This window comes from Heterodontus francisci, chromosome 6, assembly GCF_036365525.1.
Source record: "Heterodontus francisci isolate sHetFra1 chromosome 6, sHetFra1.hap1, whole genome shotgun sequence".
Taxonomy (NCBI): Eukaryota; Metazoa; Chordata; class Chondrichthyes; order Heterodontiformes; family Heterodontidae; genus Heterodontus; species Heterodontus francisci.
In genome coordinates this window covers 20,805,566-21,958,998 of record NC_090376.1, presented here as the reverse complement: position 1 = coordinate 21,958,998, position 1,153,433 = coordinate 20,805,566, and the positions used below count along the sequence as shown (strand labels likewise).

At 43.6% G+C, this 1,153,433-nt stretch overlaps 3 protein-coding genes and 1 pseudogene across 13 annotated transcripts in view; 2 read left to right on the top strand and 2 right to left on the bottom strand.

The window, feature by feature from the left end:
• Positions 1–137,731, top strand: part of LOC137371179 (gamma-aminobutyric acid receptor subunit gamma-3) — a 636,105-nt gene extending 498,374 nt beyond the window's left edge. The window contains exons 7-10 of one of the 2 annotated variants that reach the window (XM_068033270.1): positions 53,559–53,711; positions 105,064–105,254; positions 135,809–135,943; positions 137,453–137,731. In XM_068033270.1, the coding sequence (XP_067889371.1) occupies positions 53,559–53,711; positions 105,064–105,254; positions 135,809–135,943; positions 137,453–137,731 (758 nt within the window). The remainder of the gene's footprint in view (positions 1–53,558; positions 53,712–105,063; positions 105,255–135,808; positions 135,944–137,452) is intronic. The other variant, XM_068033271.1, reaches the window with a different exon arrangement.
• On the top strand, positions 23,153–24,158 carry LOC137371053 (N-myc proto-oncogene protein-like; annotated as a pseudogene).
• A 179,178-nt stretch (positions 137,732–316,909) lies between the features above and the next one.
• Positions 316,910–863,722, bottom strand: oca2 (oculocutaneous albinism II). 3 transcript variants are annotated; one of them, XM_068032789.1, is made up of 24 exons: positions 863,542–863,722; positions 822,858–823,128; positions 754,148–754,249; positions 729,720–729,902; positions 716,062–716,119; positions 704,930–705,002; positions 656,225–656,382; positions 654,305–654,384; positions 650,864–651,017; positions 605,155–605,226; positions 600,021–600,086; positions 588,919–588,975; positions 574,953–575,077; positions 543,947–544,085; positions 503,763–503,895; positions 495,979–496,126; positions 485,238–485,295; positions 483,368–483,476; positions 432,884–433,011; positions 430,191–430,250; positions 424,836–424,940; positions 423,143–423,236; positions 402,381–402,474; positions 316,910–317,542 (listed from the first exon to the last, which is right to left on the bottom strand). In XM_068032789.1, exons 2-24 carry the CDS (start codon positions 823,109–823,111, stop codon positions 317,455–317,457), a joined length of 2,538 nt encoding a protein of 845 aa, XP_067888890.1. In that variant the 5' UTR covers positions 823,112–823,128; positions 863,542–863,722; the 3' UTR covers positions 316,910–317,454. The 3 variants fall into 3 exon arrangements, with proteins under 3 accessions (XP_067888890.1, XP_067888891.1, XP_067888892.1); XM_068032790.1 differs by lacking the exon at positions 430,191–430,250; XM_068032791.1 differs by lacking the exons at positions 316,910–317,542; positions 402,381–402,474; positions 430,191–430,250; positions 432,884–433,011 and having other exon boundaries at positions 423,149–423,236.
• A 40,568-nt stretch (positions 863,723–904,290) lies between these two features.
• Positions 904,291–1,141,047, bottom strand: herc2 (HECT and RLD domain containing E3 ubiquitin protein ligase 2). Of its 8 annotated transcripts, none has more exons than XM_068033261.1 (93): positions 1,140,662–1,141,047; positions 1,116,677–1,116,794; positions 1,093,929–1,094,066; positions 1,085,825–1,086,044; positions 1,083,116–1,083,216; positions 1,082,850–1,083,006; positions 1,082,635–1,082,745; positions 1,078,783–1,078,954; positions 1,074,622–1,074,795; positions 1,072,986–1,073,174; positions 1,070,436–1,070,587; positions 1,064,510–1,064,667; positions 1,058,537–1,058,650; positions 1,056,780–1,057,031; positions 1,052,492–1,052,685; positions 1,050,285–1,050,485; positions 1,049,692–1,049,920; positions 1,049,160–1,049,284; positions 1,046,952–1,047,130; positions 1,044,144–1,044,328; positions 1,043,581–1,043,736; positions 1,040,900–1,041,085; positions 1,040,079–1,040,249; positions 1,038,064–1,038,167; positions 1,037,665–1,037,815; positions 1,036,767–1,036,975; positions 1,030,034–1,030,166; positions 1,027,158–1,027,285; positions 1,026,837–1,027,032; positions 1,024,428–1,024,561; positions 1,023,721–1,023,894; positions 1,023,465–1,023,601; positions 1,018,690–1,018,841; positions 1,016,063–1,016,254; positions 1,014,286–1,014,354; positions 1,008,850–1,009,037; positions 1,007,237–1,007,429; positions 1,006,497–1,006,679; positions 1,004,581–1,004,765; positions 1,003,301–1,003,448; positions 1,002,992–1,003,188; positions 1,000,933–1,001,163; positions 1,000,669–1,000,804; positions 998,825–998,968; positions 996,080–996,222; positions 993,092–993,359; positions 991,983–992,152; positions 991,782–991,880; positions 991,480–991,648; positions 990,343–990,468; positions 989,273–989,381; positions 986,366–986,505; positions 984,838–985,028; positions 981,725–981,830; positions 981,542–981,633; positions 979,947–980,125; positions 977,795–977,906; positions 975,365–975,446; positions 972,464–972,607; positions 972,296–972,386; positions 971,278–971,455; positions 970,749–970,830; positions 970,479–970,650; positions 970,100–970,244; positions 969,419–969,644; positions 968,670–968,841; positions 966,660–966,846; positions 965,898–966,041; positions 965,095–965,286; positions 960,779–960,932; positions 960,502–960,609; positions 957,252–957,383; positions 954,924–955,082; positions 954,709–954,827; positions 954,473–954,598; positions 947,210–947,365; positions 946,181–946,296; positions 945,316–945,514; positions 944,820–945,034; positions 941,758–941,935; positions 931,401–931,562; positions 929,445–929,536; positions 928,476–928,615; positions 926,689–926,876; positions 924,323–924,520; positions 918,627–918,710; positions 915,084–915,225; positions 913,237–913,431; positions 912,326–912,438; positions 909,073–909,263; positions 908,785–908,890; positions 907,005–907,217; positions 904,291–905,419 (listed from the first exon to the last, which is right to left on the bottom strand). In XM_068033261.1, the coding sequence occupies exons 1-93, from the start codon at positions 1,140,731–1,140,733 to the stop codon at positions 905,147–905,149; spliced, it is 14,616 nt and encodes a 4,871-aa protein (XP_067889362.1). In that variant the 5' UTR covers positions 1,140,734–1,141,047; the 3' UTR covers positions 904,291–905,146. The 8 variants fall into 8 exon arrangements, with proteins under 8 accessions (XP_067889362.1, XP_067889365.1, XP_067889364.1 ...); XM_068033264.1 differs by having other exon boundaries at positions 926,689–926,873; XM_068033263.1 differs by having other exon boundaries at positions 979,947–980,122.
• Positions 1,141,048–1,153,433: the final 12,386 nt, after the last annotated feature.

Below are 1,153,433 nucleotides of genomic sequence, written 5' to 3'. Positions count from 1 at the left end.
GATGCTAGGTATATAGGCCATGTGTCCCAAAGACTGGCGGATCATATCAAACAACATGTCCCTTCTGCTGTTCACAATGGGCAAGGTACAGGCTGTGCTTGCAAAACTCAAAACACAGTGTCCAACATTAGATGTGATTCTGCTATTGGACAACATTTGCTAAATAATCCTCAGTGTGCTAAGAATTACGCTGACAACAAATTTAAGATTGCCAGTAGGACCTGCCATGTGGCACATTTGTGCTTACTGAAAGCTACATATATTAACACACAGGGCCGTGTTCTTTGCAGACAGAAAGAACATGTACACACATTGCACCTGTTTCAGCTAAACAAAATAAGTGACATCCATTCACGGGTTCATTCCTCAGGGCAATGCCTTGACCAATCAGAGTCAAGCTGCCTGATTTAAATTTCAAACAAAGCTTGGCTATTAACTGTCAGTCACCATAAACTGGTGCATTCCCCATGGTAATGCCTCGACTGTTCAGAGTTCACTTGCCAACTAATCAATGCTCTCTTTTCATACAGTATAAAATTGTTGTTTTCCCTTACATTGATATTCTTGCAGATTGTCCTGATGAGTGCAAGATGACAACATGTCTCTATTTCCAACAATACTCAATTATGATGCAGTGACATCCTATAATATGAATTGCTGGATACCTTGACACTTTTCCTTAGCTGCCACCTGTACCAGTAGGTGAAGTAGTTTGATACCAGTGCAGGTTACCTCATTTTAGAGGATGTGGCTTTTAAATTCTGGGAAAAAGGAGAGGGCAGGGTTCTCCCAGTTTCCTGACACCAGGCAGGAGGAAATTAGTGGATCCTCCATGGAATTTGGGTCCAATCAGTTCAGAGTTTCACTTAAAAGAAATTTTCATTGTTTTTCACTGTTTTGCAGTTACCAACTAATTTGTCACCTACTGTTGGACATTGGCTGTGGAATGCTATTCCACAATGTTTCCACATACGCTCCAATGTGCTTGTGAAATTAGGACATGAGAGATCTGTATTCACAAGCTTTTCAGTCCCCCCACCCCCGGCCTCCTACTCCACCACCCGCCATTTACTCCATTTCTCGGGTTTCCAGCAGCTGGAGATCAAAAGTGCAAATTCCTAGCAAAAGTGTTCAGACAAGAGTGGTGGAAATTTCTACTTGTTCTAATGGCAGAAGTGCAACAAAATGTAATTTCTTAGAGGACAACGAGAAATCAAAATTTTTTAAAAAACTACACAGGAGATTTCAAATGAAAGGTATAGAAAATAAACAAGCAATGAATGGGACTTTCACACTCTTGAGCGAATGTGACAAATCAGAAGTATGTTCCCTTAACAAGTTTCCCTGGCACGCAGCTTGCTCCTTGTTCCAGAGGTGCTGATGAGGAGGAATTGAAGGCCCAGCCTTCTGTTGACCTCAGATGCAAAATAAAATTCTAACTCAGACTGTTCTCCGGAGGCATGTGTTTATCTCATTAATGTTGAGAACGGCTGAAAAACATCATTGATTATTTCAGCTACCTCAGGTGGAACAATAAATAGAAATAGCGAGTATTCCACTGAGCACTACCTAATGCATTTTATGATTCAAAAAGGCTTAATATGCATCAGTCAAACCATGCAAAATCTGGAATCCCACTGTAAACTGCACACTATATTCTCTCTGGACCCATATTTACATGACTAGCAGTGAAACGTTGCTAAGCCAGATTTGCGACGATGTGAATCCAGGGCCTTCTAAGTGGCTAGATAGTTCACATTCTCTGCGAAAGGGTGTCTTGAAACTGCGAATGAAATATTCATTAAGTACTAAACTATCGCAGCTAACTGTGGAGGAATGGTTCAATGATTAAAAGATAAAACTTAACAGCTCAACTTATTTTAACCTAAGACCAATTGGGGAATAAATTATGGAATTCTGCTGAGGCCTCTTCAGATAATCAGGTTGGCAGTGAAAGGCGCACAAGCAAATTTCCCGACTGCCTCTGAAATGCCATCAACCCACTGACATCAGCTGTTAGCTATAATGATGCTGCTTGCATGCAGCATGGAGTCCCCACAGATCAAAGAGAAACAGCTGCTGGCGCTCTGCCTCAGTAATTTTACCGCAATTGAAATTACGCATGTAAATAGGATTTCCCGTTACATTTCCAATGAAGTTTTGACAGCAGTTTCAGTGGCTCCAAGGAAATTCCCATCCTAAAGCTAAAAGTGCACAGCAGATCAATCGTTATTTGAACTAGAAGGAGAAGTTAACCGTGGCCATCAACAGATTTGGCTCAGTTGGAGACCCCCTGCTCACAGGACTATGAAGGACAAGTTAGGATAAACCTAGGCAGCTCATAGATGTGGCCAGTTGATTTTGCTCCAGACAGTGGGAAGTAGGAATGCGGGTTGACATTCTACTCCCATACACTGGGGGCACAGTCCAGACTCGGGGAGAGTGGAAAACTGGGATCAGAGTGAGACTTGTACTTGGCCTAGGTTTTCCATTGGAGGAGACTCGTGCTGCTCTAAGATGCCAGCCTCGTTATATCATTAATACGTGGTGTTTTGGGAGCCGTCCAGAAATTTCTGATGCATTGCACCCTCGGCACCAGGCCAGTGCTGTTCCCCTTTAAAACTTGTAGCAAAGCAGAATCCTGCAGGCGTACAGGAACTGGAACTAGTGTTAAAGCTGTGTGGATTGACCTTACATAGAACATACAGCACAGAACAGGCCCTTCGGCCCACAATGTTGTGCCGATCCTTTGTCCTCTGTCAAGGACAATTTAATCTATACCCCATCATTCTCCTTTATCCATATACCTATCCAAAAGCCTTTTGAAAGTCCCTAAAGTTTCTGACTCAACAACTTCCCCGGGCAAGGCATTCCATGCCTCGACCACTCTCTGGGTAAAGAACCTTCCCCTGACATCCCCCTTATATCTCCCACCCTTCACCTTAAATTTATGACCCCTTGTAACGCTTTGCTCCACCCGGGGAAAAAGTTTCTGACTGTCTACCCTATCTATTCCCCTGATCATCTTATAAACCTCTATCATGTCACCCCTCATCCTTCTCCTTTCTAATGAGAAGAGGCCTAGAATGTTCAGCCTTTCCTCGTAAGACTTATTCTCCATTCCAGGCAACATCCTGGTAAATCTCCTCTGCACCCTCTCCAAGGCTTCCACATCCTTCCTAAAATGAGGCGACCAGAACTGCACACAGTACTCCAAATGAGGCCTTACCAAGGTCCTGTACAGCTGCATCATCACCTCACGGCTCTTAAATTCAATCCCTCTGCTAATGAACGCTAACACCCCATATGCCTTCTTCACAGCCCTATCCACTTGAGTTGCAACTTTCAATGATCTATGCACATAGACCCCAAGGTCTCTCTGCTCCTCCACATGCCCAAGAACCCTACCGTTAACCCAGTATTTTGCATTCATGTTTGTCCTTCCAAAATGGACGACCTCACACTTTTCAGGGTTAAACTCCATCTGCCACTTTTCAGCCCAGCACTGCAACCTATCCAAGTCCCTTTGCAGACGACAATAGCCCTCCTCGGTATCCACAACTCCACCAACCTTTGTATCATCTGCAAATTTACTGACCCACCCTTCGACTTCCTCATCCAAGTCGTTAATAAAAATCACAAACAGGAGAGGACCCAGAACTGATCCCTGCGGCACGCCACTGGTAACTGGGCTCCAGGCTGAGTATTTACCATCTAAGACCACTCTCTGCCTTCTATCAGTTAGCCAATTCTTAATCCAACTGGCCACATTCCCCACTATCCCATGCCTCCTGACTTTCTCCATAAGTCTACCATGGGGGACCTTATCAAATGCCTTACTAAAATCCATGTACACCACATCCACTGGTTTACCCTCATCCACTTGCTTGGTCACCTGCTCAAAGAATTCAATCAGGCTTGTGAGGCAAGACCTACCCCTCACAAAACCGTGCTGACTGTCCCGAATCAAGCAGTGTCTTTCCAGATGCTCAGAAATCCTATCCCTCAGCACCTTTTCCATCAACTTGCCTACCACCGAAGTAAGACTAACTGGCCTGTAATTCCCAGGGTTGTTCCTATTCCCTTTCTTGAACAGGGGCACAACATTTGCCACCCTCCAATCACCTGGTACCACCCCCGTCAGCAGAGAAGATGAAAAGATCATTGCCAGCGGCTCTGCAATTTCATCCCTTGCTTCCCATAACATCCTTGGATATACCCCGTCAGGCCCGGGAGACTTGTCTATCTTCAAGTTATTCAAAAGCCCCAACACATCTTCCCTCCTAACGAGCACTTCCTCGAGCTTACCAGTCTGCTTCCCACCGTCCTCTTCAGTAATACACCCCTTCTCATTCGTAAATACCGAAGAGAAGTACTCATTCAAAACCTCACTTATCTCTTCCGGCTCAACACACAGTCTCCCGCTATTGTCCTTGACCGGACCTATGGTCCCCCTAGTCATCCTCATATTTCTGACATACGCGTAAAAGGCCTTGGGGTTTTCTTTTATCCTACCCGCCAAGCATTTTTCATGCCCTCTCTTAGCTCTCCTAATCCCTTTCTTCAGATCCTTCCTGGCCATCTTGTATCCCTCCAGAGCTATGCCTGTGCCCTTTTTCCTCAACTTTATATACGCATCCTTCTTCTTCCTAACAAGACTCTCAACCTCTCTTGTCAACCACGGTTCCCTCACATGACCATCCCTTCCCTGTCTGACAGGGACATGCTTATCAATGGCCCCTACTATCTGCTCCTTGAAAAAGTTCCACATTTCGACCGTGCCCTTCCCTGCCAGCATATGCTCCCAACTTATGCTCCTCAGTTCCTGCCTGACAGCATCATATCTACCCTTCCCCCAATTGTAAACCTTGCCCTGTTGCACATACCTATCCCTCTCCATTACCACAGTGAATGCTACAGAATTGTGATCACTATCTCCAAAGTGCTCGCCCACCAACAGCTCTATCACTTGCCCTGGTTCATTACCTAGTACCAAATCCAATATTGCCTCCCCTCTGGTCGGGCAGTCTACATACTGAGTCAGAAAAGCTTCCTGGACATACTGCACAAACACTACCCCATCCAAACTATTCGATCTAAAGAGTTGCCAATCAATATTTGGGAAGTTGAAATCCCCCATAATTACTACCCTGTGACTTCTGCTCCTTTCCAAAATCTGTTTCCCAATCTGCTCTTCCACCTCCCTGCTGCTATTGGGGGGCCTATAGAAAACTCCCATCAAGGTGACTGCTCCTTTCCTGTTCCTGACCTCAACCCACAGTGCCTCAGTCGGCAGATCCTCCTCGAAAATTCTTTCAGCAGTTGTTACACTATTTCTAACTAACAATGCCACCCCCCCACCTCTTTTACCACCATTCCTAATCTTATGAAAACATCTATAACCAGGTACCTCCAAAAACCATTCCTCCCCCTCACCTATCCACGTTTCAGTGATGGCCACAACATCGTAGTCCCAAGTGCCCATCCACGCCTTCAATTCACTCACCTTATTCCTGATGCTTCTTGCGTTGAAGTATACGCACTTTAACCCTTCTCCGTGCCCATCTGTCCTCTGTGACAGTGCTACCTTCCCCAATACCTCACTACACTCTTTGTCTTTCTGAGTGGACCCACTGGTCCCTGGATTACAAGTCCGGTTCCCATCCCCCTCCCAAACTAGTTTAAACCCTCCCGAACAGTACTAGCAAACCTCCCTCCCAGGATATTGGTGCCCCTCTGGTTCAGATGCAGCCCGTCCTGTTTGAACAGGTCCCATCTTCCCCAGAATGCAGTCCAATTATCCAAGAACTGGAAGCCCTCCCTCCTACACCATTCCTGCAGCCACGTGTTCAGCTGTGCTCTCTCCCTATTCCTAGCCTCACTATCACGTGGCGCCGGCAACAAACCAGAGATAACAACTCTGTCCGTCCGAGCTTTCAGCTTCCAGCCTAACTCCCTAAACTCACTTCTAACATCTGTGCCACCCTTTCTTCCTACGTCGTTGGTGCCAATGTGCACCACGACCTCTGGCTGCTCCCCCTCCCCTTTAAGGATCCTGAAGACGCGATCACAAACATCACGGACCCTGGCACCAGGGAGGCAACAAACCATCCGTGCGTCTCGCCTGCGCCCACAGAACCGCCTGTCCGTACTCCTCACCATCGAGTCCCCGATGACTAGTGCTCTCCCATTCTCCCTCCTTCCCTTCTGAGCCACAGTGCAGGACCCCGTGCCAGAGGCCCGGTCACTGCAGCCTGCCCCCGATAGGCCGTCCCCCCCAACAGTATCTAAAACTGTATACTTGTTGTTGAGGGGAACGACCACAGGAGATCCCTGCACTGACCTCTTCCCACCTCTAACTGTTACCCAGCTGCCTTTGATTTGTGGAGTAACGACCTCCGTGTAGCTTCTATCTATCAACCCCTCAGCTTCCCGAATGATCCTCAGTTCATCCAGCTCCAGCTCCAATTCCCTAACACGGTCTGATAGGAGCTGGAGACGGATGCACTTCCAGCAGGTGAAGTCGGCAGGGCCACCGGAGGTTTCCCTCACCTCGAACATTCTGCAGGAGGAGCAATACACTACACTGGCTGCCATTTCTTTTATTCAATTACCCCTTAGTTAAGTACAACTATAGATATTAACAAAAACAGTAAATAGCTTACCTGCTCAGTCCTTTTTGGTTAGAGGAGGAGGGTAAAAAGGGTCTTATTATTAGGTTAGAGGAGGAGGATGGGTGGGAGACACTACATGTGTAGTGGCTCGGGTTTACTCAGCTCCGCACCTTTAAGGAAAATACCTACCCAGGAGTCCTCGCTGCCGACCAGCTTCCGGTTCCTCCGGCGCCAAAAGAAACTCAAAGACAAGGAAAACAGTAAGTAAAACAGTAAGTACTTACTTACTTTTACCTTCTGATGTGATTAGTCCTTACTTTTTATTTTTCCAAATTTGGCTTCTTGGCAGGGCACCATTATCTTTGAATTAAATGTTTATTGGTTTCCTTTTGTCATGGACCCCAACTTTCAATACACTTTGCCTGTCATAGGCCTTCCTCATTTCAGCGCACACACAGCAGAAATGCTGAAATTTCAATCTTTGACATTAGCACAAAGTGCAGGTGCCCACAGGACATCCTGACCCCTCTGATCCTAGTGCATGCTGCAATCCACATTGGAAGCACACCAGCTACATTTTAAAAAGGGGCAGCAGAAAACCCAGGAGAATTCCCTCTGGGTAAAATGTGCTAGTGCCAGCAATGCACCAGGAGTGGAATTTCACCCTTCAATTGCTAAAGTTATTTTTTAACACTTGTGGGGCTGAACTTTCAACTCTGTGGGACAGGTAAAACAGGCAAAATTGGATTGGCTGCCAATTATTCACCTCGCCTGATTTCACAACAGTGACCACTTGAGAATTCATTCATTGGATGTGAATCATTTGAGGATGTGCCAATAAGGCGCTATATAAATGCAAATTCTTCTTTTTTCCTGCAATAACAGGCCTATTTTAAAGAGAAAGAGTGTCCCGTGCCAGCCAATGAGTTGGAGGTAGGTGGGACTTATGACAGGACTGACAGCAAACAGTCTATTTACAGAGTCTGTTTAAAAAGGATATCTACGAACGGCAGCAAATAAAACTTGTGACCGAAACTGCAGCAACTTCTCCCGATAAAAGCCAAGTGATTTCTCTAGCAAAATGCAGTAAGTGGAGGATGGTTACATAAAACAAATTACATCTGTAAAATCAATCTTATCACTTATGGCAATGTGGTCTCCAGGCCTGATAGATGGAGGAATTTCTCATCCATCTCCATTCTGGCTGGGAATAGTGGTGCCACTATATGCAGTCATAAAGCAATTTCTAATCACCTTCAGTAGAAATCTGAACATAGACCCTACACTGTTTTCTACACAAACTCAATGGCCATTTTGCAAGTTATTTCTCTACATGTCTACCTTCATTATTTGACTTTCTACAATGTGTAATTTGCCCCTTCATTTTATTTGGGTAAATTTTGAGTGAAAGAGTGCCTTTACTCCCTAACTATTGGGTACTTCTTACCCAATCTAAGTAAAGTGGAAAAATAGCTAGAGTATATAAGATTTAATTAGAACGGAGAGTTCAAACATTCTATCAGGATCACATCAACTGATCTAAGGTATACTTCAATCAAGGTTACAGAAGTACCTTTTAGTTGGTGAACTTACAGCTCTTCAGTCGGGTGTGACAGGATTTTACATTGCATTGATATCATGAGAGACAGGAATCCTTTTGCACTTCATTAATCTCTATTTTCAGGTTGCTGTCTTCCACATTACTAATCCTCACTATTAACAAACAGGTACCAATTATTGTTCTTGATTGTGACAATTGTTTGAATGATATTGCACAAAATAGACCTCTAATTTATGACATATGCAACCAAAGGGTAAACGGAGAAAAGAGGTTTGCACCCCATTAGTCTGCGTGGCTTTTGAGCCAGGCTGGCAATGGTGGAATGCTGCAGTGCTAACCCGCTGTGTATGCAACCCTCCACCAAAGAACTGGGACAAGGTCAGAAAGCAAAGGATCGTCAAGAAGATTGTCCTGTTCTAGTTCAGACACATTTTATTTTTCCTCAGTAAGACCTGTTCAGCCAACTTTCCAGCATAGTAAAAATTTTAATTATACATGGACGTTGTAAAGCTGGTGGGGTTTTATAGCTGCGTAAACACTGATTGATAAATTATTACGCTTTGTATTTATTCCTAGGCCACTTCTGTTCCTTCTATGGTCATTTTGCTGGAAGCTGTGATAAGCCCTTAGTTTTAGCATTGAAAGTAAAGCACATTTATCCAAGTGACATGATAAACAATTGCTCTTCACTGTTATCATTTTAAAGTATTGTTGAGAGCAAGGAACAGGAATCACATACCTGACTGAGAAGGCTTTTTATATTCAGAGGTCTTTTCTTATTACACTTTGTTTACTCAGATTCTATTGCACTCCATTATCATTTCTTCAGTCAGGGGACATGCCACCTACCATTGGTGGCATAATTTATTGCTCCTGCTGGAAATTGGTTTCTCTTCTCGAAAAATTGTATTTTCTAGATAATCATTTGTTGTCCTGGATATTCAGACCCTGGATAATCAATTCCCTGAAAGGAACTAAATGGCTCGTTGGTTTTGTGCAGTGGCTGGAAAAGTATTGCACCGTGTTTCAAATCCAGCACAAAACCGATGAAAGTTTCCTCCTGCTGGATGTAAGAGTTCACAGTGAGATGAGTTGGACAGGCTCAGTCCAGTTCCTTGAAGGAATGAACCCTCAAGTCCAAATTAGCCATCTTTCTCAAAGAGGCTACAAGGTGACCTGATTGGAAGTTACATGGAAATGACAAAACACAAACAGTTTAGCCCAACCAGTCTTTATTGGTGTTTATCCTCTCACAAGCATTAGTCCTAATCCCATATTATTTTCCTTCAACCATCTATCTAACTTATTAATATAGAAGCAAAGTACTGCAGATGCTGGAACTCTGAAAAACAGAAAGTGCTGGAGTCAGCAGGTCTGGCAGCATCTGTGGAGAGAGAAACAGAGTAAACATTTCAGGTCTGTGACCTCAGTTCTGATGAAAGGTCACTGACCTGAAACATTATCTCTGTTTCTCTCTCCACAGATGCTGCCAGACCTGCTGAGTATTTCCAGCACTTTCCGTTTTTATATCTAACTTATTCTTTGACTTTGATATTTTCTTATTATTTATTTCAGTTAAGTCTTCTATCGCTATTCAAATAGCTCTTAATATTTCCTTCCTTCTCAAACCTGAACATTCCCTATCTCCCTGCCATATAAGTTTAAATTCTCCCTCCCACTGCTCTATTTATCCTCTCTGAAAAGACATTGGTGATGTTTAACTCAAATGAAGGCTTTTTGGTACGGCCTCCCTTTTTTCAAAGTTAATACCCTTTTTTTGTATTGTCGCACATCTTCCACGGCAGTTACAGCAGACAATTGGGAGAACCCCTGCAGACTCTAGATGGGGCAGGCTCAATAAATCCAATGTTCATTCTTGTATCTTTATGGTAGGACCTTGTGAGGTGTTAAAGGTTTATCAGAGATGGTTTGTGATTGGCTTTTTTTTGTCAGTCGCATTAACAAACTCAGCTTCAATGCGCTCATACATTACAAACCATTCCCACCTTTCCATTGGTAGATCAAAATTTATTTCAGAAATTCTCTGCAGACTTCACCTAATGACAGGAAGTGCCATGTTACTGTTCCTTGCTGGAGACCTCAATGGAGTCACCAGAAGAAAGTCATGGCGATTTTGCTGGGGGCCCCCTTGGTCTAGAGGAGAAATGGGAGGAGGAGATGAGGTAGGCAGAGTCATACCAGCTGCTGGAGGAGAGAGGGACAGGATGGACAGGAGGGTGAGGATGGCTCCAGATTGGTGGTGACTTGCTGCATGCTCCACAATCTGGTCATCATGAGATCCAGCCTGAGATTGAAGCTCACAAGAGGAAGAAGAGAAACTTGAGGGGGAGGAAGACTAGGGGAACCCCAGGAGCACCAGAGAGCTCCAGGTAGATGGCTTGCACCTGGGAGAGCTGCTCACGCCATCTAATTGAAGACCATGTTTGAGAGATGTCATCCACCACATACCTTACCTTCTGCAACTGAGGCTCCATCAAGAAGTCCATGGTCTGCACTGAATCCATGGAGCCATATCCCCAAGAAAAACAAAATTAAAATGAACACTAATTCCAGCACTACACAATTCCCATAATCATTCATTATTTAGAAATGCAAAACAAACAATGAAAACAGGACACAACCAACAGCACTTACCACTATTAACCTAGTCACCCTGGTGCTTACCCTTAGCAGCTATGCTTTTAGTGTTCTAGCCTACTCTGATGCTTCTATGAAGTGCAACCCGAGTGGCAGCAGCACATGAGGAGGATGGCTACTGAGAATCTGGAGAGGGCAGTTCAGATATCCTCCTGGGACGCCCTTGAGAGGCTGTGGCCCATGATGGCCCTGCCTCAAACTGCACCATCTCAGCATGAGCGTCAACAGTCTGGGCGACCTGGCTGACAGGCAACTGCAAGGGCAATGAAGAAATGGCAGGGGAGGGAGCAGAAATGCTGTCATCGGAGATAGGCCAGTAGGTTCCGGCTCCATGATTCCCATGCCATGACCTCAGGTCGCCTGTTCAGCCAGCCCAATGCTCTGTTGCAGGACAAATCTCTGGGCAGTTAAGACACCCTGCAAGGCCTTTTCGACTGAGGAGTCCAGAGCCAACATGGCAGCTGCCTGAGCTTCCATTGCAGCACTTTGTTGTTCCATGGAAGCTGTTATTACATCAGTGGAAGCTCCAACCTCAGTTGCTGCATGATGTTGGACTCCACAGCTCATTGGATTGAATCGACCAGCTGAGATCCTGCAAAGATAAAGCTAGAAGTGTTAGGATGCAGCATTTGCAGCCACGAGAGAAGCATCTGTGTGCTGAGACCATATGGAGCTTGTGAAGGAGGATTGGACTAGTTGTGGATCTGTGAGGAAGCTGGAGTGGCCACATACCTCTGGGCAATAGGCCCCTTACTCTACCTCTGATCATGGTGCCTCCCGCTCCCCACCGATCATGGCTAGCACTGCCTCCTGAAGGGGATTGTTCTCAACCAGTCATGCCTCCTTTCCCTTGGTGAGGTCCTGCTGGCGCCTGTTATGTGCTATCTTGCCATGGAAGAGAATGACTGGTGATTGTGAATGAGTATTTCCACGTGTGTTTATTTGTGTGTGATGCCTCACATGGTTGAAGAGCTGCAAGATGTGTTTGAGGTGTGAGTAATGCCTGGAAGGATGCAATAATGTGGGTTCAATTTTGCTAGGGTTCCTTGACACCACACTTGGTCAAATGCTGCCTTGATGTCAAGGGCAGTCATTCTCACCTAATTTCTGTAATTCAGCTCTTTTGTCCATGTTTAGACGAAGGCTGTAATGAGGTCTGGAGCCGAGTGGCCCTTATACCCAAACTGAGCATTGATGAGCAGGTTATTGCTAAGTAAGTGCCACTTGATAGCACTGTCAACAACATCTTCCATCACTTTGCTGATGATTGAGAGTAGACCTAAGGGACGGTAATTGGCCCGATTGGACAGGACATACCTGGGCAATTTTCCACGTTGTCAGGTAGATGTCAGTGTTATAGTTGTACTGGAGCAATTTGGCCAGTGGCACGTCTAGTTCTGGAACACAGTTCTTCAGTACTACAACCGGGATGTTGTCAGGGCCCAAAGCGTTTGCCGTATCCAGTGTGTTCAGCCGTTTCTTGATAGCACTTAGGATGAAAGATTCCTCTTCCTGCCATATTGGCACCAAGTGTCAGGAAGAATTAAGTCCAAACAGAGCACTGCAAACACAAAGCAGCTAGGACAAACAAAAAACAATGATGTTGCAATAATGCAGCTGAAATTATGCTGGTGTTGTGGAATAGTCTGTGCAATGTCTGATCTCGATGGTTTGAAAGCAAGACACAAAGTGGAAAAAAATTCCATTCCTTGCCTCAGACAGCATTGACCGTGACAAAAATAAAAGTTCAACCCTCCAAAATAAATAATCAAAATGAATTTAAAGAAGGATGCAGTTTATAAGGAAGTATTTAATACGGGCACTTTGCTTTGAGGGAGCCCTTAAAATGTGTAATCGCATGATCAAGTGTGAGATGGTGTTACAGGGAATGGAGCAAACTGAGGGCTCTTTCATTTCGAGTAACCTCAATGTAAATAACATAGCTTATTTCACAAAATAGAAAATACCTTTGGAGCTAAAATTTAGAACGGTTTGAAACCTACCTTTTAGATATTTTATTAATAGTATTATCATTTTATTACACTTTTGAAAAGCTGGAACCTGTCATAGCCACTAAGCGCATTGCACTGTTGAACTACAAGAAAGCCCCCAGCGAGTTAACATCCGTAGCTCTTAAAGCAGCCAGAAGCACTGCACAAAGAACAGCCAGGCGCTGCGCAACCGACTACTGGCAACACCTATGCAGTCATATTCAGCTGGCCTCAGACACCGGAAACATCAGAGGAATGTATGATGGTATGAAGAGAGTGCTTGGGCCAACCATCAAGAAGATCGCCCCCCTCAAATCTAAATCAGGGAACATAATTACTGACCAACGCAAACAAATGGACCACTGGGTTGAGCATTACCTAGAACTGTACTCCAGGGAGAATGTTGTCACTGAGACTGCCCTCAACGCAGCCCAGCCTCGACCAGTCATGGATGAGCTGGACGTACAGCTAACAAAATTGGAACTCAGTGATGCCATTGATTCTCTAGCCAGCAGAAAAGCCCCTGGGAAGGACAGCATTACCCCTGAAATAATCAAGAGTGCCAAGCCTGCTATACTCTGAGCACTACATGAACTGCTATGCCTGTGCTGGGACGAGGGAGCAGTACCTCAGGACATGCACGATGCCAATATCATCACCCTCTATAAAAACAAAGGTGACCGCGGTGACTGCAACAACTACCGTGGAATTTCCCTGCTCAGCATAGTGGGGAAAGTCTTTGTTCGAGTCGCTCTAAACAGGCTCCAGAAGCTGGCCGAGCGTGTCTACCCTGAGGCACAGTGTGGCTTTTGTGCAGAGAGATCGACCGTCGACATGCTGTTCTCCCTTCGTCAGATACAGGAGAAATGCCGCGAACAACAGATGCCCCTCTACATTGCTTTCATTGATCTCACCAAAGCCTTTGACCTCATCAGCAGACGTGGTCTCTTCAGACTACTAGAAAAGATTGGATGTCCACCGAAGCTACTAAGTATCATCACCTCATTCCATGACAATATGAAAGGCACAATTCAACATGGTGGCTCCTCATCAGACCCCTTTCCTATCCTGAGTGGCGTGAAACAGGGTTGTGTTCTCACACCCACACTTTTTGGGATTTTCTTCTCCTTGCTGCTTTCACAGGCGTTCAAGTCCTCTGAAGAAGGAATTTTCCTCCACACAAGATCAGGGGGCAGGTTGTTCAACCTTGCCCGTCTAAGAGCGAACTCCAAAGTACGGAAAGTCCTCATCAGGGAACTCCTCTTTGCTGACGATGCTGCTTTAACATCTCACACTGAAGAGTGCCTGCAGAGTCTCATCGACAGGTTTGCGGCTGCCTGCAATGAATTTGGCCTAACCATCAGCCTCAAGAAAACGAACATCATGGGGCAGGACATCAGAAATGCTCCATCCATCAATATTGGCGACCACGCTCTGGAAGTGGTTTAAGAGTTCACCTACCTAGGCTCAACTATCACCAGTAACCTGTCTCTAGATGCAGAAATCAACAAGCGCATGGGAAAGGCTTCCACTGCTATGTCCAGACTGGCCAAGAGAGTGTGGGAAAATGGCGCACTGACACGGAACACAAAAGTCCAAGTGTATCAAGCCTGTGTCCTCAGTACCTTGCTCTATGGCAGCGAGGCCTGGACAACGTATGTCAGCCAAGAGCGACGTCTCAATTCATTCCATCTTAGCTGCCTCCGGAGAATACTTGGCATCAGGTGGCAGGACCATATCTCCAACACAGAAGTCCTCGAGGCGGCCAACATCCCCAGCTTATACACACTACTGAGTCAGCGGCGCTTGAGATGGCTTGGTCATGTGAGCCGCATGGAAGATGGCAGGATCCCCAAAGACACATTGTACAGTGAGCTCGCCACTGGTATCAGACCCACCGGCCGTCCATGTCTCCGCTTTAAAGACGTCTGCAAACGCGACATGAAGTCCTGTGACATTGATCACAAGTCGTGGGAGTCAGTTGCCAGCGTTCGCCAGAGCTGGCGGGCAGCCATAAAGGCGGGGCTAAAATGTGGCGAGTCGAAGAGACTTAGCAGTTGGCAGAAAAAAAGACAGAGGTGCAAGGAGAGAGCCAACTGTGTAACAGCCCCGACAAACAAATTTTTCTGCAGCACCTGTGGAAGGGCCTGTCACTCTAGAATTGGCCTTTATAACCACTCCAGGCGCTGCTCCACACACCAGTGACCACCTCCAGGCGCTTACCCATTGTCTCTCGAGACAAGGAGGCCAAAGAAACACTTTTGAAACAAGTGCAAAATCATTAATCATTAGTACGTGTTATGGAACTTCTCACTAAGATGTGCCTAACCCTAAGCTTTAGCTATATTATCATTGCTCTTCAGAATTGGTACTTTCTTTTGACGCTTCTTAGCTCTGACTTCCACACTGGGGCACAGGCCTGGTAGAAAGCAGCGAATATATCTTTGTACTTAATTGAACAAACGCTGTCAACCTCAGTGGAATAAGGACCAGCAGAATGGTAGGAGAAAGATGTGTAACCCTGAGAGTTTAATGAGATATCTTGTGCACATTAACTGGATTTATACTGTGTGGGGATGGATGGTATGAGGACGGGTCCTGCTTCCAGTATTATCACAGGACCTACATGGGTATTTCATGCCTTCACTTACATTGACCAACCTGGAGAGATCATTAAAACATTTCCGGTGCCGTGTTACCATTTGTGGGCTGATTGAGATGGCAATGACTCTCGGATAATCAACTCCATAATACCTGTATCACAATTTTCCGAAGCTTCCTGTCTTGGATGCCAAACAGCGTGTCTTTGTTTAGCCCTTATTTGTGCCAACACGGAAGCTTTTGAGAACCTTGGACCTTTGGTCACAACAGAAGACCTTCTTCTTATTCTTCCATTTGAATCTTTGTCTCATGCTTTCACCCTGCTTCCTTCTCTGGACCTGTAAACTACAGAAGTCGTTTAACTGCTACAGTTAAAACAGCTTTATCTCCCTCCCAGCAGTAGAGCATCAGTCAGGTGCGGTATTCCTGCTTTCAACACATGGTGCATATTGTTACCTCTCCCCGCACACCCGTTGGCCTCATGTGAACATGCTGATGATTGCCAAAAATCTTCTAAAGGTATGTAAATAGTAAGTGGGTCGTAGGAGGTGGAGTGGGGCCTATTCGGGACAAAGAGGGTAATATATGCTTACAGGTGCAGGACAAGCCTAGAATGCTTAATCAGTACTTTGTAACGGTGTTTACTAAGAAAGATGTTGCTGACAAAATATCAGTAGAAGCAGAGATTATAGAAGTAATAGATGGGGTGAAAATTGAAAGGAATGATGTACTGCAAAAGCTGGCTATGCTTAGAGTGGATAAGTCGCCTGGTCCGGATGGCTTGCATTCCGGGTAGCTCAAGGAAGTGGGAGGGGAAATAGTAGAAGGGCTTGCCATAATCTCCCAATCTTCCCTAGATATGAGAGAGGTGCCAGAGGATTGTAAAGTGGCAAATGTGACACCCTTAGTCAAGAAAGGGTATGAGGACATTCCGAGTAACTACAAAATGGTCAGTTTATTATCCGTGGTGGGTAAGGTTTTAGAAACAATAATCAGGGGAAAAAATCAACAGGTACTTGGGGAGGTTTGCGTTAAGTCCGGATAGCCTGTACAGATTTGTAAAAGGCAGATCATGCTTGACTAATCTAATTGAATTTTTTGATGAAGTACCAAAGAAGATTGCTGGAGGGAATGCAGTGGATGTTGTCTGTATGGATTTTAAGAAAGCGTTCGATATAAAGTGCCACATAATAGGCTGGTTAACAAAATTGAGGCTCATGGGATAAGTGTGTCAGTGTCCAATTGGATAAAAAATTGGCTTAAGGCCAGAAGACAGCAAGTTGTGTTAAATGATTGTTTTTCAGACTGGAGAATGGTAGAGTGGTGTTCTCCAAGTCTCAGTGCTGGGACCGCTGCTTTTTTGATATATATAAATGACTTGGCTATTTGAATACAATGTAAAATTTCAAAATTTGTCATTTATACCAAACTTGGAGGTGTGGCAAACAGTGAAGATGATACCAATTGATTGCAACAGGACATAGATAGGCTAGCAGAATGGACAGACAGGTGGCAGATGGAGCTTAATGCAGAGAAGTATGGGTGATGCATTTTGGCAGAAGGGATAGGAGAGGCAATATAGACTAAATGGCATAGTGCTAAAGAGTGCACAGGGACAGATGGACCCGGGGGTTCATGTCATAGATCTTTGAAGGTGGCAGGACGTATTGAGAGAGTAGTTAGCAAAGCATGTGGGACGTTGGACTTCAAAAATAGAAGTATTGAGTACAAAAGGAAGGAAGATATGCTGAACCTTTATATAGCTCTGGTTAGGCCACAACTAGAGTATTGTATCCAGTCTGGTCACCACACTTAAGGAAGGATGTGAGGGTCCTTGAGACTGTGCAGAGGAGATTTACCAGAATGGTTGAGGGGATGAAGGATTTTAGCTACAAAGTTAGGTTGGATCCTCCTTGGAGCAAAGGAGATTGATAGAGGTGTACAATATAATGACAGGTTTAGCTAAGGTAGTCAAAGAAATACTGTTTCCATTAGCTGATGGTACAGGGACTAGGGGACACAGATTGAAGGTTTTGGACAAAAGATGCAGAGGGAGATGAGGAATTTTTATGCGGCAAGTGGTAAAGACCTGGAATTCCCTGCCTTCTAGGGTGGTAGAAGCAGAGACGATGAATGATTTAAAAAGGAAATCGGTTGGGAACTTGAAGGAAATAAACTTGCAGGGCTATGGGGATAGAGCGGGGGAAAGGGACTGACTGGATTGCTCTACAGAGAGCTGACATGGACTTGATGAGCCGAATGGCCATAATGAGTCTATGACTCTGTGATATGGGCAAATGGAAATCCTGCTGCATCATGTTTCTGATGGGCCCAGGATGTCTGGAATGAGCAAGTATTTCATTTTGTTGTATAACTATCGTTCACGTGTACATAAACATCTATTAACATAAACAAGATAGAGCTTTAAAAAATGCCAGATAATGCTTGCTGATGGCAAACTCCCAAAACAAAGAAAAAGGGGTAGATCTTGACTTTGTGTCGGCAGCCAATTTTATATCTCAATTTTTATTTCCATTGACTTCAGGAGAGATGTAAACTCATTGCTGACTCACCATCACCTGTTTAACACTATCGCACAAAGACAAGTTATACCCCAGTGATTTTTTTCTCCTACCCTACTGATAAGAGAGGAAATAGCGGTAAGGGAGAAGAAAGTAGCACTCACTCCCTCCACCCCCGCAACCCTGAAAAAAATTGACATGTTAATATAATAGGATTAAGGACAGCCTTTATGAGCAATCTACTTTAACAAAGCTTGTTCTGCTCCTACATTCAGCCTTTGCTTCCTAAGTTACATTTATATTGCTTTAAAATCTAAAAGCCTCCATTAGCCTCTTATTAATCCTGGCTAGTTATTAAATTGCATTCAAATCCCACCATGGCAGTTTGAGAATTCACATTTTTTTCTTAATCTGGAAATAAAAAGCTGGTATCAGAGAAAGTGACTACAAAGCCACTTGGATTGCCATAAAATCCCAACCTCTTCACAAATGTGCTTTAGGGAAGGAAACCTGCTGTCATTACCCTGGCTGGTCTATTTATGACTCCAGTTTCAAACCAATGCAGCTGACTGCCCGCTCGAAGTGGCCTAGCAAGCCATTCAGTTGTATGAAACCACTATAAATAGTGATTCAAGATGGTCTACCACAGTCTCAGGGCAGTGAGAGATGGGTAATAAATGCCAGCTTTGCAGCGATGCCCACATCGTGAGACTGGACAAAAACAAAAATCAGTACCATGATTGGAATAGCTATATGATACAAATTTGCCATCAAACTGGACCTGCTGGGCGACCTCATAGTCAAAAAATAAACGTACAAGGGGCTTTAAAATGACACAGTCCTCTATATCAATGTTTTAATCTAAAGTTGTCTTGTAATACAGAATGGAGAAAGGCTGTAAATAACACACAGCTCAGGCAGCAGTGGGAGACAGAGAAACTAAGCACGACAGACATTTATGTGAAGAATGAACTGCAGGGGAAACTGCTTATTACCATCCCATTGCATGTCATAACCTATTTATTATCTTAGAATGCTGAGGCTCTTGGCTCCATTCTATTCGGTTAAGTCACACTTTTCTTGTTTGCATATGAAGGATTGCGGATGGGGAAATACTTTCAATTCAAGCTAGCTTTTCTTCTTTTGTCTGAGCCATATAATTTGTGCAACAAAAAACAAAGAGGTACATGATATTCCCAGCAGTGTAATCCATCTCCAGAGAGGCTTAATGTTTCAGGTTAGGTGGAAGCCAAAAACCAAGCTTGCACTCCCTTAAATATGGCTTTATACAAACAACAACCATTTGCATTTATATAGTGCCTTTAATGTAGTAAAACATCTCAAGGCACTTCATAGGAGCGTTATCAAACAAAATTTGACACTAAGCCGCATTATGAGATATTAGGACGGATGACCAAAAGCTTAGTCAAAGAGGTAGGCTTTAAGGAGTGTCTTAAAGGGGTTGAGAGAGGCATAGAGGTTTAGGAAGAAAATTCCAGAGCTTAGGGTCTTGGCAGCTGAAGGCACGGCCGCCAATGGTGGAGCGATGAAAATCGGGGTTGCTCAAGAGGCCAGAATTGAAGGAGTGCAGAGATCTTGGAGGGTTGTCGGGATGGAGGAAGTTACAGAGTTAGGAGTGGAGAGGCCATGGAGGGATTTGCAAACAAGGAATGAGAATTTTAAAATCAAGGCATTGCCAGACAAGGAGCTAGTGTAGGCCAGCAAGCACAGCAGTGATGGATGAACAGAACTTGGTTCAAAATAGGATTCAGGCAGCAGAGCTTTGGATGACCTCAGGTTTACAGCGAGTGCAAAGTTGGAGGCTGCCCAGGAGAAGCAAGGGAATAGTCGAGTCTAGAGGTAACGAAGGCATGGATGAGCAGCAGAGGAGCTGAGGCAAGGGTAAAGACAGGCAACATTATGGAGGTGGTGATGGCGAGAATATGGGGGTAGAAGCTTAGCTCAGTGTCAGATAGCACCCCATGGTTACAACAGTCTTGTACAGCCTGGCTCACCAACGTCTGCGACTGTCACGAATCCAGCTTTCTGGATATGATGTGAGCCGCCTCGTGACATCCTGCCTTTGGAAAGTAGCAGAATAAACACTCTGTTAGATTGTGGTAGAGGCTGTAAACTACAAAATACATTTAATGAAAGTGACAGTCCATAGATTATTGGCCCATCAAGTTTATGCTGGTGTTTTTTCTGCATGTGAGCCTCCTATTCTAATTCCAGTTTCTTACTCAATCCCCACATCCTTTCTAAAGGAACCAGGTGTGTATGATCGCTTCAAGTGTGATGTCCCTTTAAGAACTCAGTATGCTAATGAGCTAAGTACTAGGACGTAGTCATGGGACTAGAAGCCTTAGTCACTCTACAACTGTAACACCCTAGACATAGCTTGCTCTGTGTTGTATATACTAGTTTGGCTATTAATAAACCTGTTAGAGATCTTCAAGGCACTGGAATCCACGTACCTCATTGTGTTGCTTAAAATAACACAAAGAATGACAGATGATAGGGTGGCAGCTGTGGTGAAAAGACCAGCTATAACCTTGAAGACCACAGACAAAGCAGCAAACCAGTGAAGAAACTTTAAAACAAGTACCTGAAAAGAGTAAAAGAAATGCTGGCCCAAACAGTGGATTGAAGAAAAAAACTTACCAGCTGTGGGAGACATTGAACGGCAGGCTGCAAATAAATTCCTGTGATCTGGTGAGTCATTGTGCTGACAGTCGAGGAATCCCAGTTTAGAGAAAAGGCTCTAAAGTGCCTGAAAAATTGATTTTTTTAAGCCTCTGTGGGAGACAGAAAAAAAACAGGGAAACCCAACTCTTCTCTCAGGCTGATCGCGGTCAGTGGCATTACAGGAGGCCTTCAAAAAGAAAAAGCACGGAAAACCCTCGAATGCTGCTCTGTCTCCATTGAAGCAGTCAAGCTGAAAAATCATTAAACTACTCAACTGTGAAGAAGATAAATAAACTCTAACAAAGGAAAAGCAAAGGGCAAAACCCTTGAACTGCCTATCGAACAGCTTTGTAAACTACAAGCAAAAGTACTGAAAGAGAAAAAACAAAGAACACTGTCAAGCACCTGTTAGACTCCATCAAAGTAGCTAGCCTAAAAAAAGAATTTCTTAAAGGGGGAACAGCACAGAACAAGATTAAAACAAGTTTTAAGCCAAAAATAGAAAAGTCATAATTGGTACAGTGCTGAAGGTGCACACAGAGCTGAACAAAGTTAAATAAAGAGCAGAAAGCAAAAGAACAAACAGATGGATATCAAATTTCCCAGCATGAACTGGAAGGCCATTGATATCCTATCCAAGTTCAAACTTTTTAAACAAAGAATGCGGTTATGCTTCATAGACCAAGCAGTTGCAGAACCAGAGAAACAGGCTGTGAAAATACAGATAGCAGTTGGAAATGAGGGGTTATACAGAATCAATTCCTCTGGCTAATCTGAAGAGGACCAGAGAGATCCCACAAAGATATAGAAAGTGCTCGAAGGTCAGCTTCGGGTAAGAATGAGTTTTCAAAGTTATCACCTGGAATTGATATCCTGCAGTCAACAGACACAGGAATCAATAGATCAATTCATCGGTAGATGCCGGAGTAAGGGCAACAAATGCCATTTTTCAGAAACTGAGCTGTCAGAGCAAATAATGGAGCTGGTGATTGTCTCAACACCTATTAAAATGTTTCAAAAAGACCTCTTGGGGGGAAAAAGAGCATTGATGCACTGCTAGAAGATGGCAGGAAATACAAAGCCATTGTGAACTGAACAACAGCATCTGCAAGTACTAGTTGCAGCCAACAGTATCGGCACAGTAAACAGGTCACAAAAAGCAAGCAAGCTGTGTGTTAAGTGTGGTTTGTCCCACTCACTGCGAAGTTGTCCTGCATTTAAAGACCTGTGCAAGGCCTGCAGTACAAAAAGACACTGGGCCCACTTATGCAAGAAATGTGGCTCCAAAGGTGCAGCCAGAAGTCACAATAGGACTCAGACAAACAGAAGACAGGCGCAGCAACATGGAAACAGCAGCAAGGAAAGAACCAGAGATCTGCATAAATGCAAGCCTATACATAAAGTCCACAGTGAAATAGACCTAAGACAAGACTCAGAGTGGAGTGATTCTTAGCCAGAAGACGAGCAGGTGCTTCACATTGTGAACCTGACACATTGGGCTGGATTTAGTTCTCCCCCAGGCGTCAGGTTCCGTGGCGGCAGAGGTGCTTGAAGATGCCTCTGGGAGAGGGCTGCCACACACCCCAATGCCGGGAGGGCCTGGCCCAATGTTATTGGCGGCCTCGTGGCAGCACCCCCCCTCCCCCCCGCACTTGCTGACGTGACCCCCATTTGAATATGTAAATATATTAAAACAAATGAATTATTGATACTTACACCTCTGCCTCATGTCCCGCTGCCATCTTCAGCCCAGCGGCCGGTACTCCCGCGCCTTCGAATCCCTATCTGGGGAAACGAGGTGCAACGCTGGTGGGGAGGGGGGAGGTCGTAAGTTTCTCAGTGCAGGGGTTGGGTGAACGGTGTCAAAGTAATGTCATGGGTGGAGGGGATGGTGGGAAGGGTTGGAGTTGAAAGTTTGTGCAGTTAGAGAGGGAGAAGGTCAGATTGTAAAGGTGTTTTTGGGGGAAAAGGGCAAATAATTAATTTAATTGTATTGGGAGGGTGGGAGAGGGGCAAAAGAAATGTATTTATTTATTTACATTCACTTTATCTTTAAATATTAAAATTTCCCAGTAGGTCTGACAGCCCTTTAAAAATGGTGTCAGCACCTATGCAGAGGCAGCTGATGTCATTGCCAGGGATGTACAGCCCTTCCCCCTCCACATGATTGGGGAGGGCGGCCGGCCCCGGCTATTTAAATGAGCCACTGCACGGGCGGGCCGGCGTTGTTCTCATCGCACAGAAGATTCAGCCCATTGTGTTGATGAAGTCATACAACTGATAGTTTTTGCTACTAACAATATCATGTGCCCAAAGAAAGTTGGCAAATACACACTCAGGACTAAGACTGGCACGGGAACTAGTGCAAATATCCTACCAACCTGAATCCTGTAGGATATGTACCGGGGTCGTTGGAAATTAATAATACAACCAACAGCTACAAAGTTAACTGCATACAATGGGTCACCCATTCCCTGCAGTGGCACACATAATGCAATGCAGCTATCACAAGCCAACATGGAAACCACAAATATTTTACCTGGTAGACATGAGCAGACCAGCAGTGGCAGACTGCCAGCATGTAAGGACCTCAGCATTGTGACAATTCACGAGGTCACCAAGGTCCCCATTACATCGGAAGAGGCCAAGGGTACCCGTGTTGAGTCAGTCCGCAACCTACAACAAATGTGTCTGGACAGGTTTGACACCACAGGACTTCATACTGCACCTAAGAGAGGATGCACTCCATGCGTCCAGCCCCCAAATGTCTGAAATTGAGTCACTGTCCTTCCAGGATCTCAGTGGTTCTGATTTGGAGAGTATGAGCCCCTTCTCAGAGACGACACACCAAGAGAATGAAGATCCAAATTCAGATGATGAAAGTTCTTTGTCAACAGGCAGTGTTTATTCATGCTCCAGCAACTCAGAAGAAGAGATTGACGTTGTAACCATTGAGAAGCAAAGGCTGCCAGTGGGGTGCATTGCCAAGGGGAAATTTCCAAGGACCGGAACCCGCTCGTAGACTCCAGCTAGCAGTCTGGAAGTCGAGCAATGGCACAACTATGCCACGCCCTCACCTCTGCTCTCTAGAGAACCGCCAGCACCAAAACCAGCCAGAACGGACAGGTACCTCCATGAGGCCAAGTACTCCTCCCCCAACAAGTCCTCGACCTTGAGCCCGAAGTCCTCACATGCAGAGGATGAGGAGTCATGAAGGACATGCAATGTCCTGAAGAGGCAGAGGAGGAATGAGTTAAAGCATTGTCTGTTGGCTCTTCAAGATGAGGTGCCGGAACTTTCCAAGGCCTCAAAAGTGGTCATCCTGAGAAAAGCAACAGAGTATCTTAGCAGGCTGAAGGCAGAGCAACCGAAACTGAATGCAGGCAGGGAGAAACTTCAGAAAAAACAGCAATAGCTGAAACACAAATTTTCTGAGCAAGAGTTGTCAAACCACCAAAATGATATATGGACTCTTAAGCTTCTGTACTTGTACTTTTCACAATCCCTTTCCTCATACTTGTAAATTGTATAATCTCTATCACTGTGGAACTAATTTTGATATACAATTTTATGTGTATGAAACTTATCTTTGGAAAAAATGTATGATCGCTTCAAGAGTGATGTCCCTTTAAGAACTCAGTATGCTAATGAGTTAAATACCAGGATGGAGTCATGGAACTAGAAGCTCTAGTCACTCTACAACTGTCAGCACCCTAGACAAAGGTTCTGTACATTGTTTTCTCTATTGTATACACTAGTTTAACTGCTGATAAATCTGTTAGAGTTATTCAAGGCATTGGAATCCACGTACTTCATTGTGTTGCTTAAGATAACACAAAGAACATGTGACAGCAGGGACCCTGTTTCCATTATAGTTTATGACAGTGAATTACTGCATTCTATTTAAACATCTTTCACCTATCCACCCCTTGAACTCCTTTTGTAATTACCTTAAATTTCTTTTACCTGAAGCCCACTGGCATTTGTTTCGGGTGGTGCTCCAGGAAGCTGGATATTGAGCCTTTCACTGAATCTCTCTCCTCCCTCAGAAAGAGTCTGAGGGAGCTGGGAAGCAAATCTATCTTGGTTTATCCATGGAGCTACAGCCTTCAATACAAAAGCCTTTTGTCTCTGAAGAAACAACAACAGACAATGGGCTGGATTTTATCAGCTCCCCCGACGTCAGGGGTCATGGTGGGGGGGGGGGAAGGACTGAAAAATACCTCCGGAAGAGGCTCGCCACAGGCCCAGAGGCCAGGAAGGCCCCGCCACATATTAGTGGCGGCAGCAAGGCCTCGTGGTGCCCCTCCCCTCCCCCACCCCCGGTAATGGGAGCCTAATTAAAATATTTTAATTTATTTAAATTAAGGAATAAATACTTACCTTGTCACGATGGCCGTCCTGCTGCGATATTCTGGTCGGTTGCCGGAACCCTCTTGTCTTTAATCTCTGTTCGGAGATCTGAAGCAGAACGCTGGTTGGAAGTGGGGAGCAGCTAATTTTTCAGGGCGGTCGAGGGGAATGGAGAAAACTAAACATAGAACATAGAACAGTACAGCACAGTACAGGCCCTTCGGCCCACAATGTTGTGCCGAACCTTTAACCTACTCTAAGATCAAACTAACTACCTACCCTTCATTCTACTATCATCCATGTACCTATCCAAGAGTCGCTTAAATGCCCCTAATGTATCTGCTTCTACTACCACCGCTGGCAGCGCATTCCACACACCCACCACTCTCTGTGTAAAGAACCCACCTCTGACATCTCCCCGAAACCTTCCTCCAATCACCTTAAAATTATGCCCCCTGGTGATAGCCCTTTCCACCCTGGGAAAAAGTCTCTGACTATCCACTCTATCTATGCCTCTCATCATCTTGTACCCCTCTATCAAGTCACCTCTCATCCTTCTTTGCTCCAATGAGAAAAGCCCTAGCTCCCTCAACCTTTCTTCGTAGGACATGCCCTCCAGTCCAGACAGCATCCTGGTAAATCTCCTCTGCACCCTCCCTAAAGCTTCCACATCCTTCCTATAATGAGGCGACCAGAACTGAACACAATATTCCAAGTGTGGTCGAACCAGGGCCTTATAGAGCTGCAGCATAACCTCGCGGCTCTTAAACTCAATCCCCCTGTTAATGAAAGCCAACACACCATATGCCTTCTTAACAACCCTATCAACTTGGGTGGCAACTTTGAGCGATCTATGGACATGGACCCCAAGATCCCTCTGTTCCTCCACACTACCAAGAATCCTGTCTTTAAGCCTGTATTCCGCATTCAAATTTGACCTTCCAAAATGAATCACTTCACACTTTTCCAGGTTGAACTCGATCTGCCACTTCTCAGCTGAGCTCTGCATCCTGTCAATGTTCCGTTGCAACCTACAACAGCCTTCCACACTATCCACAACTCCAGCAACCTTCGTGTCATCGGCAAACTTGCTAACCCAGCCTTCCACTTCTTCATCCAAGTCATTTATAAAAATCACAAAGAGCAGAGGTCCCAGAACAGATCCTTGTGGAACACCACTGGTCACCGAGCTCCATGCTGAATACTTTCCATTGGTGGAGGGGATGGTGGGAAAGGGTTGAAGGTTAAAGGTTTTAAACTTTGTGGGGGGAAAGGTTGGGATCGCGAGATGAGCTTTCTTGGGGGGAGAGGGCAATTTATAAATTGCTTAGTCATGGAGGGGTGGTGGTGGGAGAGGGGATTGAAACTTTGAATACATTTTTAACTTTCATTTTCTCTCCCCATAACTTAAAAAATTTAAATGATTTGGTAGGGCCTGAAGCCCTTCAAAAATTAGGCCTGCGCGGCACGGTGGCGCCAGACACCGTTGCTGGGTATTGAGCGTCCACCCACTCTATGTCATCGGGGGCGGGCCGACTGCCCCGGCCATGTAAATGAGCCACCGCGCAAAACATCATGGTGGCTCCATGGAGCATTTCTCATGCGTGCGCCGCATTGCTTTTGCAGCTTGCTGCCCTTTGGAAGAATTCAGCACAATATGAAAAAAAGAAAGACTTGCATTTATGTCGTACCTTTCACAATCGCGGGATGTCCAAAAGCCAATGAAGTACTTTGAAGTGTGGTCACCGTTGTAATGTAGGATTCAGAACAGCCAAATTATGCACAGCAAGATCCCACAAATAGCAATGAGATAATGATCAGACATTCTGTTTTAGTGATTTTTTTTCAAGGGATAAATATTGGCAAGACACCAGGGAGAACTCACCTGCACTTCTTCAGATAGTGCCATGTGATCCAAAAGACAGCGCCTCTGATAATGCAGCACTCCCTCAGTACTGCCCTGAATTGTCAGCTGAGATTTTGTGCTCAAGTCTCTGGAGTGGGTCTTGAACCCACAACTTACTATTTCAGAGGTAAGAGTGCCACTAGTGAGCCACAATGAAGAGGATGGAATCAATCGCAATGGTACTGAGCTTTTGTGGCTTCAATTTCCCTGATGTTTAACTGAAAGTACTGAGTTCATGAATGAGTTCAGAGAAGTGGTGGACAGGGAGAACTGAACATCAGATGAGTGTTGATTCCATATCTGTGGATAATGTCACCAAGAGGCATATTTGAAACGAGGAAGAGAGGGGCCGAAAGATAGATTCTTGTGGTACTCGGAGGGTACCGGTGCAAGAGCAGAAAGAGAAATCATTGCTGAAGATATTCTGGCTACAGTTGGATAGATAAGAAAGGAATCAAGCAAGGATAAAACCCATTTGTACATTATGTAGTGCTTCAGCAAGTATCAAACAGTTTTGAGGTGCTTGCCACCTGTGTGGATGAAAGCGAGGTCTGCAGGATGAGCAGACTGGCCATGGCACTATGGTACAGGAAACCATTCAAGTGGGGGGAGCAAAAAGAAAAGTAGTGGTAGTTGGGGAGAGTATAATGAGCGGGATTGACACTGTTCTGTGCAGCAAAGAGCGAGAGTCCAGAAGGCTATGTTGCATGCCTGGTGCCAGGGTTCAGGATATTTGCTCAGGGCTGAGAGGGGGAGGAACCAGTCTTCATGGTCTGTGTAGCTACCAACAACATAGGCAGGACAAGGAAAGAGGTTCTGCATAGTCAGTATGAGGAGTTGGGCACCAAATTAAGAAGCAGAACCTCAAAGGTAATAATCTCTGGATTACTACCTGAGCCACGTGCAAATTGCATAGGGCAAATAAGACTAGAGAAATGAATACGTGGCTCAAAGACTGGTGTGGTAGAAGTTGGTTCCGGTTCGTGGGGCACTGGCACCAGTACTGTGGAAAGTGGGGGCTGTACCATTGGGACAGTCTTCACCTGAATCATGCTGGGACCAGTGTTCTAGCAAGTTGCATAACTATGGAAGTAGAGAGAGTTTTAAACTAAATAGTGGGAGTAAGGGATCAAATTTGGGAAGATGTGGTATATCAAAGAGTAGAGACAAGGCAAGAGAGAAAGGTATTAATATCGGAAGTGATTAACAGACCATGACAGGAAGGGACAGAGATTACAAATCTAAGAGTAAATCAGCAGATAAGGCTAGAGGTTACAAAATTAGTAAAGGACAAAACTAAAGGCTCTGTATTTGAATGCATGTAGAATTCAAGACAAAACAGATAAACTGATAGTGCAAATAGAAATAAGTAAGTACTATCTGATAGCCAATACAGAGACATGGTTGCAGGATGACATAGATTGGGACTTGAATATTGAAGGGTACATGACATTTAGGAAGGACAAGAAGCTAGGAAAAGATGGAGGGGTGGCTCAGTTAATTAATGATGGTATTAGTGCAATACAGAGGGATGATCTAAATTCAGGAAGCCAGGATGCAGAAGCAGTTTGGGTAGATATGAGAAATCATAAAGGCAAGAAGTCACTCAGAGTGGTGTACAGGCATCCAAGCAGTAGCCACATGGTAGGACGGGGTATAAAGGAAGAAATAATGACAGATTGTCAGAAAGGTACAGCGATCATTACGGGGAATTTTAATCTACATATACACTGGAAAAATCAAATGGGTAAAGGTAGCCAAGATGAGGAGTTCATAGAATAGATTCTTAGAACAGCTCATTCTGGAGCCAACAAGAGAGCAGGCTATACTAGACCCGGTATTGTGCAACGAGATACGATTAATTAATGACCTCATTGTGAAGGTGCCCCTGGGCAGCAGTGATCATAATATAATTGAATTTTATAGTCAGTTTGAGGGAGAGAAGAGTGGATCTAAGACTAGTATTTTAAACTTAAATAAGGACAATTATGAGGGTGTGAAAGCAGAACCAGCTAAAGTGAACTGGCAAAGTAGGTTAAGGGATAGGTCAATAGAGTGGCAGACGTTTAAGGAGATATTTTAGAATATACAGAATAGATACATTCCAACGAGAAAGAAAAATTCAAAGGGGAGGACCCAGTATTCATGGTTAATTAAAAAATTAAATGTAGTATCAAACTTAAAGAAAAAGCATATAATTGTGCAAAGATGGGTGGCAGGTCAGAAGATTGGACAGAATATAAAAGAATAGCAAAGAATAACTAAAAGATTAATAAGGAGGGAAAAATTAGAGTGCGAGAAAAAGTCAGCTAGAAATATAAGAACAGATAGTAGAGTTTCTATAGATATTTATAAAAGAAAAGAATTAACAAAGTGAGCATTGGTCCGATAGAAAGTCAGTCTGGGGAATAAATAATGGAAAATAAGGAGATAGATGAATTGAACAGGTATTTTACATCGGTCTTCACTATACAGGATACAAGTAACATCCCAGAAATAGCTGTATATCAGGAACTGTAAGGGAGAGAGGAACTCAAGAAAATGTAAATCACCAGGGAAGTGGTACTGAGCAAATTGTTAGAGCTGCAGGCTGACAAATCCCAGGGTCCTGATGGATTTCATCCGAGGGTCTGAAAAGAAGTAACTAATGAGATAGTTGATGCAGATAAAAACAAAGTGCTGGAAATACTCAGCAGGTCAGGCATCATCTGTGGAGAGAGAAGCAGAGTTAACGTTTCAGGTCTGTGACCTATCATCAAAACTGGCAAACGTAAGAAATGTAATAAGTGAATGGGGGTGCAGGAGGAAGGAAAAGAACAAAAGGGAAGGTGTGTGATAGTGCAGAGGGCAGGAGAGATTAACCAACAAAGATGTCATGGGACAAAGGCAAAAAGTATGTTAATGGTTGTGGTGAACGACAAAGCATTAGCCCAGAGAGAGTGTTAATGGCAGAATAATGAGCAGCTCTGTCCAAAAGCACATGAAAAACAGGTACATGGTTAAAAAATAAGATTAAATAAAATAGTTTCTAAAAAAGAAATTTTAAAAAATTAAAATAAGGCCAGTCATGCTCTGAAATTGTTGAACTCAATGTTGAGTCCGCAAGGCTGTAGAGTGCTCCATTGAAAGATCATGTGCTGCTCCTCAAGCTTACGTTAATGTTCAATGTAACACTGCAGCAGGCCAAGGATGGAAATGTGGGCATGAGAGCAGAGTGGTGTGTTGAAATGGCAAGCAAATGGAAGCTTGGGGTCAGGCTTTTGGACTGAGCAGAGGTGTTCTGCAAATCAGTCAGCCAATCTATGATTGGCCTCCCAAATGTAGAGGCGACTGCATTGTGAGCAGCAAATCCAGTTGTTACGACCAGGTAAGGAAGGGGTTTCAGGCTCCCCTCTGGCCCCTTTCCTGGTTTGGTTGTAACAGGGTTTAACTTTTAAAAACACAGTGTTTTAGCATCACCTCAGTGAGTCCTTACTCACTGCTCTCTAATTGTAATTATAAATGAACCAATCAAACAGGCTTTCTTAGGTTTAAACAAGAAACGTGTAAGTTTATTCACCTTATCACTAACTCAGTTAAAATTACTAAAAATACGTGACACAACCACGCTATCATGCATACAAGATAAATACATACACAAATAGATACAGAGAAGGAAAAAGGATTAAAGGGGATGGTTTGGAGCAGTTGATGGAATTCAGTTACTGTCTTTTGTTTTACTGTAAAGTCTTTGGTTGGAATTGTAGTCTTGTAGTTCTCACTGGGGCCCAATGCACACTTTCAAACTTGCTTCTCTGGTACCAGAAGGCTGAAGAGGTCCTCTGTCTTGATGCTTAAGTTGCTTCCGTGGGTCCCTGGGACTTGCTTGAGGGAGAGAGAGAGATAGCTTCCTTCTCTTTTGTCTTCAAATTGCAGTCTACCCCAAATCTTTCTGTGAGGCACAATTCAACAGTTTTCAGTCTGGCCAGCAGGTTAGTCATGTGACCAGCTCTTTGTTTGAAACAGCATCTTCTGCGAAGGTTGTTGATTCTTCAAAGTTTACTAGACACACTCAGTGGGGTGGGGGGTTGGAAAGTGGAGTCCTGGCTCTTACACAGACAATGAAACTCAATGTCCTTTCATCATCACTATTGACAAAACCCATCTCGCTAATTGAATCAGGGAGCACTCCCATTGTCTTTCTATGCAAGTGTCTCTCGGGATGCAAATGTGCAGCCATGTTTTAGCTGTTCAGTTCTGTGGTCCTTTTAAACGAATTATGTTAAATGTCCAGTAAAAAGTTCAAGTAGTGTTCCATATGACGAAATTAATATGTTTCCATTTGGCAGGTGTGGTTTCCATCACACCGTTGTACTAAATTGAAGGAAGTACAAGGAAATTGCTGCTTCACCTGGAAGGAATTTTGGGGCCTTGGCTGGTGAGGCGAGCGGAGGAAAAAGGGCAGTTATTACACCTCCTGCAATTGCATGGGAAGGTGCCATGGGAAGGGGAAGAGGTGTCAGAGGTGATAGAGGAGTAGACCAGGGTGTCGTGGAGGAAATGATCCCTTCGGAATGCTGATGGGGAAGGGGAAGGGAAGATGTGTTTGGTGGTGGCATCACATGGGAGGTGGCGGAAATGGAAGAGGATGATCCTTTGTATGTGGAGGCTGGTAGGGTAGAAAGTGAGGACAAGGGGAACCTTGTCGCCATTCTGGAAGGGAGGGAAAGGGATGAGGGCAGAGGTGCGGGAAATGGGTTGGACACGGTTAAGGGTCCTGTGAACCACTTGGAGGGGGGGCGGAATCCTTGGTTGAGGAAAAACGAAGACATGTCAGAAGCGCTGTTGTAGAATCATCAGAACAGATGCATGGAGACGGAGAAACTGGGAGAATGGGATGGAGTCATTACAGGAAACAGGGTTTGAGGAAGTGTAGTCAAGGTAGCCGTGGGAGTTGGTGGGCTTTTAGTGAATATTAGTGGCACTCTTTTATTGAGATAGTTGTTGCATTGGTTTTAATTTTCTAAAACTCCCTAGATTTGGGGAAAGTTCCATTAGATTGGAAAGTAGTGAATGTAACTCCTTTATTCAAAAAGGGAGTCAGAAAGCAAGAAAATACAGGCAAGTTAGCTTATCATCTGTCTTTAGGGAAAATGTTAGAAGTTATCATTAAAGATGTTATAGCAGAGCACTTAGAAAAATTCAAGGTAATCAATTGAATTTGGTTTTGTGAAAGGGAAATCATGTTAACCAATTTATTGGAGTTCTTTGAAGAAGTAATGTGCTGTGGATAAAGGGTAACTCGTGGATGTACTGTACTTAGATTTCCAGAAGGCATTTGATAAGGTGCCACATCAAAGGTTATTACAGAAAATAAAAGCTCATGATGTAGGGGGTAACATATTGGCATGGATAGAAGATTGGCTAGCTAACAGGAAACAGAGAGTAGGCATAAATGGGTCATTTTCTGGTTGGAAAGATGTAACGAGTCGTGTGCTCCAGGGATCACTACTCAGGCCTCAATTTTTTACAATTTATATAAATGACTTGGATGATGAGACCGAAGGGATGGTTGCTAAATTTGCTGATGATGCAAAGATAGGTAGGAAAGTAAGTTGTGAAGAGGATGTAAGGAAGCTACAAAGTGATATAAATAGGTTAAGTGAGTGGGCAAGGATCTGGCAAATGGAGTATAATGTGGGAAAATGCGAAATTGTCCATTTTGCCAGGAAGAATAAAAAGGAAGCATATTATCTAAATAGTGAGAGATTGCAGAGCTCTGAGATGTAGAGGGATCTGGGTATTCTAGTGCATGAATCGCGAAGGGTTAATATGCAGGTACAGCATGTAATTAGGAAAGCTATTAGAATGCCATCGTTTAATGCGAGGGGAATTGAATGCAATAGTAGGGAGGTTATGCTTCAGTTATACATGGCATTGGTGAGACTACATCTGGAGTACTGTGTACAGTGTTGGTCTTATTGTAAATGTGTTGGAACTAGTTCAGAGATGGTTTACTAGACTAATACCTGGAACGTGCGTGTTGTCTTATGAGGAAAGATTGGACAGGCTAGGCTTGTAACAACTGGAGCTTAGAAGAGTAAGAGGCGACTTGATTGAAACATATAAGATCCTGAGGGTGTTATGTTTAAGCCAGGTTGCTGGATATTTATATATATATATTATATATATATATAATATATACGTATGTATATATCTGATTTATCTCAAAGCAATGCAGATATCTCACTTGTATTAAATCACCAACTAGTTTATTTACAGCACTTTAAAGTGTCTTAGCTCTTACTAGATCTCAGTACAATGCTTCTCAGAACAGTCACTGTCTTTTTCTGTAGAACATTCTAGTCTTGCTCTCTTGGTTTCAGTTTCAAATTCTTCAGCTCCACTGAAGTCTTTTCAATTAATTGGTCACAAATTAGTTCGCTGGTTAGTGTGCCAAATTTACATGTAGATGCCAATTGCTGCAATGCTGTCACATATTGCTTAATGGGCTCACCATGTTGTTGGGATCTCTGGCGGAAAGCGTATCGCTCTATCATCACACTTTTCTTTGCCCAAGGTATTTTTCAAGAGCACTTACCGTCGTATCAAACGTAAAGGCACCTTCTGTGAGCTGCTCGAATATACGCTGACCTTCTGCTCCTTGACAATGTACTAGTATCACTTTCTTGCGATTCGCTGCTATATCTGAGCTGTCCATCCCCTTAGCAAGCAAGTAGGTCTTGAAACCCAAAATCCATCACTTCCAGCACAAGGCAGGATTTCCCACCATTGAAAGAAATGGTTCTGGAGCAGATAACCTTCAATTTTGTTGAATCATCCTCATAGCCACATTTTTGTTATGTTTACGCCGAGTTGCTGGATGTTTATATATAAAATGATTTATCTCAAAGCAATGCAGATATCACACTTGTATTAAATTACCAACTAGTTTATTGACAGCACTTTAAATTATATCAGCTCTTACTAAATGTCAGTACAATGCTTCGCAGAATAGTCACTGTCTTTTTCTGTAGAACATTCTAGCCTTGTCTTTTTGTTTCAGTTTCAAACTCTTCACCCATAGGCTTAAACAATCAAACATAGTGAATACAGATCAGTGGACAGACTAATACAATCAAACCCAGATCAATCAAACACCACAGAGGGGTCTTGAATGGGTGAATGTGGAAAGGATGTTTCCTCTTTTGGGAGAATCTAGAATTAGGGGTCACTGTTTAAAAATAAGGGGTTGCCCATTTAAGACCGAGATGAGGAGAATTTTTTTTTCTCAAAGGGTTTGAGAGTCTGGAACACTTCCTCCAATTGTGGTGGAAGCAGAGTCTTTGAATATTTTTAAGGCAGAAGTAGACAGATTCTTGATAAACAAGGGGTGAATGGTTATCAAGGATAGGCAGGAATGTGGAGTTGAGGTTACAATCAGATCAGCCATGATCTTGCTGAATGGCGGAGCAGGCTCGAGGGGCCAAGTGGCCTACTCCTGCTCCTAATTCGTATGTTCAAATGTTCGTATGATGTATTTCAGGATAAGCCAGCCATTTGTGCTAAATAGTTTCTACTTGCTTTACATCAATGTATGAATGGATATAATGCCCTGAACTTGCACAACTCCAGGGACCTGTATACACTGGATTCCCTGCCTTTTCTGGGAATATAGAAGGACCTTTGCCTGTGGGGAACCTCTGGCTACCCCCAAACATGCTCCCTGTGTCAGAGGTGGGTGGACATTCCCTTTGCTGGATGTTCCCACTTCCCCAACTTCAATTGGACCCAGCATGAGCTCGGAGGCTGGTACACCAGTGGGATAATGCAGGAATACAGCCCAAACACTCAAGGTAGTGGTACTTTATTTATGTTTGTGTGGTTTACAAACTGCAGACACAGGAGCAGGAATGCTTCCTTCACAAACCTGCTTATGAATCGAATTATGACACAGAATTACATAAAATCTACAGTACAGAAAAAGTCATGCAATCAAACTAGTCTGTGTCTGTATTTATGCTACGCATGAGCTACCTCCTACCCTACCTCATCTAACCCTATCAGCACATACTACTTTTCCTTTTTCCTTCATGTACATACCTAGCTTCCCCTTAAATGCATCTGTGCTATTTGCCTCAACTACTCCAAGTGGTAGCAAGTTCCACATTCTCACCACTCTCTGAGTGAAGACGTTCCTCCTGAATTCTCTATTTGTGACGATTTTTGGAATTGTGCTCTGAATTCCTATTCAAATTAAAGTGCACAGTAGTTCTTGCAAAGTGCTATGTTATATATCATTTAATATCTGCCATCTTTGGATTGATATCTAGGTAATGTAGTCAGTGTAGTGCAAGTGAGGTTCAGCAACAACAAATTGTCCTCATGGGAATTGTGCTTTTCCGAAACTACAAGCTCAATTTTAATCTGGAGTGGGAGTCGGGTGGGCAGGCGGTGGGGTCGGCAAGTATTGAACCATCTTGCATTCCCTCTCAGCCCCATCCACCACTACCCCCAGACCTTAGCATGATGCCCTGGCAATTTTAACTCCTGGGACTCATCCTCATGCATGTTTCGGGCGGCTGGCACCAAAGGGAGATTCGCCAATACTGAAGTAAATCGCAGGGAGGGGGTTTTGGGGCAGGATCTCACAGAAGGGAAGGGGGGAGAGTCCAGGACAGGGAGGCCTAAACTTTGTGGGGTCCTGAAGAGCACTCCTGATCCCACAAGGAAAGTAAAAAAAAAAAGCTTTACATGTTTGGGCCTCTTTTAGTCCTGGATCCTCTTCCTGCCGTCTTCACCTGGCTTCCACACTCAGGCCACAGTTAAAATTGTGGTCGGGGCCCACATAATAATCCAACCCAACCTGCGTACTTAAAGGGCCCTGCCAGTTTACAGTGGGTGTCCTTGTCGCTTGGAAGAGCTGCTTAAAATTGAAGACAGTGGGGTTCGTGTGGAATGTTGGAAGGCAAGTCATCCCAATTTATTTTAATGATCAGTCATCCAGTTTCCAACTGGCAGGTAGGGTTAAAATCACCTCTTAAATGTCAAAAAATGTTTCAGGAATGTCTCAGAGTTCTTCATAAACAGTGAGTTCGTTCCAAATGCAATAACAGCTGCTATGTAGGGAAATATGGATAGCGATTTTGCCAACGGCAAGGTCTGACAAACAACAATATAATGAATGATCATCTAATCCATCTTTCAGGTGTAGATTGAAGGATGCATGTTGGCCAGGAAAGTAAAAGCATGCCTTATTCCTCTTTAAATAGTGTCATTGGTTCTTTAATATCCATCAGATTAGGGAAACAGGACCTTGCTTTGACATCTCATTCAGGCACAGGCACTTCTAATAATATATTACTGCCACAATATTGCAGTGGAGTGTCAGCTGTCACGTATTTGAAATGTTCACTGCTAAAAGAGCTCATCTAGTTAAAAATAATGTGGATTTAATATGCATCAAGATGGCTCCTGGGCTGGAAGCTCCCTTGCTGTTCAACTCTATCCATGGCCATCTGCTCCCATCCCTAACGTTTTCTCCCCCAATCTGCCCTCTTAAACTGTTTAAATTCCCCTGGCTCTTTAAATCAGTTCATTTTAGCCCTATCTAAAAGTTAACAGTTAGTTTAGTGTATGTTACCTGGGCCCACTGCCCTCCCCCAGCCACACCTGCTCTTTGTTTTCTCAATGAAATTGATCCGGATGAAACTGACGAGCACAGCTGCCGATACTTTAATCTCCGATCCTGCTGTCTTCACAGTCCAGAGTGTCTGCAGCCACGGCATGCGGTAAGTCCATTGAGGTGAAGAAGGAGCTGCGGGACCCGAGAGAAGTCCTGTGAAAAGGTGCCCCGAACACCCAAAACATCCACGAACGGCCCCCCCGGCCGCAACTTCAAAGCGCCCGCGGGAGATGGCTCGGAGAGCATCTGCAGCGCACTGTCGGCAATGCTGCATGCCTTTATTTAAACCACTGCAAAAAAAAAACCCTTAGCAAATGTAATCACCTCTAAGTCTGCCAAATGATGCTTCACCTCCCGAAGGACGTGGATGAGCTTTCCGGACGTCGATGGTGGGCACTGAGGAAATGGCTTATTACCTGCACCAGATTCCACCCCCCCTCCCCCCCCCCACTTTACCCCCCTTCCACCCCCCCCCCCACCCCCCGTCCCCTTCCCTGCTCCACCCTCTCAGCTCACCCCCTCACAACCCCGTCCCAGCCCGCCCCCCCTCGCACCATCTTCACCCCGCACCCCCTTCCCCTGCACCCCCCCCCCCACCCTCTACCCCTCCCCCTTGCATCCCCTCCTCCCACCGGCACCATCCTACACCTGTGTAGGGGCCCCAACAACCCCACTGCCTTGTGGGCGTCTCGGGAGAGACCAAGGCTAAGGGAGTAAACCCTAACAGAAAATCCGGAGCGGAACCCCGTAGGCGGTCATGTGTCACCTTTGGCATGTTTCCGGCAGTTCCTGCAGCCATACTGGTGCCAAACGTCGTGTCCTGCACTCCTTTGGACCCCACCAGAAAGGCCGAGAGGAGGGTTTTGACGACTGGGCAACTCTCAACCTCCATAAATTTGCCCAGGCATGCGCCATGGAGAGGTCACTCCATAGTTGCCTCACAGCGACTGAAACAACACGGAAGGCAGCAGTTACGGGTTATAAGTCCAGATAAATTGGCGTAGAAACTGGGCGCCACGGGTTGCCTTTGTCGGTGGGAGAGGTCATTGCACCTCATTGGACAGCTACCGCCCGCCTCAAACCGGGCAGCCCCCGGTCAATAAGGTTCTGTCCCGCCACAGTCTGCCTGCTTCAATGGGTGCTTGGAGCTCAGGGTCATTGCCCGAAAGATGGACTGATACACCGCACCAAACAACATGAAAAAAGGAAAGAAGGTACCAGCCCTTCGCTTTGCAAGCTGGAACGTCAGAACTATGTGTCCTGGCCTGTCGGAAGACCTTACACAAATCAACGATTCTCGGAAGACCGCCATCATTAACAACGAGCTCAGTAGACTCAATGTGGACATTGCAGCACTTCAGGAGACTCGCCTCCCCGCGAGTGGCTCTCTAGCAGAGCAAGACTACACCTTCTTCTGGCAGGGCAGGGATCCTGAAGAACCAAGACAGCATGGAGTGGGCTTCGCCATCAGAAACTCCTTGCTCAGCATGATAGAGCCTCCCTCAAATGGCTCGGAACGCATACTGTCCATCCGACTGCTCACCACCTCTGGTCCAGTACACCTACTCAGCATCTATGCTCCAACACTCTGTTCCGCACCTGAAGCTAAAGACCAGTTCTATGAACAACTCCATAACATCATTAGCAGCATCCCCAACACCGAACACCTATTCCTGCTGGGGGACTTTAATGCCAGGGTTGGGGCCGACCATGACTCATGGCCCTCCTGCCTTGGGCGCTATGGCGTTGGAAGGATGAATGAGAACGGGCAGAGACTGCTTGAGTTGTGTACCTATCATAACCTCTGCATCACCAACTCGTTCTTTCACACTAAACCCTGTCACCAGGTTTCATGGAGGCACCCAAGATCACGTCGTTGGCACCAGCTAGACCTCATTGTCACAAGGCGAGCTGCCTTAAACAGTGTTCAAATCACACGCAGCTTCCACAGTGCGGACTGCGACACCGACCACTCCCTGGTGTGCAGCAAGGTTAGACTCAGACCAAAGAAGTTGCATCATTCCAAGCAGAAGGGCCACCCGCGCATCAACACGAGCAGAATTTCTCACCCACAGCTGTTACAAAAATTTCTAAATTCACTTGTAACAGCCCTTCAAAACACTCCCACAGGGGATGCTGAGACCAAGTGGGCCCACATCAGAGACGCCATCTATGAGTCAGCTTTGACCACCTACGGCAAAAGTGCGAAGAGAAATGCAGACTGGTTTCAATCTCATAATGAAGAGCTGGAACCTGTCATAGCCGCTAAGCGCATTGCACTTTTGAACTACAAGAAAGCCCCCAGCGATTTAACATCCGCAGCACTTAAAGCAGCCAGAAGTACTGCACAAAGAACGGCTAGGCGTTGCGCAAACGACTACTGGCAACACCTATGCAGTCATATTCAGCTGGCCTCAGACACCGGAAACATCAGAGGAATGTATGATGGCATGAAGAGAGCTCTTGGGCCAACCATCAAGAAGATCACCCCCCTCAAATCTAAATCGGGGGACATAATCACTGACCAACGCAAACAGATGGACCGCTGGGTTGAGCACTACCTAGAACTGTACTCCAGGGAGAATGCTGTCACTGAGACTGCCCTCAATGCAGCCCAGCCTCTACCAGTCATGGATGAGCTGGACATACAGCCAACCAAATCGGAACTCAGTGATGCCATTGATTCCCTAGCCAGCGGAAAAGCCCCTGGGAAGGACAGCATTACCCCTGAAATAATCAAGAGTGCCAAGCCTGCTATACTCTCAGCACTACATGAACTGCTATGCCTGTGCTGGGACGAGGGAGCAGTACCCCAGGACATGCGCGATGCCAACATCATCACCCTCTATAAAAACAAAGGTGACCGCGGTGACTGCAACAACTACCGTGGAATCTCCCTGCTCAGCATAGTGGGGAAAGTCTTTGCTCGACTCGCTCTGAACAGGCTCCAGAAGCTGGCCGAGCGCGTCTACCCTGAGGCACAGTGTGGCTTTCGTGCAGAGAGATCGACTATTGACATGCTGTTCTCCCTTCGTCAGATACAGGAGAAATGCCGTGAACAACAGATGCCCCTCTACATTGCTTTCATTGATCTCACCAAAGCCTTTGACCTCGTCAGCAGACGTGGTCTCTTCAGACTACTAGAAAAGATCGGATGTCCACCAAAGCTACTAAGTATCATCACCTCATTCCATGACAATATGAAAGGCACAATTCAACATGGTGGCTCCTCATCAGAGCCCTTTCCTATCCTGAGTGGTGTGAAACAGGGCTGTGTTCTCGCACCCACACTTTTTGGGATTTTCTTCTCCCTGCTGCTTTCACATGCGTTCAAATCCTCTGAAGAAGGAATTTTCCTCCACACAAGATCAGGGGGCAGGTTGTTCAACCTTGCCCGTCTAAGAGCGAAGTCCAAAGTACGGAAAGTCCTCATCAGAGAACTCCTCTTTGCTGACGATGCTGCATTAACATCTCACACTGAAGAATGCCTGCAGAGTCTCATCGACAGGTTTGCGTCTGCCTGCAATGAATTTTGCCTAACCATCAGCCTCAAGAAAACGAACATCATGGGGCAGGATGTCAGAAATGCTCCATCCATCAATATTGGCGACCACGCTCTGGAAGTGGTTCAAGAGTTCACCTACCTAGGCTCAACTATCACCAGTAACCTGTCTCTAGATGCAGAAATCAACAAGCGCATGGGTAAGGCTTCCACTGCTATGTCCAGACTGGCCAAGAGAGTGTGGGAAAATGGCGCACTGACACGGAACACAAAAGTCCGAGTGTATCAGGCCTGTGTCCTCAGTACCTTGCTCTACGGCAGCGAGGCCTGGACAACGTATGCCAGCCAAGAGCGACGTCTCAATTCATTCCATCTTCGCTGCCTTCGGAGAATACTTGGCATCAGGTGGCAGGACTATATCTCCAACACAGAAGTCCTTGAAGCGGCCAACACCCCCAGCTTATACACACTACTGAGTCAGCGGCGCTTGAGATGGCTTGGCCATGTGAGCCGCATGGAAGATGGCAGGATCCCCAAAGACACATTGTACAGCGAGCTCGCCACTGGTATCAGACCCACCGGCCGTCCATGTCTCCGTTATAAAGACGTCTGCAAACGCGACATGAAATCGTGTGACATTGATCACAAGTCGTGGGAGTCAGTTGCCAGCATTCGCCAGAGCTGGCAGGCAGCCATAAAGACAGGGCTAAATTGTGGCGAGTCGAAGAGACTTAGTAGTTGGCAGGAAAAAAGACAGAGGCGCAAGGGGAGAGCCAACTGTGCAACAGCCCCAACAAACAAATTTCTCTGCAGCACCTGTGGAAGAGCCTGTCACTCCAGAATTGGCCTTTATAGCCACTCCAGGCGCTGCTTCACAAACCACTGACCACCTCCAGGCGCGTATCCATTGTCTCTCGAGATAAGGAGGCCCAAAAGAAAGAAGGGTTATTAGTGTTACTAGCAGCAAGGTTTCTGAGCAGCAGGATTTAGTTGTAGTACCAAGGTTTATTATCTAATAGATAGATGAATGGGAGGCCTGCTCCAACCTCAGGAGTGCACTTCCTGTGTTTGTGGGAACTCCAGGACACTTCACACGTCTTGGATAACCATATCTGCAAGCTGTGTCATCAGTTACCGCAGCTTGAGCTCCAGATTGCGGAACTTGAGCAGTAGCTGGTGTCACTGCGGCACATCCGTGAGGATGAGAGCTTTGTGGAAGGCAATTTTGTAGATGTGGTCACCCCACAGCTTAAGAGTATGCAGGCAGAGAGGGAATGGGTGACCACCAGATATTCAAGAAGAAATAGGCAGGTAGTGCAGGAGACCCCTGAATGCGTCTCACTCTCCAACAGGTATTCAGTTTTGAATACTGAGGAAAGTGATCTGGGGAATGCAGCCACAGCCAAGGCCATGGCACCACTGAGGTGGCTCAGCTGCACAGGGGCGCACAAGGAAGACCAGAAGAGCGATAGTGATAGGAGATTTGATAGTCAGGGGAGCAGACAGGCATTTCTGTGGCCGCAGATGTGAATCCAGGATGGTATGTTGCCTCCCTGGTGCCAGGGTCAAGGATGTTACCGAACGGCTGCAGAGCACTTTGAGAGGGGAGGATGAACAGCCAGCAGTCGTGGTCCACATTGGTACCAACGACATAAGTAGGAAGAGGGATGTGGTCCTGCAGAAAGAGTTTGCTGAGCTAGATAAGAAATTAACAAGAAGGACCTCAAAAGTAGTAATCTCTGGATTACTCCCAGTACCATGTGCAAGTGAGTATCGAAACAGGAGGATAGTGCAGATGAATGCATGGCTGGAAAGATGGTGCAGGAGGGATGGCTTTAGATACCTGAGATGCTGGGACCAGTTCTGGAGAAGGTGAGACCTGTATCGGCCAGATGCATCGCGTCTGAACAGAGCTGGGACATATTTCCTTGTGGGATGATTTGCTAGTGCTATTGTGGAGGGTTTAAACTAACTTGGCAGGGTGTGGGAATCAGGAGGAAGTATCAGAGAGGAATACCAAGGTGTACAGAATACTGGGCGAGATAGATAGTTATTAGGTGGGGTCAGAGTAAGGGAGAAAGTAGTAAAGTCTAAATCAGGGTTAATGTGCATGTATGTGAATACAAGGAGTGTTAATGAGATTGGTGAGTTACAGGCACAGATTGATGTGTGGAAATATGATATTGTGGCTCTAACAGAGACCTGGTTCAAATAAGGGAAAGACCGGATACTGAATATTTCTGGATACAGGTGTTCAGGAAAGATAGGAAAGGGAAAAAGGGGGGAGGGGTGGCAATATTGATTAAGGAGAGCATTGCAGTGCTGGAGAAAAAGGATGTCCCAGAGGGGTCGAGGACAGAATCGATTTGGCTAGAACTAAAGAACAAAAAAGGTACAGTTACATTGCTTGGTGTTGTCTATAGATCATCAGCTAGTGGGGAGGACATGGAGCAACAACCTAGCAAGGAAATTCAGAGAAGTGCAAAAATTATAAGGTAGTTATAACGGGGGACTTCAATTATCCAACATAGACTGGGATAGTAGTAGTGTAAGGGGCATGAGTTCCTAGAGTGTTCAAAAACTTTTTCTACAGAGGTATGTTTCTAGTCCAATGAGAAAGGAGGCATGGCTAGACCTAGTTCTTGGGAATGAGGTGAGCCAAGTGAATCAAGTATCAGTAGGAAATCATTTAGGGGATAGTGATCATTGTATCATAAAGTTTAGGCTGACTATGGAAAAGGACAAAGAACAATCCAGAGTAAGAATAATTAACTAGGGGAAAGCCAATATCAATGGGTTAGGAACAGAGGCAAATAAATTTGAGTCAAAGGTTGGCAGGAAAAACGGTAGCTGAACAATGAGCTACCTTGATAGAAGAGATAGTTTGGGCACAGTCAAAGTGTTTTCCCTCGAAGGGGAAAGGTAGGTAAACAAATCCAGAGCTCCTTGTATGACAAAAGAGGTAGAGATTAAGATAAAGAAGAAAAAGTGTGCTTTTGACAGATGCCAGGTAGAAAATACTATTGAGAACCAGGCTGAATATTGAAGGTCCACAGGGGAAGTGAAAAAGTAAATAAGAGAAGCAAAGAGAGAACATGAAAAGAGACTGGCAGCTAACATTAAAGGGAATCCCAAAGTTTTCGATAGACATATGAATAGTAAAAGGCAGGTAAAAAAGGAGTTGGGCCAATTAAGGACCATAAAGGGGATGTGCGCAGAGAGGTAGAGGGCATAGCTGAGGTATTAAATGAATACTTTGCATTTATCTTTACCAAGAAAGAAGATGCAACCCAGGCAATGGTGAAAGATGAGGTAATTCAGACACTTCTTTTGGGCCTCCTTATCTCGAGAGACAATGGATACGCGCCTGGAGGTGGTCAGTGGTTTGTGAAGCAGCGCCTGGAGTGGCTATAAAGGCCAATTTTAGAGTGACATGCTCTTCCACAGGTGCTGCAGAGAAATTTGTTTGTCGGGGCTGTTGCACAGTTGGCTCTCCCCTTGCGCCTCTGTCTTTTTTCCTGCCAACTACTAAGTCTCTTCGACTCGCCACATTTTAGCCCCGTCTTTATGGCTGCCCGCCAGCTCTGGCGAACGCTGGCAACTGACTCCCACGACTTGTGATCAATGTCACAGGATTTCATGTCGCGTTTGCAGACGTCTTTATAGCGGAGACATGGACGGGCGGTGGGTCTGATACCAGTGGCGAGCTCGCTGTACAATGTGTCTTTGGGGATCCTGCCATCTTCCATGCGGCTCACATGGCCAAGCCATCTCAAGCGCCGCTGACTCAGTAGTATGTACAAGCTGGGGATGTTAATTCAGACACTAGAAGGGTTTAAAATTGAAAAGAAGGGCGTATTTGATAGGCTGTCTGTACGTAAAGTGGGTAAAGCACCAGGACCGGACGAAATGCATCCAAGATACTGAAGGAAGTGAAGGTGAAAATCGCAGCGGTACTGGCGATAATTTTTTAATCTTCCTTAGACTCTGGAGCGGTGCCAGAGGACTGGAGAATTGCAAACGTTACACCCTTGTTTAAAAAAGGGTGTAAAGATATGCCCAGCAATTGCAGGCCAGTCAGTTTAACTTTGGTGGTGGGTAAACTTCTAGAAAGAGTAATTCGGGACAAAATTAATAGTCACATGGATAAATGTGGATTAATTGACAAACTTGCTGGAGTTTTTTAAGCAGGTAACAGAGAGGGTTCATAGAAATATAGTGTCCTCGGCCCAACCATCTTCAGCTGCTTCATCAATGACCTTCCTTCAATCATAAGGTCAGAAGTGGGGATGTTCGCTGATTGCACAATGTTCAGCACCATTCGCGACACTTCAAATACTGAAGCAGTCTGTGTAGAAATGCAGCAAGACCTGGACGATATCCAGGCTTGGGCTGATAAGTGGCAAGTAACATATGCGCCACACAAGTGCCAGGCAATGACCATCTCCAACAAGAGAGAATCTAACCATCTCCTCTTGACATTCAATGGCATTACCATCACTGAATCCCCCACTATCAACATCCTAGGGGCTACCATTGACCAGAAACTGAACTGGAGTAGCCATATAAATACCACGGCTACAAGAGCTGATCAGAAGCTAGGAATCCTGCAGCGAGTAACTCACCTCCTGACTCCCCAAAGCCTGTCCACCATCTACAAGGCACAAGTCAGGAGTGTGATGGAATACTCTCCACTTGCCTGGATGGGTGCAGCTCCAACAACACTCAAGAAGCTCGACACCATCCAGAACAAAGCAGCCCGCTTGATTGGCACACCATCTACAAACATTCACTCCCTCCACCACCGACGCACAGTGGCAGCAGTGTGTACCATCCACAAGATGCACTGCAGCAACTCACCAAGGCTCCTTGGACAGCACCTTCCAAACCCGTGACCTCTACCACCTCAAAGGACAAGGGCAGCAGATGCATGGGAACACCACCACCTGCAAGTTCCCCTCCAAGTCACACATCATCCTGACTTGGAACTATATCGCCGTTCCTTCACTGCCGCTGGGTCAAAATCCTGGAACTCCCTTCCTAACAGTACTGTGGGTGTACCTACCTCACATGGACTGCAGCGATTCAAGAAGGAAGCTCACCACCACCTTCTCAAGGGCAATTAGGGATGGGTAAAAAATGCTGGCCTAGCCAGAGAAGCCCACATCCCATGAATGAATAAAAAAAAACATAGACAACAGGAGCAGCAGTATGCCATTCGGCTCTTCAGGCCTGCTCCACCATTCAAAAAAGATCATGGCGGATCATCTAATTCAGTACCCTGTTCCCGCTTTCTCCCCATATCCCTTGATCCCTTTGGCATTAAGAAATGTATCTATCTCCTTCTTGAATATATTTAATGATATGGCCTCCACCGCCTTCTGCAGTAGAGAATTTCATAGGTTCACTACCCTCTGAGGGAAGAAATTTCTCCTTGTCTCGGTTCTAAATGATATACCCCATATCCTGAGACTGTGACCCCTGGTTCTGGACTCCCCAGCCATTGGGAACATCCTCCCTGCATCTAGCCTGTCTAGTCCTGTTAGAATTTTATAGGTTTCTATGAGATCCCCTCTCATTCTTCTAACCTCTAGTGTATATAGGCCTGGTAGGCCCAAACTCTCCTCATACGTCAATCCTGCCATCCCAGGAATCAGCCTAGTAAATCTCCTTTCCACTCCCTCCAGGGCAAAAACATCCTTCCTCAGATAAGGAGACCAAAACTGCACACAATACTCCAGATGTGGTCTCACCAAGGCCCTGTATAACTGCTGTAAGACATCCTTGCTTCTGCATTCAAATCCTCTTGCAATGAAGGCCAACATACCATTGGTCTTCCTAATTGCTTGCTGCACCTGAATGCTTGCTTTCAGCTACTGGTATACAAGGACACCCAGGTCTCGTTGCACCTCCCCCTTTCCCAATCTATCACCATTCAGATAATCTGCCTTTCTGTTTTTACAACCAAGGTGGATAACTTCACATTTATCCACATTCTACTGCATCTGCCTTGCATTTGCCCTCACCCAACTTGTCCAAATCATCCTGAAGCCTCTTTGTAAATTCTCACAGCTCACTTCCCCCCCAGCTTTGTGTCGTCTGCAAACTTGGAAATGTTACATTTAGTTTCCTCACCCAAGTCATATAATATGATATATATATTGTGAATGTATGGGGCCCAAGCACTGATTCCTGTGGTATCCCACTAGTCACTGCCTGCCACCCGAAAAAAGATCTGTTTATTGCTACTCTCTGTTTCCTGTCTATCAACCAATTCTCAATCCATGCCAGTATATTACCCCCAATCCCATGTACTTTAATTTTGCACACTAACCTCTTATGTGGGACCTTATCAAAAGCTTTCTGAAAATCCAAATGCACCACATCCACTGGTTCTCCCTTATCTATTCTACCAGTTACATTCTTGAAAAACTCCAGTAGATTTGTTAAACATGATTTCCCTTTCGTAAACCCATGCTGACTTTGCCCATTTCCGTTTATGCTTTCCAGGTGTTCTGCTATCACATCCTTTATAATAGACTCTAGCATTTTCCCCACTACTGATGAGAGGCTCACTGGTCTTTAGTTCCCTGTTTTTTCTCTCCCTCCTTTTTTAAATAGTGGGGTTCCATTTGCCACCCTCCAATCTGTAGGAACTGCATTGATGAAAGCAATGCAGTTGATGTGGTGCACATGGACTTTCAAAAGTCATTTGATACAGTGCCATACAACAGACTTGTGAGCAAAGTTATAGCTCATGAAATAAAAAGGGAGAGTAGCAACATGAATACGGAATTGGCTGAGTGACAGGAAACAAAGAGTAGTGGTTAACAGATCTTTTTTGGGCTGGTGGAAGATTTGTAGTGGAGTTCCCCAGGGTCAGTGTTGGGATCCTTGCTTTTCCTGATACATATTAATGACCTAGACCTTGGTGTGCAGGGCACAATTTCAAAGTTTGCAAATGATTTGAAACTTGGAAGCATTGTGAACTGTGAGGAAGATCGTGTAGAACTGCAGAAGGACACAGACAAGTTGGTGGAATGGGCAGACAGATGGCAGATGAAGTTCAATGCAGAGAAATGTGAAGTTATTTATTTTGGTAGGAAGAATATGGAGAGACAATATAAAATAAAGGGTACAATTTTAAAGGGGGTTCAGGAGCAGAGGGACCTGGGTGTATATGGTTTTTTAAAATTCATTCATGGGATGTGGGCGTCACTGGCCAGGCCAGCATTTATTGCCCATCCCTAATTGCCCTTGAGAAGGTGATGGTGAGCTGCCTTCTTGAACCGCTGCAGTCCATTTGGGGTAGTGTACCCATAGTGCTGTTAGGAAGGGAGTTCCAGGATTTTGACCCAGTGACAGTGAAGGAACGGCAATATAGTTCCAAGTCAGGATGGTGTGTGACTTGGAGGTGAACTTGCAGGTGGTGGTGTTCCCATGCATTTGCTGCCCTTCTCCTTCGAGTTGGTAGAGGTCGCGGGTTTGGAAGGTGCTGTCTAAGGAGCATTGGTGCATTGCTGCAGTGCATCTTGTAGATGGTATACACTGCTGCCACTGTGCGTCGGTGGTGGAGGGAGTGAATGTTTGTGGATGGGGTGCCAATCAAGCAGGCTGCTTTGTCCTGGATGGTGTCGAGCTTCTTGAGTGTGATTGGAGCTGCACCCATCCAGGCAAGTGGAGAGTATTTCATCACACTCCTGACTTGTGCCTTGTAGATGATGGACAGGCTTTGGGGAGTCAGGAGATGAGTTACTCGCCTCAGGATTCCTAGCCTCTGACCAGCTCTTGTAGCCATGATATTTATATTGCTTCTGCAGTTCAGTTTCTGGTCAATGGTAGCCCCTAGGATGTTGATAGTGGGGGATTCAGCGATGGTAATGCCGTTGAATGTCAAGGAGAGATGGTTAGATTCTCTCTTGTTGGAGATGGTCATTGCCTGGCACTTGTGTGGCGCGAATGTTACTTGCCACTTATCAGCCCAAGCCTGGATATCGTCCAGGTCTTGCTGCATTTCTACATGGACTGCTTCAGTATCTGAGGAGTCACGAATGGTGCTGAACATTGTGCAATCATCAGCGAACATCCCCGCTTCTGATCTTATGATTGAAAGAAGGTCATTGATGAAGCAGCTGAAGATGGTTGCGCCTAAGACACTACCCTGAGGAACTCCTGCAGCGATGTCCTGGAGCTCAGATGATTGACCTCCAACAATCACAACCATCTTCCTTTGTGCTAGGTATGACTCCAGCCAGCGGAGGGTTTTCCCCCTAATTCCTATTGACCTCAGTTTTGCTAGGCCTCCTTGATGCCATACTCGGTCAAATGCTGCCTTGCTGTCAAGGGCAGTCACTCTCACCTCACTTCTTGAGTTCAGCTCTTTTGTCCATGTTTGAACCAAGGCTGTAATGAGGTCAGGAGCTGAGTGGCCCTGGCGGAACCCAAGCTGAGCGTCACTGAGCAGGTTATAGCTAAGCAAGTGTCGCTTGATGGCACTGTTGATGACACCTTCCATCACTTTACTGATTATTGAGAGTGGACTGATGGGGTGGTAATTGGTCGGGTTGGACTTGTCCTGCTTTTTGTGTACAGGACATACCTGGGCAATTTTCCACATTGCAGGGTCGATGCCAGTGTTTTAGCTGTATTGGAACTGCTTGGCTAGGGGTGCAGCAAGTTCTGGAGCACAGGTCTTCAGTACTGTTGCTGGAATACTGTCAGGGCCCATAGCTTTTGCAGTATTCAGTGCCTTCAGTCGTTTCTTGATATCACGCGGAGCGAATCGAATTGGCTGAAGTCTGGCATCTGTGATGCTGGGGACTTCAGGAGGTGGCCGAGATGCATCATTAACTCGGCACTTCTGGCTGAAGATTGTTGCAAATGCTTCAGCCTTATCTTTTGCACTGATGTGCTGGGCTCCCCCATCATTGTGGACCTGTGCATAAGTCATTGAAAGTGGCAGGACAGGTTGATAGAGCGGTTAATAAAGCATACAGTATCCTGGGCTTTAACAATAGAGGAATAGAGTTCAAGTGCAAGGAAGTTATTTTGAACTTATATAAAACACTAGTTCGGCCTCAGCTGGAATATTGTGTCCAGGTTTGGGCGCCGCAAGTTAGGGAAGATGTGAGGGCATTCGAGAGTGCAGAAAAGATTAATGAGAATGGTTCCAGGGATGAGGAACTTCAGTTATGAAGATAGATTGGAGAAGTTGGGACTATTTTCCTTGGAGAAGAGAAGGCTGAGAGGTGATTTGATTGAGGGGTCTGGACAGAGTCGATAGGGAGAAACTATTCCCACTGGTGAAAGGATCGAGAATGAGAGGGCACAGATTTAAACTACGTGAAGCAAAAGCGATATGAGGGAGAACTTTTTCACGTAGCGAATGGTTAAGGTCTGGAATGCGCTGCCTGAGAGAGTGCGGTGGAGGCAGGTTCAATTGAAGCATTCAAAAGGGAATTAGACATTTCTATGAGAAGGCTGAATGTGCAGGGTTACGGGAGAAAGCGGAGGAATGGAACTAAGTGAATTTCTTATTTGGAGAGCTGGTGCAGACACGATGGGCTGAATGGCCTCCTTCCGCGCTGTAACAATTCTGTGATTCTGTAAGGGGACTTGTGTGCATGCGGGAAGTTAAAGCCCCTGAAATTGACATTGGATTGAGATCCTGACATCATCCTCTCCTCTTCCGGATTTCTCTCAGACAATTCCTTCACTGCTTGACAGGCGATTGCGAACTTTTTGGAAGATCTTCACCTGTCTAGCACTTCACTCGCTTTAGCTGCACTTCCCTGCTGACAGCCTTCAGTATTGTATGGGAGCAGCTTATATAATTCTACCTTGCATCACTAATGAGGTTCAAGAGCAAAAGCAGCACCACTGCCATCAGCACCAGCACTGCCATCTCATCTATATATTCCTCCACATTGCAGAGGGCCTGGACACCGAGATCCACCTGGAAGGAGGCGAGATCCCCACCAAAGGGTCTGTAGGCAGTAGATCAGCTCTCTCAACATTTCTAAGTGCCAATGCTTCAGGAGGCTCAGGCTCTCACTGCAGTTCCTGGAACAAGACCACCTCCTCAGTGGAGCAGGTGGGAATGCATCGCCAGTGGCTGATAAGCTGCCTGTCACTGGAAGGCCACTCCCACCCCCACACCCCTACCCACGCTCTGCCCCTCTCGCCAGGTTGTGTTCTGTCTTCTCCTGCAAGGAGAGAAAACAGAGAGATATGAGTGTACAAGCCATCATGAACAGAGAGAAGGAAAGGAGAAAATCTTTGGACGCGTCTGTGAGGCATGGGTATGAGAGGGCAATAGATTGAGAGGGAGTGTGAGCATTCATTGCTCAGATGGGGATGTGAGGTGCCTGGAAAGAGAGGAATGAGTGCAGCTGCAAGGTGTGTTGTCCTGAGGATTGCTGTACAGGAGAATGCTGGGCAAGTCACTGTGTGGGGCTTAGCACCTGAAAGTGTTATGCAACTCACCCACCCTGCCCTCCTGTGATCTTGGATCCTCTCAGTGCACTATCACAGGCAGGAGGGGCCAAACTTCTGCTCACTTCCTTGGCCACTTCCATCCACGCCTGCTTGGTTGGAGAGACTGTCCTCTTCCTCCTGTTCTTGGAAGGGCTCATCTCACTGCAGAACCTCAGATCCCGCAGCAGGACCTCCAGAGAATAGTGAGAGGAGACCCAGCCTTCCCAGGTCTCCTGTCTGTTCCGATGGTTGCTACAGCCTCAAAAATCCAAGTGCAGTTAAGTCATCCTAACCCATGTCATGTCATTCTAACCCATGCCATCTGCCTTTGACAGATCCAGCATGTCATCCCACCTGCCCTCCGTGATTGGTCAGGGAACCCAGAGGCGGGATGCTAATGCCATGGTTCGGGAAACATAGAAAATAGGAGCAGGAGTAGGCCATTCGGCCGTTTGAGCCTGCTCCGCCATTCATCATGATCATGGCTGATCATCCAACTCAGTAACCTGTTCCCACTTTCACCCCATACCCTTTGGTCCCTTTAGACCCAATATCTAACTCCTTCTTGAAAACATACAATGTTTTGGCCTCAGCTGCTTTCTGTGGTAGTGAATTCCACAGGCTCGCCACTCTCTGGGTGAAGAAATTTCTTCTCAGTCCTGAAAGGTTTATCCCGTATCCTTAGACTATGACCCCTGGTTCTGGACTCCCCCACCATCGGGAACATCCTTCCTGCGTCTACCCTGTCAAGTCCTGTTAGAATTTTATAGGTTTCTATGAGATCCCCCCTCACTCTTCTGAACTCCAGCAATATAATCCTAACCGACTCAATCACTCCTCATACGTCAGTCCTGCCATCCCAGGATCAATTTGGTAAACCTACGCTGCACTCCATCTATAGCAAGAACACCCCTCCTCAGATAAGGAGACCAAAACTGAACCTCACCAAGGCCCTGTATAATTGTAGCAAGACATCCCTGCTCCTGTACTCAAATCCTCTCGCTATGAAGGCCAACATACCATTTGCCTTTTTTACCGCGTGTTGCACCTGCATGCTTACCTTCAGCGACTGGTGTACGAGAACACCCAGGTCTCACTGCATATTCCCCTCTTTCAGTTTATGGCCGTTCAGACAATAATCTGCCTTCCTGTTTTTGCTACCAAAGTGGAGAACCTTACATTTATCCACATTATACTGCATCTGCCATGCATTAGTCCACTCACTCAACTTGTCCAAATCACCCTGAAGTCTCTCTACATCCTCCTCACAACTCACCCTCCCACCCAGTTTTGTGTCATCTGCAAATTTGGAGATATTACATTTAGTTCCCTCATCTAAGTCATTAAGAGCCATGGCAAAGCCCGCCAATTAGTGAATTGGGCTCCCAACCTGCTAATGGGCCTACTGTTCCGGCAGGGACTAAGTGCAGAAAATTCCACCCAATGGGCTGGATTTTACGTTGGGCGGACGGAAGCTGGCCACCGACATAAAAGTGGGTGGCGAACCCGCTTCCACCTAGCCTAGGGATCCGTCCCGCATTTTACGGGTCCCCAGGTTTTAATTGTTCCGAGGCGGGACTTCCACCCACTTGAGGCAGAATGTCCCGCCTCATTGAGCTGTGAGCCAATCAGTGAGCCAGCACCTCTTAGTCCCAGCAGCGCCACCGGGAGCAGTGGCCACTGCTGGGACTGCAGCCCAGCCAAGGACATGGAGCCAGGAGTACAGGTAAGTTTGAGTTGCCTCGCCGGGAGTAATCAGTCAGGCCCCGGCGAGGCAAGGGTGGTTGTTTGGGGGGAAGGGGGAGCTTGTTGGGTCCTGGGGGTGGTTGGGGAAGTGGGTGCGGCTCTCAATCAGGCACCCTGTGCCCAATTGTCAAGGCCCAACCCCTGGGGCGCTGAGAGGCTGCCAGCTTTCCCCGGCCAGCTTTTCCTGGCTCCAGGACACCCGCTTGCCCGTCATAAAATCCGCGTGGAGGCAGGCGAAGGCCCTTAAGTGGCCGTTGATTGGCCACTTAAGGGCCTTGATTGGCCTGGAGCGGCGGCCTGTTTTTAGCCCCCTGCTCCCCTACGTAAAGTGGAGCGGAGGCAGGAGCGGGTCAGGAAGGGGTCCTGGAGTCTCCTGCTCCATTTTACGCCACCCCCTCATCACCCCCGGCTCGTTGGGGTGGCATAAAATTCCAGCCAATATTTCTGAGTTCTTATTAATTTTTTACATAGTATTTCCAGTACAGAAACAGGCCATTTGACCAACTAATCCACTCTGGTGTTTATGCTCCGCATGTGCCTTCTCCCACACCTCTTCATCTAATACTATAAGCCTAGCCATCTATTCCTTTCTCCCTCATGTTTATCTTCACCTTCAATACATCTATGCTATTTGCCTCAACTACTCTTTGTGATGATGAGTTCCACTTTCTCACCACTCTCTGGTAAAGAAGTTTCCCTTTAAATCATGGATTTGTAATTAACTATTTTATAATTATGGCCCCTAGTTTTAGTCTTCCCGACAACTGGAAACATGCCCACTACATCTATCCTATCAAATCATTTCATAATCTTAAAGACCTCTATTAGGTATCCCCTCGGCCTGTTTCCAAGTAAAAATAGTCTAAGTCTGTTCAATTTCTCCTCATATGAATAAGCTCTCAGTTCTTTTTTTTTTTGCTTTTATTTTGGCAGCAAGTCCACAATATCTACAGTCCTGCTGTTTGGTTTAAAATGACAGTGACAAATGTTTGCAGATACCTGTGCACCAAAAAAGCATATTCATTCCTTGGACAGCCTTTGGAATTGTACTCATGTTGCATCTAGATCACATTGAATTATGTAGAAGGCAATGGGGGTAGTTATGCTGATCCTGCAATGTAAGCGGGTGGGAGTCACACGTGAAAGAAGTGTGGGTCAGAGAAAGCGGACCAGAATGCCAAGAGCCTGTGTGGTTCCCTTGCTGGGACCACAGGATCATTGATTTTAGCTTAACGGCAATTGAAAATGGCATTAACAGTCTTTTTCTCTTAATCAGGGGAATATGTCGTCATGACTCTGTACTTCGATTTAAGTAGAAGAATGGGATATTTCACGATTCAGACCTACATACCGTGCATATTGACCGTCGTCCTATCTTGGGTATCATTCTGGATTAAGAAAGATGCAACTCCAGCCAGGACAGCACTGGGTAAGTTCTATCACATTTTTCGTTTGGTTTTTCAGTAGATTTATTGGGAATCTAGAATAGTGGGAATGGAGGTAAAGGCAGTTGTATGTTCCTCCTGCAGAATGTGGGAGGTAGGGGTCGCCAAGAGTGTCCCTGCTGACTGCATCTGCGGGAAGTGCACCCAACTCCAGCTCCTCGCAGACCGCGTTAGGGAACTGGAGCTGGAGCTGGATGAACTTCGGATCATTCGGGAGGCGGAGGGGATTATTGACAGGAGTTATAGGGAGGCAGTCACACCTCAGGTAAAAGAAGTAGGTAGATGGGTTACCGTCAGGGGAAGGAAAGGGAACCAGCAGGCAGTGCAGGGATCCCCTGTGGCCGTTTCCCTCAACAACAGGTATACCGTTTTGGATACTGTTGGGGGGGACGACTTACCAGGGGTAAGCAATGGGGTGCAGGTCTCTGGCACAGAGTCTGTCCCTGTTGCTCAGAAGGGAAAAGGGAAGAGGAGCAGAGCATTAGTCATTGGGGACTCCATAGTTAGGGGAACAGATAGGAGGTTCTGTGGGAACGAGAGAGACTCACGGTTGGTGTGTTGCCTCCCAGGTGCCAGGGTACGTGATGTCTCCGATCGTGTTTTTGGGATCCTTAAGGGGGAGGGGGAGCACCCCCAAGTCGTGGTCCACATAGGCACCAACGACATAGGTAGGAAGAGAGATGGGGATTTAAGGCAGAAATTCAGGGAGCTAGGGTGGAAGCTTAGAGCGAGAACAACCAGAGTTGTTATCTCTGGGTTGTTGCCTGTGCCACGTGCTAGCGAAGAGAGGAATAGGGAGAGAGAGGAGTTGAACACGTGGCTGCAGGGATGGTGTAGGAGGGAGGGTTTTGGTTTCCTGGATAATTGGGGCTCTTTCTGGGGTAGGTGGGACCTCTACAAACAGGATGGTCTTCACTTGAACCAGAGGGGTACCAATATCCTGGGGGGGAGATTTGTTAGTGCTCTTCGGGGGGGTTTAAACTAAATCAGCAGGGGAATGGGAACCTAAATTGTAGTTCCAGTGTACAGGCTGTTGAGAGTAGTGAGGTAGGGGATAAGGTTACAGGGACGCAAGAGCTTGGTTTAAAGTGTGTCTACTTCAACGCCAGGAGCATCCGGAATAAGGTGGGTGAGCTTGCAGCATGGGTTGGTACCTGGGATCCTGATGTTGTGGCCATTTCAGAGACATGGGTAGAGCAGGGGCAGGAATGGATGTTGCAGGTTCCGGGATTTAGATGTTTCAGAAAGAACAGAGAAGAGGGTAAAAGAGGGGGGGGTGTGGCATTGTTAATCAAGGAAAGTATTACAGCGGCAGAAAGGACGTTTGAGGACTCGTCTACTGAGGTAGTATGGGCCGAGGTTAGAAACAGGAGAGGAGAGGTCACCCTGTTGGGAGTTTTCTATAGACCTCCAAATAGTTCCAGAGATGTAGAGGAAAGGATAGCGAAGATGATTCTCGACAGGAGCGAGAGTAACAGGGTAGTGGTTATGGGGGACTTTAACTTTCCAAATATTGACTGGAAATACTATAGTTCGAGTACTTTAGATGGGTCTGTTTTTGTCCAGTGTGTGCAGGAGGGTTTTCTGACACAGTATGTGGACAGGCCAACCAGGGGCGATGCCACATTGGATTTGGTACTGGGTAATGAACCCGGCCAGGTGTTCGATTTAGATGTAGGTGAGCACTTTGGCGATAGTGATCACAATTCGGTTAGGTTTACCTTAGCGATGGGCAGGGACAGGTATATACCGCAGGGCAAGAATTATAGCTGGGGGAAAGGAAATTATGACGCGATTAGGCAAGATTTAGGATGTGTAGGATGGGGAAGGAAACTGCAGGGGATGGGCACAAACGAAATGTGGAGCTTATTCAAGGAGCAGCTAATGCGTGTCCTTGATAAGTATGTACCTGTCAGGCAGGGAGGAAGTTGTCGAGCGAGGGAGCCGTGGTTTACTCAAGAAGTTGAAGCGCTTCTCAAGAGGAAGAGGGTGGCTTATGTTAGGATGAGACGTGAAGGCTCAGTTAGGGCGCTTGAGAGTTACAAGCTAGCCAGGAAGGATCTAAAGGGAGGGCTAAGAAGAGCAAGGAGAGGACACGAGAAGTCATTGGCGGATAGGATCAAAGAAAACCCTAAGGCTTTCTATAGGTATATCAGGAATAAACGAATGATAAGAGTTAGAACAGGGCCAATCAAGGATAGTAGTGGGAAGTTGCGTGCGGAATCAGAGGAGATAGGGGAAGCGTTAAATGAATATTTTTCGTCAGTATTTACAGTAGAAAAAGAAAATGTTGCCGAGGAGATTACTGAGATACAGCCTACTAGGCTAGATGGGATTGAGATTCACAAGGAGGAGGTGTTAGCAATTTTGGAAAGAGTGAAAATAGATAAGTCCCCTGGGCCAGATGGGATTTATCCTAGGATTCTCTGGGAAGCCAGGGAGGAGATTGCAGAGCCGTTGTTGTTGATCTTTAAGTCGTCATTGTCGACAGGAGTAGTGCCGGAGGACTGGAGGATAGCAAATGTTGTCCCCTTGTTCAAGAAGGGGAGTAGAGACAGCCCTGGTAATTATAGACCTGTGAGCCTTACTTCGGTTGTGGGTAAAATGTTGGAAAAGGTTATAAGAGACAGGATTTATAATCATCTTGAAAAGAATAAGTTCATTTGCGATAGTCAGCACGGTTTTGTGAAAGGTAGGTCGTGCCTCACAAACCTTATTGAGTTTTTCGAGAAGGTGACCAAACAGGTGGATGAGGGTAAAGCCGTGGATGTGGTGTATATGGATTTCAGTAAGGCGTTTGATAAGGTTCCCCACGGTCGGCTATTGCAGAAAATACGGAAGTATGGGGTTGAAGGTGATTTAGAGCTTTGGATCAGAAATTGGCTAGCTGAAAGAAGACAGAGGGTGGTGGTTGATGGCAAATGTTCATCCTGGAGTTTAGTTACTAGTGGTGTACCGCAAGGTTCTGTTTTGGGGCCACTGCTGTTTGTCATTTTTATAAACGACCTGGATGAGGGTGTAGAAGGGTGGGTTAGTAAATTTGCGGATGACACGAAGGTCGGTGGAGTTGTGGATAGTGTCGAAGGGTGTTGTGGGGTACAGAGGGACATAGATAGGCTGCAGAGCTGGGCTGAGAGATGGCAAATGGAGTTTAATGCGGAGAAGTGTGAGGTGATTCACTTTAGAAGGAGTAACAGCAATGCAGAGTACTGGGCTAATGGGAAGATTCTTGGTAGTGTAGATGAGCAGAGAGATCTTGGTATCCAGGTACATAAATCCCTGAAAGTTGCTACCCAGGTTAATAGGGCTGTTAAGAAGGCATATGGTGTGTTAGCCTTTATTAGTAGGGGGATCGAGTTTCGGAGCCATGGGGTCATGATGCAGCTGTACAAAACTCTGGTGAGGCCGCACCTGGAGTATTGCGTGCAATTCTGGTCACCGCATTATAGGAAGGATGTCGAAGCTTTGGAAAGGGTGCAGAGGAGGTTTACTAGGATGTTGCCTGGTATGGAAGGAAGGTCTTACGAGGAAAGGCTGAGGGACTTGGGGTTGTTTTCGTTAGAAAGAAGGAGGAGGAGAGGTGACTTAATAGAGACATACAAGATAATCAGAGGGTTAGATAGGGTGGATAGTGAGAGTCTTTTTCCTCGGATGAGGATGGCAAACACGAGGGGACATAGCTTTAAGTTGAGGGGTGAAAGATATAGGACAGATGTCAGAGGTAGTTTCTTTACGCAGAGAGTAGTAGGGGCGTGGAACGCCCTGCCTGCAACAGTAGTAGACTCGCCAACTTTAAGGGCATTTAAGTGGTCATTGGATAGACATATGGATGTAAATGGAATAGTGTAGGTCAGATGATCGGCGCAACATCGAGGGCCGAAGGGCCTGTACTGCGCTGTAATATTCTAATTCTAATTCTAATTCCCAAGTACTTTCTAAATTGATTCTTCATTAATTGGCAAAAGAACCAGAAGCAACATAAGGAAAAAAAAATGTAGCAAGTTACTATGATCTGGAATGCCCTGCCTGAAAATGTAATGGCGGAGGATTCAATAAAACGTTCAAAAGGGACTTGGATAAATATTTGAAAAGGAAAAATTTGTTGCGCTATGGGCAAAAAGCATGTAGGACTAATTGGATAGCTCTTTCAAACAACCAGCACCGGCATGATGGGCTAAATGGCCTCTTCTCTGCTGTACCTATGCTTCTTAGTGATAAATCAAAGGGTAGTTGAAAAAACCTTAAGGTAAACTTGCTAGCTCAATATTTAGAAACATCTGTTAATACAATAATTGCCCACACACAGTCAGTAATTTAAGAGCGTGTGTAAAAATGTTCATTACAAGTAATCACATTATAAATTTTCCTTTGTTTCAAGATTGCCAAGAATATTAATGGCATTGTACATTTTACTGAGGAAAAACTAGGCCATCCCTTCAGGCATGCTACACAGCAAAATATCTGTAGGCCGAAGCAGGCTCACTTAATTCTTCTATCCTGCCCATGATGAATGTTCAAAAGAGCTGGGTCATCAGTATTCCCAGTAGGTTGGGAAGATGTTGCATCTGGCCTGTGGTGCTAATCTTAATAATAACATGAGAATCTTTTGTTTCTCTATCAGTTTAACTTTTCCCGTTTTTACATTGCTGTGGCTCCATTAAGGGCTCATATTCTGGTTTCACATTTTTGCTAGGGACACTTGTCCACTGGGAGCCCATATTTGGAGATGCAGAAGTGCATTGTGCACATATTTCCGAACATTCTTTTTGTAAAATTGTTCCCAGAAGTTTCCAATATGTGGTTCCAGCAGACAAGGCTCTCTACAGAGGGTGCAAAGTGTTGGCATATGAGGGGTGATGTTGGCATGACCTCAAGCCTCATTAGACGGGGGGGGGCATTGATTACAAAATTGATTCATAGGAACAAGAGTAGGTAATTCAATCCTTTGCACCTATACTGCATTCAATTCAATTGTGGCTGATCTGAATTATAACTCTGATACCTGCTCCCATATACCAGCATTTCACATCAGGAACAGAGTCTGGCACACAATTGCCGCTTTTGTGCCTCCCAGCTCCATATTCAGGCAAGTATATTTTCAAAATTTATCTCCTTGGTTGTGGACTAATAAGTGGTTCCTATAAGCACCATCTCTGCTAGGCTGCATGTAGGCCTACTTTTTCTGAATATAGCTGGTGTTGATGCCAGCACCTCAGGGCAAACCAGTCTTGCAGTGCAGTTCTCAAACAGGCGTTGGACCTCTTACATTCATAAGAAAGGGGCCTAATGCCTGTTTCAGGCATTGGCACTGCACAGGGAATTTTTTAGCCTTTACCAATATGATAGGCAGCATCCCTCTGGCTCCTAATAAGTATGCACCCCCTGCTTGCCATATTGGAGGCTGAGGAAGCCAACTGGTGCCCAAAAAACTAGGTCCATATGTTTACATTTTGTATGGTTGTACGTTGTATGGTTGGTGCTTGGTCTGTCAGGCAGGATGTATATTCTGGCTCATGAGGTCAAAGAAGTTGTGTGCCACTGGCCAACAGACTTTTGAATTGATAGACCTCTTCATTATAGTCAACAAGCTTGACAGAATTGTACTTTGATTCTGGACCTCAGCCTGGTTGTTTAAATGTGTAGCTTGTAAGATTATTAGGGCAGACCTAGGGACGAATATTTGGCCCCATATGGGGGCAAGTACAGAGGTGAGTGGGTGTGAAGATTTTTGCTACCTGCCGGCGAGCCAGTTTGCCAGCACCAACACTCCACCCCCTCCCCCACCCATGGAGTATTTTCCTGGAGGCTGGATTGGGAGGGTGGAAGGACTACCCACCCACAAGTGGCGACTAACTAATTCAGGTAAGTTAATGGTCAATAAGGCTAATTATCAGAGGCCTAATGGAATTTTCCAGTCCCCCTGAAGGCCCCCCCATGGCATTGGGAAGCCGCCAGCTGCCTGGAGGTGGCCTCCTGCCAGCTGACCAGGGGCCAGCACTCCAGGCAGGCTTTGAGGCCCTCCTCGCCTACTTGGTTACAGCTGTGGCTTCAGGGGTTTCCCCTTCACAATGGTGGCCTGGTATCCATGGCCATTTTTTGATTTAAAAGTTTTAAAGGTTGCTGAGAAGGCACCTTAAGATGAAGGTGCCCTCTCTCTCTGTCTTTCTTGAAATGCAAGGTTGCAGCTCCTTCCAAGCTGGAGGGTCTCCTGTTGGCCCTCCAACTCCGAGAGCCCATCCGTCATCCTTAATTGGACAGCTAGCATGTCATCTAGCCACTAATTGGCCAGGTGTGTGGTTAGGGCCCACATTTGACCCCAAGGTCGGGGTCATGACCCAAGACCCAAAACACAAAATCCTTCTCCTAATTTCACACCTTAGAGGAGGAAGTTGCTACAGTTGAGTGGGTTGCACTGGAGTAAAATTGCTAACACAATGGCCAGGATTACATCCAGGCAACAGGCATCCTGACCATCGGCAAAAATGTCGGCAAGAGACCTGCGTTACCTCCTCTGGGAAAGGCCTTTTGGATCAAGTGCCAAGTAGGTAATTAGGCACTTAAGTGGACAGCAGCAGGCCTTCCCCAGGATCAAAGATCCCAGCAGCATATTGCCCGCCTGCTGAGAGCTGCCAGCCAATCACCCGAGACCCTGGACCCAATGTACAGGTAAGTCTCAGCGGGAGGGGTTTCGCGGGGTGGGAGTTCACAGGGGAGCGGGGTGTAGGGGTGTCAGCAGGAAGGGTAGGGGGGATGGCTTTCAGTAGACCCCCCCCCCCACTTCCCAATGCTGGGTCCCTTGTTCAGGCACTGTGTGGCTTGCTTGCCGTGCTCCCTGTGCGGCGAAAGGCCTGCCCGCCGCTCGGCTAATTCCGGCAGTGGCAGGATGAGGCCCTTAATTGGGCATTAATTGCCGACTTAAGGACCTCAATTTGGCAGCGGGACTGGAAGGCTGTTCACAGGCCCTGCCGTCCCAGACTTAATTTGGGTGGAGACAGGAATATGCTCTCCCTACCTCCAAATCCAACCTGGGGGAGAGCATAAAATTCCCCCCCTGTGAATCTGCTGCTACTGATATCCAAACCAATGGAATACTGAGAGTGAAATTGGTCGCTGGCCATAACACAAAACAGGCGAAATGGATAAGGATATTGGGCAGGGTGTAAGTGGGCCTGCCGATTCACTTTTGGCCATTTTGAGGTAATGCTGAGCACCAATTTCACCTCCCAAAGTGTTTTGAAAAGTTGCCATGTAACTAAGAAAAAATGACTAATAGAAACAATGCATTAAACTTGAATCCTATAACTGAGGAGAGTCTTGTTCCCATGCTTGAACAGGGGAAAAGAAAAGCTTGTCCTCCGATAGGTTTCTGTCTTTCACCTTCAACCTTCAACATCATGCTATCTCCATCAGAGCCTTTCTTGTTTCCCTTTGTTTTACCAACTTTTAACTCATCTATTTTATTCACACTAAACTCCAAATGCCGCATTCAACGTGTTTTCTCTCCTGCTTGTTTCTGTTCTAAGCTACTCTTTCCTAATACTTACCCTTTCTGCTATAATATTGGTTCCACCTAGCCACCACTTCTTCATTTATTTCATCTTCAAAATGCAGAGGGGGAATTCAATATAATTAAGGGTAGGGTTGCTAACTTTGGTTGCATCATATGGAGGTTTCATTATATGAACTCCTGCTTTTAACTGCCCTACCCCACATTCCAACCATTGGTCACCCAACTTGTCCATCCTTATATCACTTCCCCATGCCAACTGAAAAGCTGATTGGATGTCAGTCAAAACAACTTTTATTCCCATATTAACATTTTTTTAAATAATTAATATGATTTTTCTCCTGGGTCTGAATTCCTGGAACATATTTAAGGTACAAGATTGATGGACTGTATAGGCCCAAATGATGTCCTGTTGTCCATCACTGTTCTTACATTGTTATTTTCATCCTCTCAGGATATGTTTGAGATGTTCAAGCTTGACATCTAGAAAGGAAGCATTTTAGAAGGCCCTGATTGAAGTATATGATAGTAAATGAGATGGATAAGGTAACATGGAATATTACTTGAAACTAAACTGGGAAAGTAAGAACAGAAGCCATAAGAGCATCAAGACTTTCCAGCACTTTGAACCACATCCTTCAGCTGGGTTTCAATAAAATGGTGTTGGTTTACATCTGCAGTTATAGATAAAACTGGTTGGTTGGTATCCTTCCATCTACGAAAGATGATGGACATGCAGCAAAGAATCCATTTAAGTTGTCTTCTCTTGCTGCACCTTTGTTGATAAAATTAGACATCATTATAAGGTAGCTACTAATAAATCTAACAAGGAATTCATGAGAAACTTCTTTATGCAGAGAATAGTTAGAATATGGAACTTGCTCTGCAGGAGTAGTTGAGAATAATAGCTTAGATGCATTTAAGTGGAAGCTAGATAATGCACAGTGAGTACAGAATAGAGGCTTATACTAAAAGGATGAGATGAAGTAGGTTGGGAGGAGGTTAATGTGAAGGATAAAAAATGGGACAGACCAGTTGGACCAAATGTTTGTTTCTGTGCTGACATTCTCTGTAATTATATATAAGTTAGTTTTTCAAACAGTTATTTCCCAAGTATTGTCATTCCAATAATAGGGAGACACTGAGATTCAGGGAGGGCAGGCAAACTATATAACAAGGTATTATTGCCCAGTCCAAGCCATTAGCTGAGGAGTGAACTTGACAGAAGTTCAGGTCACCTGTCCACAATTTTGATCATGGTAAATGCTCAGGAAGGGAAATTTAATAAAAGGGAAAAAGGAGATTACTTTTTTTTAAAAAAACTATTCTCATAGCAAGCATAACTTGGGAATTTCCCAGCTGTATTCTCATATTCCCATCAATCTGCATTCTGATATCATTTCCTCGAGAGCTTGTAGTACTAAGAGACAGAGCCAATAAATTTGCTGCAGTCTGCGTTTTTGAACCTGACTCAAGATCCAAATGCTACACCTGACTGCTACACTCATTGAAGCATTTCAATTGTGCAAACCTTATTTAAAAACCATTAAAGAGCTTACTTTTAGCCTGCCAAACATTGTGATCTGCTGTGTATTAGAAATGGATTTTCAGGTTTTTGGCAGGCTAAAAGTTAAGTATCCCAAAATGCTAGGAAATGAGTTCATGTCATAGTGAGCTCCCTGCCTCATTTGAGCCATTAAGGTCAAGACTGAGCAAGTGCAGGAAACCTCTCTGTACGGCAGCTGTAAAGTCTAAATATTTGCTTAAAACTATGTGGCTTGCAGTGATGCTTATAAAACCAGAGTCACACACTAAACTCACAAGCATGCTGAACATTTGGTCTGAAGTGGCCCCGGAGAGGGTTATAGAAACAAATTAAAGTGAATTAAAATAAATCAACCTGTTGTGAAGGGGGCATTGAAGATGCTAAATGTGTCATGTCACGATGTCAGGTTTCTAATTTTTGTGTTCATTTAGTCGAAGTTAATGTTATTTTTAAACTAAACCTAAAATGTTGCATATAAGTTGAAAAAATAGGAATTATAAGTTTTTATGGTGCTTCTATATTTTTGTTAAGTATTTTTTGAGTACTCCTGTATTTTAGAATTATGGACATTGTTTTATTTGGGAAAACTGAAAAGGAGTCCATGAATGTTTTTTCACTGGGGTCATTGAAAGGACATTGAGAGGTCTTGTTTGAAAACAGCATTTACTGGAAGTCGCTTGTCTTCAGATAAATACCCAGCAGGGGCTTTTTGACTTGGGGGAGATGTTTATAGCGAAGTGACAGGTCAAGATTTATAGGGGTCAGGAGGTTTGACTCTTAAGATATTGTTTTTGGTTTCGCTTTGGACAGTGTGTTGGAGTGTGAACTGTTTTGAAGGCAGTTGGAGAAAACCAGCCACGGGAACAGTCACCATCAGCTCACCCTCTTCTATGTCTTCGAGAACTTCCTGAGAATCAAGTGTAAGAAATAGAGAAACTGAAAAGCCTGACAGAAACCCTGATGCCGCATTTTTCCTGGAAAGCCTGCCAAAATGATCTTCAAAGTCGCCTGAAAAGAACTATTCTAGAAAGATCCCAGTCACAGCTGTCTTTGTGTATTTGGAACACCAAACCAAAAAGGGACAACTGACATCTTTCCATAGCTTCTATTTTTTTCTTCAAAAATTAGCAAGTATTTGGCCAAAGTATTCATTTTTGTCTTTTTTTGTAACAGAGCTCTAAAGAGAAAGGGCTGAATTTTACTGACCACCAGATGTCAGGTGTCATGGCGAGGAGGTGCCGGAAAATGCCTCCAGGTGAGGCCCGCCCACGGATCTTGACACTGGAAATGCCTGGCCCTGTATTTCAGGCAGCAGCGAGACCTCTTGGCAGCCCTCCCCCGCCCCTCCCCCACCCCAATTGCTCGGCGACAGGAGCCCAATTTCAATATGTAAATTAATGTAATATTTGAATTAATGACCTTCGCGCTCCCGCCATCCATCCCGGAGCGATATTGGTGCCGGTGGCCGGCCTTCAGATCCTCGTCCAGGGATCCGAGGCAGAACACTGGTGGGAGGGGGGAGCAGGTAAATTTTCCAGTGCCGGAGGTGGGAGCGGCGGGGAGCGGGGTCAAACTCATTTGATTGGTGTCGGGGATGGTGTGAAGGGTTACATTACATAGTTAATGAACTTTGGTGGGGGGGGGGCGGGGGGAAGGTCAGGTGGGCGGGGAGGTGTTTTGAGGGGGAGAGGGCAAGTAAAGCATTGCATCGTTATTGGGGGGGGTTAAATGTTAAATGTTAAATTAAATGTTAGGGCTCAAAGCCCTTTAAAAATGGCATCAGCGCCTGTGCAAAGGCTGCTGACACCATTGCCAAGGACAGACAGCCCGTCCCTTCAACGTCATCAGGGTGGGTGGTCGGCCCTAGCCATTTAAATGAGCCACTGCACTTAACATCGGGCAGCTTCGTGACTTGCGGACCGCCAATTTTTACGTCCGCTGCCAATTACAGCGGCACCATAAGTTTCAACCCAAAATCTTATTTTTCAGTTAACCTGTGTGTGTGTGTGTGAGAGAGAGGGGGTAAGGTAAAAGGGATCTTTCAATCTGTGTGTTAGTGCTTTGCTTTGTTACTGGTTACGTCTTGTTTTAGAATAAACTGATAATTTTGTTGTTTATTAAAGAAACCTGGTTGATGTATTTTATTCTGGGATAAAAATAGAGTCTATGCTTGACTGTATCAATATCTGGGTAAACATTTAAATATATGTTGTGACCTACGGAGAAGTGGAACTAGAAAAAACAGTGCACTCCTTCCACCTCGGTCGTAACAAAGTGCATGATGAATGGGGTTGAATTTGCGGAAGAATATGTAGAAAAAGATCTGAGAGTGATGGTGGACTCCTCACTTTCAATACCTGGACCAAGTGAGAAGCAATGAGTAAAGCAAATAAAATGCTGGATTAGAAACCAAGAATAAGAAGACATAATTCTTCAAAGGATTTGTTGGGTCTTGCAATGCTTTGTTTAGATCACACTTAAACTACTGCATTTTATTTTTGGTCACCACATAATAAAAAAAAGTATGTGACTTAGACAATTGATTATATATAAGGTAAACCAAATATTACTTGCAGTTAAGCCAAGAAAATAGGACCAGAAGCAATAAAATTAAATGAAATTTCAGCCATATATTAAGATGAGCTTCTTAACTCAATTAACTTTTCCATTAATGCGATGAACGAGGAAGTCTTATACATGGGTATAAAGTGTTTGTAAACCATAGTCGCAAAAGGGATTACTCCAAAGTTGTCATTTGGAATAATCTACCGGTTATGGGAGTGAGTAGGAGAAGAAAAGATATTCGGGATGATCATAATCCAGTTGGACAATAAAATGGGAGAATTGCTACAAAGAGGAGTTTCAATGGGCTGAATGATCCTTTCTGGTCATCTTTCCCTATGTTTTTAGTGAATATGACTCTAGGCAGACTAAATTAAATGAAGCTAACACGTCTTTTGCAATCTTCTCAAACTTGGTGGTGGCTTGTATTATGGCTCTTGGTCCTTCACTGGTGCTTTACATAAAGAATATAAGTAACTAAGTAAAAGTGAAATAATATTTTCAACGTGTTTGCCTTAAGGAGGACCGAACTTTATTTTTATTATTTATTTAGTTTTATTTAGAGATACAGCACTGAAACAGGCCCTTCGGCCCACCGAGTCTGTGCTGACCATCAACCACCCATTTATACTAATCCAACATTCCTACCACATCCCCACCTTCCCTATATTCCCCTATCACCGAAAAGGACAAGAACAAAGAACAGTACAGCACAGGAACAGGCCATTCGGCCCTCCAAGCCTGCGCTGATCTTGATGCCTGCCGAAACTAACACCTTCTGCACTTCCGGGGCCCATATCCCTCTATCCCCTTCCTATTCATATGTTTGTCAAGATGTCTCTTAAACGTCGCTATCGTATCTGCTTCCACCACCTCCCCTGGCAGCAAGTTCCAGGCACTCACCACCCTCTGTGTAAAAAACTTGCCTCGCACATCCCCTCTAAACTTTGCCCCTCGCACCTTAAACCTATGTCCCCTAGTAACTGACTCTTCCACCCTGGGAAAAAGCTTCTGACTATCCACTCTGTTCATGCCGCTCATTACTTTGTAAACCTCTATCATGTCGCCCCTCCATCTCTGTCGTTCCAGTGAAAACAATCCGAGTTTTTCCAACCTCTCCTCAGAGCTAATGCCCTTCAGACCAGGCAACATCCTGGTATACCTCCTCTGTACCCTCTCCAAAGCCTCCACGTCCTTCTGGTAGTGTGGCGACCAGAATTGCACGCAATATTCTAAGTGTGGCCTAACTAAGGTTCTGTACAGCTGCAACATGACTTGCCAATTTTTATACTCTGTACCCCGACAGATGAAGGCAAGCATGCCGAATGCCTTCTTGACTACCTTATCCACCTGCGTTGCCACTTTCAGTGACCTGTGGACCTGTACGCCCAGATCTCTCTGCCTGTCAATACTCCTAAGGGTTCTGCCATTTACTGTATACCTCCCACCTGCATTAGACCTTCCAAAATGCATTACCTCACATTTGTCCGGATTAAACTCCATCTGCCATTTCTCCGCCCAAGTCTCCAACCGATCTATATCCTGCTGTATCCTCTGACAATCCTCATCATTATCCACAACTCCACCAACCTTTGTGTCGTCCGCAAACTTACTAATCAGACCAGCTACATTTTCCTCCAAATCATTTATACATACTACAAACAGCAAAGGTCCCAGCACTGATCCCTGCGGAGCACCACTAGTCACATCCCTCCATTCAGAAAAACACCCATCCACTGTTACCCTCTGTCTTCTGTGACCGAGCCAGTTCTGTATCCATCTTGCCAGCTCACCTCTGATCCCGTGTGACTTCACCTTTTGCACCAGTCTGCCATGTGGGACCTTGTCAAAGGCTTTACTAAAGTCCATATAGACAACATCCACCGCCCTTCCCTCATCAATCATCTTCATCACTTCCTCAAAAAACTCAATCAAATTAGTAAGACACGACCTCCCCTTCACAAAACCATGCTGTCTCTTGCTAATAAGTTCGTTTGTTTCCAAACAGGAGTAAATCCTGTCCCGAAGAATCCTCTCTAATAGTTCCCCTACCACTGACGTAAGGCTCACCGACCTATAATTTCCTGGATTATCCTTGCCATCCTTCTTAAACAAAGGAACAACATTGGCTATTCTCCAGTCCTCTGGGACCTCACCTGTAGCCAATGAGGATGCAAAGATTTCTGTCAAGGCCCCAGCAATTTCTTCCCTTGCCTTCCTCAGTATTCCAGGGTAGATCCCATCAGGCCCTGGGGACTTATCTACCTTAATGCTTTGCAAGACACCCAACACCTCCTCCTTTTTGATAATGAGATGACTGAGACTATCTGCGCTCCCTTCCCTAGGCTCATCATCCACCAAGTCCTTCTCCTTGGTGAATACTGATGCAAAGTACTCATTTAGCACCTCACCCATTTCCTCTGGCTCCACGCATAGATTCCCATCTCTGTCCTTGAGTGGGCCAACCCTTTCCCTGGTTACCCTCTTGCTCTTTCTATATGTATAAAAAGCCTTGGGATTTTCCTTAATCCTGTTTGCCAATGACTTTCCATGACCCCTTTTAGCCCTCCTAACTCCTTGCTTAAGTTCCTTCCTATTGTCTTTATATTCCTCAAGTGCTTCATCTGTTCCTAGCCTTCCAGCCCTTACAAATGCTTCCTTTTTCTTTTTGACTAGGCTCACAATATCCCGCATTATCCAAGCTTCCCGAAACTTGCCAAATTTGTCTTTCTTCCTCACAGGAACATGCTGGTCCTGGATTCTAATCAGCTGACGTTTGAAAGACTCCCACATGTCAGATGTTGATTTACCCTCAACCAGCCGCCCCCAATCTAAATTCTTCAGTTCCTGCCTAATATTATTATAATTAGCCTTCCCCCAATTTAGCACCTTCACCCGAGGACTACTCTTATCCTGATCCACAAGTACCTTAAAACCTATGGAATTACGGTCACTGCTCCCGAAATGCTCCCCCACTGAAACTTCGACCACCTGGCCGGGCTCATTCCCCAATACCAGGTCCAGAATGGCCCCATCCCTAGTTGGACTATCTACATATTGTTTCAAGAAGCCCTCTTGGATGCTTCTCACAAATTCTGCCCCATCCAAGCCCCTAGCACTAAGTGAGTCCCAGTCAATATAGGGGAAGTTAAAATCACCCACCACTACAACCCTGTTACCTTTACATCTTTCCAAAATCTGTCTACATATCTGCTCCTCTACCTCCCACTGGCTGTTGGGAGGCCTGTAGTAAACCCCCAACATCGTGACTGCACCCTTCCTATTCCTGAGATCCACCCATATTGCCTCGCTGCATGACCCCTCTGAGGTGTCCTCCCGCAGTACAGCTGTGATATTCTCCTTAACCAGTAATGCAACTCCCCCACCCCTTTTACATCCCCCTCTTGCCCGTCTGAAGCTTCTAAAGCCTGGAACATTTAGCTGCCAATCCTGCCCTTCCCTCAACCAAGTCTCTGTAATAGCAACAACATCATATTTCCAAGTACTAATCCAAGCTCTAAGTTCATCTGCCTTACCTGTTATACTTCGCGCATTGAAACAAATGCACTTCAGACCACCAGTCCCGCTGTGCTCAGCAACCTATACTAGGGGCAATTTACAATGGCCAATTTACCTATCAACCTGCAAGTCTTTGGCTGTGGGAGGAAACCGGAGCACCCGGTGGATACCCACGCTGACACAGGGAGAACTTGCAAACTCCACACAGGCAGTACCCAGAATTGAACCCGGGTCGCTGGAGCTGTGAGGCTGCGGTGCTAACCACTGTGCCACTGTGCCACCCCTAACTTGTTAACATTTTGACTTGATCTATTGTTTCCCTTTGTGTGGCCTTTTTAAAGAATGAAGAACAAATGATTTGACCTCAATGTCCTGACTTTTGTTCACAAAATTCTCATTAGTATTTGCTTATACAATCTGTAAATGGTGAAAAAGGCACAGAACATGAAATGAATTGTTATTTGTCAAATTCCTGTCGTGTGGACCATTGGCTACTGATGACCAGAAGTAATAGGCTTCCTCTTTTCACTCAAAGCTGCATTGATAGGCAATTTCTGCGCTCGCCTCATATAATTCCATTAAAATATCTTAGGTAGATCTTTCCCCAAAGAGTGTTAAGAATGTGGAAATTGCTACCACAAGAAGTAGTGGGGGTGAATAGCATCGATGCATTTATGGTGAAGCTAAGTAAGCACATGAGGGTGAAGGGAATAGCAGGAAAAGCTGATAAGGTTTGAAGAAGCAAGGTGGAAGTAGGCTCATGGGGAGCATAAACACAGAAATAGACCAGTTAGGCCAAATGGCTTCTTGCTCTGCTGTGGACTCAATGGGCGGGATTTTATATTGCCACTGCTGAGTACGGCAGCGGCCGTAAGAAATGGCGGCCCGCACACGTGGATTTTACCCCATGGAGCCGCCGTGATCTTATACACTGCGACTCATTAACATGGCCAAGGTGGACTGCACCCCCACCCCTCCCCCCCCGATAACGTGGAGGGGGTGGGCGAGCCGGTCCTGGCAGTGGCATCTGGCGCCACTGTGCCGGCACCGGCGGCATTTTCAAAGGGCTTCAAGCCCTTAGAAGAAATTTTAATTTTTAAAGGGATAGAAGTGTTAAAATGTAATTTACACACACACACCTCCAAGGAATAATCAAGTCATTAATAGGCCATTCCCACCCCCCCCCCCCCAAAAAAAGCTTTGAGTCGGACCGCGAACTTTCCCTTTAATAACTTCAACACTCAACCCCTTCCCACCATCCCGCCCCCCACCAAACCAAAGAGTTTACCCCACTCCCCTCCTCCCGCACTGAGAAAATTACCTCCTCCCCCCTCCGCACAGGTGCTGTGCCTCATTTCCCCCGATGGGGATTCGAAGGCATGGCAGTGCCGGCCAACAGAATGAAGATCGCGGCGGCACTTCAGGAGGTGACGGGAACGTCATTAATGCAGGTGAGTTAATTCATTTGAATATTCAAATCCGGGCGGGGGTGGGGGTGGGCCACCACGGGGCCTCGCCGCCGCCACCAAGTTTGGGACGGAACCTGCTCGTGTCGAGGTCGGTGGCGGGCCTCATCAAGGGCAATCTTCATGCTCCCCACCCCTGCCACGGATCCCGATGTCGAGGCCCCTATGAAATCCAGTGCAATGTAATTCTAAGTCAGGCAAAATAGCTTGAAATTTGTCGCCATCCAATGAAGGGGAGGCAGTAGCGTAGTGATATTGTCACTGGACTAGTAACCCAGAGACCCAGGGTATTGCTCTGGAGACATGTGTTCAAATCCCACCACAGCAGAAGGTGGAATTTGAATTCAATTAATAAATCTGGAATTAAAGCTAGTCTAATGATGGCCATGAAACCATTGTCGATTGTTGTAAAAACCCATCTGGTTCACTAATGTCCTTTAGGGAAGGAAATCTGCTGTCCTTACCTGGTCTGGCCTATATCTGACTCTAGAGCCACATGCCCTCTGAAATGGCCTAACAAGCCACTCAGTTAGGGCAATTAGGGATGGGCAATAAATGCTGGCCTGGCCAGCGACGCCCACATCCCATGAATGAATTTTTAAAAAAAGGTTAGCAATAGCTTGTGCATGAAATCAGTTACTGTGAACAAGACCATTCATGATATGAACACAAAAACATACCAAGTCTATAATCTGATTAATGTAAGAAGTCTTGAAAATTAATGAAGACATCATTGAAAGTACCAGAATCCACAAGTGGGGGTAAGCATCTTTAAAAGGCAGGTTTTCCTCCTAATTTGAAGGTTTTCTAAAATTAATCAATAATTTGTAACTAAATAGTATTTGATACGTGACATTTGCTCGTCGTTAATTTAAATACTGATATATTTGAGATTTTGCTCCTTCAGATTGTTTCCTTTTTCTTGAGAATGTTTGTTGAACAGATTTTCCTCTTTTGGGCATAAACGTAAATGGATGAAAAATTGTCTGGGTTTCCATTTTGACCCAATTTTCCTCTAAGCACTTCAGCCAGCCAATTATATAATACCCAAGTGCAAATGAGCACCCAAAAGTGTTTATCAAAACATACTGACAACAGTTGGTTTTAACAGATGCTTTATAAATTCTCCTGCATCATAAGGTTTTACAAGAAGAATGATATATTCTAATGCATGTTGGACAGTTTGCAATGGTGTAAATGAAGGAAGTAAAGTAATTCTCTCCTGGCATTGGTCCCATGTGCACCAAATAATCAGCATCATCAAATTGTTGACTCTAAAGCATGTTGACATTCTTCCATCTGCGAAAGATGATGGACACGCAGCAAACAATCCTTTTAGGTGGGGGTGTCTTCTCTTGGTGCACCTTTGTTGATGGCTGTGTAGGCCAATCCTTGAGGGGCAGGTTTGGCTACAAGTGCAGCACATGAAGCTGCCAAGTGATGCTGTGCGTTGTTGTTTTTGATATTGACGCCTGTTGCCAAGCTGCTGTAGCAACTGATCATCGTGGTAGTGCACACCAGTCCACAGGATGTGTCGCCATTTTTCTCTTTTGCCAGCTAGTGACTCCCAGGTGCGACAGTTGATGTCTAGGGCCTTCATGTCACACTTGCAAGCATGCTTGAAGAGGATCTTTGGGCGCCCCACTGGTTGTCTGGCCCCGGCTACCTCACTATACAGAAGGTTGTTACGAACAGGTGAGCAAGGTGTCTACGGGTCTTTTACTGCCTTCACCTGGTCTTATTGTAACAGGGTTTTGTTTTAAACACACTGTGTTTTGAGCTCCCACTTGGTGAATCCTTGTTCACTTTCCAATTTTAAGGCAAAGAAATGAGTATAAACAGGCTTTGTTAGGTTTCAAGAAGAAAAGTGAAATTTATTAAAACTTAAACTCTAATTCGGTTAATGCCTACGGATACATGCCGCATCCCGCATGCATACACAATACACACATACAAATAGACACAGAAAAGAGTCGGAGAAAAAATAAAATGGAGAGGTTTGAGGCAATATCAGAAGAGTTTCTTGTTACTGTACTTCGAGCTCACTGTCATCCTTTTGTAGGTAATTCTTGCTTTTCATTGGTGCCCAGTATTCTCCTTAAGCCTTGTTCACTGTAGGAGACTTTTCTCTCATGGGGTTCATATATCTTCAATGGTTTCTGTAGCTGGTGAGAGCGAGATGAGAGCAGACAGGAGAGAGGTGTTCTCCGTCCAGGAGCAAACAGCTTTCTGAATTTTAAAATTCTTTGGCAAGTTCAAATTCAAAACCTCCAATTGCCAGTTAGTCATGTGACTGAACTGGTCTGGCCAGGTCTTCTGTGTATTGGGGAAGCAGTGTCCAGTTCCTTTGTTCCAACACTGTCTGCTAGTATGCAAATAAGGTCTTTCCGCGAGGGGCCTGGCAATTCTTTATGATAGGCCCTCTTTTCTTCCCAGCAGCAATTTTAAGTTTTAATGTTCATGTGGCGAAATAATGTGTACCTCATTCTTGGCAGGTGGGGGCCTGCATGATGAGGTCCTTGGGTATGCGACCATCTTCCATCCTGTAGGCATGTCCAATCCCCCGAAGCTGCCTCTATTTAACTAGTGCCAACACATTTGGGAGCTCTGCCTTTGAGCAGACTGCCCCATTTATGATTTTGTCCTCCAGGATATACCCATAATGTGCCGCAGGCAGTGAAAATGGAAATTATTGAGCTGCTTTTCCTGGTAGCTGTAAGTCACCCATGTTTGACAGCCATACAGTAAGGTACTGAGAACACAGGTCTAAACCATCAGCATGGTCCTAAGGGCCAGTTTGGTGTTATCCCATGTGTGTTTCACAAGTCAGCCAAAGGTGGTAGAGGCTTTCCCTCTGCCTGTATCGAGCTCTGCATCAAGGGACAGATTGTTTGTAACCATGGATCCAAGGTAGCAGAATTTGCTAACTACTTCCAGTGGGTGTTATTTAGTGTGATCAGGAGTAGAGATGCAACACCTTGTCCCATGACCATTGATGCTTATAGTCAAGGAGAACAAGTTACAGGCATGGGAGAGATAGTCAATGGTTCTTTGTAGCTGACTTTCCGTGTAAGCAACTAGCGTAGCATTATCAGCGTAGAGGAGCTCTCTGATTAGGACGCGATGTGTTCTTGTCTTCGCTTTCAGCCTTGATAGATTATAGAGCTTGCCGTCTGACCTAGTATAAAGCATATAGTCAACTAATGTAAATTATGCAGTCATCTATCCTCTTTACATTGTTTAGTTTAGTCACCCTTCCCATTTGTAGGAAAATATCATTACTACAATTCAGTACATGCTTCACAAAGTTGGTGTGAGGAAAATTGCTGGCAACTACCAGTTTAATTGACAGCTATTAATGTATTGAAATAAGAAAACTTCTATCTAAAAGATGAATGTATACCTGCTAGATTTTACATGCTGTCATCTAGTGTCATCTATTTTTCATAGACTATCAGCTACAAAGAAAAATATTTTTGCCCGTGGAATTGCATTGAATCATTTTGTAATTAAGTGCTATTTCAGGCAAACGAGCAGCTTGAGGTGTTAGTTTGATCCCTGCCCCTTTGTAAACATTGGGCTGTTGATGAGTTTAAAGCAATTTCAAGACTGAGCTTCACTATGAACGCTACCAACTTCCCCATTCATTTGGTGCACAGGCAAGAAATTGTGAGGCTTTGTCCACATTCCTAGCCTCTGACCTGCTCTTGTAGCCATGGTATTTATATGGCTACTCCAGTTCAGTTTCTGGTCAATGGTATCCCCTAGGATGTTGATAGTGGGGGATTCATCAATGGTATTGCCATTGAATGTCAAGGGAGATGGTTAGATTCTCTCTTGTTGGAGATGGTCATTGCCTGGCACTTGTGTGAAGTGAATGTTACTTGCCACTTTCCAGCCCAAGCCTGGATATTGTCCAGGTCTTGCTGCATTTCTGCACGGACTGCTTCAGGAGGAGTGGCAAATGGTGCTGAACATTGTGCAATCATCAGCACTTCTGAATTTAGGATTGAAGATCATTGATGAAGCAGCTGAAGATGGTTGGGCCTAGGACACTACCCTGAGGTACTCCTGCAGTGATGTCCTAGAGCTCAGAAGATTGACCTCCAACAACCACAACCATCTTCCTTTGTGCTAGGTATGACTCCAACCAGTGGAGAGTTTTCTCCCTGATTCCCATTGATTTCAATTTGATGCCATACTCGGTCAAATGCTGCCTTGATATCAAGGGCAGTCACTCTCACCTCACCTCTTGAGTTCAGCTCTATTGTCCATGTTTAAACCAAGGCTGTAATGAGGTCAGGAGCTGAGTGGTCCTGGCAGAACCCAAACTGAGCATCACTGAGCAGGTTATTGCTAAGCAACTGCTGCTTGCTGGCACTGTTGATGACACCTTCCATCACTTTACTGATGATTGAGAGTAGACTGATGGGGCGGTAATTGGCCGGGTTGGACTTGTCCTGCTTTTTGTATACAGGGCATACCTGGGCAATTTTCCACTTTGCCGGGTAGATGCCCGTGTTGTACTGGAACAGATTGGCTAGGGGCGTGGCAAGTTTTGTAGCGCAGGTCTTCAGTACTGTTGCCGGAATATTGTCAGGGCCCATAGCCTTTGCAGTATCCAGTGCTTTCAGTTGTTTCTTGATATCACGCGGAGTGAATCAAATTGGCTGAAGTCTGGCATCTGTGATGCTGGGGACTTCAGGAGGAGGCCAAGATGGATCATCCACTTGGCACTTCTGGCTGAAGACTGTTGCAAATGCTTCTGCCTTATCTTTCGTGCTGATATGCTGGGCTCCCCCAACATTGAGGAAGGGTTAGTTGTTTCATTGTCCACCACCATTCATGGCTGGATGTGGCAGGACTGCAAAGCTTAGATCTGATCCGGTGGTTGTGGGATCGCTTAGCTCTGTCTATCGCATGCTGCTTACACAGTTTGGCATGCAAGTAGTCCTCTGTTGTAGCTTCACCAGGTTGACACCTCATTTGAGGTATGCCTGGTGCTGCTCCTGGCATGCCCTCCTGCACTCTTCATTGAACCAGGGTTGGTCTCCTGGCTTGATGGTAATGGTAGAGTGGGGGACATGCCGGGCCATGAGGTCACAAATTGTGGTTGAGTACAATTCTGCTGCTGCTGATGGCCCACAGCACCCCATGGATGCCCAGTTTTGCATTGCTGGATCTGTTCAAAATCTATCCCATCTAGCACGGTAATAGTGCCACACAGCACGATGGACGATATCCTCAATGTGAAGGCGGGACTTTGTCTCCACAAGGACTGTGCGGTGGTCACTCCTACCAATACTGTCATGGACAGATGCATCTGCAGCAGGCAGATTGGTGAGGATGAGGTCAAGTATGTTTTTCCCTCTTGTTGGTTCCCTCACCACCTGCTGCAGACCCAGTCTAGCAGCTATGTCCTTTAGGACTCGGCCTGCTCGGTCAGTAGTGGTGCTATCGAGCCACTCTTGGTGATGGGCAGTGAAGTCCCCCACCCAGAATACATTCTGCACCCTTGCCACCCTCTGCTGAGCATTTTCCAGCTTTTTCTGTTATTATTTATGTTGTGTTGATTCCCTAAATCCTCAAGTTCATAAGGGCAGGTGCACTGTTGAGAAGTAGTCCAGCAATAGTTTTAGATTATGATCACGGGCTACTATCTCGATACTCCATTCCTTCCCCTTGCAACCTATTTTTGTAAATGCACATACAATCCTCAACTTTATAGAGAAGTTGCTTTATTTAATAAATATTAATGAACATATGTCAAATTCCATGAAGAAAATGGGCAATTTGTAATCTACTTGGTATTAGATTAAGCAAAACTCTTTGTGTAACGAGATCTGCAGACTCTGCAGTATGTAGACTTGTGTCACACACCATACAAAGAATTGTTATGTACAAAACAATAGAGGGGATTATAATGGGCTGGATTCTATAGACCCCTTGATGTTGGGATCCGTGGCGGGGGGGTGGCATGAAAATGGTCCTGGATGAGGCCTGCCACGGACCTCGACGTTGGCAGGACCCGGCCCAATATTGTCGGCAGTGAGGCCTCATGGCAGCTCCCCCCACCCCCCGCCACAGGGCGACAGGACCACAATAAGCTTATTCAAATTAATAAAATTAGCACATTTACATATACTCACCCGTGATCTTGAGGGCCCACCGCGATCTTCACCCCGGCGGCCAGCACTGCCGTACCTTCAGATCGCCATCCGGGGAAACAAGGCGCAACACTGATGGGGAGGGAGGAGGAGGTAAGTTTCTCAGTGTGGGGGTGGGGGGAGACAGGGTTAAGTTAGTGTCATGGGTGTAGGGAATGGTGGGAAGGGTTGTTTGTTCAGTTGTGGGAGGGAAGGTCAGACAGTAAAGGTAATAATTAAATTGTTATTGGGGGGCGGGCGGGAGAGGGGCAAAATAGATGTAATTATTTTATTTTATTTAAGCTATCTTTAAATATTTAATTTCCTGGTCGGGCTGGCTGCCCTTTAAAAATGGCGTCAGCGCCTGTGCACAGTCAGCTGATGCCATTGCCGGGGATGGACAGTCTGCCCCCTCCATGTGATCGGGGGGGGCCCCGCCCTGGATATTTAAATGAGCTGCCACGCTTGGAATCGCGGCAGCGTTTTGGCATGCAGCCCGTGCGTGCTGGCCACCATTTTTTCACCCACTGCCAATTTCAGTGGCAGGCTTATAGAATCCAGCCTAATGTTTGCTGCACCTTTGTGTAAAACATGATCTTGAGATCTTAATGTATAGTTTGATTTGTGACGCTTTCTTTAGTATTGTTTCAGTGAGAGATAACCAAGAGTAAAAGATCACAGTGCTGCAATACTACCCCGCCCAACCTCTGCCATAATTGTGTCAGTATTTTTGATAGCGGAGTAAATGGAGCTTTCAGTTAATTTTCACCTCGAGTGCTGCAGGGCTCTTTTGCTTGGTTGTTTTAACTCATTGCCTCAAGTTTCACTGAACTTGAATCTGTTAAAATGATCAGTGAAAAACCTTCAAGCAATGAATTGAAAGCATTTTGGAATATGTTGCTTGTCGCACTGACGATCAGAATAAGGTTAACCCATGAAGAGTTGTTAGAGACATGTACGTTTGGTATAAGGTTATAGATGCACATCCCTAGATAGTTCTTAAAGAATGTGTGACTGCAGTTTTTTGTGTCTGGTACCTACAAGATGAATGTACAGCTGACCTGTCCTTTGTGGCTTCATAACTATGGGAATCTTGACAAATGTGGCGAAAACAATGCATTCTGGTGGCACAGTAGATTAGTGCTCCACTTGATGTATAGTGCCAAAGAATGTTACAGGAAGGCTTTAATCTATAAGATGAATGTTTGAACAGATTATCTTTATGAAAGAAAATGTATTTACATTTCAGTTATGTCTATTGCACAGAGGAGATTTTCCACCATGGTGTCATCACAATTCGTCAGCATTTTCCAAGGGCCAGCTCCCAGAATCAGTTCCAATCACAGCAGCTTATCTTTTTAAAAACAACAGCTTGCTTCAGCACTGCAGTCTATACTCTTGTCAACCGAAACCTGAGCTGCAGTCACATGTCTCTGGTGACGCCTCTGATCATATGGCTGTTTGTTTTAACTGCTCCTAACCAGTTCTGTCTTCCCTAGAACTCTGAAGCTTTCAGTTTCCCTTTCCAGTAAAGACTGTCTCAGAAAAATTACAAGCTTTGAATCCAAAGTCAGTGCACCTAGCAGTACATTCACCAGGTCAACTGTTGAGATAGCAGTCTGCACAGGTGGGGCTGGATTTTGTTGCGCCGGCAGGGCTCCCAGCATGGGCTAAAAAGGCGAAGGCCTTTTGGAGGCCCTCCGACAAGATTTAATGGTGCTCAGGCACTTAAATGCCTGACACCGGGATCCCCAACCCTTTAAATATGGGAATCCTACCTCTAAGAGCTGCTGGCCAATCAGAGGGCCTGCAGTTCAGTCGTATTGGCAGCGCCACCATGAGCAGTGGCCACTTCTGGTACTACAAGAGGCCTTGGACCCAGGCCCAATGCTGGAACCCAGACCCAAGGTAAGTGAGACTGGCAGGCTCCGGCACATGGGGGGGAGGATGGGCCTTTAGTACAGGGGGAGGGGGGTTCACTTAGGTGAAATGTTGCCCAGCGTGGCCCTCTGGGGGTTGCAGATTGCCCGCAGAGGAGGGCCCCCCTTCAAACCCACAGGGAGGTCGCCTCGTTTTACTGGCAGACGGCCCCCTGCGCACCCCACTCACCCCGCCCCTCCTCCACCGCTCTTTAATCCCAGCAGCACGAAGAGACCCTTAAGTGGCCGTTAATAGGTCACTTAAGGGCCTCAGCTGGCCTCCAGGCAGGAAGGCCATCATCGGCCTAACCTGCCCCCAAGTAAATTCCTGTGCGATGAGAAGCAAATGGGCCCTCTGGTTCCCGCCTCCTGCTGCAATTCTATGGGGCATCCCCTCCGCCTCCGCCTCCCAACCTGTCTCTGGCAGGCCCATAAAATTCAACACATCAGAAACAGGTAATTCATCTCAACTGGTCTGTGCTGATCTTCCTACACCACACGACGTTCCTTCCCAACCTACTCCACCCAACCCTATCGACATATCATTATTCCATTTTCATTCAACCAAACTGAAGAATACATTCCAGGTTCAATCAATCCATATTTTATCTCATTGCAAATCTGTAGTGATATTGGAATCTTACTTTAGCGGCAGTGGCTCATGTCCACACAGAGACACATCAGCAAACCTTTACAGTTCAATTCATCGCATATGATACTGTATTACTCTATTAACGTAGCAAAATATAGACTTGAAGTGAGGTAATGCAAAGTGGATTTGAGTCTCACCTTCACTAACGTTTTCATTGAGTTTGCCTCGGGGAGTTTATCAGATGTGATCATCTCACAAGGAGGGAGGGGATATTGCTTCCAGTTTCTCACAGGCTGGGAAGGAGAATTGAAGGAAGTGCCACCTGAGGTCACTCTGATGCTCTTCCTACTTACAGAGCAATATTATCAAAAGCCTGGGAGCACACTTTCTGAGTATGGACATTGTCAGAAAGGTAGGGAAAGACTTAAAAGAAAAAGGAGAAATTTTTAAAAATAACTTCGCTTCCTTAAAAATTTGTATCTCAAGATTATTTGATATAAGTGTATGATTCATATCACAGTACTTTCGTTATGCAGTTGAACGCTGAGCCTTTCAACCATCTACAAGGCACAAGTCAGGTGTGTGATGGAATACTCTCCATTTGCTTGGATGAGTGCAGCTTCAACAACTCTCAAGAAGCTCAATACCATCAAGTACAAAATACTCTGCGGAATATGCATCCCATCTACCTCTTTAAACATTCACTCCCTCCACCACTGCTACAATGTGGCTGCAGTGTATATCATCTATAAGATGCACTGCAGCAACTAGTCAAGGCTCCTCCAACAACACCTTCCAAACCCGTGATCTCTACTACCTAAAAGGACAGGGATAGCAAGTGCATGGAAACAACATCACCTCCGAATTTCCCTTCAAGTCACATCAAGGCTTGGGAATATATCACTGTTCTTTCATTGTCACTGGGTCATAATCCTGGAACTCCCTCCCTAACAACACTGTGCGTGTACCTACACCACATGGGCTGCAGCGGTTCAAGAAGATGGTTCATTACCACCTTCTTAACAGCAAGATGTGTGGGCAATAAAAGCTGCCTTTGTCAGCGACACCCACACCCTGGGTTGGATTTAGTGAGGCCATTTGGGGTGGGAATTGAGGCGTGGAGAACCAGATAATAGCATCTGACATCGTGACGTCGGTTGCGGATTTAGTCAGCGGCAGGAAAGCTCCAAGGTAGCGTGCCATCCCGATGCAGCAGAAGTGGAATTTAACTTGCTGAACAGATAGTTATAATACAATTGAAAATGATTTAATAGGAGGCTCGGAATTAAGTAGATGACAGGCGGCCCTCATGTGCCTTCAGATTCCTGGCCATTGAAAGGTGACGGCATCGAGGTGAGGCCTCAGTGCCGCAATGGGAAGGCAGGCATAACCAGCACTGGTTAGGGGAAGAGTGGGGTGCGGAAGCCATTGCTGGCCTATAGTGCTGTACACTCTGCACAGGTGGATGTGTTGCTAGGTGGCATTACTGGGTGGCCATACTATCAGGTGAGAGGATTGACTCTTAGCAAGGTTGGACACTGGGGACCATTAGAGAAGAAGCTGAGAGGACTAACAAAGGCAAAGCTGTCAAGGCAACTTCATCTCTGCAAGGACAGCAGTTGGGAGGCCTACTGATCACATACACCTTGTCTTTGCGGACCCCTGTGGTGTGATGCAATGCCTTTGATGTAGGGAGGGACGGGAGGCAGCGGCGCCTACCCGTGAAACAGCGCAACGAAAGAAGCAGCAGCCGGCCATGCCAAGAAGGACCCACCAGAGAGCGTACCAGACTTGACGCAGCTACCACCAACTGTCAGAGCGGCATTGACAGTGAAGACAGTGGCTCTCCAGGGAGACATTGCTAAACTGTGGCGCCCCCTCCCTACCCCCTCCCCGACCCCAATGTCTTGCTTCTGCCATACTAAAGAATCCTTCTCTGGGGGCGGGGTTTCAGGAGTCACTCCAGCACCAGTTTCAGCAGTAAACAACAAACAGCAAATGTCTCTAAGGCAGCAATGAAAGCAGGGCTGGTGGGGCTTTAAATATGGTGCCAGTACCTGTGCTGGAGTCATTTGATGTTGCATTTGGCGCCTCGAAGCCTGCTCCATCACGTGATTAGACAGGCCCCGCACCTACATTATTATAATTGGCCGTCTGTTGTGTGATTGCGGTGGGCCCACAACACACGTGACGAGCAGCGATGGCATCCACTTCCGGATCCGCCGCCGGAAGCCGGGACCCTAAATCCAACCCCCTGTGACTGAATAAATTTTAAAAACTCAGTGTGCTATGTATATTAAATAGTGGAACTGCATATTTTTTGATTCACTAGCTGAGCTTACCTGCGGAATTCTTAAATAATGCAAAAATAGAGGGAACTTCCTCCTAGCTATTTTCCCTTCTCAGATCACAGTGGCTGCTTCTGACAACTCACTGGCTCGAAAAGTCAATGTAAACATCAGCCAGGATCAGGATTTTAATCCGGGTCTGCGAATTGACAATGAAATATCTAGCATCTAGGTGTAACATTCATGTCAATCCTCTGTAACTCACACAGTGTTTTGCTTCAGTGTCTGCTTATCAGCAATTGCAGACGGAAATTACTGTCTTCTCACACTCAGCTCCTGGCTGCTACCCGATGCTGCTGTCACTCCAGTGGATGGAACTGTGGGCAGGTATTCTCAAAATTGTTTTGCAAGGTCAGAAATTCCTGCTCACGACGGAGGTCCATTCCTTCAGAGCAATGGCATCAGGATGGAGTGGGTGCATGCAGAGGGGAAGACCCGTGAGCCACAGTGTGAAGTGGGGGGTGTTGGGCTGAGGGTGGGGGAGAAGGTGAGAACCAGCAAGAACTGGGCAAGAATGATTCTGTGAGTTGGGGAAGAGTGGATGAGATGCTTCGATGTCACTGTGGAAACCATAAAAATGTGCTTTAAACCAATTTAACAATCAAACTTAGGATCAGGGTATCAATATCAAGCAATTTCTCTACATTTCTTTCAGTTCTGATAATGAATATTTTTTAAGGCAGAGGTAGATAAATTCTTGACTAACAAGGGAGTCGAAGGTTATCGGGGGTAGGCGGGAAAGTGGAGTTGAGGGCATAATCAGATCAGCCATGCTCTTATCAAATGGTGGAGCAGGCATGACGGGGCCGAATTGCCTACTCTTGCTCCTAATTCGTATGTTCAATGACAAAGTGAAGCCGATGTGTCCCATGAATCAATCAAACAATTCACCTATTACCATTGAACAATGCTGTGGAAAGAGTGTAGGCTCCATCTCCTTGTGATCACTTTGAATTGGCACACCAACAGACCATGTCGGTCAGCTAAAAATTCTGAATCAGGTTTAAGACACACAATCAAAATTGGAACAGCAGATTAGATCGGAATACATTCTCTAACTTTTACAGCTTCTTTCATCTTCCCTCCAAGTCCAGTATAATGAATCATTTCAAGTTTTTTACAATTCATTTATCTGAACATTTTAGCTGAAGTTATGAGCTATGCATGGTCTCTTAGCACCATGGAGTTTGGGCTCACCATTATAACATGGAGTAAACCATTAAGTCACCTGAACGGTTGAACTGACCAAGTATTGGTGTGTGCACATTTGTTAAGAGACCCCTGCACATGCAGCTGGCAATCAGTAAGGATTCAAAGCCTCCATGTACTATCAGAGATAACAAGTCCCCATTCTAGCAGGAAACCCCTGATGGGATAGCAACTGTAAACAATTCACTCATGTCTACCAGCTTCCATTATTTGATTTGTGTCTGATAGGAATTCTCAAAATATTGATGCATGGGGGAGAATTTCCACAGGGGTTTTCCTGACCTCCCATTGTACCTTTGGCGGAAACAGTGTAAGCACCTGCTCTCCGATGCCTTTGCCAATCTGGCATTGAAGCTTTGGTGGAAGATCAAATCAAAACTGCAGAAGTTAAATCCCCAACTCTCCACACCCCGCCCCCATTGTTTTGTACAGAATGCATGAACTTAATTGAAAGAACTGAGAGGGCTCACTTGGGAAATCAAACTGGGGATGCAACTTTGCATTCCAAGAAACAGAAAGCAATAGCTTGCCCTCAGGATTTACTGGAAAGTTCATTTCATTTTGGGATACTGAACTAGTTAAAAGTTAATTTTATGGCCAGAAATGGGACAGACCCTCCAGATCATCGCGCGGGGCTTGTCTGCCTGGTCCTGGCACAGAAATACAGGTTTCCATTTGCCTGCAAAGGTGCTACAATATGGAGGCACCCTCTCTTCCTCCTTACAGTCTCCACAGCAACCACCTCTATCAGGCCCTCTGATTGGGTCGGCAGCTCGGAGAGACAGGCATCCATAGTTAATTGGACAATGGTCTCGAAGGCAGCCTCTTAAAGGGCCGGTGCCAGTCAAACAGCCTCCCTGGTCTCTTGCCAGTAAAATTCAGACCACTAACACTGTTTCTGTCTCCACAGATGCTGTCAGACCTGCTGAGTATTTCCAGCGCTTTCTGTTTTTATTTGATCTGTTTTTAGGTGTTGGTTGAGCGATTATTGGCCAGGAATGTACTTTGAAATAGTGCCATAGAAACAGGAGTAGGCCATTCAGCCACTCGAGCCTGTTCCGTTATTTAATGAAATCCTGCTGACCTTGGCTCCACATCTCTTAATACCACAGACTAGCAAAAATCTATTGATTTTGGATTTAAAATGATTAATTGAGCTAGCATCTACTGCTTTTGGTGGGAGAGAGTTCCACCCTTTGCATGAAGAAATGTTTCCTCACCTCTCTCATGAATCACCTGGCTCTGATGTTAAGGTTCTGTCCCCTTGTCCTAGACTTCCCCCACCAGTGGGAATCGTTTCTCTATCTTCCCTAAGAATTCCTTTCAAAATCCTAAAGTCCCCAATCAAATCACCCCTTAACATTCTATGTTCCAAGGAATATTCCTAGTTTATGTAATCTCTCCACATAATCTAACCCTTGGAGCTCTGGTAACAGTCTGGTGAATCTGTGCTGCAGTTCTTCCAAGGTCAGGATCTCCTTCCTAAGTTGCGGTGCCCAGAACTGTACACAGTACATCAGATGTGGTAACCAGGGATTTGTATAGCTGCAGCAAAACTTCCTCCCAGTTATATCCTTGCCCTCCAATTGTAAACGTTAACATTCCATTAGTCTTTCAGAACATTTTTTGTACCTAACTTTTACATTTTAGTGATCCGTATACACGAACCCCTAAATGAATCCCATGTCAGCCGTCACTCGATGGGTTGCAGTCTCACCTCTGAGTCAGAAGGTTGTGGGTTTAACTCCTACTCCTGAGACTTGAGCCCAGAAAAAATCTAGACTAACGCTCCAGTGCAATACTGGAGGAGTGTTGCCTTTCGGATGGGACATTAAACCAAGGTCTAGGCTTTTCTCTGAAGTGGATGTAAAAGGTCCCATGGCACTATTTTGACGAAGAGCAGTAGAGTTAATCCTGGTGCCCTGGCCAATATTTATCCCTCAATCAACGTCATACACTGGATACTGCAAAGGCTAAGGGTCCTGACAATATTCCGGCAATAGTATTGAAGACCTGTGCTCCAGAACTTGCCGCACCGCTAGCCAAGCTGTTCCAGTATTGCTACAACAATGGCATCTACCCGGCAATGTGGAAAATTGCCCAGGTATGTCCTGTACACAAAAGCAGGACAAGTTCAACCCAGCCAATTACTGCCCCACCAGTCTACTCTCAATCATCAGCAAAGTGATGGAAGGTGTCATCAACAGTGCCATCAAGCGGCACTTGCTTAGCAATAACCTGTTCAGTGATGCTCAGTTGGAGTTCTGCCAGGGCCACTCAGCTCCTGACCTCATTACAGCCTTGGTTCAAACATGGACAAAAGAGGTGAGGTGAGAGTGACTGCTCTTGACATCAAGGCAGCATTTGACCAAGTATGGCAAAAAGGAGCCCTAGCAAAACTGGAGTCAATGGGAATCAGGGGGAAAACTCTCTGCTGGTTGGAGTCATACCTAGCACAAAGGAAGATGACTGTGGTTGTTGGAGGTCAATCATCTGAGCTCCAGGACATCACTGCAGGAGTTCCTCAGGGTAGTGTCCCAGGCCCAACAATCTTCAGCTGCTTCATCAATGACCTCCTTCAATCATAAGGTCAGAAGTGGGGATGTTCGCTGATGATTGCACAATGTTCAGCACCATTCATAACTTATCAAATACTGAAGCAGTCCATGTAGAAATGCAGCAAGACCTGGACAATATCCAGGCTTGGGCTGATAAGTGGCAAGTAACATTTGCGCCACACAAGTGCCAGGCAATGACCATCTCCAACAAGAGAGAATCTAACCATCTCCCCTTGACATTCAACAGCATTACCATCGCTGAATCCCCGACTTTCAAAATCCTAGGGGCTACCATTGACCATAAACTGAACTGGAGTAGTCATATAAATACCATGGTGACAAGAGCAGGTCAGAGGCTAGGAATCCTGAGGTGATTAACTCACCTCCTGATTGCCTAAAGCCTGTCCACCATCTACAAGGCACATGTCAGGAGTGTGATGGAATACTCTCCACTTGCCTGGATGGGTGCAGCTCCAACAACACTCAAGAAACTCGACACCATCCAGAACAAAGCAGTCCGCTTGATTGGCACACCATCCACAAACATTCACTCCCTCCACCACCGACGCACAGTGACAGTGTGTACCATCTACAAAATGCACTGCAGCAACACACTAAGGCTGCTTAGAGAGCACCTTCCAAACCCCGCAACCTCTACCACCTAGAAGGACAAGAGCAGCAGATTCATGGGAACATCACCACCTGCAAGTTCCGGCCAAGTCACACACCATCCTGACTTGGAACTATATCGCTGTTCTTTCACTGTCGCTGGCTCAAAATCCTGGAACTCCCTTCCTAACAGCACTGTGGGTGAACCTACCTCACATGGACTGCAGCAGTTCAAGAAGGCAGCTCACCACCACCTTCTCAAAGGCAATTAGGGATGGGCAAAAAATGCTGGCAAAGCCAGTGACTCCCATATCCCATGAATGAATAAAAAAAATACAAACGGATTATCAAATCATTATCATATTGCTGTTTGTGGGGGCTTGTTGGGCTGAATTTTATGGGCCCTTGGGAGACAGGCTGGGAGGCAGGGGGGCCCATAAAATTGCGAGGGAAAGCGGGGGTGGGGGGGTGGAGTGCCCATCGCCTTCCCAACGCCATGTGATTTTGTCGGGAGCGGGGAAGGCCGAAGACAGTCTTCCCACCCCAAGGCCAATTAAGGCCCTTAAGAAGCTAATTAATAGCCACTTAAGGGCCTCTTCCCGCCGCCATTGGTATTTTAACAGCACATGGGGCAGTCACCCAGTAAAACAAGGCAGCTTCCCTGTGGGTTGGGGTTGAGGGAGAGGCCTCCTCCGTGGGCAGTTGTGGCCCACAGAGGGCCCTCAGCAGCAAAGGCTGTCACTCCACAAACAACCATCCCCACCCTCAACAACCACCCTCCTCCCAGCCCCCTACCCCGGTCAGGGCCTGCCAGAGTGGCCCCGATGAGCCCACCACACTTACCTGAGGTCTGGAGCTCCAGCGCTGGTTCCTGGACCGGGCGACTTGTAGTTCCGGCATTGGCCACTGCTCCCAGTGGCGCTGTCAGTACTTCTGAGCTGCCAGCCCACTGATTGGCTGGCAGTTCTTGCGGGCGGGATCCCCATCCTTAAGGGAGTTCAAAACAGGGCTGAGTGGGGTCTTCCCCAGCCTTCTGGCCCATCACCGAGACCCTGCCATCAGATAAAATTCAGCCTGCTGTGTGCAAATTGGTTGCCACGTTTCCTACATTACAAACGTGCCTAGACTTCAAAAGTACTTCATTGGATGTAAAGCACTTTGGAATTTCCTGAGGTTGTAAAAAGTGCTATATATGATGCAAGGCTTTCTTTTAAATCTCTTTGGACCTCCACTGTTACTAGCTTTTAACTATTGAAAGAATATTTGGATCTATCATTTCTTGCTCCAAAATCGATGACCTCAACCTTACCTGTGTTGAAATCCATCTGCCACAGTTTTGCCCATTCACTTTATCAGTGTTTCTTGGCAATTTTATGCTCTGGGCTACATTACATACTATGCCACCAATCTTTTGTCATCGGTAAATGTAGATAGTCGGCTCTCTATTGCATTATCTGAATCATTAATAAGTATAGTGAACTAGCAGAGACCCACAAAACATTAGCGGTGAAATTGGGTTTTTCTTCCACCAAAGACTTGAACAGATTCAAAACTTCTTACTCTGGAAAAAGCTACATAAAGCTGCACATGTGTAAAAACAGGCTTAGGAATAAAAATACAAATTTTGTCAAAAGTCTGGCCTTGTAACTTGTTTATACTCATAAAATATGGAAGTGTAATTGGGAACTGTCTTCTCCTGAGTTGAAAAGGCAGGTTTGCATCTGATGGGCTCAATATAATTTGAGGAATTAAAAACTCTTTCCTTCAGATTTGCCTGTTATAATTTCAGCATTTATCATCGAAGAAAACAGTGGTTAGCACCGCAGCCTCACAGCTCCAGTGACCCGGGTTCAATTCTGGGTACTGCCTGTGTGGAGTTTGCAAGTTCTCCCTGTGTCTGCGTGGGTTTTCTCCGGGTACTCCGGTTTCCTCCCACAGCCAAAAGTCTTGCAGGTTGGTAGGTAAATTGGCCATTATAAATTACCCCTAGTATAGGTAGGTGGTAGGGAAATATAGGGACAGGTGGGGACGTGGTAGGAATATGGGATTAGTGTAGGATTAGTATAAAATGGGTGGTTGATGGTCGGCACAGACTCGGTGGGCTGAAGGGCCTGTTTCAGTGCTGTATCTCTAAACTAAACGAAACTAAACTACAATCTTGTTCCATTTCAAAGTCCTAGTTTAGGATTCAAGTTCCATAGCAACATTATAAGTGCTCCTTCCTTGAGTCTAAGCTTGTGCAGTGACATGCCCATTGGCGTTTGACTGCATAAACTCTGAAGGGTAGACTGCTATCATCGTCTTCATCTATGGAGTCAATGCTGATGTATTTTAATTCACCTGACAGCTTTTCTAAAACACTTACATTCAAATCTAGTGTATTGTCTTTCGTTGCACAAAGAATAGCTTTGGAATAAGTTGTATCAAAAGCCTCAATGCTTTCACCAAATAGGAAATCAGCACAATGTGACTCCTTGCAAAAACATTTCTCTAGTATTTCAATGGAATCTCCCAAATTTCTATCTCCTAGTTAAAGAAGCCAATCTGAAAACACTTTTTCATTTGGGTGTCACTCATCTTTTCTTCAAGTTTGAATTTCCTCAAATGTGGCCAAATAGTGCTTGAGTAAAAACAACTTCCAACAATATATCCTCTTAATGCTCTAGGAATAACTGGTAGGAGCTATCAGAATCTATATTATTATATAATACAGTTGAGTTCCCACACAGATCCTTGTGGGACACCATTGGTCACTTCTCAATTCAAGTACAAACCCAATATCCCTATTCTCTGTCTTCTACCGCCTAAGCAATCTCCCAACCAGTTCAATAATTTGCCTTCAATTCCATGCTCTTTACTTTCAGCTGGCAGTCTCTTATGTGGAGCCTTATTGAATAAAATCTGGAAGTCCATGTAAGCCATATTCATAGACGTTCCCCTGTCTGTTACTTTAGTTACTTCCTCAAAAATTAGGTTCATTAGACATGACCTACACTTTACAAATCCATGTTCACTCTCTCTAATCAGCTCAAATTTGTCTAAGTGCTCAGTCACTCTGTTGTCAATTATAGATTCTATTAACTTCCCCACAACAGATGTTAGACTCACAGGTCTATAATTTAAACAAAACAAAAGTAAAATACTGTGGATGCTGGAAATCTGAAACAAAAACAGTAAGTGCTGGAAATACTCAGCAGGTCAGGCAGCATCTGTGGAGAGAGAAACAGAGTTAGCGGGCTGGATTTTACTGCCCTCCCACCCCCGACGTCGGGGTCGTGGCTGGGGGGTAGGTAGTGGGGCCCAGAAAATACCTCGGAGAGGCCTGCCATGGGCCTCAACGCCAGGAAGGCCCCGCCCTATTTTACTGACGACAGCGAGGCCTCATGGCGGACCCCCCCACCTCTCGGTGACAGGAACTTCATTAGAATATTTAAATCTATTTCAATTAATGAATAAATACTCACCTCGCCGTGATGGCCGTCCCACTGTGATATTCCGGCCGGTTGCCGGAACTCCCGCACCTTCGAATCTCTGTTCAGTGATCTGGGCGGAATACTGTTTGAGAGGGGGGAGCAGATAAGTTTTTAGGGTGGGGGGGGTAGCGGGGAAAACTATTGCAATTGGTGGAGGGGATGGTGGGAATGGGTTGAAGGTTAAATGTTCTGAACTTTGGGGGGTGATGGTCAGGATCGGGAGATTGTTTTTTTGGGGGGAGAAAGGGCAATTAATAAATTGACTAGTCATTGCGGGTGGTAGAGGGGATTGAAACTGAATAAATTTTTCCTTTTAACCTTTCACGTCCTGTTACTTTTAAATTTCAAATTTAAATGAAGGGCTGGAAGCCCTTTAAAAATGAGCCTGCACAGTGGCGCCAGACGCCATTGCCAGGGACAGAGCGCCTGCCCATTTGCTGTCATCGGGGACAGTCGGACTGCGCCGGCTACATCAATGAGCCCCTGTCAACGCGGCGCATATCTCGGGCGTGCGCCATGCCGAGATCTCTTTCGAACTCTTCCTGGTTTCTCTCATCTTTCTGAAGTAATAGAGTTATATTTGTAATTTTCCAATCTAAATGGACAATTGTTGAATTAGTGCTTTGGAAAATTATGACGAAAGTATCTACAATTTCCTCACCTACTTCCTTTAAAACCCTGGGATGGAAGTCTATAGTGCCATTATTTTTTCTAATAGTATATTCTTATGTTAACTTTAGCGAGTTCCAATACTTGATTCATTATTAGCTTCCCTGGAATGTAAGGTATTTTATTTCCTTCATCTACTGTGAAGGCTGACACAAATTGCAGAGGCATCTCGGTGCCCTAGTGCATGAATTGCAAAAGATTGGTATGCAGGTACAGCAAGTAATTAGGAAAGCTAATAGAATGTTAACGTTTAATGTGAGGAGAATTGAATATAAAAGTAGGGAGGTTATGCTTCAGTTATATAGGGCATTGGTGACACCACATCTGGAGTACAGTACTGTGTACAGTATCGGTCTCTTTATCTAAGGAAGGATGTAAATGCATTTGAAGCAGTTTGGAGAAGGCTTACTAGACTAATAGCTGGACTGGGCAGGTTGTCTTATGCGGAAAGATTGGACAGGCTAGGCTTGTATCTGCTGGAATTCAGAAAAGTAAGAGGTGACTTGATTGAAACATGAAAGATTCTGAGGGGTTTTGACCGGGTGCATGTGGAAAGGATGTTTCCTCTTGTGGGAGAATCTAGAACTAGGGGTCACTGTTTAAAAATAAGGGTTGCCCATTTAAGACAGATGACGAGAATTTTTTTTTTCTCAGATGGTTGTGAGTCTTTGGAACTCTCTTCCTCAAAAGGCAGTGGAAGCAGAGTCTTTGAATATTTTTAAGGCAGAGGTAGATAGATTCTTGATAAGCAAGGGGGTGAGAGGTTATTGGGGGATAGGCAGGAATATGGAGTTGAGGTTACAATCAGATCAGCCATGATCTTGCTGAATGGCAGAGCAAGCTCGAGGGGCCGAGTGGCCTAATCCTGCTAATTCGTATGTTCGTATGTTTGTATGTTAGTATGTTAGTAACAAGTCTGCCATTTCCTTATTTTCATTTTCAATATTACCCTTGTCTATTTTTAAAGAGGCCACATTACCCTTGATTACCCTCCTAATATAATTGTAAAAACGTTTTTGTGTTGATCTTGATAATTCTTTGCAAGTTTCTTTTTGTTTTCCTTTTTGTAGCTCTTATCTTTTTATGCCTTCCTTTGCTGTTATTTATATTTATCCCAGTCCCCTAGGTTTACACTATTCTTTGCACTTTTGTATGCTTTTTCCTTTAGTCTTGCGTTACTCTTTTGTTTTATTTGGTAAGTCGAGCTCTTGCTCCTTTGGGATATATATTGGTCCTGTATTCTTTTCTGAACACCTCCCACTATGACAAATTTAGCCAGTTTGCCATCATCATTATCTGTCTCATCTCAATAAAGTTAACCCAACCAATATCTAAAATCTTAGCAAGTGTGTTAAATTTCACCTTTTCAAATCTACCATCGAATTCAATCATGTTATGATCATTGTTGAATAAATGTTCACTTATTGTTAGATTATTAGCTAGACTGACTCATTACTACATCTAGTATGGACTGGCCATGAGATATTTACATCTACCTGAGAGAGCAGATGAGGCCTTGGTTTAACATCTTATTTGCAATTGAAAAGCACAATATCAATGGAAGTAAAATGGGAAAAGTGCGAATTATTCGACATCTGAAATAAAAACAGAAAACATTGGAAATACATAGCATGTCCATTATTAAATTTGCTGTCAAACATATTTGCAGCATTTTCTATTTTTGCATCATTCTATTAATACAAGCCAACGAGGCAATTTTTTTTGTACAGAATTCACCAAACTCCTCCCTGCAGGTACAATGTTTGCTGCTTGTACAGATCATTTGGTATTATATCAACACATCATTTTAGATTTAATTACAAATCCTCAGGCCTGTTATAATTGTGCTCAATTAGTATCCCAGATGCCATGATAGAGGAATACATGCAGTGAAAGATAAAATATGAGTGACAGAAAGGAGAAGAAAGTGAATGAGAATACTAGACAACCCACAACTTATGCTTTTCCTTGTTAGACGACAGCGTCAGGATTTTCAATCCCCTATGGGGGCAAGAATGGGAGCAGGCACGCTTTGCAAATAGCTCTCCCAGATGGCATGTCAGAGTCCAGTGCCTCTGGGATGCACTAGCATTTTCAAAGTGAGGATGGGGATAGGGAAGGAGCTGGAAACCTGCTTGCCTCCAATTAACAGCCGATAAGCTCCTTGAGCAGCTTGCTAATAGACTGAGGCGGGCCAGAAGACTATTTTCAATTTGCAAATCGCCAAACCTGAACAATCTAGCTTGCCGTCTGCGCTTGATGATCATGTTCAGCAGGTATCTCCTGTGGCAGGGGGGTGGGAACCAGAGCAGTAGGACAGCTAGTGAAGTAAATGAGGAGGACATAGTAAATAAGGCCAGTAGGACTAAGAGGAAGAGCAGGCAGGGAGATGTTGCTGAGCACAGCGATTCTGGTGGTCTGAAGTGCATTTGTTTCAATGTGCGAAGTATAACAGATAAGGCAGATGAACTTAGAGCTTGGATTAGTACTTGGAAATATGATGTTGTTGCTATTACAGAGACTTGGTTGAGGGAAGGACAGGATTGGCAGCTAAATGTTCCAGGCTTTAGAAGCTTCAGGTGGGATAGAGGGGGATGTAAAAGGGGTGGGGGAGTTGCATTACTGGTTAAGGAGAATATCACAGCTGTACTGTGGGAGGACACCTCAGAGAGGTTATGCAGCGAGGCAATATGGGTGGAGCTCAGGAATAGGAAGGGTGCAGTCACGATGTTGGGGGTTTACTACAGGCCTCCCAACAGCCAGCGAGAGGTAGAGGAGCAGATATGTAGACAGATTTTGGAAAGATGTAAAGGTAACAGGGTTGTAGTGGTGAGTGATTTTAACTTCCCCAATATTGACTGGGACTCACTTCGTGCTAGGGGCTTGGATGGGGCAGAATTTGTGAGGAGCATCCAGGAGGGCTTCTTGAAACAGTATGTAGATAGTTCAACTAGGGATGGGGCCATTCTGGACCTGGTATTGGGGAATGAGCCTGGCCAGATGGTCGAAGTTTCAGTGGGGGAGCATTTCGGGAGCAGTGACCATAATTCCATAAGTTTTAAGGTACTTGTGGATAAGGATAAGAGTAGTCCTCGGGTGAAGGTGCTAAATTGGGGGAAGGCTAATTATAACAATATTAGGCAGGAACTGAAGAATTTAGATTGGGGGCGGCTGTTTGAGGGTAAATCAACATCTGACATGTGGGAGTCTTTCAAACATCAGCTGATTAGAATCCAGGACCAGCATGTTCCTGTGAGGAAGAAGGACAAGTTTGGCAAGTTTCGGGAAGCTTGGATAACACGGGATATTGTGAGCCTCGTCAAAAAGAAAAAGGAAGCATTTGTAAGGGCTGGAAGGCGAGGAACAGATGAAGCACTTGAGGAATATAAAGACAGTAGGAAGGAACTTAAGCAAGGAGTTAGGAGGGCTAAAAGGGGTCATGAAAAGTCATTGGCAAACAGGATTAAGGAAAATCCCAAGGCTTTTGATACATATATAAAGAGCAAGAGGGTAACCAGGGAAAGGGTTGGCCCACTCAAGGACAGAGATGGGAATCTATGCGTGGAGCCAGAGGAAATGGGTGAGGTGCTAAATGAGTACTTTGCATCAGTATTCACCAAGGAGAAGGACTTGGTGGATGATGAGCCTAGGGAAGGGAGTGTAGATAGTCATCTCATTATCAAAAAGGAGGAGGTGTTGGGTGTCTTGCAAAGCATTAAGGTAGATAAGTCCCCAGGGCCTGATGAGATCTACCCTAGAATACTGAGGGAGGCAAGGGAAGAAATTGCTGGGGCCTTGACAGAAATCTTTGCATCCTCATTGGCTACAGGTGAGGTCCCGGAGGACTGGAGAATAGCCAATGTTGTTCCTTTGTTTAAGAAGGGTGGCAAGGATAATCCAGGAAATTATAGGCCGGTGAGCCTTATGTCAGTGGGAGGGAAATTATTAGAGAGGATTCTTCGGGACAGGATTTACTCCCATTTGGAAACAAACGAACTTATTAGCGAGAGACAGCATGGTTTTGTGAAGGGGAGGTCGTGTCTTACTAATTTGATTGAGTTTTTTGAGGAAGTGATGAAGATGATTGATGAGGGAAGGGCGGTGGATGTTGTCTATATGGACCTTAGTAAAGCCTTTGACAACGTCCCGCATGGCAGACTGGTGCAAAAGGTGAAGTCACACGGGATCAGAGGTGAGCTGGCAAGATGGATACAGAACTGGCTCAGTCACAGAAGACAGAGGGTAACAGTGGATGCGTGTTTTTCTGAATTAGATTAGATTAGAGATACAGCACTGAAACAGGCCCTTCGGCCCACCGAGTCTGTGCCGAACATCAACCACCCATTTATATTAATCCTACACTAATCCCATATTCCTACCAAACATCCCCACCTGTCCCTATATTTCCCTACCACCTACCTATACTAGTGACAATTTATAATGGCCAATTTACCTATCAACCTGCAAGTCTTTTGGCTTGTGGGAGGAAACCGGAGCACCCGGAGAAAACCCACGCAGACACAGGGAGAACTTGCAAACTCCACACAGGCAGTACCCGGAATCGAACCCGGGTCCCTGGAGCTGTGAGGCTGCAGTGCTAACCACTGCGCCACTGTGCCGCCCCATGGAGGGATGTGACTAGTAGTGTTCCGCAGGGATCATTGCTGGGACCTTTGCTGTTTGTAGTATATATAAATGATTAGGAGGAAAATGTAGCTGGTCTGATTAGTAAGTTTGCGGACGACGCAAAGGTTGGTGGAGTTGCGGATAATGATGAGGATTGTCAGAGGATACAGCAGGATATAGATCGGTTGGAGACTTGGGCGGAGAAATGGCAGATGGAGTTTAATCCGGACAAATGTGAGGTAATGCATTTTAGAAGGTCTAATGCAGGTGGGAGGTATACAGTAAATGGCAGAACCCTTAGGAGTATTGACAGGCAGAGAGATCTGGGCGTACAGGTCACTGAAAGTGGCAACGCAGGTGGATAAGGTAGTCAAGAAGGCATACGGCATGCTTGCCTTCATCAGTCGGGGCATAGAGTGTAAAAATTGGCAAGTCATGTTGCAGCTGTACAGAACTGTAGTTAGGCCACACTTAGAATATTGCGTGCAATTCTGGTCGCCACACTACCAGAAGGACGTGGAGGCTTTGGAGAGGGTACAGAGGAGGTTTACCAGGATGTTGCCTGGTCAGGAGGGCATTAGCTATGAGGAGAGGTTGGAAAAACTCAGATTGTTTTCACTGGAACGACGGAGGTGGAGGGGCGACATGATAGAGGTTTACAAAGTTATGAGCGGCATGGACAGAGTGGATAGTCAGAAGCTTTTTCCCAGGGTGGAAGAGTCAGTTACTAGGGTATATAGGTTTAAGTTGCGAGGGACAAAGTTTAGAGGGATGTGCGAGGCAAGTTTTTTTACACAGAGGGTGGTGAGTGCCTGGAACTTGCTGCCAGGGGAGGTGGTGGAAGCAGATACGATAGCAACATTTAAGAAACATCTTGACAAATATATGAATAGGAAGGGGATAGTGGGATATGGGCCCCGGAAGTGCAGAAGGTGTTAGTTTCGGCAGGCATCAAGATTGGCGCAGGCTTGGAGGGCCGAATGGCCTGTTCCTGTGCTGTACTGTTCTTTGTTCTGGCAGAGCTCAGCATCACTAATTAGGCGTGAAGCTCAGTGCCGACCCAATTAAGGGGTCTACATTTGAAGATTGCATTGCAGTAGCGATGCAGATGTGGCATGGGGTCAGGACCTGGAAATTATCCAGGTGTTGGGTACCTGACCCCGGATTGAATGTCAAGCCCCAGAGGTCAGGCAGGAATTTTTGCCTAGGTGAAGAGAATTGTCTTGGAGTACCCCAACCAATAATAGAGATATCTTCATGCTCTTGTCCACCAGGTGTGACTTACTCAATTGCCAAGCCAGCACTGATTTGACCCTCGATATACTATGGACAAACTTACTTGTTTGGCTGTGATTCCAAGAGTGTGCTGCACACAGATATGTCAATTTTTAACAGCCTTTTACTCTATATTATATAAAAATGCAGAGACTAAAATGACCTGTTCAATTTGGCTTCTTGGTTGATTAAAAACATACCTTTGGGCTTGTGATTAGCTCATCAAAATTCATTTTATTGGAAATTATTCCTACGTTACAGAAAGAACCTGGAGAAAGCAGGAAGACTATAAGATGCATTTTAAAATTAGCTTTTTTTTAGATTAAGTAAGCAAAAATTAGAAGTTTACAAAAAACAGCCAAACTAGGGAAGAAGGGAGAGTAAAGGGCATCGAGACAATTGTAGAGCAGTACTGTTTAAAAATATTTACTCAAAATTACTTTTTTTTGTTTCATAAAGAATAATAGCCCAGATTTTCCTGTTAAAATAACAATGAGGCTAATGGCTCTCTGAGTTTTTTATGCACAAATAGTACAGCAATTTCAGGGAAGGGGCAGATGCAGAGTTAAACTCAAATATCCAAAAGTTTCTATCCAGGCTGAATCTCGCTATTAATGCCGGGAAGTTGCTGTATTTGCGCATTATCTGTGATTTAAACTTGCCACAGCAAGCTAAATCTTGTCCATTCCAGTCTAAGCACCTTTTTGCCTGCATGATAAGTGTTAATTACTGCCAACAACCTCACTGGCACTGAAAAATAACTATTACAAGTGTCTCTTCAGGTTTTAATTGCTGTTGGAGATATAATAAATGTAACATTTAAAATTTTAATAACTTCGCTGTACTATTCAAAGATTCGATGAAGAACATTTGTATTTTTAGAGCTTCTTTAAAGTAGAAAAATGTCCCAAAGTGCTTAACAGAGCTATGTTGAAAAGAAATGTATGGCAGACCAAAGAAGGAACCATCTGGAGGGGTGGCCTAAAAGCTTGGTCAAAGAGGTGGGATTTAAGGAGGAGATTGAGATGCAGAAGGGCTTAGTGAGGGAAATTCCAGATCCGGAGCAGCTGAAGGAACTGCTAGGATATTAAACTTTACAACTTTTTTAACATTTTAGCCATTGAATAAGATGGCTGTTGTTTGGATGAGTTTTTTTGAACTGCTGAAAGTTTGTGCCCCCGTAATGAAGGGAATTTTTTACGAGCTGGTTTTGTACTGATTTTGGGCATTGTTGAATGGCCAGCCGGCTTCAGACCATGGTGACTGAATACTGTTCACCACAGTCAAATAAAACAACTCTGGGCACCACTACATAGTTGCAGAAAGTACAAATCTATCATGGGAACTGAGGGAGAGTAGGTAGTCCTGAAATTCCATTAGGGATCACTAGGTCTCCTGCCATAACTCTGACAAGGAAGATAGCCATTTGTGCCACATGCCAATTTCCCATTAACGTTAGGGTGGCAGAACCCCTGCGGAATCTCCGAACCAATATCTTTTATAATCACATAAATAAACCAGAGAAAGAAGGGAGGGAAGAGGGAAAAATAAACAACAGCAACAACAACTTGCATTTATGTATCACCTTTATGACAGTAAAATGTCCCAAGGCACTTCGCAGGAGTGTTATCAAGCAAATTTTGACACCGTAGCACATTAAGAGATATTAGGACTGAAAACTTAGTCAAGGAGGTAGTTTTTAATTCACCACTTAAAGGAAGAGAGAGAGATAGAGAGAAGAGGAGGTTTCGGGAAGGAATTTCAGAGCTTAGGACTTAGGCAACTGAAGGCATGGCCACTAATAGTGGAGCAGTGAAAATCAGGGAAGCACAACAGATCAGAATTGGAGGAACACCGAGATCTGGGAGGGTTGCAGGGCTGGAGGAGGTTACAGAGATAGGGAGGGGGCAAGGGCATGGAGGAATTGGAAAACAAGGATAAGAATTTTAAATCCAAGCCATTGCTAAACCAGAAGCCAATCTAGGTCAACAAGTACAGGGGCAATGAGTGAACAGGACCTGGTGTGAATTAGGATATTGGCAAGAGTTTTGGATGAGTTCAAATTAAATATTTACCTCTTGAGGAAACATAACTATACTGCGAGACATGGAGGAAATAAAATATATTAACTAAGAAGAGTTTTTGGGAAGGGAAACACACTATTGTGCATCTTAGATCGTATTGTGATTTGGTAAGCACATAGTATAACAATTATATCTGTATCTTTCAACATCTAAGTGTGTATTATTAATACCTTAAGTTCATCATGCATTATATTGCTTCGGTAAATTTGCTGGAATAGAGAGATGGTTGAACCCCTGTTGTATTTAGATTGCAGTGAGACTGTGGTTAACATCAGAAACTACACTCCAGTCTGCAGGCAACCAACCCATGAGCAAAACCACAGGAGATTTGGTAGTCAGAATTAAAAATAAACAATGTTTTATAAATCATTTGTGCAGGAAATAATGATATTTAATCTTTGCTACTTATCCATGGTTAATTGTCAAAACGTTTAACATTCTGACAATTACTCAATGCAAAGAAACACTGTGAGATGCAACTGATTATCAAACGTTGCTAAATTGTAATAAAAATAATTTTTTTTATCCATTTGCTTCTTTTCAGAAGAACAGGTTCCCAGCAAAAGCAACTGAGTTTGAGGAGCTTAAATCCTTAAAAAAAAAATAATATCTGGTACAGGTTACAGGGACAGATACAGATCACATCATGGGACATGAGGGTTCTTACATATCTTGGACCAACAGATTGGGTCAACGTTGTCAGGATGCCTGCTTTGAATACTGGAGATGTGAGGAAGAATGAATATTCTGGAATTTTGTTTGATTGCCTATAACAACAACACGTGCATTTATATGGTGTGGGAAAAAACATATCAAGGCCAATGCTCCCTCTAAGCTGCGTGGGCACGTGACGAAAAACTTGGTCGAAGGGGTAGGTTTTAAGGAGCATCTTAAAAGAGGAGAGAGAGGTAGAAAGATAGAGAGGGTTAACGAGGGAATTCCAGGGCTTAGGACCTAAGCAGCTGAAGGCATGACCACCAATGATGGAGCAAAGAAAAACAAGGTCAGATAATGATGCAAGCACCTAATGGTACCCAAGGCACTGGCACCAGCTGTTCCCACAACCACCATGGTCAACCTAACCTCAGATTTTTTTAAATTTTCTCGTGTACATTGATGCTATGAAAAGTGGGCATGGGCATACAGTCCAAATATAGTCAAAGTGAATTCTCATCAAACAGTTTAGAATGCAATTGTTGCTCAAACATATATTTTCTATTAGATTCTGACATAAAATTAACAAGAAAATGATTGGAAAATGGGATATCAAAGTTTTGATTCAATACCTATGGGAGCAATTGGTTACTATACAATACTTTCCTGAATGAAAAGGCCACTTTGCCCTTCAAGCCTTCTATCTCCCTTACGGTCCAAGACTATTTGTGGACTCAATGGAATTGCTTACAGTTCCTTATCAAATTGGGAACTTATGGGGAGAATCTAAAGTAGGAAAGAAGTTGCTTTCAAGAAGATCAGATTATTGCAAACAGTGACTCTAAACCTCTCTTCACACCAGCTGCTCCCAGATGATATAGCTACACTCCCATCCAGAAGCAGCAATGGATTTGTTTGTGTTGCAACTTGGTGACCGAATGCTTCCGGTGCAAATAAACTAACATTATTCATCTTGTCATTTAATACAACATGGTAAGATGGCGTGCAGGAAATAAATTACTTTTGGAACAGATTTATTAATACAAGGCTGCCAAAAGAAAGCGGGAAAAAAATCGCCTGGCACAAGATGGGAGATCTGGACATTTGACTTGGAATTTCCTTGCTATCCCACATGATGGTTATACCGTTGGGATCAGGGAATATTTATATGCAGAACTTTTCAGTGGAAGATGCAATAGGTGGGATACAGGTTAAGACAGAGTGAACTCTAAGGGATTTGTGAAAGGAGCAGACTTGGGGGATGATCGTGCCTTTGTGTGATAGTGTAAACAGGTCGGTGGCTGGTTTTACATCTCAAATGATAAATTTAAATCCAACTATCGGACAAAGTCAAAATTTATGTCTGTATGACCTTTGTTCTTTGCGTGCTTTTCCTATTTATTAAAATTATTATAAGATGAATCATGACTATTGTTAGCTGTTTTGGTACTATGATCAGGAAGGTCCGAGGCTCTGCATTTTTCAGTCTCTCCCTGAGCAGCATTAGAAATGTTATAATTGGATTGGGCCTTGGGCTAGAGAGTAGAAGTTCATCAAGAGTTCCTGTCCTTGCTTGCATTCACAACAAAGAGCGGTTGTTAGGTGAGGTGAGGATAGGGCTCAGCAGTGAGGTAGCCTGTAGGCACTCATTATCTAAGGTCACAGATAAGAAATTATCATTTGGTTGAGATTTTAGAAGTGCATTACCCCAGCATATAATTATACTGCCCATTGTACCTGTGAAAGAGCTGTCTAATTAGTCCCACTCCCCTTCTCTTTCCCCAAAGTCCTGCATTTTTTTTTCTTTTCAAGTATCTATCAAACTCCCATATGAAAATTACAATTGCATCTGCTTCCACCGCCCTTTCAGGTGGTGTATTCCAGATCATAACAAATTGTTGTTAAAGATAATGATCCTTATCTCCCCTCTATTTCTTTTGGTAATTACCTTAAATACAAACTGGGTGCTTTTATTTTAATAAAAAAAAAGTCAACAGCTGAAACTCTCCGCCGAACAAAGGTGTGGAGGGGTGTCGCCACCGCCTGGTAAACGTGACCTGGAACAAGCAGAGATCAGTGTCCTCTAATTACTGACCCTCCTGCCAGTGGAAACAGTTTCTCCTCAATTTTGAAAACCTCTACTTTATCTCTCCCTAACCTTCTCTGCTCAACATAAATCAGGAAAATGGGAAATGAGACTGGAATAGGCAGCTTTAGTTGAAACAGTCAGCACTGGCACAGGCCCGATGAGTCTGTACTCATGTTAGCTCTTCAGCTCAGCTACCTGCTCTTATGGGCTGTCATTTCTGTGATTCTAAATCAGTACTTCAGCACAGCAGAAAAGAATATTTTTGCTTTGAAAGAGTACTGGAAGAATCATTTCTTTTTAAACTACAAAATAGCTTTTCCCCTGGTAAAGTGATGGAGCGGATTGACCAACCAGTACAGAGTCCACCCAATTTTCATTTGAAAACAGGGGGGTTCTGTATGGTTGGGCAATCCATTCTGTAAGTTTACTGCCTATGCGGTGAGTCCAAAAGTTACCACCAGTGCGTAGAGATATTTCACTGAAGAGACATTAGCCAGAATCGCGAGGCCTTTCGAACAGCCATGTTTTCTGCTGAACTGTTGGTCTATAGTTGTTGCCATGCTACAATGGGTTGCCAGGCTACTTCTGTTGCCAGGCAACTGGTGCATGCTCTGCTGGCTCTGAATGTAGCATCTGCGTAACAATTCCAACTTCAACTCTGAAAGGCGAAGTAAAAATGAAACATATTTTGATGGAAATGAGCTCCTGATTACTATCTAGTGATCCCTGGCATTGGGTAAGGGCAGGACAAGCTTGGCTCATGATCAAATAGGCTTCATCATTCAGGTTCATGTATGTCCACTTGGAATAGGTACTAGAGGGCTGCCGGTGCCCATGGTACTTTGTTGCATCAAAATTCACAGCATTCAGGAATGGAGGGGAAAAATTGAGAGGACATAATGTGAGATTTCTTTTGACACACATTTAAGATTTTGGTATGGAGCAAATTTTCCCTTCATGAATATTAGAGCTGAATTCAATTCTTCATATTGGCATAGCCCACATTCCTTGCTGCAAAAAGTCTGCACCTCCATTTCACCCATTATGCCAAGTTTCACTGACATCCTGTACCCTAACATTATGGCCCTCATGTTCAAATCCTTCCAAGACTGTGTCTCACCCTTTCCCTCTGACCTCCTCCAGCCATGCATCCCTGCAAGTTCCCTTCATTCCTTGTTTCTTGTGTCTCTGTCCCCTCCATTCCACAAAAGACAATCCTTCTTTCAGCTACCATGTCACCATCCCCTGGAGCTCCCTCCCAAAATCCTGCCACTTGACTTCTTGACTTTCAACTGCTTCCCGAAACTCTGCTCTTAAACTTTGTTTTTGTTTTTCATTACCAACTGTGTTTCCCTCTTTTTTTTTCATTTCTGCTCAGCGTCCACCTTTTATGTAATGTGCTCTGAGGCATTGATCTCCATGTGAGGGATAACTAGATGAATACAAGTTGTCTGATAGAAATATTAATTGTAATGGAAGGCGATAAAGATTACTGTAACACGAAACCTGTTGTTGGTATCTGTTCTAATCATACTCAGATTAAATTGCAGTACAAACCAGCTAAGGCTTCACCCATGGCTGCTCAGAGCTACAATTTGTGCTTTGTGAATCAACAGTAAATAGTCTGTTGTATTGCTTGCGAACAGCCCTCACTATTAAATCCAATTGATGTTTCGATCCAGGGCTGGAGCATTCAAAAGCACAGCCTGCTGCTTGTGCCACTCAGATTTGTACTGAGGTGAGGGAGCAATGTGGCTGTAATGCCCAGAAAGGCATGGCTGGGGGCACCAGTGCTGGCTATTTTTTGACTGCTGAAAATTCATTAGTTGATCTAGCACCTGTGTAGCAATGTTGGTTTAGTTCAGTTGATAACACTCTTCTCTATGAGTTAGAACATTGTGTGTTAGAGTTTGCTATCAGGAAGAGATCTCATGGTCTTGACTGATACTCCAATGCCGTACTGAGTTAGTTACTACCTAGTTCATGGTGTTAAACCAAGGTCCAATGTTCAGGTAGATGTAAAAGATCCAATGGCATTTTTGGAAGGAAGCATCCTTTTTAATGTTCCACACCCAACCAATGCACTTGAAAATGATCACTTTATTGTTTGCATAACTGTTGGTGAGAGTTGCCATTCGTAAAGTGACTGCTGTGTTTTCTTACATAACGAACAGCATTCAGTGCAGGTCATTGAGAGATGGGGCAAGGTGCTGTATAACTGCCAGCTGTTTTATACCTGCATGGGGATTCACAGTTGGAACCCAAACAAAATTGATGACTTTAAGACTAAATTTTTACTTACACACTCCCAGTGCAAAGCCTCGCCCATTAGGACAGTATCTGGGATAAACTGGGAAGTTGCATGCAGGCTGCTCATGATTTTCCAGTCGGCATACGTGGGGCTCAATTTAATGCCTGCGGCGGAAGCCCCGACAGTGGGCCGGAAAGCTGGGGCAACCCCGCTGTGGCCATTTTCGGGAGCCCGCGCACAATTACATGGCCAGTAAGCAGTTAACTCCCTGCCGTCCCTTTTAAGGCAATCAGAGGGCTGGCAGCTCTTCAGTCCCAGCATCGCCACCAGGAGCAGTGGCCACTGCTGGTACTGCAGATGACCAGGACCAGCCAGCATGCAGGAGCTCCCAGAATGAAGCTAGTTGGAGTCGGGCTTGCCAGGGTCAGTCAGGCAGGCCCCAGTGAGGTGGAGTGTCAAAGGGCAGGGGGGTGTATTGGCGAGGGGGCGGCTCTTGCCGAATGAAGCTAGGTGGAGTTGGGCTTGCCTGGGCCAGTCAGGCAGGCCCCAGTGAGGCGGGTGTGTCATTGTTAAGGGCGGGGGGGCGAGGGGGCGGCTCTTGCTGTCGGAGGTGCCCTCTGTGAGCCATAAGATGCTTGAACAGGCGGGCTCTCCACACCTCCCTTCCTCCCTAATTACCACTTAAGGGCCTCAATTGGTCTCTGAGCAGGAAAGCCATCCTCAAACTTTCCCACCCCTGGTAAAATTCCAAGATGGCAGGAAGGCAAAGGGCATTCCATCCCCACCTTCCCTCACATATTGCCCCATCTCCTAGCCCGTTCCTAGAGCTTCTCGATCAGCGAGCTTGGCGGATAAGGCTGCAAAGCAGGACTGAAGGGGCAGAAAGTGAAACATTTAACTTTTGTTACAACCAGGTGAGGAGGAGGTCTCAGGCTCCTTTTTCACCCCTTCTCTGGTTTGACCGCAACAGGGTTTATTCTTTTAACACAGTGATTTAACTTTACCACCTTGGTGAGCACTTGCTCCTGTTGCTCTAATATATTTTCAAATGAACCAATCAGACAGGTTTTCTTGTGTTTAAACAAGAAAGGTGTAAGTTTATTAACCTTATCACTCTAAACCAATTAAAATTACTAAAATACGCACCACATCCATACTCACATTCACACGAGAGGCACACACACACACAAATAGAGAAACAGACTTGAGAGGTTGATGTAAAGTCTGTAATAAATGGAATTTAAAAACTGAGTCTCAGTATCTTTAGTTGATATTAAAGTCTTGAAGCCCTCGCTGGGCCACGTGCACAATTCAGGCTTTCTTCTCTGGTTCCCGAAGTCAGAAGAGGAGCTTTATCCATGTCCTCTTTGTTGCTAACTGTGAGGATCTGCAGAGCTGAGGTTTAGCTGCAGCCAAGGCTTCCCTGGGACATTGTTGGAGAGAGAGAGAGATGTTCCTTTCCTGGAGTTCAGTAACTGTCTGCTTTCTGAGGCACAATTCATAAACTCCCAGAGTTCCACAGGCAGTCAAGTGATGTGACCACCTCTTTGTGTTTGAAACAGAAGTTTCCGGAAGGGCTTTTTGAAATTCAAAGTTCTCCTCTCAAGCTGTGCAAACATGCTTGGTAGGGGGAGTTTGGTTCTTTCAAAGTCAATGGATGTTGATGGCTTTTGACAAAACCATTCTCGATAATTGAATCAGAGAGCAACCCCATTATTCTGACCAGATGGGGTAATCACCTGTGTCTCCAGTTGGCCTTTGGCTTTTCATGTGAAAATTCGTTCGTGGCTATCTTTTTCTGCTCTGTTCTGTTTTTAAAAGTTATTTGTAATATTTTCCATTTGGCAGGTGGGATTTAATGTGTGTTTCTATGTTTAGCCTGTTTTTTTAAATGATTCATTTCCTATTTATGACAATATGAAAGTCTCAGTTGAGCAGGAGTAAAGTCCCTTGAGTCCCCGTTGATTTCTCAGCTTCCAACACTTGAACTTAATATTGTGAAATTGATTATATATGAATATATGTTCAAAACTGCCAGTTTACTGTTGTATTTTGTTCTGCCCTACTGTTCTCTATCCTGGCTTCTGCCTTGACTGTACAACTTCACGTTAGAATACACCTGGAGCTAATTGAGTGATCAATAAATTAATAAAATTACAACAGGCATTTTTATCATGGATTGAGATTGTTTTCACATATTAATTTGCACTGGCCTTTCCTCCTTTACAAAACAGGGATCACAACAGTCCTAACCATGACAACACTCAGCAGCATAGCGAGAAAATCACTACCGAAGGTATCCTACGTCACTGCTATGGATTTATTCGTTACTGTGTGCTTTTTATTTGTCTTTGCGGCATTGATGGAGTACGCAGCCCTCAATTACTACACATGCTGCAAGAAACCCACAAGAAAGAGAAAGCCGGTAAGTTCTCCAGATATTATTCAACAAATCGCAGAGAAATGTGCTTCCTTTGAACAATTTAAGAAGAGTGGAGGAGGTTTCCTCTGGCCCAGAGTGTTAACCAGATCGTAAACACAATGAGAGGATTTCCTCTGACCCCAGTGGGTTAACAAGATTGCAAATACAGTGAGCGGATTTCCTCTGACCCAGTGGGTTAACAAAATTGTAAATACAGTGAGAGAATTTCCTCTGGCCCCAGTGGGTTAACAAGATTGCAAATACAGTGAGCGGATTTCCTCTGGCCCAGTGGGTTAACAAGATCGTAAATACAGCGACAGTATTTCCTCTGGCTGCAGTGTGTTAACAAGATTGTAAAAACAACGAGAGGATTTCTTTCATCCCTCATGTTTTAGTTACATTTAATACATAGCAGGAAACCTTCCTCTGACATGCTATTTCTTGTGAAATTTGAAGCCAGTTCTTTTCGAAAGCTGTTATAATTTTATGAGAAATAGTGAATATTGAAAATCTTGGTGCATTTTTTTATGAAATTATGAAATCCCCCTAGAAACAGGGAATACTGCCTGGTCTTTTCAATGAGTGTTATTATTAATAAACTGTGTCACTGTGAGTTTAGCTGGCTTTACTGGTAGGAGTATAGCCATGACTGGACGTGTTAACTATGTGCTGCTGATAAATAGACTGTATTACCACCAGCATAAGCAAATCTAAGCCGGAACAGATACAATGACCATCTTTTGTGCTGTATTATTCTATGATATGCACTGTGCACTAATGTGTAGAAGTGTTTTTCTCACTTCAGAAAATCAGCTGGTTTGCTTACCGAGGAAACTTAATGGCAGGGGAGTGGGGAGTGCAAAGTATTTGCTTGTTTATTTATGCTTTCAGAATTAAAGGAGTAGTGATGTGATGGTCTAATTGTCCCATTGCAGTTGTCTGGTGGCTCATCACTGCTCTCTCGGTTCTCCCACAGTTGCCTATTAATCTTCCCACTCTTACACATCTATTTGCCTTTCTCTCAACTAGCCTATGGCTGTTTACTGCACTTACGGATCTCCTGTGACTTCACGCCTCTTCCCTGCAGCTTCTCATGTGACTCTCTCAGAAGCTCCCTGCTCTCCTGCAGCCTCATGTACCTTCTCTCATGGCTGTTCATTCCTCTCCTGGCTCTCTCCTGGCTGGTCTTCCAGCTTTCCTTTGTTTTCTTACCTCTCTCCTCACTCTTTCGAACAGAGGAAAGTAATTTAATTGAGAGCAAAAAATTAATTCCTTAATGGTAGACTAGGGTTCAAATCCCTCTTTGACAGCTGGAGGGCTTTTTTAAATGCAGTGAGGCAAAATTTTGAACCGATTTTGTTCCAGTCTCCTGCTGTAACTTTGGTGGAAGATTGTACAATCCTCAGCAAAACAACAGAAAGGGTTAAACTAAGATTACACTCTGGTGTATGTAGGTTGGGGTGCTGACGCCATCAAATGAACATGCAACCGGTGGGTATCTGCAGCACTGAAGGCAAATCTTGATTGGCAGCACATCCCGGACAGAAAATTCTGTACCTGCTACCGTCAGTGGGGATAACGCATAGCTTACAACCTATGCCACCCCATCCCAACCCTGGAAGGGTGGAATTGTATCCCTTTTTTAGGTTGCTGTACTCTATTTCATCCCTTTCAAAGTTCCTTCCCCATCAATTCTACTGGGGGTTCTACTGGTGGCCAGTAAGAGTTACAGTCATTTTTAACCACTCATGCCATTTTCCTGAGCAAGAAATAACTTATAGCACCTTTCATGGGGCTGAATATTACCAGACCTCTGGAGACAGACTGGGAGGCAAGCGGATCGGTAAAATGGTGGCAGAAGACGTCAGAAAGAAAGCCCAACGTGTTCCCACCGCCACGGGATATTATCATAGACAGGAACGGCAGTGGCTCAGCTTCTCACGAAGCAGAGGTAGGAGGCCAATTAAGGTAATTAATTGGCCTATTGATGGCCATTTTATAACCTGTCAGGATTTCGTGAGCCTTGGGACAGCACTCTGCTGCGTGGTTAGTCTGCCAGCTACATCAAGGCAGCCTACCAGTGGTTTACCGGGTTGTTGGGGGTGGGGAGGGGGCTCCTTTCCAGAGACTCCATGGCCTAGGGAAGGGCCCTGGTAGCAATGGCTGCCCCCACTGCCCAACGCCACCCCTGGACCGCGAAAGCATCTCAACAGGGATGCACACTCTCCTTCACTTTGCAGCTTCAGCAGCTTCAGTAAAATTGTCTCCACAATCCTGCCATTCGCCCGTGTGAGCACGGGACCTGCGTTTGGTCCCAGCAATGGGACCCATGGGGTGCTAGTAAAATTCTGGTCATGATCTCAGGAGGTCCTTCTTGGATTGTTTTCTTCTATTTCATCTCATTACTTTAAACACCAGAGTACACACACGGGGGTAATTTTATGCTCTCCCCCGCAGTGGGTTTGGAGACGGAAAGAGCATAAAATCGGGTCGGACGGATGGTGATGGGATGGGTTCCTACCACCATCTCGCTGCAGCCAAAATTTAGTCCAAGGCAGGAAGGCCTGTGAACGGCCTTCTCGGCCCACCACCACTTGAGCCCCTAAACTGGGCAATTAACCCACAATTAAGGGCCTCATCCCACCGCCAGCGGAATTAGCCATGCAGCGGGCAGCCCTGTCACCTCACGGGAAGCATGGCACAAGAAACCATGCTGGCTGCTTCCCAGCTCCGGGGGGTGGGGGTCCCTCATTAAAAGGCAGTTAGTGCCTGAACGAGGAAATTGGCAACGGGAAGGGGGGCCCACAGAGAGTCATCCCCTGCCCTTGCTGCCAAACCCCCTCTAGGCATCCCTCCCTGGTACCCCCACCCCGCGGGACCCCACCCGCTCTGACCTACCTGTGGCCTGCATCCAGCAACATTCCTGAGCCTCCATGAGGTGCTCCACCAACAGCAGCCACCGCCTCCGCAGTGACATCGCTCAGTGGAAAAGCTTCCGGCCTCTGATCGGCTGGCAGCACTCCAAGGGCAGGAATTCTGGTGACGGGGTCCTTGATCCTGTGGAAGGACCGCCGCTCTCCACTTAAGTACCTGATTTGGCGGGCCTTCCGGAGAAGAGGCGAGGCGGGGTTTTCGTGTCGCTTTTTCTAGATATTGAGACCACTGTCATATGAGTAAAATCCCAGCCATGCCATTGTAACAATGCAGGATGAGGTGGTTATTGAGACAGCATACTTCATGATTCCAGTGTGTGAGCTGCTATATAGTGGTTCATTCACATCCCTTATGCCATTTTTACCTTTCATCTTTACATTCCATATTAACACCAAGAAATCATAGGACATCAAAGATACACAAAAATGACAACAGAATAACAACATGGTCCCACTAAAATGCACTTAGCCCTTCTCAATCTTCTCTAATCATTTTGTTACCATGGTTATATTACCCTCAAAAAATCTTCCGATCATTTACCATAAACCGAGTTAACGTATTCCAGACCAATTCAGACACGGCTAAGTGACTTCCACATATTCCATCACCCTCCTTGTCTGTGGCAATAATCTTGGCTGTAGCGACATCCTTGCCTTAGGCCTGTTTACATAATGCATCCCATGCTCAGCAGAAAGCTGCTTTAACTCATCGTGTGCTGGTCCCACAGACATCCCAGGACATTGAGGGACTCAGGTAGTGTGGACTCTTAATCCCACTGTCCTTCGATTCTTCTCTCTGTCCTTTCTGCCAGGTATTATCTGGGTAACATTTGTACAGTCAGGTTTAGCTCCCTCAACAGCATTGTCCCGTTGTAGTCCGTGTTTTCGAACGCACCATTCATAGTAAATCAAAATTACCAGCGCAATTAACTGAAACAACACCAATATGAGAACTGGATGTATCATTGTGTTTACCACTCAGGCATCTGTTGGGCGCCATCTGAAAAATAACTCCCACCAGCTTGTATATCCAATCTGAGCCAAAGATGTGTGGATGTTCTCAATTTCAGCTGCGTATCGGTTAATGTCCACAACAATTGGTTGTTTCAAACGCTGAGCCATTGAAACCTTGTCCTCCATTTTCACATCTCTTTCTTCAAGTAGCAACATGATTGGAGTCAAACTAAGGTCGCTGCCGACTCAGATTCTCAGGACGCCATTTTAAAGTCCGTTCGGCTGTGATCACATTGTGTCGATAGAATTGAAAATTACCACACTCAACGATTAGTAGAGATCAATTAGAAGAATAAAATCCAACCTCCATACACATATATATATCTGTATCTGGCCATTGTCACAATTACAAGAAGTGCAACAATGAAAACTTACAGACTAACTTGAAGAGTTATAAAAATTGACTTTGCCTTTTTAAAAAAATGGACAATGTTGTAAAAGATAGCCGCATGCATATTTGAATATTGCCACACTATCTATTTAGAAGAAAGAATACCTTCAAAGCTCAGAGGTGTCAATTACGCCAGGAGCATCCGGAATAAGGTGGGTGAGCTTGCAGCATGGGTTGGTACCTGGGATCTCGATGTAGTGGCCATTTCGGAGACATGGGTAGAGCAGGGGCAGGAATGGATGTTGCAGGTTCTGGGATTTAGATGTTTCAGTAAGAACAGAGAAGATGGTAAAAGAGGGGGGGGGGTGTGGCATTGTTAATCAAGGAGAGTATTACAGCGACAGAAAGGACGTTTGAGGACTCGTCTACGGAGGTAGTATGGGCCGAGGTTAGAAACAGGAGAGGTGAGGTCACCCTGTTGGGAGTCTTTTATAGACCTCCAAATAGTTCCAGAGATGTAGAGGAAAGGATAGCGAAGATGATTCTCGACAGGGGCGAGAGTAACAGGGTAGTTGTTATGGGGGACTTTAACTTTCCAAATATCGACTGGAAATACTATAGTTCGAGTACTTTAGATGGGTCTGTTTTTGTCCAGTGTGTGCAGGAGGGTTTTCTGACACAGTATGTAGACAGGCCAACCAGGGGCGATGCCACATTGGATTTGGTACTGGGTAATGAACCCGGCCAGGTATTAGATTTAGATGAAGGTGAGCACTTTGGTGATAGTGATCACAATTCGGTTAGGTTTACCTTAGCAATGGGCAGGGACAGGTATATACCGCAGGGCAAAAATTATAGCTGGGGGAAAGGAAATTATGATGCGATTAGGCAAGATTTAGGATGCGTAGGATGGGGAAGGAAACTGCAGGGGATGGGAACAATAGAAATGTGGAGCTTATTCAAGGAGCAGCTACTGCGTGTCCTTGATAAGTATGTACCTGTGAGGCAGGGAGGAAGTTGTCGAGCGAGGGAGCCGTGGTTTACTAAAGAAGTTGAAGCGCTTGTCAAGAGGAAGAAGAAGGCTTATGTTAGGATGAGACGTGAAGGCTCAGTTAGGGCGCTTGAGAGTTACAAGCTAGCCAGGAAGGATCTAAAGGGAGAGCTAAGAAGAGCAAGGAGAGGACACGAGAAGTCATTGGCGGATAGGATCAGGGAAAACCCTAAGGCTTTCTATAGGTATATCAGGAATAAAAGAATGACTGGAGTTAGATTAGGGCCAATCAAGGATAGTAGTGGGAAGTTGTGTGTGGAATCAGAGGAGGTAGGGGAAGCGTTAAATGAATATATTGCATCAGTATTTACAGTAGAGAAAGAAAATGTTGTCGAGGAGAATACTGAGATTCAGGCTACTAGGCTAGATGGGATTGAGGTTCACAAGGAGGAGGTGTTATCAATTTTGGAAAGTGTGAAAATAGATAAGTCCCCTGGGCCAGATGGGATTTATCCGAGGATTCTCTGGGAAGCTAGGGAGGAGATTGCAGAGCCTTTGTCCTTGATCTTTATGTCGTCATTGTCGACAGGAATAGTGCCGGAAGACTGGAGGATAGCAAATGTTGTCCCCTTGTTCAAGAAGGGGAGTAGAGACAGCCCTGGTAATTATAGACCTGTGAGCCTTACTTCGGTTGTGGGTAAAATGTTGGAAAACGTTATAAGAGACAGGATTTATAATCATCTTGAAAAGAATAAGTTCATTAGCGATAGTCAGCACGGTTTTGTGACGGGTAGGTCGTGCCTCACAAACCTTATTGAGTTTTTCGAGAAGGTGACCAAACAGGTGGATGAGGGTAAAGCAGTGGATGTGGTGTATATGGATTTCAGTAAGGCGTTTGATAAGGTTCCCCATGGTAGTCTATTGCAGAAAATACGGAAGTATGGGGTTGAAGGTGATTTAGAGCTTTGTATCAGAAATTGGCTAGCTGAAAGAAGACAGAGGGTGGTGGTTGATGGCAAATGTTCATCCTGGAGTTTAGTTACTAGTGGTGTACCGCAAGGATCTGTTTTGGGGCCACTGCTGTTTGTCATTTTTATAAATGACCTGGAAGAGGGTGTAGAAGGGTGGTTAGTAAATTTGCGGATGACACTAAGGTCAGTGGAGCTGTGGATAGTGCCGAAGGATGTTGTAGGGTACAGAGGGACATAGATAGGCTGCAGAGCTGGGCTGAGAGATGGCAAATGGAGTTTAATGCGGAAAGGTGCGAGGTGATTCACTTTGGAAGGAGTAACAGGAATGCAGAGTACTGGGCTAATGGGAAGATTCTTGGTAGTGTAGATGAACAGAGAGATCTTGGTGTCCAGGTGCATAAATCCCTGAAGGTTGCTACCCAGGTTAATAGGGCTGTTAAGAAGGCATATGGTGTGTTAGCTTTTATTAGTAGGGGGATCGAGTTTCGGAGCCACGAGGTAATGCTGCAGCTGTACAAAACTCTGGTGAGACCGCACCTGGAGTATTGCGTGCAGTTCTGGTCACCGCATTATAGGAAGGATGTAGAAGCTTTGGAAAGGGTGCAGAGGAGATTTACTAGGATGTTGCCTATGGAGGGAAGGTCCTACGAGGAAAGGCTGAGGGACTTGAGGTTGTTTTCGTTGGAGAGAAGGAGGAGGAGAGGTGACTTAATAGAGACATATAAGATAATCAGAGGGTTAGATAGGGTGGATAGTGAGAGTCTTTTTCCTTGGATGGTGATGGCAAACACGAGGGGACATAGCTTTAAGTTGAGGGGTGATAGATATAGGACAGATGTCAGAGGTAGTTTCTTTACTCAGAGAGTAGTAGGGGTGTGGAACGCCCTGCCTGCAACAGTAGTAGACTCGCCAACTTTAAGGGCATTTAAGTGGTCATTGGATAGACATATGGATGAAAATGGAATAGTGTAGGTCAGATGGTTTCACAGGTCGGCGCAACATCGAGGGCCGAAGGGCCTGTACTGCGCTGTAATGTTCTAATTCTAATTCTAATTGCACCCATCCTGAACCCATCCTGAAACATTCCTGAATTGAATGGGTTCTACTGAAACAAAGAAGGAATAAAATGAAAATATCATAACCGGATTATTCTCATCCTGGGCCATTGTGTGATCACCATGGGGGAGAGACCAAAGTGTCTCCTACTGGAAGGTGATGTGATAAACGTTTTTCCTTAAAAAGGCAGCCCTTGAACACAGAGAGACACTCAGACAGAAACATCACCAAACAGCTAGTCCAGCTTAGGGCTGGGAGAAGATCCAGCAAGCCATAAGGGTGGCATCCTGCTGTAAAATCCTACATTTTTAACTTATGCAGCAGTGATCCTATGTCTTCAAACTGAACTTTCAACCAAGAGAGAAATCTACAAACACAAGTGAATGCATGAGTGAATGTGGTAGTGACAATTTCGGGATAAGGCGTATTGCTCAATAAAACATTGATCTCTGTTTTAAACCCACAAGCAAACCTGTCGCTGTCTGTTTATTTGACAAATAAAACACCAAGGGGTTAAACCATAATAACAAAAAACGTTTGCTGCGGTCAGGTGGGGGTTGAACAGTGAGAGCCATCCACGCCCTTCACCACGTTGCCGTAACAATATTAATCACAAGAAAACCATTGCAAGGATGCAAATTATGTACATATAATCGCCCAAACCTCATATTTACAATTATAGATTCATTTAACCTCTGCACTTCAACATTGCATGAGCAATATCGTTCCATACAGGATGTCCCCAAAATAGTATTGAACATGCCCCTTAAACTTCACATAATTTTTCCCTTCTTGAGTGCTTGAAACAGCAACTCACATCAATTCATCTTATCACTTCCAATTTCAGAAACAGACGATGCTCTTTATATAAATTTACATTCAGCAATACAAAAGTTGTTGCTTGCTGAATTAAAAACAGAATTAATCTCATGCTAAAAAAACACAGCTTCTTGTGGAGAGTTAACTTCTTTGCATTTCAAAAAATAGACAAACGCAGGCTTATCAATCAGTGTCAGCCTGTGTCACAGAGCTACTCACGGCTTACAAATAAATGCAAAAAAAATTTCAGAAAAGAGCTAGACTCTAATTTTTGCAAAGTCTTTGTATCTTTAAAGCCTGCACAAAGATTCTGATCGAATTAAGTTCAGAAATACATCTGGCTTCTCTTTTACTTCCAATTTTCACAATGAACCATGGAAGTGCAAAAATGTTACCAACTTTATATCCATCCCTACAAATTAAAAATCAGTTAAAAACAGCAGGAATCATTAGCAATACCACTATAAACTTTTAAATTCTATGAAATAACTCTAGAGTACAATCCAACCACAACAACAACTTGTATTTGTATAGCATCTTTAACGTAATAAAACTTGCCAAGGTGCTTCCCAGGAGCATTATAAAACAAAATATGGCACTGAGAAGATATTAGGTCAGATGACGAAAAGCTTGGTCAAAGAGGTAGATTATGAGGAATGAATTAAAGGAGGACATCGAAGTAGAGTGGTGGAGAGGTGTCGGGAGAGTATTCTAGAGCTTAAGGCCTAGGCAACTGAAAGCACAGTCACCAATGGTGGAGCAGTTAAAATCAAGCATGCTCAAGAGTCCAGAATTAGATTAGCACAGATATCTCAGAGGGTTATGGGGCTGGAGGAAGTTACAGAAAAAGGGAGGGACGAGACCATGGACGGATTTGAAAATAAGCATGAGAATTATGCTTGACCGGAAGCCAATGTAAGCTAGAGAACACGGGAGATACGTGAACGGGACTTGGTGTGAGTTGAGACATGAATATATCTTCAGATCATTATCAGACTGCTCGATAGCAGCAGCATTCCCCCTTTTTTCCCTACTGGTCACATTTTGCAGAACCAGCAAGACAATTAAACAATCAGAATCATCTCAAGTCACTGACTTCTGAAATGGGTCAGAAATTCAAAAGTGTTGATTAATTATGTGATAATCCAATTTCCGGACTAGAAATTTTCACACAATTTATATCAGCCAGAATTTGATTGGCCGTAGCAAAAGTCTGGTTTTCACAATTTAATAGGTTAGACAACATTAATAAATCCAGTTTAATTCAGACCAATATTTTTTGAACCAAACACAGTACAGAGCAGAATGTAGCACATGCTTACAAAAAAAGCCGTACATCATTTCTTTTTCTTCAGGTGGCTTTCCAATAACTGTAAAAACACTGAAGAAAATTTTAGCTTTCACAATGAAATATAATCATCAACATTCTTACAGAAAAGGGTTCAGGTTTGTTTTAAAGAGACATTTTCCCCAGTCCCCCAACATCGGGGGTTGTGGCGGGGAGGGGGCCCTGAAAAATACCTCTGGGAGAGGCCCACCTCGGGCCTTGACGCCCGGAAAACACCGCCCCAATTTACCGCCGGCGGCCCCCACCGCACAGCGACAGAATCTTAATTTCAATATTAAAATCTACGTTAATCACTAAATAATTACCTACCTTACCACGATGGCCATCCCACGCTGATATTCCAGCCGGTTGCCGGAAGTCCCGCGCCTTCAGATCGCCATCCGGAGATCCGAGGTGGAACGCTGCTGGGGAGGGGGGAGGGGTGAAGTTCTCAGGGCTGGGTGGAGTGGGGAAAACTCTTCCTTTTGGTTGCAGGGATGGTGGGAAGGGGTTGAGGGTCAAAGGTAATGAAGTTCGGAGGGGAAAGTTCGGGACCTGAAAAAATGTTCTTTTTGGATGGAGAAGGAAATTTACATATTTATTACTCATTGGTGGTGTGGGAGAGGGAATTGAGAATGTTAATAAATGTCTATCTTTATTTTTCAGCATTCCGTCACTTTAAAAGTTTTAACAAGTCCAAAGGGCCTGAAGCCTGTTAGAAATGGCGCTGGCGTCTGCACGATGGCGCCAGACGCCATTGTCGGGGACGGAGTGCCTGCCCCCTCTATGTCATCAGGGAGCTGGCAGTCCACCCCCTCCATGAAAATGAGCCGCTGCGCAACTCGCACGTGTGCCGCGCCCTTTTTTGAAGCTCGCCGCCGGATTTCAAAATTCAGGCCATTGATTATAAACAAAAGAACTCCTGCAACTTGTGACAGTAGAAAGGGACAGAAGCTTTCCCTTTTTTATTTCATCAACGATTAATTTAGTGTTTTTTTTCTTCAAACTGATTTACAATTTCTGTTATTTTCCACCCAATTCCATCCTGTACTAATTCAGAAATCTTAAACTCTCAGTCCGTGCCCTCACCCAAAGCTATTAACTTCTGCATAATTCTTATCACTTTCCTCTGGTTTATGGGGGAAGTGTAATACCATAGCATAAAAGGTGAAGGAAACACTGAAGACCCATTCGAGAGTCCCAGTTCACCCTCAGAAACCACTCTAATCACCTCTTCAAGAGTTACAACATTGCAATTCCCATTCCTCATCCCATTAGACCATGCTTACAGCTCCCACATTTTAGTTTTTCATTGAACATCTTATCGGTTCTGAGACAGCCCATTCCGACAGAAACTTTAAGTTCTTCTGAGCAAGTTTCTCCCATTGCTTTTCACACTTGCAAAATTAAGCTGTAGTCTAAATAAATACACAAGAGCATCTTCAACTTACAATGTATTCCAAAGTTTTCTCCAATTCTGGGTGCAGAATCTTAAATTGAAATGAACACACTTACCATCACATTCATCTTGATGCAACTTAGAAATATTGATCCCTCTGATGGAATATGAGCTCAAAGCACCAAATCTTATGTGAGACCTTGAGCCCAAGAAACATTAACATAGTTTCAATCAGTTTAAAACTAAAAACATGATTCAAGTTCAACATTATTCAAAATAATACACATGTGTACCTTTACATGGAGAAAACAATTAACAAACTTAAAACACATCATGCTTGTGTGAAATACACTAATTAAAATGTTTAATACTTTCAAAGACAGAGCTACAAATGGTTAATTGGCAGTCTTTCATTCACATGTCAGGAAACCTCCCCACATTCTCACACACACTCAAAAACAAATCCATCTGCCTTTTCCTTTTTAAAATAAAAACAGAACATGCTGCCTACTTGTTTCTCTCAGCAGTTTTATCTTTTGCTGTCGGCTTTTTAACTTTTTTCTAACCCTTTTCTTACACTTCAAGTGTCCAATGTAGGGTTTTTATTATGAAACTCATTTGCAACATTTGTATGCTGTCAAAGACTTGGTGCTAACTCTTAATAACGCCACATCCTCCTGCATAATCAATTTTCTTCCTGTCATGTCCGGTAACTTTATTCGTCTTCCCTCATGACAGGAATCCCTAAAATCAATAAAAGTAACATTACCTTCACAGACTCAATAGGAATGGTTGATTCATCATCAGGCATTTGCCTTGTCCACCCGAATATGCTCCTCCTCCTCTTCACATTACCAGAAGGCCTGATGAATTTTGTGGGGTAACAAGTGTCTGACTTTTTAATCATGCAGTATCCATTAACAACAGCTGTCTGAGTGTCTCTCTCTCTATGCTCCTGTCATTGTTTCCTGCTCTAACCCATTAGGCACCCTTTTAGATTCAATCCATTTATTAAGAAATGACCAGATCTCATTTGTTATATTCTCTAATCCTCCCAATAGTAACTAGAGACCGCCACACACCCCACCTCCCCAAAGAGAAAACTCACCCTTCGAACTGCTGTGTGGGAAACACTACCTCGAGCCAACTCTGACGAATGAAGTTTGAAAACATCCCATTGGGCTCACCAAGGTGTTGGACTACTTTCTTGTTCTAATTGGTCTCGTTACTTTAAACACCAGAGTACCAGAGTACACTCACATACAGTTATAACAATGCAGAATCAGGACTGTATTGAGACGTTGGCTGGATTTTATCCTGGCGACAAGGTCACAACATCTGGAAAAAGCGACACCGAAACCCCATGTCGCCTCTTCTGTGGGAGGCCCGCCGAATCTAGTGCCAATCAGGCACTTAAGTGAACAGCAGCCGGCCAGCCATGGGATCAAGGACTCTGGCGACGGAAGTCCCACCCGCTGAGAGCCGCTAGCCAATCAAAGGCCAGCAGCTGTTTAACTGAGCAGCGCCACCATGGTGGCGGTGACTGTGCTGCTGCCATTGGAGTACCTACCCGAGGCCCAGGCATGGCGATGGACCAGGGCCACAGGTAGGTCAGGGTAGGAGGGGTCTCATGGGGTGGGGGCTGCAGGGGAGGAGTTGTGGGGGGGGGTCAGTAGCAAGGGGAGGGGGATGGCTCTCAGCAACAGGACTGCCTGCCACACGGCTAATTTGATGGCGGAATGAGACTCTTAACTGAACCTCAATTGGCAGCAAGGCAGGATCTAATGTTGGCAGAGGTGGGAAGGAGGTGGGGTCCCCCCCCACCACCTTCCCGCCTGGTTTTATGGTCTCCCCCCACCCCCCAAACCTGATATGGGGGAGAGCATAAACTCCCCCCCCCACGCCCCCCACCCACCATCATACTTCACAATTCCAGTATAAGAGCTGCTATACAATAGTTTACTCACGTCCCTTATACCATTTTTATTTTTTATCTCCATGCTCCATGCACACCACCAATAAAGACACATACAAGAGACAACAGAATAACAACATGGACCCAGCAAAATGCACTTAGTCCTATTCAATCTCCTCTAATCATTTTATTACCATGATTATATTACCCTCACAGTCTTTTCCGATCATTTACCCTAAACACAAATGTCCAAGCTGACATATTCCAGGCCACCACAGACATGGCTAAGTGACTTTCAAATATTCCATCACTCTCCTTGTCTGTGGTAAACTCCATACAATCTGCTTACACAAGCATATTACACAGCAGAAAGCTGATCCCACAAATAGCCCTGGGCATTGAGGTATTCGGGTCCTGTGAACTCTCATTTCCTCAGTCCTAAGGTGCTTCATAGCCAGTTAAAATATAGGGAAGCATGACAGCTAACAGCCAAGGTTGCACATTTAGGAATTTAAGCCCAATTTTTACTGCGCAGCTAATAAATCTATTTACTCAAATTATGACAGGTGGGTCACTATAGTATCTTAAACCAAACATGGGGGTAGATGACATTTTAGTTATTTTACCAAAAGCTGCAGGTCCCCACTGACTAAAATGAGTATATGACCAGACAATCAATTCTAATGATGTTGATGGATTGATAAAAGTTGGCCAGGAGACCAGGAAAGCTAATCTTTTTTTTTTATTCGTTCATGGGATGTAGGCGTTGCTGGCAAGGCCAGCATTTATTGCACATTCATGACTGCCTTTGAGTAGATGGTGTAGGTACACCCACAGTGCTGTTTAGGAAGGGAGTTCCAGGATTTTGACCCAGTAACATTGAAGGAACTGGTGTTGGGAAATGAGCCGGGCCAGGTGGTTGACGTTTCAGTAGGGGACTACTTTGGGAATAGTGATCACAATTCCGTAAGTTTTAGAATACTCATGGACAAAGACGAGAGTGGTCCTAAAGGAAGAGTGCTAAATTGGGGGAAGGCCAACTATACCAAAATTCGGCAGGAGCTGGGGAATGTAGATTGGGAGCAGCTGTTTGAAGGTAAATCCACTTTTGATATGTGGGAGGCTTTTAAAGAGAGGTTGATTAGCGTGCAGGAGAGACATGTTCCTGTGAAAATGAAGGGTAGAAATGGCAAGATTAGGGAACCATGGATGACAGGTGAAATTGTGAGACTAGCTAAGAGGAAAAAGGAAGCACACATAAGGTCTAGGCGGCTGAAGAAAGACGAAGCTTTGAAAGAATATCGGGATTGTAGGCGCAATCTGAAACGAGGAATTAAGAGGGCTAAAAGGGGTCATGAAATATCTTTAGCAAACAGGGTTCAGGAAAATCCCAAAGCCTTTTATTCATATATAAGGAGCAAGAGGGTAACTAGAGAACGGATTGGCCCACTCAAGGACAAAGGAGGAAAGTTATGCGTGGAGTCAGAGAAAATGGGTGAGATTCTAAACGAGTACTTTGCATCGGTATTCACCGAGGAGAGGGACATGACGGATGTTGAGGTTAGGGACAGATGTTTGATTACTCTAGGTCAAGTCGGCATAAGGAGGGAGGAAGTGTTGGGTATTCTAAAAGGCATTAAGGTGGACAAGTCCCCAGGTCCGGATGGGATCTATTCCAGGTTACTGTGGGAAGCGAGAGAGGAAATAGCTGGGGCCTTAACAGATATATTTGCAACATCCTTAAGCACGGGTGAGGTCCCGGAGGACTGGAGAATTGCTAATGTTGTCCCCTTGTTTAAGAAGGGTAGCAGGGAAAATCCAGGTAATTATAGACCGGTGAGCTTGACGTCAGTGGTAGGGAAGCTGCTGGAGAAGATGCTGAGGGATAGGATCTATTCCCATCTGGAAGAAAATGGGCTTATCAGTGATAGGCAACATGGTTTTGTGCAGGGAAGGTCATGTCTTACCAACTTAATAGAATTCTTTGAGGAAGTGACAAAGTTGATTGATGAGGGAAGGGCTGTAGATGTCATATACATGGACTTCAGTAAGGCGTTTGATAACGTTCCCCATGGTAGGCTGATGGAGAAAGTGAAGGCGCATGGGGTCCAAAGTGTACTAGCTAGATGGATGAAGAACTGGCTGGGCAACAGGAGACAGAGAGTAGCAGTGGAAGGGAGTTTCTCAAAATGGAGACGTGTGACCAGTGGTGTTCCACAGGGATCCGTGCTGGGACCACTGTTGTTTGTGATATACATAAATGATTTGGAGGAAAGTATAGGTGGTCTGATTAGCAAGTTTGCAGACGACACTAAGATTGGTGGAGTAGCAGATACTGAAGGGGACTGTCAGAGAATACAGCAGAATATAGATAGACTGGAGAGTTGGGCAGAGAAATGGCAGATGGAGTTCAATCAGGGCAAATGCGAGGTGATGCATTTTGGAAGATCCAATTCAAGAGTGAACTATACAGTAAATGGAAAAGTCCTGGGGAAAATTGATGTACAGAGAGATTTGGGTGTTCAGGTCCATTGTTCCCTGAAGGTGGCAACGCAGGTCAATAGAGTGGTCAAGAAGGTATACGGCATGCTTTCCTTCATCGGACGGGGTATTGAGTACAAGAGTTGGCAGGTCATGTTACAGTTGTATAGGACTTTGGTTCGGCCACATTTGGAATACTGCGTGCAGTTCTGGTCGTCACATTACCAAAAGGAAGTGGATGCTTTGGAGAGGGTGCAGAGGAGCTTCACCAGGATGTTGCCTGGTATGGAGGGCGCTAGCTATGAAGAGAGGTTGAGTAGATTAGGATTATTTTCATTAGAAAGATGGAGGTTGAGGGGGGACCTGATTGAGGTGTACAAAATCATGAGAGGTATAGACAGGGTGGATAGCAAGAAGCTTTTTCCCAGAGTGGGGGATTCAATTACAAGGGGACACGAGTTCAAAGTGAAAGGGGAAAAGTTTAGGGGGGATATGCGTGGAAAGTTCTTTACGCATAGGGTGGTGGGTGCCTGGAACGCATTACCAGCGGAGGTGGTAGACGCGGGCACGATAGCGTCTTTTAAGATGTATCTGGACAGATACATGAATGGGCTGGAAGTAAAGAGATACAGACCCTTAGAAAATAGGCGACAGGTTTAGATAGAGGATTTGGATCGGCGTAGGCTTGGAGGGCCGAAGGGCCTGTTCCTGTGCTGTAATTTTCTTTGTTCTTTGAACAGTGATATATTTGCAAGTCAGCATGGTATGTGGCTTGGAGAGGAACTCGCAGGTGGTTGTGTTCCCATGCGCCTGCTGCCCATGTTCTTTGAGTTGGTAGAGGTCTGCTCTTTGAATAGCACCATGACATTTTTCACATCTACCTGAGAGGGAAGATGGAGCCTCGGTTTAATGTCTCATCTGAATGGTGACACCTGTTAGCACTTCACAGAACAGTACTAAATGCCAGCTTAGATTGAAAACTGAAGCTCTCAGAAGTGGGCTTTAAACCCCAGACTTTCTAGCTCGGAGACGGGCATGCTGCCACTGAGCTAAGGCTGTGGGTTCCATCAATCTCCTTCAGGAGTGACACCTCAAAAGAATTTCAGGTCCAGTAAAGCTTGTAATTTATTTTAATTTATCGGTGCTGCTTTAATCCTGTAATGGTAAATTAAGGATTTAATCTCTAAAGGCAGTCAAAAGGAATAGGGTTTGAATCCCCTACCTACCAGTGAAAGTTAGCAGTCTTCCTCATTTGCTAGCTCGTTGCATCTGGTTCCATAAGAACTTTCATACTGACTGCATGCCATCAGTGGTAGGAGAATGATACTCCTGTTGTAAATGCAATTTGTCTGCTGAGAATAAAACAACTGTTGAAGTTGATTTTTATTTCAAAGGCCCTCGTAATTTTCATTGAGCCTGTGACGTTTTTGAGATTCTATTTTGTTAAGCATATTTTGGCTAAATGCAATCACTGACTTTTGCATGACAGGAGCAATTTTTTTTTTGGATAATGAGGGAATCAAGATTTGTTGGGATAGGGTGGGAAAATGGAACTGAGCTGGAAGATCAGCCATGGTCTTATTGAATGGCAGGGCAGGGTCAAGGGCCCATGTGGCCTACTTCTATTCCTATTTCTTATGTATCAGGAATTCGAGTATGGAGATCAGCTTTTCCATTTGCAGCCACATGATTTTCTACCTGTTCAAATTAATATTACAAAACGCTACATATGGAGCAAAATCATAACATCTATTTCTGTTTCTGTAGTGTGCAATATTCCTGAACAATTTTGGCATATTGACCAAAATGTCATCTGCCTCCATGTCTGGTTTACAATACTGTAGTGATGGGGAGACAGTGGCATAATGGCAGTATCGCTGAGCAAATAATGCAGTGGCCCAGGTTAATCCCCTGGGGACATGGGTTCAGATCCCACCATGGCAGCTGGTGGAATTTAAATTCAATTCATGAAAAAAATCTGGAATCGTTGTAAAAACCCATCTGGTTCACTAATGTCCTATAGGGAAGGAAATCTGCCATCCTCACCTGATCTGCCCCACATGTGACTCCAGACCCACAGCAATGTGGTTGATTCTTAACTGTCCTCTGAAATGGCCTAGAAAGCCACTCAGTTGTCAAGGACAATTAAGGATGGGCAACAAATGCTGACCTTGCCAGCAACGCCCATATCCCATGAAAGAATAAAAAAACCTCTCGTAACTTGAGTGAAAAGCTTTACTAGCTGTGAAGTAAAGATTCAGCTGAAATTCCTTAGGGTGCAATCCTGGCAGTTACTGGGATCATTCTAGATGAGAAAAAACTCCAGTTGGCAGGATCAAAACCATCATCTTTGGCCCCTACCACTAACTCCTTACGCTTGCCACTGATTGCATTTCACGCTTGTCTCAGGTACAACCAGACATTGGTGTTCTAGCCGACCCTAAGCTGAGTTTCCAACCCCATATTCTTTCTATCATAAAAACCATCAACTTCCACTCCATAGAATCACTCCTGCCTCAGCCAATCTGCTGCTGAAACCCTCATCCATTTCTTTGTTATTTCCAGACTATTTCAATGCTCTCATGGCTGGCATCACATCATCTACCCCACATAAATTTCAGTTCATCCCAAACTCTGCTATTTGTATCCTGTACTGCACCAAGTCCCGTTCACCCATCACCCGTGTTCCCTGACCTACGTTGACTCCTGGTTCCCCCTAATGCCTCAAATTTAAAATTCAACATCCTTCATAGCCTTATCACCATCCCTACCTCTCCAACCCACCCTAATCTCTGCAACCTTCTCTACCCCTTCAAGAACTGAGTGTGTTCCTCCAAATCTGATCTCTTGTGCATGCCCCACTCTCTTTGACCTGTGATTGGTAAGACATGCCATCAGCTCTCCAGACTCTATGCTTAGGAATTTCCTTCCATATGCTCTATGCCTTTCCACATCCCGCTTCACCATTAAGACCATCCTTGAAATGCACCTCTTTGACCAAACCTTCCCATCCTTCCTCATAATTCCTACTTTTGTTTCATGCTGATTGTTCCCTGATTACACTTCTGTGAAGTGCTTTGAGATGTTTTTCTATGTTAAAGGCACTATATAAATGCAAGTTGTTATTTTGGCTCATATATATGAAATATTGTGTACCATCTACAAGATGCACTACAGCTACTCACCAAGGCTTCTTAGACAGCACCTTCCAAACCCACGACCTCTACCACCTAGAAGGACAAGACCAGTAAAATACCACCACCTGCAAGTTTCCCTCCAAGCCACACACCATCCTGACTTGGAAATATATCACCATTCCTTCACTATCACTGGGTCAAAATCCTGGAACTCCCTTCCTAACAGCACTGTGGGTGTACCTACACCACATGGACTGCAACAGTTCAAGAAGGTGGGTCACCACTATCTTCTCGAGGGTAATTAGGGTTGGGCAATGAATGCTGACCTTGCAGAGATGCCCATATCTCAAGAACAAATAATAAAAAAATAAAGCCAGCCTGATTTTAAGTCTTAAAGAAGCATTGGGGTAGTTTTTCATCTGATTGCCTCCATCAGGTGGGACATGGGCAAGAAGGGCAGGTTTAATTGCACCTCAGGCATTAGGTATGCACCTGTCCTTACCCTACCATCTATATTTATAGATCCAGACCTACTTGGACAAGTGAGAAAGACCTGTCTTCCTGTTTCAGCGTCAGAAGACAGACAATCACAATGCTGTGCCATCTCTCAAAGTCAATCTGTAGACTGCTTCAATCACAGGGCTGTCTCTTTCCTTGGCTGTGAAGATCACTACTACATTAAAGTTTGATCAGCCAAGGTGGCTCAATGGGTAGCTCTCTTTCCTCGGAACCAGAACATGATGGGCTGAATTTAGTGGGGCTATTTGGAGCGGGAATGGAGGCGTGGGGGGCTGGAGAATAGCGTCAGACGAGTCCGCCCGGAAAATGTAATGTTGAGGTCAGTTCCGGATTTAGTCAGTGGCAGGAAAGTGCCAAGGCGGCGTCACTGCACCAATGAGAAAGAAGTGTAATTTAAATTGTCGAACAGTTAGTTTTAATTCATTTGCATGTAATTCATTCAAGGCCTTGGAATTGAGTGGACAACGGCCGACACTGATGTGCCTTCCAACCCCAGCCGTTTGAAGCTGGTGGCATTGAGGCGAGGCCTTAGTGTCACGATGGGTAGGCAGCCATGACCAGGACTGCATAGGGGAAGAGGGGGGAGCAGAGGCCATTGTCAGAATGCAGTGCTGTGTGCTCTGGGCTTGGTCTCGGGGGCAGTGCTTGATGAGCAGGGTCTTGGGTGCCAGTACCGGGTGAGCAGGGTCTCGGGTGGCAGTACCAGCTGAGCTGGGTCTCGGGTGCCAGTATTGGTTGAGCTCGGTCTCGAGTGGAGTACCAGGTGATCAGGGTCTCAGGTGGCAGTACTGGGTGCGTGTGGTCTCAGGTGGAGTAGCAGGTGATCAGGGTCTCGGGTGGCAGTATCGGGTGAGCTGGGTCTCATAGAGTCATAGAGTTTTACAGCACAGAAATAGTCCCTTCAGCCCATTGTGTCTGTGCCAGCCATCAAGCACCTATCTATTCTAATCCCATTTTCTAGCACTTGGCTCGTAGTCTTGTATGCTATGGCGTTTCAAATGCACATCTAAATACTTATTAAATGTTGTGAGAGTTCCTGCCTGTACCACCCCTTCAGGTAGTGTGTTCCAGATTCCAACCACCCTCTGGGTGAAAAACCCTTTCCTCAAATCACCTCTAAACCTCCTGCCCCTTACCTTAAATCTATGCCCCCTGATTATTGATCCCTCCGCTAAGGGAAAAAGTCTCTTCCTATCTATCCTATCAATGCCCCTCATAATTTTGTATACCTCAGTCAAGTCCTCCCTCAGCCATCCTTTCTCTAAGGAAAACAACCCTAGCCTGTCCAGTCTCTCTTCATAGCTGAAATGCTCCAGCCCAGGCAACTTCCTAATGAATCTCCTCTGCTCCCTCTCCAGTGCAATCACATCCATCCTATAGTGTTGGGTGTCCCAGGAAGCAGCCCACTGCTGCATCAAGGACGTGACCAATACCCTGTTCAAGAGGGCTGCTGACTATCCATGATACCGCACTGACCCTGACAGTCAGGCCAAGAGGGTTATATGATTCGGAGCCATCGCTGGATTCCCCCAGGTGCAAGGTATAGAACCATTGAAAAGTTATGTCACAGAAAGAGGCCATTCAGCCCATCATGTCTGTGGCCACTGTAAAAACTAGCCGCCCAATCTAATCCCACCTTCCAACACCTGGTCCATAGCCTTGCAAGTTAGACCACTTCACGTGCATGTCCAGGTACCATTTAAATGAGTTGAGGGTTTCTGCTTCCACCACCGATCCAGGCAGTGAATTCCAGACACCCACCTTGTCAAATGCCTTACTAAAATCCATGTAGACAACATCCACTGCACTAGTCTCATCAATCCTCCTTGTTGCTTCCTCAAAAAATTCAATTACATTAGTAAGACACAACCTTCCTTAACAAATCTATGCTGACTATCCCTGATTAGTCTGTGCCTTTCTAAGTGACAGTTTATCCTATGCCTCAGAATTGATTCAAATAATTTGCCCACCACCGAGGTCAGACTGACCAGCCTAAAATTATTTGTTTTATCCCTCGCACTCTTTTTAAACAATAGCATAACGTTTGCAGACCTCCAATGCTCTGGTATCTCGCCTGCATCTAGTGAGGATTTGTAGATGATCCTCCACACATCTGCTATTTCTTCCCTGGTTTCCTTTAACAGCCTGGGATACAATCCATCCGGACCTTGTGATTTATTCACTTTCAAGGATGTCAGACTCTCTAGTGCTTCCTCTGTCTTTATGCTTATCGTATCTAATATTTCACACTCCTCCTCTCTAACTACAGTGTCTGCATCATCCCTCTCCTTTGTGAAGACAAAGTATTCATTAAGAACCTTGCCCACATCTTCTGCATCCATGCAGAAGTTCCCTTGTACATCTCTGATAGGCCCAACCCTTTCCTTAGTTATCCTCTTGCTCTTAATGTACTGATAAAACATCTTTTCCTTGATTTTACCTGCCAATATTTTTTCATGTCTTCTCTTTCCTTTTTTACTTCACCCCTGCATTTTCATCACTCCTCTAGGCTTTCTAAAGTATTAAGTTTTTTGTGACTGTCATAAGCTTTCTTTTTCTGCTTTGTCTTATCCTGTATGCTTCTAGATATCCAGGGGTCTCTAGATTTGGCAGTACCACCCCTTTTTCTTTGTGGGGACATGTCTATACTGTGCTCATAGAATCTCACTTTTGAATGCCTCCCACTGATTTACCATTGATTTTCCTTTGAGTCTCCTGCAGACGCCGACCTGCATAAGAGAAAACAAATGTGTGGGTTAGGATGAGCAGATCTCATCATGCCAACTATACGTGATGTGGGTCTCCACAAGTGATCTGTATGTCGATGGAAGACAATCCTCACTGTCTTGTGCAGAGACTCCAGTCTCACCCTCCACTATTGAGCGGCTGCCCTGGATCCCCACTAGTGCTAGTGCCTCCTCCTCAGCCGTGGAGAGAGGCCTGAGTCTGGGATGCCTCCGCCAGTCCAGATGTCTCCCTGATATTCTAGGCCCTCTTCTCCTGCAAGTGAAAAGAGGGAGCTAGCCATACTTCAGAGAGAGATCAACATGATAGCTCTGCTCGTGGCTGCCCCTCATCTCCTACTGGGGTATCCTATATAGCTCATTCTCCCGTCAGCTCTCAGGGGCATTAATGGGGGTGGGCTGTGAAAGAGGGTGGCCTGTGGCCGAGATGCAGTTATGCATTTGTCAGGATGAAGTGATACTTAACCTCTTTTGTCGGTGCCTTTGTGGTGCCTCCATCCCCATGTCCCCCTTCCTCCTGTGTAGCCACATGAAAACTCTAAAAAGGAAACAAGTATGGAGCAATCACTTTGGCAGAATGAAGGAGGTTGTTGACCTTCTTGTGGCACTGCACCCATGTTTGGGTGGTGACCCCACAGCTGCTGACCTCATCTGCAATCTCCGTCCAGGCTTGCTTGGTCAGTCAGGAGGACCTCTTCATGTCATCGCTGGGGAAGAGGACCTCCTGACTTTCCCTTGCAAAGAGAATCTCCAGGGAGGCATCACTAAACCTTGGTGCCACCCAGTGTCTTCGTTCAGCCATGGTCGCAACAGACTTGCATTCAGCTCCTTGCCTATCAGACAACACAGACAGCAGAAGGGTTCCTCAGGCACAGTGGGGTCTTGGGACAGCAGAGGGGGCAGCAGAGGGCACTCAGGAAGGCACTCTTCTAAACCAGGCAGGAGAGAATGCAGGCTGTAAACCTTTAAATATGGCACCATCACCTGCTCCAGAGTCATCTGACGCTGTATTCAGTGTCTTGCATCCTGACCCTGCTGCATGATTGGACAGGCCCTGCTCCCCCATTACGATAATTGTCCACCTGCTGCGTGATTGCGGTGGGCCAGCCACACACGTGACGAGTGGGGACAGCGCCCAGTTCCAGGTCTGCTGCCGGGCCCTGCGACAGGCTCACTAAATCCAGTCCAATGGGTGCAAGGCCTACTTCAGGAGTTGAGCTCACAATCTAGACTGATGTTTCAGTGCAGTACTGAGGGAGTGGCACACTGACAGACGTGCTGTCTTTCAGGTGGAATGTTTAACTGAAGACCTGTCTGTCCTCTCAGATGGATGTAACAGATCCTATGACAATATTCAAGAGAAGCAGGGTAGTCTTCCCAGTCACCTGGCCAATATTTATCCTTCTGTCATCATCACTAAAACAGATTATCTGGTCGTTTATCTCACTGCTGATTGTTATGTGCAAACTGGCTGCTGTGTTTGCCTACATTACAACAGCGACTACACTTCCAAAGTACATCAATGGCTTTGAAGCACTTTGAACCGTCTGAGTTTATGAAAGGTATTATAAAAGTGCAAGTTCTTTCTTATGCCACTATATCTTTCCAAGCCACCAATGCTGACATATGCCAAAACAGTCAGCTGGCTAGACATAGATGCATACAGGATGAGTTGCCTTGTTTGCTAACGGTAGCACATTCCTCTCTGTCCCTCTGTAAAGCAGTAGCTTGTAACTTTTCCTATGTGTCAGACCCTCAGTACTGCAGGGCAACATAGATGGTATCTATTTGCATAGATATTAGATTATGAATATCATTACTTTGGATAATCTCAGTCTCTAACTTTCAGGGGGTGATTCACTTCACCATAATTATTTAGCAAAATGTAATAAATGCTCATTTCTCTTATTAAATCCTTTTTTTAGAATAACCATATACAGCTCCCTGTGTAGACTCCAAATTAAAAGTACTAAATGCTTTAGAAAGCTTTGGTATCCTTTGTTAGACGTAACCTGAGAGCAAAGTTGAAGTGATTATCAAAATAGCATGTCAATGTCAAAAATGCATTGCTCCAACAGTGCCTGTTTATTAAATGATTAAATTTGTACTATATTCATATTGACAACTGTAAAATGTCAGATACTGACAGTTTAGCCTTCAAGGAAATTCTATGGCTGTGGTGTTCAACCATAAATCTCACTGAACCATAACATTACTTATCAATGTCTGTTAGTTCTCCAGTCCAGTCGGCAGCCTCAAGTACAAAGAGCTGGGAGATCATTGAATATGTTGTACACAAGCAAGCTAGTTATATAGGCTGTTATTATGTTGGTGCATTGTGGGGCAACCTCAGTCTCGCACAAGGATTTTGAATCCTGCAAATTTCCAGGTGCAAACACCGTGCATCTCAAATACAAAATGTTGACACAAAGCACAGATTTTTGGCATCAATGCACATAGTTATGTGTCCTGCAGGTTCTGTTACTCTGCCACCACCACTCCTCATCTGTGTACTCTTCCTTAACTGATGCTACAAGATCATCAATTACATCACTGAACTGTGTGTAGCTGTTGTTTGGGATAGAAATGCAATACTGTACAAATGTTTCCCCTGGCTTGCTGTAGTCATGTGACCTCTACCATGACTGCATCAGTCATCACAGTCAACAAAGACTCTGTACACACCAGACTGGTGTCCTGTGAGCCCGAAACCTGTCAAAGTGGAGCTGAAATTGAGTGTTGAAGAGCTGTTGAGAAGCACAGCCCCTCAAAGAGGAACAGAGGAATGGTCAGAACTGCTAAAAGCTGCTAAAAGCCAAAAGAAGGCACAGAAAAGGAACAAAGAAACAGCTGAAAGCACAGGGTAAGACAATGGATGCAAATTTTCCTCTGCCTGCGCTGGTCGAAATGAAAGGTGATATGAAGCAGTACTGGCAGTTTTTCCACTTGCAATGGCAAAATTACGACATTGCGACAGATTTAATTAACAAACCAGAACGACTGCAAGTAGCTACACTTTTATCACTGTTAGTGAGAGACTGTTACAATGTGTATTCCACCTTAAATCTCTCTGAAGAACAAAAAAAAGGACCGCAGAAATTTTGAAATCCTTGAAGGCACGCTTTGAACTCCAACGTAACCTATGAACGATAGGTGTTCAATATTAAGGCCCAAGGTGAAAAAGAGCCCATTGATCTATATGTGACTGCATTAACACAGCTCGTAGAAACCTGTGAATTTGCGCAACTAAAAGATGATCTAATTAAAGACAGGATTGTATGAGGCATAAGAGATCCTGCAGTGAGCGCACATCTACTAAGAGAGGAGAAACTGACTCTCAGGAAAACGATCGACGTGTGCAGAAGTGCTGATGTTGTAAATCAGCAGCTAGAGCATATTCATGGCAGAACAGACCAGGCCTTGCATTATGCTGATAGAGATTCCAGGCCGAAAGGGCACAAAGATCACGGACAAAGGGCAGGATGCAAATACTGCGGAGGACATCACGCATAGGAAAAGAAGGCATGTCCAGCGTGGGGAAAGCAATGTTCTCACTGCAAGATGCCAAATCATTTTGCATGCAAGTGTTTGGCTAGAAGGAAGCACAACAAGCAGGTACAGATGGCCACTGGAGAGATATCAACCGAAGATTTTGACAAATCACGATACAACATGCAATCGGTTGGTTCAGACAGGTTAATAAGTGCCAAATGTGATTGTTGGAATGATGACTGCAGAAGGTGAATATCAAGTCAACATAAAGTGTCTGATGGACACTGGTGCGGCATGCAACATCATGACCTTCACAGACCTCTGCAAAGTGGCTCAACATGGCGATCAAAAAATGAAGCCCTCGAAAGTAAGGTTGAGGTATATGATGCTACTAGTGCCAAGAGGACAACTTACTCTGAGAGCCCATTGCAATGATAAAAACGATGATCTGGAGTTCCAAATCATAGAGGGAAAGCAAAAGCTACTCATCTCAGCTGAAGCAAGTCTAAAGCTTGGACTGTTAACCCTCAACATGCAAAAAGAGAAAACCCAGGAGATGGCCTACAGGAGCAGGCGCTAGCACTGGAATAGAAACACCTTTGCCAGTCGCAAGGTGACGCGAGTTATACAGGCAGCGAGGATGGGGAAGATTTGGCAGTTGTTTGCTCAGGCGCCCGAGGTGGAGACTGTGGGGAAGGAGCGTTTGGATTCCACAGAGCGGGCAGACAAAATCAAGGTGAAATGGCAGAAAGCCAGATTTCATTTTGACAAAACTGCTGAAATATTGCCAGAATTGAGCATTGGAGAGCCAGTCAGGGTATAAACCTTCAACGCACTCAACAAGAGTCAGCCCTAGATTGTATGCAGTGAAAGTGTAGGACCAGATATACCAGCACAAATATTGTAAATTGAAAGAGCATATTTACAGTGACAGGTATGTGCCCAATCTGCAAGTCGACTGTTATATCAGTCAGTGACCTCTTGCATCTTGACTTCATGCCCTGCTGGAACATGAACACGCATGAATTACAATGAAAGAGCTGTAAAGCTGAATGAGGGCTAGCCGTGGAGGAACAGCTCATGTGTACTAAGTTGACGGACAACTTCTTACAATGCAATTTTGAGCCTTTGACGTTGTAAATGATGCTGTACGTGAGTCTTACTTTGCCATATTTGTTAAAATGTGTATGCACTTGCACACTTCAGTTCCATTTCTTGTAGGTACTGTACTGTCATTCATTCTAGTTGGCATCTCCTGGTGTCTTCTGGCTATACCCTGGCATCCTGAACCATACAACCTTCCTTGCACCCTCCTCATGTAGCAGCACTTCTACTTTGCCAGGCATGAAATAGGTGGTGCATCATTCCATCACTTGCCCACTGACCCCACCTGGGGCCTACTCACTTCTTCTTTTGATTGATATGTTTCTACCTCCTGCAGTCTTAGCAAAAGCTGAGGAGATATTTGAAATGCATCTCAGTTTCAGCTGCAGCCTTTTGAGAGCTGAATTTAGCCAGATTTCCCATCTATGCTTTTAGACGAAGTCATAGCACAAGACCATAGCTTCACGGGGATTTCAAGATTAATTGTGCAAATGAGTTAACTCTGTGTCACAGTCTCATCGGATGTCATTTCTGACTTTGATAAGAGACACTTTGTGACAGGAGTGATTCAAACGTGGAGTCCCGGGAAAGATGGGGACGGATTTGAGAGGCAAATCACATCAAGGACTTTGGGGAGGAAAGGGAGGTTGGAGATGGGGTAGTAGTTTGCAAGGATAGCCGAGTCAAGGATTTTGTTTTTGAGGAGAGGAGTGATGACAGCAGATTGGAAGGAGAGACAGAACCATGAGCAATGGCAGGGACCAGGAGGGGAAGTTGGGTGGTCAGCATTTCAGTTGGAATAGGATTGAGGGAGTAGATGGTGGCAATCTAGAACACGGGGCAACAGAATAAGGCATTGGCCATTTAGGATTGAGATGAGGAGAAATTTCTTCACTCAAAGGGATGCGAACCTTTGGAATTCTCTACCCCAGAGAGCTGTGGATGCTCAGTTGTTGAGTATATTTAAGACAGAGACCGATAGTTTTTGGGCCTGGAGGGAATCAAGCGATATGGCGATAGTGAGAGAAGGTGTCGCCGAAGTAGAAGATCAGCCATTATCTTAGTAAATGGCAGAATGGGGTTGAAGGGCTGAATGGCCTAATCCTTATGCTGTTTTCCTATGTTAAGTTCCTGATATTTAGTTGAAGGAAATTGCTGCTCAACTTGTACTGGATGTCAGACAGGTAGTCTGCCAATTTAGAGACAGTGGAGGAGTCGAGAGAAGTGGTGGTGAGGTAGAGCTGGCTGTTGACAGCGTATGTGTGGAACCTGGCCGGAATTTTATGAGGCCTCCGGTATCGGGGGTCATGGTGGGGGGGATGGGGCCGGAAAATTCTTCTGGAAGAGGCCCGCCACAGCCCCGAAGGCCCCGCCGCGTTTTACCGGTTGGTGGCGTCGAGGCGGCAGGGCCTTAATTTCAATATGGTAATGAAGGTTGATGCATGCAATTTAACCTACCTTGTCACAACAGCCATCCCACACTGATATTCTGGCTGCCGACCACAACTCCTGCGCCTTCGGAACTCCGTTCCGATCCAAGGCGTGACACTGATGGGGGGGGAGGTGGGGGGGGTGGGGGATGAGTAAAATTATCAGGGCAGCGGGGGTAGCAGCGTAAAACTTTTTATTGGCTGTGGGGATTTCAGTCTAAAGGCATGGTAAATGCCAGTCAACTTCTCTGGCACTGAAAATTAACTATTTCAAGTATGGAGTTCCATTCTTTCAGGTTTTAATTGTCGTTTGAGATATCTAAAAACTAATTTAAATGTTTTACATTTTCTTTGTCTCTTTTTTTCTCCCTCTCTTAATCCAATCTTTCTTTCCCTCTCTTTATTTCTCTTTCTTTATCTAATTTAACATTGAATTCACGCACTCTCACTGACACTTCCTTATCCAGACCTTGCACTTTTCATTTCACAATCCTTCAATCTGATTGGTTAAGGACTCACACTCCACTGACTCAGATCCCAGATGCCCTGTAGAGGGCTCTGCGCTGTTTCCACCTCGCACTGCCAGCAACATTTGGGGCAAAATATCATGAAGAGTAAATGGGTAAGAACATCTAACTAACAGCAGGCACTGTTCATTAGCCTACCACAGCAATTTTTGGGCCATTTGTTTGCTCAAAAGAGCTGCACTTATAACGAGTAAATTTTAAGGGTTAACACCGGTGGCCCAGAGCTTTGTGATGACGTTGGGCGCAGATCAGCAATGTCAAATTTGCCTCCTCATTCACACAGGGTTGAATTTTCCCAGCCCTTTGAAGTCGGGCTGGGAGGCAGGAGGGCTGGCAATATGGCGGAGGACGGCGTCGGGAAGGGAGCCGGATATCTTCCCACTGTCCTGGCATATTGCCAGTGGTGGACATCTCAGCACTGTGGTGCCAATTGAGACACTTAAGAGCCCAGTTCAAGGCCACTTCCTGCCCCCGCGGGCATTTTGCCTCATTCAGGAGGGCCCACTGCCACCTGGGGCAATCACCAGATAAATCCTGGCAGCCTCCCAGCAGGTTCCTGGGGTGGGGGAAGGGGGGCAGAGGCCCTCCTTGATGGGCACTCCATAGCCCAGGGAGGGGCTTATGCAGCAGGAATGGCTACCCACACGCCTAACTTGCTGGCGGAGCACCACAAACCCACACCCCCCCCACACCCCCCCCCCCGCCACAATCACCAGGTCCTGCCTGCTTGGCGCAGTTTACCCAAACAGACTCACCAGTCTTCGAGGGGCCTTGGCATCGAGCCGCCCTCATTCATGTGCTGTTGAGCTGCTGACCCTCTGTTTAGGCCAGCAGCTCTGGGGAGGTGAGGGATGGGAGCAGTCCGCCATCCTCAATTGGATGGTGGCCCTGGCAGCGCCCTGTTAGTTGGCCGGTGCCAGCAAAATGCTGCCCCAGGGTCTCACCGCCCACCAGAGTGGGGTCGGCTCCCATGTTTAGCCCCAGCAGTGGGACTTGACCACCAATGGCAAAATTCAGCTGGTAATTTCTGAATAGTACTTTCCATCGCACAAATATGGATTTATTTTCTCCATCTCATCAGCCAAATGACCGCTGAGAAAGATTGTTATTTTACTGTGAATTGTTGCAAATTGTGCATTTAGGTCCCTCCATGGCCTCGTCCCTCCCTATCTCTGCAACTTCCTCCAGCCCTACAACCCTCCGAGAACTCTGTGTTCCTTCAATTTTGGCCTCGAGTGCATCCCAATTTCTTCACTCTACCATTGCCGGCTGTACCTACAGCTGCCTAAACCCTAAACTCTAGAATTATCTCCCTAAACTTCTCCAGCTCTCTACCTCACTTTCTTCCTTTTAGATGCCCTCTGACACAGAACACAAAAGTCCAAGTGTATCAAGCCTGTGTCCTCAGTACCTTGCTCTATGGCAGCGGGGCTAGACAACGTACGTCAGCCAAGAGCGACGTCTCAATTCATTCCGTCTTCATTGCCTTCGGAGAATCCTTGGCATCAGGTGGCAGGACCGTATCGCCAACACAGAAGTCCTGGAGGCAGCCAACATCCCCAGCATATACACCTTACTAAGCCAGCGGCGCCTGAGATGGCTTGGCCATGTGAGCCTCATGGAAATGGCAGGATCCCCAAGGACACATTGTACAGCGAGCTCGTCACTGGTATCAGACCCACCAGCCGTCCTTGTCTCCGCTTTAAAGACATCTGCAAATGCGACATGCAGTCCTGTGACATTGATCACAAGTCGTGGGAGTCAGTTGCCAGCGATCGCCAGAGCTGGCGGACAACCATAAAGGCGGAGCTAAAGCGTGTCGAGTCGAAGAGACTTAGTAGTTGGCAGGAAAAAAGACAGAGGCGCAAGGAGAGAGCCAACTGTGTAACAGCCCCAACAACCAATTTTATCTGCAGCACCTGTGGAAGAGTCTGTCACTCTAGAATTGGCCTTTATAGCCACTCCAGGCGCTGCTTCACAAACCACTGACCACCTCCAGGTGCTTACCCATTGTCTCTCGAGTCAAGGAGGCCAAAGAAAAAGAGAGAGGCTTAATCTCAAATTGTCTGATAACACTCCTGTAAAGGGGCTTGGGTCATTTCACTATGCTAAAGACGCTATATAAATGTAAGTTCTTTTCTTGTGCTGTGAAACCATGGTTAGTATAAACTGGGTTGAAATGACTCAGACTCATTTCATGTAGGGCTCCTGCAGTCAGTGGACAGCAGAGAGTTTCACTACATTACTCCAAGCCGTATTTTTGCTTAAATGTTGCAATTCCATTATTAGGTCTAATAATTGTATTGATGATTGCTCAAATTTATTGGGATATTTTACCTGCACATGGAAATTTTTTTGCATTCCCAGCTCCCAGGTACATCCCTCAGCTGTAGAGTCAAGCCTAATTTTCACTGTCATGGGTTCCCAAGTCAATATGAGCAGGACTGGAAAGGGGAGCGGAGACATGAATGGTTCTTCACCCAGCAAAAAGGATCCCAAGAGGTACTTATCCATAACAATTGCCACTGTGATTTGAAATACAGGGTCTGTAGTCACCTAATGAGCCATGGTCTTAATACAAAATGGTAAACTGACACCAGCAAATGAAGGCACCTGTTGAGATCGATACATGAAGTAGGAGTCTGGTAAATAATATAATGCTTCTCATTTGGACAGAGTGCAAGAAGATAATGGGACTGATAGGTGGTGACTGAGGAAGAAATGTCCCTGGTGTGATAGGCCAATTGATGACAGGCAACCAACATGTGGCCAGACTTAAAAATGTTAGTTTCTTTCCTCAATAAATCTGACAGACTTGTGGCAATTCCCTCTACAGCTGCCCACAGTCACCACTTGTAAACCATATCGTCTTGTCATGTGCCTGATTCTTCAATGAGGAAAGTTTGCATTCCTATATTGAGATTGTGATGGGGATATAACATAGAAGCAGGATGAGATATATCTTCCTGATCAGACTTGCATATTTCTTTGGGAGGGGGTGTGTCATTTTGACTTTGGGTGATAGCATAAGTCAAGCAATATAGATTCAGGCACTGTTATGCATCTGTCCCAATTCTCATTTCATTTCCTGCCAATTGATTAAACAATAATCATGGAGAAATCTATGACTATCATTCTTCCAGCAACCCGACTGACAGAATTTGAAATCAAAATAGGCAAGGAAAAAGGAGCGAAAAGAAAATCAAAACACAAAAGGTAACAAGTCATGAAAGAGATGCCCCACGCAGAGACATTGTTTTCCAAATATCAAGTCAAGCAATTGCTCTGCTTTTCTGATTTTCTGCAAATGAAGAAAATCTGATTAATTATCATTCTACGATCCCAGTGAAGGAAGCCATACTTGTGCTGGGGGGGCAGGGGGTGGCGGGGTGTGGGACACATGAGTTGTTGATAGGGCTACAAAATTGTAGCTGCCATTCTCCAGCCTGCACTCCTCATCAACGCAGCTCCCGGCTGCGACAATGGCATTGAAGAATCACCCCTTATGCTTCTAATTTAATCAATGGTAAAGGAAAGGGAAAAAGAACAATTTGCTTTCAATGCGGACTAAAGTATGAAAAAGAATGTGCGAGAAGGGCGATATCTTCTGCCTCCAGGAAATGTTTGACTTACTTATAAATTCTCAAAATGCCTTATAACACATAATGTTATCCTACTTATGTTGTTTGCTATCTGGGAACTTGGTTAGTGCGTTGCAATCACCATTAATTTTGTGCGTCTATTGGTACATTACTTGTGGTATATCACAATAAAAAAACATTTTGCAGCATTGTAATTGAAGGCACTCAAGAAAATGATTGGGACTGAAATAGATGTTTTTCACAGGATATATCAATCTGCAAGTTGCTAAGATTTTCCAGATGAATTATCTATTATATAAGATTAGAACAACTTATAATTACATTTTGTTAGAAGTCAGAGATATCTTGGAAAGGGTAGTTCCCTATCCTAGTGCCAGTTCTTTAAATGTCATTTCTCTCTTCATTCTAGAACTATTCTGTATTGAACCTGGGGCCGACCTCTTCAGTTATCACCATAAACAATTCTATGTACTGGCAGGACTTTGAGGAAGCCTGCGTATATGAATGCCTGGATGGTAAAGACTGCCAGAGCTTCTTCTGCTGCTACAAGGAATGTAAATCAGGTTCGTGGCGCAAAGGACGGATCCACGTAGACATTTTGAAATTAGACACATATTCACGTGTGTTTTTTCCTACAACATTTTTGCTATTTAATCTCGTCTACTGGGTTGGATACCTCTACCTTTAAGCTTCTGCCTGTAGCAGTGAAGACCTCTTTTGTTGACACTTGTCCTGTAACTTTGATATGTATCTCTGGATATTGTCAGAAAAGTGAAGCTACCTGGGATGAAGTTGGTTCTTTCTTTTCCATTTCTTTAATATATACAAACTGCAAATTCAAAACAAAACAGGGGAAGAAAGGAGTGGAAAGTGTACATAGATGACAAGGCATCTCTCCAAGGTCATCAGTTGAAATACTTTTGAACATCTTGAAGAGAATAGACTGCTCCACAAACTGTACTCTCGGTTTTGCAACAATTTTAGAGTAACTATTCACAGGTTTGTCGGATAGTCAGAAAAGCCTCGATTTTTAAATAGTTGCATGAAGAAAAGTAAAGAGTTAGTCAAAAGCAAACTAGACTGAAGCATATTTCTCTTACAGAGCTAATTAGAATAAATTAAGGCATTTCTGGCCAAAGCAGCCCAAGAAAATAATTTTTCTTCCTAAATTAAAATGATTCATGCAAACCCATTTGCATTCGACAAAGTGGACTTAATCCAGAGGTGTAGACAGGTGTTTTGAAGGAAAGCAAAGTTTTCTTGAAAAAAAACTGAGTATTTGTGTACGCTATGTCTTTTCATTAATTGAAATTTCAAAACAATGTTGGGTGAACAAAGTGTTAGACTGTTTGGAAAATTATTCAGCACTTCATATTTTTATGTGGAGTTTCATTGGTAGTATGATGTTACAGGTGACTGAGATAAACTAGCTGAAAATATTGATGAAACATTAAGTAGATACAAGGTGGTGCATTCTCCATTGATTCACCCTTAAAAATGATCACGATTCTGTTTAGCCCTTTGAGGACTGAGTTAGTATTTGTGTACCCAAATTAAAAATAAACGCCAAGTCTAAGTCTTATGTTTTGGCTAATTCCCATTCACAAGCTTTATCAGTGGCACATTTACCTGCCTCACCCAGGAGAGCAAAGTGGCGCTTCCCACATCATTAAAGAGTATTTTCTGGTAGGTCAAAAGCATGGCATCAATGGCATTTATGGAAGTATCTGCAAATGTAACCATTCCATCCACTTCAAGGAAGTAGAAAACAGGGAAAATAATTAAATATATATGCCGTATCATAAAGGTTCACTGCTATGCTATGATAACATGACTGTCATAAATGTTGTGATTATATTGGCCATCGGCTTTGAACCAGGTACCACCACTTGGAAGAAATATACACTGTAAGATCTCACATTGATTCTACCATAAACAAAATCATAAAAAAAACAAAAACTCAGAGTAACAGCAAATAAAAGTGGAATTTGGTGGAAAACATTGGATGAAAATACAGCGTCAATGACAAAAATGATAAGAACATAAGAAAACATGAATGAAAAAAGCTATGTTCTCCAATAACTTAACTGTTTCTTATATGTGATGCACTGTTAAGCCATATAAACTAAGTGAATGGCCTGGATTTTGTGGCTAGCCTGCTGCTGGCATCAAAGAAAGCTGCCCACAAAGACCTAATAATCTCTGTGGCATGGTTTTCTCCTTTCCTGACGGTGGTTTAAATCCGGCACCAAGTCAAGGGGCTGCAGTGATGTCAGCAAGCAGATAAGCAGCCAATCAAATTGAGGTGTTCACAGACCGCAAACCAGGGAGTTAAAGCATTTAATATCTTTCACTTCTAATTTAAGTTTTCAGATAGTGAAATGAATGATTATGTTTGAATTAAGATAGAAGCTAAAATAAAGATAAACACATTTTAAAAAAGGAAAACATTTATTATTTTCAAAATATGTGGGATATTTTTATCATTATGGAGAAGTATAAAATTAGATTTTCTAGGCCGTTGAGGATGTTTAGCAGTAATTATGAAGTTAGTATGCCATTTAAAAACCCAGTTATACCTTATTCAATAAGGTGTCACTTTTTCAAGGGTTTTTACAATGAGATTAACAGCATAACAGTGGAAGTTCTTGTCAGCTCATTCAATTTCCATGATTCTGGTCTGGAGGTTGCCTGGAGAACAGAAGAAATAGGAGCAGGAGTAGACCATATGGCCCATCAAGCCTGCTCTGACATTCAAAACGATCATGGCTGATCCTGAGCTTCAATTCCGCTGCACTGCCTCCAGTGCAAGTACATCCTTTCTTAAATGTGGAGACCAAAACTGCACACAGTATTCCAGGTGCGGTCTCACCAAAGCCCTGAAAATTTTAGTAAGACTTCTTTATTCCTGTACTCCAATCCCCTTGCAATAAAGGTCAACATGCCATTTGCCTCCCTAATAGCCTGCTGTACCTGTATGTTAACTTTGTGTGTTCCTTGTACGAGTACCAAGTCTCTCTGAACATCAACACTTAGCAGTTTCACACCTTTTAAAAAAATATTCTGCTTTTCTATTTTTACAACCAAAGTGAACAACTTCACACTTCCCTACATTATACCCCATTATGCCATCTTGTTGCCCACTCACTTACCCTGTCTATATCACTTTGCAGCCTCTCTGTGTCCTCCCCGCAGTTATGTTTCCACTGAGCTTTGTATCATCAGCAAACTTAGATACATTACTCTCTGTGTCTTCATCCAAGTCATTAATATGGAGTGTAAATAGCTGAGGACCCAGCACTGATCCTTGTGGCACCCTACTATTCACTGCCTGCTAACTTGAAAATGCCCCATTATGCCCACTCTCTGCTTCTTGTCTGTTAACCAATCCTCTATCCATGCTAATATATTACCCCCCAACACTATGAGCCTATAAATCTTTTATGTAGTACCTTATCGAATGCCTTTTGGAAATCCAGGTATACTAAACCTACTGGTTCCCCATTATCTACCCTATTAGTTACATCTTCAAAAAACTCAAATAAATTTGTCAAACAGGATTTCCCTTTAGTAAAACCAGGCTGACCTGTTCTAATTATGCTATGCTTTTCCAAGTGCAATGTTAAGACTTCACTAATAATAGTTTCCAGCATTTTCCCAATGAATGATGTTAGGCTAACTGACCTGTAGTTCCCTGTTTTCTCTCTACCTCCTTTCTTGAAAAGTGGTATAACATTTGCCAACTTCCAATCTGATGGGACCATTCCTGAATCTAAGGAATTTTGGAAAATCATAGCTAGCGCATCCACTATCTTTGCAGCTATCTCTTTTAGAACCCTAGGGTGTAGGCCATCTGGTCCTGGGGAATTGTCAGATTTTAGTCCCTCAAGTTTCTCCAATACTTTTTCTCTGCTGATATCAATTTCCTTAATGTCTTCACTCTTTTTAGCCCCTAGGTTACTGCCTATTTCTGGTATGGAACTTGTGTCTTCTACTGTGAAAACAGGCACAAAATACTTATTCAATGCCTCTGCCATTTCCTCATTACCCATGATGATTTCTCTTGTCTCTGCCTCTAAGGGACCAACGTCTACATTAGCTACTCTCTTCCTTTTTACGTACTTATAAAAGCTCTTAAGCAAAATACTGCAGATGCTCGAAATCTGAAATAAAAGCAAGAAATGCTGGAAATACTCAGCAGGTCTGGCGGCATCTGTGGAGAGAGAAGCAGAGTTAAAGTTTCAGGTCAGTGACCCTTCATCAGAGCATGAAACGTTAACACTGCTCTCTCCACAGATGCTGTCAGACCCGCTGAGTATTTATTGTTTTTATTTCTTCCAATCTGTTTTTATATTGTTGGCTGGTTTACTCTCATCCTATGTTTTGCCTTTTTTTTAATCAACTTTTGGTGGCCCTTTGCTGGTTTCTAAAACACTCCCAATCCTCAGACGTGCTACTATTTTGTGCAACATTGTAAGCCACTTCTTTTAGTCTAATGCTCTCCTTAACTTCCTGACTGAGCCAAGGATGGGTCTTTCTTGACAAATTTTGGTTTTTGAACCCTTTGAGTTGTTTCTTTAAATATTTCCCATTTATCACCATACCTTCCAGTCTATTTACCCAATTAACCTCAACCAGTTCTCCCCTCATACCTTCATAATTGGCTTTGTTTAAGTTTAAGATTCTTGTTTGTGATTGAAATGTGTCACTTTCAAACTTAACAGGAAAGTCAACAGTATTATGATCACTATTTCCCAGTGCATTGTTTACTACAACATTGCTAATTAACCCTGTTTCATTACACAGTATGAAATCTAAGATAGCTTTATCCCTAGTTGGTTCTACAACCTATTGCTCCAAGAAGCTATCATGAAAAACATTCTACAAATTTATCTTCTGGACAACTGTTGCTAATTTGATTGTCCCAGTCTATATGCAGATTAAAGTCCCACACAATTAATCCATTACCTTTGTTACAAGCTCCAATAATTTCCCATTTAATGTTCTGTCCAATAATATAACTACTGTTAGGGGACTGTAAAATGCTCCCACCAGTGTTTTCTGATGCCTGCTATTCCTAATTTCCACCCAAACTGATTCTACTTCATGATCTTCTGAGGCCAGATCCCTTCTTGGTAATGGCAATTAGACCTAGATCATTTACCTCTATTTGTGCCACTAGTTCATTTATCTTATTACAGATGCTTTGTGCTTTCAGATAAAGGAACTTTCATTTCATTTTTTTAACCTCTATTCCCTTCAAAGATCTTATTTGCCAATGTACAATTTTTGTTAAACTCGCTTTCCCTTCCTGTCCCATTCTGTTGGCATTTACCCACATCACTATCCTTCTCCAATGCCCTGGCCCTTCTCTTTGGATTTCTAAATTTCTCTTTATTTAAACCCTCCTGCCACTGGCACAACTTCTGCATTTCTGCATTATTGTGGACTACATAATGTGAACTACAGATGTTGCTGTCAGTTTCAGCTGACAATTTCGCCATCATGACCGCTGCAAAATCCGAGCCATTGGATTGTTTAATCTCTGGCTTGTGCTGAATTAGCTGATTTAAACCTGGGTAGGAATGAACTTGCTACAATTCTGTGTGGCTTATATGCAATCAATGGCCATTTGGACAGTGTACCATATGTCTGACCTGTGTACGATATCCCAGAAAATAAGGGGCAAAGGGCATATAAATGCAGAGTGGTGCAAAAGACGAAAAAATTCTCTTTGAAATAATTGTGTAAATCTGTTCCATCATGTATTCTGTCTGCTCCCTATTGGAAACACTGGGTTGAACTTCTGGGGCTCCCCGAAGATGGAAAAGGAGGGGAAGGGGGGCACTGAAAATACCCCCATGAGGTGGGCAGGCAATTAGGCTCAATAAGAACCTTGTTAAACGTAAGTTTAGGAGGCCGATTGGGGTTTTCCAGTTGGTCTCCAGTTTCCTGATGCGACGGGGGAGGGTGCAGATCAGTTGCCTGGAGGCGGGCACCCAGCATCAGGTGGGTGTGCCAGTGTTCCTGGCAGGCCTACAGGCCCTGCCTGCCTGCCTGGGTGGGGGTACAGCCAAAGAACACCCTGTAGAATGGCTCCCCCCCACCCCCACCCCCAGACCACAGTGATGGCCTGGCTGCTTTTTTGTGTTTTTTATTAAAGTTTTTAAAAAGTGGATGAGAGGGCACCTTCTTGTTGAAACACCCTCCCAGTTGCTTACGTGATACTACAGCCTAGTGCTCCTCTGAAGCTGGAATGCCTCTGATTGGCCCTCCAGCTCCAAGAGCCCACCCACCACCCTTAATTAGACAGGAAACCCGTCTCCATGCCAATTAAGGCCTTACCCACTTGAAAGTCTTAACATTAATTAGTTTTCCTCCAGGGGTAGGTTTCTGACCCGAAAACAAACCAGCTCCCATTTCCCACCTCCGTGGCAAAAATTTAGTGGGGTGGGGATGTGCAGGTGGCGGTGTCTTTATCTAATTTACATTCTACAGTATTCAGTTCTTTTTGTTTTTCATAGCATTACATTTCCGTGGATTCAACAGCATATGTCTCCAATATATCGTCCAAGTGCTCATTCTGCATGGTTAGCAGGTTATTTAATGTAGAGACATCATAACTGATCACACAGACACACACACACAGACACAATCATACACACACATGCAAACACACACACCGACACACACACACACACCATTAAACACACATACACAATCATACACAAACACACCAGATAGCAAACAATGGCAGGGAGCTTGGCTTACTTTCCTATCCTTAGCTAATTTGGCTCAAGCACCTCAATTGCTGCCCCAACTGATATATGAACATACAAAAATATCAGACAGGAAAAGATCAGCTGGTCCATCCAACCTACTCTATTGTCATGATGCCTTATGCCATATCTAGAAAATTGTTCTCCAGCTCTTTAGGCAATCAAAACAAGTGCAGCAGACTCATATGGCATGATCTCCACTCTAGCCAGAAACAGTTCCAGCTCACTCTTGAAGATATGGCAGTGTTCACCACACAAGCTAGCAATCTGTTCAACAGATCCAATATTTTCTGGGAACTATGTGGAGACAGGTGGTGTCTGGAGTTTATGGCATGAGCTGACGACGATGACTCTTGTCTTCCCACTATTTAGCTGGGCATGGAGATTATTCCATTTATCATCACCAGCTCCTTTCTAGTATCAAGCCAATTCCAATTCAAGCAGCTAATTCACTATTATTTCCACGGGTCTCACTTTTATGAAGTCTCACCGATAGAACCGATATTCTTTTTGAAAATGTAAATAACATTACATCACCTAGACAACTCTCAAATACTCATTTTTAATTTCTTCAAGAATTCACAAGATAGTTTCAGATGAAAACTCTTTGCACTATTGTAATCAGATCCGAGAATTATAGAATGATACAATACAACATTCAGGAGACCATTCAGCCCATCGTGCCTGTACTGCTCTTTCCCCATAGCCCTGTAATTTTTATCCTTTCAAGTACTTATTCAGTTCCCTTTTGCAAGTTACCATTGAATCTGCTTCCACTGCTCTTTCAGGCAGTACATTCCAGAACGCGCTCTTTAAAAAAAATCCTCATGTTGGCTCTGCCAATCACTTTAAATCTGTCTCTTCTGGTTACTGACCCTTCAGCCATTAGAAACAGTACTCCTTATTTACTCTTATCAAACCTTTTCATGACTTTGAACATCTCTACCAAATCCCTTAATCTTCTCTGCTCTAAGGAGAACAACCCCAGCTTTTCCAGCCTAACTGAAGGCCTTCATTCCTGGTACCATTCAAGTATATCTCCTCTGCATGCTCACCAAGGCCTTGAAGTCCTTCCTAAAGTGTAGTGATCAGAATTGAACACAATCCTCTAGCTGAGGCCTAACCAGTGTATTATAAAGGTTTAACATAACTTCCATGTTTTTGTACTCATGCTTCAATTAATAAAGCCAAGGATTCCATATGCTTTTTAACAACCTTCTCAACTTGTCCTTCCACCTTCAAAAATTTGTGTACATACATCCCCAGGTTTCCCTGTTCCTGCACCCATTTTAAAACTGTTCATTTAGTTCATATTGTGTCTCCTCATTCTTCATTATCAAAATGTATCACTTCACAATTCTCTGTGTTAAGTTTCATTTGCCATATGTCTGCCAATTTCACCAGACTGCTTATGTCCTCTTGAAGTCTGTTGATATCCTTCTCATTGTTTATTGCTCATTGTCCAATTCTGGGCAGCACACTTTAGGAGGATGTGAAAGCATTGGAGAGGGTGCAGAAAAGGTTTACGAGAATGGTTCTACAAATGAGAGATTGCAGTTACATGGATTGATTGCTGAAGCTTGGGCTGTTCTCTTTAGAGAAGAGAAGGTTGAGAAGAGATTTGATAGAGGTGTTCAAAATTATCAGGGGTTTGGACATAGTAGATAGGGAGAAACTGTTCCCATTGGCGAAAGGGTCAAGAACCAGAGGACACCGATATTAGGTGATTGGCAAAAGAATCAGAGGCGACATGAGGAAAAACATTTTTGTGCAGCAAGTGGTTAGGCTCTGGAATGCACTGCCTGAGAGTCTGGTGGAGGCAGATTCAACCGAGCCCTTCAAAAGGGAATTAGATAATTATCTGAAGAGAAAAAATTTGCAGGACTATGGGGAAAAGGAAGGGGAGTGGGACTGGCTGAGTAGCTCTTAGAGAGAGCTGGCAGGGACACGACAGGCCTAATGGGCTCCTTCTGTGCTGTAACCATTCTATGATTCCATGATTACATTCCCGCTTTTTATGTAATCTACAAACTTCGAAATTATGCCTTGTCAACCCAAATCCATTAATATACATCAAAAAAGCAAGATAACAGCAACCTCTGGAGAACATCACTACATATTCTTCCAGTCTGAAATGCAACTGTTTACCACTACTCTGTTTTCTGTCCCTTAGCCAATTCTATTTCCATAACGCCATTGTCCCTTTAATCTAATTGGCTTTAATTTTGCTCATAAGTCTATTAAGTAATATTTTGTTAACACCTTTTGAAAGTCCATATACACAAAATTAACCAATCTACCCTCATCAAACATCTCCATTACTTCATCAAAGAACTCATTCAAGTTAGTCAGATATGATTTGCCTTTAACAAATCTGTGCTGGCTTTCATTTAATAATGCATATTTTTCCAAATGCCAATTAAGATTGTCCAGGATTATTTTTTCCTAAAAGTTTCCCATCACCGAACTCTTTGGAATTCTCTTCCTCAAAAGGCAGTAGAAGCAGAGTCTTTGAATATGTTTAAGGCAGAGGTAGATAGACTCTCGATAAGCAAGAGGGTGAAAGATGATTGGGGGTAGGTGGTAATGTGGAGAAATCAGTTCAGCCATGAACTTACTGAATGGCAGAGCAGACGCGAGGGGCCGAGTGCTCTACTCCTGCTCCTAATTCGTATGTACCGTCGAACTAACTGGCCTGTTATTGTTGGGTTTATCCCTCTCCCCTTTTTTGAACAGAGGTGTAACATTTGCAATCGTCAAGTTCTCCCTCACCACACCCATACTTAAGGAGGATTGGAAGTTTGTGGCCAGAATCTCTGCCATCTCCACCTTTGATTCTCTTAGTTAGCTAGAGGATGCATCCCAGCCAGACCAGATGGTTTCTCTACTTTGAGTGTTGCTAACCTTTTAAGTGCCTCTTCTTTGCTTTTATCTTATCCAATATTGCTACTACTTCCTTTTTTACTGCAGTTTTGGCTCGGCTTCAGGTCAATGTCTTAGGACATGCATTCTGATCATGCCACCTAATTTGCACTGGAAATTGCTGTAAGTTGAATTCTCTCCCTACAGCTCCGAGTCTGAATTTTCTTGACTCGCTGCCTGACAAAGCTGAACATGTTTACTTTTCCAATCCCGTTAAGTATCCTGCCCACCTCTACAAGTTCACGGCTGAAATGTTTCATCTCAAGGTTGATCAAGCTTATCATGTTATTCCTCAGCACATGCTCCTCACACAGGGGATCACCCTCTGACTTGATAGTAATCACCATAGCTTTCAAATCCCACCTCTTCAACCATCTCCCCAGTTCTCCTGCTACTACTGGGCCTGCAGTGTTTTGGCATGTTTCTGATTTCAAAGTTGCTTTATGGCCTTGTAATTTTCACTCTTCCCCACAGGGAGAAACCAGGAATTTACAAACAACTGCCAACTTACTCAGAAACTTTCCTGAGCGATGGCACTTAGCTTCGGAATTGGCCTTAGGATTTGCTTTCTTATTGCACATAGATTTTGTAGCATTGACCAGAAAATCAGTTTAAGCATAACAACAGAGAGCATTCTTTGAGGAAATTGTCTCAATGCTAGGAGGAAAAGACTATTGTTACCCTTGTTGTTATGCAGTGATAGACATTGTATTATATATTATAATGTTCTTATCATTAAAAAAATGCATCTCTGCCTTATTGTGAGCAGCACTATGGAAGCTTTAAGTATTTTCTAATATTTCTGCTTGGCCTTTGGTTAAAGCTAACATGTTTATTCATCTACTGTTACCTAGGGCATGTTACATTTAACTTCCTACTCATATATTCTCTACTAAATCTTTTAAAATGGTATTTAAAATCAAGTTTTACTATTGAGATTTCACAATTAATCCACCGTTGGTTTCTTCCAATGTTTGTTCATTGAATGATTTGCCCATCCTTCTTGAGTAGGTTTCAACTTCAATGTCAATTACGGCGTCAATTTCAATTAGTATTCACTCATTTCCAGGTTGCTACCCATTGTGGTGGACAGCTGAACTTAAAATCTAACATAATATCTGCCCTGGATGTTGTGTTAAGAAGCAGTCACTGCTTACCTCTAGAATTCTATTAGTTAGATTCATTTGCTCATCCCTGAACTGTTCAATTTATCTGTAGAATATTGAAACCCCATCATTATCACAGTGTGATTTGCTCTAACTGTTATTTCTTCTGTAGACAGCTCTCATTAGGGCAAAGTACTGTTAGTAATATTATCACAGGAATGCCTAATGTGCTCCTGCTAAATGCCTGTTATTTTAACTAACATTAAACTGGAATAGGTTAATGTGTCTGTTAATGTATTAGAGGGATTTCATATGACCATGTTAAGCACACATATGATAACAACACCAGCAGTAATTTTTTCTCCTCCTGTCTACTCATCTTGTACTGGCAGCTGTCAACTATTACTTTGTTTTCCTGATTGCCAATTTCATCCCATATTGTTTATGCTAGTTATACTTTTGCTGCTTTATCCTCCCTTTTGATAGTTGTGATATCACTCTCTGCTGCCCTGGAAAACAATCTCTTTTTTTATTTCATGGGATGTGGGCATGACTGGCAAGACCAGCATTTGTTGCCCATCCCTAATTGCTCATGATAATTGAGTGCCATTTCCGAGGGCAGTTAGGAGCCCTAAAGGACATGAACCAGATGGGGTTTTATGACAATTGATAGTTTTGTGGCACCATTACTGAGTCTAGCTTTCAATTCCCAATCTTTTTATTAATTAATTCAATTTAAATTCCATCAGCTGCCATGGTGGTTGAACTCGTGTCCCCAGGACATTAGCCTGGGCCTCTGGATTACTAGCTCAGTGACATTACCACTACGCCACCATCTCCCTTACAACAACATGAACGTTCTTGTTCTATATGACGCAGCAGCCCACTGTTCCTTATTACTATGATTTGCCTGTCTATATCCTGCAATTCCATCAGATGCCATCAGTTCCTTTCTTCATTCTCCTTCTCCTCCATGTTTTAGGCCAAACAAAAGACTTGATATTCCACTATAACAACAACTTGCATTTATATGGTGCTTTTAATGTAGTAAAAAGTCCCAAGGCACTTATCAGTCATGTAACTGGATGTTTGTTGACTAAAAAGAAAAATTGGGGGTAATTTTAACCCAACTTGCTGGGCTGAATTTGATAGACCCCCCTCAATTTCAGGGTTCGTGGCAGGGGGGGGGGTCAGAAAATGCCTCCAGGAGAGGGCCGCTACGCACACAGATGTTGGGAGGGCCCAGCTCGATGTTGCTGCTGGCGGCGAGGCCTTGTGGCGGCCCCGCCACCGCTCAGCAACAGGACTGCCATTTACATATTCAAATAAATTAAAACGAACGCACTAATTGTACTTACGACACCGCCTTCCATCCCGGTACAATCTTCTTGCTGCTGGCCGGCACTCCCGCGCCTTCGGAGCTCCGTCCGGGGAAATAAGGTGGAACACTGGTGGGGAGGTGGGAGGAGGTAAGTTTCTCAATGCAGGAGGGGGGGATCGGGGTCAAAGTGACATCATTGGTGTAGGGAAGGATGGGAAGGGTTTTAGGTTATGCACTTTGGTGGGGAGGGGGGGGGGAGGGGAAGGTCAGGTGGACAAGGTAAGTGTTTTGTGGGAAGAGGGCGAATAATTAATTTAAGTGTCATTGGGGGATTGGAGAGCGGCAAAATAAATATATTTTTACATTTTTTAATTCACTTCAGCTTTAAATATTTAAATTTAATGGGAGGGCTCAAAGCCCTTTAAAAATGGCATCGGCACCTGCGCACAGGCAGCTGATGCCATTGCCGGGGATGGATAGCCCGCCCCCTCCACATGATCAGGGGGGAAGCCCGCCCCAGCTATTCAAATGAGCCGCTGTGCTTAGGAGCGCGACGGCTCCGCAACTTGCGGCCAGGCAGCCATTGTTTTCTCCCGCCGCCGATTTTGGCAGCAGGAATGTAAAATTCAGGCCGCTGTATGGGAACCTCACAGAATTGGATTTTATATCCCACCTGGATTACTCTTCATTGAGTTCAATGCTGAGTAAATCGGGCAGGATGTAAAATAAACATTCCACCTGATTCTGTCAGTTTCCCAATGGTGGTTAGATTAAAACTACCCCCATTGTTCTTTAGTTTAAGCTAATACCTAATTAAATTAGGTATTTAGGGCGGCACAGTGGCGCAGTGGTTAGCACCGCAGCCTCACAGCTCCAGCGACCCGGGTTCAATTCTGGGTCCTGCCTGTGTGGAGTTTGCAAGTTCTCCCTGTGTCTGCGTGGGTTTTCTCTGGGTGCTCCGGTTTCCTCCCACATGCCAAAGACTTGCAGGTTGATAGGTAAATTGGCTATTATAAATTGCCCCTAGTATAAGTAGGTGGTAGGGAAATATAGGGACAGGTGGGGATGTGGCAGGAATATGGAATTTGTGTAGGATTCGTATAAATGGGTGGTTGATGGTCGGCACAGACTTGGTGGGCCGAAGGGCCTGTTTCAGTGCTGTATCTCTAAACTAAACTAAACTAAATTAAATCAGGGCACAAATACATCCACTTTAAAACCATTGTTAGGTTTTTATTGCTATTTAATACTACCATTGAAAAGTGCAGGGAGAGGAGGGAAATTATTACTCTGGTTACAATTTTACTACAAGTGCTGTGCAGGGGAAATCAGCATGTACAAATTTAGAATATTGTTACACATAGTGGCCACAGTACATTTTCCCTCAACAAGTCACCATTTTGCTCATTTACTGATTAATTGTATCCTTGGCAGCATGCAGTAGAGTGATGGCTAATATGATGACCTTAGTCACATCATTGATCATTTATAGCATCATCAAAAATCCACCTGTAACAAATTTTTCCAGTTTTGTAGGACAACACAGTAGCTTTAACCACAAAATGGTGCCACTACACTTTGAAAGATCCCAATTTTAAGTGCTTGTCTCAGCTACCATTTGAAGTCGGCCACTTTCTCTGATTAAATTGTGTCCATTGTTGAGTAGGCTGGTTGATATATCGCCTGTGGAGAGTGCAGAGGGAGAGGAAAGATCGATATAGACTCCTCTTCATTCAAAGTGCGCCTCAGGTCAGCCAATGTAGATTAGCATTAATAACGGCCAGGGAGGTATCTAGAGTCACTCACCCTTGAAGTTCATGGTACAGGGGAGCGACAGGGAATGTTTCTTCATGGAGAATTGAATAATGTTGCCCTGTACATGTCTCTAACTTTCATCTTAAAAATATTTAGCATAACAATTCCACACAATATTAATCCTCGGATAGGGAGGTAGCATTCATGAAGCCACAAAAGGAATTCAGTCCTCAAAGGGTTAATTAAGCATTTTGTATCGAATGGTGAACCAACTGTACAGGTCATTAAGCCACTGAAGAAAATCAACCTTTGTTTTCATCATTTCTGTTTGAGAATTATTAACTTTATCCATGCACTTTATAAGTGTTTTAGTGAAATGTATTTACAACAAATAAAACTATTTTATGAGTACAGATTGTACTCAGTATGTCTTTGTTTCATTGTCACACATGTGTCTGATTCAATAGTATTTCTAATCAAACAGTAGCTTCCCTCAAAATTCTTTTCAGAGCAACTGTACAGTTCTGGTTCCTAAATAATTGAAGATATTTTACTGTCCTTGAGCTTGTACAGAGCTACAAAATTATGAGGGAAGGGTAAGAAAGTTGGGTTGGCTTTCTATGGAGAGAGACTTCTAATTGAATTCTTCAACATGATCAGGAGGATTGACGATATTAATACAAACTATTCACTACTGAGGATTTCTCAGTTCAGAGCAAGGACAGCAGAAAGTGGGATTTTTTTTACAATAAAAGAAAAATAAAGTGTTCATGGTTAGATTAAACAAGTCATATATAAAATAGTTTAGATCAGGTAAAAGAAAAAGTGAAAACAAGTGACTATTAGTCAGGAATTTGCCTGGAGTTGTTCCTGCTTTACTGCTGTAACTTCAGTGCAAGTGCTTTAGGAACCCTGTCAATAGATAGTGGAGTGGGAGCAGCAACAGTGAGGTTCCCGAACAAAGTTTTGTGCTCCTTCTAATTATTTCACTGTCTATCTCCAACTCCATCTGTGGTTTAGTGACTCTGATACTCAATGATGAACAGACACTGGCAGTGCATCAGCTCAGAAACCATGGCCTCGATAGTAACCTCCTTATTATTGGGCAGGTGAGGGTATTTTTGGGGGGACTATAATGTGAAATCTGTGTAGCCTACCATATATGGCAGTGGATATTGGGGCAAGTGGAGAGGCGAGATGTTTAATGAACTAACTTAATTTAAATTGGGCTCCTACAGGGCAATTGACTGGTGCTGCACAGGTTTCCTGGGGATCAGGAAACTCAACAGTGAAACAGAGGAAGGAGCTGCTGGCTCCCCAAAGTAAATGGCTCTTTAAGCATTCCTCGTAGAATGGCCATTCAGCCCATCAAGAGCAATTCAACGTCCCATGCCCCAGCCCTTTCTCCACATACCTTGTGGGAGCCAGCAAACTGTTAATGGCACAGTAGTGTTTAAAAAAGTAAAAGATTCTTTTAGTAGTGCGCTATTTCATTTAAGACACATACATAGCAAGATGATATCTCACATCAAAATTAAACCCATGAACCCAAGTGCTGCTACATGGTTCTCCCCCTGCACTGTTAGCTGAGGTCATGCAGGCCGCTGACCTTTCTGCTCCCTTGCTCTCAATGACTCTGGCGGTCATCCTCTAGTTACCAGAAGCCTAGAGGGCCCTGGCAATTTGGGGTCCTTGTCCACAGGTGCAGGAACCCCCTCTGTCTCTGCAGGTTCATTTCGCACTGGTATCATTGACCAGAAACTGAACTGCACCAGCCATATAAATATTGTGACTACAAGAGCAGGTTAGTGACTGCAAATTCTGCAGTGAGTAACTCACCTCCTGACTCCCCAAAGCCGGTCCACCATCTACAAGACACAAATCAGGGTTGTGATGGAATACTCTCCACTTGCCTGGATGAGTGCAGCTCCAACGACATTTAGGAAGTTCGACACCATCCCAGACAAAGCAGCCCACTTGATTGGCACTCCATCCACTACCTTAAACATTCACGCCCTCCACCACCGACGCACAGTGGCAGCAGTGTGTACCATCTACAAGATGCACTGCAGCAACTCTTCAAGACTTCTGCAACAACACCTTCCAAATGTGAGATCTCTTACCACCTAGAAGGGCAAGGGCAGCAAATGCATGGGAACAGCACAACCAGCAAGTTCATCTTCAAGTCACACACCATCCTGACTTGTGACTATATTGTCGTTCCTTCACTGTCGCTGGGTCAAAAACCTGGACCTCCCTTCCTAACAGCACTGTGAGTGTGCCTACACCACATGGACTGCAGTGGTTCAAGAAGGCAGCTCACCACCACCTTCTCGAGGGCAATTAAGGATGGGCAATAAATGCTGGTCTAGCCAGTGACACTCACATTCCGTGAATGAATAAAGTAAAGTGCTTCTAGTCAGCATCCAAAACCAATCCTGTGAGGTTTTACTCAGTGGGTTAGGGTCCTGATGGAACTTTTGATTTTAGCCGTTAAAAAGAAATTGTGGACCTGATGACATCGTAAGATCCTGATTTTCATATATTCATGACTGCACTTGTATCCATTAAGGCACCAGAGGACAAGCCAGCAGCTTTTGCCAACAGGAAGGGTCTTCACTCCATTACTGTCCTGCTGATCTGGGATCACCACAAAAGGATTTTGCCAGTCTGTGCCAGTTTCAGAGGCAGTCATCACAAAATCTTCATCCTGTGACAGTCAACCATCCTCCCGCTACTCCACCTTTCCATGAATCTAAGAGCAGAAGTGAACCAGTTGGTTTTTATGACAACCCATCATGTTAGTTAGTTGTGGCTCAGTTGATTGGACACTTGCCTTTGACTTAGAAGATTGTATGCTTAAAACTCATTCCAGACACTGGGGCTTGAAATCTAGGCTGACTCACCAGTGCAAGTACTGAAGTACTGCACAGTCGAGGTGCCAACTTTTGGATGAGATGTTAAACCTGTCTGCTTTCTCAGGTAGATATATAAGGTCCCATGGCAGCATTTTGAAGAAGAGTGAGTGAGTTCTCCCTGGTGTCTTTGCCAATATTTATCCTTCATCCAGCATCATTAAAGAAAAAGATCATTAACTCATTGTTGTTTGTGGGACTTTGCTGTGTGCAAATTGGCCCCTGTGTTTCCTAGATTGCAACAAAAGTACTTCATGGTCTTCAAAGAACTTTGGGACACCCTGAAGCCCTGGCAAGCACCATATAATTGTATGAGTTTTCATATACTTTTTAGATACCAACTTTGCAGTTCCAGGGATTGTTTAGATGGAATTCAAATTCTCAAACAGATATTTGAAATCGCAAGTCAAGAGTGTGATGGAATACTGTCCACTTGCCTGGATGGGTGCAGTTCCAACAACACACAAGAAGCTTGACACCATCCAGGACAAAGCAGCCCGCTTGATTGCAATCCATCCACAAACATTCACTGCTTCCACCACTGACGCACAGTGGCAGCAGTGTGTGCTATCTACTGCAGCATCGCACCAAGGCTCCTTAGACAGCACCTTCCAAGCGCGTGACCTCTACCACCTAGCAGATGCATGGGAACGCCACCACCTGCAAGTTCCCCTCCAAGACACACACCATCCTGACTTGGAATTATATCGCCGTTCCTTCACTGTCGCTGGGTCAAAATCCTGGAACTCCCTTCTTATGTGGGTGTACCTAGCCCACATGGACTGCAGTGGATCAAGAAGGCTGCTCACCACTACCTTCTCAAGGGTAATTAGGGATGGGCAATAAATGCTGTCCTGGCCAACGATGCCCACATCTCATAATAAAAAACAGTTTAAATAATTCTATGGATTTTTGATCAAGGCCTCTGGATTACTAATCCAATAAAATGACCACTACAATATCATATCTACTCCTTTTTGGCCCATCCTTTCTGTTGAGTTGGGGTTCAAGTTAATTGCAAAATTTTCTTCAGACAGGAAGTTGCTGGGGGTGTAGCAAGCTTTGTGACTGGGACTACTTGAGTCAGAGGAAAAAAAGTGGGCAAGCGTTTGGAGCAGGTAAGGGCTGTTATGGGGAGAAAGCAGGAGAGACAGCATAATTTTGGACTGCAGTAGCAATGGTGGGTAATTTGTTAGCAAAATCCACAACTGCATGCTCTGTTCACCAGTGTCAATGGAATATAAGATCAGTAGTTATTAAGTTCTGTGGGAAGGTGCTATGCCACTGCTGCATGGCATTCTCTCAATGAGAAAGGCAATCCTATTCCATCCTGTGACAAATATTTACTGTCCAAGTTATTAAGTCAATCGGGTGAGGTTCCTTCTTACACTTAAATTAGTTTGTAATCCCAAGGAAGCTCATTTATGTGCTTCATGCAAAACTGAATGCAGTTACAATCCTTCAACCCGTGGAAATACAATATGTGCAATCCTCATGGCAGGTCATTTCCATTGTAGCATGTTTTATCGATACATGTACACATTTTTGTCTGATAATGTAAAACCTCAGAAAAAAATCAGTAATGATACTTAAAATTAAACTTATTTCTCTTTTGCACCACGGTCGATGAATCTAAAATGAGCACCAGGCTGTGAAAGGTACAAAAAACTATCTGTCTCTCACTCACTTTATGATTTGCTCATCATGAACTAGAGGAGTTTGAGATATGCTTCAATGAAGCTGCATTTGTCCAAAGACTTTGTTTAGCAGAAATAGCGCTCACAACATATGTTACCTAATCGCCATTAACTGAGAAGCACAGGATGCTGTGACAACAAAGGAGGCATCAGTGAACATATAGTCGCTTACCAGCAATTGTGCTATTCTCTGGATAAAATTGTAATAATTGAAGTCTCTTTCAAAGCCTTTCTCATCTGGATACTTGCTGATCTTTTGTTGTGTTGCTTTTGGGTAGGCTGGAGTCTGGAGCACTGTTTGTAATGTTTAATGCAGTCCCATTCTAAGTCAGGGAAACAGAGCCCAGTATGGGGTTTAGGAGCAGAGCACAGTGGACTGCATACTGGAGCACCAAGATCTGTGTGAGAGTAGCACAGAAATCTCTGGAAAGAGCAGAGCAAAACTTGGAAACAGTGTGGATATCGGAGTGGCCGTGGGAAAGTTGGGGCAGCGCAAGGAATGGAGCACTATGGTGCCAGTAATGGCAGCTTGGTCAGTTGGGAGTGTGTGGCGGTCTGGCCAGAGATAGCACCTAAGAGGGTGTGGGAGTTGACGTAGTAAGGATGGAGCAGAGGACACTTTTTTTTATGATCATTCATTCTTGGGATGTGAGTGTCACTGGAAAGAGCAGCATTTATTTCACATTCCTAATTGCCTTTGAGAGGGTGGTGGTGAGGCACATACTTAAATCGCTGCAGTCCACCTGGTGTAGGTGCACCCATAGTGCTGTTAGGAAGGGAGTTCCAGGTTTTTTGACCCAGCAACAGTGAAGGAACAGCGATATAGTTCCAAGTCAGGATGAAGGCTTGGCGATGAACTTGTAGGTGGTGGTGTTCCGATGTGTCTGCTGCCCTTGTCCTTCGAGGTAGTAAGAGATCACAGATATGAAAGATGCTATCAACGGAGCTTTGGCAAGTTGCAGCAGTGCATCTTGTAGATGGTACACGCTGCTGCCACTGTGCGCCGGTAGTGGAGGAATTGAATGTTTAAGGTGATGGATGGGTGCCAATTAAGCGGGCTGCTTTGTCCTGGATGGTGTCGAGCTTCTTGAGTGTTGTTGGAGCTGCACACACCCAGGCAAGTGGAGAGTATTCCATCACACTCCTGACTTGTGCCTTGTAGATGGTGGACAGGCACTGGGGAGTCAGGAGGTGAGTTACTCACCGCAGGATTCTCAGCCTCTGTCCTGCTGTTGTAGCCACAGCATTTATGTGGCTGTTCCATTTAAGTTTCTGGTCAAGGCGGGCTTCTCCCCGCAACATTTTACTGGCCCCCTACACCACAACTGGTGGTGTCGGGGGGCTGGTAAAATTCAGCCCATAGAATCTTACAATATATTAATACGAATATGATAAAATCAGTGTAAACATTGTTACAAAAGTGTCTCGGGGTTTTGTTAAATATATTTTTTGAGGATTCATTCTTGAAAGATTGAAGCTTTGGGGTTTTCAAAGGGGTTCATGTAAAGGCCACTTGACTTTGAAAAACAGAACCTGGAAATGTTTTTTAAAAGGGGCACTAAGAGGTCTTATCAGGAAAACAAACCTTTCCAGGAAATCACCTGACTTCCAGCTCAATAAACAACAGAGAACTTTGGATACTTAGAGAAGTTGTTTACAATGAAGTGACAGGTCAAGATTGATGGAGGTCAATATGTTGACCTCTTACTGTCAGTTTTGCTTTTGAATTGTTTTGGGTTGGAGTTGAACTGTATAAAAAGGAGAGAACTTTCAAGGAGAGAAGAGAACTTCCAAGGAGAGAAAAGAATTCTCAACCCAGCTCAGCTTTCCAGCACCTCTCTAAAAGACCTTGAGAAGTCCACTGTCAGCTTATCTCTTAGAGTTGCGGATAATGATGAGGATTGTCAGAGGATACAGCAGGATATAGATCGGTTGGAGACTTGGGCGGAGAAATGGCAGATGGAGTTTAATCCGGACAAATGTGAGGAAATGCATTATTGGAAGGTTTAATGCAGGTGGGAGGTATACAGTAAATGGCAGAACCCTTAGGAGTATTGGCAGGCAGAGAGATCTGGGCGTTCAGGTCCACAGGTCACTGAAAGTGGCAACGCAGGTGGATAAGGTGGTCAAGAAGGCATACGGCATGCTTGCCTTCATCGGTCGGGGCATAGAGTATAAAAATTGGCAAGTCATGTTGCAGCTGTACAGAACCTTAGTTAGGCCACACTTAGAATATTGCGTGCAATTCTGGTCGCCACACTACCAGAAGGATGTGGAGGCTTTGGAGAGGGTACAGAGGAGGTTTACCAGGATGTTGCCTGGTCTGGAGGGCATTAGCTATGTGGAGAGGTTGGAAAAACTCAGATTGTTTTCACTGGAACAACGGAGGTGGAGGGGCGACATGATAGAGGTTTACAAAGTTATGAGCGGCATGGACAGAGTGGATAGTCAGAAGCTTTTTCCCAGGGTGGAAGAGTCAGTTACTAGAGGACATAGGTTTAAGGTGCGAGGGGCAAAGTTTAGAGGGGATGTGCGAGGCAAGTTTTTTACACAGAGGGTGGTGAGTGCCTGGAACTTGCTGCCAGGGGAGGTGGTGGAAGCAGATACGATTGCGACATTTAAGAGACATCTTGACAAATATATGAATCGGAAGGGAATAGAGGGATATGGGCCCCGGAAGTGCAGAAGGTGTTAGTTTCGGCAGGCATCAAGATCGGCGCAGGCTTGGAGGGCCGAATGGCCTGTTCCTGTGCTGTACTGTTCTTTGTTATCTCGTCTCCTGACTTTGAAGAAAAGCCTACTCAATTAATTCTCAATGCTGCCTCAAAAGAACTGTTCTAAAAGATCCCAGTGACCTGACTACGTGTACTCGGAGGGCAGACTGTATGGCAGTTTTGGGAACACAACATATATCATCTGCTGTTTCTTCAAGAATGAGCAAGTATTCAGCCCAAGTGTTTTTTTTTTGTCTGTGATAGAGCTCTAAAAACAAAAATCCCTTAATTTTTCCAGTTAACTGATGTATGTGTGAGTGTGAGGCACTAAGGTAAAAGGGGAACTTTAATATTTCAATCTGTGTGTTTATGCCTGTAGGCAGTAATGAATTACTGTTAAGACTTGTTTTACAATAAACTAATAATTTTGTTGTTTATTAAAGAAACATGGTTGGCGTTTTTTATTCTGGGATAAAAATAGAGTCTATGATTGACCATATCGGTAAGTGGGAAAAAATTTTAATATATGTTGTGACCCATTGAGAAGTGGGACTAGAATAAACAGTGCACTCCTCCTGCCTCGGTCGTAACAACAAATCTAATTGTATAAATATTATATACGCCAGTATAAATCTGAATCAAAGATTAGATAAATATATAAAATTAGACATAGTGTATCATATCAATAAATGTAATTGTATCTGATACAAGCGGTATTGCTGTGACAATGCTCATCATGAGCTGGACATTTTATAAGCTCAGGATATTGTGCCATGCACAAGCTGGCAAACTTTCATCTTCACCACTGGTGGAAACAATTGCCCAATGGAAACGTAGCGACTTATACAATGGGAAACCATACACTGTGCCGGCCTATCACTCAAATTTGTCCTTATACACAGAGGTAGGTGGAGCTGATCAAACAAGTACGAAGCTCTTTTTCAATCAATCAACCTTGAGCTTTGGATAAAATGAGATGTAGGTTAGTCGTAAGCCAATTAAATTGTGAATCCAACCATTTCAACAACATTAATGGCAAAATATGCCATCCTAATATTCTCATCTGTAGAAAGACTTTTTGTTAGAGCCATGCCTAAGATCTGGCAGTTTACATGACTAACACCTCAGAAAGCGATCAACACACTGAATTGGTCCTTGATTACTCAGATTGCCATAAACAGGATTTTGCTAAGATAAGGCACTCTTAACCTAAATCAGGAAGGATTTTTAGGTCTTGAAAGGAAAACGACAGACCAAAAAGTCAAGGAAGACTTTATCAAAGAATTTGTAGAATCATGTAATCCTATGTCACTGTGTCACTGTGTTAGTAACTCCATGTAATCCGGTATCATTCTGTCAGTAGCTCCATGTAATTCTACATCTTGACTCTTGCTGCTCCATTTAAACCTAGAGCACGTTATTTAATATAACTGTGCTGAGTATAAAGTGCCTGGCAATAGGTCGAGCCACATTATAAGCTTCTAATCGCAGAGATAAAGAACAGTACAATAACCAACAGAGAAAGTATAACACATGCAAGATTAGTTAAAGCTCGCAAGAGGAGACAACTGAAGAAAGACTATGACAAACAGTGAGGACAACTTATGTCAAACATAACCCAAATTTTCTGGTTAGAAAATTGTTAAGATTGGCAGCAAACTGATGGTCTCATAAGAACAACATCATTATAACCACTGCAGTAAACTTAATGTGTTATAATATGTTACAATAGCTGCATCCCGCATACTAACAAGAGAACAGATACATTTGATGTCAGCAAATAAAAAACAAAGGCAATAAGTTAAATTTATAGTGTAAATTGCAATGTGGCACTGGCATTCTACTTTCAGCCTATTCTATAGATGACGTAACCATAAAGTTACGTCATGTTTTTCTTGGGTAGAAAGCTATCTGTGGCAGTGGTCAGTTCTGCTACCTCTTGTATTATATGTTTACATGTAGTTACTAACACAGTGATATAGGATTACATGGAGTTTCTAACACAGTTGTATCGGATTATATGGAGTTACTAATACAATGATACAGGATTACGTGGAATATCTAACACAGTGATATAGGATTACATGGAGTTACCAACACAGTGATATAGGATTACATGGAGTATCTAACACAGTGATATAGGATGATATGAAGTTACTAATACAGTGATATAGGATTACATGGAGTATCTAACACACTGATATAGGATTACATGGAGTTACTAACTCAGAGATATATGTTTACATGGAGTTACTAACACAGTGATATAGGATTACATGGAGTATCTAACACAGTGATATAGGATTATATGGAGTTACTAACACAGTGATATAGGATTACATGGAGTATCTAACACAGTGATATAGGATTACATGGAGTATCTAACATAGTGATATAGGATTATATGGAGTTACTAATACAGTGATATAGGATTACATGGAGTATCTAACACACTGATATAAGATTACATGGAGTTACTAACACAGTTATTTAGGATTATATGGAGTTACTAACACAGTTATTTAGGATTATATGGAGTTACTATCACAGTTATAAAGGATAAAAGGGTTTATATGCAGCAAAAAAAATCAAAAATTCAAATGAGTGGCCACAGTAAAACAAAATTCTGTAGACAAAGCTGTTGCAAGAAAGTAACTTTTTGACACCAGTTCTCTCCAGTGACATAAAGTCAGTAATAGATTCGTTTTTTTTCCATTGTAATTTATTCAGGAAGAGCTATTACACAACCAATTTTGATCATAACCATGCTGGCAGTGTAAGGCCTGATTCAAGACTTCTGATTTAATATGTAATTGCATGGATTTTTGATTCCGGTCTCTTGCCATTATTGATTAATACCAGCATGTAAAAAGAATTCTTTAATGCCATTTTTCAGAACAGTTGATAGCTGAGATAAAGCCCACAGCTGGGGAACAAGATTGTATAACATTGGCAGAAAAGGCATATTAGACTCAGACTAGCGATGCCTGATCTAGATTTTTTGTTTGAGAATCCTAAATTCGTTTTCAGCCCATGTCCATGAATGTCCTCAAAGATTATGGGTGGCACAGTGGAGCAGTGGTTAGCACCGCAGCCTCACAGCTCCAGGGGCCCAGGTTCGATTCTGGGTACTGCCTGTGTGGAGCTTGCAAGTTCTCCCTGTGACCGCATGGGTTTTTGCCGGGTGCTCCAGTTTCCTCCCACAGCCAAAGACTTGCAGGTGATAGGTAAATTGGCCATTGTAAATGGCCCCTAGTGTAGGTAGGTGGTAGGGAATATGGGATTACTATAGGGTTAGTATAAATGGGTGGTTGTTGGTCGGCACAGACTCGGTGGGCCAAAGGGCCTGTTTCAGTGCTGTATCTCTAAATATAAATATAAAATATCATGGTTCATGGGTGTAAATCTTAACCTGAAGCCATCCCACCCACTTTGTTTTGTGGGTCCTTAACAAGCTGAATATTCATAGAATACATCAACCCACAACAATTATGATTAAAATTTCACGTGTTTTGGTAACTGAAATATATTCCTCCAAGCAGCACAAAGTGTCTCCTTTCCAATTCATGTGGCCTGTGGTGCTGTGCAATGGTGCATGTAGGGCCACCTGGGTTCAATCCATGAAGCCTGGATGTTTGGGAGTCCTGTTACTCAGAGTCGGCAGAGGAAATTGCTTTGCTTGAGCAAATAGGATTTGGGCACTTGCTTTTTTTATCTATGGACAGTAGTTGATTGGCTAATGTTGCTGATGTCTCCAGTGCCAAACTAAATGTTCTTTATTGGCTCTGGGAGTCATGTACAATGGGTAAGTACCACAATCAAAGAATGCTCGAGAAAATTACTGTACACAACCAAGCTTTTCTAAAGGATTACCTTCCAGAGCTTCTGTTTTGTGAGAGCTACATAGTGGATGCTTATCGAGATTTCACTATTACTTGTAGTATCAACCAACAACACCTGCAATGTCAAGGGTCACTGTCACACATTCAAGAAGTGCGACGATGAAAGATTATGGACAAAAACTGAAGCGTTATAAAAATTGGCTTTGTCTTTTAAAAAATGGACCTTTCTTTTAAAATGCTCCAAAATGGCCACTAAAGGGAAAAGGCCTTGGCCTTTATATATTCAAACTGTCTGACAGGGACAAAGGAAAATCTTCAAATCCATGAGGTGTCAATTGCACCCATCCTACACCACTTCTAAAATATTCCTGAATTGAATAGATTCTGCTGAAGCAAAGATGTGAAGTGGAAACATCATAACCAGATTACTCTCATCCTGGACCCATCAAGAGACCCTTTTGCATTGAATGGGTTCTTCTGAAACAAAGAAGGTGTGAAGTAGCCATATCCTAGGTCATTGTCAATCACTACAGGGAAGAAAATATTTGTCTTTCTAGAAGAGGCAAGATGTAACACATTTTACCTTAAAAAGCAGCCTAGAGAGAGAGAGCGAGGGAGAGACACCCAGAAAGCACCATCCATGAAGCTTGTTTCCAAAAAACCAGAAGGGACATGCCCTGCTGTAGAATTCTACATCTACATTTTATACAGCAGTGCACTAGAAGTGAACTTTCAATTGAACTTTCAACCAAGAGAGAAATCTACAAACACCTTATGCCTGCAACCAATGAGAACATGACTTCTGAGAGACTTCAACAGGTTTACCGTGACCACCCTCACATAATAAACCCACTTACCCCTTTTCCTCTCTATCTGTCTCTTCTTCTGTGTGTGTATGTGCGCAGATGAATGAGTGAGTGGATGTGGTTGCGATAATTTTGGGATAAGGCGTTTGATCAATAAATCATAAATTTTTTGCTTTCAACCTACAAGAAAACATGTTGCTGTCTGTTTATTTGACAAAGAAAGCACAAAGGGATTAAATCCTGATAGCAAAACACACTTGCTTCGGTCAGGTGGGAGTTGAACAGTGGGAGCCTCACCATGTAGCCGTAACAGTTATAATTCCACATATTTTGGTAATTGTAATATACTGTTCCAAATAACAATAATTGTCGTGTGCAGTCAAGGCTAAAAGTGCTTGTAAAATGACAGTGATGTAATAGGATGAGTTTACAGAACCAAATGGATTTGTAATCAGGTCTGCCAATTTTCCTGCATTCAGGCGAACTCTTACGGAGGAGATCAACATCTCCTGCCATCCCACCTCAGAGTTGTATTCTCCCATCTGTCAACTTTACTCGTCCTTGCTAGCATATTTCTTCTTTAATCTCTTTGGAAATGTGACAAAGCCAGGGATCACGATAAATATTTGTTTGAATGTAGGAGGGAAAATTAGCAGGGTTATCTGTTTTCATACTTGGTTCACCAGCTGTACGAATTGGGAAAGCCTAGGCCAGATTATTCATCAGTGCTTCTGCCCACAGTTAATCTATTGGTCAAGGAAATCTCAAAAAAGGCAGCAAGAAAATAGCCTGAACAATAGACGTACTCCTATGAAATGAATATACCTCAGCAGATTTCATTAAAAAAAACGTTATCAGATTTGACAAAAGCTCTTTTCCATCAGACTCCAGCTGCAGAATTCTCCAGTTGCAGAATTCTTCCCTTCTGTTCCCTCCAGGTGAAGCATTATCATCCCAGAACTCTGCTAACATTGCTCCTCAGCTAGTTTCTAGAGGTGTCCAAATGCAACTAAGAGCTACCTCCTTTCAACTTTCTTTCTCCCCTCTGAAGAAGACCGAGTCTCCATTCATTGTTTTCTCAAAATGTTGTTACTGAGATCAAAAACTGATACCTTTATTGGGATACCTTTATCCATTTTGGTTGGAAGAATAGAAAGGCAAATTATTATCTAAATGGAGAGAAAGTTCAGAATGCTTCGGTACAGAGGGATCTGGGCGTCCTCGTGCATGAATCACAGAAAAGTGGTATGCAGGTGCAGCAGGTAATAAGGAAGGAAAATGGAATTTTGGCATTTATTGCTAAAGGAATAGAGTATACAAGTAGGGAAATGTTATTGAAACTGTCCAAGGCATTAGTGAGACTACACCTGGAGTATCGCGTACAGTTTTGGTCCCCTTACTTGAGGAGGGATGTAGTTGCATTGGAGGCAGTTCAGAGGAGGTTCACTAGATTGATCCGAGAGATGAGGGGTTAGTCTTATGAAGAGAAATTGAGCATTTAGGCCTTTGCTCTCTAGAGTTTAGAAGAATAAGAGGAAATCTAATTGAGGTATACAAGATGATTAAGGGGATTGACAAAGTTGGCGTAGAGAGGATGTTTCCTCTGGTGGGGCTGTCTAGAACGAGAGGTCATAGTTTTAGGATAAGAGGTAGATTTAAAACCGAGATGAGGTGAAATTACTTCTCTCAAAGGGTCATGAGTCTGTGGAATTCACTACCCCAAAATGTGGTGGAAGCCGGGGCATTGAGTAAATTTAAGTAGGAGGTAGACAGATTTTTAGTTAGTAATGGGTTGAAGGGTTATGGAGAACGGGCAGGAAAGTGGAGTTGAGGCCGAGATGAGATTAGCCATGATCATATTGAATGGCGGAACAGGCTCGAGGGGCTGAATTGCCTACTCCTGCTCCTAGCTCTTATGTTCTTATGAAGCTAGATAGGTACACGAGGGAGAAAGAAATAGAAGGATATGTTGATAAGGTTCGATGAAGTAGTGTGGGAGAAAGTGGGAATGAATCATAAACACAACAGAGACCAGTTGGACCAATGGCCTGCACCTGTGCTGTAAATTCAATGTAATTCTATGTAAAGCAGAGTGGGATCAAATCTTAACAATATTCCTCCATTGTGGCATCTGCTGGTGCTTCAACCTATTCCTCTAACATAGTATCCAAAAAGAATGAACTGCTTGCATGAAACTATCTCACAGTGCTTCAGACAATGTGTACCTTTGTGGATTCTTGCTTCAATTGTATAGAACCTTGGCTAGACTGCACTTGGAGTATTGTGTGCCGTTTTGGTCCCCTTACCTTAGGAAGGATATTATTGCCATGGAGGGAGTGCAACGAAGGTTCACCAGACTCATTTCCGGGATGGCGGGACTGTCCTATGAAAAAAGATTGGGGAAACTGGGCCTGTATTCTCTAGAGTTTCGAAGAATGAGAGGTGATCTCATTGAAACCGACAAAATACTTAAAGGGATAGACAGGGTAGATGCAGCTAAGATGTTTTCCCTGGTTGGGGAGTCTAGAACCAGGGGACACAATTTCAAAATAAGGGGGAAACCACTTTGGACAGAGAGGAGGTGAAATTTCTTTACTCAGAGGGTTGTAAATCTTTGGAATTCTTTACCCCAGAGGGCTGAATTTAAAGCAAAGCTTAAATTCAAATAGTTAACTATTAACAACTGTAATCGGCACTTCTGACACACACTAGGAACCCATATTAGCAAAGTGCACATCCCCAACCCACAGTTGCCAACACTTACATACTCAATCATTGAGTATGTTTAAAATAGATATTGACTAATTTCTAAATACCAATGACATAAAGGGATATGGGGAAAGTGTGGGAAAAAGGCAGTGAGGTGGATGATCAGCCATGATTGTATTGAATGGTGGAGCAGGCTCGATGGGCTGAATGTCCTACTCCTGCTCTTGTGTTCCTATGTTCCTGTGTGCGGTGGTTGTTATGTAGGCTGTATCCACCAGAATATATTCCTTTTGCTTATTTCAGTCTTCATTTTACACAACTGTGACCAGGTCATTTTAATCTAAACCTGTCATCTGCTATGGAAACAGAAGTAACAGGGTACGCATCGTTGGAGGAAATTAACTTATTAGAGGATGCAAGAGAGATTATTTCATGGTCATGGCCTTGGCACTGCCAGATGAAGAAGTGGGAGGGGAGACAGAGTGAAGGTAAAAAGGCATATGCAAAAGGATAGATATATGAAGAGGTATAAGGTGCTATTCTATCAATTTACAGGAAGCTTTGCAGGTTGATATTATGACATTTATGGATTAGATTCTTAAAAAGCATTTCTATTGTTACCATGGCAGCCACAAAAGAAAGTAAAAGGCAGACTACACAAAGGACTTGGAATTTGTATATATTTGTGATGTAAATACAGCAGTTTAACTCCCTAATTCAACATATGTAACAATTTAGCAATTATCATTAGATATTACATTTTCAAAGCCCTTCTGCCCATCCAATTCCCCTCTGCCACCGGATACAATGAAACGAAGCTCAGTTTTGTAATCAACCAAGTGTCAAAAGCAATAAGAAAAAAGCCAAGAGGATTACAAATTCTGTTTTATTTGTCCAGAATGCAGGCTAATCTATTCAAGAAACCGAGGAGAAATGAGTCAAGGATTCGTATTAAGCGGGAATCTCTATCAGCTTAGCATCCTCCAACCTCCTTCTCTGGAATCGTGTTATAGGGCTCCCAGATCACCTCCTGACCATCTCTGCTGTCCACCATCAGATGGAATGCTGGACAAGTTTGAGTATGGCAAATGCTTAAGTGACAGTAGAACATTAGGAAAGAAACACATCAGACCATAAAGCAAAGCTTAAATTCAAATATTTAACTATTAACAACTGTAATCGGCACTTCTGACACACACTAGGAACCCATATTAGCAAAGTGCACATCCCCAACCCACAGTTGCCAACACTTACATCGCTGATATTCTTATATAGATCTTGAATATCAGCTCTAGAATTTCCTCCTTAATCCTCCCTGCCTCTCAACAACAACAGCTTACATTTACATAGTGCCTTTAATGCAACAAAATGTCCCAAAAGGCTTCATAGGAGCGTCATAAAACAAAGAATGACACTGGGTCACAAAAGGAGATATTAGGCTAGGTGACCAGCAGCTTGGTCAAAGAGGTAGGTTTTAAGGAGCGTTTTAAAGGAGGAAAGCGAGGTGGAGAGGTGTAGGGAGGGAATTTCAGCGCTTGGGGCCTAGGCAACTGAAAGTGCGGTCACCAATGGTGGAGTGATTAAAATCAGTGATACACGAGGCCAGTACTAGAGGAGCGCAGATATCTTGGAGGATTGTGGGGCTGGAGGAGTTAACAGAGATAGAGGGGGGGCAAGGCCATGTCGGGATTTGAAAACAAGGATGAGAATTTTAATATTAAGACATTGCTTGACCGGGAGCCTACATAGGTCAGCAAGCATAGATGTGATAGGGGAATGGGACTTGGTTCGAGTTAAGACATGGGCAGCAGAATTTTGGGTGACCTCAAGTTTATGGAGAGCAAAATGTGGAAGACCAGCCTGGAATAGTCAAGTCTAGAAGTAACAAAAGCATGAATGAGGGCTTCAGCAGCAGACGAGCTGAGACAGGGCAAAGTCGAGCGATGTTCTGGAGGTGGAAATAGGCCATGTTAGTGATGGTACGAATATGTGGTTGGAAGTTCATCTCAGATCTCTCTACCTCTGCCTCCTCCTTTAAGATACTCCTTAAAACCTATCTTTCCCTGTCTTATACCTCCTGCAGTGGATCAGTGTCAAACTGTGTTTGATAATGTTCCTGTGAAACATCTTGCGATGTTAAAGATGCTAAATAAATGCAACATGTTATTGTTGTTAATTGGAGAAATCAACATCCATCTCCAAAGTTTAATGTTGAAAACTCTCAGTCATTTTGATAGCATTTTCTTTCTGAAACTTAATAGTTACTGCACAAAGGAATAATCTATTTCATAGATTCACCACCCCTACAGAAAATTGTTACTTATAATTCTTAAGTTTTTAACCTATTTGCAAGAGCTCTATCATAGATCACTGCAAACGTTATTTTCTCAACATATCCAACGCTGGGTATTATATTAAGCTATGAGCAGGAAAGAAATCACCAATTTCATAGTATTCATTTTCTGTAGCTTATTAAAAGCGAAAAAAAAATCATGGCTTTTCAAAAGTTTTTTTCTGTTTCTGAAAAGGTTTAAATGAATGAGGAGACTCCAGAAGAATTAAGATAGATTACATCGAGTTATGTAGAGTGTACAGCACAGAAATAAGCCATTCAATCCAATTAGTCTATGCTTCACATGAGCCTCTAAGCCTATCAGCATGTCCTTCTATTCTTTTCTCCCTCATGTGATTATCCAGCTTCCTTTCAAATGCATTTATGCTATTTGCCTCAACTACTCCATGGCAGTGAGTTCCCACATTCTAACAACTCTCTCTGGGTAAAAGAAATTCTCATGAATTCCCTATTGGATTTATTAGTGACTATCTTATATTTATGAATCCCAGTTTTGGACTCCTTCAGAAGTGGAAACCTGGGGCTGGATTTTGCTCTCCCCCAGGCATCGGGTTCCATGGCGGGGATGGGGGCCTGAAGATGGCTCCGGGTTAGGCCCACCACGGACCTTGACGCTGAGAGGGCCCAGCCTGATCCTCCCACCGACAGCGAGGCTCCGTGGTGGACCCCACCCCCTAACCCCACTGCTGGGCGACGGGACCTCAAATTTAAATTTCAAAGGAATAAAATTAATAAATTTAAATAGACTTACCTGCGGCCTTGAGGGCCCACCACGATCTTCAACGTGGCGGCCAGCCCTCCTGCGCCTTCAGATCCCCGTCTGGGGAAACGAGGCACCACACGAGGGGGGAGGAGATAAGTTTATTAGTGCGAGGTGGGGGGGGGGAGGACAGGGTCCAATACATATAATGGGTGTAGAGGATGGTGGGAAGGGTTGAACCTTAAACTTTGTGCAGTTTGTGGGGGGAAGGTCAGATGTAAAAGGTAAGTATTTTGGGGGGGCAAAGGGCAAACAGTTATTGTAATTGTTATTTGGGGGGTGGAAAGGGGTGTTAGAATTTATTTATTTTATTTTGGGGGCATAGGACTTTAAAAATTTAAATCGGGCAGCAGGGCTGACTGCTCTTTAAAAATGGCGCCAGCACCTGCTCATAGGCAGCTGACGCCATTGCCGGGACAGACAGCCCCTCCAGGTGATTGGGGTTGCAGGTCGCCCTGCCAATTCAAATGAGCTGCTGCACGTAAGATCGTTGGCATGCGGCCCAAGCAGGTGGGCTGCCAATTTTTCAGCTCGCCGTCAACTCTTAAAATCCAGCCCATCTTCTTTATGTCTACCCTACTAAAACCCTTCATTATCTTAAGATCTCTACGCCACCCCTCAAACTGAGAAGAAGCTGGAGTAGGTATACTGTTGCCAGTCTTATGACTGGGAGTCCAAGGAGCCCATCCTGATCCCAGTACCTCAAAGTTATCATTCAAAACACTGAGCCTGCACTACAGGGTCACTCATACAGTTGCACTAGCCTGAGGCAGTGTAACATTGTAAAGCTGTACAAGTATTCAGCGCAGACATGAATCACCATATTGTGTGTTCTGGCCTCCAGGGCTCAGGTCCAGCCCAACCCTGGACTAGTGCTCCTAAGTCCACACAAGGTCATTGCAAAACAGCAATGGTGCATTTTTAAAATGACTGGTTACTTCAGAACTCAGTATCCAGGGTAAATGCTCTACTTTCTACTCCAAGCATGAAACCCTGCCAACCAGGAATGCTGCTTCTATCTAAATCCATTGAATGATAGTGGTATATTGGAGTACCAGTTAGCACTTTTACTGTCAGATTTGTGCTGTGACATTAGGAATAAATGTTTCTTTGTTTGACCTTTTTATATGTAGATATGGCCAGGCATTTATGAAATTCTTACTCTATCATCATTAACAACGAGCTCAGTAGACTCAATGTGGACATTGCAGCACTTCAGGAGACACGCCTCCCTGCGAGCAGATCTCTAAGAGAGCAAGACTACACCTTCTACTGGCAGGGTAGGGAACCTGAAGAACCAAGGGCGGCGCAGTGGTTAGCACCGCAGCCTCACAGCTCCAGGGACCCGGGTTCAATTCTGGGTACTGCCTGTGCGGAGTTTGCAAGTTCTCCCTGTGACCGCGTGGGTTTTCGCCGGGTGCTCCGGTTTCCTCCCACAGCCAAAGACTTGCAGGTGATAGGTGAATTAGCCATTGTAAATTGCCCCTAGTGTATGTAGGTGGTAGGGAATATGGGATTATTGTCGGGTTAGTATAAAATGTGTGGTTGTTGGTCGGCACAGACTCGGAGGGCTGAAGGGCCTGTTTCAGTGCTGTATCACTAAATAAAAAAATAAAAAATAAAGACAGCATGGAGTGGGTTTTGCCATCAGAAACTCTTTGCTCAGCATGACAGTACCACCTTCATTTGGCTCGGAACGCATACTCACCGCCTCTGGTCCAGTACACCTACTGAGCATTTTTGCTCCTGAAATTAAAGACTAGTTCTACAAGAAACTCCATAATATCATTAGCAGCATTCCTAATACCGAACATTTGTTCCTGCTGGGGGACTTTAACACCAGGGTTGGGGCCAACCATGACTCATGGCCCTCCTGCCTTGGGTGCTATGGCATTGGAAGGATGGAAGAGAATGGACAGAAACTGTTGGAGTTGTGTACCTATCACAACCTCTGCATCACCAACTCGTTCTTTCATACTAAACCCTGTCACCAGGTTTCATGGAGACACCCAAGATTACGTCTTTGGCACCAGCTGGACCTCATCGTCACAAGGCGAGCCTCTATAAACAGTTTTCAAATCACACGCAGCTTCCACAGTGCGGACTGTGACACCGACCACTCCCTGTTGTGCAGCAAGTTTAGACTCAAACCAAAGAAGCTACATCACTCCAAGCAGAAGGGCCGCCCGCGCATCAACACTAACAGAATTTCTTATCCACAGCTGTTACAAAAGCTTCTAAATTCACTTAAAAAGCCCTTCAAAACATTCCTACAAGGGGATGCAGCGATGAAGTGGGCCCACATCAGAGACACTATCTATGACACAGCAATGACCACCTTTGGCAAACGTGAGAAGCAGAATGCAGACTGGTTTCAATCTCAATTTGAAGAGCTGGAACCTGTCCTAGCCACTAAGCGCTCGCACTGCTGAACTACAAGAAAGCCCCCAGAAAGTTAACATCCGTAGCACTTAAAGTAGCCAGAAGCACTGCACGAAGAACGGCCAGGCACCGTGCATATGACTACTGGCAACACGTATGCAGTCATATTCAGCTGGCCTCCAACACCGTAAACAATAGAGGAATGTATGATAGCATTAAGAGAGCTTTTGGGCCAACCATCAAGAAGATCGCCCCCCTCAAGCCTAAATCAGTGGACACGATCACTGACCAACACAAGCAAATGGACCGCTGGGTGGAGCACTACCTAGAACCCTTCCAAGGAAAATTTTGTCACTGATACCGCCCTCAATGCGGCCCAGTCTCTGCCAGTCATGGATGAGCTGGTCGTACAGCCAACAAAATCGGAACTCAGTGGTGCCATTGATTCTCTAGCCAGTGGAAAAGCCCCTGGGAAGGACGGCATTACCCCTGAAATAATCAAGAGTGCCAAGCCTGCTATACTCTCAGCACTCCATGAACTTAGTTGCCTATGCTGGGATGAGGGAGCAGTACCACAGGGCATGAGCGATGCCAATATCATCACCCTCTATAAGAACAAAGGTGACCGCGGTGACTGCAACAACTACCGTGGAATCTCCCTGCTCAGCGTAGTGGGGAAAGTCTTCACTCGAGTCATTTTAAACAAGCTGGCTGACCGTGTCTACCCTGAGGCACAGTGCGGCTTTCGAGCAGAGAGATCCATGCTGTTCTCCCTTCGCCCAGGAGAAATGCTGCAAACAACAGATGGCCCTCGACGTTGCTTTCATAGATCTCACCAAAGCCTTTGACTTTGTCAGCAGACGTGGTCTCTTCAGACTACTAGCAAAGATCGGATGTCCACCAAAGCTACTAAGTATCATCGCCTCATTCCATGACAATATAAAAGGCACAATTCAGCATAGTGGTGCCTCATCAGACCCCTTTCCTATCCTGACTGGCGTGAAACAGGGCTGTGTTCTCGCTGTTTGGGATCTTCTTCTCACTGCTGTTCTCACATGCATTTAAGTCTTCAGAAGAAGGAATTTTCCTCCACACAAGATCAGGTGGCAGGTTGTTCAACCTTCCCTGTCTAAGAGCGAAGACCAAAGTCTGGAAAGTCCTCATCAGGGAACTCCTCTTTGCTGACGATGCTGCATTAACATCCCACACGGAAGAGTGTCTGCAGAGACTCATCGGTATGATTGCGGCTGCCTACAATGAATTTGGCCTAGCCATCAGCCTCAAGAAAACGAACATCATGGAACAGGATGTCGGAAATGGTCCATCCCTCAAAATCGGTGACCACGCTCTGGAAGTGGTTCAAGAGTTCACCTACCTAGGCTCGACTATCACCAGTAACCTGTCTCTCGATGCAGAAATCAACAAGCGCATGGGAAAGGCATCAGCTGCTATGTCCAGACTGGCCAAGAGGGTGTGAGAAAATGGCACACTGACACGGAACATAAAAGTCTGAGTGTTTCAAGCCTGTGTCCTCAGTACCAGGCAGCGAGGCCTGGATAACGTATGTCAGCCAAGAGCAACGTCTCAACTCATTCCATCTTCGCTGCCTCCAGAGAATCCTTGGCATCAGGTGGCAGGACCGTATCTTCAACACAGAAGTCCTCGAGGTGGCCAACATCCCCAGCACATACACCCTACTGAGCCAGCGGCCCTTGAGATGGCTATGTCATGTGAGCTGCATGGAAGATGGCAGGATCCCCAAGGATGCATTGTACAGCGAGTTCGTCACTGGTATCAGACTCCACTTTAAAAATGTTTGCAAACGTGACATGAAGTCCTGTGACATTGATCACAAGTCGTGGGAGTCAGTTGCCAGTGATCGCCAGAGCTGGCAGACAGCCATAAAGGCGGGGCTAAAGAGCGGTGAGTCAAAGAGACTTAGCAGTTGGCAGGAAAAAAGACAGAAGCGCAAGGGGAGAGCCAACTGTCTAACAGCCCTGACAACCAATTTTATCTGCAGCGCCTGTGAAAGAGTCTGTCACTCTAGAATTGGCTTTTATGGCCACTCCAGGCACTGCTCCACAAACCACTGACCACTTCTAGGCGCTTTCCCATTGTCTCTTGAGATGAGGAGGCCAAAGAAGAAGAACTCTATCAGATTGTTACACCTTTAAGGCCACTGAGTCAGACGGTCGTGAGTTCAAACTCACTCCAGGTTCTTCAGCGCATAACATAGGTTGACACTTCACTGCAACATTGAGGGTGTGCAGTGCTGTTTTTCAGAAGACATGTTAAACTGAGACCCTGTCTGCCCTTCCAGGTAAAACATCCCATGACACTGTTTGAAAAATAGAAGGAAAGTTCTCTTGATTTCCTGGCCAACGTTTATCACTCAGCCAAGATCCCTTAAATAAAACAAAAAGAAAATAGATTATCTGTACATTTCTCATTGCTGTTGGCAAGGCCTTGCTGTGCACAAATTGGCTGCTTTGTTTCCCTGCATTAGAATAATGATTGATACTGACTGGGAACCACTTTGGATGTCCTGAGGTTCTAAGGCACTGTAGAAACATAAGTTCTTTCTTAACAACGGCCAAAATCAGACAGATTAGGATGACTATATGGTTATAGCAAGGGTAAGAAATTACTCAGGGCTGTCAGTAAGTAGCCCTTCTTAACTAATTCTGCCTTAACCATTGATCCAAGTATTGTGTGTTCAGACCCCAGTCCAGCACTGAAAGATGGGGTACCTTTAACTTCAGTGGGGGCAGAAAACTGGCAGTATCAGATCCCCTGCCCAATTGAAAGCAAAACTGGTTGTGTGTATAATGAGTGCCAGTTTTCTCCCCTTGCTTTATTTGAAAGCTACCACCATGATCTAGGCTGGCCTTTCAATGCAGTAATGTGCGAGTATCAAAACTGCCCTCCTTCAAGTGAAAACATTAAACCAAGGTGCTGTCCACCTGTTCCAGTGGTCTAGGTGAATGTTAAAGACCCTATGGTCATATTTGAAAGAGCAGCAGGGAAGTCTCCCACTCTCCTCAAAATTCAACTAGCACTATCAAAAACATGTTGACTAATCATTCTTCTCATTGCTACTTTAAAGATTTATTGCGTGCAAGTTGCTGGTGTATTAGCCCACATAACAAGTCACTGCACTTTTTATATGATGTGTTTTGACATGTTTTGGACAGATATAAGGTGTTCTGTAAATGCAATTCATTTTATTCTGAACTCTTCTCTCGTTTAGTCTCCTGGACTTGTATTATCTTCAATCACATTCCAATCTGTTTCAGAAACAACCAAGAAGTATTGATTCATTATTTTACTGATCATTTCTGGCATGACTGTAGAACTGAGCCTCAATGGGAGTTAAAGGAAGATAACTCATAATAAATTCATGTTTATTTGGGGTCATACCAGTAAATACAGAGGCAGAAGAGTGGGTAACAGTTTATGTAAAAAGTATAACATGCAAGTCGCAGGGAAATTGCAAAGACTGACAAACTGCAAAGACTCACAAAGCACTGAGAATGTCAATGGGCAGGGAGCTAACCGCATGCATGCGCACGATAAGTGGCTTGGATCCATCCGCAGGATTTTTTAGCACAGCATGCATTGCCCGGCACAAATGGCCATATGTTTTGTTGAAGGCTGCAATCTTGATTTTGCTGACATTTCTAAAAAGAAAGTAAACTGACAAGAATATCCAACTGTGTAAATTAATAGTCGGAGCTGAATATCAGAGGAAAATAATGGAAAAGCCTTTAGGCACGGATACACTGATTTCCCTTTCTGTAGAAATGCGTCTTTGCCCAGGGCGTTTCAAGTACCATAACACCTCATTGCAAAAATAGTAACTTGGTGAGAATACAATCAAATTTTATTGTGTTCAACGTACATTTCATACATCCAGAATCTAAGGTCGACAGGCTAAGGGTTAAACAAACAATACAAGGACAGATAACAGGGGCCGAATTTTCAAATTGGGGTCCGGAACCCATGCCCAGATAATTTCACGGTCCCGACCCCGTGCCTCAGCTGTGGTGCTCTCGACATTATTTTTAAATGTAAGTGGTCCAATGACCTAAACGACCAGCAGTGTCAATGGGACTGAAAGGAGCCATGCTGGAAAATTGAAGTTCCAGCACTAGCACTGGTGCAAGAAGATACATCAAAAATGGTTAAGACAAAGACAAATAAACTTTATTTAGCCCCGTGGCGAACCCGACAGCTGTGCACTAACATGCAACAGACTGTTCGCGTTTGCTGAAATAATGGTTAAAAATTCCATTCTGCACCGGACAGGCCCCTTGACAAGCTCCTTAAGGAGCTTGTTAAGTGGCCTTTAATTGGCAGCGAGGGGGTTTCCCGTTCCCTCCCAGCCGCCTTTTGAAAATTCCAAACTGTCCTGGAGGTGTTGAAAACCCGAGATGATTATGAAATCACGCCCAAGTTGGTCGGAACCTGCAGCCCTTTGAAAATCCGGCCCCAGATCGCTAACTTAGAAACTGTTACCACAGTAAGTACAATGCAACACTCGACACAATGGCAGGAATTTTACAGGGCCTTTGAAGATGAGTTGTAAGGTGGGAACGCTGGCAAAATGGTATGGGAAGGCACAGGTGGTGTGCCCGATGCCTTCACGCTGCCATGCAATTTTGCCAGAAGCAGGAAGGGTGGCAAACATCCCCCCTGCCGGAGCCCAATTGAGCCACTTAAGTAGCCAAACACAGGTCTCTTCCCACCTCTCATTTTACCAGCAATGGGAGGCTCTCAGCCACATGTGGAGCCAGCCAGGAGACCCTGGCAGCCTCTCCGAGGGCTCGGGGGTGGGGGAGCCTCCTTTTTGGGCACTCTTTTGCCCATACAAAGGGGCCATCCAGTGGCAATGGCCACCCCATGGTAACGGCACCACCGGCCTTCACCGAACTCCCCCCATGCCCCTTCACCAGGGCCTGCCTGATGGCCCCAGCACCTTCAGACCCCACTTAACTGATTGGGAGGGCACATGTTCCCGATGCAGCTGCTGAGGCTATTGAGCTGCTGACCCTCTGATTGGGCCAGGAGCTCTTGGGGGCGGGCTTAATAGGATGGCAGGCCCAGCAGCAGCCGCTTTGTTTTTTTTTATTTCCAAAATATACTTTATTCATAAAAATCTGTAAAAATTACATTACCAGTTTCAAAAAGCACCAAGTCAAAAATTACCAACAGTACAAAGTTTCCTTCAATACAATCTTGAGTTGCCTCACAACCCTTCCATTTCATTTGTCATGCCATATACATTTTTACATTTTACAGCACACAAAATTTTCCCGATACAGTTCGAGGGGTTTCCCATGGATCCAGCCCCTCTGTTCAGCTTGGTGGGGGGACCTTACACAGTGGTCTTTCCCCATTGAGACTTTACTGCGGCTGCCGCAAGCTTTAGTGCGTCCCTCAGCACGTAGTCCTGGACCTTGGAATGTGCCAGTCTGCAACATTCGGTCGTGGACAACTCTTTGCGCTGGAAGACCAACAAGTTTCGGGCAGACCAAAGGGCGTCTTTCACCTAATTGATAGTCCTCCAGCAGCAGTTGATGTTTATCTCGGTGTGCGTCCCTGGGAACAGCCCGTAGAGCACAGACTCCTGTGTTACAGAGCTGCTTGGGATGAACCTCGACAAAAACCACTGCATCTCGTTCCACACCTGCTTTGCAAAGACACATTCCGGAAGGAGGTGGGCAACCGTCTCTTCCCCACCACAGCCACTGCGAGGGCATTGTGTGGAGGGGGTGAGACTTCGGGCGTGCAGGAAGGATCTGACGGGGAGGGCTCTTCTCACCACCAGCCAAGCTACATCTTGGTGCTTGTTTGAAAGTTCTGGTGACGAGGCATTCCGTCAAATGACTTTGACGGTCTGCTCGGGGAACCATCCGGGGATCCACCATCTCCTTTTCCCGTAGGGCCTTGAGGACATTCCGTGCAGACCACTGCCTGATGGATCGGTGGTCAAAGGTGTTACCCCGCAGAAACTTTTCCACGAAGGATAGGTGGTACGGCACGGTCCAACTGCATGGAACGTTCCGCGGCAATGTGACCAGGCCCATCCTTTGCAACACCGGGGACAGATAGAACCTCAGCACGTAGTGACACTTGGAGTTTGCCTACTGGAGGTCTACACACAGCTTGATGCAGCCATACACAAAGGTGGTCATCAGGATGAGGGCGACGTTGGGTACATTTTTCCCGCCCTTATCCAGAGCCGCTTAGTTGGCTGCCACCTGTAAAATGCAACCCCAGATCCTGCCACCTGCCGAAGTGGGATCGCTGCAGCCCCACCCACCTCCCTCCCTCCCAACTTTTGATGCCAGTGGCCAGTTCTGAAAAATCCCAGCCAATATCTAGATACCTCTAGACAAGTAATGATGGTCAGCAAAGCTTTTCTCTCGTTGTCTTTGATTCCTCTTCATTTAATTTAGTACATTTTGTTGGTACATGTCCAAAAATATTTTGCACCCACCGTTATTCATACAATGAAGCAAACAAAGTATATTTGCATTGTAGGCTGCCAACAGCCCTGATTTAAACTGGACAGTCTGTGTTTTGAGTGTGCGGCCTATAAGATGTGAAGGTCTCTTTTGCTCTTATAAATAGAACCCTTTTTCCACTTACCTCTGTATTCTAATGAATTTGAGGAATAATCAATAAAGGTTTTCAATGAATTTTGATGAGCATCTAAGCTTACCTCAGATCTTAAGGCATGTCTACCCCTTCCCTGCCCTGATAGTTTTCCCATACTGATCCTCCCCTGAGGTCTGGTTTAGATCATGGCAATAGATGTTCAACCTTAGATTCCAAGAAAACTCTCAGCCCAAGTGTGAGATTATAATCTATGTTCCAGTTCATTTATCCATGCACATGTATCAACCAAGTGTATTTTGAAATCTTGTTGCCATATATTATACACCATATTTTTATACATGTGAATGTTATACACTCCAGTTACATATCCTAGTTGTCACATGGACTAGTTTCACTTTTGTATTAGTCTAGAGATTATGTACTGTCATGCTGGACCCCCACCTGCCAAGAATGAGGCATATTAATTAAATTTCAAATTGTTGCTGGGAAGAAGAGAAGGCCTGTTACAAGGGCTGCCAGACTTGGATGGAGGATATTTGCATACCAATAGGGAAAAGAGAGGTTACTTCGCTTATCCAATTTAACCCACAATGGACTTTGAGCACCAGACATTGAAGGTGAGGGAGCTCAGCTTTCAGGATGACTGCTGGGATAGCGAATCCACAAACAGATGTATTCAGACCAGCTGATCATGTGACTAACCTGGTTTGTCTGAATTGTGCAAACAGTTTGAACAGAGAAAGACTGTTTGCTCCTGGACTGAGAAGATCTCTCTTGTCTGCTCCCATTTCTTTCTCACAAGCTTCTGAATCCACTGAAGACACATGAACTCCAATAGAGAAAAGTCTCGTACAGTGAACAAGGTTTAAGAAAAATACTGGGCCCCAACGAAAGATGTACCTATAATCAAGGATTCTACAGTGAACTCGAAGAACTGTAACAAAAACTCTGCAGATATTGCCTCAAACTATTCCACTTTATTTTTCTTCTGCTCTTTTCTGCCTCTATTTTCATGTGTGTATCGCATATGCATGCGAGCGTGGGTACATCGTGTATCCATAGGCGTCAACCAAATTAGAGTTTAAGTTCAAGTTTAATAAATTTCAACTTTTCTTCTTTAACCCTAAGAAAGCCTGCTTGTGCTGGTACCTTTGCCTTACATTTAAGCTAAGAGAGTTGGATAGGCTTGGGTTGTTTTCACTGGAGCAGAGAAGACTGAGGGGTGACCTGATCGAGGTGTACAAGATTATTTTAATTTTTTTTTATTCTAGAGATACAGCACTGAAACAGGCCCTTCGGCCCACCGAGTCTGTGCCGACCAACAACCACCCATTTATACTAACCTTACAGTAATCCCATATTCCCTACCACCTACCTACACTAAGGGCAATTTACAATGGCCAATTTACCTATCAACCTGCAAGTCTTTTGGCTGTGGGAGGAAACCAGAGCACCCGGCGAAAACCCATGCAGTCACAGGGAGAACTTGCAAACTCCGCACAGGCAGTACCCAGAATCGAACCCGGGTCGCTAGAGCTGTGAGGCTGCAGTGCTAACAACTGCGCCACTGTGAGGGGCATGGACAGGGTGGATAGGGAGCAGCTGTTCCCCTTAGTTGAAGGGTCAGTTACGAGGGGTGACAAGTTTAAGGTGAGGGGCGGGATGTTTAAGGGGGATTTGAAGAAGAACTTTTTTACCCAGAGGGTGGTGACGGTCTGGAATGCCCTGCCTGGGAGGGTGGTAGAGGCGGGTTGCCTCACATCCTTTAAAAAGTACCTGAATGAGCACTTGGCACGTCATAACATTCAAGGCTATGGGACAAGTGCTGGCAAATGGGATTAGGTAGACAGATCAGGTGTTTTAATGTATCGGTGCAGACTCGATGGGCCGAAGGGCCTCTTCTGCACTGTATTATTCTGTGATTCTGTGATTATAATTGGAAAGCAGTGAACAAGGATTCACCAAGGGGGAGCTAAAAACACGGTATTTTAAAAATTAAACCATGTTATGGTAAGACCAGGTGAAGGCTGAGAGGGAACCCTAGACACCTTTCTCACCTGGTCATAACAGTACCCTCTTACTTTTTGTCATGGTTGAAAACATTATGTGTCCTAATAATTTCATTTATAAGACAATATAAGAAGTGCAGACCCTTTCCTGGAAACCATGTGACTCCCCCATGGTTCGGATTCTTGGAAATCATGTGGTCTCCTTGAGTTTCAGTTGTTATGACCGACTGCTCAAGTCAAAGCCCCCAATCAAAATATACAATTCTGATTGTGGTGGGAGAAACGCACTGTTGATTCAGTCCTGCCCCTCCACAGATCATCTAACATATAATTTTAAACTTTCCAAATTAAAGAAAACCACAGCCAAATTGACCATGTATTAACCCCCAACTGAGATGAACCAAACCAGGTGTCTTTAAATCAACAAGTTAACTGTTTAATTAGCAAAACTAAATTCTTAAACATTATTAAGGTATAAACAACATCTAAAATAGAAAAATTCGTGTTCTTGCAGATTTCCGCTCCTGCCGAAGTGGACTCTTCCAATGTGGAACAGTCTAAAGTTGCTTTAAGTCCTCACAGCCATCCAATGGGGGGGAAAGAAGTTCTTCAGCAGTAGGACAGTCAGTAATCTAGTTCAGCAGTTGCATTGATGCTTTTCTTATCCAGTAATGAATTTCAGCAATTACAGTTAAAGGAATTTGTTGTTTTCTCTTAAGAAATTAAGCTGGCTTGACTTTTCAGAATTCTGAGAGTATAATAAACAGGGTTGAAATAAACTGAGAGAGAACTCGCATTTCCTTCAGTATATGCTGGTCCAGCTTTCTGTGTGTGTCTCAAAAGCCAGTTTTCGAGCTAGTTTCAAACGTCAATCGGCAACATTGTATCTTTGTCCTTGTTCTCCGAATGAGTGTATTATACTGCAACGAGAATGCATATTTGAAGCTGGCTGTATCCTATGGCAATGAGAATGCATCCTTTGACTCAGTCCCTGGAGCTTGCTGCCTTAAAGCCGTACTGATCCTGTTACAGCCTTAAAGGCACACTGCATACTTCCCGGAAAAGAAGAAACTACAGGATCATAACACAGCTGTAAGGCAGGATTCCTAGAAACCACATGACCCTAATTCCTGTAAAACACGGCGACCTTTATTTCTAGAGAGCAAAGGGACTGTGTAGTGGATGGTACCGCTCTAGGTGTCTGTCACTTTAAGAATTCAATAACAAAGTGACTACTGCACCTGAGACCAATGAAAAGAACTGGGGAGAATCGTTTGGTTAGAGGTGTAAACCTCCAAGAAAGGGTTAAAATCTGTGTGTAGCAGCCTTTGGCACACAGATTTACTGGAGAAGAAAAGAGGAAAGACAAAGAAGTAAAAAGAGACCATAAATCGCGTCGCTCTGTGTCCAAGCACTGCGGGAAGTAAAGACCATGTGCGATTTGTAAACTATCGCCTGGTTGTTAAGTATAATTTTGTTACTTAATAAATCCTCCAATTTGTTACATCGAAACTATTGTTTGTAACTGTTTTACCTTGCTCCAAGAACCCAAATAAGGTTCAGAAGTGCCCAGAACCTTTACACAAGTATATAGAAATTATTATCATTGACCTTCATATAAACAGTAAAGTAAGCAGCTGTTAATTAAGATATCACATGAAAGGGAGTATTGGATCTTCATTATTTGAGTGGTAAGCTGGTGGAGCAGGGTGCTCGCTGTGCTGGAACCCGCCTAATAGTCATTTCCATTGGATTGGTTTGGGGGGGGTGGGTGTAGGGGCATTATCTATGCACAATGGGACTTCCACACCAGCACCAGTAGAGAGGCTTTTTAAGGAGCAGAAGAGTTTGAAGATGATAACAGCTGCAACCTTTGCAGAAACTAAGACCTCCAAGTGTAAGCGCCTGAGTGCTGGGTTAAAGGGAGAGGAGGCCCTCTCCTTCCATTTGTGGAGATATGTGGCTGTGGTTATCAATTAAACCCCTGGCCTACTGTCATCTTCTACTGTACAGTCATAGAGAGCACAGTGACAAGGGAGGTACAAAAGCAAAATATTGCATGGAAAACTTAAATGAATACAGAAAATGCTGGTAATACTTAGCAGGTCAGGCGGCATCTGTGGAGAGAGAAAAACAGAGTTGTTTCAGGTCAATGAACCTTCATTAGAACTAAAGGTAAATGGGGTGGAAGGCCAGCTGTTGTTACGCACATTTGAATTCAGTGAGCCCTGCATTATAACAGTGACTACACTTCTAATGTATTTCATCAGCTGTAAAGCTCTTTGAGGTGTCCTGAGGTCATGTAAGGTGCTATATAAATGCAAGTCTTTCTTCCTTTTTCTTTGAAGAGGAGGATAGGGTGGTGATGGTACGGGTGAGAGGAGGAAAATTTAGCTCTGGATAGGAATGCAGTGGTAGGGCTTACTGTCGGATTCTATCTGGGTCACTGACCTGAAACGTTAACTCTGCTTCTCTCTCCACGGATGCTGCCAGACCTGCTGAGTATTTCCAGCATTTCTTGTTTTTATGCCGGATTCTATTCCCTTTTCTGCCACTATCCTGCCTGAAATTCAGCCCTTATTTCGAAAAGTGTGCACTGGCTTTCAGTGGAACTGGCACTGGAAAACAAGAACAGATGCAACAGTAGGTGGGCATCCAGCATTAGGCAACTCTGCCAACTTTCTGCCCCAGTACTGCCACTAAACCAGCAGAAAGGCAGCAAAAAAATATTGCCTGCATTCTCCAAGGCCTTTATATACAAGACCACATGTCGCAAAATTCTGTGGCATTAAATCGGACAGATTTCAGAATTGTCACAATCACGTCACATCTGCATAAAGGCAGGAAAATGCCAAACCCTACCAATATACAGATGTTTGGTCGCATCTGTCGTTGGGGATGGTCACTGGCAATGGGAAGGGGAACAGTTGCCATTCGGGACTTTGGGAGGTATTGTGGACGGGGAGAGACCGTGAACAGCGGATGGGAGGCTGAAGTCTTTCTTGAGGGGGTGGGGGAGAGCACACCTTCTTCTCCTGACCCACAAGGAGTGCTGGAAAAAGAAATTTCCTGTAAAGTAAGTCCTTACTTTCCCGCCTCCCTTTCTCTACTGAGTTCCCGATTCCAGGGAAACCCGCTTGGCAGCTGCAAAATTTAAATGTGTTAATGCTGGGTCCCACCTCTCGCTGGTGGAACATGCGGATGCCAGGAAACTCACTGCCAGCTCAAATCTTTCATCTTTAACACACCCCCTCATCCAATCCTTTATTGGCCATTATGTGGGCAGGGGATTAATATCAAAGCCAAAGTCATTTTTCTGTTCCTTTATTGCAATTTTCTGAGCATTTTTGAAAGTTTTCCTCACAGATCTGCTCTGTATTTCCTGTTTCTTGGAATGCATTTTTATGGCAAAAGTATAAGACACATTAAAAACTGAAAAGCTTCCTGTGATTGCAGGTTCTTAAACATGGTGTGCTTGTTATGCATGAATGATGGTTGACTAGGTTGAAACATTAATTTTCATACCTAAAGAAGGATGTGGGACTAAGCATGATTGCTCTTTCTAAGAGACTGAACAGACACGATGGGCTGAAGGACATTCTTCTATGCTATAATTTTCTATGATTCAATAATATATTGTGTGAGTTCAGCACTATCCTTGGGCCACAATTTTTCTTGTTGATTTATGCCCATTTTATGTTTCGATGTATTCGAATGAGATTCACAGGAAATTTGAGCGTATCTTGACATCGTCAGAATGGGCACGATTTCAGGTCTAACTTATCGGTTGCACCCGCAAAGGGAATTCCAGGCTAGGAAGGATTTAAATTTGAGCTTCTGCTGCAAGGTCATCGACCTGAAAGGTTAACTTTGTTTCTCTCTCCACAGATGCTGTGTGTTACCAGCATTTTCTGTTTTTATTTTAAATTTGAGGCGTTGAAGGATCACTGCAGGTCAGTGAAGACAAAAGTGATGAACAAGTATCGGATACAGGCAGCAGAGATTCAGATAAGCAGAAGTTTACAGAGAATCTGAGTTTGCCCAAGAGAGCACTGGAATAGTTGAATCTAGAGGTGCCAAAGGCATAGATGAGGGTTTCAGTAGCAGAGGAACTGAGATAGTGGTAGAAGTGGATGATGATATGGAGGTGGGCGGAGATGCAATGCAGAGGACAAGAGACCAGAAACTCACCTTGGGGTTGAATAGGATGACCAATAGCCTGGTTCAGTCCAAGACAGTGGCAAACATTTAAAGAGTGCATGGATGAACTGCAACAATTGTTTATCCCTGTTTGGTGCAAAAGTAAAATGGGAAATGTAGCCAAACCATGGCTTGTAAGGGAAATTAGAGATAGCGTTAGATCCAAGAAAGAGACATATAAATTCGCCAGAAAAAACAACAGACCTGAGGATTGGGAACAGTTTAGAATTCAGCAAAGGAGGACCAAGGGATTGATTAAGAAGGGGAAAATAGAGTACGAGAGCAAGCTTGCGGGGAACATAAAAACTGACGGTAAAAGTTTCTATAGGTATGTGAAGAGAAAAAGATTGGCGAAGACAAATGTAGTTCCCTTACAGTCAGAAACAGGGGAATTTATTATGGGGAACAAAGAAATGGCTGACCAACTAAATGTATACTTTGGTTCTGTCTTCACAAAGGAGGACACAAATATCATACCAGAAATGTTGGGGAACACAGGGCTTAGTGACAGAGAGGAACTGAAAGAAATCAGTATTAGTAGAGAAATGGTGTTGGGAAAAATGATGGGTGATTTGGACAAGTTAAGTGAGTGGGCTAATGCATGGCAGATGCAGTGGATAAATGTGAGGTTCTCCACTTTGATAGCAAAAACAGGAAGGCAGATTATTATCTGAACAGCTATAAACTGAGAGAGGGGAATATGCAACGAGACCTGGGTGTTCTCGTACACCAGTCGCTGAAGGTAAGCGTGCTGGTCCAGCAGGCGGTAAAAAAGGCAAATTGTATGTTGGCCTTCATAGCGAGAGGAATCGAGTACAGGAGCAGGAATGTCTTGCTGCAATTATGCAGGGCCTTGGTGAGGCCACACCTGGAATATTGTGTGCAGTTTTGGTCTCCTTACCTGAGGAAGGAGGTTCTTGCTATAGAGGGAGTGCAGTGAAGGTTTACCAGACTGATTCCTGGGATGGCAGGACTGACGTATGAGGAAAGATTGAGTCGGTTAGGATTATATTCGCTGGAGTTCAGAAGAGTGAGGGGCTCTCATAGAAACCTATAAAATTCTAACAGGACGTGACAGGGTAGATGCAGGAAGGATGTTCTCGATGGTGGGGGAGTCCAGAACCAGGGGTCATAGTCTAAGGTTACGGGGTAATCCTTTCAGGACTGAGATGAGGAGAAATTTCTTCACCCAGAGAGTGGTGAGCCTGTGGAATTCACTACCACACAAAGCAGTTGAGGCCAAAACATTGTATGTTTTCAAGAAGTAGTTAGATCTAGCTCTTGGGTCTAAAGGGATCAAAGGGTATGGGGTGAAAGCAGGAACAGGTTACTGAGTTGGATGATCAGCCATGATCATAATGAATAGCGGAGCAGGCTCGAAGGGCCAAATGGCCTACTCCTGCTCCTATTTTCTATGTTTCTATGAGAAGGAGGAGAGAGTTGGTGAGAAGGTTACAGAAATTGTGGTAGCAGCGAAATATGATAGCTTTAGTATTCCCTATGTTTATTGGAAGGAGATTATAGCTCATCCAAGATGCTAACCAAGAGGTCCGACAGATTTGAGGCAGTGGAGTAGTTGAACGAAGCTGTGGAGAGGATGTGTACCATTGGTGTACATGTGGAAGCTGACCACAGCTGACACCAGCTGTGGATGATGGCACCAAAGACAGCATATAGATGGATCCTTGGGGATTGTTGGGCATGATGGTGCAGGTGTCTGTAAAGCAGCTATTTGGAAGACTTGCTTTGGCTACAATCAGATTGGTTGTTACATCAGTGCAGTTACAGGTTTTACCTGTTTTGTGCTCCTTGCTTACAGACAGGTAGAGTTTACACCAGTAATATCAGCACAATCCGGGCAGAATCAGCCAAACCAGATTGGGGAATTGTAATCACAAGTGAATTGCACCCAAAACCCATCATGTTTGTGTTTGCCACAATCTTTTACCCTACGCCAATTTTGCTGGTTCCGTAAGGATGTTCAAATTATAGTCATTTTATTAGGCACACAGGCATTAGTTGGCATGTTTTAAAACGTCTTTTCATATCAAAAAAGGTCTAATTTGATAAGAAACTAACTAGTGTACACCAATGAAACAAAGGTTCAATATAGTTTTTTAAAAGGAATTTCCAGTGATTTTTCAAATCAGGTTACTCACAGATAGAGGACTGGACTTCTGATTAAAAATGCTTATTTTTGGTGGTAAAGCCATTTTCTGCTGTATTGGTAGAACTGCACCAGGTTACCACTCTTAAACACATCAAGGAATACTTTGTCATGCAAAGAAAAAAAAGAAACAATTATGTTCTATTAAGCTTCCCAATTGTGCTGGTACATGGAGAATTTTACACTTGTGATTATCCATATGAATTTCAGCGGAAACCCGTACTGTAACCTAACCAGCTCAATTTTAGCTACACTTTGGGCATAATTTCCCATTGTGTCCAAAGCCGAAACTCTACCCCAGAGTGTTTTACAGGACATTTAATAATGAGTAGACATTGAGCAGGAAGAAAGATCAAAGAAATTAGAATGGAGGGAAAGAAAGCATTGAATTATGAGGAGTGCTTATGTAAACTGGGCATGTTCTCACTGAGAATTGAGAAGGTTGAGAGGCGATATGTTTACTGTTTTTAAGATTCCAAAGGAATTAGATAATGTGGACCACAACGGTCCACATTACGGGCGGCACAGTGGCGCAGTGGTTAGCACCGCAGCCTCACAGCTCCAGGGACCCGGGTTCGATTCTGGGTACTGCCTGTGTGGAGTTTGCAAGTTCTCCCTGTGTCTGCGTGGGTTTTCGCCGGGTGCTCCGGTTTCCTCCCACATCCAAAGACTTGCAGGTGATAGGTAAATTGGCCGTTGTAAATTTCCCCTAGTGTAGGGAGGTGATAGGGAATATAGGATTACTGTAGGGTTAGTATAAATGGGTGGTTGTTGGTCGGCACAGACTCGGTGGGCCGAAGGGCCTGTTTCAGTGCTGTATCTCTAAAGAAAAAAAAACGAGCTGTTTCACTTATCCAGACGAGTAGAACCAGCGGACATGGCCCATGCTTAAAGCACAGGTAAATTCAAAACTAAACTACAAAAACAATGGCCTGGGAAATTAACAGGGGCGGGTTACATAGGCGGTGGGGTAGTGTTTCAGATGGGAAAGCAGTCCACGGTTTCCATGCAAGACGTTAAGTTTTAATTGTACACTTCCTATTTGTTCACTTCAGCACAACAGAGCCGTCTGCAGGAGCAGATAACTCCAATCCACAAGACATGAGGTGGGGGAAGTGATCCCTGGAGATCTGATCATGGGGATCTTTGTATGGGGAAAGGGGCTGATGGCAGAAGCTTGGGGGGAGGTTCAAGGGGGAAGAAGTCCTGTTCCTCCTAGCCCACAAGAAGTGCTGTAAAGACACATAACTTCTCGCTTCCCTACAGCTGCCTGGTTTTCAAGGTCCTGTAAAACAGGTCTCATTAAAACATTTAAATTGACAACTCACCTACAGGGAGCAGGTTGGCTGCCCACTCCTTATCCTACCTTCGTAAAACCTGGAAGTGGGCAGGTTGGGATCACGTTTCTGATTTTAAAAATGTTAACATCCGGCCTGAGCTCAACCCACCCATTTTTGGGCGATAAAGTTCACCCTAATATTTCAGTGAGAAACCAGTCAATCTATGGAACAAATTCCCCAGGAAAACAACGCAAGAAGTTAGATTTGATACATTAAAATGCAAATTTGATAACTTTCCTTCATAAAGCACCATTTTAAGATGCAGTATAAAGATAATTTGCAAAATAATATGTGGTAAGTATTGCACATTTGGGAGCAAAAAGCTGACATTGGACCTATGGGGCCGGACATTCAAAGTGTTGGGGGAAAACAGGAGCCTGGTCTGGTTTTGGGTCTGAAACCTGACACCTTTGGGAAGCTGATTCAGATTGTAATTTTCAAGTGGGAAAGCCTTAATTGGTATGGAGACAGGTTTCCTGTCCTCTTCGAGCCAGTGGAATTGAAAATGGCAGTGGGTCAGATCAAGTACTTGTTGGGCTCATGTAGTCTTCAACGGTAGCCATCACTGAGGTTGCTGGTTTTCCTGAGGGAGAGATCTGCCTTCCATAGCACCAGAGGGAAGCAAGATTTCACAGGGCGCTGGAGGCCTAGCCCTAGGGGCAAGACAGTCCCTCACTTCATCGATTCTGACCTTGATCTAATACTGGAGGCTGTGAGGAAGAGAAGGAAGGTCCTCCTCACAGAGGGTGGCAGGACGAGGCCACTTCACTGTGCAGCAGGGGCACCTCTCTGTTCAGTGTTATCCCCCTCTGCCCCCTCTTCCTCCTCCTCTCTTAATACCTGCTCCTCCCCTGATGAGCTGTCTCTTTCCTCTCTGGAGGACCAGGTTATGAGAGTGCAACAGACCACCACAATGCCCAAGATCCTTAAAGGAGGGTACTGGAGGGTGCCACCCAACCGTTCCATGTACCATCATTGCATCTTCAGAAACCCGATGGCCTGCTCAATGGCTGGCCTGCTGAGCAGATGGTATTGGTTGTTTTGTCTCTGTGCCTCTGTCTGGGGCTCTCATAGAGAGGTCAGTAGCCATCTCTTCAAGGGATTTCCCTTGTCCCCTTGGATCCATCGACGCATTCTGCGGGATGGAGTGAAGATCTGAGGCAGCCTGGACTGGTGGAAGCTGAAGGAGTCATGGCAGATGCCAGGAAAGCGACGCAAACATGGAGGAGTCTCTTGTTGTGGTTGTGGACCAGCTGAACATTGAGGAAGTGGAAGCCCTTCCTGTTGATGGATCTCACTGCTCGGTCACTGGGTACCTTGTTGGCCACATGAGTACAATCGATGATACCCTGCACCTGAAAGAATCCATTGATAGTGTCAAAACCCAATGCTCTCTGTGCCGGTCCAGGCCCATCTGTGTTAATGTGGGTGTAATCTCTGCCCTCCTAGAAAGGGCATCCATGACCTGCCTGATGGCCTATTGAGAATCCGACTGCGAGATGTCACTTAGGTCCACAGCTGATCCCCCAGATCGACCCAGTTGCATAGAAGTTCAGAGCACCTGTGACCTTGACGGCTGCAGGTAGGGGACTGCCATGGGGAGGTCATTGTGGATCAGAGCACACAGGACCGAGACCATCTGCTAGGATAGGGCACAGCCTCCTACGGCACTGCAGCTCTGTCATTTGGAGGTAGCTGACTCTTGGGCTGTGCCTTCCTCCCCTTGTGGCCCCCCCACTGTGCTCCTCTGGCCTCCTGCTGCCCAGGAGGGTACACATGCCGCAGCTCATCCTGGCTGCTCTGTCCAATGTCAGAGTCGCCTGTTCCCAGCTGAACTCCGTCAGCTGAGCTTTTCATGCTCACCAGGCATTTCCATGCCAAGCCTAGCTGCCACAGTGATGCCAGTGGGCTAACTTCCCTATCTGGTCTCATGTCAATCTCCAATATAACATATAACTCCTGCATCTGCCACAATATCCTCAGGGAGACACATCTGAGGCAGCTAAGCTTCATTTGCTGCCTCTGCTTTAAATTAAACAGCCATTTCCATTGTCCTCATGTCCTCTCTACCCAGCCATGCTCCCCCCATGGTGTTTTCCCCGTTCCCAACAGTTAAAAATTGTTCCCTGAAACTGACAAGCCTGTTAATGAGCTCAACAGGCAATTAATTGGGCATGGGTGCCCAACCAGTTCCCTTCCTGTCGGCTGAAGTTTAAAAATAGGATCACGTTCCGGAGGCAGCGGAACCCAGTGCTGACCTCCGAGAACGCTATCTTAAAATCGTGCTCACTGCCATTCCCGATCTCAGCGGGGATTGACAATCTGGCTCATGGTTCCCAAAGCTGTCCACCACAGGGGTTTTCCTCGCATCATGTCTACCTCAGTTGTGCACTAATTGATAAAGCTTTTATGATTAGTCAACAATTCTATTATTGTTGTATTATGTGACTACCAGCATGGTAGAAGCTGAATTAAATCGACCTTGATCTTCCTTTGTCTCACAATTCTTATGTTCCTATGAAAGCGTCGTCATAAAGGAGGATCATTAGAAGACTTTTAAAGGCAGGGAGGGACAAAGGGAAGGGAGGAAACTAACACAAATAGATTGTTCTTACCTACCGCAGGTGTGGTAGGAGTCACTCCTCAAAACTCATGTCGCATCATCATTGTGGTTTTGATTTTTATAAAGGCAGTAGCAGACAATGTTTGTGAAATTGTTCTCTTCCAAAATGTCTTCTTTTCAGCATCTGTGTCATAAGAGGCTTATCTGTGGTCTTTTTAACTTTCCGACCAATTCCAAACAGTCACTTAAGACTATACTTAAATATACATTTTGGTAGGAAGAACATGGAGAGACAATATAAAATAAAGGGTACAATTCTAAAGCGGGTGCAGGAGCAGAGGGACCTGAGTGTTTTTGTACATAGGTCATTGAAGGTGACAGTACAGGTTGAGAGAGCGGTTAATAAAGCATACAGTATATACTGGGCTTTATTAATAGAGGCATAGAATACAAGAGCAACGAAGTTATGTTAAACTTGTATAAGATACTTGTTCAGCCTCAGTATTGTGTCCAGTTCTGGGCACACCCTTTAGGAAAGACATGAGGGCATTAGTGAGAGTACAGAAAAGACTCATGAGAATGATTCCAGGGATGAGGAACTTCAGTTATGAAGATAGATTGGAGAAGTTAGAACTGCTTTCCTTGGAGAAGAGAAGGCTGAGAGGAGATTTGATAGAGGTATTTAAAATCATGAGGGGTCTGGACAGAGTCGATAGAGAGAAACTGTTCCCACTTGTGAAAGGATCATAAACGAGAGGGCACAGATTTAAAGTAATTTGTAAAAGAAGCAAAAGTGACATGAGGAAAAACTTTTTCATGCAGCGAGTGGTTAAGGTTTGGAATGCACTACTGAGAGTGTGGTGGAGTTAGATTCAATTGAAGCATTCAAAAGGGAATTCGACTGTTATATGAAAAGAAAGAATGTGCAGGGTTACGGAGAGAAGGCAGTGGAGTGGCACTAGGTGAAATGCTCATTCGGAGCGCTGGTGCAGACACAATGGGCCGAATGGCCTCCTTCTGTGCTGCAATGATTCTGCAATATACCTTTGAAGCCAGACTTGCTCATTGACACGTTTTTATGGTGACAGAAATGTTAGCTAATTTGGTTTTAACATTCAGAATAAAAGATGCCACAAACACATGAAATTCCCCAGTGCTTTTCTACGATTATCTCTTCTAAAGGCCTGAGTGGTGGGATGATAATAAAGATAGCAGGTACATTTCATTCTGCTCTTTTGATTAGCGAAAAGCAAAGGAATAGAGGCACAGTCGAAGCAAAGGAGCACACTGTCATGAAAATGACGTCAGAACAATGCAAAGAGCACAAGATTGGAAAGCAGAAACAGAGACCATAGAACAGCTCAGCTGACATAAGAGAGGATTACAAATAAAATGAAGCCCCTACATAGACATTTACCACCAGCATATAAAATGCAAAGCAGCTGTCATAAAAGAGGGATATGGATATACATGCTCGAGAGCTCAACAGGGTGGAGATGTAGACAAGAGAGAAACTGTCGGAATTCAAGTCCTCCCCACTGCTCTGCAAAATGCTGCTTGAAAGCTGAAGCATTGTGACTACTTATGCATTTCAACAGATTGCTTCACAGCCAACTCTTTCTGCCCTAAAATAGAAGCACTGTGCTATTCAAATACTGGTGAGGCGCTGACAGCTTCTTTCTGAAGTTAATGCCAGCATTGCCTGAGTTTATTCACTGGGCTCTATGAATTCTGCGTGGGAGACACTGACTTCACTTTGAAGTCATGTACACTGTCTAGTATTAACCAAGACTTGCTTGAGGTCGTAATTAGGGCAATAATTTGTTATTACTCATCTCCACTCAGAAATCAGGATTTTCCATCAGCAACAACTTGCATTTATATAGTGCCTTGAACATGGTGAAAAAATATCCCAAGGCACTACAAATGACCATGATCTGACAACATTTGACTTTGAGTCAAAGGATGTCGCTGAACGGACAGGGGGCATTCTGAAGGGGGAGGGCGAACAGCCAGAGGTTATGGTACACATCGGTACCAACGACATAGGCAGGAAGAGTGACGAGGTCCTGCAGGGGGAGTTTAGGGAGTTCGGTAGAAAGTTAAAAGACAGGAACTCTAGGGTTGTAATCTCGGGATTACTCCCCGTGCCACGTGCCAGTGAGGCTAGAAATAGGAAGATAGTGCAGGTAAACACGTGGCTGAACAGCTAGTGTAGAAGGGAGGGTTTCAGATATCTGGATCATTGGGATCTCTTCAGGGACAGGTGGGACCTGTACAAGAAGGACGGGTTGCATCTAAACTGGAGGGACACAAATATCCTGGCTGCGAGGTTTGCTAGCGGCACTCGGGAGGGTTTAAACTAGTGTGGCAGGGGGGTGGGAACCAGAGCAGTAGGACAGCAGGTGAAATAAATGAGGGGGAACTAGTAAATAAGGCCAGTAAGGCTACGAGGAAGAGCAGGCAGGGAGATGTTGCGGAGCACAGAGGGACTGGTGGTCTGAAGTGCATTTGTTTCAATGCGAGAAATATAACAGGTAAGGTAGATGAACTTAGAGCTTGGATTAGTGCTTGGAACTATGATGTTGTTGCTATTACAGAGACTTGGTTGAGGGAAGGACAGGATTGGCAGCTAAATGTTCCAGGATTTAGAAGCTTCAGGCGGGATAGAGGGGGATGTAAAAGGGGTGGGGGAGTTGCATTACTGGTTAAGGAGAATATCACAGCTGTACTGCCGGAGGACACCTCGGAGGGATCATGCAGCGAGGCAATTTGGATGGAGCTCAGGAATAGGAAGGGTGCAGTCACGATGTTGGGGGTTTACTACAGGCCTCCAACAGCTAGCGGGAGGTAGAGGAGCAGATATGTAGACAGATTTTGGAAAGATGTAAAGGTAACAGGGTTGTAGTGGTGGGTGATTTTAACTTCCCCTATATTGACTGGGACTCACTCAGTGCTAGGGGCTTGAATGGGGCAAAATTTGTAAGGAGCATCCAGGAGGCTTCTTGAAACAATATGTAGATAGTCAACTAGGGATGGGGCCGTACTGGACCTGGTATTGGGGAATGAGCCTGGCCAGGTGGTCGAAGTTTCAGTAGGGGAGCATTTCGGGAACAGTGACCATAATTCCATAAGTTTTAAGGTACTTGTGGATAAGGATAAGAGTAGTCCTCGGGTGAAGGTGCTAAATTGGGGGAAGGCTAATTATAACAATATTAGACAGGAACTGAAGAATTTAGATTGGGGGCGGCTGTTTGAGGGTAAATCAACATCTGACATGTGGGAGTCTTTCAAACGTCAGCTGATTAGAATCCAGGACCAGCATGTTCCTGTGAGGAAGAAGGATAAGTTTGGCAAGTTTTGGGAACATTGGATAACACGGGATATTGTGAGCCGAGTCAAAAAGAAAAAGGAAGCATTCGTAAGGGCTGGAAGGCTAGGAACAGATGAAGCCCTTGAGGAATATAAAGACAGTAGGAAGGAACTTAAGCAAGGGGTCAGGAGGACTAAAAGGGGTCATGAAAAGTCATTGGCAAACAGGATTATGGAAAATCCCCAGGCTTTTTATACGTATATAAAGAGCAAGAGGGTAACCAGGGAAAGGGTTGGCCCACTTAAGGACAAAGGAGGGAATCTAAGTGTGGAGCCAGAGGAAATGGGCGAGGTACTAAATGAGTACTTTGCATCGGTATTCACCAAAAAGAAGGACTTGGTGGATGATGAGCCTAGGGAAGGGAGTGTAGATAGTCTCGGTCATGTCGTTATCAAAAAGGAGGAGGTGTTGGGCGTCTTACAAAGCATTAAGGTAGATAAGTCCCCAGGGCCTGATGAGATCTACCCCAGAATACTGAGGGAGGCAAGGAAAGAAATTGCTGGAGCCTTGACAGAAATCTTTGCATCCTCATTGGCTACAGGTGAGGTCCCAGAGGGCTGGAGAATAGCCAATGTTGTTCCTTTGTTTAAGAAGGGTAGCAAGGATAATCCAGGAAATTATAGGCCGGTGAGCCTTACGTCAGTGGTAGGGAAATTATTAGAGAGGATTCTTCGGGACAGGATTTACTCCCATTTGGAAACAAACAAACTTATTAGCGAGAGGCAGCATGGTTTTGTGAAGGGGAGGTCGTGTCTCACTAACTTGATTGAGTTTTTTGAGGACGTGACGAAGATGATTGATGAAGGAAGGGCAGTGGATGTTGTCTATATGGACTTCAGTAAAGCCTTTGACAAGGTCCGTCATGGCAGACTGGTACAAAAGGTGAAGTCACACGGGATCGGAGGTGAGCTGGCAAGATGGATACTGAACTGGCACAGTCATAGAAGACAGAGGGTAGCAGTGGAAGGGTGCTTTTCTGAATAGAGGGCTGTGACTAGTGGTGTTCCGCAGGGATCAGTGCTGGGACCTTAGCTGTTTGTATTATATATAAATGATTAGGAGGAAAATGTAGCTGGTCTGATTAGTAAGTTTGCGGACGACACAAAGGTTGGTGGAGTTGCGGATAGTGATGAGGATTGTCAGAGGATACAGCAGGATATAGATCGGTTGGAGACTTGGCTGGAGAAAAGGCAGATGGAGTTTAATCTGGACAAATGTGAAGTAATGCATTCTGGAAGGTCTAATGCAGGTGGGAAGTATACAGTAAATGGCAGAACCCTTAGGAGTATCGAGAGGCAGAGAGATCTGGGCGTACAGGTCCACAGGTCACTGAAAGTGGCAACGCAGGTGGATAAGGTAGGCAAGAGGCATACGGCATGCTTGCCTTCATTGGTCGGGGCATAGAGTATAAAAATTGGCAAGTCATGCTGCAGCTGTACAGAACCTTAGTTAGGCCACACTTAGGATATTGTGTGCAATTCTGGTCGCCTCATTCCTAGAAGGACGTGAAGGCTTTGGAGAGGGTGCAGAAGAGGTTTACCAGGATGTTGCCTGGTCTGGAGGGCATTAGCTATGAGGAGATGTTGGATAAACTCGGATTGTTTTCACTGGAACGACGGAGGTGGAGGGGTGACATGATAGAGGTTTACAAAGTTATGAGCGGCATGGACAGAGTGGATAGTCAGAAGCTTTTTCCCAGGGTGGAAGAGTCAGTTACTAGGGGACATAGGTTTAAGGTGAGCGGGGCAAAGTTTAGAGGGGATGTGCGAGGCATGTTCTTTACACAGAGGGTGGTGAGTGCCTGGAACTTGCTGCCGGGGGAGGTGGTGGAAGCACGTACGACAGCGACGCTTAAGAGGCATCTTGACAAATATATGAATAGGATGGGAATAGAGGGATACGGTCCCCAGAAATGCAGAAGGTTTTAGTTTCGGCAAGCATCAAGATCGGCGCAGACTTGCAGGGCCGAATGGCCTGTTCCTGTGCTGTACTGTTCTTTGTTCTTTGAGTCACACACACAGATATTAGGACAGGTGACCAAAAGCTTGGTCAAAGAGTTAGGTTTTAAGGAGCGTCTTAAAAAAGGGGAGACAGGTGGATTGGTATAGATCAGGAATTCCAAAGCTTAGGGCCTTGGCAGCTGAAGGTACGGCTACCAATGGCAATGGGATGAAAATCGAGAATGCGCCAGGAGCACAGAGATTTCCAAACGTTGTAGGACTGGAGGAGGTTACAGAGGTCGAGAGGGGCAAGGTCCTCATGGGATTTGAACACAAAGATGAGCATTTTAACACTGATGCATTGTTTAACCGTGAGCCAATGTAGGTCAGTGAACACAGGGGTGATGGGTGAAGAGGATTTGGTGCAAATTAGGATGAATTCAAAATTTACAGAAGGTGGAAGGCCCTTCAGGAGACCATGAGGATAGTCCAGCCTAGAAGTAGCAAAGGTAACAAATGAGGGCTTCAGAAGCAGATGAGCTGAGTTAGGGCAGGAACAGGCGATAATATGGAGCTGGAAGTCGGCGGTCGTGGTGATAGAGAGAATATGAAACCTGAAGCTCAACTCAAGGTCAAATAGCAGACTGAGGTGGCAAACAGTCCAGATCAGCCACAGACAGTGGCTGGGGAGGGGGATAGAGTCGGTAACTAGGGAACAGAGTTTGTGGTGGGTATTGAAGACAATGGTTTTGATCTTCACAATATTCCAGGACATTTAATGTTAAATTTTGATGCCAGGGAGGAATATGGTGACTTAAGGAAAGGAATTAACATTATGAGATTGTTCGAACCACTATTGCATTGATAGGATGAGTAAGTCAGGCACAAATCGTACAACATGCAGTACATGTAAAAATCACAGTATTCATCGTGGGGTGTTGCTGACACCAAATCACTTTCAATAGTTATTGCTAAATCAATTTACAGATCGTGATCTCCAAATTCTTTAAATGTTCATCTACATTATATAGTGTCTGTGTCCAACAAATGTTTTATGTACCAGCATGGACCCTTTGGGCTGAATGGCATCCAATTTTTTTTCCTCTCCTGCAGTTGCAATTTTGACAAAAATGAAGCAGTTCTGTCCTTAGCTTTAGCCTTGCGGAGGCTGCTTTAATTCTGTCCCTGGTCATAAAGAGTAATGAAAAACTAACTGCAGGCGAATCTTGTCCCAAGCTTCACTGAATATAAATGCTGCAGGTTCTTGTTAGTTTTCTGCTTGAGAGAGGATCCAAACTACTTTTGAATCAACACAGACAGTGTAATTTGTTCAGTTATGTCTATGATTCCATCAGCAGCCCATTTTATACTCTCCTCACCACCCATGATTTTCTTTTCCCTTCTTTAACAACTGAGCCATTAGCAGAGTATCCTCAACCGTTAACATGCACTACAACCAGTTTTCTATTGCTTGTTATCCAAGCCAACAAAAACCTCTGTGGATATTTAAATGTTTTTAATGATAGATCCCAAAAGTTACAGGGAGATTTTACAAAACAATAATTGAATCTTTGGCCTCACATTACATCATAAAGCATGGACCTGGGCTAAAATATCATGCAGAGGAATTGTTAGACAAACATTTCACCCATTTACCTGATGGTTTCCCATGCATCCATTTCAGGTATTAATTCCTTTGTTGCTGCTATACTAGTTAACTACACCACCAGATTGTGCCTGCTCACGGACGATGCTGAGGTTATGTGTCTTTTATGAGTAAGCAATAAACAAGCCACGTGGCAGAAAAGTGGCCGTTGAATATATTGCAACTAGAGGTGCGTTCACAAAACAATGGTAGCATTGGTTGACAGTCAATGTACACTTCAAAGTGGGAATTTGAAATAGCTTCACACCAATGCTAGGTCTGTAAAGAAATGTTTGCATTATGTAACAACTTTTCATGAACTCAGGACATCCTAATGTACTTTACAGCAAATGAAGTACTTTCAGATTATAGTTACTGTTGTAATGTAGTCAATTTGAACAGAGCATACCACATTGTGATATTGATGGATAACCTACTTCAGTAATGTTAATTGAGGGATGAATGTTGGCCAGAACACTGGGTAAAACTCCCCTGCTTTTCTTCAAATAGCTACAGGATCTTCTCCATCAACCTGAGACAGCAGACGGGGCCTCATATGAACAACATACAAACATACGAATTAGGAGCAGGAGTAGGCCACTCAGCCCCTCGAGCTAGGGTCGACACTGAGAGATTGTTTCCGCTGGTCGGGAATCTAAAACAGGTGGGGCACAGTCTCAGGATAAGGGGAGGATCATTTAGGACTGAGAGGAGGAAAAAATACTTCACTCAAACGATTGTTTGTGGGTTGTGGATGTTCCAGTGTTGAATACATTTAAGGCTGGAATAGACAGATTTTTGGTCTCTCAGGGAATCAAGGGATATGATGAACCAGCAGGAAATGGAGTTGAATCCTAAGATCAGACATGATTGTATTGAATGGCAGAGCAAGCTCAGTGGACCATGTGGTCTACTCCTGCTTCTACTTTTTGTGTTCTTGTGTCTGCAGCTCATGCAGAGTTGTTAAGCTGGAGTCTGAGCTGCAGACTTTATGAGTCATCCGAGAGGGAGAGAGTTACATGGACACCTTGTCTTAGAGGCAGTCACACTCCTTAGGTTAAATAGAACATTACAGTTCATCAGTGGTCAGGGACAGGAGGGTGTGACTGTGAATTAGGCAGATATGGAGATCCAGGATGTAGTGATGGAGGAGCCTTGGCCCTTGAATTTGACCAAGAGGTACGAGGTAATTGCAAGGACAGCAGGGTGGAAGGGAAATCTGGCTATAGCACCATGGTGCAGGAATCCATTCAAGTGAAATTAAAAGGAATGTTGTAGTGATAGGGTACAGCATAGTCAGGAGAATAGATACTGTTATAAAATCAAGAAATGCTGGAAATATTCAGCAGGTTTGGCAGCATCTGTGGAGAGAGAAGCAGAGTTAACGTTTCAGGTCAGTGACCCTTCTTCAGAACTGACAAATATTAGAAATGTGAAAGGTTATAAGCAAGTAAAGCGGGGGGTGGGGCAAGAGATAACAAAAGAGAAGGTGTTGATAGGACAAGGTCACAGAGAATAACTGAACAGAAGGTCATGGAACAAAGGCAAATGGTATGTTAATGGTGTGAACAAAAAACAAAGAACAAAGATAATTACAGCACAGGAACAGGCCCTTCGGCCCTCCAAGCCTGCGCCGATCCAGATCCTGCTGAAAGACAAAGCGTTAGTACAGAGAGGGTGTGAATTGACTGTAAAGCGCAAAGCACAAACATTAAAAAAATTTTAAAAACAGAGAAACAGTGGGTAGGCACAGTAGAAACAAATTAACCAAACTAAAAATAAACTAACCAAACTAAAAAAAACTAAAATAAAATAAACAGATAAAAAAGAAAAAATAACTAAACATGAAAAGGGGACGCTGTCATGCTCTGAAATTATTAAATTCAAATGTGAAGTCCAGCAGGCTGTAGCTTGCCTAATCGGTAAATGAGATGCTGTTCCTCGAGCTTGCATTGATGTTCGCTGGAAGACTGCAGCAATCCCAGGACTGAGATGTGAGCATGAGAGCAGGGGGTGAGGTGGGAGGGGGGTGGGGGGGGTTGAAATGGCCAGCAACCGGAAGCTCGGGGTCATGCTTTCAGACTGAGCGGAGGTGTTCCGTAAAGCAGACACCAAATCTGCATTTGGTCTCCCCAATGTAGAGGAGACCATATTGTGAGCAGTGAATACAGTATACTAAATTGAAAGAAGTACAAGTAAATTGCTTCTTTACCTGAAAGGAGTTTTTGGAGCCTTGGATATGAGGAGAGAGGAGGTAAATGGGCAGGTATTACACCTCCTGCGATTGCAGGAGAAGGTGCCATGGGAAGGGGATGAGATGGTGGGGATAATGGAGGAGTGGACGAGGGTGTCACGGAGGGAACAATCCTTTTGGAATGCTGACAGGGGAAGGGAGGAGAAGATGCGTTTGGTAGTGGCATCACGCTGGAACCGGCAGAAGTGGCGGAGGATGATCCTTTGGATCTGGAGGCTGGTAGGGTGGAAAGTGAGGACAAGTGGAACCCTGTCACAGTTCTGGGAGGGAGGGGAAGGGGTGAGGATAGAGGTATGGAAAATGGGCCGGACACGGTTGAGGGCCCTGTCAACCACAGTAGGGGGAATCCTCAGTTGAGGAAAAAGGAAGACATATCAGAAGCGCTGTCATGGAAGGTAGCATCATCAGAGCAGATGCATCGGAGACGGAGAAACTGGGAGAATGGAATGGATTTCTTACAGGAGGCAGGGTGTGAAGAAGTGTAGTCGAGGTAGCTGTGGGAGTCGGTGGGCTTATAATGAATATTAGTCGACAGCCTTTCCCCAGAGATGGAGATAGCGAGGTCGAGGAAGGGAAGGGAAGTGTCGGAGATGGGCCATGTGAAGGTGAAATAGGGTGGAAATTAGAAGCAAAGTTGATTAAAGTTTTCTAGTTCCGGGCGGGAGCAGGAAACGGCACCGACATAGTCATCAATGTACCAGAAAAAAAGTTGGGGGAGGGGGCCTGAGTAGGACTGGAACAAGGAATGTTTGGCGTATCCTACGAAAAGACAGGCATAACTAGGACCCATGCGGGTACCCATAGCAACACCTTTTACTTGAAGAAAGTGAGTGGAGTTGAAGGAGAAATTGTTCAATGTGAGAACAAGTTCAGCCAGGTGGAGGAGGGTGGTGGTGGATGCAGACTGGTTGGGCCTCTGTTCAAGGAAGAAGCAGAAAGCCCTCAAACCGTTCTGGTGGGGATGGAGGTGTAGCGAGATTGGACGTCCATAGTGAAGAGGAGATGGTTAGGGCCAGGAAACTGGAAATTGTCAAAATGACGTAGGGCATCAGAAGAGTCACGGATGTAGGTGGGAAGAGACTGGACCAGGGGAGAAAAGATAGATTCAAGATAGGAAGAAATAAGTTCAGTGGGGCAGGAACAGGCCGACACAATGGGTCTGCCAGGACAGTCCTGTTTGTGGATTTTGGGAAGGAGGTAGAAGCAGACTGTCTGGGGTTGCGGGACTATGAGGTTGGAAGCTGTAGAGGGAAGATCTCCAGAGGAGATGAGATCAGTGACAGTGCTGTGGACAGTAGCTTGATGTTTGGTGGTGGGGTCATGGTCCAGAGGGAGGTAGGAAGAAGTGTCTGAAAGTTGGCGCTGAGCCTCTGCAAGGTAGAGGTCGGTACGCCATACAACAACAGCACCACCCTTATCTGCAGGTTTGATGACAATGTTGGGGTTAGACCTGAGAGAACGGAGTGCGGCAAGTTCAGAGGGAGACAGGTTAGAGTGAGTGAGGGGGGCAGAGAAATTAAGACAGCCGATGTCTCGCCGACACTTTTCAATGAAAAGGTCAAGAGCGGGTAAGAGGCCAGAGGGAGGGGTCCAAGTAGAGGGAGAATGGGTCTGCTGGTCAGGGGGAGGACACCTGGTCAAAGAAGTGAGAACGGAGGCGGAGGCGATGGAAGAAGAGCTCAACGTCATGCCGAACATGAAATTCATTGAGGTGGGGGCATAAAAGAATAAAATTGAGACCTTTATTGAGTACAGAACGTTCAGCGTCAGAGAGGGGAAGGTCAGAAGGTATAGTGAATACACGGCAAGGGGTCAGATCCGAAGGGGTGGGGTCAGAGGGAAGTGAAGGGGAAGAAGGATCTGGAGGGGCATTAGTCCCCATCAGCTGCTGGAGCTTGCGTTCCTTGACAGTTGAAAGGAAGAAAAAACATTTTTTGTTAATGCGTCAGATAAGACGAAAGATGAAATGAAACTGTGGAGTAGAACAGCTTTGAGATAAGGTGCTTCTGGAGAAAGAGGTCCAGTGTGTACATGTGGTGGCGCATGGCACTGTTTTCTGATACTGTTCTCTGCAGCCACAACTGAGAGTTCCGAAGGTTGGGTTTCCTATCTGATACCAGGGTTAAAGGCAGCTCCTCACTGCTGGAGTAGAACTTAGAGGGAGAGGAGGAGGATTGAGATGTTAGGGTCCAAATTAAAAAGCAGAACATCAAAAATAATAAAAACAAAAGCAAAATACTGTGGATGCTGGAAATCTGAAATAAAAACAGAAAGTGCTGGAAATACACAGCAGGTCTGGCAGCATCTGTGGAGAGAGAAGCAGAGTTAAATTTTTAGGTCTGTGACCTTTCATCTGAACTTGAAAGTAATAATCTCTGGTTGTTGCCTGAGCCACACATCAATTGGTATAGGAATAAACAGATGAGAAGGTTAAAGGAGTGGTATGGGAGGCAGGGGTTTGCTTCATGAGCCACTGGCACCAGTACAGGGGAAAGAGGGAGCTGTTCCATTGGGACAGGCTCCATTTTAACCGGGCTAGGACCAGTGTCCTAGCAAATCGTATAACTAATGCAGTAGACAGGGCTGTAAACTAATCAAGTGGGATTGGGAGGATTAAGGAAAGGGAAAATTCACAAGCCGCAAGGGAAATGTCAAGGCTCTAGAGCAGAGCAGCATTTCCGGTGAAAATAAGCAGAGTGGGTCAGAAAGGGACAATGCAGGTAAGGTGACGAAGGTGATATCAAGGAAAATTAGAAAAAAAGTCATAGCCTAAGGCCCAATATCTGAATATGCAATACAATCACAACAGATTGGAAGAATTAACAACACAGATAGAAATTAATAGCTTTGATCTAATAGTCATTATGGAGACATGAGCTGGGATTTTACGGCCGCCCCCCCAACGAGCGGGGAGGTGACGGGAGGGGGGCCGAAAAATTGTCAGTTTGGGGCGGGGGGGGGGGGGGGTGCGTTCACAATGCCTTCCGCTCCAATTTAACGCAGAGCGGCTGCGGTGAGAAATGGCCCAACTGCCGCAGGCATTCAAGGCCCTTAAGTGGCCAATTAACTGCCACTTAAGGGCCTCCTCCCACTGCCGCTGGTGTTTTACCCAAGGTGCCCGGACGGCAAACACCCCAAGAACACCACCAGGTTATGCCTGGCAGCTTTCTTGCGGGCTGGGGGGTTTGCCCTCCTGATCAGCCACCCTATGCCCCATGAAGGGGGGCCCCAAAGCCCCAACTGCCCCCAACGCACAACACTCCGTCTCCCCAAACCGATCCGCCCTGCCTCTCCGGGGGGTTGCCAATTGTCCCCGGTGAGGCCCTAAAAACTTACCTCCTTTCCCGGGCCGTCCTTCCTCTTGCTGCTGAAGCAGGGTGCAGTCCCAGCAGTGGCCACCGCTTCCGGTGATGCTGCTGGGACGAAGAGCTGCTGGCCCACTGATTGTCCAGCAGCTTCAATAGACGAAACTGCCTGCCTCAAGAGGTGGAAGTCCTGGCCAGGGCCAATTAAGGGCTCAGGGAGTGAAAAATCCCGGCATGGCTCCCCATGTCAAGTGCAGGCAGGCTCACCACCGACTTTTTGGCTGGTGGGCAGGGCTGCCCGCCCAACATTAAATTCCGGCCATGGTTGCAAAGCGACCCAGGTCGGGAACTAAATATTCCAGGATGCGTAATTTTTAAAAGAAATAGGCAAAATGGAAAAGGAGGAGGGGTAGCCCTGATACTAAATGACAGGATAAAGACAGTCGAGAGAAAGGATCTTAGCTCAGAAGTAGCTTGAGTGGAGCTCGGAAACAGTAAGGGCCAGAAAACATTGTTTATAGGCCCCCAGACAGTAGTTGGAGTATTGGGCAGAGTATAAATCAAGAAATTAGAGGTGCATTTAATAAGGGTAATCCAGTAACTTTGGGGAACTTTAATCTTTATATAGACTGGGCAAACCAAATTTGCAGTAATGGTGTGGAGGACGAGTTCATGGAATATATACAAGGTAGCTTTCCAGATCAGTATGTTGAGGAACCAACTGAGGAACAGGCTATTTTGAATCTAGTATTCTGCAATGAAAAAGGTATAATTAATAATTAATAATAATTAATTGTAGTCAAGGGGCCTCCAGAGAAGAGTAACCATAATATGATAGAATTTTCTATTCAGTTCGAAAGTAATTTAGTTAAGTCTAAACAAAGCAAACTATGTAGGTACAAGGGGCAAGTTGGCTAAGGTAGATTACAAAACTATATTAATAACTACATTAAAACTACATGTTAGATGGTAGACAGGCAATGGCTAGTATTTAATGAATTAAAATAATTTGCATCAAATATACATTCCTTTAAAGCACAAAAAACACTCAGAAAAAAATTATCTTATCGTAGGAAACAAGAGTTAAAGATAGCTTTATTTCAAAGGGAGAGGCTTATAATGTTGCCAAAGTGAGTGGTAAGACTGAGGATAGGGAGGATTTTAGAATTCAGCAAAGGGAGACCAAGAAATTGATAAAGAAAGAGAATAGAAAATATGAGGGTAGACTATCAAGAGACATAAAAAAGATTGTAAATGTTTCTATAGGTATGTAAATAAGAAATTAGTGAAAGTAAACGTGAGCCCATTAGAGGCAGAGACAGGTGAAATTATAAGATGGCAGATTGTTCAACCTTGCCCGTCTAAGAGCGAAGACCGAAGTATGGAAAATCCTCATCAGGGAACTCCTCTTTGCTGACGATGCTACATTAATATCCTACACAGAAGAGTGTCTGCAGAGACTCATCGACAGGATTGCGGCTGCCTGCAACGAATTTGGCCGAACCATCAGCCTCAAGAAAACGAACATCATGGGACAGGACGTCAGAAATGCTCCATCCATCAATATTGGTGACCACGCTCTGGAAGTGGTTCAAGAGTTCACCTACCTAAGCTCAACTATCACCAGTAACCTGTCTCTCGATGCAGAAATTAACAAGCGCATGGGAAAGGCGTCCGCTGCTATATCGAGACTGGCCAAGAGGTTGTGGGAAAATGGCGCACTGACACGGAACGCAAAAGTCAGAGTGTTTCAAGCCTGTGTCCTCAGTACCTTGCTCTACAGCAGCGAGACCTGGATGACATATATCAGCCAAAAGCGACATCTCAATTCATTCCATCTTCGCTGCCTCCGGAGAATCCTTGGCATCAGGTGGCAGGACCGTATCTCCAACGCAGAAGTCCTCGAGGTGGCCAACATCCCCAGCATGTACACCCTACTGAGCCAGCGGCGCTTGAGATGGCTTGGCCATGTGAGCCGCATGGAAAATGGCAGGATCCCCAAGGACACATTATACAGCAAGCTCGTCACTGGTATCAGACCCACCGGCCATCCATGTCTCCGCTTTAAAGACGTCTGCAAACGCGACATGCAGTCCTGTGACATTGACCACAAGTCGTGGGAGTCAGTTGCCACTGATCGCCACAGTTGGTGGACAGCTATAAAGGCGGGGCTAAATAGTGGCGAGTTGAGCTGTTGGCAAGAAAAAAGACAGAAGTGTAAGGAGGGAGCCAACTGTGTAACAGCCCCGACACCCAATTTTATCTGCAACGCCTGTGGAAGGTCTGTCACTCTAGAATTGGCCTTTCTAGCCACTCCAGGCACTGCTTCACAAACCACTGACCAACCACCTCCAGGCACTTACCCATTGTCTCTCGAGACAAGGAGGCCAAAGAAAGAAGAAAGATTAGTGAAAGTAAATGTGAGCCCATTGGAGGCAGAGACAGGTGCAATTATAAAGGGGAATAAGGAAATGGCAAAGGCATTAAACAAATGCTTTTGGCAGAATCTTAACAGCTCTAAAGATTTCCTGGTCCCGATCCGGAAGGGCCAGAGATAGAATCATAGAATCATAGAAAGTTTAAGGCACAAAGTGTCTGTGCCGGCTGAAAAATGATCCACCTATTCTAATCCCACCTTCCAGCATTTGGTCCATTGCCCTGCAGATTATGGCATTTGAGGTGCATGTCCAAACTCCTTTTGAATGAGTTGAGAGTCTCTGCCTCAACTACCCTTTCAGGCAGTGAGTTCCAGACCCCCACCACCCTCTGGGTGAAAAAGTTTTTCTTCATCTCCCCTCTAAATTTTCTACCAATCACTTTAAATCTCTGTCCCCTCGTCACTCACCTCTCTGCTAAGGTAAACAGACCCTTCACCTCCACTCTATCCAGGCCCCTTAAAATTCTTTACATTTCAATCACATCTCCGCTCAGCCTTCTCTGTTCCAAGGAGAACAGCCCCAGCCTATCCAATCTTTCTTCATAGCTGCATTTTTTCGATCCTGGCAACATCTTCATAAATCTCCTCTATACCCTCTCTAGTGCAATTACATCATTTCTGTAATGAGGTGAGCAGAAATGCACACAGTACTCAAGTTGTGGCCTAACCAATGAGTTATACAGTTCCAGCATAACCTCCCTGCTCTTGTATTCTATAACTTGGCTCATAATGAAAAGGATTCCATATGCCTTCTTAACTACCTTATTGATCTGTCCTGCTACCTTCAGGGATCTGTGGGTATTCACTCCAAGGTCCCTCACTTCCTCTAAACTTCTCAATATTTTCCCATTGATCGTGTATTCCTTTGCCTTGTTTGACCTTCCCAAATGCATCACCTCACACTTCTCCAAGTTGAATTCCAATTGTCACTTTTCTGCCCATCTGACCAGACCATCAATATCTTCCTGCAGCCTACAGCTATCCCCCTCGCTACCTACCATATAGCCAATATTTGTGTGGTCCGCAAACTTCTTGTTCGTGCCCCCTACATTTATGTCCAAATCATTAATATACACCACAAAAAGCAAGAGACCCAGTACTGAGCCCTGCGGAACGCAATTGGAAACAGCACTCCAGTTGCTAAAACACCCGTCAACAATTACCCTTTGTTTCCTGCCACTGAGCCAATTTTGTATCCACCTTGCTGCATTTCCCTGGATCCCATGGCATTTCATTTTTTTGACCAGTCTGCCATGTGGGACCTTGTCAAAAGCCTTGCTAAAATCCATGTAGACCACATCAACTGCATTACATTCATCTATCTTCCTTGTTACTTCTTCAAATAATTTGATCAATTTGATCAAACAAGATCTTCCCTTAACAAATCCATGTTGACTATCCTTGATTAACCTCTGCCTTTCTAAGAGACAGTTTATCCTGTCTTTCAGAATAGATTCCAATAATTTGCCCACTACTGAGGTTAGACTGACTGGCCTGTAATGATTCGGTCTATCCTTCACTTCCTTTTTAAACAGAAGTACAGCATTAGAAATTCTCCTATCCTCCGGCACCACACCTGTATCCAGTAGGGAGTGGAAAATGATGGTCAGACCTTTGGCTATTTCCTCTCTTGCTTCTTTTAACAGCCTAGGATACATTTCAACTAGCCCTGGTGATTTATCAACTTTCAAGGATGCTAATCCCATTAATAATTCCTGTCTCCCCATATTTATCACATCTAATACTTCACATTCTTCCTCCTTAACTACAATATCTGCATCATCCCCCTCTTTTGTGAAGTCAGGCGCAAAGTATTTATTAAGAACCATACCAATATCTTCTGTTCCTACACATAGGATGTACCAACAGGGGGAATCTTATCGGAGTTGGCCAATTAAGAGGTCACCTCCACCTTCGGCGTCCAATGGCGGACATCACTGCCTACTCCAATGGAGGCCGGCAGCCCCCACTGTGAGACTGCTGCGATATGGGCAGACAGTAGCCTTGCATTTGCTGCCACTGAGGTCCTCCACACCCTGAAACGTTACGAGACTCCAACCTCCCACTGTGAGGCCACCTCATCTCACCTGCACGAGGACCGGCACAGCAGGAGCATGTGTGCTGTTCACAAGATCTCATGGCACTCAGTTCAACCAGGATTCTACAGGCACAGTGTAGACATGTCCTCACGAAGAAAAAGGGTGGTACTGCCAAATCTAGAGTCCCATGGTTATCTAGAAGCATACAGGGTAAGATAAAGCAGAAAAAGAAAGCTTTGACAGGGTTCAGAATGAATACTTTGTCTCTGTCTTTGCAAGGGAGAGGGATTATGCAGATATTGCAGTTAAAGAGGAGGAATGTGAAATATTAGATACAATATAAGCATAATGAGAGAGGAAATGCGAAAGGGTCTGACATCCTCTGGTCTGGATAAGTCACCAGGGCCGGATAGATTGTATCCCAGGCTGTTAAAAGAAGCCAGGGAGGAAATAGCAGATGCTCTGAGGAGCATTTTCAAATCCTCACTAGATTCAGGTGAGGTACCAGAGGATTGAAGGTCTGAAAACGTTGTACCGTTGTTTAAAAAGGGTGCGAGGGATTGGACAAATAATTATAAACTGGTCAGTCTGAGGTTGGTAGTGGGCAAATCTTTAGAATCAATTCTGAGAGATAGGATAAACTGTCACTTAGAATGGCACGGATTAATCAGGGATAGTCGGCATGGATTTGTCTTACTAACTTAATTACATTTTTTGAGGAAGTAACAAGGAGGATTGATGAGGGTAGTGCAGTTGATGTTGTCTGCATGGATTTTAGTAAGGCATTTGACAAGTTCCCATGTGGCAAACTGGTCAGAAAAGTAAAAATCCATGGGATTCAGGGGGAATGTGGTGAGTTGGATCCAAAATTAGCTCAGTGACAGGAAACAAAGAACAATGGTGGACAAATTGTTTTGCGAATGGAATGCGGTTTCCAGTGGCGTTCCGCAGGGCTCATTGTTGGGTCCCTTGCTGTTTGTGGTATATATTAATGATTTAGACTTAAATGTGGGAGGCATGATTGAGAAATTTGCAGATGACACAAAAATTAACCATGTAGTTGATAGTGAAGAGGATAGCTGTAGACTCCAGAATGATATCAATGGTTTGGTTGAGTGGGTGGAAAAGTGGCAAATGGAATGTAATTTAGAGAAGTGTGAGGTAATGCATTTGGGGAGGGCAAACAATGCAAGGGAATATACAAAAACAAGAGGATATTGAGAGGGGTAGAGGAAGTAAGAGACCTTGGAGTGCATGTCCACAGATCACTGACGGTGGCAGGACAGGTAGATAAAGTGCAGAAGAATGCGGAATGCTTTCCTTTATTGGCCGAGGTATAGAATACAAATGCAGGGATGTAACACTGCAACTATATAAAACGCTGGTTAGGCAACAGCTAGAGTACTGCGTACAGGTCTGGTCACCACATTACAGAAAGGACATAATTGCTCTGGAGAGAGTACAGAGGAGATTTATAAGAATATTGCCAGAGCTTGAAAGTTGCAGCTATGAAGAAAGATTGGATAGGCTAGGGTTGTTTTCTTTAGAACAGAGGAGACTGAGGGGTGACTTAATTGAAGTGTACAAAATTATGAGAGGCCTAGATAGCATAGGCAGGAAGGACCTGTTTCCCCTAGTGGAGAGGTCAGTTACAAGGGGGCACAGATTTAAGGTGGTTGGTAGAAGGATTAGAGGGGACATGAGGAAAAATTTTTTCACCCACAGGGTGGTGGGTGTCTGGAATTCACTGCCCGGATTGGTGGTGGAGGCAGATACCCTCAACTCTTTGAAAACGTACCTGGACATGCACCCGAAGTGCTGCAACTTGCAAGGCTACGGACCAGGTACTGGAAGGTGGGATTAGATTGGGTGGCTAGTTTTTTCAGCTGGCACAGACATGATGGGCTGAATGGCCTCTTTCTATGCCGTAACTTTTCTATGGTTCTTTTTAATTGACATTTAAATTACTGTAATTGTATGCCTGCCACTGCCAGATGGGCAACCACTGCCACTTTTAGCCCACCTCTGGGAAAAGCGCACAGAGGCAGGAAGGTGCCGGGGAGGCAACCCGACCTGAACTTTTTCAAATTTACTCTGGCTCCTGCCTCCAAAGCCACCTCCGCAGGGCTGATAAGATTCCACCCTCTGTATCTGTCTTCATGATAGAAGACACAAATAACATTCCAGAAACAATGGGGAACCAAAGGTTTAGTGAGAATGAGGAGCTTAAAGAAATCAGTATAAGTAAAGGAGTAGTACTGGAGAAATTAGTGGGACTAAATGGTGACAGATCTCCTGGGCCAGTTGATCTACATCCTAGGGTTTTAAAAGAGGGAGCTGCAGAGATTGTGGATGCAATGGTTTTGATCTTCTAGAATTCCTTAGATTCTAGAACGGTTCCCAAGGATTGGAAGGTAGCAAACATAACATTGCTCTTTAAGAAAGGGGGAAGAGAAAAAGGGGAACTCTAGAGCAGTTAGCCTAACTTCAGTAATGTACAAAATGCTCAAATCTATTATTATTAACAGGACACTTCGAAAATCATATGATTGGGCAGAGTCAACATAGATTTATGAAAAGGAAATCATATTTGACAAACCTGTTAGAATTTTTTGAGGATGTAACTAATAAGATGGATAAGGGGAAGCCAGTGAAAGTAGGGTATTTGGATTTTCAAAAAGCTTCAATGAGATGCCATACAAGAGATTATTACACAAAATTACAACACATCGGATTGGGGGAATAAATATGTTAGCATAATTAAGGATTGGTTAATGACCAGAAGACAGTGAGTAGAATAAACAGGACATTTACGAGTTGGCAAGGCTGTAACTAGCAGGGTACCACAAGGATCAATGATTTGGGCTCAGCTATTCACAATCTATATTAACGACTTAGATGTGTATAATGTATCCAAGTTTGCTGACTTTACAAAGCTAGAAAGTAAACAGCAAAGAGGATGCAAATAGCCTGCAGAGAGGCGTAGACAGATGAGTCAGCAAAAACATGGTCGATGGAATATCTTTAGCTTCCTTGTCTCGAGAGACAGCGGGTAAGTGCCTAGAGGTGGTCAGCGGTTTGTGGAACAGCACCTGGAGTGGCTATAAAGACCAATTCTAGAGTGACATACTCTTCCACAGGTGCTGCAGATAAAATTGGTTGCTGGGGCTGTTGCACAGTTGGCTTTCTCCTTACACTTCTGTCTCTTTTCCTGCCAACTGCTACGTCTCTTCGACTCGCCTCTCTTTAGCCCCGCCTTTATAGCTGTCCACCAGCTCTGGCGATCGCTGGCAACTGACTCCCACGACTTGTGGTCAATGTCACAGGACTTCATGTCGCGTTTGCAGATGTCTTTAAAGCGGAGATATGGATGGCCGGTGGGTCTGATACCAGTGACGAGCTTGCTGTATAATGTGTCCTTGGGGATCCTGCCATTTTCCATGCGGCTCACATGGCCAAGCCATCTCAAGCGTCGCTGGCTCAGTAGGGTGTACATGCTGGGGATGTTGGCCGCCTCGAGGACTTCTGCGTTGGAGATACGGTCCTGCCACCTGATGCCAAGGATTCTCCGGAGGCAGCGAAGATGGAATGAATTGAGATGTCGCTTTTGGCTGATATATGTCGTCCAGGCCTCGCTGCTGTAGAGCAAGGTACTGAGGACACAGGCTTGAAACACTCGGACTTTTGTGTTACGTGTCAGTGCGCCATTTTCCCGCACTCTCTTGGCCAGTCCGGACATAGCAGCAGACGCCTTTCCCATGTCCTTTTTGATTTCTGCATCGAGAGACAGGTTACTGGTGATAGTTGAGCCTAGGTAGGTGAACTTTTGAACCACTTTCAGAGAGAGTGTGGTCGCCGATATTGATGGATGGAGCATTTCTGACGTCCTGTCCCATGATGTTTGTTTTCTTGAGGCTGATGGTTAGGCCTAATTCGGTGCAGGCAGCCGCAATCCTGTCGCTGAGTCTCTGCAGACACTCTTCTGTGTGGGATTTTAATGCAGCATCGTCAGCAAAGAGGAGTTCCCTAATGAGGACTTATCGTACTTTGGTCTTTGCTCTAAGATGGGCAAGGTTGAACAACCTGCCATCTGATCTTGTGTGGAGGGAAATTCCTTCTTCTGAAGACTTAAACACATGTGAGAGCAGTAGTGAGAAGAAGATCCCAAACAGTGTGGGTGCGAGAACACAGCCCTGTTTCATGCCACTCAGGATAGGAAAGGGGTCTGATGAGGCACCACTATGCTGAATTGTGGCTTTCATATTGTCATGGAATGAATTGCTGATACTTAGTAGCTTTGGTGGACATCCAATCTTTGCTAGTAGTCTGAAGAGACCACATCTGCTGACGAGGTCAAAGGCTTTGGTGAGATCTATGAAGGCAACGTAGAGGGGCATCCGTTGTTCACGGCATTTCTCCTGTAGCTGGCGAAGGGAGAACAGCATGTCAATGATGGATCTCTCTGCTCGAAAGCTGCACTGTGCCTCAGGGTAGACAAGGTCAGCCAGCTTCTGGAGTCTGTTTAAAATGACTCGAGCGAAGGCTTTTCCCACTGTGCTGAGCATGGAGATTCCACGGTAGTTGTTGCAGTCACCGCGGTCACCCTTGTTCTTATAGAGGGTGATGATATTGGCATCGTGCATGTCCTGTAGTACTGCTCCCTCATCCAATACAATGCGGCAAAGTATGAAGTTATCCACTTAGGTAGGACAAATAAAAACAGAATATTTTTGAATGGAGAGAGACCGGGGAATGTTTGTTTTCAGAGGGACCTGGGTGTCCTTGTATATTAATCACAGAAAGTTAACATGTAGGTAAGCAAATGGTATGTGAGCTTTTGTTACAATAGGATTGGAGTATAAGGGTAGAGAAGTCTTGCTACAATTTTACAGGGCATTGATGAGGCCACACCTGGAATACTTGTGCAGTTTTGTTCTCCTTACCGAAGGAAGGAGACACTTGTCTCAGAGGGAGTACAAGGAAGGTTCACTAGATTGGTTTTTGGGACAAGTTGACTGTCCTCTGAGGAGACATTGAGTAGGCAAGGCCTATATTCCTTGGAGTTTAAAAGAATTAAGTGATCCAATTGAAAGATATAAAATTCTTAGGCGGCTTGACAGGGTAGATGCTGAGATAATGGACTGAATTTTATTAGTGGGCTGCAAATCGCAGTGACGTGCTTTGGAGTCAGTGGCCTTCAGGCGCGGATGCGCCGTCGCTGAGCCCCCGCGATATTTCATGGAGGGGTCGGAGCAGCCGTCCCTGATGACGTAGAAGGGGCAGCCGCTCTGCCCCAGCAACGGCGTCCGGCGCCACTGCACAGGTGCCAGCGCCATTTTTAAAGGGCTGCAGGCCCTGCAGTTTAATTAAAACTTTTAAAGGTCCCGCTGGACGAAAATTGTCCATAAAATGTTATTTAAACTTTGAATCCCCTTTCACACTACCCCTTCCCCACTGAGTTCACCATAAATAGAATTACCTATCCCACCTGATAATCACTTTTGAATGTGTCAACCTTTCACCCCCCCGTCACCTTCAGCACCTTTGACCCTCAACCCCTTCCCACCATCCCTACAATCAATAACAATAGTTCTCCCCTATTCCACCTCCCCCCACCTCGCACCCTGAAATTTTCACTCCTTCCCCCTCCCCACCAATGTCATGTCGCAGAAATCCAAACGGAGTTCCGAAGGCATAGGAGTTACGGCTAGCTGGCCGGAATACCGGCGTGGGACAGCCATCGCTACCAGATAGGTAATTATTCTTTCCTTTTAATCTCATTTGCATATTAAGATGAAGGTCCCGCCACTGAGCGGGGTTGGGGGGCGGGGGCGGGGGGTGGTGGAGCGCACTGAGGCCTCGCTGCCACTGGTAAAGTACGGCGGAGTCTTCTTGATGTCAGAGGTCATGGCGAGCCTCTCCCAGAAGAATTTTCCTGGCCCCCCCCGCCATGACTCCCAATGCCGGAGGGCTCATAAAATTCAGCCCAATGTTTCCCCTGGCTGGGGAAATCTGGAAAATGGGATCACAGTCTCAGGATGACCGGTCGGCCATTTATGACTGAAATGAAGAGAAATTTCTTCGCTCAAAGCGTTGTGAATCTTTGGAATTCTCTACCCCAAAGAGGTGTGGATACTCAGATGGTGATTATATTCAGAACAGAGGTAGATTGACTTTTGGATATTAGGGAATATGGGCAACGTGTGGGAAGGCGGAGTTAAGGGAGAAGATCATCCATGATCTGGTTGAATGGCGGAGCAGGCTCGAAGGGCCAAATGGCCTACTCCTCCACCTATTATGTTCGTATGAGTACAATCCCTTAAATCGCAGAAAATACTCTTATCTCATGATAAAAATAGAACTTTGTTTATTCAGTAACAATAAAGCAGATGCTCTGATCAGTATGATAGGCATCCAGTCAGGGTGCTTGAACAATCATGAGTGGACTAAGTCTGCCCTATTTGCAGTAAGCTCTAAGATGTTCTCCAAAGGATTAAAGGCTGCCTGCATTAATAGTGACTGAGAGCTAGTGCTTCAGTGAACCAAAGGCAAAGATTCAAAAATTTATTTTTAACCTTGGACTCCTGCCTTGGAATAACAGGTTCCCACAACAACCCTTTTTTTAAATTTCTTCTTTCCTTAAGTTTCAATGTGTTTGTCATGCATCTCTCCATGCCTTAATCAGCATGCAAGGAATTATATTGCTTTAGCAATGAAATGCCCATTTACTTCAGAATGGCTGTTAATTTTACTGTATGCCATGCTTCAGCAGCTGCCTCTTTCATTTGTGCAACAACTTTTTGTGTCCCTCAAACAGTTTGGACATGTGTATTGAAATATGGGGCCATTAATTTCCTCGACGCGACTCGCACAGCTGTTGTACCATTAAACAAAAAGTATTGGAGCTACAATGGTCTCCAGAGAGAGATAAACACAGTTTCCTGGGAAGCTTATTCACAGTTTTTCTGTATGTAAGCTTTAATCTAAAACTGGTATAAAATCATTGCAGCTGCTGAATTTTAAGGAAACTTCTGTGCAGAAAATGAACTGTGCAGAACACTAGGGGACAAGAACAAAATCAGGAATACTGTTGGCCTTTTATTTCTTGCTCAAATTACTGCATGTATTACCCAATATCTGTATTACACTTGCACAGAATTATGAATATCCAAGTATCATTTTTGTCCAAAGAGGTGAAGAATGCACCATTTCCACACCTTCAGACCTTCAAGCCCTCCTGGGGGTGGGTGAGGTTGAATTAAAGGCGGGAAGAACAAACCCGGGGTTTGGTTGCCACCGAATCACCCAGCATTATCACTCATGCTACCCTGGAGAGAATGACACTAGTACTGACTGCCAACTCCCTCATGCCCAGAATTACAGAACATTTCTACAACTTCACCCCTCTTCCTTTTCTTCATTGTCCACCCTGTGAACCAACATATTCTTCACCCTATTAAAGCAAAACATTCACAACTAATCATTCAGGCAACACTCTGGTTTAGCATGTCTGCAATTCCCTATCTTGTGCTTTGGCTACACACACTAACTGCCTTGCTGTACCTCAGAATACCTTCCTCCAGTTTAAAACCCTCATTCCACACTTCTATTGCTTCACACCTAAAATGCCAGATGCCACATAGTCCTTAACTACCAGCCTTACCCTCATTTACTTATTTCTTTGCAGGAAAGGTTGGAGTACAATGCCTAGCAAAGGCAGGTCACCGAAAGGGAACATCCATATTGTCAAACCTCTTGAGAAAATAGCCAGACTGCTCATGGGCATGAACACAGCTCTTGCTGAGGGAGGTTTTGAGGTCGGCAGCATCTTGCTGGCACCAGGTTAATAGTTGAGATCCTGCACTGTCATCCTGACATCCTGTGAAGCACCACACAACCACATCCCTCTACCCCCTTTCTGTCTCCTAAAACTCAAGGGTGTGATGCTCATTTTTGCCTTCTACAGTTCCTTCCCGCCATTCCACTAGTAAGCAAGTAGGACAGGAGGAGGAAGATGAAGGTGAACAGGCTGATGAGGACCAATCAACCCAGGAGCCATAACTGCACAGAAGCTGCCATCCCTCAAGACAGCAGTGCTTGCCAGGCTCCCAGCCATCCTTCTCAAAGCATCGTAGCAGTAGACTGTAGAAGGTGGGATGAGGTTGTCCAGGAATAGCCTCTAGAGATGCAGCCAGCAGCAGTGCAACAACACAAGGCAGACGTTATGGGAGGAGGGCCTCCTCAGTCCAATAACCCTTCCATGCAGCATGAGCAGCCAAACCACTCCTCCTGACCTTTCTCAACTTTAGGACTCTCAAAGAGCTCAGCAACCAATTTGTGCACAGCAAGATCCCACAGACACCAATGCGATAATGACCAGATAATCTGCTTCAGTAATATAGGTTGAGAGGTAAATTTTGGTCAGGAGACTGGGGAGAACACCCCTGCTCTTCTTCAAAATAGTGCCACGGGATCCTTTACAAGGGCAGTGGGGACCTTGATGTAATGACTCATTGAAATACAACACCTCCAGTAGGCCAAAACAAAAACAAAAGCACAGTCACTAAAGAACCTCAGAAATCTTCTATTACAAATCTTCAGCCCTTTCAACAGAAGGAACTCCTCAATTTGCCTGCACAGCTTGATCCTAAGAGCAGCTGTGTCTCATCTCAACAGGAGTAACTTACCCTGAGTGGATTAATGGACCAAATCCAGGAAATTTCATGTACAGCACCACTGACTGTCGGTCAGCTGAATGTAAATTAGGTCAGTGATGGCTTATTTATTTATTTAGAGATACAGCACTGAAACAGGCCCCCGGCCCACCGAGTCTGTGCCAACCATCAACCACCCATTTATATTGATCCTACACTAATCCCATATTCCTACCAAATCCCCACCTGTCCCTATATTCGCCTACCACCTACCTATACTAGGGGCAATTTATCATGGCCAATTTACCTATCAACCTGCAAGTCTTATGGTGGTGGGAGGAAACCGGAGTACCCGGCGAAAACCCACGCAGACACGCTTGAGGGAGAAGATTGTAAGGAAACTCCACAGGAGATTCTTAAAATGCAAAAGTGTCAGAATGAGGGGTTCCTCGAGAGTCTGTTCACTAGAAAAACTTTCAATGCTGTTCACTGCTCAGGCATTGCCAACGACATGGAAATTCAGAGTCATAGAAATTAGAAAACAGACAGGAGCCATTCTGCCTAATCAGTCTGTGTCGGTGTTTACCTGCCACACAGCAAATAGACCAAATCAAGTTTACCCACTCTGTCCCACATCCCTTTGTCCCTTTTTTCTCCACACACCAATCCAATCCAATTTTGAATGTTGATATTGGCTATAACTTTCCAAAGAGTGTAAATGGACTTTCTCCCAGACTTGCAGGACATTTAGGATATCAGAGTGGGAAGAACTCCAAGGAAGTTCCCAGCCATAGTTCCTGCCTCAACCATTAAACCTGGAAGTGAATTCCACTGCCTCACAACTCTCTGTAGAAAGTTTTTTCTTGCTGTCTAATCTAAATGTCCTACATTTAATATTGTACCTATGGACCTCAATCTCTTGAATGCCTTCACCACATTCACCATTGTTATGCTATCATTGGGCTGAAAATTCAAAGGAATTTAGCACATTTGGGTACATTTATGCGATTATTGCAGTAAATGCGAGCTTCCTTGATCTTTTTAACAGTGCAAATGCCCTGCCTTGAATCTTCTCTGTATTTATGGACAGAAACACATGAGATCGGGGTACAAATTAATTTGTTTTTGATACCAGGCAGCAGCCTGTGTTATACCTTCTCTAAAGTCCAATACTGCACATGGCGTTCCAAGTGAGGGATTGGTTCACACTGGGTTAAGATGATAATTTTATTTTAATCAAAAACATGGGTTAATAGTAACATGACCAGAGCTCCAGAAAATCAGGCATGGAGGCATGTGAGCTACATGGTACCAAGCTCACACCACTGCAGATGGCAAACACAAGGAGGGCATCTGGTATACTGTGTAAAGATTCCCCACTAGAGTTATTAGGCCCTGACTTTAATGCTAATTAGGTGATTGCCCCTTAATGTGACTGGGTATCTGAGCAGTATTCCAGCCACCATTAAAGTTTTGCAAAGATTTGTGACTTGTGTCTCTTGGCACCCCCACCATTTCTGTTCCCCCTCCCCCAGCTCACAAGACAATTACTTCCCCGACAATGGGCAGACAGCGCAGCCTTTCACTGGTTGCTGTTGCCCAATAACTTGCCCTGGTGGTCCTGCCAGGTCTTATGGTGTCAGCCCATTCGTATGCAGGTGTACGTAGAACTGGCACTGCTGGCAGTGGGTACAGATGTATCATCAACCCCACCATGTTTTTGATTGTAGCACTGATGACATCGGTGCCAGAAAAGAGGGAATTTCTGCCAAATTCTTTCTAATTACATATTGGTGAATGGGTGGTTCCAGGGTGTCAAATGTGCATTTGTTTCAGCTTCGAAACTTTGCCAGTGCATTGCTGTAATAATGGGGGCCACGTTGATAATTACATTTTAATGGGTTGGCAAATCATCTTTTTATGTCAAAATGGGTGGAATCAACATCAACCAAATGATTCACGACCTACAGCACAGTATTACAAAGAAGTCATTCCCCCTCCCCTTCACCCACCACTCCCCCTCTGTTCCGCACCAAAGCAATGACTCCAGTATTACTGGGCCACAAACAGGCCGCTCCATATCTCTATGTCCCCTGGTAAAATCAATATGCAACCTTTTTTGCTTCACTTGCATAGGTTTAATAAGCTACATGCTGAGTTTTCCTTCTGCCTTGGAGTTTAACATCAATCTTCATTCACCTTCATAATGATTCTCACCAACACTTTCAGTATCTCAGGCCTTCATTAGGAGGGATGGCACGTCTAAACCCAACTCTGAAGGTTGAATGAAAAAGGAATTCCTGATGTGTCTTCGCAGCTTTTTTGTTTTCCACTATCCTAATAGTTTTATCTGCATCCTTTAGACTAACTAGGTTAAGTAATCCAGCATAATTAGCACCTCATTAACTGCAATTACTCGCATCACTACGCTGGGACTTCCCAGAGGTGCAGTATCCTGCTGTAGTTATGCCATTCCCCTCTAAACAGAAGCACTCAATTAGGATTTAAAAAATCTTCAAAGAAAACTGTTAGCTAAATTAATTATAAATATAAATGTGACAGGTTTCTTTTTTAACAAGGCTGCATTCTCTCTTCAGTCATGTTACAATTATATTATTGGTTTCTCTGGGAATTTTTAGCCTTGTGTTATGAGATGTGCTTTGAATCTTATTCTCCTATGGAATGAAATCAAAGACGTAATTGTGCTGTTTATCAGCAGGATGCATAGAAACAAAACAGACTTCCACTATCATCAATACTCAACCATTTGCTTTTAGTATTACTGCCAAGACATAAATCCAGGTTCTGGAAGTGGAACTGTTGTTAATATGGCACAGAAAAGGTCAGTAAAAGGTCAGAAATGAAAAAACTCTGGCTTTGAATTTGAAAAGGAATATCTAGTTCCAGAACGTTAATTAGACGCCATCACCTAATCAGTGTGTCTCAGCTTACAGAGTAAAATACAGCATATGTCAATATTAGTGTCACAACAGTGGTACTGAGTATTGATAATGCTTGTCTCTTCCTGTCGAGAGTCACAGTACCTTGTGACAATTAACCTGCCATGGATGTCACAGTTAAATTCTTACCTGGTGCTTAGTGCCAGAATGGACAAAGGAAAATCATGTCTATCAGTAACCTTCAAGAAGCTTATATAGATAATTTAAAAATTGGCATCCACTGGGCAAACAGAGTGACAAGTTAAAGGCGAGTTGCTAAAGTGCATCCTGTGCAGCAGTGAACAAGGAAAGGGATGGAATTCCTGATGAGGGAACAGTGTTTGTGGCAGGGCCCAAAGACAGTGACTTTAGTCTTTCCAATACCTCATTGGAGAAAATGTCAGCTCATCCAGGATACTGTCTGACAACAAGAAGCACGTGAGTATGCAAGGCAGGATTTTACGGGAATGGGGGTCCCGAGCCCACACTTGCCAGCAATGGGACAGGCTCAGCGATTTTCCATGAGGCGGCCTCCTCATTGGTCGCCTCTGGGCTCGCCATCCAATTTAGACAGCAGCCAGGCTCCCAATGCTACTGACCCAGTCAGAAGGCTGGCAGCTTCAGAGCCTCAGCAGCCCCACCGAGAGCAATGGGCACTGCTGAGGCAGGTATGAGATTGAGAGGATGCCTCAACATGGAGGTGCCCCTGGAGAGGTAAGTTTTACATTAAACTTCAGAGCCGCCAAGCAGGGAGGACCCTTCAGATGGCGGATTGGGGCCATGGGGGGCTGGCATCCCTGCCTGCTGCCTCCCACCCCCCCCACCCCCCCTCCACCATGGTGGGCCATGTCACCTCTGGCTCCAATGGCTCCCTGGGCTGCCACAGGGAGGCTGCCTCCATGATGTTGGCAGCCTCCCCACATGGCGGGGAGCTGCTCTGCCACTGGAAAATTGCAGGCAGGCCCCAAGAACTGACACTAATGAGGTCATTAAATATTTAAATTAACTGCTCTTCTCCATTCGGCGGGCAGTCGTTCTGCATCCATTCCCGCCACTGAGAAACTTAGCTGGCGATGGGACTCCATCAGGGAGCTGTCCCAATGCAGCTCGCCACTATTTTCCCGACCCCTCGCCTCTCGGCCCACCTGCTAGGTGCCAGGAAAATCCTGCCCAATCCAATTATGTCACCAAGGGGCAGCATATAGATGAGGAATAAGAGGGGGTCAAGGATAGATCCTGGAGGGACTCCAGAGATAACGCTGTAAAGGTGGGAAGAGAAGCCACTGCAGGAGACTCTCTGGCTACCACTAGATAGGTAAAAGGTAGGAACCAGGCAGTGGAAATCCCACTAACTTGGATAACTGATGAGAGGCGATGGAGGAGGATAGTGTGGTCAACCAGGTCAAAGCTGTAGACAGGTGGAGAAGGATGACGAGGGATGGTGATAGAGGATGTCATTTGTTGCCTTGATTAATTCTATCATTCAACAGTTGGCAACCATTGTACGTATGACATAAGATAAGAAGTGGCATGCTAATTTCACAGGGCAACCTAACTAGCCCCAGACAGTTGCTGACTTAATGCCAATTGGCATTTGAATTTAGGTCGCATTAACAAGAAGCAAACAAAATGTATTTGATAACTGGAACCACATAGTGACAGGTAGCAAAACGATATCAAATTGCATTAATCATGAATAGCCTTTACTCTCATCAGCCCCAATTTACTTAGTCATGAAGAATGAATAAAAAGTGAGTGGATGATTTGATAATGACCATTTTATTGATCCCTGGAGCCCAAGTGGTTTAACAGAAACTGTGCATTATAAGTTAATTGTTTTTGGCGCAACACTTAACATGCTAATGAAACATGGACAGATTGCACCTCAACTCATACTTCTGTTACTGTTTCTGAAAACACAACTAAGACAAACCAAAGCCAAAGGCAGTCAGAGTCACACTACACTATTCCAAAGTCTCCTGTGGCAGAGCAGATAATGGACCAATTTGTGATTTTCACCACATTTTAACTGTGTAACTTGGCCTCTGCAGTATGAACTGTTCAATAATGGTATGTTTTATAGGGCAACTTAAGTGTCACTGGAAAACAGTTTCTTGCTTAGCAATGATGCTGAAGTGGCTGTATAAATGTGAGGTCAGGTCCCAAACTGAATTCAGAGAGTAGAGCTGTGAGACCCCTGAAGTAGAAAGTCTTGCGTTATTTGTGCCTCGCAGTTTATGGAGTATAACTAAGTAGTCACGTGCAGAATTCTCTCCTGGGCTGAAAAATTCAAACCAGATCCAAGCATTATGAATGGTGTATTCACCTGGCATAAACTAACTTATTCTTAGACAAGTAGTGAGAGTATAAATTAGTTTTAACTCTCAATATATGGAACAGTGACTCCTGGCTCACTTTTCAATTTGTCTCTACAACTTTGAAGAACTGCATGAGTTCATTATCAATGACTTTCATAAGGCTTTTATAATCAAAAATTGAAACATTTTCCTCCCTCTCCAGTTGCCTTTTGCTTTTTTTTTGGTAGAGTACGAATGTTCAAATCAGTGCTAAACACAGATAAATCATTCATAGGCATATCTCTACTCCATCCCTCATATTACATCCTTTTGTCAAAGCAACCAGTCTCAACCATGCCTCAGTACAACCCCAGAAACTATTCTATTCTATTCTGCTATTCTACTAATTCAAGAGTAGAAACCTGTTATGGTCTGTAGCCTCAGGCTATTATCATTAACTCCAGTCAAGATTATTTCAGACATTTTGGTTTTCACATTCAGTGCTAACTCTAGTTCCTGGGATTGGATTTTCCTTTGACTACTGGAAACTCAATGACACGAAACGTCCAATCATCCATCAGAAGTCCTGTCTCAATGTCCTTTGGCCTCGTTTCCTGTGCAGGATGGGTTTTGAGTGGTTTACAACTGCTGGGTTGTAGGGAAATGCACTTCAATATATGGAAATCTGCTTTAAAGGAGGATCACAATTAAATAATCAGATGGGCAGAGACAGAGCAGATGGTGAAGAGGCCTCGTGTGGGCTAGAATTGAGCATTTAATCACAAAGTACTGATCCTCTGCCCTGGTCTTACAGCTACAGTATTGGTATGGCTGTTCCAGTTAAGCTTCTGGTCATTATTGACTTTCAAAGGCATTGATAGTTGTAAGGCTCCTAGGTGGACCATAGGCTCACACCAAAAATTACATCAGCGATCCCACGGGATGGTTAATATAAGAAATAGAACAATGCCACACTAGCAAACTAGCGTGTACTGTTATGGGGTTGTACTGAGGCATGGTTGAGACTGGTGCTTATTGCTTTGACAAAAGGATGTAATATTAGAGATAGAGTGGAGATATGCCTATGGATGATTTATCTGTGTTTAGCACTGATTTGAACATTCGTACTCTACCAAAAAAAAAGCAAAAGGCAACTGGAGAGGGAGGAAAATGTTTCAATTTTTGATAATAAAGGCCTTATGAAGGTGATTGATGGTGAATTCATGCAGTTCTTCAAAGTTGTACAGACAAATTGAAAAGTGAGCCCTTTAGTCCAGGTCAGACTTCGAGTTCAAATTGGCGAGCTTAATGAAGGAAATGATTTTCAGACATCACCACACATGTCAAGAGTACACAGAGGGATTTCTGTCATAGTTCCTCTGCTCTTTTCCCCTACCACTGCAATTTTTCCCCTTTTTTAGTATAGATCTAATTCCCCTTTGACAATCACTCTTGAATTTGCTTCTGTGGGAGGCCCATCGAATCAAATGCTAATTAGGCACTTAAGTAGACCTCCATGGGATCAAGGACCCTGTCAACGAAAGTCCCGCCCTCCGAGAGCTGGCAGCAATCAGAGGCCGACAGCTCTTTAACTGAGCAGCACCACTATAGAGGTAGAGGCTGCTGCTAGTGGAGCACACACCTGAGACCCAGGAGCGGGCTGGTTCCAGGCCACAGGTAGGTCAGGGCAGGAGGTGTCTTGTGGGGTGGAGGGTCATGAGGGATGGGGTTGTAGGGGGATCATCAGCAAGGGCAGGGGGGTGGCTCTCAGCAGCCCCCCATGCCCTTCCCGTTGCTGGGACCCTCATTCAGGCATGAGGGACATCACCTTCGCCCCCAACTCACTCCCCTCCCACCCCCACAGGAGCCGGCAAGCAACCCACACGACTTTTCTTGCCGTGCTTCCCGTGCAGCGACAGGCCGGCCCATCGCTTGGCTAATTGCAGTGGCGGTAGGATAAGGCTCTTAATTGCGCACTGAAGAGCCTCAATTGATGGCAGGGCGGGAAGGCCATTCACAGGCCTTCTTGCCACCGACAAGTTCGGCGGAGGTGGGATGGTGGCGGGATCCCCCCTCCACCGCTATCCCACCCGATGATATGCTTTCCCCGTTTCCAACCCACCTCAGGGGAGAGCATAAAAATTTCCCCCATTGTCACTCAAAACTGATACTACAAATTGATGTAACCTTTTATTTTTCACACTGTACCACACTGATGGTGGGGCAAAGTGAATTTTATGCTTCCCACCAAAATCTCCTCTTCAGTTTCTCAACAACCAAACTTTTACACACTGTTACATCCAGGGTGAGAGAGGATTGCTGCAATCCCTGTTCCTTTCCCAGTAATCAGTAAGCTTTTCAGAGAAAGATGTGTGTGTTTTTTTTAAATACCTGAGTTTGTGGACAATTTTAGTATTTCTTTGTGGGTTCAAATAATGACAGAGGAATGATCACTCACCCTGACATCTAATGCTACAGCACTTACTCACACAGTCACACACACAAACATACTCAAGGAAGGTACAATTGAAGAGAATAGTGCACTTTTACAGATTAAAAGCAAAAAATAACAGTTCGTATTTCACTTGATTGTCTTGTTCTGGACAACACACTGTTATGAGAGTTTCCATTTTTTGTTAAATCTTGAGAATCTGTATATTAAAAATGAAAAGGATTTCATAGACATTGAATGATTTGGAGATTGCTGAACTTTGTGGGTGTTTTTTGAAAAAGGAAGGTCAACAAAGAGGTTGACCAGTAAACAAGTACTGGAAAACATGTGATTTCAAGCAAACACAGCAGGTGTTCTAACCTGAAAAGACAAATGTTTACAAGGAAATAACAGACCACGATATATAGCTGTCATAGGATTGTTGCTGAACTGTTTTTAGTTTCACTTTCAACTGTTCAAAGCCAGCCGTTTTTGAACTAAAAAAGGCAGTTGGAGATCTGCATATTGACCTGCCAGGAGATCAGAAGAAAATCCAGACCACTGTTACCTCTCTTTGAAGAATCCTTGCTCTTGAAAAGCAAAAGCCTGTATGAAGTTGCACTGTTTGCTCCTGTATTTTGAAGACATCCTGAATGTTTTCAGAAACCTTGCATCTCTAAAAGGACTTTGCTTTGAATGTGTGAGAGCTGAAACCTTTGTTGCTGCACACCTGCTGTAAGACCTATGTGATGCCTTCTGTAGTTGAATTTATTTAAACGCCTACCCAAGCAGACTGTTCATCAACATTGCCGGGAAAGATTCCTAGTGGCAGCCATCTATTTGACTTTGGGACACCTCGACAAAATAAAAGACTTCCATATCTGCTTCTCAGTCTAAGTTTTTTTTTATTCCTTCTGTTTCTTTGTAACAGCTGTAAACAAAAGTCCCTTTTTTTTCGCAGTTAACCGGTTGTGTATGTGACTGTGTGTGAGAGGGCTAGGATAAGAAATAGGGGCTTTAATATTTCAATTCTTGTATATATTTAACTTTATTATTGGTTAAGACTTGGTTTATAATGAATGGATAATTTTGTTGGTTATTAAAGAAACCTGCTTGGTGTGCTTTATTCTGGGAATAAATAGAGTATCTAATTGACTGTTTAGGTAAGTGGGAAAAGTTATTGATATGTTGTGACCTGTGGAGAAGTGGGACTGAATTAACAGTGAACTCCTCCCGCCTCAGTCGTAACAACGTGTTGCATTCCTGATGAAAATGTCTTCACTCCAGAAGTGTAGTTTTGGTAAGTTTAAAAGCTAAAGTCAGATTCCGACATGGTTATTAGGATTCTCTTGAAGTGGTGGTCTTTCTGCAGGTCATGAAGTTGGTTGCTTGAACCCGCGTTACCAGGAGGTCAGTTTGCTGCATTGGCAGACCAGAAATGGGACAGGCTTGGAGACCTTGCAATGTTACAGCCTCTGGTTTGTTTACGGCATAGATGGTATTGCCTTGTCTGCTGCTGTTTCTTTTTGCAGTCAGCATTTAAAGATTAAAAGGAAGTCAAACATGGCTGGCCTACCATGTGATTTTACACAGTTCCTTTTCCAAATATGGTGGTGGTTTTATGTTGATTAGCCACATCCTGGTTTATTGTTGTAAGACATTCATCCTGAGGAGGGGGTTAAGACAATCACCTTCTTTGTCTCATTTCAGAAATGTCTCTTGATGGTTTCAGGATGGATGTGGTTGACACCTCTTAGTCTGCATTGTATCCTTTTGTCCTTTTGAGTCAGTGAGGCAGTTCTTGAATGCACAAACCGCATCATCTGACCTCCAGCAGCCAGCTTTGCATCACATTGTCCACTTTTTAAAGGAAAAATCAATTTCAAAGAGTCCACTTTGAATAAAGTTCATATCTTAAAAGTTAGGAATGTGATATGTCTTTACTGGGCATAAGAGCACATATTAGGGCTGTAGGTGCTCTGGAACCATTTAAGAATCATTTGCACATGCAGTTGGACAAAAAGAAGCTCTTCAAAAATAAATTATGATGAGGCAGGTCTTCATTGTTCAGCTTTAATAACTGCTTTGAACAGCTTTCATTCTCCAATGTAGCTTGAACGCCTGCTATTTATTGGAAAGTCAATCAAAACAGTGTTGGCAATGCAAGAGATCTTTTGTATGCTAGATTGTAATGTAACATGTGGAAGAACAGTGATTTGTTCTCTGATTGGTTTAACAATTAGCTTGCTGCAGCTGCGAACTCCAATTTGGAAATCATTTGACAACTTGTCAAAGCAATCTTACTTTTCCATATGGCATCAGTGCATCCAGAAGAGAACAAACTGTTAGCTGTAGTCATTGAAGCTTTTGCCACCAAATATCACTCCCATTTTACAGCCCTTGCAGCAGCATAGCTTGAGTGTGTGAAATTAATCTAGAGGGAGCTGCTGTGAAAATTACTACTTCATGACATTGGTGTCATTACAAATAACTCTTTAAAGGTGTCTTCTACATGGTAGCTGATTTCCAGGATAGTGTAAGGTCTGAAAGAAATTTTGCTTTGATACAGCAAAGGGAAGGACTTGGTGGATGATGAGCCTAGGGAAGGGAGTGTAGATAGTCTCAGTCATCTCATTATCATAAATGAGGAGGTGTTGGGCGTCTTGCAAAGCATTAAGGTAGATAAGTCCCCAGGGCCTGATGGGATCTACCCCAGAATACTGAGGGAGACAAGGGAAGAAATTGCTGGGGCTTGACAGAAATCTTTGCATCCTCATTGGCTACAGGTGAGGTTCCAGAGGACTGGAGAATAGCCAATGTTGTTCCTTTGTTTAAGAAGGGTGGTAAGGATAATCCTGGAAATTATAGGCTGGTGAGCCTTACGTCAGTGGTCGGGAAATTATTAGAGAGGATTCTTCGGGACAGGATTTACTCCCATTTGGAAACAAACAAACTTATTAGCGAGAGGCAGCATGGTTTTGTGAAGGGGAGGTCGTGTCTCACTAATTTGATTGAGTTTTTTGAGGAAGTGACGAAGATGATTGATGAAGGAAGGGCAGTGGATGTTATCTATATGGACTTTAGTAAAGCCTTTGACAAGGTCCATCATGGCAGACTGGTACAAAAGGTGAAGTCACATGGGATCGGAGGTGAGCTGGCAACATGGATACAGAACTGGCTCTGTCATAGAAGACAGAGGGTAGCAGTGGAAGGGTGCTTTTCTGAATGGAGGGCTGTGACTAGTGGTGTTCCGCAGGGATCAGTGCTGGGACCTTTGCTGTTTGTAGTATATATAAATGATTTGGAGGAAAATGTAGCTGGTCTGATTAGTAAGTTTGCAGATGACACAAAGGTTGGAGGAGTTGCGGATAGTGATGAGGATTGTCAGAGGATACAGCAGGATATAGATCGGTTGGAGACTTGGGCGGAGAAATGGCAGATGGAGTTTAATCCAGACAAATGTGAGGTAATGCATTTTGGAAGATCTAATGCAGGTGGGAAGTATACAGTAAATGGCAGAACCCTTAGGAGTACTGACAGGCAGAGAGATCTGGGCGTACGGGTCCACAGGTCACTGAAAGTGGCAACGCAGGTGGATAAGGTAGTCAAGTAGGCATACGGCATGCTTGCCTTCATCGGTCAGGGCATAGAATATAAAAATTGACAAGTCATGTTGCAGCTGTACAGAACTTTACTTAGGCCACACTTAGAATATTGCGTGCAATTCTGGTCGCCACACTACCAGAAGGACGTGGAGGCTTAGGAGAGGGTACAGAAGAGGTTTACTAGGATGTTGCCTGGTTTGGAGGGCATTAGCTATGAGGAGAGGTTGGATAAACTCGGATTATTTTCACTGGAATGATGGAGGTGGAGGGGTGACATGATAGAGGTTTACAAAGTTATGAGCGGCATGGACAGAGTGGATAGTCAGAAGCTTTTTCCCAGGGTGGAAGAGTCAGTTACTAGGGGACATAGGTTTAAGGTGAAAGGGGCAAAGTTTAGAAGGGATGTGCGAGGCAAGTTCTTTACACAGAGGGTGGTGAGTGCTTGGAACTTGCTGCCAGGGGAGATGGTGGAAGCAGGTACGATAGCGACGTTTAAGAGGCATCTTGACAAATACATGAATAGGATGGGAATAGAGGGATACGGTCCCCGGAAATGCAGAAGGTTTTAGTTTAGGCAGGCATCAAGATCGGCGCAGGCTTGGAGGGCCGAATGGCCTGTTCCTGTGCTGTACTGTTCTTTGTTCTTTATTCTAGTGTCGTTCATGACCTCAGGCCATCCCAAAAATCATTACAGCCAAAGAAGTGCTTTTTGAAGTTTGGTAATGTAGGAAATCCAGTAGCCAATTTGCGCACAGCAAGGTCCACAAGCAGCAAATAAAAGAGCTGTTTCAGTGATTTTGGTTAAGTGATAAATATTGGCCAAGGCAATGGGGAGAACTCCCCTGCTCTTATTCAAAAAGAGCAATGGGACCTTTTACATCCACCTGAAAAGTTTAAAGTCTCATCTGAAAGATGGCATCTCCAACAGTGCAGCACCCCCTCGGTACTGCACTGAAATGTCAGCATAAGTTTTGTGCTCAACGTTCTGGAGTGGGTCTTGAACTCATGACTTTCAGACTCAGAGGTCAGTTTGCTCTCCTCAATGATACCAACCACCCACTCCCTCAACCTGCTTTTGGACCTATGTCTAGCCACACAACAATATCTGCTCAGCCCCAATTGTGTGCTGAAGTGGGGCCAAAGGGTCAACATTAGTAGATTTAGTATTAGAATGCATTAGTAATCTTAGAAGAAACACTGTAGTTATGAGGGACCCTTTGGCCAGATGGGATACTTGACCATTATTCTGGGATTGTACAACTCAGTACTTAATTGCCTCAAACAGCCTGTATAAACATGCTGTCCTTGCTTCACTAAGAAAAGAGACAAGGGTAATTTAGAGATTAGACAAGCAACAATAAACCATGGGAACTAGCAGTGTCAAGATTGGGGGCTGAGATAACAGGAAATATTTGTTGGGGGCCATACAATCCAGTTCATTTATCAAGTCATAAACTTGATATGCATTGAGGATAGTGTGATCAATGAGTAATGACTATTGTATCCTATAAATGTGTGCTGTAAACTCTGTATCATTAAGAAGTTCTTTGGGTTACGAGAAGCTTCTCCCTTGCATATGCTTGAAATAAAGTCTTTATTTGTTGATTCCCGTGGACTTGACAGTAGATAAATTCTTTCCACAACAGTGCTAACCTGTCAAACCATTCATGTAACAAAAGACCTCAAGAGATGCTTTATGGGGAAAACAAATACAATTTCTGTATATTGAAACTGTACCTTAAGATTGTGTGCTTTACATTTTTTTGCAGTACTTCATTGTATTGTTAAAAAAAGTACCTGCAGATCGGTACAGAATGCAGCACCTGTATAGTGCAGTTGCTGTACGTCCATTTGAGAACAGAGGGACAGATGTCAGCCATTCAGTCCATCAAGCCTGCTCTACCATTTTGTTAGTCATGGCAGCTCTATCTGTGTGCCATAGGGAGTAAGGCCATGATTAAAAGATTTTGAGAATCGGCATTCCCTGTAGGGAACTAAGGAGCGGCCTTTTAAAAGTATTCAACCCCCTGGTATCAATTACCTTTATTTATACACTTACTTGAGGACCAGCGTAGAATTCATGCCTGCTCTCATTAGGATATGGAAGGTGGTGGGAGGGGTTGGATCAGCAGAAGTTGTCCACCCCCGGCCCTAATTGCAAACTAGGACCTCACTCACCCCAACTATGCTGGAATTCTGCCTCCCTGGGGGTGGATTCTCTAATAGGGGAAATGTCATTCCCTACCATGTCAATTTCCCACCATTATCCCAAACACCTCAATCAGCTCACCCTATAACATACCTTACATTTGTTTGCATCTCTTACTGTTATTTTTAATCCTGGAGTGAGTTCTTCGATTTAGTGTAATAAACACACAGGATTATTTCAGTGTGTCTGCAATGCCAACAGTTGGAATTTTTGAAAGAAGCCCTGATGTAATGTTCATGTGAGTCTCTGACTACAGTTGAGATGAGGGAACCAGGATGGTTGATGCCTGTAGATACTCTTGGAGGAGTCTTAAAAACCACAGCAGCTCATGTGAAATCGCACAGTACAAAAAAACTCCCAAACCTTTACAGTATCATTATGCATCACATGCTAAATTATACACCATAGCATTGGAATTAATGTGCAGTCAGTTACCTGAAATATTCATCAATCCAAACAAGGAATATTTCCCATCCTGTTTAGGTAGCTACCATTCCTTTTATATGTGCAATTTATCTCTGTTACCAACTGATGCATCATTACATCCATCTTCACGGTAATTAAATCCATGGAAGCAGGTATTTAAATCCCAAAGGGGTGAAACAAAGCCTCACATCCAAGTTTGAGTTCAAAGCTGGCTGAAAATACTGAGCTCCATGCTGACTGAAACTGAACTGTTGGTTAGAAAGGTGATCACTGGTTTCTTTTTAGGACAGCTCAGCATTTGGAAGAAAAGGAAAGCCCGAGAGGAGACCAAATAGAAATCTTTAAAATTGTGAAAGGGTTTGATAGAGTAGACATAGAGAAGAGGCTGAATTTTTCTGGCAGGCCCCGTGGTGGTGGGCATGGAAGAATGAGTGTTTCCCCTCCAACCCCCTAAACTTACTGGTCTAGGTGCTGTTTTTTTAAAATAGCTGATGTACATCCCATCGAAGGCGCATCCAAGTTGAGGCGCCCTCTCAGTCCCCGACCTGCCTCAGCAGCGCCCGCCTCTCCCTTGGGGCTGCCGAGGCTCCAGAGCTGCCGACCGGCAGCATCTGGGGTCTGCCTGCCATCCTAAATAGGACGGTGAGCTCGGAGGCGATCAATTAGGAGGCCACCTCTGGGAAGATTGCTCCGCCGGTGCCACTTGAGTGCAGGCCTGGGTCCCCTATTTGGTTCCGACTTTGGAGTCCCGAAGCCTGCAGCAAGATCTAGCCTGATATTTCTACTGTGCGGAGTACAAAACTAGTACAAATCGTAGAATCCTACAGCACAGAAGGAGGCCATTAACCCACATATTCTACACAAAAAAAGTAGTAAATACAAAGGGTACAGACTAAATTAGTTTAGTTTTTTAGTTTAGAGATACAGCACTGAAACAGGCCCTTCGGCCCACCGAGTCTGCGCCGACCATCAACCACCCATTTATACTAATCCTACACTAATCCCATATTCCTACCACATCCCCACCTGTCCCTATATTTCCCTACCACCTACCTATACCAGGGGCAATTTACAATGGCCAATTTACCTACCAACCTGCAAGTCTTTTGGCTTGTGGGAGGAAACCGGAGCACCCGGAGGAAACCCACGCAGACACAGGGAGAACTTGCAAACTCCACACAGGCAGTACCCAGAATTGAACCCAGGTCGCTGGAGCTGTGAGGCTGCGGTGCTAACCACTGCGTCACTGTGCCGCCCATAAACTTAATAGGTTAAATACTTAACTATTGTCTAGAAATGGTCAGAATATCTAGCCCGATCTGATTTTACAGTAATCAGCCTCTGCCTTACTTCACTGGCAGCAATTCTGTCACAACTAATAATCCTCTTGTGTGAGCTGTAATGCCTGCTGTGGGATCAGAAAGAACTGTTTGTGCTTTTAAGTGGGAATCAATAGTCAGTACTAACCATATGCCTTACTTGGACTGTTCCTGAAGGCCTTCAAGTAAACAACACAAGTGACTCGCTAGAAGGTCGCTGTGGAAATCAATTCGACAAGAGGTGAGCAGTGCTAGTCTACACACAGTCAGCAGCCAGAGGAAACGTACACAGAGAAGAGTTTCATAGGAACAGGAGTAGGCCATTCAGCTCCTCAAGTCTGTTCTGCTGTTCAATTAGCTCATGGTTGATCTGTATTTTGTCTCCATCTACCTGCTTTGGTTCTGTAACTCTTAATAACCTGCCCGAACAAAAACCTCTCAATCCCAGTTTTGAAATTTTCAATTGACTCCCAGCCTCAACAACATTTTGCAGGGGAGAGTTCCAGAGTTCCACTATCCTTTGTGTGAAGTTTCTTTTTCTGACATCATCCCTGAATGGCCTAGCTCTAATTTTAAGGTTAATGTGGATTCTTACATCAGAGGAAATAGTTTCTCTCTGTCTACCCAATCAAATCCTTCAATCAGCTTAAACAGCTCAGTTAGATCACCCCGTAATGTTCTATACTCAAGGGAATACAAGCAATACAATCTTCACAATTTAACACTTTAAATTTAGAAAATATTTTATAATTATAGTTTTGCTTTAAAAAATTATGAGGGCACATTTACATTAAGCTTATTATCTTTTTAGTAAAGAAGTTATTCAATGGAATATGTGTTGAAATGATTATAAATCCAAAGATATTGTATGAATGCCACACAAAAAAGGGAGCTGGTTGAGTTCCAGTATGTGTCCAACATCTCTACATATAGTTATTTGGAAGTGCAGAACTTGAGTATTGGTGAAAATAGAGATATGTTGTTTAAGCTTTTTGTCTTGCACTCATCAGGACAATCCACATGAATACCAATGTAAGGGTAAACAACAACTTTATACAGTATGAGAAGAGAGTGTTGATAGGTTGGCACATGTGGCGTTTGCTACTAACAGGATGCTGCCGTCAAGCCAAAAAGATGTCCTGCCTATCACACAAAGGAGTAATGTGAAATATGAATTTCAATGCCAGTGTGATGCTCGGTATTTCGGCCGTATGTCCCAAAGACTGGCAGATCGTATCAAAAAGCATGTTCCTTCTGCTGTTTGTAAAGGGCAAGGTAAGGGCCGTACCCAACCAGCCCGTGCTGGCAAAACTCAAAACACAGTGTCATCGCATTAGATGTGGTTCCGCGATTGGACAACATTTGCTAAATAATCCTCAATGTGCTAAGAATTACGCTGACAACCAACTTAAGATTGTCAGTAGGGCTCACAGTGTGGCGCATTTGCACATACTGGAAGCTCCATGAGTTTCTCTATTCTCAGCAATACTCAATCTCTACATATAGAAGCTAGGAGGATCATTGGGGTTAGTGGCACCAATCCCTATGGTACCCCCTGGAGCTTGCTTGATTGCCTCTGGGAAATTTCTCAGTTTTTTCCAAATTTGGCCTGTGTGTTTTTTTTCCGGGATATTGCATTGGTGGGGGGTGGGGGGGGTGGGTGGTAGTTGGTAGGATGGGAGGGGAGGAAGAATGGAGATGATGGCGTGTGGAAGTTACGCCATGCCAGAACAGGAAGGCTTAATAGGTCAACTCGTCTTTTCTTGAACTGTTTCATTTGTTCGTGAGGATGGAGAGTGTATTGCTGGACTGCAGCAAAGCAACAGCTGCTACCAGCACAGAAACTGTCAAGAAACAAAGTGAAGCCCTCATGTAAAATGGAAACTGTATTAATCACAATCAAAGTAAGGAGGCCCAAAGGTATCAATTCTAATCATGGAAGGGCCATGACCACAGTTTTAACCATTTGGACTCTGCTCTTTGTGTTTATGATCCTGCCTTTTGATTATTATAAGATACACAAGGTATTTTTACTGCTCTAAATTTAATAGACCATCGAGTGCCAATTCACAAATTCAAGGAGGCTAATTCTGACTTTGTGCGAATGTAAAGTGGGTGACAGTGAGTTGCCAGCCCATTTTACATCTCTCAAGTTTTATTGCCATTGAAATCAGTGCAAAAGAGGCTGCCGAGTTACTCAGTACTATTACACAAAGTCCAAATGACCTCCAATACACCTTTGGGTCGCACTTCATGTGCGCAGTCCTGGTTATCCTATCTTAGCATGATTTTTTTTAAAATATTCATTCACGGGATGTGGGCATCGCTGGCCAGGCCAGCATTTATTGCCCATCCCTAATTGCCCTTGAGAAGGTGGTGGTGAGCTGCCTTCTTGAACCGCTGCAGTCCATGTGGGGTAGGTACACCCACAGTGTTGTTAGGAAGGGAGTTCCAGGATTTTGACCCAGAGACAGTGAAGGAACGGCGATATAGTTCCAAGTCAGGATGGTGTGTGACTTGGAGGGGAACTTGCAGGTGGTGGTGTTCCCATGTATTTGCTGCCCTTGTCCTTCTAGTTGGTAGAGGTCGCGGGTTTGGAAGGTGCTGTCTAAGGAGCCTTGGTGCATTTTGTAGATGGTACACACTACTGCCACTGTGCGTCGGTGGTGCATGGAGTGAATGTTTGTAGATGGGGTGCCAATCAAGCAGGCTGCTTTGTCCTGGATGGTGTCGAGCTTCTTGAGTGTTGTTGGAGCTGCACCCATCCAGGCAAGTGGAGAGTATTCCATCACACTCCTGACTTGTGCCTTGTATATGGTGGACAGGCTTTGGGGAGTCAGGAGGTGAGTTACTCGCCTCAAGATTCCTAGCCTCTGACCTGCTCTTGTAGCCACGGTATTTATATGGCTACACCAGTTCAGTTTTCGGTTAGTGGTAGCCCCAGAATGTTGATAGTGGGGGATTCAGCGATGGTAATGCCGTTGAATGTCAAGGGGAGATGGTTAGATTCTCTTTTGTTGGAGATGGTCATTGCCCGGCACTTGTGTGGCACGAATGTTACTTGCCACTTATCAGCCCAAGCCTGGATATTGTCCAGGTCTTGCTGCATTTCTACACGGACTGCTTCAGTATCTGAGGAGTTGCGAATGGTGCTGAACATTGTGCAATCATCAGTGAACATCCCCACTTCTGACCTTATGATTGAAGGAAGGTCATTGATGAAGCAGCTGAAGATGGTTGGGCCTAGGACACTGCCCTGAGGTACTCCTGCAGTGATGTCCTGGAGCTCAGATGATTGACCTCCAACAACCACAACCATCTTCCTTTGCGCTAGGTATGACTCCAGCCAGCGGAGGGTTTTCCCCGATTCCCATTGACTTCAGTTTTGCTCGGGCTCCTTGATGCCATACTCGGTCAAATGCTGCCTTGATGTCAAGGGCAGTCACTCTCACCTCACGATAAGTATTTTATTTATTTTATTTTTTATTTAGAGATACAGCACTGAAACAGGCCCTTCGGCCCACCGAGTCTGTGCCGACCAACAACCACCCATTTATTCTAACCCTACAGTAATCCCATATTCCCTATCACCTCCCTACACTAGGGGCAATTTACAACAGCCAATTTACCTATCACCTGCAAGTCTTTGGCTGTGGGAGGAAACCAGAGCACCCAGCGAAAACCCATGCAGACACAGGGAGAACTTGCAAACTCTGCACAGGCAGTACCCAGAATCGAACCCGGGTCCCTGGAGCTGTGAGGCTGCAGTGCTAACCACTGTGCCACTGTGCCACCCATAGTACTTTGATCTTCAACTGGCAACTGCAACAGAAGCACAATTGTTCATTTTTTTTTTAAAAGGACCATACAAATTTAAGGACACAGATTTTAGTAATTGGCAAAAGAACCATAGGGGAGATGAGGAGAATTTTTATTTTACACAGTGACAGCTATTTGTTGTGATCTGAAATGCACTGCCTGAAAGGGTGGTGGAAGCATATTCAGTTGAAACTTTCAAATGGGAATTGGATAAATATTTGAAGGGAAGAAATTTACAGCGTTATGGGGAAAGGGCAATGGAGCTTATGGATAGTTCTTTCAAAGAGCTGGCACAAACATGATAGGCTGAATGGCCTCCTTCTGCGCTGTATCATTCTATCATTCTATGATACCACCTCTGCACGTCTCGATTATATTAAACGACAGCAGTTGTCTCTCAGTGAATCTAAAGCAGTCATCAAATACTGACTTAACTTGACTGATTATTTATGGACTATATCGGAACTGTGTTCATGAACTAAATTCAGTAAGTGTATTGGAATTCTTATAGGTCCAGTGATTGTTCTGCAATTGGCCTTCTTTCATGCCAACATAATCAATGGCTTGTTAAAAATCCCTGGTGTATCCACAACTTCTTGTTCTTTATTACTTAACTGTTTTTGTACACATTTAATGTCCAGAGGATGGAAACATATCTGGAATTTCAAAATGTAAACAAGACTCTAAACTAAGGTACAGTATTCCTGCTAAAAACACATCTGTGTTTAAAAGTATCTGTCAGTAAAAAGAAAACTCCTCCTATTGATCTTTGCTGTCATTTTACTCTATTTCTGAAATGTTAGTTTTTGTACTCAGCCTTGGCTTGACAGCACCCTTTGCTGTTTCACTAAACTTAGTCAAGTCTCTCCATCTTTGAGAGATGTTCATAGAATCCTGTCTTGCATCATCTTTCAGATGAGATGTTAAACTGAAGCCCCATCAGCCATCTCACGTGGATCTTAAAAATCCCATGGCACTGTTTCCAAGAAGAGCAGGGGAATTATGCCCAGTGTTCTGATAAATATTTATCCCTCAATCACCATGACAAAAACAGATGATCTGGTCATTATCACATTGCTGTTTGTGGGAGCTTGCTGTGCACAAATTGGCTGCTGTGTTTCCGACATTGCAATAGTGATGACGCTACAAAAGTACCTCATTGGCTGTGAAGCACTTTGGGACATCCTGAGGTTCTGACAGGCACCATCTCAATGTACATCTTTTTTTTCCTTCTCGTTTACAGCTGTTTATATGTATTGGAGTGCTGTCAGAAGTGGATTCCCGAGTAACCTCCTCAAGGTGGAATGTTCATTCATAATCACATAGCTGACATTCTAGTATAATAGACACTTGACACATATAGTGGATCTATTCATAAAGAAATGATAGAAATACATCTGGCTGCAGGTGTAGAAAGAATGTACAAAGATACAGCTGTTGTGGAGTCTTATCCTTGAATATTCCATCAAGAATATATGTTACAGAGAATTGCATTGAATTTACAGCACAGAAACTGGCTATTTGGTTCAATGGCTTATGCTGGCGTTTATCCTCCCTAGCTTCTGCTTAATTGCAACTATGTTATTCACCTCAACTACTGCTTTTGGAAGTAAGTTCCACATACTAACCGTTCTATGGGTAAAGAAGTTTCTCTGGAACCCCTAAATGGATTTATTAGTAACTATCTTATATTTCTCACCACTAATTTTGAATTCCCCCCAGGTGAACAGAATATTCCCGTTCAACTTGTGAGCCTGACGATAAAGAAGCTGCCTCCAGAAGCGCTGTCCAATTAGGGATGGCAAGCGACCTGAGGGCATGGGAGGGCTAATCAGAGCGGCCGAATTGAAGTAACAGCAAAATACTGCAGATGCTGGAAATCTGAAATAAAAACAAAGTGCTGGAAATACTCAGCAGGTCTGGCAGCATCTGTGGAGAGAGAAGCAAAGTTAACGTTTCATCAGAACTGGCAAAGGTTAGAAATGTAATCGATTTTAAGCAAGTAAGGCAGGGGTGAGGGGGAAAGAGAACAAAAGGAAGGTATGTGATAGGACAGAGGGCCAGAGAGATTAACTGACAAGGAAGTCATGGGGCAAAGTCAAAGAGTGTTTTAATGGTGTGGTGAAAGACAAAGCTTTAGAGCAGAGAATGTTAGTGATAGAATAATGAACAGTCCTCACCAAAAGTACAAACATGAAAAACCCAGGCACATGGTAACAAAGTGATTTTTTTTTTAAGAGATACAACACTGAAACAGGCCCTTCGGCCCACCGAGTCTGTGCCGACCAACAACCACCCATTTATACAAACCCAATAGTAATCCCATATTCCCTACCACCTACCTACACTAGGGGCAATTTACAACAGCCAATTTACCTGTCACCTGTAAGTCTTTGGCTGTGGGAGGAAACCGGAGCACCCGGCGAAAACCCACACGGTCACAGGGAGAACTTGCAAACTCTGCACAGGCAGTACCCAGAATCGAACCCGGGTCCCTGGAGCTGTGAGGCTGCGGTGCTAACCACTGCGCCACTGTGCCGCCCCAATGAAACATAATAAAATAATAACAAAAAAGGGCCAGTCATGCTCTGGAATTATTGCACTCAATGCTCAGTCTAGAATGCTGCAGAGTGCCTAATCAGATAATGAGGTGCTGTTCCTCGAGCTTGTGTTGATGTTCACTGGAACACTGCAGCAGGCCAAAGACAGAAATGTGGGCATGAAAGCAGGGGGGTGAATTGAAATGGCAAGCAACCAGAAGCTCAGGATCATGCTTTCGGACTGAGTGGAGGTGTTCGGCAAAGCAGTCACCCAATCTGCGTTTGGTCTCCCCAAAGTAGAAGAGACCGCATTGTGGGCAACGAGTACAGTATACTAAATTGAAAGAGGTACCAGCAAATCACTGTTTCATCTGAAAGGGACTGGTGGTCTGAGGTGTATTTGTTTTAATGCAAGAAGTGTAGTAGGTAAGGCAGATGAACTTAGGGCTTGGATTAGTACCTGGGAGTATGATGTTATTGCTATTACTGAGACTTGGTTGAGGGAAGGGCATGATTGGCAACTAAATATCCCAGGATACCGATGCTTCAGGCAGGATAGAGAGGGAGGTAAAAGGGGTGGAGGAGTTGCATTACTGGTCAAAGAGGATATCACAGCTGTGCTGAAGGAAGGCACTATGGAGGACTCGAGCAGTGAGGCAATATGGGCAGAACTCAGAAATAGGAAGGGTGCGGTAACAATGTTGGGTCTGTACTACAGGCCTCCCAACTGCGAGCGTGAGATAGAGGTACAAATATGTAAACAGATTATGGAAAGATGTAGGAGCAACAGGGTGGTGGTGATAGGAGATTTTAATTTTCCCAACATTGACTGGGATTCACTTAGTGTTGGAGGTCTAGATGGAGCAGAATTTGTAAGGAGCATCCAGGAGGGTTTTCTAGAGCAGTATGTAAATAGTCCAACTCGGGAAGGGGCCATACTGGACCTGGTGTTGGGGGAATGAGCCCAGCCAGGTGGTTGAAGTTTCAGTAGGGGACTACTTTGGGAATAGTGATCACAATTCCGTAAGTTTTAGAATACTCATGGACAAAGACGAGAGTGGTCCTAAAGGAAGAGTGCTAAATTGGGGGAAGGCCAACTATACCAAAATTCGGCAGGAGCTGGGGAATGTAGATTGGGAGCAGCTGTTTGAAGGTAAATCCACATGTGATATGTGGGAGGCTTTTAAAGAGAGGTTGATTAGCGTGCAGGAGAGACATGTTCCTGTGAAAATGAAGGATAGAAATGGCAAGATTAGGGAACCATGGATGACAGGTGAAATTGTGAGACTAGCTAAGAGGAAAAAGGAAGCATGCATAAGGTTTAGGCGGCTGAAGAAAGACGAAGCTTTGAAAGAATATCGGGATTGTAGGCGCAATCTGAAATGAGGAATTAAGAGGGCTAAAAGGGGTCATGAGATATCTTTAGCAAACAGGGTTAAGGAAAATCCCAAAGCCTTTTATTCATATATAAGGAGCAAGAGGGTAACTGGAGAAAGGATTGGCCCACTCAAGGACAAAGGAGGAAAGTAATGCATGGAGTCAGAGAAAATGGGTGAGATTCTAAACGAGTACTTTGCATCGGTATTCACCGAGGAGAGGGACATGACGGGTGTTGAGGTTAGGGACAGATGTTTGATTACTCTAGGTCAAGTCGGCATAAGGAGGGAGGAAGTGTTGGGTATTCTAAAAGGCATTAAGGTGGACAAGTCCCCAGGTCCGGATGGGATCTATCCCAGGTTACTGTGGGAAGCGAGAGAGGAAATAGCTGGGGCCTTAACAGATATCTTTGCAGCATCCTTAAACACGGGTGAGGTCCCGGAGGACTGGAGAATTGCTAATGTTATCCCCTTGTTTAAGAAGGGTAGCAGGGATAATCCAGGTAATTATAGACCGGTGAGCCTGACGTCAGTGGTAGGGAAGCTGCTGGAGAAGATACTGAGGGATAGGATCTATTCCCATTTGGAAGAAAATGGGCTTATCCGTGATGGGCAACATGGTTTTGTGCAGGGAAGGTCATGTCTTACCAACTTAATAGAATTCTTTGAGGAAGTGGCAAAGTTGATTGATGAGGGAAGGGCTGTAGATGTCATATACATGGACTTCAGTAAGGCGTTTGATAAGGTTCCCCATGGTAGGCTGATGGAGAAAGTGAAGGCGCATGGGGTCCAAGGTGTACTAGCTAGATGGATAAAGAACCGGCTGGGCAACAGGAGACAGAGAGTAGCAGTGGAAGGGAGTTTCTCAAAATGGAGATGTGTAACCAGTGGTGTTCCACAGGGATCCGTGCTGGAACCACTGTTGTTTATGATATACATAATGATTTGGAGGAAAGTATAGGTGGTCTGATTAGCAAGTTTGCAGATGACACTAAGACTGGTGGAGTAGCAGATAGTGAAGGGGACTGTCAGAGAATACAGCAGAATATAGATAGATTGGAGAGTTGGGCAGAGAAATGGCAGATGGAGTTCAATCAGGGCAAATGCGAGGTGATGCATTTTGGAAGATCCAATTCAAGAGTGAACTATACAGTAAATGGAAAAGTCCTGGGGAAAATTGATGTACAGAGAGATTTGGGTGTTCAGGTCCATTGTTCCCTGAAGGTGGCAACGCAGGTCAATAGAGTGGTCAAGAAGGCATACGGCATGCTTTCCTTCATCGGACGGAGTATTGAGTACAAGAGTTGGCAGGTCATGTTACAGTTGTATAGAACTTTGGTTCGGCCACATTTGGAATACTGCGTGCAGTTCTGGTCGCCACATTACCAAAAGGATGTGGATGCTTTGGAGAGGGTGCAGAGAAGGTTCACCAGGATGTTGCCTGGTATGGAGGGCGCTAGCTCTGAAGAGAGGTTGAGTAGATTAGGATTATTTACATTAGAAAGATGGAGGTTGAGGGGGGACCTGATTGAGGTGTACAAAATCATGAGAGGTATAGACAGGGTGGATAGCAAGAAGCTTTTTCCCAGAGTGGGGGATTCAATTACAAGGGGTCACGAGTTCAAAGTGAAAGGGGAAAAGTTTAGGGGGGATATGCGTGGAAAGTTCTTTACGCAGAGGGTGGTGGGTGCTTGGAACGCGTTGCCAGCGGAGGTGGTAGACGCGGGCACGATAGCGTCTTTTAAGGTGTATCTGGACAGATACATGAATGGGCAGGAAATAAAGAGATGCAGACCCTTAGAAAATAGGCAACAGGTTTAGATAGAGGATCTGGATCGGCGTAGGCTTGGAGGGCCGAAGGGCCTGTTCCTGTGCTGTAATTTTCTTTGTTCTTTGTTCTTTGAGTGTTTGGGGCCTTGGATGGTGAGGAGAGAGGAGGTAAAAGGGCAGGTATTAAACCTTCTGCGATTGCCTGGGAAGGTGCCGTGGGAATGGGGACTAAGTGTCGAGGGCAATGGAGGAGTGGACCAAGGTGTTGTGGAGGGAACAATGCCTTTGGAATACCATACCATATGACCATACGAATTAGTAGCAGAAGTAGGTCAATCGGCCCGTCGAGCCTGCTCTGTCATTTAATAAGATCATGGCTGATCTGTTTGTCTCGAATTCCACACTCTCATCTACCCCCAATAATCTTTGATTCCTTTGCCTGACAAGAAGAATGCTGACAGAGGAGGGAAGGGGAAGATGCATTTGGTGGTGGCATCATGCTGGAGGTGGCGGAAATGGTGGAGGATGATCCTTTGGATGCAGAGGCTGGTGAGGTGTAAAGTGAGGGCAAGGGGAACACTGTCGCAGTTCTGGGAGGGAGGGGAAGGGGTGAGGGTAGAGGTGCGGTAAATGGGCTGGACACGGTTGAGGGCCCTGTCAACCACAGTGGGGGGGAAGGTTCAGTTGGGGAAAAAGGAAGACATATCAGAAACAGTCTTGTGGCAGGTTGCATCATCAGAGCAGATGCATCTGAGATGGAGAATGGAATGGAGTCCTTACAGGAAACAGGGTCTGAGGAAGTGTGTTCGAGGTAGCTGTGGGCGTCAGTGGGCTTGTAATGAATATTAGTGGACAGTCCATCCCCAGAGATGGAGACAGAGAAGTCGGCAAAGGGAAGGGAAGTGTTGGAGATGGACCATGTAAAGGTGAGAGAAGGGTGGAAGCAAAGTTGATGAAGTTTTCCAGTTCGGGGCAAAAGCAGGAAGCGACACCGATACAGGATTCGCCTGAATTGAAAGGTGGCCAGTAGACCTACTGTGAATGCTGCTGAGGTGAATGGAAAAGGAGAGTGCAGCACAAGATGAAGGCACCATCCTGTTGACTAGACTAACAGCTAATTCCTCACGCCCAGCACTATCCGGTGGATCCATCTGCAGGTGACAAGCAAGTAATTGCAAGCATTTGGCTGCGGATATCCAGAGGATTGCCAATTTTGTCCTTTAAACTGACCTCATGGCACCCCAACCTCCCACTCTGCCCTCGCCTCCTGTGAATAGGCAAATTGCTGACACAGCGGGAGACATGTGCACCATGAGTAAAATTCCATAGCCTTCCAAAAATGCCCACTAATTGTCTCCATCATTACCTTCATTGGCTTCCTGCCACTGTCGGGTGGGTTACTGTCACTGCTCTGAAGCTGCCTCTGGTAAAAGTGTGAGGAAGCGGGAACATGTCGGGGAGCCCGCCTGACACAATTATTTGCCATTTTCCTGCCTCCTACCCACTTCCAAACCCACCTCCAAGATGTTGGGAAAATTCCTCCATCTTCTCTACTTCTACCCTATCAAACCCTGTCATAATCTTAAAAACCTCTATTAGGTACACCAGTCAACCTCTTCACTAGAAGAAAAAACCCAGCCAGTTCAGTTTTTTCTTGATAGTTAACATCAGGTTCAATAAAATCTGCAGCATTTTGTTTACTTTCTGAACCTGCAGACATTAACAGCTGATGGAGATTAAACGAATGAACAGAATAATTCACGTCAGTTTCAGGTATCAACATCAGATGGAGATTAAATGAATGCATGGAATAATTAAGATCAGTTGTGGACATTAGTAGAGAAGAGCACTTGTGCCAGACATTAAACTTAATTCTTCCGTTAGCTGCAATAAATTATCAGCCAGATGGCAAGCAAAGACATTGTGCTAGTTTGATTCCAGCAATCCATCTGCTTACTCAATGTTTTAATAAAGCCAGCATCAACGTATAACAATTAAAATCAAATTGAAATGTACTTGATGGAAATACTAGATTCTTTAGATAATGATACCATAGTTTGAGGTTTCTTAAACTACAGCTCAACAGCTGTTGATCTATAGCTTAGCACAGCCAATTTTCACTGAACCAGTAGCTGAAGAACATAAAGCTAGATTTAAAGATAGGTCTATAGAATTGACTATATCCAAACCAATATATTTCTCATACTGGCATAATCGATTCCCTCCCTAACTTAGTGGATCTCTATTTAGTGAATACTCAAGAGAAATAAAACCAAATAAAACAAATCTCATAATGAGTTTGTAAACAAACCACAACAGATAAGTGGAGGATAAATATCAGGAACATAGAGCTGATTTATTAAGAAAAATCTCCAGCCGTGATTTTGCTAGACTGTACAAAGTCTTAATGTTCAGTCACCATTTGCCTTGGCCATTCTCTTGCAGAAGAGTCCTGTGTAATAGAGACAAATATCTTACCAACATTAAGAATCAACTATAAGAACGGTCTGTAGATATTATCACTCGATTAGTTCAGTCTCTCCAGTATGGCTAATTATAATGGGGAGATGGTGGCATAGTGGTAATATCTTCTTCTTTGGCCTACTTGTCTCGAGACACAATGGGTTAGCGCCTAGAGGTGGTCAGTGGTTTGTGGAGCAGCGCCTGGAGTGGCTATAAAGGCCAATTCTAGAGTGACACACTCTTCCACAGGTGCTGCAGATAAAATTGGTTGTCGGGGCTGTTACACAGTTGGCTCTCCCCTTGCACTTCTGTCTTTTTTCCTGCCAACTGCTAAGTCTCTTTGGCTCGCCACTCTTTAGCCCCGCCTTTATGGCTGTCCACCAGCTCTGGCAATCACTGGCAACTGACTCCCACGACTTGTGGTCAATGTCACAAGACTTCATGTCACGTTTGCAGATGTCTTTAAAGCGGAGACATGGACGGCCAGTGGGTCTGATACCAGTGACAAGCTCGCTGTACAATGCGTCCTTGGGGATCCTGCCATCTTCCAAGCGGCTCACATTGGCCAAGCCACCTCAAGCACCGCTGGCTTTGTAGGGTGTATATGCTGGGGATGTTGGCCGCCTCGAGTACTTCTGCATTGGAGATATGGTCCTGCCACCTGATGCCAAGGATTCTCCATGGGTAGTGAAGATGGAATGAAATGAGACGTCACTCTTGGCTGACATACGTTGCCCAGGCCTCGCTGCTGTAGAGCAAGGTACTGAGGACACAGGCTTGAAACACTGGTAATATCACTGGATTAATAACCCAGAAGCCCAGGCTCTGGGGACATGGGTTCAAATCCCACTTTGGCAGATGGTGAAATTTGAATTTGATAAATAAATCTGGAATTGAAAGCTAGTCTAATGGTGAGCATGAAATTGACAATTGTTGCAAAAACCCATCTGGTTCACTAATGTCCATTAGGGAAGGAAATCTGCTGCTGTTACCTGATCTGGCCTATGTGTGACTCCAGACCCATAGCAATGTAGTTCACTCTTAACTGCCCTCTGAAATGGCCTAGCATGCCACTTAGTTCAAGCCAATTAGGGATGGGCAATAAATGCTGGCCTTGCCAGTGACACCCACATCTCATGAATGAATAAAAAAAAAGAAACACAGGCCCTGGAGGAGATGATTTTAATATAGTTCAAGGAGAAGTCCATTTCCATAGCTGAGAAGCTGATATGACAAAATCAAGAAATAAGCCCTTGATGGTGACTTTGCTGCTCTAAACCTCTCTTCTTGTAAGACTTTCCTTAAAATCTACGTCTTTAACCAAGCTTTTAGTCACAAATCTTAATATCACCTACTTTGGCTCAGTCTTCAGTTTTTCTGATTATAGGTTTCTCTGAAAGGTTTTGGGATGTTTTTTCCACATTAATGGTGCTTCATAGATGCAGGTTGTTGAATGAGTGAGTAAGGGAGTAGGCAGGAAGAGAAAACATAACAAAAGCTTTTAGCCTTTCTTAAAAAAAAAATGAACGAAATAAGCAACCTTCAAGCCTTCTGCTACCACCCATGCATTTAATGAGCTGTGAAATATTTCAGCACTGCTTCCTCTACCTTCATTTCCTTATGTATTCTTGGATACAATTCATCTGGACCTCTACTTATGAATACTTAATCATTCTAGTTTTTAATTACAATTTCAATAGTAACTTCAATTTCCTCCAGTAATTCAGATGCATCCTTTCTGCAGCCAACTAATGAAAAGAGTGTACCACCATTTCCTGTATTACAAATTGTAATAGAAAGAAACTTTTCCACTATATTCTCTGATCACACCACCAAATGCAGCAGATATGGTGAAAACACCATTAATCTTCTGCATTACTTTTTGCCCAGTCCACTTATGAGACGTGTAAATCTCCAACGTATACAGGCGAATTGGATATTATACAAGTGACATTTGGGGGAGACAGGTCAGAAGAATGAGTGCCCAACCTCCTCTAAGTATCTCAATTACAAAAAGAAATATTTTGGCATGTGGCCAGTCTTGATTGGTCATATGACACCTCCAGGACACTCAGAGCTTGTCCTCTGAAGACCTGGAAATGTCAAACTGGAAAGCCAAGAGGCAGCCGGCTCTCCTCCATCATGCCTGACCTCAGGTCCCAGAATATAGAGATCTCCGTCATGAGGAGAACCGAGGATGATAGTTGAAGACATATGCTCCACTAAGCAATGCTCTGGAGGAGCATGATACAATATCTGACTTTCCTCTTCCTTTGTGCCACCTCTCCAATCTCCTATTGGCCTCACTGATTTATTATCAATTCTTATTTATTAGGAATCCCCATTGGCACACTATCTGACCTCTCTCATCTTTAAGGGGGTCCTGTATTAGTGATGGTTCTTTACCCGTTATTCCATTTTAATTTATGTAATTAGAATCTCCATAATTACTTCTCTCTTTTTTCTGTGATGTACATACTATGCCATAATTAGACATCACCTTCAATTTGCCACAGTAGTCTACAGCAAAATCCAGTTATTTCCCTTTTTTGTCATAGATATTTACTCATCCAGCTCCAATTGCTGATCATCCAAAATTCTTTCTTATTACCAGTATTAACCCTCACTGTTTATTTGTTTTATTTCTTCAATTTATTCACTGATGTATTATAAAGGCTACATTAGAAAGCTCATATCTATTCTTTCCCAAACAGCGGGTTTACAATTCTAACTAGGAGATTAGACTCAGAAGTCAACCTGGTCTATGTACTGTGATGAAACCACACTTGCCAAATGGAAACATATCAATTTCATCATATGGAACACTATTTGAACTTTTACTGGACATTGAAAAAACGTGTTTAAAAAGACCACCAAGCATAATGGCTGAAAAAATTGGTTGCATATTTGCATTCTGAGAGAAAATTGAATAGAGAGACATTGGAAGTGCTCCCTGATTCAATTAGCAAGATTGGGCTGAGCAACTGTTATTATCCATATCTTGTCTATGTAAGAGCCAGCACTCTACCCCACCCCCACCACAGAGTGTGTCGAGTAAGCTTTGAAGAATCAACAACCCTCACAGGTGATGCTGTTTCAAACAAAGAGCTGGTCACATGATTAACCTGCTGGCCAACCTGGGAATTGATTGAATTATGCCTCACAGAAAGGTTTAGGGCAGACTGCAATTGAACTTCAAGAAGAAAACACCCCTTTCTCTCTGTCTCTCTCTCTCCAGCAAAGTTCCAGGGACCCATGGAAGCAGCTTAAGAGGACTTCTTCAGCCTTCTAGTACCAGAGAAACAAGTTTGAAATTGTGCACTTGGCCCCAACGAGAACTGCAAGTCTTAACTCCAATCAAGGTCTTTACATCCAAACCAAAAACAGTAACTGAATTCCATTTACTACTCCAAACCCTCCACCTTTAATTCTTTCTCTTCCTCTGTATCTATTTGCGTGTGTGTGTGATTATCGCATATGCATGTTAGCATGGTTGTGTTGCGTATTTTTAGTAACTTTAACTGAGTTAGAGTGTTAACATTAATAAACTTACATCTTTCTTGTTTAAACCTAAGAAAGCCAGTCTGATTGGTTCCTTTACAATTATGATTAGAGAGCAGTGAGTAAGGACTCACTGAGGTGTTAAGCTAAAATACTGTGATTTAAAAGTTAAACCCTGTTACAGACAAACCAGGAAAGGGGCGAGCGGGGAGCCTGAGACCCCTTCCTCACCCGGTCATATCAATACATACTTCTCATGGGTAGCTAGAAGCAAATCAGCTGTCTCTCAGCCAAGCAGCTGAATTGACTGCAAATGTGTGTGGATAAAATGAAGGAATAAAATGAAGGAGACAGAGGAAATATAATTAATAAGAAACAAAAATAATTATCTAACATTGAGTTTGAAGCAATATATACTTTCTCATCAGTTTTGTGTACTTTTCATTGTGATTACATTAATATTTTTATTTTCGATGCAAGATCTGTTTAAATGTGTCTCTCTTTTCCATCATTGTAGACCTGAAAGAAGAGCCCACTAGGACTGCCAGTGGTGTGAAACAAGACAACGCCTCACAAGATCTTCAACATCTTCAGTATTGCAGGCAACAGCTAGTTGCAGTTAATTGGTGTGATTGGATAGTCACGTTGGTGATGCTGCCCTTCTGATTTACAGATCTGCTCTGGGTAGACGGTACAATTGTGCAATAGCCTCTGGCAGAGGCAGTTGCTCTTGTCCATTGCCAGAGAGCTATGCTATGACCTGTAGGTATTTTGGTGGCATAATGGTGACACAGCTCCAATGGCAAAACAACCTAAGAGGAAAAAGGGGTTTGAGGAGCTGCACTAAAGGTGTAGGCAAGCAATGTTGCATAGGTGGAAATAAGCACTCTTGATAATGAATAGGATGTGGGATTTGAGTTAAATGCAAGGTTAACCAAGATTCCAAGATTTCACATGGTCTGGTTCAGTCTGAGTAAGTGTTCAGGGAGGGACTTGATTCGGTAGCAAAGGAGTGGAGCTTGCAGCAGGAGCCTAAAACAATAGCTTCAATCGTCCTGATGTGCAATTAGAAAAAGTTTGACTTACCTGGGAGTCGGAGAGGCATTGGACCTGCGTGGAAACAGCCTGGAAAGAGAGACTATAAATCGGGACCGAGGCTCGAGGCCCACACTCACCTAGGCGTCGGAGAGGCATCGGACCGGAGAGGAAACAGCCTGGAGTGGGAGACTATAAATCGGGACCGACGCTCAAGTCAGACACTTACCTGGGAGTCAGAGAGGCATCAGACCTGGGAGGAAACAGCGCGGAGTGGGAGACTATAAATCGGGACTCAGGCTCGAGGCCCACACTAACCTCACAGGCGGAGAGGCACACAGCAGGAGCTCCTTGGAATCAGCGCATGCTGAGTTTGAAAAAAATCCGTGGCGTCACAGCAAAGTCGGAAGCAGATTGGTTGGTGAGTATCTATTGTAAGTGTCTGTTTGTAAAGAGCTTGACTCATTCAATCCTTTTAGGCAAGGTGGGTTAATAATTGGATTTTGGAAAAAAGGTAGAAGGAAGGTAAAAGTTTTTTTTTCTTGAACTCTTAAGTACCTACTTTATACACACAGAAGGAGCTGATTGGTGAGTAATTTTACTTTCTACTTTCTAGTCTCCAGTTTAAAGTAAATAATCTGAAATCAAGCTTAAGGCATGAAAGGACAATTCAGCTGCGTGTAATTCCCATCCTGTGACATGTGGGGAGCCGTGGATGCTTCACGTGCCTAGATGATCACATGTGCAGCAAATGTTTCCAGCTGCAAAAACTTTGAGCTCCACGTTTTGAAACTCGAGTTGAGGTTGCAGTCACTGTGATGCATCTGCAAAGCTGAAAACAATGTGGATAGCGCGTTTAACAAAGTGATCACACCGCAGATTAAGAGCGTGCAGGCAGAGAGGGAATGGGTGACCACTAGGCAGTCTAGAAAGACCAAGCAGATACTGCAGGTGTCCTCTGAGTCTATCTCTCACTCACTAACCAGTTTTCTGTTTTGGATACTGGTGAGGGCAATGGTTTGTCAGAGGAATGTAGCAAGAGCCAAGTTTGTGGCACCACAAGTGGCTCAGCTGCACAGGTGGGGAGGAAGAAGTGTGGAAAGGCAATAGGTGATTCGAGAGTGAGAGGAACAGACAGGCATTTCTGTGGCTGTTATCGTGACTCCAGAATGGTATGTTGCCTCCTTGGTGCCAGGGTCAAGGATCTCACGGAATGACTGCAGGACATTCTTTCGGGGAAGGGTGAACAGCCAGAAGTCATGGTCCACATTGCACCAACAACATAGGTAGAAACAGGGATGAGGTGCTGAAAGCAGAATTTAGGGAGTTAGGAAGGAGATTGAAAAGCAGGACATTTAAGGCAGTAATCTCAGGATTACTCCCAGTACCACATGCTAGTGAGTGTAGAATTAGGAAGAATGAGTGAATGAACACGTGGCTGGAAAAATGGTGTAGGAGGGTGGGCTTTAGATTCCTGAGACATTGGGAGCAGTTCTGGGGCAAGTGGGACGTGTACAATTTGGACAGATTACACCTTAACAGGACTGGGCCTAATATCCTCACAGGGAGATTTGCTAGTGCTGCTGGGGAGGGTTTAAACTAGCTTGTCAGGAGGTAGGGAAGTCAGATAGGAGAAAAACAAAGCTGGTTAGGGTAAGTAGAAAATCTGTGAATGAAAGTGGGAAGCAATAGAAACAACTGCTAGAATCAACCAGGGTCAAAATACGGAATTGTGTTAAAAAGGCAAAATTAAAGGCACTCTATCTGAATGCATGCAGCATTCGCAACAAGGTAAGTGTGTTGATGGTGCAAGTAAAAGTAAACAGGTATGATTTAATTGCCGTTATGGAGATGTGGCTGCAGGGTGACCAAGACTGGGAACTGAATATTAAAGGATATTCAACATTTAGGAAGGACAGACAAAAAGGAAAAATAGGTGGGGTAGTGTTAATAATAAGGGATGGGATCAGTGCATTCGTAAGAGAGGATTTCTGAACAGAAGAACAGGATGTAGAATCTGTTTGGATGGAGCTAAGAAACAGCAAGGGGCAACAATTATTGGTAGGAGTGATTTACAGGCCACCAAACAGTAGTGGTAATGTAGGGCATGTTATAAATCAGGAAATTAGATGTGCATGTAGCAAGGACAATGCAGTAATCATGGGTGACTGAAATCTACGTCTAGACTGGGTAAATCTAATGAGCACCAATGCTGTGGAAGAATTCCTGGAATGTGTCTGAGATGGATTTCTGGAGCAATATGTTCAGGAACCAACTAGACAACAGGCTATTTTGGATCTAGTATTATGCAATGAGAAGAGCTAATTAATAAGCTGGTGGTAAAAGAACATTTAGGGAAACGTGACCATAGTATGATAGAATTTTCCATTACATTTGAAAAAGATGTAGTTCAATCTGAAACTAGAGTCTTAAATAAAAAAAAAGAGCAATTATGAAGGTATGAGGATCAAGTTGGTCACGCTGGATCGGAAAAATACATTAAAGGTTTGATGGTAGACAGGCAATGGCTAGTATTTAAAGAATTAATGCATTGTTTTCAAAAAACATGCATTCCTTTAAAGCAAAAGAACCCAATAGGGAAAATTAGTCATCCGTGGCTGACAAAGTAAGTTAAAGATAATATTAGGTCAAAGGGGGAGGCTTATAAAAAGTTGCCAAAAAAGTCATAGACCGGAGGATTGGGAGAATTTTAGAATCCAGCAAAGGAGGACCAAGAAATTGCTAAAGAAAGAGAGAAATGAATATGAATGTAAACTAGCAAGAAATATAAATACGGATTGTAAAAACTTCTATAGGTATGTAAAAAGGAAAAAATTAGCAAAGACAAACGTGGGTCCATTACAGACAGAGACAGAAGAATTTTATAATGGGAAATAGAGAAATGGCAGAGAAGCTAAATAATTACTTTGTGTCTGTCTTCAGATACAAGAAGTCTCCCTGAAATAATTGAGATGCGAGGGTCTAGTGAGAATGAGGAACTGAAAGAAATTAGGATTAGTAAAAAAGTAGTATTGGCGAAATTAATGGGACTGAAAGTTGACAAATCCATGGGACCCGATAATCTTCATCCTAGAGCGTTGAACGAGATGGCTGCAGAGATGGTGGATGCATTGGTGATCATCTTTCCAACTTATATAAATTCTGCAATGGTGCCTGCAGATTTAAGGTTGCATATGTAACCCCAATCTTTACAAAATGCGAGAGAGAGAAAACGGGGAACTACAGACTTGTTAGCCTGACATCGGTAGTAGGGAAAATATTATAAAAGATGTGAATACTGGACACTTAGAAAATAATGGCCTGATTGGACAGAGTCAACATGGATTTAGGAAGGGGAAATCATGTTTGACAAACTTGTTAGAGTTTCTTGAGGATGTTACTAGCAGAGTGGATAAGGGGGAACCAGTGGATGTGGTGTATTTGAACTTTCAGAAGGCTTTTGATAAAGTCCCACATAGGAGCTTAGTAAGTAAAATTAAAGCACATGGGATTGGGGGTAATATACTAGCATGGATTAAGGATTGGGTAACAGGCAGAAAACAGAGGGTAGGAATAAATGGGTCATTCTCAGGTTGGCAGACATGTGACCAGTGGGGTACCACAAGGATCAGTGCTTGGATCTCAGTTGTTCACAATCTATATCAATGATTTGGATGTGGGGACCAATTATAATATTTCCAAGTTTGTGGCTGACACAAAACTTGGTGGGAATGTGAGTTGTGAGGAGGATGCAAAGAGGTTTCAAGGGGATGTGAACAGGCTGAGTGAGTGGGAAAGAACATGGCAGATGGAATATAATGTGGAAAAATGTGAGGTTATCTATTTTGGTAGGAGAAACAGAGGTGCAGAGTATTTCTTAAATGGTGAGAGATTGGAAAGTGTTGATGTCCAAAGGAACCTAGATGTCCTTGTTTATAAGCCACTGAAAGCTAGCATGCAGGTGCAGCAAGCAATTAGGAAGGCAAACGGTATGTTAGTCTTTATCGCAAGAGGATTTGAGTACAGGAGAAAAGAAGTCTTGCTGCAATTGTATAGAGCATTGGTGAGGCCGCACCTGGAATATTGTGTGCAGTTCTGGTCCGCTTGCCTGAGCAAGGATATACTTGCCATTGAGGGAGTGCAGCAGAGGTTCACCAGACTGATTCCTGGGATGGTGGGATTGTCCTTTGAGAAGAGATTGAGGAGACTGGGCCTGTATTCTCTGGAGTTTAGAGAGATGATCTCATAGAAACTTACAAAATTCTTAAGGGGATAGACAGGGTGGATGCAGAAATGATTTTTTCATTGGCTGTAGGGTCTAGAAACAGGTGACACGATCTCAGAATAAAGGGCAAGCCATTAAGACTGAGATGAGGAGGAATGTCTTCACTCAGAGGGTTGTGAATCTTTGGAATTCTCTGCCCCAGAGGGTGATGGAAGCTCAGTCACTGAGTAACTTCAAGACAGCAATCGATATATTTCTAGTTGCTAATGACATCAAGGGATATGGGGATAGTGTGGGAACATGGCGTTGAGGTAGACAATCAGTCATGATCTAGAAGAGCAGGCTTGAAGGGCTGAATGGCCTAATCCTGCTCCTATGTTCCTAAGCTCTGATGCATCTGATGGAAATAATTTTGTTGACAGAATAGAGCTAACTACACAATGTCACAGGATGGTAGATGGACTTTATCGGATGACCTCTGTGGATTCACACTATGTCAGGAGTACAAAGTCATCCAATAAATCATGAAAATCCAGGAGAGAATTGTTATTGTTGTTATGACCAGATGAGAAAGGGGTCTATGGGGGGGGGGGGGGTTCCCTCTCAGCCTTTGCCTTATTTGGCCGTAACAGGTTTTAACTTTTAAAACACCATGTTTTAAGCTTCCTCTCTAATGGTAATGGCAAAAAAATCAACCAGACAGGTTTTCTTAGATTTAAACGAGAAAGGTGTAAGTTTATTAACCTTAAAACTCTAATTCGGTTAAAGCTACTAGAATACACAACGTGACCATGCTAGCATGCATACAGGAGAAACACACACGCAGATAGAGGCAGAAAGGGAGAAAGAATCAAGGGGAAAGGTTTGAAGCAATAGCTGGAATTTATTTACTGTCTTTTGAGTTCGATGTAAAGTCTTTGATTGCAGTTAAATCTTGCCATCTCATTGGGGCCCAGTGCACGCTTTCAAACTTGTTTCGATGGTTTTCTGTCTTGAGGCTTAGTTTCTTCCGTGGGTCCCTGTCTTTGCGTGAGAGGGAGTGAGAGAGACAGGGAAATGCTGTCTTCTTGAAATCCAGTTGCAGTCACTGCTTTTTGTGAGAGAGAAAGAGAGAGAGAGACAGGGACAGGTACTTCCTCTTCAGGTTCAGTTATAGTCTGTTTTTTTTTATGTGTCACAATTCAAACCAAACCTGGGCCAGCAGGCCAATCATATGACTAGCTCCTTTTATGGAACAACATGCCCAGCGAGGTTCTGTGGATTCTTTCAATTTTAGGAGACATCCTCAGTAGGGGGCTGGAAAACTGACCTTAACACATTCAATGTCTTCTGATCAAAATCCATTTGGTTAATGAACCAGGGAGGAGTTCCATTGTCCTGTCCAGGCAACTGTCTCCCAGAATGCAAATGAGCAGTATGTTTTCAGCCACTGCTGTGGTCTTTAAACAATTCATTTTTTCAGTCCAGCAATAGTTTAAAATTAATGTTCCATATGACGGTGTGGTTTTCATCACATTGTGGTTATTGAGGTGAGGCAGTAGAAAAATCAGCAATAGGAATATGGACCATTTCTCACACTGCTCCTGTCACAAGATAATTTAACCTGTGATGGTCATGTTTGTGCAACTTCTCCACTTGTTTCTAATATGTGTCTGAAGGCAGAGCAGCCAACAAAAGGGCAGTGATCTCCAAATCAAGAGAATCTTATAGGGTGGAGCAGATAGTACTTCAGAAGAGTCATGTAAAACAGAACAGCAGAGTGGGACTGGAAGGGACAGAGAGATTAACGATAGATAGCCAAGACTAGTTTATTAATCTTGACAGGTTGTTAAATTAGGTCCTGGATCCTAAAATACAGAAACAACAGCATCTCTCATGGACAAAATGTCCATTTACTCATCAAAGCTAGTGACAAAATTAGATAAACACAATTACAAATAAAGAGCACCCTTCAGTTCCTCCAGTAAAGCAATTCTCTTAGATTCACTTATGTCTATATCTCAGTCTATCACTGTTGATTCTGATTCAGTTCTGACAAGATAATTATTAACAAAGGCTTTTCTACAAAAAGTTGAGTGGCTATTACTGCATGTATTATTCAGTTACAAAATATTTAGTAACTATCTGTGAGATTGTACTCCAGACTAACCAATTTATTTCCAAGCCAAATCTCTTACCTGTTAACAAAGTTGCACTTTTAACATAATGTAATTATATGATACAGACGACTTTCAAATGACATTGGCTACTCAGGTTATCTGTCCTCAAACTGGACAGTAAATGATGCACATTGCAGTTACTGATCTTTGACACACTTGTAAAACTTGCCCTTCAATCCAATGCGCAGCAAAATAGAACAGTTAATATCTGTTTTCTAACATGGTTATTGAAACATAATAAATTTTGACTATGTCTTCCCCAACAATTTTTAAAACTGCAAATGCAGCTTGGATTTTGTTAAGGAATCATAAACTGATCATCATAGATTAAGGTTTATCAAAGCTATCCATTACATTGTATTTATTAACTAGTGTATATGGCTCAGATGCATCCTGTTTTTGCCAATATCACTCAGACCATTACACCATACTCTTATATTCATGAGCAATTTACAATACTGACTTCTGGAGATTCCTTGGATTTTCTTGCCTGTTTTCCACTCAAAACAAGTTCTGGAATAATGTGATTCCAAATGGATAACAGCGGAATTCTGACATTTATTTGGAGTATAAGTCCAGCAACTTTCAACAGGTCACTGAGCTAACACAAGCCTTTAAACTGTTTTTAAAAATAACCTAGCTACTAGGGATGTCCAACCTTTTCGCATGGGGGCCATATTACAATTTTTGTCTTTCATACGGGGCTGGTGAGACAATTTCAGAAAGATAAAGGTATTCAAAATGTATCTTACTATTAGTCAAAGCAACAACAAATAGGCATTTCAATGAGAAGACTAATTTGTTAGCCTACTTTCTCATCACTATGTTGGACACTGATTTAGTGAGATATCTGGCATTTTTCTTTGCTTGCACAAGTAGTCAATGTCTGCCTGCACCCTTGTAGCGATGCAGAGTATTCCGGATAGATGTCCACCTGTCAGGAATGAACTTGATTGCTCTCTCTCCCTCCTCTCTCTCTGCCTGGCTGTATCTCTCTCTCTCCCTCTCTGTGTCTCCCCTCTCAGTGCTCCCCTCTCTCTGTGTTCCCCCTCTCTGTATTGTTCCCTCCCTCTGTGTTGCTCCCCCCATCCCCGTGTCGTCCCCCACACTCTGTATTGTTCCCCATCTCTGTGTCATCCCACCCTTTCTGTATTGGTCCCTCCCCTCTCTGTGTCATTCCCCCTCCCCTATGTGTAATGCCCCCTCTCTATGTCATCCCCCTCTGCCCCGTGTCGACACCTCCAGGTTGTCCTCCCTCTCTATGTTGTCCCACTCTCTCTCTGTCCTCCTCTCTCTCAGTGCCCTCCTCTCTCTCGCTTTCTCTCGCTCTCTCTGTCCCCTTCTCTCTCTCTCTGACCTTTGCTGAGAGCGGGAACAATGGTTTGCAAACTTCAGACAGTTTCATAGTTTTCCAGCGGGCTTTCAAAAAAAATTGGAACCTGCTGAAAAACCACAAAGTTTTCCAAAGTTCGGAAACTGTTGTTCCTGGTGTTCAGCTGTTCAGTGGGTTCAAAATTTTTTTTAAACCAGTCTGGTCGGAAAGAAGAAGCCAATGGGAAATTTCTCATCCCAGAAATTATCAGTCACTGACCTCAAAATTTTTTAACACGGACACGTTGCTGAGTCCTGCCAGGGAGATGCACCTTCACGCATTATTCCCCCTCTTAGATGTCAGGTGGTGGTCATATTCTGTTCCACTGTGGAGGATGGTGACCTAACCACTATGTCAGTGAAAACAAACGAGATGGTTCTACAGGTTTATTTTTATGAAACCCCCTTCTTAACTCCCTTGATAACGTTCCTGTGAAACACTTTGAGTCATTTTACTACACTAAAGGCACTAATAAATGCAAGTTGTTGTTAATTTGATTGCAATTTTAGACCTACATTTTCATAGGTATATGAGAATGGGGATATTTGCATGCAGCTAATTGAAGGAACCCTGCTCATTTCCTGTTGGCTGCATTCATACTATATAAAAGTGCTTTTTAACTGCAAATGATTTGAAACATTTTTTTCTGGTCAATGTATGGGCAGGCAGAGCCTCATATCTATATATCCATTTCATTGAGGATAATGTAATTAACAGCTTTTGTTTCTGCTTCTGGGTTACATTATGGGGAAATTTTGCATAAAATAGAATTTGTAGACGTCTTGCAATAAATGAATAAGGCAGACCTTGTAGTGGCCCAAAAATGGCTTTCTCAAGGCACACATCAGCTGTGAGAGAGTTAATCTCAAAATAATTACTTTACAATGCTATTAACCAACACCAATGTCTGCCAGACATCAAGCTGATGACCCAGGACAGCTCGTTCTATTGGTGTGCCACTGAGATTTTAGCACTCCCACCAATATAGAACAAGTTGTACGACAAAACAAACTAAAACAGAGTTAAATTTTCTGTAATAGAGCCTCAGCATTTGGGAATCTTGCAAGACTCTGAACACAGTTCAAAATGAAAGAAAAGCACTTCCTGGTGTTAAACCTTCTTAAACTTATGTATCCTTCGATCAAAACAAAGACATTAACCTGAAAAAGCAAGCCTGCCAATTTCTGTACAATTAGGAAAATCACTCACTCTGAAGTTACACTATGAGATACTAACATACGAATGCTAGCACATTCATTTGAAATGCTCGCCTTTCCTATTTTAAAGGAGTCTTAATCCAAAATAGCAGAGAGAAGGATTTCAGATGAACCTACATTTCACACCAGCATTCAATCTTCGGGCCATAGTATTTAAATCAATTCTTTGATCAACACTTGTTCACCAATGAGTTTGAAATACCTCACCTTGCCTTGTATTCATGGGAACTTAACTGTTGGAAATGCTTACAGGAAGAATTTCATCTTTGTCTCTCTGGCCACAAACCTTCCCTGATATTATGACTGGCATTTAAAGCCAAGACCTCCAAAACACCCAATTCTATTTGTGTTGCTGTCACTGCTTCTGGAGGCAATCCTGATGCTCTTGACTTCCAGAAACAGCAGCACCACTTCCTTTCCTTTGTAACTTGGCTGCCATCTGCACTACAGTTGCTTCATCAATGACCTTCCCTCCAACATGATGTCCGAAGTGGGGCTGCTCACTGATGGCTGCATAGCGTTCAGTATCATTTGCAACTCCTCAGATAGTGAAGCAGTCTACATCCGCATGCAGCGAGACCTGGACAACACTCAGGTTTGGACTGATAAGAGGCAAATAAAATTTGTGCCACACAAGTGCCAGGCAAAGACCATCTCCAACAAGAGAGAATCTAACCATCGCCCCTTGGCATTCAACGATCGCTGAATCCCCACCATCAACATCCTGGGGGTTGCCATTGACCAGAAGCTTAACTGGACCAGCCATATAAATATCGTGGCTACAAGAGTAGTTCAGAGGCTGGGAACTCTGCGGTGAGTAACTCACCTCCTGACTCCCCAATGCCTGTCCACAAGGCACAAGTCAGGAGTGTGATGGAATGTTCTTCACTTGCCTGGATGAGTGCAGCTCCAACAACACTCAAGAAGGTCGACACCATCCAGGACAGAGCAACCTGCTTGATCGTCACCCCATCTACCACCTGAAATATTCACTCTGCCCACCACTGACACATTGAGAGAGCAGTGTGGACATCTATAAGATGCACTGCAGCAACTCGCCAAGCTTCCTTCAACAGCACCTTCCAAAGCTGCAACCTTTACCACCTAGAAGGACAAGGGCAGCAGACGCATAGGAACACCACCAACTACAAGTTCCCCTCTAAGTCACACACCATTCTGACTTGGAAATATATCGCCACTCCTTCACTGACGTTGTGTCAAAATCCTGGAATTCACTCACAAACAGAACCATGGTGTACCTACATCACATGCACTGCAGCTGTTCAAGAAGGCAGCTCACCATTACCTTTTCAAATGCAATTAGGGATGGGCAATAAATGCTGATCTTGCCAGCGACTTTAACATCCCATGAACAAATAAAAATAAAGGTTCCATACCCTCTGTCCCTGCACAATTTTAGCATCTCTGTTTCAGTCACCTCTCCCTCCTCCTCTGCCATATGCATACACTTATTTGTACCCCATTTAGCTTCCATGTATGGAAATAATATTGGAAATGGAAACATTGTTTTAAGGGAACCCTGATCCAGAGCAGCTTCCTTTTCCCCAATAAATACAGGCACGTATGAAATTGCACTGTGAGTATGGAAGACACAGGTTGAAGTACCTCATATTGGATCTACATGTATTTATACCTTAACTGTATTGTCATGTGTAGACAGGTGTAAAGAGAAAGAAATAAAACCTGATTAGTGTCGAAAATGGAGATACTGAATGATGATAAATGTTCATGAGACAGTGTGCAGATGGGCCAAACTGAATTATGCAAAAACAGGCTTTCATTAGTCAAAATTATGGGCTGGCAACAAGGTTTGTTTTGACTGATTGGTTGTATTGAAGATTGAAAATGCTACTAAGTATATACTACCATAATCAACTCATGTTTCTTCATTCAAAACAATGAATATAAATTCCTCAACGCAGCTTTTAGCATTATGTCCCTGTCCATTAAAACATCTTCAAAACACTTAAATACTTTAACAGCTCTTCACTTCCAGTTCTTAGTGTTCCTTTAGCAAATAAGGATTGTCATATTGCATTTGAAGCTGGAACTCTTTATTTTAGAGGAAGGAAGGAAAAAAAAGAAAGGAAGGAAAAAGAAAGGACTTCTACTTACATAGTTGACTAACTTATGGGAAGGGCCAAAACTCATAGTACAGGGCAAGATTGAAAAGAGTAGGAGTGAGGCCAGAAGTGAATTCATCTATAGCAAATAGGTTTCCAATTACTTTACACACAATGCACAGAGGAAATCTTCCTCCACAGCTGAGTCAAGTAGAAGTGACTTCGATGATCTTATACCTGAGTTTTAAATGTATGTAGATTATAGGGATGGTAGATGATGGGAAGTAAGGAACTCCACAGTTTCAATTTCCATTTCTTAGTGGGTGGTGATCGACAGATCCTGGAGGTTTCCAGAATGCTTTGCTGTTTTCCTTCAAAAGTTTTTCTTTTGATGAAAGAGGCTAATCATTATAACAATTAGATGAGTAATGATAACTCATTATTTGAAATCATAACGGAGAAGTTCTGGAAATACTCAGCGGGACTGTCAGTATCTGAAAAGTGAAAAACATAGACATCTTGGGTTGAATTCTGTCAGCATTGAAGAAGTCCCGCTGCCGGGACCAAAAGCAGGAATCAACCCCACGCCAATGGGTAGCGGAACCCTCGAGCGGCATTTTGCTGGCAGCTGCCAGCCACCAGGACCGCCGTCCAAATGAGGATGGCAGCCCACCTCCCAAAGTTGCTGGCCCAATCAAAGGATGGCAGCTCAGCAGCCTTGGCAGCTGCCATGTGTAGCGGCCATTGCTGAGGCTATAGTACGAAGGAGAGGGCACCTCAAAGATGAGGTAAGTTCTGATGAGCAAGCTGGGGCCTGGCAGGCAGGTTACTGCAATTTGTGGGGGGTGGGGGGAAGTGGCACATTCCAGCAGTGGCATCTGAGCCACGGAGGAGGCAATTGCCACCTGAGACCTCCGCTGTGGGCCATGGAGCAGACATAAAGGAGGGACCCCTGCCACTCCTGGAACCAGGTTTACATAGAGGTCTCCCCACACAGTAGCGGGTCTTCCCGATGCAGGCAAAATGCCGGCGGGGCAGGAAGTGGCCCTTAATTGGGCACTTAAGTGGCTCAATTGGCCGCCCGATGGGTGATGGTGTGGCTGAAGTCCCCGCCATTGATAATATGCCATGCCGGCGGGAAGATGTTAGGCTCCCCTCCCGATGCCTTCTCCCGCCATATTACCAGCCCTCCCACCTCCCAGCCAGTCGTCATGGATTGGGAAAATTCAACACATTGGGTAGGACCCTTCACCAGGACTCTGACAATGAGCCCCACCCAAAACATTAACCTATCTTTAGTTTTTTTCAGATGCTGTCCAAGCTTATTATGTATTTGCAGCATTTTCTGGTTTCCTTTTTTTGCATTGTATGTAATAATTGACAGTTCCTGAATTTCCAGAATTTGCATCTTTTTTCCAAATCGGTATGGTTCATTATTTGAATTAGTTCAACATATATGTTTTATATTATAGATTATTATTGAAATGATAGGCAGATTTATATCAGCCCTTGAGGGTTGGGCAGGATGGTGTGGAGGCCCATAAAATTGCAAGGGAAGGCAGGGGGTGGAGTGCCCATCACCTTCATGATCCCATTCAATTTTGTCAGGGGGTGGGGAAGGTGAAAGATGGCCTTCCCCTTCAGAGGCCAATTGAAGCCCTTAAGTGTCCAATTAATGGCCACCTAAGGGTCTCTTCCTGCCGCTGCTGGTATTTATCCAGCGGCGGGGGAGCCGTCCACCAAGTGGGGAGGCCGCCCAGCAAAACCAGGCGGCATCCCTCAGGACTGGGTGGGTGGGGTCCCTCCTGCTTGGGCAATCTGTGGCCCACGGAGGGCCCCAGGCAGCAAAGGCTGCCCCTGTGCCAACATAACCCCTGCCCTCAACAACCATGCCCCCACCCTCTCCTCGCCAGGGCCTGCCCCATCAAGCTGCCCCCACCTACCTGCAGTCAGGGCTCTTTGACTGCTCCTAGTATCTGGCCTGCTGCAGTACCAGCAGTGGCACTGCTCCCATCTTTGATGACAATGCCACCATAAGTGGGGCAGGGAGGGATTGCTGGCTGCCCAACAGATGGGGCTGCTGACCTCGACAAGTTTTCCCGGGATTAGCCAAATGTAATTATTTTTGCTGGGATTTTCCCCTGTTCTGGGGTATCTGCTGGGGAAGTGGCATAATTCTGCCGCTTGTGCAAATATAAAGAGGCCACCCTCCTCCAGGATAGGGAAAAGGATCAGGCCTCAGCGAGCTCTGGCATGACGTGTCATTAGGAGAGTACAAATGGTTCACCTACCTGGGCGGCTTAATGTTTCATCCGAAAGAAAGCACCTTTGTTAAGGTGGCACTAACTCACTAGTGTGTTTTTTTTTTAGAACATTGCAGCGCAGTACAGGCCCTTCGGCCCTCGATGTTGCACCGACCTGTGAAACCATCTGACCTACACTATTCCATTTTCATCCATATGTCTATCCAATGACCACTTAAATGCCCTTAAAGTTGGCGAGTCTACCACTGTTGCAGGCAGGGCGTTCCACGCCTCTACTACTCTCTGAGTAAAGAAACTACCTCTGACATCTGTCCTATATCTATCACCCCTCAACTTAAAGCTATGTCCCCTCGTGTTTGCCATCACCATCCGAGGAAAAAGACTCTCACTATCCACCCTATCTAACCCTCTGATTATCTTATATGTCTCTATTAAGTCACCTCTCCTCCTCCTTCTCTCCAACGAAAACAACCTCAAGTCCCTCAGCCTTTCCTCGTAAGACCTTCCCTTCATACCAGGCAACATCCTAGTAAATCTCCTCTGCACCCTTTCCAAAGCTTCCACATCCTTCCTATAATGCGGTGACCAGAACTGCACGCAATACTCCAGGTGCGGCCTCACCAGAGTTTTGTACAGCTGCAGCATGACCTCGTGGCTCCGAAACTCGATCCCCCTACTAATAAAAGCTAACACACCATATGCCTTCTTAACAGCCCTATTAACCTGGGTAGCAACTTTCAGGGATTTATGTACCTGGACACCAAGATCTCTCTGCTCATCTACACTACCAAGAATCTTCTCATTAGCCCAGTACTCTGCATTCCTGTTACTCCTTCCAAAGTGAATCACCTCACACTTTTCCGCATTAAACTCCATTTGCCATCTCTCAGCCCAGCTCTGCAGCCTATCTATGTCCCTCTGTACCCTACAACATCCTTCGGCACTATCCACAACTCCACCGACCTTCGTGTCATCCGCAAATTTACTAACCCACCCTTCTACACCCTAATCCAGGTCATTTATAAAAATGACAAACAGCAGTGGCCCCAAAACAGATCCTTGCGGTACACCACTAGTAACTAAACTCCAGGATGAACATTTGCCATCAACCACCACCCTCTGTCTTCTTTCAGCTGGCCAATTTCTGATCCAAAACTCTAAATCACCTTCAACCCCATACTTCCGTATTTTCTGCAATAGCCTACCATGGGGAACCTTATCAAATGCCTTACTGAAATCCATATACACCACATCCACTGCTTTACCCTCATCCACCTGTTTGGTCACCTTCTCGAAAAACTCAATAAGGCTTGTGAGGCACGACCTACCCTTCACAAAACCATGCTGACTATCGTTAATGAACTTATTCTTTTCAAGATGATTATAAATCCTATCTCTTATAACCTTTTCCAACATTTTACCCACAACCGAAGTAAGGCTCACAGGTCTATAATTACCAGGGCTGTCTCTACTCCCCTTCTTGAACAAGGGGACAACATTTGCTATCCTCCAGTCTTCCGGCACTATTCCTGTCGACAATGACAAGATAAAGATCAAGGACAAAGGCTCTGCAATCTCCTCCCTGGCTTCCCAGAGAATCCGAGGATAAATCCCATCTGGCCCAGGGGATTTATCTATTTTCACACTTTCCAAAATTGATAACACCTCCTCCTTGTGAACCTCAATCCCATCTAGCCTAGTAGTCTGAATCTCAGTATTCTCCTCGACGACATTTTCTTTCTCTACTGTAAATACTGACGAAAAATATTCATTTAACGCTTCCCCTATCTCCTCTGATTCCACACACAACTTCCCACTACTATCCTTGATTGGCCCTAATCTAACTCTAGTCATTCTTTTATTCCTGATATACCTATAGAAAGCCTTAGGGTTTTCCTTGATCCTATCCGCCAATGACTTCTCGTGTCCTCTCCTCGCTCTTCTTAGCTCTCCCTTTAGATCCTTCCTGGCTAGCTTGTAACTCTCAAGCGCCCTAACTGAGCCTTCACGTCTCATCCTAACATAAGCCTTCTTCTTCCTCTTGACAAGCGCTTCAACTTCTTTAGTAAACCACGGCTCCCTCGCTCGACAACCTCCTCCCTGCCTGACAGGTACATACTTATCAAGGACACGCAGTAGCTGCTCCTTGAATAAGCTCCACATTTCGATTGTGCCCATCCCCTGCAGTTTCCTTCTCCATCCTACGCATCCTAAATCTTGCCTAATCGCATCATAATTTCCTTTCCCCCAGCTATAATTCTTGCCCTGCGGTATATACCTGTCCCTGCCCATCGTTAAGGTAAACATAACCGAATTGTGATCACTATCACCAAAGTTATCACCTACAACTAAATCTAACACCTGGCAGGTTCATTACCCAGTACCAAATCCAATGTGGCATCGCCCCTGGTTGGCCTGTCTACATACTGTGTCAGAAAACCCTCCTGCACACACTGGACAAAAACTGACCCATCTAAAGTACTCGAACTATAGTATTTCCAGTCAATATTTGGAAAGTTAAAGTCCCCCATAACAACTACCCTGTTACTCTCGCTCCTGTCGAGAATCATCTTCGCTATCCTTTCCTCTACATCTCTGGAACTATTCAGAGGTCTATAGAAAACTCCCAACAGGGTGACCTCTCCTCTCCTGTTTCTAACCTCGGCCCATACTACCTCAGTAGACGAGTCCTCAAATGTCCTTTCTGCCGCCGTAATACTCTCCTTGATTAACAATGCCACATCCCCCCCTCTTTTACCATCCTCTCTGTTCTTACTGAAACATCTAAATCCCGGAACCTGCAACATCCATTCCTGCCCCTGCTCTACCCATGTCTCCGAAATGGCCACAACATCGAGATCCCAGGTACCAACCCATGCTGCAAGCTCACCCACCTTATTCCGGATGCTCCTGGCGTTGAAGTAAACACACTTTAAACCAAGTTCTTGCTTGCCAGTGCCCTCTTGCATCCTTGTAATCTTATCCCTGACCTCACTACTCTCAACATCCTGTACACTGGAACTACAATTTAGGTTCCCATTCCCCTGCTGAATTAGTTTAAACCCCCCCGAAGTGCCATTCCAAACTATGTGCCTACCCGCAGTTTGAACACATAATCTTCTGAGTTAAAAGCAAGTGTGCTAGCATCAAGTTGGAGCTAACTCATCAAGCACTTGCTAATGCACCAGCCATACTTACAGCCTCACTAACTGAGATTGCCCAACCTAACATCAAATAGGATTCTGACAGCCATCCGAGGAAGAAGACCTTCATCGTAATATCCATTGCAAACATCTATTGTCAGAGATGAAAGGGCAGCAGAATAACTTACTGCATTGCCACTAATTATTCCTTAAAATTGTTTAATTACTAGTGAAAGTGCCTCTGTAAAATGGAGCAACAATTGTATTGAATCCTGCCTCCAGAAAGCTATAGCATCTGTTAAATGAGTACTTTTGGTATCAGCTTCAGAACATTAGCCAGTTGTAATACAATCTTTAAATCATATAAAAGCAAAATACTGCAGCTGCTGGAAATCTGAAATAAAAACAAGAAATGCTGGAAATACACAGCACGACTGGCAGCTACTTTAAATAGTAGCTTGATATCAATTTCTTTTGTTGGTGAGCCACATCGACCAGGATGTTTCTGAGTTTAATCACAGCCTATGCTAAATAAGCTGATTTTAGCTGAAAGAGAAATGTGGGGCGTTCTAACCACACTCAATACCTAGATTAGAGAGGGAAAAATCAACTAGGGCTCCTGATCCATACCTACTGGAAATTGTGGAATGTTCGGGCACAGAAAAGGTCTATTTCGTCCAAGTCTGTACACAGAATTCCTAATTCTCAACGCCTACTGTGTAAAGAATATTTTCCTAACCTCCTTCTTTCATTGTGACTATTTTAACTTTATGCCTTCTCGTTTCCATTGCATCGACCAATGAAAACAGTTTATGGCGATATGGCGACAATTTAACGAGGAGGCGGTGGCGCTGGAAAGTTGGGGGCCGAGCCCGCCTCCGCCGGCCCTGGTGGTCATTTTGCATGGCGGAGGCCTTCAAGAGCTGCTGGCCAATCAGAGCTGCTCTTCAGCCCCAGCAGCACCACTGGGAGCTGAAATTTGGCCAAAATCGGCGTAACCGGTGCAAAAGACTGTAAAATTTTAAGCGCAAATTATGTTCAGCCAGACTGTGATGTTGGCCACAAATGGGCTCTCAGGAATCAACACCATAATACTGGCAATCAGTAGACATCAATGGAGTGTCCCAAAATAGCTCACATGTCCAGGCTATCAGAAATTGGCTGGTTCAGATCCCAAGCCACCCCACAGGTAAGTCCTGGACGAGCATGGGTCACCAGTTATCCATAGTATTACTGTGCAGCCACAAGCAGCTGCAGTCCTGCTGCTCCTGGTTCCACACGAAGACAAGTTAGAAACAAAAAATTACCTGTTTCCAGCACCCTCTAGGGATCCCTTTCAGACCCACTGGTTAGGCCACTGTAAACCTGCTCAGCAATGCATATTCTGTCCAGTTTTTACGCAATTTGTCATCAGACAAATAAAACAGGCATTCGCTCCTAATTAGCATGTTCAAAGGCCCAACAATTGTTATAGGTAAGCGATTGGAGCACACAGAATATGGTACACTTCTTGGAGTAGGCATGGGTATGGGAGATAGTTGGTCCCCGAAATCATCTCACCCAATAAACAGGCGGAGCAGGGATCAATTTCTCCCCCATTGTCTTTTGGACAGAGAAGAAGGGAATTGGAAAAAACATGGAAAAGTTTCCAGTCAGGTTTTAATATACTAATTTCTTAAGTGAGCTGACAACCTTGTTGCCCAACATGTTGACTGTACAGTTTTGTTACTGGCACCAGCAACCTTGCCCGTTGTCAGTATGCCAAGGGTTACTGTGAAACTAGTCAGATGGATTGAAAGACTTCCTTGTCAATATAAAATGAAAGGAGATGTTGGGCTGAACCTTGTCCTGCCGCCAGGTGAAAAAATGGCAACCGGCATGCACGGCCTGCGCACCGCCACCCCGCCGTAATCTTGCATCCCGTGGCTCATTCACATACTCATGGCGACGGGGACAGTATTGGCAATGGCGTTCACGGCATCACTGATGCAGAAGCAGGTGCTGGCGCCATTTTTAAAAGGCTGTCAGTTCTGCAGACAGTTCAATAACGTGCAGAGTTAACCCCTTCTCCCCTACCCATCAGAGTGCAAAGTTCACCTCTTCCCCATCTCAGTGGCACCAGCTTTCCCTGGACGGGAAAGTGAAGGCACGTGACTACCTGAGGATCGGGAACTGAAGGTAAGAGCGCTTTGGTTTATATTTTAATTCATGCAAATATGTTATTTAAATATACTAAGTTGGGTCCCATCGCACAGCGCCAGAGGGGCCCCCACAGAACTTCCCGGCCACCAGGAAGATTGGGCCCAACAATTGGTTGCCGCTCCAATTTCTGGTCTCCCTGCCATGGAGCCCAACGTCGGGCTGGGAACAAAATTCAGCCCATTAAATGGTAAAGTGCAGCCCAGCTTAAATGACTCACAGAAATGCACACGGTTCTGCTCTAGTTTCTTGCTGTCTCAAAAACAATATGGAGAAGTGCGCTGCTTGGAATATGATAAATCTTGCTGATAACACCAAGCTGTGTGGCTAGTTGACCAGCTCCAAGGATTGAAAAGGATATGGACGCATTAAGTAGAAGATCTAAGGAACAGTGGATGAATTCCCTAAAGGACATAAGTGAACCAGATGGGTTTTGACAACAACTGATAATGGTGTCATGGCCATCATTAAACTAGCTTTTTAGTTCCAGGTTTTTATTAATTGAATTCAAATTCCACCTTCTGCCATGGTGGGATTCAAACCCATGTTGCCAGAACAATACCCTGGGTTTCCAGTGACAATACCACTACACCAACGCCCCCACTCAGCTGATGAATCAGTACTCCTCCATGTTGAACACCACTTGGAGAAAGCACTGAGGGTGGCAAGGGCACAGAATGTACACTGGTTGGGGGACTTCAATGTCCATCACCAAGAGTGGTTCGGTAGCACTACTACTGACCGAGCTGGCCGAGTCCTAAAGGGCATAGCTGCTAGACTGGGTCTGCAGCAGGTGGTGAGGGAACCAACAAGAGGGAAAAATATACTTGACCTTGTCTTCACCAATCTGCTTGCCGCAGATGCCTCTGTCCATGACAGTATTGGGAGGAGTAACTGCCACACAGTCCTTCTGGAGACAAAGTCCCATCTTCACACTGAGGATACCCTCCATCGTGTTGTGTGGCACTACCAGCGCGCTAAATCGGATAGATTTCGAAGAGATCTAGCAATGGGCCATCAGCAGCAGCAGAATTGTACTCAACCACAATCTGTAACCTCGTGGGCCGGCAGATCCCCCACTCTACCATTCCCATCAAACTGGGGAACCAACCCTGGTTCAATGAAGAGTGCAGAAGGGCATGCCAGGAGCAGCAACAGGCATACCTCAAAATAAGGTGTCAACTTGGTGAAACTACAACACAGGACTATCTGCATGCCAAACTGCATAAGCAGCATGCGATAGACAGAGCTAAGCAATCCCATAACCAACGGATCAGATCTAAGCTCTGCAGACCTGCCACATCCAGTCATGAATGGCGGTGGGCAATTAAACAACTAATAGGAGGAGGTGACTCCACAAATATCCCCATCTTAAATGATGGGGGAGCCCAGCACATCAGTGCAAAAGAAAAGGCTAATGTATTTGCAACAATCTTCAGCCAGAAGCGCCAATTGGATGATCCATCTCGGCCTCCTCCTGAAGTCCCCAGCTCCACAGATGCCAGTCTTCAGCCAATTTGATTCACTCTGCATGATATCAAGAAGCAACTGAAGGCATTGGATACTGCAAAGGCTATGGGCCCTGACAACATTCGGGCAATAATATTAAAGACCTGTGTTCCAGAACTTGCCGTGCCCCTAGCCAAGCTACAACACTGGCATCTACCTGGCAATGTGAAACATTCCCCAGGTAGTTCCTGTACACAAAAAGCAGGACAAATCCAACCTGGTCAATTACTGCCCCAATCATCTACAGTCTACTCTCAATCATTAGTAAAGTGATGGAAGATGTCATCAACAGTGCTATCAAAGGGCACTTGCTTAGCAATAACCTGCTCAGTGACGCTCAGTTTGGGTTCCATTAGGGCTACTCAGCTCCAGTCCTCAGCCTTGGTTCAAACATGGACAAAAGAGCTGAACTCAAGAGTGACCAAGTATGGCATCAAGGAGTCCTAGCAAAACTGGAGTCAATGGGAATCAGGGGGAAGCTCTCCGCAAAGGAAGATGCAAAGGAAGATTGTTGTGGTTGTTGGAGGTCAATCATCTCAGCTCCAGGACATCACTGCAGGAGTTCCTCAGGGCCAACCATCTTCAGTTGCTTCAACGATGACCTTCCTTCAATCATATGGTCAGAAGTGTGGATGTTCGCTGATGATTGCACAATGTTCAGCACCATTCGTGACTCCTCAGAGACTGATACAGTCCATGTTGAAATGCAGCAAGATCTGGACAATATCCAGGCTTGGGCTGATAAGTGACAAGCAACATTCGTGCCACACTAGTGCCAGGCAATGACCATCTCCAACAAAAGAGAATCTAACTATTTCCCCTTGACATTCAATGACATTATGATCGCTGAATCCCCCATTATCAACTTCCTGGGGTTTACCATTGACCAGAAACTGAACTGGAGTAGCCATGCAAATACCATGGCTACAAGAGCAGGTCAGAGGCTAGGAATCCTGTGGTGAGTAACTCACCTCCTGACTCCCCAAAACCTGTCCATCATCTACGAGGCACAAGTCAAGCGTGTGATGGAATACTCTCCACTTGCCTGGATGGTTGCAGCTCCAACAACACTCAAGAAGGTCGACACCATCCAGGACAAAGCAACCCACTTGACTGGCACCCCATCCACAAATATTCATTCCCTCCACCACCAACGCACAGTGACAGTAATGTGTACCATCTACAGAAAATAAAAGCAAAATACTGCGGATGCTGGAAATCTGAAATAAAAACAAGAAATGCTGGAACCACTCAGCAGGTCTGGCAGCGTCTGTGGAAAGAGAAGCAGAGTTAACGTTTCGGGTCAGTGACCCTTCTTCGGAACTGACTAATATTAAAAATGTCACATGCTATAAGCAAGTGAGGTGGGGGTGGGGCAAGAAATAACAAAGGAGAAGGTGCAGATTAGACAAGGCCACATAGCTGACCAAAAGGTCATGGAGCAAAGGCAAACTATATGTTAATGGTGTGTTGAAAGACAAAGCATTAGTGCAGAATAGGTGTTCAGTCCGTTAACACCTATTCTGTACTAATGCTTTGTCTTTCAACACACCATTAACATATTGTTTGCCTTTGCTCCATGACCTTTTGGTCAGCTATGTGGCCTTGTCCAATCTGCACCTTCTCCTTTGTTATCTCTTGCCCCACCCCCACCTCACTTGCTCATAACCTGTGACATTTTTAATATTTGTCAGTTCCAAAGAAGGGTCACTGACCCGAAACGTTAACTCTGCTTCTCTTTCCACAGATGCTGCCAGACCTCCTGAGTGGTTCCAGCATTTCTTGTTTTTATGTACCATCTACATGATGTACTGCAGGGACGCAGCAAAGCTCCTTAGACAGCACCTTTCAAACCCGCGACCTCTACCACCTGGAAGGACAAGGGCAGCAGATGCATGGGAGCACCACCACCTGCAGGTTCCCCTCCAAGTCACACACCATCCTGACTTGGAACTATATCGCCGTTCCTTCAGTGTTGCTGGGTCAAAATCCTGGAACTCCCTTCCTAACAGCACTGTGGGTGTACCTGTACCACATGGGCTGCAGCTGTTCAAGAAGGTATCTCACCATCACCTTCTCAAGGGCAATTGGGGATGGGCAATAAATGCTGGCCTAGCCAGCGACGCCCACATCCCAGGAACGAATAAAAAAAAATTAATGTGGATAATCATGAGGTGATGCACATTGGAACCAAAAAACATGACATTTGGATGTACAATAACTGTACAAGGAATAATTATCTGTTAACAAATCTGGTAAAGGACTTAAGCATGGCAATGAGCCATTTGCTGAAACTGTCCAGTCAATCGGAAACTGTTAATTAATCTGAGCTAGTACTTGGACATACGGCGAGAAAATAGTGCTGAATATCTTTCACTGGAGCAAATAAAACTGAAGAGTAAAATGATCCAATTCTTTAAAATTGTGATATCCTTATCTTGAGCGTTTTATCTCTGTTTGGTTTCTCCACTCAGATCTTGAGCACAATGTTAAATGTTTTTTGTCTCATTCTGTATGTTCCTATTATTATCTTATCACAACGGCGGATTAGACCCTTACATACATCAGACAGTAGAGAGAAATGAGGTTGTATTAATTAGGTTCAGTTTTTAAAAAATGCTTTATTAATGCCAAACATTTAGTAACCTTAAGGATTAATGGTTGTGCATGAACTAAAGTGACACAAGTATGTCAAAGCACAAAAGAAAGAAGTTCCCTTTTCTAGCAGCCTTCAAAACCTCAGGACATCCCAAAGTACTTTATGCCCAATGAAGTACTTTTTGAAGAGTGGTTGCTGTGCAATGTAGGAAATATAAGGCGGGTTTGGTTGAGTGGACATGCATCTAAGCCTATCCCAGACACTGTAGACCATGTTTATGAATTATAGGGATGGATTTTTGTTTGGGGTCGGATCCCGACGTCGGGATCACATCCGGATCCTAACCCCGCACCACGTCAAAATTAGATACCTGACATGATTTTCAAAGGAATGGCCAATTAATAGCCAGAGGGCATATTCGCCATCCAATTAAGGATGGTGGGCGGACTCTGCAAGGTGGAGGGCCAATAGGAGGCCCTCCAGCACTGAAGGAGCTGCAGTTTTCTGATGCAGGTAAGAGAGAGGGCGCCTCAAGCTGAAAGCACCCTCCCAGAACGTTATACAACCTTTTAAAAAAGAATTGGCCACAGCTGCCAGACCACCGTTGTGGAGGGGGAGCCCCTCCACAGGGCCACCTGTCTGGAGCTGTGACCATTTAGGTGTGGTGGCTGTTGTGGGGAGGCCTCAAATTGATCCAGGAGTGCTGGCATGCCGGTCCGCCACCGGCATTTGCCAGGCTCTGAACGCTGCGGGGGGCCCGCAGACTGACTAAAAATTTCCAATCAGCCTCTTATCTTTAGCCTTAATAGGTTTTTTACTTATGTTAACAAACCACCTGCTGCTTGCAGGCAGGTAGCAATCATCCTGCCTGACCTGCCTCCTTAAAAATGGTCCAGAGGTGGGAAGATGCCAACAAACTAGCACGCCATAAAATTCTGGACCCACCCGCTTCCTTTCCCACCTCCGGTGGGCTTCCAAAATCCAGCACATAGTTTTAGAACCAATTGTAATTGCTCAGTTCACAACCTCTAGCTTAAAAGAAAAAAATGTCAAAATGAACATGGGAAGAATGTGTCCAGGTGGACGATAATGTCGTTTTTTAAATTGTACTATACTAAACACTATTCTGCCCACATGTACAAATAATTAATATAAAACCAGAAAGTGCTGCAAATACTCAGCAGGTCAGGCAGTATCTGTGGAGAGAGAAGCAGAGTTAACATTTCAGGTCTGTGACCTTTCATCAGAACCTTTTATGTTAACTGCCATTCATTAACATTAACTGCATTCTGATGAAAGGTCACAGATCTGAAACGTTAACTCTGCTTCTCTCGCCACAGATGCTGCCTGACCTGCTGAGTATTTCCAGCACTTTCTGTTTTTATTTCAGATTTCCAGCATCTGCAGTATTTTGCTTTTATTTTAGTGTGTAAATATTTAAGCTGTCTTCTGCTTCTTGGAAGCGGAATGGTCTTCTTCTGCCAAGGAATATCAGAGCATTGTCGCAGTCCCTGCTCCCTAAAGCCCTTGTTGGCATGTAGACTATTAGGATTATGATACTGACTTCCCTAAAACGTCTGATTACACAGACATGCAGGTTTGGTTACAGTCGTATGTTCTACACAAAAGGCTAACACACTATAGAATAAAAACTTTAAATATTTTATGGGAATTTCTTCCTGTTCATAAGAACAACCAGGTCTTTGTCCCCTGAAAACATTCAGTGATGTGTTATTTTCAATATCTGTTCAATCCCCACATTTGTCTGGTAGCTATCGTTCTGCAACCTTGATGGAGCAGCGTCTTCGAAATGAGCTTGCAAGCTTAATGCCCTATTTCTGCATAGTTTCCCCTCAGAACCATGTTGAGTTTGTATATTGTCAGCTATTGTTGCCCCCAGGGCAAGACCTAAGGACAACCCGAGTGGTCATGCAAATTAAAATGCTCTGCATTGTCTCCCTGGCTTAGCATTGGGCTCAGTAGTACTCTGTTACTTTCCAGTATACTTGCATATGGGCCTGTGCTGATCCTCCTGTAAATGATGAGCTTGCTGTCAATTTCAGGGGCATGGCCAGTTTGTCTGTCAGCTCTTAGTAGTGGCCACTATGGAGGAGAATTTCTATTGTGTGTCAACACTGTTAATACATTAATCAAGATTTCTCCAGTCAGTATTCCTAGTGAAATCATAAGCACATTTAATAATAGGCCTGTTTATGATTTGACAGTAATAATAGTAATCCTGTCTAGAATAAATCTTCAAGGACATATTTACAATGTCATTGCATACCCTGAAATCAGCAAGTCTTCTAATTTCTAATCAGATAGTCTCATTCTGCACTGTGGGCCTGTTACCTTTTATGCATAGCTAAAATAAAAAGTAAAATGTCCTCCTTGTTCAATAATGTAGTATCATTGGTGAGATTATCAACTGTTATAATGGTGCTATCAATTTGCTTGTGTCTGTGCTAGAGAAGTGACCGATTACCTGTTCTACAGATGGACAATAAATAAAGCTTTGCCAACACTGCCCAAATCCCATGAACAAGTAAAAAAAAGTATACAGAATCATCAAATGTTAGGATTGTCATTTATGACCTGCAAAAGTGACAAGAGAAGCATTTAAAACTATGTTGGAGTTGCATTTATTTTTAAGATTGACACCTGTGAAAGTAGGCTACTTCTTTAACCAAAATAAATAATTGTCACTCCAAATACATGACACTTGCCAGGTCTGTCTTTATGGTTGATTGAGTCTGCAGGTGGTGAAGGATAAAACTGTGAGGTGATTGGGGTAGTACAACTGAAAAATGACAAAAGATGACAAGAGGTCACAAAGGTGAGAGAGAAAAAAAACAAAATGTAAGACAACAAAAAAAGTCAAAGAATTTACGTCTGCAGGGCTGAATTCTCATGAAGCAATATCATAAAAGTGTTTACCACACTTGGAATTTCTATTGAAATCATTAATGCTTTCCATTGGATTAAGATTCATTGAATTCTTTAGTTTCAGAACTTCAATGATCAATAAGAAAGTAGATCAGGTTCTATCAATGTGTTTGTAAGCTAGTCCAGAAGCAAAATGAGTGTTGCAATAAGACAGCCCTGTAATCCTCAAGATTTTATCATTGCAGTGATTTAGTGAAGAAACTGAATTTGTCTTTAAACAGGTTAAAATGCGTAGATTTTTGGTTTTCAAGGCTACTTAAATAATTTGATACATTTATTATGCTCAGCGCAAACCAATCTTGGACAATGGACCTCAAACAGACCCTAGACCCTTATTTGCAAATGCAAAAGGTTGCATGCCTCTTCAGTCGAGGGCAAAGGATGTCTTTTGTTTGTCCTTACCCAACATAGTGGACGATACACTTTCGGCCAGAAATGTGCACGCACTTCCGGCCCACCATTTTGGGACCTAGGTATCCACACAACGCATGGAAATTGGACAATTTCTCAGCCCATGCATTTCCTCAGCAGGTACACAGCCAGAATCTCAATAAAGTTTTCATGTGATTGTTGCTAACAACGAAAGTGTAATGGATATATCAAACAGAAGTGCAAAGGTCAGACCTTAGGTCTTAACAATGTGATAAGATTATATTTTCACCTACTTCTCTTTCCAGGGTTTCAGTTATGTATTATACAATGAACCACTTAATACACAGTGATATTAAATTCTGCTTATGGTTTAAATAGCTGACAGCATGAAAAATATTTCTATGCCATGTAATTTAAAATATCCTGATTAAGATCAATCCTAGATTTAGATATCAAATTATTGTGTCATCATTCATGCCATTAAAGAGCAATTCCTGCTCATATAAATTCCTGCTCATACCCATTTCATTGATTCATTGTGTGAATAGAAGCTTCACAGCTGCCAGACAAATCTTGAACATTTCTGGTGAATTAACATTAATATATTGACAATGTTGTTTACGAGGCTGCTAAACCTTCCAGTGTGAGAATGCTGAAAACTTGAGGCTTGATTTTTATGACTGTAGTATGAGCTGGTTCAATATTGCTGCAAAATTTGTGTTTCTTCACTGCCAGACAAAAATGATGACTCGTGTTTCTGCCCCTTGACAGGAATTTAGTGTGGAATGTAACTTCCAAGGGCCAAATTTTTCCGCTAACATGCCGATCCTGATGTCGGGCTGAATTACGGGTCAGAAACCTGGAAGAGTGAGTGGCAGGACATTGGACGCAATATTCCTGAGGCGGCCAATTAAGAAACTGCCTTGGAGAGCCCCGTCCAGTTAGGGACAGTGGCCAGATTCCTGTGTTGGGTGGTCCAATCAGCGCAGCCCCTGGATAGGGCTGCCCTCGCAGTGTGGGCAATGCCTGGTCATCAGCAGGAGCGGTAACGATGCCATGGAGGCACCTTCAGCAGTAGGGAAGCAGCTGCCATTGAAGCAGGCCAAGCATTAGCGGAGATATCAGTCTCCATGAAGTGGCTACAAGGGCATGCCTGCTGCTTGGGGATAGATCCCCTTTGTGAATTACCGACGGCAAATAAATTTAACCCATCAAATGAGTCGCGGCTCAAACCTCCCACTGTGAAGCTGCCTTCAATTCATTGACAGGCTCCTGAAACTGCAGGGGGCCATGTGTGTCTCAGGAAAAATCACTCGCAGCTTGGAAAATTGCAGATAAATGGTTCATTACCGGTCTTAATTAGCTTTTCCCCGCTGGTGGTTGGGTTGCCATCGAACCCACTAGTCCAACTCCGGGAAAAATGCAAGGAGGCGGGAGCGCGTTTGGGAGTCGGCCCAATGCGCAACTTTCCAAATTTCCTTACACCTCCAAAGCCACCTTCACAGGCCCAGGAAAATTTCAGCCCAAGTATCATTAAAGTTTCCATCCATTTTCTGCCAATCAAAAAATTAGGAAGTTAAGTAGAAATTCAGAGTGGTCTTAACCAACAACAACTTGTATTTGTATGGCACTTATACTCGGGTAAAACCTCCCAAGGTACTGCACGGGAACATTATCAAACAAAATTTGACACCCAGTCACATAAACAGATATTAGAGCAAATGGCCAAAAGCTTTATCAAAGAGATAGGTTTTAAGGAAGAGGAAGAATGAGATGTAGCGAGTCAGGGAAGGAATTCTAGAGATTAGGGTTCTTAGCAGCTGAAGGCATAACTGCCAATTGAAATCGAAGAGGCTCAAGAGGTCAGAATTGGAGGAATGCAAATATCTCGGAGGATTGGAGGGCTGAAGGAGAAATGGCAGAGACAGCTGATTGGATGGTTTCAATCTTAGTGTCAAAAAGTCCCTGAGCTCCTCGCACTTGGTGCTGGAGGTGAGGGTGGAGAAGACGGGGGAGAGGGGTTTAAGAAGGCAGCTTGTAGAAGAAAAAGAAATTGAGGGTTATCTTTGCATTCCAGAACGATCCTAAACCACTTGTTCACCATATTCATACAAATCTGCATCCCTTAGGCTGAAGAGAGCGGACTTGAGAGCCATACGGGGAACAGCTAGTTTGAGAGAAAGTAATGGGGACTAGGGCAACAACTTCGAGGTCTGGTTGAGCAGATCATTGGCTGCAGAAATGTTGTGAAGGGAAGGCCAAAGACTAGACAGTTGGATTTTGAAAGTGCAGTTGTAAGTAAATTGGGAGAGTATTTTTTTCCAAGGGGTTGACACAGAAGGAAGTAAAGTTGGCATGAGGAAGGGGGCTCTGGATGGAGAGTGATACAAGGAAACAATCAGAGATGGCCTTATCTGCGATCAGCATAATGGGAGCAACCAGGCACATGAGGTGGCAGGGTCAAGGGGATGGGCGTGAATATGGGCTGGGGGATTTATGTAGAGGGAGAGATTAAGGGAGGATAGGGGAGCACTGAACTCAGAGGAGGGACAGCATGATGAATTGAGATGGAAGTTGAAATCATCGAGGATGAGAAGTCATTCAGTGCAGAGGCTAAAGGAGGAAAGCAGTGAAGATATCTCAGTGAGAGATTTTTTGTGGTACTTGGGTCTCACCCTACACCATGGCTTATGATACAACCTTGGCAAGAGGTCTTCTGCATCTTCTACATCTGTACCAAACTCTCATTTAACTGTGGGACAACCTTGACAGTCCTCCTTCAATGGAGTAATGGGGATTACTAAGCTGGCATACAAATGCCCTTAACTGCAACATCCAATTGTTGGACAGGAGGCTGCCAGATCTCATAAATCCTAGGGGGAAAATCTCACCTTGCATTTTGTGATATTTTGTTACTTCCAATTGTGAGAGTTTCTAAGGCAGCCTCAGTGTTGGCAAAAGCCAATCATCAAAGGATGATGAGAGACAGGTTTTTCTCAACCACCTGAAGAAAAAGATTTGTATCTCTGTCTTATTCCACGATCAGGAAGACACCCACCAGCTTACAGGTGGACGGGAGATGGGGAAGTTAGACTTGCACATTGTTATTTCCATCTATTCAACTCCTATTGCAACAACAGTTTGTGCTTTTCTTTATTAAATCCATCTTTAAAAACAGATGGAGGGGTGGCTTCTTCACTGGAGCTACACTGCTTCCCTCATGCAATTACAACTGCCATGGATGAGAGATTCTTCAGGAGCCACTTCTCCAGCTCAACAGAAGGGATTTTACAATGGACATGATGCAGAAAACATTCCCCCCAAATATAGATGGGTGTTTTCAATTTTTCTATTCATTCATGAAATGTAGGTGTTGTTGTCTAGGCCAGCATTTGTTACCCATCCCTAACTGCCCTTAAGAAGGTGGTGGTGAGCCGCCTTCTTGAAATGCTGCAGTCCACTTGGTGTAGGTACCCCTAAAATAAAGGGAGTTCCAGGATTTTGACCCAGTGACAGTGAAGGAACAATGATGTATTTCGAAGTCAGGTTGGTGTGTGACTTGGAGGGGAACTTACAGGTGGTGGTGTTCCCATGCATCTGCTGCCCTTGTCCTTCCAGGTGGAGGAGGTCACCAGTTTGGGAACTGCATAACATGCATAACAGTGTGCACTATTCTTGTAAATCAGCCTTCATATCTGCGATTATATCTGCTTCTCTTTGAATACGAGCCTCTACAAGCACTAATAACCTGCTAAAATGAAATATATGCACCTCTGTCTGCAGATGCAGATGCAACCAGATCATCTCTCAGGCAGCCTGACCTGCCTTGGATCCATTCCTGCTTTCTTCCTGCAAACACAGATAGGGGGATTGTCCTTGGAAATCATTGGTGGAGATAAGAGTGTTGAAGGCAAAAAAATTGAAAGAATTGGGACAATGGCTCAGGAGAACCTCAAAATATTGGTCAAGAAATGGGTGAATCTAGTTACCTTAACATTGCTATGTCTTCAAAATGAACTTACCACTGCCTCACAACTCTGGACACCCAATTTATATTAATGCATTTAAAAGTCAACACCCCTCATACCAGAACCTCAATAAATTGTACACAGAATTCCCCAACTTCAAATCATTATGAAGGTCTTCCACTTCCCCTGTAGCTGAAAATAGTGGCGCAAATTGGTACCAGTTATTAAAGTGTGCAAGGCTCCCACAGCACAAAATCGAAGCACATCTGATTTACAGGTGGCCTCAAATGAAAAATCCAAGCTTCTGTTTCAAATTCACTCACTTTCAAATATATGTTGAAGGGGTTGTAGATAAGTGGAGAAGTTTTTGACCTGCAACAAGTTTAAGTCCACCAGGTCTCCATTGTCAGGCAGGTCAATTATCTCATAGAGTCAAAGAGTCATTTATGGCATAGAAGGACGCCATTCGGCCCACTGAGTCCATGTCGGCTCTCCGTGGAGCAATCCAGATAGTCCCAAGCCCCATAGCCCTGCAATCTCAGGATCTTTTTTGACCTAGACTCCCTACACTGGTAGGAAAAGAGAGAAGTCACTCAGATGTGTTATGTTTATATTTATGGCCAAACGTCCAATATCTGTTCACTGCTGTGAATCTTTGAAGAAAGTTGCAGTATTCCTGCTTGGTGCTCATCACGGCCATAATTGTTTGTTTTCTCTTTCCCAACGGTCTCTCGCCCATTCAGAACCATTTGTTCCAAATATGCTAACTTTGAAATAAAGGAGAAGGAAGATCTTCTGGATCCAGACTGACTCTATTTCAAGGCAGGTCTTCCTTTTTTTCTACTATCAAGTTCAGATAGAGTACAAGACACAGCTGGATGCAGGCAAACCTGTTTACCAAAACACAGGAAAGCAAGTTATTTAAACAGTTAGAGCCCTAACTGCATGCCATGCTGGCAACTGCTCAGATCTGCCTTGCTGGATACCATTTCAGCAATACATATAATCAGACCTCTTTTCACAAGTGTTTGTGCAGTTTAACAAATCAATTCAGAAATAGTACCTCACAAAGTTTTTGGCAACAGGTGCTACTTTGTTACAGAAGCTGCACTCACTTTATAGCACTTGAAAGAGGGAAGAAAACTCAGATATCAGTTAAAAAAAAAAGATGAATCAAACAGTTTGCAGCTCGGAAAGTAAGAGGGATTTTAAAGTCCAACAAGTTTCGGCAACACAATTTGGCTCTATCGCACTGGTAGTTTTGGCGCTACGGCTGCTGGTTTAATAGCGAAATGACATATGCGCCACTTCCACCTACTCCTGTTGCAGCCTGTGCTCTGTAGTGTTAGCATGTGTGTTACGAGCATGTGCTGAGGTATGCAGAGTAGGCATGCTTTGATGCCAGCTCTGGCTTTTTGGACCTCGTCACTCTAGTTAATGCCCTCTCTTAAAAAGGCAAAGCTGAACACATGTTCAGGTGCCTTTGCCTGGCTTAGTGCTTATACACAGTGCTACCCCAATGGCCACAGCAGGGTTGTTAGTAGGCTGCTGACTTGCATTGTGGCACTCTGCCTTACAGGGCGACCTCGAGCAGTTTGGGCCTAGAAGGCCCAGCTTCAGACGATAGCACAATGGTATGGGTGGCAGCAGTCTGGACTGGCTGGCTGAAGGGCAACAGCAAGGGCATGGATGGAGTGGCAGTGGTGGGAGGTCAAGTGCTAAATGGTGCCAGCCTTGCAGAAACTTGGACCCTTGTTGTGGTGTGCAGTCACTCAACAGCACATTCAGCACTGGGGTGCACACCACAATCATCATAATTAGCAGGCAGCACAAAGTTTGCGTGTTGCTTGCATCACTGAACCGGAGCAGGTTAATCACTCATCACAATCCTCACGCCTGATCGCGGGGAGGCTATCCAATTTAAGCCCCTTTCACAGTTAAATAAAATTTGCTTTTTTCAACAACAACTTGCATTTATATGGTACCTTTAACATAGTAAAATGTCCCAAGGCTCTTCACAGGAACGTTATCGGACTGAATTTGATACCAAGCCATGTAAGGAAATATTAAAACAGATGACCAAATGCTTAGTCAAAGAGGTAAGCTTTAAGCAGCCTCTTAAAGGAGGAGAGAGAGGTGGAGAGCCCCAGAGATTTAGGGAGCAAATTCTAGAGCTTGGGGCCAGGGCAACTGAAGGGATGGCTACCAATTGATAGGTGAAGGAAATTGGGGATGCACATGAGGCTAGAATTGAAGAAACACAAAGTCCTCAAATGGTTGTAGGGCTGGAGGGGATTACACAAAGGTTTCAGAGAGAAACCCAGCTCATTTACTGTTAGAATTTATAACACATGGCATAAAATTTGGATAGTTTTTTTTAATTTCCACTCTCCACCCCCAACCCCATTTCATATCCCTGTGAAATCTTTCAACCTTAATTTCAAATGGTTCTGCAGTCTACCAGAAGTTGGCCTCAACTGCACAATTACTCCAAATCATCATCATAATATTGAGTGGGATGGACAATGGAGTAGCTTGAGAAAAAATGGTGTCAAAACATTAAAAGAATTTAATATGCCATTCATAATCAATTATATCATTAGGGGTATTTGCATTAACGGCACAACTGAGGAGAAAGGAAGTTCGCCTACTCTACTTAGAGCAGGGAAGGTGTTCTAAATCATGAATGTTTTTGATAGAGTAAATAAGGAGAAACTGTTTCCAGTGGCAGTAGGATCAATAACCAGGGGACACAGATTTAAAGTAAATGCAAAAGAACTAAAGGCAGCACTAGGAAACTTTTTTTTTTACACAGTGAGTTGTGATCTGGACTGTACCGTCTGAAGGAGTGATAGAGCAGATTCAATAGTAATCTTCAAAAGAGAATTGGATAAGTACTTAAGGGAAAAAATTTACAGGGCTATGAGGAAAGAACAGGAGAGTGGGATTAATTGGATGGCTCTACCAAATAGCCAGCACAGGCACGATGGGCTGAATGGCCTCTTTCTGTGCTCTATCATTCTATGATTCTATCGAGCCATTTTACAGCACTGCCAGATCAAAGATAAAGGAAAAGATTTTTTTTTAATAGGCCACTAGGTGATAGTAGTAGACATATGTGACTGATCCAGGAGCCTGGATTTTCTAATGGCCAATATTCTACATCAATGTTAACCCATTTAATATGAATAGGTTACTGCAGGTGGGAAAATATGGGTTAGGTGAGGTCATAAGTGCCCACACTCTGCAGCTTTCTTCAAACTCTGAAATCCTTTCTCTAGTCTTGCAATGGCCCATCATGGAATAGCCTTAAATCCATGCCCAGCGCATGTTGCAAGATCATAGGCCCATTCCCCATAGTTTTCAAAGTTACTCACTGTTTTGTATGTGCCAGTTTGCTGGATACTTGACATATCTGATTTATTACAGAGCAATGCAGAGATGACACTAATTCTAAGTCAACAACAGGTTTATTTTCAGTACTTTAAAATATATGAGCACCTACAAGATTTCTGCACGTTGCCTCAACCAGAACTCAGCATGTTTTTACCGGAACTTTCTTGTATGTAGTTTCATTTTTGAAACTCTTAAACTCCACCCACAGGCTTAAGCAATTAAGCACAATGAACACAGATCAATTAAATCATTGAACACTGCACTCACCATTATTCAGGGTAGTATGAAGTCTGGGGACAAAGAAATCAAACTGCTTCCCTATCCATAATTTGGAGGTGTATATAATGCATATCATAGATGGCAGGAGCACTGTTGTGTACTGGTAGACCTCTAATTACTAACAAGTTACTGATGTTGGCTTTGTTCCAACCTGCTTCCCCACTCTGTACCAGTGCCATGCTGGCAGGAGTAGATGCCATCTAAATGATAGTAAACATTAACATTGCTTCATCATTATGTGTGAAAGACTGCTACCATCTTCCATCTTCTCAGATGTGCCATTTGTCTCCTCCAGAATATAATTCACTTTGAACCATCATTAATGTAGGGACAATTTTGCTCACCCCCCCCCCTACACTCACAAAAGACCTTAAGACTTTATCTTGCCTTAAAACCTTCTTGTCTCTTGAAACTTTACCTTATAATTTCAGGAGGAAGATTTTCTGGATTCTGTAAATACACATCGTTGGACAAAAGAAAAGGAAATTTATAGGATGATAGCCTGCTTTCTGGAAGACTTATGCTGGCTGTTTATTAAGTTGGCTATGCTTTTTCATACAGGAAATAGAATTCTAAATAGGGATTGCTTCTTATTGGACAGTGGCATTTTCATTGCTACAATTCAATTTGACTCATTTACAAGTCCAACTTTAAGACGTGTCGCGCATAATAATATGTTTAATTACTTTTCCGGGAAAACTATGAGGGAAGAACATTTAATATGCATCAAACAATCAATGAATGAAATCAGGCCATTTTTCATTTTCCTGATGATGACAATTCAATCTATGGAAAAATACTCTTCAGACCTCTTGGTGAAACCTATTTGTCTTGATTACAGTTGAAAAGATTGGTCTTTATCACACAATTTATTAATTCAATGTCTGAACTTGCAGCATCCGGGATTCTGCTTTCCATTATTAAATGGGCTGCTTAAAGTAAAAGCAAACTTTACTGAAATCTTTCACCTTTTTCTGTCTTCTGAGTTGTTTTGTAAATTACCAGCAGATTCCCATGGTGGTGAGTCAAAGGATTTGGGGTGTAAGCCAATGCATTATTTACCTTAATTGTATTAATCACTCTTAATCATGTAAACTGTGCTTTTATTTCTTTCATATTAATGAATGTAAGCTGGCTGCGGTGGAGTCCTGTGGGCAGAGTTTGTCTCATGATGGTAAGAAGATGGAGCTACGAAGGGAGAATTCTGACCGAAGACATTATTGCTGGCACAGTTTTAACTAAAACAGACACACACACACAGACATTCAGGGCATGTCCCTGAGGTGGTGGATTGCCACAGACACTTCATCTACAGAAACTGAACTAGACAGTGGGCACTCGGGAATGTGTGAATGGCTTTCTTCCTGCCCCAAGGTACAGTAATCACACCCATTATTGGCATGCAACCTGAGACACCCCCTCCCCCCGCCACCCCCCCCACCAGGCTGAGGGCAAGATATGACCACGTGGGGGCGGTGCTGGATATCCAGGGTGGGATTAATAACCCAATCAGATGATCCGATTTAAGGTATTGCCTTAACTGCCAAGGGCCAGGGTCATGAAGGTGTATAAAGCCACAGCCCTCAAGGACATTGTTACTGCAGTCGGTAAAGTAGCCTGATCAGCCATTCCGAAGTTGCGCCTGGTGATTTGTCGAAGGACTGACCACCGGAAATGGACCCGAGCTCACAGGATTCCTAAGCAATCACTGTCATTGTCAGTATGTACTATTGCTTAGAAATTTAATAAAGGTGTATCACATTCAGTGAAACAGTATCCAAGTTGTTGTGTGCCATTGATATCAAGAGTAAAGCCAAGAACCTTTAGACCAGAGAGAGGGTCTTACAGGGGATAGAAATTTCTCTTAGAAAGTTATGCAAAATGGGCAGTATTGAATTGGTCACACAGCTAGATATTCAGTTCTATTGACTTCCATTGACCATCCCATGACAGTTTTATCACGACAAAAAAGAAAGAAAGATTTTCATTTATATAGCGCCTTTCATGACCTTAGAATGTTCCACAGGGCTTTACAGCCAATGAAGTACTTTTGAAGTGTAGTCATTGTTAAAATGTGGGAAACACGGTCACCAATTTGCACTCATCAAGTTGCCACAAACAGCAATGAAATAATGACCAAATAATCTATTTTAGTGGTGTTTGTTAATATTGGAGGAAAGAGTTTTATTGGAACATGTAACGCACAATGTATTTCAGATAGATATAAAAATGTTATAGTCTGTGGTCCCACCACAATAGTAGCATTAACATATTAGCCTGACCTCACCCAGGCTTGTGAGGCTGGCAAGGAAACCTTCTTCTGATTACCACCTACCACCTTCCCTTCATCTGTACCGATGAATCAGTACTCTTCCATGTTGAACGCTACCTGGAAAAAGCACTGAGGGTGGAAAGGGTACAGAATGCATTCTGGGTAGGGGACTTCAATGTCCATTGCCAGACGTGGCTCCGTAGTTCCACAATTAGCCAAACTGGCCAGATCCTAACTGACATGGCTGTGGTTGTTTTCTTTGGAACAGAGGCGGCTGAGGGAAGATTTAATTGAGGTGCATAAACTTGGATATGCATTTGAAGTACCATAACCTACAGGGCTACGAACCTACAGCTGAAAAGTGGGATTAGGTTGGATAGCTCTTTTTCATCCTGCACAGACACGATGGACTGAATAGCCTCCTTCTGTGCTGCTAATTTTTAATGATTTTTTCTATGATTAAAAGTGGATTGAGTTCTCTAAATTTTAGCAAGTTTTCTTTTTAATTCTAGCTAAGGTGAAGTCTTTTCTCAGATGGAAACAGTCTAAGGAGGTAGACAGAATCTGTCACTGACTTTTCTATTGTATATATCGACTAAAGGAACATCTTAGCTGTGGCAATTTGTTGTGCAATAGTATCAAATTCCTCCCTACAAATATTCAAACGGCAATATCCCATTATCACCTCTGAGGATTGGGAACAGTTTAGAATTCAGCAAAGGAGGACCAAAGGATTGATTAAGAAGGGGAAAATAGTGTACGAGAGCAAGCTTGCGGGGAACATAAACACTGACTATAAAAGATTCTACAGGTATGTAAAGAGAAAAAGATTGGTGAAGACAAATGTAGATCCCTTACAGTCAGAAACAGGGGAATTTATTATGGAGAACAAAGAAATGGCTGACCAACTAAATGCATACTTTCATTCTGTCTTCACAAAGGAGGACACAAATATCATACCAGAAATGTTGGCAAACACAGGGCTTAGTGAGAGAGAGGAGCTGAAGGAAATCAGTATTAGTAGAGAAATGGTGTTGGGAAAATTGATGGGATTGAAAGCCGATAAATCCCCAGGGCCTGATGGTATGCATCCCAGAGTACTGAAGGAAGTGGCCCTAGAAATAGTGGATGCATTGGTGGTCATCTTCCAAGATTCTATAGACTCTGGAACAGTTCCTACAGATTGGAGTAATGTAACCCCACTATTTAAAAAGGGAGGTAGAGAGAAAGCAGGGAATTATAGACCAGTCAGCCTGACGTCGGTAGTGGGGAAAATTCTAGAGTCCATTATCAAAGATTTTATAGCAGAGCACTTAGAGAACAGTGGTAGAATCGGGCACAGTCAACATGGATTTACAAAAGGGAAATCATGCTTGACAAATCTACTAGAATTCTTCGAGGATGTAACTAGTAGAGTTGATGAGGGGGAGCCAGTAGATGTGGTTTATTTGGACTTTCAGAAGGCTTTCGACAAAGTCCCACATAAGAGATTAGCGTGTAAAATTAAAGTGCATGGGATCAGAGGTAGTGTATTGCGATGGATAGAAAATTGGTTGGCAGACAGGAAACAAAGAGTAGGGATAAATGGATCTTTTTCCGAATGGCAGGCAGTGACTAGTGGGGTACCGCAGGGATTGGTGCTAGGACCCCAGCTATTCACAATATATATTTATGATTTAGATGAGGGAATTAAATGTAATATCTCCAAATTTGCAGATAACACAAAACTGGGTGGGAGGGTGAGTTGTGAGGAGGATGCAGAGAGGCTTCAGGGTGATTTGGACAAGTTGAGTGAGTGGGCTAATGCATGGCAGATGCAGTATAATGTGGATAAATGTGAGGTTATCCACTTTGGTAGCAAAAACAGGAAGGCAGATTATTATCTGAACGGCTACAAACTGAGAGAGGGGAATATGCAGCGAGACCTGGGTGTTCTTGTACACCAGTCGCTGAAGGTAAGCATGCAGGTCCAACAGGCGGTAGAAAAGGCAAATGGTATGTTGGCTTTCATAGCGATAGGATTTGAGTACAGGAGCAGGGATGTCTTGCTGCAATTCAACAGGGCCTTTGTGAGGTCACATCTGGAATATTGTGTGCAGTTTTGGTCTCCTTATCTGAGGAAGGATGTTCTTGCTATAGAGGGAGTGCAGCGAAGGTTTACCAGACTGATTCCTGGGATGGTGGGTCTGACGTATAAAGAGAGATTGAGTCGGTTAGGATTATATTTGCTGGGGATCAGAAGAGTGAGGGGGGATCTCATAGAAACCTATAAAATTCTAACAGGACTTGACAGGGTAGATGCAGGAAGGATGTTCCCGATGGTGGGGGAGCCCAGAAGCAGGGGTCATAGTCCGAGGACTCGGGGTAAACCGTTCAGGACTGAGATGAGGAAAAATTTCTTCACCCAGAGAGTGGTGAGCCTGTGGAATTCATTACCACAGAAAGCAGTTGAGACCAAAACTTTGTATGTTTTCAAGGAGGAGTTAGATATAGCTCTTGGGACTAATGGGATCAAAGGGTATGGGGCGAAAGCGGGAACAGATTACTGAATTGGATGATCAGCCATGATCATAATGAATGGCTGAGAAGACTCGAAGGGCCGAATGGCCTACTCCTGCTCCTATTTTCTAAGTTTCTATGTATCGTCGCCCCCAAATTTCAAGTTACTGCTTCCAGAGAAGTGTTTCACTGTACAGGAGAGCAAATTGTAAAATCAGGTGCAGAGGTCAGCACACCTGATTTGTAGTGCACCTGATTTTCCTTCCTCTGCGTTTAACGGTTGAAAATATTTGGGAGTGTAGCAAACTCGGATTTGTTGACTTTTGTGCCTTATTCTCCAATTGACATCTCCCTACTGCGCTTAGCGTTTAACAGTTTCAGGGCTCATATTGCGTAACGCCTGCAGACTATTGAAACAAAGTATTGTAGTTGCTGGAAATCTGAGTTAAAAGCAGAAAAATCTCTGGAAACACTCAGGAGGTCATCCAGCATCTGTGGAGAGAGGTAGGTAGGGTTACTGCTTCCAGGTCGATGATTGGCAAAAGAACCAGAGACAAGATGAGTAGAATTCTTTTATGCAGAGAGTTGTTACGATCTGGAATGCACTGCCTGAAAGGGTGGTGGAAGCACAGTTGATAATAACTTCCAAAGGAGAAATTGGACAAATAATTGAAGAAGAAAATTTTGCAGGGCAGGGGAATGGGACTAATTGGATAACTCTTTCAAAGAACCGGCACAGGCATGATGGGCCGAATGGCTTCCTTCTGAGCTGTATTATACTATGAGTCTATCTTTTATCAGAGCCCTTGCAGACCACTGATTTCTGATGAATGACAACAAACAAAGCAAAATCCTAGTAATGAGCATTAGAATGAGAATTAGAATGAGCAGAGTGTCAGGGATTATAATTTAATCCACATGCAATAAACATGGGTTAAGATCCATTACCACTGCTGAAGGCACTTTATCAGCTTCAAGTCCTGTTACACAGATACAATGGTTCAGACTTATAGTAAGACGAGGAAGGGAAAGGTGCTCTTGCTAGCACTCGTCTGAATTCTCACCATGCCTTTCATGCACCACTGCTCAAGACAAAGCTCTTATCAAGCCAAGAAATAAGTAAGTGCAGTATTCATTGATTTCACAGATGAATTCTGTGTGCTGCAAATGACAACATACAAGCCACTACTTGCTATAATTGAACTAAGCTTCATCTCGAGATGTATTCTTCTGCACTCAGAATTCTTTTCATTCAGGTAAATAAGGAAATTGAAGTCCATTATCCAAAGCAAATACTAACTTCAGGGCCCTCCAATGTCAATGCAAGAAGCTGTTATCACAGCTGAACATCATGAACATCTTGACAAAATAGAATTGGTGGTGAAAGAAGTCAACAGAGTAGATTAGCAATGTAGTGTAGCAGCATGTTCAGTGTTTGCAGTGAAATGGAGCTGAGAACTCAGAAGAGACATGGGAGCAAATTTAGGCCTTGCTTCACCTGTTTTTTTTGAGCACAAAACAGCTTCACCACATGCCAGTGTGGATTGCACACAACTGAAATGCTTCAGAAGGGCACCGGGGCCTCCCCATCAGTTTGGATGTTCCTTAGTCATCCCAGAAGCCTGGCTGAGTAAAGAGCCACTTACGTTATAATGAGGGCCCTAAACCATCTTTTAAGATCCATTTCTCGCTCATCATTTCATGCTTCTAGATGCTTTTTGGGCTGTTGTTGCCTGCAGTTGCTGTGATTTCAAAGTCTATAGTCTTGTCAGGAAAACCTTATATGCCAAATGGGAAATATTAATTTAATCGGTTAGAAACTTACATTCAACCTTTAATGGAAAAATCCTACAAATTAACTTTTTAAAAACTAGCAGCCAAGATGCCCACTGTAATTTATATTTGAAACACTGGCAGATTGAACTGGAGACGAAAAGTCTAACAAAGCTCAGCCAGAACAATGGTTTGCTCTAAGTAATTAAATTACCTAGAATGGCTTTATCAGCACGGTTATCAAGGCCATTACCACCTATTGACTTTGAAAGATGCAACCCCATCCAAGTGTGGATGGACACCATGGGGCATGTAGCACCTTGAATTTCATTAGAAGATTCCAGAAAAAACCTCATTAAAAACAAAGGGGTTTGATAGAACCATGTGACTGCTTGTGCAGCTCTGAAGAAACTGTAGGTTTTGTCACACAGACAGCAGACAGGCAGTAACTGAAAAGACAGCAACAAAACAGGCGGCTCTCTCTCTCCTTCTCTCTCTCTCCCCAGAAGATATCAAGAGAAGGCCCGGCTGCAACTGGGAACCAACCCCCACCCCCACCCACCCCTCCCCCCCCACAAGCCTACAGACCACTACAGTCAACAACCAGGGAAGAGAATCAACAACCCACTCTGCCTTCAGGAGCCCTGAGCAAAGCAAGCCAACCATCATGCACGTGGCCCAGCGAGGACTTCAAGACTATGGCTTCAGCCGAGGACTATTGGACTTACATACTGTATTTAAATTCCATTTATTCTAGACTTCAAACCAACCACCAAATCTGCTCCCCTCTGAAATCTATTTGTGTATGTGTGACTCTTGTGTGAATGTGTGCTTGAATGTGTCGAATATTTTTAGTATTTTAAATTGGGTTAGAGTGTGAAGTGTAATTAACTTGCCTCTTTCTTGTTTAAACTCAAGAAAACCTGTCTGATTGGTTCTTTTGTAATTATGTTAGAGGAACAAGGTCAAACAATTACAGAGGTGGTGAACACAGCCATTGTTTTAAAAAAAGGAATAAACTCTGTTGCGGTCAAACAACAGGAAGGGCGAAAGTGGAGCCTGAGACCACCTCGTCACCTGGCCATAACAATCTGCTTTTTTGGAAGTGCAGCAGCCTTTCTGTCTTTACAATTCTGCACAGTTGCTGCTGTCATGGATGTTCTATTGAATCTGCCATTGGAGCTGTCACATGTGGAACAGCAAGGGAGAGTCCACAGACCTGCAGTTGCTGTAAGAAGAGAGAGAAGGAGGGAAGGCCGCAGGAATCCCCTGCACCACATGGGTCTTCAGGAACTGACTGCCGTACCTCAACCTCACTAAGCAGAACCGCATCGAGCATCTCCGCAAGACAAGCAGTCACAGAGCTCCATCACCTGTTGCCACATGAACACGAGCTCCAAACCAGGGTGAGGCCAACACTGCCTGCGGCAGTCAAGGTCACTGCAGCTTTGAATCTCTACACCAATGGGTCGGTCCTGTAGTGTTTGATTGATCTGGGTTTGATTGTATTATTGTGTCCTCTTATCTGTGTTCACTGTGTTTGATTGTTTAAGCCTATGGGTGGAGCTTAAGAGATAAAAGTTAAACTAAAAGACACAACTAGGATCTTCTACAGAAAACACACTGACTGCGATGAGGAGACATGTACCGAGATCGTGTAAGAACTAATATAGTTTAAAGTGCTGTAAATAAACTAGTTGGTGATTTAATACAAGTGTGATATCTGCATCGCTCTGAGATTAAATCAGATATACAAAATCTTTCCAGCAACCCGGCATAAACATAACAGTTCCAAGCTGCAACAGGTGACAACAGTGCTATAACTCAGCAATTCTGTATCAGATATCTCACTGAGACTAACGAAAATCTGTACCAATGCTTTGTCTTTCAACACAACATTAAACATATTGTTTGCCTTTGCTCCACGACCTTCTGGTCAGCTATTCTGTGACCTTGTCCTATTTACACCTTCTCCTTTGTTATCTCTTACCCTACCCCCGTTTTACTTGCTTATAACCTTTTACATTTCTAATATTTGCTAGTTCTGAAGAAGGGTCGCTGACCTGAAACGTTAACTCTGCTTCTCTCTCCACAGATGCTGCCAGACCTGCTGAGTATTTCCAACATTTCTTGTTTTTATCGTACTGAGACTCGCTACTCCAGGAGGAACAAATTTATCTCCTTCCCCATGGCCCCAGCCAAGCAGAATGAGTGAGAGCTAAGGGGCTTCACCAGGATTGCAGGCTTCTCAATACGGGAAGGAATGACTGAATAAACACACATCACCTTATGTGCGCTATGCCAAGACCTGTGCAGAGGAGTTCTCTCCAGTATCACAGAATCACAGAATTGTTACAGTGCAGAAGCAGGCCATTTGGCCCATCGTGTCTGCACCAGCTCTCTGAAAGAGCAATTCACTCAGTTCCAGTGTGGTCTCAAGTGGCAATAATGGGTGGCAAACTGCTGGGTAATCTGCATGGGTGGCCATAATATAAGGTCAGAGGGTTGGATCTCAGCAAGGTTCAGCACTGAGAGCTATTAGCATGTAACCCAAAAGGGGTAGCAAAGGCAAAGGTGCCAGGGCAACTTCGTCTCTAGGACAGCGCTCTGGTGGCCTACTGATCACCTGGCATGGCTCGCATACATCCTGTCTTTGAGGACCTCCATGGTGTGATTCAGCGCCTCCTATGGAGGGAGGGCCCAGAGGGAGCTGCGGCTGCCGGTGAATCTCCATGGCGAGACCAACAGCAGCCGGCCATGCCAAGAATGGCCCACCTGTTCTCCAGGCAGGCCATCACTGACTTATACACCATGCTGCAGGAGGTGTTACAGCCTCTGGGATTTGGGGGGGTGTCATCCTATGCCAGTGGCCCTGAAGATCACCATGGCACATAACTATTACGCATCAGGATCTTCCCAGGTATCCACCAGGAACATGGGTGGCGTTTCCCAGGCAGCAGCCCACCTCTGCATCAAGGATGTGACCAATACCCTGTTCAAGAGGGCTGGGAACTATGTGTGCTACTGGATGGATCCTTATAATGAGGCAGAGAGGGCCATCAAATTCGGGGCCATGGCTGGATTCCCCCAGATGCGTGGTGTGATACGTTGCACGCATGAGGCCATCAAGGCTCCAATAGACCAGCCAGCCGCCTTCATCAATAGGAAGGGCTTTCATTCCATCAACATTCAACTGGTCTGCGACCCCCGAAAGCATTCCCTGCAGGTATGTGCCCGCTTCCCAGGAAGCAGCCATGATGCCTACATACTTCGACAGTCCCAGGTGCCACAGCTTTTCAGGACCCCATTTGCCTTCAGGGATGGATTCTCGTGGACAAGGGCTACCCATTGAAGATAAAAACAGGAAGTGCTGGAAATTCTCAGCAGGTCAGGCAGCATCTGTGGACAGAGTTAACGTTTCAGTCTGTGACCTTTTATCAGAACTCCCATTGACGACATGGCTACTGACACCTGTGAGGAACCCTCACACTGCAGCAGAGGAGAGATACAACACCTGCCATGGCTCCACCTAAGTGACTATCAAACAGGCCATTGGGGAGCTGAAGATGAGATTCTGGTGCCTGTATCAGTGCAGTGGAGCCCTGCATTATGCCCCAGCAAGGGTCTCGGGTATCATGATGGTCTGCTGTGCTCTGCATAATCTAGCACTACAGAGGGAGAAGGACTTGAATGAAGAGGACACGATTGATCGCCAGTCCACATCCAACGAGGAGGATACAGAGGTGGATCCTAAGCAGACACCATTGCATAATGATTCCCTTGCAGCACTTCAGGCTGTCCTGAGGTCAAAAAAGATGCTATATAAATGCAAGTTCTTTCTTTAGGACTTCCACCATCAATTCACAATCCCTGTGCGCTATTTCACTTCACATTGAAGGAGAGTTCATGCTCATGAGAGGAATTATTTGATTCCATGCTACTATAATCCTCCGGACTTTGAGAGACATTAACAGCATGACTTGGATATCCTTCACCTGAGCAGTAAAGACAGCACATGGCAAACATATAAGGATTATTATATGGTCTGGGCTATGTTACTCTATTGCCTGGATGTTGTGATACTTATCACAGGCTGATGTAGGTATTAAGTACAAATGCACTTTTTGAATCAGTGACATCAAGTCCAACAGGCATTTATGCTCCACATGAGCCTCCTTCATCTAACCCTTTCATCTTATCCTCCAATTCCTTTCTCCCTCTTGTACTTCTCTAGCTGCTCATAAATGCAACTATCTATGCTACTTGCCTCAACTTCATCCTGTAGTAACATGTCCACACTCTTATTTTGATTTTTTTAAATTCACTCTTGGGATGTGAGCGTTGCTGGCATTTATTGCCCATCCCTAACTGCCCTTGAGAAGATGGTGGTGAGCTGTCTTCTTGAACCACTGCAGTCCATGAGGTGTAGGTGTAGGCCAGTGCTTTTCTTCCCCCTGTAGTAGTTTGGTGCAACTAGGCCATTTCAGAGGGTAGTTAAGAGTCAATCACATGGCTGTGGGTCTGGAGTAATGTGCAGGCCAGACAAGGATGGCAGATTTCATCTCCTGTAGGATGTTAGTGAACCAGATGGATTTTGAATGATGCTGCAGTAGTTTGATAATCATTATTAATGAGACTAGTATTTTAATTCCAGATCAATTAATTAATTTAATTTAAATTCCCCCAGCTGCTATGGTGGGATTGGAACTGATGCTTCTGGAGCACTAACTCAGGCTTCTGGATTACTACTCCAGTAGCATTTCCGCTATGCCAACATTCCCTTTCAAATTTATTACTGACTATCTTATATTTATGACGTCTAGTTCTGGATGCTCCCACAAGTTTTCTTTTATTCATTCATGGGATGTGGCCGTCGCTGGTCAGGCCAGCATTTATTGCCCATCCCTAATTGCCTTTGAGAAGGTGGTGGTGAGCTGCCTTCCTGAACTGCTGCAGTCCATGTGGGGTAGGTACACCCACAGAGCTGTTAGGAAGGGTGTTCCAGGATTTTGACCCAGTGACAGTGAAGGAACGGCGATATAGTTCCAAGTCAGGATGGTGTGTGACTTGGAGGGGAACTTGCAGGTGGTGGTGTTCCCGTGCATCTGCTGCCCTTGTCCTTCTAGCATGGCAGAGGTCGTGGGTTTGGAAGGTGCTGTCAAAGGAACCTTGGTGCATTGCTGCAGTGCATCTTGTAGATGGTACACAGTGCTGCCACTGTGCGTCGGTGGTGGAGGGAGTGAATGTTTGTAGATGGGATGCTAATCAAGCGGGTTGCTTTGTCCTGGATGGTGTTGAGCTTCTTGAGTGTTGTTAGAGCTGCACCCATCCAGGCAAGTGGAGAATATTCCATCACACTCCTGACTTGTGCCTTGTGGACAGGCTTTGGGGAGTCAGGAGGTGAGTCACTTGCCACAAGTTTCCTAGCCTCTGAACTGCTCTTGTAGCCACAGTAATTACATGGCTACTCCAGTTCAGTTTCTGGTCAACGGTAACCCCCAGGATGTTGATAGTGCGGGATTCAGTGATCGTAAGGTCATTGAATGTCAAGGGGAGATGGTTAGATTCTGTATTGTTGGAGATGGTCATTGCCTGGCACTTGTGTGTCATAAATGTTACTCGCCACTTATCAGCCTTGATATTGTCCAGGTCTTGCTGCATTTCTACACGGACTGCTTCAGTATCTGAGGAGATGCGAATGGTGCTGAACATTGTGCAATCATCTGTGAACATTCCCACTTCTGACCTTATAATTGAAGGAAAGTCGTTGATGAAGATGGTTGGGCCTAGGACACTACCTTCAGGAACTCCTGCAGTGATGCCCTGGAGCTCAGATGATTGACCTCCAACAACCACAACCATCTTCCTTTGTGCTAGGTATGACTCCAATCAGCAGAGAGTTTTCCCCCAGATTCCCATTGACTCCAGTTTTGCTAGGGCTTACTCGATGCCATACTCGGACAAATGCTGTCTTGATGTCAAGGGCAGTCACTTTCACCTCACCTCTTGAGTTCAGCTCTTTTGTTCATGTTCGAACCAAGGCTGTAATGAGGTCAGGAGCTGAGTGGCCCTGGTGCAACCCAAACTGAGCATCAGTGAGCAGGTTATTGCTAAGGAACTGCCGCTTGATAGCACTGTTGACGATACCTTCCATCACTTTACTGATGATCAGGAGTAGACTGATGGAGTGGTAATTGGCCATGTTGGATTTGTCCTGCTTTTTGTGTACAGGACAAATCTGGTCAATCATCCAAATTTCTGGCTAGATACCAGTGTTGTAGCTGTACTGGAACAGCTTGGCTAGGGATGTGGCAAGTTCTGGAGCACAGGTCTTCAGTACTATTGCCGGAATGTTGTCAGGACCCATAGCCTTTGCAGTATCCAGTGCCTTCAGTCATTTCAGTCTAAACATTTTCACTATGTTTACCTTATCAAATACTTTCATTATCCTAAAATATCCCCTATCAATTCAACCCACAGTGTTCTCTTTTCTAGAGAAAAGAGCCCCAGCTTGTTTAGCCTTTCCTGATAAATATATCCTCTCAGTACTGATATCATTCTTGTGAATGTTTTTTGCACCTTCTCTGCTTCCTCTACATTCTATGGAGACCAGATCTGTGCACAGTATTCCAAGTGTGATATCTAAGCGATAATTTTACAATGCCATACTGCCAGATAATCATGTGCTGTACTTTCCTGAATTTCTGATTTGTACCCTGAATTAACAAGACAACTGGCCAAAGCATGACCTTGTAAAATTTTCTCCATACTGTCAAGAAAACCCTATATGCTAAATGGGAAATATTAATTTCATCAATTGAAAACATACATTAAACATTTTATGGAAAAATATCCTACAGTAACTTTAAAAAAAGCAGCAAAAATGGCCACTACAATTTACATCTGAAATACCAGGGGATTGAACTGGAGTCAAAAAGTCTAACAAGAAGCCTAGCCAGGACAATGGCTTGCTTCAAGTGATTGAATTACCTGAAATGACATCATCAGCATGACAGTCAAGGCCATCCTCACACATTGACTTTGAAAGAACCATGCCCCCACCCAAGTGTGAATGGGCATCCTGGGGCATGTAGAACCTTGCATTCCATTAGAAAGTTCCAGAACGCCTCCTTAGAAACAAAGGGTATTGAGAGAACCATGTGACCATCTGTTCATCTCTGATGAAACTGGGAGTTGTTACACGGACAAGAGACAAGCAGTAACAGAATGTGCAGCAGCAGAAAGCTGTGTGCTTCCCTTTCTCTCTTTCCTTCTCTCTCCCCAGAAAACATCAAGTTTGAAAACCGTCTGTGACTGGGGGATCCTCCCAGCCTACAGACTGCTACAGCCAGCGACCAGGGGAAGAGAACCAACTACAGATTTTGCCTTCAGGAAAACCCTGAGCAAAGCAAACCAGCCAAAATACACTTTCACCAACCAAAAACTTCAAGCATACAGCTTCAGCCAAGGACTACTGGATCACCCACCTTACAGACTGTATTTAAGTTCCATTTATTCTGGACTTCATTCCAACCACCAAATCTATTTTCCCTCCTGTAATCTATTTGTGTGTGTGTGTGATTCTCGTGTGAATGTGTGTGTGAACGTGTAGCGTATTTTTAGTATTCTTAAATCGGGTTAGAGTGTTAAGTATTATAAACTTACCTCTTTTTTGTTTAAACTCAAGAAAGCCTGTTGGATTGGTTCTTTCACAATGACAGAAAAGGAAAAAGGTAAAACACTCACTGTGGTGGTAAGCCCCACCACTGTTTAAAAGGAATAAACCCTGCTGCGGTCAAATAAGAGGAGGAGACTGTGACCCCCCCGCCCCTCCCCCCCCCCCTCACTTGGCCGTAACAATACCACAATAGAAACAAAGAACTTGCATTTATACAGGACCTTTGAGAGCCAGTGAAGTACTTTTGAAATATAGTTACTGTTGACCCTTTTTCTGTGTAGGGTACCAACTGACGTGATGGACAAAGATACACTAAAACTAAAGTCTCGTGTAACTTCATTTCATTAGTACTAAAATCACTTAAAGCATGCAAATGCTTACAACAGTTTTATTTAGACACCAAATAAGTACAAGTCTCACTTCTTGTACAAGATACTACCCGTCAACACAGAGGTGATCAGTCTTTGGTCACGGTTGATCACTGAGCCTCCAGACTCAGGGTCCTGCCTTTGAGAGTTGTTCTTGTGTTCTCGCTGAGAATACCCTCCAGTGTTAACCCTTATATATTTTTTGAAAGCTCCTTGCTCAACCCATGACTCACATGATCTTGTTTTGCACAAATCTTCGAGCATTATCTCATCTTTGGCAAGCATTAGCCATCTGGACAGAAGTCCAGACTTGTTTACAATAACCACCAGTCGTTCCCCTATATCTGTTCCTCTTTTATCTATTCTTGTTCAACACTCTAGTCTAATGGTCACATATCCCAACCACAAGCTTCGACATGTCTGTTAGCTTACGTCAGCAAGTTCTGCGCTTATCTTTAGCTGCCTTAGAGCATGCTGGGTATAAAGCGGTACTTGACCAACTTTTCAGGGCCTACATTGCCGTTGTCATGAAGGAAACACAGCAGCTAGTTTGTACAGCAGGGTCCCACAAATAGCAAGGCGATATATTGTCAGAAAGTCTGATTTAGTAATATTGGTTGAGAGACAAACGTCTCTTTTCAAAGGATCTTTCTTATCCACCTGTGAGGGCAGAAATGGCCATGGTTTAATCTGAATGACAGCACCCCTAACAATGTAGCATTCCCTCAGAAATGTACAGAAGTATTAGACTAATTTATCATGTTTAAGTCCCAGTAGTGGGGCTTGAACCCACAACTGCCTGACTCAGTGGTGAGAGTGATACCACTGAACCAAGGCTCATACCAATAGGGATAACAATGAGAGGCCACACAACTTCAGTTCAATACAAACACCAGGAGGGAGGTGTAATACCTGCCCTTTTATCTCCTCTCTCCTCACTATCCAAGGCCCCGAACACTCCTTTCAGGTGAAGCAGCGATTTACTTGTATTTCCTTCAATTGAGTATGCTGTAGACACTGCTCACAATGCAGTCGCCTCTACACTGGGGAGACCAAACGCAGATTGGGTGACCGCTTTGCGGAACACATCCGCTCAGTTCGAAAGCATGACCCAGAGCTTCCAGTCACTTGCCATTTCAACAATCCCCCCTGCTCTCATGCCAACATTTCTGTCTTTGGCCTGCTCCAGTGTTCCAGTGAACATCAACGCAAGCTCGAGGAGCAGCACCTGATCTTTCAATTAGGCACTCTGCAGCCTTGCAGACTGAACATTGAGTTCAATAACTTCAGAGCATGACTGGCCTTTTTTAATATTTTATTTTTTAACTATGTGCCTGCTTTGCATGTAGTCACAGCTGCTCATAATTCCACTATTAATAGTCTCTCTGGACTAATGCTTTGGTCTTTCACCACAAACATTAACACACGCTTTGCCTTTGTCCCAGGACAGCTTTGTTATTTAATCTTTCCTGCCCTATCAAACACCTTCCCCTTCGTTCTCTTCCCCACCCCCATCCCCTTCACTTGCTTAAAACCTAATTCTTTTCTAACCTTTGCCAGTTCTGATGAAAAGTCACAGACCTGAAATGTTACCTTTGCTTCTCTCTCCACAGATGCTGCCAGACCTGCTGAGTATTTCCAGCACTATTTGTTTTTGTTTCAGTTAAATACATCTGCTTACACTTGCTTGTCATCTTCTTTCAGTAAAGCTCCACATATCAGATAGTTGAAGCTATTCTGCTTAGCTGCGTGAGTATTGTATAACAACAATGAATCAACAGCCTATGTTATAATGGATGTTTTGGTTTCCTTTAGTTATTTATCCCTGTCACATTCAATGCTTTAAAAATGAAAGTATCTCAGAGATACCAAATTCTATGTTGTTACAGTCCCAATTGTCACGGAACTGTATTTGTTTTCTCCTCTGTTTGAAGTTTTAGATTTCTGAGAACAGTGTGCCACAGCTGCAATTGTTACCGAGACAACCGTAGGAGAGTGAGGAGGTCACGTGGTATAATGTTTCAATTTGACTGTGTAAAAACCAGCTAAAACCAGTTTAGAGAGACACCAGTGGCACATGCTTACTGGAGAAAGGAGCAGTCTATTTCTCTCATCAGAACTTCAACAATGAGCTACAGGCCAAGTTAATTGCCTATAGAGGAAAAAACCCTTTGAAGAGGCAATTTGTATTGTTGGAGTAAAGTTTCAACTGAGAGACTGTCGGTTTTAAAATCCGAGTGGACCCATTGCTATACTCCTTCTTTAAAGAATTGTTTGACGCCTCTGCAGCCAAAGTGCTTTGAATGCCTATCTATTGAAGGACTGTTTCATCAAATCCGTGTGGAGACTTCGAGTGGCATCCAATTATTATTTTTACACTAGGATACCTCACCCATCTGGAGCATAACGCACAATGATGTATAACCCAGTTATTTATTTATTCTTAAGAAACAGCTAATTTTTAAAACCTAATTTATAAAAAACACAGTTAACCATTGATTTTTGAGTGTATATGGCTGAATAGGGGAGTTAGGTTAAAATAAGAAGTTATAAGGTCTTTAGACATAGGATTATCTTAAAATTGTTTAAGATTTAGTTTTTAATAAGTAGTTAATTTGTTGCTGTTCAAAGATACCTGGTTTGGTCTGTCTTATTCTGGGAGTTATTGGAGTGGTTAGTTTGGCTGTGTTCCGGTTGGGTGGGAAAACTTTAATAATATGCTGCGACCTGTGGAGTGGTGGGACTGAATTGATAGTGCATTGCTCCCACCTCGATCGTAACACAATAACTGTCATGAGCTGATTGCATTTAATTAGCACGCCTGAGCAAATCAAAATTAAAGAAAGCTTGCATATGTGCGTCTAAACCAATGTCGGCAATTTCTCAAAATGTCAGGGATTTCATTTAATTCGCCTTAGAAATATCAAATCAGACAGTTTGATATGTTCTTTCACAAACACAAAGGATAGGTAGAATTGAAGTGGGGTGGGGGATGTGGGGAGGTTGGATGGGGCAAAGTTATTGTTATTCTGATTCCTGGTGGGCGACACAGGCGAAAATTCCTAAATTTTCAAATCAATCACTGTTCTATGAAAGCCAAATAAGCATTTCTGGTTCATGCCAGTATGTGTTAGGCCTTTTACCAATAACAGTAGGCATTGGCTGAGTTGACAGGATGTCTAAATAAAACTAGACGTAAGCATATCAGAAAACAGTTTGCTGACACAGCCAATTAAGGATTTTACTATGCATTTGGCATTGCTTTTTAGTCCGTTCTTTACAGTCATTATTTTTTCCCTGCAGGAAGTCATAGCTATAAATCATAAAATCTCATTTGTCTTGCAAAAGGTCAGGTCTTAAACTATAAGGCAGCTGAGAATATAAATCAGATTTGAGAGACAGGAATTAACTAACAATCTCAAATCCAATGTGATGTACAGCATCGACTTAAATGGACAAAAATGACCAGTAACCAAGTTTGTTGATGTAGAAAATCGCAATGGCGTGGATTTTCCTCTTTGGGGTGGAGTGTCCGCAGGGCAGTAGGCCCACCCGCCCTCTGTGTCTGCCTCAGATATGACCCGTTTCCCTAGATCAGGGCTCATTACTGATGCAAGGGAGGCTTCCAGCAGAATTCCCACCATCAAGAGGGAGACCATCGATGTCAGTGTCAAAGTGGACGCTACTGGGGTACCAGGAGATCCCACGTGGGGTAGATAAACATTGAAGATCAGAATGAGGTCACCCACTGAAGGCCTGGGTTAGACTGAGACCTGTAGCTGGTAAGTCTCTGGGAACATCTGGAGACAGAAGAGGTCGCAAGATGGCTCTCTCCAATGCTTGCGGTTCCCAGCAGGGGTGAAGAGGAGGGAAATCTTGGTCAGCCAATGAAATTAAACTTCAGGCCTCAATGCAATAATTTAGGTGAACTGCTGGTACCTTTCGCACTTCCACAGGCAGCCATTTTAAAAAGTGAATTTTGAGGCCAGATCTCTCCTGGAAAACCTAAGCAGAGCAGGCCTGAAGCCTTCCCACTTAAGTCTACCCGATTTTACAAAAGAGTCCCAAAACAGGCATTAGGCCTCTTAATAGCATATGCAAGAGACCTAACTTCTGTTTTAGGCAGCTGCCCCAAACAGCTGAAAATGCATGACCTAATTTCAGGTTGGACATTTTCAGACATCTGTGGGGTGCAAGACCTTTGCTCCCAAAATTGGGCCTTGTTGTTCACATTTTATGCCCATTAAACAGGCGCAATGAGACCCAATTTCTATCCTTCTGTTTCTACCTTATGGGAACAGACTCGCAAAGATAAACGTGTTTTATTGAAGAAAGGAAGATGTGGGGAGCTATGGCATAGGCCTTTAAAATAGTAAAAGAAATGCACTGTGTGGGCTGTTTGACTTGCATGTGAGCACAGCACTAGAGGGTACAGATTTAAAAATAACAAACCTGAAGTGAGATTAGAATAACAAAAATGTGGAACAGGCTCCCTTTGATGCAACTGAGACTGAGTCAGTTAACTCCTTCATCGAGAGCCTGAATATGTAATCGGGAATAGGCAGACTGCAAGTTATAAGGCACAATAATGCAGATGACCGAATAATGAGGTAAAGGAGAGAGAATGTTACCTATGGAGGGCAGCAAGCAATGATTACACAGTTGAGGTGTGAGGATGGATGAATGTTCTGCTATTTTGAAGACAGGACAGTTTTTGTACAGAGCTTTCTCTCGGGAGATCAATAGATTAGGTTCAACCTCAAGAAGGTTCTTTGTTTAAGATGGAAACAGAATTCATGGGTTGAATTCCGTTTACACTATCCATGCTTTCTTATATTCTCATTTCGATCAGGCAAAGTTTTTACAATTTTGCTTATTGATTTTGGTTATAAATGTACAACGGTGCAAATGCCAACTCCCTTTTTCCAATTATTTTCTTCCCTTTCCCTACTTTGCCCATACAGCAAACCAAAGTCAAAAAGTGTAGACATACAACAAGCAACTGGCACCTCTCTCCCTCAGGTGTTTGCACCTGTTGAAGGGGTCACTTAGTCTACCACTGTACTACCTTCATTAGACTTAGACACTGGGAGGAAAGAATTGCCCAGGCTATACCACCTGCACATAATGAGCTCCCAGTTTCCTCCTAAACCACCCTCACTTTAGCCCCATGTTAGCAGTCTTTAGAAATCTCTCTCTCTCTTTCTAGCTGTCCATATTGTATTCAATGTTTGTGCTCATTAAGATGAGGATTATCAGGGCTGAGGAGAGGAATTTGTTACAACAGTTTGAACCTATTAAAACATTAAAGTAAGCAAACCACAACCGGAAGCAGACTGGCACTCTGCCTCAACACCAACTTCAAAAGAATACCACCTACTGAAGCAAAGTAGGTTGTTCCATTTCTCACACCAGACACCCTCGGAGCCTCTCTGTGTGAGGTTACCAATTAGTGCTGAATTATAGGTAGTTTTGTGCTTCAGATGTGCTTGTGCTCAGAATTAGGTTGAGACTGTCAAACTCAGGTCACACAGGATCTACAAAGCTATTATATAAAACAAAATTGCAACCAGCTATATGTTTCTGTCTAGGCATCAGCCCAGAAATGTCTTTATTCAATTTGAAAGCACTTGACAAAGCATTGAATCTCCAGCTCCAATTACTGAGATTTACAACAACTATGCATTTATCAGACTCAATTAGAAGAGCCTTTCTTGCAAAAAGGAAATTTAGGAAATTTGAGTAACCTTGAATTGACAGCAGCAAATAAAGCCCCTGATCAAGTCAGTGTCACCTCGATTTCTGAAGTGGAATCTTGTTTTAATGCAGGCTGGCCACACTTTTCCTCATTGATCTCTTGAGAAAATCCTTTCTTTTCCTAGATAATATATGTGAACTAATTTGATTTTTTTTTTAGAATCATTTTGGCAGCATGAAGGAAAAGTGGTGAAATGGAACTTACAGGTAAAATATTCAGGCCATTGGGATTTAAGCAGGGAGGTAATTGGAATTGATCAATCAGGTCTGTGCTCAGATGCACAGAAAGAGCATGGCAAGGAAGTGTTACATCTATTTACACATTCATTATGTCCATTGGCCATGAAAATCCACAGGCAACAACCTTGGTGATTGTATCAGATGATGCCTCCTGGTGTGGATTAACATTGACCAATGCCGGAGTTTGTGGGGTCAGTGAAAGGGCACCTCACTTACATGGAGCAGTCAGGCACAAGAACCACGTGGGACACATCTCTGATTTCCACCTGCCCCATGCCAGTGAAAAGTCGGCTGGCTTTCTGCCTGTAGGAGGGCGGGTTGTTGCTGCCTGTAGGAGGGCAGGTTGTTGCTGCCTGCAGGAGGGCGGGTTGTTGCTGCCTATAGGAGGGCAGGTTGTTGCTGCCTGTAGGAGGGTGGGTTGCCTAGGTGCCAACGCGACCATCACAAAGCTGCAACACAACTGTCAAATTTTACCACTGACAAAAAGCCAAGTTAGACTTGTTGCACTCATTGAACATATGTGCGGTGTTATGACGGTCCTTCTTTTTTTTTCATTAAGGTTTTTTTTGAGGACTCGTGTATTTTAGAATTATGGACATTGTTTTATTTGGGAAAACTGAAAAGGATTCCATGGATTTTTTTTTTACTGGGGTAATTGAAAGGACACTGAGAGGTTTTGTTTGAAAATAACATTTACTGGAAGTCACCTGTCTTTAGATAAATACTCAGCAGGCGCTTTTTGACTTGGGGGAGATGTTTACAGAGAAGTGACAGGTCAAGATTTATAGGGATCAGGAAGCTTGACTCTTGAGATATTGTTTTTGGTTTCACTTTGGACAGTGTGTTGGGGTGTGAACTGTTTTGAAGAAAGTTGGGGAAAACCAGCCAAGAGAGCAGCCACCATCAGCTCACCCTCTTCCATCTCTTCGAGACCTTCCTGAGAATTAAGTGTAAGAAATAGAGAAACTGATGCTGCATTTCTCCTGAAAAGCCTGAAAGAAATGCCTGTTGTCACATTCCTCCTGGAAAGCCTGCCAAACTGATCTTCAATGTCGCCTGAAAAGAACTGTTCTAGAAAGATCCCAGTGACAGCCATCTACGTGTATTTGGGGCGCCAAACCGAAAAGGGACAACTGACATCTTTCCATATTTTCTCTTCTTTTCTTCAAGGATTAGCAAGTATTTGGCCAAAGTATTCTTTTTTGTCTTTTTTTTTGTAACAGAACATCTCTTTTTTTCAGTTAACTAGTGTGTGTGTATGTGTGTATGAGAGAGAGGCTAAGGTAAAAAGGGAACTTTCATATTTCATTCTGTGTATTAATACTTTGGTTTGTTACTGGCTATGTCTTGTTTTATGATAAACTGATAATTTTGTTGTTTATTAAAGAAACCTAGTTGGTATATTTTATTCTGGGATAAAGAGTAGAGTCTATGATTGACTATATCAGTAACTGGGTAAACATTTAAATATATGTTGTGACCTGTGGAGAAGTGGAACTGGAAAAGATAGTGCAATCCTCCCACCTCGGTCATAGCAGTAGTATAATTGTACAAATCCATTTGATAAGGTAACACTCTGCTTGGACCTAGATGCTGCTTGCTTTCTTTGATCCCTTGAAGAGGGCACATACTCCTTTTCTTCCAATTCTACTGCTCCTCAGTATTTTGCAGAATGTCAAAGACTTAAAGTGCAAAGATCAGAGAAAGTCCTATGGGAGGACAGGCCTGATTATGCTGGACAACGCTTGCTTACAAAACCCAGAATTGGAGATGTATTTGCTTAATCCACTGAATTCCAGAATTAACTCTTAATATTGCTCAATGCTGGAAGACTTCAACAATAAAAATTTCCTCAAATTCCATCTAAACCTGCCACCTCTTACCTTAAATCTATTCCCCCCTACTAGACCCCTCATAATTTTATACACTTCAATTAAATCTCCCCTCGGCCTCCTCTGTTTCAACCCCAGCCTATCCAATCTTTCCGCAGAACAGGGTGGAGGAAATCTGGAACTCTGCCTGAAAGGGTGGTCGAGGAAGCAACACTCCTAACATTTAGAAAGTACCTGGATATGCACTTGGAGTACTGTAACCTACAAGGCTATGGACCAAGACCTGGAGAGTGGGATTAGGCTGGACGGCTACATGTTGGCTGGCATGGACATGCTGTAAGAATGGGGAGCCAATGGTGGTCAGTAAGGCAAGGTATGATAGGCGGGGCTGTTAACATCCATGGTCCTTTTGGCCCTTTGGGTTACAGATATTCTTTCCAAGAGAGTACAACATCGCAAGGAGCTTCACAGCAGCATAATCAAACAAAATTAGACACTGAGACACGTAAGGAGATATCACAGAAGGTGATAAACAGCTTGGTCAAAGAGGCAGATTTTGAGGAGCATCTTAGAGAGAGAGATAGAGCACTGAAACAGGCCCTTCGGCCCACTGAGTCTGTGCTGACCATCAACCACTCATTCATACTAATCCTACATTAATCCCATATTCCCTACCACATCCCCTCCTACATTAATCCCATTTTCCCGACCATTCTCTTACCTACACTAAGGGCAATTTACAACGGCCAATTTACCTATCAACCTGCAAGACTTTGACGGTGGGAGGAAACTGGAGCACCCGGTGGAAACCCATGCGGTCACAGGGAGAACTTGCAAACTCTACACAGGCAGTATCCAGAACTGAACCTGGGTCACTGGAGCTGTGAGACTTCGGTGCTAACCACGGCTCCATCGCGCCGCCCCTGATTGTAAAGGAGGAAAGAGAAGTAGAGAGACAGAGAGGTTTAGTGTGGGAATTCGAGAGCTTAGGACCTAAGCAGCTGAAGGCACAACCACAAAAATGCTGCAAATAATCAACAGGTCAACCAGCAACTGAAGGAAAAAGACATACAGTCAAAAGGTAACAAAACTAGCTTGCCAATTCCAATTCAGTAAAAAATTACATCCAAAAATGTCAACCTAACTTTTTTTTCCAGAAGCCACTTTGTTCATTGATTATGATTTTGATACAAATATAACAGAAAAAAAGCCAGGTTACATGACACCCTAAAGAGCACCAAAAATACACAATGGCTGAATTAACTGCAATTAAATTTGCTTCAAAGAATACAGAGGTTGATTTTAAAAATATATATATAAATTATGCAGGTATAGTTCTAGATTTAGCTTTTTTCAAATAATTATTTACATAGAGCTGGTACTATCTAAAGGAGCATCACTTCCTTCATTGTATATTGTTACTTTATGATAGGATTCTAGAATAATAAATCTGCTGAAAACAAATTAACACCGTTTTAAATCTTGACCATAATATAAACTTAGTATGTGACCTGAACTGGATAACCTATAATGAGGCCAGGCAGAGAAAGAAAAAGTTTATACTTCTGAACTAATATCGGTAAAAATAAAGTACACCAGTGCTTCTCTCATAATGCATTTTGGTGCCAATGCCTATAATGTTAGTGCACTAGCCTTTTTCTTTATTCATTTGTGGGATGTGAGGGTCACTGACGAGGCCAGCATTTGTTGCCCATTCCTAATTGCCCTTGAGAAGGTTCTGGTCAGGCAACTTCTTGAACTGCTACAGTCCATGTGGTGTAGGTACACCAACAGTGCTGTTAGGAAGGGAGTTTCAGGATTTTGACCCAGTGACAGTGAAGGAATGGTGATATCGTTCCAAGTCAGGATGATGTGTGACTTGGAGGGAACCTTGCAGGTGGTGGTGTTCTCACGTGTCTGCTACCCTTGTCCTTCTAGATTGTAGAGGTCACAGTTTTGAAGGTGTTGTCGAAGGAGCCTTGGTGCATTGCTGCAGTGCATCTTGTAGATGGTACTCACTGCTGCCATTGCACAGGGTGGAGGGAGTTAATGTTGAAGGTGGTGCATGGGCTGCCGATCAAGCGGGCTGCTTTGTCTTGATGGTGTTGAGCTTCTTGAATGTTGTTGGCGCTGCACCCATTCAGACAAGTGGAGAGTATTCCATCACATTCCTGACTTGTGCCTTGTAGATGGTGGACAGGCTTTGGGGAGTCAGGAGGTGAGTTACTCGTCACAGAATTCCCAGCCTCTGACCTGCTTTTGTAGCCACAGTATTTATATGGGTGGTCTATTAAGTTTCTGGTCAATGGTAACCCCCCAGGATGTCGATGGTGGGGGATTCAGTGATGGTAATGTCAAGGGAAAGTAGTTAGATTTTCTCCTGTTTCAGATTGTCTTACCTGGATTTGTGTGGCGTGAATTTTAGTTGTCACTTATCAGCCCAAGCCCGAATGTGGTCAAGGTCTTAGTGCATGCGGACACAGACTGCTTCAGTATCTGAGGAGTTGCAAATGGGTGCAATCATCAGCGGACATCCCTATTTCTGATCTTATGATAGAGGGAAGGTGCGGCTATTTTTGGAGCATAAATCTTTAGTACTACAGTCAGGATGTTGTTGGGGCCTATATCCTTTATTCAGTGTGTTTAGCCACATCTTCATATCATGTAGAGTGAATCGAATCGGCTGAAGACTGGTTTCTGTGGTGCTGGGGACCTCAGGAGGTGGACGAGATGGATCATCCACTCAGCACTTCTGTTTCCAAGGTGAACCAGAACACCCCTGAAAGTTGCTCTGATTTTCCAGCATTTTCCATTGCCAGCAATACCACATTTGCAAATGCAAGTCTCCCTTATAAACTCACCAGGGTAGATATCCTGTTTATCGTTGGGACATAAGAGCATATTGGGGTGGAAAATCATTCATTTGCTTTAATGGCTGGAAAATTGTGAGCAGCTTGTTACCAATTCAAAGTATAGTGTCATGGAATGGTAACTGCACAGAAGGAGGCCATTTGGCCTGTCGAGTCCATGCTGGCTCTCTGCAAGAGCAATCCACCTAGCCCCACCTAGTATGATTGGTTAATGTGCAAGCAAAACAGTGAAGAAGGAAAATAAAATTAATGATTTAAAAATGTTATCAGGCAACACATTATTATTTAAATGGAGCCTTTTGTGCTGCAGAATGTGGTGGTCTGTGAGGCCTGGTATTTGCTTCATGAATGAAAGCAGGCTCCACATTTGATGGGAAGATACATCACTCAGTGTGCCTACAGCGTCGTATAGACTAATAAGGTTCTAGGATTGATTACCAATATGAAGACAGTTCATTGATGTAAGTCAGGGTAACAGGAATGCAATTAGCCACAATTACCACACAACTAGGAAGGGGACAATTCAGCCAATCTTTCCAGCGGTCATTGTCAACTGGCCCCTGCTGGTCAGTGCATGTGCATGTACCTTGGTTAGGGCCAGGAAATGGCTCAGTTGCAACAGTCCCAATAGTGAAAACCACAGCAGGTACCCAAGAGGGGCCAATTTTTAATTCTCGACACATTGGTTTTGTCACTGGAATGCTCAATTGAATTTGGTGAAATTTGAGTGGTGAGCTGCTGGTGCTATTTGCACTTCTTATAAGCAACTCGTTGCTTGCAAGAGAGGGAAATCCATGGGCTGCTCATTTCTTAAAGCCAGCCTGTCCCTCTTAAAGGGGAATTGTAGTTTTCATTTGCAGTGTGTGGTAAGTGTAATGTGGAGCAGCAGGCACAATATCGACAGTCAGGGCATCCAACACTCTGATACTGCGCTATTGAAGACATCACGGCCAGGAAGGGCTGGCATCCTGTACCCCAAAGCAACTAAGAAATACAAGCCAGGTGTCTGCCAACCATTTACAATTATTTAAATTAGAGCAGCTGGCTGCCTTTTTAAATGCCAATGGAATTGGTCATGTACTACCAATAGACTTTGGGCAGATTTATGAAGTACCGGTGGCAGTATTGACTCACGTAAAAATGGCAACTGGATCCAAATCACAAGAACACAAGACACAAGGACACAAGAAATAGGAGCAGAAGTAGACCAAATGGCTTATTGAGCCTGCTGTGCCAATCGAAACGATCATGGCTGATCTTAGGCTTCAACTTCACTTTCTCGCCCACTTGCCGTATCCCTTGATTCCCTGAGAGACCAAAAAACTGTATATTGCAGCCTGAAATATTTTTAACGATGGAGCATCCACAACCCCCTGGGGTAGAGAATTCCAAAGATTCACAACCCTTTGAATGAAGTAATTTCTCCTCATCTCAGTCCTAGATGATTGGCCCCTTATCCTGAGACTGTGCCCCTGTGTTTTAGATTCCCCGACCAGCAGAAAAAAATCCCTCAGTGTCCACCCAATCCAGCCCCTTCAGAATCTTATATATTTCAATGAGATTGCCTCATTCTTTTAAACTCCAGAGAATACAGGCCCAATTTACTCAGTATCTCATCATAGGACAACCCCCTCATCCCAGGGACCAATTTAGTGAATCTTCGCTGTGCCACCTCTAATGCAAGTATATCCTTTCTTAAATGTGGAGACCTGTACAACTGTAGCAAGACTTCTTTATTCCTGTACTCCAAACCGCTTGCAATAAAGGCCAACATGCCATTTACTTTCCTAATTGCTTGCTGTACCTGCATGTTAACTTTCTGCATTCCTTGTACAAGCACACCCAAGTCTCTTTGAACATCAACACTTACAAGTTTCACACCTTTTAAAAGATATTCTGCTTTTCTATTCTTACGACCAAAGTGAATAACTTCACACTTTCTTACATTATACTCCATTTGCCATCTTGTTGCCCACTCACTTAAACAATCCATATCTCTTTGCAGCCTCTCTGTGTCCTCCCCACAGCTTACCTTTCCACCTACCTTTGTATCATCAGCAAACTTAGATACATTACTCTCTGTCTCTTCATCCAAGTCATTAACATAGATTGTAAATAGCTGAGGCCCCAGCACCGATCCTTGCTGCACTCCACTATTCACTGCCTGCCAACTTGAAAATGACCCGTTTATGCCCACTCATTGCTTCTTGTCTGTTAACCAATCCTCAATCCATGCTAATATATTACCTCCAATTCCATGAGCCCTTATCTTGCCTATTAACCTATTGTGTGGCACCTTATTGAATGCCTTTTGGAAATCCAGGTATATCTACTGGTTCCTGTTTATCGACACTACTAGTTACATTCTCAAAAAATTCTAATAAATTTGTCAAACAGGAGTTTGTAAAACCAAATTGACTTATTCCAACCATACTGTGCTTTCTAAGTGCATTGTTAAGACTTTCTTAATAATAGATTCCAGCATTTTCTCACCTATTGATGTTAGGCTAACTGGCCTGCAGTTCCCCATTTTCTCTTTAACTCTTTTCTTGAAAAATACTGTAACATTTGCCAACTTCCAGTCTGATGGGACCATTCCCGAATCTAAGGAATTTTGGAAAATTATAGCAAGCGCATCCACTATCTCTGCAGCTATCTTGTTTAGAACTCTAGGTGTAGGCCATCAAGTCCCAGGGATTTGTCAGATTTTAGTCGCTTAAATTTCTCCAATACTTTTTCCCTGCTGATATTAATTTCCTTAATTTCTTCATTCTTTTTAGCCCCTAGGTTACCATCTATTTCTGGTATGAAACTTGTGTTTCTATTGTGAAGACAGACACAAAATATTTGTTCAATGCCTCGGCCATTGCATCATTCCCATGATAATTTCTCCTGTCTCTGCCTCTAAGGGACCAACATTTACTTTAGCTACTCTCTTCCTTTTTATATCCCGGTAAAAAGCTCTTACAATCTGTTTTTATATTACTGGCTAGTTTACTCTCATTCTATTTTTTTCCTTTTTTAATCAACTTTTTCGTGGCCCTTTGCTGGTTTCTAAAACACTCCCAATCCTCAGACTTGCTACTCTTTTTTGCAACATTGTAAGCCTCTTCTTTTAATCGAAGACTATCCTTAACTTGCTGATTGTGCCACGGATGGATTTTTCTTGCTGAGTTTTTGTTTTTCAATGGAATGTGTTTTTTGTTGAACATTTTGAATTGTTTCTTTAAAGGTTTCCCACGGTTCATTTACTGCCATATCTCTTACCTACGTATGTTTAAGATTCTTGTTTGTGATTGGAGTATGCCATTTTCAAACTTAATATGGAATTCAATGGTATTATGGTCACTATTTCCCAGTGGATCTTTTACTATGACATTACTAATTAACCCTGCTTCATTACACAATACTAGATCTAAGATAGCTTTATCCCTAGTCGGTTCCACAATGTACTGCTCCAAGAAACTATCACAAAAACATTCTACAAACTCATTTTCTAGACCAATGTTGCCAATTTGATTGTCCCAGTCTATACGCAGATTAATGTCCCCCATAATTATTACATTGCCTTTCCTACAGTCTCCAACAGTATAACTACTGTTAGGGAGCCTATAAACTACTCCCACCAGTGTTTTCTGATTCTTGCTATTTGTAATTTCCACCCATACCGATTCTACTTCATGATCTTCTGAGGCCAGTTTCTTTCTCACTAAGGTCCTTATGTCATCCTTTACTATCAGGGCTACCCCTCCTCTTTTGCCATTCTGTCTGTCTTTCTGCAATATTGTGTACTCTGGAATATTTATTTCCTGACCTTGATCACCTTGCAACAATGGGCTGAATTTTATAAGCCCACTGCCGATTTCATGCCGCACGTCAAAGAGCCACAGTGATTCCAAGCGCAACGGCACATTTAAATATCAAGGCCAGTCCCACCCCCACCCCCACCCCCAATCGCGTGGAGAGGGCAGGCTGTCTGTCCCCAGCAATGGCATCAGTTGCCTGTGTGCAGGCACTGACACCATTTTTAAAGGGCAGTCTGCCCTGCCAGCATATTTGAATATTTAAAGAAAGATGCAGTGAAATTAACAAATGCATCTCTTTTGCCAACTCCCACCCCCCCAGTAACAATTATTTGGTCTCCCCCTCCCCCACTCCAAAGACACTTACATTTACCATCTGATCTTCCACCCCACCACTGCACAAACTATAAACTATAATCCTTCCCACAAACCCCTACATCCATGACGTTAATTTGACCTCGCTGCCCCCCACCCCCACAATGAGAAACTTACCTCCTCCCCTCTCCCCACCAGTGATGTGCCTCGTTTCGCTGGACGGGAATTAGAAGGCACAGGAGTGCCAGCTGCCAGGCCAAAGATCGCAGCAGGACATCAGGAGGTGATGTAAGTTTATTTAATTGATTTAAATATTCAAATTATGGTCCCGTTGCCCAGCGACCGGGAGACCGCCATGGTGCCTTGCTGCTGCTGGAAGAATCGGGCTGGGCCCTGCCAATGTCAAGATCCGTGGCGGGCCTCATCCGGGCCATCTTTTTTAAAAATTCATTCATGGGATGTGGGCGTCGCTGGCCAGGCCAGCATTTATTGCCCATCCCTAATTGCCTTTGAGAAGGTGGTGGTGAGCTGCCTTCTTGAACCGCTGCAGTTCATTTGGGGTAGGTACACCCACAGTGCTGTTAGGAAGGAAGTTCCAGAATTTTGACCCAGCGACAGTGAAGGAACGGCGATATAGTTCCAAGTCAGGATGGTGTGTGACTTGGAGGGGAACTTGCAGTTGGTGGTGTTCCCATGCATTTGCTGCCCATGTCCTTCTAGTTGGTAGAGGTCGCGGGTTTGGAAGGTTCTGTCTAAGGAGCCTTGGTGAACTGCTGCAGTGCATCTTGTAGATGGTACACACTGCTGTCACTGTGCGTTGGTGGTGGAGGGAGTGAATGTTTGTAGATGGGGTGCCAAGCAAGTGGGCTGCTTTGTCCTGGATGGTGTCGACCTTCTTGAGTGTTGTTGGAGATACACCCATCCAGGAAAGTGGAAAGTATTCCATCACACTCCTGACTTGTGCCTGGTAGATAGTGGACAGGCTTTGGGGAGTCAGGAGATGAGTTACTCGCCACAGGATTCCCAGCCTCTGACCTGCTCTTGTAGCCACGGTATTTATATGGCTACTCCAGTTCAATTTCTGGTCAATGGTAGCCCCTAGGATTTTGATAGTGGGGGATTCAGCGATAGTAATGCCGTTGAATGTCAAGGGGAGATGGTTAGCTTCTCTCTTGTTGGAGATCACCATTGCCTGGCATTGTGTGGCACGAATGTTACTTGCCACTTATCAGCCCAAGTCTGGATATTGTCCAGGTCTTGCTGCATTTCTACACGGACAGCTTCAGTATCTGAGGAGATGCGAATGGTGCTGAACATTGTACAATCATCAGCGAACATCCCCGCTTCTGATCTTATGATTGAAGGAAGGTCATTGATGAAGCAGCTGAAGATGGTTGGTCCTAGGACACTACCCTGAGGAACTCCTGCAGTGATGTCCTGGAGCTGAGATGATTGACCTCCAACAACCACAACCATCTTCCTTTGCGCTAGGTATGACTCCAGCCAGCGGAGGGTTTTCCCCCAATTCCCATTGACCTCAGTTTTGCTGGGGCTCCTTGATGCCATACTCGGTCAAATGCTGCCTTGATGTCAAGGGCAGTTACTCTCACCTCACCTCTTGAGTTCAGCCCTTTTGTCCATGTTTGAACCAAGGCTGTAATGAGGTCAGGAGCTGAGTGACCCTGGCGGAACCCAAACTGAGCGTCACTGAGCAGGTTATTGCTAAGCAAGTGCCGCTTGATGGCACTGTTGATGACACCTTCCATCACTTTACTGATGATTGAGAGTAGGCTGATGGGGCGTTAATTGGCCAGGTTGGACTTGTCCTACTTTTTGTGTACAGGACATACCTGGGCAATTTTCCACATTGCAGGGTAGATGCCAGTGTTGTAGCTGTACTGGAACAGCTTGGCTAGGGGCACAGCAAGTTCTGGAGCACAGGTTTTCAGTACTATTGCCGGAATATTGTCAGAGCCCATAGCTTTTGCAGTATCCAGTGCCTTCATTCGTTTCTTGATATCACGTGGAGTGAATCGAATTGGCTGAAGTTTGGCATCTGTGATGCTGGGGACTTCAGGAGGAGGCCAAGATGGATCATCAACTCGGCACTTCTGACTGCTATCTTTCGCACTGATGTGCTGGGTTCCCCCATTATTGAGGATGGGGATATTTGTGGAGCCACCTCCTCCAGTTGTTTAATTGTCCACCACCATTCACGGCTGGATGTGGCAGGACTACAGAGCTTAAATCTGATCTGTTGGTTATGGGATCGCTTAGCTCTATCGCATGCTGCTTACGCAGTTTGGCACGCAGATAGTCCTGTGTTGTAGCTTCACCAGGTTGACACCTCATTTTGAGGTTTGCCTGTTGCTGCTCCTGGCATGCCCTCCTGCACTCTTCATTGAACCAGGGTTGGTCTCCTGGTTTGATGGCAATGGTAGAGTGGCAGATATGCCGGGCCATGAGGTCACAGATTGTGGTTGAGTACAATTCTGCTGCTGCTGATGGCCCACAGCACTTCATGGATGCCCAGTTTTGCAATGCTAGATCTGTTCAAAATCTATCCCATTTAGCACGGTGGTAGTGCCACACAACACGATGGAGGGTATCCTCAATGTGAAGGCGGGACTTCGTCTCCACAAGGACTGTGCGGTGGTCACTCCTACCAATACTGTCATGGACAGATGCATCTGCGGCAGGCAGATTGGTGAGAACGAGGTCAAGTATGTTTTCCCCTCTTGTTGATTCCCTCACCACCTGCCGCATACCCTGTCTAGCAGATATTTCCTTTAAGACTCGGCCAGCTCGGTCAGTAGTGGTGTTACCGAGCCACTCTTTGTGATGGACTTTGACGTTCCCCACCCAGAGTACATTTTGTGCCCTTGCCACCCTCAGTGCTTCCTTCAAGTGCTGTTCAACATGGAGGAGTACTGACTCATCAGCTGAGGGAGGACGGTTGGTTGTAATCAGCAGGAGGTTTCCTTGCCCATGTTTGATCTGATGCCATGAGACTTCATGGGATCCAGAGTCGATGTTGAGGACTCCCAGGGCAACTCCCTCCCTACTGTAGACTACTGTCCTGCCACCTCTGCTGGGTCTGTCCTGCCAGTGGGACAGGACATACCCGGGGATGGTGATGGCAGTGTCTGAGACGTTGTTTGTCAGGTATGATTCCACGAGTATGACTATGTCAGGCTGTTCCTTGACTAGTCTGTGGGACAGCTCTCCCAACTTTGGCACAAGCCCCTAGATGTTAGTAAGGAGGACTTTGCAGGGTCGACAGGGCTGGGTTTGCCGTTGTCGTTTCCGGTGCCTAGGTCGATGCCGGGGGGTCCGTCCGGTTTCATTCCTTTTTATTGACTTCGGAGCGGTTAGATACAACTGAGTGACTTGCTAGGCCATTTCAGAGGGCATGTAAGAGTTAAACACATTGCTGTGGGTCTGGAGTCACATGTAGGCCAGACCAGGTAAGGACAGCAGATTTCCTTCCCTAAAGGACATTAGTGAACCAGATGGGTTTTTACAACAATCGACAATGGTTTCATGACCATCATTAGACTAGCTTTTTAATTCCAGATATATTAATTGAATTCAAATTCCACCTTCTGCTGTGGTGGGATTTGAACCCATGTCCCCAGAGAAATACCCTGGGTCTCTGGGTTACTAGTCCAGTGACAATTCCACAATGCCACCGCCTCCCTGGCCTCTTCAGGCCCCCCTGGCCACAGATCCTAATGGCGAGAGCTCTGTAAAATCCAGTGCTATGTCTCCGTAATGGCAATTAGATCTAAATCATTTACTTGTTCATCTATCTTATTGCAGATGCTTCGTGCATTCAGATAAAGAACCTTTAATCTAATTTTTTTTACTTCTATTCCCTGCAAATACCTTATTTGCTGATGTACAATTTTTGTTGAACTCTCTGTCCCTTCAGCTTGTCTTTACCCACAATGCTATACTGTGCCGACACCTCGACCTTTCTCTTTGGATTTCAAAATCTCCCCTTACCCGAACCCTCCACCCACCCACCCACCCCCACCACACACCTACCCCCACCAAACACCTGCACTTAGTTCACAGCCTCTAGCCTTATCTGCTGGTGCACTCTTTCTCTTAAGTCTGTCTACTCTGTCCCTTCTTTCCACACTCTGATTATCATTACTCTTATTGCTATCTTGCTCTCTTACTTTCTCCTCTCTCTTTAAATTATGACATCTTCCCTCACTCGATCCCTCACCCCCACTATTTAGCCCTCTCTACCACCCTAGATATATGACTGGCCAGAACACTGATCCCAACATGGTTCGGGTGAAGACCATCCCAACAGTACAGCTCCCAGTTTCCACAGTACTGGTGCCAGAGCCCCATGAATTGAAACACATTTCTCCCATACCAATCTTTGAGCCACACATTTAACTCTCTAATCTTATTTACCCTCCACTAATTTGCTCATGGCTCAGGGAATAACCCAGAACCCTTTGAGGTTCTGCTTTTTAAGTTAGCACCTAGCTTCTCATACACCCTATGCAGAACTTCTTTCCTAGTCCGATCAATGTTGTTGGTATCCACGTGGACCATGACAACTGGATCCTCCCCTTCCCACTGCAAGTTCCTCTCCAGCCCTGAGCAGATCATAGAATCATAGAAAGTTTAAGGCACAGAAAGAGGCCATTTGGCCCATCATGGCTGTGCCGACCGAAAAACAATCCACCTATTCTAACCCCACCTTCCAGCATTTGGTCCGTAGCCCTGCAGATTATGGCATTTGAGGTGCATATCCAGACTCTTTTTGAATGACTTGAGGGTCTCTGCCTCAACTACCCTTTCAGGCAGTGAGTTCCAGACCCCACCACCCTCTGGGTGAAAATGTTTTTCCTCATCTCCCCTCTAATTTTTCTACTAATCACTATAGAATCATAGCAAGTTTAAGGCACAGAAAGAGGTCCCAATCCCTGCCACCGGGCAGGCAACACAGCCTTCTGGGCTCTTGCTCTTGGCCTTGTCATAGGATCTTCATTTAAATGTATTTATTAGGCTTCTGCCTGTTTCTAAGTCGATGCAAACTGCTTTAGCTTTGAATAGTTCACTGCAATATCGTGTGTGTTTTTGGACACCCTACCTGCAAAAGAAAGACTTGCACTTATATAGACCTTTTCACAGCCTCAGGATTTCCCATATGCTTTACAGGCAATTGAGTACTTTTTCTTTGAAGTTTAGTCACAGTTGAAATGTAGAAAACGTGGCAGCCAATTAACACACAAGTTCCCTCAAACAGCAGTGTAATAATGAACAAAAGGGCATTAATGCATTGACAAAATGCAAGAGAAAATCAACATGAGTATTTCTAGGGTCCGGGGCTGTAAATTTTAAGGAGAAGCTGGCAGAGTGGAATTTGTTTATAATGGAGAAAAGGTAATTGAGGTGAGATGTGAAACAATCTTTAGAAGTACTATGAGGTGATGGAGATGTATGCATGATTTAGACTGTGAACACTGAACTAAGGGACAGACATTTTAAATGAACATGCCTCAAATGGGACCAGAAATCAATAGATTGTTGTTCGCATGCTGACTCCCAAAGAAGCACCAGAAATAAAGAATTGGATCAATAGCTGACTGGAAGCAAAGTTCTAGTGATATAAGTAGGCAGAAGAGATCAAATACTCCATTGGATGCAACAATTCCTTGCTGTGTAGCTGGAAGGGTGGGAAAGAGGATTGTGACCTGCCAAGGGCAAAAGGACAGGATTGAATCACGGTGAAATGTATATATTCTCAGCATTGCTCACGGTGAGTCAGAAGATGTATTGTATCATACCAGGAGGCTTTATTTTCAATCAACAACATGTTTTAAAGTGCTGTTGTTCTGCTCTGTCAACCTGTAACAGTCAGTATGTGCTCCTAGTACCAGCAGCTTAATTCAAACTCTTATTTAAAGGGAGTTGACTAACACTTGGGCTGCTGTTATAGTAACTAGCTGGAAGTGTTAGATGTGTATTGAGAAAGGTAGAGCAAGGGCATTTCCATGCTCCTGATTAAAATTAGGCTCGTCTTCAACTTTCTCTTCCTTTGAAGAAGTCTCTCTTTGATCCAGTCTCTTTTCTAAGTCTTATGTGGATTTGATCATTGTATGTATGGCTTCCTTCTCTCTTTTGTTATGTAATTTGTCTCTCTTCCCCATACCGTCCCTTTCTCTCTATGGGGAAGCGGGTGGCAGGGTTTCATGTGTCTCCAATTAATCGGGCAGGATTTTGACAGAGCGAGGCTACTGTCCACCCGATGAAGCTCAGCAGAGTCCCAAAACATTTTCACACTTGGCCCTCATTTAAATAGAATGAGTGAGACGCTGACCTTAAATGAACATAGGCTTGTACGAAAGCAGATGGATGACAATTTTGTTTTGGGTTACTAACATTATTTGCAGGAACAGATTTTATTTAATATTTGAGAATACATTTATTCTTTTTAATAATCTGCACTTATTTATCATCTTGATATAAACTTCATTTGCTGCCTAATAGGGGGTCACCAAACATTGACGATACTCTGGGTGGATGTTCACTAGAAGGAAAAGTGTCTAAAAGTAAATGAATATTTTGAACCAATTACCATTTGTCATTTTTGATGGCATTTGTGTTTGCCCTTGTGTAAACACTTTATACAAATGCTTGAACGATATGTGCTTTTGGTATGTAGAATATTCCCTTGTGATTTTTTGGCACATTTCACACTCTTGTTCACTACAGTCTGTAGACGTGTACAGGGCAGGGTTGGAAAATTGTCACAAAAATACCCGTCAGTTGTCAGTGGCTTAAATTTGTTAAACAGTAGTTTCTCTTTGCAGTTGTTGCTCAGTGTTGCTTAATTCATATGTTGTTGAAAATAAGCATCATCCTCCAAGGACAGTGCTCCCTTTGTTCTTTGGAAGTCAGTTCACGAGTTCCATTCCAGCACAACATGAACAACAAGGAGGTAGCACATCCCGATAGTTGTGGAAACAAGCATCATAGGAAAACCCAATCTGAAAGGAAATTAAAGGGGGAAAAGTAATTAATGGCAGGAAATGTGGGAATTTAGTACAATAAGAGATAGCTCAAGGTGCCTCTCAATATGGATTGATTCTGCAAGCAAGCAAGACTTGCATAAACACACATGCCTGAATGCCAACAGTATTTTGAGAACCTGGGCCATTAAATCTGGATAAATTCCAGGAGATAAAAGACCTGCATTAAGACAGAATTATGTAGGCCCACTTTAGAAATGAAATAATCCCTGTTTTCTTTTTCTCCAAGTGGGCATGCCAGAGTAAATTTTTAATGGAAATAAAAATTAGAATGTTTCTATAATGGGTGGCTTACCCACAACAGCAGTTTTATGCCCAGGTGCTAAGTTGAAAATCTACATTTTCTGTTTCTACTCAAGTTTTATTACAATTTTTAAACATCAGTTATAGACATGCTTATGGCTACTGGCAGCTAGAAATATTGGTTGGAACACTACAGACGCATGGCACTGTTCCATGCTGGCCAGCATACGACTGGCATTATTCTTTATTTGGAAAGCTAAGCAAAGCCCCAAGGGCTACAGTGCAGGACAAATAGTTTGAAAAGAGCAGAACCAAGTAGAAAAATCAAGATGTGGTATCAGGTGACAGCAGGCTCGGTTTTTAAAAGCCTTTAGATTTTAAGAGAAAGGAAACACTGAGCTGTACCAGTTTTGGGCTTCAGGCAAAGAATGAGTCAAGTTAAGAGGCAGTCTTAATTTCAACACAAAGAGGAGGAAGACAGGAAGCAGGGTGTGAGGATCATCATAGTTGGAGCTGAGGCACAAACAGAGATAAAGGGGATAATTTTAACCCCAAAAAACAGGTGGGTTTGGGTCAATTAGGATCTTAACATTTTAAAAACCTGGGACCTAGGAATTACAGAGGGTCAGAGGGACCTTGGTATCCTTGTCCATAGATCACTGAAGGCAGCAGCACAGGTAGATAAGGTGGTTAGGAAGGCATATGGGATACTTGCCTTTATTACGCGAGGCATAGAATATAAGAGCAGGGAGGTTTTGATGGAGCTGTATTAAACGCTAGTTAGGCCACAGCTGGAGTACTGTCTACTGTTCTGGGCACCACACTATAGGAAGAATGTGATTGCACTGGAGAGGGTGCAGAGGAGATTCACCAGGATGTTTCCTGGGCTGGAGCATTTCAGCCAAGAAGAGAGACTGAAAAGGGTTGTTTTCCTTAGAGCCGAGAAGGCTGAGCGGGGACATGATTAAGGTATACAAAATTATGAGGGGCATTGATAGGTTAGATAGGAAGAAACTTTTTCCAGAGGGTGGTTGGAATCTGGAACACACTGCCTGAAGAGGTGGTAGCGACAGGAACCCTCACAACATTTAAGAAGTATTTAGATGAGCACTCGAAACGCCATCGCATACAAGGCTAGGGGCCAAGTGCTGGAAAATGGGATTAGAATAGTTAGGTGCTTGATGGCCAGCACAGACACGATGGGCCAAAGGGCCTGTTTCTGTGCTGTATAACTATGACTCTATGACCTCTACTATCTACAAGAACAAGGGCAGCAGACGCATGAGAGCACCACTACCTGCAAATTGCCCTCTAAATCACACACCATCCTGACTTGGATCTGTATGCTGTTCCTTCAATGTCACTGGGTCAAAAACCTGGAATTCCCTCCCCAACAGCACTGTGGACGTACCTACACTACATGGATTTCAGCGGTTCAAGAAGGCAGCTCACCACCACTTTTTCAAGGATTATTAGGAATGGGCAACAAATGCTGGCCTTGCCAGTGGCACTCACATCCCATGAATGAATAAAAAAAACTCCAATCCGTCCACTTCCACTTTTAATGAAGGGATGATGGCGGGGGGCGCGGGCGGAGGGGAGGAAGGTGTGCGGTGGGCAATCGATCTGCTCCCATTAGGCAGGTTGTCCATTTAAATATTATAATGAGGCTGCAGTGCCGCCTATTTAACTCCCCTGCATGCGAGACAACCTGGATTTCTGATATCCTGGCCAAAATTCCTTCTCCTCACTTAAAGGCTTGTCCTAGATAATATTGGGTTCAAAGATTCAGAGGAGCAATTTGCATCTGTGCAAAGTGAAATTGTAATGGGGCTGAGTTGGAGGTTAGCGATGATGCAATGATCAGGTAACAAGTCTTCTTTCATCCTGCCTATAAAACCCTCTGTTGCTTTCCACCCTAATTCTAACAACCTCTTTCAAACCAGCTTTACCACTCCCACTCTTCTAACTATTGTATATCCCTCCTCCTCCTTTTGCTCTACCATCAGTAGCACAGCCTTCTGCCATCTGCCCCCACAAGCTGGATTCTCCGCTGAAACCTACAAGCCTTGCTGGATCTCTCCCCACCTTCAAACGCCTCCTTACAATATACCTCTTTGATCATGCTTTTGCCCACCAACCCTAACTCCATCCTTACTGCTGCGTGAGTCCAACCCTCACCTTTTAAAAACCTTGTGATTACTATTTTGAAAAATGCCATATAAATATAAGAGAACTGTTCGAAGAGCAATTCTGAAATGTGGTGTACAATAATGTAGATCAGCTCACCATGTCATACCCTGGTTTATAACTCAGGATTTTTTCACACCAAGGTGGTTTAAACTCTTTAAACAATGTTCCATGAATTCAGTTGAAGCCATGTTCTTCTTTGGCCTCCTTGTCTCAAGAGAAAATGGGTAAGCGCCTGGAGGTGGTCAGTTGTTTGTGGAGCAGCGCCTGGAGTGGCTATAAAGGCCAATTCTAGAGTGACAGACTCTTCCACAGGCGCTGCAGATATAATTGGTTGTCAGGGCTGTTACACAGTTGGCTCTCCCCTTGCGCTTCTGTCTTTTTTCCTGCCAACTGCTAAGTCTCTTCGACTCGCAACGCTTTAGCCCCGCCTTTCTGGTTGCCCGCCAGCTCTGGCGATCGCTGGCAACTGACTCCCACGACTTGTGATCAATGTCACAGGATTTCATGTCGCATTTGCAGACGTCTTTAAAGCGGAGACATGGACGGCCGGTGGGTCTGGTACCAGTGACGAGCTCGCTGTACAATGTGTCCTTGGGGATCCTGCCATCTTCCATGCGGCTCACATGGCCAAGACATCTCAGGCGCCGCTGGCTTAGTAGGGTGTATATGCTGGGGAAGTTGGCAGCCTCAAGGACTTCTGTATTGGAGATACGGTCCTGCCACCCGATGCCAAGGATTCTCCGGAGGCAGTGAAGATGGAATGAATTGAGACTTCGCTCTTGGCTGACGTACGTTGTCCAGGCCTCGCTGCCGTAGAGCAAGGTACTGAGGACACAGGCCTGATACACTTGGACTTTTGTGTTCTGTGTCAGTGCGCCATTTTCCCACACTCTCTTGGCCAGTCTGGACATAGCAAAGGAAGCCTTTCCCATGCGCTTGATTAATTCTGCATTGAGAGACAGGTTACTGGTGATAGTTGAGCCTAGGTAGGTGAACTCTTGAACCACTTCCAGAGTGTGATCGCCGATATTGATAGATGGGGCATTTCTGACGTCCTGTCCCATGATGTTTGTTTTCTTGAGGCTGATGGTTAGGCCACATTCATTGCAGGCAGCCGCACACCTGTCGATGAGTCTCTGCAGACACTCTTTGGTGTGAGATGTTAATGCAGCATCGTCAGCAAAGAGGAGTTCCCTGATGAGGACTTTTCGTACTTTGGTCTTCGCTTTTAGACAGGCAAGGTTGAACAACCTGCCACCTGATCTTGAGTGGAGTAAAATTCCTTCTTCTGAGGACTTGAGTGCATGAGAGAGCAGCAGGGAGAAGAAGATCCCAAACAGTGTAGGTGCGAGAACACAGCCCTGTTTCACGCCACTCCGGATAGGAAAGGGGTCTGATGAGGCACCGCTATGCTGAATTGTGCCTTTCATATTGTCATGGAATGAGATGATGATACTTAGTAGCTTTGGTGGGCATCCAATCTTTTCTAGTAGTCTGAAGAGACCACTTCTGCTGACGAGGTCAAAGGCTTTGGTGAGATCAATGAAAGCAACGTAAAGGGGCATCTGTTGTTCACGGCATTTCTCCTGTAGCTGGCCAAGGGAGAACAGCATGTCAATGGTGGATCTCTCTGCTCGAAAGCCACACTGTGCCTCAGGATAGACACGCTCAGCCAGCTTCTGGAGCCTGTTTAAAGTGACACGAGCGAAGACTATATTGAGCAGGGAGATTCCACGGTAGTTGTTGCAGTCACCGCGGTCACCCTTGTTCTTATAGAGGGTGATGATATTGGCATCGCGCATGTCCTGTGGTACTGTTCTCTCATCCCAGCACAGGCAAAGCAGTTCGTGCAGAGCTGAAAGTATAGCAGGCTTGGCACTCTTGATGATTTCAGGGGTAATGCCGTCCTTCCCGGGGGGCTTTTCCGCTGGCTAGAGAATCAATGGTATCACTGAGTTCCGATTTTGTTGGCTGTACGTCCAGCTCATCCATGACTGGCAGAGACAGGGTTGCATTGAGGGCGGTCTCAGTGACAACATCTTCCCTGGAGTACAGTTCTGGGTAGTGTTCCACCCAGCGGTCCATTTGTTTGCATTGGTCTGTGATTGTGTCCCCTGATTTAGATTTGAGGGGGGCAATCTTCTTGACGGTTGGCCCAAAAGCTCTCTTAATGCCATCATACATCCCTCTGATATTTCCTGTGTCAGAGGCCAGCTGGATATGACTGCATAGGTGTTGTCAGTAGTCATTTGCGCAGCGCCTGGCTGTTCTTTGTGCAGTGCTTCTGGCAGCTTTAAGTGCTACGGATGTTAACTCACTGGGGGCTTTCTTGTAGTTCAGCAGTGCAATGCGTTTAGCGGCTATGACAGGTTCCAGCTCTTCAATGTGAGATTCAAACCAGTCTGCATTCCGCTTCACACAATTGCCATAGGTGGTCATTGCTGAGTCATAGATGGCGTTTCTGATGTGGGCCCACTTGGTCCCTGCATCCCCTGTGGGAGTGTTTTGGAGAGCTTTTTCAAGTGAATTTAGAAACTTGCGTAACAGCTGTGGATGAGAAATTCTGCTGGCGTTGATGCGCGGGCGGCCCTTCTTGTGTTACTTGCCATACTTGCGTTAAAAGTGAGCTAAATATATCCTTAATATTATTCATACTGTTTTCTTTGTGCTTAGATTGTCAATGGTAAAGAATAGAGTATTTTTCTTCACTCTTTGAGACTGTTCTTAATATTTCTAATTCCACTATAGGGTTCTATCAGCATAGCCAGCATCACCTAGGCAACATGGACCTTAGCTTCAGCTTTATTGTTTATAAAAATGTTCACAGCCATCACTTCTTTTTGCTTTTTAAGTAATCAATTCTAGTAAAAAGAGAAAAAAAAATGAAAGATAAATGGAGGGGGGCTTTTCAATGCACTAGAAAAGCACTCTCAAGTAATTTGCCTTTTACTGTAGAGAAACCAAGTTCATCACTATTAAAAGGACAGTCCCTTTGCAAGCTCTAAAAGTCTACATTTATTCCAGACTGAAGAAAACTTGTATCGTAGAAAGAAACGCGAGACAGTGCAATCAATGCCCAAACAGTGACAAAGATAAAAGGGAAGTGTCGTCAGCAGTTTGGTCAATTAGTCGCCCACTCACAAGACCACAATAAACATCCCAACACTATATGAATTATTTCCTCACTCAATTTTGTATATGCCATTAAAGGCATCAACAGTATTCGTACATCAGATAACGAACAGAAGAAAACAGAAAGGTCACACAAATTAAACAGGATTGGGTTGTGACTTGGTACGATTTTGTAAGTGAAATAACGCCACCACCAATACTACTTATGAACTCCTCTATACCCAGCTCCTATACACACCAAGTCGGCATGTACCATCCAAGTGCCCTACCCCCAAAACAACATAACTACGCACAAGAGGTAACGATAGCTATATTACAGTCCACTGATTATGGACATGGTGAGATGCTGACCTTTTGAATGCTGAACCTCCTTTGTTGGTTTCTACTGTTATGATTCTAACGCTGAATGTCTGCAATTTAAAAAAAATTGCTGCTAGGGTAGTTTTTTGGTCTTCTTCGCCTCGGTGGTAATGAACTGGTACACTGGTACAGTTGTAAATGCAATTTTTTTTAATTCGTTCATGGGATGCGGGCATCGCTAGCTAGGACAGCATTTATTGCCCATCGCTAATTGCCCTTGAGAAGGTGGTAGTGAGCCGCCTTCTTGAATCGCTGCAGTCCATGTGGGGTAGGTACACCCACAGTGCTGTTAGGAAGGGAGTGTCAGGATTTTGACCCAGCGACAGTGACGGAATGGCAATATAGTTTCAAGTCAGGATGGTGTGTGACTTGGAGGGGAACTTGCAGGTGGTGGAACTCCCATGCATTTGCTGCCCTTGTCCTCCTAGGTGGTAGAAGTCGCGGGTTTGGAAGGTGCTGTCTAAGGAGCCTTGATGTGTTGCTGCAGTGCATCTTGTAGATGGTATACACTGCTGTCACTGTGCGTCGGTGGTGGAGGGAGTGAATGTTGAAGGTGGTGGATGGGTGCCAATCAAGTGGGCTGCTTTGTCCTGGATGGTATAAAGCTTCTTAAGTGTTGTTGGAGCTGCACCATCCAGGCAAGTGGAGAGTATTCAATCACACTCCTGACTTGTGCCTTGTAGATGGTGGACAGACTTTGGGGAGTCAGGAGGTGAGTTACTCACCGCAGGATTCCTAGCTTGTGACCTGCTGTTGTGTCCATGGTATATATATGGCTACTCCAGTTCAGTTTCTGGTCAATGGTAACCCCCAGGATGTTGATTGGACTTCATTGCCAACCAAATTTGCAGACCATTACCTAGCCATGCTCATTTTCAGATGCAGACAGGGCATAGTACATGTTAACATAGAACATAGAACATTACAGCGCAGTACAGGCCCTTCGGCCCTCGATGTTTCGCCGACCTGTGAAACCATCTGACCTACACTATTCCATTTTCATCCATATGTCTATCCAATGACCACTTAAATGCCCTTAAAGTTGGCGAGTCTACTACTGTTGCAGGTAGGGCGTTCTTAAAATCTGCCTCCGAGTTTCCACAGACTATTCTGTCAGAATGCAAGGCCATCAGAGGCAATACATTTACCCAACATCAAACCTCAGCATTTTCCGATAGCAATAGCCATTAGGAGTGGGATCATTGATTTTTTTTCCCCCTTTCTAGCCCAGGAGCGCTGCAGCAAATAACAATTACCTTTCTGACCATAAATTGTGTTTTGGATGTTCCTGCCTTGTATTATTCAGCAAACACTGAACTCACCAAAAATAACAAGAGTGTAGAAAATTCACAATAGGCCCATCAGCAGCTAAGACAAGAGAAAAAACAGGCTAATAGTTCAGGCACAGTCTCTTCATTGGAATAAACCTCAGGCATAAGCTTTACACCTGAAATTACAATACTAAAAATAGATGGTAGCTAACCTTGATGTATAGTGAAAGGAGTGGAGATAATTGAGAAGCTAATCAGTATTGGTGGAACAGGGGGTTTAGATGTACCAAAGGCTTCCCTATCTGTAGATCTACAAGAGGCAGATTGCTTGAAGATCTTTTTTCTTTACAGATATTCATCTATCCTTTGCAACATTTTCAAATGGTTGGATTCTCACCCACCATTAATCAATGATTCATACTAGGTACTTTTTTTCAGTGAACACAGACTCTTTCCTTTGGAGCAGTTATTTCAGAAAACTTGGGGTAGTTGGTCAAGAGAAGGGTTATTGACAGAAACTAGTGCGGAAATTCCAGGAGGGCTTTCCCGGTCTCCCATTGCAACTCTGGAGAAGCCTATAGACCAATGGTGCAAATAGAAGTCTGGCACTTTTATTAGGGCTTTACTGGTCTCCCATCAGAGTTGCAATGCCTTTGGAATTTTATTTATTCCTCAACGGTTTGTTCTGATGAAGGGTCACTGACCTGAAACGTTAACTCTGTTTCTCGCTCCACAGATGTTGCCAGACCTGCTGAGTATTTCCAGCATTTCTTGTTTTTATGTCAGATTTCCAGCATCTGCAGTATTTTGCTTTTATTTTAGTATCACTAGAATGTTTGCTCATGTACCCTGTTTAATGTGTAACAGATGACTTACTTCTGGCTATTTATTTAGATATGGCAGACCACATACATTTCACTGAATAAAGAAGATGTAATGGCCAACAGCTTTGAAATGAAATGTTTCAGTAATAGGAGAACTTTGTAGTTCTTCTGCTTTTTCAGGGATGACCACAGTCTTCCATTCTTACCAGTAGCAGTATCAATAACTGGTGGGGCACAAGAAATGAGGAGAATCTTTTTGGTGGGGATGAGCCTGTAAGTGTTTGAAAACCATTGGCCCACTTAATCCAGTATATAAACAACTGTAAACTGCGAGTAATATCTGGTCACTACGGTTAATATCGAAGAGCAGAAGGAACCGCACGGACAATTACTTGGTCTCATGTTTCAGAAGGCGCAGCAACTATTTAAATGCCTGAATTACTGATTACTCACACTTCAAATGCCCGACTAACAAAGCTTCATATCAAACCCCAACCTGGCAATGTTAGTGATACAGCAGGCCAGATTCTTCTCTTATTGTCTTTGGTTAAATTATGAGGAGAGGTTGCTTAAACTCGGCTTCCACTGAGTATATAAGTTTGAGGGGTGCTCTTTTTGAAGTGATTAAAATGTTAAAAGGATTCAAAAGGGTAGATGCAGAAAGACAATTTCCAGCGATGAGGGAGTCAAGAATGAGGGTCTTAAGAATGAGAATTAGATCTTAAAATCTGCTGTCGGCTGGGCTGCAGTCCCAGCAGTGGCCACCGCTCCTGGTGGCGCTGTTGGGACTAAGAGCTGCCGGCCCGCTGATTGGCCCACAGCTCAATGAGGTGGGACTTCCTCCCTCAAGTAGGTGGAATTCCCGCCTTGGAACCATTAAACCAGGGAACCGTAAAATGCGGGACAGATCCCCAGGCTAGGTGGAAGCGGGTTCGCCACCAACTTTTATATCTGTAGCCAGCTCCCGTCTGCCCAATGTAAAATCCAGCCCAGTCTCTGAAAATATTCAATTTTTTTAACAATAAGCCTTTTAAATGATATCAGGATAACATTATTTTGGCTTTGATTCTGTGCAATTGATAAACCTGAACAGGGCATGTCTTCTGAGGCTTTATCAGAAGGGCCTCGCACATGGCCAGTTGTTTGAAGGCAATGAAGGATGATTGAAACAGATAGAAAACCAGGAAAGAACCAGGTCTTCTGTTTCTACTCAACTTCCATTTTTCCATCCCACCCACCATCCCCCCCAAAAAAGATACTGAAGTTGTTAAGCATAACTTTTAAAATTATGTTGCTATTTGTTACGGCTTTTTTATTGAGTTTTCAGAGAATGAGCCAGTAGAGTTTTGCTGGGGGAAGCAAAATCAATCAGGTTGGAATTAGCTTGTCTGCTGAGCTGAAGTTAAGACAAGGATGAAAGAACAAAGTTCTTTGTCGAAGTATCTATTCAACATGGATATTTCTGGAATCGTTATATTGGCTGCTTCAGTGTTGCCCGCTGGTGAGAAAAGTCTGCTGGGCAACAAACATAAACATTGTTGCCTTCCACATCAAGGTAGCATTCAACCAAGTAAGGCGCTAAGTAGGCATAGCAAAAGTGAAGTCAGTATGGGTCAAAGGGGAAAAACCAACTAGTCATACGAGAGACAAAGGAAGATAGCTGTGGTTATCAGAGACCAGTCATCACTGTCTTGGGACTTCACTGCAGGATTTCTTCCAGGAACTGTCCTTGGGCCACCCACCTTCATTAATGATCATTCTTCTGTCATAAGGTCAGCAGTGTAGCTGTTCACTGATGATTCCACAGTGTTCAGCGCCATTCACAACTCATCTGGAGCAGTTCATGCCAGCCCACAGCAGAACCTGGATAACGTCCAAGCTTGGGGTGATAAATGGAAAGTGATATTTGGGCCATGTAAGTGCCAGATAGTGACAATCTTGGACAGGAAAAAGTCCAATCATCTCTCTTGGAATTTCAATGGCATTGCCTTTGCTGAGTCTCCCTCCATCAATATTCTAGGGGCCATTGAACAGAGGCTGAATTGGATTAGCCATATCAATACAGTTCCTACAAGAGCAGGGGAGAGGTTAGGCAATCCATGACAATTGGCTTACTTCCTGACTTCGAAAAACCTATCCACCATCTGGGAGACTCAAATCAGGAGTGTGATGGAATACTTAGCATTTTCCTGGATGGGTTCAGCTACAACGAGTCAAGGAGCTCAACATCATCCAGGTCAGAGCAGTTTGCTTGATCAGTGGCCCTGCCACTGGAGCCAGTATCCACTCTCTCCTCTACTGGCACACCGTGAATGCAGTATTTGTGATATACGGGATGCATTTCAGCAACTTTCCAAGGTTATTTCAACAGCACCTCCCTCCTCTGTGAACTCTACCACCAGAAAGGACAAGAATAGCAATGACATGGGAACATCACCACCCCAAGTTCACTTAGACATATATTGCCATTCCTTCATCATCAGTGGGTCAGAATCATGGAAATCCCTACCTAATAACATTGTGGGAGCCTCATCACCATAAGGACTTCTCAGAGAATAAAATTGAGTGAAAGATTAGGTCTTGCGAGTGTTGTCCACATCCCAAGAACAAATATGAGTAACGGCTCCACCAACAACTAAGTATTGACTGTATCAAATATCATCAGACTTTTAAGAAATCTACTACTCAACGGCTTAGCATACTCAGTTCAGAGGCATTTTAAGTAATTGTCTGTCAGCTACTGACAACATGCTGCCCAGCTTCATATTTCATTCTCTCTTAAATGAAATCAAATTGCAAGTATAAAGAAAGCCAAAGCTGACAAAGAAGATAATTGAAATATAATTTTAAACACTGAGGTCATGAAAGGTGCTATATAAATTCAAGTTCTTTCTTTAAAGATGGCTTTACTTTATCCTAACTAAAAGACAGTAAGGGGAATAAAAAAAGTAATAGGCAGAGAAATCAAGGGCCAGAATCAAACAGGCCACAGTGAAAAATAGTGGGAAGGGGCCAAGTAATGTTAAAAAGACAAGCCTTAAGGATTTGTGACTTAACGCACGGAGCATTCGCAATAAAGTGGATGAATTAATCGCGCAAATAGCTGTAAATGGGTATGATATAGTCGGGATTACGGAGACATGGCGGCAAGGTGACCAGGGATGGGAAATGAACATCCAGGGGTATTCAGTATTTAGGAAGGACAGAAAAAAAGGAAAAGACGGAGGAGTTGCATTGCTGGTTAAAGAGGAAATTAATGCAATAGTGAGGAAAGATATTAGCTCTGACGATGTGGAATCTGTATGGGTAGTGCTGAGAAACACTAAGGGGCAAAAAACATTAGTGGGGATTGTATATAGACCCCCAAACTGTAGTGGTGATGTTGGGAATGACATTAAACAGGAAATTAGAGACGCATGGGATAAAGGAACATCTGTAATTATGGGTGACTTTAATCTGCATATAGATTGGGCAAATCAAATTAGTCACAATACCATAGAAGAGGAATTCTTGGAGTGTATACGGGATGGTTTTCTGGACCAATACACTGAGGAACCAACTAAAGAACTGGCCATCATAGACTGGGTATTGTGTAATGAGAGAGGAATAATTGACAATCTAGTTGTGCGAGACCCCTTGGGGATGAGCGATCATAATATGATAGAATTCTTCATCAAGATGAAGAGTGACGTAGTTGATTCTGAGACTAGGGTCCTGAATCTTAGTAAAGGAAACTACGAAGGTATAAGGCGCGAGTTGGCTATGATGGATTGGGAAACGTTACTTAAAGGGATGACGGTGGAAAGGCAATGCAAACATTCAAAGAGCACATGGATGAATTGCAACAATTGTTTATTCCTGTCTGGCGCAAAAGTAAAATGGGAAAGGTAGCCAAACTATGGCTTACAAGGGAAATTAGAGATAGCATTAGCTCCAAGGATGAGGCATATAAATTTGCCAGAAAAAAGCAACAGACCTGAGGATTGGGAGCAGTTTAGAATTCAGCAAAGGAGGACCAAGGGATTGATTAAGGAGGGGAAAATAGAGTACGAGAGTAGGCTTGTGGGAACATAAAAACTGACTGTTAAAAGTTTCTACAGGTATGTGAAGAGAAAAAGATTAGTGAAGACAAATGCAGGTTCCTTACAGTCAGAAACAGGGGAATTTATTATGGAGAACAAAGAAATGGCTGACCAACTAAATGCATACTTTGGTTCTGTCTTCACGAAGGAGGACACAAATATCATACCAGAAATGTTGGGGAACACAGGGCTTAGTGAGAGAGAGGAACTGAAGGAAATCAGTATGAGTAGAGAAATGGTGTCGGGGCAATTGATGGGATTGAAGGTCGATAAATCCCCAGGGCCTGATGGTTTGCATCCCAGAGTACTTAAGGAAGTAGCCCTACAGATAGTGGATGTATTGGTGGTCATCTTCCAAGATTCTATAGACTCTAGAACACTTCCCACAGAATGGAGGGTAGCTAATGTAACTCCACTATTTAAAAAGGGAGGTAGAGAGAAAGCAGGGAATTATAGACCATTCAGCCTGACGTCGGTAGTGGGGAAAATTCTAGAGTCCATTATCAAAGATTTTATAACAGAGCACTTGGAGAACAGTGGTAGAATCGGACAGAGTCAGCATGTATTTACGAAAGGGAACTCATGCTTGACAAATCTACTAGAATTCATCAAGGATGTAATTAGTAGAGTTGATGAGGGGGAGCCAGTGGATGTGGTTTATTTGGACTTTCAGAAGGCTTTCAGCAAAGTCCCACATAAGAGATTAGCATGTAAAATTAAAGCGCATGGGATTAGGGGTAGTGTATTGCGATGGATAGAAAATTGGTTGGCAGACAGGAAACAAAGAGAAGGGATAAATGGGTCTTTTTCCAAATGGCAGGCAGTGACTAGTGGGGGTACTGGAGGGATCAGTGCTAGGCCCCCAGCTATTCACAATATATATTAATGATTTAGATGAGGGAACTAAATGTAATATCTCTAAATTTGCAGGTGACACAAAACTGGGTGGGAGGGTGAGTTGTGAGGAGGATGCAGAGAGGCTTCAGGGTGATTTGGACAAGTTGAGTGAGTGGGCTAATGCATGGCAGATGCAGTATAATGTGGATAAATGTGAGGTTACCCACTTTGGTAGCAAAAACAGGAAGGCAGATTATTATCTGAACGGCTATAAACTGAGAGAGGGGAATATGCAGCGAGACCTGGGTGTTCTTGTACACCAGTCGCTGAAGGTAAGCATACAGGTGCAACAGGAGGTAAAAAAGACAAATGGTATGTTGGCCTTCATAGCGAGAGGATTCGAGTACAGGAGCAGGGATGTCTTGCTGCAATTATATAGGGCCTTGGTGAGGCCACACCTGGAATATTGTGTGCAGTTTTGGTCTCCTTATCTGAGGAAGGATGTTCTTGCTATAGAGGGAGTGCAGCGAAGGTTTACCAGACTGATTCCTGGGATGGAGGGACTGACGTATGAGGAGAGATTGAGTCGGTTAGGATTATATTCGCTGGAGTTCAGAAGAGTGAGAGGGGATCTCATAGAAACCTATGAAATTCTAACAGGACTTGACAGGGTAGATGCAGGAAGGATGTTCCCGATGGTGGGGGAGTTCAGAACCAGGGGTCATAGTCTAAGGATACGGGGTAAACCTTTCAAGACTGAGATGAGGAGAAATTTCTTCACCCAGAGAGTGGTGAACCTGTGGAATTCACTACCACAGAAAGCTGTTGAGGCTGAAACATTGTATGTTTTCAAGAAGGAGTTAGATATAGCTCTTGGGTTTAAAGGGATCAAAGGACATGGGGCGAAAGCAGGGTTACTGAGTTGGATGATCAGCCATGATCATAATGAATGGTGGAGCAAGCTCGAAGGGCTGAATGGCCTACTTCTGCTCCTATTTTCTATGTTTCTATGTTAAGGCAGCTCCAGTCCATACATTTTAATCAAGTTTAAGAACAGCTGCAAAAGTGAATCGCAGCAGGATTCAGGGAGAGTTCCTTTCATTCAAAATGATGTTCTGGGATAAGAATGTCTCTGTTCATGGACATCATGGGGTGGCGCAATGGTGGGTGGCACAGTGGGGAGTGGCACAGTGGCGCAGTGGTTAGCACCGCAACCTCACAGCTCTAGGGGTCCAGGTTCAATTCTGGGTACTGCCTGTGCGGAGTTTGCAAGTTCCCCCTGTGACCACGTGGGTTTTCACCGGGTGTTCCGGTTTCCTCCCACCACCAAAGACTTGCAGGTGATAGGTAAATTGGCCATTATAAATTGCCCCTAGTGTAGGTAGGTGGTAGGGAACATGGGATTACTGTCAGGTTAGTATAAATGGGTGGTTCTTGGTCAGCACAGACTCAGTGGGCCAAAGGGCCTGTTTCAGTGCTGTATTTCTAAATTAAATAAAATTGCAGGTTTCTTCAGTGTGCTTTTTGGACCAAATTAAAAACAGCAGAAATATTGTATGAATATGCATACAAATACATGTCATATGAATTAAATGGGGTAAGCTGTGGTTCAGCGTTAGCAAACTCACTGATGAGTCTAAAGGTTGAGGGTTCAAGTCCCACTTGAGCACAAAAATATAGGCTGACACTTTATTGTTGTACTGAGAGAGTGCTGCACTGTCTTTCATATGAGATATTAAAGCGAGGCCTCTGTCTTCCCTCTCATGGACATTAAAGATCCCATGGCATTATTTTGAAGCATGGAAATTACCCCTAGTGTCCTAGCCCACATTTATCCCAACATACACTAAAAACAGATTAACTGGCTATTGTCACATTGCTGTTTGTGCATTGCAGCTTGCTGTTTACAAATTGGTTGCCAGCTTTTCTACATTACAACAGTAATTACACTTCAAAAGCGCTTCATTGGATTTGGGACAACATGAGGCAGTGAAAGGTGCTACATAAATACAAGTATTTTCTTTCTTTTATACGGAAAGGAAGAACTTGCAATTATACAGTGCCTTTTATATCCTCAGGGCATCTCAAAACACTTCACGCTGAAAACAATTAGCACACAGGAAGAACCCACAAATAGAAATGTGATAAATGACTAGATAATCAATGCCACTAAAAAGTGATGAAGAGATCAGCATTGGCCGGGACACTGGAAGAATTTCCTTGAAATGAGAACAGAAAATGCCAGAAATTCTCAGCAGGTCTGGCAGCATCTGTGTAAACAGAAACAGAGTTAATGTTTCAGGTCTGTGACCCTTCATCAGAACTTCCTTGTTTTTCTTCAAATAGTGCTACGGGACCTTTTGCATCCACCTGAGAGGGCAGACAGGGCCTTGAATTGATGGCTCATTTGAAAGATGGTAACCCTGACAGTACAACAGTTCCTCAGTTATACAAAGCCCTGATTAGACAACATCTGGAATACTGAGTACAGTTCTTGGCACTGCACCTTAGAAAGGATAAATCAAACATGGAATGCATACAGTGCAATTCACCAAAGTGTTACCAGAATTCCAAGGGATAGATTTGAGGTCAAATTACATAAACTGGGCTTGTATTCCCTGGAATATAGAAGGTTAACATGTAATTTGATTGAGGATTTTAGGATTTTGAAACAAATTGATAGTATAGATAGAGATAAACTTCTTCTGCTGGTAGGCAAGTCTCGGACAAGGGGATATAACCTTAAAAACAGAGCCAGGCCTTTCAGAAGAGAAGTTGGAAACACTTCTTTTGGCAAAGGGTGGTAGAAGTGTGTAACTCTCTCCCACAAAAATCAGGAGATGCTAGAGCTCAATTAATCCTTTTAAATTTGAGCTCAATAGATTTTTGCTAGATAAGGATATGGAGGTGAAGCAAGAGAATGGAGTTAAGATACATACCAGTCCTGATCACATTGAATGGCAGAACAGGCTTGAGGGGCTGAATGGCCTACTCCTGTTCCTAAGTTCCACTGAAGCACTAGCATAAATAATGTACTCAAATCTCTAAAATGAAGCTTGAACTCTCAAATTTCTCAGTCAGAGGTAAGAGGACTTCCCTGAGCGACATAGAACTCCACCAGGCACTATCTCCTGGGAGAGGCAAGTACACAGAGAGAAAAAAAAACTATTAATTGAGGAAAAAGCTCAGGGGAAATTCCTCTTCGGCTCTCTAAAGCAATAAAGTAAATTCAAGAAACCTAATTTTCGACTTGCGGGGTGGGGGGGGGGGGGGTGGGGGTGGGGTTGGAAACACGAGCTGGGACAGTTTCTGGGTCACGAACCAGCCCCTGGGAGAAAAATTCTGAACTGGAATTGTGAACGGGCTGTCCCCTTAATTGGCATGGAGACAGGTTCCCTGCTCAATTAAGGGTGGCAGGCGGACTCTTGAAGCTGGAGGGTTAATCAGTGGCCAGAGGAGCACTTACAGTACAAGGTAAGTAACTGGGAGGGCGCTGCAGCAAGAATCCCAATCGACCTCCTTAATCCCTGGTTAACAAGGCTCACAACAAACCTAATTGCCTGCCCACTTTGTGAGTGAGGGTGACCTTGCCTCGCCCCGAAACTGCGTCAGCCAAAATGGCCAACATTGGGAATGGAGATGGGAAGCCGGCACGCCAACCGGCCTTGTAATTTTTGGGCTCCCTCTGCCTCCGTTCCTGACATCGGTGAGGCCCAAAAATTCAGTCCCAGGGCACTGCTGTAACCAATAAAATGTTTACTGATTTGAACCTTTGCACTCTTGTCCTCCTCTCACAGCTTATTTTGAAATGATTTGCTGAATCTACTCTCTGCACGTTGTTTACTATTGTAGCTACTTTGGTAAGATCACCTTTCAATCGATCAGCTGTAAATAGGAGCAAGAGTTCCACTAGTTGCAACATAAGCAGCATCATAAAATCATTTGTAAAGACGTGTCTACAGATATTGAGCACAGAAAAACTGAAAGGAAGCACCTCCAACAGTACAGCTGCGTCCCGCCCATCCCCCCGCCCACCCCCGCACAGCACTGGAGTGACAATCTACATCATCGGGCTGTATTTTAAAGCTCCTCTGCCATCGGGAACGGTGGCGAAAGGGCAATGAAGATTGGCACGGCAGAGGCCCACCACCGACCCCAACGGCAACAGGCCCCGTGCTCATCTCGGCGGCGAGGCCTTGTGGCAGCTGCCTCGCCGCTCAGAGACAGGACCCTCATTTCAATATGAAAACTAATTTACATTCCTGATTTAATGAGGGTCCCGTTGCCTCCTAAATCACCGCACCCATCTTCATTTGGGCGGCCGACATCACCGTGCCTTCGAATCCCCATTCGCGGAAACGTGGTACGACACCAGTTGGGAGGGGAGGAGGAGGGTTCTTTCTCGGTGCAGGAGTGTGGGGTGGGGGGGGAGCGAGGTTAAAATGATGCGGATTTGGGGGAGGGGTGATGGGTAGGGGTAAAGGGCAAAGTTGCCAAACGTTGGAGGGGGGCACGGGCAAATTCTCAAAATTCGCATTCTGGGGGTGGGGGGGGTGGGCAGGGAAGGGCACAAATGGCCAGAAATGCCATTGAGGGTGGCGGGATGGGAAAATGCATTCAAAGATCATGTAATTCTGTTTTAGAAGAAGAAGAAGAAGAACATTACAGCACAGTACAGGCCCTTCGGCCCTCGATGTTGCGCCGACCTGTGAAACCATCTGACCTACACTATTCCATTTTCATCCATATGTCTATCCAATGACCACTTAAATGCCCTTAAAGTTGGCGAGTCTACTACTGTTGCAGGCAGGGCGTTCCACGCCCCTACTACTCTCTGAGTAAAGAAACTAACTCTGACATCTGTCCTATATCTATCACCCCTCAACTTAAAGCTATGGCCCCTCGTGTTTGCCATCACCATCCGAGGAAAAAGACTCTCACTATCCACCCTATCTAACCCTCTGATTATCTTATATTCTCTATTAAGTCACCTCTCCTCCTCCTCCTCTCCAACGAAAACAACCTCAAGTCCCTCAGCCTTTCCTCGTAAGACCTTCCCTCCATACCAGGCAACATCCTAGTAAATCTCCTCTGCACCCTTTCCAAAGCTTCCACATCCTTCCTATAATGCGGTGACCAGAACTGCACGCAATACTCCAGGTGCGGCCGCACCAGAGTTTTGTACAGCTGCAGCATGACCTCGTGGCTCCGAAACTCGATCCCCCTACTAATAAAAGCTAACACACCATATGCCTTCTTAACAGCCCTATTAACCTGGGTGGCAACTTTCAGGGATTTATGTACCTGGACACCAAGATCTCTCTGTTCATCTACACTACCAAGAATCTTCCCATTAGCCCAGTACTCTGCATTCCTGTTGCTCCTTCCAAAGTGAATCACCTCACACTTTTCCGCATTAAACTCCATTTGCCATCTCTCAGCCCAGCTCTGCAGCCTATCTATGTCCCTCTGTAACCTACAACATCCTTCGGCACTATCCACAACTCCACCGACCTTCGTGTCATCCGCAAATTTACTAACCCACCCTTCTACACCCTCATGCAGGTCATTTATAAAAATGACAAACAGCAGTGGCCCCAAAACAGATCCTTGCGGTACACCACAAGTAACTAAACTCCAGGATGAACATTTGCCATCAACCACCACCCTCTGTCTTCTTTCAGCTAGCCAATTTCTGATCCAAAGCACTAAATCACCTTCAATCCCATACTTCCGTATTTTCTGCAATAGCCTACCTTGGGGAACCTTATCAAACGCCTTACTGAAATCCATATACACCACATCCACGGCTTTACCCTCATCCACCTGTTTGGTCACCTTCTCAAAAAACTCAATAAGGTTTGTGAGGCACGACCTACCCTTCACAAAACCGTGCTGACTATCGCTAATGAACTTATTCTTTTCAAGATGATTATAAATCCTATCTCTTATAACCTTTTCCAACATTTTACCCACAACCGAAGTAAGGCTCACAGGTCTATAATTACCAGGGCTGTCTCTACTCCCCTTCTTGAACAAGGGGACAACATTTGCTATCCTCCAGTCTTCCGGCACTATTCCTGTCGACAATGACGACATAAAGATCAAGGACAAAGGCTCTGCAATCTCCTCCCTGGCTTCCCAGAGAAGCCGAGGATAAATCCCATCTGGCCCAGGGGACTTATCTATTTTCACACTTTCCAAAATTGCTAACACCTCCTCCTTGTGAACCTCAATCCCATCTAGCCTAGTAGTCTGTATCTCAGTATTCTCCTCGACAACATTTTCTTTCTCTACTGTAAATACTGACGAAAAATATTCATTTAACGCTTCCCCTATCTCCTCTGATTCCACACACAACTTCCCACTACTATCCTTGATTGGCCCTAATCTAACTAGTCATTCTTTTATTCCTGATATACCGATAGAAAGCCTTAGGGTTTTCCTTGATCCTATCCGCCAATGACTTCTCGTGTCCTCTCCTCGCTCTTCTTAGCTCTCCCTTTAGATCCTTCCTGGCTAGCTTGTAACTCTCAAGCGCCCTAACTGAGCCTTCACGTCTCATCCTAACATAAGCCTTCTTCTTCCTCTTGACAAGCGCTTCAACTTCTTTAGTAAACCACGGCTCCCTCGCTCGACAACTTCCTCCCTGCCTCACAGGTACATACTTATCAAGGACACGCAGTAGCTGCTCCTTGAATAAGCTCCACATTTCGATTGTGCCCATCCCCTGCAGTTTCCTTCCCCATCCTACGCATCCTAAATCTTGCCTAATCGCATCATAATTTCCTTTCCCCCAGCTATAATTCTTGCCCTGCTGTATATACCTGTCCCTGCCCATCGCTAAGGTAAACCTAACCGAATTGTGATCACTATCACCAAAGTGCTCACCAACTTCTAAATCTAACACCTGGCCGGGTTCATTACCCAGTACCAAATCCAATGTGGCATCGCCCCTGGTTGGCCTGTCTACATACTGTGTCAGAAAACCCTCCTGCACACACTGGACAAAAACTGACCCATCTAAAGTACTCGAGCTATAGTATTTCCAGTCAATATTTGGAAAGCTAAAGTCCCCCATAACAACTACCCTGTTACTCTCGCTCCTGTCGAGAATCATCTTCGCTATCCTTTCCTCTACATCTCTGGAACTATTCGGAGGTCTATAGAAAACTCCCAACAGGGTGACCTCTCCTCTCCTGTTTCTAACCTCGGCCCATACTACCTCAGTAGACGAGTCCTCAAACGTCCTTTCTGCCGCTGTAATACTCTCCTTGATTAACAATGCCACACCCCCCCCCTCTTTTACCATCTTCTCTGTTCTTACTGAAACATCTAAATCCCGGAACCTGCAACATCCATTCCTGCCCCTGCTCTACCCATGTCTCCGAAATGGCCACAACATCGAGATCCCAGGTACCAACCCATGCTGCAAGCTCACCCACCTTATTCCGGATGCTCCTGGCGTTGAAGTAGACACACTTTAAACCAAGTTCTTGCTTGCCAGTGCCCTCTTGCCTCCTTGTAACCTTATCCCTGACCTCACTACTCTCAACATCCTGTACACTGGAACTACAATTTAGGTTCCCATTCCCCTGCTGAATTAGTTTAAACCCCCCCCCGAAGAGCACTAGCAAATCTCCCCCCCAGGATATTGGTACCCCTCTGGTTCAGGTGAAGACCATCCTGTTTGTAGAGGTCCCACCTACCCCAGAAAGAGCCCCAATTATCCAGGAAACCAAAACCCTCCCTGCTACACCATCCCTGCAGCCACGTGTTCAACTCCTCTCTCTCCCTATTCCTCGCTTCGCTATCACGTGGCACGGGCAACAACCCAGAGATAACAACTCTGTTTGTTCTCGCACTAAGCTTCCACCCTAGCTCCCTGAATTTCTGCCTTAAATCCCCATCTCTCTTCCTACCTATGTCGTTGGTGCCTATGTGGACCACGACTTGGGGCTGCTCCCCCTCCCCCTTAAGGATCCCAAAAACACGATCCGAGACATCACGAACCCTGGCACCTGGGAGGCAACACACCAACCGTGAGTCTCTCTCGTTCCCACAGAACCTCCTATCTGTTCCCCTAACTATGGAGTCCCCAATGATTAATGCTCTGCTCCTCTTCCCCCTTCCCTTCTGAGCAACAGGGACAGACTCTGTGCCAGAGACCTGTACCCCGTTGCTTACCCCTGGTAAGTCGTCCCCCGCAACAGTATCCAAAACGGTATACCTGTTGTTGAGGGAAACGGCCACAGCGGATCCCTGCACTGCCTGCTGGTTTTGTTGCAATGTAACTTACCAGGCCCTTTAATTTTTAAACGTCCATTAAGGGCTGTACGCCCTTTAAAAATGGCGCCAGCACCTGTGCATTGGCACCGGACGCCATTGCCTGCGACGGCTCACCCACTCCCCTCCACATCATTGCGGGGGGCGGGCGCCGCAGCCATGCAAATGAGCCTCCGCATCTAAAATCGCCACAGCTCTGTGGCACAGTGCCCATGTGGGCGAGGCGCATTTTTTTTATGTCCGCCGCTTAATTTGGCAGCGGACTCTTAAAATGCAGCCCATATACTCAAGCCTCCAGACAGGAACTTGAATCCACAAACTATTGACTCAGGGCTGATTGTGATGTTGCTTCTTTGGTAACATTAAATGGCTGAAAGTGAAATTTTATAAATATCTCATGGACTGCTGGCAGATCAATAACATTTCACTTTGCACCAGATTTGTACTAGAGGGATGTGAAATTGGTTCTTGGAGGTGACTTCACACTATTTGCCTGAGTTCAGTTCTGGAAACTTTACCTTACTATTTATGAAAGGTGGAAATGAACCATTGATAACACAATGATATTGTTTAATGTTAATGCAAATTTATAGTTATAATTGCTTCCCCAACCTCATTCTGTCCCTTAAAATTTTCAATTAGTCCCACAGTTGCAGGTTTTTCCACAGCCAATGGGAACTAGTTAACATGAAGTAATACCCTATTGGAGTAAGTGCATGTAGGATATAGCAGGGGTAGGCGGTGGCGTAGTGGTATTATCACTGGACTAGTGACCCAGGGTATTTCTCTGGGGACATAGGTTTGAATTCCAACACAGCAGAAGATGGAATTTGAATTTAATTAATAAATCTAAATAAATTAAAAGCTAGTCTAATGATAGCCATGAAATTATTCTGTTTTGTAAAAACCCATCTGGTTCACTAATGTCCTTTAGGGAAGGAAATCTGCTGTCCTTACCTAGTCTGGCCTACAGGTGACTCCAGACCCACAGCAATGTGGTTGACTATTACATGCCCTCTGAAATGGCCTAGCAAGCCACTCAGTTGTATCTAACCGCTACAAAGTCAATAAAAAGGAATGAGACCGGACGGACCACCCAGCATTGACCGAGACACCGGAAACGACAACAGAAAACCCTGCAAAGTCCTCCTTACTAACATCTAGAGGCTTGTGCCAAAGTTGGGAAAGTTGTCCCACAGACTAGTCAAGCAACAGCCTGACATAGTCATACTCAAGGAATCATACCTTACAGACAATGTCCCAGACACTGCCATCACCATCCCCGGGTACGTCCTGTCCCACCGGCAGGACAGACCCACCAGAGCTGGTGGCACAGTGGTATACAGTAAGGAGGGAGTTGCCCTGGGAGTCCTCAACATCGACTCCAGACCCCATGAAGTCTCATGGCATCAGGTCAAACATGGGCAAGGTAACATCCTACTGATTACCATCTACCGCCCTCCCTCAGCTGATGACTCAGTACTCCTCCATGTTGAACACCACTTGGAGGAAGCACTGAGGGTGGCAAGGGCACAGAATGTACTCTGGGTGGGGGACTTCAATGTCCATCACCTAAGAGTGGCTCGGTAGCACTACTACTGACCGAGCTGGCCGAGTCCTAAAGGACATAGCTGCTAGACTGGGTCTGCAGCAGGTGGTGGGGGAACCAACACGAGGGAAAAACATACTTGACCTCGTCCTCACCAATCTGCCTGCCGCAAATGCTTCTGTCCATGACTGTATTGGTAGGAGTGACCACCGCACAGTCCTCGTGGAGACAAAGTCCCGCCTTCACATTGAGGATACCGTCCATCGTGTTGTGTGGCACTACCACCGTGCTAAATGGGATAGATTTTGAACAGATCTAGCATTGCAAAACTGGGCATCCATGAGGCACTGTGGGCCATCAGCAGCAGCAGAATTGTACTCAACCACAATCTGTAACCTCATGGCCCGGCATATCCGCCACTCTACCATTACCATCAAGCCAGGTGACCAACTCTGGTTCAATGAAGAGTGCAGGAGGGCATGCCAGGAGCAGCACCAGGCATACCTCAAAATGAGGTGTCAACCTGGTGAAGCTACAACCCAGGACTACTTGCATGCCAAACTGCGTAAGCAGCATGCGATAGACAGAGCTAAGCTCCACAAATATCCCCATCCTTAATAATGGGGGAGCCCAGCACATCAGTGCGAAAGATAAGGCTGAAGCATTTGCAAAAATCTTCATCCAGAAGTGCCAAGTTGATGATCCATCTCGGCCTCCTCCTGAAGTCCCCAGAATCACAGATGCCAGACTTCAGCCAATTCGATTCACTCCGCATGATATCAAGAAACGACTGAAGGCACTGGACACTGCAAAAGCTATGGGCCCTGACAATATTCCGGCAATAGTACTGAAGACCTGTGCTCCAGAACTTGCCGCACCCCTAGCCAAGCTGTTCCAGTACAGCTACAACACTGGCATCTACCCTGTAATTTGGAAAATTGCCCAGGTATGTCCTGTACACAAAAAGCAGGACAAATCCAATCCGGCCAATTACCGCCCCATCAGCCTACTCTCTATCATCAGTAAAGTGATGGAAGGTGTCAGCAACAGTGCCATCAAACAGCACTTGCTTAGCAATAACCTGCTCAGTGACGCTCAGTTTGGGTTCCGCCAGGGTCACTCAGCTCCTGACCTCATTACAGCCTTGGTTCAAACATGGACAAAAGGGCTGAACTCAAGAGGTGAGGTGAGAGTGACTGCCCTTGACATCAAGGCAGCATTTGACTGAGTATGGCATCAAGGAGCCCTAGCAAAACTGAGGTCAATGGGAATCAGGGGGAAACCCTCCAATGGCTGGAGTCATACCTAGTGCAAAGGAAGGTGGTTGTGGTTGCTGGAGGTCAATCATCTGAGCTCCAGGACATAACTACAGGAGCTCCTCAGGGTAGTGTCCTAAGCCCAACCATCTTCAGCTGGTTCATCAATGACTTTCCTTCAATCATAAGGTCAGAAGTGGGGATGTTCGCGAATGATTGCTCAATGTTTAGCAGCATTCGTGACTCCTCAGATACTGAAGCAGTCTGTGTAGAAATGCAGCAAGACCTGGACAATATCCAGGCTTGGGCTGGTAAATGGCAAGTAACATTCGCGCCACACAAGTGCCAGGCAATGACCATCTCCAACAAGAGAGAATCTAACCATCTCCCCTTGACATTCAACGGCATTACCATCTCTGAATCCCCCACTATCAACGTCCTGGGGGTTACCATTGACCAGAAACTGAACTGGAGTAGCCATATAAATACCATGGCTACAAGAGCAGGTCAGAGGCTAGGGATCCTGAGGCGAGTAACTCACCTCCTGACTCCCCAAAGCCTGTCCACCATCTACAAGGCACAAGTCAGGAGTGTGATGGAATACTCTCCACTTGCCTGGATGGGTGCAGCTCCAACAACACTCAAGAAGCTCGACACCATCCAGGACAAAGCAGCCCGCTTGATTGGCACCCCATCTACAACATTCACTCCCTTCACCACTGACGCACAGTTGCAGCAGTGTGTACCATCTACAAGGTGCACTGCAGCAATGCACCAAGGCTCCTTAGACAGCACCTTCCAAACCCATGACCTCTACCAACTAGAAGGACAAGGGCAGCAAATACATGGGAACACCACCACCTGCAAGTTCCCCTCCAAGTCACACACCATCCTGACTTGGAACTATATCGCCATTCCCTCACTGTCGCTGGGTCAAAATCCTGGAACTCCCTTCCTAACAGCACAGTGGGTGTACCTACCCCAAATGGACTGCAGCGGTTCAAGAAGGCAGCTCACCACCACCTTCTCAAGGGTAATTAGTGATGGGCAATAAATGCTGGCCTGGCCAGCATCGCCCACATTCCATGAATGAATAATAAACCACTTCCAAATGGCTTTATTACACTATTTCTCTGGGGTTTTGCCTGTCTCAAGTCAAACTTACAGTTCCTAAAGTGCTGCTGCACTCTTAAAGAGAGGCAACACGTTAAGTGAAGCTAACTCACTGGACAGCATGGTAAGAGAGGGTTCTCTCCAATGAAGAAAGGCTTTACATTTATAAGATGAGATGACTTTGAGACAAGTGGACACCTTTTGAGGCTGAGGGAAATCCTCCAAACAGATCCCGCTGAAAGCAAGCATGGCAGAAGGCAGCCAAGCCAAACATGCAATGCACCCTCAGTGCATCACACATAAGTTACATGCTTTTCAATTAGCATGCTAAAAAGGATGATCAACTCATTAAAAAACCATAACAGCAATTGCTTCAGTACTTTGCTTTCCTCATTGCACAGCTGTATCTTTAGCTATTTTGTAAGGAATGATGGTTAAGCAGCTCACTAATTGATTGCAAACCTGGTACAGTATGGTTGTGGTTATCCAAATGGACTAGAAGTCCAGATAACATAATATCAAATCCCACCATGGCAGTTCGAGAATTTGAATTCAGTTTTTCAAAAAGTTGGAAATTTTAAAGTTGGCATCAGTAGAAGTGGCCATAAAACTGCCAGTTGTCATGTAAACTCATCCTATATGACTATACATGACTCCAGCCCCACACCAATGTAGTTGACTCTTAACTGCCCGCTGAGGCCAGATAGCAAGCTGCTCAGTTGTATCAAACTACCACAAAAATGGGCAATAAGCACCAGCCTTGTCAGTGATGCCCACATCCCAAGAATTAATCAAAAGGGAGTGTGAAAGTGAGTTTCAGTGCTGCTGCAGACACAAAAGGAGTGTAGCAGTCAACTTCCTCTCCGCCCTCCTGAGTTCCGCCCCCTGACCCAGGTGGGAATCCCACTGGGTGCTTGCCAAAATTGTGCAAATGAGGCTGTGCCCAGGAAATTCAGGTAATAGAACATAGAACAGTACAGCACAGTACAGGCCCTTCGGCCCACGATGTTGTGCCAACCCTTTAACCTACTCTAAGATCAAAATACCTACATACCCTTCATTCTACTATCGTCCATGTACCTATCCAAGAGTCGCTTAAATGTCCCTAATGTATCTGCTTCTACTACCACCGCTGGCAGTGCATTCCACGCACCCACCACTCTCTGTGTAAAGAACCTACCTCTGACATCTCCCCTAAACCTTCCTCCAATCACCTTAAAATTATGCCCTGGTGATAGCCCTTTCCGCCCTGGGAAAAAGTCTCTGGCTATCCACTCTATCTATGCCTCTCATCATCTTGTACACCTCTATCAAGTCACCTCTCATCCTTCTTCGCTCCAATGAGAAAAGCCCAAGCTCCCTCAACCTTTCTTCATAAGACATGCCCTCCAGTCCAGGCAGCATCCTGGTAAATCTCCTCTGCACCCTCTCTAAAGCTTCCACATCCTTCCTATAATGAGGAGACCAGAACTGAACACAATATTCCAAGTGTGGTCTAACCAGGGCTTTATAGAGCTGCAGCATAACCTCACTGCTCTTAAACTCAATCCCCCTGTTAATGAAAGCCAACACAATACGCCTTCTTAACAACCCTATCAACTTGGGTGGCAACTTTGAGGGATCTATGGACGTGGACCCCAAGATCCCTCTGTTCCTCCACACTGCCAAGAATCCTGTCTTTAAGACTGTATTCTGCATTCAAATTCGACCTTCCAAAATGAATCACTTCACACTTTTCCAGGTTGAACTCCATCTGCCACTTCTCAGCCCAGCTCTGCATCCTGTCAATGTCCCATTGCAACCTACAACAGCCCTCCACACTATCCACAACTCCAGCAACCTTTGTGTCATCGGAAAACTTACTAACCCAGCCTTCCACTTCCTCATCCAAGTCATTTATAAAAATCACAAAGAGCAGAGGTCCCAGAACATATCCCTGCGGAACACCACTGGTCACCGAGCTCAGGCTGAATACTTTCCATCTACTACCACCCTCTGTCTTCTATGGGCCAGCCAATTCTGTATCCAGACAGCCAGATTTCCCTGTATCCCATGCCTCCTTACTTTCTGAATGAGCCTACCATGGGGAACCTTATCAAACGCCTTGCTAAAATCCATATACACCACATCCACTGCTCTTCCTTCATCAATGTGTTTTGTCACGTCCTCAAAGAATTCAATAAGGCTTGTGAGGTATGACCTGCCCCTCACAAAGCCATGCTGACTATCTCTTATCAAACTATGCTTTTCCAAATAATCATAAATCCTGTCTCTCAGAATCCTCTCCAATAATTTGCCCACCACCGACATAAGACTGACTGGTCTGTCATTCCCAGGGTTATCTTTATTCCCTTTCTTGAACTAGGGAATAACATTTGCCACCCTCCAATCATCTGGTACTACTCCAGTGGACAGTGGAGTTGGGTGTAAAGCTGATCACGCTGACTTTATTCCAAAATGTAAAATCTTACCTCTCATTTCTACAAAAATGCTTTCAATTTAAAGTCAGCCACGTATTGCTTTTGTTTAAATTTAATTCACTCTTTGTATCTGTGCTAAATAATTGTAAACTGGGAGCTACAGCGCAAAGCTTAATGTTGCAGGCTGCAGTGCAAAGAATGAAAAGACAGCTCCTAATCAGTCTGCAAACAGACAAATATGAGTCGGCAATTAACAGTGAGTAACAGACTGCGCACTGTAAGGATCTCCTTACCAGATGCCAGCAGAGCCTCGGCTTTGATGAAACATCTGTCTCCTGAGCTCTACAGAGGAACCCTTTCAATGAAGAGTAATTTAGTAAAGTTAGGAGGCAAGTGAAATGGTGTAAGACACAGAAGGGAGAGGGTCAATTCATCTGTCCTACAGGTGCCTTTCCCTTAAACACAGCACTGTTGTATGATTGCCTTAAGAGTGATGTCCCTTTAAGATCTCAGTATGCTAATGAGCTACGTACCAGGATGTAGTCATGTGACTCAAAAGCCAGCGTCACTCTGCAACTGTAACACCTCGACAAAGGTTTGATTAATAGTTTGCTCTGTACTTTACATACTAGTTTAGCTGTTAATAAACAGGTGAGGTACTAGACAATTGGAGGTCTGCAAACGTTGTACCATTGTTTAAAAAGGGTGCGAGGGATAGGCCAAATAATTATAGGCCGGTCAGTCTGACCTCGGTGGTGGATAAATTGTTAGAATCAATTCTGAGGGACAGGATAAACTACCACTTCGAAAGGCAAGGATTAATCAGGGATAGTCAGCATGGATTTGTTAAGGGAAGGTCATGTCTTACTAACTTAATTGAGATTTTAAAGAAGTAACTATGAGGGTAATGCATTGGATGTGGTCTACATGGATTTTAGTAAGGCATTTGACAAGGTCCCACATGGCAGACTAGTCAGTAAAATGAAAGCCCATGGGATACAGGGGAATGTGGCAAGTTGGATCCAGAATTGGCGCAGGGACAGGAAACAAAGGTTAGTAGTCGACGGATGTTTTTGTGAATAGTGTTCCACAGGGCTCAATGTTGGGTCCCTTGCTGTTTGTGGTATATATTAGTGATTTGGACTGAAATGTGGGAGGCATGATTGGGAAATTTGCTGATGACACAAAAATTGGCAACGTAGTTGATAGTGAAGAGGATAGCAGTAGACTGCAGAAAGATATCAAGAGTTTGGTTGACTGGGCAGAAAAGTGGCAAATGGAATTCAATCCAGATAAGTGTGAGGTGATGCATTTGGGAAGGGCAAATAAGCAAGGGAATACACTATAAACGGGAGGATACTGAGAGGGGTAGAAGAAGTGAGAGACCTTGGAATGCATGTCCTCAGTTCCCAGAAGGTGGCAGGACAGGTAGATAAAGTGGTGAAGAAGGCATACGGAATGTTTTCCTTTATTGGCCATGTTACAGAATTCAAAAGCAGGGATGTAATGCTGGAACTGTATAAAACTCTGGTTAGGCCACAGCTGGAGTATTGCGCACAGTTCTGGTCACCACATTATTGAAAGGACATAATTGCTCTGGAGCGAGTACAGAGGAGATTTACAAGAATGTTGGAAGGGCTTGAAAGTTGCAGCAATAACGAAAGATTGCATAGGCTAGGGTTGTTTTCCTTAGAACAGAGGAGGCTGAGGGGTGTCTTAATTGATGTGTACAAAATTATGAGGGGCCTAGATAGAGTAGACAGGAAGGACCTGCCTCCCCTAGCGGAGAGGTCAATTACCGGGAGCACGGATTTAAGGTGATTGGTAGAAGGATTAGAGGGGACATGAAGAAAAGCTTTTTCACCCAGAGGGTGGTGGGTGTCTGGAATTCACTGCCAGTAACGGTGGTGGAGGCAGAAACCCTAAATGCTTTTAAAAGGTACCTGGGCATGCACTGGAAGGTAACCTGCAAGGCTATGGACCAGGTGCTGAAAGGTGGGATTACTTTGGGTGGCTAGTTTTTTTGGCTGGCACAGACAAGACGGGCTGAATGACCTCCTTCTGTGCCATAATTTGTCTCTGGTTCTTTGGTTCTAAACCTATTAGTGACATTCCACGAACTGGACTCCACGCATCTCATTTATGTTGCATAAGACAACATAAAGAACCTATTACATGGTGGAAGCTGTGGTGAAAACACAAGATCTAAGCTTGAAGACCACAGGTAAAACAGCTTTGAAAACGACCCTTCCTACAGCCAAAAGAGAGAAAGTTTGAAAGAATACTGGCCCAAAAGGTGGAAAGCAGAAAGAACCTTCCTCCAGCTGTAGAAGGCAGAGCACAGAACAGAAGGCTACAAATAAATTCCTGTGATCGAGTAAGTCATTGTGCCAATGGTCGAAGAATCGCAGTTAAAAAACACAAGCTTCGAAGTGCTTAAGAAATTGATTTTTTTTCAATGACTCCATCGAAACAAAATGGGGAAAACTCGATTCCTCTCCAAGACTGATTGAGGTTGGCACCATTACAGGAGGCGTCCGATAACAAAAAGCATGGGGAAACCCCGATTACTACAGAGTCTCCATTCACGCCACCAAAGTTTAAAAAAATCATTAAACTACTTGAGCGTGAAGAACAAAAAGAAACTCTTAAAAAAAGCAATTGAACTGCCTATTGAACAGCTTGTAAACAGACACGCATAAGTGCTACTCTCCAACTAAACAGCTGATCTAAATAACAGAGAATTTCTTAAATGAGAAACAGCACAGAGTGAATAGAACAAAGTTAAATAAAGAGCAGAAAGCAAAAGAACAGCAAAAAGATGGAAAGCGAATTTCCCAGCATGAACTGGAAGGCTATTGATATCCTATCTGAGTTCAAACTGTTTAAACAAAGAATGCAGTTATTCTTTGAAGACCAAGAGCTGTAGAACCAGAGAAACAGGCTGTGAAAAATTAATAGAAGTTGGAAATGAGGGGTTATACAGAATCAATACCTTTGGATTATCTGAAGAGGAGCAGAAGGATCCCACAAAGATCTGGAATGTGCTAGAAGATCAACTCCGATTAAGAGTGAATTTTAGAATTCACCACCTGGAATTGATGTTCTATAGGCAACAGCCACAGGGATCATTAGATCAGTTTGTCAGCAGATGCCGTAGTAAGGGCAGCAAATGCGATTTTTCAGACACTGAGCTGTCAGAGCGACTAATGGAGCTGGTTATTGTCTCAACACCAATTGAAGCATTTCAGAAAGACCACTTGGGAAAAAAGAAAGGTCACAGTATTGATGCGCTGCTCGAAGATGGCAGGAAATACGAAGCCATTGTAGCCGGACAACAGCATCAGCAAGCACTAGATATAGCCAACAGTATTGGCACGATACTTTATCCCCCCACTGTGGTTGACAGGGCCCTCAACCGTGTCCGACCCATTCCCCGCACCTCTGCCCTCACCCCTTCCCCTCCCTCCCAGAACCGTTACAGGGTTCCCCTTGTCCTCACTTTTCATCCCACCAGCCTCCATATCCAAAGGATCATCCTCTGCCATTTTCGCCACCTCCAGCGTGATGCCACTACCAGTCGCATCTTCCCCTTCCCCTGTCAGCATTCCGAAGGGATCGCTCCCTCCGCGACACCCTGGTCCACTCCTCCGTTACCCCCACCACCTCGTCCCCGTCCCAGGGCACCTTCCCTTGCAATCGCAGGAGGTGTAATACCTGCCCATTTACCTCCTCTCTCCTCACTATCCCAGGCCCCAAACACTCCTTTCAGGTGAAGCAGCGATTTACTTGTACTTCTTTCAATGTAGTATACTGTATTCGCTGCTCACAGTGTGGTCTCCTCTACATTGGGGAGACCAAGCGCAGACTGGGTGACCGCTTTGCGGAACATCTCCGCTCAGTCCGCAAGCAGGACCCTGAGCTTCCGGTTGCTTGCCATTTCAACACTCCCCCCTGCTCTCATGCTCACATCTCTGTCCTGGGATTGCTGCAGTGTTCCAGTGAACATCAACGCAAGCTCGAGGAACAGCATCTCATCTACCGATTAGGCACACTACAGCCTGCCGGACTGAACATTGAGTTCAATCATTTCAGAGCATGACAGCCCCCCACTTTACTTTCATTTTTAGTCATTTTTAGTTACTTTTTCTTCCTTTTTTTTACATTCCTTTTTACATTTTTTACAATCTTTTTTTGCATTTATTTCATTTCATCTTAGTTTGCTCAGTTTGCTTACCCACTGTTTTTTTCAGGTTGTTTTTCTTCAGGTTTGCACTTGCTGCTGTTCAATATTCAGTATATTCACACCTAATCTGTACTAATGCTTTGTCCTTCAACACACCATTAACATATTGTTTGCCTTTGCTCCGTGACCTTTTGGTCAGCTATGTGGCCTGGTCCAATCTGCACCTTCTCCTTTGTTATCTCTTGCCCAACCCCCACCTCACTTGTTTATAATCTGTGACTTTTCTAATATTTGTCAGTTCCGAAGAAGGGTCGCTGACCCGAAACGTTAACTCTGCTTCTCTTTCCACAGATGCTGCCAGACCTGCTGAGTGATTCCAGCATTTCTTGTTATTGTTTCAGATTTCCAGCATCCGCAGTATTTTGCTTTTATATTATTATAGTATTGGCACGATAACCAGGTTGAAAAGAGCAAGCAAGCTGTACGGTTAGTGTGATTGATCACTGCAAAGTTGTCCTGCATTTCAAGACCTGTGAAAGGCATGCAGTGCAAAAGAACACTGGGCCCACCTATGCAAGAAATCTGGCTCCAAAGACACAGCCAGAAGTCACAGAAGGACACAAACAAATAGAAGACAGATGCAGCAACAGGGCATCAGCAGCAAGGAGAGCACCAGAGACCTGCGAAAATGCAAGCCGATACACAAAATCCACAGCAAAACAGACCTGAGACAAGACTCAGAGAGGAGCGATTCTCAGTCAGAAGACGAGAAGATGTTTCACATTGTGAACTTGACACATTGTGTTGATGAAGTCAAACAACTGGAAGCTGTTGCTACCATTGATATCATGTGCTCAAAGAAAGTTGGCGACCACACACTCAGGGTTAAGACTGACACCGGAGCTAATGCAAATATCTTACCAGTCTGAATCCTGAAGTATATGTACCAGAGTCATTAGAAATGAATGATGCAACCAACAACTGCAAAGTTATCGGCATACAGTGTGTCACCTATCTCTTCCAGTGCACACTGACAATATAATGCAGCAATGGCAAGTCAGCATGGAAACTACAAATATTTTACCTGGTAGACATGAGTGGACCAGCATGGCAGGACTACCAGCGTGTAGGGACTTCAACATTGTGACAATCCTCAAAGTCACCAAGGTGCCCATTACAGCAGAAAAGACCAAGGATACACACATTGAGTCAGACCATGACCTGCAACAAATTACCCAGACCAGTTCAACACCATAGGAGATTTCAAAGGTGATGCCATACTGCACCAGAGATGATGCAATTCCGTCAATCGACCCTCCCAGCAAGTGCAGCGTGCACATACAAGAAAAGCTTAAGCACAAGTTGGATGACATGGAACTGTCATGCAGACCCCCACCTGCCAAAAATTAGGCATATTAATGTTGTCATATGAAGACCACCAGACACTGGGCTGGAAGGACGTTTGCATACTAAGAGATGCTGCTTGTGGAGACAAAGGACTATTCCCTGATCCAATTAACCCAAATGGAATTTGATCACCAGACATTGAAGGTGTTAGGAAGCACATTCCAGGGACTGCTAAGGTAATACAATCCACAAACCTCACAGGAGAGACTGTTTCAAATAAGGAACTAGTCACATGACTAACCTGCTGTGCAACCTGGGGTTTTTTGAATTGTGTCACAGAGAAAGGATCAGCCGGCAGTTCGCAACTAAAGCTGGAACAAGGAAGCCGCTCTCTCTCTCTCGCCTTCTCCCAAGCCACTGGACCCACGGAAGACATGCACACCTCAAGAAAGAAAAGACTCCGACATCGAAACAAGTTGAAGCGTGAACTAGGCCACAACGAATAGCAAGACTTATCGGCAACCAAAGACTCCACATTGAACTCAAAGGACAGTAACTAACTAACAGATATTGCCTCAAATGTTTCCCCTTTATTCTTTCTACCTATCAGCGTGTGTGTTTATCACATATGCATGCTAGCATGGTCGCGTCACATATTTGTAGTCGTTGACCGGATTGGAGTTTAAGATTAATAAACTTCTACCTTTCTTGTTTAAATCTAAGGAGACTTGTCCGATTTCTTTGCCTTACAATTGGACCAGTGAATAAGGATTCACTGAAGGATGAGCTAAAACACAGTGTTTCTAAAATTAAACCCAGTTACGGTTAAACCAGGCAAAGGCTGAGAGGGAACCCCTAGCCCCCTCCTCACCTGGTCATAACAGAATGCAATGGCACCATCCATCATCTGTATCATCACACAGACTGGTGCAGCACAATTATGTGCATATTGAAGAAGGATGGAGCAATCAGCGTCTGTCTAAATCCGATGTATCTAAACCTCTTCCTAAAGAGATGCCCCCACAAGATTCCAACACTAGAGGAATTGAATGCCAAGTTCACAGGAGCCAAATTCTTCTCCAAGTTGGATGCTAAACATGGATATTGGTCATTACACTAGCTAAGGAATCTCAGGAAGTCACCACCTTCAGAACACCATTTGGAAGATACTGCTTCCAGAGACTGCCCTTCAGCTTATTTGTCAGTCAAGATCTGTTTCAGCAGCATATGACAGAATTATAGAAAACGTGCCTGGCTGTACATACATTACCAATGATACTGCAGTAATGGGCAAAACCAAAGAAGAACATGATCGAAATCTTCATTCACTGATAGCAGTAGCTCTTCACAAAGGACTCATTTTTAATAGCAAGAAGAGCCAGGTGAATGTAAGTCAGATCAATTTCTTTGGATCCATCTACTCAGGTTGCAGTTTATGTAAGTAACATTCACGCCACACAAGTGACAGGGAATGACTATCTCAAACAAGAGAACCTAAACATCTCCCCTTGACATTCAATGGCATTACGATTGCTGAATCCCCCACTATCAACATCCTGGGGGTTACCATTGACCAGAAACTGAACTGGAGTAGCCATATAAATACCATGGCTACAAGAGCAGGTCAGAGAATGGGAATCCTGGGCTGAGTAACTCACCTCCTGATTCCCCAAAGCCTGTCCACCATCTACAAGGCACAAGACAGGAGTGTGATGGAATACTCTCCACTTGCCTGGATGAGTGCAGCTCCAACAACACTCAAGAAGCTTTACACCATCCACAAACATTCACTCCCTCCATCACCGACGCACAGTGGCAGCAGTGTGTACCATCTATAAGATGCACTGCAGCAACACACCAAGGCTCCTTCGACAGCACCTTCCAAGCCCGCAACCTCTACCACCTAGAAGGACAAGGGCAGCAGATGCATGAGAACACCACCACCTGCAAGTTCCCCTCCAAGCCACACACATCCTGACTTGGAACTATATCACTGTTCCTTCACTGTCGCTGGGTCAAAATCCTGGAACTCCCTTCCTAAGAGCACTGTGGGTGTACCTACCCCACATGAATTGCAGCAGTTCAAGAAGGCAGCTCACCACCATCTTCTCAAGGGCAATTAGGGATGGGCAATAAATGCTGGTCTGGCCAGCGACGCCCACAGCCCAGGAATGAATATATTTTAAAAATCCATTCTGACTCACGCAAAGTCGAAGATGTAAGGTATATGCCTACCCCACAAGACAAAGAAGATCTCCAGAGATGTCTTGGATTTTTCAGCTTCTTGGCACCATACACTCCAAATTTCTCTAACAAAGCATCATCACTTTGAGAGCTCTGAGAGAAAGACATATCATTTGCATGGCAGGAGGACAATCAGCATATGTTTGAGACTCTCAAACAAGCATTGTCAGCAGAAACCTGCACCCTGCAGTACTACAATCCAAGGAAGAAGACAATCCTGGAAGTTGACGCCTCACAAAAAGGGCTAGGAGCGTGCATCCTGCAGGATGGCAAACCAATTGCAATTAGGTCCAAATGTTTATCCTCAGCACAATCCAATTACTCAAACATAGAGTGTGAAACACTTGCTCTGGTGTTTGGGATCACAAGGTTCTACACCTACTTCTTTGCTGTATAACTCGATGACGATGACTCTATGACCTACCTGTTCGGTAAGCAGTTCACTGTGGAAACCGACCACAAACCACTGGAGATGATCTGGCGCAAACCATTGGCAAGCGCACCATCTCAACTACAGCGGCTCTTAGTAAAGGTACTCGGGTGCGACATCTGCTACAAACCGGATACTAAAATGGTCACCTCGGATACGCTGAGCAGATTGCGAAACCTGAGCAAGAATGAAGAAGTTCCACTGAATCTACAAGTAGACAGCATGGACATTGAGGTGGAATATGTGCTCAAAATTGATTTATTGCATTTTGGTCAGCACAAATGTAACCAACTACAATCAGAAACAGCCAGTGACCCACATCTGAAGGTAATGTGGAGAGTCTTCATAGAAAGTTGGCCTGACAGGATGAAAGAGATTCCAGAAACCCTCAGGTGCTTTTGGCCGTATAGAGATGAACTCGGTATCTCGAAAGGCATCCCTTTCAGGGGAAAACAGGTGATTGTGCCCAAAGCTTTCCGACAAGACATCGCTTTGCAACTTCACCAGGGCCATATGGGTATGGAGTGAACAAGACGACTGGCACGAGACACTGTTTATTGGCCAGGGATCAATAATAACATTGAAAGGTTGGTGAGGATGTGTGAAGCATGCCAGAGCCACCAGCCACAACAATGCAAAGATTGTCTACACCCTCATGAGATTCCATCAGTCCCTTGGTCCAAAATCGCTGCTGATCTATTTACTGTGAATGGAGATGCCTTGATCTTAGTCACCGATTATTCCTCCAAATTTCCAGATAAAAGACACTTCAAGCACGGTTGTCGCAGACACATTGAGTGCCATATTCAGTCTATTTGGTGCACCTGAAGAAATCATTTTTGACAATGGGCCACAGTATACAGGCAAACCTTTCAGGGATATGTACGCTAAATGGGGCGTAAACCATGTGACGTCCTCACCACATTACCCTAGATCTAATGGTCATGCCAAGTGAATGGTTCACACAGTCAAATCGCTTATCCTGAAGTGTAGGGCAAGGAAACAAGATTTTCGTGTTGTCATGCTTCACCTCAGAGCTACACCTATGGATATGGGCTTACCGTCACTAGCAGAGATCATGTTTGGCAGACAAGTGCGGATGACTCTGCCAAGCCATCATCAGTCCAAAGTCTCTGAGATGCGGGAGACACTGCTCAGAAAACAGGGGGGAATGAAGATGGTGCATGACTGACACGCAGGGGTGGAACTACCTCAACTACACGTAGGACAGAAGGTAAGGGTCATGCACCCCACAATGAGAACATGGTTACCCACAGAGGTATCCAAAGTAAGCAGTGAGCCTAGGTCCTACGAGATTACAACATCTAATGGAGCAGTGTTGAGGAGGAGCCGAAGCCAAATAAGAAAAGTGTGCAATACTCCAATTGCGCACACCGGACTCAAAAGAACACAATCTGATGATGAGGATGTGACAGAACAACAGGACAAAAACCAACACATTGACAATGTGCCTGCAAACCCAAAACAGCCAAGGGTAAAATCCATAACCCCAGAAGGTTATACCATAACCAGATCTGGAAGAGTTGTCAAACCACCAAAACGATATATGGGCTCTTAAGCTTCTATAGCTGTAAATTTTATAATCTATATCCCGCATAACTAATTTTGATATTATCTAATTTTATGTGTTTTTACTTGTAGCATATGAGACATCTTTGTAAAGAAAGGCAATGTTGTCTGATTGCCTTAAGAGTGATGTCCCTTTAAGATCTCAGTATGCTAATGAGCTAAGTACCAGGATGTAGTCATGTGACTCGAAGCCAGAGTAAACACCTAGAGGAAGGTTCTGTAAATAGTTTGCTCTGTACAGTACATACTAGTTTAGCTGTTAATAAACCTGTTGTAGATCTTCAACGAACTGGACTCCACGCATCTCATTTATGTTGCACAAGACAACATAAAGAACTCATTACAGACACATGTGCAATAGTTGACTCTACGCATTCCTTTTTATCTCATTTTCCTGGCAAAACAAACTTTTTCCTCACAGTGAATCCATCAATAATAATGATAGCTACAGAGAGATAAATGGCATATATTCATTTTAACAGCAGCTAGAGAAAGATGATGGATGACTTTTAATAGGAAGTGATGATGTACCCAATAATCGCCAGCATCAGACTGAAAACAAACTTTTTGAACAGGATTTATCATATTTAACAGACTGACAATTCTGCCTGCATAGGTACTTGATGCCTAAGGGCATAAAAGTGAGGAGCTCTGTTTCTCTGGGGAGTAGGACTGGGCTTCCTCTGTGTGGCAGGAGTCTTATACAGACTTCACCATGCACAAGGAATGAACCCCGTCCAGAAAGTGAGAAAGTAAATCTAGAAAATTACTTCTTTAAATTGTGGGAGTAAAACTAGGTTCGAATTAATAAAAAGCAAATTTTGGACCAATATCACAAGTTTTTCTTCAAATAAGGAGTGGTCAACATGTGTAATAGTCTCCTGGGTAGAGTAGTGAAGATAATAACCCTGGAATCACTTAATAAGCATTTAGCAACTGTAATGGGGATACTGTAAGTTCTATTTACATAGATGGACTATGAGGAACCAAATGGCCCTTCCTTGTCTGATTATCTTATGGTTAAGAAATTAATTGTAAGTAACGCATCATAGTGCACATCATAGCATCACTACTTGCAACAATTTAATCTCTGATTCACCATGCTTTGAGATATCTATTCCATACAAGCGTTCTGTCTTTGTGCATTCATTAAAACTTGCAATCACAATTGTGGAAATGTGAGTTCACACAACCCCTGTATCTCAATGTACCTCATTGTTTGTGGGATCAACACATGATGAGTTAAAATAGCTTTCTGCTCTGCTGAACAGGGATGCTTTGTGAAGCAGGCCTAATCGGAGGAATACCATTCATCCATATCTTAAGGGCCTGGGGCACGTTGGTTTGGTCACTGTTTATAGTAATGAAGTGATTGAAGAGTTTAAGTGGACCATATAACCATGGCAACTGAATCATTGAGAGAGATTGAGAAGAACATAGATGTAGCTTCTTGGCTCCATGTTATCTGAAGTCTGAATTATGTGTTTTTGATGTATTCTAGTTTAGTGCGAGTATGCATGGAATGTAGATATCAAAAGGTAGAATTGGTGTAACTGTTTTGAGCAAACCTCTGTTTGTTGGAGTCATGCTGGAATTGTGAAGCATGATACCTGAGTTCTTATAGTGAATCATGAACTCAATAATAAAGAAATAATCATATAATCATACTGAAATCGTATGATCTGACTGAGTACTCATGTTGGATTGTGTAACATGAGCTCGTTAAAGACAAAGATTTGATTCTGTGGTTGTTACAACTGATGTCTGTATTTAAAGTAATGAAACAAAATAGAACAAGAAAGCAGTTCAACAGTAATCACACAAAAATCTTCATTGCTTCAAATTTCCACGAATTAGTTGAAACAAACAATTACTTCACAGGCTTCAAGAAAAACTCTGACAAACCACTTTCCAAAATCTGAGTTGCCATGTGCACCATTCCCCAATTTCCACAACTCAGCAACTGCCCTTGCCACATCATAACCTCTGATTCAGTGCGAGCAACGCCACAAGAGGTCCTTAAAAAAATAGTATATGAGGCAGGTTAAAAACAGCCAAAAAAGAACCTCACACCTCAGGTGAAACTTGATTTTGTCTGACTTTAGTGCAAAATCCACTTGTTGATGTTTTTGCTGCTATAGGTTAAAGTACAAATCCCCTTTCTGAAGAATGTATGGGGGTGATTTTCCCCAGATACTTTAGGCATTAAGATGGGGTTCTGAACTGTAATGTTGGTTTAGTCAGCCTTTAGAGCAAGATGCCATCTTGGTAAAGGAGTTGCAGCGCGCGCTAGGAACAGCTGCCCCAAAGATCGTTAAGGCTCTAATTAATAACTAAATTACCTGCTAGCACTCGTTAGGAGGCAAAACAGCATTTTGGTGGCTCGCACTTCAATTAAAGACATCTCCTAACAGCAAATAGCAGTAAATAAATCATTGCTGAGGATTTACGGCATTTTTCTATTTAAAGCCATGCTCAGCATTAACTGTGCACTTTTATTTTATTTTTTATTTAGAGATACAGCACTGAAACAGGCGCGTCGACCCACCGAGTCTGTGCCGACCAACAACCACCCATTTATACTAACCCTGCACTAATCCCATATTCCCTACCACCTACCTATACTAGGACCACCTACCTACACTAGGGGCAATTTACAATGGCCAATTTATCTATCAACCCGCAAGTCTTTGGCTGTGGGAGGAAACCGGAGCACCCGGCAAAAACCCACACGGCCACAGGGAGAACTTGCAAACTCCTCACAGGCAGTACCCAGAATTGAACCCGGGTCCCTGGAGCTGTGAGGCTGCGGTGCTAACCACTGCGCCACTGTGCCGCACTTGCTGCTGGAGGTTTGGAGACAAATTTTGAGACACAGCGGGAGACTTTCTGGGACATTTTTACAAAACTTCGCCAGCGCTCGATCAACATTTTTCTCAGAAATTCTCTAACGAGAAACGAGTAATTGCTGTGCTGCACTACCTTATAGGAGTTGCCAGGAGAAACGGAGTGCTTGGTCATGAGTTTTGCTTGGGGTCCCCCTTGGTTTAGCAGAGGAATGGCAGGAGGAAATAAGGCCAAGCACAGCAGCACCAGCTGCTCCTGCAGGAGAGAGGGACATGTGGGAGAGATGGGCACCTTCTCCCCCCTGTGGGTACAGGACGTCCTTCCTCGTCTGTCATGTCTGAGAATCTATGCTCCCTGTCCCTCGGTCTCTGAGTTGCCCTGAAACATTCCGTAATATGTCAGTCTGCTCACTCCTCACCTTCAGTAGAAGTGGGGGCATGGAGGCTACATATACTGCTACACGAGAATTGCTCTTGATTAGTGCTTGAGTCCGAAACTTGCAGTTGTCTCTTTTAGCACTTCCAGCAATGTAGAAATCATTGTAATCATCAGTTGGCCCCAAAATTGGGAGCCAAAGCCAGATTTTCAAACCAGCTGGTGTCTTATTAGCAAAGCAATCATTTACCGCTTGTTATCAACCTTTCACCAAAGTAACCCCCTATATTTGTTGAAGCTAAGTGAAACCAAATTTGCAGTCACATGTCAAAGGAAACATAAACAACGACAACTGGAAAAAACTGCACACTATACATAGAAGCAAATTCCATACACTGAGTTATCTGTTCGCAATTCCATCTCTATATACATATATGAAGATTTAATTACTTGAAGACATATCTTTACCTCTTCTGCCTTGCTTTTGAATCCATGGCTTTGCACCACCCTACGTTAGCAATATCTTCAGCCAAACACCTATGCATGCACTGACACTCACTCCGATAGTGGGTTACTTCTTTTCTACTTTCTTGATTCCACTGTCACCAACCACTCTTTTAGACACCTTTTCCATTCTTCTGGTCCTCACTATCTCAATTCACACATTTCGTCATCTCCCTCCCTACTTTCAAAAGTGTGCCACCAATCCCAAACTTTGCATTGTCTCCTATTTTCCTTCCCATTCAGCATTCACTGTTTTGTAAAGCAGAATTCAATGTAATTATAACAAAACATTCTAAGGCTCTTTACAGAGGTGATGGCTGACTATGAACAGAAAGTAGGAGCGAAGGCCAAAGGAATGATCAAAGAGAATGTCAGTGTATATTTAAAATTAAATATGGAGGCCTTTTAAGATCAAGCAAGCTAAATTCAGCTCATAATAATATCGGCAAACTATGGCAGTGTATGGTCCAGACCTTTGGGAGTTCTAAAATATTAGTTGAGGTGATAAACTATACTGGCACATTTGAACAAGGCACGAAGTTTCTACTAGACAGAGTATCAGACTGAAATTCTAATGTAAGCTGATCTGAATAAAGGAGCTCTTTGAGAGTTAAATTTGGTATAATTCTAACCATAATGATATGCATCATTCTCTGGGCATGTGCGACTATTCTACAGAACCTGTCATCATGACAAACAGATGCTGAAGCCACAGCTAAGGAACTTTTCCCCTCTTATGTTTAGACTTGCCAGCCTATGTTGACAAGTTTAAACATAAGACAACTGCAATATGTGCTTAACCCATGGCAGATGTTTGGCTGTCGTGGGTGGCTAATCCTGGTAGATTGGTGGACCCATCAGACCCTGGGAGGATATGCTCCAGTTTCTAGAAGTTTAATGGACCTAAGTTGTTCCCTGCTAGTTAAATGGTGAATATATAACTATAGGACTGAATGTACGAGACGAGTATAAGCAGTGAGCTGCTATCCAACCACAGGAACTGGAGTAGACCATTTAGTTCCTCAAGCATGTTCTGCCATTCAATGAGGTTATGGCTAATCTGCAACCTAACCCCATGTACCCACCTTGCCTCATATCCCTTAATCCTTTGGCTAACAAAAATCTATCAAGCTCACTCTTAAACTTAACAATTGATCGAGCATCAATTGCCGTTTGCGAAAGAGAGTTCCAAACGTCATCACCCATTACATGAAGAAGTGTTTTCTAATTTCACTCCTGAAAAGTCTGGCTCTAATTTTTATGACTGTCCCCTTGTCCTAGACTCGCTAATCAGCAAAGATAGTTTCTCCCAATCTACCATTGATATGTGGAAGGTTATTCTTCCCTTTAGTACGATTGCCACGTTAATCCTCAAACATGGATTAATGTGATTTTTTAAGCATTTGAGATACTTCAGAGTTCATTTTACATTGCCATTATAAATAAGATATAGCTGAGCTTCCTTTGAAAAACCAATTAGTATTCACCGATGCTTGAAGTGAGTGAAACGAATGTTGTTTTACTAATTGGAATGAAGGTAGAATGCCACCACACAATTAATTTAAACGAAAGCTGATCATGGGAAGGACTTAAGGGCAGAGCATGGTCACTTCCAAAACTTCACCTGGATCCTACTATTCCCCCGAGTGTGATATTTATCAGTAGATCTCTCGAACATTTATTGCAGAGTTCAGAACTTCTGGGATTCTGATAAACCTATAGAATTGTTAAGCTTTCTAAATTAACATATGAATCACTTATATCTTTAGTTCCACAGGATTTGTTAACTAAAATAAAAAATCCATTATATGTGAACATGCATAAAGATAGTCAGCATTCTCAAGAAAAATTGAGAATAATTAACAGAATGCTAAATTATTTCCTGAGGTGACAATCTCATTTCCGCAACACCGGGTCATTTTAAATAACAATGTTTCCCCGCTGCTCATGAAATTCAGACCCACTGCCAACCTCTTCAGCTTCTCATGCATCCCCGATTTCCTTATCCCCACTATTGGCAGGCATGCCCTGAGTCTTGCTGGTTAGGCCCCAGACTTTGAAATTCTTTTCCTAAGCATCTGAACCTCCTTACGTCCCTCTCCTCCTTTATAATGCACCTTAAAATCTACCTTTTCGATCAAGATTTTGGTCACCTGTTCTAATATCTCCTTATGTGGCTTGGTGTCAAATTTTGTCTGATAATGTTCCTGTGAAGTGGCTTGGGACACTTTTCTATGTTAAGGATACTATTAAAGAGTGCTATTGTATAGGTAACAGGAAAGACATGTTTGCAATGTTCTTTCAGTCTATCCAATGACACTTTATTACCTGCTGTTTGCAAAACAGTTAAAATTCCTTTCCTTTTAATTATACATGTTGGCCCAATGAAACAGAAAACATGTTTATCTGGTACAGTTCGTAATATTGCATTTGTTCACTCAAAGTCCTCTACTCATCCCTTAATCTTTGTACCTGATGGGCATACAGGCACGTTTGATAATATGTCTTACTTACAAGTGTCGCAGGAAAAGGTATTCTTTCAACACAAAAAAGGTTCAGCCGGGTCAAAGGAAATTTTGAGATGAGCATTTGATTATTTCTTTCAAACAAAATGTTTGTATTCATTTTATTTTGCTCTTAAAAAGCACTGAAAAGCAAAGTGCCCCAGGCTGTAGTCAGCATAAGTTAGATGTCTCATTGAATTCCAACAGAGCTTAATTTTCTTGGTGTCAACAGTTGTCCATCATGCCAGTTATTGGATACTGAGTATTGTAGCTCCAGCTCCAAAATATTTATCCATGAACCCCAGCACTTGATGAACTAGGAGAAGGCAATCAGATTAGGTGCCTTGACAGGGATCATGTAACTTTTTACATTATAATACAAACAAAATACAATTAAGACTTAAAGTGCCACTTTTGAATTCTTTCTGGCGTGTGAGAGGATTAGGACGCCTATACCCAAGAATTGGCAGTAGTTTGTCTATTTTATACCTTCTTCACTATGCCAGGCAGCCACAATACACCACCCCTAGTAGTTTTGGCACCCACCATTGCTATGCAAATGAAGGGATTTCCTCAGACCCTGCCAACTCTGGAAGACCCTGGTGATGTAATTGTTGGGATCACTGACACATGCATGTTCAGGGGGTAACATTTTCAGGCACACAGTGCATAAAGAACAACAATGACACTGAAGATCAATAAAGGATTCCATAATAGGTCAGCTGAAACAAGCTTTCAATGCTAAAATATGCTTAAAACCATAATATTACAGTGACAGATTGAAAGCCGGTTATAGCAGCAGCAGCCAGTTTCCACATTTGCTTCAGACAGAGTAAATTTGGCACTGCACAACCTATAAGTACTTAAATATACATCTGATACTCAGACATCCTTTTTGTGTCCTGATCACAAATGCTTGTACTCTTCCACAAATTTGCCACATTGGTACCAGGTTTAGTGGATTTCAGGATAGCTGAAATTAACATGCTGGCCATATATATGGATCCATTCACAATGCAACATTAACAGATATATAGTACTGCTTTTCTATTTTGCCTTCTCTTCCTTACTGACTTAACTTTAATTGTAACACATGCCCTAAACACTTACATGGTGGGTGAATTTCCACAGGGGTTCGACAGCTTTTCCACCATAACTTGATGGGAAGATCTGTGAAAATTCTGGAAGAACGAGGTTTATGCTGTTCACACCATCTTTCCAGGGGCTCCACTGCTCTTCTGCCAAAGCACCGGTGGAGAATCCCTTCGGCATTAGATGCTGAGCACTTTCTGTTCAAGACATTCTGTTTTTTAAATTCTAATCTCTGCGATGTTCTAAGCATGTGTTCTCCACCATCCCCATGTGCTCAGTTTGTCTATTTCAGTTCACCTTGCACTCCTTCCCTTTCAATTTCAGCTCTCTAAAGCCGTTATCAAGTAAAATAAAGGGCTCTGACAAGGGTGCAGAATTTTATGTGAGCTTTCTTTCATTGACCTTTGACAGGACCTTAACAAGTTAAATTTCACATCAGAGTGACTGTTACACCAGTGTAAGCAAACTTTGAAAATGCTCTGGAGGCCAATGAACATTCATTAGCATAATACAATGCAAACACCTCCATGAGAGCATTCAATGTGTGCATGCAAAGAAATGTAAGGACTAGAAATATTATTGGGACTTAAGAGTGAAATAGTCACACCTTAAGTTTCATGTCGCTTAAGGTTTCCATGGATGATATTCACATCCTTTGAGCTGCTTTTACAATACAACTGGAATTGCTTTGCATCAACACTGAGAGATTTTGGTGTAAATCAATAATCAGGGGACTGGCCTGACTCCAAAAAGAAGTGGAGTGAGACTTCCTCCTCCAGGGAATCTCACTCCTCTTGTCTTATATAAGGCTCTGTTACCATTTTACGCTAGCATCATTGTAAAGCAAAACCGTTTTACATTGGCACTGGCATTACAGTTATAATGTAGGCGACATCGTATAAAAATTAGAGTCAGGCCTTTCGGGAGTGAAATTAGGAAACACTTCTACACACAAAGGGTGGTAGAAATTTAGAACTCTCTTTCACAAACAGCAATTGATGCTAGATCAATTGTTAGTTTTAAATCTGAGATTGATCAATTTTTGTTAGCCAAAGGTATCAAAGGATATGGGGCAAAGGCAGGTATATGGAGTGTTATGACCAGGTGAGAAAAGGGTCTCGGGTTCCCTCTCAGTCTTCACCTGGTCTTACCATAACAGGGCTTAATTTTAAACACACCGTTTTTTAGATCCCCCTTGGTGAATCCTTGTTCGCCGCTTTCCAATTATAAGGCAAAGAAACTAGCCAAACAGGTTTTCTTAGGTGTAAAGAAAAAATGTTGAACTGTATTAAACTTAAACTCTAATTCGGTTAACGCCTATGGATACGCGACGTGCCCACGCGAGCATGCATACGTGATACACACATGCAGATAGAGATAGAAAAGAGCAGAAGAAATAATGTGGAAAAGTTTGAGGCAATATCTGAAGATGGTGTTGGTTACTGGTTTTCGAGCTCATTGTAGAGTCCTTGATTGTAGGTAGGTCTTTCTTTTCATTTGGGGCCCTGTATTCTTCTTGAACCTTGTTTGATGTAGGAGACTTTTCTCTCTTGAAGTTTGTGTCCTCAGTGGGTCCAGAGACTTGTGAGAAAGAGATGCGAGCAGACAGGAGAGGTCTTTCACTCCAGGAGCAAACAGTATTTGAGTTCAAACTGTTTGTACAAGTCAGAAAAAACAGGTTGCCAAGCAGGCTAGTCGCGTGACCAGATGGTCTGAACACGTCTGTTTGGGGATTCGGCCATGCCAGCAGTTATCCTGAAATTTGAGCTCCCTCACCTTCAATGTCTGGTGCTCAAAGTACATTGTGGGTTAAATTGGATAAGAGAAGTAACCCCTTTGTCTCCACAAGCACTGTCTGTTAATATGCAAATGTATTTCCAGCCTGGTGATTTGTTTAAACAAGTCCTTTCTTCACTTCAACAGTTTTCAAATCAATGTTCATATGACAAAATTAATATGCCTCATTCTTGGTTGCGGGGGAGGGCGCGGGAGGCCTGCATGACAGGAGTTAGGTTACAGATCAGGCATGGCGGCACAGGCTTGTGGGATTAATTGACTTACTCCTGTTCCTATGTTCCTATATAAATGCCGTCTTAGAAGTCATATTTGGCAAGCAAAGATCTGAACTGAAAACAAAAATATGTGCATAAAAATTTATGGTTGAGTTCGAAGATTTGATATGATTGTAAATACGGTTTGTTATGCTAAGCCATTGCTAGGTGGTCTGGTTACTTACATTGCTAATCTGCTGCTGGAAGTATACGTTCTCTTATATCTCTATGTAAATCTCAAAAAAGCATCCTGATTAGGTGCGGTATCCTATGATAAATGAGCAATTATTCAGCCATCTGTTGTATGATAGTCTGTTTCCAAAAGACTGGAGAACTCCAAGCAAGGATGCCTTTACAATTTATGCTGCCCACGCACCAGTGTAGCTTAGCAATGGAAACTGCCGGGGGGAAGAAAACTGAACTGCATGAACAAATCTGAAACCAGGAATAGTGCCAAAACAAGTCAAAAAGTAAAGCCATTCAAACAGTCTGTTGCTAAGAAAATCCACCACTGTCACAAGCTGAAATCGGGCTGAATTTTATTCGTGCAACACACTTCGCAGCGGCGCACTTTGAACTCAGTGGCGTGCCTGCACTGAGCAGCTGCCGCCGAGCCCCCGCGATATTACGGGGCCCTACTTAAAGTGGCCCAGCACCTGCTTCCTGACAGCTGCCAAAGAAATACCTGACTGCTGAAGAGTGGGGCTGCTGTCAATCTGGCAGCAAAGCAGAAAGTGCTGGAGAAACTCAGCAGGTCAGGCAGCATCTGTGGAGAGAGAAGCAGAATTAACTTGTCCAAGTTCACAGACCTGAAAGTTAACTCTGCTTCTCTCGCCACAGATGCTGCCTGACCTGCTAAGTTTCCCCAGCACTTTCCGCTTTGCTGCCACATACTTACCCTGCTGTGTCCCAGTGTCCTGTGAAGTTGCGATCCTCTTTTTCCACTCAAGTGTTACATTCCTTCTTGTAGGCGTGCCGTGAATAATCTTAATTTTGCACATTCCAGGACGTGAGACTTAAATGTACCATAAAAGGCAAATACACAACAGAAATAAAACCATAATTGAAGAATAATTACATACTATTGGTTTCTAATCATCTGACTGTGAAAAGCTGCAGACTAATATGCATTTGGAATCCGTTTTCATTTCTCTGCTAACTGTTATGTGAAAAGTCATGTAACTGTGATTAAACGATCTTTGTACAGCAAAATAGGTTCATATTCTAGCTGCATTGCCAACTAGAAATATTACACCAATAACTATGATCAGCTGCTGCAGAAGCAAAGTGTTCGTGAACATGTGTCGATGTGTAATAGTTGAAAAACCATAACAACAGCACAGATTTCCTCACTAGTCCTGCATTGGTTATCAAACATGTGCAAGACAAACCTTGCAGCCAAACGTTACAGCAGTTACACGGTGGAGTTACTTTTACATTTAAAGGGCCACACCAAAAGCCGAGGATGGCAGAGGGGTACACTAGGGTGGCCACAGAGTTCAGCAAAGCCTCCCCAGTCACTCTCCTCCAGGCTGTCCAGGCAAGGCACGAGGTCCTTTTCACCAGCAATGATAAGAAGAGGCTCTCCCGCACGAACAAGGCAGCCTGGCTAGAGATGGCAGAGGTGGTGAGTAGCAGTGGGGCTACCTGGCGTCAAAAGGTCCAATGTCGGTAGAGGATGAAGGATCACTTCCCCTAGCCAGCCGGGACCCTCTAGGCCTCGTGCGCACAGGGTACGACCGCCAAAGTCATCCAAAGCCAAAAGGCAATCATATCAGCAGCCTTGCTCCAGTCAGGCTCCTAGCGCAGAAGTGGCATCACATAGGAGCATCCGCAAGCATTTTCAAAAAGCATTGTGACACAAATGGGTCTGCCTGGGTGACACAACAATGTAGAAAGGCAGAAAACAAAATCGTCTTCACTAACATGTGCGTTGCTTATACTGTGTGAATGAAGTGTGCCAGCATGTACCGATCGTGGCTCCTCCCAATACATCTTTGGCCTTCCAGAACTGCCAATGTATGGAATAACGTCATTGCCATGCCAGCATCAATCATGTGCATCTCCACAGATGCAGAAATATGGACAATGTCTCAGTATTTCGCTGCCAGTAATGGTGGACGCAAAGATGTTGCAGATATAGACTGCTGCAGAACAGGTGAATGAGGGTGCTGTGTGGCTTGCAGAGCCCACGATAGTTCTGATGGCGTGGAGAGCCTTTGATCAATGAGGCACTATCGTGCATCCCTAGCTCAATACTCACTCTGCATGCAGCACCTGGATGCTCTCTGTCCTCCCAAGCGCCTTTCCTGCTGTAAGTCCTCAGCATGCTCATCATCCGAGGATGAGTCCTGTCATGTTTCTCCTCATCTGCAAGGCCTGCCCTCTATTGAGTGTGTAGTTGTGCAGAGCACAGCAGACAGCAACAAAATGAGCTGCCCTTTCCGGCTCGTACTGCAGGGCACCACCCGATCTATCCAGGCAGCGGAATCGCATTTTCAGCATGCCGATCACCTGCTCAATGGTGGCTCTTGTAGCTCCGTGGCTGGCATTGTATCACTCTTCTGCTGGGGTGTCTTACTAGTGTCAGGAGCCATGTGTGCAAGGGGTCGCCCTTGTCTCCAAGAAGCCACCCTCCATCTGAGCCATTTATGTGAACAGCAACGGCAGCTGGGACTGGCGCAGGATGAAGGCATCCTGGCAGCTGCCTGGAAAGCGGGCACAGATTTGCATGAATTGTTTCTGGTGATCACATATGAGCTACACATTGATTGAGTGGAAACGCTTACGGTTTACGTATTCAGCTGGTCACCCGGCGGGAGCCTTGACGGCCACATGGGTGCAATCTATGACCCCTTGCACCTGTGGGAATCCCATGATGGAGCCGAAACCGGTGGCCCTCTGGGCTAGGCTTTCAGGGCCTGTCGTGAAGCGGACATAGTTACCAGCCCTCCGGAACAGGGCATCGGTGACCTCCCTGATGCAGCAGTGCACTGCTAACTGTGTGACCCACAAAGGTCTCCGGTGGGCCCCTAAAATGATGCAGAGGCATAAAACTTGAGAGCCGCTGTCGCTTTGAGGGCCACAGGTATAGGTTGTCCCCCGAAGCCCCTGGGCTGCAGGTCATCATTCAGCAGGGCACAGAGACGTGTCACCGCCTCTCTCGACATCCGTAGTCGCCTCTGACACTGGCGCTCTGACATTTGCAGGTATGTCATGTGGGACCTGTAGATGCGCAGCGATCTGTAGTGGCGAGCTCTCCTTGGGTGCTGCTACTCATGACGGGTGTCTCCATGTGGGCTGCAACTGCCTGTTGGTTTTGCCTGCAGTGCACATCAATGAATATAGGGTGAACCATTACCATCTTCAAGTTGCAATTCACCTCGGTTCCTTCAATTCTTCGAAGGTTCCTGACAGGGCAGAGATTGATGTTGAGTGATACATCTGGTGCTTTCATGCAGCAGCTATGTGGTATGGCATGGCACTGCCCATCTTAGCTCCCACTAAGAGTGGCCACATAAAGATTGTACAAGCTGCATCGATTCGCCCACCAGACATTTAAGCTTCACATACCAACCGGCTCTGGCACTCTCCCCACATACAGGGTGACTCTAGTGCCATTGCTCCTTCACCGACAGAGGCAATCAGTGGCACAGAGCTGCCAACCTTTACGGAGGGCAGAATCGCAGTGGCTCCCTACACGTCTGCAGACGAGACCCCTGTAATCCCCACCTCCTCCCTTCCAGGATGCAGAGCTGAGACCCCTGTATATCTGCACTTACCTTCACTGTCCTGATGTCCCATCTGGTTTTCAGTTCGTGAACGGGACAACACGTGACGGCTGCCCGTTCTACATAATATGCGGAAGTGTGGAGCGAGAAGCATGATCTGCAGAGGAAAGTAGTGTTTTACATATTCTGATTGGGGTGCCACCGCCAAGCGGTGGGGGAGGGCTGCACCGAGGTCCCCCACCGTCGGTAATATGCGGTGGGCCCTTCTCGCGTCGCGGGTCGAGGCGGACCTCTCCCCACAGAATCTTACCGGCCCCAGCGCCGCAACTCGCAGTGTCGAGAGGCCGGTAAAATTCAGCCCTCATTTAGAGGGTAACTTTGACTTTGAGAAATGGTGTAAATCTCAATTTTGAAAATCAATGGAAATAAAAGTTGTAAACCAGGCTGCCAGCTCACATCACCCATTTTGCACCATCACACAGATGACTCCCTTATTGTTTATATAAGCAAATTAACAGCAGTTTAAAAGCTGTAGAATTCATCCGCCATCCAATAAGAGCAGCTACTTATATCCTAGGTGTAAAAGTTTGCTGCCTCAAGGAAACATAGCCGCCATCAGAGGCATAATACACTATTAACGAAATGAAAAGTCAGAGCATTTACTTTGAGTGACAGTAAATGTTGTTTCTGTAGATACAAAGTTATCTGGAAGAGAAGAGTACAAAGTTATCAGTTGGAAGATCTGAAGGGATAACAAAAACAGAGAACTGGAGATACAGAAAGTTTACAGGAGTTTGATGGCAAATAAGATGCTCTGTAAATATCGCTGCATGTCAGCTGATTTTAATTAATTCTCTGAAGAATCTTAGGATATATCTAATTGGAATCATGATTTTGACTGGTAAAATTATTTCTAGAAAAGAAAGCAACCTTTTATCTTGAGGGTGAAAGGAATGTCCTCTTGTCGTTCATCAAACCTTTACTGTTCGGTAATTGATTTATGAAGAACAATAAATTACCCGACACAGATTACTGTACATAGCCGCCGCACATTTAAAATGTGTCAGAATGGCCACCCCATATTATTGTTGCATTTAAGGGGAAGCTAGATAAGTATTCAAGGGAAAAAAGAATAGAAGGATATACTGATAGGGTTAAATGAAGAGGAGTGGGAGGAGGCTCGGGTGCAGCATAAACGCCAGTATAAATGAGTTGGGATAAATTCTATGCTGTTCTATGTAAAATCTGGGTCCTATGACATACATAGGACCCCCAATTGCCATTTTAGGACTCAGCTGCAGGAATCGTGCATCCTGACTCTACTCTCAGATGTGTGTCTTAAATTACAATATCCTATTCATTTGTTTCATTTATCCCATTCGAACATTTGAACCATATAAACTATCCCCATCATAAGCTGGAACTCACTATAAACTCATCCTTCAACAGCACCTTCCAAACCTGCAACGTCTACCACCTAGGCCAGCAGATGCATGGGAACACCACCACCTTCAAGTTCCCCAACAGGTCACACGCCATCCTGACCTGGAACTGCATCACCATTCCTTCACTGTTGCTGGATCAAAATCCTGGAACTCCCTCCCTAACAGCACTGTGGGTGTTACATCACAAGGAGCAGTTCAAGAAGGTGGCTCACCACCAACTTCTTAAGGGCAATTTGGAATGGACAAAAAATGCATTTTCTATGGTCCTCAAATATTGCCTTGTAAAGGTGGTTTGGCATATCTTTTTGAAAGGCCTCTAGTGGGGTAGACACGGTTACTAGCTCTATAACCCATTTCAACAATTCAATATCTGCAAGGTCACATTTTTAAGCTTTGTCTCAGCACTTTGCAACAAACTGGTCAATGGACTCATCTTGCCTTTGCTGGTAGGTCATAAACTCAAGCCTATGTATTTGGAAATAGACCTTTATCTTCAGTTGATCTTCCAGGAATGTCCATATCTTGCTAGGGTCCTTCTGATCCTCAGCTGACAATCCTGATGTGTTGATCCATTGCAGACACTTGATGCCCAGTGCAATCTTGATTTTCACAGCTTGTTTGTCTGTTTCTCTCACTTCTTGATCCAGAAAACATGGTTCCACCCATTGTTGAAACAGTTTAAACTCAGACATTATGTCTGACACCTTCCAATCCATAATTGGATACCTGATCCTGCTTTTTTATAGACTTCTGACTTTTCACGGGTTTTCCTTTACCAGGCACACTTCTTTTTCTTATTTAGACAGATTTGTTTTCAGCAGGCCTGCCCCTTTAAGAGTGGGAGATCACAGCTGCTTCTTGTTTACACACTTCATCTTTTTTTACTGTGAGATGACAGCTTTCTTCATTTACACAGGCTTTTTTTTAAATGAGAGCAATTTGTTTTCTCTCTGCAGAGATGCAGCTTGCAGTACCAACAGCTGCCACAGCTAGCCTTGTGCTGGACCTCCAGTGGCACTGTAAGGTCTTCCCGTTCTTTTCTGCTTAGGCCGCCGTCCACAAAGCAAAAAACCCAGGAAAACTAATGAAATAATGGCTACAGCTATAGTATAATGTATTATAGGGCTGTTATTTGGCAGAATCTGTAAATAGTAATGAATGTCATGTTATGACAGAGGAGAGGGAATTGCACTGTCTTTCTCTAGTTCCACTTCTCCATGTGTCACAGCATATATTTAAATGTTTACCCAGTTACCAATCCGGCCAATTATATACTCGATTTTTATTTCAGAATAAAATCCACCAACCAGGTTTGTTTAAAAAACAACAAAATTATTAGTTTATTATAAACAGGACTTAGTCAATGAAGATGCAAAGCTTTAACACACAAGTTGAAATATGACTGCAAATATATATATTCCCTGCTAAATATTCAAAACACACATCGGTTAAAGGAAAAATAAAGATGCTTTGGCCAAAGTACTTAAGTATTAATTCTTGAAGAAAAAGGATAAGGTATGTTATGTTCCAGATGGTATACAGTCTGGTGCCCATGTATGCATAGATGGATCACTGGGATCTTTTCTGGATTAGCTCTTTTCAGGCGGCGGCAAGAATTAATCTGGCAGGCTTTCCAGGAGCTTCTCAGAAAAAATGCAGCATCAGGGATTTTAGCTCTCACACACCGGATTTTGCAGGGTTTCTCAGAGAGGTGGAGAAAAGATGAGTTGGGTGCTTCTCTCTTCGTAGGCTTACCCCCCAACAGACTCAAAACAGTATTCAAAAATGAAACCCACTCTTGAACATCATAAATCTTGACATGTCACTTCTCTTGTAGACAACTCCCACAGTCAGAAGGCACCTGTTGTTTACATAGCTGAAGTCATGTGACATCCAGTAAATGTTTTTAAACAGAGTCCTTCCAGTGACCCTTTAAAAAAACAAAGTCCAGCATCTATGGAATCACTACAGTCCTCCAATTAATCCATCTCCACAATTCTAAAACATGAGTCCTCAAAAAATATTTTAAAAATAGAAACACTTTCATAACAGTCATCACAGCAAGTGATGTAACAGAACTTGTATAGAACCTCATGTAGAGTGCAACTGGAAGCCATAGATAGCAGATGCATGTAAATAACTCCTGTTCCTGTAACTGTCAATCTCTCAGATATTCTGTTAGAAGGCTAAGCAGCATGAGAATATTACATGGTGGCAATGGTAAACTGAAGAAGAAATGGAAAAATTATTGCCCTTACCGGAGAACTGGGAAACAGAACCAAGCAGAAGCATGGTCGAAATCGGTCCGAAGATTTATTCAGTACCGTACTGCATCGGGTCTCGTGCAGAAGCCAGACAAAGAGCAGGCCAGTATGTTATTATATGCCATGGGGGAGTGCGCAGACGACATCCTCATAACAAAGGGTATTGATGAAGAAAAAGCAACATATGAGGAGGTAATTAAGGCTGAATAGTCTTACTTTTACGTAAGAAAAAATGTGCTCGTCGAGCGCACCAAGTTCAATAAACAGTCTAAGCAGTGAGGAGAAAGCATTGATTATTTTATCAATGACTTATACAAGCTCGTTGAAGATTGTGAATATGGCAGTTTGCGGGAAGAGTTAATTAGAGATTGGATCGTGGTCGCAGTGGCAGACGACACTCTCTCGGATCATCTGCAGTCGAGAGATAATCGTACACTAACCAAGGCGATTCAAATAAGCAGGCAAGCAGAGGTTAGAAAAATGTAATCGTGTTGTCATTCGAGGGGACAGGGAGAGTCTAATTTCGAAAGTAGCAGACTCCATTGAATGCTTAAAGAAAGCGCAGGCGAAAAATGGCGGTCAAAGACTGGAAAGGCAGGAGGAGCTTCGAGAGGCAGCGGCATCTCATTGCAATAGGTGTGGTCAAGAGAGGCACCAGCAGGAAAATTGCCCAGCCAGAGAAGGGGAGCATTTATGTAAAAAGGGGGCACTTCCAATTGGTATGCCGCAGCAAGAAACCAGAGCTGCAAAATATAAAAAACAAACCCAAAGTAAATAAGAAAATTAATGAAGTACAAGATGTACAATGTGTTGAATTACCAACTCTAGGAGAAATCCACGGAACAAGTAAAGATTCTTGTAGGTGACTATCAGACAAGATTCAAACTGGACACTGGAGCCAGTTTCAGTACTGGCAGACACAGAAGCGTAGCTGAAGAAAGTAAGCATCAGACCTACAGGTAAAATACTGTATTGACCTGGAGGCGTTAAGCTGAAGGTAATAGGAGAGCTGAAAACGATTCTGAGTCACTGGGGAAAAGAAATTCCTGAGATATTATAAATTATTAAGAATCAGAATTGCTCGCTATTAAGAAGAAAAGCTTGCATAGATTTACAGCAATATGAAGAGTTAAAGAGCTGAAAGGCAGAAAGGAACAGCCAAGGAATTTTAGGTGTTTTATAAGTATATTAGGGCAAGAGGATAACCAGAGAAAGAGTAGGGCCCGTTAGGGACCAAAGTGGCAATCTGTGTGTGAAGCCGGAGGACATAGGTGAGGTTTCAAATGATTACTTTTCATATATGTTCACTATGGAGAAGGATGATGTAGGTGTAGAGATCAGGGAGGGGGATTGTGATATATTTGAACAAATTAGCATTGAAAGGAAGGAAGTATGAGCTGTTTCAGTGGGCTTAAAAGTGGATAAATCCCCAGGCCCAAATGAGATGTATCCCAGGCTGTTATGTGATGCAAGGGAGGAGATAGCAGGGGCTCTGACACAAATTTTCAAATCCTCTTTGGCCACAGGAGAGGTACCAGAGGACGGGAGGACAGCGAATGTAGTACCATTATTCAAGAAGGGTTGCAGGGATAAATCAACTAATTACAGGCCAGTGAGTCTAACATCAGTAGTAGCGAGACTATTGGAAAAAATTCTGAGGGACAGGATTCAACTCCACTTGGAGAGGCAGGAATTAATCAGGGATAGTCAGCATTGCTTTGTCAGGGGGAGATCGTGTCTAACAACCTTGATTGAATTTTTCAAGGAGGTGACTAGATGTGTAGATGAGGGTAAAGCAGTTGATGTAGTCTACATGGACTTCAGGAAGGCTTTTGATAAGGTGCCGCATGGGAGATTGGTTAAGCAGGTAAGAGCCCATGGGATCCAGGGCAATTTGGCAAATTGGATCTAAAATTGGCTTAGTGGCAGGAGGCAGAGGGTGATGGTCAAGAGTTGTTTTTGCGAATGGAAGTCTGTGAACAGTGATGTACTGCAGGGATCGGTGCTTGGACCCTTGCTGTTTGTAGTGTACATTAATGATTTAGATGTGAATATAGGAGGTATGATCAGTAAGTTCGCAGATGACACAAAAATTGGTGGTGTCGCAAATAGTGAGCAGGAAAGCCTAAGATTACAAGATGATATAGATGGGCTGGTAAGATGGGCAGAGCTGTGGCAAATGGAATTTAATCCTGAGAAGTGTGAGGTGATGCATTTTGGGAGGACTAACAAGGCAAGGGAATATACAATGGATAGTAGGAACCCAGGAAGTACAGGGGGTCAGAGGGACCTTGGTGTACTTGTTCACAGATGACTGAAGGCAGCAGCACAGGTAGCTAAAGTGGTTAGGAAGGCATATGGGATACTTGCCTTTATTAGCCGAGGCATAGAATATAAGAGCAGGGAGCTGTATAAAAGGCTAGTTAGGCCACAGCTGGAGTACTGTGTACAGTTCTGGGCACCACACTAAAGGAAGGATGTGATTGCACTGGAGAGGGTGCAGAGGAAATTCACCGGGATGTTGCCTGGGGTGGAGCATTTCAGCTACGAAGAGAGACTGGATAGGCTAGGGTTGATTTCCTTAACGCAGAGAAGGCTGAGGGGGGACCTGATTGAGGTATACAAAATTATGAGGAGCATTGATAGGATAGATAGGAAGAAACTTTTCCTTTAGCGGAGGAGTCAATAACCAGGGGGCATAGATTTAAGGTAAGGGCAGGAGGTTTAGAGGGGATTTGAGGAAAAATGTTTTCACCCAGAGGGTGGTTGGAATCTGGAACACATTCCCTGAAGGGGTGGTAGAGGCAGGAACCCTCACAACATTTAAGAAGTATTTAGATCAGCACTTGAAATGCCATAGCATACAAGGCTACTGGCCAAGTGCTGGAAAATGGGATTAGAATAAATAGGTACTTGACGGCCAGCACAGACACGATGGGCCGAAGGGCCTGTTTCTGCGCTGTATAACTCTATGACTCTATGAGGGCTGAATTCCCTAAATTATTCAAAGGATTGGGAAAATTAAAAACAACCTACCACATCCCATTAAGAAAAGATGCAGAAAGATTGTCTTTATACACACCAAGAAAAGTGCCACACACACTCTTACAGAAAATTAAGAAAGAAATAGAGCTAATGACCAAACAAGGAGCCATCGCACCAGTTATTAAGACTACTGGATGGTATTCAGGTATGGTTCTAGTGAAAAACCAAAACGGTTCATCCGAATTTGTGCAGACGTTACGCAATTAAATAAGGCTGTAGTGCAGGAAATTCATCCAATGGCATCAGTGGATGAGAGTCTGGCAAAGCTAGGGAGAAGCATGATTTTCACTCAATTGGATGTCAACAGTGGATTCTGGCAAGTACCTTTGGATGAAGAATCCAAACTATTGACGGCTTTTAAAGCAGATTACCTTTTGCAATTACATCAGAACCGGAAATGTTCCAAAGAACGATGTCCAGAATCCCGGAGGGACTAGAAGGGATCATCTGTCACATGGACGACGTGTTGATCCACCTTGCAAGTCGGCAAGAACATAATGCAGGAGTGCGAGCAGTGTTGCAGAGACTGCAGGAAGCTGGTCTAACGCTGAATGAGAAGTGTGTCTTTTCACAACAAATGGTGAGATTTCTAGGTCATATTTTTGATGGGTCAGGCATCAGAGCCGACCCTCAAAAGACGAAAGTCATCAAAGACTTTCCTGAGCCTAAGAACATCACAGAATTGCGAAGGTTCATGGGCATGGTCAATCAGGTGGGAAAGCTTTTGCCAAATCTAGCTATGATAAACGAACCATTGTGACATTTATTAAAGAATGGCAAGGCCTGGTGTTGGAACAAGGTCCAACAGGAGACTTTTGAAAAAATCAAGCAGAAACTTCTTTCTTCAGAGGTACTGGCACATTATGACCCAAATTTACCAACCGTTATAGTGGACGCGTCAGCAACAGGGCTAGGTGCAGTCTTGTTTCAGGTACAAAGCGATGAGAGTCGCAGGCCTGTGTATTTTGCATCTCATTCTTTAACAGAAACAGGGCAAAGACACACGGTCATCGAGAAGGCAGCACTGGTAGCAACTTGGGCATGCGAGAAATTCTCTGACTGTGCTAGGTCTTCAATTTAAGATTGAAACGGATCACAAACCTTTAGTTACTCTACTAAATACAAAAGAACTAGCAAAGTTGCCGTTTGAGATTAATGAGATTCAATGCTGCAACCAAATATGTTCCTGGGAAACTGCAAATCACGGCTGATGTGTTATCACGCATTACATCAGCAGGACCTGAAGAAGGTGACATTCTATTTGTTGAGAAAGTAGAAGCTTTTGCGCAAACAACTACAGAGTATTTACCTGCTAAAAATCAGAAGTTGAACAAAATCAGGAAGGCTCAAAAAGAAAATGATGTATATGCAGTAATTCAAGAATATTATTTGCATGGGTGGCCAGCATACATGATACACAACCCAGTGTTAAGGCAATATTAAGAGAAACGAGGTCATTTGACTATCGTCGATGATTTGTTGATATTTGATGAGAGATTAGTTATCCCCAGGATACTAAGACTAGAGATCTTGGGAAGATTACACCAAGGACATTAAGGAATAACAAACAGAGGCTAGACAGTCAGTTTGGTGGCCTGGTATATCTCAAAAGAGAGAGATTGAAGAGATGATATCAAGGTATATCGTGTGCGCTGTCAATCACCATGAAACGAAAGAGCCACTAATGTCATCATCTTTTCCATCTAGGCCATGGGAATGCATAGATATGGATCTTTTCGAGCATAAGAATAAGATATTATTAATCATTGTTGATTACTATTCGAGGTGGGTCAAAGTGAAGTAGGTACAACGTCAGAGCTCAGAAGCTGTATCACATCCTTGAGAGGAATTTTTGTTATGCACGTGATTCCAGAGATGGTGATATCTGATGATGGACCACAATTTTTGAATGAATGTTTTAAAGAGGTCACAGAGGCATACGGCTTTGTTCACATCACTAGTTCACTGAGGCAAACAGCAAAGCTGGGAGAGGTGTAGTGACTGTGAAATCCTTATTAAAGAAAAATGAAGATTTTCAATTAGCACTTTTAAGCTATAGAGCAACACCACTTCAGAATGTTTTTGCCCCATGTGAATTGCTGATGGGATGAAGGTTAAGAACACAACCTCTTATACTTCCAAGAATGCTTAAACTATATGTGAGTGCAAAAGACTCGGAAAAAGTGAGGGAGAGAGAGGATAGAGGGAGAGAGAGGATAGAGGGAGAGAGAGGATAGAGGAAGATCTATTCAATCTGAGAATTATGACAGACGTCACAGAACCAAAAACTTGACAGACATACAACCTGGAGAATCAGTTTAAGTTAGAGATCAGAGAAGGTATGGAGATGTGATAGAACAATCACCATCTCCATGATCATATATTGTCCAAACTGATACCAAAGAAGCAGCAAATACAAGAGGAACAATCATCTCAAGAAGTTGATGAACCCACAGAGCTGCAATCAGCCATCAACCCAGAGGATAACCTAAGTGAAGAACTTGAGTCATCAAATATTTCTACTGAAGTGCAAAAGTATGAGGAAGAACTAAAAGGCTCGAAACCCCAGACATCTTCTAAAGAGAGAAGAACGTGTTATGGCAGACTTGTAAAAATGCCACAGTGGCTGACATTCTGAGAAGTGAAGTCGGAGTCTTGGGGGGAGATATAGTATAATGTAATATAGGGTTGTTACTGGTCAGAATATGTTAATAGTCTGTGAGTGTCATCACTGGAAGTGATGTAACATAACATGTATAGAATCTTGTGTAGAGTGAAACTGAAAGCCATAGATGGTAGATGCATGTAAATAAACTCCTGGTCCTGTAGCTGTCAATCTCTCAGATTTCCTGTTACAAGTTTTTTTTTAGAGATACAACACTGAAACAGGCCCTTCGGCCCACCGAGTCTGTGCCGACCATCAACCACCCATTTTTATACTAATCCTACACTAATTCCATATTCCTACCACATCCCCACCTGTCCCTACATTTCCCTACTGCCTACCTATACTAGGGGCAATTTCTAATGGCCAATTTACCTATCAACCTGCAAGTCTTTGGCATGTGGGAGGAAACCGGAGCACCCGGAGGAAACCCACGCAGACACAGGGAGAACTTGCAAACTCCACACAGGCAGTACCCAGAATTGAACCCGGGTCGCTGGAGCTGTGAGGCTGCGGTGCTAACCACTGCGCCACTGTGCTGCCCTGATTATAAGACTAATCAGCATCAGAATATTACAACAGCTACTTCTTTTCAAATTTTTCGACCCTCTGCCAGATTAGTTGAAAGCTCTGATCTCCTAGCAATTTGCCTGCTGTACTCACAGAGTTTCAACACCTCCCCGGGTCCTGTCTATAGTCCTAGCTTGCTGCATTGCTGTGGGGTCTTCTGCCAGCTGCACTCCTGGTAAGCAGCCTGCTGTTTCTTGTTCTCTCTTGCTGTGTTCTTCAAAAAATCAAATGTTGCCACAATGTAATATTTGGTGCTCTTCATAAAAATATATCCCACCATTGCCACAATATAATATTACTTGTTCCTTTGGTATCTGTACTATTGTAAGAATCACAGGACTACAAGTAATCTCCAAAGAATACGTGGGTTTTTATTATAACTTAACTGGAATATACAGGTTCGACACAAATCTTATTCTGTTGGGCTACACCCACAACTCTCTGATCATGAGTGACATGACTTCACTTCCTCCAGTGATCTTCACTTGCAGCCTCTTAAGGTGGTCCCACAACAACTACCACATTGCTGTTTGTGGGAGTATGCTGTGCACAAATTGGCTGCTTCATCTCCTACAAGCACTTTGAGATCTTCGGTGATTGTCAAAGGAATATATAAATGTAAGTCTTTCTTTTTATCAGTCACGATCAAATGAATGACAGAACAGGCTCAAGGGAATGACTAGCCTACTGCTGTTCTGATGTTTCAAAAGCACATAACATTTTTTTTTGCTAAATGTTTAATTAGTTTGCCTTTAAAATAATGACTACATTGTCTGGGAAGCCAATTGGAATGCCTTGAAGTGGTGAAAGGTGCTATATAAATGGAAATTCATTTTTAGTTTACCCACTGGGTTTTGTTATATTGCATCCATTCCCTCCAAGATTTGTTACATGTTCTTTTGTTGATTATCTTGTGAATTGAAACCATTCTTTCTCCTGCATTTTCTCTGGAGATTCATGAAACATTTTGAAGTCCATGACATTGTCAACAGCTGAGGAGCTGAAAAACCTACTACAGGTCTATTCTAATTGTACTCACTAAACACAAGCTTGTACAAGAGAAGCAGCTGACGGCACCTCTGCTGATGGGTCAGCCAGTTAAGGCAGCAAGTAAGCTAAGCCACAAACAACAGAAATGTCTCAGGTTTGCTTCCTGGTCTGTAATGAGTTACCGAAACTCAGACAGGGTGGCAATAGCAATGCTACAATTGGTTTTAGCACCATAGGGCTAGAAAAGGCATAGGTCAACCAAGGTTTCCAGTACTGATTGAAGTCCAGTTGCTCTTGCAAAAAGGTGCACGTGTGGACATCAGGTGAGAATAGCATTGGTTTGGCTGTGATGCCTACTCCTCCCAACTGCAGTGGAGTGCAAGCCTAAATTGTGTGTTCAAGTCTCTGGCGAGGGATTTAAACCCATAACCTTCTGATTCAGAGGCACAGGTTCTACCACTGAGCCACAGCTAACATTATCAAACAGTTGTTGAATCGTTCATTGACAATTATTCACTGGACTTCATTCATTCACATGAAGAATGACCATTTGGGTGTGGTACATAGGTTTAGAACCTGATTTTGGGGGTTGTCATAGCATTAACATGTATATCATCATTGGCAATCGGGTCGAGGATAGGTCTTCCTTGCGGATGGCTGCTGGTGGAAGTGAGATGTCAAGTGTTGGCTGTGGATTCACAGATGACTTATGAACCCTTTCTTAGCCTTGCAAGATCTCCCACTGTGAGGACATCGGTTGTCAGCTGGCAGATTGTTGACTACCATTTTGGTCATGACTGGACATCTGCTTCCCAAGAAGCTCGACACCATCCAAGACAAAACAACCTGTTTGATTGGCACTCCACCCACCACCTTAAACATTCATTCCCTCCACCATTGGCACACAGTGGCAGCAGTGTGTACCATCTATAAGATGCACTGCAGCAACTGCCAAGGCTCTTTCAACAGCACCTTCCAAATCCATGACCTCTACCACCTAGATAGAAAAGAGTAGCAGATGCATGGAAACACCACCACCTGCAAGCTCTCCTCCAAGTTACACATCATCTTCACTCCCTCCCTAACAGCAGTATGAGTGTACCTACACACATCGACTGCAGTGGTTCAAAAAGGCAGCTCACCACCACCTTCTCAAGGGCAATTAGGGATGGGCAATAAATGCTGGCCTCGTCAGCAATGCTCACATCCCAAGATAGAATTTTTTTTTGAAGTGTTGATGTTAATAGAGCAGACCTTCATGCAGGCTTTGATATTGTCTTTGAAACGTTTCCTTTGGCTCCCATGTGAACAGGCTCCCTGGGGTGTAGCTCTGAGTAGAGCACCTGTTTGAGCAGTCTTGAGTTAGGTCTCCTGACAACATGTCCTGTCCATCTACAGTGGAACACAAAAGTTGCTTGAAAAAAATAACTTGAAGCCACAAGGGTGTAAACAGAGAAAATATTTCTCAAGCACAGGAGAGTAGGAATAGGACTGATTTGGACAGCAAGAATATATGAAGGGGGTCACCTGGAAATTATTTTGTATATAAAGGGTAAAAGAAGGAAGATTGCAGGTTCAATTGAAAATATCTTTATAGGAACAGGCATTCTTTGAGATTTTCCTTGTTAATCTGCCTCAGTTGGCATTGGAATATCGAGGAAAACGAATCGACAAGTACAAATGACATTTGTAAACAATGCTGAAGCAATCAGAAAAAAAAAATCCCCAGAGGAAATGTCAATAAATTGTTGTTTTGGCTTTTTAGAAATGATTGGAAGTATTGATCTATTTGTCGAAATTGTAAAATAGGTTCCATTTTAAGCTGATCTCAAACAGATTTTTGACGCATATGTTTGAAGAAAATGTCTCCAGGGTAGTATCACCCTATATTTAAGTGCATACTGCTGCTTTTCCTTTTCCTGTAATCAATACAACTTCCTTCTCATGACACATTCTATGAATAAAGAATGCATTAAAAAGAAGCAATTTAATGAAAACTCAAAAAGACTTCTTTCTTTAAGGCTAGTCTCAGTTTTTTAGTATTGAATTGTGAACACAGAAGGGAGTGAGTTTGACTGACATTCTTGGCTGATGCTTCAGTTCTGAGTTGACCCAGACTGCCCAGTACAGGATTGACTGCACAGCAGGATACTCTACCAGATGGGAGGTGAAGACGGGCAGAATTACCTCAGCACTCTCCTTTCACTTCTTTATGTTCTGTTTGTGGGGGTTTGCTGTGAGTAAATTGGCTGCCGTGTTTCCGACATTACAACAGTGACTACGCTTCAACAGCAATTCATTGGCTGCATGTCACATTGGGATGTCCTAAGATCGTGCAGGGAGCTATATAAATCCAAGTTTCTTCCTTCTTTCACAACAGCGCTGAGAAAGGCTAAGGTCCATATTGTCCAATTCTAATAGTTTAAATAAGGAATTGTCATAGTGAAGGGGAAGGGGTGAAACCTGAAACTGGGAATTGAAGCAGGATCTGAAAAAAAAAAGTTCAGCTAAGCAATAATCAGAAAAATGTCAACTTTCTAATAACTATCCCTGGTTGTGAAAGGTACAGTTTTAGCTCATATCCATTCAGGGTAAACATAGTGGGGCAAACAGTTCATAGCCATTCCAATGGGCACCATCACAACTCTGGCAGGAGTCCAGCAGAGCAGCTGCAAAGTTAGCCAGAACCTGAACAGACCACGTCCTAGCCTGGGGGCTTTTAATATGGTCTTGTGTGGGCAGACCATACAGCTGCCAATAAAAGTCCCATTCACATAATGGAGTGGGTCAGGATCAATGCAAAGGATTTTTTAACTTGGGTATTTCCATACCCTGACCCTTAGTCAGGACTCAGTGTACAGTCAGTTCAGATATACCTGCTCTCACTACATGTACCTCACCTACTGGGCCCAGCTGGAAGTCCAAGCTAGGTTTTGGGGCTGGACCTCCAAAGCTGGAGGTGATTTTTTTTTTAATGTAGCCCCCGAACCACAAACATCTATGAGGTCAGTGCTGAGGACTGCAGGTGAACTTCACCTGGTGCTTAATGATCAATGACACTTTTTAGATGATTATTAAATGCTCAACGAATTCATTAACATCCTTCAGTCAATGAACCTACCTCAGCTATCTGGTTTGGCCCACACTGCACAATTGCATTTTAGAGGATGACTTTCTATGGGTGTTCTTCCAAATTTTTTACGATCAAATACCACTATAAGGTCCCTCTTGGTCACCTCCTTTCAAAGCTAAAATGTGTAAACTTCTCAGTTTTTCCTCATACCTCAGTTTTCTGATGCCAGAAACTACCTTGTGGCTCTTCTCTGCACTATACCAGAACACCAATGCCTCTCTCATGTCTTGGTGGCCAGAAATGGACACAATTTAGTACGACCAGAACAGTTTAAGCATGACTTCCTCTGATTCATACTCTATTATTTTGACTGTACAATATCACTTGCACTGCTGATTGGTGTTGAATAGTCCAAGTCCTTGAGAACTTTCAATTAATCCTTAGCTATTTTGACACCATTCATAAAGTACTTACATTGTCAATTTGTTCTTATGTGCAGTGCTTTGCACTTGTCCATATTAAATTTAATCTGCTACTGTTCCTTCCATTCATTTTACCCAACTTAGTTCCTTGGCTCTTGACCAATTTACATTGAGTTTCTGAATCTAAATCATTGATGCCAATTAGATTCCTAGGACATCCCTACTCAGCACTTGCCCCTGCACCTGCATAGCTCTCCTCTTAAGTGCCCTCTGCTTTCTACTCTTCAGCCATTTTTTTAATCACTTCCCAAAGTTCATACTGTACCCCATCACTTTGAGCTTTATTAGTAGCTTTTTGAATGGAACTTGGTCAAGTTCATTTTGAAAGATTAGGTGGACTATATCATAGTCCTTTCCATGATCCACTTGGGATGTAATTTTCTCAAGGAAATCAAGAAAATTTGTGAGGCAGGATCTTCCCATCTAAGTTGGCAGCTGTTATTTACAAGCGATTTTCCTGTTTTCTCCTCATAATCGATTCCAATATTTTGCATGACATTGATGTAAAACACATGGGTTGGCTCTTCCTTGCGTCTGCCTTTCACTCAATTTTTGAAAAGTTGCACTATGTTAGCGTGTTCCTAATAGATTTAGAAGCATAGAAACAAACATAGAAAATTTACAGCACAGAAAGAGGCCATTTGCCCCATCGTGCCTGTGCTAGCTGATAAAAAGCTACCCAGCCTAATCCCACTTTCCAGTTCTTGGTCCATAACCCTGTAGGTTACGGCATTTCGTGCATATCCATGGATTTTTTTTTTAAATGCCATGAGGGTTTCGACCTCTACCACCCTTTCAGATAGTGAGTTCCAGACCCCAGTGACTATCTGGGTGAAAATATATCTCCTCACCTCCACTCTAATCCTTCAGCCAATTACTTTAAATCATTGCCCTCTGGTTACTGACCTCACTGCTAAGGGAAATAGGTACTTCCTATCCACTCTATCTAGATCCCTCATAATTTTATATACCTCAAGTCAATCTCCTCTCGGCCTCCTCTGTTCCAAAGAAAACAACCCCAGTCTATCCAACCATTTCTTATAGCTAAATTGAATATTTAGTTAGCAAAGCATCATAATATTTCAACATTTTAGTTTCCAATTCTTCTTAATTACCTTAGTTTTCATAAACATATTAGAAATTAAAATCTTCAAATAATTCTTGTTTGGAATAGGCAACGATGTATATTGAAATACATGAATTAAAGTAATGAGAATTATAATGTATGTATCAAGTACTTCATACCACAAAATGTTGCTTGTCAACCTGTTCCATCAATTACTACTCAATAATGACCAGCCTTCACACAATCTTACAGCTCTTTCGTCGCACCTTACATAAAAACAACACCAACTTGAATTTATATAGTGCCTTTAATGTAGGAAAACATCTCAAGGTCCTTCACAGGAGCAGAGTCAGACAAAAATTGACACCATTCTGAGGAAAGAGATATTAGAATGCATGACTAAAAGCTTGGTCAAAGAGGCAGGTTTTAAGGACCGTCTTCAAAGAAAAGAGAAGTGGAAAGGCTTAAGGCCTTTTTGGCTCAAGTCTGCCAATGCAGGGCTGAAGAGAGTGGGGGATACATGAGAGTTGGAGAAACTCAAGCTTCTTGAATGGTTGTACAGCTGGAGGGAGAGTAAGAGATATAGAGGGGCAAGACGATAGAGACACTTGAACACAAGGATAAGAATTGCAAAATCAAGATTTAGGTGTACTTTGAGCCAAAGTAGATTAACGTGAACATGCTTCCAGAGGTCACACATTCAAGTTGTACCTACAATTGAAAGCACTGAAGCATTGTCACACAAGTGCCAGGCGATGACCATCTCTCCTTGACATTCAATGGCATTACAGTCGCTGAATCCCCCACTATCAACATCCTGGGGGGTCCCCATTGACCAGAAACTGAACTGGAGTAGCCATATAAATACCGTGGCTACAAGAGCAGGTCAGAGGCTAGGAATCCTGCAGCGAGTAACTCACCTCCTGACTCCCCAAAGCCTGTCCAACATCTACAAGGCACAAGTTAGGAGTGTGATGGAATACTCTCCACTTGCCTGGATGGCTGCAGCTCCAACAACACTCAAGAAGCTCAACACCATCCAGAACAAAACAGCCCACTTGATTGGCACCCCATCCACAAACATTCACTCCCTCCACCACTGACACACAGTGGCAGCAATGTTTACCATCTACAAGATGCACTGCAGCAACGCACCAAGGCTCCTTAGACAGCACCTTCCAAACCCGCAACCCCTACCGTCTAGAAGGACAAGGGTAGCAGATGCATGGGAGTACCACCACCTGCAAGTTCCCCTCCAAGCCACACACCATCCTGATTTGGAACTATATCGGCGTTCCTTCACTGTTGCTGGGTCAAAATCCTGGAACTCCCTTCCTAACAGCACTGTAGGTGTACCTATCCCACATGGACTGCAGCGGTTCAAGAAGGAAGCTCACCACCTCCGTTTCAAAGGCAATTAGGGATGGGCAATAAATGTTAGCATAGCCAGCGACGCCCACATCCCAGGAACGAATAAAAAAAAGATTACACATTCCGAGGTCTTTCACGCATCAAAGCATTATAACACAACACACTGTATGGCACATGGTCACCTACTAATGCCCAGGATGGGCTGATGGTTGGATAGGGTAGTATAACGGTTACGGTATTAGATAACAATTCAGAGAAGTTCATATCCACAATGGCAAGTTGTGAAATTTAATTTAATAAATCTGGTAAATAGTGAGTTGGCCCTAGAAAAAATGATGAAAGTTGCTGGATTGTTGTAAAAAAAAAATTTAGTTCACGAATGCCCTTCAGGGAAGGAAACTTGCCACCTTTGCCTGATTTTACTTCCATTTAATTTAATGTTCCTTTATAGGCTCTGAATCTCTGATATTGATTGTGCCCAGGCTATCTGCGGACCCAGAAAAATCTCTCTCTTTATATCTTTAAAATAATCAAAAGGTTTTGGCAAATAAGCTACTGAAGGGATGGGAAAATAACATTTTAAAAATACACAAAAGCATCCACTCCTTTAAGAGCCCCCTCATGCATACAACTTACTGTTTCACCCAATTCGGAGTGCCCAGTATGATGCTATCCTAAACTGATGGTAAATTGTGTGAGTCAATATTCCGATTTAATCCATTAAAATGAACATGTAAGAACACATCGGACCAGCCTAATAGGCCTGCAGAATATTGCACCCAGCCTTAAATAGGCGGTTATTGGATGGAAGGGATTCCCATTTGGTTTTCAGGCACCACAGATTATTCGACGCTGACATTTCAGATTGACTAAAAAAAGCTACCCTAAAAATTCAACACTGATAAATTCTGCATTTTTCAGTGACGATCTTCTTTCCCGAGTGGGTACAATTTGCTCAATGTGAATACATTTAACTTTCTCATTAAAGATAGAGAAGACCCTGCAGTGTATATAAAAAGTTAATTAAAGGATATAATTAAACTTATGAGGCAAGTTTTTAATTTGTGATAGTGATCCAATTAAATCTCTTAGTAAGTATTTATTAAGATTGCTGAAGCATTACCTCAAACAGTGGTTAGAGACCAACAATGAAATTGTCATGAAGCTTGGCTACCAAATTAATAATTAAAACAAGATCAATGCTAATAATACAGGATCAGACCAATACACGGTGCTTGCAGATCAGCACATAGATAGTGCAAAACAATACAATTCAATTACCAGGAGCAGCCGTATAGTGGTCATGGTACTAGACTGTTAATCCAGGAGGCCTGAACTAATGATCTATCGAGCTGAGTTCAAATCCCACCAAAACATCTGGGGAATTTAAAAATACAGTCAATTAAATAAATCTGGAATAAGCTAGTATCAGTAAGGGTGATAATGTAACTACCAGATTGTCATAAAAACCCACCTGATTTGATTTGTTAATACCTTTTAGGGGAGGAAATCTGCCATTCTTACCTGGTCTGGCCTATATGTGACTCCAGATCTATAGCACTGTGGTTGACCCTGAAATGGTCGAGTAAACCATTTACTTGTCAAGAAGGTGGTTCAATTACGGGATGAGTTTCCAACAATGCCCACATCCTATGGGGGAAAAAACTCTACCCCAAAAGGCAGTGGACTCTGTGTCTTTGAGTACACTCAATGATGAGATCAATAGATTTTGGGGAATCAAGAGATGGAGTAAGGTGGAAGTTGATGTAAGAGTTGAGCCATGATCTGATTGAATGGCAGAGTAGGCTCGAGGGACCATGCGACCTACTCCCACCTCTTATTTCTTACGTAAGAAGGCTGCACGAAACCTAAATTTATCTTCTACCAGTTCACCACACCCCTTATTTTTTCTCCTTCCAAAATAGTTAGTCTTAATTAAATATGAACGACAGCAGTTGATCCTAATTTCATTCTTATACAGAGCCATCACATCCAACCCTGATTCTGTCCTTTCCCAAAATCTTCATGCATGCTGTCATGAAGACGCCCACCTGCCAAGAATGAGGCATATTAATTTTGTCACATGAACATTAATTTTAAGCTGTTGCTGGAGTGGAGAGATGACTTGTTTAAAGAAATCAGCAGTGGCTGGGGGGAAAAAATTACATTCTAAGTAACAGTCGCCTAGGAAAAGACAATGGGAACTGCTCACTGATTCAATTAACAGAAATTGGTCTGGGCAATGGTGATCCACATCTTGTCGGTGTAAGAGACAGCACAACAACCACCAACTCCCTCCCCTCCCCCTCGCCCCCCCACACCAAGAGCTTTGAAATCCACAAACACAGGAGTTTGTTAAAAAAAAGTGAGTCACATAACTAACCTGCTGGCCTAGGTCTGGTTTTGAACTACTCAAAAGACAGCTTGGGTCAGACTGCAGATTGCAACTGAACTTGGAAGAAGAGATCCTCTATTTCCCTCTCTCTTTCACTAATCTCCAGATCCACTGAAGTCACTTAAACCTCAAGAGAGGAAAGACTCCTACATCAAAACAAGTTTTAAAGCATGAAACGGCAAGAATTACCAACAACCAAAGACTACATCGAACTCAAAGGACTGTAAATAGAAACTCAGCTATTGCCTCAAACGTTTCCCCTTTATTCTTTCTACATTTTCTGTCTCGATCTGTGTGTGTGTTTATCGCATATGCATGCTAGCGTGGTCGTGCCATGTATTCGTAGTCGTTAACCAAATTAAAGTTTAAGGTTAATAAACTTCCACCTTTCTTGTTTAAATCTAAGAAAACCTGTCTGATTGATTTCTTTGCCCTACAATTGGAAAGCAGTGAACAAGGATTCGATGAGGGGGAGCTAAAAACAGTGTTTTTAAAATTAAACCCTGTTACAGTTAATCCAAGCAAAGGCTGAGAGGGAACCCCTAGACCCCTTTCTCACCTGGTCGTAACAATGCACCTTGCAACAAGGATCACTGAATAGCCATGGTGGATTGTCACCTCATTAGCCAAAAAAAATAAAGTCAAGGCCATGCCCCATTAGAAGGGTTAACTATTTTGCTATCTTAAAGCATAAACGGGGATGTCATATTGACAGATTAATAATAATTTTGCACACAATGGGCTGGATTTAATTGTTTCCACCCCCCTCCCATCCCGGAGACGGACTAGGAGGCAGGGGTTCCCATAGAATTGCAATGAGAGGCAGGGGCAGAGGGTCCGTTGCCTTCCCGTCGCACTGTGATTAAGTCAGGGGCAGGAAAGGCCGAAGACGGCCTTTTCACCCAGAGGCCATTTGAGGCCCTTAAGTGGTCTATTATTAGGAATTAAGCCAGTGGCGGGGGGAGCCCCCCCCCCCCCCCCCTTACAGGGTTTGCCCACTGAAATGAGGCAACCTCCCTGCAGGCTTGGGGGGAGTCTCCTCCGTGGAAACTCTGTGACCCACGGAGGGATCCTACCATCAAACAACCCATTTCCCGTAATACACCGCCTTTTGCACTCATCGCCTACCCTCCACCACCCCCACAATCGCCAGGGTCTGCCAGATTGGCCCTGGCAACCCCGCCTCAATTACCTTCTCTCCAGGCCTCCAGTGCTGAGCCTGGTCCCAGACTTCCTGTAGTACCAGCAGTGGCCACTGCTCCTAGCGGTGCTGCCGACACTACTGAGCAGCCGGCCCTCTGATTGACGGGCAGCCCTTGGAGGCGGGATCCCTGTCCTTAAAGGGATGGGGACTCCAGCGCCAGGCCCTTGAGTGCCTGAGCACTGTAGAATTGTGCCGGGATGGCTCTGAAAGACTGAGGTGGGGTTCCCCTTGCCTTTTCGGCCTGTGCTGGGAGCCCCGCCAGCGCGATTAAATCCCAATAACTTCAACACATTTGGGTATGATCATTTCACAATTTTGCCCCCTACTTCAATCATGATTGCTTCAAGGCCCTTGTAATTGTATGAGTCAACTTGTAGATTTCAAAATGAAGGGGCTGCAACATTGACAACTGATCTACTTCATACGCTAAACTTTCTAATATAGCATATTCCATATTACCTTTCAATCATACCCTAGTCTTTTTAATCTGTCAGTTTGACTCACTGGTTGCACTCTTGCCACTTAGTCAAAAGATCATAAATTCCAGCCCCATTTCAGAACTTGAGCACATAATCTAGGCTGTCGCTTCAATGAAGAGGTGCTACTTTATTGAAGGTGCTGCCTTTAGAATGAGTGGTTAAATAGAAGCCCTGTCTGTCCATTCAGGGGGATGGAAAAGAGTCTATGTACTATTTGAAAAAGAGCAGCATAATTGTTCTGACCAACATTCATCCTCAACCAAAGCTGATTAACCAGTCATTTGCCTATTTGTAGAAGCTTGCTGCGTGCAATGCTGCGTAATGTTTGCCATGTAGCTTCACTCCAAATGTAATTAATTGGTTGTGAAGTGCTTTGGGGCATCCTAAGGACATTAAAAAGTGTCTGTATAGATGCAAGTTCTTTTTTTTGTATCTGCCGACAGTAAAAGGTGAAGTTGAGTACTTTGCACACACTGAGAGTTAATTAGCTATGGCCTTAGTGAAACGTTAATGCTGCTGATAATAGAACCGCTCCTGCTTGATATCACTGTTCACTGGAGCATATTAATGGCTTTCTTTCAGGAAGTGTTTCATTTGGTTCATTATACATTGATACGGAAACTTTTATAAATCCAATATACTAATTGAAAGATTAAAAGATACAAAATATACATGGTGATACATTTGATGCTCAGTACATGGAAACACAGAGAAAGAGCTGTGAAAATGGAATCAGGGTGCTCGTTTCACTCCAAGTACAGGCTTAATGAGCCAGATGACTGCTTTCTGTGCTGCCAGTTATATATTCTATAGACCAATTTTCCTGGTCCCTTCTGCCCCAACACTGAACAAAGGCAAAATATATGGCCTGGATAGCCTCATTAAAGACTCCTTTCCCCACGCCTCGCCACCAATAGGTTTTAGCACTTGTCAATTCTAATGTCAGCCTCAGAAACTTCTGGCTGTTGTTCTCCAGCAGCAGCCAAGAAGGTCTGAAGATCTGGTGGGCCATTATGACATACCCTGAGGGATCCTCTTCATTTTGCTGTCAGGGCCCACTTAGATCAGTGTCTTGAGGCACCCTGTGTCTAAGTGCAGATTGACAGGAAAAAGAAGTAAGGACACTAGGAATACCCCCTGTCACCTAATGATAATGCAGGACCATCTCAGATCCCTGGGGAAACCTTAGCAGTCTCTTAATACTGGCTGTTGTTAACTAAAATATTCAATTCCATTTCCATCTCAGTACACATGTTTTGGAGAAAAGGGATTAATATTGTATTGAATATTTGTCTGAGGAATAAAACATGTGTGCACCAAGTAGTGGTATCGAGAATTCCCAAGGCCTGATATGCAATGATATTAGAGCTGAAGCTAAAGCTGCTTGCTGCACAGCTCCAGAAATGGATGAAAAATTGCCCTGTTCATTGTCGAGTATATCCACCAATCCTATACTTGCATTGGGAAGCCATGATTGAAGAGAGCACAGATCAATTGGTGAACTTGCTCTTATGTCATAAATTATAAGCAGGTTTTTTTTTAGAATGCAAGCATTCATGCTATACATGGTGGGAAAAACAATTCTTCTCCCAATAAGTTGACTTCCTGTACTGCAAAGGGAACAGTGCCAGAGCAGGAAGAGAAGACACTGCAAGGGATTTTCTGGTAGAATAGCACAATACCTTTATTTTTACATCTGAGTCTATAGCACAGAAGCAGGCCACTCAGCTCAACTGGTCCATTTATGCTTGACACAAGCCTCCTTCCACCCCTCGTCATAAAGGGATGGTAGCATAGTGCTCTTACTGGGCTACTAATCAAGAGGCCTGAGCTAATCCTCCAGGGACATGAGTTCAAATCCCACCACAGCAGCTGGGGGAATTTAAATTCAATGAATTAATAAAGCTGGAATAAAATGCTAGTCTCAGTAATGACAGTTCGCAGATGACACGAAAATTGGTGGTGTTGTAAATAGTGAGGAGGAAAGCCTTAGATTACAGGACGATATAGATGGTAAGACGGGTGGAGCTGTGGCAAATGGAATCTAATCCTGAGAAGTGTGAGGTGATGCATTTTGGGAGGACTAACAAGGCAAGGGAATATACAATGGATGGTAGGACCCTAGGAAGTACAGAAGGTCAGAGGGACCTTGGTGTACTTGTCCATAGATCACTGAAGGCAGCAGCACAGATAGCTAAGGTGGTTGGGAAGGCATATGGGATACTTGCCTTTATTAGCTGAGGCATAGAATATAAGAGCAGGGAGGTTATGACGGAGCTGTATAAAACACGAGTTAGGCCACAGCTGGAGTACTGTGTACAGTTCTGGTCGCCACACTACAGGAAGGGTGTGATTGCACTGGAGAGGGTGAAGAGGAGATTCACCAGGATGTTGCCTGGGTTGGAGCATTTCAGCTATGAAGAGAGACTGGATAGGTTAGGGTTGTTTTCCTTAGAGCAGAGAAGGCTGAGGGGGGATCTGATTGAGGTATACAAAATTATGAGGGGCATAGATAGGGTAATTAGGAAGAATCTTTTTCCCTTAGCGGAGGAGTTAATAACCAGGAGGCATAGATTTAAGGTAAGGGGCAGGAGGTTTAGAGGGGATTTGAGGAAAAATGTTTTAACCCAGAGGGTGGTTGGAATCTGGAACACACTGCCTGAAGGGGTGGTCGAAGTAGGAACCCTCACAACATTTAAGAAGTATTTAGATGAGCACTTGAAATGCCATAGCATACAAGACTATGGGGCAAGTGCTTGAAAATGGGATTAGAATAGATAGGTGCTTGATGGCCGGCATGGACACGATGGGCCGAAGGGCCTGTGTCTGTGCTGTATAACTAAAGACTCTATGATCATGAAACTACCAAATTCTTGTTAAAAACCCATCTGGTTCACTAATGTCCCTCTGGGGAGGAAATCTGCCGTCCTTACCTGGTCTGGCCTACATGTGACTCCCGACCCATAGCAATGTGGTTGAATCTTAACTGCCCTCAGAAATGGCTTGGAAAGCCACTCAGTTGTATCAAATCACCACAGGGAAGTCAAATAAGAATAAAACCTGACGTTACATCTAGCATCGAACTAGGCACCAGAAACAACAAAGGTACACCCTGCCCAGTCAACCCCACAAAGTCTTCCTCACTAACATCTGGGGACTTGTACCAAAATTGGGAGAGCTATCCCATAGACCAGTGAAGCAACAGCCTTACATAGTCATACTTACCAAATCATACCGTACAGCCAATGCCCCCAGTCTCTTCAATCACCATTCCTGGGTATGTCAGGGTATAAATTGCAGGGACTTTCAGTGCTGCTTGTCTGCACTGAGTGTGAAGAAGGGAGTTTGGTAAGTGAGGGAGTTTGGTAAGGAAAGGAACATAAATTAAGAAGAAAATAAATTTGAGTGCACAGAGTGTAAAGTGGGAGTTTGTTGTTTGAGCGAGGGGCTCCTTTCTTTCTTCTACGTTTTTTCAGCCTCCAGTAGCTCCCTCTCTCTTCAGAACAGGGGAAGAAGCTGATTGGTGAGTAACTGGTAAGTTATTTTACTTTTCATTGTAATAAAAAGTTTTTAAAGTTATGTCATGGCAGGTCAGCTTGACCAAGTGGGATGTACATCCTGTGATATGTGGGAAGTCATGAATGCACCACATGTCCTAGATGAACACATCTGCAGCAAGTGTCACTGGCTGCAGAAGTTTGAGCTCCGGGATTCAGAACTCGAGCGGCGGCTGGAGTCACTGTTGTTCAGCTACGAGGCAGAGGACTACGTGGATAGCTCATTTAGGGACGTGGTCACACCGCAGGTTAGGAGCATGCATGCAGAAAGGGAATGGATGACCACCAGGCAGTCTAAGAGAACCAGGTAGGCAATGCAGGAGTCCCCTGAGTCTATCTTGCTTGCTAATCAGTTTTCCATTTTGGAATACTGGTGAGAGTGACGGTTCCTCAGGGGAGTGCAGCCAGAGCAAAGTCTGTGGCACCACAGGTGGCTCAGCTGCAGAGGAAGGGAGGAAGAAGAGTGGAAGAGCAATAGTGATAGGGGATTCGATTGTCAGGGAATCAGACAGGCATTTCTGTGACAGTAAACATGACTGCAGGATGGTGTGTTGCCTCCTTGGTACCAGGGTCATGGATGTCACGGAGCGGCTGCAGGATATCTTTCTGGGGAGGGTGAACAGCCAGAGGTAGTGGTCCACATTGGTACCAATGACATAGGTAGGAAGAGGGATGAGGTCCTGAAACCAGATTTTAGGGAGTTAGGAAGGAAATTAAAAAGCAGGACCACCAAATCAGTAATCTCAGGATTACTCCCAGTGCCACGTGCTAGTGAACAAAGGAATAGGAGGATTGATCGATTGAACACGTGGCTGGAGAATTGACGTAGGAGGGAGGACATCAGATTTCTGAGGCATTGAGGCAATTTCTGAGGTAGTTGGGACCTGTACAAAATGGGCGGGCTGCACCTTAACAGGACCAGAACTGATATCCTCGCAGGGGTATTTGGTAGTGCTGTTGGGGAGGGTTTAAACTAGCTGGTCAGGGGGATGGGAACATGAGGGGTAACTCAAATTGTAAGGAAATAAAGCTGGTAACAGAAGGTAGAAAATAGCAAGTGACATTAGAAGGCAGGTGGAACAAAGGCGAGCATCAACTAGGCTTAGAATGCAGAATAATGTCAAGAAGACAAGGTTAAGGGAAATCTACCTGAATGTATGCAGCATTCGCAACAAGGTAGATGATTTAAAGGCCCAAATAGAGGTAAATGGGTATGATCTAATTGCCATAATGGAAATGTGGCTACAGGGTGACCAAGACTGGGAACTGAATATTCAACATTATTCAACATTTAGGAAGGACAGGCAAAAAGGAAAAGGAGGTGGTGTTGCGCTGATAATAAGGGATGGGATCCGTACATTAGTCAGGGAGGATCTCAGATCAGAAGAACAAAATGTGGAATCTATTTGGGTGGAGCTAAGAAACAGCAAGGGGCATCAAACTTTGGTAGGAGTTGTTTATAGGCCACCAAACAGGAGTGGTAGTGTGGGGCATGGTATTAATGAGAGATTAGAGCAGCATGTGGCATTGTTATTACAGTAATCATGGGTGACCTCAATCTGCATATAGACTGGGTAAACCTAATAAGCATTAATGCTGTGGAGGACGAGTTTCTGGAGTGTGTCAGGGATGGTTTTCTCGAGCAGTATGTTGAGAAACCGACTAGAGAACATGCTATTTTAGGGTTCCGATGAAGGGTCACTGACCCGAAACGTTAACTCTGCTTCTCTTTCCACAGATGCTGCCAGACCTGCTGAGTGATTCCAGCATTTCTTGTTTTTATATTATATTATATATGCTATTTTAGATCTAGTTTTATGTAATGAGAAAGAGCTAATTAATAATCTTGTTGTAAAAGAACCTTTAGGGATGAGTGACCATAATATGATAGAATTTTACATTATGTTTGAAAGTGAGGTAGTTCAATCTGAAGCCAGGGTGTTAAATTTGAGCAAAGGAAATTATGAGGGGCAAACTGGCTGAGGTAGATTGGGAAAATACATTAAAAGATATGACAGTACATAGGCAATGGATAGTCTTTAAAGAAATATTACATAGTTTACAGCAACTATACATTCCTTCAAGGCACAAAAACCCCAAAAATAAAGGCAGTCAACTGTGGATAACAAAAGAAGTTAAGGATTGTATCAGATTAAAAGAAAAGGCATATAAAGTTGCCAGAAATAGTAGTAAACCTGAGGATTGGGTGGATTTTAGAATACAGCAAAGGAGGACGAAGAAACAGATAAAGAAAGGGAGAATAGAATATGAATGTAAGCTAGCAAAAAATATAAAAACGGACTGTAAAAGCCTCTATAGGTATGTAAAATGGGAACAATTGGCTAAGATAAATGTGGGTCCATTACAGGCAGAGTCAGGAGAATTTATAATGGGGAATAGAGAAATGCTAGAGAAGCTAAGTGATTATTTGTGTTTGTCTTCACTAGGGAAGATACAAGAAATCTCCCAGAATTAGAGGGCCAAGGGATTAGGGAGAATAAAGAATTGAAGGAAATTAGTATTAGTGAGAAAGTTGTATTGGAGAAATGAATGGGGCTGAAGGTTGATAAGTCCCGAGGACCTGATAATCTACATCCCAGTGTGTTGAAAGAGGTAGCAATGGAGATAATGGATGTATTGGTGATCATCTTCCAAAATCCTATAGATTCTGGAGCGGTTCCCACAGATTGGAAGATCGCAATGTCACCCCACTATTTAAGAAGGGAGGGAGGGAGAGAGAAAACTGGGAATTACTGACCTGTTAGCTTTGCATCAGTCTTTGGGAAAATGTTAGAATCTATTACAAATGATGTGATAAATGGACACTTGCATAATAATGATCTGATTGGGCATGGTCAACACGGATTTATGAATGGGAAATCATGTTTGATGAACCTGTTGGAATTTTTTGAGGATATTACTAACAGAATTGATAATGGGGAGTTGGTGGACATGGTATACTTGGATTTTCAGAAGGCTTTTGATAAAATCCCCCACAGGAGGTCGGTTAGCAAAATTAAAGCACATGGATTAAGGATTGGTTAACAGGCAGAAAACAGAGAGTAGGAATAAACAGGTCATTCTCGCGTTGGCAGGCTGTGACTAGTGGCGTACCACAGGGATCAGTGCTTGGGCCCCAGCTGTTCACAATATATATCAATGATTTGGATGTGGGGACTAAATGTATTATTTCCAAGTTCTCAGATGGCACAAAACTAGGTGGGAATGTGTGTTGTGAGGAAGATGCAAAGCGGCTTCAAGGGGATTTGGACCGACTTAGTGAGTAAGCAAGAACATGGCAGATGGAATATAATGTGGAAAATGTGAGGTTATCCACTTTGGTAGGAGGAATAGATGTGCAGAGTATTTCTTAGATGGTAAGAGATTAGAATGTGTAGATGTACAAAGGGACCTGGGTGTCCTCATCAATAAGTCACTGAAAGCTAACATGCAGGGGCAGCAAGCAATTAGGAAGGCTAATGATATGTTAGCCTTTATCGCAAGAGGATTTGAGTACAGGAGTAGTGAAGTTTTGCTTCAATTGTATACAACCTTGGTTAGACTGCACTTGGTGTACTGTGTGCAGTTTTGGTCCCCTTACCTTAGGAAGGATATTATTGCTATAGAAGGAGTGCAACGAAGATTCACCAGACTTGTTCCCAGGATGGCGGGACTGTCCTATGAAGAGAGTTTGGGGAAACTGGGCCTGTATTCTCTAGAGCCTCAAGGAATGAGCTGTAATCTCATTGAAACCTACAAAATACTTAAAGGGATAGACAGGGTAGATGCAGCTAAGATGTTTCCCCTGGTTGGGGAGTCTAGAACCAGGGGACACAATTTCAAAATAAGGGGGAAGCCACTTAGGACAGAGATGAGGAGAAATTTTTTTTCTCAGAGGGTTGTGAATCCTTGGAATTCTCTACCCCAGAGGGTTATGGAAGCTTCATCATTGAGTATGTTTAAAGCAGAGATTGACAGCTTTCTAAATACAAATTACATAAAGGGATATGAGGATAGTGTGGGAAAAAAGCATTGAAGTGGATGATCAGCCATGATCATATTGAATGGCAGGGCAGGCTCGTTGGGCTGAATGGCCTACTCCTGCTCCTACGTTCCTATGTCCTGTCCCACCAGCAGGACAAACCACCAGAGGTAGTTGCACAGTGGTATACAGTTGGGACAGAGTGGCCCTGGGAACCCTCAACATTGACTCGGGACTCCAAGATCTCATGGCATCAGGTCAAACATGGGCAGGAAACCTCCTGCTGATTACCACCTACCGCCCTCCCTCAGCGAATGAATCAGTACTCCACCACATTGAACACCACTTGGAAGAAGCACTGAGGGTAGCAAGAGCACAGAATGTACTCTGGGTGGGAGACTTCAATGTCCATCATCAAGAGTGGCTCGGTAGCACCACTACTGGTCGAGTCTTGAAGGACATATCTGCCAGACTGGGCCTGTGGCAGGTGGTGAGGGAACCAACAAGAGGGAAAAGCCTACTTGGCCTTGTCCTCACAAATCTCCGTCACAGATGCATCTATCCATGGCAGCATTGGTAGGAGTGACCACCGCACAGTCCTTGTGGAGATGAAGTAAAGGCCTGCTCGGGTATAAAATTGAAACCCGACCCGGGTCCAACCCGATCACGACCCGGGCCCGAGTCCTTTAATTTGTTTTTGTGCCCAGCCCAACCGGTATATCGCAATAAATTTAATGATATGAAACATGTTATTGTGCTCTACCTTGTACAAATTGCAATACCTGTGATCCTGTTCATCCGTTCTGGCAGCAGGCTATTCCTGCAGATGGAGTTGTGGGGAATCATGGTTGAGCCTGATCCCGTGAGTTCCCAGAGGCAGCACTGTCCAGCCTGACCCGACCCGAGCCCGAATTCTGGACTCGGAATAAAGACCCGACCTGACCCGCACTCGACACATGTAGTCAGGTCTAGTCGGGTTCGGATCAGGTAGCCAGGCTTTAAGATGAAGTCCTGTCTTCACATTTTAGGATACTGTCCATCGTGTTGTGTGGCTCTACCACCGTGCTAAATGGGATAGATTCAGAACTGATCAAGCATCTCAAATCTGGCCATCCATGAGGTGCTGTGGGGCATCAGGAGCAGCTGAATTGTCTTCCACTACAATCTGTAACCTCACAGCCCAGCATATAACGCATTCTACCATTATCACCAAGCCGGGGGACCAACCCTGGCTCAATAAGGAGTATAGGACAGCATGCAGGAGCAGCACCAGGCATACCTAAAGATGAGGTGTCAGCCTGCTGAAGCTACAACACAGGACTACATGCATGCTAAACAGCGGAAGCAGCATGGAATAGACAGAGCTAAGCGATCCCACAACCAGCAGATCAGATCAAAGCTCTGCAGTCCTGCCACATCCATTCATGAATGGTGGTAGGCAATTAACTGGAGGAGGTGGCTCCAAAAACATTCCCATTCTCAATGGTGTGCGACATCAGTGCAAAAGACACAGCGGAAACATTTGCAACCAACTTCAGCCAGAGGTTTTTATTTATTTCCAAAATATACTTTATTCATAAAAATCTGTAAAAAATACATTGCCAAACAGTTTCAGACAGCACCAAGTCAAAAAATACAAACAGTGCAAGGGTGATCAGTTTCCTTCAATACAATCATGAGTTGCCTCACAACACTTATGGGGAGGTGGTGGCGTACTGGTATTGTCACTGGACTAGTAACCCAGAGACCCAAGTATTGTTCTGGGGACATGGGTTTGAATCCCACCACAGCAGAAGGTGGAATTTGAATTCAATTAATAAATCTGGAATTTAAAGCTTGTCTAATGATGGCCATGAAACCATTGTCGATTGTTGTAAAAACCCATCTGGTTCGCTAATGTCCTTTAGGGAAGGAAAATCTGCTGTCCTTACCTGGTCTGGCCCACATGTGACTCCAGATCCACAGCAATGTGGTTGACTCTTACATGCCCTCGAAATGGCTTAGCAAGCCACTCAGTTCAAGGGCAATTAGGGATGGGCAATAAATGCTGGCCTGCGATGCCCACATCCCATGAAAGAATTAAAAAAAACTTCCATTTCATTTCTCATGCCATATACAATTTTACATTTTACAGCACACAAAACTTTCCCGATACAGTTCGAGGGGTTTCCCATGGATGCAGCCCCTCCATTCAGCTTGGTGGGGGGTGGGGGGACCTTACACAGTGGTCTTTTCCCGTTGAGCCTTTGCTGCGGCTGCCCCAAGCTTTAGTGCGTCCCTCAGCATGTAGTCCTGGACCTTGGAATGTGCCAGTCTGCAACATTCGGTCGTGGACAACTCTTTGCGCTGGAAGACCAGCAAGTTTCGGGCAGACCAAAGGGCGTCTTTCACCGAATTGATAGTCCTCCAGCAGCAGTTGATATTTATCTCGGTGTTTGTCCCTGGGTACAGCCCGTAGAGCACAGACTCTTGTGTTACAGAACTGCTTGGGATGAACCTCAACAAAAACCACTGCATCTCGTTCCACACCTGCTTTGCAAAGACACATTCCGGAAGGAGGTGGGCAACCTTCTCTTCCCCACCACAGCCACCACGAGGGCATTGTGCGGAGGGGGTGAGACTTCGGGCATGCAGAAAGGATCTGACAGGGAGGGCTCTTCTCACCACCAGCCAAGCTACATCTTGGTGCTTGTTTGAAAGTTCTGGTGATGAGGCATTCCGCCAAATGACTTTGGCGGTCTGCCCGGGGAACCATCCGACAGGATACACCATTTCCTTTTCCAGTAGGGCCTTGAGGACATTCCGTGCAGACCACTGCCTGATGGACCGGTGGTCAAAGGTGTTTTTTCGCAGAAACTGCTCCACGAAGGATAGGTGGTACGGCACAGTCCAACTGGATGGAGCATTCCGTGGCAATGTGACCAGGCCCATCCTTCGCAACACCGGGGACAGATAGAACCTCAGCACGTAGTGACACTTGGGGTTTGCGTACTGGAGGTCTACACACAGCTTGATGCAGCCGCATACGAAGGTAGTCATCAGGATGAGGGCCACGTTGGGTACATTTTTCCCACCCTTATCCAGAGGGTTGAACATCGTGTCCCTCCAGACCCGGTCCATTTTGGATCCCCAGATGAAGCAGAAAATGGCTTGGGTGACCGCCACAGCACAGGAGTGGGGTATGGGTGCTGAGTGGATGATGCATCTTGACCTCCTCCTGAGGTCCCCAGTATCACAGAGGACAGTCTTCAGACAATTTTATTCACTTCACATGATGTCAAGAAACGGCTGAATGCAATGGATACTGCAAAAACTACGGACCCTGACAAAATACCGGCTGTAGTTCTTGCCCCCTAGCCAAGCTGTTCCAGTGCAGCTTCAACACTGGCATCTATCTAGCAATGTGGAAAATTGCTCAGGTGTGACCTGTCCACAAAATGCAGGACAAATCCAATCCAGTCAATTAATGCCCCATCAGTCTACACTCAATCGTTAGCAAAGTGATGGAAGGCGTCATCGACAGTGCTATCAAGCGGCACTTACTCAGCAACTGGCTCCCAGTGCCCAGTTTGGGTTAAGCAGGGCCACTTACCTCCAGATCTCCTTACAGTCTCGGTCCAAACATCGACAAAAGTGCTAAATTCCAGAAGTGAGGTGAGAGTGATTGGCCTTGACATCACGGCAGGAGTTTTGGAGCCCTAGCAAAATTGAAGTCAATAGGAATCAGATTGAAAGCTCCCCACTGGTTGGAATCAAACCTAGCACAAAGGAAGATGGTTGTGGTTGTTGGAGGCCAATCATCTCAGCCCCCGGACATTGCTGCAGGAGTTCCTCAGGGTGTGTCCTAGGACCAACCATCTTCAGCTGCTTCATCACTGCCCTTCCTTCCAACATAAGGTCAAACCTAGGGATTTTCGTTGATGATTGCACAGTGTTCAGTACCATTTGCTACTCCTCAGATACTGAAGCAGTCTTTGCCAGCATGTAGGAAGACCTGGACAATATTCAGACTTGGGCTGTTAAGTGGCAAGTGATGTTCACGCCAGGCATTTGTCAGGCAAGGAGCATCTCTAACAAGAGAGAATCTAACCACCTGCCCTTGGCATTCAACAGTATCACCATTATGGAATTCGCCACCATCAACATCCTGGATGATTACCATTGACCAGAAACTGAACTGGACCAGCCATATAAATACTGTGGCTACAACAGCAGGTCAGAGATTGGGAATTCTGCAGTGAGTAACTCTCGTTCTGATTCCCCAAAGCCTGTCCACCATCTACAACACACAAGTCTGGATTGTGATGGAATACTCTCCACTTGTCTGGATGAATACAGCTCCAACAATGCTCAGAAGTTTGGAGCCATCCAAGAAAAAGCAGCCTGTTGATCTGCACCCCAAAACATTCACTCCCTCCACCAGCATTGTTGCACAGTGGCAACAGAAGGTACCATCTACAAGATGTGCTGCAGTAACTCACCAAGTCTCCTTTGACAGCACCTTCAAACATGCAACCTCTACCACCTAGAAAGTCGAGGGCAACATACACATGGGAACACCACCATCTGCAAGTTCCCCTCCAATCATTCACCATCCTGACTTGGAACTATATCGCCATTCCTTTACCCTCACTGGGTCAAAATCCTGGAACTACCTCCCTAACAGCACTGTGGGGTAGCTACACCACATAGACCACAGCAGTTTAAGAAGGCGGCTCACCAGCACCTTCTCAAGGGCAATTAGCGATGGGCACTAAATGTTTGCCTTGCCAGCAATGCTTATGGAGTTAGATATAGCTCTTGGGGCGAAAGGGATCAAAGGATATAGGGGGAAAGCGGGAACAGGTTACTGAGTTGGATGATCAGCCATGATCATAATGAATGGCGGAGCAGGCTCGAAGGGCCGAATGGCCTACTCCTGCTCCTATTTTCTATGTTTCTATGTTACATCCGAAGAATGAATAATTTTTTTAAAAATCACCGTATCCTTCTATTCCTTTTCCCTAATGTGCTTATCTAACTTTCCCTTAAATGCATCTATGCTATTTGCCTGATCTACTTCTTGTGATAGTGAGTTCCTCAATCTAACCACATTTGGATGAGGAAGTTTCTCCTGAATTCTCTTTTGGATTTATTAGTGACAGTCTTATACTTATGACCTTTTTTTGCCCCATAAGTGGAAACATCACCTCTACATCTACCCTATCAAACTCCTTCATCTTCAATACCTGTCTGGTTATCCCACAGCTTTCTCCTTTCTAGAGAAAAGAGCCCCATCCTGTTCAGGCTTTCCTGATAAGGGTATCCTCTCAGTTCTGGTATTTTTTTTTTCACCTTTGCCAATGCTTCCATATCCTTTTCTAATATGGTGACCTGAAATGTGCACAGTACTGCAAGTGTGGTCTAACCAAGGTTCGATACAAGTTTCATGTAACTTCTCTACTTTTCAATTCTAACCCTCCAGAAATGAACCCCAGTGCTTGGCTTGCCTTTTTTTATGGCCTTATTAACATGCGTCGTTACATTTAGTCACTTGTGAATGTGTATCCCTTAGATCCTTTGCTCCACTACCTTGTTTAGATTCTTATTCTCCAAGCAGGATGTGACCTCTTTATTCTTCGTACCAAAATGCACCTCCTCACACTTAACTTTATTGAAATTCGATTTCCCAATACATCCTCACTCTGCAAGCTTATTTAATGTCTTCTTATACTTAGACAAACTTTTCAAGCGAGTTTTACCTGAAAAATGCCATGAAGGAGAAGCCATAACCATGTTGTTCTGCTATCCCAGCACACACCACATTGGTAGAAGCTCCAATCAATGTTCCATTGCCTGGAAGAACAAAGGGAAATAATCGGAAGTTTAGAATAAAAAGATAATGAAATATCAATGATCGTGTCATTTGTTTCCAATCTGCATAGAAAGGCCAAAAACAATCAGCAAACCTAAGAATGACATTGGAACCTGAAATGGTTAGTTAGACAATTGAACGTAGATTAAAAAAAAATACAATTTGTAGTTATAAGAGATGCAAAATATGTAAATAATGCTTTGTATGTTTATGGCAAAACTTAATTTATTCAAACACACAACCAAAAAGTGATGAGGAAAAATGCTTCTACTGGCTCAGTTGGTAGAACTTTTCCCCCAACCACCCTCTCCCCACCCACTGAGAAGGTTGTGGTTTTGTGGCAGTGAAAGATAGCGAAGGAGGTGCACCGATTGACCGTGCCTTCTTCATTAAGAAAATCCTGATTGAATGCTGTGGATTCCAAGCTGCAGACATCTTCTGCCTACAGGACCTCCCCAGCAGTGATGTGGCGGGATGCATCAAGTTCCCGAAGGTGTTCAAGAAGAAGAGAAACCAGGCGCCGCTGTCCTTCCTCACAGTGGAGCCGCTCTTCACAATCCACCTTTACAACCCATGTTCCTGTTGTTGACCAGGTACATCGAGGTGGCCAGCAGCAGCACTGTGGTCAAGGACGCATTTTGGGATTTGGTCCAGCAAGTGCAGGTCAAGGTCACGCTGAAGGTTGACACCAATGGAGCCATCATCCCTCCAGCTTTGCTATCGGGGAAGTTGAGGCTTCTTGGTCTACACAGGGTAGCCCAAAGTTTAGAGAGAGAGATACAGCACTGAAACAGGCCCTTCGGCCCACCGAGTCTGTGCCGACCAACAATCACCCATTTATACTAATCCTACATTAATCCCATATTCCCTACCGCATCCCCACCTTCCCTCAAATCTCCTACCACCTACATACACTAGGGGCAATTTACAATGGCCAATTTACCTATCAACCTGCAAGTTATGGGCGGAAACCGGAGCACCCGGCGGAAACCCACACGGTCACAGGCAGAACCTGCAAACTCCGCACAGTCAATACCCAGAACGGAACCCGGGTCGCTGGAGCTATGAGGCTGCAGTGCTAACCACTGCGCCACTGTGCCACCCCTGTTTGTCAGACCTGTGGCAAATCTGGTCATGTGGCGGCCAACTGCAACATAGTCGTCTGCAAGAACTGCAAGCAGGAAGGTCATCACACAAAGGACTGTAAGCAGAGTAAGTGCTGCAACCTGTGTGGTGGGTCAGGCCACCTCTACAAGAACCTACCACAAGCGCTGCCTCAGTTATGGACAGACGGCAAAGTCACAGGAAAGGCTGGGGGAAGGAACGGTGAACACGTCTCGTGCTGCAAAGGAGACCAGCAACCCTCCCCACAGCGAGGAAAATCCATCTGAGAAGGAGAGAAAAGGGGAGGCAGCTGCAACCAGAGACCCAACACCTACCCCGTGCCCGGAAACTCCTCCTCAACACATAGAATCTATGGAGGAGGAGGCAGCAGTGCGACAATTGGATGTGTGGCAAGTGGTCAAAAGGAAAACCACAAAGAAGAAGCCCCAAAAAAAGGAACAGGTCACCACCCAACCAGTGGCAAGAGGAAGCTACCGTCTGAGACAGACTCCAGCAGCTGCTCCTCATCAGACAAGGAAGGGCCGGAAAGACAGCACATGCAAAAGAACAAAGAAAAATTACAGCACAGGAACAGGCCCTTCGGGCCTCCAAGCCTGCGCCGATCCAGATCCTCAAAGCGGCAGAATGCAAAGGAGCTGGAAGAGAAAGCCCCCCAGCTCCATGGCACTGGAAGCAGCGATGAGACCAGTGTGCCCCAACCCCAAAGTGCTGAACCCAGCGAGATGCCCAGTGCACTCCAGCTCCAGGAAGCCGGGAGCAGAAATGTCCTCGAGGGGGAACAGAAGGGAAAGCCACCACCAGCAGAGAAGAGTCCAACCCTTGCTGCCTACAAGACCCACCCGATATCAACCCAATGGAACAAACCCCCCGTGAGTGACCAGAAGGGTTTTCTGAGCCCAACACATGCAGCAGCTTGTGTACCCTATGGATATGCAGGAAAATACCCAAGGACTGGGACTAGTAAGGATACCTGGTAGGGTAAGCAACATTCAGTTTTAAACAGGTATAAAGATTGCTTCTATTAAAGTGCGCAGCGTTAAATCCACGACACAATGTGTTTCGACTTTGGGTTACCTCGTCAAGCTCAAAGCCAACCTACTGTTTCTGCGGGAGTGTGGGATACTGCACCTCAGTACTTACAGGCAATGGTCGCGACAGTGGTCCCACGGACCATCATTCTGGTTAGGGGGAAATGATTTCCGTTCCTCTGGCCTGGGTATTCTGCTGCAGGAAGGCAACTTCATCATCTCCGAAATTAAGGAGGTGGTGGGGGGGAGGGGGGGTTGCCTCCTCGTAACAGATGTAATGTACAACAATGCTCTGCTCCGGTTAATCAACATGTACTCCCCGGTCCAATACAGTGACTGCTGCTGACGACATTCAGGCCAGTCATTCTAGGTGGTGACTTCAACTGCATCATTGATGCAGCTGGGCGATCCAGCAGTGTCGACAGCAAACTGGACGCTACGTCCATATTCCTAATGGAAACAGTAAAAGATGCCAAGCTGCACGACATCTTCAGCAAACCTGCAGACGGAATACAGCGTAGATACACCTGGTCAAGACCTGACGGGTCTGCCCGTTCCATAATTGACTTCCTATTTGTGTCCTGTGCATTCACGGTCAGATCCACCAACGTCAAGCCAGTGTTCTTCTCTGACCACTGCCTCCTACTGGCCAACTGCCACCTACAGGACGACCAGCGGGTTGGCAGGGGACATGGAAGCTGAATGTAACACTGCTGACCCCAGAGAACGTTGAGAAACTCAAAAGGGAATACAAAGGTTGGAGAACCATGAAACCCCTCTTTGAGTCTCTGGTGCACTGGTGGGAAGCGATCAAGGCAAACATCAAGAGGTTCTTTATCTTCAAAGGTGTTCAGAAGGTGAGAGAGAGACAGAGGAAAATGTCCAGACTCCAGAAAAGAATGCAGAATCTGCTCCGGCTGCAGTCGATGGGGTTCGAGGTCAAGGAGGATCTCCAAGAGGTGAAGAGCCAGCAGGCCTCGCTCTTTGCCATGGAGGCCTCCAAGATCATCTTCCGGTCCAGAGTCCGCTCCATTGAGCAGGATGAGACGTGCTCGCGTTACTTCTTCCAAAAGGTACACACAGAGAGCTCTGTGATCAGCAGCCTGAAGGAAGAGGATGGCTCGGTGATGTCATCACAGTCTGACATATTAAGGATCAGCAAATCCTTTTATGCCAGGCTGTAAGTTGTGAAGCCCACGATCAGCATGGCTTCCCAGTCCTTCCTGTCATCTATCACGGAGGTGTTAGATGACAGCCCGCGGGAGAATCTGGACAAACCGCTAACTCTGGATGAGCTGACAAAGGCCATCAGGTCCTTCTCCCGGAAGCGACGGCTTGCCAGTTGAGTTGTATTTGACTCTGTGGGACTGGATCGGCCCAGACCTTCTGGAAGTGTACGAGGGTATACTTCTGGCCGGAAGCATTTTAGAATCCGTGAGGAAAGGCATCATCACCCTCATCTACAAGCGGAAGGGGAAGAGGGCGGAAATCAGAAATTGGCAGCCCATCTCACTGCTTAATGAGTGAGTAGCCATGGTACACCATAAGCTGAGCATGTGGGAGCAGTATTCTCTCTCCATTGCGGGTAAGAACCTGGTCATCAGGTGCGAGCGCTCACGTTTTTGCTGTGCATGGCACAGGTCTGGCCCATACCCCACTCCTGCACCGTGGCGGTCACCCGAGCCATTTTCCGCTTTATCTGGAGATCCAAAATGGGCCATGTCCAAGGTCATCACCAATCTGGTCAAGTCTGCTCTGGAGTTGGTGATTCACCCTGATCAGACCTGTATTTTACCCAGCAGGAGCATCTCTGATAGCCTCACGCTGCTCAGGGATACGATCGCCTATGTACGGGACAGGAGGGTGGACACCTTCCTCATCAGCTTGGACAAGGAGAAGGTTTTTGACAGGATATCGCACACATACATGATGGATGTGCTCTCCAAAATGGGATTTGGGGAGGGCATCTGCAATTGGACCCAACTGCTCTACATAAACATCAATAGCGCAGTCTCAATCAATGGGTGGGAATCAGAACGTTTCCTGATCAAATCTGGAGTCAGACAGGGCTGTTTTCTCTCCCCTGTCTTGTTTATTTGCTGTATTGAACCTTTTGCTGAATCCATTAGGAAGGATGCGGGCATAGGAGGGGTGACAATCCCAGGCAGCGGAGGCACTTGGGTCAAAGCCTCCCTGTACATGGACGACGTCGCCGCCTTCTGCTCAGATCCGCCGTCCGTTCGCAGACTGATGAGCATCTGTGACCAGTTCGAACCAGCCTTGGGAGCCAAGGTAAGTCACGGCAAGAGCGAGGCCATGTTCTTTGGGAACTGGGCTGACCGATCGTTTGTCCCCGTCACCATCAGGTCAGACTACCCGAAGGTGCCAAAACCTGGAAGGAGTGAGTAGCCATGGTACACCATAAACTGAGCATGTGGGAGCAGTATTCTCTCTCCATTGCAGGTAAGGACCTGGTCATCAGGTGCGAGGGCTCACGTTTTTACTGTACGTGGCACAGGTCTGGCCCATACCCCACTCCTGCACCGTGGTGGTCACCCGAGCCATTTTCCACTTTATCTGGAGATCCAAAATGGACCATGTCCGTAGGGACACAATGTTCAAACCTCTGGATAAAGGGGGAAAAAACTTACCCAATGTCGCCCTCATCCTGATGGCCACCTTTGTGTGCGGCTGCATCAAGCTGTGTGTAGAACCCCAGTAGGCAAACACCCAGTGTCACTAAATGCTGAGGTTCTATCTGTCCCTGGTGTTGTGAAGGATGGGTCTGGCCACATTGCCGTGGAATGCTCCATCCAGTTGGACCATGCCGTACCACCTATCCTTCGTGGAAAGGTTTGTGCAGAACAACACCTTTGACCACCAATCCATCAGGCAGTGATCTGCACGGAATGTCCTCAAGGCCCTACGGGAAAAGGAGATGGTGGATCCTGTCGGATGGTTCCCCGAACAGACTGCCAAAATCATTTGGCAGAATGCCTCATCACCAGAACTTTCAAACAAGCACCAAGACATAGCTTGGCTGGTGGTGGGAGGGCGCTTCCCGTCAGAACCTTCCTGCATGCCCGGAATCTCACCACCTCAGCACGCTGCCCACAAGGTGGCTGTGGTGGGGAAGAGACTGTTGCCCACCGCCTTCTGCAATGTGCCTTTGCAAAGCAGATGTGGAAAGAGATGCAGTCGTTTCTGTTCAGATTGATCCCGAGCAGCTCCGTAACACAGGAGTCTGTGCTGAACAGTCTGTTCCCAGGGACTTATACCGAGATAAATATCAGCTGTTGCTGGAGGACCATCAACTAGGTGAAAGATGCTCTTTGGTCTGCCCGAAACTTGCGGGTCTTCCAGTGCAAAGGGTTGTCCACGACCGAGTGTTGCAGACTGGCACATTCCAAGGTCCAGGACTACGTGCTGAGGGACGCACTAAAGCTTGGGGCAGCCACCGCAAAGGCTCAATGGGGAAAGACCACTGTGTAAGGTCCTCCCACCATAGTGAACCGAGAGGTTACAACCTGTGTAAAACCCCTCAGGCTGTATACACCAAAGTATGAAACAAAAACACGAAATGCTGGAAATACTCAGCAGGTCTGGCAGCATATGTGGAGAGAGAAACAGAGTTAACATTTCAGGTCAGTGACCCTTCATCATATTAGACCTTGCTGTGTATCAACTAGCTTCTGAATTTTATACATCAATCTGAGATGGCAGATAGGGCCTCGGTTAATATGTCATATCCAAAAGACAGCACCTCCAACAGTGCAGCACTCTCTCAGTACTGCATTGAAGTGACAACCTAGATCATGTACAAGATACCGACAGCTTGGTGAAGACAATGGATTGCTAAACCAGTCCTTGCAAACTGCTGATCAAGTGTTAATATGTTGTGAAAACTGTCAAGTAACATCACGCTTACTATAGGTTGGAGACCAAATTTACTAAAGTTATGGTATCAGTGTTTATTACATTCACACCAAATTCCTCTCCCTGCTATTTTAATCAAAGCAGTTATCCTGCTTATATCAAATAGCTTAAACCTCCATTAAAATAGAGAGGAAGAGGAAGTTGATACAAGCAGCCATTTCATATTTGCACAATAATATCACTTACAGTAATTTCCAGATGTAGATACTTATTGTGCAATTTTAGTTTTAAAATGGGCTCTCACACATTCAACACATTTCAATTTCATCTTGAGCCCCAAGTTTGTACATTTTTCACAACACTCATAAAATGCAGAGTACATCTTCAGATGCGATTTCCTGTCATTCTATCAAATTAACAATAGATTTTCCATTTCTTAGTGAATTTAAACTGGGCACTCATTTTCCGATTCTGATTAACTTTTGTTACAAGAGAGGCTTATGCTCTCTCCTGTTGGTGCAGTACTGCTTACATTCCCTGCAAGACTTTGCACCTGCCTCATCAAGTAGACTCAATCAACGCTCGTCTGCTTAAACAGGTGTCAGTCTGGTGCATGACATCTCGGTGCAGCTGGGAAAAAAGCAATCAGCAGTGATAACATTAGGTCTCCAATCAATAGAAGCTGACAGAGTCAGTGATTAGGCCACAGTGTTGTAATTGGTTTCTTCTTTCCTCCTGTCTGCCACATATGGTGCCAATTTTCAGCCAGCCCACACATCGCATCCTTATTTTAGGGTAGCAAATGACTATTTAAAAATAAGTGATAATGCTCCAAGAATATGGAAGTGGGAAAAGGGTTTGCATTGCTTCCAACAAAACATCAGTATTGCCAAAAATTTAAAGAATAATTTTTGGATGGATCAATGTTATCTGCTAAGAGATTGTTGTGCACCAATCTGAAGGGACTGTTAAAATAGAAGATTTTTTTCTCAATAATTTTCACCCCTCCTCTCCTGAAGGTATTCACGTCTTGCAGACATGACTGTTCCATGGGCAACTTTCAGTTGCCAAAAAGACACTATTTATGTGTGAACCTTAATGTTGTGCATCGGCAGATGGTTTTACCACAGGATAAATCAAGGCCAAACTCATTCCTATCTTTAGCCAACACCCATGCGTTTTCACTTCCTGGAGTCATTGAGGGCCAACAGCAGCACCTCTACTATCCTCCCAGCTGAGATCAGCTGATTCAGCACGATTACTGATCCAACCTGGGACCTTCCTGGTCTGTGTAACTCAGCTACTCAAAAATCACTTCTTTAGCCACCCTAAAGGGATAATGTAACATAAGCCCCAGTAGTTAAGGAAACTGGTCCTTTAATGGACTACAATCATTGCTTCCATCTACGTATTGTGTCTTTTGCAAAGATCTGCAGACAATTTGAACAACAGCTCTCAGGAGACTGCAGCATACCTGAGCTTTATTCAAATGCCTGCTTCTGGGTTGAGAGGACATGTGATTTTATATTGATTCCATCTCCAACCATTAGATATTCTATATAATTGTATCATTGCATCACCCTTTCTTTCAGGAAACTGAATGTTTGTTTCATTTTACCAAATCAGCATTCAAATAAATGCAAAACTGAGCATGGAGATCATTATTGTATGATTTTGTCATACAGGTTCAGTTGGTAGCACTCTCACCTCAGAGTCAGAAGGTTGTGGGTGCAAGTCCCACTCTCAGGACATGAGCACAAAAATCAAGGCTGACACTCCAGTGCAGTACTGAGGGAGTGCTGCATTTTTGGAGGTATCATCTTTCAGATGAGACTTTAAACTGAGGCCCTGTCTGCCCTCTCAGGTGTAAGGGGAATGTTTTTTATGCAATGCATTTATTTATTCAGCTATTTTCTTGTATCAATTTATCAGATTGTGAAATGTGCTTGTTACAGATGTAAACTGGGACTTGGTGATTTTGCTTGCAGAGTTTGACAAAGGGTAGTAGGAATATGGAGTGCAGAGGACATCGGGTCGAAGAGAGAAGAATTCTGACTGAAGACATCATCGTTGGGGCTCAAAGTGGAATTTTTTTTAAAATAAAGTTTTAACTGAACGCACGCACGAGTCAGGAAATGTCATGAAGATGGTGACCCCAGATTATTACAACATCAGACACTCTGTCTACAACAGCTCTCATAGACAATGGTCTTTCGGAATATGTGAGAATGGCTTTCTTCCTGTGTATTCAAGAAGCAGATATCATATCCATTGCTGGTGTGCACCTAAGACCACACCCCCCACCCACTGTTGAGAGCAGGAAATGACCACATGCAGGTGGTCTCACACAGCCATGGTGGGATTGATAAGGTACTGAAACCCAATTAGATGACCCAATTCGAGACATTACCTTATATGTCAATGGACCAGGGTCAGAAAGGGGTATAAAGCCGCAGCCCACAAGAATATTGTTGCTGCAGTCAGGAAGAGTGACATGGTCAGTCACTGAATATCAAGAGTAAGGCGAGATTCCACAATAATTGGAGGAAAGTACTCGGGAAAACTGTTGACCGGCTTACACAGGTGAACATAAAAGATCTTCTGGTACTATATTGAAGTCTAATAGGGGAGTTATCCCCAGTGTCCTGGCCAACATTTATCCTTCAATTAACAAAAACATTATGTGGTCATTATCCCATTGTTATTTGCAGGAGCTTGCTGTGCATAAATTGGCTGTTCCGTTTCCCACATTACATCAGTGCCCACACTTCAAAAAGTACTTCATTGGCTGTAAAGCACTTTGGGACATCCTAATATTGTGAAAGGTGCAATACACATGCATATCCTTTTATCTATCTATTTACCTTTGCAGCAGTTTTGGATTCTGGTTGGCTGTCTCTGTTCTGGTTCACTCTTCCTAATCTCCATTCCGGTTCACTCTTCCTAATCCCAGGTTTAGTTTGTTGTTCTGGTATTTTAATTCCTTCTATTGATTCTTCTTGCACTGGCTCCAAACTTTCAGATATTTTGAGGCGATCCCTTCTGTTGCTGCTGCTCATGAACTCTCACTGCATCTCCTGGTAGCAGTGGGTTTACAGATCCTCAGAAGTTGCTTCCTTTTGCTACACTTGAGCTATTATGAACTCTTTTGATGATTATTTTTGGCAATCATTCTGTGATAAAAGGCGTTGTTACACGCTATGACCAATCAACAATTGGAGGGCTGAAGCAATACCATTTTCAGGCATGTTATGATAACTAAATAGGGCTAAATGTTCATCTTGAACTCATGCTTTCTTGAACAAGTTTATTTTTGCAAATTGAACATTTTTCTTGGTATTCTCCTTGGACGGTGGGTACTTTGATTAGGACTTTGTGTGCTTGAATCATAGACTTTACTAACTTTTCTGCATGCTACGTTTGTAAACTGAGTTCAAATGATCTAAACCTACTTCATTTGGGATACAGTATCCAGAAAACCTACCTTAGTAACAGTTGATTGAAGCAGCTAAGAAATTGAAAAATCCAAAAGGTTGTCAAGAGAAATCTTCTGACGTGCTACATTGGTAGATTGATCAGATGCACAATTACATTTGAACTCTTGTTATTGAATAACTTATTAGATTTTTCTTAAAGTGAAAAGGGTTCCACCATGATTAATTATTGATTTGAATGAAATTCAAATACCTCAGTCCCAATTTTCTGCAGTGGTCTGCTTAGAGTGCTATGTGTTTCCATTAGCTCATTGCACACTTTGGCAAGTTTGTCCCAACCCCATTTACCTTCTTCTCTGACCTCCATCGCTGACTGGGTCCAGGGACTACTGCAGTCCCAGCAGTGACCACTGCTCCCAACGGTGCTGCTGGATAGAAGAACTGCCGGCTCTCTGATTGCCCATCAGCTCTTGGAGGTGGGGCCTCCTGCCTCAGAGGGGTGGAAGCCAAGACTGCAGTTGGTTAATTGCCTGAGGACCGTAAAATATGGTCATGGCTTCCAGGACCGGCGGAGACGGGCATGCCCCCAGGTTTCCAGCCGGTGGTCGGGGCCACTACCTGCTCGTAAAATCCCGCCCTTTATTTCTGTATATTTTGCATGTCACATATCAACTAACCCTACCTTCAATTTATACCGATTTACCAGGCTGGTACAGATTTCTCCCAACAACTTTTTGAATTTTTGAAATTCTTGGTTGCTTTGCTATATTTTACTAGCAGAGGTTCTATTAATCAGACAAGTTTTTGCACTGATTGGTCTTTCTCAGTTGCTGTTATTATCTCACCTTGTCTTGCTTGCAACGTCAGGAGACGGAATATCATGCACACAGATACTTAATCATCTTTGTCATCTTGTGCTGTCAGTTCTGGGTAGGTAGTTTCGAAACAACGAGTTCTCTGTGAAGCTCTGAATTATTCTTATATTGTTCTGTCAATCTATAATTTAAGTACATGCGCTACTCTCTTGGCATTTCATACATTGGTTGCTTCATAATTGTCTCCGCCACATAATTTTGTTCGTACATATACTGGTAAAATTTGTTGCAATTCTGCAACTGTCACTTCTTTTTCTAATTGGGCACATCTATATTCTGTTGTTATAAATTTGGGTGTTGCCTACACAATGGGTTTCATCCTCATATAATAATGCCAAGTGGCAAGCTGGCGGCATCACTCCTAATCCTCACTGGCTTGTTCAGCTCCCAGTATTTCAGTTCTAACTCATGCTCATGAGGCCAGTGCGATGCTGTGTCTGCTTCAGGTTGCTTTTGTAGTTATTTCTGTGCCATTTGACAACTTGACTAACAAAATCGCCATCAAAGATACCATTGCATGCCTGTTTTGTTTGCTTGTTGTTTTCAACTGTTTGATTCTTTCCATCTTTTTTTATTCACTCAATTTAAATTATTGGGCTACGTGCCCTCTTTGATGCCATGCAATTTAGTACAGTAGCTTCAATCCATAATCTGTTATTGACCAGCTAGCTCTGATATTTTTGGTGTAATTGAATGAAGTGAAATCTCTGCTTCACTCACAACACTGTTTTCCTGCCTTCTGTTGCTCTATAAGTATCGTCTGTTTTCTGTAGAACTAGACTGTCTTGGAATAGGTTATTTATTATTCTGACTACACTTGTGTCATTAATGAGGCTGTCTACAAGGATTCACAAGACTTAGCTTTTTTTTTCCACATATCTATTATATATTAATCAATGCTTTCTGCCGAAGCTTGAAACCTTGAGTTAAAAACATGTCTTTCATAAGTAATGTTCTTTCAAGGTGTGGCATGTTTATTAAACTTGTCCATTTATCTTTTCCTTTACTATACATAAATGTATTATGCATCTCTACCACTTCTGGGCTCAGTACATGGTATTTTAATATCAATCCTATCTCTGACCACTAAATACTTTACACATCTTTAACATATCATTGCACTGCTCAAACAGACAACTATTTCAGAGCACTGAACATGCTTCAGCTCGGCACAAGGCAGCAATTGAAGGATTTTGTGAGTAATTGAAGGGGTACATTTTCGGAGGGATTTAAAGGCAGTGAAAGATTTAGGAAGATAATTCCAAAGTGTTGGGCTATAGAATTTGTGCTCAGATTTCTAGAGTAGAGCTTGAACTCACAACCATCTGCTAGGCAACAGTATCGCCACTGAGCCAAGGCTGACACCTACGTTCCACTACCAGCTACTTTTAGGCAGACATTCATGTATTTATTTTAATGTAGAACAGACACGCTAGGCATTTGTACATGAACTTTGCCAAATGGAAAATTTAAAGTTAATTCAACTTGGAAGCAATATATGCCATCAGCGAATATGTTGTACCAAACAGAAAATATCATCAATCATTGTTAATTGAGATTTTTTAACGGTTGGACATTAAAATAATGCCAGAAAATTAATGCTACTAAATTTATTTCTCACAAGATATAACATTCAGAATAGCAAAAAAAGGCAGATGGGTGTTGCTAGCACTTTTTCTCAATTTCCTATCTCTTTTAATGCTGATGAATGCTAGTGGCAGAAAACAGACCTCACTGTGCTGGTATCATCTCTGTTTGAGTTCTTAACTTGCACAACTGTATTAGAAAAAACAAGAGTCATGAATATTGACTGAAATCTTAGAATTACAAGAACACAAGAAATATGAGCAGAAGTAGACCATATGGCCCATCGAGCCTGCTCCGCCATTCAATACAATCATAGCTGATCTTGGGCTTCAATTCCACTTTCCTGCCCACTCCCCATATCCCTTAATTCCCTGCAAGACCAAAAATATATCTGTCCCAGCCTTAAATGTATTCAATGATGGAGCATCCATAACCCTCTGGGGTAGAGAATTTCAAAGATTCACAACCCTTTGAGTGAAGTAATTTCTCCTCATCTCAGTCCTGACTGAATGACCCCTTATCCTGAAACTGTGTCCCTGTGTTCTAGATTCCCTGACCAGTGGGAACAATCTCTCAGCTTCCACCCTATCAAGCTCTTTCAGAATCTTGGATGCCTCAATTAGATCACTTCTCATTCTTTTAAACTCCAGAGAATACAGGCCCAATTTATTCAGCCTCTCATCATAAGACAACCCCCTCATCCCAGGGACCAATTTAGTAAATCTTCGCTGCACTGCCTCCAGTGCAAGTATATCCTTTCTTAAATGTGGAGACCAAAACTGCACACAATATTCCAGGTGCGGTCTCACCAAAGTCCTGCACAATCTTAGTAAGACGTCTTTATTCCTGTACTCCAATCCCCTTGCAATAAAGGCCAACATGCCATTTGCCTTCCTGCTGCACCTGCATATTAACTTTGTGCATTCCTTGTACGAGTACACCCAAGTCTCTTTGAACATCAACACTTATCAGTTTCACACCTTTTAAAAAATATTCTGCTTTTCTATTTTTACGACCAAAGTGAGCAACTTCACACTTCCCTACATTATACTCCATTTGCCACCTCGTTGCCTACTCACTTAACCTGTCTATATCTCTTTGCAGCCTCTCTACATCCTCCCCACAGCTTACCTTTCCAGCGAGCTTTGTATCATCAGCATTTCTAGATACATTACTCTCTGTCTCTTCATCCAAGTCATTAATATAGAGTGTCAATAGCTGAGGCCCCAGCACTGATCCTTGTGGCACTCCACGATTCACTGCCTGCCAACTTGAAAATTCCCCATTTATGCTCACTCTGTCTGTTAACCAATCCTCTATCCATGCTAATATATTGCCCCCAACATCATGAGCAATCATTGAATGAACAGCACAGGAGGAGGCCATTCAGCCTATCAGGCCCATGCATGCTATAGTTATTTTCCATTATCTCAAAAAGATGGAACTCCAACAACCCGGAGAGTTTTCAAACGCAGACTCAATGTCATTTAATCGCTATACTCTTGATTTATCTCAACATGTCACTTCTTTTCAACCCTTGATAGCACCCTGCACTTTGACCATTGGCTTTTCAACTAAGTTTGTTAAAAAATAATATTTTTTAAAACTGGCATTGACCATTTTCACATTTTGCCATTCACAAGAATGGTTCCAGGGATGAGGAATTTCAGTTATGACGATAGATTGGAGAAGTTAGGACTGTTTTCCTCGGAGAAAAAAAGGCTGAGAGGTGACTTGATAGAGGTATTCAAAATCATGAGGGGTCTGGACAGAGTAGATAGAAAGAAACTGTTCCCACTCGTGAAAGGATCGAGAACAAGAGGGCACAGATTTAAAGTATTTGGTAAGAGAAGCAAAAGCGACATGAGAAAAAACGTTTTCACGCAGCAAGAGGTTAAGATCTGGAATGCGCTGCCGGAGAACGTGGGTGGAGGCAGGTTCAATTGAAGCATCCAAAAGGGAATTAGACAGTTAAATGCACAGGAATAATGTGCAGGGTTATGGGGAGAAGGCAGGGGAATGGAACTGAGGGAATTGCTCTTTCAGAAAGCCAGTGCAGACACGATGGGCCGAATGGCCTCCTTCTGCACTGTAACAATTCTGTGATTCTGTGTTTCTGTGTAACAGGAGGTGGAGAAAGGAGCGTCAAGTGACAACTTTTCTCATTTAAAAAATCAAAATTATACATAAGTGTGTGAAACTCAGAGTTACACTATTAAGGAATAACATTAATGAATTGTACTTTTTATAATTTATCTGTAATGCAGACATTACCTATTAAGTGAAAATTTTAAACCTTATCTGTATGAAAGAGAAGTATAAATAATGAATGATGCTATTAGACTTGATTAACAAGGGCAAATGCATATAATTATATAACTTACTATAAAACTCATGTCCAGTATGTAGGAATCATGTCGAAGACCACATTTGATTCAACATTAGGAGAGCAGTGCACTCTAGCACATCACAGTCTAAAACAACTCTGAACTTTGGTGAGGGAGTAGAAGTGTGGCTGGATGGGAATTCTGTTTACAACTTCTTCTGTTGTCCCATTGGTAGTGGGGGGATGGGGCTGGGGGACAGAGAGGCATTAAAATGCAACTTCAGTGGTGTTGAACAACGAACAAAAGCAGATTGGTCGCCCATTGTACAGCTCACCCGATTTTCCTATCTGTTGATGTCAAGTCCAGCTGGGGCATATAAGGGGTGGCTGAAATGCCACTGACCATTCTGCATCCCTACCAAAATTGAATTTCACCTCTGCCTGCCTTTAAATATTTAGACCGTACGCCTGTACTTGCAAAGATACAGCAGAGGCACCTGCCAGACATTGCCATTCTGACAGTCAGAGTCCAAAGCCTGAATAAAGTTTAAAAAAAACTAACGTTTATTTTCACACATCAACCCTCTCTGGCCCCTCATCAATCCTTCAGGGATTGATTACCATTTGCCTTTTCTATTCTAGGCTCCAATTAAGGTCCAGAGCACAAATCTACACTGTCCCAAGCAGCTGGACTGGGGCAGACCAGAAGTTGCAGCCACCTCTCCTGGATTTTGAGGATAATTTCAGAAGGATGGAAACCAAATGGATCCGAGAATCCAGCTGCCCCAGCCCAAATTGTGACTTCACTGGTCATAACGTGGCTCAAATCTTCTCCCCTTTCAAGGTGGAATTTCTATCTCAATGACTTTGATGTTAAACGCTGGAACCTGGACATTCAATATTGTACAACTACTTAACAAGTTTGTATCAAATTCTCTTTTTGACTGCCTTAACAGTTTTCTTTTTAGCAGCTAATTACAAATCTGAATTCTGGGTTTATAGGAGGAACCCACCAGAAAATATTGGTGCAGTCAATGAGGCCCAGAACTTGGGGAGAGGCCAGCAATCTGTGCAAACCCCAGGGCCCCATTCTGCCATTTCCAGTTGTCCATGGGGAGCTCGGTGAAAGTGCTTGATTAGCAAACGCAGCCTCAGTCACCTGCTTACTGCAAGCATGAACTGCAGGCTGACTGATGTTGCTGACATTCCCTGTTGGAACCTGGAAGCAGCCGGAGGGAAAGAAGTTCAGGGATCCAGTGCTTTTTCACTGCAGCAGGCAATGCAGAGACAGCTGGTCCCCCTGCAGCTACAGCGACAGCTTCTGCTTCTAGTGCCTCCTTCCACCTTCTGTTGCTGCTCCTCTTCCTCCAGCCAGATTGGAAATGCTAGAAATATGCCCTTTTTTTTTGCCAGTAGTCCCATAAGATTTCAGAAGGTTGTTCAGGCACAGCAATCACTTTAAAATGAAGACCTTGTCAAAAAAGCACAACAAACTACCAGAAAAATGTCTCTCAAACTTTTGGAGCATTTGAAATGAGAGCAGGTAAGGATCCTTTTAAAAAATGCTGAAAATAGTTGCCTCCCGACTTGCACAACCAGTGATTTGTGGGCATGAAGAAGAAATTGCGATGACAGCACTTGTTTACACACAAATTGTGTTTGAACCTTAACCGTGTCCATTGACCCTTATTTGAATATGTTCATTATTCCCCTGCCTGTTTCCAGTGGCAACGCTGGATGTTTAAAGCGATTCTATTGGGGATCGAGCTGGGGAGTGGGACTGACTGCATAGCTCTGTGGAGAGCATAGACTGATGGGTCGAATAGCCACCTTCTGTGCCATAAATGACTCTATGCCTGAAAATTGAAACTGGTGAATCTCCTCCAGTAAGTTGACAAGTTTTATTTGTGTCCTCATCCTCGTCTTGCTACCTACCTGTTTACAGGCATATTATATATTGGGAGGATCTTGTAAAGAAAGAAAGACACCAAGATGGCCAGACGTCATCACGCACTGGGCATGCTCATAACAGGAATACATTACAAGGTTTAAATCAGGAAACAGGGAGAGGAAATTTAGCCCTGCAGCATCTCTGTGAACTGTCGGCCGGATCTCGTTCCCCTCCGACATTGGGTTTCGTGACCGGGGGGAGGAGGAGGGGGGTGGGGGTGGCGTTGGAGAATCGGGGTTGAATTGCCCTCCACGGAACCCGGGTTTTCCAGTTCCAATTCTCCCGGGAGCCAGGGAATTCTCCCGCCCAGAGGCCAATTGAGGCCCTTAAAGTGGCCTATTGATGGAAAACAAAGTGCCCTCCCTGTGGGCTTGGGGTGAGTTGGCAATTGGCAATTTGTAGCCCGCAGAGAACCCGCCCCGGGAACCACTGTATCTCCCAGGACCCACTCCCCCTGGACCAAAAGCCCACCACCCCCTCACTGGGGCATTCCGGCTTGGACCCGACAACCCGCCTCACCTACCTTTGTTCCAGCGCTAGGCCTGGGTTCAAGGCCTCTGCAGTACTGGCAGTGGCCACCACTCCCAGTGGTGTGCCGTTACTTCTGAGCTGCCAGCCCTGTGATTGGTTGGCAGCTCTTGGGGGCGGGATCCCTGTCCCTATAAAGTGTTTAAAGGGACGGGGATCCCGCCTCCTTAAACGTTTCCCTAAAAAAGCTGGAGGATCGTTCCGGGGGGGCTTAAATAAATGCAGGAGCAGAGCTCCCCTCAACTTTCTGGCCTGGCACCTGGAGCCCCCGCTCCTGCACAAGATCCAGCCCTGTGTGTGGAAAGGGTTGGGTGTAGGAGACTGTCAAAAATAACGTTTAGATATTTGATGGTCTGCTTGGATCTGGTGACAATCCAAATGTTACTTTGTTGTTCCTTTCTTCACATTAAAAACCTATTAATTGTGAAGAATAAAAGAACTTTCCATTGTGATTCCAAAGAGATGAAAATCAGATAGGTTCTGTACTGTTCTGTGCTGTACTGGACTGAAAATCTGCCCAGCCAGTTTACCACAGTGAAGGTGAAAGTTGCCCCTGTCGTGAATGACATATTAAGGTACAAAGCCTCTGTAAGTATGAAGGGTTTTTATAGAATAAATAAGAAGAAACTGTTTCCACTGGCAGGCAGGTCATTAACCATAGGATACAGATTTAAGATAATTGGTAAAAAAGAGAGAGGGGGAGAGGAGGTGAATTTGTTTTTTATTGCACAGTGAGTTGTTATGATCTCGAATGCACTGCCTGAAAGGCTATTCACATCACAGCCAGCCACATGGATTAGCTGTCCAAAGATTAACTGTAGCACAGAGCAAATGGAATTTCCAGCAGACTTCCTAGAGATATATATATAAAACAGAATCATAGAATCAGAAAGCATGTCAAATTGGATATATACTTGAAAAAAATTGTAGGGTTGTGGGGGAAGAGCAGGGGAATGGGACTATTTTAAATTTGTTTCATGGGATGTGGGTGTCGCTCGCAAAGCCAGTATTTGTTGCCCATCCCTAACTGCCTTTGAGAAGGTGGTGGTGAGCTCCCTTCTTGAACCACTGCAGTCCATGTGGGGTAGGTACACCTACAGTGCTGTTAGGAAGGGAGTTCCAGGATTTTGACCCAACGACAGTGAAGAAACGGCGATATAGTTCCAAGTCAGGATGGTGTGTGGCTTGGATGGAAACTTGCAGGTGGTGGTGTTCCCACGCATCTGCTACCCTTGTCCTTTTAGGTGGAAGAGGTCGTGGGTTTAGAAGGTGCTGTCGAAGGAGGCTTGGTAAGTTGCTGCAGTGCATCTTGTAGATGGTACACACTGCTACCACTGTGCGTCAGTGGTGGAGGGAATGAATGTTTAAAATGGTGAATGGGGTGTCAATCAAGCAGGCTGCTTTGTCCTGGATGGTGTTGAGCTTCCTGACTGTTGTTGGAGCCACACTCATCCAGGTAAGTGGAGAGTATTTCATCACACTCCTGACTTGTGCCTTGTAGATGGTGGACAGGCACTGGGGAGTCAGAAAGTGGGTTACTTGCTGCAGAATTCCCAGCCTCTGACCTGTTCTTGTAGCCACAATATTTATGTGGCTGCTCCAGTTCAGTTTCTGGACAATGTTAACCCCCAGGATGTTGATAGTGGGGGATAGTAATGCCGTTGAATGTCAAGGGGAGATGGTTAGATTCTCTTTTGTTTGAGATGGTCATTGCCTGGCACTTGTGTGGCACGAATGTTACTTGCCACTTATCCGTCCAAGCTGAATGTTGTCCAGGTCTTGTTGCATATGGACACGGACTGCTTCAGTATCTGAGGAGTTGCGAGTTGATCGGCAGATGCACAATGGACCAAATGGCCTTCTGTTGTTTCATAACAATCTGTGATTCTATAAATACTTGCTTTCATTATGTTAATGATAACTTTCCCCCAATTCCTTCATGGGAAGATGCAATGTCCAGTGTGGCACTGAGCTATACAGACCAAGAAGGTCCCAAATTCTATCCACAGTCTTTGTTGAGATAGTTAATCTCAATTGTGACTGTACAGGCACTACAGCTAGTATCAGCCTCCAAATTAGAAAGAGGAAAATTCAGTCAGGGTTCACTCCACTGATTGGAGACTGCTGCATTGTATGTGTGCTGCTGTGTGAAAATCTTCTGTTTTTTAGACACTCACAGCATGTGGATGTCACTGGTCCTAATTGCCCTGGAGAAGGTAGAGGTGAACCATCTTCTTGAATACAACTGAGTGGCTTGCTAGGTCATTTCAGAAGGCAGTAAAGATCAACCACATCGGAGTCACATATAAGCCAGACCAGGTAACCAGGACCAGGATGGCAGATTTCCTTCCCTAAAGGACACTAGTGAAGCAGCTGGGTTTTTACAGCTATCCAGTTGTTTCATGGTCACCAATACTGATACTCGCTTTTTAATTCATATTCATTTCATTAACTGAATTTAAATTCCCCTGCTCCGTGGTGGGATTTGAACTCCTGTCTCCAGATCATTAATCCAAGCCTTTATATTAATAGTTCAATAACATTACCATTATGCTACCCAATAATGAGAGGGATAATCTGATGATGGTAAGTTTCTTATCTGCTCATAAATGAAAAGGTAGTGGAGAAGTAACATTTTCAAAGGGGGAAGAATATTGATTGGGCACCCATGGTGGGGGGCAGGGTCAAGGGGGAAGGAAATTGGTGGGACAAAAAAGAGCACAACAAATACTGAAATCAACATTGTCTTTCCTCCTCTTCACTTTTTTTTCCCTAAAGGATTTGTTGTTTCAGCAGAGCTGGAAGAAACCAAAAAACACCCTCATAATTTAACTTCTCAAAGATTTGTCACCAATAATGAGGTTCCTTTGTACAAATTGTCTTCTTCATCTGTCAGATATGCTGACTATGATGAAGAATTGTGGGCGGGGGAAAGTCTCCATGCACTGGACTGTATTTTCAGGATTCCATCTGCAGCACTCTTTGATGGAACGGTGTCATGCTAGGCCCCAACCTGCCAAGAATGAGGCACATCAATTTTGTCATGAACATTAATTTTTAACTGTTGTTGGACTGAGGAAATGACTTGTTAAACAGATCAGCCGTGCTGGAAAAAAACATTTACATACTAACAGACATCAAAGGTGAGGAAGTGCATTCCAGGGCCTGCTAAGGAGGATACAATCCACAAGGAGCAGGACTGGTTAGACCAGCTGGTCACGTGACTACCTGGCTGTTCCTGGGTTTTCTTTGGATCTGGCCACAGAGAGTTTGAAGGTAGAAAGTATTTTTGCTCCTGGACTGAGACGATCTCTCTCCTGTCTGCTCCCATCTCTTTCTCACAAGCCTCTGAATCCACTGAAGACTGATGAACCCCCAGAGAGAAAAGTCTCCCACAGCGAATAAGGTTTAAGAGGAATACTGGGCCCCAACGAAAAGCAAGATTCTACCTACAATCAAGGACTCTACAGTGAGCTTGATGAACCGTAACAAAAACTCTTCAGATGCTGCCTCAAACTTTTCCACTTTATTTTTCTTCTGCTCTTTTCTGTCTCTATTTGCATGTGTGTATCACGTATGCGTGCTAGCGTGGGCACGTCCTGCATCCGTAGACGTCAACCGAATTAGAGTTTAAGTTCAAGTTTAATAAATTTCAACTTTTCTTCTTTAAACCTAAGAAAGCCTGTTTGTGCTGGTTTCTTTGCCTTATAATTGGAAAGTAGTGAACTCGGATTCACCAAGGTTGGGGGGGGCTAAAAACACGGTGTGTTTAAAATTAAACTCTGTTACGGTAAGACCAGGTGAAGGCTGAAAGGGAACCCTAGACCTCTTTCTCACCTGGTCATAACAAACGGCTTCATTGTCTTGTTACTGAAATTGATCATCTTTCAGAGCGCTGTAATACAACACTTTCACTCACCTCCCAGACAGGCTCCCATTGCCAGTGCAAAAATCAAAGGTTTCACCGGTAGGTTTACGTCAGTGTCTTGACTCAGATTTAGCAGCACTGGAATCTATTAGAAAAGAGGACAACGCCGATGAAACCAATTTTAGATCCAGTGGCGTTCAAACTATTAAAAAAAAAGTGTTGTGCAGCAATTAAAATCTTCTGGCTCTTTGGAATCTATTCTGTGCTTCACATGTGTTAGAGATTTCAAAACATGAAGTTAGCAGATACCATTCCTCTGTACAAGGCCTATAAATAAGGTCATTTTTCTGAGTGACAACAGCCCAGCAGCATTTATTGAAAATAAATGCTTTTTATATCAATAGCTTTTTTGAAAAAAACCATTGCAGCTTGCTTTCCTTTAGTGGTCCAGTGAGATTGCCTGCTTTATAAATGCAGCAGCTTCTCTGAAATTACATTTTCTATATATGTATATATACAAAAATGATTCTCAGTTAAAGCCGGTTTGAACAGCTGCACACTATAATGGGCGAAAGACACTGCTGTTGTGCACCCAATACAACAGGGTTCAAACTATTCACCAACACAATCTTATTTTTGGATCAGATGCAAAATGCCTGCAGGGCAGCCACAACCTATATATAGATTGTGTAATCAACTACCACACTGGTCTGCACTGGATGGGTTGCAAAACAAAATACACAAATAAAAATTGGGAATTTATTTAATCTCAATTGCATCTTTACTAATTCAATTGAAAAGAACCTCTTAAAAATGCACAAAGCTGAACCTTAGTGAAGATTGTTCACACGCGGGTGGGTCACTGTAAAACCCAGAGGAGGTAATTGGCGAGTAAAAGGAGGTAATTGTATAAGTGACAGGACGTATTTTACTAATGAAAGGAGGTAATTGTACAAACAATAGGAGGTAGTTTACTAGTGAAAAGAAGTAATTGTACATGTGATGGGAGGTAATTTAATGGTGAAAGGAGGTATTGTACAAGTTACAGAGGTAACGGATGAAAGGAGGGAATTGTACAAGCAATGGAAGGTAGTTTACACGTGAAAGGAGATAATTGTACAAGTGACGGGAGGTAATTTACAAGTGAAAGGAGGTCATTGTACTGGTGAATGCAGATAATGTAGTAGTGTAAGGAGGTACGTTATAGAAGAGATAACATGTACACTTCACGTAACAAAGTCATAACAAATTAAAAGCAAAATACTGCAGATGCTGGAAATCTGAAATAAAAACAAGAAATGCTGGAACCACTCAGCAGGTCTGGCAGCATCTGTGGAAAGAGAAGCAGAGTTAACGTTTCGGGTCAGTGACCCTTCTTCGGAACCCATAACAAATGTGTTTATAATTTCAGCATACATAGGAAATGTTCTGCTACTGATCTTGGTGAGCAGTCCAGCTGATAAAACAATCTTCTTCCAATTTATTTTTAAATTATTTCAATCTTGATAAGTATTCTATTTGACTTGAAGTGAACAAAAGCAGATTAAAACTTCCTTGTTCCGGCAGAAACTTTGGAAAGCTAAGATGAATGCTGAGCTTAATGGGTTTTCTCAAAGTTGGCTGCATAACCAAAAGCAAAAGACCGAGATACAATGCTGGGAGGTCAAATTTGGAACTTGAACATTTGTATTCCTTGAAGCTTCCCTGTTCGAGAGCCAGGTCTGGCATCTTAAAATTGACTTACCATAGTGGCTGTAAAAGGAATATTATCTATCAGAGAAGACGCAAGGGCAGAGACCCAAATGACTAGGATCAAAGCGATTGAGAGTCGTTGGTCTTCTGGAACAGACTGGTGTGGAGAGGAAGTAAAAGAAGAGAGTGTTAGTATAGAAAAACACATCATAATCAGGTAGATTGGAAAGACTGAAAATGCTGGAAACCCTCAGCAGGTCTGGCAGCATTGGTGGAGAGAGAAACAGAGTTAATGGCTGGAATTGTATGTCGGGCCAGAGGTCCCACTCACCGGCAGAAAAATTCAGCGGCAAGCCCACCTCCGCTGGGCTTGGAAGCCACTCCATGATTTTACGTGGCCCAGGCACTTATTTGACCTCGGGCAAGACTTTCGCCCTCTGAGGCACCAAGTCCCGCCTGCAAGAGCTGCCAGCTCTTCAGTCCCAGCAGCGCCACCAGGAGTGGTGGCCACTGCTGGGACTGCTGCCAGCCAGGACTGGCAACATGGACAAGGCCCCAGAATGCAGTTATGTGTGTGGGTCCTCACCGGGGACAATCGACTGGGCCCCGGTAAGGCGGGGGGGTGGGGGGTGCGGGGTGGTGCTCCAATGGAGATGGCTTGTGCCGCAGGGGTGGCCCTCTGTCAGGTACAGGGTGCCCAATTATGTGATTCCCCCCCACCCGCCCAGCCCACAAGCCTTCTTAGCTACTGAACTGCCAGCCTGCCACTGGTAATATACCAGCGGCTGTGGGAGGAGGCGTTAAGTGACAATTAATTGGCCATTTAATGGCCTTAATTGGCCTGGGGCAGGTGGGCCATTAGTCACCTCCACCGCAGCTCATAAAATTGCAGCAGGGGCAGGAAAGTGACAGGAACGGCATCCCCACCCAACCCCCCACCCCACCCCACCCCATCGCTTACCACTCAATTTTACGCCCCCACCCCTCTCCTGCTGGGGGCATAAAATTACGGCCAATGTTACAGGCCGATGACCTTTCATCAGAACTTTGATGGCTTCAGGTCTTTGACCTGAAATTTAGCTCTGTTTCTCTCTCCTCAGATGCTGCCTGACCTGCTGAGAGTTTCCAGAATCTTCTGTTTTATTTCAGGTTTCCAGCATCCACAATATTTTGCTTCAGCTTGGAAAGATGATGATATTTTTGCATTAATGAGAAAGTATTGACGTCCAAAGTTAGATCTAGGCTAATAGAATATGAACTGTATATTTTGCTGATATGAAGATTTAAATTAAATAATCCTGTACTATATATGTATAAAAGAATAAAACATGCAAATATACAAAATTAACTGGCAATAATAAACTAAACTGGAAACATAAGTGATGAGCTATACCATGTGCTAAATTCTTTCATTCTTAATGTACTGAGCGACTCTAAAATAAAACTAATATACCCATAATTGGAGCATTTCAGTGTTTATTGAATGTGAGATGAGTTAAAAATGTGGGGAATAAAGGCTATTTGACTGATAGTCAAGAATCATGCAATCGGGTAATGAAGAGTTTTTTCCTTTTCCAATTCGCCAGTCGGGGAGGCAGGGAACCGCTAAGGTATACATGTTGGGCAGCCAATGATGAGAGTATAGGGGCAGAGCAGCTGGCATTGAGGGGTCATGTGATGAAACGAGGTAGCAGGACAAGTAGATAAGATGATTAAGAAGACATACACATTCTTTCCTTTATTAGACGAGGCAAAGGATATAAGACCAGGGATCTTATACTGGAACTGTCTAAAAATCCCTAGTTAGGCCTCAGCGAGAGTACTGTGTACAGTTCCGGTCACTGCATTACAGAAGGATGTGATCACATTAGATATACAGAAGAGGATGATGCCAGGAATGGAGAATTTTAACTATGGGGAAAGATTGGATAGGTTGTGGTTGTTTTCTTTGGAACAGAGGAGGCTGAGGGGGATTTAATTGAGGTGTATACAATTATGAGGGGCCTAGATAGAGTGGATAGGAAGGACCTAGCAGAGAGGTCAATAACCAAGGAGCATAGTGTTAAAGTAATTGGCAGAAGAGTTAGAGGGGAATTGAGAATTCTTTTCATCCAGAGGATGGTACGTGTCTGGAACTCACTGTCTGAAAGGGTGGGAGAGGCAGAAACCCACCTCACATTTAAAAAACATTTGCATATGCAATTGAAGTTCCATAACCTAAAAGGCTATGGGCCAAGAGCTGGAAAGTGGGATTAGGCTGGATAGCTCTTTTTCAGCCAGCATAGATATGATGGACTGAAAGGCCTCAATCCGGGCTGTAAATTTCTATGATTCTATGAATACATCACCAAAGGCAAAGGCTGATCTGCATATTTAAAGATGCCTGACGGGTATCCTATGCACTTGTTAAGATCAGCAGGTTAAAATTTCATCCTACGGGAAGGCAGGGTGTGAGGGGGTGGGGTGGATGGCAGGCGTAAGTCAGTGCTCCAATTTTAACTGCCAGATGCAGGAATAAAATCAGGCCTTACATTTCTCTAGCAGCACACTGTTTCCCACTGCCAAACAGATGCTCTCAATCAAAGGTGCTGACAATGCCAAGAGCTCTCCTTAAATATTTTAATTAGCCTGATCCCAGCTGACCACAATTATCTTTGACCAGCCACGCAGAAGGCTGGCAAGAAAGTTCTCTGTCTTTTAATTTGCAAAGACAAAAACTTTTGAAAAGTGGCAGGAAGTTTAAAGATGAAATGTTGTAGCCTCCTCACCCTAGATCACACTGCCTGTGACTCAGCCACCTTCACTGTAGTACCCAGGCATTAATTATTGCCCTGAACCTATTTACTGATGTTCAGTGTTCCTACAAGGTACACAGAGATCACCAAACCTGTTGAAACGGACCTGAAATTAACAGTAGGTTCAAAAGGAAATTGCACATTTGAATTGTGTTAATTTATGACAGACCTGTGGCGTTACTGTTGTAGTATGCCATCTGGCTAGCTGCTTTACCCAAGTGTTGATGTGTCAAAGATTTGTACACATGCCAGAAGCCACTACAGGAGCAGACGGAGCAGATTTGTCCACACGACAAAGCATGCAGTTATTAAACCTGATAGAACTGATACATAGAGAGGACGTCCATAGTGCTTTACAGCCAAAGAAGTTACTTCAGAAGTGCAATTACTGTTGCAGTAGAGATCATGCAGTAGCTAACTTGCTCACAGTAAGGTTCCACAAACAGCAATGTGATAATGACCAGATAGTATGTTTTAGTCATGTTGATTGAGGGATAAATGTTGGCCAGGACACCAGGAAGAACTGCTCTTCTTTGAAATAATGCCACGGAATCTATTATGTCCATCTAAAATGGCAGATGGGACCTCGGTTTAATATCACATCCAGAGGATGGCATCTCCCACAGAGCAGCATTCCCTCAGCACTGCACTGGACTAGATTTTCCACATAAGAAGAGTGGGGTTTGAACTCACAACCAGCTGACTGATAGAATCATAGGATGATGCAACTTAGGAAATGGCCATTCAGTCCATAGTGCCTGTGCTGACTCCTTGAATGATCTATCCTATTTGTCTCACTCCCCAGTTCTTTCACCACAACCCTGCAAATCTTACCTTTTCAACTTGTTATGCAATTCTCTTTTGAAAGTTATGAATGAATCTGCTTCCACCACCCTTTCAGGCAGTACGTTCCACACCATAACAACTGCTAGGTGACATATTCTTTCCTCATTTTGCCCTGGTTCTTTTCCCAGTTATCCTAAAACTGAAAACCTTCTTCCATGGAAACAGTTGTTCCTTATTTACTCTATTCAAATCCTTCATGATTTTGAACTCTACTATTGAATATTCTCTTAACCTCTGCTCTTGGGAAAACAGACTTCTCAACTTATCCAGCCACCTTCAAAGACTTGTGTGTGTACACACTCAGGTTTCATTCTCCCTTCACTCCATTTAAAATTATACCATTTAATTTATATTGCTTCTCCTTATTCCTCCAACAAGAATGTACCACTTTAAACTTCTCTACATTAAATTTCATCTGCCGTGTGTTTGCCCATTTCACCAGTATATGCCCTCCTGAAGTCTGCTATTTTCCTCACCATTTACAGTATTTCCGAGTTTTGTGTCATCTGCAAACGTTGAAATGATGCCCCGTATACCCAAGACCAGACCATTAACAAATGTCAACAAGAACAGTGGTCCTAATGCCAACCTCTGGACGACACTATTGCATGCATTATTCCAGCCTAAAAAACAACCTTTCATCACTGCTGTCTGCTTTCTGTCCCTTAACCAATTTAATGTCCTTGCAGCCGCTGCTCCTTTGTGATCATCCAATCCTCTGGCATCACCCACATATTCAAGAATGATTGGAAAACTGTTGGCTACAGCCTCTGCTATTTCCATTCTTACTTTTCTCAACAGCCAAGGACTGAGTAACTATTTTACTTTGAGCACTGCCAACCTTTTAGGTACCTCCCCTTAATCTGTTTTTATCCTATCCAATATCTTTACATTTTTTTTTATTTGTTTCATGGCATGTGAGAATTGCTGGCAAGGCCAGTATTTGTTGCCCATCTCTAATTGTCCTTGAGAAGGTGATGGTGAGTGAACCACTGTGGTCCAGCTGGTGTGGGTACACCCACACTGATGGTCGGCAGGGAGTGCCAGGATTTTGATCCAGCGACAGTGAAGGAACGGTGATATATTTCCAAGTCAGGATGGTGCGTGACTTGGAGGGGAACTTGCAGGTGGTGGTGTTCCCAGGCGTCTGCTGCCCTTGTCCTTCTAGGTGGAAGAGGTTGCGGGTTTGGAAGGTGTTGTCGAAGGAGGTGTGGTGAGTTGCTATGGTGCATCTTGTTTATGATACACACTATTTCATCCAGTACTGACATTGGCAGCATCCTCTTCTTTGGAAGACAAATGTAAAGTCCTCATTTAGTACCTCAGCCATGCTCTGTACCTCCATAAGAAGATCTATTCTAGTTTCTTTGCTCCTCATTTCCTTTTACAGATCTCCTCTGTAATTTTTGCATTCAGCCTGGTTTGCAACTGAATCATGAACCTGGCATTCATCATAAGCCTACTTTTTCTGTTTCATTTTTATCTCCACATCGTCAGTCACCTGGGGAACTCTAGCTTTCTACCCTTCCTTTCCCTCTCATGGGCGCCAGATGTGAGAGTGCAACCAATTGAGCCACAGCTGGCACAGCTAGCAGGAGTCCTCTCATAACTTGGGATTACTGCTTGTTTCTTATCATTGTTATAAATTCATTCATAATAAAAAGTGATCTAAACGCTATAGAAATGCTGAAATAAACCAGTCTTTGGATAGTCAGGAGAAGCAGCAAATGTTCCTTAGTGCTTATAGTCAAGCATTTACAGGTTACCTTTATCAATGTGGCTGTCTGTTCTCCAATATAGTCAATCAATTGTAAGCTAGCCAGTGCCTAGAATAGAAATGTTAAAATAAGAGAAAAATCAAGTCAGATGTGGAGTCGATTTAAGATGAAGAGGGAGCGTGATAGCTCTCTGCATAGAACAGTTCAGCAAGAAAGTACTCATGCATCTGGAAAATGTGTTCTATTTCAGTCATTGCACAGTTCTGCTGGGACACAAACACAATTGGTTGCACGGTTATCCCATTTAGAAGAACCCATCATGGTTTCATCATTTTTGGTTTAAGAAGCCTACTTTGAGATTATACCTTTTTTCAGTTATTAATTCTGATTTGGTTTTATAAGCATCTGGCAGCTTGTGAGGAATTACAGGCTTCTTGGAACAGCATTATTTCACACTTTCCACTCAAATGCACTGATGCTGAAATAACTCCTAATAAATAGAGTTAAAGCAGCTCAGATTTCAGCGGTGGCTTTCGTGCTTTGTTATGAGCTGTAAAAGTAGAGACTTAAAACGGTTTAAACAAAATTGAAGCATCTTATCTTGCCTTACCATCATTTTTGCCCCATTCTCTCAACCACCTATTTTTATTATATGACCATTTCATGTATTTTGATTTTAATGTGCCATATTTGGATTTTCCCCATAACTTTCTTCCATAATTTGTGAATTTTTTGCAATACCTTTCTTCCCCTGTCCTCATGGTCCCACCATCAGTTCTGGAAATTAACCCCCTTCACAAAACAAAATGTCCCTGACTGCCAAAACTCGTAGAGTCCACTTTATCAGCAATGAGATGGCAAGCAGTGCAAAAACTATTGTGGTCACATTACATATCCAATCTGGTCAAACATTGACATGATATGTAGTTGTCCAACACTGGAGCACTAAGTGCTGGATGAATTATTTCATTGCAATGCTAGATGCCTGATCACACTCAAATGAAGTCTTCTAGCAGTTAACTATTCTAGAAATGTTTCTTTTCTTTATATAAATGTTCAGTGAAGAACAAGGTGTGACTCAATCTTATAAAAATCTCTGCAGGTATATGTTTGCACTCAGCCAGAAATGAATTGGTGATAATTGTACACAAAAGGTGAGTACATTCAGATGATATACTTCTGCATTCTCCATTATAACAGGAATGGAAGCTTAAACATGTGTCCAATATGATCAACAACGGTAATTTCCAACCTGCTACGTTATGTGGCTTTTGGATTACTTTGTTCCAAATGTTTGTTTTATTTTGGATAGCATTTCAGTTATGACTTGTGTCATTTCCCTTTGATAATGAATTGGACAGGAGATTAGGGGAAAGCAGTGCAGTCCACATCAGGTGCTACCTCCTGTACAGCTGGAAGAGGTGCACAGAACCAAATCTCAGGACAATAGTATGAACATATAGAAAAACAACCATTACAAAAGTAAAATACTGCAGATGCTGGAAATTTGAAAAGCAGAAAATGGTGGAAATACTCAGCAGGTCAGACAACATCTGTGGAGAGAGAAACAGAGTTAAAGTTTCAGGTTGAGCCTTTGATGAAGGGCCATCAACCTGAAATGTTAACTCTGTTTCTTTCCACAGATGCTACCTGATCTGCTGAGTATTTCCAGCATTTTCTGTTCTTTATATCACACAATTAACCTGGTTAACCACTACCAGACTTGCCTTGGTTATCTCAAGAGCTCTGTCATTAAATCCTCTTACTTCTCAAGATTCATCCTAAAGGGTAAGAGGAACTCCAAACTTCTCTGCCACAAACCATCTCCTCCCCTTTAATTTCTCTCTCGTTCATCTGTATTTCCGATGCTGGGTGTGAGGAGCTTGTGGGTTTTTTTTATCTCTGATATTGAAATGGTTCAGTTGCCTCAACCTCCTGTTGCCCCAATGTCTACCCTGCCATCAAGTCCCCTAAGATCTGCATTAGCCCTGATCATAGGCACTCTGTAGTTTCTCTTTTATCTTCCCCCAGCTCTTATCACACACATTTCCTCCATTAGTCTCATTACTCATTACCTCAATCCCTTTTCTAAGTTAGCTCTTGCCTACTTAACTTCCTCTCCTCAATCCAATGCTTGCTGGCATTGTCAGTTCCTCCTCAGGCAGTGTTACATTGACTTTCAAAAATGCCATTATTATTCTTCCTTAAAAATTTCATCCTTGTCCCGCCATGCTAGAGATAAGGTCCCTTTATGCATCATCATCTAACTCACTTCTTCCAGCTCTTTGCATTGCCCTCAGACTTCCCTACTGAACTCCATCTGCCATAGTTTTGCCCATTCACTCTGTCTGTCTCTGTCCCTTTGTAACTTCATGCAAGCACACCACTGTGCCTCTTAATTTAGTACAAAAACACAAAAAAGTAACAGTAGCCATCGGCGGAATCAAGCAATCCCATAACACTATCCTAATGTAAAGTTCCCCTAAATCACCCTGACATAGTGCTAAAACGTCTAGTCCATATTGCACAGTATGATTATCTGTTTCCCAATCTGTTTAGCCGTAGGTGCTTCTGAGTACCGCACAAGATTACACCAATGGTGCCAAATCAAATGGTAGCTTTTGCTGAAAGTTGATGCCCATTGGGAGGCCTGATTGGGGCATTAGTGTTTTATCTTAGTACTTACAACTGAGCTCTTAACCTTAACAATTAAAATGAGACTGATAGCAAGTGTAAAATACCTCCATCAGGACGAAGAGCGCGGCAAAGAAGAGAAGTGTAGCCCATTCTACTCTGTGTAGTATAATCTCAAAGTCGTGGATGTCAGCCAGCACCAGTAGCCATATTGCACCCAACATTGCAATCCAACCTATTAACATTGCACATCTATAGTTAGTACAAGAACAATCTTTCACACATAATATGTAACAGCAGTTAAACAGAATAACAAAATTTGGTCAAAAGTATTTCTAGGAGCTTTATTTGATTTGATTTTTCTCGCAGTTTTGGCTATCAAACCGTGTGTGATAAATATGGAACAGCAGCTCACTTTGTGCATCTGAAAGCGTTGCCAAAAGCTAATGACTGATGCAAATTAAAACAATTAACGATTTAAGATTTCCAGGTGGTGGCTTCATTTTATGTAGCCAGGACCAATTGTGGGTTCGTTTTATATTCCCGTACAAATTCCATATCATAATTATGCTAAAATGTTATGTAGAGAGGATTTGAGACACAAAAATGAGGAGAAAGAAAGAACATGCATTTACACAACACATTATCAGGCCCTCAGAATGACCCAAAGTGCTTCACAACCAAGAGATTACTTTTGTTCTACCATCATTGTTACAGTGCCAACATTGCAGCCAGTTTGAACACAGTAAAGCCAAACAGACAAACATCAAGTTGACTGAGCAGGAAATCTGTTTTTTGTGATGTTGGATGAAGAAGGAAAGGGTAGCATTTATGTGCAATACAACTGGATTGGACCAGATTTCTGATTGGCCCCCTGCAGGACACAACACACCCAACAGATTGTCTGGAATGTGTAATGTGATCCTTTTTTTTATTCATGGGATGTGGGCTTCGCTGGCTAGGCCAGTATTTATTCCCCTTTGAGAAGGTGGTGATGGTGAGCTGCCTTCTTGAACCACTTCAGTCCATGTGGGGTAGGTACACCCACAGTGCTGTTAGGAAGTGTTATGATCCTGTAGTTTTTTTCTGGGAAGAATGGGGTGCGCCATTAAGGCTGGAAAAGGAGCAGTACTACTTTAAGGCAACAAGCTCCAGAGACTGTGATTCAAAGAATGCATTCTGGTTGCCCGGGATACAGCCACTTAGAGTCTGAGGATCGAGAGAAACATTGTTGCTGATTGAGGTTTGAAACTAATAGAAAAACTGGCTTTGGAGAGACAGTTAACAGAGAAACAGACAGACAGCTGGACCAGCATGTACTGAAGGAAATGAGAGCTCTCTCTTGGTTTATTTAAAACCTATTTATTATTTTCTCAGTATTCTGATGTCAAGCCAGATTAATTTCTTAAAAGAAAATCACCCATTCCTTTAACTACTGAACTGTAATTATTGAATTCATCGCTGGAACAAGAGAATCATTTCAACTTCTGAACTAGACCACTGACTATCCTATTGTTGAAGAACCTTATATTTTTCCCCATTGGACGGCTGTGAGGACTTCAAGCAGCTTTGGACTATTCCACATTGGAAGATTTCACTTCGGCAGGAGCGTTAATATGCAAGGACTCTAATTTTTCTATTTTAAATGTTGGTTCTATCTTAGTAGTGTTTAAGAATTTAATTTTTGTAGTTAAACAGTTAATTTTTTGCTCTAAAGACACCTGGTTTGTTTAGCTTCATTCAGAGGTTAATAGATGGAACAATTTGGTTGGTCTTTCTTTAATTTTGAAAGTTTAAAATGATATGTTAGGCGATCTGAGGAGGGACGGGATTGAATTAAAAGTGTGTTTCTCCCACCACAATCAGAATTGTATATTTTGATTGGGGGCTTTGACTTGAGCGGTCAGTCGTAAGAGAAGGGAGTTCCAGGATTTTGATCCAGTGACAATGAAGGAACGGCGATTATAGTTTCAAGTCAGGATGGTGTGTGGTTTGGAGGGGAACTTGCAGGTGGTGGTGTTCCCAACCATTTGCTGCTCTTGTCCTTCTAGGTGGTCAAGGTCATGGGTTTGGAAGGTGCTGTCTAAGGAGCCTTGGTGCATCGCTGCAGTGCATCTTGTAGGTGGCACACACTGCTGCCACTGTGCGTCGGTGGTGGAGGGAGTGAATGTTTGTGCAAGGGGTGCCAATCAAGTGGGCTGCTTTGTCCTGGATGATGTCGAGCTTCTTGAGTATTGTTGGAACCGTACCCATCCAGGCAAATGGAGAGTATTCCATCACACTCCTGACTTGTGCCTTGTAGATGGTGGACAGGCTTTGGGGAATCAGAAGGTGAATTACTCACTGCAGGATTCCTAGCCTCTGACCTGCTCTTGTAGCCACGGTATTTATATGGCTACTCCAGTTCAGTTTCTGGTCAATGTAGCCCCTAGGATGTTGATAGTGAGGGATTCAGCGATGGTAATGTCATTGAATTCAAGGGGAGATGGTTAGATTCTCTTTTGTTGGAGATGGTCATTGCCTGGCACTTGTGTGGCGCGAATGTTACTTACCACTTATCAGCCCAAGCCTGGATATTGTCCAGGTCTTGCTGCATTTCTACATGGACTGCTTCAGTATCTGAGGAGTCGCGAATGGTGCTGAACATTGTGCAATCATCAGCGAACATCCCCACTTCTGACCTTATGATTGAAGGAAGGTCATTGATGAAGCAGCTGAAGATGGTTAGGCCTAGGACACTACCCTGAGGAACTGCTGCAGTGATGTCCTGGAGCTGTGATGATTGACCTCCAACAATCAGAACCATCTTCCTTTGTGCTAGGTATAGATCCCGACTGCTGTAGAGTAATTTGCAGTGTAATTTGATCCAGTCATTGTCAAGCAGGCTCCAAGGCTCACAGCGCTAACACTACTGCTTTCAGAGAACGGACAGAGCTCACAACTCCTGGGTTAGGAGTGCTCACAGCAGCAAGTTCAGAGAGCAGGTAGCGTTCACACTTCGAGTTCAGATAGGAAGGGATGAGAGATTTCAAAATGAGGAGGAGAACTTTAAAATGGAGGCACTGCTGGACTGGGATCCAATGTAGATAAGCGAGCACGGGGTGATGGTGAATGGGACTTGCTGTGAATTAGGATACATGTAGTAGAGTTTCAGATGAGCTCTGGTTCACTGAGGATGGAAGATGGGAGGTTGTCTAGGAGAACACCTGAATAGTCAAGTCTGACAAATAACACATAAACGTAATGCATGTTGGTAGGAACACAGAATATGTTCTCATTGTTAAAGGCAAACCACCCTAGTTTCTCTTGTCTCTCCATGTAACTGAAGTTCCATTCCATTAAATTTCCTCTGCACCCTCTCTAAGGCCTTGGCATCCACCCTAAAGTGCGATGCCTAGAAGTACCCACAGTACCCCACCTGAAGCCTAATCGGTATGTATAAAGGTTTAGCATAACTTTCTTACTTTTGTACTCCATACATCTTTTAATAAAGCTAAGGGGCTTCTAAACCTTTTCACAGCCTTCTCTGTTTATCCTGCCACATTGAGAGACTAGTTTACATAGACCCATAGGTTTCTCTGGTCCTGCACCCTTTTTAAAATTGTATCATTTAGTTTTTATTGTCACTCCTCCTAATTCTTCCAACTTCTCCCCCGCCCCCCCAAGTTCCTGAACATCTTTGCCCCTCCCTCACAAACACAAGTTCCAGACTTTCCCCTCCTCTCCACCCTGACCTGCCCCCACCAACGAGTTCCAGGGCCTTCTCCAGGCAAAAACAACTGGGAGCAAACATGGTTCAGGCCACAGGTCGCTATGCATATGCACAGCCACAAATGAGATGTGCATACGAGGCTCCATTTAGGGGTGAGTGAGGGGGAATGTAGGGGGACAAACTTCAGATTCAGTGACACACAAAGGGGCGCGTGTGCAGAAGGACAGCTGATACACCCTGCAAGTAATCAGTCTGGAAGGAATATTTACCAGCAGAATTTTCTACTGTTCATTGAATCATGCCATTGTATCATTACCTCCTCTTGAGCAGGCAGAAGGAGACTCAGTTTAACACCTCACCTGAAAAGCAGCACTTCGGACAATGCAGCATTCCCTCATCAATACACAAAAGTGTCAGCTTAAATTATGGGTGTGGTTGACTAACTGCCGTGTGAAGCGGTCTAATTATCCACTCAGTTGTATCAAACCTCAGGAAGAAAGCCCACTCGCACCTTCTCAGGGCAACTAGAGGTGGGCAATAAATGCTCGCCCTTCTAGCAATGCCCAATTCTTGTGAATGATTCGTCATTTTAAACTTTATTTAAAACCAAGTTTTAATAAGTTTGAATCTTCTAACAGATTGTCTGAACTCCATAAAGAAAGTTGTGCATTCATACAACACTTCATCACAGCTCTCAGCAATGTCTCAAAGTACTTCACTTTAATTTGAAATACAGCGACTGTTGTTATCTAGGTAAATGCAGTGGCCATTTTACACAAAACGAGATACCACAACAGAAATGAGATGAATCGATTTATCTTTTGAGGTATTAGTTTAGGGAGGAATGTTGGCCAGGATATTGCAAGCATAACTATTCAAATAGTGGCCGGAAATTTATGAAGGGCCCCGCCCACCGGCCGAAAGGTCAGTGGTGAGCCCGCCTCCGCCGGGCCTGGGGTACCATGCTGGGATTTTTCACTCCCCAGGCCCTTAATTGGTTTTGGGCAGGACTTCCACCTCCTTGAGACAGGAAGTCCTGCCCAATGGAGCTGCCGGCCAATCAGCGGGCTAGCAGCTCTTTGTACCAGCAGCACCACCAGGAGCAATGGCCACTGCTGGGACTACACCCAGCCATTGGAGGCAACAGGAAGGACGGCCCCAAAACTCAAGTAAGTTTTTAGGGTCTCACCGGAGCCAATCAGCTGGGCCCTGGAAAGGCAAGGAGGGTCGGTTGGTGGGGAGGTGTACAGTTGTGCATTGGGGATGGTTGGGGCTTTGGGGGCGTCCCACCATGGGGCACAGGGTGCCCAATCAGGAGGACCCCTCCACAGCCCGCAACAAGACTCACTGGTTTTACCAGACAGGGCTCTTGAGGCCTTTGCCGTCCGGCCAACATGGGTAAAATACCTGCGGTGGCGGGAGGAGACCCTTAAGTGCCAGTTAATTGGCCACTTAAGAGCCTTGATTGGCCTGGGGCGGACAGGCCATTTCCTGCCACTGCCACCCCATGTAAAATTGCAGTGGGGTAGGAGGGGGTCAGGAACAGCCCGCCCACCTCCCTGCCTCCCACTCAATTTTATGCCACCCCCCCTGCCACCAGCCCACCCATTTGGGGGCTGTAAAATTCTGGCCTGTGTTGTGAAAGCTTGGACATCCAACTGAACCACCAGGGTAGAGCCAGACCGGGCCTCAATTTAATCATTTAGGCCTAGAAATTCTATACAGGTCTCATGATCTCCTTCCACTTCAGGAGGGAGGGGGCATTCCACCAATCTCTCACCCAAAGGAATGACAGGGAATTGGGAGACGTCCAATTTCCAGCCTTTAGCCTCTTAAAATAATGTGCTCAATCCTAGGAGTGGGGCTTGAACTCACAATGTTTTGTTTCAACCTAGTAGGAGCTGAGCACGACGACAGTTTACATTGCTAGAAGTTCATATTACCATGCTGTTATAAGAGTACGTGTGCTCTTAATCACCAACCTTAACTTAGAGGGGTAAATGTAATGGGCAATAAATGTGCAAATCCAGTAAGTTGTTAAAAATAATGGGGAGGCTAAGGGCAAAATGTCCTTTATGTGAAGCCAAAGATGGGACAGCATAAATCGACCAGCATCCCATGGCATTTCTCTTAATCCCCTGAACTTGCTGGCCAATTTGTCCATTAAGAACTGTGTGCATAGTTAACCTGCCATTGTTATTCCAGCAGAATTTGGCCCAAAGTCATATTACACTAGGCCGCTCTCCTCCTTCCTACTCCTACTGTCATTCAGCATAATAATACCATTGACTGCATCGTTAACCCTTCTCTTATAATCTGGCTTTTTACTGAATCTGGGTTCTCAAAGATGTTATTTTATCCTTTATTTATATTTATTTTCTCTCCAATTAGTTTCTGCCAAAACACTCTGCTAATGAGGTGAGCAGACAATCTGCTCCAAGGCCCCTGCAATATTAATCCATCTGTCAAAGATAGAATAAGCAGATCCAAAAAGAATAAAGCCAGAGAACGTGTTAAAAAACTAGAATTGGACAAAGAGAGATGGTTAAAACGAAAGGATATTTTTAAAGAAGGACTTAAAAAGATGTTTCCTTTTTGTCATTTTAAAATTGCACTGGTGCTTCCAGGTATAATGAAAATCAGACATCATGACAGTGAATGACAATAGACACAGTCTTGAATAAGAAATCATGGGTAGATAGGTGTTAGGCAGTAATTTTATGGTGATAGATAAATGATATAAAGCTGAACATTTGAAGCCAGTGCAGTTACTAGATGGAAAACATCACTGGCTTCAAAATTTGAGAGCCTGCAAAGCGCAGGAAGGCTGACTTCTTCCCAAAGTGACAGGGGTAGTAGGAAGAGTGGGGGAGTGAGACAGAAATGTGGATTGGAACCAGGATATACCAGGATTCCACCCTTTATATAGGTTGGTGGGGGGGGGGGGTGGCAGGGGTGGTGCGGTGCCGTAAGTTATTCCACTACCTGACCCCCAGAGGGGCATGGCTGGAGGAATGCCACTCCTTAAACTCTTAAAAGCCCTCAGCAAAACTCATGCCAAATGAGACCTGGCATGAGTCCCACTAAGAACCTTAACAGTCCCCAGTCCTTTGCGAGGGAAACATATGTAATTCCAGAGGGAATCAATTGCCCTCTCTAAGAGGCCTAGTTGCTCTGTTGCCATCTGGACAAGGCACACGTCAGGAGTGTGATGGAATACTCTCCACTTGTCTGGAGAGGTGCAGTTTTAACAACACTCAAGAAGCTCAACACCATCCAGGACAAAGCAGTCTGCCTGACTCACACCCCATTCACCAGCTTCAACATTCACTCCCTCTACCACCGAGGCACAGTAGCAGCAGCATGTACCATCTAAAAAGATGCACTGCAGCAACTCAGACAGGTCCTTAGACAGCACCTTGCAAACATGCGACCTCTACCAACTAGAAGGACAAAGACAGCAGACACATGGGAACACCACCACCTGCAAGTTCCCCTCCAAACCACACACCATCCTGATTTGGAACTATATCGCTGTTACTTCACTGTCTCTGGGCCAAAATCCTGGAACTCTCTTTCTAACAGCACTGTGGGTGTACCCACACCACATCAACTGCAGCAGTTCAAGAAGGCTGCTCACCACCACCTTCTCAAGGGCAATTAAGGATGGACAATAAATGCTGGCCTAGCCAACAATGTCCACTTCCCATGAAAGAATAAATAAATTGGAGCAGCATGGCACTGCACCGACATTCTGAGCGAGTGGCATTGAAGTGCCCTTGCAGTTAGGATGAACTTACCTCAGCCCTGCAAAGGCCCCTGTCCCAAGGACTTAGACAGCACAATGGGTATTGTAAGAAACTGCAATATTCGCGAATAACTTCGGAACTTGCGGTTGAGGCATGAGGAAGCTATCCAACCCGAGGGTATCAACAGTTTCAATAAGATGCGAAGTGCTGTTTACCATAGCCAGTTGAACAGAAACTTGACCAAATTTTACCAGCATGCTTTGCAAGGCCAAAAGACTTTTCAAAATAAAATGACACATGCTAAATTCTGCAAGCTGCCTTTTCACAATTAAAGGAAAACATAATTCTTTCGGCCATGGAATATTTGACTATGAGGCCCACTGCCATAAAAGACAGTGTCATGGTCCTGTAGTTTTTTTTTCCGGGATTATGTGCTGTACCTTTAAGGCTTGCAAAGGATCAGTACTGCTTTAACAACCAGCAGGCCTCCAGAGTTACAGAGAAGTTGCATTTTAATTGCCTTGGATATAGCCATTCGGAGACCGCAATTCAAAGGGTGCATTCTCGTTACCATGGATACAGCCACTGGGATTGAGCCCCCCCCCATGGCACAAGCTGCCCCGACTTCTCTACATTCCCCTCCCAACTGACTCCCCTTGCCTTGCTGGGGCCCGGCCAATTGTCCCCAGTGAGGCCCCACACTCTTACCTTCATCCCGGGGCCAGTGCCCTTCTTGCTCCTCTCCCTGGCTGCAGTCCCAGCAGTGGTCACCACTCCCAGTGGCGCTGCTGGGACTGAGAGCTGCCAGCCCGCCGATTGGCTGGTAGCCTTTGGAGGTGGGACTTCCTGCCTCAGAGGGGCAGAAGTCCCACCCGAGACCAATTAAAGGCCTGGACAACATAAAATCATAGGGTGGCTACATGGCCCATTGGAGGCAGGCTCGCCACCGACTTTTGTGGCCAGTGGGTGGGGCCTCCAGCCCAAAGTAAAATCCCAGCCAAGGAGTCAGTGACTCTGAGAATGTAGATACAAATGGCAGCTGCTAATGCCTGGAAACAAGGGAAAGCCCAGGTGGCTCTGCTGTAGCCAGACTTGTGGACTTTGCATCTTGGGAAAGGACAATTGAATATTGACTTTTGATTCGAAATAAATTCAACAGATTTTCAGAAGGGAGACAGGCTGTAAGGAAAACGACCAGCAATTGCACTCTAGGGAGAGAGAGAGGGAACACCCACTCTCAGAAGACTGATACCTGTTTAAAAAGTTGAGGTTTGCGAAGAAGTGAAAGACCAACTGAATCACCAGGGATCACCTTATTCAGGGGCATCCAGGTTGACAGCACTCAGAGAAGTGAGCTAAGAGGACATTGACTTTGAGAAAGGTCTGGAAGATCCATCCCATTGCAAATGGATGGAGTTTGGGACTTTTAACCACAAAGATTTTGCCATTAAGGAGGGCTGTGTAACATGTAAGTGTGGTGTGACTTTCTTTGTAATTTGGGGTATCAGCTACTTACAAAGTACTATTTAGTTAATGGGATCACTTTTAGTTAATCATTATAATAATAGTCTTTAAACATGAAATCTTGTTGTGTAAGTCTTTAAATTGGTCTGGGAAGTTCATATCTCGTGTTTTAACGTTAACGGACTCACTGATGTCTTAACAATAATGTTCTGTCCACTATCGAATAAAGGTATGGAAATAGTTGTTAAAGGAACCTCATTGCTGCAGTTGGAGGAAAGAGTCACTAGAGAGACTACAATCAATGCAAGGTGACTGCTTACGGGTGATCGTATACATAACTTCTTGTGCTGTATTTTGAATATTTTATTGTAAGTAGTCCATAGTAGAGCATCGTATCGCATGATTTTGATGTCTGGGTAACCTCATATATCTCAATATCTAACTCAGATGCTCAAGCGTGTTCCATTATTCTCTTGATTCTCAGGTTCAAGCAAAAGCGAACAGACTCAAGCAGGTACAGTTTCTGCATCCCTGCGCTTACACTGGTGGAGAAGATCCCCACGACAGGGAGTTTGTTTCCGAAGGACTGTGGTCAATTTACCCTATCATCAGACTCTCCTAAACTTCTGAAGAGGCAACCATAGATAGAAATCTATTAACATTTAGTTGGCTCTCCTACTGTTTTCCCTTCTTGCCTGAAGGTGATGATTTATGTTGGGAGTACAGTTCCACAGAAGTGTCTGTTACAGGTCAGGCTCTCTCCCATAACTATTGTATCATGCTCCATAAACAGACTGAGTCTCATGAATCAAAGCTGGCACTCTTACACATGCCACCAGTAGAATATTGTATCACAGCAGTGTGCATCATACAATCAACTGTAAGTAGGTCACTGAATAGATGTCAACTGTCGTGTGGCTAGGGGTTGCTGACCAGTGGAAACTTCTGTGTCTAAAAGGTATTTGAGAGAGTATATAGAATCATAGAATAATGCAGCACAGAAGGGGGCCAGAAAGTGCTAGAAATACACATCAGTCTGGCAGCATCCGTGTAGAAAGAAACAGAGTTAATGTTTCAGGTCTGTGACCCTTCATCAGAACTGGCAAAAGTTAGAAATGTAACAGCAAGTGCTAAATAGTTGTAGCAAAAGACAAAGCATGAGTCAAGAGAGAGTGCTAATGGCAGAATAATGAACAATTCTGCACAAAAGCAAAAACATGAAAAATATGTTTAAGACTAGCACATGGTGAAAAATAATTTTTAAAAATATATAAAATAAAAATAAATAAATAAAAACAGGGCTCATGGTCTGAAAGTATTGAACTCAATATTGAGTCCAGAAGGCTGTAGAGTCCCTAATCGGAAGGTGAGGTGCTGTTCCTCAAGCTTGCATTGATGTTCACTGGAACACTGCAGCAGGCCGAGGACAGAAACGTGGGCATAAGAGCAGGGTGGTGAATTAAAATGGCAAGCAACCGGAAGTTCGGGATCATACTTGCGGACCAAGCAGAGGTGTCCTACAGAGCGGTCACCCAATCTGTGCTTGGTCTCCCCAATGTAGAGGAGACTGCACTGTGAGCAGCAAATACAGTATACTAAATTGAAAGAAGTACAAGTAAATCACTGCTTCATCTGGAAGGAGTGTTTGGGGCCTTAGATGGTGACGAGAGAGGAGATAAAAGGTCAGGTATTACACCTCCTGCAATTGTATGGGAAGGTGCCGTGGGAAAAGGATGAGGTGTCAGGGGTGATGGAGAAGTGGACCAGGGTGGCACGGAGGCAACGGTCCCTTCAGAATGCTGACAGGGGAGGGGAGCGGAAGATGTGTTTAGTGATGGCACCACGCTGGAGATGGCAGAAATGGCGGAGGACGATCCTTTGGATGTGAAGGCTGGTGGGATGGAAAGTGAGGACAAGGGGAATCCTGTCGCAGTTCTGGGAGGGAGGGGAAGGGGTGAAGGCAGAAGTGCAGGAAATGGGTTGGACACGGTCGAGGGCCCTGTCAACCATAGTGTGAAGGAATCCTTGGTTGAGGACAAAGGAAGACATATCAGAGATGCTGTTCTAGAAGGTTGCATCACCAGAACAGATGCATTGGAGACGAAGATACTGGGAGCATGGAATGGAGTTCTTACAAGGGGCAGGGTGTGAGGAAGTGTAGAAGGAGGCCATTTGGCCCATCCTGCCTGTGCCAGCTTTTTGAAAGCGTTATCAATTAGACCCACTCTCCTGCTCTTTCCCACACCCCTGTGATTTTGCCCCTCCAATTATTTATCCACTCCTCTCTTGAAAGCTATTATTCAACCTGCTTCCACCACCCAATTCTCCAGTATTACTGGTAGGTTAATGGGCCAAAACAATAACACACACAAAGTTACTGAAACTACAACACTTAATATAATAAAAATACAGTCAGTCTACAATAGGCTAAAACACCAATTTTAGAATGCATATTTTGCTACAGTCTGATAATTGATATGACCTTTGGATGAAAGTATTATATGACGTGCAGTGCTACATAAGTCGCAATCCATGAAGTTCAGAGCTCCGGAGAGAAACCAAAGATTAACATATTAAAGATAATTTTCCTACTCCACCATCTATAAATTGCAACTAATACAAGCATGATGGACTGAATAGTCTCTTTGTTGCTGTCTTCAAATAGCGATTCTTAGCCACTTTTGACTTAGCTAAAATTCTGAACGGTTGTGCTAATACAAAAGAAAATGCCTCCAGATAGAAAATCACTATTGCTACTACTTGGTTGTGTAGCCAGTTACACCTATTGGTCACCACTGGTTATCTGCCGAGCAAACAATGGGCTTTGCCTCGGGACCCAGCTACCTGAAGTCGAATGTTAAATCACATTCTCCTGTCCATCTAAAATCTTCCTCACTGGTCACCCTCCAGTAGCTCCCCCGAGCATAAAAGTGGCATGGGATCTTTTACATTCTCCTGAGAGGGCAGACAGGGCTTCAGTTTTACATCTCATCTGATAGATGCCACCTCGGAAAGTTCAGGACTCTGACTCGGAGGCAAGAGTGCTACGATAAAACCGAATCTGGCACTTAACCATGTTTCTCAGCAACATTTCAAACCGCTTTGACTGCAACAATGAGATGAGTAACTGTTTAATGTTTTTGTGAGGTTGTTTGAAGGAGGAGCTTGAACCAGGAGAAGTTCTTGCTTTCCTTGAAATGGTGCCATGGGATCTTTAACCCACAACTGAGTCAGTGGAACAGGCAGACAAGGCCTCGGTTTAACATCTTGTGCAAAAGATAACACCTCCATCTATCCAACTTAACAAAAAATCAACCTGGGTTATGTAAAAGAAAGACTTGCACTTATATAATGCCTTTCACATCCTCACGACATACCAATTTGCTTTACAGCCAATAAAGTACTTTTGAAGTGTAGATGCTGTTATAATGTACTCAAATCCTGAAGTATAGCTTAAATCCAGAACGTTCTGATTCAGAGTCAAATGTGTAAGAAGCTCAGCTGATCTGAACTTTGTATTTATTTATTAAAAAACATTTCTCAGGGAATATACAGGATCAAATAACAACTTAAACAGCATAGAACCAAGAAGTCATTGGGGCCATCAAACGTAATCCTTCACAGACAGTATGCAATCCAACCTAACATCAGCTACTTCCAATTTGCTAAGGGAAATGTGGGGGAAACTACACCCTCATCAAACAGGAATTTGAATGAAATTTGAAACACAATCAGGAAAAGCTTCAGCAAGTCTCAAAATCCCCAAATCCCAACTGTTCAATTTAGGTCACTCGTCCTCCACAGGTGACACTAACACTTCCATCCAACAGCAACGGGGAAATCATTGTGTTCAATTCGGTACTTGATCATCTTTATTCCATTACATTCAGATGCTTATTCCGCTTTTTATTGAAACCAAAGTTTCGGTGATTTAAATTATCCCAAATTGTCTAATTTCAAATCCTCTTGAGTTGTAGAATTGTAGAGCTTGGGTCAGTTCCAGTTTTGAAGACAATAATACTGATTTCATTATTTCCTACAATTCAAACTCCTAACAATGAAGCAGAATTCCTAATATATCTATGTAATCAGTGCTACAGTAATTGGCTTTCATAGAGCTCACCTCTGAAATACTCATTCAGTGCTTGCGGTTTAGAATTTTAATTCAGCCCTTCCTGCTCCTTTTGCATAAAGATTTTGCTGTCCCAACTGACTATTATTTTGAATTTAAGTTTTGGTTGAAAACCATCCAATCCTGCAGCCAAACTTTAGGCACTTTTTTAAAAATGAGCTTGTTGCTAAAATGCAGAATACTTTTTTTTTAATTGCATATTAATACTTAAAATACTAATCCAATGGCTACAATCTATAAAAAATTTAAATCAGACTCGTCAAGTGTCAATTTTTTAAAGAGTATTTAACATTTCCTTGAACTTGAGAATATAGGTGAAAGGGCAAGGCACACAGGCAGATTAGATTAGATTAGATTAGAGATACAGCACTGAAACAGCAGAGCAGAATCAAGTTTGAAAAGATCTAAGACGAGGCAAATCAATCACTAGTGTAACGGAAATCACACATGCCAAATGGAAAATATTAATTTCATCATATGAAACTTTGCTTGAGAACTTTTTACGGACATTACAAATAACTTTTGAAAAGCAGAACAGAAGAGTTAAAGATGGCTACATTCCATTTGCATATGAGAAGACAAAGGCTGGCTGAGAGACAGATAAATTACCCAGTCGAGCTGGAACAATGGGGGTGCTCCCTGATTCAATTAGCGAGATTGGTTTTGTCAATAGTGGTGATCAGAAGCCATTGACACCCTTTGACTTTGAAAGAGCCAACCACCACCCACCGCCCCCCCCGACTACCACATATGTCTGATGAACTCTGAAGTTCAAACAACCCTCCAGGAACTTCTGTTTTCAAACAAAGAGGTGGTCACATGACATACCTGCTGATGTAGCACTGAATTTGTGAATGGTGCCTGAGAGTGACAAAGAGACTGGAACTGAACTCAAGAAGAAAGCATCTCTCTCTCTCTCTGTCTTTCTCTCCAGCAAAGTCCCAGGAAAACCACGGTGGCAGCTACTGAGCCTCAAGACTACAGAACCTTACAGGCGACCAACAAGAAGACGGATTAAACCTCTCTTTGGCCTTCTGGAACTAGAGAAGCATGCCTGAGTTGGTAGCATAGCTCCAGCGAGGATTCCAAGACTTTAACTTCAATTAAGGACTTTGCAACTCAGTATTTGAATTCCATTTATCACAGACTTTACTTCAACCGCCCAACCCTTTCTTCCCCTCTGTATCTATTTGTGTTGGAGTGCCTCTTGTATGTATGTGAGCATGGATGCGTCGCATATTTTAGTAATTTTAACCAGTTTAGGGTGATAAGGTTAATAAACTTACATCTTTCTTGCTTAAACCCAAGAAAATCTGTCTAATTGGTTCATTTGTAATTATATTCGAGGAACAGTGAGGTGAGGAAGGGGTCTCACGCCCCCCCTTTTGCCCCTTCTCTGGTTTGGCCGTAACAGTAGTGATTACTCAATGTAAAATTTGGGCTTCAAAAGCCTGTCAATTTTAGGATAGGGTTGCCAACTCCGGTTCGACTTATTCCTGGATTGATACCGGTGCCACATGCTAGTGAGGCTAGAAAACAGAGAACGAGTGCAGCTGAACACGTGGCTACAGAGCTGGTGTAGGAGGGAGGGCTTCAGATATGTGGATCATTGGGATACCTTCTGGGGAAGGTGGGACCTGTACAAGAAGGACGGGTTGCATCTGAACTGGAGGGGCACCAATATCCTGGGCGGGAGGTTTGCTAGAGCTCTTCGGGAGGGTTTAAACTAGTTTGGCAGGGGGATGGGAACCGGAGCTACGGATCAGTGGATGGGGTAGCTGTTGAACAGGCAGATACAGAGTGCAGAGAGTCTGTGAAAATCCCAAGGCGTTCTACACTTATATGAGGAACAAGAGGATGGCCAGAGTGAGGGTAGGGCCGATCAGGGATAGTGGAGGGAACTTGTGCCTGGAGTCGGAGGAGGTAGGGGAGGTCCTAAATGAATACTTTGCTTCAGTATTCACTAGTGAGAGGGACCTTGCCCTTTGTGAGGACAGCGTGGAACAGGCTGATATGCTCGAACAGGTTGATGTTAAGAAGGAGGATGTGCTGGAAATTTTGAAAGACATGAGGATAGATAAGTCCCCGGGGCCAGACGGGATATACCCAAGGATATTACGGGAAGCGAGGGAAGAGATTGCCACGCCTTTGGCGATGATCTTTGCGTCCTCACTGTCCACTGGAGTAGTACCAGATGATTGGAGGATGGCAAATGTTATTCCCTTGTTCAAGAAGGGGAATAGGGATAACCCTGGGAAATACAGACCAGTCAGTCTTACGTCGGTGGTGGGCAAATTATTGGAGAGGATTCTGAGAGACAGGATTTATGATTATTTGGAAAAGCATAGTTTGATTAGAGATAGTGAGCATGGGTTTGTGAGGGGCAGGTCATGCCTCACAAGCCTTATTGAATTCTTTGAGGATGTGACAAAACACATTGATGAAGGAAGAGCAGTGGATGTGGTGTATATGGATTTTAGCAAGGCGTTTGATAAGGTTCCCCATGGTAGACTCATTCAGAAAGTAAGGAGGCATGGGATTCAGGGAAATTTGGCTGTCTGGATACAGAATTAGCTGGCCCATAGAAGACAGAGGGTGGTAGTAGATGGAAAGTATTCAACCTGGAGCTCGGTGACCAGTGGTGTTCCGCAGGGATCTGTTCTGGGACCTCTGCTCTTTGTGATTTTTATAAATGACTTGGATGAGGAAGTGTAAGGCTGGGTTAGTAAGTTTGCCGATGACACGAAGGCTGCTGGAGTTGTGGATAGTGTGGAGGGCTGTTGTAGGTTGCAACGGGACATTGACAGGATGCAGAGCTGGGCTGAGAAGTGGCAGATGGAGTTCAACCTGGAAAAGTGTGAAGTGATTCATTTTGGAAGGTCAAATTTGAATGCAGAATACAGTCTTAAAGACAGGATTCTTGGTAGTGTGGAGGAACAGAGGGATCTTAGAGTCCACGTCCATAGATCGCTCAAAGTTGCCACCCAAGTTAATAGGGTTGTTAAGAAGGCGTATGGTGTGTTGGCTTTCATTAACAGGGGGATTGAGTTTAAGAGCCGCGAGGTTATGCTGCAGCTCTATAAAGCCCTGGTTAGACCACACTTGGAATATTGTGTTCAGTTCTGGTCGCCTCATTATAGGAAGGATGTGGAAGTTTTAGAGAGGGTGCAGAGGAGATTTACCAGGATGCTGCCTGGACTGGAGGGCATGTCTTATGAAGAAAGGTTGAGGGAGCTAGGGCTTTTCTCATTGGAGCGAAGAAGGATGACAGGTGACTTGATAGAAGTGTACAAGATGATGAGAGGCATAGATAGAGTGGATCGCCAGAGACTTTTTCCCAGGGCGGCAAGGGCTATCACCAGGGGGCATAATTTTAAGGTGATTGGAGGAAGGTTTAGGGGAGATGTCAGAGGTAGGTTCTTTACACAGTGAGTGGTGGGTGCGTGGAATGCACTGCCAGCGGTGGTAGTAGAAGCAGATACATTTGGGACATTTAAGCGACTCTTGGATAGGTACATGGATGATAGTAGAATGAAGGGTATGTAGGTAGTTTGATCTTAGAGTAGGTTAAAGGGTCGGCACAACATCGTGGGTCAAAGGGCCTGTACTGTGCTGTACTGTTCTATGTTCTATGTTCTATGTATCATTACATGATTTTCTGCCTCCAACTAGCCCGCCCCCAGATTCCCACCATTGATCATCCAACATACATTTGCAGTGTACCGCCTTCCCAAACCAATTGGAAAGCAAATAACGACTTGTCGTTACCCAATTGGATGATTCTTGGCTGTTAGTCAAACAGCCTTTTTTCCCCATCTCCAATATTTTGTAACTAAAACACAATGTTTTAAAACCCCAATTATTTTTCTCCAGGTTCACCTGCAGCAGTGTCCTGGAAATTGATCTTCACTTCGTGAAGTCTCCAGGGCAATCCTGTGGGTTGGCAGCCCTATTTAAGGTTGAAAAGAGGACTGAAGGGAGGAGTTCCTTCATTTTGAGGGAATGAGGTTGTGGGATTAGTTTTGATTTTGACCCACTGAGGCTGCAGAAAGGAGGAAAGACGTGTCGGACAATGAGTGGAGGAAACAAGATTTAAAATTTATATCCATATTATAATGTTCTCACTCTGAAAAAGAATCACCAGTCATACAATTGAATGAATTTGTAATCTTTTGTCACCCTTTTTGATGATAAATCTCACTCCTAACACTTCTCTGATATTGATAGTTCTGGTTACCATGGCAGTGATCACTTGCATTTTGAATGGCTGGAAGGCCCAAATCACTGACGTAATGACACCTGCTCATTCTTTGCTACACCAACAGTCAGAAAGACAACAGCAGCAGAATCCTCTGGTATCAGCTTATAATGGTAACTTGATTTTGTTCCAATTGTCAGCTGAAGAAGGGAATTATATGAGGCCGAGTTTCCTTGCCATTTTTGGCTGGGCTGGAACAGCACTGGAGCTTTTTCCAGCAAGGAAACTCACATGGAAGATAGTTCTGGCACTTTTGAGCCTTTAAAAGGCTTTCCTCGAGTTTCCTCGCACTTCTGAGGCTCTTCTGCGACTCATTTACTTATGGCCGCCGGTCAGCCAGTGGTGCTGTAAATGCAAGTTTCCTGATTTTACCCTGCGTTAGATTCAAAATCATTTTAAAAATACATTCTTTCCCCTCAGAATTAAACTCACCATCCAATGTGCATATCCTTGATTTTTTTTATTGTACAAGATGGAGAACACTATATAGTAAGAAATCCAGCATTAATTTACTCTTTCTTACCAAATACACAAGGCCAAATAATTGTTTTTTGATTTGTGATTACCATATAATATTATTTCACAGAGGATAAAATGGAAATAAGTGGCTCTCCCACAATACTGCAAAACTATCCCACAGATTGTTTTATGATGTAAGTGTTGCCAACATAATGCAGCGAGGAGAACTGCAGAGAACTGACAAAATGATAATTTACTGGAGGAAAGTGCCTTACAGTACAGTGCCCAGAATGTGGACTAACTTGGGCTTCACATAGCTGCGGCAAAGATTCCTCCCCTTTATATACTATCCCTCTAGTTATAAAGGCTAACATTCCATGGGTCGAATTTCTATTCTCTCTACTGGCTGTAATGATTCTATGTGAAATAACTTTGAGCTTATGGGCGTGGGCCCATAACAAAAACCTATTATTAACTTCAGCAGTGAACTGGTTAACTGGCTATCGACACAAGGATGTCTGCATAGGGGATGTAAAAAGTCACACCAATAGCATTAAGTTTAAAACACACTGGGGAGAATGTCAATGAGGTTCTCCAATCTCCTGCCATAACTTTGGTACAAGATCCAGAGGATAGGTGTAAACAGTTGTTTTTAGCTTGTTTGGCTAAGGGGGGAGGGTTCCTTTGATTTCTGTCGAAGTTACAACGGAAGATTCAAAGAACACCTTGAAGAAATGCCGGGGGGCTGTTGGAACAGATAAAGCTTTACTCGGAACCTAAACCATGTTTTAGCTGATCTGGGAGTTCCTGATGCTTACACTGCAGGTCAATCTCCAGCAGTTGCATCCTTCACTTTGATAAAATGGCATTAACAAGGTCACATATAAATTCTGTTTGTGCTTTGAAATGGGATCTGTCGGATCTGGAACACTCCACCTATAAAGGTTGGCGGTAGTTGATTCCACAAATTGTTTTAAAAGGGAGCTGGTCAGGTGCTTGGAGAGATGGGGCTTGGTGTTAAAAGCGGAGGTGTGAGACTAAAAATGACTATCAAAGAGCCAAATGGCATTCATTGGTGCTTTAAGTTTCTATGAATGCTCCTTCTATGAAGAACACTCAGGTGGTTTACCCCTGGGCTCTTTGTTGAAGTTAAAAGGGTAATGTTGTTATTGTAAATGGTTGCACAGAGAGGAGACAGTAGGAAATGCCACTATATTGCTAATCGTTATTGCCATAAATTATACTTAAGTTTAACAAACTGCAAGATAGGAAAATGAAAGGTCCTACCTCAATGGATCAGTAAGATTGTCTAGCAAGTAGCTAAGTCACAAAGACTGGGAGGGTCCAAGGTTTAAACCTCAATCTGTACTCAGTTTGCTGACCTGATCTCTTACACTGCAACATGGGACCAGGTTAGTGGTAAGGATGCTATAATTGGTCCCAGCTCTCCTGAGTTTGGAATTGGAGCAGGGTAGGGTGAGGTGGTGGGGCGGGGGGGATCCTTCTATCCAGCTGGTAGTGTACCTGTAAAGACTTTGCATGAGGGTCCTATCAGATAGAGCAGTGATCATCCCTTCACTTCACCCCCTCAAATAGCTGCTGACATACCTTAACAACAGGCACTTGAATGCAGACGATGCGTGGCAGATATGGAACATACAACCATAACATAGGAAGGTGTCAATCTTGGCAGAGCAGTGCAGAAAGATAGTTGAGAGCACTGGCAAGAAAAGCATTTTTGCTGTGACTGAATTGGATCTTCCCCATATAACCACCACCAACCACTATCCCCCCCACCACCTCATCCCTCCACCATGGGAGCCTTGCCCCTTTAAATAGTTTCTATTTTCAGTTTGGAATTTCTGATTGCAAATCAAATGTGGCAGATTTACCATTTCACAAATGTCACAACAGTAATCTGAGCCATTTACTCCACATTGCAGGTGAATTATTGTTAAACAAATACAATTGATTACAAGTCACTCAGTGTCAAAAGGATATTACATTATTTTCAAAAAGGTATTTCTAAATCAATAGCAATCAGAGTGACTGATCAAGGATGGCGGTTATTGCAAAGTAAAATTACTTTATCAAATGTCAACGCTACAATACTTTGTGATATCTCGCATGCTGCAATATGAGAACCATCTGATCATTGGAGCACAATATCATTGCTTTATTGTAAACCTCATCAATCTAAGAAAAAGACTGATTTTGGGGGCTGACGTTATGCCTTCCTCATTTTGAAAAGAATTGAGTTGCTAAGTATTGTAAGTAAAACAGCAAAACCTGTCATCTGTTTTTACAATGAATGCATTTGGGAGGTTGCCCAATTGCTCAGTTGGCAAAGCCATTGATCAGTAGAGAACTGAACCACAAAGACCAGCACAATCTCTGGTCTGCCCTGGGTTAGCTGATCGCTTGTCTTGAGCTATGGGGAGGAAAGATCAGCAGGAGTTCTCATTCTGATTGTTAACCAATAACTCCTGCTGCAAAGGCACATGCATTGGATATGTCTTCCCACTCACCCCTCTCACACTCACATTGTACATATTGTTCTGGTGTGCTCTATGTCACCCTTCCCAGATCATGGAGGTATCCCTGATGTTCCTCTGCGCCATGCCTTTATACTTGGTCACCTCTATGCCTTATTGGGAAGTGTATGTCAGTGTAGGCATCAGGTTAAATCAGGGTCATACTCAGCTGTGATACCAGAACAAGGTCAAATATGTTGCTGACATAGATATTAACTATTGAAAATCTAGCTAATTTAAATGCACCCAATATTTTGTTGACAAATTTCAGAATAGTTAATTGTGGTTTACTTCAATATCTAGTACATACTTAGGGAACATAGACACAAGTAAGATTTGGTGGTCAGTTGAATAAAGTTTTCAGGATACACCTATATAATCATAGAATATAGAATCTCACAGGACAGAAGAAGCTATCCGATTAGCCCCACTGCCTTGCTTGACAAAATTGATAGCATTCTCTCTTCTGGATCAGAAGATGGTGGGTGTAAGTCCCACTCCAGGACTTCAGCACATGATCTAGCCTGACACTTCAGTACAGTACTAAAGGAGTGCAGCAATGTTGGAAGTGCTATCTTTCTGTCAACATGTAAAACTGAGGGCCTGTCTGCCTGTTCCAGTGAACGGAAAAGATCTCATGATGGTTTTTCAAAGAAGTGCAGGGAAATTCTCCAAGTGGCCAAGCCAACATTCATTCCTCAATCAAAACATATTATCAGAGTTTCATCTCATTGCTGTTTGTGGGACCTTGCAGTGCACAAATTGGCTCCATTTTGCCTACAAAATGCTATGCCCTCGTGCCTTACTCTGCAGCATTAGGAACATCAGAAATGATGTTGCATTTCATCTGGCTGGTTCAAAAACTCAGCCACTCTCTCTATATCTGTCCAAATTTCCCTTAAATGTTCCCCCAGACTGGGGATAGCACGGAGATTGAGCTGGGTGTGGTGTTGAGGGATGGAATGGAAGACATTCAAGTCGAAGACAGAGTCTAGGTTGAGGAGTTCTTTGAAATGTTCCCTCCAGCGAGCTCTGACTGCCTGCCTGTCCTTGATAAGTTCTCCTCCATGCTTGGCTCTTAGCAGGATAGGCCATAGATTGCCTTGACAGTGCTGAAGAAACTGTGCATGTCGGTGTCAGCAAGTTGCTGGATCTCTTGAGCTCTTTCTACTCACCGTTTCTTTTTGCTGAAAATTAAATATTTCCCTAAGCTTTCTCTTCTCCAGAGTAAACAATCCCAGCCTCTCATCATAGCTTAGAAAAACTAGGGCACAGAAAGAGGCCATTCAGCCCATCGTGTCTGCGCCAGCTGAAAAAACCAGCCATCAATTCTAATCCCACCTTCCAGCACCTGGTCCGTAGCCTTGCAGGTTACGCAACTCAGCTGCCTTAAATTACATATCAGTTTGATTAGTCTGTCTGCACTCCCTCCAACACCTGCATATTCTTGCTGTTGTACAATGGCCAGAATTATACCCAGTACAACAGGTCTGGCCATACAGACATATAATCCTAGCATAAGCAGAAACATGGCAACAAAAAGCCCTTAATGTATTTCTCCTGTAAGCTTCAAAATCATGTAAGCGTATAATCAAAATGTACAATAGCTTTATATGACATACATGTGAATGTACATTCAACAAGAAAAGAGTAAAATATGGTCCATGTAAACAGTAGCTTGTCTGTTGTCAAATTAGTGTAAAAAATGCTCCACAGCATGAAATATCAAATTAGGTTAATACCATAATTACCCCTTTAAATCAAGTGTACCATATAATGAAATTGAATTGCAATTTTAAAGCGATCAACCGTTAATTAAAGTAAATATAATTCATCAGGTACTGCATCATAGTGAGGGATATAATGAAGCCCTATAGATGCATGACTCATATCAAGTTTGTTTTTTGGCAAAACCATTGTGATATCCATGAGCAGCATTCAGTGTGAGGCAAATCCAATTCAACTTAGCTAACAAAGTTTTAGGACTAAGGAAACAGAAGGAAGTATCTATAAGGCTCAATCAAATGATATCTGCTCCTTACAAAGCAAAGCTATTTGTGTGCTAGTCAACTTATTCTATCGTAACTCCCCAGAAGTCTGGAGTACCAGCAGTCACACATAAGAGAGTATCATTACCCCACAAAGGACAATCTGAGTAATGGCTTCTATTGAAGAGAAGCACTTGCATTTATACGACGACTTGTCAAGTTGTCAAAATGCCTCAAACATTTCATATTGTAAATTTGTTTCTCTATTATTATCTGGGTAAAAAAGGACACCACTTTGCACAAACAACATCCCACAACCATCAATGAATACAGCATTTGTTGAGGAAGGAATCTTGTCTTGGAGACCAGGAAAATTCCCTGCTTTTTTGCAAGTAGCGTCATGGGATTTTTAATGTCCACCCTCACAGACAGGTTGAGCCTCACGTTTAATTCTCACCCAAAGGCCAGCAATTCTAACAGCACAACATTCTGTGCCTTCAGCAGACTAGGCGCTAAGCTCTGGAATTCCCTTCATAAACCGCTACGCCTCTATCTTTCTTTCCTCCTTAAAACCCACCTCTTTCACCAAACGTTTAGTCACATGACCAAATATCTCCTTTAAGTAGCTCAGTGTCAAATCTTTGTTTCTGCGAAGCACCTTGGGACGTTTTACTATGTGAAAGGTTTTATACAAATACAAGTTGTTGTTGAATGGAGTGTCAGCCGAATTTATGCACTAAATTCCTGGCAAGAGACCTGAACTCATAACCTCCTGATTCAAAGGCAAGAGTGCTCCCAAATAATCCAAGCTGTGTGACTCATTATGAAATTACACATATATATGTCGCTGCTTGGACCATATAAATTGATATCAATATTTCTCAATAGAATCTATGATAATAATGGATAAATATGTGGGCACAGTGATTTATTAACAAAAACACCCTGTAGTTGCCTGAGATACACAGCACATGAGCATCTCAGGCACTTACAAGATACAGGTGACTTACTGTTTCTCAGGGGAGGCGGTGGCATAGTGGTAATGTCACTGGACTAGTAATTCAGATGCAACAGCTAATGGCAGATGGTGAAATTTGAATTCAATTTAAAAAACTGGATTTAAATAAAGCTAGTCTAATGGTGACCATGAAACCATGTGGATTGTTGTAAAAACCCATCTGGTTCACTAATGTCCTTTAGGGGGGAAATCTGCCATCCGTACCTGGTCTGGCCTAGATGTGACTCCAGACACACAGCAATGTGGTTGACTCTTAACTGCCTTCTGAAGTGGCCACTTGGCTGCCAGCGACGCCCACATCTCGTGAAAGAATAAAAAAGTCACATGCTTTCTCATATGAATTCTTCAACACACCTAGCTGATTGTTGCATGTTTGGCTAGTCTAGCTAGGAGACATTACTGAGTCTTCGGTAAGGTTTAACAATAGCTAGTTTACTACATAATCGAGAACTATATACAGCTTTATACAAGTATGTCCAACTCCGCTGATGCCATCTGCTTCTCCTTCAAGTCTCCCTTGTGTGATTTCTTACAACATCATAGTGGGAGGTATTACTCTCACTGTCCCAAACATTAACCTTTTCAAACCTTTACACTAAACTGATCACACCTCATATTGCTCAAAGAGCTTCAGAAAATACAGAGTATACTTTTCTCTGCATTACTTTGGGTCTTGGTTGGGTTCCCATGCCGCCCACTAGTAAAACAGGTTGATATTCAGAATGATAAGTCACTGGTGGCTTTCCAGGTGGTATGTAACCTGGTTGATTTTAACCACCCACCCACCTGGGTTTCCCTCACTTCTTCTGAGGACACTGTGCATGAGTGACATGTGCCCCACTCCCTCTCATAACCTCACCAGTTTATTTATTTAGAGATACAGCACTGAAACAGGCCCTTCGGCCCACCATCAACCACCCATTTATACTAATCCTACATTAATGCCATATTCCTACCACATCCCCACCTTCCCTCAATTCTCCTACCACCTACCTACACTAGGGGCAATTTATAATGGCCAATTTACCTATCAACCTGCAAGTCTTTGGCTGTGGAAGGAAATCGGAGCACCTGGCCAAAACCCACACGGTCACAGAGAGAACTTGCAAACTCCGCACAGGCAGTACCCAGAATCAAATCCAGGTCACTGGAGCTATGAGGCTGCGGTGCTAGCCACTGCACCACTGTGCCACCCAGTTCTTGATGTGTTAGCGAAACAGTGGGTGTTAGTACTCTATTTGTGCAAATTTACTGGGGAAATTATTCTTGGGCCATAGTGCTAAATGGCTGCTCATTACACTCCCTGTCTGATATTCAGTTCCACAGATCTCAAGACAGCTGAATTTCAAGCAAAGTGTTTAACAGGCAATTCATGCAATACTGTCTGTTAAGTGCCACCATCCAAGATGAATTTCTACCTCACTATGTTTCAATAATATTTTCGTCAGTCATCAAAGAAAAGGAATTTTTTAAAAAATGGAGCACCATAAAAAATCATGAAATTGTCTCCTTTGATCTCTCAGTGAATAAACATAACACATTGTGCACCATAGCGTGGTATTCAGCCACTCTGGCCAGAAAGGCCCTAGATTTAATCAAAACTATGCACTGACTGAGCTACTGTTTGCCCAGGGCAGCAATAGTTCAGGTGCAGTCATGGAGGGAAAAGATCATAAGAAATAGGAGCAGGAGTAAGCCATTTGGCCCCTCGAGCCTGCTCCACCATTCAATATGATCATGACTGATCTGATTGTGGTCTTAACTCCACTTTGCTGCTGGCCCCCAAAACTCTTGACTCCCTTATAGATCAAAAATCTGTCTAACTCAGTTTTGAATATATTCAATGACTCAGCCTCCACTGTTCACTGGGGAAGCGAATTCCACAGACTAATGACCCTCTGAAAGAAGAAATTCCTTCTCATCTCCATATTAAATGGGAGACCCCTTATTTTGAAACTGAATCCCCCAGTTCTAGATTCCCCCATAGGCGGAAACATCCTCTCAGCATCCACCATGTCAAACCCCCTCAGAATCTTATAATTTCCACAAGATCACCTCTCATTCTTCTGAACTCCAATGAGTATAGGCACAATCTGCTCAACCTTTCCTCATAAGACAATCCCAGGATTCAGCCCAGTGAACCTTCTCTGAACTGCCTCCAATGCAGGTATATTCCTTGTTAGGACTGAGGTGGGAGGAGTGCACTGTTTTTCTAGTTCCATTTCTCCACAGGTCACAACATATATTTTATTTCCCCAGTTACCGATACCATCAATCATAGACTCTATTTTTATCCCAGGATCAAATACACCAATTGGAACATAGAACATAGAACAGTACAGCACAGTACAGGCCCTTCGGCCCACGATGTTGTACCGAACCTTTAACCTACTCTAAGATCAAACTAACTACCTACCCTTCATTCTACTATCATCCATGTACCTATCCAAGAGTCGCTTAAATGCCCCTAATGTATCTGCTTCTACTACCACCGCTGGCAGCGCATTCCACACACCCACCACTCTCTGTGTAAAGAACCTACCTCTGACATCTCCCCTAAACCTTCCTCCAATCACCTTAAAATTATGCCCCCTGGTGATAGCCCTTTCCACCCTGGGAAAAAGTCTCTGACTATCCACTCTATCTATGCCTCTCATCATCTTGTACCCCTCTATCAAGTCACCTCTCATCCTTCTTCGCTCCAATGAGAAAAGCCCTAGCTCCCTCAATCTTTCTTCGTAGGACATGCCCTCCAGTCCAGGCAGCATCCTGGTAAATCTCCTCTGCACCCTCTCTAAAGCTTCCACATCCTTCCTATAATGAGGCGACCAGAACTGAACACAATATTCCAAGTGTGGTCGAACCAGGGCCTTATAGAGCTGCAGCATAACCTCGCTGCTCTTAAACTCAATCCCCCTGTTAATGAAAGCCAACACACCATACGCTTTCTTAACAACCCTATCAACTTCGGTGGCAACTTTGAGCGATCTATGGACATGGACCCCAAGATCCCTCTGTTCCTCCACACTACCAAGAATCCTGTCTTTAAGCCTGTATTCCGCATTCAAATTCGACCTTCCAAAATGAATCACTTCACACCTTTCCAGGTTGAACTCCATCTGCCACTTCTCAGCCCAGCTCTGCATCCTGTCAATGTCCCGTTGCAACCTACAACAGCCTTCCACACTATCCACAACTCCAGCAGCCTTCGTGTCATCGGCAAACTTGCTAACCCAGCCTTACACTTCCTCATCCAAGTCATTTATAAAAATCACAAACAGCAGAGGTCCCAGAACAGATCCTTGTGGAACACCACTGGTCACCGAGCTCCATGCTGAATACTTTCCATCTACTACCACCCTCTGACTTCTATGGGCCAGCCAATTTTGTATCCAGACAGCCAACGTTCCCTGAATCCCATGCCTCCTTACTTTCTGAATGAGCCTACCATGGGGAACCTTATCAAACGCCTTGCTAAAATCCATATACACCACATCCACTGCTCTTCCTTCATCAATGTGTTTTGTCACATCCTCAAAGAATTCAATAAGGCTTGTGAGGCATGACCTACCCCTCACAAAGCCATGCTGACTGTCTCTAATCAAACCATGCTTTTCCAAATAATCATAAATCCTGTCTCTCAGAATACTCTCCAATAATTTGCCCAGTACCGACGTAAGACTGACTGGTCTATAATTCCCAGGGTTATCCCTATTCCCTTTCTTGAACAAGGGAATAACATTTGCCACCCTCCAATCATCCGGCACTACTCCAGTGGACAGTGAAGACGCAAAGATCTTCGCCAAAGGCGCAGCACTCTCTTCCCTCGCTTCCCGTAATATCCTTGGGTATATCCCGTCTGGCCCCGGGGACTTATCTGTCCTCATATCATTCAAAATTTCCAGCACATCCTCCCTCTTAACCTCAACCTGTTCGAGCATATCAGCCTGTCCTCACAAACGACCAGGTCCCTCTCACTAGTGAATACTGAAGCAAAGTATTCATTTAGGACCTCCCCTACCTCCTCCGACTCCAGGCACAAGTTCCCTCCACTATCCCTGATCGGCCCTACCCTCACTCTGGCCATCCTCTTGTTCCTCACATAAGTGTAGAACGCCTTGGGATTTTCCTTAATCATACCCGCCAAGACTTTTTCATGTCCCCTTCTAGCTCTCCTAAGTCCATTCTTCAGTTCCTTCCTGGCTACCTTGTAACCCTCTAGAGCCCTGCCTGATCCTTGCTTCCTCAACCTTAAGTAAGCTTCCTTCTTCCTCTTGACTAGCTTTTCCACATCTCTTGTCATCCAAGGTTCCTTCACCCTACCATCCCTTCCCTGCCTCATCGGGACAAACCTATCCAGCAGTCGCAGCAAGTGCTCCCTAAACAACCTCCACATTTCTGTCGTGCATTTCCCTGAGAACAACTGTTCCCAATTTAAGCTCCCCAGTTCCTGCCTAATAGCATTGTAATTCCCCCTCCCCCAATTAAATATTTTCCCATCCCGTCTGCTCCTATCCCTCTCCATGACTATAGTAAAGGTCAGGGAGTTGTGATCACTATCACCGAAATGCTCTCCCACTGAGAGATCTGCCACCTGGCCTGGTTCGTTGCCAAGCACCAAGTCCAACATAGTCTCCCCTCTAGTCGGCCTATCTACATATTAAGTCAGGAAACCTTCCTGGACACACCTGACAAAAACTGCTCCATCCAAACTATTTGCACTAAGGAGGTTCCAATCAATATTAGGGAAGTTGAAGTCACCCATGACAACAACCCTGTTACTTCTGCACCTTTCCAAAATCTGCCTCCCAATCTGTTCCTCCATGTCTCTGTTGCTATTGGGGGGTCTATAGAAAACTCCCAACAAAGTGACTGCTCCTTTCCTGTTTCTGACTTCCACCCATAATGACTCAGTAGACAAACCCTCCTCGACGACCTCCCTTTCTGCAGCTGTGATACTATCCCTGATTAACAATGCCACTCCCCCACCTCTTTTACCTCCCTCCCTATTCCTTTTGAAACATCTAAACCCCGGAACATCCAACATCCATTCCTGCCCCTGTGATATCCACGTCTCCGTAATGGCCACAACATCGTAGCTCCAAGTACTGATCCATGCTCTAAGTTCATCACCCTTATTCCTGACACTTCTTGCGTTAAAATAGACACACTAGGTTTCTTTAATAAACAACAAAATTATCCGTTTATTTTAAAACAAGACATGACCAGTAACAAAGCAACGCATTAACACACAGAGTTAAATATGAAAGTTCCCTTTTTACCTTAGCCCCTCACAAACCGAAAAAATAGAGATTTACTCTTTCAAGCCCTATTACAAAAATAAAATGACAAAAAAGACTACTTTGGCCAAATACTTGCTAATTCTTGAAGGAAAAAAGAGAAGATATGGAAATTGTCAGATATCCTTTTTTTCTGGTTTGGCGTCCCAAAGACGTATAGACAGCTGTCACTGGGATCTTCCTTGAAGTTATTTTCAGGTGATGTTGATGAGGAGTTTGGGCAGGCTTTCCAGGAGAAATGCAGTAACAGGGGTTTCAGGCAGGCCTTGCAGAAGGAATTCAGCATTAATTTCTCCATTTCTTACACTTGCTTCTAAGAGCTTCTCAAAGAGATGACAAACTGGTAGGCTTTTCTAAGAGCTGGAACAGGCTGAGTTGGAGCTTGTCCTTGGCAGGTTGATTCTTTTACTCCTTTTCAGAACACTGTCCATACTCCAAATGCCTGTCCAAAGTGAAACCAAAAACATCACCGGAGTCAAGCCTCCTGACCTGTATAAATCTTGACCTGTCACTTCTCTGTAAACATCTTCCCCAAGTCAAAAAGCCCCATGGTGAGTATTTATCTGAAAACAGGTGCCTTACATTAACATTTATTTACAATCCAAGTCCAAAAGACCTTCTGATGACATCTTTAAAAAAAACACAAAGTTCCAGCATCTATGGAATCTTTTTTCAGTTTTAAAACATAAATCCTCATAATTTAACAAAAAAAAGGAAGCACTTGTACCACCCTTCTTAAGTAAGGAGACCAAAACTGTACACAGTCTCACCAATGCCCTGTACAGTTGTAGCAAGACTTCTTACTTTTGTACTCCATCCTCCTTAAAATTAATGCCAACATTCCATTTGTCTTCCTACTTACTTGCTCTACCTGCATGCAAACGTTTTGTGATTCATGTACGAGGACACCCAGATCCCTCTGTACTGCAGCATTCTACAGTCTCTCTCCAATTCTATTCCTCCCGCCAAAGTGGACAACCTCACATTTTCCCACATTATTCTCCACATCTGCCAAATTTCTGCCCACTCACTTAACTTATCTATATCCATTTTGCAGATTCCTTGTGTCCTCTTCACAGCTTCCTTTTCTACCTATCTTTGTATCGTCCGCAAATTTGGCTACAATACGCTCGGTCCCTTCATCCGAGTCATTAATATAGATTGTAAGTAGTTGAAGGCACAACACTCCACTACTTACAGTTTGCAAACCTGAAAATGCCCCTTTTATCCAGACTTTCTGGCTCCTGTTAGTTAGAAAAAACAAATCAGCTACTTTGGATCACTACCCAGTGATCTGTGTTGCCAGTTCAGCATTTGTGGATATTGGGCTTAGCTGTGATGCCACCTTTTGTTGGCAGTGCTGGCATGCACTGGTTCACACATTCAAAAAACATGACAGGTGGGTGAAGTACTGCTTGGAACTATACCCCAGTCAGAGTAGAAAGGAAACAATATGCAGCTTATTGAAGCTTGCCGTTCTCAAAGAATAGAAATGACAATTACATAGAATTCAATATTTTGAATGAAGCATAACTGTCTTAGGTGAACAATGTAAATCTCTGTTTTGAAAGACACAAAATGTAATGTTGCTAGAAGTCTATTCTATCTGTCTTATTGCAATAAGCTGCAGGGTGAAAAGAAATCTTACCTATTGGAACAAAATCTAATCAACAGAATATGTGCACACTAAATCTACCCTGAAAAATATTATTTATTCATCTCAAATAGAGCAAAAAAACTGTCATCCACAGTTAAATAAATCTTAATGTACATTATCTGCTGTAAATAATAGCACAATATTCCATGTAATCACTCTCATTCAAGAGCAACATTGTTATATTCACCTAAAATATCCAATCTTATTTTCTTTCAGCACACATCACCTTCCACAGTACAGACTTGGGGGGGCCTCATTTAAGTGGTAATTCTTTATGGGGTTCACATTGACTTTGAGCTGTAGTTTAAAACAGGCAATATTAATTTAGCTGTCCAAAATACATCTCTCCCGATTTTCCTATAAAGGGCAGCTGAACCGATAGTGCCTGTTTACACTATTAACATTACACCCAATGTATGAGCTGAAACAGTGATGATTGTTTCTTCGTGAAACATCACATTCAAGTCCAATCTTGTTTTCACCTGATGTCCACAATTGCCCATGCATCTCTGGTACCTGCCTGCTCCGTGCTAACCAGGTATCACCCCACTGACTCTATTATGCTCTGGTGGGGTCAGTGCTGCAGGGCATTTTGGGCTAATTCCAGGGACAATGGGCTGAATTTTCCCTCGGGGGGCAGTAAACTTGAAAAATGTACTAAATGTATCCTATATTCACAGGCCAAGAGGTTGAGACTGTTTCCGGGTCCCGAACGTGCCCCGCAGGGGGAAAAAGTCACTCTTTGTGATTTTTACAGAGGCGCCCCCTGAATTGGCATGGAGACAATCTCCCTGTCTAATTATGGGTGACGGGTGGGCTCTTGAAGATAGAAGGCCAATCAGAGGTCTTCCAGCTTGAGAGGAGCAGCAGGCTGTGATGACACGTAAGTAACAAAAAGGGTGCTTCAACATGGACGTGCCCTCTCACCAATGTTTTTGAAACTTTAAATAAAAAATGGTCTTGCAACTAGGCCACCAATTTTGGTTGGGGAGGGTAGGGGTGGGGAAATCCATCTTACAGGGCGGCCTGTGGCTGCTCTCGCAGGCAGGGAGGGCCTCTAGGCTTGCGTGGAGCACTAGCCCCCCCGGCATGCCACTGGGTGCCTGCTTTACAGGTACCTAAACTGTCACCCACCCACCCAGTCCCCCCCTCCCCCGCCCCCACCAACAGTTAGGGAAACTGGAAGCTGACTTGAAAATCCTAGTTGGCCTCCTTTAATTGGCTTTAATTGTTGAACCTTTTTCATATCTACAATAGTTGTGGTTTATAGTGACCTCAGAGGTTTTAGGTAGGAATTATAGAATCATAGAGTGCAGAACGAAGCCATTCAGCCCATCCTGCCTGTGTCAGCTCTTTGAATGAACTATCCAATTAATCCCATTCCCCTGCTCTTTCCCCATAGCCTTGTAAAATTTTTGCTTTCAAGCAGTTAGTTATCCATTTTTCTTTTGAAATTTACTATCGAATCTGCTTCCACCACCCTTTTAGACAGTGCATTCCAGATTATAACAACTCACAGCATCACTTTATTTTTCCTCATGTTGCTTCTGGTTCCTTCGCCAATTACGTTGAATTTGTGGCCTCTGGTTACTTACCTTTGTGCCACTGGAAACAGTTTCTCCTTATTTACTCTATCAAAATACTTCAGGATTTTGAACACTACTATCAAATCTCCCTTTAATCTTCTGTGCCATATGGAGAACAACTCCAGTTTCTCTAGTCGCTCCAAAAAACTGAAGTCTTTCATCACAAGTACCATTCTAGTAAATCTCCTCTGCAGCCTCTCTAAGGCCTTGACATCCTTCCTAAAGTGTGGTGCCTAAAATTGGACACAATACTCCAGCTAAGGCATAACCACTATTTATAAAGGTTTAGCACAATTTCCTTACTTTTGTACACTATAAACTGGATTTTACTTTAGGCGGACAGGAATTCGCCACTGACGTAAATGTCTTCCGTCTAGCCCGGGGATTCGTCCCGCATTTCATGGGTCCCTGAAAAGGCTATCTATAATAGCCTTTTCAGCTTATCCTCCCATCTTCAAAGACTTGTGCACACCCCAGGGCTCCTTATTTTTGCACCTGTTTTAAAATTATACCATTTAGTTTATATTGCCTCTCCTCATTCTTCCTACCAATATTAATCACTTCACACTTCTCTGCGTTAAATTTCATCTGCTATGTTTCTGCCCATTTCATCAGTCTATGCCCTCCTGAAGTCTATTACTATCCCTCTAACTGGCTACTACAATTCTGAATTTCAAATCATGTGCAAAGTTAGAAAGTATGCCCTGTATACGCAAGTCCAGGTCAGTAACATATATTAAAAAAGAGCAGTGGTCCCAACACGACCCTGGACAACTCCACGGCACACTTCCCTCCAGTCTCAGAGACAATCTTCCACCACTGCCCTCTGCATTCTGCCCCTTAACAAATTCCGTATCCAAACAGCCATTGTCCCTTTAATCCCAAAGGCTTTAATTTTGCGAATGAGTCTATTAAGTGGTACTTTATCAAATACCTTTTGAAAGTCCATATACACAACATCAACTACACTACCCTCATCAACCCTCTCTGTTACTGCATCAAAGCACTCAATCAACTTAGTCAAACATGATTTGCCTTTAACATATCCGTGCTGGCTTTCATTTATTAACTCATACTTTACCAAATGCAAATTAATTTTGTCCCAAATTATTGTCCATAAAAGTTTTCCCACCACGGACATTAGGCTGCCCGGCCTGTAGTTGCTGGGTTTATACCTTTCCCTTTTATTGTACAAGGATGTAATGTTTGCAATCCTCCAGTCCTTTGGCATCACTCCAATATCTAATGAGGATAGAAAGATTATGGCCAAAGCCTCCAAAATTTCCACTCTTATTTCCCTCAGCAAGCTAGGATGCATCCCATCGGACTGGTGACTTTTTACTTTGAGTACTGTGACCTTTCTTAGTCCTTCCTTTTTCAGAGAAGACAGATGAAAAGTATGTATTACGTACATCAGTCATGCCCTCTGATTCCACAAGAAAATTTCCTTTTTAGTCCCTGTTCAGCCCCACCCTTCCTTTGACTACACTTTTAATATTGCTTATATGTTTACAAAAGACTTTCTCATGCACACAATTTGGTTCTCTAGTGAATTATGAACTCAACATTTAAATTAAGACTCCTTTCACTATTTCATTTTAATCTCACATTTCATTATAATCCAGTGGTCGAAGGAGCTCTAGATTTAGACTCCCTTCCTCTGCCCCTTATGGAAAGGTTTCGAGTCTGTACCTGAACTATCTTCAAAAAAGTGCAGCACAGAGGGATGTGGGTGTTCTTGTGCATGAAAAACAAAAAGTTAGCATGCAGGTACAGCAAGTAATTAAGAAGGCAAATGGAATTTTGGCCTTTATTGCTAGGGGTTTGGAGTTTAAAAATAGGGAGGTCTTGTTACAAATGTATAGGATGTTGGTGAGGCTGCACCTGGAGTACTGTGTACAGTTTTGGTCCCTGTATTTAAGAAAGGATATACTGGCATTGGAGGCAGTTCAAAAGCGATTCACTCGGCTGATTCCTGGGATGAAGGGGTTGACTTATCAAGAACGGCTAAACAGGTTAGGCCTTTATTCATTAGAGTTTAGAAGAATGAGGGGTGATCTTATTGAAACGTACAAGATTCTGAGGGGGCATGACAGGGTAGACATTGAGAAGATTTTCCCACTAATGGGGGAATCTTGAACGAGGGGATATAGTTACAGAATAAGGGGGCATTCATTTAAAACTGAGATGCGAAGGAATTTCTTCTCTCAGAGGGTAGTGAATGTCTGGAATTCTCTACCCCAGAAACTTGTGGAGGTTAAATCACTGTCAGTATTTAAAGAGGAGGTAGATAGATTTTTGAAATATCGGGGAGTTGAGGGCTATGAGGAGCTGGCACGAAAGAGGAGTTGAGGTCTGGGGCAAATCAGCCATGATCTTATTGAATGGCGGGACAGGCTTGAGGAGCTGACTGGCCTATTCCTACTCCTATTTCTTATATGTTCTTATATCTTCTTTGATGGCCTCCCATTGCTGTTTTACTGTTTTACTTTGATATCAGTCCACCTGGGCCAAGACCCTTTTCAATTCACTGAAATTAGCCCTCCTCCAATTAGTATCTTCACATTTGATTTTTCCTTGTCTTCTTCTAAACCTAATGATATTGTGATCACTGAATCACAATTACTCTTCCACCGAAAAATGCTTCACTTGCCCCACTTCAGTCACCAGAACTCAATCCAGCAGTTCTTCAATCATAATAAAAGCAAAATACTGCAGATGCTGGAACTCTGAAATAAAAAGAAATGCTGGCAAGCAACCAGTTCGCTGCAAACAATGTGGTCTCCTCTACATTGAGGAGACCAAACGCAGATTGGATGACCGCTTTGTGGAACACCTTTTTTTTAATTCATTCATGGGAAGTGGGCGTCACTGGCCAGGCCAGCATTTATTGCCCATCCCTAATTGCCCTTGAGAAGGTGGTGGTGAGCTGCCTTCTTGAACCGCTGCAGTCCATGTGAGGTAGGTACACCCACAGTGCTGTTAGGAAGGGAGTTCCAGAATTTTGACCCAGCGACAGTGAAGGAACGGCAATATAGTTCCAAGTCAGAATGGCGTGTGACTTGGACCGGAACTTGCAGGTGGTGATGCTGCTCGTCCTTATAGTTGGTAGAGATCGCGGGTTTGGAGGGTGCTGTCTAAGGAGCCTTGGTGCTTTGCTACAGTGCATCTTGTAGATGGTACACACTGCTGCCACTGTGCTTCGGTGGTGGTGGGAGTGAATGTTTGTGGATGGGGTGCCAAGCAAGCGGGCTGCTTTGTCCTGAATGGTGTCGAGCTTCTTGAGTGTTGTTGGAGCTGCACCCATCCAGGCAAGTGGAGAGTATTCCATCACACTCCTGACTTGTGCCTTGTAGATGGTGGACAGGCTTTGGGGAGTCAGGAGGTGAGTTACTCGCCACAGGATTCCTAGCCTCTGACCTGCTCTTGTAGCCACGGTATTTATATGGCTACTGAAGTTCAGTTTCTGGTCAATGGTAGCCCCTAGAATGTTGATAGTGGGGGATTCAGCAACGGTAATGCCATTGAATGTCAAGGGAAGATAGTTAGAATCTCTCTTGTTGGAGATGGTTATTTCCTGGCACTTGTGTGGCGCAAATGTTACTTGCCACTTATCAGCCCAAGCCTGGATATTGTCCAGGTCTTGCTGCATTTCTACACGGACTGCTTCTGTATTTGAGGAGTTGCGAATGGTGCTGAACATTGTGCAATCATCAGCGAACATCCCCACTGCTGACCTTATGATTGAAGGAAGGTCATTGATGAAGATGGTTGGGCCGAGGACACAACAGTGCCATCAAGCAGCACTTGCTTAGCAATACCTGCTCAGTGATACCCAGTTTGGGTTCCGACAGGACCACTCAGCACCTGACCTCATTACAGCCTTGGTTCAAACATGGACAAAAGAGCTGAAGTCAGGAGGTGATGTGAGAGTGACTGCCCTTGACATCAAGGCAGCGTTTGACCGAGTATGGCATCATGGAGCCCTCGCAAAACTGGAGTCAATGGGAATCAGGGGGAAAACTCTCTTCTGGTTAGAGTCATACCTAGCACAAAGGACGATGGCTGTGGTTGTTGGAGGTCAATCATCTGAGCTCCAGGACATCAGTGCAGGAGTTCCTCCGCTCAGTCCGAAAGCATGACCCCGAGCTTCCAGTTGCTGGCCATTTCAACACACCCCCCTGCTCTCATGCCCACATTTCTGTCCTGGGATTGCTGCAGTGTTCCAGTGAACATAAATGCAAGCTCGAGGAACAGCATCTCATTTACCGATTAGGCATGCTACAACCTGCTGGATTGAACATTGAGTTCAATAATTTCAGAGCATGACGGGCCCCCTTTTTTATTTATAGTTATTTTTTATTTTTATTTTATTTTAGTTTCTTTCATCAATCTTTTTTTTTACCATGTGCCTGCCCACAGTTTTTGTCATGTTTGTGCGTTAGGCCACGGCTGTTCATTTTTCTGTCCATTGACACCCTTTCTGCACTAATGCTTTGCCTTTCAGCACCCCATTAACATACCATTTGCCTTTGCTCCATGAGCTTCTGGTCAGTTATTTTCTGTGGCCCTGTCCTATCAACACCCCTTTTGTTATCTCTTGCCTCACCCCCACTTTATTTACTTAAAACTTATTACATTTCTAACCTTTGCCAGTTCCGATGAAAGGTCACTGACCTGAAATGTTAACTCTGCTTCTCTCTCCACAGATGCTGCCAGACTTGCTGAGTAATTCCAGCATTTCTTGTTTTTATTACTGTCTCCATCATCTTTGGTCTGGAAAGATATTGATCAAGAAAGTTCTCTTGTGCACATTTCAGGAATTCCTCCCCCATCTTTGCTCTTTACACTGTTATTTTCCTTTTCTATGTTAGGATAATTGAAGCTCCATTATCACTACTCTAAAGTTCTTGCATCTTTCTGTAATTTGCCTGCAAATTTTCTCCTTTATCTCCTTCCCGCTATTTGGTGGCCTATAATACACACCTAGCAGCATAATAGCACTTCTATTGTTCCTTAATTCTAGCCATATAGATTCTGTCCTTGAACTCTCAAATACATCATCGCTTTCTTATGCTGTAACAGCATCTTTGATCAATACTGCAATCACCCCTCCTTTTTTCCCTTGCCTATCTTTCTGAATACATTGTTGCCAGGAATTTTAAGTGCCCATTCCTCCCCGTAAGTGAGAAAACTCAGCCAGTGATCTCCCTCCTGCCTAATGTCAAATGACCATTTCTGTAAGTGGACATTGGGTGAGAGCCCCATACTTTGGAAATTCACCCTGTTCCACTTTTTGAGGGGGAGGTGTTTGTCCAGGCCTCCGCACCCTGACCTCAGGAATTATCAAATTAGCTCTATGAGCAGAGGGGTCATTTGCTAGGGCTAGATTCCACCAATCGAGTCCACATGCCAGTACACCTCACCTTAGTAGATGTACAAGCCAACACTGCAATAATGGGTTAGGGCTGAGAAGTCCTGGTTGAGAGTCACTGCCCCGTTCTCATCCCTGGGCCCATCACTTATCTTGTAAGGGGGCACACCAAAGTTCGGTCCCTTACAAGACATGGAGGAAACCCCCTGAAACAGTGAGACCCAATTTAACTTGGCCTCTGACATTTCCTGGGGTTCTTGTTGGACTTACTTCACAGTTACAATGGGAAAACGGCAGAAGCTGAGGAATTTCTTGGCCATTCACTCTGCATTGTTCACCCATCACCCCTGTGCTCACTCACCTACATTGGCTCCCGGTCTGGCAACATTTTAAAACCCTCATCCATTTTTTGAAATCCTTCCAAGGTCTTGCCCCTCCCTATCTCTGTAACCTCCTCCAGCCCTACAACTTTCCAAGAGCTCTGTGCTCTTTCAATTCTGGCCTCTTGCGCATTTCTGATTTTCATCACTCCACCATTGATGGCCTTGCTTTGAGCTACCTAGGTCCTGATTTCTGGAATTCCCTCCCTAAGCCTCTTCACCTCTCAACCACTCTCTCCTCCTTTAAGACCCTCCTTAAAACCTAACTCTTTCACAAACCTTTGGTCACCTGCCCTAATATCTTCTTATGTGGCTTGGTGTCAAATTTTGTTTGATACCGCTCCTGTCAAAGCGCCTTGGGGAATTTTACTACATTAAAGGTGATACGTAAATGCAAGTAATTGTTTCTGGTTGCAGCATGAAAGGAAAAAAGCTTTGAGTGATCAATCTTTATAGGGCTGTAGCCCCAATTGAATCATCCCAGCACGAAGTGGCATTTGTGATGTGCATCAATCATGAAATGAAGGGCTGACAATTTCCTGATCAGTACTCCCTGCAAAGGCCCTTTCACACTGGGAAAGTGTGTAATCAGATAAATTTGGAACTGTTATTTCAAGTGTAACCACAGTACTCTTCTGAGCTCCAAAATTTCCTTCAAAATACCCTTTCCAACCACTCATTGCAGATCAGTATAATTATACTCAGACTACATCATCGAAACTGTCCAGCCTTTTATTAAAAGATTCTCCAGCTCCAGCTCTGTAAAATTACCTGCACTTGGTTTAATAGCTCTGAAATAGTTCAATCTATATCTGATTCAACAAGTCTTCATCCTTCAAATATTTAGCAGCTAGATTTATTTTCAATCCTGACTTGCATATAAATCACTACTATAGATTTACTTGGGTGGGTTTCCTCTTGTGGCCAGACTTAAGCTACAGGTTTTGTTCTAATGATAACAGGAATAAACTAGATAGCAATAATTTGGGGATATTTAAAATTTTATTTTTTGAGTCTTTCAAGTATTCCCCTATTCATCCCCTCCTCACCTGAAGGTTCTGACCTTTTTTAATTGAAAAATCTCAGTGAAGGAACAAGGTCTGTAGTGCAGGACATCACCAAGGATGGAACTAGATAAGGTAAGTTAGGAAATGATGATTAAACGATGACAAGTATAGAGATTGTAGGAATTAAGAACGATTGAGGAAGGTAATGAGCTCTTTGAGGTTCTGCGAAACAAAGACTGGGAATGAATAAACATTTCCGGACTCTTTCTCCATCTCACCCCCACCAGGGCACATAGGTCCCCAGTCAGAAAGGTCAGGAACATGGGTCAGACACTCAGATTGCCAAATCTATGCACCTTCAATGCTGTTCCAAGATTTCTGTGTCTTTCCTGAGTGGGCGGAGTCTGGTCTGCCCCTACAGAATGCAGAGGCCCAACAAAGCAATTTTAATGAGTTGGGAGGAGTGGCTTAGCTGGCTTGCCTCGTGATGTGCTTGCGAGTGTCCCAGCCCAGGGACGCCCAAAGAAGATAGCCCTGCCAACCAGATTTTAAGGTAGGCTTCTGGAGTTCATATTAACTGCTCCCCCTCCCTGAAGTCCATTATTCAATCTCCTGTATTCAATCTCCACAGGCCACTACGTCCAAATCACAAACCAAACTCTCAGCTACAGGCAATTTAGATATACTGCAGGAAAAATCAACCCTATAGTTATCCATTAGGCATTAAAGGTGTTCTCTTAAGTCGTTAACTTAACGATTCAAGGACAATATCTACTCAGGGTTACGGTTTCTGCCATGGGTCTTCACGTGACTGAGCAGGCCAATTTCTGACCCACAGATCTTTGGGCACATGGGGCAGGACGTCCCATGAGCTGGTGGGATCCAGAGTGCAATATTTGCTTCCATTTCTTTCCTTCTCTGCCGCCGCTCTGCTTCATTGTTAGGGCTTTGGGACTCATGATGCAGCTTGCTGGACAAGTTGTTGCCATTCCGAATGGTGAGTAGTAATCTCCTCCCAGTTGTTAAGGTCAATGCAGCCGCACTTCGAGGAGAGCTTCAGAGCGTCCTCTCCTGGAACATTGGCCATTTGAGAATTGTGAGAAGAGGGCCAGGCGGGGGAGACAATTTTCACCCATATGGACACAGTGGCCAATCTATCGGAGTTTATTTTGCAGGAATTTTGCCTGAATGCCTGTGGATCTGGCTTCAAGAAGGACACTAGCCTTTGTTCAATGGATCTCCCATTGAATACGGAGGATGCAGTAGAGACATTGCTGATGGAATTTAGCATACTTATGAGAGTCCAGTAGTAGTACAGGAGCGCGCCGACGACAATTCCTTTGTAGTCTAGACTTTTGTTGACTTATGGAGGTTTTTGTTGTCAAACATTCGCCTGCTGTAATTTGTAGAAGGCTGAACTGGTGCAGCTGATCAGTTCAGCACCAGTTCACTTTAAGTAAAAACTAGCTAGATGCATCTTTCTTGTATTAGGGCAGATAGCGACTTGGTAATTTAACTAAGGGATATCAAAAGACAAATATCCTCAGTCAATATCCACTTATGCATACTTTCCAGCATTGGACCATTGGATAATAACCAAGAGTAGGAAGTCTGGTTGATTCTTATTGTCCCCTTTGTGGTCTTTAAAGTCCCCAAGTGTCCTTGACAGTTTCGTGGTTAAATGCATTGTCTGGTGTGGTACTGAGTCTCAACAACAATTTGTATTTATATTGTGCCTTTAATATAATCAAACATCCCAAGTCACTTCACAGGAGACTTTGGTAATAGTGACTTTGGTCATTTAACTAAGGGATATCAAAAAGTCAGACATCTTCACCCAACATCCACTTATGCATACTTTCTAGCATTGGATCATTGGATAATAACCAAGAGTAGGAACTCTGATTGATTCTTATTATTCCAGTATAAAGCAAAATGTGACACCGAGCCATGTATGGAGATATTATGCCAGATGACCAAAAGCTTGGTGAAAGAGGTAGGTTGTAAGGGAAGTCTTCAAAGAGGAATGAGAGGTGGAGACGCGGAGAGGTTTAGGGAAGGAATTCCAGAGCTTAGGGCCTAGGCAGCTGAAGGCGCAACCACCAGCAGTGGAGCGATTAAAATCAGGGATGCTGAAGAGACCCGAATTAAAGGAGCACAGATATCGCGGAGGCTTGTTGAGTTGAAGGAGATTGCAGAGATAGAGAGAGGCGAAGCCATGGAGGGATTGAAAACAAGGCTTCAAACCTGCCTCTTTGATCAAATATTTGGTCACCTGTCCTAATATCTCCTTCTTGGCTCAGTGTCAGTAATACACTCCTGTGAAAACCTTGGGACGTTTTACTACGTTCAAGGCACTATGTAGATTAGATTAGAGATACAGCACTGAAACAGGCCCTTCGGCCCACCGAGTCTGTGCCGAACATCAACCACCCATTTATACTAATCCTACACTAATCCCATATGTAAATGCACGTTGTTCTTGTTCTGCTCCATGAGGATCTCTACCACACCAGACAATGCATTTACCCATTAAGTCGTCAAAGACATTTGGAAATTTTAGCATTTTATAAAATACCAAATTGCATTTGAAAGTTAAGTTAATTAGACTGTAATGTCATTAAGTAGCTTGGATGAATATTGTAGCAATGTAAATCCGATTCCAAGTTAAAAACTATGGCAGCAAATCCCAATTCCTTTAAAGCACACAATGAGAAAAGGCAGTTTGATTATATTTTTGTATTTAGCATAAATATGCAAGAGCAGTTTGCACATTTTCTATTCCACAAAATTTAATCTTGCCTCGCTAGAAACTCAGAAGAATGACAGTTTATTGGGAATGGGATTCTTCCTCAGAAAGCCACAGTGCTGAGAGTGGTCTTGTTTGCGTGACCCATGGTCTATTTAATTTAGCAAGAAGCTAGTTATTGAGTCGGCTAGCTTACAGAATTTGAATTTTTGACAAATGCTGTCAGTTCGCAAACAACTTCACAGCACTGCAGCAGTCCAGTACTGGTGGCAATTAACCATAGTGACCCTGTGAAATTCAAGGCAGCAGAGAAAGTGAGAAACCGAGACACAAAGAGAAAGATAGGAAGAACTCCTGCAATATTTGGAAACCTTTGTTAAACGTCCTGATGGGTTTTTTTCCTTTCACTTTGCTTTGTGGTGTTCTTTGAACAGATAGGAAACTGTGTAAGAGACGACTGGTCGGGAGTTTACTCCAGTAATGGGCCAGAAGGCATGGTGAAATCCTGCCTCGGCCCTGTTTCAGACCCCCATTGCAATTTCATGGTGGGCAACCAATTAACTGCCAACTATCAGAGACACCTTCCCTTTAAGGGATGAGCTCCTGTCTCCAGAGCTGCCGACCAATCGGAAGGCCAGCAGCTCTGGAGTACTGGAAGCGCCACTGAGAGCGATGGACTCTGCAGTACCGAAGACATCGGAGACCCCAGGAAAGGTGAGTGGGGTCGGGTTTGCTGGGGCCAGTTGGCAGGCCCTGGTGAGGGGGTGGGGGGCATGGGTTGGTGAGGGTTGGGGGTTCTTGCTGTAGGGGCAGCCACACTGCCATGGGGGCCCTCCAGAAGCTACGGATTGCCCCCAGAGGAGGGCACCCCCCCCCCCCCCCCAACAGCCAGGAGGCCGCCATGTGCTTCAGTGCAGAGGGATTTGGGTGTCCTCGTGCATGAATCACAGAAAACTAGTATGCAGGTGCAGCAGGTAATAGGGAAGGAAAATGAAATTTTGGCATTTATTGCTAAAGGAATAGAGTATAAAAGTAGGGAAGTGTTGCTGCAACTGTACAAGGCATTAGTGAGACCGCACCTGGAGTATTGCGTACAGTTTTGGTCCCCTTACTTGAGGAGGGATGTAGTTGCATTGGAGGCAGTTCAGAGGAGGTTCACTGGATTGATTCCAGAGATGAGGGGTTTGTCTTATGAAGAGAGATTGAGCAGTTTAGGCCTTTACTCTCAAGAGTTTAGAAGAATGAGAGGAGATCTAATTGAGGTATATAAGATGATTAAGGGGATTGACAAAGTAGACGTAGAGAGGATGTTTCCTCTGGTGGGGCAATCTATAATGAGAGGTCATAGTTTTAGGAAAAGGGGTAGCAGATTTAGAACAGAGATGAGGAGAAATTACTTCTCTCAAAGGGTCATGAGTCTGTGGAATTCACTACCCCAGAGTGCGGTGGATGCCGGGACATTGAGAAAATTTAAGGAGGAGATAGATAGATTTTTAATTAGTAATGGGTTGAAGGGTTAGGGAGAATGGGCAGGAAAGTGGAGTTGAGGCCGGGATGAGATCAGCCATGATCATATTTCATGGCGGAGCAGGCTCGAGGGGCTGATTTGCCTACTCCTGCTCCTAGTTCTTATGGCTCACCTGGCAGTGCATCCACAAGGCTGCAGTACTCTCCGACTTCAATAAAATTGGAGCAGAGGCTGAAGGCTGCCCTTAAGTAACCATTAATTGGCCACTTAAGGGTCTCAATTGGCCTGGGGCGGGAAGGCCGTCCGTCCTTGGCCTTCTGCACCCCAGACAAAATTCCAGGGGGCCAGGACAATGCCGGGCATGGCACCTCTTGCCATTTTGTGTACTCCTCTCGCCTCCGTTCCTGTCCCCAAGTTGATGATGAAATCCTTACCACCATGTGAAATCTGTTTATTGATACTGAATTTGAGGAAATGAAAGATTCGCAGTGTGTAGGAAGAAGGGAGACGGTAATCATTGGTCCAAGTGCACTTGCATACAGAAGGTCACAATAGAAGGACAATAGAAACCTGGAAAAAGGTACAACATAACAAATGCCAAACAAAAACTGCCAAAGCAATTCTTCCGATATCATAATAGCAACGCCATAGTCAAGGACGAGATTAATAACCAAGAGGACCTATATGAATTTAAATAGGGGAAGGAACAGCAGATAAGAAATATCCTTACAACTACTTCTTGGAGCCTTTTACAAGAGGGTATCCAAACAATACAATATCTAACCATCAAACATGTGTTGGGATGGATTTTTAATTTGCTGCCCGGGCATCAAACTGGCATGAAGGATTGACCACTCTTTATAGAAACTTGCACTTTTTATTATTTCTGTTGATTTAAAGGGAAATTAAAATTGTTCAGCTTTTTTTATGGGTGGTCATTCAACAATGCCAGTTTTATGCCAGGGCAGCCAGTTGAAAATCTATCCCAGTTTTTCATGTTTTGGAACTTTGTCAACATGAGGTAAAGTCTCTAGATAAACTTATTGGACTGGAAACCAATAAATCCCCATGGAAAATGAAATATATCTTAGAGTACTTCAAAACAAGGGGTGAGATTTGTGAAGCATTAATGTTCCTTTTGAAGATGTCAATGAACACTGTGGAGGTTGACTGCAACAAGGCAAACATAGTTTCCATCTGAGTTTCAAGTGTGAGATCGAGCAACTACAGACCTATGGACCTATCTCAATATTCAGAAAATTTGAAAATAACCTAACGAATTCTAGTTAACACATTTTCCAAAACTTGTGCCCTGTAGGTGGTGACTGGTCCGCAAACAGATCAAATCCACCTGCAATCATTTTTACCTATGGGCCTTCAGCCAGTTTTCAATCCATTCCAATTAAAAGTTAGCTGTTGTGTTTGCCTACCTAGGAATAGGAATTGCAGGCTAAATCTTAACCCCTTCCCTCAAAAAAAATCAGGTGGATTGGGGTTGGGTGAGATGTTAAAAATTTAAAAATCTCAAACTCAACCCCAACCTGTCCCCAAGCCACTTCTACCTCCCAGAGATGGGTTGGGGATTTAAGTATTATAAAGAGCCTGGTAGCTTTAAATTTAATCCTGGCCAGCCTGGTTTCCCAGGCCTCAGGTAATCCGGCAGCTGAAGGGAAGCAAGGATAGCTTTGAAGAGAAGGTGAGTGTCTTTTCAGCACTCCTTGTGGGCCCGGAGAAGCAGAAGTGTTTTCCCCTCAAAGTCCCCCTAAGTTTCCCCCTTCCCCATACAAAGACTCCCATGGTCAGATCAAACCCCTGCACCCTGACTGGGGACTGAATGCTGCCCAAGGATGGGACACCTCCCACCTACCCCTCCAACCAGAGTTGAGAATCGGACCCCCCACACTCCGAGTAGCAGCTGCAGGCTCCCTATCTGCAGTGGCCTATTGCTCCAGAGTGCTCCCTCGCCTAATTGGTCATCAAGTCTGTCAATCAGGCTGACTTCCCGGCTGGGAGGGTGAACACGCAGAGAGAAAACTCGGAGGTCCATGTTTCATGACTGAGACTCCACACCCCACCCACTGACACAACCCGTCCTTGCATTTCCAAAGTAACCCATTGGTTGGAAAATACCTTGCGATGTTCTAAGGATATGATAAAGTACTGAACAAATGCAAGTTTGCTAGTTCTTTCTTTTATTTTCTTTTGTCACCTCAGCCTCAGTTCAGAGGCCATGCCAGAGGTAAGCTACCTGCTCCAGGTTGACTTGCAGACTGCTTCAAGAACTGGGACAGCTCTCCCTGTAGGTGTGTTAACATTCTATGCAGCAGATTATTCCAGACCATGCACAGGATATATTCCGAATCAACCAATCTGCCACACAAAGCTAGTGCAGAGGCCTTCTTTGTGAAGGATAATATAGAATAGTCATATAATGATGCAGCACAGAAAAGGCCATGTGGCCCATTATACCTATGCTTGCTCTCTGAAAGAGCTACCAAATTGTTCCTCTTCCCTGCACTTTTCCTACAGCCCTGTAATTATTTCCTTTATAATTGGAGATCCAATTCCCTTTTGAAAGTCACTACTCAATCTGTTTCTACCACCCTTTTGAGGCAGTGCATTCCACACCATAGTCCCTCATTCAGTAAAAACAAATTTTATTCATCGCCCCCTGACTTCTTTGCCAATTTTTTCATATTTGTGTCTTCTGTTTATTGCCCCACTCACCAGAGAAAACAGATTCTGATGGAAGGTCATCGACCTGAAACATTAACTCTGTTTCTCTCTCCACAGATGCTGCCAGACCTGCTGAATATTCCCAGCATCTTCTGTTTTATTTCAGATTTCGAGCATCTGCAGTATTTTGCTTTTGGAAACAGTTTCTCTCTGTCTACTCTTAAAAACTCCTCATCATCTTAAGAACCTCTATTAAACTCAAGAGTCTCCAAATTACTGAAAGCTTTATTCCTGGTACTATTCCAGTAAATCTCCTCTGTGTCCTCTGCAAGGCCTTGACATCCTTTCTAAAGTGTGGTGCCCAGAATGGGACACAATACTCCAGCTCAGGTCTAACCAGTAACTTATAAACGTTTAACATAACTTCCCAGCTTGTGTACTGTACTGCTTCTCTTTATAAAGCCAAGGATTCCATATGTTTTCTTTTTAAACAGCCTCATCAACTTGTCCTACCACCTTCAAACATTTCTGTACATTGATATGTTCATCATTTTTGCTGAGCAAAGCTCTGCAGGGCACAGAAAATTGCTCAGGTGCCAAGGTTACCATAAATATAGTGATTGGTGGATAGCACCAGGTACTGCATGCCCATCCTGACTAATTGCCACTTCCTGAAGGGCATCAGCTGGCCTATAGAGAGGGCACCCTTGGCAATCCGCTTCGCACCCACTTCACGTTTTGCCGTATCCATCAAACAAGAGGTCAGTTCTGTACCACACTAGCAGACCAATCATCTGCCTTCAGATTGGGCTTTCTTCACTTCCTTCTTCCCATCCCACATAGCTCCAGTCATAAACTTTGGCAAAGCTCGACAAATATTTAAAATTCAGCTTGATAAAGACTGAAGCAATATTTGTCTCCAGATGCAACCATCTTTAAGTATGTCCTTCCCTTTATATTGGAGTTCCTGGTCAGATTTTGCATAACCCACTCTCACTTCGCTGCCAGGCATAGACCTGCTAGTTAATTAGTAAAATGAGTGGATCCTGTAAAATTGGGCCAATTCAGCTCTGGAAAATGTGGTTTAGCTTGAGCTAGCTTTTGCTGGGATCATAAATTGGCATTATATCTGGAAATAGATTCATAGGTTTTATTAATATGTAAATAACTTTCATCGTGAATTGACTTATTATTTTAGAGTTCCTCTTGTCCATGTTTGTTGAAAGTTCATTTCATCAGCAATGTTATAATATTCATAGACTGATGATGGTCTGAGGCAGCGAAGCAAAACATTTCAAAGGAATCAATCTTCAAAGCAGGGACAAAATCATTTTTATATACAAGAATATATATCTGTCTGTGAATAGAACATCAAGCCAGTGTAGAAGTCTTATCTGTGTACAAATCAGTGCTTTGCATTTATATATAAAATTTGCAGAAAGATGCAACAGCAGAATATATTTCATTTCCTTATTTAAACTCAGCCAAGATACATTTCATACTGGAACCAAGAATTAAATGTTGATGTTGTTTCCTTACTGGATGGAGAACTGAGCATTGATCCAGTTTGCAACCAATTAGGCTAAATTTAAGAGAGATTATCAGCTCAGACAATCCTCTCCCCTCAGAGACTAAGCAAGGTGAAATGCCCTCGTCTTTTCAGATTCAGCTCATTAGCACTACATTGGCTTGTCCTCAGTGCAGGTCCAATCTTCACCCACCTCATCCCCTGCTAATGGCCTGCACCCAGAATGGGGGAGCAGTAATCCAGCTACTGCTACAGGAAGAATGGCTGCAGGCTACAGGGCCCTCTGATTGCTGTCCAAAAACAATTGAGCAAAATAGCAGGGGTGGGGGGAGGAAGTGGGGAAGAGCAACAGGCAAAGGTTAAGAGGCAGGTATGCTAATTCCTGTCACTGAGAGGCCCTGAATGGGTTTAATAGCCTGAAAACAGGCTAATACACACTAATTAAAAACCTGGAAACAAGTGATAACCAATGATAATACACAAAGGTCACCTTAGTGAATAGAGAAAGACAGATATAAAGGGCCGTATTCACAATGGAATCGAAGTCAATAAAAAGGAATGAAACCAGACGAGCCACCGGCATCGACCTAGGCACCAGAAACGACAACAGCAAACCCAGCCCTGTCGACCCTGCAAAGTCGTCCTTACTAACATCTGGGGGCTTGTGCCAAAGTTGGGAGAGCTGTCCCACAGACTAGTCAAGCAACAGCCTGACATAGTCATACTCACGGAATCATACCTTACAGACAATGTCCCAGACACCACCATCACTATCACCAGGTATGTCCTGTCCCACCAGCAGGACAGACCCAGCAGAGGTGGCGGGACAGTGGTATACAGTAGGGAGGGAGTTGGCCTGGGAGTCCTTAACATCGACTCTGGACCCCATGAATCTCATGGCATCAGGTCAAACATGGGCAAGGAAACCTCCTGCTCATTACCGCCTACCGCCCTCCCTCAGCTGATGAGTCAGTATTCCTCCATGTTGAACACCATTTGGAGGAAGCACTGAGGGTGGCAAGGGTGCAGAATGTACTCTGGGTGGGGGACTTCAATGTTCATCACCAAGAGTGGCTCGGTAGCACCATTACTGACCGAGCTGGCCGAGTCCAAATGGACATAGCCGCTAGACTGGGAGGTGGTGAGGGAATCAACAATAGAGAAAAACATACTTGACCTCGTCCTCACCAATCTGCCTGCCGCAGATGCATCTGTCCATGACAGTATTGGTAGGAGTGACCACTGCACAGTCCTTGTGGAGACGAAGCCCCGCCTTCACATTGAGGATACCGTCCATTGTGTTGTGTGGCACTATCACCGTGATAAATGGGATAGATTTCGTACAGATCTAGCAATGCAAAACTGAGCATCCATGAGGCGCTGTGGGCCATCAGCAGCAGCAGAATTGTACTCAACCACAATCTGTAACCTCATGGCCCGGCAGAGCCGCCACTCTACCATTGCCATCAAGCCAGGAGACCAACCCTGGTTCAATGAAGAGTGCAAAGGGCATGCCAGGAGCAGCACCAGGCATACCCAAAAATGAGGTATCAACCTGGTGAAGCTACAACAGAGGACTACTTGCATGCCAAACTGCGTAAGCAGCATGCGATAGACAGAGCTAAGCGATCCCATAACCAATGGATCAGATCTAAACTCTTCAATCCTGCCACATCCAGCCGTGAATGGTGGTGAACAATTAAACAACTAACTGGAGGAGGTGGCTCCACAAATATCCCCATCCTCAATGATGGGGGAGCCCAGCACATTAGTGCGAAAGATAAGGCTGAAGCATGTGCAACAATCTTCAGCCAGAAGTGCGGAGTTGATGATCCATCTCAGCCTCCTCCTGAAGTCCCCAGCATCACAGATGCCAGACTTCAGCCAATTCAATTCATCCCGCGTGATATCAAGAAACGACTGAAGGCACTGAAAACTGCAAAAGCTATGGGCCCTGACAATATTCCGGCAATAGTACTGAAGACCTGCGCTCCAGAACTTGCGGCACCCCTAGCCAAGCTGTTCCAGTACAGCTACAACACTGGCACCTACCCAGCAATGTGGAAAATTTCCCAGGTATGTCCTGTACACAAAAAGCAGGACAAGTCCAACCCGGTCAATTACTGCCCCATCAGTCTACTCTCAATCATCAGTAAAGTGATGGAAAGTGTCATCAACAGAGCTATCAAGCAGTACTTTCTTAGCAATAACCTGCTCCGTGATGCTCAGTTTGGGTTCCGACAGGGCCACTCAGCTCCTGACCTCATCACAGCCTTGGTTCAAACATGGACAAAAGAGCTGAAATCAAGAGGTGAGGTGAGGTGACTGCCCTTGACATCAAGGCAGCATTTGACCGAGTGTGGCATGAAGGAGTCCTAGCAAAACTGAGGTCACTGGGAATCAGGGGGAAAACTCTCCGCTAGTTGGAGTCATACCTAACGCAAAGGAGGATGTTTGTGGTTGTTGGAGGTCAATCATCTGAGCTCCAGGACATCATTGCAGGAGTTCCCCAGAGTAGAGTCCTAGACCCAACCATCTTCAGCTGCTTCAACAATGACCTTCCTTCAATCATAAGATCAGAAATGGGGATGTTCGCTGATAATTGCACAACGTTCAGCACCATTTGCAACCCCTCAGATACTGAAGCAGTCCATGTAGAAATTCAGGATGACCTGGACAATATCCAGGCTTGGGCTGATAAGTGGCAAGTAACATTCATGCCACACAAGTGCCAGGCAATGACCATCTCCAACAAGACAGAATCTAACCATCTCCCCTTGACATTCAACAGCATTACCATCGCTGAATCCTCCACTATCAACATCCTAGGGACAACCATTGACCAGAAACTGAACTAGAGTAGCCATATAAATACCATGGCTACACGAGCAGGTCAGAGGCTAGGAATTCTGCGGCGAGTAACTCACCTCCTGACTCCCCAAAGCCTGTCCACCATCTACAAGGCACAAGTCAGGAGTGTGATGGAATACTCTCCACTTGCCTGGATGGGTGCAGCTCCAACAACACTCAAGAAGCTCAACACCATCCAGGACAATGCAGCCCACTTGATTGGCACTCCATCCTCAAACATTCACTCCCTCCACCGCCGACGCACAGTGGCAGCAGTGTGTACCATCTACAAGATGCACTGCACCAATGCACCAAGGCTCCTTAGACAGCACCTTCCAAACCTGCGACCTCTACCAACTGGAAGGACCAGGGCAGCAAATGCATGGGAACACCATGGGAACACCACCACCTGCAAGTTCCCCTCCAAGTCACACACCATCGTGACTTGGAACTATATCGCCGTTCCTTCAATGTCGCTGGGTCAAAATCCTCAAACTCCCTTCCTAACAGAACTGTGGGTATACCTACCCCACATGGACTGCAGCAGTTCAAGAAAGCAGCTCACCACCACCTTCTCAAGGGTAATTAGGGATGGGCAATAAATGCTGGCCTAGCCAGCGACGTCCACATCCCATGAATGAATAAAAAAAAAATCCAATGTGGATCTGACCACCCGCACTCTTACTAATAAGGCTTACTTACCAAGATCAAGATGAATGCTGGGAACAAACGAGTTGAGAAAGAACATGAAGATAACGAATCCCAAAACAGTTGAGCATTTCAACAGTAGGGCTTTGTCCATTATCCTGTGCTGCAAAGATATAATCAATAAAAAAAATCTTTGTGTAAAAATTGCAGCTTACTTCATAAAATCAATGGGACAGAAAAGTAAAATCAAATCACATTATCAAATCTTGGTCTCTGTGCGCAGAAGGAAAGACGGTGGACTAATACAGGCACAGGTCTACACGGCAATCAATAATTCTTCTCAGAGTTTTGACATGCTGCAAATCAATTTTTGATCATTTTTAATAATTTTTTTAATGGTAACCTACGACCCAGAGCAGGCTTTTGTTCTCATCTTATCCAAGTTAGAAAATCTTGCACAGTTCCTTACATTAATATAAGGCATATATCTGGCCTCTAAATGCTTTAAGGGGAAGTCTTGGAGGGTATGCAGTGCAAATTCACCACAATGACACCAGGGCTTAAAGAGTTAAATTATAAGAATAGGTTGTGTTCCCTTTAGTTTAGAATATTAAAGTTGGGGGGGGGCGGGGTTGGTGTGCGGGGTGGTGGTGACCTGATGGTTTTCAAAAGAATAAAGGGATTTGATAGGTTTGATACACAGAAACTATTTGAGAGTGATAGATTTGTATTAGACAAGTAGTCAGCGATTACTGCTTAAAATAAACTAGGAAGAGTTGATCATACCTAATAAAACTCTGGTGTCTCCTGCCACATCCACCGTTGATTATTTGATTTTAAGAAATTTAAGGACATGGAATCACAGGGCAGAGCACCATCAAGGATGAAAATGAGTAGGAAAGAAGGTGGAAAAGTTTAGGTGTTAGACCCTTCAGATTGTAAGCAGAATGGAAGACTTGGGGAGGTTAGTGGTGCTGGCGCCTGTGCAGTGGCACTGGAAGCTGTTGCCGGGGACAACCCCCTCCATTTAAATGAGCCCCCATGCGAAATATTGCGGGGGCTCAGCGGCAGTGGATCCATCCGAGCAGACAGCCGAGATCAGAGCATGCCGCCTCAATTTGAGGCGCACTCATAAAATTCAGCCCCATAAATGGGTTTTCTTTCAGATCAGTTTAAGTCCCATTATATGACAGAACACAAAAGTCCGAGTGTATCAGGCCTGTGTCCTCAGTACCTTGCTCTACGGCAGCGAGGCCTGGACAACGTATGCCAGCCAAGAGCGACGTCTCAATTCATTCCATCTTCGCTGCCTTCGGAGAATACTTGGCATCAGGTGGCAGGACTATATCTCCAACACAGAAGTCCTTGAAGCGGCCAACATCCCCAGCTTATACACACTACTGAGTCAGCGGCGCTTGAGATGGCTTGGCCATGTGAGCCGCATGGAAGATGGCAGGATCCCCAAAGACACATTGTACAGCGAGCTCGCCACTGGTATCAGACCCACCGGCCGTCCATGTCTCCGTTATAAAGACGTCTGCAAACGCGACATGAAATCGTGTGACATTGATCACAAGTCGTGGGAGTCAGTTGCCAGCATTCGCCAGAGCTGGCGGGCAGCCATAAAGACAGGGCTAAATTGTGGCGAGTCGAAGAGACTTAGTAGTTGGCAGGAAAAAAGACAGAGGCGCAAGGGGAGAGCCAACTGTGCAACAGCCCCAACAAACAAATTTCTCTGCAGCACCTGTGGAAGAGCCTGTCACTCCAGAATTGGCCTTTATAGCCACTCCAGGTGCTGCTTCACAAACCACTGACCACCTCCAGGCGCGTATCCATTGTCTCTCGAGATAAGGAGGCCCAAAAGAATATGACAGATACAGTGTTATATTCTAATTTTAAAGGGTAAAGGTTAAACCTTTCTTACCGTTTTCTGCAGTTCCTGAATGTTGGTTTCCCAGTTTTTGTCCTCTTGGGAAATTTGTCTGAAATATGTAAAGTTGTAAAGTTATAAATTTACAAAAGGAAATCAATGTATCCAAATGTTGCAGTGATTAATTCAAAATAAAATGAAACCATAAAAAGGCTCGGAAAATTTGCTAAACTTTGCACCCTGATGTAATCCACAAGTGAGACATTAGCAAACTCTATTTAAGAATTCCACACCTAAAATTCAAAGGATGTTGATTTCAGAATTAAATTTGTGCATTTTTTTTTGGAGTAAATTGATCGAGAGGATTTCAGTAATGTTTCCCAGTTTAATTTCTCTGCTTTACCCTCCTTCATTTCACCAAATGCAGAAAACATCACTCCTAGGACATAGGATTGGTAATTCAGAGTTGCAATGATGCTCAGCTCAGTTCTGCAGAGATGTGACTCACAACCGCTGTGGAAGATATCACCTTAAAGAATACCCCTCAAGGATAAACCTCACTGCTGCTTCTGCATGTCTAAACCCAGACTAAATGACGGGCATAAAGCATATCGGAGGTTTAGGAATTTAACCCATGGCAGAATCCCACCCTAAAAAACTATAACGAGACTAACCTAAGAAACACACCAGGTTCACCCATGGCCAAACAAGACATAAAGTCCACCATACTGAGCTTCCAGTGGGATTCATCCAAAGAGGAAAACCCCACCTTATGTCTGGTCTATTTCATTAATCAACAACTAACATCTTTTCCCATTATGATTACACTGAATGGCAAACCTAGCGTTGGTTAACCTTGTCAAAGTGCTTTATTATCTTTTACGTCATGATGGAAAATACAAACAAAATAACTCAACATATCGCTCTCCCTGCAATTTGAACCATCAAGAAGTCAACAGCAGCAATGTTATGGAAACAACATCACCTCCAAGTTCCCTTCCAAGTCACACACCATTCTGAGTTGGACATATATCATTTCTCATTCATTGTCACTGGGTCAATATCCCGGACTTCCCTACCTCGTGCCACAAGATCACCACCAGAACTGTGGGGAAGCATGTTGAGGAAACAGTAGCATGGTGATTTTGTTACTGAACTAGTAATTGAGAGGCCTTGACTAATGATCCAGTGACATGAGTTCAAATCCCACAATTTAAATTAAATTAATTAAATAATCTTGAATACAAAACTAGGTGACAATACTGTTGTAAAAATCCATCAGGTTCACTGATTTCCGTCGGGGAAGGAAGCCTGTTTTTCTTACCCAGTTAGGCCCAACTGTGATTCCAGACCCACAGCAATGTTTTTTGACTCTTAACTGCCCTCTGAAATGGCCTAGCAAGCCACTCAGTTGTATTCAAGAAGGTGGTTTACCATTACCTTCTCAAGGGCAATTAAGGATGGGCAATAAATACTGCATTGTCAGCAACACTCATGTCCAGTGAATATTTTTTTTTTAAACTGCTGCAGTTCAAGGAGAAGGCCCAATGTTACCTTTTTAGGACAACTAGGGATGGAGAATAAATGTGGCCTTGCCAACTTTGCTGATATACAGAGAACAAATAAAGAAAACTCAATGGAAACACGTTGGTTTTCAACTTCCTCGAATGCACAGAGAGCTGGATTTTGTTCCCAGCCCAATGTCGGGTTCCATGGCCGGGGGCTGCTAGAGAATCGGAGCAGCAGTGGTCACAATGGAACCCGACACCAGGATTGCTGGGCCCGATCTTCCTGGGGGTGGGATAGGCCAACGTCGGCCTTCCTGCCCAGAGGCCAATTGAGGCCCTTAAGAGGCCTATTGATGGACAATTAAGGGCCTCTTCCTGCTACCACTGGGATCTTACCAATGGCGGGGGGGGGCCTCCGCCATGCAGGAAGCATACCTTGGAAAATGAGGCACCCTCCCTACAGGCTTGGGGGGGGGGGTTCACTCCTTCGTGGGCAATTCATGGCCCACAGAGGACCTCCCCCCCCACCCCACAGGAACCACTGTACCCCTGGGAACCCCTCTGGACCGAACGCCCACCTCCCCACCACCTCCTTGCCGGGGACTTCTGGATCGGCCCCGATGACCCCGCCTCACCTACCTCGGGTCCAGGGTTCCAACGCCAAAGGCCTCTGCAGTACCAGCAGTAGCCACCACTCCCAGAGGCGCTGCCGATACTGTTGAGCTGCCAGCCCTGTGATTGGCCAGCAGTTCTTGAGGGCAGGATCCCCATCCCTATTACATGTTTAAAGGCCTTCAAATTTAATGGCCAAAGACCGGAGGATCGCTCCGGGGACCTGAAAAAGTGCAGAGGCGGGGTTCTCCCCGACTCTTCAGCCCAATGCTGGAACCCCCGCCTCCTGCACAAAATCCAGCCCTTATGTTCTGAACTCCTCAGATGAACCATTTGCTTTGAAAGTACTTGAGAAACAACAGAAATGTTTGTACCATTAATCAGAATATATAATGCTTGAAAATTAATGGTTTAAAGGGGGTAGGGAAGGGAAGAAAAGTCTTTTGAGATCATTACATTTCTATTAGTCCACACAGCAGCCATGCTATCTTTTGAGCAGTAAAAATCCTTTACGAGTCCTTCTTGAATTTTTCTTGCGCTCCAAGTACAAAGACCACAGGCCAGGCGGTGCGCACATGCTTAGCATTGTTAAATCTATGATAAAGAATCATAAAATCTTCCAGCACAGGTGGAGGCCATTTGTCCTATCATGTCTATGGTGGCTCTTTGAAAGACTTATCCAGTTAGTCTCACTCCTCTGCTCTTTCCCATAGCCTGGCAAACGTTTCCTTTTCAAAGAAGCATCTAAGTACTTTTTGACAGATACCATTGAATCTGCTTCCACCATTCTTTCAGACAGTGCACTCCAGATCTTAACAACTCACTGCGTGAAAAAAATAATTCTTCTCATCTTTGCCAATTATCTTAAATCTGTATCCTTTGATTATTGACACAACTGCCACTGGAAACAGTTTGTTCCAAACTATTCTATCAAAACCTCTCATCATATTGAACCATAACTAAAGGACATACTGGCCAGGATTTAATGAGGAGGTGGTGGCCTCGCCCACCAGCTGCAAAGTCAGGGGCAAGCCCGTCTCCACCAGCCCTGAAGCCTCGACCATATTTTACAGCCCTCAGGCAGTTAATTGCTTGTGGTCGTGGTTTCAAACCCTCTTGGGCAGGGTGTCCCACCTCCTAGAGCTGCCAGCCAATCAGAGGGCCAGCAGCTCTTCAGTCCCAGCATCGCCACCAGGAGCCGTGGCCACTGCTGGGACTGCAGCAATCCCCAAAGCAGCAGCCATCGAGGAGGTCCGGAGCAGGTCAGTGATGTCAGGGATCGTCGGAGCAAATCAGACAGGCCCCGGTGAGGGATTGGGGGATCGATTGCAAGGGCGGGGCAGGGCAGCTTCCTGTGAAGGTTGCCCTTGCTGCTTTGACCCTCCGTGGGGCACATGGCACCCGACCATAGGCACCCCCACACCCACCATGGCCACAGGGAGGCCATCAGGTTTTACTGAGAGGCCTCCCCAGGTGGCAAAGAGACCATCTGCCATTGGTAAAATACCAGCAGCGGTGGGAAAGGGCCCTTAAATGGCTATTAATTAGCCACGTAAGGGCCTCCATTGTCCCAAGGACGGGTGGACCTCCCGCCACCTTTCCTGTCGCTGATAAAATACCATCAGAAGCAGGCCCAGCGCCCCTGCCATCCCAACCTATTTTAAGCGCCTCCCAGCCCTCTCCTGTTGGGGGGCATAAAATTCCAGCCACTGTTACTGACCCCTCACCAGCTGTGAAATCCAGTTTCCAAAATAATATGAGGATGCTTCCTCTGAGCCCAGTTAGCGACTCTTGAATTAATGATTTAAGTGTCTTAACTCTTCTTTGCAGATATGATTAAAACAGTGTTGAAAGTTCCCCTGATGGCTTACTGCCTAAATGCAACACATAGTGTGGCATTAAGCAACACAGCCCAGAAGGTTGCAGGTTCAAATCCCAGTCTGTGACAAGTTTGTTGATTTCAACCAGGGCAACAGTTTGAAGAGTTCTGCTTGGCATCAGTGTCTCGGCTTAACGAGGAGGAAAGGAAAAAAAATCAGTCTGCTTTCCTGGTCCTGATTGCTATCCAGAAATTTACTGCTGCTCTGATCCGCAGGGATGATGGACAGAACAAGGTTTCCCAGGTTCCATCTGTTATACAATGTCCCACATTTGGTCCATATGATCTTCTAGATTGGGTTTGATTGTCCAAGGAGGTTGGGGATGAATCTTTCAGGGCATTTTTTCCCTTATGAGCCCTGGCTTTATCCTCTATGTCTCACCCAGAATGTGAGAGGTGTGGATGGAAAGTGTCTCCAGCCATCATGGTGTGTGAGGCAGGCCTGGTAGACTAATTGGCCTTTCCTGCTTGTCAATCTCATATATTGCTATGTTCTAGTTTCCCAATCAAAAGAAGAGTGCGTCCGGGATGTGTTATGTTCAACCTGTACACTGAAGCTATCTTCAGAGACATAGAACATCTATCAGGTTGCAATATTGGTGGGTTGAACATTAACAACTTGAGATATGCAGATGATACTACACTGTTTGCAGAGTCAGAGGAGGCCCTACAGGAAATTGTGAACATAGTGAATGCAAGGAGTGTGGAATAGGGATTAAAAATGAATGTGAAGAAAACCAAGACAATGGTGATAAGCAGAGACTTAACCTTGGAAGTGAAAATTGAAGTAAATGGACAAGTCCTGGAAAAAGTGAAAAGGTTTACATACATTGAGCATCTTATCACAGATGATGGGAGATCTGACTGTGAGATTCGAAGGAGAATTGAGATAGCCAAGACCAGCTTTGTCAAAGAACAAAGAACAAAGAACAAAGATAATTACAGCACAGGAACAGGCCCTTCGGCCCTCCAAGCCTGCGCCGATCCAGATCCTCTCTCTAAACATGTCGCCTATTTTCTAAGGTTCTGTATCTCTTTTCTTCCTGCCCATTCATGTATCTGTCTAGATACATCTTAAAAGACTCCATCGTGCCCGCATCTACCACCTCCGCTGGCAATGCGTTCCAGGTGCCCACCACCCTCTGCGTAAAGAACTTTCCACGCATATCCCCCCTAAACTTTTCCCCTTTCACTTTGAACTCGTGTCCTCTAGTAATTGAAACCCCCACTCTGGGAAAAAGCCTCTTGCTATCCACCCTGTCTATACCTCTCATGATTTTGTACACCTCAATCAGGTCCCCCCTCAACCTCCGTCTTTCTAATGAAAATAATCCTAATCTGCTCAACCTCTCTTCATAGCTAGCGCCCTCCATACCAGGCAACATCCTGGTGAACCTCCTCTGCACCCTCTCCAAAGCATCCACATCCTTTTGATAATGTGGCGACCAGAACTGTACGCAGTATTCCAAATGTGGCCGAACCAAAGTCCTATACAACTGTAACATGACCTGCCAACTCTTGTACTCAATGCCCCGTCCGATGAAGGAAAGCATGCCGTATGCCTTCTTGACCACTCTATTTACCTGCGTTGCCACCTTCAGGGAACAGTGGACCTGAACACCCAAATCTCTCTGGACATCAATTTTCCCCAGGACTTTTCCATTTACTGTATAGTTCACTCTTGAATTGGATCTTCCAAAATGCATCACCTCGCATTTGCCCTGATTGAACTCCATCTGCCATTTCTCTGCCCAACTCTCCAATCTATCTATATTCTGCTGTATTCTCTGACAGTCCCCTTCACTATCTGCTACTCCACCAATCTTAGTGTCGTCTGCAAATTTGCTAATCAGTCCACCTATACTTTCCTCCAAATCATTAATGTATATCACAAACAACAGTGGTCCCAGCACGGATCCCTGTGGAACACCACTGGTCACACGTCTCCATTTTGAGAAACTCCCTTCTACTGCTACTCTCTGTCTCCTGTTGCCCAGCCAGTTCTTTATCCATCTAGCTAGTACACCTTGGACCCCAAGCGCCTTCACTTTCTCCATCAGCCTGCCATGGGGAACCTTATCAAACGCCTTACTGAAGTCCATGTATATGACATCGACAGCCCTTCCCTCATCAATCAACTTTGTCACTTCCTCAAAGAATTCTATTAAGTTGGTAAGACATGACCTTCCCTGCACAAAACCATGTTGCCTATCACTGATAAGCCCATCTTCTTCCAAATGGGAATAGATCCTATCCCTCAGTATCTTCTCCAGCAGCTTCCCTACCACTGACGTCAGGCTCACCGGTCTATAATTACCTGGATTATCCCTGCTACCCTTCTTAAACAAGGGGACAACATTAGCAATTCTCCAGTCCTCCGGGACCTCACCCGTGTTTAAGGATGCTGCAAAGATATCTGTTAAGGCCCCAGCTATTTCCTCTCTCGCTTCCCTCAGTAACCTGGGATAGATCCCATCCGGACCTGGGGACTTGTCCACCTTAATGCCCTTTAGAATACCCAACACTTCCTCCCTCCTTATGCCGACTTGACCTAGAGTAATCAAACATCTGTTCCTAACCTCAACATCCGTCATGTCCCTCTCCTCGGTGAATACCGATGCAAAGTACTCGTTTAGAATCTCACATATTTTCTCTGAGTCCAAGCATAACATTCCTCCTTTGTCCTTTAGTGGGCCAATCCTTTCTCTAGTTACCCTCTTTCTCCTTATATATGAATAAAAGGCTTTGGGATTTTCCTTAACCCTGTTTGCTAAAGATATTTCATGACCCCTTTTAGCCCTCTTAATTCCTCATTTCAGATTGGTCCTACATTCCCGATATTCTTTCAAAGCTTCGTCTTTCATCAGCCGCCTAGACCTTATGTATGCTTCCTTTTTCCTCTTAGCTAGTCTCACAATTTCACCTGTCATCCATGGTTCCCTAATCTTGCCATTTCTATCCCTCATTTTCACAGGAACATGTCTCTCCTGCACGCTAATCAACCTCTCTTTAAAAGCCTCCCACATATCACATGTGGATTTACCTTCAAACAGCTGCTCCCAATCTACATTTCCCAGCTCCTGCCGAATTTTGGTGTAGTTGGCCTTCCCCCAATTTAGCACTCTCCCTTTTGGACCACTCTCGTCTTTGTCCATGAGTCAGAATGAAGGACTTGCTAATATCAAAGAAAGTGACCCTGAATCTTAGGAAAAAAATGCTAAGGTGTTACATTTTGTCATCTATGTTATATGCCTTGGAGACATGAACAACAAACAAAGAGACTATTGATAAGCTGTATTCGAGATGTGGACAAATTGGAGGATATTCTGCATATCCTACACAGACAGAAAGACTAATGAGGAAGTGCTGGAAATGCCTGGGAGAAAAGAAGAAATTAGTGCATAATATCAAAGAGAGAAAGATACAATACTTCGGTCACATCATTAGAGCAGAAGGTAGACAGAGACAATTATTGGAAGGAAAGATCGATGGAAAATGTAGGAGAGGGAAGCAGAGAAGAAAATAGATGACAGATATAATGGACTGGATGCAGCTGATCCATGCAGAATGTGTAAGGACAGCACAGGACAGACAGAGGTGGAGATCCATAACAGTCAACCTTCTGTAAAGAAAATTACACCAACGAGCAAACAAATGTTCTACGACCCCTGCGCCTACTGAAACCCTTATCTACACTCTCACCACATCAAGAACCAATTCCTCTTATGCTTTCTCAAGTGGCCTTGTTCCACCAGCATTAACAAACTTCAGCTAATCCAGAACTCTGCCTTATTTGAGCTTTTTCCCACACTAAGGCCTATATAAAGGGTCCCACATAGATGCTAGTTGAATTAATAATCTTAAATCTGAGATCGATAGAATTTTTTATAGCCAAGGCTATTAAGGGATATAGCTAGAAATTTAAAATCAGATAGTAAGAGTTTCTATAGATACTTAAAAAAGAGTTAACAAACTGAATGTTGGTCCTATAGAAAGTGAGTCTGGGGAATTAATAAGGGAAAATAAGGAGATGGCAGATGAATTGAACAGCTATTTTGCATCAGACTTCACTGTTAAGGATACAAGTAACATCCTAGAAATAGCTGTAATTCAGGAAATGGAAGGGAGGGAGGAACTCAAGAAAATTACAATTACCAGGGAAGTGGTACTGAGCAAATTATTGGAGCCTTGGGCTGACAAGTCCCCAGGCCCTGATGGACTTCATCCTAGGGTCTTAAAAGAAGTGGCTATTCAGATAGTTGATGCATTGGTTTTAATTTTCCAAAATTCCCTAGATTCGGGGAAGGTTCCATTAGATTGGAAAATAGCGAATGTAACTCCTTTATTCAAAAAGGGAAGGAGACAGAAAGCAGGAAACTACAGACCAGTTAGCTTAACATCTGTCTTAGGAAAAATGTTGAAAGCTATTATTAAAGACATTATAGCAGGGCACTTAGAAAAATTCAAAGTAATCAGGCAGAGTCAACATGGTTTTGTAAAAGGGAAATCATTAACCAATTTATTGGCATACTTTGAAGAAGTAACATGTGCTGTGGATAAAGAAGAACCGATGGATGTACTGTACTTGGATTCCCAGAAGGCATTTGATAAGGTGCTACATCAAAGGGTATTGCGGAAAATAAAGCCTCATAGTGTAGGGGGTAACATTTTGGCATGGATAGTAGATTGGCTAGCTAACAGGAAACAGAGAGTAGGCATAAATGGGTCATTTTCTGGTTGGCAAGATGTAACAAGTGGTGTGTCACAGGGATCAGTGCTGGGGCCTCAACTTTTTACAACTTATATAAATGTCTTGGATGACGGGACCAAAGATATGGTTGCTAAATTTGCCGATGACACAAAGATAGGTAGGAAAGTAAGTTGTGAGGAGGACATAATGAGGCTACAAAGGAATATAGATAGGTTAAATGAGTGGGCAAAGTATAATGTGGGAAAATGTGAAATTGTCCATTTTGACAGGAAGAATAAAAAAGCATATTATCTAAATGGTGAGTGATCGCAGTGTTCTGAGACACAAAGGGATCTGGGTGTCCTACTGCATGGTTAGTATGCAGGTTCAACAAGTAATTAGGAAAGCTAATAGAATGTTATCATTTATTACGTGGGGAATTGAATACAAAAGTAGGGAGGTTATGCTTCAGTTATGCAGGGCATCAGTGAGACCATATCTCGAGTACTGTGTATAGTATTGGTCTCCTTATTTAAGATAGAATGTAAATGCATTGGAAGCAGTTCAGAGAAGGTTTACTAACCTAATACCTGGAATGGGCAGATTGTCTTATGAGGAAAGGTTGGACAAGCTAGGCTTGTATCCATTGGAATTTAGAAGAGTAAGAGACAACTTGATTGAAACATGTAAGATCCTGAGGAATCTTGACAGGGTGGATGTGGAAAGGAGGTTTCCCCTTGTAGAAGAATCTAGAACTAGGGGTCACTGTTTAAAAATAAAGGGTTACCCATTTAAGACAGAGATGAGGAGAAACGTTTTCTCTCAGAGGGTCGTGAGTCTTTGGAACTCTGTTCCTCAAAAGGCAGAAGCAGAGTCTTTAAATATTTTTAAGGCAGAGGTGGATAGATTCTTGATAAGCAATGGGGTGAAAGGTTATCAGGGATAGGCAGGAATGTGGAGTTGAGGTTACAAGCAGATCAGCCATGATCTTATTGAATGGCGGAGTAGGCTCGAGGGGCCGAGCGGCCTACTCCCTAGTTCATATGTTTGTATGGAGTTTGTGGATTAGGATAGAAACCAGCTGTGATCTCACTGAATGATGGAACAGACCTGAGGGACTGAATGGCCTACTCATGTTTCTATATTCCCATAAATCATCGCATGCACCCTCTCTAAGCTTCGCTATCTCTCTTTGAACCAGCAACATTTCAAGACTCTTGGCCTCATTTCAAATTCCTCCTGACATCTCTCTGTCTTTTTCTGAGAAACCTTTCAAAGGCTTCCTTATCCCATCAACTGTACCTTTTGGCTGGCTCACACAATCCCCAACCACCCCCACACCCCAACAATTACTTCTCCTCTTGCTCAGTGCCCGTCTCTCCTCCTTGCTAAAAGCTTAGATAGTCTTTCTATAAAAGGCTACACAAGTGTAAGTTGTTTTTGCAGGAAAGTCCACACATGAGCATCGAGTAACAACTAAACCAGGCTTTTCTGGGATATCTCCCAAGACCAAATAGGCTGCTTGTACTGGCATATTATTAGTATTCAAGCAGTGAAGCTGCTACCTCCCTTTGAACCACATACTGGGATGATTGGGTGCATTCAGGATGTGCAGGCCCAGGAGAAATAGCATAGCTGAAACAGTCTGGCGTTTGGGTTATCTGAAAAAATTAATCATTTCTAGGAGATTTCCAAACATTGATCAATAAACAGACCCTCAATGCTGCTCAGCTATAAGAGCAATGCCAGCTGGCCTGTACCAACTCTTCTTTTTCTTTGCTACCATATCCGTGAGATGGTGAGAATTAAATCAGTGTGAAACCTGGCACAATTAACAGACATTGGGCGGATTGCAGTGGGAACTGAAGTGATGAGGTTGGATATGGAGCATAAATCAGTTGTATTTAAATGCAAATTAGTAAGTCATCCAAAAAGTCAGTTAAAGTTGATAGGCCTGCTAAAGTTAAAAAAATTCCCACTGGGAATTTTCGATGAAGGTAACTGTTCAAGGGCTACACAGGCTATAATTAATTGCAATTCTACAACCTAGCCAATTCTACAACCCAGCCAACAAAGCTTAAACAGCAATGGGCAAACCAAACAAACCTTTGAAATGTCCTTAGCTTTGTCCTGAGCACATTCTCCAGGGTCAGAACCTTTTGCATTAGCAGGCACTTCACCGCGGTTTCTTCTCGACTGGCAGGGTTAATGCGCTGAGCAGTGAGCCTCCAAACATGAATCTCGTGTTTAAGCTCTGGGGGAAATGAAAAACAAAATCAGAAGGATAAATAGGCAGACACAGTACAAAAATGCAGTAGAGCAAGTTAACAGTCACGAGACACAGTAATTGAGTTTTTACACCAACATTTGTCTTGTAGTATTATACCAGCAAAAAGAAGTTATAGATACAGGGGATTTCCCAGGACCTCAAATCTGTGGAATTCTTTGCCTCCCTCAGTTGCCCCCTTCTACTTCCAATCTGCAATCCTTCTAAAATGCAAGTTTAACATCAACTCGTCACTACTGTCATGCAGACCCCCACCTGCCAAGAATGAGGCATATTAATTTTGTCAAATGAACATTGATTTTAAACTGTTGCTGGAGTGAAGAAATTACTTGTTTGATGATCACCAGACACAGGGCTGGAAGGACATTTGCATACTAGGAGACACTGCTTGTGGACACAAAGGACTGCTCCAATTAACCCAAATGGATTTTGATCGTCAAACATTGAAGGTGTAAGGAAGCACATTCCAGAGATTGCTAAGGTAATACATTCCACAAACCTTGCAGAAGAGACTGTTCCAAATAAGGAGCTAGTCACATGACTAACCTGCTGGGCAACCTGGGTTTTTTTGAATTCTACTACACAGAAAGGAACAGAAGGCAGTTCACAACTGAAGCTGGAACAAGGAAGCCTCTCTCTCGCTCTCTCCCAAGCCACCGGACCCACGGAAGACACATAAACCTCAAGATAGAAGACTCTGACTCGAAACAAGTTGAAGCGTGAACTGGGCCCCAATGAACTGCAAGACTTACTGGCAACCAAAGACTCCACATTGAACTTAAAGGACTGTAACTACCAGATATTGCCTCAAATTTTTCCCCTTTATTCCTTCTACTTTTTCAGTCTCGATCCACGTGTATGTTTATCACATATGCATGCTAGTGTTGTCGTGTCACATATTCGTAGTCATTAACCAGATTAGAGTTTAAGATTAATAAACTTCCACCTTTCCTGTTTAAGTCTAAGGAAACCTTCTGATTTCTCTGCCGTACAATTGGAGCAGTGAACAAGGATTCACTGACGGGGGAGCTAAAAACACAGTGTTTCTAAAATTAAATCCTGTTACGGTTAAACCAGGCAAAGGCTGAGAGGGAAGCCCTAGACCCCTTCTCACCTGGTCGTAACACTACTGCTTGATTTATCTAGACTTCCCTCCCAGTCTTTACGAATTTGGTGGTGTCTTGTGTTAGGGACCTTTGCTCTTCATGTAAGTTTTGAAATTGAAAGTAAAAGTCTAACAGCTGAGAAGGCCAAATTCCCACATTATTTTCTAATTTAGCAGAACCTGAATATTAGCTAGTATCACTAATTACCAATAATTTCAAAATTATGAGTGGTTTTGATAGAATAGATAGGGAGAAACCATGTCCACTAGCAGAAGGGTCAGTAACTGGAGAACACATAATTGAGATAATCGGAAAAAGAAGCAGGGAGGGGGTGGGTAGCGGGAGGGGGGGGGGGTGGTGGGTGGTAGGAGGGGGTGGGTAGCGGGAGGGGGGAGGGTGATGGGAGGGGGATGGGGGGAGAATTTTCTTGATGCAGGGAGTTGCTATGGTCCAGAATGCACTGGACTGCCTGAAAAGATGGTGAAAGCAGATTCAATAGTTCAATTGTAACTTTCAAAAGGGAATTGGATAAATGCTTGAAAGGTAGAAAAAAATCAGGGCAACAGGGAGAGAGTGTGGCAGGGGGTGGTGCTGGGTGGGCATTGGTGGGACTAATTGGAAAATTCTTTCAAAGAGCCAGCACAAGCATGATGAACCAAATGGCCTCTTCAGTGCTGCGTGATTCTATGATTGGATTTCAGGATCAAAGAAGATTCTAATTGAAGGGATAGATATGTTGTAAGGAAGCTGCCATCCTCGATGATTCTATGTTTAACAATGTTACTTTGTCAATGTACCAGCACCAAAGAAAATATTTTTCATTTTCGATAACCTTTTAAAACATAATTCTTTCAAAGGAAACCACAAAATTCTTTGTTGTTGTGCCTGGTTCCACGCCATATTGTGTCTCTTACCAAGTTATGAATAGATAAGGAACTATATATGCTGGAAATATGAAACAGGGTAGACAGAATCTGAAATTTAAAAAGAGAAACTACAGGTTCAAATTTCATTATAACTGAGCCAGTTCTACCCAAAATGTCAACCTAACCTTGTACTTTTCAAATGGAGTCTGCTTCTAGCATTTTGTCATTTCTACCAAAAATACCTTTTCCTGAATCCACTCAGATCAATCTGCATCACAATAGCAAGTGGTCCAGACCAACAGGCTGAATTAACCAAATTGGCTGAGGAAATTGGCTAGACGAGCCAAGGAGGTCACCCACTTTAAAAATAAGGAAAGAGTAATAAATTTGTGGCAATAAATCACCAGTTAAAACAATTGATACAAATGGTAGAAATGTGATCAAGGGACAAATAGATGTGTTTCTCGAACAATGGCAAGGTGGACTTAATTAATTAAAAAAAAGCTTATCTAGCCCAGTAGCCTATACCCGTTCTTAAAAATTCTTAGGGCTATTTCTAACATCCAGCGCTCCCAGGGAACACGGGTCAGAGGAGAATACCAATTATACGACTCATACTGGTAGAAAGTGCAGCTTTCCAGCTTGGAGTGTCAGGTTATGGAATTACCCTTCCAATGCTCTCATGTAATTTTTGATTCTTTTCCCACCATTGGGGCAGCATTAACATTGTTCCTTAATGCACTGGTAAGGGACCATGCGGAAGATAAATAACTAGAAATTGATTCTCACTGGGCAAAGTCTAAAGAGGAGAAACTTTTGTTGAATTACCTAATGAATACCTTGCAACTAAAAGAGGAACTGTTAACTTTGACTTTAAACAGTTGTAAATGGGATACTTAAGTATTAAAAATGGTATCGGCCAACTGTGTCTCTAGGATGTCTGCAGTAAATTCTGTGCTACAGTTAACCTTTGGATGGCTAATCCATGTAGGTGGCTGTGATGTGAATAGCCTTTCAGACAGCGCATTCGAGCTCATAGTAACTTGCTACGTAAAAAAATCCTTCTCATCTAACCCATGCTTGTTTTGTCAATTATCTTAATGTCCTCTGGTTACCGACCCTCCTGCCAGTGAAAACAGTTTTTCTTTATCTACTCTATCAAAACCGGTCATAATTATTCCTACCTCAATTCAATCTACCCTTAACCTTTGCTGCTCTAAGAAGAGCAATTTCAGTTTCTCTACACATAACTGAAGTCCCTCATTCCTGGTACCATTCTAGTAAATCGCCTCTGTACCCAGTCCAAGGCCTTGAAAGTGCTAAGGGAACTATTGGATGGAGCACATTAATGTTTTTTGGGTTGATGAGCTATGAGTGACCAATAGCATGACTCGCCCTATCTATCTGCAGTCTTATCAAATAAGAATCAGTTTAATTTAATTATGTAAAATATAACATATAGACCTCACAATTTCCATTGTCTATTTCAATCATTTTAATATCAAGATGTTAAATTGTTAAAAATGTATTGCATTCAGATTTTTCCAACAGTACTGGACCACATTCACCCTTTCAGGTTAAGTTGCTGCATGGTGATTAATGGATCTAAAGAGAAGGATTACAGTGTTTTAAAAGGATTAGAATTGATCATTGAAAAAGAATTCTGCAGAGTGATGTCCCTTAATGACATGCACTGTATTTCCTCAAGCATTCTTTAGTAGGCTATGTGTACAATCTCAAACCAGTTCAAGGATTTATGGCACTTCACAAAAGTCTGCAATGCAAATATGAGTATAACTTTACATCAAATCATACGAAGATAAAGTTATATTTTCACGACAGCTGTTCTGTTGACATTGGTCAATTGAAAAGTAATCGCATTGATGTAAACGGGTAGGAGATTCCAGATGGAGGTGCACATAAAATAGTATTGCCAAAATATATTTTATACAGTCAGTCTCTATATGATTATTTTTAGTCTTTGTGAGGTAGGTCATATCAGCAGCTATTGAAATGCAATTGAAGGCCCAATAACCATGCCAAACAATTTAAACCTGGAAAAAAAAACTTTTCGGAGTTAAAATATACCCTAACTATGTTTGGCTTTAGATTTGATCATGGTTGAAGGGGCTGAGCAATATCAGCTTGGCACAATGGTAGCATGTTTCCCTCTGAGTGAGGTGGTTATGGCTTTGAGCAGCCCCCCCCCACCCCCAGGACTTGAGTGTATAATCCAAGCTGATAGTCGACTGCAATCATGAGGGATGTGCCACGTTGGTGGAGGTGCTCTAACCAACATTCATCCAGCAACCAATATCATCAAAACCGATAACTGCTGATCCATCTCCGTGCTCTGTGTAAAATGGCTGTTGTGTTTCCCTGTATAATTGCAATGATCTCACTGAAAGCAATTCACGAAGCATTAGGTTAGGTATTCTGTCCATGCACAGTTGAAGAACTCTAGTCTTGCCCTTTAGATAATTACAAAGTTTATAGTCTACGTTAGGCTGTATTCTACTCATCAAGATATTTGTAGATACAGGACCAATGAGCATTTTTCACCTAGGATGCAATTTAGCATTTGTCTAGACAATTTAAGATAATTTTCTCATTAATTTGCTAATGTAGTGTGTTACTGGTCCTACACAAAAAGCACAAATTAAGAGTTGCAGAAAGTGCTAGAAATGATGGAACTGGTGCCTTTCATAGTGAATTAAATCAGTGTAACAGGAATGTTGCTATAGAAACACAGATGGTTTAAAAAAATGAGTTTCCATTAAGTGAATAACTAGGCTTTCATTTGGAGACATGGAATGCAACATAGAAATGTCTTTTTATTTTTTTTAAGTACAACTATAGCCTCTAAAGCAACCTTTAACTTTTTAAATAATCTGAATGCATTAGCTGACTGGTGCTGACTGCGAGTCTGGTATATTTTCTCATTTCTGGCTGTATTTAGAATGTGGCACTGTGTTCCCAATTAAATCCCTTGACAGCTGAGATTTACGTTATTACAATCTGTGATAGATGGCTGAAGTGAGAATAGACTTCAGTGGGTCTCATTAGTCTGGAGTTCAGGAGTCTTCAGTAAAATGAAATGCAATTTGCAGGAGTCAAAATCCATTGTCCTGCATTTCACCATGAGGATATAAATAGGGAGCATAACTATTATATAATTGATTTTTAGTTTCACTTTCACCCCTGCTGTGTGTGAGGATCTAAATCCCTTTAATCTTTTTAATTGTACTTTCCAATTACAAAGCAAAATGGGAAAATCTGCTTGTTTTTTTCCTATCTTCAACATATCAACCAGTTCAATGAACTAAAGTGACTAAAGATGACTGCTCCTCTTCATTTAGGTCCAGGACCTATTCTCCTTTCCATTCTCTTTACACGCCCATATGTTTTAAGTTCTACCTGCCATAGGAATTGATTCAAATTGCCTGTTTCCTTCTGTTTTTCTCAAATGGCTCAAATTGTTCTCACTAGCAGCAGTTTACACCAACCAGGTATCATTGCCATTACTTTCAATTTGTGAAAGGAATCCTGGGTCCAAGCTTGAATCTAGAAAAGAAAGGTCTTTGCTTAATGTTTCTTTCCACAACTTCACAATGAGGAAGAAAACATGCAACAACCACCACTACGTGGGGAACCCCATTGGTTACCTTGGAAAATGCCCCAGTCCAAACCTTTCTCAAGACTTATGACCATATCTGCAGCTGTATCTGAGCATGCAATTGACCAAAACTTTTGAGATTGAGTCAATGGGATGAGGAAAATGAGGCCCAATTACAAAGTAAATCCACGCAGTCCCTAATCATAGTAATAACGTGCACACAAATGCCCCTCAGGGTGCTGTTGGCTGCTAGTTATAGGAGCATCAATAGGGCTCCCAGTAACATTGGTTCCAATTTTTAACTTCCCAGCCTGGCAGAAACTGGGTAGGGACACAGTTAAAATAAAGGCAATGACTTACCTCCTCCAATCCTGCTGCCTTCCATCATCCTGATGTTAACCTGTGCTTTTGAGTAGGCAAGAGCACCTGCCACAAGCTGGTGAGGTCTTGTTTAAATATGTAGATTGGGTTCCAGTGATGCCATCGCTACCCAGTTTGCAATTTTAGTTTGAGGCCTGAGCAGGGAAGCAGTGACAGCTTCCCTGTCAGGCCAGACTTGCTGGTGGTGGGGATTGTGGTCTGGAAGAGGCCCAGGAAGGTACGTTTTTAAATTGTATTTTGTTTCCTGGTGGGCCAGGAGGAAAAAGAGTGCCTTCGTCCTCCCTTGCCCTGGGAAACCCTCCCTCCCCTGATTGTGTCCAGAGCACCCCTTGTCTTCCCATTTACCATACCATGGATCTTTCCTGTGGGTTCCTGCTCTAGCCGCGTTTGAGCGGGAGTCCGGGAAAATTAATGGAATTGAGGTCCAGCTGGCCGATCCTCCACATCCCCATACCCCCCAGGTACGTTTCAGGGTTCACACACATGTTTCCAAACAGTACCACCGCACCCCGCCCCCACCACCCCTCCACCCCACTCCCCTGTTAATATCTGGGCCAGTATATCAAAGTAATATGGTCAAGAAGCTCTGGAATAAAGAGCTTCTGATAAACACCGCTGGCTGGTGTTGACATCATGTGAAAAGAGGATCTGGCTGAACTGTGTCAAACCCTATGAATAAATAACTTGCTGACTCTCACCATTGGGGCTTATATGTGGCAAGGCCCTGGATGTGGTCGGCAGCTGTGGCATTGCATTTGAACCCAAACATGAGTCATTGGGCTGGATTTTATTTGCGCGCCGCACTCCATGGCGGCATGCTTTGAACTTGGCAGCCTTCTGACACGGAAGTGCGGCCACACAGCCCCTGCAATATTGCATAGAGGGGGCGGCTGCCGCATCCCCGGCAACAGCATCCGGCATCACCGCACAGGCAGCGGTGCCATTTTTAAAGGACTTCAAGCCCTTCAGTTACAATTTAAAATTAAAAGGTCCCGATCTCCGGGAAATGAAAATAAATTTTAATTTCAACTCTAAATCCCATCTCCCACCCCGCAATGTGTAATTTATATATTCATTGCCCTCTCCTCCCATAATGAATTTTTATTAATATCCCAAACCACCTCCCCCCACCGAAATTTGTTCCGTATGACCCTCAATCACTTCCCACCATTTCCACAGTTAATAAAAATTGTTTTCCCCACTCCCCCACCTCTCCGACCTGAAAATTTTATTCCTCCCCCCTCCCACCAGGTTCTTGCCTCGGAACTCCGTACAGAGGCGCACGAGGCGCGTTCGGCGGCCGTATAATCGCGTGAGATGGCCACTGCCTGCAGGTAAATTAATTTAAATCTCATTATTGTTCATTTAAATATTTAGATGAAACCCCACCGCCAAGGGCCGGGGGGGTGTTGGGGGCTGCACTGAGGTCCCCCTGCCACCAGTAATATGCAGCGGGCCCTTCTCGCATCGAGGGTCGAGGTGAGTCTCTCCTCGCTGAATTTTACAGGCACCCCCGCTGCGACCCATGCGTCAAGGGGCTAGTAAAATTCAGCCCATCGTCTCAGTAAAGAAGTCAGCAAATCAGAGAGAGAGAAAGAAAAGAAATTCCATAAGAATGTCATAAAATGACTCACCCACAATCTCACTCGGTTCCTTGTTGTACAGCTTTTTGTTCCAGTAAAGCAGTCTCAAGAAGGGAAAGGACACGAGGAGAACCAAGGCGATTCCAACAAACATGTGCCCAGTGAATGCTGCAAAATCCAGACCCTGTGGTGAGAAATGGGCAAAAGGAAAAGGAACAAAGAACAGCAAGGGTCAAGTGATGCCGGAAACCTTCTATACGGTATCTCACTCAAAACAATAACAACATCTCGCATTTATATAGCACCTTTAGTATCGAAAGATGTGCCGCGGGCCTTCACAGAAGCATAATCTGGAAGATAATATCACCTATCCAAAGAGATATTTTGAGGCGTGGTGAAAGAGGTAGATTTTAAGGAGGGGAGTGATGTGGAGGAGAAGAGCACAAGGAGTTTCAAGTCACAAAGAGCAGAATTTGAGGTTTTTATATCATCAAAGGCAACTAAATGTAAATAATAAATACTTTCACCTGTAAGTGGTAAAGAAACTGAGCAACGAATTACACCAAACTTTTCCTAAATTACAACTGTAACTACACTTCAGTAGTACTCCATTGGCTATAAAATGCTTTGGGGTGTCCTGTGGACATAAAAGGTGCTACATAAATGCAAGTCTTTCTTTCTCTTTCTTTCTACAGAGCACTCTTATTACCCCACCAATGGCTAAGTGCACCAGTTAATGGGGTAATAAGCCATATAGAGCAGGAAAATCCCAGGTTTGCTTCGAGCGTGTGCTGGAGTCAACCGGATGGCAGTCGGAGGCCATTACAATTGGCCTCAGTACCTTTAAGCTGGGGAAGAAGAGAAAAATAAAATTGAACCATGCTAATGCTCCTGCTGTTAATCACAGCTCGAAAGTGTGCAGATGTCAGGAGAGAAAAGAATTAGGTTGTATTGTTTAATGGGAAGACAGGGTTAGGCTCTGCTGCAGTCGAGTCATTCACTAACACTCAATGTCTACCAATGAAGAATTGGCAATGTTGGCTGCTGGCTTCGAATGAACAATATTCCAACAGCACTCTGCAACTTCAGGAAAGAAAAGGTCAGGCAGTAAAACATTCTTTAAGAGCACCTTAAATAACATAGCAGTAACATGTTAAAAATCTTAAAGGATTTTGCAATAAAGGACTTGCGTGCCATTGGAATTTTTATAGTGGCAGGCTCTCCATTAAATTAATCATAAATGTTGCCACAAGCACCAGTCAATGAGATGGGAGGATTAGGGGCGTGAATGTATGTTTTTGATGGTGATCCTAAGTAACATTCTAGACAGCTTGTTATTCAGCTCTTCTCTCCTGCACAAACCAATTTGGTACCTCTGTTCCAACTGCCATCTACTTACAGATGGAAAAGGAGTGGTCTCATCGGATCTCTTATTAAAATTATTACAAGTTAATCTGGCCCAGTAGTAGAAAAATATGTAGGAATACATTTTCAAAAGGAAAGGGCAGAAAGCAGCAAGTTAAAATCTACCCAATATATGTGTTGTATCACATTCTGGGGAAACAGGAAACAATGGTTTAATTGTCTCACCTCACTGGGAAAAAAAGACTTGTGTCCTTATATAGAACCTTCATGATCTCAGTATGTGCCAAAGCACTTTACAGCCAATTAAGTCACTGTTGTAATGTAGGGAACGCAGCAGCCAATTTGTGCACAGCAAGGACCCACAATCAACTCTGTGATAATAACCAGATAATGTCTCCCCTAGCCTTCTTGCAATAACGCCGTGGGATCTTTTACATTTACCTGATTGTTGGATAGCAAAGAGGTTATTCAGCGGTAGTTAGTGTGCCATTAAAAGCCCAGTTACGGTTCATTAACAAGGCGCAACATATTGGGAGTTTTAACAGCGATATTACAGCGTAAAAGGGCAAGTTCTTGTCAGTTCAGCGATTTCTCAAAGATTGCTGTCAACAGCACCCCCTGTGGAGGTGCAGGGAATCACTGACAAGCAGCATCTGGATTTCTGTGTTTAATTGTGCTTGTGCGAATGCCAGATGTTGCTGTCAGTTTCGCGGGTAATGATGGCAAATGCTGACAGTTTCACCGTCATTAAAACCACAAAACACAGGACAATCTAATGCCAGGCTGCTGCGATGAGCATTGGTGGAGACCTGGTACCAGACTGGCTACAGCACGGACATGACTTGGAGAAGCCCGGGGGCATCAAAAACATGGAATCCTCAAGGTACAAAAGAAAAGCCTTTTCAATGTAGATTTAAACTTCTACAACACGGTTCAGTTCAGAGTAACTATCCTCAGTGTTGCATGGATTTTTCTTTTGCAAAATGTTGACACCAAAAATAAAATTTACTCTTTCTATACGAAATTCAAAGATGTTGAGATAATTTTTAAAAAATTTTTAAGTATTAAGAGTCACTAGAGAAAGATGCCAATGTCTGATACTGGCACTCATTTGCTCGATGGGCATTGCCCATCTTTTAGCTCAACATTACAATCTCAACAGAACACTTCATTGATGAATATATAATTCTGTCAAATATTTTTCAGTGAATATCTACAAGTTCTTACAATTGTAGGCATCTAAAGAAAGAGGACTCCTTTTTTAAAAAATGAATCACTGTGTTAAACGGGGCAGGCTCGGTGGGCTGAATGGCCTACTCCTGCTCCTATGTCCCTAAAATGCAATAGTATTTAAAATGTTAAACTAAAGGCTTTTTTCTACAGCAAGCTGGGTCTTCTTAGAGTAGCCCAGGGCACTATACCCCTGAATTCACATGGCACTGATACCCCTTTATATGTTGCATATGCACAGAGCAACTGTGATCACCTGCGCATTGTGGGTGCACAGTGTAACGGTGTCACAATAACAGAAACAGATAATGCAAAGGTGCACAAAATATCTAGTGGAACAAGATTCAGGGGTTATCTCATTGAGGTGTTTAAGATGATTAAAGGATTTGATAGGGTAGATGGAGAGAAACTATTTCCACTGATGAGGGAGTTCAGAACAAGGGGGCATAAACTTAAAATTAGAGCTAGGTTTTTCAGGGGTGATGTCATGGACCACATTATCACAAAGGGTAGTTGAAATCTGGAGCTCTTATCCCCCGAGAAGCTGTTGAGGATGGGGGTCAATTGAAAATTTTTAAACTGAGATTGATAGATTTTTGTTAGGCAAGGGTACTAAAGGTTAGAAAACCAAGGTGGATAGCTGGAGATAAGCTACAGATCAGTCATGACCCAAGCTACAGCAGCAGAGGTCAAAGATCAATATAAAACACTCAGCTTCAGATGGTATTTGGTAGTCAAGGGAACTGCTAAATGTGAACTGCAGTACATTTTAACATGATTTTCATTAACTTCCGAGCACTGAACAAATACAAGCAAATCTCAAATAAATGGTGTGTGCTATATATTGGACAAATTACAAAACCTAATCTCCAAATATTCTCTTCTCTACTGACTCACAGCAACAGCCCTCAGGCTAGTCACCATTGTTCTCAAGCAAAATCTAGACAATGTCACAGAGTCATATAAGGCACAGAAGGAGGCCATTCAGCCCATCAAGTCCATGCCAGCTGTCAATAGAGCAATCCAGTCCCCAGCTCTATCCCCGTAGCCTGTAAGTTTATTTCCTTCAAGTGTCCATCCAACTTTCTTTCAAAATCAGATTGCCTCTCTAGTATAACTTGTTCCTTTGGTGTGTGAGACATGGGTTTTTATTATAACTTAACTAGAACATATATTTATATGTATATATATATACAGTTACAGCAGGAGCCACATCTAAAAACATCTCACCCCATTGGGCTACATCCACAAATCCCTGGTCATGTGTGACGCAACATCACTTCCTCTAGTGACCTTCACTCACAGCTTCTTAAGCTGGTCCTCTCTTAAGGTCGTCCCACAACATCCCCCTTTTATCCAAAGATAAAAACATATGTACAATATACAATGATGTTGTGGTTCAGACTAACTATACATGATTAAAACAAAACGTTATTTAGAAGTCAGTAAGTTTAACATTCTCTAAAACGTAGAGGAGGTTTGCTTATTCATCCTGCTCTTGTTTTTGGGAAATCCAAGTCAAGCTCCTTAACTTACCTTTAACAAGGCTCTTAATGAGCCTAATTGGCTGCCTGCTTCATGGGGACGGGCAGCTCTGCAGGCTCAAACTTGCCTCACCCACAATGGCCAACGTCAGGAATAGGGTCGGGAAACCGGCACACCTGTTGTTTCTGGCATTTTCAGGCCCCCACTGATCCTCAGTGGGGCCCAAAAATCCTGGCTTATGTCTAGCTTTTCTCATAATTCTTTGCTGTTCGGAATATCATTATAAAATGGAAGGAGCAGTGTTTGGATCACTCATATGTGGCTACGGAATGCTGGGCCACAGATGCAATGATGCTCCCCTGCAGACCTGCGATTTTCGATGCATCTCACTGTGGAGATGTGCTGCCATCGAGCCAGGTGCTTCCCCATAAGGAAGGAGATAAAATTCAAAAGGCAAATAAAGCATTCAGCTTCCTGCAGTTTCTAGTGCTCCTCTTAAAAACAGCAGAGGCCCTGAAGGCAAGAGGCAAGTGACCAGAAAAACAAGAAAAGATTAAAGTTTGAATTTAGTGAGGCCATTTGGAGCAGGAATGGAAGCGTGAGGGGCCGGAGAATAGCATCGGAAGCATCCGCCCAGAAATCCAATGTCATAACGTCATTTCCAGGTTTAGTCAGTGGTGGGACAGCACTGGAGAGAGAAGCAGAGTTAACGTTTCAGGTGAGTGACCCTTCATCAGAGCTAGACAGTTTTGTTGCCCCGATGTGATGGGAATGCAACTAAAATTGGAGAACAGGCAGTTATAATACATTTGCATGCAATTGATAGTGAGTATCTAGTGCCATGATGGGAAGGCAGCCATGATTAGCACTGGATAGGGGAAGAGAGGGGAGTGGAGGCCATTGACGGCCTGCAGTGTTGTGAACTCTGCATGGGTTGGCTCAGTCTCAGGTGGCAGTACCAGGTGTGCCTGGTCTCAAGTGATCTGCACGCATGGCCATGCTATTGGGTGAGAGGGTCGGGTGGCCACTCTATCAAGTGAGAGGGCTGGCTCTCATCACGGGTGGACACGGAGGGCCATTAGCGCGTAAGCTGAGAGGAGCAGCAAAGGCAAAGGTGCCAAGGCAACTTTGTCTCTGCAAGGACAGCGCTCTACAGACCTACTGAAACCTGGCATACACCCTGTCTTAGTGAACCTCCATGGCGTGATGCAGTACCTCCAATGGAGGGAGGGCCAGGAGGCAGCTGCACCTGCCTGTGAAAGACCACGACAACAGCAACAGCTGGCCATGCCAAGAAGGGCCCACTTGCATCGGAGAGCATACAGAACTTGACTCAGCTACCTCCAGATGTCCAAGCAGCATTGTCAACAAAAGCTGCAGCTCTCCAGGGAGGCCGTCACCGGCTTATGCACATGCTGCAGAATGAGTTGTGACCTATGAGATTTGGGGGTCACCCTGTGCCAGTGGCTAAAGATCACCGTGGCACTTAACTTTTTTACACTTCTGGATCTTTCTAGGGATCCACCACACACATATAGGGTCTCCCAGGCAGCAGCTCACCACTGCATCAAGGAGGTTACCAATTCCCTGTTCAAGAGGGCCAGCGACCATGTGCTACTGAACCGGCCCTGACAGTCAGGCCGAGAGGGCCATCGGATTTGAGCCCTTTTCTGAATTCCCCCTGGTGCAAGGTGTGATAGACTGCACACATGTGGCCATCAAGACTCTTACAAACCAGCCAGCCACCTTCCTCAACAAGAAGGGCTTCCATTCCATCAACATTCAACTGGTCAGCAACCACCGTAAGCGTTTCCTGCAGGTGCATGCCCGCTTCCTGGGAAGCAGCCACAATGCCTACATACTTCAACAGTTCCTGGTGCCACAGCTTTTCAGGCCTCCCAGCTCATCTTCAGGGATGAATTCTCAGGGGCAAGGGCTACCAATTGAAGACATGGCTACTGACACCTTGAGGAACCCTTGCTCTGCAGCGGAGGAGAGGCCATTGGGCTGCTGAAGATGAGATTCCAGTGTTTGGATTGGACCGGTGGAGCCCTGCAGTATGCGTCAGCGAGGATCTCGCGTATCGTGGTGGTCTGCTGTGCTCTGCACTATCTATCACTGCAGAGGGGGGAGGCCATGCATGAAGAGCACATGATTGATCGCCAGTCCTCAACAGTCGAGGAGGACATGGAGGAGGCTAATGAGCAGGCACTACTGGATCTTGAACCCCTTGCAGCGGAGGCCAGGCACATTGAACTTCTGCTTCCAGCCACCATGATGGTCTCTCAGAGTCAGAGAACTCAATAAAGACTCACCTCAAGGCATTCAGGCTGTCGCGTCCCTTCTATTTGGGTTCCGTGCCTAGCGCCCAGCTTAACCATGCACTCTGGCCCACGTGAGATGCTTACCAAAGGAGGGCTGTGCCTACATTGGCAGGCCACTAAGGGAGAAGGGTGAAATCAGCATCTCACAATTAAGGCATGAAAGAATAAGCATTTGCTGCAATGAATGTTAACTTCAATTACAATAAAACTTTGTAACAGAAAACAAATGGCAGATGACAGACCCGTGAAACCCCAAATGTGTCCAGGTGGTTTTCTTTATGCATTTTCAAGTGCTTCTACAAGGTGTGACCCCTGCGATAGAAGCTGGGCTGGAAGCAGGCTGATGATCACGATGCCTTTTGGCCTGGGATGACTTTGGTGGTCATCCTCTGAGTGCCTGAGGCCTGGAGGGCTCCGGCAGCCTGAGGGTTTTCTGCATAGGTGCAGGATTCTCCTCAGGTGTCACGACTGGTGGAGCTGGGCTCACAGGCAGAGGAGCTGAGGAGCCAGTGTTCACAGTCAGAGTGCCCTGAGGGAAGCCCCCAGATGTGGAGGGCAGCCTCTCCTGCTCCCTTTCAAGGCTCACTTGTACTTCCCTGCTCACCAGAGAAGGACGAGGAGCTGGAGAAGACTCCAGGGGTCTCATCCTTCTCTCGCCTTGCCACTGCTGCATCAAGCTCATGGTCATGGCAATGGTTTGCAGCTCTGGATAGACTCCTCCATCATTCGTTCAGGATTGCGTATGGCCTCTGGCAGTTGCCTTACCTCTCTCTGCAACTCCAGCATGCCCTGTGTAGACGACAATAGAGGCTCGTCATCATCCTGGGGCTCACCATGGGCCTGGCTACCGACACTCCTCTGACTGTCAGTGGCCTCGGCTGTCACAGCCTCAGCCAACTGCTTGGATGCGAGTGTGGTGCTCTCCCCAGCTTGTGACCCTGATTCTAAGACCAAGTGCAAGCCCACCGAGATGATCGTATCTGAATTGGTGGAAGGTACGAGAGAGTCATGTAATGGTGCATCCTCTGACTGTTCCTCCTCAAAGGAAACCGGCTGTCCCCCTTCAGTTGGAGCCTCTTGCAGATGCTAACCTACATGAGAGAACACAGCCATGTGGGCCGGCCATACACATGACGAGCAGCAACGCCACCCACTGACGTGTCTGGTGCCAGAACCCGTGACGGGTAAACTAAATTCACCCCGAAGCATGCATCACATCCTACAAAAAGTATAATATTCATTTTAATATTGCCCCAATGACTGAAGTAATGGGGTGTGTTTTATGCTTAAGATACATAAAGCTGAGGAGACACAGGACACAGAGTTAGCAGCAGTCTTCTACCTGGTGCTATCAATGTGGTTTATGCTGGAAAGATGGAAAGAAAGAGCAGCTTTCACATCCTCAAGACATCCCAAAGCACTTTACAGTCAATGAAGTACTTTTGAAGTTTAGTCACTCTATGTAGGAAACACATAATCCCACAAACAGCAATGTAATAATGACTAGATAATCTGGGCTGCATTTTATATGTTTCAGCAGTGGACATAAACAATGGCAGTAAACCTGTGCGGAACGCACATCGCAGAACTGCTGCGATATTAAAAACTGCAGCTCTTTTAAATGGCCAGGACGGACCACCCGCCACCCACCCCCCCCCCCCCCCCAACCCCACCCCCACTCCGTTGACGTGGAGGGGGCGGACGGTCCATCCTTGCAATAGCATCAGCAGCCTTTATGATGACGCCATTTTTAAAGGGCTTCAAGCCCTTCCATTTAATTTTAATATTTAAAGACAAAGTGAATTAAAATTGTTTGTAAGAAATTAATGTTTCAAGCCCCCAAATAACCACAGAATTCATTCCTTGCCCTCTCCGCCTCCAAAATACTAACCTTGTGCACCTGACTTTCCCCCTCCAAAGTTCAAAGTCTGTGCGCTTTACCCCTTTCTACCATCCCCTCGACCAATCGGATGAGCTTGACCCCACTCCCCTCCTCAGCACTGAAAAACTTACCTGCTCCCCCTCCCTCCCCACCAGTGCTCCGCCTCAGATCCCCATCCAGCACAGGAGTGCCAGCTACCAGGCGGAAGTGGGATGGAAGGCAGAGGTGAGAAAGTAATTAATTCCTTCATTTAAATTTATTTAAATATGTAAATTTTGCTTCTGTTGCCGAGCCACGGGGGGACCGCCAGGAGGCTTTGATGCCGCCGGCAATATTGGGCCGGGCCTTTCTGCGACAAGGCCCTCCACCATCTCCCACCTCCCCCCTTCCCGCCATGACCCCCGACATTTGGGGGGGGGGGGGCTGTAAAATTCAGCCCTCTGTATTTGTGATGTCGATTGACACCTGAGAGTAACCCCGCTGTTCTTCTTCTAAACAGTGCCATGCGATCTTTTACCTGAGGGGGCAGACGGGGCCTCGGTTTAATGTCTCATCCAAAAGACGGCACCTCCGACAGTGCAGCACTCCCTCACTACTGCACTGGAGTACCAGCCTTGATTTTTATGCTCAGTTCTCTAGAGTGGAACCTGATCCCACAACGTTCTGACTCAGAGGCGGGAGTGCTACAACCGAGCCACAGCTGACACTCCATTGAGTGACATTGAGCATAATTCAGGAAGGCCCTCACGCATGGGTATGCCCTGAGCAAACTAACCTCAGTCAGGTTAGCAATTGAGGAGCCACAATTAACCATGCTAAAATTCAGTTCATCAGGGGTCATTGTTCGCAATTGCTATTCAGTAACCCTTGTGTAGAGAAGGCCAGGGGAGGAGGAGAGAAAATTGGCAAAAGAAGAACTAATTATGTAATATATAATAATGTCATGTAGAACAGCAACATTGTAGCATGTTAGTTTCCTAAATAAGCTCTCTACTGAATATCTGAAGCCTCCTGACGCCATATCAGTCAATGGAAGAGGAAAAAAATGTCCCCAAAGCACTAAATTGTAAACATATGTTCCAAACCTTCAGGATGCTTTGGATTTGGTGCCCATCTTCAATTACCCCATCACAATTCACCCCATCTCTCACACACCACTCCTTCCCCCCTAACCCCCCCAATCCCTCACCAAAAACACTCAATAAATTGATTACATGAATTGACAACACACTTATCTTTAAAGTGCATTTACTCAGCTAAGAAACACTCTTGTGTTTCACAGTGGGAGAAGGCTCATACAGGCTTTTTTATAGAAGAGAATGAGAGAAAATAGGAACATGCAGTTCCTTCTGCTCTTCAGGGATACAATGTGTTACATTATTGCACATTATTCAGTTATACTCACATATTCTTTGTTGAAGGACACCCATGGTGCAAAATATTTATCCCTTTTGAGCTGTTAGATGCTCTGATGCTGAAGAGCGGCACACTCTCTACATTAAATCCAATATTCATTGAAGATGCTGTTCCCAGATTAAAGGTAGATTTTGTTCTGTATTATATGATCTCTTATATATTGATGCACAAGTAGAAACTCACAAAGAAGAATTAAAATGTTCAAGATATTTTAAGCCAAGGTTGATAATTTACAGCTCCTCATAGGTCTGTGCATTAAGAACAAAGAACAGTACAGCACAGGAACAGGCCATTCGGCCCTCCAAGCCTGCGCCAATCTTGATGCCTGCCTAAACTAACACCTTCTGCACTTCCGGGGCCCATATCCCTCTATTCCCATCCTATTCATGTATTTGTCAAGATGTCTCTTAAACGTCGCTATCGTATCTGCTTCCATCACCTCCCCTGGCAGCAAGTTCCAGGCACTCACCACACTTTGTGTAAAAAACTTGCCTCGCACATCCCCTCTAAACTTTGCCCCTCGCACTTTAAACCTATGTCCCCTAGTAACTGACTCTTCCACCCTGGGAAAAAGCTTCTGACTATCCACTCTGTCCATGCCGCTTATAACTTTGTAAACCTTTATCATGTCGCCCCTCCACCTCCGTCATTCCAGTGAAAACAATCCGAGTTTTTCCAACCTCTCCTCATAGCTAATGCCCTCCAGACCAGGCAACAACCTGGTAAACCTCTTCTGTACCCTCTCCAAAGCCTCCACGTCCTTCTGGTAGTGTGGCGACCAGAATTGTATGCAATATTCTAAGTGTGGCCTAACTAAGGTTCTGTACAGCTGCAACATGACTTGCCAATTTTTATACTCTATGCCCCGACCGATGAAGGCAAGCATGCCGTATGCCTTCTTGACTACCTTATCCACCTGTGTTGCCACTTTCAGTGACCTGTGGACCTGTACGCCCAGATCTCTCTGCCTGTCAATACTCCTAAAAGTTCTGCCATTTACTGTATACCTCCCACCTGCATTAGACCTTCCAAAATGCATTACCTCACATTTGTCCGGATTAAACTCCATCTACCATTTCTCCGCCCAAGTCTCCAACCGATCTATATCCTGCTGTATCCTCTGACAATCCTCATCATTACCCGCAACTCCACCTACCTTTGTGTCGTCCGCAAACTTACTAATCAGACCAGCTACATTTTCCTCCAAATCATTTATATATACTACAAACAGCAAAGGTCCCAGCACTGATCCCTGCGGAACACCACTAGTCACATTCCTCCATTCAGAAAAACACTCATCCACTGTTACCCTCTGTCTTCTATGACCACAGATTTCTCAGTGACCAACAATTCTGTTCCCAAGCATGATTGGCCAACTCTTGCAGGTTTTCTGCCTCATTTATTTCTCTCTCTTATCTAGCTCCCCCCCCAATCCCTCCACACCATTGCGTCTTGCCCCTTGCTTTTTCATCCTTATCGTCCTATAGCATTTTCACAATGCGACATACTTGACATTCAAATGAGGTTGGTGAATTTCCCAACACTTCATCATGTTATTACATAGGAACGTAAGAGCATTAGAAATAAGAGCAGGAGTAACATAGAAACATAGAAAATAGGAGCAGGAGTAGGCCATTCAACCCATCGGGCCTGCTCCGCCATTCAAAAAAGATCATGGGTGACCTTCTACATCAACTCCATTTTCCTGCCCAATCCCCATATCCTTTGATTCCCTCAGTGATCAAAAAACTATTAACCTCAGTCTTGAATATACTCACCGACTGAGCGTCTACAGCCCTCTGGGCTAGAGAATTTCAAAGATTCACAACACTGAGTGAAGCGATTTCTCCTCATCTCTGTCCTAAATGGTCAGCTCCTTACCCTGAGACTGTGCCCTCATGTTTTAGATATCCCAGCCAGGGGAAACAACCTTACAGTGTCTAACATTGCATTTTATCACATCTATGACCACTTATACACTGAACAACCTGGTAATGAACACAGCTTTTTGAAGAAAATAAGATTTTTTTTTTGTCATAAATCCACAGCCAAATTTTTCCTTGAATGCCACCCTTTTGGTTCTGCTCCATATACAAATCCACTGCTTTCTGACTTCACTCCTCTCACCTCAATTCTCTCCAACAAACATAAGCACGGTCCAAGGGCCCTTGGCATTCTACAACAAAACCTACGGCTGGTAAATATTTTGCTTCCCTTCATAAATGTTCAATATTGGGCATTCAGTGTTCGGACAGTGATTTGAATCCATCAACCAACAAGGCCTTTTTGCCGCAGGCTTAAAAGTATGCTCATGGAATTCACCACGTAACATGACAAACAAACGATTGCACTAGATTAGAATGGTACAGATATGTAGGGTTATATTTTCTTTTATTCACTAAAGCAGATATGAGCACAGAACCAGGAGCATACATTGAAAGCACAGTAATTTACTGTGGAGGGAAAACTGTACCTCAATATATTTGATTTTTTAATATTTGTCTTTACATTATAGAATAATAAAATGGTAACTGCACAGAAGGCGGCCATTTGGCCTGTCGGTTCCATGCCATCTCTATTTAACAGCAAATGAATTTGTCCTACTCCCCTGACTTTTCTCCATAGCCCTGTAATTTTATTCTCTTCAGTTCCCTTCTGAACGTCATGATTGAATCTGCCTCCAATGCACTCTCAGGTGATCCATTTCAGATCCTAACCACTCGCTGTGTAAAGACGTTTTTCTTCATGTCGCCTCTGGTTCTTTTGCCAATCAAGTTAAATTGGTGTCAGCTGAGCTCAACTTATCCAGTGGTCTCCTCCCCAGCTTTCAAACAGAATTCTCTTCTGAACACCTCTGCTTTGCAACACCTCTCCCCACCTTGAAAAGCCTCTTCAACCTAGTCTTTGATCACCTCCCATTAACTCTTCCACTTCCATTCAATATCCGGAACTTTGGCCCACCCCCCCAATTTATGAAAAGTCTTGGGACAGTAAAGGCACTCTGCAAATAGAAACCTTTATTACGTAGTCTCCAATTTATTTGGAACTTGTCTGCCCGCATTGTACCCTGCACTAAAAACTGCTCAGCTACCTCCCGTGTCCTCACCACTGCTCCACAATCCTTGACTGCAAAGGTTCCAAACTCCTTGCCCTCTTTTACAAGCCCCCAAGTCTCTCCATGGCTTTATTCCACTCTGCCTGTGGAAAAAACCTCCATCCCTAAATTACACCTTGCACTCTACGGTCTTCTAAATCCAGAGCAATGTGTTAACACCTTTCTCCTCACTCCACCCCCTCAAATCTGCACTCCACCATCAGTCACAGTACCTTAAACCATCACAGCCATAAACCTCTGCCTTTGCTACATATCACTCCCCACTTTCAAAAGCCTCTTCTTCGATCATGTTGTTGGACACCACCCCGAACTCTTTCCCCAACTTCTACTTTGTAATCCAACTTCCCACTGCCCCAGTTTGCGCAAAGTCATGGGACATTAATGTAAGTGTATGACACATGATCTAATTGAATCGAGCAACAGGCTCAAGGGGCAGAAGGAACTACTCCTGTTCCTAGTTTGTTGATCCAACACATTTTCTGAAATTAGTTGTCATTGCTACATTCATGTAATATTAATTGACCCAAATAGCTTGTCGTTTACCAGCTTTATCTCCATATATAAATACATAATGTCGATGTTACAAGAGTTTTGGAAGCCTGCCTCATATTAATTATTCATCACTGCTATCCAAAATATACTAGCAGCTTCATGGAATTGCCATCATAGAGAAACCTAAAATGGTGTACAGGTTCCTGAATAAAAGAAGAAGAATACCTTCTCCAGGGAATACAAGATGCCTATTATCCAAATTCATTAGCCCTTCAGGTCACTGGGTCACTGGAAAGCAGTATTGGCAATTCTAAATGGGATCATCCTCAAATTATAATCTAAACTCCTTTCTCTATGCATTGCCTGAGACCTCAATAAATGGTTTAAGTCTTTAGTTATACGAGGCTCCATAAATCATTTCAGCTCCAGGACATTACTGCAGGTGTACCTCAGGGTAGTATCCTCGGCCCAACCATCTTCAGCTGCTTCAACAATGACCTTCCTCCAATCATAAGGTCAGAGTGGGGATGTTCGCTGATGATTGTGCAATGTTCAGCACCATTCGTGACTCCTCAGATACTGAAGCAGTCCGTGTAGAAATGCAGCAAGACTTGGACAATATCCAGGCTTGGGCTGATAAGTGGTAAGTAACATTCATGCCAAACAAGTGCCAGGCAATGACCATCTCCAACAAGAGAGAATCTAACCATCTCCCCTTGACATTCAATGGCATTATCATCGCTGAATCCCCCACTATCAACATCCTGGGGGTTACCATTGACCAGAAACTGAACTGGAGTAGGCATATAAATACCATGGCTACAAGAGCAGGTCAGAGGCTAGGAATCCTGTGGCTAGTAATTCACCTCTTGACTCCTCAAAGCCTGTCCGCCATCTACAAGGCACAAGTCAGGAGTGTGATGGAATACTCTCCACTTGCCTGGATGGATGCAGCTCCAACAACACGCGAAGCTCGACATCATCCAGGACAAAGCAGCCGGCTTGATTGGCACCCTATCTACAAACATTCACTCCCTCTACCGCCGATGCACAGTGGCAGCAGTATGTACCAACTACAAGATGCACCAAGCCTCCTTCGACAGCATCTTCCAAACCCGCGATCTCTACCACCTAGAGGGACAAGAGTAGCAGATGCGTGGGAACACCACCACCTGCAAGTTCCCCTCCAAGCCACACACTATCCTGACTTGGAACTATATCGCCGTTCCTTCACTGTCGCTGGGTCAAAATCCTGGAACTCCCTTCCTAACAGCGCTGTGGGTGTACCTACCCCACATGGACTGCAGCGGTTCAAAAAGGCAGCTCACCACCACCTTCTCAAGGGCAATTAGGGATGGGCAATAAATTCTGGCCTGGCCAGTGACACCCACATCCCATGAATGAATAAAAAGAAAATGAGATAGTCATCAATAAATCTAATAGAGAATTCAGGAGATACGTCTTTACCCAAAGATTGGGAAGAATATAGAACGTGGTACCACAAGTTGAGGCAAATGGCATAGATGCATTTAAGGGGAAACTAAATAAGTACATGAGGGATAAAAGCAAAATACTGCGGATGCTGGAAATCTGAAATAAAAACAAAAAATGCTGGAACCACTCAGCAGGTCTGGCAGCATCTGTGAAAAGAGAAGCAGAGTTAACGTTTCGGGTCAGTGACCCTTCTTCGGAACTGACAAATAATAGAAAAGTCACAGGTTATAAGCAAGTGAGGTGGGGGTGGGGCAAGAGATAACAAAGGAGAAGGTGTAGATTGGACCAGGCCACATAGCTGACCAAAAGGTCATGGAGCAAAGGCAAACAATATGTTAATGGTACAGATGTAGGTGGGAAGAGACTGGACCAGCGGAGAAAAGATAGAGTCTAGATTGGAAGAATTGGGAAGATTGGGAACCTAAATTGTAGTTCCAGTGTGCCGGATGTTGAGAGTAGTGAGGTCAGGGATAAAGTTATAAGGACACAAGAGGGCACTGGCAAGCAAGAGCTTGGTTTAAAATGTGTCTACTTCAATGCCAGGAGCATCCGGAATAAGGTGGGTGAGCTTGCAGCATGGGTTGGTACCTGGGATCTCGATGTTGTGGCCATTTCAGAGACATGGGTAGAGCAGGGACAGGAATGGATGTTGCGGCTTCCGGGATTTAGATGTTTCACTAAGAACAGAGAAGAGGGTAAAAGAGGGGGGGGTGTGGCATTGTTAATCAAGGAAAGTATTACAGCGGCAGAAAGGACGTTTGAGGACTCGTCTACTGAGGTAGTCTGGGCCGAGGTTAGAAACAGGAGAGGAGAGGTCACCCTGTTGGGAGTTTTCTATAGACCTCCAAATAGTTCCAGAGATGTAGAGGAAAGGATAGCAAAGATGATTCTTGACAGGAGCGAGAGTAACAGGGTAGTGGTTATGGGGGACTTTAACTTTCCAAATATTGACTGGAAATACTATAGTTCGAGTACTTTAGATGGGTCTGTTTTTGTCCAGTGTGTGCAGGAGGGTTTTCTGACACAGTATGTAGACAGGCCAACCAGGGGTGATGCCACATTGGATTTGGTACTGGGTAATGAACCCGGCCAGGTGTTAGATTTAGAAGTTGGTGAGCACTTTGGTGATAGTGATCACAATTCAGTTAGGTTTACCTTAGCGATGGGCAGGGACAGGCATATACAGCAGGGCAAGAATTATAGCTGGGGGAAAGGAAATTATGATGCGATTAGGCAAGATTTAGGATGCGTAGGATGGGGAAGGAAACTGCAGGGGATGGGCACAATCGAAATGTGGAGCTTATTCAAGGAGCAGCTACTGCGTGTCCTTGATAAGTATGTACCTGTCAGGCAGGGAGGAAGTTGTCGAGCGAGGGAGCCGTGGTTTACTAAAGAAGTTGAAGAGCTTGTCAAGAGGAAGAAGAAGGCTTATGTTAGGATGAGACGTGAAGGCTCAGTTAGGGCGCTTGAGAGTTACAAGCTAGCCAGGAAGGATCTAAAGGGAGAGATAAGAAGAGCAAGGAGAGGACACGAGAAGTCATTGGCGGATAGGATCAAAGAAAACCCTTTCTATAGGTATATCAGGAATAAAAGAATGACTGGAGATAGGTTAGGGCCAATCAAGGATAGTAGTGGGAAGTTGTGTGTGGAATCGGAGGAGATAGGGGAAGTGTTAAATGAATATTTTCCGTCAGTATTTACAGTGGAGAAAGAAAATGTTGTCGAGGAGAATACTGAGATACAGACTACTAGGCTAGATGGGATTGAGGTTCACAAGGAGGAGATGTTAGCAATTTTGGAAAGTGTGAAAATGGATAAGTCCCCTGGGCCAGATGGGATTTATCCTAGGATTCTCTGGGAAGCCAGGGAGGAGATTGCTGAGCCTTTGTCCTTGATTTTTATGTCGTCATTGTCGACAGGAATAGTGCCGGAAGACTGGAGGATAGCAAATGTTGTCCCCTTGTTCAAGAAGGGGAGTAGAGACAGCCCTGGTAATTATAGACCTGTGAGCCTTACTTCGGTTGTGGGTAAAATGTTGGAAAAGGTTATAAGAGATAGGATTTATAATCATCTTGAAAAGAATAAGTTCATTAGAGATAGTCAGCACGGTTTTGTGAAGGGTAGGTCGTGCCTCACAAATCTTATTGAGCTTTTTGACAAGGTGACCAAACAGGTGGATTAGGGTAAAGCCATGGATGTGGTCTATATGGATTTCAGTAAGGCGTTTGATAAAGTTCCCCACGGTAGGCTATTGCAGAAAATACAGAAATATGGGATTGAAGGTGAATTAGTGCTTTGGATCAGAAATTGGCTAGCTGAAAGAAGACAGAGGGTGGTGATTGATGGTAAATGTTCATCCTGGAGTATAGTTTCTAGTGGTGTACCGCAAGGATCTGTTTTGGGGCCACTGCTGTTTGTCATTTTTATAAATGACCTGGATGAGGGTGTAGAAGGGTGGGTTAGTAAATTTGCGGATGACACGAAGGTCGGTGGAGTTGTGGATAGTGCCGAAGGATGTTGTAGGTTACAGAGGGACATAGATAGGCTGCAGAGCTGGGCTGAGAAATGGCAAATGGAGTTTAATGCGGAAAAGTGTGAGGTGATTCACTTCGGAAGGAGTAACAGGATTGCAGAATACTGGGCTAATGGGAAGATTCTTGGTAGTGTAGATGAGCAGAGAGATCTTGGTGTCCATATACATAAATCCCTGAAAGTTGCCACCCAGGTTAATAGAGCTGTTAAGAAGGCATATGGTGTGTTAGCTTTTATTAGTAGGGGGATCGAGTTTAGGAGCCATGAGGTCATGCTGCAGCTGTACAGAACTCTGGTGCGGCCGCACCTGGAGTATTGCGTGCAGTTCTGGTCACCGCATTATAGGAAGGATGTGGAAGCTTTGGAAAAGGTGCAGAGGAGATTTACTAGGATGTTGCCTGGTATGGAGGGAAGGTCTTACGAGGAAAGGCTGAGGGACTTGAGGTTGTTTTCGTTAGAGAGAAGGAGGAGAAGAGGTGACTTAATAGAGACATATAAGATAATCAGAGGGTTGGACAGGGTGGATAGTGAGAGCCTTTTTCCTCGGATGGTGATGGCAAACACGAGGGGACAAAGCTTTAAGTTGAGGGGTGATAGATATAGGACAGATGTCAGAGGTAGTTTCTTTACACAGAGAGTAGTAGGGGCATGGAACGCCCTGCCTGCAACAGTAGTAGACTCGCCAACTTTAAGGGCATTTAAGTGGTCATTGGATAGACATATGGATGAAAATGGAATAGTGTAGGTCAGATGGTTTCACAGGTCGGCGCAACATCGAGGGCTGAAGGGCCTGTTCTGCGCTGTAATGTTCTAAATAAGTTCAGTTTGCTTACCCACTGTTTTTTTTCAGGTTTGCACTTGCTGCTGTTCAATATTCAGTGCATTCACACTTAATCTGTACTAATGCTTTGTCTTTCAACACATCATTAACATATTGTTTGCCTTCTCCTTTGTCATCTCTTGCCCCACCCCCACCTCACTTGCTTTCACAGATGCTGCCAGACCTGCTGAGTGGTTCCAGCATTTCTTGTAAGTACATGAGGGAGAAAGGAATAGAAGGATTTTCTGATAGGGTTAGACGAAGAGGGGTGGGAGTAGGCTCATGTGGAGCATCAATGCCAGTAAAGACCAGATGGGCCGAATGGCCTGCTTCTGTACTGTAGACTCGATGTAACTCAATGTAATGCAGTGCTATGGAGCCAGCACAAAGGAGGACAGTTTGCTTATCTTCGGGTGACGTCGTAGGAGCATAGCAACAGGAGAAGGCCATACAGCCTGTCGAGTCTAACAACTGTTTTAAAGTCTCCTCTGGGAAATGTGTTTACTTTGACCAGAGCAGATACCAGGCCTGCCCTGCTCAGGATTCATTGTGACCACCAATGAAATGTAAGCTTCTAGAAAGAAAACGGGTGCAAAAAGGGACCAATTTTACAGGGCCATGTTCACACCATCACAGAGGCCTGAAATACCCTTGACCTCATAATGAGTCAGACAATTTTCAGGGCTTTTTTATTCTCTCATGGGATGTCGGCATCGCTGGAAAGGCCATCATTTATTATCTATCTCTAATTGCTTTGAGAAGTGGTGAGCCGCCTTCTTGAACTGCTACAGTCCATTGACTTTTCTGTAGCGGTTTGGTACAACTGAATGGTTTGCTATGCTACTTCAGGGGGCAAAGGTCAACCACATTGCTCAGGGTCTGGAGTCATACCTTGGAAAGAGCAGCTAAGGACAGCAGATTTCCTTCCCGAAATGACATTAGTGACCAGATGGGTTTTTACGACAGTCGATGATCGTTTCATGGCACTATTACTAAGACTAGGACGGGAATTTTATGCTCTCCCCTGCGGCAGGTTTGGAGGCAGGGATAGCATAAAATCGGGTGGGATGGTGGCAGGGAAGGAACCCGCCACCTTCCTGCCTCCTCCAAAATTAATTCTGGGGCAGAAAGGCCTGTGAACGGTCTTCCCAACCTGCCACCAATTGAGGCCCTTAACTGAGCAATTAATGCCCAATTAAAGGCCTCATCCCGCTGCCACAATTAGCCATGCAGCAGGCGACCCTGTTGCTGCAAGGGAAGCGCGACATGAAAAGCCATGCAGGCTACTTCTTAGTTTCAGGTGGGGTGGGGGGGGGGGGTGGTCCCTCAATAAAAGGTATATAGTGCCTGAAGAAGGGATCAGCATTGGGAAGGGGGTGTGGGGCCGCTGAGCACCACACCTCTGCCCTTGCTAACGACCCACATACACCCTCCATCCCCCACGATCCCCAACCTGTGAGACCTCTCCCACCATGACCTACCTGTGGCCTGCGTCCAGTGACACTCTTGGACCTCCGATAGTTGCTCCACTAGCAGCAGCCATCGGCACCGTGGTGGCGCTGTTCAGTGGAACAGCTGCCAGCATCTGATTAGCCAGCAGCTCTCCGAGGGTGGGACTTCCATCACCAGTGTCCTTGATTCCTTGGAAGGCCCACTGCTATCCACTTAAGTGCCTAATTGGCATTAGATTCCCTTGCCGTTCCACAGAAGATACAAGGTTCTTGGCAAGGTTTTTTCTGGATGCAGGGATCCCCAGTATAAAATCCCAGTCATCCTTGCAATTCCAGATATTTTATTCATTAATTGAATTTAAATTCCACCAGCTGCCTTGGTGGGATTTGAACACTAGCCCCCAGGCATTAGCGTGGGCCTCTGGATTACTGGTCCAGTGACATTACTACCACACCCACATTGTACCTGGTGATTGCCTAAAACAGACCTTAGGCTTGTAGCATAGGCCAATAAGGAGACTGATACTTGCTTTTAGGACCCCTTCCTGAATTTCAGCTGGTCTGAGTGGAGCAAACGCCAGGCCTACTCTGCTCAGATCTTCCTATCATGGATGTGGCCGAACAAGTGACAAGAGGAGCAGCAGTGATCCCCCAGACTCTACAACACTCCTGAGAGCCGCTGTTGGCCACAATCACTCACCCCTGCTTCTCCTACCCGCCCCCACCACCACCCCCATCCCAGAACTTACCTGAGGGCCGATGCCAGTAAGGCAGACAGCCCAAATTGGATGGATTGAAATGGAGACAATTATTACAATGAGTCCCAGGGCACAGTTTCTCAGTAAAGTCCTAAATCAGCTGTCTGGCTCCTCATTAGAATATGCAAGGGGTCCAGCGTCTATTTTAGTTGGCTACTCTAGATGCCTGAACTCCATTTGTGGCCAGTATGGATTGCAGGCCATAAATCTGCAAAAATAGTCACTTTTGTTCCTATTTTCTGTCTGATAAACACACGGTCGATGACGAATTTCTATCTGAGAGAGGGAGACAGATAGGTACAGAGAAAGCAAGACAAAAAGACAGCATAATTGAGAAAGTAAGGACTAGTGAGAGAGACAAAGGGAATAAAATAAACTGGGATGGAGGAACAGAAGGAAAGGCTCATAGAGAAGCATCTAGAGGGAGAGGGACAGACAAGGAAACAGAGTGAGGCAGAATGTCATGCTCAGAAAGAGCCGTGATGAAATAAACAATGAAGTGGAGAAATTATGAAATGATAAAGTTAAAAAAAAACTACGGCACTTGACGTTCCAACAAAATGGAAGAAGAGGTCAGGTGATACATTCTACTGTACTCTCTCTATCTTTTCTTGTATGTGTGTTTGTGTGTGTGAATGCGTGAGTGGGTGAGGTCATGAACATTTTTCGCTTATTGTGTAAAATCAATATTTGTCTTTATTTTTTAACCAACAAGAAAACCTGTCATTTGTCCAATTATTTGACCATTAAAACACTCAGGGACTAAAACACTATTTTTAAAACACCATCTACGGTTATTTGAGAGGTGAAAAGTGGAAGTCACCACACCTCCTCCCACCTGTCCATAACATAGAGAAAGAGATATATGGAGCTGACTTTTCCAATTGGGTCAGTCTGATTTACTCCAGATCTCACCCCATTCTGGGTCCTACAAAATTTCCTGATTTTTGCGTTTCCATCAAATATTCACCGTAGAATTGTAACCTTCCCAAGAACCCCTCTGCAGTGCTAGCATACTCCAGAATTGCCAGCCAATGTTAACAAAATCCAGCAACCCCTTGACTGTTGTCAAACTCCACATGCCTATTTCCAATATGCAGCATCTTCCTGTGTGCCTTGTGTTATTAAAAAGATGAGGCCATCCTTAAATACATAGATAAAGGATATGTGAGGTAATGCATTTTGGAAAGTCTAATGCAGGTGGGAGGTATACAGTAAATGGCAGAACCCTTAGGAGCATTGACAGGCAGAGAGATCTGGGCGTACAGGTCCACAGGTCACTGAAAGTGGCAACACAGGTGGATAAGGTAGTCAAGAAGGCATACGGCATGCTTGCCTTCATCAGTCAGGGCATAGAGTATAAAAATTGGCAAGTCATGCTGCAGCTGTACAGAACTTTAGTTAGGCCACACTTAGAATATTGCGTACAATTCTGGTCGCCACACTACCAGAAGGACGTGGAGGCTTTGGAGAGGGTACAGAAGAGGTTTACCAGGATGTTGACTGGTCTGGAGGGCATTAGCTATGAGGAGAGGTTGGATAAACTCGGATTGTTTTCACTGGAACGACAGAGGTGGAGGGGCGACATGATAGAGGTTTACAAAGTTATGAGAGGCATGGACAGAGTGGATAGTCAGAAGCTTTTCCCCAGGGTGGAAGAGTCAGTTACTAGGGGACATAGGTTTAAGGTGAGAGGGGCAAAGTTTAGAGGGGATGTGCAAGGCAACTTCTTTACACAGAGGGTGGTGAGTGCCTGGAACTTGCTGCCGGGGGTGGTGGTGGAAGCAGGTACGATAGTGACGTTTAAGAGGCATCTTGACAAATACATGAATAGGATGGGAATAGAGGGATACGGTCCCCGGAAGTGCAGAAGGTTTTAGTTTAGGCAGGCATCAAGATCGACGCAGGCTTGGAGGGCTGAATGGCCTGTTCCTGTGCTGTACTGTTCTTTGTTCTTTGTTTGTTCTTGTTCTTTGATATTATAATAACGACCAAAGTCATTCTTGTTTTCATGGAACAATGGGAGGAGTCACAGAAATCGATCCTGAACACACTGGCTAAAACCTTAGAACATAAGGCAATAAAAACAAAATTTGATTTATACAGTCATTGTAAATCAATGGCGCTGATAATAATGCATTGCACATTATTTAACATTTATATTATTTAAAGCAAAGCTTATCCTCTGATAAGCAATTTCACGGGAGAAGTGCTGGTACATTAGAAGTTTTGCATCGAGTGAGCACTTCCTACATACCACACACTGCCTTCTTTGTCAGTTATCTCCCAGGATTGGGAGGATCAGATTGGTTCTTAGGACAGTTATATGTTGCAGGCTCCATGGCAATGAACTGAGCTACTCTGGAAGGTACTGGGGTGGGTGGGAAATATCAGGTCACCTAAAGAGCACAATTGACCCAATGTGGTGAAAAAATCATTGGATTTTTTTTTTTCATTATGCTTCTTTACATGACCAAAGGAGAAATATCTTGGAAAAAATACCAACTTTCCTTTCCTATCCTTCTCCATTATGGATCTCAATAATGGAACACACTGTAATGCCGACGAGTTATGGACACATAATTCAATAGTTCCTGACTCAGTGGGTGCCACTCAAATTCAACTGTGCTGTCCAGGAGATTTACATCTCCACTGATCCAGTTTCACTCCTGTAAATTATTAGTCATCTTGAGGTTCTATTCACTTTTAGTTCTTAAATATTAAAATTTCTTGCTACAATGTATAAATTACTTGCCCCCCACACCACCACCTCTGCCCCCCTCCCACCCACCCCCCCCCCCCCCCCCCCCACTGCATTCCTTCCACATCAGTGGAAATGAAGTGTAAGTTTTCCCTGAGCTTTCCTACAGAAAAGCTTTTTCAAAGTGGACTTATTTCCCTGGTCATTCAGAATCACTCCACCTCCTACGCAAGCCCTAGCAAGTACAGTCTGTTAATGGTAAGAAGTAAATGGCATTACATTTCATTCATGGTTGATTTTCACAGCGTGTTGGTATTTTGGATGGAGCACTGAGATGCCAGTAAATCAACCAGAACTTCTTTGTTAATTTTTCATTCAAACCTGTCACACTTCAGTTCCGTAAAACAAAGCATCCGGTTCCATTAAAAGCTGTAAATTCTGTGTCACCCAATCATTAACGTGTGCACAGATTTTTTTTAATAGTTCCCTTAAAATTCGAATTTGTAACTGCATGGGTGGACATGAGACCAAGCCTTTGGCCTATTTAAAATGCAACAGTGTTTTAGGAGAGGAGAAAGAAGGGGGAATGTTTTTGTTTTATTCTTTCCCGGGATGTGAGCATCACTGGCTAGGCCAGCATTTATTGCTCATCCCTAACTGCCCTTCAGAAGGTGGTGGTGAGCAGCCTGATGTTACAAGCAATCCCATGATCCAGCACTCTCAACCGGGGACGACATTCATGGGAAGTGTACCTCAGGAATGATTTGCCATCTATTGATTTTAACAAGCCAAGAAAGCATTTGCTGGTGCTTACGATTTCCTGAGCTGAGCAACTTGTAAGCCCCCACTCAGAGAGCTGAGTCATAAGACACCTTTATGAAGTCTTAAAAGACAATTTTGTTTCTAACCTGAAGCCTATACGCTTTGTTCTTCAGGATTCACGGTCTTCAAAACGGTAGTGACAGGTTATATGCAAATTGTGGTAACTTTTTCCTGCAGTCCTGAAATTACTCCTCAGAGTATACAGGTCCAATGCACTTTAACACTCTGACTTAAAATATATTTTCTGGGTTATTAAGCGCTGTAAAGCAGTAATAAAGGGAAATATTCCAATTCACTCAGAATCAAATCGATTCACATATTACACTAATTTCCAATGAATGACCCTGGCATCAAAGCATTGGACAGAGACAGCAGCATCTGAGCGATCAGCAGAGATGAAGATAGTTCATTAAACTATTCAGATCATTCCAGTAAAAACCATTTGATGGGTATAGTATCAAATTTCTCTTTACTATGTATATAGAAGGTTGAAGAGCAGAATCAAAATGAAACTATTGTCCAGTTTGACAGTCTGAGAGGTGCATTTTCAAGACTCTGGACAACGGAATGGAGGCGAAGTACCTTCCCACATGAATGGCTGGACATCAGTGAAGAACAGTGTGTAAGAGGGCTTCACCTTGACAGGGATGTTATCTCTGTCCTGTGTCAGTAATTCTCCAAAGCTCTCTAGATTCAGAAAGTGTGGCTATGAATTGAAAAATTCTGAATATTATTTTAAAAAGGGAGCAAGAAACAAAGTAAGTACAGACTGGCAGTTTATCATGAGTTGTGGGGAGATTACTGGAATCCATCATCAGGGACACAGTACGTTACATTGGTACAAGAGCTGAAGCATGGAGCTTGGCGAGAGTTGGATGAATCTGCTAAATGCAGTGGCTTGCTAAACAGGGTGATGACAGGAATTTGGTAAGAATTAGGTGCAGAGATGGAAGGAGTTGCTAAGTAATTTAAAACAAGGGGCATTAGTAATTCAGTAAATATATATATAATCAGAGTAATTGATTAAATATAAGCAGATAAAATTAAAAAGAAATCTTTTGGTATTTTACTCATTCACAGGATGAGGGCATCACTGGCAAGGTCAGCATTTATTGCCCATCCCTAATTGCCCCTTTGAAGGTGGTGGTGAGCTATGACTGAATAGAAGATATTAAAGCAAATAGACTATTAAGCAAATGATGCGACAACCAATACCCACTGCCTATGATTCCTGTGCCATTTGGAAACTCCAGGGTGCCTGGATAGCCACATGTGCACGAAGTGCCTCCAGTTGTTCGAGCTCAAGCTCAGGGTTTCTAAGCTTGAGAAGTGGCTGGAGTCACTGCAGGGCACGTGGGAGACTGGAAATTTCCTGGAGTATGCATTTCAGGAGGTGGGAAACCCACTGCTACAGAGAGTTCAGGAGAATAGTAAGTGGGTGGCAATCCGGCAGGATAGGAAGAGGCAGGTAGTGCAGGAATGCTCTGGGGACTTTCAAACCCGTTTTCAGTGCTAAATGCCGGTGATGGTGACAACACTTTGGAGGAGTGCAATCTAGAGCACATTGGAGCAAATAATTGCACAGACGGGCACAGCAAAGTGTAGGGATGCAGTAGTCAGAGAGATTCGATAGTCAAAGGGATAGCCAGGCATTTCTGCAACCTCCGACCTGAGGCTGGTATGGAGTGTTAAGTCCCTGGTGCCAGTGTAAAGGACATCACTGAACAGGTGCAGAACATTTTGCAGGGGAAAGGGGAGCAGCCAGAAGTTATGGTCTATGTTGGAAACAATGGCGTAGGTTGGAAAAGGGTTGAGGTCCTACAGGTGGAGATAGGAAGAAAACTAAAGACCAAGACATCAAAGGTAATAATGTCCGGATCATCCACTGTCTCTCTACTTCATCAAATAGCTCAATCAAGTTTGTCAAACATGGTTTGCTTTTCACAAATCTGTGCTGGCTTTCATTTAATAACCCAAATTTTTCCAAGTGCTAATTAACTACACTAAAGCTCATGATATTGTGATTACTGTTTCCAAAATGCTCTCCCACTGAAACGTGCTGCACTTGCCCCACTTCATTCCTCAGAACTTGATCCTGCAGTTAGTCAGTTTTTGGTCAATGGTAATCCCCTGGATGTTGATGGTGGGAGATTCAGTGATGGTAATGCCATTGAATGTCAAGGGGAGATGGTTAGATTCTCTCTTGTTGGAGATGGTCATTGCCTGGCATTCGTGTGGCGCGACGGTTACTTACCACCTATCATCCCAAGTCTGAAAGTTGTTAGGTCTTGCTGCATACAGGCATGGATTGCTTCAGTATCTGAGGAATGGTACTGAACACTGCAATCATCAGTGAACATCCCCACTTCTGACCTTATAAGCAGGGAAGGTCATTGATGAAGCAACTGAAAATGGTTGTGCCTAGGACACTACCCTAAGGAATTCCTGCAGCGATGTCCAGGGGCTGAGATGCTTGGCTTCCAACAACCACAACCATCATCCTTTGTGCTAGGTATGGCTCCAATCAGTGGAGAGTTTTCTCCCTGATTCCCATTAACTTCAATTTTGTTATGGCTCCTTGATGCCATATAAATACTATGTCTACAAGAGTAAGTCAGGGACTGGGAATTCTGCAGCAAGTAACTTACCTCCTGACTCCCCAAAGACTGTCCACCATCTACAAGGTACAAGGCAGGAGGGTGATGGAATACTCTCCACTTGCCTGGATGAGTGAAATGCCAACAACACTCAGGAAGCTTGACACCATCCAGGGAAAGACAGCCTGCTTGATTGGCACCCCATCCATCCTCTTAATCATTCACTCTCTCCATTACTGACGCACAGTGACAGAAATGTGTACCATCTACAACAGGGTTGTGCAATCCTTTCGCGTGGGGGCCACATTACAATTTTTGTCTTACATGGGAGGCCAATGAGACAATTTTGGAAATATACAGGCATTAAAAAGCTATCTTATTATTCATCAAAACTACAACAAATGTGCATTTTTGTGAAGAAGCTTTAAAATGAGAAGATTAATTTATTGACTTACTTTCTCATCACTATATTGGACACTAATTAAGTGCGATACCTCGCATTTTTTTGCCTGCACAAGTAGTCAATGTCAGCCTGCACACTTCTTGTAGCTATGTGGAGTGCTCCGGAAAGATATCCATCTGTCAGGAGTGATCATAATCTCTCTCTCTCCCTGTGTTCCCCCTTCCCTCACTGTGCCCCCTCTTTCCCTCGCTGTGTCCCCCTTTATCTATCTTCCTCTCTCTCTCTGTCTGCCTCAACCTTTCTCTGTCCCCCATCTCTCTCTGCCCCTCTAACTTCCTCTCTCTCTGTCTGACCCCTGTCTCTGTGTCCCCCCCCCTCTCTACCCCCCACTCTCTGTCCTCTCTCTCTGTCTCCCTCTCTGCCCCTCTCTCTCTGCCCCACCCCTCTCTGTCCCCCTCTCTCACTCCATGTTCTACCCCTCTGTTTTCCCCCTCTCTCTCTCTCTGTCCCTTTCTCTCTCTTTGCTTCCCCCTTCTCTCTCTGTTCCCCCTCTCTCTCCCCCTCTGCCTGACAGTTGCACTGAGCGGGAACGGTCAGCACAGCAGTTTTGTGGTTTGTCGGTTTGTTTAACAACATCATGCTATCATTTTCACACCTAACTGCTACTGACGCAGGAACGCACTTCCCAACTTTAGAGAGATTCGGGGTTTTCCTGTGGGCTTTTAAAAAATGTCAGAAAGCCACGCATCTGTCTGAAGTTGGGAAGTGCATTCCTGCTTCAGCAGCTGTCAGGTGTGAAAATGACAGTGCGATGTTTTTAAAAAGGCCGGTCTGCAAGAAGAAGACAAAGGGAAATTTCCCATCTCCAGTCACAGACCCCTGATGAGGATGAGGATGAGGAACAGCCCCGGGTACAGTTTACATCCGCAGGCCATAGAAACCTTTGGCAGGCCGGATCCTGGCCCACAAGCCTATGTTGGACAACCCTAATCTGCAAGATCCACTGCAGCATCTCGCCTAGACTCATTCGACAGCACCTTCCAAACCCATAACCTCTACCAGCTAGAAGTACAAAGGCAGCAGATACATGGGAAACCATCAACTGCAAGTTCCCCTGCAAGTCACACACCACCCTGACTTGGAACTGTATTGTCGTTCCTTCACTATTACTTGGTCAAAAATCTGGAACTCCCTCCCTAACATCACTGTAGCAGTTCAAGAAGATGGCCCACCACCACCTTCTCAAGGGCAATTAGGAATGGGAAACAGATGCCAGCCTTACCAGCGATGACCACATCCGACAAATGAATAAAGAAAAAATGGATTAACCGAGTGGGCAAAACTGTCAATAATGAAGTTCAACGTGGAAAAGTAGTGAAATCCACTTTGGATCCCCAAAAAAAATTTAGAGTATTTTCTTAATGCTAAGTGATTAGGATAACTACACAGCTGCCGCTGCCTCCTCCAAACCCTCCTTTTTTCCAGATTCTTCTCCATCATTTCCCTTAACGCCCTGCCATGACTAAACTTATCTCTTCAACGAAGCCCACCACCTTTTCCCTTGACCACCTCCTGGCCCAATTCCATACCACTCAAGTTACTATTTTCCATCCCATGGGGCACCAAAACCAAACTCTCCCTAGGACCTGATTGCTCCATACATTTTTCAAAATTGCTGTCATGCCTCTCCTCAGAAAGGCAACTCCAATCTGTTCTATTCTCTTCAAATAGTGCCCTCCTCCAATGTTCTATTCCTTTCTGACATTCAAGAGCCATGTTATGGCTTCACACCTACAGTTTCACCACTCCCTGTTCAAAGCCCTCTGATCCATACCCACAGTACCAAAACGATAATAGCCAAACTGACCCACAACATCTTATATAACTGTATATATATCTGCACCTCATTGTCCCTGTCCTCTTCAATCACTCCTCTGCTTTTGACACTGTAAAGCACTCCACCCTCCTTAAACATCTTTCTTCCATCTCCATGGCTTTCACACATTTGAGCGCTTGGAATGATTTCTTCTCCCATACCTACATGGTCACATCTGATTTGCAAATTGGTTCCATTTTTAATCATTTGCATGCTACCCTTGGCAAGGTTATCCAGAAGAACAGGGACAACTTGTACATTTGTGCTGATGATATTCAATTCTACCTCATCAACCATATGTCTGTTGCCACCTTTCTGACACTGGGATTTATAAGCAGTTACCAATCTACATACTTAATTCACCGAAGCAATCAGTGGTCTGAACATTTGCCTACGTTTTTTCATTCATGGGATGTGGGCATCGCTGGCTAGGACAGTATTTATCACCCGTCCCTAATTGCCCTTGAGAAGGTGGTGGTGAGCCGCCTTCTTGAACCGCTGCAGTCCATGTGGGGTAGCTACACCAACAGTGCTGTTAGGAAGGGAGTTCCAGGATTTTAACCCAGTGACAGTGAAGGAACAGCGATATAGTTCCAAGACAGGATGGTGTGTGGCTTGGAGGGGGACTTGCAGGTGGTGGTGTTCCTATGGCAACTGCTGCCCTTGTCCTTCTAGGTGGAAGAGGTCGCGGGTTTGGAAGTTGCTATCTAAGTAGCCTTGGTGACTTGCTGCAATGCATCTTGTAGATGGTAGACACTGCTGCACTGTGTGTTGGTGGTAGAGGGAATGAATGTTTATAGATGGGGTGCCAATCAAGCGGGCTGCTTTGTGCTGGATGGTGTCGAGCTTCATGAGTCTTGTTGGAGCTGAACCCATCCAGGCAAATGGAGTGTATTCCATCACACTCCTGACTTATGCCTTGCAGATGGTGACAGGCTTTGAGGAGTCAGGAGCTGAGCTACTTGCTGCATGATTCCTATCCTCTGACCTGCTCTTGTAGCCATGCTATTTATATGCCTACTCCAGTTCAGTTTCCAGTCAATGGCAAACCCCAGGATTTGCAGTATGAGACAATGTGTTTTTAAAGGGTCATCCCAGATTAAACATAGCCCCAGACTACCAGCAGAATAACATGTATTTTACATAGTCTAATACTCCTGCCAACAACATAGAACATCCACTAGTATGCTTTTCAAATTGCAGAGAACTCACAAAGAGCTAAACACTCATAATGTATTGCATCCATTTTAAAAATAACTTATACACACAATTTACTAAATAATATCTGCCCACATTCATCCGTAAATCAGAAGTAAAGTTGCTTTCCTCATTGTGCTCATTAATTCTACTTTATAGCAAGGGACTGGTAAAGAGCATCAAAACAGAAATGGTGCATTCAAGCATGGCCATTTGAACAAAATGTATTTTATCTATTTAATAAATATAATCATGGTAACATCAAGAACCTTATGAGGCTTTACAGGGAATTCCAATCATGCAACTTAGAGTCATAGCGTCCTAGAGTCATTTACAGCATAGAAGGAGGCCATTTGGCCCATTGAGTCCATGCCAGCTCTTTGCAGAGCAATCCAGTCAGTCCCACTCCCCACTCGATCCCTGTTACACTGCAAGTTTATTTCCTTCTAGTGCCCATCCATTTTCCTTTTGAAATCATTGATTGTTTCCACTTCCACCACCCTCGTAGGCAGTGAGTTCCAGGTCATTACCACTCACTGTGTAAAAAAGTTCTTCCTCTCATTCCCCCTGCATCTCTTGCCCAAAATCTTCAAACTGTGTCCCCTTGTCCTTGTACCATCAGTTAATGTGAACAGTTTTTCCTTGTCTAACTTATCCAAGCCTGTCATAATCCTGTACACCTCTATCAAATCTCCCCTCAATCTGCTTTGGTCCAAGGAGAGCTGCCCCAGCTTTTCCAACCTAACCTTGTAACTAAAATCCCCCATTCCTGGAACCATTCTGGTAAATCTCCTCTGTGCCCTCTCAAGAACCCTCGCATCTTTCCTAAAATGTGGTGACCAGAACTGGGCACAATACTCTAGTTGGGTTTTTAATATATATATTTTTTTAACTTCCTTTCTTGGAGCTGCTGACCCTTGCTGGAACACAATTCCTCAAGCACCAGAAATTTCCTTGTTGATCACCCAAGTAGCCATTCAACACTTTGAGCATCAATAGTATATTCTACCATGGTGGCTATTGTAGATGAGCCCAATCAGGCTCTCAACTGACATCCACACAGACAGCACATCTTCCTATATTAGAACAACGACTACACTTCAAAAGCATTTATCAGCTGTAAAGCACTTTGCAATGTCCTGAAGTTGTCAAAAAAATGTTATATAAATGTAAGTCTTTCTTTTTCCGAAAGGAGTTAAAACCCTGGCTGAATTTTCTATCCTTGGGCCAAGGACCACTTATTGGACCCATATCATTACAACAGTGACTATGCTTCAAAAGCACTGCATTAGGCGTAAAGCACTTTGGACCATCCAGAGTTCATGAGAGGTGCTATATAAATGCAAGTCTTTCTTTATATATCACCTCCTTCAGTACAGATCAAGTATGGAACCTTTCTGATCTGTATATCTTAATTTCTCACTGGTCAATGCCTACATCGATGTTCTGACTTTTAAGCTGCTTTGATTTGTGACCAATGTGCTCTGCTATCCTGTACGCAGATGCAAATTGTGCAGTAGTTCTCAGCTACCAAAAGAACCTTAACGTGTAGTGCATGTGCAGACTGGCCGTGACACTTTGGCTAGTGCACATGTGTGAAACACTAATGTTATTACATCATCAAGATGTTCAAATTCCAAGGTTAGCACATTAAGTTTATGTCACTTCATGACAGATATTTCTTTCTACAATTCTCTACCACTGTTCTGATCAATAATCGCTAAGAGAATCGCCAGTTCACTGGGTCATGATAGGCTGGAGGCAGGGTGACCCAGTATAAAACAAACAATCACAGCTGGCGGTCGTAACTGATCTAGTCAGTTTACTTAACATTAATTCTATAAAGTCCACATGCTAGGAGCTGGCAGGAGAACAGCAATACAAAGCATCCAAACCAGTGACTCATTTAGAAAAACAAATACTTGTATGATTCTGTTAAAGAAATAATCTTTCCCTTTTAAAGTCAAATGATAACATTGGGCTGGATTTTTAAAAATGGATTTCAAAACAATATGCACCGCCATGCCACCGTGATCTACGGTGTTCATTTAAATGCACCGGTCGGCCAGTCCCCCCGACAATCACGCGGAGGGGGTGGGCTCTCCAATTCCGGCAATGGCATCAGTTGCCTGTGCGTGGGCGCTGGCGCCATTTTTAAAGGGCAGCCAGCCCTGCCAGCTAATTTACATTTTTTAAGAGAACCACTTTCCCACCCCCCCCCCCATAACAATAATATTAAGTATCTGCCCTTCTCCCCCTCCCCCTCGCACAAAACACTTACCTTTCAAATATGACCTTTCCCCCCTCAAACTGAACAAAGTTCACGGGTCACCCTTTCCCACCATCCTCTGCATTAATGACAAAAATTTTGCCCCGTTCCGCCCCCGCACTTAAAATCTCACGTTTCCCCCCTTCCTCACCACTGTGGCGCCTGTTTTCCCCAGACAGGAAAGTGAAGGCACAGGAGTGCAGGCTGTCGCTCTGAAGATCGTAGCCCGACTGTAAAATCGCAGGTAAGTTCATTTAAATTTATTCATTTAATTAATTAACATATTCAAATTTGGGTCCCGTCGCCCACTGCCGGAAGAATCTTCCCGCGCCCCCCCGACCCGCCACAGAGCCCGACGTCGGGAGCCCTGTAAAGTCCCGGCCATTGTGGTAAATGCATAATTATGAAAAATTACTGTTTTCTTTCAAAAAAATTAATGTTAATTTTCAAGTGTTTAATTCTGCAATTCTCATACCATAGCTCAATTTACCATTGCTAATGACTGATCAGTAGTCACTTAGTTGCAAACCCACCACATTCCAGCTATGAGGTTCTTCTAATGAATATTAATGATTCCAAGAGGTTAATCTAGCATGATGGATGAATGCAACAGCAATTAGGTTAGATAATATACAATCAAGAACTATTTATAGTGTTCCATGCTACACTGAAATGAAAGATGACAAATTAGTTTAACTCTCTCACTTGCAAAACAGTATTGACTAGAATTGAGGGCTACAGTAGTAAACTATCAGTTATGGGTTTTGAAGGTTACGTGAAATCATTGCTGTCTATCACTTTTAGGCAAAATTGTTTACCACTTTAGCCCAAACATTATAGCAATTATCATCACTTGTGAACTGGTCTAAAAACTCGGTATATTATTTGTAATTGTCATGTCTTTGAGGTTTTAAGCGAGTTATTTTCTTGGGTTAAGCATTATCGGCCATTCTGTTGGTGGGCCACACATCCCCTATGATCCGGAGTGCACCATTTTTCTGCCCAATATTGAGAAAATTGATGGGATTGCCCAAGGATCATAAAAGAGAATCCTTGCACTGTACACCAGTGGTTGGAATATATCATGCCATCATGCAATTCTGATCCTCCTCTCCCAACCCCCAGAAAAGCAGACAGAACATATACTCTAATGAAAGTGAGACTCATTTACAAATAAACCGATTCGTTTCATTTAACAGTGAATCATACATTTTGGCCTCAAATATTGGCTCAGTAGCAACTGTAGTTTTGGCACTACAGGTGCCATTTTGGTTCCAATATGTCATCTGTGCCACACGTGCACACTTCCAGTGCAACTTGCACCATACAGCATTTTGGGGAGGTCAATAGCACAGACATAAAGTGCATGTGCCAGAGGTCTGCAGAGTAGGTAGATCGTGTTGTTAGTCAGCATGTAACGCTGATTTGACAACAGCATTGCTGTTTTCAACCTTGCCACTCCAGCTAACGCCCTCTCATAAACATGCACAGCTGAACATGCATTCAGCAGCAGGAAAGATCTCCTCTACCAGTGCTATTTAAAGGGATCAGTGATCACTCTCAGGTTAGCTGCTGATTAATTTGCCTGAGTTTATACAAATGCTTGGTGGTTTACGCAGTTGATTACAGTTGGTAAAGTCAACAAAGAGTGCTGCTACACATGGAGAAGACTTGGTTTTTACTTCAAGGTTTCTGATCAGACCTCTTGCTCCCAGTCATGGGTGGTGTAGTTACCATCCCCTTGTCCTGCAGCATGAGAAGGAAATGGAGCAGAGGCAACACAGAGGAGGACAAGCTACTCATAGAGGAAGGAGTGGGGGGTGGGGGGGGGGGGGGGGTGGAGGTGGAGAAGGGCTCTCAGCAAGAGAGCTTATTCATCTAGTATCTTCCGGGAGCAATTCTCTTACCTCAACCTAAGCCAGGGGCAGTGTGCGTGTCGACTCCATTTTACAAAGAGGTGCTCATGGAAATCTGTCACCTTTTGTAGGCACCCAGCAACCTCAGATGAGGGCAAGGATGTCTCTGCCAGTGGCTGTGAATGTGACCTGAATTTCTTTGCTTTCGGATCCTTCCAGGCTAGAGCAGGCGCCATCTGTAACATCTCCCAGTTTGCCGCCAATGCCACACAAGGAATGTAACTGACACTCTTTATGTCAGGAAAGCAGAGTTCATTGTCTTCTCTCTGACCAGAGAGAAACAGGCGTGGGGGAGGAAGAGGAAGAGGGGGAGGCGGGAGGCAACGAACACATCCCTTTTCTGGCTGGGCTGTCTGTGATCGCCTCATTGGATGATGGCTTCACTGAACACAACCCGAAATCCCTCATTCTACAACAGTGACACACCTTCCCTTCCCTTTGTCTCTGACCATTATAGCGACCTCTTGTCCACAATACTGAAATAAAAGCAACCGCAAAACAAACATTCCAAAGCAACTTTATCAAACAAGCCATCCAATTTTTCATACAAAAGTCAACTAATTACCTTTGTCCATTCCCTTAGTTCCTGTCTTGCAAGTTCCTTTGCCTTGCCTAGTCATCCTACACAGTGCTATCCCAGTGGCTGCAGCATGACTTTGAGTGGGGGAGACTGCAGATGGCCTTTCAGTACATCCTATAGCTCTAGTCTTAGAAGGCCTGGCTTAGGACTGCACCGTTTCAGCATGAGTGGCATCAGTCTGGGATGACTGACTGGCAGAAAACAGCAAGGGCACTGGTGGAGTGACACGGCTGAGAGGATGAATGCTGTCATCCTGTAAGAGGACAACAGTTCGTGCGCCACGGTGCCACTCCCTCGGGGCAGTGCCTCAGCAATCCAAGTAATCTGTTGGAAGGTAAGTTGCTGGACTGCTGTCACACCCTGCAATCCCCTTTGAGCATTGTTATCTGCAGCCTTGATGGCAGCAGTCTGAGCCTGCATGGCAGCAAGCTGTGCTTGTGTGGCAACAAGCTGAGATTCCATGACATTACTCGGTGCCTCCATGGCAGTACCCAATCGTTGGGTGCCTTCTGGATGTGCTACAAGGGAAGCTGAAACATCGGCCATCAGACGCTGTATCGTGGTCGAATCCGCAAGCGTTGTCATGCAATTGGTCACCACTGCCATGCTGGATTAAATGGTCTCCAAGCTCTGCGTAAAGCTCTATGCCCAGTTGGTGCGGGCTCCTCCATGCTCCATGGCAGTGACAGTAGGCTCTCTGGCAGGCCTGCCAATGCACCAAACATTTCATTATTCTGGTCCTTTTCTATACTCCACCCCTTTGAAATTCTCATGAGTCCTCTACAGCACAACCAGTATATGATCGCAAAAATAAAAGCAAAATACTGCAGATGCTGAAAATCTGAAATAAAAACAAGAAATGCTGCAAATACTCAGCAGGTCTGACAGCATCTGTGGAGAGAGATGAAGGCTCACTGACCTGAAACGTTAACTCTGCTTCTCTCCCCACAGATGCTGCCAGACCTGCTGAGTATTTACAGCATTTCTTATTTTTATTTCAGTATATGATCACATCCTCTGCAGAGCTGGCACCTGCACTACCCTTTCCCCCGCCCTGGCTGCAGGCCACTCATGCCCGGTGATTCACCACGTGCATATCCCGCCTCTCTGCTGACCTCTAAAGTTCATGCAATGCCAATATCTGAGCTGGTGGTTGTGAGATGGAGTGGTGGTGTTTCTTCATCATTTGTGTCCTGCTCCTCTTGGACAACACTCCTGCATCAATGCTTGACCAGGTGGCAGTTCTTGGGTATCTGAAAGGAGAAAGGCACAAGGGTAGCTTTGCGGTGAGGGAAGTTGGGGGAAGCAAGAGGTGCATTTTTACAGCTTGTATATCAAAAGACATTGTGCAATGAGGGGGGTGTGCGATGTGAGAAGATGGGTTAGGTACGTACATATCATCATCCTCTATGATTTCAGCTATAGCTCTGGCCATGACCTCAGTGTAGCTGCTGTCTGATGGCCAGCACCATCTCTTCCATGGGTGTCAGCAGATGCAACCTTGCCTGCCTCCCACTGGTTAGGTACTGCTACCTGCTGTTATGTTGCACCTTGTTCTGTAACAGCAAGGGAAGTGTGTCAGTGAATGTAGAGCAATGTGTTTGAGTGATGTGCCTGTCATGGTTGAACAGCTGGCATTATATGCAAGATGTGAGTGTGAGGTTTGCAGGTCCTAATTGTGTGAGGGTGAGGTAAGGCTATGAATGTGAGGTATGAGTCGTGCTTGAAAGAGATTTTTGGTAGATAAGTGAAGGGTGTGTGGTGAATACAGCACTGCGTGAGGCCAGTGGTTCATTTGTAAGGATATGGTATGTGAAGATGCATTCACTGACCTTGGCCACTCATGTGAGATCACTAAAATTCTTCCTGCACTACATTCAGATCCTCGGGGCTAGACTGCTTACATTAACAATGATGGCTATCTGCTCCCATGTGGATAGAGGACTTCTCTCCTCTTGTCCACTTCCCATCCACCGCCTACACCAACGCCTCCAGTGGGAACCTTGGAGCACACTCCCTGACCTGTTTCACCATTTGCGCTGTTCTTCCTGCTCAGAGACTCATCCCCAGCCACTTCCTGCATGTGCTGCAACTAGAATGCACCTACTCTTTCAGAGGTACAGGCTGTAGTAGTGCAGACTAGCTTTAAATGGTACTAATCTTGTGTGAAATTGGGCCTCTGCTGAGGCAGTGCCTTTAGTACTGGGCTGCACACAATGAGCAGTCAGCACAAAGTTTGAGCACTGCCTGCAACGCAATGAACAGGCATAGCTTAATCACACATCACAATCCCCGCACCCATTATCAGGTCTTATAGAATATTTCACACCAAATCTGTTTCTATACATAAAGTGGTAAAGATTCCCCTTGCTTTTTCTGTATTTAGAGATAAAAGCAAAGGTTCACTTCTTTGGAAGTATCCGCTTAATTCAGTGATAGTACTTTCATTGCAGTCACAAGGTTGTGGATTCAAGTCCCACTCAAGGATCTGAACACACAATCTAAGCTAACACTTCGATGCTGTGATGACTCTCTTTGCGTTATATTAGGCAACACAATGAGGTACGTGGATTCCAGTTCCTTGAAGATCTTGAGAACGTTTATTAACAGCTAAGCTAATACATACAATACAGAGCAAACTATATACAGAACCTTTGTCCAGGCTATTGCTGTGCAGAGTGACTATGGTTTCTAGTCACATGACTACATCCTGGTGCTTAACTCATTAGCATAATGAGTTCTGAAAGGGACATCGCTCTTAAAGCGATCATACAACAGATGCATTGCTAAGTGAGTACTATATTGTTAGATGAGGCATTAAATCAACAACCTGTTGCAAATGAATGTAAAACATCCCATGGAACTATTTTATGAAGAGCAAGTGAGCTCTTTTGGTATCTTGGCCAAACTTTATCACTCATTTATCACCAGCAAATTAGATTAACTACTCATTTATCTCATTGCTCGGTGAAACTTTGGTTGCAGCATTTGCCTACACACCAGCACTAACAACACTGTAAAAATTGATAGGTATGAAGAAACTGACTTAAACCAAGCACGAAAAGTCAATATCATTCCAATAATAGGGACTCCTGGAACTGAGTTGTCCATCAAAGAGGACCATAGACAATCAGTGATCCTGAAAGACCTCAGACACACTAGTCAATCAAACCCATGGAATCAAAAGCCTGCAGGCCATAAATGGTGCACTCTACAGACTCTATTACAAAGGACAGTGACTCCCTCAGGAATATTAAGTGGAAAACCAAATTTTGAAAAATGACAAAGAAGTCTTCTTTTAAATGTAATTGTTCTGTCCATTTAAACAAGTAGCACCTTAGACTCACTGGGGGAACACTCCTCTTTGGAATTCAGTTCCACCCATCTTTCTGGATATGCCTCAACCCTGACTTATTTTCCTAGGTTGGCATTCATTTCATATGGACCGGAGTAAGACCGAGGCCTTCAGCAAGGAAGTACTGGGCCTGATTTGGAAGGGCAAGACTCTATCCCTCCACTGGAGGAACTCAGGGCCTTTACCACCATTTCCCAAGGCAGGGAGGGAAATCTGGGTTGAGGCAGTGGTAGACACCATCACAAATTTACCTCAGCTCTGTCATGATTCCCTCCACCCCCACTATCAGCCAGGATGACAGAAGAAAATTAGCTTCTCTGTGTTTTCCATAAGACTTTGGGCCCTGTGAAGCCTACCATAGCCAGACTGTTTGGTCTCTAATTTCACGGGCTATTTCTTTGAAAAATACCGCTTGTGACTATAAGCTTATTAATCCTTCACATGTCCTTTCTAGAAATAGAGCATACAAGTTAAAAATTAAACACAAACAAAAATCAATTTTTTATTGCTTTAGGAACATCCTTTAGTCTTATTTTAATGAAGGTGGTTGGCTGTTTATTTTAACATTTTCTCTAATATCCCAGGGGAATTTTATATATGAATGAACTCATTGCCACTATCACTCAGCATGATTTCAACCCCAAAGGGTTTAAATTATTTTTCAAATTGGAGATATTTTCAAAGTTATTAATAATAAACATGTTAGTTGGGCAAGGGTGTTCTACTTAAATCCTTCTCTGTAAATAAAGGACATAGGTTATAGATACACTATGACTCAGCCAGTAAATCGCAGTAGGGGCTGAATTGCATTAGGAAATTCAGGGGATTAATTTGAGAGCTGTAAAATGGAAAAATGGCTTCTGTCCTAAATTTCTACCCAGAAAAACTATTTGCCTTGATGCAACATTGGAGAACAGCCTTAAAATGGTGTGAGATTTCAAGGCCTAAATACAACCTGAATTCACACCAATGCTAAATCCAGGGTCAGGGTCCAACCTGATTCTGGAGTGGAGCAAAATTAGACCTTGGGCAAGATTAACTCATTCAAAACCCACCCAATTGCACAGAGTTAAAATCGGGCCCTTGACTCCAGGTTTAAATTATGACTTCTAAACATCAGTGCAAAGGAAAACTGTTATGCACCACCACTACAATTGTGGAGCTAGTGTAGAATCAAATACACACCAATCGCCAATGCAGAGCTGCACAACACACCTCTTGAAATCCAAATTCAACCTATTGTTGTGCTCAATGAAATCGTTTGAATATTATAAATGTACATTCTGAAAGTAAGTGACCAAATGGAGTATTTGGTAAGATCCACAAAAACAAAAGTTGGGCAGAATAAATCTTTAAAAAAAAAGCAACTAAATATGAAAATAAAACTAAAAAAAATTCTCAATGCAGATGTGTCTATGTCCATGTAGACTTACCCTACCAATGTTGTGGAGAACACTCTTAAAGTGGACTATTCTTGGCTGTTTGAGAAGGTTACGCTGCCTGAAAACTATCCAGTTCGAAAACAAGGTTCCTTTAAGCTCATAACAATCACAGATAAAATGATACCACCCCACCCACAAAAAGGTGATGTCACTGAACCACAGCTGACAAAAAACAATATACAATAAATAAATTCTCTTAACCATGATAGACTATGAGAAAGATGGTAAAATAGAAAACTGAATTCGGAAAGGAAAATAGTAAATGCCGAAAATACACAGCAAGAATTTCAGCGCCTGAAAGGAAAAAATAGGATTAAATGGCACACTATAATGTTGGTAGGCCTAACATTTAAAAAAAATTCCACAAGAAAATAAGGTGGCAGTCATTTCTTATTCTTTAAATTTAAGTCGTTGAATCAGTGATAATGATACTTCATATATTATGCCAAAGCTGTTGTCAGTTAAAAGTATGTATTACTTTTGGGTTAAAACTTATGTAGACTGAACACTAATACAATAAATGAATGAAAGATTAATTTACACTCCATGTCCTTATCCAGCTCTAGGAATCCTCAGGGCCTTAACATTAGTTCCAGCCTGAAAGAGGCTAAATAATTAATATTTACATCACTGAAACACAGCATATCCTGGAAATCATATTATGACAAATTAATCACAATCCATATTAATAAAGTTGAAAAGAATTGCATTACTTTATTTTGCAAGGCCTGGTTGGAGACAATGATGACATTTGGTGGATCCCCAACTGCTGTGGCTGCTCCACCGATGTTCGTGAAGACGATTTCTGCAATCAGGACGTGCCGGGGGTCCAGATTGAGCACCTCGCATAACCTGCAGGAGACATAATAGCATCAGGGAGCTTAAGCCTAGATTAAGCTGCCTTTGGACCTGCCTACCCCAACCTCCAAACCAACTCCATCAGCACCCCCCCAAAGAAAATTAGAAGGAACAATCCCTGCCAACGATCAGCTCTAGACACTTCAGAATTGTACAGACTGAGATCCTGTTGGCGGAGGAGATGAAATGGATAATTGATGATTAGTTCAAGAGCTTTCAATGTTTATTGCAGCAAATCACCAGCCGAAAATGCTGTTTGTTCCTAGGAAGTAATTCTGTGAGCCTCAGCCCATACCAACAGGTGCCTCAACCATCTGACCGTTCTTTATGTGTCAGCCTACAGAGTGATTCAACAGGCTATCCTTTCCCTGGAGGCATCAAGGCCCAGCTCTATCCTGTTCTAATCCAGCATCTGCTCAAGCATGCTGTGCAGCAGAGATCACTGCGTAGAAATCGGAGCAGAGGACCCTGATTGGTTTTTCCCTGGGAAGCCAAGACCCCAACTGCCACCTTGGATCAGATCAGCACAGACTGAGAACTGAACCCATTATCTTCTAGTCTATATAGCTTAGTATCATAATAGATGTCACATTTATCTACTAAGCCATCAGGAAAAGTCATTCAATATTTTAAGTTTATTTACAAACAAAAGTAACCTGATTTGCTGCCTTCATGTGGAATAAAAGTGTAACAGAATTGGAATTTTCTTCCCTCACAGTTTCTCTTGTCTCTGCATGGTTTAAAGTAATAGTTTTTAAAAACACATTCAAAAGGAGGTTCAACCTTCATTAAGTGACACTTGTTCAGAGACCAGGGTTTAGGTGTTCCTCTATATCTTAGATGTTCTGATGAAGGCTCACTGACCTGAAACTTTAACCCTGCCTCTCTCTCCACAGATGCTACCAGACCTGCTGAGTATTCCCAGCACTTTTTGTTTTTATTTCAGATTTCCAGCAGCTGCAGTATTTTGCTTTTATTTTAGGTCAAAATCAGACAGTACAGCAGAAGAAATCATGGAATCGTAGAATCGTAGAATGGTTACAGCACAGAAGGAGGCCATTCAGCCCGTCATGTCCATACCAACTCTCTGCAAGAGCTACTGAGCTAGTCCCACTCACCCACCCTTTCTCCAAAGCCCTGCAATTTTTTTCTCTTCAGGCGCTTATCCAATTCCCTTTTGAAAGCCATGATTCAATCTGCCACCACCACATTCTCAGGCAGTACATTCTAGATCCTAACCACTCACTGTGTAAATAGTTTCTCCTTATGTCGGTTCTTGTTCTTTTGCCAGTCATCTTAAATTGGTGTCCTCTGTTTCTCAACTCTTCTGCCAATGGGAACAGTTTCTCTCTATGTACTCTGTCCAGATCCTTCATTATTTTGAACACCTCTATCAAATCTCCTCTCAACCTTCTCTTCTGTAAGGAGAACAATCCCAGCTTTTCCAATCTATTCTCGTAAATGAAGTCCTCATCCCTGGAACCACTTTTGTAAATCTTTTCTGCATCCTTTCTAAAGTCTTCACATCCTTCTAAAAGTGTGGTGCCCAGTATTGGATATAATAGTCCAGTTGAGGGCAAACCAGTATCTTATAAAAATTCATTATAACTTCCTTTCTTTTGTACTCTATGCCTCTATTTATAAAGCCCAGGATCTCATATGCGTTTTTAACCACTTTCTCAACATGCCCTGACACCTTCACTGATTTGTGCACATAAATCAAGTCTCTCTGTTCCTGCATGCCCATCAGAATTGTACCCTTTACTTTAGATTGCCTCTTCTCATTCTTCCTACCAAATTATATCACTTCACACATCTGTGCATTAAATTTCATCTGCCATGTGTCCGCCCATTCCACCAGCCTGTCCATGTCCTTTGAAATGGGACGGGGAGCACTATTTATGAATCTTCACCCATTGATCGAACAGTGGAGATTTCCCCTCTCTCTACTCAGCTGGTATATAGACCATATTTATATGACAACAAGGCGGTAGGGCAAGGGAAACTGGCCAATTTCGCAGCCTGCATTTTGTCATGGTCCTGTAGATTTTCGGGAATGTGCGGTTTGCCTTTAAGGCTTGCAAGGGATCAGTATTGCTTTAAGAAACAGCAAGCCTCAGGAGTTCTAGGAAGGTTCATTTTTTTTGCCTTAGAAACAGCTATTTGGAGACTGCGATTCAAAGGGTGCATTCTCATTACCATAGACACAGCCACTGGGAGTGAGTTTTATGTGATACATTTGTTACAATTCAGTTTTGAACTGGCTTTTAGTTGAAGACTGTTTGTTGTAACACCCAGACAAAGGACACAGCTGTGATGACAGCTCTGATGAAAAAGAGCTCTCAACCATTTAAACTGAAAGAATAGGATTTTAGTCTGTTTAATTATTATCTCTCAAAATTCTAAAACATCAAGCCAAAACAGAGATCTCTGGTAATTTAAACTGAAGGGAGGGAAGTTAGACTGTGACAATCTTTTATCCCTCAAAAACTCTAAAGTCAGATTGATTCTGCTGAAAGTGTTTGCAAGTCATTAATTGTTGAAAGTCGCTGAAGAAGGAAAGCCACATTCTGTGAGGACCTCAAACAACATTCTGTGGGGACTTCAGGCAACATTCTGTGAGGACCTCAAGCAACATTAGACTGTAAATTTGCACAGACTCTAATTTTTCTATTTTAAATGTTGTTTATATCTTCATAGTGTTTAAGAATTTAGTTCTTCTCATTAAAGAGTTAATTTGTTGATTTAAAGGCACCTGGTTTGGTTAGCCTCATTCGGGGGTTAATAGATGGTACAATTTGGCTGGGTCTTTCTTTAATTAGGAAAGTTTTAAATGATATATTAGCCGATCTGTGGAGCAATGGATTGATTTAACAGTGTGTTGGTCCCACTGCAATCAGAATCGTATATTTTGATTGGGGGCTTTGAGTGGGGCGGTCGGTCGTAACAATGTTGACAGTACCCCCACCCACAGCAAGAGTAGAAACTAAGGTGGCAGTACCTACTGTGCAGTGGCCAGAAATTTGCCAGAACTACTAGGGACTGGCAGGAGAAATTTGGACCAGGACACAGTTCCCTCTCTTTTCCTTCCTAACACCAACAATTGTGATGTTGGTTCATGCAGATCCATTTTCCCAAAAGTTGTTTTAGATCTTCAATAGGTTTCTGGCCCCTTTAACAGAAGTTTCTCCCTGTTTGGATGCTGTAACAAATGGCTTACTGCAGCACCACAAGATTTACTTGGTTGGCAGTGGTGGGCTCCCTCTGCAGAGCGATGATGCTATAATACCTACTTGACATCGACCCAAGAAATTGGATCAGGATCATAGTGGGACTAGGGTTGGGGGTGACAGGCACAGGTCCTGTCAATTAAACCTGTAGGATAGGCTCCTGCTGGTATGAATACTCTACAGAGGGAGCCCACCACTGCCAATCCAGAATGTCTTATGGTGATACTGTACCAGAAGAAAAGCTAACTCAAGTTGTCTAGTTTAATGCCATAATACCTCTTGGTACACTTTCCTGATTACAAAGTTGTTGAGGGATGGCAAGAAGGATCTTGAATATATGTCATTGAGTTTGGGAAATGTGACATTTCATAGAGTCATAGAGTCATTTCCACTTACAATATATGCCAGACCTATTCCAAAAACATCTTGAACTTAATTGATTTCTCTGATCGAACATGTGTAGCCTTCTTCATATAACCCATCCTAATGGATTTACAGAAAATATTATTTTTTAGTTGTTCATGGAATGAGGGTGTTGCTGGGAAGGCCAGCATTTATTGCCCATCCCTAATTGTCCTTGAGAAGGTGGTGGTGAGTCACCTTCTTGAACCACTGCAGTCCATGTGGTAGAAACATAGAAACATAGAAAATAGGAGCAGGAGAAGGCCTTTCGGCCCTTCAAGCCTGCTCCGCCATTCATTGTGATCATGGCTGATCATCCAACTCAGTAACCTGTTCCTGATTTCGCCCCATACCCTTTGATCCCTTTAGACCCAAGAGCTATATCTAGCTCCTTCTTGAAAACATACAATGTTTCGGCCTCAACTGCTTTCTGTGGTAGCAAACTCCACAGGCTCACCACTCTCTGGGTGAAGAAATTTCTCCTCATCTCAGTCCTGAAAGGTTTACCCCGTATCCTTAGACTATGACCCCTGGTTCTGGACTCCCCCACCATCGGGAACATCTTTCCTGCATCTACCCTGTCAAGTCATGTTAGAATTTTATAGGTTTCTATGAGATCTCCCCTCACTCTTCTGAACTCCAGTGAATATAATCCTAACCGACTCAATCTCTCCTCATATGTCAGTCCCACCATCCCAGGAATCAATCTGGTAAACCTTTGCTGCACTCCCTCTATAGCAAGAACATCCTTCCTCAGATAAGGAGACCAAAACTGCACACAATATTCCAGGTGTGGCCGCACCAAAGCCCTGTATAATTGCAGCAAGACATTCCTGTACTCGAATCTTCTCACTATGAAGGCCAACATACCATTTGCCTTTTTTACCGCCTGCTGGACTGGCACGCTTACCTTCAGTGACTGGTGTATGAGAACACCCAGGTCTCGCTGCATAATCCCCTCCCTCAGTTTATAGCCATTCAGATAATAATCTGCCTTCCTGTTTTGCTACCTCACATTTATCCACATTATACTGCATCTGCCATGCATTAGCCCACTCACTCAACACAACTCACCCTTCCACCCAGTTTTGTGTCATCTGCAAATCTGGAGATATTACATTTAGTTACCTCATCGAAATCATTAATGTATATTGTGAACAACTGGGGTCCTAGCACCGATCCCTGCGGTACCCCATTAGTCACAGCCTGCCATTCAGAAAAAGACTTATTTATCCCTACTCTTTGTTTCCTGTCCACCAACCAATTTTCTATCCATCGCAATACACTAACCCCAATCCCATGCGCTTTAATTTTACATGCTAATCTCTTATGTGGGACTTTGTCGAAAGCCTTCTGAAAGTCCAAATAAACCACATCCACTGGCTCCCTCTCATCAACTCGACTAGTTACATCCTCAAAGAATTCGAGTAGATTTGTCAAGCATGATTTCCCTTTCGTAAATCCATGCTGACTCTGCCCGATTCTACCACTGTTCTCCAAGTGCTCTGCTATAAAATCTTTGATAATGGTATAGGTACACCCACAGTGCTGTTAGGGAGGGAGCTGTAGGACTTTGACCCGGTGACAGTGAAGAACTGGCGTTATGAAAATGCTTCCTTTTCTTTTAAAAGTTTGTTTGAGGACTTGTGTCAGAACTGAAAAGATTCCATGGATTTTTTTTTTGACCGTGTGGTGTGAAAGCCACCTGTGCTGGAGGCCACCTGGGATTTGGGCTCAGAAAACAGCAGACCCTCGTTGACCTGGGGAAGAAATGGTTACAAAGAAGCCACACGTCAATGTTTGTGGAGGTCAGGAGGTCAACCCACTGTTTGGGATTTGAACATTGTTTTCAGTTTTAGTTGGAAGACAGTTGGTGTTTTCCTGCCAAGGTAAAAAGATATCACCCAGCTCACACCTTTCTCTATCTTTTAGAAGAAATCCTGCCAAGATTCAGTGTGGGAATGGAAAAAATCCCTGGTGCTGTATAGCTCTTGAGAGGCTGGAAAAAATCCTGCAATTCAAGTGTCTGCTAGCAGAAAAACCTTGATGCCACATTTCTCCTAGAAAGCCTACTTGAATAATTCTCGACATCTCCAGAATGGACTGCTTCTGAAACGATCCCAGTGACCCGTCTCCGTCTCCCTAGATGCCAGACCAAAAAAAGGGACAATTGACTTCCTTCCATATCTTCTTTTTTTTATCAAGAATTAGCAAGTATTTTTTTTTGTAACAGACCTCTGCAGAGTGAATTTCCGTATTTTTTCCTCTGTGTGTGAGTGTAAATGGGGAATTTTTAAAAAGGGAACTTAAACATTTTATTCGGTGTGTTAATGTTTTGTTTCGTTGTTGGTTAAGTCTTGTTTTATAATAAACTGATAACTTTGTTGTTTAATACAAAAACCTAGTTGGTGTATTTTATTCTGGGATCAAAAAAAATTTATATGATTGGCTGTATCGGTAACCGGGTAAACATTTAAATAGATATTGTGACCTGTGGAGAAGTGGAACTGGAAAAGACAGTGCACTCCTCCCACCTCGGAGGTAACAATGGCAATAAGTTGTCAAGTTAGAATGGTGCGTGACTTGGAGGGGAACTTGCATGTGGTGATGTTCCTATGCATATGCTGCCCTGTTCTTCTAGGTGGTAGAGATTGTGGGTTTGGAAGATGCTGTCAAAGGAGGCTTGGTGAGTTGCTGCAGTGCATCTTGTTATTGGGAATAAATCCCTGGGTTATCAAGTTTTCATCCCTGGGTGCCGTTCAAGCGGGTTGCTTTGTCCTGGATGGTGTTGAGCTTCTTCAGTATTGTTGGAGCTGCACCCATCCAGGAAAGTGGAGAGTATGCCATCTTTCCCAAAGTTGAAACATTGGGGAGAATTTCATACTGGCGGTGGGGGTCTCGAAGTTGGGGGAAACTGATCCCCGCATCGTCTCTTCTACGGAAGGCATGCTGAATTTAGTGCCAATCAGACACTTCACTGGACATAGGATTCAGGACCTTGCGCTGGAAGTCCTGGCCTAGCACAGCTGCCGGCCAATCAGAGGCCGGCAGCTGCAGTGTCACCACAGAGGCTGTAGCTGCACCTACCGGAGGCCGAGGAGCGTCGTTGGACCCAGGCTGCAGGTAGGTCAAGGTAGGAAGGGTCTCAGTGGGTGGGGGTCATGGGGAAGGGGTTGGAGGGGGGAGGGAGGTGCCAGCAAGGGCAAGGTTGTGGCCCTCAGTGGGACCCAGCTTCCCAATGCCGGGTCCCTCGTTCAGGCACTGTGCCTTTGATCGAGATACACCCCCATCCCGAGTTAAGGGCCTCAATTGGAAGCAGGGCGGGAAGGCCGTTCACTAAATTTTGGCAGAGGCGGGATGGTGGCGGGGTCCATCCCACCCAATTTTATGCTCTCCCCGCCTCCAAACTCGCCATGGGGGAGAGCACAACGTTCCACCCATTATGCTGCATTTTACAAACTCACCGCCGATCTCAGCGCGACGGCTCATTTAAATGGCCTGTGTGGACCACACCCCCTCCCCCATGATGGGGATGGGGCGGGCAATCCATCCCTGGCAATGGTGTCAGGTGCCACTAAGCAGGTGCTAACACCATTTTTAAAGGGCTTCGAGCCCTACACTACAATGTAAAGTTTTAAAGACACAGTAATTAGAATTTTATTCTAAAAAATTAAATAAATGATTCTAGCCCCTCTTCCACAACCCTCCCCATAACCATATAATTCATTCCTTGCCCTCTTCCCCTCCGAAATACTTATCTTCTGCACCAGACCATCCCCGCCCCCAAAGTTCACAAACTCTGCACTTTACCTCTTCCCACATCCCCTAAACGAATCAGAGGGGTTTTACCCCACTCCCCATCCTCCCACACAGAGAAACTTACCTGCTCCCCTCTCCCCACCAGTGTTCCGCCTCAGCTCTCCGGACAGAGATCTGAAGGTGTGGGAGTGCCAGCCACCGGCACGAATATTGGAGTGGAAATGGGTAGGACATTTATTCAGTAATTAGCATTTACTTAAATATTAAGATTTGCCTTCCAAATGGCGGTGGGGAGGGGGGGGGCCTCCACGAGGCCTTGCCACCGCCGGCAATATGGGGCCCATGGCGGACCTCTGCCAGAGTCATTTTCTGGGCCCCCCCACCACAACCCCCGACTTCGGGGGCGGGTGGGGGGGGGGGGGGGGGTGGGTAGGGTGTGCTGTAAAATCCAGCCCATTCTCTCTATGTCGTAAAATCTTTCAAAATTTTAAAGACCTCTATTAGGTCACCCCTTAGCCTTGGGGCTGTGGAAAAAGTTATAATATTGCACTTGCTATTTTGTTATTACATAGAGTCGACAGCACAGAATCGGGCCATTCGACTCAACTAGTCTATGCCAGTGTTTATGCTCCACACAAACCGTGTTCCAGCCTCTTCATCTAACCCTATTCCTTTATCCTTCATGTACTTATCCAGCTTCCCCTTAAATCCAACTATGCTATTCACCACAACTATTGCATGTGGTAGCAAGTTCCATATTCTAACCACTCTGGGTAAAACATTTCTGCTGAATTCTCCATTGGATTTATTGGTGACTATCTTATATTTACAGCCTCTAGTGTTGGTCTCCCTCACAAGTGAAAACATTCTGGTCATTTGTGTTGACCATTTGTTTCTCCTCCCTAAAGCAGAGGAACATGACCAATTATAGAGCCCGGGAGTTGCTAGTGGGCTGTTCTCACTTGTATAACTTAATGGTGCATCAAGTGTTTGGTAGTAAAAGCAACACCCAAATCCAAGGAGCATGTGTGATGGCTCACAAGTGCAGATGGATATGGTTACTGGTTGAATGTAAATGCAGCAAGCCATTGAACATGAATAACCAGGCGATATTTTCCCCTCTCCTCTTTCACTGACTTGCTGATGAAACCATTTCCATCACACACAACAGGAAAAGACCAGCTGGTCCATCAAGCCTGTCCCACATCAGGATGGCTAGACCATCGTGGCTGCAAACGTCTTTCCTGCCCCGACCTCCGCACCTCCCCACCATCCTGCGAACTCACCCCCGCAGCCATTTCTCAGCCATATAAGAACATAAGATGTTTTTTAGGATCAGAAAAGGCCATTTGATACAACAGGCCTGTTTTTTTTCCTTTGACCTCAACTTGATCAACCCACCTTCTCACCTACTTGCTCAATTCCTCAATTCTCCAAAACATTCCTGACTTGGATAGAGAGTAAGGTGAAAGTGTTGACCTGCTTTGATTGAAAACCTGGGTATTATGAGGGGAGTGAATATCGTTCTGTGACTACAGTTCTTATCTTCACATTAGTGTCATTTGGCTCAATACCCACTGACACTCTCTTCACATGAAATATTTCTGGAAAACCTTAATGCAAAAAATAATATGGCTGAGAGCATTAGGACAGTTTAATGATTTGCATCTTCAATTTTTTTTAAATTAAATTAAATCTGCATTGCTCAGGAAATTAAGGATTAACTACATCACAGAAATTGTTGCACTGACTGAACTATTAACAGGGATGAAGAGCAGCCCGTGTCAGACCAGTTTCTGTGAATCACGTATTAGAGCTTTTCTATAGTGGTTCAAGTATGACAGAGATTCTTATGAAACAAAATGCCAAATATATTTGTGATTTGAATGCGATATTCTTTACATAGCAGTCATTCAGGGTCTCCTTAATGCTTCTTAATAGCAAGGCAGCTTAAACCTGATAGCTGCGGCTAATCCCTCTCCTAATCTCATACCGCCACTAGTTTTATATTCAATGCGACTGTCATTCTTCTCAGTAATGATTGATGTTTGGCCTGTGCTGCAGCAGGTCAGCCTCACCATGCCAACCAGCAAGTAATTGCAGTTCAGATTAGAAATTTAACAAATTGTAAAGTAATCGCCAGGAGAAAAACAAAACAAAAATTATAGTCAAGCACATCATCAAGGGACAGCTCATCATATATCCATTGCATCAAATTAAATAAATGTGCTAGTGGAGAGTACCGCTGCGTGTGGAGGTGTTATTTTTTAATTCGTTTCATGGGAGGTGGGCGTTGCTGGCCAGGCCAGCATTTATTGCCCATCCCTAATTGCCTGTGAGAAGGTGGTGGTGAGCTGCCTTCTTGAACCACTGCAGTGGGGTAGGTACACCCACAGTGCTGATAGGAAGGGAGTTCCAGGATTTTGACCCAGCGACTGTGGTGTATGACTTGGAGGGGAACTTGCAGGTGGTGGTGTTTCCCTGCAACAGCTGCCCTTGCCCTTCTAGGTGGTATGGGTCATGGGTTTGGAAGGTGATGCCTGAGTAGCCTTGGTGTGCTGCAGTGCACCTTGTAGATGGTACACACTGCTGCCACTGTGCATCGGTGGTGGAGGGAGTGAATGTTTGTGGACGGGGTGCCAATCAAGTGGGTTCCTTTGTGCTGGATGGTGCCGAGCTTCTTGTGTGTTGTTGGAGCTGCACCCATCCAGGCAAGTGGAGAGTATTCCATCACACTCCTGACTCGTGCCTTGTAGATGATGGACAGGCTTTGGGGAGTCAGGAGGTGAGTTAATTGACCCAGAATTCTGACCTGCTCTTTTAGCTATGGCATTTATATGGCTACTCCAGTTCAGTTTCTGGTCAATGGTAACCCCCAGGATGTTGATAGTGGGGGATTCAGCGATCGTAATGCCATTGAATGTCAAGGGGAGATGGTTAGATTCTTTCTTGTTGGAGATGGTCATTGCCTGGCACTTGGGTGGCACAAATGTTACTTGCCACTTATCAGCCCAAGCCTGGATATTGTCCAAGTCTTTCTGCATTTCTACACGGACTGCTTCAGTATTTGAGGAGTCACAAATGGTGCTGAACATTGTGCAAACATCAGCGAACATCCGCACTTCTGACCTTATGATTGAGGGAAGGTCATTGTTGAAGCAGCTGAAGATGGTTGGGCTTAGGACACTATCTTGAGGAACTCCTGTAGTGATGTCCTGGAGCTCAGATTATTGACCTCCAACAACCACAACCATCTTCCTTTGCACTAGGTATGATTCCAACCAGCAGAGAGTTTTTCCCCTGATTCCCATTGACCTCAGTTTTGCTAGGGCTTCTTGATGCCATCCTCAGTCAAATGCCGCCTTGGGGTCAAGGGCAGTCACTCTCACCTCACCCCTTGAGTTCAGCTCTTTTCTCCATGTTTGAAGCAAGGCTATAATGAGGTCAGGAGCTGAGTGGCCCTGGCGGAACCCAAACTGAGTGTCACTGAGCAGGTCATTGCTAAGGAAGTGCCGCTTGATAGCACTGTCAATGACACCTTCCATCACTTTACTGATGATCAAGAGTAGACAGATGGGGTTGGATTTGTCCTGCTTTTTGTCTACAGGATATACCTGGGTAATTTTCCACATTGCCGGGTAGATGCCAGTGTTGTCGCTGTACTGGAACAGCTTGGCTAGGGGCACGGCAAAGTTCTGGAGCGCAGGTCTTCAGTACTATTGTTGGAATGTTGTCAGGGCCCATAGCCTTTGCAGTATCTAATGCCTTCAGTCGTTTCTTGATATCATGCAGAGTGAATCGAATTGGCTGAAGTCTGGCATCTGTGATGCTGGGGACTTCAGGAGGAGGCCGGGATGGATCATCAACTCAGCACTTCTGGCTGAAGTCTGTTGCAAATGCTTCAGCCTTATCTTTTGCACTGACATGCTGGGCTCCCCCATCATTGAGGATGGGGATACTAGTAGACCCTCCTCCTCCTGTTAGTTGTTTAATTTGTTTATGATTCCCTCAGTTCTCAAACTGTGGTGTACTGTACTAGAAGGCATCTCCCTCTGTGGGAAGGGGCGAAAAATCTATCTTTGGAGGAGTGCTCGCTGAGGATTGCACAATGTTCAGCACCATTCGCAATTCCTCAGATACTGAAGTAGGACGGGTCCAGATGCCGCAAGACCTGGACAACATCCAGGCATGGGCTAATAGTGGCAAGTAACATTCGCACCACACAAGTGCCAGCAATGACCATCTCGAACAAGAGAGAATCTAACCATCTCCCCTTGATGTTAAATGGCATTACCATCACTGAATCCCCCACTATCAACATCCTGGGGGTTACCATTGACCAGTAACTGAACTGGACCAGGCACATAAAAACTGTGGCGACAAGAGCAGGTCAGAGGCTAGGAATTCTGTGGCGAGTAACTCACCTCATGATTCCCCAGTGCTTGCCCACCATCTACAAGGTACAAGTCAGAAGTGTGATGGAATATTCTTCACTTGCCTGGATGAGTGCAGCTCCAATGATGCTCAAAGAATTCAACACCACCCAGGACAAAGCAGCCCACTTGATTGGCACCCCATCCACCACCTTCAACTTTCACTCCCTTCACCACTGACGCACAGCGGCAGCAGTGTATACATTTACACGATACACTGCAGCAACTCACCATGCCTCATTCGACAGCACCTTCCAAACCCGCAACCTCTACCAACTATAAGGACAAGGGCAGCAGATGCATGGGAACACCACCACCTGCAAGTTCCCCTCCAAGTCACACACCATCATGACTTGGAACTATATCACCATTCCTTCACTGTCGCTGGGTCAAAATCCTGGAACTCCCTTCTTAACAGCACTCTTGGTGTATCTGCACCCCAAGGACTGCAGCGGTTCAAGAAGGAAGCTCACCACCACCTTCTCAAGGGCAATGAGGGATGGGCAATAAATGCTGGCCTAGCCAGTGACGCCCACAGTCCATGAATGAATTAAAAAAATCTACCTGCACTATCTGTCGGACAACAAACTGCGCAGGTACTGGCTCAGAAGCAGGGACTCTCACCATCCAACTGCTCTTGGCTTGGAAAGGCCCCATTTAATAAAAGAAAGATCACAGGGTGTAGATCCTCCAGTTAAGTCTTAGCTCCCTCAGGAAAACAGAAGCCTGAAATTTGCTCACTCCGCTGCCCTAACTGCACCATGAGTACGATGAAAATCCTACTTACACATATAAAGGCATATAGCAGCAGAATGAGAGGTGCTCTGAGTAAATTCCTAGTCAGAATTTTCTTTTGGGTATTTGTACAAAAAAGGTACATTCGATATAGTGACTGTTTCAACCATTTTGTTTTTGATGTAGCAGCTGTTTCGTCCAAGGTCGGGACAAAGGAGACAGGAGGATATTCAAAATGGAAATTTTTTTATTTGGGGAAAGATTTCGTGTTCAGTGAAAGAAGTGAAAATGCTGCAAAGTTTCAAAATGTGACATTCAAGAAACTAAAGAAAAGTGAGACCATTTTAAAAACTAAAACCGCAAAAGGCATTGGAGCTTCAATCCAATGCACCACCAAGTGGTAAGACCAATATTTGCAGCCACAATTCCCAATGTATTGAGCCCTCAATCTGTTTATATCCTTGAAATATACCATTCAGATCCTTGGAATGTCCCAAAGCATTTCATATCCAATGACTGAGGTTGAGGAAGGAATATTGTTCTGGACATCAGGAGGTTTCTCTGCTGTTCTTAGAGCATTTGATAAACTGCATATGAAAGTCTGTTAGCTAATATATATAGGAACATATGAATTAGGAGCAGGAGTAGGCCATTCGGCCCCTCGAGCCTGCTCTGCCATTTAATAAGATCATGGCTTCAACTCTACTTTCCTGTCTACCCCCGATACCCTTTGACTCCCTTGTCAATCAAGAAACTATCTAAACTCAGGCTAAACTCAAAGCTATAGGGATTCAAGGTAACACTTGATAACGTACACAAAATTGGCTGAAAGGTAGAAAAGAATAGCTAAAAGAGTGTTGTCAGAGTTCAGAGAAGTAATCAGGTGCCCCAATTACAGTGTTGTGACCAGTGCTGTTTTTAATTCACAGCAGTAACTCAAATTCAGAGGAGGGGGCCCAGAATTTACAGGATTAATTAAACAAAAAACATCAGTCAGACGAATAATAGCAGCTAAAATTTAATGTAGACAAATGTAAATTATTGCACAAGAGAAAGAAAAATAAGCACTTTACATACTCCATGAATGATGCTGAAATAGCTAAGGATGAAGTGGAAAGAGACTTCATAAACTTAATGCTCAACATGTCCAACCAATTCGGAGGAAATAGAATGTTGAATGATATAGTCAAGATAGCAAAAACAAGTCACAATAAGTCATGATCCATTGTGCACTGTACTGATCAGAATGCTACGTCCAATGCGGGTCACCAAGAAACAAAGAAGACTTTGTGTTCTGGAAACAATGCAGGGAAGAGTGTTAGTGTCAGGGGTCTGAGTTATGAGGAAATGTTTGGTCTGTGTAGGTGGTCTCCACCTGCCACCCTTCTGGATGAGGACTTCCCTCCTCTCCCTCACGGCCTCCAGCTTGACCTCGAGGTCAGCGTCCGAAAAGTGAGGCCTCCGTGTCATCATTGCCATGAGAGATGCAGCCCAAGCCTCTCTGTCTTTCTTCACTATGCACGCTCACCTCTCAAACAGCAGTCACAGTCATGGCTTCCGCGGTGAGTTTAAATGGAGCCCGCACTTCAGTTTGCTCACCTGTGTTTCCACCCTCCCCCCCAAGCCACTAATTGGCCGCCACACCCGTCTCCATATCAGTTAAGGGGTCTCCCATGAAACTTGGGACTCTTTTCTGTTTCCCACTGGGGGCGGCTTCGTGACCCGGAAACAGTCCCAACATGAAAATTCAGCCCATACTGTCTAGCTACCATTATTTAAGGCCAGAGAATGTCAAGAGATTGTAATTGCTAACAAGCAAGCCTGGATCCCATTAAGTAACTAAAATTTGCTATTATAAGTTCTTGACATATGTCTAAGGGATTGACACAAAAAAACAACCTTTGCAATAAAATTAATTACACGCATTGGTCAGCTACTGAAATAGATAGGAAAGGTAGGTGGGGTCTGACTTTGTAAAATGAAATGTATAAACAATTGTTGGGGAGAAATTTGTTTGCATAGCTTCTAGCAGCTCTATACGGACTTATATCGATTCCCCAGGGGGGAAGGCAATGCCAGGGTAACCAACTGCACATCCTGTGCATGACTGGTCATTGTTGCCATTGCTTCTAGTGGAGCTATGCAAACAAATTCCCCCCCCTTGTGTTTTCCAAAAACAATAGTTTTTGACTGGGAAAGAAGCTTTACAGGAATTTAGAAAGACTTAGTTCAATCCGGAAAAGGTTTCACTAAGCAGAATAGAGGCTGATTGTGAAGTGAGACTTCTCAGCTGAGAAAGTGTTAAGTGTGAGACTTCAAAGCTTCAGAAATCAAGCCAGATAAAAGCAAACATTTATTGTAGGTAAGAATCATGCTTCTGAGAACAGAACACAAGGTTAGGTCTATGGAGAAAAAAGCAGACAACAAATGCCGGAAGAAATACCCGAACTACAGATGGAATTCAACCTTGCAGGTGTCCGTGAGGCAAATACAAATATTCCAAAGGGAAACAAGACAGCCTAATCATAATGACCTATTCTAGGATCAAAAATACCAGAATTGAGACTACAGCTATCAGAAAAGATTGAACAGGTTGGGGCTTTTTACTGTGGAAAAGACTCAGAGGAGACTTGATAGAGGTCTTTAAAATTGTGAATGGGTTGAACAGGATAGATGTGGAGAGAATGTTTCTAATGGTGGGAGAGTCCAAACTAGGAGCCAAAAATGCAGGATAGTAACTCATAAATCCAAGCGGGAATTAAAGAGAAATATCTTTACTCAGTGGTTAGAATGTGGAACGTGCTACTGGAAGAAGTGATCGAGGCAAATAGCTAAGATGCTTTCAAAAGGAAACTAGATGAGTACAAGAGAGAAAAGGGAATAGAAAAGTATACCAAAAGGGTGAGATGTGATAGATAGAATGGGAGGAGGCTAATGTGGAATATAAACACCAGCACTAGTGAGCTGAATAGTCTGTTTTTGTGCTGTTCATTCTACATAATTTTATGTAACTCAGGAGGACAAGGTCATATGAAAACCAGCAATAATGTTGTTAAAGCTATGAGTTTATCAGTAGTAGACAAAACTATTGTTATTTAAAGCTACTAGCTTGTCAATGTCATATGGAGTCTAACCATAAGTTATACTTGTTGCCCATAGGTTGATCTTAAGCATTGAGTATAATTTTACTTTGTACCAAGTGCAGCTCAGCTGATGCTGAATTATTATGAGACATATAAACTGCCCTTGTGTCTGTAGAATTTCTCATTATGTACATTACTAACATATGCTCAAGGACCTCATCTACCAGAATACACAGGAGCATGCAGCATAATGTATAGTATCAAGATACTGTAAATTGTGTTATCGGAGTTATGTTAATAAATAAACAGTATTAATGAGTTTGTTGTCTGATTCCTTCTATGATGACTTTGGCAAGAATTCATTCAGTCCATAAGGTACTACATCTTCCAAAGAGCGGATCATTTGTGTAACTGTCAATTTATTTTAGACTAGTTAGTGTCAAATGACTCAATGGAGCTAAATTTTAGGTATCTAATAAACTCTAGATTTGGATAACAAATTTGCACACAGGCCCACACAGCATAAAGGTACATTGTAGCAAGAAATACACAGGATCATACCACATCATGTCATACTGTAACCAGAAAAAGAAAGGACCTCATGACATGGTCACTAATGTCCTTTAGGGAAGGAAATCTGCTGTCCTTACTTGGTCTGGCCTACATGTGACACCACACCTACAGCAATGTGGTTGACTCTCAAATGCCCTCTGAAATGGCCTAGCAAGCCACTCAATTGTATCAAACCACTACAAAGTCTAAGAAAAGGAATGAAACCGGACGGACCACCAGGCATCGACCTAGGCACTGGAAATGACAATGGCAAACCCAGCTTTGTCGATCCTGCAAAGTCCCCCTTACTAACATCTGGGGGCTTGTGCCAAAATTGGGAGAGCTGTCCCACAGACTAGTCAAGCAACAGCCTGACACAGTCATACTCAAGGAATCATACCTTGCAGACACTGTCCCAGACACCGCCATCACAATCCTCGGGTATGTCCTGTCCCACCGGCAGGACAGACCCAACAGAGGTGGCAGCACAGAGGTATATAGTCAGGAGGGAGTTGCTCTGGGAGTCCTCAACATTGACTACGGACCCCATGAAGTCTCATGGCATCAGGTCAAACATAGGCAAGGAAACTTCCTTCTGATTACCACCTACCGCCCCCCTCAGCTGATGAATCAGTGCTTCTCCATGTTGAACACCATTTGGAAGAAGCACTGAGGGTAGCAAGAGCACAAAATGTATTCTGGGTGTAGGACTTCAAGGCACATCATCAAGAGTAGCTCCAAAATTGGGAGATCTGTCCTACAGACTAGACAAGCAACAGCCTGACATTGTCATACGCACGGAATCATATCTTGCAGTCAATGTCCCAGACAACACCATCTTGTTGTGTGGCACTACCACCGTGCTAAATAGGATAGATTTCAAACAGATCTAGCAACTCAAAACGGAGCCTCCATGAGGTGCTATGGGCCATCAGCAGCAGCAGAATTGTATCCAACCACAATCTGTAACCTCATGAACTGGCATAGCCCCACTCTACCATTACCATCAAGCCGGGGGACCAACCTTGGTTCAAAGAAGACTGTAGGAGGGCCTGTCAGGAGCAGCACCAAGCATACCTAAAAATGAAGTGTCAACCTGCTGAAGCTACAACACAGGACTACTTGCATGCCAAACAGCAGAAACAACATGCAATAGACAGAGCTAAACAAACCCACAACCAACATTTCAGATCTAAGCTCTGCAGTCCTGCCATATCTAGTCCTGAATGGTGGTGGACAATTGACAGGAGGAGGAGGCTCCACAAACATCCCAATCCTCAACGATGGGGGAGCCCAGCACATCAGTGCAAAAGACAAGGCTAAAGCATTTGCACCCATCTTCAGCCAGAGATGCTGAGTGGATGATCCATCTCGGCATCCTCCTAAGGGCCCCAGCATCACAGATGCCAGTCTTTAGCAAATCCAATTCACTCCACATGATATCAAGAAACAGCTGAAGGCACTGGATACGGCAAAGGCTATGAGCTCTGACAACATTGCGGCAATAGTACTGAAGACCTGTGCTCCAGAACTAGCTGCGCCCCCTAGCCAAGCTACAACACTGGCATCTACCTAGCAATGTGGAACATTGACCAGGTATGTCCTCTGCACAAAAAGCAGGACAAATCCGACCAGCCAATTACCACCCTATCAGTCTACTCCCGATCATCAGCAAAATAATGGAAGGTGTCATTGACAGTGCTATCAAGCAGCACTTGTTCAGCAATAACCTGCTCACTGACGCTCAGTTTGGATTCCACCAGGGCCACTCAGCTCCTGATCTCATTACAGCCTTGGTCCAAACATGGACAAAAGAGATGAACTCCGGAGGTGAGGTGAGAGTGATTGCCCTTGACATCAAGGCAGCATTTGACTGAGTATAGCATCAAGGAGCCCTAGCAAAAAAGGAGTCAATGGGAATCAGGTGGAAAACTTTCCACTGGTTGGAGTCATAGCACAAAGGAAGATGGTTGTGGTTGTTGGAGGTCAATCATCTCAGCTCCAGGACATCACTGCAGAAGTTCCTCAGGGTAGTGTCCTCGGCCCAACCATCTTCAGCTCCTTCATCGATTACCTTAATTCCATCATAAGGTCAGAAGTGGGGATGTTCGCTGATGGTTGCACAATGTTCAGCACCATTCGTGACTCCTCAGATATTAAAGCAGCCAGTTTCCAAATGCAGAAAGACCTGGACAGCATCCAGGCTTGGGCTGTTAAGTGACAAGTAACAACCACACAAGTGCAGGCAATGACTATCTCAAACAAGAAAGACTTTAACCACCTGCCCTTGACATTCAATGGCATTACCATCGCTGAATCCCCCACTATCAACATCCTGGGGGTTACCATCGACCAGAAACTGAACTGGACCAGCCACATAAATACTGTGGCTACAAGAGCTGACAAAGCCTGGTAACTCTGTGGTGAGTAATTCGCCTCCAGTCTTGCCAATGCCCGTCCACCATGTACAAGGCACAAGTCAGGAGTGTGATGGAATACTCTCCGCTTGCCTGGATGGGTGCAGCTCCAACAACACTCAAGAAGCTCGACACCATCCAGGACAAAGCAGCCCACTTGATTGGCACCCCATCCATTACCTTCAGCATTCCCTCCCTCCACCACATACGCACAATAGCAGCAGTGTGTACCATCGACAAGATGCACAGCAACAACTCACCATGCCTCCTTCGGCAACGCCTTCCAAACCCGTGATCTCTTCCACCTAGAAAGACAAAGGTAGCAGATGTATGGGAACACCACCACCTGCAAGCTCCCCTCCAGGCCACACACCATCCTGACTTGGAACTATATCGCCGTTCCGTCACTGTCGCTGGGTCAAAATCCTGGAACTCCCTTCCTATCAGCACTGTGGGTGTCCCTACACCCCAAGGGCTGCAGCGGTTCAAGAAGGCAGCTCACCACCACCTTCTCAAGGGCAATTAGGGATGGGCAATAAATGTTGGCATAGCCAGCGACGCCCACATCTCCTGACCAAATATTTTTTTTAAATTGCATCATAACCAGAAGCAATTACATGGTAACCAGAAAAACACAACACCATATAGCATGTAATACTGCAGACTAAAACAGATAGGACCTCACAGCATTATATCGCACAGTACCAGAAACATAAAAGGAGATCAAGGAATGTCAGAACAAAGTCACATTACAACCAAAAACACATGAAACCACAGAGTGTAGTGAGACACTGAAATCACACCACAACCAAAAACATATGAGACTGTTAAATCAATGAGTAGGTTAATCAAAATTGTATATGTTCAGACACTACAGATAAATTCACTTGCTGATTTTAGTAAGACCAACAGAAAGTACAATGAGTCTATATACCTCCAAGTAGGACATCCATTGGGATCTGTGAACTAGCAACCAATCCAAGCGAATTTTCAGAATTACTAAAAATGATCATATTTATACAGTCAGAGAAACTGTTTCTATGCAATGTCAGATGACTTGCTCTGAAGCTATCAATTCTGAGACTAATGGTACATGATTGTTGTGTCATATGCAACTACAACAGCAGACGGCAATGTTGCACCACATATGTATGATTTTGATGAAAGTTCTGATGAAAGATCATTGATCTGAAACATTGGGCCTGATTTTAGACCAGTTTTGAATGAGTCAAAATCTTGCCCACTAACTATTTCTCTCTCCACAGATGCTGCCTGATCTTTTGAGTATTTTCAGCATTTTCTGTTCATGTTATATTTATTGTTACGACCAGGTGAGGAAGGGGTCTCGGGCTCCTCTCTCGCCCCTTCTCTAGTTTGGCCATAACAGAGTTTATCTTTTTGAACACAGTGATTTTAGCTTACCACCTCAGTGAGCCCTTGCTCACTGCACTCGCATTGCAATTGCAAATTAACCAATCAGACAGGTTTTCTTGGGTTTAAACAAGAAAAATCAGGTTTATTAACCTTATCACTCTAAACTGGTTAAAATTACTATAATACGTGATGCATCCACGCTCACATGCATACAAGAGGCACACACACACAAATAGATATGGACGGGAAGAAAGAGTTGGGAGGTTGAAGTAAAGTTGGTAATAAATGGAATATCAATACTGTCCTTAATGTAATGTCCTTAATTTAAGTTAAAGTCTTGGAGTCCTCACTGGGGCCATGTGCACAATTTCAGTCTTGCTTCTCTGGTACCAGAAGGCTGAAGAGAAGCTTTGTCTGTCCTTTTGGTGAGCACCTGTAAAGATCTGTAGTCTTGAAGTGTAGAAGCTGCCACCATGATTTCCCTAGGACATTGCTGGGGAGAGAGAGACAGAGAGATGTCTTCCTCTTGGGGTTCAAAATTGCAGTCTCCTTTCTTTCTCTGAAGCACAATTCAAAAACCTCAGTGTTATCATCAAGTAGATCATGTGACCATCTCTTTATTTGAAACAGCAGCTCTTGGAGGGTTGTTGGATTTCAGAATCTTTCAGACATACTTGGTTGAGGGTGGAGTTTGGCTCTTACAAAGTCAAAGGGTGTTGATCACAACTATTGCCAAGAGCAATCTTGCTAATTGAGTCAGGGAGCACCCCCATTGTTCCAGCTAGACCGGGTAATTTCCTTCTGTCTCTCAGCCAGCCCTTGTCTTCTCAGAATGCAAATGTGCACCCATTTCTTCAGCTGTTCAGTTCTGCTTTTTCAAAAAAGTCATTTATAGTGTCCAGTAAAAAAGTTCTCACACAGTATTTCATACGATAAAATTAATATGTTTCCATTTGGCAGACGTGATTTCCATCACATTATTCTCATTGAAATATGGAAAACATTTAATTTCTTATCAGTAAAAAATAAGACAAATCTAAGTTCCAAGCACCTTACAGTCGGTATGACAATATAACATCCCTCTTTCTTTAAAAGCATAATGGCCCCATATCAATATTACTGTCCCAGCCACTAACTTTTTCGAAACTAAAGAAGATTATCAGCCAACTTTTGGAAATAATCTCTTATAGCATGTATTCCTTTCGAAAAATATTCACGGTATCGCTCCAGTGATAAAATGCTGCGCCTCCATCTTGTAGATTTAGCATTCGTTGCTCTCAGTGGTGAGTTGGTACACTGCACAGGCGATGTTGTGCTTGTTGCTCCTGGTGTAGTAGGAGTCGTGCTTGCTGTTGCAAATGTTGTGTCACTTGCTGGTGATGTTGTTAATGTTGTCTCGCTGGATAGTGATGTTTTCGGTGTTGTTGATGGTCTTTTCTGTTTTACCAGCTCAGCTGTAGGTTGAGCATGGATTCTGTTCCTTTTCATTTGCTTACCAGTTTCAGTCTCAACGATGAATGACCTTGGAGTCTAAGCTTCGCCACAATTTTTGCTGGGCTCCAGGTTTTCATGATTACATCCTGTAGATGTACAGTTTGTCCTTTCAACAGCTCAGGTAAGGATTGAGCACGCTTGTTGAAGTGTTGCTCTCCTCTTACCTGTGCTTCAGTGAGTTGTTGTCTCACTTCCTCCTGGTTACTGTTACATGTCACATAACTCTCCAATGCAGCCGCAAATGTGCCCCCCCACCCACCCCGGAACACTTACACATAATAATTAGTTCCTAGATAATGAGTTCCTAGCACTTTACAGATGGTATAACAATATGTAACAGAGGGAAAAGAAGATTTTTTTTTAAAGGTGGGAGACTAGTAAATGTTGGTATTCAAAGAAATCACAGAAAGTTAAGATGCCGGTACAGCAAGCAATTAGGAAGGAAAATGGTAAGGTAGCCTTTATTGCTGGACTGTTGAAGTATAAGAGTAAGGAAGTCTTGCTGCAATAATATGGGGCTTTGATGAGACCACAGTTGGAGTACACTAGAACACAAGAAATAGGAGCAGAAACAGACAATATGGCCCCTCGAGCCTGCTCCACCATTCAATACGATCATGGCTGATCTTGGGCTTCAATTCCACTTTCCTACCCGCTGCCATATCTCTTGATTCCCTGCAAGACCAAAAATCTATCTATCTCAGCCTTAGATGTATTCAATGATGGAGCATCCAGAACCCTCTGGGGTAGAGAATTCCAAAGATTCACAACCCTTTGAGTGAAGTAATTTCTCCTCATCTCAGTCCTGAATGATTGGCCCCTTATCCTGAGACCGTGCCCCCGCATTCTAGATTCCCCGACCAGTGGAAACAATCTCTCAGCTTCTACCTTATCAAGCTCTTTCAGAATCTTGTATGTCTCAATTAGATTGCCTCTCATTCTTCTAAACTTCAGAGAATATAGGCCCAATTTACTCAGCCTCTCATCATAGGGCAACCCCTTCGTCCCTAGGAGCAACTTTGTAAATCTTCACTGCACCACCTCCAGTGCAAGTATATCCTTTCTTAAATGTGGAGACCAAAACTTCACACAGTATTCCAGGTGTGGGCAAAGCCCTGTACTCAGCAAAGCCCTATAAAATTATAGTATGACTTCTTTATTCCTGTACTCCAATCCACTTGCAATAAAGGCCAACATGTCATTTGTGTAAGATTATTAGGTTACTAAAAGTTACTAACCAACGTACTAATTGTTAAAATCCAGCTATTATGAACTAATAACTAACTTGTTATCACAAACTAACATTTAGCTTTATTAGAACCCTTCTCTGTAGTATGGAAAAACTTAGGAAATAAGGCACAATATGGACAAGATGTCAAGGCAGAGGGATTCTGGGAGATTATATCAAGTTTTAAAATGCTTTCTTGCAGTTAAAGGGTGAGACCTTGAGAGCAGACAGTGAAAACAGCTTCTGTGTAGATTTGCCTTGTAATGAGATAAGGAACCTCGAAATGTAAAAGCATTGTGATAAAGTATACATTTTCATAATGCAAAGATATTAACACTGACTTCTGTATTGTTAATCAATTCTTTCCTCATTATTTCTCATCACGTGTTCTAATTCTCTATCAAATCACACCCAGTGTACCTCTGGAGTTTCTACACTTCCTTCTTTACTATATGCACCTATTCTAACTATCTTGTCATGCCCTTTACCTATACAGTTAACCTCTTAGATTACACACTATCAAAATGGGACCACTCAGCTTAATGTCACACCACAAGCAGAAACGCACAGGACCATACAGTGTAATATCACATGCCAAACAGAAATCATATTATGTGATTATAATCTGCAGAGTTCTGACCACCTTTAAAATTCTAACAGAACAAAATAATTTCCAGATAATATATGTATTCTGAGATTTAACCTATTTCTCCTGAAGTTTTTGTATTTTGTAAAGGAATGCTGGTACGTTTTAGGGATAGCAAACAACCATTTTTAGGGATAACTTATCTAAACAATAAATACTGCAGAAACTGGGAATCTGAAATATAAATAGAAAATGCCGGAAATACTCAGCAGGTCTCGTAACATCACATCATAACATTATCATAAAATAAGAGACCTCAATTTAAAATGCAAGGGGATAGAAGTCATGCTTCGACTATACAAAGCCCTGGTTAGACAACACCTGGAGCACTGTGAACAGTTCTGGGCACCACATCTTAGGAATGGTATATTGGCCTTGGAGGGAGTACAGCATAGGACTGAGCTATGAGCTTGGAGCACGAGCATGCAAGTAAACTGATACAATTTAGCAACAAAACTTAACCAGTCATTTCACAGTGAGAGTGCAGTAATTCATGACTATATTCCCTTCACAGTAGTTGACTGCACTAGTAACATAGACTGATGTGAAGACTGAACTGTCATTTATTGTAAAAGCAAAATATTGCAGATGCTGAAAAGCTGAAATAAAAATAGAAAGTGCTGGAAATACTCAGCAGGTCAGGCAGCATCTGTAGAGAGAGAAGCAGGGCTACGAACCAAATGCTGGAAGACTGGGTTGCTAGTTTTTCGACTGGCGCAGACACGATGGGCCAAGTGGCCTCTTTCTGTGCCATAAACTTTCTATGATTCTAAGCAGAGCTGAAATGGTAACTCTGCTTCTCTCTCCACAGTTGTTGCCTGACCTGCTGAATACTTTCAGCACTTTCTGTTTTTATGTCATTTATTGCGATGGAGATATAGGGACAGAGTTTCCTGTTCTTGAGTGTATTAGTTTGTCTGGCCACAGATAATAGAAGAAAACTGGGTGTTGGGGCATTCACTTTAAGAGAGATCACCTCATTTTATTGGAGGTAAAAATAAAGGTACATCACACCGAATGAATCTTCGGTGTATCAATTATGCGAATTACCTGTGTTTTTTAAATGAAAATAATATTCCCAAAGGGAATTATTTTCATTTAATATTTAGATTCTATTAAGGCTGAGTGGAGTTTTGATTAGACTCCCTCCACTTGGGAAAAGAAAACAGTTCATAATTTTCTGTGAAATTGTCAAGAAGCTTCATTATAGCAGTATTTTTTCATTCCATTAAAAACAATGTTTGTAATAGGTCAAGATGAATCTCCATGCAGAAGTCCCATGTGACAAGGTCAAACCTCCAGCCACGCACCCAGTGAAATTTGAACAGTTGCTAGATCCACTCCCTCTCCATAAGTGTCTCCAAATCTGGACACTAATTCATGTGAAGAACAAGTTGACTCCACCCTGTCTACAATTCAAGTTCATTCCACCATAGGACTGTAGGACTTTAACTTTGGATTTTCCATATTGTCTCCTCCAAGCCCTCTGTTTATAACCAGGACATGTCTTCCCTAACCTCTGCCATGCCTATGCAACCTGAATCCTCTTAGTTTCAATTCGTGTGCCTTTTGATCAGGGCTCCAGACCTAAGCCCGTTACTTCTATCGCCCTATCTTTTATTCTCTTAGCCAATCACGGGACCGTCTCCCCCCTTTCCTGTTACAAAGTCACACCGCCTTCTACTCCTACCTCAGGGGCACATTGCTCCCATCCCTTCACCATTGTTACCCCAACCCTTCACTGTACCTCTGCCTTTTTACTCACCTGTTGCTGCCCCAGGCTTGAATCAGATTTGAATAAGTCTATGGTGCCTCTCTCAGCATTACACAAAGGGCCCATTGAGGCATCCATTGCTGCGTCCTTACAAGCGACAACCCCAACTGCTCAATTCTCCTCTTTCGCTGACCTTCCTGGCCAGCAGGCCATCTGGGTACAAACGTTGCCAACTCCTTCCCATCATGCTCACTCCACAAGCCATTGCTTCCTTGGATCCTGCCAGCAGATCAATAGTCACGGCCCTCCTTATTTCCCACCAGCATGATCATTCATTCATGAGCAAAACCCTTGCCATCCATGACCTTATTGTGTATATTTCATTGACATCCTGGCTTTGCCTGAAGCTTGGATAGGAACATAGGAACATAGGAGCAGGAGTAGGTCATTCAGCCCATCGAGCCTGCTCTGCCATTCAAGTAGATCATGGCTGATCATCTCCCTCAATGCCACTTTCCCACACATTCCCCATATTCCCGATGTCATAGTGTTCAGATTTCGATTTCTTACAGGGCCTTGAAAGAATTCTTAATGGGCAATAACACCTTGCACCTTATCAGAACCTCCCCAACTGGCTATACTTTCCTCACCTGCTCCGCCCAAAATGCCACAGTGGCAGTGTGGCCCTTACTACTAAATCAATCCTTGGTCTCCTCCTCGGCACACTATCCCTCTACCCCCTCACTTCTCTTTAAAGTCCTTGTTGTCTACCAGTGCTCCAAACCCCTGCCAATCCTCTCAGCAAAGTAGCCTCCATCTTTCCTCCCTCAGCCTCATAAGGTCATAAGAACTAGGAGCAGGAGTAGGCAATTCAGCCACTGGAGCCTGTTCCGCCATTCAATACAATCATGGCTGGTCTCATCTTGGCCTCAACTCCACTTTCCTGCCCGTTCTCCATAACACTTCAACCCATTACTAATTAAAAATCTGTCTATCTCCTGCTTGAATTTAATCAATGTCCCGGCATCCACCCCACTCTGGGGTAGTGAATTCCACAGACTCACGACCCTTTAAGAGAAGTAATTTCTCCTCATCTCTGTTTTAAATCTGCTACCCTTTATCCTAAAACTATGACCTCTCGTTCTAGATAGGAAACATCCTCTCTACGTCTACTTTGTCAATCCCCTTAATCATCTTGTATACCTCAATTAGATCTCCTCTCATTCTTCTAAACTCTAGAGAGTAAAGGCCTAAACTGCTCAATCTCTCTTCATAAGACAAACCCCTCATCCCTGGAATCAATCTAGTGAACCTCCTCTGAACTGCCTCCAATGCAACTACATCCCTCCTCAAGTAAGGGGACCAAAACTGTGCGCAATATTCCAGGTGCGGTCTCACTAATGCCTTGCACAGTTGCAGCAACACTTCCCTACTTTTACATTCTATTCCTTTAGCAATAAATGCCAAAATTCCATTTGCCTTCCTTATTACCTGCTGTACCTGCATACTAGCCTTCTGCAATTCATGCACGAGGACACCCAGATCCCTCCACACCAAAGCATTCTGAAGTTTCTCTTCATTTCGATAATAATCTGCCTTACTATTTTTCGACCAAAGTGGATAACCTCACACTTATCCAAGTTAAACTCCATCTGCCAAATTTTGGCCCATTCTCCTAACCTATCCATATCCATTTGTAAATTTCCTATTTCTTTATTGCAACTTACTATCCCACCTATTTTAGTGTCATCTGCAAATTTGGCTATAGTACCTTCTATCCCTGCATCCAAGTCATTAATATATATTGTAAATAGTTGGGGCCCAAGGACCGAACACTGTGGCACCCCACTAGTTACATCTTGCCAACCAGAAAAAGATCCATTTATCCCGACTCTCTGTTTTCTATTGGTTAGCCAATCCTCTATCCAAGCTAATAAATTGCCCCTAACCCCATGTGGTCTTACCTTGTGTATTAACCTTTTGTGCGGCACCTTATCAAATGCCTTCTGGAAGTCCAGATGTACTACATCTACAGGATCCCCATTATCCACTTGCTTGATACAGCTTTGAAGAACTCTAGCAAATTAGTCAAATACGATTTACCCTCATAAAACCATACTGACTGTGATGGATTGCGTTTTGACTTTCTAAATGTCCTGTTATTACTTCCTTTCTAATGGATTCTAACAATTTCCCAATGACAGATGTTAAACTAACTGGTCTGTAGTTTCCTACTTTCTGCATCCCTCCCTTTTTGAATAACTTTTTTCCAATCCACTGGAACCTTTCCCGCGTCCAGGGAATTTTGGAATATTATAAGCAATGGACTCACTGTCTCCGCTGCCACTTCCTTTAAGGCCCTAGGATGTAGGCCATCAGGCCCTGGGGACTTGTCTGCCTTCAATCCCAATAGTTTGCTCAGTACTTTTTCTCGAGTGAGGATGATTGTTCTAAGTTCTTCCCTTTCTATAACCTCTGCATTACCTATTACTATTGGGATGGTACTAGTGTCCTCCACTGTGAAAACTGAGGCAAAATACTGATTTAGTGTCTCCGCCATTTCTGTGTTCCCCTCTATTAACTCTCCAGTCTCATCCTCCAAAGGACTAACATTCACTTTAGCTACTCCCTTCCCTTTTATATACTTATAGAAGCTTTTGCTATCTGTTTTTATATTGTGCGCTAGTTTTCTTTCATAATTTACCTTTGCTCTTTTTATTACTTTTTTAGTAACCCTTTGTTGATCTTTAACAGTTTGCCAATCTTCCAGCCTGCCACTGGCCTTTGCAATATGGTATGCCTTAGTTTTTGGCTTTATGTTATCCTTAACTTACTTGCTTAGCCATGGACTTTTTTCCCCCTCTGAGAATCTTCCTCTCTGGAATATATTTTAATTGGGAGGAATCGAATACCTCTTTAAACATCTGCCATTGCTCATCAATTGTCCTACCTTTTAGTCTTCCTGCCCAGTCCACTAGGGCCAAATCTGTCCTCATGCCTACGTAATTACCTTTGTTTAACTCCTCTGCTCTGAATGACTCATTAGCTTCAGTGATTCCAATCTCCACCTCAGGTCCTCTCTCCTCTGTCACTGTCTTCCTTTCTTCCTTGAATCTTTCTCTCCATATAAAGTACCCTACCATACTCACTGTCACCCTGCGGCCTTGCCACCTCCCATAGTCTCCCTACTCCCATGATATCATTCACAAAGAAGACCGTCGTTGACCACTACCTGCCTTCCTCTACTGCATCCAAACTCAATTCTTTCTGCAACTGCCCTTGGTAAAAGCTCTCCGCCACTTCACCTACAAGTACATTTTCAAATTTCTAACAGCCTAGCCTTTGGCCCTTCATTTGTCATGATACTTCTGCCACCATCAATTTGTGCTACCACTCCCTCGCATCATTTTTTTATTCATTCATGGGATGTGGGCGTCGCTAGCCAGGCCAGCATTTATTGCACATCCCTACTTGCCCCTGAGAAGGTGCTGGTAATCTGCTTTCTTGAACCGCTGCAGTCCGTGTGGGTAGGTACACCCACAGTGCTGTCAGGAAGGGAGTTCCAGGATTTTGACCCAGCGACAGTGAAGGAACTACAATATAGTTCCAAGTCAGGATGGTGTGTGGTTTGGAGGGGAACTTGTAGGTGGTGGTGTTCCCATGAATTTGCTGCCCTTGTCCTTCTAGGTGGTAGAAATCATGGGTTTGGAAGGTGCTGTGTAAGGAGCCTTGGTGTGTTGCTGCAGTGCATCTTGTAGATGGTACACACTGCTGCTACTGTTCATTGGTGGTGGAGGGAGTGAATGTTTGTCGATGGGGTGCCAATCAAGTGGGCTGCTTTTTCCTGGATGGTGTAGAGCTTCTTCAGTGTTGTTGGAGCTGTACCCATCCAGGCAAGTGGAGCGTATTCCATCACACTCCTGATCTGATGCCCCTGTCCCTAGTAAAGATTTTGTTCTCTCTCATCTTGGCTGTTCCTCCTGGTAATGCTCCCACATTCGCTCTCAAATCCCAGTGGTGCAGATCTGACTGTATTTTAACTGTTTAACTGTATGTTGTTTAGCCATCCAGCAGCAGATCTGAATGTACGACATTAAGTGCTAGTGAGCCCTCCTCTCCTCTGCCAAACCTGTCCAACAACTACTCCAGGATCATCCTGGAGACCAAAGAAAACCTTTGGCTTCCTAGCCTCCTCATTTCCCTTAGCCTCTCTGGAACATTTGACATGGTTGACCACACCAGCCTTCTCTAACAGCTCTCCTCTAACTCACATCTCAATGAGACTGTCCTTGCTTTGTTCCACTCCTAACCTACCCAATCGTAGACAATGGATCTTCAGGAATGCTTTTTCTTTTCACTGCCACACCGTTACATTCAAAGCTGCCCAAGAATTTAATGTTGGCCCTCTTCTGTTCCTCATCTACCTGATGACCTTTTGCAACATCATCTGAAGACATAGGGTCAGGTTCCACGTGCATGCCTACGACACCCAGCTTTACTTCAACACCATCTCTCCCAATTCCTCTACTGCCTTTCCATTCTTGGATGACCTGTAACTTCCTCCAATTAAATACTGGGAAGACCAAAGCCATTCTTGTCATCCCTACCACAAACTCCATTCCCCAGCTATCAACACCATCGCTCTCCCTAGCCACTCTCTCTGAGGCTAAACCAGACTGTTCACAACCTTGGCATATTATTTGACCCCGAGCTGAGCTTTCGACCCCATATTGTCTCCATCACCAAGTCTATCACTTACTTCCACCTGCGTAGCATCGCCCATCTCTGCCTAGCCTCAGCTCAATGGTTGCTGAAATGCTCATCCATTTCTTTGTTATCTCTAACTTCAACTATTCTAATACTCTCCTGGCCGGCCTTTCACATTGCACCCACCATAAACTTGAGCTCATCCAAAACTCTGCTGCCCATATCCTAATTCGCACAAGTCCCATTAACCCACCACCCCTGTGCTCACTGATCTACATTGGCTCCCGATCCAGCAAAGCTTCAGTTTTAAAATTCTCATCCTTGTTTTCAAAACCCTCCATGGTTCCACCCCTCTCTAGCTCTGTAATCTCGTCCAGTCTTACAATCATCAGAGGTCTCTGCACTCCTCCAGTTCCGGCCTCTTGTACATCCCTGATTTTAATCACTGCACCATTGGCATTCGTGCCTTCCGCTGCCTGGATCATAAGCTCTGGAATTCCCACATTAAACCTCGCCACATCTCTACATCTTTCTCCTCCTTTAAGACACTGTCTAAAACTTAACCCTTTGTCTAAGCTGCATCAAATTTTGTTTGAGGGCACTACTGTGAAGTGCTTTGGAATATTTCACTATGTTAAAGGTGCTATACAAATACAAGTTGTTGTTTTGTTGCAATCAAATCCATTCCTTTGACCCTAGCATCTTGCACATTCCTCTCCACCCTCCACCACCCTTGCTCCACTATTGGTGACCCTGCCAATGCATCAGCTGTTGAATTCCCTCCCTAAACAGCTCCACCTCTCTCTCCTCCTTGACCAAATTTTGACCTTCCTATTAATTCTTTCTTTGGCTTGATGTCAACTTTTTTAAATTATCCCTCTGTGAAACCTAGAGATGTTTTTCCATGTTAAAGTCGCCCTATAAATGCAAGTTGTTGTTGTTGATTTACTCATGTGCCCTTTGAAAGGGACAAGCCACATTTGGCCAGTTAAACTTCAATTGTCTCTGGATTTCTATCTCACTCCCCCAGGAGAATAAGCACCTAACTGCACCAGTGAAAAATATTGCCACAATACAGAGCAAGTACCTTATGGTTACTGGTGTGAAGATAAGCATTGTGGTGACATTGTCCAAGAAAGCTGAAAGGATGGCAGCAATGAGACACAGAATGACGATCATGGCCCATATTCTTCCTCTGGACAGCTGGTAAGCCTGGAAAGTAACAAGATTTTCTATTTATTTACAGAACTGCAGAACAATAAAAGGCTGCTGAATTCAATAGAGTGTTTTGTCCTTTAAATTACTTTTAGTGCACGTTGAGTGTAGTATTTCACTGAACTATTTTTGGAACATTTTCCAGGATATTGAATATACACATTATATTTCATTGTTTATTTTCTTACAAGGTAGGATACAATGTGAATAACCTCATTTTCGGTTGAGTTTTACAAAGATTTTCACATGGCCTCACACATGCAAACTGCAGCAGCAAACTGGCAATACGCTACTTGCTGGATACGTACAATGTAACATCATACCACAAACACACATCCACACCGTGACCAGATGAACCTAGGACTGCACGGCCAACAGCCAACGACCAATGTGTGACCCACAATAGCCTCTAATTATGTGCCATATGGCTCACTGGTACCCCTTTCATATTGGTCCAAATTTTACAGTCATAGTAATGGTGACTTTACTAGTGCTCACCATTATTAATGGGTAAATCACCCAGCAACTTGTGATGAGGAAGCGATGCCCTGTGAATTGTGAATCGTCACAAGCTGTTGAACAATTTGCATCTCTCTACAGTTAGCCTTGCGAAACAGCAGCTCGCCCTCAACCTCCAATATACAATGGATGGTAGGACTCTAGGAAGTACAGAGGGTCCGAGGGACCTTGGTGCACAGGTCCATAGATCACTGAAGGCAGCAGCACAGGTAGATAAGGTGGTTCGGAAGGCATAGGGGATACCTACCTTTATTAGCCAAGGCATAGAATATAAGAGCAGGGAGGTTATGATGGAGCTGTATAAAATGTTAGTTAGGCCACAGCTGGAGTACTGTGTACAGTTCTGGTCACCACATTTTAGGAAGGATGTGATTGCACTGGAGAGAGTGCAGAGGTGATTCACCAGGATGTTGCCTGGGCTGGAGCATTTGAGCTATGAAGAGAGACTGGATAGGCTAGGGTTGTTTCCTGAGAGCAGAGAAGGCTGAGGCTGATTGAGGTATACAAAATTATGAGGGGCATAGATAGGGTAGATAGGAAGAAACTTTTTCCCTTAGCGGAGGTGTCAATAACCAGGGGGCATAGATTTAAGGTAAGAGGCAGGAGGTTTAGAGGGGATTTGAGGAAAAAATTTCACCTAGAGGGTGGTTGGAATCTGGAACACACTGCCTGAAGGAGTGGTAGAGGCAGGAAGTCTCAACATTTAAGAAGTATTTAGATGAGCACTTGAAACGCTGTAACATACAAGGCTATGGGCCAAGTGCTGGAATATGGGATTAGAATAGATAGGCTTGATGGCCAGTGCAGACACGGTGGGCCGAAGAGCCTGTTTCTGTGCTGCATAACTCTATGACTCCTCGTGAGTCTCATGAAATTGCCGCATTTGCACATTGATTGCAAATTAAACTCGCTACAGAAAGTCAGGGCTGCTCCTTAACAGTGTATGTACCTTTAAATGAGTAGAGTTATGTTCCTGCAATGCCATTCAACCTCTCCAGTCCAGAAAGGGAACAATTTAAACTGCGGTGTCTCATTCAGTTACCAGTTTGCAATTCCAGCGATTTGCAGGGAAAACCATTTTCAAGCTGAATGGTGAGGGAAAAAGTCGAACTAATACCCCTATCCAGCAAAATCTGGGCCAGTGCAACTACTTGAAACCACTCTGTAATATACTGGCACTCCTTGAAGCTATCATTAAATAGAGTGCTTCTGTTTCAATTAATACATGAAAATGAAAGAAGAAAATTAAAATTCAGTCAGATTTTTCTTTTGGCCATCCCTTTGTTTCATAACTAGCTACATTACAATCACATCTTTGTTGGTTGATTCTTTTTCTTTTTCTTGTAGCAATGCTAATTACAGGAAAGCATGATTTGGAATTGAATTAAAGCTAACTGCTGATAAGTAGATCCATATTATTCATAGACCAAGCTACCCTGGCATCAGTGCTAAATTCAATTTCGCATTTACTTACATGTTTCAAGTTAAAGCATTCCCAATCTGCAAATAAGTCTCTATCAGTGTCTATCAGTTTAGGAACCATCTTGAAAGTTCAGCTGTTTCAAATGATTATCTTTAGCATATTTAAGTAATAAAGCAGCCCATGGCAGCTACAGATGGACCTGGATAATATCCAGGCTTCAGTTTACAAGTGGTTGGTAATGTTCACACCATGTACATCCCAGACAATTACCTTTACCCATAACAAAAAGCCCAACAGCATCTGCCTGGCCTTCAACAGCGCCACAATCAGTGAGCTTCCCACTATCAATATCTTGGCGGTTGTCACTGACTAATAGTTTAACCCGATCCAGCGATACTAACACCATGAACAGAAGAGCACAGTACTGGCTGGATACCCTGCGATGAGTGGCTCATCTCCTGACCCCTCAAAGCCTCACCATCAACAAGGTAAAGGTTAGGGGTGTGATGGAATACTCACCACTTCTCTGGATGGATGTAACCATAACAATACTAAAGAAGCTCAACACCATCTGGGATGCAGCAGTCCCTTTGATTGTCGTCCCTGCTACTTGCCTCTATAACCAACTGTTCCATCATTGGTGTACTGTGGCTGCAGCATATATGATCACCAGGATGCACTACAGCAGCTCACAAAGGTTACTTCAACACTTCCCGTCCAGCAGCCTCTACCACCTGAGATGGGCAAATACAGAAATGTCTCCAAATCGCACACCATGCCGACTCGGACGTGCTTCATCATTCCTTCACTCTCACTGAGCCAATAACCTAACAACATTGTGTGAGTATCATCACCGCAAGTACTATAGCAGCTGAAGAAGAGCAGAAAGGGCAACTAGGAATAGACAATAAACAGAGCCTTACCAGCATTATCCATAATCGTGAGAACAAATCATTTCTTTAAACTTTCATCACTGCCTGTCAACTCTTAAAATATAGATCTGTACACGAGAGGATGAGATAGAATGAGCAATAGGTGTAGAAAAGCTGAAAGAAAAAATCTGGGCTGTGCTTTTAATCTTTATAGTTTGAAATCCCTAGATGATTAACAGAATGCAATGAAATCCCTGATGGCTTGTGTGAGAAATTCACTGCTGAGGGCAATAAAAGTGGAGAAATCAGCAAGGAGACCATCTCCGGATTATTCATCAATGACTGTTGGTGGAAATGGTACACGTGTGCATGTGTGTTACATGCAAACATGCATCAGGCAAGGACAGAAACAGATTGGCCCATTGCCCCCTTATGATAAAGTAACTCTCCAACACTCAATTGTCTAGGCTATGTTACCAACACCAATGGAACCATACTCACTATGGATCAGCACGTTCAGGACAGGAGGGGAGGTAACTGGAGGGATAAGGAATGAGGGGAAGAAAATATTGTGCAATAGTGTAAGCAGCAAAGCCTTTATCAAAAGAAAATATACTAGAAACAGAGAAGAGATTGAGTACGGATGAGTTTCTTGTAAGTACATTTATCAGAAAATCATAGAATCAAAATAGTACAGCACAGAAGGAAGCCATTCAACCCACTGTGCCTGTGCCGGCTCTTTGGAAGACCTATCCAATTAGTTCCACTCACCCGCTCTTTCCCCATAGCCCAGCTTCTTTTTCCTTTCCAAGTAAATATTCAATTCCCTTTTGAAACTTAACACTAAATCTGCTCCCACCACTCTTTCAGGCAGTGCATTCCAGATCATAACAACTTACTGCATAAAAAAGTTTCCTCATCTTCCCTCTCATTCTTATGCCAATTATCGTAAATCCTTTGGTTACTGACCGTAATGGCAGTGGAAACAGTTTCTCCTTATTTACACTATCACAACCCTTCAAAATTTTAAACACCTATTGACTCAGACAGTTGAACTTGGTACTTTGTTAAGCTGTCAGTATGCATCAATGAGCCATCATACATGCAGAACGCAAGATATCAACCCTGTTCTCCCTGGGATAGAGACAGCAACTTGATCAATAGCCTGCTTGTTTATATAAAGCTCTTTTTCAATCACAGATGTTCGGGTGTCATTCAATCTTTTTGAAGGAACCATAGACAAGGTTTGGTATTCTAATCACTATTACAGCACAATGTGCAACACGGCGGGAAAAAATACGCATCGCATATTCCCTTTGTAATCAGGCAAATCTCAGTCTACATTTTGTTCAATATTTAGTTAATAATTTGGTCGAAATATTCTAGAACTCGCTGGATTCCGGGAGGGTCCCAGCGGATTGGAAAACCACTAACATGATGCCCCTGCTCAAGAAGGGAGGGAGACAAAAAGCAAGAAACTATAGGCCATCAGCCTAATATCGGTCATTGGCAAAATTATTGAGGAAGAAATAGCAGGACATTTAGAAAAGCTTAATGGAACAAACAGAGTCAACATGGTTTTGTGAAAGGGAAATAATGTTTGACAAATTTGCTAGAGTTCTTTGAGGATATAACGAGCAAAGTTGATAAAGGGGAACCAGTAGATGTAGTATATTTAGATTTCCAGAAGGCATTCGATAAGGTGCCACATAAAAGATAATTCAACAAGATAGGAGCGCACGGTATTGGGGGGTAATGTATTAGCATGGATTGAGGATTGGCGAACTCACAGAAGACAGAGAGTCAAGATTAATGGGTCTTTTTCAGGTTGGAAAGATGTAACTAGTGGAGTGCCATAACTTATTTGGCCTTTGCAACGTAGTTCTGCAGTGAAATCTTGAAGAGAAGCGTGAAAGAAATTAATGGCAGACAATGTGAGTGAGGGTTTGGAAGGACCTTTCAGATATACACACTGAATGACTAGTGGACTCTACCTTAATGCAGAGAGAAACACAGAAAGAACCCAAAAAGCAGAAACTGCTGTTACCAATGCACTCATGCGCTCATACGGCATGCTTCTATCTGCAATTATAACAAAGGCATTCATCTCTCTGGTGAAATAGTGAATAGAGAAGTGCTCAGCATCCATCCATTAGCAGCTTTGTGGGTGTCAGCCTTGGCACAGTGACCAATTTCATCTTGCAGCCAGAAGGTCCTTGGTTCAATCCTGTGCCAGAGACTTGAACATGTAATCTACACCTGTGGTTCTCAAATTGGGGTCCGCAACCTAGGTCCAGCCTTACAGGTGGACAACCACCCCAGGGTGCCATAGTCAAGAATAATCGAATCAGTGGCGACCAGAGACATGTTCTGCTCCCATCAACCTCCCTGCTGCTGCTCTCCTCCTGAGTTCCTCCTGCTGTCTCCATACTCTGGTCCCCCCATGCTCCTGCCCTCTTCCTGCTCCTGCCAATGATAGAATCTTCAGTGAGAAGCAGGCACACCCAACCCTCTGATATCTGTAAGTAAATGCCTGTTTTCTTAAAAGCACTGTCAAAACACACTTTACACACAGCACTTCCGTATTACATAGTATTATCATTATGGGCTGCGGGGGAGCGGGGGTGAGGACCATGATTACCAATCCATATGAAAAGGGATCCTTCAACCAAAAATGTTTGGGAACCACTGATCTAGGCTGATACTCCAGTGCAGTACTTAGGCTGCTCTATCACAGGTACAGCCCTTTGGATGAGATGTTAAACTGAGTTCCTGTCTCCTCTCTCAGCTGGAGATAAAGACCACTGTTGGTTTCATTATGGGAGCCTGGACTGAAAAATATGGTGAGGATCCACTCCCAACAACTTCCGGCATGGCTTGCATCGATTGCCATGTTAGGAAGGGCGATATCACGGATTTCCCATGTGCATGTCAGAAGTTGATGTCAGTCAACGCCTAAAATTGGTTTGGTGCCCGACCTGCCATTTTGGACCTTGCAGATCCTGTTAACACCCTCTTTTAAACACCCACAGCTGAACAGATGAGGTGCTTTTGATTTTCTTTTGATGCAGAGTCATTTAAGTACTTTGTACTGCATGTTGGAGAAGCTCACACTAGTTCTTTGAGACATAAAAGAGTGGTTCTGGACATTTGCAAGGAGGGAGTGCATTTTAAAGGCCTCTGAGCAGAAAATTTGCTCCCAGCCACGGGGGCTGTTGTTATAGTTCCTTTTTGGCTGCAGCATGACAGCGAGATGGAGGAGAAGCAAAAGCAAAGTGAGGAGGAGAAGGTCCCTCTGCAGAAGGCCTTACCCATGCAGGGTATTCAGAGAGCACTTCTCCTATTTCCACCTCAGCCAGCAATTGTTTCTGAGGCAGCTGTGCTTCACCAAGGTGGTAGTCACTAAACTATGCTACCTTCTCGAACCAGAACTGTGCCACAGAGCAGGGCAAGGATGCTGCTGCCAATGCCCTTCAGTTTCTGTGCTTTAGGATCCTTCCAGGCTGAAGCCGGTGACATCGCCAACATCTCTCAGTTCGCTGTGCAACACTGTATCAGGGAGGTCACTGAGGGCTTGGGCACAAAGAGAAGGGACTTCATTGTCTTCTCTCTAAGCAGAAAGAAGCAGGAGGAGTGGGCACATGGTTTTGCCAGGGTAGCAGTCTTCTCAATGGTGCGGGGAGGCATCGACTGTATGCATGTGGCTCTGTGGGCACCACACAATGGGGAGAATGTAGCAGAACTGCAAAGGGCTCCACTCCCTGAATGTGCAGTTGGTGTGCGACCACGCCCAGGCTATCATGTCGGTGAATGCCTGCTATCCTTGCAGCAGCCACAATGCTCTTTCTTATCCTGCGTCAGTCAATCATTCCCTGCATCTTCGAGCCACGATGACGAACCAGAGGGTGGCTGCTCAAAGACAAGTGCTACCTGCTGTACACGTAGCTCATTTCCCCTCTGCCACCCGAATACATGTGGACAGCCCTCCTACAATCACAGCCAATGAATCAACCAGGAACATTGTGGAACAAAGTATCGGCATCCTAAAACAACGGTTCCACCATCTGACCGCTCGAGAGGAGTCCTCCTCCAATTCATGCTGGTGTTGTATTGTAAATTGTGGTGGTCTGCTGCAATCTCCATAACCTCGCAACCACTGCCCCTGCCATCAGACCTTCAGCTACCAGCTCAGGTGGAGGAGGAGGCGCCAGGGAGATCATCGCTCCAGATGAGCTGTCCATGGGCATCTCATCAGACTCCAATTCCGCTGAAAATATTCCCGCATCACTGTAACTCCACACTTCCCCACCTTTCCCTCCCTCTGTTATGCATCATCACAGCATCCTCTTGGCCAAACTCCAAAAATAAAAGACACCACAAAACAACCATTCCATACCAACTTTATCCATCAACACTTCCAATAATACATACAATATTCAACTTTCACTCTTGTGCCTGCATACAGGTGCTTTTGCCTGGCCTAGCGCCTGCTCTGCTACCCCAGTGACTGCAGCATGGCTGGAGAAATGCCACTAATGTTCAGTGTGGGAGACTGCAGATGCCTTCTGCAGCCTTGATGGCAGCAGTCTGAGCCTACATGGTAACAAGCAGGGATCTTATGACCTCTGTCTGAGTCTCCACTGCAGCACTGATGTATTCAGTGGCCTCCTCCTGTGCTGCAATGGAAGCTGAAACATCAGCCATCAGATGCTGCATCGCAGCTGGGTCCACAAGTAGAGTTGGCCAATGCTTCCACGTTGGAAAGCATGGGTTCCAGGCCCTGCACAAAGCCCTGTGCTAAGTTGGAGCTGGACTCCTACATGCTCCTTGACAGTAGCAACAGGCTTTCTGGCAATGCACCAAACATTGCTGTTGCCTATCAGCCTTTTCCTGTATGCCACCTCATTGAAGTCTTCCTCTGATTACTCTGAAGCAGAACTCATCTGTGAACTCACCCTCTGGGGAGCTGACACATGTATTATTCCACCCATCCTCCCGTCCCCCCACCACCGCCCTGCTTTGCTGCAGTCCACCCATGCCATGTGACTCACCACATGCCAATCCTGACTCTATGCTACCTTCTAAAGTACGCACAGTACCGATATATCTGAGCTGGTGGCTGTGAGCATCAGATCAAGTGATGGTGCTTCTTCATCAGACATCTGCTCTTCTTCTCGCCCTTCGTCGTCAGGCTGCAGTGGTTGGCCAGGCAGCAGGTCTTGGGTATCTGAACGCATAAATGCAAAAGGGATGAAGCAAAGGTGGGGGCTGGGTGGAATGCAAGAGCGGCTTGATCATACCATCTGCAGACTGCACTTCATACCAGATGGCGGGATGAGGGTGAAGTGGGATTTGGGAATGTACATGAGGCAGGAACATACTGCCATCTTGGATGGTTTCAGCGACACTGGTTGCAACATCACTGCCACACCAATAATTCGGGGAACACCACCTCCTCCAAGGGGCAGAGGAGATGCAGCTGTGCCTGTCCATTGCTGGTTCTCTGTTGCTCCCTCCTGTTATGTGCCACCTTGTCTTGCGAAAGAAGGAAATGTGACAATGAGGGTGGTGCAATGCGTTTGGGAGATGTGCTGGTCATAGCTGAACAGCTGGCAGTATGTGGAAGCTGCAAGATGTGGTTGTGAGGAGGGCAGCAGTGTGAAGGTGAGGTGGAACATCTGAACGTGAGACATGAATCCTTATTGCTAGAGATTGTTAATGAGTGATTGATGGAGCTGCAGCACATTGAGCAATGTGGGAGTTTGCTGGTGAGGTTGGTAAGAGATGGCATTTGAAGATGCTTTAACAGACATTCACCACTTGAGTGAGGTCACTGAACTATTTGTGGCACTCCATCCAGGTCCTTGGTGCCAGACTCCTTTCATTGACCTCCATGGCTATATGCTCCCATTCCCCTTTTAAGTGTCTTCCTGGAGGGCATTCTAGCCCCTTGCAAAAAGATGACCCTTCTTCTCTTTTCCATCTCCTGCAATGCATTAGAGGGCTTAGGTGCCCTCTCGCTGGTCTATTGCTCCATTGCTCCTCTTCCTTCCTTCTGAAATTTGCAGACATTTCCATTACCAGCTGCAGCCAGAATGCCTTTAAGAGGTGCAGGCTGGCTTTAAGAAGTACAGGCTAGCTTTATTTGGTGCCAGAGTCGCACAAACCTGGGCACGCTGCTGAGCGTGTATTTAGCACAGGGCTGCACGCCACAATCATGGAAATGGGCAGGCAGCACAAAGTTTGCGTGCTGCCTGCACACTTGCATCGGGTGTGGGATAATCACACATCAAAACCCCAACGTCCGCTAATGGGCCACAAGCAATTTTTAGCCCAAAATATTACATCACATTATTTGAAAAAGAGCACGGGAGTTCTCTCCTGGTGTCCTAACCAATATTTATCACACAAACAACGACACTGAAACGAAATGATCTGTCATTATCTCAGTGGTGTTTTTGGGACCTTGCTGAGCCAAAATTGGCTGCTGCATTTTCTACTTTACTACAATGATTACACTTCAAAAGTACTCCATATTCCGTAAAGTATTCTGGGGTATCCCAAGATTGCAGAAGATACTACATAAATGCAGCTTCTCTCGTGATACTGACAATGGCAATTTCTATATTGAAAGGGAACAATTAGGAATTCTCACCCTCCAGTTACAAACCCCGTGCAACCTACAATTTCAGCCACTGGGCAATGTCTCACCTTGACTTTGCAGCAAGCTGCTAACAGCCATTACAAAGAAAAGTTCCCAGAACTATAGGATTTAAAGCTGTCTCCTACTTACAAAACACAGCTCACACAATCAGAATACAGTAATGCCTATAATCTCAAGTGCTATTCAAATGTAGCCAAACTCATTTCAGAAACATGTAAACACATATTATTCATAAATTCTTGTTCGACTGAGGCGCCACTCTACATCCATTTCACAATTTTTTCTTCCTCATTTCTCTTGATCCAGATTCATTTTCCTGACACACTACAATAATGCATTTGTCAAGTATTTCTCTTGATTATACGCACCATATGTCATGCAGATGCTGACTGGTGCAGAACTACTTGAAGTCTGTTCAGCACAATAGAATTAGTAGTAATGTGTAGCCATGTAACCCGACAGTGCCATAGCATCATAGAGTTATACAGCACAGAAACAGGCCCTTCGGCCCATCGTGTCTGTGCCAGCCATCAAGCACCTATCTATTCTAATCTCATTTTCCAGCACTTGGCCGATAGCCTTGTATGTTATGGCATTTCATGTACTCATCTAAATACTTCTTAAATGTTACGAGGGTTCCTGCCTCTACCACCCCTTCAGGCAGTGTGTTCCAGACTCCAACCGCCCTCTGGGTGAAATTTTTTTTCCTCAAATCCCCTCTAAACCTCCTGCCCCTTACCTTAAATTTATGCACCTGGTTATTGACACCTCCGTTAAGGGAAAAATTTTCTTCCTAACTACCCTATCTATGCCCCTCATAATTTTGTATACCTCAATCAGGTCCCCCCAGCCTTCTCTGCTCTAAGGAAAACAACCCTAGCTTATCCAGTCTCTCTTCATAGCTCAAATGCTCCAGCCCAGGCAACATCCTGGTGAATCTCCTCTGCACCCGCTCCAGTGCAATCACATCCTTCCTATAGTATGGTGACCAGAACTGTACACAGTACTCCAGCTGTGGCCTAACTAGCATTTTATACAGCTCCATCATAACCTCCCTGCTCTTATATTCTCTGCCCAGGTTAATAAAGGCAAGTATCCCAAATGTCTTCCTAACCATCTTATCTACCTGTGCTGCTGCCTTCAGTGATCTATGGACAAGTATATCAAGGTCCCTCTGACCCTCCGTACTTCCTAGGGTCCTACCACCCATTGTATATTCCCTTGCCTTATTAGTCCTCCCAAAATGCATCACCTCACACTTCTCAGGATTAAATTCCATTTTCCACTGCTCCACCCATCTTACTAGCCCATCTATATCGTCTTATAATCTAAGGCTTTCCTTCTCACTATATATAACACCACCAATTTTCGTGTCATCTGCAAACTTACTGATCATACCTCCTATATTCACGTCTAAATCATTAATGTACACTACAAACAGCAAGGGTCCTAGTGCAAATCCCTGCGGTACACCATTAGTCACAGGCTTCCACTCGCAAAAACAACCCTCAACATTCACCCTCTGCCTCCTGCCACTGAGCCAATTTTGGATCCAATTGCTAAATTGCCCTGGATTCCATGAACTCTTACCTTCTAAACCAATCTCCCATTCGGGACCTGATCAAAAGCTTTACTGAAGTCCATGCAGACTACAGCATCTGCTTTACCCTTATCTACACATCTGATCACCTCCTCGAAAAATTCAATCAAGTTAGTTAGACACGATTTCCCCCTGACAAAGCCATGCTGACTCTCCCTGATTAATCCCTGCCTCTCCAAGTGGAGATTAATCCTGTCTCTCAGAATTTTTTCCAATAGTTTCCCTACCACTGATGTTAGACTCACCGGCCTGTAATTACCTGGTTTATCCCTGCTACCCTTCTTGAATAATGGTACCACATTCGCTGTCATCCAGTTCTCTGGTACCTCTCCTGTGGCCAGAGAGGATTTGAATATTTGTGTCAGAGCCCCTGCTATCTCCTCCCTTGCCTCACATAACCGCCTGGGATACATCTCATCTGGGTCTGGGGATTTATCCACTTTTAAGCCCACTAAAACAGCTAATACTTCCTCCCTTTCAATGCTAATTTGTTCAAATATATCACAATCCCACCACCCCCCCCCCCCGATCTCTACACCTACATTGTCCTTCTCCATAGTGAACACAGATGAAAAGTAATCATTTAAAACCTCATTCAAAAAGCTCTCCTGTATTGGAATATGTATTTATACATATCGTCGTGTTATAAGTGATAAACTACAATAATCTCCTGCATGTGGCATAGCAAATTTTAATTATTTTGCAAATAATCCAGTTCGCTAGAGCATATTACTACAGCTCTCTAACTGTACAACCCTTATCACCAAGTGCTTCAATGAACAAAGAACAAAGAACAGTACAGCACAGGAACAGGCCATTCGGCCCTCCAAGCCTGCACTGATCTTGATGCCTGTCTAAACTAAAACCTTCTGCACTTCCGGGGTCCATATCCCTCTATTCCCATCCTATTCATGTATTTGTCAAGATGCCTCAAACGTCGCTCTTGTACCTGCTTCCACCACCTCCCCCGGCAGCAAGTTCCAGGCACTCACCACCCTCTGTGTAAAGAACTTGTCTCGCACATCCCCTCTAAACTTCGCCCCTCACACCTTAAACCTATGTCTCCTAGTAACTGACTCTTCCACCCTGGGAAAAAGCTTCTGACTATCCACTCTGTCCATGCCACTCATAACTTTGTAAACCTCTATCATGTCGCCCTTCCACCTCCGTCGTTCCAGTGAAAACAATCTGAGTTTATCCAGCCTCTCCTCATAGCTAATACCCTCCAGACCAGGCAACATCCTGGTAAACCTCTTCTGTACCCTCTCCAAAAACTCCACATCCTTCTGGTAGTGTGGTGACCAGAATTGCATGCAATATTCTAAGTGTGGCCTAACTAAGGTTCTGTACAGCTGCAGCATGACTTGCCAATTTTTATACTCTATGCCCCGACCGATGAAGGCAAGCATGTCGTATGCCTTCTTGACTACCTTATCCACCTGCGTTGCCACTTTCAGTGACCTGTGGACCTGTACGCCCAGATCTCTCTGCCTGTCAATACTCCTAAGGGTTCTGCCATTTACTGAAGATGCACAAAGGACTGCCGAAATCATCTGCAAATTTTATTATGAGTTTTTGTGGCCTTGTGGACTTTGTCTCCTATATTAAGCAAAAACTATATGTGAAGGATGCTCTTTTAAATTCTGAACTCTATTCTTTGGGCTGGCTATTAACTCGGGGAGGGAGCGAGGAAGCTGGTTTTAGGTTGGGAAACCAAGAAGAAGAGGTTTCCCAAAGGACCTGCTGAATTTAACGGCAGTACCTGATTAGTACTTTTGGCCTCCATTTCCTGACTGCAGGCGGCCACATTGGCTGGCCGTTGGCAGAGAGGCCATCAGCAGGCCGCAGTTGGGGAATGAAGAGGAACCGGCGAGGCCTGGGGGAGTGGGGGTGGGGAGTGGGGGCGGGAGATTAGAGTCTGAAGCCAGAGAAGGTCAGGGAGGCTTGAGGATGGGGGGGCGGGAGGAAGATTGGAATCTGAAGCCGAGAAAGACTGAGGAGGCTGGAGCAGAGGGTGATCATGTTGTGGAGCCAGGCAACACTGGGGAGGTATGTATCAGTGGGAGATCAGAAGGGTTGGGGAGGGGCGATCAGGAAGGGTCTGAGGATGGGTGTAGATCGGAGGCCTCACAGAGGAGATTGGAGCCTTATGGAGGAGATTGGAAAGATGGAGGGGCAATTGGAACGGTGTAGGGTTGGGGTGGGGGGAGAGATTGGACGATTCTTAGAGGAGATCAGAAGGGTGTCCGATCGCACGTGAGGCGGGGTGCGGGGGGGCTGCTGAGGGGCACGTGGTGAAGAAGGTAATCAGCAGGTAAGTGGAAAGGAACTTACCCCAAGGATCTGGCAGTCCTCACCTCCCTTTAGACGGAAGGTTTCCCAAGGTTGGGAAAATTCAGCCGGCCAGGGTTAAATTGAAAATGGTGGTTTAATATGAGACATGCAGACTCATTATATTTAAATTGCCTCATGTGAGCATGTTAGTTGCCTGCCCCACTGTCCCACTGCCATTAAAACAGGAAGTAGGCAGGTTGAAGGCGAGTTGCAGACAGGATTCAGATGTTTTAATATTTTAACGTCCCACCCAACTCAAACCTGCCCATTTTGTGGGATTAAAAATTCCTCCCTTCATTTCTCTACTTGTGTTCATTAGTCACCGAACAGTAGAAAGCACAAGCTAACAAATTCATCAGAAGCCACCAGGACATTTGCTTGGCTCTTCTTATCAGAGCTGAGGCAAATAAAACTTTTCCCACTCACCTTGACAGCGCAGTAATCGAAAAAACCAGTTTCTGAAAATATCGCCACCAAAATCATCTATATAAAAAAAAGCACAATGGGTGAAGGACATTGATTTCATAGTTTGACTTTCGACTGACATGTCTTACAATTTTTCCTCAAAGTGACTTTAGCTTATAAAGTTCTAACTGGTACAGCAAATAACAGCTAAAAATAAATGACAGAAACCTAGAATGCTTTTCAATACACGACACTATGAACTATAATCTCATTTGCCCAATTTTATTAACAATAGTTCGTACATTGTGTTTGAATCAAGTAGGGTGAAGTGGCCTGCAAGACATTCCACATTGGCATAAATCCAGAAATTACTCTGTGTTCACCACATTGGCATGAAATTACTTTGGCCGGGGTTTTTCACTTCTGCCCTCACCAGCCTATGATTTCTTTCCATTAACGTGAGTGGGTGTGAAATCAAGGGCTACTGAGAGCATTAGGTGAAAATCTAAGTCTTTTCTATTTTAAAGGAGATGTTAACCACTTGGCATAAAAGATCGTGTTAAAATTGTATGGAAAGTAACTTTATTTTCTAACATTTGATTATAGTCAAGATTATGTTTAACTTTTATTTTTTCTCCATCTAGATTTTTAGGCTTCCTTTTTAGTGTCAGCTGTGGCTCAGTGGTCATAGGCAATCTTGCCTCTCAGTCAGAAAGGTTGTAGACTCAAGCCCCACACCAGAAACTTTACTGCAGTACTGAGGGGGTGCTGCACTGTTGGAAGTGCCATCTTTCAGATGCGACGTTAAACCTTGGTTTAAAATGTACTAAATGTAGGACAGCATTTGAGAAACAGAAATGATAGTATAATTAAGTTCAGTGCAAGAGAAAAAAAAGTACAAGGGATGGAACCAGAGGCAATGGGCACTTTGAATACACCTGAATTTAGGCATAATAGACCTAATAGCTTATTTCTGTGTGTAATGTTCCATAATGATCCACTCCCTGCCTAAAGCATATATTTTGCATGTGTCAAACTACAGATATGCATGCACAGATATAGATTTACAAAGCATATATAAACATATTTAACAATTTCAGCTGTGGAAGTGTCCTGATCTCAATCATTTATGATGGAGCCTCTCCATAAAGGATGGAAACTGTGGTGAACAATCATCTCTCCCTCTCACCTACATACAGACATATTTTGTGCAGTCTCAGGAATATTGGAATGGATATTTCTCCATTTGTACAAAAAATCTGAGTTTTTTTTAATCTTATCTAAAGCATCTGCCTCTGTCCTGGTGTTTAATAAACTTAAACGCACCATTGTGGTTTCATCAATTGCACAGACAATATGTTTGAGATTAAAAACTTTTAAAATGGGACTGTGAAATATTATCATAGATCTGTTCTATTACCTGCCTGCACAATTCCCTCTAAAATTAATAATTGGAGACAGGAAGGTAACTGAAATAAGGGAGAGATCTTTATTTTTTCATTAATTCACTGTTAATGTTCCTGTTTGCCACAGAATACAAAAATGCAAAGTGTTTATTTCTGTCAGTTTCTGTATTAAATCAGAACTGTTTTGATAAATTTTTAAAATACAGGAATTTTCAAGTGTCTTTTGTTTTTATTTTGGGCAGAATTGTTGTTTTGGGGTCAGGACCCCAACGTCAGAAGCATTTCCGGGTCACGACCCTGCACTGCATCAGCATCTGAGGCAGGACACAATTCTGAATCATAGTTAATCAGTGCCCAGAGGGTGCCTCACCATCCAACTAAGGTGGGATGCCGACGCCGGAGGGGTAAAAGGAGGCAGCCAATGTAGGTAGGAGAGAGAGAGAAGGTGCCTCAAGATGGAGGTATCCTCTGAGCACACTTCATCATTTCTCAAAGAAAAAATAGCCACAGCTGTGTGACCGCCAGTGTGGAGGCGAAATCCCTTCACAGGGTGGCCTGCAGCTGCAGCTATGGCCATCTCGGTATGCCGGCTGAGGTTGGGGGTGGGAGGAGATTTTTTTAAATCCTGGAGCACTGGCCCCCTGCTGCCGAGAAGCCACCTCCATGCTTCGACTGGGCTTCGGCCTGAAAATTCCAGTCAGCCACAGAACATTGGCTTAATTGGTCCTTTAATTGCCTTAATAGGCTACCTGCCAGTTCCAGGCAGGTAACTGTCACCACCCCCCACCTCCCGAACCTGCCTCTACCAAAATGGGCCGGGGCAGGAACACGCTGGCAAACCAGCACATTGTTCTCCGACACCAATTTCCAAGCCATCTGCCTCCAGTCCCGCCTCCAATGTGATTCAAAAATTCTCCCCTTTAACTCTCCCATGTTGGAATTTCAACATAAAAGAGACCTGATGAAAGTCTGCAGTGCCTCCCAGAAAGGCCCCAGTTGCAATCTGTAATGTGTGCTAAGTTAGCAGATCTCAGCTGTAATAGATTGCAATTGGATTCAGTTTGGCATGTCACCACTTCCAAGTAAGACAGAGAGAGAATTACAGGCAAAATCATTTTTTTTCATCCCTATCAATTACATGATCATATACACAATTACTCATGTGGAACTGAACCATACAAGGTAGAAAGGCTCCAGTTTCCGAGTTTTGGACTGTATACAGAAAAGTAAACAAACAGAAGCATCCTTAACTTGTTTATACGCGATCAATCAAAATTGTAATCATTTTGTAGTTTGATCTGTAGGGCTGTAACACGCATATGTTAGTATATTGAATGACACACTTAAAAATTATCCTCAGAAATGAATGGGGCGGCAGCAGCTTTCAAAAGCGTCTCGTGAGATTGAAAACTCCAACAGGCCAGATGGGGATTATCCAATTTGAAAGCTACATGGGATTCTGCTATTGTTTCAGAAGGATTTTTTAAAATTATTATTTACTAGGGCATGATCAGGATTGCACCTTTGATATATTTCAGAAGGATGGCTATTAGGATCATTCAACAGTTTCTGGATATTTCACTTCTGCACTAGCCAGCCTGAATTTTCTTGTCCATTAAAATTAAATAGATCCAAACCATGTGTACACAAGTAGAAAACCCTGGCCTATGACCCAAGCCACAACTGATGCCTTTTCATTTGGCTGTGCTGAATTTGCAAAGTTTCTGAAGCACAAATAAGTTGCTCACAAAGGACATGGACTGATTGTCATCTTGTCCCTTCCATAAACAGCACTGGCAACAGATCAGGTTGGTTTCCTTATTTATGACTGCCCATAAAACTCTAGGATGCCAACCTTAACCTTTTGCTTCCTTATGAAGCTCATCTCTCTTCACATTGTATTGGAACATAGCAACAACTCCAAATGGCAACAATAAAACATTTTGTTTCCAAGTTTTGCTTAACCCAGGGGTAGAAAAATCTTTTTTTAAAAACTGCAAGCATTAAAAGTCTGAAATAAAAACAGAAATTGTTCGAATGAAGTACATGAGGGAGAAGATAATAGAAGGATATGCAGTTAGGGTTAGATGAAGAGGGTGGGAGGAGGCTCATGTAGAGCATAAACACCAGCATAGACCAGTCTGTGCTGTAAATTCTATGTTTAAAAAATTGCTTTGTCAGTATCTGTAAAGAGAAGGGTTAATGTTTTGGGTAGTGACTGTATCACAGATAAAGAGGCTACACCTGCCTGTTAAGTATACAGATGGCAATGATAACTGACAGTTTCCATCATCGATAGTTATTCTGCAAAGGCTGTTTATCACCCATACGGAAAGCTGAAAATCTGCCCCTATGTTAAATACCAGCAAGGTAACAGCGACCAGTCAAACACCCAGTAGGAACAAAGGGGCATCACCTTAAAATTAGATCAAGGTACTGCCAAGAAACATATCTTCACACAAAGGACAGTGAAATCTGGAATTCTCTCCCCCAAAAGCTGTTGAGGCTTGGGGTCAATTGAAAATTTCAAAATTGCGATTGATAGATTTTTGTTAGGCCAGGATATTAAAGGTAATGGAAACAAGGGGGATGATCGAGTTAAGAAGTAGATCAGCCATGATCTAATTGAATGATCAAAAAGGTTCGAGGGGTTGAATGGCCTACTCATGTACTTTTGTTCCTATCATTGCAAAAAGTGGGATATCTAGGTATTAAAGTGAGGCATCTTACACTTCAGTTTGCAACAATGCTGGAATCTTTACAGAAAATGAGCTTCATTTCTGAAAAAGTTATTTGGAAACAACTATTGTAAATATCAGAAAGGGCTAATAAGGTGAGGATAGTATTTGCACAAAAATTGCTTTCAATGTCAGCATGATTAATGCTATGATTTCTTATATTGTTCCAATTATGCTAATCTTGTTTAAAACAACAAATAACGCATTAATATGACAGCTCTCTGCAACTTCCTAAATAAACTGGGTAACCGCCAGTGTGCTGCTAGGTTTATAGGCCATACATCCCAAAGACTTGCAGATCGTATCAAATGGCATGTCCCTTCCGTCATATCCAACCAGCCCGTGCTTGCAAAGCTCAAAACACAGTGTCCAACATTAGGTGTGATTCCGCGACTGGACAACATTTGCTAAATAATCCTCAGTGTGCTACGAATTACGCTGACAACCAATTTAAGATTGTCAGTCAGGCTCGCAGTGTGGCGCATTTGCGTGTACTGGAAGCTACATTTATTCACACACAGGGCCCTGTTCTTTGCAGACAGAAAGAACATGTACACACATTATGCCTGTTTCAGCTAAACAAAATAACTGGCAGCCATTCGCTGGTTCATTCCGGAAGACAATGCCTTGACTAATCAAGCTGCCTGGTTCAAACAAAGCTTGACAGCTCACTTGTCAGTCACCACAAACTGGTGCATTCTCCATGGCAATGCCTCTACCAATCAGAGTCCACGTGCCAACCAATCAGCACTCTCTTTTCATACAGTATAAATTGTTGCTTTCTCTTACAATTAATATTGTAATTACAATTCTTGCAAATTGTCCTGATGAGTGCACAACAAAAAACTTCGACAAAATTTCTCGATTTTCAGCAATCCTCAAGTGCTGTACTGCCAAACGACTATAAACTGGGTAACTTATAGAACATAGAACATAGAAGATAGAACAGTACAGCACAGAACAGGCCCTTCGGCCCACAATGTTGTGCCGAACCTTTAACCTACTCTAGGATCAAACTACCTACATACCCTTCATACTACTATCATCTATGTACCTATCCAAGAGTCGCTTAAATGTCCCAAATGTATCTGCTTCTACTACCACCGCTGGCAGTGCATTCCACGCACCCACCACTCTGTGTAAAGAACCTACCTCTGACATCTCCCCGAAACCTTCCTCCAATCACCTTAAAATTATGCCCCCTGGTGATAGCCCTTTCCGCCCTGGGAAAAAGTCTCTGGCTATCCACTCTATCTATGCCTCTCATCATCTTGTACCCCTCTATCAAGTCACCTCTCATCCTTCTTCGCTCCAATGAGAAAAGCCCTAGCGCCCTCAACCTTTTCTTCGTAAGACATGCCCTCCAGTCCAGGCAGCATCCTGGTAAATCTCCTCTGCACCCTCTCTAAAACTTCCACATCCTTCCTATAATGAGGCGACTAGAACTGAACACAATATTCCAGTGTGGTCTAACCAGGGCTTTATAGAGCTGCAGCATAACCTCGCGGCTCTTAAACTCAATCCCCCTGTTAATGAAAGCCAACACACCATATGCTTTCTTAACAACCCTATCAACTTGGGTGGCAACTTTGAGCGATCTATGGACATGGACCCCAAGATCCCTCTGTTCTTCCACATTACCAAGAATCCTGTCTTTAAGCCTGTATTCTGCATTCAAATTCGACCTTCCAAAATGATCTTGGTATTCTTTTAAATATATTGGCCCAGATTTTATGGTTGTAATGACAGTGAAACTGTTAGCAACTTCTGGCATTTTCACATGCACAGTAAAAAATGGACATCCACAAGTTGCTGTCAGTGATTCCCCACTCCTCCACAGGGTGTGCTATTGAATTCCTTGCAGATGGAAATCAATTAGAAATCACTGAATTGACATGAACTTCCACTTTTACACTATTGGGCTCTATAAAAACTCTTGAAAGAATCATGCCTTGTTGAATGAGGCGTAACTGAGTTTCTCACAGTGTACTAAGTTCATAATTTCTGCTGCACAACCTCTTTAGTCCTGAAAAGCTATCTTTATGTTTGGGAATGTCAAATGTCTCCATTCTGATAAAAAAAAAATCCATAGATCTTTAAAAATAATGAAAAAAAAGTTTATGATATTTCAACTTCTACATTAATCCTCATCTTTATTTTGCTCCAGGTAAACTGGTGAAAAAAGTGAAGGAAAAATCACGGGTTTTTCTGTATTTCTGTCTGTGAGAATCCTTCAATGTGATTGGCTGCTTAGCCTGCTGTTGCTGGGCACTGGAAAGAAAGTAACATTGAGAAAGGTGAAATCCATGCCCCAGAAATTGCTTCACCACTGAACATAGAACCTGAACCATTTAATATTTTACTGAGTTAGACGATTTTTGTTACTAAGGGACAAAAGCTATATATAATTCCTGATTGCAAATCTGTTCTCATTTATTGGAATTTCATTACATGGTCTGACCACCAACCAATATTTATCGACAGGAAGACACAAAGTACATTAGGCTCTGGTTATTTCCCTTACAGGCCTTGGGCCTTTATTTTTTTAATTGTTTCATGTGCTGTGAGCATCGCTGGCAAGACCAGCATTTGTTTCCAATCCCTTGAGAAGGTGGTGGTGAGCTGCCTTCTTAAACCACTGCAGTCTATCTGGTGTGAGTACACCCATAGTGCTGTTAGGGAGGGAGTTCCAGGATTTTGACCCAGCGAAGGAACGGTGATGAGTTCCAAGTTTAGACGGTGTGTGATTTGGAGGGGAACTTGCAGGTGGTGGTGTCTCCATGCATCTGTTGCCCTTGTCCTTCCAGGTGGTAGAGATGACGGGTTTGAAACATGCTGCCTAAGCAGCCATGGTGAGTTGTTGCAGTGCATCCTGTAGATAGTACACACTGTTGCCACCGTGCACTGGTGGTGAAGGGAGTGAATGTTTAAGGTTGTGGATGGAGTGCCAATCAAACAGGCTGCTTTGTCCTGGATGGTGTCAAGCTTCTTGAGTGCTGTTGGAGCTTCATTCATCCAGGCAAGTGGAGAGTATTCCATCACACTCTTGACTTGTGCCTTGTAGATGGTGGACTGGCTTTGGGGAGTCAGGAGGTGAGTTACTCACTGCAGAATTCCCAGCCTCTGACCTGCTCTTGTAGCCACAGTATTTATATGACTGATTAAGCTCCTGGTCAATGGTAACCCCTAGGATGTTGATAGTGGGGGAATTCAGCGATGGTAGTGCTGTTGAGTGTCAAGGAAAGATGTTAAATTCTCTCTTGTTGGAGATGGTCATTGCTTGGCACTTGTGTGGCGCTAATGTTACTTGCCATTTATCAGCCCAAGCCTGGACGTTTTCTAGATCTTGCTGCATGCGGGCAAGAACTACTTCAGTATCAGAGGAGTTGTGAGAACACTGTGCAATCATCAGCGGACATCCCCACTTCTGATCTTATGATGGAGGGACGGTCATTGATGAAGCAGCTGAAATAGTTGGGCCTAAGACACTACCCTGAGGAACTCCTGCAGTGATGTCCTGGGACTGAGATGATTGGCCTTCAGCAATCATAATCATCTTCTTTTGTGCTAGGTATGACTCCAACCAATGAAGCCTGAGGTAAGTTGCAAAATAAGACAATTGAAACTAAAACTAATGCTCTGGACTTGGACTAATAAATTCAGCAATGGGCTGGTAAAAGGTTGGGTAGGATTGACTCAGTGAACCAATCCAACACATTTCACTGGAGCATTCAATAAATTGCTTGTGTTGACTTTTTTAAAATAAACTTTTCAAAACAGTCCTTTCAAGAAGTCACTGTGACAATTTGAGGCATGCTGATGGGCATTTAATCTTTTCAGTGACCAGTCTTCTTGTTCCATTCAGCTGAACCTGAATGAGTTCAAGTCCTGCTGGGCATTTACAAGTAACAAATGTAACAAATTGCATGAGCAATCTTAGTCTCTTACTTTAAGGAAGGAAGGGATCCACTTAACAGCTTTGTCAAAAAAGAAGGCAAAGCTATTTCAAACAAATACGTTAACACATTCAGCGCTAGAATCACATAACAGTAACAACAATTTTCAGTTTATATAACGTGTTTAATGTAATAAAAATGCACTTCACAGAAGCGTTATCAAACAAAACAACATTGAGCCACAATAAGAGATATTAGAACAGGTGACCAAAAGCTTGACCAAAGATGTAGGTTTTAAGGAGCGACTTAAAGAAGGAAAGCGAGGCAGAGCGTTTTAGACAGGAAATTCCGGAGCTTAGGATCTAGGCAGCTGAAATCAGGGAATTGGAGGAGTGCAGAGACATCAGAGATTTGTGGGGCTGAAAGAGGTTACAGAGATAAGGAGGGTGAGGTCATGGATGGATTTGCATTTAAGGAGGAGAACTTTAAAATTGAGGTGTTGCAGGACCAGTAGGTCAGCAAGCACAGGGGTGATTTCAAACCACTGGTGTCCAACACTGACATGGTGGTTCCTTAGATTTGACCAGCCATCAGCTTCAGTAAGTGAAGCATCTTCGTCTACAGTGGAATCTCATTGCAACCAGAACTATTACCCCCACCATTATAGACAAGCTTTCCTCCCTGATTGTGACTGACACGAGTCCCTTTGTGATCTTCTTCCCTTCTTTGGCCTCCTTGTCTCGGGAGACAATGGGTAAGCACCTGCAGGTGGTCAGTGGTTTGTGTAGCAGCGCCTGGAGTGGCTATAAAGGCCAATTCTAGACTGACAGACTCTTCCACAGGTGCTGCAGATAAAAATGGTTGTCGGGGCTGTTACACAGTTGGCTCTCTCCTTGCGCTTCTGTCTTTTTTCCTGCCAACTGCTAAGTCTCTTCGACTCGCCACACTTTAGCCCCGCCTTTATGGCTGTCCGCCAGCTCTGGCGATCACTGGCAACTGACTCCCACAACTTGTGATCAATGTCACAAGACTTCATGTCGTGTTTGCAGATGTCTTTAAAGCGGAGACATGGACAACCGGTGGGTCTGATATCAGTGACGAGTTCACTGTACAATGTGTCTTTGGGGATCCTGCCATCTTCCATGCGGCTCACATGGCCAAGCCATCTCAAGTGCCGCTGACTCAGTAGTGTGTGTAAGCTGGGGATGTTGGCTGCCTCGAAGACTTCTGTGTTGGAGATATGGTCCTGCCACCTGATGCCAAGGATTCTCCGAAGGCAGCGAAGATGGAATGAATTGAGACGTTGCTCTTGGCTGATATACGTTATCCAGGCCACGCTGCCGTAGAGCAAGGTACTGAGGATACAGGCTTGATACACGCGGACTTTTGTGTTCCGTGTCAGTGCGCCATTTTCCCGCACTCTCTTGGCCAGTCTGGACGTATCAGTGAAAGCCTTTCCCATGCGCCTGTTGATTTCTGCATCGAGAGACAGGTTACTGGTGATAGTTGAGCCTAGGTAGGTGAACTCTTGAACCACTTCCAGTGCGTGGTCGCCGATATTGATGGATGGAGCGTTTCTGACATCCTGTCCCATGATGTTCGTTTTCTTGAGGCTGATGGTTAGTCCAAATTCGTTGCAGGCAGCCGCAAACCTGTCGATGAGATTCTGCAGACACTCTTCAGTGTGAGATGTTAATGCAGCATCGTCAGCAAAGAGAAGTTCCCTGATGAGGACTTTCCGTACTTTGGTCTTCTCTCTTAGACTGGTAAAGTTGAATAACCTGCCACCTGATCTTGCGTGGAGGAAAATTCCTTCTTCTGAAGACTTGAACGCATGTGAGAGCAGCAAGGAGAAGAAAATCTCAAACAGTGTAGATGCGAGAACACAGCCCTGTTTCACGCCACTCAGGATAGGAAAGGGGTCTGATGAGGCGCCGCTATGCTGAATTGTGCCTTTCATATTGTCATGGAATGAGGTGATACTTAGTAGCTTTGGTGGACATCCGATCTTTTCTAGTAGTCTGAAGAGACCACTTCTGCTGACGAGGTCAAAGGCTTTGGTGAGATCAATGAAAGCAACATAGAGGGGCATCTGTTGTTCGCAGCATTTCTCCTGTAGCTGACGAAGGGAGAACAGCGTGTCAATGGTCGATTTCTCTGCACGAAAGCCACACTGTGCCTCAGGGTGGACACGCTCGGCCAGCTTCTGGAGCCTGTTTAAAGCGACTCGAGCGAAGATTTTCCCCACTATGCTGAGCAGGGATATTCCACGGTAGTTGTTGCAGTCACCGCGGTCACCTTTGTTTTTATAGAGGGTGATGATATTGGCATCGCGCATGTCCTGTGGTACTGCTCCCTCATCCCAGCACAGGCAAAGCAGTTCGCAGAGTGCTGAGAGTATAGCAGGCTTAGCACTCTTAATTATTTCAGGGGTAATGCCGTCCTTCCCAGGGGCTTTGCCGCTGGCTAGAGAATCAATGGCATTACTGAGTTCCAATTTTGTTGGCTGTACGTCAAGCTCATCCATGACTGGTAGAGGCTGGGCTGCATTAAGGGCGGTCTCAGTGACAACATTCTCCCTGGAGTACAATTCTAGGTAGTGCTCAACCCATTTGCTTGCATTGGTCAGTGATTGTGTCCCCTGATTTAGATTTTAGGGGGGCGATCTTTTTGATCTGGAGGGAAGGTTAAACATGAGTAGCACAAAACCCTTGAGAAGTGTTAATTTGATAATTCTCACAAGATTGTCACAATGAACTTAAGACTTCAAAGAGACATGCTGTAGACTTTTAGATGATGTATGTTCCCATATGTCAAACATGTGCCTTGCAACAACTGCGAACCCACATCTTACTTCCTAAGAGTGAAACATGTGAGCATTTAAATCCTGGGCTCACTCAGCCAAAGCAAATGAAATTTTGTCAAAAGTGTTTTGCACAGATGCTGAAAACAGATGGTGAAATTGAGGTTAAAAATTAAATTCTGCTCCACAGTTACACTGCTTGAAAGAGATTTTTTTTTTTTCGAAAAAGAACTTGTGTATGCATGAATAAAACAATCCCAGCTAAAAGAATTTTAATTACCATTCCAAACAATAATGCCAGTGTTTCGTAGTCAATCCACTCCACAACTGTGACCATGCTTGGCCTCTGCAATCAAAAAGATAAAATTCACAGTTAATCCCATGGATCTATTGAGTAATTTTTCCACTGTAGTATGAGCTTTACTTTCTTCTGCTTTCATATTCTTCCCAGAAGCAAGTCAACTTTTAGAATTTTCCATTACAAAAGAACAAAAACAAAGCTGTAATTTACTAATACCAATTCATGCATGTCAAATAAATTATTCATGGTATGGTTACTTAATGGCTGTGCAAGTATTAAAAAGTGAAATAATGGGAGTTTTGACAGAAATCCTTCAAAGTATAGGCAAAGTTTAGAGTTGAGTTCTCACTTTCTACGTTAATGAATTTTAGAAACATAGAATCATAAAAGGATGCAGCCCAGATGAAGGCATTTCAGCCCATGGTGGCTGTGCTGGCTTTTTTGTAGATGATCCAATTAATTCCACTCTCCTGCTCTTTCCTCATAGCCCTGTAAATATTTTTGCTTCAAATATTTGGCCAATTCTCTTTTGAATGTTACTATTTAATCTGCCTTCCTCACCCTTTCAGACAGTGCATTTTAGATCACAACAATTTGCTGTGAAAAACAATGGCAATCACCTTAAATCTATGTCCTCTGATTGCCGACCGATATATCACTGCAAACAGTTTATCCTTTTGGACACTATCAAATCTCCTCTTAACCTTCTCCACTCCAAGCAGAACAACCCTAGCTTCTTCAGTCTCTCCACATAGCAAAGACCACAACCCTGCACCATTTCTAGTTAATCTCTTCTGTACCCTCTCCAAGGCCTTGACATCCGAAAACGTAGTGTCCAGAATTAAACACAATATTGAGGCCTAACCAATGAAATTATGGGCATTGTCACCTAGGTAAATAGTCTTCCGGCACACTTTCTGAACCTAGGCAAGAAAGGATATATCAATGCAATTTCTTTCTGACAGATTAGCTCATCGTCATCAAGTGCTTTGAGCTGCATGGATTTGGAATTTATTGTATCCAGGAGTGAAAACAGGTTTTCCCTTCAGCCTGCTGAACAAAGCTAAAATATTCTTTCTCTGAGCCGATATACTCTGTAAAAGATCAAAGTTGCCAACAGCAACAATAAAAATGAAGGTTTCTTGAAGTTTATTCTTCATCAATTGGTTTTTCAAGCCATTTCTCTTCCCCAACATAGGTCGGGTGTGATTATTCAGCCATTTCTAAGTATCGCAACTATGTGGAGACTACTGGGTGAAGCATCTCGCAAGAACAATCGAAAAGCGTCCAGCATTCCAAATAATTGGGTCTTTGATGCTCAACTGGGAAAAAATTAATTGGATTCCCTGTCCAACATCTCTCATTTGCCTGTGTCGTTTACATTCCAGCTCTAAGTGGAGATCCATGCAGCACCCAGTTACTCCATTAGCTAATTTAACTGCAGTGAAAGAAGGCCAAACCGATTAATTAAACAGAAGAATTGGCAGATCATTTGTTTAGGTCGTGGAGAGGTTGCCGGGGGAGATTTATTGGAATGATACCAGGGATGAAGGACATTAGTTATGTGGGGAGAGTAGAGAAGCTGGGGTTGTTCTTCTTAGAGCAGAGAAGGTTACAGGAGATTTAATAGAGGTGTTCAAAATTCTGAGGGTTTTGGTAGAGTAAATGAGGAGAAACTGTTTCAACTAACAAAAGGATCGGTAACCAGAGAACATAGATTTAAGATCATTGGCAAAAGAGGAGATGAGGAGAACATTGGGGAGATGAGGAGAATTTTTTTTTATATACAGCGAGTTGTTACAATCTGGATTGCACTGCCTGAAAGGGTAGTGGAAACATATTCAATCATAAATTTCAAAAAAGAATTGGATACATACTTGAAAAGGAAAATATTGCAGGGCTATGGAGAAATAGCAGAGTATTGGGATTAATTGGATAGTTCTTTCAGAGAGCAGGCACAAAAAAGGTAAGTTTTTAGGGCCTCGCTGGGGACAATCGGCCCGGCCCCAGTGAGGCAAAGGGGGATCAGTTGGGCGGAGGAGGGGAACGTGGGGGGGTGGTGTAGTGCGTTGGGGGCAGTTGCGGCTTCGGTGGTGGCCCTCTGTGGGGAACAGGGTGCTCAATCAGGAGGGCCCTCCCACCCGCCCAGCCTGCAAGAAGGCCTGGTTCTACCAGGCGGGGTTCTTCGGGCCTTTGCCGTCTGGCTGCCGAGGGTAAAATACCTGCGGCAGCGGGAGGAGGCCTTTAATTGGCAATTAATTGGCCACTTAAAGGCCTTGCTTGGCCTGGGGCTGGTGGGCTGTTTCTCGCTGCCGCCCTGTGTAAAATTGCAGTGTGGGCAGGAAGGGGTCGGGAATGGCACCTCCCCCTCCCCCCACCCGCTCATTTGGGAGCCACAAGATTCCAGCCTTAAAGTATATAGAAGAGGGGGAAAAAGTGAGATGAGGAAAGGTAAGAAGGATTATGAAAGAAGTTGACATAAAAAAATGTAGCAACTGGCAGAATCAGTACCTGCCTCAAAACCCACCTCTGAAAATTGGCACGGGCTCACAGTATATCCCTCTTGCACCAAAACGAACACATTTTTCTGAGATGCTGTGCACATGCTTCAGCAAGTCCTTTCGGGCATGCAAAACCATCACAAGAAAAGATTTGAGCTAATTGAAATTAATAAAGTGGGATTATGCTGACAAGGGAGCCAGAAGATGGTGAAGCTAAATTCAAATGAAATTACAAAAGTTAAATAGAAGATCACAGGAACAGAGAAGCAGGAGAGAAAAAAAAACGAAAGCATAAAAAAAGGTAAAAGGTGAATGAAGGAAAAACCTACTAGATCTCAGAAAGAGGGAGCATGCTACTGGTTTGCCGTGGGAGAATAGTGCAATAGCCATGAAAATTAACTTGCAAAATGTTTCTGATTGAATTGACTCCATCTACATTAAGAGGAGGGAGGGATATTGTCGAGTTGATCTTACTTGTACATCCCAACAACTGACTGTGAAACATAAATGATAAAAGTCATCAATAAATCTATGCACTATTCCTCTCCTGGAGAAATATGAATGGTAGGAAACAGCATGGAGGATGAGAAATAAAAACTTTAGAGGGTTAGGAACGAACAGTCGATTTTTAAAAATTCATTCTTGGGCTAAGCCTCGATATTAAAATTCTCATCCTTGTTTTCAAATCCCTACATGGCTTCAACCCTCCCTATCTCTGTAACCTCCTCCAGCCCAGCAACTGCTCAACACCTCTGCGCTTCCCCAATTCTGGTCTCTTGTACATTCCTGATTTTCATTGCCACACCATTGGCGGCCGTGTCTTCAGCCGCCTAGGCAGTAAGCTGTGGAATTCTCACCCTAATCTTCTCCAATTCCCTTCCTCTCTCTCCTCCCATAAGACACTCTCTTTGACCAAGCTTTTGGTCATCTGATCTAATATCTCATCTGGCTTTATGCCAATTTTGTTTGCTAACTTTCCTGTGAAACACTGTGGAACAGTTTACTACATTAAAGGCACTATATAAATGCAAGTTGTAATTGATATGGGCAACACTAGCATAACCAGCATTTATTCTCCATGGTATACCAAAATTGGCTGGGCCATAGAAGTCAGAGGGTGGTAGTAGATGGAAAGTATTCAGCCTGGAGCTCGGTAACCAGTGGTGTTCCACAGGGATCTGTTCTGGGACCTCTGCTCTTTGTGATTTTTATAAATGACTTGGATGAGGAAGTGGAAGGCTGGGTTAGCAAGTTTGCCGATGACACGAAGGTTGCTGGAGTTGTGGATAGTGTGGAAGGCTGTTGTAGGTTGCAACGGGACATTGACAGGACGCAGAGCTGGGCTGAGAAGTGGCAGATGGAGTTCAACCTGGAAAAGTGTGAAGTGATTCATTTTGGAAGGCTGAATTTGAATGCGGAATATAGGCTTAAAGACAGGATTCTTGGTAGTGTGGAGGAACAGAGGGATCTTGGGCTCCATGTCCATAGATCGCTCAAAGTTGCCACCCAAGTTGATAGGGTTGTTAAGAAGGCGTATGGTGTGTTGGCTTTCATTAACAGGGGGATTGAGTTTAAGAGCAGCGAGGTTATGCTTCAGCTCTATAAGGCCCTGGTTCGACCACACTTGGAATATTGTGTTCAGTTCTGGTCGCCTCATTATAGGAAGGATGTGAAAGCTTTAGAGAGGGTGCAGAGGAGATTTACCAGGATGCTGCCTGGACTGGAGGGCATGTCCTACGAAGAAAGATTGAGGGAGCTAGGGCTGTTCTCATTGGAGCGAAGAAGGATGACAGGTGACTTGATAGAGGGGTACAAGATGATGAGAAGCATAGATAGAGTGGATAGCCAGAGACTTTTTCCCAGGGGACATAATTTTAAGGTGATTGGAGGAAGGTTTCGGGGAGATGTCAGAGGTAGGTTCTTTACACAGAGAGTGGTGGGTGCGTGGAATGCGCTGCCAGCGGTGGTAGTAGAAGCAGATACATTAGGGACATTTAAGCGACTCCTGGATAGGTACATGGGTGATAGTAGAATGAAGGGTAGGTAGTTAGTTTGATCTTAGAGTAGGTTAAAGGTTCGGCACGACATCGTGGGCCGAAGGGCCTGTACTGTGCTGTACTGTTCTATGTTCTATATACCTTTCCAAGAGTTAAATCCAATTTCCTGAAGAGTCACAAATGCAAATGTTTTTGGTACAGTGACTACACCAAAAGTTTCTTTTTTTGGATCAAACTTATTGAGTGAACTGTTCTTTAACCTATACACAGTCATGTAAGAAGTTATGAAGAGAGATTAACATACAATGTCATTACAGCACTTCAAAAATTAGTAATTGTACTGAAACTATTGTTTACAAATACCATCCACTTCAGACCTGAAATTGTTCTGTGGAATACTATTATTGTTTTACTCATTGTTTAACCATGTTTTAAATGGGATAACATCTTCATGAGAATAACAGTGGAGAATATTAAATGAATGTATTAGTATTTGCCCGCTATTAAACTAATTTCAGGGCCTTCAACAATCATATTTTTACTATCCTGACATGTCTTTGGAAAGATTCGACATAAAAGCTGATTAAATATATAGGGAAGGAGAACAATACTTACCTCACCAATCACAGCGAGAGTAGCTAAAGCTGCCAGGGATCCCAACATGGCAGCTAAAGATCTATGAACAATCTGAAATCACATCATACAAAACATTTTAACAAGTATAGCAACCAGCAGTTTACAAATCTCTCGAGCACCTCATTTAAAGGAGGGGGTGGGGGGAAGGAAGGTGGACACTGAGTAGGAGAGAAAGTATGTTTTAAATCAATGTTTCATAGACTGGATAGCCCCATTTTATATAAAAGCAAAATCCTGCGGATGCTGGAAATCTGAAATAAAAACAGAAAGTGCTGGAAATACTCAGCAGGTCTGGCAGCATCTGTGGAGAGAGAAGCAGAGTTAACGTTTCAGGTCAGTGACCCTTCTTCAGCCCCATTTTATGGTCCCTTTGACCACTTTCTGACAGGGTTAGTTTCAACAATCGAAATGACTACATTAGTTAAGAATTCATGAATGGGAACCTTGAGCAGCACTGCCCATTCATGATATCAATGGAGCTGATATTCATGTCATACTCTACACTCAAGACCAACTTGGGTACCTTTGACTTTGGCAGATAGTGAATCGGCCTCCTGTTAAACACATCTCGTGATTTTTATTGACATTTACCTCACTGGAAATGTAAATCAGGAGAGCTATAAAATGAGCTACTGACTCACTATCACCTCTTTTACATTATCATCCAAAGTCAAAATTACCCCCCCCTGTCTCTTTCCTGGATGCCTCCCACCAGAGTTCAAACAACACAGAAGAGGACAAGATGGGGCTGGAAACCATACATATGCTTCCTTGTGGAGTATATAAGAGCATAGGGCAATTCAGGAGAATGTGCTGTAAATCAGGAACTTCTCACTGCAAAACAATTTGTAATATCACAGATTTAAATTTGCTGCATTTCCCACAGGTTTTTAGCAAAATTGATAGCGCTGGTAGCCTGAGGGTGGGCAAAATATGCTTTGCACTAATATTTTCTGATTTTCAGTACTTCCTCTTTAACTTAAAGAATCTTCTTTTGCAAAGTGTCATGCAGACTCCCCCCCACCCCACTTTGCCAAGAATGAGGCATATTAATTTTGCCATATGAACATTGATTTTAAACTGTTGCTGGAGTGAAGAAATGACTTGTTTGTAGATCACCAGACACTTGCCTGGAAGAACATTTGCATACTAAGAGACAGTGCTTGGAGAGACAAAAGAATTACTCCATGATCCAATTAACCCAAATGGATTTTGATCTTCAGACATTGAAGGTGTAAGGAAGCGCATTCCAAGGACTGCTAAGATGATACAATCCACAAAGTCAGGATTGGTTAAACCAACTGGTCACATGACTAACTGGATGGTCCAGGTTTTTTGAGCTAGCCACAGGACAGTTTGAATTCAGAAGGCAGTTTGCAACTGAAGCTGAAACAAGCAAGCCTCGCTCCTGGCTGTCTCTCTCTCGCTTTATCCCAAGCCACCGGACCCATGGAAGACACGTAAACCTCAAGAGAGAAAAGACTCCGACATCGAAGCAAGTTGAAGCGTGAACTGGGCCCCAATGAACAGCAGGATTTACCTGCAACCAAAGACTCCACATTGAACTTAAAGGACTGTAATTATAATCCCGATATTGCCTCAAACTTTCCCCTTTATTCTTTTCTTCTTTTTCTGTCTCTATCTGCATCTGTGTTTATCGTATATGCATGCTAGCATGGGAGCATCACATATTTGTAGTCGTTAACCGGATTAGAGTTTAAGATGAATAAACTTCTACCTTTCTTGTTTAAATCGAAAGGAAACCTGTCTGATTTATTTGCCTTACAATTGGAGCAGTGAACAAGTATTCACTGAGGGAGAGCTAAAAACATGGTGTTTCTAAAATTAAACCCTGTTACAGTTAAACCAGGCAAAGGCTGAGAGGGAACCCCTAGACCCCTTCTCACTTGGTCATAACAAAAGTTATTGATGGACTATTAAAAAATCTCGAGAATTCTGCTTCTTTGCATTAATAACCTAATCCTTATTCTGCCCTGCTCCTTAAAATGTATTTTTTTTCATAGTTCTGACGCAGGATCCAGACTGAAACAATAATCCATCTTTCTCTTTCTATCTGACTCGTTGTGAGCTTCCAGCATTCATGGGTGTTTTATTCCTCTTCATTTTGATTGAATGTTACTTGGTGTCAGCATACTGAGTGAGACAACCCTGGAATTAGTTTTAACTGGATGGGCATTCGTCCCTGGCACTAACACAAACCTATTCAAATTGAGAATTTAAATATTTAAAGGTGAACATTTTAACAGAGAAGCAGACAGCAGCAATGTTTTCTGAATGTCTTATTTCTGTTTGTATCAGTATTGGCGCAGGTATCAAAACATCAGTGCCAATACCATGGGAAATAGCATAGGGGTAATCTGCCATGGGTGTTTAAGGAAATAAGGGAGGCTATCAAATTGAAAGAGAAGGCATACAAAGTGGCCAAAAACAGCATGAAACTAGAAGATCGGGAAAACGTTAAAGGTCAACAGAAAGCCACAAAAAGAGCTATAAAGAAAAGTAAGATAGAACATGAGAAAAAACTAGCACAGAATATAAAGACAGATAGCAAACGTTTCTATAAATATATAAAACGTAAAAGAGTGGCTAAAGTAAACGTTAGTCCTTTTGAGGACGAGAAGGGGAATTTAGTTATGGGATATGATGAAATGGCTGAGGCATTGAACAGGTATTTTGTATCGGTCTTCACAGTGGAAGACATTAATAACATGCCAGTAATAGACAAAGAGACGAACGTAGGTGAGGACCTGGAAACAATCATTATTACGGAAGAGGTAGTGTCGGGCAAGCTAATGGAGCTAAGGATTGATAAGTCTCCTGGCCCTGATGGAATGCATCCCAGGGTACTAAAAGAGATGGCGGGAGAAATAGCAGGTGCACTGGCGGTAATTTTCCAAAATTCGCTGGACTCTGGGGTAGTCCCAGCAGATTGGAAAACAGCAGATATGACGCCACTGTTTAAAAAGGGAGTTAGACAAAAGATGGGGAATTATAGACCGGTTAGCTTAACCTCTGTAGTGGGGAAGATTCTTGAGTCTATTATCAAGGAAGAAATAGCAGGGCATCTCGAGAGAAATTGTCCCGTTGGGCAGACGCAGCATGGGTTCATGAAGGGCAGGTCATGCTTGACAAATCTTTTGGAATTCTACGATGACATTACGAGCAAGGTGGACGATGGGGACCCAGTGGATGTGGTGTACCTAGATTTCCAAAAGGCCTTCGACAAGGTGCCGCACAAGAGGCTGCTGCATAAGATAAGGATGCATGGCGTTAGGGGTAAAGTGTTAGCATGGATAGAGGATTGGTTGACTAACAGGAAGCAGAGAGTGGGGATAAATGAGTGCTATTCTGGTTGGCAATCAGTCACTAGTGGTGTGCCTCAGGGTTCGGTGTTGGGACCGCAATTATTTACAATTTATATAGATGATTTGGAGTTGGGGACCACGTGTAGGGTGTCAAAGTTTGCAGATGACACTAAGATGAGTGGCAGAGCAAAGTGTGCAGATGACTGTGAAACTTTTCAGAGGAACATAGATACATTGAGTGAGTAGGCAAAGGTCTGGCAGATGGAATACAATGTTAATAAATGTGAAGTCATTCATTTCGGTAGGAGTAACAGTAAAAAGGATTATTACTTGAATGCAAAAAAGTTGCAGCATGCTGCTATGCAGAGGGACCTGGGTGTCCTTGTGCATGAATCGCAGAAGGTTGGTCTGCAGGTACAGCAAGTAATTAGGAAGGCAAATGGAATTTTGTCCTTCATTGCTAAAGGGATTGGGTTTAAAAGCAGAGAGGTTATGTTGCAGCTGTATAAGGTACTGGTGAGGCCGCACATGGAGTACTGTGTGCAGTTTTCTCCTTACTTGAGAAAGGATGTACTGGCACTGGTGAGGGTGCAGAGGAGGTTCACGAGGTTGATTCCGGAGTTGAGGGGGTTGGCTTATGAGGAGAGACTGAGTAGATTGGGATTATATTCATTGGAATTCAGAAGAATGAGGGGGGATCTTATAGAAACATATAAAATTATGAAGGGAATAGATAAGATACAAGTAGAGAGGATGTTTCCACTGGCAGGTGAAGCTAGGACAAGAGGGCATAGCCTCAAGATTAGAGGGAGCAGATTTAGGACTGAATTGAGAAGGAACTTCTTCACCCAGAGGGTTGTTAATCTATGGAATTCCTTGCCCAGTGAAGTAGTTGACGCTTCTTCAGTAAACGTTTTTAAAGCTAAGGTAGATATCTTTTTGAACAATAAAGGAATTAAGGGATACAGTGAGAGCGCGGGTAAATGGATCTGAGTCCACGAAAAGATCAGCCATGATCTTCTTGAATGGCGGAGCAGGCTCGAGGGGCCGGATGGCCTACTCCTGCTCCTAGTTCTTATGATTATGATAGCAATAACAGAATTCAGTCTTCCTAAATAAATCTGTCCATCAATAATCCAGCCATAGATCTACCAGGGTTACTCAAGAGTATTAGAACATCACAGCGCAGTACAGGCCATTCGGCCCTCGATGTTGCGCCAACCTGTGAAACCATCTGACCTACACTATTCCATTTTCATCCATATGTCTATCCAATGACCACTTAAATGCCCTTAAAGTTGGCGAGTCCACTACTGTTGCAGGCAGGGCGTTCCACGCCCCTATACTCTCTGAGTAAAGAAACTACCTCTAATATCTGTCCTATATCTATCACCCCTCAACTTAAAGCTATGTCCCCTCGTGTTTGCCATCACCATCCGAGGAAAAAGACTCTCACTATCCACCCTATCTAACCCTCTGATTATCTTATATGTCTCTATTAAGTCACCTCTCCTCCTCCTTCTTTCCAACGAAAACAACCTCAAGTCCCTCAGCCTTTCCTCGTAAGACCTTCCCTCCATACCAGGCAACATCCTAGTAAATCTCCTCTGCACCCTTTCCAAAGCTTCCACATCCTTCCTATAATGCGGTGACCAGAACTGCACGCAATACTCCAGGTGCGGCCTCACCAGAGTTTTGTACAGCTGCAGCATGACCTCGTGGCTCCGAAACTCGATCCCCCTACTAATAAAAGCTAACACACCATATGCCTTCTTAACAGCTCTATTAACCTGGGTAGCAACTTTCAGGGATTTATGTACCTGGACACCAAGATCTCTCTGCTCATCTACACTACCAAGAATCTTCCCATTCGCCCAGTACTCTGCAATATTAAAAGAATAACAAATATAAAAGGGTATGCAGAAATGGCAGACATGTGGGTTTAGAATAGCCTTGCTAGTTGAACAGCTAGCTTCAGCAAAGGATTGATAGATTAAATGGCCTGCGGCTCGGCTAGGTTTGTGTTGTATTTTTGCTCCTCCCAACTCCACAAATGTGAAGACATTTAAGATCCTCTTTGGCCCAGTCACCGGCTAATATAGCGCATAGCTATATTGTAAGTGTAGGTATAGGAATCTGAAGCTTCCTTAGCTTACGATGTTCCATTTAATGGCAGAAGTGTGACGAAGCAGTTGTGAATGCGTGTCACAGTGCAATGATACCCAAATGAGGTGTGTATAACAAAGAACAAAGAAAATTACAGCACAGGCCCTCCAAGCCTGCGCCGCTCCAGATCCTCTATCTAAACATGTCGCCTATTTTCTAAGGGTCTGTATCTCTTTGCTTCCTGCCCATTCACGTATCTGTCTAGATACATCTTAAAAGACACTATCGTGCCCGCGTCTACCACCTCCGCTGGCAACGCGTTCCAGGCACCCACCACCCTCTGCGTAGAGAACTTTCCACGCATATCCCCCCTAAACATTTCCCCTCTCACTTTGAACTCGTGACCCCTAGTAATTGAATCCCCGACTCTGGGAAAAAGCTTCTTGCTATCCACCCTGTCTATACCTCTCATGATTTTGTACACCTCAATCAGGTCCCCCCTCAACCTCCGTCTTTCTAATGAAAATAATCCTAATCTACTCAATCTCTCTTCACAGCTAGTGCCCTCCATACCAGGCAACATCCTGGTGAACCTCCTCTGCACCCTCTCCAAAGCATCCACATCCTTTTGGTAATGTGGCGACCAGAACTGCACGCAGTATTCCAAATGTGGCCGAACCAAAGTCTTATACAACTGTAACATGACCTGCCAACCCTTGTACTCAATATCCCGTCCGATGAAGGAAAGCATGCCGTATGCCTTCTTGACCACTCTATTGACCTGCGTTGCCACCTTCAGGGAACAATGGACCTGAACACCCAAATCTCTCTGTACATCAATTTTCCCCAGGACTTTTCCATTTATTGTATAGTTCACTCTTAAATTGGATCTTCCAAAATGCATCACTTCACATTTGCCCTGATTGAACTCCATCTGCCATTTCTCTGCCCAACTCTCCAATCTATCTATATTCTGCTGTATTCTCTGACAGTCCCCTTCACTATCTGCTACTCCACCAATCTTAGTGTCGTCTGCAAACTTGCTAATCAGACCACCTATACTTTCCTCCAAATCATTTATGTATATCACAAACAACAGTGGTCCCAGCACGGATCCCTGTGGAACACCACTGGTCACACGTCTCCATTTTGAGAAACTCCCTTCCACTGCTACTCTCTGTCTCCTGTTGCCCAGCCAGTTCTTTATCCATCTAGCTAGTACACCCTGGACCCCATGCGACTTCAATTTCTCCATCAGCCTACCATGGGGAACCTTATCAAACGCCTTACTGAAGTCCATGTATATGACATCTACAGCCTTTCCCTCATCAATCAACTTTGTCACTTCCTCAAAGAATTCTATTAAGTTGGTAAGACATGACCTTCCCTGCACAAAACCATGTTGCCTATCATTGATAAGCCCATTTTCTTCCAAATGGGAATAGATCCTATCCCTCAGTATCTTCTCCAGCAGCTTCCCTTCCACTGACGTCAGGCTCACCGGTCTATAATTACCTGGATTATCCCTGCTACCCTTCTTAAACAAGGGGACAACATTAGCAATTCTCCAGTCCTCCGGGACCTCACCCGTGTTTAAGGATGCTGCAAAGATATCTGTTAAGGCCCCAGCTATTTCCTCTCTCGCTTCCCTCAGTAACCTGGGATAGATCCCATCCGGACCTGGGGACTTGTCCACCTTAATGCCTTTTAGAATACCCAACACTTCCTCCCTCCTTATGCCGACTTGACCGAGAGTAATCAAACATCTGTCCCTAACCTCAACATCCGTCATGTCCCTCTCCTCGGTGAATACCGATGCAAAGTATTCGTTTAGAATCTCACCCATTTTCTCTGACTCCACGCATAACTTTCCTCCTTTGTCCTTGAGCGGGCCAATCCTTTTTCTAGTTACCCTCTTGCTCCTTATATATGAATAAAAGGCTTTGTGATTTTCCTTAACCCTGTTTGCTAAAGATATTTCATGACCCCTTTTAGCCCTCTTAATTCCTCGTTTCAGATTGGTCCTACATTCCCGATATTCTTTCAAAGCTTCATCTTTCATCAGCCTCCTAGACCTTATATATGCTTCCTTTTTCCTCTTAGCTAGTCTCACAATTTCACCTGTCATCCATGGTTCCCTAATCTTGCCATTTCTATCCCTCATTTTCACAGGAACATGTATCTCCTGCACGCTAATCAACCTCTCTTTAAAAGCCTCCCACATATCAAATGTGGATTTACCTTCAAACAGCTGCTCCCAATCTACATTCCCCAGCTCCTGCCAAATTTTGTTATAGTTGGCCTTCCCCCAATTTAGCACTCTTCCTTTAGGACCACTCTCGTCTTTGTCCATGAGTATTCTAAAACTTACGGAATTGTGATCACTATTCCCAAAGTAGTCCCCTACTGAAACTTCAACCACCTGGCCGGGCTCATTCCCCAACACCAGGTCCAGTATGGCCCCTTCCTGAGTTGGACTATTTACATACTGCTCTAGAAAACCCTCCTGGATGCTCCTTACAAATTCTGCTCCATCTAGACCTCTAACACTAAGTGAATCCCAGTCAATGTTGGGAAAATTAAAATCTCCTATCACCACCACCCTGTTGCTCCTACATCTTTCCATAATCTGTTTACATATTTTTACCTCTATCTCACGCTCACTGTTGGGAGGCCTGTAGTACAGCCCCAACATTGTTACAGCACCCTTCCTATTTCTGAGTTCTGCCCATATTGCCTCACTGCTCAAGTCCTCCATAGTGCCCTCCTTCAGCACAGCTGTGATATCCTCTTTGACCAGTAATGCAACTCCTCCACCCCTTTTACCTCCCTCTCTATCCCGCCTGAAGCATCGATACCCTGGGATATTTAGTTGCCAATCATGCCCTTCCCTCAACCAAGTCTCAGTAATAGCAATAACATCATACTCCCAGGTACTAATCCAAGCCCTAAATTCATCGTCTGTAGCCAATGCAACACATTATAATTTGCCCATTCATTTGGGCAGACAAGATTATATGCTTAATATCACTTATTTATTTAGAGATACAGCATTGAAACAGGCCCTTTGGCCCACCGAGTCTGTGCCGACCAACAACCACCCATTTATACTAATCCTACATTAATCCCATATTCCTACCACATCCCCACCATTCTCCTACCTACCTACACTAGGGGCAATTTACAATGGCCAATTTACCTATCAACCTGCAAGTCTTTGGCTGTGGGAGGAAACCGGAGCACCCAGCAGAAACCCACACAGTCACAGGGAGAACTTGCAAACTCCGCACAGGCAGTACCCAGAATCGAACCCGGGTCCCTGGAGCTGTGAAGCTGCGGTGCTAACCACTGCACCACTGTGTCCCTGAAGTGGCATCAGACAGAAAGGAGCCAGCAGATTGGCTTCCTGCCTGATCTTCTACCCCTGCCCTTTCAATCAACGGGAAAATCAGGCTCCAACAGGTGACACAAGGCAAAATAATTTTCAAAATTACTTTTGTTCAATACCTCACACTGCATGTTGATTCTCTTACACTACCTCCTTCCTTTATTGAGAAAAATGGTATAGTACAGTAATTACAAGCAGTGCCTACAATAAGATATAAGACGCAAATGTTATTATAAAGAGCAAAAACACTGACATGCAGCCCTAAGGAATGCTCAAGTTGTGATCGCAATGCATTTATTGTTGCTAATGAGGATATTAGGGAAATGTGCCTTCTTTAATCTTTAAACAGTGAAAGTATTTACAGGTGACTGCTACTGGAGTCTGAGGTAATTAAAGGAAAACGTACACTGTCAATGTTGTGACAAATGTGCCTCGAAATTCTCTGAAAACACTCCGAAAACCACATGACCAGAATCTTTTAATAGGTGTTTGTCTATGATCCCTGCTATGGATTAGTGAGTACTGGTGTTATACTGAACTGTACAGCTAGAAAGTCTCCAGGTTTAATCTTCAATTTTTGATGAGTGAGTGGATAGCAGCCAAAATAAAAGATAAAACAAGAGATGTGCATTTATATAGCACCTTTCATGACCTCAGGATTTTTCAAAGTGCTTTTGAAGTGTCATCACTTTTGCAATGTAGGAAATGCAGCAGGCAATTTCCACACAACATACTCTCACAAATACCAATGTGATAATGACCAGATAATCGGCTTTTAGTGATATTGCTTGAGGAATAAGTATTGGCCAGGATACGGGGAGAAATATCCTGCTCTTTGTCGACGATCTTTTATGTCAACATGAGTGAGCAGATGCGGCCTCAGTTTAACATCTCATCCAAATGATGGCACCTCAACAATGCAGCACTCCCTCAGTACTGCACTGGTGTGACAGCATGGATTATATGCTCATGTCTCTGGAGTGAAGCACGAACCCACAGTCATCTGGCTCAGAGGTACGGACACTTTTCACTGAGCCAGAAGCTGGGCTGCTATAATTGACCTCAATGCCTCTAGACTACAGAGGAGGGAATATCAGCCAAGAGCTCCGTTCTCAATCACTATTGAATGGACTCTATTGCAAAATGATTGTCAAGCTCAGACTCGTGGTTGGAAAGACTGGCAGTACTGACTTTTCTATGGAAATGAAAATCCACAGCTCTGTAAAACAGGCTGCAAACATGTTATCAACCCATTTTACACTATCAGACAAAGTCAAATTCTACCCCACTGCCATTAAAATTCAACATTGGCGGGGGCACAAAACAGGCCTGTTTTACAGCCCCTGTCAAAGTTGCATTTAGCCCCACTGGGCTGTATTTTGTTCCGAGCCCAACACGGGTTCCGTAGCGGGGGGGGCCGGATAATTGGAATGGCAGCGGCCGCCACAGAACTCGACGGTGGGATAGCCGGGCTGGATCTTTCCAGAGGCGGGGAAGCTCCATGGTGGCCCCTTCCCCACTCTGTGACAAGACACTGCTTTCCATATGCTAATTAGATATTTGCTTTAATTTAATTTAATTTAATGTAACCTGCTGCAATGTTACCTTCAGTTCCCTATCTTCAGCGCGACGTGCGGCACTCACGAGCCTTCACTTTCCCGTCCAGGGAAAGCTGGCGCCACTGAGGTTGGAAAGGAGTCAACTCTGCAGTATTTGTATAAGGAAGGGGGAGAAGGGGTCAACTCTGCACTTTGTTGAACTGTCTGCAGGGCTGGCAGCCTTTTAAAAATAGCGCCAGTAACTGTTCCCGCATCAGGTGATGTTGTGAATGTTGTCTCAAATACCACGCCACCATGTGATTGGGGGGGGTGGGGAGGTGGGGGCAGCCACCGTGAATATGAAAAGTGGCCGCCCGCCACAGAATTGCAGCGGCGCGGTTCCCACGCGGGACGACCACCATTGTCTGCACCCACCGCCACTCCCGGCAGCAGGACAACAAAATACAGCCCATTGTCTGATACAGGAAATTAGGTAAGCGGAGAGTGACTTCCCTTGATATCAAGGCAGCATTTGACCGAGTATGGCATCAAGGAGCCCTAGCAAAACTGAAATCAATGGGAATCCGGGGATAAGCTCTCCACTGGTTGGAGTCATACCTAGCACAAAGACAGATGGTTGTGGTTGTTGGAGGTCAATCATCTCAGTCCCAGGACATCACTGCAGGAGTTCCTCAGGGTAGTGTCCTAGGCCCAACCATCTTCAGCTGCTTCATCAATGACCTTCCCTCCATCATACGGTCAGAAGTGGGGATGTTCGCTGACGATTGCACAATGTTCAGCCACATTCTCTACTCCTCAGATAATGAAGCAGCCCGTGTCCAGATGCAGCAAGACAGCATCCAGCTTTGGGCTGATAAGTGGTAAGCAACATTCACGCCACACGTGCCAGACAATGACCATCGCAAACAAGAGAGAATCTAACCATCTCCCCTTGACATTCAATGGCATTGCCATCGCTGAATCCCCCACTATCAACCCCTTATTTACTATTGACTAGAAACTGAACTGGATCAGCCATATAAATACTGTGGCTACAAGAACAGGTCAGAGGCCATAAATTCTGCGGCGAGTAACTCACCTCCTGACTCCCCAAAGCCTGTCCACCATCTACAAGGCACAAACCAGGACTGTGATGGAATACTCTCCACTTGCCTGGATGGGTGCAGCTCCAACAACACTCAAGAAGCTCGACACCATCCAGGACAAAGCAGCCTGCTTGACTGGCACCCCATCCACCACCTTCAACATTCACTCCCTTCACCACCGACACACAGTGGCAGCAGTGTGTACCGTCTACAAGATGCACTGTAGCAACAGCACTTTCCAAACCCAGGACCGCCACCATGTGGAATGGGTGGGTTGTCTTATGAGGAAAGAATGGACAGGCTAGGCTTGTATCCGCTTGAATTTGGAAGAGTAAGAGGCGTCTTAATTGAAACATATAGGATCCTGAGGGGTCTTGACAGAGTGGATGTGGAAAGAATGTTTCCCCTTGTGGGAGAATCTAGAACTAGGGGTCACTGTTTAAAAACAAGGGGTTGCCCATTTAAGACAGAGATGAGAAGAAATGTTTTCTCTCAGAGGGTCGTGAATCTTTGGAATTCTCTTCCCCAAAAGGTGGTGGAAGTAGAATCTTTGAATATTTCTAAGGCAGAGGTAGATAGATTCTTGATAAGCAAGGGGGTGAAAGGTTTTCAGGGATAGGTGGAAATGTGGAGTAATCAGTTCAGCCATGACCTTATTGAATGGCAGAGTAGGCTCCAGGGGCCGAGTGGCCTACTCCTGCTCCTAATTCGAATGTTTGTATGACAAGGGCAGCAGATGCGTGGGAACACCACCACCTGCAACTCCCCTCCAAGCCGCATACCATCCTGACTTGGAACTATATCGCTGTTCCTTCACTGTCGCTAGGTCAAAACTCTGGAACTTTCTTCCTAACAGCACTGTGGGTGTACCTACACCAGATGGACTGCAGCGGTTCAAGAAGGCAGCTCACCACCACCTTCTCGAGGGCAATTAGGGATCGGCAATAAATGCTGGCCTGGCCAGCGATACCCACATCCCATGAATGAATATTTTTAAAAATGATGCATACTGTTGTATGGCTAAAACATTCAAACTGATTTCACTCCCAAGCAAAATATATAAACCAATCATAATCTTGAAACAAAATCTGATCGAGAAATGCCTCTTTCACATGCTTACATAGACAAGCAGCAGACGTAATGTTACCAATGCCAATCAAGAAATCAAACGACAGATTATAGAATATTCATCTAAAATCTTGTCTGCTGATCCCTGAAGAAACAGTGCACCAGCGGTGAGCATTTAGACCTAGTCAGAGCTCTTCATCCTGTCAATTGTCAGGCAGCATATGTGGAAACTAAGCAACAAATTATCATCAACTGGCTGAGTGTCAAGTTTAAACTGCAGAACTGCAGTAAACAACAGCAAAACCAGTCAAGTCAGCACAAGTCATTTATCTAGACCAATATAGACACATCTTTTGTTTCATAACTTGTACTATTACAACCCCTCTTTTGCCTTGCACCATCATTCCTTTTGTTATTAAATCACCCCTGCCTTCCACCCTATTGCTGACCTTCCCTTCTTCCAGTTTTGATAGAAGGCCCCTATGGGCCCATTTTTAATTCTGTGCTAGTGGGTGGGATTTGAATAAACTAAACACTCTCCCATTGATTCTGGTTCTCTCTCCACAGATGCCGCCTGACCAGTTGAGTATTTCCAGCAATTTCTTGTCTCCATTTCAAATTTCCAGCAACTGCACTATTTTGCTTTTGTTCCAGTCAATGGTCTTATTGAAGCAATAAACATAACCCTATAATGGTGGTTGTCCAGCAAAGGACAAAGAATGGCACACATGCAGGAAATAAAATCCTTTCTCCCTGTGCAGTCAGTCACCCAAGAGATAGGCCTCTACAGTAGTATTGATGAAATATGGTGACCGAGATGCATAATCCACAAAAAGTGGCCTGTCAGAGCAGTACAATCTGCAGCAAGGTTACTGAAATAAAACCTAACGTGGACAGCTCTAGAAATGATAATGATGCAGATTTATTCACTGGCTTGAAACAGCACACCATGGATTCAGTAATCCACAATATGCCAAATGTGCACCAATTTAACTCTGCTGATTCCAGGTGTCCACAGATTATTGCCAACAAATCGAGTTACCAATTTATTGTCACTGGTCCCAAACATCAAGTAAAACTCCACCACCTGCAAATCCAGTTATTTCTATTTGGCATAAACACACTTTTTCCAATATTAGGAAGGAATTTTGCCCGCATCAAATCCAGCAAGCAAGTAGTTTCAGTTGATGTCTACTTAGCTTCCATAGAACACATGCACCACAACTAATGCTGCAATATACTGAGATCAGAAGAAAAAACCTGCAGTGAATTCTCTCAAATATTCAACAATATAGAAAAGTTGCACATTGACATGTGTTTTTTTATATTCATGTTGCTCAACATCATCACAAGACACCTGCTGCTCTCACAGAAGCAAACTGAGGCCAAGCTAAAAGAGTTGAAGTATAACTGAAGGTGCACATGGTCCTATATCTTAGTTTTCACCTCTCATAATTCTCCATAGTCCAAGAATTGTCAAGATGGGAGTAATTTTAATGATTAATGAGCATGTAAAGCAGGCTCAGCAGACCAGCCCCACGTTACTTATCTCTCCCAATTTTTCTTTCCATTAAAGCCAGTGGATAGGAAAATCATGAGAGGGGTGTAATGTGCTGTCTGTTCAATTCCCCCCCTTTCTTCAATCACCAAAAGTTAAATTACCCCGGAGAAGTCTTTCTGCCAATGTGCAAAAGACAAACAAAGCAATTAAGCATGTTTGACATGCTACTCCACGTCATCGCTAAGATAAACAGATCATGTGTTTCCACAAAGCTAGACTTCAAATCTGGCATCATCAGCTGGAGATCATTGAAGAAAGCCACTATATTTGTTACACATGCTAACTTTCAGGATATTTTCAGCATCAGAGGTATTTTACTGTACCACATAACTGATTAGCAAAGGAATTTCAGGTGTCCTGAAAATAAGCAATGGTATTTTCACAAATGCACCAAGGTGTCCAGCCCATAGAGAGATACAGCACTGAAACAGGCCCTTCGGCCCACCGAGTCTGTGCCGACCATCAACCACCCATTTATACTAATCCTACATTAACCCCATATTCCCTACCACATCCCCACCTTCCCTCAATTCTCCTACCACCTACCTACACTAGGGGCAATTTACAATGGCCAATTTACCTATCAACCTGCAAGTCTTTGGCTGTGGGAGGAAACCGGAGCACCCGGCAGAAACCCACGCGGTCACAGGGAAAACTTGCAAACTCCGCACAGGCAGTACCCAGAATCGAACCTGGGTCTCTGGAGCTGAGAGGCTGCAGTGCTAACTACTGCGCCACTGTGCCGCCTCCAGAAGTTACAAGAAAATGGCTTTACTGCCACATGCCGAAAATGGTAAAAAGTACCTAGGAATATTTTGGCCTGGATATGACTCTATGAAATATAGAATATCACCAGAAACCAAGAATGCAAGAATGCAATCCATAATGTCATATCCCTAAGTATTGTGTCATAAGTTTTACTATAAATACCGTAAATGTTTAACACAACAAACATAACACTGTGCACAGTTCTGGTGTCTATATTATAGAAAGAATATAGAGATACTGGAGAAGTGTAGGAAATGTGGACTTTTTATATTTTTTTGCATAATGAGTTTAATGTGCTTTCATATATGCTTTGAATAAGGTTTTGGTAAATGAAGAGTTACTTTTAGATGCGTGCCTTCCTGAAAAAATGCTGTCTGTACAGTTTGAGTCAATTGGAACCACATTGTGATACAGAATAATAACATGAACAATAAAGGGAAAGAAAAGAATATATTGAAAACTATGCATCAAGTTGTGATCAAAATGTAAAAGCAACATGAGTTGCACCAGAAATGTATGAACTAATGGGCTTCAAGGTTATGTTATGGCAAAGTGGTAAGGGTTCCAACTGACCACAGTTACTCAGGTTTTAACCCCTTTTGTTTTATTTGTCAAATAAACAGACAACGACAGGTTTTCTTATAGGTTTAAACCAGATGAACTATTTACTGAGCAATATTCATTCCCAAAATGGTTGCAACCCACCCACACACGCATCCATTCTCACATACATACACAAGAACAGATAGATAGATAGATAGGAAAAGGGATAAGTGGTTTGAAATGAGGTAGGTTTTCGGGCTTCATGGTAAACCTGTTGAATCTTCTCCGAGGTCAATTTCTCATTTAAAGTTGCAGGCCTGGGTTTTTCAGATTTCTCCGGTAGCTGGGTCTTCAATCTAGAGATAGGAATCACCTTCAGTTCACTGCTTCACAAGCTGAAGTGTAGAATTCACAGCAGGGCACCTTCTTTCGCTTTTGAAGCTGGATTTCTCCCAACTCTCAGCTGGACAGGCTTTCGTAATGTTTATCCTAGTTCTCTCTCAGTCTCTCTCTCTCTCCAGAGAGCTACTTATAAGGTCAAAATGGTCTACATCTTGGGCTGCATTTTAAAAGCCCGATGCTGGAATAGGCGGTGGGCAGAAAAATTTGCGGCCCGCACACACGGGGCCCACGTCGCGGCAGCCGCCACGATTAGCATGGCTGGGACAGTCGCACTCCCCTCCCCCACACCTGATGATGTGGAGGGGGGGGGGGAGGTGGAAAGCCATCCCCGGCAATGGTGTCTGGTACCAATGCGCAGGCGCCGGCACCATTTTTAAAGGGCCTAAAAGTTCATTTAAATTTTAAAGACACTGTTACTGTAACGTTTATAAACATGAATAAAAAACTATTTCCATGCCTTCTCCCAACCCTCCAATGGCAATACAAATCATTCCTGCCCTTCCCCGCACCCCCCTCCCCCCAGAATACCGACTATGAATATTTGACCTTCTCCCCTCCCCAAAGCTCGGAACCTTTGTCCTTTACCCCTTCCCATCACTCCCTCGACCAATCCGAAGATTTTGACCCTGCTCCCCCACTCCCGCACTGAGAAAATCATCTCCTCTCCCCTCCCGACAGGTGTCGTGCCTTGTTTCCCCGAATGGTGATTCGAAGGTGCAGCATTGCTGGCTGCCAGAATGAAGATCCCAACCTGCTGGCAGAATCTCCGCGGCCTGCATATTAATGGAAGATAAGTACCCATTTGCATATTATAAAGTGGGTCCCGTCGCTGAGCGACGGGGTGGCCGCCACGAGGCCTTGCTGCTGCCGCCGAGATAGAGACGGGCCCAGCCAGCATCTGGGTTGATGGCGGGCCTCATCCATTGTGATCTTCATTTCCGCACCCCCACCCCCAACCCCCACCCCACCCCTCCACCGCTCCTGGCGTTGGGGACCCTTTAAAATCCAGCTCCTTGCCTCTGTTGAGAGAGATAGATCTCCCTCCCTGTGGTGACCGACCATGGTCCAGGATGTGGCTACTTCACCATCTTCTCTGTTTCAGAAGAACCCATTCAATTCAAAAATGTCGCTCGATGGGTTCAGGATGGGCGTAATTGCCACCTCTTAGCTTGGAATGTATCCTTTTGTTCTTAACAGACAGTAAGACAGTTTGAATATGCACCTTCAGTGGCCATTTTTCCAGCACATTGTTCACCTTTAAAGCAAAAGTCAATTTTTATAACTCTTCATTTTGGGTTCTTGTATTTTCAATCGCTACACTTCACATCAGCGTAATAGTTATAATGTACAGTTTGTACACCAAGAACATATTATTTTGCACATGTAGTCATGATTAACATATAAACAGAATCATTGGCAAATGAAATGGCAGGACCAATCGAAACAGCGATATGTATGAACCAACCAATCAATGCACAGGATAAGAATAAAGAGTCAGACCTGGAGAGGCTCAGCGCACAGATCTGAAGAAGACAAAGAGAGAGACATGGAAAGAGGAATCACGAGTTGAGGAGAGTAAAGGCCACTTGGACTAGGATATCGACTGCCTTGGATTTGTAAAGTATTGCTTGTAGCCTTAATAAATCATCCTGATATCACTACATCATGTGTCTCCTTGTTTGAATTCATATTGTCTGCTCCAAGAATAGATCATGACTAAGATTCTAAATCTTACAGAAGGTGCAAAAAAGATTCATAATGTCACACTCACGCAATACAAACTTATGAAATAAACCCGAAATGGACGCTTTCCCTGTAAAATAAAATGGAGTTAAGAGGTCGGGTGACCTTTTCTTTTCTGCCAAAACACATAGAACTGCAAGAATCCTGAGCTAAATTTCATGTCTGGACAAGTCTTTGCAAAGTAATTTAAACACAAATTATCTTTCTGGGCATATCTTTGAGAAGTCATTAAGATGCAACTAGCACTTTCTATTGTACTTGCTGCAGCTCTCCAACCAATTGGGTTAACAATACTGTGGCAGACGTTTTGACTCCAAGATTGAACTCCAGAGAATGGGTGTGAAAAGCTCTACTTTATCAAGATGGTATGTGATTGAGTGATACCCGAACTCCATTGTGTTACAATGGCCTAACCATCAGAAACTATTTATGAATTCAATGGAAAAGAAACTCTGGTCACATAACAGAAACTAGGTTTCTGATAAGGAGCTTTAATAAAGGTATATTCTGAGCAGACAAAAGAGCGAGAGAGAGAGAGAAACATCTGTACCAACAAAGAGAAAGGTTCCTGCCTAAGATCACTAGCTTTAAGCTATATGTAGGCAGAGACTGGAGTTGAGCTTGAACTTCCCACCTGAGAAATTACACCAAGGTTTCACCACAGATCTTTGACTGGAATATAACAAGAAAAATCTGCAACAGTGCGTACGTCCTCCTAAACTTCCCAAGTTTTTTCTTCAGTGAACAAGGAAAAGATTACAGGCCTGTACAGTTTCAAGTCTGCACCTTGGAGAAAAGCAAGTGCAACAGAGAACTATTAAAAACTCATAAGACTTAAACGCAAGTTACTTTATAATTTCTGTCTCTTCTTGAGTGTGTGTATATCTGTATGAGTGTGAGAGTGGGTGTAGTTGTGTATATTTTGGGTATTGAATAATAAACATTTATCTTTCTTTTAAAACTTATGAGAAAACCTACCATTTCTCTATTCTTGACAATTAAAGCACGCAGGGGTTAAAACACTTGTTTTAAACACACTATCTTCGGTCAGCCGAGAGGTGAAAAAGGAGGATTCATCCCTAACATCTCTCATCTGTTTGTAACAACAAGGATGATACCAGAACTGAGAGGTTATACCTATCAGGAAAGATTGAACAATTTTTGGCTCTTTTCTCCAGAAAAGAGAAGGCTGAGGGGTGATATGATAGAGGTCCTTCAGATTATGAAAAGGTTTGATAGGGTAGAAAGTAGAGGAGATATTTTCACTTTAGCAGAGACCAAACCTAGAGGCCACAAACATAAGATAATCACTAATAAATCCAGTAGGGAATTCAGGGGAAACCTCTTTACACAGAGTGGTTAAAATGTGGTATCGGTGCCACAAGGAATAGCTGAGGCAAATAGGCTAGATGCATTGAAGGGAAAGCTAGATAAGCACAATGAGGGAGAGAGGAATAGGAAGTTATGCTGATAGGTTTAAATAAAGAGCGGTGGGAGGAGGCTCATAAGGGGCACAAATTGAATGGCCTATTTGCGTGCTCTAAATTCTATGTAATTCTAGGTAACAAAAGTGGGCCTGTACTGTCCTTCCCTGGTGCAATCCCACCTATTTAGCATCCCTCTATTCACAATTAATCAGACCAAGTCAAAATATGGCAGTGTCAGAACCCACGACAAAAAACATTCAACTGACTGACTGGCCAAAAGAAATGAAAAAACATCATTCAAAACCAACTACTTACTTCTCTTTCCCTTTAAGTCACTTCCACATCCAATGCAGGACTCCACAACAATTTGATATGGGTGAACTCATTAAATACTTTAGATCCAATGTTTCCAAAGAGAAATATTGGGATGCCAGAATTATGTCATATCGACACCTTAATCATGGTGAAATGAAGCTCCTGCATCTTTGCAGCAAGACCTTTCTCACCAGTCCAAGCAGCCACTGGAAATGTTCATTGTGGACAGGGAACCAGTGTAAGCATTCTTTGCCCACATTGCACCTTAATTGCACATGTTTATTGGGGTCAAAAACTGTTCCTTCGGTGTCTATGTTCACACATGATAGCAGCCACTTGGCCAAGATATCAGAGGCTTGCTGGCATCTTGTGAGTTCACCAGCCATCCCCACCCTGCTACCACCACACCCCCCACCCCCGCACCCCCATCTTCACCCCATTGAAAAAGCAACACATACTGAGAGAAAACTGGGAAAGTAAATTTGCACATTGTCAGGCACAATACGAGGAGTACTATCTTTGATGGCTGTTCACATTCTATTTTGTTCAAAACTGAAGCTGAATTAAAATAGAATAAAACATGTTTTACCCAGTCACCAAGCTGAAAGTCTTTTTAAACTTGACTCAGTGTAGCTCCTTTGAATTCCTCAAAGGCATACTCGTTACTCAGAAGGCTAGGCCAAGATAGGTTTGTGCTTTGTTATCGCTCAGCACCGTAAGGTTGCCTTTGTTCCGCAGACACTGCTGAAACTTTCACATGTCAAAATATCATCGTGGAGTAATGAAAAAGGCAGAGCAAAGAGCAATTTCTATTTGTAAGGCTGCTGCATTGTACTTCCTATCAAGGCAAAATGGAGTGTGCATGAATAAAGCTGTAAATACTGGAACACAAAAGGAGCACCATTTTAACATGAAATTCACTGAGAGATGAACTGAACCCACTTCACACTCAGAGCTTGATGAGAGGCACCACAGGAGCAGCCAAATAATGACAGTACTCGGTTAGCTGCAGTTTTTCATTCTTGAGAGTCCTGGTTGCTGATTTTCTGTAATGCTCACACATACTGTACACATATCACATAGGATTTACAGCCCAGAAACAGGCCATTCAGCCCAACTGGTCTACACTGAAGATCATGCTCGATACGAGCCTCCTCCCAGCCCTAATCTAACCCTATCAGCATAATCTTCTATTCTTATCGCCCCCATCTATCTATCTAGCTTCCCTTAAATTCATCTAGTCTATAGATCTCAAGCTATTCTGCATGGTAGTAAGTTCCACATTCTAACCACTCTCTGGGTCCCAGGTTTGAACTGCAATCCCATGTTGAGTTAGTCAATCTGAAGCAGGACATAGAAAAGCTTCCCAATGACAAGTGCACGCAAAGTGCACTTTAGACTTTTTGTTTTCCTTTAACATAGGACAAAGTAGCTTTGCTTTCATAAATAAAAGCAGAAAATGCTGGAAATACTCAGCAGGTCTGGCAGCATCTGTTAGCAGAGTTAACGTTTCAGATTGATGGCCAGACGAAAGGTCAGCGACCTGAAACATTAACTGTTTCTCTCTCCACAAATGCCACCAGATCTGCTGAATATTTCCAGCATTTTCTGTTTTTATTTCCAATTTCTAGCATCTGCAAAATGTTGCTTTTGTGTTAGCTTTGCTTTCAGGTGTTTTCAGTGCACTTTAAATGACTATATTTTACTTCTGAAACTGCAGTGAAATTTTCTGCACTAAATGGAACTAAAAGTCTTGCTAATCACCAGATGCATTTTGCTTCCTTGGTTTTTTAAAAATTCTTTCATGGGATGTTAGTGTCGCCGGCAAGGCCAGCATTTGTTGCCCAATCCTAATTGCACTTGACAGATTGATGCACAAACATTGGTGCATGACCAATTGTAGGAGGCTGCGGATTTCGGCTAACATAGCTGAGGCAAGTTAAATGGGGTGTCCCCCTTTTCAAAAGCATTTTCTCAGAAATCAATCAGTTCCCAATGCATTCAAATAAATGCCAAAGGCTTTTGCTTAACCACAGCAATTTAATCACCAAGACTTCTGTTTCTTTTGGGTCCTCCCAATTTGTAAGCTTCAACCATACAGAGTAAAATCCTTCAGGGCAGATCTGATAGAAGAGATGAACCAAGTACCACGCTCCCATTGCTAATGTGTTGTGTCCATGCTGTGTGAATGAAGGAGGATAAATGCTCCCCACTGGCTCCTTTGTTATAATGTTTTGCCCACGGTTCAACTGAGTCACACAGACCAGGAGATAGTGAGCCATCAACAAAAATCCTTGATACTTTCATCCAGCTATCTACTATCAGTAAAATGGTCCCTTTTAGGACCAGTTTAGAATAGACGGCCACATTGAGAAGTTCAAGGCCCAGCTAAGAACGTCCTAAGTTCGACAATAATTTTGTGTTGAGCTTGCATAAATGATTTGGAGGAAAGTATAGGTGGTCTGATTAGCAAGTTTGCAGACAACACTAAGATTGGTGGAGTAGCAGATAGTGAAGGGGACTGTCACAGAATACAGCAGAATATAGATAGATTGGAGAGTTGGGCAGAGAAATGGCAGATGGAGTTCAATCCGGGAAAATGCGAGGTGATGCATTTTGGAAGATCCAATTCAAGAGTGAACTATACAGTAAATGGAAAAGTCCTGGGGAAAATTGATGTACAGAGAGATTTGGGTGTTCAGGTCCATTGTTCCCTGAAGGTGGCAACGCAGGTCAATAGAGTGTTCAAGAAGGCATACGGCATGCTTTCCTTCATCGGACGGGGTATTGAGTACAAGAGTTGGCAGGTCATGTTACAGTTGTATAAGACTTTGGTTCGGCCACATTTGGAATACTGCGTGCAGTTCTGGTCGCCACATTACCAAAAGGATGTAGATGCTTTGGAGAGGGTGCAGAGGAGGTTCACCAGGATGTTGCCTGGTATGGAGGGCACTAGCTATGAAGAGAGGTTGAGTAGATTAGGATTATTTTCATTAGAAAGACGGAGATTGAGGGGGGACCTGATTGAGGTGTACAAAATCATGAGAGGTATAGACAGGGTGGATAGCAAGAAGCTTTTTCCCAGAGTGGGGGATTCAATTACTAGGGGTCACGAGTTCAAAGTGAGAGGGGAATAGTTTAGGGGGGATATGCGTGGAAAGTTCTTTACGGTGGTGGGTGCCTGGAACGCGTTGCCAGCGGAGGTGGTAGACGCGGGCACGATAGCGTCTTTTAAGACGTATCTAGACAGATACATGAATGGGCAGGAAGCAAAGAGATACAGACCCTTAGAAAATAGGCGACAGGTTTAGATAGAGGATCTGGATCGGCGCAGGCTTGGAGGGCCAAAGGGCCTGTTCCTGTGCTGTAATTTTCTTTGTTATTTGTTCTTTGTTTGCCAATCTGAAGGAGGACAGTAATAGATGTGTGTCAGCAAACCACACCAGCTCATGCGTATGAAGGGTGGGGAGCGAGTTAGGGGGTGGTAATGGGAAATGATTGTTCCTGGTCCTCATCTCTATCTGTCGATCCCTGTTGGAAAGTCAGGATCAGGCTCTGCTCTCCTTAGCAGCCAGTGACGGAAGTGGAGCTACACCGATGGGAGTACGTAGCAGAATGATATTTCATCCAAAAGATGACAGCTCTTGTAGCATGCAGCATGCTCTCAGTACTGCGCTGAAGTGTGCTCAATTCCATTTTGGAGGCTCAAATCCATTATGACTCAGATGGGGTCCAGGAAAATCTGAAGATGATGCCTGAAGCTGCTGTAACTATTTCAAAGCTGCAGTAAGGTTTGATCCACAATTAATCAACTTACAGGTTCTGTGAACGAGGAGAGATTTTATTTACTAATTCCGTGACCTGCACCATGATATTGCTTCGAAGTAGCGTGTCAAATGATGGCCAGGATATTGTGAGGCCCCCTGAGGCAGGGTGACAGGCGGTTGGGGGGTGCCATAGAGTATCGCAACGGGTGGCGGTGGGTGTCAGGGCAGAGGGCTCATTGCTCTGATCTTCCCGAGGGTGGGATAGACCGACGACGACCATCCCACCCAGAGGCCAATTGAGCCTCTTAGGATTACCCACCAGGACCCACTCCCTGTATGACCACCCCTCCACTCCCCCTCACCGGGGACTTCCACACTGGCCCCTACGACCCTGCCTCACCTACGTCTCTTCCGGGGTTCCACTGCTGGGCTTGGGTCTGAGTCCTCTGCAGTACCGGCGGGGGCCACCGCTCCTGGTGGCACTGCCGATACCGCTGAACTGCTGGCTCTGTGGTTGGTTGGTAGCTTAGAGGCGGGATCCCCATCCCTTAAGTCTTTAAAGGGACAGGATCCCACCTCCTAAAACTTTGATTCTAAAAGACCAGAGGATCGCTCCAGGAGGGGCATAAAAAGACAGAGGCGGGGTTTTGCCCACCTTTTCGGCACGGCACCGGGAACCCCGCCTCCAGCACAAAATCCAGCCCGATGTTTGCAATGGGACCCTTACTTACATCTGTCCTGGGGCAATGATAAGAATGAAAAAACATAACTTCCTCTTTTATCAAGTTTCAAGGAGCAGTAGAACTAGAAAGGCGAGAACATCGTTGAGAAGAAAATCATTTTTCCAAACCATTATGTGTTATTCATGAAGTTGTACGCTTGGTAAGGAAAAGGGTCCATTTTTAGGAAGATTTCTGGCTAGATTATGCAGTCCACACAAGCAAAGCACTTATAATCACCAAGGGTATAGGGAATCTTGCTTTATGGTTTATTGCATAAAGGTATGGTGTGATGCTGAGTCACATAGACCAGAAAGTTATTGTTGTGTGATTGCCTTTAAGACTGATGGCCCTTTAAGATATTAGTATGCTAATGAGCCAAGTACCAGGCTGCAATCATGTCTGATGCAACATAAATGAGATGCATTGAGTTCAGTTGATTGAAGATCTCAAACAGGTTTATCAACAGCTAACTGTGCAGAGCTAACTATTTACAGGCCTTACCTTTAGGTGTTACAGTAGCAGAGTGACTCTGGCTGTGAGTCACATGACTAAATCCTGGTACTTGGCTCATTAGCATACTATTGATGTCCTACAGGCAACAGCCACAGGAATCAATAGGCCAGTTCGTCAGTAGATGCCAAAGTAAGAGCAACGAAGAGCCAAAGTAAGAAGCGGAGCTGTCAGACCAAATAATGGAGCTGGTGATTGTACCAACACCCATTGAAGCATTTCAGAAAGGCCTCTTGGGGAAAAAGAAAGGTCACAGCATTGATGCCATGCTTCAAGATGGCAGGAAATATGAAGCCATTGTAGCTGGACAGCAGCACCTGCAAGCACTAGTTGCAACCAACAGTATCGGGATGAGAACCAGGTCAAAAATGGCAAGCAAGCTGTGTGGTAAGTGTTGTTGGTCCCACTCACGGCAAAATTGTCCTGCATTTTGAGATTTCTGCAAGGTGTGCCATGCAAAAGGACACTGGGCCCCCCCGTGCAAAAATTCTGGATTGAAAAACGCAGCCAGAAGCCACGGTAGAAAACAAGCAAAGTGGCAACAGGGCAACAGCAGCAAAGAAAGCGCCAGAGACCTGGGTAAATGCAAGCTGATACATGAAGTCCACAGTGAAGCAGACCTGAGGCAAAACTCAGACAGAAGTAGTATTCAGACAGAAGATGAACAGGCATTTCATATTGTGAACCTGACACAACACGTTGATGGAGTCCAACAACTGGAAGCTTTCACCGCTATTAACATCATGTGCCCAAAGAAAGCTGAAAACATACACTCAAGGTCAAGATTGACACCGGCGCTCATGCAAATATCCTACCAGTCTGAATCCTCAAAGGTATGTACTGGAGTAATTGGAAATCTATGATACAACCAATCACTGCCAAACTATCTGCATACAACAGGTCATCCATCACATGCAATAGCACATTAACAATGCAATGCAGATACAGCAAGTCAGCATGGAAACCACAAACGTTCTACCTAGTAGACATGAGCGGACCAGCAGTGGCAGGACTACCAGTGTGTAAGGGCCTTAATAAAATAACCATCCACAAGGTCATCAAAGTACCCATTACACCAAGAAAGACCAAGGATACCCACATTGAGTCGGTCCACACCTGACAACAAATGTACCCGGACAGTAAAGCATGGCTATCCAACCCGAACATGATTGGACCCGACGACATGTGTCGGCTTCACGTCGGGTCGGGTCGCTCTTCCGGGTCCGGCATTCGGGCTCGGGTCGGGTTGGGCCGGGTCGGACACACTATATAACCACCTCTGGCATGTGGCTCCAATCTTAATGTACTTTTTAAACAACCTTTCAAGTCCAGTTACAGTTTTTGTTGCTTATCAGCACAAGCTTAAAAAGTGAAAAATGGAAGCTAGGTTAACTGAACATTCCGGTGGTCGGGTCGGGTCGGGCGCAGGAAAAAATGAAAGGACTCGGGCCGGGTTGGTCTCGAGTCGGATGTGGTTCTGTCGGGCTCCGGTCGGGTTTGATTTGCAGACCCGAACAGGCCTTTACTGGACAGTTCAACGCCATAGGAAATTTCAAAGGTGATGCCGTTCCATCAATTGACCCTCCCAGAATGTGCAGCGTGCACATACAAGAAAAGCATAAGCGTGAGTTGGATGAAATGGAACGCAATGGCATCATCCGTCGTGTGCATCATCACACAGACTGGTGCAGCTCAATTACATGCGTACTAAAGAAGGATGGCACAATTAGGATATGTCTAGATCCAAGGTGTCAAGCCTCTCCCTAAAAAGATGCCCCCACAATATTCTGACGCTAGAGGAGTTGAATCCCAAGTTCACGGGGGCCAAATTCTTCTCCAAGTTGGATGCCAAACATGGATATTGGTCGGTACATCTAGCTAAAGAATCTGAAGAAGTCATCACCTTCAGGATACCATTTGTAAGATACTCCTTCCAAAGACTACCTATCAGCCTATCTGTCAGACAAGATCAGTTTCAGCAACATATGGAGGGAATTATAGAAAATGTGCCTGGCATTGCTGATGACATTGCGGTAATGCGCAAAACCAAAGAACATGATCAAAATCTCCATTCCCTGATGGCAGTAGCTCATCACAAAGGGCTTGTTTTAACAGCAAGAAGTGCCAGGTGAATGCAAGTCAGATTAATTTCTTTGGCTCCATCTATACCGGTTGCAGAATCTGTCCTGACCCAGGCAAAGTCAAAGATGTAAGACATATGCCTACCCCACAAGACAAGGAAGACCTCCAGAGATGTCTTGGGTTTTTCAACTTTTTGGCACCATACATTCTAAATTTTTCTCACAAAGCATCATCACTGAGAGAGCTCTTAAAAAATGACACACCATTTGTATGGCAGGAGGACCATCAGCATCTCAAACAAGTATTGTCATCAGAAACCTATACCCTGCAGTACAACGATCCAAGAAAGAAGACAATCCTGGAAGTCAATGCCTCACAGAAAGGGCTAGGAGCATGCATCCTGCAGAACGGCAAACCAATTGCATTCGGGTCCAAATGTTTATCCTCAGTGCAATCTAATTACTCAAACATAGAGCATGAAATACTTGCTCTGGTGTTTGGGATCACAAGGTTCCACACCTACCTGTTCGGTAAGCGGTTCATGGTGGAAACTGACCACAAACCACTGGAGATGATCTGGCGCAAACCATTGACAAGAGCACCACTTCAACCACAGCGACTCTTAGTGAAAGTACAGGGGTAAAAACTTCGACGTCTGCTACAAACCAGGTATCAATGGTCATAAAGTCATAGAGTTATACAGTACAAAAAAGGGCCCTTCGGCCCATCGTGTCTGTACCGGCCATCAAGCATCTCTCTATTCTAATCCCATTTTCCAGCACTTGGCCCATAGCCTTCTATGCTATGGCAGTTCAAGTGCTCATCTAAATACTTCTTAAATGTTGAGGGTTCCTGCCTCTACCACCCCTTCGGGCAGTGTGTTCCAGATTCAGACAAATACACCAAGGTCCTTCTGACCCTCTGTACTTCCTAAGGTCCTACCATCTATTGTATATTCCCTTGCCTTGTTAGTCCTCCCAAAATGTATCACCTCACACTTCTCAGGATTAAATTCCATTTGCCACTGCTCCGCCCATCTTACCAGCCCATCTATATTATCCTGTAATCTAATGCTTTCCTCCTCACTATTTACGACACCACCAATTTTCATGTCATCCGCGAACTTACTGATCATACCTCCTATATTCATGTCTAAATCATTAATGTACGCTACAAACAGCAAGGGTCCCAGCACCGATCCCTGCAGTACACCACTGGTTACAGGCTTCCACTCGCAAAAACAACCCTTGACCATTACCTTCTGCCTCCTGCCACTAAGCCAATTTTGGATCCAAATTGCCAAATTGCCCTGGATCCCATGGGCTCTTACCTTCTTAACCAATCTCCCATGCGGGACCTTATCAAAAGCCTTACTGAAGTCCATGTAGACTACATCAACTGCTTTACCCTCATCTACGCATCTAGTCACCGCCTCAAAAAATTCAATCAAGTTGTTTGACATGATCTCCGCCTGACAAAGCCATGCTGACTATCCCTGATGAATCCCTGCCTCTCCAAGTGGAGATTAATCCTGTCCCTCAGTATTTTTTCCAATAGTTTCCTAACCACTGATGTTAGACTTACCTCGGATATGCTGAGCAGATTGCCAAACCCGAGCAAGAATGAAGAAGTTCCACTGAATCTACAAGTGGACAGCATGGACATCAAGGTGAAAGATGTGCTGAAAATTGATTGCATTTTGGTCAGCGCAAATGTGACCAACTACAATTGGAAACAGCAAATGACCCACAATTGAAGGCAGATGCTTTTGGCCTTACAGAGATGAACTCGGTATCTCGAGAGGCGTCACCTTCAAGGGAAAACAAGTAATTGTGCCCAAAGCTCTCTGAGAGGACATCTTGTCACATCTTCACCAAGGCTATATGGGCACAGAGCGAACAAGACGACTGGCACGAGACACTGTTTATTGGCCAGGGGTCACTAATGACATTGAATAGTTAGTGAGGACATGTGAGGCATTACAGAGCCACCAGCCACAACAATGCAAAGAACCTCTACACCCTCACGAGATTCTGTCAGTCCTTTGGTCCAAAATCGCCACTGATCTATTTTCCATTAATGGAGACGACTTTATCTTAGTCATGGATTATTTCTCCAAATTTCCAATTATCAGACAGGTAAAAAACACTTCAAGCGCGGTAGTCGCAGACACATTGGGCTGGATTTTATAAGACCGCCACCAATCTGGGCAACGAGCTCAAAAAATGGCAGCCCGCCCGTGTGGGCCGCATGCCTAAGAGCCGCCACAATCTTAAGTGTGGCGGCTCATTTAAATAGCTGGGGAAGCCTGCACCCACCCCCCCCCGCCCCCCAATCACGTGGAGGGAGAGGGCTGTCCATCGCCAGCAATGGCATCAGCTGCCTGTACGCAGGCACTGGTGCTATTTTTAAAGGGCAACCAACCCTGCCGGCATATTTAAATTTTTACAGAAAGAGCTTCCCAAAAGTAAATAAATAAATTTTTTATGCACCTTCCCCTCCCCCAATAATAATTACGATAAGTATTTTCCCTTCCCCCCCCCCAAAACACTGACCTTTTACATCTGACTTCTCCCCCACACTCTGCACAAAGTTTAATGTTCAACCCTTCCCACCATCCTCTACACCCATTTGACCCTGTCCCCCCCATCCCGCACTGAAAAACTTACCTCCTCCCCGCTCCCCACCAGTGTCATGCCTTGTTTCCCCGGATGGGGATCTGAAGGGGCGGAAGCGCCGGCCACTGTGCCGAGGATTGCGGCGGGCCCTCAATATCTCAGGTAAGTGTCTTTAAATTATTAATTTTATTGATTTGAATATGTTAATTGTGGTCCTGTCACCCAGCGGTGGGGGCACCGTTAGGAGCCTCGCCGCCACCGGGAGGATTGGGCCGAGCCCTATCAGCGTCGAGATCCATGGCAGGCCTCATCCAGAGCCATCTTCAGGCCCCCCTGCCATGGATCACGATGTCGAGGGCTTCTTAAAATCCAGCCCATTTATTGATGTATTCAGTCTATTCAGGGCACCTGAAGAAATCATTTCTGACAATGGGCCACAGTATACAGGCAAACCTTTCAGGGATATGAGCACCAAATAGGGTGTAAACCATGTGCCCATCCTCACCACATTACCCTAGAGCTAATGGTCTCGCCAAGCGAATGGTCCACACAGTCAAGTCACTTATCCTGATGTGTAGGACAACGAAACAAGATTTTCGTGTTGCCTTGCTCCACCTCAGAGCTACACCTAGGGTTACCGTCACCAGCAGAGATCATGTTTGTCAGACAAGTGCGGACGACTCTGCCAAGCCATCATCTGTTCAAAGTCTCTGAGATGCGGGAGACACTGCTCGAAAAACAGGGGAGAATGAAGATGGTGCATGACTGACACTCAGGGGTAGAACTACCTCAACTACATGTAGGGCAAAAGGTCAGGGTCATACACCCCACAATGAAAACATAGTTGCCTGTGGAGGTTTCTGGAGTGTGCAGTGAGCCTAGATCCTATGAGATTACAACATTTAGTGGAGCGGTGTTAAAAAGGAACTGAAGCCAACTGAGAGGGGTGAGCAGTACTCCAATTCTGCACAGCGGACTGGAGGGAGCACGCTCCGATGGTGGGGGTGTGACAGATAAACAGGACGGCAGTCAACGCACTGACAACATGCCTGCAAACTCATGGATGACATCACCAGAAGCTTATACCATAACCAGATCTGGAAGAGCTGTCAAACCACCGAAACGATGTATGGACTTTTGAGCCTCTATACTTGTAAAGTTCATAATCTCCATACCTATTGTCATAAAAACCCTATATGCAAAAGGGGAGATATTAATTTCATCGGTTGGAATCTTAAATCAGACTTTTAATGGAAAAATCCCACAAGTAACTTTTTTTTAAAACTGGCAGCCAAGCTGGCCGCTACAATTTACATTTGAAACACCAGAAGATTAAACTGGAGACGAAAAATCTAACAAAGTCCAGCCAGAACAATAGCTTTCTCTCAATGATTGAATTATCCAGAATGGTCTTATCAACACGCTCGTCAAGGCCATCTACACTCACTGACTTTGAAAGAGCTAGCCCCCTCCAAGTGTGACTGGACATCTTGAGGCATGTAGCACCTTGAATCTCAGAGAAGATTCCAGAAAAAAGCCTCATTAAAAACAAAGGGGCTTGATAGAATCATGTGACCACCTGCACAGCTCTTAAGAAACTGTAAGCTTTGACACACAGACAGCAAACTGTAGTAACGTAAGAGCCATCAACGAAGCAGGCTCTCTTCCCCCAACTCCCCAGAAAATATCAAGAGAAGATCCGGCTGTGACTGGAAACCCCCTCAAGTCTACAGACCACTTCAGCCAGCAACCAGGGAACGAGAATCAACCCCCTCTTCTGCCTTCAGGAGCCCTGAGCAAAGCAAGCCCACCACTGTGCACGTGGCCCAGCGAGGACTTCAGGAATACAATTTCAGCTGAGGTCTATTGGACTCATATACTGTATTTAAATTCCATTTATTCTGGACTTTAATCCAGCCACCAAATCTGTTTTCCCTCTGTAATCTATTTGTGTGTGTGTGACTCTCGTGTGAATGTGTGCGTGAATGTGTAGCGTATTTTTTCGTACTTTTAACTGGGTTAGAGTGTTAAGAGTAATAAACTTACCTCTTTCTTGTTGAAATTCAAGAAAACCTGTCTGATTGGTTTTTTTGCAATCACATTTGAGGAACAGGAGAAAACGCTCATTGAGGTGGTAAGTTCAACCATTGTGTTGTAAAAGGATAAACTCTGTTGCGGTCAAACAAGAGAAGGGGCGAAAGGAGAGCCTGAGACCCTCCCCCCCCCTCACCTGGCCGTAACACTATATAAATAATTTTGATGTTATCTAATTTCATATGTTTTTATTTTTAGACTTATCTTTGAAAAGAAGTTGTGTGATTGCCTGTGAGAGTGCTGTCCTTATAAGATCTTAGTATGCTAAGGAGCCAAGTATCAGGTCACAGTCATGTGATTCAGAGCCAGAGTCACTCTGCTACTGTAACACCTAGAGGCAAGCCCTGTAAATAGTTAGCTATGCACTGTATATACTTGTTAGCTGTTGATAAACCTGTTTGAGATCTTCAATCAACTGAACTCCACGCATCTTATTTCTGTTGCATCAGACAACATAAAAAGCTTCTCATTACAGTGATAGGTTCAATTCCCCACACAATATTTAGTGAGCTGATCTCACCTTATCTACCCTGATAGACAGAAAAAGCTGCTTCTATACATTTTAGAGAACCATAGACTTGGATGATGGGCCTAGATAGAGTAAATAGAGACAACCTATTTACCTTAGCAGAGGGGTCGAAAACCAGGGGACATAGATTTAAAGTAATTGGTAGAAGGATTAGAGAGGAGATGAGGAAATGTTTTTTCACCCAGAGTGAGGTAGGGACCTAGAAATCACTGCCTGTAAGGGTGGTAGAGGCAGAAACTCTGACCATACTTAAAAGGTACCTGGATGTCTACTTGAAGAGCCGTGACCTGCAGGGCTACAAACCTAGTGCAGGAAGGTGGGATTAAGCTGGGTTGCTGTTCGTTGACCGGCACAGACATGATGGGCCAAATGGCCTCTTTGTTATCTATGATTTGATTGAGGGTCATAAAGTAGTGGATTTGGCAGGCATACTTTTCCTTTTCTCTTGCAAAATTGTTTTCTTCTGTTAAACTATCTTCCATCGACAGATTGCTTGTTTCTAAGAGGGTGACACCCTGACGTCTCCCAAACTATTGCCTGAGACAACTTTATTGGTATGAAAATTCTCACTCAGGTTTACAAATCACTCCTCACTCCATCCTACGTCCCCAAGCTCATCCAGCCCTACATTCCAGCTCATACCCTCTATTTTATTATGTCTGGTGTGCCCCTAGACAAGCTGTTCCAGTACAGCTACAACACTGGCATCTACCCAGCAATGTGGAAAATAGCCCAGGTATGTCCTATACACAAAAGTCAGGACACGTCCAACCCGGCCAATTACTCCCTATCAGTCTACTCTTGAGCATCAGCAAAGTGATGGAAGGAGTTGTCAACTGTGCTATCAAGTGGTACCTGCTCGCTGACACTCAGTTTGTGTTCCGCCAGGGCCACTCAGCTCCTGATCTTATTACAGCCTTGGTCCAAACATGGGCAAAAGAGCTGAACTCCAGAGGTGAGGTCAGAGTGACTGTCCTTGACATCAGGGCAGCATTTGACCGAGGATGGCATCAAGGAGCCCTAGCAAAACTGGAGTCAATGGGAATCAGGTGGAAAACTCTCCGCTGGTTGGAGTCATACTGAGCACAAAGGAAGATGGTTGTGGTTGTGGAAGGTCAATCATCTCAGTCCCAGGACATCACTGCAGGATTTCGTCAGGGTAGTGTCCTAGGCCAAGCCATCTTCAGTTGCTTCATCAATGACCTTTCCATCAGGTCAGAAGTGGGGATGTTCGCTGATGATTGCACAATGTTCAGCACCATTCTCCTCAGATACTGAAACAGCCCATGTCCATACGCAGTAAGACCTGGACAACATCCAGGCTTGGGCTCATAGTGGCAAGTAACATTCATGCCACAAAAGTGCCAGGCAATGACCATCTCAAACAAGAGAGAATCTAACCATCTCCCTTTGACATTCAAAGGCATTAGCATCACTGAATCCCCAACTATCAACATCCTGGGAGTCACCATTGACTAGAAACTGAACTGGACCAGCCACATAAATACTGTGGCTACAAGAGCAGATCAGAGGCTGGGAATTCTGTGGTGAGTAACTCACCTCCTGTCTCCCCAGTACCTGTCCACCGTCTACAAGGCACAAGTCAGGAGTGTGATGGAACTCCCTCCACTTGCCTGGATGGGTGCAGCTACAACAATACTCAAGAAGCTCGACACCATCCAAGACAAAGCAGCCCACTTGATTGGCACCCTATCCACCACCTTCAACATTCAGTCCCTCCACTCCAGACGCACAGTGGCAGCAGTGTGTACCATCTACAAGATGCACTGCAGCAACTCACCAAGATTCATTCGAAAGCACCTTCCAAGCCCACGATCTCTACCATCTAGAAAGACAAAGGCAGCAGATGCATGGGAACACCACCACCTGCAAGTTCCCCTCCAAGCCACACACCAACCTGATTTGGAACTATATCGCCGTTCCTTCACTGTTGCTGGGTCAAAATCCTGGAATTCCCTTCCTAACAGCACTATTTGTGTACCTACACCCCAAGGACTGCAGCAGTTCAAGAAGGCAGGCTACGATCAGGTTCTCAAAGGCAATTAGGGATGGGAAATAAATGCTGGCCTAGCCAGCGACACCCACATCCCCCGAAAGAATTTAAAATAAACTATAGTTCAGTCTCCATTCACTCCATCATAAATTACCCTTCTAAATTCATCCAATTTTCCACACCCGCCACCAGCTGCAAAACACTCTTCTGAGCATGCCTTTGGTGAGCACCCCTTCCTTATCTCCCATTTCTCCTTCATGTTTGATCTTTTCCTGCTCTTGATTGGTAGCTGAGGCATTCCACTATGTTCAGGATATTGTATCAGTGCAAATTATTATTCCTGTTATGCCTGCCAGGTGGTGATAGAAACCGCACAAGCATGACTCTCCTCTCTAATTCTCCATCCAACGTACAAGCCGCTGAAAACTATACTCAATCACCACGACTTAGGTTGGGAACAGAGCAGAACAGGAATCAAGGCTGTAATCACTCTGACCTCCATAGCTTGGAGTGTGAACAATCAACCCAGTGCTATTAGGATCATTAAATCTAAGAATGAATTTGGTGAAGGCACAGTTTAGCATTTTGATTATCAGCTCTTACTGTTGTCTTAAACCAGATGGGCCCAGTTAAAACTCCAGTTATTTCAATCCACAATGTGCAGTGCCCTCAAGTGGTCAACTATTCCACCTACCAAACCATTAATTTTTTTATCTGCAATGAAACACATTAATGTGGGCTCAGGTAATGCATGGTATGTGCATTAAATCTAACATGCACACATTAATGTTTACATAATGCTAGAGTCAGCCAGAATTGTAGGTTGATGCATGTGATTGTGCAATTAATTCCTAAAGCAACAGTGACCTACAGCCCCTGCATTCAGCTGGAGATCTAATAGGCAGGAACGACAACAGATTTCTTACCAAGCTTTACTGAAACATATTGGACGCGTTTCATTAGGACAGCAGAAGATACTTTAAATTCACTGTCTTGTCAGTGTGATTAAATGGAAGATACATGCTGAGGCCTGGTTGTACAACAAAATAAACTACCAAGAGGTGTTGATTGCTTAACTGACAAGTGCAGCAGGTAGCCATGGTGTCAATGTTCTGTTTTAAGTAACCACTTGTCCTGATCTTTCTTCTACTTTTATAAGACATTTGAGTCTCTAATGTTTTGTTTAAGTTAATTTTTCTCCCATTCCCCGATGTTTTTCTCTTGTCTCCCCTAGTCCTTGGGCTGATTTTCTGAGGCCTCTTATCACCAAATCTTGGGTACTACTGAGACAGCTATAGGCAGGAAATGAGGCAGGCAACAGTTATGACAAGTTGGGGCTGCTTTTGTCAGAGTAACGATGGTTGCCGATAGCGCTCTCCCAAGTACAGCCAGGCATATTCGAATGAGCCAGTCATGAAGCGATGTCATCTCCATCAATACCACCATAGCAACGCTGAATATTAGGTATGCCTATGTACTACAGGTGTCCAGCATTGCTATAGGTGACAGAAGGAATCTATAAACTTTGAAGCCCCTTCATCTAACATGATCCATTTGTTGTGATACCAACAAAAATCATCCCAATGGGTCCAACTTGTCATAGCAGCCCAGGAGACTGTTTAACACAACCAAATGTGCTCAAGAATAGCAGCTGGCCCAGCTCTGCCACCAACCAGCCGACCCACCATCCCCAACCCCCCAACTGCCCCTGATGGGCTCCACACAGGTAGATAGACTGGCAGGAACTTGCCAAAAAAAAAATGCTAACTAGGCTGACCCCAGGAAATTTCACCATGGCCAGAGAAGGGTGCCCACTCAGCACACCTCTGGCAGTAATTAAGAAAATCCAGCCCACTGACTCCTGTCAGAGTGAACAACAGGTGCTCTCTGATACTTTGCCTAATTGTCCATTTATGACGTGTGAGTCTAGATAATGACAGCACACAGAATATTTGATAGCTAATGATCAGACGAAAACGTCCTGCCTGTTTTTCTGCTCCCTAGCCTAGTGGTGCTCAGATCATTTGCATCTTCATGTAGAATTGACAACACACAAACAGGCTGTTTGGCCCAGCCAGTCCATGTTAGTGTTACCAGACAAGCGGTAGCCATCATCCCATGTGCTCATTCTGCTCCCATATTCCTTTATTCACCCCTTCCCTTCAACAACCAATATATCTTACTCTCAAATATTGACCTGGCCACTGCTTCAGTCACTAAAGCACCTCCCAACCCTCTGTGTAATAAAGGTTTCTCCTGTTCTCCGTCCAACTCTCTCTCATTTAATCTTATATCTATGATCTTTCATTCTAGGCCCCTCAATCACTTGCAACAGTCTTGTTTGTTTCTACTCTGCCATCCCTTAAATTATTTTAAACACCTCAATCAAATTACCCTTAATTGCCCCTACTCTAATAAAAATAGCCCTAAATTTACATGTCTTTCCTCACATTTGAATTTCCTCATACTGGGCGGCATTATAGCTCCTCTGTGGTCTTAGTAAGGTTTTATTTAGATCAATTTTTACAACTTGACTTTTATACACTTCTTGCCATCAAACCCAGTATTCCATTAGCTTTTTTATGGCCTTATCCACTTGACCCACGGCTTATAATGTCTTTGTGAACCTGAATCCCCAAATTCCTCTGTTATTCCACATCACCCCATTCAGAGTATCATCTTTACTTTTATTATTTTACCAAAATGTACCATTTCACATTTACTGTCACCTTTTGCCCATAATACCATCTTATCAATATCCCCATGTAACTTCCTTTGTTCCTCAGAATTATTTGCTATAGCTCCTTAATTTATTGATGCCTGTAAATCTGGATGGCACTCCCTTTAACTCTTCCTCTAAATCATTGTTGTACACAGTGGACAGAAGCAGTCCTAAATACAGCTGTGCAGCACTACTTCCCACCTCCATCAGTAGTAGACTCGCCAACTTTAAGGGCATTTAAGTGGTCATTGGATAGACATATGGATGAAAATGGAATAGTGTAGGTCAGATGGTTTCACAGGTCGGCGCAACATTGAGGGCCGAAGGGCCTGTACTGCGCTGTAATGTTCTAATTCTAATTCATCCATTTAGGAAAACTGCCCATAACTCCTGCTCTTTGTTTCTCTTCTTCTAGCCAGTTTTTAATCCAGTGTACAACCTTCCCCTAAATCCTCCATAATAGCACCCTGCGTGGTTCTTGTCAAAGACTTTCACATCCACTACATTTCCCACATCTACCACTTTTTCTGAATGGGAGTGGGAAATGCAGGGTGCCATTTTTGTGACTTAGTTCAAGGTATCAAAGTAGACTTAACCAGGCAGAGATGTCTGAAAGGCAAGTCCTCAAAGTACATATTTTCTTCTTGCTGGTTTTTACTAGAATAACTCCTGCCAGGTGTTCAACATTTCTATCCCAATAATTAGTTTGGACTTTATTTTAACTCCATCCTCCAGATTCACTAAGTTTTCATGGGGTAAAATGTCAGTGAGAAAAATGCACAATCTGTCTACCCAAGGCAGAAGTGTCTTCTTGCATCTTCTACAGCATTAAAGCCAAGTTTTGATGCATGTTAGAAACTATAAAACTTTTAACACACTATATTATACTTATCGTCAGCCTTTGATGCACACACACATTATATTCCATACTAGTGTAACAAGAGGTGCAACCGAGGAGATTGGGGTGTGCTTAGGAACATTTTAAGACGAACTCTCCTGCACCATCCATTCTATTTTACTGTCCGGTATAATGTTGCCATTGACTACTTTTATAAATCTAAAACAACTTTAGCGTGGTCATCGTATAAATTTTAATCCCGATATCACTGTCTCGCCTTCTCAATTTAAGAAATGGTTCCTTTAAACCATCCTCTTCTTTGTGAGGCCATTCCCTTGGCACACAGACACAATTCTGCCACACCATCCCAAAAGCCTACCAGAGATACATTTAAAATCAACATGCACTAATAGTTCAGTGGAGTGAAACAGCATTGCACAGCAGTGACTGGAACAATTGTTTTGTGCTATGCAATGTGATGTTGTTCTTTAGGTATACTGACTGCCATTTTTAACAGCTCTTGAGAAAATATAAGGAGCAAGCCCAACTGTGACAATCTTTATGAGTAATCAACCAAAGCAATGCAATTGATACTGAATAAAGGAGAGGAATCTGAATGGTGCCCCGAGGACCATTCTGATATAAATAGGAAGGGAAGCACATAGGATTCTGAAATCCCATGGAATACATAAGATACCACAAGTATTCCAGTTGGATTTTAGACCAGAAATTACAGTCACAGTAAGAGTGGAAGAATTCTTAATATTCATATGGCATTCCTCTTCCCATTATTTTCATGGAGGCATTAATGGTTAACACCTCCTTTAAAACAGTGGACAGTGGCATGTCAAAACATCATAGGAAGCAAATGAAATTAAGAAGGTTAATGGAATAAAAACAAGAAACGCTGGAAATACTCAGCAGGTCTGGCAGCAACTGTGGAGAGAGAAGCAGAGTTAGCGTTTCAGGTCAGTGACCCTTCTTCAGAACTAGTTAATGGAATGTTGGCCTTGGCTGCAAGGGGGCTGGAATAAAAAAAAAGGAGGAATTATGCTTCAGTTGCACAGAATATTGGTCAGACCCCATCCTGAGTACTGCATTCAGTTCTGGGCACCATACCTCAGGAAGGATATATTGGCCTTGGAAAGGGTGCAGTGCAGATTCACCAGAATGATTAGAAGGTTAACCTATGAGGACAGGTTGCATAAACCTGGCTTGTATTCCTTTGTGTATAAAAGACTGAGTGTTAATCTAACCGAGGTGTTTAAAATGTTAGAAGGGTTCAATAGTGTCAACTATTTCCTCTGGTGGAGGAATCAAGAATGAGGGGACATAATCTTAAAATTAGAGCCAAGCCACTCAGAAGCAAAATTAGGAAGCACATTTTCACACAAAGGGTAGTAGAAATCTGGAACTTTGTTCCCACCCCCTAAAGGCTGTGGATGCTGGGAACTTTCAAGACCGAGATAGAATTTTGTTAGGTGAGGGTATCATGGGACATGGGGGCGAAGGTGAGTAAATGGAGTTGAGGCCATGATCTTACTGAATGGCTTGAAGTGTTAAATGGCCTACTTTTCCTTCTAAAGTTCCTAGAATGCGTTAAGCATTCACTCTGCTACTATCGCTGACAGTAATTTCTAGCCTTATGCTAGGAATAAAACATAATAAATTGAGGAAGGAAAAAATATATTTGAAATTAAAGGTAACGTTTTTATCAATGTAATTGAGTAATTGTAAACAGTATCGTTGAATAATATTACCTGAACAAATTTACTCATTACCAAAGCCTCATTTTGCAAAGCATGGTGTAGATTACAGAGATCCTTGCTGGTTTGAATGAAATAAATATGATTTATGCATTTAATCTAAGAGCAAATGCTAATATCTGAGCTTAAAAGCTTCGACAATTCCAAGGACCAACTTTGAACCTATGCAAACAACCATGAGCTAAATAATTCAAACCACATTTACATTTGGTAAAAGTGGGCTAAGAAATAGTATAACACAATTCCAACTGCTTTTCACAAGGTCTAATTCCTATCTAAATGGCAAATGAAGATATTAACTCAAAATCCGCAGCTAATTTTTAATAGTCTTATGAAGAATTAAATGTGTATAAAATATGCATAAGCAGCAAGTGTCAAAAGAAATGAATCAACCAACATGTAAATTCCATTTAGAATATCTAGCCTGTTGAATATCTTTTGTTGACAAATACAAAAATCCAGTGGGATCACCACATCCACCTTTGAGGATTGTACGTTATCAGGATCTCACAGCTTTAAACTCCAAAATATTTTGGCAGATGATACTCATCCCCACTGAACAACTGTCTTTGTACAAAGACTTTTTATTTGAGATTATTGCTCATGCAGCTCACTCATGCACAAGGTGCTCAATGATGGACTACTTAGGACAATCAGCAGGATGCAGAAAGGCTGTCAGCTGATGGAAGGTGTTCTGAGTCGTGACTCGTTCTTCATATTCTCATCACCCATTGTCGGAAGCTGCCATTGTTGCCTGCCATAATAAAAAGTTGCAACATCGCACAGCTCAATTCTCTAATAGACCATCCAAAGAGCAAGTGCTTTAAGACATGTCTTGTTTGTGCTTCAACAATTCAGGCTGGTGTAAAGACAGTAGCACACTCAGCTTTTCTCAATAGGTCAGTCAGTTTAGGTACTGGTCAGTGCGGATCTAAGCTGTACCATAAGGAGTCAGCTGCCGTTCAGTGGAAACACACTTGCCTCAGAGTCAGAGATTTGAACACAAATATTGGTCAGGATATAAATTCCCTTGCTTGTCTTCAAACTAGTGTCTTGGGACCTTTTGCAGCCACCTGAGAGAGCAGATAGAGCCTCAGTTTAATGTCTAATCATAATGATAGCTGGCTGAATTTTCAGGACCCACTGGGGATGGCAATGGAGGCGGGCATGGGGGCGAAAATGCCAGCGCCAGCCAGCACACCGGTTTCCCGATGCCATTCCTGGCGCCAGTGAGTTTCACCAGGGTGGGGGCGAGGGCAGCCCCGAGATCCCGCTTGATCCATTAACCATGGTAATCAAGATTGTTGAAGAGCTCATTGAGAGCTTGTTGAGGGGCATGCTCAGATTTTGACGGGTGTGCACGGGCTGCATGCTGGGCGGGGGCAGACCATGTGAATGGAGGCAGATACACAAAGGGAGCCAGTCGTGACCAGCCCAGGAAATTAGGTGGGCCCCATGAAAGGGTGAATGGTACAGAGGGGGACCCGGCCATTGGCACACAGGTGCCATCGGGTCAGCGTAACTTGCGGGGAGAGTGGGCAGTAAGCGCTCAGCCTGTGCAGGGGGTCGTCACCCTCCTGGCATCATGAAAGGCATAAGAGAAGGGGGCAAAGCTGCCAAACACAATTTGACCAAAAGGAAGGCAGCAGCTGGCAAGGGGGGCACGATTCTCAGATTTTGGGTCAGTGGCGATATAGAGCAACACCCTCCACAGGAAGGGCAAAGCTCCGGGCATCAGGAGTAAAGGGAGAGGGACAAGGGGCAGAAAGGACACAGAGACCATACCCTCAGCATAGGATCTACAGGCGAAGAAGGAGCTACTTTCAGGTGACTGAGAACCATTGCCGCAGGAGACCACGACTCTCCTTGGAACAGCAGAGGCTGAAAGGAGATTTGATTGAATGTACAAAATTGTGAGGGACCTGCACTGAGTGGATGGGAAGGCCTATTTACCTTAGCAGAGAGGTCAATGAGTAGAGGCCATAGATTTAAAGTGATTAGTAGAAGGATTAGAGTGGAGATGAGGAAAAAAATTTTCGCCCAGAGGGTGATGGGGGTTTGGAACTCACTGCCTGAAAGGGCAGTAGAGGCAGAAACCCTCATCTCATTTAAAAGGTGCCTGGATGTGCCCCTGAAGTGCCGAACTTGCAGGGCTACAGATCAAATGTTAGAAAGTGAGATTAGGCTGGGTGGCTCTTTTTTTTTTCAGCTGTGAAGACACAATGGGCCAAGTGGCTTCTTTCTGTGCCATAAACTTTTTATGATTCTATGGTCACAGATATCTGTGCCCTCAGCACTGAAGACTTCACAGCATTGGTCGCCATACCATGCCAGTAGCTGTTGTGATATCACGTTAACTGCTTGACGACAGTATGCATCATCACAGGAAGTGATGTCAACCAACATGCGATATAGCAGTTGGAGTAGCATTAATTTACAGTCAGCATGTGTATTACAGAGCTCTCTTGTAAACCTGACACTTTGCAATAAAGAACCCTTCATTCAACTTACTATTCAGCCTAAGATTGTTTGGTACATTATTGCTGAAGAAAGCAATAACACAACAGTAGCTGTGAAAGTCACGGTGGCCTTGAACCTTTTCTCTTCAGACTCCTTCCAGCTGTGGACCTTGGTATCTCGCAGATCACTGATGCCCTATTTGCAAGAGCTGGACAGTACATTCATTTCCAGACAGACACGGCCACACAGGCACAGAGGGCAGTGGGTTTCGCCTCCATCGTTGGATTCCCCCTGGTGCAGGGCATCATCGATTGCATCCTTGTGACCATCAAGGCATCCAGTGACCAGCCAATCAGAGTCACCAACTGGATGGACTTCGACTCCCTCAACGTTCAGTTGGTGTGTGACCACAAGAAGAGCTTCCTCCATGTGTGTACTTGCTTTGCTGGCAGCTGCCATGACTCCTTCATTCTCTGCTAGTCCAGGCTTCCTCAGCTCTTCAGTCCAACACCCAAACTTCATGGATGGATTCTAGGGGACAAGGGATATCCCGTGAACAGCTGGTTAATCATCCCTCTATGAGAGCCCCAGACAGAGGCGCAACAACCGAAGCCATCTGCTCACTAGAACAACCATACAGCAGGCCATCGGGCTTCTAAAGATGTGGCTCTGGTGCCTGGAATGGTCAACTAGCACTGTGCAGTACACTCTTAGAAGGGACTCGCTCATTGTGGTGGCCTGCTGCATTCTCCAGTAACATGGCCCTCCAGACAGGTGTGGACCTTGAAGAGGGTGAAGCGCTGGATGGACACAGCTCATCGGAGGAAGAGGAGGAGCAGGATGTGGAAGAAAAGGAGAAGGAGGAAGATGTAGAGCACAGAGGAGCCCCAGCTGCACAGGGAGGTGGCAGGGGCCAGTGCAGGGCTCAAGAGTCTCATCAGGAAGCCATCAACATCAAGGATCATCTGATTCAGGCTTGTTTCAACTGAGCCCCTCTGATCCAGGAGGAACAGCAAGGTATGGAACTCACTTTGAGCTGCCTGTAAGAACACTTCCATTGAAGATGCAGCCAGAAGCAGCTCAACCCTTACCGCCAATGAAGGATGCACAACTGGCCAGAGGTTTTACCGGCACAGTGGCGCAGTGGTTAGCACCGCAGCCTCACAGCTCCAGGGACCCGGGTTCGATTCCGGGTACTGCCTGTGTGGAGTTTGCAAGTTCTCCCTGTGTCTGCGTGGGTTTTCTCCGGGTGCTCCGGTTTCCTCCCACAAGCCAAAAGACTTGCAGGTTGATAGGTAAATTGGCCATTATAAATTGTCACTAGTATAGGTAGGTGGTAGGGAAATATAGGGACAGGTGGGGATGTTTGGTAGGAATATGGGATTAGTGTAGGATTAGTATAAATGGGTGGTTGATGTTCGGCACTGACTCGGTGGGCCGAAGGGCCTGTTTCAGTGCTGTATCTCTAATCTAAATCTAATCTCATCACTGGGTCCTTGCTCCCTTTCATCACTTCATCCCTCTTCTCCTGTTCCGTTCACTCGTCTGGCTTCATATGTCCATATTTACATGGTGCGCCAAAAGACGAAAAGTGCCAAAAGTGGGGGAGTCCAGAACCAGGGTCATAGTCTAAGGATATGGGGTAAACTATTCAGGACTGAGATAAGGAGAAATTCCTTCACCCAGAGAGTGGTGGACCTATGGAATTCGCTACCACAGAAAGCAGTTGAGGCCAAAACATTGTATGTTGTCAAGAAGGAGTTAGATATAGCTCTTGGGTCTAAAGGGATCAAAGGATATGGGGCGAAAGCCGGAACAGGTTACTGAGTTGGATGATCAGCCTTGATCATAATGAATGGCGGAGCAGGATCGAAGGGCCGAATGGCCTACTCCTGCTCCTATTTTCTATGTTTCTATGTTATTTACAATTGAAAGAGACCCCAGTAACCCACTCAGTGCTCTGCCCGACCCGGTGGCTTTTGATCTCGGCCACCTCTACGCAGTGTGCCCCGTGTGCCATCGGAAGAGGTGGAGGCTGCCTGCTCACTTGTGGCTGAAATGTCCTCATCGTGGAGGTGCCAGTGGGGGCACTGCCAGAGGCTACTGCACTGGCGTCATTGCAGGGGCAGCCTCCATCACAGGGCCCTGCTGCTCCCTCAGTCAGAGCGGCCAAGAAGGCCGCCAATGATGATCAACGTAAATACTGGGGCAAGTACAGGGCAATCAGCCCAACTTCCCAAATGACAGGGCCCATTCAAGCGCACACAGGTTCCAGAGTCGAGCTTAAGTGAGATCCCTGGAAGTTACGGCGCTGTTGTGGCCCTCGATAGTGGCAAACGTCTCAGTGTTTGCCGCTGTTGGGACAGCAAGATCTGGCCAATAAAGCTGAAAATTCTGGAAATGAAACAGCATGCTGCCTGATAAAAAGTAAATCGGTTTGCTTGAAGAACCAATGAAACGCAGCGAAGGGAAGCATTTTCTTGTCATTTTGTAGGTTGACTCTTGTGCACAGGGTGACAATGGGAACATTTTATCTGCTCTGGGCATTCAGCACAAAGCAATTACAGGTGAATGTAATATGGAACATGATTCAGAATAAAGCTCCCAAGCAATTGCAGAACACTGTATATCTAATCTAAAACCATCCCCTCAAACTGCAACAGTGATTTTAGTTTTTTCCATTTCCCACACCACAAACTGTTCCTGCCTGTGCTTTTATGTCACCTCTGAGCTGAGAAATCTGCAGAGTTCCTGCGATTGCACTGCACCAGGAGCTGGCCAGAATAATTCCCACTTAGCTGCAATATTCCTAAAACTGTTGGGATTGTTGTAGTTTGCAAGGAAATTGCAAGCAGCTACAAGTAAGGGAATCTAGCAATCTTACAAGTCGCCCAAGTATGCAGTCAACAGGTTATTACCATTTTAGTACAGGCACATTATATTTTGTGTGAAGCTGAACAGACAGGTTATGTGCATCCTCTGGGTTAACGAGGTATGCCAGTCTCACTTTGTTACTTAGCAAAATATCAGAACAATGTAATTGTTTCTGTATTCCCTGCATGCCTGTAACAATGAAAATCAGGAGTAAAATATTAGAAAATGGGAATATTTGGGAATCAGGCAGGCAGAGAAGACATGACTAGTTCAGCATTGTCAAAGTGGACACCGCACAGGTTACTCAAGGGGGTAGATCTCAACTTTGTGAGGTTGTGTAATATGGGTATTAATGAGTCAGTAGCCCGCCCCACATCTCTTCTAATTGAAAGCAATGGAAATAGACATCAAGAATAATGCAAGAAGGGCTGCCAATTCACTATCATCCATCTTACTCTATCATACAAAGTCAAGATCTTTCACAAGGTAGCTTAAAGCTACAGTGCTCCACAAATCTTTCATATCAAAATATTTCACTAAAAAATCCTCCACAAAAAATGTCCACATTAGGATGGATCCTGGTCACATTCAGATATATACGGAGAGGTATAATAACTTCTATATAGTTAGGTGATGCTGTGCAAAGACATTCACGGTGCACAACCAAAAATATTCCGTAGCTGTGTAATTCCGTCTGCCTTTAGTCTCAGACAAATACCTTGTTACACCGTGGGTTTTAAAGCTAACGTACTGCTGTCATGTTTAAATTAAGCCCGCTACAAAGATGCATTGTAATACATTCAAAGCTGCCCTGAACCGTGACTGTGGGCAGTCATGATGTACTGGGATCATCTCTAAGAGATGGTTCCACTCCAGCCTTTCTTTGCGCTGGCCACAGTACACATCCTTACGCTTCCTCCTAAATAACGGTTTTAGCTCCTTCCCGTGGAAAACAATGACTTGTCAAACAGAAGGGCAGTACATAGGAAGGCACAAATCTCTGTCCATATGGATGAAGCACCTACATACCACAGTTCATCTCTCCCATACCAGTATGAATAACCAGTACTGGGCACTGCTCTCTAGCCTGAGCTGGTAAAACACAACAGAGAGACTTAACCATGAATATAAATGTTTCATAACCAGAGCCGTTCAGCTACATGTTCCACTGCTTTTTATATGGGCTAAGAAGGATTAAGACTTAGATTTTCAATATGAGCGGGTAGACATTTCATGATAACAGGGCCTTTATTCAGTGATATAATTAAATCATTCACTGGAATTCTTTCATTATGAATAGAATTTTTATTAAATTGAAGTTAGTTTTGCACTATATTTTACACATTTTAACATGAAACAGAATGTAATGCTTTAGTCAGTTGATAAGAAGAAAGAATTTACCTCAAATATAATAAGTGCGTAGACTCCAGCCAAAATGACAGACGCAATCGCAACTTGAGTCTCGACATTTGCATAGAGATATTGGTGCCTAATAGAAAGCGGAACCATTTCATTGTTCTTGACGAAGGCCTGTATATTTAGCCTGATTTCATTGCTGCAAAAGAAATGCAATCTCTGGTCAAGGATAGCTGTGATATTCTGAGTAACAAGTGCCCATACAGTCATCTATAATCAATAACAACAACAACTTGCATTTAGATAGCACCTTTAACAGAGTAAAGCATTCCAAGCCCCGTCAGAGGAGCGAATACCAAACAAAACTTTACACTGAGCCAAATAAGGTGATATTAGGTCATGTGATGAAAAGCTTGGTCAAAGAGGTAGGTTTTAAGGCTCATCTTAAAGGAAGAGGGAGAGGTATAGAGGCGGAGAGGTTTAGCAAAGGTATTCCAGAGCTTGGGGGCCCAGGCAGCTGAAGGCATGGCCACCATTGGTGAAGCTAAAATCAGGGATGTACAAGAGGCCAGAACTGGAGGAGCACAGAGATCTCGGAGGGTTGTAGGGTTGGAGCAGGTTACAGAGTTAGGGAGATGTATGGTCATGGAGGGATTTGAAAAGAAAAAGAGGAGATTTTAAAATTCAGGCATTGCCAGACTGGGAGCCGCTGTAGGTCAACGAGCACAGGGGGGATGGGTGAACAGAATTTGGTGTAAATTGGGTTACGAGCTGCAGAATTTTGGATGAACTCAATTTTATGCAGGTTGGAACATGAGAGGCCAGCCAGGACTGCAATGGAATAGTCAAGTCTGGAGATAACAAGACATAGAATTCCCACTCCTGGTTCTGTCTGGGAGCAGTTTGGACGCAGCAGACCAGAGCACAACATCAGCACCGAAAACTTCCCGTCAGGCCTACTTTGGTACACTTCTGAGAAGGGGTGAAAGGAAAATGGAAATCCTGGAAACACCTGGGATCTTAGAAGCATCATAATGGCCCAGATTTTACAGTGTTTGCCATCATTACTCTACTGAAACAGACAGCAACTTCTAGAGTCCACACATGTGCAGAATAATGAAGAAATCCCAAAGGTGCTGTCAGTGATTCTACGATCATCCAGAGGGTACACTGTTGCGCCCCCCCACTCCCCCCACTCCGCAGAATGTAATCCCTAAGCAGTCAGTGCATTGATGAAAACTTCCACTTTTACACTGCTAGTCTCACTGCAAAAAACCCTTGAAAAAGTTACACCATGTTGAATGAGGTGTAGCTAGATTTTTAACAGTGTACTAACTTCATAATTATTCCTAAACATGCTCACTGGCCCTGAAAATCTCATTTTATTTTTGTGGAATGTCGACATTGTCTATTATGATTTTAAAAATTCTACATATTTTTAAAATAACTTATTTAAAGTTTGCTAAAAATATTTTAAGTCACTGTACTTACCAATCGTGGGGGAGAGGGGGGTGTTGGTTAGCTCATATGGCTAGAGTGTGATGTAGAAAGACACTAACAGCACAGGTTCAATCCCCATACTGGCTATGATAGTTCATGAAGGCCTTCCTCCCCAGCTTGCCCCATGCTTGTGGAGATGTGCCCCTCAAGCTATACATTGCCAACTATCTCTCTCTAATGGGGAGAAATGCCTATGGTTCTTTTGGACTACAGCTAGAATACACTTACCTACTAAACACAGCAGGAAAAGCTAGTGCTTTCCCATTGAGGTGTAAGTGAATTTTTAACAGTGAGGCCAAGATCAGAACAGCCATGATCTTATTGAATGGCAAAGCAGCCTTGAGGGGTCTTTATGGCCTATTCCTCCTCCAATTTCATAAGTTCTTATGATTTTATGTGATAAGTCTCAATTACTGCCGAACAACCTCTCTGACACTGAATATTTAATTTCACAAGTGTGGAGTCTCATTCCTTTAGATTTTAATATTGCTGGAGTTTTACTTTTTTTTTACTTTTTCTGTCCCTTTTACCTCTTTCCCTTATTCCTATATTTCTTTCCATCTCTCTATTTTGCTATCTGTAAATGATTTGGCATTGAATTAAATATTCTAACCTGCACTTCCTGGTTTAGACTCTGCATGCCTCAGTAAGGATTCTTCAATCTGATTGGTTGAAAAGCCATACTCTTTCTTGCTTTGCATACACACACCACAGATTCCCTTTAGAGTGTAGTGCACTCAAAGGGATCTCTAAATATTGTGGGTAGAAATTCGTTCGCCTCAATTTTTAAGTGTGGGGTGGGGGGGGTGGTGTGCATGATTCACAACCTGCTGTAAAGCACTTTGGGACATTCTGAGGTTGTGAAAGGCATAATGTAAATGCAAGTCTTTCCTTTTAACCTGAGCACCATCCATTACACTGCTCAATCAGGCCTTTATTCAGAAGTATACTTTTAAAAACATACAATCACTACATGCATATCCTTTCAACCCTGGCCCACTAATGTTGTGCAAATTATCCATCCAGATTGCCATGTGCAATTGAGCCCTAACAGTTTGAAAACACCAACTGAGGCTTTTGAATTAGACTTCATAAAACAATTAATGATTTACAAACAACAGCAATCTCAATCTATAACTAAACTCCCGTCAGTAATTAAGTAAAACAACAAAACAGCACAGTAAGAAAGTCAGAATGGGATTCAAGACAGAATTTTTAAAATATATTAGTCGAGCTCACATAGCATTGCAAATGGAAAGTCAAGAACAAATGTCATATTAAGTGGGGTGGGACAGGTAATTGAATCAAGTTACACAGACATAAGTAGAATCATAGAATGGTTGCAGCCTGTCATGTCTGTGCTGGTTCTCTGCAACAGCAACTCAGCTAGTCCCACTCCCCCGCCCTTTCCACATAGCCCTGCAAATTTCTCTCTTCAGGTACTTATCCAATTCCCTCTTTGAAAAGCCACAATTGAATCTGCCTTCACTACATGCTCAGGCAATGCATTCCAGATCCTAACCACTCATGATTTCCTCATGTTGTTGTTGGTTCTTTTGCCAATCATCTTAAATCTGGACATCAACCATTCTGTCCCGGCTTTTTTAAAGTCTTATATTGGGTCCTTATTTTTTGTGTCACTACAAATTTCAATGTCTCCATTTAGGACTAGATTAGGCTGTTGTCCTCCCAGTCCGATTGAGGAAGGATCTCAGTATCATACACCCAGAGGGTTGCAGACGGAAGATGAGCACCCGCAGCAGCCACATCCAGAGGCCGACCTCACCCGGAGAAAGGGTAAGTTGGAGGAGGGAGGAGGTCTGTTCTTTGGGACGGGGGAAGGAACATAATGCAGCAATGGACCAGGCTTTTTTGGAAAGTCCAGACAAACACTCCTGCACTTACTCCCAATTACTCTTGGGCTCGCCTTTGGCTGGACTACCAGCTAAAGAACTTAAGTAATTGCAAACTCAGTAAAAGGGTTACCTGCTGGCCATCTCAAAAGTCTTTGTCTTGAGGAGTTGATTCCTTTGTGGATTTAATGGAATGGTCCAATTGTGCACTAACTGTGAAAAGCATAAAATAGAGGATCATTATGATTCAAATCACTGCATTTCTGTTCATGCAAATATTCCTTCAATATGAACCAATGTCAGGTATTGCTTACACTTATCCTTCCCAAATATTAATCTTTGGAGTTACCCTGAACAAAATGAAAACCTAATAGCAAGTTAATACCTGACAGCACATGAAGGGGGAATGAATAGCTTTTGCACGAATAACTTTTAATTTTGGTTCAATGGGAAAAAATATGGGATGATAAATAAAAGATGTTCCCAACACATTGTCCTATGGAATTAAATGGCACAAGTTTTGACACCAGTCACTCCCCACTTTGCTGATCATCAATTTTGCCCTGTGCAGCCAGGGCCAGGTGCAGACTAGATAAGGTAAGCTACCCCACTCTCATGTACTTCCTTATGCCCAGATCACCAACAGCGGCCGGGATTTTATTTGGGCGTCGGGAGTCTCGGACAATGGCAAAAGCATCAGCGAGAGCCCAGTGTTGTCTCCTCTGGGGAGGGCCTGCTGTATTATGTGCCAAATAGGCACTTAAGCGGACAGTGGGGGGCCTTCCTCTGGATTAAGGAACCTGGTGATGAAAGTCCTGCCTGCTGACAGCTGCTGGCCAATCAGAATCTGGCAGCTCTTTAACTGAGCAGCGCCACCACAGAAGCAAAGTGAAAATGTTTTTCCTCTTGTCCCCTCTAATCCTTCTACCCATCACCTTAAATCTGCACCCCCTGGTAATTGACCTCTCCACTAGGGGAAACAGGTCCTTCCTGTCTACTCTATCTCGGCCCCTCATAATTTTGTACATCTCAATTAAGTCACCCCTCAGCCTCCTCTATTCTAAGGAAAACAACCCTATCCAATCTAATCTTTCCTCATAGCTGCAACTTTCGAGCCCCGGCAACATTCTTGTAAATCTCCTCTGTACTCTCTCCAAAGCAATTATGTCCTTCCTGTAATGTGGTGACCAGAACTGCATGCAATACTCCAGCTGTGACCTAACCAGCGTTTTATACAATTCCAGCCTTACATCCCTGCTTTTGTATTCTATACCTCGGCCAATAAAGGAAAGTATTCCATTGCCTTCTTCACCACCCTACCTACCTGTCCTGCCACCTTCAGGGACCTGTGAACATGCACTCCAAGGTCTCTCACTTCTTCTACCCCTCTCAATATCCTCCCGTTCATCGTGCATTCCGTTGCTTTCTTTGCCCTCCCCAAATACATTACCTCACACTTCTCTGGATTGAATTCCATTTGCCACTTTTCTGCCCACTCAACCAAACCATTGATATCATTCTGGAGCCTAGTGGCCTCTTTCTGTGTGTAAACTTTCTATGATTCTATGAAAACTGTACACAGTACTCTAGATGTGGTCTCACCAACGCCCTGTACAACTGTAGCAAAACTTCCTTACTTTTATATTCCATTCCTTTGCAATAAGCAACATTACATTTGCCTTCCTAATCACTTGCTGTACCTGCATACTAACTTTTTTGTGATTCATGAACCAGGACACCCAGATCCCTCTGTACCGCAAAGTTCTGCAATCTCTCTCCATTTAAATAATATACTGCTTTTCTATTCTTCTATCCAATGATGATAAAATTGCTGTTATTGTGATTCTATTGACAATGTCTTTCAATTTGACTTGTACTCCCATTACCCCGTGAGGGCCGAGATTTCACTACGCAGTAAAAAAAAATACAATCTTGTGGTCAGTGCTTGCAATCCAGGACATGATGGGACCAGCTGGACTAGAGGTATACTTGAAAGTCACATGACCCTGAATGTCTTGAGGGAAATAGAATTAGTGTCTCCAGATACTGGGACCTGTTGACGACGCCGCCTTCTTTCGCTGCCAACTTCAACTTGTTCAACTTGAATGTTGATGTACTCCTCTGTATTCCTGCGAATTTGGCCTTCTGCAAATGGTCCCGCAATTTCTAGTTTGAGAAGAACATTGTCCCCAAAGTCCGAGAGGTTTAAAACTGAAAATTTAATTAAGGACTGTAACCTTAATAACAATTAGTTTAACTCAAAATAGGGTGAGATTTGTTCTAGGCACTAGGTACAGCGGTATTATGATACATTCATGAGGACTTTGCTCGGTATTTCTAGCCAAGTTATAAACAAGAGTCCTGCATCAAACCATCCTTTTGTTTTATTTTAGATGCATCCATCCAGCATGTGCTGATTTATTTCGTATTTTATCAAACTTCATTTCTGAGACAAAGCAAAAGATATCGGGGTGAATAGGCTGTAGAGGTAAAAAAGGAACAGGAGTAGGCCATTCAGCCCCTTGGGCCTGTTCCGTCATTCAGTGGGATCATGGCTGACATGTGAAATAACTCCGTATACCCACCTTTGCCCCCTTCAGACCTCTGGCTAACAAACATAATATGATGGGGTTATGCTTGCGCTGTAAAGTGCAATAGTGCAGTCAGATCGTGTAGTGTTCTGGTCTCCATATCACAAAATGGATATTGTACATTGGGGAATGTGTGTAGAAGAGTAACAAGAATTATCTCAAATGTAAATGAGTTGAACTATGAGTAAATGTTAAATATAAAGACAATATTTAAGATAGATCTCGTTAAATGACATTTATATCTTTATAATTAAAATGGGTACACCGGTGGCATCTCCCATTGAAAAGTCCTATGTAAACACCTATGAGATTTCACATTTTAAATGTGTCCACAACTAGCTGAGACATTTCTATAGAACCCCTTTCCTCCAATTCCAGTCACCTTTGTAATTGCATTCGTCTATTAAATGTGACAGTAAGTTGGAATTGAAAGCTAGTCTCAGTAATGGTGCCATGAAACTATCATCGATTGTTGTAAAAATCCATCTGGTCCACTAATGTCCTTTAGGGAAGGAAATTTGCTGTCCTTACCTGGTCTAGCCTGCATGTGACTCCAGACCCACAGCAATGTGGTTGACTCTTAACTGCCCTCTGAAGCTACTCAGTTGTCAAGGGCAATTAGGGATGGGCAACTAATGCTGGCCTTGCCAGTGATGCCCCATTTCAATGGAAATGAAAGCCAGGCATTATTTTTATAAAGGGTGGCCGATTCCACACCACCAGTTTAATGCCCATGCAGCAAGTCAACATCATACCCCAAAAGCATCTGTAAACTGATAATGCAGTAATAATGATAAAACTGCTGCTCAAGTCAGCAGTGGCAAATCAGGAATAGTTTCAGGACCCAGACTACATCCGACTGGGCAAGTTCAGCTCTTAGGATTTAAAAAATCACTTTTTTAATATACTGGATAAAGTGCCCAGTTGAAATTCCTCTGCTCACTATGGTAATGAAATCATTAACCTACTTGGGTTAAAACTGCAAGCACAAAAGGTTCTCTCGAATGCATTAACCAACTGGTTCAAAATAGCACACAGATGAATGTCTACCTTTAATGATGTGAAACCTCCCTCCATTACCTTATTACTAGCTAACACCCTCCAAACTGTCCACCATTCAATGAGTACTCTATGATGATTTGGAAAGAAGAGGTTTTTATAATGCAGATAATTACATGTACACAGTGCAGGCAGTTATATTTTTGAAAAAATATAATAGATTTCACAGAATTCGCTGTAATTACCCTCGATTGCTGCTAATCTCCAGAGACATTTTGTGAGCACTTTTCACTGCAGTCAAGTTATCAGCTGCAGTGAAGGGCATTGCCACTCCTGAAATCTATTTTTAAACAGGTAAATGTCCAAACAATCAGAGCTAGACAAGCTGAACATGACCCTGCTCTAGCGTTCAGCAATTACCGACATTGTGAATCTTAAGACAAGGTAGTCCAGGAGCATCACAACAAGGTTTTATTTCAGATGTATTCATATTTAAGGAGAACATAAAGCACAGTGTTTGGTGTTGGAGGACAAAGGCATTGACCACATGATGCTCTTGACCAGGGCACGGTGACAATGGTTGAATAACGCAGCAACAACCAAAAAAATTAGGCTTTGAAACATAATTTGTCAATCTGGTTGGGAGAGTTTGAAGATCACAAAAAAAACTATCTTGCGTTGTTGGAATATGCCACCACCCACAGAGATGGATTAGTAAAAAGTTTTCTTCAGACAGTGTATGGCCAGCAGTGAGAGAAACTTGCAAATAACTAATGGGGTGGTATTTTATGCATCCCACAGCATCTCCTATGGCCAGAATTTGGCAGCACATCCGCCTTTGTGCCAGTTCCCACGCACTTACATATTTAAATTTAAGTGCCGGCGGCTGGCACAGGAGGCATGCGTGATCATGTGGCGGGGATGGATTTTCATTGGTGGAACCCGCCATCAATCTGCAAAGCACTGTTAATGCCACGGCTAAAAATCATTCGCGGTACAGTGGCGCAGTGGTTAGCACCACAGCCACACAGCTCCAACGACCTGGGTTCAATTCTGGGTACTGCCTGTGTGGAGTTTGTAAGTTCTCCCTGTGTCTGCGTGGGTTTTCACCAGGTGCTCTGGTTTCCTCCCACAGCCAAAGACTTGCAGGTTGATAGGTAAATTGGCCATTATAAATTGCCCCTAGTATAGGTATAACACAAAAGTCCGAGTGTATCAAGCCTGTGTCCTCAGTACCTTGCTCTATGGCAGCGAGGCCTGGACAACGTATGTCAGCCAAGAGCGACGTCTCAATTCATTCCATCTTCGCTGCCTCCGGAGAATACTTGGCATCAGGTGGCAGGACCGTATCTCCACCACAGAAGTCCTCGAGGCGGCCAACATCCCCAGCTTATACACACTACTGAGTCAGCGGCGCTTGAGATGGCTTGGCCATGTGAGCCGCATGGAAGATGGCAGGATCCCCAAAGACACATTGTACAGCGAGCTCGCCACTGGTATCAGAGCCATCGGCCATCCATGTCTCCGCTTTAAAGACGTCTGCAAACGCAACATGAAATCCTGTGACATTGATCACAAGTCGTGGGAGTCAGTTGCCAGCGTTCGCGAGAGTTGGCGGATAGCCATAAAGGCGGGGCTAAAGTGTGGCGAGTTGAAGAGACTTAGCAGTTGGCAGGAAAAAAGACAGAGGCGCAAGGGAAGGGCCAACTGTGTATCAGCCCCGACAATCAAATTTTTCTGCAGCACCTGTGGAAGAGCCTGTCACTCTAGAATTGGCCTTTATAGCCACTCCAGGCGCTGCTCCACACACCACTGACCACCTCCAGGCGCTTACCCATTGTCTCTCGAGATAAGGAGGCCAAAGAAGTATAGGCAGGTGGTAGGGGAATATAGGGACAGGTGGGGATGTGGTAGGAATATGGGATTAGTATAAATGGGTGGTTGATGGTCGGCACAGACTCGGTGGGCCGAAGGGCCTGTTTCAGTGCTGTATCTCTAAATATAAATATATAAATTCTGCAGTGCATGTCTGGAGGTTAAGCGGCCTGCCCGATCTATCTTCTTACCTAGGACATCTTTATTCATATTGCTTAAATAAAGTTTTCTTTTCCCTCCTTCATCTCTTACAATCTCTCCCATCCCAACACCAACTCCCCTTTATATTTGACCCCTCTCACCATTACCACGGACACCAGCATTATTATGGCAGCCAGCAGGCAAAATCCTCCTCCACAGTTCAGCGATGCATCCCTGCAGGCTCTTTTCCAACCCATCGGTGAAAGGCAAAAAGGGATCCCAAGGCATCCCAAGGGATGGACTCAAAAGACCCTCCCGCCTGACCAAGGTGGCCTGGATGGAGGTGACAGAGGATGTCTCGAACAGTGGTGTCACCCTGGGTATGGAAACATATCAATGACTTGCTCAGATCTGCGAGGGTAAGTGATGTTGCCAAAGCTGTACAAGTGTGTTGCACCTTGGCTCTGTGGTATTTGTGACAGTGGGCAGTTGTGGCATGCATTCGAATACGTGATCAGCCTTGGTGCCAAATACCACATGATTGTGCAGAATGTGTAAGTGCGCATACGCTTGCACTTGGACGAAGCGTGTGAATGAAAGTCCAGAATGAGTGATGTCAATGCATGTGGACAATTGATCTGAGGCATCATTTGACATCTCATGGTCAACACCTTCAGCACCTTCTCCTGCAGGATAAACAGTCCCATAATCAGCATGAGTGGACCAAAACAGGTGGAGAAGTGCCCAGCGTAAGAATACTGACACCATGAGAGGAGGTAGCAGAGCTGGCTGGAAAGGAAGGTCGAGCAATTGCTGATGGTGAGGCAGGGTCATCAAGGTGTAAGGATGAATTGTTAAATTTACTGTTGTAGCCATGTGTGAACATGGGAGGAATGTGTGTTGAGGTGTCGACCTCATGATGTAATGATGCATAATGTGTCTCTGTTTGTTTTGCCACTGTTAGGTGCCCACACTAGACCTGCAGAATGCCTTGAGGAACACGCTACCACCTCTGGGCAATATGCTGCCAATGCCTCAGAGGGTGCACCATCACTTGCCTCTTCTTCCACCTCCGCCAGCGTAGATGCATCCACACGGTCCACAGTGGGGTTTCAGATTAGAATCAGAGTCACAATCTGATGGGCATGACACAGACACATCCCAGCAGCTGAGGGAGCATGTTACAGCCAGGACCCCCTGGCAATTGGAGGACTGCTGGGGACCAGGCCCCTGCTCAGCCCTATGCTGATGATGATCCACTGTTTGAGGCTACAAGTCTGCTGGAAGTGCAACGTATCATGGGGAAAATATGTCGGCAATCCCTGACATCATGCATGGCTTTGCACGTGCCATGGAGGAGTCCTTGCAAGCCATGACGTCAGCCATGTCACAGGCATATGAGTGTATCGCTTCCTCAGCGGAGAGTCTGGCGAGCTCCGTTGTGAGTCTGGTTGAGACTCAAACCATCTGCGATCTGACCTGCACTCCAGCAATGTTGCCGTGGGCTCTATGCAGCAGTGACTAAGCAAGAGGGGATGGAGGAATCTGGACCTCCCTCCGGGTGCCTTTTCCCCTCAGGGATACAGGCAGCTGCCATCATGCACCCAGATGGAGGAGAAGCACGTGCCAGCTGCCCCAGGACCTTCCTCTCAGGATATCCCCAGGGTAAGTGGCGTCTCATCTTCCCACCTGACATTGACCCCCTTACCACCAGCAGCCGAGCCCACGGGGGATGCTCAAGCACCAGTGCTGGAGACCCCTAGTAGGATGGAGCCCTCAAGTCCCCATACTTGCAGAGGATGCCTGCCACGGTCACCCAGGGCAACAGGGCAGCGCAATGAACAAGCTTCCCCCAACTCAGCTGTTAATGTTGGGGTGCCACCTAGACCTAGTGGCAGAAAACAGAAAATAAAGGAGTTATGAGCATGAAGGTGGCGTGGGCAGTTTAAATAGTAAAAACAAAGTATAATAGTGTGAAATACATTTATTTGATTTACTTTTTCATACAATCTCATTGATCATTTAAAGTTAGTGATCTGAAGAGAATAATGATTATTGTCGCCTTATGGCTAACACACATTTATGTCTTTCAAAGGATTTTAGAGAATGATCATTTTGTTGCGATAATCGATAGGTTTCAATGACAGCTGCTTGTTTCATGAAGATTTTTCACAGTTTTTCGTAGCGAAGTGCTTTCCTATGTGGATTCTGTAGGCCCTCTCTTACATGCCCTGTATAAGAGATGCTGCAGCACCATCACAACCCAGATTGGGCTTGATGTGCTGGTCTAATTAACGTGCTGTAGCAATGCAGCATCTTATGTTCCAGGGGGAATGCCTGGATGCCAGACACTATTACCATGGAGACGCAGTTAGTTTACAACAAAGTTCACTGTGCAGCAGACATCTCAAAGCCCTGGACAGATATCACCAGCGCTGCCTCCGCAAGATCCTGCAAATTCAGTGGCAAGACAGGGACTCCAATATCAGTGTCCTCTCTTCAGGCCACCAACCCTAGTATCAAGACACTGGTCATGGCTAGTCAGTTATGTTGGGTAGGCCACATCGTCTGCATGCCTGACACAAGACTCCCAGAACCCAAAACAAGCTTTCTACTCCGAGCTCCGTCACAAGATGTTACCAGGGGGCAGAGGAAATGCTACAAGGATGTCCTTAAAGCCTCCCTGAAAGAAATGTGACATCTCCACTGATTTGTGGAAATCTCTTGCCCAAATGGAGAAGAACCATCTGCGAACATGCCAGCCAGTTCAAACAACGTCGACATGCCCAGGCAGCGACCGAGTGCTAACAGCAGAAGGAGTATTTGGAAATTCGAGCATCCCATCCACTTACCTCACCAAACACCACCTGCCCCACCTGTGGCAGAGTGTGCGGATCCAGAATTGGACTATTTAGTTACCTAAGGACCCATAACACTGGAGTGGAATAAAGTCACCCTCATTCCCAAGGGGCTGCCTAAGAAGAACAACAACGAAGTTCATAACAGAATGGGCGTTAAGCTCATCTCCACTGTAGTTGCAGTTGTTGGTATTACTTGACGAGTGCTTCTACCTTATAGCAATGAATCAGCTCACGGAGGTACCCAAATATTCTGCGAGGTTGAACTTTCATGCGTTTGAGTCTTAATTAGGTAAGGGGTAGCAGATTTAAAACAGAGATGAGGAGAAATTAGTTCTCTCAAAGGGTCATGAGTCTGTGGAATTCACTACCCCAGAGTATGGTGGATGCCAGGACATTGAGTAAATTTAAGGAGGAGATAGACAGATTTTTAATTAGTAATGGTTGAAGGGTTATGGAGAATGGGCAGGAAAGTGGAGTTGAGGCCGAGATGAGATCAGCCATGATCGTATTGAGTGGCGGAGCAGGCTCGAGGGGCTGAATTGCCTACTCCTGCTCCTAGTTCTTATGTTCTTATGTTAAACTTTCAAAGATAAGGTTCTCTCTGATGTCCCTTGCATGTCTCTCCATGGCCCTAGCATCCATAAGATTCCCCATCACATTATTGTTCTCCTCCTCATATTCTTCACATTCATCCTCATCTGAGGAGGAGTGGTACTCCTCCCGTTCCTCCACATGCAAAATACATCCATGTTGCATTGCCAGGTATGCAGTGCACAGACAACGATTATTCGTGAGACCCTCTGTGGTGCGTACTGAAGAGCCTCTCCAACCGGTCAAGACAGCAGAAATGCATTTTCAGCAAGTTTGTGGTGTGTTCAATGATGGGTCTGGTGGATGAGTGAGCAGCATTGTATCGCTCTTCAGCTGCACTTTGGAGATGACACACTGGTGTCATTAACCATGTCCAAAGGGGTAACCCTTGTCACCCAGGATCCAGCCGTCAACTTGGGCTGGTGCTTGTTAATCTGTTAATTGTGTATCAATTGTTTGATTATATGCAGGTGGAGGGTGTTAATTGGGGTCTTGCTTGAGCACTTATAAGCAGACACTCACTGAGACTGGTGGAGGGTCTTGAGTGAGGAGTTACATGTTTGTAATCCTTTTGCTCTGTACAATAAATGTGAAACTGAGTAAGAAAGGTTCCAGCATTATCCTTCCATAACAAACTTTCCAGAATTTAATAGTGCTTTCAAAATCCCTGGTAGCCGTGGGTCGCTCAAAATGTATGAGTCGTGACAGCTCCCAGGGAAGTGAGCACAGACCTGTATGATTTTTCGCATGTGGTCGCAACCCAGCTGAATGTTCAAAGAGTGAAAGACTTTGCTATTTACAAATGCAGCTGATTGGTCACAGGAGTATGGCCACGAGTGCAGGCGATCACCCCTTGTACTCTAGGGAAACACGCTATGAAGGCCGCTGACCTTGCTGCCTAGCTGTCCTCATCTGCTGGGAAAAAGAGGAAATCATTGGCATGATAGAATCGGGCATTGGTAACCTCTTTGATGCACTTCGGAGTATCAGCCTGTGGGAAGCCACATATGTCAGCCAATGAGCCCTGGAAAGACCCATTAGCAAAGAAATTGAGTTCAGCGGTCACCTTGAGGGCAACTGGCATGGGAATCCCACCACAACAAGAAAGTTGCAGGTAATGCTGAATGATTGCACAAATTTCAGTGACCAACTCACATGACATCCTCAGGCGTCGCTGGCATTGACTCTCGGACATCTGAATGTAGTTTGTCCTTGTTCTGAGGATGTGCTGACATGCTATAGCATCAGTCTGCTATAACGCCTTCCCTGGATGGCCTCATTCTGACCAGCCTCTCCCATTCTTGTGCTGCCTGCTGCTGATGTTGCAGCATCAGCTGCTGAGCAGCAAGAGCCCTGCTCAGTGACATCCTCTGCTTTTCTTCCCGTGGTAGGAGAAAAATTAGGTATGTGAGAGTCATGCCTTTGCAGCTTTCCAACTGTGAAAATGAGACCAGCATTAAAGATGATCTGTATTTTGCCATGGAGTTCTTGTAGGTGACTCACACTGCACACAGCCTGAAATCCACCTGCCCATCATTGGTCTCCTTCCAATCAATTTGAAATCCTTGAATGGACACGGGGTTTACACTATCATTTGGCAAAATGGTGTGTGTGAGAATCGAGGCAAGTATTCCCGCCTTCCAACCTCCTTTTGCCACCTTCCAGCCTGCACCCATCGCCCTTGACCCACCCAACGTTACCTTACACCTTCCCTCTGTGATACTTGAGGCTCCCCCCATTACTTTGTACCACATAACTATTAACTTATACATGCCATCCCGCCCCCCCCACCCCGTTCCTACACCCATGACCATCAAAATTCCGACTCCAACCCTGATCCTCCAAAAATCGAACTAGAAATCATTGCTGAGTCTCATTCCTGCCTCTATGATGATATCAAATACCCAACTGTTAGTCTTGAACATCACCCCACCACTGATTCCAACTATCCCCTGCGATTGTACCCTCCACCAGACCGTACCTTGAGTTCGCCTCACTGCAACCTGACATGGACAGCACTCACCCCTCCCTTTAGATCAGTCATGACCGTCACTCTAATCTTCTTTGCAAAACAACCCCCCTGCCCCCAGCCAACTGCAGCATCAACAGCACCTTGTACACACCATGGACATTCCCTCCTCTGCACCTCCAGCCACCTGGGACCCCAACTTGTGTCCTCCCCAGCTACCCTCCCCCTGCACCAGGTACCCGAGACCCCACCCTGTGTTCCCCTCCCCACCCACTCGCCTTCCCTGCCATCCCCGTGCTGGTCCCGAGCCTGGAGCCAAACATTCCAATGTAGGCCTTCCTTGTGCTGACGAGTTCAGGAAACAAAACCACCAAGCTCAGACACAACTGCACAAAGCCACCTGGTGTACGCCACCTTTAAACAAACGTGAACTGGGTGCCACAAGATCCCATTTGCTGTTGACTTAATCTGGCAGGTAGGATTTAATTTGAAATAATTGTAGGGTAATGAGTATTCATGCAATGCAAATGTATGGAAAACTGCAACTCACCGCAGGACAGGGCGAAACCTGGACCACCGCAAACACACCGCTGACTTAATTACGAAACTAAAACCTGCTGTCGGGAAAGCGAAATCTCAACTCACGCCTAATTAAGTCACCCCACCCGCCATGAAAGCTGCTCTTGCAGACCACATAAAGTTCCCCTATGGTGCGTATTGCAATTAACAAATTATTGACTTTATTACGTTGCTTGTGGATCATTGGGTCACTAAAACCTCACCTAACATGTTGAACTGCAAGAGCTTCAGAAGCCTGAAGATGTCACCACAAATTTATGCATTCCTTCATATCATCCAGTTTCAAAACCACTCCCAAAGATTTGAACCATTTTACAAATGTAAAAAATCACAACAAATTTCTAATTTAGGCAACAGAAGACTGCCTTTTTCAAGAAGTACATTATATCCTTAAGACAAATGGCTAATCATTCCTGCTCCTACCCCGTTGAACCTTTATCCATTTTCATGGTTTTACGCTCCTACATCCTTTTATCTGTATCTCATTAGATCAGTGCATGGATGCAGGTACATGTAATTATATCTGCAGTCTTTCAGTAAGGAAATCACAACTCCCTCAAAAGTAGCAAACATCACTCTGAGCTGGTTGGTGCATCGCTGTCTAATTTATTCTAATTAGAAGCACAGTGGAAAAAGTAATCTGACACATCCATCGTTAAAAATCATCAATTTCACAACAATCAGGAGACTATTTTGGTCATTCTGATTGGCAGCTGCCCCGGTTTCATGTAAATTTGCAGTGGAAAGATAGAGGCAGGAAAGCATCTGTGAGCCACAGAACAATCTGGCAGCAGCGAGAACCAACTATGCTTTATTAATTGGTGCCCTTGAACAAATGCATCAAGAACTCACATCCTTCATGTAATAGTCACTCGGCAATTACGGTTTAATTTCTGTAATTCGAACAGAATGAATGGCAAACTATCTGATGCATGCACAATACCAACCTCCTAACTAATGTGTGAAAAATAACCAGCTGTTTCAGAAACAGCGCTCACAATGCAGCAAAGATAAACTTAAAAGATGGTAAAACAAATGAAGATGGGCAGTTACGTTCTTTGTCGTCAGATATTTTCATCATCATTTTGAGTGGCAAGGCTGTTCTCAAATGTTTCAATGGAGGTTCAGTCTATTGTAATATGCTAATGCCACCTCCTGACATTGTAACAATTCACATCGCCCTCAAGCACTATTATAAGCAGCTATGAGCACCAACGGCGATGCACAAATAGAAAGCACAACCACATTTTGTAAATTGTTTATGCGGCTATGAAATCTATGTGCTTGCTCTCTCTCGTTCTCTCAATATTCGTACTTAACAGAGCGGTGGCGCACTCAAAATCAAGTGCGGGAAATCGCACCATCTTACTGCTGCATCGATGTCCTTTTCGATTATCGGCCGTATTTGCACCTTGGCCATGGTGCCCCATGAAAACAGGCAGGAGCCTCAAGTATATATGGGCAAGTAGCAGTCAGATGATGCAATTAAGCCCTCAACACTATTTGTCTCTCTGCCAGGCTGACTCCTGCCAGTTCCTGCTCCTGACCACCAGCTGAGGGTGGGCGGTACAAGATGGGAGGCAACCATTTCTAGGCATAGTTAAAGGAATCCTCTGCCAGTGTCAGGTAAAGCTTGATGGAGCAGTCGCTTGTGGGGATTTTCACCTGGATGCATCTAAAATTGAAGGTTGCTGTCTTATTATAGAGAGAATTCCTGATTTAACTGGACAACCATCATTTACACAACAGAGGAAATTTATCAGAATGGAACCAGGGATGAGGGACTTCAGTTATGTGGAGAGACTAAAGAAGTTAAGAATGTAAAACAAAAACAAGAAATGCTGGATTCACTCAGCAGGTCTGGCAGCATCTGTGGAAAGAGAAGCAGAGTTAACGTTTCGGGTCTTCTTCCGAAGAAGGGTCACTGACCCGAAACGTTAACTCTGCTTCTCTTTCCACAGATGCTGCCAGACCTGCTGAGTGAATCCAGCATTTCTTGTTTTTGTTTCAGATTTCCAGCATCCGCAGTATTTTGCTTTTAAGTTAAGAATGTAACTCATCATGGTAGTTTCACACTGGAAACTCACTCCAAATTAAAATCCAGCCCCAGGTGTCAGAAATACTGGGATAGATTTTCAACTTGTTGACTGTACATAAAACTGGCATTATGGATTGGCTACCCCTTATAGAAATTGCCCGATTTCTAAATGGCAATGAAACTAGGGCAGTCTCTATAATGTCAGTTTTACATCCAAAAGGTAATTGGAAGATCTGCAATACTGCTGTGATGTCATTCTATAGTTTTGTCTGCCTGTTGATATCCCATGGTTTATTCAAAGGAGAACAGGGAGATCTGGGTTCCTGGCAAATGGTCATCCCTAAACTAACATCACCAAAATTAATGCGTCTTCTTTGTTGTTTACAGGACTTTGCTATGGAAAATTGAGTACCATGTTTGAGTGTTTAGCAATAGTGACCATATTTCAAATTCAAATGTATTGTATTCATTCATGGGATGTGGGCCTCAGTGACAAGTCCAGCCTTTATGCCCATCACCAGCTTCCCTTGAGAAGGTGGTATTGAGTCACCTTCTTGAACTGCTGTAGTCCATGTGGCATAAGTGCTTCCACAGTGCTGTTAGGAATGGAGTTCCAGAATTGTGACCCAGCGACGATGAAGGAATGGTGATATATTTCCAAGTCAGAATGGTGTGTGACCCAGAGGGGATCTTGGAAGCGGTGGTGTTCCCATGCGTCTACTGCCTTTGTCCTTCTAGGCAGTAGAGGTTGCAGATTTTGAAGGTGCCATTGAAGAAGCCTTGTTGAGTTGCTGCAGTGTATCTTGGCAGTGCACCTCTGCTGGAGGACGTGAATGGTTAAGGTGATGGATGGGGTGCCAATCCAGCGGGCTGCTTTGTTCTGGACAGTGTTGAGCTTTTTGAGCATCATTGGAGCTGCATCATCCAGGCAAGTGAAGAATATTCCATCACACTCCTGACTTGTGCCTTGTAGATAGGAAAGGCTTTGGGGAGTTAGGAAATGGGTCACTCAAAGTCAAATTCCCAGTCTCTGAATGTGAAGCATTTTGGAGTTTTCTGAGTACAGAAAAGGGTGCTTTGTAAATGCAGGTTCTTTCTTATCCAGAGTACATAAAGTTCTGGAAGCTTAGCAGCACCTGCAACAGAATGTTGGCTTGCTATTCTACCTTGAATAGTTTTGAAAAGCAACTATCTCCTGTTGCTGCTGTGTTTCACTGACTTTCAACTGATTAGCTAAATAGAACAAATTCACAGTAGAGAATTTTCCAGACACGGGAGAGAGGACTAAACAAACATATTATGGAAATCTTTACTTCATTACAACCAAACATAAAATCAGCATAGAGCAATGTGAGTAATAGATATGACCTGTCTTGTACAAGCATTCCATGTTTCCATCTGAATTCTTCTTTTGGGCCTCCTTATCTCGAGAGACAATGGATACGCGCCTGGAGGTGGTCAGTGGTTTGTGAAGCAGCGCCTGGAGTGGCTATAAAGGCCAATTCTGGAGTGACAGGCTCTTCCACAGGTGCTGCAGAGAAATTTGTTTGTTGGGGCTGTTGCACAGTTGGCTCTCCCCTTGCGCCTCTGTCTTTTTTCCTGCCAACTACTAAGTCTCTTCGACTCGCCACAATTTAGCCCTGTCTTTATGGCTGCCCGCCAGCTCTGGCGAATGCTGGCAACTGACTCCCACGACTTGTGATCAATGTCACACGATTTCATGTCGCGTTTGCAGACGTCTTTATAACGGAGACATGGACGGCCGGTGGGTCTGATACCAGTGGCGAGCTCGCTGTACAATGTGTCTTTGGGGATCCTGCCATCTTCCATGCGGCTCACATGGCCAAGCCATCTGAATAAACAGCAAATAATATAATTGACCAGTTCATCTGATTTTGGTGGTCTTGGTTCAGGGATGAACACTGGCCAGGACCTGAGGTAAACTTCCCATGGTTTTACTTGTTCTTTTTTGAAAAGTGGCAAGGAACCCTTTACACCAAAATGAACAGTCAACCAAGGCCTCAGTTTAACATCTTGTCTGAATCATACAGTGATACAGAAGGAGGCCATTCAGCCCATTGTGCCTGTGTTGGCCCTTCAGTAGAACTATCCAGCTAATCCCACTCCCCCGTTCCTTCCCTACAGTCGTGTAAGTTTTTCCCCTCAAGTATTTATCAGGTATTTCCTTTCAAGTATATAGCGAGACATACCATGACAGCAGATCTCCAGGAAGGAGTAGCTGCAAGTAGCAGCATTTATCGAAAGCGCAGGGCAGGTTTTGGGGTTTTGGGTCGGGAACCCGCAGTCGGGGGTCAAATGGGGGTCAGAACACCACGCTGTGGGCAAAACAATCATCCTGCAGTGATTTCCCCCCAAGTGGCCAATTAGGGGCCAGAGGGTGGGCTCGCCATCCGAGTATGGATGATGAGCAGGTTCTCAAAGCTGGAGGGCCAATAGGAAGCACGCTAGCATTAAGGAAGCAACAAGCTTCCTTTACAGATAAGAGAGCGAGGGCGCATCAAGATGGAGGTGTCCTCTCCCCCAACCTTTTAAACTTTAAAATTAAAAATCTCCCCTTCAGTCAGGCCACCATTGTGGAGGTTGTAGCCCCTCTACAGGGAGGCCTGTGGCTGCAGCCGAACTCAGGTAGGCGGGGAGGGCCTCAAAGCCTACCTGGAGCAATGGTCACCACCACCCCCGCCCCCGGTCGGCCACTAGGAGGCCACCTCTAGGCAGTTGGCCTGGTCCCTGATGCCTCAGGGACGCTTGGAAAATTCCAGTCACCCTCTGACACTAAGCCTTGACAGGCTTTTAAAGCTCCTTAATTTGCTACCTCCCAGTAGCCCTGCCAAACCCCATCCCGTCTCTGGAAAAATGGACCAGGGGTAGGATGGTGACAGCAAACCGTCATGCCAGCTAGCGGCATGAAACCCCATGCCCGCCCACCTCCATGCTCACCCCATCAGGGGCTACAAATACAGCCTCGTACCTCTGATATTGAGCCTCTTACATTGAACGGTCATTCTAGATTATATGTTCAAGTCCTGATTTCTTGTATATATTTTATAAGATAATAGCACTAAAAAAACACGTGCGAGAATTCTGAAATTAAAACAGAAATTAAGAAAATATTCATCTGAGAAGCGAAAACTAGATAAACAAAAACCTATCTCTTTGCTTTTCCCGATGTTGATAGATACAGACAGACTTGCATTTCTATAGCACCTTTCATGACCACAGGATATCCCAAAGCACTTTACAGCCAAAGAAGTTCTTTTGAATTCTAGTCACCGCGTTATGCAATGTTGGAGATACGACAGCCAATTTGCACACAGCAAGTCCCACAACAGCAATGTGATAATGACCAGATCATCTGACTTTTGTCATGTTGACTAAGGGATAAATATTGGCCAGGACACCGGAGACAACTCTCCTGCTGTTCTCCGAAATAGCGTCATGCAGTCTTTTAAGTCAGTTGGTAGCACTCTAGCTTCTGAGACAGAAGGTTTGTTGGGTTAAAGTCTGACTCCAGGGCTGGAGCACACAAATCTAGGCTGACATTTCAGTTCAGTACTGAGGGAGTGCTGCACTGTCGCAAGGGCTGTCTTTCGGATGAGACGTTGAACTGAGGCCCCCTTTGCTCTTTCAGCTGGATAATCTGTTCATTTTCAGGATTTTGTGTTGTGTTTTTAAAATATACAACAGTGGTGCTGTGCAGAACAGAAATAAGGGCTTCATGAAATACGGTAAAACCGAAAGGACATTCATAACCCACTTAGAAGCCATTTTCCATTGTAAACTGAGTAAATATAGAAAGGTAGAACCATTGAACTGTCCTGAGCAGTAAATGCTTTGCATGAAAAGTAACATCTCATCACCTCACCTCATCAAAGAAAAAGAATACTCTCCTGCAGTAGCCATCATCAGGGTAAAGAAGTTAAATTAGTTATATTTCTTATAACGGAATTTGTATGATTAAAATCGTATGCTGATTTCAGTGCGATCAAATCATCTGAAAACACACGGGCTGCAAGAAACTCAAATGCTCCACATGACACCACAAATCGAGCAAAGCATTTACAGTCATTTCAAACAATGGGAATAGATTATTTCAACTTTTTTGTGCTCCATGCGACCATAAAGGACATGGAAAGAATTCTTCCAATTGCTAGGGAGGTGAATTTTTGCAAGGCTTTTCCTGTCCTTCCGCTATAACTTTGGCAGAAGAACGAACAAACCCAGATTTATCTAGCACCTTTCAGGACACCCCGAAGAACTTCAGAGCCAGATGAAGCATTTTTTGAAGTGTAGTCACTATTGTAATGTAGGGAAATGTGGGAACCAAATTGCGCACAGCAAGGTCCTGCAAACTGCAATGAGATTACTGAGCAGACAATGTGTTTTCATGGAACAGCACCTCATGTCCCAATTAGGTACTCAACAGCCCCTGGACAAAACACTGAGTTCAACAACTTCAGACCATGGCTGCCATTTTGATTGTTTTTTACCATCTACCTGTCTTAAACTTGTTTTTCATGTTTTTGCTTTTGGACAGAGCTGCTCATTATTCTGCCACTAACACTCTCTGGACAATTGCTTTGATGTTTACTATGGCTATTACTACTCCCTTTGCCTTTTATTCCAGAACATCTTAGTCATTTAATCTCTCCTGTCCGCCACCCTAACATAGACCTTCCTTTTTGTTCTTCCTACCCCTCCCCACCCCCCTTTCACTTGTTCAAAGTCTAACCTTTGACAGTTCTGATGAAAGGTCACAGACATGAAACATTAACTCTATTTCTCTCTCCACAGATACTGCCAGACCTGTTGTGTATTTCCAGTACTTTCTGTTTTTATTTCAGATTTCCACCATCCACAGTATTTTGCTTTTATGGCAGAAACCTAGAATGCTTTTCAATATGCAACGCTATGAACTGCAATAAAAACAAGAAACGCTGGAAATACTCAGCAGGTCTGGCAGCATCTGTGGAGACAGAAGCAGAGTTAACGTTTCAGGTCAGTGACCCTTCTTCAGAACTGTAATCCCATCTGTCCAATTTTATTAACTAACAATAGTCATGTAGTAGTACAGAACTTGAGTATTGCTGAAAACAGAGACATTTTGTCAAAGCTTTTAGTCTTGCATTCATCAGGACAACCCACAAGAATACCAATGTAAGGGAAAACAACAAATTTATACGGTATGAGAAGAGAGTGCTGATTGGTTGGCAAGTGGACTCTGATTGGTAGAGGCGTTACCATGGAGAATGCACCAGTTTATGGTGACTGACAGTTAACTGCCAAGATTTGTTTGAAATTTAAACCAGGCAGCTTGACTCTGATTGGTCAAGGCATTGCTCTGAGGAATGAACCAGCGAATGGCTGTCACATATTTTGTTCAGCTGAAACAGGCACAATTTTTGTACATATTCTTTCTGTCTGCAAAGAACAGGGCCTTGTGTATTAATATATGTAGCTTCCAGTAACAAACAATAGTTCATTCCTGCAAGGCATTCAAGCATCTGCAGTATTTTACATTTATTTTCTATTAATCTGTTTTAGTGGCATTGGTTGAAATAGGAGAAATATTGAGCAGGACACCAGGAAAACTCCCCTGCTCTTCTCCAAGCAGTGCTATGGAATCCTTTATGTTCATCTGAGCACAGCCAGGGCCTCAGGTTAACGTCTCACCCAAAATACAGCACCTCTGACATTTCCCTCTTGCGCTTCTGAATATCCAGTTTAAATATCCCTCCTCTAGAACATGCAGGAAGCAACCCCGGAGAAATTCCCAACCATAATGCAATGAGAGGTCATCTAGTCAGGATAAAATAGAACCAAAGACTGACAGGGGAAAAACTGTAATGGAAAAATGGGTTATCTTTAAGGAAGAGATGCTTCAGGTATAGGCTAGGTACATTCCAACAAGGGCATAAGGTAGGGGAACTAAAACAGGGCTCCTTGGATGACGAGGGAGATAGAGATAATGATGAAACATAAAAGAGGGTGTACAATACATGTCAGGTGAATTCTTCAAGCAAGAACCAGGCCATATACAATAAGTTGAGAGGGGAGGTGAAGAGGAAAATAAGACTGGCAAAGAGAGAATATGAGAATAGAATGGCAATCAACATAAAAAGGAACCCAAAGATCTTCTACTGGCATGTACATAGTAAGCGTGTAGTAATAAGTGGAGTTGGGCCTATTCGGACAAAGGGTAATAAAGGTGCTTAGAGGCACAGGGCAAGACTAGAATACTTGAGTACTTTGTATCAGTGTTTACTGAGGAGGAATCTGAAAAAATATCAGTAGAAGCGGGGAGAGTAGAGGCAATGGATAGGGTAAAAATTGAGAGGGAGGAGGTGCTGGAAAGGTTGGCTATACTTTGGGTAGATAAGTCACCTAGCCCGGATGGCTTGCATCCCAGGTTGCTAATTGAAGTGGGGATGGAGATAGCGGAAGGGCTTGTCATAATTTTCCAATCTTCCCTAAATATGGTGGAGGTGCCAGAGGATTTGAGAGTGGCAAATGTGACACCCTTATTCAAGAAAGGGTGTAAGGACAGTCCTTGCAACTACTGGCCATTTAGTTTAACATCTGTGGTGGGTAAGGTTTTAGAAATAATAGTCGGGGAAAAAAATCAACAGGCACTTGGAGAGGTTTGTGTTAATTTTGGATAGCCAGCACGGATTTGTAAATGGCAGATCATGTTTTACTAATCTAATTGAAATTTTTAATGAAGTAACAGAGAAGGTTGATGAAGGGAATGTGGTGGATGTTGCCTATATGGATTTTAGGAAAGCATTTCATTTTTTAAAAAGTACTACATAAACGGCTGGTTAACAAAATTGGAACTCATGGAATAGGAGGGTCAGTGTCCAACTGAATGGAGAAACTAGCTAAAGAACAGAAACCAGCAAGTCGTAGTAAATCTTTTTCAGAGTGGAGGATTGTATACAGTGGTGTTCCCCAAGGGTCAATGCTAAGATCACAGCATTTTTTGCTATATATAAATGACTTGGATCTTGGAATACAGAGTGGAATTTCAAAATTTGCCAATGATACAAAACTTGGAGGTGTGGCAAACAGTGAAGATGATATGAACCGCCTGCAACAGGATATAGCTGGGCTAGCAAAATGAGCAGACAAGTAGCAGATGGAATTTAATACAGAGAAGTGTGAGGTAATGCATTTTGGCAGAAGGGATAGGGTGAGGCAGTTCTAAAGAGTGTGCAGGAACAGAGGGACCTGGGGGTGCATATGCATCAATCTTTGCAGGTTGCAGGACATATTGAGAGAGTGGTTCACAAAGCATATAGGATCATTGGCTTCATAAATAGAGGCATAGAGTACAAAAGCAGAGAAGTTATGCTGAACCTTTATAAAGCTCTGCTTAGGCGCCCAATCACAGTATTGCATCTAGGTCTGGTCACCACACTTCAGGAAGAATGTGAGGGCCCTTGAGAGGGTGTAGAGGAGATTTACCAGAATGATTCCAGGGATGGGGGATTTTAGCTGCAAGGTTAGTTGGGAAAAGCTGGGTTGTTCTCCCTGCAGCAAAGGAGATTGAGGAGAGATTTGATAGAGATGTCCAATTTATGGCAGGCTTAGATAAGTTAGACAAGGAAAAACTGTTCCCACTAACTGATGGTACAAGGACTTGGGAACATGGATTGAAGGTTTAGGACAAGAGATGCAGGGGGGTATGTGAGAAAGAGCTTTTTTATACAGCGAGTGTTAATGGCCTGGAACTAGCTGCCCACAAGAGTAGTGAAAGTGGAGACAATTAATGATTTCAAAAGGAAATTGGATGGGCACTTGAAGGAAATAAACTTGCAGAGCTACAGGGATCAAGCAAGGGAGTGGGACTGACTGGACTGCTCTGCGGACAGCTGGCATGGACTTGATGGGCCAAATAGTCTCCTTTTATGCCATAAATGACTCTATGACACTCTGTGGCACTGCACATGGTACACCACTCCACACCACTGACAATCTACCTGCTGAGGATCTGATCGATCTAAAATGCATGGTGTCAGCTATTTCAAAAGGGCTAGCCTTAATAAAAATAAAAGATAGACTTGAATTTATATCATGTTTTTCATGACTACAGGACATCCCAAAGTGCTTTACATCAAATGAAGTACTTTTTAGCAGTATTGTCACTGTTGTAATATAGGAAAACACAGCAGCCAATTTGCACACAGCAAGTTCCCACAAACAGAAATATGTCTATCACTAGATCTGTTTTTTATGATGTTGATTGAGGGATAAATATTGGCCAGTAGACTGGAAATAACTCCCTTGTTCTTCTTCAAAATAGTGGCATGGATCTTTTATGTCCACCTGAGAGGACAAACCAGACGTGGGTTTAATCTTCCATCCCAAAGACAGCACCTCTGACAGTGCAGCGCTCCCACAGTAGTGTCAGCCTAGACTGTTGTGCTCAAGTTCTGAAACTTGAGCCCACAACCTTTTGACTCAGGCAAGAGAGCTACCAACTGAGCTATAGCTGACAAACAGAACATAGGAAATAGGAACAAAAGAAGGCTATACAGACCCTCAAGCCTGCTCCACCTATCATATGATCCTGGTTGATCTTCTACCTGAACTCCACTTTCCCACATAATCCCAAATCCCTTGGTTTCTTAACTGTTCAGAATTCCATCCATCTGAGTCTTGAATATACTTAACGTCTGAGCATACATAGCCCTTTGGGGTAGAAAATTCCAAAGGTTCACAACCGTCTGAGTGAAGAAGATTCTCATCTCATTCGTAAATGGGCAACCCTTTATCATGAGACTGTTCCCCCTAGTTCTCGACTTTCCAGACTGGGGAAACAATCTCTCAGCATCCACCCTATCAAGGCCTCGAAGAATTTTATACGTTTTCAATGAGATCACCTCTCGTTATTTCTATTTTCTAGAAATTAGTGACAACTATATCCCCTAAGCCAATGTGGGCAATCTTAACAAAAGATCTCACTTCATCCGTGAAACATTAAACATGAGGGAAGGTTTTTTTCTATAGTTGTGTAGAAGTAAATGAACATAAGTTAGCAAGCAACTATGCTTGCCAATCAAAATTGCACCCAAGTGATTTAATTTACTGAATTCTAATTAATTTCTTTCTGGTTTTACAGATGGTACAAGCATCATAACAAGGATTCCCACTGGGTTTTATTGTTTCACCCATCAAGATGGCTTTGCTGAGGCAGCTGCCATCAGCTGTAGCATGTGAAACATTCTCCCACTCCAGGCTTGCCTGCAACTAATCTTACCCTATTGTTATATACCATCCTTGCAGTGTCCATACAGGAGGTTCAGTACAGTACCACTAGAGCTAGAATCATCAAGACGTCAAAGATCTGGGAGCATAATTTCATGGCACGTTTTTAATTCTAATTCATTTCATGGGATGTGGGCGTCACTGGCAAGGCCAGCATTTATTGCCCATCCCTAATTTCCCTTGAGAAGGTGGTGAGGAGCTGCCTCATGAACAGCTGCAGTCACATTTTGTTCTGTGTATCGCTCTTAGAGTGATACAGCACTGAAACAGGCCCTTTGGCCCACCGAGTCTGTGCTGACCATCAACCACCCACTTTTTTACTAATCCTAAATTAATCCCATATTCCCTACCACATCCCCACCTTCCCTCAATTTTCCTACCTACACTAGGGGCAATTTACAATGGCCAATTTACCTATCTACCTACAAGTCTTTGGCTGTGGGAGGAAACCAGAGCACCCAGTGGAAACCCACACGGTCACAGGGTGAACTTGCAAACTCCGCACAGACAGTGCCCAGAACTGAACCTGGGTCTCTGGAGCTGTGAGGCTGCGGTGCTAACCACTGCGCCAATGTGCCGCCCAATCGCTGGAGCTCTTCTGCCTGTATTGCTTTCTGTCCCTCCTCTCTGAGCCCTTACTGTAGTTCTGTGAATGAGCAATGTAACTGCTTGGTACCTGTTAGTAACACTATAGAAAAGGTGCCAGTGTTGCATTGATACTATCAGTACAAGGACAACAGGTTGAATTTTCGAGCCTCCCAACCCCCGCCCCCGCCAAAGTCAGGAACGGAGGTACGGTGAGGGGGGAGCGGGGGGGGGTGCAGAGTTGGGTGCCGAAATTGATGGCGCCAGCCAGCGTGTCACTTTCAGACACCATTCCTGGCACCTGCAATGTTCATCAGGGCAGTGGGGGGAAGGTGGTCAATGAATATCATCCCCCTCTCAACTGAGGCCTATGTGGTGCTCCCCTTGTGGAGGAGGTGGAGGCAGCCTGCACACTCGGCTCGGCTTGCGGCTAAGATCCACGTGGCGATCGTCCTTGTCGTGGAAGTGCCTGAGGGGGCATCTCCAGAGGCTGCTGCACCTGTATCATGGCAGGAGCAGCCTCTGTCAATCGGCCCTGTGGCACAAATGGCCCCTCAGCTGGAGGGGCCAAGGAGGCTGAGGATTATGAGGGCGCACCGTGAGGGGTGGCACCCTCACCCTCCTCCATGACATCCTCAGCCCTTGCTGGATGCTCCAGCTGCCATCCCCTCCAAGGATCTCTGCGCCACAAGCGCAACTGATGCAGCATCTCATGATCCTGTGGACATTCTTGCGCAGCCGCTGCATCCAATCAGTGTGTTGCCGCATATGGCTCTCCAAGAGGTTGGCCACACTGTCTGTAGAGAAGTTCATGCTCTCATAACCCTGAGCCATAGTGGTGCACATGAGCTGGACAGACTCCTCCATCCTCTCCCTAAGACCCCGCACTGCCTCAAGGAGATTCGACATGTGGGAGCACATCCCCAGCTGCTGTTCAGTGAAGAGCCTTCTTTCCTGTGACTCCTGAGGCTCTGCACCTGTGCCCAGCTCAGCAGGACTGTTTCTATCCTCCATCCTCCGAGGGAACAGACCACAGCTCCCTCAGCCTCTGGCACCTCCTCCTGCACACTAGTGCCATGATCATCACCCTGGGCTATTATATCTACACACACGCAAGGACCCACTGAGGTGAGAGTATCTGTACTGGTGGATGGTGCACTCATAAGATGTGACGGTGCTTTTTCTTCTTCCTCATGCAGCTCAGGTCGTGCGGAGGGAGAAGGAGAGGATTTTGCACCTGTAGGAGATATACAAGAAGAGATGATGAGAGTTAGCCCAAGAGAGTGGAACCGTCTGCAATGCTGAGGCTACCCAATGTTACTTAGTACACAACATGCTATCAGACTGTGTGGAGTGCTCTGCACTCCTTTAATGACCATGTTGCCTTCTGTAATCACCAGGTGCACCAGCAGCTGAGGTTTCGCCAGGCCCAACACCTCATTGAACTCTATCCTGGAAATCTCCATCTCTGTCAGCTCCATGGGGGTTATTCAATAGAGGAAGAGCACCTCCTCCTATCTGGGCCTCACCATAACATTGAGTGTGAATTCCTCCTGCAAGGCCAAAAGAGAGCAAGATAAGGCACTGTTGTCCTCTGGGTCCAAAGTCATCTGCACTATTAGGAGCTGCATGTCTCAGAGGTGGCTGGTCTTCAGCAGCACAATTGCTGTGATCCATTCTGTGGGGTCAGTAAGTGCCCTGGGCACACACTCCTCCCATGTTCAGGAGCAGCACGCACCCAAGGCTCCTTAGGTGGTGTGGCTGCTGGATGGTGTAAGCCCCGAGACCTGTCCGGAGAGTTGGGGGTTGCACTCACCTTGCTAAAACATATGAGGTCGTTGAACCTTTCTCGGCACCGGATCGAAGTTCTCCTTGTCTCAATTTTGCCGCTCACGGTGGTGGCAATCTAGGGCCAGGCCTACTTGGTTTCAGATGGTGGCCACCTTCCAGAAAAGGACATCCCTCCCCTCCCTCATGGCCTCCAATATGAAATTCAGGTCCGCATCAATGAACAAAGGGGCAGCTATGCCCCGTGTTCCAGTTATCCGGCTCTTTTGAGTCATCCCCTTGGAACAGTGGAAAGATTTGGCACGATGCAGTTCTCTTCTTCAGGACAGCCAGCAACCTCAGTGATGGCTGCCATGGGGAGTCTAAATGAGTGCCATGCTTGATCTGACCCACCTCTATTACTGTCGCCACTGGCTCTAATTGGTCAGGAAACCATCTTCATATCAATTAAGGGCTTCCCCATGTAGAAATCGGGACTTTAGTCGGTTTCCCAATGGAGGTATGTTTCTAACCCATAAACAAACCTGGCTCCTGTTTCCCACCTCTGTGGTGAAAATTCAGCCCAACATCCCTGTTCAAATCCCTAAACCTTCTCCTTTACCAAAAGCTTGTTCATCCCTGCCCAAAAATTGAATTATAAAAGCCTGAAGATAGCCAGAGTTGAATAGGGACGCAAAACTATTTTCCTGGTATGAAAATAAAAAATGCTGGAAAGACACAGTTCTGCAAGGAGACAAATGAACATTTTGCACACAACCTTTCAATAGTTCTGATTAAAGGTTACAACGAAAATGTTAACCTGCTTTTTCCCTTTCCGGATCTGCAGTGTACCTCCAGCATTTTCTGTTTTGGGTTCAGATTTTCCAGCACTTGAGGTTTCCCTTTTTACTTATGCTACTTTTGACTTATTATGCAAGGCAAGCAGGATGACAATTTACATCCAGAATGAACGGATCATAACACTAACATGGCAATAGAAAGAATGACCCATCACATCACAACGCTAGCAAAGAATTAATTTCAAAACAGTAAAACTGTTCACGCAATTCTGTGATCCCTACCTTCTGGCACAATCTAAATTGTTCCACCCACAGTAAAGTGAGAGGTGATGGAAAGACATATTAAACAGCCTGGCTGAACTTGTTCTCACATTGAACAACTTCTCCTTCAACTCCATGCATTTCCTTCAAGTAAAAGGTGTCGCTATGGGTACCCGCATGGGTCCTAGTTATGCCTGTCTTTTTGTGGGATATGTCGAGCATTCTTTGTTCCAGTCCTACTCAGGCCCCCTCCCCCAACTCTTTTTCCGGTACATTGATGACTGTATCGGTGCCGTTTCCTGCTCCCGCCCCGAACTAGAAAACTTTATCAACTTTGCTTCCAATTTCCACCCTTCTCTCACCTTTACATGGTCCATCTCTGACACTTCCCTTCCCTTCCTCGACTTCTCTGTCTCCATCTCTGGGGATAGGTTGTCTACCAATATCCATTATAAGCCCACTGACTCCCACAGCTACCTCGACTACACTTCTTCACACCCTACCTCCTGTAAGGACTCCATTCCATTCTCCCAGTTTCTCCGTCTCCGACGCATCTGCTCTGATGATGCTACCTTCCATGACGGTGCTTCTGATATGACCTCCTTTTTCCTCAACCGAGGATTTCCCCCCACTGTGGTTGACAGGGCCCTCAACCGTGTCCGGCCCATTCCCCACACCTCTACCCTCACCCCTTCCCCTCCCTCCCAGAACCGTGACAGGGTTCCCCTTGTCCTCACTTTTCATCCCACCAGCCTCCATATCCAAAGGATCATCCTCCGCCATTTTCGCCACCTCCAGCGTGATGCCACTACCAGTCGCATCTTCCCCTCCCTTCCCCTGTCAGCATTCCGAAGGGATCGTTCCCTCCGCGACACCCTGGTCCACTCCTCCATTACCCCCACCACCTCGTCCCCGTCCCAGGGCACCTTCCCTTGCAATCGCAGGAGGTGTAATACCTGCCCATTTACCTCCTCTCTCCTCACTATCCCAGGCCCCAAACACTCCTTTCAGGTGAAGCAGCGATTTACTTGTACTTCTTTCAATGTAGTATACTTTTTTCGCTGCTCACAGTGTGGTCTCCTCTACATTGGGGAGACCAAGCGCAGACTGGGTGACCGCTTTGCGGAACATCTCCGCTCAGTCCGCAAGCAGGACCCTGAGCTTCCGGTTGCTTGCCATTTCAACACTCCCCCCTGCTCTCATGCTCACATCTCTGTCCTGGGATTGCTGCAGTGTTCCAGTGAACATCAACGCAAGCTCGAGGAACAGCATCTCATCTACCGATTAGGCACACTACAGCCTGCCGGACTGAACATTGAGTTCAATAATTTCAGAGCATGACAGCCCCCCACTTTACTTTCATTTTTAGTCATTTTTAGTTATTTTTTCTTCCTTTTTTTTTGCATTCCTTTTTACATTTTTTACAATCTTTTTTTGCATTTATTTCATTTCATCTTAGTTTGTTCAGTTTGCTTACCCACTGTTTTTTTCAGGTTGTTTTTCTTCAGGTTTGCACTTGCTGATGTTCAATATTCAGTATATTCACACCTAATCTGTACTAATGCTTTGTCTTTCAACACACCATTAACATATTGTTTGCCTTTGCTCCGTGACCTTTTGGTCAGCTATGTGGCCTGGTCCAATCTGCACCTTCTCCTTTGTTATCTCTTGCCCAACCCCCACCTCACTTGTTTATAATCTGTGACTTTTCTAATATTTGTCAGTTCCGAAGAAGGGTCACTGACCCGAAACGTTAACTCTGCTTCTCTTTCCACAGATGCTGCCAGACCTGCTGAGTGAATCCAGCATTTCTTGTTTTTGTTTCAGATTTCCAGCATCCGCAGTATTTTGCTTTTATATTAAACAGCCATTTTGATACCAATCGACATATAGTAGTTGCTGAAAGATGGATTGTGGATGCATCTTTTTATTGGAATGGCTTGAAATTAGTCAGTTGGTCATGGATGCATCTTTCATTACATAGTATTTTAGTGCTGTGAACACCAAAGCTACTAAGTATCATCACTTCATTCCATGACAATATGAAAGCCACAATTCAGCATAGCGGTGCCTCATCAGACCCCTTTCCTATCCTGAGTGGCGTGACACAGGGCTGTGTTCTTGTACCTATACTGTTTGGGATCTTCTTCTCCCTGCTGCTCTCACATGCGTTCAAGTCTTCAGAAGAACGAATTTTCCTCCACACAAGATCAGATGGCAGGTTGTTCAACCTTGCCCGACTAAGAGCGAAGACCAAAGTACGGAAAGTCCTCATCAGGGAACTCCACTTTGCTGACGATGCTGTGTTAACATCCCACACGGAAGAGTGTCTGCAGAGACTCATCAACAGGATTGCGGCTGCCTGCAATGAATTTGGCCTAACCATCAGCCTCAAGAAAACAAACATCATGGGACAGGACGTCAGAAATGCTCCATCCATCAATATCGGTGACCACGCTCTGGAAGTGGTTCAAGAGTTCACCTACCTAGGCTCAACTATCACCAGAGACCTGTCTCTCGATGCAGAAATCAACAAGCGCATGGGAAAGGCTTCCACTGCTATGTCCAGACTGGCCAAGAGAGTGTGGGAAAATGGCGCAATGACACGGAACACAAAAGTCCGAGTGTATCAAGCCTGTGTCCTCAGTACCTTGCTCTACGGCAGCGAGGCCTGGACAACATATGTCAGCCAAGAGCGATGTCTCACTTCATTCCATCTTTGCTGCCTCCAGAGAATCCTTGGCATCAGGTGGCAGGACCGTATCCCCAACACAGAAGTCCTCGAGGCGGCCAACATCCCCAGCATATACACCTTACTGAGCCAGCGGCGCTTGAGATGGCTTGACCCTGTGAGCCGCATGGAAGATGGCAGGATCCCCAAGGACACATTGTACAGCGAGCTCGTCACTGGTATCAGACCCACCGGCCGTCCATGTCTCCGCTTTAAAGACATCTGCAAACGAGACATGCAGTCCTGTGACATTGATCACAAGTCGTGGGAGTCAGTTGCCAGCGATCGCCAGAGCTGGCGGTCAGCCATAAAGGTGGGGCTAAAGTGTGGCGAGTCGAACAGACTTAGCAGTTGGCAGGAAAAAAGTCAGAAGCGCAAGGGGAGAGCCAACTGTGTAACAGCCCTAACAACCAATTTTATCTGCAGCTCCTGTGGAAGAGTCTGTCACTCTAGAATTGGCCTTTATAGCCACTCCAGGCGCTTACCCAAGTTCTCTCGAGACAAGGAGGCCAAAGAAGAAGAAGAAAGAAAAATATGTATCAGAGAACTTGACAAATCAGAGGGGACCCAAACAGGAGGTAGCTTCTGAAGTTGGGACATGCTGCTGTAAGGTAGCATGGCTTAGAAAGAGATTCCAGTGTACGACATCAAGGTGGCTGAAGGCTTTGCCTGGATGATGGAGAACGTGAAATAGATTGGACGCTGGATTTGAAACTCAGCTCACCATCAAACAAAACATAGCCTTAGAGAGGGTGCAGAGGAGCTTCACTTGAATGGTTTGAGGGATGAGGGATTTCAGTTATGTGGAAAGAGTAGAGAAGCTGGGTTTGTTCTCTTTAGTGCAAAGAAGATTAAGGGGAGATTTACTAGAGGTGTTCAAAATCAAGTTCTCCCTGTGACTGTGTGGGTTTTCGCCGGGTGCTCCGGTTTCCTCCCACAGCCAAAGACTTGCAGGTTGATAGGTAAATTGGCCATTGTAAATTGCCCCTAGTGTAGGTAGGTAGTAGGGACTATGGGATTACTGAAGGGTTAGTATAAATGGGTGGTTGTTGGTCGGCACAGACTCGGTGGGCCGAAGGGCCTGTTTCAGTGTTGTATCTCTAAATAAATAAAAAAAATAAAGGGTTTTGATAGGGTAAATAAGAATAAAATGTTACCAGCAGCAGAAGCAACATGGGGAGGTGGTGGCATAGTAGCATTGTCACTGGACTAGCAATCCAGAGGCCAACATTAATGCTCTGGGGCCACAGGTTCAAATGCCACCATGGCAGCTGGTGGAATTTAAATTCAATTAATTAATTGGAATTAAAAAGCTAATCTCAGTAATGGTGACCACGAAAGCATTGCTGATTGTCATAAGAACTCATCTGGTTCATTAATGTCCTTTCGGGAAGGAAATCTGCCGTCCTTACCTGGTCTGGCCTACATGTGACTTCAGACCCACAGCAATGTGGTTAACTCTTAAATGCCCTCAGAAATGGCCTAGCGAGCCACTCAGTTGTCAAGGGAAATTAAGGATGGGCAACAAATGCTGGCCTTGCCAGTGACACCCATATCCCATGAAAAGCATTAAAATAAGGGTTGGTAACCAAAGGACACAGATTTAAACTAATAGGCAAAAGAACTAGAGGGAACATGAGAGGAATTATTTTTACACAGCAAGTTGTTGTGATCTGGAATCCACTGCCTGAAAGGATGGTGGAAGCAAATTCAATAATAATTCACAAAAGGGAATTGGATAAATACTTGAGGGGAAATTTTTGCAGAGCTATGGGGAAAGGGCAGGGCAGTGGCACTACTGGGAAATTTCTTTCAAAGAGTCAGCACAGATACAGTACGCCAAATGGCCTCCTCTGCTGTATTATCCTATGATTCTATGGCACCAAGGCAGGCAGAGAGAGAGTTAGTAAGGGAAACTGTTTTCAGAGCATTTCAGAAATCAGGAGCCTAGTGACTGAAGGTCGGCCAGAGATCACAAAGAAGTAATCTAATCACACACAAGTGAAGAGTGTTAGCAGGAGCTTATGGCTGGAGAAGACCACTCAAATTAGATGTAATGAATCCAGGGATGGATTTGAAGCTGAGAATGAGGATCCTTGAGGTGGTGATAGTCAAGAAAAGCATTGGAGCTCAAATAGGTAAATGATTAGAGCTAATTAGTGATTTAATAATGTATTGAGACAACTACAATTAGAACATTGCATGTATGACCATCAGACCTCTCACCAACTAAAATCCCTTTTAACATGTTCTTTCAGGCAGAAAACAGCAGGGCACCTGGCTAGACAAGATAACGTCCAGAAATCAGTGATGCCCAGTGAGTCTCTCTGCCTTTTTTAAAATTTGTTCTTGGGATGTGACTGTTGCTGGCAAAGCCAGCATTTATTGCCCATCCCTAATTGCCCTTGGGCAGGTGGCAGTAAGCCACCTTCTTGAACCGCTGCAGTCCATGTTGTGTGGGTACACCCACAGTGCTGTTAGAAAGGGAGTTCCAAAGTTATGACCTAACAACAGTGAAGAAATGGCAATATATTTCCAAGTCAGGATCGTGTGTGATTTAAAATGGGAACTTGCAGGTGGTGGTGTTCCCATGTGACTGCTGCCCTTGTTCTTCTAGGCTATAGAGCACGTGGGTTTGGAAGGTGCAGTCGAAGGAGGCTTGGCAAGTTGCTGCAGTATATCTTGTAGCTGGTACACACTGCTGCCACTTTGCGTCAGTGGTGGAAGGAGTGAATGTTGAAGGTGGTGGATGTGTGCCAGTCAAGCAAATTGCTTTGTCCTGGATGGTGTCAGGTTTCTTGAGTGTTGTTGGAGCCGTACTCATCCAGGCAAGTGGAGAGAATTCCATCACACTCCTGAAATATGCCTTGTAGATGGTGGACTGGCTTTGGGGAGTCAAGAGGTGAGTTACTCACCGCAAAATTCCCAGTCTCTGAGCTGCTCTTGTAGTCACCGTAGTTATATGCTGGTCCAGTTATGTTTTTGGTGAATGGTAATCCCAGGATGTTGATGGTGGGGGATTCAGTGATGGTAATGCCACTGAATGCCAAGGGGAGATGTTTAGGTTCTCCGTTGTTGGAGATGGTCATTGCCTGGCACTTGGCGCAAATGTTACTTGCCTGCTTTGACTTATACATTGGCTTGTTGCAGAGACATAACCCTCAAGGATCATGGTCTAACTAGAACCTACTATTGGACATGGCACAATTCAACAGATAAGGTCACAAGAAGTCTCATTATAGTGAAACGCTGAAGCAGAGCAACATTACAGTAAGACTTTTTTTTCTGGTCACTACTCTAGTCCAGGTAGATGTGCATAATTACAGGGAGCAGAAAGGAGAGCATCAGGAGAGGGCCAGGGACAAATGATAACAGAACATGAACTGTATAGTGCAGAATAGGCTGTGAATTTTTGTTTTTAAGGCAAGGTGTATTGTTGTGCGTGTCTACATATTCAATGACGCTGAACCCATAAGAAGCCCAATGGATCCACTTCCACTTGTTACTGTAACAGCCAAGTGAATGCTAACAGCTGTATCTTGTGCAATTCTGGCATCGAATATATTCTCCTAATTTTAATTGCTCCACCACCAATGGCCGTGCCTTCAGTGGCCTATGCTGGAAGCTCGGGAATTTCCATCTTAAACCTTTCCACCTCTCTCTCTTCCTTTAAGACCCTCTATAAGCCTAACATTTTTGACCAAGCCTTTTATCACCTACTCTAATATCTCCATCTCAGTGTCAACTTTTGTTTGATTAGGCTTCTGTGAAGTGCGTTGGGAGGTTTTGCTACATTAGAAGTGCTGTAAAAGTTGATGAATAAGGTGTAAACATGGAGACTTCCTATCACCCATACATGTTGCAACTGCATTGCCCAATAATGAGTCCAATAAAAATGCTGGCTGTCTTATGTATTAAAAATAGGTTTATAATCTTTTTTGCCATGGCACAGGAGACACCAATTTCCCATATTAATTAGTGTTCAAAGTCCAAGTGCTCTCATATTGATCTTCATTTAATTCAGATTGCTGCAGTTTGCCAGTTCAGTTGTTAAATTCCAGTTTTATCTGGGTCTTCCCCTGGTCCACAGAAAAGAAATTTAACAAAATGAAATGCAGGGAGCTAGCTCATTTGCTCCTGTAATCCCCATTTAAAAGGAAGCCAGAATAAAAGGCCATGAAAGGGTCATCAATCTGATAAACAAACTCTGTCTCTCCACAGATGCTGCCTGACCTGCTGAGTGCTTGCCAACATTTACTGTTTTTATTTCAGATTTCCAGCCCCACAGTCTGTTGCTTTTATAAAAGGTCAGTCGTCAAGTGCAACAGAATCAGTTAAAAGGAGGCCAAGTTTCACATGTACACATTTTAGTTTGGATAATGACTGCGCATCCAAAAACCTTAAATAGTCCTTTCCTTAACAGGCGCTATTGTATCTATTGTGCAACTCGAGCAATGGATTTCTACCATTTCCAGCTTCTGTTCTTTTTATTTTTAAAAGCCCCCTGTATTGTTGTCAGTGGCAGGGCCCAATCAACCGTCGTCAAGTCCAATGTAAACTCATCGGATTTGCTACATCGGCCTGCAGCGAACACCCTATTTTTAGGGAAAAGTGGGTGTTGCCAGCATCCAGCTTCAACTAATGGGGAAGGTTTACTCTTGGGGTAACACAGAATTTCCAGCACCAAAGCAGGCCCTTTGGTCCAAGTGGCCGATGGTAATGTTTTGGCCTCCACACGAGCCTCCTCCCACCCCTACTTCATCTCACCAGTTCAGCATATCCTTCCATTCCTTTTCTCCCTCATGTACTTATCCAGCTTCCTCTTAAAGGCATAGACATACATAGAATATACAGCACAAAAACAGGCCTTTCAGCCCAACTATCCATTTATGCTCCACTCGAGCCTCCTCCCAGCTTTCTCATCTAAATCTATCAGAATAACCTGATATTCCCTTCTCCCTCTATGCTTATCTAGCTTCCCACTAAATGCAGCTGTACTATTCACCTCAACTATTCCCTGTGGATAGTGAGTTCTACATTCTCAACACTCTCTGGATAAAGAAGTTTCTTCTGAATTCCCTGTGTGATTTCTCGGTGACTATTTTATATTGATGGCCTTGAGTTTTGCTCTTCCCCTCAAGTGGAAACATTGGCCAGAACTTAACCATTAGCTGCGAGGTCACGGAGGCGGAAGTGGAAGTGGCCATGTCATCCCATGACCCGGAAGAAGATGCTGGTGGCATGTTTAAAGGGCCACTGTTGTGGAACAACCTTAAGAAGATTTAAGTGAAGATCACCAGAGAAAGAGATGTCATGTCACTCATGACCAGGGAGTTGTGGGTGTAGCCTGACAGAGGAGGCATGTATTGGTGTACCCCTGCAGTAGCTATACATAAACATATGTTCTAGTTAAGTTGTAATTAAAACCCACGTATTCTTTGGATATTACTTGGAGTTCACATACCAAAGGAACAAGTAATATTACAGCCGCCAGGTCCCGATGCCTGTATACAGATCCCCTTGCCACCAGGGCAATTCCACTCTGAGGGTGTGACCCTTCCTGCTGTTGCCGTCTGCCCCCATTAGGCCCCTACCAGGAGGACTAACTGCTCAAGGGGGTCTCAAGTCAACACAAATGTTTGCCCTTCTCCTCCTGTGCTAACAAATCAAAAGGCCTCAGTAAATGTCTGCCAAGTGCAGCAGGCGCCTACAGCTGCCACCCCATTGCCACCCCTTAAATGTTGCCAAGGCTCCAACCCTCCAGTGTGGCCAAACCTAGGCTCGTAAAATTTTGAGGGATCCATAAAATCAGTGTCAACTGCCCTTCAACAATCTTAATTAGCTTTTAATTGCTTGCTTGCAGTTGGCCAACTGAATCCCCACTCGCCTCACAGTCCGCCCTTGGCGAAATTGTGTTCCAGTGTCATGACATCAGGGACCCGACCTGACATCATCTTATGCTATTTTACATTCCCCCACAATACTCACCACCCCCCCTGCCTCCATTATCGACCGTTTTGAACAAGTAAAGTTCCGGCAAGTCTCTCTGTGTCTATATGTAAGGGTGAGGGCTTACCCCGGTGCCCAAAACCGTCTCAAGAGTCGGATGTCTTGTACAAACAAGAGCTCTTTATTTACGAGCATGCAAGGAGAAGTCCTACTCTCACGAATGATTTTAGGGGTTCTCCTTGCATGCTCGTAAATAAAGATTGCTTGTTTGTACAAGACATCCAACTCTCGAGGTGGTTTTGGGTACCAGGGCAAGCCCTCACCCTTACATTTGGCGTAGTCGGCAGGCTAAGCTACATCGGGACCGCGACAGTGAGGAGACCAATCAAGGGGTGAGTACATTTTATTTTACCACCCATAGTTAGGAAAGGTCTATCTCACAGTCTGGGACTGGTGCCTTAAGTGGGTATCAAAAAACCAACACCTGAAGACTCGAGTGCCGAGCGATCAAACCGCATGCCAGGGAGTAGGTTGAGAGAACCGGGCAGAGAGCCGCGCTGAGAAAGCCGCAACGTAGAGCCACGTAGTAGGTGAAGCCACGCAGAGGTATCCCGAAGGCTGTTACCACGCAGGAGACTGCGCTGAGAGAGACCACAAAGCAGACCTTCACAAGAGGCCGAGCTGCGCAGAGGATTTAAAGGGTATCCCGTATGTCCATATACCGCATAGGGGATTTAAAGGGCATCACGCAGGTCAATACTGCCCAGGGGATTTAAAGGGTATCCTGCAGGTCAATACCACTTGGGCAGACCACACCCTGACAGATTGGCTAATAGCGCAGAAGGTCCAGATTGCGGACCAGACGGGTCCATTACCAGGTTTATAGCAGATGAGAACTTATCCAGTAAAGTGAACAAAGATGGGTGGAAATCTAATGACCCTCCAGAAGTACAAAGAGCATGGTGGAAGGGCCAAAAGAAAGATCAGAAGGATAAGGCAATTAGGATCAGAATCAATTCTTATATGGGACTCTGCTGGCGAGTCTATAAACATTTCCAAAAGCAGAAACAAATTAACAGCCAGTCCAGGAACAAGTTCAGAGGTAGAAACACGTTTCAGGAAACGATAGGTAGAAATTACATCGGAAGTACCACAGTAGTCTAAAATGCTGTTGAAAGGACAAAAGAAGAAAAACTTGTATTTGTGTGTGTAAGTCTATTTTGGTGTTTGGTCTGTTTGTGTGTTCTTTTAGTTTTTGAGATACAGCACTGAAACAGGCCCTTCGGCCCACCGAGTCTGTGCTGACCATCAACCACCCATTTATACTAATTCCATATTCCTACCACATCCCCACCCATCCCTATATTCCCCTACCTATACTCGGGGCAATTGCTAATGGCCAATTTACCTATCAACCTGCAAGTCTTTGGCATGTGGGAGGAAACCGGAGCACCCGGAGGAAACCCACGCAGACACAGGGAGAACTTGCAAACTCCACACAGGCAGTACCCAGAATTGAACCCGGGTTGCTGGAGCTGTGAGGCTGCGGTGCTAACCACTGCGCCACTGTGCCGCTAATTCAGAAATTGTTGAATGGTAGATGTGAATGTGTGTGAAGCATCTGAGTGAAGTTGTATTAAATTGGTGTAAGTTAAAAGAAGAAGCTAGAAGAAGATAAAGAGGAGTGTTCAAGTTATTAGAAATTATTGCTTTCTAACTTGCTTTGTTTGGTGGTAGTGAAATTTATAGGTGGGTCCGAATTGTACAGATTTCAGACGACACTGTCAATGAGGCAGAACAGTAGATGCAGGGCTCCACATGTAAAGACAGATAAATGAAAGCAGTCTGGCTATTGGTGTATCAGGCTACGTTTAAGCAGCAGAAGGAAAAGCGTAGATAGTGAGAGCTAGAATTGAGTAAATTAAGGAAAGAGAAGGAAGATAGGTGTGACATGGTTGACAGGACAAAGCGCCAATTACAGAAAGAAAGGGATAAACAAGAGGAGGAACGACCCTGACATATAGAAGATACAGGTCGGTGGGCCGGGAAAATGGAGTTCCTGAAGGTATATTGTGCAGATATATCAAGGGTAAGGGAAAAGAGGGAGGCAGACGAGATATTGTTGAAGCAGAGGTGTAGCAAAGCTGAGCAGGAACGAGATTTACTCAGCCCTACCAGAGGAAGGGAGAATGGCTCGAGGCACCTGGGACAAAATGAAGACTTGGGTAGCTAAGGCCTCAGAAAAGGAGATGCATATCAGCTGGTTCATAATATTCATCAAAGAATGACTGTGAAGGGCTGCTGCATAACCTCTTGGAGTTTGCCTGCTTGTTGGAGTTTATCTTTTTCCTTTAGTTTCTAATTATAGTTGTTGCAAGACATTTGAAGAAGAAAGAATCAGAATCCTTGACATAATTGATTTATTTCTATTTCCCTTCCTTTAAACACACGTGCTACTCTTTTCTGTCTGTGGGTGTGTGTGGATTTATTTATTTTATTTGGGCGCATGATGTTTGTGTGTTTGAATTTGTGATTTTCAGTGCAATTTTAAAACTCAGACATACTGGCACAAACTATTGGCAACTGGGGATGAAGCTCCAGTTTGTTTTCCAAATAAAAGGATAAGTCCGGATCCTTGTAAAAGTCCGGTAGAAACCCAGTTTTAGCCTTTCAAACTTTTGCAGCAAGTTAAAGAAGACACAATTCAAATGTGGTTAAGTCGGGAGCATCAGAACTTGGAAGTTATTCTGAAGGACAGGCAAAAGTTGCCAGGAGTAAGGGATCAAGTGATTGTTAGGGTCCTACTTGCAAAACCAGGCTTAGCATCTCACTGGCAAAGACCTTACGAGGTCCCGATGACCAGCAACACTTGTATGTGTGGATGTGGAAGGGAAAGGCCGGTGGAAACACTGGACATAGATCAATGAATATGGAAATGCAAAGAATAATAAGGACTAACCAGAGATGACCGGCGTCCGCTATGTTCTCTCTTTACAGGACCATGCAAACCGCAGTACTGCTGACATGTCTGGCAACCAAGCGCGGAAGGAATCAAGTTGGTTGACTAGGGGACCCAACAAGGCCTGTTCTATAAGAACTTGAGCGATGCCAAGTGCCATCGGGCACGTGGAATATTAAATGTCACAGCTAACAAAATAATATGTCTAAGGAGTAGCTCAGGGCAGTTGGGAATGGGGAACAGCAGTGCCTAAGATTGCAAAGCGTGGCACTGAAGGTTCCCTATACTTAAGGCAGTCGTGCATAAATCTAGCGTCAGTATCACATACTGTAGTTCTAACTTTATAACCCCTATTCTATCCGTATGCAGTTACTTGTTGGATTAAGTTTTATTCAAGTTATTTGTTATTAAATTGTCTAACCAACGTGAATGTTGACTGCAGGCTCCCATTTTGGGTAATCTGTTCATTATTTGTATCCTGAACGAGAGAGGTTGTTAGACTCCATTAAGTGTACATGAGCACATTGGCTAGCTTTGTGGCTGAACTGCACAGCCAGATCCACTGATTCAATTGTAACTCGTAATTTTAAAAAATTTAATTGCTAGAGTAATTATGTAGAGCCAGTCGGTATTTATTAATGAATTACAGCTGTTAGCTATAATGACCTTGCTGATTTCTAAATCATATTGGGCAAAGCAATGTTTAAATGGAATTTTAAGTTAGATTTGAATTTAACCAACATGCTAGCAAAACACTAAAGAACCAGGGGCATCCAAACCCTTCTCAGGGTAGAGAATACAGGGATTATGGGAGATAGCAATTGGCCAAAGTACTACCTCGTACCCGAATACTCAACCCAGAGAGATTCCCTCCTTACGGGATCTCGCTGGCTGGGTGAAGGGAATAATGTTGTCTGTCCACATCCCATAGGGATAGAGGCGAGAGCCGCGCATGGTTTTAATACCACCCTAAACTATACCCTTGAAATTTCCAGTGCCTGCCATGAACCGACACAGGTGGCACATCGTGGAGAAGGAGAATACTGTGTGACCACCAGCGAACCTCAATACCAGTACGGTAACATCCACTGCCCAGTGATCAACTTGAGTTTCTGCTTCCATCCCTGGGTCCCAACGACAATTGGACATTCGGCGATAACTCACATCTGGCCTCCCCGTAGGGAGTGCATGAACAAAACTGATGATCTAGCGGAAGACTGGTTGAGATACCTGTTTCCCAAGGGGAAGTGAATCCCCAAACTGCTAGAACATCTACTGAAGGTGAGGGAAGCGGCCCGGGCAGCAATGAAGCAGTATCACCGAATCCAACAGGAGATCAAGCAACTGGGAGAGGATGTGGTAGCCGAACTGGAGGACGCATCATGGTGGGAGGTGGTTTGAGACTGGGGTATTAGAGTAGACGTTCACCCCTGGATTAGAAATGATTCCCATGTACTGGTAGCGGTGCAGTTGCTAATTGTTATCGGACTTATGGTTGAATGTTGTACCCTGGCAGCTAAATTGAGATGATAGACATAATTTAGAAAATGTAACCGTGCAAATCTAACCACCTGTCTGGCCAACAGTGATGGAGCAAGGAGCACTTAGCGTTAGTTGGCCAACTTGCTAGTAGTGTAGGGTCAAAAGTGGGGACTGAAGTGGTGTACCCCAGCAGTACTGCAGGCTTGACTAACATTGCTGTAATTTATGTAGAATAATACGATGTATCAATCCCAGACAAGCCTGGTCACTAGGACACAGGTGAGGTCATAAGAGGATGCTAGGGAAGGATCTGAAGCTCATCGAAACCGGTAGGATCCCCGGATTATTCGACGGACAGAGGATTCTAGGGTAATGGCTACCTTGGGCCAGGTGCTGGCCAAGGGCCAAAAGGTGGGTCTGTGTGGGAGACTGGCATAGGGAACTATGGGATACTTGGCGTAACTTAGATCCTTGTAACTTGAGAAAGCTTGCCTGCGAGACACACGAATCATATGAATACCTAATCAGAAGGAAATGAGCTCAGGAGGGAGACACCCGAATCCTATAAATAGCCCAGGAACCCTATGAATAGTGCAATCAAGAGGTTGACGAGGTGAATAATATAACCAAGACAGGATGAGATCAGGGAGATGATGTAATTAAGAAACAGTTTACCAAGTCAACCTCCTGTAAAACTGTATAAAATGACTACTGGAACAATGTACTAGCAGAACCCCTACAATCATTCGTGAGAGTAGGACTTCTCCTTGAATGCTCGTAAATAAAGATTGCTCGTTTGTACAAGACATCCAACTCTCGAGGCATTTTTGGGCACCGGGGCAAGCCCTCACCCTTACACTACATCAAAACATTTTATAATTTTAAAGGCCTCTATTAGGTCACCCCTCAGCCTTCTCTATTCCCAGCCTGTTCATCTTTTCCTGATGGGTATAATCTCCAAGCAGTTACGCTTTTAAAAGGCAGCCAGCAGCACAAACATTCAACCAACACCAATTTTCAAACAAAGGCTGTTCCCATTATTGCCGGTTCCCGGTTGCTTGCCATTTCAACACTCCCCCCTGCTCTCATGCTCACATCTCTGTCCTGGGATTGCTGCAGTGTTCCAGTGAACATCAACGCAAGCTCGAGGAACAGCATCTCATCTACCGATTAGGCACACTACAGCCTGCCGGACTGAACATTGAGTTCAATAATTTCAGAGCATGACAGCCCCCCACTTTACTTTCATTTTTAGTTATTTTTTCTTCCTTTTTTTTGCATTCCTTTTTACATTTTTTGCATTTATTTCATTTCATCTTAGTTTGTTCAGTTTGCTTACCCACTGTTTTTTTCAGGTTGTTTTTCTTCAGGTTTGCACTTGCTGATGTTCTATATTCAGTATATTCACACCTAATCTGTCCTAATGCTTTGTCTTTCAAAACACCATTAACATATTGTTTGCCTTTGCTCTGTGACCTTTTGGTCAGCTATGTGGCCTGGTCCAATCTGCACCTTCTCCTTTGTTATCTCTTGCCCAACCCCCACCTCACTTGTTTATAATCTGTGACTTTTCTAATATTTGTCAGTTCCGAAGAAGGGTCACTGACCCGAAACGTTAACTCTGCTTCTCTTTCCACAGATGCTGCCAGACCTGCTGAGTGAATCCAGCATTTCTTGTTTCTGTTCCCATTATTGATTGGTACAAGGCCTAGGTGACACAGATGGAAGGTTTTGGGCATGAGATGCAGGGGGAATATGAGGAAGAGGATTTTCACGTAATGACCTGGAAGTCACTGCCCACAAGGGTGGTGGAAGAGGAATCAATCAATGACCGCAAAAGGAAATTGGATGGCCACTTGAAGACTTGCAGGGCGACTGGGATCGAGTGGGGGAGGGGGACTGGCTGAATAGCTCTGTGGAGAGCTGGCATGGACTCCATGAGCTGAATGGTCTCCTTCTGTGCAGTAAATGACTCTTTGACTCTAATGATAAATTGGAAGCAAGGGCCCAATAACAGAGTCTCAATATTGTGATGGTGTGAGGTGGTGGGGGGAGAGTGGGGGCAGAGCAGGTGTCCTGTTCTTCTGGCAAACTGTGCACCTATAACACCAGGTGTTGGTCTCTCACTATAATACAAGGTCAGCTGCTTTTCACAATATCGCAGCACACAGCGCTAGAGTTGCCAACCCTCCTGGATTGCCCAGGAGACTCTCAGAATTGCCAGTCAATCTCCCAGGTGGCCCGGTTTGTCCCTGCATCCCTCAGCAGCCTCCATGAGTGAAAGCCTTCTGGTAAATAGTGGGTAAAACAGGGAGTTATCCAAGATGTCAGCCTGTAAAACTAAAACCACTGACATCGTCCCCACAGCTAAGTCATTATAAACATGATTTTCAGTTTTGAAATTTTATATGTTTTGTTTTAGTCTGCCCCACACCAACGCACCCCCCCCCCCCGCCTCGTAAACCCCCTCATCCTCAAACCTCTTCCTCTCCCTCACTGCATTCAGCTGTGTTGTAGGCTCTGAATTGCCTCCATCATCTTCTCACTCCCCCATGTGGTTTACAGAGTTTTTTTTTGCAGCATAGAAACAGGCTATTTGGCCCAACTGTTTATTTTTTTTCATTTGTTTGTGGGATGTGGGCATCGCTGACTAGGCCAGCATTTATTGCCCATCCCTAATTGCCCTTGCACTGAGTGGCTTGCTAGGCCATTTCAGAGGGAATTTAAGAGTCAACCACATTGCTGTGGGTCTGGAGTCACATGTAGGCCAGACCAGGTAAGGACAGCAGATTTCCTTCCCTAAAGGACATTAGTAAAACAGATGGGTTTTACAACAAATGACAATGGTTCAATGGTCACCATTAGATTAGCTTTTTAATTCCAGATGCTCCAACCTTACTTCATCTCAGCCTATTGTTATGAAAGTGCTTCTGTTTTTTGTTAAAAATATTTTTTGAGGAATTCTAGTCAAACTGAAGAAATGTTAGACCAGTTTTTTTTCAAGAGAGTCATTAAGAGGACACTGTAAGGACTGGTTTGGTAACAATGATTACTGGTTGTCACATGACTCAAGTTAAAAATAGAACAGAAACACCTGGGGAAGTTGTGGGCAGATAAGTGATAGTCACTCTCCCCTTGACACGACAAGCGTGAAGAAGTGTCACAGAGGAAGAGATCAGATTCTTGCTGAATGTTTAAAAAGGCAAGCCTGCAGAAGGAGAAGAGAATTCCCAGGGAAGGAGAGAAGACCACAACCCAGCTCAGCTTTCCAGCAACTCTCTAAAAGACCCTGAGAAGTCCACTGTGTCAACTCATCTCCTGTCTTTGAAGAAAAGCCTGCTAAATTAATTCTCAATGCCGCTTGAAAAGAACTGTTCTAAAAGATCCCAGTGACCCGTCTATGTGTACTCGGAGGCCAGGCTATATGCCAGTTTTGGAACACAACATATCTCAGCTGCTGTTTTCTTCAAGAATGAGCAAGTATTCATCCCAAGTGTTTCTTTGTCTGTAACAGAGCTCTGAACAAAAATACGTTTAATTTTTCCAGTTAACCGGTGATGTATGTGTGTAAGTGTGAGGGGCTAAGGTAAAAAGGGAACTTTAAAATTTCAATCTGTGTGTTTATGCGTTACTTCATTACTAGTTAAGACCTGTTTTATAATAAACTGATAATTTTATTGTTCATTAAAGAAACTTAGTTAGAGTGTTTTATACTGGGAAAAATAGACTGTATGATTGACCGTATCAGTAAGTGGGAAAATTTAAATATATGTTGTGACCTGTGGAGAAGTGGAACTAGAATAAGCAGCGCACTCCTCCTGCCTCGGTCGTAAAGCTATCAGCATATTCTTTTATTCCTTTCTCCCTCATGTGCTTATCTAGCTTCCCCTTAAATGCATCTATGATATTCACCTCAACCTTGTGGTAGTGAGTTCCACATTGTCACCACTCTGAGTAAAGATCTTTCTATTGAATTCCTTATTGGATTTATTATTGACTCTCATATTTATGGCCTCTAGTTTTGGTCTCCCCCACAAGTGGAAAAATTTTCTCTATGTCTGCCCTAACAAATCCCTTCATATTTTTAAAGACCTCTATCAGCCACTTCTCACCCTTCTCTTTTCTAGACAGAAGAGTCCCAGCCTGTTTGGTCGTTGGGGAATGGGATACAATACAAGATCCCAAAAACTATAGGCTCAGCGATGCCCCAGTCTCTGATTTCACCCTTTCATCATCTCTTCCTGCAGATCCCCACCCCCAAGCTGCATAGCTGCTTCCTCACAGCAGATGCAGCTGTGCCCCAGTTCTAAATTGCCCAACCAGATTCTCGCATATCCACTTCTCCCCAAGTCAGTTCCTTGCTTCAGCTATGATCGTGACCGCTGCACCCAATATTACAATCTTCACCAACACCATGAGCCGCCTTCCTGCCTCACTAGCTCCCAACTCCTGGGCTGGGATTTTACTGAGCTCTCAACATCGGGCTCCATAGTGGGGTTGGGGGGATGGGGGGGAGGTGGTTGTGCAGGGGGAGTGGAAGATCATTCCAGCAGCAGCCTGCATGGAGCCCAAGGCCAGGAGTATTGGTTCCGATCTTCCCAGCAGCAACAAGGCTCCATGGCAGCGCCCCCGCCGCTGGGCAATGGGGCCCAGATTAACATATTTAAATTAATTAAATGAATACATTTAAACAAAATCAACAGCAATCTTACCTTCGGGCTGCGATCTTCCAAGTGGCGGCCAGCACTCATGCGCCTTCACTTTCCCATTCAGGGAAAGCAGGCAGCACCGTGGTGGGGAAAGGAGGGTCTTCTAATTTTCAGTGTAGTGAGAGTGGGGGGAAATGGGCTCCAATGCAAATTACTAGTGTAGAGTGTGAAGGGGAGACCTCTGCACTTTTTTTTTGGTGGGGTGGGGACGGTCAAGTATTGAAAGTAAGTGTTATGGCGGGGCGAGGCCAAAAGTTGAATTTAATTATTGTGGGGGAGAAGGGGGGATAGACTCACCGAAGGTACATTGGGGGGAGGGGGTAGCCCTTTAAAAATTTAAATAACCCGGGAGGGCTGGCTGCCCTTTAGAAATGGTGCCAGCGCCTGAGCACAGGCAGCTGACACCATTGCCGGCACTGGAAAGCCTGCTCCCTCCAAACGATTGGCGGGGGGGGGGGGTGGGCGGGGAGGGGGCCCAACCGGCTCAATATCCTGGGTCACCGTGAGGGAAATAAAATTGGGGTGGCATGGCGGCGCACACATACGGGCTGCCATTTTTTCACCCGCCACCACTCCCGGCGGTGGTAGAAGAAAATCCAGTCCCTAGTGTGACAACCCCTCCCCCAGCTGATTCTTATTATATATGTAAAAATTAAAGTTAAATGAAAAATAAATAAAATGTATTTTTTGGTGTTGCCAGCAGCAGAGAAGAACTTCCACATTCCATTTCATGCCCGCTCGTATCAAACAGCCTCAGTTCACCAGTCCCCACCATCTGTCAATTCCAGCCCCAATCTGTCAATCCCAACATGAATCTATTAACATACCTGCCTTCATGGAGCTAGTGGCACATCCAATATTCTTACATTCGTTGGAGAGGCGACTGCCCACTTCCTGTGAAGTTACAGCAGTGGAGCGGGGAACCAGCCATGAGGAGATTGGCTGTGTTGGCAGCAGCCTCCTTCTATTGCTTTGTCGCTATAAGTTGGCGGGAGCAGGACCACCTATAGTGGATGGAGGAGTGAAGCGAGGAGGTCTCCAGCTCTGAAGACGAGTCTACGACGATGGATCTTCATTGATAAGCATTAGAGTCTCAGGTTACTAATAAAACTAATCTGATCAAGTTGCTTGAAATAATAGAGGGTCGATGAGGGTAGTGTAGTTGATGTTGTGTACATGGACTTTAAAAAGGTGTTTGACAAAGAATGACTTACTAGAAATATTGTCAAAAAACTACAAGTCTTTCTGGTTCATCAAAAATTAATGGTCAGTAAAATTAAAACCCATTGGATTAAAGGGATAGTGGCAGCATGGATAAAAATTTGGCTAAGAGACAGAAAGCAGAGAGCGGTGGTAAATGGTTGTTTTTCAGACTGGTGTTCCTAAGGAATCAGTATTAGGGTCACTGCTGTTTTTGATATATAATATGTACATAATATATATGACCTGGACTTAGATATACAGGACATAATTTCAATGTTTGTAGATGACATGAAACTCAGAAATATAGTAAACAATAAGGAGCCTAGTAATAGACTTCAGGGGGACATAGACAGACTGATGAAATGAGTAGAGATATGGCAGATGAAATTTAATGTAGAAAAATGTAAAGTGATACATTTCACTAGGAAGAATAAGGAGAGGCAATAGGAACTGAGGAACAGAGAGACCTAGGGGTATATGTACACAAATCTTTGAAGGTGGCAGGACGAGTTTAGAAGGCTGTTAATAGAAGCACATGGGATCCTTGGCATTATTGAGAGAGGAATAGATACAAAAGCAAGGAAGTTATGCTAAACCATTATAAAACACTTGTTAGGCCTCAGCTGGAGTTTTATATTGGGGGGGGTACAGAAGAGATTTACTAAAATGGTACCAGGGATGAGGAACTTCATTTAAGAGGAACGTTGGAGAAGCTAGGGTTGCTCTCTTTAGAGCAGAGAAGATTAAGAGGAGAGTTGAGAAAGGTGCTCAACATCATGAACAATTATGATAGAGCAAATAAGAAGAAACTGTCTACAGTGACAGAAGGGCAGTAACACCAAGGATCCTACGACAGCACCTTCCAAACCCCTGATCGCTACCACCTAGGACAAGGGCAGCAGACGTATGGGAACACCATCATCTGCAAATTCTCCTCCAAGCCACACACACCATACTGACTTGGAAATATTTCACTGTTCCTTCACTGTCGCTGGATCAAAATCCTGGAACTCCCTTCCTAACAGCACTGTGGGTGTACCTACACCAGATGGACTGCAGCCGTTCAAAAAGGCAGCTCATCACCACCTTCTCAAGGGCAATTAGGGATGGGCAACAAATGCTGGCATTGCCAGCGACACCCACATCCCTTGAAAGAATAAAAGAAAACCGGCGGACACAGATTCAAGGTGATTGTCAAAGGAACCAGATGTGACATGAGGAAACAGAGTTGTGATCTGGAATGCACTGCCTGAAAGAGAGTTGGAAGCAGATTCAATAGTAACTTTCAAAAGAGAATTGTATAAATATTGAAGGAAAGAGCAGGGGAGTGGGACTAATTGGATAGCTCTTCCAAAGAGCTGGCACAGGGACAATGGGCCAAGTGACCTCCTTCCGTGTTGTATTATTCCACGATGCTATAATTTCTAATTGCATTGCCAACAAATGAGCTTCAATCTCAGCACCAGCATACTCAGATCATTCGAATTGAAATTACAGCTGTCAATAGCACCATTGGCACCTTCAGTAAAGCACAACCATTTAAGTAAATACAATAACATTTGCAGACGGCAGCGAATGCCATAAGATCCAACATCCATGAATAGCAGAGTTGGCAACCTCTATAAAGCAACAAGTCACATTATCTAGTGCCAGCAATTCTTAAAAGGTTGCACATCTGGCTCGCAGGCCATCAGCGTCACAGTTACTTAATTATCACACTCTGTGCTTGCCAGGCATCAGCGCTAGGGGCACCGAGCATCGCATTAATGTCCCCGTAGAGAAATTTAACATCTTATTTACGGATTGTTTTCCCAGCAGGTTTGTGAAGGCTGCTGTAACCAAATATAGATGTTCTAACAGCCACCTTGTGCAATTAATTTGGGTTTCCCAAATATAACTGTTTGAAAGGCCATGTGCTGGGTGACAAGAATTGCACATTAGTTGCAAAAACCCAATGAGATTTCAAAAATCAATCTACTGCTTTGGCTAACTGCTCCAAAATGCACTTTTTTGTTTTGTGAATGTTTTCTTTAAAACAGTTCTCCCTCGCAGTCTTTCAATCATTTTAAAAACACAGCTGGGAAATTCTCCTTTTCCAAATACCGAGCTAAACATTGGAAAGCCCTCATAATTTTGGAGTTGATGCAATAGACTCACAAGAAATTAAATTCATCAAAGTGACTGCGTAGACCCAACTTTATTCTATGATTTGTGTACACAGATGGTGAAACATTACTGCATCAGGCAACAATATATTACCAGTGAAATTAGTAGGTAAGTGAGACACTACAGGGTTTGGTCTGCCGAAAGATAAACTATCAATCAATACTGGAACTCAACAGATTGTAGGGCGAGTGAGTTATGTAGGCCTAACTCAGTGGTGCTTCTTTATTCAGTAAATTTCCAAACTTAGAATCATAGTTGCAGAACTAGAATGAGGCCATTCAGCCTGTAATGATGCTACCTCTTCGACTGGATCTATTAACCTATTTCCCTGCCCTTTTTCTGTAATTATCTATACCTTTCCTTTTTAAATACAAATCCAGTACCACCTTAAGCGACATTATAGCCTCTGCTTCAAGTGCCACTCTATTAGATCCAACTTTATTTCAGAATGTAAATAAAATGCAGTGAAATGTTACTTTACTGCAATAGGTAATAGTGAAACTAATAATGCAACTAATAAATAAAGGACATGCTGGAGGGCTTGATTTATCATTCCAAGCCCTAATAATATTATGTGCAAAAAAAATTCCTCGTAACTGTCCCTTTCATTCTTCACGTGATAATCCCCCTTGTTACTGGTTTTTCAACCAGTGGAAATAATCTTTTACCATTTACCCACTCAAAGCCTTTCATAATTTAAAAGAAACGTCTATTAGATCTACCCTTTAACCTTCACTGTTTCAGTGAAACAGCTGTAAATTTTCAGTCTTTCTTCATAACCATAACATAGAAACATAGAAAACAGGAGCAGGAGTAGGCCATTTGCCCTTCAGGCCTGCTCCGCCATTCAAAAAAGATCATGGCTGATCGTCTAATTTAGTACCCTGTTTCTGCTTTCTCCCCATATCGCTTGATCCCTTTGGCATTAAGAAATATATCTATCTCCTTCTTGAATATAGTTAATGACTTGGCTTCCACTGCCTTCTGCGGTAGAGAATTCCATAGGTTCACCACCCTCTGAGTGAAGAAATTTGTCCTCATCTCGGTTGTAAATGGCATACCCCGTATCCTGAGACTGTGACTGCTGGTTCTGGACTCCCCAGCCATTAGGAACATCCTCCCTGCATCTAGCCTGTCTAGTCCTGTTAGAATTTTATAGGTTTCTATGAGATCCCCTCTCATTCTTCTAAACTCTAGTGAATATAGGTCTCGTCGACCCAATCTCTCCTCATACGTCAATCCTGCCATCCCAGGAATCAACCAAGTAAATCTTCTTTGCACTCCCTCCATGGCTACAACATCCTTCCTCAGATAAAGAGACCAAAACTTCACACAATACTCCAGATGTGGTCTCAACAAGGCCCCGTATGACTGCAGTAACATTTCAATCTTAGAATCATTCTAATAAATCACCTCTGTACCTTTTTCATGGCTCCAATATTCTTTTATTATGGGGTGACCAGAACTGCAATCAACACCTCAACTATGCCTTAAACAATTTTTCAGGCCAATTTAACACCGATTTCTGAAACAGAAAGTGCTGGAAACACTCAGCAGGTCAGGCAGCATCTGCGGAGAGAGCAGTGGAGTTAATATTTCAGGTCTGTGACCTTTCATCACAACTGGCAAAGGTTAGAAAAGAGGTTTTCCAGTTCTGATGAAAGATCACAGACCAGAAAGATTAATTCTGCTACTCTCTCCACAGATGCTGCCTGACCTGCTGAGTATTTCTAGCACTTTCTGTTTTTATTTCAGATTTCCAGCATCTTCAGTATTTTCCTTTTATTTTAGCATCAATTTCTTTTGTCTTCAGTGTTACCCTAAACAAAACCCAATATCCTACTTGCCTTTTTCTGGTCTATTTTTACGTACACTCTTCGAAGGTCTAAGTATCCACATCCCTGATGCCTCTATTCTTCCATTCTGGCGACACTACCTTTCACTATTCTTTTCCAAAATGTAGGAGTTCACATTTTTCTGCATTGAACTGCATTTGCCATTTATCTGCCCACTGCCACTAACCTACTGATGTGCTCTTACAATCCTCAATTTTCCTACAGCTGATCGCTCTGGTAATTTGATATTATCAGCAAGTCATTTATATAAGTGTAAAAAAGAGATCTTGTCTTTTTTATACACCATGGGGTATTAAACTTGCTGCCTGGGTGTAAAACCTCAGTAGAGAATCATTTGCCTGTTATGGAAACTGCCAAATTTTCCTTTAAGGAAATAGGGTGGTTTCTATAATGGGTGGCCCATACACAACAATAGTTTTACGTCCCAGGCAACAAGTTGAAAATCAACCTCCACCCCACCCATTCAATGACTTTAGCAGTTTAAGCAATATTTATAAAATGGAAACCGCATTATTAGGTAGAGGCTTATCTTCCAAGTATGTTCCGCGATACAGAGCTGCTGTACAGAAGGTAGATGACAGGCTGGTTACTGAGGTTGTCATGGACCAATGGAAAACAGTGCGCAGCAGATTTTCTGACTGAAGTGGGTTGTATGAAGATGCATTGACCATGCATTCCACCAATTTTGGACGATGTTAGGGAGTTCCAGAAAGTTGTCATTGATGCATCTCCCTGTGCAAACATCATATAATGTGTCACACAATTTGGGAAGTATAGTTGAGAAATAACTGAAACATTAGCCAGAGTTAGAGTCATAGAGTTACACAGCACAGAAACAGGCCCTTCGGCCCATCGTGTCTGTGCCGGCCATCAAGCACCAACAATTCTAATCCCATTTTCTAGCACTTGGCCCGTAGACAACTGCTGAGTAGAATCCATTGGCCACTGATTTATGGGCACTAGACAGTATTGGGTTCTCTTCTTGTCGTGTGTTGCAAAATTATAAGGTACATTCTCCCCACCTCCTCTCCCCACCCCCAAATACCTTTGGGCAGCTGGAGATAATAAACTGTCATTTTAAACCTTCCCAGTTTCGCAAAACTCATTTCTCTTTAACTTGACAGGGAAGCCTTAACAGCATTGCTTAAACCAAGGAACCTCATTAAGACTTGTGATAGGGACATCAATAAAACTTTAAATTACACATCTCTAAGCCAAATCGCTAATCGTGCAGGTTTCACCAAAGTTCTTCTAAGCGGCTGTTTTTAATCACTGGGCTATCGGAAAAAATCTGCATCCATAATGGCTAGCTACACACGATACAGAAGCAAATGAATAATTGTATTGGAAAAGGATACATGTGCCTTCAAATGGTGAAACAGCTACCATTTGTCTGGGGTTCCCATGATCCGGATAAGAGCTAAATAAAACCTGGAAATAATTAGAAAATAAAGCAATCGTAAAGCAGTTCCATTTCAGCTTGTAGATTAAGGAACTTTTGCAGATAGCAAGCAAACGCACATCGAAATATTTTACTGAAATAGTTCTAATAACTAACAAGCTGGTACACCAGTTTACCTCATATTGAACATTAGACATCTTGAGCAATTAGTACAAACTATACAGAAGGTGACAGATAGCAACAAGTGACGAAAAATTGGTACAAAATGAAGGGTTTGGGGGGGGGGGGAGAGGTTAAAATTAATGCCATTAATTCTATTTCTCCCTCCACAGATGCTGCCTGACCTGCTGAATATTTCCAGCATTTTCTAGTTTTATTTCAGATTTCCATCAATCGCAGTATTTTAGGTTGATGATTTTGTGCACTATTATTACCGTAATGCAGGTGTTAACCTATTTATTTAGCTTTCAATGAAATAGCAGAAAAAGGAATGTAATACAAATACATTAAGAAATTGCTAATATCCACAGTGATTCAGCTGTCTATTTTAATACATGTCAATCTATTTAACTAGCTGTCATTATGATGGCAGAAGAAATAATGCTTTATGAATACATTAAGCGAGGGTTAATATCACCAACAGTAATTTCTAGGCTTATGTTGAATATTTAATCATTCTTCCAATTTAAAAGCCTCTTTTCCTAATCCAAAGTCTGAAGCCATTGTTCAGATTGGTTGATGGACTCATTTCTTACAGACCAATATGATTTGATTTATATTGATTTGATTTAGAGATACAGCACTGAAACAGGCCCTTCGGCCCACCGAGTCTGTACCGACCATTAACCACCCATTTATACTAATCCTACACTAATCCCATATTCCTACCACATCCTCACCTGTCCCTATATTCCCCTACCACCTACCTATACTAGGGACGATTTTATCATGGCCAATTTACCTGTCAACCTGTAAGTCTTTTGGCTGTGGGAGGAAACCGGAGCACCCGGAGGAAACCCACGCAGACACAGAGAGAACTTGCAAACTCCACACAGGCAATACTCAGAACTGAACCTGGGTCGCTGGAGCTGTGAGGCTGCGGTGCTAACCACTGCACCACTGTGCCACCGAAAGATTGTGGCTGAAAGATTGAATCAGAGATTTGGGCCCAACACACATCAGCCTAGTATCAAAAGATGCAGTCATTACTTCAACATCTTTTTTTAATCCGACTTCATAAATTCCAATATCTAAGCCCTGGATGTGACTTGCTTGAAAACGCACTGAGCTTTAAATCCAGCTGGACCTCCACAGGGTGGCCAACTCTAGGACTGACCTGGAGCCTCCAAGAATTGAAGATTAATCTCCAAGACACTGCTCATAGAGCCATAGTGTCTGTGCTGGCCATCAAGCACCTAACCATTCTAATCCCGTTTTCCAGCACTTGGCCCGTAGCCTTGTATGCTATGGTGTTTCCAGTGCTCATCTAAATACTTCTTAAATGTCGTGAGGGTTCCTGCCTCTACCACCTCTTCAGGCAGTGCGTTCCAGATTCCAACCACCCTCTGGGTGAAAATATTTTTCCTCAAATCCCCTCTAACCCTCCTGTCCCTTACCTTAAATTTATGCCCCTGGTTATTGACACCTCCGTTAAGGGAAAAAGTTTCTTCCTATCGAACCTATCAATGCCCCTCATAATTTTGTATACCTCAATCATATCTCGCCTCAGCCTTCTCTGCTCTAAGGAAAACAACCCTAGCCTTTTCAGTCTCTCTTCATAGCTGAAATGCTCCAGCCCAGGTAACATCCTGGTGAATCTCCTCTGCACCCTCTCCAGTGCAATCACATCCTTCCTAAAGTGTGGTGACCAGAACTGTACACAGTACTCCAGCTGTGGCCTAACTAGCATTTTATATAGCTCCATCATAACTTCCCTGCTCTTACATTCTATGCCTCGGTTAATAAAGGCATGTATCCCATAAGACTTCCTAACCACCTTATCTACCTCTGCTGCTGCCTTCAGTGATCTATGGACAAGTACACATAGGTCCCTCTCACCCTCTGTATTTCCTAGGATCCTACCATCCATTGTGTATTCCCTTGCCTTGTTAGTCCTCCCAAAATGCCTCACCTCACACTTCTCAGGATTAAATTCCATTTGCCACAGCTCCGCCCAATTTACCAGCCCATCTATATCATCCTGTAATCTAAGGCTTTCCTCCTCACTATTTACGACACCACCAATTTTGGTGTCATCTGCGAACTTACTGATCATACCTCCTATGTTCACGTCTAAATCATTAATGTACACTACAAACAGTAAGGGTCCCAGCACCGATCCCTGCGGTACACCATTGGTAACAGGCTTCCACTCGCAAAAACAACCCTCAACCATTACCCTCTGCCTCCTGCCACTGAGCCAATTTTGGATCCAATTTGCCAAATTGCCCTGGATCCCATGGGCTCTTACCTTCTTAACCAATCTCCCATGTGGGACCTTATCAAAAGCTTTACTGAAGTCCATGTAGACTACATCAACTGCTTTACCCTCATCTACACATCTCGTCACCACCTCGAAAAATTCAATCAAGTTAGTTGGATACGATCTCCCCCTGACAAAGCCTTGCTGACAATCCCTGATTAATCCCTGCCTCTGCAAGTGGAGATTAATCCTGTCCCTCAGAATTTTTTCCAATAGTTTCCCTACAACTGATGTTAGACTCACTGGCCTGTAACTACCTGGTTTATCCCTGCTACCCTTCTTAAATAATGGTACCACATTCGCTGTCCTCCAATCCTCTGGTACTTCTCCTGTGGTCAGAGAGGATTTGAAAATTTGTGTCAGAGCCCCTGCAATCTCCGCCCTTGCCTCACATAACAGCCTGGTATACATCTCATCTGGGCCTGGGGATTTATCCACTTTTAAGCCCACTAAAACTGCTGTGAGCAACCCAGGAGAAAAAGCATTGGGGTTTTTAACAAAGCACTTTTTAAAAAATGTCTTCTTTTCTTCTTTGGCCTCTTTATCTCGAGAGACAATGGGTAAGCACCTGGAGGTGGTCAGTGGTGTGTGGAGCAGCGCCTGGAGTGGCTACAAAGGCCAATTCTAGAGTGACAGACTCTTCCACAGGTGCTGCAGAAAAATTTGTTTGTCGGGGCTGTTACACAGTTGGCTCTCCCCTTGCGCTTCTGTCTTTTTTCCTGCCAACTGCTAAGTCTCTTCGACTCGCCACACTTTAGCCCCGCCTTTATGGCTGCCCGCCAGCTCTGGCGAACGCTGGCAACTGACTCCCACGACTTGTGATCAATGTCACAGGACTTCATGTCGCGTTTGCAGACGTCTTTAAAGCGGAGACATGGACGGCCGGTGGGTCTGATGCCAGTGGCGAGCTCGCTGTACAATGTGTCTTTGTAAATTTACTTTTACCATTTTTGGATATTAGTTATAAATGGGGGGAAGGGTGTTTCATGAGCAAGAGTAATTCAACTTGGTAACAAAGTGCTGGGTTTTAATGTGAAAGAGTGCATGGGTTTGGATGCACGGGGGAGGGGGCGTTAAAATTCCAGTGCATTGGGAAGCCAGCTTCAACCCGATGACAATTGCATTTGACTCCAGCGCATTAGGCTGTGTGTGAGCAACCCACTTGGAAGTGGCAGGATATCAATTTCCATATGCTAATGCCTCAATTGAAGTGATATTGGCATACTGTTTTCCCTTTAATCCGGGATTCCTGAAATACACCCATGAAGCCAAGGCAAGTGCACAGCAGAAATTGAGGGTCTGAGCAATAGCCGGAAAAGAGGCCCATAAATATTCAATACTCACAGCTGCTTTCTTAGCTGCCAGTGGGAAATGGTTTGCTTTTGCTGAGAGGTTATTTTGCTGGTGTAAACTTTAGAGGTTACTTTCTACACTTTGAAGGTTTGCTTCAGCACATCAGGATGGTACCGCTTATACTGCCTTAGATTGGACCTCAGATAAGCAGCAGCCGGCTGTTCACAGATCTGTAGCTGCACAGCAGAGGGAAGACCAGCAGAAATGGGCATCTGATAGGAGGCACAACCCAGGAATCAGGGTTTACAGACAGTGGCTCAGTTTCCTTGACATGTCTGAACACCAGCGTCTCAGGACGCTCAGAATGCTACGTTAGTTGGTGTCAGACATCTGCAGCCTCCTAGGAGAAGACCGGCTGCCTGCTGAACCGGGTGGCCATGTGTTACCAGTGGCTGTCAAAATCACCACTGCCCTCAACTCTTTTGCCTCTGCATCCTTCCACGTCTCTGCTGCAGACATATCCAGGGTCTCCCAGTCGGCTGCACATAAATGCATGAGACAGGTGACTGATGGGTAGTTGGTCAGGGCTGACAATGTCAAATTTGCCACCGATGATGCCAGTCAGAATGAGCGAACACTCGGCTTTGCAGCTCTGGCTGGCTTCCCACAGGTGCAGGACACCCTAGACTGCACATGTGTGGCAATCTAGGGACCTCCAGAACCACGAGGAGTATTCATCAACTACAAGGGCTTCCACTCCATCACTGTGCAGCTGGTGTGCAACCAGAAAAAGATCTTTTTGCAGGTGCGTGCGATATTCCCAGGGAACTGCCATGATGCTTTCATCCTGCAGCAGTCCAAGTTCCCTGATTTTTTTCCCACCCTGAGGGGTGGCTGCTAGGTAACTGCAAACTTGACTCATGACACCCCTCAGAAATCCCAACAATGAAGCCCAACAGGTGACATCAAATGCCATATCATCACTAGATGTATGATTGAACAGGCCATCAGCATGTTGAAGATGCACTTCAGGTGCCTGGACAAATCTGAAGGTGCCCTTCAGTACAGACCAGCCCTGGTGTCCAGAATGGTCGTGGTTTGCTGTGCTCTTCCCAACATTGTACAACAGCGAGACTTGGAACTGCAGGAGGGGCAAGGCGAAGAGTTCAGATACTCCTCGGGAAATATGGAGGGGGAGAAAAAAGAGGAGGAGAAGGATGATAAGGGCAATGCACCACACCCCCATCTACTCACATTGCTGCCCGGGATGCCACGGATGCCCTTGTTGATGCAAGGTTCACTGAGGTTGTACCAGTGTATTCAGGTTAGTTGAAAATGCAGCAGCCACTCCTCCCCCTACACCACCCCCAACCCCCCCATCTCCTACCCCATCCCACTGGGGTCACTGACACAAAGCAGTCCTGCAACAAACCAGCCACCCTTTCAACATTCCCCCTCATTGGTTTCCATGAATTCATGTCCTCACATTCATGAAACAAGTTAGAAGACCACTTATCGGCCAGCACCCAAGAATGGACGAGATGGGAACATGGTGAAAAAGCACATTTATGTAAATAAAGAACAGAAATGGATCAAAACAATATTTTCTCAGATACACATTTTCAGACCCTTGTGCAAGTACAAAACCTTACTCTTGTTTTTCTGCTACTCCTACATGGTGCTTCAGCAGAAGTAGAGGCAGGCTGTTCAGATCCCTTCTCTGACTGCTGAATTGTTCTTGGCCGATGTTCTTTAGGTTTTGAAGACTGTAAGGACCCCGCAAGAGACTGCTCCATCTGTCCCTGTGCACAGACAGACTCAGCCATCAGGAGAAGAGGCAGCATGTAGGCTACTGACTGAGAAGTGGACTGTGGGTGAGAAGTCAAAGCACTTTCAGTGGAACCCACACTTCCATGACCCCTTTCACTACCATTCCTCTCATGGCCCTGCTGCACTTCACGGTCACCACTGTGCTGGTGAACCGGTTGGTGCTGCTCAGTGCGACCCTGTAAGACCAAGGCTAATTTATCTGTCAATCCATTTAAGATAGGAGACATGTTTGCATAAATGAATTTGTTTGGAGCATATAATGGTCCATGGTGCGGACCACTCTATCCATGGAAGAACACATCATCTCAGCGGCCTGTGATATCACCCCACCTTATGCTTTAGGTGGACTCCTCCAATTCCTCTGTAATCTTGTGAATTCCACTTTGAAGGCCTGTCAATGCAATGCACGTTGTCTGCTACTGCTCAATGATTCTCCTCCTCATCAATGGCCCCGGGGAACAGCCTCTGTGTTCAGCATGGCTTGGAGAGGACTGTGCCCTCTGACATGGATTCTCCACTACTGTCCCTGTAAAATCAGCTGCTTTTGCTCACTTGTGAAGCGAGAGTCAGCTGGTAAAAACCCAACTCTCTGCCTGATTGGTCCCACCGAAGAGTGAGTATCTGAGCTGGTTCATGGTTTGTATGAATCCCATGACAGTGCAACCACAGAAAGGCTCAGCTCCTCTGAGAAATCATCGTCAGTGACCTCCACCAACTGCTGCTGCATGTATAAAGGTCTCGGGGGTGATAAAAGACATGAATTAGACCTGGCAAGGTAAGAATATATTGCAAACTATCATTATGAAGCTGATCATATTTCACTCGCTGTTGAAATCAAGTCAATGGCTGAATGTTGTATGACATGCAGGTAGCTTTGATTTAATTGTGTTACCGGGTAGCTGGGAGCTCCCCATCTTCAATGGCCAGGGACACCAAAACTTCACTGATTTGCACTGCCTCCTTAAAATCATAGAAAGTTTACGACACAGAAAAGAGCCATTTGGCTGAGAAATGTTCAACCCAGCCTAATCCTACTTTCCAGCATCTGGTCCATAGCCCTACAGGTTATGACACTTGAGGTGCATATCTAGATACCATTAAAATGAGTTGTGGGCTTCTGCCTCAATTATCCTTTCAGGCAGTGAGTTCCTGACCCCCTTTGGATGGAAAAACCTTTCCTCATCTCCCCTCTTTCTACCAATCACTTTAAATCTATGCCCCCTAGTCACTGACCTCTCTGCCAAGGTAAATAGGCCCTTTCATCCACTCTGCCCAGCCCCTTCACAATTTTGTACATGCCAATCAAATCTCTCCTCAGCCTCCTCTATTCCAAGGAGAACAACCCAGCCTATCCAATCTTTCCTCATAGCTACATTTTTCCAGTCCTGGCAACATCCTTGTAAATCTCCTCTGTACCTTCTCTAATCCAATTACATCCTTTCTGTAATGAGGTGACCAGAACTGCACACAGTACTCAAGTTGTGGCCGAACCAATGATTTATACAGTTCCAGCATAACTTCCCTGCTCTTATATTCTCTACCTAGGCTAATAAAGGAAAGGATTCCATATGCCTTCTTAACCACCTTCTCAACCTGTCCTGCTATCTTCAGGGATCTGTGGACATTCACTCCAAGGTCCCTCACTTCCTCTACAGCTCTCAATATTCTCCCATTAATTGTGTAATAAAAACAATAAATGCTGGAAATACTCAGCATTATTTCAGAGTTCCAGTATCTGCAGTATTTTGCTTTTATCTCATTAATTGTGTATTTCTTCTCTGCAGGAGATGTTCGGGAGGCCCCCCCCCCACCTCCACCCCGCTAGTTTTCTCCCTCTCCCTGGTGTTCTATGCTCTCTTTTCCTGTAAGGAGGGAATGAGTGTAATGGCTTGTGTTCATCTGATGGATGGACTGCATTTAGTGAGGGTGACTATGAGGGACAGGCTTGACATTGCATAAGGATGAGGGTATTGTGACACCTGCTGCTGACGTCCTCCAACTGCACCTCCTTGGTCTCTGCTGAAGGCTTCTTCCTCCAGTTGGTAGGGAAGAGAATATCTCTCCAACTCCTCACAGCCCCCAGAAGCACATCCCGGGAGGTGTCATTGAAACAAAGTGCCTTTGTCTATCTGCAATCCATTATGTCACTTGCTTTTCTTTGGCTCCCAACTCCAAACTCCTTTAAATTGCATGTTTGGAGTGTCGCTTTAAATAGTGGAGTTGAGATCATGTCATGTGGGTCCACATCATGCCTGCTGCTGCTGAGTAGACAGGAAATCCAGAAGTAAAATTATACAATTTATATTTACATAGCGCCTTTAGTGTAATAAAACATCCTAAGGCACTTTACAAGAGCATTATCAAACAAAATATGACACCAAGCCACGTGAGGAAATATTAGGTCAGATGACCAAAACCTTGGTCAAAGAGGGGAAATTAGTGCATAACATCAAAGAGAGAAAGAGACAATATTTCAGTCACATCATTAGAGCAGAAGGTGGACAGAGACAATTATTGGGAGGAAAGATCGACGGAAAACATAGGAGAGGGAAACAGAGAAGAAAATGGAGGACAGATATAATGGACTGGATGCAGTTGACCCATGCAGAATGTGTAAGGACAGCACAGGACAGACAGAGGTGGAGATCCATAGTAGTTAACCTTCTGGGAAGAAGATGAAACCAACGAATGAATGAAAGAGGGAAAGTGAGGTAGAGAGGCGGAGTGGCGTAAGGAGGGTATTCCAGAGCTTAGGATCTAGACAACTGAAGGAGCAGCCCACCAATGGTGGAGCAATTAAAATCAGGAGTGCATAGAAGCAAGAATTAGAGGAGTGTAGATATCTCCGATAGTTGTGGAGCTGGAGCAGATTACAGAAATAAGGAGGGGCGAGGTCATGGAGGGATTTGAAAACAAGGATGAGAATTTTAAAAGCAAGACATTGCTTGACTGGGAGCCAATGTTGTTCAATGAGAACAGGGGTGATAGGTGAATGGTACTTGGTTTGAGTTAAGACACAGGCAGCAGAGTTTTGGATGACCTCTAGAGTAGAATGTGAGAGACCAGCCTGGAGTGCATTGGAATAGTCAAGGCTAGAAGTAACGAAGGCAGGAATGAGGGTTTCAGCAGCAGATGAGCTGAGACAGGGACGAAGTCGAACGATGCAAAGGAGGTGGAAATTGGCAGTCTTAGTGATGGTGCGAATATGAGGTCGGAAGCGCATCTCAGAGTCAAATGTGACACCAAAGTTGCAAACAAACTGGTTTAATCTCAGACTTTTGCCAGAGTGAGGGGTGGAGTCGGTAGCTCAGGGACAGAGAGTTGAGGGGGTGTTGTTTAAAATGATAATGCGGGGGCTCAGTTAAAAAGCCACTGACATGGACTGCACCTACTTCTGGGTTTCCCATGCATGATCAGGATCTACCCCCCACCCCACCCCCGTCCCACTTCCAGGGCATCATGAAATTCAGGGCCAAAGTGTCTGTTCCTTTTCCATTTGGCCATGGGGAGGCAGTGCACCAGAAGGATGGACCAATGGTGGGAACATGCAGATGTGGTGGTTCGAGCCAGGAGGTCATGTGAGAAACCTCTGCCCAACCAGAGTTGCTGATTCAATTCCTTCAAGGAGTTTAAGAGTATGGAAGACCCCACAATTGTTGGACAGGAAAATAGATTCTAGTTATATTTTAAATAACTTCTCCCCACAACGCCCCGCAACCACCTCCCCACCCCACCCACCCCCCCCACCCCCGGCCCCCATTCAAGAAATATGTTGTTACAACCGAGGCGGGAGGAGTGCACAGTTTATTCTAGTCCCACTTCTCCACTGGTCACAACATATATTTAAGTTTTTTCCCACTTACCAAAACAGTCAATCAGAGACTCTATTTTTATCCCAGGTTTCTTTAATAAACAACAAAATTATCAGTTTATTATAAACAAAGGTCTTAACCAGTAATGAAGTAAAGCATAAACACACAGATTGACATATTAAAGTTCCTTTTTTACCTTACCCCCTTACACTCACACGCATACATACACCGGTTAACTGGAAAAATGAAGGGATTTTTGTTTTTAGAGCTCTATTACAGACAAAAAACCCACTTGGGCTGAATACTTGCTCATTCTTGAAGAAACAGCAGATGAGATATGTTTTGTTCCAAAACTGGCATACAGTCTGGCCTCCGAGTACACATAGACGGGTCACTGGGATCGTTTAGAATAGTTCTTTTCAGGCGGCGTTGAGAATTAATTCAGCAGGCTTTTCTTCAAAGACAGGAGACGAGATGAGTTGACACAATGGACTTCTCAGGGTCTTTTAGGAGGTGCTGGAATGCTGACCTGGATTGGGGTCTTCTCTCCTTCTTTGGGAATTCTCTTCTCTTCTCTCCTTGGAAGTTGTCTCCCTTTTCATACAGCTCAACCCTAACTCAAAACAATTCAATAGAGAAACTGACAACAGGAGGTCAACTTTTTGACCTCCATCATTCTTGACCTGTCACTTTGTAATCTTTGTAAACAACTTCTCCAGGTGTCCAAAGTTCTCTGTTGTTTATTGAGCGGAAAGACAGGTGGTTTCCCGGAAAGGCTTGTTGTTGTTGCTAGAAGTCAGCTGGTTTCCCAGAAAGGCTTGTTTTCCTCACAGGACCTCTCAGTGCCCCTTTTAAAAACATTTCCAAGGACTGTTTTTCAAAGTCAAGTGGACTTTACATGAACACCCTTTGAAAATCCCAAAGTTTAACATTTATTCAATCTTTCAAAAATGAAGCCTCAAAATTGTAACAAAACAGAGACACTTTCATAACAATGCAGCAAAACAGTTTGAAGAATTTTCAGCCTGTTACTTCCACATTGATCTGCTATGAGTTTAAGGACACACCAATGGGAAAGTGGGAGCAGAACTTGTTCAAACTCCCGGATGCCCTAAAGCAAAGTACTCTCACACCATTTACGTTTCACACCAGTGTAAAACCATCTTATTTAAAGTGGTCAGGAACCCGGGGGCGGGGGGAACCTGTGGAAACTTTATAAACTTACTTCTTACATTTTTCTTTGAATGTTGTTAGAGAAGGAACATCCACCATGTGTAGTTTAACATTACGAATTGGTTATCTAGGGAATGGAGCTTTGTGCTTGCATTCAGATGTTTGTGTGTGGAGCTCCTTTGTTAACACAAGATGCAGCTGGCAGTACAACTTGTGTCTGCTGGTTGTTCGTTAACCTATACAACAACGACTGGCATTTATATAGCACCTTTAACATAGTAAAACATTCCAAACAGCTTCGCAGAAGCGTAATCAGACAGCACATTGATACAGTGAGCAACCAACATTCCCTAATAATAATGCCAGTCTGAGATCAGTAACTGTGGCCTTAATTAATCGGGTTTGTGCATGGTAACTGCTTTTACTCATGTTGGCCACATAGAGTGAAAGCTAAGTAATGCTAGCTCTACATAAAGTAGTGGAAAATAAAGCACCTACTGAGCAAACAACTACGAAGATAAACAGGCTGGAAATCTTCAGGACTCTTAAAATGCATCTGCAAAAAAGAAACAAATAAAAGAGGTGTAAATACTTTATAGACATAGTCATCAGCTTACAGTCTATGCCTAATTGACTCTGATTGACATTAGAGCAAAAACTGCACATTATCCTAAAACCTTCGCCGATTATACAGGCATACATGGATTATGATGATCGAGGAACATCAGAACAAGAGGAGGCCATTTAGCCCCCAAAACCTGTTCTGCCATTTAATGAGATCATGGCTGACCTGCGACCTAACATTTGCGGAAGAGAGTTCCAAACTTCCACCACCCCTTGTGTGCAGAAGTGTTTCCTAATTTCCCTCCTGAATGATATAACTTTAATTTTTATACTATGTCCCTATTCCTAGACTCCGTAACCAGTGGAAAGAGTTCCTCTCTATCTACCCTATCAGTTTCCCTTCATGAAAACTTGGATCAAATCGCCCCTTAGCCTTCCAAAGTCCAGGAAATACATCTGGAATACACTGCCTGAAAGGGTGGTGGAAGTAGATTCAATAGCAACTTTCTAAAGGGAATTGGATAATTAATGGAAAAAGAAATTCAAGGCTATAGGCAAAAAAGCAGGGGAGTGGGATTAGTTGGATAGCTCTTTCAAAGAGCTGGCATAAACAGAATGGCTGAAAGACCTCCTTGTGCACTGCATGATTCTATGATTTTATTTGATGATGGTACCAAAATTTATGTAATTTGCAACATTTCCCCTTTATCGATATTGAGAAGCCAATACCAGATAAGAGTGGTGAAGGGTCCACACGTCATAACCTGCCTTTACCCTTTGCAGGTGTTGACTGATCAGCTGTGTGTCTCCATCATTTCCTGCTTTATTTAAGAATGTAAGGAAAAATGGAATGAGAATGGGTTACTGGGTCCTTTGAGCCACAGATCACATGTTGCCATGAGCTCAATCCAATTTCATAGAATCACAGAATGGTCAGAAGGAGGCCATTCAGCTCGTCGAGTCCATGCCTTTCATCAGCTGAGGAAAGATTCTGAAAACAGACCAACCAAAGTGACAAAGGACAGAAAGGAAGTAATCTCAAAAAGTTACATCTTGTCAGGGTGTCTCCTTCTTTGGTCACCTTGCCTAATATGTAGTCATATTATGTGGTTTACTGTCAAATTTTGTTTGATGATGCTCCTGTGAAGCTCTATATAAACACAAGCTGTCGTTATTGAAGATGGGAAGATATAATACTTAGCCTTGGATACAGTACTCAGTCTTAGTCAACTTCCTCTTTCAAGTGATACAGAAAATCAAAAACAAGCCTCAAACATAACCACTACATAGCAATTAAATGCCAGACCTCCAGCGAGAACTATTCAGTAAACACACCATTCAAATGAAGGGCATTCTATTCATTAAATGACTATCTAAATGAAATGCCACATTCCACCCAGCAGACTCATCCACCTGTGCTATTCACCTGCCAACGTGAGGTATTAATCACTTTGCAGATGTGTGTGCAGATACCACTGAATAGGCACAGAGCATTTCTCATGCAGTGCGACCTATGTGGCAATCCCTCTGTCGATCCTCCATTTATATATTATATAGAATTTACAGCACAGAAACAGGCCATTCAGCCCAACTGGTCCATGCCAGCATTTAAGCTCCACATGAACCTCCTTTTTTTTTATTCATTCATGGGATGTGGGCGTCACTGGCTATGCCAGCATTTATTGCCCATCCCTAATTGCCCTCGAGAAGGTGGTGGTGAGCTGCCTTCTTGAACCGCTGCAGTCCATTTGGGGTAGGTAGACCCACAGTGCTGTTAGGAAGGGAGTTCCAGGATTTTGACCCAGCGACAGTGAAGGAACGGCGATATAGTTCCAAGTCAGGATGGTGTGTGACTTGGAGGGGAACTTGCAGGTGGTGGTGTTCCCATGTATTTGCTGCCCTTGTCCTTCCAGTTGGTAGAGGTTGCGGGTTTGGAAGGGGCTGTCTAAGGAGCCTTGGTGCGTTGCTGCAGTGCATCTTGTAGATGGTACATACTGCTGCCACTGTGCGTCGGTGGTGGAGGGAGTGAATGTTTGTAGATGGGGTGCCAATCAAGCGGGCTGCTTTGTCCTGGATGGTGTCGAGCTTCTTGAGTGTTGTTGGAGCTGCACCCATCCAGGCAAGTGGAGAGTATTCCATCACACTCCTGACTTGTGCCTTGTAGATGGTGGACAGGCTTCAGGAAGTCAGGAGGTGAGTTACTCACCTCAGGATTCCTAGCCTCTGACCTGCTCTTGTAGCCACAGTATTTATATGGCTACTCCAGTTCAGTTTCTGGTCAATGGTAGCCCCTAGGATGTTGATAGTGGGGGATTCAGTGATGGTAATGCCGTTGAATGTCAAGGGGAGATGGTTAGATTCTCTCTTGTTGGAGATCATCATTGCCTGGCACTTGTGTGGCGTGAATATTACTTGCCACTTATCAGCCCAAGCCTGGATATTGTCCAGGTCTTGCTGCATTTCTACACGGACTGCTTCAGTATCTGAGGAGTCACGGATGGTGCTGAACATTGTGCAATCATCAGCAAACATCCCCACTTCTGACCTTATGATTGAAGGAAGGTCATTGATGAAGCAGCTGAAGATGGTTGGGCCTAGGACACTACCCTGAGGAACTCCTGCAGTGATGTCCTGGAGCTCAGATGATTGACCTCCAACAACCACAACCATCTTCCTTTGCACTAGGTATGACTCCAGCCAGCGGAGGGTTTTCCCCCTGATTCCCATTGACCTCAGTTTTGCTAGGGCTCCTTGATGCCATACTCGGTCAAATGCTGCCTTGATGTCAAGGGCAGTCACTCTCACCTCACCTCTTGAGTTCAGCTCTTTCTCCATCTTTCTTCATCTAACCCTATTAGCATGTCCTCTATTCCTTCATCTACTTATTTATCTTCCCCTTAAATGCATCTATATTAATTAATCACCTTAATTACTCCTTCTGGTAGTGAAATCCACATTCTAACCACTCTCTGAGTAAAGGAGTTTCGTGACTATCATATCTATGGCCATAATTTTGGTTTCCCCCACGCTAAATCGAGCCGATCAAACCCGTTTATAATTTTTTAAACCTCCATCAAACATATTAGAAAGGTCAATTTCCATTGGGAAACCAACTGCTAACAGTACTAGAAAAATATTGTTTACAGTGATAACATCTAACTTGTCACCAGCACCTCAGAATTCCAAAGGTTCCCTTTCAAAGTATGAATAAAACATTAAGGGATGAATTTTTGGGTCTTGCGGGGGCAGGAACAGAGGCAGGCGGGGGTCGAAAATACTGATGCTAGACAGCCTGCCAATTTCCCCACAACATTTCCAGCACCATCCAGTTTTACACAGCACGAGGGGGAGGGCGGCCCCATGATCCGTCCGATCAATAGTAAAGACCAATTAAGATGGCTACAGAGCTCAGTCAGAGCCCATTGATGGGGTGTCGTGCATTTCCCGGGAGCGCACGGGCTGCACACGCTGTCTGGAGCAGACCAGCTGAATGGACACGGACACACAGTGGAGAGCCAGTCATGGCTGTCCCCAGAGAAATTAGCTGGGCCCCATAAAAGGTTGAACAACACAGAGGGGGACTCGGCCTTTGGGAGGCAGGTGCCATTGGTGCAGCACAGGTGGCGAGGAAACTGAGCAGTAAGTGCTTGGGCAATGCGGTGGGGGGCGGGGGGTGGTCATCACTCTCCTGGCATCGTGAGGGCATAAGAGGAGGGGGCAGGCTGCCAAGCACAATTGGGGGTGCCACCTGAGCCTAAGGTAAGGTGGCAGTTAGAAATGGGAGCACGACTCTCAGATTTTGGGCCCACTGGTGATGAGCAGCCCAGGCATCGGATGGGCAACGGAGAAGGACAAGGGACCGGAAGGACAGGGAGGCCATACCCTCAGCATAGGATCGAACGCCAAAAACGGTGCAACTGGGGATGACTGTGACCCAGTGCCGCAGGAGATTGCAACTCTCAAGGCAGGTGATCATGACATCTGTGCCCTCATCGTCAAAGACCTCACATCTCACAACACTGCTCGGCATGCTCTGCCAGTATCTGTCAAAATCCACTGTGGCCTTGAACTTCTTCTCTTCTGGCTCCTTCCGAGGATCAACTGCAGACCTTGGTGGCATCTCGCAAACGTCTGCACCAAACTGCATTTCGCAGGACGCTGATGCCCTATTTGCCAGAGCTGGACAGTACATTCAATTCCAGACAGATAGGGGCCTCGCAGGCACAGAGGATAGTGGGTTCCACCACCATTGTTTGATTTCCCCAGGTGTAGGGCATCATCGATTGCACCCATGTGGCCATCAAGGCACCCATGACCAACCATTCAGATTCATTAACAGGAAGGCCTTCCACTCCCTCAATCAATATTCAGCTGGTCTGCGACCACAAGAGCTTCTCTATGTGTGCGCTCGCTTTCCTGGAAGCTGCCATGACTCCTTCATCCTCCGGCAGGCCGGGCTGCAGCAGCTTTTCATTCTGACACCAAAGTCCGTGGAAGGATTCCAGAAGACAAGGGATATCTCTTGAAGAGATGGCTACTCTCCCCTCAATGAGAGCCCCAGACAGAGGCACAGAGGCAACACAACCAGAGTCATCTGCTCACTGGGACAACCATCGAGCAGGCTATTGGGCTTCTGAAGATGCGGTTCCAGAGCCTGGACCGGTTGGGTGGTGCCTTCAATATACACATGCAAGGGTCTCAGTCATTGCGGTGGTCTGCTGCACTCTCTAGAACATGGCCCTCCAGAGAGGTGTGGACATTGAGGACAGTGAAGCCCTGGAAAAAAATAGCTCATTGGAGGAAGAGGAGGAGCAGGTCATGGAAGAGGAGGAGGAAGGGGAGGTGGAGGGGGAAGATGCAGAACACTGAGGTGTTCCAGCTGCACAGGAAGGTGGCCAGGCACAGCGCGATGCTCAAAGGTATCATCAGGATGCCATAAGTATCAAGGATCATCTGATTCAGGAACATTTCAACCGAGCTCCTCTGACCCAGGACGAACAGCATGGTGTGGAACTCACACTGAGGTGTTTGTGCAAACACTTCCATTGAAGCCAGCATAGAACATGTAAACTCTTATCACCAATGAAGGATACACATCTGTCTGGAGGTTTCACCATCATGGTTGATGAATCCTGACTCTCCTTCACCACCTCATATCTCCATTTTTGTCCCACCATTAATAAGAGGATTACACGTCTGGCTTCAAGGGTCATTATTTACATGGTACTCATAAAGGAAAACAGTGCACAGTTACAGGTAGAAGACACTCCAGGGACCCACTGAGTGCTCTGTGCAACACTGTGGCCTCTGCGTTCGGCCACTTCTACGCGGTGCCCCCTCTGTGGCTTCACGTGCAACCATCGCCCTCACCATCACTGGGCCAAGAACAGAAGCAAGAGTTCAGAAGAAGCACTGTCACACCTCACAATGCACCATTCACCAGCGCAGATACAGTCACCTTGATGGGTCCTCGTACCATTTAGATAGGGTGGCACTGGGTGAGCAGTACAGCGATACTGTGCAAGGGGAGGTGACAGAGGCAGAGACAGCTGTGATCTGCTCCCCTCGGAGGACGGCGGACAGACAAATCCCTGCTCAGCTGGGCACAGATGCAGGGCCTAAGGAGTCACATGAAAGGAGGCTCTACCTAGATCAGCAGCAGCAGATATGCTCACACATGTTGGAGTTCCCTGAGGCAGTGCAGGGTCATAGACACAAAATGGAGCAGTCCATCCAGCTCATGTGTGCCATCATGGCTCAAGGCTTTGAGCGCATGAGCTCCTCCATTGAGACAGTGGCCAACCTCATGAAGAACCATATGTGACAGCCCTTGGAATGCAGGCAGGAACTGCGCACTGATGTCCATGGGATGCATGCCACAATACATAGCATGAACCGATCAGTGGTGCTGGTGGTGCAGAGATGTTTGGAGGGCATGCCAGTTGCGCCCCAGCTCATGCTCCTCTCCAGCATCTCAGCCAAGGGCTGAGGATGTCATTGAGGCGGATGAGGGCGCCACCTCTCACAGGGCGCCATCATTATCTTCAGTCTCCTTGGCTCAACTAACAGAGGGCAACAGTGACAGAGGCTGTCGCTGCAATGATGCAAGTGCAACAGTCTTTGCCAGTGACCCCACGGGCACCTTCATGGCAAGGGCAACGTGCATCTCAATCACGAACTGAGACAAGAAAGCAGGCTGCGTCCACCTCCTCTGAAGCCAGACGTGAGGTTGCCTTGGGTCACGTCTGCACCTGTGGGAGACACAAGAGGTGACTGTATTTGCGCTTGGTCTGAGCTCTGCTGTGGCTGCACTTGGCCAAATGGTGGTGAGGGAATTGATCTAGTTACCTCGACATCTGCACCAATGGGAGACATGAGAAGAGATCATGAGAGCATCCTTGGAGAGCTGAAGCCTCTGAGGTGCTGAGGCTTCCCAATAAGGGCATTTAAGTGGTCATTGGATAGACGTATGGATGAAAATGGAATAGTGTAGGTCAGATGGTTTCACAGGTCGGCGCAACATCAAGGGCCGAAGGGCCTGTACTGCGCTGTAATGTTCTAATATTCTAATTCTAACTCAGTGTTCAGTATGCTGTCAGACAAGGTGAAGGCCCCCCCCTTAATAAGCGCATTTCTTTGACTAATCACCATCTCCACCATGAGCGTCATCTCGCCATGGCCGACTTCCTCATGGTCTGCTATCCTGGCTATTTCCATCATTCCCTCCTCCATGGGTGTGATGATTCGAAAGTAGGAAACCCTCCCCACGTCTGAGCCTTCTCGCGCACAGTGTCAGCCTGTTTCTCCTGCAAGGACAAAAGGGAGTGAGATAAGGCATTGCTGTCCTCTATGGCCAATGCCAGCTTCCCCGATTCTTTAGAAGCTGCATGTATCAGTGCTGACAGATCCTCAGCAGCAGTATGGCTCTGAGCCATTCTGAGGGGTTAGTAAGTGCCCTGGGTGCTCACTCCTCTCATGTTCAGGTGTAGCATGTTGCCTGAGGCTCCTCAGCTGGCCTGTCTGCTGGACGGTCACTACCCAGAGGCCTGTCCTGAGAGTCGGGGGTTGCACTCACATTGCCAGAGCGTATCAGGTCACTGAACCTCTTCCTACATTGAATCCAACTTCTTCGGGCCATACTTCTTCTGCTGTCTATGTCAGCAATATCCATCCATGCCTGCTTTGTCTGTGTGGGTGGCCTCCTCCTGCCATTGTCTGGGAACAGGACCTCCCTCCTCTCCCTCATGGCATCCAGTAGGACCTCCAGGTTCACATCTGAGAACTGAGGGCTGCCCTGCCCTGGGTTCCAGGCCTCTGGCTCTCCTGAGACCTTCATGACTTCCAGTCTTCCAGCCTGAAGTAACAGCACTCAAATGGCAGCCACAGTAATTCCTGGCATCCTGGCTGCTAATTGGCCACTAAACCCATCTCTATGCCAATTAAGGGGGCATCCCCATGAAACTTGAGGCAGATTACTGTTCTCCCACCCCCTCCACCCCACCCCAGCCCTAAGTGTGTCCATATTCCAAAAGTTTCTGGTCTGCTTCCACTAAATTGATCAAGCTGAAAAAATTCACCCATCTAACAAATGGAAAATTAATCCTCTTTAAATATCGCAAGTAAAAGAACAAGAGTATTTGTCTTTTGTGAAACCAACTGGTGCAGCTAAGAGGGGTGCTTTAGCAATTGCGTGGTCTTTGCTTTCTGTTAAATCACCAGCCTCCCTCACATACTCATGCCAACAGAATACTGCAGCCTGGAATAGCTCAAATGCTGGTTGCAGAGACTCTCAACAGTTGATTTCAACAATTTATTTTATTCTGAGGTACTCCTGTATTTCCAGCTGTCTCCCCAGGCTAATGTTCTTCCTGTAATCCATTCCTGCTCTACAATGGTTCACCCTCATTTTGCACACACTCAGAACTTCCCCATCAAGCTGTCCCTTATGTTACACATTACTGACTTTTTGTCACAGCGTGTAGCTAACCCACCTAGTAACAAGAAAATCTAGCTAGTGACACTTCTTGCTGATACCTTCCTCAGTGGAATAAATGCTTGTTCAGAGTGCAATTGGTGAATTCCAACATTCAGTGATTATTTTCATCTTGGAAGTCACAGGACTGTTCTCCTTGCTGACGCAGTTTTGTTGATTGAAAAACCTATTTATTCGAAGATACATCTTTTCCCCGCTATGAAACAAGTCAGAGCAGAACAATAGCAACCACATCACTTCCCAGATGGTGCTTGATTTTAACAGTCACAAAGATGCACACAATGCAGTGAAATTTCCTCACTGACAGTTGGACTACTGTTATGCCAATGAAAAAAGACTTGCATCTGCCAGTTGTTTGGAGAGATAGTTACACAACAGTTTCCTGGGTCAGCTCATTTGCATACCCATTGGCATAAACCCTGTGTAAAATGGGTAATTAGCTGGCATATACGGAAATGGGAGAGCAACCTTTACAAGGAGAGGTCAGTCTGCACAATTCAGCATCAGACTAGGTAAGGAGGAATATAGTGCTCGTCGCACTTTCATATTTTCACTAAATGGTTTATCAATCTTTTCATCATACTTTGAGAATTAGAACTACAATAGGAGCATCCGCACTAAACACTCAGACATGGCAGTAGGACAGAGCACAGAGCAGGAAGAGAAGAACATCTCCAAGACCTGTCTCAGAAAACTGAAGTCAGGAGATGTGGACACTAGGTGTGGGTGACAACAGATCAGCTAGAAATAGCGCTTGTGCCATCTGGAGGGAGGTGTCACTGGCACCATGTGCCAAATCCCTCAACCCTCGGGCTGCAGAGCAGTACTGAAAGAAACATAGAAAATAGGAGCAGAAGTAGGCCATTTGGCCCTTTGAGCCTGCTCCACCATTCATTATGACCATGGCTGATCATACAACTCAGTAACCTGTTCCCGCTTTCACCCCATACCCTTTGATCCCTTTAGACCCAAGAGCTATATCTAACTCCTTCTTGAAAACATACAATGTTTTGGCCTCAACTGCTTTCTGTGGTAGTGGATTCCACAGGCTCACCACTCTCTGGGTGAAGAAATTTCTCCTCATCTCAGTCTTGAAAGGTTTACCCCATATTCTTAGACTATGACCTCTGGTTCTGGACTCCCCCACCATCGGGAACATTCTTCCTGCATCTACCCTGTCAAGTCCTGTTAGAATTTTATAGGTTTCTATGAGATCCTCCATCACTCTTCTGAACTCCAGCGAATATAATCCTAACCGACTCAATCTCTCCTCATATGTCAGTCCCGCCATCCCAGGAATCAGTCTGGTAAATCTTCGCTGCACTCCCACTATAGCAAGAACATCCTTCCTCAGATAAGGAGACCAACACTGCACACAATATTCCAGGTGCGGCCTCACCAAGGCCCTGTATAATTGCAGCAAGACATCCTTGTACTTGAATCCTCTCGGTATGAAGGCCAACATACCATTTGCCTTTGTTACCGCCTGTTGCACCTGCATGCTTACCTTCAGTGACTGGTGTACGAGAACACCCAGGTCTCGCTGCATATTCCCCTCTCTCAGTTTATAGTCGTTCAGATAATAATCTGCCTTCCTGTTTTTGCTACCAAAGTGGAGAACCTCACATTTATCCACATTATACTGCATCTGCCATGCATTAGCCCACTCACTCAACTTGTCCAAATCACCCTGAAGCCTCTCTGCATCCTCCTCAAAACTCATCCTCCCACCTGGGCGGCACTGTGGCGCAGTGGTTAGCACCGCAGCCTCACAGCTCTAGCGACCCGGGTTCAATTCTGGGTACTGCCTGTGTGGAGTTTGCAAGTTCTCCCTGTGTCTGCGTGGGTTTCCTCCGGGTGCTCCGGTTTCCTCCCACATGCCAAAGACATGCAGGTTGATAGGTAAATTGGCCATTAGCAATTGCCCCGAGTATATGTAGGTGGTAGGGAAATATAGGGACAGGTGGGGATGTGGTAGGAATATGGAATTAGTGTAGGATTAGTATAAATGGGTGGTTGATGGTCGGCACAGACTCAGTGGGCCGAAGGGCCTGTTTCAGTGCTGTATCACTAAACTAAACTAAACTAGTTTTGTGTCATCTGCAAATTTGGAGATATTACATTTAGTTCCCTCATCTAAATCATTAATATATATTGTGAATAGCTGGGGTCCTAGCACCAATCCCTGCGGTACCCCACTAGTCACTGCCTGCCATTCGGAAAAAGACCCATTTATCCCTACTCTTTGTTTCCTGTCTGCCAACCAATTTTCTATCCATCGCAATACATTACCACCAATCCCATGCGCTTTAATTTTACATGCTAATCTCTTATGTGGGACTTTGTCGAAAGCCTTCTGAAAGTCCAAATAAACCACATCCACTGGCTCCCCCTCATCAACTCTACTAGTTACATCCTCAAAGAATTGTAGTAGATTTGTCAAGCATAAGTTTCCTTTCGTAAATCCATGCTGATTCTGTCTTATTCTACCACTGTTCTCTAAGTGCTCTGCTATAAAATCTTTGATAATGGACTCTAGAATTTTCCCCACTACCGATGTCAGGCTGACTGGTCTATAATTCCCTGCTTTCTCTCTACCTCCCTTTTTAAATAGTGGGGTTACATTAGCTACCCTCCAATCTGTAGGAACTGTTCCAGAGTCTATAGAATCTTGGAAGATGACCACCAATGCATCCACTATTTCTAGGGCCACTTCCTTAAGTACTCTGACCCTGGGGATTTATCGGCCTTCAATCCCATCAATTTCTCCAACACCATTTCTCTACTAATACTGATTTCCTTCAGTTCCTCTCTCTGTTCCCCAACATTTCTGGTATGATATTTGTGTCCTCCTTTGTGAAGACAGAACCAAAGTATGCATTTAGTTGGTCAGCCATTTCTTTGTTCCCCATAATATATTCCCCTGTTTCTGACTGTAAGGCTTCACCAATTTGTCTTCACCAATCACATTTGTCACATTTGTCTTCACCAATCTTTTTCTCTTCACATACCTATAGAAACTTTTACAGTCAGTTTTCATGTTCCCCGCAAGCTTGCTCTCGTACTCTATTTTTCCCTTCATAATCAATCCCTTGGTCCTCCTTTGCTGAATTCTATGACCACACCAGAGCACGCAAGGTGCACACGATTCCTTATCTTCCTTTCCTACCCTGGGCACTCTTCATCCTCTTAAAGCAACAGTTGCACAAATAACATTTCATATATACATACACCCGCGCATAAATATTATTTGTGTACACATATACGTACACAGATATATGTATCTATCTCCATACATGGAGAATCAGTTTGAAGGGACACAGCTGGAATTTTATTTAGATTATAGTGTTCAGAATGGAATGCACACAGACATACATTTTAGAAATAATTTGGGGCAGTGAAGTAATTAATTAACAAATTAATTGGAGGAGCAGCTGTCCAAGTCATACAGAGACTCCATTCCAAAGACTATAATCTAAATAATAGTTGAAACTGTGTCCTTTTGGTTGATCATAAATCAACCTTGCAATGCTGGTTCCCAGTAATTCATTTATATTTACTAACCAAATTTTAAGCATAAATTTGTAATCTCACCAGCACAACCACTCTTCTCTGTCTTGATTATCCACTACTGCCACCTCCAGCAAGAGGATGCAAATTTCTTCATAACCATTGTTAATGAAACTAACATTGTCATCAGGGTTGAAATCACACATTGTAACATTCATCCAAAAGCACAAATATGCTTGAGATTTCTTAGTCAGTTGCTTTAAAGAAGGCTGCTTAAAATAAATGGACTAATATATTTGTTAAAATAGAATACAACGGAATTTCATAGTAGCTTGTTACTAATATCATATGCCACAACTTGAACTTAAATGATTGAAGATGATAAGAAGGATTTTTGTGAGGCTGAATGTGTAATGCTACTTCTTTCTAGCCATTAACTTCAGGATCAGACTTAGATCAAGAATCAATTTCAATTTGTTAATTTCCTGTGAAGAGAACTGAGCCCATCTTGGCTTCGCAGGTAAATGTACACTCCAGCACATAACTGAACCAACTAAACAAGCCATGAAGGCCCCATGTTCAACCCCTGGTCTGTGCTAAGTTAGCTGACTTTAGCTGAGACAGGGCAGTGACAGCACAATTGGCCTCAGTCGCTCTGACCATACCTATAAAATTCTAACAGGACTAGACAGGCTAGCTACAGGGAGGCTGTTCCCAATGGCTGGGGAGTCAGAGCCAGGGGTCACAGTCTCAGGATATGGGGTATGCCATTTACAACCGAGATGAGGAGAGATTTCTTCACTCAGAGGTTGGTGAACCTGTGGAATTTTCTACCACAGAAGGCAGTGGAGGCCGAGTCATTAAATGTATTCAAGAAGGGGATAGATATATTTCTTAATGCCAAAAGGATCAAGGGATATGGGGAGAAAGCGAGAACAGGGTACTGAATTAGACAATCAGCCGTGATCTTTTTTGAATGGCGGAGCAGGCCCAAAGGGCCAAATGGCCCACTCCTGCTCCTATTTTCTATGTTTCTATGGAGAGGAAAAAAGCAACTGTGGCCCCCACTCCTGATTCTATGAAGTGAACTGCAAGAATGCATCGGTAGATGACTGATAAGGTGGGATTGTAATCACCTTTGATTGTTGAATAGCCTACTTACAATAACAATTTGCATTCATATAGCACCTTTAATGGAGTTTTCCAGGAGCATTATCAAACAAAATGTGACACCTAGCCATATAAGGAGATATTAGGACAGCTGACCAAAACATTGACAAAGAGGTAGGTTTTACAGAGAGACTGGTGAGAGACGGAGACATTTATGGAGGTAGTTCCAGAACTTAGGGCCGAGGAAGCTGAAGATACGGCAGCCATTGGTGGAGTGGTGAAGATCGGGGATGCACAAGTGGCCAGAATTGGAGGAGTGCAGAGATCTTGGAGGGATGTAGGGTGCGAGGAGGTTACAGAGGGACAGAGGGGTGAGGCCATGGACAGATTTGGAAATATGTATGAGAATTTTAAAATTGAGGCGTAAGTGGACCGGGAGCTAATGTAGGCCAGTAAACACAGGGATGATGGTGAATGGGACTTGTTGCAAGTTTGAATAAAGGCCGCAAAGTTTTGAGTGAGCTCAAATCTACAGAAGGCACAAGCTGAGAGACAAGCCAGGAGAGTATTGAAATAGTCAGGTCTAAAGGTAACAAATGCATGGATGAGGCTTGCAGCAGCAATGAGTGATGTAACAGAGGTGGAAGTAGGTGGTCTTAATACTGGAGAAGATATGAGGTTGGAAGCTCAGTTTTGGGTAAATAGTACAGCAAGGATGAGAATAGTCTGGTTCAGCCTCAGACATTGTGTATGGCGAGGGATAGAGTTGTGACTAGAGAATGAAGTTTGTGACTGTCTAGTTACACATGTAAACAATGGTCACATGAGGAAGGTAATGTATGGCTTGCACCTGTGGAGCCCGACCAAGCACGATTAAAGCTTTTAGGAAAGGAGAGGAGGAAACGCGCAAGAAAATAAAACAAATTATTGGTAGGAAACTATTTTAAAAAGTGTAATGCAACAGTAGGGCACTGGTTACCTAAGCTTGCTGGAAAGTTTGAAGTTCAGGTGAAGACTGTCCAAGATGTCACATTTTTCGGTTGAGGTAGATGCAGAAAGCCAGCCAACTTCACTTCCCAGTCGACCCCTTTGCTCCAGTTCACTCAGGCTGCATTCCCATGATTCATCAGGATCCTCTTCATGAAGAGTCAAGTAGCTTTTTCTATCAAAAGAAAAGTAATGACCTTACATCAACTCTCCCTAAACTACAGTATGTTCATCAGCTTTGAAAAACATGACAATACACTGCCTCTGTATTGAGGGCGCCGTGCACAGACTGAGATAAATGTTCAACAAGCCACCCAGGCATAAAACTGGCCCCGCCCATAGACCAGCTGACTTTCAGCCCTATTGATTTCCATTCCATACACCATCAGGTTCAGGTTAACTTACATAAGAAATAAACCTGTACAATATTTAATATTTGCAATTTGACTACTGTGGTCATTGAATTTCATTAAAGATATTTTTCAGAAAAAAAACAGCCTTTAAAAGTTTACTCAAAATAAGGTTGCAGTGAAGCCATGCTTGAGCTTGTTGGAATTTGATTCCATGATTTTCCAGTTGAAATCAATAAATTAAGTTAGATAAAGGAAGAGGTTATGTCCTATGGCATACAAAGGTATAAATGATGCTTGCCATTTTCCATCTCCCATTTCCCTCCCTTAGTATTTTTTTGCACTGAGCAAAATGAAGGATATTACTTTTGTGAAATGGAACAATTTACTATTTCAGGCACTCAATATCAACATCCATCCCTGCCAGAGTAAAGTTTTCTCTGCTCTGATGCAATGATGTGCCTTATCTGAACATCGTGCCCTATTGGACCAGAATCATATTTCCAATTCCCTGGCCAATTAACCTGGTGAACTCAGAGTGAAGTTTCTAATTTTACTGCAAATTAGTGCCAAATTAGGAGAAGCTTTGGGCTCTGGGCCCAAGTGACATCTGTCCACGCACATTTTATATATAGAACCCTTATGGGTGAGCAGATAATCTCAACAATAATGATTGCCTTTATTTTGATCACTTTCGCTCTGTATTCAAGTATACGAAGTTCCAGGTTTTTTTTACCAACCTCTCCATAGCTACAATATGTACAAACAGGAGCCTGAGGGGGTGTCTGTCTCTCAGAATCTCCTCTTTCTGCAGAGAAGTACACTGCTACAACTTAATAGCTTCTAAGAACAGTACACGGCAGATCAGAGAAAATATTGGGTGTTGTAGCTTGTCTTTAAAACTATGCTCCAATATGCACAAAAAGAAATTCCAACATACCAGTCCAGTGCTTAAAAGGCATGAACCAAACAGTTAAAAGACAGTTTAAAATGCTTTTTTATTGCTTGACTGATAGCCCAGGGGATAAATGCAGCAGTAGCAACCATACTAATGTCCTTTAGCGAAGGAAATCTGCTGTCTTTACCTGATCTGGCCTACATGTGACTCCTGACCCACGGCAATGTGATTGACTCTTAAATGACCTCTGAAATGGCCTAGCAAGCCACTCAGTTCAAGGGCAGTTAGCAATGGGCAACAAATGCTGGCCTGCCAGCAACACCCATATCCCATTAAAGAATTTTTTTTAAAACACACCAGAAGGTTCTCAATGCAATACAATGCTCGGTTTGTGAGGAAATAGCTGATCTGAATTAGTCATGATCTCATTGAATGGCAATGAAACAGGCTCAAGAGGATAAATGATTTCTTCCTGTTCCAATGTTCCTATCCTTTTAGTTGTTTGTAGTTCCTACTACCTTGAAATTGTTCGAAATGGTTGAGACGATATCCAAATAGCCAAGTTTAACTAATATTAATCAGTGCTGGTTTAAAAAAAAATCTTGGGTTTGGGCATCACTGGTAAGGCCAGCATTTATTGCCCATCCCTAGTGACACAACTGAGTGGCTTGCTATGCCATTTCAGTGGGCAGTTAAGAGTTAACCACGTTGCTGCTGGACTGCAGTAACATCTTGGCCAAACTGTGCAAAGATGGCAGGTTTCTTTTCCTCCAGGGCACTGGTGACCTAGTTGGGTTTTTAATGACAATCCGACAGCTGGATGGTCATTTTCACTGTTACCAGCGTTTCATTTCCAGATTTTTAAAAACTATTTCTCAAACTGTCAGGGTGGAATTAGAACACTCTAGATTGCTAGTCCAGTAACATAGCCACTACACTACAGCACCATGTATATACTTAGATGGTATAAAATATTATGGGGGAGAAATTCATTTGCATAGCACTACTAGGCAGGCTATGCTGATTCCACGGAGGCAGGCAGCACTGGGGTCTCTACCTGCACAGCCCCCCATGTGGGTTTCTTCAATGATATCAATGAGGAACATTGCAAGCAAATTTCTCCCCATTTGTTCTATAAAACAATATGCTAAATACTTAAAACAGGTTCAAATATACAGCCATAAACTGCAGCAGCGTAGAGAAAATGGTTCTAACACCTCAATCAATTGTAGTCATTTTCATTTTGCTGATCTTGCAGATTCCAATAATCCAAATGGCTCTTTGTGAGAAGATAACTATTCTGGGATGTTACAAAATGTCAAAGGAATTAAGAGATTCAATATCAGCCACGATGATTGCATTCGGCAGCAGCTGAACTTACTGATGCTTCCATATAATACACACAAGATTGCAACTTTTCAAATCAGTGCCATTTCAGAGACAGAATATTTTCTTAGGAAGAAAATGAGGTTGTATATCAGAGGTACAAATACAACTGTGAAAGTAAGTCAGGTCCATGCAATTTACAGAGCTATAGCTAAGCTAAAATTGTACCACCTATACCAGGAGTGTATGAAAAGTTCATCGATAACTTATAGATCTCTAAAATAAAAGCAAAGTACTGCAGATGCTGGAAATCAGAAATAAAAACAAGAAACGTTAACTCTGCTTCTCTCTCCACAGATATTGCCAGATCTGCTGAGTATTTCCAGCATTTCTTGTTTTTATAACCCATAGATCTCTGCTGTACATTTAAATACCTACTCTCTTGATCAGTTCATTAAATGTTATAATAAATATTAGAGTTAGTTTTCATCTACAGTGTTACACCTGACTTGACATGGCTATGCAAGGTGTTAATATACATGCCTAAAAAGGGGAAAATCTAATTTCTCTTAACCTGATAAGTACCAGAATCTATATCTGTACAATATATAAAAAAGGCATATCTGAGGTTAAGAAGACATGTCTGATTTTCAGTCATTCATCATTTTCTTCTAGTTCCTCCTATATGCCTTGTTCTTCCCCACATTAGTTCTGTGAGGATCACATGCTGTCTCTACCAAGGAACAAACAAGCAAACAGAAATTTAGGTCGCTGAATATGCAGGCTCACAAAGACTGTTCTTTCACATTAGAGCAGTTGATTTAGATTTTGTTGCAACTTGCAAGAGGAACTCAGTCAGCAAATCAAGATTCTCCCCAGTGTCCTGGACAACATTTATCTCTCAACCTACATCACTAAAACGGATTATCTGGTCATTATCTCATTGCTGTTTGAGGAACCTTGCTGTGCACAAATTGGGGGCTACATTTTCGATATTATAACAGTGACTGCAATTCAAATATGTCATGGGCTGAGAAGCACTTTGGGACATCCTGAGGTCATGAAAGGTGCTATAAAAATGCAAGTTCTATCTTTATCTAATGAATCCAATCTGAAATTAATCTCATCAATTTTTAACAATCACAGACATTGATTTGAAATGTAAATTTCTCATCATCAAGAAGTTAACATAGGAACAGGAGTCAGCTATTTAGCCCTTCAAGTCTGTACAATGAGATCATAGCTGATCTGCGACCTAACTACATACACCCGCCTTTGCCCCATATTGCTTAGTACCTTTGGTTAACAAGATCTATCAATCTCAGAGTTAAAATTAACAATTCATCTAGCATTCATTGCCATTTGCAGAAGAGAGTTCCGTTCTTCTCCTACCCTTTGTGTGTAGAAGTGTTTCCTAATTTCACTTCTGAAAGAACTAGCTCTAATTTTTAGTCTATGCCCCCTCATCCTGGACTCACCAACAAGCAGAAATAGTTTCTCTCTATCTACCGTACCTGTTCCTTTTAATACAGAATGGGTAATCAGTCATTGCTACCCCAGGGAATCACCTCGGTCTCATAATTGGGTAAGTGGGGTAGAAGGAGACTCAGGATTTGGTAAGAAGCTGCCCTTGGTGCTGCATAGGTGGTAGTGAGAGAGGTCACTCAGCGCTCTGGCTTTGAACAGGGTTGACACCCCTCTGGCATCGTGGGAGCAGAAGAGCAAGGGGCAAGGCTGCATATCCCAAGTGGCAGGCCACCTGTCCAGAAGGAAGGGTGCAGCTGGCAATGGGGGTATGACTGTCAGATTTTGGGCTCAGTGGTGATGTGAGGCAACACCCTCCACAGGAAGAGTGGAACCCCGAACAGCAGAGGGCCTGGGAGAGGAAAGAGAGGCAAGAAAGCAATGGAGTTTATACCCACAACACTGGATCGGTCGCTGAAGACGCAGCTGCCTGGAGATGACCGAGGTCCAGTGCCACAGGAGACTGATGCTCTGCAGGCAGATGGTCACAGACATCTGTGACCTCATCACCAAAGACTTCACACCTTGCAGCACAAGTCGTCATGACCTGCTATAGCTGTCAAAATCACAGTGGCCTTGAACTCCTTCCCTTCTGGTTCCTTCCAAGGATCAGCTGCGGATCTTAGTGGCATCTTACAAACGGCTGCATCTTGGAAATCACTGATGCCCTATTTGCCAGTGCTGGACAGTACATTCAGCTCACAACAGACGTGGCCTCACAGGGATGGAGGGATTTACATTTTGCATCCATCGCTGGATTCCCCCAAGATGCAAAGCATCATCGATTGAATCCATGTGGTCATCGAGGCACCCAGCGACTGCCCACTCAGATTCATCAACAGGAAGGGCTTCCACTCCCTCAAAGTCCAACTGGTCTGCAACCACAACAAGAGCTGCCTCCACATACTTTCCATGCAGCTACCACGGTCCTTTCATCCTCCACCAGTCTAGGCTGCCTCAGATCTTCATTCCAACCCCCAAGGTGCGTGGATGGAACCTAGGGGACAAGGGATATCCCTTGAAGAGATGGCTACTGACACAACTACAGAAACCCCAGGCAGAGGCAGAGGCAGGCCAAGCATTGAGCATGTCATCAGCCTTCTCAAGATGTGGTTCCGGTGCCTGGACCAGTCGGATGGTACCCAGTAAGGGTCGTGGTCATTGTGGTGGTCTGCTACATTCTCCATAACATGGCCCTACAGACAGGTGTGGACCTTCAGGATAGTGAGGCCCTGGAAGGAGACAGCTCATTGTGGGTGGAGCAGGAGGTGAGAGAGGAGGAAGAAGTGGAGGCAGAAGGAGATGGAGCTGACCTGAAAGGTGCCCCTGCTGCACAGAGAGGTAACTAGGCATGACTCAGGGTGCAAAGGGCTCCTGAGGATGCCATGAATGTCAGGGATCTCCTGATGCAGGAATGTTTCAACTGAGCCCCTCTGACCCAGGTTGAGGGGCATGGAATGGAAGGGAGTCTGACATACCTGTGCTAACACATCCATGGAAGATGCAGCCTGGAACATCTAATCACTTACAGCCAATGAAGGAAGCACATCTACCCCGAGCTTTAGCCCTCACTGTGGAGGATCCTGTTATTTCTCTCACCACCTCATAACACTTTTCCTGTCACACCAGCAATAAAGGGAGCCTCAGACATGTGCCTTAGCATGTCATCATTTATAAAGTGTACAGAGAGGAAAGGATCTCTGCGCCACCAGCGACACTGACCAGTTCACACTGCCCAGTATTTCATTAATCCTGTGGACGTTTGAGCACAGTTCTGGATCCACTCAGAGTAATGCCACATATGGCTCTCCAAGAGGTTGGCCACTCTCTCTATGGAGGAGCTCATGCTCTCATAACCCTGAACCATGGTGGTGCACGAGAACTGGATGGACTCCTCCATTCTCTGCTCAAAACCCTGCACTGCCTCAGGGAACTCCGACAGGTGGGAGTACATCTCCTGCTGCTGTTTAAAGTGGAGCCTCCTTTCCTGTGACCCCAGAGGCCCTGAACCTGTGCCTAGTTGAGCAGGGATGTGTCTGTCCTCCCTCCTCCAAGAGGAACTGACTATAGATTCCTTTGTCTCTGGCATCTCCTCTTGCACCGGTGCCACCCTATCTACACACATAAGAGGACCCACCACGGTGAGAGTATCTGTGCTGGTGGAGGGTGCATCTGGAAGGTGTAACAGTGCTTCTTCATCTCCTTCTTGCTCCTATGGGCCGCAGAGGGCGAGGGGGAGGGTTCCCTAGGTTGGATATCTGTATCTGTGGGAAACACTAGGAGATGATGTGAACTAGTCCAGGAGAGTAGAAACCGCAGCAGTGCTGCGGCTACCCATCGTTACTTAGTGTGTGACACACTATCGGATGGCATGGAGTGCACTGTGCCCACTTAATCACTACTTTGCCCTCTGTAATTACCAATCCAGCAGGAACTCCTGTTTTGTCAGACCCGACTGCCTCCCCAACCTCTATCCTGGCTATCTCTATTGCCATCTGCTCCATGGAGGTTATTCGATGGAAGAACAGCACCCGTCCTCTAGTCTGGGCCCTCTCCCACAGATTGTTTGCACTTTTCAGCTGCAATGCCAAAAGAGAGCGAGATAAAGCACGGTTGTCCTCTATGTCCCTATTCGTTAGGAGCTGCATGTTTCAGTGGTGACAGGTCCTCAGCAGCATTATGGCTCTGAGCCATTCTGAGGGGTGAGGACATGCCCTGGGCGCACACCTCCCATGTTCGGGAGCAGAATGTGCCGAGGTTTCTCAGGTGTCTGCAGGAGCGTGCAATCCCTGAGACCTGTCCAAAGGGTTGGGCTTTGTACTCAACTTCCCAGAACGTATGAGATTGCTGAACCTTTTACGGCACTGGATCGAAGTACTTGTTGTCTCACTTCTGTCGCTGACAATGACAACAATCTGGAGTCAGGTCTATTTTGTATCAGATGGTGGCCTTCTCCTGCCACCCACTGGGAAACAGACCTCCCTCCTTTCCCTCCTGGCCTCCAACATGAGATTCAGGTCCACATCAATGTAACAAGGAGCAGCCCTATCCCAGGTGCCAGGCCTCCTGCTCTCTTGACTCATCTCACCTCCTTTTGGAACAGTGGAAGGCTTTGGCACAATCCACAGTTCTCTTCTTCAGGACAGCCAGCAGCCTGTGATGGCTGCTGTGGGGAGTCTAAATGTGTCCCACACTTGATCTGACCCATCTCTGCTCGCGCCACTACTGGCTCTAATTGGACAGGAAACCCATCTTCATACCAATCATGAAAATCGTGACTTTAATCAGTTTCACAAGAACACAAGAAATAGGAGCAGAAGTAGGCCATATGGCCCATCAAGCCTGCTCCGCCATTCAATATGGTCATGGCTGACCTTGGGCTTAAATTCCACTTTCCTGCCCACCCCCCATATCCCTTGATTCCCTGTGAGACCAAAAATCTGTCTATCTCAGCCTTAAATGTATTCAATGATGGAGCATCCACAACCCTCTGGGGTAGAGAATTCCAAAGATTCACAACCCTTTGAGTAAAGTAATTTCTCCTCATCTCAGTCCTGAATGATTGACCCCTTATCCTGAGACTGTGTCCCCATGTTCTAGATTCCCTGGCCAGTGGGAACAAACTCTCAGCCTCTACCCTATCAAGTCCTTTCAGAATCTTATATGGCTCAATTAGATCACCTCTCATTCTTCTAAACTCCAGAGAATATAGGCCCAATTTACTCAGCCTCTCATCATAGGGACCAATTTAGCAAATCTTCGCTGCACTGCCTCCAGTGCAAGTTGTCATGAAGACTCCACCTGCCAAAACTGAGGCATATTAATTTCGTCATTTAAACATTAATTTTAAACTGTTGCTGGACTGAAGAGATGAATTGTTTAAAGAGATCAGCAGTGGCTGGAAAGATTTGCATACTAAGAGACAGTTGCCTGGAGAGACAATAGAACGGCTCCCTGATCCAATTAACCTAAATGGATTTTGAACAGCAGGCATTGAATGTGGAACAAGCCAGCATTCCAGTCCCGCCATCCACCCCCACCACCCCCACCCTCCTCCCTCCCCCCGCCCCCGCCACAGCGGGTCTCTAGTCAGATGAAAGGAATCCACAAAAATGCAGGGGAGTTTGTTAAAAACAACTAGTCACATGACTAATCTGCTGACCCAGGTTTGGTTTTGAACTGCTCACAGAACAGTTTGGGTCAGACTGCAACTGAACTTGAAGAAAGAGCCTCTCTCCTGCCTGGCTCTCTCTCTCTCTCTCGCATGAATTTCCAGATCCACTGAAGACACTTAAACCTTAAGAGAGAAGACTCCTACATCGAAACAAGTTTGAAAGCGTCCACTAGGCCCCAACAAAACATCAAGATTTAACTGCAAGCAAAGACTCTACACCAAACTCAAAGGACGGTAAATAAACCCCCAGCTACTGCTTCAAACTTTTCCCCTTTATTATTGCATATGCATGCTCACGTGGTCGTGTTGCATATTCATAGTCCTTTTGCACTGGAGTGCTGACTTGGGTTGCATTAGAGTGTTAAAGTGGAAGTTTGGTGACTGAGGATAATTAAGGGTTAATTTTATCTTAAGTCTAGTCTGTCTTTTATTTAGCAGATTAACTTAACAGTTGCTGTTTGGGTTGGAGAAGGTGAGTTTTAGACCAGCTTTAAACAGAGTTCACTCAGGCTCTGCTCGCAGCTACACCGTGTTAATTAGAGAATTGGCTTAAACCAGTTTTCAGAGGCTAGAGTCAGTCAGTATAAAAGTGGGCCATCTTACAGTGCTGACCTTGTTTGTACTAGAGTGCTGACTTGGGTTGCATTAGCGTGTTAAAGTGGAAGTTTGGTGACTGAGGAAGTTCGGTGAGGAGGGAGCGAGGAGCTCCTTTCATTTCCTACCTGTTCTCAGAGTGAGGAGAGTCGAGAGTTTCCAAAGAGCACAGCTGACTGGTGAGTAAGTCCTGGTGGGTATTTTTCAAAGTGGATTGAATTGTAAGTCATTGTTTTAGCAAGACTTAGTTGTTTTTTTTAATTATAATCTTCTAAAGTTTTAAATTTAAAGGGTTTAGTCATGGCAGGAGGGCTTGAAGCTGTGGTTTGCTCCTCTTGCTGTATGTGGGAATCCGGGAACATTTCCAGTCCCCCGGACCAGCATGTGTGCAGGAAGTGTGTCCAGCTGTAGCTCCTGGAAGCTTGGGTTTCAGAGCTGGAACGGCGGCTGGAAACACTGTGGAGCATCCGCGAGTCAGAGAGCATTGTGGATAGCACGTATAGAGAGGTGGTCACACCACAGCTGAAGGGACGAGGAAGGAAGGGAATGGGTGACCACCAGGCAGTCCAAGAGAATCAGGCAGGTAGTTCAGGAGTCCCCTGGGGTCCTGCTTGCAAATCGGTATTCCATTTTGGAGGCTGTTGAGGTTGGTTCCTCCAGGGAGTGCGGACAGAGTCAAGCTTCTGGCACCACAAGCAGCCTGTCTGCACAGGAAGGGGGAAAGAGAGGAAGAGCAATAGTAATAGGGGATTCTATAGTCAGGGGAACAGATAGGCGCGACTGTGGCCATCAACATGACTCCAGGATGGTGTGTTGCCTCCCTGGTGCCAGGGTCCGGGATGTCACTGAACGGCTGCAGGGCATCCTGAATGGGGAGGGTGATGAGGCAGAGGTCATGGTACATGTTGGTACCAATGACATAGGTAGAAAGAGGGATAAGGTCTTGCATCAAGAATTCAGGGAGTTAGGCAGTAGACTAAAAAGCAGGACCTCTCGGGTTGTAATCTCTGGATTACTCCCAGTGCCACGTGCTAGCGAGTATAGAAATAGGAGAATAGCACAGATGAATGCGTGGCTTAAGAGTTGGTGCAGGAGGGAGGGTTTTAGATTCCTGGACCACTGGGACCGTTTCTGGGGAAGGTGGGACCTGTACAAGCAGGACGGTCTACATCTGAACCAGAGGGGGACTAACATCCTTGCTGGTGGGTTTGTTAGTGCTGTTGGGAGGAGTTTAAACTAATTTGGCAGGGGGAGGGGACGCAGACTCCTAGCAGAATAGGGACACAGCTAAACACAGGAAAGCAAACAAGTCAGAGGAAATACAGCGGAAGTAAGTTTCAAGGGAGTAAGACCAGGATGGAAGGCCTCTACTTTAATGCCAGGAGTATTGCAGGTAAAACGGATGAGTTAAGGGCAATGATTGACACGTGGAATTGTGATAGAGTAGCCATCACGGAGACATGGTTGACGCAGGGGCAGGACTGGCAGCTCAATATCCCGGGATATAGAATCTTCAGGCGAGACAGAGGAGGGGGTAAAAGAGGAGTGGGCATTGCAATATTAGTTAATGAGTCAGTTACTGCAGTAAGGAGAGATGATTTCTTGGAGGGGGCATCAAATGAAGCTAAATGGGTAGAGTTTAGGAATAAAAAAGGGACAGCCACATTGCTAGGTGTCTATTATAGGCCCCCAGATAGTCAGCGTGAAATTGAGGAGCAAATATGTTCGCAATTTGCAGAGGTGTGTAAATTAGGTGATTTCAACTTTCCCAACATTAATTGGGATAGTCATCTTGTTAAGGGCTTAGATGGAGTGGAGTTCTTAAAATGTATACAGGAGAACCTTTTAGCTCAATATGTAGAGGATCCAACAAGGGAGGGTGCAGTGCTGGACCTAATTCTGGGGAATGAAGCCAGACAGGTGGTTGATGTGTTGGTGGGGGAGCATTTTGGTGACAGCGACCACAACATGGTACAATTTCAGCTTGTTATGGAGAAAGAAATAGATAAGTTGCAAAAAAAGGTTTTGGATTGGGGGAGAGCGAATTTTAGTAAAATAAGGCAAGATCTGGCCAAGGTAGACTGGAAAGAGTTACTTGTCGGGAAATCTACAGAAGAGCAGTGGGGGGCATTCAAAAAGGAAATGGGGAGGGTACAGGCCCAACATGTTCCCTCTAGGGTAATAGGTAGGAGCAACAAGCCCAGAGAACTATGGATGACCAGAAACATTCAGGGTACGATGAGAAGGAAAAGAGAGGCTTTTAGCAAATACAAGAAGAGAAAATCAATGGAAGCATTAGTGGAGTACAGAAAATGTAGGATGGAGCTCAAGAAAGCAATTAGGAGAGCAAAGAGGGAATATGAGAAAGCTCTGGCTGGTAAAAGTAGGGAAAATCCCAAGATATTCTATAAGTATATCAATGGGAAGAGGATAACCAGGGAAAGAGTAGGACCCATTAGGGACCATGGGGGCAATTTGTGGGTGGAGCCGGTGGACATTGGTAGGGTGTTGAACGAATACTTCACATCTGTCGTCACCCAAGAGAAAGAGGATGTAGATATGGAACTTAGAGAGAGAGACTGCGAGGTTCTTGAGCAAATTGTCATAGGGACTGACAAGGTATTGGAGGTTTTGGAAGGCTTAAAAGTAGACAAATCTCCAGGTCTGGACGATTTGTGTCCCAGGATGCTGTGAGAGGCGAGGGTGGAGATTGCAGGGGCTCTGACCCTAATTTTTAATTCCTCTCTGGCCACGGGGGAGGTGCCAGAGGACTGGAGAACAGCTAATGTGGTCCCACTATTTAAGAAAGGCTGTAGCGATAAGCCAGGGAACTACAGTCCAGTGAGACTCACGTCAGTGGTAGGGAAACTATTGGAGAAAATTCTGAAGGAGAGAATCTATCACCACTTGGAGAGGCAAAATTTGATTAGGAATAGTCAGCATGGCTTTGTCAGAGGGAGGTCATGCCTAATAAATTTGATTGAATTTTTTGAGCATGTGACCAGTTGTGTAGATGAGGGTAGTGCAGTTGATGTAATTTACATGGTTTTCAGCAGAGCCTTTGACAAGGTCCCACATGGGAGACTTATCAAGAAAGCAAATGCACATGGGATACAAGGTAACTTGATAAGGTGTATTCAAAATTGGCTTAGCTGTAGGAGACAGTGATGACAGACGGCTGTTTTAGTGACTGGAAGCCAGTGTCCAGTGGCGTACCACAGGGATCTGTGCTGGGTCCCCTATTGTTTGTCATTTATATAAACGACATAGATGACTGTTGGGGGTAGGATCAGTAAGTTCGCGGATGACACAAAGATTTGCCGAGTGGTTAACAGTGAGGTGGAGTGTCTTGGGTTACAGGAAGATATAGACGGGATGGTCAAATGGGCAGAAAAGTGGCAGATGGAATTTAATGCTGAAAAGTGTGAGGTGATACACTTTGGAAGGAGTAATGTGACACGGAAGTATTCAATGAATGGCCTGACACTTGGAAGTTCCGAGGAACAAAGGGACCTTGTTGTGTTTGAAGGCAGAAGGGCAGGTTAGTAGGGTGGTGAAAAAGGCATATGGGACACTTGCCTTTATCAATCGAGGCATAGATTACAAAAGCAGGGAGGTCATGTTGGAGTTGTATCGAACTTTGGTAAGGCCACAGCTGGAGTACTGTGTGCAATTCTGGTCGCCACATTATAGGAAGGATGTGATTGCATTGGAGGGGGTGCAGAGGCGATTCACCAGGATGTTGCCTGGGATGGAACATTTAAGCTATGAAGAGAGGTTGGATAGGCTTGGGTTGTTTTCGCTGGAGCAGGGAAGACTGAGGGGTGACCTGATCGAGGTGTGCAAGATTGTGAGGGGCATGGACAGGGTGGATAGGGAGTAGCTGTTCCCCTTCGTTGAAGGGTCAGTTACGAGGGGTCACAAGTTTAAGGTGAGGGGCAGGAGGTTTAAGGGGCATTTGAGGAAGAACTTTTTTACCCAGAGGGTGGTGACGATCTGGAATGCCCTGCCTGGGAGGGTGGTAGAGGCAGGTTGCCTCACATCCTTTAAAAAGTACCTGGATGAGCACTTGGCATGTCATAACATTCAAGGCTATGGGCCAAGTGCTGGCAAATGGGATTAGGTAGACAGGTCAGGTGTTTTAATGCATTGGTGCAGACTCGATGGGCCGTAGGGCCTTTTCTGCACTGTATTATTCTGTGATTAACCGAATTAGAGTTTCGAGGTTAATAAACTTCCACCTTTCTTGTTTAACCAAACAGGTTTTCTTAAATTTAATTTCTTTGCCTTACCATGGAGAGCAGTGAACAAGGGTTCACTGAGGGGGAGCTAAAAGCACATTTTTAAAAATTATACCCTGTTAACAGTTAAACCTAGTAAAGGCTGAGAGGGAACCCCCTAGACCCCTTTCTCACCTGGTCGTAACAAAGTATATCCTTTCTTAAATGTGGAGACCAAAACTGCACACAATATTCCAGGTGCGGTCTTACCAAAGCCCTGTACAATTTTAGTAAGATTTCTTTATTCCTGTCCTTCAATTCTTTTGCAATAAAGCCCAACATGCCATTTGCCTTCCTAATAGCCTGCTGCATCTGCATGTTAACTTTGTGCATTTCTTCTACATGTTTCTCTGAACATCAACACTTGCCAGTTTCACACCTTTTAAAATATTATGCTTTTCTATTTTTATGGCCAAAGTGAACAACTTCGCACTTCCCTACATTATAGTCCATTTGCCATCTTGTTGCCCAGTCACTTAACATGTCTAAATCTCTTTGCAGCCTCTCTACATCCTCCCCACAGCTTGCCTTTCCACCGAGCTTTGTATCATCAGCAAACTTAGATACATTACTCTCTGTCTCTTCATCCAAGTCATTAATATAGAGTGCAAATAGCTGAGGCCCTAGCACTGATCCTTATGGCACCCCACTATTCACTGCCTGCCAACTTTAAAATGCCCCATTTATGCCCACTGTCTGCTTCCTGTCTCTTAACCAATCCTCTATCCACACTAATATATTACCCCCAACACCATGAGCCCTTATCTTACCTATTAATCTTTTATGTGGCACCTTATCAAATGCCTTTTGAAAATCCAGGTATACTACATCTACTGGTTCCCCTTTATCTACCCGACTAGTTACATCCTCAAAAAACTCTAATAAATTTGTCAAACAGGATCTCCCTTTAGTAAAACCATGCTGACTTGTTCTAATCATACTATGCTTTTCCAAGTACAATGTTAAGACTTGTTTAATAATTGTTTTCAGCATCTTCCCAATGTCTGATGTTAGGCTAACTGGCCTGTAGTTCCCTGTTTTCTCCTTACCTCCTTTCTTGAAAAGCAGCGTAACATTTGCCAACTTCCAATCTGACAGGACCATTCCTGAATCTAAGGAATTCTGGAAAATCATAGACAGCGCATCCACTATCTCTGCAGCTATCTCTTTAAGAACACTGGGATGTAGGCCATCTCGTCCCAGGGACCTGTCAGATTTTAGTCCCTCAAATTTCTCCAATACTTTTTCTCGACTGATATCAATATCCTTAATTTCATCGCTCTTTTTAGCCCCTAGGTTACTGCCTATTTCTGGTATGGAACTTGTGTATTCTACTGTGAAAACAGACACAAAATATTTGTTCATTGTCTCTGCCATTTCCTCATTCCCCAATGTCTACTTTAGTTACTCTCTTCCTTTGTATGTACTTATAAAAGGTCTTGCAATCTGTTTTATATTGCTGGCTACTTTACTCATATTCTATTTTTCCCTTTTTATCAACTTTTTGGTGGCTGTTTTCTGGTTTCTAGAACACTCTCAATACTCAGACTTGTTACTATTTTTTGCAACATTGTAAGCCTCTTCTTTTAGTCTATTACTCTCCTTAACTTACTGCGTGAGCCACGAATGGGTCTTTCGGGACAAGTTTTTGTTTTTGAACGGAATGTACTTTTGTTGAGCCCTTTGAATTGTTTCTTTAAATGTTTCCGACTGTTCATTTAGATTAGATTAGAGATACAGCACTGAAACAGGCCCTTCGGCCCACCGAGTCTGTGCCGAACATCAACCACCCATTTATACTAATCCTGCATTAATCCCATATTTACCACCATACCTTCTAGTCTATTTACCCAATTAACCTTAGCCAGTTCTCCCCTCATACCTTCGTAATTGGCTTTAAGTTTAAGATTCTTGTTTGTGATTGAAATATGTCACTTCCAAACTTAACATGAAATTCAATTTAATTATGATCACTATTTTCCAGTGGATCTTTTACTATGACATTGCTTATCAACCCTGCTTCATTACACAATACGAGATCTAAGATAGTTTTATCCCTAGTTGGTTCTACAATGGCTCCAAGAAACTGTCACAAAAGCATTCTACCAATTCATCTTCCAGATCACTGTTGTCAATTTGATTGTCCCAGTCTATATGCAGATTAGAGTCCCCCACAATTAATACATTACCTTTTATACATGCTCCAATAATTTCCCATTTAATGTTCAGTTTCCCACTGGTGTCAAGTTTCTGATCCGAAAGCAAACCTGCCTCCTGTTTCTGACTGTTCATTTACCACCATACCTTCTAGTCTATTTACCCAATTAACCTTAGCCAGTTCTCCCCTCATACCTTCGTAATTGGCTTTAAGTTTAAGATTCTTGTTTGTGATTGAAATATCACAATTCTGAGGCAAAAATTGAGCCCTAAGTGCTGCTAACTATAGATTAGTTCAAGTTTTTATCAACTGCCTTCTTCTTTGATAATTGGCAAGAAAGAGTTAATTGAGTCACTCAGCGGCTAGTAACCCAGCACCGCTTATTTCTTGAATGAATGTGAATATGGGTCAATGAACTCTCAAATACAGAAAACATTGCAGCCAAGCCAAGAAATTAATCTCATAAAATCATCTTTCATGAATAGTTAACTTTAATCAACAATTACTTCAATTAATACTATTGCATCTTACTTATGCACTACGAACTATAATTGTATTTGTGTTAACTAAAACTAATACATCTGGAAAGATAATCTCTGTTAGACAATGAAGCCCCATTAGTTTATTTAGACATAAGTTAGTAAAACAAATTATAAAAAGCTTCCTACAACACGCTTGAAATTGGCAAGTAATTTTAATGCACTAGTACCTCTGCAACAGAAGTCTACAATGTAAATTCCTACTCAATTTGCTCTAAGAGAACCTAATTAGGATTTGTAATGAGCTGGATAGAGATGCAAAAATGCATTCAGCTGTTGCTGATCATCCCTAAGGCTATCTATGTCAAAATTTGAGCTGTGAGACGTTAATATTTCTTGGAATGGACTAAGAATCTTAAATATTTAATGCAATGATATTCAGATTGAAAAGGATGTATTTCTCTAGACTTTGGAATTTTCTTGACCTACTTTTATTCATCAATGTACTCTGGTATAGATTGTACTCTATTGCTGTCTACGTTATCTCTCTCAATATTGTGTTTTTACCAACGTGCCTGACTAGATTTTACTACCTTCCTCTTAGGCTGTAACACCTCACTACTCTCTGCATTAAATTTCAATAACCTGTCTACAGCTTCCTTAGGTCACTTATAGTCCATATTATGCATAAGAGAGAGAGAGAGGGAGGGAGAGAGACCGAGAAAGATAGAGACAGACAAGTAAACACAGAAAGAGAGACAGAAAGAAAGAAAAAGTGCAAGAAATGGAGACAGAAGAGAGAAAAAGAGAAAGTGAGAGAGATTGAGAGACCAAGCTCAGGGTAGAAATTCGAGAGTGCCCATCCCCCCCATCCTGCATACACTGTACACAAATGGTGAAGTCTGCTGAGCCCAGATTTTGGGGCCTCAGACCTCATTAGACTGAGGACAGTGCTGCAGGAGGAAGCCATGCAGATAATTTCTGGAATTTGAGCCGCTGCTAGTGATTGGTGGTTGGGGGAGCAGCAGTGCCGTCTTTTTTTATTTATTCATTCACAGGATATGGGCGTTGCTGGTGAGGCCAGAATTTACTGCCCATCCCTAATTACCCTTGAGAAGGCAGTGGTGAGGTGCCTTCTTGCACCGGTGCAATCCAATGTGGTATAGATACACCCACAGTGCTGTTTGGGAGGGAGTTCAAGGATTTTGACCCAGTCATGATGAAGGAACAGCAATGTAGTTCCAAGTCAGCATGGTGTGTGGCTTGGAAGGGAAATCGCAGGTGGTGGTGTCTCCATGTGCCTGCTGTCCTTGTCTTTCTAGGTGATCGATTTCGCGGGTTTGGGAGATGCTGAAGAAGAAGCCTCATTGAGTTTCTGTAGTGCATCTTGTAGACGGCAGCCAAGGTGAGCCAGTGCTGGTGGGAGTGAACATTTAAGGTGGTGGATGAGGTACCGATCAAGGAGGCTGCTTCTATTCTCATCCAGCTGGTATGTCTCACTGCTAAGTTTTTTTAAAAAAAGTATTCTTCATTTTTTCATTGACTTGATATACAAGAAAGAGGGTCAACAAGCGACGAATGTCAGGACTATTGAATGACAGATCATGGGATTAAATAAATGCTCCAATATTCCATGGTTCACGATACTACAGTGTAAATGAACCAAACAACTGAGGACCACTGCTGCTTCATAATATTTTACTTGAACCATCATTATTGGTTGTTGTGACTCATTAATGGGCTTGATTTTCCTCTACTATCCCATGTGAAATTGGGTGCGATAGCAGTGGAAAATGGATATGGTTTTCAAGTATAATTCTGGTAGCTAAATGTGATGGGGAATATTAAGACTGGAGATGATATGCAGAAGTGTGGCCAAAAAAGGAAACAAGTTGGCTAACGAGAAGGGTCCAACAGTTGGGGCTAATTTCAGGTGGAAAGTTTAGGCTGAGCAGAAATATGATTAATGTTTTTAAAATAATGAAAAGAATAGATTTTGTTCTGTTGGATAGTTATTTGAGATAGAGGGGCATGAGTATAAATTCATTGGCAAAGACTTAAACTAGGTGAGAGGATTATTTTCTTTCCACTGAGTGATCGGCCTTGGAACAGGTTAAGTTTGTCTAATGAGCATGGATTCTCTGTAGTCCTTCAAAAAAACTGGACAATTTCCTGAGAGAGGAGGACATTTCAAATTATGGAAGTTAAGTTGTAGAATAACTGGGAATAGTGAAACTCATGGTTGAGTCTTCTGGAACTTGTTACGAATGTATGAATTAGGAGCAGGAGTAGGCCACTCGGCCCCTCAAGCCTGCTCCGCCATTCAACAAGATCATGGTTGATCTGTTTATAACCTCAACTCCACATTCCCGCCTACCCCCAATAACCTTTCACCCCCTCACTTATCAAGAATCTATCTACCTCTGCCTTAAAAATATTTAAAGACTCTGCTTCCACCGCCTTTTGAGGAAGAGAGTTCCAAAGACTCATGACCCTCTGAGAAAAAATTTGTCCTCATCTCTGTCTTAAATGGGCGACTCCTTATTTTTAAACAGTGACCCCTAATTCTAGATTCTCCCACAAGAGGAAACATCCTTTCCACATCCACCCTATCAAGACCCCTCAGGATCTTATATGTTTCAATCAAGTCTCCTCTTACTATTCTAAGCTTCAGCAGATACAAGCCTAGCCAGTCCATCTTTGCCTCATAAGACAACCCGCCTATTCCTGTATTAGTCTCGTAAACCTTCTCTGAACTACTCCGAACGCATTTACATCCTTCCTTAAATAAGGAGACCAATACTGTACACAGTACTCCAGCTGTGGCCTCACCCCAATGCCCTGTGTTACAAACAGGTTGTTAATTTTTTTTTTAACAAATTTCTCTGTTTTCCAGCCATCTATCCACAAACAGATTAGTGATTGAATTTTTCCCTCCCTTAAATCCTGACTAGTAAATGACTGCAACAACAACATGGTTGTTCAAGTTAAATCAAAGAAGTAGGGTTTATTAACATACACTCTTAAACTTGGGAAGGGAATTAACTTCACAATGCACGCTTACAAATATACAAGGAAAGGTTAAAAGCATAAAAAAAGGTAAGGACATTTACTAAATAAAAAATTATCTTAACTACAAGCTAACATGGATTTCAGTTAAAACTAGAGTCCATTTTTAATTATCAGAAAGTCCAAAACTGGAGATTGCCGACTGGAAATGCTGAGTGGGGGAGCAGTAATTGGGAATACTTCTCTTACAATTTCTTCTTCTTGCACTCTCAGATATAAATGGAGGCAGCTTAATTGCTGAAGTCACCTATTTTTAGACAGAGAGGAAACTGGCAGAAATAAGACTTTCCTGCTTTTTTTTCCAGCTTGTGTCTTCTTTTGATTTCCTTGCTGCTTTTGCAGACTGTGGGTTCTTTTTAAATTTCCTGCTAGAAGGTCTTAGAGAGAAGTCAATGCAGCTTGAAGGCAATTCTGGTTCTGAACAAGGCAGCTGTGGTTGGAACACGATGTACTCTCAACTGCTACAGTTTCAAAATCCAGGCATGCTGAAAAAGATGGCTTTTAGACCCTGACTGGACCCTTTCAAGTAGCTGTCCCACCTGATCTTCTTCCTCTATTTTAAAGTGGAACATAGAAGTAAAAACTTAAACATGCTGTATAAAATGGCAGCTGACAATAATACCCAAATGCACCAAACACAATTTACAGTTGGTTTTCATCTATTCACGACACCTGTATAACTGCAGCATAACCTCCCTACTTTTGTATTCAATTCTTCTCGCAATAAACAATAGCATTCTATTATCTTTCCTAATTACTTGCTGTACCTGCATACTAACCTTTTACAGTTCATGCACTAGGATACCCAGATCCTTCTGCATCTCAGAACTCTGCAATCTCTCACCATTTAGATAATATGCTTCTTTTTTATTCTTCCCATCAAAATAGACAATTTCACATTTTCCCACATTACACTCCATTTGCCAGCTCCTTGCCCACTCACTTACCTATCTATATCCCTTTGTAGCCTCCTTATGTCCTCTTTTACAATTTACTTTCCTACCTATCTTTGTGTCATCAGCAAATTTAGCAACCATACCTTCAGTCCCTTCATCTAAGTTATTTATATAAATTTTAAAAAGTTGAGGCCCCAGCACTGATCCCTGTGTCACACCACTTGTCACATCTTGCCAACCAGAAAATGACCCATTTATGCCTATCTCTGTTTCTTGTTAGCTAGCCAATCTTCTGTCCATGCCAATATGTTACCTCTTACACCATGAGCTTTTTATTTTCTGCAATAACCTTTGATGTGGCACCTTATCAAATGCCTTCTGGAAATCTAAGTACAGTACATCCACCAGTCCCCCTTTATCCACAGCACATGTTACTTCTTCAAAGAACTCCAATAAATTGGTTAAACGTGATTTCCCTTTCACAAAACCATGTTGACTTTGCCTGATTACCTTGAATTTTTCTAAGTGGCCTGCTGTAACGTCTTTAATATACCTCCTAACATTTCCCCATAACAGATGTTAAGCTAACTGGCCTGTAGTTTCCTTCTTTTTGTCTCCCTCCCTTTTTGAATAAAGGAGTTAGTTACATTGGCTATTTTCCAATCTAATGGAACCTTCCCCAAATCTAGGGAATTTTGGAAAATTAAAACTAACGCAGCAACTATCTCACTTGCCACTTCTTTTAAGACCCTAGGATGAAGTCCATCAATACCCAAAAACTTGTCAGCCTGCAGCTCCAACAATTTGCTCAATACCACTTCCGTGGTAATTGTAATTTTCTTGAGTTCCTCTCTCCCTTCCATTTTCTGATTTACAGCTATTTCTGGGATGTTACTTGTATCCATTTTGGTGAAGACCGACGCAAAATATTTGTTCAATTCATCTGCCATCTCTTTATTTTTGCTTATTAATTCCCCAGACTCACTTTCTATAGGTCCAACGCTCACTTTGTTAACTCTTTTTAAATATCTGTAGTAACTCTTACTATCTATTTTTATATTTCTAGCTAGCTTTCTTTCGTACTCTAATATTTCCCTACTGATTAATCTTTTAATTTCCAGAACTGAATGCTCCAGGCGTGACTCCTGATTAGCCACCCATCTTCTGTAAACTTCAGCTCATCTAAAACTCTGGTGCTCATATTGTATTCCACACCAACTCCAGCTCACCCATCACCCCTATTCTTGCTGGCCTACATTGGCTCCTGCCCACCCCACCCACACGCCTCCTTGCCTCCAATTTAAAATTCTCATTCTTCCATTTAAATCCCTTCACAGCCTCACCCATCCCGATCTCTGTAATCTCCTCCACCCCACAAGCTCTAATGTTTCTCTTACCTTCCTCCCTTCACCACACCATTGGCAGCTGTACCTTCGGCCATCTTGACCTTTGTTCTGAAAATCCTTCTCCAAACCTCTCACCTTCTTTAGGACATTCCTAACTGTTAATATCTCCTTCTTTGTCTCAGCATCCATTATTAACTGATTACACCCCTGTGAAGCACCTCAGGACATTTTGTGAAATTTAGACGTACCGGATAAATGCAATTTGTTATCAGGAGGTTGTAGCTCAGACAGTTTCTGAGTTTCCCTGAGAAATTCCATCCAAACCTCCCCGATAGTTCCAACTGAACCTATGCCTGCTGAGGGCAGATGTAGGTTCCATTGTGAGACTTTCAAGGGCCCCAAAATGCAGGATGGAGCACAGATGCTCTGACAGCTTCCCTAGAAGCTGCATGATTTGACTGTTCTTTGTCCAGCAAGGCCCTTCCTATGATTCCTATGCTATTTCAGAACGGAATGCTGTTGCTCTGACTTTCCAGGCAACTATCAGGGTGGGCTTCACCAGTAATGTGCCCTTACAGGCTCCCGTAGCCCATTGCAAGTATGTTTAATAAGTCCCGTCTCTGAGATTTGTTATAGAGCTACCATATTCAGGAGGTTGCTCTTTGTCGCATTTGTGCCAGCAGAGCAGACCACGAAGAATTTTAGGGACAAAACATTTGCTTAACTCCAATGAAAAGCTATTGCTCACATAAACAACTCCTGACAAATCTCTGCATGTCACTACACAGGTTTCCAAATAACCCATTTGCAGATCTGCTAAAACTAAAACAAAGGCTTTTGCTTTGTGTTTTCTCTTAATGACTGACAGGAACTCTCTATTTACTGAATTCTCTGATCAAGGTGGTACAATCTCTTCAATATTAGATTTGCTGGAGACATAGAATGGATGTTTGTAGAGTGGGAAGGTTCACATGTTCCCAGCAGTCAAATATGGTCCAATGCTGGCAGGATTTAAACTTGGATCATTTAAAGCCTGAAAAAAGGAAGACACTCTGCCCCCACCTCTGGAAAAAAATCAGACACTCATTCTTCGAAGGGCCAAATGATTTTTCTCATTTGTTATTTCTTTTATGTCTTTATGTTACAAGAAGGACATACACCTTTATAATGATTCCTGCTAATCAGACGAACCTAGAACATGAGCTGCCCTCCTGACCACAACTGTCCTTAGCAACCGAACTACTAAAATTGCCTCAAAATCCTGATTATGAAGAGATGTTGACTGGCTAAATATTTCCAAGTACATTCAACAATTCAAAGGAACATTAGGGTCAATCTCTCTCTTGCCTGCTCCCAAACAGCGCTGAAAAATATATACCATGTAGAGGGAAATTGGGCGCTAATCCTTTGCTGCCATCTTACACCACAATAGCTTGAGTATAAGCTGTTAGAAACAACACTGCAGCTTTGAATTGTCGTATGACCAAAGTGAGAGGAGTGCACTGTATTTCTCTAGTTCCACTTCTCCACAGGTCACAACATATATTTAAATGTTTACCTAGTTACCAACAGGGTCAATTATATACTCTATTTTTATTTTACAATAAAATCCACCAACCAGGTTTCTTTAATAAACAACAAAATTATTAATTTATTATAAAACAGGACTTAGTCAATAAAGATGCAAAGCTTTAACAGTTTGAAATATGACAGTAAATATATATATTCCCTACTAAATACCCATACACACACCAGTTAAAGGAAAAATAAAGATGCTTTGGCCAAAGTACTTGTTAGTTCTTGAAGAAAAAGGATAAGATATGTTATGATCCAGATGACATACAGTCTGGCGTCCGAGTCATAGACGGGTCACAGGGATCTTTTCAGAAGCAGTTCATTCAGGGGATGTCGAGAGGAAGTCTTCCAAAAGTTTCTCAGCATAAATACTGGTTCAGTTTCTCTATTTCTTACACTTGATTCTCAGGGCATTTCAAAGAGCTGGAGAAAAGATGAACTGGTCTTCTCTTTTAGCAGGCCAACCTCCAAATGACTCAAAGCAGTATTCAAAAATGAAATCCACTCTTGTGCACTGTAAATCTTGGCATCTCACTTCACTTGAAAACAACTCCCATAGTCAGGAGGCACCAGTTGTTTACTTAGCTAAAGACATGTGACATCCAATAAATGTTGTTTTTAAACAGAGTCCTTCCAGTGACCCTTTAAAAAAACACATCCATGGAATCCCTTCAGTCTCAAATGAGTCTATCTCCACAATTCTAAATCACAAGTCCTGAAAATATATTTAAAAATTGGAAACACTTTCATAACAATTGTGAAATTAAAATTGGTGTCAAAATAAGATTTTTAGAATGGTATTAAACTTCTAAATTTAGCAAGCAAATCACATGTGCCTAGGTACCTAAAAATTTAAACATACAGGAGGAGAGATTTGTTTCGGGTGAGGCGCTATGCCAAGGCGGGTATTAGATTGACCGCCAGTTAAATGAGCACCCGATATTCAGTTCCATTTCAATGAATGGAATTAAATATTAGGCACAACAAAGAACAAGCAGCCGATCCAATACCGCCAACTTAGTGCCCCTGCCCGAGGTGAATTTCTATCCCACACTGTGCATTTTTTAAATTATTCTTTCATGGGACATGGGTATCACTGGCAAGGCCAGCATTTGTTGCCCATCCCTAATTGCCCTTGACAATTGAATGGCTTGCTCGGCCATTTCAGAGGGCTGTAAAGAGTCAACCACATTGCTGTGGGTCTGGAGTCACATGTAGGCCAGACCGAGTAAGGATGGCAGATTTCCTTCCCCAAAGAACATTAGTGAACCAGATGGGTTTTTATGACAATCGATGATAGTTTCATGGCACCAGTACTGAGACTAGCTTTCAATTCTGGCTTTTTTTTACTAATTAATTGAATTTAAATTCCCCCAGCTGTCATGGTGGGATTTAAACCCCTGTCCCCTGGGCCTCTGAATTAATCATTCAATGACATTACCACTGTCTGCCCTCACTATAAAAATCACAAGTCTTCATCCATCACATTAACATCTGCCTCCAAACGTGAACCACCATGAAACTCTGAGCCCTCAATGAGACAACTTAATATTTCAAGCAATTTTCATCGAAAATCTAAATCTTAAGAGTGGCACAGCTTCCAACATTATACAAGATGCTAATTGCCAACAGTTTTCTTGTTGGTATTTAAGTTTTGATGCTGCCTTTGGTAGCTGTTCCTTTCCGTTCCCTCTGTTTGCCTTTTACATTTAATTTGCTGTCAAGGAGAGACATTTCATTTCGCAACTTACCCACTCCCTTCAGAAGAAACGTCCAGCAAAGGTGTCTTATCATTGAAATCATTGCCATTCGGCTTGGTGTTGAAGAGTTGGTATTCTAAATTCCTCGGTGCACTGGAGTGGAACCCAAAATAAAGAAGGGATGAAACAACTTAGTTTACATACGAACAACAAATTAGGAGCAGGAGTAGGCCATTTGGCACCTTTGAGCCTGCTCCGCCATTTAATAAGATCATGGCTGATCTGATTGTGGCCTCAATCCACTTCCCGCCTACCCCGATACCCTTTGACTCTCTTGTTAGTCAAGAATTTATCTACCCCTGCCTTAAAAATATTCAATGACCCTGCCTCCACCGCTCTCTGTAGAAGAGAGTTCCAAAGACTCATAACCCACTGAGAGAAAACAATTTCTCCTCATCTCTGTCTTAAATGGGCGACCCCTAATTTTTAAACTGTGCCCCCTAGTTCTAGTCTCTCCCTTTCAGCATCCACCCGCCAAGTCCTGTCAGGATCTTATATGTTTCAATGAGATCACATCTCATTCTTCTAAGCTCCAATGGATATAGACCCAACCTGTCCAACCTTTCTTCATAAGATAACCCCCCTATCCTAGGTATCAGTTGAGTGAACCTTCTCTGTACTGCCTCTAACGTATTTATATCCTTTCTTAAATAAGGAGACCAAAACTGTACACAGTACTCCAGATGTCATCTCACCAATACCCTATCAGTCATGTACATTGGACCAGAATTTCCTACTGTGGTAAAATTGGTGAGGCATGCCATAAACTTTGCCACCTTGGGCACCGATCTCGCCAGTGCTAATTTAAAAAAGAAAAAAAAGACTTGCATTTATATAATACTTTTCACAACTACCGGACATCTCAAATTGCTTCACAGCCAATGAAGTACTTTTGAAGTATACCCACTGTTGTAATGTAACAGGCACAGCAAGATCCATCAAACAACAATGTGATAATGACCAGATTATCTGTTTTTGTAGTAAGGATAAATATTGGCCAAGACATCAGGGACAACTCTCCCACTCATCTTCGAAAGAGCGCCATGGAATGTTTTATGTCCATTTGAGGAGGCAGGGCCTCAGTTTAACATCCAATCCGAAAGTCGGCATTTTCAGCAGTGCAGCACTGGCGGGTCATCCTAGCTCTTTGTGCTTACTTTGTGCTTAAGTCCTGGAGTGGGACTTAAAGCTAGAACCTTGTGCCATGGAGGCGAGAGTGCTACACAACTGCACCACAGCTGACACTCCAAAATTTCCTGGTTTTCTAATTAAAGTTGCCACAACAGACAAAGTGACAAATCAAAAGCAAGGAAGCCAATGTCCATTCACAGACTTGGACTGTTTATTGTTTCCTAAGCATGTGTAAGAACATCTGGTTTTAGCTACCCTTCCCTCTACCCAGTCTGTATAGAGAAATTTAGAACAGAATTCTACACTAAGTGCGTGCTTTACTTCAACATAACTGGTTTCCCCAAATTAATTCCTTTACTGAACAGTTGAGTCTTCCTCCTCGCTTTTTATTTTCGATTGACTTTGAAAATATTGACAAGATTTTTAATGTCGAGCAAAGTAAAAGCGACAGTGAGACTACGAAATGACTCTCTAAAAAGAGTCTGAAGTAACATTCTGTAAACTACATTGGAAAGAAGATCAGGCGCGGTGAAAAATCAGCTGCTGACATAAACTAAATTCACCCCCCAGATGTTTTAGAATAGTTTAATATGCACAGCATTCAGCCAGCTACTTTTACACACTATGCCATGAGGAGCCATTTCCATCCGTACCAACAGTGAACATTCATGGAGTGGTTCATTCTAACACGGATAGTCAGAGTTCTCGCTTTTTCTGAATTTAATGTTGTACGACATTGGCATCTTGTAGGTGCTAATGTTAGAATTATTTTCACATTAATCCTCATTTCAGTAATAGTGCCACTGCCAGATCACCATAAAGTCATAGAGTCATGGAGTCCTTATGGCACAGAAGGAGGCTATTTGGCCCATTGACTCCATGCAATCCAGCCAGTCCCATTCCCCTGCTGTATCCCCGTTGCCCTGCCAGTCTATTTCCCTCAGGCGCCCATCCAATTTCCTTCTGAAATCATTAATCGTTTTCGCTTCCACCACCCTCATAAGCAGCAAGTTCCAGGTCATTACCACTCGCTGCATAAAAAAGTTCTTTCTCACATCCCCCTGCATCTCTTGCCCAAAACCTTAAATCCGTGTCTCCTAATCCTGGTACCATCAGCTAATGGGGACAACTTTTCTTTGTCTACCTTATCTAAACCTGTCATAATCTTGTACACTGCTATCGAATCTCCCCTAAATCTCCTTTACTCCAAGGAGAATAACCCCAGCTTCTCCAACTTAACCTTGTAGCTAAATTCTCTCATCCCTGGAATCATTCTGATTAATCTCCTCTGCACCTTTTCAAGGACCTTCACATCCTTCCGAAAGTGTGGTGACCAGAACTGGACGCAATACTCTAGTTGTGGCCTAACCAGAGTTTTATAAATGTTCAACAATAACTTCCCTGCTTTTGTACTCAATACCTCTTTTTATGAAACCCAAGATCCCATATGGTTTGCTAACTACTCTCTCGATATGTCCACCTTCAAAGATCAATGCACATCATCACCCAAGTCCCTCTGTCCCTGAACACTCTTTAGGATTGTGCCATTATGTATATATTGCCTCTCCCTAACCCTTCTGCCAAAATGTCAGTGCCATTAACTGTCTAAGTGGCACAGTGTGAAACTTGGCATTAATCCAGGAAATTTGCGATCGCCATTGATTTTAATGAGGTGGCAGAGCTTTGATAATTAACTGCTCTTGGCGAGAGGAAGAGTGGAGTGGTGCTAAAGTCCCTGGAAATTGCAGCAACACATATGTAATGCTGCAAGTCATTTAGCCCCATAATTTCCTCTTTCTTCTTTACCATTCAAGAGTCCCTATTTCCAGGATGCACCTTTGGAATAGTGCAGGTCCCCAAGAAATTGTGGGTAATTAACTAGAAAGCAATCTTATCAATGCAAGAGCAGAACATTGTCATTCGATGATTTATGAATTAAGATTAAAGTCAACACCGACTTTTTTAAATATTTAAACTGACTTGGCTGATGCTTTAAGCCAGTTATTTCTCTGCATATATTTTTTGGTGGTTTCCTATTCATCGCAAATTTACATTTCCTTAACGCAACAGAAATTCTGCAGAATTCAATTGCACCAAGGGCCCAATTTTTAAATTAGATTCCCCTTCCGAGTTCCCATGTTTCCATTGCAGATTTTTATAGTCTTAATGTTAATTATTGATCAAGGTCTTAATGAAGAACTCCATCTTCAAACCAGATGGTGCATTTGTCTCATACCCCCAACACGCAACAGGATCCAAGGTGAACAAATCTGGCTATCTTTTAGTGATTAAATGATAACACATGCCCGATAGCAAAATGCAATATTGAGCCATAACATCGAGGCCTGACCTTAACCTTTAAACCTCATTCTGCAAATGGTGCGGATACTGGCTGATTTATCCACAAATCAAAACTTTCTACCCGTGATTCATTCCTCACTTGTCATGTTTATACTTGTTTAGTTTACTTTAGAGATACAGCACTGAAACAGGCCCTTCGGCCCACCGAGTCTGTGCCGACCATCAACCACCCATTTATACTAATCCTACACTAATTCCATATTCCTACCACATCCCCACCTGTCCCTATATTTCCCTACCACCTACCTATACTAGGGGCAATTTATAATGGCCAATTTACCTATCAACCAGCAAGTCTTTTGGCTGTGGGAGGAAACCGGAGCACCCGGAGGAAACCCACGCAGACACAGGGAGAACTTGCAAACTCCGCACAGGCAGTACCCAGAATTGAACCCGGGTCGCTGGAGCTGTGAGGCTGCGGTGCTAATCACTGCGCCACTGTGCTCCCAATGTTCGAGTTAAACACTTTTAAAATGACAGTTTCTTTGACATCCTAGTCAGTTAAAGCATATCCCATCCTCCCACAGTACTCCCCCCATCCCCACCGTACTGAAAGATCAAAATGTTCATACCCGGTTCCTCTTAATTTGCTTGGCCAGTGATGGGGCACTGCAATTGCCTTCCCACAGGCTGGACTGCAGAGTGGAAAAATCAGCCACTCCTAATCATGTTGGAAACTCAGAATTTTTGGATGTTGGAGGTGACAAGATCAAGTGTGGCTGTGATGCCCCGCCAACACACCCCTCTGTCAGCTGAATGACTTGCCAATATGCATTGCCTCGGCACACACAAGGAGATCAGCCACTTCAGCAAGGTACTAGAGAGCTGCTAATGCTCAATATCCCAGAGTGGACACTTTCAGGAGAGGAGAGGAAAAAAGGGAACTTTTTCTTTCATTGTTAAAGTGGACTCTTTCAACACTTTTTCTGGGAGTAAATGGACTATGGAGAGCTTCACAGACAAACCCAATGTCCATACAGACTTGCTTCCAGTAGCTGCTACTGGATAAATGTCAGAAGTGAGAACCCTAGTTAATTTTCCTGTTCCTCACTCAAGGCTACTTACAGCAAGTGTAAAGATGACCCTATTAACTGTGCTTTATTCACCAGAGAGCTCTCCCAGCAATTGCAAAACATCCACTTCATTTGCTTCTCCTTCACCAACCAACATCAAGGCAGCTCATCACTTTAATGAGACACATCTTTTGTTATTCCTCGGATTGGCCATTTTCAAACATTTCTGGGTGAGAGACCCCCTTTGAAATATTGAAACATTCCTGAGTACTTCCTTCAAACACTGAAACATTCTTGTCGAGTTCCTGTAAATATTGGCCTATTCCCAGGGAACCCCCCTCCCCAGAAATACATAAGAAATAGGAGCAGGAGTAGGCCATTCGGCCCTTCAATCCTGCTCCGCCATTCAATAAGATCTTGACTGATCTGATTGTGGCCTTAACTACATTTTCCTGCCTGCCCCCCATAACCCTCAACACCCTTGTAGATCAAAAATCTGTCTAGCTCAGCCTGAATATACTCATGGCTCAACCTCCACTGCTCTCAAAGATTAACAACCTTTTGAGAGAGGAAATGCTTCCTCATCTCTGCCTTAAAGGGGAGACCCCTTATTTTGAAACTGTGTCTCCTAGTTCTAGATTCATCCATGAAGGGAAACATCCTTGGGCTGATAAGTGACAAGTAACACTCGCACCACACAAGTGTCAGGCAATGATCATCACCAACAAGAGAGAATCTAACCATCTTCCCTTGACATTCAATGGTGTTATCATCACTGAATCCTCCACCATCATCATCCTGGGGGTTACCATTGACCAGAAACTGAACTGGACCAGCCACAAAAATAGTGTGGCGACAAGAGCAGGTCAGAGGCTGGGAATTGTGCAGCGAGTAACCCATTTCCTGACTCCCCAATGCCTGTCCACCATCAACAAGACACAGCTCGAGAGTGTGATGGAATACTCTCCATTTGCCTGAATGAGTGCGGCTCCAACTACACTCAAGAAGCTCAACACCATCCAGGACAAAGCAGCCCACTTGATAGGCACCCCATCCACCATCTTCATCATTCACTGCCTCCATCACTGATGCACAGTGGCAGCAGTGTGTACCATCTACAAGATGCACTGCAGCAACTCACCATGCCCACTTCGACAGCACCTTCCAAACCCGTAACCTCTTCCACCTAAAAGGACAAGGGCAGCGGACACATGGGAACATCATCACCTGCAAGTTCCCCTCCAAGCCACACACCATCCTGGCTTGGAACTATATCACCATTCCTTCACTGTTGCTGGACCATAATCCTGGAACTCCCTCCCTAACCACGATATGGGTGTACCCGCACCAGATGGATTGCAGTAGTTCAAGAAGGCGGCTCACCACCAACTTCTCAAGAACAATTAGGGTGCACAACAAATGCTGGCCATGCCAGTGACGCCCACATACCATGAAACAAATAAAAAAAATCCTCTCAGCATCTACCCTGTCAAGGCCCCTCAGAACCTTACGTTTCAATAAGTTCATCTCTGATTCTTCATTCTTCTAAACTTCAATCAGTATAGGCCCAACCTATTCAACCTTTATTCATAACAGAACTCCTTCATCCCAGGAATCAACCTAGTGAACATTCTCTGAATTGCCTCCAATGTAAGTATATCCTTTCTTAAATAAGGAGACCAAAACTGTATGCAGTATTCTAGGTGCAGTCTCACCAATGCCCCTGTACAGTTGTAGCAAGACTTCCCAACTATTATACTGTATCGCCCTTGCAATAAAGGTCAACATTCCAATTGCCTTCCCAATCACTGGCTGTACCTGCATGCTAACTTTTTTTGGTTCATGTATGAGAATACCCAGATCCCTCTGTACCATTACATTCTGCAGTTTCTCTCCATTCAAATAATATTTTGCTTTTCTATTGTTCCCACAGACAAAATTCTGAAAATCCTATGCAAGTACTGGCAAACACCTAGAAATTTCTACAACTATTCACCTCGGGAACCCCTCTCTTAACAAAAGACAGTCACCCATTGGAAAACAATTCCATTATTGTAAAAAACATCTTTGTTAATTTACAACGGAAATAATGTGACTGTAATTCAACAAATGCAGACAAATATAGAAATCTGGGCCGGAGTTTTGGTGGGCGGATGGGTGCCGGACTCCAACGTAAATGTCGGTGATGAATCCGCTTCCGCCCCGCCTGGGGATCCGTCCCGTCTTTTTTTTGGGTCCCCGGGCTTTAATTGGCCCAAGGCGGGACTCCCACCCACTTGAGGCAGGACGTCCCGTCTCATTGAGGTGCCGGCCAATCAGCGGGCTGGCAGCTCTTAGTCTCAGCAGCGCCACCGGGAGCAGTGGCCACTGCTGGGACTGCAGCCCAGCCGACGCCATGGAGCCGAGAGAGTGGGTAAGTTTGGGTTGCCTCACCAGGGGGATCGGTCATGCCCTGGTGAGGTTAGGGAGGGGGGGCGTCTTGGATCCCAGGGGTGGGTTGGGAGGTGGGGACAGCCCTCAATCGGGCACCCTGTGACCGACTGCCATGCCCCCGCACCCCCCAGGGCGCAAAAAGGCCGGCAGCTATCGCTGGGCGGCCTTTCATGTCCTCAGCATACCCGCTTGCCATGGGTAAAATACCCATGGAGGCGGGCGAGGGCCCTTAAGTGGCCGTTAAGTGGCCACTTAAGGATCTTGATTGGCCTTGGGCGGGCGGGTCGTTTCCCACCCCCTGTCCCCCTCCCGCCTGACCTCCGTAAACTTGTCCGGAGGCGGAATCGGGGCGGGTAGGCGTCCCAGAGCCTGCCGCTCAATTTTACGCCGTCCCCACGCCACCATCTGACCCGCTGGGGCGACGTAAAATTCCGGCCCTAATATCAGACGATCAGAAATATGGCCTTGTGGACATCACCAGAGTGGTGTCAGCTGTGTCTCACAGGGTAGTATTCTCGCCTGAGTCAGAGGGTTGTGGAATCAAGTCCCACACCTAATCTAGGCTGAAACTCCATTGGAATACTGAGGGAGTACTGCACTGTCAGAGGTGCCATCTTTTTTTTATTCGTTCCTGGGATATGGGCATCGCTGGCAAGGCCTGCATTTGTTGCCCATCCCTAATTACCCTTGGGAAGGTGGTAGTGTGCTGCCTCTTGCACCACTGCAGTCCATGTGGTGTCGGTACACTCACAGTGCTGTTAGGGAGAGAGTTCCAGGAGTTTGATCCCGCGACAGAGAAGGAGCAGCGATATAGTTCCAAATCAGGATGATGTGTGGCTTGGAGGGAAACTTGGAGGTGGTGGTGTTCCCATGCTGCCTTTGTTCTTCTAGGTGGTAGAGGTGGCAGGTTCGGAAGGTGCTTTGGAAGGAGCTTTGGAGATGTGCTGCAGTGTATATAGTACACACTGCTGCCACTGTGCGTTGGTGGTAAAGGGAGTGAATGTTGATGGATGATGGATGGAGTGCCGATCAAGTGGGCTGCTTTGTCCTGGATAGTGTTGAGCTTTTTGAGTGTTGTTGGAGCTGCGCTCATCCATACAGGTGGAGAGTAATCCATCACACTCCTGACGAGTGAGAAGTTAAACTGAGGACCTGTTTGCCTTCTCAGGTGGACATAAAAGATCCCATTGACACTATTTCAAAGAAGATGGGATTTCTCCACAGTGCCCTGGCCAACATTTATCCCTCGAACACTAAAACAGATTATCTGGTCATTCTCGCGTTGTTGTTTGTGGGAGCTTGGTTTGTGCAAATTGGCTGCCATGTTTCCACATTACAACAGTGAATACACTTCAAAAGAACTTCATTGGCTGTAAAGTGATTTGGGAAGCCCTGAGATCATGAAAGACGCTATATAAATGTGAGTTTTTCTTTCTCTTGAGTCTGGGGACATCAATTTGAAACGTAATGAAGCTTAATCATTTGGCATTTATGCACTGTAGACATTTTAAAAATGAATCCCACCAAATTCTACATGATATGACAATACCACGGTATACCGAAGATATCATTGCATGCTGAAAGTATCATTACATTCACTGTTCAGAAAACAAAACAGCATTATACTAGTTATTTTATTTTTATTTTTTATTTTAGAGATACAGCACTGAAACAGGCTGGATAACTGTAACTGTTGTTGTAACTTGGCTGGATAACTGGACAAAACATTTTCCATGAGCTGAATAACATTAATCTTACTGGGTAGAGATATAAAAACACATTCTTTGTGAAATTTTATAGTCATTGAAAACATTAATTATATTAAAGTCTGCTACATAATGTTATTCTTGGACATTGTTCATTAAAATAAAGTTGAAAAGCTGTCAAAATGATAAGTTACCTCATGACCATCGGTTGTTTTTCCTTTGAATTACTGACTATCTTGTCTCTATAAATTTCCCTTTTTCATGACCCACAATCAAGTAGGACTTATTCTAGGTTGTTAAAACGATTGGCATTTCAATTAAGGCGTGGTGCATGGATCACACTGTGTGGGGTGATGTTCCTGCACATTTCTCATCAATTGTATCCAGTTACCACTGGTTACAGCTGAATTTATAGCTCACAGCCACAAACTAATAGCAACCTTGACCTCCATTTTTCAAGTATGAGCAGGGACAATTCACATAGACAGACATTTATGACACTGGAAGCATCACAGTCAAGCCCATTGTCCACATGGATACACATTTGAGATAGATTCCCCAGTTAACAATCAGAATTGGGAAGCCTGGCTAATTTCCCCCTTCTGCATCCAAAATTACTGAGGGCAACTGTAGTGCTCCTAGCAACATCCACAGAAAACTCAACACAAGCCAGGGGTGCCTATTGGACCTTCTTGGTCCGAATAGCACAGATACTACTTGGATAAATTTGCTAAGCAGTTGAGGGGCTCACTCAATAATTGTTATTGCAAGGTTGAGTATCATAAAACCATAGAAAAAGTACAGCACAGAAGGAGGCCATTCAGCCCATTATCTCCTCGCTGGCCGAAAAAACTAGCTGCCCAAACTAATCCCACTTTCCAGCACTTGGTCCATAGTCCTGCAGGTTACAGCACTTCAGGTGCATGTCCAGGTATATTTTAAAAGAATTGAGGGTCGCTGCCTCCAGCACCATTCCTGGTAGCGAATTCCAGACACCCACCACCTTCTCGATGAAAAGGTTTCCCTTCATGTCCCCTCTAATCCTTCTAACAATCACCTTAAATCTGTGTTCCCTGGTAACTGGCCTCCCAGCCAGGGTAAACAGGTCCTTCCTGTCTACTCTATCTAGGCCCCTCATAATTTTGTACACCTCAATTAAGTCACCCCTCAGCCTCCTCAGTTCCAGGGAAAACAACCCTAGCCTATCCAATCTTTCTTCATAGCTACAACCTTCAAGCCCTGGCAACATTCTTGTAAATCTCCTCTGTGCTCTCTCCAGAGCAACTAAGTCCTTTCTGTAATGTGGTGACCAGAACTGTACGCAATACTGCAGCTGTGGCCTAACCAGCATTTTATACAGTTCCAGCATCACATCCCTGCTTTTGGACTCTCTACCTCGGCCAATAAAGGAAAGCAATCCATATGCCTTCTTCACCACTTTATCCACCTGCCCTGCCACCTTTAGGGACCTGTGGACTTGCACTCCAAGGTCTCTCACTTCTTCTACCCCTCTCAATATCCACCCATTTATTGTGTATTCCCTTGTTTTATTTGCCCTCCCCAAATGCAATACCTCACACTTCTCTGGATTGAATTCCATTGGCCACTTTTCCACCCACTCAAACAAACCATTGCTATCATTCTGGACTCCACGGCTATCCTCTTCACTATTAACAACACAGCCAATCTTTGTGTCATCAGCCAATTTCCCAATCATGCCTCCCAAATTTAAGTCCAAATCATTAATATATACCACAAACTTCAAGGGATCCAACACTGAGCCCTGTGGAACGCCATTGGAAACAGCCTTCCATTCACAAAAACATCTGTTGACTACTACCCTGTCCCTGAGCCAATTCTGGATCCAACCTGCCACCTTCCCCTGTATCCCATGGGCTTTCATTTTACTGACCAGACTTCCATGCTTAACCTTATCAAATGTCTTGCTAAGATTCATGCAAACCACATCCACTGCACTACCCTCATCAATCCTCCTTGTTACTTCCTCAAAAAACTCAACTAAGTTAGTACGACTTGACCTTCCCTTAACAAATTCATGCTGTCTATCCCTGATTAATCCATGCCTTTCTAAGTGACAGTTTATCCTGTCCCTCAGACTAGTTTCTAACAATTTACCAACCACCAAGGTCAGGCTGACCGGCCTATAATTATTTGGCTATCCCTTGCACCCTTTTTAAACCATGGCACAACGTTTGCATACCTCCAATCCTCTGGTACCTCGCCTGTATCCAGTCAGGATTTGAAGATGATCCTCAGCATATACGCTATTTCTTCCCTGGCTTCCTTTAAAAACTATAAAAACCAGTCGTGGCGATTTATCTGCTTCCAAGGATGTCAGACCCTCAAGCACTTCCTCTCTCATTATGCTTATCATATCTAATATTTCACACCCCTCCTCTTTTATTACAATGTCTGCATCATAAGGTAAGAAGTGGGGATGTTCGCTGATGATTGCACAATGTTCAGCACCATTTGCGACTCCTCATATACTGAAGCACTCCATGTAGAAATGCAGCAAGACCTGGACAATATCCAGGCTTGGGCTGATAAGTGGCGAGTAACATTTGCGCCACACAAATGCCAGGCAATGGCATCTCCAACAAGAGAGAATCTAACCATCTCCCCTTGACATTCAATGGCATTACCATTGCTGAATGCCCCACTATCAACATCCTAGGGGCTACCATTGACCAGAAACTGAACTTCAGTAGCCATATAAATACCATGGCTACAAGAGCAGGTCAGAGGCTAGGAATCTTGCGGCGAGTAACTCACCTCCTGACTCCCCAAAGCCTGTCCACCATCTACTAGGCACAAGTCAGGAGTGTGATGGAATACTCTCCACTTGCCTGGATGGGTGCAGCTCCAACAACACTCAAGAAGCTCAACACCATCCAGGACAAAGCAACCCACTTGATTGGCACACCATCCACAAACATTCACTCCCCACCACCGACGCACAGTGGCAGCGGTGTGTACCATCTACAAGATGCACTGCAGCAATGCACCAAGGCTCCTTAGACAGCACCTTCTAAGCTGCAATCTCTACCAACTAGAAGGACAAGGGCAGCAAATGCCAATCCCTTTAAAGATGGAGATCCCGCCTCCAAGAGCTGCCGGCCAATCACAGGGTGACTGCTCAGCAGTATCGGCTGGCAGTGGCCACTGTCAGAACTGAAGAAGCCTTAGACTCAGGCCCAGAACTGGAACATCGGACCTCAGGTATGTGAGGCGGGGTCACCGGAGCCAGTCTGGAAGGCCCTGGCAAGGGGGTGTGGGATGGTTGGCGTGAAGTCAAGGGGAAGGAGGGCCATGGAGTTGGTTTTGCCACAGGGCGTCCTCCATGGGCCAAAGATTGCCCATGAAGGAGGGACCACCAGCCCCCACCAAGCCCAAAGGGAGGGTGCCTAATTTTACAAGTCGCCCTCCCCATATGGCAGAGGCACCCCAGGCCCCGGCCAACACCCCCCTCCCCCCGCCCCCAGTTAGAACCATAGAAAAATTACGGCACTGAAGGAGGCCATTCAGCCCATCATATCTGCACCGGTTGAAAAAACTAGCCACCCAACCTAATCCCACCTTCCAGCACCTGGTCCATAGCCTTGCAGGTTACAGCATTTCAGGTGCAGGTCCAGGTACATTTTTAATGAGTTAAGGGTTTCTGCCTCCACCACTGATCTGGGCAGTGAATTCCAGACACCCAACACCCTCTGGGTGAAAAATCTGTACCCCATTTACTTCTCCGTTAGGGGAAACGGGTCCCCCTGTCTACTCTATATAAGATCCTCATAATTTTGTACACCTCAACTAAGTCACCCCTCTGCTTCCTCTATTCTATGGAAAACAACCCTTGCCCATAGCTGAAATTTTCAAGCCCTGGCAACAATCTTGTAAATCTCCTCTCTACTCTCTCCAGAGCAATTATGTTCTTCCTATAATATGGTGACCAGAACATTTTTTTATTCATTTCCTGGGATGTGGGAGTCTCTGGCTAGGCCAGCATTTATTGCCCATCCCTAATTGCCTGTGAGAAGGCGGTGGTGAGCTGTCACCTTGAACCGCAGAAGTCCATGTGGGGTAGGTACACACACAGTGCTGGTAGGAAGGGAGTTCCAGGATTTTGACCGAGGGACAGTGAAGGAACGAGGATGTAGTTCCAAGTCAGGATGGTGCGTGACTTGGAAGGGAACTTGCAAGTGGTGGTGTTCCCACGCATCTGCTGCCCTTGTCCTTCAAGATGGTCGAGGTCACGGGTTTGGAAGGTGCTGCCTTGGTGCGTTGCTGCAATGCATGTTCTAACAAAAACTTTTACAGTAGCTGTGGGTTTCAACTGAGAAATAAAAAAAAGCTGCATTATTGACAGCTTGCATGAACTTTCACTTGGATTTAACTTTTGTGGGTGAGACCCACCAAGTTCCCAAGAACACATACCCCTGCCACTGTGCATCGGAGGTGGACGGAGTAAATGTTTGTGGATGGGATGACAATCAACTGGGTTGCTTTGTCCTGGATGGAGTTAAGCTTCTTGAGTGTTGTTGGAGCTGCACCCATCCAGGCAAGTGGAAAGTATTCCATCACACTCCTGACTTGTGCCTTGTAGATGGCTTTGGGGATTCAGGAGGGGAGTTCCTCACCACAGGATTCCTAGCCTCTGACCTGCTCTTGTAGCCACGGTATTTATATGACTACTTCAGTTCAGTTTCTGGTCAATGATAGCCCCCAGGATGTTGATAGTGATTCAGCGATCGTAATGTCATTGAATGTCAAGGGGAAATGGTTGGATTCTCTCTTGTTGGAGATGGCCATTGCCTGGGACTTGTGTGGTGCGAATGTTACTTGCCACTTATCAGCCCAAGCCTGGATATTGTCCAGGTCTTGCTGCATTTCTACATGGTATATTTCCACAGTATCTGAGGAGTTGTGAATGGTGCTGAACTTTGTGCAATCATCAGCGAACATCCCCACTTCTGACCTTATGATTGAAGGAAGGTCATTGATGAAGCAGCTGAAGATTGTTGGGCCTAGGACACTACCCTGAAGAACTCCTGCAGTGATGTCCTGGAGCTGAGAAGAATGACCTTCAACAACCACAACCATCTTCCTTTCTGCTAGGTACGATTCCAACCAGCAGAGAGCTTTCCCCCTGATTCCCATTGACTTCAGTTTTGTTAGGGCTCCTTGATGCCATACACGTTCCAATGCTGCTTTGATGTCAAGGGCAGTCACTTTCATATCACCTCTTGAGTTCAGCTCTTTTGTCCATGTTTGAACCAAGGCTGTAATGAGGTCAGGAGCTGAGTGGCCCTGGCAGAACCCAAACTGAGCATCACTGAGCAGGTTATTGTTAAGCAAGTACCACTAGATAGCACTGTCGATGACACTTTCCACCACTTACTGATGTTTAAGAGTAGACTGATGCAGCGGTAATTGGCCAGGTTGGACTTGTCCTGCTTTTGGTGTACAGGACATACCTGGGCAATTTTCCACATTGTCGGGTAGATGCCAGTGTTGTTGCTGTACTGGAATAGCTTGGCTACGGGCGCAGCCAGTTCTGGAGCACAGATCTTCAGTACTATTGCCGGAATTTTATCAGGGCCCATAGCCTTTGCAGTATCCAGTGCCTTCAGTCGTTTCTTGATATCTCGCGGAATGAATCGAATTGGCTGAAGACTGGCATCTGTGAAACTGGGGACTTCAGGATGAGGCCGAGATGGATCATCCAATCATCACTTCTGGCTTGCGATTGTTGCAAATGCTTCAGTCTTTTCTTTTGCACTGATGTGCTGGGCTCCCCCATCATTGAGGATGGGGATATTTGTGGAGCCACCTCCTCCTGTTAGTTGTTGAATTGTCCACCACCATTCACGACTGGATGTGGCAGGACTGCAGAGCTGAGATCTGATCTGTTGGTTGTGGTATTGCTTAGCTCTGTCTATCGCATGTTGCTTCTGCTGTTTGGCACATAAGTAGTCCTGGGTTGTAGCTTCACCAGGTTGACACCTCATTTTGAGGTATGCCTGGTGCTGCTCCTGGCATGCTCTCCTGCACTCTTCATTGAAACAGGGTTGATCTCCCAGCTTGATGGTAATGGTAGAGTGGAGGATATGCCGAGCCATGAGGTTACAGATTGTGGTTCAGTACAATTCTGCTGCTGCCGATGGCCCACAGCGCCTCATGGATGCCCAGTTTTGCATTGCTAGATCTGTTGGAAATCTTTCCCATTTGGCACGGTGATAGTGCCACACAACACGATGGAGGGTATCCTCAATGTGAAGGCGGGACTTCGTCTCCACAAGGACTGTGCAGTAAAGGCCAGCTACCCATCCCCGAACCCAACAGGACCCGACGGCATGTATTGAGTTCGGGTCGGGTCGGGCCCCTCTTCTGGGTCCGGCTTTTGGGCTCAGGTCGGGTTGGGTCGGGCCAGACACACACAGTAAATGCTCTGCTGGTAAAGTATTAAAAATAAAAAACTTACCTGAGACTTCATGGGGTCTGGAGTCGATGTTGAGGACTCCCAGGGCAACTCCCTCCTGACTGTATACCACCGTGCCACCACCTCTGCTGGGTCTGTCTTGCCAGTGGGCCAGGACATGCCCAGGGAAGGTGATGGTCGTGTCTGGGACATTGTCTGTAAAGTATGATTCGGTGAGTATGACCATGACAGGCTGTTACTTGACTAGTCTGTGGGACAGCTCTCCTACTTTTGGCACAAAGCCCCCAAATGTTAGTAAGGAGGACTTTGCAGGGCCGACAGGGCTGGGTTTGCCGCTGTCGTTTCCGGTGCCCAGGTCAATGCCAGATAGTTCGTCTGGTTTCATTCCTTATCGACTTTTTAGCAGTTAGGTACAACTGAGTGGTTTGCTAGGCTGTACACAATACTCCAGCTGTGGCCTAACCAACATTTTATAGAGTTTCAGCATTACATCCCTGCTTTTGTATTCTATACCTTGGCCAATTAAAGGAAAGCATTCCATATACCTTCTTCACCACTTTATCTACCTATCCTGCCACCTTCGGGGACCTGTGGACATGCACTCCAAGGCCTCTCACTTCCTCTACCCCTCTCAATCCCCTCCCATATATTGTGTATTCCCTCGATTTGTTTGCCCTCCCCAAAAACATTACCTCACACTTCTACAGATTGAATTCCATTTGCCACTTTTCCGCCCACTCAACCAAACTATTAATATCATTCTGGAGTCTACAGCTATCCTCTTCACCATCAACTACACGGCCAATTTTTGTGTCATCTGCAAACTTCCCAATCATGCCTCCCACATTTAAGTCCGAATCATTGTTATATACCACAAACAGCAAGGGACCCAACATTGAGCCCTGTGGAATGCCACTGGAAACTGCCTTCCATTCGCAAAAATATCTGTCGACCATTACCCTTAGTTTCCTGTCACTGAGCTAATTTTGGATCCAACTCACCACATTCCCCTATATCCCAAGGGCTTTTATTTTTCTGACCAGTCTTCCATGTGGGATCTTGTCAAATGCCTTACTAAAAACAACCCCATCAGCCTCCATATCCAAAGGATCATCCTCCGCCATTTCCACCACCTCCAGCGTGATGCCACTACCAAACGCATCTTCCCCTCCCTTCCCCTGTCAGCATTCCGAAGGGATCATTCCCTCCGCGACACCCTGGTCCACTCCTCCATTACCCCCACCACCTCATCCCCGTCCCATGGCACCTTCCCCTGCAATCGCAGGAGGTGTAATACCTGCCCATTTACCTCCTCTCTCCTCACTATCCCAGGCCCCAAACACTCCTTTCAGGTGAAGCAGCGATTTACTTGTACTTCTTTCAATGTAGTATACTGTATTCGCTGCTCACAATGTGGTCTCCTCTACATTGGGGAGACCAAGCACAGACTGGGTGACCGCTTTGTGGAACACCTCCGCTCAGTCCACAAGCAGGACCCTGAGCTTCCAGTTGCTTGCCATTTCAACACTCCCCCCTGCTCTCATGCTCACATCTCTGTCCTGGGATTGCTGCAGTGTTCCAGTGAACATCAACGCAAGCTCGAGGAACAGCATCTCATCTACCGATTAGGCACACTACAGCCTGCCGGATTCAACATTGAGTTCAATAATTTCAGAGCATGACAGCCCCCCATTTTACTTTCATTTTTAGTTGTTTTTTCTTTTTTCTTTACAACCTTTTTTTTGCATTTATTTCATTTCATCTTGGTTTGTTCAGTTTGTTTACCCACTGTTTGTTTTCATGTTTGAACTTGCTGCTGTTCAATATACAGTCCGTTAACACCTTTTCTGTACTAATGCTTTGTCTTTCAACACACCATTAGCATATTGTTTGCCTTTGCTCCATGACCTTTTGGTCAGCTGTGTGGCCTGGTCCAATCTACACCTTCTCCTTTGTTATTTCTTGTCCCACCCCCACCTCACTTGCTTATAACCTTTGACATTTTTAATATTTGTCAGTTCAGAAGAAGGGTCACTGACCCGAAACGTTAACTCTGCTTCTCTTTTCACAGATGCTGCCAGACCTACTGAGTAGTTCCAGCATTTCTTGTTTTTATTCCATGTAGACAACATCCACTGCACTACCCTCATCAATCCTCCTTGCAACACAGCAAGAACCCAGCAAAGTTGAAATGCCCAATTCAGACGGGCAGTTGATGTGTATTGCATGCATCATGCAATAAGAATACAACTTGATGCACTAGTCCTTCAATTAACAGTTATGCAAGCAACAACTAATACAAGAAAGTTAATGCATGGCCAAGGCAAAATGATGCACAACACCCTCAGCAACTCGACAATAGTTCTGGACCAGACAGGAAGTAGATGGAAATGGAGCACCTTGTTGGGAATGAGCCTACTGAGCATTTGCTGTGAAGATTTACAATAACAGCAATTTCAATGCTAATAAAAGATAAGAACAGCATGTCCTGTAGAAAATATTTTATGAACCACTAAGATGATCGTAGTCAGCTATAATACTGTATATGATATGTATAGTAAGTCTTAAAATGGAGATAATCTATCAATGCCAGGACTGATGAGTGTGCACTAACTGTACCTTTAGAAAATCTGGTACTTTACTCACACCCACTTCAATACATGGACTGGCTGTACTGTCAGCTTATAAATTGATGCTGCTGCACATTTAAGCCTAATTTTAGCAAATGACCGTGCAATTGCTATTGCCATTTCTGCTCAGGAAATGAAAAAGAAGCTGAGCACACAGATTGTGGAAGAACAGCTGGCTGCAGCAGACACTGCTCAGGAGCAGGAGGACAGAGAAAAACAAAAGTGTAGCATTTTAAGTGTCAATTTAGAGTTGAACGTGGCAAATTTGAGTACAAAGTTTTTTTTTAAGTTTGGAAAGTTTTAAGTGTAAGTCTTGCCTCTGAATCAGAAGGTCCCCTTTCCAGAGATTTGAGTACATAATCTAGGCAGATAGATCAGTGCAGTAGTTAGGGGGAGTTAGCTGTCAGCCCTCTCAGGTAGATGTAAAATATCCCTTAGCAAGTGAGTTCTCCCTAATAAAAACAGAAAATGCTGGAAATACTCAGCAGATCAGAAAGCATCTGTGTAGAGCGAAACAGAGTTAATGTTTCAGAGCAATGACCTTTGATCAGAACTGAGTTCTCCCATTGTCCTGGGCCTTCATTTATCCCTCAACCAACATCACTAAAAACAGATTCTCTGGTCATTTATCTTATTGCTATTTGTGGGACTGTGCTGTATGTAAATTGGCTGCCACATTTGCCGAGCTAACAAGTGAGTACATTTCAATAAAATATGACTACACTGGATATGAAACGCTTTGGAGTGTTTTGAATTCATGAAAGATGCTACATAAATGCAAATTAAGCCACAAGAAAGATCTCCAACCACTTCAACATCAGAAGTGGAGTTAGATACCAGGACCTAGAAATTGGATCAGTCCCGTATTAAGGTGTGATCCGGATGCAGCAAGTGTTTAAAGTAGTCAAAGCACAAGCCAAAGTAAACAGAGAGCTGTTGTGAATAAAATCATTCATTAGCGAAAAGATAAGTTAACTGTGAAACCCAATTGAAAGGGCTAGGTTTTAGTGCAGGACCACACCAGGAACGACTGGAATAAGAAAGGAAAGGCAAATCAGAAAGTTGCAATTATTTGACACTAAAATTACATTATGAAAGGCTGGTGATTTCGGAGGAAGGATAGACTTGGGGGGGTATGGGCCGGGATTTTATCCGGGTGGCAAGGGTCTCGACGTCCGGAGATAGCAACGCCGAGAACCCCGCATCACCACTTCTGTGGGACACCCACCGAATCAAGTGCCAATTCGACACTTAAGTGGACAGCAGTGGGCCTTCCACGAGATCAAGGACCCCGGCGATGGAAGTACCGCCCTCTGAGTGCTGCCGGCCAATGAGAGGTCAGCAGCTCTTTAACTGAGCGGCGCCACCGCAGAGGCAGTGGCTGCTGCTGGTGGAGCACCTACCCAAGGCCCAGGACTGGCACTGGACCCAGACCACAGGTAGGTCAGGATGGTAGGGGTTTCGCAGGGTGGGGGTCATGGGGAAGTGGGTGATAGGGGGATCGGCAGCAAGGGCAGTGGGGTGGCTCTTAGTGGGCCTCTCCCCCCCTTTCCCGATGCCGGGTCCCTTGTTCAGGCACTAAGTGCCTTTTAATGAGGGACCCTCCCCCCATCCCTGGAGCCGCAAGCAGCCTGCACAGTTTTTTCTGCCGTGCTTCCCATGCAGTGACAGGCCCACCCGCTGCTCAACTAATTGCAGCTAATGGGCCTCAATTAGTGGCGGAACAGGAAGGCCATTGACAGGCCTTCCTAGCCCAGACTTAATTTCAGCAGAGGCAGGAAGGTGGCGGGTCGCCCCACCACTATCCTACCCAATTATATGCTCTCCCTGCCTCCAAGCCCGCTGCAGGGGAGAGCATAAAATTTCCCCCCCTTGTTTTCAAATCCCTCCATGGCCTCACCCTTTCCTGTCTCAGCAACATCCTCCAGCCTTACAACCCTCCACGATCTCTGGACTTTCATCATTCCACCATTGGCAGCCATGCCTTCTGCTGCCAAGGGCCCTAAATGCTGAAATTCCCTCCCTAAACCTCTCCTACTCTCTACCTCTCTTTTCTCCTTTAAAATGCTCCGTAAATCCTACCTCTTTGGTCAAACTTTTGATCACCTTCCCTGATATCTCCTTATATGGCTCAGTGTCAAAGTTAGTTTGATAACACGCCTGTGAAGCTCCTTGGGACATTTTGCTATGTTAAAGGTGTCATATAAATGCAAGCAGTTGTTGTTGTATGTGATTGTTTAGATCTTCTTAAGGATCCTTGGATTATACTAATTCTTTCCAGGCACAAGTATTTTTCATTTTGCCTTTTCAGAAAAAAATAGATATTTAATCCAGATGGGTAGCCACATGTGGCACAGTGGCGCAGTGGTTAGCACTGTAGCCTCACAGCTCCAGCGACCCGGGTTCAATTCTGGGGACTGCCTGTGTGGAGTTTGCAAGTTCTCCCTGTGTCTGCGTGGGTTTTCTCCGGGTGCTCCGGTTTCCTCCCACAAGCCAAAAGACTTGCAGGTTGATAGGTAAATTGGCCATTATAAATTGCCCCTAGTATAGGTAGGTGGTAGGGAAATATAGGGACGGGTGGGGAAGTGGTAGGAATATGGGATTAGTGTAGGATTAGCATAAATGGGTGGTTGATGGTCGGCACAGACTCGGTGGGCCGAAGGGCCTGTTTCAGTGCTGTATCTCTAAACTAAACTAAACTAAAACATAAACTAAACTAAACATGTCCCTTCCATCGACAACTTTGTTGCTTCAGATAGCAGATTGATTACCTTTTCCAAAACTTTCTTCTAGCCATACCACTTGCTTTTCAGGTGGCTGTAATTTTAAGTGAAGGCAGAAACATTCTTTTACAAACAATTCCTTACCCTTAGAGTCGACAGGGCCACTGGACTCTCACAAAAAGCTCTTTCTCCCCAAATGCTCACTCTACAGTGTCTCAGTCTTTCACTCTCTATGGTCTCATGGTTTCCAGTGGCTTGCACTCACCAGCCTGGACTCAGCTACACCAGACTGCCACCTTGTGTCGAGGTTTCCTCGGCCCTCTGCTGCAAAGCCATCAGCACAAGGGGGTCGGTGCCAGGGAATGGAACTTCCTAAGTCAGGTGTTCTTGCTCCTGGACTGTCAAGCAGAATTGGGTACAATCAATCTCCCCAGTGAAAATCAGGCCACGGTTGGGTCCTAGATCTGGGAAAATCAAGGGCCAAAACTTTTTATGGAATTAAATGATGATTCCAAACCTATCTCCTCTCTTCAGCCTGTTCCTGGTACCTCTGCCTACCGTCCAGTCAGCAGAGGTCTGAAGGCAGGCCACAGCTCCAGGTTTTCATAAGTGCCTCTGTGCTGGAGCACCCAACAAGCGGATTCAGTGGAATATAAGGTAGGCAGCTGAGAACAGCCCTTCTGACTTCATTAAAATAGTTACGCTGAGTTTGCCACTACCGTAGGTACAGGCCCAGTAATGCTTTGTGGGACACTTCAATAAATTTCAGGTTAGTGTAATGGGAGTGACAAACTGTCGTAATAGGGTCTCTGCCCTGGGCAGCACTGATTCCTTAGGCAAGAGCCAGAGGAGAATCCACCCTATGCTCTCCAAATTCATTTCTCATCAAGACTTTTTAATTCCAGAAAACCCCAGAAGGTTTTTATCCCAACCGGTTGTACTCACTTCAGCTCAGGTCTCCGAGATGATGGACAGCATTCGAAAACTACGAGGCCAACCAGTTACTCAACTGCAACCAGCTCTGTAATCTCACAAGAGAAGTATTTTCGGCAATCACAACAATGTAACAGAATTTTGAATGTGTACAAATGGCAAACGAGAGAGTCCTGCTGGGAGGATGAATAGAGCAAAGTATGAAAGGGGAGCCTGCTCCAATCATACTGTTAACGCTCATAATGCTTATAAGATTGGATCAGACATTCAAGAGGCCACCTGAATCCCTCTGTTGTTATGGTTATTCAACTACTCACTGCGCAAAACATAGAGCAGCAGAATTTAGTCATGATGAATGCATTAGTATTCCAGAGCCAACACCAAACAAAACTGGGTTAGTTCTGGAGAGAATACTGCAATTGAAACTGCATTTTTCTGATTTTATTGTTGCAACCTTTATGAAAGCTTCTGATAAATTTGAGAGAAGAGTACATTATAGAAGTAACAGTGTGCATTTTGGAATCTGAGCTTGTACTCCAGATGATGAAGAGATCACTGTATATTTAATGGAAGCCATATTGGATGGGAGGAAAGCCAATTAGGAAAAGGTAAATGTCGAAGTCACAACAGGGAAAATACTCTCCCCTGCAACAAAATAAACCCTCTATGAGGATCAGAGAGGCACTTAAGTCAGAAATTACATTTTGTTCACCACCCGGAGAGAGGCTAAATAAGATCAATGTTGTAACTGAGCACTGGAGTCTACTGGGAACGGACTGTCATTGTCAGCATATTTCAATTTAACAGCCTTAAACCAATAGCTGCTGTATATCACTGAACCGGAACTTGGGTCTCAAAAGAACTGGTAAAAGCATTAAATCAATCATTGCACCAACCAGACCTTTACTCAAAACATCACTGATAGACGGAGCGTTAACTGCAGCGTGATTGCTAGTGAGCAGTATTGCACACCCTGCAGTGTGGAGACCTTAATTACAAAACTAAGCAATAACCCAGGCTAATGCTCTGGGGACATGGGTTCGAATCCCACCACGTCAGATTGTGGAATTTGAATTCAATTAATAAAATCTGGAATTAAAAGCTAGTCTAGTGGTGACCATGAGACCATTGTCAATTGTTGTTCAAAACCCATCTGGTGCATTAATGTCCTTTAGGGAAGGAAATCTGCCATCCTTACCTGGTCTGGCCTACATGTGACTCCAGACCCACAACAATGTGGTTGACTATTAAATGTCCTCTGAAATGGCCTAGCAAGCCACTCAGTTCAAGGGCAATTGGGGATGGGCAATAAATGATGGCCGAGCCAGCGACGCCCACATCCCACAAACGAATTTTTAAAAACTTAGGTATTGCAAGTTGATATTTATTCTGGTTGCACTAAATCAACACAGAGGACCCATAAAACAGTTGTACTTTACATTCTACTAGGCAAATCAGTCTACAGATATATGGATCACATATATACATTACCTACATTAGTGGCATTGCTCAGTGCAGGAAATCGTCCCAAATCAACATTTTTCCTGTATTTCTGGGTGTTTGACAGTGCAGAACTCTATCACCGTGTTCAAGAGTCTCTGGGCAAAGACTATAAGAAAGCTACATGGATAGTGTTTCTGCCTGCTCAATAAAGAGCTCACTCTGTCTCCCTGTAGATACACTTCACTTAAGGCCAGTCAGCTTCATTGTAGGTTTGCAAAGCCAAGGTTTAATGACTCAGGAGGTGAACAGGAATATTGCTGGGGCTTACCCAGGTGAAATGCTGCAGCCCACCAACATTGAGCACTGTAAGCTGTTTGGACAGTCAGTACTACCCTGCCAATTACAGCATCAGCTTGCAGTGTTTTATGGAGCTAAGCAAAGAGAATTCCAGTCACAGCAACAGATGCACTCCTCCAGATTCCATCAGCAAACTAGTTTGGCTAGTCATCATCAACAGTTCACTGGAATACAGTGGGTCAGCCTGGCTTAGATACCTATGTTAGCGAGTCTTCCACCATCAGGCTTCTCACTGTTGAACAATCTCAAACTGAAACAAACCCCACTTCCCTCTCTCCAAGAAGAAATTATTAGATCACCATGAAACAATTGAAAATACAGTTTTGAACTCTAGACAAAAAAAAACGCACTAGGAATTCCTCACAAGTGACAAAGTAAGTTATACAACTCACTATAACGTGTGTGACTGCATCCTGTTGACCACAGCAAGCAGTCACGCCCCACCAAATTGAGCATTGATTCCCCCAGTGAGAGTGCAAAGCTTGACCAGTTTCTGTTCTTCTCACTGCCCTCTAATCATGGTAGGCTTGTGGTAGTTGTGGAATATTTGAACACATGTTCTCATATCTGGCCTCTAGCATTAGGTTATCCAGCAGTTTTCATCTCAAGCCTCTTTATTCATGGCAACAGGATCTACGTCTGCCTCCTTGACATTCGTGCAAGTCCAATATCATGTACCATCATTAACACCTTAATGCAATCCATATGTGAGCTTTGGCAAAGGACTTGCATTCTGTGACACTACCACTTCCTCTGGTAATCTTACAGGCAATGTAGGATGGTGACTTCCCTTCCTGCAATCATTTCCTTTTTTTACCACCAATCCACCCCATAAGCTTTGTCCTGGATCTTGGCCCAGATTTTGTCTCTGTTCTTGCATGCCTAGGAGTCGTCAGCTATGAAGGAAGCAGTTTGAACATGGCTGATATTCGACGAGCCATTAAAGGAAGACTAATGTGTTCTTTTTCCTTTTTCAGTACAGTCCTGAAGCACCAGGTGTGTCCTCCAAAAACACAACCAGTGGAAATGAGTGTTACAGTTCTTTCATACATTCTTTTCTTTTGGGCCTCCTTATCTCGAGAGACAATGGATACGCGCCTGGAGGTGGTCAGTGGTTTGTGAAGCAGCGCCTGGAGTGGCTATAAAGGCCAATTCTGGAGTGACAGGCTCTTCCACAGGTGCTGCAGAGAAATTTGTTTGTTGGGGCTGTTGCACAGTTGGCTCTCCCCTTGCGCCTCTGTCTTTTTTCCTGCCAACTACTAAGTCTCTTCGACTCGCCACAATTTAGCCCTGTCTTTATGGCTGCCCGCCAGCTCTGGCGAATGCTGGCAACTGACTCCCACGACTTGTGATCAATGTCACACGATTTCATGTCGCGTTTGCAGACGTCTTTATAACGGAGACATGGACGGCCGGTGGGTCTGATACCAGTGGCGAGCTCGCTGTACAATGTGTCTTTGGGGATCCTGCCATCTTCCATGCGGCTCACATGGCCAAGCCATCTCAAGCGCCGCTGACTCAGTAGTGTGTATAAGCTGGGGGTGTTGGCCGCTTCAAGGACTTCTGTGTTGGAGATATAGTCCTGCCACCTGATGCCAAGTATTCTCCGAAGGCAGCGAAGATGGAATGAATTGAGACGTCGCTCTTGGCTGGCATACGTTGTCCAGGCCTCGCTGCCGTAGAGCAAGGTACTGAGGACACAGGCCTGATACACTCGGACTTTTGTGTTCCGTGTCAGTGCGCCATTTTCCCACACTCTCTTGGCCAGTCTGGACATAGCAGTGGAAGCCTTACCCATGCGCTTGTTGATTTCTGCATCTAGAGACAGGTTACTGGTGATAGTTGAGCCTAGGTAGGTGAACTCTTGAACCACTTCCAGAGCGTGGTCGCCAATATTGATGGATGGAGCATTTCTGACATCCTGCCCCATGATGTTCGTTTTCTTGAGGCTGATGGTTAGGCCAAATTCATTGCAGGCAGACGCAAACCTGTCGATGAGACTCTGCAGGCATTCTTCAGTGTGAGATGTTAAAGCAGCATCGTCAGCAAAGAGGAGTTCTCTGATGAGGATTTTCCGTACTTTGGACTTCGCTCTTAGACGGGCAAGGTTGAACAACCTGCCCCCTGATCTTGTGTGGAGGAAAATTCCTTCTTCAGAGGATTTGAACGCATGTGAAAGCAGCAGGGAGAAGAAAATCCCAAAAAGTGTGGGTGCGAGAACACAGCCCTGTTTCACACCACTCAGGATAGGAAAGGGCTCTTTCATACATACTCAGAACAAATACTCAGAGGGCACCTCACCCATTACGTCACTGATGGCAATGCCAATTTTTATCTCCACTGCTAAGTGTGAATTTTTCTAAAACTGTGATTCACCGCCTTTGGTCTCCCTTATCTTTCTGATAAGTTTCAATAAGGAAGGAGCAAAGACAAAAGAAGTGAAGAGGAATCTAGCTCATTGCTAGAAAGAAGGAAAACAGAATCATTTTTCATGTGCTTTGTAATGAGAAGCTTTTTTATGTTGGCTGATGCAACATAAATGAGATGCGTGAAGTTCAGTTGATTGAAGATCTCAAACAGGTTTATTAACAGCTAACTATCATATACAGCACAGAGCCAACTATTTACAGAAGTTACCTCTTGGTATTATAGTTACAGAATGAAACTGGCTGAGAGTCACATGACTGCGTTCTGGTACTTGGCTCATTTGCATACAACGATCTTAAATGGACGTCACTCTTAAAGACAATCACACAACATCCCCCTGCTTTGCAAAGATAAGTCTCGTATGCTAAAAGCAAAAACATATAAAATTAAATATCAAAATTATTTACATATGGATAGAGATTATAAACTTTACAAATAGAAAGGCTCAAAAGTCTCGGTAGTTTGACAAATTTTGGTTGGAGAATTTGCGTCCCTTCTGTTGCTGTTCATTCTGAAGTATCTCCCTCTCTGCATTCAGTTTCTGTTGCTCTGCCTTCAGCTTGCTAACATACTCTGTTGCTTTTTACAAGGTGACCATCTTTGAGGTCTTGTCATTCTTGGAAGGTTCCAGCACCTCATCTCGAAGAACCAATGGACAATGCTTCAACTCATTCCTCCTCTGCCTCCTCAGGACATTGCGTGTCCTTCACCTCTCCTCATCCTCCCGTGTCTGAAGGCTTGGGGCTCAAAGTCAAGGACTTGTTGAGGGATGAGTACTTGGTCTCATGGAGATACTTGTCTGTTCTAGCTCATTGTGATGCTTGCAGTTCTCTAGAGAGCATAAATGAAGGCACAGCAAGTTTGTGCTGTTGCTGGGTTTCCAGACTGCATCATTTGATGGTCAGAGTCTGCAAGCAGGTTCCACTGCTTGGAGATTTCCCCTTGGCAATGCTCTCATGGATAGTTATGATGTTGAAGTCAGTGCACACTGGTAGTCCTGCCACTGCTGTCCGCTCGTGTCTACACGGTAGAACGTTTGTGGTTTCCACGCTGACTTGCCGTATCTGTATTGCATTGTTAATTTGCCACTGCAAGGGATTGGTGACCCATTGTATGCAGATAACTTGGCAGTTGTCAGTTATATCATTGATTTCCAGTGACTCAAGTACGCATCTTTGAGGATTCGGACTGGTAGGATAATTGCAGTAGCGCCAGTGTCAATCTTGGCCTTGAGTGTATGTTTGCCAGCTTTCTTTGGGCACATGATGTTCATGGGGGTGAAAGCTTCCAGTTGTTAGGTTGTCTTCATCAATGTGATGTGTTAGGTTCACAATGTGGAATACCTGTTTTTCTTCTGTCTGAGAACTACTTCTCTCTGAGTCTTGTCTCAGGTCTGTTTTGCTGTGGATCTCATGTTTCGACTTGCATTTACACAGGTCTCTTGCATTTTCTTTTCTGCTGTTACCCTGTTTTCTGTTTGCCTGTGTCCTGCCATGGCTTTAGCTGCGTCTTTGGAGCCAGACTTCCAGTATAGGTGGACAGAGTGTCTTTAACACCACATGCCTTGCACAGGTCTCAAAATTCAGGGCAATTTAGCCATGAGCACTTGCCGCACAGCTAGCTTGCTCTTTTCGCCCTGGTTATGGTGCCAATACTGTTGACTCCAACAAGAAATTGCATGTGTTGTTGTCCAGCTACAATGGCTTCGTATTTCCTGCCATCTTCCAGCAGTGCATTGATGCTGTGAGCTTTCTTTTTCCCCAAGAGGTCTTTCTGAAACACTTCACTAGGTGTTGATATGATCACCAGCTCCATTATTTGGTCTGATAGCTTAGTTTCTGAGAAATTGCATTCGTGGCTCTTACTAAGGCATCTGCTGGCGAACTGGTAGGACATCAATTCTGACATTCACTCTTAATCGGAGTTGATCTTCCAGCACTTTCCATGTCTTTGCGGGATCTTTCTGGTCCTGTTCAGATAATCCAGAGGTATTGATTCTGTGCAATCCCTCATTTCCAATCACTATCATTATTTTTACAGCCTGTTTTTTCTGGTACTGTAGTTACTTGGTCTGTAAAGCATAATTGCATTCTCTGTTGGAACAGTTTGAACTCGGATAGGATATCTAAGGCTTTCCAGTTCATGCTGGAAAAATTGGTATCCATGTTCCTGCTGTTTTGCTTTAAAACTTGCTTTAAGAACTGGTTAACTGGTTCTGTGACTGTACTGTCTTCCCTTTAAAAAAAAATCTCTTCTTTAGACTGACTGGTTTGATTGACAGGAGCAGCTTGTCTGTTTATCTAGCTTCCAGCACTCTAGTCTGTCTGTTTATACAACTGTGCAATAGGCATTTCAAGTGCTTTTTTGGATAGTGTTTGTTTCTACAGACGTTCAATAGACAATTCTGCATGGTTGAATGGTTTTATGAGTTTTTTAAACTCTGGTTGAGTGAATGAAAGCTCTACAGGGTTTAGTAATTTAATGAATTTCTTGTTATAGTTCTAGCTGTGAGCTGCATGAATGTTGGATTCACACACTTTTTGCTGTCAGACACCTCTGGTAATGGCACTGACCCAATCAGTCTAAGAAAGGGCTTGCGTCTTCCCCGGATCTTTTACTCTCCCAGGGAGCCTTTGACAGAAAAAAAATCACATTTTTAAGGACTTCAAGGCTTCTTTTTTTAAAAAACTGTGATTTCTCTACCGATGGCAGACTGACTCGCCCGATCAGTGATTGGTTTGCAGCCTGTCGTTCAGCACTCTGTCTTCTACAGCTGGAGGTGAGATTTTTTCTTTATACTGTTTGGGCCAGTGTTTCTTTTAACTTTCTCTCTTTTAGCATAGATAGTATTTTTAAAGCTGTTTGCCTGTGGTCTTCAGTCTTGGATTCTGTCTTCTCACCACAGCTGCCACCATGTAATGAGAAGCTTTTTTATGTTGTTTGATGCAACATAAATGAGAAGCATGGAGTTCAGTTGATTGAAGATCTCAAACAGGTTTATTAACAGCTAACTATTACATACAGCACAGAGCTAATTATTTACAGAAGCTGCCTCTTGGTGTTACAGTTACAGAGTGAGACTAACTCAGAGTCAGATGACTGTGTCCTGGTACTTGGCTTCATAGCATACTAAGATCTTAAACAGATATCACTCTTAGAGGTAATCATACAACATGTGTGACTGTCAATTTCAGGCTTGCTAGCGGCAGAGATTGCAGCCTTTTCCTACTTTGAGTCCAATGTTAGTTTCAAGCACTTCCAGTAAAGTACAGTATAGATGTCCAGTCACAATACCTAACATGATGCAAACCAATTAGCAATAATGAACACTTGACAATAAAAAGGGTTATGTTCCTGTGATAAGTAGTGCTGGAGCAGAGAAATAATAATTATTGATAACAGTCCTTTGTCCCTCTTCATGCAATGGGTTGTTGGCTTGTGTTTTAAGTGCAGGGAACAGTGTACTGTTAGAGTGCTGCACAACAAGGCATTTAGACCCTCAGGGTTACAGTACCCAGTCGGCACTTTCAGAGGAAGTGTCAGAATAAAAGCACCACCCAAAAAAAGACAAAATATATTTCTTTTAAAGGATGGTATTTTGGGGGGGGGGAATTGAGAAACTTAGCTGAAGGGTAAGTTTCAAAGTGCAGGATAGCAAGTTTGCAAAGAATAGAAGAGAAAATGGGGCAAATCAAATGGAAAGCTGAGAGAGATAAGCTTTGCTGGCTCAATTTCAACACAGCGAGGTTGTAGGAAACAGAAAGAGTGCGTTGGACAGCAATAGTGACTGGACACTACTGAATATCCTCCAGTATTCTCCATTTAATGTACACGTGCAGGCATAGATTCTGACTGCAAAAGCAAGGAAAACATGGAGAGGCTTGTACACGTTCCAGACAAAATGTGTCATTCACAATCCACATCTGAGCTACAAAATCAAAACAAAGACCTGCTTTTATATAACAACTTTTATGACCTCAGGATGTCCCAAAGTGCTTTACAGCCACTGTTGTCATGTAAGGGAAGAGAAGGGGATTACATTTCAAATGAGCCACTAACAGGTCCACTGCTTTTACCAAATGTTTGCCTTTAACTATGGCACAATACAGCTATAATCATCAAAAATAAAGCAATAAGGAGAAACACAGTTGATGGGAGCGCTGCACTGCTGGATGAGATGTTAAACCGAGGTCCCATCTGCCTTCTTGGGTGGATGTAAAAGATCTCATGGAACTATTTTGTAGAAGAGCAAGGAGGTTATCCCCTTGTCCTGACCAATATTTATCCCTCAGTCAACATCACAAAAACAGATTATCTGGTCATTATCACCTGGCTGTTTGTGGGAGCTTGCTGCGCGCAAATTAGATGCCGCGTTTCCTACATTACAACAGTGACTGCACTCCAAAAGTAAAGCGCTTTGAGACATCCGGTGGTCATGAAAGGTGCTATATGAATGCAAGTATTTCTTGCTTTATCTCAAACATATGAGTTGTAATCTGACAGAACAGAACAGGTTCCGAAGAAGGGTCACTGACCCGAAACGTTAACTCTGCTTCTCTTTCCACAGATGCTGCCAGACCTGCTGAGTGGTTCCAGCATTTCGTGTTTTTATTATATTAGAACAGGTCATCTGCCTGTTACAGAATCTGATGATTCCATGCCATTGAAATGATTGGGATAAGAATCAGACTGAGCCTGCGACAAACAGCACAACCGTTCCGCCAGATTATCACTCATGGTAAAGACAAACATTTACTCGAAGATCTTAACAGTTACTTGGTACGTGACTTCAGTTAAGTTAATTTTCATTTATTCGATATTTCTTTGTTCTATCAGTCATAAGAGGAGGATCAAAAAGCTGAAATCTGAAACAGAATCAGAAAATGCTGGAAACACTCCGCAGGTTAGGCAAAAAAAATAGAGGAATTAACATTTCTGATGCAGACCCTTCATCAGAACTGGTGGATATTACAAATGAATAACAGTTCTTTTTTTTTCTCCCCATCTCTTATTCTGTTGCTTTTTAAATGCTTTCAATATCTTTCAATTCTGGCAAAGGAACCACACTCTAAATATCAGCTCTTCTGTTCTCTCCATAGATGCTGCATGCAAGAAGGATCAGGTGTGTTTGAAATGTAGAGTTACCATCAGCTTAAGTTACCCTGGACAATTCGATTCAATTCTTCAAGTTGAAGATGGAGTTAATGGGCAAAATTGCTGAGGCAAAATTGCCACATTTCAAAACTGAGCCTGATAAATCAAAACAGAGCTTGATAGATTTTTGTTAGAGAAGGATATTAAAGATTATGGAATCAAGGAGGGTAGATGGAGTTAAAATCAGCCATGTTGTAATTAAATGGTGGAACAGGCTCAAGGGGCTAACTGACCTCCTGCTCCAATGCTTCAATTTTGCTACTTCAGCCATTTAGTTCATCGAGTCACAGTAGGGAGCTTGCACACACCATTTTTGGATGGCCAACTCAGTGGAAGGAGAAGGTGGCATATTTCTAAACCATTGTTTGACAGCATGTACTGAACAAAAGATGCTAACCTTAGAGTTAGAACAATAAAAATGGCGTGTATTTATATAGTGCCTTTAAAGCAGTAAAACATTCCAAAGTGTTTCTAGGAACGTTATCAATCAAAATTTAAAACCAAGCCACATAAGGAGATATTAGGACAGGTAAAGAGGTAGGTTTTAAGGAGCATCTTAAAAGGAGGAGAGAGAGCTTCAGGGAGGAAATTTTAGAGCATAAGGCTCAGGCAGCTGAAAGCATGGCCGGCAATGGTAGTGCGATTAAAATCGGGATGGGCAGGAGGCCAGAATTTGAGGAGTGCAGGTATGTCGGAGAGTTGTGGGGCTGGAGGAACTAACAGAGTTAGGGAGGGGTGAGGCCATGGAGGGATTTGAAGACAAAGATGAGAATTCTTAAATTGTAGCACTGCCAGAACTGAAATTAATGTAGGTCAGCAAGCAAAGAAGTGATGGGTGAATGGTACTGGGTGTGAGTTAGGATACAGGCAGAAGAGCTTTGGATGAGTTCAAAAGTTTATGAAGGATGGAAAATGGGATGCCAATGAGGAGAGCACTGGAATAGTCAAGTCTAGCGATAACAAAGGCATGGATGAAGGTTTCAGCAGCAGATGAGCTGAGGCAGGGGTAGAGACAGGATTTGTTACGGAGGTGGAACACTGACACAACCCTATATGGATCTATACAGCTTTTGCTTCTAATTCTGCTTGATAGAGGGTACATTAAGAGAGAAAAACGCACTAGTCATACCAATCTTAAAAAAGTTATATCAGAGAAAACACTTTGAGGAGTTAAATTAACATTGCAAGCATTTTGTCATTTAATCCACAATATTTGTGCTCCAGCTGTATATATTAATTAAATGGTACATGGTATGACTGCAGGCTCCCAGTGTACAGCCTTGTCCACCAAAAAACATATTGGGACAATTAAGGATCAGAAAATCATGGGGAGCACATCTGTGATTTGCCAATACCTACTCCCAACAGATAAGACTCCACACCAATGGTGTGCAACGTTCCCTCTAAACTGCACGGATGCACAGCAATCAGGAATGTGCCATGCAGGGGCAATCAGGCCATTCAAAAGCAACATTCTCTTTAAGATGCGCACATGCTCAGTCATACAGCAGTCTTAAAGGGACAGCCCAGTGCAGCAAATGGGCCGCACACAGCAAAGGGAAGTTAGGGGGAACTTTGGTCGTGTGCATCTCTATGATTTACTATTAAACTTCCTTACACTGCCAATCTCAGACACTCCTCCAAATCAGTTCACCTGATTATAAATTCAGCAGTCACAATTTAAATAAAAATGTCTACCAACATGCTTTCTTTTTAAAGATTTGATTTAATTTTAAATGAAGATAAAGTGATATAATCCTTAAGTCAGTTTTAAGCTTATTGGGTTGAAATTCCTAGGTTGGTGCCATTTCTCCAGCACTTCCGCAGATCTTCTGCCAAACTTATAATGGACAATTGGAAGAACCCCTGTGGAAATTCAACCCCTATGTTGGGATTGTGATACTCAACATATTTTCTCCGTTGCTCAGCGAATGAAGCAACTGATTCCTCTTTTAATTGATTATGGTTGCAATTTCATAAGGATAGGAAAAGTTTACTAAGATTCACTTTGTGAAGTCAGATTTGTTCCAGATTCAATTATTTTATTTTTAATTACTCTACCAACTAGGACCTAAGGACCATTCCCACTGTTCAATTACATCAAAAATAGACCTCATTAATAATATTTGTTGATTGAAATTCCTGACCTAAAGATTGGTTTGATCTCACTATCTCTGTAATCTCCTCCATCCCCATAACCCTCCAAGACAATTGTGCTCCTCTAATTCTGGCCTCCTGTGCATCCCTGATTTTAATTACTCCCCTATTGGTGGCCACGCCTTCAGTTGTCTCAGCCCCAAGCTCTGGAATACCATCCCTCCACTTCTCCACCTCGCTTTCCTCCTTTAAGACACTCCTTAAAGCCTACCTCTTTGACCAAGCTATTGGTCATTTGACCTAATATCTCCTTTTGTGGCTTGTTGTCATACCTTGTTTTATAATGCTCCTGGAAAGTGCCATGCAGCAATTTACTGCATTGAAGGTGCAATATAAATATAAGTAGTTGTTGTTCGTAGAAGTAAATTGCTGTGATTGGATCTAATTCCCACAACAAAGCAGATGATAGCATTTTTATTCAATTGCATGGAGCAGCAGCAACATGTATAAACACACTATCTTGCTACAACTGCTGGTGATCTACAACATTTTCAGACACTCCCAGAAAACAAGATCCAGGTAGTTATTAGGATACACAGAAGTTACACACACACCAGCCCTAACAAGACACACACAAGGCACACAGGTCCATCATTTTGCTGGCAGAGGCCAATTTAGAGGCAGCCGCCAGAATAGTCATCCAATTGAGGACGACGTCCCTCCGCCAGAGTTGCCGGCCCAATCAGAGGGCCAGCAGCTCAGCAGCCTTAGCAGCACCACCGATAGAGGTGGTCACTACTGCGGCTGCAAGGAGGAGGAAAGGGTTGCCTCCATGTTGAGATGCCCTCGACGACAAGGTAAGTTTGCTTCTGTATGGTGCCGGGGCAGGGCAGGCAGTCCCTGGCAATTGGGGTGGGGTGGGGGGGGGGGGGGGGTGCGTGAGGGTGTACTGGCCAGCAGCAGTGCCATAGCTGTGGTGGTGGCCTTTGCCGCCAGAGGGGCCCCTCCATGGGCCATGGAGCGGCCATAAAGGAGGACCCCTTCCCAACCATGGGAACCCGTTGGGAGGCCACTAGGTTTTACCTGGCAGTCTCCCCACCTGGTGGCAGCACTTCCCAATGCTAGTAAAATGCCAGCAGAGGTGGGACGTAGCCCTTTATTGGCTGCCCAGCAGGCAGCTGCGGTGCTGAGGTTCCTGCTGCTGGAAGTATCCCATGGCAGCAGGAAGACGCGGGCTGCCCTCCCAACGCCTTCCGCTGCCATTTTACCAGGCCTCCTGCCTCCTAGCCTTTCTCCAGAGGGCTGGTAAAATCCCAGCCCATGGAATCCGTGGCAAAGGTATAAAGTTTGCGATATACACACACATGTTATACATACAGCGCTCCAAAGACACAAGCTATCTCCAAAAAGCACAAAAAAGTTACACATTCCAGCCCCACGAAGCACATATAAGTCATACATATCAGTTCCACACAGGACAAATCATCACCAGCTCTTTGCTGTTTCATTACATTATAATTACACCCAAAAAACAGACTGCATTTAAGTAAAATTTACTAAGCTTTTCCAGAGCTTTTATAAAATAATCAGATGTGTACATGGAAAAGATGGATTGTCTGACTGATCGGCTCCCAGCGACTCAGTGGGTGTATAGATGACATGATGTGGTGATGGGTTATATTTGCCAGAATGGTCCGAGATTTAATATATAGAAATGCATAGAAGGTACAACACAGAAACAGTTATTTGATCCAACCAGTCCATGTTTACTGCCCATTGTTCAAAACAAATTCCCTCCCACATCCCTTCACACTCTTCCACTTGGTCTACATATCCAATCTAATCTCAAATTCTAAACCCCTCAATTACTTCTAAAACCTTCCCTAATCTCTTGTCTGCACTGAATTAATTGGTCTAAATTAGGATGGTGGTGGGGTGCTGTTCTTGGACTCAGTACCCGAGGCATTGTGGAACCTTCAGCCAAGGATTGGTTGCTATCCTGTGACTCCAGCAGGAAAGCTCTCGTGTATGAGGCAGATCTGCTCCGCCATGGTTGAACAGCCTTTGGTATGGTACCAAATGAGTGTCAGCACCCATAAAACTGCACACCATCATTAATTTTAGTCCTTGGGAAAGAAAACGTGAAAATTGCATTGGCAGGGTCAAATTGAGTCTGCAGTCACCAACCACCACAAAGAGCATTCATATCAGGTTTATTTTACTCCAAATTGTTTTTCAGATATTTTTAGACCGGAACCACCATGACAAGGACTCCAGAAAATTACAGTTACTTCATCTGTTCCTCCCCTTAGTTAATTCTATTATATCCTGAATTGCTTTGAGCATCAGCAGACACACACCAGTAATTAAGGACAACAAGGACACTGGGGACCGATAATCAACACTCCGCCATCTTCACCAGCAAAGAGCTGGCTTGCGGCAAACCAAACGCTCCAATACCAGAAATAATCAGCACCAAAAATGCAAAGTGCATACTTCATCCACATCCACAAAGCCTCTGTCACACACAAGCCATTTCTTTATTTAGTTCACTTCTACCCGCAGGGAGGCTGTAGGAATTGAAATTGGAATTCTGACAGAAAAGCTGCTTTCTCGGAACAAGCTTGCTCAGGGGATTTATTCCAATCCAACAAACTGAGTGATAGTGTATAGCAATGAGGCTAAACTGCACATAAAGATACTCAGAGCTTGTTAACTGTTTAAAGTTTGTCTGAATCCTGCATGGTAATTTGTTTTCAGAGCAATAAAGAAAGAAATTGCATTTGTAAAGTGCTTTCATGACTTCGGGATGCCCCAAAACGCTTTACAGCAGAGAAATTTTTTTTTTTACTCATTCATGGGATGTGGGCAAGATCAGAATTTATTTCCCATCCCTAATTGCCCTTGAGAAGGTGGTGGTAGGCACAAACACAGTTCTGTTAGGGAGAGAGTTCCAGAACTTTGTCACAGTGACAGTGAAGAAATGGCGATATATTTCCAAATCAGGATGGTGTGTGTATCTTGGCGGGGTACTTGTAGGTAGTGGTGTTCCTATGCATCTGCTGCCTTTGTTCCTTTAGGTGGTAGAGGTCACAGGTTTGGAAGGAGCTATCGAAAGGGCCTTGGTGAGTTGCTGTAGTGCATCTTGTAGATGGTACACACTGCTACCGCTATGTGCCAGTGGTGGAGGGAGTAAATGTTTAAGGTGGTGGATGGGGTGCCAATCAAGCGGGCTGCTTTGTCCTGGATAGTGTCGAGGTTCTTGAGTGTTGTTGGAGCTGCACTCATCCAGGCAAGTGAAGAGAATTCCATCACACTACTGACTTGTGCCTTGTAGATAGTGGACAGGCACTGAGGAGTCAGGAGGTGAGTTACTCATCATAGAATTCCGAGACTCTGACCTGCTCTTGTAGCCACAATGTTTATGTAGTTGGTCCATTTAAGTTTCTGATCAATGATAACCCCAGGATGTTGATAGTGGGGGATTCAGCAATGGCAATACCGTTAAACATCAAGGGGAGATGGTTAGATTCTCTCTTGCTGAGATGGCCATTGCTTGTCACTTGTATGGTGCAAATGTTACACCATTTATCAGCCCAAGTATGAATGTTTTCTAGGTCTTGCTGTATGTGGGCACCGACTGCTTCAGCATCTGAGAGGTTGCAAGTGGTACTGAATATCATGCAATCATCAGCAAACATCCACACATCTGAGCTTATGCTGGAGGGAAGGTCATTGATGAAGCAGCTGATGATGGTTGGGCCTAGGACACTACCCTGAGGAACTCCTGCAGCGATGTCCTGGGGCTGAGATGATTGGCCTCCAACAATCATGACCATCTTCCTTAAGTATGACTCCAGCCAGTGGAGAGCAATCCCGATTCCCATTGACATCAGTTTTATGCAGACTCCTTGATGCCACACTCAGTCAAATACTGTCTTGATGGGCAGTCACGCTCACCTCATTTGAAATGTACTCACTGTGTTATTGTAGGAAATAATAGTTAAGACCTCAAAAACACTTTACTTTCAAAACTGCTGAAATGACAAGGGCACGATGCATTACTCATTTCTCAAAGGGACAGCTGGTGTTACATTACAGTAAGCTGCTGGATTGTAAAGAATATTAAGTGTGGAAATAGCTGCATATATTTTGGCATCAGAACAAACCTGTTTTGTCTGTGTGTTTATGTAGGGGCTAGAGGGAGAGACACATTTGAAAGAAAACATCCGAAGTATTACTGATATCCATTTGGAATGATTTATGTTACCTGGCAATAGTATAGTGCTGTCCAATGTTCCACATTTACAGCATGAAAAGCATGTTTTCAAATTCACTCTTAAGATGTGAGCGCCACTAGCAAGGCCAGCATTTATTGCCCATCTCTAGTTGCCCTAGAGAAGGTGGTGTTCAGTCTTTTCCTTGAATCGCTGCAGTCCATGTGGCAAAGGTACTGCCATATTGCTGTTAGGTAGGGAGTGCCAAGATTTTGACCCAGAGAAGACAAAGGAATGTCAATACATTTCCAAGTCAGAATGGTGTGTGACTTGCAAGGGAAACTTGGAGGTGACAATGTTCCCATGCATCTGCTGCCCTTGTCCTTCAAGGTTCTGCAGGTCACAGGTTGGGGGGAACCTGTCAAAGAAGCCTTGGCGAAGAGGGGAGAACAATTCTTAGACACATCCTAGTGCTTGGCTTAAGAATAAATACAGCAAATGCTTGGGCTCACAGCTTCTTCAGCCAAGAAATGGTGCAAGGCATAACTAGACCCAAGATACAATCTAACATCATCTAGAATTGAAAGCAATATGCACCAGGGAGCTACAAAGCATCTTTTCAAATCATTTACAACTTGTATGACTTCAGGAACAGATAGCGTGATTATGCTGTACCCAACTAGGTTCGAAGGGATATATACTTCCCTCCATTTTCTAACTTTAGAAAAAAATGGAAACATAAATCTAAAGGGATGTTCCTTGACATCTAATTTTCATTAAAAGAAAAATTCATCACCGAATTTGTATTAAAGTAACAAAGAAATTAAATCATATGATTTTAAGAGTTTATGTTACCATTTGTACGGAGACTTTTTTTGTCAATTAATTTTGTACTTAAGTTTTGAGTTTTCTGACTTCTTCCAGCCCTCTTCTACATTACGACAGTGACTGCACTTCAAAAGTACGAGGAACATAGGAAATAGGAGCAGGAGTAGGCCATTCAGCCCCTCGAGGCTGCTCCGCCATTCAACGAGATCATGGCTGATCTTCTACCTCAAAGCCATTTTTCCATACTATCCCTTGATGCCTTTAATATCTAGAAATCTATCGATCTCTGTCGTGAATATACTCAATGACTGAGCCTCCACCGCCGTCTGGGGTAGAGAATTCCAAAGATTCACCACCCTCTGAGTGAAGAAATTCCTCCTCATCTCAGTCTTAAATGATCTACCCTTTATTCTTATACCTAATTGGCTGTGAAGCACTTTGGGACATCCTGAGGTTGTGAAAGGCGCTATATAAATGCAAGTCTTTCATTTCCCCCTCTCCTCCACACCACAAGCATCAAGAGACAGCATGGTCCCACCCGACATTTTCATGAAATATTTAGTGCCATTCCTTGATTAATTAGCCAGAAACTACTTTGGGCAGTGCAGAAAGGCATCTGTCTCATCATAAAGTCCCCCCCATCCCCCACAAAGACAATTTAGCAGCGCTTGCAAAATACTCTACCCCCAAAGGGAAGCCAGAGATAGAATCCCAACCTTAACAGCCCTACATTCTAATATCCTCACTATCCCAGACTCACTTGGGCGGCACAGTGATGCAGTGGTTAGCACCGTAGCCTCACAGCTCCTGCGACCCGGGTTCAATTCTGGGTACTGCCTGTGCGGAGTTTGCAAGTTCTCCCTGTGTCTGCGTGGGTTTTCGCCGGGTGCTCCGGTTTCCTCCCACAGCTAAAGACTTGCAGGTTGATAGGTAAATTGCCCCTAGTATAGGTAGGGGAATTGTGGGGATGTGGTAGGAATATGGGATTAATGTAGGATTAGTATAAATGGGTGGTTGATGGTCGGCACAGACACGGTGGGCCAAAGGGCCTGTTTCAGTGCTATATCTCTAAATAAAAATAAATAAATATGAGGTCAAATGGCCTATTCTTCAGCTTACGCCAATATTGTGCCTGGATTGAGTCACATCACTACATAGTGATTTCCCCTACAATTTTCATTTTGGAGAAAGGGTTTAGTCTCCACTCTCCACTGACCTGTCTATATGCCCAGGATGGACTGTGAGCTGACTGTACAACTTGCAGGTACACAAATGGACTACATTATTGGATGATCTTGTACATTTAAATGGCAACCAAAATTTCAGTTGCTCCTTACCCAAACAGAACACATGCAAATGACTAGAACATTTACAGCACCCCTTAGGCTGGGATCAAGGACTTCAGAAGTTAAAGCTTTGCAGGTGAAAAATAACACCAAGAGCCATGATTGCTCAGATCCTGTGGAGACAGTGACATCTAGCAAGGTCATTGCAACTTAATGTAACTGATAGAAAACTACAAATGCAGTCAACAATGACAGATATAAAAGTGCCTCAGTCCCCATTAGGTAACATCTAATTATCCTCTGTAACTAGTGTTAAGGATTACAATCAAAATTACATTACTGGCACCACCCACACAAAGAGATTCAGCATCACTCTGCCATGCAATTAAACACAATTATTTTAGTGATTAATTTCAGGCTGTATGGCATCATTTCAAGCACTGTATTGTGAGAAAAGTCCTTTTCTACAGTAAAACATTGTGCGGTAGGCATCTTAACTGTTTAAAGCCAATTAATAAAGGATGAATAATGCAATATTTAAAGGTTGAATAAATATTCTGGATGTTGGCTTAATTTACTTTTGAGGAAGTGAGGAATGAGCACAACCTTCCCTCGGGATTGGGTAGAGATGGTTTCTTTTGGACTCACTTAGGTGAAGGGCCACTACAAAGGTTGGAAAGAGTAACGGATACGATAAGGTGAATTAGTGATTAGGTGTCACTACGTTCGCATTTTAAAAGCCCATACTTCACAGAAGAGTAGACTGATGATGACAAGGAGTTCCACAGTTTTAATGTCTCGGTCACAAATGAATTAGACTAGGTTCAATGGAAATGAAATACAACTTAGGCGGTACTGAGGATAGTAAATTGACAGGCTGATTGATTTCATGGAAAAGGAAATCGGGAATATAAAATGGGATGATTTGCTATCGCCCATTTTACCCACCAGTCCAAGTCCATTTTCACTCCCAGTGAACGCAGTGACTTTACAGGGAATAGAAAGTAGAATGACTTGTTTACAATGGAAAATAATGCAGAGTTGGAAAGGATTGTACATAATATGGGAAGCATACCAATTGGATCAGCCGCTGTCTTTTCTTATTCCAAGAGTCATTATCATGTACTTGTTGATCATGGAGAAAATTAAAACAAAATTGCCATTGAGGTTCTGCATGTGCAAAGGCTCAAAAAAAACTCTTGTTGAAAGGGCATAAAATTCTCATCCTTGTTTTTAAATTCCTCCAAGGCCTTGCCCCCTCCCTATCTCTGTAATCTCCTCCAGCCCCACAACCCTCCAAGATCTCTACGCTCCTCCAATTATGGTCTCCTTCGTATCTCCAATTTTAATTGATGGCTGTGCCTTCAGCTGCCAAGGCCCTAAGCACTAGAATTCCCCACCTAAACCGCTGGAGTTGCGGATAGTGATGAGGATTGTCAGAGGATACAGATCGGTTGGAGACTTGGGCGGAGAAATGGCAGATGGAGTTTAATCCGGACAAATGTGAGGTAATGCATTTTGGAAGGTCTAATGCAGGTGGGAGGTATACAGTAAATGGCAGAACCTTTAGGAGTATTGACAGGCAGAGAGATCTGGGCGTACAGGTCCACAGGTCACTGAAAGTGGCAACGCAGGTGGATAAGGTAGTCAAGAAGGCATACGGCATGCTTGCCTTCATTGGTCGGGGCATAGAGTATAAAAATTGGCAAGTCATGTGGCAGCTGTACAGAACCTTAGTTAGGCCACACTTAGAATATTGCGTGCAATTCTGGTCGCCACACTACCAGAAGGACGTGGAGGCTTTGGAGAGGGTACAGAGGAGGTTTACCAGGATGTTGCCTGGTCTGGAGGGCATTAGCTATGAGGAGAGGTTGGAAAAACTCGGATTGTTTTCACTGGAACGACGGAGGTGGAGGGGCGACATGATAGAGGTTTACAAAGTTATGAGTGGCATGGACAGAGTGGATAGTAAGAAGCTTTTTCCCAGGGTGGAAGAGTCAGTTACTAGGGGACATAGGTTTAAAGTGCGAGGGGCAAAGTTTAGAGGGGATGTGCGAGGCAAGTTTTTTACACAAAGGGTGGTGAGAGCCTGGAACTTGCTGCCAGAGGAGGTGGTGGAAGCAGATACGATAGCGACGTTTAAGAGACATCTTGACAAATACATGAATAGGAAGGGAATAGCAGGATATGGGCCCCGGAAGTGCAGAAGGTGTTAGTTTCGGCAGGCATCAAGATCAGCGCAGGCTTGGAGGGCCGAATGGCCTGTTCCTGTGCTGTACTGTTCTTTGTTCTTAAAATCTACCTCTTTGACCAAGCTTTGGGTCATCTGCCCTAATATCTTCTGATTTATTTTATTTTTTACTTATTTAGAGATACAGCACTGAACCAGGCCCTTCGGCCCACCGAGTCTGTGCCAACCATCAACCACTCATTTATACTAATCCTACATTCCTACCACATCCCCACCTGTCCCTCTGTTCCCCTACCACCTACCTATACTAGGGGGCAATTTATAATGGCCAATTTACCTATTAACCTACAAGTCGTTGGCTGTGGGAAGAAACCGGAGCACCCGGCGAAAACCCACGCAGACACAGGGAGAACTTGCAAACTCCACACAGGCAGTACCCAGAATTGAACCCGGGTCACTGGAGCTGTGAGGCTGCAGTGCTAACCACTGCGCCACTGTGCCACCCACAATGTGGCTCACTGTTAAATTTTGCTTTATAATGCTCTTGTGAAGCACATTGGGACGTTTTATTGCTTTAAAAGCATTATATAAATGCAAGTTCTTGTTGATCCAAGTTCCAGGAACAGATCAGAAGGCAAGATTGAGGCCCCATCATAGAGGAACAGGCCTGTGACAAGCAGAGAAAGCTGATTTAGATACTGACTGATGCAAGGAAACATTCATTGAATTGCGACATTCTTGCAGAACTTCTTTTTATATACATTTATTATTCAGCTACAAATTTTGGATGAATGAATGCGGGAATCAGCATGGCCACATAAAGGACTTTGGGGGAAAAACTTCCAAGGTTGTACCATTTTTTTGTGAATGGGAAGGTTTTTTTTGACAGGTAGTGAAATGTGATTTTTGATTGGTTGCTTTTTAGTGGAGCTGAAATTTGTGTTAATCAGGACTTTTGCACTCTACAAAGTAATTGAACATTTTCCTGTCATTTATGTCACCCTGTAAAAATTCCAGATGCAAACTTTTAATTATATAGATAGATGAATACTTATTTCCCAATAATTTATCAGAAAGGAGAAGGTCGGTAGAGAGAATATATTCTTTTTAGAAACAACACAGATTTCCACTAGACACCATATTTTCGAATCAAAGCCCAGCAGGAGGCTTGGGACCGGAGCTTGACGTGGGCAAGGGTGCGGAGTGGCAGTGGGGGGAGGGTTACGTTGAGTTGGCAGGAGTCTCAGGATTGGAGATTCCTGGGGGGAGGTCGCCAATCGTGGCAGAGAGGAGAGGCCATGAGTGATGCAAGGCAGGCCAAAGGCTTCCTTGAGAGGCTGGGAGGGTTGGGGGAGCACTCCTGCTCCTCCTGGCTGCAAGGACTGCTCTAAACAGCAGTAGCCTGCTGGAGCCAGAAGCTCTCCCCTCCATTGTGTTGCTGGTTTGCCCAAGCCCTGGGAAATCCAGCTGGCAGATGTTGAATTTAAAATTAACTGCACTGAGACCATTTCCTGGTCTGTGCAATGCCACACCACACTGGTCAGAAATTCACCAACTCAGCTATCAGTTTACATGTTCTTTAATTGCAATCAATTAATTGAGTTTTTAGAGCAGCACTAAGCCGCGAGCTGGACTAACCAGCATGGAACTGCACTGCTCTAACCAATGCTCCTGTAGTCATAGGCAACCTGACTGAGTAATCATGAAAATTATTTTGATCATAACTACAAAAATCATGACAACTGTAACCTTGTGCCACCATTATGAGCAGGCGTTAATTCTGATAACTAGAACATGAGTTGATCGGGCGACTGGTATTTCTGCTGTTGCCTAATAGACTTTGTGAGGCTTCACTCATCGCTGGCTTTTATTCTTCTACAGTCAAAGCAGGATCATTAAAGGGACAGATTCTAGTGTAAGGGGGATGTATTTTTATGCTATGTTTTTATTCAGCTTTCTGCTTGCAACAGTTTTGCTGGATTTCAGTTTGTGTTTTCACTGTTCTGTCAAATTGCAAAATGTGCTTGTTACAGATGTAAACTGGGACTTGGTAATTTCATGTGCAGAGTTTGACAAAGGATGGTAAAAATATGGAGTGCGGAGTACATCGGGATGAAGGGAGAAGAATTCTGACTGAAGACATCATGGCTGGGACATAATTATTTGACTTCTTAAAAATAAAGACAGTGTAACTGAACAAGGACACACACACACACAGACACACAAGTTAGGACATGTCATTAATGCCGTAGCCCCGGGCTATCACAACATCAGACACTCTATCTACTCGACTCTTATAGACAATTGCCTCTTGGAATATGTGTGAATGGCCGTTTTCCTGGGTTTACAAAAAGCAGATATCCCATCCATTGTTGGTATGCACCGAAGACCCCCCTGCTGACAGCTGGATATAACCACATGCAGGTGGTCTTGCATAGCCATGGTGGGATTGCTAAGGCACTGAAAACCAATCGGATGACCCAATTTGAGATATTACCTAATATGTCAAGGGGCTAGGGTCAGAAAGGGGTATAAAGCCACAGCCCACAAGGGAAGAGTGACCTGCCCAAAACTTGCTGGTCTTCCAGTGCAAAAAGTTGTCTACGACCGAGTGTTGCAGATTGGCACATTCCAAGGTCCAGGACTACATGCTGAGGGACGCACTAAAGCTTGGGGCAGCCGCCACAAAGGCTCAATGGGGAAAGACCACCGTGTAAGGTCCTCCCGCCATAGTATAGTGAGGGACTGGAACCTGTACAAAACCCCTCGGGCTGTATGCACCAACTATGTTTTTGCTGTGTATTGCAAATGTTGATTGCATGTAAAATGGAATGGCCAGAGTTGTGAGGAAACTCACGTTCTGTTTCGAAGGAATCTAATCTCTATTGCACTTTCTAAAATGTCAAGTTTGAACTGTTTTGTAATTTTTTAAAAAGATTTTTATGAATAAAGTATATTTTTTGAAAAAAAGGAAGAAGTGAAGAGAACTCACTGGGCGGTCTGACCACCTGAGGATCACCTCTTGCACGTGGGGTTACCAACTATCAGCACTGTAAGTATTTCTGTAGTTTGGGTAGAAGGTAAATAAAGTAGTTTGTGAGAACAAATACTTTGTGTCCTTGTTATGTGCCATTGATGTCAAGAGTAAGGCAAGATTCCACAATATTTGGGGGAAGATACTTGGGGTAAATAGTTGACCAGCAGGGAGTGGGATTTACGATTTCTTTCACAAATATCTTCTCTATTTCGCAGAACCGGCAATGCAGCAGAAAGGCATTCTGCTGCAGGAGCCACGGACACCTCTCTGATTACACAGAGACCTTTTAAAGTTGCAGGTGCTATTCTTACACTGGGGCAAGATATGAGAGCATTGTACCCAGTAAAGAACTGATGCCTCCAGGAGAAATGAGGAAGGAAGAAAATTGGCCAGAAAAGATTTGCTCCTAATAATCGCTTTGTGACTGAATATTTGTCTACTTTTGACTTTACGTTTAACTTTTTTTGTGCGCCTGATCCAAAATAGACAGGAAACCTATGCAGCTGCTTCTTTAGTAAGTGTAACTGTAAATACTATTTATGGAGGGAGCCAGAGAACAAAGACTATCGCAGTGTTTTCCCAGTCTCAGCCACAGAAAGAAAAAAACTGTTCAGTTTCAAACTCTGAAGAAACCCAGTCACATGCGGTTGTTACCTCAGTCTGTACCATTCAATGCCAACAGACTGCCTTCACCTTCCCTGCTATCAGACATCAGTCACTACAGACATTAATCAGATGACTGTTCTACACCCAAAGTGATTTTTCCAGCTCCAATTTGCTCCATTTACTTCTCATCTCCTGAAGGCAGGAACTCAAGCTTCAGACGGACACCAAGGGGCAGCAGTGGGTCTCCTGTAACTTCACCCAAGTGACGATTGCTCATACAAGAGTAGCTGCAATTCTTCATGTGCTTCACATTTTCAAATCGTTTGCTTAATAGCAATTTCCAAGTCTTTGCGGCCTCCTTGAAAGGAGATTTGTGGAGGTGAAAGGTACGCAAGCAGCCAATCTTCTGCACTGGATACATCGGAGACCATCCTCAGTATCAAGTGAATGAGACGAGCAGCCTAATTTTAGAACTAATTGCACACATGGAGTCTTTATGGAACACCAAACAGAACAAAATGATTAGGAAACACTGGCGTTATTAGTACCACATTAAAAGTAAAGCATTATGGAGAAGAGTAGCAATCAGTAATTAGATTAAATGTCTTCAAGACTGTCTCTTAACATTTCAATGTATGAATTTAGTAATATTACTCCTCAGTAGTAATTAGTTCATCGTGAAGACGCACACCTCACTGAACACTGGCCTAGATTCCCAAGTGCTGTCTGGAATGTTAATATCCAGCTATGGGTGTGCATTGTGCTCGGTGGTTGCAACAAGGCAATCTATTTAAAAGATTTAAAGCATTTCAGAATTTCCATTGTTGTTGAACATGGAATTGATTTCCAGGAATGTCGGAACTTGCATTAAGTAAAAAGGAAATGGCCTAACTGTAAAATTATCTAATGGCAGTGTAGTGAGGCAGAAAATGTGGTTTGGATTAATTTTTGTGTATAGGAAAAAACTTTTTTTTGTCTGCTCTCATGTTGTAAGAACATAGGGATTTCTAGATGAGAAACAATTAAGGTCCATCTTGTTCCCTTCTAGTCTAATGATATAAAGATAATGACTAAACATAATTTCCTCTGCTTGCATGGTTAGGTGCCATGGAAAAAGGGGGTGATTGAGGAGTAGACCAGGACGTCGAGGAGGGAATGGTCCCTTCACAATACTGAAAGGGATATGTTTGATGGTAGCATTACACTGGAGGTGGCGGAAATGATGGAGGATGATCCGTTGAATGTGGAGGCTGTTGGGGTGGAAGGTGAGGGCAAGGGGAACCCTATCGTGGTTCTGTGAGGGAGAGATAGGGGTGAAAGCAGAAGTGTGGGAAATGGGACAGACAAGGTCAAAGGCCCTTTCAACCATGGTATAGGGGAATCCTTGGTTGAGGAAAAAGGATGGCATATTGGAAGCACTGGTATGGAAGGTGGCATCGTCAGAACAGATGCAATGGAGATGGAGAAACTGAGAGAATTGAACAGAGTCCTTACAGGAAACAGAGTGGGAGGAAGTTTAGTCAAGGTAGTTACGGGAGTTGGTGAGCTTATAGTGAATGTTGCTCGATAGCCTATCCCCAGAAATGGAGATAAAGAAGTCGAGGAAGGGTAGAGAAGAATCGGAGATGGACTGTGTGAAGATGAGGAAAGGGTGGAAATTAGAAGTAAAGTTAATGAAATTTTCCAGTTTGGGGCAAGAGCCGGAAACAACACCAATACATTCATCGATGTACCAGAAAAAGAGGTTGAGGATAATGTAATTGCAAATGTACATCCACATAGCGCACAAGAACACACTGCAAGCATCAGGCATCCTATTTTAATGTACATATACAGGAATTGCAATGTTAGGCTCAGGCCAACCTTACCAGGATGTATCAGATACCATTCCAAAAAAGAGAGACACTATTAAAATCTACAGGAACAGACAGCCCAGCCAAACTACTCTAAACAAAATAAAACTAAGAATAACTAAATTAAAAAAGAGGTAAAATCAGGTACCATGGGATGCCAACTAGCCAGAGAAGGCACCCAGTGAACTAGTAGACACTGCAGATTGGATTTTCCTTTGTTGCTTTACTGAATCAGGAAAGATAGTTGCAAAACATAAGGGAGATTTGGGTATTGAAGCCTAGCGATGATTTCCCACCCGACCTCCATTTCCCTCCCCTTCATCTACTCTTTACCTGCCCACTGTATGTAAATGTCTAGCGGGAGGTAGCGCCTGACTGTGACGGAAACCACACTGGCCAAATGGAAACATATTCATTTCGTCATATGGAACACTATTTGAACTTTTAGTGGACATCGACATAACTTGTTTAAAAAGACCACAGAGCTGAACAGCTAACACATGGCTGCACATTTGCATTCTGAGAGACAGTTGCATAGAGAGACAATGGGAGTGCTCCCATATTCAATTAGTGGGATGGGTTTTGTCACTAATGATGATCAAAAGACATTGAGAGCCATTGTCTGTGTAAGAGCCAGCACTCCACCACAACAAACGCCACCCCCCCCCACCCTCTTTATTCTTTCTTCCCCTCTGTATCTATTTGTGTGTGCGTTTATCTCTTTTTCATGTTAGCGTGGTTGCATTGCGTATTTTTAGTAATTTTAAATCAGTTAGCGTGTTATGGTTAATAAACTTACCTCTTTCTTGTTTAAACCTAAGAAATCGTGTCTGATTGGTTCATTTACAATTACAATTAGAGAGCAGTGAGCAAGGAGGTGAAGCTAAAATCACTGTGTTGTAAAAAGTTAAACCCTGTTATGGCCAAACCAGGATAGGGGCCAGAGGGGAGCTGGAGACCCCTTCCTCACCCGGTCATAACACTGACAGACAGGCAGATTTTGCTATAATAAAAGCAAAATACTGCCAGTTCTCTTCCAGGAATGCCTACCTTGAAGAAGTTCTGCTCTTCTGTCCGACGGGATTTTCGTTTGTCTCTTTCACCTTGTTCACCTTCATTGCGTTCTGAAGAAGGGTCACTGGCCTGAAACGTTAACTCTGCTTCTCTCTCCACAGATGCTGCCAGACCTGCTGAGTATTTCCAGCGTTTCTTGTTTTTCAGACAGATTTTGCTGCTTGTCACTGTTATCTCCACTAAGCCCAGAGGCCACCATGTGAGGGATGGCTGTAATGATGGCAGTGGTAAGTTCCCCAAGTTGCTGGATGGAGACAGTGCATCTAATAGTGGTCTCCTCTCCTTCCATATAAGAATTTTAGACCTTTTAGACCCCAACATCTTCAGGTGCTACACAGCATTCCCTCTTGGTGGCAGAGATCTCACTGGGGATCTGTTCTGCACACATAATGAGGCCTGACCCAGGAAAAGGAACGGTTTTACAAAGGGATGAAAGCAACTGTCGCGTCCCACCAATTTTCTTTTTATTTGATCTTGGGATTTGGGTGACACACCCCTAGTTGCCCTGACAGCATTAAACATCAATCACGTAGCAGGGACCTGGGGTGGCACATCTCTTCCTGAAGGATATTAGTGAACCAGTTGGACTTTTATGACAATCCACCAGCTTTCATGGCCATTTTTCTGCCAGAAGCTCACAAAATTATCAGATCATTAAATTCATCTTTACAACTTGCCCTGGTGGTATTATGAACTCAGAGCTTCTGTGTTGCTGAATTACCATAATCACCAGGCTAACCTGATTATCAATCACAAAGTATCCATTCAGGTGCTTCCATCAATAAGAGTATGGAAGAAAGGAATGCAAATTTATTCTAATAACCTTTGCAACCTCAGGATGCCCCAAAGCACTTTACAGCCAATGAAGTATAGTCACTATTATAATGTAGGAAACGCAACAGCCAATTAGGGCACAGCAATGTCCCACAAACAGCAATGAGGTAATGACTAGTAATCCATTTTAACGATGTCCATTGAGGGATAAATATTGGCCAGGACACCACGAGAACTCCTTGCTCTTCTTCGTATAGTGCCGTGCAATCTCTTACATCCATGTTTTATACTTCTATATTCCCACCACAAATACAAGATATGACTTCTGCATTGGATTTGTCATTACATGAATAGTATTATTACCCATGTTTTTCCTCACCTCCAGCCTCCAATCACACTTTCTCCATCACAAACCTTTTAGTCTTTGCCTGTTGTCAATATTACCGTGGTCAGTGCCCACCTGGAATTTTCTCTCTGGTTCCTCCCAAACCCCAGGCCTACCAACTCATCCTGCTCCCTGCATCCTAAATCGAAAAAGTATTACATTGGGCAGGATTTTCAGAAGCCTATGGGGGCAGTAACTGAGCCAGGTGGGCAGGTAATTTCACGCCACTGATCAGCGTGCTAGTTTGCTGGCACCACCCCGCCTTCGAGCCATTTCCGGGAAGGCAAGGTCGGGGACAGAACGGTACCTGCCCGTAATCGGTGGGTAGCCAACTGAGGTAATTAAGGGACCTAATAAGGCTCCCTCCCATGCCGACTGGAATTTTTTAGCCAGCAGACGGGCTCCACACAGCAGCCAAAACACAGCTCGTTAAACAGGGCAGCCTCCCAGCAGGAAGGGGCTGGCCGCGTTTCGTTCTGCTAGGAAACCCCCCACCCCCCAAGGCCCCCGCACCTGTCCTAGCCATCAAGCCACAGCTAAAGCCGCTGGCCATCGAGTGGAGCGGTTGCCGCTCCGCAATCATGTCCAGGCAGTGGTGGCCTTTTTTAAAATTAAATGTTTTCATCTGGTCTTCAGAGGGCACCTTCATTGTGCAGGTATCAGCAACTGGAAGATTTCCTCTTGGCCCTCCTACCTCGGGAGCCTTAACTGTAAGGCAAGCATGCTCTCCGACCACTAATTGGCTAATCCAGCAAAACTCTCTGCCGGTTTACAGCTTCCGTCATGGGGCAGGGTCAGGACCCGTAATTGGCCCTGATGTCGGGGTCGCGACCCAAAACGGAAATCCTGCCCATTGTCTCCTATTCTAACTCTTTTTCCAAAGCTTTGAAATTGTGGAACTCCTTACCTCCCTCAGTGCTTCCTTTCACCTCCAATCCTCATGCGCTGAAACCTCAGGTTTGGCATCATGATCTTGATTTATCTCACCTTACCTCCTTCACTGTTTCTGACCACTTGGACCAGAATAGTACTTCCCCATCTTGTACATTGCTATGTCCCTGTTCTATTTAGCCCGCACCAGGGGGTCTCACCCAGTACAAAAATAACTGTTCATAAATACATTACTTCATGTGCAGTCACACTGCCTGAAAAAGATTGAGATAAAGCCAGGATTTTGCTGTGCGCATCATTCATTTTTTTTTATTAATGATGAATCATCCTGATTGAATCCACAGTTGAAGTAAGCACTCACGCAATAAATAGTTCACGGTTGTATTGCAGGATCTGTAATTGTCTTCAATTCCCTCGCACAATTTGTGCAGAAAACTCTAATGGAAGTTGTGTGCGCTTGCTGTAATAACCTGGAGCTGGTCCCAGTAAGAATAGAAAGATTTGATTGCTGGAAAATGAAAATGATTACCGCTTTTGGCAATGCCAATAAGACGTTGCTGCAGCCTTTAGGGAGCTGCTTAAAAAAATATGTCCTACTCTGAATGATGAGAAATTAAGGTGTCAGCAGTGGAAACACTGAAGGCCACAAAGTTCAGCTCCAAAACGCTACTGGTTTCAGTGCAGTGGGAGCCAGATGATGAAAGAAATGCGGGGTGTCCACTCCTGATGATTTCCGACTCAGCCCGTACTGATTGCTATGTTTTGAAAGGTGATAGCACGGGCGCCCTGTGCGTGCAACGGAGGTGGGCAGCATGGCAGATCGGGACGTCAGTCAACGTCTCACGCTGATTTGGTGCCCAACCTGCCATTTTGGACCTTGTCAGCCCTGTTAATGCGCACGTGTTCAGTTGCATGAGGCTCCACCCCCACCATTGTTATTTAAAGACGTCACCATTCAACTTTCAGGTGAGGTGCTTTTGATTATCTCTTCGCTGCAGAGTTAAAGTACTGGCTACTGCGCTGTTGGAGGGGTTGGCAATTTTTTTCCAGTCAGGAGGGAGTGATGCTGGACCTTCGGAAGGAGTGGTGTGATTTTGAAAGGCCTTTTACACCACTTTTTCACAGTCATGCGGGGCTATAGTTACACTTCCTCTTGGGTTGCAGCATCAGACGGAGATGGAGCAAAAGCAGCAGAGAGGAGACGCTGTTCTCAGGGGGAGGAGAAAGAGGGATCACAGCGGAGGCCTTACCCATCTAGGGTCTTGGGAGACCACTGCTCCCACCTCCACCTCAGCCAGGAGTAGCATCTGTGGCAGCTACGCTTCACCAAGGAGCTGGTCACAAAACTGCATCACTCCCTCAAACAGGACCTATGCTGCAGAGCAGGGTGAGGACAGCACTGCCAGTGGCCCTCAATTTCTGTTCTAACACATCAGAACACAGCTGGAGCTGGCTACATCATGAACATATCTCAGTTCACTGTGCATCACTGCATCAGGGAGGTCACTGAGGCCCTGTATGCAGTAGAGGGGTCGTCATAGCCTTGTCTCTAAGCAAACAGAAGCTGAAGGAGTGGGCCCTTGGCATTGTCTGGTTAGTAGGCTTGCCCATGGCGCAGGGATCCATCGGCTGCAGGCAAGTAGCCTTGTGGGCGCCATATCTCAACGGGGAGATGTACCAGGACCACAAAGGGTTCCACTCACTGTACCTGCAGTTGGTGCGCGACCATGCCCGGACTATCAAGTTGGTGAATGCTCGCTACCCTGGCAGCAGTCAGGATACTTTCCTCCTGAGTCAGTTAGCTGTTCCAACCATCTTTCCACCACCATGTCGCACAAAAGGTGGCGGCTCGGCCACGAGCCTCATGACTCTACTCAACCACCCTACAATCACAGCCATACTGCAACTAGGAATGTTGTAGAGCAGACCATCGATATCCAGAAGCAACAGTTCCACTGCCTGGACTATTCAAGGAAAATTGCAGTACTCACTGGAATGGATCTCCTGACTTGTGATACTCTGTTGCATTCTCCACAATGTCATGAGGGCACAGCCCTTTCCAGCCGGGCTTCAGGGGAAGGAGGAAGCGGAGGAGAAGGTGGAGGCGGAGGAGAAGGAGGAAGCGGAGGAGAAGGAGGAAGTGGAGGAGGCATCGGGACATCATTATTCCAGACGGACTGACTGTGGCCATCTCATTAGACTCCAGTTCCCCTGAAAAAGTTCACAGGTCATTGATGCTGTACATTTCTCTATCTTACCATCCCAGTTATGAACCAACACAGCATCCTCTTAACTTAAATCCTGAAATAAAGGTCACCACAAAACAACCATTCCATACCAATCTTATCCAACAACACTCCCAATAATACATACAACACTCAACTATTCACCCTTATGCTTTCTCTTAGTGCCGATATTGAAGGTGCCCTACCTACCCTGGTGCTCCCATGCAGTGCTATCCTTATGGCTGCAGCACGGCTGGTGGAAGGCTGCTGCCTAGAACCTGCAGGATGCCCTCAAACAGCTCTAGTCCTTGAGAACTGCTTTTGACCACCTCAGCATGGGTGGCAGCAGCCTGAGCTGACTGGCTGACTGCAGGGTCACTGGCAGAGTAGCAGTAGCGGGAGCATGAATGCTGTCATCCTGAGTGGGGACAGCAGGTTGTAGCAGCACGGAGCCACTGTCACTCCCCCAGGGCAACGCCTCAGCAATCCTAGTAAGCTGCTGGAGCATAGATTACTGGGTTGCTGTAAGATCCTGTAAGCCGCTTTGTGCGCTGGCATCTGCAGCCATGATGACAGCGATCTGAGCTTCCACTGCAGCACTGAGATGTTGGGTATCTTCTGCCTGCGCTGCAATCGATGCTACAACATCGGCCACCAGATGCTGCATCACAACTGGGTCCACAAGTGTTCTTATGGAGTTGGCCACCACTTGCACGCTAGAAAGGATGGGCTCCAAACTCTGAGCAAAGCCCTGGACCAAGTTGGAGAAGGGCCACTCCATGTCAGTGACAAGAGGCCTGCTGGCAGGCCTGCCAATGCACCAAGCATTTTGGGGTCCAAGCCATCCTATTGATATTCTCATCCTAGTCCTCTACAGCAGAACATATCTGCCACCTCACCCTCCAGAGAGCTGGTGCACAGGGTCTCCTTTCCCCCTGACCTTGCTGCAGCCCACTTAGACCCGGTGACTCACCACGTGCAGATCCCACCTCTACACTTCCTTCTAAGGTACATGCAGTGCCAGTATCTGAGCTGGTGGCTGCAAGTTTTGGATCAAGTGAAGGTGCTTCGTCCTCAGAGGTGTGCTCTTCCTCTGGGTCTTCATGCTCAGATACCACTGGCTGGCCAGGGGGAAATTTTGGGTATCTGAAAATATAAATGAATGGGTGGGTTGGTGTGAGGGATGGAGGGGTGGAGTGAGGGATGGAGGGGTGGAGTGAGGGATGGAGGGGTGGAAGGCTACACAATCTGCAGCTTATATCTCATACCAAATTGTCGGATGAGGGTGTAGTGGGATTGGAGAAGGTGTACAAGTCAGGATCGTACCATCATGCCGAATGGTTTCACCGATGCCACTTGCCACAGACACAATGGTAGCTGTGCCAATGATGCCAAGCACCTTCTCCTCCACGAAGGTGAAGACATGAGCTCAATGGGCCGAATGGCCTCCTGCTGTGCCGCAAATGACTGTATGGGGGGTTGAATATCACGCTCTCTCCTGTGGCGGGTTTGGAGGCAGGGACAGCATAAAATCAGATGCGATGGTGGTGGAGGTGGGGGTTCCTGCCACCACCAAAATTTAGTCCAGGGAAGGAAAGTCTGTCACCACATGGGAAGCACGGCACGAAAACCATGCAGGCTGCTTCCCAGCTCCGGGGAGGGCTGGAGTGGGGAGCCGCTGAGAGCCACCCCCTGCCCTTACTACCAACTCCCCTACAACCCCCTTCCACGCAACCCTGACCCCACAAGACCCACCCCCCACTCTGACCTACCTGTGACCTGGATCCAGCGACACTCGTCGGCTTCCGGTAGGTGCTCCTCCAGCAGCAGCCACCACTTCTGCAGCGGCACTGCAGCTGCCAGCCTCTGATTGGCTTGCAGCTCTCCAAGGGCGGGACTTCCAGCAACAGGGTCCTTGATCTTGTGAAAGGCCCACCGCTGTCCACTTAAGTGCCCAATTGGCACTAAATTCAGCGAGCCTTCTGGAGAAGAGGCAACACGGGAATCTTGGCGTCACTTTTTCCGGACATTGAGACCCCGTCACCAGAACAAAATCCCAGCCTACGACTCTATGACATACAGCATGCTGGTTCTCTGCTGCTTCCTCCTGTTATGCATCATCTTGTCCTGCAAGGCTGACAGTGATTGTGTTGCAATGTGTTTGGGCGATGTGCCTGCCATAGCTGAATAGCTGGCAGTATGTAGAAGCTGCAAGATGTGGGTTTGAGGATAGCAGCAGTGTGAGGGTGAGGCGGAGCATCTGAGTATGAGGCAGGAATCCTCATTGTTGAGATTGTAAGTGATGGGGGATGTGATGCATTGAGCAATGTATGAGGTTGCTAGAAGATGATATTTGAAAATGCATTCACTGACCTTGACCACTCATGTGAGGGAGAAAAGAACAGGATACATTGTTGGGATTAGATGAAGAGGGTTGGGAGGACATTTGTGTGCAGCATAAACACTGGCATGGACCTGTCGGGCTGAATGGCCCGTTTCTGTGCTTTATGGTGTGATCCTGGTTAAGGTCCCAGGCTTGACTCCTGGTTTGGGTTCAGTTAGCTGTATTTAAATAGTCATTTAGTAGTACAGAACTTGAGTATTGCTGAAAATAGAGACATGTTGTCGAAGCTTTTCGTCTTGCACTCATCAGGACAATACGCAAGAATAACCAATGTAAGGGAAACAACAACTTATACTACCTGAGAAGAGTGTGCTAATTGATTGGTAGAGGCGTTGCCATGGAGAATGCACCAGTTTACAGTGACTGACAGTCAACTGCCAAGTTGTTATTTTCCCTTACATTAGCTGTATTTAGTCAGGGTGATAGTGGGCATTCTGGAAGAGGACTGAGAAAGCAGAAGGGGTTAGAAACATCAGCCTGGGTTCCCACTGTTACACGACTGGACTCAGTGGTGCTGCACCTCATGGTCAACCAGCTTACCAATACTCACTGCATACGTTCACACGTGAACATTCAGCAATGTGAGAGGTGCATTTTGGAACAGTATCTCCGCATAGGTTAGAGTTTTGAGCAGAGCAGAAAACAGGGGGAAATCCTCTTCACATTCTTTTGTGTCATGTGCAACAAACACAATAGGGGTTATTTTAACCTAACCTGCCCAGCGTCTGCAAATATTACTGCATTTACTTTCGAGAGGTTGGTTCACCTGTAGTTGATATCTTTTCTCACAGTTTTGTGCCAGCAGCTGTTCAGGGAGTAGTTCCAACAACCAGGAGAACGTCAGTGAGCAGATGGGAAACTGAGGACAGGGAAGAGAGGTAACCGAGGACAGGAGAGCAATTTGCGGAGGGATAGGGGGGTTGAGGGAGGGAGCCAGAGGTGGGAGGGACTTACAAATAGTAATACTGGTAAAAACTCAGACTTTCCTCATAAACAATCCTTATCCCCATGGAATAAAAACAGAAAACGTTGGACATACTCAGCAGGTCAGTCAGCATCTGTGGAGAGAAAAACAGAGTTAACATTTCAGGTCAATAACCTTTCCCAGTGCTGATGAAGGGTCACAGACCTGAAACGTTAACCCTGTTTCTCTCTCCACAGACGCCAGTATTTCCAGCACTTTCTGTTTTGCTTTCAGATTTCCAGCATCCGCAGTATTTTGCTTTTCTACCTCCATGGACTCTGGCTTAGATCTGAGCTCAGTGTTAAGGTGAGAGCCAGGGTCCGAGGTAATCGAAACCGGCTCAAACTGAAAACCAAACCAAGAGGTGGCACAGGAGGGCAGAGGACTAGGTGTTTGGGCCATTTTGGACAGGACATATGGTCCTAAACTCAACTCAGCACCAACACTTCTGTAGCCTTCCCTGGGGATAGACTCAATAAAGGTATGTTTTTGCAGAATGAGAGAAATTACAGTACAAGGAGGTTATTCAGCACCCAGTGCCTGTGCTGGTGCTGGCACAGAACCCCATTCCCCATCCAGATCCATTGATATTCCTCCTTTTTAGCATTTATCCTATTCCCCTTTAAATGATGGTCTAGTTTGCCTCAATAGCCAGCTGTGATGAAGCATTCCACTATCTAATAGCACTGAGTGAAAGTAGCTTCCTTCTCACTTCTCCCTTGGTTCTACCAGTGGGAATTCACGGTCTTCGTTGAGGAAATTTCCTAGGTCATTGACTGCTGCAGATCGTTCCCACATCCCTGACTTGTCCAGCTGCAGCACACGCTACCAGGTTCCATTCCCTCTCCTCCCCTCTCTGTGAAAATCAAGGCCAGAAATTCTGGCATGCATGACAAGCTAACAGAACGACCAGAAAAGAAAAATATGGCAGCTGATTGCCATTAATCACCAGCAAGAGGTTTATCCATCATAAGGTGCATTTGCAGAGTTTTGAAACAATTCATCTGCCCCGCCCCACATTAACAGTCTTCCAGGCTGCTTAAACAGTCCGAAAAATACTCTTGCATGCAGGGGTCTGCAACCTACAGCTCCAGCAAGGTTAAAATCTCATTTGCAGCTCCCAACCTTTTCCAGTTGGATCACATTAACATGAATTAAGCCTAAAAAAAAGTCAAGAAAAGTAAGAACTGTGTTTTTATTATGGGGATAAGACTATTCGTTATGCTGCACTTTACTGTTTGAAGTGATTATTTTAATGAAAAACATCATCTAAATAAACCAATGTGATGGAATCCTCATGTGCAGATCTATTGGGGGTTATGGTTTTGGATTCAAAGCGTGTTTTTTTGAGACAGACCCTAATTTGAAAGTGAAATTAAACGCCTCAATGTTCTGGGAGGTCAAAACCAGGTTAAACAAACAAACAGATTTTTTTAACCAGAGACATGTGATTGGAGCTTAGGTTTCAGTTTCACAAGAGGAGTCTGGGGTGTTGAAGCCAGCTGTAAAGCTGGAAGCTGTTGTTTAAAGAGACAAACTGGGAGCTGTTGGTTTTAAAAAGACAAACTCTTTGAATTGGAATCTGTTTTCTGGGAGCTGACCTTTGGAAAATATAAGTTGCTACCTTTATTTCTGGTGCCTTAAAGAGTTACCAGTGAAGTTACCAGGACTGTTGTGAGAAAAACCACATAAGTTCCAGAAGGGTGCACAGTTTTGGTGGAGGTGACAGCAGTGAGGTTCAGATTGCAGAGAAACTGCCATCGAGTGGAAATCGGCATTTGTATCTTGGGAGGTGGAATCTAGAGATCTACTTGAAACATTCAAAGACCTGAAGGACTTTGTGACAGTTCGGCATCATCTTGCTGAAAGGACTGCCAAAGGACTTGTGAGATACAACCTTGTTGCATCTGATAATTAATGTGTAACGTTTAAGATTTATATTGACCATGATTTAACTGTTAGTTCATGCTTAATTTATGTTGGTTTTGGTTTGAGTGATAGAGTAAAAATAACCACAGTAAAAAGACAAAAGGCACAGAGAGTTAACTGATGAGTGCAACAAAAATTGACAAAAGTACTGGATAGTAATAATGTAGACAACAGATTTAAAACCTGATTTACACATTTGAAAGATCCTATAATATTTGGGGTCCATAAGATTGATTTAGTAGAATAAAACAGGGCGGCACAGTGGTGCAGTGGTTAGCACCGCAGCCTCACAGCTCCAGAGACCCGGGTTCAATTCTGGGTACTGTCTGTGTGGAGTTTGCAAGTTCTCCCTGTGTCTGCGTGGGTTTCCTCCGGGTGCTCCGGTTTCCTCCCACCGCCAAAGACTTGCAGGTGATAGGTAAATTGCCCCTAGTGTAGGTAGGTGGTAGGGCATATGGGATTACAGTAGGGTTAATATAAAATGGGCACAGACTCGGTGGGCCGAAGGGCCTGTTTCAGTGCTGTATCTCTAAATAAAAAATAAATAAATATAAATAAAAACCAGGCTTTTTCTCCAACCTGGGCTTAGCGACAGAGTAGGGAGAGAGCGAGAGGGAGGCAGAGAGAGAGAGGTGGAGAAAGGGAGAAAAAGGGAGAGGGATAATAAAAAGAGAGAGAGAAGAAGAAACAGGAGAGAGGGGAGGGAGAGAGAGATGAGAGTGAGGGGGATAGGGAAAGGGAGAAGGGGGAGAGAGAGACGAGAAAGAGGGTGAGAGGTGGAAAGAGGGAGACAGGGAAAGGGGCAGAAAAAGAGAGAGAGGGAGAGGGAAAGAGGGTGAGAGAGGTGTAATATTACTTGTCCCTTAAGTTCTAAGACTCACAGGACTACAAGTAATATCCAAAATAAATGTGGGTTTTATTATAACTGAACTGGAACATGTATATATACAAATGGTTACTGCACGAGCTCGATTTGAACACCTCTCACTCTGCTGGGCATCACTCACAACTCCCCGGTCATGTGCGACCCAACATCACTTCCTCTGATGATCTTCACTTACGGTTCTTAAGGTTGTCCAACAGCATCACCCTTTTTCCAAAGATGAAAACATACGTACAATAAACTGATGTTGTGGCTCGGACAAACTATACATGAGTAAACAAAATGCTATTTGTAGGTAAGCAGATTTAACGCTCTGAAACGTAAAGGAGGTAGCTGATTGTTGTGAGTCTCTTCCCAGAGTTCAGCTTATCTTGATGAATCCCTTCAGATTCTGGTGACTCAGCCTCTGGTTAGCATGTTCTTCCTTAGTGTCTGCCCCATCACCAGAATATCATCAACTATACAGATATAGCCTGGGACGTTTTCCATTATCCCCTCCATGTATTTTTGTAAAACGGTAACTGTCTGAAGCAGCATCTCCCAAATGGTCTTCTTGGCTAAGTGGATAGACCAGTAGCCATGTTTCGCATCAAGTTTTGAAAAAAATACTTGGCACCAGTAAAATTAGGAATCAGCTCCAGGGTCAGGACTTTATGTGGGCATCTCTTGAGGGCTAAATTCAGTCGTCGCAGGTCTAAGCAAATCTGGAGATTGCTGTCTTTCTTCAGCACGCAGGTAATGGAGCTGCATCAGTTGGAATGCCAGTGCACTCGGCAGATGACTCCATTGTGTTCCATCCCATCCAGCTCCACTCAAGCTTCTCTTGAATGTGCACACTGCACTTCCTTCACACGTCGATGGTAGGAACTGCATCCTGCCTCGTGTGCAATATGGCATCACCCTTGAAATCACCGATTGCATCAAACCTGTTTGGTAAAGTAGTTTCATATCTCTGGCCAACTCAATGTACGCCGTATTGCAACCTTCTGTAGCTTTTGGTGTGGTGCTGACCTCGTGTATTGTGACATTTCATAAATCTTGACTGACCGGGAGTTCTGCTGCTCCAGTAGTGTCTACAATGTAAAAGATTTGTGGTAGACATTTGGAGCTCTCATAAGTAAGTTATCATACCAATGCAGTTGATTGTAGTCAGTCAACCTAGCTGTGGTGGGTTGCACCATAGATTCCCATTTCTTTGAGTACATGTCCTTCAGTGTACGGAGGGACAGCACCGTGGTACAGGGAGTCATTCAAGTGGGGGGAGAAAAGAAAAATGTAGTCGTAATCAGGGATAGTATAGTTAGGGGCATAGACACTGTTCTCTGTGGCCAGGATCGAGAGTCCCAAAGGCTCTGTTGCCTACTTGGTGCCAGGGTTCGGATAACTCATCTGGGCTGCAGAGGAACTTGGAGTGGGAGGGGAAAGATCCAGTTGTCGTGGTCCACGTAGGTACCAACAATATAGGTAGAATGAGGATAGAGATTCTGCTGAGGGAATATGAGCAGCTAGGGGCTAAATTAAAAAGCAGAACCAAAAAGGTAATAATCTCTGGATTACTACCTGAGCCACGAGCAAGTTGGCAAAGGATTACTTCCTTCGATTGAAGAGATAAATGCGCAGCTCAAAGATTGGTGTGGGAGAAATGGGTTTGAATTTGTGGGACATTGGCACCAGTACTGGGGAAGGAGGGAGCTGTTCCGATGGGACGGGCTCCACCTGAATCACGCTGGGACCAGAGTCCTGGCGAATCGCATAACTAGGGCTGTAGATAGGGCTTTGCACTAAATAGTGGGGGGAGGGTTCAGTTGCATGGAAAAACAGGAAGTTAAAGGAGAAGGTAGGAGTGCAGGTTAGTGGTGAGGCTGATTGTTACCAAACTGCAAGAAGTATACTGATTAAACCAGAAGAGAAAAATAATAAACAGGCGAATAAAGCATCAGCGCTGAGGGACAGGTTAGGGGGTATAGCCCAAATAAGAGTTCTATATACAAATGCACGGAGTGTAAGGAATAAACTAGATGAGCCGCAGGCGCAAATTCAAATGGAAGATTATGATGTGGTGGCCTTTGCAGAAACGTGGCTGCAGGATAGTCGGGACTGGGAACTAAATATACCTGGTTATAAAGTTTACAGGAGGGACAGGGAAAATAGCAGAGGGGGTGGAGTAGCCTTACTGATTAGAAATAATATCACCTCATTGGTGAGGGAGGATATAATGAGGGGAAAACATCCAGTGGAGACCTTATGGGTGGAATTGAGGGACAGAAAAGGATCTAAAACTGTAATAGGTGTTGTGTATAGACCCCTTGGTAGCAGTTCTGAGGTGTTAGATTGTATAAATGCACAAATTAGGCAAGTGTGTAACAAAGGCAGAGTAGTGTTACTGGGGGATTTTAACTTACACATAGATTGGGAGAGGCAGACTAACACCTGTCAGAAAGGTGGTGAATTTCTGGAATGTGTCCGGGATAGTTTCCTACAGCAATATGTCCTAGATGTAACAAGGGGACAGGCAATATTAGATTTAGTTATGAGTAATGAGCTAAATTTAATTAGTAGCCTAACTGTGTGTGAACATTTATCAAATAGTGATCACAACATGATCGAATTCAAGGTAGCGTTTGAAAGTGAAAAGCACGAATCAGCTATTAGAATTTTAGACTTGGGTAAGGCTGACTTTACTGGGATGAGACAGAGACTGTCCACGGTAAACTGGGTAGATCTGTTAATGGGTCAAATGACTGAAGAACAGTGGAGAATATTTAAAGAAACATTTAATAAAATGCAGAGCAAGTATTTACCCCTGAGAGGAAAAAGCACCACTTCACAGAAAAAACAGCCATGGACAACTAAAGAGATTAGGGATAGCATAAAACAAAAAGAAAGGGCTTACAAAAATGCAAAACACAGCACAGATCCGGCCGAATGGGATCGATACAAAGACCAGCAAAGGGTCAAAAAGTAGCTTATCAGAGCCACCAAAAGAGATTATGGAAGGAAACTTGCAAGGGACATCAAAATCAATAAGAAGAAATGTTATAGTTACATAAAGGGCAAGTGGGTGGTCAAGAGCAATGTAGGCCCACTAAAAGCTGAAAATGGAGATATTGTCATTGATAATGGGGAAATGGCAGACATGTTGAACAATTACTTTGCCTCAGTATTTACAGTTGAAAAGGAGGATAACTTGCCGGAAGTCCCGAAAAAATTAATAGCCGATAGGGGACAGGGACTTAATACAATTAACGTAAGTAAATCATCAGTAACAAGGAAATTAATGGAACTAAAGAGTGAGAAATCCCCAGGACCTGACGGTTTCCATCCGAGGGTGTTAAAGGAAGTAGGGGAGCACATTGTAGATGCCCTAACTATAGTCTTTCAGAGTTCCCTACATTCAGGAGTGGTCCCTCTGGATTGGAAAGTTGCACATGTCACTCCACTTTTTAAGAAGGGTGAAAGGGGGAACCAAGGAAACTACAGACCAGTTAGCCTGACATCTGTGGTGGGCAAGTTGCTGGAGTCTATAATCAAGGATAGGGTGACTGAACACCTTGAAAATTTTCAGTTAATCAGGGACAGCCAGCATGGATTCATGACGGGAAAGTCATGCCTGACAAATCTCATTGAATTTTTTGAAGAGGTGACTAAGGTAGTGGACAGGGGAGTGTCTATGGATGTTATTTATATGGATTTCCAAAAGGCATTTGATAAAGTCCCACATAAGAGACTGTTAACTATGGTAGAAGCTCATGGAGCTGGGGGGCAAATTATTGACATGGTTAGGAGGTTGGTTGAGTGGTAGACGACAGAAAGTGGGGATAATGGGTAAGTACTCCGATTGGCAGGATGTAACTAGTGGTGTCCTGCAGGGATCTGTGTTGGGGCCTCAATTATTCACATTATTCATTAACGACTTGGATGATGGCATAGTAAGTCAGCCTCAAGAAAACGAATATCGTGGGACAGGACGTCAGAAATGCTCCATCCATCAATATCAGTGACCACACTCTGGAAGTGGTTCAAATGTTCACCTACCTAGGCTCAGCTATCACCAGTAACCTGTCTCTCGATGGAGAAATCAACAAGCGCATGGCAAAAGCTTCCACTGCTATGTCCAGACTGGCCAAGAGAGTTTGGTAAAATGGCGCACTGACACAGAACACAAAAGTCCAAGTGTATCGAGCCTGTGTCCTCAGTACCTTGCTCTACGGCAGCGAGGCCTGGACAACATATGTCAGCCAAGAGCAAAGCCTCAATTCATTCCATCATTGCTGCCTCCGGAGAATCCTTGGCATCAGGTGGCAGGACCGTATCTCCAATGCAGAAGTCCTCGAGGTGGCCAACATCCCCAGCATATACACCCCACTGAGCCAGCGGCGCTTGAGATGGCTTGGCCATATGAGCCACATGGAAGATGGCAGGATCCCCAAGGACACATTGTACAGTGAGCACGTCACTGGTATCAGACCCACCGGCCGTCTATGTCTCCGCTTTAAAGACGTCTGCAAACGCGACATGAAGTCCTGTGACATTGATCACAAGTCGTGGGAGTCAGTTGCCAGCGATCGCCAGAGCTGGCGGACAGCCATATAGGTGGGGCTAAAGTGTGGCGAGTCGAAGAGACTTAGCAGTTGGCAGGAAAAAAGACAGAAGCGCAAGGGGAGAGCCAACTGTGTAACAGCCCCAACAACCAATTTTATCTGTAGCACCTGTGGAAGAGTCTGTCACTCTAGAATTAGCCTTTATAACCACTCCAGGCGCTGCTTCACAAACCACTGACCACCTCCAGGCGCTTACCCATTGTCTCTCAAGACAAGGAGGCCAAAGAAGAAGAAGAAGAATTGTCTTAATGATCCTGATTTTTATAAATATAGAACTTTTACAGGTCATATTTTTCACAGACATGCTCCTTTTGTTTCCCTTTTAAGACAGATTCAGTACCTGCCCCTTCAAGAGTGATAGACTATAGCTTTCATTGTTTGTACAAACAGGCTCTTTGTTGGCACAGCTGTTTGATTTTTTTAGAACTGTGAACTGCCATTTCTTCTATACATATTAGTTTTTTTAAGCAGCCTAGAGCTTGCAATACTAGCAGCTGCCACAACCAGGCTTTCATATCAAGCTCGACCTCCCGTGGTTCTGTCGAGTTCTTCCCACTCTCTTGGGCTCAGGCCCTGCCAAAAAGTAAAAAAAGGGAAAGGTAAAACAGTAATGGTTTTACTGCTTTTAAAATTTTTGACCCACTGCCAAATAGGTGAAAGCTCTGATGTCCTGGCAAATTGCCTGCTATACTCAGAGTTCCAACCTCCCCGGGACCTGTCTGTATCCTGGCTCACTGCAGTGTTGTGGGGTCTCTTGCTCGCTGGTCTCCTGCAAGATTTTGAGCCACTCAGGTACTCAGCTAGACAGCTTGCTGTTCTTTGTTCTCCCACTTGATATATTCTTCAGGAAAGGTCAAAAATTGCCACAATGTGATGTTTGGTAGTCTTCAGAAAAAATAATTGATCCCACCACTGCCGCCATATAATAATAATTGGGTGTGTATGTGATCTGTTGTAAGACTCACAGGACCAAAAGTAATATCCAAAATAAAAGTGGGTTTTATTATAACTGAACGAGGCACGAGCTAGATTTGAACATCTTTCACTCTGCCGGGCTCCACCCATAACTCCCTGGTCATGTGTGACCCAACATCACTTCCACTGATGATCTTCACTTAGTTCTTAAGCTGGTCCTTCTTAAGGTCATCCCTTCTTAAGGTCATTCCACAAGAAAGGGAAGGAGAGGGAAAGGAGAGTGAGGAGAGAGAGGGAGCATGAGGAGAAAGTGGGAAAAAAGGAGGAAGGAAGGGAGAGAGAGGGAGAGATAGAGAGGGAGAAAGGAATGAGAGAGGGCTAGAGAGGGAAAGGGAGAGAAAGGGGGGTGTGAGAGAAGAAGAGGGTGAGAAAAATGGAGAGGGTCAGAAACGAGAGAGAGAAGTGCGAGGCAGGGAGAGAAAGAGAGAGAGAGTGCTTCCAAGAAAATTTGAAAGTATCCAAGAAAGTGTCATTTGCTTTCAATAAGGGAGAATTTAAGAATAAATTGTAAATGACCTTTCAGCAGTTCTGCAAAAAGGAGCCAAATATTAAGAATAAAAGTTGGAAGATTAAAAATTTTAAACCTGAATTGACCAGAAGTAAAACTTTTAAAGTATGTCAGCTGCGAGTTAATGCCTCTGTCTCTGAACCCAGGGAAGGATAAAGTAACACTAAAAGTGCACAGAGATAATGTACATGTGAGGCTAGATGAGTTCAGATGAGAAGACAACCACAGACAACCATTCCCAGAGGAGAGCTGAGCATCCTAAAGAAAGGCAATACTGCAGGAGAAAGCCCATCAAAAAGAAAAAGCTGGTCTAATTTATGTTCACATTTCAGAGGAATAGCTGAAACTTGTCAGAAGTAAGTGGAATTCCAGCACTCTCTCCCCCAAAAGGCTGTAGATGCTGGGTCAATTGAAATGTTCAGGACTGAGATCACTAGATTTTTTCATTAGGATATCAAGGGATATGAAGCAAAGGCAGGGAAATGGAGTTAACGTACAGATCAGGCATGATCAAATAGAATAGCAGAACAGGCTCAGTGGACTGAATGGCCTCTGTTATCCTGTTCCTAATGACACAGTGAATATTAATTGTAACTGTACAATTAGCCTATACTGCGATCTTGCATCTTGTTATTACGTAAACTGACTAAAACTGAGGGATTGTGATACGCATGAGTTACAGAGGTGCCTCTGCTTATCAAATCTCCATCAAGTAATAATTGAGTATTTATTGTAACTCTCAATATATTTTTTCTCAATAGTGATGGTACTGGCTGTTATCATCAATGTTGTTTAATAAAATAGTGTTATTTCATACATCTTTTGTGCCAGTGATGTCTGTCTAGTAGAAATGTGTGTCAGCCATGTTTCAGTTGGTAACACTCTTGTCTCTGAGTCAGAAGGTCGTGGTTTCAAGTCCCATTCCAGAGACTTGAGCAGAAAATCTAAGCGGACGCTCCAGTGCAGTACTGAGGGAGTGCTGCAATGTCACAGGTGCCGTGTTTCAGATGAGACGTTAAACTGGGGACCTGTCTGCTCTCTCAGGTAGAGGTAAAAGATCCCATGACACTATTTTGAAGAGGAGCAGGGAAGTTTTCCCTGGCGTCCTGGCCGATCCCTCAATCAACATCCCAAAAGCCCATTACCTGGCCGTTATTACATTGTTGTTGCGGGAGCTTGCAGTGTGCAAATTGGCTACTGCATTTCCTACATTACAACAGTGACTAGACTTTGTAAGTACTTCATTGGCTGTAAAGCACTTTGGGATGTCCTGCGGATGTGAAAGGTGCTACAGAAATCCAAGTCTTCCCCTTTTTTTTTCCACTCAGGATTGAAATGTGTCATTGTCATTGGCTTACTTTGAGCAATTGTTAATATAATTTGCAGTGGGTTATGTTCAAAGGGTAATTAAATGTCTTATAAACCTGGAACATGAGTGATGAATTCTAATCCAGTTCTCCGACATATACACATTCGCAAAGGGAGAAAGATTCACTTGATAACTTTTGATTAAAATCCCTTACATAATTTAGGGATTTAATATTCATCAACCTTGTGTTGAGCACCCCCTGACAATGCAGAATCCATATGAACCATTCCATAACAGATACCTTAACACATATTATTGCTTTCAAATTGTTCTAACATGAAGCCATTCTGTCCAAATGTGGTTAAGCTTCCAAATACAAGCATTCTCTGCTGGTGACGCTCCTGGAGAGAGTTGCATTGAGGAGTTCTTGGGCTGAATTTTCCCAGTCCTTTGGAGACGTCTTCTTGCCGCCATGGCTTATTGCCAGCAGCAGGAACCTTGGTAGTGTGGCCTGGGGAGGGGCAATTGAGCCACTTCAGTGACCACTTAAGTATCACTTTCCACCCCTGTGCTCCTGGTGGCCTCCCGGAGGGTCCTGGAGGGATGGACCCTCCTTGATGGGTGCTTCGTGACCCACTGAGGAGCTCCCTGGCAGCAATGGCTGCCCCCCCCCACCCCCCCGCAATGGAAACATTGCCATCAGTGCAGCACGAGCACCCCCGCCTCACCACCAATCACCAGGGCCTGCCTGCCCGCTCTCAGCTTTGCGCAACTAAACTCATCATTCTTTGAGGGTGCTTCACCATTTAGGCGCCCTCCTCCCTGGAGATGCAGCCTCAGCAATGGCCACCACTAGCGATAGTGCTGCTGAGGTTGACGAGTTGCCGACCTCTGATTGAGCCGGCAGCTCTTGGGGGCGGGCTACCATCCTCAATTGGATGGCGCCCCAGTGGCAGTCTCTTAATTGGCCGCGGCCGGCAAAATGCTGCCCAGGTTCCCACCGATGGCCGGAGTGGGGTCAGTTCCCGCTTTTGGTCCTGGCTGCAGGACTTGACTGTGCAAGGAAAAATTCAGCCCATTGAAATTAGCCTCAATGCAGCTGCTGAAACCAGCAGAGATGCATCCAGCGTTCCACAACAATCCAACAATGTGAACTATGTGTGGTCTTGTGCTTTTCTTTATTCATTCAGGGGATGAGCATTTCTCCTCAGAAACTGAAGCAGTTCATGTAGAAATGCAGCAAGACCTGGACAATATCCAGGCTTGGGTTGATAGGTGGCAAGTAACATTCGTGCCACACAAGTGCCAGGCAATGATGATCTCCAATAAGAGAGAATCTAACCATCTCCCCTTGATGTTCAATGCCATTACCATTGCTGAATCCCCCACTATCAACATCCTGGGGGTTTCCATTGACCAGAAACTGAACTGGACCAGGCATATAAATATTGTGGCTACAACAGCAGGTCAGAGGCTGGGAATTCTGTGGCGAGTCACTCACCTCCTGACTCCCCAGTGCCTGTCCACCATCTACAAGGCACCAAGGCACAAGTCAGGAGTGTGTTGGAATGCTCTCCACTTGTCTGGATGGGTGCAACTCCAACAACACTCAAGAAGCTCGACACCATTCAGGACAAAGCAGCCCGCTTGATTGGCACCCCATCCAGCATGTTCAACATTCACTCCCTCCACCACTGACGCACAGTCAGCAGTATGCACCATCTACAGGATGCACTGCAGCAACGTACTAAGGCTCCTTTGACAGCACCTTCCAAATCCGCGACCTCTACCACCTAGAAGGAGAGGGACAGCAGATGCATGGGAACACCACCACCTGCAAGTTCCCCTCCAAGTCACACACCATCCTGACTTGGAACTATATTGCCGTTCCTTCACTGTCGCTGGGTCAAAATCCTGGAACTCCCTCCCAGCAGCACTGCGACTCTACCTACAGCACATGGACTGCAGCAGTCCAAGAAGGCAGTTCACCACGACCTTCTTACGGGCAATTAGGAATGGGCATCAAATGCTGGCTTTAGCAGCGATGGTCACATCCCGTGAAAGAACAAAAGAAAATCTATGCTACTGCACCGCATGGTGTGTGCAAATTCACGTGTAGATCTGAGTATTGATATGGGTGCGGGTTTGGTTAGGTTCGGGTTTGAGCACAGATAGTTGAATGTGTAAATTTACTTCCTTCACGTTACCTGATTCGGTGACCCCCTCCATGCTAATTACCCAAACTATGCTGTCAGCATAGACTCAAAGTAAATAAACTAGGTCATTCCAGCTATCAAAAGACAATGTTTGCCAAGCCTATCTTTTAATCAAAGGCCAGCAATTGGAGGAGTGCCAGTGTAACAGAAGTCCAGGGGCAAGACTGTGCATTTCCTGTGGGTGGGGGTATGACATTCATATAGGACTCCTGCTGGCTCCAGACCAATGCTGGTACTTATTTGGCAGTTGGGCAAATTGAGGCCCACTTATGCTAATCCCTTTCTCAGGGCACTAAATCCATAGGAATCTGTTGGTTCAAGTCAGAAACTGTCCAGTTGAAAAACCCAACATTATGAGCACACAAACCCAAAATTATAATCAGGGCCAGTGACTGGTTGTCACTCAGATTTCCTCAGAAACCAGGGTACTCAGGTAATATGACCTAATTCAAGCTATAAGTATAGAGTTACCGTGTGTTACTTCACATCAAAATCATTAGCCCGAATTATAATTCATCTTAATGGCATAAAAATGAGGAGAGAGAATAAAGGGAATGTCCCTTTCAACCAATTGTACTCCTTTCAGATTAGGCATCACATGTGATCACAGCAGAAGTGAGTATATTAAAGATTCTTCTACATCTGCTTAACCATGTTAATAACTACGGGATCAGACTCACCGCTCCTGTTTAATGACCGGACTGAATTCCTCGCAGTATAGGGCACACGGCTCACGTGCCACAGCTCCATTCTGATAGCCACCCTGCTCTGCGTCCTCACTCGGTGCCACCCCACAAAAGCCATTGAGGAGCTTCAGGTCTCCAAAACCTCTGGGCTTGGCTGATGGCTTGAGGTGCCCATTCAAACCCATTCGAGGGGGAGCCGCCTTCTGTGCAAGTTCCACCTCAATTTGGCTTTTGTTGTCCAGGTACATCTTCTTTATGTTATGATCTACATTTTTCGTTTAAAAAAAAAAGGGGAAAAAAACAGTCAATCTCAAATTGCCCACAACTTGTCCGGTGGCAAAGACCACGAGGTTTGTTCACAGGATCATAAAAGTAAAGAAAGATGAGAGAGACCTTCATTCAGCTGTCCAGAGAAACCCTTACACCAGAACATTTAGGGTTTGTGTTCTGCCGTCAAAAATCTAGTGGAGCAGAACTCCCAGACATCCACAGACACTGACTTACACTCCATCCCAAATTGGTGGGGGTTGGGGTCATTTGCATAAGTCGGCAGGAGACCTGTGTCAATAAAAGGGCACTCCATAGATGCCTGCCTCTAACAGCCAGGAGGAAAGTTAGAACTGCGCCATGGCTCTCCAAGGACAGGCCTACGGCAAGCAAAGCCCCAAGCAGGAACATCATTTCAATGTACCAAACAAGCCTAAGGCTCTGATAAAACTACGGTTCTGCAGGCAAAGCTAACCAATCGTAACTGGGATGAATTACCTTTCCCTGCAGAATCTTGGTAAATCTTCATAACACACGCCATCATGACTTGGAACACTATTCTCGTTCCTTCACTGTCGCTGGGTCAAAATCCCGGAACTCTCTTCCTAGCAGCACTGTGGGTGTACCCACACCACATGGACTGCAGCGGTTCAAGATGGCAGCTCGCCACCACCTTCTCAAGGGCAATTAGGGATGGGCAACAACTGCTGGCCTGGCCAGCGACGCCCACATCCCCCGAACGAATTTTTTAAAAAGCTCTTCGGTTGCATGAGTTCCATTGGGCCCAACAGAGATGAATTTGGCAAACTTATGGGGCTTGGTTCATCACTTTAGCCTGTCGTCATGGAGACAGCCAAACAAATCATTGCAACTTTTGTTCAGGTTAGGCTGGGGGGCATGATTGTGAATGTACTTGTTTTTAATACCAAAAGGATATTAAAAACAAAACCAAAAGGATATTAAAAACAAGTCGTTGCTGTTGTAATAAACACAACAGCCAATTTGTGCACAGCAAGCGCCTACAAACAGCAACGTGATAGCATCCATTTCATCTGGTATTGGTTGAGGGATAAAGATTGGCCAGGACACCAGGGAGAACTCCCCTGCACTTTTTCTTTTAATAGTTTGGGGGATATGCACATAGTTGGCAAGGCCAGCATTTATTGCCCATCCCTAATTGCCCCTGAGAAGGTGGTGGTGTGCTACCTTTTTGAATACAACTGAGTGGCTTGCTAGGCCATTTCAGAGGGCAATTAAGAGTCAACCACATTGCTGTGGGTCTGGAATCTCATATCGGCCAGACCAGTTAAGAATGGCAGATTTCCTTCCCTAAAGGGCACTAGTGAGTGGTATTTTCAACGATCCAGTAGTTTTACAGTCACCATTGTTGATACTAACTTTTTAATACAGACTTATTGAATTGATTGAATTTAAATACCCCAGCTACTATAGTGTGATTTGAACACATGATGTTAAATTGCTAATCTAAGCCTCAAGATTACTATCCATTAGCATAAAACTAAACTCCCATACCCATTTCTTCAAAGTAGTACCATGAGATCTTTCACATGCAACTGAAAGGGCCAATGGGGCCTCAGTTTATTGTTTCATGCAAAAGACAGCACCTCCAACAGTACAACACTGGAGAGTCAACCTCTATTTTATACTCAAATCCCCCGAATGGGCTTTGAACCCATACCCTATTACCTCAGAAGCAAAGGTGCTATCAACTGAACTATGGCTGACACCTTTAAACTGCCCCGCTATTTTTGCCTCTGATATATTATTCCAAACCTTCATTCATTTGTGATTAAAGAAGATTTTCCTGATCTGTTTTAAATTGACCATTCATTAATTTCTATCTATATCGTTTAGCTCCAGTTTGCTGCCTTACCTTGAAGTAATAATCTGGGATTACTTTACCTCCTCTATTTCATACTTTATATGCTGTGTTTGTTTTTCACTTGTTGATAAGGATCTCCTCAGTTTTAAACAGCAGGTGGTTATTCATCAATTCTGACACCTACTTAAAAATACCACCCCTTTCGATATGGAGCAGAAGCATAGATTGCTCATCTAGTTATATATTGTACATGTAAATAAATGCAGACCAGTTTTCAACATTAGGGACCTAAACACCAGCACGATCTGACTGTGAGGATGGCAGCTTGCCCAAGTCCCCACTCTTACAATGCAGACGTAATACAGTTTTTATTCTTTGAGCTTCTTAATTTTCACTTTAAGTGAGCATACCTTTGAAGTTTAATCAACATGTTTTCACTGAAACTCTAGTCTCCAGTCGGTGGAAAGGCATTGGCAAACATCCAAAGAGTGCATGGATGAACTGCAACAATTGTTTATCCCTAAAATAAAAGCAAAATACTGCGAAGGTTTCCAAAGAAGGGTCGCTGACCCGAAACGTTAACTCTGCTTCTCTTTCCACAGATGCTGCCAGACCTGCTGAGTGATCCCAGCATTTCTTGTTTTTATTATAATTGTTTATTCCTGTCTGGCGCAAAAGTAAAACGGAAAAGGTCGCCAAACCATGGCTTACAAGGGAAATTAGAGATAGCATTAGATCCAAGAAAGAGGCATATAAACTCACCAGAAAAAAACAACAGACCTGAGGATTGGGAGCAGCTTAGAATTCAGCAAAGGAGGGCCAAGGGATTGATTAAGAAGGGGAAAATAGAGTACGAGAGCAAGCTTGCAGGGAACATAAAAACTGACTGTAAACGTTTCTATAGGTATGTGAAGAGAAAAAGATTGGTGAAGACAAATGTAGGTCCCTTACAGTCAGAAACAGGAGAATTTATTATGGGGAATAAAGAACTGGCTGACCAACTAAATGGCTGACCAACTTCACAAAGGAGGACACAAATATCATACCAGAAATGTTGGGGAACACGGCTTAGTGAGAGAGAGGAACTGAAGGAAATCCGTATTAGTAGAGAAATGGTGTTGGGGAAATTGATGGGATTGAAGGCCGATAAATCCCCAGGGCCAGAGTACTTAAGGAAGTGGCCCTAGAAATAGTGGATACATTGGTGGTCATCTTCCAAGATTCTATAGACTCTGGAACAGTTCCTACAGATTGGAGGGTAGCTAATGTAACCCCACTATTTAAAAAGGGAGGTAGAGAGAAAGCAGGGAATTATAGACAAGTCAGCCTGACGTCGGTAGTGGGGAAAATTCTAGAGTCCATTATCAAAGATTTTATAGCAGAGCACTTACAGAACAGTGGTAGAATCGGACAGAGTCAGCATGGATTTATGAAAGGGAAATCATGCTTGACAAATCTACTAGAATTCTTCAAGGATGTAACTAGTAGAGTTGATGAGGGGGAGCCAGTGGATGTGGTTTATTTGGACTTTCAGAAGGCTTTCGACAAAGTCCCACATAAGAGATTAGCATGTAAAATTAAAGCACATGGGATTGGGGGTAGTGTATTGCGATGGATAGAAAATTGGTTGGCAGACAGGAAACAAAGAGTAGGGATAAATGAGTCTTTTTCCGAATGACAGGCAGTGACTAGTGGGGTACGCAGGGATCGGTGCTAGGACCCCAGTATTCACAATATATATTAATGATTTAGATGAGGGAACTAAATGTAATATCTCCAAATTTGCAGATGACACAAAACTAGGTGGAGGGTGAGTTGTGAGGAGGTTGCAGAGAGGCTTCAGGGTGATTTGGACAAGTTGAGTGAGTGGGCAAATGCAGTATAATGTGGATAAATGTGAGGTTATCCACTTTGGTAGCAAAAACAGGAAGGCAGATTATCATCTGAACAGCTATAAACTGAGAGAAGGGAATATGCAACGAGACCTGGGTGTTCTTGTACACCAGTCACTGAAGGTAAACATACAGGTGCAACAGGTGGTAAAAAAGGCAAATGGTATGTTGGCCTTCATAGCGAGAGGATTCGAGTACAGGAGCAGGGATGTCTTGCTGCAATTATACAGGGCCTTGGTGAGGCCGCACCTGGTATATTGTGCGCAGTTTTGGTCTCCTTATCTGAGGAAGGATGTTCTTGCTGTAGAGGGAGTGCAGCGAAGGTTTACCAGACTGATTCCTGGGATGGCGGGACTGACAAGGAGAGATTGAGTTGGTTGGGATTATATTCGCTGGAGTTCAGAAGAGTGAGGGGGGATCTCATAGAAACCTATAAAATTCTAACAGGCCTTGACAGGGTAGATGCAGGAAGGATGTTCCCAATGGCGGGGGAGTCCGGAACCAGGGGTCATAGTCTAAGGATACGAGGTAAACCTTTCAGGACTGAGATGAGGAGAAATTTCTTCACCCAGAGAGTGGTGAGCCTGGGGAATTCGCTACCACAGAAAGCAGTTGAGGCCAAAACATTGTATGTTTCCAAGAAGCAGTTAGATATAGCTCTTGGGTCTAAAGGGATCAAAGGGTATGGGGCAAAAGCGGGAACAGGCTACTGAGTTGGATGATCAGCCATGATCATCATGAATGGCAGAGCAGGCTCGAAGGGCCGAATGGCCTTCTCCTGCTCCTATTTTCTATGTTTATATGTTTCTACACGTGAGTGTACAAATACAGAATTTGTGTCGCTTTTGAACAAGTTAACCTTAAGGAGTGAATGAAGCCAGTAACAGAAACTAGTCCGAATCAAATAACTTCATGTGCATACAAAAACCACAAAGCTGCTCCCTTTAATTCACTCATTTTTGCAACATCCTACCTACTGATTAAATAAACATATTGAGGATAATTTGTAAACTGGTTAAATAAATCATCTATCAACCAGCAGCATTATTTGTGAAAGCAATTTAGACCAACAGTCAGTAAATTACAAATGGTTAATAATGCAGCATAGAAAGTGAATCATCATCAACAACAACAACTTATATTTATATTTAACATTGTAAAACGTCCCAAGATATTTCACGGGAGCATTATCAAACAAAATATGACACGGAGCCACATAAGGAGACATTAGGTCAAATGACCAAAAGCTTCATCAAAGTGGTAGGTTTTAAGGCGTGTCTTAAAGGAGGAAAGTGAGGTGGAGAGATGTAGAGAGGGAATTCCAAAGCTTGGGGCCGAGGCAACTGAAGGCGCAACCACCAATGATGGAGCGATTAAAATCAGGGGTGCTGAAGAGAACAGAATTAGAGGAGCACGGATATCTTGGAGGGTTGTCAGAATGGAGGAGATTGCAGAGATAGGGTGGGGCGAGGCCATGGAGGGATTCGAAAACAAGGATGAGAATTTTAAAATCGATGCATCGCTTGAGTGGGACCCAATGTAGGTCAGCGAGCGCAGAGGTGATGGGTGAACGGGACTTAGTACAAGTTTGGACACTAGCAGCACAGTTTTTCATAACCTCCAGTTTATGGAGGGTAGAATAATAAAAGACAATTAATATTAATGCTACTGCAAATAGAAATGTAGTGTGTGTCAGATGAAGTTTGGGTCTGCTACTCATAAAAAGACATTAAAGAGGCACATGCAACGTGAACTGCTCTACACAACCAGTTTCATATAGTCGGGAGCTCAACAATGCTCTGACTTTGTTTGGTTCAAGTGTGGCTACACTGCCACATTGTGGCGATAAAGAATATTGCAGCCATGAAGTTGAACAATTCTGGTTACTTTTCCAGAAACTTTTGATTCCCTGTTTTACTGTAAACATTTGAAGATAAGTATGTTAGTCATAGGCTCCAGTCAAAAGAACAGGGAACTTTCCAAAATCCTGGATGTTTAATGGACAGACTGGGCTCCCCAGGACATTTGAGTGAACACAAGTAGGCCATTCAGGCCCTAGAGCCTGTTCTGCCATTCAACACAATCATGGTTGATCTGTATCTTAACTCCATCCACCTGCCTTAGCTCCATATCCCTTAATACCGTTAGCTAACAAAAATATATCGATCTCAGAATGAAAATTATTAATTGAACTAGCATCGACTGTATTTTGTGGGAGACTATACTACACTTAAACCACTCTTTGCATGAAGAAGTAGTTCCTAACTTCTCTCCTGAATGGCCTGGCTCTGATTTTAACAGTATAACCCATAGTCCTGGACAACCCCAGCAGAGAAAAATGTTTCCCTCTATCTACTCTATCAATTCCTTTCAAAATCCTATAAACTTCAATCAAATCACCCCTTAATCGTCTATATTCCCAGGAATACAAGACTAGATTATGTAATCTCACCTCATAATCTGACCCACGAAGTCCTGGTATCCATTCTGATGAATCTGCACTGTACTCTTTCCAAGGCTAATACATCCTTTACAAGGTGCAGTGCCCTGAACTCAACACAGTACTCCAGATGTGGTCTAACTAGTGTTTTGTACGGCAAAACCTCCTTCCCTTTATATCATTGCCCTCTAGATATAAAGGCTGACAGTCCATTAGTCTTTTTATTTTTATACCTGACTGCTACATTTAACTGATCTGTATACATGAACCACTGAATCTCTTTGAACCTTCACTGTTCTTAGTGTTTCACAATTCATTGTGCTGACGTGAGAATTGCCAATTTTAAAATTTGACATTGAGGAGTTGTTGCCGTTCACCTTTTTGGCCCAGACGTGAATACAGTGAAGTAAAAGCACTTGATTCAAGTGCAGGAACTTATGTTTACAATATGTACTTACAATAACTCGGCATTCTGTGTCATGAGGTAGTAATATTTTAATGGTTTAGTGATCTCATAAGCCAGGAGAAATAAGCTTGAATGGTCATGAAAGGTAGCTGGATATATTGATCTGCGCTTGAGAGATTTCTTTCAGTTAGAAAAAAAATCACTCTGTTTTACTCCCACTTCCCTCAGGAGTCAGCTGTACCTCAGTTGGGGGTTCAAGTCTGAATCCAGAACTTGAGCACAAAAATCAAAAGCTGACACTCCAAGTGCAGTACTGAGGGAGTGCTTCACTGTTGGAGGCATCATCTTTCAGATGAGATATTAACCCAAGATCCCCAGCTGCCCTCTCAGGTGAACATAACAGATCCCATGGCACTATTTTGAAGAAGTGCAGGGGAGGTGTCCTGGCCAATATTTGCCCCTCAATCGACATCCCAAAAGCCCATTATCTGGCCATTATCACATTGCTGTTTGTGGGAGCTTGCTGTGTACAAATTGGCTGCTGCGTTTCCTACATTGCAACAGTGACTACGCTTCAAAAAGAACTTCATTGGCTGTAAAGTGCTTTGGGAAGTCCTGTGGTCGTGAAAGATGCTGTAGAAATAAAAGTATTTCTCTCTCTTCTTCAAAATTGTATATTAATTGTGTTTAATTGTATGCAGGTGGTGGGCATTAACTGAGGATTCACATGTGTCCCTATGGAAAGGAACAAAGTGAAACTCGGTGGTTGGGTGAGGAGGTACATGTTTGTAATGTGTATTTCTGTAAATAAATGCTTACAAAAGTGTGTAAAGATTGGCTCCAGTTCTACCTTCACCATGTGACTTTCTGGAATAGAGCAGGTCATATGGATATGGTAAAGGCCAATTTGAGTTCAATTCTGGGGTATAGGAGTAAGCCACAGAGCCCTTCAGGCCTATTCCACCATTTAACAGGACCATGACTGAGATCTGAGCTTTAAAGAAAGACTCGAGAAACTTGGGTTTTTCAGCCTGTAAAGGAGGCCTCGGATGGACATGAAGACAGTCAAGGGATTGGAAAAGGTAAATCTGGAACAGAAAGGGAAAACTGCAGTCATGTACCAAACTACATTTTCTACCTAAATCTTTGCAGTGAGACTTGAACCCATAACATTCTGAGTCCGAGGTAAGAGTGCTACCCACTGAACCACAACTAAATCACTTTGGAAGATCCTGAGATTGTGAAAGGCACAATATAAAGTTTAAACGTTACATTTGTTGCTTTTCTTCTAATTTATTGTGCAAATAAGACTGGGTGGAGTAAAAGCAAACCAAGCAATTCAGTTATGTATATGTATATGTTATATATTTGACTGTCTGGCATGGGAAAATGAGAACCTTACACTGGATGCAGTTAATAGGCTGCTCTAATGAGGTTGGGATTTAAGAGACAAATTGGGAAGCGTTCCACTCCCCAGCTCTGGCAGTGTTCACCTTGAAGAGTGTACAATTCCTCAAACTCCCCCACTTACCCAAACCACCCCCCCCCAAAAAAAAATCATATAGACATGAAAGAATGGATGGCTCATCCTCAACAAAAATAAGCTAGCTGAGATTTGTGCAGAATGTGATTAGATGCTGACACTAATTGTGTGGTTTTTTTTTTAGTCTTGCTGCTGTTTAAAATTTATGAAGTGAAATGTGAGTCGCCGTTCAAAGTCAGATCTTGGGGCTGTCCCTGAGGGGCACGAAGCCAACATATTAGCCGAGTATTCATCATGGCTGAAAATTGTGGTTCTGCGGTTTAATGTGCTCCCCAAGGATCCTGTCGTGTGCAATGCGTGTGCCACAAGTCAGTCCACACCAGAGAATAACCCTCACATCATGCACACTATACTCAGCGTAATAGATAACCGTCCAATACTGTGCTTTTGATAATAATTCTGCCGATAGGATTCGATGAAAGGGGGTGGGTAAAGGCACAGGTGGAACATAAACACTGGGCATTGTTGCTGTGCTGTACATTCCCCCATAACCAGAGAATGGTACCAGTTCTCAGGGCACTGGATACACTTTACAACCCATGTGATAGATTCAAACTGCTGAATTCAAAGCAAACGTGATTTCCTTGCCGTGAATTAATCATAAATGGGATGACTTTTTCTTCACTCATTTTTAATAACTAGCAGCTCTCCTATGGTTTTGTGTTTATAGGAGAGAACTTGCATTTATATATCACCTTTCAGGACCCCAGGACATCCCAAAGTACTTTACAGCCAATAAAGTACTTTTGATGCGTAGTCATTGTTGAAATGTACTGAAGTAGGGAACAGTATCAGCTTGGTTCAGTGGTAGTACTCTTAATGCTTTAGTCATGTTTTCAACCCTACGTTCCAGGACTTGACCACATAATGTAGATTGCCGAGTAACACTTAGAATCATCGAATGGTTACAGCACAGAAGGAGGCCATTCAGCCCATCGAGTCCATGCCGGCTCCCTGCAAGAGCAACTCAGCTACTTCCACCACCTCCCACCGCTTCCCAGTAACCCTGCTAATGTTTTTATCTTCAGGTGCTTATCCAATTCTCTTTTGAAAGTCACAATTAAATCTGCCTCCACCACACTGTCAGGCAGTGCACTCCAGATTATAATCACTCGCTGTGTAAAAGAGTGCCGCCTTTGGTTCTTTTGCCAATCACCTTAAATCTGTGTCCTCTAATTCTCCATCCCTCCACCAAAGGGAACATTTACTCTCTATCGGTTCTCTCTCGACCCCTCATGATTTTGAGCCTCTCAACCTTCGCTTCTCAAGAGAGAACAGCCCCAGCTTCTCCAATCTATCCTCATAACTGAAGTCTCTCATTCCTGGGACCATTCTCGGAACTCTTTTCTGCACCCTTTCTAAAGCCTTCACGTCCTTCCTAAACTGAACTGGACTCAATACTCCAGTTGAGGCCAAACCAGTGTTTTTCTTATATAGGTTCATCATAACTTCCTTGCTTTTGAACTCTATGTCTCGATTTCTAAAGCCCAGGATCCTGTATATCTTGTTAACCACTTTCTCAATTTGCCCTGCCTCCTTCAATGATTTATGCACATATACCCCCACGTCTCTCTGTTCCTGCACCCACTTTAGAATTTAACTTCAGTGTAGTTGCAAGGGAATGCTGTATTGTTGGAGGCGCTGTCTTTCAGATGGAAGTAAAGAATCATAGAAAGTTTAAAGCACAGAAAGAGGTCAATTAGCCCATCGTGTCTGTGCCGGTCGAAAAACGATCCACCTATTCTAATCCCACCTTCCAGCATTTGGTCCATAGCCCTGTAGATTACGGCACTTTGAGGTGCATATCCAGACTCCTTTTGAATGAGTTAAGGGCCTCTGCCTCAACTACCCTTTCAGGCAATGAGTTTCAGACCATCACCACCCTCTGGGTGAAGAAATTTTTCCTTATCTCCCGTTTAATTTTTCTACCAATCACTTTAAATCTATGCCCCCCTCGTCACTGACCTCTCTGCTAAGGTGAATAGATCCTTCACCTCCGCTCTATCCAGGCCCCTCAAAATGTTGTACATTTCAATCAGATCTCCCTTAGCCTTTTCTGTTCTAAGGAGAACAACCCCAGCTTATCCAATCTTTCCTCATAGCTGCATTTTTCCAGTCCTGGTAACATCCTTGTAAATCTCCTCTGTACCCTCTCTAGTGCAATTACATGAGTAAAGAGAGTCACTGGGGAGTGAAATTGACTCAATGACGAATCAGCCTATTTTCCACTCGCCCAATTACCTTTTCCATCGTCAAGTCACCATCACCTGTTTTGAGCTACTGTCAAAGACCAATTCCATCCCAACTGTTCAAACAGATAGAAAGGATCCCATTGCAGCATTTAAAGTACAACAGAGGAGTTTTCTTGTGGCTCTAGCCAACAATTACCTCTTAAGCAACGCAACAAAACATAAACAATAATTAGCTGGTCATTTATATCACAGCTGTTTGTGGGATCGTGCTGTGTTCAAATTGGTTACTGCAGAACAATAGTCATTGTACTTCAGAAAAAGGAATGAGTTGGCTTTAGGACATCCCAAGGAGCTATATTAATGCACTGGACTTTGATGTCTTGCTGCACGCCATAATTAAATTGTCAGCATTTCATGTACAATATCGAAGGTGACTCCAGTCTCTCAGTCTGTGGTTGTCTCTCAATGCTTTTTGAAGTGGAGTTTTAAGTCAGTTGTATAATAAATGCTACTGGTGACCAGAGATGAGCCTCATCCACAAAATAAGATAAACTTCAGAGCTACTGATTTAGAGGGACTGTGAATAAATCAAATTCTATTTTTACTAAATGATAATTTAGCATTTCAGATATAAACAACTCTGCTCATGGAAACTGGACATAAGTGACATTTATTAGATATAGAGAGATAGAGAAAAAGAAAAATGACTTGCATTTATCTAGCACCTTTCACGACCACAGGGCATCGCAACGCACTTTACAGTCAGTCAATGTGGTAATGTAAGAAACTTGACAGCCAATTTGTACACAGAAAGATCCCACAAACAGTGATGTGATAATGACCATATAATGGCTTTTTGGAATGTTGGTTGAGGAATAAATATTGGCCAAAACACCAGGGATAACTCCCCTGTTCTTCTTCGAAATAGTGCAATGGGATCTTCTATGTCCACCTGAGAGGGCAGACAGGGCCTCAGTTTAACATCTCATCCAAAAGACGGTACCTCTGGCAGTGCAGCACACCCTCAGTACTGCACTAGAGTGTCATCCTTGAATTTTGTACTCAAGTCCTGGAATGAGATAGAGAGCGATAGATAATAAAGAGAGAGAGAAAGAAAGAGGACAGAGAGAGATAGATAGATTACACTGATATGTTTCATTATTATACCTTACTACTTTAAAGCTAAGAGCGCACAACAAGATGATACTGCTGTTATAATTGTTATGGAGGTAGGTAGTTAGAAGATTTGCCTGGGACGAGGGCAGAACTCTGTATTACCCAACAGCTAGCCCCTGTTTGCAGTGTTTCACCTTGAAACGTATTATCCGGATTAACAGGACTGATTTCCTCTCGGCAGCACTGCTCTTATTACCACTCATTAATCTCTGCATCTGATTTCTACTTAATTTTACAGCTTACTGTAATTGCAGGATTCAAATGACCTTTTGCAGAGATTTTTAACTAGAATCTCACGGGAAAGTCTTTAATTAGCTGTAACTAACTTTAAACAGTGAAAAAATGGAGCGTCTCTGATCAGCACAGGATTCGAATGGCTGTCGAGTTTGGGTTTTCCATTCTCAGCATATTTGCTCGAGGCCTTTCGAGGCCTCAAACTGTCGCACATCTTTTCAATAGGTCCCAGATTTCACACAGGAGAGTTTATGAGACAAACCCGTTGCCTTCTTGCCCCTGAGCAAAGTGAAAGAATGCCGACAACGCACATACAAGGTACAGTAATGTAGTGATTATCTTACTGGACTAGCAATCCAGAGGCCTGAACTAGATAACCCAAAGGGGGTGAGTTCAAATCCCACCATGGCAACTTGAGAGTTTGAATCCTGCTTTTGAAAAATTCCAAAAACAAAAGGAGTGGCCATGAAGCTGTCGGAATGTCGGAAAAACCCAACTGATTCGCTGATGTCCTTTAGGGAAGGAAACCTGCCATCCTGCTCAGCCTATATGTGACTCCAGACCCACACCAATGTAGTTGGCTCTTAACTGTCCTCTGAGGAGGCTCAGCAAGCCATTCAGTCGAGGTAACTGGGAATGGGCAATAAATGATGGCCTTGCTAGCAATACTCACATTCTAAGAATGAATTCTGAGTCACTAACAGAGCCAGAGCTGCTTCGGGGGAGCTTTTTACATTGGAACAACTTACTGGGCCAGTAGGTAAATAGGGCACTGGCAGGAACTTGTATCTTCTGTCGGCTAAGTTGTCTCTTCATTAAAAAGATGAAACCATGAATAAACTATCCGATTTAGATGCCTTTAATTAACTTCAATATTTGATGTCCTTCTGTGGGGTTGTTCAACTTGGCCTTTGAGAGTTAATAGTTGAAACACACTATTACTATGAAAACTGCAACGAGAAGTCAGTTATTTACATAGTGGCATTAAAATGATGTATTTTGTCAGGTAAGTTATAGTCAGCAACAACTTGCATTTATATAGCGCAACATCCCACAGTTTGCCATCCACTGTTGTGTAAGGCGGTCACCGAAACTCTCTATCCAATTAGAGCCAAGTACATTTCATTCTCTCTTGCTCGAGACAAGTGAGCACACAGCTTCATTAGGATTGCAGGCTCTCCCGTGGTGCAGAGTGTCACTGACTACACACACATCACTCTGCAGGCACCATATGTTAACTCTGCCCTCTGCTGGAATGGAAAGGGGTTCCACTCCCCTAATATCCAGCTGGCGGGAGACCATAAGCAACCCATCATACAGGTCAATCCCCGGTATCCTGGCAGCAGTCATGATTGCCTTCATTCTGCAGCAGTCCGTTGTGCCAACTGCATTTGAGCTACTGCTACTGCGCGACAAGGGCTATCCGCTGACGACTTGGCTACTGACTCCAGTGCACAATCCATGCAAAGCCATGTCACCACGCGGAATGTGATAGAGCAGAACACTGGCATACTGAAACAAAGCATCCACTGCCTTGATCGGCACTCGGCAGACCAGGTGTCATGATTTATGGTGTTCTACTGCATGTTGCACAACCTCACCATCATGAGGGGACAGTCTATGCTACCAGCTATATGCCAAGCAGCTATCCATAAAGAGTCACGTGCAATACCAGTAACCACAGCCCCAATTCCCCGTTCACCCACAGCCCCACCCCAATGCTGTCATTGCAAAAATTAAAACCATCACAAAATGATCTCCCTGCTCTGTCAGTTACTTCCAGAAGACATTATCCTCACACACGCTAACGTCCTCATCACCATGGCATAATTTATAAATCAAACATTGCCATATTGCATACAAAAGTCAACTGATCACCCTTGGGCATTCCCTTAATGCCTGTTTTCCGTGTGGCTTTGTCTGTCCTAGTGCTCCTATGCAGTGCTACCAAATAGCTGCAGCATAGCTGGTGGAAGGCCGCTGACTTTGACTGAAGACTGAAATGGCTTTGGAAGGTGACCTCCAGCAGCTCTGGGCCTAGAAGTCCCCCGGCTGCAGACTGCACCATCATGATATGGGCAGTAGCAGTCTGGGCTGGCTGACAGGCAACAGCAAGGGCACTGGCGGAGCAGCAGTGGTGAGACAATGAATGCTGTCTTCTTGAGAGAGCCACTGTCACTCCCAATCAATCCTAGTAATCTGTTTGAGGGCAGGTTGCTGGACTGCTGTAATACCCTGCGAGCCCCTTCGCTCTGTGCAATCCACAGCCATGATGGCATCAGTCTGAGCTTCCATTGCAGTACCCAGGCGTGTTCTGGCTGTTGCTTGAACTGCAATGGAAGCTGCAACATCAGTCACCAGATGCTGCACCATGGTTGGGTTGATAAGTGTGCAATGGAGTTGGCCAACACTTCCATACTGGAGAGGATGGGCTCCAATCTCTGCATAAAGACCTGTGCCAAATTGATGGTAGGCTCCTCTATGTTCTTTGACATTGACTGAAGACTTTCTGACAGGTGTCGCAATGCACCAAGCATTTTGTTCTGCATACCCATCCTTATTCTGCAGGCTGCCCCATCAAAGTGCCCATCCTAGTCCTCTTCAGCAGAATGGGTGGATTACCTTGCCCTCTGATGAACTGGCACCTGTGCTATCCTTGCCCAATGGTGTGGCTGCAGACCATTCATGCCTGCTGTCTCACCACGTGCAGATCCTGCCTCTATGCTGTCCTCTAAATTACTGCAGTGTCAGTATCTGAGCTGGTGGCTGTGAGTGTGAAGTTGAGTAACACTGCCTCTTCGTCATCACTGTCTTCTTGCTGCTCAATGGCCTGGCCAGGTTGCACATCTTGAGCATCTGAAAGGGGAAAGGCACAAGGGCCGAATTGTAACGAGGGGAGAAGGGGATAAGTATGAGGTCCACATTTACACCATCTGCAGCTTGTAAATCAGAAGAGGGCATGGAATGAGAGGGAAGTGGGTTGATAGGAGGAGGATTAGGTAGGAGGATATTATGTATCTTTGACAGTTTGTCAGTGTGTCAGACAGCATCATGCAATCTGTTTGGGTGATGTGGCTGTCATGCTGAATAGCTGTCAGTGTGTGTGATCTGAAATGTGGGTGTGAAACTTGCAGCAAAGATAAGTGTGTGAGGTTGAGGTGAAGCTATGAATGAGTCCTGATTGGTAGTTAGTAGGTGAGTGATGGGGATGTGGTGCATTGAGAAGTGTGTGAGGCTACTGGTGCAATTAGTGGGATAGGGCATTTGAATTTGCATTCACTGACCTTGACCACTCGTGCCAAGTCGATGAACTTTTTGAGACACTCCTGACATTGACCTCCACTGCCTTTTGACCGCGTGTCCGGAGGACCTCCTACCCCATAGTGGATACAGGACATCTCTCCTCCTTTCCAGCTCCACCACCGAGGGCTCCAGTGCAGCATCCGAAAACCTTGGAGGCCATTCTCTCCTCTGCTGTGCCATTCCTCACTGTTTCCCAGGCCAGATTCAATTCCTGCATGAATCTGACCATCGGCTCCAGTCAGAATGCACCTTCCCTTTAAAGATTTGCAGGCTAGCTTGAAGTGCTGCTCGGAAGTTAGGATTTTGAGCCCCCTGCTGATGCATGCAGCCAATGAATAGCATGGTTAGCACTGGCTGCACACAGCAGTCCAAGTTGGTATGCTGCCTACATTTCAATCATTGGGGTGCAGGTTGATCAGCCATCGCATCCTGTTTTCTGTTCAAGTGGATGTAAAGGATCTCATGGCAGAATTTGAAGAGGCAGGGGTTAGTCTGAATTTGTGTGATTGTATAAGACAGGTGATAGCAAATCGGCAGCATCACCCCCGCCTTTCAATTCCATTGAACAGGTTTGAAAATTCACATGCACTACATCAACTGCATTCCTTATATCCGACCAACCGGTCAACTTTTCAAATAAATCTGTTAAACTTGTCAAACCTGAATGGCTTTTAGCAAATCCATACCAGCGGTTCTTGGTTAATCCATGCATTTATAAATTCTCACTCAATGTCTCACAGATTAGAGCTTTCCCACAATTAATGTTAGACCAACTGGTTGAAGGCATCCTTTTACTAGAATTGATCAGTCCGTTATTAAAATAATAAAACCATTTACAAACAAGTGTGATATGAACTCCACCTGCCGCCAAATAGCATCACAATATACTATTAGCTGTTGCTGAGTTAATACCATCGAGCACCTGCTTTTAGTTTGTGATAGAGATTAGGTCTATGATGAATGTACAGCAAATAGTTATTAAAATGTATTAATTATTCCAAATTCTCATTATGGATGTATATGAATCAGAAGTGATACATTACATTTTTATTAAGATATACTTTGACATAAAGCACATTCCACGCCACCATGAGGTCGCAAAGCATTTTACAGCCAATGTGAAGTACTTATTGAAGTGTAGTCACTGTTTTAATGTAGGAAATGCAGCCAATGTGTGCACAGCAAGATCCCACAAACAGCCATGTGATAATGACCAGAGAATATGTTTTTTGTGCTGTTGATTGAGGATAACTATTGGCCAGGACACCAGGGATAATTCCCCTGCTCTTCTTCGAAAGAGCAACACTGGATCTTTTACATCTCCACCTGCGAGAGCAACAAGGCCTCGGTTTAATGTCTCATATTCGACAATGCGGCACTACCTCAGCCCTGCAGTGGAGTGTCAGCCTAGTTTTGTGCTCAAGGCCATAATTTTTCCTTTGGCAGACGGGAACCGTCCACCGACTGAAAAGTCGGTGGCGAACCCGACTCCACCTGGCCTGAGGATCTGATCCGCATTTTGTGGTCCCCAGGCCTTTAATTGGTCTGAGGCGGGACTTCCACCTCATTGAGGCAGCAAGTCCCATCTAATGGAGCTGCTGGCCAATCAGAGGGTTGGCAGCTCTCTGTCCCAGCAGTGCCACCGGGAGCAGTGGCCACTGCTGGGATTGCAACCCAGCCATCACAAAGAAGATGTCGGGGAGCCAGGAATGAATGTCAGCTTTTGGTACCTCGGCCAGGGATGATCAGTTGGTCCCTGGCGAGGCAAGAGTGGTCGATTGGGGGGAACGGGGATGTGTTGGGTGCTGGGGGTGGTTGGGGTAACAGGGGTGGCCCTCCATCGGGCACAGGGTGCCTGATCATGAGGGCCTGCCTCAGGCTGTCAGAGAGCCACCTGCATCTGGGGCCTGGGCCGCCCGACTGGCCGTAGGTAAAACTCCCGTGGCGGCGGACGGAAGCCCTTAAGTGGCTGTTAAGTGGCCACTTAAGGGTCTTGATTGGCCTGGGGCAGGCAGGTCATTTTCCACAGCCCTGCGTAAAGTGATGGTGGAGGCGGGTGACGGTCGGATAGGGCCCCCCAAAACCTCCCCTCCATTTTATGCAGCCCCTCCACCGCCACCGCCCCACCCCCCACCACCTTCCCACTGTTTGGGGAGGTCTAAAATTCCGGCCCAAGTGTCTGCAGTAGGACTTGAACCCACAATTTTCTGACTGAGAAAAAGTCTACTAAGATATCTTATAAAAATTACACCACTTTAAAGTTTCAATCTGCATGTTTTCTGAATCCAAAGCAACTGAGCATGAGGTGACATTGAGCACTGTTGCTAATCATACTAACCTTACAGGTATACATGCACAACTGTGGTATCACAGCTGTATGTTTTTCCCAAGATTCCATTAAAATATAAAGGGGGTTGGCAGATTTCAAAACACATTCGGGCAAACACGATTAGTACACATTGACACACAATTTTCCACAAAAATAAACTTTCAAACTTATGAAAGTTGATATCACACAGGTTCCATTGAAGACACTTCAGATGACTGTGGTGGGCCACCTTGGGCAGCTCTGGGTTTTGAGAGCCCAGCTACAGACTGCAGCATCTCAGCGTGGGGAAAGTATACTGGCCCGCTGGCTGTGTGGCACCAACAATGGCACTGTCAGAGTGGAAGGCGGGGGAGCAGGTATGCTGTCATCCTGACAGTGAACGGTGAGCATTCCTCTGACTCTGCACGAGAACAGAGTACAGAGGTGAGGTCATGCTCCAGAAGACCATGTCAGCCCCCAGAGCCAAGATGGCAACCGCCATGAGCTCCCATGGAGGCTGGCAGAGTTGTCATCATGGTCGGCGCCATTGTCATGTTCACAGAACTGACCACGCACTCAGTGTTGGAGAGAATGGTCTCCGAGACGCAACACATTGGGAGCTGAGCCCCTCCATGTTCCGATCCATGGTGCACCAGTGTTCTGGCAGGCTATCCAGTGCACCTAACATTTCATGGCGTATGCCCATCAACCTTCTTCAGTAGCCTGTGCCCTGAAAATCAGCATGTGAATCCTCTGCAAAGAATGGGTATGTATTCTCGCCCTCCAGTGAGCTGGTATTCCATGGCCTTCTAATTCTCCCAGTCATCTATAGCTGAGACTTTATAGTATGCAAAACAGCCATCTTTGGGCCCATCCAATGGTGCTTTCCTTGGTTAGATTGAGTGATGATGCATCTTCAAAAAGGCTGGCTTCCTCTTTCTCCACATTTTAAACACCTGAAATGAGAGAGAGGGACAAGGGTTAGCAATTAGAGTGGAAAGGACAGCAGGGGGAGAAGTGACTGCTGAAAGCAGTTGCAGTGTTATGCAGCGTGCATAGAATGAGATAGAAATAAGAAGGAATCAAGGAGGATCAGGTGTATATGAACCTTATGTGAATCTCCTCTCGTATTGTCACTTGCCACGACCACAATGCTTCCCGGTCTGTGATGGCTGGCACATTTCCTTCCACCGATGTGCAATTGGGCTTGACCTCCTCCAGTGGTGTCTTCCTGATGCAAGTTGTGCGCAATCTGCTCCTTCAAAAAAGAAGGGAGTGCGTTAGAAACAGGCTTGAGCTGGTTAGAGAACGTGCCTGTCACGGGGAATAGTTGGCATGTAGTGTGTTAGATGTAAGGTGTGGTTACAGTCATAGTGAGTATTGAGTAGGAAGAGAAGAATGTGTAGTGATGGTGAGAGTGAAACAGGAGAGGGAGTATTGTAAATAGTGAGACTTGAGTTGTGAGCAAAGAGTTAGAGAGCAGTATTCTAACCTTGACAACTCTGGTGAGGTCATTGAACTTTTTTCGCCATTGCAGATATGCCCCTGGCATTAATCCCTTCTGCAACATCTTCCCACTTGTGGCAGAGGTCTCTTGAATGCTGTATGGTCCCTGGTGGAGATGGGGGGTAGGGTGGGTGGGGGGGCCTCCCCCAAACAGATCAAAGGTTCCTGACAAACCAAAGGTATTTCTGAATAAAAACAGATCATGAACCTTGTCCCTCATGGTAATGAGGGAAATACTTCCAAGATCACAGTGGCTGTTGTGGAACAGCTCACAAGATCATACCATGTGCAGAAGGATGGAAGGTTACACACAATATCAAACCCATCACATGGAGTTAGTACTAAAGAATGCTTCTTTATTGTGCATCAAATTACAGGGGTTTCGAAGAAGACAGCTGTGGAGCAACCCTAGCCAAACAGAAGGCAATGGGAATCAAGGGGAAAAACTCTCCACTGGTTGGAGCTGTACCTAGCACAAAGGAAGATGGTTGTGGTTCTTGGAGGCCAATCATCTCAGTCCCAGGACATCACTGCAGGAGTTCCTCAGGAGGATGACCCTAGGCCCAACCATCTTTAGCTGTTTCATCAATGACCTTCCCTTCATCAAAAAGTCAGCATTGGGGATATTCGGTGATGATTGTATGATGTCCAGTACCATTTGCAACTCCTCAGTTACTGAAATAGTCTGTGTCCATATGCAGCAAGACCTGGACAACATTCAGGCTTGGGCTGATAAGTGGCAAGTAACATTCACGCCACACAAGTGCCAGACAATGACCATCTCCAGTATGAGAATCTAATCATTGAAACCCCCACTATCAACATCCTGGGGATTACCGTTAACCAGAAACTGAATCAGAGCAGCCACATAAATACTGTGGCTACAAGAGCAGGTTAGAGGCTGGGAATTCTGCAGTGAGTGTCCCACCTCCTGACTCCCCAGTACCTGTCCACCATCTACAAGGCACAAGTCAGGAGTGTGATGGAATACTCTCCATTTGCCTGCATGAGTGTGGCTCCAACACTCAGGAAGCTCAACATCATCCAGGACAAAGCAACCCGTTTGATCGGCACCCCATGCACAGCCTTCATAATTCAATACATCCACCACTAATGCACAGTGGCAGCAGTGTGTACCATCTACAAGATGCGCTGCAGTAATTCACCACACCTCCTTCGACAGCACCTTCCAAACCCGCGACCTCTTCCACCTAGAAGAACAAGGGCAGTAGACGCATGGGAAGATCTCCACCTCAAGTTCCCCTCCGAGCCACACACCATCCTCACTTGGAACGATATCGCCGTTCCTTCACTGTCGCTGGGTCAAAAACCTGGAACTCCCTCCCTAATAGCATTGTGGGTGCACCCGCACCAGATGAACTGCAGTAGTTCAAGAAGGCAGCTCACCACCACCTTCTTAAGGGCAATTAGGGATGAGCAATAAATGCTGACCTAGCCAGCGATGCTCACATCCCATGAAAGAATAAATAAAAATTTTGAATCAAGAGAAATGTTGAAGGGCTTTTTCAGAATCACAGAATTGTTACAGCACAGAAGACGATCATTCGGCCCATCGTGTCTGCACCGGCTCTCCGAGCGAGCAATTCACTTAGTGCCATTCCCCCGCCTTCTCCCCAGAACCCTGTACATTCTTCCCTTTGACGTAACTATCTAATTCCCTTTTGAATGCCTCGATTGAACCTGCTTCCACCACACCCTCAGGCAGTGCATTCCAGATCCTAACCACTGGCTGCGTGAAAAAGTTTTTCCTCATGTCGCCATCGCTTCTTTTGCCAAATACTTTAAATCTGTGCCTTCTCGTTCTTAATCCTTTCACCAGTGGGAACAGTTTCTCTCTATCTGCTCTGTCCAGACTCCTCATGATTTTGAATACCTCTATCAAATCACCTCTCAGCCTTCTCTTCAATAAAAACAGTCCCAACTTCTCCAATCTATCTTCATAACTGAAGTTCCTCATCCCTGGAACCATTCTCATGAATCTTTTCTGCACTCTCTCTTACTTCAACTTAATGCCAAAATGACAAACTGGAATGCATTGCAATCATCAGTTTTAATTCTTAGTACCATGGGACTTTTTTTTTTAACCAGTTTCAATTTTTAAGCGTTATGGTACCATTTTCCAAAGGTTTTTTTTTCATTCTGGGGATGTGAGCGTCACTGGCTGGGACAGTATTTATTGCCCATCCCTAATTGCCCTTGAGAAGGTGGTGGTGAGCTGCCTTCTTGAACCGTTGCAGTCCATGTGGGTTAGGTACACCCACAGTGCTGTTAGAAAGGGAGTTCCAGGATTTTGACCCAGCAACAGTGAAGGAACGGCGATTTAATTCCAAGTCAGAATGGAGTGTGGCTTGGAGGGGAACTTGCAAGTGGTTAATATTCAGCTTGTGAATTTTGGAAATTTCCGAGACAAGCAACTGGGATTATTTCAGGAGTTACGGTTCTAAGTGCTATTTGGTTAAAGAAAAGTTAATAAATATAATTTATAAATACAGGGACATTTTAAGGTCATGAAAGCTGCTCTTCAAATAATGCCATAGTATGTTTATATCCTCCTGAGGGGGCAGAACAGGCCTCAGTTTAACGTCTCATCAGAAAGGCGGTACCTCCGACAGAGCAGCACTCCCTCAGTACTGCATTGAAGTGGCAACTTAAATTATCAGTAATGCAGGCAGAGTAACCCTGTACTGTTCTAAGCAGGCATCATTCTCAAACTAGTTTAACTTTAAGATAAATGCATCTTAAAAGATTTATCAAAATCTATAAATATGTTATTTACCTTCAAAGAAATAAAGAGGCAGGTAGAAAACTACAGAACAAGAGCTGTGCACCACTTTGCTAGAAAGTGATGTGCAAAGCACTTCCATTTTCTCAGAACTGCAACATCAGATTGAAATGATTTGAAAGACAAGAGAGAAACAACTTGCATTTATATAGCATCTTTCATGACCTCAGGACAACCTCCAGCACTTTACAGCCAATTAAGTCATTGTTGAGGTTCAGTCGCTTACATAGATCACACTGCCAGCATAGATCATATTCTGCTTTTCATCATTTGTTATGCTTTAATTAGTAAACCTTTGTACATCTTAGACAGTTTGAATTTCCCAACAGTGCCAGAAGATACTGGGTTTTATGCTTTGTTCTAAATGTTTTAGTTTTTCATTGTATTGTTGGGAACTCAGCAGCCAATGTGCACAGCAAGATCCCAACATGTGATAATGACCAGATAATCTGAAGTGGGAGCTAAATATTGACTAGGATGTAAATTCCCCTGCGCTTCTTTGAAATAGTGCCATAGGATCTTTTACATCCACCCGGCAGAGAAAACAGGGTCTCGTTTTAATGTCTTATCCAAAAGACAACTGTGCGGCATTGCCCCAGTATTGCAGTGTCAGCCTAGATTTTGTGCTCAAGTCTCGGCAGTGGGACTGTGAACTTGCGCCCTTCTGACTCGAGGTGTGAGCTCTGCCTACTGAGCCACAGCTAGAAGACTTGTTCAGGATAAATGAAAGAGAAAATGTTTTTCCTTCCACTCCGATATTAAGTAAAGTGCAGCTAATAAATTTGAGAGTACCGATGTATCCAATTGAATAGTGGCCTGCACAGAATTGGATGTTATTCCTGTTGAAAAGACAATTAAAATGGTGCTTTCTGCATCATTATAGAACACAACTCTCTTTCACAGTTCCAGTTCTGAAGACTTGCCAATAATAGAGAAACAAAGAACGCTTGAAGTGTCATAAGCCTAATCCGTTTAACTTTTCTCAACCTCAATAGGATTTCTGCTTAGTCTTGGTCAGATTAAAATTAAATCGCATGGAGGCATTCTGCCTCAGGCAGAAACTGAAAGGGACACAGAGATTTCAGGACAAAAATCGTAGGGTTTCAGATGACATCTTCAACTGTGGCAATGAAGTCATCTGAACCCCTCTGAACAGTTATCACAAGGTAAAAGCAAAATACTGCGGATGCTGGAAATCTGAAATAAAAACAAGAAATGCTGGATTCACTCAGCAGGTCTGGCAGCATCTGTGGAAAGAGAAGCAGAGTTAACGTTTCAGGTCAGTGACCCTTCATCGGAACTGACAAATATTAGAAAAGTCCCAGGTTATAAGCAAGTGAAGTGGGGGTGGGGCAAGAGATAACAAAGGAGGTCTAGATTGGACCAGGCCACATAGCTGACCAAAAGGTCATGGAGCAAAGGCAAACAATATGTTAATGGTGTGTTGAAAGACAAAGCATTAGTACAGATTAGGTGTAAATACACTGAATATTGAACAGCAGCAAGTGCAAACCTGAAACAAAACAGTGGGTAAGCAAACTGAACAAACTAAGATGAAATGAAATAAATGCAAAACAAAAGATTGTAAAAAATGTAAAAAAGAATGTTAAAAAAAAAGAAAAAATAACTAAAAATGAAAGTAAAATGGGGGGCTGTCATGCTCTGAAATTATTGAACTCAATGTTCAGTCCGGCAGGCTGGAGTGTGCCTAATCGGTAAATGAGATGCTGTTCCTCGAGCTTGCGTTGATGTTCACTGGAACACTGCAGCAATCCCAGGACAGAGATGTGAGCATGAGAGCAGGGGGGGAGTATTGAAATGGCAAGCAACCGGAAGCTCAGGGTCCTGCTTGCGGACTGAGCGGAGCTGTTCCGCAAAGCGGTCGCCCAGTCTGCGCTTGGTCTCCCCAATGTAGAGGAGACCACACTGTGAGCAGCGAATACAGTATACTACATTGAAAGAAGTACAAGTAAATTGCTGCTTCACCTGAACCTTATCACAAGGTTCCTGTTGTCAGCCATAGTGGAAGACAACAATACCTTTAAATTGAGCTGAAAAAATAAACGTATCAACCCATAACATGTTTGTAAGAAATTCTATTGTCATTTGTTTTATCAAAGGCATTAACCCACTTATTAAGTTATGGCCCCCCATTAACATAACAGACAAGGGAATGTTATGCTAATGCATTAATTTTCAAAGAGTACAATTTCAGAGTACAAACATTGGGCAGACATTTTTGCGCAGAATTGTTCTGGATCCTTTAACAGGTGAGGAATCCATTTTGTTAAGCCCCGAAGGCTAAAATCACACAGAACAGGCAGTGGCAGCCTTCCCAGAGGTCACAAACAGCCTAATCTTGAGGTTAAACAACACATTGAGCACGTAGAGATCTGAACTTTCTCACAAATCATGTCTGCTTGTGACTAACTTACCTATATTGTAGCCATAACATGTACATTTATGACTAACCTAAACACCAGCAGCGAAAGCGAGGCCTAGCTGGGACCACAGATGCCAGATATTCGGAGAGCCTGGATCTTCTTGATAAAGGATGTCATGAGCTGGTACAAACTGCACAAAGGTCATGGAATGTATTTGGAGTAATGTCATTAGAAAGGTATAAAAAGGGAGCGACCATAACATAAAGTTAGACAGTAAAAAGAGTTTTATAAAGTCAATCTCAATGCATGTGATCTTCCACAGAAAACTGTCACGTGTGTTCCTATAATTATGAGGATCCTTTTGAGTGGGGCCGTGACTATTCAGGAGAACTATTAATAAGAGGGAAATTTTGGAGAACAAACAAGGGAATAATCAATGGGTAAATTGTACAAGCATTACAATTGACACCAAATTGGGGAGGAAAGGTATAGTCAATACTGAGGACGACCGCAACAAATTACAAGACGATATTAATAAACTTGCAGAATGGGCATATAATTGGTAAATGAATTTCAACATAGATAAGTAAGAGGTATTAGATTTTGGTAAGAAAATTAAGGGGGTCACATATTACTTGGAAAATAAGCATCTAAATGGGGTAGAGGAGCACAGGAATCTAGGAGTATAACTATTCATTGATGAATATTAATATTAGTGTATTCAGGAGAACTTTTTTGGCCAGTATATAGCAAGTCCAACAAGAGAGGGTGCAGTTTTAAACTTAGGAAATGAAGATGGGCAGGTGGAAGGAGTGGCAGTGGGAGAACACTTTGGTGGTAGTGATCATAATTCAGTCAGTTTTAACATAATTATGGAAAAGGACAGAGATCGAACAGGAGTTAGAGTTCTCAATTTGGGCAAGGCCAATTTTACCAGACTGAAGAGTGAAAGTGGACTGGAGACAGCTACTTGAAGGTAAGTCAATGTCAGAGCAGTGGGAGACATTCAAAGGGGAAATTCAAGGGGTTCAGAGTAAACATGTTCCCACAAAGAAAAGGGGTGGGACAGCCAAATCTAGAGCCTCATGGATGCCAAGGAGCTTACAGGGTAAGATAAGACAGAAAAGGAAAGCTTATGTCTGACACCGAGAACTCAAAACTGAAGAAAGCCAAGAGGAGAATAGAAAGTGGAGGGGTGAAATCAAAAAGGAAATTAGGAAAGCAAAGAGAAGGCATGAAAGAATATTGGCAAGCAAAATCAGGGTGAACCCAAAGATGTTTTATCAATACATTAAGAGTAGGAGGATAACAGAGAGTAGGGCCCATAAAAGACCAAAAAGGTAACCTATGTGCAGGGACAGAAAATGTTGGTATTGTTCTTAATGAATACTTTGCGTCTGTTTTCACAAAAATGATGCAGATGTTGTAGTTAAGGAGGAGGGATGTGAAGTCTTGGATGTGATAAACATAGGGAGATTTGAAGTATTAATGAGATGAGCATCCTTGAAAGTTGATAAATCACCAGAGCCAGATGAAATGTATCCTAGGCTGTTAAAAGAAGAAAGAGAGGAAATAGCAGAAGGTCTGACCATCATTTTCCAGTCCTCACTGGATACAGGTGGGTGCCGGAGGATTGGGGAATTGCTAACGTTGTACCTCTGTTTAAAAAGGGAGTGAGGGAGAGATCGAATAATTACAGGCCAATCAGTCTAACCTCAGTAGTGGGAAAATTATTGCAATCTATTCTGAGAGACAGGATAAACTGACACTTAGAAAGGCACAGGTTAATCAAGGATAGTCAGCATGGATTTGTTAAGGAAAGATCTTGTCTGACCAAATTGATCGAATTTTTTGAAGAAGTAACAAGGAAGATAGATGAGGGTAGTGCAGTTGATGTGGTCTACATGGAATTTAACAAGGCTTTTGACAAGGTCCCACATGACAGACTGGTTAAAAAATTAAAATCCCATGGGATCTAGGGAAATGCAGCAAGGTGGATACAAAATTGGCTCAGTGGCAGGAAACAAAGGGTAATTGTTGATGGGTGTTTTGCAACTGGAAGGCTGTTTCCAGTGGCGTTCCGCAGGGCTCAGTACTGGGTCCCCTGCTTTTTGTGGTATATATTAATGATTTGGATGCAAATGTAGGGGACATGATCAAGAAGTTTGCAGATGACACAAAGATTGGCCGTGTGATAGACAGTGAAGAGGATAGCTGTAGGCTGCAGGAAGATATTGATGGTCTGGTCAGATGGGTAGAAAAGTGGCAAATGGAATTCAACTTGGAGAAGTTTGAGTTGATGCATTTGGGGAGGTCAAACAAGGCAAAGGAATACACGATTAATGGGAAAATACTGAGAAGTGTAAAGGAAGTGAGGAACCTTGGAGTGATTGTCCACAGATCCCTGAAGGTAGTAAACAGGTCGATAAGGTGATTAAGAAGGCATATGGAATCCTTTCCTTTATTAGCCGAGTTATAGAATACAAGAGCAGGGAGGTTTTGCTGGAACTGTATAACTCATTGGTTAGGCCACAACTTGAGTACTGTGTGCAGTTATGGTCATTACAGAAAGGATGTAATTGCACAAGAGAGGGTACAGAGGAGATTTTCGAGGATGTTGCTAGGACTGGAAAAATGCAGCTATGAGGAAAGATTGGATAGACTGGGGTTGTTCTCCTTGGAACAGAGAAGGCTGAGGGGAGATCTGATTGAAATGTTCAAAATTTTGAGAGGCCTGAATAGAGTGGAGGTGAAGGGTGTATTTACCTTAGCAGAGAGGTCAGTGACGAGGGGGCATAGATTTAAAGATTAGAGGGTAGAAAAATTAGATATGAGTCGAGGAAATATTTTTTCACCCAGAGGTTAGTGGGAGTCTGGAACTCATTGCCTGAAAGGTCAGTTGAGGCAGAAATCCTCAACTCATTCAAAAGGAGTCAGGATGTGCACCTCAACTGCCATAATCTGCAGGGCTACAGACCAAATGCTGGAAGGTGGGATTAGAATGGGTGGATTGTTTTTCAGCGGCACAGACATGATGGGCCAAGTGGCCTCTTTCTGTGCCTTAAACTTTCTATGATTCAATTCTATTCTATATACAAACCACTAAAAGCAGCGGCACAGGATAATAAGGCCATAAAAAAGGAAACCAAGCCCTGGGGTTTATTTCTAAAGGGATAGAATTGAAAAGCTTAGAGGTTATGCTAAACCTGTATTGGACCTTGGTTAGACCACACCTAGAGTACTATGTATAGCTCTGGTCACCATATTATAAAGACGATATGGAGGCACTGGAGATGGTGTAGACAAGATTTACAAGGATGATACCTGAACTGTGAGATTATACCAAACAGAAAAGGATGAACAGATAGGGTTTCATTTCCTTGAAAAGAGAAGGTTGAGGGGTGACCTAATAGAGCTCTTTCAAATGATGAAAGGTTTTGATAGAGTGGACAGAGAGAGAGAGTGCTTTCATATGTTGGGAAGAGCAAAACTAGAGGCCATCAATATATGATAGTCACCAAGAAATCAAATAGGTAATTCAAGGAAACTTTTTTACCCAGAGAGTGGTGAGAATGTGGAACTCAACTATCACAGGGAGTGGCTGAGTTGAATTGAACAGAGGCAATTAAGAGGAGGCTAGTTAAGCATATGAGGGAGAAGGAAGTAAAGGGTTATAGAGTTAGACGAGGAAAGATGGCAGGAGGCTCAAGTAGAGCATACTTGCTGCCATGGATTGTTTGGGCCAAATGGCCTGTTTCTGTGCTGTATATTCTATGTAATTCTATGTAATAGCTGCCAGGGCAGCAGCTAAGAAGTTAAGTGAATGTTGTGACATTGATCATAAACCAACTGGCGAAAGTTAGAGGTAGAATGGAAAGCCGCAGGTATGTTGCCTGCCATATTGGCATCCAGGACCACTATCTGAAACATGTGGAGAGATTAGAAAAACTGGGATTGTTCTCCTTAGAGCAGAGACGGGTAAGAGGAGTGTCATGCAGGCCTCCACCTGCCAAGAATGACGCTCATTAATTTGGAACAAAGGAACCAGTCCCTGCTCCCAACACACAGAAGAGACCTGGTCAAACCAGTTGGTCACGTGACCATCTGCTGGCCAACTAGAGGAGTTTTAAATTGGAGAGACAGTGTTTGAAGTCAGAAAGCTCTTTGCTCCTGGATTGAAAAGAACTCTCGTGACTGGCTCACCACAGCCTCTCCTGTCTGCTTCCATCTCTTTCTCACGGAACTGAAACCCACTGAAGACACATGAACCTCAAGAGAGAAAAGTCTCCTACAGTGAACAAGGTTTAAGAAGAATACTGGGCCCCAACGAAAAGCAAGATCAACCTACAAAAGGACTCTACAGCGAGCTCGAAGCACAGTAACAAAAACCCCTCTTCAGAGATTGTCTCAAACTGTTCCACTTTATCTTTTCTTCTGCTCTTTTCTGTCTCTATTTGCATGTGCGTATCGCGTATGCATGCTAGCGTGGGGCACGGCGTGTATCCGTAGGTGTTAACCGAATTAAAGTTTATGGTTTAAGTTTAATAAAAATTTCACCTTTCTTCTTTAAACTTAAGCAAGTCTGTTTGTGCTCATTTCTTTGCCTGATAATTGGAAATGGGTGAACAAGGATTCACCAAGGGGGAGCTCAAAACACTGTGTGTTTAACATTAAACCACCCTGTTACAGTAAGACCAGGTGAAGGCTGAGAGGGACCCCTAGACACCTTTCTCACCTGGTTGTAACAGGAGATTTAATAAAAGGTGTTCAAAATTATGAGGGGTTTTAATAGATTTAATCAGGAGAAACTGTTTCCACTAACAGGAGAGTCAGTAACATGAGGAAACAGATTTAAGGTAACTGGCAAAATAATCAGAGGGAAGATGAAGAGAATTTTTTTAATGCAGCAGGTTGTTTTGGCCTGAAAGGATGGTGGAAGCAGATTCAGTAGTAACTTTGAAAAGAGAGTTGGATAAATACTTGAAAGTGAAACATTTGCAGAGCTATGGGGAAAGAGCCGGGGGACTGGGACTAATTGGATAGCTTTTTCAAAGAGACAATGAGCCAAAAGGCCTTCTTGTGGGCTGTACGATTCATTGATTCTTTACATATGCAAAAAAGGTGGCCCAATGCCTGCTTCTGGCCCCCTTTACAAATTTGTTAGTAATTGCCCACAGTGCACAGGCCACGCTTGGCCACCTCCCTCCCGATCGTTCCCTGCCCTTCCTCCCGGACTCTGCTCAATGCTGCAGCTGGCGTCTGAACTGCTCAGTCTTCATTCTGCCCAGGACCAGAGAGCTGCCTCAAGGGCTGCGAATGGTGCCCGCAGCTCACCCGATGAGAAACAAATGAGATTGGCTGACCAATTTCAGCTGGCCCTGCCAGCAGCTTCATTAGACAGGATCGCAGCCTGATTCAGGCCCCAGTCCAATTTCTAAGCCATTGTGCATGAGAGGAAGCAAAAATGGCTACATTTAAAACAATATATTAAAAAAACATCTTAAATGTATTCAGAGGAATCAAGATACATAAAGCTTTACATTTCAAAATAATATAAAGGCATCCCATATAACAATTATCCACAATTACAAGAAAAAACAAGAAATTTGTTGAAATAACAAAAACAAAATGTACATTTAGAGCTTTGCATTCAACTGATTGGTTATATGGTTGAACAGGAGTTATACTCAAATCTCGAAGATCACTTGTATACTGTATATCCTATTGTTTCATGGGTCACACAAATAAATCCAACTAGCACATTGGGAATACATAACAGTTTTGAAAACATTCTGTACATTTGTACCACTTCCATAAGAAGCATCAATTTCATAAAAGTGAGATTCTGAACTGATGCAATTGAGGTTAGAAAATCACTGATCCTATTTCTATCCACAAAAACTGCCAAGTTAAAATGTACAATTTTATTTAAAACATATAAGAAGAGTACTATGCCTGTTACTTTCCCAATTTGTCCAGCCCCTCTGTTTGCCTTGGGGGATCTGGCCAAACTGGCACTGGTTCCTGGTTCATACTCCCTGGCCAGGCAGGTCTGGGACACTCTCACTGTAGGAACTATGTATATGGCCAGATTGGTCTGGGACACTTTCGCTGTAGGAACTCTATGTAAAGACAGGTGCGCCTAGGACACGCTCACTGTAAAGACTATGGCTGGAATGTTATGAACTCTGTAGGGACGGGAACAGAGGCGGTGGGGGGTGGGGGGACCATAACATTGCACGGGAAGCTGGAGGGTGGAGTGCCTTCCTGATGTCACCCGGAACGGGGAAGGCCGAGTACAGCCTTCCTGCCCAGAGGCCAATTGAGGCCCTTAAATGGCCACTTAAGGGCCTCTTCCTGCCGCCACTGGGGTGTCTCTGCCACATAGGGAGGCCACCTAGTAAACCCCAGTGGCCTCCTTGTGGACTGGTGGGGTGGACCCCTCTGCTTGGGCTATCTGTGGCCCATGGAGGGCCCCCAGCAGCAGCAAAGGCTGCCCCTGTACTACCACTCAACCCTCTGCCCTCAACTTCCCCGCGACCCCCTCCAACAACCCCTCACTGGGGCCTGCCGGTCTGGCCCAGGTGAGCCCACCCCACTTACTTAAGGTCCAGGGCTCCATGGCTACTCCTAGTTGGGTGGCACAGTGGTGCAGTGGTTAGCACCGCAGCCTCACAGCTCCAGTGACCCGGGTTCAGTTCTGGGTACTGCCTACGCGGAGTTTTCACGTTCTCCCTGTACCACGTGGGTTTCCGCCGGGTGCTCTGGTTTCCTCCCACAGCCAAAGACTTGCAGGTTGACAGGTAAATTGGCTATTGTAAATTGCCCCTAGTGCAGGTAGGTGGTAGGAGAATGATGGGGTAGGGAATATGGGATTAATGTAGGATTAGTATAAATGGGTGGTTGTTGGTTAGCACAGACCTGGTGGGCCGAAGGGCCTGTTTCAGTGCTGTATCTCTAAATCGAAAAAAATAAATAATCCTGGGCATCCTAGTACCAACAGTGGCCAGTGCTGCTGGTACTGCTGAGCTTCTGGTTCTCTGATTGGCTGAATGCTCTTGGGGGCTGGATCACTATTCTTAAAGGACAGGGACCTGGATAGCGGGCAGTTAATTGGCTGCCCACCGTGAAATGTGGCTGGAGGTCCTGCCATTGGAGTAAAATCCAGCCAAGTGATCTGGGGACACACTCACCATAGGGTCTGTATATATGGCCAGATGAGCCTGGACCTACTGTGGGGACTCAATGTATCATTTGTATTGCATTTCACATGCTGCTCATGTGACAGCCATCAATTCAATAAGGTGGATAACTTGTACGTCACTGTTGCTGATCTACTGTGAGGTGGGATTGGCTAGTTTATGATGCAGAATAACATCTCCCATAATAGCTTGATGCGATCATAGGGTGAATATCTTAATCATACAGACATATGAAGTCCCAATTCAAACAGGCTGTGCTGAGAAAGTGACCTCAGCTGGAATAGTAGGTATCATGGAATTATGCAGAAAAGTTGGAAATCATCTCATTGTGCCTTTGCCAGCTCTTTGAAAGATTCATCTAATTAGTCCCACTCGGCTGCTCTCTCCCTACAGCCGTGCAAATTTTCCTTTTCATGTATAACTAATTCCCTTTTGAAAGTTACTATTGAATCTGCTTCCAACACCCTGGTAGGTGCAGTCCCCACCACTTACAGCATTCACATTTAAAAAGGGCCTGTCAGCAGTCTACAACATTCCCGTAAATTGTACAATTTTCAGGATCACATGGTCATTACATAACAAATACAATAGTTTTCATCAAAAGAGCAAAGAATAGAACAAAAAAATTAGAGAAGCAGTGACGAGCGCTGTACATTCTGCCAACGACACGGGTTCACAGTCAGTTATTGGTAGAAAATTGATCAGATCCATCAAGATTAGAGCTAGAGCAAAGGTTATTATTAACATTGGGCAGTTACCGCCCACAGTAAAGTTCAAAGTTCACTTTTTTTTTGTTCTGTGTCAATATTCTATACATATACACAATTAACACAAGTGCTAAAACACACCACTCCAAATAAAGAACAAAGAACAAAGAACAAAGAAAATTACAGCACAGGAAACAGGCCCTTCGGCCCTCCAAGCCTACGCCGATCCAAATCCTCTATCTAAACCTGTCGCCTATTTTCTAAGGGTCTGTATCTCTTTACTTCCTGCCCATTCATGTATCTGTCTAGATACATCTTAAAAGACGCTATCGTGCCCGCGTCTACCACCTCCGCTGGCAAGGCGTTCCAGGCACCCACCACCCTCTGCGTAAAGAAATTTCCACGCATATCCCCCCTAAACATTTCCCCTTTCACTTTGAACTCATGTCCCCTTGTAATTGAATCCCCCACTCTGGGAAAAAGCTTCTTGCTATCCACCCTGTCTATACCTCTCATGATTTTGTACACCTCAATCAGGTCCCCCCCTCAACCTCCGTCTTTCTAATGAAAATAATCCTAATCTACTCAATCTCTCTTCATAGCTAGCGCCCTCCATACCAGGCAACATCCTGGTGAATCTCCTCTGCACCCTCTCCAAAGCATCCACATCCTTTTGGTAATGTGGCGACCAGAACTGCACGCAGTATTCCAAATGTGGCCGAACCAAAGTCCTATACAACTGTAACATGACCTGCCAACTCTTGTACTCAATACCCCGTCCGATGAAGGAAAGCATGCCGTATGCCTTCTTGACCACTCTATTTACCTGCGTTGCCACCTTCAGGGAACAATGGACCTGAACACCCAAATCTATCTGTACATCAATTTTCCCCAGGAATTTTCCATTTACTGTGTAGTTCACTCTTGAATTGGATCTTCCAAAATGCATCACCTCGTATTTGCCCTGATTGAACTCCATCTGCCATTTCTCTGCCCAACTCTCCAGTCTATCTATATTCTGCTGTATTCTCTGACAGTCCCCTTCACTATCTGCTACTCCACCAATCTTAGTGTCGTCTGCAAACTTGCTAATCAGACCACCTATACTTTCCTCCAAATCATTTATGTATATCACAAACAACAGTGGCCCCAGCACGGATCCCTGTGGAACACCACTGGTCACACGTCTCCATTTTGAGAAACTCCCTTCCACTGCTACTCTCTGTCTCCTGTTGCCCAGCCAGTTCTTTATCCATCTAGCTAGTACACCTTGGACCCTATGCACCTTCACTTTCTCCATCAGCCTACCATGGGGAACCTTATCAAACGCCTTACTGAAGTCCATGTATACGACATCTACGGCCCTTCCCTCATCAATCAACTTTGTCACTTCCTCAAAGAATTCTATTAAGTTGGTAAGACATGACCTTCCCTGCACAAAACCACGTTGCCTATCACTGATAAGCCCATTTTCTTCCAAATGGGAATAGATCCTATCCCTCAGTATCTTCTCCAGCAGCTTCCCTACCACTGACGTCAGGCTCACCGGTCTATAATTACCTGGATTATCCCTGCCACCCTTCTTAAACAAGGGGACAACATTAGCAATTCTCCAGTCCTCCGGGACCTCACCCATGTTTAAGGATGTTGCAAAGATATCTGTTAAGGCCCCAGCTATTTCCTCTCTCGCTTCCCACAGTAACCTGGGATAGATCCCATCCGGACCTGGGGACTTGTCCACCTTAATGCCTTTTAGAATACCCAACACTTCCTCCCTCCTTATGCCGACTTGACCGAGAGTAATCAAACATCTGTCCCTAACCTCAACATCCGTCATGTCCCTCTCCTCGGTGAATACCGATGCAAAGTACTCGTTTAGAATCTCACCCATTTTCTCTGACTCCACGCATAACTTTCCTCCTTTGTCCTTGAGTGGGCCAATCCTTTCTCTAGTTACCCTCTTGCTCCTTATATATGAATAAAAGGCTTTGGGATTTTCCTTAACCCTGTTTGCTAAAGATATTTCATGACCCCTTTTAGCCCTCTTAATTCTTCGTTTCAGATTGCTCCTACAATCCCGATATTCTTTCAAAGCTTCATCTTTCTTCAGCCTCCTAGACCTTATGTATGCTTCCTTTTTCCTCTTAGCTAGTCTCACAATTTCACCTGTCATCCATGGTTCCCTAATCTTGCCATTTCTACCCCTCATTTTCACAGGAACATGTCTCTCCTGCACGCTAATCAACCTCTCTTTAAAAGCCTCCCACATATCACATGTGGATTTACCTTCAAACAGCTGCTCCCAATCTACATTCCCCAGCTCCTGCCGAATTTTGGTATAGTTGGCCTTCCCCCAATTTAGCACTCTTCCTTTAGGACCACTCTCGTCTTTGTCCATGAGTATTCTAAAACTTACGGAATTGTGATCACTATTCCCAAAGTAGTCCCCTACTGAAACGTCAACCACCTGGCCCGGCTCATTCCCCACCACCAGGTCCAGTATGGCCCCTTCCCGAGTTGGACTATTTACATACTGCTCTAGAAAACCCTCCTGGATGCTCCTTACAAATTCTGCTCCATCTAGACCTCCAACTGTAAGTGAATCCCAGTCAATGTTGGGAAAATTAAAATCTCCTATCACCACCACCCTGTTGCTCCTACATCTTTCCATAATCTGTTTACATATTTGTACCTCTATCTCACGCTCGCTGTTGGGAGGCCTGTAGTACAGCCCCAACATTGTTACCGCACCCTTCCTATTTCTGAGTTCTGCCCATATTGCCTCAATAATGTGGACAATTATGGACCAAAATAATTTTATTTCCCAGTGGTTATAACTCTGTTTGGCACATGCCCTGTCCAGTCACACATAATAAATCAGATACAGCATTCTTGTTATATTCTTATGAATTACACAAGATTTCAGGGTCATGTGTTCATTACACAACAAATTGAATGGTTTTCAACATATGACCATGTCAGCCCAGTGCATACCACTCTTGCCTCTGAGTCAGAAGGTTGTGGGTTCCAGTCCCATTCCAGAGCCTTGAGCATAAAAATCTAGGCTGACACTCCAGTACAGTACTGATACAGTGCTGCTTTGGCAGAAGTGCCAGCTTTCAGAGGAGACATTAAACCAAGTCCCTGTCTACTCTAATATAAACAGAAAGTGAAGGAAATACTTGGCAGTATCTGTGGAGTGTTACAATCAGGTGAGGAGGGGTCGAAAGGCTCCCCTCTTGTCTCTCTCCTTATTTGATCGCAACAGAATTTATTCCTTTTTAAATAGTGGATGTGCTTACCAATTCAGTGAGTGTTTAACTCTTTATGTGCTATGATCATAAAAGAACTAATCAGACAGATTTTCTTGAATTTAACCAAGAGGTTAGTTTATTGTACTTAAAAATCATTTCCCAATCTAAGTGAAAATAATAAACTATGCTTCAACTTTCCCACACACACATACACACACAAATAAGTTACAGAGTGAAGAAGAATAGTTTGGTTGGATTAGATTCCAGAACAAATAAAAATAATATACAGTCTGTGGGGTCTAGTAATTCAGTTGTCTTCCAGCTGAACTCGTGGTTCTGAAGTCTCTGGCTGGTTGTCGTCGGCTGTCCCTCGATTTGAGGATGACGACTACTCAAAGTCACTAGCTTCTGCCATGGGTCTTCAGGTGACTGAACGGGCCGATTTTTGACCTACAGATTTTTGGGCACATGGGGCAGGACATCCCATGACGTAGTGGGATCCAGAGTGCAGGATTTGCTTCCTTTTCTTTCTTTGACCATGAAGATTGTGATCCCGCAGGGTGTGATTCCCCAGCCAGGAGAAAGTGGATAAGCCTGTTTTTACGGCACCCTTTCTAGCCCCCTTCCCATTTGGGGTGAGCAGAGGGTATCCTGAAGAGGATTGCTAGGTCACAGATGCTGCTGCCGAAAGACACCTCTGTCCCAACACAGGTGTCCAACGACCTGCATGCAGGTTCTTGACTAGGGACTCCCAGGTTCACAGCCCTGTCCCCGTCAACAATTCTCCATCACCACAGGACTTGGTAAATGGACCCTGGTAGAAGCCTGCGCATAACTTTGTTTAACGTGGGGACCTTGGGCGCCATCATTGTCCACATGATCTTGACTAGGATGACCGGGACCACCTTGCCACTGTAGCCTTCTTCCAACTTCGCAGCCGATGAGATGCACAGTCTTCCTTCGCCTGCTCTGCCATTGAGGACCTTTTGGATCGCACTTTGCCTGGCACCTCTCCCCCCGACGTTGCCACCATGGGTGGCCCTTCCAGGAGCAAGGAGCTACTAACGGCATCGCTCAAGAGATCGGAATGCATAAGTCTTTACATCATGTCAAGATAGCAATCCACAGACCTCTGGCTGGGAGAACTGCACTTGCAGCTGGTCCACATGGTTTGGAGTTTTCTTGGAGACAGTGATGTAGGTGGCTTTCTCTCTCGGGGTCTCTGCCTGTAGCGATGGTAGACTAGGATGTTCCACAGTCACAGACAGGTTTTGAAACTTGCAGTATTACCTGCAGGGAGAGGAGGAGAGACAAAGCCCTACCAGGGTCCTGCACTGGTTAGCTCTCAAAGATTGTCTGTTATGTGTCACAAAAACTCCAAATTCACACAGCCTGGTGAGACTGTCACATGGTTCTGTCGGTGTTTTTTTTAACTTTAATATGGACCAAAGTCGAAGAATTCCAAATCTCTCGCAGGTCATATTGTTTCAATGTTTACCCCCTGGAGGTACGTCTCCACTGGTGAATGCTCCAAGATGGCTTTAAATATCTTGCTAATGAGGGTGATACTAGATAATTTACTCAACTGTTCAAGCCATTGTCCTGGATGGGAGCTTTTTGATCATGCATCTCCACTTCGATGCCTTGGAATGTGAGGTATTTCAATACCAGTTGTTGTGGCCATCTTAGCTGCCAATTTTTTTTTAAAAGTTGCATGTTGGATTCCAGCTTTCCTTTTTAAAAGTTTAATGTAGATTTACAACTGATGAATTAAAAATCCTCATTCAGCATAGCATGTTTTCCTGACAGGAGGGAGAAACAGAGTTAACGTTTCAGGTTTGTGCAGATCACAGACTGAAACATTAACTCTGTTTCTCTCTCCACAAACGCTGCCAGACCTGCTGAGTATTTCCAGCACTTTCTGTTTTTATTTCAGATTTCCAGCATCCGCAGTATTTTGCTGTTATTATCCCTGTCTACTCTCTCAGGTGGCCATATCAGATCTCATGGCACTATTTCAAAGAAAAGCACGGCCAGTGTCCACTCTGATTATTTATCCCGCAATCAACATCACTAAAAACAAATGATCTGGTCATTATCACATTGCTGTTTGTGGGATCTTGCTTTGTGTAACGTGATGCCACATTTCTTACATTACAACAGTGACTCCACTTCAAAAGTGCTTCATTGGCTGTAGACTGCTTTGGGTTGGCCTGAGGTTTTGAAAGGTGCTATATAAAGGCAAGTCTTTCTTTCATGTTATATAGCGCTACTACATTATACCACCCATTTCGTATAATGGACAAATTGCTTTTGTAAGAATGCATCCAGTACAAGCGATGAGGACTGTATGGGCAATACGATTGCCCTCTGCACCCATGGGTTAGGGAGGGAAGAATCAAACACGGCTCCCACTCTTAATCACCATCAAATGACTTCTACTTGTGCAGAGTGGGATGGAGTCAGACTTGACTGCGACGCCCATGCAGGCAATCAGCCGACTGACGTATGATGAATGTACACTTGAGGAAGGAACCCTAGTGGAGGAGTCAACAGCTTCAAAAGTAGAGGATGTGTAGAGGAGAGAAAATTAGCAACATTAAAAAAATATAGATTCTGGAGAACAACTGCAGCAAAGGTAAATAAATGTAAGTGTGATGCTGTCTGGGGGAGATGAATGTCCAATCTACTTTAAATTTTTAGAAAGATAGAAACTTTTCAAAGAATCACTCCTTTAAAATATCTTTACAAATATGGCTCCAAAGCAAAGTAACATCAATGTAAACGTATCAGGGTTAACGCAGATGCTCCATTCATTCGGCTCGTGTCTTCTCTAACAGAAGCACGCTGACTACTAAATGAAGCATCTATAGGTTCTGATGAAGACTTATCCTGAAATATTAAACTGCTTTTCCCTTTCAGATGCTGACTGGTCTGCTGTACATTTCCAGCATTTGTATTTCTTTTTATCTGAAAACTCTATTCATTCTGTTTATGACTCTTATTATGACAATAAGTTCTCATGATATTGAATGGCAGAACAGGCTTTATAAGCCTTCGTGCTCTCTGCACTTCTCCAATTCTGACCTCCTGCGCATCCTTGATTTAAATCGCCCCACCTTCGGTGGCCGTGCTTTCAGCTGCCTGGGCCCTAAGCTCTGGAATTCCCTCCCTATACCTCTCCGCCTCTCTCTCCTCTTTTAAGATGCTCTTACAAACCTAGCTCTTTGTTCAAGCTTTTGGTCATCTTTTCTGATTTTTCCTTCTCTGCCTCGATGTCAAAAAATGTTTTTATTGATACCTTGGTAAGTGCCGTGGAGTGTTTTACTGCATTAAATTTGCCATATAATTGTTAAGCTGCGGTAGTTGAAGGGCTGAATGGCCTACTGCTGTTCCTATGTTCCGAATATGGCAAATGAATCAGCTTAATGACAGACCCAAGCCAACCAACCTCAGTTGAATAAATGCTGATCAATTAATGATGCTGGATTGAATTGCATTCATTTTGTTTCGTTTCTTCAATGAGATTATTCACAATCAATGTTCCCTCTAAGCTGCACAGCAGCACAAAAGCCCCCAGCGCACAAATCGGCCCTTTAATTTATTGCACATGCGTGGCCTTGCAAAAAAAATTTAAAGGGGCCATGCAAGTACATAAATCACCTGCGCATTACAAAATAATATTTGAGGGCACGTTGTTCGCAATACTGTGTTTGATTTTCACAAGAATAATTAAATCAAAACCTCAACTATTTTCAACAACACTAAAAGAAGTTGTCCACTTTGGTAGGAAAAACAGAAAAACTGGGCATTTCTTAAATGATGAGAGGCTGGGAAATGTTGAACTTCAAGGGACTTGGGTGTCCTTGTTCACAAGTAACTGAAAGCTAACATGCCATGCAGGTACAGCAAGCCATTAAAAAGGCAAATGGTATGTTGGTCTTCATTACAAGCGGATTTAAGTATAGGAGTAAAGATGTATTGCCGTGATTATATAGAGCCTTGGTGAGACCACACCTGGAGTACTGTGTGCAGCTTTGGTCTTCTTACCGAAGGAAAGATATACTTGCCATAGAGGGAGTGAAATGAAGGTTCACCAAACTAATTCCTGGGATGGAGGGATTGTCCTGTGAGGAAAGATTAAGTAGACTGGGCCTTTATTCTCTGGAGTTTAGAAGAATGAGAGGTGATCTCAGTCAAATGTACAAAATTCTTACAGGGCTCGACAGGATTGATACAGGAAGGATGTTTCCCCTGGCTGGGGAGTCTAGAACCAGGAGAACACTGTCTCAGAATAAGGGACTGAGATGAGGAGGAATTTCTTCACTCAGAGGGTGGTGAATCTTAGGAATTCTCTGCCACAGAGGGCTGTGGAGGCTCAGTCATTGAGTATGTTCAAGACGGAGATCGGTAGATTTCTACATATTAAAAGCATCAAGGGTTACGGGGATAGTGCAGGAAAATGGTGTTGAAGTAGAAGATCAGCCATGATCTCAGTGAATGGCAGAATGGGCTCAAAGGGCTGAATGGCCTCCTCCTGCTCCTATTTCTTATATTGAACAACCAGAGAGTCACGCTAGTGTTTAGTTCTTAAACTTAAAAATGGAAATGGTCATGACAAAATAACTTATTGATTTATTGCTGGAGTGTGAGAACCTGCTGTTGATAGTTCCGACAACTGACTTTTCTTTTGCAGAAACATAATTATAGAATGTGAAGTGGTTTTAATTGAGTGTTCTCACCAGAGGCTTACAATATCAGCTATTATTTCGTCTTTCTGAAAGAAATGCATGTGGAGGTGGGATTGGGAAAGAGAACAGCATTGACTGTTGATAAAAAGCCATTACATTTAAAGTACCACAGAGCATTACTGCAATCAAAATTAATTTGTCACAGAAATAAGCTACGACAATTTTTTAAAAAAGCAACAGTGAGTAGACAAGACTAGGCTGAGCTGTGACAACTCCAACCCCCCCTCCACCCCCACCGTGGTTGACGAGCCCGCTGCCACTCAGTATCCAGACTCATACATAAAAGACGAGGTACAAGATGGGTGCTGGCATCCAAGAAGCTGTATTTAACAAAAATCTGAAGAGAAGGTAGACAAATTGTGAAGAAAACACAGGGAGAAGAGGCGATTTTATTTTAAAGATTAAAATAAATAACAAAGCAAAAGTAAAGGAGGATATTAAAGTTTATCAAAATAACTTTATTTTACCTGTGCAAATAATTCTGTTGAAGAACTTCAAGGCAACAATTGCCAGAGATCTCTCCACATTCCGATCAAAGTCCCAGAAAGGTTGGAGCAAAGGCAATTATTGGAGTATTGAAAGTCCTTCAAATTTCAGCTGACAAACGGAAAGAGTTCCCTGAATGTGAAGTTGGTTGTAATTTTAGAATGGAGAAGGGCTGGGCTAGACTGGATTCAGCTCACTGCAGCTGGTATCTTGTAGTAAATGGGAGTGAACTCTTTTCAACACACATGGATAAGTCTGGTTTGCCATCATGTGATGGCCAATTAACAGCAAATAGTGCATTTGATTGCCACATTCACTACTCCTTGTATAACCAGTGCTGTGGGCCCATAGGCTGGTGGACTGAGGATGATGGATTAGAAGCTACACACGTGTTTGAGGAATAAACAGCTTTGAAGTGCCTCAGCAAACTGAAAACTTAGCAATAACAGAGTCAGACAGAAGTGTGAAAAGTTGAACCTTCATCCTTAAGTTTCAAAAACTATTTCAGAGTTAGAGAGGTGTTTGTGCAGATGTGTTTAATTACTCAGAGAATTCTCCTCTTAAGTTTTCAGTGTGCCAGATGTGTACACAGCCACAGCATCATGCTGGCAAATACAAGTGGCAGGGAAGGGGAAAAATACAAGCAGATGAACAATGGTTCACTCCCAGAACTCCAAGGAGAGGAGGTCAACATTTCCAAGCTGCTCCTGCCTTAGCCAAATATTCTTTTTTAAAAATAGTTTAATACTTTCTTCCCAGTTTTCTCCCTCTCTTCTAAAAAGAGTGCTGAGGTACATAGAACCATAGAAAAGTTACGGCACAGAAGGAGGCCATTCAGCCCATCATGTCTGTGCCGGCAGAAAAAACTAGCCGCCCAATCTAATCCTATCTTCATGCACCTGGTCTGTAGCCTTGCAGGTTACAGCGCTTCAGGTGCATGTCCAGGTACCGTTTAAATAAGTTGAGGGTTTCTGCCTCCACCACCAATCTGGGCAGTGAATTCCAGACACCCACCACCCTCTGTGTGGAAAAGCTTTTCCTCCTGTCCTCTCTAATCCTTCTACCAATCACCTTAAATCTGTGTTCCCGGTAATTGACCTCTCCGCTAGTATAGTATATATAAGTATAGTACTATTCATGATAATTGCTGTCTATTGCACACTTGGCTATTCAACTGTGTGTAGCATTACAACCAAGTCCAATCCCGTATTCTTCCAGTATAAAACTAAGTTCAGCTATTGTAACATTATAAATCCATTCAGGTTTGATATTTCATCTGTTAACTATGAACGGACGATAAATCTCATCCCTTGTCAAGTTTTTTTTAACCATTGAGTTTGTAATTGTTTCCTACTTCCAGGTTTCCCATTCTATACACTTGCTTTGTCTGAGAGCTTATGCTGGAGATTTGATCCCAGGCTGCTGCTGTGTAACTTGGTGGCTAGGAAGCACAGCTTGAGATGATAATCTTTCTGATCTTTCCCCCACACCCACCCCGCCTCTCCCTCAAAGTACCTGACTTCAACCCAGCACCTTCCCCAAACCGAATGGTTCATACTCGAACAGAATGTGGACTATCACAGTGTCAAACTAACAATCTGCCATTCCAATATGCCACACTATGTATTTAATTTCCTTCTCTTCCCTCCAGTTTTTTACTCTGGATTCCTTGAGCCTCTCCACTTTCCCTCCCCCAACCAATAACAGATCAGAAGCTCTGCCCACACCTCCCCCTTCACACCACCACCTACCCCCAGCACTTACCTTATTCCAGATCTATTCTTTTGGGTCCTGCCCGTGTCCGGTCCCTGCCTCCATTCCCACTCCCACCTGCCAGCCTTGACAATTTAGTTCCTGCCGGTATTGGACAGGGGGAGGGGAGGCAGATGTGAATTTAAGAGCGCTGCTTGCTTTACCCACTGCCCGTCCCCCAATGCACCAATCCCGCCCCAAATTAGGAGCAACCCCTATACTTTTTTCCCCAATTGCTCTGCCACCTATCAGATTCCTCATAAGACAGAATGAGGAGATGTACAGTCAACACAGATGGACTGGCTGTTGGATGGTTTCATGCCTTTTGATCTAACAATAGGGGTTGTTCATGTAAACCATCCAGGTTACTTGTGTTGGAAAAACACCATTCATTCTCGAAACAGCAGCAGTTAGTTGCCAGGCACCTCGAACCCAAAGTGGGGGAGCCAGTTTAATTGACAGTGTGGCATAATTTTAATGATTATGTAAGGGAATACAAGATCAAGTCAAATTGTGGTAATATTTACATCAAATATTTCTCTCTTTCTTCACTTAACAATGGCAAAATGGTAAGGAGACTTAAATCTATACTTGCCTCGTTAAAGTGTGAATGAGTCTACCTACTGGAACATTGCAGGAGAGCAGATGAAGACACATGCGGAAGATTACACTATCCAGTGCACATAAAGGGTCTCATTGTTACACCATCAGGATCTGATATTGTATACCTTAATACTGGGCAGGGTGAACACCTGGTTTAAGAGAGTCTGAGTAAGCATTGCAGCTAAATCAGAGAGAATATCTGGAGTAAACATTAAATCAGTAATGCAGGTTTAATATCCCCCTTTTCTGCTTAAAAACCCGGAAGAACGGCGCCTGTCCTAACATCTGTCCTCAGTTGGTCCAATACTTTGACAAACGATGTCATGCTCTTTCATGGATTTAAGATCCAGTGGTGATCTAATTGAGGTTTTTAACATGATTAAGGCCATTCAGGGGTGATGTCAGGAAACACTTCTTCACGCACAAAAAACAATCTGGAACATTCTCCTCCAAAAAGCTATACAGGCTGGATCAACTGAAAGTTTCAAAACAGAAATTTGATAGATTGTTAAGTAAGGGTATTAAGGGATATAGAACCAAGGTGGGTAAGTGAATTTAAGATGCATATCAGCTGTGATGTAGAATGGTACAGCAGGTTAGGGGGGGCTGAATGGCCTACTCCTGTTCCAATGTTCCAAAAAGAGATACCTTTCAAATGGTATTTCACAGAAGCACAGCTGCCCCATTAAAACTCTATTTACATTTAAGCCGCAAGCCCATTTAAAATGAATTCCACCATCGTTATGATGTGCTTTAGCTATTTAGCAGCAGTTTCCCATCATTGTGCCTGAAATTGGGGCTGCTTACTTCTGCAGCCACTAACGAGTATTTAATACAGAAATCTCTTAAAGATACTTAGTGGCTCAGTGTAGAATATTCTATTTTTTTTTCTTAAGTCCTCTCACTATGTGGTTTCCTTATTGTCAATTAGCCTTCAGCACCCTGCATTGGTGCCTCACTGGGTTTCTGACTGGCCTTGAGAATTACTTTGAAGAAGTCAAATGCTTTCAGCCCATGGTAACCCTTGACTAAATATCTCAGTAATCCTGTCAGAGATAGTCAACTTTGGCCTTTAACTTCTCTAATCCCTTTTAGCAATGCAAATTTCTCTCCTGCCTGTCTTGAGAAATACCAGGGCGAAATAACAGTATTTAGCAGTAAGGAGCTAATTAATAAACAGAAAGCATTGTAAGAAGAAAATGGAAGCAGAAGTTAAATAATAGGGCCAATGGAAGAGCACATCATTGTTTATCAACAGCAATCTTGTCACGAGGTATAATAGAAATCGAATAAGTCTTCCTTTCCTTCGTATTCCAGCCCCCTTGAAATAAAGGCCACCATTCCATTAGCCTTTTTGATTGTATTTTGTACCTATCCATTAGCATTTCATGATTTGTAACCCTGGACATCCAAAACCCTTTGACAATTTGGATTCAGTTTTTTTTTTAATCTGGAAATAAAAAGCTGGTATCAGATAAAATGACCATGAAACTGGTGAATTCTGGCTAAAAAACGACTGGTTCACTAATGTGGTCCCTCTGGATTGGAAATTTTAAGAAGGGGGAAAGGGGGAACCAAGGAAATTACAGACTAGTTAGCCTGACATCTGTGGTGGGCAAGTTGCTGGAGTTTATAATCAAGGATAGGGTGACTGAACACCTAGAAAAATTTCAGTTAATCAGGGACAGCCAGACATGGATTCATGATGGGAAGGTCATGCCTGACAAATCTCATTGAATTTTTTGAAGAGGTGACTAAGGTAGTGGACAGGGGAATGTCTATGGATGTTATTTATATGGACTTCCAGAAGGCATTTGATAAAGTCCCACATAAGAGACTGTTAACTAAGGTAGAAGCCCATGGAGTTGAGGGCAAATTATTGGCATGGTTAGAAAGTTGGTTGAGTGGTAGGCGACAGAGAGTGGAGATAATGGGTAAGTACTCCGATTGGCAAGATGTAACTAGTGGTGTCCCGCAGGGATCTGTGTTGGGGCCTCAATTATTCACATTGTTCATTAACGACTTGAATGATGGCATAGTAAGTCATATATCCAAATTTGCTGATGATACAAAGTTAGGCAGCATTGTAGACAGTCTCGATGATAGCATAAAATTGCAAAGAGATATTGACAGACTAGGTGAGTGGGCAAAACTGTGGCAGATGGATTTCAATGCGGGCAAGTGTGAGGTTATCCATTTTGGAACAAAAAAGGATAGAGCAGGGTATTTTCTAAATGGGAAGAAGTTAAGTACAGTGGATGTACAAAGAGACTTGGGGGTTCAGGTGCATCGATCTTTAAAAAGCCAGGAACAAGTGCAGAAAATAATCAAAAAGGTTAATGGAATGCTAGCCTTTATATCCAGAGGACTGGAGTATAAAGACACAGAGGTTATGCTGCAGCTGTACAAAACCCTGGTTAGACCCCACTTGGAGTACTGTGAGCAGTTCTGGGCACCACACCTTAGGAAGGATATATTGGCCTTGGAGGGAGTGCAACGTAGGTTTACAAGAATGATACCTGGACTACAGGGGTTAAGTTACGAGGAGAGATTACACAAATTACGCCTGTTTTCGCTAGAATTTAGAAGGTTAAGGGGTGATCTGATTGAAGTCTTCAAGATATTAACAGGAAAAGACAGGCTAGATAAAGATAAACTATTTCCACTGGTTGGAGTTTCTAAAACTAGGGGACATAGTCTAAAAATTAGGACCAGACCGTTCAGGAGAGATGTTAGGAAGCACTTCCTCACGCAAAGGGTAGTAGAGGTTTGGAACTCGCTCCCACAAACAGCAGTTGAAGCTAGAACAGTTGTTAATTTCAAATCTGAGATAGATAGATTTTTGTTAAGCAAAGATATTAAGGGATATGGGCCAAAGGCAGGTATATGGAGTTAGGCTGCGGATTAGCCATGATCTCATTGAATGGCGGGACAGTCTTGAGGGGCTGAATGGCCTACTCCTGTTCCTATTTTCCTATGTTCCTAATGTCCTTTAGGGAAGGAAACCTGCTGTCTTTACTCGGTCTGGCCTATATGTAACTCAAGTCCCACACCAATGCTATTCACTAATAGCTGCCTTCTGAAGTGCCCCAGTGAGCCACTCAGTCAAGGCAACGAGGAAAGGACAAAGAATGCCAGTTTTGCCAGTGATCCACACATGCTGAGAATGAATCATAAATGTATACGATTCTGTTGAAAGATCCCATTTGAAAAGTTAATCTCTTTTTCTTCCTGATCAAACTGCTGTTCACGCTTGCTTTCAACATTCAGTTTTCCTTTTTACCTTTGCGAGTAGAGAGAATGCAGCAACAGTATAATTTTACAAATGTTGTAAGTTCACATTTCCTTAAGACTTGCATTTTGGCCTCGTGAGCATCCCCGATTTTAATCACTCCGCCATTGGTAGCCATGCCTTCAGCTGTGTAGGCCCTAAGCTCTGGAATATCCTCCCTATACCTCTCTACCTCTCCATCTCACTTTCCTCCTTTAAGTCACTCCCTAAAACCTACCACTTTGACCAATCTTTTGATCATCTGACCTAATATTGCCTAATGTGGCTCAGTGTCGTATTTTGCTTTATAATGTTCCTGTGAAGCGTCTTGGGACATTTTATTACATTAAAGACACTAGTTATTGTGTTTATATGGCACTGTACCACATTGAAACATCTCACAGAGCTTGCTACCATGAATTGCTTTGAAGAATTCTCTGGAGTTTAGAAGAGTGAGGGGAGATTTGAAAGAAGTATACAAGATCCTGAACGGTCTTGACAAGGTGGATGTGGAAAGGATGTTTCCTCTTGTGGGCGAGTCCAGAACTAGGGGGCACTGTTTTACAATTAGGGGTCGCCCTTTTAGGACAGAGACGAAGAGAAATTTTTCTCTCAGAGGGTTGTGCGACTTTGGAACTCTCTGCCTCAGAATGTGGTGGAGGCGGGGTCATTGGATATTTTCCAGGCGGAGGTAGATAGATTCTTGTGAGGCACGGGAATCAAAGGTTATCAAGGGTAGATGGGAGCATGGAATTCGAGACACAATCACATCAGCCATGATCTTATTGAATGGCGGAGCAGGCTCGAGGGGCTGAATGGCCTGCTTCTGCTCCTAATTCCTATGTTCGTATGTATGTTCATAGTTGAGGTCATTGTGAAGTAGACATTTGTTTTCATTACCAACCAGTAGTTTTACCTGCTCAACTGTGGCTCAATAAATTTGATAGTTTTGGATTACATACACATTAGTAATGTTGGAAAAATTAGAACTGAATGAAGAATTCACTACACAAAAACCATCAGCAATGCTATCCCATTTCTTTAGTTATCATATGACTGTCTTTTAATGCCCAAAGCACATTGACTCCAATAGGCAACGCATTGATGACGTACAAATGCATCACTGTTTGCTACACTCAACTATTTCTGTACATTCCTGAAGGTCTGTGGCTTCTGGGTAAATATGAAATGAACTGATCCCTTTTGTTCCCTTTAGTGAATTGAGAAGAACTAAGGATGCATGCACTCGTGATGTGACCACCGACTTGTCTCTCTGTCTCTCTCTCTCTCTCCAGCTGACAAATTATAAGCACATTATCATTGTATTTTACAAAATGTTTCCTCACGCATTGACAGGATGAATATGGGAAGCAATATGGACAGTATAGACTCTTCTGCCTTTCTCTCCCACTTGTTTGCCCTAACCACCAACTCCTGAAGGCTAACTAGTGAGATGGGGCCACAAAAATGTTAATTTTATCCAGAGAGGGCTTAGAATGAGGAACTCGCTACTAACAATCCCTCTAACTTCTGCTTGCTGTGCCCGGCCGGCTTGTTGCACTGCATAGCCGCGCATCTTAAAGAAAAGGTTGCTTGAGCACAGCCTGTTTGTTCCCTGCATGGCACATTCCTGATTGATGTGCAGCTTAGAGGGAACATTGCTCACTACCACAAGGAATAGTTGAGGAGACTAGCATAGATGCATGTAAGGGGAAGCTAGGTAAGCACATGAGGGAGAAGGGAATAGAAGGATAAGTTGATGGGGTTTGATGGAGGAGGGTGGCAGGAGCATAAATATCAGCATGGACCTGTTGAGCTAAATGGCATGTTGCTGTGCTGTAAATAGTTATTTTTTACTTATTTGTTTCATGGGATGTGGGCATCACTGGCAAGGCCAGCATTTGTTGCCCATCCTTAATTGGCCTTGATAATTGAGTGGTTTGCTAGATTGGCAGTTAAGAGTCAACCATATTGCTGTGGGTCTGGAGTCACATGTAGGCCAGACCAGGTAAGGACAGCAGATTTCCTTCCCTGAAGGGCATTAGTGAACCCAATGGATTTTTATGACAATCGATGATAGTTTCATGGCAGCATTATTGAGACTAGCTTTCAATTCCAGATTTTTTTTAATTAACTACATTTAAATTCCACCAGCTACCATGGTGGGATTTGAACCCATGTCCCCAGAATATTAACTTGGGTTTCTGGATTACTAGTCCAGTGACATTGCCTCTATGCCACTATCTCCCCAGTGAAATATATGATAGTTCATGATCGTGCTGAATTTCACAGAGAGAAGTCTGCAAAAGCCAGTTTAATGTAATGATCTTCCATACAGAAATGGAGAAAATATAATTAGCTAGGTGCAAACTTTATTTTTCAGCTAAAATTAGTTAATGAAGGCTTATTATTTCACATCAGCATGTTAAGGAAGCTTTAAAGAAGAGAATGCCAGACTTACATCTGGTAGACAGGTGAAGGAAGTACATGCCACACATTCACATCCAATAATCCACTTAATGAAACTAATCAGTCTCTTGACCAGCAAAGTGGCTGACAGTACCACGGAGATTAAAACAGTTCGGAGTGAAGGTAGAGTACCACCTGGACAACCCAGTCTCCAGTGGGAATATAAATAAATACAAGGAGAAAGGAAGGGTGGTGAATCCCTTGACTGTCAGTAAAGTTTCTAATCTTCAAAAGACACCCACTATTGAGAGAAGCTACTAATTCATAGGTTTAATATGTCGAAACCCTCTTGTGAACTCACCACTTCTCATTACGAGAGCAAAGTCAAACCAAGGCAGGCAGCATTGCAGCTTCCAATCATTCGGTAGCTGCCGATATCATCTACGTTTCCAGCTCGCAGATGGAGACAAATCAAACAGCTAAACCCAGCTAGAGAACTGCAAGTAGTACTTTTGGTCCAAATGTGACAACCAGTATCCTTTCAGTTGAGGGGAGAGATTCAGCTTCACAGCTATAATACTCTCAGTATGTGACCATACCCGTGGAAAATTGTAAGTTTGAGAATATACCAGTGTCAAATGGTAGCAGATTATGTAAGGATCTTCTGAATGAATAGAACTTCCCTGCCGATGATTGCGAAGATCCAGTCGATACCAATCATGGCATAAAACAAGGCTTTTCAATTCTTACCTTAAGGCATTATAGTGTAATAATCTTAGAAGCAAGCAATAAGAAATGGTTACTGAACTAATTCAGCTTCACCTGTTTTGGTCCCTGTTTTGAATCCAGATCATTCAGAATCTTCATCTCCCTCCTGACTATGTTGATTTATATAGGCTTCTTTAACAAAGTACCATTTTAGGATACAGTATGTGGGCAATTTTTGGATATGGCATGTTCTATTTATAGCATGGTTGGGAGGAACATGTGATTTTGGGCCTATGGTTCTCAAAGCTCTCCACCACTGGAGGTTTACCTTAATTCATGACTGGGTCTGCTGTAGACTAATGGTTAGAGATTGATTGCTGTGATTACTCAACAATTCCATTATTGTCAGCCGTGGCTCAGTTGGTAGCACTCTTGTCTGAGTTATAAAGTTCTGAATTCAAGTTCCACCCCTAGGATGAAACTCCAGTGCAGTACTGTTGTAGGTGCTGTCTTTTGGATGCGATATGAAAACCGAGGCCCCATCTGCCTGCTTAGGTAGATGTAAGAGATCTTATGGTACTATTTCAAAGAAGAGCAGGGGAGTTTGAGAGATACAGCACTGAAACAGGCCCTTCGGCCCACCGAGTCTGTGCCGACCAACAACCACCCATTTATACTAACCCTACAGTAATCCCATATTCCCTATCATCTCCCTACACTAGGAGCAATTTACAACAGCCAATTTAACTATCACCTGCAAGTCTTTTGGATGTGGGAGGAAACCGGAGCACCCGGCGAAAACCCACGCAGACACAGGGAGAACCTGCAAACTCCGCACAGGCAGTACCCAGAATCGAACCCGGGTCCCTGGAGCTGTGAGGCTGCGGTGCTAACCACTGCGCCACTGTGCCGCCCCCACTGTCCTGGCCAATATTTATCCCTCAATCAACATCACATGTGAGAGTTTGTTGGGTGCAAATTTGGCTGCTGTCTTTCAACAGTGGCTACACTTCAAGAAAGTACTTTCCCGATTAGGCACTCTACAGCCTTCTGGGCTGAACATTGAGTTCAATAATTTCAGAACATGACTGGCCCTTTTTTATTATTATTTTATTTTGTTTTGTTTTATCATTTTTTTTTACCATGTGCCTGCCTTAAACTGGGTTTTCATGTTTGTGCTTTTGGCTGGGGCTATTCATTATTCTGTCATTAACACTCTCTCTGTACTAATGCTTTGTTTTTCACCACACCATTAGCACACTCTTTGCCTTTGCCCCATGACCTCCTTGTCAGTTAATCTCTCCGGCCCTCTGTCCTATCGCAAACCTTCCCTTTTGCTCTCTTTCCCCCTCCCCACCCCCACTTTGCTTGCTTAAAACCTATTACATTCCTACCTTTGCCAGTTCTGATGAAAGATCATGGACCTGAAACATTAACTCTGCTTTTCTCTCCACAGATGCTGCCAGCCTGCTGAGTGTTTTCAGCACTTTCTATTTTTATTTCAAAAAAGTACTTCATTGGCTGAAATGCGCTATAAAAATGCAAGTCTTTCTTTTTTTCTTTCTTTTGTTGTATCACCTATCTACTAGGACAGTAGAAGGTAAACTAAATGGTCCATGGTATTTTTTCTAGCAATTCCTATGTTCCTACTGCCAAGTTTGTAATTCTACTCTCCCTATCAAATCACGAATATATCATTTGCTTTTTGAACATTTAAACAAGTCTGTATCATTGCAGTTTATTATGTAGCAGCTCTAAGTGCAACAGATTAACTCTTTACTTAACAAGAAGTAACAACTTGCATTTATGTAGTGTCTTCAGTGTCGAAAAAGATCTGAAAGTGCTTTACAGAGGAGAAAGAAGACACTGAGCGCTGAGGAGAGAGTTGGGAGATATGAGGAAAATCTTGATCAAAGAGATGTGTTTTGAGAATGGTTTTAAGCATGGGCAGGGTGGCAGAAAAGTGAAGAGGCTTGAGGAGGGTGTTCCAAAGAGCAGGACCAAAGCAGTTCTATCGATGTAAATACAACAGAGGGGGAAGATGCACAAGAGGCTGGAGCCAGAGGAACAGAGGATTCAGGAGGGAATGGAAAAATGCAAAGTTAACAGAGGGAGGGTGCGACAAGGGCGTAGAAAGATTTCTGGATAAGAATTATCATTTTAAATCTGTTCCACCTGGAGGATGGGAGGGCAATGTATTACAAAGTATTTACAACACAGAGACCGGCCATTCGGCTTAAAAGGTCCATGCTGGTGATAATGCTCCACATAATGTAGGTCAGCAAGTTCTGGACTACTTATAGAGAGTGAAGACTGTTACAAGACTGAAAGAAGGCAACATTTGATGAGATGTAAAGCTTCCTACCTGCATATTTCTTTCAGATATATTTACATAAAGTGAGATTACAGCATTGAATGGCTTGAAAATCAACATCAATGATCACTATTTACTGATGTTGTGCACTTCCTCATAGCTGCTCCTGTTTCATCACCATAACTGCACTGAAAGTGCAGCGGAAACTCTGTTTGTTCAACTAAGAAAGATCTCTGCACTTTAATGATGGTGAAATGAGATCATTTCTGAGAAAATTTAACCTCATTGTCTGTTAGCTGGACATTGTTTTTACACTGGATCCCAACTGGTGGTAAAACTTCGCAATAAGGGATACATTGCTCGTAAGTAAATCTCTCTTTGAACAGGTTTCCAGGAGACTTCAGTATGAACAAAATGTCATTTTTAAAGCTCTGGGAGAGAGTAATATATCTGCTATTCACAGCTAAATCTACCATTCATTCCAACTGGATCTTACAGAGGTACAGGCTGATTGTATATCATGGTGGTTTGGAGTTTCTATAATTGAGGATCAAGGAAGATTCTTTGTTCAATTCTCTCCTCATGATGCACAAGAGGCCAGAATTGGAGGAGCACAGACATCTCGCAGTGTTGTAGGGCTGGAGGAAGTAAAAGGATATAGAGGGGCGATGCCATGGAAAGATCTGATAAAACAGAGGTAAAAACGGGGTAAAATCAGTGTTTCAGCAGAGGGCAGCACAGTAAGTTTCCCCTATCCCTCTGCTTTTAATAGTTACAGCTTATAACGTCTAAAACATAACAATCGACCTAATGATAACGTTCAGCAGATGGTTTAACTCACTTTGCACACAGCTCCCAACATGGGAAAATGTATAAAGCCTGAGCTACATGTGACTACATTTCTGTTAGAAGCAGATGGTAAAATGACTGCCCTATGACTTATTGCAAGGAGGGTTGAACACTGCACTTATTAATGAAATTCACACGGATAAGGCTACACCAGTTCTTGTATGGGTGTCCTGTGCTTGACTTGTGATTTCAATATGTTAAAGACAGTGTTCATACATTACAAATTCAATGCCAAATGAAAGTTTTCTTTAAAAAAAAAGGACTCGAAGACATTTCAGGGCTATAATGAGTTTCTTTCTGAACTTTTACACAATGATCAATAAGGTTTCATAAAAATTCCTGCAAATTGCAAACAGAGAAACTTGGTTTTGATCAAGAAACCTGAGTGAAGGATTGGCACTGGTGTTGAAAAAAGAAAAACACAGATATATCAACAACAACCTACTTTTATATAACACAAACACAAGAAATGCTGGAATCACTCAGCAGGTCTGGCAGCATCTGTGGAAAGAGAAGCAGAGTTAACGTTTCGGGTCAGTGACCCTTCTTCGGAACTTTTATTTTACTTTTATATAACGCCTTGAATGTTGTAAGATATCCTAAGGTGTTTCACAGGGGTAATTATTGCAATGATCACACAATTATCAGACAAAAATTTGACACTGAGCCACATAAGGAGATAGGGCTTGGTCAAAGAGGTAGATGTTAAGGAGTATCTTAAAGGAGGATAGAGGGTTAGAGAGGTTTAGGGAGGGAATTCCAGAGCTTAGGGCCTAGGCAGCTGAAGGCATGGGTGCCAAAGGTGGAACAATTAAAATCAGGGATGCACAAGAGGCCAGAATTGGAAGAGTGCAGATATCTCAGAGGGTTGTAGGGCTAGAGGAGGTTACAGAGGTAGGCGGGTGAAGTAATAGTTAAATGACACCAAGTTTAGGTTTTATAAAACATCTTGCAGACAAAAGGAAAAAACTGAGAAAGAGCTCCACAGTTTTGAGGTCCTAGGAGGTCCTCCCTGTATAAAATAAAGGGAACAAACCCCCACAGCCTCCCCCACACTCTACACCCAAAACATGGGCCTGAAAAAAGTGACTGCTCTGCAGACATTCCAATTACCCAGTGCAATCCCACCCCTCGTGCACCCCAACTGGTTGGAGTAGATTGCTAGATTGGCAGTTAAGAGTCAACCATATTGCTGTGGGTCTGGAGTCACATGTAGGCCAGACCAGGTAAGGACAGCAGATTTCCTTCCCTAAAGGGCATTAGTGAACCCAATGGATTTTTATGACAATCGATGATAGTTTCATGGCAGCATTATTGAGACTAGCTTTCAATTCCAGATTTGAAAGGTGGGGTGGGGAATGTAAAATTGAATGGCGGGGCACCATTCCCAACCCCCTCCCGGCCCCGCTGCAATTTTACATGGGGTGGCAGCGGTGAGGAATGGCCCACCCACCCCAGGCCAATCAAGGCCCTTAAGTGGCCAATTAACTGCCATTTAAGGGCCTCCTCCTGCCACGGGTATTTTACCCTCGACAGCTGGACAGCAAAGGCCCTAAGAACCCCACCGGATAAAACCAGGGGGCCTTCTTGCAGGCTGGGTTGGGGCTCTCCTGATCTGGCACCCCTGTGCTCCACAGAGGGCCACCCCCAAAGCCCCAACTGCCCCCCAATGCAAAACTGTCCCCCCGGCCCACCCCCATCAACCTCCCCTTGCCTTGCCGGGGCCCAGATTCATCTTGTCTCCTCCAGAGAGGAGTCTACGGCTCTATTAAAAGGTACCTGGACATCTACCTGAAGTGCTGTAATTTGTAAGGCTGGTGCTGGAAGGTGGGATTAGATTGGACGGCTAGTTTTTTTGGCTGATGCAGACAGGATGAGCTGAATGGCCTCCTGCTGTGCCGTAATTTTTCTATGGTTCTAGGTCCCCACAATTACCGAAGCCAGTCTTCGGTCAGTTCGATTCACTCCTCCTGATAGCAAGAAATGACTGAAGACACTGGGTACAGCAAAGGCTACTGGCCCTGACAACATCCTGATTGTCATACTGAATGCTTGTGCTTCAGAACTAGTCATGCCTCTTGCCAAGCTGTTCCTATATAGTTGCAACACTGGCATCTACCCAACAAAGTGGAAAATTGAAATAAAAACAAGAAACGCTGGAAATACTCAGCAGGTCTGGCAGCATCTGTGGAGAGAGAAAGGTCAGTGACCCTTCATCAAAACTTCATCAGAGTGTAACAAATTGCCCAGATACGTCCCATCCACAAAAAGCAGGATAAATCCAATCTGGCCAGTTACTGCCCCATCAGTCTACTCTCAATCATCAGCAAGATAATGGAAGTTTTATTGACAGTGCTATCAATCGGTACTTACCAATAACCTGCTCTTTGATGCTCAGTTTGAATTCCACCAGGACCGCTCTGCTCCAGACCTCATTTCAGCCTTGAACTGATAAAAGATGAATTGAGAGTGACTGCCCTTGACAGTATCTGACCAAGTGCTCCATTAGGGAACCCTAGTAAAATTGATGTCAGTGGGAATCGGGGGGAAACTTTCCACTGATCGGAGTCATACCTAACAAAAGGAAGATGATTGTGGTTGTTGGAGGCCAATCATCTCAGGCCCAGGACATTGCTTCAGGAGTACTTCAGGGTAATGTCCTAGGCACAACCATCTTCAGCCACTTCATCATTGACCTTCCCTCCATCATAAGGTCAGAAATAGGGATGTTCACTGATGATAACACAATGTTCAGTACCATTCACAACTCCTCAGACACTGAAGCAGTCAATGCCTGCATGCAGCAAGATCTGGACAACATTCAGGCTTGGGCTGATAAATGGCACATAACATTCACACCATACGAATGCCAGGCAATGACCATCTCTAACAAGAGAGAATCTAACCATCTCCCCTTGACATTCAACAACACTACCATCACCAAATCCTCCATCAACAACATCCTGGGGAAGTCACCATCGACCAGAAATTTAACAGGATTTGCCACATAAATACTGTGGCTGCATGAGCAGATTAAAGGCTGGGTATTCTTTGGCGAGCTACTCACTTTCTGACTCCCCAAGCCCTTTCTACAATCTACAAGGCACAAGTCAGGAGTGTGATGAAATACTCTTCACTTGCCTAGATAAGTACAGATCCAACACTCAAGGAGCTCAATACCATTCAGGACAAAGCAGCCCATTTGATCAGCACGCCATCCACCACCTTGAATATTCATTCCCTCCACCTCTGGCACACAGCAGCAACAGTGTGTACTATCTATAAGATGCACTGCAGCAACTCGCCAAGGCTTCTTCGACACCCCCTCCCAAACCTGCAACCTCTACCACCTACCTCCTCGAAGGACACGGGCAGTAGGAACATTGGGACACTACCAGCTGCAAGTCCCCCTCTAAGTCACACAGCATCCTGAAATATATCATTGTTCCTTCATTGTCACTGGGTCAAAATTCTGGAACTCCCTCACTAACAGTACACCACGCGAACTGCAGCAGCTACCACCTTCTCAAGGGCAGTTCGGGATGGGCAATAAATGCTGGCCTTGCCAGCGATGCCCACATCACATGATTGAATAAAAAAAAATCTTTGATATTACCACAATTAATGATTATTTTCCCTGAAGAAGCAACCCTCCAAAAAAATCTTTTCATGGCATTCATTTTTGTGGGCGCTATCTTGAACATTTCAATGAATCCAATAGCTACTGTCTTTTGGGGAGCAGGTTCCAGATTTCCATTCTACTTTGTGTGAAAAAGTGATTCCTGATTTCACTTCTAAATGGCTTAGTGAATCTGTGCCCCCTCAAAGGGGTGAATGTATTTTTCCAAAGACTTGGGGCCCAAATCTGAATGCAGTGGTCCAGATGGGGTCTGGCCATGTCTTTGTGCAAATGAAGCATCACTTCCTTTCTTCTGACAAATCAGTAATAAATCAGTTTTATATTATTTCAAGGACACCATCCAGGGCAAAGCAGCCCGCTTGATTGGCACCCCATCTACAAACATTCACTCCCTCCACCACCGACGCACAGTGGCAGCAGTGTGTACCATCTACAGGATGCACTGCAGCAATGCACCGAGGCTCCTTAGACAGCACCTTCCAAACCCGCAATCTCTACCAACTAGAAGGACAAGGGCAGCAAATACATGGGAACACCACCACCTGCAAGTTCCCCTCCAAGTCACACACCATCCTGACTTGGAACTATATCGCCGTTCCTTTACTGTCGCTGGGTCAAAATCCTGGAACTCCCTTCCTAACAGCACTGTGGGTGTACCTACCCCAAATGGACTGCAGCGGTTCTAGAAGGCAGCTCACCACCACCTTCTCAAGGGCAATTAGGGATGGGCAATAAATGCTGGCCTGGCCAGCGAAGCCCACATCCCATGAATGAATTTTTTAAAAATGATACACACAGCGCTCAGTCGCAAACCAGTTTGGCAAAAGGGCCTAAAACACACCTAAAAATTCTATTGGCGATGTTGTTGACATCTGTATCAGGTGGGCACAGCAGACGATTACGGCATGCGGCACACTTCCATTACAGATTGGGCATGCGTCACTCACAATGTTAGACAGTTCAGCCTCCATGTCCTGCCCATGAAACATTATAACCTGTCCTTTCTCTTTACAGCTGCTGAGAGATCTGCCGCTTCTTGTCAGCATTTTCTGGTCTTGATTCAGCTTTCCAGCATTTGCCGCTTTACTTCAGTAACTAATCCTCCTGAGTGTTGGTGCTTGCCACTGCAGGAATGGGAGTCAAAGGGGAAAGTCACATGGTAAAAGCCTCTTCAGAAGGCTAAGTTTGCACGGCTTTGACTCTTGGCCCGGAGCTCCAACACAGAGCTCTGTGATTCTTCTTTATTGACCATAAAAATTATTACTTTATGTAGAAATTATTTCCAATTTTGCACAGCTCTTATTTTCAATTGGAAAAGTAGATGCATGCAAATCTATTTAGCACAGTTCGATCTAACTGATAGTGAAACAGCGGCAGTCAACAAATTTTTCTGGGTAATTTAACAGATTTTTTTTTAATGATGTGGGGCCACAAGGAGCACTCATGCTTGTCCAAGACCTACAAAAATCTTCCAGCAAGCCTTACCCCCATACCCCTAACCCCATACCCCAGGATCCACTTTCCTTTGGGTTTCAGTTATGGGTCAGTGGGTAGCACTATTGCTTCTGAATCAGAAGGTTGTGGGTTCAAGTCCCACCCTGGATGCTTAAAGATGTACTTCGGCTGACACTCCATTTCAGTACTGAAGGAGTGCAGCACTGTTGGAGGTGTTGCCTTGCAGGTGAGATGATAAACTGAGGCCCTGTCTACCCTCTCCAGTGACCATAAAAGATCCCATGGTGTTATTTTGAAGAAGAGCAGGGGATTGCTCCCTGGTATCTCAACGAATATTTATCCCTCAACCAACACCACTTAAAAAAACAAGTTTTCTGATTATTATCACATTACTGCTTGTGGGAGCTTGCTGTGCATGAATTGGCTGTCACTTTTCCTATATTACGACAGTGATCACATGTCAAAATTACTGAACTGGGTGTAAATTGGCTGGGACATCCTGAGGTCGTGAAAGGCGCTATGTAAATGTAAATCCCTTTCCCCAGCACCCCAACAGTCGCTATCGGCCAGCTGGCTCCACACAGAGGCTGACAGCTTTGCCCATGGCACCAAACCAGCAAGCTGCAGTGAAAAGTGTGTTCGATGCCCGCAGCTTACTGGTAAAATTTAAATGAGGCCCAAACCTGGAGATGGCTCAGGCCTCCTGACAGAGGTCTTGGGCAGGTTCCATGGGCACACCACCAATACCATGTCTGTTTTGTGCCCGAACCAAAAATCTCTCCTCTATGTAACACTGGGCAGGATTTTTCCTGTGGCAACTGAACCCCGTGGGGACTTGCATGGGAAATTCCATAATATAATATAATAGCATAATATAATTTCCAATAGCATTCAGACACCTTTTAATTCTTCTTTTATTTGGGGTCAAAAATCTGACTCCAAATTCATATTCACTTTGTGTGGACAATCAAGGGAATCTTCTACAAAATAAAAGAGCTGCGAAATGTGTTCCGGCTCTATAGCATTACTATTAATCTGCTTATGTTCTTTTCATAAAATCTCTCAAGTTACATAAATAATTCAGTTAATCTGATTGGAAAACCACAGTACAAAAGCTATGTTGCTAAGAAGGGCAAATAGAGTGCAGCAGAAATTTTACACAATGCCACCTATTGTAATCGTCTTTTGGACCTGAGTCTACGAACAACTGCTTGAACAATTTATTGCACAAGATCAAAATTAACCTCAGAGTATCGGCCATAAACAGCAAATAAACTGCTGTCCTGTGGGGCAAAAGTGTGGCAGAGGATCCCACTGCTTGGCATTGCCCAATAGCTCTGCAGGCTATTGCAATCCACAGATGTTCGAAAATGTCACAGAGGACCCCCAGAAATGGAGGTAACAAGCACAAATGCTAAAATCGCATGATACCGCATGATTAAGTATTAGAATCATAGACAGTTTACAGCACAAAAAGAGGCCACTTGGCCCATCATGTCTGCGCTGGCCGAAAAACGAAACACACAACCTAATCCCACCTTGCAGCATTTGGTCCTCAGCCCTGCAGGTTAAATTAGTTGAGGGTTTCTGCCTCTTCTAACCTTTCAGGAAATGAGTTCCAGACCCCCACCAGCCTCTGGGTGAAAACATTTTTCCTCATCTCCCCTCTAATCTTTAAATCTATGCCCCCTAGTCACTGACCTCTCTGCTAAAGTAAATAGGCCCTTCACATCCACTCTATCCATGCCCTTCACCATTTGAAAACTGTCAATCAAATCTCCCCTCAGCCTTCTCTGTTCCAAGGAGAACAACCCCAGCCTATCCAATCTTTCCTCTGAGCTGCATTTTTCCAGTCCTGGCAACATCCTCGTAAATCTCCTCTATATTCTCTCCAATGCAATTACATCCTATCTGTAATGTGGTGACCAGAACGGCATACAGTACTGAAGATGTGGCCTAACTAATGATTTATATAGTTTCAGCATAACTTCCCTTCTCTTATATGCTATTCCTTGGCTAATAAAGGAAAGGATTCCATATGCCTTCTTAACCACCTTATCGGCCTATCCTGCTACCTTCAAGGACATTCACTCCTACATCCATCACTTCCTCTGCACCTGTCTGTATCCTCCCATTAATCGTGTATTCCGTTGCCTTGTTTGACCTCCCCAAATGCATCATCTCATACTTCTCCAAGTTGAATTTAATTTGCCACTTTTTTGCACACCTGACTAGTCCATCAATACCTTCCTGCAGCCTACAGCTATCCTCCTCGCTCGCAAGCAAACGGCCATTTTTTGTGTCATCTGTAAACTTCTTTATCATGCCCCCTACATTTATGTCCAAATCGTTAATATACACCACAAAAGCAGGGGACTCAGTACTGAGCCCTGCGGAACGTCACTGGAAACAGCCTTCCAGTCGCAAAAACACCCATCAACAATTACCCTTTGTTTCCTGCCACTGAGCCAATTTTGTATCCAGCTTGCTGCATTTCCCTGGATCCCGTGGGCTTTTATTTTTTTAACCAGTCTGCCATGTGGGACCTTGTCAAAAGCCTCGCTAAAATCCATGCAGACCACATCAACTGCACTACCCTCATCAATCTTCCTTGTTACATCTTCAAAAAATTCAATCAAGTTAGTCAGACAAGATTTTCCCTTAACAAATCCATGCTGACTTTCCTTGATTAATCCGTGCCCTTCTAAGTGATAGTTTTTACGAGAATCATAGAATTCATTCGGCCCGTCATGCCTGTGCCAACTCTTTGAAAGAACAATCCAAATAGACCCACTCCCCCTCTCTGGCCCCACAAAAGAGCTGAACTCAAGAGGTGAGGTGAGAGAGACTGCCCTTGACATCAAGGCAGCATTTGACCGAGTATGGCATCAAGGAGCCCTAGCAAAACTGAGGTCAATGGGAATCAGGGGGAAAACCCTCCCCTGGCTAGAGTCATACCTAGCACAAAGGAAGATGGTTGTGGTTGTTGGAGGTCAATCATCTGAGCTCCAGGACATCACTGCAGGAGTTCCTCAGGGTAGTGTCCTAGGCCCAACCATCTTCAGCTGCTTCATCAATGACCGACCTTCAATCATAAGGTCAGAAGTCTGGATGTTCGCTGATGATTGCACAATGTTCAGCACCATTAGTGACTCCTCAGATACTGAAGCAGTCCATGTAGAAATGCAGCAAGACCTGGACAATATCCAGGCTTGGGCTGATAAGTGGCAAGTAACATTTGCGCCACACAAGTGCCAGGCAATGTCCATCTCCAACAAGAGAGAATCTAACCATCTCCCCTTGACATTCAACGGCATTACCATCGCTAAATCCCCCACTATCAACATCCTAGGGGCCACCATTAACCAGAAACTGAACTGGAGTAGCCATATAAATACCGTGGCTACAAGAGCAGGTCAGAGGCTGGGAATCCTGAGGCGAGTAACTCACCTCCTGACTCCCCAAAGCCTGTCCACCATCTACAAGACACAAGTCAATATAATTCCATTATATTATATAATGGAATGCTATTAGAGTAGGTGATAAAAGGCTTGGTCAAAAATGTTAGGCTTATAGAGGGTCTTAAAGGAAGAGAGAGAGGTGGAAAGGTTTAAGATGGAAATTCATGGCCAGAGGGCAGGCTTGCCATCCAATTAAGGATGGCGGGCAGTCTCTCGAAGTTGGAGGGCCAATCAGAGGTCTCCCAGCTTGAAAGGAGCAGCAGGCTGTAATGGAAGGTAAGTAAGGGAGAGGGTGCTTCAAAATGGAGGTGCCCCCTCTCCAATTTTTTTAAATTTTAACTAAAAAATAGCTCTTGCAGCACGGCCACTATGATAGGGTGGCCTGCGGCTGCTGCAGTATCCAAGCAGGCAGGGAGGACCTCTAGGCCTGCCTAGAGAACTGGACCGCTGACCTGCAGCCAGGAGGCCACCTCCAAACCATTGACCTGTCCCCTGCCACCTGCAGGAACCTGGAAGCCAACTGGAAAATCCCAGTTGGCCTCCTTTAATTGATCTTAAGTGATCCTTCACAAGTTGGATCGGCTACCTGCCACATGTGGACGAGTAACCCGGCCGCCACCCCTACCCGCTTCCGCAAAAACAGTCGGAGGGCAGGATGGAGCCGGGGAACTGGCATACAGGCCAGTGGCACTATTTTTAGCCCCAGCCCACCTCAGATCTCGGCCCCGCCAGGGTCTAAAATCAAGCCCATCATGTTGCTTGTTGGGAAAACAGAGTAGCTATAATGGGAGACTTAATTTTCACATGAGCTGGGGAAAGGTGGAAAGTTTGAGTACCAAAGGCAGAGAATTACTTGAGTGTAATAAAAGCAGAAAGTGCTGGAAATATTCAGCAAGTCTGTGGAGAGAGATGCAGAGTTAACATTTCAGGTTTGTGACCTTTCAATAGAACTCTGGTGGTGGCAGGGAGGTTGCGGGGTCCTCACCCACCACCATCCCGCCTGATTAAATGCTCTCCCCACCTCCAAACATGTTGCGGGGAACAGCATAAAATCTAGTCCAATATGTTCTTGAATGAACGAGAGAACAAGGCCATCTTAGATTTAATGATGATTAATGATCCTGAATTAGTCAATAATCTAAACAGTAAGGGAGCACCTAACTAACAGTGTCCATAATATGATAGAATTAATATTAGGTTTGAGAGGGAGCAGGATGAATCACAAACCAAGGTTTTAAATTTAGGTCAGTCTGATTTTGGAGGGGTGAGACAAGAATTGACCATTGGGCAGAACTATTGATGAATAAAACTACTGTGGGAAGTGGTCAAAAAATATTTAGTAGAATACAAGACCTGTACATCCCACGTAATGAAAAGAGTTCTATTGTGGAATTAAACAATCTTGGTCAACAAGGGACGTGAGAGATACAGTAATATAAAACGAAAAGAAAAGGCTTGCACGAAGGCAAAGGACAGGAAAGAATTCGTGGACCGGGAGAGAAAAAAAGCAAAGCGATACAAAGAAAGTAGTAAGACCTGCAAAAAGGATTACAGGGAAAAGCTTGTGAAGAATATCAAGGACAGGTTTTATACAAATATATTCAGAGCAAGAGGGCACCTAAGAGTAACGTGGTCCCTTAATTGCAGACACAGGTATTGTAATTGGAAATCAGGAAATGCTAGACTTATTAAATAGCTACTTTCTATCAGTCGTCACAGTAGACGATGAGGATCAAATACCAGAGATCCAAGGAAAACTGAATATAATTCAAGAGGTGGAACTAACGACATTCAATATAAGTTAAAAAAAAAGTGATGAAGAAACTAATGAGATTAAAGATTGACGAATCTCCAGGACTCAATGGTTTCCACCCCAGAATATTAAAAGAAGTAGTTGAGGAAATTGTTGATGCATTAGTCATGATCTTCTAAACCTCTCCATTCAGGAATTGTCTGTTTGGTTTGGAAAAATTCCATTCCATTATTTAAGAAGGGTAAGAGATAAATTAGTAAATAATAAGCTTATGATTCAAATGTCGGTTGTAGGGGAGTTACTAGAATCTGTTATAGGGACAGAGTGAGTGAGTGTTTGGACAAATTTGAACTGACAAGAGAAAGCCAGCATGGACTTGTATAGGGTAAGTCATATCTAATGAACCTAAATGAGTTTTTTGAGGACGTAACTAATAAATAAGAGAGTGTCTATGGATGTTTTTATAAATATATATAGAGACTTCCAGAATGCATTCGTCGAGGTTCCAAATGAGAGACTTTTAACAAAAAATGAGAGCGTATGGAATTGATGACAATCTATTGGCTAGGGTAGTGTTATAAATGCTGGACTTTGTAGTATGATTATGTTTTAAAAACTATGATTTTTAATGTAGTGTAAGAAGGATTCAGAGGAGACATGTGACCTCACACCAACTCTACCTGGAGACAAGACAGGGATCCTGGTTACCAAACAAACAAAGAACCCAGATCAAAGGCCCTTTTGAAAGCAGAATGCAGGGTTGTATCAGCTAAAGAACAATGGGTTTCACTCTCTCAGACTCTCAGCATAAACAGGGTGCCAGGGGCTCGGAAGGTGCAAATTCAAGTTGAAAATTTTAACACCTGGAAACAAAGGAAGACCCAGGTGGTTCTGCTGTGGCCAGACTTGTGGACTCTGCATATTGGAAAAGACAAATAGCTACTGGCTTTTGATTTTGGATAAATTCAACAGACTTTCAGAAATCTGTAGTCTGTGAGGAAGACTGGAAGACACAAAGACCAGCAGTGGCAACCTCAGAAGAGAGAGAGAGAAAAACAAATCCGCTCTCAGAACACTGATAAAACTAAAGGCTGCTAAGACTTGAATCCAAATCAAAAGTGAATGTTTGCAGAAGGAAAAAAGACCAATGGAATCACCTTATTCACGGATGTCCAGGTCGAAAGTGTTCAGAAGAAGTGAGCAAAGAGGACATTGACGTTGAGAAGGACTGGGAGATCCAACTTATTGCAACTGGGAGGAATTTGGGACTTTTAACAGCAAAGATATTGCTTCAATGAGGACATTGTGTAATATATAAATATAGTTTGGGGTTTTCAAGTGTTTAAATAAGTTAAAGGGAAATACCTTTCTCTGTAATTTAGTGTATTAGCTAATTTTTGTTTATTCTTTCATCGGATGTGGATGTCTCTGGCAAAGGCAGCATTTGTTGCCCATCCCTAATTGCCCTTGACAACTGAGTGGCTTTCTAGGCCATTTCAGGGGGCTGTTAAGAGTCAACAACATTGCTGTGGGTCTGGAGTCACATGTAGGCCAAACCAGGTATGGATGGCAGATTTCCTTCCCGAAAGGACATTCGTGAACTAGATGGTTTTTTTTTAGATTAGAGATACAGCACTGAAACAGGCCCTTCGGCCCACCGAGTCTGTGCCGAACATCAACCACCCATTTATACTAATCCTACACTAATCCCATATTCCTACCAAACATCCCCACCTGTTCCTATATTTCCCTACCACCTACCTATACTAGTGACAATTTATAATGGCCAATTTACCTATCAACCTGCAAGTCTTTTGGCTTGTGGGAGGAAACCGGAGCACCCGGAGAAAACCCACGCAGACACAGGGAGAACTTGCAAACTCCACACAGGCAGTACCAGGAATCGAACCCGGGTCCCTGGAGCTGTGAGGCTGCGGTGCTAACCACTGTGCCACTGTGCCGCCCCAAATTTTACAACAATTGATGATAGTTTCATGGCACCATTACTGAGACTAGCTTTCAATTCCAGATTTTTATTAATTAATTTAATTTAAATTCCACCAGTTGCCGTGATGGGATTTGAACCCATGTCCCCCAGGGAATTAGCCTGGGCTTCTGGATTACTAGTCCAGTGACATTACCACTACACCACTGTCTCCTGCAAAGTACTGTTTAGTTAAGGTTGATTTTTTTTTAGTTTAGTGTTAGTAAAAGTCTTAAAATGTGAAATCATGTTCTGTACTTCTTTAAATTGGTCTGGGGAGTTCATATCTCATGTTTAACATTAACGGTCTCACTGAGGTCATAACAATAGGGAATTGGTTAGGAGGTAGAGGCAGGTTAAGGTAATGGGTATATACTCCAATTGGAAGTATGTGTTCCCCAGGATTTGTACTAGGGCTGCAAATTTACGCTATATTTATAAATCACTTGGATGAATGAATAGAGAGGCGTATTTCTAATGAAAGGTTCTGAATAAAGGTCATCGACCTGAATCATTACCTCTGTTTCTCTCTCTGCTGATACTGCCAGGCCTGCTGGGTATTGCTAGAACACTCTGTTTTTAAAGTCATAGAGTTATACAGCACAGAAACAGGCCCTTCGGCCCATCGCGTCTGTGCCGGACATCAAGCACCTATCTATTCTAGTCCCATTTTCCAGCACTTGGCCCGTAGCCTTGTTTGCTATGGCGTTTCAAGTGCTCATCTAAATACTTCATTAATGCTGTGAGGGTTCCTGCCTCTACCACCACTTCAGGCAGTGTATTCCAGATTCCAACCACTCTGGGTGAAAAATTTTTTCCTCAAATTCCCTCTAAACCTCCTGCCCCTTACCTTAAATCTATGCCCCCTGGTTACTGACCCCTCTACTAAGGGAAAAAGTCTCTTCCTATCTAACCTATCAATGCCCCTCATAATTTTGTATACCTCAATCATATCCCCCCTCAGCCTTCTCTGTTCTAAGGAAAACAACCCTAGCCTTTTCAGTTTCTCTTCATAGCTGAAATGCTCCAGCCCAGGCAACATCCTGGTGAATCTCCTCTGCACCCTCTCCAGTGCAATCACATCCTTCCTATAGTGTGGTGACCAGAACTGTACACAGTACTCCAGCTGTGGCCTAATTAGCATTTTATACAACTCCATCATAACTTCCCTGTTCTTATATTCTATGCCTCGGATAATAAAGGCAAATATCCCATATGCCTTCCTAACCACCTTATCGACCTGTGCTGCTGCCTTCAGTGATCTATGGACAAGTACACCAAGGCCCCTCTGAACTTCCTAGGGTCCTACCATCCATTCTATATTCCCTTGCCTTGTTAGTCCTCCCAAAATGCATCACCTCACACTTCTCAGGATTAAATTCCATTTCTCTCCACCCATTTTACCAGCCCATCTATATCGTCCTGTAATCTAAGGCTTTCCTCCTCACTATTTACAACACCACCAATTTTCATGTCATCTGTGAACTTACTTATCATACCTCCTATATTCACATCTAAATCATTAATGTACACTACAGTTGTACAGTTGCACCTCTCCTGTGGCCAAAGAGTATCTGAAAATTTGTGTCAGAGCCCCTGCTATCACCTCCCTTACCTCACATAACAGCCTGGGATACATCTCATCTGGGCCTGGGGATTTTCCACTTTTGTTACAGTTGTACATAATGTTGGTTAGGCCACATTTGGAGTACTGTGTGCAGTTCTGGTCGCCACACTACAGGAAAGATGTGATTAAGCTAGAGAGGGTGCAGAAAAGATTCACAAGGATGTTGCCTGGTTTGGAGGGCTTGAGTTATAAAGAGAGATTGGATAGACTGGGTCTGTTTTCCCTGGAGCAAAGGAGGCTGAGAGGGGACATGATAGAGGTATATAAAATTATGAGAGGCATAGATAGGGTAGATAGCCAGAGTCTGTTTCCCATGGTAGGGGTGACTAAAACTAGAGGGCATAGATTTAAGGTGAGAGGGAGGAGGTTTAAAGGGGATCAAAGGGGTAAATTTTTCACACAAAGAATAGTGGGTATCTGGAATGCGCTGCCTGAGGAGGTGGTGGAGGCAGGAACAGTAGCGACATTTAAGAGGCATCTGGACAGGTACTTCAATGAGCAAGGCATAGAGGGATATGGAATTAATGCAGGCAGGTGGGATTAGTATAGATAGGCATTATGGTCGGCATGGCCGCGGTGGGCCGAAGGGCACTGTTTCTATGCTGTACGACTCTATGACTACAAACAGCAAGGGTCCCAGCACCAATCCCTGTGGTACACCACTGGTCACAGGCTTCCACTCGCAAAAACAACCCTTGATCATTACCCTCTGTTTCCTGCCACCAAGCCAATTTTGAATCCAATTTGCCAAATTGCCCTGGATCCCATGGGTTCTTACCTTCTTAACCAATCTCCATGCGGGACCTTATCAAAAGCCTTACTGAAGTCCATGTAGACTACATCAACTGCTTTACCCTCATCTACACATCGAGTCACCTCCTCGAAAAATTCAATCAAGTTAGTTAGACACAATCTCCCCCTGACAAAGCCATGCTGACTATCCCTGATTAATCCCTACCTCTCCAAGTGGAGATTAATTCTGTCCTTCAGAATTTTTTCCAATAGTTTCCCAACCACTGATGTTAGACTCACCGGCCTGTAATTACCTGATTTATCCCTGCTACCCTACTTGAATAATGTTACCACATTCGCTGTCCTCCAGTCCTCTGGCACCTCTCCTGTGGCCAGGGAGGATTTGAAAATTTGTGTCAGAGCCCCTGCTATCACCTCCCTTACCTCACATAACAGCCTGGGATACATCTCATCTGGGCATGGGGATTTTCCACTTTTAAGCCCACTAAAACATCTAATTCTTCCTATCTTTCAATGTTAATATGTTCAAGTGTATCACAATCCCCCTCCCTGATCTCTACACCTACATAATCCTTCTCCACAGTGAAAACAGATGAATAGTAATCATTTAAAACCTCACCTATGTCCTCTAGCTCCACACACAGATTGCCACTTTGGTCCCTAATGGGCCCTACTCTTACCCTGGTTATCCTCTTGCCCTTAATATACTTACAAAACGCCTTAGGATTTTAGGTTTCCAGCATCCATAGTATTTTTCTTTTGTAGGCATATTTCTAAGATGACACTAAGTTAGGTGGCACAGTAAACAGAAAGTTGCAAAGGGACATTGATAAATTAAGTAAGTGGTTAAAAGGGTAGCAGATGGAGTTCAATGTGGGAAAATGTGAGCTCATCCACTTTGGACCTTGAAAAGATGGATCATAGTATTTTCTAAATATCAAGAAGCTAGAAACTGTGGATAAGCAGAGATTAAGGGATCCAAATACAGAAATCTCTAAAAGCTAGAACAACAAATAATTCAAAATCTAATAGAATGTCAACTTTATGGTGGCACTTTCTCTGGCCTCCAAGAGGAATCTATAAAATGAAAAAATGCATAAGATTTAGAATGCAACCCAAAACAATGTCTTCAAAGAGAGGTAAAATTCGAATACATTTTGTGAATCATGCACTTTCTTTGTGAATATAGCCCCTGTCATGAAGATCTTGAAAATAAGAAAAGATGATAAATGTAAGATACTTCCTGGGTGTCGACACCGCCAAGATTTCCTTTACCAATTCCCTGTCAGTGAAAAGACCAAGGGCATCTCCTCACACTGGGTGAACTGCTTCAATAAGGTTGGTACCTGGTCTGTCCTGGCATCTCACACAAAAATACATAGAAGTTATAACACAGGCCATTCAGTTCAACCGGTCTGTATCAGTGTTTCTCCACGTGAGAGATTGTTTCTAATCTCCTTGACCACTCTGTTCCTATATATTTTCAACCCCCTTTCCTTCATTCACCTTTCCAATTAAATCTTGAGTGTTGGCATAGCTTCTGTCTCATTAAGCCTAAAGTGAGTTCCACAGCCTCAGAACTCTCTGTAAAAGAATTTTCCTATTCTCTGTTCTAAATATCTTGTACTTAATGATGTATCTATAGTCCTTTGTTCTTGACTTCTCAAATGCTGGAAACAATCCGCTCCTGTTCATCATGCCCCATCTTATAATTTTAAACACTTTTATCATCTCACCTGTTACAACCAAATGAGAAAGGGGTCTAAGGGTTCCCTCTCAGCCTTTACCTGGTGTGACCGTAACAGGGTTTAATTTTTAAAACACCGTGTTTTTAGCTCCCTGTCAGTGAATCCTTGTTCACTCCTCTCTAGTAGTAAGGCAAAGAAATCAACCAGACAGGTTTTCTTAGATTTAAACAAGAAAGGTCTAAGTTTATTAACTTTAAAATTCTAATTCGGTTAAAACTACTACAAGTACGCAACCACACTCGCATGCATATGCAATAAACATACACGCAGATAGAGACAGAAAAGGAGAAAGAATAAAGGGGAAAAGTTTGAAGCAATAGCTGGAGTTCATTTACTGTTTTGAGTTTGATGTAGAGTCTTTGATTGCAGTTAAATCTTGCTGTTTTGTTGGGGCCCAGTGCACGCTTTCAAACTTGTTTCGATCTAGGAGTCTTCTCTCTTGAGGTTTAAGTGGCTTCAGTGGATCTGGAAATTCGTGAGAGAGAGAGCTAGGGAGAGAGATCTTCCTTTTGTCTTCAAAACAGTCTCTGTCTTCAAACTGTCCTGTGAGCACAATTCAAACCTCCAAGTTGGTCAGCAGGTTAGTCACGTGACTAAGTTTTTTCAACAAATTCTCCTGTGTTTTTTGTGGATTCTCCATCTTAGCAGCCACTCTCAGTGGGGTGGGAGAAGGGGGTGTGGATGGAATTCTGGCTTGTTACACATTCAATGTCTGGTACTCAAAATCCATTTGGGTTAATTGGATCAGGGAGCAGTTCCATTGTCTCTTTTCAGCACTGTCTCTTTGAATGCAAATGTTCCCAGCCACTGCTGCTATCTCTTTAAACAAGTCATCTTTTCAGTCCAGCAACAGTTTAAAATTAATGTTCATATGACGAAATTAGTATGTCTCATTCTTGGCAGATGGGGTCTTCATGACACACACATAATCTGCATTATTCTAACGATAAAAGATGTAACTTTTCACTTCTTTCTCGTACTTATATTTCCTCATGCCAGGTAGCATTCTAGTGCATCTGCACTGTACTCTCTAAAGCCTCAATATCTTTTCCATGCCTCTTGAAATAAGACTTTATATTAGATGAACATTTTTTACAGCTTTATCAACATGAGCTGCTGACCTGTGAACTTGTGGCCTTAAAGCTCTCTACTCTTCACACCCCTGAGCCTATTTCCATTCAGGGTATAACTACTGCTGCTTTTTTTAACCTTTCCTTAGAACAGTGAAGGCTGAGAGGAGATTTAGTGGAGGTTTTTAACATCATGAAGTGTTTAGATTGAGTAAATAAAGATAAACTATTTCCAATGGCTGAAGGGTTGATAACAAGGGGGCACCAATTTAAAGTGATTGGCAAAAGAACTAGAGGCGATATGAGGAAAACCTTTCTTGTGCAATGAGTTATTAGGATTTGGAATGCAATGTCTAGTTGGGTGGTGGATACAGATTCAATAAGAACAAGGGGATTGGTCAAATGCTTGAAGGAGAAAAACATTGCAGGGATATGAGGAAAGAGCAGGGGACTGGAACCAACTGGATTGCTCTTCAAAAGAGCTGGCACAGACTTGATGGGCCAAATGCCCTCCTTCTGTGCTGTAATATTCTACAGAGGGACTGAAGGGACATTGATGCAAGGATTTGTGACTGATCCTAATCAAGATTCTCATCCACACAAATACAGTTTTCACTAAAGAGGAATGTGAAACTTCTTCCTAAGGGATCTGACAATCAACGCCATGAGAAGCAGAGTCACAGTTAGTTCACAAGATCACAGTTTGTGCAGAAGTACAAAGTCTTCCACACAGCGTGATGTTAGTCATATGCATGTAATAGTAAATAGCTGCAGTGCAGGAAAGCCATCAAGTGGGCTGCTTTGTCCTGGATGGCGTTGAACCTCGAGTGTTGTTGGAGTTGCACTCATCCAGGCAGTCGGGGAGTATTCGATCGCACTCCTAACTTGTGCCTTGTAGATAATGGACAGGCTTTGGGGAGTCAGGAGGTGGGTTACTTGTGTTACGACCTCAGTGAGACCATTAACGTTAAAACATGAGATATGAACCCGCAGACCAATTTAATGAGGTACATGACAAGATTTCATGTTTTACGACTTTACTTATAGCAACTAAACTTATTGAAACACTTGAAAACCGCGCACCACATTTATATGTTCCACAATTGTCCTCGTTGAAGTGATATCTTTTCAGTTAAAAGTCCCCAAGTCCTCCCAGTCGCAATGCCTGTGCAGGCACTGGCGCCATTTTTAAAGGGCAGCCAGCCTGACAGTAAATTAAAATTTTTAAAGAAATGCACCCCCCCCAAAATGAACAGAATAAAATTCTAATGCCCCTTTCCCATCCTCCAATAATAACTAAATTAAATATCTGCCCTTTCCCACACCAAAACACTTACCTTTGGAATATGACTTTCCCCTTCAACACCAAACTGTACAAAGTTGAAGGTTCACCACTTCCCACCATCCCCTACACTGATGATGATTATTTGACCCCATTTCCCAACCCCTCCCACACACACTATGTCATGAGTTTCTTTGTGTTATCTTAGGTAATGCAATGAGTTATGTGGATTCCAGTTCTTTGAAGATCTCTAAAGGTTTATTAACAGCTAAACTAGAACATACAGTACAGAGAAAACTATATACAGAACCTTTGTACAGGGTGTTACAGTGCAGAGTGACTATGGCTTCTACCCACCTGACTACATCCTGGTAGTTAGCTCATTAGCAGATTGAGTTCTTAGAGGGACATCACTCTTAAAGCGATCATACAACCCACTAAAAATCTTAACTCCCCCCCACTCCCCCCACCATTGCCACACCTGCTTTTCCCAGAAGGGAAAGTGAAGGCACAGGAGTGCCAGCTGCCGCACTGAAGATCGGTGTGGGCCCATAAGATCCCAGGTAAGTGCATGTTAATGTATTCATTCTATTCATTTAAATATTTAGATTCAGGTCCCATTGCCCAGCAGTGGGGGGGTGGGCGGGGTCTGGACCTCCCTGCGTCGGGCTGTGTGGCAGGCCTCTGTCAGAATGATCTTCCAGCCTCCCTGCCACAGAGCCTGACATCGGGAGCTTGGTAAAATCCAGCCCTTTGAGTCTTTCGGTCTTTCTTACAGCCTGCTGACTTCTGAAAGTCTGTTGAATTTATCCAGAGTCAAAAGTCAATAGCCATTTGTCTTTTCCAATATGCAGAGTCCACAAGTCTGGCCACAACAGAACCACCCTAGCCTTCCTTTGTTTCCAGGTGTCAAAAACTCATGTTTACACCTTCAGAGCCCCTGGCTCCATTTTTAATTCTTTCATGGGATGTGTGTGTTGCTGGCAGCCCAGCATTTGTTGCCCATCCCTAATTGCCCTTGAACTGAGTGGCTTGCTAGGCCATTTCAGAGGACAGTTAAGAGTCAACCACATTGCTGCGGGTCTGGAGTAACATGTAGGCCAGACCAGGTAAGGACAGCAGATTTTCTTCCCTAAAGGACATTAGGGAACCAGGTGGGTTTTTTTTAATGACAATCGATGATAGTTTCATGGCACCATTATTGAGACTAGTTTTCAAATCAATACAATCTGCAAGTCTGAAACAGCGTAACCCACTTCGCACTCTGCTTTCAAAAGGGTCTTTGATCTGGGTTCCTTGTTCACATGGTAACCAGGATCCCTGTCTTGTCTCTATGTAGAGTTGGTGTGAGGTCACATGCTTCCTCCAACTCCATTTTTACACTGCATTAAAAATCAGAGTTTTTAAAAACATAATCATACTATAAAGTTCAAAGCTCATAATACTTGCTACTGAATTCCCTTGGGTATTCATCGACACTACCGTACCCGAAAGTCCATTTCACAAATTGATCATCTGTAAAGAAGAATGTTCTGACATCAGTCCTAAATTTCCCTATTACCGGTTTGAATTCCCCTTGTCCTACTGTCATGGTGTAGTTTGAAGTAAATTTCTGAATGTGCTTTACCCACACTATTTACCATCACGTACCTTTCAAAGTTCACCTTTTAGGGTTGAAAAACACAGGTTTCTCTCTCACTCCTTACTTCTTATCTTCCTGATTACAAGATAATTGTGAATGAGAAAGGCCAATCGGCCCATTTGATTCATTCAACCAGAGATCTTAATACCCCCTCTGCCCCATTGTGGCATCCAATTTTCAACTCCTATCTGGAAATTTATTTCATACGTTTGATCACGCTTTGTGTGAAGAAGAATTCACTAATATTTGTCCTTAACGTACCCTTCTCTATTTTCAGTCTGTGTTCCCAGGTTCTACTCCTGCAGATGTTATGCAATAGACTCACGAATCTTGTCTACACTGCTTCCAGCAATTGAATCTCTCTCTCGTGTGTCAGTGACCAAACTGAACACAGCACTCAAGGTGAGTTCTAACCAGAGTCTGTACAGCTTGAACATGATTTCTCCTGATTTCTAATCTTAGTTAATTGAAAATAGATTTTTTTAACTCTTAAATTTAGACAGGTAAACATGCTGGATTGGTGCATGGGCGATAAAGCAGAGGATATTAACCCATCATTACACCGGAGAGATTATTGAAGTAAAAAGTCTTGGAAAAGTTTGATGGACATTTCACCATCAAGAAAATTATGATTTTTTTCTTTTTATTCGTTTCATGGGATGTGAGCGTCGCTGGCGAAGCCAGAATTTGTCGCTTATCCATAATTGCCTTTGAGAAGGTGCTGGTGAGCTGCCTTCTTGAACCGCTGCGGTCCATCTGATGTGGGTACACCCACAGTGCTGTTAGAGAGGGAGTTCCAGGATTTCGAACCAGCGACAGTGAAGGACCAGCAATATATTTCCAAGTCAGAATGGTGTGCGACTTGAAAGGCAACTTGCAGATGGTGCTGTTCCCATGCATCTGCTGCCTTTGTTCGTTTAGGTGGAAGAGCTCACAGGTTTGGAAGGTGCTGTCAAAGGAGCCGTGGTGAGTTGCTGCAGTGCGTCTTGTATATAGTACACTGTGCATCTGTGGTAGAGGGAGCGAATGTTTAAGGTGGTGAATGGGGTGCCGATCAAGTGGCCTACTTTGTCCTGGATAGTGTCAAGCTTCCTGAGTGTTGTTGGAACTGCACTCATCCAGGAGGCAAATGGAGAGTATTCCATCACACTCCTGATTTGTGCCTTTCAGATGGTGGACAAGCTTTGGGGAGTCAGGAGGTGAGTTACCTGCTGCAGAATTCACAGCCTCTGACCTATTATAGCCACCGTATTTATGTGGCTGGTCAATGGTAACCCCCAGGTTGTTGATAGTGGAGGATTCAGTGATGGTAATGGCATTGAATATCAAGGAAAGATGGTTAGATTTTCTTTTGTTGGAGATGGTCATTGCCTGGCACTTGTGTGGCGCGAATGTTACTTGCCACTTATTAGCCCAAGCCTAAATGTTGGCCAGGTCTTGCTGCACATGGACGCAGACTGCTTCAGTATCTGAGGAGTTGCAAATGGTACTGAACATTATGCATAAGTGCACAAACTGATTCAGTCTCTGAGGAGTTGCAAATGGTACTGAACACCGTGCAATCATCAGCAAACGGTACTGAACATCGTGCAATCATCAGCAAACATCCCGACCTCTGATCTTATGATGGAGGAGAGGTCATTGATGAAGCAGCTGAAGATGGTTGGGCCTAAGACACTAGCCTGAGGAAATCCTGCAGCAATGTCCTGGGGATAAGATGATTGACCTTCAACAAACACAACCATCTTCCTTTGTGCTAGGTATGACTCCAACCAGTGGAGAGTTTTCCCCCAATTCCCATTAACTTCAATTTGGCCAGGGCTCCTAGATGCCACACTCAGTCAAATGCTTGCCTTGATTTCAAGGGCAGTTACTCTCAACTCACCTTTTGAGTTCAGCTCTTTTGTCCATGGTTGGACCAAGGCTATAATGAGGTCAGGGGTCGAGTGGCCCTGGTGGAAATCAAACTGAGCATCAGTGAGCAGGCTGTTGCTTTTTAAGTGGCGCGCTTGATAGCACAGTCGACTACATTTATTTTTTATTTATTTATTTAGAGATACAGCACTGAAACAGGCCCTTCGGCCCACTGAGTCTGTGCTGACCATCAACCACCCATTTATACTAATCCTACACTAATCCCATATTCCTACCACATCCCTACCTGTCGCTATATTCCCCTACCACCTACCTATACTAGGGGCAATTTATAATGGACAATTTACCTATCAACCTGCAAGTCTTTGGCTGTGGGAGGAAACCGGAGCACCCGCCGAAAACCCACGCGATCACAGGGAGAACTTGTAAACTCTGCACAGGCAGTACCCAGAATTGAACCCGGGTCGCTGGAGCTGTGAGGCTGCGGTGCTAACCACTGCGCCGCCCTTCCATCTTCCATCACTTTGCTGATGATCAAGAATAAGCTGATTGGATGGTAATCGGCTGGACTGGATTTGTCCTACTTTCTGTGGAGAGGCTAAATGAAAGTAGCAAATATTATTACTTAAAGCGAGCGATCAACCATGAATAAAAAGAGAATTGAAAGACTTACATTTATATAGCACCTTTCACATCCACCAGTCATCTCACAGCGCTTTACAGCCAATTAAGTACTTTTTGAAGTGTAATCACTGTTGCAATGCAGGAATGTAAATCAGAAGCTGCAGCATCTATTAGTCAATTAAGTCCATAGACAAGTAAGTATGCAATTTCAAATATAAGAGCAATTGCATTTAATTCAGTATGGATTACAGACTTGGTGCAGAATCATACAACACAGAAGGTAGTCATTTGGCCCATCATGCCTATGCCAACTCTCTGAAAGAGCTACCAATTAGTGCTACTCCCCTACACTTTACCACAGTTCTGCAAAGTATTGATCTAATTTCCTTTTGAAAGTTACTATTGAATCTGCTTCTCCCGCCCTTTCAAGTTATGTATTCCAGATCATAACAACTCGCTGAGTTAAAAAAATGTCTTATTTCCCCCCGTACTTCCAGACTACACACCTATTTGAGTGTTCCCAGGGCCCAAACCACAACTTCGCTGAGTGCTCCACTCCCCCAACCCCTGATTACCCACAGTCCCAGGCACCTTCCTACTTTGCCTACTCTTTACCAAGCATCACTGGCAGCTCCTGGTTTCTTTTGGCCACAATCTTTATGGCCCCTCTTAGCTCACCTAACTGTATTACAGCCTCTCCCCACCTTATCCTGTACCCAGCTTCAACACAGCGCATGTACTCTCGTCTTTAAAAAAGGCTTTAATGGAAATTAACTGCATCAGTAAAGTGTATATTAGAGTGAGAGAGATAAATAGAAAGAGAAATACAGAAAGGCTTAGAGTGAGAAAGAATCCAAGAGGTTGTACAAAAAGATAGATGTGTTTTTTTATGTTTTTTTTATCCATGAGCATATCTATTTCTGACCAATTTATTTATTATTAGGACATTGTTTATCCCACTTACAATTTCCAAAGTGTAGTTCCATGAATTTGAGTAGGTTAGATCCTGCTACCTATTCGCTCTCTTCTCATTATAGGGGGAAACATTTAGTATTGTTTCCAAGTGTGTCACTGGCTGTTAATCTCTGGACCACTTATATTTCAGCATCAAATATTTTCCCACTCCTAATGAGGACAAATTGATCTTTTTCTTTTAGACTGTTTTGTTTGAACCATTAGCTCTGCCCCAGTGGTGAAGGCTTGAGAATGGGATCTGGCTCATCAAGTTCCTGGTATTTGACATTTGTGACTCCCACTGCAAATTAGCCTTATGGGCTGTTCAATTGATGATCCATGGCCAAATGTCACATCTCCTCTTTCCCCTCTGTTTGTCACTTGTATGTCATACATTGCCATGACTGTATCTTTTGATCGAGTTTACAAATCTTTTAGTTGCCTCGACTTTAAAAGACCAAGAGTAAATATGCTGAGAATAGAAATCCTGGCTCCAACTACTGTGAGTCCACTTGACTTCCCTTCTTGATCAAAGCAACTCATTTTACTCTTTGTCAGAGGCATTTACAGTTAATTAAGGCTTTCCCGTGAGATTATAATTGGAAATATTGGGAAAAGTCATTTAACTGTAAAATGTAAGATTAAACAGAAACATCTGGCACCAACTTTATTCAACAATAATGGGCAGTACTCTTGGTAGTGAAATAGGAATAAGGAATTTAACAGTGTTGCCATATTAGTCCAGGTAATGTGTCTGAAGGCATTCCGCTGTTACAATTTGCATTGAACTTGCTCCCTGGGCGTCAAAGATAATGCACCATTGAGAATGATTTTTTTTAGTTAATCAGCTGTATGACATACCATGAACAAGGGCTTTCAAATCCAACTAGGGAGAAATCTAATCGTGCAGTTTATTTTTTCCTGGACACTTGCTGTGAATGTGATCTCGGATGCAAAGGATATTACCGTACATGGATTATCCGAGTGAATAAGCCATCATCAGACTTTGGCTATAAAAAGTGAGTTTCCACTGTGTTAATTTCGTTTCTTTTAATGTCTATCAAAAAGCATAGCGTATCCTTACAACTAACAGCAAATACAAAAGAATAGGTTTAGAAATAGCTGGCAGTTTCTAGAATCATACAACCCATAAGGCCTTTCAGCCCATTGTGTTTGTACCAGTTCTTTGAGAGACCTACTTAATTAGTGCCACTACTTTGCTCTTTGTTCATAGCTCCACAAATCTCTCCATTTCAAGTGTATATTCAATTCCCTTTTGAAAGTTACTGTTGCATATGCTTCCACCACCTTTTCAGCTAATACATTCAAGCTCATAACTCACTGCATAAAAATAATTTTCCTCATTCCCCCTAGATTGTTTTGCCAATTGTCTTAAATTTGCATCCTCTTGTCACTGGCATTCCTGCTCAGTGGAAACAGTGAATACTTCTATCAAATCTCCCCTTAACCTTCTCTGAGGACAATTCAAACTTCTCATCTATCCACAAAACTGAAGTCCCTCATCCCTGGTGCCATTCTGGTAAATGTGTTATGGGCAAATCTGACTAAAGGCAGAAACTGTTAGATGCCCTTCGATAGCAAAATTTAGGCTACTGTATTAAATTACTCAGTTCCAAAGGTCATACCTGAGATAATGCCTTGTCTAATTATATGATTGAATGTTATAAGTAGGGGGGGTTGATGTTTTGTAACCGTTAAAATAGTTGGTTACTGTTGAAGAATAATCTGGAGACAAAACTAGAAAGAATCAAGTAAGAAGATAGATATAAGACATCCAGAATTACTGGGTTTCAAACTGCATTTGAGGAGAAAACTGGATTGGTGGAATGCAGGGCGAGACCTGCTTCCAATAGATTCCCACCCCATTTTTAACTGATGAATGTTTGATGGAGGGAACGTGCACCTCCTGCATCCACAACTGAGCTGACGCCCTAAGAGGAATTGGGACAATGTCACCCAGCACAAATTCCGCATCACTTGACTGCCCATTCCCACCCCCATGAAAAGTGCTTCTGCAAGATGGAGACATATTTGCACATCAGGTTGGCAGCCTGGCAGATATTGAATGCGTAATGCCAGTGTCTAATGGGATTGATTGAACTACAATAGATACCATTAGGAAAGGAGCAATGGCAGATCCCACTCCAATCTGCCCCTCCCACTTACCCCATGGGGCAGATCCTCAAGGAGTGCTGTAAATGGGACTGGTATATAATATATATATATATATATATATATATATATCCCTAAGATTGGGCAGGCTGGCAGCTGAATCCCCACCTACCACACTTCCAACAACAGAGAAGCGCTCCACCAATTTCAGGTCTAGAAATTTATACAGGTTTAATTGTTAAACTGCAAGATCCGACCAATTCCATGTTTCCTAAGTTTACAGCTCACACACTATTAACTTACTATATCATCAATGGAACAGTAGCATAGTGGTTATGTTACTGGAGTAGTAAACCAGAGACCTAATGAATGACCTGGAAACGAGCTCAAATTTAAATTAAATAAAGATAGTCTTAGTAGTGGTGACCATAAAACTACTGGATTGTCATAAAACTTCATCTGGTTCACACTGATGTCATCTAGGGAAGGAATTCTGCAGTTCTTACCTGGTCTATTACCTATGTGACTCCAGACGCACGATGGCTGACCCTTATATGCTCTCTGAAATGACCTAGCAAGCCACTCTGTTGTATCAAACTGATTTGAAAAAGTCTAAGATACCACACAGACTACTGTGGTTCAAGAAGGCAGCTCACCATCACCTTCTCAAGATCAATTAGGGATGGGCAATAAATGCTGGCCTTGCCAGAGACACCCACATCCCATGAATGAATAAAAGTTACTCAAAGCTTGCATCAGAAAGGCAAAAATAATTAAATTTAAATATTTAATTTCTTCACCCTTCTCATTATTTCAACTTTACTTTTTGATCTTTAATATACCATAAGTTAGCTAATCTCTTTTTCTTAAGTGTTCTAAAACTCTTCTCAACTCCATGTGGTAACTTTTGAAGATGGAAGCAACACTGATAAACAATGAGCCTTTGCTTTTCATGAAATCCAGATTCAATGGCTTTTTTAAATCCAGATAGTTGGCACAATCATAACCATGTCAATCTTTAATTTTATGTCAGAGATTGGTTTGAAAAAAACTTCACTAAATGGCAAGTATATTTAAATAGATAATCTGATTCATGGTTAAGAGATATTGTCAGAGCAGCTACTTACTGTAAAATGGCATCTTTGTTGACACTACTAACATGAATGAAGGATTATTGGCATCAGTTCCCCTTTATGTGAAGCAATACATTTTGATCAGAGGAATGAGGAGCGGCAATAGGAACTAAATGGTACAATTTTAAAGGAGGTGCAGGAATAGAGACCTGGGGGTGTATGTGCACAAATCCTTGAAGGTGGCAGGACAAATTGAGAAGACTGTTAAAAAAAAAACATATGGAAACCATGGCTTTATTAATGGAGCAATAGAGTACAAAAGCAAACAACTTATATTTGTATAAACCTTTATAACACATTGGTTAGGCCCCAGCTGAATATTGTGTTCAATTACACTTTAGAAAGGATGTCAAAGCCTTGGAGTGGGTGCAGAGGAGATTGATAGCAGGATTGAGAGACTTCAGTCATGTGGAGACTGGAGAAGCTGAGGTCGTTCTTCTTAGAGCAGTGAAGGTTGAGAGGAAATTTGATTAAGGTGATCAAAGCATGAATGGTTTTGATAGAGTAAATAAGGAGAGTTTCCAGTATAGAAGGGTCAGGAATCAGAGGACACAGACTGAAGGTGATTGGCAAAAGAACTAGAGGTTATATGAGGAATTTTCTTTTAAAAAAGCAAGTTGTTGTGATCTGGAATTATACTGCTTGCAAGGTGTTGGAAGCAGATTAAATAGCAATATTTAAAAGAAAATTCTATAAATACTTGAAGGGAAAAACAATATAGGGCTAGGATTAATTGGGTAGCTCTACCAAAAAACCAGCATAGGCACAATGGGCCAAATGGCCTCTTTCCATACTATATCACTCTATGATTATGCCACTGGAGTGCAGCTTCATGACACCTATGAGAGTAACCAACAATTCTTAGGCGAACAACATTGTAGAGATAATGAGTGATCATGTGTGGAAAGGTGTCCATTTACAATACTTGGGGATCACAAGACAGTTCAGATTAATACAATTATCTTCAATGACTTCTGATCATGCGTTTTGGACCCTAAAACAACCAGCTTTGATTGGTGATTCAGGCTGGCAATTCATCAAGTGTCCGAGAACACTGCAGACCTCATCTGACTCGGCTACCAGCTTATCAAGTCTTCCACAAAAAGGTTAATTTGTTTCTGAAGCCATCTCAACATTAAAGAGTCCCCATATGTTGACCCTTCTGTGCTGTAACTTTTCTATGGTTCTATGGAATTAGAACAAAAGAAAAAAAACTGCATGTATATGGTGCCTTTCTTGATCTCAGTATGTCCTAAAGCACTTTACAGCTGATGAAGTACGTTTGCAGTGTAATGCAAGAAACGTAGCTTTGTACATGGTAAGGTTCCACAAACAGCAATATAATGATTATATCATCTGTTTTTAGTGATGGTGTGGTTGAGGGATAAATAATAGTCAGCACTCTCAGTACTGCACTGGAGTGTCAGCCAAGATTTTGTGTTCAAGTCTCTGGAGTTGAACTTAAAACCACAATCTTCTGACTTAGGAGTGCTACCACTGAGCCAAAGCTGATATGTAGGTAGGGTTGCATGACTATCAGAATGGTACACCATGCTCAATAGACAAAACAGCCTGCTCCTGAATAAAGGAAATCTAATTTTGAAAGCTGTGTCAGTTATGTTGATTAGTGGGACTACTAACAGTAAAGTGGTGTATAATAAATTAAGAATTGGGATCAATTTAACTTCAGTTGTTTAAACCAATGTTTTATTCACAAGAAAATGCATGACTTTACCTTATGGGTATACATGGCACAGTTATCAAATTATGTACATTTGTCAATTTAAGTAAAATGACTGCCTTCATACCGTACAGTGGAGTTAATCTGTGTAGATTTAGCAGATTTTTAAAACTTCAGGAAAAAAAGACCAAAAGTAATATAGAGCTGAGACAATTTGTAATGTTTTCTTACTGTTTTAAGAATATCGAACTTTAAATGATACAACATTCAAAATGTTCACTGTCATATAAACAAACACCGCTAATAAAGTCAGCTTACATAGTATTTATAATACTATTTCAGTTGTTGCACATTATCTCAATATACAGCAGGGAAAAAATGCACATAACACAACAATTATTTTGAGCCCCAAACAACGTAACATTGCACCCTACCACAGTGAAAGGGCTTAAGAGACTTATCTTGGGTGCTACTTCATGTAGTTACTTTACCTCTGGACTAACAGACATTTAAAAAATCAGTAAACACAAAGAAGAGGTTCTCAAATCTAACTCTGTGGCTATGGTTGTGCAACAAAAGTAAAACCTCACCAAACAAAACATATGCATTGAGTTTGTGAGGGTTACAGTACCATATTCTAAATTACACATTGGCTCTAAAGTATTAGTCAGCTATGGTAAGCAATAAATAATTACATTTGTTCACTGCGGTTCTGAGAACTCTAAATTTTCCACATTATTCTACCATCTGAATCCACCTTTGTTCTTTGAAAAGAATCTAAATTCCTGCAGCACATTTTGAAGATGTTGTTACCCCAAAAAGGTGTTGCTCGACCTGAAGTCTAATTTCTTTTTTGTTCCTTCCTCTAGTGGCCTGTTAAATAGTCCTGTGTGGAATCAGATGCAAAAGAGTCTGCATCCTCATTATCGGAGTCGTCACTGCTGTCATCAGCAGCCGGCTCTCCAGTTAGTGCAATACGAGCATAATCATCTGTGTCGATTGATTTGCAGAAATGAATAGCGTACTTCAGCTTTTCCTCTAATACCAGTTTACATGAGTATCTGGGCAATTTCAGCAAGAAGAAACAAGTGTACGATTCAGGAAGGAAGTGGTCTGGAGGGTTGTATTTGTCCAGCACCTGCCACAAAAAAAATATAAACCAACATTAACCATCAAACCAAACCAACACCCTATCCCAACACATTATCTTATTTAAGAACATTCAGGTTTTCATTCCCTCCAGTCTTCTCTCCTTGGTCCTCTTTCCCTCAAAGTTTCATTCACATCTCCACAAGCAATGTCAGCCCTCCAGCTACATCACCCAAGCAACCATTCCTCATGAGGGAACCTGGGCCTCGACTGCCAGTGGAGTTATTTTGTATGAAACACATGTGCGCACTTTCACCGAGTTATAATAGTCAATCAAAGCTTATTCCTGCAGCAATCTAACTCCCCAACATAGCACTTAACTGCATTGTGAGCAAACCAAATATCTTTGCAAAAGCAAAATACTGTGCATGTTGAAAATTTGAAATCAAAACAGAAAATGCTGGAAATACTCAGCAGGTCTGGCAGCATCTGTGGAGAGAGAAACCGAATTAACATTTCAAGTCACCGAACCTTTGTCAGAACTGAGAAAAGTTACAAACGTAATAGGTTTTAAGTATCTTTAAATATATTTGCCTGGTAGATTATTCCAAGCATTTCACAGTATAAGTACACTTATACTTTCTTCAGTGTAAAATTGTGCAAAGAAACGGAGCAAAATTTTGGAATTACATATTTCTATGAATGCCCTGTTCTGCTTTCTTGGATTAGCTTCAATGCTATGCAATGCTATTTAATATTTAAATATTTAAATTTTCTTCTAACCCCCTCAACACCTTTTCTCCAGACTGTAAAACTTAAACTTCTTGACTGCATCCTCGTGGCTCATCTCCTTTACTACCGATATCATTCAGCTCTTTATCCTTTCCAATGCACGAGTCCAGGTTGGTTTCCCTTTCCCCCCAATCCTAACCAAGGATTAATGAGGCCAATTAAAATGCTGGTCTGGCTAAGGTCGGCTAACTTAGAACAGACCTGGGAGGGACCAACACCTGGAATCTTCCTCCTCTGTATGTTCATTAGAAACAGTCATCGGCCCAGCCAGCATTGTAATCTTATGTGCAATCTCCAGGTTTCCTACCTTTACCTTCACATTTCACAAAAGACTTTGTATAACCTAATATGGTCATATATTATATTTTTTTTTCTGGAAGGAATTATAGAAAGACAGACTTACATGACCTCAGGATGTCCCAAAACACTTTTAGCCAATGAAGTGCTTTTGACGCTTAGTTACTGTCACAATGTAGGAGATGCAGCAGCCAAATTTGCAGATAGCAAGGACCCACAACAATGTGACGATGACCAGATAATCTGTTTTAGTGATGTTGGTTGTGGGATAAATATTTGCCAGGATACTGGCGAGAATATAGTGTTGTTGGATCTTTTACATCCATCCGAGAGGGCAACAGGGCCTCGGTTTAACATCTCATCTGAGAGATAGAACCTCTGACATTGTAGAGCTCCGTACTGCACACAGTGTCAGTCTGGATATTTGCACTCAATTCTCTGATTCAGAGGTAAGAGTTCTAACAACTGAGCCACAGCTGACACTGAAATAGGAAGCTCAGGCATCTCTGGGCCATCATCCAATTGTCTCAATGTTGTACCTTTACCTGAATAACAAAATCTCGCCCTCTGAAGTCCGCAATTGTCCTAGGAAGTCGCGTTCTTCCCCACACAAAACGCAGAAAGAGGGAGCGCTCAGTATTGGAGAAGGATTCCATCACCTCCCAGAACCACTGAATTAATGGAGCATTTGGTTCTATTCCTTTGTACGTGGCTACAGACTTTAAAAGATGAAGTGGTATATCCGGACTCCCGCATACCTGCAACGTTACAATGAACAGGATACTCCATTCAGTTCATAACAAATCTTTTCCATAGCTTACCAATTTAATATTGATAAGGTAAACAGTGCAAAAATTTATAGACATTTTACCACTGACTACAAAAAACACTATTATTTAAAAAAACTCATGCCACAAAAAAATAAAAATTGCTACTGCTGGAGATCCACTCCCTGATCTCCACCAGATCCTGGACCTTAAAATGCTTTCAATTAAAGAGACCACAGATTTGCATTTCTGCAAATCTGCAGAGTAATCTAATTTCATACACAGCAACAGGCAGGGGATTGGCACATTGGGCTGAATTTTATAAGCCTGCCACTGATTTCGGGGGCTGGCGAGAAAAGCCGCTGCGATTCCAAATGCATTTAAATAGCCAGGGCAGGCCTCCCCCACCCCACCCCGATCACGTGGAGGGGGAGGGGTGTCTGTCCCCAGCTGATGCCATTTTTAAAGGGCTGTCAGCCCTACTGGGAAATTTAAATATTTTAAGGCGAAGTGAATAAAAGTAAATAAATACATTTCTTTTGCCCTCTCCCACCCCACCCCAAAAACAATTACATTATTTGCCCTTTTCCCCTCTCAAACTGCACACACTTTCAATTTCAACCCTTCCTGACACCCATGATGCTATTTTGACCCCATTCCCCCGCCCCGATAAACTTATCTCCCTCCCACCTCCACAAGTGTTCCGCCTCGTTTCCCCAGACAGGGATCAGACGGTATGGCAGTGCCAGCCGCCAGCCTGAAGATCGGCGAGGGATATCAGGAGGAGACATGAGATTCATTAATTCAATTACTTTAATTTATTTAAAGATTTAAATTGCGGTCCTGTTGTCGAGCAGTAGGGAGGCTGCCACGAGGCCTCGCCACCGCCAGAATATCGGGCCAGGCCCTGCTGGTGTCGAGGTATGTGGAGGGCCTCATCCGGGGCCATCTTAAAGCCCTCCCCACCATAGATCCCGACGTCAAGGGCTCCTTAAAATCCAGCCCATTATGTTCATTATAAAGCTAGTCACCATCTCTTAACACCAAAGGATCGGCCTTTTTTATTTAAAACAAACTTACCTTTTTTGGAGGCAACCTCTTAAGAATAGATTGTTGCTTGATGGCCAGCACAGACACGATGGACCAAAGGGCCTATTTCTGTGCTGTATAACTCTATGACTCTAATGATTACAGGTTAGGTGCACAGAGACCATATTAAGCTGAGTTCCATATTCATGGAATTACTGGTGGATGAACATTTTGGTGGCAAGGGAATTTGAACGATGGATCCCTTTTACTAGCTAATTCAAACTAGATCCCCCTATTTGAAAATGCAGCATCTCGGCAAATATTGCATATAATCATGAAGCAAAGGGGAACATTCAAGAACAAACCTCCGGGAGGTAGAAGTTTGGCATTTGTACCAATTCAACACATTATTTAAAAACGAATTCTCAGCAAGCAATGATTTAAAATAAAGCAAAGCTATCCTTTATAGTTAACCTAATCATGTAATTGAGAACTTTCAGTTTAGAGTCTGTTAGAAGGAATGACGTACCATTGTTTCCAGTTCGTAGCCAGTGAAGAGAGAAAGAAGAGGCACAGGGACTACTCTAGCCATACCTTCCCGGACAGCAGCAACCTGCTCATCAAATTCATGCAGCCTGTAACAAAAAGCACACCAAATAAGAAAAAGTACTTTTTCTACAATTGTTTATTAAGCATGGCTTTTAGAAACTTCAAATAATGTAATAGCAATACCTCATAATGCAGTGATCATCCACGAACACAATACTATAGAATTCTATAACTGGGTAAGCCGTTGCTACTGAATGATTCATTTTACCTGTAGTTTATGGCCAGTCGAACATACTCAGCCCTGTTCTCCAATATAATATGCGAGTGCTTGGAGCTCAGTTGAATATCTTGACCACTTGCATTTGGCACTGTGAAGGGCAAAGTCATGGCCTCAAACTCCTCCGCTGTAGCTTCATTATCTCTAATGTACATGAGCCCAGGAATAAAATCTTTGTCAACCTAAGTGTAAGAACACGGGGTAAATAATGCATAATAATCTGTTGTACGTATAGTTGCATCAAATGTAAAGAAAAAGCCAAGGAATTTGACACAAATATCAGACAAAAACTGACACTAAGCCAAAAGAGGAGATATTAGGAGGGCTGAGTGAAAGCTTGGTCAAATACATGAGGAGGAGACAGGTGATGACAGACAGGTTTAGAAAGGGAATTCCAGAGTTTAGCAGCCAGATGGCTGAAGGCACAGTCACCAATGGCATGCAAAAGTAATGGGGATGCGCAAGATGCCTGAATTGGAGGACAGAGCCTTCACAGGACTGGTGGTTACGGAGATGGGGATAGCCATATCAATGAAGGGCATTTTAAATTTGAGGAGCCAATCTAGGTCAGTGAGTGGAACTCGGGGCAGGTTAGAATAAGGGCAGCAGAGTTTTAGATGAGCTGAAGTTTGAGGAGGGTGCAGTACCAAGGCCAGCCAGGAGAGCATTGGAGATGACAACGGCATGGATGAGGGTTTCAGCAAGAGATGGACTGATGTGGGCTGAGATGAGCGATGTTATGGAGGTGGAAGCAGGCAGTCTTTGTGTTGGAAAGGATATGGAGTTCAGAAGCTCAGCTCAAGATCAAATAGGACTCTGAGGGCATTATTTTTTTTTATTTGTTTGGGGGATGAGAGCGTCTCTGGCTAGGCCAGCATTTATTGCCCATCCCAAATTGCCCTCGAGAAGGTGCTGCTGAGCTGCCTTCTTGGGATGTAGGTACACCAACAGTCTGTTAGGAAGGGACTTCCAGGATCTTGACCCAGTGACAGCGAAGGAACGATGATTTAATCCCAATTCCAGGATGGTGTGTGGCTTGGAGGGGAACTATCAAGTGATGGTGTTCCCATGCATCTGCTGCCCTTGTCCTTCTAAGTGGCAGAGGTCGCGGGTTTGGAAGGTGCTGTCTAAGGAGCCTTGGTGAGTTGCTGCAGTGTGTCTTGAAGATGGTACACACTGCTGCAACTGTGCGTCAGTGGTGGAGGGAGTGAATGTTTGTAGATGGGGTGCCAATCGAGCAGGCTGCTTTGTCCTGGATGGTGTCAAGCTTCTTGAATGTTGTTGGAGCTGCACCCATTCTGGCAAGTGGAGAGTATTCCATCACACTCCAGACTTGTGCCTTGTAGATGGTGGACAAGCATTGGAGAGACAGGAGGTGCGTTACTCGCCGCAGACTTCCCAACCTCTGACCTGCTATTATAGCCACAGAATTTGTGGCTTGTCCAGTTCAGTTTCTGGTTAATGGTGAACCCCCAGGATGTTGATAGTGGGGGATTCAGCCATGGTAATGCCATTGAATGTCAAGGGAAGATGGTCAGATTCTCTCTTGTTGGAGATGGTCATTGCCTGGCATTTGTGTGGTGCGAATATTACTTGCCACTTATCAGCCCAATCCTGAATGTTGTCCAGGTCTTGCTGCATATGGACATGGGTTGCTTGAGTACCTGAGGAATTGCAAATGGTGCTGAACATTGTGCAATCATTAGTGAACATCTCCACTTCTGACTTTATTATGGAGGAAAGGGCACTGATGAAGCAGCTGAAGATAGTTGAGCCAAGGACACTACCCTGAGGAACTCCTGCAGTGATGTTCTGGGACTGAGATGATTGACCTCCAACAACCACAATCCTCTTCCTTTGTGCTAGGTATGACTCCAACCAGTGGACAGTTATCCCCCTGATTCCCATTGACTCCAGTTTTGCGAAGGCTCCTTGATACCATACTTGGTCAAATGCTGCCTTGATGTCAAGGGCAGTCACTCTCAGCTTGCCTCTGGAGTTCAGCTCTTTTGACCATGTTTGAACCAAGGCTATAATGAGGTCAGCAGCTGAGTGGCCCTGGCGGAACACAAACTGAGCACCACTGAGTAGGTCATTGCTAAGCAACTGCTGCTTGATAGCACTGACGACGATACCTCCCATCACTTTCCTGATGATCAAGAGTAGACTGATAGAGTGGTAATTGGCCGGGTTGGATTTGTCCTGCTTTGTGTGTACAGGATATACCTGGGCAATCTTCCACATTGCTGGGTAGATGCCAGTGTTGTAGCTATACTGGAACAGCTTCGCACGGGGCGCGGCAAGTTCTGGAACACAGGTCTTCAGTACTATTGCCGGAATGTTGTCAGGGCCCATAGCCTTTGCAGTATCCAGTGCCTTCAGCCGTTTCTTGATATCACGTGGAGTGAATCTGATTGGCTGAAGACTGGCATCTGTGATGCTGGGGACGTCAGGGGGAGGCTAAACGCAGCGTTGGTCAACTGGAGACAGTGGCAAAGCAATGGAGTTGCTGGCAGGGGCGAAGTCAAAAACTTCAGTCTTTCCAATTTAAATGGAGAAAATAGCAGCTCATCCAGCACTGCATGTCGGACAAGCAATCTGGTAACGCTGATGCTGTGGCGGAGTCGATAAAGGTCACCGTGAGGTATAGCTGGATGGCATCAGCATACATACAAACCTGACCCCCTGTCTGCAGATGAGCATCAAGGTGATCAAGAAAAGGGGAGCCAAGGAAAAAGCTTTGGAGGAACTCTAGAGGCAACAAATGCAGAGACAGGAACAGAAGCCAACGCTGGAGATGCTCTGGCTACAATTAGTTAGGTAAAAGAGGAACCAAGCGAGGTAGACAAGAGAGGAGAGGTATTGGAGGATGATGGTGTCGTGTAATTTGTCAAAGGTTGCAGAGAGATCAACAAGGATAAGGAGAGATAATGCACCATAGTCACAATAACAGATGATGTAATTTGTAACTTTGATTAGGCTGTTTCAGTGCTGGGACAGGGACAGATTGGAGAGATTCAAACATGGCATTGCAAAAGGATTTTAGGACATGTAAGGGAGGCTAGAGATGGGGTGGTAGTTCTCAGAGGCAGAGAGGACAATGGTTTTTTTCTGAGGAGGAAATACTTCTTTATTTATAATATTTGCACACTAAAAAGTTAAAGCATTCTAATTCCAGTCAAGAATAAAATATTTTCAAGAACAGTCCATTCATAACAAATGTACAAGGAAAGTCAGAATTTACCTCACTCAGGTCAGCTATTGTTAGATTCATTCCTGCCAGCTGCTTCCACACAGGCTCAGCCAAATTGAGACTCAGAGGACTGCCAGTGCGTATAGCAATGCCCAAAAGCACACCTAACAAGAGGGCACAAATGAAAATTTCAGGATAAATTCTCTATTAGAACTGAAACAGGATAATCTATGAACAGATCACAAACAGCAAGAAAGCACTCTTTCTGATTTGCTCCTTTTAAAATTTCCATCGACAGCACGGCATGTTTGCAACAAATCTTAGATAAGACTTTGCTCTAGCTGTACTTTGCAAAATTTACTACTCACCTTCCGGGAGGTTGTTAAAAAATTAAAAACAAAATTAAGTAATTCTGATTTTGCATAAATCAAGAATCTTTAGATTCTTGAGGTTTATTTTCTACAAGGTAATACTAGTCACCACCCCCCCACCTTTCCAACTTTATTCTTCAGACATTCCATTGCGGTGGAGTCTGACCTAATGGGGACCAGCACTGGCCAGCATCTGGCACTTTGTGCATGCAGGTGTTCTTGAAAGTAAGTGCGATAGGGCTATTCATCCACACCTTACCCAACCAATGCATATTTGCAGCATCAGCGGAAAGAGATCAGGAGCATTAATCTGCCACGATTTGCCCCTCATGTAGGATGTTGATGTTAATTGTAAAGTCAATACCAGTTTCCCGAGCTGCAATCATTTAACTGGGAACAAAGAATCAAACATGCAATCTTTCTGGCCTGTATGGCCTAGTGACACACTGGATAATGCATTTACTCAAGAGCCTATTAGGGAAGCTAGACATTTTCAATTTATATCTATATAATATATATATTTTTTCTATATATAGCTTCATACTTTAAAAAAATGATGAAAACTGAAAGCTGTACTAATAACCCACATACCTAGAAATCTGAACATGTTCATGTGCAGCAGTGATTTGGCAGCTGGATTTAACAGAAAGCAGTCCCGGTTGGCTCCAGATTCATCCCTTCCATTTGGGGTAACAATCAACAATGGCGTCAAACCATTTTGGAGCTCTTCACACATCTCTGCAATCGATTCACTGTAACCTCCACCACAGTCATCAACAGACTCGCCTGGATAAAGGAACAACAGGTTTCAGTCAGATAACTGTTCCTCAATAACCAAAAACAAAATCCTTGCAGAGTAGCATAAATTACATGTTTGCTAAATTTCACACGCTAAATGGGTGAGATCAGTGATAAAGAACGTTGCTCAAACTCTACAAACAACTGATTATTATTCAGCAGGAAAGAACATCAGGGATGCTGTAAGTTTAGGAGCTTTGTGCCACACATGGCCATCTGAGTTAATGTTCTTCCCCATCCCTATTGTATATAAGAGTCTCAGATCTTTGACTTAGCCACCTATGTTTTTCACTGCCTTCTCTGGTCCATGGGAAAGTAAAACACAAACGGAAATAATCTGAAAGTTCCAGGTTTCACTCAGTCAAAAAGAGAACCGACAAGATAGGAAAGAAGGGAGCTTCACCTAAGAACTAAAATATACATAAAAAGACAGAGAAAGATCACACCAAATCTAAGTAAATGAACATTCTTCTTCATTCATTCATCCTCTGTGTCGAAGTGAATGATGAAGTAAGATGGGGGAAAAAAAAAAAATCAGATGGGAATGTTAAGACCCAGCTTCACTGAAGCTCTCAATTGCCTTAAAGGGTCTAATGAAAACAATAACACCCAGAGAAAGAGAACACGTAATTGCATAGCTACTATACAGACAACATTGAGAGAAATCCTGTGCACTGAGGCTCACAAAACAGCCACAGGGAGAAGGGGCTCCAACTTTAGTTGGTTCTTTCTAATCAACAAGACAATAATATAAAGGAGATGGATTTAACTAAAATTTAATACCCACGGAAAACTCTCTGTAGTGGCAAATTTGTTCTGTTCCATCAATGAAAAATGGAAGAAGTTTGGCAACAGGTAACATTTTGGCAGTGATTTCTTGAACATTGTGGAATTCTGACCCATTTTTGGCAAAGAGATGTGCTCTTAAAACTTCCCTAATCAACTCCCTAAACGGCTCAGACTGTACTTCCTGACACTGCATTGAGCCATTGGCCAGGAAATTGTCAGGTTTGATCCGAGGTTAGCTGATCTTGGCTGGACAGGTAATTAAGGTGCTACAAATACCCTCAACCATCTTGGAGGGAGGTGGAGGGATAAGTCTTTCAGTCTGGGTAGTCATCCAACTACAATCCAGTAACTTGTGCTCAAAGTGCCACACTTGCAGTGAATGCTCACATATGGAGATTGGGCACTTAGGTAAAGTAGCAGAGGTTCATGAAATCATAACCAGCTTGAGCCATGCCTTTAGGATAAGGAGACGTTCTGATATGAGAGTCCCTGATTCTATCTGCCAATAAAACTGCTAGATGGTGATTTTAAATGTAAAGAATTTAAGATCGCCCGAAATTCAAAATTCAAGTAGGTCAAAATGCAAGCTAGTTGAGTACAGGATTCAAATCTATGTGGGCACTAACAGGACATATCCAGGACTATCAAAAGAAAATGATAAGTCACAAACACCCCCTTGGCCTCTCACTGAGTTGGAAGTTTGCTTCTGAATAATCGTCAGAAGAGTACAAAAATAGAAGTTTAATAATAAAGTCAAAGTAAATAATACAGGAAAAATCAATTCAGCTCCCTCATTCCTCCTCACCCAAAGGAAACCATGCAAAAAAGTTTTGTTACGTAATTAAACATACCGACAAACTTGACTTTCCAGACTCTATGAGGGAGCAACAAGCTATCAGGACTTAGCGAGCTCATTTTAGCGCACATCTGACCAAAAACAGACTTTGTGCCATCAGGACCTGCCAATCCTCCTTTACTTCTGGAACGTTTGACCTGGAGACAAAGATAACATTTAAGCATCAATGCAGAAAACAGTCTAACATGTCAGCAGCCATGTATTTCAAAAGTCATGTGAAGGATTCAAAATATCAGAAGGCAAGTTTGGATGACTGCCCAGTTCCACCCAGCCTCACATTCACCACCATCGAAATCATTACTCAAATCTTCTTCATCTTCAGGAGCGGTTTCTACAAGTTTCTCCTCACTTGCCTGCACCCTTCATAAATTTCAGCCAATTGAGAACTCTGTGGTCTGAGCCTGTGCCCATACATCTAGCACCCCTGCCCTCACTAAGCTGCACTGACTCCCTGTGCTTCGGTGAATTGAGTACAAGGTTCCTCAATGGCCTCACTGCATCCAGTCTGGAAAAACTTCTTCAACCTCATGTAATCACTTGCACTGCTCAGACACGGCTTGTTCCCACACCATCAGAAGATAATCTTCCAGCCACTACATTCCTGCCCACTGAAACTCTGTTCCAAAGCTACTTGACCTATTTAACCATGTCTCTAGGTTCTCTCCCTCCACTCCCTCCTTAGTGTCCACCTCCGCCTCCTACCTTGAAAAATAAATTGCATTTATATAGAGCTTTTCAAGCCCACAGGCCACCCCAATGCACTTTACAGCCAATTAAATACTTTTTTTTTTTTTTGAAGTGTTATAATGCAAGAAACACAGCAAATATACGAACAGCAAGCTCCCACAAACAGCAATATAATAACAGCTAGATAATCATTTTTTTGTGATGTTCATTGAAAGATAAATACTTGTCAGGACTCTGTGAATAACTCCCCTGCTCTTCTTAGAAATACTGCCATGGGATCTTTTACACCCACCTGAAGGGGCAGATGAGGCCTCGCTTTAACATCTCATCCGAAAGATGGCACTTCCGACAATGCAGCAATCCCTCAATACTGCACTAGAGTGTCAGCCTCGATTCTTGTACTCAAGTTCAGGAGTGGGAACTTTCTGACACAGTACTCGCACCTCTATTAACTGAATCATGGCTGACACATAGCCACAATATAGGAGGAGTACTGCATAAATGTCAATGCTATAATACAAATTAAGCTGTGCCAATATAAAACTGTTAGGGGAAAGTTCAAGTAGCTGTAAATGTGAACTTGCATTTATATAACACCTTTATTGTAGAAAAACATTCCAAGCTGCTTCACAAACGCTTCAGCTATGCAGAGCATTGGTGAGACCACATCTGGCGTACTGTGTACAATATTGTTTCCTTATTTAAGGAAGGATGTAAATGCGTTGGAAGTAGTTCAAAGACGGCTTACTAGAATGATACCTGGAATGGGCAGGCTATATTATGAGGAAAGATTGGACAGGCTAGGCTTGCATTTGCTGGAATTTAGAAATTAACAGGCGACTTGATTGAAACATACAAGACCCTGAGGGGTCTTGACAGGGTGGATGTGGAAAGGATGTTTCCCCTTGTGGGAGAATCTAGAACCAAGGGGGTCACTGTTTAAAAATAAGGGGTCGCCCATTCAAGACAGATGATGAGGAGAAATGTTTTCTCTCAGAGGGTCATGAGTCTTTGGAATTCTCTTTCTGAAAAGGCAGTGGAAGCACAGTCATTGAATATGTTTAAGGAAGAGGTAGATAGATTCTTGGTAAGTAAGGGCGTGAAAGGTTATCAGGGGTAGGTGGTAATGTGGAAAAATCAGTTCAGCTATAAAATTATTGAATGACAGAGCAGGCTCGAGGGGCTGAGAGGCCTACTCACGCTCCTAATTCGTATGTACATACGTATAATCAGACAAAAATCAACAACAAGCCAAAGATGATATTAGGAGGGGTAACTAAAAGCTTGGGCAAAGAGATGGGTTTTAAGGAGCATATTGAAGGAGGAGAGGGAGAAGGCTTTAAGAATTCCAGAACTTATTGCTTAGATGGCTGAAGGCAATGGTGGGGTGAAGGGATTTTGGGATGTGCAAGAGGCTAGAGTTGAAGCAATGCAGAGATGGTCACAGAGATAGGGAGTGGCAAGGCCTCTGAACATGAAGATGAGAATTTCAAATTTGAGGCTTTGTGGGACAATGAGCCAATGTAGGTCAGCATCCACAGGGGTAATGGGTAAACAGGATTTGGTACAAAATAGGATACAGGCAGCAGAGGGGCAGGGTGAGAGCTGAATGGCCTACTCCTGCTCCTATGTTTAAGATGATAATTGGCAGTGGATAAAGAATTGAGATGTTATCCAAGATGATCCTGGATTAGCAAACGTTTTAAACAGAGGAGACGAAGGACCAGTGGCGATTCATGTGATTCAATTAGTTCTATCAATGGATGGTTAAAACAGTTGAATGCCAGATACTCTCAAATCTCTAGCCCTTGGACTTAAAGGAGTGAAGAATTACTTGCTTAAACCCAATGTTAGCTCGGTTGTACTTGATAATTTTTCTTATACTGCAGTGGTCAGACTAAGCACAAGAGAAGTGGAACTACATGTCAAAAGGTAATAAAGCAGATTGAAGAAGTATATGGGAGAACCTAATCAGTACTCCAGCACTAAAATTTTCAGCAGTGGATTAAGCAGGGACTAAACTATACAGCAGTATCAATGAGGTTATAACAATCAGCGGAGCTCAATACTACTCCCATATCAAGGAAAGCTGCTCAAGACAGGATTCAAAAATGCTTATCTAATAGGCAAATCCTTCTTCAGCCTCCATTTCTCTTCCCCCCTCTTGTCACAACTGTTGTAGTTCTCTATTTTACTGATACTACTATGGATTATTGCTGCTCCTTAAATCCAGTTATACCCATACTATAAATCATTACATCGCAGGTCCTCAAAACTGTTGGACTCCTTTAGTAACCTCAGTCTTCCCTTCCTCCTACAACCTATATGCTTAAAACCTAATCATCACTTCTTGATATGTCTCCAACTCTCAGGAACATTGACATTAGCCTCTACTATGGGTGTTGTCCTAAACTATGGGTCTTGGCCCTTTACCAGGTTTCTTAGTTAAAAGCATTCTTTATCACAACTAAAAACTGAATGTTTTACTTCTTCACGAAATTGACTTCTGAAACAGCAGTAGCAAAACCCAAGAGCAAAAGTTGTAAGTAGCATTGGTTGTGAAATGCAAGGAAAGAATCAGATGTTCGACCAGATTCATTGCTAAACTCATGCAAAAATAAAAGCGTTCTTCTTTGACAAAATACTATTCAACCACAAAAATTGAATTTTAAATTGGGAGCCAAAGACAACTTACTCAAAGAAAAATAGGAGTCCTATTAAAGTTAATCATGTGCAACGGCCCAAATGTATTGCTTGCATAACCTCAGGGTATAAACATCAATAACAGATGCTAAAAAGGTCAAGCTTCCAGTTTTAAAGTTTTACTGCATTTTCTGTTGTAGCATTGTACCTGGATTCTGTTAAGCTCCACAACAGGCCCATGCTGTCGATCTCGTACCATTGTCGCCTGAACTACCTTGCGGAAAGCAGCTTCCTGCAATAAAATGGTGAAGTGGTTAGGACACTGCTAGGCAACCAACTTCCGTCAGTGAACTAATCTTAAGAAGTCAAATAAAAAGTCATAAAAATTGTTTCTACTGAGATCATAGCATTTAAGTACAAAAGGACACTCAATGTCCCTGAGCTAGTTCTTCAGTCATCTTTAAATCTATTTTCCTGCTCCCTCCTCCTATCAACTTATGCTCTTCCTTTCCAAATATTTATCTAATTTTATTTTAAATGATGTTACAGCCTCAATGCCACTTGTTGTAAAATATTACAACAACCCTCTATGAAAATTTCTTCCAAATTTCCCCTTTGGTCTTGAATCATTAGACCCTGTCCTCTTGTTATCGGTTTGTGAACCAGTGGAAACAATGGTCTGGACTTTGTGGTTGGGGTCGGGTGGGGTGGGCTCCCAGCACCGGACTGAAATGGCGGGGGGAGCCCTGCCTCTACCATTTCATGTCTCCACCCCTGGAGCGATCCTCCACTCTTTTTAAATCAAAGTTTCAGGAGCCTTTACCCCCATCCCTTTAAAGACGGGCATCTTGCATCCAAGAGCTGCCAGCTCAGGAGGCCGGCAGCTCAGCAGTGTTGGTAGTGCCACTGGGAGCGGTAGCCACTGCCGGTACTGCATAGAGCCTCGGACCAGGCCCAGTGCCGGAATCTCAGATCAAAGGTAGGTGAGGCAGGGTCGCTGGGGCCAGTCTGGAAGGCCCCGGCGAGGTGGGTGGGGTGGGTGGGTGGGAGGAGGGTCGGGTGCGGGGGAGAGGAGTCCCAGGTGGGGGGTGTAAAGCTGTTTGCGGTGGAGGTCCTCCGTGGGCCCTCACGTTTCAAGATCTCAACAGTAGTGGGAAGAGGCCCTTAATTGGCTGTTAATAGGCCACTTATGGGCCTCAATTTGCCTCTGGGTGAGAAGGCTGTCGTCAGTCTATCCCAACTCTGGGAAGATCATTTGGCGATGGGGAGGCAACGGGCCCTTCACCCTCGCCCTCTTCATGATACTCCATAACACCCCCCCTCAATCTGTGACACCGGGGGGTGGGGGGGGGGGGCTACACAAAATCCCAGCCAATCTTTCACTTTTTACCCTCTCAAAAACCTTTCAGCTATAAGATAACCTGCATAAACCTTTCTGCAAATGTCATTATAACATTATTCCATGGTGGCACAGTGGTTAGCACCGCACTGTGCGGAGTTTGCAAGTTCTCCCTGTGACTGCGTGGGTTTCCACCGGGTGCTCCGGTTTCCTCACACAACCAAAGACTTGCAGGTTGATAGGTAAATTGGCCATTGTAAATTGCCCCTAGTATAGGTAGGTGGTAGGAGAATGGTGGGGATGTGGTAGGGAATATGGGATTAATGTAGAACAAAGAACAAAGAAAATTACAGCACAGGAACAGGCCCTTCGGCCCTCCAAGCCTACGCCGATCCAAATCCTCTATCTAAACCTGTCGCCTATTTTCTAAGGGTCTGTATCTCTTTACTTCCTGCCCATTCATGTATCTGTCTAGATACGTCTTAAAAGACGCTATCGTGCCCGCGTCTACCACCTCCGCTGGCAAAGCGTTCCATGCACCGACCACCCTCTGCGTAAAGAAATTTCCACGCATATCCCCCCCTAAACTTTTCCCCTTTCACTTTGAACTCGTGTCCCCTTGTAATTGAATCCCCCACTCTGGGAAAAAGCTTCTTGCTATCCACCCTGTCTATACCTCTCATGATTTTGTCCACCTCAATCAGGTCCCCCCTCAACCTCCGTCTTTCTAATGAAAATAATCCTAATCTACTCAACCTCTCTTCATAGCTAGCGCCCTCCATACCAGGCAACATCCTGGTGAATCTCCTCTGCACCCTCTCCAAAGCATCCACATCCTTTTGGTAATGTGGCGACCAGAACTGCACGCAGTATTCCAAATGTGGCCGAACCAAAGTCCTATACAACTGGAACATGACCTGCCAACTCTTGTACTCAATACCCCGTCCGATAAAGGAAATCATGCCGTATGCCTTCTTGACCACTCAATTGACCTGCGTTGCCACCTTCAGGGAACAATGGACCTGAACACCCAAATCTCTCTGTACATCAATTTTCCCCAGGACTTTTACATTTACTGTGTAGTTCACTCTTGAATTGGATCTTCCAAAATGCATCACCTCGCATTTGCCCTGATTGAACTCCATCTGCCATTTTTCTGCCCAACTCTCCAGTCTATCTATATTCTGCTGTATTCTCTGACAGTCCCCTTCACTATCTGCTACTCCACCAATCTTAGTGTCGACTGCAAACTTGCTAATCAGACCACCTATACTTTCCTCCAAATCATTTATGTATATCACAAACAACAGTGGTCCCAGCACGGATCCCTGTGGAACACCACTGGTCACACGTCTCCATTTTGAGACACTCCCTTCCACTGCTACTCTCTGTCTCCTGTTGCCCAGCCAGTTCTTTATCCATCTAGCTAGTACACCTTGGACCCCATGCGCCTTCACTTTCTCCATCAGCCTACCATGGGGAACCTCATCAAACGCCTTACTGAAGTCCATGTATATGACATCTACAGCCCTTCCCTCATCAATCAACTTTGTCACTTCCTCAAAGAATTCTATTAAGTTGGTAAGACATGACCTTCCCTGCACAAAACCATGTTGCCTATCACTGATAAGCCCATTTTCTTCCAGATGGGAATAGATCCTATCCCTCAGTATCTTCTCCAGCAGCTTCCCGACCACTGACGTCAGGCTCACCGGTCTATAATTACCTGGATTATCCCTGCTACCCTTCTTAAACAAGGGGACAACATTAGCAATTCTCCAGTCCTCCGGGACCTCACCCGTGTTTAAGGATGCTGCAAAGATATCTGTTAAGGCCCCAGCTATTTCCTCTCTCGCTTCCCACAGTAACCTGGGATAGATTCCATCCGGACCTGGGGACTTGTCCACCTTAATGCCTTTTAGAATACCCAACACTTTCTCCCTCCTTATGCCGACTTGACCTAGAGTAATCAAACATCTGTCCCTAACCTCAACATCCGTCATGTCCCTCTCCTCGGTGAATACCGATGCAAAGTACTCATTTAGAATCTCACCCATTTTCTCTGACTCCACGCATAACTTTCCTCCTTTGTCCTTGAGTGGGCCAATCCTTTCTCTAGTTACTCTCTTGCTCCTTATATATGAATAAAAGGCTTTGGGATTTTCCTTAACCCTGTTTGCTAAAGATATTTCATGACCCCTTTTAGCCCTCTTAATTCCTCGTTTCAGATTGTGCCTACAATCCCGATATTCTTTCAAAGCTTCGTCATTCTGCAGCCGCCTAGACCTTATGTATGCTTCCTTTTTCCTCTTAGCTAGTCTCACAATTTCACCTGTCATCCATGGTTCCCTAATCTTGCCATTTCTACCCCTCATTTTCACAGGAACATGTTTCTCCTGCACGCTAATCAACCTCTCTTTAAAAGCCTCCCACATATCAAATGTGGATTTACCTTCAAACAGCTGCTCCCAATCTACATTCCCCAGCTCCTGCCGAATTTTGGTATAGTTGGCCTTCCCCCAATTTAGCACTCTTCCTTTAGGACCACTCTCGTCTTTGTCCATGAGTATTCTAAAACTTACGGAATTGTGATCACTATTCCCAAAGTAGTCCCCTACTGAAACGTCAACCACCTGGCCCGGCTCATTTCCCAACACCAGGTCCAGTATGACCCCTTCCCGAGTTGGACTATTTACATACTGCTCTAGAAAACCCTCCTGGATGCTCCTTACAAATTCTGCTCCATCTAGACCTCTAACACTAAGTGAATCCCAGTCAATGTTGGGAAAATTAAAATCTCCTATCACCACCACCCTGTTGCTCCCACAGCTTTCCATAATCTGTTTACATATTTGTACCTCTATCTCACGCTCGCTGTTGGGAGGCCTGTAGTACAGCCCCAACATTGTTACCGCACCCTTCCTATTTCTGAGTTCTGCCCATATTGCCTCACAGCTCGAGTCCTCCATAGTGCCTTCCTTCAGCACAGCTGTGATATCCTCTTTGACCAGTAATGCAACTCCTCCACCCCTTTTACCTCCCTCTCTATCCCACCTGAAGCATTGGTATCCTGGGATATTTAGTTGCCAATCATGCCCTTCCCTTAACCAAGTCTCAGTAACAGCAATAACATCATACTCCCAGGTACTAATCCAAGCCCTAAGTTCATCTGACTTACCTACTACACTTCTTGCATTAAAACAAATACACCTCAGACCACCAGTCCCTTTGCTCTCATCATCTGCTCCCTGCCTACTCTTTCCCTTAGTCACGCTGACTTCATTATCTAGTTCCTTACAGGCTTTAGTTACTACATCCTTACTCTCTACTGACCTCTTTTGGTTCCCATCCCCCTGCCACATTAGTTTAAACCCTCCCCAACAGCGTTAGCAAAAGCACCCCCAAGGACATTGGTTCCAGTCCAGCCCAGGTGTACACCGTCCAATTTGTAATAGTCCTACCTCCCCCAGAACCAGTCCCAATGTCGCAAAAATCTGAACCCCTCCCTCCTGCACCATCTCTCAAGCCACGCATTCATCCTGACTATTCTTTCATTTCTACTCTGACTATCACGTGGCACTGGTAGCAATCCGGAGATTATTACCTCTGAGGTCCTACTTTTTAACTTGGCTCCTAATTCCCTAAATTCTGCTTGTAGGACCTCATCCCGTTTTTTACCTATATCATTGGTGCCTATGTGCACAACAACAACTGGCTGTTCACCGTCCCCCTTCAGAATGTTCTGCAGCCGATCTGAGACATCCCTGACCCGTGCACCTGGGAGGCAACATACCATTCGGGAGTCTCGTTTTCGACCACAGAACCGCCTATCTACTCCCCTTACAATCGAATCCCCTATGACTATAGCCATCCACTCTTTTTCCCGCCCTTCTGAACAGCAGAGCCAGCCACGGTGCCATGAACCTGGCTACTGCTGCCTTCCCCTGGTGAGCCATCTCCCTCAACAGTATCCAAAACGGTATACCTGTTGTGGAGGGAGATGACCGCAGGGGACTCCTGCGCTGCCTTCCTGCTCTTTCTCTGCCTTTTGGTCACCCATTCCCTTTCTCCCTCAGCAATCCTAATCTGCGGTGTGACCAATTCGCTGAACGTGCTATCCACGACTTCCTCAGCATCGCGGATGCTCCAAAGTGAGTCCATCCGCAGCTCCAGAGCCGTCATGCGGTCTAACAAGAGCTGCAGCTGGACACACTTCCTGCACGTGAAGGAGTCAGGGACATCAGCCATGTCCCTGAGCTCCCACATTGAGCAAGAGGAGCATGTAGGATTAGTATAAATGGGTGGTTGTTGGTCGGCACAGATTCGGTAGGCCGAAGGGCCTGTTTCAGTGCTGTATCTCTCTATGACTCTATAACATTTCAAGAAAATATTTGTCCATGGTTTCCGACAGTGTTGTAATCGATATTGATTGAAATAGTGCAAATGTAAGGTGTAGCTGTTGGTGAACTATCCTTATGTCCTCTTCATTAATCTATAATGCACATGACATTTGATAAAGAAGGCTATTCCACAAAAGCAGAGCCACTGTCAGCACAGGGTCTTACCTTGCCCTGTGATATTAATATTCCACGTAAAGTATCGAGTCCAACTGATGGGCCTTGCCCAGTTTCATCAAGTCGGCCTTCCAAATCGAACATTGGAATGCAGGGACAGAAGAGCTCAGAGATCTGGTGCAGTAGTAACAGTCTATTTCGCAATGCGATTATTGGGATTTCCTGGAGGTAGTTGTATTCCATTGGAATCTTAAAAACACAAGAAATATTAACAAATTTACAAATTTTACTTTAAAAGGATGCTAACTTTTCCAAGTTTCTGACTCCATGTAATATTACTAATTTCAAAACCCACCTGCTGACCAAAATGGGCATTTTGATGCCAAGTCTTTCTGACACCACTTGATGACCAGGCTGCAAGAATGTACATGGGCACAGCAACAAGAGGGATAAGACTAGGAAATTAATAATGGGAAATAAGGAAATGGCAGAGACTTGAAACAAATATTTTGTACCTGTCTTCATGGTAGAAGACGCTAAAAGCATCCTAAGAATAGGAGAAAATCAAAGAGCAAAAAGGAGGGAGGAACTTAAAACAACCACCTCACTAGAGAAAAAATATTAGGAAAACTAATAGGACTAAAGGCTGACAAGTGCCCTGGACCTGATGGCCTGCATTTCATGGTCTTAAAGCAGCTACACAGATAGGGGATTCATTGGTTGTAAATCTTCCAAAATTCCCTAGATTCTGGAAAGGTCCCAGCGGATTGGATAGCCTCAAATGTAATGCCCCTATTCAAGAAAGGAGGGAGGGAGACAGAAAGAAGGAAACTATAGGCCAATTAGCCTATCATCTGTCATTGGGAAAATGCTGGAATCCATTATTAAGGTAGTAGTAGCAATCATAATGCAATCAGGCAGCGTCAACATGGTTTTATGGAAGGGAAACAGTGTTTGACAAATTTATTAGCGCTCTTTGAGGATGTAACAAACAGGGTGGATAAAAGGGAACCAGTAGATGTAGTGTATTTAGATTTCCAAAAGGCATCCGATAAGATGCCACACAATAGGTTACTTCATAAGATGAGAGCTCATGGTGTTGGGGGTATATATTCGCATGGACAGAGGATTGGCTAACAAACAATAAACAGTCTCAGGATAAATGGGTCATTTTCAGATTGTCAAACTGTAACTAGTGGGGTGTCACAGGGATCAGTGCTGGGACTTCAACTATTTACAATCTATATTAATGACGGACGAAGGGACAGAGTGTATTGCAGCCAAATTTGCTGGCAATATAAAGATAGGTGGCAAAGCAAGTTTTGAAGAGTCTGCAAAGGGATATAGATAGATTAAGCGAGTGGGCAAAAATTTAGCAGATGTAGTATAATGTGGGGAAAATGAGAGGTTATCCACTTTGGTCAGAAGAATAGAAAAGTAGATTATTTAAATGGAGAGAAATTACTGAATGCTGGACTACAGAGGGATCTGGGTGTCCTTGTACATGAAACATAAAAAGTTAGCATGGAGGTACAACGAGTAATTAGGAAGGTAAATGCAATGTTGGCCTTTATTGCAAGGAGCATGGAGTACAAAAGTAGGGAAGTCTTGCTACAACTGTACAGGGTGTTGGTGACAGTATACCAAGAATACAGCAAACAGTTTTGGTCTCCTTATTTAAAGAGGGATATACTTGCATTGGAGGCAGTTCAGAAAAGGTTAATTAGGTTGATTCCTGGAATGAAGGGGTTGTCTTATCAGGAAAGGTTGAGCAGTTTGGGCCTATACTTATTGGAGTTCATAAGAATGAGAAGTGATCTTATTGAAACATACAAGATTTTGAGTGGACTTGACAGTAGATGCTGGAATGATGCCTCACATCATGAGGGAATCTGGAACTAGGGGGCACAGTTTCAGAATAAGGGACCTCCAAGAGAGAGTTGAGGAGGATTTCTTCTCTGAGGGCTGTGAACTCTCTTCCCCAGAGAGCAGTGGAGGATGGGTCATTGAATATACTCGAGATTGAGTTAGACAGATCTTTGATCTGTAAGGGAGTCCAGAATTATGGAGACAGGCAGGAAAGTGGAAACGAGCCATCAGATCAGATCATCCATGATCTTTCTGAATGGCAGAGCAAGCTCGAGGGGCCAAATGACTGACTCCTGCTCTTATTTCTTATGTGCTTATGTTAAAAGTTAATTACCTTCTTATTCTTCCTTTGTTTCTTAGTAAAGATGTTTGCCTCATTTCCATGTTTGCCTAGATAATTCTGACTGAGCCTGGAACTCAGCAGATCAGGAATGCCAGGAATGGAGCCCCATCACTTCATAGTACACCTTACCAACACATTAACGCATTCTGCTGTATAGCTAACTTACAAGAATGCGTTCAATTAATCACCAATGCTACTAACTAACCTGTGCTGGGAGCTTGCCTGCATTAGCAGGTTTGCTGGTAGACCATGCCAGGGTGTGAGCCGAGCCGCATGCAACACGATTTATCTTTTTGCCCTGTAGAGCAGTTACCAAGCGGGGCCGCTGGATGGCATTGGTGGTTCCATCTCCAAGCTGCCCTTCATCATTGTCTCCCCACGTGTAAACTTCTCCTTGTTAGGAAAGGAAGAAGAAAACTTAATGCAGAAGTCAATTTTTACATGATACAGTAATTGGGTAAGAGGATATGTAATTTATATGTGCATTTCTCTCCTCCCTCTCTAATTTTCTTCCTTATTTTCCTCTCTTGAAAAAACAAACTCCTGTGCTATCATTATGATCCACAGGGGATGAGTGCCCTCTAGTGCTCTGCCCCGTTGGCCACTGTTGATGGTTAGCCTAGGGATGCTGAGACAAACCGTACTGGAAATACCACCAGGCTTAAGCGAGCTAATTTAGCAGAAACTGAAAATATTTTCTCTTTAATGAAAGGATGTTCATTTATATAGTGTCCTTTACATTCTCAGAATATCCTCAAGTGCTTCACAGCCAACAAAGTACTTTTTGGACAGTCATTGCTGCAATATAAGCAGATGCAGCAGTCAATTTGCACAATAAAAAAAGTTCTACAAATAGCAATGAGATAAATGACCAGGAAATATGTTATTAGTGGTGTTGCTTGAGGGACATATGTTGGTCAGGACACCAGGAAAACTTCCCTGCTCTTCTCTCAAAAGTGATATTGGCTGTTTTATGCTTACTTGAGCAGACAGATCTAGTTTTGTGTCTAAAATACAGCAGTATTGAATTTAAATGCCAGCTTAAGTTATGTGCTCTACTCTGTGAAGTAGGACTTGAACCCACAAGCTTCTGACTTCAAAGGCGACACCAAATATCAAGTCACAGATAAATTTTGCCCGAGCTCCATAATTTAACAGTGCACATATTTGGAGTTTAAATGGCTTTGTGAACTACACTTTTTATGCCTAATCAAGTAATACATTTTCACTGAAAAATGCCTTATACGAACTAATGGAGATTAAATATAAACAATCACATAAAAGACTAAAATCACTATATCACTTACAATTTTGTAATTGGTATACATATTTTTAAATCAAGTATAAATTTCAGCAGTTAAACAAAATCAAATGAATTAGCTGGAGTCCCCTTTAAAAATAGTCAGTGATGAACTGAAAAATCAAATTTGTTTTTTTGATGTGACCTCTTTTCCCAATCCTCCCAAACTAACCTCGGAATCCCTAATCAAAGCTCCACATGCAATTTTTTTCTTTTTTTAAAAACAACTTCTTGCTCATCTGTTACCCAAAAGGGGGGAAAAAACAATCCCCCTCATTCATAATGGGAACAAATTGGTCCACCTGCTTCTATCACTAATGAGGCAAATTAAAGATGACCGACCACAGAATAAAGTTCAACCAAGCTAACAAATAAGGCACAATGTGCTTGACAGAAAGAACCCTGGGAATTACTGCCTTTGATATCACATGAGTACTTAACACCAATGAATCAAATTTCACTGCATATTAATAAAGGCATTAACTGATACTACAGATTGGCATCTATTAAAATAACAGAGGAATTTGATGTAAGCCTGTTAAGCATTCATATATACAATAATATTGCTGATAGTAAATTTTAGCCGATAGTCAATTATGTAACTAAAATTTTGTGCACCAAACTCTCATTGGCGCAGTAAAGTAGGCCTGCATTAGCTTGTCTACAAGCCTTTCAAGTACTACAAGTCTTACCATCCTCAGTGCAGCACACGCAGTGCAAAGATCCAGTTGCAATTGCGATCACCTTCTTCCCTTGTAAACCCTGGACTTGCCGAGGTCTCCTGACATGGTCATCAGAACCATGACCCAACCTATGGTAGTCACCTTTACCCCTGTAAAACCAAATAATTGCTCAGTACATGATTACTAATTTGGCAACTTTGTTTAAAAAAAACAAATTGCACTGCTGAATTCCTGGGAATAGGTTGGACTGGCCAAGGTACAAGTCAGAAGTGTGATGGAATACTCTCCACTTGCCTGGATGAGTGCAGCCCCAACAACACTCAAGAAGCTCAACACCATCCAGGACAAAGCAGCCTTCTTGATCAGCACCCCATCCACCTTAAACATTCACTCCCTCCACCACTAGTGCACAGTGGCAGCAATGTGTACTATCTACAAGATGCACTGCAGCAACTCACCAAGGCTCCTTCCAAATCCACGACCTCTACCACCTAGAAGGACAAGGGCTGCAAACACATGGGAACATCACCATCTGCGAGTCCCCCTCCAAGTCAATCAGCGCAGACACAATGGACTGAATGGCCTCTTTCTGTGCCGTAACATTCTATGGTTCTATGGTTAAGTCACGCACTACCTTGACTTGGAGCTATATTGCCATTTCTTCACTGTTGCTGGGTCAAAACCCCCTTCCTAAAAGCACTGTGGGTATAACATACCACATGGACTGCAGCAGTTCAAGAACACAGCTCACCACCACCTTCTAAAGAGCAATTAGGAATGGGCAATAAATGCTAGCCTTGCCAATCACATTCACATCCCAGGAATGAATAAAAATAACTTAATACTGCTAAAATTGAGCAGAAAGTTACAAAAAATTTCACTCTTATCATGCACACAAATATTCTTCTTTCAGGTCTATAGAAATTGATGAAAGCAGCCAAGTGTGAGAAACACAGACTGCAAAATATATATACTTACCAAGTATAAACAGATCCAGATTTGGTTAAGGCCACTGAAAATTGTGATCCACATTCCACTTTAATCACACCAAGTCCAGTTAAAGAATCAATCTATTTGGGGAAAATAATGAGGGACATCAGTAGAAGCAATCCAAAAAGCTGTCAATTTTATTAATACTTCACCTAACTGGTGTTAGTTAACTTGAAATGTAATGAAAGGCTAAATTTAAAATAAATAGTTTAAAAATAATGTAGTCATACAGAGTTGCAACCAAACAGCAGAGGGCACTCATAGCTGATACAAAGCACACTAGAAAATCAGTCTCCAGGTAGTTGGGTATGAACACCATTACAGATCCCTGCTTTGTGAAGGGCCTCAAGAGCTCTCCAGACATTGATTTTGTAGTTTTATTTCGTCCAAATTCTGAGTCTTGGATTAAATAATCAACAGCCTAAATGAGTGAAATTCTGGGTTACAATGAATTTTATTGGAGGTACGTCAAGGAAACAAGTTTGATCTTAACAGACACCAAGACAGAGAAGGTCAGATCTGAAGGACAAGATAAGGGAGAATAAATTCTAATTAATTATTAAATTGAGAAGTTAGGAGCGCAATAATAGTCAGATTAAGACATAGGCTAATGATATATGCAGTAAATATGATGCGGGATTTGCAAAGTTTCTAGAAGGACTGCATACAATGAAGTGTCACGAAGTTGCATTGCTTGAGCAGAGGAATTCTGGGCTCGAGGGTTAGCTGGCTACATTCTGCAACATTATTGGAAGGAAAGATTTCTGGAAGACCATTCAAAAGGTGATCATCCTGTAGGGATCACTATCCACAAAGGTGGGGGAAAGGAGGGAAACTGCTATATATATATATATATATATTGAAAAGAAACATTATGGTACCATGAAGCAAAGGGTTCATCATGATATATGTGTATGAGAAGAGGAGAGAGATCGTAGCCATGAAACTAGGAGAATGGTAGTTGTGGGGGATTCTATAATTCAGGCACAGGTAGCCTGTCTTGCAGAGGTTCCCAGGGGCCACAAATGGTCTGTTGGCTTCCAGCTGCCAAAATAACAGACACAACAGTGGGTGGAAAAACTTCTGAAAGGAGAGAGAAACCTACCAGCAGGTGTGGTTCATGCTAGAATCAATGACATGAAGAGGAGTAGGAGGTCTTACTGAGAGTTTAAAGTGTTACGGTCTTGCACTTAGAGTTTAAGGGTTTTGGCAACCATCCACTACACAAAATGAGGGGAAGCAGATTAGACATGTCAATGCATGGTGAAGAGAATGTGAGGGGGACTGACTGCAGGTCCACAGTGGTCTTCAGGAGTGCTGTGTAGCCAGAAAGAGTACTTCTGCTCTTCCTGGCTACACATCAAGATTTGAAAACAAATTTTACTTGTTTTTTTTGATCACAGTCACTTGTTAAGTCACATTAATACCAGGAAAGTTTGGATGCCTCAGTTAAGAATAGAAATTTCAAAAGGTGATAAAGTGGTGAATTTTAACTGCCCCACCCCCCAAAACATTTATTTTACAAAATCTGAAACCTGACCCCAAACCCAGAAGTGGGTGGGTTAACTGGTGGCTTTAATGAGGCTGGAAGTCCATGATTCAAGCTGCTTTCCCAGGCCTCAGGCAACCTGGCAGCTGAAAGGAGGTGAGGACAGTTATGGGGAGAGGCTAAGTGCTTTTACAGTGCCGCTTGTGGGCCAAAAGGAACAGCAGTGCTTCTCCCAGGCTCCCTAAGCCCACTGCATCAGACCACATCTCTATGAAAACCTCCAGGGTAATGAATTGGACTCCCACTGCCATTGATCTTGAATGATATCCTGCCACGGGGAATTGAGGTTAAGTCTGCATAGCTACGCTACATGAATTAATTTCTCCTCTGTAATACCAGATTTGTGTAGAATATTTGCATTATTGATAAAGCTTCAGTTTAAAAACTCCCTGTACCTTCATTGGAACTTTACAGCCATCACTGCCTCCTCTTCCAAGTTTTCCATAATCTCCATCTCCCCAGGACCAGACAATATCATCATCGGTCAGACAAAGTGTCTGCGCATCTCCACTTCCACATGCAACATCAATGACCCTGTAACCCTGCAGTGCTTCCACCTGAGAAACAAGCACAATTTCAAATTGAGAAGGTAACAATTGTGCACAGCATCATCCTCAATAGAGGCCAGAATGCAATGTAACTCAATTGAACACAGTTGATTGTGGTTATAGGACTCAGAACAAAAAAGGCATGTTCTTCTTCTTTGATCCATCTGGTCAACAGCTCACAGAAAGAGTCGCTTGACTGGTGTGTCTGACATCTGAGCTATCAATCAGCCCCACAAGCAAGTAGGTGCTTCCATTTTTGTGGTTGCAGGTTATCAAAGTGAAAAATATAAAAATAAAATCATTTTCAGTAGGTGCTCTTCTGAGCTCGAGATCAATGTATATTATTGAGGCAAAGCAGGTGGGATTAGACTGGATAGCTCTTTCTCGGCCCGCAAAGACACAATGGGCCAAATGGTTGCCCTTCTGTGCCGCAAATATTTCTATGTTTCTTTCTAATGTTCTGCAAGAACCCATTTAACCTAACACAAAAGCAAAATACTGCAGATGCTGGAAATCTGAAATAAAAGCAGAAAATGCTTGAAATACTCAACAGGTCAGGCAGTAAATCCTTGGAGACAGAAACAGAGTTGACATTTCAGGTTGACAACCTTTCGTCAGAATTGGAAGAAGTTAGAGACGTAACAGTTTTTAAACAAGTACAGATGCAGGGAAAGAAGGGGAGGAGAGGAAAAATCGAAAGGGAAGGTCTGTGGAAGACAGGAGTTATTAAACAACAAAAGGGACAATGGTCAAATCAGAAGTGTTTGGGGTAATGGGACAAGTAAAGAACCAAAAGACGCATCTAGAAGAGTTGTAAATGGCAACAGTAGTGCCATTACCAGCACCTGCTGTCTGAAAAATTGGGAGCACTGGTTTTTGATCTGAAATTGCCAAACTCCATGCTGGATCTAGAAGTTGTAAAGATAACAAGTCTAACAATGGAAACTCAGTGCACGGTACTAATAAGCTGCATAGTGTTAATTGGTTAACTTTCAGCAGTGTCATGGGGGGTTCCTAATTTTTTTTTGTTCCTGGTATATGGGCGTCACTGGCTAGGCCAACATTTATTGCCCATCCCTAATTGCCCCGAGAAGGTGGTGGTGAGCTGCCTTCTTGAATCGCTACAGTCCATGTGGGGTAGGTACACCCATAGTGCTGTTAGGAAGGGAGTTCCAGGATTTTGACCCAGCGACAGTGAAGGAACGGTAATATAGTTCCAAGTCAGGATGGTGTGTGGCTTGGAAGGGAACTTGCAGGTGGTGCTGTTCCCATGCAACTGCTGCCCTTGTCCTTCTAGGTGGTAGAGGTTGTGGGTTTGGAAGGTGCTGTCTAAGGAGCCTTGGTGTGTTACTGCAGTGCATCTTGTAGATGGTACACACTGCTGCCATTGTGCGTTGGTGGTGGAGGGAGTGAATGTCTGTGGATGGGGTGCTAATCAAGTAGGCTGCTTTGTCCTGGATGGTGTCGAGCTTCTTGAGTGTTATTGGAGCTGCACCCATCCAGGCAAGTGGAGAGTATTCCATCACACTCCTGCCTTATGCCTTGTAGATGGTGGACAGAATTGGGCAGGTAAGGCGCGAGTTACTCGCCACAGATTTCCTAGCCTCTGACCTGCTCTTGTAGCTATGGTATTTATATAACTGCTCCAGTTCAGTTTCTGGTTAATGGTAACCCCTAGGATGTTGATAGTGAGGGGATTCAGCCATCGTGATGCCACTGAACGTCAAGGGAAGATGGTCAGATTCTCTCTTGTTTGAGATGGTCATTGCCTGGCACTTGTGTGGCGCGAATGTTACTTGCTACTTATCAGCCCAAGCCAGGATGTTGTTCAGGTCTTGCTGCATTTCTACACGGACTGCTTCAGTATCTGAGGAGTCACGAATGTTCAGCACCATTGTGCAATCATCAGCAAACATTCCCATTTCTGATCTTATGATTGAAGCAAGGTCAATGATGAAGCAGCTGAAGATGGTTGAGCCTAGGACACTACCCTGAGGAACTCCTGCAGTGATGTCCTAGAGCTGAGATGACTGACCTTCCTTTGCCCAAGTTCTTTGTACTGGGGTAAGTGGCATGTGTCCCTACAGGGAGTGCACACTCTATATTGGGCAATTCAAAACCCTACAGGTGGGTGTAGATTTCCAAGCATTTTGATTTGTACATTCAAGCAGGGTGATGGGTTTCTGAGCCCCAGATAGCTGATCAAAGAAAAGTAATGAACTCCTATGACAGTGGGTGGCTTTGGTTTTACAAAGGCTTCTTTTCCATTCCTCCTTCCCTTTCAAGCAATGGCAACACGAATAACTGCTTTAAAAAGGCAACGCGAGAGCTTCTAGAGGCGCAGGCATTCACCTGCATAATTAAGAGTTGCTGGTCACATACCAGCTGCGTATTAACAGAATAAAATTCCTGGACGCATATACAACAGAGCAGTGTGCATAGAGTACTAAATGAAAACATGGGTGAAATTAACAACCTTCTGGACTGTAGCAAAGCTAACAAATTTGTAAAATGGTGTTTTTCTCTCACATTGCTGCTTTCGGTCAATTGTGAAAGTGATTAAGTCACTGGTCTACTAAATGTGTGTGACTACCTTGGTACCTTTTGGACAGCAGACTAGCTAACACTGTTGTGTTCCCAGTATAAGCCTAATGGACACAAACTGAAGCCCAAGGTGTCTTTGACACCCAATGTTACTGCTGTGCAGATGTTAGATGCTATCTGGATGACTTTAATGAGATAGCCAAACTCTTGCAGTCTATCTGCTAAACCTCAGCCTCCTTAGTTAGATTTAATTTGGCATGCTCACATGGCTGTGCCTGATATGATAGATCTACTATGTTGCTTAGCTGCCTGGCCAGATGGTCAGCCTTGTGTACCACATAAGATCAGCCTTTTTCTGTTCTTGCTGGCAGATACTAGGTGTAAAGCAGTTAGAAATTTCCAGGCACTGAGTGTTCAACTGTAAAATTAGGTCTATTCAAAGAAGCTTCAATTTCCCTTTGGTTACGCAGCGGATCTTTCTTTTTGTCTCCTGTGCCAATGAAGTACTGGCTGTCATCTTGTCCTTTAAGCAAATGCATAATCTAGGACTTTACACACTTTTAACACAAGGAAATTGAAATGTAAAATGAGTAAAGTTATATAAGCAGCAGAAAGGAAATAAAAAGTTGGGAAAAAGGATCACAGTCAAGTTGCACTGCAGGTCAAGGAGTTCAGATACAAATGTAAGCTGAGATGAAGGTTCCACGCCAGAAGGTTGCAGACATAGAACAGGCTAAACATATAAAGGGCTGGATTTTGTTCCCAACCCGACGTCAGGTTCTGTGGCAGGGGTTGGGGGTTCATGGGATTGTCGGGCCCAATCCTCCTGGCAGCGGGAAAGCTCCGTGGCGACCCCTCCGACGCTCTGTTATGTGACCCAACTTAACATATTTAAATGATATACTTAAAGTCATAGAGATATGCAGCACAGAAACAGGCTCTTTGGTCCATCGTGTCTGTGCTGGCCATCAAGCACCTAACTATTCTAATCCCATTTTCCAGCACTTGGCCTGTAACCTTGTATGCTATGGCGTTTCAAGTGCTCATCTAAATACTTCTTAAATGCTGTGAGCGTTACTGCCTCGCGCACCTCTTCAGGCAGTGCATTCCACATTCCAACCACCTTCTGAGTGACACAGTACTCCAGCTGTGGCCTAACTAGCGTTTTATACAGCTCCATCATAACCTCCCTGCTCCTATATTCTATGCCTCGGATAATAAAGGCAAGTATCCCATATGCCTTCCTAGCAACCTTATCTACCTGTGCTGCCGCCTTCAGTGATCTATGGACAAGTACACCAAGGTCCCTCTGTACTTCCTAGGGTCCTACCATCCATTATACATTCCCTTGCCTTGTTAGTCCTCCCAAAATGCATCACCTCACACTTCTCAGGATTAAATTCCATTTGTCACAGCTCTGCTCATCTTACCAGCCCATCTATATCGTCCTGTAATCTAAGGCTTTCCTCCTCACTATTTATGACACCACCAATCTTCGTGTCATCTGTGAACTTACTGATCATGCCTCCTATATTCACGTCTAAATCATTAACATACACTACAAACAGTAAGGGTCCCAGGACCGATCTCTGTGGTACACCACTGGTCACAGGCTTCCACTCACAAAAACAACCCTCGACCATTACTCTCTGTCTCCTGCCACTAAGCCAATTTTGGATACGATTTGCCAAATTGCCCTGGATCCATGGACTCTTACCTTCTTAACCAATTTCCCATTCGGGATCTCATCAAAAGCCTTACTGAAGTCCATGTATGCTACATCAACTGCTTTACCCTCATCTATATGTCTAGTCACCGCCTCAAAAAATTCAATCAAGTTAGTTGGACACTATCTCCTCCTGACAAAGCCATGCTGACTATCCCTGATTAATCCCTGCCTCTCCAAGTGGAGATTAATCCTGTCCCTCAGAATTTTTTCCAATAGTTTCCCTACCACTGATGATAGACCACCGGCCTGTAATTACCTGGTTTATTCCTGCTATCCTTCTTCAATAATGGTACCACATTTGCTGTCCTCCAGTCCTATGGTACCTCTCTTGTGGCCAGAGAGGATTTGAAAATGTGTATGAGAGCCCCTGCTATCTCCTCCCTTGCCTCACATAACAGCCTGGGATACACCTCATCTGGGCATGGGGATTTATCCACATTTAAGCCTGCTAAAACAGCCAATACTTCCTCCCTTTCAATGCTAATTTGTTCAGGTATATCACAATCCCCCTCCCTGATCTCTACACCTACATCGTCCTTCTCCATAGTGAACACAGATGAAAAGTAATCATTTAAAACCTCACCCATGTCCTCCGCCTCCCCACACACATTGTCACTTTGGTCCCTAACAGGCCCTACTCTTTCCCTGGTTATCCTCTTGCCTTTAATATACTTATAAAACGCCTTAGATTTCCCCCAATAGCAACAGAGACACGGAGGCACAGATTGGGAGGCAGATTTTGGAAAGGTGCAGAAGTAACAGGGTTGTTGTCATGGGCGAGTTCAACTTCCCTAATATTGATTGGAACCTCCTTAGTGCAAATAGTTTGGATGGAGCAGTTTTTGTCAGGTGTGTCCAGGAAGGTTTCCTGACTCAATATGTAGATAGGCCGACTAGAGGGGAGGCTATGTTGGATTTGGTGCTTGGCAACGAACCAGGACAGGTGGCAGATCTCTCGGTGATAGTGATCACAACTCCCTGACCTTTACTATAGTCATGGAGAGGGACAGGAGCAGACGGGATGGGAAAATATTTAATTGGGGGAGGGGAAATTACAATGCTATTAGGCAGGAACTGGGGAGCATAAATTGGGAACAGATGTTCTCAGGGAAATGCATGACAGAAATGAGGAAGCAAGGATCAGACAGGGCTCTAGAGGGTTACAAGGTAGCTAGGAAGGAACTCAAGAATGGACTTAGGAGAGCTAGAAGGGGACTTGAAAAAGTCTTGGCGGGTAGGATTAAGGAAAATCCCAAGGCGTTCTACACTTATGTGAGGAACAAGAGGATGGCCAGAATGAGGGTAGGGCCGATCAGGATAGTGGAGGGAACTTGTGCCTGGAGTCGGACGAGGTAGGGGAGGTCCTAAATGAATACTTTGCTTCAGTATTCACTAGTGAGAGGGACCTGGTCGTTTGTGAGGACAGTGTGAAACAGGCTGATATGCTCGAACAGGTTGATGTTAAGAGGGAGGATGTACTGGAAATTTTGAAAGACATGAGGACAGATAAGTCCCCGGGGCCAGACGGGATATACCCAAGGATATTACGGGAAGCGAGGGAAGAGATTGCCGTGCCTTTGGCGATGATCTTTGCGTCCTCACTGTCCACTGGAGTAGTACCAGATGATTGGAGGGTGGCAAATGTTATTCCCTTGTTCAAGAAAGGGAATAGGGATAACCCTGGGAATTACAGACCAGTCAGTCTTATGTGGGCAAATTACTGGAGAGGATTCTGAGAGACAGGATTTATGATTATTTGGAAAAGCATAGTTTGATTAGAGACAGTCAGCATGGCTTTGTGAGGGGCAGGTCATGCCTCACAAGCCTTATTGAATTCTTTGAAGATGTGACAAAACACATTGATGAAGGAAGAGCAGTGGATGTGGTGTATATGGATTTTTGCAAGGCGTTTGATAAGGTTCCCCATGGTAGGCTCATTCAGAAAGTAAGGAGGCATGGGATACAGGGAAAGTTGGCTGTCTGGATACAGAATTGGCTGGCCCATAGAAGACAGAGGGTGGTAGTAGATGGAAAGTATTCAGCCTGGAGCTCGGTGACCAGTGGTGTTCCGCAGGGATTTGTTCTGGGGCCTCTGCTCTTTGTGATTTTTATAAATGACTTGGATGAGGAAGTGGAAGGCTGGGTTAGCAAGTTTGCCAATGACACGAAGGTTGCTGGAGTTGTGGATAGTGTGGAAGGCTGTTGTAGGTTGCAACGGGACATTGACAGGATGCAGAGCTGGGCTGAGAAGTGGCAGATGGAGTTCAACCTGGAAAAGTGTGAAGTGATTCATTTTGGAAGGTCGAATTTGAATGCAGAATACAGGCTTAAAGACAGGATTCTTGGTAGTGTGGAGAAACAGAGGGATCTTGGGGTCCATGTCCATAGATCACTCAAAGTTGCCACCCAAGTTGATAGGGTTGTTAAGAAAGCATATGGTGTGTTGGCTTTCATTAACAGGGGGATTGAGTTTAAGAGCCGCGAGGTTATGCTGCAGCTCTATAAAGCCCTGGTTCGACCACACTTGGAATATTGTGTTCAGTTCTGGTCGCCTCATTATAGGAAGGATGTGGAAGCTTTAGAGAGGGTGCAGAGGAGATTTACCAGGATGCTGCCTGGACTGGAGGGCATGTCTTATGAAGAAAGGTTGAGGGCGCTAGGGCTTTTCTCATTGGAGCGAAGAAGGATGGGAGGTGACTTGATAGAGGTGTACAAGATGATGAGAGGCATAGATAGAGTGGATAGCCAGAGACTTTTTCCCAGGGCGGAAAGGGCTATCACCAGGGGGCATAATTTTAAGGTGATTGGAGGAAGGTTTCGGGGAGATGTCAGAGGTAGGTTCTTTACACAGAGAGTGGTGGGTGCGTGGAATGCACTGCCAGCGGTGGTAGTAGAAGCAGATACATTAGGGACATTTAAGCGACTCTTGGATAGGTACATGGATGATAGTAGTATGAAGGGTATGTAGGTAGTTTGATCCGAGAGTAGGTTAAAGGTTCGGCACAACATCGTGGGCCGAAGGGCCTGTACTTTGCTGTACTGTTCTATGTTTATCTTGCCCGCCAGCGTTTTTTCATGTCCCCTCTTCGCTCTCCTAATTACTTTAAGTACCCCCCACCCCCACACACACACTTTCTATACTCTAGTGCCTCCGCTGTTTTCAGCACTCTGAATCTGCCATAAGCCTCCTTTTTTTCCCCTGATCCAATACTCTATATCCCTTGACATCCAGGGTTTCCTGGACTTTTTGGTCCTACCCTTCACCTTAATGGGTACATGATGGCTCTGAACTCTCACTATTTCCTCTTTGAATGACTCCCACTGGTCTGATGTAGACGTTCCTACAAGTAGCTGCTCCCAGTCCACTTTGGCCAGATCCTGTTTTATCAAATTGAAATCGGCCTTCCCCCGATTCAGTAATTGAGATCTGGTCCATCTTTGTCCTTTTCCATAACTACCTTAAATCTTAGAGTTATGGTTCACTATCCCCAAAATGCTCCCCCACTGACACTTCTACCACCTGTCCAGCTTCATTCCCTAGGATTAGGTCCAGTACTGCCCCTTCTCTTGTAGGATTTTCTACGTACTGGCTCAAAAAGCTCTCCTGTATGTATTTTAGAATTCTGCCCCCTTTGAGTCTTTTGCACTCGACTATCCCAGTTGATATTGGGGAAGTTGAAATCCCCTACTATCATTACCCTATTATTTTTAGACCGCTGAGATTTGCTTACATATCCGCTCCTCTTTTTCTCCCTGACTGTTTGGAGGCCTGTAGTACACTCCCAGCCAAGTGATTGCCCCCTTTTTGTTTTTAATTTCTTCCCATATGACCTCATTTGAGGAACCTTCTAAGATATCATCTCTCCTTATGACAGTAATTGACTCCTTGATCAACAGTGCAATGCCACCTCCTCTTTTATCCCCCCCCCCGTCTTGCCTGCAGATTCTATACCCTGGAAATTGAGCTGCCAGTCTTGCCCCTCCCTCAACCATGTCTCTGTGATAGCAATAATATCATAATCCCATGTGCTAATCATCACCCTCAATTCATCTGCCTTACTGGTAAGATTCCTTACATTAAAATAGATGCAATCCAGCCTTGCATTTTTCACTTGTGCCTTAACAGGTCTATATTTGCTCTGCCTTCCAGACTGACTCAGTTGCTCTTTTATATTTGATTGTGCATCACCCCCTACTGTACCACCACTCTGTATCCCATCCGTCTGCCAAATTAGTTTAACCCCTCCTCCCCAACAGCACGAGCAAACCTCCCAGCAAGGATGTTGGTCCCGTTCCGGTTCAGGTGCAACCTGTCCAACTTGTACAGGTCCCACCTTTGCCAGAAACAGACCCAGTAATCCAGGAAACTAAAGCCCTCCCTCCTGCACCATCTCCTCAGCCATTCATGTGCTCTATTCTCCTATTCCTATACTCACTAGCAGGTGGCACCTGGAGTCATCCAAAGATTACAACCTTTGAGGTCCTGCTTTTTAAACTGCTACCGAGCTCCCTAAATTCTTGTTGCAGGACCTCATCCCTCTTTCTATCTATGTCGTTGGTACCAATGTGTACCATGACCTCTGACTGTTCACCCTCCTCCTGCAGCCGCTCCATGACATCCTTGACCCTGGCACCAGGGAGGCAACACACCATCCTGGAGTCAAGTTTGCGGCCACAGAAACGCCTATCTGTACCCCTTACGATAGAATCCCCTATCACTATAGCTCTTCCACTTCTTTTCCACATCTCCTGTGCAGCTGAGCCACCCGTGGTGCCACAGACTTGGCTCTTGCTGCATTCCCCTAAGAAGCTATCTCCACCAACAGTATCCAAAGTGGAAAATCTGTTAGATAGGGAGATGGACCCAGGGGACTCCTGCACTACCTGCCTCGTTCTTCTACTCTGCCTGGCAGTCACCCATTCCCTTTCTGCCTGAGCAGTCTTTACCTGCAGTGTGACCACCTCCCTGCACGTGCTATCCACGATGATCTCAGCCTCGCAGCTGTTCTACAGTGTCTCCAGCCGCTGCTCCAGATCCGAAACGCGGATTTCGAGTAGCTGCAGCTAGAGACACTTCCTGCACACATGTTCGCCCTGGACATTGGGAGTGTCCCTGACTTCCCACATTGCACAGGAGGTGCATTCCACTCTGCCGAGCTGCCCTGCCATGACTTACCCTTAATTTATCCCCTTAAATTACCCAAAAATTAGATTATTTACACTAGGGACCTTGATTCCCTAAAAAAAACTACCTACTCTATTAAAAAAACTGCAGACCTTTCCCTTTACTTTTAGTTACTTACATTTGCATGAATTAAAATATAAACCACTGAGATCTTACCTTTAGTTCCCGAAAGCTGGCGCCACCGAGGTGGGGAAGCGGTGAACTCGGCATTCTGATGGGTGGGGTGGGGGAGAGGGTGAACTCTGCATTCTGATGGGTGGGGGTGGGAAGGGGGTGAACTGTGCAGTCTGGTGGGTTTGGGGGGGGGGGGCCAGAGAGAAGGGGGTGAACTCTGCACTCTGATGGGTGTGGGGCGGGGTGGGGGGGTGGAAGAAGGGATGAACTTTGTTTTACGTTGTACTGTTTGCAGGGCTGGCAGCCTTTTAAAATGGCACCAACACCTGCTCCTTCAACAGGTGATGCTGTGAACATCACCGAGGAAACTCCCACCATGTGGTTCGGGGGGGGGGGGGCGCTGCCGTGAATATATTAAACGGTTGCCCACCGCATAATCGAGTCTGCGCGGGTCCAGTGGCGGATAGCAGCCATATTCCGCACCCACCGCCGGGAATACAAAATCCAGCCAAAAGAGTTTTGCATTTTAGGTCAATAAATGCATACAAAAAAATAGGAACATGAATTTACTTTCAAGATTAACACTGCAACACTGTTTTAGGTTTCAATCAGTAGTACGTAACAGTACTCACCAACTTTGGTTTCAACTGATCTTCACTGTCCCCATGTCCCAGTCTTCCATATCTGCCTTTGCCCCAAGTGTAAAGCTCTCCTGCTGCAGTAATGCAAGCACTATGTGCTCCTCCGGCAGCAACGTCAATCACTTCAATACCACGCAATGATTCAATAACACGAGGGCGGTCACAAGGACTGCAAGAGCCAAAAGGCCAAAATCAAAGGAAATACATGTCTTTTCCACAGTTTCTCAAAATGTTACTTGAAATTAGATTAAAATGCTCACTTAGAAATGCTTCTCCCAACCACAAAGATCAAAAAGTTGAAAGCTTGAGCTATCAGCCAAAACTATCAATTTTAGTCAGCTGGAATATGTGATGTAACACATCATGGAAATAAGGGGTTAGATTTTGGTGTGAACTAGAATTGTAACTGTTATCAGCCAACCATGCAGCATTACATACAGTGGCTACAGTGAAAAGTGTTCTAATTAGACTGGCTCACTTGGCTAACTGGAATTTGCATGGCAACAGCTAGCTTAGAAGGGAAATGTAGGGGAAAATAATGTATTTTTAAAAAGCCTGTTTTAGAGGAAAGAGAGTTAACAGGAAGAAGCAATTAGATACAGCTTCTAGAAAAGATGCACAAGATTGTTATACCCATATTACACTCACAATGCTCAAATCAGATCATGACTCAAATTAAGGCAATTAGCACTGAGCATTGGAGACACAAACCAAGTATTTTATGTATTACTGTGGAGATTGTCCAGTCTTCTCCTTGCCTGAACCAAGGCCACAAATAAATCCATTGATATTTGGGTTTGACAGTGAGACTTTTTTGGGGAGATAAGTGCTTTCCAGTTCCCTCAGAGGCAAAATACATTTATAGAGTAGTACATCACAGAAGGCCATTCAGCCAATCAAGTTGGCACCGGCTCTTTCAAAGAACAATCTAGTGAGTCTCTTTCATAAGAACATAAGAACTAGGAGCAGGAGTAGGCAATTCAGCCCCTCGAGCCTGTTCCGCCATTCAATACGATCATGGCTGATCTCATCTCAGCCTCGACTCCACTTTCCTGCCCGTTCTCCATAACCCTTCAACCCTTTACTAATTAAAAATCTATCTACCTCCTCCTTAAATTTACTCAATGTCCCGGCATCCATCGCACTCCGGGGTAGTGAATTCCACAGATTCACGACCCTTTGAAAGAAGTAATTTCTCCTCAACTCAGTTTTAAATTTGCTACCTCTTATCCTAAAATTATGACCTCTCATTCTAGATTGCCCCACTAGAGGAAACATCCTCTCTACGTCTACTTTGTCAATCCCCTTAATCATCTTATATATCTCAATTTGATCTCCTCTCATTCTTCTAAACTCCAGAGAGTAAAGGCCTAAACTGCTCAATTTCTCTTAAGACAAACCCCTGATCTCTGGAATCAATCCAGTGAACCTCCTCTGAGCTGCCTCCAATACAACTACATCCCTCCTCAAGTAAGGGGACCAAAACTGTACGCGATACTCCAGGTGCAGTCTCACTAATGCTTTGTACAGTTGCAGCAACACTTACCTACTTTTATATTCTATCGCTTTAGCAATAATTTCCATTTCCCTTTATCCCTGCATTTTTCTGCTTCAAGTATTCCTTCAATTCTTTTTTGAAGGATATTATTGAATCTGCATTCATCATCCTCTGGTTCTTTGGCCAATCATCTTAAATTTGTGACCCCTAATTATCGACCCTTCAGTGAATGAGTAAGTAAAGAGAAAGGATTTCCAATCTAAACTCTTTGCGATTTCAAACACCCTCTATCAAATCTCCTCTTAGCTCGAACAACCACCACCCCGGTTTCTCCAGTCTATCCTCACAACTGTAATCCTTCATCCCTGGAATTATTTAGCAAATCTCGACTGTACCTTCTCCAAAGCCTTCACGTTCTTCCTACAGTGCAGTGCTCAGAATTGGCCACAATGCACCAGCTGAGCCTGAACTAGTATTTTATAGTTTCAGAATAACTTCTTGACTTTTGTACTCAATGCCTCTATTTATAAATCCCAGGATCCTGTATGCTTTATTAACTGCTTTGTTAACCTGTCCTGCCACCTTCAATGATTTGTGCACAAACACTCCCAGGACTCCCCAGCCGGCGCGGACATGATGGGCCATGTGGCCTCTTTCTGTGCCGTAAACTTTCTATGATTCCTCTGTTGGTATTACCTTTAGAATTGTACCATTTAGCTCCTCATTCTTCCTACCAAAGTGCATCACCTCACAATTTTCTGCACTGAATTTCATCTGCTATGTGCCCACTTATCCCACCAGCCTGTCTGTATTCTCTTGAAGTCTAATACTACCTTCATCATTGTTTACTACACTTCCAAGTTTTATGTCATCTGCAAATTTCGAGACTGTGCCCTGTACCCCCAAGTCCAAGGCATTAAAGTATATCAAAAGAAGCAGTTTCACTACTAAAGCTTAGGGAACTCCACTGTATACTTGCCTCCAGTCTGAAAAAAAAGCCATACATACATACATAATTTGGGACTGGGGGATGCAGAGCACACTTTCAATATCTGCAGATGACACAAAATCTGGAAGTGTGGTTAACAGTCAGGAAGATAGTAATAGACTTCAAGAGGATAAAGACAGACTGGTATAATGGGCAGACACAGCAGCATCATCAATACAAAATTGGCTAAGGAATTGAAAAGAGAGTTGCGGTAAATGGCTTTTTTCCCTTTTACCCCGTGGGTTTCCATTTTGCCAATAAACCTAATGTGTGGTACTTTTATCAAATGTATTTTGAAGCCCATATCAACCGCAATGCCCTCATTCACCCCGTCAGTTACCTATTTAAAAAAAAAAATTCTGTGTTGCACTTCAATAAAATAGAAGGGGAGAAATTTAATCGCATAGTGCCATTTCTAGTGGTGCTATGCAGATCTACATCAATTCACCAGGGTAGGCAGTGCCGTGGACTGTGACCTGCATGGCTTTCTTCATTGATGTAATCGAATATTGGGGCTGGAAGTGACGCAACACAAATGAATTTCCCCCCAAGAATGTTCTCTCTTACCTCCTATTGCCATGCCCCAGCTTGCCATCTTCTGCCTCACCCCAAGAGTAGACTTCTCCTTCAGATGACAAGGCAAGGCAGTGTTTGCCTCCTGAATTCACTGCCACCTTCTTTACAAAAACATGTTGAATGGATTCCAGCAAATTCGGGGTAGAGACAGACTCTGTTCCTCCAATCCCCAGTCTTCCACCAGCTCCGTATCCAGTGGCATACAACTAACAGAATATAGTAAGAATCAGAATTATTCATGCAATGTATTTTTATTGCCTCACAGCCATATTCATTCCAATTCTTCACTAGTCAATTATTGAAGACTCTGCAAAATAGTTTAAACAATGCCACTTGGCTACTAATAAAGTCAAAATATATTTATTAGGTTTCACTTTAGCCATTATTTTTGATGATTTACACTACTGTACTTCAAAGAAATGAACTGATAATACATACATTCTTCAAAATAAGATACAGTATTAACAAAGGACATTTGAACATTCACCTTTCCGTCTGCTGTTACTGCAAACAACGTCTGTTCTCCACCAATAAGCTGCACAGGTCTTAAGGTTGCTAACGCCTCACATGGCGTTGGAACTTTAACTTTCGCACCTTCTATACCTCCCAGCTGACCTCTGTGGTTGTGCCCCCAGCCATAAATAGTTCCACTTCCACCAGCAGAAAGGGTCCAATCATCAGACCGCCTGTTAAACAAAAATAAATTTGAAGTACATATCCATTTTCTCTAATCTTTCTCACTCAGTTTCATGGGTAAAGAGATTCAAGAACTGCAAAGTTTTCCCCAACTATCACTCAGTCCATAAATATCCCAGTAAAAAAATCAATGTAATTTGGATTCTTCACACTTGGTGCCAAGGCATGATGGCTGCTAGACTTCTGCTAATGATCACCTACAGTGATTTGGTGATTTCATCAATGCCATCATTGGGAGATCAACTGTTTCTCTACTGCACAATACAGGAAGTGTTATCCCAGGACTCTGGTGCTAGTGGTTCTAAGGATAGAACTTGGGGAGTAGGTCATTGTCAGGCTTTTGATCTGGCATGAAGCATGGAGAAAATGGGAAAGGCAGAGGAGAAAGCGCTAAACTACGTGCTGGCATTATTAGATTTCACTCTACAGAGAAGGGAAAATAATTTCAGTAAGAGTGCTATCGTGGGTCAAATTGTTCATTACTATTCTTGATATCGTGTCAAAGACATTAGGAACATAATCAGAAAAAAAATTCCTTTAAAATAGTTTATACTAATATATATGGCATTAATACATTTTGACAAAATAAAGTAATAGTAACTTTACTAAATGAATATATCTATATGTAATTAAATAATCATATATAGACTCAGTACCTGTTTATCCATTGGACAAGTTGCTCATCTTGCTCTCTTCTGAACAGGTCGTGGTTCTCATGAAGAACGTCCAGATTTTCATTATCAATCATTAGTTCACGGATTTTTTTTGCCACCTGTACCAGAATGCAAAGCACAATATAGGAATCTGAAATTAAATTCTTAAACCATTTCCAATGTTGTACTTCAGTAGGAGTATGACCAAAACAGCTAAAAACTGAAATAATTAAGAACACTCATTTACCAGCTATGTACAGGTTTGACTAGCCAAATAAAAGTTTATTAAACATTTTTGTATACTGGTGGAGTAAAGGGAATACGAACATCAGTATGAACATTTCCCATACTTCCATCAATAACTAAAAATTGACAAATCCACTAGAAAATATGGATGCAATGGTCTAAAATCATAGAATACAACTTGGTAAATATATGATTAACACACTTATTAGAATATTTCTGTACAGGTAAAAAATAAATTCCATCCTTATATGACTCCATATCAACCCAATGCAACCCATAATGAAGGAATCAGCTATTGTTTATCCTATTTGGTATAATCCACAAATTACATTAAGACAACCTGTACATAAATTTTCACGAGGGACTTCCTAGATGGGTGAATTAAGATGATCCAACAGCCTTCCCATCTGCAGTAAATCTTGTACAAAAGAAAAACAACAGCCCATTTTCTTTTAATACCGCTTATTGTAGCAATCAAAAGGTGGACAGACTATTGGGTCAGGAAATTACCATACTTTTGATCAGAAAGTGTTAAGGGCCAGACTTTCCACCCTGTCAATGGTTAGAAATCTAATCTAATGAGGAAATCTAGGATGCATTAAAAATCTGCTGATTTTGAGAGGTTCGAAGGCAACAAGTTAGTTCCCAAGAGTGAGTAGTGCACAGATAGTTAACGTAGAACTGCCTATGAAATTAGGAACAAAGGTTGGGAAAATAATGTGTTTGAGTGTTCACTAGCAATAGGCAGGGACTGGGGTTTACATAAGCATTCTTAATATTTATTACCTCATCAGGAAACTGCCGTGGCAATGGCGTTCTCTTATCTAGAGCCACAGCAACTCTCAAGGCCATGCAGTATCTTCTAAACCAAGCCCATTTGTGTGTCTCAGCACAGCAAGGTAGAGTATCAAGCTCTAAATCACATGCCAGAGCAACTAAAACCTGCAAAAACATAAAGTACTGCTTAAGTAAAGGTTTCTTTACACTTATTTCTTTAGACAAAAATTGGATATCAGGTGAGGTCAGGATTGAGCTGCTTTCCACAATAAAATAATTTGCCATAAATGACACATAAGAACAGGCACAGGAGCAACATTTCAGAGAGCTCCATCCACCTGTAGAACTGAATTCCAACAAAGAGGCAATGCTGAGGAGAGAACTGGCATAATAAATAATATTTTCAGAATGTATTTTCTAAAAGTTCCTGAATGGAAATAATTCTGTGACAAAATTTCATTAAAAAAATTACTTCTAGTAAGGAAACATCAATCAAATGATAATCTAATCATAATTTGCGTCCTGGCCATTATTTGTCCCTCAACATCACCAAATTAGATTATTTGATGATCAAATTGCTGTTTGTGGGAGCTTGGTGTGTGCAAATCGGCTGCCGCATTTCTGACATTAAACAGTGACTTCACAGTATTTCTTTGGGTATAAAGCACTTTGGGATGCCCTGAGGTCATGAAAAGAGCTTTACAATTGCAAGTTCTTCCTTTCTTCTTTCTAAATTGTTCTTATGAGCTCCCTAGGACAAAGTCCATTATGTGGAGACAATAATGTTACACTTCATCTGTTTATTAAAAAAAATGCTTATTAGTACCCAACGTTCTTGACAGGATTACAGTCCTATGAAAATAAAACTCAACTCTACGTTTGCATAAATGATTTGTGTCTAAATACAATGTTGCTGGACAGTTGTCTCTAACACTCAATACTTACAATTTGTTAAAAAGGGGTACTCACTTCGCGAAGATACGTTTTGCAAACCCTTGCTCATTTATAGGTTCATAGGGTTGGATGGCGAGCTCAAAAAACGGTGGCCCGCACACCAAAGAGCTGCTGTAATCTCCAGAGTGGCAGCTCATTTAAATGGCCAGGGAAGCCTACACCCTCCCTTCAAACACGCAAAGGGGGCATATCCAGGCAATGACGTCAGCCACCTACGTGCAGGTGCTGGCACCATTTTAAAGGGCAGCCAGCCCTGCCGGCACATTTAAATTTTTTAAAAGAAGTAACCCCACAAAATTAAATAAATAAATTTATAACGCCCCTTTCCCTGCCCCTAATAACAATTACAGTAACTATTTGCCCTATCCCTCCTAAAACATTTACCTTTTACATCTGACCTTTCCCTCCCCAAACTGCACAAAGTTTAAAGGTCAACCCTTCCCACCATCCCCTATACCCATTACATTTATTTGACCCCATTCCTCACCAGCACCCCACAAAACTGAAAATTTTACCTCCTCCCCCCTCCCCACCCGCGTGGCACTGCGTTTCCCCGGACAGAGATTTGAAGCTTCAGGAGTGCCGGCTGCTGCACTGAAGATCACAGTGGGCCCTCAAGATCGCAGGGAAGTCTATTTAAATGTATTCATTTTATTGATTTGAATTTTTTAATTGAGGTCCTGTTACCCAGCAGCGGCGGGGAGGGCACCACGGAGCCTCACCGCTGCTGGGAGGATCGGGCCGGGCCCTCACAGCATCGAGGTTCGTAGCGGGCCTCATCCGGAGCCATCTTCAAGCTCCCCACCCCCGACACAGAACTCTATGCCTGGGGGAAAACAAAATCCAGCCCATCATTTTATAACTTCAACCTCAAAACGTATCACTCGTCAGCCCTACCAGTACAATTGTGGTAATGTCACATTGTAACCAGTTTGACTGCCAGCAATGAGATTCAAGATCATATGCCATAGCAAAAATATTGTTGTCAAGCTCTTGTGCCTATTCTCCCTCCCTAGACAAATTTAAAAGTTTGTTTGATGCTTCTAATGAGCAAGGTAAATCTTGCAACCATGGTATATAATCTCTCACAATACAATAAAAGCAAAATACTGCGGATGCTGGAAATCTGAAACAAAAACAAGAAATGCTGGATTCACTCAGCAGGTCTGGCAGCATCTGTGGAAAGAGAAGCAGAGTTAACGTTTCGGGTCAGTGACCCTTCTTCGGAACTGACAAATATTAGAAAAGTCACAGATTATAAACAAGTGAGGTGGGGGTTGGGCAAGAGATAACAAAGGAGAAGGTGCAGATTGGACCAGGCCACATAGCTGACCAAAAGGTCACGGAGCAAAGGCAAACAATATGTTAATGGTGTGTTGAAAGACAAAGCATTAGTACAGATTAGGTATGAATATACTGAATATTGAACATCAGCAAGTGCAAACCTGAAGAAAAACAACCTGAAAAAAACAGTGGGTAAGCAAACTGAACAAACTAAGATGAAATGAAATAAATGCAAAAAAAGATTGTAAAAAATGTAAAAAGGAATGCAAAAAAAAAAGGAAGAAAAAATAACTAAAAATGACTAAAAATGAAAGTAAAGTGGGGGGCTGTCATGCTCTGATTTATAATCTCACCACTGGCAATCAAAACATTTACGGTGTGAAGCCATCAATAATATCATCATCACTGGCAGGCACCTAGCTGACTTTTCTTAGTTTTTCATGGGTTAATAGCAATCCTTCCCAACTATGCCCATTCAACAGCTGGCTGGTCAATGTAGCTCCAATAAATAGTTTCGGAATTTCAACTGCTGAACAAGTGGCAAAAGTAAAGAGTTGAGTTTTATTTTCATGAGACTAATCTTGTCAAGAATGTTGTATGCTAACAAACAGTTTTTTAATAAATAGTTGAAGTGTAGCATTCTATTGTCTCCACACAATGGATTTTGTCGTAGGGACCTCGGAAGAACAATTTAGAAAGAAGAAAGGAAGAACTTGCAATTGGAAAGCTCTTTTCATGACCTCAGGACATTGCAAAGTGCTCTATAGCAAATGAAATACTTGTGAAGTGTAGTCACTGTATAGTGTTAGAAATGCTGCAGCCAATTTGCACACAATAAGCTCCCGCAAACAGTAATTTGAAATGACCAAATAATCTAATTTAGTGATATTTGTTGAAGGATAAATAGTGTCCAGGACACAAATTATGAATACGTTATCATTTGATTGATATTTCCTTAATGAAATAAATTGTATAAAGAAATATTGCCATAGAATTATTTCTATTAAAGTACTTTCAGAAAATAAATAAAATGCAGTCAACTTCTTCAGAAGTAAAATTACCAACATATTTGGTAGATAGAACCAGAAAAAGGCCAATAGAATTCTGGGCTTTATAAACTAGTTCTCAGAGTCCAAAAAGTACTGATGAATCTACACAAAACATTACTTAGGCCACAGCTAGAGTACTGTGTGGACCCCATTATAGAAAGGATGTTAAAACCAGATGGAACATTCAGCTTAGATTCAGACACATGATGCAAAGAATGGGAAACTATAGTTTTGAGGAAAGACTTGAGATACTGCAATTTGTTCTACTGGAGCAGAGAAAGCTATGAGAAAATGTAACAGATGCTTCTAAAATTGTGAAGGGTTTTCATAAAGTGAATATGGAAATACTTTCTTATGGTTGGGGAGTCAGAGATGAGGGATCAACAGTTCAAAAATAATCAAATTTAAAATAAACCCAAGAGAGTAAGGAGAGAGTTTAGGAAAAATAACTCTTTAAACTGAGGGTTGTTGAACATATGGAATGTTTTTCTACAGGAAGTGGTTGAGACAGAGATCTTTGCTTTTATTTTTAAAAAAAGGGAAAACTGGATAAATATTTGAGCTCACAGCTACGGGGAGAAAGCGAGGCAGTGGGATTAGTTTTGAATGGCTTTAGCAAAGAGACAGAAAAGACGTGATGGGCTGATTGGCCTCTATCCATGTTGTAAATTTTTACGGTTCAAAGTCCATAGGGAGTTAAAGTATTATTAGAAATCTATGCAATATGGAAGCTTAGTGCCTCAGTTGCATCAATGCCCTGCATCACTGAAGGAAGGATGCTGGTTTGTGGGCCTGATCTTCCTTCTTCACAATCGCAGCCAGGCCATCAATAGAAAACTATTAAGTCTGGTGGGTGGGGTGGCAGGCTGACCAACTGCAAGCAAAAATCAAAGGGAGAAATTAGTTTGAAAAATTAGCACTCTCAAAAACTGCCAAGTAGAAGGTTAAAAAACAGAATTGGCGCACAAAAGGGAGCTCGCCCATTTGTTTGGTCATAATTCTAAAATTCCTTAGATTTGGGAACGGTTCCACCAGATTGGAAGTTGGCAAATGTTACACCGCTTTTCAAGAAAGGAGCGAGAGAGATAACAGTGAACTACAGGCCAGTTAGCCTAACATCAGTTGCTGGGAAAGTGCTGGAATCTATTATTAAGGAAGTCTTAACAATGCACTTAGGAAAGCACAGTATGATTAGAACAAGTCAGCATGGTTTTACTAAAGGGAAATCCTGTTTGACAAATTTATTAAGAGTTTTTGAGGATGAAACTAGTAGGGTAGATAAAGAGGAAACCAAAAGATGTAGTATACCTGGATTTCCAAAAGGCATTCGATAAGGTGCCACACAAAAGGTTAATAGGCAAGATAAGGGCTCATGGAGTTGGGGGTAATATATTAGAATGGATAGTGGATTGGTTAACGGACAGGAAGAGTGGGCATAAAAGGGACATTTTCAAGTTGGCAGGCAGTGAATAATGGAGTGCAGCAAGGATCAGTGCTGGGTCCTCAGCTATTTACGATCTACATTAATGACACAGATGAAGAGACAAAGAGTAATGTATCTACGTTTGCTGATGATACAAAGGTAGGTGGAAAGGTAAGCTGTGGGGAGGTCACAAGAGGCTGCAGAAAGGTACAGACAGGTTAAGTGAGTGGGCAACAAGATGGCAGATGGAGTATAATGTCAGAAGTGTGAAGTTATTCACTTGGTCGTAAGAATAGAAAAGCAATTTTTTTTTTTTTTTAAAAAGATGTGAAACTTGTCCATGTTGATGTACAAGCACAGCCAAGTCTGTTTGAACAAGGAACGCAGAAAATTTAGCATGCAGGCACAGCAAGCAATTAGGAAGAAAAATGACATGTTGGCCTTTATTGCAAGGGGATCAGAGTACAGGAATAAAGAAGTCTTGCTACAATTGTACAGGATTTTGGTGAGACCACATCTGGAGTACTGTGTGCAGTGTTGGTTCCCACATTTAAGAAAGGATATACTTGCATTGGAGGGAGTACAACGAAGGTCCACTAAATTGGTCCCTGGAATGAGGGGATTGTCCTATGATGAGAGACTGAGTAAATTGGGCCTATACTCTCTGGAGTTTAGAAGAATGAAGAGGTGATCTCACAGAAACATACAAGATTCTGAAAGGGCTGGATAGGGTAGACACCAAGAGATTGTTTTTGCTGGTAGGGAAATCTAAAACACAGGGGCACAGTCTCAGGATAAGGGGCCGATCATTTAGAACTGAGATGAGGAGAAATTACTTCACTCCAAGGGCTGTGAATCTTTGGAATTCTCTGCCCCAGAGGGTTGTGGATGCTCCACTGATGAATACATTTAAGATAGGGATAGACAGATTTTTGGCTTCTCAGGGAATCAAGGGATATGGCAAGTAGGTGGGAAAGTGGAGTTGAAGCCCAAGATTAACCATGATTGTATTGAATGGCGGAGCAGGCTCAATGAGTCATATGATCTACTTCTGTTCCTATTTCTTGTGTTCTAGTACAATATGGCACATTTGAGAGAAGAACCTAGCAGGAGGGCTTTTTTTTTTTTTTAAAAAGGGAAGAGAAACAGTATTTGCATGTTGTTATGATCCTGTAGCTTTTTTTTTTTCCGGGAAGTATGCAATGTGCCTTTAAGGCTGTAACAGGATCAGTACTGCTTTAAGGCAACAAGCTCCAGAGACTGAGTCAAAGGATATATTCGCGTCGCCATAGGATACACCCACTCAGGACCAAGGACACGAGATACATTGTTGCCAATTGATGTTTGAAATTAGCTGAAAAACTGGCTTTTGAGTCACAGTTAACAGAGATACACAGACAGACAGACAGCTGGACCAGCATATACTGAAGGAAATGGGAGCGCTGTCTCAATTTATTTAAACTCAATTTATTATGCTCTCAGAATTCTGATGTCAAGACAGATTAATTTCTTAAAAGAAAATAACCAAATTCCTTTAACTACTGAACTGTAATTGTTGAAATTCATCGCTGGAAAAGAAGAGCATCAATTCAACTGCTGAATTCGACTACTGACCATCCTATGTTGAAGAACCTTTTTTCCCTATCGGATGGCTGCAAGGGCTTCAAGCAAACCTAGAATGGTCCACGTTGAAAGAGTCCACTTTGGAAGCAGTGTAAATATGCAAGACACTAATTTTTCTATTTTAAATGTTGTTTATATCTTAGTAGTGTTCAGGAATTTAGTTTTTCTAATTAAACAGTTAATTTGTTGATCTAAAGACATCTGGTTTGGTTAGCCTCATTCGGGGGTTAATAGGAATTACAATTTGGCTGGGTCTTTCTTTAGTTTGGAAAGTTTAAAAATGATAGGTTAGGCGATCTCTGGAGGGACGGGACTGAATCAACAATGTGTTTCACCCACCACAATCAGAATCATATATTTTGATTGGGGGCTTTGACTTGAGTGGTTGGTCGTAACAACGTCAACATCTGCTATCACATAAGCTCTATTCAAAAAGGGTGCATTACGCATTGTGGCTAAAAGAAGGCAAAGCCCACTTTAAAGAAATTATACTTAATCATTTCAATTACATATTAATAATTTTCAGTTTGTATCAGGAAATGTGGCAATATTTTTCAGCAGGAATCTTGCACTACTGAAATCATGCTCTCTCTCTAAAACACCATTAAACAAGAGACACATCATTCCACAAATTCACTTTCAAGCTGACGATAATGGACAACAATCAGGACTGGAATCCCTAGTTTGAGTTTTTTTTTCTCCCTACCATAGGGGTGCTGAGGCTAACTGTAGCAGCTTCTGGTGCTACAAGCTGAGTTCTGCTAACTCAGCACAGACTAAGAATCAAACTCAAGACCTCCTGCTTGTACGTTTATCTACCAGGTCATTACAGGAACATGTGTGTGAAAAGGTTAGGAAAGCATTAATACTTAAATCTAAATTTCCAACTTCTCCAATTCTAAGTGGTTAATTACATACACAGAAACAAAACACCATTACCTTAAAGAATGGGCTGTGAAGGAGCTGCTTTCCCCCTCTTACTATGGGATCTTCATATTCATACTGACGCTGTAAAGCTTCTGGAAGACCTTTGACTAATGCGGCTAAAGCAGTCCCGGTAAAGCTCTGAAAGAAAAAATTATTCTCCAAAGTGAGCACACATTTCTAGATTTTATTTAAGTCAACAATGAGCAAATAATATTTAATATACATTCTTAAATGGTTTATGACCATACCAGAGATCGTGACTCTCCATCACTGTCTCCAAGAAGCCTATTGATATTTATCGTCTGACCAAACTCGGTTGTCAAAAGTTTGCGCAGTCTTTGCAAGGCCCACATCCTGTGACTGGCAGCTTTTATATAAAGCAAAAAGATTATTAATACATCACAGTCTTCATAATACCTGATGAATGAACAGTTTCTGTACTACATAATCATTTATCACTTACCAAGTGCACTGAGCTGCGCACAAGCTGCCAAAGAGGCAGCTAAACGCGGCACAATGCTTCTGTTTGATGCAAAGCTTAATCGGAAATCCAATAGACAGGTAACTAAATCCATTGAAGGGCATGACAAAATGCAACGATCTGATAGAAGGTCTTTAGGACCTGGTACAAATATTAAAATATTAATTGAATGATTACAGCAAAACAAAATCACAATATTTGACAAATCAAAACCAAAGAAGTTTATCAGGAAACATTTAACAGTACAATACAGTATACAACTGTATATTTAACAGTATACAGATATCCATTTGCATTACATTTATATGACTTGATCGTGAGGAAGAAAGCTGCAGATTGCAGAAGCTATCAATGGACTGCTCAGGCAAGTAGAAAAATGGCAAATGAAATTCAATCTTTAGAAGTGTGGGGGGGAAGACAAACAAAGCAAGAGAATACACAATAAATGATAGGTTTCTAAAAAGTGTAAAAGGGACAGAGGGACCTTGGAGTGTATGTCTAAAGATCCCGAAAGGTAAGCAGATAAGGAGGTCAAGGCGGCATAGGGGATACTTTCCTTTATAAGCCAAGGCCTAAAATACAAGAGCAAGGAGGTTATGCTAGAACTGTATAGAACACTAGTTAGACTGCAGCTACTGTATATAGTTCTGGTCACTACATTACAGGAAGGATGTGATCACATTAGACAGGGCACAGAAGAGGTTTACGAGGATGTTGCCAGAAATGGAGAACTTTAGCTATGAGGAAAGATTGGATAGGCTGGGGTTGATTTCTTTGGAACAGAGGAGGCTAAGGGGAGATTTAATTGAGGTGTATAAAATTATGAAGAGCCTAGGTAGAGTGGATAGGAAGGACATAAAGACAGCATTTGACAGAGTATGGCATCAAGGAGCCCTAGCAAAACTGGAGTCAATGGGAATCAGGGGGAAAACTCTCTGCTGGTTGGAGTCATACCTAGTGCAAAGGAAAATGGCTGTGGTTGTTGGAAGTCAATCGTCAGAACTCCAGGACATCACTGCAGGAGTTCCTCAGGGTAGTGTCCTAGGCCCAACCATCTTCAGCTGCTTCATCAATGACCTTCCTTCAATCATAAGGTCATAAGTGGGGATGTTCGCTGATGATTTCATAATGTTCAGCACCATTCGTGACTCCTCAGATAATGAAGCAGTCCGTAGAAATGCAGCAAGACCTGGACAATATCCAGGCTTGGGCTAATAAGTGGCAAGTAACATTTACACCACACAAGTGCCAGACAATGACCATCTCCAACAAGAGAGAATCTAACCATCTCCCCTTGACATTCGATGGCATTACCATCGCTGAATCCACTTGCCTGGATGGGTACAGCTCCAACAACACTCAAGAAGCTCGACACCATCCGGAACAAAGCAGCCCGCTTGATTGGCACCCCATCCACAAACATTCACTCCCTCCACCATCGACGCACAGTGACAGCAGTGTGTACCATCTACAAGATGTACTGCAGCAATGCACAAAGGCTCCTTAGACAACACCTTCCAAACCCATGACCTCTACCACCTCGAAGGACAAGAGCAGCAGATGCATGGGAACATCACCACCTGCAAGTTCCCCTCCAAGTCACACACCATCCTGACTTGGAACTATATCGCCGTTCCTTCACTGTTGCTGGGTCAAAATCCTGCAACTCCCTTCCTAACAGCACTGTGGGTGTACCTACCTCACATGGACTGCAGCGGTTCAAGAAGGCAGCTCACCACCACCTTCTCAAGGGCAATTATGGATGGGCAATAAATGCTGGCCCAGCCAGCGACGCCCACATCCCATGAATGAATAAAAAAAAGACATTATTCTGTTCACAGAGAGGTCAATAACCAGGAGGCATAGATTTAAACTAATTGCTGTAAGGATTAGAGGGGAGTCGAGGGGCAGTTTTTTTCCACCCAGAGTGTGGTAGGGGTCTAGAACTCACTACCTGAAAGGATCTTGGAGGCAGAAACCCCCAGTGCACTTAAAAAAAAAACACTTGGATGTTCACTTGAGATGTCGTAACCTACAGGGTTACAGACCAAGAGCTCAAAGGTGGGATTACACTGAATATCTTTTTTTTTGGCCATCACAGACATAATGGGCCAAAGAGCTTCCTTGGATAATTAAATCTTTCTATCTGAATATTTGGACTCCTCAAAATATACCACTGGCTTTCAATTGCTGTAAAACCTTTCTGTAATGTGGAGCAAATAATAAAATGGGAACAGTCTTGCTCCCAGTGTTCTTTGGCTTCCTTATCAGTGAATTTTACAATACAAAAAATACACAAGCATACATTACCTGCAGCAGGCATTATGGGATACACTGTAAATCGCCATCCCCAGCCATTCACAGAACCGTCACTGGTAAACTTCCACTTTAGCTCATCACCAGGAATTCTCAGCTCACTGGACCAGTCAGACCACTCTCTACCTGCAACAGCCAAAATACAAATGCATAACTAAACTTTAAGTAGGGCACACAGTTTGTCGCACCACGACACCCAGCAACTTTCGGTGCATACTGTTATGATTTTCAGTCTTGAATACAAAAGGTTGTGCAGCCAGTGGAAATACCATTCATGATTGGACTGAATTGATAACAAATCAAGTTTTCTTTTTAAAATCTACTGCCACAGATTCGCTGTGGTTGCATTTTCTTCCTCCAAACATTTATAATACATCTGGCCTACTTTTTCTATTTCTTCTTTTCCATTTACAAAATGCCCTGAAAGTATAAACCTATACATTCACAGAATATAATTTTGTTTCACTTTAAAATCCGAAACTGATCAAGAAAGGACGCGGGGTAGGAAAAGCACAAATTATGGAATAATCCATTCTTCACGTTTTGATGGTAGGTCTTCTTTTTAAAACAAAGAATCATTACGCAGTGAAATTCGAAATATTGACATATCCTATTAACTGCAATCGTTGATTAGAACAAGAACTTTGGAAATGAGCCACACAGATTATGGTTTTACTTGTTAACTATGAGTCTGGAATGCATCTGCATCAGATAAATTTGTTCATTTCTTCATATAATTATTTTCATGTTAACTTAGCCAAAACGCACCACAACAGCCAATCTCTGTGGAGCCTGCCTCATGCAACTCAGTACTAAAACAATGAATTGATCTGTAATCTGCCAAAAATGCTGCTGCGAGTAAAATAAATTGAAGGGACAAGAGAGGAAATGCACATTATAAGGAAAGAGGGAATAAAAACTTACATTTATATAGCATCTTTAATATACAAAAATATCCAAGGTGCTTTCACAGTTGTGTAATCAAAACACAGATGTCGAACTTAAGGAACTATTAGAAGGGTGGCCAAAAGTTTGATCAATAAGTTGGGTTTTAAGGAGGGTCTTGAAAGGAAGAGAGAGATGGAGGAGTTTAGGTTGGGAATTCTAGAACGTGGGGCTAAAGGCACGGCCGCTAACAGTACAGCAAAGTGAGGGAGCGTGGAGAGGTGGGGAGGAGACCAGAGTTAAAAGAAACAAGAGTTCAGGCGTGGGGGATTGTAGGGCTGGAGGAGGTTGCAGAGATAAGGAGGGATGGGAGGCCATGAGACATTTTAAACAGGAGGACGAGAATTTTAAACTTGAGGCATTAGGGGACCCAAAGCCAGTCAGTAGTCAGTGGAGACAGAAGTGATGGGTAAGTGAAACACAAAGAGTAGAAAATGGGCAATGGATGGTGGAACAAAAACAAGAAATGCTGGATTCACTCAGCAGGTCTGGCAGCATCTGCTTCTCTTTCCACAGATGCTGCCAGACCTGCTGAGTGAATCCAGCATTTCTTGTTTTTGTTTCAGATTTCCAGCATCCGCAGTATTTTGCTTTTATTTTAATGGATGGTGGAAGCCTGGTTTGGAGAGCATTCAAGTAACTAAAGTCACATACAGCTCAACATGTCAGCAACCTGCAGCATTCCAGCAGTGTTTGAAATAAAAAGGTTAGCAAATACGCATTAACATATGGTAAAGGTTAGAAACCATGAGAAGAGTCTGAGAGGGGTGAAAGGTCATGGAGCATTTGCCCCAAAAATGAATGACATCATCCCTAATACAATATATGGCTACTACAATGGGCAGTGGGAGGGTGGCGTGAATGACAGGTGGTTGGTCGGAGATCATTTTAACCTGACCAGTTTAGTGTGAAACTGAAACAGTTGGAGCAGATTCAACACCTCTTTTACAAGCCGCTTGATTTTACATTCCATTGACTTCAAATCACACAGGGTAAAAAAAAAAGGGACTATTGGATCTAGTTGGTTTCCCCGAGCAGGCTAGGTGCCAATTAACCCAGGCCATAAATGGTATCGATGGCATGGATTAGGGTTTCAACAGCAGATGAGCTGAAGTAAGAGTGGTGGCGGGCAATATAATAGAGCAGTAAATTCGAAAAGATCATGAGCGAGAAATTAGGATAGAAGCAAGGGATGGAATTTTACGTTGGGCTGGAGGCCCTGCCCACCCGCCAAAAAGTCGAGGGCCAGGCCCTTAATTAGCCTCGGACTGGAATTTCACCTCTCTCAGGCAAAAGGTCCCACCTCCAAGTGCTGCTGGCCTATCAGCAGGCCAGCAGTGGCACAGGGGGCGGTGGCCACTGCTGGGACTGCACCCAGCTAGAACAGCAAGAGGGACGCTGGCCCCAGGATAAAGGTAAGTGCACCGGGCCTGGCTGCCTCGTGCCCGATCAGGAGGCCTCCCCCTCCCCCAAGCCAGCAACGGCCGCCAGGTTTTACTGAGTAGCCTAAGGTATGGAGCCACCTGCTCGCCGTTGGTAATACACCAGCAGCAACGGGAGGAAGCCCTTAAGTAGCAGTTAATGGGTCACTTAAGGGCCTTAACTAGCTTGGGGCGGGCAGGCCATTTCTTGCCGCCACTCGTAAAATTGTAGCAGGGGTGGGAAGGCAACGGGAAAGGCACCCCCTGTCTTCCTCTCAATTGTACGCCTCGCCCACCACCTCCAGCCTGCTCCTGTGAGGGGGGTGGGGCGTAAAATTCTGGACAAGGGGTTCTTTATCTGGTCCTTGACCTTTAAAAAGCTGGTCACCCAGGGCTAAGTGAAAAACATGAGACTCCACAGAAAATCACAACCAATAAACTATTTCGTTCAGTGCAACATTAATGATTTTCTGTACAAAATCTGTTCTGTAGCTAGTTTATCTGCGTTATATTTCTTTTTCAGATTGTCATTCCTTAGCTGAATTAATATATTTTTTTTCAACTTGCCATAAACAGAAGCTGTTTCTTTAATTAGAAAGGTCCAAAAAAATTATAAATTATAATACATAGTGCTCCTGGTCGCTTAAGAACAGACGTGACCTGGAAGCTTCCAATTATGTTGAGCTTCTAGTACTCTGAATTTTAGAAACAGCTCAAATGCATTAACAGCATATGAAATACTAAGAATTTATCTATAGAGGGGAAAAGGAAAGCAGTTTTAATGATTCCATCAATTTAACAGTCTACTCTTAAAAACCTTAGAGAACACTTGCAATCACACATATGAGAAAACAGTTAGGATGCACAGAAGTTATTACCTGATCGAACAGACACTATCCTGTTGGCACCATCCATTATGGTCAACGGGTCGTGACGACGCTCTGTGGAGCACTGCCGGTCAAACTCTACTCTAAGACCTTCAGCACCTAAGAAACATACAAAACACACCCCAAAAAAAAAGTTAACTGCTTGCACATCTCAGCTTTCCTTCCACAGGTTATTCATTCCAAGTACAGAGAAGTGCCAGGGAACACGAGTGACCGAGCATACTGTATCAGTGACTTCTGACCCAACACACATGCGTGAGGTAGATACCTGGTATTTTTACTGTCCCGCTGGTAGATGTGTCATCGGTGTACGGGTGACTGCTTTCCACGATCACTGGTTGAGGAGAATGGCGTCCACTTTGAGAATCTGAGGCCACATCTTCTAACTCAGTCACGCACAGCTCCAACAACATGTCAGCCACCTGCAGAGTGGAAATCAAAAGAACAAATCCAGGACATGAACCAATAATAAAGTTTGCACTAAGTGAGATCGGGGATTAAAAGTCATGAAAGCTTGCCTCAAAAATGAAAGGCAACAATGAGCCTGAATACAATAATTAGAATTACTGAAACACACTTTGAAAACTTTTTATTTTAGAATACATATTCTTATTTTCACTGACATAATTGAAGTTAACAAAATGAAATACTTGAAGCGTTTGCCTTTGGGAGATTTAGGGAGTCAAAATGTAAAATCAAATAAAATATTTTGAAGATTCTAATAAACAAGACAGAAAAGATATAGATTCATACCCATGATAACAACACACTGGGTGAAATTTCCCATTCCCACGAAGGCAGGTTTGAAGGCAGATCCCAGGAGCAAATTTGGAAATGGGTCAGCGGCCCGAGGCGTTCCCGCCTCCCGGTGATCTTAGTGGAGGTGGATGACAACAGCGGCAGCGGGAAGCCAATTTGAATATTTAAGTGCCCACTTGTGGGTAGATTGGGGACGCCACTGGTATCTTCCCAGTGGAGAACAGGCCGCCACCGAGTGCAATGCCTGGCAGTAGCTTACAGGTGCCTTGCCGGTGATGGGCCAGGTGGCTCCAAGGCCTCCCTATACTTACACCACTCCTCACCCACAAAAGGCAACTTTGCCAGAGGGCTACAGCTGTAGCCACAGGCCATCCTGTGGAGGGGAGTCCCCTCCACAATGATGGCTTGGCAGTTGTGGTCACAAATATTTTTTAAACTTTCACATATTTTCTGAGGGCACCTCCATCTTGAGGCACCATTGTGTTCTCCTGCCTGCAGCAGCAGCACCCGCCTCTCCCAGTGGGGCCTCTGACAGCACAATACTGCAGGCCTTCCTATTTGGACAGCTGGATACCTGTCCCTCCAATTAAGGACATGAGCTCCCAGAAGCAGCCCCTTAATTGGCTGCCTTCGGAAAGATCGCGCAAGCAGGCTGCCAGGCATCACCAGTGGGGTCGGGAGAAAATCTTCAAAGGCGGTAAGATCCCACCCACTATGAGCTCTAAATGAAGCCAAAATAAACCAAAACACAAGCAGAATGATAACAGATAGTTTATATCTTGCCAAAGTTACAGCAATTGACGAAATTTGTACTTTTCAATCTTTAACGTACCCTCAATTTGCTGATACAGCTTAAATATGTGATCATTAAATAATGTTTTCATTAGTATCAGCCAATGTTACCCATTTTAGATACCATGGGCAGAATTTTTGTTTGGCTGAGGAGGCAGGCTGGCCTGTCTCCAACTATGGTTCTGCCTCTGGGCCATTTTTGCTCAGTCAGTATTACGGGTGCGGGGTGACGGCTATCCTTACGCATGCGGCGGGTAGCCCATTAAGCCAACTGAAAGCCCTTATAAGGCTACTCTGCAGACAACAGGAATTTACCAGTCGGCATGCGGGCCCCCCAATGAGGCTGAAACACAGCTGAGAGATGAAGGCGGCCTCCTGGCAGCAGACCTCAAGGTGGGGGGAGCGGGGCAGCACGCCATCCCTGGTAGGAGACTACCCCCGACCACACTCCCCTTCCCCCCACCCCCCAACCCCTCCGTAGCCATTGGGTCATAGCTGCAGCGGCTGTCAGTCCAGTGGAGGGGTTGTCCATCTGTGATGACAGACTGGCAGCTGCGGCCTTTTTGAAATAAAACATTTATAGAAGCTCTTCAGAGGTCACCTCTATTTGAGGTGCCCATATCGGCAGTGCCCACCACTGACAGTGGGGTTGCAGATCCCTGCGTGCTGGAGGGCCTCCTCGTGATCCTCCAGCCTTGGGAGCCCGCCCACCATCCTTAGTGGGACAGCGAGCGGCACCCTGCCTTCAATTGACCTGTTGGTTAAAAATCATAAGTTGTTGTTTCCGGTAAGGAAAAAAGGGACAAAACCAGCAGAAAAGATAGTGCAGAATTTAATATCACCCATCATGCCGAATCTTGAATCAGTCAAAAAAAAACTCAGTACTCTTGTCATCCTTCAGCTAAGAATTTGAGAGGTTAAGTGATGCACCTTCTAACGCGTGGTTGTCCAACATACGGCCCGAGGGCCAGACTCTGGCCCTCCATAGGTTTCCACCAGGCCCGCGGATGTAAAATGCTGGAATGTCAGGCACCTCAGGGGGCAGCTGTTGGTTTGTTAGGACCCCGCCGCCCCCCCCCCCACCCACCCCACACAACATGGGTTGTCCAGTGGAGAGGCAGCGTTCACAGCCTGCCTCTATTATCCGCATTTATGGTAAGTGCACAGACAAGGAACGGGGTGAGGAAAGAGTGTATCGGTCAGCGGGGAGTGAGAGAGACACAGAGTGGTGATAGAGAGAGAGCATGACAGAGCAAGCAGGGAGATGGAGAGACAGAGAGCAGGGAGAAAGAGACGGTGCTGAATTTTATTCTTCTGCCGCGAAAAGAGGGCAGCCCACACCCCCATGCTGCCGTGATCAATCGCACCGTGGCTCAAGATAATACGCCGGGTCAGGCCGTCACCGCCAACCCCCCCCCCCCAAATCATGAGGTGGGGGTAGGCTCTGCGACGCCAGCAACGGCATCTGCTGCCTGTATGCATGCGCTGGCTCCCTTTTTAAAGGGCAGCCAGACCTGCCGCTAAGTTAAAACATTTAACGCTGTACCCCACCCCCTCCATACAGTGCAATAAAAAATATCACTCCTTCCCACCCCCCCCACCCAATAACACTTAGATAGTAGTTGCCCTCTCCTCCTCACAAAAGACCTAGATGCAAGACTTGACCTTACCCCCGCCACCACCCCCCCCCACAAACTGTTGTTACGACCGCGGCGAGAGCAATGCACTGTCAATTCAGTCCCTTCACTCCACAGGTCACAGCATATTAGTTAAAGCTTTCCACCCAACCAGAAAACAGGCACTCCAGTAACCCCCAGAATAAAACAGACCAAACCAGGTATCTTCAGACAACAAATTAACTATTTATTAAAATTAAATCTTAAACACTATGAAGATAAACCTATATCTAAAGATCATCTAACTCTCCCATTCACACACATACATTCAAAATAACAGTAATTAACCAGTTTTAAAAGTAGTGTTTTTAAAAACTAGCTGCTTAAGAATAAATAAAATAAGTCTTTGTGGGTTTACGCTGCTGATTGAGGAGGTATTCTAATGTGGAAACAGTCAAAGGCCACTCGAAGTCTTCACGTGGATTTGATGCAGTAGTTGGTTCTTAATAGGCATTCAATTCTTCGGCTACAATAGACATCAACAGTTCCTTCAGCAATACAAACGGTTTCTTGAAAGGAGGCTTTTCTTCTTTAGGCAATTAACTTGGCTCGGAGCTACCTGTAGAATTTTTGCTAAGAGAACAATTGCAGCTTTCTTCTCTTCAGTAGCACGTCTCGTTGGAGAGTCTCTCAAAACTAACTGGTTTAGACCGGTGTTTGACAGTTTCACACAGTCAAATTGAAACATTGAACTATGTGACCTCTCGCTCTCCTGCTTTCACCTAGGGTAACAAGTGCAGCTGCTGGCACACTGTGCCTTAGAAATTCCAGAACTTTCACTCCCTTAAAGGTGCACAGTTTGACAGCCTTAAAGCACATACTGCTTTTAATCCGAGGAGAAAAATAATTAGTCTTCTCATTGAAAGCTTCTTCACAAAAATGCACGTTTGTTGCTGTTTTGATTAATAGCAAGATATATTTTTAATGCCTTTACCTTACTGAAATGTTCTCACAGGCCCCCTGTAGGCCAAAAATTGTAATGCGACGGACGCCCTGCACGAAAAGGTTGGACATCCGTATTCTAATGGCTGCTTCCAAAACTTAAAATAATAGGCTAGCCAAGACAGTTGCTGCTAAATAAGGTACATCTGTTATTTTTACTTCCCAAAAGGTGAGATGTGACACTTCTTCATCTCTATTGATTTGGCATATTTCTGTGTCTTTACATTGCCCAGTACTTTAACAAAGGCATTCATCCGCTTATTTTAAAGAGGCCAATGCCTCCATTAAAACAGCAATGTTAACTCATACGCTAATGTCCCAAACAGAATTTTGAGGCTCATGTTGAAATGCAAACACATTTCCTACTAGGTTATTGAACCACAACTTTGTTGGGTGATGAAGCATTTGTATTTACCTGTGGGTAGGCAGTACCCATAGCTGAAAGCACAGCCGACAAGACATCTTTGCCTTTTTCTCCAGCACGGTTTGACACAGCCAACTTCAACAAATCAACCATTACTCGAGTGTCATCTGGTACAAGCAGACTTGTGAATTCATCCAGGCGTTGTGGTTCTGGCCCTGATGACTTTGCCTGGTTTTCTGAATCCTTTTTGATGAAAAAGAAAACATTTTATTCTAATCTTTGTGTTAAAATCACAACTGTGCGCTTTTCTTTAAAATATGAAACAGACCAATGTTTAAAATATTTATTTATTTGCCTTTTAACTTTATATAGTGTGTCCTTTATTCTGCAGAGATGTTTTAATGTACACTTTGAAGTTATGATCGACAGTCAATATGGCAAGTTGCATTCCATTTGCTCTATCCAGAGCTGTCATACACTTTCCTTGGCCTTCCTTTCGCAAAGCCTCAACAGAAGGCAGCAATATCCACTTGTCTAACAAAATCTGACAGTTTTAACTTCCCCTTGTCACTGATTACATGACAGCTCTGATACAGGAGCCAACAGTCGAAGAACAATATAGTTATGGCTTTTGAATAAGGGAGAGAACATGGAAACCACCACTTATGCCCGGAGAAAAATATCAGAGCAGCCGATTCCCACTAAACTCCTTAAAAAGGTTGATCCTAACCCAAATCATTCATCCATCAATATCACTCACTAACCTCTTAGCATAATCAACAAGACACACCATTATGCTTCAGCACGCCTTCCTTAGTAAATCATTTCAATTACATTGTTATTGTATGGATTACCTCCTTTGTTTTGGTCATAGTCTCTGCTATAATACTGGCAGCCCTAGGATCATCAGTTACAGGAATGAAAGGACGAGCAGAGGTAACGGAGGTAGAGGGTGTTACTGCAGACGATGGAGTTACAGCTTCTTCCGAAGGCACGACCTTTAAGACAGAAAAAAACAAACATCTTTGAGAAATCTGAGAAGTGGTTCTTGAAAGTCTCAGAAAATTGTTAAAAAATACCAGTTCTTAGCAGCCCACTGGACTTAGCAATAGAACACTGGATATACAAGTTGAGGGGACAAATTTAAGGATAGCGTCGATCAATTGTTCAAGCTGAAATGTACATTTCGACTGAATTTCACTAACTTATTAATCCAGGCCTCTTGGTTTTTGTAATGTGCTATTCTGTGGATAAAGGAGGTGAACAAATCTTTGCTGCTTTCCAGGAAGCAACTGATGTCTACCCTAGATATGGTGTGGCTGAAATTGCAATAAAATGCCCTTTACCAGTCTCCATCCAAAAAAGCAAGCTTGGGTGGAGAGGGGGGGGGGGGGGGGGGGGGAAAAAGGAAAGCCAACAAAGGGTTAACCAACGGACACCAGCAAGCATGCAGTTAACTCCTTTCATAACATTTCAGGCTATGGCCCAATGCTAAATAAAGCTCTTCTTTATTTTTGGACACAAATGTTTTACTATCCATAATGTTTTTAAATGTTCATTTAGATAATCCTATCCGGCAACAAACTATCATCCAAGACTTGCATTTGTATTCTCACCTCCCCTCTCCTGTCCTGCCAAGGATTTGGACTCACTCTCTCTTCCCCATCACTTGCCACTTCTGAAGTACCCTCACCAGCTGGGCTTGTGGCTGCAGATGAGTCTGCTGGTGGTACAGGAGATGATGATGTGCATTCCACAGGTGCAATCATGCTGGCTGGCATCAGGGCTCCTACCAAAGCATCCCTACAGGAAAGAAATTAATCTTTAAAAAAATCCTCATAAAAGAGCAACTTAAGTCAATGAAAAGAGTTCTTCGGTTTTCTATGTCTGGGCTTGCCAGTGTGTAATGTTTCGCTTATTATAATGGAGGAGTGGAAAATCAGAGTCTGGCATGTGCATGAGCAGGAAACTCCAACCAAATATTCTATCAAAAGTAGGAAAGTGTAAAGGTGGTGAAAATAACCCGTCCTTGAAATTAGAGAAACCATCAATATGGTTAATTTGAAAGCAGATACTGCAGCAAAAGAGAAGCAAGTTGATCATCAAGATGGATAAATACTCAGATACTGTTGCTGGAGCCGAGAGGCAACAGGATGCACAGGAGGTCAGAACTGAAGGAACAAAGGACATATATTAGGACGTAGGATTTCAGGAAGTTTCAGTTAGGATGGGGCAAGGCTGTTGAGGGATTTGTGCACAAGGACAAGGACTTTGAATTCAACACACTGAGGGGAATGGCAAGCAAGTAGAGGTGGGTGAAGTCAGTGGAACTTTGTGGAGGTAGGATAGGGGCAACAGTTTTGGATAAGTTGGGGTATATGGAAGGTCAAATGTGGGAGACCAGCAAGGAAGGCACTGGAGAAGTTGAGCATGGAGGTCACAAAAGCCTGAATAAGGATACCAATGGCAGAAAGGATGCAGTTAAGGTAAGAGGTGGATGATGTTTCAGAGATGGATGCAAGCACTTGGTGAGTGACTGGATATGGAGTTTATTGCTCAGCACAATGTCAAATAAGAAACCAAGGTCATGCACCATCAGTTTCAGAATAAGCTTGCAACTGGGGAGAAGGAGGCACCTTTAAACGAAGAAAAAGAAAGCCTACCTAGGATGCAACCTTGGTGTACTCCCACAGTAATTATGTGGGTGGGAGGAGAAGCCAGAGCTGTTTTGGCTATGTTGGAACAGGAAGGAGTAGAACCAAGGAAGAGTAGTGCAACAGGGTAGGGCCACCGTGCCAGCTGTGTAGTAAAATGGAGAGGCTGGCCAAGACAAATGCTGCAAAGAGGTTGAGGAGAGCAAAAAATGGATAGTGCAACATGGTTGCAATCACAGAGGATGTTGTTGGTGACTGACTACCTAAAAGAAAAGGAAGGTGAATATTTCAGATAGGAGTCTGATCCACACCAGACACAGGCCCACCTTTTGCTTCAAGGTACTGACAAACTTACTGTGTTATTCACATAGGATCATTTTATTAGTTATGATGTTGAGAATATTTTCTAGCAAGGAGCCCGGGAATGTTTTAGCCAGAGATTTCTGCTTGACAACATGTGATTGCACTGCATTTGCTATTGGAATGAATTCAAACTGCTTCAGGTATTTACTTAGCCAACAAATGGCTAGAAATATTTAACACACATATTTCATCTGCACAGGAGTACGTGTCAGAGATTTACTGACCACAGTCCAACAGCAAAGGTCTTCTATGTTACTGTGGCAGTAACAACATTGTTAAACACAGATTTTCCAACTGAGATCCAGGAAGCCCGAGGCCCATGAGGTCATTAGATTTCTGTTCGTCTGGGGCCAGTGATACTATAATCATTGAATTCTGTTCACTATTTATTAATTTACTATTTACAAATATTACTATTACATAGTAATACAAAACATTTTGCGCAACAGCTGTATTTTCCTTTGGGTCATTGATTTGCTTATCTGATATTTGGATAGAATGGTTGGAAGTTTGCTGCTTACTTAGCTGCATAACCAGAAATCTCTGCTAACTTATTTAAGGCTTGGGAATCACTTACTTTAGCAATAGCATTCAGCTGTGAGCTCTTACCTGGAATACATGATCTGCAGAGCAGTCAACACATGGGACAATGCCTGCTGTTTGGCGTGATTCCCATCCAAAGAAAGTAGAATCTTCGCCAGGGAGGGGCGATTGGGTTTTGAATTGCTTGAGCCACAAATTTTGTTGCTGATGGTGGTCGAGTCCATATCTGACTGAACACCTACAAAAAAAAAAGTGAACGGGATTAAAAATGACAGTATATCATCATGCTCTCCACAACTAAAGGTCTTCCTATAGAGGAGTAAAAAGGGGCATTTTAAACAGTTCAAGATCACAAGCAATGAATAAAATGCTTTTTAAAGAAAACAATTCTTAAATAAAAAAAGTATGTTTATGAAATTGACTAACAACAAAAAAATCCTAAATTTTTATCAAATACATGGGATGGGACAGCAAATGTTAAAGATTTCTGCTCATTACCTAAACACTTTGTTCATTCAGCCTGACATAAGAATTGAGTACTTCCTTCAAAGTAGGAATAACATTAGCGTGCAGCTTTACATAAAAAATACACAAGCCCACCTTTATCTATAACAACAGTAATCCTAAAATAAGTCATTCCAGATTAAAAGTACAAGCACACAAACAACTTGCACTCTACAATATTTAATCTTGGGAAATATATTGAATTCTAATCTAAGACGTCTCTGATTATATATTACAGAAGTATTGACATTCAAAAATCTTTGGCAAATATACCAGTTAAATAGGTATCAAGCCACAATTAATAAAGTTACCCAAGTATGAAGCGCCCAAAGGGTCCCTAGCAGTTTGGAATAGGACTGGCTCATGCACAGAAGGTGTTGCCACATCCACTGTTGTCCATGCTACACTGTGCGAAGAGCCACAAGCAACCCGGGTAATTTTCTGTCCCTCTAGGCCCTGTACAAGAGTAGGTTTTCTATTAACTGTTGTGGTTCCATTTCCTTGCTGGCCATGGTCATTATCACCCCAGGCATAAACCTAGAAATGTAATTAGGAAAAAAATGTTGTATTTAAAGCCAAGAATTTGGAACGTAACATTGGACATGTTATGAAGTACACTTGTTCTATACTATGGTACAACAGGAAGACACTGCCTCAAATGACTGAAAACCCTTTCAAGCTATCCAACGTGAACACATCAACTCTAACATTAGCAGAATTGATTACAAAAGAGCATTGTAATAAATAAAATGCTGAAATAGTTATGAAGTTAGATCATAAAACGGAAGTTGAAACTGTGATAAATGATAAATAAAAATTACAGGAAAATGAACAGGTCACCTTGAGATTTATGATTTTCTAAATTGAAGAGATTGGATAATTTTTGAGATTGTTTGCAAAAAATAAATGTAAATCCTTTTTTCCTTGTCTTGCACAAGTCTGAACTACGTTCATAGAAAATACCCACTTGTTTAACAAATATTGTCACTTACTTGGCCTGTGTCAGAGACAGCAAGACAGTGCAATGCACCTACAGCCACATGAATAATCTTTTTCCCACGGAGGCCTTCCACGACCTGTGGCTTCCGCACATGAACATCAGTGCCATGGCCTAGTCTGAAGTAGTCACCTTTGCCCCTGTGTACAAGAAAAGTTAAACAATGGAACAAAATTATTTGCATGACAATACACCCCCTGCCTAAGAAGGAACAAAATGTAATAAAAACACGAAATGCTGGAACCACTCAGCAGGCCTGGCAGCATCTGTGGAAAGAGAAGCAGAGTTAACGTTTCGAGTCAGTGACCCTTCTTCGGAACAAAATGTGTCTACATAACATGACAATCAAATATTCTTTTTAAACTTAAACCTACCAGGTCCATACCACACCAGGCTTTGTAAGTGCCAAAGAGAACTGAGCACCACACTCAATCTGGCACACCCCTTGGCCATTGAGTCTTTCAATGTTTTGTGGAACATTGCAACCTTCACTTCCTCCACGTCCCAGCTTTCCAAAGTCACCATCGCCCCAAGAAAATACCAGTCCTGCAGAATTTAACAAAATACATTAGATGCACTGCAGGAAATGAAAGAGTTTGTAGCTAAAAAAAAAAATTGTAACTTAATTGCAACGTCTTCCTTACCTTCATCGGTTAACGCTAGTGTTTGTGCATCTCGGCTTCCACATGCCACCTGGATGACTCGATGACCCAGAAGAACTTTCACCTAGAAAGTGAAAATGATAATTTTGTTAACATCAATCTTAAAGCAGTACTATGGCCACTATACAAGACTACTGCAACTACTTCAAATGGAATAGAATTTAACAGAAATTGAAAATGGCAAAAATATTCAGAAAGTTAGCAGCATCTGTGGAGAGAACAGATAAGTCAGCTGTTGACCACTCATTTGAACTCTGTTCTAACTTGAAGAAGCATGTTTTCAGCTAACTCAAAACTGTGGCCACGATCATTCTGGTTTCCTAACCAGAGAGCAGAATTTAACTTTTTCTGTTGAATAAATAATTATACCATCTTCATAGATTTATTGGTACAAGCTAAGTTTTCTAAATTTTATTTTACCAGCAAAGTACAAGTAACCATCAGTTTTAACTTCCTTAAAGCAAAATAGAAAGAATTATTAGCTACGTAATTCACAAACTAGTACAAGTACCAATTTTGGTCTCAGCTGTGTTGTGTTGTCCCCATGTCCAAGTCTGCCATACTCGCCAAGGCCCCACGAGTACAGTTCACCACTGGAGGTTATGGCGGCACTGTGAGAACTCCCACAAGCAATATCTCGAATACGCTTGGTTTTTAATGCCTCAATCAGTCTTGGCTTATCACAATTCCTGAATGTGTTTTTTTTTTAAAAAAAGAGGAAGTGAACATTCTTATTAATGCAAGTCCTGTGAAAACCCCAAGTATACAATATCGCAACATATGCAGTTTCTGTTTTTTTTTTAAATCGGAAAACTGATTCCCTGTATTTCCCTCCAATACTAGAATCTGATGGTGCATTCTTACTGCCAGTTTAGTAGTGGTGTAAAGTGGTGTCAGCTTCACACTCACACTAAACCTGGCATGTAAATTTGATGTCAAGGCCCAAACTGACTTTCTCTGGTGTCCGTTCGAACCATGACTCTAGATTCAGGCTGCATTAACACAATAATTGCAGAGCTGGTATGAAGCAAAGGTGCTTTGCAGCTGCAGTGTATATGCACTCTTAGAATTACAACAATCTAAGCAACATAATGCATTGTTCAATGTAAAAAAATTTCAAGTCCCTAAAACTGTCTCCTGTATTCAGCTGCCATTAAGGGAAAATGCATCGTGGAGGTCGTGATTTCCAACAGGAAGACGATATTAAAAAGAAACTTTAAAACAGACATACAACTCAAAAATAAAACACTACCACTACTCCGGAGCAACAACCAGCCACAATGGAGAAATGGACAGAAAAGCAATGTTAACAAAGGCATGAAAAAGAGTGCAATGAAATCTACTTAGCCAGGAAATTAAATATGAGGATAGGGAAGGAAATGCAATGCAAGAAAAAAACTTTTAAAGAAACCTGATAATTTTTCTTATATTAATGCAGAAAGGCTACTTGCATCCTTAAAACTCTAGTTCTGACTACACAGGAGTTAATTTAGCAGAACAAAAAGCGTGGGAAAAGGTTTTGTGTTTACATTCTGCTGAAGTGTCCAAGCTTTCCATCGTCTCCTTCACCCCAGGAAAATACCTTTCCATCGACAGTTAAAGCCATTGCGTGACGACCACCTGCAATACAATGTGAAATATAAATATGTTTTGATAACTTACAGCACAATGCTTTAAAAAGAAATCTGACTACATACCTGAATGCACAGCTACTTTCTTCACAACATAATTGCTTAGAGCTGAGATCTGTCGAGGGATAGGTATTGTCCCACTGGATATTCCAAGTCCAAGTCTTCCATTTGTAGCTTCTCCACAGGCATAGACTTTTCCCTCAGCAGTAACTGCAAAGCAAAACTCAAAAAAATGAGCTACATGCATAAAAGTCCTTCTGACAAAGCAATGAATTAAAGATTTAAGAATTATTTCAAATACAAATCTATACAGGAAGAGAGGAAATTAACATGGTTTGATAATGTGACTCCATTTCCAATAGCAGAATGTTCCATGTAAATGGCTCCACTACTTTCAAGTTCCACCGTCATCCATAAATTGAGAAGGTAGAGGAATACATGGAAACTGTCCCTTTAAAAGTTTCGTTCACCTCAATAAAGTACATTGTCCATTATGATACAGAACCCTATAGAGCAGGAAGTCTCATGTTTGATTCATGGTATGTAGCAAGAACTAATGGAGACACTGATAGAAATATCAAAATTGCCTGTAATGCTCGAGTCAGAGAGTGCACAGAAAATCAACAAGTGTTCCTGTTAGTCAACAGGATCCAGTGACACTTGCTGAAAAGTGTGCATTCATTAATGTCATGCTGAAGACAGGATCAAGCTCGGCTGTGATTTTTTTTTCCCTTCCCTACAGTCAAGTAGCCAACCTATGTTCACTATGAAGATTGACACACAAGGAACTAACAACATGAGCTGCCAGACTACATGAGTCAGCACATTCAAGAAAGAGGAGAAAAGTGGGAAGATAAGAAAGGTTACTACCACATAAGAGTCATATTACCACTGTACGTCAAGGCCATTCCTTTACTGCATACCTTTATTCTTCTGAAAGGAAGCCAGGCAAAGTTTAAACATAGAGGAATAGAATCCATCCAAGTTATGTCAGAAACAGAAGGGCAGACAGGAATGTAGGTTTGTACATAGAGAGGTTTTAAGAAATAAGTGAAAGCAAGTAAGCTCAATATTTCTAATTCACTCAGATTCTACATTAAAAGTACATTTCAGCAAAACTGCAAAGAAAACAAAGATGGGAACCTCCATAACATAACATTGTTGCTCAAGATTGCTGCATTTCAAGAACTGAAAAAATTATTTTGGCTAATTTATCTGCAAAGGTGATTGCTAACTTCACTGATTGGTCATGCAACTGAATTGACAAAAGTATAACTTTTGGTGGCCTGTTTTTCCAAGTCATCAGCTAGTGGTTAGCACTGCAGCCTCACAGCTCCAGCGACCCGGGTTCAATTCTGGGTACTGCCTGTGTGGAGTTTGCAAGTTCTCCCTGTGTCTGCGTGGGTTTTCTCCGGGTGATCTGCTTTCCTCCCACAAGCCAAAAGGCTTGCAGGTTGCTAGGTAAATTGGCCATTATAAATTGCCCCTAGTATAGGTAGGTGGTAGGGAAATATAGGGACAGATGGGGATGTGGTAGGAATATCGGATTAGTGTAGGATTAGTGTAAATGGTTGGATGATGGTCGGCACAGACTCGGTGGGCCGAAGGGACTGTTTCAGTGCTGTATCTCTAAACTAAACTAAAATGGATAATGAAATCTGTCCGAAGGTATTCTTCTCCACAAGTGACCCAGATATATACTGATGTTGATGTCTAAAAGGTACAACAATCAACAGAAATGCCAGCACAAATGAACATTACAAATGGAAACCAGTAGAGTTCTTAAAAATCTATAATCAAAATAAAATTACAAGACTACAGTATTCACGCTAAGATTATAGGTAAAGAGATGTTAAATAAATGGCAAATATCTGAACTATTGAAAAGATTAAATATTACTTTATTTTGTCAAATATAATGAAAAACATCCAGAAAATCCATTGCTAAATTAGTTGTAGTCTTAAAGAAGCTGGTGAATGGATTAAGCTCATTGTTCCTTCACTTCAGTTCAGGCTGCCAGGAGGAACACTTCTTGTTTGACTATAAAGTTCCCAAACAAAATTAGTCTGGGAAAGCTCAACCTAGTCTCGAATGGGAACAGGGCTGAGAATGTGACAAAAGTGGCCCTTGTTTGGCACTATTCAACGATTTTACTCATTCAGATATGCCAGTAGGATGGCTGATGGCGGTGATTCAAAAAGACAAACTGTTGTAACAGATAAGTCACATTGGCTGCGACAGAATAGAGGCAACTTTAATGTACAGTGGTGATATAAAGTACCTGACCTTAGCCCCGAACTAAGAAAAATACTTTATTTTCCAAGATTCGCATCCCTGCATTCATCAACACAAAAACCGAAAACATATTTTTACACTTATGTAATCTCCAACACAGAAGTCCTCGAGGCGGCCAACATCCCCAGCTTATACACACTACCGAGTCAGCGGCGCTTGAGATGGCTTGGCCATGTGAGCCGCATGGAAGATGGCAGGATCCCCAAAGACACATTGTACAGTGAGCTCGCCACTGGTATCAGACCCATCGGCCGTCCATGTCTCTGCTTTAAAGACGTCTGCAAACGCGACATGAACTCCTGTGACATTGATCACAAGTCGTGGGAGTCAGTTGCCAGCATTCGCCAGAGCTGGCGGGCAGACATAAAGGCGGGGCTAAAGTGTGGCGAGTTGAAGAGACTTAGCAGTTGGCAGGAAAAAAGACAGAAGTGCAAGGGGAGAGCCAACTGTGTAACAGCCCCGACAAACAAACTTTTCTGCAGCACCTGTGGAACAGCCTGTCACTCTAGAATTGGCCTTTATAGCCACTCCAGGCGCTGCTCCACACATCACTGACCACCTCCAGGCGCTTACCCATTGTCTTTCGAAATAAGGAGGCCAAAGAAGAAGAAGAACAAGAAAAGCTATCATATTACTTAGTAAAAGTGTCAGCTAAAGCGAATGTCGCATTACCTGCAAAAAGGCTTTTGGAACCACCAGCCACCTGGACAACATTTAAAGCTGACAATGTCTCCGAAAATGAGGGAACTTTTATCTAAAGAGAAAGCACAAGAGCTATTGTCAGTTTTGTGGAATAGGTAGGTGTATAAGACCCACAAGTGATCTATAGAACAATTTTTAAATACTGCTTTTAAACCTCGGAACTAATTATTCACCCAAAAAGTGAAGACATTTCACAATAACTTTTGTCAATTGTTTCAATTCAACAGATTTAAACACACTACATCATGCTCCTCTCTGTATTCAATTACATAATGAAGCATGTGCCTTAATTTGCAACATGAAAAAATAATTAAGGACTAGTAGCTTTATTATAAATAACATAATATTGAATGAAAAGCACAGGTGGGGCTGAATTTTATGGGCCCCCCAATGGCGAGGCCAGAGGGGCACGGAGAATCGTGATGGGTGGGGGGGCGGTGAGCCCGCCGCCATGCGATCTTCCCGGGGTGCCAGATAGGCAGACAATGGCCTTCCCACCCAGTGGCCAACTGAGGCCCTTAAGTGACCTATAAACAGCCAATTAAGGGCCTCTTCCCCCCCGCCGCCGCTGGGATCTTATCAGCAGTGGTGGGGAGGAGGGGGTCTCTGCTATGTAAAACGAGGCGCCCACCTTGTGGGCTTCGGGGGTGGGGGTGGGGGGAGAAAAGAGACCTTCTCTACGAGCAATCTGTGGCCCACGGAGGACCCCTTCCGGGAGCCACTTCACATCCCAGGACCGCCCCACCACCACCCCCCACCCCGTTCACCTGGACTGCATGACCATCCCCCCAAACCACTCTGACTGGGGTCTTCAGGACTGGCCCCAGCAATCCCACCTCACTCAACTCTGGGCCGTGATTCCAGCGCCGGGCCTGGGACCAAGGCCTCTGCACCAGGTGGCACTGCTGAGCTACCAGCTCTTTGATTGGCCAGCAGCTCCTGGAGGTGGCACAGAGTCAGAGTTTTACAGCACAGAAACAGGCCCTTCGGCCCAACGCATCTGCGCCAACCATCAAGCACCCGTCCTAACTAATCCCATTTCCCCGCACTTGGCCTGTAGCCTTGTATGTTATGGCGTTTCAAGTACTTATCTAAATACTTCTTGAATGTCGTGAGTGCTCCTGCCTCTACCACTCCTTCAGGCAGTGAGTTCCAGATTCCAACCACTCTGTGGGTGAAAACAATTCTTCCTCAACTCTCCTCTAAACCTCCTGCCCCTTACCTTAAATCTATACCCTCTAACTATTAACCTCTCTGCTAAGGGAAAAGGTTTCTTCCTATCTATCCTATCAATGCCCCTCATAATTTTGTATACCTCAATCAGGTCCCCCCTCAGCCTATCCAGTCTGTCTTCATAACTGAAATTCTCCAGCCCAGGCAACATCCTGCTGAATCTCCTCTGCACCCTCTCCAGTGCAATCACATCCTTCCTATAGCGTTGTGACTAGAACTGTACAGAGTACTCCAGTTGTGGCCTAACCAGCGTTTTATACAGCTCCATCTGCTCTTACATTCTATGCCTTGGCTAATAAAGGCAAGGATCCCATATGCCTTCCGAACCACCTTATCTACCTGTGCTGCTGCCTTCAATGATCTATGGACAAGCACACCAAGGTTCCTCTGACCCTCTGTACTCCCTACGGTCCTACCATCCATTGTATATTCCCTTGCCTTGATACGCCTTCCAAAATGCATCACCTCACACTTCTCAGGATTAAACTCCATTTGCCACTGTTCCGCCCATCTTACCAGCCCACCTATATCGCCCTGTAGTCTAAGGCTTTCCTCCTCACTATTTACAACACAACCAATTTTTGGGTCGTCTGCGAACATACTGATCATACCTCCTATATTCACATCTAAATCATTAATGTACACTACAAACAGTAAGGGTCCCAAAAGCAATCCCTGCGGCATCCCACTGGTCACAGGCCTCCATTCACAAAAACAACCCTCTACCATCACCCTCTGCCTCCTTCCACTAAGCCAAGTTACCCTGGATCCCATGGGCTTTTACTTTCTTAACCAATCTCCCATGCGGGACCTATATCAAAAGCTTTACTGAAGTCCATGTAGACTACATCAACTGCTTTACCCTCATCTACACCTCTAGTCACCTCCTCGAAAAATTCAATCAAACCCCTGTCTTTGAAGGGATGGGGATCCCGGATCCTGAAACTTTGGTTTAAAAAGTCTAGAGGATCGCTCTCAGAGGGGGGAGGGGGCAGGGGGCAGGAAAAGGCAGAGGTGTGGTTCCCCCTGCTTTTTTGGCCCGACACCAGGAAACCCTCCTCCAGCACAAAGTCCAGCCCGTGATGTACAGAGCTAATTATTGATTCAAGCTGCATTAAGAAAGCTAATGTTAATACAACAAATATACCACATAAACAGCAATTCTACCTTTGAACCTTTCAGTCCTCCTAACTGGTCTTTGTCATTTAGACCCCAGACGAATACTTTTGTTCTAATAGTAGCTGCAGATTCTATGCCAGATGCTTTCTTTCTTACAAGGCTTGGGAAGAGAGAAAATATAATTTCTGAAGTTACATTAAACAATGATAACATTTTTAGTTTACCCCTCAGGATTTTAATACATATCCAACAAAACTTAAATTATCATAACATAAAACTTTTCTCAATTCTAATTAGTTCTACTACAAATGTAATGTACTGGTTGCAGTGTCAGCTTGGCTCGAGTTAGAAGATTGTGGTACAATTCACACTCCAGAGATTTGAGCATATAAATCTAGGTTTGCAGTTCAGTGCAGTACTGAGTGTTCTGCATCGGCAAAGGTGCCATCTTTTGTACAAGGCATTAACTAAGACTAAAATGAGCAGAAATATATTTATTTATTTAGAGATACAGCACTGAAACAGGGCCTTCGGCCCACCGAGTTTGTGCTGACCAACAACCACCCATTTATACTAACCCTACAGTAATCCCATATTCACTACCACCTACCTACACTAGGCGCAATTTACAATGGCCAATTTACCTATCACCTGCAAATCTTTGGCTGTGGGAGGAAACCGGAGCACCCAGCGAAAACCCACGTGGTCACAGGGAGAACTTGCAAACTCTGCACAGGCAGTACCCAGAATTGAACCCGAGTCCCTGGAGCTGTGAGGCTGCGGTGTTAACCACTGCGCCGCATATTTAAAAAATTATAAAGTATGAGTTTTTCAAAATAAAAATTCATATAAACTGATTAAAAGAAAAAGCCTGAGCAACTAGCACCACATGTTGTGGCAGGCTTGTAACTTCGGGATGAAAATTCAAAATCTGTTCAATATATGTGTACCCTGTAGGTCACTGACTAAAACAGCAGATATTACCCGACGAGGAAGATGAGGTAACACAGTAAGGCCTACAGGCATTAAAGATAATTGCAGGAAAGCATACACTTTCATAATGAACGAATAAGTTTACACAGGAGTTATCAATGGCATGCAAGCCCGATGTAACAAATTTAGTATTGACAGATCTCCTGTGGTTTTGTTCACTACAAGTCTGAAAATTACCTTCTCAGGGGCAATTAGGGATGGGCAATAAATGCTGGCCTTGCCAACGATGCCCACATCCCATGAACAAATAAAAAAAAAATTGAAGTGTGATGGGTAAAGTGTGACAGAAAGTAATTTTGATGCTTACAGAAAGTACAGCTATACACAAGATTTTTAATATATTACTTGTCAATTGCCTGTGACATTGCAAATAGGGAACCAACACCAAGTGTCGCATGATGGTGAAGCAGGGTTAGTGGTTGAGAGATAAGTCAGTCAGTCACCACTTTAAAGTCAGACATTGTCATTTTTGTATTTCCATAATAAATACGTATATCCTCATTTGTAATGGAAACTGCCCAAGTGAAACTGTTACCCTGTAATTATGCACACCAACCAGCTGTGGTACTTCAGCACTGGCAGGAGGTTGTAATTGCAACATGACGAGTTTGCATTCAGACATTCCAGTATAAAAGCTGATGCAATAATTTTTTTTATGGAAAGATTGACAGAAAGTGCATGCTGACACAGGATTATTGATATATTATAAATAGATTTTCCAATCTGTTACAACAAAAGACTAATATTCCAGAATGCAGTAAGTGGAGCAAGGAAAGAATTTGCATTTATACAGCGTCTCATCACATCTTCACAAAACATCCTAATGTTCTTCACATAGAATGGATTACTGTGAAGAGCAATCAGTCATTGCTGCAGAAGCAAATGGTTTTAGAGTGGTAGGACCCAGGTCTGCATCTGTGACCATCCGTGTACTAATTTCCCCAGTCAGATCCATGATACTGCGGGGCAATACTGAGTAGAGGGCAAGTACTTCCACATAGGAAACAGTGACCCTTGCTCTTTCTACCATTACTAAGCTGCTACTTTCATTGCAGCACTGGAGGGTCTTCAAGATTAGATACTTGAAAAGGGGGAAAGGAAAGTGCCATTAAACAAATTGCAGAAGGAAAGATGGAAGATAAGTTATTCTGAAAAATATTCCAACCTCCTGCATCATTTACTCCAATTATCAGTAACATGGTAGTACCTTCCAGTATTACTTTTATCATCATCCTCTTCCTCATTATCTGAAGCAAGGAAAGGGAAGTTTGCTGCAAGATCCTCATCCTCTGCTCGGATACGTCCTAGAATGCTCAAGCCATGAATTTTGCAATCAATCCCAGAACTTCTGCACTGTTTGATAGCAATCTCAATATACCTGTGCTGCTGAGAAAATGAGGCTTGGTTAAAAGAAATTAAATGTGGTCCACAGTTTCATAAAGTACAAAAACGTTGCTGTCTGAACACCAAGTTCAGTGTGTTGACTAGAAACAGTCACCTCGGTCACATTGGACAAGAATAACAGAACAGAACCACATTGTGAAAAACGCTACAAAGTACTGGAAGAGTAAAGTAAGCTTAATTATACGCATATCCTTTCATCCTTAATGGTACAAACATGCAGATAATCAGTGGGGTAGATCTTTGGTACATGGAAAAGACCTAGAGATCCAAATGAAAGATACCCAACACCAGAGAGAAAGGTGTAATGAAGGCTGGGCCTTGGCACTTGAGCCCATGTCATTATTCTAGCATTTCTTGTAAATACCCATTGCTGCAATGCTTAGGTTCTCAAAGGCTATGCATCACATGAGAAAGTGTTTCAGAGATCATGGAATGAGTGTAATGCAAACACTATACATGGCTTTACCATTCTCAGAAATGACACAAAGAATTTGCAATCATATAGCACCTTTCACGGAGAAGGAAAATGTCCCTAGACATTTCTCAGAGGTATAATCGGTGAGCTGCCTGCTGAAGGATGTTAATAGGAGCTATTGACCAATGCTATGGACAAAGAAGTATTTAAAGGAGGTCTTAAAGGTAAAGTTGCCAAGGGATTTAGGTAGGGAAATCCATTCACTATATCAAAATGGATCAATGCTGCCCTTTTAATACATCAACATTTGCTTTGCTTTATTCACTGCCACCAAGCATTGTTGCAATAACTTCAAATGATTGTTATCAGGACATAAATATCTCTAATTTTCCATGCATTGCACTTTATTTTCTTTAGAGTAATAGTCCCTTCTTAGATTTTGTGCCCCATGTGAAGCATTTTCTATTTCGCTAATTGAATTTCATCTGCCACCTGTTTGCCCAATTCTTACACATATTTAAATTCTCCTGTTCAGCTTTGGTGTCCAGCACTTTCATTAGTTTTATATCATTTTTTGGTACATTTTTTCCAACTTTGGTTGCAGAAGGAAGTGACATTTGAAGAGCGTTCTGGGATGTAAATGGTGAGGGCCACAAAGTCTGAGCTGGCCCTGTCTGTGATAAAAAGCAAGAGTGTAGAAAGACCACGGGAGATTGCAAGATCTTGAATATGTGTATACGTGCTTATACTTTATATACACACACACACAAAATGGCAAATGTTTCACCAATGTCGGAAAACTGCACTACCCAGAAGTGAAAGTACACCTAAAACAGTTTCACCTCAACTCAAAATGCTTTTTGATTTTTTTGGCTGGTTACCTGAACTTACCTTAGGAGTTAGTAGAGAACACAAAAGCACATCCTTTTTTTTTTCAAGAGAGAGATTGCATATAAGGTTAAAACCTAATTGAAAACACGTACCTCCACACATTCATTAAGAATCGTTACCACAGTGTCTGTAGGGGTGATATTGATAGTCTTCAGTTCAATAAGATTATCTAATGAGTTTCCACCTGAAACAAAACCGTCAAGTATTTGATCATAAACATATTTGCCTAAGTGAAAACAAGAAGTATGTAAATGGCACTTACGTATTTAACTTACCCGAGACCACTACTAATGAAGGCATATAACTACTGTCAGCAGGATCCACAACCATATTTAGTCTATGAACAAGAACATCTGGGAAGATCTCTAAGCGAATCCAGTGCTAGTAAAGTAAAAATGCAACGTTAACAGATCTGTCCAATAATTTGAAGCCAAAAATTACTGTAACAAACGAGATTGCTGAACTGATCATATTACTTCATACGAAAAATCCAAACATCCTGGATACTGTAGAAGTGTACAAAGAGAAGGCACGACATTGGATTTCAGAATGTTTACTTAGTGGACAATTTAAATCAACAGACATGAGCTGCACAGAATGCTCCAACCCACTAATCACAAATGCACCTAATTTCATCACTTCTGTGCTATTCAATCAGCTAAAGGGAGACCATTTATTCCCCCTAATTTTTCTCCTTGAAAACATGCCGGCAGTAAGCCAGGAGGATGGAGAGGCAATGCAACAGCATGTTCAATTAGCAATTTGTTACCAGTGTTCCATGTCCCACAGAAGTGCAATTGTCAAGACAATTAAGAATAGCAAGGATGACCATCACTCACAAATGAGTGCTCCAGAAACCATACCATCCTAGCTGACAGCAAAGCATAGTGACAGATGGCAGCAGTGGGGATCACAAAGCAAAAGGATTATTTTCAAAAAGTGGAGGAAATACCAAGTTGGCAAAATAAAATCAAAAATGACAAATTCAAAATGAGAAGGCACTGAATATGATGCTGAGGTCTTTATGTTGTCCAAAATAGTAATTAAAATGTACTCACTAATTTCTGGCATTTTACTCTTTGTTCAGAGCGAAATTAGAACTGCAGGGGAGATGGTAGTGTAGTGGTAATGTCACTGAACTAGTAATCCAGAAGCCCAGGCTAATGCCATGGGGATACAGTTCAAAACACACCACGGCATCTGGTGGAATTTAAATCCAATTATTTCATAAAAATCTGGAATTGAAAGCTTGTCTTAGTAATAGTGCCATGAAACTATCATTGATTGCTGTACCATCACTAAAACCCATCTGGTTCACTAATGTCCTTCAGGGAGGGAAATCTGCCATCCTTACCTGGTCTGGCCTCCATGTGACTGCAGACCCACAGCAATGTGGTTGACTCTTAACTGCTCTCTGAAATGGCCTAGCAAGCCACTCCTATTAAGGACGGTGGTCAGGCTCTCGATGTTGCAAGTCCAATCAGAGGGCCAACAGCGTGGGAACCTCGCCAGCCACAGTACTGTGGCAGGTCAGAGACCACAAAGTAGCTGCAACATGAAGGCGCCCTCGCTGGGCTGCAGAGCAGTGAACGGATAAACAAAATCTAGGCTGGCAGGTCCATCAGGATGGAGGGGAAACTCCTCCGTTGAATCTGGATTGGCCACAATTGCAGTCTTTCATGCTCGCAGCCCTATCAATGAGGCATGGAGTCTATGGCACCTATGATACACCCCCAGACTGTCGCAGGAAGGCCGCCTCCATTGAGCTGGTGGCCTTCGCACGCAGCGGAGGGGCCGCTCCACCGGCAGCAAAATCGCCCCTAACTAAGGTCTTAACAAACGTAATGGCTGCCCATCTCAGTGGAGCAGGCAGACAATCCGATTTCCAACCCACCCTTCGGAAAGATCCGGCAGTGGGAATGCATCAGGGTGCCGCTCAATTTTCCCAGCTCCCCGACCTTCACAGAATTCAGCCCAGAGTTTCTACTACTGAATACTGGTGAATGAAGATACACCAGGCAAAGGTAAACTGAGTGAAGTCATTAGGTCCACACCAAAAAGTCCCACAAGACATGAGAAACTTGAAACTCATAGTAGACATGCATTAAAACACCTAATTTGAAAGGAATAGCAGCAATATTAAACATGTATGATTGAGTAGAGGACGACACTGAACCTAACAATTTAGATGCAGCTTCCTTGAAGCAGAAACAATTTGGGCGCTTTTCCAACGGAGATAAACCTTGCGGCTGAAAGCAGAAGATAAAGAACAGAGAAAGATCATAACCAACTGTTACGACCAGGTGAGAAAGAGGTCTAGGGTTCCCTTTCAGCCTTCACCTGGTCTTACTCTAACAGGGTTTAATTTTAAACACACCATGTTTTAGCTCCTCCTTGGTGAATCCTTGTTCACCGCTTTCTAATTATAAGGCAAAGAAACCAGTACAAACAGGCTTTCTTAGGTTTAAAGAAGAAAAGTTGAAATTTATTAAACTTAAACTCGAATTCGGTTGATGCCTACGGATACGCAACGCGCTCACACTAGCATGTCAACACGATGCACACATGCAAATAGAGACAGAAAAGAGCAGAAAAGTTTGAGGCTATATTTGAAGAATTGTTGTTGCGGTTCTTCGAGCTCACTGTAGAGTCCTTGATTGTAGGTGGATCTTGCTTTTCGTTGGGGCCCAGTATTCTTCTTAAACCTTGTTCGCTGTAGGAGACTTTTCTCTCTTGGGGTTCATGCATCTTCAGTGGACTCAGAGAAAGAGATGGGAGCAGACAGGTGAGAGATCTTCTCAGTCCAGGAGCAAACAGACACTCTCTTCAAACTCTGTGGCCAGTTCAAAAGAAAACCCTGGAACAGCCAGGTAGTCTCATGTGTTCCGAAGAGTTCCGAAGAAGGGTCACTGACCCGAAACGTTAACTCTGCTTCTCTTTCCACAGATGCTGCCAGACCTGCTGAGTGATTCCAGCATTTCTTGTTTTTGTTTCAGATTTCCAGCATCCGCAGTATTTTGCTTTTATTTTAGTCATGTGACTAGCTGGTCCAAACAATCCTGGCCCTTGTGAATTGTATCCTCCTTAGGAGGCCCTGGAATGCACTTCCTCACCTTTGATGTCTGTTAGAATGCAATTTTTTTTTCCAGCCACGGCTGTTTAACAAGTCCTCTCTTCACTCCAGTAAAAGTTTAAAATCAATGTTCATGACAAAATTAATGTGCCTCATTCTTGGCAGGTCAGGACCTAGCATGACACCAAGACAATTTTAAATTTGAACAAAAAGTTCTGGAGACACAAGCAGTGGATGATGGATCTACCCTTAAGGTATGTAGAAGATAAATGTGCAAGAAAGAGTGGCTGATCACACCATTGACTTCTCACTTACTTTTCCTTGTGAGCCTGAAGACTGCCAACACTGGCCAGAGCCATCAATTAGGCGGGAAGCTTGACTGACAGATGAGGAGACTCCAAAGTTCTTCACAATCCTTGACCAATCATCTAGCAACATTCCTCGCTCGCAGCTGTATCTCTTATTCTGTTGTTTTCCTGAACGTCCAGTAAATACTGGTGATTGCCCTTGAAACCAATATAGAAGTTACTACCAATACATCTATTTTATCATGTTGCCATACAATTGGATAGGCAAAATCATGAAAAAAATCTTTATATTTCCCAGCAATGACATATGTGATCATTGAGGGTCACCAAAAGGAGACTTACAGAATTGGAGAGTTATGAGAGAAATGGAATTGACTTCTATCCACACAACTACTTAGAGGTGCAAATACTGAGAGAATGCAAAATATTTAATATAAAGATTGTCTGATATTCCCTTTAAACAATTAACTTTAATACTGTAATTACTACTTTTGGGGCTTAAAAATGATAAAACTACATAGTATTATTAATAGGCACATAGGACTGAATGGGTGCCAGGAGTGGAGGCTGTGGGGGTGGGGCTGGTAAAATAGCGGGAAGCCATGTTCGAACAGCTCCTTGTTGCTGTCCCACTGTTAGGGATGTTTCCCAGTAGCAGGCACAAGAACACTAAAAATAGGAGCAAAATAGACCATCTTTCCCATCGAGCCTGCTCCACCATTCAAAATGATCATGGCTGATCTTAGGATTCAACTCCACTTTTCCGCCCGCTCACCATATCTCTTGATTCTCAGACACCAAAAATATTCTTATCCCAGCCTTAAATATACTCAGGCAGGAGGTGGGCTGCCAATTTGCATAATTCAGACCCCATTTACAGACCATTTTAAGGCACCACCGGCATTTTGCCAATGGCGGAGTGGCCCCCGCCACATGAGGAGGCTACCTGCTTCATGGAGGTGGCCTCCCTACGGCAGCCCAGGGAACTATCGGCACCAGAGGCTCCGTGACCCAAAGAGGGGGCCACGGTCATCAAAGGCAACCCTTGAAGCCCCAACGATTCCCCCAGAGGGGTTTCCCTTCCGTCCCGTGGTGCCCACTGCCCTCAGCTTCCTAAATTTTTATTTTTACATAAATGACTGTGGGCGCCTCCATTTTGAGGCCTGCCTCAGCAATACCTACCTCTCCCAGTGGCATTGCTGAGGCTTCACAGCTGCTAATCCTCTGACTGGGCCAGCAGTATCAAGAGCCCACCAGCTGTCTTTCATTGCTTGGCAAGGCCACCTGTGGTAAAATCGCCGAGCTCGTCCCGCTGCTGGCAAGTGCAGGCTCGGGACCCACTTTTCAGCCCAACATCTAGTTCCTGAAACCGCAGAAAAATTTAGCCCATAATTCCTGTATAACAGAATTAGTAGGTATAGCCAAGTTGGTGTGGATTATTTGAATACTATTAGAAATACAGTTGGAAGTTTTTCTGAATGTGATATGAAGCTTTATTCTATAAAATGTAAAAGCAAACTTCTGGTCCATCTCACCTGGCTCATTAATTCTACCAAATGTATGCCTAGCATTGTGTTTTCTTGACTTGAAACAGTTTTCACAGTAGTCAAAATCATCACAGTTCCTGCACTTGAACCTGGGCCCATTCATCGGAAACATTTGACAGCCGTCACACCTGTTTTTTTTAAAGAAACAAAGTAAAAAAGACTACTAATGAAGATAAATTATTACATATTAAAAACACAAATCATGATGTAACAAAATGTATGCCTACAAACAACCTCCTATTTGAATGAAATTCAACTTCCACAGAGGTAAAGCAGGTACGCAAAAGAACTGTTCTTGAACTGCCTTGCACAAGTTGTGCAAGCAGAGAATTATTTTGCATCATATTGCCAATGTGCATAAAGGAGAGACTGAGTATACTAGGCCTACAGTCCCTAGAGTTAGAAGAATGAGAGGTGATCTCATTGAAACATAAAATTCTTAGCCAGCTTAACAGGATAGATGCTGTGAGGATGTTTCCCCTGGCTGGTAAGTCTAGAACTATGGGTCACAGTCTCAGAATAAGGGGTCGGCTATTTAGGACTGAGATGAGGAGAAATTTCTTCACTCAAAAGGCTGTGAATCATTGGAATTCTCCACCCCCAGAGGGTTGTGGATGCTGTTGAGTATACAGAGATCAACAGACTTTTTTGAATACTAAGCAAGTCAAGGGATTATGGGGATAGTGTGAGATGGTGGGAAGGTAAGCCAGCACCTTACTGAATGGCGGAGCAGGCTCGAAAACCTAAATGGCCTACTCCTACTCCTGTTTCTTACATTCTTATATGCTACAAGAGGATTTGAATATACTTGAGAATTGGGCAGATGAAATTCAATATAGAGAAATATGAAGTGCTTTACATGGAGACAAAAATCCAGGAAGGGATTGCTACCTAAATCAGGGGTCAGCAAGCTTTTTAACCTGAAGAGCCTTTTTAAAAAAATTGCCAAAAATAAAAATTATTGGGAGCTGCAAGACAAAATTTCGGCATTTCTAAACTAAATACTTGACAAATAGCCAAGTGTCTCTGGTAGAATGCACAATTTGCATACATCATAAATAAAATACATCTATTGAACTTATGTAACAGAAAAAAAATCCTAATTAAAATAGACCTAACTGAATTGTCACATTCTGACTTTTTTTTTTAACTATAATATTGTCACTAAACTCATTTTTAAAACAAACTATAACTTAAGATGCATAGAATTAAGAATAATTTTCAGCTATTGATTCTCATGCTTTAAAAAAAAAAGCTTTAAGAGCACATTCAGAATAATTTATCTTCTCAGCTGTGTTCAAAACAATAATGGTCGTAACGATCAAACATGTCCCTCGAACCAAAGGCATTATCTATAATCATGGCATAGCTATAATACTCAAAACAGGATTATTTAGAGCATGAGGATGTTTTTTGCAAAAATAATAATTTGAAACCATGAATTCACAGAATTGTTACAGTGCAGGAAGAGGCCATTCGGCCCATCGTGTCAGCACCAGCTCTCCACAGCTCTTTATTCCCACAATAAAAGCACAGCTCTTACTTGTCTTGACTTAATTTTTTAAGGCTTTTTTCATGTAACTGCAATCCAACTGGAAGGTTGGAAGCCACAAATGAGATGTTAAAGAGCCACAGGTTGCAGATCCGTGACCTAAATGAAGTTAAGGTATGTGCATGGACCAGGTCAGTCTCAGTGTTTGGGCGGGACAGAAACCAGACTGAGAGAATTCAAACAATGAGTGGGAAAGACACAGACACTGAACTGGGTGAATAAGCATATCTGAGGAGCTTGGAGATGGGTTGGCAAGGATGAATAGATCAAGGGTGAATTCTTTTTAAAGAGAGGAATAATGAAAGCCACCTCCAAAGGAAAAAAAGGAGCAGCCAACAATGTCAGCAAACATTCAGCTAAATGGCAAGAGCAGTTGGATTCAGGTGCAATGTTTTAAGGAGATGACGACAAGTCTTGCAGTGGAGAAAACATGAACTTGGTTCAGAGGAAGTGGTTGAATGGTCGGAAGTCGAATCATGAAAAATCCAGACGTGTAGTGGTTTTCATGGAGGGGTGTCTAATGAGAGCTAGTTGGGAGATGGGGGAAGAAACAAAATATTCTGGTTTTGGGCTGGATAGGAGAAAGCTAAAGCAAATGGTCACAAATTTTGGAAGCAAAGAAATCTAATAGCTCCTCACAGCATCAGCAGCGTGGTGGAGGAGGGGGAAGGAGGAGAAGGAATATTGAAGGTGGTGGCGTTAATTGTATAAGAATTGTGTTTAGTTGTATGCAGCTGGAGGGCATTAATTGTGGTTTCACTTGAGCACATATAAAGAGGAATTTATTGAAACTACTGTGGTTGAGTGAGGAGGTGTATGCTTGTAATGTTTCAGTCTGTCAATAAATGCAAAACTGAGTAAAGACTGGCTCCTGTGCTACCCTTCATCAACTGGCTTTCCGGATGATAACAGGTGGTGGAAGAGAAGGTTAAGGTAGTCTTAGCCCTCCAGGATGATCTAGAAGTAGCAAGGCAAAAATACTTTGTAACAGTAAACAAAAAAGATAGAATATGCAGTGGGGAAGCTTAAGGAAAAATCCCTATGTCCACAAGACAAACTCTTTTATAGCGCTCTTTCCTTACGTTACTGCACCTGCGCCCCCACCCGTCAGACTTTGTGTGAAGATTAAGTAAATTAAAGTTATCTCATTTACTTTCACTGAATGCAATAGACAAAACTGTAGATTGTCCCTTTTTGTTTTAAACAAAGACAATCATAAAAACAGGAGTGTAATTACTGTAACTCATATTTCCTATTATAAGAATACTATTGTTTTCTTTATTTCACAGGAAAAAGTGGAAAAAACATGATTAAAACATCCCAGTTTGGTTAAAATTTCTTACGTGACTCCTGGATGAATGCTGGGTACCAACTCCATTTCGGACAACAGACCAGTCCAGTGAGACTGTTGAGGGAAATCAACGATAACATCCTTCCCGTTGGCACTAAATGCTGAAAGAAATGCCACCACATACTGGTAATTCTTTAGGATTACATGCAGCAGCAATTAGTCTTCAAAATAGACTGAGCCTAGAAATGACACTTAAAATATGCAATTATTTCTTGGCCGTTTTATGTGTGACAAGCTCTACACAATAAATAGTTCATTACCTCCACTAAAATAGCAAACACAGCAGCGTTAAGTATGTTAGGCCTTTGTATAACAATGTTTCATACAGCAGGTTTATAGTTTAAATAGGTTCCTGAAAGACAGGGGTGGGCACAACAAATATTGTACAATAGAGCCAACTGGCTAAGCATTGCTATCAACAGACCCATGCACTATTCCAGTCCAATCTTAATATTCATCAACTAATAAAGAAAAAGCATATTCCATACTAAAACTGGTCTGCTACAGAAAATTAGAAGATAGAGTTTCTTGTTGGCATGTGGCCAAATGTTGAGTGTTAAATTAGGCAAAAATATTGCCGAATTCTGTTAAGCAAATTAAATAATTTGACTAGAAGATCCTACTTGTGTAGATTATCCAATCATCCTCCAGTACCAATTATGTTTAATTTTTTTAAACCAAATACATGGACAAAGAACACAATCTTCAATAACTAAAAAAAACACCAGAGTCATTACAACAACTTGTATTTGTATATTACCCTTAAATTGGATAAAAGCCTTTAAGGAAAAGTTTTAGAAAACTGGCTCATTTAGTCTTCTACTATATTTTGTTAGAAATATAAAAGAAACACTAATATATTACAAAGCTAAGTGGGGGCATGGGACCTTTCTCCCTATTATGATGTTATGCAACATTTAATAATCTTACATGCATCACTGCAGAACAATAGGTCCCTGCAGCTTATTTTGTAGCAGCTTTCCAGGTCTTGAATCAAAATACAGCACAATTCGCAAGATTATTTTTTGTGAAGCAAAGAGAATGCAAGCATGACTTGTTTACCTTTTACAACTCCCACACTCCTATGGGTAACTGATCCCCACTTGTATTTTGGTGTAGTAACTGAAGCCTTAACCCGTACTTTATCAGCAATCTTTATGTGGGAAGTAGAATTCTGTGGTGGGAAACCTGATGCAAAAAAAAAAAGCAATGAAAATTAAACCTCTCCTAAGTTGCACTTTAAAAGACAGTGTCACGGATTTGAAACTACTTTTCTCCTCGAATTAAAAAACAGTTTGTGTGCCTTTAAGACTGTTAAAAACAGTGCACCTTTAAGGGGGAGAACATTCTGGAGACACAGCTGCACTGTTGTTACCCTGGGCAGCACCAGCAGGAGCGAGAGAGAGAGAGCGAGCGAGGTCACATGGTAATGTTTCAACTTGGCTTTGTGGGGAACCGGCAGAAAGGCTGAAATCAGTTAGTTTTGAGAGATTTTCCAGCGAAGCGTACTGAAGAGAAGAAAGCTGTCTATTTCTGCTCAGCAGAAAGTCTACAAGGAGCTACAAGCCAGGTTAATTCCCCAAGTAAAGACAAAAAGCCTTCTTTTTCAAGAAACCATTTGTATTGCTGTGCTCATTGATCAAAGAACTGTTTAATGCTTTCTGCAGCCGAAGAGTTGAATGCCTATCTGTTGAAGGACTATTTTCATCAAATCCACGTGAAGACTTCAAGTGACCTTTGATTATTTTCACATCAGAAGACCTCATCCATCAGGAATGTAACCTACAAAAACTTATTTATTAAGAGACAACTAATTATTAAAAACTCCACTTTTAAAACCAGTTAACTGTTAGTTTTTGAATTTATGCGTGTGAATGCGGGAGTTAGGTTAAAATAAGAAGTTACCAGGTCTTTAGACATAGGTTTATCTTAATAGTCTTTAGGATTTAGGTTTTTTTAATAAATAGTTAATTTGTTGTTCTCCAACGATACCTGGTTTAGTTTGTTTCATTTTGGGGTTACTAGAGTGTTAAATTTGACTATTTTCCGATTGGGTGTGAAAGCTTAATAATATGCTGCGACCTGTGGTGTGTCGGGACTGAATTGACAGTGCGTTGCTCCTGCCGGGGTCGTAACAACACCAAGAGCAGTAACTACTTTATAGTACTGGTGTTTCTGATTAGTATAGTATGCACCTACCCAATAGTTCAACGTGGATGTATCTAACCCAGTAAGTGCCACCTTTTTGCTGCCAGTCACACTGCACATTTAGATCATGCAATCCATCTCGATCCAATTTAATTACTTTTCCCATATCTCCCTCGCAAACTTCTTCATAGGTTCTGCAGCATCGGACCATCATTCCTACCTGCATGATATAATAAAGCTCAGAATAAAGTGTAGCCTGTACCTTATTGCTATAATTACTAAAATGTTAATTGCACAAAAAAAAAACCAAGTACAGCAGGTACGCAATATTAAAATTGCAGGACAATCCGTACCTGAATATTCTCCCTTACATATACAGCATAATCATCATTACTCAGGAAATCTGCACGCTTCTTATAGGTTTGGCTTTCAGTCACCACAGCAGCCCAAGGCTACAAAATTAAGAATAGTGTGTTAGTATACCTTGAACATCAGCACTCAAATGGCTCCAAATGTTATGAAAATGTACTAAGTATATCCTGTTTCAAAAGTACATTAGGTAGAGCTGGTTGAGCACCAATCACAGCATAAGCAGCTTCAGCCTCTTCTACATCTTCTAGAATCTCTTCGTCTGAGTATTCCGATAAAGTGCTCTCTGCATCAGAAAGTTCTGCAATCTGTACGTCAGGGTGATCCAACAGCCAACCGACCAATGCTTCCACACCTTTGAAATAAAATTCAGGACAAAAATATATAGAAAACTGCTACTCATGCAATTGGATTTGATGTTGCTTTTGTCATATAAATGGAAAAGAATATTCATGTAAGAGATCTGAGTTTCATTTCAACTTAGTCTCCTCAAATCAATTTTTATCACTGCACTAAAGTTGTTCTTTCCTCGATGTGGGTCTATCAACTTTTAAACAAAACATGTTTATATTTTACTCAGGACATCTGCACATTTCAAACAGGTTTGGCTTTTAGGCACCACAGCATTCCAAGGCTACAATATTCACAAAACATTCCTGTAATAATTTGAAGGCGAGTGCCCAAATGATCCCAGTGTTAGGAAAATGTGTTATGAATTTGTTTCAAATGTTATGCCAAACCCTCTTAAAAAATTAACAACTACTTCACAGACTGGCAGGATGTGGATTTAAAGTTATTATTCCTTACTTTCTTTGGCCTCCTTGTCTCGAGAGACAATGGGTAAGCGCCTAGAGGTGGTCCTTACACACAATAGTTTTTACTGCATGAATTACAAAACGTCTTAAGGCAACCCCAGGTCTTGCAATTTTCCAACCCATTCATTTCTACATGGAGGATAAAGAAACGAGCAACAACTACACTTAACCTTACTCTTCTATTAAATCTTTACACTTTAAAAAATTGTGAGAGGCCAAGTCGCATTCATCATGAATTGCGTCACCAGTGGAAGTTTCTGAAACAGTTATAGTGATATATTTTAGAGCTGTACAGTCAGAATATAAATTAGTTAAGTCATTAGCAACTACTTCCTAAATCAGTCATGTTACAATTTTCGAACAGCCTTTTCATTACTTAGCTCCTGTACCAAATGTTTATTTAAAACGCTAGAATGCAAAAAGATGTGGAAGTATTTGCTAGTGTGAGCATGGGCTTATTCATTTTGTAATTTTTTTACCTGGTAATCCCGTAGCATTTCCAGAGCCTCCTGTAAGTGACTTTAGTGCAAACTCAATATTTTTCCGCCCAAATCCCATTTCCATTAGTTGAGCCACAATGGGTAAGGGTGGAGGGGGAGAAGGCTTGCGCTTCTTGTGTTTCATTGGCCGTACGGGCTGCACTGTAACAGGTGTTGTAGCCTCACTTGAGCTGCTGTCATCAAATACAGGTGTAGACGGATGGGTAGACTCCACTGCCAAGAACTGACAAACAGCAAGGGCTGCCGCCTGACAAAAAAATCATGTAGACTGAAATGCTTAACAAAAACTACACAAACAAATTTAATGACACAAATGATAATAATGACCCCCTTCTCCTTCTCTGGCCTCCATTAGTCAGATTGTACCCAAGAGGTGCTCTGTCTGACGTGACCTGAACCCACTTATACTTGCAGGTTAAGCTCAACTAAGTTCCCCAGCATAGGCCGTCCTAAGGAAGGGCTAAGTGCCTGGAATTGGGGTGGGAGTCAGTTCTGCCGCAGGATGCGATTGATCTGTTGCAGCACCAGCAGGGACAAGATGTGCAATTGTCTGGCTGCTGTCCAAAAACAGTACTCAGATGGCCATCCCCAAGCCACCTCTTTCTGCACCTATAATAGAAGATATTTAGCTTCTGCATAGTTCCAACATGTGCTATGCAAGTTCCTGAACAGGGCTGGGAACAAGACCTGAGGCCCACTTCCACTGGATGCTGCTCCAAATGGCACCTCTACATGAATAGGACGTGGAAAGTCTAATTACACCCCTCCTATCTTGTTTGCATTGGCTGACCCTACCTACACCTCATTTGGATGTAATAGTCACATTTAGTAGGTCCTCCGTGCAAGGGCTTTTGGTGCTTTGCCACCGTTAACTGTGCACTCCAAGCAGAGAAAAATCAGCATCAAGAAATGTTAGGAACAGGAAAAACTAATAGAACCAAATAGGGCTATCTTTTTTATGGATCAAGCCTGCCATTCCACCATATCCTTCAATCCTTTCTCTCTCCAAAAGCCTGTCTCCAGAGCTGTCTGCTTTTGTGTTACTTAGGAAAGTACAGATAAATTGAATCGAAATATTTGTTTTGTAAGATTGGAGGCTTGATAAAACTTAACATTCTGCCAGCAGAGAGTTGAAAGTGGTTCCAAAAAGTGGAACAATAGGGAACAGAGACCAATTATACATGGGCATTTACCAAGCTGGAGAGAAGTCTCAGTGTACTTTTCCAGGATTCTTTCATTGAGAACTCACATTTCTCACAAACAACCTGAATGAGGAGCAGACAACTAAAACAGACACGTGTTATATATTTTTCAGTTGGGAGGCAGAATGGCATGTCTCCACGTGATTTGCTTTCCAATTAGATAAGTGGCATCTCTTCTCTCAGTAAAGACCTTTTCCTTCTGTTGACTTGAACAGGAATACTCTTAACCTTAAGCACTTTCTACACTCAGCCCTTGAATTTTTAAGAAGGCATCTAAATTTACAGCAGTTTTGTAGCACCTGGGTAGCATAATGCAACTTAGGAAACTCAGGTTCCAGTTCTTGGATGGGGGTTGGGGAGGGGGGGGGGGGGGTCCAGTCCTGTCAGTTGCATGCATGTTTATTAAAGCTATCCATAATATTTTTTGTTTCCTTTAAAACATAGTACAAACAAAATAACAACAGAGTACGGTTACCATTAACCAACATTTGACAAGACCGCCTCAAAGCAAGAGAAACTCCCTCCATAACAAGCATGTTACACAGCAGCGCTCTCAGCTCACTGACATTATGTCACTTGCAAGATTTTTTTTTTTAAAATAAGCTCACTGGCAAATTGGATCCAAAACTGGCTTAGTGGCAGAAGGCAGAGGGTGACGGTAGAGGGTTTTTTTTTTGTGATTGGAAGCCTGTGACCAGTGATGTACCACAGGGATAGGTGCTGCGACCCTTGCTGTTTGTAGTGTACATTAATGATTTAGATCTGAATATAGGAGGTATGATCAGTAAGTTCACAGATGACACGAAAATTGGTGGTGTGGTAAATAGTGAGGAGGAAAGCCTTAGATTACAGGACGATATAGATGGGCTGGTAAAATGGACAGAGCAGTGCCAAATGAAATTTAATCCTGAGACGTGTGAGATGATGCATTTTGGGAGGACTAACAAGGCAAGGGAATATACAATGGATAGTAGGACCATAGGAAGTACAGAGGGTCAGAGAGACCTTGGTGTACTTGTCCATAGATCACTGAAGGCAGCAGCACAGGTAGATAAGGTGGTTAGGAAGGCATATGGGATACTTGCCTTTATTAGCCAAGCCACACAATATAAGAGCAGGGAGGTTATGATGGAGCTGTACAAAATGCTAGTTAGGCCACAGCTGGAGTACTGTGTACAGTTCTGGTTGCCACACTTTAGGAAGGATGTGATTGCACTGGAGAGGGTGCAGAGGACATTCACCAGGATATTGTCTGGGCTGGAGCATTTCAGCTATGAAGAGAGACTAGATAGGCTAGGGTTATTGTCCTAAGGCAGAGAAGGCTGAGGGGGGACCCGATTGAGGTATACAAAATTATGAGGGGCATATTAAAGGTAGATAGGAAGAAACTTTTTCCATTAGCAGAGGTGTCAATAACCAGAGGCATTGATTTAAGGTAAGGGGCAGGAGGTTTAGAGGGGATTTGAGGAAAAAAAATTTCACCCAGAGGGTGGTTGGAATCTGGAACACACCGCCTGAAGGGGTGGTAGAGGCAGGAATCCTCAACATTTAAGATGTAGTTAGATGAGCACTTGAAACGCCAGAGCATACAAGGCCAATTGCTGGAAAATGGGATTAGAATAGATAGGCTTGATGGCCGGCACGGACACTGTGGGCCAAAGGGCCTGTTTCTGTGCTGTATAACTCTATGACTATTAAAATTAGAGTGCTTATTCAGAAAAAAAAAACAGACTTTTGTTAGTCAGGAAAAGCTTCAAAATCAGACCTCAAGCTCCTGTCTATCAAATACAGCTTTCACCGGAGACGGCTGGGTTGCTGCACTTAACAGTTGCTGTAGTAAGATCAATGGGGGTTGTGGTCCCTCAGGTGAAAAGTCGGCAGTATCTGGAGGGGAAACTGGTGCATCATCTGAAATGAAGACATAAAATGATAGTAAAATAAAACCAGTAATGAGAATATTAGGTCCCACGCATCACATAATCCACCGCTGCTTGTTTAGGTTGGATTCTAGGAAACCAGCATCTGTAAGGATGTTTCTGGTGCTTAAGTACTAAATACAGTCTCATATCTCAGCAGCACAATTCTGCTGGAGGGATAGGGAAGCCGTACTTAATATTGCAAACATCAGAATCTGGTTTAAGGACTGTAGTCTCCCAGAATTGGATTTAAAACAGCCAATGTTATTATACCAGCGTTCATCAAAAACTGACATCAAGTGCTGACATCAATACAGAACTACATCCCATATGTTGCGGCAAAAACTCCCAAGAACACTTTGGCATTTAAAATGAGGTTTTTGGCAGCTTTCATTTTGCACAAAGGCAAATGCTTACCTGTGTGGTGCTGATTCTGTCTAACAAGCCCTGAATTTCAAGAATTAGCTAAAAAGATTGTTACTGCAATCACTATGCTTTTATTTAGTCTGTATTTTAAAAGTAAGTGAAAGTAATTAACTTCAGAGTATTCATCGAAACCACTTTGTCCATGTGATCTCCTGAACTTGTTTTGATCACCTGAAGAGGTCGGAAATTAATTTTCCAAGTATTTTTTCTCATATTGTTTTGCTTCTCCCAGATTACACAGCAGCAAGAGTAGGGTGAGTGCCAGGAATCACAAATATGGGGCAGACTTGATGGATCAGCAGGTCTTTTCCTTTCTGTCAGTTCTTACTTTATCAAAATCACAATGGTTTTGATTCACTTAATTTGAGTTAGCTCATTAATATTTGTAAGTTAGCAGAGTTTACAAAACTTGTAAGTAAAGAAGATAGGAGAGAGGGGAAAGGAAATGACTTTGCATTTATACAGCACCTTTCATAGTCATATAAATGCTTCACTAATAATTAAGTACTACTGAAGAATGGAGAGCACGATTTATGAAAGACAGATCATGCTTCAATAATCTAATTGATGTTTTAGATGAAGTACCAGAGAAGGTTGATGAGGGGAATGCAATGGATTCTATATGGATTTTAAGAAAGCATTTGACAAAGTACCACATAGAAGTCTGGTTAACAAGATTTGAGACTCATGGAATAGGAGGGTCAGGGTCATCTTATAAAAAAAGATTGTCTTAAACAGAAAACGAGTTGTGGTTAAAAAAAACTTTTCACACTGGAGGATGGTAAACAATGGTGTCCCCCAAGGGTCAGTGCTAAGATCATTGCTTTTTTTTTAAAAACGGAGTAAAATTTCAAAAATTTGCCAATGATAAAAACTTGGAGGTGTGGTAAACAGTGAGGATGATACCAATCAACTGCAACAGGACATAGATAGGCTAGCAGAATGGGCAGACAAGTGGCAGACAGAGTTTAACAGAGAAGTGCGAGGTGATGGATTTTGGCAGAAGGAATAGGGAGAGACAACATAAACTTAATGGCACAGTTTTCAAGAGTTTGCAGGGACAGAGGGACCTGGGGGTGCAAGTGCATAGATCTTTGAAGGTGGCAAGACATATTTGAGAGAATAATTGGCAAAGCATATGAGATCTTGCGCTTCATAAATAGAGGCATAGAGTACAAAAGCAGGGAAGTTATGCTGAACCTTTACAAAGCTCTGGTTAGGCCAGAACTAGAGTATTGTGGCCAGGTCTGGTCATCATACTTTAGGAAGATGTGAGGGTTCCTGAGAGGGTGCAGAGCAGATTTACCAGAACGGTTCCAGGGTTGAGGGATAGCTTGGAAAAGCTGGGGTTGTCCTCCTTGGAGTAAAGCAGGTTGAGGGAAGATTTGATAGAGGTGTACAAGACTATGGCAGATTTAAATAAGGTAGACAAAGAAAAGCTGTGCCCATTATCTGATGGTACAAGGACTTGGGGACACAGATTTAAGGTTTCGGGCAAGAGATGGGTGGTGGGGGGGGGGGGGAAAGAACTACTATACATAGCGAGTGGTAATGACCTGGAACACTCTGTCTACGATGGTGGGGGAAGTGCAAACGAGCAATGATTTCAAATGAAATTGGATGGCTCCTTGAGGGAAATTGACTTGCAGGGCTATGGATATAGAGCCTGGGAATGGGACTGACTAGATTTCTCTACTGAGAGGCAGCATGGACTCGATAGGCCGAATAGCCTCCTTCTGTGCCATAAAGACTCCACGACTAAGTGTGGTCACTGCTGTCATACGGGCAATTCCCACATAGTGAGGTCCCACAAACAGCAAATCAGTTCAATAACCAGATAAACTAGTGTCGATTGGTATCAATTGAGAGATTAATGTTGGACAGGGCCCTGGAAGAACTTCCCTGATCTTCTAACAGTGATGCAGATTCTTTTACACTTATCATCCCATCATCCAAAAGACAACATTGCTCTCTCGGTGTAGCACTGAAATGTCAGTCACATGTTGCAGTCTCCACCGCAGGGCTAAAACCCACAGCCTTCTGGGTGAGGCGTAAATACTACCACTGAGCCAAGGTCACCACTTGAAGGATTAGATTTGATACAGCTTTCACATTAATCTGAATATTATTTTGCAGTGGGAGATAAATGATAACTTGCTGGCTCATACCCGTAGAAAGGGGTCCTGTCTCAAATACAGCAGGCTGCGAAAGAATCTGTCTCAATTTATCCTGATGCATGAGCAAGGCTCGTGCTGCTTTCAGTATGTACAACCTCAGCTGCTGACATCTTAGCAAGTATAAATCCACTTGATCTGAAAGGAGGAAGAAAGAAGAGGTACATTAATACTAAATTCAGAACAAATAAACGGTCAACGTTGGAGCAACAGAACTACATTTCAAAAAATAAGAGGGTAAATTTTATCTAGAAAAAGGACATCCAAAATAATATAGGAAACTATGAAAATGTCTATTTCATTTCAGAATGTATGGTTACACAATGAACAAACATTTAATATATCACCCACTTGTGCAATATAGGGAGAAATTCTAAAAAGATTCAAACTTCAATTTTACCAGGGGAGAACATTTGAGTCCTAAGTGCACAAAAATGTTACCTAATGAATTCAGTAGGGTTAACACAAAATCTCAATTCAATGTGTAGTTCACCATTTTAAACTGCTGATTTCACTCTGAATAAGAATGATTGTTTATTAAACAACCAAAAATAAACTACTGCGCAACATTAATGGAAATCATTGCACTGATGCACTGTCAAGCATCCTGCACGCAGCTTTTCTAACCTACCTCGTTTATAGTGTCACGAGAGGTTTTTTTTAAACTAAGAAGTCTGTGTGCCTTTAAGACTGGGAAAAGGACCTTTCTGTGAACAGTGACTGAATGTTGACTTGGTATTTGAAGTGCAGGCTGTAAACTCGTATCCAAGCAACAGGAAGATTTTATGATTGTCTTGTGACTTGGTCACTTTTGAAAGTTTTTAGTTTCAGTTCTGGAGAGTGAAAGAGACCAGGGAGCTGGACAAGCAGCTATCAGTGAACTGTTGCTGTGATTTGCTGATAGACCAGAAAAAAGACCTACTCTCTCTGCAACAGAAGCTTTTCATCTCTTATAAAGAAATACTGCATTTGAGGTGTGGTTTTGATCTGCCTGGAGAGAGAAAAGACCCTGGAAAAGAGGAGTTGCTACACTCTGTGCAGAACACTACTTTGGAGAAAGGAAGCCTTCTGTTTCAGGTGTGGCAGGTTGCTGTTGCCTCCAGTCTCAAGAATCCCTGCCTCAAGAGTGAGTCCTGTTGTCTTTTGTGTTTTTGGAAGTTCCTGAAATCTCTACAAAGTTTCTACTGTTAGACTGCTACTTTAAAATTTAAGTAGACCTGTTGCTGAAATATCTGTGTGATGCCTGCTGCAGATGAATTGTCTTGAATGCCTACCCATCACAGACTGTTTATCAAACTTGCCTGGAGAGACTTCGAGTGGCATCTGACTATTCGACTCTGGGACACCTCACCAATCTGGAAATATCCTATCAGACTCTGACAATTAGTTATTTTATTATTCCTAAGAAACCGCTGCAACATAAAACAACCTTTTAAAACTGGTTAACCATTGGTTTTTGAATACATGTTTGTGCATGAGGGTTAGGAAGAATAAGAAGTTATAAAATCTTTTCATGCATATAGATTTATCTCTATCATTTAAAACTTGGTTTATTAATAGTTTTTTTTATTGTTTAAAGAAACCTGATTTGGCATGCTTTATTCTGGGGGATAAATAACGTTTAAGTTGGCTATTTTTCCGGTAGGTGGGAAACTTTACTATTATTCTGTGACCTACTGGAGTAGTGGGACTAAATTAACAGTGCATTACTCCCACCTTGGTCATAACAATAGCCCAGCTTCCAGGCAGATTTCCATAGTAATGATGATATTAAGTGGAATAAAAAAATCTCCACTTTGCTATTTCAAAACAAAAGCTGAAGTTAATATTTTAATTACCTGTGAGGCTCTGACTGGATTTCTTCACTCTGTGCTTTTCAAGCTTGCTCCCTGCCAGATTCACCAACTGAGCCCAGACAGACAGCATTAGGTCAGCAAACGGCAAATTGTTAACACTGAAGACAGTCACTGGGAGCTGAAACAAGAGACAAAGTCATTATTACCACATTCAGATTATGAACTGACCAATCAGGCAAAAAAAAACACTCGGTCTGCTGATACGTTGGGGCAGGGAGGAGAGCTTAGTAGCCACGTATAACCTACCGGTTGTAACTGACTCAAAGGACAAACTCTGTATGTTCGCATGTCATGGAACTGTACTGTAATTTTTCCCTTAGGGGTAATACGAGCCACTGTTCCCTCTCCAAGCTCTTCATGTGTCACCTGACCACCCAACCTCAGGCGTCCATCTACTCCACCAATCACAGCCAACACTGCCATCAGCCCACTAATCTCTGGGTTGTCCGAATCAGGAAAATAATCTTCCAAGACTGTCTGCAAGGATGCAAAAGGGAGAAGAAATGATTTCAGACATGCAAAAATATGTTACTTATATAAAAATTGATCTAAACGTCCTCATAATCTAAGATCATGGTCCCCTTTCCCAATGGTGGCAATAGTCTGGTGTCTAGTCGGAGTCAAGCAAGTGCAAGTTCAATCCTTTTGTTTTCTACATTAGTTTCAGCCAGGGAATCAGTAGAGACAATACATCTGGATTGAAATAAAGGTGGGGTTAACAATGTTTGGTTAGCAAAATTAATAAAGCAGTAAAGACTTGACATCTTTAAAAGGTACCTGGAGATGCACCTGAAGCGCTATAATCTGCAAGGCTATGGACCAGGTGCTGGAAGGTGGAATTAGATTGGGTGGCTAGTTTTTTCAATTGGCGCAGACACGATGGGCTGAATGGCCTCCTTCTGTGCCGTAACTTTTCTATGGTTCTATCTTACAAAATAGGCAGTTCATGACTAACTAGCATATCTGTAGCAGTCATGCAGAGGAAGACAAAATAGGCAGTCAGCGATTAACCAGCATATCTGTAGCACTCGTAGAGGAAGATGTCTCAAAAGAACTTTACATTGAGGAAAAATTCAACAAAGGGTGGATAGTGAGAGTCTTTTTCCTCGGATGGTGATGGCAAACACGAGGGGACATAGCTTTAAGTTGAGGGGTGATAGATATAGGACAGATGTCAGAGGTAGTTTCTTTACTCAGAGAGTAGTAGGGGCGTGGAACGCCCTGCCTGCAACAGTAGTAGACTCGCCAACTTTAAGGGCATTTAAGTGGTCATTGGATAGACATATGGATGAAAATGGAACAGTTTAGGTCAGATGGTTTCACAGGTTGGTGCAACATCGAGGGCCGAAGGGCCTGTACTGCGCTGTAATGTTCTATGTTATAAAGGGTTCTAAGCAGGAAGCTGAGCGGTATTACAAGATTTCATGCTTGATTTAGCACGAGGTTGATGCTCATGGAGTTACAGCAAGGTGACAAACTTAAGTTAGAAGTGTGAACATTTTGATCTCTCTTAAAAAGGTGTAACATATAATTGCCAAAAATATCATGACGAAAGCAGCAGAACCATAAATCCCTCACCATTAAGATAAAAACTCTCGGAGGCAACTACCTTCTATCAGAGAAGACAAACTTGGAAAAGTTTAAACTTAAAGAATACTGCTCTTTTAAAGAAAACCAATCTTTTGACAAGAGGGTATCTATGTAGTTTCAAACTTAGCGAACTGCTTTAAAGTTGTGCAAATATCATTCTCATTCTTATAGCTGCAGGAATGGCTCATCCGATTTGCAAAGGAATTGAGCGTTAAAAGGCAAGAATAATCTTGTGTACTTTAAAAAGCAGGTAAAGCTTTTACCAGTTAAAGTACCAAGTCAATGTTTGAACAGGACAACTTTTTAAAAAGTTTGTTCTCAGGATTCATCGGAGTATTGAAGATCACATGGCACTTCTCAAAAAGCAGTGAGTTGCCCAGTGCACTGTGCTAACATTCTTCTCTCAACCTAGGCCAGCAAAATCAAAATGAACTGGTCTTCACCCCATTATATGTTGGATCCTACTGGGCACAAAATGATTGATGCATTTACTTTGACAGTTCCAAGAGATACAAGGAGATCCTACATAAATCTAAGTCATCTAATTCATATTCTTAGAGGTCAATACTTTTAATGCTGTAGTTTTACGTTTACTAGTGCAAAAGGTCATAAAGTCAACTCTGTCTCCTACAGTAACTTAAATCATGCTGTAACTACAGAGCAAACAAAGGCGAAGAAGAAATTCAGTATAAGGAAAACACAATATTGTACTTACTGCCTCTGGTGGTTTATCTGTCATGATTTCACTGATGCAATTAAGCTGAGAATTAATATATTCATTGATAAGTCCATTCCACTGATTCAGAGAGTGAAGGGTTCGCAACAGCGCAACTATTTCCTCTGCCAGTGTGCTACTGTGGGTGGCAGTCAGAGAAGCTTGAGGTCTAGTTTTTCTTCTTCTCAACATGCCATCTGTGAAAACACAGCCAGAAGCTACTTTAACTATACATTAATTTTTAAAACTTTTTTATAAATTTTCCTTTATTAGTTGACAAGTATGTGCCATTCAAAAAAGGAAGCTCACCTCTCAGTAGTGGAAGGTCAGATGAGCAGGTGCTTAGAAGACTGCCCAAAAAAATAAACAGCTTTTCAACAAGGAACTTCATGTCTTTCGATCGCTCATCTCTATCCCAGGAAGGAAGGACTGCTTTCAACAAGCGCAGTGCTAAGATCTAACACAAACAGAATAGTAGACATCCATGTTATGAAAGGTACAATGCAAACATGAACCCTATCCACCTCTGTAATGCGAAAAATAATTCAAACTGTTTTCTCCCTTCTAACTGGTTTGAATCCAATTTGTTTTTCTTCCCCTAATTCCATACCCCTTAATCTTCCCCTCGATCCACCATAGCTGTCCTTTATTCACGAGGCTATCAAAGGAACAAAGTTTATGCCTAGTCTAACACAAAGCCATATGGTCACTGCTGCAGCCTTGACCTCATTCGACACAGCTCAAGTATTACAATTGCTTTCCATTCCACTGAGTTGAAAGGTGAGAGAGGGAGAGAAAATAATTAGCCAAAAGCTAACCAGTGATCGGTGCTACAAAATGCATGTGTGTGCATCACATGACCACAGAATTGTGCTCAACTGAGATACCCTCCATGGTCACATGCAGTGATGACATGAAGATAACATGAAGATCACACACTTGGACAAAGTACCAGAGGGTTGTTGGGCAGATGCAGGCCCCTGAAAAAGTCCCCATTTTCACAAGAAGAGTGAATGAATTTGGAGGAAAGTAACAGTTCAAATTCAGACTGCGAAAGCAGTCTTTCAGGTATTTGTTGCTGTAGACTTAACAAATCCACACTGGCTATGGGGTCCACTGCATAAAATTACTTGTATTTTTCTAACTGGCGATCTTACAAAAGACCACAAGATGTCCAAGAAGTAGGAAATGGCTTTCTGAGTTTTCATTAAAGAACACCACGGTATTATTTCCTCAATTTGTCAATTCGAGAAAAAAACTTCAAGTACAGGTCGGAAACCCATTTTTACAGGCGTGTGGAATTTTCCAGTATCATTAGCAAACAAAGGAAAATATACTTGACTGTTGACATACTGAATCTAACACACATCTTCCTTAACCCAAGACTATGATACAACTCTAGATGTAAAAAATGAAAACGTTCCATTGACCAGTGCTAATATTTTTCACTTTGATGAGCACAAAAACCGAAGTACCTATAGTGAGATTTGGGGCAAAAAAATGCTACTTCAGACAAAAGCACATAGTTTTAACGATGTTTTAAGTACATCTGGCCCTTAGAAAAGGAGTTCTGCAATAGAAGTTCTTACCTGCTGCTGTAGAGACACGGCAGTAAATGATTGTTGTCCTTCAACAATCCTGGTTAGCAAGCTGATCCACTGAGATGAACTCAAAGTACCACACATTCGAGGAGTAAGTGCTATACTTCTAATGAAACCCAGTGTACACCAGCTCCTGTGCTGTTCTCTGGATACTACTTTGTTTACTGAAGAAGCTAGAAATAACAATATGAAAATTTTAACTAATCTAAACAATGTGCAGAAGTTTTCTGTTCCTGCAGTAGATCAAATGCAAGGTCAAGTAAAGCATCCCATCTATTTAACAAAGAACGAGTCCCAGGAATAAAAACAGCCACTCCCATGGTACATTGCTATAGTCTATACATTTTTTTTTAAATCAGTGTCTGTATACATTACTATATCAAATAACTCAATATTTTGATAACTAAAACTCTTGCCAAGTATAATTAAATTTTTAATAACACCAATGCATCAGAACACAAAATTTCCCTTCTCGATTGTAAAAACTAACAGTCCTAACATTGAAAGAAAACTTGTTACTATTTTTATTAATGATCGGAAGGTAGGTCTTGGGGGCACGATTTGCAAACTCACAGTGACCTGAGAGTGTATTGGGACTACATGATTCTTGACTGCTTCAGACAGATCTTGATCTGTTGGGGGATTGTGCTTGTGACAGGCAAATGATGTTTAATTTAGAATTTCTACACAGATTCAATATTTAAATCACGTTTACTTTAAACTTGCCCAAGTTGCTCTACCCCTCGGCCAGGATCTTGTTCTCCTCCAGACGTCGGGTTCCGTTTCAGGCGCAAAGGGTGGGGGTTTCCAGGAGTTCGGAGCGGCAGAGGCCCGCCACAGAGCCCGACGCCAGGATTGCCAAGCTCGACCTTCCCAATGGTGGGGAAGCTCCGTGGTGGCACCTCCGCTGCAGGACCATACTTTAAATATTGAAATTACCTCTCTGTATACATTTTAATGGAATTCACTGCAATCCTACCAGACGTATCCAATCTTCAGCTCGACGTGCAGCACTCACGTGCCTTCACGTTCCCGTCCTTGAAAAGCTGGCGCCACCGAGGCGAGAGTCCTCGGTGCCTGCAAAGGTTGGTAGGTAATACTCTGCTCTTATTTGTTTTTGCAGCGAACTTGGACATTTGCTTTAAATTTAAGTAGCCAGAAATTAGGGGGGGGGTGGGGGTGGTTTGGAACTCTGCATGTTTTGCAAAGGGGAGGGGAAGGGGCCAACTCTGCATGTTTTGCATAAAGGAGCGGGGGGGGGGAGTGGCCACCTCTGCATGTTTTGCATGGGGTGGGGAAGGGGGGGGGAAAGGGGCCACCTCTGCATGTTTTGCATGGGGGGGGAGGGGGCGGGGGGTGGCACCTCTGCATGTTCTGCGTCGGGGCAAACTCTGCATCTATGGAACTGCCTGCAGGGCTGGCAGCCTTTTAAAAATGGCATCAGCTTCTGCTTCCATCTCAGGTGACGCCGTTTGCGACATCGACAAAGCCGCCCCGCCACGTGATTGGGCAAGGGGGGTGGGGGGGGGGGGGTGGCCGCCGTGCTTATGTTAATGAGCCGCTGGACACAAGATCGTGAAGGCATGGCGGCGCGGCCCATGCGTGTCAGCCGCCATTTCTTCACCCACTGCCACTCCTGGTGGCAGGACAAGATTCAGCCCCTCCTGTGACAAACTGTCTGGCTTCTATTCATCAGCTCCCCACAGCAATGCAGCTGGAGTTAGGAACTAAAAACAAGAAAACAAACCTGCTGTTCTACACTGCAATATATCATAAAAAGAAAACTAAACTATCAGCTATTCAGAATATGATTGTTTTTATTCTCTACTAATGATAAACACAGAAGTTGCACTCGACAACATTGTCACTGGTTAGAGATTGTTTCAGTTTTTCTCGTTGGGTACCTGTTTTATCTGATGCTCCACTCTCTACTAGCATCCGCAAAAGCCCACAGAGAGTTTTGGTAGCTTCATTCTGGACAAGGTCCGAGTGAATTCCAGCAGAAAGCGACAAGGTCTGCAGAAGGTTAACAGTCCCCATCAACAACATCACAGTTGGGTGAGTGTACTTCTCCAAGGGTTCCGCTTCTGTGCGCACAACAGCATCACAAGAAAATTTAATTAGATGATTTAGTTTTTGAAAGGCAAGAATCCTTTCTTTCTCACCCTGACAAAATGTGTAAAAAGCCCCAGTATACTGGCCATTAAAGAACATGTAGAATTAGTACTAAATGGCAGAGTTGTTTACATTGTGAGAAAATGCAGAAAAACTGAAAGACCAATTTTCACTAAATTACTACAACGATATGTTCTGATAATAATGCAATGTGCTTTGATGCCAATCAACTGAATTTTTAACTCCTCCATTAGGAGAAAGGATTTCCTCATTATACAATATGCTGAAACGAAACTCTGGCCAAATCAAAGTGCTAAATATTCTTCAAAAATATTACAGCAAGCACATGAAAAACACACGCAGAATATCTCAAACCAGATTGCTTTGAAAAGTGTCCCACCCTGTAGTTATAATGTTCACTACATTTTTTTCCCCAGAACAACAAGCCTTTATGTTTGTTTTTCCAAAGACTAAAATTCTTTTCATTGAAAATATATGTTAACAACTTATCAAGCATGTTATTACGAACCAGAATCATCTTCGGTGTCAGAGTCTTCTGTAGCTGGCTGTGCAGCAGGCGGTGGTTCAGTTAATTTCAGATCATACTTTCCTTCTTTTCCCATTCTATAGGAGTTGGTGCTACCAGTGTCCCACTGAACCCTGATCCAACCATCATCCCCCAATTCTCCAATTACACGGCCTAATCCTGGAGGCGGTCCATCCTGAAGAGGAATTTGGAGATAAAAAAAGAACAAAGTTAAAAGGCTAAAGACAAAATATAATTCTCATGTTACAATAATATCTCCATGGCCAGTCAAATGCATTTATAATATATTAGTTCAAATTACATTTTTCTTTTCATATTTACATTTGAAAAGTTGACAGCTGAAGGTTTTCCTTAGGACAAAATTGATTTGATAGAGGTGCTTAAGATTATGGAGGAATGGGACTGAGTAGCTAAAAACAGAATGCTGACAACAGTTGAGGGAAAATACAGAAATACTCCAAACATATATATTTTTTTATCTCAACCTCAGAGGAATACTCTTCATTCCAGTGGTATGACATTCCCCAACCAACCCACCTCGGCCCATACTCCACACCAATCAGTATGGCCTTGGTCTGATTAACAATTTTTGCTGAAATGTGGGCACTTTCAACCTGTGAAACGACAATCACTAGGAAAATGGCTTACAAAAAAAAAAACTGCTATCAACTGCAATCAGGATTCCAATACAGATTTAAAATGTCACACTTATTTAGTTGGGCCATCCATACCAACAGCTGCATTGTGAGCAACACCAAAATTATGCTGTGGCCAATGAATTATATTCTGGCCCGAGTTCTGTTCAACTTTGCGTGGCAAGCATAGACAAGGACAAATTTCATCAAAACATGGGGAAAAACGTACTCTGTTTATGTTTATAAAATGCTCAGGAGCTTTATCCATCTGAGCTTTTAAGCAATTTTTAAAAACCTGAATTGTACTCCATGCAGTGTCAAGTCTCAATATGACTGAAACATAGCAGGGAGGTCTTCTTGCAATGCTTGTGACAATTTCCAGTTCAACTCTGGAACACTGCTTCTATAGAGATACTGTAGGTTGCTCTGTCCTCTTTGTATGTATTATTTTAATTGGCTGTGTAGCACGGTGGGGTAGCATACTTTACTTTTGTGTGCTATTCTACTATCATTTATGCCTCACTATATACATTTTTTGTTCAATAATGATGCAAAAACTACTATTTAACTCCAGTGTCAAGTCCAAGCATTGCAAGAAGACCTCCCTGCTATGTTTCAGTCATATTGAGACTTGACACTGGAGTTAAATAGTAGTTTTTGCATCATTATTGAACAAAAAATGTATATAGTGAGGCATAAATGATAGTAGAATAGCACACAAAAGTAAAGTATGCTACCCCACCGTGCTACACAGCCAATTAAAATAATACATACAAAGAGGACAGAGCAACCTACAGTATCTCTATAGAAGCAGTGTTCCAGAGTTGAACCGGAAATTGTCACACTCCAACTTCCCTTCCCCAGCTACTACCCGCAGAAATGAACAGGCTGAAACAGACAAATTCCACCCTAGACATTTATAACAGTTCTACAATAGACCAAAATTGTTTTCCTCTGTACCTGATCACCCCATTTCCAGTCTACACCTCTCATCACTCTAGTGCCAATTTTCATCATTGCCGCTAGCTCTGGACCAGAGACAGGCAGTGGAACTGGTGTGGTTTCCTTCCTCGACTCCTCCAAAACAGTGGCTGAGGCCCCATGAAGAGAAGTCCCAATATCATCCTCACCACCATCAGAAGCAGGGCCTAAAGGAAAAATGGTTGAATCAGGTTTAAATCTGTTTGGATACAAAGTAACATTATAAAATTTTCCAGGAGGCAAGAAATCACATCCTATCAAATTCTTGAACTTTTTTTTTATTACAAACTGATAATGTTGGACTTCAATATGGTCTGAACCATTGAGTATCCTTTATTTTTCTTTATACAAATGATTAACTACAGACCAAGAGGGAGCAACGATACTGTTTCTTCAAAAATACTTCTTTCCTTGTAACTGTCTTAAGGTCCCCTCTGAGCTGAGCTGTATTTCAAGGCATCATTTTTGAATTCCCATCCCACATCTTTGATTGAGGCAGCTGCAGAACTCAGGTAAAAACCCCAAACAAACCAGGTCAGTGAAAGAGTAAGAAAGCCAATGCAAAGATAGAGAGGGATTTTTGTACAAAAACATTGAACATCCAAAAATTAAAGAAAACCAAATCTATAGCAACTCCAAATACATATTATGCCAAAGCAGTTCAAGAAATAAAGTGGGCACTTTCATAGGAACAAGAGGAGGTCATTCAGCCCGCGAGTCTATTCCGCTTTTCAATTAGATCATAGTTAATCTGTATCTTAATTCGATTAACCTGCCTTGGTTCCATATCACTTAAATGACCTTACTTAACAAAAAAATCAATCTCAGTTTTGAAATTTTCAATTGACCAAGCCTCAACACTTTTTGGGAGAGAACTTTTCACATTTCCACTACTCTTTCCTTGAAGTTGATTACCTGAAGGATTTAACATAGAAAACTAAACCAAAGTTGGAGATCCAGTACCAAAGTAAACACAATGAAGTATGCAAAAGAAAAGAAAATTTTCAAAAGCACCAGCTTCTAACCTGAGAGCTAAATGTGTAGAGCTGTGCAAACAAATTTGAAGCAGCATTGTTTGAAATAGCAACAATGCACTGCTCTGACAATGGGAGGGGATTTTTAAAAACTGGAAAAGTCCCCTAGAATAAGGTATTACATACAGCCCAATTCATGGGAGTTCAAAGAGGTCTGTGAAAAAGCTACAAGGAAACAAGTCTTGAAAGAGTCAGTGCCTAGTGAGTAGACTGCCAATTCATTTCTATACAGAAACTGAACAAATGACAATAAAAATGGAATAAAAACAAAGTGCTGGAAATCCTCAGCAGGTCTGGCAGCATCTATGGAGAGAGAAGCAGAGTTAGCTTTTCAGGTCAGTGACCTTTCATCAGAACTGGCAAATGTTAGAAATGTAAAAGATTTTGAGCAAGTGAAAGGGAGGTGGGTGGGGTGGGGGGAGAAGAACAACAAAAGGGAAGGTCTATGATACAGTAGAGGGCGGGAGAGATTAAATGACAAAGATGCCATGGAATAAAAGGCAAAGGGAGCGGTAATAGGCTGCCCAAAAGCAAAAACATGAAAAACAAGCTTAAGACCAGCACATGGCAAAAAAACACAATCAAAATGGGAGTCATGGTCTCTACATTGGGGAGACCAAACATAGATTGGGTGACCACTTTGCGGAACACCTCCATTCAGTCCGCAAGCAAGACCCCGAGCTTCCAGTTACTTGCCATTTTAAGTCGCCATCTTGCTTTTGCCCATATTTCTATCCTCGGCATGCTGCAGTGTTCCAGTGAACATCAATGCAAACTCGAGGAACAGCACCTTGTTTTCCGATTCAACACTTTAGTCTTCTGATCTCAACATTGCGTTCGACAGTTTCAGAGCATGACTCACATTTTGATTTTTTTTTAAACCACGTGCCAGTCTTAAACTTGTTTTTCATGTTTTTGATATTGGACAGAACTGTTCATTATTCTGCCATTAACACTCTCTCTGGACAAATGCTTTGTCTTTTACTATCACTATTACCACTCCCTTTGCCTTTTATTCCATGGCATCTTTGTCATTTAATCTCTCCCACTTTCCACCTGATCACAGACCTTCCCTTTTGTTCTTCTTCCTGCACCCCCACCAAGCCCCCGCACCCCCCCGCCCCGCCTTCACTTGCTGAAAACCTATTACATTCTAACCTTTGCCAGTTCTGATGAAAGGTCATCGACCTGAAACATTAACTGTTTCTCTCGGCACAGATGCTGCCAGATCTGAGTATTTCCAGCACTTTGCTGTTTTTCAGATTTCCAGCATCCGCAGCATTTTGCTTTTATTATAACAAAAAACAGGGCTTGCATGGAGTTAGAACAATAAAAGCATTTCTCGAAACAGCAACATTCATTTAGGACCTGGTTGCTCAGTCAACAATGGAAAAGTGGAGAATACTTTGTATGCATTGCATGATAATTTTTTTTTAAGTTTTCCGTGGTGGCAAAAAAAAGTTTAGGATAGAATGTCCTTAGTGTGGTTTTAAGGTCAGCTTCTGAGCTCCTTTTACATCATAGCCTGTTTAAAAGGGGATGTACCAACAGAGTCTTAATCAAAAGAAATAAGAAAATTAGAACTAAATTCTTATTTCCCCTTCAATCTACTAAGACAAATTTTTTGAAATGCTCTACTGCAAGAGTGATTTCTGAAGGCATTAGAAGCTGATCTTTAAGAACTATGGTGCAAGAGCATCACATCATTAAGAGGGTCATTCAGAGATGACGCATTTCCTAATAATGCATGTAAATTTAGCTCTCTTTTACAAGAAATCACAATAACTCCTCTGCATAGGCTCTTTTAACATAATCAGCACCTATACAATTTTTACAAAAAATAAACATATTTTAATGATCAAGAGAAAAAAAGTCATCCACAAACTTGGTTTACAAGTGGTGACACCATTTCCCTCACTGAAGTCTCCCAGCCAGGATATACTTTCCACCACTTGGCCTACCCAATTCACTGCAGTAGCAGCATGCCCTTCATCACCAAGTTGCATCTTGTCCTCTCCCAACTTCTGTGGCACCTATTTATGTTCCACTCTGCTCTCCTTTAAAATCATTTGATGCTCCCCGAGCTCTTTCTAAGATATCGTATCTTCTTTCTTCCCCCAGCCTGTGTACCAAGTCACTCCTTATCCGTGCTAACTTCAATTTTCATCTCAGTGACGCCACCTTCTCACCTCCAAATTTACCACCCTCCTAAACCTCTCCATGCACTTCTCATGTCCATTTATGGCCTATCCCCTTAGCCTCGCTATCTTCATGATCTCCCTAACACTATGGCTCAATTACTGACAAGGTTATTTCAGACCACTTCCTCATATCCTTCCAGAAAAAAACCTCTCCCTTCCAAACCCTTCCAAATCACTATCATTCTAACTTTCAACTGCCTAGCTGTTAACTGTTCATTTGCCATAATACCTCTGCTGCTGAATCTTTCAACCATTACCTCATCTCTACTTTTGATACCCTCATCTCCAGCAAAACCTTCACTGGTTCCAATCCCTGCCATTGCCCCAGAAAGACTGCAGTTTTGCTCCTTCAAGTTCGATTAACCTCGATGGTGGGAAAGCTTTTAGAAACAATAATTCAGGACAAAATTAACAAATCACTTGGACATATGTGCATTAATTAAGGAAAGCCAGCACAGGTTTGTTAAGGAAAAATCATGTTTAACTAACCTGCTTGAGTTTTTTTAATGAGGTAACAGAGAGGGTAATGCAGTTGACATTCAGTTGACATTGCAGGACTTCCAAAAGGCATTTGATAAAGTGCCGCACAACTGGCTTGTCAGCAAAGTTAAAGCCCACAGAATAAAAGGGACAGTAGCAGCATGAATACAAACTTGGCTGAGTGAAAGGCAACAGAAAGTAGTGGCGAATGGTTGTTTTCCGGACAGGAGGGAGGTATGTAGTGGGGTTACATATGAACTAGGAGCAAGAGTAGGCTATTTGGTCCCTCGAGCCTGCTCCATCATTCTATAAGATCATGGCTGAACCGTTTATGGACTCATTTCCACAGGAGTCCCTAACCTTAACCCTCTAACCCTAAGGTTCCCCAGGGGTCGGTGTTAAGACGACTGTTTATCTTGATATATATTAATGACCTAGACTTGGGTATACAGGGCACAATTTCAAAACTTGCAGATGACACAAAACTTGGAAGTATGGTGAACTGTTAGGAGGATAGTGATAAACTACAAAAGGAAATAGACAGGCTAATGGAATGGATGCACAAGTGGCTGATAAAATTTAACGCCAAGAAGTGTAGAGTGATTCATTTTGGTGGGACGAATGAGGAGAGGCAATATAAAATACAATTCTAAAGCAGGTGCAGGAGCAGAGGACCTGGGGGTATGTGTGTACCAATCATTGAAGGTGGCAGAGCAGGTTGAGAACGCGGTTAATAAAGTTTACGGATTCTGGGCTTTATAAATAGGGGCCTAAAGTACAAAAGTAAGCAAGTTATGATAAACCTGTATAAGACACTGGTTCGGCCTCAACTGGAGTATTGTGCCAAATTCTGGACACCACACTTTAAGAAAGATCTGAAGGCATCAGAGAGGATGCAGAAAAGATTCAGGAGAATGGTTCCAGCAATGGTTTTGATTACATGGGTAGATTGGAGAAGCTGGGGCTGTTCTCCTTGAAGAGGAGAAGATTTGATAGAGATGTTCAAAATGATGAGGGCTCTGGACAGAGTAGCTAGGGAGAAACAGTTCCCATTGCTGGAAGGATCAAGAACCACAGGACACTGATTTAAGGTGACTGGCAAAAGAAGCAATGGCGACAAGAGGAAAAACGTTTTTACGCAGCGAGTGGTTAGGATCTGGAATGCACTGCCTGAGTGTGGTGGGGGCAAATTCAAGTCTAGAACTAGGGATCACATTCTCAGAATAAGGGTTCAGCCATTTAGGACTGAGATGAAGAGAAATTTCTTCACTCAAAGGGTTGGGAATCTTTGGAATTCTCTACTCCTGAGAGCTGTGGATGCTAAGTCGTTAGTATATTCAAGTTAGAGATTGATAGATTTTTGGATACTAAAGGAATTAAAGAATATGGGGATAATGCAGGAAGGTGTAGCTGAGGTAGATGATCAGCCATGATCTTATTGAATAGTAGAGTAGGCTTGAAAGGCCAAATGGCCTACACCTGCTCCATATTTCTTGTTATGTTCTTAACTAGGAGTTCTGGGGGAAAAAATATATTTCAAAAGTCCCAGTTGTACCATCCCTGTTCCAAGATCAGTGACAAAGATGTGCATAAGATTATTCACTAAAAAAAAATTTTAAATTGCATATAAGTACGGAAACAGAAAGCACCGCACATCTTTTTATCCAAATGTTTCCATAATTCCTAAGGTGCACACTTACCGCATGCGCACAACACAGCCCCACCTTTAAATCTGTTTCTTTCCAATTTTGATATGGACGGTCCTGTTCCTGAAAGTACAAATCGCTTCTTTGAATTATAAACTGGTATTGAGGTCGTTTTTGGATGGCATCATTTATTATTCCTGGCACTTTTATATATAGCAAGGGAAAGCGGTCTTAAAACAATACTAATCACAAGAGAAGAATTGTCAAACCCCACAATCACTGACACACTAAAAAAAAAACTATTGGCACAAATGTATAGTATTCAAAAGATAGTTATGGATGAACAACTGGCTGCTTTAGAATTTCAACAAAGCCAGAAGATAACAAAAGGAAATTACTTAGGAAATTTTCTGAAAAATCAGGAAACAAGTTTTAAACTTTTAAGGGGTTACTACAAAATTTGCAAGGGTCTCAGTCTCATTTTTGCAAGATTGCAGCTCATAAGAACAAGTTATAAGCAAAATATGCCATCCTCATAAGTTATGAAAGAACAAGCTAATTTTCACAGATAATTAGTCCCCTAAATCCTTTTTTTTAAAAATAGGAAGGAGCATCATCTGTTTCTCACGTAGATTGTGCAACGAAATAAAATGAAACTACAGTAACACCTTTTAATTTTCAGGTCAATGGAGCCCACTTTTTGTCCAAATTGTCAGAAGGAAAGAAAAATATATTATGTAGGCTAAGACAAAAGGAGCTCAAACACAGACCTGGAATCATAACTTTTAAAAAAAATTAAAGTGAATTGAACAGTGAGATAGTATCATTTTAACTCCATTTAGGTCTGTGCCCACTTTCCCCTTCATTCCCTGGTTAAGTTCCACAAGTCTAGTTTCCACCCTTCCCAAAGCACAAAGATTGCCCTCAAAGTGTCCTTTGTCACCATGTCACACTATCCTTCATTTGCCTCCTAGAATTCTCCACAGCAATAAACTAATACCCCATAATCCTCCAAGATTCAATCAATGACGCTTGCCTCAATTGGCTCCACCCCAATCTGTAACATGACCAGTACATCCCCTAAAATAGCTTCGCCAGCTCCCACATGGCTTTCTGTGAGACATAATGGTTCCATCCTGGGCTTAATTCTTTTCCACGTCTATAACTTGCTCATGAAGTCTTCCTAACACCAGTGGCAATAATCAGCTAACTAACACGTAGCTATCCTCATGAATGTGGGTGGGGTGTGTGGGGGTGGGGGAGGTTGGGGGTGAGGGAGCAAAGAGAGGAGAGGTAGATTAGTTCTGTTTAAAGTTAAGGTGGCTCTAATGTGACATGACTGGTACTATAGAAGAAAGTTTGAAACTTTTTTGATGACAAAAGAAATAATGAACAGCAAGTTACCAATGTAGGAAAGGACAAAGATTCACTCTAAGATAACAGAAAAAAAACTGAAGATACAAGGCACAACAGTAGACTGAAAGTGGGGTGGGGGGGGTGGGACAGAGAAATCATCTGATCACGGTGCAAATTTCTTTTGGGACAGACTTCCTGCATGCTATTGCCTTGTGGGACGATTGTAATATACACTTTGCGTTTACAGATTATCTGAATACAGAATAAAAAAAATCTTTGACTACTTTAATTGCCCTATTCCAGCTGTCCTAAGGATAAGATTCTACAACTTGCATGCAATTAAGCAACAAGTTCACAAACAAACCAACATTCTTCATTTATATAACTCACAAGGATAAAGAAAATTATTGAAGACTATTTTAGTGCAATCAAAGTAGAATAAAACTTCATACTGAAGCATTTACATTTCACTGACCTATTAGTCGCAGAACTGTTTGAGTTAATGCAAGCAAACCAGAGTTTAACAGAAGGCTGAGACTGTTGGCTCCATGCTGAAGCGTCAGCATGTTTATCATGATGAGTAAGAAACGAGCTTGTGGAATGGTACCAAGACTTGGTGCAGAAGGATTTTCATTGGTAACGGTTTGCAAAGGGACAGACTGCATGCCTAAGGAGGAGATAAGTTTGCAATTAGCAATATTCTGATCTAGCCATTTGCAATTAGTAATTCACTTACATCTCAAACTCAAATCAATCTTCTCTCTTTCAAAATAGTCAGGTGACTGAGAGCCCACTAAAATGGTTAATATTCCTGAAATACCCTGTGATTGTAACATTTTTACATGTGCTGTAAAGAAATGAAACATTTACTGTGTTGACAAAAGCTCATTGCAACAAACTGGTCATTATATTTTCTTTGTCGTCGAGGGTCCTATGAACTGTTGTTTGCTATTGACTCTTTTTCTGTAAATTCCGTTAGTGCTGTGAAATGGAAAAACTTCACATTTTGAATATACATTGTGTGCAGTACATCTCATTACAATTTATGAATGCTGCAGTTTTGATGATTACTTGAACCAGATGCATCAAAATTCAGAAATATGAATATAAATAGCTTACATCTCCAAGGCACTTCCGTCTCTACATAACTGTTTTGGGCTTGGAAATATGGCAATTTCTCGATAACCATTTTAAGTACTTCAAATAACCCTTTCAAAGCCCCGATTTTGGGTTTTTGGCCAACCTACTTTGTCTTCATCTATCATTCACACAACCAATTGCTGCAGCTGTGTACTTACTAATAATGGTGTATAGAACATTTTCCCCAGAGACATCTTTGAAGTACACATATTATTTCAGAGCTCTCCACTTTCTTCCCTTCTGCTTCTGTCATCCCTCTCCTGATGTATTAACAATCCCACATTTAGACACACTTCTCAAAACTTTTGTATTGTAAATTCACGTCTACAATTATAATGGAAACTACGCTAATTGTCATGCGCAATTACATCCTCTCGCCAAGCACTGCAATACGATCAATGGCAGGATGGTGTAATTAGAATACATTATGACAAGTTTGCAAAGGCATTTTCCATTAGCGAAAGAAACTTTTAAGATGAATACATGAAAATCTGACTTCTAAAATGGGGACTGAATTAAGTCCGTGTCTCCTGGCCTAATTATTCTTCACCCACATTACCCGAGGACAACGTGACTTTAGTCACTGAATGCAATTCCAGAGGACTGATGTTCTATAAATAATTTTTAAAAATTGCAGCTTTTGTTTTTAAACTTTCATGCTTCTCTTGCATCCAATGTTATTAACACTCAACATTGCTGTATCATTACAAACATGTTTACTATTCTGAAAATAAACAGGTGAGAGGAATATTTTATTAATTATCTGATAAGAGTCAGCAACATCAACTGAGTACAAGAATAAAATTTGTCATACATGTTACTGCTGCCATAGTGTCCCTCTCTGACAACAAATATATGAGGACACAATAGAAATAGTCATAAGTTCTCTGTACCAAGTCTTAACTAATAGGTTTGCTTTTGTAAAGTCGCGATATATAAAGCTGTTTGAAACAAGCTTAAATGTAGTGGACACCCCTGATCATCAGAATCCTGCTTAAAAAGGATTCATTTTACAACCGTTTGTTTCCGTAGTTTCCATATTTTTCTTTCCTTCTTTTCTTTTCTTTTGGGCCTCCTTATCTCGAGAGACAATGGATACGCGCCTGGAGGTGGTCAGTGGTTTGTGAAGCAGCGCCTGGAGTGGCTATAAAGGCCAATTCTGGAGTGACAGGCTCTTCCACAGGTGCTGCAGAGAAATTTGTTTGTTGGGGCTGTTGCACAGTTTCCATATTTTTCTTTCCTAATTGGCATTTAAATGCCTCAACAAATTTATTCACTCAGGGAGCCAATAGTACTAGTGTTATTACCAATATATCCTGCATAAAAACTAATTGGTATGTATGTTGTATGGGAGATATCATCCTTGATGGTGTAGGAAATGCTACAAAGAAAAGTGTGCTCCAAGTTGCAGAGGTCAACTCCAACATTATGTTGGGCCCACATACGCATTCAACAGCATGCAAGTGCAGGAGCACTGATAAGGACCAACAGATTGCCAGATGTTAGTGAGTGATCTTATTTCTCCCAATAATCCCTTCAATTTGTAATAAATTTACAAACAGATAAACATGCAAATATAATTATCTCAGAGCACAGTTTAATTTATGATGCTGTCAGAAAGAAATGATCAGGCTAGTATTAAGGCTTTTACATGCAGAGCAACTTTTCTTGTAGTTATCATTCCGAAACACTGCACTGGGACTTCAAAACTTCAAGCAACGAGGTGTCTCTATCAGCTGAATACAGCAAGTGTATGACTACCTCAATACGTTCACTCCCAAAAACTAACTAGAGCTTTCCTATCTTTTACGAAGCAAACCTCAATGTTCAACTCATCCCAGAAATTTCTATGAAATTTTAACACATTCAAAAGTTTTTACCAAAGCAACTATTAATAGCCCATACCACTGAAAGTAGCAGTTTAAAAGTTCTTTACATTATTTCTGAATAAAACCTTCTTACCTAGATCATTAAATCTGCCTTGTGCATCCAACAGCATAGTGCGAATGTTCTGAATAGCCCAGGCATAAAGTTTTCCAAAAGTAACTTCAAGTAGCATGCGGTTGAATGGTGGAATGAGATCCACATCTTTTAGGCAGTCTGAAACAGGCTCACTAAAGAGAGGATATTCATTTTAGTATGAAGTTAGAACATGAATGAAATCAGACACTAAAAGAATTTAGTATTTAAAACTTCACAATAGATTTCACAAAAAATAGTCAATTAGCTGGATTTTGCAGTCAGCAGCAAAGCAATAGCACTCACCACTGACCTCAGAAAGCTGCCTACAAAAATGTAGCGAATTTTGTGGCACAGACTTTCCCTTGATGTCAGTCTGAATCTGGCGCCAAGGCAAGGGGATCGCCAGGCATCCAACAATCGTGATACCATCAAACAGGTAGACAGCCAATCACACTGAAGTATTCGCATAGACAGCAAATAAGGAAGTAAAAATGCCTGAATCCCCCTCACTTAATTATTAAATTTTACAGATAGTGACATAAATGATTGGAATTTACATATGGGTTTAAGGTAAAATAGCACAAACTTTTTTTTAAAATTAAAATGCGTAATTTTTGATAATGGAGAAATTTGACATTCAACGATATAAAATTACTCTTTCAGGGCCAGTGAGGTTGCTTATGAATTTAGTACGCTGTTAAAAACTCAGTTACATCTCATTCAACAAGACTAGAGGTGTAAGAGTAGAAGTTCTCATCAGTTCAATGTTATCTAAATGATTGCATTCTGGAGGGACCTCAACAGCACAATTTCTGGAGAAACGTAGAATCACTGACAGCAACTTCTGATTTCCATGCTTAACTACATGTGTGCAGACTGCAGAAGTTGCTGTCAGTTTCAGAGGAGTAACGACAGTGAACGTTGACAGTTTTGCTATCATTACTAGTCCAAAATCCAAGCCATTAAACTCATTACATTTCAGCAATAAAAAAATTCCCTTTCAAAACTTCAGATTTGGACCATGAAATAATTTACAAACCAGTGAAGCCTCCAGATTATCCCAAATTGAAAATGCAAATTTCAAATGCCCACACATGAAGACTGACAGAAAACTTCAGTCTTAAAAACAGATCTGTGGACACCAAGTAATAAGTTACAGTGCTGCAGGAGGAGCTTTGTGCCACTTGATGGAACACATTTCCGTTGATCAGAGCCTCTAATAGCAAAGATCAATTCATTCAGTATTGCAAGTAGATGCTCCAATTTGAACTCCAAAATGCCAAGGGCATCTGCACATGCATTGCTGAGTACGCAGTACACCATGAATCTACAACAACTTATACCTATATAGCAGCTTTAACGTAATAAAGAGCCCCACAGGAGCATTTTAAAACAAAATATGACACCGAATCATACAAGGTCAGACGACCAAAAGCTTGGTCAAAGAGGTAGGTTTTAAGGAGTGTCTTAAAGGAGGAAAGCAAGGTAGAAAGGCAGAGAGGTGTAGGGAGGGTATTCTAGAGTTTTGTTTTTGGATTATGTTTATGTTTAGTTTAGAGATACAGCACTGAAACAGGCCCTTCGGCCCACTGAGTCTGTGCCGACCATCAACCACCCATTTATACTAATCCTTCACTGATCCCATATTCCTACCACATCCCCACCTGTCCCCATATTTCCCTATCACCTACCTATACTAGTGGCAATTTATAATGGCCAATTTACCTACCAACCTGCATGTCTTTTGGCTTGTGGGAGGAAACCAGAGCACCCGGAGAAAACCCACGCAGACACAGGGAGAACTTGCAAACTCCACACAGGCAGTACCCAGAATCGAACCCGGGTCGTTGGAGCTGTGAGGCTGCAGTGCTAACCACTGCGCCACTGTGTCACCGAGGGTAGCACATAGATGTGAAATAGGAGGGGGCCAAGGATAGATCCTAGGGGGACACCAGAGGTAGCAGTGTAGGCAGAGAAGCCATTGCAAGTGATACTCTGGCTACAAGTAGATAGATAAGATTGGAACTAGGTGAGAACAGTCCCACACAGTTGGACGACAGTGGAGAGGCTTTGGAGGAGGATGGTGTTGTCAACCTCGTCAAAGGCTGCAGACAGATTGAGAAGGACGAGGAGGGAAAATTTACCTTTGTTACAGTCACGTAGGATGTAACTTGTGACTCTGATCAAAGCTGTTTCAGTACTGTGGCAAGGGGGAAACCTGTAACTGCAATAATGTAGGACTCACTCCCACGGGGCGTAGTTAAGGTCAATAGTAAAGATGCATTTAAGAGGAAGCTAGATAAGAATGAGGGAGAAGAGAACAGAGGGTTATATTGATGGGAGTTAGATGAGGAAGGATGGGAGGAGGCTCGAGTGGAGCATAAACAGCAGCATGGACTGGATGAACTGAATGGCCTGTTTCTATGCTGTAGATTCTATGCTAACACTATATATATATAAAAATATATATATTGCAAATAAAATGTTTTATTATTCGTACATTCACACAAATACATATGCATATACACACACACATACATGCATATGCTAATATAAATATTTTTCTTCTCTATCAATGTATACATTAAAGCACTTTCCCCAGCCTCCTCCACCCTCACCTCCAATAACAAGTACAGGAGCTCATGGACTTCTTTGACACTAAGATTGAAACCAGCTGCCTCTGCTACATCCCTACCACCCCTTACCCTCCAAGCCAAGCTACTCCCAAGCTCCCCCCATTATCCAATTCTGCAATGCATTTCAAAGCATTTAGCACATGCTGGGTTTGAGGTCATGTTAAATCAGCTTTGTGTCATGGCCTTGTAACACATGTAACAAATTAATTACCTTCTTGAATTATACAATTATAGAACAAGAAGAGTAATTCAACCCATCACAGCTGTGCCATTAGGACATCAAGAATATAATAAGAGCAGAAGTTTGCCATACATCCCCTTTAGCCTGCTGCTCTATTCAACAACATTATGGCTCATCGTTTACCTCAACTTCACTTTTCCACCTTAACCCCAGATCCCTTGATTCCCTTAGTGTCCAAAAATCCATCGATCTCAGTCTTGAATATATTCAACAACTGTGCTACAGCTGCCCTCCGGGTTGTAGGCTTTCCAGCCAGGCGAAACAACCCGAGGGGAGATGAGGGAAAATATTTCACCCAGAGGGTGGTGGGGGTCCGGAACTCACTGCCTGCATGGGTGGTAGAGGCAGAAACCGTCAACTCATTTAAAAGGTGTCTGGATATGCAACTTAAGTCCATAACCTGCAGGGCTATGAACCAAACGCTGGAAGGTGGGATTACGCTGGGTGGCACATTTCTCGGCCGGCCCAGACACGATGGGCCAAGTGACCTTTTTCTGTGCCATAAACTTGCTATGATTCTAACCTCTCAGCATCTACCCCGTCAAGCCCTTTAAGAACTTTATGCGTTTCGATGAGATCACCTCTCATTCTTCTAAACTCGAGAATGTAGGACCATTCTACTCAATCTCTCCCTATCAGACAACTCTCTCATCCCAGGAATCAATCTAGTGAAACTTCGTCGCAACCCTTAGAAAGCACATATAAGCTTCTTTATGTAAGGAGATTAAAACTGCACAGAGTACTCCAGGTGTGGGTCTCAACAAAGCTCTGTATAATCACAGCAAAATTTCTTTACTCTTATACTCCAACCCCTACCCCACCCCCTCGCTATAATGGTTAACATACCATTTGCCTTTTAATTGCCTGTTGTTTCTGCATGTTAACTTTCTGTGATTGGTGTACAAGGACCTTCAAATCCCTCCAAATACCAACATTTATTAGTCTCCCACCTTTTAAAATACTCTGCTTTTCTATTCTTCCTACCAAAGAGAATAATTTCACATTTCCCCACATTATACTCAATACACCACTTTCTTGCCCACTCACTTAATCTATCTATATTCTTTTGCAGCCTGTTTGCATCCTCCTCAGAGCTTACTTTCCCACCTACTTTTGTAACATCAGCTAACAAATTACAGCCAGTCCCCACATCAAAGTCATTGATATAGATTAGGAATAGCTGAGGCCCAAGCACTGACCATTGCATCACCCCACTAGTTACAACCTGTCAACTCAAAAATGGCCCGTTTATCTCTACTCTCAGTTTTCTGTCAGTTAACTAATCCTCAATCCAAGCTAGTCTATTGTCCCCAATCCTATGAGCCCTAATCTTGTGTAACAACCTATTGTCAGGCACCTTATTGAATGCCTTTTGAAAATCCAAATAAATTACAGTTGCTGGTTCCCCCTTTACCGATCTTGTTAATTACCCCCTTTCATTGACTCCGCCTAATCATATGATGTATAAGTACCCTGTTACCTCATCCCCAGCTTTGCAACTATAACTATGCCATTTAATTCCATGTACCTCTTTTTCTATATCGTATATAAAAATCATAGAAATCACAGGAGGCCACCAACTCAGCTCCATCACTTGCATGGTAAATCAAATATGTGCACCTGCAGCAGCTGAATTGATTAACAAATTTGGCTGACTGGTCTCTACACAACTTTCTCAAGTTCCAATAAATGTTGTAATTTCTTAAGGAATCACAGGAAACCTTGCTAAATATCAAGGTTATTATTTCAACAGTGGATGGCGTGAAGGATAACTACAATACACCATTTCTGCCATAAATTGTACTATGATGATCCTCAGTTTCTACCTACTTTCAAATATATTAGGTGTATACATATGAGTAACCCTTTAAAAGGAAATTAAAAATAAGTACTGTTACCCTATATTTATCCCCTCAGGGATGAGTCTTTGCCAACCACATAACATGCCATATTGCACTGATGGAAGCAAAAAACTTTTTGATACCAGTTTAAGCATTGTGTCTATTCCCTCCAACCGAACTTCAGCTCTCTCCAGCTGCAAAAGCAAACAGATTAATAAATATTTAGAACAAATCACCAACTTGAGAAATTGTAACACTAGGTTAAATCTTCTTAATACTGAAATCTTACATGTAGTGGGAAACTCTGCCATACCTGTTTTAAGAGACATTTTCTCATCTTCTCCACATCTATTGGCTCTTCTTTCAATGCAAAGTCAACTATATTCGCCATCAATGCAGATTGTGGGAAAAAACCCTGAACATTGTGTTTCAGCCATTTGTATCTGTGAACACTTGTTACAGAAGAAAGTAGGGGCTGCCACTTGTCCTGGAACAGAATAACACATGCATTAACATTGGCATGTTATTTACAGATGAAGGTAGAAAATTTCAAAAGCACACAGGTTTGCTTTCACCCAAATGTATTTACCATTGCAGTGGCACAAATCTCAAAACATCTAGGCTAGTATCTCATAATAGGAATGAGTGAGAAAAGAGACAGAAAGCATGGAAGACAAAGGGCGAAACACACTATGAAGAGATGTGCAAAGTTGGAGAGGGTACGTAAAGAAGGGGAAAACAGAAGACAGGAAAGATTTACACAGTTTGATTATTAAGCACAAAAGAACTGAAATATTTAAAGAATACAATCAAACCTAACTTAATTCACAGCCAAGTATGATTTATTTTATTTTATTTATTTATTTTTTTGAGTACAATATACTTTGATATACTTTCACCATCTGTTTCCATTCATTCCCAACTCATGATTTTTCAAAATTCCACAGACATAACAATGACAACCTTTGAGATTTATAAAATACAAACTTCAAATGAAACAGTAATCTGTTACTATCTTACCTTTGATTTCACAGGCATGGCTTTTTTATCTACACTTCCAGGGCTAAGAGGTACAACACAGGAATCTTCTACATCACTTTCACTGTTTTCAATCTTGGATTCTTCCACATCAGCAGATTCAGACTTCTTTGGAACTGTGAAGAGTCACCACACAGTCAGCACTATGAACAGATACTGAGAGAAAACCACAGGTGATTTTATATACAAGTAACCAAAGTTTCTTTGAAAAAAAACTCAAACAAAAAAGCCAAGAGCAACACAAGTAAAAAAACTAATGCACATTAGCACGCGATCATTATAAATTTTCAGTGCTCGCTACAGATGTGCAATTTTACTTTTAAATTGCAAGCCAGATATAACAAGACTCCCGAATGCACCACTATTGCATAAAAGCAATCAACTACAACATCAACCAATATAAACCAAGATATGTAAGTTCCCAAAAAACTCGAGCCAGCTTTTCAATGGCAGAATCGTAGAAAAGTGAAATTAACTCTAGATTAGAAGGGGGGAAAAAAATTAATGTGAACCCAAGTCTCAACTGCTGATGTTTTCATGGAGAATTAATATTCAGGGAAATTCTGCTAATCTAGTCTGAGTCGATGAGTTCTGCTCACTCGTGCATCCTAGCCAGACAACTAAATTGTGATACTGCTAGTATCATTAGAAAAATTTACAGGGTCAATATACAGAGTGCATTTCATTCCCCCTCACGGTGAGAGTGAAGATGAACTTGAACCGAAAATTAAAATAATTTGTTTACCAAACCAAATGATTTTTATAATCACGCAGCTTTCAAGGTAGCAACTTACTTTGTTCACATGAAGTAATAAGAGATTAAATGTTTGAACCTAAATGATGAAATTTAAAGACTATATAAATATTAAAGAGGATAAGTTTTAAAGTTTATATAAACAAAGACATTGCCATAAAGTTAGCTGCATTCTCCTTTTCGAGGAAATCAAATTTTGAAAGAACTTTGCTTCTAAAACTGTACTTCGATACAGTTCCTTTTCACTACCTTTTGATTAAATTTACAAAGTGACTCCTGACAGTACAGGGTCCCACCGACGTCATCAGAGCACTCCAAGCTGCGCACACGAGCAAGCGGTCTCCTGCTCTGTGAGATGCTGCGCATGCGCAGACTACGTCTTGCCAGGACTAACTGGCGCATGCGTGGAAAACATCATCTGCTACTCGCTCCCCTCGCCCGCTTCCCCCCACTCAGCTACTCTCTCCCGGCCCACTGGCCGCTCTCTCCCCTCAACCATTTGCTCCAGGCCTCGAAACTTTCTCTCCACGCCCCCCCAACCCCTCAGCTGCTCGCTCCAGGCCTCAAAACTTTCTCGCCCTCTCCCCTCCTCCCCACCAGTCGCTTCCGCAACCCCCCCCACCCCTCAGCTGCTTGCTCCAGATCTTGCCACTGCTCCCTCCCCCACTCCCCTCGGCCGATTGTTCCCCACTCCTCGCTTCCCGATCACCACTCCCCCGCCAGCCTGCTCCCCCCACCCCCCAGCAACTAGCTGTAGGCCGCGCTGCTTCCCTCCTCTCGGCCACTCACGCCTACGTCGCCCCACCAACTCTTGCGACTTGCCTTGCTCCTTCGGGTGACGCGTGGAAAACGATCAAATATGGTTGCGAATGACGAGAACAGGACCTAGAGCTAGCTTCTGGAGGGGTGGGGGGGGGGGGGGGGGGGAGAAGCGGGGAGCGAGCAGCCGAGGGGAGGGGAAGGGGGGTGAGCAGTGGCGAGGTTTGGAGCGAGTAGCTGAGGGAGGGTGGGAAACGGCGAGGCTGTAGCGAGCGTGAATGTGTGGATTGGGAGAATGGGAGATTACGGAATGGAGGCAGGGGTGGGATGGGTGCAGCCAGAAATTCACAAAGTTATTTCCTCCATAAACATCACAGTGTAAATGTTGACTTTACCGTCCCACAGAAAGTTGCTTTACATTCCAAATTTCAATGACAGCATCATAGCCAGGATCTTCTGTCTTTGTCAAAAAAAATCAAAACAGTTGAGCAGGAGACATCCAAGAAATTATACAAATGAAGCAATGGCAGGAGGGTGCGGAGAGTGGAGGTGGGATGGAGGCGGTGATAGCAACCTTTGAGGGGGTTTTTGGGCTGAAGTTGTTTTTCTGTGATAAACTGAGCAGCGCCATTTTTAATCATGGCAGCTGCCTGAACGTTGCAGACAATGACTGTTCAGTGGAAGAGGCTACATTTGCGCATGTGTTAGTACTGTGCCACCTAGTGTTGCGTTGTCAGCAAACGCAACTATAAATTTATGGCTTGTATTTTTCACAATCATACACACAATATACAAGTATAAATATGCACACTGCATGCAAGCCTTTTGTGGGTGCATGTGTTTTATTTTTCAGTCTTGCTAAGAATAATTTCTATCACCTCTCATCCTCCTCCTTTCACGGATGATTTTCTGTGTAATTTTCCGCCACCGAGGCGATGCACTTAGCAGTTTCAGCTTAGACATTATAGAAAGGTCGTTACTAACAGCAGGTCGCAGCTCGTTGAACAAAAATCTCAGACGTTCAATTACTGGTGCGCACACCTCTTTGTAGGAGCGTCCTTGCTCTTGGTGAGTCTAGAATTCAAATGTAAAGCAAATTATTCAGGTTACAACAAATAACCTCGCCAAAAGGACAGCACCTTAAAAGTAGCATTTAAAAGCAGAAAAGTTGCTTTTATGGATATATAAAATATATTTACCTTTATTAAAGAGCACTTTGCCTGATATACCACCCGACAAACATCGCCAACTGATTTAGGTATGGCTCTGAGCTTTCCTTGATCCACTCCTAAGGCACTGTGATTGATAACAGACAAAGCTGCATGGCCTGCATCAAGGTTGCATAGAAAAAAAGCACACGAGATTTAAGTAAGATTGTGAGGTAATATTATAATAGATCAAAGATTTTATAACAAAGCACTTGGAGAACAGTGGTAGAATCGGACAGAGTCAGCATGGATTTACAAAACGGAAATCATGCTTGACAAATCTACTAGAATGCTTCGAGGATGTAATTAGTAGAATTGATAAGTGGGGAACCAGTGGATGTGGTTTATTTGGACTTTCAGAAGGCTTTCGACAAAATCCCACATAAGAGATTAGTGTAATTAGTGTAAAATTAAAGCGCATGGGATTGGGGGTAGTGTATTGCGATGGAAAGAAAATTGGTTGGCAGACAGGAAACAAAGAGTAGGCATAAATGGGTCTTTTTCCGAATGGCAGGCTGGTGGGGTAACGCAGGGATCGGCATAAGACTGCAGCTACTCACAATATATATTAATGATTTAGATGAGGGAACTAAACGTAATATCTCCAAATTTGCAGATGACAAAACTGGGTGGGAGGGTGAGCTGTGAGGAGGATGCAGAGAGGCTTCAGGGTGATTTGGACAAGTTGAGTTAGTGGGCAAATGCATGGCAGATGCAGTATAATGTGGATAAATGTGAGTTCCTCCACTTTGGTAGCAAAAACAGGAAGGCAGATTATTATCTGAAAGGCTATAAACTGAGAGAGGGGAATATGCAACGAGACCTGGGTGTTCTCACACACCAGTCGCTGAAGGTAAGCATGCAGGTCCAACAGGTGGTAAAAAAGGCAAATGGTATGTTGGCCTTCATAGCGAGAGGATTAGAGTACAGGGGCAGGGATGTCTTGCTGCAATTATACAGGGCCTTGATGAGGCCACACCTGGAATATTGTGTGCAGTTTTGGTCTCCTTATCTGAGGAAGGATGTTCTTGCTATAGAGGGAGTGCAGCGAAGGTTTACCAGACTGATTCCTGGGACGGCGGGACTGGCGTATGAGGAGAGATTGAGTCGGTTATGATTACATTCGCTGGAGTTCAGAAGAGTGAGGGGGGATCTCATAGAAACCTATAAAATTCTAACAGGACTTGACAGGGTAGATGCAGGAAGGATGTTCCTGATGGTGGGGGAGTCCAGAACCAGGGGTCATAGCCTAAGGATACGGGGTAAACCTTTCAGGACTGAGATGACGAGAAATTTCTTCACCCAGAGAGTGGTGAGCCTGTGGAATTCACTACCACAGAAAGCAGTTGAGGCCAAAACATTGTATGTTTTCAAGGAGGAGTTAGGTATAGCTCTTGGGTTTAAAGGTATCAAAGGATATGGGGCAAAAGCAGGAACAGGTTACTGTGTTGGATGATCAGCCATGATCATAATGAATGGCCTACTCCTGTTCCTACTTTCTATGTTTCTATTTCATTCAGTGCCTCTGACAGTAATATGGCTGAATCAGCAACTCCACAGTGGGGGGGGAAAGAGATGACAGAGAAGGGGTGGCACCATATCAAATCCATATCCAGCATTCTACTGGCCACTATGCCACCGCCCTTCTCTTTTAAAAAAAAATCAATCTTGTTCATCGACAGCCTAGTCTTTTAGAAAGTAATCACGCTCATCAGATTTATTGCACAATAATGGTCAACCATGTCAAATTCAGCAGGCTTTATACTGTAATTTATTTTACACTTCTCAATCTCTGCATTTACAACTTTGTTTATTTTCCCCTCTCCTTCTCCAACCACCACACTGACATTCCTAGAGCAGACAGTGAGTAACTAGCTTCCAGAGGTCTGTCCATGCTGCTTTTTAATTAACCATTCTTAAATCAGGAATTCACCTTCTGGGCGATTCTGTGTACTCCCACTCCCTGAAGTCAGTACACTACTGCGGTGCACCACTTTGGTTCCCCTATCTCATCAAGTAATCTGTTTGATGGAGTTTTGTTCCATAAGGGACACCAGGTTCCAATATTTTTAATAAAGGCGTCCACTGTATTTTTGCATTATAGCAAGTGCAGCCAGATGTTTAAAAAGTTTGTTTCGAGCGTGGGGGCGGGGGGGTATAGTACTGGCAGCACAGACCTGAATTAAGAAATGTCTACTTTCATGGTTTCATTATTTAAATTAACTGTCCAACAGCAATCTGGGTGGTGGGAAAGTAGAGGGGAAAAAATAAGAGATATAGAGTTTTTAAAAAAAAAATCAAACTGTGTAAGTGCTGAATTTCCTTTCACATTGCTCAGTATTTCAATTTTCCTATCAGCACCAATGCACTCATGATTGCACAGTGTAATGCTTTCCTATCAGCATCATTTCAATACCACAGCAGTCTAAAATAAACTGATTAAAGGCAGCAGAAAAATAAATCAAAGTTTAAGAAAGATGAAACCTTATATCTACCAATTCACGAAAAATTTAAGTTTAATTTAGCACACCAGTGAGGAACTAGAGACTGCTTTCTGATGACAGCTACAAATGAAAAATAGGGATTAATATACAGGAAAAAAAAGGAGAGATAGCCAATGTACAAGTCAGTGAGGACATTGGGCTGTAGTCTCAAGTAGTAGAGGATAAGAAGTGGAGACTACTTTGATACGCGTGATACTGGAAGAAAATATTATTTGCTCAGTCCTAAAAAGAATTCTTGCATTTGCAAAAGTATTCTGGAATCAGCTCTTGAAGATAATCAAAAATTCAGAATATGGCATGCAAATTATTAAAAATAATATTTTCAGTAATAGGAGGAGTTTAAGATTTAGCAAAAGGTCCAACCTAAGTCCTGGTGCTTCAGGAGACAGCACAAGAGTAACCGCCCTACATCTTCCACAGGATGCTCAGGAGGGAAAGTGATTGGTGTTGTCAGGTGACATTGCTTGCAATAGCGCTCTATTTGGCACAAGAAATCCTGCCAATGGAACATAAGTGAGTCAACATAAAATAGGACAGGCACAGTAGTAATAAAAAAAAAACAAGATTTGGAAAGCAGTACACACAACTTCATTTCAAATCAAAGCAAAATACTGCGGATGCTGGAAATCTGAAACAAAAACAAGAAATGCTGGAACCACTCAGCAGGTCAGTGACCCGAAATGTTAACTCTGCTTCTCTTTTCGCGGATGCTGCCGAACCTGCTGAGTGGTTCCAGCATTTCTGGTTTTTGTTTCATTTCAAATCAGTTGCAGTTACAGAGCTACAGCACTGAAACACGCCCTTCAGCCCACCGAGTCTGTGCCGACCATCAACCACCCATTGATACTAATCCTACACTAATTCCATATTCCTACCACATCCCCACCTGTCCCTATATTTCCCTACCACCTAACTATACTAGGGGCAATTTATAATGGCCAATTAACCCATCAACCAGCAAGTCTTTGGCTTGTGGGAGGAAACCGGAGCTCCCGGAGGAAACCCCCGCAGACACAGGGAGAACTTGCAAACTCCACACAGGCAGTACCCAGAATTGAATCCGGGTCACTGGAGCTGTGAGGCTGCGGTGCTAACCACTGCGCCGCCCAAATGCTTTTAAAACTCAGTAAAGCTATTTTTAAAAATAAAAAACTGCTCAGCTTTACTTTTCTACATAATTTATTTCGGTAAACAAAGTTAGATCTTACAACACATTTTTAAAGGCAAAATTAAAGTTTCAACGTCCATAATGGAAGCTAAGATACTTGGATTCTTTTTTTCAAAAATTCTGTAGGTGTGGTTAAAAACATGCTTCCCACCCCCAATATACCAAACAGATGCCTTCAGAGCATGATATCCATAGAGACATAATTCACAAAGATCAGTTAGAAAGGAGCAGCGGTACGACCAACACCATACATTTATAATCCACCTTTGATGTAGAGAAATGCCCCAAGAAAATTGACAGAGCAAGATGAAAAACAGATGCCAAGCCAAAGGAAAGAAATACGAGGAAGAAGTGAGCAAAACCTTGAACAGAGAGGTAGGATTTAATGAAGGTCGTTAAGGAGGAGAGGAAGGTTGAGAGGCAGAGGGGTTTGAGAAAGCTATTAGTGTGATCTGGGCCCAAGGCAGCTGTAATACAGCTACCATGGTAGTTGGAGTGGGGTGGGGGGGGTTTGGAATGCACAAGAAGCCAGATTCAGGAACAGAGAAGTTGGGGAGAGTGGGGCAGAGTTCACAGAATCACAGAATTGTTACAGCACAGAAGGCGGCCATTCGGCCCATCGTGTCTGCACCGGCTCTCCGAGCGAGCAATTCACTTAGTGCCATTCCCCCGCCTTCTCCCCATAAGCCTGTACATTCTTTCTTTTCAGGTAACGATCTAATTCCCTTTTGAATGCTTCGATTGAACCTGCCTCCACTGCACTCTCTGGCAATGCATTCCAGATCCTAACCACTTGCTGCTTGAAAAAGTTTTCCTCATGTCGCCATTGCTCCTTTTGCCAATTACCTTAAATCTGTGCCTTCTCGTTCTCGATCCTTTCATGAGTGGGAACAGTTTCTCCCTATCTACTCTGTCCACAGCCCTCATGATTTTGAATACCTCTATCAAATCTCCTCTCCGAGGAAAACAGTCCTAACCTCTCCAATTCACCTTCATAAATGAAGTTCTTCATCCCTGGAACCATTCTCGTGAATCTTTTCTGTACTCTCTCCAATCCCACCACATCTTTCCTAAAGTGCGGTGCCTAGAACTGGATGCAATACTCCAGCTGAGGCCAAACTAGTGTCTTATACAAGTCAACATAACCTCCTTGCTCTTGTACTCTATGCCCCTATTAATAAAGCCAAGGATACTGTATGCTTTATTGACCGCTCCCTCAACCTGTCCTGCCACCTTCAATGACTTATGCACATATACATCTAGGTTCCTCTGTTCCTGCACCCCCTTTAGAATTGTCCCCTTTATTTTATATTGTTTCTCCATGTTCCTCCTACCAAAATGAATCACTTCACATTTCTCCTCATTGAGCTTCATCTGCCCCTTGTCCGCCCATTCCACCAGCTTGTCCATGTGCTGTTGAAGTTCTATACTATCCTCTTCACAATGCTTCCGTTTTGTATCATCCACAGATTTGTGTCAATATATATCAGGAAGAGCAAGGGTACCAACACCGAATTTAGGGAACTCCACTACATATTTACCTCCAGCCCGTAAAACATCCATTAACCACTACTCTCCATTTCCTGTCACTCAGCCAATTTCCTATCCATGTTGGCTGCTGTCTTGTTTATTTCATGAGCTATAATTCTGCTCACAAGTCTGTTGTGTGGCACTGTATCAAATGCCTTTTGGAAGTCCATGTACGCTACAACAAAAGCATTGCCCTCATCAACTCTCTAAGTTACCCCTTCAAAAATCTCTAGCAAGTTAGTTAAACACAATTTTTCCTCAACAAATCCATGCTGGCTTTCTTTATTTAACCCTCATTTATCCACGTGACTATTAATTTTGTCCCGAATTACTGATTCAAGAAGTTTCCCCACCACCAAGTTAAACTGACTGGCCTGTAGTTGCTGGGCTTATCTTTACATACCTTTTTGAACAGGGGTGTAACATTTGTAATTCTCCAGTTGTATGAAGGAGGTTGGAATAAACTAAGTTTATAAAGAGTGAAGGGTGGGAGCCTGGTCAGATCAGCATTGAATATAAAAATGAGTCAGACAGTGGGCGGGATTTTGTTCAGCACCCGACGTCGGGCTCTGTGCGGCACGGCCCGACACGAAGCCCGACGCTGGGATTGCCGGGCCTGATCTTCCCGGCGGCAGCAAGGCTTCGTGGCAGCATCCCCCCACCCCCACACTGCCAGTCGGCTACTGGACCCAACTTCAAACAAAGGAAATTAATAAATTTAAATACCATTCACTAGGATTCTACCGGCTGTCCAGGATCTTCCATGCGACAGCCAGCACTCACGCGCCTTCACTTTCCCGTCCAGGGAAAGCTAGCGCCACCGAGGTGGAGGGGTGACCTCTGCACTTTGTGCAGTTTGGAAGGGGGGGGGGGGGGGGCGCGGGGTGGTTGTGGGTGGGGGAAAGAGGTCAAACCTTCAATCTAAGTGTTTTTTAAGTGGGCGGGGAAGCAGGGTGGCCATTTATTTCCATTGTATTGGGGCGGTACGGGTCATAAATTTACTTACAGTGTAGTGGGGGGGTGGGGGGGGGGGGAAAAACGGGTATAGGATTCAACTGTGCAGGTCTGGCAGCCCTTTAAAAATGGTGCCGTGATGGGGGTGGGGGGGAGGGGGGAGAAACCGCCTGCACATTTAAACGAGCCGCCGCACACTAGATCACGGCGATGTGCAGCCCATACCTGCAGGCCACCATTTTTTTCACCCACCACTGCCACTGGCAGCAGGGATATAAAATTCAGGCCAGTGAGAAAGGGGCAAATGAGTGTTCCAGCAGCAGATGAGCAGAGATAACCTGCGAGGCTATGCAAGTGAAAATAAGCAGTCTTTATGTTGGAGAATACATGGAAGTTGGAAACTCAGCTGGGGGTTGAACAGGACACCCACAATCAGTATCTCTTCCTCTAGAATTAGTATTTCAAGTTTGCCCATTGACCTAGTAGATAAATATGCAGTGTGATGTATATTAAACAATACAGATTAGAAGGGCTTAGGCACAATGTTGTACTGAGTTAGCTGATCACAGCAACACCACCAGTAGTCAAGTTTTTTTTATGAAATAGAGAGCAGTGAAAGCTGTAGGCAGGTTCAGAAAAAGGAGGATCTACCCTGGACTAAAAGCCAAACAACAGGGAATTTATTCTACGTTAAATAAGACCACCACTGATGTGGAGAAGTGCAGCATCTTCATTATTTTATGGGGTGCTATTATAAATTAGTGGTATGGTAGCATCGAGATTCTGTTACTGGACTTCTTTTCTTTTGGGCCTCCTTATCTCGAGAGACAATGGATACGCGCCTGGAGGTGGTCAGTGGTTTGTGAAGCAGCGCCTGGAGTGGCTATAAAGGCCAATTCTGGAGTGACAGGCTCTTCCACAGGTGCTGCAGAGAAATTTGTTTGTTGGGGCTGTTGCACAGTTGGCTCTCCCCTTGCGCCTCTGTCTTTTTTCCTGCCAACTACTAAGTCTCTTCGACTCGCCACAATTTAGCCCTGTCTTTATGGCTGCCCGCCAGCTCTGGCGAATGCTGGCAACTGACTCCCACGACTTGTGATCAATGTCACACGATTTCATGTCGCGTTTGCAGACGTCTTTATAACGGAGACATGGACGGCCGGTGGGTCTGATACCAGTGGCGAGCTCGCTGTACAATGTGTCTTTGGGGATCCTGCCATCTTCCATGCGGCTCACATGGCCAAGCCATCTCACTGGACTAATAATCCAGAAACATGGGTTCAAATTCCACCATGGCAGCTGTGAATTTAAATTCAACTAATTAAATGAATCTGGAATAAAAAGCTATTCTGGATTGTCATAAAAAGCCATCTGGTTCACTAATGTCCTTCAGGGAAGGTAATCTGCCGTCCTTGCCTGGACTGGCACTTATCAGACTGCAGACCCAGAGCAATGTGCTCGACTCTCAACTGCCCTCTCAAATGGCCTAGTAGGCCACTCGGCTGTATTCAAGAAGTTTGCTCCCCAGCACCGCTCAAATAAATGCTGGCCTTGTCAGCGACGCTCACATCCCATGCATGAATTTTTTTAAATGTATACAAAGACACGCTGTATTGAGTGAAGCTGATATTAAGTAATAAAAACAGAAAGTGCTGGAAATATTCAGCAGGTCAGGCAGCATCTGTGGAGAGAGAAGCAGAGTTTCTAACCTTTGCTAGTTCTGATGAAAGGTCACAGACCTGAAACGTTAACTCTGTTTCTCTCTCCACAGATGCTGCCTGACCTGCTGAGTTTTTCCAGCACTGTTTTTATTTCAAATTTACAACATCTGCAGTATTTTACTTCTATTTAAGCTGATATTAAGTGTTGCACTCCACATTCAGCCAATGTGAAATAACGCAGCTTAACTTTTTGTACCAAGCCATGCCTGACTAAATAGTCACTTGGTTTGCTTTCAGAGAAAGGGGGACTGAACGCACAGGCAAAACGTACAACTATCCAGTCCAGATCACAAGGAAATATTTTGGTTATATCTCTGGGTTATGCTTTCATATCTAAAGATATAGAGCAGTACAAGTCAACCCCCATCTAACTAAGACATTCAGAGCACTTAACAGTGCATATTACATCATTTAACATCGACGGTATCCGCAGCAGGCTCAAATTCGTAACAGTATCCACAATTTGTAAGTAATTTTATTTACACAATCGCCTGGAGGTTCCACTTAGTATCCACCCAGATACCAGAACAATCTTAGCAGAATCGACTGAACTAGCGTAAAAGATTGTGAAATTTAAAACGTAAGTGAGCTACCACCTGTAACCACTTGCGCTTAAATTTCCTGATCTTTTGCACTGGTTCATAAGTCAATTTGCCCTAAGCAGTTCCCAAACACAAATCTGGCCATGTTCCCAGGTCAGCGAGATGATTTTCCACTAATTGCACCAGTTTGGGGATGCTCATCCCATTGTGCCCAGAATTTCAGGCACACAGACATCCATTGTTATAACTGCAATGAACAACAGTAAATTGAAGCCTTACTCAGGTCAGTTTCTCATAGAGATGCTACAAATAGCTTAAATGAGTGCATATTCAGTCAACTGGTCTGCCCTTGGCAGCTAAGACCTAGGACCAGCAGGCAACTGAAATCATGGATTTGTCTGTTTCTCCTATCCAACCACGGCTTTGCAATTTGCACTGCAGCCTCCTTTAGACCATAGGATTTTTGCGCAAATTTTGTATAAAAACGTAGGCCAGGATTTTACCCTTGGTGGAAGGGAACCGGCCATCGACTGAAAAGTTGGTGGCACACCCGCATCCGCCTGGCTTGGGGATCCAACCCGTATTTTGCAGGTCCCCGGGCTTTAATTGGTCTGAGGCGGGCCTTCCACCCGCTTGAGGTAGGATGTCCTGCCTAATAGAGCTGCCGGCCAATCAGCGGGCTGGCAGCTCTCTGTCCCAGCTGTGCCACCGGAAGCGGTGGCCTCTGCTGGGACTACAGCCCAGCCTACAGAAGATGATGTCGGGGATCACCGGACCCAAGGTAAGTTTTTGTTGTCTCGCCAGGGGTGATCATTTGGGCCCTGGCGAGGTAAGGGTGGTCGATGGTGGGGACGGGGGGCATGTAGGGTGTGGTTGGAGCAGCGAAGGCTGCTCTCCATTGGGAACCCCCCACCCAGGCTGTCAGAAAGCAGGCGGCTTTTCTCAGGTCTAGGACGCCCACTTGCCATGTGTAAAATCCGCGTGGAGTCGGGCAAAGGCCCTTGCGCCTTTAAGGGCTTTGGGGGGGGGGGGGGGGGGGGGGGGTGTAAAATTCAGCCCTTAATGTTATATTAAATGTAAGTACATTAAAAAGGTTAAGTATTTTAAAACTCAGATAAAAGCAGCAACAGGCACAGTAAAGCATTTTCTTTACCTTTCAGAAGCAGATAGTTTGAAACACGCACCTTTACATTGTGGTCTTGAATGGTGTTGTCCGCAATTGCTTGTAGGAATGGCTGTGTGTGATCACCTTGTGTCAAATTTCGTACATACAGCTTGGCCTTGTCTGGCGTAGTGGTGGAGCTGCAATGGTCCTCATCTTTCTCCTCATTGTAACTGTAATGAATCTGGCTTGTCTGCAAGCCACCAGAGAAAAGAGAAGACTGCAGCCATTCTGTTAAATATAGAAATTGTGTTAATTCCACAAACAACTGCACTTCTTTAACATTACTAAAACAGCTTGATAAAATCAAGATTTCTTTTTAAGTAATGATGCAAGATTAACCTGATGAGTGCTAATCCTCTCTCTCAACTTTCAAAAATAATAACTGAAATCAGGTTGGTCCATAGCGTCTTTTTTCAAGCCTAAATTTCATAAATCATACCATTTGATCAGCAACCACAGACTGTCTGCTGCAAGACCATCCAGTCAATGCTGTTCCACGCTCAGCAGGACACTCTGTTTAATAGGGCAAACCAAGAAAGCCTCTCTGAACTCCATAATGCCCTTCCACTTCAACAGCCACTAAAATGCCTGATTATAGGCTTTCCAACTACCTTTCATTTCTATTAAAGCACAAACAAGTCCACCTTTCAGTCATATAAAAAAAATCATTGTAGAAAGTATACAGAGAGATCCTAACTGCTAAAAACAACTTCAAAACTATTGAAGCTTATGCTTTGAAGAGCTAAGCTTGAAAAACTCTCAGACAGAATCTTATAAACCATTTGGCATGGGCAGATGCACCATCAAAGAAGGTGACATTAATAATAATTGGGTTAAATCTTTTCTATAGATCGGCAACCCTCAAAGTATTATGAAAATAAGGGCTTTGGTGTATTAAGTATTGTTAGCATACTAACTGGCACATTCAACCTCCAGAGACGATAAAGGAGAACTCATTCCCAAATATGATGCATGTAATCCGAGGAGAAGACCAAGATTCCTTTCTGTGTCTATCAGAGGTGAAGACAAACTGCCAAGATCTGGTGTGGTGACTACTTCCTGATCTGGCTATAGTGGAGAGACAAGGAAAAATAAATTAAAAATCAATTAATTAACTACATTAAAAAAACAATTTAGTCAGTCTGAAGTAGGTTAGAAATGTTATACTTATTTTGCTTACATTACAAACAGTACTATATGATAGTTTTTTTATTCAAAATGTAGTTAAAAATGGAAATTAAGAACAAATAACTCATTCATTAAACATAGATAAAATGAAGCAGATCTTAGCACAGCTTGACTAAATGCTTCTGTACCTCCACATACTGGCCAACACAAAATGCTTGCATTGATTCGCGAGTATCTTCAAACTGGAGGGCAGCTTCCAATGCAACCACTGGGTCTTCTCCAGCAAACTGAGCTGAAAGCAAAAACACCCTGCTATTACCACCATTTTCAACAAAGAAGCATTCTACCAGTAACAAATACACTTGTTAATCAAGAAATGCCAACAGGATTTGTGTTTAACAAAACGCTAGCTTTTCTGAAATTGAATTTTTCCAGTGGGCAAATGAATACTCTTTCTTTTATCAGCCTCTTCACAATTGGGATCGTAAGTTCTATTTCTGACTCAACTGATACAAAATAGAGACGTGAATTTTAAGCACTTTTTCCCCTTCCCAAGGATTGCACTCTCAAAACAATCTCCTTTAGTCACATGGTCCCTGGCCACCTACTTTCCCATAAATGCAACCAAATGCAAAGATGAGGCATATATGGAGTGGGGCAAGACAAATAGCATTAATATCTCCCCACCTAAAAAGTGGAATCCTCCATGACACAACAAAACAAACAAGGAACAGTGGCAGGCAGACCGCATTACATGGGTTCAAAATTCCTGTACTTACATGCCCAAAAGCAGGCAAGTAATCTGGTCGACATGTAAATTAAACTGTACCTGTCCCAGGTAAAAACGAAAAGAAAAAATAGTCAATAGTGGTACATTGGTAAAAAAGGCCATAATTTTTCAGTGTATTTGAAGTGAGTCATAAGAAATTAAAGACATTATTTACAAAAAAGGTTTTTTTTTAAAGAAATAGGACAAGGGTGACGATAAAAGCTATTAAAATGCAAGTGCACAAGCAGAGTGAGTTAGAACACTCCTCTGTCACTACTTGGATTGACTGATGGGAGAACTGTTCCTTTTCTTTCCTGACTATAATGGCCCTAATGCCATCATTTCAATGCGCTTTTGGGATCATATCTCGCATGGCTTGAAAAGAGCAATATGACTACTGTCAACATCGGCTCAGCCATCACTCTTCCAAACTTAGCAAAACCATCTCAAAGAAGCAGTCTTGCATCAGTTTTTAATGCCCAACACCTCCCGTTTAAGAAAAAAACTTAGGCAATCTCCTCGTCAGTCGATCAAAACTCCAGTCAGGTACATAGTCAAGCTTCCATTCCCTGTTAACCCTTTTCCAATCATTGGACACAGCAGTACAAAAGACCAGTAAATTACATTCTGTACAAGTCTGCTTGGAGCTCTTATTAACTGCCCATAGCATTGCAAATAGGTACTGTAATTGCACACGTCCGTTGCACTACAAATAGCATCAACACAGGTCCTACAAGTGAAATTAGGTTTGATGGTCTCAACCAATTCCCTTTTGAATATGTGTCTAAGACAGAAAGGAGTCATAATTCTACACTAGCTGGCAGTCATATGCACAGAATAGGGCTAGTGTGGGAAATGGAAACGTTCCACCAGTGCAGTAGGTGCTTTGCTTTGCAGTTGGGATGAATTCGCATTGTTAGGGCTGAGTAGGAAGTGCTTAATATGCTATCCTGACCTGCCAGTGTGCAACAATTTTGCGGAAAAAAATTATCTGCACATAAGCATGTAATAACTTGTCCTGAATGATAATCCTAAAGTTTGAACACAAACCAATATCTAGCTGGGTAGCCAGCACTATTATTGTTATGCTGCCTGTCTACAAGGTCAAGTCCAGCGGAGAGGGAAGAAGCCCTTTTATGTTCAAAGTACTCTCCATGTTATGGTAAAAAAAAAAATTTTTTACAGAAATCTTGACTGACTTTTAAAAAAGTCAGATTTTTTTTTTTTAAGCAGCAAAAGACCCACTAGAAAAGGTTTTGTATTTATGAAGGTTCCCAGGTTTGTGTTTCATGATATAAGTTGGAATATGTTAGCCAAAAACAGGGAAATGGGGATTGTGTGGTACAATGTGACTGAATTAAATCAGAGTCAACCACCTCGTCATGTTCACTATAATCAGTGAAATTCCTTTGAAATATTAGAAATTAATCTCACCAAGTATGCTGCTCCCACTCAACGACTGTGTCTGGAAATCTTTGATGTCATAAACCTTTGCATCAATTATTGTCCAAAAACCACCGTCTTTATTATGATTCTCAAGATCAGCTTTTCTAATTAGAGTCACCTCCTCATTATTCCTTAAGCTCTGATTTGTGAAGAATGAACCTGTCAATCAGACATTGAAAAATTCATGGCTTAATTCAAAAAAAAAAATCTGTAAATCTCTAGCTTACAGTTAAAATTTAAATGACAATTTAACCCCAGTTCAAGTAATTTTTTTAGAATCATAGAATGGTTACAGCACAGGAGGCAGCCATTTGGCCCGGTGAGAGAGTAGCTCTGCTCGTCCCACTCTCCCACCTTTTCCCTGTAGCCCTGTAAATTTTTTTCTCTTCAGTTAATTATCCAATTCCCTTTGAAAGCCACAATTGAATCTGCCTCCACCACACTATCAGGCAGTGCATTCCAGATTCTAACCACTCGCTGCGTTAAAAAAAAGTTGTTTTATTTTTAAGCGTTGAGTGTCTTTGGAATTCTCTTCCTCAAAAGGCAGTGTAAGCAGAATCTTTGAATATTCTTAAGGTAGAGGTAGATAGATTCTTGATAAGCAAGGGGGTGGAAGGTTATCGGGGGTAGGTGGAAATGTGGAGTAATCAGTTCATCTATAAACTTATTGAATGGTGGAACAGGCTCGAGTGGCCTACTCCTGCTCCTAATTCGTATGTTCATGTCGCCTCTGGATTTCAGGTAATTACTTTAAGGCCCAACCAAGTTTGTCCATTATTTTATTCAGACTATCAGTTAAACTGACATACCCATTACTCCAGGCCATGCTAAATCATCATTATCATCCCTCTCTTTGCCAGGTGCCAGTTGGTTAAACCTGTCTAAATGTTCCAACAATCCAGCCAACAGAGGGATGGCCCCAGCCTCCTGCATCAGTCCAGCATTTTTAGTGAGAAGCAGCACAACACAAACCACCAGCTCAGGAAGCAGAACTCCTACATCAAAACAAAAACAGAAAAGAACATTACAATCAAAACAGAAGTGTCCCAAGTGCCTATCTATTATCTCACGCGCCAAAGTTGAAATCCTGCACTTAGCAACAAGTTACTTTACATTAAATTTAAGCACATAATACTGGGGAAGTTTTTTTCTCATACTCAAAAAAAAGATTTTCTTACAGGATGAAAGTCAGAAGAAGTACAAGATTAGGGTTTAACCGTAAAAGAGAAAAGATAGGTCAATGTAAACACAGAACCAGACACTGGAAGATAAGCAAGTCTTTAAATGGGACTAAACAAAGAGACAGAATAGGTACAAACCCTGCTGCCTGAACTACCCGAGAACGACGAGAGATTTAACGAGAGATTTATTCAATATTCAAGACCTGAATGGGGAATGACTGGTAATTAAATTCAGCTTGTGTGATGGTACAAGTATCTTTGACATGGGTTTTGATCAATGTATTTTGTTTCGTTTAATTGTGAAGGATATATTTTCACCTTCCCTCACACCAATTTATTGAAAAGTTATTGGAGAGAACTGCTAAGATTTGAAATTCATTATTTTAGAATAGATGGCATGAAGTTAAGTGAAATACTGGATGCGATTTAACCTACATTTTCAGAGAATGGTTACAGCACAGGAGGAAGCCATTCAGCCCATCATGTCAGTGCCGGCTCTCTGCAAAAGCATTGTTAGTCCCACTCCCCATAACCCTGCAATATTTTTCTCTTCAGGTACTTATCCAATTCCCTTTTGAAAGTCCCAGTTATATCTGCCTCCACCACACTCTCAGGTAGTGCATTCCAGATCCTAACCATTCACTCTGTAAAAAATTCTTTCCTCATTTCGTTGTTGGTTCTTTTGCCTTATATTGGTGTCCTCTGGTTCGCGACCCTTCCACCAATGGAGCAGTTTCTCTCTATCCATGCTGCCTAGACCCTTCACTATTTTGAACACTTTGATCAAATCTCCTCTTAACCTTCTCTTCTATAAGGAGAACAACCCCGCTTCTCCAATCTATCCACGTAACTGAAGCCCCTCACCTCTGGATTCAGTCTCGTAAATTATTCTGCACCCTCTCTAAAGCCTTCACATCTTTCCTAAGATGCAGTGCCCAGAATTGGACACAATACTCCAGTTGAGGTTGAACCACAGTTTTATAATGGTTCATCATAACTTCCTTGCTTTTGTACTCCATAATTACTGCATAGTTAGCCAATTTCAAATTATAAACATTAAAACTGAAAAAAAAAAAGCACACTGTGTAAAATGTAAAACATGAGGGTATTAGTCTCTATTTAGAAAAGCCAAAAATCCCATACGCCTTTTTAACTACTTCGTCAATCTGCCCTACCACCTTCAACAATCTGTGCACATATACCCCCCAGGTGTCTCTGTTCCTGCATCCCCTTTAGAATTGCGCCCTTTATTTTATATTGTCTCTCCTCTTTCTTCCTGGCAAAATGTACCACTTCACACTTCTCTGCATTAAATTTCATCTGCCACATATCCGCCTATTCCACCAGCCTGTTCTCGAAGTCTATCACAATCCTCCTCACAATGCTTCCAAGTTTTGTGACATTTGAAAATTTTGCCTCGACACTTCTATTAAATAAATACAAATGAGTACTTTTAGCCTGAACTACATGGTGGCATCTGTTCTGGAGCACAAGGTGTGGCAGGTACATCCGTTCCTGTACATAACCCAATGAGGCAGACACACTCTGCAGAAATAGCACAGATGAGAAATGTATACTTGTCAATAGAAGTAGTTTATTGAGAACAATCTGAATAAAGAATTCTGGAAATTAGCCCAAATTGTAGCAGAGAAAGTGGAGACACGTAGTGGCAACAAAGGTACTATTATTGCCCACCCCCAGATATCCTGATAATGAGATAGTGGGCAGCCTTCTTCAATGCAACTGAATAATACAACTGGGGCTTGCTCATCCATTTCAAAAGGCAGTTAAAAGTAAAGTGGAGTCACAGAGGCCAGACCAGGTAAGGAAAATAGGTTTCCTTCCATAAAGGACATGACAGCGAACCAGTTGGGTTTTTACAACAATCCAACAGTTTCATGGTCACTTTTACCAATACCAGCTTCTAACTTGCAGATTATTTCTTTTAAACATGGTGGGATTTGAACTCTCATTCTCTAGATAATGTAACTACTACACCACCATACCCATTAACTATTATGTGATTGCTTTTTTGAATATTGTTACATGGGTTGAACAACAAATAAAACACAGCAGTTATGGAAACTTGAAACTAGAACAGAAAACGCTGGAAATACTCAACAGGTCAGGAAGCAGCTAAGGAGACAACAGACAAGTTAATGTTTCAGGCGCATTCTTCGTCACAACTGCTATGAGTAGCCATATTCTACAATGCATCAACAGCAGCAACTGCATATTTCAGGTGCAATGAGAAAAGATACACTTAAACTTCTAAATTATTTCTTTAAAAGTATCACTAAATTGGTTACCTGTCAAATCTCCTTCAAGAATACGAGACACCTCTGCAAAATGCCTGTAACTGGTTGAAGCAATGCTGGTTGCCACTGGCAAAATGTCCCCTATGTGTGTACACAGAAGGGCAATATATTTTTTAAGCAATGATCCCACTCCTAAAAGCTCAGGACCTGTAAAAATATGAAAATAATAGTTACTGCGTCGGTTAGCCAATTTCAAATTATAAACATTAGAACCGAAAAAAATAAAAGCACACTTTGTGTAAAAGGTAAAACATTAGTCTCCCAACTATACAAATATTGATCAAATTAAAAACTTTCACAATTAAACAAAGTAATGCCCACCAATTGTAACTATTCAGACATATCACATATTGTTCTACTTGAGCCACAGTAGAGTTGACATGAGATAACCATCAAAATCTCCAAACCAAATTGGACTCAGATCATTGCAGCTTTACTGCAGATTCAGTGATTTCCATATCAAATCAACTGACCCAGAAACTAGATTTGCATTGCATTAGATTCTCATTAGCTGCACTAGGAAGATGAAAGAAGTTTATCAGAAATTCACTTACTGTATCCATTGGTCTCATAACTGAAATTTACATCTGGGTAAAGTTTGCTGATTAGCAGACGCTGAAAACGCAGCAACAGATCCAAAGAAGCTGACCTCTCTTGATTGAAGTGCTCATGGTCCAAAGAAGAAGAAATGTGGCGAGTGATATCTTTCAACTTAGCTATGCTTTGCGATACAATGTTTCTTTAAAAATAAAACATAAGCAGTTCAACATCTTTTAAAAATACATTAATTTTGTTTTCTCTTCACTTTTTACATCCCAATGCTGTCTTCACCCTTCCTTTTAAAGATGCTGACTCCTTGCTGGAGTGTTAGATCTCTTCCATCACCTTACCCAAACAGCTACCAGGGTATTGGGATTTGTGTTGTGTGGCACTACCGCTGTGCTAAATGGGATAGATTTCAAACAGATCTCGCAACTCAAAACTGGGCATCCATGAAGCACTGTAGGCCATCAGCAGCAGCAGAATCGGAACTCAACCACAATCTGTAAACTCATGGCCCAGCATATCCCCCCCACTCTACCATTGCCATCAAGCCGGGGGACCAACTCTGGTTCAATGAAGAGTGTAGGAGGGCATTCCAGGAGCAGCACCAGACATAACTAAAAATGAGGTGGCAGTCTGTGAAGCTACAACACAGGACTACTTGCATATCAAACAGCGCAAGAAGCATGCAACAGACAGGGCTAAGCGATCCCACAACGAATTGATCAGATCTAAGCTCTATAGTCCTGCCACGTCCAGTGGTGAATGGTGGTGGACAACTAAACAGGAGGAGGAGGCTCCACAAATATCCCCATCCTCAATGATGGGGTAGTCCAGCACATCAGTGCAAAAGACAGGGCCGAAGTATTTGCAACTATCCTCAGCCAGAAGTGCCAAGTGGATGAATCACCTCGACCTCCACCTGAGGTCCCCAGCATCACAGATGCCAATCTTCACCCAATCCGATTCACTCCACGTGATATCAAGAAACGACTGAAGGCACAGAATACTGCAGAGACTATGGGCCCTGACAACATTACTGAAGACTTGTGATCCAGAACTAGCCACGGCCCTAGCCAAGCTATTCCAGCAAAGCTACAACACTGGCATCTACCCAATGTGGAAAATTGCCTAGGTATGTCCTGGACACAAAAAACAGCACAAATCCAACCCGGCCAATTACTGCCCTATCAGTCTACTCTCAATCATCAGCAAAATGGTGGAAGGAGTTGCCAACAGTGCTATCAAATGACACGTGCTTAGAAATAACCTGCTCACTGACACTCAGTTTGGGTTCCACCAGGGCCACTCAGCTCTTGACCTCATTACAGCCTTGGCCCAAACATGGACAAAAGAGCTGAACTCCAGAGGTGAGGGGAGAGGAGAGAGACTGCCCTTGATATCAAGGCAGCATTTGACCGGGTAAGGCATCAAGAGGCCCTAGCAAAGGAAGATGGTTGTGGTTGTTGGGGGTCAATCATCTCAGTCCCAGGACATCACTGCAGGTGCTCCTCAGGGTAGTGTCCTAGGCCCAACCATCTTCAGTTGCTTCATCAATGCCCTTCCTGCCATCATAAGGTCAGACGTGGGGATGTTCGTTGATGGCACAATGTTCAGCATCATTCACAACTCCTCAGAAACTGAAGTAGCCAGTGTCCAGATGCAGAAAGACCTGGACAACATCCAGGCTTGGGCTGATAAAGGGGACAAGTAACATTCATGCCACACAAGTGCCAGGCAATGACCATATCCAACAAGAGAGAATCTAACCATCTCCCCTTTAAGTTCAATGGCATTGCCATCGCTGAATCCTCCACTAACAACATCCTGGGGGTAACCATTGACCAGAAACTGAACTGGACCAGCCACATAAATACTATGGCTACAAGAGCAGATCAGAGGCTGGGAATTCTGCAGTAAATAACTCACCTCCTGACTCCCCAAACCTGTCCACCATCTACAAGGCACAAGTCAGGAGTGTGATGGAATACTCTCCATTTGCCTGGAGGGGTGCAGCTCCAACAACACTCAGGAAGCTTGATACCATCCAGGACAAAGCAGTCTGCTTGACTGGTACCCCATCCATCACCTTCAACATTCACTCCCTTCACCACCGACGCACAGTAGCAGCAGTGTTACCATCTACAAGATGCACTGCAGCAACTCATCCAGGCTCCTTCGAAACCTGCGACCTCTATCACCTACAAGGACAAGGGCAACAGATGCATGGGAACACCTGCACGTTCCCCTCAAGTCACACACCATCCTGACTTAGAACTATATCGCCGTTCCTTGACTCTCGCTGGGTCAAAATCCTGGAACTCCCTTCCTAACAGCACTTTTGGTGTACTTGCACCTAAAGGACTGCAGCTGTTCAAGAAAGCAGCTCACCACCACCTTCTCAAAGGTAATTACGGATGAGCAATAAACGCTGGCCTAGCCAGTGACGCCCACATCCCACAAACGAAGAAAAAAAACAATAAACGTCACAGCTGAGACGAATTCTGAACACAGCTGATATCCACACATATGAACTTGAAAATGGTACCACTAAATAATGATCCGGAGAGAGACTGCAGCACTCCTGCTACTAGCCCACATCTATCAGTCGGAGGGAAGGTTACATCAGACTCTAGTGAATTTCCCTGATGATTCAATAGTCTCCTAATACTCAGTATCCCATATGAAGATTAACGACTGGGAGAAGCACTAGAGTATGGTTGGTGCCTGTAGAGCCATATTTCAGCACATATGGCTCGCTTCAGGAGTGACGGGGAGCAAATTTAGAAAAGAAAAAAAAACAGAATTTTTACCAGTACCTCAATAATTGCTGTACAAGTTGAACAAGGGGCAAGCTTTGTTTCCCAGAAGACTCATATATGCCAGTATTGATGAGATCCTTATCCAGTGGTGTTCTGTTCCGATGGAGCGTTGAAGCATTGGCTTCCTGTTCATCTATCTCCTTCTCTTTTTGTGCTTCTTTCTTAGCTTCTATGTCCTTAAAAAAAAATTATTATTCAACAGACAAGAACACACACGTTGCCTATTTGATGCTCACTGCTGATCATCCAGAGAAACAAATTTGCTCGAACGAATTAATAATACAAAAGCAAATTACTGGATGCCAGATATCTGAAATAAAAACACAAAACTCTGGAAATACCCAGCAGGTCAGACAGTATTGGCAGAGAGAGAAACAAAGTTAGTGTTTCAGGTCTAGGTTATTGGCCTGAAACATTAAATTTGTTTCTCCCTCCACAGATGATATCAGACCTGCTGGGTATTTCTGCATTTTCTGTTTCAATTTATGCTCAACTTAATGTTTTGTGTGGCTATAAGATGATTAAATGCATTATACAAGAACTCACATTAGGATTCCATTTGAAGCTATGCGAATTTGAGCAAACTGTAGTTTCTGGATATTTTTACATCCTTATTTTCCTAAACAATGTCAAGAACTAGTGCTTGGCGCATTCGTACAGCTTCCGACAAATGATTCTTTACAACAGAGCTCCTTAACCTTTTGTTTAGGTATTCTGGAATAAGTTGACAAGAGGTTTCAAGGATAGAAGGACATAATAGGAGTAGGCCACATGGACCTTCAAGCCTGCTCCACCATTCAATAAAATCATGGCTGCTCTTTAACCTTAACTCTACTTTCCCACTCAATCCCATACCTCTTGATTCCCTTAGATTGCTCCAGCCCGGGGAAACAACCTCTCAGAAATTACCATCAAGCTCTCTAAGAAACTGATAAGTTTCAATGAGAACATCTCTCATTTTTCTAAATTCCAGACAGCATGGGCCCAGTCAATTCAATCTCTCCATGAGACAACCCTCTCATCCCAGGAATCAATCGAGCGAACTTTTGTTGTATTTCCACTAAGGCAATTATATCCTTCTTTAGGTAATGAGACCAAAACTTACACCACATTCTCACCAAACCTTGTACCTTGCAGCAAGACGTCATACTCTTGTATACAACCGCAATAAAGGCCAACATAGGATTTGCCTTCCTAACTGCTTACTGTAGAAATGAACTCTAATCTCTTTAGAAAGTACATGTTATGGAGAAAAATTATGCAATTATTAAAAGTTCATTCACCAACACTACTGCTTGATTATGCTAATTCATTTTTAAACCAGTTCCGTGACAAGTGTTTCACAGGTAAAAGCAAAAAGAGCTCTTGTGGAATTTTTTTTCTTCATTCATGGGATGTGGGTGTCGCTGGCAAGGCCAGCATTTATTGCCCATCTCTAATTACCTTTGAGAAGGTGGTGGTGAGCCACCCTCTTGAATACAACTGAATGGCTTGCCATTTCAGAGGGCAGTTAAGAGTCAACCAAGTTACTGCGGGTTTGGAATCACGGCACAGTGGCGCAGTGGTTAGCACCGCAGCCTCTCAGCTCCAGCGACCTGGGTTCAATTCTGGGTACTGCCTGTGTGGAGTTTGCAAGTTCTCCCTGTGTCTGCGTGGGTTTCCTCCGGGTGCTCCGGTTTCCTCCCACATGCCAAAGACTTGCTGGTTGATAGGTTAATTGGCCATTATAAATTGCCCCTAGTATAGGTAGGTGGTAGGGAAATATAGGGACAGGTGGGGATGTGGTAGGGATATGGGATTAGTGCAGGATTAGTATAAATGGGTGGTTGATGGTCGGCACAGACTCGGTGGGCCGAAGGGGCTGTTTCAGTGCTGTATCTCTAAACAAATAAACATATCGGCCAGCCTGGGTGAGGCCAACAGACTTCATTTCCTAAAGTAATAGTGAACCAGATGGGTTTTTAATGACGATCTGGTAATTTCATCGTCACCATTATCAAGTCTAGCTTTTTATTCCAGATCTATTTAATTAATTGAATTTAAATTCCTCAGCTGATGCAATAGGATTTGAACTCATGGCTTCAGCTCATTAGTTTAGGTCTCTGAATTTCCAATCCAGTAACATAACCACTATGCTAACGTACCCCTTAGCCACTAAATAATTGAAGACAGTCTGAATACTGAAATATCAAATTTTTTTTTTACCTGCATTTCAGCTGTAATTGCAGCATTTAATGCTGATTCCAAGCCTCCATCTGCCATCAGACTGCTCACCAAAAGATCAATCATAAACCGACGACCTGGACTTACATTCATTTCATTCCCTGAAACTTAATTTTCAACAAAAAAAATGATATAACTCTGAAAATGCACAAAAATCTAACAGGTTTACATTTTTGTGTCAATGCACAGGGGACTTGGGGGTGCGGTGAGTTAGATACTGGCCTTTCACCCAGCAAGCTGGGTTCAAGTTTAGGCCAAAGAGTAATTCTCACCAGGGTTCTGTGGGAAGTAAAATCCTGCCCCCAATTTAGCACTAATTGGCAACCTTGTCAGAAAAGCAATAAGGGCACTCTTCTGAAATTGGAGCTGAGGTATATTGTTAGGACAAAATAGATGAGAGCTTCTGTATACATCAGAGCATGCTTTAACTGACCTGGAACCTACTACTAGGGGATGGAACAGTTTCCATTTTCTGTAACAACATCCCTCATAAGAAAAAGAATCACAGCCTTACCTGCATTTGGCAGCAATGCTGAAAGGGCTCTGGCTCTTTCTTCCGCTGTAGGGAGCAACACAGACCAGCCGCTCTGCAACACAGCCTGTGCAGATGATTGCACTGTATTAAGAACCCCAGCATTGCTGGCAAGAGTCACCACAGTCTGTTTCAAGCTGTTCAACAGAACACTGCCGATGCCTAAACCAAGGCATTCCGGGTCAACTTGATGGCTAATAGCAGCATGAAGCTAGATAGAGAATAAAAACAAAACTAAATTATATATTCAGTCTGTTTCTCTGCCAGATTTCATCTCCACCACACACACCCCCAGCTTTAAAAGGCAGGCAAAATTCTATTCAATTTTAAAAATGCTAGTTCTGGTCAGTCCATTTGCCTGATATACAGACAAGACAATGCATAGCTGCAAAGAACTAAAATCACAGTGAATCATTTAATTTTTTTTAAAAAATTACATTTTGCAGTTGAATTTAACCATGGTTCTTTCTTAGAATAATTTCAGTTTTAAGCAGCTACCTTTAACATTAATAAAAAGTTAAAACGTGGTGAATTGAAACACAGAGCCTTTGATTAAGGTGCAGACATCCCATTACCTGAAGCCTTAGTAGATTGAGTGTTGCTACGGCCATACATTCTTTCTCCTGTGGTGGAGGCCAGTCTGAACTACCATCCATTCCTTCACATACTTGCCGCAATAGCAAATCAAGTTGCTCAAACGTCATCTGGCAAACATCCACAACAAAAGGTACACGAAGACCAATTGACCATTCCGAACATGAAGACCAAGCAAAGCTCTAAAGCAACAAAAAGTAATATTATATACAAAGCCAACTTGCGCAGCTGTAATGCTGTTACTTTGCTGATACATTATCTAGAATTAATACTTACAATGGAAAATTTAAACCACTTTTGACTCTCTCATTGAACAAGTCCAAATGAGTAAAATGACATGCAGACCAGGAAGGTACCAGGTTTCATCTCCCGATAAAAGAGCTACAAGTATGTTCTAATTGGCTTCATCATCCATGAGCTAGAGAGTGTTGAAACTAATGCTCATGAATACTGGAACCTAGTGAGTTGAGGATGGGCATGTCAGCTGAGGATAAGTCATGGTCAGGTATGATGCTCTGAATCGTCAAACATACTGGGCTGGATTTTATTCGCGTGCCGCACTTCGCAGCGGCGCACTTTGAACTCTGCCTTCCAACATGGAAGGGCCACCGCACAGCCCCCGCGATATTACGCGTGGGGGCTGATTTAAATAGAGGGGGCAGAATGTCATCCCCCGATGATGTAAGGGGACGGCAGCCGTATCCCCAGCAATGGCGCTCGCGCCACCGCACAGGTGTTGGCGCCATTTTTAAAGGACTTTAAGCCATTAACACAGATTTTAATTTATAAATTACAGTAGTGCCAGTTTTTGTAAAATATATAATGATGTGAAGGCCCTTCCCCAACCACTCCTCGACAATGGTCATTTAATTGGCCCTCACTGACAAAACTCACTTTATTCCCTAGCTGAACATCCCCCCCCACCAACCTTCTTTCATTTGCCCTTCAACCCGTTCCCAACATTCCCACAACCAAGAAACAGTGTTGTCCCTGCTCCCCCTCCCTTCCTGCCCTGAAAATTTTATTCCTCCCCCCTCCCTACCAGGTTCTCATCTTGGAACTCCACACGGAGCTCCAAAAGGCATGCAAAGTACAAACGGCTGCTGTAAAACCGGCGTGGGACGGCCGCCACCTGCAGGTAAGTTAATTTAAATATCATTCAGGTTCAGTTTAAGGTCGCCCATGCCGATAATATGCAGCGGGCCCTTCTCGACATCATGGGCCGCGGCGGGCCGCTCCCCGCAGACGTTTACCAACCCTGCCACCACAACCCGCTCGTCAAGAGGCTGATAAAATTCAGCCCATTGACATTCACCAAGAAAGAATGACATGAGAATGAAGGCCACTTGGATAAAGTCTGAGAAATGCAACCCATCTAACTAACTTAACAAATGTCAAAGCTTTGAAGAAAAAGTAATCAGCAAGTGAAAACAAAACAGTTCTATGATTTTTAAGATGCATTTTCACTCCATTTCAACAATTACAAAAAATTCCCATCATCTGCCTTAACAAAGACTGATCTAAAAATACCATTAAAATCAACTAGAAATGTTCAAGTATTCCTTTTTTTTTTTAACAGGAATAAGTAAATTAAACTTGATATGTTTGAGATCGCCACCAATTCTCCAATTGAGCCACAGGCTCAAGCTTATTTTTTATTTTTTTTTTTAAAGTGCACAGATGGTTTAGGTTTAACTACATTACACAAAGTGGTCAACATGTGGAACCGACTGCTTAGGAAGTATGGAAATAATTCAGGCAGACTTGCTCAGAAATTTCAGAGAGTGGTCAAATGAGCGCATTTTGTCTTTTGGGACCGGTCAGATGGACTATGATCCTGCACTTTCCCATCTTCCCAAGATAAATCATTTGATTGGAAATTTACTCGTATTAAGTGCATTCGAGAAGGAAGAGGCAAAACTGTCACAATTCATCTCCAGAAATCCCACCACTATCACTACTAAGAAAACCCCAGGGACTATCAGTTATATAGCTCAAAATACTGTCTCCAGACACAATTCGACTAGCTATACTGATGCTTGTTTTTTCACAGTTCAAGTAAGCATTGCATGCAAATTTTACACTCACCATTACTGGAATCCTACTGCCAATAAGTAGGGTATAATTTAAAATTTCTTAACAAAACCTTAGGATACAGGTGTGTAGTTGAAATTCAATGACACTTTACCTGAGCAGCCCCACAAGCAATACCAACAATGTGCTTTGTATCTAGCCCTGGCAGAGCAGCTGGTTCTGGTTTTGTTATCCTCAGAGTATCAAAATGCTGACACTGATCATTGCTGCCCCAACTATGAACTTCACCATCTTCGGTCAGTACCATGCAGTGTGTGGATCCAACAGCTACATCAACGACTTTTTTACCTGCAATTAAATCGAATAAGCAGCAAAGCAAATCTTTTAGTATTTGAAGAGAACATACATATACTTTCAAATGGAGTGGAAGGAGTCACAACAAATAAACATGTCAAAAACCCTGAATTAGTGCTCAGCGGAATGCTCAAAAAGGCTTTCTTTCCTTCAGTGTCTGCCAAGTATAAAATAAAACAGATATGGCTCAAAAATAGAACTATACCTGTTAATGCGCAAAAGCAGAAGCAATTATAACTGTATACAACAGTACAAATAATTCAAGTACAAATCTGTGGATGATAAAATGTTGCCTGATGAAACCTTTGCAAAGCTTTTTTGGCAGGCACAGCAGACAGCTGTAAACAACTGAGTCACGGGGCTGCATTTTACAAGTCTGCCGCACATAAACTACGGCAGTCCACCTGCACGGACCGCATTTAAATGGCCGGAGCGGACCCCCCCACCCCCGATGATGTGGAGGGGGCGGGCAGTCCATTCCCAGCAATGGCGTCAGCAACCTTTACACAGGCGTTGAGGCAATTTTTAAAAAGCTTTGAGCCCTTCCATTTAATTTTAATATTTAAAGATTATAATGAATTGAAATTGTATTGAAAAAAAATGTTTCTAGCCCCTCTCCCACCACAATAACCACAAAATTAATTCCTTGCCCTCTCCCCCCCCCCAAAATACTTACCTGTGAACCTTGCCCCTCCCCACCCCACCACCGCAAAGTTCATAAGCTTTTAACTTCACACCTTCCCACCATCCCCTACACCAATCAGATTAGTTTGACTCCGCTCCCCCCACTCCCACACTGAAAAACTTACCTACTCCCCCCCCAGTGTTATGCCTCGGTTTCCCAGACGGCAATCCAAAAGCGCAGGAGTACCAGCCACCAGCACCAATATCACACAGGGATGGACGGCGGGAGCAAGTAAGTAATCAATTCATTTATTTTAATAAATTAACTTATTTAAATTTTGCTCCCATCACCGAGTGGTGTGGTGGAGGGGGGAACGCCAAAAGGCCTCGCCACCACTGGCAATATGTGGCCGGGCCTTCCCGGTGTCAAGGCCCGTGGCATGCCTCTCCCAGAGGCATTTTCCAGCATCCACCACCCCACCACCACCACCCCCCGCAACCCCCACCATGACAATGACCGCTGGCGTCAGGGGATCTGTACAATTCGCCCCATGGGCTCTGACAATGCCAGATGCTTCCCTATCTCTCACCAAACTATTCAAAGAGAGAACTAAATGTACACAGCAGATACTTTGCTCACCAAATGCTCCAGATCAAACAACACTGAGGTTTATAGACTATAAAATTATACTTGAAGTATTTTGCAAAAACTGCTGCAATCATCAATTTAGAAAATAAATTTGAAGACTTGTACACTGTTCCTTCACCTGTGCTGGATCTGAACTCAGAATCTCTCCCTCCAATTCTGGCTGCAAGAGATGCATTTGATCAATCTCAATCTATTTCCTCATGGGTATAGGGGCCATAGAGCTAAGAAGTTAAAGATGATTGCTGTGCATGCCTCTCTTTAAATAGGATGCTATGACACTAAACTATATAAATCAGGATGTCCCTAGCTGTGATCCCTTGTCTGCATTAATCACAGTCAGGTCAACATTTCAGTTACAACAAACAGCTAAGATTTTCTTTCTCTGTTAAAGAAAATAGAACGATAAATAGAAATTTCATTTAAATAGCACCTCAAGATGTCCCAAAGCACTTCATGGCAAATGTATTTCTTTTAAAGTACAGTCACTTATTATGTAGGTGAATGCGGTAGCCAAATTGCACAGAACCAGGTCCCACATTCAGAAATAAAATAAATGACCAATCTATATAGAATTGGTTGAGGGATGTATGTTGGCTAAACCATTAGGAGAGTTCTCCTGGTCTTCCACAAATGGTGATCCAGGATCATTTACATTCATCCGAGGGGCAGAATGGAATTTCTGCTGGTCTTTTGACCATCCTAGGCAGTTTTTCCCCTCCCTCCTCGCCAAGTCTGTTGAACATTAGCTGAAACTGAATTTAGTCAATTGCTATTTTAATACAGATAAGTGAACAATTTTTTTTCTGGAATCATATGCTTCCATAAACTATTGATTTCAATGTTTCTGGGATCCTGCAGGCTTTAAAAGAGTTTTTTTCACAACCGAGTACATTGACCTTGTCCAGTCACCACTCGCTATTGCACTTACTTAAACAGTGAGTGGCAATAGGCTATTCAATTAGTGGCAGCACAGCCTGATTTTTTTTTAATAAAAACAAAAAGTGCTGGAAATACTCAGCAGGTCTGGCAGCATCTGTGGAGAGAGAAGCAAAGTTAATGTTTCATCAGAACTGGCAAAGGGTAGAAATGTAATCGGTTTTAAGCAAGTAAAGCAGGGGTGAGGGGGAAAGAGAACAAAAGGAAAGGTGTGATAGGACAGAGGGCCAGAGAGAATAACTGGCAAAGAGGTCATGGGGCAAAGGCCAAGAGAGTGTTCTAATACTGTGATGAAAGACAAAGCATTAGTGCAGAGGGAGTATTAATGACAGAATAATGAGCAGCCCTAGCCAAGAGCACAAACATGAAAAAACCAGTAGGCAGGCACATGGTAAAAAAGAAAAGATGGAACAAAATAAAAATAAAAAAGGGCTAGTCATGCTCTGAAATTATTGAACTCAATGTTCAGTCCGGTAGGCTATAGCATGCCTAATCAGAAAATTGAGGTGCTGTTCCTTGAGCTTGCTTTGAACACTGCAGCAGGCCCAAGACAGAGATGTGGGCATTACACAGGGCGTGTGTTAAAATGGCAAGCGACTGGAAGCTCGGGGTCATGTTTTCATCTGAGCGGAGGTAGCCTGGAAAGCAGTCACCCAATCTGCTTTTGGTCTCCCCAATGTCAAGGAAACCACATTGTGAGCAGCAAATACAGTATAGTAAATTGAAAGAAGTACAGGTAAATCGCTGCTTCATCTGAAAGGAATGTTTGGGGCCTTGGATAGTGAGGAGAGAGGAGGTAGAAGGGCAGGTATTACACTTCCTGCAATTGCATGAGGTGGTGACGTGGGAAGGGGACGCGGTGTCGGGTTTAATGGAGGAGTGGACTTTGGCGTCGTGGAGAATGATCCCTTCGGAATGCTGACAGGGGAGAGGAGGGGAAGATGTGTTTGGTGGTGGCATCGCACTAGAGGTGGCTGAAATGGCAGAGGATGATCCTTTGGATGTGTAGGCTGGTGAGGTGAATGTGAGGACAAGCAGAACCCTGTTGCAGTTCTGGGAGGGAGGGGCAGGAGCAAGGGCAGAAGTGCAGGAAATGGGTCGGACACTCACTCCTTGCATGCATTATCCCAATTCCAACAAGAGGTACTAAACACCGATCAGTAGCAAGACCTCTCGCACAAGCATGTTAAGGTCAATTGTACCTACCGCTGAGATCCAATAATTCAATACAGGACAGGGCTCGAACCTGGGATTTTCATGGCCAACAAGAATGAAAGTTTATTTTCAACTTTTGAGAAGACTCAATGCAACAACAACTTGCATTTATATCGTGCCTTTAACGTAATACAACCTCCCAAGGGTCTTCACAAGAATATTAAACAAGATTTGATACCGAACCACATAGGGAGATATTAGTACAGCTGACTACAAACTTGGTCAAAGAGATAGGTTTTAGGGGGAGGGGGAGGGGGACAGAATTCCAGAGCTTAGGACCCAGGCATCTGAAGGTACATTAATCAATAGTGGAGCGATTAAAATCAGGGGAGTGCAAAGACCTTGGCAGGTTGTAGGGCTGGAGATGGTCATTGAGATAGAGAGGGGCAAGGTCATGGAAGGATTTGAAAATAAGAATGAGAGTTTTAAAAAGAGGTATTGCCAGACTGAGAGCTAATGTAGGTCAGCGAGCACAGGGGTGATGGGTGATTGAGACTTGGTACAAGTTAGGATATGGGCAGCAGAGTTTTGGATAAGCTCAAGGTTATAAAAGGTGGAAGATGGGAGGCCTGCCAGGAGACCACTGGAATCGTAAAATCTAGAGGTAACAAGGACACGAACGAGCATTTCAGCAGCAGATGAGCTGAACCTAAACAGTACTAACCCTGAAGACACTCCAATAATTTGGGATATCGCACATGCTCTTCAGTTCCGTGTCCAAGTCTTTGGGTATCACCCTTTCCCCAGGTGTAAATTTGTCCATCTTTTGTAATTGCAACTGAAAACTGGCTACCACAGCGGACTTTTATAATATCGAGGTCTTGAAGCTTTTCGATCAACTTGGGGGTTTTACAGCCATCGCTGCCACCTCTGCCCAATTTTCCATAATCACCATCTCCCCAGGACCATACTTGGCCTGCACAGAAATTAAAATCACACATTAAGCTCACGTCCTTCTTTTCAAACAGGAAATTGTTCAAGAAAGATCATATTCACAGAAAACTACTGCAAAGTTAAATTTTACTATGCAAGGATAACGGAGCTGAAATAGAGTACATAATAACAGCTACAGGAGACACACCACAGTCTCAAATGTTTCTTTATTGCAAATGGTTTCTCATTTGCCAAAACTGATATGAACAGCACAAGGATTCAATTACACAGAAACAAATCATGATCATAAAATGTCATTCTAGACAATGACCAAAGCTTAAAAGAAAATTAACTCCACACTTGCTAAAAATCAAGTGTTTTCTACAACTAGTTTACATAATTCGCAAGCATAAATAGAGGGTCAGCATAGTAAATTGCATCATCAGACACCACTCTAAATAGTCATGCCTGAGGCTCAAGTTACAAAAGGACCCTGTAATTTATGAGTTTTTAAAAATTCATTCATGGGATGTGGAGGTCGCTGGCAAGGCCAGCATTTACTGACCATCTCCAACTGTCCTCGAGAAGCTGGTGGCAAATATATGGCTTGCTCGACCATTTCAGAGGCCAGTTAAGAGTCAACCACGTTGTTGTGGGTCTGGAGTCACATATAGGCCAGAGACCTGGCAAGGACGGCAGGTTTCCCTCCCTAAAGGACATTAGTGAACAGATGAATTTGTACGATAATCCAATAGTTTCATGGTCACCATTACTGATATTAGCTTCATATTCCACATTTATTTAATTAATTGAATTTAAATTCCCCAACTGTCATGATGGGACATGAACAACCATCTCTGGATTATTAGTCCAGGTCTCTAGATTCAGAGTCCAGTAACATAACCACTGTGCTACCGTACCCTGACTGTATTCCAATTAAGCCACCTGCCCACCCACCCCACCCCCCCCCCCACCACTCCCACTCCAACAATTCCCATTGCATATAAAAGATTTTCTGAAGGCAAGACTCCATTACATATTTTCTCCTTTTCAACTGTTGGTCCTTCTGCATTTCATGCAATTTTGAAGCAAGATGGCAGGCAAACCACTTAAACCTAGATCTCCACAATATCACCACATGATAAGCCAATTACAATTTCTTCCCTCAATAAACCCTCCATGAAAGAGAATATCCTGCATATAATGATATATTTTATATGGAACAAATTAATGAATAAAATATTTTCCCTCTCTTCATTTGTAGAAGTTAAAGATGAGGCATCAAAGATCAGTATACCCAAGGGACACCATTCAGCCCAGCTTTCTACAAACCTATGATCCTACCACACCATCCTACTTTCTCTTGAACAATTCCAGTATTTTGGCCTCCACTACCCCAACCAGAAGGCCACTCCAATTAGTGATCGCTCTTTCCATGGAAAAGTACTTTATTAATGACATCAGGCTCGAATTTGCCTTTTAACACTTGAACTACAATCTTATGTACAACAACGGTAATGGTACTGCAGATTAATCTGTATTATTTACCATTCTCAGCCACTGCCAGCGTCTGTGCATCCCCACTGCCACATGCAACATCGATAATTTTCAATCCTTTCAATCCAGTCACCAGTATGGGTGTGGTCTGATCTTCACTGGACCCTGAAAAGACAAAGATTGAAAACAAGAATGGCTTAAAGAAAAGCTTAAAACATTGAACACCTACATATATAACGCTAAAGATCAGTTCTACGAGGAACTCCATAACATCATTAGCAGCATCCCCAACACCGAACACCTATTCCTGCTGGGGGACTTTAATGCCAGTGTTGGGGCCGACCATGACTCATGGCCCTCCTGCCTTGGGCGCTATGGCGTTGGAAGGATGAATGAGAACGGGCAGAGACTGCTTGAGTTGTGTACCTATCATAACCTCTGCATCACCAACTCGTTCTTTCACACTAAACCCTGTCATCAGGTTTCATGGAGGCACCCAAGATCGCGTCGTTGGCACCAGCTAGACCTCATTGTCACAAGGCGAGCCGCCTTAAAGTGTTCAAATCACACGCAGCTTCCACAGTGCGGACTGCAACACCGACCACTCCCTGGTGTGCAGCAAGGTTAGACTCAGACCAAAGAAGTTGCATCATTCCAAGCAGAAGGGCCACCCGCGCATCAACACGAGCAGAATTTCTCACCCACAGCTGTTACAAAAATTTCTAAATGCACTTGGAACAGCCCTTGAAAACACTCCCACAGGGGATGCTGAGACCAAGTGGGCCCACATCAGAGACGCCATCTATGAGTCAGCTTTGACCACCTATGGCAAAAGTGCGAAGAGAAATGCAGACTGGTTTCAATCTCATAATGAATGGAACCTGTCATAGCCGCTAAGCGCATTGCACTGTTGAACTACAAGAAAGCCCCCAGCGATCTAACATCCGCAGCACTTAAAGCAGCCAGAAGCACTGCACAAAGAACAGCCAGGCACTGCGCAAACGACTACTGGCAACACCTATGCCGTCATATACAGCTGGCCTCAGACACCGGAAACATCAGAGGAATGTATGATGGCATTAAGAAAGCTCTTGGGCCAACCATCAAGAAGATCGCCCCCCTCAAATCTAAATCAGGGGACATAATCACTGACCAACGCAAACAAATGGACCGCTGGGCTGAGCACTACCTAGAACTGTACTCCAGGGAGAATTTTGTCACTGAGACTGCCCTCAATGCAGCCCAGCCTCTACCAGTCATGGATGAGCTGGACATACAGCCAACCAAATCAGAACTCAGTGATGCCATTGATTCTCTAGCCAGCGGAAAAGCCCCTGGGAAGGACAGCATTACCCCTGAAATAATCAAGAGTGCCAAGCCTGCTATACTCTCAGCACTACATGAACTGCTATGCCTGTGCTGGGACGAGGGAGCAGTACCCCAGGACATGCGCGATGCCAATATCATCACCCTCTATAAAAACAAAGGTGACCACGGTGACTGCAACAACTACCGTGGAATCTCCCTGCTCAGCATAGTGGGGAAAGTCTTTGCTCGAGTCGCTCTGAACAGGCTCCAGAAGCTGGCCGAGCGCGTCTACCCTGAGGCACAGCGTGGCTTTCGTGCAGAGAGATCGACATGCTGTTCTCCCTTCGTCAACTACAGGAGAAATGCCGTGAACAACAGATGCCCCTCTACATTGCTTTCATTGATCTCACCAAAGCCTTTGACCTCGTCAGCAGACGTGGTCTCTTCAGACTACTAGAAAAGATTGGATGTCCACCAAAGCTACTAAGTATCATCACCTCATTCCATGACAATAAGAAAGGCACAATTCAACATGGTGGCTCCTCATCAGAGCCCTTTCCTATCCTGAGTGGCGTGAAACAGGGTTGTGTTCTCGCACCCACACTGTTTGGGATTTTCTTCTCCCTGCTGCTTTCACATGCGTTCAAATCCTCTGAAGAAGGAATTTTCCTCCACACAAGATCAGGGGGCAGGTTGTTCAACCTTGCCCGTCTAAGAGCGAAGTCCAAAGTACGGAAAGTCCTCATCAGGGAACTCCTCTTTGCTGACGATGCTGCTTTAACATCTCACACTGAAGAGTGCCTGCAGAGTCTCATCGACAGGTTTGCGGCTGCCTGCAATGAATTTGGCCTAACCATCAGCCTCAAGAAAACGAACATCATGGGGCAGGACGTCAGAAATGCTCCATCCATCAATATTGGCGACCACGCTCTGGAAGTGGTTCAAGAGTTCACCTACCTAGGCTCAACTATCACCAGTAACCTGTCTCTAGATGCGGAAATCAACAAGCACATGGGAAAGGCTTCCACTGCTATGTCCAGACTGGCCAAGAGAGTGTGGGAAAATGGCGCACTGACACGGAACACAAAAGTCCAAGTGTATCAGGCCTGTGTCCTCAGTACCTTGCTCCATGGCAGCGAGGCCTGGACAACGTATATCAGCCAAGAGCGACGTCTCAATTCATTCCATCTTCGCTGCCTCCGGAGATTACTTGGCATCAGGTGACAGGACCGTATCTCCAACACAGAAGTCCTCGAGGCGGCCAACATCCCCAGCTTATACACACTACTGAGTCAGCGGCGCTTGAGATGGCTTGGCCATGTGAGCCGCACAGAAGATGGCAGGATCCCCAAAGATACATTGTATAGCAAGCTCGCCACTGGTATCAGACCCACCGGCCGTCCATGTCTCCGCTTTAAAAACGTCTGCAAACGCGACATGAAATCCTGTGACATTGATCACAAATCGTGGGAGTCAGTTGCCAGCATTCGCCAGAGCTGGCGGGCAGCCATAAAGACGGGGCTAAAGTGTGGCGAGTTGAAGAGACTTAGCAGTTGGCAGGAAAAAAGACAGAGGCGCAAGGGGAGAGCCAACTGTGTAACAGCCCCGACAAACAAATTTCTCTGCAGCACCTGTGGAAGAGTCTGTCATTCTAGAATTGGCCTTTATAGCCACTCCAGGCGCTGCTTCACAAAGCACTGACCACCTCCAGGCACTTATCCATTGTCTCTCGAGATAAGGAAGAACAAGAAGAAGAAGAAGAAGAAGAAGAAGAATGGGTACTTGACTAAAAGAGGGTCAACAATGGCAGCTCAAAATCCCTGCATATAGTTTTCAGGTGGGATAGAGAGGGGGATAAAAAAGGAGGGGGGTAGCATTATTAGTTAAGGAATCAATAACAGCTTTGAGGAGGGATGATATGCTAAATGAATCATCAAATAAGGCCATAAGGGTGGAGTTCAGAAATAAAAATGGGGCAGCCACACTACTAGGACTGTACTATAGACCCCCAAATAGTGAGAAGGAGTTAGAAGAATAAATATGTCGGCAAATTTCTGAGTGCAAAAACTATAGGGCAATATTAGTTGGAGATTTCAACTACCTGAATATCGACTGGGATACAAACAGTGTGAACAGCACAAAATTCTTGAAGTGCATTCAAGAGAACTTTTTTAGCCAGCATGTAACAAGCCCAATGAGAGGGGGTGCAATTCTAGATTTAGGCTTTGATAATGAAGCTGGGCAAGTGGATGAAGTAACAGTGGGTGACCATTTTGGAGATAGTGACCATAATACAGTTAGTTTTAGCATAATAATAGAAAAGGACATGGATAAAACAGGACTAAAAGTTCTAAATTGGAGTAAGGCAAATTTTACAAAGCTGAGAGGTGACCTGGTGAAAGTGGACTAGATAAAGCTACTTGAAGGAAAATCAGTGGCAAACCAGTGGGAGGCATTCAAAAGCGAGATACTACAGGCACAGTGTAGGCATGTCCCCACAAAGATAAAGGGTGTTATGGCCAAATCTCGAGCCCCGTGGTTATCTGGAAGCATACAGGGTAATTTAAAGTAGAAAAAGAAAGCTTTATGGCAATCACAAAAATGTTAATACTTTAGAAATCCTAAAAGAGTATAGAAAGTACAGGGGTGAAGTAAAAATGGAAATTAGAAAAGCAAAGAGAGGACATGAAAAATTATTGGCAGGTAAAATCAAGGAAAACCCAAAAGATGTTTTTTCAGTACATTAAGAGCAAGAGGATAACTAAGGAAAGGTAGGGCCTATCAGAGATGTACAAGGGAACTTATGCATGGATGCAGATGATGTGTGCAGGGGTCTTAATGAGTTTTTTAAAATCTCTGTCTTCACAGAGAGGGTTGATGCAGACATTGTAGTTAAAGAGGAGTGTGAAATATTAGATACGATAAGCAGAACGACAGGAATTACTAGAGCGTCTAACATCCTTGAAAGTGGATAGATTGCCAGGGCCAGATGGACTGCATCCCAGGCTGTTAAAGGAAGCCAAGGAGCAAATAGCAGATGCGCTGAGGACTTAGATGTGGAAAATTTGCTGATGACACAAAAATTGGCCGTGTAGTTGATAGTGAAGAGGATAGCTGTAAACTCCAAAATTATATCAATGGTTTGGTTGAGTGGGTGGAAAAGTGGCAAATGGAATTCAAGCCAGAGAAACTTGAGGTAATGCATTTGGGGAGGGCAAACAAAGCGAGGGACTACACAATAAATGGGAGGATATTGAGAGGGGTAGAAGTGAGAGACCTTGGAGTGCATGTCCAAGGTGGCAGGACAGGTAGATAAGAGTGGTGAAAAAGGAATATGGAATGCTTTCCTTTACTGGCCGAGGTATAGATTTCAAAAGCAGGGATTTAATGCTGGAACTGTATAAAACACTGGTTATGCCACAGCTGGAGTACTGCATACAGTTCTGGTCACCACATTACAGGAAGGACATAATTGCTCTGGAGATAGTACAGAGGAGATTTACAAGAATGTTGCCAGGGCTCGAAAGTTGCAGCTATGAGGAAAGATTGGATCAGCTAGGGTTGTTTCACTTACAACAGAGTCTTAGGGGTGATTTAATTGAGATGTACAAAATTATGAGGGGCCTCGATAGAGTAGACAGGAAGGACCTGTTTCCCCTAGCGGAGAGGTCAATTACCAGGGGGCACAGATTTGGTGGTTGGTAGAAGGATTAGTGGGGACATGAGGAAAAACATTTTCACCCATCGTGTGGTGGGTGTCTGGAATTCACTACCAAGAACGGTGGGGGAGGCAGAAACCATCAATTCTTTTAAAAGGTACCTGGACATGCAGCTAAAGTGCAGTAACCTGAGAGGCTACGGACCAGGTGCTGGAAGGTGGGATTAGATTGGGCGGCTAGTTTTTTTTCAGCTGGCACAGAGACGATGGGCTGAATGGCCTCCTTCTGTGCCGTAATTTTTCTATGGTTCTATATTTCGTTTTCTCTAATAACAGTTGAACTTACAAAAATGCAAATGTATGTTAAAACTAGCTTTCTTTTTTTAAAAAAAGATTTTCTTGTTCACCAAGTGTAGCAGAATCATAAACTTATTTACAAACACTATCTTTCCAATTTTGTTACATCTAATGAAAACATTTTCATTGACTGTTTAGACAATTAAAGAAACTGGAACTGAAAACCAACACACATAAAACTCTTCCTTATTCACTGTTTTTTTCCAGGGGTTGATGTAAATATAAAGACGAGGAGCTAAGATTTACATCGGCTGTTAATTTCAGCAAAATCAAACACATTTACAAAAGGTATTTACAAAGCTGCCACAAATAGTCAACAAGAAATCTTCCCCAAGATTATCAGCCTTCTTAGGTGTATCAAGCTACAGGGATTTACAATCAGAAATAACAAGTTTGACGGATTCAAATGTCCAGCCTACTCACAACTTATCGAAGATAAATCATGAAAAGAATCAACTGTTCATAAATATTTACCCGTCCTCAAATAAAGAAAATTTATTTCAAGATAGTCAATGTCTGTGAATAATAGGAAATTAGAAATATGTAAAACAAATTTCTCTTTTTGACAATTCCAGTGTAAATTATTTTGCATTGTACTGTGCAAACCAAAGCATTATCTTTCACAATACCCAAGATCCAAAAGGGAAAACATATCTGTTACAATTAGTATAGAACTTGCAGCAGGCAATTTATATCAATACCATGTCCAAGTCGACCATAATTTCCTCTTCCCCACGTATACAATTCTCCCTCTGAGGTTAAAGCTGCACTGTAGGTGCTTCCACAAGCCACATGAACAACGTGTTTTCCCACTTGCTTCCCTGACAAGGTAGCAATCATTTTTGGCTCTTCAAGGGATCTGTTCAAGGCACACAAAAAATTGTAATAAAACAAAATTCTTTTGACATTCTGCAAAAGTTATTTCAGAAATGGTTATTTACAATCAAGGTTTTTAAATAAATTATGTTATGCTGTTGTCACATCAATTAGCACATGAAGCAAACTAAATATTATACCTTTAACATCAGTGAAAAAAAAGTATGAAAAAGCACACTTTCTGGAAATAGTAAAACATTTCCAGTATAATTTAGTGTTCTGGGACACAACTAAATAACAAATTTAATGTACTAGTAAATTTTCATTTCCAGAACAGAACAAAAAGCCTAAAACTCTTACACTGATAAGTCTTTCAATCCATTATCTAGTACCTGAACATTTTAAAGATTTTAAATCTGTCTATATAGATTAAAATGTCCATTCTCTCTGGAATGGAAAATATATGGAGCTTCGCACAATGCCTGACCCGGTAGTGTTTAATTCTGCCACATCATGCAGAATGGTAGGGCTACCAGTTTAAGTTAGGTTTACAGACAAAGGCACCACACCCAAAAAAATGTGAAAAGAATCACCCCACTTCACTCAAACTGACAGCAGTCAATCAGACCACCACTGAGAGAAATCTGGAAACAGACCATCAGCCTCCTGAAACTAAATAGTTGTTTTGGGGGGGGGGGGGGTGTGGAGGAGGGAGTCAGGTGAAGGGAAATTTAGAAAGTTAAAGAGAAAGGACAAAGCTTTAGGGCGGCACAGTGGCGCAGTGGTTAGCATCGCAGCCTCACAGTTCCAGCGACCCGGGTTCAATTTTGGGTACTGCCTGTGTGGGGTTTGCAAGTTCTCCCTGTGTCTGCGTGGGTTTTCTCCAGGTGCTCCAGTTTCCTCCCATAGCCAAAAAGACTTGCAGGTTGGTAGGTAAATTGGCCATTACAAATTGCCCCTATAGGTAGGTGGTAGGCAAATACAGGGACAGGTGGGGATGTGGTAGGAATATGGGATTAGTGTAGGATTAGTATAAATGGGTGGTTGATGGTCGGCACAGACTCGGTGGGCCGAAGGGCCTGTTTCAGGCCCTAAATAGTGGAGTCATGAATGATATAGGTATTGATAATCATAGTGTGACAGGAAGGGACAGAGCACACAAACATAAAAGAGTGCACCAGCAAATAGGGTCAGAGAAGGGAAAAATGGTAAAAAGACAAAATTAAAGACCATTTATCTGAATGCACGCAGCACTCATAACAAGATAAATGAATTGATAGCACAAATAGAAATAAATGGCTATGATCAGATAGCCATTACAGAGACATACTGCAAGGTAACCAAGGCTGGGAACTAAAAATTCTGAGCTACTTGACATTTCAGAAGGATAGGCAGAAAGGAAAAGGAAGTGGGTTGGTTTGTTAATAAAGGATGAGATTAGTACAGTAGTGAGAAATGATCTTGGCTTGGAAGATCAAGATGTAGAATCAGTTTGAACAAAGAAGAAAATTACAGCACAGGAAACAGGCCCTTCGGCCCTCCAAGCCTGCGCCGATCCAGATCCTCTATCTAAACATGTCGCCTATTTTCTGAGGGTCTGTATCTCCTTGCTTCCTGCCCATTCATGCATCTGTCTAGATACATCTTAAAAGACGCTATCGTGCCCGCGTCTACCACCTCCGCTGGCAACGCATTCCAGGCACCCACCACCCTCGGCGTAAAGAACTTTCCACGCATATCCCCCCTAAACTTTTCCCCTCTCACTTTGAACTTGTGACCCCTAGTAATTGGGTGGAGATAAGAAACAGCAAGGGAAATAAATCACTGATCGGAGTAATCTATAGGCCCCTAACAGCATCTACACTGTAGGACAGAGTATAAATTTATATATACAGTGGGCTTGTAAAAAAGATACTGCAATAATCATGGGTGACTGGTCTTCATATAGATTGGACAAAATCCAATTGGCAAGGGCGGCCTTGAGAACAAATTCATAGTGTATTCAGGACAATTTCTTAGAACAGTATGGTGTGGAACCAACCAGGGACTAGGCAAATTTAGATGTGGTAATGTGTAATGAGACAGGATTAGAGATTCCGTAGTAAAGGACCCTCGACGCAACGGAAATCATAACATGATAGAATTTGACAATTTGAGGGTGAGAAACTTGGATCTGAAACTCATGTCTTAAACTTAAATAAAGGCAATTACAAAGTCAGAGTTGGCTAAAATAGATAGGGAAAATAGATTAAAATGTAAGACAGTAGGTAAGCAGTGGCAGACATTTAAGGAGACATGTCACAATTATCAACAAAAATATATTCCACCTGAGAAAGGAAGACTCTACAAGAAGGATGATCTATCTGTGGCTAACTAAGAAAGTTAAGGATGGTATCAAATTGAAAGCAAAGGCATATAATGTTGCGAAGATTAGTGGTAGGCCAGATGATTGGGAAAATTATTCGAACCAACAAAGGACTACTAAAAATAAAGAGGGAGAAAATAGATTATGAGAGTAAACTAGCAAAAAATATAAAAAGACAGTAGGATCTTCTACAAATATATAAAAAGGAAGAGAGTAGCAAAAGTAAACGTTGATCTCTTACCGAATGAGACTGGGGAGCTAATAATAGGAAACAAGGCATTGGCAGAGACTTTGAGCAAATATTTTGTATCGGTCTTCATGGTAGAAGACACCAAAAGCATCTCAACAACAGTAGAAAACTCAGGGGGCAAAAGGGAGGGAGGAACTTAAAACAATTATTAGAGAAAAAGTACTAGGCAAATTTATGGGTCTAAAGGCTGAAAAGTCCCCTGGACCTGACGGCCTGCATCCTAGGGTCTTAAAAGAATTGGCAGCTGAGGTAGTGGATCCACTAGCTGCAATCTTCCAAAATTCTCTAGATTGTAGAAAGGTCCCAGCGGATTGGAAAACTGCAAATGTAATTCAAGAAAGGAGGGAGACAAAGCAGGAACCCATTGGGCCAGCTAGCCTAACATCTGACATTGAGAAAATGCTGCAAACATTAAGGAAATAGTAGCAGAACATTTAGAAAATCAAAGTCAACATGGTTTTATGAAAGGGAAAAGGTGTTTGTCAATTTATTAGAGTTCTTTGAGGATGTAACAAGTAGGGTGGGTAAAGGAGAACCAGTAGATGCAGTGCATTTAGATTTCCAGCAGGTATTCAATAAGATGCCACATGAAAGGTTACTGCACAAAATGAGAGGCAATGGTGTTGGGGTAATATATTAGCCAATCCTCTATCCATGCTAACGAACAGGAAACAAAGAGTCGGTACAATAGGTAATTTTCAGGTTGGAAAACCATAAATATTGAGCTGCCACAAAGATTAGTGCTGGTGCCTGGACTATTTACAACCTATATTCATGACTTGGATGAAGGAACCGAGTGTATTGTCGCCGAATTTGCTGACGATACAAAAATAGGTTGGAAAGCAAGTTATGAGGACACAAAGTCTGCAAAGGGATATAGATAGGTTAAGTGAGTGGGCAAAAATGTGGTAGGTGGGCATAATGTGCAAAAATGTAAAGTTATCCACTCTGGCAGAAAGAATAGAAAAGCAAAATATTATTTAAATGGAGAGAGACTACAAAATGCTGGTACAGAGGGAGCTAGGTATCTTTGTACATGAAACACAAAGTCAGCATGCAGGCACAGCTAGTAATTAGAAAGGTAAATGGAATGTTGGCCTTTATTGCAAGGGGGATGGAGTATAAAAGTAGCAAGTCTTGCTACAACTGTACAGGGTGTTGGTGAGACCACACCTAGAACACTGCATACAGTTTTGGTCTCCTTATTTAAGAGGGACATACTTGCTTTGGAGGCAGCTCAGAGGTTTACTGGTTGATTCCTGGGTTGAAGAGGTTCTCTTATGAGGAAAGGTTGAGCAGGTTGCGCCAATACTCATTGGGGTTTAGAAGAATGAGAGATGACCTTATTGAAACATACAAGATTCAGAAGAGGCTTGACAAAGTAGATTTTTTTTTACATTCTTTCATGGGACATGAGCGGCGCTTGCAAGGCCAGCATTTGTTACCCATCCCTAATTGCCTTTGAGAAGGTGGTGATGAGCTGCCTTCATAAACCGCTGCAGTCCATCTGGTGCAGTACACCGATAGTGCTATTGGGGAGAGAGTCCCAGGATTTGGGTCCAGCGACAGTGAAGGTACAGTGATATATTTCCAGGTCAGGATGGGGAGAGGAACTTGCAGGTGGTGGTGTTCCCATGCTTCTGTTGTCCTTGTCCTCCTCAGTGGAAAAGGTCGGGTGTTTGTAAGGTGCTGTCGAAAGAGGCATGGTGAGTTGCTGCAGGGCATCTTGTAAATGGTACACACTGCTGCCACCGTGGTGGAGGGATTGAATGTTAAAGGTGGTGGATGGGGTGCCAATCAAGTGGGCGGCATTGTACTGGATGGTGTCGAGCTTCTCGAGTGTTGTTGGAACTGCACTCATCCAGGCAAATGGAAAGCATCCCATCACACTCCTGACTTGTGCCATGTAGATGGTGGACAGGCTTTGGGGAGTCAAGAGGTGGGTTACTCGTCGCAGAATTCCCAGTCTCTGACCTGCTCTTTTAGCCACAGTATTTATGTGGCTACTCCAGTTCAGTTTCAGGTCAATAGTAACCTCCAGGATGTGGATGGTGGGTGATTCAGTGATGATGTGCCATTAAGCATCATGGGAAGATGGTTAGATTCTCTCTAACTAGAGATGGTCATTGCCTGGCACATGTGTGGCATGAATGTTACTTGCCACTTATCAGCCCAAGCCTGAATGCTGGTCAGGTCTTGCTGCAAATGAACACCGACTGCTTCAGATTCTGAGGAGTTGCAAATGGTGCTGAACATTGTACGATCATCAGCAAACACCCTCACTTGTGGCCTTATGATAGATGGAAGGTCATTGATGAAGCAGCTGAAAATGTTTAGGCCCAGATGCTGAGAAGAGGTCTCCCTTTGTGGAAGAATCTAGAACTAGGGGGCACAGTTTCAGAATAAGCAGTCTTCCATTTAAGATGGAGATGAGGACGAATTTCTTATCCAAGGGTCGTGAATCTTCGGAATTCTACTCCAGAGCGCTGTGGAGGCTGAGTTATTGAATATATTCAAGGCTGAGACAGACAGATTTTTGAACTATAGGGATGTCAAGGGTCATGGAGAACAGGCAGGAAAGTGAAGTTGAGGCCAGGATCAGATCAGCCATGATCTTACTGAATGGCGGAGCAGGCTCAAGGGGCAGTATGGCCTCCTCCTGCTCTATTTCTTATATTGTTCTACCAGGTCAGTAAATGGTACACTGTATGAAGAAGTTACTGGAGGAGGGCAAGTTTAATGAAAAATCAAAAACGCATAAAGTTTATATGACTAGACAGTATCACATAAGTAATAACGGACCAACTTTTGAAGCAATCCTAAGGTTTAAAAAGTTGTTACGGTCTGGGGTGCATTGGAATAGATCTTGTTCTTTCACCGGAGTCCAAAAATTAATATTTCCTCTGTTAAACTTAAAGGCCCTGCATAATTTTTTCCAATTTTAGTCCAGTTTGTTGGTGTAGAGTAGAAGGCATGTTCTGCTGTAGCTGCAGACAGTTGGCACTGGGTTCACAAAACTGTTAAGAGTAACACTGGCCAGCACGAACATCATGCGCCTTGGTGAGCACAAAAGTTCACACTATCGAATACCATCAAACTGAATCATTTTAGGTTTTTTCCCCACTTCTTTGACAACACTTACTCAATTATTCACAGCAGTTGTATTACAGTAATTGAAATGTTTTCTAATACATACACAGTATCCCCATGACCAAGTCTTCCACCATCACCACAGCCCCAAGAGAACACCTCCCCAGTTGCAGACAAAGCCAGAAAATGTTGACCATCTGGGTGTGCGGCAATTTTTGCAATGTTCCTAGAGGCAAGTCCTTGCACCAAGTGAGGTGCCTGTTTAAAAAAAAAAGAGAGAAATTATGACCATTTCAGCAACTCTAAGCATATAAAAAAAACCTATTCCTGAGGCAAGCAACGTATTTTTTTTTTTTTAAAACAATCTGACCTAAATACCACAAACTAAATTGTCTGTCAATAAGGCTGGAAGGGTATCTATATTGCAAAAGGTTAATAAGAAACACAAATTTATGAAGAACAGCAACAAAACTTATTCCAAGTGCATGATCCTTGAGAAAAATTAGAGAAGCTTTAGGTTTAACATCTAGACAGAGATTATGAGGGAGTGGAACCTTACCGAGATACATAATATCTACTAAATGATATACTTAAGGTAAGCCAAAATATTACTTTAAGGTAAGCAAAACCAATAGCAGAGATGCCAACTCTCGTGAATTGGTTGAGAGATGCGATTTCTCAGTCAAACTCTGCCTCATTTGTGATCTCGCGACAGGGCTGTGGCAAGTCAGGATTCTTCTTCTGCTGTGGAAATAAAATTCACTTCACCCCATACATTGACCCAATGTCTTTTTTCTCTCTTTCTCTCCTTTCTAAGAGAAATGCAGCAATCTTGCTGCTGACATGTTTACAGCAAAGGAAATGTGTGGCAGCACAGTTGCTTATAGGTTACAGAGTGCACCAGAAGAAGGATGAGATAGCCACACCACCACCAACTTCCTCAATTCTGGCTCTTAGTATTGGTAAAATAGCCATAGCTGCACTTGAACCGCCCCTCATGTTGTCAATGGAGGGGTGGGTGTGGCAGGGAGATGGGGGAGGTAAGGGAAACCAAGCTGCACAAACTAAATTCTGCACACCTTGTTTATCACTGAGTCATGTGCACACGCCTTGCACCGTGCTTATGCCCACGTGATCCGCACGCAAGGAGAAGTCAGCAGGAAAAGTTAAAGCGCTGCTTAACCCTGCAAATGCTGGACCTTGCAAACCCAAAGATCGGGGTTTTGTTGCAGGATTGCTGAAACCACAAAATAGAGAATCTATACAAATATAGGCCTACAGTTTCTAGTAGGGCTGGCAATTCTGGTTGGATGTCGGGAGGTCTGTTGATGAGACATCTGATCCCATGATACGTGGGCACATCACACTTGCAAATTTTAGTGTAAAGGTTAGTTTTGCTGTACTTGAGTGCCTTTGCCCATTGTTTTGGGTACTGTTTCTTCTCATATCCAGCTGTGCTGTCTGCTCATTGGTGATTTGGTTCCAGACAGCAGCACTACAAGGCCTCATAGCGGTCACTCGCTTTTTTTTAAATTAAAAAACAAGTTAAGTTATCCCACAGGGTAAAGCAGGAGACGGTGAACCAGGGGGAGACGGTGGGGGAGGGTGGGAGCGGCGACAATTGGTGGTGGGGGCTCGCCCAGGAGACTAGCGTCACCTTTCTTTCTCTCGCACGCTCTTGGCTCGGGCACTATGAAAGCCCTAGGGAGTTTAGAGATTTGGGTAAAAGCCTATACGGACGCGTTGGACCAAATGTTTGTTTTGTGTAGATATATTTTGATGTAACAGATCCAAGAGATCTTTTTCAAAGAAGAGTGGGAAGTTCTCTGACTGTCCTGTTCAACCAACACCAATAAAACAAATTAACTTGCAATTTCTCTCATTTGCTGTTTGTGGAATCTTGCATGTTTATTACACTTGCCTACAGAAAAAAAGTGGGTACATTTAAAAAATAGTTAATGAGCTGAGGACATGAAAAGTGCTATACAAATGCAGTTCTTCCCTTACCAAAAAAATTTGCATGACTTTCATTTTGTCTGGCCAATTCACAATTTTTTTTTTTTAATTCATTCATGGGATGTGGGTGTCGCTGGCAGACAGCATTCGTTGTCCGTCTCCAATTGCCCTTGAACTGACTGGCTTGCTAGGTCATTTCAGAAGGCAGTTAAGAATCAACCACATTGTTGTGTGTCTGGTGTCACATGTAAGCCAGACCAGGTAATGACAGCAGATTTCTTTCCCTAAAGGACATTAGTGAACCAGATGGGTTTTTACAACAATTGGTGATAGTAATGGTTCCATGAAACTGAGACTAGCTTTCTTAATTGAATTTAAATTCCACCAGCCAGGGCCTCTAAATTACTGGTCCAGTGACATTACCACTATGCCACCATCTCCCAATACGATGAAAACAAGTGCAATGGTTATAATTTTGTTTTGTGACAAAACAAGTAATCAAGAGATGCATTAAAAAAATGCCCACACCAAAATAAACTATACAACAGTTCCTCAGACAAACATGCCACAGTATCTGTGATCATAACCCCTTAAACTTGCACCTCATTTTATCTTTATTCTGGAGTGAATCATCCGAGATGCTATGTCAAGTGTCAATACCAATACTCTGCAGTAATGAACAAGAAATAACATAACTTACCAGTGTATCACTGCTGTATGCTTGCATGTAAACCCTTCCATTCCTTGATAGAATAATAAAGCATTTCTCAGCACAGGCAATCTGCATCACTCCAAGATTAGCAATACCTTCACATTGAATGGGACAAATCACTGTTGTTTGACTTCTCCAACCAAGCAGCCCCCAGCCAAGAACTTCTTGTAAAGATCCCTACCATAAAAATCAAATAGAAGAAAAGCCTTCTCAATGTAAAAGTATTGAGAAAAAAAGTTAGTACTCGCATTTCTTTGCAAATTCTAGTTAAAGTCAAAAGTTAAAAGAGGAAGTAATGTCTGATAGGAGTACTTACTCTAACAAGTTACAAAATTATAATAAAAAGCAAAAAATGCAAATGCTGGCGGGGTGTTGGGCGGGGAAACTCTGCCAGAAATGTTAATATGTCTTTTCTCTCCACAGATGATGACTCACCTACTGCACATTTACACATTTTCTGTTCTTGCTTATAGAAACGTCTTAAAATGTTATGAAGTTTACACAATTTTTTTGAGCTTTCCCTCCAGAGTTGCTGCAGAGACTTCCTCAATAAAGAGGAGCTGGTCGCAATCTAGAGCTGCGCTGCCCATGTCAACGAGAGCCACAACTTCAGACAAGTCTGGGATATGATCCTGAGACCAGCAGTACACTCCAGGAGTTGATTACTGCTTAGGATTGCCAACCCTCCTGGTTTGCCCTGGAGTCTCCAGGGATTGAAGATTAATTTCCAGGACACTACTGCAAGCACACCAGGAGAAATCTCAGGGGTATTAAAAAAAGTGTTTCTTTCATTTTATTTGGACACTTTATTAGTTCTAAAAATACAAGAGATGGAGAGGCTATTTGACTGGGCGGGGCAGTTTGAGGCAAAAGGTTATTTGATGAAACCTCCAGGGCTACATCCAACCAGAGCTAGTATCACCACTACTGCTGCAAACTCACTCTGTAGTGTACTTACCCAAGTTCAATCTGAAGTTACAATTCATATTACAATGTGGATTCTTATTCGCCTGTCATTTTTTAAAATCTTTCTGGCTGCCCAGCTGCCAGGCAAGAAGTGAAACAAAAAAAAAGCGCTGCCGATTAATTCAGCAGGACCTCCACATTCCACGGATTCCACATCCACCAACAAAAACAAACAAACACTCTCCCGCTCATTCCCCACCTCTCTATAAATATCGGGACTATTGCATCTAGATATTCCCATTCATTTTTAAAATAGCAAGAGATAGTTGGGAATGATTAACACTACTGAACCCAAGAGAATACCTAAAGCCGATCCAAACTATTTAAGACCTTAGATGTTGGGGGAAATCCTCTCTGATCTGTACCAAGAGCCTTTAGCTTCAACTTCCTTAGCATTGTGATATTCCCATTTTTCACATCAGCCATTCTTGTCCTCTCTTAAGGCACAAGCAGCCATGATAGAACTGGATTCAAATGAAGGTAGTAAATGGTGAAATGGCCATCTTCCAACACCCAGGTTTCACAGCAAAACAACTTCGTAATATTTAGCATCCAAATTTAGATTACAGGTAATTCAACAGAATGTACGACAAATAATTTTAAGTGGTGTTTCTACACAGCTGGTTGAGTCTTTTGAGGCTATTTATTTATTTTTTACCTTTTGAGTTGGAGGAGAGCTACACTGTGGTGGCATGCAGGGAGTTGCCAAACGGTCAAGATGAGCCATAATCACAACTGCAGTCTGCCGTAGATCTATGGCCAAATCATTATCTTGGGGTAAAGTAAGATACCTCAAAAAGCATTCATTTGGGCTCAAAGGATTGCCCAATATCTGGAAGAAAAATCAGAAACAAAAAATTCTTCATTTACTTAATGATTTTTCAATTGTAAGCAAATTACAACCATTTACCACTGATACTTTAAACTGATAACAGTACAAATCTAAACCTGGACAACCCTTATAACCAGCTCACGAAACCAGAGGAATTAAATGGAGAAATGGGAACAGAATTCCTAAAATGTATTGAGGACTCTTCCTTCAGGTGATGATAGATTAGAACTTGTTCTGGGTAATGAACTATAACAGGTAGATGATCTAAACCTTGGGTTAGTGACCACGATATGATGAGCTTTAAGATCCAATTAGAAAAGGGAATAAGTACTAAAGCTAGAACACCACATTAAGGGAAATTTTAGAAAGGTGAGGAGCATGCTAGCTTAGGTGGTGGGAGAAACTGACAGCCAGGACTGTATCACAACAGTGGGAGGTTGCAGATACAAAAGGAGTAAAAACAAAACCATTTTAGGAAGCTATGGATAACGAAAGAGTTTCGATACCAATTAAAATTGAAGAGGGCTTCTAAGGAATAATAATAAAACTATTGTAGAATATGTGAAAATAAGAAAATTTAAAGGGTGCGATAAAGGAAGTTAAGAGGGAGTATGAGGAATAATTTTTAAAAACATCAAAAGGAAGAATAAACCAATTTACAAGCATATCAGGAACAAGAGAATTTATAAACTGAGGTGGGACCTATGAGAAGAGAGGACTGTCAAATTATAAATGTTTAAAAAATAGTGGAGGTATTTAAGTACTTCACATTGTTCTTTACTAAAAGTGAAGCATATTAGAGAAAAGATAAATCCAGAAGTGGTTGCTAGTGAGATGAGCAATATTATTCTGAATAATTGGAAATTTTAAATCAGTTAGACTAAAGACAAAATGCCCAAGCTCTGCAGGTTACATTCTAGGGTCCTGAGGGAGGATTTGCAGCAACCCGAGAAATTGTATTTCAGAGCTTCAAGTGTGACTGTGAACCACAGTGTAGCCAATGTTGTACCCATTTTTAAAACAAGAGACAGAATTCATTGGATAATTATAGACCAGTTAGTTTAACATATGTGACAGAGAAAATATTTGAGTCTCTAGAATTAAATTACCACATATCTAGATAAAGTAACAATAATTAGAAGTAGGCATTACAGATTTCAAAATGGTTAATCATGGTCTTACAATTCTTCTAGAATTTGACAGGTATGGTAGATCGGGAAATACAATGAATGTAATAGGCACTGTTGTCAAAAAAGCCTTTGACAAGGTGCCACATGGGAGATTACTGAAGAAGAATAAGGGGTATGAAATTAACAGGAGGATAGCAAACTAGATTTAAAATTGTTTAGAAGGGATAAAATAAAGAGTAGGAGCTAAGGGCCATTTCTCAGAATGGTCACAGGGAGAACTTGCAAACTCCACACAGGCAGTACCCAGAACTGAACCCGGGTCGCTGGAGCTGTGAGGCTGCGGTGCTAACCACTGCGCCGCCCAAAAGTGAACAAGTGAACAGATTTGGCCCCAGAACTGAACTCAGATATCATCACTTCTGAACCATTCTGAGAAATGGCCCTTAGCACCTACTCTTTATTTTATCCCTTCTAATCTGCTGTCCTGACCTGGTCTGGCCTACATGTGACTCCAGACCCACAGCAATGTGGTTGACTTTTAAATGCCCTCGGAAATGGCCTATCAAGCCACTCAGTTCAAGGGCAATTAGGGATGGGCGATAAATGTTGGCCTAGCCAGCGACGCCCACATCCCACAAACAAATAAAAAAAATAAAATGGGAGGTATAACTAACTATTTAGCAGACCAAACAAAGCTGCAAAGGGAATGCCAAGATGGAGGAATGGACTAAACAGTGGCTGATGAATTCAATGTCAATGAATGTGAGGTGATGCATTTTGGTAAAAAAAAAGCAGTAATTACATTCTGAATAAGCAGAATGATTTGAGGACACAGGTTCTTCGGGCATTAAAGGGAGCCAGTTGATAATGTTGCAAAAAATGTTAATGGCATTCTAGTTTTAGCAAGAGGTATGGATTATAAAGCCTTGAGTTAATGCTGGGCTTATCTAAAGTCTTAATATGACTTCAGTTAGGGTGCGACATATAGTACTGGGCCTCACGCCATAATAAGCCTATATCTGTGTGTGAGTGTAAAGAAAGGGTACAACACACATTCACAAGGATACTGCCTGGGTTGAGGAAAAACAAATATGAAGAAAGATTTCAAAAATTGAGACGTTTCTGATTAAGATTACAGGGAAATACAATTGAACTGTTTAAAATTAGAAAAGGATGGAACAGGGTAGATAAAAGCAAACTTTTTGTCAGTAGTTGAGTGGACTGGAACGAGGTGCCATATATCTCACACTTTATATAAAACTAAATGAAACAGTTTTAAAAAAGATCAAGAGAAACTTCTTTACCCAACAGGGTTGTGAGGTTGCTGAGGCAGAAACCACGACAATGAAGCTTCATTTAGAAGCATAACCTATTAAAGATGTACTTTTTTTTTTAAAAAGCAGGTATTTCAATTAAACATTATGACTTACATTTTAAACTCTAAAAGAAGTGTAAAACAGGGTTGTCCAACCTTTTCAGGCAAAAGGCTGCATTATGAATTTTGCTCGGCCCAGAAGGCCGCTGAGCACATTTTGACAGATAAAAGCATTAAAAATTTATCTTACAAATAAAAACAACAAATGTGCATTTTTGTGAAGAAGCTTTAAATGAGAAGACTAATTTATTGACTTACTTTCTCATATTGAAGAAACATTCACATCACACGTGCCAGGCAATGGCCACCTCAAACAAGAGAGAATCTCACTATTTCCCTTTGACATTCAATGGCATTGTGATCGCTGAATCCCCCACCATCAACATCCTGAGGGTTACCATTGACCAGAAACTGAACTGGAGTAGCCATATAAATACCATGGCTACACGAGCAGGTGAGAAGCTCAGAATCCTGCATCGAGCAACCTACCTGTAGACCACCCTCCAAAGCCTGTCCACCAACAAGGCACAAGTCAGGACTGCGATGGAATACTCTCCACTTGCCCGTATGGGGGAAGCTCCAACAACACTCAAGAAGCTCAACACCGTGACAAAGCTGCCAACTTGATTGGCACCCCATCCACAAACCTTCACTCCCACCACCAACGCACAGTGGCAGCAGTGTGTACCATCTACAAGATGCACTGCATCAACGTAACATGGCTTCTGAGACAGCACCTTCCAAACCCGCGACCTCTAACACCGAGAAGGACAAGGGCAGCAGATACACAGGAACGCCACCAAGTTCCCCTCCAAGTCACACACCATCCTGACTTGGAACTGTATCGCCATTCCTCCACCTACACTGGGTCAAAATCCTGGAACTCCCTTCCAAACAACACGCTGGGTGTGCCTACCCTACATGGACTGCAGCGGTTCAAGAAGGCAGTTCACCACCACCTTCTCAAGGGTAATTAGCGATGGGCAATAAATGCTGGCCTAGCCAATGACATCCACATCCCATGAACTAATAAAAAAAAGAAAACTTATTTAGTGACATACCTGGCATTGTTTTTGCTTGCATAGGTAGTCAATCTCTGCCCGCACAATTGATGCGGCAATGCAGTATTCTGGATATATGTACATCTTCCAGGAGTGAGCTTGATCTCTCCCTGTGTTCACCCCTCTGTGTCGTCCCCTCTCCCCTCTGTGTTCCCCACCCCCCCGCTCTCTCCCTCGCTCTCACTGTTTCCCCTCCCTTGCTCTCACTGTTCCCTCTCCCTCGCTCTCTGTCTTGTTATTTCTCCCTCTGCCACCCACCCCCCTTTTTCTCTGACAGTTGTACTGAGTGGGTGCGCTCAGCCTGAAACATTAACTGTGTTTCTCACTCCACAGATGGTGCCAGACATGCTGAGTATTTCCAGCATTTTCTGTTTTTATTTTAAAAGCATGAAACACTTGCTGACATGTCTCTAAAGTCTACCTGTACCTCTTCATCTGCAGTTGCCAAATCTTTACCGCACTGTATGCTCTGGAATCTCTGCAGAAGAGGTAAAAGTGGTGCACTAGTGCCTTGTGACGATCTTTCATTGTCAGTTTCTCTGGTTCCATTTTCCCAAAGCTGCAGTAGTAGCAAAACAGCAGACAGCATTTGGCTATAAAAGGAAACAAACGTTCAATAAATGAGGTGCTCAAGACAAGGTTTTCTCTCTCTCACTTGATATTCTTGGGCAATATTTGAAAAAAATGATATAATATTTGAGTAGGCTTGATGAAACAAATATCCTTTATTGATTCTGTGCTTCATATGCATGAATGCAAAAACACTGTACTCTTCTGCTTTTAAAACCCATTAAATTTTAACATACATTTACTTTCTAACTTGCACATCAACAAGTTGTTTTGCATAAGTCTTTGGTTCAATAAAAAGTCATATATCCTAAGAGAGTGATACTGGTGAATTCTACAAGCTTATTTTCCTCCCAATTTTTTCCCCTCCTTTCTCGAAGCTGTACAGACCCCACCCAAGTGGCACTCTTAAATGGAAGAATAGATAGCAAGCGTCAACGGGCTATTCAAGTATGGAAGTCATCACAGCCAAGCCCGTTCCCATTCTCACCTGACATCCATACCTGTATATTATCAACAATAGTTTGCATATATATAGCGCATTTAAAGTAGAACACATCCCAAGGCTCTCCCCAGAGGAGCAAGGCAAAAAATGGATGCCAAGCCAAAGCAGCGAGTAGAAGGGGTGACCAATAACTTGGCCAAAGAGGTACAAAAAGCAGCCAACAAAAGCTAACTAGGATGCCAAGCTTCATCATAAAGCTAATGAAGTACTACTGCAATTATACACAGGGCTGAGTCAGGCTTCATTCGGAAAGCTGTGAACTACCTTGGATACTCCACCTTAGGAGGGACACACTTGGCAAAAGTCAAGCAACAACTCACCAGAATGATACCCAAATCAAAGGGCAGAAGATTAGGAAATTAAGAGGTAATCTGATCAAGGTGACTAAAATATTGTAGGAATTGATGCAATTGCTAGGAAATGACTCTTTACTCGAGCAGGAAAATCCAAAACAAGAGTTCATAATGTTCGAGTTCAATAAACCAGAAAAGCAAATCACACGAAAGAACAAAAAGAGCTCCCATTTATATAGCATCGTTCATGACTTCAGGCTGTTCTAAAGCCCTCTACAGCTGATTAAGTGCTTTCAAAGTATAGTCACTATTGTAGGGTATGCAGCAGCCACAGCAAGCTCCCACAAACAGCAACATGATAATGGCCAGATAATCTGTTTTTGATGTTGATTGAGGGATAAAATGTTGGCCAGGACACTGGGAAACCTCCCCTGCTATTTTTCCAATAATGTCCTGGGATCCTTCACCCCCATATGATGTGGTTCAATGTCTCATCTACAAGACAGAACTCCCTCAGTAGTGCACTGAAGTGTCAGCAAAGATTATGTGCTCGAGTCTCTGGAGTGGGGCATGAACCCACAACCTTAAAACTCAGAAGTGAGACTGTTACCACAGAGTGAAGTATGGCACCCAAGGTCATAAGAATGTGGAATGCATCATCCTTGTAGGTCACAGGCACAGAATCAATTGAGGGGCTTAAAAAGGGAGAGATACCTGCTTGGGAAATAATATAAGAGGACTTTGAGAAAAGGGCCGAAGTTTATTAAAAAGAGCTCTCATAGTTAACAAAATAAAGGAATTTACTTGATAAGTCAAAAGTCAAATTTAAGCCAGTGCACAGTTTAGGTTCACGATCTGAGATGTCCATAATGCGACAATAGTATGAAACGTTTTCAGAATTAACCTGAAATATAAAAGACTGCTACTTTGTAGAAATTAGATTATCCTGAAATATCAAAGTTACAAGTTGGTGCTTACAGACACACAGGATCAAAATTTGGGTAATTTCAAGCCCACCACCAATTAAGTTGGTGAAAATCCAATAATGCTCTCTGAAGGCATTACAGTAACACACCACTCAGAGACAAGAGCAAGATCTGAGGAGAGCTCAAGGTACACCAACTTTCATGGAAGAAGCTGCATGACAGAACTTAGAAAGCCTGGTTATACTGTAGACAGAATAATGGAGATTCTGGAGTGATTACAAGGCTGTTATCTCAGTGAGGGGTTCAAAATATCAAACTACAAGAATATGGAGATAACTGCTTTAGTCATTTCAACCCATCACTTGTATAGTCTGTGCTTTCACACTTCTGTTTTTCACTTTATGGTACCATGTTGGACAACAAATGCAAGAACCCTCAGATACTGAAGCATTCCGTTGTAGAAATGCAGCAAGACCTGGACAATATCCAGGCTTGGGCTGATAAGTGGCAAGTAACATTCGCGCCACACAAGTGCCAGGCAATGAACATCTCCAACGAGAGAATCTAACAATCTCCCCTTGACATTCAACAGCATTACCATCGCTGAATCCCCCACGATCAACATCCTGAGGCGAGTAACTCACCTCCTGACTCCCCAAAGCCTGTCCACCATCTACAAGGCACAAGTCAGGAGTGTGATGGAATACTCTCCATTTGCCTGGATGGGTGCAGCTCCAACAACACTCAAGAAGCTCGACACCATCCAGGACAAAGCAGCCCACTTGATTGGCACCCCATCTACAAACATTCACTCCCTCCACCACCGATGCACAGTGGCAGCAGTGTGTACCATCTACAAGATGCACTGCAGCAATGCATCAATGTTCCTTAAACAGCACCTTCCAAACCTGCGACCTCAACCAACTAGAAGGACAAGGGCAGCAAATACATGGGAACACCACCACCTGCAAGTTCCCCTCCAGGTCACACACCATCCTGACTTGGAACTATATCGCCATTCCTTCACTGTCGCTGGGTCAAAATCCTGGAACTCCGTTCCTAACAGCACTGTGGGTGTACCTACCCCAAATGGACTGCAGCAGTTCAAGAAGGCAGCTCACCACCACCTTCTCAAGGGCAATTAGGGATGGGCAATAAATGCTGGCCTGGCCAGCGTCGCCCACATCCCATGAATGAATTTTAAAAAACCCTCCTCATGCAATTGATTACTGAAAAGTAACAGTCAGTCTGGGGTAGAAATTCAACTTCTTTGCACCCATTTTATAAGCTAAAAATAGGTGCAACAAGGTCCACTTTCAGAGAGCAACATCAACCGCCTGATCAGCAGTAAGAGTACAAGGGCTGCCATATCAGCATAGGTAGGCCCCTTACATATGTAAATGAGGGGCCCAAAGCCCACTGTAGGGTCCTACTCTAAATTACTGAGCAGAGTGCAGCAGGCTCCAGGCTCAGGATTTTTCATTGGATGCTGCAGTCTAAGTAGCAACCACCACCAAAAAGTACATTATAAAACATTCCTGTGAGGCAGGAGAAGCAGAGTATCGGTCCTCAACCATTCCCATTTCCACCCCCCCAGACTTGCCCGAGGCCCACTGCCGGCAAGGCAGAATGCCCGAAATTGAAATATTGGCAATGCGTGAGTGACGGGTTCCGACATCTCTCCCAGATTATTGAAATCCTTAGACTTCCCAGTTGTGTTGCAAGTCCTGTTTCTCTCAAATAGGGGCCACTGAAGTCTATACATTAAAGTCTATTTTTGTTATGAATATCAACAGATGGAACAAACTAAGAGATTGCCAGCCAGGGCCTCAAATTAATTTGACACCTTCCTTCCCCACTCCATTATTAAGGCAGTGTAGGGCCACCAATTTCTTGGAAATAAAACTGCTTAGTTACAAAATTCTGGATAGTCAAGTAAAGTGGCTTAGGCACAAAGAATACACTATCCTTGCATTCCTTACCTCAGTGTTCCCCTCTGTACTGCCAGTTCTAGAAGTATTGCAAGAGCTAAGTGCTGGTCTTGAAGTGGAATGTTCCCTGACCCCTTAGAACTTGGTGCTCCATGAAGATCACTGCAGAACAACAGAATTTTAAGCCAATCATTAACTACCACAAATAAGAATTCCCTTTCTAGTCAAAAATATCAAACTTAGTTTGTCCATTAATACCAACTTACCCTGTAACAACAGACCTGAGAAATTTTGTTGCTCTCTCCACAACTTCAAGCCACACGCTAGATACTGTGCCTTCATCAAACAATGAGGCTTCTGGGAGAGAACGAAGTGCATCCAGAGATTCCTGCAGTAATTCACTGCACAGGTCTGCATCTTCACCTTAAAACCAAATGTCAAAGAAAAATGTGCCCAGAGAGCTTACAAAAAGATGAAATCTGCATTTAGCCCTTAAAAACGGGCTCTACAATACCATGCAGCATCCTCTTACCTGATCTCCAAGCTCTGCGAAGGAATGCAAATGCAAATGAAAGTGCTGCTCTAGATCCAACTCTGGCAAGTCCTTCAACACCTTTCCCAACTGGCCTAGAACTAATTTTAAAAAAAATTAAAATGACAATTGGCAACATGCAAAGCAAATTTTAAAATGTTCAAAACACAAGCAAAATAAGCCTCTTTCTTTCTTCCACTGCTTCCTAAAAAAAACAGCTCGGGGGTGGGGGGGTGGACCAAGAGCTCTGTGGGTGCCCAAAGTGCTCCCAAATAGCATCTGGCCTCAATTATCTTATCTAAGCGGCCATTCTTCACGTGTAAATCTAGACAGAGTATCAGCAGGCCAGTGGATTGTGGAGGACTTCCCTAATAAACCTGATGCTGTTCTCATCTGACATCTACCCACTCCATGAACACTTTTCATCAGTCACCTGATAGCAACCAGGAAAGGAACCCTAGCCAATCTTTCTACTTTTTAACCTTGTGATACTGAGGCCAACTGTTACATCCCAAGTGATATCAGCTAATGGAGCATACACTGAGAATTGAACTTGGATTCTTCTGTCCTGTCAAACTTAGTGCTATATTAGGCATCACTGGAGAGGGTTATAATCAGATTTTAATATGCATAAATCAGGTTAGTTAGGGAAAAAATGACTCTTTTATTAGGTTGAATTCATTCCATTTCTCTATTTAACTCAATTATTTTCCAAAATTTTACTTTTTATTTTCTTCTATTCTGTTCTCTCTCTCTCTTTTGTGGATGTTACCTTCTTTTCAAATTGATGCAACCGGTTCACTAATATCCTGTCAAGGAAAAAAAACTGCCGTCCTGGACTACATGTGGCTCCAGCCTCACCTCAATATAGTTGACTCTGAACTGCCCTTTAAAGTGGCCTAGTAAGATGCTTAATTGTTATAAACAAGTCAACTAGGGATGAGCAATAAATGCCAGTCTTACTATTGATCTCTATATCCCATGAATGAATTAAAAAACACAACGCACATGTGAAAAGTTTAAAATTAATAATGCAACATCTTACCATTTTCTTTTATAAGTCTTAAACATTTTGAAACTATGCAACTGCATTTGTGCAAGAACTTTCAGAAAAAGTATTATATAGTCAGCATTATATATACCCACCTATTAACAAATACTTTTTTTTTTTTAATCTAGAGATCATCTTTAACTGATGGCACTGGTCCAAACAACTCCAGTCCATCTTCATCTTGATGGAAGGCAATGGGACTTGCAATGTGCACCTGTGTTTGCATTTAATCTTATACAACTTCAGTTCACTAATGCTGACCTACAGAAGGCTGTTTGGCTACGTTTTCAGCTGAACAGAAATTTCAACTATTAGCAAAGTGAGAGGAACCAAAAGACAAATGGGTAGACCTTGACTTTGTGCTGTAGCGTAAAACAGACAGTTGGGAGTCGGCAGCCCGTTTTACAACTCGTACTTTTATTTCCAGTGAAGTCAATAGAAATTGAAATTAATGCACAAAGTTAAAATGACCCTCAAATGTGCAAAGCAGGCAGCATGGTCTGGTTTCCCCCCCCCAAAGGTGACGGATCAAATGAAAGTAACGAAAAACAATCCCACTTCAAATGCCTGTCTGATCCTTTTTTTATGTGTAGGCAGAAATAGATTTGAAATTAAAGGTTTAGTACAAAAATAATTTACATTAGAAAAATGTCTCAAGTAGTCAGATGAAAAGCTGAAGAAGTACTGTGGCCAGGCAGAAGGACAGAATCGCTGGCAAGGGAACGGAGTTTGTGGCAGTTTTAGTCTTTAACTGGAGGAAACTGTGGCTCATCCAGAACTGGATGTTAGACAACACAGAGACAGTAAACAGGCCAACAGCGGAGGAAAAGTAGAGCCGAATTCTGTCAACATATGGAAGCTGACTCCACGTTTGCAGATAATGTCGTCAAGGGGCAGCATCTAGATGAGGAAGAGGTGTGATCTCAAGGATAGATCCTTGGAGAACTCCAAAGGTATGGTCCAAGACTGGTAAAGAAGTCATGATGTTCTGGTTGTGCTCAGATAGATAAGAATGGAACCAACCAGGGCAGTCTCATTGAGCTGGAAAATATGGCAGAAGCATTGGAAAATTATGGCATGATCAACCACGTCAATGAGTGCAGATAGGTCACAAAGGAATAGTATGGCATGGTCACAGTCACCTGGAATGTCATTTGTGACCTTAATTAGGCGTGTTTCAGTGCTAGGCCAGGACAAGAAACATGATTGGAAAGATTGAACGATTGAGTTGCAAGAAGATCGGCACGTATTCAAGGCAACACATTCAAGCACTTGAGAGGAAAGAGAGGTTGGAGGTGGTGCAGTAGCTTGAAAGGCCACAAGGGTCAAGAATTGTTTTTATGAGGGGGAGGTGATGGCTACACTTTGAAAGGGAGGGAGCAGTACTGCAGCAGAGGGAATTATTTGCAACAACAATTAGCATGGGAGCCAATAAGGGAAATTGGATGGTGAGCAGTTTAGTGGGAACAGAGTAAAGGGAGCAAAGGTGGATCTCACAAACAAGATGAGCTCAGAGATGGCATATGGGGCTTTAGGAGAAAAACTAGAAATGATGTGGGTTCAGGGCTAGGGTGGGCAAGGGAAAACAGCAGGGGCAGAAGAACAGATGGTCTAAACTTTATCGACAAAGAATGGACAATGTTAGCCTTGAAATATACCTTTTCTTGTCGGCAACAGGCATAGGAACACAAATACTCTTCCATTTAACATTTGTGTGTTCCAAGAGCACACTTCTACTCAATGCAATGAAGTATCGTTCAAGGACTGCCAATCTCTGCTTCAGTCTTATCCCAGAGAGGGTTGTGGTTGCAGCTTGTGCAGCAATTGTCTGCTGCTCCTTCACAAGTACATGTAGACAGTCTTTCAATTCGCTCACACCTACAATTAAAATTCAATAATAGTTATTACTTTCAGGAAGATAAATAGAACTCTATGGCTTTGCTGTAAATAACAAAAGATTAGTCTATCTTCCAGAATAAGACATTAATGGATAGCATTTTCATCAGAGCTTATTCTACTGCACCATTCCCTCAAGAAAGCTTCACAACTCAATACAGCCTTACATATAGGAGACCACAGATTCTCCCAACACGCGTTTTATTTTATATTCATCCAACAGAAAGACACCGACCACGAACTAAGACAGAAAAATACTTTTTCTCCTCATTCCCTGCCCCCATATCAAAAATGCCTTCAGTGGTATATTCAATAAAGTATAAAAATTGGCAACTCATGCTGCAGCTGTACAGAACTTTAGTTAGGCCACACTTAGAATATTGCGTGCAATTCTGGTCGCCACACTACCAGAAGGACGTGGAGGCTTTGGAGGGTACAGAAGAGGTTTACTAGGATGTTGCCTGGTCTGGAGGGCATTAGCTATGAGGAGAGGTTGGATAAAATCGGATTGTTTTCACTGCAACGACAGAGGTGGAGTGGCGACATGATAGAGGTTTACAAAGTTATGAGCGGCATGGACAGAGTGGATAGTCAGAAGCTTTTTCCCAGGGTGGAAGAGTCAGTTACTAGGGGACATAGGTTTAAGGTGCGAGGGGCAAAGTTTAGAGGGGATGTGCGAGGCAAGTTCTTTACACAGAGGGTGGTGAGTGCCTGGAACTTGCTGCTGGGGCAGGTGGTGGAAGCAGGTACGATAGCGACGTTTAAGAGGCATCTTGACAAATACATGAATAGGATGGGAATAGTGCCGGAAGTGCCGAACGTTTTAGTTTAGGCAGGCATCAAGATCGGCGCAGGCTTGGAGGGCCGAATGGCCTGTTCCGGTGCTGTACTGTTCTTTGTTCTTGTTCAATCTGCAGGGGAAGGGAAGAAGGGCCTTCATGTCCTAAGCTGGCACGTATGCATCATAACTCAATCCTCTTTCATACTTACAAGAGTCTGATTTGGCAATAGAAGATATAATTCTGCTTGGTTTTTTGTTTGCTACTCTAAGATAAGTGGATAAATTAAGTGTTAGATCTACTATCATTGCCAGATCTCATTTAGCATTGACCTTAGCCTGTTTGTCACCATTCAAAACAGTTGACAATTCAAAGAAAGATATAGGGGCATACTTAGAGGGTCCAGTGCTGATCCATGGGAATCACCCATTAGTATATTTTCCCAACCTTGCCCTACTCTGTTGCTTCCTTTCTCATCAAGTCTTTATTCACTTTCAAGTTTTACCTGTGAGACACACTGTGGGCGGCACAGTGGCGCAGTGGTTAGCACCGCAGCCTCACAGCTCCAGCGACCCGGGTTCAATTCTGGGTGCTGCCTGTGTGGAGTTTGCAAGTTCTCCCTGTGTCTGCGTGGGTTTCCTCCGGGTGCTCCGGTTTCCTCCCACAAGCCAAAGACTTGCAGGTTGGTAGGTAAATTGGCCATTAGCAATTGCCCCTAGTATAGGTAGGTGGTAGGGAAACATAGGGACGGGTGGGGATGTGGCAGGAATATGGAATTAGTGTAGGATTAGTATGGATGGGTGGTTGATGGTCGGCACAGACTCGGTGGGCCGAAGGGCCTGTTTCGGTGCTGTATCTCTAAACTAAACTAAACACTGCCTTAAACTCCCGTAGCAGACTTACATACAGGAATTTATTGCAGGCTTTGGGAAGTGAAGCTCCGCTAAATGCAAGGACCTTCCAAGGTCTAGTTGGGATGTAATTTCTTCAAAAGGGTCAAGATTTGTCAGGCAGAGACTTCCCCTTCTGAAACTCTTTTGGTTATCATTTACCAATTATGTTACCTTGTTCTCCCCTTTTCATTCAGTGTATATATATCACTTTGTACCAACAGGGACTAACCACTTGACCTGTATGTGGGAATTATTTCCTCAATATTATACAATACTATTGTGGTCTAGTTTTTGCCCATGTATTATAAGCTTCTTTGTTTATTTATTACATATAGGTTACAGAAATATCATTTTACGTTTATGCTTAATTATTCCTGCAGTTTCTAGATGGTTAACATGATAATGGGCCAGAGTTCAGTTGCCTAATCCTGCTGTCAACTTGCAATCTGAGCCAAGCAACACTAACTTCCCTGTAATGCAGTTTCCGAGAACTAGCTTATCTGACACTTCAAAATCCAAAATCCCAGCTTTAGGTCAGAACAATTTGCCTTGTGAGTAGAACAAACTGTATCCTTATTTAAAAAAAAACTATTTAACCTTTAAACTTTTATTAATTTAAAATAAACTTCACCTTCCGATCAGTAGTTTAAAAATGTTAAAATAATAATGAATCAAAAAGGAATCAGATTAGTAAACGCTTGCCTCTAAAAATTACCAGCAGTTGTATTAACTAGTTTAGAAAACATTTTTGTTTTCTTTTAACCAGAACACAACATAGCAAGAATTTGGCAGCAGTACCAAAACGACATCCAGCACAAACAGATCTGTCAACCAGGCTGGTCTTGTGACTTTCAGCTGTGCAACAAGCAGCTGCTTCACAGGCTTGCACTGTGCATCCTGGAGATCACATGGTTTTCATGGAGTGGGCAGTGACCTGATCAAACACACTGTATTGCAGGGCAAACTTGTAGCAAAAAAAAAATCAGTGGAACAGGTGGCATCCAACCAAAATAAGAAGGTCACATCTCATGCCTGCCAGTCATGTGGTCAATTTCTTTCTGGTTAGTTTTCAATAATTCTTAGTCAAAGGTACAAAATCTGAAAAGGAAGCGATCAGCATCACAAATCTTGTCCTTTGTAAGTCTGTTTTTGTCCATCGTGAGCATCTTTAATGGCTGAGTGTTAGAAGTACTCCCCCCTTACCCACCAACAAGTCAAGGACAGCAAGTTATATAGAAATGCAATAGAAGTAAGAGGACATGTTGTTAAAGCTGTCGAAAATGTATACGGGATGCTATGTTTTACAGCTAGATCTACAGAGTTAAAATAGAAGAGACAATGATAAGCCTACACATTGGTTAGATGGCAGTTACAATACAGTGTTCAGCTCCAGGCATCTTTTTAAAGAAGGCTGTCAAGACCATGGAGAGAGTGCGAAGAGATTCACTAAAATATCAGGGATGAGCTATTAGTCACAAGGAGAGATTAAAGAAATTAGAGCTTGTTTCATTCAAACAAAGGTGGTTAAAAGATCTCGTCAAAGTGCGTAAGATTTAGAGGTTTTGATAAAGTAAATCCTAAAATCATAGAATGATACAGTACAGAGGAAGCCATGCAGCCTTTGCTGGCTCACTGGTAGAGGTACCCAATTAATCCCGCTCCCCTGCTCTTTACCCATCGCCCTGCAATTTCTTTCCCTTCGAGTATCTATCCAATTCCCTTTTGGAAGCTGCTCTTGAATCTGTTTCCTGCACCCCATTAGGCAGCACATTCCAAATTACAACAACTCGCTGCAAACTCCCAGACAAAAAATTTCAACTAGTCAGTGTTGATAAATAGAGGTAATAAATTTAAGATCAATGTTTAAAAAGATAAAGGGAGACGTTCGGCCTTTTTTTTTTATAAAGACAGGCCCCGGGAGTGGTGGTAAAATAATTTATATTAGCTTTTCAAAAGGGAATGAATTAATTATTTGAAAAAGGAAAACTTAAAAAATATATGGGTAAAGAACAGGAGAATGGCACTAAATGGGCAGTTGACACAATGGCCAGATAGTTGTCTTCTGTACTGTAAATTCCTACAAGACTAACAAAAAAAAACCCAAAAGTACAAAAATGCTGGAAAACAAACTGAGGACAGTCGAAATCTTCAAAATCCCCATAAAAAATATACATACACAAATTCCTGAAGGTACCATAAAAACAACAACTTGTATTTATATTGAGCGGCTATCGTCATAAAATGCCCCAAAGAGCTTAAAATTGTTGTTGAAGCGGTTAAACAAAAATAAATCATACAGGATTATGAATAGATGCATGGACTACAAAAGCAAGGAAGTGATGATAAACATTTAGAAATCATTGGTTAGACCTCAGCTGGAGCATTATGTCCAATTCTGGGCACAATACAGTAGCGTGGATGTCAAGGCCTTGGCGACAGTGTGGAGATTTAGCAAGATGGGATTGTTCTCCTGAGAGCAAAGAAGGTTAAGGGAAGATTTAAGAGGCATTAAAATGTTGAGGGGTTTTTATACAGTAAATGAAAGAAAAATTACATTTATAAGTCACCTTTCACGACCTCAACAACTTATATTTATATAACACCTCGAACGTAATAAAACGTCCCAAGGCACTTCACAGGAGCATCATAAAACAAAGCACGACACCGAGCCACAAAAGGAGATATTAGATCAGACGACTAAAAGCTTGGTTAAAGAGGTATGGTTTTAAGGTGCACCTTAAGGGGGTGGGGGGGGGGGGGGGAAAAGCAGGGTAGAGAGGCAGAGAGGGTATTCCAGAGCTTGAGGCAACTGAAGGCATGCCCACCAATGGGGGAGCAACTAAAATCAGGGATGCACAAGAGGCCAGAATTAGAGGAGCACAGATATCTGGAGGAGATTATAGAGATAGGGATGGAAAACAAGCAGGAGAATTATAGAATCAAGACATTGCTTGACCTGGAGCCAACGTAGGTCAGCGAGCACAGGGGTGATGGGGGAACAGGAGTTGGTGCGAGTTAAGGCATGAGCAGCAGAGTTTTGGATGGCCTTAAGTTTAGAGAGTAGAATGTGGGAGACCAGTCAGGAGCGCGTTTGAATAGTCGAGTCTAGAGGTAACAAAGGCATGAATGTGGGTTTCAGCAGCAGATGAGTTGAGATAAGGGTAAAGTTGAGCCATGTTATGGATGCGGAATAGGCAGTCTAAATTATGGCACAAATGTGTGGTCGGAAGCTCATCAAATGCGACACCAAGCTTGTGAACAGACTGGCTTCAACTTAGGCTGTTGCCAGGTAGAGGGACAGAATCGGTAGCTAGGGGACAGAGTTTGGAGCAGGGACTGAAAACAATGACTTCAGTCTTTCCAAAATTTAATTGGAGGAAATTTTTGCTCATCCCGTACTGGATGTCAGACAAGTAGTCGAGAGAAGTGGTGGTGAGGTACAGCTGAGTGTCGGCTGCGCACGTGAAAACTAACGTTGTGCTTTCAGATTATGTCACCAAGAGGTAGCATGTAGATACAAAATAGGAGGAGGGGAGGCAAGGATAGATCCTTCAGGGGAGCAGGAAGAGAAGCCATTGCAAGTGATTCTCTGGTTACAAGTCGATAAGAATGGAAGTAGGTGAGAGCAGTCCCACCCAGCTAGATGACAGTGGAGAGGCGTTGGAGGACAGCAGTGTGGGCAACTTGTGCCAAAGGCTTCAGACAGGTTGAGAAGGACCAGGAGGGAAAATTTACCTTTGTCACAGACAGATAAGATGTCATTTGCAACTTCGGAAAAGAGCTATGTCAGTGCTGTGGCAGGGGCGGAAACCTGTTTGGAGGGATTCAAACATGGAGTTCCGGGAAAAATGGCAACTAGTTTGGAAGGACAACACATTCAAGGACTTGAGAGGAAAGGAAGGTTGGAGATGGGACAGTGGTTTACAAGGACGTTTGAGTCAAGGATTTATTTTTGAGGAGATGCGTGATAGTTGCAGATTTAAAGGAGAGAGACACACAACACCTGAAGAGAGAACACTATTAGCAATATTGGTCAACATGGGGACCAGTGGGAAAGTTGAGTGATCAGCAGCTTAGTGGGAATAGGATCAAAGAAACAGGTGACAAGATGAGTTTGGAGAGGGAATAAGGAGAGATATAAGAGAAACTAGAGGAGGATGAGTGTTCAGGGCTAGGGCTTGGGGGGGGAGCATTATACAAAATTTGGCCAGGTAGGCTAGTGCAAGGGAAGGGCGCAGCAGAGACAGCTGATCAGATGGCCTCGATCTTAGTGACAAAGAAGTCCATGAGCTCTTGCACTTATTGTTGGAGCCAAGGGTGGAGGGGACAGGGGAGAGGGGTTTCAGGGCATCCCAAAGTGTACTATAGTCAATGAAGTAATTTTGAAGTGTAGTCACTGCAGGAAGTAGATAATGTGAAGAGTCACTAGGGAGAAATTGATTCCACTGTGAGAAAGGTTGGTAATCTGAAGGCATGGAGTTTTTTTGAGGATGTTACTAACAGAATTGATAAAGGGGAGTCAGCGGATGTGATGTACTTGGATTTTTAGAAGGCCTTTGATAAAGTCCCCCACTGGAGGTTGGTTAGCAAAATTAAAGCACATGGGATAGGAGATAATATACTGGCATAGATTAAGGATTGGTTAACAGGCAGAAAACAGAGTAGGAATAAATGGGTCATTCTTGTGTTAGCAGGCTGTGACTAGTGGAGTACTATAGGGATCAGTGTTTGGGCCCCAGCTGTTCACAATATATATCAATGATTGGATGGGGGAACCAAATGTAGTACTTCCAAGTCCGCTGATGACACAGAACTAGGTGGGAATGTGTGTTGTGAGGAAGATGCAAAGCGGCTTCAAGGGGATTTGGAAAGACTTAGTGAGTGAGCAAGAACGTGGCAAATGGAATATAATGTGCCAAAAACTTTGGTAGGAGGAACAGATGTGTAGAGTATTTCTTAAATGGTAAGAGATTAGAAAGTATAGATTTACAAAGGGACTCGGGTGTCCTTGTCAATAAGTCACTGAAAGCTAACATGTAGGTGCAGCAAGCAATTAGGAAGGCTAATGGTATGTTAGCCTTTATCGCAAGAGGATTTGAGTACAGGAGTACTGAAGTCTTGCTTCAATTGTATAGAACCTTGGTTAGACCTAACTTGGAGTACTGCGTGCAGTTTTGGTCCCCTACCCTTAGGGAGGGTATTACTGCCATAGAGGGAATGCAACGAAGGTTCACCAGACTTGTTCCCGGGATGACGGGACTGTCCTATGAAGAGGGGTTGGGGAAACTGGGCCTGTATTCTCTGAAGTTTCGAAGAATGAGAGGTGATCTCATTGAAACCTACAAAATACTTAAAGGGATAGACAGGGTAGATGCAGCTAAGATGTTTCCCCTGGTTGGGGAGTCTAGAACCAGGGACACAATTTCAAAGCCACTTAGGACAGAGATGAGGAGAAATTTCTTGACTCAGAGGGTTGTGAATCTTTGGAATTCTCTATCCAAGAGGACTGTGGAAGCACAGTCATTGAGTATGTTTAAAGCAAAGATTGACAGATTTCTAAATACAAATAGCATAAGGGGATAGGAGGATAGTGTGGGAAAAAGGCATTGAAGTGGATGATCAGCCATGATCATATGAATGCCGGGACAGGCTCGATGGGCTGAATGGCCTACTCCTGCTCTTATGTTCCTAATAGGCAATAAATGAGTGTACAGATATCTTGTTGTATAATATCTAACAGGATAGGTTTTAACTCAAGCAATATCCTTGCTTTGTGTGCCAATTCTAAAACAATTTATGAGTTTGTAGAACCATTTCTGCAGTCAATGAAAGGAAAGAGAATATTTTTTAAATTACTGTCTTTTAGTACTGAAAAAGGATCAAGTAAAGGGCTGTAAATATTGAAGTAACTTTAATAACATTCTTTCCTAAATTTAGAGGAAATTTTAACCGAATTCTCACAAAATTAACTCTGAGCATTGTAATAAGTAGGCTGTGTGACCTACAATTCTGGAGCAAAGGATTCCACAATTGCAGTAAATTTGCCACAAAGACACATGACAAACATGAAGCAATGCCATACACCAATAGCATTAAAACTTAAATGTACAAGCGTTGCTTGTACAAAATAAGAATGTACTACAACTCTAGTGGAGACATCTGACTTGTGTATGTATTTAAATTATATATATTACCTGGCTGCCTGCCCCAAACCCACGACTCAATAATCGATTTGGCTCGATAAGTGGATGTTGGTGTCTCTTCTTCATCCTTTTTCTCTTTGTCATTCTGCTCATCCTTCTTTGAGCCAGTCTGGCATTCATTATTATCCTCTGGGGGAAAGCAAAATAAATTACATTTTAAGGCTCAGAATATAATTGTCACTTTGTAGATTATAATGGAATACACAGACTAACTAGAGCAGGAGGAGGGGCCTTTAAGGTTAACCATTTAATGAGAATCACGCTTACTTTTTCCACTCTTCAAAATCTTGAAACACAAAATGTAGAGGGATTGCTTAGGTAATATATTCAACACCAACTTGTATTTATATAGTGCCTTTAACATGAAAAAGCATCCCAAAGCAATTCACAGAAACATAATCAGACACTAAAATTGACGCAGAAGCACAGGAGGAGATATTATGAGGGGTGATTAATCCTCATGCACATTTTTGTATCATCCATGAATTTATGACTCATATCATTTAAGTCCTCCTCTACTGATAATCTGCAGTGATCCCAATACAGAGACCTGTGGTTTTCGATTTGTATTTTACATTCTGTTAGAACCATTTCCATTAATGATACTTGGTTTCCATGATTTCAGCCAGCTATCTAGACCTTCGATAGCTGTTAAATACATGAACTTCTGGCTCATATTATGAACTTCTCCATTCCCCTGTGGGCTGTAGTGTAAGTTGTATTACAGTCTGCTTTTCTTGATATATGTTAATGACCAAGACTTGGGTGCACAGGGCACAATTTCAAAATTTGCAGATGACACAAAACTTCAAAAGTACTGCGAACTATGAGGAGGATGGTGATAGACTTCAAGAGGACAGACAGGCTGGTGGAATGGGCGCAAAATTGGGAGATGAAATTTAATACAGAGAAGTACAAAGTGATTGATTTTGCTAGGAAGAATGAGGAGAAGCAATATTAAAAAAGGATACAATTCTAAAGGAGGTGCAGGAGCAGAGGGACCTGGGAGTATATGTGCACATATCATTAAAGGTGGCTTTATAAATAGGGACATTGAGAACAAAAGAAAGGAAGTTATGAAGATCAACAACAAAACCATGGTTCAGCATCAACTGGAGTATTGTGTCCAGTTATAGACACCACACTAGGAGATTATGGCATTCGAGATGGTGCAAGAATGTTTGAGTGTGGTGGAGGCTGATTCAATAAAGACCTTCAAAAGAGAATTGGATAAATATATGAAGCAAAAAAATTTGCAGGGCTACAGAGACTAGGTGAGTTGCTCTTCCAGAGAGCCGACATCGACATGACGGGCCGAATAGCCGCCTTCTGTGCTATACCCATTCCGTGATTCTATATGTCCTGCAAACTAGTAATGTTACGCACATTAACCTTAGCTAAAACCATTTTTGAAGTTATTTCATTCATTTGCTCTAGCTTGATCTTCATTCTTGCCTTGATAAATCCCACAAAGGAACAGTGTAGCCCTTGATTATTCTCTGGCTTGTAACATATCTGGAAGAAAATGGCCTAGCCATCATTCATGCAATTGACCATTATATATGTTTCTTTCAACACCATCTTCTCATTTCTAATTCTGCTTTAGTTATTTTTTTTTTATTTGTTCATGGGATGTGGGCATCACTGGCTAGGCCAGTATTTATTGCCCATCCCTAATTGTCCTTGAGAAGGTGGTGGTGAGCACCATCATGAACCGCTGCAGTCCATGTGGGTTAGGTACACCCACAGTGCTGTTAGGAAGGGAGTTGCACGATTATGACCCAGCGACAGTGAAGGAATGGCGATATAGTTCCAAGTCAGGATGGTGCGTTACTTGGAGGGGAACTTGCGGGTGGTAGTGTTCCCATGTATCTGCTGCCCTTGTCCTTCTAGGCGGTAGAGGTCGCGGGTTTGGAAGGTGCTGTCTAAGGAGCTTTGGTGCATTGCTGCAGTGCATCTTGTAGATGGTACACACTGCTGCCTCTGTACGCCGGTGGTGGAGGGAGTGAATGTTTGTGGATGGGGTGCCAATCAAGCGGGCTGCTTTGTCCTGGATGGTGTCGAGCTTCTTGAGTGTTGTTGGAGCTGCACCCATCCAGGCAAGTGGAAAGTATTCCATCACACCCCTGACTTGTGCCTTGTAGATGGTGGGCAGGCTTTGAATAGTCAGGTGGTGAGTTATTCACAGCAGGATTCCTAGCCTCTGACCTGCTCTTGTAACCACAGCATTTATATGGCTCCTCCAGTTCAGTTTCTAGTCAATGGTCACCCCCCAGGATGTAGATAGTGGGGGATTCAGTGATGGTAATGCCGTTGAATGTCAAGGAGAGATGGTTAGATTCTCTCTTGCTTGAGACGGTCATTGCCTGACACTTGTGTGGCACAAATGTTACTTGCCAATTATCAGCCAAAGCCTGGATATTGTCCAGGTCTTGCTGAATTTCTACACGGACTACTTCAGTATCTGAGGAGTCACGAACGGTGTTGAACATTGGACAATCAGCGAACATCCACACTTCTGACCATATGATTGAAGGAAGGTCATTGATGAAGCAGCTGAAGATGTTTGGGCCGAGAACACTACCCTGAGGAATTCCTGCAGTGATGTCCTGGAGCTGAGATGATTGACCTACAACAACTGCAACCATCTTCCTTTGTGCTAGGTATGACTCCAACCAGTGGAGAGTTTTCCCCCAGATTTCCATTGACTCCAGTTTTGCTAGGGCTCCCTGATGCCATACTTGGTCAAATGCTGCCTTGATGTCAAGAGCAGTCACTCTCATCTCACCTCTGGAGGTCAGCTCTTTTGCCCATGTTTGAACGAAGGCTGTAATGAGCGCGGAGATCGTGAGAGGCTATCCTCTATCCAGTTCAGTGGAACGAGCCGGTTCAAGAAAATCAAGTGAGACTCTGGATTATTACCTGAGCCACTTGCAAATTGGCAAAGGGCAAATAAGATTAGAGAAATTAATGCATGGCTCAAAGAATGATGTGGCAGAAGTGGGTTCAGGTTCGTGGGGCACTGGCACCAGTACTAGGGAAAGTGGTGGCTGTACCGTTGGGACGGTCTACACCCAAACCGTGCTGGGACCGGTGTTTTAGCGAGCTGCATAACTAGCGAAGTAGAGAAGGTTTTAAACTGAATAGTGGGGGCAAGGGATCAAATTTGGGAAGATATAGTAAATCAAGGGGTAGAGACAAGGCAAGCGAGAAAGATATTAATATGGGAAATGATAAACAGACTGTGACAGGAAGGGACAGAGCGTACAAATCCAAGAGTAAATTAACAGATAAAGGCTAGAGGTTACAAAAATAATAAAAGGACAAAACTAAAGGCTCTGCATCTGAATGCACGTAGCATTCAAAACAGATGAATGGAGAGCACAAATAGAAATAAATATGATCTGATAGCCATTGGACAGACATAGCTGCAGGATGACATAGATTGGGACCTGAATATTGAAGGGTACATGGCATTTAGGAAGGATAGGAAACTAGGAAAGGGTGGAGGGGTGGCTCTGTTAATTAATGATGGCATTAATGCAATAGAGAGGGATCACCTAAGTTCAGGAAACCAGGATGTAGAAGCAGTTTGGGTAGAGATGAGAAATCATACAGGCAAGAAGTCACTTGTGGGAGTGGTGTACAGGCCACCTAACATTAACCACACTGTAGGGCAGGGTATAAAGGAAGAAATAATGGGAGCTTATCAGAAAGGTACGGAGATAATTATGGGGCATTTTAACCTACATATAGACTGGAAAAATCAGATGGGCAGAGGTAGCCTAGATGAGGAGTACATAGAATGTTTTTGGGATAATTTCTTGGAACAGTATATTCTGGAGCCAACCTAGACCTGGTATTGTGCAACAAGATAGGATTAATTAATAACCTCATAGTTAAGGCACCTCTAGGTAGCAGCGATCATATGACTGTAAAATTACATTCAGTTTGAGGGAGAAAAGAGTGGGTCCAAGACTAGTATTTTAAACTTAAATAAGGGCAATTATGAGGGTGTGAAAGCAGAGCTGGCTAAAGTGAACTGGCAAATTAGGTTAAGGGATAGGTCAACAGAGATGCAGTAGAAGACATTTAAGGGGATATTTCAGAATACACAGAATAGATACACTTCAAAGCGAAAGAAAAATTCCAAGGGTGGGACCCACCATCCGTGGTTAACTAAAACAGTTAAAGATAGTATCAAGCAAAGAAAAAGCATATAACTGCGCAAAGATGGCTGGCAGGTCAGAAGATTGGAAGAATATTGAAAACAGCAAAGAATGACTACAGGATTAATAAGGAAGGTAAAATTAGAGTATAAGAGAAAACTCGCTAGAAATATAAAGACAGATAGTAAGAGTTTCTATAGATATTTTAAAAAGAAAAGAGTTAACAAAGTGAGCGTTGGTCCTATAGAAAGTGAGTCTGGGGAATTAATAATGGATAATAAGGAGATGGCAGATGAATTGAACAGATATTTTGCATCAGTCTTTGCTATAGAGGATACAAGTAACGTCCCAGAATTAGCTGCAAGTCAGGAAATGGAAGGGAGGGAGGAACTCAAGAAAATTACAATCACCAGGGAAGTGGTACTGACAAATTGTTACAACTGCAGGCTGACAAGTCCCCAGAGCCTGATGGACTTCATCCTAGGGTCTTTAAAGAAGTGGCCAGTGAGATAGTTGATTTGTTAGTTTTAATTTTACAAAATTCCCTAGATTCGGGGAAGGTTCCATTAGGTTGGAAAATAGCAAATCTAACTCCTTTATTCAAAAAGGGAGACAGAAAGCAGGAAACTACAGGCCAGTTAGCTTAACATCTGTCTTAGGGAAAATGTTAGAAGCTATTATTAAAGACGTTGTAGCAGGGCACTTAGAAATATTCAAGGTAATCAGGTAGAGTCAACATAGTTTGTGAAAGGGAAATCATGTTTAACCAATTTATTGGAGTTCTTTGAGGGAGTTACATGTGCTGAGGATGAAGGGAAACTGGTGGATGTACTGTACTTAGATTTCCAGAAGGCATTTGATAAGGTGCCACATCAAAGGTTATTGCAAAAAATAAAAGCTCATGGTGTAGGGGTAACATATTGGCATGGATAGAGGATTGGCTATCTGACAGGAAACAAAGTAGGCATAAATGGGTCATTTTCTGGTTGGCAAGATGTAACGAGTGGTGTGCCACAGGGATCAGTGCTGGGGCCTCAACTTTTTACAATTTATGTAAATGACGTAGATCAAGGGACCGAAGGTATGGCTGCTAAATTTGCTGATGTCACAAAGATAGGTAGGGAAGTAAGTTTTGGAGAGGACAGGAGGCTACAAAGGGATATAGATAGGTTAAGTGAGTGCACAAAGATTTGGCAAATGGAGTATAATGTGAAAAAATGTGAAATTGTCCACTTCGACAGGAAGAATAAAAAAGAACCATATTAGCCAAATGATGAGATTGCAGAGCTCTGAGATGCAGAGGGATCTGGGTGTCCGAGTGCATGAATCGCAAAAGGTTAGTATGCAGGTACAGCACATAATTAGGAAAGCTAACAGAATGTTATGATTTTCACGAGGAGAATTGAATACAAAAGTAGAGAGGTTATGCTTCAGGGCACTGGTGAGACCACATCTGGAGTATGGTGTACAGTTGGACTCTTTATTTAAGGAAGGATGTAAATGTGTGGGAGGCAGTTCAGAGAAGGTTTACTAGACTAATACCTGGAATGGGTGGACTATCTTATGAGAAAAGATTGGACAGGCTAGGCTTGTATCCGCTGGAATTTAGAAGAGTAAAGAGCGGCTTGATTGAAACATATAAGATCCTGAGGGGTCTTGACAGGGTGGATGTGGAAAGGATCCCTTGTGGAAGAATCTAGAATTAGGGGTCACTGTTTAAAAATAAGGAGTCACTCATTTAAGACCGAGATGAGAAGAAATTTTTTCTCAGAGGGTTTTGAGGAACTCTTCCTCAAAAGGCAGTGGAAGCAGTCTTTGAATATTTTTACGGCACAGGTAGATAGATTCTTGATAAGCAAGAGGGTGAAAGGTTATCGAGGGTAGGTGGGAATGTGGAGTAATCGGTTCAGCCATGAACTTAATGAATGGCGGAGCAGGCTCGAAGGGTCGAGTGGCCTATTCCTGCTCCTAATTCGTATGTACGTATGAGGACAGGAGCGGAGTGGCCCTGACGGAACTCAAACTGAGCGTCAGTGAGCAGGTTATTGCTGAGCAAGTACTGCTTGACAGCACTGTCGACAGCCCCTTCCATCACTTTGCTGATGATCGAGAGTAGACTGATGGGGAGGTAATTAGCCAGGTTGGATTTGTCCTGCTTTCTGTGTACAGGACATAGCTGGGCAATTTTCCATATTGCTGGGTAGATGCCAGTGTTGTAGCTGTACTGGAACAGCTTGGCTAGGGGTGCGGCTAGATCTGGAGCACAGGTCTTCAGTACTATTGCCGGAATGTTGTCTATTGCATGCTGCTTCTACTGTTCATCATGCATGTAGCTGTGTGCTGTCACTTCACCAGGTTGCCATCTCATTTTTAGGTATGCCTGGTGCATAGTAATTGGATAGTAACAGTCGTGATTCAGTAAAAAGTCATTGTATTTAAATTAGTGCTGAAGTACAATGAAATCTTGTGCACTCATAGGTGGAAAAGGAGGGGACAGGGATCACTGCTAAATGGGGACATGAAAATGGACATTTCTTTAAACAGCATTTGGCACTGGATACAAAAAAGGCTATGGGCCCTGACAACATCCTGGAGGTAGTACTGAAGACTCACGCTCAAAAACTAGCTGCGCCCCTAGCCAAGCTATTCCAGTACAGCTACAACACTGGCATCAACCTGACAATATGGAAAATTCCTAGGTATGGCTTGTCCACAAAATCCAATCCGGCCAATTATCACCCCATCAGTCTACTCCAGATCATCAGCAAAGTGATGAATGGTGTCATCGACAGTCCTAACAAACGCCACTTAAACAGCAACAACCTGCTCACCGCTGTTCAATGTGGGTTCCTCCAGGGACACTCGGCTCTGAACTTCATTACAGCCTCGGTCCAAACGTGGACAAAAGAGCAGAACTCCAGATTTGAGGGGAGAGCGACTGCCCTTGACATCAAGGCAACATTTGACCAAGTGTGGCAACAAGGAGCCCTAGCAAAACTGAAGTCAATGGTAATCGGGGGAAAACTCTCCACTAGTTGCAACCATACCTGGCACAAAGGAAAATGGTCGTGGTTGTTGCAGGCCAAACATCTAAACCCAGAACATCACTGCGGAACTTCTTCAGGGTAGTGTCCTAGGCCCAACTATCTTCAACTGCTTCATCAATGACCTTCCCTCCATCATAAAGTCAGAAGTGGGGATGTTCGCTGCTGATTGCAGTGTTCAGCACCATTTGCAACTCCTCAGATACTAAAGCAGCCTGTGTCTACATGGAGCAAGATCTGGACAACATTCAGGCTTGGGCTGATAAGTGGCGAGTAATATTCATGCACAAGTGCCAGGCAATGACCATCTCAAACAAGAGAGAATCTAACCATCTCCCCTGGACATTCAATGGCATTACCTTCGCTGAATCCCCCATCAACAACTTTCTGGGGGTTATCACTGACGAGAAACTGAATTAGACCAGCCACATAAATACTGCAGCCACAAGAGCAGGTCAGAGGCTGGGAATTCGGCGGCGAGTAACTCACCTCCTGACTATTCAAGGCGTGTCCACCATCTACAAGGCACAAGTGAGGAGTGCGATGGAATACCCACCACTTGCCTGAATGAGTGTGGCTCCAACAACACTCCAGAAGCTCCCCTGCATCCAGTGTGAAGCAGCCTGGCTTGATCAGCACACCTTAAACATTCACTCCCTCCACCACCAGCATGCAGTGGCAACAGCGTGTTTCATATACAAGATGCACTGCAGCAACTCGACAAGCCTCCTTTGACAGCACCTTCTAAACCCACGACCTCTATAACCTAGAAGGACAGGTGCATAGGAACACCACCACCTGCAAGTTTCCCTCCAAGTCGCACACCATCCTGGCTTAGAACCATAATCGCTGTTCCCTCACTGTCGCTGAGTCAAAAATCCTGGAACTCCCTAACAGCTCTGTGGGTGTACCTACACCAGATGAACTGCACCAATTCACCTTCTCAAGGGTCACTAAGGATGGGCAACAAAAGCCAGCCTTACCAGCAACCCTCACATCCCATAAAAGAATTTTAAAAATGCTGATCAATATCCTCCCGCTCAATTACAGTTATATCCTGCTTCACTAATGAAGTTACATCCTCTTCTTTGTGACCCAGCCTACATTTATGAAAGTCAGCGAAACCTTTCAACTGAATGCCCAATCCATCATTATTAACCAGAAAGGTTTCAGAGATACCAGTTACATTTAAATTCTACATGGAAGCATATGCTTATAATTCCAGCATTTTAATTCTAACCCTTGAATCAACAGGGTAAAAATATTTAATGGAGTTCTGTGCATACCGTATAAACTAACTCCATCTCTGCAATTGAAACCATGACATTTTTGTCATTTGCAAAATTACTTTGGTTTTCATAACAAAAATAATTTGATATTCATGAAAAATCATTTATGCCAAATTAATTCATTTACAGTCTTACACAAAAGCAAAACACTGCAGAAGGTGGAAATCTCAAATATAAACATATAATGCAGGGAAACACTCAGTAGGTCAAACAGCAACTGTCGAGAGAAAAACAAGAGTAAATGTTTCAGGTCAATGACCGGAAGCAAAACTGAGGTTAGAGATGAACAGCTTTTAAACAAGTGAAAAAGTACAGGAGGGAGAACGCAGGGAAGGAGTGAAGAGGAAGCAGGAATGAAACAAAAGGAAGAGATTTGTGATAGAGTGAAGGATCTATTTGTCTCTCATTTTTTTAAAATCTGAACTCTATTTGCCTTATGTGAACTGATATAAGGTTAGTAAACTGAAACATTAACTCTGTTTCTCTCTCCACAGATGCTGCCAGACCTTCTGAGTACTTCCAGCACTTTGTTTTTATTCCAGATTTCAGAATTCTGGCATCCACAGTATTTTGCTTCTATTTTAGCCCCATTATGCTGCTGTTCCAAATTTATATTCGCAGTTCAGCCACATTGTGGAACTTACTCTTCAGTATTGGTACACATGTAAAAAAAAGCCCAGTATTCCATGCTAGCACATTTGCCAACTACAGTCTTTTAAGTACGCAAAAGAGCCAGCCACAAGCCTTTTTTTGCTGGTATCTTACTGCTATGAATTGTCACAATGTCACAAAAACAGGCTGCAACTAATGAACCAGTGCTTCCAACCCCCAAAAAACTAGCATTAGTTAGAGAAAGACTAAGTTTAAAAAACAATAAGATAAACAGGTCTTCCCAGTCCCTGGTCATAGCAAACCGGTTAAGTTCATACTGATGTTTCTGCTGGCTGCTTGAGACTAGCACGCTGGAAGCAGTCATTTGATTAATAGAAAAGAAGCTTCGCATCATTAACAGATCACCAGCCGACTGGTTTTGTACCCTAAGCATGAAGAAACTAGACTCATGATTTCTGTGCATGTAGGCTTTACATGAGAACACAAGAAATAGGAGCAGGAGTAGGCCATTTGGCCCCTCAGGCCTGCTCCACCATTTAACAAGTTCATGGCTGATCTGATTGTGGCCTTAACTCCACTTTCCTGCCTGCCCCCATAATCCTCAACTCCCTTGTAGATCAAAAATCTGTTCAACTCAGACTTGAATATATTCAATGACCCAAACTCCACTGCTTTCTGGGGAGGAGAATTCCAAAGATTAACGATCCTCTGAGAGAAGAAATTCCTCATCTCAGTCTTAAATGGGAGACCCCTTATTTTGAAACTGTCTCCCCTAGTTCTAGATTCCCCAAGGAGGGGAAACATCCTCTCAACATCTACCCTGTCAAGCCCCCTCAGAATCTTGTGTGTTTCAATAAGATCACTTCTCATTCTTCTAAACTCCAAGTATAGGCCCAACTTACTCAGCCTTTCCTCATAAGACAACTCCTTCACCCCAGGATTCAGCCTAGTGAACCTTCTCTGAAATGCTTTCCATGCAAGTATATCCCTCCTTAAGTAAGGAGACCAAAACTGTACACAGTACTCTAGGTGCAGTCTCATCAATGCCCTGTACAGTTGTAGCAAGACTTCCCTACTTATATACTCCATTCCCCATGCAATAAATGCCAACATTACATTTGCCTTCCTAATTATTTGCTGTACCTGCATGCTAACTTTGTGATTCATGTACAAAGACACCCAGATCCCTCTGTGCCACTGCATTCTGCAGTCTCTCTCCATGTAAATAATATTCTGGTTTTCTATTCTTCCTGCCAACGTAGACAACCTCACATTTTCACAACATATATTTAAATGTTTACCTGGTTACTGATACGGTCAATCACATACTCTACTCTTTATCCCAGAACAAAATACACAAACCATTTTTCTTTAATAAACAAAATTATCAGTATTATAAAAAAACAAGACTTACCCAGGAAAGAAGCAAAGCATTAACACAGATTGAAATGTGAAAGTTCCCTTTTTAAATACCCAATACACATACACACAGGTTAAAGAAAAAAAACAGAAATATTCTCTCTTCGCAGAGCTTTTTTTTTTTACAAAAAACAAAAACGAATACTTTGGCCAAATACTTGCCAACGCTCTTTGTGTCCCAAAAATGGCATACAGTCTGGCATCCGAGTACACGTAGAAAGGTCACCTGGATCTTTTCTGGAGCAGTTACTTTCAGATGACTTCAAAAAGTAATCTGGCAGGCTTTTTAGGTGCTTCTCAGGAAAAATGTGGCATCAGGGATTTTAGCTCTCACACACTGGATTCGCAGGGTTTTTTCAAAAAGGTAGAGAAAGAGGAGCTGGGTGTTTTTCAGCAGGCTACCAACCTCACTGTTTTCAACACAGTCCACATCCAAACTGAACAAAAACAATATCCCAAAAGCGAAACCTCCAGATCACCATAAAACTTGACAGGCTGGATTTTATTAGCGCACCGCTGAGAGCGGCGGCTTTCCGACATACAAGTGCGCCGCACAGTCCCCGCGATATTACAAGCGGGGGCTGATTTAAATAGAGGGGGCAGGGCGGCCGCCCCCAATGCCCCCAGCAACGGCGTCTGGCGCTACCGCGCAGGTGCCAGGGCTATTTTTAAAAGGGCTTTAAGCCCTTGGCAGAGATTTTAATCTTTAGCGTTACAGTAGTCCTGATTTTTTTTTTAAATAAACAATTAGGATATGGAGACCCTGCTCCAACCCCCGCAATGGTCTCTTAATTGGGTCTTATTGACAAAACTTACTTTATTCCCTACCTGAACATTCCCTACAAACCTTCTAACATTTGCCATTCAACCCCTCCCCACCATTCCGACAGCCAATTAAAATTGTTTTGCCCGCTCCCCCACCCCTCCCGCCCAGAAAATTTTATTCCATCCCCCTCCCCACCAGGCTGAAGGTGCGCGAGCTGATTTTGGCAGTGGTAAAATTGCCGTGGAACGGCCGCCGCCCATACGTAGGTCAATTTACATCTCATTATTCTTCATTGTAATATTTAGATGAAGGACCCACTGCCAAACGGCAGGGGGTCGCACCGAGGGTCCCCGCACCGCCAGTAATGCGCGGCGGGCCCTTCGACGTCGGGGGTCAAGGTGGGCCTCTCCCTGCTGAATTTTATGGGGCTCCCCCCGCCCCCCCGCCATGACCCACAGTATCGAGGGGCAGGTAAACTTCAGCCTGACATGTCACTTCTCTGTAAACATCTCCCCCAAGTCACCAAGTTTTCTGTTGTTTATTGAGCTAAAAATCTGGTCTGCGGTTAGCATATAACTGGAACGTACCCTCTAAATAAAGGAAAGCAAGTTTCTTCCAGCCTTAGGCAGGGATTAACAAGCACTACTGCAGAGTAGCTGACTAGTTAAGTAGCTAACCAGTCAAATCTGGTCGTTGCAGTTTCAGCTTCAAAAAGTATAAATGCAGAGGTCAGGGTGCAGCCTACAAACAGAGTGCAGATTGCAAGCAAAGTGTGGAGATACGAATTTGGTGAGTGGGGAGTTTGGTGAAGGGGAGAGGAAGTACTCCGTTTTTCTACTTTTTCCACCCTCCAGTATTTGGTTCTTACTTCAGTGCAGTGGAAGAAGCTGGTTGGTGAGTAACTGGTAAGCTATTCTACTTATAATAAATAGTCTATAAAGTTAAGCTATGGAGGGCAGCTCGGCCGAGTAGAACATACAGCCTGTGGCATGTGGGAGGTCATGGACGCACCATGTGTCCTAGACAAACACATCTGCAGGAAATGTCATCGTCTGCACAAGCTTGAGCTCAGAGTTTCGGAACTCGAGCGGTGGCTTAAGTCACTGTCATGCATCCGCGAGGCAGAAAACTAAGTGGATAGCACGTTTAGGGAGGTGGTCACAATGCAGGTTAGGTGCATACAGGTAGATAGGGAATGGGTGACCGTCATGCAGTCTCAGAGAAGCAGGCAGGTAGTGCAGGGATCCCCTGAAACGATTTTGCTCGCTAATCAGTTTTCAATTTTGGATACTGATGCGGGTGTTGGTTCTTCAGAAGAGTGCAGACAGAGCCACAGGTGGCTCAGCTGCACAAGATGGGAGGAAGAAGAGTGAAAGAGCAGTGGTAATAGGGGATTCGTTAATGAGGGGAACAGACAGGCATTTCTGCAGCTGTGGACGCGACTCCAGGATGGTGTGTTGCCTCCCTGGTACCAGGGTCAAGGATGTCACAGAGCAGCTACAGGACATTCTTCTGAGAGAGGGTGAACAGCCAGAGGTCATTGTCCACGTTGGCACCAATGAGATAGGTAAGAAGGGGGATGAGGTCCTGAAAGAAGATTTTAGGCGGCTAGGAAGGTGGTTAAAAAGCAGGACCTCAAAAGCAGTAATCTCAGGAATAACCCAGTTCCACGTGCGAGTGAGCATAGGAATAGGAGAATTAAACGATTGAACAAGCGGCTGGAGAACTGTTGTAGGAGGGAGGACATGAGATTTCTGAGGCATTGGGACCAGTTCTGTGGCAGCGGGGACCTGTACAAGATGGATGGGTTGCATCTTAGCAGGACTGGGACCAATATCCTTGCAGGGAGATTTGCTCGTGCTGTTGGAGGGGGATTTAAACTAGATTGGCAGGAGGATGGGAACCTGAAAGGGATTTCAGATTGAAGGGAAGCAAAATTGGTAACTTGTCAAGGGGGTGGGAACCAGGAGAAAATTTCAGAGAGGAATACCAAGGTGCAGAGAATACTGGGGGAGATAGATAGCACTAGAGTAGGGAATAGTAAGTTATTAGGTACGGTCAGAGTGAGGGAGAAAGTAATAAAGTCTAAATCAGGGTTAATGTGCATGTATGTGAATGCACAGAGACTAGGGAAAGGACATGCTCTTTGCAGTCTGTCCTTTCTTTTCTGTCTTTTCAGCCTCCACGATACAGGGGAAGAAGCTGATTGGCAAGTAACTGGTAAGTTATTTTACTTATTACACTAGCAATAATTAGTTTGTAAAGCTAAGTAATGGCAGTGCAGCTCGACCAAGCGGAATGTGCCTCCTGTGATATGTGGGAAGTCGTGGACACACCATGCGTCCTTGACAAACACATCTGCAGGAAGTGCCACCGGCTGCAGAAGCTTGAGCTCCAGGTTTCGGAACTCGAGCAGCGGCTGGAGTCACTGTGGCGCATCCGCGAGGCAGAGAACTGCGTGGATAGCACATTTCAGGAGGTAGTCACCCCGGGGATTCAGAGAGCACAGACAGAGAGGGACTGCATGGCTGCCAGACAGAAAAGATGGTCAAGGCAGGTAGTGCAGGAGTCCCTGAAGGACATCCCACTTTCTAACCAGTATTCAGTTCTGAGTACCGATGGGAGAGGGTTCCTCTGGAGAGTACAGCAAGAGTCATGACCACAGGACCATGGGTGGCTCAGTTGTACAGGGAGGGAGGAGAAAAGACAAGAGAGCAATAGTGGCAGGGGATTCTATAGTTAGGGGAACAGATAAGCGTTTCTGTGGTCGCAGACATGATTCCAGGATGGTATGTTACCTCCCTGGTGCAAGGGTCAGGATATCACCGAGCGGCTACAGAGCATTCTGAAGGACGAGGGTGCACAGCCAGAGGTCGTGGTCCACATTGGTACCAACGATATAGGAAGAAAAAGGGATGAGGTCCTGCAGGCTGAGTTTAGGGAGTTAGGAAAGAGATTAACAAGCAGGACCTCAAAAGGTAGTAATCTCCGGATTACTCCCAAGGCCACGTGCTAGCGAGTATAGAAATAGGAGAATACACCAGATGAATGTGTGGCTGGAGAGATGGTGCAGGAGGGAGAGCTTCAGATTTCAGGGGCACTGGGACCAGTTCTGGGGAAGATGGGACCTGTTCAGGTATAGACCATCTGGCTTGAACAGGACTGGGGCAAATATCGTTGCAGGAAGATTTGCTAGTGCTGTTGGGGATGGTTTAAACTAGTTTGGCAGGGGGATGGGAACCTGAGCGCAGTCTCAGATCAGACAATTTCAGGGCAGGGAACGGAAGGCAGAAAATTAACGAGTGACTCAAAGACAGAAGATGCAAAGGTTAAAAAGTATGCAGCACAGGAATTTGGCAGTGTTAAAAGGTATTTAAATGCAAGGAGTACAGTAAATAAAGCCAATGAGCTGAGGGCACAGATAGACACATGGCAACACGATACCATTGCTATAACGGAAACTTGGCTTAAAGAGGGGTAGGAATGGCAGCTCAAAATCCCTGGATACGGAGTTTGCAGGCGAGATAGAGAGGGGGATAAAAAAGAAGGGGGTGTAGCATTATTAGTTAAGGTATCAATGACAGCTTTGAGGAGGGATGATATGCTAAATGAATCATTGGGCGGCACAGTGGCGCAGTGGTTAGCACCGCAGCCTCACAGCTCCAGCAAACCGGGTTCAGTTCTGGGTACTGCCTGTGTGGAGTTTGCAAGTTCTCCCTGTGACCGCATGGGTTTCCGCCGGGTGCTCTGGTTTCCTCCCACAGCCAAAAGACACTGTAAATTGCCCCTAGTGTAGGTAGGTGGTAGGAGAATGGTAGGGAATATGGGATTAATGTAGGATTAACATAAGTGGGCAGTTGTTGGTCGGCACAGACGGTGGGCCGAAGGGCCTGTTTCAGTGCTGTATCTCTCTATGACTCTAAACGAGGCCATATGGATAGAGCTCAGAAATAAAAAAAGGGGCAGCCACACTACTGGAGTGTACCATAGACCCCCTAATAGTGACAGCGAGATAGAAGAACAAATAAGTAAGCAAATTTCTGAGTGCAAAAACTAAAGGCAATAATATTGGGGATTTCAACTCCCCTAAAATCAGCTGAGATACAAACAGTGTGAAGAGCAGAGGGCACTAAATTCTTGAACTGCATTCAAGAGAACTTTTTTTAGCCAGCATGCAACAAGCCCAACAAGATGGGATGCATTTTTAGATCTAGGCTTTGATAATGAAGTTAGGCAAGTAGATGAAGTAGCAGCGGGTGACCATTTTGGAGATAGTGACCATAATACAGTCAGTTTTAGCATAATCATGGAAAAGGACATGGATAAAACAGGACTAAAAGTTCTAAATTGGGGGAAGACAAATTTTACAAAGCTGAGAGGTGACCTGGTGAAAGTGGACTAGATAAAGCTACCTGAAGGAAAATCAGTGGCAAACCAGTGGGAGGCATTCAAAAGCGAGATACTACAGGCACAGTGTAGGCATGTCCCCACAAAGATAAAGGGTGGTATGGCCAAATCTAGAGCCCCCTGGTTATCTAGAAGCTTGCAGGGTAAGTTAAAGCAGAAAAAGAAAGCTTATGACAATCACAAAAATGTTAATACTTTAGAAAGCCTAGAGGAGTATTCCAGGGGTGAAGTAAAAAAGGAAATTAGAAAATCAAAGAGAGGACATGAAAAAATATTGGCAGGTAAAATCAAGGAAAACCCAAAGATGTTTTATCAGTACATTAAGAGCAAGAGGATAACTAAGGAAAGGTAGGGCCTATCAGAGATGTACAAGGGAACTTATGCATGGATGCAGATGTGGGCGGGGTTCTTAATGAGTCTTTTGTCTCTGTCTTCACAAAAGGAGAGGGTTGATGCAGACATTGCGGTTAAAGAGGAGGGAAATATTAGATACGATAAGCATAATGAGAGGGGAAGTACTAGAGGGTCTGACATCCTTGAAAGTGGATAAATTGCCAGGGCCAGATGGATTGCATCCCAGGCTGTTAAAGGAAGCCAAGGAGGAAATAGCAGATGCACTGAGAATCATCTTCAAATCCTCACTGGATACGGGCGAGGTGCCAGAGGACTGGAGGTCTGTGAGCATTATACCATTTTTTAAAAACGGTGCGAGGGATAGGCCAAATAATTATAGGCTAGTCAATCTGACCTCGGTGGTGGGTAAATTATTGGAATCAATTCTGAGGGACAGGATAAACTGCCACTTCGAAAGGCATGGATTAATCAGGGATAGTCAGCATGGATTTGTTATGGGAGGTCATGTCTTATTAGAGACAGAGCTTACTAACTTGATTGAGTTTTTTGATGAAGTAACAAGAGGGTTGATGAGGGCAGTGCAGTGGATGTGGTCCACATGGATTTTAAGTAAGGCATTTCACAAGGTCCCGCATGGAAGACTGGTCAGTAAAATGAAAGCCCATGGGATACAGGGGAATGTGGCAGGTTGGATCCAAAATTGGCTCCATGACTGGAAACAAAGGGTAGTAGTCAACGGATGTTTTTACAAATGGAAAGCGGTTTCCAGTGACATTCCACAGGGCTCACTGTTGGGTCCCTTGATGTTTGTGGCATATATATTAATGATTTGGACTTAAATGTGGGAGGCATGATTGGAAAATTTGCTAATGACACAAAAAATGACGTGTAGTTGATTGTGAAGTGGATCGCTGTCGACTCTAAAATGATATCAATGGTTTGGTTGAGTGGGTGGAAAAGTGGCAAATGAAATTCAATCCAGAGAAATGTGAGGAAATGCATTTGGGGAGGGCAAACAAAGCCAGGGACTACACAATAAATGGGAGGATATTGAGAGGGGTAGAAGTGAGACACCTTGGAGTGCATGTCCACAGGTGGCAGGACAGGTAGATGGAATGCTTTCCTTTATCGGCCGAGGTATGGAATACAAAAGCAGGGCTCTATTGCTGGAACTGTATAAAACACTGACTAAGCCACAGCTGGAGAAGTGCGTACAGTTCTGGTCACATTACAGGAAGGACGTAATTGTTCTGTAAAGAGTACAGAGAAGATTTACAAGAATGTTGCCAGGGCTCGAAAGTTGCAGCTATGAGGAAAGATTGGGTAGGCTTGGGTTGTTTTCCTTAGAACAGAGGAGGCTGAGGGGTAACTTAATTGAGGTGTAAAAATTATGAGGGGCCTAGATAGAGTAGACAGGAAGGACCTGTTTCCCCGAGCAGAGAGGTCAATTATCAGGGGGCACAGATTTAAGGTAAATGGTAGAAGGATTAGAGGGGACATGAAGAAAAACTTTTTCCACCCAGAGTGTGGTGGCTGTCTGGAATTCTCTGGCAGGAATGGTGGTCGAGGCAGAAACCCTCAACTCATTTAAAAGGTACTGGGACATGCACCTGACGTGCTGTAACTGGCAAGGCTATGAACCAGGTGCTGGAAGGTGGGATTAGATTGGGCAGCTAGTTTTTTCAGCTGTCACAGACACAATGGGCTGAATGGCCTCCTTCTGTGCCATAATCTTTCTATGGTTCTATGGTCAATAAGATTGGTAAGGTACAGGTGCAGATTACCATGTGGAAATATGATGTTGTGGGTACAACAGAGACCTGGCTCAAAGGAGGGAAGGACTGGGTGTTAAATATTCCTGGATACAAGGTGTTCAGCAAAGATAGGAAAGGGGGGGGGAAAGGGGGAAGAGGTGGTGGTATTGATTAAGGAAAGCATTGCAGTGCTGGAGAATAAAGCTGTCCCAGAGGGGTTGAGGACAGAATCAATTTGACTAGAGCTAAGGAACAAAAATGGTGCAGTTACATTGCTTGATGTTGTCTGTAGGCCACCAGCTAGTGGGAAGGACATGGAGGAACAAATTTGCAAGGAAACTGCAGAGAGGTGCAAAAATTATAGGGTTGTTATAATGGGGGACTTTAATTATCCAAATATAGACTGGGATAGTAGTAGTGTAAAGGGCACTGAGGGTGCAAGAGTTTTTTAGAGCAGTATATTTCCAATCCAATGAGAAAGGATGCACTGCTGGACTTGGTTCTTGGGAATGAGGTAAGCCAAGTGGATCAAGTGTCAGTAGGAAAACATTTAGGGGACAGTGATCATTGTAGCATAAGGTTTAGGCGAACTATGGAAAAGAACAAAGAACGATCTAGAGTAACATTAATTAACTGAGGGAAAGCCAACTTCAATGGGGTGACAACGGATCTGGGACAACTAAATTTGAGTCAAAGGTTGGCAGGAAAAATGGTAGCTGAACAATGGGCTACTTCGAAGAGGAGATAGTTTGGGCACAGTCGAGGTATGTTCCCTCGAAGGGGAAAAAGGTAGGGTATCCAGAGCTCCCTGGATAACAAAAGTGATAGAGATTAAGATAAAGTAGAAAATGTGTGTTTACAACAGTCGCCAGATAGAAAATACTACTGAGAACCAGGCTGAATATAGAAAGTTCAGAGGGGAAGTGAAAAAGCGAATAAGAGAAGCAAAGAGAGAGTATGAAAAGAGACCGACAGTTAACATAAGAGGGAATCCCAAAGTTTTCTATAGATATATATACCGGATGCGATGCATCCAAGGATACTGAGGGTAGCGAGAATGGAAATTGTGGAGGCACTGGCCATAATTTTTCAGTTTTTCTTAGACTTGGGGGTGGTGCCAGATGACTGGAGAATTGCAAAATGTTACACCCTTGTTCAAAAAAGGCAGTAAAGATAAGCATAGCAACTACAGGCCGATCAGTTTAACTTCGGTGGAGGGGAAACTTCTAGAAAGAATAATTCGGGGGAAAAAAAATCAATAGTCACATGGACAAATGTGAGTTAATTAAGGAAAGCCAGCAAGGATTTCTTAAGAGAAAATCAGGTTTAATAACTTGCTGCAGTTTTTTGAAGAGGTTACAGAGAGGGTTAGAAGAGCAATGCTGTTGATGTGGTGTACATTGACTTTCAAAAGGCATTTGATGCAGTGCCCACAACAAACTTGTGAGCAAAATTACAGCTCATGGAATAAATGGGACTGTAGCAGCATGGATACAAAATTAGCTGAGTGACAGGAAACAAAGAGCAGTGGTTAATGGATGTTTTTCAGGCTGGAGGAGGGTTTGTGGTGGAGTTCCCCAGGGGTCAGTGTTGGGACCCTTGCTTTTCCTGAGATATATTAATGACCTAGACAGTGGAGCACAGGGCACAATTTCAAAGTTTGCAGATAGTACAAAACTTGGAAGCATTGCGTACAGAGAAGGATGGTGTCGAACTTCAAAAGGACACTGACAAGTTGATGGAATGGGCAGCCAGGTGGCAGATGAGGTTCAGTGTAGAGAAATATGAAGTAATTCATTAGAACATGGAAAGACAATATAAAATAAAGGGTACAATTCTAAAGCAGGTGCAGGAGCAGAGGGACCTGGGTGTATATGTGCATAAGCCATTGAAGGTGGCAAGACAGATTGAGAGAGCGCTTAATAAAGCACACAGTATCCTGACCTTTATTAATAGGGGCATAGAGTACAAAAGCAATGAGGTTGTGTTGAAGTCGTATAAAACACTAGTTCGACCTCAGCTGGAGGATTGCGTCCAGTTCTGGGCGCCGTGCCTTAGGAAAGATGTGACGGAGTTAGAGAGGGTGCAGAAAAGATTTACAAGAATGATTCCAGGGATAAGGAACTTCAGTTATGAAGGTAGATAGGAAAAGTTGGGACTGTTGTTCTTGAAGAGAAGACAGAGAGGAGGTGTGACAGAGGTATTCAAAATCATGAGGGGTCTAGACAGAGTACATAGGGAGAAACTGTTCCCACTTGTGAAAGGATCATGAATGAGAGGGAACAGATTTACAGTAATTGGTAAAAGAAGCAAAAGCGACACGAGGAAAGATGGTTTCATGCAGCATGTGGTTAGCATCTGGAATACACTGCTAGAGATTATGGTGGAGGTTGGTTCAATCGAGGCATTCAAAATGGAATTAGACAGTTATATAAAAAGGACGAACATGCAGGGTTACGGGGGAAAAGGCGGGCAAGTGGCACTAGGTGAAATGCTCATTTGGAGAGCCATGCAGACACGATGGTCAGAATGGCCTCCTTCTGCGCTGTAACAATTCTTTGATTATATCAAGATGGCTGCCCAAATCTGTCTCAGTTTCACTTTAGGAACCACACCCACTTTGTGTTGACTGGCAGCATATTGGGTAGTCCCACAAACAGCACAGAGTAATGAATCACGAAGCAACCAAACACAACATATTTTACCTCTTGCAGACTAAGGAGCTTATTTTAAATTAAACCTTAATAAGCATCAAACAGGTATATATGGAGTGATTTCTTAGAGTCCATTTGTTTCTCTAAGCGCTCAAATAATTGAAATATGGAAGTCGCCTATGACAGCGCAGAGATCGACGACGACGTGGTTGTGGTTCAGCATTTTCATCTTGATGAGACAGATGATCAACATCACAATCATTACTCAGAAAAGGAAATATATCCTTGTAATCACTATTGTCGAATGCTCACAATTAGGTTTCTCGTGTTCTACTTGGTGTTGTCATCCAAGTATTCCCTTGATCTGCTTAGGTCGGAATAGAGACAACGCAAGTTTGTGGTTGCGATTTGGACATTTGATGCGAACCCAAGCTCCGACTGCGAACCATGTTTGCCTTATGTGTGTTCGTTATCGGAGTACACTTTTACTTCGCCTTGTCAGTTAATGATTTCTTCTGCTTTCGCTCTGATATTTGCATTGGATGGCAGAGACGGCTGAAGGACGGTCAGCAGCGTGAGAATGTTGCGGCCAATCATAAGTTCAGCCGGTGTCTTTCCAGTCAGAGTGTGGGGTGGATCAATATGTGCAAGGTGAATATGAATGCATTGTTCAAACATTTCCCCCTCTGACATGCTAGCTCTCAAACTGTCCTTGATCACCCTGTTCAAACATCCAACGCCACCATTCAATTGCAGGTTGTATGGCGGTCAGATTGTGACGATTTCCATAGCTTGCTAAGAACTCCATGAACTGACTGGAAACAAACTGCGGTCTGTTGTCTGCAGTGATAGCCGCTGGAAAATCCCCCTTTGTAAACAACTTGTTTAGAATGTTAATGACCAAAGCACACAATGCTATCAGTCAATCCTGAGGGATCATGGTTCCAAAAGTGAAATTAAGACAGATCTGGGCAGCCACCTTGAATAAAGCCGACACACAGAGAAACTGACAGTCTAGTTTCTTCATGCTTTTGGTACAAAATATAACTCCCACAACCCAAAAACAAAGTGCATGATGTGGAAAAGCAAAGGATTGGACTGGGCTTGCATATTATGCAATTGCCCCAGTTAATTGGCCCACTGTTACAAGTTTAGAGACTGTCGGTCTCCCAGTTGCAGTGCTGCTGGTCACACCTGTAAATAGTCTGAGTGTCTGAAGTGCATCAGTACTGCCCAATCTAATTATAGAATAGTATAATGCAGAACGATCAGAACCAGATATCGTGTCTTTTCTACTCACTCTTACATATACTACTCCAAACTTTTCAAAGACGGACATAGAACCACTTCATGAGAATGAGCCTAGACACAAATCATTAGTTGTTTCATTCCACCAAAAGCAAGAAAACAAAGCGAAATTCGAAACAAATTCCACGCCTCTCAAAAATTAGGGAAAAATAACGAACCACACATTTCGTCCCTTTTCTTGGGCTGACATGCTTCTTAGCATTCCTGTCATTTTAGCTTCCAGCTCCAACCAAGAGCTGTGCATTAGTCTTTTCTGATCGCAGGGAACAGGAGAACCAGTATTTTAGAAAGGTTCACCATAACTTCCTTGCTTTTGTACTCTATGCCCTTTTTTATAAAGCCCAGGATCTCCAAGGCTTTTTAAACCACTTTCTCAATCTGTCCTGCCACCTTCAACAACTTGTGCACCTATACCCCAAGGTCCTTCTGCTCTAGACCCCCTTTAGAAATGCACTTGTTCTTATTTTATACTGTCTCTCCTCGTTCTTCCTAGCAAAAATGTATCACTTCACATTTCTCTACATTAAATTTCCTCGGCCATATTCCACCAGCCTGTCTACATCCTCTTGAAGTCAATCTCTGCCCTCCTCACAGTTCACAATACTTCACAATGTGTCATCTGCTAATTTTGAAATTGTGCCCTGCCCACCCAAGTCTAGGTCATTAACACAGAAGTGAAGCAGCGGTCGTAGTACTGACCCCTGAGGAACCCCACAGTAGCATTGCCCCCAGTCCAAAAAAAACAGACTGTGACATTTCCTCAACCAGCTCATCTGACTTTAATATAGGTTATCCAATATCTGTAGCCTTTTCTTTAAATTGATACAAATTCATTTCGTATTAAAAAACAACCGTCAAACATATGTCAATCCCAAAATCCTATCCGTGGAAAAAAAAACAAAGATCAAGAAACATGATAGTCATTTGAAGAATAATCATTTCACACCGCACTTAAATTCTTACCTTTCGACGTTATTGAGTCATTAAGATTTTGTATTGTTTCAGGACTCGTATAAACAACTTCACCATCTTTGACCATTTCATTCCAAAGTCCACAGAGTCCATCTCGAGTGAAGGCAAGCTAAGATAAAAGCAAAATAGAAAGATGACTAAGGGATAACTTTACACTTAAATAGTTTAAAACCCTTCAACTTCAGAAGCAAAAGGCAGAAGGGCCTTACTGAAGAGCAAGTTAGAAAGGGCCAAAAATTAACTTATGGACAGATTCTTCTGCTTCATCCCTTTCTTTCCAAAACAAAACTAATCTCCAGTGCCCTTTGTATTAGTAATATGTGCTTTTTCCCTTTGAAAGATTCTACATGGAAAGTTTCATGGTTTTGGGGAAAGGGCAAGAGGATGACAAACATTGTGCTGCAGATGCCTCTACACCAATGGAATCTTACTTTAAACATTCCCCCTCACCCCAAAAATAAAAACAATTACTCCATATGAACTCAAGTTCACTTAAATCCAGACAGTTGAATAAATTTTTACTGACAGAATTACCCTTCACATGAATGGTCAGAAACAATCATTTGGCACACAGTAAATGCCCCAGCTCAGCAGTGCCATCACAGCTGCTTGCAACATCGAGTGACCAGCTTGACAGCAGCACCACCGGCAGACAACATGACCGACAAATGATTGTATGGTTTGAGACGGATTGGGAGAATGGCAGGTTTTTTTTTATTAAATCTAAATATTGATCCATTTAGGTGTTTATTTTGTCGTCACAATTAATATCGCTCAACTCAGCACAGATCAGGAATCTTGAGCCAGTGGGGAACCTTATCACTCGTTCCACCCACCTGATGATAGTGGTCATACACAAATCGCCCCAACATTTAAGTAAATGTTTAAATCAGTATAAATACAATGGTCATCTGCCAAATGCACAATAAAACCTTTAATGAAACTGGATAAGGAAGAAGGCAGAAGCAACAAAGACTGGGCACCTTTTCATGAGGCTATGTGAACATAAGCATTGAATGTTATTGCTATTACTGAGACTTGGTTGAGGGAAGGGCACGATTGGCAACTAAATATCCCAGAATATCGATGCTTCAGGCGGGATAGAGAGGGAGGTAAAAGGGGTGGAGGAGTTGCATTACTGGTCAAAGAGGATACCACAGCTGTGCTGAAGGAGGGCACTATGGAGGACTCGAGCAGTGAGGCAATGTGGGCAGAACTCAGAAATAGGAAGGGTGCGGTAACAATGTTGGGGCTGTACTACAGGCCTCCCAACAGCGAGCGTGAGATAGAGGTACAAATATGCAAACAGATTATGGAAAGATGTAGGAGCAACAGGGTGGTGGTGATAGGAGATTTTAATTTTCCCAACATTGACTGGGATTCACTTAGTGTTAGAGGTCCAGATGGAGCAGAATTTGTAAGGAGCATCCAGGAGGGTTTTCTAGAGCAGTATGCAAATAGTCCAACTCAGGAAGGGGCCATACTGGACCTGGTGCTGGGGAATGAGCACAGCCAGGTGGTTGAAGTTTCAGTAGAGGACTACTTTGGGAATAGTGATCACAATTCCGTAAGTTTTAGAATACTCATGGACAAAGAAGAGAGTGGTCCTAAAGGAAGAGTGCTAAATTGGGGGAAGGCTAACGATACCAAAATTCGGCAGGAGCTGGGGAATGTAGATTGGGAGCAGCTGTTTGAAGGTAAATCCACATTTGATATGTGGGAGGCTTTTAAAGAGAGGTTGATTAGCGTGCAGGAGAGACATGCTCCTGTGAAAATGAGGGATAGAAATGGCAAGATTAGGGAACCATGGATGACAGGTGAAATTGTGAGACTAGCAAAGAGGAAAAAGGAAGCATACATAAGGTCTAGGCGGCTGAAGGAAGACGAAGCTTTGAAAGAATATCGGGAATGTAGGACCAATCTGAAACGAGGAATTAAGAGGGCTAAAAGGGGTCATGAAATATCTTTAGCAAACAGGGTTAAGGAAAATCACAAAGCCTTTTATTCATATATAAGGAGCAAGAGGGTAACTAGAGAAAGGATTGACCCACTCAAGGACAAAGGAGGAAAGTTATGCGTGGAGTCAGAGAAAATGGGTGAGATTTTAAACGAGTACTTTGCATCGGTATTCACTGAGGAGAGGGACATGACGGATGTTGAGGTTAGGAACAGATGTTTGATTACTCTAGGTCAAGTCGGCGTAAGGAAGGAGGAAGTGTTGGGTATTCTAAAAGGCATTAAGGTGGACAAGTCCCCAGGTCCGGATGGGATCTATCCCAGGTTACTGAGGGAAGCGAGAGAGGAAATAGCTGGGGTCTTAACAGATATCTTTGCAGCATCCTTAAACACAGGTGAGGTCCCGGAGGACTGGAGAATTGCTAATGTTGTCCCCTTGTTTAAGAAGGGTAGCAGGGAAAATCCTGGTAATTATAGACCGGTGAGCCCGACGTCAGTGGTAGGGAAGCTGCTGGAGAAGATACTGAGGGATAGGATCTATTCCCATTTGGAAGAAAATGAGCTTATCAGTGATAGGCAACATGGTTTTCTGCAGGGAAGGTCATGTCTTACCAACTTAATAGAATTCTTTGAGGAAGTGACAAAGTTGATTGATGAGGGAAAGGCTGTAGATGTCATATACATGGACTTCAGTAAGGCGTTTGATAAGGTTCCCCATGTTAGGCTGATGGAGAAAGTGAAGTCGCATGGGGTCCAGGGTGTACTAACTAGATGGATAAAGAACTGGCTGGGCAACAGGAGACAGAGAGTAGTAGTGGAAGGGAGTTTCTCAAAATGGAGACGTGTGACCAGTGGTATTCCACAGGGATCCGTGCTGGGACCACTGTTGTTTGTGATATACATAAATGATTTGGAAGAAAGTATAGGTGGTCTGATTAGCAAGTTTGCAGACGACACTAAGATTGGTGGAGTAGCAGATAGTGAAGGGGACTGTCACAGAATACAGCAGAATATAGATAGATTGGAGAGTTGGGCAGAGAAATGGCAGATGGAGTTCAATCAGGGCAAATGCGAGGTGATGCATTTTGGAAGATCCAATTCAAGAGTGAACTATACAGTAAATGGAAAAGTCCTGGGGAAAATTGATGTACACAGAGATTTGGGTGTTCAGGTCCATTGTTCCCTGAAGGTGGCAACGCAGGTCAATAGAGTGGTCAAGAAGGCATACGGCATGCTTTCCTTCATCGGACGGGGTATTGAGTACAAGGGTTGGCAGGTCATGTTACAGTTGTATAAGACTTTGGTTCGGCCACATTTGGAATACTGCGTGCAGTTCTGGTCGCCACATTACAAAAAGGATGTAGATGCTTTGGAGAGGGTGCAGAGGAGGTTCACCAGGATGTTGCCTGGTATGGAGGGCGCTAGCTATGAAGAGGGGTTGAGTAGATTAGGATTATTTTCATTAGAAAGACAGAGGTTGAGGGGGGGCCTGATTGAGGTGTACAAAATCATGAGAGGTATAGACAGGGTGGATAGCAAGAAACTTTTTCCCCCCAGAGTGGGGGATTCAATTACGAGGGGTCACGAGTTCAAAGTGAGAGGGGAAAAGTTTAGGGGGGATATGCGTGGAAAGTTCTTTACGCAGAGGGTGGTGGGTGCCTGGAATGCGTTGCCAGCGGAGGTGGTAGACGCGGGCACGATAGCGTCTTTTAAGATGTATCTAGACAGATACATGAATGGGCAGGAAGCAAAGAGATACAGACTCTTAGAAAATAGGCGACATGTTTAGCTAGAGGATCTGGATCGGCGCAGGCTTGGAGGGCCGAAGGGCCTGTCCCTGTGCTGTAATTTTCTTTGTTCTTTTGTTTGAATGTAAAAACCATCTGCCTGCTCCTTCTAATAGACAATTCACCACCTATGCTGTTCAGGTCTTTCTTCTTTTTCTTTTCTTTTGGGCCTCCTTATCTCGAGAGACAATGGATATGCGCCTGGAGGTGGTCAGTGGTTTGTGAAGCAGCGCCTGGAGTGGCTATAAAGGCCAATTCTGGAGTGACAGGCTCTTCCACAGGTGCTGCAGAGAAATTTGTTTGTTGGGGCTGTTGCACAGTTGGCTCTCCCCTTGCGCCTCTGTCTTTTTTCCTGCCAACTACTAAGTCTCTTCGACTCGCCACAATTTAGCCCTGTCTTTATGGCTGCCCGCCAGCTCTGGCGAATGCTGGCAACTGACTCCCACGACTTGTGATCAATGTCACACGATTACATGTCGCGTTTGCAGACGTCTTTATAACGGAGACATGGACGGCCGGTGGGTCTGATACCAGTGGCGAGCTCGCTGTACAATGTGTCTTTGGGGATCCTGCCATCTTCCATGCGGCTCACATGGCCAAGTCATTTCATCATTTATAACCTTTCATTTCATTCTTCAGTTTATAAAGCTCTTTTTTTTTAAAATAAAAATTAACTTTAAAAGAACGCAAATTATTCTCAAGAGCCAGTTCCAGAGATATACATAATACTGGATAGAACCAAAATTCTTTCTAATCTCTAGTTTTATTTGATGTTCAAGAACACTGTAGTTATGGAATTGCTCTTTTAGTTATTATCCAATCCTTCCAGCTTTTTATACATTTGAAACATGTTCTCTTTCATTCATTTTTTCTGCAACATCTTTCTAATAATTGAAAAGCACAGCATAATCATTGCTGCTTTTTCTTGAACCATATCCAATGCATCACTGTATTTTGGAACATTCCCTACAGTTTTAGGCACCCCACTTTCAAAATGCCTACTTTGAATTGATCTTGGACTCCAAATCTGGTGATCCAGTAGTACAACTAAGGCAAGAGGAGTACACTGTTTATTCTAGTTCCACTTCTCCATGGGTTACAACATATATTTAAATTTTTTCATACTTATTGACAGTGTCAATCATAGACTCCATTTATATCCCAGAATAAACCATACCAACCAGATTTATTTCATAAATCAAAATTATCAGATTATAAAACAAGCCTTAACCAGCAATGAAGTAAAGCATAAACACACAGGTTGAAATATTAAATGATCCCTTTTTATCTTAGCCCCTCACACTCACACACCAGTTAAAAGGAAAAATAAAGGTTTTTTTTGTTTTTAGAGCTCTATACAGACAAAAAAAAAACTTGTGCATGTTGAATAAACAGCAGATGAGATATGTTGTGTTCCAAAACTGGCATACAGTCTTGCCTCCGAGTAAACGTAAACGGGTCACTAGGATCTTTTAGAACAGTGCTTTTCAGGTGGCGTTGAGAATTAATTTAGCAGGCTTTTCTTCAAAGACAGCAGACATGAGCTGACACAGTGGACTTCTCAGGGTCATTTAGGAGGTGCTGGAATGCTGAGCTGGGTTGTGATCTTCTCTCCTTCCTTAGGAATTCTCTTCTCTCCTTGAAAGTTCTCTCCCTTTTTATACAGTTCAACCCGAACTCAAAACAATTCAATAGAGAAACTGACAACAGGAGGTCAATCTTTTGACCATCAATCTTGACCTGTCACTTCTTTGTAAACAACTTCTCCAGGAGTCCAAAGTTCTTTGCTGTTTATTGAGATGGAAGTCAGGTGGTTTCCCAGAAAGGCTCGTTTTCCTCAAAAGACCTCTCTGTGTCCCTTTTAAAAAACATTTCTAGGAACTGTTTTTCAAAGTCAAGCAGCCTTTACATGACCTTTCCCCCCCCCCCCTTTGAAAACCCCAAAGTTTTACATTTCTTCAATCTTTCAAAAATGAATCCTCAAAAAATATATTTAACAAAACACAGAGGCACTTTTGTAACACCAGTTATAGGAGCTGTGTGTGCTGGGACTTCATCCACCAACACATTTCTTTTTACATTCTTTTTCCTGTTGAAAGTTACCTCGAAAGTTCATGTTTCACTGTGCATTACTGTTTTAAAGGAAATAAATAAGGTACCTGCCGTCATCTTTACAATGGATTTCCTGATTCATTAGTGCATTCAGACCTTTTCTATTGTACGACATGCGGGGTGGGGTGGGGCGGGTGGGGACAGCACCTTACAAACAGCAGGTCCAGCTAGGTATGTGCACCAAATTCCAAAACATGGTGACTTTGATTGTGATGGGAGGCTTTCTTCATCTAGATTCTAGGATTTATACTGCACTGACCATGACCTATTCTGGAAGTTGGTCTCCTTCTTTGAGCACTTTCATTCAGTGAAGTTAATGAAAGCTCTGGGAAACCCCATGAATTGAAGTCCCAGATTTCTCAAAGAGAAACTGATCTCTGGGAGAAGATGCTGTAGATGTTTTAAACGCAGCAAAGGCAACTATATAGTTAAATTGAATCATTTCTTTATAAAGCCCTACTTTTAAACCTATGTTTCTCAATTTAGCAAGAAAGCAAGATGGAAAGTTTTGAAAAAATGTTTGAAGTGTTTTCTTCAGTTTCCTTTCCATTCCTTGCAATTGGCAGCAATTTGCTGACTGCCAATCTTTCCCTAGTATTGCTCGAAATCCTTGATTGGTAGTTTTTATTCTCATTTATGACTTAGTTGATGGTACACTACCTACCTCCTCAGTTGTAATTTGTTGCTGTTGCACAAACGTGACATCTGAGTTAATCAGGAGCACGTGAATGCATACAGACGCTGCATATCAAGTGTGATGCATGCAATGGACAGATACCCAATGGTAGCAACAGGATGCAGACCTCTGTTTTCACAGTCTTCTGCAGGACTTCACTGAACAATCCACATCCAGTGATCATCATCTTTTACCTATTGCCACGATGATTCATAATACAGCTCACTAATTTGGTATTTATTCTACCCACTAACATTAGAAACTCAAGATTTTTCAAATTTAACATTTCAAAAATCACTTTCTGAAAATCCAGATTAACTGTCAACCGGATAGCATTCTAATGCTAACTTAGTTTTCTGTTCATTATATCAGCAAGTCATAACCTCGACCTGGATTTTGCTGTAAATCTAATGCTATCGGCAGTCACCATTATTCAAGTGTGAATTAGACTACAGCTTTTAGCGCCCATACACGGGCACCAGGAAGCTGCTGTCCGAACTGCTCTGTTCTTTCGGAAGCTTCACTATAACAGCATCTCACCCAGAAGAGACTCAGCATTTAAACACATGGAACACGGTGATGTTGCTACTGTTATGTGATAGATGTACAGTAATCACACTAGAAAAGGTTATGGCTTATCCATTCCAGTGCAAATACAAATGACTTAATTAACAGCCTCTCTCACACTGAAAATTAACTTTTACAAGAAAGGAGTCTCATTCCTTCAGATTTTAATTATTATGGAATACTTTAAAAAAATAAATGCTAATAACTTTCTTTTTTTCCTCTCCCTGAATCCCATCTTTCTTCCCTTTCTGCATACATTTTGGCATTGCATTGACTGAGTCGAAGAGACTTAGCAGTTGGCAGGAAAAAAGACAGAAGCGTAAGGAGAGAATCAACTGTGTAAAAGTCCCGACAACCAATTTTATCTGCAGCACCTGTGGAAGAATCTGTCACTCTAGAATTGGCCTTTATAGCCACTCCAGGCGCTGCTGCACAAACCACTGACCACCTCCAGGCGCTTACCCATTGTCTCTCGAGACAAGGAGGCCAAAGAGAGAGAGAGACTGTTCTAACCTATATTTCCTAGTTCAAACTCTGCATATATCAATAAAATTACTTCAATCTGATTGGTTATGGAGATGAGCAATTGTTTGCCTTGTTCACATCGGTCCCAGATGCCCTAAAGAGGGTGCTGCGCAAAACCCCACAGAAAGTCAGTGAGAAAGTGCAAGCGTAATGAACAGCAGACACTGTTCGTTCACCACTGACGTCAAAATCTGGCTCATCTTTCCACCTTAAATAATGTACATGGACATCTAGGGGACCTGAGAGTAGTCTCAGCTGGAGCAAAATCAGAAATTAAAATGGAAGGCAGAAAATTAATGGATGAGTCTGAAAGACAGAGGAAACGAGGGTTCGAAAATGAGAGTTTGGTAATGCTCAAGGGTATCTATTTCAATGCAAGGAGTATAGCAAATAAAGCAGATGAGCTGACGGCACACATAGAAACGTGGCAGTATAATATGATTGCTATTACCGAAACACAGCTTAAGGAGGAACAGGAATGGCAGCTCAACGCTCCTGGTAGCAGGATTTTCAGACACGATAGGGAGGGGGATAAGAAAGGAGGGGGGAGTGGCAATTTTGGTCAAGGAAACTATTATGGAGGGATGATATGTTGGAAGGTTCATCAAATGAGGCCATATGGATTGAGCTAAGGAACAAAAAAGGGGCAATCACACTACCGGGAGTGTACTGTAGACCCCCAAATAGTCAGAGGGAGATAGAAGAGCAGATATGTCGGCAAATCTCTGAGAAATGCATGAACAATAGGACAGTAATAGTAGGGGATTTTAATTACCCCAATATTAACTGGGATAGTTTTAGTGTGAAAGGAATTGAGGGAGCAAAATTCTTGAGGTGCATTCAGGAGAACTTTTTTTGCCCAGTATGTAGCAAGTCCAACAAGAGAGGGCGCAGTTTTAGACTTAGTTTTAGAAAATGAAGATGGGTAAGTGGAAGGAGTGGCAGTGGGAGAACATTTTGGTGGTAGTGACCATAATTCAGTCAGTTTTAACATAATTATGGAAAAGGACAGAGATAGAACAGGAGTTAGAGCTCTCAATTGGGTCAAGGCCAATTTTACTAAACTGAGGAGTGATTTAGCGAAAGTGGACTGGAAACAGCTACTTGAAGGTAAATCAGTGTCAGAACAGTGGAAGGCATTCAAAGGGGAAATTCAAGGGGTTCAGGGTAAACATGCTGCCACAAAGAAAAAGGGTGAGGCGGCCAAATCTAGAGCCCCATGGATGTCAAGGAGCCTACAGGGTAAGATAAGGCAGAAAAGGAAAGCTTATGTCCGACACAGAGAACTCAATACTACGGAAAACAGAGAGGAATATAGAAAGTGGAGGGGTGAAATCAAAATGGAAATTAGCAAAGAGAGGGCATGAAAGAATATTGGCAAGCAAAATCAAGGTGAACCCAAAGATGTTTTATCAATACATTAAGAGTAAGAGAATAACCATAGAGTCATAGAGTTATACAGCACAGAAACAGGCCCTTCGGCCCATCGTGTCCGAGCCGGCCATCAAGCACCTAACTACTCTAATCCCATTTTCCAGCACTTGGCCCGTAGCCTTGCATGCTATGGCATTTCAAGTGCTCATCTAAATACTTCTTAAATGTTCTGAGGGTTCCTGCCTCTACCACCTCTTCATGCAGTGCGTTCTAGAATTTGAATAAGACCAAGAGAGAGTAGGGCCCATAAAAGACCAAAAAGGTCCCACTAAGGACCAAAAGGGTGTTGGTATGGTTCTTAAATGAATACTTTGTGTCAGTCTCCACAAAAGAGGGGGACGATACAGATATCGTAGTTAAGGAGGAAGAGTGGGAAGTATTGGATGTGATAAACATAGGGAGGGAGGAAGTATTAATGGGATTAGCATCCTTGAAAGTTGATAAATCACCAGAGCCAGATGAAATGTATCCTAGGCTGTTAAAAGAAAGAGAGGAAATAGCAGTGGGTCTGGTCAGACGGGCAGAAAAGTGGCAAATAGAATTCAACCCAGAAAAGTGTGAGGTGCTGCATTTGGGGAGGTCAAACAAGGTAAAGGAATACACGATTAATGGGAAAATACTGAGAGGTGTAGAGGAATTAAGGGACCTTGGAGTGAATGTTCACAGATCACTGAAGGTAGCAGGACAGGTCGATGAGGTGGTTAAGAAGGCATATGGAATCCTTTCCTTTATTAGCCGAGGTATAGAATACAAGAGCAGGGAGGTTATGCTGGAACTGTATAAATCATTGGTTAGGACACAGCTTGAGTACTGTGTGCAGTTCTGGTCACGTCATAACAGAAAGGATGTAATTGCACTGGAAAGGGTACAGAGGAGATGTACGAGGATGTTGCCAGGACTGGAAAAATGCAACTATGAGGAAAGATTGGATAGGCTGGGGTTGTTCCCCTTGGAACAGAGAAGGCTGAGGAAAGATCTGATTGAAATGTACAAAATTTTGACGAGCCTGGATAGAGTGGAGGTGAAGGGCCTATTCACCTTAGCAGAGAGGTCAGTGACAAGGGGGCATAGATTTAAAGTGATTGGTAGAAAGATTAGAGGGAAGATGAGGAAAAAACTTTTGTGGTGGTGGTCTGGATCTCGCTGCCTGAAAGGGCAGGTGATGCAGAGACCCTCAACTCATTCAAAAGGAGTCTGGATATGCACCTCAAGTGCCGTCAGCTGCAGGGCTACGGACCAAATGCTGGAAGGTGGGATTAGAATAGGTGGATTGCTTTTCGACCGGCACAGATACGATGGGCCAAGTGGCCTCTTTCTGTGCCTTAAACTTTCTATGATTTCTATCTAAACCTCTTTGCTCCTCCATGCTCCTTGTGTCACACTGTTTAAAAAAAAAATTCCCATTTGTCTCAGGTTCAAATCCCCACCCAGTCTGTCTATGTTCATTTGTAACTTCCAGCTCTCTTCCATGCAACTTATTGTGCCTCCTAATTTAGTGTCATTTGCAAAATTGGATATACAACTTTCTATTCCTTCATTCATGTCATAAATGCAGCGAGACAGAGGCCCTAGTGAATGTGCTTAAGACAAAGAAGCTCAGTCTAGATCACAAGGGACTTTCATTATTACAGCCTGGAGTACCAATAGCAGATATAGGGCAATAAGAGTACTCTTTCATAAAAAGGCAGGTTACATAAACAACCATGTTTTGTCTCATCTTTTACCTCTCAATCAACTCAAAAATCACCCCTTACTAAACAGGCAAAACTATTTTATTCTATTTCTCACACCAGTCATGCACGTAACCTTTAATGTCAGTTATATTGCACTATTGGCATTGGTATATCTCATTTGTGCCACTGCTTTATCAAAACACACCACACAGCAATGCCAATTGTACAGTTTGTTACCAGTAAAACCACATCAGATCACATTCCCGCATACAAGTTTAAAAGAAATTCAAGCATTCGACAATGCTGCCTTCAAAATTCAAGCATTCGACAATGCTGTCTTCAAAATTCTAATGATTAAAAGATCCAACTGTTCAATCCAAACCTTTTAATGTTACTAAACAGAACTCAGTCTATGTCACTTCCCACTCATCAGTTTGTTGGCTGGTAACAAGTTACTATGTTGCAGATATCATGTGCCGACGCGAAGAAACTAGCAGAATAATCCTGCAGCAAATACCAACAAAAAATATTCATAGCCACAGGCCTCATATTACCTACATCAGTTGGATTTAAATCCATGTGCCTGAATTCAAAGAATATGAAGGATATCTAAGCTACAGATCTTAAAAACAAACTCTAAAAACACATCTATTTAAGCTGTGCTCAAAAGATATTGAGGCGTACAGACCCAAGGTCCCAGGCTCGAACGAGTTAAGAGACATTTTTTTTTTAATTCACTCATGGGATGTGGGTGTCGCTGGCTGGGCCAGTATTTATTGCCCATCCCTAATTGCCTTCGAGAAACTGCTGGTGAGCTGCCTTCTTGAACCGCTGCAGTCCATTTGGGGTAGGTAAAGTTCCAGGATTTTGACTCAGCGACAGTGAAGGAACGGCGATATAGTTCCAAGTCAGGATGGTGTGTGGCTTGGAGGGGAACTTGCAGGTGTGGTGTTCCCATGCATCTGCTGCCCTTGTCCTTCTAGGTGGTGGAGGTCACGGGTTTGGAAGGTGCTGTCTAAGGAGCCTTGGTGCGTTGCTGCAGTGCATCTTGTAGATGGTACACACTGCTGCCATCTACAGTGTGTACCATCTACAAGATGCACTGCAGCAATGCACCAAGGCTTCTTAGACAGCATCTTCCTATGGGGAGGCCCTAGAGCACTGCAATTGGCCTAGAGAAAAGGAGAAACCAAGGTGTCTACTCTTTTTTTGATATTTACATATTTTCTGAGAATGCCGTACAGATGCACAGTGTTTGGGTTCCTGCAGAGTATTTACAGAGCCTACACCCAGAGATCCTGTTACTGTAGGCCCAATTTCATAAGCAGCTCTGCAATTCTCAAGCTATCAGCTCCAAAGAAGACCACAGTTGAATATCCCAACATTAAATGATTGTTTTTAAAGTCTCTTCAATTTCATCCCTCCCGCCTCCAGCATAAGACCACCACTAAACACATCTTCCCCTGCCCATCCCTCCCAGCATTCCAAAGGGACCGATCCTTTCACAATATCCTGGTCTGCTCTTCGATCCCCGGCAGCACCCCTTCTCTTTCCCACGTAAGCACAGGAGATCTAACACCTGTCTTTTCACCCGCTCCCTTCCCACCATCCAGAACCTCAAAACTCCTTCCAGGTGAAATAGCGATTTACTTGTACTTCTTTCAATTTAGTATACCTTCCCGCCATCATAAAAAGTCAGAAGTGGGGACGTTCGCTGATGATTGCACAATGTTCAGCACCATTCGCAACTCCTCAGATACTGAAGCAGTCCATGTCCATCTGAATGCACACATTTTCCAGTTTGATAAGTGGCAAAGTTACATTCGTGCCGAAGTGTTAGACAATGGCCATCTCCAACAAGAGAGAATCCAACCATCTCCTATTCAGTGGGCATTACCATCGCTGAATCCCCCACTACCAATATTTTGGGCGTTACCATTAACTAGAAACTGAACTGGGCCAGCCATATAAGTACTGTGGCTACAGGACCACGTTAGGGGCTGCGAGTTCTGCAGCGAGTACCTCAGCTCCTGACTCCCCCATTACCTGTCTACTATCTACAAGGCACAAGTCAGGAGTGTGATGGAATACTCTCCACTTGCCTGGATGAGTGCAGCTCCAACACTCAAGAAGCTTAACAACATCCAGGCTAAAGCAGCCCGCTTGATTGGCATCCCATCCACTACCTTCAACATTCACTCCCTTCACCACCAACGTATCATCTACAAGATGTACTGCAGCAACTCAACAAGGCTCCTTCAACAACACCTTCCAAACCCATGTCCTCTGCAGCCTACAAGGACAAGGGCAGGGGATGCATGGGAATACCACCACCTGCAAGTTCCCCTCCAAGCTACACACCATCCTGACTTGGAACAAAATCGCTGGGTCAAGATCCTGGAACTCCCTTCCTAACAGCACTGCGGGTGTACCTACCCCACATGGTCTGCAGCAGTTCAAGGCGGCGGCTTACCACCACCTTCTCAAAGGCAATTAGGGATGGACAATAAACGCTGTCCTAGCCAGCAATGCCCACATCCTGTGAAAGAATTTTTAAAAATGTATTCGTGTTGCAGGAGAAACGCAGATTGGGTGATCACTTTGCGGAACATCTCCATTCAGTTTGTAAACCTGACCCTGAGCTTCCAATCATTGGCTATTTTTAATTCTCTTTCTCAGTCTGACCTTAACCTCCTACACTGTTGCAATGAAGCTCAATGGAAGCTCAAAAGAAGAGCACTTCATCTTTCGATTAGGTACTTTACAGCCTACCAGACAAAACATCAGTTCAACAATTTCAGCTCATAACCACTGCTCCCATTTAGTCGGACAATGGGTGTTAGTCATGACTCTACTGTTCATTAAACCAATCCTGTATTCCACCCTATCACTGCAGAGGACTCTCCATTTTGTTCTTTCCTCCCATCTCCACTTTTCTTATTCCAGTACTTGTTTAAAACCAGTTACATCTAACATTTTTCAGTTCTGATGAAAGGTCACAGACCTGAAAACGTTAACTCTGCTTCTCTCTCCACAAATGTCGCCTTGCTTTGTGTCAGCTGTGACTCAGTTACTGGCACTCTCGCCTTGAAAGCAGAAGAAGAATATAGGTTCAAGTTCCACTCCAGAGACACAAGCACAAAAATCTATGCGGACTTGGATACAGTACTGGGAGAGTGCTACACTATCGGAGATGTTGTCTTCCGGATGAGACATTGAACAGAGGCCCTGTCCAGTAGACTCAAAAGATCCCCATGGCACTATTTTGAAGAGCAGCAGAGGGGTTATCCCCGGTGTCCTGGTCAACTCTGAAACATCATCACAAAAACAGCTGACCTGGTCATTATCACATTTCTGTTTGTGGATGCTTGCTGTGTGCAAATTGGCTGTCACATTTCCTACATCACAAGTGGCTACACTTCAAAAGTACTGAATTGGCTGTAAAGCACCTTGGGATGTCCTGAGGTCTTGAAAGCCAGTATATAAATGCAAGTTTTCTTTGCCTGCTGAGTACTTTCAGTATTTTCTGTTGATATCTCATTAATTTAGTCTATTTGTATAATCTGACTGAACATATCCAAAACTACAGCCTAAACTTTGTAAACTGTGTGTTTTCTGTTTGGTGTACAGTTTCTATTATCTCTGCTGTATTAGAAAAATATGGCATTTACCAAGCTGCTAAACTTTACAACTGGACTACGGAAATACAATCTCAATTCGTTAAGAGGTTGTGGGTCGCTATCATCTCAATGAAAGTTGCAATTAAACAACACGACTCAAATAGTTTGTGGAACATCCTCATCAGTACTAAAATCTGACTAAGAAATGTTGCGAAAAAAAGCTTTTTTTAAAAAAAATAATCCTGGCACTGTAAATACACAGGAAGAACTTTAACTACTTTGTAAGAAATTCAATTAAGTATGAGAATGGCAAACTCAAGACTATTTAAGTGGAAAATGACAATCTAAGCTGCTCTTTAAATCCTTCCAAATCAATTTAAATAAATCAAGCTTACCCACACATTTGCAGTGACAGACACGGTCTGTCAATATTAGAAAGATTACTGTGTCAAGGAAGCCACAGGAGGAAATGATCCTCTTGACCTGGTATAAGTTAATGACTGAGAAATGTACGTGAAATGAAAGCATAGCACCGCTGTGGTAATGCTTAACATGTCCTGGATGACAGAAATACCCAAGAACTGGAGCCAGGTATATAATTTTTAAAGTGCAATGAAGAGTGGGAATAACTAAAGCAAATAAATTTGAGAATGCTGTCCAGTAATATTTTAGTTCAGGACAAGTGCAGTAACTGTAAAGAAAACACCGAGCATGCTAGCTAAAAACAGGTCCAAAACCTAGAAACTCTCACCAGACAAGCGCAACCCTAGGGGAAAGGGCATATTGGAATGAAGATAATAAAAGGCGCAGTAATACATTAGGGACAGAGACCTGGAAAAAAGCAATAGCAACTAGGGTTAAGCACAACAGTAAGAAAGCAGGTACAGAAGAAGTACAAACCATAAAAGATGCACATTCACAGGGGAAGATATGAGCAACATGCCCTTTCATAAAGATATCCCAAGTACAATCAACGAATTCACCATATGAAAGAAGTTCCCAGGCAAACTAAATGGGCTCAAAACAAATAAATCATATATGAGATGGATAGCCTTTAACCCAGACTGCTGAGATAGACTAGGGAAAAGATTTGCAAGGCATCGAGAATCATTATGAGGAGTCAATGGACACTGGGAAGGTATCACGGAATTGAAAACAGGCTAATGTGGTACCCATATTCAAAGAAGGTGATCGAACAGACATAGATAACTACAGACCCATTAGCTTGCTTACATTCTATAAAAAAAGGAAATGATGAGTAGAAATAAGCACATGCATCATTTGTACAACAATAACCTAGTTAACAGCAGTCAACTTGGATTTGGAAAGGGAAAATCATGGCTGACTAATATCCTCAACCAAGTGGACTGAGAGAAAAGTTATGACGATATGGTGTACCTCAACCTCCAAAAGGCTTTCGATGAAATTCCATACAAAAAACTAATAAAATTCAAAGCTACAGGATCAGAGTAAACCCTAGGAATAGATAAAGAAGAAATCAGTACTCATTTTATGTTGCCATCACATACAAGCTGAATGTTATCTTTATCAACATCATCACTAATAGCACATGATACAGATCAGTTGGGAGAAATCAGGAGCTGGGAACCTGACCAATTTTCCCCCACCAACCGAGAGACACAAGATGCTAATTGGTCCACCATTCTGCCAGACCAACTTAGGTCAGCTAACTCAGCAGAGCCCCAGGATCCAGCCTGGGACTTCTCCCGCCTGCATGACTTCGCTAATCACTGGATAAAAATCACTGACGTTTAGGAGAGCATTCTGCACATTTATACTTAAAGACTGAAATTTGCATTCCTCTCCCCATCACTTAAAAATAAAGATGAATTGCATACTGATTTGAACCAAACATTATGGAATGAGAGAGAACTTGGTTATTTCAAAAGTATTATCTTAATCACTATTTCATATTGATGTCATAATAAAGTATAAATATTGAAAATGTTGCATTACCTCGCGCAGCAATCTATTCCTACAGTCCCCACTATCTATAGCAGCGCATTGATGTTAGAGATTTGCCCACTATTAAGGAGTGTATGGCAAAACTGCTGCATGATGTAAACAAAAATTAAAATTGCAGATTTTCTCCAGGTCTCCCTCTTTAGATCATTATTATTGCTCCAGAATCTACAGCAGACTCAATAATGTCGCTACAAATGCATTGGAGTCATTAAGTGTTGCGCGTTTTGTTATACTGCTAAATTAATTCAAAAGAATTAAAGTGGGCTGGTGGCAACTTGAGACCATTATGACAAAGCTTCCAGTTCCCATATAGCCTGAAATGTGTTATAAGTGACGTCTTGGTAATTGACTTCAATGGCAATGACAAATGATTAGCGCCATTTGCCTGACATAAGTGGCTTCCCATAGTAAGCATAAAGTGTTCATTTATTATTCATATTATTTCTACATGGAAAAGTTAAAAAGTTAACACTTCTACTACAATCTGCTTTGAATAGCTTTTTAAAATCAGATGCACCTCAATAAAATATTGAAAGCCGTATGGGAAGGCTTCCCAAATGTGGGCCACATCCAAATCACGAGCCCCACCAATCCAGTCAACAAATCTTAGGTAATTTTTGTAGGATTTTGTTGATGCTTCTTACTCCCTAGTATTCTGTTTGAATTTTATGGATCTGGAAGCATAAAAGGAGCTGTCCTTATCACGATAGCCTTATTCATGGATAAATCCTAAATTAGAATCTGGTAACATCAGCAGTTTGAGATACATGAACAATAAATTGCTACATTGATGTGGCCTGCGAGGTTTGGATAATCCTACCACAAGGGGAGTACCTTCAATTAGATTACTCCAGATCATTCGGATACTTTGTTTTCAGACTGGGTATGAACAAGAGCAAGAGAAATAAAAATTAAAGAAGTTTCCTCTTCAAGTGATGACTGAGTTATTCACTGTTAACTTGGGTCTGATCTTCACACAGAATTACATTCTTATGTGATAGGCAAAGTTCCTCTGTCTTCCGACTTCTCACCCATCCCCCTCAACTACACATAAAAATTAGCCGAAATGCTGAACAATATGCCAGATTATAATATCAAACAATGGTGAGGGCTAGGCTCCAACTGATCCAGAGGAAGTCTCCGAATAATGCTTTTATACAGCACAACTCACATCTTCAAAACATTCCACACTGCTTTACAGCCAATAAGTTACTTATGAATTGTGGACAATTATTTTTTTCAGAAAACATCAACGTTGATTTATATAGCTCCTTTAACGTAGCAAAACATTCCAAGGCTCTTCACTGGCCGCCAATAGTGGAGTGATTGAAATTAGGAACACGCAACAGCCAGAATTGGAGGAGCTCAGAGATCTCGTCGCAAGTGAGGCTACAAACAGCAGAGCTTTGGACGAATTCAAGTTTACTGAGAGTGGAAGAAGGAAGTCCAGTCAGGAGAACATTGGAACAGTCATGTCTAGAAGTAACAAAGGAATGGTTGAGGTTTTTAGCAGAGTTAAGCTGAGGCAGGGGCAGAATTAGCCAACGTTACGGAAGTGGAATTCAGCAGTCTTGACAATGGAGCGGATATGCAGTTGGAAGCTCATCTCAGGATCAATTAAGATCAAGTTTGTGAATGGTCTGGTTTAGCCTCAGAGAACTGGCAAGGAAAGGAATGGAGTCAGTGGGAACTCCACCAATTCCAAAAACAATGGCTTTGGTCTTCCCGACACTTGGTTGAAGGAAATTCCTGCTCCTTCAATACTAGATATCAAACAAGCATTGTGACAAATAAGAGACAACGGCAGGGCAGAGTTAGGTGGTAATGAGGTAGAGCTGGATGTCATCAGCATATATGTGCAATCTGACAGTGTTTCCGGGCAACCTATTTGCACACAGTAAAATTACACAAACAATCAGATGATCAACTAATCTGTTTTACTGGCATTGGATAAAGAATAAATGTTGGCTAGGACATAGGAAAAACTCTTCTGCTCCTCTCCAAATTGCTTTGCAGGATAATTTACATACAACTGAACTGTCAGATGGGGACTTGGCTTAACGCTTCATCTGAAAAACGGCACCACCAACAATGCAATACTTTTTCAGTACTGCACTTAACTGTCAGCCTAGATTATGTGCTCAAGTCTCTAGAGCAAGGCTTGAACCCATGGCCTTTTGATTCAGAAGCATTATAGCCAACGGTGATCCGAACAGAATAGTGTTTTTCATGGGCTTGCTTACAACACATAGGACACTGGTTGCTGCAACATTTGCTGACTGTACTCGGAGTTAAAAACCAAACTGAATCATTATGTTCACTATTGTAAGGATTCCAGAAGGCTTTGGAAAGCATTCTGGAGAAACAACAACATATCATCCTAGGCTTACCTCCGCAGATCAGGCCACAAAGCAAGGATGAGAGATATTTCTCTACGTTACTGGCACTATATAAATGTAAGCTGTTGCTATATCTGCAGGTATGCTAGAGTCAACAACTATTCTGAAGAAAAGTTGGACATTTAAGGGGCTAACTTTCAGCTATGGGTCTCAGGTAGATTCTGAGACTGAAATAAACTCACAAGCATTATGCTACTCTTGTGCAATAATGTAAAATTTGCTATCCTTTTACAACTGCACTGGAATGGAGCAAGATCTCCAGGCCTGATAAAAAGTAGTTTACAGGTAGAACAATGGGCCAAATTCATATCAACTGTCACAAAGATCTTTGGCAGGGACTGGGGAGCAATTGGATATAATTTCGCCATTCCTTCTCATAAGCTGTTATCTCTTTTCACAGAAATAAACACAAAATGGCCAATTGCCAAAGTTAAATAATTGTCCCCCTCTCTCTGCAATTCAGCTTCCCTTCACAACATACAAGTTGACAATTTAAGTAGCTGACATTATGAAATGGGAAGGGTGAGCACAAGTAGAAAATAATTGAACTAGACTAGTTAAGTGGTAGGCCTTATATAATCTCAATAATTCATCAGAAGCTCTATGGAGATAAAATCATGCAAAGCATGTTTAAGCTGCAGTTCTGAAAAACACTTAAATAGCTCAATTTTTGCAAGAGTGTTGTTCCACAATATCAAGATGTTCAGAATAGTCAGTACACGTATTGGAGATTGAAGTTCCACATTATTCTCATGGTGCTTCCGTTGCCAGCCACCTCAGATATTTTTGATTTTCTTAAAGGTTAAATTATGTAAAACTAAGCACTGTAGGGCAAAAGTTATAACATACAAATAAATATTTCTCTTTCAAGCACTTGTAAGCCCTTCATGATTTCCTTGCCACTTTATATTATCCCTCGCAAAGGATTTTGATCCTCACCAGCAACTTTAACCATGAATTACAAAAGACCAAAATGGTAAAGGTCACACATCAAACTGTGGGTCTTTTCCTCCTCCTCCTTCCTAGACACACTAGGTAACTCAATAGCAGCGGCCAACTTTGACAACATATGCCCTGACAAGCAAGCCAAGAAAACGGAGAACTCTGAATCACCTGTGCAGCTCCAAACCCAGATGCTGCAGGCCAACCTGCCAACTGCACTCATCTGTGTTCAGCTACTGCAGTCAATAAGTCTGCAACATCAGGACTTGCACAGGCCAGCACAGGTGATGAGCAATCGTACAGGATAGACTGGGAAACTTACAAGGTATAAGACAAGTAAAAATAAGACTGATGAAATCCTGCAAATAGTTCATATTTGCATCAGTAACATAAACAAGATTTAGTTATGTGAGTGTATGAATCTAGTACCACGTACAAATTTTAGTTAGAATATATAGCCTATCGTGGAAGATACAATAAAGACAATTTCTCATAGCAGACAGCCCATCGGGAATTCAGAGTAGCACTGTCCCCATTTTTAATAAGTAACACTTTTTACCTGAACATTTTTCACTAATGCAGGGGGAAAGGCATTCTGTACTTTGCAGTTGAAAGATCTAGTATTTAAAAATTAAACTCTCCCCTTCACAAAGACAAATATGAAAGCAAAGTGACTAGAGCAAAAATCTGAATAATTTAAACAAAATAAAAAGATGGGTTCAAGAAACTAATACCAACAAGGATTAGATTATCTCAGTTCAGAATATTAAACATTTTTTTTTTTAAATGTATTACTGAATTCCTAGTCACCATTAAAGATTTCTCAAAATGCAATTTTTGACATAGCAGATGCGATAACAAGAACAGATCTCTCAAATTTGACATGTCGTTAGGTGCATTAAAAGACAAAGAAACTGTAGTGGAATGCAACTGAACAAGTCAGAGCCTTCCCACAGCCAAGTAATGGCTAACTCTATACTTAAGATGCTTCATACAATGGGCTGTGTTTCAGATGACTACACTCTCTTATTTTCAATGCACAATACTAGCATAGCACAATAAATAAAGAGAGCGCTTCAGTTTTCACTAAAACGTGTTCACTTCCCACAGAACTTTGCTTTCACCCTAACCTGAATACTATCAAATTTTAAATGAACCGTTACTTTGCTTTCTATAAGAAAGAAGTTTGGAGGAGATAATCTTTATCTAAAAATATCCTACCTGGGGCTGATGATATAACCTATATTCTCAGTCCTTCTTGCTTTGTAAGTTAGTCCAATAAAATCGCATCACTACAGTTGAATTTGTTCCATCTCATTACAATCAAGTCAAAATAAAATCAACATCCTTTTATAAACCTTATAAAGGATCAGCGAGCTTCACTTTTCAAGACCATTTTTTATTTATTTATTGATACAGCACTGAAACAGGCCCACCGAGTCTGTGCCGACCAACAACCACCCATTTATACTAATCCTACATTAATCCCATATTCCCTACCACATCCCCACTATTCTCCTACCACCTACCTACACTAGGGGCAATTTACAATGGCTAATTTACCTATCAACCTGCAAGTTTTCGGCGGCGGGAAGAAACCGGAGCACCTGGCAGAAACCCACGCGGTCACAGGGAGAACTTGCATCTCCGCACAGGCAGTACCCAGAACTGAACCCGGGTCGCTGGAGCTGTGAGGCTGTGGTGCTACCCACTGTGCCACTTTGTTTTGCATTGGAGTGGAGCAGCGAAAAGAGTTACTATTGAAATTCTACAGGGAACATACACAAGTTTTGAAGGCCTATTAATGGATTCTGACAAAATTCAGTTTGTTACAACTAGTCTGGCAACAAAATAAGATCGTTTGGAGCAAAAAGCATTTGCTTAAAATTTATTTCTGTACTTCTTTGCTCCTTTCAACAAAAGCTATTCCAAAACTATTAACAAAACAAAAATCAAGTTCAATGTTTTAAAATTATTCAATATCCATTTAAAACATTAAATCCATCTGTTTACACAGATCTGTAAAGCTGCATCAACACAGCATGACAATATCATTGCTCAATACCTTCATCGCAATGCCAGATCATCTATAAATGATTACTCAAATCTTTCTGAAACCCTGCAATGGATCATTTGATACCCCCACAGATTCCATCCCTGCCCACAATGCTCACTTAGACTGAACCCTACACCCAGTCCATCAGCAACACTGTATTTCCACATCAGTATCAGGGTCTCACCAGTGAAATGCTCATCCATACCATACTCAACCCCAGGTTCATTTTCCCCCAAGGATCATCTCATTCACCTCCTATGGTCCAGTCTACTTCAACTCATCGCAGAATGCCAACTCCATTGTTATCCTCAAGTCCCACTACTTGTCATTGTTATTCCACCAATTTTTATTAGCTACCCAACATCCAGCCCATTGAACAAAGAACAAAGAAAATTACAGCACAGGAACAGGCCCTCCAAGCCTGCGCCGATCCAAATCCTCTATCTAAACCTGTCACCTATTTTCTAAGGGTCTGTATCTCTTTACTTCCTGCCCATTCATATATCTGTCTATATCTTAAAAGACGCTATCGTGCCCGCGTCTACCACCTCCGCTGGTAATGCGTTCCATGCACCCACCACCCTCTGTGTAAAGAACTTTCCACGCATATCCCCCCTAAACTTGAAATTGTTTTGAAATCACTCTCCCCGATCTGCAAATCATTCAATGACCTCATTCCATCCTACTTATGCAAACTCTTTCAATCTTACTTCCCAACTTGCATCCATGAGACTTCACTAATGCACACCACCTGCCCCACAAAGCCCCACCCCTCAATCCTCTTCAGTCACCATGCAAGAGCTTTAGGACAGGCAGCAGAAACTTTTTTTTTTACACAATGGGTTGTAAGACTATAGAATGGATTACCAGAGTTAGTGATTGAAGCAGAGCCCCTGCCAACACTTAAGCATAGGTTAGATAGTTTGTTGAAGGAAAGAGGAACAAAAGGATTATAGGAATCGGGTCAGCACATGGAATTAGGATAGACAGCATGGTCTGGTTGGGCCAAAACAGCTTGCTCTCATATCATAATTTCCCTATAATTCAGAATGCATCATTCTGTCTTGCATACAGGATAGAGAGTTAATCTGTTCTCACTCCTCTCTCTACTCTGAATGCAAGATAAATTAAAGCAACAAGATTTTTGGCAGGGGGGGGGGCACATGGAGACAAGCAAATAAGCTCACATTTCAATTATAGTTCTCCTCCTTGCACTGCATGGAAATATTCATTTCCACTATTGCCCTTTCCCCAATTTGTACAGTTGAATTTGAAATTTAATGTGGGAAACAGCAAGTACACATCTATACCCTAATATTCCATAGCAAAGTAATCTGCAACACATACTACATCACTACTGTCCTATGAATTTTTATTCACATCACAAATATTGACTCCTTTAGCTGTTTACTTTAGTCATATTGACTATCAGATCCCTCCCCTTTCCCACACAGTAAGTAAGTAGCCTACCAACAGAATACATTCTGAATGCTACTCAATGTACACAAATAATTCAGCACAATGAATCTACCTTCCAGAAAGAGAGTCTTATCAAGAGATTAACCTGCTAATTACACTTGTCTGAAAGATGCATTTTTAAAAAACCTGTGTCACCTTACTGCATTCATTTCATGGAGGCCTACTTAAACTGCAAAGCAGATTAGGATAATGTACGGCAAATGATATTTTATTGATATCGCTGCAATTCTTTAAATATCCTATGCTTAAGTGAAAGTACATACTGATCTTTGAAGTACAGTATAATGTTTCAGTCCTGGTAATTGCATGCAGTGTACGCTGATACACACCCCAAGCAGGGGCAAAGTGAACTCAAGACAATGCCCTTCTTTATAGATGCACATATATGTATTTTTTTAATGTTCCTGTTTGTGCCCTCTTAATCACACTTCCTATTTCATATTTTCATCCTTGATGCTGACAGGGGCATGGTAGAGGAAAGGGGGAGGGGTAAAGTGAGGAGAAAGGAGCCATCCAGATCCACAGCTGCCTGGCTGCAGAAGAGACTAAAAATATGATTACACTGCATTAATCTGCATCCCTCACCCACCCAACCAAATACAAACACATCATACCATTAGCACTACTATTCTTCTTTTACATCCCTCGGCCTGAGGGGGGGGGGGGGGAGGGGGAAGGGAGATATCATCACAGTTATATTAACCTAGATTACAGACTCCACCAACCACATATCCTGTAAATAATTACCTATTTAATTTTAATACCTGCAAATCCGTCTTGAGCCACTTTGAGTCGAAACGAGCCTGTGCTACCAGGCTGAAACACTGGAAAGGCATCTTCCCACCTCAAGTCTTCCAGGAGATTCAATGGCAACAGAGGGAGAAGGCAGCAGCGGGGGGAAACACCCGCATTATATCAAATGGAGACCCAAGGGGCAAATCACTCCAGGTTCACCCTGTGCATCACTACCTGCACAGCCTCGGGCCTCGCTCTGTGGTGATTTAACATCGGGCTGTCGCCCTCCCCATACCGTTCAACCCCTCTTTCTTCCTCGCTCAACCGCTATTTTTCTCTCTGTCCTCTCAGCAGCCTTTACTGCAGGAAGTGGAGATCAACCAAACCTGAAGGTAGCGGCCATTAGCAACGCCGCGGTGATGTCACGGTGAGTGACGGCCCACTCCGGCCAATCAGACCTGGGTCCCGCCTCCGCTCGCCGACGTTCTCCGGGCCAATCGGGTTCGCCTTCGTCGATGCGGAGGCGGGACTTCTTGGGATGATTGACCGGGCGGGCGGCGACCCTGGGGAGTGAGCGGTTGTCGGGCGTGGGAGTTGAGTGTGTGTTACATGGTGGTGGCCCGTGGGAGAGTAGGCCGAATTTCTCCTGACAATACAGTTTAAAGTAGAAAATGAGATTTCTCTCATCGTTGGTTAGACCACAGCTGGAGCAGCTCTAGGCAACACACTAGGAGCTCTAGGAAGGACATACTGGCCCTGGAGGGAGTACAATGTGAATTTACTAGAATTATACCTGGTCTCCAAGGGTTAAATTACAAGGCAAGATTACACAATCTCGTGTTATATTCTCTGGAATTTCAACGGTGAAGGGTGATTTGATTGACGTTTTCAAGCTATTGAGGGGAACAAATAGGGTAGATTGGGAGGAACTATTTCTGCTGGTTGGGGAGCCCAGGATGAGGGTGACATTGGTCTAATTTTTAGACTTTCAGGAGTGAAATTAGGAAACACTTCTACGCGCAAAGGGTGGTAGATGTTTGGAACTCTCCAAATGGCAACTGTTGCTAGATCAATTGTTAATTTTAAATCTGAGATTGGTAGAGTTTTGTTAGCCAAAGGTATTAGGGGATATGAGGCAAAATTTGGAATTAGGTTGTAGATCAGCCATGATCTCATTGAATGATGGATCAGGCCCGAGGGGCTAAATGGCCTACTCCTGTGCCTTTGTTTCTCAGTTTAGTACACATTGAGCTGACCAATTGCCATGTGAGGGAAATAGTTTTGTTGTTGGGTTGCTCTGGGGCTGGAACAATTCACCTGATTATTAGATTTGATAATGACCTGGTTATTAGATTTGAAGAGAAGTGCTTTTTATTTACCATCAGGCGAAGTTTTTTGGTATCTCCGTTATAAGAGAAAAGGATTTTATAATGAGCAGTGGTGTCAGCAGTTAATAATATATTCCCAGTTCCGAAGAAAGGTCATGAAGTGCCACAGCTTGTGATGGGAATCGGAGCAGTCTAAGCAGGGGCTCTTGTGCTGCACGGCGTGAAGAACCTGGACTGAAATCAGCCTCTATCCAATTACCTTTTCCATATAATGTTGAATTTTCTTGAGTGCACTGACTGGTTAGTTGATGGAGGGAGTTGTGAGTGCTTTATGTTTAGATATGTCTGAGTATTAGATTATTGGTTTTAATAGTCAGTGAAGTGTTTGATCAGTGAGAGTTGGTTACCTCACACAGCACTCCTGGTTACTTCCTGAGCCTTGTATTCCCTGTCGAGGTGACCTTGTTGGCTACAGTTCTGTCCAATATCTTGATCCCAGAGATGTGGTTTTAATATCATGTCTGCAGATGTTACACGTGCACCCAGATTGTGAGACCAGCTTGAGATCACCAGCAGTGTGATGGTGAGTGAGTAGGAAGCAGGAGAAATTTCAGCCTAAAGTGCAGAGTGGTGGCAGGTTCGATCAAGACTTTCAAAAGAGAATTAGAAATGTGCTACCCTCATCAACCATCCTTGTTACTGCCTCACAAATTCCAATCAAGTTTGTCAGACACGATATTCCCTTAACAACTGTCCTTGATTAATCTGTGCCTTTCTGACTGATGATTTATACTGTCCCTCAGATTTTTTTCCCCAGTAATTTTTCCACCACTGAGATTTGGCTGACTGGCCTATAATTTATTCGGTCGATTTTTCCCTTTTTATACAATGGTACAATGTTAGCAGTCCTCTGGCACCACACATGTAGCCAAGGAGGTTTCTAAATTGATAGTCAGAGCCTCCGCTATTTCTCTATTGTTTCTCTTGGGAGCCTGGGTTAGATTTCATCCAGGCCTCTCGATTAGCCCCTTTCAAAGACGCTAAACCCATTAATATTTCATCTGTCACTGTTATCCCATCCAATATTTCACACTCCTCCTCAAATACAATGTCTGCTTCGTACCTTTTATTTTGTGAAGATAGATGCAAAGTGTTAAGAACCGTGCTCATGTCTTCCACCTCCACACACAAGTTACCTTTTTGGTCACTAATTGCCCTATTCTCTCTTTTTTGTTTTCCTCTTGCTCTTTATGAATTTACATAATATATTTATTTGTGTGTTTATAGAACAGCACTGTGGGTGTACTTACGCCACATAGACTGCAGTGGTTCAAGAAGTTAGCTCACCAGCTTTTCAAGGGCAATTAGGGATGGGCAACAAATGCTGACATTCCATAAATAAAAAAAAAAATCTGTTTTCTTTGATTTTACTTTCAATATTTTTTCATGCCCTCTTTCTACTTTCCTAATTTCCTTTTTCATTTCATCCCTGCACTGTCTATACTTCTGAACTCTCTGTATTGACAAAAACTTCCCTTTTTGCTTCATCCTACTCTGTATGCTCTTTGATATCTAGGCGTATCTAGATTTGGGAGTCCCACCCTTTTCATTTGTGGGAACATACTAGTTCTGAACCCTCTCTAACTCCTCCTTGAATGCTTCCCCCTGCTCTGACACTGATTTACCTTCAAGTAGCTGCTTCCAGGCCACTTTTGCCAAATCACATCTCAGCTTAGTAAAATTGGCCTTTCTCCAATTTGAAACTTTTACGCTTGGTATATCTTTGTCCTTTTCCATAACTACACCAAATCTAATTGAATTATGATTACTGCCACCAAAATGCTCTCCTACTAGTACCCCTTCCACCTGCCCAGCTTCATTTCTTAAAATAGAGGTGAGAACAGCCCCTTCTCTTGTTGGGCTTGCTACGTACTGGCTAAAAAGGTTTTACAAATGCATTTTAAGAATTTTGCACCCTGTATATCTTTTACACTGATTTTATCGAAGTTTATATTAGCATAATTGAAATCCCCTACAATTATTGCTTTATTGTTTCTGCTCTTCTCAGCAATTTGCTTTTCTACTTCCCTCTGACTTTGGGGGTTTATAGTATGCTATGTTTAGGGTGGCGCAGTGGTTAGCACCACAGCCTCACAGCTCCAGCTACCCAGGTTCGGTTCTGGGTACTGTCTGTGCGGAGTTTGCAAGTTCTCCCTGTAACCGTGTGGGTTTCCGCTGGGTGCTCTGGTTTTCTCCCACTGCCAAAGACTTGCAGGTTGATAGGTAAATTGGCCATTGTAAATTGTCCCCAGTGTAGGTAGGTGGTAGGAGAATGGTAGGGAATATGGGATTAGTGTAGGAGGGGATGTGGTAGGGAATATGGGATTAATGTAGGATTAGTATAAATGGGTGGTTGATGGTCGGCACAGAATCGGTGGGCGGAAGGGCCTGTTTCAGTGCTGTATCTCTCTATGACTCTATGCTCCCAGTCCCTTTTGTTTGTTCCTTGATTCAATCCACATGGCTTCATTTGATAGTTCTTCTAGCATATCAGCCCTGCTCACAGCTGTGATTGTTTCTTTAACCAAAATAACACCCCCTCCTCCCAACCCATCTGAAAACCCTGTAAACGGGAATGTTGAGCTGCCATTCCTGCCCTTTAAGCCATGTAGCAGTGGTGGCTATGATTGCTAAGAAAATAATACAAAATTTAACAGGATAAATAAGCGTTGCTTTTTTTAAACTCCAAGTTGGTCTCCCAGCAGGTGAACTAAAAGGTCCCTGACACTAATCTCTGGAACCTGCAACATGGTAAACACACGTTAATTTAGAGCAAACCTGTTAGAATCATGATTATCTTCAAAATCCTTTTTTGCAGTGTTTTCGTGGTTATTTTAGTTGAATTTTGGAGATGATGTCAAGGAGTTGGCACAGTGGAGTTACTGAGGCTCATAGATCTAAATTAAAGTAAATGTTGTTTGAAGGTTTTCATAGTGAGAGCAGTAACATTGAGTAAGATGATTTTTCAGTTTTACACCATGTGAATTTGCTCTCAAAAGAGCAGTTGTATCCTTGAAAAAGGAGTTCTTAGAAGACCTGGCAGGCCTCTATGTTTTGGGCAGCGACACTGCCTAATGAGACTCAGTAGCTGACCAATAAGTAGCAAAGACAAGAATATGTAATGACCTGCAGTAAGATCCCACCCATATTCCCATTCTCCTCCACATATAAACCCATTGTTTCCACCCATTCCAGTTATTTCTCTAGATGACGGGCAGAGTACACTGACCAAAATATTGAAGCCTGCCAGTTCTTCTAAGAACTCCTTTTTCAAGAAAACAACTTCTCTTTTCAGAGCAAATTCACATGGTTTAAAACCATAAAATCATCTTAACATTAATCAAAGTAGTTAATAACCTGATTGAAGTATCTTGAGAGCGAGTCTCTCTTGATGGTTGTTGACCACTCATGAAACACAGATGGATTAACATTTTAAAAATCGCAAATATAGATTCTCTGTATAGAGTACCGACACAATAAATTGAAATGACTAAAGAGTGTGGATTATAAGATTATGTTGATAACTGAATTCCTTGTCACTGTATTGGAGGAAGCTGCTAACAATACATTCAATGTGAATAGGTCAAGTAGTTTAGTGTTGGAGGACTTGATGTCAAATTCCAGTCTCAGCTGACATTCATGCTCTGACCTCAGCAAGTTTTTTCAGTCTCTAATTGGTTGGCTGGAACAGCGAGAGTATGCTAGTCAAATATCCCTTAAATGTTAAAATGGTTTCCTCTGTCTAACTTTTCTCTTTCTCCCCAGGAAAGAAAAATCAGTAGTTGCTGCTCTCATGTAGTTCCTTGTCATCATCAAATTTCAAAAGCTGGGGAACAAGTCACCATCTGCCCTACATCAAATAGGGATGTTTGCGGGGGAATATGACTAAACTGGGTTGAATTTTTTTCTGTTTCTTTCATGAAGGCATTGGCTCCTTGCTGACATATGTTTCCACAGACATGAAACATCCTCCAATTTCTAATCCAAGTGACTACTATTGTCAATCTTGTCAATGACTGTCTGCAAGCTTATCAGTCACAGCTGAGCATGAGCCTGTCCTCCCGCTCAACTGTAATGGCTCTATGATTGAAAAGTTTGCTGATATTCATAGTCAGAGCTCACAAATGTGCACATCCAGCAGTGATCATAAAAAGAGCTACATCCAATTCCCCAAGCTAAGATAGTGAAATCCATAATTATATTCCAGCTGCTGCCCCTACTGAACTCTCATAACTCCACACAGAAAATTGGTAGCCAGTGTTATTTTAAAAAACTTGCAGGGCTGGCGGATAAACGGCCAATCCTATGTAGAATATAAGAAGTTAAGAACAAATAAGACATTTTAAACCATCCAACTCACAGTCATTTAGGTATCATTCAGCTTTTGCAGGAATATTTTACTTTTTCTCCTACTTTAAGGGAAGGACTACTGTGTTGAAATTATTTTGGCTGAAACATGACTTGCATTAATACAGCACCTGTAATACTGAGGCGCTTCACAAAGATTCGAGACCGAGCTAAAGATGGAGGTATTAGAAGGGAGTGGCTGAAAGCTTGGCCAAAGAAGTGGGTTTTAAGCAGAATCTAAAGAGGTGAGGAAAGTGGAAGAGAAGCTTAGGAAGGCACATCCGCCAATGGCAAAGGGAAGGGACATAGCGCAATGTGGTATTCTTTAATCAGTTCTAAGTGCATCTGTTAAAAATGTAGGATCTCCTTTAGCTTTCTCAAAGGTATAGAGGGGTTGGTCACTCCTATTTGTATTGAGTGTCCCCATACTGTCCAATATCTAATTTTATGGTCATGTAATTCTGGGATGTATTTGGACACCCTTGTGACCTGACCTCGATGTTGTGTCTGTTGCATGGGGCCTCACATAAACTTCTCCGTATTCACAAAGGTGGATTGAAATATTTTGTAAGGTGTTTTACTATCAAATGATCAGAAGCAATTATTGATATCAGGGGTATTACAAAACAGATGAAAGAGCACTAAAAGTTGGTCCAATTATTAATAAATGACACTATCATGTCCCCCCCCCCCCCCCACCCCATTCCTTTCAGTGGTGGAGTGCTTGGTCTCCATTCAGCTCAGCTCATTTAAAGCGGCATCTCACCCTATGGGTAACTGGAGGTACAATCCCACATCCTATCACTTGGTGACGCGGTATGGTGGGCTGTTCCAGAGAATGGGCTGCAAGGAAGACACTGGTTGGGAGAGACTAATGGAAAACATTGTTCCTGCTGGAATACTTAACAGAGGGAAGGCCAGTTATCCTTCATGTAATTCTGCAAGAAATACAACCCAAAGCATTTCTAATCATGGATCAAGAATGTAAATTTATTATATGTAACTTCTCAATTGAAAGCATGAATAAAGTAGTTCTAACAGCACACTTTATTCAACCAAGCAAGGAACAAAGTCAGGTCAAGCTTCTTTCTATGGAATTTCAAAAATAGTGCAAAATTTTTAAAGGCCCTGTTCATCTATAACAGTAAAATTACAAAAGGAGCTAGACAGATTAGTATTTCACTAAAAGTTAGAATGATTAAGATTACAGAGAGGATATAGGGCACATTTAGTTGACTCAACGTGATCTTGTGAATGATGTTCATCGGCTGTTTGTCATCGAGCATAGCACTGGCACTACATTAACAAAAACTGCTGTTGTGTATCCTAGGGAACACTATTAAATTTCAACCATCGATGAAGAATTCATTCACTGCTGGTCTTCATCTTGAGAGTTCATATCTTCTGATTCCTTTGCATGACTGGGGTCACCGACATCAACTTCTTTCAACTAAAGAAAAAGTACTATTGTATTTTAATATACTTTATGTTTGATGCAAAAAAAAATGTGTTTACATACAACGCTTTAAATGTTTTTTCTCCTCCATGCAACATATCATATCAAGCTACACAGCAAGCAAGTGACCTGCTCCCACAGTGCACCAACACACGTTGCACCATTATTTTTTTTTTCCAATCGTCATATACTCACAGGTAGGGTTTTTAAAAACCAAATCACCTGGAAATTTAAATATTCCATGTCTTTATCTATAAATTTGTCTTAAATAAAATATCTTGAAAGCTGTACATACTGATCAATGTGTAAACATCAGCTGAGATGGCTGTTAGGAAAACTTGTGGAAAGTGACTTTCAGGGACTTGAGTCCTTTATTGCTGAAAAATAGGAGTGCTGCTGGGTCTGCCTTCAGGGCTGGAGGAACAAGCAGAGACCCAGAGCTTGTGACACAAGAGGATGAAAGAGGGTAAGGCATGCCCCAAAGGTCTTGCACCACATAGGTCCTCCACAATGTCATACCTCAAATACCTCAACTTCAGTGAGGAGCCGTGCGCTTCCTTCAGCAGGAAGACTGTAAATGTGTAGTAACTGCAGCCCAACAGCATGGTATGCACAGCATTGCCATGACAGTATCAGTCACTGACCCTCGATGGCTATGCCTCAGCATCATTCTCGGCTACCACAGGTGACCTCACCAATATGTCAAATTGCATTGCAGTGCTGCTTAAGGCAGATGACTGCACTTTGACAGATGCAGCCGTTCATCACTTTTTTTCTACACCGCCAAAGAAGAGTAAACTCTGGGCTTTGCCTGAATTACTGGCTTCCCACAAGTCCTAGGAATCGCATAGCCTTGTGTGCTCTATATGAAGACCCTGCTCTATTTGTTAATAGAAAGTGCTTCCTCTCTGAATGTTCAGCTGGTGAGACCACAGACAGCAGGTCTGTACTTAGTTTCTTGCTGATTGTCATTATGCCTTTATCCTGCACCAATCCTCAATTTTCCCCCATTTTAAACCCAGACCATTGATGTCAGGTTGGCTGCTTGGGAAGAAGGGCTATCCCTGATCAGCTGGCTCATGACTGCAAGGAACCTATGGACAAATGCTGAGGAGAGCTACAATCAAAGTCACCATTGGTGTTCTGAAGCAGGTTCCACCACCTAGACAGATCTGAAGAGGTACTTTAGTACAGCTCCAAGAGGGCCTCCAGAATTGCTGCCATCTGCTTCATTCTCCACAACTTCACCCTGCTAACAGCAACCCTATAGCCATGACCAAGAGTAGCAACGGGCAGCATTGCTTCCAGCTGCCAGACCTGTGCATCAGCAAATCATCGATAAACAGTTCCACAGCATCATCTCCTCCCTCCAACCTGCTACCGCCATGCACCAGCTGACAAATGCCCTCATCTTCAAAACTCATGCAAAGATGCTGCTGTGTACAAAAAAAAATGATTAATTTAACCAGAAGGGGCACAAAATAGAAGGCTTATGAAGGACAATGCTCAACAAGCAGGCCAAAGTATAAGGAGAGGCATCAATCTGGCCTCAGATTATGGCTAATGCAGTGACAAGTGAAAGGATTCTGAGGGTTATGATTGACTTATTTATGGGTCATAGATTTGTTTAATAATGGTTATAGTATGGTGAGTGGGGGGCATAGGTTATTTATATAACCAGAATGAATGAAGGAACATCTATTATGTTATGGATGAGGCTCACATTATTTATGTAACCAAGACTGTGGGGAACAGATTACTCTGTACTCATCCATTACATAAATAGAGTAATTATTTGTATAACCGAAATAGCTTAGGAGCATAATTTACTTGTAACCAAGAACAAGTGAGGTCACAGATTTATTATTTGTTAGGATGAGTCGTAAGCACAGATTTATTTATGTAATTATGATGGATGAAGGCACAAATCAATTATTTATGCACCTGAGTAATTTAAGAAATAATCTAAAGCGGAAATTAGTGTTGTAAATGAAGAGGAAAGCATTTTGTATTTGCAGTTGAGACCACCAGGGTGCCCAAGGTTAATGACAGCACGGTATGCTAGCGACCAAAACAGTTATATTATTTATAGTATAACTTAAGTCATGACATTTAGCTCCATTATTCTATAAATAATCTACATGTAACAGTTTTAGACTATCTGTTTTTAGCATGAGTTCTGTTTCCTCCTACTGAATAACATTTCACGCTCTTCCTCAACATGTATTATTAGATACAGTTAACTTCATTCACAATGTGAAACTTGGTTTAATCTATGGAACAGCTCATCTGAAAATTTTTACAACTCTGAAGTAATCCTAAACAAATGAGACCAGATACTGTGGCTCAGATTTTCTGGGACCCTTGAATGGTGCAGGAGAAAGGAAATTATAGAGTAATAGTAATTTATGGCATTAATTATGTCACTCCTCACTGCTCCTCCATTATTTTTGCTAAAAACAGTAAGCAGCTAGTTGGTGTGTATCAACTAATATTTCCCAAAATATAAGGAAACTTGAATGAATAATTAAATACCTGCACACATTTAGTCTTTATGTAATTGGCAATAAAAAATCCTTTTTTTTGTGGGGAAAATGTGTTAAAGCAGCCCAAACCAGTGTGCCTACAATAAGTGGGTGCCCAAAATGAAGGCTGACTACTCCACAAAGGACCCAGTAATTGAAGGTTATTTTCAAAACTAAAAATGAAAAACATTATTTTATATCTCCAGAAATACCTGCACGTTGATGGCAATTATCGGCAGAATTGCCTTCTAGCTATGTACCTGTGATCACGTTTGGCCATATAGTTAACAATCCTTTTAAATAGTTAGCTGGTATGTTAATGTCCAGCTATGATTTTCATCTTTTTCACAGGGATACAAAGAATACAACGAGCTAATTTTGATTTAAGGCGGAAGTGGGAAGCAGGCCATGTGGGATTAGCCGCCCGTTGCACATCACAGAAGGTAGTGGAAATGAAAACCCGGGAGAGGGCGCTTGATCCAAAATCATCTGTTCTAACACGATTGCCCAAAGTCAAATTTAACCCCACGCACTTATTCCTTAAACTCCCTATATAACATTATGTGACAAAACAAACTTGAAGTATGCAGGGAGCAGTTATCCGGGTGTATATTCTATTACGTTCTTGTGGGAAAAGTTAGCAATCTTTCTAGCTGGAGCACGCTGAATAATCTGGTAATGATAGTCACAAAATACAACATTCACAAAAAGCGGAACCTTCTATCTTAAATGTAGAAATTAACAAAGGGAACATGACAGCCAACATCTATGTGGGCAGCACACTAAATAGTAAAATTGGAACAGGAGTAGGCAATTCAGCTCAAGTTGGTTGCACCATTTGATCTGCAATTCAATCCTATTTTCTCGCCTTTGATCATATCCCTTGATACTATAACCTGAGAAATTATCAATCTCAGCCTTAAAAATTGAATTGATACAGCATTCACGCGCTTTTCGGCAATGTTCCCGCTAAAATATTGTTGTGCGCAAACAGGTTTTCTTTCAAAGCATGATGCTTGTAACATTTTCTCCCTGCTGTTCCATGGGCCACAAATACTGACCTTGCCATATTCCATGAACTGATTTTTTAAAAATCTTGTGATTTTCAGTCAAATAATTTGCTGCAAATTTTGTTGAAAGTATCTGACCTTTGATTCTGTTGCATCCTCATCTTCATCGTTGGGTTCCTGCATTTCTCCTGAAGAGACAATAAGCAACATGCAGCAATCCACAACCAGTATATAATTGTTTGCCTTTTGACAATAACAATTAAAAAGCAGTCACAGTGGCAAATTTTCAGGCTCTTATTTAATATAAACACCACTTTTTTTTGTTGTTGCTATGTTTTGAAAACAGGCTGCCCTCTGAGATAAAGATAAAGTCATCAAAGCTAAAAGGTGTCTTAACTGTTGGTTAGACACCCTAGAGACATGAAGAAACTGTCTTTGAAGAATTGAAAAGAATCCCATTGAAGGGCATGATGAAGATCTAGATGTAGTAATTCATTACTTCCACTATGGGATGGCTAGAGATGATAAGCACTTGTAAGTGTGTGATGTCAAGTGCCCACTCTTGTGTTTTCAGTACAACAATAAAACAAGGAAGTTGTGATAGCATGGAAACCAATACCAGATGAAGCCTAAATATCTAATCTGTGCTTTAATTTCTTCCTCTCTTTAAAGACAAATTAGGGTATGGTTATTCAGGCACAAGTTTCCTTCCAGTACTCCATGCAAGTGGCCATTTGACACGTATAAGCCGAGAACATGAATGCAGTAGGCTGTTGACTGAGGTAATATCACAGCATTTCTGATCCTCACACAACATCCTAAGCAAGGATCAGAGCATTGTAATGTGAGCGACAGAGTAAATTTTTCCCACTCCCTAGCTCTAGACCTAAAGCCAATTTTAGTACCAGCCAAGCATCTCATACAACTAACTCAGCACAGTTGAGGAATCGTTCTGCTTTGTATGACTCGGAGACTCCCCCCTGAAAAATATTCAGAAAGATACAACCAGGTCTGCTCTCTTTCAGATCCTAACAGATTATTACAGGAAAACATTAGTATAGGACAGCAAGTGTAGTTATGGATGGTATAAGGAGACCAAATGAAAGGGATATGTGAACTTGAAAATACATTGGAGTCCATCACAAACGATTTTTGTCAAATGGAGTGGTGTCATTAATAAACCTTGCAGTTAAAATTTCTCACTAAGTAATTCTACTTTACCATTAATTTCATTTACAGTCTCTCCAGTGCCATCATCTTCATTCCCTGTCTGTACCAGGCACTCATCTTGGGTTTCTTTCAAAAAACAGCAAATAACAAAGTGAGATGCAACTTGTTAAAAACAGCATAATTAATGACAGTACAATTTAATGTACAGATACTGAAATGTGCACAGGACTACAATACAGCAAAGTCTGGACATACTGCAGCATAGAGTGGAGAGTGTATTTTTTACAGCAATCATCTGAACTCAATTTCAGCTGTAACCATTGTGGAGATTGGAGGACAAGTATATCCCCAAATGGAAAGAGTTATTGGACAGAACATTAAGCAAGAAATAATTGGAGCTTGTAACAAAGGTAATGTAATAATCGTGGGGGGACTTTAATTTTCATATTGACTGGACAAATCAAATTGTCAAAGGTAGTCTGGAAGATAAGTTTGTAGAATGTTTTCGTAACAGTTTCATGCAACAATAACATTGTGGAACTAACTAGGGATAAAGCGATTTTTAGATCTAGTATTGCATATTGAGGCAGGTTTAATTAGAAATCTCATAGTAAAAGATCCTCTGGGTAAAAGTGATCGTAATATAATTGAATTCCATATTAAGTTTGAGAGCAACATAATCCAGTCCCAAACAAGAATCTTAAACAAAGCCAATTACAGACCTTTGAGGGACAGCTGGCTAAAGTTGATTGGATGAATAGACTAAAAAATATGGTGGTCAATAAACAGTGGGAAACATTTAATGAAACAATTCAAAATGTTCAACAAAAATGCACTCCACTAAAAACCAAAAACTCAGTGAGAAAGATTCATCTGTGCCTTACTAGGGAAGTTCCCATTTACCT

Coding starts and splice junctions, on each gene's coding strand:
- oca2 (XM_068032789.1), bottom strand. CDS start 823,111: ATGTACCTGGACAACAAAAGCCAAATTGAGGTGGAACTTGCACAGAAG. Junction 433,012..483,367: donor CAGCATTCATCTTGATCTTG/GTAAGTAAGCCT, acceptor CAATGTTAATAG/GTTGGATTGCAATGTTGGGT. Junction 430,251..432,883: donor CGCTCTTCGTCCTGATGGAG/GTATTTTACACT, acceptor TTTCTATTCTAG/GCACTGGCTAGCTTACAATT.
- herc2 (XM_068033261.1), bottom strand. CDS start 1,140,733: ATGCCTTTCCAGTGTTTCAGCCTGGTAGCACAGGCTCGTTTCGACTCA. Junction 1,043,737..1,044,143: donor TTATGAGACCAATGGATACA/GTAAGTGAATTT, acceptor ATATTTTTACAG/GTCCTGAGCTTTTAGGAGTG. Junction 926,877..928,475: donor CGTGTGCTGCACTGAGGATG/GTAAGACTTGTA, acceptor TTTCCTAACAAG/GAGAAGTTTACACGTGGGGA.